We start from the raw sequence: 1,153,433 nt of genomic DNA on the forward strand, positions 1-1,153,433 counted from the left end.
AGATAACAGTGCTTTTTTTTTTTCCTTTGCTTGTACATACTTATTTCAAATGAGATATTTCTTATGGCTGTGTGATATTCTATTATATGAATAGCCTATCGTTTTAGTAACCAATTCCCAGCTATTGTATATTTAGGTTTTTTCCAGTTTTTCTGTATTCCAAGTAATGCTTTGATGAACACCCTTGTACACAAATGCTTGTCCATTTCTTTAATTATACATTTCACTAGACTAAGTTTCTAAAAGTTGAATTTCTGAATCAAAGGATCAAACATGTTAAGGTTTTTCACGTATATTGTCAAATTGTCTTTTCTGAAAAGTGGTAGCAGTTTATGTCACCTCCAGCAGTAACTGTGAGTGTTTATTTGATTGCACCCTTACCAACTATAGGTAGTACCATTTACAAAGTCATTAATGAGATTTTTTTTAAAGGTCTCTATTTTTAAGAAACATGTGGGAATTTTCTGCTGTTTCTTAACTGGCTATTCTGGTTGGCATAATTTTTAACACTAAATACTAATATAAGAGCAAGTAAAAGGAACTTATTTAAGACTATCTAGTTGTCATTTTTCAAGCAAATTGAAGAGCTCCACACTTTTAATTTGTTTTTTGATTTCATATTTTCTCGAGAAGCAACTCAAGATTAGAAACTAAACAGCTGGATTTTATTCTAAATTTGAATGAATTCACATAGGGCAGAAGGCCAACATGTCCTGAGATACATCAATACTGAATTTTCTTTGGAGGGCTGTGGCAACCAGCCATAGACCACAGTATAAAAAGGAGTTTATAATCTTCCTCCAGTGTGATTAGCAATATTGGGAAAAGCTTTCTGGCTGTTAAGGTAGCAGAAGAATGGTAGCAATATTTTCCATTTAAGTAAAATAATTGTCCCAATTGCTGGTAAGAAGAATTCACTGCAGAAAGTAGGTTTGGTGCCATATTCAACGAGCATATCCTATGCTCAGGAAAATATCAGCATCTTCCCCCTACCCTCTCTATGTGTGACAGAATTTCATTTACTGTAAATATCTTTAAAAATTTTTTCTCATTATTATTATAAATGGCTCTTGGGAAAAGGGATGTTGGAATAAAACAGTATTCACTGAACGGGACAAAACAGTCTGGGAGGAAGAAACATTCCTAACGACTGCACTAAACCCCTGATAACTAAATTTCTCACCCTCATTCTTTACCTTACCTGATGGACTTTTGCACCCTTTCCCATGCACATTTGGTATGTCATAGTAAGCTTCCTATGTCAAAGGACCACTCAGTATAGGAAAATATCGTTGGCAAGAAAAATACCGTGTCTTCTTTGTTTGCAGCTATGTTCTTTGTAAGGAAAACAAGTTCCCACAGGCAACGAGAAGAGACAACATGTAAAAATAAAGTGCATTCTATTTTCAGTATTAGTTCAAAACATATTAACTGGTGATGAAAAGTAAACTTGTAGGATCCATATCAAAATCTGGGTGGTGGCACTGAGTTAGCAAATAGAAAGATTCTGGGTGCACTTTGCAAAAGTGTTGTACTTTTCATTGCTACATTTATTGAGTTTTCCTGTAGGAGGGAGAAGCCTACACAATGGAAATTGGGGTTCTTTGATTATCTAAAGCATTAATCATTGGTATTTTTTACTCCTCTTTGACCCTCTTTATCATCAAAATCTTAAAAACAATTAGGTTTTAATGTATAATAGAAGTATTTATATTAAATTTCTGTTTATAAAATACACAGTGGTGTGCAACAGTGCAAAAAGACTTGATGAACCTCTTTATTATTGAAGATAGAGATATTGCAAGCTGGCTTAATCTTTGGCTCATGGCTATTTAGAAATAGAATTTTTAGAAATTCAGTTAAAATGAGGACTGGAAAAGTAAAATCTATATTATTTTTTTAAATATTTATATATTATTTGTATAACTCTTACCCCTTAATATAAAAATATCCATGAGGTTTAAGTACTTTGTTTCTAGTAATTCAAATTTTTAAAGTGTAGAGGTATCATTAATTGGGCACATTTAGAGAAACTGTTGAGAAGCTTTTGTTTTTCAAATTTTATTTCAAATCACAGAAACTTTTTTTGGAATATGTATTTAATGTTTTGATAGAAACAAACATAGCAGAGAACTAGCAAGAAAAGAAATATTTTCAATGATATATCTTCATTCAGTATGGCAGATTACAACTTTAAAATTCCTTCTATTTATTGAAAATAAAATTATTTTCTTTAAAAATTTGTTTATAGTAACTAGTACAATGTGTCACCTGCAATTCTTAACATATCTGCCAACATAAAAATCTTTAAAATAACAGAGGTTAGCTGTCTTTCCAGAGTTAAAATGCAGAATGGTGTTAAGACTAGTATTAACTACAGCAAGTGGTAACAATTAACTACTGCCTCACTCCAAATGCAACTATAAAATTTACAATATTTTTGTGATTTACTAATTATGAAATACATTTAATTACCACAACAAGGCTAATGTAGGAGAAGATCTACATAGGAAATGGGAAGTATTCTTCTAGGTGATAGATGATGTCCTTATAATGCAGAGTAGGACTGAGAGATTTTCTGCATCTTGATTCCAGCTTTATGCTAACCGCCAGAGCAAGGTACTTGATTTCTCTGAGCCTTATTTTTTCTCCTTTAAATGTAAAATGAAGAGATTGGATTAGACTAGCATTTTTCAATTTTTTATATTCACCACGACTCACAGTAAAAAACATTTTACATTGGGGCTTGGGATGTACCCAAGCCCCAAAGTAAAAAAAAAAAAAAAAAAATATATATATATATATATGTATATATATATATATACACACACTATATATATATACAAATATAAATATATATTATACATATGTATGAATACATATATATTGTACATATACATATATATACACATGTAGACACACATATACAATTAGGACAAAAGTTTCACCAGACAGTACTTACCTTCCCTAAGTGCAATCCATAGTGGTATTTTCAATTCTATTTTAATTTTTAAAACTATGGAGCACACTACATTGATTTTTATGATGTTCTAATGAGTCATGGCTAAAATTTGGAAAATATAGGCAATTTAAAAGATCCCTGTCAACCCCCAAACCACTGTCATTCAGTGACTCACAATGATTTTAAGAATGCTTTGTGACATGTACCTTGCCTTGTTGAGGCTATTCACTCCTTTTTAAATTTCATTTTTATGTTTGGGGAATTTCCCCCATTATGAATGTAGGCTCAAATAAGTGACTGGACTCTGCTAATCATATTCTCTGGAGTGACCTGTCTGTTCAGAAAAGGGCAGAACAATGAAGCAGAAGCTACAGGGAACCTTTTGGTTCGTTGAGGGAGACTGTGCTGGTGTGGGTCTTTTAGGATCATAGTGACCGAGGTCCTGTCTTCTAGTGTCCAACATTTGCCCTTTAAGCCAAAAAACAAAGGTAGTGAGGTCTGACGTAGCACATTAGTCACTGGGTCTGACTTAGGTGTTGATCTGGGCTGGGTAGTCTGCAAGTCTTCCTCACTGGTCCTTCTGGAGATTAGGGGGACACCTAACATCCTTTAATAAATGCCTTTTCTATTCGAACAGCTAGAGTGAATTCTATTTTTTGCACAGAAGTGTCTAATGAAGAAACATCTCAGAAGAGAATTAGGTGACCTGAAAGCAGTTTTCACTAGCTCTCACTGTGACTTTTGGTGATCTGTTATCTGCTGGGTTCCTCAATTTCCTCAGCTGTCAATGATGGCGACTTGTCATTCTTACTTCACAAAGTTGTATGAATAAAAGAAAATCGTGAACTGAAAGTGCTTTGAAAAGTTAAAAAATTACAAAAGCAAATGAATGTGATAGGTATTATTTGTTTTTAAGGGACCTGAAAAAGTGAAATTGCCTGGATGCAGGAAGCTAAATCTAGACATTCTTTTATTGAATGTTCATCTGTCTCCCTTTAGATTTTAATAGTTTGTCACCAAATCACTATTTTCTTTTTCTTTTTCTAAAGGTAGAGCATGCTCCAAAGATCTCGTATTAGTTCTGAAATTACAAGGTGTTATATGTCAAAGAATGAAGCAATTACAATACATTTCCTAACGTTGACCGTATCTCCCCCAAATTTTGAAAGTATAATTAGAATGTTTTATGAAAAGCCAAATCAAAATTCCCCGCCATAACATTTTAATAAACATGATATTTCTAATTTACCTAGAGTTTCTTAAAATTCTTTATTCTAAAACTGAACTTCAACAATTCTTCTTTTATCCCTTAAAAATGTATTCAGCCATTGGTCAGAAGACTCAATGTTGTTAGAATGTCGATTCTCCCTAAATTGTTGTAAAGATTCAGGGTAATCCCAATCAAAATCCAAGCAAGCCTTTTTGTAGAACTTGACAAGCTGATTCTAAAGTTCATGTGGGAAAAAAAAAAAAACTCAGAAGATTCAAAACAATTTTGAAAATGAAGAACAAAGTTGGAGATCTCAAGATTTAGTATATGGCCACAATAATCAAGACAGTGTGGCAGTGGCATAAAGAGAAACAAATACTTCAATGAAACAGGAGAGAACATTCAGAAATAGACCCATACATGTATAGACAACTGGTTTTTCCACAAAGTTGCAAAGCTTATTGGTGGAGAAAGGATAGTGTTTTTGACAAAGGTTGCTGGAAAAATTGGACATCCATATGCAAAACAATGTTCGTCAGTCCCTGCTTCATGCCATATATAAAAATTAACTCCAAATAGAACACAGACCTAAATATAAAATCTAACACTGTAAGACATTTAGATGAAAATCTTTATGACCTTGGGTTGGGCAAATAGTTGGCAAAAAGTGTGTGAAAAAGTGCTCAATATCGTTAGTCATTAGGGGCAAGCAAGTTAAAATCACAATGAGCTACCACTACACATCAGTGCTAATGACTAAAATTTAAAAGTTTGGCCATACCAAGTATTGGTTTGAACATAGAGAAAGGAGAATTCTCATACAATGCAGGTGCAAACGTTAAATGGTGCTACTACTTTGGAAAATGGTTTGACACTCTTAAAAAACTAAAAATACACCTACCATATGATCCAGCCATACCACTCCTAAGTATTTACCCAAGAGAAATGAAAGTACATATCTATATAAAGACATACATGAATGTTCACAGCAGCTTTATGTGTAACAGCCCCAAATGAAACAACCAAAATGTCCCTCAGCAGATGAATGGATAAACAAACTGTGGTTTAGCCATACAACAGAATACTTGTCAGCAATAAAAAGAAATAAACTATTGATTCACACAACAAAAAATAATCTCAAAATAATTAAGCTGAGTAAAAGAAGCTAGACAGAAAGCAAACCATACTTTATTATTTCACTTACATAGAACTCTGGAAAATGCAAACTAATCTATAGTGACAGAAAGTGGATCAGTAGTCATGATAGGAGGGATTACAAAGGAGCATGACAAAACTTTTGAGGACAATGGATATGTTTATTATCCTGAATTTGGTGGTAGTCTTATGAGTCTGTACAGATGTAAAAATTTGTCACACTGTACATTTTAAATGCATGTTCTTTGTTGTATATTAATTGTACCTCAATAAATCTGTTAAAAATAATATATTCAACACCTATTATATGCCAGACATTCTGCTAGGTATTGTAGCTTCAGTGGCAAAAAAAAAAAAAGAGAGATTGTCTATATTTTCATGAAGTTAGCAGTTACTAGTAAGAGGATGCAAACCAATGGAATTCTTATTTATGTACTATTTATAAAATAAAGTAAGTGGAAATTTGATACAAACTACTTACTTATTTTGCTACCTAGATAAATTTAGTGTAAACATAGCAAGGACTCAGCATATCTGTTAAATGAGAAGATATATAAAAGTGAAAGAGAGATATCAAATACTTCTTGACTATATCTCTTAACAGTGTCCATAACTTTAAAATAGAAAGCGATAGACAAAGTTTTAAATTCTTTTTTTTTTTACATCTTTATTGGAGTATAATTGCTTTACAATGGTGTGTTAGTTTCTGCTTTATAACAGAGTGAATCAGTTATATATATACATATGTCCCATATCTCTTCCCTCTTGCATCTCCCTCCCTCCCACCCTCCCTATCTCACCCGTCTAGGTGGTCACAAAGCACTGAGCTGATCTCCCTTTGCTATGCAGCTGCTTGCCACTAACTATCTACTTTACGTTTGGTACTGTATATATGTCCATGCCACTCTCTCGCTCTGTCACAGCTTACCCTTCCTTCTCCCCATATCCTCAAGCCTATTCTCTAGTAGGTCTGTGTCTTTATTCCTGTCTTACCCCTAGGTTCCTCATGACATTATTTTTTCTTAGATTCCATATATATGTGTTAGCATATGATATTTGTTTTTCTCTTTCTGACTTACTTCACTCTGTATGACAGACTCTAGGTCCATCCACCTCATTACAAATAGCTAAATTTCTTTCTTTTTATGGCTGAGTAATATTCCATTGTATATATGTGCCACATCTTTATCCATTCATCCAATGATGGAAATTTAGGTTGTTTCCATCTCTCGGCTATTGTAAATAGAGCTGCAATGAACATTTTGGTACATGAATCTTTTTGAATTTTGGTTTTCTCAGGTATATGCCCAGTAGTGGGATTGCTGGGTCATAAGGTAGGTCTATTTGTAGTTTTTTAAGGAACCTCCATACTGTTCTCCATAGTGGCTGTATCAAGTGATATTCCCACCAGCAGTGCAAGAGTGTTCTCTTTTCTCCACACCCTCTCCATCATTTATTACTTCTAGATATTTTGATGATGGCCATTCTGACCGGTGTGAGATGATATCTCATTGTATTTTTGATTTGCATTTCTCTAATGATTAATCATCTTGAGCATCCTTTCATGTGTTTGTTGGTAATCTGTATATCTTCTTTGGAGAAATGTCTATTTAGGTCTTCTGCCCATTTCTGGATTGGGTTGTTTGTTTTTTTGTTATTGAGCTGCATGAGCTGCTTGTAAATTTTGGAGATTAATCCTTTGTCAGTTGCTTCATTTGCAAATATTTTCTCCCATTCTGAGGGTTGTCTTTTGGTCTTGTTTATGGTTTCCTTTGCTGTGCAAAAGCTTTGAAGTTTCATTAGGTCACATTTGTTTATTTTGTTTTTATTTCCATTTCTCTAGGAGGTGGGTCAAAAAGGATCTTGCTGTGAATTATGTCATACAGTATTCTGCCTATGTTTTCCTCTAAGAGTTTGATAGTTTCTGGACTTACACTTAGGTCCTTAATCCATTTTGAGCTTATTTTTGTGTATGGTGTTAGGGAGTGACCTAATCTCATAATTTTACATGTACCTGTCCAGCTTTCCCAGCACCACTTATTGAAGAGGCTGTCCTTTCTCCATTATACATTACTGCCTCCTTTATCAAAGATTAGGTGACCATAGGTGTGTGGGTTTATCTCTGGGCTTTCTATCCTGTTCCACTGATCTTTCTGTTTTAGTGCCAGTACCATACTGTCTTGATTCCTGTAGCTTTATAGTATAGTCTGAAGTCAGGGAGCCTGAATCCTCCAGCTCCGTTTTTCGCTCTCAAGATTGCTTTGGCTATTCAGGGTCTTCTGTATTTCCATAAAAATTGTGAAATTTTTTCTCTAGTTCTGTGAAAAATGCCAGTGGTAGTTTGATAGGGATTGCATTGAATCTATAGATTGCTTTGGGTAGGAGAGTCATTTTCACAATGTTGATTCTTCCAATCCAAGAACATGGTATATCTCTCCATCTGTTTGTATCATCTTTAATTTCTTTCATCAGTGTCTTATAATTTTCTGCATAGAGGTCTTTTGTCCCTTAGGTAGGTTTATTCCTAGATATTTTAATCTTTTTGTTGCAATGGTAAATGGGAGTGTTTTCTTGATTTCACTTTCAGATTTTTCATCATTAGTGTATAGGAATGCTAGAGATTTCTGTGCATTAATTTTTTATCCTGCTACTTTACCAAATTCAATGATTAGCTCTAGTAGTTTTCTGGTAGCATCTTTAGGATTCTCTGTGTATAGGATCATGTCCTCTGCAAACAGTGACAGATTTACTTCTTCTTTTTCGATTTGGATTCCTTTTATTTCCTTTTCTTCTCTGATTGCTGTGGCTAAAACTTCCAAAACTATGTGAAATAAGAGTGGTAAGAGTGGGCAACCTTGTCTTTTTCCTGATTTAGTGGAAATGTTTTCAGTTTTTCACCATTGAGGACTATGTTGACTGTGGGTTTGTCATATATGGCCTTTATTATGTTGAGGAAAGTTCCCTCTATGCCTACTTTCTGCAGGGTTTTTATCATAAATGGGTGTTGAATTTTGTCGAAAGCTTTTTCTGCATCTATTGAGATGATCATATGGTGTTTCTCCTTCAATTGGTTAATATGGTGTATCACGTTGATTGATTTTTGTATATTGATGTATCCTTGCATTCCTGTGATAAACCCCACTTTATCATGGTGTATGATCCTTTTAATGTCCTGTTGGATTCTGTTTGCTAGTATTTTGTTGAGGATTTTTGCATCTATGTTCATCAGTGATATTGGCCTGTAGTTTTCTTTCTTTGTGACATCTTTGTCTGGTTTTGGTATCAAGGGGATGGTGGCCTCGTAGAAGGAGTTTGGGAGTGTTCCTCCCTCTGCTATATTTTGGAAGAGTTTGAGAAGGATAGGTGTTAGCTCTTCTCTAAATGTTTGATAGAATTCACCTGTGAAGCCACCTGTCCTGGGCTTTTTTTTGTTGGAAGATTTTTAATCACAGTTTCAATTTCAGTGCTTGTGATTGGTCTGTTCATATTTTCTATTTCTTCCTTATTCAGTCTTGGCAGGCTATGCATTTCCAAGAATTTGTCCATTTCTTCCAGGTTGTCCATTTTATTGGCATAGAGTTGCTTGTAGTAATCTCTCATGATCTTTTGTATTTCTGCAGTGTAAGTTATTACTTCTCCTTTTTCATTTCTAATTCTATTGATTTGAGTCTGCTCCCTTTTTTTCTTGATGGATCTGGCTAATGGTTTATCAATTTTGTTTATCTTCTCAAAGAACCAGCTTTTAGTTTTATTGATCTTTGTTATCGTTTCCTTCATTTCTTTTTCATTTATTTCTGATCTGATTTTTATGATTTCTTTCCTTCTGCTAGCTTTGGGGTTTTTTGCTTTTCTTTCTCTAATTGCTTTAGGTGCAAGGTTAGGTTGTTTATTTGAGATGTTTCCTGTTTCTTAAGGTAGGATTGTATTGCTATAAACTTCCTTCCTAGAACTGCTTTTGCTGCATCCCATAGGTTTTTGGTCGTCGTGTCTCCACTGTCATTTGTTTCTAGGTATTTTTTGATTTCCTCTTTGATTTCTTCAGTGATCACTTCGTTATTAAGTAGTGTATTGTTTAGCCTCCATGTGTTTGTATTTTTTACAGATATTTTCCTGTAATTGATACCTAGTCTCATAGCGTTGTGGTCAGAAAAGATACTTGATACAATTTCAATTTTCTTAAATTTACCAAGGCTTGATTTGTGACCCAAGATATGATCTATCCTGGAGAATGTTCCATGAATACTTGAGAAAATTTGTATTCTGTTGTTTTTGGATGGAATGTCTTATAAATATCAATTAAGTCCATCTTGTTTAATGTATCATTTAAAGCGTGTGTTTCCTTATTTATTTTCATTTTGGATGATCTGTCCATTGGTGAAAGTGGGGTGTTAAAGTCCCCTACTATGAATGTGTTACTGTCGATTTCCCCTTTTATGGCTGTTAGTACTTGCCTTATGTATTGAGGTGCTCCTATGTTGGGTGCATAAATATTTACAATTGTTATATCTTCTTCTTGGATCAATCCCTTGATCATTATGTAGTGTCCGTCTTTGTCTCTTGTAATAGTCTTTATTTTAAAGTCTATTTTGTCTGATACGAGAATTGCTACTCCAGCTTTCTTTTGGTTTCCATTTGCATGGAATGTCTTTTTCCATTCCCTTACTTTCAGTCTGTATGTGTCCCTAGGTCTGTAGTGGGTCTCTTGTAGACAGAATATATATGGGTCTTGTTTTTTTATCCATTCAGCAAATCTGTGTCTTTTGGTGGGAGCATTTAGTCCATTTACATTTAAGGTAATTATCGATATGTATGTTCCTATTCCCTTTTTCTTAATTATTTTGGGTTCATTATTGTAGGTCTTCCTTCTCTTGTGTTTCTTGCCTAGAGAAGATCCTTTAGCATTTGTTGTAAAGCTGGTTTGGTGGTGCTGAACTCTCTCAGCTTTTGCTTGTCTGTAAAGGTTTTAATTTCTCCATCAAATCTGAATGAGATCCTTGCTGGGTAGAGTAATCTTGGTTGCAGGTTTTTCTCCTTCATCACTTTAAATATGTCCTGCCAGTCCCTTCTGGCTTGCAGAGTTTCTGCTGAAAGATCAGCTGTTAACCTTATGGGGATTCCCTTATGTGTTATTTGTTGTTTTTCCCTTGCTGCTTTTAATATGTTTTCTTTGTATTTAATTTTTGACAGTTTGATTAATATGTGTCTTGGCCTATTTCTCCTTGTATTTATCCTGTATGGGATTCTCTGTGCTTCCTGGACTTGATTAACTATTTCCTTTCCCATATTAGGGAAGTTTTCAACTATAATCTCTTCAAATATTTTCTCAGTCCCTTTCGTTTTCTCTTCTTCTTCTGGGACCCCTATACATCAAATGTTGTTGTGTTTAATGTTGTTCCAGAGGTCTCTGAGACTGTCCTCAGTTGTTTTCATTCTTTGTTCTTTATTCTGCTCTGCAATAGTTATTTCCACTATTTTATCTTCCAGGTCACTTATCAGTTCTTCTGCCTCAGTTATTCTGCTGTTGATCCCATCTATAGTATTTTAAATTTCATTTATTGTGTTGTTCATCATTGCTTGTTTCATCTTTAGTTCTTCTAGGTCCTTGTTAAATGTTTCTTGCATTTTCTCTATTCTATTTCCAAGATTTTGGATCATCTTTACTATCATTATTCTGAATTCTTTTTCAGGTAGACTGCCTATTTCCTCTTCATTTGTTAGGTCTGGTGGGTTTTTATCTTGCTCCTTCATCTGCTGTGTGTTTTTCTGTCTTCTTATTTTGCTTATCTTATTGTGTTTGGGGTCTCCATTTTTTGTAGGCTGCAGGTTCGTAGTTCCCGTTGATTTTGATGTGTGTCCCCAGTGCTAAAGTGGCACTGATCCTCTGTGCAGAAATCTCTCTGCTTTTCCCCCCACACCCTTGTTGCTGTGCTCTTCTCCGCGGCCCCGAATCTTTCCCCCTCCACCACCCACAGTCTCCACCCGTGAAGGGGCTTCCTAGTGTGTGGAATCCTTTCCTCCTTCACGGCTCCCTCCCACTGGTGCAGGCTCCATCTCTATCCTTTTGTCTCTGTTTATTCCTTTTTCTTTTGCCCTACCCAGGTACGTGGTGACTTTCTTGCCTTTTGGGATGTCTGAGGTCTTCTGCCAGCATTTAGTAGGTGTTCTGTAGGAGTTGTTCCACGTGTAGATGTATTTCTGGTGTATCTGTGGGGAGGAAGGTCATCTCCGCATCTTACTCTTCTGCCATCTTCCCCCTAAATTCTTAATTTGGTTTAATTCCCAGAAGTTGACAGTGATAGAAACCGGATTTTTGTGTTGAATTGAAATATGTGCTACTTAATTTTAGGAGAATATATTTTCTTAAATGGAAAAAGAAAATTCCCATTAAAATATCAGACTAGTTAAAGAGAACTAGTGGCAGACCAGTTGAAGAGGAATATAATACATTTTTGTTTTACCCTTTTGTTCACTTTACATGTTTTAGAAAAAGCATGACATGGGGAAAATCTTTTGTTTGTTGATTATTTTAAAATATTTATCTGTCAAGTTGATTTTAGCCTATAATAAATTGGCATATGAGGTTTATAAAGCAATCATAGTTAGTAATTAACTTTTCTCAACTGAAAGAAAGAAAACCTATGGAAGTGACATACACTTTAAAGTAGAGAAATCAAGAAAAGAAAAATTGTGATCTAGATAACCTGAAGCAATATAGCTTAAATTGGATGTTTGGGACTTTTATATGGTGATTTTATACTTTTTCTTTTCTTTCTTTTTCATTACATTCCCACCCTACCTCCTTTTCAGCACTTGCATCTTAAAGATATTCCTATCTGGAATTTCCCTGGTGGATCAGTGGTTAAGAATCCGCCTGCCAATGCAGGGCACACAGGTTTGAGCCCTGGTCCAGGAAGATCCCACATGCTGTGGAGCAACTAAGCCTGTGTGCCACAACTACTGAACCTGCGCTCTAGAGCCTGTGAGCCACAACTACTGAAGCCCACGCACCTAGAACCTGTGCTCTGCAACAGGAAAAGCCACTGCAATGAGAAGCCTGTGCGCCACACGAAGAGTAGCCCCTGTTCGCTGCAACTAGAGAATGCCCTCATGCAGCAATGAAGACCCAATGCAACCAAAAATAAATAAATAAATAAAAAGATATTCCTATCTTCCTTTGTTAAAAGATAAATAACATTAGAAGGAACATTTTGTCCATGCCACTCTCTCACTTCGTCCGAGCTTACCCTTCCCCCTCCCCATGTCTTCAGGTCCATTCTCTACATCTGCATCTTTATTCCTGTCCTGCCCCTAGTGGCATGGACATATATACACTACCAAATGTAAAATAGCTAGTGGGAAGCAGTCACATAGCACAGAGAGATCGGCTCGGTGCTTTGAGACTACATATAGAGGTGGGATAGGGAGGGTGGGAGGGAGATGCAAGAGGGAGGTGATATGGGGATATATGTATATGTATAGCTGATTCACTTTGTTATAAAGCAGAAACTAACACACCATTGTAAAGCAATTATACTCCAATAAAGATGTTAAAAAAAAAAGGAACATTTTGACCTTTTTTAAAAATAAATTAACCAGTCATCATATGATATGGATTTTGAGGATAAAGATTTATGCTACATGGTAGAGAAGACAAAGTTGGGAAAGTGAATAATACTGAAGCAAGAGATCTTCACAGATAAATTTTGCTTGTTATAATTTTAACCCATATCAAGAAAAGAGGCAGTGATTCATTCCAAAATTTAATGATTTAAAATAGTATCAATCATTTATTTGCTCAAAATTCCAAAATTTAGGCAGGGCTGAGCAATGGTATCAGGTAAGTAGCTCAATTACTCCTAGAAAACCCACTTCCAAGGTGGCCTCACTCATGTTTCTGGCATATTGGTGCTGGCTGTTTCAGCTGGGAACTCAGGACCAGTGGCCTCAGGTCTCCATGTGACCTCTCCACATGGGTAGGTGGGGCTTCTCACAGCATGATGATAGGCTCAGGGTAGTTAGACTTTATTCATGGTGGCTAACTTCCTCCAGAGAATGAAAGACACTTGCAGGCCTTCAGGCCTGATTCTTCAGCAATTCTACATCTCCTCCGGATCATTGTTTAAGTTTTGTCCTCTGCCTATAATGTCTTCCCCATGCCTTTTTGCTAGCCTATGTCTTATACTTCCTCCAAGATCCAGCACAAGGAGCACTTCCTTCATGAAATCTTTTCTAAATTATTCCATATCGGTATGCTAATACCGATATAATCTGTAAAATTCATTTGTCACTGAAAATATACTGTCTTATATTATTACTTACTTTCCTGTGGATAGGATATTCTTTCTCCTCAACCCACAACATGGTTCTCAAAACACAAACCAAGGCCCATATCTCTATATCACAGTGACCACCATGAAATATGCACTAAATAAATATTTGATAGAAAGGGCAGCTGAATACTGGGGCATCTTAGTTCTTTTTAGGAGACGTTATTCTGCTTGAAGTGATGTATGTCTTGAACTTATTATAGATGCTTTGTAAAAAAATCTATTTAAGGAGATGTTTACCTGTACTACGAAAGGAGATTTTTAATTACTCATTAGGTATAATGAGTTTGGATCATTTATCTTATTACATTTTTTTCAATCTTTTTTTTTTTCTCTTCATGTCTCTTGGTCTTTCTCACTGATCCAAAGCAGCAACGGTTTTTTAGGATGTTCAGCATCAGTGAGGTAAGCCCAAAAATGCAAAGATAAAACTAGTTAGCATGCAAATAAATGAGGAGAAATGTTTATTAACCTAGTTGTCTTCAACTGGAGAGAGAACTAGAGTAACATTAATAGTATACATTTTCTGAACCACATAGCTCTATCAACACAGGCAGAGCTGTGATCAACACATTAACTGATTTTTGTCCTCTACTACTCCAGATGTTTGCAACTGTTATGACCTGGAGAGTAATAAATGTACCATTACAGTGAGGAAGGAAAACAGGTGAAAATAGGAACTTGACAAGGAATAAGTTGGAGCTGTAAAACAATAATTCAATCTAAAAAATGTCTTGGCTTACAGATGTGTCAGCATCTTCAAAAGTAGTTTCTTTTCAGGACACTGCAGTGATTTCAGTTTGAAGTTTCTAAACTTTTAACTCAAGGTAATGAGCCAGTTAATAGGAGACTGGGTTTTGTGTAGGAAGAAATTACCCAGATTGATAGGAAACTTGAGAAAATGAGCACAAGCTTTAATGCGATTGGCAAAAGGGTCATGTGTCTGAGAGCTGAGATGGAGTAAAAAGGAATGATAATGGGAGAAATCATTAAAGACCATGGCATGAAAACCAGTAAAAATAAGGATGAGATATAGTACCATTGGATCTACCTCTCTAAGAGGCCACAGGATTAATTTATTTAAAGATAAAGTGATCTCTAGATATTTGGGAGTAAGGAGTCCATGGTTCAATTGGAGCTTTGTCAATGATTTAGTTTTAGTTCAATCCAAAATAATGAAAAAATAAGTTTTAATAGAATAAATCATTCTATGCTGGTATATAGTCTAGTTTATAGGCAACTTTTGGAAAGAGCAGGTCATAAGCACTGCCTCCACTTCCTCTTCTCTCAGTCACTTCTCAAACCACTGCAATCTGGCTTCCACCCCCACCACCCTACTGAAATTGCTGTGAGAAAGGTTAGCAATCATGTGATTGCCAAATACGTTAGCCTCTTTTCAGCTCTCAGCCTATATTTCCTTCCAGCAGAATTTGATATCTTTGATCTTTTTTTTTTTCCTGTAAAGCTCTTTCTTGGCTTCTAAGACACAGTTATCTCTTATTCTTCCCTAACGTCTCTGACTGCTCTTTACTTTTCTCCTAGTTCCATCTCTTCTGATGGAGTTTCCCAAGGGAGTTACTATCTTTTCTCACTTTACATGATCTTCCTGAATTATCTCATGCAATCCTAACATTCCAACTATTGCCTTTGTGTCTCTGAAATACTGATTTTTCAACTCTTTCTTGAGCTTTGGATTTGTCATTGGATTTACTGTAACTCTTCAGTCTTGATATTGCCCCCTCAAACCTTGGTGGGGTTTTTTGTTTGTTTCTTTTCTTGTTTTTCATGTCTCAGTTATCAGCAATCATATTTATCCTGTTGCCCAAGCTAGAAATCTTGGAGTAATCTTTTCTTTTTCACCATTCCTCACTGCTTATATTAAAGTCTGGTCCTTTTTCACCTTTCCTCACTGCTTATATTAAAGTCCATCCAACCTCTGAAATGTGTCTGATATCCGTCCACGACTTTCCATTGCTACCACTGCTATCCCAAACCGAGTTCGTTTTATTTTTTGCTTGGCATTTTTCTTAGTGTTTTCCTAACTCGACTATCTTTCTGAATCTAGTTTGTCTCTATGTATTCTTTATATTGCTGCCAGAGTTATCTTTTTAAATGTTGGGTTTGATCACGTTAATTCCGTATTAAAAAAAATAAATCCTCCTATGTCTTGATGATTTGAGGGCTGCCTGCTAAACTTCTAAAAATATTATCTTCTATGAACTCAGCTAGTGATCCACAGGAATGGGCTTCCAGAAACCATATTTATTCAGTGACAACCCACTCTCCAGCCATAGTTGATTGGAACAGAAGTAGATACCTGAACTGGCTCAATCTCTCTCCCTCCTGTAAAAACTTATGAGCAATGGGGTCACCATATTCTAATACATGAAATGGAGAAGAATTAAACAGACTGGAAAAGAAAAGAAAAGGAGAAATGAGTGACAATAAACACACTATATTCCAGTGCTTCCCAGGCCATTACTTCTTTTTCATTCTTGAATTCTGTAAGACACCTATATCCTTACCCCTTTCATTGTAGATACCACCCAAGTAGATATCTGTTATTTGCAACTCAAAGAGTCTTAATAATTATGGTTGTTAACAAATTAAGTTCAAATTCTTTGGCAGTCATGCAGTATCCTTCAAAAGCTAGCTTTCAAGTTTCATCTCTTTTCACTGCCTCCATTCTCCGTAATAGTCTCAGAAGACCATACAACTTTTGCTCAAACTTATGTCTCCATGAGGTCGTCCTCTTCCTTTTCCAAGCATGCTTCCTTCTCAGAAGGTCAAGTATTCATTGCTCTTTCTAGCTTTCTTTATTTTTAAATTTATATTTATTTATTTATTTTTAGCTTTCTTTATTCATAGCTTTGTTTAGCTTTCATATCCTCTCCCCTCCTTGTCCAGCTTAGATTCCACAGGTCATCATTCTCTCAAGGACATCCCAATTACCATGCTCCTTCCTCAGACTTCTTTATTAATACTCCCTCTTTCCCTGAACCATCAGTCTCTTTGTACTAGAGCATCCCCATCAATGTACAAATATGCTGTGGTATCTCCTCTTGATTCAATACCACCTCTCATTCCATTTTTCTGCTTCCCTTTGAAACTAAACTTCTTGAAACTGTTGTCTACTCCTGCTTCCTCCATTGCCTTCCTTCCCATTTACTCTTCAGTCCTCTTTCATCTGAATTTTGTTCCAATAATTCTACTGAAATTGCTTTAATCAAGATTGCAAACAACCTTCAGTTTTCCATATCCAGTGGATACTTCTCTGCCCTTAACCCCATTGAACATATTTGATCATTTCTTCCTTCTTGAAATACTCTCCTCTTTTAGGGAGATTTTTAGATTCTGAGATACCTCATGCTCTAGAGTTCTCTGCTCCCTCTCTGGTTATTCTATATTCTTCCTTGGTTCCTTTTCTATCCAAATTTTAAATGTTGGAGTTGACCTATTCTTCCCCATCTATGTACATATTCACTTGATCCTCCCATTCTTGTAAACCAGAAACCTATGGGTCATTACTGATTCTTCTTTCTCCCTCACTCACATTCAATTCCTCACCAAGTCCTATCAAATCTCTCTTCGGATATATTCAGAGCAGCTCACTTTTCTCCATATGTACTGGAATCTCTGTAATTCACTGCCTCTGTCATCGCTCACCTGGACTTCTGTAAAACTTCCTAACTAATATTCACACCTCCATTTTGTCCACCTTCTAATCTATTTTAAATTTGGAAAAAGAAATCTTTTTAATCTTTTAAATATATAAATTGTATCATGCCATTTTATTGTTTAAAACCACTTAATAGATTCATATTGCCCTTAGAATAAAATCCAAACTTTCTACCATGGCCTACAAGGCTGTGAATTTAATAACCCCATCTATTAATCCACTTTCAACTTGTTCTACTTTCTATTTATGCTCTAGCCATTGGATTCTTTCAGGTCCTTGAACATGCTAAGTTTTTTCCAACCTCAAGTATTTTGAACATATTGCTTCCGCTAGAAACTCTCTATGCACTTTGCATTCTTGACTTCTTCTCATCATTAAAGTTTCTCCCTAGAGAGGTATTTCCTGACCATCCAATACAAAACAGTGCCTTTTACCTGACCCAAATTCTCCATCACAACATTATAATCATTTCCTTCATAATATTTATCACAAATTGTAATTCTTTTTTTCTCTTGTTTATTATCTTTCTCCCTCACTAGACAGGAGGAGAGTTATCATATTTGCCTTGTTTACCACAGCATATACTGGCACATATGTCCATGACGCAGAGTAAATAATTAATAAATAAGTGTTGAATGAATGAATAAATAGATATATGTTTTTGTGCTAGACTTTCTCTTTACCACTAATCCCTAACAGACTGGAAGCTTCTCAAATGCAGAACTATGCCTTGTTAACATTTGCATACCTTACTCTGAGCATAATTCCTGATACATAGGAAATGCTCAATAAATGCTTAGTATAATAATTTTCAGCTAAAATGAATACACATGAACCCCAATGTTCATTGCAGCACTATTTACAATAGCCAGGTCATGGAAGCAACCTAAATGCCCATCGACAGACGAATGGATAAAGAAGATGTGGTACATGTACACAATGGAATATTACTCAGCCATAAAAAGGAACAAAATTGGGTCATTTTTAGAGATGTGGATGGACCTAGAGACTGACATACAGAGTGAAGTAAGTCAGAGAGAGAAAAACAGATACAATGTATTAATGCATATATGTGGAATCTAGAAAAATGGTACAGATGTACTGGTTTGCAAGGCAGAAATAGAGACACAGATGTAGAGAACAAATGTATGGACACCAAACGTATGGACGTATGTGTGTGGGGGTGGCGGTGGTGGGATGAATTGGGAGATTGGGATTGACATATATACACTAATATGTATAAAATAGATAGCTAATAAGAACTTGCTGTATAAAATATAAACAAATAAAATAAAATGAATACAAATCATCAGACATTTTTGTAAAATAACTTCTTCACACTGCTGTATTCTTTATTATCTAGAAGAATTCTGCCATTTTGAACAAGACCAAAATTGTCCTTGGCTTGTAATAACTTGTTTACTCTTCACTGGTTCATCAAATATCGAGAGCATACTAGTGCCAGGCATTGTTCTAAGCTCTGGGGATATAAGAATGAACAAAAGAGAAAAAAATCAAAAAACAGCTCTTCCCTCATGAAGTTTTTATTTCAGGGAGGATAATAACTCAAGGATTCTGCTGTAATTAGTGAGGCTGAAGACTTAGTATTTATTTTTTTACAATCTGCCTAGGTTATTCTAATGTACAGCTGGAGTTGAGAACCATTGCTTTAGGATGACATACCCCTTTATTGCCTTTTGTTTGTTTGTTTTTGACCATGCACCACTAGTGACAACTTTTTCTATCAGAATGTGAGTTCACTTTCAATATGTCACTGTTTTTTTAACTTAAAATATTTTAGGATAAGATAAGTATGCAAGATAAAATGCCATGTTATAAATAATTATTCTCTTTAGCTGGACACAGAATCCATTCCAGAGGAGTGGAACAATTTGAATTCTCTCCCTCTTAAAATGTAAATTGGAATCCTGAATGCAAAAAGGGTCTTAACGAGGAACAGAAAATATCTTTGCAGTTTCCCTCTCCTAAGTAAGCACTGTTTTGTAAGTTTGGAAAATTTCTTGCTCCTTTTTTTTTTTTCTCATTGCTTTCTATATTTAGAATTTATATTTGATTGCATGGAAAACTATATATAGTGATAACTATTCATGGAGGACAATTATATGCAATAGGTCCATATTGTCTAATGATATTGAGGAATTTAAATTTTATAAGTGAGTATGTAGTCTACAGATACTTTCTGATACCATTTTTTTTTTTTTTTTTTTTTTTTTTTGCGGTACGCGGGCCTCTCACTGTTGTGGCCTCTCCCGCTGCAGAGCACAGGCTCCGGACACGCAGGCTCAGTGGCCATGGCTCACGGGCCTAGCCACTCTGCGGCATGTGGGATCTTCCCAGACCGGGGCACGATCCCGTGTCCCCTGCATCGGCAGGCGGACTCTCAACCACTGCGCCATCAGGGAAGCCCTGATACCATTTTTATTGAGAAAAATTTACATACAGTTTGGTGAGTTACAACAGATGAATACGATCATGTAAGCATCAATTCAAATAAGATTTGGAATGTTTTTATCACTCCAAGAAATTATACTGTGCACCTTGCATTCAGTCTCCACTCCCCATATACAACTGATGTTCTGATTGTGTCACCATAGGAATGTTTTTCCTGTTCTTCAGCTTATTATAAAAGGAATATAAAAGGAATCATACAGTAAATATGCCTTTGTGTCTGGCTTCTTTCAAATCAAGCCTCCACAAGTTCATGGATATCAGCCAGTAACTTAATTGCCTGGTCACACTAAAATCAACACTTCTCAGAGAAATATAATGAAATCTGGAGCCTTTACAATACATCATCCACAATATTCAGTGTGCAATCAAAAAGTAATAGACATATCAAGAAACAAAGAGTCTCCCTAGTCAAGAGAAAAAAGAATCAATAGGAAGAAATCCCAAGGTGATCTAGATGTTAAAATTATCAGGCAAGTACTTTAAAGAAATAATTATTAAGATGTTCATGACTTAGGAAAAAGATGATCAGAATGAGTGAACGGATAGGCAAATCTCAGCAGAGAAATGAAACTATATAAGAGAACCAAATGGAAATTCTAGAACTAAAAAGTACAATAAGCATATGAAAAAATGATCAATTTCATTAGTCATCAGGAAAATGCAAATTAAAAACACAATGAAATACCATTTCATACCCTTAAAATAGCTAAAATTTAAAAGATGACAATACCAAATGTCAACAAGGATGCAGAGCAACTGGAACCTTCATACATTGCTGGTGGGAGTGTTAAATGATAGAGCCACTCTGGAAAAATTTTTGGCAGTTTCTTATAAAGTAAAATATATATGTCCTATGACTTAACATTTCTATTTCTAGGTAATTAATCAAGAGAAATGAAAACATATGTCCATACAAATACTTGCAAACAAATGTTAATAGCAGAAACAATTCAAAACCAACAACAGTTTAATAAACTAATTATGATATATTTATACAATGGAATACTACTCAGCAATAGGAAAAAATGTCTTAAAATGTATTTCTTCTAGATTGTGTTATAATGCCTCTGTATTCTTCTCCTGGAGGTAAAGGCTAAAATTATAATATGAGAATACTGAGATGTTCCTTCTAATTGAGAATAAATTTCTTGCAATTGTCACAATTAATAAATATCTTATGCCAGTTATTCCTAGCTTGACCTAAAGTAGAGAGAGAAATATTTTGAGGGGTTTCCAATGGATACCAAATATTATAAACTGAATCATGTTCCTACAAAGTTCTTATGTTAAAAGCATAACCCTCGGGGACTTCCCTGGTGGTCCAGGGGTTAAGACTACATGCTTCCACTGCAGGGGGCACGGGTTCAGGGAACTAAGATGCCACATGCCGCATGGCTTAAGATACCACAAGCTGTATGGCACAGCACAAAAGAAAGGAAAAAAAAGCCTAACCTTCAATGTGACTGTACTTGGAGATAAGGCCTTTAAGGAGGTAATTGAAGGTAAATGAGATCATAAGGGTGAGGCTCTAGTCCAACAGAACAGATGTCTTTATGGGAAGAGGAAGCGACACCACAGCTCGCTCACTCTCTCTGCATATACACACACAGAGGAAAGGCCATGTGAGGACACACTGAGAATGTGATTCTCTGCAAGTCAGGAAGGGAGGTCTCACCAGAAACCAAACATTGCCAGTGCCTTGCTCCTGGACTTTTGTGAGAAAATGAATTTTTGTTGTTTAAGCCACCCAGTGTGTGATACTTTGTTATAGTAGCCCAAGAAGTATAATACATCAAGGTTGAAATCTTCTTGACTGTTCATTATTAAACTCATGATGTTAATTACTAGGGTTTCTAACTGAAAGCTATTTAGATTTCTTTGACCAGGTAATACTATTATTTTCCTTAAATTTTCTCTTCCTCTCCTTATGCTATATATTTTGAAATAATTCATATTCACAAATAAGAAGATAGGAGCTGATTCTTAATATTTCTTGCATGATTGTGAAATTCTCTAGAAACAGAGAAATTGACAGTGAAATGCAGTATCTCATTGTATTTGAAAACGTGGCATCAAACTTACTTTAGATTCATATAATGTCAAATGTGCCACTCAAGATTATCTTCAGAGGTAGGCATCACTGAAATCCAAACATTAAACAAACAGAATAAGGAATCTTTCATCATTCCTGTGTGTACTCTTGACAAAGTGGTGAGGGGGATTTTTAGTTTTTCCAGTTTAGTTCATTTTACTATATTGCTATTATTGCTAAACAAAATAAATATTTTATCATAAGAATCTATAACCCAATACCATAATTGATTTTTTATAATTTTATAATAGTAATGTATGATGTTTTACTTACTAAGCGTTCCAATATATGGTATAATGCTGATTTATTGTCAGTTTTTTTTTCCAGTTCTAACCACACAAAGGAAATAGTTCAAAATTTAAGTGGGAAAAAAGAGCAATTACATGGATTAGACAGTTGCAACTTCATAGAATGTATGTCATCTTTAAAATTCTGAATACTTTATAGGAAGCTGATTAGGCTTACCATAGTGTCTCTCATATTGCATGTGTTATAATTTTATAATCAGACTATCACTTCGTTCTTCTGTAGACCTGCCACCATAATGGGAAAATCTCATAATTATACCTTTATGGACCTTTCAGAAATGAATGTTTATTAAAAACCTGAATTTAGTAAAGCAGCATGAAAGAGGAGATGCATTTGCTGGCTAACAAATTGCTGAACTATATTATTATCTGATTATATTACCATGATATATCATGGGATAGACATTGAAGTGGCTATTTTAATTTCCTATAATTAGATTTTAGGTTATATAGCTTAGCATCCCTGTTATACAGATGAGGAAAGAAAGTTCACAGAAGCTGATCACTGAGATTCCATAAGGAAGTGAAAAAACATTTTAAAATTGACATCTTTCATTCTCCCATATCTGAATTCAGTTGATAATCATTTCTCCAAGTCTTTCATGTCTCATGCATGTAGAAACATAGAGTTTTCTGTTTGCAAATGTTAAATGTTTATTTCTGGTACTTGAAAAGAAAAAAGAGCTACACTACAAGAGTGAGAAATGGGATTGCATTGATAGCAAATTGATAGCAGTGCAGATTAGATAGCAAAAATGACTTAAGAGTTTTTTAGAGAGGGATACTTAAAAGCTCAATACAACATATATGATCAAATAAAAAAAGAAAATGGGAGGGCTTCCCTGGTGGCGCAGTGGTTGAGGGTCCACCTGCCGATGCGGGTGGACGCAGGTTCGTGCCCCGGTCCGGGAGTGATCCCACATGCCGCGGAGTGGCTGGGCTCGTGGGCCATGGCCGCTGGGCCTGCGCATCTGGAGCCTGTGCTCCGCGACGGGATAGACCGCGGCGATGAAAGGCCCCCCGTACCGCAAAAAAGAAAAAAAAAAAGAAAAAAGAAAATGCGAAACTAAATCTTTAAAAATTTAATCAGCAATAACTTAACAATATTTAGACATTTCTAAGTTATTGTATATATTAACTCACTAAGTTATTTTGCACCTTGAATGGCTCTAACAGATGTTAGATTTCATACATAATTTGATAGATGTCAACCTTGCTTTTTCTGGGTAGCATACCCCATATTATCACTATCATTTCTGATGCTATAGAGTCTGTCAGTCATTTGGATACAATACCATTGAGGTTCTTTGCCAATTATCAGAAAGCATTAATTATATATAACTGAAAAATTACCTTGGTTTCAGAATGGAAGAACCCATTTTACAGTCTCATTCATTCATTGACCTATTTGTTCATCCTTCGTCAATTCATGTAAAGCTAAAAAAAAGGACACGGAAAAAAGTTGACAGTTTTAGGGTTAGAAGCAAAATTATTACACAATGAATGGAACGTGAAAAAGATGCTTCAGGAATGGCTCAATCAGAGCAAGAGCTTAAGGGTTCTTAACTTTATGTGATGGCTTCAAAGAGAGGAAAGAGAAATAAGACTACGGTCCTCTCCACCTCCTATAATCTGGGAATATAAAGAAGAAAGTATAAAAGAGATAGTATTTTTGTTGTTGTTAAAAACTGTCAAAGAATTAATGTTGCTATTCCTAGGGTATTTTTCTAGATCTAAATAATAAAGCTTGAAATTTCCATATAGATTTTATTTCAACTTCACCATATTTCCACTGCTGAAATGTTGGCTCTTAGTGATTCAGACAATTGAATAAGGAAGTGGTGTGGTATCCTTGGGGGAAATGGCCTAAGGGAGTAAGGAAATTTAGGTTCTGAATAATTTAGCTTTGACCCTAAGTTGATGAATAACTGAGAGACTTGCTAAACCTCTCTGGGAAACACAGTTTACCTCTAAAATAAGATAATCTGCTGAACCAGATATCTCAGAGACCTTTTACAGATTTTGTTTCTAATAATTGTTAGACATCTGTTTTCACAGATATCAGGTGATCTGAGAGTGTAGTGAGCTCATGACAAGCTGTGGAATGAACTGTTTCCAGATGAAAAGATTAAATTTGTTTTGTTAAGGGACATAGGGAAGGATGGTATGAGACTGAAGAAACTCTGATTATAATTTGAATTAATAATGCTAGAGATTGAAACTTGAGATGGCAAGATTGAAATTATCCGTCAAATACACAGAATATTTAGATTTGCAAAGGTAGGGCATTCAAATTTCTGTGAACTATTCTAGAGACTACATTAGATTTTAAGAAAAAACTTTCTTTTTCATTGCGGAGCACAGGCTCCGGACGCGCAGGTTCCGGACGCGCAGGCTCAGCAGCCATGGCCCATGGGCCCAGCCACTCCACAGCATGTGGGATCTTCCCAGACTGGGGCACGAACCCGTGTCCCCTGCATGGGCAGGCGGACTCTCAACCACTGCACCACCAGGGAAGCCCAAGAAAAAACTTTTAAAATAGACCTAAATGAAATTCCAAGAGTTGATTAATAAATGTACAAAGGATTAGATAATTTAAATTTTTGTATGGGGAATTAAGAAGCGACACATACCTATAAAGTTAGCAAGAAAATAAACTTTGCCCAAATGTTTATTATTTCAGGTAATTCAGGTAGCCTGACAATTCTAAATGTGGACAAATGGAATGAAAACAGAGAAATTTACATTATGGAGGTTCTATTTTTACTGTTAATTTTTCAAGTCAGCAGAGTTTGTCAGGGCTTTCAGCAGAATGATCAAAGGCCCTAAACAAGCCCTTGGATATTGCAAATTCAGAAACCAGCAGAATACTTAGCATATCTCCAAAAAATAGTTGGTAATACACCTGGCGAAGAGGCTCATTGGGGTGGAGAATTGGGAATATAATAGTGAGATAGAAAAGGGAGGATAGATATCTCTATAAGCTTAATAAAGAGATACAAAGACCCTTATCAAAGCCACGATTGAATCTTACATTTTGAATTCTATGTCTATATTTCTGGAGACTAATTATGATAACTGGGAGGGAGGATACCATGCTGAGATCATTTCCAAGCTTTCTCCTTCTCAGAGCTGCCACCCCTAAGACCCCTATTATAAATGTGTTGTAAATTGACCTAAGGTAATTTGCTCATTCATCATAATTAAGCTTCTGGGGTAGATAAGTGGAGTGACCTCCCTTAAAAGTTAGGTGAGACTGTAGGTCTTCTCCCCCATAGCTTCACTGTAAGGTGAAATGTCATAATGAAAGCAAGCTCAAATTTGCCACACATACAAACATTACATAGAAATGTTTATTGGGAAAAGTCATCATGCTCTATAAACTGCATCATTTTAGGCACTCTGACAGAATCTTGCATACAAGCTTCAATATAGATGAATGTGATTATATATATATATATATATATATATAATTTATTTTTTTGTGTGTGTGGTATGTGGGCCTCTCACTGTTGCGGCCTCTCCCGCTGCGGAGCACAGGCTCCAGACGCGCAGGCCCAGCGGCCATGGCCCACGGGCCTAGCCACTCTGCGGCACGCGGGATCCTCCCATACTGGGGCACGAACCCGTGTCCCTTGCATCAGCAGGCGGACTTCCAACAACTGCGCCACCAGGGAAGCCCGTGATTATATTTTAATGTCAAATATAGCTAACATTTTAGTTAGAGTCAGTTGAGAAAATCTGTCATTAGGCAGCCAAACAATTTATTTATAATCCTAAATCAGTGCTTTATTCTAAAAGGTGTAGGCTATTGGATTGCTTAGATATTAGGTTATTCATTCAAACGTATGAAAATCTGTATAATATTTCTAGCCAATGCATATATCTTAAACACTATTCATTTCACAGTGAAAAATTACTTCTAACATATATCAAAGCCTCTTGTGCTGATTGGAGATAAAGATATTTGAAAGGCTGGTGTAGGTGTTTCTGGATTGTTTTAGTTAGAGCTATTCAAAGCCAGTTAACCACCCATGAAGTGTATGTTCCTGATCAGGACACTTCAATGATAATTACTTGCTCCTACGGTAAAATTAAATAGAAACTCATATATATCTCCATTTACACTGGGGTATTCTAAAGTAAATTACAGATAATATAGAGCAATTTCTTTAAAATGTTAAAAATAACAATAATATGGGTTTATTTATAAATAAGTAAAATAATGAAAATAAATACTGGCCTAAAATCCTATCACCCAGGTAATATGTTGACATGTTAAATGAATACATACTTGAATATAATTAGAAAAATCCATGTTGTAGAGAAAGATACAAACTGAAAGGTAGAGCCTCTTTTTCCCATGTCTCTCTAAACAGCTTCACTCACAACCACAGTCTTCTTTGTGTAAAGTAATGATAGGCACCATTTTCTTGCTTTTTTCCAGAAAAAAAAAAAAAACAACTCATTCCTCTTATTCTCTCCTACAAAATGATTCTTTCTTTCCTTATTAATTTATATGAGTTCTTTGTAAATTAATCCTTTTTTAACATGTTACAAATATTTTTTTGTATATGTTCATTAACTTTGTTTACAGTTATAATTTTAGTTTTAGCCATACAGAAGTTTTTTCACATCTATGTGAAACACAATTTTAATATAAAGGACATCTCTGTGCGTCCTGCACACTATTTTTTTTACTTTGTTCTGTTTCATTGATCTATTTCTTTTCATGTTCCAATCTGTTTAATTATGGAAACTACACGATGTCTTAAGAGCTAATAGGGCTAGCCCCATTCACTCTTTTGTTTTAGAATTTTCTTCAACATCTTTGTGTGTTTATTTTTCCAAATGATCTTTAGTATAACTTTGTCCAGGTGCAAAAATCATCCTTTTGGTGTTTTGTGACTACATTTAACCTATAGAGTAATTTAGAAAGGAAATGACAATATTGTCTCCCTTGTATACAAGTGGATAGTGTGCATAATAATTTTTAAAAATCTTTTTATACACTCCTCAGTGTAGTTTTAAAGTTTTAGGAATAGAGATTCTGTAAAATTCCTGTAAGTTAATATTTAGACATTTAATCTTATTATTGTTCTTGTAAAAGATAATTTCTTCCACTGCAGTTTGTATCGTTGTTGCTTAAATATTGGAAAGCTAACGTTATTTTTAATATTAGCTCTGTAACCCATGGACATGAATTTTCTTATTATTTCTAATAGTTTCAGTTACCCTTAAATACACACACATTCCCTGATGTGGAAATTGTCAGTAGAGATATGGACATATGTACGACATTTTTTTTTAAACTATTTTTTATTATAAATTTATTTATTTATTTATTTTTGGCTGCTTTGGGTCTTCGCTGCTGCACGCAGACTTTCTCTAGTTGCTGGGGGATACTCTTGGTTGCTGTGGGCAGGCTTCTCATTGCTGTGGCTTCTCTTGTTGCAGAGCATGGGCTCTAGGCATCAGGTCTTCAGTAGTTGTGGCACGCAGACTTCAGTAGCTGTGGCTCATGGATTATAGAGTGCAGGCTCAGTAGTTGTGGTGCACGGGCTTAGTTGCTCCGCGGCATGTGGGATCTTGCTGGACCAGGGCTCGAACCCATATGCCCTCAATTGGCAGGTGGATTCTTAACCACTGCACCACCAGGGAAGCCCCATGTATGACATTTTGAATCTCCACAAAATTCAACGCTAAAAGGGTAAGGTATCCCGTAAAAGTTTATTTCCACTTTAAACAGAATGGACAGACCAGATACGTATATTTTATTTAGGTAATGACTATATTGGATAAAAGAGAAAAAGAATTGTGCCTGTTTACAACATTGTTATTGTAGCTGAACTCTTTGTCTGAAAGTCCTGGGATTTATAACTATGATTGAAACACTGCAATTCTGTGAACAGTTTGAGGAAAAGGTAATAGGTTAACCAATTCTTCAGACTTTCTGACATGTTATTTCAAGACTTAAGTCTGACAACATAACCTAATCTGTCCATTAGCCTTACTCTAGGTTTTTAATTGAACCTTTTGAAAAAAAATATTTGCTTTTATCATGGGCAAAGGGGAAAAAATGAGCAGAAGATGCAAACACCCAGGTCAAAACTGAGAAGAGGGCAGAAACAGCTCCTTCCATCTCCACCAAATAGATCTATAATGGGGAGCAGCAATTTTCAGGCCAGAAGTGACTGAGACCGAGGTAGAGGCTTTTGCGTTAGAAGTGCCACCCAGGTAGCCTGGGGTATCCTGGGGTAGAAGTGGGGACCAGGAAGTAAGCCCTAGTCCCTGAGAGTCAGGCAGTAGACCTTTGTAAGGACCACTCCTCACCAGAATATAGGAACATAGGATTTTTTCTAATTTTAATTTTTATACAATATTTTAAAAATAAATTTATTTATTTATTTTTGGCTGCATTGGGTCTTTGTTGATGCGTGCGGGCTTTCCCTAGTTGCAGCGAGTGGGGGCTTCTCATTGTGGTGGCTTCTCTTGTTGCAGAGCACAGGCTCTAGGCATGCAGGCTTCAGCAGTTGTGGTGGGCAGGCTCAGCTGTGGCGCACGGGCTTAGTTGCTCCGCTGCATGTGGGATTTTCCCAGACCAGGGATCAAACCTGTGTCCCCTGCATTGGCAGGCAGATTCCCAACCACTGAGCCACCAGGGAAGTCCTTATACAATTTTTAAACAATTTTTAAAGGTTACACTCTATTTACAGTTATTACAGATTACTGGCTATATTCCCCATGTTGTACAATACATCCTTGTAGCCTATCTTACACCCAGTGGTTTGTACCTCCCACTCCCCTACCCTTATATTGCCCCTCCCCCTCCTCCCCACTATAATCACTAGTTTGTTCTCTATATCTGTGAGTCTGCTTCTTTTTTGTTGTATTCACTAGTTTGTTGTACTTTTTAGATTCCACATATAAGCAATGTCATACAGTATTTGTCTTTCTCTGACTTATTTCACTTAGCACAATGTCCTCCAAGTCCATCCACATTGTTGCAAGTGACAAAATTTCATTCTTTTTTATAACTAAATAGTATTCCATTGTGTGTGTGTGTGTGTGTGTGTGTGTGTGTGTGTGTATCACATCTTCTTTATCTATTCATCTGTTGATGGACACGTAGGTTGCTTCCATGCCTTTGCTATTGTAAATAGAGTTGCTATGAATGTTGGGGGTGCATGTAGTATATTTCTGAATTAAAGTTTTCACCAGACATATGCCCAGGAGTGGGATTGCTGGGTTATATGGTAGTTCTACTTTTAGTTTTCTGAGGAACCTCCATACTGTTCTCCATAGTGGCTGCACCAACTTACATTTCCACCAACAGTGTAGGAGGGTTCCCTTTTCTCCACACCCTCTGCAGCATTTGTTATTTGTCAACATTTTAATGATGGCCATTCTAACTGGTGTGAGGTGATACCTCATTGTAGTTTTGATTTGCATTTTTCTAGTAATTAGCGATGTTGAGCATCTTTTCATGAAGGCACATAGATCTTGATGTGTATGTCTTCTTTGCATCTTTTCCCAAATTGTATATTCTTTTCTTAGTGAAAATTTCTAAAATAGGTCTTAAAATCAGGCTTTGTTGCCAGAATGCTTGGCAATGCTTGGTCTTTTATTCTTCCACATTCTTGGTAGAAATCAGAGTTCTCTCTTCCCTAAATGAAGGAGAACCCCTCTAAGGTTTCGAGCAGAGGAGAGCAGATTAGTGTTTTAATGTCTGTGTTGAAGGCAGACTATAGGAGAGAAAGTATAAAAATAGAGCAGTTGTGAGGCCATTATAGTCCAGTCGTCCCTTGGTAACTGCAGGGAGCTGGTTCTAGGGCCCCTGCAGGTACCAAAATCTGAGGGAGCTCAAGTACCTTATATAAAATGTTGTAGTATTTGCATATAATATACATACACCCTTCCATACTTTAAATCACCTCTAGACTACTTATAATACCTAATACAATGTAAATGCTATGTAAGTAGTTGCTGGTCCACAGCAAATTCGTTTAGCTTTTTGGAACTTTCTGGAATTAAAAAAAAATATTTTCAATCTGCAGTTGGTTGAATCCGTGGATGCAAAATTGGTGCACGTGGAGGGCAGATTGTAATTCAAGGTGTAGTAATTCATAGTGGTCTATAGAGGTGCTGGCACTGCCATGGGAGGTGGAGAGGAGTGAGAGATGGTCAGATTCTGATATATTTTGAAAGAAGAGCCATTAAAATTTCTTGAAGATTGAATGTGAACTGAGGATCAAGGTTGACTCCAAAGGAAATGATGTAGATGTTTTCAAAAGAACTTATCTTCTGTAGCTCTTATGGCTAATATATTATAAAAACCTTTTTACCTTATCTGGAGGCCCATAAAACAGTGTCTCCATGATACATCTAATTCCAAGGGTTAGAAAGTCTAAGCTGAACAAATAAATCTTGGAAGATTTCTCAATTAATGATGATTAGATGTCTACACTTCAGGGTTGCTGAACAAGCTGCCTAACTTGGGCAATGTCAAGTTTTGCAAAAATCTTCCCCTTCAGTAAGAATGGAGTTGATTGACTGTAGGAAATGGTTATGAGAGTTGCCTAAGGACATTATTTTTGTCCAACTGTAGTCTTCATAAAGGCTTAAAACATTAGGCTTGTACAGATATAATTTATGTAATCCACTGAGAATTAGAGAGAGTGTACTAAAGGCTAGAGTGAGATGATCTTACAACTAGAAAAATTAAGGTGAAATTCTAAGAGCTAAATAACGAACACCTTCATATAATTGACTAAATTAGCAAATCTGTGGGTCAAGTTAGGAGAATTGCACCTAGAAATATATTTAAAAGTAAGAGTAAATGTGAAAGAAGCTAGAGCCTAATGATATTGACACATATCTGAAGATAGATTGGTTTACAGAAGAGGGAAAATTTGAAACGGTCTGGAGAACAGGACCAAGAGTCTGTGTGTTTACTTGCACACTCTGCTCACTCTGATCAAAGCATAGGCACAGTTTTACAATTGCTTGTGTGGGAAAATGGCTACTCACTAGCTTGAAGAATAAGAACTAGTTTATCTAAAATCTTGTCTTTTGGGGGGTTCTTAGACCCAATTCCAATTTGTGTATGTATGTTGGAGAAGGGTGTTCCCCACACCAACAAGCAATGCTCAGGTTACCAGGTGGGTGTTCTTTAATTCTGACTCTATCTACTGGGAGGTAGCATCAGATTCCACAGGTTAAGGGCTCAGTCTTACAAGATCACTCCTCCTCTCATCTGAGATGCCAATCAGTCACAAGTCCAAGTTTTTACCTGTGCTTCTGACAAACTGGCTACAAATTGGAGGTTCCAACAACCTCCTCCAACTCAGGATGCCAATCATAAGCTCTGGTTATTACCTGTATATCTGACCAACTGGCTATAGATCAGAGGTTCCCACGGCTCTCTCCTTGGGTTTGATTAATTTGCTAGAGTGACTCACAGTACTTAGGAAACCTGTTTACTCACTAGATCACTGATTTATTATAAAAGGATATAATTCAGGAACAACCAGATGGAAGTGATGAACAGGGTAAGGTACAGGAAAAGGGCTCAGAACGTCCATGCTCTCTGGGAGTTCCACTTTCCCTGAATCTCCACATGTTCACCAACCCAGAAGCTCTCCAAACCCCATACTTTTGAGTTTTTTGAAGGCTTCATTACATAGTCATGATTGATTAAATCACTGGCCATTGGACATTGAACTCCAGCTCCTCTCCCTTCCCAGGAAGGTCAGGATGTACAACTGAAAGTTCCATCCCTTTAATCACATGGTTGATTCCCTTGGTAATCAGCCCCCACCCTAGGTTACCTAAGGGTTTTCCAAAAGTTTCCATCAAGAACATAACAAAAGACACCTTTATTGCTTTTGTCACTTAGGAAATTTCAAGGGTTTTAGGAGCTCTATGACTTTAATGGGGATAAAAACCAGATATATGTTTCTTATTATAAATCACAATATCACACAGCCCACTCAGAAGTTTCATGAAAATAAATACTCCGTGCCTTTGAAGAAGAAAAGGATACCTGCATTTAGATATTGCAGGCATTCAAGACTTCATAGACTCTTGCTTCCTAGCCCTGGTCCTAAAATAGGTTTAAGCTGAGTGTGTTCTTCCTCAGGACAGCCTGGTCTGATAATGGATAGGATATTAATCACCCCATTGAACTATTCTCTAATTTTCTGGATCACATTCTTTGTTTATTCCTGCTTCCTTGGAGAATATCTTGTAAAGTTTATTTACAACTATTTGTAGTTTGGCCAAATTAAAAATATGAATATCTAGGACACAAATTCATAATTAGCTGAAACAGTGTTTCCCCCAAGATTTTTAACCTTAACTTTGAAATGGTGAAAACACCTCACAAAGGAGCAATGCTATATATGGACAACTTTCTTTCCTCTTGTTTCAGACAAAGAAGTACTTTGCTTCCCTTATAGGTTTTACCATTCTGCCTGTTTATAATCTCAATAATGATTTTTTTCATTAAATGTTTGTGTGGCAGTATTTTATTGATATAGCAGCTATTTTGTAAGATCCTGAAGATATAAAGGTAAACAGGATATGTTGCTTACTCTTAAGTATCTTACAGTCTAGGAGGAGATATAGACCTATGTGAGATGACACATGTCTATAACATAATAAAAGATAACAAGTGTTTAGAAAGAAGTGTGGACAAAGACCTAGGAGATCACAGATAGTGCTATAAAAAATTAATACAAGGAAACCTCAGTTAAATAGAGTCAGGGAATTCCCTGGCAGACCAGTGGTTAGGATTCCGTGCTTCCACTGCAGGGGTCCCACGTTCAATACTTGGTTGGGGAACCAAGATCCTGCAAGCTGCTGGGTGTGGCCAGAAAAACCAAAAACCAAAAGAAACAAACAAAAAAATAGAGTCAGGTGAACAGAAGGGGGAGCTCTCATGCCCTATGACCAACAACACTGGGAGCCCAACAGGAAGAAGACTTCTTCCTCCTTCCTGGCAAGAGCTCAGCCAATGAGAGACAGTCACAGTTCAGCCAAGGAAAAGTCATGGAGTCTTTGTTTACTATAGGCCTCCCAAGTTCCTTTTCCCCTCTATGAAAGAATTCTCTCCACTTTTTTCTGGGGACTTGCACATGGCTAACCACGGTTACACAACCTAAATTACAATTCTTTTTTATTTAATAAATAGGTTTTCTCTATTTTTTATTTTATACAGCAGGTTCTTAATAGTCATCAATTTTATACATATCAGTGTATATATGTCAATCACAATCGCCCAATTCATCACACCACCACCACCACACCCCTGCAGCTTTCCCCCCTTGTTGTCCATACGTTTGTTCTCTACATCTGTCTCTTAATTTCTGCCCTGCAAACTGGTTCACCTGTACCATTTTTCTAGGTTCCACATATACGTGTTAATATACAATATTTGTTTTTCTCTTTCTGACTTACTTCACTCTGTATGACAGTCTCTAGATCTATCCACTTCTCAACAAATGACCCAATTTTGTTCCTTTTTATGGCTGAGTAATATTCTGTTGTATATATGTACCACATCTTCTTTATCCATTCATCTGCCTGTCGATGGGCATTTAGGTTGCTTCCATGACCTGGCTATTGTAAATAGTGCTGCAATGAACATTGGGGTGCATGTGTCTTTTTGAATTGCAGTTTTCTCTGGGTGAGTGCCCAGTAGTGGGATTGCTGGATCATATAGTAGTTCTATTTTTACTTTTTTAAGGAACCTCCATACTGTTCTCCATAGTGGCTGTATCAGTTTACATTCCCACCAACAGTGCAAGAGGGTTCCCTTTTCTCCACACCCTCTCCAGCATTTGTTGTTTGTAGATTTTCTGATGAAGCCCATTCTAACTGGTGTGAGATGATAGCTCATTGTTTTGATCTGCATTTCTCTAATAATTAGTGATGGTGAGCAGATGTCATGTGCTTCTTGGTCATCTGTATATCTTCTTTGGGGAAATGTCTATTTAGGTCTTCTGCCCATTTTTTGATTGGGTTGTTTATTCTTTTAATATTGAGCTGCATGAGCTGTTTATATATTTTGGAGATTAATCCTTTGTCCGTTGATATGTTTGCAAATATTTTCTCCCATTCTGAAGTTGTCTTTTGGTCTTGTTTATGGTCTCCTTTTCTGTGCAAAAGCTTTGAAGTTTCATTAGGTCCCATTTGTTTATTTTTGTTTTTATTTCCATTACTCTAGGAGGTGGATCAGAAAAGATCTTGCTGTGATTTATGTCAAAGAGTGTTCTTCCTACGTTTTACTCTAAGTGTTTTATAGTGTCTGGTCTTACATTTAGGTCTCTAATCCATTTTGAGTTTATTTTTGTGTATTGTGTTAGAGAGTGTTCTAATTTCATGCTTTTACATGTAGCTGTCCAGTTTTCCCAGCACCATTTATTGAAGAGGCTGTCTTTTCTCCACTGTATATTCTTGCCTCCTTTGTCATAGATTAGTTGACCATATGTGTGTGGGTTTATCTCTGGGCTTTCTATCTTGTTTCATTGATCTATGTTTCTGTTTCTGTGCCAGTACCATGTTGTCTTGATTACTGTAGCTTTGTAGTATAGTCTGAAGTCAGAGAGTCTGATTCCTCCAGCTCCATTTTTTTCCCTAAAGACTGCTTTGGCTATTCAGGGTCTTTGTTTCTCCATACAAATTTTAAGATTTTTTTGTTCTAGTTCCATAAAAAATGCCATTGGTAATTTGATAGGTATTGCATTGAATCTGTAGATTGCTTTGGGTAGTATAGTCATTTTCACAATATTGATTCTTCCAATCCAAGAACATGGTATATCTCTCCATCTGTTGGTATCATCTTTAATTACTTGCATCAGTGTCTTATAGTTTTCTGCATACAGGTCTTTTGTCTCCCTAGGTAGGTTTATCCCTAGGTATTTTATTCCTTTGTTGCAGTGGTAAATGGAAGTGCTTCCTTAATTTCCCTTTCAGATATTTCAACATTAGTGTATAGGAATGCAAGAGATTTCCGTGCATTAATTTTGTATCCTGCAACTTTACCAAATTCATTGATTAACTCTAGTAGTTTTCTGCTGGCATCTTTAGGATTCACTACATATAGTATCATGTCATCTGCAAAGAGTGACAGTTTTACTTCTTCTTTTCCAATTTGTATTCCTTTTATTTCTTTTTCTTCACTGATTGCCGAGGCTAGGACTTCCAAAACTAAGTTGAATAATAGCAGTGAGAGTGGAAATCCTTGTCTCATTCCTGATCTTACAGGAAGTGCTTTCAGTTTTTCACCATTGATAATGATGTTTGCTGTGGGTTTCTTGTATATGCCTTTATTAAGTTGAGGTAGGTTCCGTCTGTGCCTAATTTCTGTAGAGTTTTTATCATAAATGGGTGTTGAACTTTGTCAAAAGCTTTTCCTGCACCTATTAAGATGATCATATGGTTTTTATTCTTCAGTTTGTTAATATGGTGTATCACGTTGATTGATTTGCATATATTGAAGAACCCTTGTATCGCTGGGATAAATCCCACTTGATCATGGTGTATGATCCTTTTAATGTGTTGTTGGATTCTGTTTGCTAATATTTTGTTGAGGATGTTTGCATCTATATTCATCAGTGATATTGGTCTGTAATTTTCTTTCTTTGTAGTATCTTTGGTTTTAGTATCAGGGTGATGGTGGCCTCATAGAATGAGTTTGGGAGTGTTCCTTCCTCTGTAATTTTTGGGAAGAGTTTGAGAAGGATGGGTGTTAGCTCTTCTCTAAATGTTTGATAGAATTCACCTGTGAAGCCATCCTGTCCTGGACTTTTTTTGTTGGATGATTTTTAATCACAGTTTCAATTTCATTACTTGTGATTGGTCTGTTCATATTTTCTGTTTCTTCCTGGTTCAGTCTTGGAAGGTTATACCTTTCTAAGAATTTGCCCATTTCTTCCAGGTTGTCCATTTTATTGGCATAGTGTTAGTGGCATAGTGTTTATTGGCTAGCAGTAGTCTCTTAGGATGCTTTGTGTTTCTGCGGTGTCTGTTGTAACTTCTCCTTTTTCATTTCTAATTTTATTGATTTGAGTTCTTTCCCTCTTTTTCCTGATGAGTCTGGTTAATGCTTTAACAATTTTGTTTATCTTCTCAAAGAACCATCTTTTAGTTTTCTTGATCTTTGCTATTGTTTTCTTTGTTTCTATTTCATTTATTTCTGCTCTGATCTTTATGATTTCTTTCCTTCTGCTAACTTTGGGTTTTGTTTGCTCTTCTTTCTCTAGTTCCTTTAGGTGTAAGGTTAGATAATTTATTTGAGATTTTTCTTGTTTCTTGAGATAGGCTTTTATTGCTATAAACTTCCCTCTTAGAACTGCTTTTGCTGCATCCCATAGGTTTTGGATTGTCGTGTTATCATTGTCATTTGTTTCTAGGTATTTTTTGATTTCCTCTTTGATTTCTTCAGTGACCTCTTAGTTAGTAACATAGTGTTTAATCTCCACGTGTTTGTGTTTTTTACGTTCTTCCCCCTGTATTTCATTTCTAATCTCATAACGTTGTGGTCAGAAAAGATGCTTGATATGATTTCAATTTTCTTAAATTTACTGAGGCTTGATTTGTGACCCAAGATGTGATCTCTCCTGGAGAATTCCATGCGCACTTGAGAAGAAAGTGTAATCTGCTGATTTGGGATGGAATGTCCTATAAATATCAATTAAATCTATCTGGGGCTTCCCTGGTGGCACAGTGGCTGAGATTCCGCCTGCCGATGCAGAGGACACGGGTTCGTGCCCTGGTCCGGGAAGATCCCACATGCCACAGAGCGGCTGGGCCCGTGAACCATGGCCACTGAGCCTGCGCGTCCGGAACCTGTGTTCTGCAACGGGAGAGGCCACAGCAGTAAGAGCCCCGTGTACCGCCAAAAAAAAAAAATTAAATCTATCTGGTTTATTGTGTCACTTAAAGCTTCTGTTTCCTCATTAATTTTCTGTTTGGATGATCTGTCCACTGGTGTTAGTGAGGTGTTAAAGTCCCCCACTATTATTGTGTTACTGTCGATTTCCTGTTTTACAGCTGTTAGCACTTGCCTTATGTATTTAGGTGCTCCTATGTTGGGTGTGTGTATATTTATAATTGTTATATCTTCTTCTTGGATTGATCCCTTGATCATTATGTAGTGTCCTTCTTTGTCTCTTGTAACATTCTTTATTTTAAAGCATATTTTGTCTGATATGAGAATTGCTACTCCAGCTTTCATTTGATTTCCATTTGCATGGAATATCTTTTTCCATTCCATCACTTTCAGTCTGTATGTGTCCCTAGGTCTGAAGTGGGTCTCTTGTAGACAGCATATATATGGGTCTTGTTTTTGTATCCATTCAGCAAACCAGTGTCTTTTGGTTGGAGCATTTAATCCATTCACGTTTAAGGTAATTATCGATATGTATGTTCCTATGACCATTTTGTTAATTGTTTTGGATTTGTTTCTGTAGGTCTTTTCTTCTTTTGTGTTTCCCACTTAGGGAAGTTCCTTTAGCATTTCTTGTAGAGCTGGTTTGGTGGTGCTGAATTCTCTTAGCTTTTGCTTGTCTGTAAAGCTTATGGTTTCTCCATCAAATCTGAATGAGATCCTTGCCAGGTAGAGTAATCTTGGTTGTAGTTTCTTCCTTTTCATCACTATGTCATGCCACTCCCTTCTGGCTTGTAGAGTTTCTGCTGAGAAATCAGCTGTTAACCTTATGGGAGTTCCCTTGTATGTTATTTGTCATTTTTCCCTTGTTGCTTTCAATAATTTTTCTTTGTCTTCAATTTTTACCAATTTGATTACTGTGTCTCAGTGTGTTTCTCCTTGGGTTTATCCTGTATGGGACTCTCTGGGCTTCCTGGACTTGGGTGACTCTTTTCTTTCCTATGTTAGGGAAGTTTTTGACTATAATCGCTTCAAATATTTTCTCGGGTCCTTTCTCTCTCTCTTCTCCTTCTGGGACCCCTATAATGCAAATGTTGTTGCGTCTAATGTTGTCCCAGAAGTCTCTTAGGTTGTCTTCATTTCTTTTCATTCTTTTTCCTTTATTCTCTTCCGCAGCAGTGAATTCGACCACTCCGTCTTCCAGGCCACTTATCTGTTCTTCTGCCTCAGTTATTCTGCTATTGATTCCTTCTATTGTAGTTTTCATTTCTGCTATTGTATTGTTCATCTCCGTTTGTTTGTTCTTTAATTCTTCTAGGTCTTCATTAAACATTTCTTGCATCTTCTTGATCTTTGCCTCCATTCTTTTTCCCAGGTCTTGGATCATCTTCACTATCATTATTCTGAATTCTTTTTCTGGAAGGTTGCCTATCTCCACTTCAGTTAGTTGTTTTTCTGGGGTTTTATCTTGTTCCTTCATCTGGTACATAGCCCTCTGCCTTCTCATCTTGTCTTTCTTTCTGTGAATGTGGTTTTTGTTCCAAAGGCTGCAGGATTGTAGTTCTTTCTTCTGCTATCTGCCCTCTGGTGGATGAGGCTGTCTAAGAGGCTTGTGCAGCTTTCCTGATGGGAGGGACTGGCAGTGGGTAGAGATGGCTGTTGCTCTGGTGGGCAGAGCTCAGTAAAACTTTAATCCACTTGACTGCTGGTGGGTGGGGCTGGGTTCCCTCCCTGTTGGAGGTTTGGCCTGAGGCAACCCAACACTGGAGCCTACCTGGGTTCTTTGGTTGGGTTAATGGCAGACTCTGGGAGGGCTCACGCCAAGGAGTACTTCCCAGAACTTCTGCTGCCAGTGTTCTTGTCCCCACCGTGAGCCACAGCCACCCCCTGCCTCTGCAGGAGACCCTCCAACACTAGCAGGTAGGTCTGGTTCAGTTCAGTCTCCCCCAGGGTCACTGCTCCTTCCCCTGGGTCCCAATGCGCACACTCCTTTGTGTGTGCCCTCCAAGAGTAGCGTCTCTGTTCCCCCCAGTCCTGTCCAAGTCCTGCAATCAAATCCCACTAGCCTTCAGTGTCTGATTCTCTAGGAATTCCTCCTCCCATTGCTTGACCCCCAGGTTGGGAAGCCTGACGTGGGGCTCAGAACCTTCACTCCAGTGGGTGGACTTCTGTGGTATAAGTGTTCTCCAGTCTGTGAGTCACCCACCTAGCAGTTATGGGATTTGATTTTGCTGTGATTGTGCCCTCCTACCATCTCATTTTGGCTTCTCTTTTGTCTTTGGTTGTGGGGTCTCTTTTTTGGTGAGTTCCAGTGTCTTCCTGTTGATGATTGTCCAGCAGCTAGATGTGATTCTGGTGTTCTCACAAGAGGGATTGAGAGCACGTCCTTCTAGTCTGCCATCTTGGTTCCAATCCCCCTGTATAACAATTCTTTGCTGAATTCAAATAAACCCATTTTTGATGCAGAAATAACTGGCAATCTATTTGTTTTAGGTCAGCAGTGCAATGCAATAAGTAATTCAAATCTACTCGTTAATGATGGCTTCATATAGTACCTTTGAGTTGGCCTTGAAAAATAATACCAAATCTGTCAAATGTGAAAAAAAAGCTCAAGGGTATATCAGGCAGATGGATATAATAGCAGGCAGGAAAGTGTTAGCAGAAAGTAAGGCTGAAAAGGTAATTTTTTTCCCATATTATGACAAAGTTAGAATTTTTTTCCTGGTGAATAAAGGAAACTATTAAAATTGAAATGTTTTAACTAAAAATGGAGACAACTATATCATGTTTACTATTTTTAGAAACTATAATTTTACTATTAGGTGCTATCTAAATAGGAATTTAAAAAATAATTTATCTACTGAAAATACAGAGTTTACCTCCAATGACTGAAAGTGTCTGATAAGCTAGTGTGGGATCACAGATATTTTATGTGTTTCCAAATATGGAACATTATTTGTTTTATGAAAAGTTTAATATGGTCATATCATTAAGAAATATGAAATTTCTGAATTTGTAGTTTGTTTTCAAGGAACACTGAATTAGGAAAATGTTGTAGTAGATTGAATCTGTGCTTTTGAGCAGCTGTGAGGACAGTTTATTTAGTTGGTATAGAGAAAGAAACAATTTTATATATCTGTTTAAATGTATGTTATAGTCTGTTTTGAAATGGAAAGGCCATGCCATTTTAAATAACAACAAAAACAAGTAGATTTATGAGTGATCTAAAACCTCCTGTACCCATTACCAAGGGAAAATGCAATATGAGCCTAAGTATACAGTACAAAGTTGGAGTTAAACCAGTCCTGGCTTCTTAAAGGAAGAAGAATGGGCATGAAAAAGAAATATGTTCAGAAGAGGAAATTTTTCTGCTGATTTGAAAAATGCTGTCACATGGAAGTTATACTGGGAAATATAGGACATATTCAACCTTGGGCTCTTTCTGTCAAATCGTATAAGGAAGGAAAATTTAGAACTCGGAGGCAAAGGGACTTAAACCTCTGGGGAATTCACTAGCTAAGTCAAAGGTAAGCTGAGATCATAGATAACTATTAAAATGAGAAAAGGTGCAGTAAAATTTTAACTCCAACAATTGAGGAACTTTGGACTTCCAAAACTTGAGAACAACAATACTCTGTTTAAATCTGTAGGGAATATAATTGGATTAAGATTCATAATTGTTACAAGTTGATGAAGATGTTCTCAAATTTTGCCCAGTTAGGACTTTCCTGGTGGTCCAGTGGATAAAACTTCACGGTAGAGCCAAAAAAATAAAATTTTTCCCCAAATATTTGTACTTTTTCAAACTTTGATCTAAATTATCTAATCTTTAAAAGCTATCGTTTTCATTTTATCATTTGTTCTAAATTTGTAAGCTCTAAGATGTATCATTATTTATTTTGGGCAATTTAACTATAATATGCTAAACTATTATTTCATTTTGCATATTTAGATTTTAGTGAGTTTGAACATTTTTTCTAGTCATCATCTTAGGTGAACTGTTGATTCATTCATGCCCTTTCTCATCTGTTATTGTGATTTTTGTGACTTTTCTTACTGATTTGATGAATATATTTGTAGGAATGTTAAAACTTTGCTATATTTACTGCTGAAATATAACATCATAATGTGAGTAAATATTTTATAGAAGTAACATAATTGAGTATAAATAAATGTTTTATTTTCATTATACAGTAATGGAAAGTCAGACTTTTTGGATCTGGAGGCCATAGCCTAGGTGTTCTAATTTATTGGCTGGCTAATTACAGGAATTTCAGGTATGTAACTTAGAAATAACCCCTAGAGTTTTTTTTTTTTTTCAACTGAAGATCTGTAGAGAGGTAACTAAATTTAGAGCATGAAAATTCAATCAGCTTAAAAAATATTAATGATCTCTGTGCAAAATAACCTAAAATAAGAGCATTAGACACCCCCAGGAAAATTAAACATTCTCTAAAAACTTTTTACACCTTTGTGATAGCATGAAATAAGTTGTTATTATTATTTATAGTAAGTCCTTTGTAAATGAAACTCATTCTGCAAATGAAATTTTTGAGGATAGTGTTTAGGATCAAGGGAATGAGATAATATGCTTCACAACCCACCCCTCAACTTGCTAAAAGTTCAGGTCAAATCCTAGTATAAAAAGACCTATATAAACAATGGTACTTAATAGTGACACTGAACCAGATTGTCCCCTCTGCCTAAAAATAGCACACCAGTCATGCTTAAAGGCTGAATCACATTCTTTAGGCATCAGAGAAATAAAGTTAGATACTGTGGAGCATTTCAGAGCCCATATAAGCACACTTTTCAGTCTAACTGATAAGATCCAGCTTATCCTCTTAATAGTTCTGATGCTTCTTTATCTGTCACACTGTTGTACAGGCAGCTTGCAGCAGATGTGTTCGACAAATGTTAGGGCATACTGGGATCACGATTGCTTCTGACACCAAGTACATGGATAGAACTTTATCATTTCCAAATACAGGCTGACCCCTAGCCAAGAAAATTTGTAATTTGGGGGCATCCTGACTTACAATGAAGACTCAGTTACATTGCCATCAACTAGCTCATTTGGCTATGCCTTTGGGTGACAGAAGTGTTTGTTTTAAATGTTTGCTTGCATAGAGTTGGTAGATAAGTCTACCCTTATTTCGGCCTTCCTCTCTCTAGCGCTCTCTTTCTCAGGCAGAAGATATAACCCTTCCACCCAGCTAGAGGGGAAACTCAGAACATTCTGCAGTAATTTATACCTCTATTAATATTTTGACTTTTGCAACAGAAGTATGTGCCTCCCTTGGTTGAGAATTTCCATTTTAAAGTTACCAGGAGTAAATTAGGGGGTTTTGCCACCTGTGACTCTCTTTTTCCTCTCTCTCAAGCTCCATTCCATGGTTAGAATAGTCCTTTTCTTTTTCTTAGTAAATAAGTAGTGGCAATTAATTTCCATATTCTCAAAAGTCATCATTTTTGTATTTTTTCCTACAATACGTATTTTCCTTAGACCAAGTTGTATATGTCTGTGTATTTTGGGGGACCAAGATAAACCTAAGCATTAGGCAGCTCAGCTACTACACATAGCAGGAGGTTAGAGCAAATGAAAAATTGAAAAGAATTCAAGAGATGATGGTTGTATTGGTAATTGAGTCAGGGCAAACTACTCTCATGCAAAAAAAAGAAAAGAGGATAATTTAAGAAACCTCGATTTCCTTTATGCCTCATGAGTAGCCGGTTAAAGCTCAACTGATTTTTTTTTTTTTTTTTGCATAACAGGATGTTGATGAGCCTTGTTAATAATGCGTCACAGAAAAACATTTACCCAATGTATAAAGAGCTGATAAAACTTGAAATATATCTACCTGCCAAACATCAGGGTTTCAAGGTCTCTAAGCCCTTGCTTTGCAGCAGGGGGTTGTATTCATTACTTGAAAGAGTGATCTTTTAACAGCATACAGTGGTATTGGCATCTGACATACAACCTAGAGATAAAATTGAGCAAAATGGGTAACTTTTGGAAATGAATACCAGGGTAGGAAAAAAGATACTCTCTATAATTATTGAATAATGTCAATGTTTTCTGTCTAGGGGGATTTTGCTATATGTTAGTAATTGTTCCTGAAAACAGCTTATGAAATTGATCTTAAATATTTTTCATGCTTATACTCACCTCTATGAGGTATATGTGTGTGTGTGTGTGTGTGTGTTTGTGTTTAAACCAGAATCTAATTTCCATTTCCTATGGGCTTTTAAAGACTGTCTCCATAGTGATGGCCAATGAGCGGAGAGAATTTCACAGGTTTCTTTCTCAGTACATGTGGCACAGTCATCTCTTTTTATGTCCTTCTGTTTGTTCCCTGCACACCATTACTGGCTGCCTCCATGGCAACAGCCAATGAGCTCTTGCACATACATCAATGCTCTTCTGTATGTGCCCTCGTGTACTCAGTGGTATCATAAAGCATCCGAGAGTCATACATGTCCAGTCATTTGGTTTTGTTTCCCTGGCAACCTCCTTTTCCATCCATACCCTCAGGATAGCACCAATTATAATTGTCTTAAGAATTGTACCTGTTGAGTTGTCCATCTGCATCTGATACACATTTATGTTCTATGACCTAGGTTTCATGGATATAAACTGTTGATATGTTTAGAGATGGAGCTTATTGGCTACATAGTTATGGAAGAGCCCTAAGTTGTAAAATATCAAGTCTCAGTATGATAGCTGTTTAAGCCTAGCAGTATTTTTTTTTTTTTAAGTCAACGATATGTCCTTTATTCATATTCTTCAATTCTTTTTCTTTGGCCCTTTTTATCAGTGGACACACAGCTTTGCTAAACAATTTTCACATATTTTTCCATATAAATATTCCATCAACATATCTGCCATTTTAATTTTTAATTTAATTTTTTATACAGCAGGTTCTTATTTGTTATCTATTTTATCCATATTAGTGTATATATGTCAATCCAAATCTCCCAATTCATCCCACCCCCACCCTCACCCCCAAGCCTAGCAGTATTTTCACATGAAAGGAGACATTCTATTCGTACATTTTGGCATTTCATGCTATTTCTTACTAGAATTTAAAACACTTTAGCTTCAAATTTTTATTGTTTTATTGTTTGACTGACTTCTCTCTGTGTGGTATTTTATTTTACAAGGAAGCATTAAATTGCCCTCAAGAAGCTTGATTGTTTTGACAATCATCTGATATATCTGCCTTGATGAGATAAATGCCTAATAAGAAGAGTTGATGGTGATCTCAAGCAATATATGGATCCACCAACTAACTGACTCATCAAAAAAATCTGGCCATGAATGCAGGTAACTGAAAGTGTATATTCTTTTTTTTTTAACAAGAGAGGGAAAAGAATAAAAAACAATTTGATATAAAGTCGATTTTTGTGAAAATAAAATAATGTTATTAGTAGCATATTGAACAATTACTGCTATTCCTCACCACGCGTATTTGGGAAATGTATAGCTGAAAGATATGATTCTTTTGAATTGATCTAAATTATTCATGGATAAATGATTTGATGGCTGCAATAAACCAAAGATTGATTACTAAAGCTTCTTACATTGATACCTTAATTTGGACTGATGAATCACTGAAGGACTGATTTAGATCAAATGACATTAATCATAAAACTTTCCAAATTAAAAATATTTGGTTCAGAATAAAGTGATGAACCACAGGATGAAATGAACCCATACAATTACTAATTATTCTTTCAACTTATCTTAATTACTTTCTAAGAGAAAATTTTTACATGCTCTCTCTAAGCTTTATGATGAACTGTAGAAAATGCATATTTACTCATTTGGTACTCTGGGGCTTGGATCCTCATAAATATAATTCTGTTATCAATTATCTCAGAGTAAAGACCCTTTGTAAATAAGGGCAATGCTACTCATTCAAGGTATGAAAACATTTTTGAAGATTCCTTAACTTCAATCACAGATTAAAAGAGTTGCAAAAATGTGAAAGTGGAAAATTTTAATATCTAAATATTACATTTAAAATTTATTTTAGGTCAAAAGAGGCAAAAAATTAAAGAAAACAGAAGTGTTGATTAATAGCTCAGAAGTATAAAGATGGTATGTACATTTAAAACATCAATATGAGGGACTTCCCTGCTAGTGCTGTGGTTAAGAATCCGCCTGCCAATGCAGGGGACATGGGTTCGAGTCCTGGTCCGGGAAGATCCCACATTCCGTGGTGTAACTAAGCCTGTGCACTATAACTACTGAGCCTGTGCTCTAGGGCTCGTGAGCCACAACTCCTGAGCCTGTGTGCCACAACTACTGAATCCCACGTGCCTAGAGCCTGTGCTCTGCAACAAGAGAAGCCACCGCAATGAGAGGCCTGTGCACTGCAACAAAGTGTAGTGCCCACTCACCACAACTAGAGAAAGCCTGCACACAGCAAGGAAGACCCAACGCAGCTAAAAATAAATAAATAAATAAAAATTAAAAAAAAACCAACATCAATATGAGATTAAACTAAAGAGAAGACTACTCTGGTATTTAGATGTTTTTGTTATTTTGCTTATTTTTAACTTTTAGATTTCTCATTGAGATATTTTAACCCTAAAATCATCATTTAATTTGAATCAATTTGGAGTTTGGGAGCATAGTTTAGACTGTTTGAACTTGATCACATCCAGTGATTTTCATCACTTTGTGTTTTTTAAAAAGTTAACAACAAATATTGCAATTGCAATAATATATTTCAAACTGGTGATCAAATGACAATAGGACTCCTTGTAAGGAAATGTTCCAAAGACAACATTCTCATGAAGGATAGGAACCTGTTGAATTGGTTGTCATCCACTGCATGGAAAAGCTGATATTTGCTCTTCACTGATTGGGTCCTCAGTTCTGCATGGTGGTCCTTCTTGAATGAACGGTTGTCATTGTCTCTCTCTAGGCAAAAGACGTGGGCTGAAGATGTAGTGGACAGGGGAAGATTAAAGAATCACATTCAAGAGTAAGTCTTAAGCAGCAGAAGTCCAGTGGTTCTTCCAATGACCACTCAGAAGTCAACAACCATAGATCAGGAAACCTAGTCATAAGAACATGATAAGATTACTTAAACTTCGTGATTTTCCCATGCATTTTGGTTCTGTCATCCCCTTAAACCAGAAGCCCTATGTGTTTGCCTTTGGGGACAGCAAGAAAACTTGAAGCTGCAGAGACTATTATAGTATAATTCCATCCAAAGTTCTTATTAAGCAATACTTGGGAATCCATGTTATTTGGAAAATTTCTGATGCTTTTTTGAAGCAACTTTGTATTCCTAACTCTCATAGCTCTGTTTTAGCAATTCCTCACATGCCTCCCAATTTCCTCTTTTATTTATCTACTCCTTAATATCAAACTACCAGTGACGGAACATTTGCAGTCATTCTTTGGTTTTCTCTGTTTGCCAAGTGTAATTTTATGTAATCGTTCAATATCAGCTTCTCTCACCCACCCTGTCTTACCTGCAGGTGTTAGGTTCTATCTCACTGTTATGTGAGATATTAAGCTGTCTGGTAAAATGAATAATTCTTCTAGTGTTAAAAATTATTCTTTGCTTATTGCAAAATTTTTCATCATGAATCCACATTTATTCCTATTTGTTTCCTTTAACTATGGTTGAATGTAAAATTATGCAAGACCAGAGATCTTTTAACGTTTATGTCCTAGCTATAGTTATGTAAAGAAGTGGAAAGTCATTTCCAACGCTAAAATTCACTTGGTTAAAAGGGAATAAAATTTTTATTCCTTTTTTAAATTCAGTTTTCACACTGATAATTTAATCTTATTGACTCATAAGTAAATTATAAATTTTGTGCTTTATTATTATTATGGAATCATTATGATTATTAAGAAACCTTTATATTTCTCCATTTACAAGCTGAAATGCTCTCAAAAGGATCGTGAGAGTAAAGACAGCCTTTTTCTGCAGTCTCATTTCCTACCTTCCAGTGACAACTCCAAGTAAACCACAGTATGAGTTCCTAAAGTGCCACAAAAGTTAATATGATGCTTCCAATATTAATGGTCAAGTTTATTGAGGTCTTATTATACGTTAGACTATGTCCTAAGCACTTTATATGAATTTACTCAATTTATCCAACCTTGGAAAGCAGGTACTTATTATCCCAACTTTATAAATAAGGAAACTGAGGCACAGAGAGGTTAACTTGTCCACAGTCATGTAGTTAGTGAGGGGAAGAGCCCATTATTCTACAATTCCATGATCTTCACACACATTTTTCTGTTCCTCCACTAGGGGACTCTAGTTCTAATCCTCCCATCACCTGTATATGCTAAATGGACTACAAAAATTGAGATTGGGATCAGAAAGGCTACAAGGGAAACCAATGTGTCCCCAAAAGAAACTGCATAAGCTCTGTTTTTTCCCAAGTCCTCTGGATTTTTGCATAAAAGCCATTGCCTATGAGAATGCTTTTACTACTTTTGCTTCAGCAGAATGCTTTTGTTCTTTTAGTGCGTTTATACTGAGAGGAAGAAAGGTGAAATATCTGGGAAAGCCTAAGTATGAAGGAGGTTAATGTAAATTGGTGGTCAAAAATTGTTTAATGATTTTTAAAATCTATTTTATTTATTTATTTATATATTTTAAACATTTTTATTGGAGTATAATTGCTTTACAATGGTGGGTTAGTTTCTGCTTTATAACAAAGTGAATCAGCTACACATATACCTATATCCCCATATCCCTTCCCTCTTGCGTCTCCCTCCCACCGTCCCTAACTTACCCCTCTAGGTGGTCACAAAGCACCGAGCTCATCTCCCTGTGCTATGCGGCTGCTTCCCACTAGCTATCTGTTTTACATTTGGTAGTGTATATATGTCCATGCCACTCTCTCACTTCGTCCCAGCTTACCCTTCCCCCTCCCCATGTCCTCAAGTCCCGTATTTATATAGGCCCCATGGCCTATATATAATATGTAAATATTTCTAGCTAATCCTAGGATACCTGGCCTTGAATTGAGTGCTCCAAACAGTTTGTGTTATCTCACTTATCTTCCCAGTCCTCCTTAAAAGTATTAGGCATCCTCAATTAAGAGATGATACTGGGAAACTAAGAAAACACCTCTAGTGAATGTCACTCTTTCATTTAGCTCACTTTATCAACCACATTTGATGGTGTGTGTAGTGAGTTCTCTATCCCTGGCTGTCCTGGTTGGATTTCATGACCACAGTTTTACAAGGCACAGCCATCTCTGTTCCTGGCTGATTTGCTTTGTCTTTGGGATGCACAGAAGGCTCATCTCAGAATCCCTGAGTCTTATTTCAGGTCTGTGTTCCAAAGAGCTCTAAAACCTACAAGGGAGTGTAATGAGTCTTTGGTAGAGGCAATATGACTCAGGCCAGGATGGAGAATAAGGATGGCACTTATTCCTTTCATGAGGACTCCATCCTCATGACCTAATTACCTCCCAAATGTCCCACTGCCAAATACCATCACATTGGGGATTAGGTTTCAACATATGAATTTGGGGGGGGGGTGCATAAACGTCCAGTCCATAGAAATACTACTGACAAAATATACTTCTGTCTGGCAGTGTTCAATGAGTATTTCTCAAACCTTTTCCTGGGCAGTGGACAAATGACTGTGTGTTTAGTCTGTGGGAGGTTGTGGTGAGTCTTTGCAGTAGAGGGATGGAAGAGGGCGCTTCAGCTGAAGTTTATTTAGGCCACTGTATATAACTCACATGTGGTACTCATACTTGCTTTAGTATTTGAAGTAAAAGAGAAGGAAGGAGAGGAAAGAAGAGAAGGTGAAGGGAACAAAAGGAGTCTATTTTTTTTCATTGGGTGCTTTTATTCTGCAGTCCACAGTTTTTCTGGTATCCTTTACCTTCCTTTACGACCCATCTTTTTTTATGACTTTCCAGGGCCCTCTTGTAGTTCCTAGCTTACATGCTTTCATTTGTACCAAGTCCTCTTCAGTTCAACATCCAGGTCTCCCATTGGTAATTACACTCTCTCATATGCTTTTTCTCTCAACAGCAAGTCTAATTTCAGCTGGCTGTTATGAGGATATGTGATTAAACTAACGTTTACTAATGTGTGAAGAGTGGAGAGCCATTTATCCTTTCAAGAAGAATTTGTATTTTAAAGAAAGATGTAAACCAGAGGATTATCTTTTTGGTAGAATTCTATAGTACCATTCTATGGTGTAATAACTGAAGTGAAAAAAACCCAAACAAACCAGGAAATATTTTGGGCATGCAGGACAATATTCAAGCAAGAAGTTCCATTTGGGAAACTGGATTCAGGGTGTGTTCACTGTTTTCACAACTTCTTCCCTTACTCACTCTTCTGAATGTAAGGATTGTCTAAAAAAATTCTGCCTACCTGTACTGCTCCTTTTCTACATCTTATGATAGCTCACCTGGCAATAGTTCTGGGACTTTTCTGTGGGGCTGTTGATATGTCCAAATAGAGGGAGAAAAGGTAGAGATACAGTTCAGGGAATGGAATTTGTGGATCATCAGTAAGTGCTGTTTCTCTTAAGTCAGATATTGCTTCAACTGAGAAGCAACATTATTTGACATCGGGTCGGAAGTTTCAGTAATGAATTTTTTAAATTATAAAAGTAACATGTGATCATTTTTTTTCAACTTTATTTAAATACTTGGTTTAATTTTTTTTTTAACATCTTTATTGGGGTATAATTGCTTTACAATGGTGTGTTAGTTTCTGCTTTATAACAAAGTGAATCAGTCATACATAAACATATGTTCCCATATGTCTTCCCTCTTGCGTCTCCCTCCCTCCCACCCTCCCTATCCCACCCCTCCAGGCTATCACAAAGCACCGAGCCAATATCCCTGTGCCATGCGGCTGCTTCCCACTAGCTATCTACCTTACTACGTTTGTTAGTGTGTATATGTCCATGACTCTCTCTTGCCCTGTCACAGCTCACCCTTCCCCCTCCGCATAACCTCAAGTCCGTTCTCTAGGAGGTCTGCATCTTTATTCCTGCCTTACCCCTAGGTTCCTCATGACATTTTTTTTTCTTAAATTCCATATATATGTGTTAGCATAAGGTATTTGTCTTCTTCTTTCTGACTTACTTCACTCTATATGACAGACTCCAGGTCTATCCACCTCATTACAAATAGCTCAATTTCATTTCTTTTTATGGCTGAGTAATATTCCATTGTATATATGTGCCACATCTTCTTTATCCATTCATCAGATAATGGGCACTTAGGTTGTTTCCATCTCCGGGCTATTGTAAATAGAGCTGCGATGAACATTTTGGTACATGACTCTTTTTGAATTTTGGTTTTCTCAGGGTATATGCCCAGTAGTGGAATTGCTGGGTCATATGGTAGTTCTATTTGTAGTTTTTTAAGGAACCTCCATACTGTTCTCCATAGTGGCTGAACCAATTCACATTCCCACCAGCAGTGCAAGAGTGTTCCCTTTTCTCCACACCCTCTCCAGCATTTATTGTTTCTAGATTTTTTGATGATGGCCATTCTGACTGGTGTGAGATGATATCTCATTGTAGTTTTGATTTGCATTTCTCTAATGATGAATGATGTTGAGCATTCTTTCATGTGTTTGTTGGCAGTCAGTATATCTTCTTTGGAGAAATGTCTATTTAGGTCTTCTGCCCATTTTTGGATTGGATTGTTTGTTTTTTTGTTATTGAGCTGCATGAACTGCTTGTAAATTTTGGAGATTAATCCTTTGTCGGTTGCTTCATTTGCAAATATTTTCTGCCATTCTGAGGGTTGTCTTTTTGTCTTGTTTATGGTTTCCTTTGCTGTGCAAAAGCTTTGAAGTTTCATTAGGTCTCATTTGTTTATTTTTGTTTTTATTTCCATTACTCTAGGAGGTGGGTCAGAAAGGATCTTGCTGTGATTTATGTCATAGAGTGTTCTGCCTATGTTTTCCTCTAAGAGTTTGATAGTTTCTGGCCTTACATTTAGGTCTTTAATCCATTTTGAGCTTATTTTTGTGTATGGTGTTAGGGAGTGATCTAATCTCATACTTTTACATCTACCTGTCCAGTTTTCCCAGCACCACTTATTGAAGAGGCTGTCCTTTCTCCACTGTACATTCCTGCCACCTTTATCAAAGATAAGGTGTCCATATGTGCATGGGTTTATCTCTGGGCTTTCTATCCTGTACCATTGATCTATCTTTCTGTTTTTGTGCCAGTACCATACCGTCTTGATAACTGTAGCTTTGTAGTATAGTCTGAAGTCAGGGAGCCTGACTCCTCCAGCTCAGTTTTTCGCTCTCAAGATTGCTTTGGCTATTCGGGGTCTTTTGTGTTTCCATACAAATTGTGAAATTTTTTGTTCTAGTTCTGTGAAAAATGCCAGTGGTAGTTTGATAGGGATTGCATTGAATCTATAGATTGCTTTGGGTAGTAGAGTCATTTTCACAATGTTGATTCTTCCAATCCAAGAACATGGTATATCTCTCCATCTATTTGTATCATCTTTAATTTCTTTCATCAGTGTCTTATAATTTTCTGCATAAAGGTCTTTTGTCTCCTTAGGTATGTTTATTCCTAGATATTTTATTCTTTTTGTTGCAGTGGTAAATGGGAGTGTTTTCTTGATTTCACTTTCAGATTTTTCATCATTAGTGTATAGGAATGCTAGAGATTTCTGTGCATTAATTTTGTATCCTGCCACTTTATCAAATTCATTGATTAGCTCTAGTAGTTTTCTGGTAGCATCTTTAGGATTCTCTATGTATAGGATCATGTCATCTGCAAACAGTGACAGCTTTACTTCTTCTTTTCCGATTTGGATTCCTTTTATTTCCTTTTCTGCTCTGATTGCTGTGGCTAAAACTTCCAAAACTATGTTGAATAAGAGTGGTGAGAGTGGGCAACCTTGTCTTGTTCCTGATCTTAGTGGAAATGCTTTCAGTTTTTCACCATTGAGGATGATGTTTGCTGTGGGCTTGTCATATATGGCCTTTATTATGTTGAGGAAAGTTCCCTCTATGCCTACTTTCTGCAGGGTTTTTATCATAAATGGGTGTTGAATTTTGTCAAAAGCTTTCTCTGCATCTATTGAGATGATCATATGGTTTTTCTCCTTCAATTTGTTAATATGGTGTATCACATTGATAGATTTGCGTATATTGAAGAATCCTTGCATTCCTGGAATAAACCCCACTTTATCATGGTGTATGATCCTTTTAATGTGCTGTTGGATTCTGTTTGCTAGTATTTTGTTGAGGATTTTTGCATCTATGTTCATCAGTGATATTGGCCTGTAGTTTTCTTTCTTTGTGACATCCTTGTCTGGTTTTGGTATCAAGGTGATGGTGGCCTCGTAGAAGGAGTTTGGGAGTGTTCCTCCCTCTGCTATATTTTGGAAGAGTTTGAGAAGGATAGGTGTTAGCTCTTCTCTAAATGTTTGATAGAATTTGCCTGTGAAGCCATCTGGTCCTGGGCTTTTGTTTGTTGGAAGATTTTTAATCACAGTTTCAATTTCAGTGCTTGTGATTGGTCTGTTCATATTTTCTATTTCTTCCTGATTCAGTCTTGGCAGGTTGTGCATTTCTAAGAATTTGTCCATTTCTTCCAGGTTGTCCATTTTATTGGCATAGTGTTGCTTGTAGTAATCTCTCATGATCTTTTTTATTTCTGCAGTGTCAGTTGTTACCTCTCCTTTTTCATTTCTAATTCTATTGATTTGATTCTTCTCCCTTTTTTTCTTTATGAGTCTGGCTAGTGGTTTATCAGTTTTGTTTATCTTCTCAAAGAACCAGCTTTTAGTTTTATTGATCTTTGCTATTGTTTCCTTCATTTCTTTTCCATTTATTTCTGATCTGATTTTTATGATTTCTTTCCTTCTGCTAGCTTTGGGGTTTTTTTTGTTCTTCTTTCTCTAATTGCTTGAGGTGCAAGGTTAGGTTGTTTATTCGAGATGTTTCCTGCTTCTTAAGGTGGGCTTGTATTGCTACAAACTTCCCCCTTAGAACTGCTTTTGCTGCATCCCATAGGTTTTGGGTCGTTGTGTCTCCATTGTCATTTGTTTCTAGGTATTTTTTGATTTCCTCTTTGATTTCTTCAGTGATCACTTCGTTATTAAGTAGTGTATTGTTTAGCCTCCATGTGTTTGTATTTTTTACAGATCTTTTCCTGTAATTGATATCTAGTCTAATGGCGTTGTGGTCAGAAAAGATACTTGATACAATTTCAATTTTCTTAAATTTACCAAGGCTTGATTTGTGACCCAAGAAATGATTTATCCTGGAGAATGTTCCGTGAGCACTTGAGAAAAATGTGTATTCTGTTGTTTTTGGATGGAGTGTCCTCTAAATATCAATTAATGTAGCATTTAAAGCTTGTGTTTCCTTATTTATTTTCCTGTTTAATGTAGCATTTAAAGCTTGTGTTCCCTTATTTACTTTCAGTTTGGATAATCTGTCCATGGATGAAAGTGGGGTGTTTAAGTCCCCTACTATGAATGTGTTACTGTCGATTTCCCCTTTTATGGCTGTTAGTACTTGCCTTATGTATTGAGGTGCTCCTATGTTGGGTGCATAAATATTTACAATTGTTATATCTTCTTCTTGGATCAATCCCTTGATCATTATGTAGTGTCCTTCTTTCTCTCTTTTAATAGTCCTTATTTTAAAGTCTATTTTGTCTGATATGAGAATTGCTACTCCAGCTTTCTTTTGGTTTCCATTTGCATGGAATATCTTTTTCCATCCCCTTACTTTCAGTCTGTATGTGTCTCTAGGTCTGAAGTGGGTCTCTTGTAGACAGCATATATAAGGGTCTTGTTTTTGTATCCATTCAGCTAATCTGTGTCTTTTGGTGGGAGCATTTAGTCCATTTACATTTAAGGTAATTATCGATATGTATGTTCCTATTCCCATTTTCTAAATTGTTTTGGGTTCGTTATTATAGGTCTTTTCCTTCTCTTGTGTTTCTTGCCTAGAGAAGATCCTTTAGCATTTGTTGTAAAGCTGGTTTGGTGGTGCTGAACTCTCTCAGTTTTTGCTTGTCTGTAAAGGTTTTAATTTCTCCATCACATCTGAATGAGATCCTTGCTGGGTAGAGTAGTCTTGGCTGCAGGTTTTTCTCCTTCATCACTTTCACTATGTCCTGCCACTCCCTTCTGGCTTGTAGGGTTTCTGCTGAGAGGTCAGCTGTTAACCTTATGGGGATTCCCTTATGTGTTATTTGTTGTTTTTCCCTTGCTGCTTTCAATATGCTTTCTTTGTATTTAATTTTTGACAGTTTGATTAATATGTGTCTTGGCGTATTTCTCCTTGTATTTATCCTGTATGACACTCTCTGTGCTTCCTGGACTTGATTAACTATTTCCTTTCCCATATTAGGGAAGTTTTCAACTATAATCTCTTCAAATATTTTCTCAGTCCCTTTCTTTTTCTCTTCTTCTTCTGGAACCCCTATAATTCGAATGTTGGTGCATTTAATGTTGTCCCAGAGGTCTCTGAGACTGTCCTCAGTTCTTTTCATTCTTTGTTCTTTATTCTGCTCTGCAGTAGTTATTTCCACTACTTTATCTTCCAGGTCACTTATCCGTTCTTCTGCCTCAGTTATTCTGCTATTGATCCCATCTAGAGTACTTTTAATTTCATTTATTGTGTTGTTCATCGTTGCTTGTTTCATCTTTATTTCTTCTAGGTCCTTGTTGACTGTTTCTTGCATTTTGTCCATTCTGTTTCCAAGATTTCGGATCATCCTTACTATCATTATTCTGAATTCTTTTTCAGGTAGACTGCCTATTTCCTCTTCGTTTGTTAGGTCTGGTGCATTTTTATCTTGCTCCTTTATCTGCTGTGTGTTTTTCTGTCTTCTCATTTTGCTTATTTTACTGTGTTTGGGGTCTCCTTTTTGCAGACTGCAGGTTCGTAATTCCCAGTGTTTTTGATGTCTGTCTCCAGTGGCTAAGGTTGGTTCAGTGGGTTGTGTAGGCTTCCTGGTGGAGGGGACTAGTGCCTGTGTTGTGGTGGATGAGGCTGGATCTTATCTCTCTAGTGGGCAGGTTCATGTCTGGTGGTGTGTTTTGGGGTGTCTGTGGCCTTATTATGATTTTAGGCAGCCTCTGTGCTAATGGGTGGGGTTGTGTTCCTGTTTTGCTAGTTGTTTGGCATAGGTCGTCCAGCACTGTGGCTTGCTGGTCATTGAGTGAAGCTGGGTGCTGGTGTTAAGATGGAGGTCTCTGGGAGATTTTCGCCGTTTGATATTATGTGGAGCTGGGAGGCCTCTTGTTGACCAGTGTCCTGAAGTTAGCTCTCCTACCTCAGAGGCAGAGCCCTGACTCCTGGCTGGAGCACCAAGAGCTTTTCATCCACACGGCTCAGAATAAAAGGGAGAAAAAGTAGAGGGAATTAGTAGAAGTATGAGGAAAGAAAGAAGGAAAGGAGGGAAGGAAGGAAGGAAGAAAGAAAGAAAGAAGCAAAGAAGGAAAGAAGGCAAGAAGGAAAGAAAGGAGGGAGGGAGGGAGGAAGGAAGGAAGGAGGGGAAGAAGGAAAAAAGACAGAAAGAAAGAAGATACAGTAAAAATAAAATAAAGTATAATAAAATTATTGAATTAAATTCTTATTTAGAAAAAAAAAGGGACGGATAGAACCTTAGGACAAATGTTGGAAGCAAAGCTATACAGACAAAATCTCACACAGAAGCATACACATACACCCTCACTAAAAGAGGTAAAGGGGGAAAAATCATAAATCTTGCTGTCAGAGACCACCTCCTCAATTTGGGATGATTCGTTGTCTAAAGGAGGGAAGGAAGGAAGGAAAAAAAGAAAGAAAGAAGGTAAAGCATAATAACGTTATTAAAATTAAAATTGATTATTAAGAATAAAATTTTTAAAAAAAAACATGGACGGATAGAACCCTAGGACAAATGGTGGAAGCAAGACTATACAGACAAAATCTCACACAGAAGCATACACATACACATTCACAAAAAGAGGAATAGGGAAAAAAATCATAGATATTGCTCCTAAAGTCCACTTCCTTAATTTGGGATGATTGGTTGTCTATTCAGGTATTCCACAGATGCAGGGTATATCAAGTTGATTGTGGAGCTTTAATCCGCTGCTTCTGAGGCTGCTGGGAGAGATTTCCCTTTCTCTTCTTTGTTCTCACAGCTCACAGGGGCTCAGCTTTGGATTTGGCCCTGCCTCTGCGCGTAGGTCGCTGGAGGGCGTCTGTTTTTTGCTCAGACAGGACGGGGTTAAAGGAGCCGCTGATTCGGGGGCTCTGGCGCACTCAGGCCGGCGGGGAGGGAGGGGCACGGAGTGCAGGGGCGGGCCTGCGGCGGCAAAGTCCGGCGTGACTTTGCACCAGCCTGAGGCCCGCCGTGCGTTCTCCCGGGTAAGTTGTCCCTGGATCCCGGGAACCTGGCAGTGGCGGGCTGCACAGGCTCCGCGGAAGAGGGGTGTGGAGAGCGACCTGTGCTCACACACAGGCCCCTTGGTGGCGGCAGCAGCAGCCTTAGCGTCTCCCGCCCGTCTCTGGGGTCCGCGCTTTTAGCCGCGGCTTGCGCCCGTTTCTGGGGTCCGCGCTTTTAGTCGCGGTTCGCGCCCGTCTCTGGAGTTCCTTTAAGGAGCGTTCTTAAACCCCTCTCCTCACGCACTAGGAAACAAAGAGGGAAGAAAAAGTCTCTTGCCTCTTCGGCAGGTGCAGACGTTTCCCTGGACTCCCTCCCGGCTAGCCGTGGTGCACCAACCCCTTCAGGCTATGTTCAAGCCGCCAACCCCAGTCCTCTCCCTGCGCTCCGTCCGAAACCGAAACCCGAGCCTCAGAGCCTCAGCTCGCAGCCCCGCCCGTCCCGGCGGGTGAGCAGACAAGCCTCTCGGGCTGGTGAGTGCCGGTCGGCACCGATCCTCTGTGCGGGAATCTCCCCGCTTTGCCCTCCGCACCCGTTGCTGTGCACTCCTCCGCGGCTTCGAAGCTCCCCCCTCCGCCTCCCGCAGTCTCCGCCCGCGAAGGGGCTTCCTAGTGTGTGGAAACTTTTCCTCCTACACAGCTCCCTCCCACTGGTGCAGGTGCTGTCCCTATTCTTTTGTCTCTGTTTTTCCTTTTTTTTTTTTTTCTTTTGCCCTACCCAGGTACGTGGGGAGTTTCTTGCCTTTTGGGAGGTCTGAGGTCTTCTGCCAGCCTTCAGTAGGTGTTCTGTAGGAGTTGTTCCACGTGTAGATGTATTTCTGGTGTAATCTGTGGGGAGGAAGGTGATCTCCGCGTCTTACTCTTCCGCCATCTTCCTAAAAGCCTTAACATGTGATCATTTTAACCAATCTAAACAAAAAATTTTTAACAGAAAATACATGATTTAAAAGTGATAATTCTCCTCTTTCCCCAGCTCTACTTCCATCCTGCAGAGGCAACCACTGTTAGCAATTTGGGGTATATCTTTCCACACTTTTATCCATGCTCAGCTAATTTTGGCTCTGCATAATCCTGACATTTAGCTTTTCTCGTATTCTCAGGGGCTATCTTGGACCAAAAGCTAGGTCAGATTTACATCTGGGCTATGGCACATAATATTTAATAAAGGAAACAGTGCTGTAAAAGTGAACGTTTTCCATAACATTATTTTAGAGAGTCAGCAGTGAACATTTAGTCCTTTGTACCCATATGATAGTTCATTATCTTCCACAAAATTGTCGCTTGCAAACGTGGCTATGCCTAAGCTACTAATATGTTCCTGTTTTGTTCTTATGTCATTTTAAGCTTGAAGTCTTTCTTCATGTCTCTTTTCTTTGCATTCTGATTATTTGGTGATACATTTGAAATGGAGAAGTGCATACTGGTTGGAGCACAAAACAAACTAAAAGACCCTCAAATTCAGAAAGTTTTCTGTTCTTCTCCCTATATTGATTAATGATTAATTAACACTTCTGTTTCTTCATCTATAAATGAGCATACATTTTTGGACAGGTTTGCTATTTGGAATACATTTTAAAATAATCCCTTACGTCTTAAATCTATGATTATCTTCCATTTTCTTTTCTCCAGATGGAATAATTTAAGTAATTTTCATGCCAGTTTACTGTCATCTCCAGTAATTGTTAACTTGTTTCAAATGCATCTAGATAAAAACAATTTTTTTAAAATGGGATTTGCTTGAGAACAGAGGTCAGCTTTTGTTTTCTTATTTACATTTTTGAGGTGCTCTCTCTTTAAAAAACCGAATTTACTTGAATTGTGTTGATTGTGCAACTGTTCTGCACTTCAGATACTATTTTAAAAACATAGGGCTGGCAGAAACTAATGAAAATCAGTTATAGGAGAAGAATAGTTAATGGCGATATTGGAAAGAAACTGTAAGCTCTAGGAGTGTTAGCATACTTTAAACTGGATGTGAGTCAGCCATGAAATGCTGTTATCAAAAAAGAGAATGCATAAATGAGGCATCTATGCAAATCTGGCAACAATATGTTGAATTTATTATCATTTTATTATAAAGGATTAAGTAAGCAGTACAATGTAAAAATGGAGAAATTAAAGCCTGTTCAATTGTTTATTTTAAACCAGAGGTAAAGGAACTTTGCAGAAGAACCACGCCTATTTGGAGACAATGGTAACATTGAAGAGGAAAACAGTTTTTATCACGAATCTTAATTACTTGTATAAAATATTTACTGTATTCTATGTTAGGATCCAGGCCTTAAAAGCAGTGCACTATTTATTGCTTTCTTTTTTATACACTGGAGGTGGGAAATGTTATGTCCTTATCTGTGAGAAGATGCCTCTATCAAGTTCTCCCTGCTTTGGAATTAGCATTACTCTTTCCCACATACTAGAGTTAGGCTAGCTTCCGTCTTGATTACCAGTGTGGTAGTGAGTTCCTTTCTTCTTTCTGTGTCTTTATTTCACATTTTGGTGAGCAGTGGGCAAAGGCTGTGTGTAGGGTTGCTGAGGAAATGGTTGAAGTACAGTATCCTGTACTCAGCATGGGCTTAGTACGTAGTTATTGAAAGTGCTACCGACCCTCACGAGTCAGTCCCCAGGAAGGGTGCTCCTGCTTGGTGTCATTCGAGCCAAGAGAACGAGACTCAGTTCGGTTCCGTAGCAAAAGAAAGCTTGATTCTTTGATGAAAGAAGGCAGAGACGCCAGCTCGCACTATAGAGCACAACTCTCCCCAATAGGTGATGGGCGGGGCTGGTTTATAGAGTTCTCGCGGGTGGGTGGGGAGAACTGGAGCGTTCTCGTGGGTCGGGTGTGGCTATGCTGCTCTCGCGGCACTTCAGACTGAAGTGCGGGATACAGCGTCTCTGCACGCTGCAGGCCGCCGCCATCTTGAATGAGGTCTGCTGTGGAAACCGAGGTCTGACGCGTTAGGCACAAAGCCTGTGCACCCGACCCACTATAAGCAGGTGAAACTGGACCGAGAAAAAGAGGTTAGACCTTATTTTATCACCTAAACGCTATCTTATTATTTTTCCCAGGGACCCCCGTGGGCTTTTCTGGTGACGAAAGAACAGCTGCATGAGCAAAGTTGAAAGAGTAAAGTGGATTAGCGTAGCAGAGCAGACCGCAATCACTTGACGTGATTTGAAAGGCACTAAAAAGACTGCCTGGTCCCTTGATTTGTCAGATGTAATATAGTGCCTGGGGTTCTCACCTTAGGTTTACAAATATTTACTTTATGTTTGGGCCTTGAATACTGTTCAAAAATGGAAATTATTCTGGAGATAAATCTTAATCAACAATTAAAACCTAGTGTCAACCAGTATGGCATTTTAGCTAGTTTGTCATCAGTTGGAGAAATTTAGCACAGAAAAAGCCTTCATTTCTGAAGAAGAGGGATGAGAAATGGAGGAGGGAAAAGTTTAGAATCTGGAATGTTTGTTTTCAGAGTCTTTGGAGCAGGAAGGAGAGGGCTGGCCGGTGTGGAGACCCTCTCTGAATGGGGGGCTGGCACAGAGAAGGTGCTCATGACTGTGGTGGTGGCGGGTAGTGGGCTATGGTCAACAGAGAAGAAACTGGACCTCCTTTACAAGTTAGCCCACCTGTGAAAGACAGAGAGCCAGCCCAACTTACTACCTTGGTTTTCTCTTTATGGCAAAGAGGGCTAAAAAGGGGGTGGGGTGGGGGGACATTTCTTCCAACTGGTTATCTGTTGAATTCTCCAGAGAATAGCTGAACTGTCACCATGGTTGCCTTTGGAGCCTTGAGAAAGGTCACTGCCTTATCTTGGTTTTTGCATTCATGAGACTTTCATTCTGGGGGAAAGGAAGGGATTGTGAGAAGCAAAGGAGGAAGAGAAGAAGAGTGCTGTGACAAATAGTCACTCAGCACTCATGGAGCCTGCTTCTTACAATCGCCTCCACCTGTCCTCTCAGCCATTTTCAGTGCTGTGCCCTGTGGACTGCACGTGCCCTCAGACTGACAGAAAAAAGAGACTAGGTTGGTGAGTGGAAAAAGAGCCCCTCTCCCACTGGAGAAATGTCCTCTCTTAATAAAAATACTCCACTTGCTCCTGTCTCCAGTGCAGAGTCTGGGAGTCAATTTAAGTAGAAGACTTGTGACATTTCTAAAGCTCCACTGGATTTTCCATATAAGGAACTAAGATACATTCTATATAGCTCTATACTTTTATTATATATATATTTTAAAACATTTATTTTTATTTTAGCCGCACCGGGTCTTAGTTGCGGCATGAGGGATCTTCGTTGTGGCATGTGGGATCTTTTTTAGTTGCAGCATGCAGGCTTCTTAGTTGTGGCATTCATGCGGAATCTAGTTCCCCGTCCAGGGTTCGAATTCGGGCCCCCGGAATTGGGAGCGGGGAGCCTTACCCACTGGACCACCAGGGAAGTCCCCTATTATATTTTTATTATACTTTTATGATTATTCTTTTGGGGGGATAATAACAGGTATAATGATAAATAGCAAACTGATATGGAATACTTTCAAGAAGTTAAATTTTATATAGCAACTGATTTTATTTTTAATTGAGATAAAATACAAATAACAAAATTTTTCTTAACTGTTTTTTCAGTTTAAAAACTTCATTCTTTTAGAAGAATGTTAGATTTGTAGCAAAATTGAGAGAAAGGTACAGAGATGTTACATATACCCCTGCCCCCCCCATATATATCGGTATTCCCCTCCTACCCCCACAGTGGTACGTTTGTTATAATTGATGAATCTACACTGACACATCATTATCACCCAAAGTCCATAATTTGCATTAGGGTTCACTCTTGGTGTTGTACATTCTATGTTGGAGAAATTTGTAGTGACATGTATCCACCAATACAGTATCATACAGAATAGTTTCACTGCCCTAAATAATCCTCTGTGTTCCATCTATCGTCCCTCCCTCCCCTAGCCCTTGGAAACCATTGATCTTTTTACTGTATATACTTTTGCCTTTTCCAGAATGTTATATACAGTAGGTGGAATCATACAGTATGTAGTCTTTTCATACTGGCTTCTTTCACCTAGTAATATACATATAAGGTTCCTCCGTGACTTTTCATGGCTTGATAGTGCATTTCCTTTTATTGTCAAATAATATTCCATTGTCTGGATGTACCACAGTTTATCCATTCTCCTACTTAAGGACTTCTTGGTTGCTTCCAGTGTTTGGCAATTATGAATAAAGCTGATATGAACATCCATATGCAGGTTTTTGTGTGGACATAACATTTCAATTCCTTTGGGTAATTTCAAGGAGTGCAGTTGCTGGGTTGTATGGTAAGAGTGTGTCTAGTTTTGTAAGAAACTGCCAAACTATCTTCCACAGTGACTGTACCACATTGCAGTCCCACTGGCAATAAATGAGAGTTCCTGTTGTTCTGTATCCTCGCCAGCATTTAGTGTTGTCTGCGTTCTGGATTTTGGTCATTCTAATAGGTGTGTAGTGATATCTCGTTGTTTTAATTTCTTAACTTCTTTGTATAGTTCAGTAGTAAGTATATTCACATTATTGTGCAACCAATCTCTAGAACTTTTTCATCTTCGAAACTGAAACACTATACCCATAAAACAACTACTCTCCATTTCCTCCTGTCCCTACCACCTGGCAACAACCATTTTATTTTCTGTTTCTGTGAGTTTGATTGCTCTTGATACCTCATATAACTGAAATCATAAAGTATATATTTTGTGACTGGCTTATTTCACTTAGCATAATGTCCTCAAGATTTGTTTATGTGTAGTCAGAATTTTCTTCCTTTTTAAGTTTGAATAATATTCCATTATATGTATCACATTTTGTTTATCCATTTATCTGTCAATGGACACTTGGGTTGTTTCCACCTCTTGACTATTGTGAATCATGCTGTTATGAATATGAGTGTACAAATATCTCTTTGAGATGCTGCTTTTAGCATTTAGAAGGAGAATGCCTCCTCATTTAGAAGGAGAATTGCCAGATCATTTGGTAATTCTATTTTTAATTTTTTGAGGAATTGCCATACTGTTTTTCCATTGTGACTGCACCATTTTACATTCCTACCAACAGTGCAGAGGGGTTTCAGTTTTTCTCCAGCCTTGCCAACACTTGTTATTTTCACTTGTTATTTTCTGGTTGTTTTGAAGTTTTGTTTTGTTTTGATAACAGCTCCAGCAAGTGACTTTTTAAAGGTCCCTTTCACCAAGCTATCGTCTTTTCTTTGCAGATGTGGAGATTGCAGTTCAAAGGAGCAGTGTTTGCCTTTAATAGAAGCTAAAGGATTGAAACTCAGGTTTTTAGAACCCAAGTACAAGGCTCTTTATACTATAGCACAACACATCAGACAAAACTATTAGAAATGGCAATCAAGAGGATCTTAAAATAAGAGAGATGAGATATTAGAAGCATGATGGAGGAGGTTTCTATTCTTTAGTGTTATGTTTGAGAATCTGTTGATAATAGTGTCAAAGGGAGGAAATTTTTAAAAAATTAGCTATGGGAACAGTAAAGCTTGACCCTCATTAATATGCAGAAATTAGCACTGGGTGATTTACATTTGTATTAGCCCAGGTGTTTGGAAGAGCAGCCAGGAGAATACCCCATATCATTACAAAACTGGAGATGTTTCTTCTGTCTCTCAGGATTTTCAAATAAACATTAATTATAACGGTACCCATTTAGGAATTGCTGATTACATAATTTCAGCAAACTTGTCATTATCTGTAAATATTTCATGAAATATAGAAGTACAGTGTTTTTGATAGCTTCATGAAGATATTCTTTTCTCTGAAGAAAAAAAACAATAACTATGTTCTTATATAATTTCCAGGTCAGGCAAATACTACTTCTGCAGCATAGAATTATACCTACAGTTTCAAATATCATTGTTAATCTTCCTGGCTATATATTTTGGGTACAATGTGGCAGAAACTGCTAAATGCTTATCTGATGACACTTTCTCTCTTGCATTGTGGAGAGAAATAAGGTATGATAATATAAGTGTAATGCAGTGTTCTGCACAGTTCAAAATCCTGCAGTTTCTTTGTGCTCTTCCTGCTTGGTATGCAAGTTACTTTTAAGCATCCTGAAAAAATACGGATCATGGTGAATTTAAAACACTGAGAGTATTGTGTTGAGAGAACAGTGACAGCCCGGTGAGAGTCATGTTCAGTTCATACTTAACTCTTCTTCATACTATTACCTCAGTTTTATGGATGACAAATGTGAAGAAGAGAGAAGTCAGGAGAAGACAATGCCAAACAAATCATAGAAATGATAGACCAATCATTAAATTCATTCATAGAAGAAGTATTTACTAAATATTGTGTGCCAGGGCATACATAGTATTGGACACTCATGGGAGTGATATAAAGATGGAAAGACACCATTCATGATTTCAAGGACCTTAAAAATAATCTCTAAAATGCAGTACTCTCGAACATTAGAATCACATGGAAGTCTTGTTCAGAGGTTGCTGGACCCCACCCCTATACTTTCTGATTCAATAGGTATGGGAAGTGGTGGGGGAGCAAATATTTGCATTTCTAAAACGTTCCTAGAGGATGTTGATGCTACTGGTCCTGGGACCACCCTTTGAGAACCACCATTATAATGGAACTCTTGTGGCAGCAAAAGGAGAGCCTAAATCTTAGAAATTTTTACTTGTAAAAGCCTTGTTTGCTTATATGTAGTAAAAATATTGAAGTTTTAGACAGTCAGTTGAGGCTGTGCAATTAACACTGGCCCTAAAAGGGAACTTAAAATAATTACGCTTCTGCCATATCTATATCCATATCTATACATCTATATCTGTCTCTCTATATATTTATTTCTTTTTTTTTAAAAGACAGGAAGAAATGGGACCCAGTGAAACAATTTTGGAGATTTTGGGAGGATCATCCATTTGTTGAGATAGCAAGTTTCCCAAACAGGCTTTGGTCTTAACCCAATCTAATAGGACATTTTAATGGGTTCTGGAGCTTCTTGAGGTACTTTGAGGTGTTCCTATAGCTCTTTGGAGTTAAGTGTCCAGCTAATGGCAGTGACTAATCCAGCCAGTGTATAACCACTGAGCAGAAAAGGAATTTGTACTAGTCTTGGGGCAGAGGATGCATTTCAGACTGTAATAAGCAGACAGAAGCCAACTGTAGCTTTAAGTTTAATTGAGTTTATAATGTGAGTGGTGGGTATGACAGGGAATAAGGGAATTTGGAGGAAAATTCCTGTGTATTTTTATATTGAAGAATAAAGCTGTTAGTCTGTAAACTATGAAAATAAGCTTATTTTATTTCCTAATTAACAACATCTAGGTTAGAGTTTGCATATGATTATGCTAATTCTTAGGATGCACAAAAAAATAAATCAAAGGCTTTTTGAGGGGTTAATTTTTCTAACCAAGTTATAGAATGGCACCATAGGGCATCCTTCACTTCTCACTTGACTTTTGTAGCATGCTCATAAACAGAGTTATTTTTGCAAAATATTCAAGGGCTTCTTCAAAGCCTCTTCTGAAGCATTTACTTTGTCATCAGATCTTTATTTCTCAGTGGCTTATCTGTTTTCTAATTTCACTTTTATGGACGTCAAGAAAGCCTGCACCTTTTGTAAGATTTTCAGTTTCACTGATAATTATAACATGTCATAATTTTTGTAAGAAAATGTCAAAGATATGAAAATGGTGCATAGGATAAAAGCTAGTGTGAAGCAGGAAAGGATTTTTGAGTATGAACTAATTTTATGTTTGGGAGTTCCTTAGCAAATATTCTTGTGTCATAATAGTTTTGCTTGCCTATGAAACCTTGTAAGTTTGAGAGCCTGAATAATACATATGTAGATAAAAAGGATGGCCTGTATAATTTTGTGTCTACTCAGGGCAGGAATCTTATGGCTTGTCCTTCCTAATGTGTTATTGACAGTAGAAGCGCCCACATTACTTTGATATTGGTTCCAACCTAGTAGCTCTGTTTTCTAGAATTGGGATTTAGAGATTTGATGATTCTTTTCTCAAACCAAAGATTTCTAAAAGTAAAAGGATGCCTACATTCATAGAGTAGTGCTCCAAGTTGTAATTATTTGACACCTATCATAGAGTTGATATGTCTTCAGAAAGTGAGGCTATCCAACTAGATTAATTCTTAAAATGGCAAATCTGTCCAGTGGCTGCCTTGCTATGGTGGCCAACAGATTCCCTCCTCTGGCATAATGGGCCTGGGACACTTGGTAGGGCAGACTCCACTTGGGCTCATGAAGAAAGGATTTGTCGCTATTTGTTCCTCCCTCTCTGCCAGGAAAATCAGAAGGAACTCTCATAAATTTAGACTTCATTGGCTCCTGTAGAGGCCGGATGCTGGGCATCTAAGCAGAAGTCCTGACTATGGTTACCCTCCATCTGGATGTGTTGGTGAATAAAGCCACCTCCAAACAGGCTTACTCATTATTCTTAGAACAAGCTCATTGGGGAGGTTTCTTTCTAATTTAGGCTGAGTCCACTGGCAGAATGGATTTTGCTAGAGTCTGTCCTCTTCCATGGGCATTTCAACAATAGTTTTAGCTTAGTGTCAAAATTGTTATAGAGGGCTCTCCTAAAGCATATAGTGGGGAAATTCACAGGGTAATGCTCAAAGTGCAACTGGAGCAGTGTTTCTCGACCTCAGCACAATTGGCATTTTTGGACTAGATAATTCTTTGTTGTGGCAAACAAAGAATGCTTAGCAGAATGCTTAGCAGCAGCCCTAGCCTCTATTCACTAAATGTCTATAGCATGCTTTTAGTCATGACAATCAAAGATGTCTCCAGACACTGCCAAATGCCTCTTGGGGGAAAATGGTCCCTGGCCGAGGCCCAAATCTAGGCTAATATCGGGAAATCCTATTGACTGTATCTTCAAAATATATTCAGAATTCAACCACTTCTCACCACTTCCCTTTTCTATCTTTGTTTAAGCCACCACCATCCCTTGTCTGGATTACTGCAGTAGCTTCCTAATTAGACTTCTAGCATCTGTCCCACCTTCTGCCCTTACATTTTCAGTGTCTTCTCAAAAGAGCATTCCAGAGTGATCTTTTAAAAACATGCCTGTTCACGGCACTCATCTGCCCACAACCCTCCAATGACTCCCCATTTCCTTTAGAGTAAAATGGTCTACCAGGTGAGTTTAGGACCTATGTGATATACCACTACCACTGGCTGAACCAGGGATCTTCACAGGAGCTGGATGTATGGCAGTCAGTTGCTCTTGACAAAGCTCAAGAACTTTCTAGAAGTTTTTCCTGAAGTTGTCTTCACAGCGAGTTTAGTCAAACAAGAATATTACCCTCATTCCTTATAGTCAGATACTTTTTCTCCCGGTCTGATCATCAACCTGTATAGACTATGGATGACAGTTACCTCTGTCCAAAAATTAAAGTCCACACTTAAAGGCTGAAGATTTACTACCACTGAGTTCATTTAAAATAAAGCAGCAGATTCTAAAGGCAAATCCAAAAGAGGAGTCCCCCAAATTGTTTTAAACAATGGCAAGATCAATGGAATAAAAGTAGAAATTCCTAAGTTATAGTGAAGGAGATAATATTCATTTATATTTTTAATTTTGGGGGGTCAATTAATATGAACTTTCCTTTTTTGTTCAAAATGGCCTCCTAGAATAGTTTAGTAATTTGACATTTTAAAATAATATTTTGTAAAATTTCAAGAATATGCCCTAGAAATGTGAAAAATAAGATAAAAATTCAACAATAAGATAAATCAAGAGATGGAACACCTTAATTACAAGTGAACCAAAGGTATTTTTACCCCCAGATCAACATGAAGTAAGATCCTATGAAAAGGGCAAAAGTAAAGGACAGTTAAATGTGGAAAAGTTACCCCCAAAACCCTTACTTTGATGGAAAAAAAAGTTAGCAATCTTTCAGAGCACAGAAGTAGTGAATTCCCCCCCCCCCACTACAACTGAAGAAAATCACATTTGACTTTGCTAGTCTGCTTTCATTCTAGTCTCCTCACATGGGAAAAATAGAACTAACTGGATAGTTTTTTCAACCAGAAAAAAAGGAGCATGAATTCTAAAAAATTATGTAAAAATTGATATAAAAATGATAAAAATGTTTGACAAGTTCTAAATGGGAATGCAGATAAGAAAACATTCTATAGCTGTGTGCAATGGGTGAAGTCAAGCAAAGCAAACTTGAAAGTGGAATATCACAGAGAGTATTTTGATGACAAGCGGCAATGTTCCATTGCATAGTAAGAGCTCCTCGAAACAGGAGAATTTGAATGTAAATTGGAAATGCTCAGAGAGGTTCTCAAAGGTATAATCCTTGTCCAGTGAGAGAGATATAATTCCTTTTTTTTTTCTCCCTGACATAGTATAAACTTGCCATTTTTCAAGGATTTTGTGAACTATCATTAAAATATTTTTTTCTTTTACTGCTTGCTTTTTGGCCATTACACTTCTCTAGGGAGAGAATATGATAATCTGACAGCATGTTGGCTCATACACTTAACTTTAATCTCCTGTTAGTGAGTAAGTCTACTTTTTCTCCAGGCTTTTGGCTTGGGATAACTTTTTTGCTGCCATAGAAAATACTGCCATTTTTCATAGACATTTGCAAAAGTAAATTTCCTCTAATAACATTCTAAAAACTTGTTTATTAAATACAGAGATGCAATATAATAAGAGGCATGGCTGGTAAAATCATTTGTTAAGTGCATTTGTTAATAAAGACACATTTTCCCACACTAGAGACTCCATAAGTGGTTATGGTATCCAGCTAGGCAGCCAATTTTATTTAATTCAAAATGCAGTTGAAACTGAATGTTCTATAAATCAGTTACATTGTCAGTTAATAGGGCCTTTGGGGAGATTGAGATGGGAGGCAGTGAGAGGAATAGTCAGGGAATTTGACTGCCATTGTAAATTATTTCTAAGGTAATTGATATCCAAGTCAGACTTCAGGATGCCAAGACTAAACTAAAATATGTTCTGGGAAACTGAGATATTGAGACAGGGTGAAAAGGAAGAATAGGAGATGGAATTTTCTTCTTCTCAGGTCACATGTGGCAGTGGAAGCTCACCTCAGACTAAATTCTCTCATCATATTACCCAGTATGAAGAGGATTCATCTAACCTCAGTACCAGAAAAATCACCAGGACAGGATTCTCTTTCTGCCTCCAAACTCTTTCCCTGGAAATCACTGCTTAGATTTGTTGAGAGACAATCTTCCATGAGTCCTGCATTTCTGCACCTCTTGCAAAGCAAGGCACTGACTACTCTTTGTTCTTGACTATGTTTCAAGGATGTTTGTATAAAGAAAAGACTTGGAAGACGGAGATTTTGTCTCCCTCCAGAGAAAAGGGTAGGATTGTTTATAGTCTAGGAAGATAGAGATAGTATCTCTGTCTGGAGCAGTGGGCAGGAACTCTCACAAATACAAGATTTGTGTTCCCTAAGCTCAGGGTACCTCTCTTTCTATTAAATGTTATGGGAATGTAGGGCTGGGTATCAATGCAAATGCTGACAGTCTGGCTATTGCTATTGCTTTGAGTCATTACCTGTGTTTTGTCTCTAAGGAGGTTCATGTCTTCTACCAGTACCCATGAAACTGTGGTAGGCTACCTTTTAACTTGCAAGTAGCTAGTATGTTAGCTTGTGGCAGGCTAATTTGTTAGCTTACTGCTTTTTTTTTTTTTTTTTTGCGGTATGCGGGCCTCTCACTGCTGTGGCCTCTCCCATTGCGGAGCACAGGCTCCGGATGTGCGGGCTCAGTGGCCATGGCTCACGGGCCCAGCTGCTCTGCGGCATGTGGGATCTTCCCAGACCGGGGCACGAACCCATGTGCCCTGCATTGGCAGGCGGACTCTCAACCACTGCACCACCAGGGAAGCCCTAGCTTACTGCTTTTTAATAAAAGCAACATATTTTGATTTTATATATATATATATATATATATATATATATATATACAGAATTAAATACACCACCTAATTTTTTTTACAGATAAAACTCTGCTCATTTATATACTAAATAATTTAGCATAGGGAACAAGATGTTTTGTGAAAAGGGAGACATGATTAATAAAAAAAAGGTTTGGGGATTAACTGTGACTGTTAATTTTTATGCTATTAATTTTTATTTTCATTATAATCCATAAAGTTTTATACATAGACTTCTACAGTTTTAAGGCTGCTTGTTGCATTTTTTTCCTGGTCTAAGTATTTGTTAAAAAAAAAAAAAGTAGGTTCCGTTATTCTAAATTTGCTCAATGGCCCAAAGGACAAGCTCAACTGAAGTTTCCTTTTCTACCATAAAAGTTTTTGAATTTACTCTGTTGCTGGGAAGCATATAGTTCTGAGTTTTCTAATGTTAGTGGCAGAGGATAGCTCAGTCCTAGTTAGGTGTGGATGAAGGTAGAGCCTAACACATCTTTAAGGGTCAACATAAAAATCAGACCAACATTTTATACCTTTAAACATACTTTATTGTTAGCTTCAAATGTAGATTTAGATTTTTTGGGGGGGTGGTGTGTTCTCAATACATATTCACTCTTTTACTCTCTTTATATTAGAGATTAAGAAAGCTCTTTTAATTGTTGAAACAGCCTTTTTCTCAAGATCTACCAGCTTCTGGTACAGACAGGCTATACAAAAAATGCAGCGGCTTCTCTTGCTTCTTAGTGACTTAATTACTGTATTTTCAGTGCCTTGCACATAGCAGGATAGAGAAGGATACTGATTAAACACTAGAGTTGAATATATATATACTGTTCTTTAAGACTATCCTAGCGGTAAGATTAGGAATTAACCCAGGTTATTTCAATCAATAAAACAGAACAGTAGCATGTGCCCTTTCCTTCTGTAAATATAGACAAAGAACTATCTTGTCAGATAGGCCATTCTTTTAACTAATTAATAACCTTGGAAAATTCAAAGATTACTGTGAAAATACATATGTGTATTAGGATTTTTAAAAGATTGGATAATTGGAGTTGTCAGGATAATAATCACTTCCTTTAGGGGGTGTTCTGCCAGGTACATTAGACAGATTTGACATGAAGGAATAACAGAAAATAAGTTGAAAAATCATTTAAAATATTTGTCTTTGCTCAAGCTTTGGAGCTCAAGTTTGGCCCTACGGATTAAACGACCCACATGCATAATTATTTAATTGGAGGATAAAACCACTTCTCAAAACATTTAATAATAATAATAAACTGAGAAAATATTTTTCTGCCAAACAAGTATTAACTCTTGTTCCTGCATTGTCTCGTTTAATAGTCACAACTATTATTATCTCAGTATTACAGGTGAGGAAATTAAGACTTAGAGAAATTAAGTAATTTGCCCAAATTTACAAGGTGGTAGAATTTTAATTCAGCACTGTTAATTCTTATAGTCAGAAAATAATAGCATTTTTCAATGAAAATGAAAATTCCATTGTTTTTAAAAATACGGTCTGGAACTTGATATTATCTCAGAAACCAAATTCTGAAGAAGAATTTTGCATTTCTTTTGTTTTATCCAGTTCAACCTTAACGTGGAACTACCATGGAAAAGAAAAGAAAACAAATTATGCATATGTTGGGAATAGCTTGTTAAAAACCCATTAACTTTTAACTATCAGGATTTTAACCATTGAGGGTATTAGGTTAAAGCTATCACTTAAGAAAATTGCAAATACCTCCCTTGGGAAGAAATTAACTCAATTCTATGAAGCTAAGACTACAAGCTCTACAACTAGATGGTATACACTTTAGCAGCACTAATCAATTAAGCCTCATAATCCTGCTGAAATTGAGCTCTAGCTTTCCGGAGAGGACACACCAGTGGACATCTATAAACTTCAACTGCGGACACTCCAGTAGGTCTCCGCTGGGCAGCTGTGAGGCTGCTGCTGGTTCCTATTAGCTGCAGTGCCAGTGCCAGCAGGTTTCTAGATTACCCATGTTTGAGCGATCTAAACTTCCAGTGTTGATCAGGAGATAAAGTATTTGCTCCTGGTTCTGCTCCACCCTCTTTCCCAGCAGTTCTGCAAGGCATATAATCTCTCCAAACATGATTACTTTGTTCAACCAATCAGAATTAAGAGTGGTTTTATGTGCAGTTAAATAAGGTAACTGCTTCTATGGTGTGATTTATGAGACCCTCAGCAAAGGACCTTGATATACCTTGTCCCACCCTCTCACTCCTCACCCAATTTCCAGGGATTAACTTCCTATAAAATTGGCATGTCTAGAAGACCTCAAATTACTTTATTTAAAAGGATATAAATGATTTGGGAGACAGTCATCCTCCCTGGATGAAATCCAAACTTCTGCTCACTCTTTGATTTTTTTAGTTTTTATAATTCCTTGTTAATCAACATCAACCTCTGCTGTATTTGACTAAGCCGTTGGTCTCGCAATTGAGAACTTCTTCACAACCAAAGTGCCCTAGTTTCATAGGCTGTAATCTTCAAACCTCTCAAGGACCACCCATTACCCTCACCATACCAGAAGCCAGCTCTGTGAATGCATGTACCCATTGTTACTGCATCGGAGGCATTGCCAAGGGAAATTGTAATAGAAGAGCCATCTCCTCTAAGTCACCCAAATGAGATTAAAAACAGCATGTACAACTCTGATCTCCCTAACGGCAGTAGTTTCAACCTCTGTTTTCATCAAAACTGTTGTATTCAAACAAAATTTCACCCAGAACCTCAGTACTGATTGATGTGTTCAATAACTATTAAGCACTTATCATGTGACAAGCACTGAATACTTGCCTTAGTAAGTGGAAATGCCATCTGTCCACCAGATAAGTCCGGACCGAAGTCTGGGAGTCATCCTGATTCCTCTTTTTCCTTCACTGCACACGTTCAGTCCATCAGCAAGTTTTGGCAATTCCACTTCTACTATCTATCTCTACTTTTTCCACTTCTCTCTACCTATACCTGATCCAAGTCACTGTTAATCTCCTATATCTGCCAGGACACACCTCCCTGCTGACTCTGCTCTTGCTCTTCTATAATCTAATTCTACACATATCAGGCAAAGTAACCTAATGCTTCAGCATGATCTACAGTGCCCTATGTGAGCTGTCCCCTGCTTGCCATTCCCATTTCATCTCATTCCTGTCATTCACAAAGCCTTAGACACAATGGACTTCTTCATGCCCCTTAATGTCAAAGATTTTCCTGCCTTGGGTCCTTTGCACTTTGTTTTCTCTTTCTGGAGTGCTCAGCCACCAGGACGTCTCACGGCTGTCTCCTTCATATAATTCCCATCTCAACTCGTTACTTCCTTAGAGAGGTCTTCCCTGACCAGCCAATGTAAATTAATCCTCCAACCCTTAGTCACTCTTTATCACATTCCCTTGTCTGTTTTCTTCAAATCATTGGTTACTATCTGAACTATCCCGCTATTTTACGTGTATACTTTTATTGTCTGTCCCCCTCTCACTCTTCTATAATATAAACTTCTTTCATAGCTGTGTCTCTTAAAATGGTGCTTGGCACATAGTTGGTACTGAATGGCTATTTGTTAAACAGACAGTGGGGAACAAAACAAAGTCCCTGTCTTCACAGAACTTTCAATTAGACAAACAAGTAAATAATGAATAAATACAAATTGGTATAGGTACCATAAAATAATGATTTCTCTGTGGTCAGGAAGGTAGCTCCACTCAGGTGACATGCAGAACGTGAGCTAGAGGGAATTAGCCCTGTGGCTATCTGAGAGAAGAGTGCCCAAGACAGAAGGAAGAGGCAATGCAAATGTTTTAAAGGCCTTTTTGAGGCAAGTCTGGCCTCTTTGAAGCTAGAGTGGAATGGGCCAGAGGGGAGAGTAATAGAAGATGAGGTCAAGGAGATAACGGGTTACAGTGGCAGGGCTATTTCTTTGAGCATAACTCCTAATAATTTAGATGTTAAAGCTCATGTTTTTCTGAGCAGTACTCCGGCAGGTATTTCAGGCTTCATGGAAGGTTTTTCATAAGTAGTCTTAACTGGTTCCACGGAGGTTGGTATCATTCTGGATGATATTAGATTGTTCTGGTGTATCCAATCACAATATATATAAAAACCCCAGAAAAGAATGCAAACTTGTGAAGAACATATTTATAGTAAAATATAATTAGCAGATACTTCTTCTAATTCCCAGGAGACAGAACCTGGGAAGGAGGGACACATCTCACTGTAAAGTTTTGAATTTCTTTCCATGTACATATGGTATTTAAAAAACAAAAAGAAAATTGAAACAGCAACAACTTTAAAAACTGAAAAGATGGTATTTTTCCAGTTCACAGAAAGATCTGAATCTTACTTCAAATGAAGTACCTGATGCTTGAGATCCCAAGAAAGCAATTCACACAATGGAAGCCAGGTAAGCTAACCCTTGACTATAAGCTGAGGCCTTAACATTAAACCTCAGTGTTACGCGCTGTTAACCTGGACACTAAGATTACCTACAATTCCAGTGTGGTTTGTGAGACAATATGACAGCAAAAAACAGAAGAGTGTGTAAGAGACAGAGGGTTTGCCTCAATGCCCAGGTGTGGTGTGGGGAAAGGGAAAGACTTCCAGGCCTATCTTACTCACTGACTGGAAACAGAGGGGCAGGTTGGAGCCCTGCCTTACCCTTCCAGTCTCTTGGAAGGAAAACCCCCAAAGAACCATCTTTATATTTGTGTAATCTTTCAAACCTGTTTAATACTCTGTACTTTTGTGCTGTAGTCTAATCAAGGAGCACACTGTTCCTCCTTGGAGATAGAATTGAAGTCCTACATTTTAACCCATTTTTAGGAGAGGGGTTAAGGAAGGAAAGGGGACCTTTAATTTCCTATCTAGGGAGGAAATATGGTTGGACAGATGAGTTTATGATGGGGGTAGGACTGGGGGAACAGATGTTGGAGACAGGATAATATGAGGTGAAGTGATTTTGTAATGTCAGGTAGATTATGGAGAGTCTGGAAGTCATTATGAAGAGATTGGAATTTTTTCTTTTAGTTTATTTAATCATTCAGTAAAAGTTCCCTTGGTGCCCACATGATGCCAGGCCTGGGTTGGAGGTGGGGTGACAATGATGAACAGTGTAATCTTTTTGTGCTCAAGTAGCACAGATTCTCTAGGGGGGGAATAGATAAGTAAAGAGGCAGTTAAAATAATGTATTAGTGCCATGTCTGGAGCAGATGGAGCTGTTCCAGGAAGACATATGACCTAATTCTGGGAAGACGGAGAAAGCTCCCTAGAGGAGGAGACTTTTGGGAGGTAGTCTTGAGCTAAACCTGCAGAGAGGGTGGTAAAATGTACTCAGGCAAAAGGACCATCATGCAGATAGATCTGAAAGTGAGCACGACTTATTAGAAGACCTGTATTCCCTTCAGCTTATGTGAAGTGACCAGGAAAACAGTGAGTAATGAGATTGGAGAGCTCTTCAAGGCTGGATAGTCAAAGGCCTCATAAAACACATGTTAAGGGATTTGGAATTTGTCCCAAGAACAGTGGGAGCCATTGGATGACTTAATAGGGAAGTGACCTAAGCAGATTTATACTTTTAGAAAGATCACTCTGTCTTGTATGAATAATGGACTAGAAGGAAGCAAGACTGGAGGCAAGGAGACCAGTTCGGAGGATATTGAAATAATCCAGGCAGGAGATGATGGCCACTGTAATAAAATTATGGGTTTGCAGGACGTGTTTGAAATCTTTTGTTGCATCTCCTGATCCCCCTGTCTGCCTTTCTTGCTGCTACACTGGGCCTTGGGAAGCTGCCCCTTAGGGGCTATATCACCTTTGCCCTACAGCTTCCAGGTATATGTGGCCAATGGGAGACACCCGTAGGTGATCAGAGGGAAGGAGAAGAGTGAGGGTGAGATACAAGTTCCCCGCAGATCTTTCTTAGTTTGGTCACTGCAGGTTGGCAGCATCCCGCCAGCAAAGCCTACAGCTTGTGTCTGGCAGCCCTATCCATATAACTCTTCTCTCCAGGTCTGGTAGCCACTTACTAGTCTCGCCCGTTCTGGCCGAGGTGTGGTAGCTCCCAAGGCATCACTGTATTACCCTTATGGTTTCCTTCAGGCCCTTTGTAAATATTCTCATTATTAAGCTCCTATCAAATTATGTAGCTTAACGTACCATCTGTTTTCTGCCGGGGCCCTGACTGACGCACAAGAGGACAGAAGGAGTAGATAAATGTGGGGCATTGTAATATGGTATAATTGAAAGGATCCTGTGTGAGACAGAGTGTAGGAGAGGGGACAGTTGATAATAATTCCTATAGATAATATAAGAGGTGTTTGCTTCAGTTTGTTAGTTAAAAGGAATAGCTATAATAATAGCTAGTGTCTTACTAAACATAAGGCACAGTTTTAGGTTTTAACATTGTCTTGTTTAATTCTTATAAAGTTCATAAAGTAGGTATTATTTCACTTTATAGATATGAAAATCATATCTCACAGCAGTTACATAACCTGACGTAGGTTACTCATCCATCAGGTGGCAGAGGTAGAATTCAAATTCATCTCTGAATGACTCTATATTATATTTGTATGGAGCTCTGAGGGTATTTTCTGAATGCAGATACTTAGGTTTCTTTCTGTTTTTTTTTTTTTTGTGGTACGTGGGCCTCTCACTGCAGTGACCTTTCCCGTTGCGGAGCACAGGCTCCGGACGCGCATGCTCAGCGGCCATGGCTCACGGGCCTAGCTGCTCCGCGGCATGTGGGATCTTCCCAGACCAGGGCACGAACCCATGTCCCCTGCATCGGCAGGCGGACTCTCAACCACTGCGCCACCAGGGAAGCCCCCTTTTTTAAAAAATAAATTTATTTATTTTTTGGCTGTGTTGTGTCTTCGTTGCCGCACGCGGGAATTCTCTAGTTGCGGCCAGTGGGGGCTACTCTTCGTTGCGGTGCGTGGGCTTCTCACTGTGGTGGCTTCGCTTGTTGCAGAGCACGGCCTCTAGGCATGCAGGCTTCAGTAGTTGTGGCTCGCAGGCTCTAGAGTGCAGGTTCAGTAGTTGTGGCACATGGGCTTAGCTGCTCAATGGCATGTGTGAACTCGTATCCCGTGCATTGGCAGGTGGACTCTCAACCACTGTGCCACCAGGGAAGTTCAATACTTAGGTTTCTTAGACTAAGTATATACATGACTGTGAATGAACTATGTGTAGAGGAATTGAGATTGAATTTTGGGGAGTCATTTTCTTTAATCAGTTGTTTTAGGATTTTAATATTCTGGTGTGATTATTAAAAGGCTACAAAAACTATTTGACTCCATTTTCCAGGCTGATTTTTTACAGAGAGATTCAGTCCATCTTTGTATTGATTGAACTAATCATTTTTGATGACTTCCAATGGTCACATTAGATTATGCATAGCATTAATAAGTAAGATACAGAAAAAAACTTCAGGCAGGAGGGAAAAAATAAATCATTGACTTTATAAGAAGAGAAATATATACATGTACATTTCTTGAAAAAGATTAACGTTCCATACTGCATTTGCCACCAGAGGGAGTCATATGAATACCATAACATATTGACAAAGGAAAAGGAAAAATCATTAAGTATTTTCTCCCAGTACTACTGATACTTCAACTAGCATTCAGAATTTGGTAGAACTGGTGTAACTATGGGAAAAGACTTAAAACATCTCACTGTAGGGTTGGAAACAGAAAAAATGTCTCACTTAAATTAGTCATGCAGGGTGAAACATAGACATCAAAACAAACTAATAGGCACATTCCAGATTTTAGCAACATGAGCTTAATGTTGTACTAAAACTAAAAAAAGCAAGCTGTGATCTCCTTTGTTCCAAAAATCATTCTCTACTATTATCAAAACACTGCTTCTAAAAAAATTCTTTGAATCAACAATCTAATCAGCAATTTTACTAATGTTTCATTAAGCACATTTTATTTTACCATTATATTGCCTGTACCAGAATGACTGTGATTGTTATTGTCAGTAAGTAAAATAAAAGTACACTGTAAAGAAACTTAATAGGTAGAAAGATTCTGTATCCAAAGACCATTTTATGTATGTATGCTCTCTGAAAACTTGGCCAAGATTTTCTCAATTGGTAAATTGGGGGGGAAATGGGTTATTTAATAACTGGTAGATTTATAACCCAATTTATTTTATATTTAATTTTAGAATTGATCAGTTAATAACATTTACTGAAACCTACTATATACACGGCACTAAATTGTCCATTAAAATCAAGATCCAGTGACAATAAATCTTAGATGAGCTCTAAAGTGGTGTTTAATGTCTTTATATAGATCGCTAGTTCTCAAAATGTGGTCTCTGCTAGCCCCACCACTGTTGCCTGGGAACTTGTTCAAAACACAAATTCTCCTGTCTCATTCCCAGATCTGTGGAATTCAGAAAGTCTAGACATGGGGGCCCAGCAATCTGTGTTTAGACAAGCCCTTTAGATGATTCTGATACACACTTAAAGTTTGGGAATTTGGGAACCACTAATAGAGATGTAGTATCTGATTCATCAAAGTAAGTCTAGCAACTTATGCAAATTGGAACATGAGTTTTCTGTGTTTTGTTGTAATAGTTATTTTCTGATGGGTAAATTAAATTAAAAAATAAAAATTAAATGGATGATCATGGAAAAAATTGCAACTTGTAACACCAAATATTCATTGATTAAAGGAGTTGAATTTAGAAATAATAAACAGATGTGTTAAAGAAGCAAGAGTAAACAATACAAACTTTCTGCTAAGTGGCAGGGAATTTGTTTTTTCTCTGTCTTCATAAGCATTTCTTTGCCTAAATATCACAATTTGATTTTTCCATTTACAATTTTGAGATTACATGATTGCTTAGGAACTTAGAAGATGATCTAAAAACATATACTTTGCAAGGGCAAAGTAAGATTTCCCTAGAAAACTAGAAACAAGGTTAATATTACAAGGTGACTTTAATTTTGTGCTTTATGTACTTTCATATTGTCTGAACTTTTTACAAGATGCATGAATTACTTTATAATAGAAAATACATTTCTATTAGATAAAAAGTGTTTCAAATTATTTTTTAAAGTCTAGCTGCAAGCGGGTAACTTCAGTGTGACAAAAGAGATCTAGTTTTTCTTTTGTTTACCTAATAAGTACTGAATTACTGATATGATTAGTTGTGTTTTATATTAGCTATTTCAGATATGGTCAAGTACAATGCAATCAATTAGATTACAGGCATACCCTGGAGATATTGTGGTTTTGGTTCCATACTACTGCAGTAAAGCAAATATTGCAGTAAAGCGAGTAACATAAATTTTTTGGCTTCCCAGTGCATATAAAAGTTATGTTTATACTATAGTGTAGTCTGTTAAGTGTACAATAGCATGATGTCTAAAACCGTAATGTACATACCTTAATTTAAAAATACTTTGTTGCTGAACAATGCTGACCATCATCTGAGCCTTTAACAAGTCATAATCTTTTTGCTGGTGAAGGGTCTTGCCTTGATATTGATAGCTCTTGACTGATCAGGGTAGTGGTGGCTGAAGACTGGGTGGCTGTGCACTTTCTTAAAATAAGACAGCGAAGTTTGCTGCATCAACTGATAATTTCTCTGTAGCATGTGATGCTGTTTGATAGCATTTTATCCACAGTACAACTTCTTTCAAAATTGGAGCCAGTCCTCTCAAGCCCTGCCTCTGCTTTTCAAATAATTTTATATAATATTCTAAATCACTTTTTTTTTGTCCTTTCAACAGTCTTCACCAGGAGTAGATTCCACCTCAAGAAATAACTCACTTTGCTCTTCCATAAGGAGCACCTCCTCCTATATTAAACTTTTATCATGAGATTGCAGCAATTCACTTACATCTTCCAGATTCACTTCTAGTTCTCTTGCTATTTCCACCACAACTGCAGTAGTGGAATTTGAAACACTTTTACTTACTCCACTGAAGTCTTGAACCCCTCAAAATCATCCATGAGAGTTGGAATCAACTTTTTCCAAACTCCTGTTAGTGTTGATATTTTGACTTCTTCCCATGAATGTTCTTTTTTTTTTTTTTTTTTTTTTTTTTTTTTGTGGTACGCGGGCCTCCCATTGTTGTGGCCTCTCTCATTGCGGGGCACAGGCTCCGGACGCGCAGGCCCGGCGGCCATGGCTCACGGGCCCAGCCGCTCCGCGGCACGTGGGATCCTCCCGGACAGGGGCACGAACCCATGTTCCCTGCATCGGCAGGCGGACTCTCAACCACTGTGCCACCAGGGAAGCCCCCCCATGAATGTTCTTAATAACATCTAGAATAGTGAATCTTTTCCAGAAGGTTTTCAATTAACGTTGACCAGATCTCTCAGAGGAATTAATATTTATGCCAGTTATAGCCTTATAAATTGTATTTCCTAAATCATAAGACTTGAGAGTCAGAATGACTCCTTGATCCATGAGCTACAGAATGAATGTTGTGATAGCGGGCAAGAAAACAACATTAATCTTGTGGTATATCTCCATCAAAGCTCTTGCGTGACCCAGGTGTATTGTCAATAAGCAGTGATCTTTTTTTTCTGAGCAATAGGTCTCAACAGTGGCCTTAAAACATTCAGTAAACCAAGTTTAAACAAATGTGCTGTCATAGAAGGTTTGTTTTTCAATTTATAGAATAGACACAGAGTAGATTTAGCATAATTCTCAAGGGCTCTAGGAGTTTTGGAATGGTAAATGAGCATTGGCTTCAAAACTTAAAGTCATTTGTATCCTGCCCCCATTGTTTCATCCATAAAATGGGAATAATAATAGTTCATTCTTCATGTGGGGATTATATATGATAATGCAGGAAAAATACAGCCATTTAAAAATTAAATGTGTTGAGATTTCTTTTGTTATTTCCCAAAATGTAAAGAAATAGGTGAAGTTAAGTTCATGACTTATGAGAATATATAATTATGCCTGAGAGCTTGCCTTGAAACTTGAACACAAATGGTTTTTTATTAATCTTTGATCTTATTTACTGCTATTGCTTAGTGTCAGGTGTGTTCTAATCCTATGACAAGAAAACCATTTCAAATGAAGAGGTTATTATCAGTTGACTACAATTATGCAGCCTTTTGAAAATCCCAAGAATACTATCATATTTGCCATTATATTTTTCAATTTTAAAAATTTCATCGAAGTAAGTCCAGCAACTTACTGAATCAGTGAATCAGTAATAGATCAGGAAATGGAGAGGGCATCTTGTTTTTCTTTGATGTTTACATCAATTGAAATTTGGCATATTTTTTAATTTTAAGAAAAAATTTTTGTAGCTGCTAAACGAGTATTGTTGAAGTTAATATTGACATAAACCTTATTTTGTCTATGAAAGTAAGAAATGTTTGAGGAAGATATAATATAGTTGGTAAAACCATGGGGCACTCAGCTATCACTGGGAGTTATTAAAGGGCTGCCGGTGTCAGGGAACAGGGAATCAATCACCTGACACAGCTCACTTAAGAAGACTATTAAGTAGGGGCTTCGCTGGTGGCGCAGTGGTTGAGAATCTGCCTGCTAATGCAGGGGACACGGGTTCGAGCCCTGGTCTGGGAGGATCCCACATGCCACGGAGCAACTAGGCCCGTGAGCCACAACTGCTGAGCCTGCGCGTCTGGAGCCTGTGCTCTGCAACAAGAGAGGCCACGATGGTGAGAGGCCCGTGCACCGTGATGAAGAGTGGCCCCCGCTTGCCACAACTAGAGAAAGCCCTCGCACAGAAACGAAGACCCAACACAGCAAAAATAAATAAATAAAATTAATAAAAGGCAGAATAGGTGATAGTGTGCCCCGAGCACACTATTAAAAAAAAAAAAAAGACTATTAACTAGAGCTTGTGAGCAGCACTGTGATGGGGCTTTTTCCTCCCTGAATAAGAAAAGAAAGCAAGAAACTGCGAATAGAGAGATTATCTGTCATATAATTTAAAAAGCAGCAGACTTTTGATTCGTAGTCACTAAAAAAATTTTTTCAATATAAGAAAATCCTTACAAAATGGGAAAGGTAGACATATTATGATAAGAATAGCTTCTTAATTCTCTATTTCATTATTTTAAGTGGCATTTAAATCTCCGTAAGATCCTGTTTTTGTTGTGCTGTGAAAATCAGCTCAGATTCAAATAGCATAAGAAAGATAACTATTCAAAGGAAAAGATAGCAATCCTTAAGAGGATTTCTTTTGAACAGATAGTATTGCAAGGTGCAGATGAGGCTAATGTATTAAACATTTTTGCTGTAAACATCTTTCACCATATTTGAAAAATAGTTTATCCTAAAGTTTGGAATTGCTCTTATTTCCAATTTAGTTTTCACTGTGCTTTTGCTTGTCAGGAGAAGAAATGAATAGAAACAAGGTAGATGTTAATGATTTATGAAACCCCTGATATCAAAAGCTGGGCTACTGTCCCACTGCCCCCAAGAGTCACAAGCGATGAATTAGTATGTTACCAGTAGGTTATTCACCATAATGGTGAATTGAATTTGCTGCCTTTCTCCTGTGGCTCTAGGCTTTCATTTTTCAGTCAGACTAAGTGTTCAGTCTAGGGTCATGCTTTAGAGTGACCTAACCTGCCCTTAACTTCTTTGGAACCACACTCTAATTAGCGAGGCAACTCGCTTGTTTCTTTAAATGTTATTTGGTAGTCATTTATCTGTTCTCTCACCAAACATTTATTAGATCCCTATATTTATCATTTTCCCATTTCTTTTAAAAATGATTTTGTTTTAAAAATTTATATAATTTCTCGGGGCTTCCCTGGTGGCGCAGTGGTTGGGAGTCTGCCTGCTGATGCAGGGGACGCGGGTTCGAGCCCTGGTCTGGGAGGATCCCACAGGCCGCGGAGCAACTGGGCTTGTGGGCCACAACTGCTGAGCCTGCGCGTCTGGAGCCTGTGCTCCGCAACAAGAGAGGCCACGATGGTGAGAGGCCTGGGCACCGCGATGAAGAGTAGCCCCCGCTTGCCACAACTAGAGAAAGCCCTTGCACAGAGGCAAGGACCCAACACAGCAAAAATAAATAAATAAAATTAATAAAAGGCAGAATAGGTGATAGTGTGCCCCGAGCACACTATTAAAAAACAATTTATGTAATTTCTCAACAATGGATTTAATTTGTTTTAGTGTAGCTTGTTGTTTGTTTATAGAAGCAAGCCATGAGGTCTACCTTTAATACTATTATTGGAAATAGTAATGCTATTATTATTATCTTCAATAATACAGCCTTCACCTGTACAGTGACTTGTGCTTCTCCTATTGTTTCAAAAAGCTTTTCATCAGCTCTAGTTTTTGCTATTGTCTAGAATAAATTGTTGGAGTTTTTCTAGTGTATTATGACCAACATAAAGATAATTTATTAAATCACATTTGAAAACAATTTTACACTCATAAACCCACATATACTATTATTCTTCTTGTATACCTGTTGCTATTCTTACTTGTGATTTGGTGTGTGTATGTATGATATAAATTTATCCTGAATGACAGATTATTTTATATAATCCAGGAAGACTTTTTTTTTGTTCTTAGCCGGATGTTAAAGGCCATGAATGAGACCATCTTGAAAATAATACCTGAAATATTTCAAATTTTATAATGCCATTTCTGTCAATTCTTCTTACTCTAAAGAAATTTGAAATTAACATTAATTACAAACAGTTATTACTGTAAATGTTTAATAACCAGCTCTCTGGAAAGAAAAAAGCCTTGACTAGTAGTGTTTGCTGATCTCCATGGTGTAAATACTTTCACCAAGGCTGATTTCAGTTACCAACCTGATACCACTGAAAGCTGAGTGGGAAGATATGCACATAATTGGTTCTCCCAAACCAGTATGGGCCAACTGCAGCCAACCAGTGGTTTTAATTCCATTTTTATAAATCGTCATTTGACCTAATGAAAGTTGAAATTATTAGATTGTTTTAAATGAAGTTTTGAAAAATCCTAATAGATTGTGTTATATGCTAAATTAATATATATGTATTTTTTTGTTTCTTTTTTGTTTGTTTTTGAGAGGAGTGAAGCAGGAAAAAGATCTGAGTACTTCTAAACAGATGATCATTGCAGGAAATTCTGTGTTAAACAAATCCCAGACATCAGAAATAGAGCCAGGTAGTCAGAGACATAAATTACCCCAAATCATTTTTTATCTGGAGAGTTATCCCTCCAGGTTAACACTGACTTTTATTGCTATTTCTAATATTTGTGACTTATAACACTGATGAGTAGAAAGCATCCCTCTACAGTGAATTCAATGATTTTGAAAACATACAGCTTTATTTTGTTCATAGAAAGGGTAGTCTGGAGTAGTGCTCCCCAAACTATAGTTCACAAGCGGTGTGGGTCGAAGAACTGTGTGTAACTTCTGTGATGAGAAACAGGCAGAAGTTGAAGTAAGGGTTTGGAAACTTCTATAGTAATTTGACATTGTTGCAACATCCAAGTTCATGATCAGTGGATTTATAAGATAGGATTATAGTCATTGAATGGGGAATAGGCAGTTTGGGTTTTAGCTATATTTTTATAGAGTAATTTGTTATATCTGACTATGATGAGGGATTGAAGATTAATTTTGAAAATATATCACTTTATTTTGTATAAAAATTAAAAGTGAATATCTCGAGCTTGCCAAAATTGCTTTAAAATCTTTTTCATTCCTATCAATATTCTTCTGCAAGACTGGTTTCTCTACTTTTGAGTGTTATTAAAAACAAAACAGAAGCTGTTTAGAAATACATTGTTGTCAGTCCGATCTTGATTAGATAATTTTTCTTTTTTTTTTTTAGCAGTTTAACACACATTTATTTTCTTACAGTGTTGTAAGAAAATGACACAGGTCGAATCTGACACAGGTTAGAATCATGGTGTCAGCAGGCTGTTCCTCTCTGGAGGCTCTAGATGAAAATGTTTTCTTGCTTATTCAAGTTGTTGGCAGAATTCAGTTCCTTGCATTTATAGCACTGTTTCTTTGCTGGTTGTCATTTGAGAGCCATTCCCAGATTCTGGAGGCCGTTGGATTACTAGGTTCATAGTCTGCTTCCTCCATAATGAACGCTAGCAATGACAGGTCAAGTCCCTGTCATGCTTTGACTTTCTGTTGCCTCTTCTCCCCGGGTTGCATCTCTTTGACAGCTCTTTTGCCTCCTTCTGTTTTTAAGGGCTCATGTAATTATACTGGGCCCATCAGAATAATCCAGGGTACTCTCCCTATTTTAAAGTTTACAGTTTTAACGTTATCTTCAAAGTCTCTTTGGCCTGGCTGTGTAAAATAATACACTCATGGGATTGTTGACTTAAAAAGAATATATGCACAACGTGAGAGCTGTGCGTAGTTTTGTTTGGGGCAAAATGAGGACTGTAGCCCAGGAGACAGCATTTCAGATAGCTCTGAGAAACTGCCTTGAGGAGGTGAGGGGAGAAGCCAGGATATAGAGGAGTTTTGCAACAAAGGACAGGTAGTCAGAAACGTCAAAAGATTATTGTTAAAGAAAACCAGATATTTCAAGTTAAGGAATTTAGCGCTTTTCTCTTTATGGGAAGATGCAAAAGTCTTGGCTCACTGACATCATTCCTGTGATATGCACCTCAGCCATCTGGGGCCAGTATCCTGACACATCCTGAGTTTCCTCAGGACTCACCAGCTGCAGTCTGATGGCTGCTAGATGGCAGGTATTCTTTTCAGCCCTGAGTTTCCTCGGCTAGGCTCACGTTGGAGGGCTACAGTTGTTGATGACTGTGACATCCTTTGTTTATTGATATGGCAGAAAATATTTCATTTCTCAGATATCCTCCTCTTGGTCAGGAATGCGACCAATATTTGGAAAACATTTCATGACCAAATTTTGTCCCACGGTGCTGGGAGGCTCATCCCAGATCAGACGAAAATTGCTGTTGATATGCCACTCCAGGTGCTAATTTTCGGATTAGGCCCTGTTGATAATTAAAGATTCCTGGATCCTCTGTCTTACTAATTTAATTTGATCCAGGAAATGTTTTCCCTAGTTGCATCTTCCCGTATCTAGAGTTGCATTATTACAATCGTTGATCGCATACAGAACTATATATTTGATCAATTGCTTCAAGTCGCCTAGTCGTCATTATTTTTGTTGGAGGCTCAGTCATATATTTAGTAATACAAGAAATAATAATCTTGTAAAACAGGCAAAATACAAATAATATAGCCAATAACATTAATTGAGTTATAAGTAAATATTTAAGCCAAGAGCTTCCCATGCCAAACCATTTTTCTAAGAGGTCATCAAGACTTGGGAGTGGGTCACTTAAGGCAAAAATCTGATTTTTCATATGGTTAATTAAACGTGTTATATCAGAGGATTCATCAGATATGAAAACACAGCGTTCAGTTTGAATTGTGGCACAGGTACCTCCCTGAGATGCTGTAAGGATGTCAAGGACCACGCAGTTTTGTAGCACTGCTTTTCTCATCATAGAGACCTAAGAATTCAGTAGGCTAGTAGCCTGGTTACTATCACTGAGTGCTGTAAGAGACAACAATCTTATGAAATAGACAGGATAAGTAATGCAGCTAGTAATATTGGCAAAGTCATAATGCAGCAGGGAGACACAATCATAAACAATTTGGAAACAAAGAACAAATTAAAACAATTAGTATAACTAGTTGTAATCTAGTTGCAGTAAACCATCAAGTCCATAGGAGAGCCACTTGGAGAAGCCAAATTCTGGTAGGATCAGGTAGAGCGAAAAAGATAAATGTTTTATCTTTGTTTACAAGTGTTTACTTTAGCAACTTGTAAGTCATAGCATAAGAGAAAAGGTTTTTCTGAAAAACAAAGATTAAAGCTAGTATATTTCCCAAAGTCATAAAGTTATAAATCATATTCATCAGTTCATTCAGTCCCATGTAATTGATTCCTGTTGATTTGGATAAAGTAATCAGGTTTTCCGTCATTTGTTACATAGTTCAGTGGTATTATCTAAAGGCCATCAGAAACTTGTGTTTGTTTAAAAAGTTCTTTTTATGAGTCTTCTTGAAAATCTTCATTTTGTAAAAGCATCGGACAAAACTTAAAATAGCATGGTTAAAGATTTGAGTATAATGCAATTAGTAGAAACTTGGATATTTCTGTGACATACAGCATTTTAGAATAACTGGAATTATGACATTATATCAAGACATATGAGACGTTAGGGATTTCAGATAAATTTCCAAAGCAAATTTAGTTAGATTTTGAGAAGTTCGTTAAAAATATCAGAAAGTTTTTAAAACACAACAGGATCATAGGTCACTGTGAAACAATACTTATTCATTTAACCAAAGTTGGAAAACGAAAAGAAAACAACAAATATGGATCACTTAAGGGCACAGAAACTCACAGTCTGCTTCATATATCTTCATGGTGCCTATTCTCATGTGGAATTGTCCAGATTCGTCTGGACTCTCCGAGGAGGTGGATGGGTGCAAGCAGCCTCTGCTGGTACCAAGGCTCTGGTTCCTTGCAGAGTTCAGGTGAAGGAGAGAAGTCCAATCTGGGTCCCTTATTCGTGGTCGCCATAACTGTTGACTTAAAAAAATATATATGCACAACTGTGAGAGCTGTGAGTAAAGTTTTATTTGGGGCAAAATGAGAACTGCAGCCTGGGAGACAGTGTTTCAGATAACTCTGAGAAACTGCTCTCTTGATTAGATAATTTGACAAGCAAGAAGAAAGCTCATTTATTGCACTAAAAACTTTAAATATTGATATCTTGGTGTTTGAAGTGTGTGAATAGGTATTTAATGTGGGAAGTCACTATTTCCTCAAATACTCTTTAGTTACTATGGTGGAATGACAAAAAATTACAAATGTATTAAATTCTCTATATTAATCACCTGTGCACACACTTTTAAACTTGCTCAGTTTTGCAATTCTTTTTCTCTGCTTTGGTTATGTTTCTTCTGATTACATCTATTGAAATGTAATTTTATGTTTGTTAAATCTGATAATAATAAATTAAGCTTGTTTTCACCTTTTAAAATTATTTTTAATAACTTATTTTTATGTATTTTATAAAAATATTAGTCAACAATGAAAAAACTGGTCCTTCTCCACAGATAGTTTGAAAAGCACTAGGCAGAACAATACCTGGATACAGAAGTTATTCAATAATTAGTTATTGGACAAATGGAAGGTTAGATCTTTCAGTAAGGTACAGATAGAACCAGAGATTTTTGAAGTCTCACATTATTATAAATTAATGGTTAATAGCAAATCTTAAAATATATATGTTGTTAGTCATAAGGTAACTTCTTACTTACAGTCTGTAACTTGCTTTGCTTGGTATCAGTAGTGGAAATTTTCATTTATCTGCCCTGAATGCTGCATTTTCTATTGTGGCTACAATTGGGTCTAAGGTCATATCAGACAAAATCATCTTTACAAAATATAAATCTGGTTATGCTAGTCACTTCTCTGCTTAAAACTCTTTAATGGCTTCTCATCACATTTAGAATAAAATCCAGAATCCTTTTAATAATATGCAAGGTCCTACAGGATCTGCACTCCACCCATCCACCTGACTTCATCTCACCCTTAGAATACTCTAGCCATACTGATCATATTTATGGTTCTTGAATAAGCCAAGCACGCTCTCATCTCAGGGCCCTTTACTTGACGGTCCCTTTGCTAGGTACTCTCTTCCACTATTGGCTAAATCTCATCTTTTGAGATTTCAGATCAATATCACATTCTAGAGTCTTTCCCCTCACCTCGGTGACTCATCACATGACCTTCATTTATGGTCATCATGAACCTATCATTCTCTGAAATTATCTTGGTTATTTGTTTACTTGTTTATTATTCCTCTTGCTTTCTACTAGAAAGCAAGCTCCATGAGAGTGGGAACCTTGTATTTTTTTGTTTGTGTCTATATCCTCAAAGCCTAGGAGGGTATAGACACAAAGAAAGTTCTAGGAGGATCCTAGCATGTAACAGGTACTCAATAAATATCTGTTTAATAAATGAATGAATGGGGGAGAAGAACCATTTTACTTGTGCTGGCAGCACCAAGCCACTTGAATTGACAATGATGTAAACCGTGGAGAAGACATCTCACCAAAGAGATGAATAAGCCAGTGGAGGCCCTTTTGTTGATATAAAAGCATTCATCTCTGGAAATGAGATATGTTTCTCAATAAACGGATAAATTCCACTTCCAATGCTGTATGTAATCACCCCCCAAAATATTCTAAGATTCCATTCAGTAAGCTCACTGATCCATTTTTCCTTTGAGAAGTCCAACACATTTCATACATCCCCTCTGGAAAAATCAAGTATTTGTTACAGACCACAAGTTCTTAATCTGTGTCCATAGATGATCTGAAATTGGATGCAAACTGTGAATATGTACATTTTTTTTAAAAAGGGAAACATCATAGGTATCATCATATTCTAAAAAGATCCATGATTCCTAAAAGATTAAGAACTTCTTTTACATGAACTCCAGAGAACATAAACAGGAAAGGCTCAGAAATAACATACAATCTGTGATATTTTGGCATCAGTTTATAGCATATACAAAGATGAAGGTAGAAATTTATAAAAATACTTATTTCTATATAACTATTTTTGAATACATCTAGAATTAAATTCTCCATCATGCATGTGGTAAGATTGATAAAGAAAGTTAAATGGCAGGCTCTCTGAAGATGAGACACATTTTGCAATTAATTATTTTGGCAAAACAACATAATTGATGAAGCTTACTGCATTGATTTCAGATAAATCAAAAGATACCAACAATCTTATGGGATTTTTTTTTGGTATCTAAAAGTTTTCCTCTGTTAACTGTTCTAATAGCTCTAATCATGACTAATGGCTAAAATCCATCACACTTGATTTTCAGTGTACTTTGACTCTGATCAAATGGTCTACTTGAACTTTGTTTTTAAAAAACTAAGGCCTAGGGCTTCCCTGGTGGCACAGTGGTTAAGAATCTGCCTGACAATGCAGGGGACACGGGTTCGATCCCTGGTCCAGGAAGATTCCACATGCCGCGGAGCAACTAGGCCCGTGCGCCACAACTACTGAGCCTGCGTTCTAGAGCCCGTGGGCCACAACTACTGAAGCCCGCGTGCCTAGAGCCCGTATTCCACAAGAGAACGCACCGCAATGAGAAGCCCACTGCAACGAAGAGCAGCCCCTGCTCGCTGCAACCAGAGAAAAGCCCGCATGCAGCAATGAAGACCCAATGCAGCCAAAAATAAAAATAAATAAAATAAATTTTGAAAAAAAAATAAATAAAAAGCTAAGGCCTAGAAAATACTGACATGATTTATCATTTCATGTCCACTATTTCATTTCTAGCCTAGGCTGCATTAAGTAGATTTAGATGTAGATTTCATCCTAATTTAGTTTAGAAACAGAGATGCTTTACCTCATGTCATTTTAGTTTTATTCAATCAATTCTAATCTATTTCAGATTATTGACAATATCACACATGCCAGTTTCTGTTGTTTCATTTTAATCTTTGTAATAAAGAATAATGAAAGTGCTATTTTTGGAAAATCTACTTTCAGTGAGTAATATTTATTTTGCACCTACTACTTGCTAGATGTTAATAGGCTGGCTGTTATTGCCTTCAACATTGTATTGTTAGATGGATGAATATATATCTATAACTTTCTATGTTAGTATTTCGAAACACGTAATACATACATATATCTTCTATAATTATTTTTCACAAGATAGTTAACCTAAGTTGTTGAGGTCACTACAAACACCAAGTTGATATTATTATGTAACTATATGGTGAATATGAAGTATTCTAAAAATTTAAAGTTTTGCTCCCTCCTTTAATTTTCTAGTGCTTCATGGAGACCTTCTAGCATTCAGGGTAGATCCATATTTCATGTAAGACCAACATACTAAGAACTCATAGGAAAAGTTTAGAAATTTCTGTGTGATTTGATACACAATATATCTGAATGAAAAAAGATAAAAATGTAATAAGAATAATTCTAGTATCTTTTTCCTAGTCTTAGCATTAGCAATTTTTATATTCATGCTATCCAAGTTATATCATGTAAAATAAAAAAATGCATCTTCTTTAAAAATAAAGGAAAAACTTTGAGCATTCTTGAGGCTACTCTAATTCCTTCTATGTTTTTCTTAAACAAAATGAAGCAATTGAGGAACCTACCAGAAAAAGTCATTACGTGCTTTGCTGACACAAAAATGCCTTCCATTATATCAAGCTTTTATACTCTTGTGAATCATAGTAAAGAACAGTAACTATAGAGAGATGTTTCTGACCACTGATGCCCTATTTTTTGGTGTTGGAGCTGGACCTATATATAAAATATCTCATGATACTGAGGTCGTGGCTACTTTCTTATCAAGAAGAGTGTCATCTATAGAATGGAATATGACTCAAACTAATAATGAGGTCTGCTGCTCTCTTTCTGTGGGTCCTAAAATTCCACAGTTAATTCTATTGCCACACTGGTACAATTTGTACTATTTCAACCTCTTTGGGTTACTTTCTTTTAAAATATGATTTTATTATATTTTTGATTACAAAAATGTTCTCCAATGAACATGATTCATTTTTATTATCAGGAAAAAAATCACCAATTAAAGTTATTTACTTTTTAAAATTGCTCTTGTATAGAAGTTAGTGTAGTCCAGTGTTGAAGAATGAGGTGATATGATTACAAGTGTTGGTTCTGGATTTGTAATGTAGCTCTGACCCTAACAAGTCAGGTGATATGAAAAATTATGTAGTCTCTCTGTGCTTCAGTCTCCTCAAGTGAAAAATTAAAATCATAATTCCTACCTAGAAGATGGTTATGTTGATTGAGTTATTACATGACAAGCAATTTAGGCCTGGCACATGGTATGTGTTCAATAAATGTAAGTTATTAGATAGACATTATATTATGTTCTTTGTAACACGTGCAGTCCATATAGGAGTTTTTATAGGAAAACATTTTCTTTTATTTTTAGCAGATTGAATTGATTCAGATATTGAAAAGACTGTAAAATGCTGACTTTTATAATATACATAATTCTCCTGTCTTTGTTTAGGAAGTGACCAAAAAAATGATATAGAATTCATTTTGATTTTTTTTGAGATATATTTGAAAATTAAAAATTGTATATATTTGAGGTATACAATTATGATTTGATATACATAATGTATATGCTGTGAAATTACCACCACAATCAAGATCATTAACGTATCTGTCACCTCAGATAATTACCATTTTCTTTACTGTGTGTGTGAGATGAGAACACTTTAAATCTATCATCTTAGCAAATTTCGAGTATACAGTAAAGTATTGTTAACTGTAGTCACATTGTTGTGCATTAGATCTCCAGAATTTATTCATCCTACATAACTGAAATTTTGTACTCCTTAACCAATGTCTCTCCATTTTCCCCTTTGCCCAGCTCCTGGTAGCCACCATTCTATTCTCTTCTTCCATGAGATTGACTATTTTAGATTCCACATATAATTGAGATTATGCAATATTTGTCTTTCTGCATCTGGCTGATTTCACTTAGCATAATGTCCTACAGGCTCATCTGTGTCGCTGCAAATAGTGGGATTTCCTTCTTTTTAAAGGCTGAACGATATTCCATTGTATGTACATACCACATTTTCTTTTTCCATTTATCCACAGACAGGTTGTTTCCATATCTTGGCTATTGTGAATAATGCTGAAATTAACATGGGAGTGCAGATACCTCTTTGAGATACTGATTTCTTTCTTTCTTTCTTTTTTTTTGTTTTTGGATATATAGCCAGAAGTAGGATTTCTGGATCATAAGTTAGTACTATTTTTAATTTTTTGAGAAACCTTCCCACTGTTTTCCATAATGGCTATACCAGCTTACATTCTCAGTAACAGCATACAAGGGTTACTTTTCTCTGCATCTTTGCCAATACATGTCTTTCATCTTTCTGATAATAGCCATTCTAACAGGTATGAAGTAATATTTCATTGTGGTTTTGGTTTGCATTTCCCTGATGATTAGTGAAGTTGAGCACCTTTTCATAAATCTGTTGGCCATTTGTATGTCTTTTTTGATAGATATCTGTTCAGGCCTTTTGCCATTTTAAATTGGGTTATTTGATTTTTGGATGAATTCCTTACGTATTTGGGATATTAATCCATTATCAGGTATATGGTTTACAAATATTTTCTTCTGTAGGTTGACTTTTCAATCTGTTGATTTTTTCCTTTGCTGTGGAGAAGCTTATTTATTTATTTATTCTTCAGCTAAGGCAGCAGAAGATTTATTGTACACATGTTATAGTCAGCCACAACTGAGAACAGAAGTAGCCCAGAATGTCACCAAGTCCAGAGCAAAGGACCAAAAGGGACTGTTTTGGTATAAGCAAGGTAGGTCTTTCAGAGGTGGTCGGTCACAAGGATCAGATGGCAATGGATGTGCTAGATTCAATGAGACAATTCTAGATAGTAGCATCCAGTCCAGCAATTTCTACCTGTGTTCCTGGCCTCCAGCTTTCCATATTGTTGCTCCTGTCTCTTCCATAGGTGCATAGGCTAGCAGTTTACTTTGGAGCTCTGCCTCATCTTTCTTCTTTTGCACTTCAGCCTGTGCATTTGCTTCTCCCTCCACTTGGCTCTCATGATGCAAAGGTTTCTAAGAAGATGGTGCTAAGGCTGAGAGCTGCAGAAGCTTTTTAGTTTGATGCAATATCATTTGTCTACTTTTGCTTTTGTTGCCTGTGGTTTTGGTGTCATATTCAAAAAATCATTGCCGAAACTAACATCAGTAAGCTTTTTGTCTATGTTTTCTTCTAGTAGTTTTACAGTTTTAGGTCTTAGGTTTAGGTCTTTATTCAATTTTGCATTTATTTTTTGATATGGTGTGAGATAAGTGTCCAATATCATTCTTCTGCATGGGGATATCAAGTTTGCCCAACACCATTCATTGGAGAGACAGTTCTTTCCTCATTTTGGCACCCTTGATGAAGATTAGTTGACTGTAGATGCATTGATTTATTTCTGGGCTGTCTAAAAATCACCTATTTTGATTTTGCAGAACCATTTCAGAACAAGAACTTTTTGCTTATAGGATGCTCTTCCCAAAATAGTTTGGTGCTGCTCCTACTACTGCAATAATTAACAGTATGTGTCAATAAATTTAAACACACCAGATTTATAGTCATTTTTTCCCTAATCACCAGCCAGTCTTTACTTGAGTTTATTAACTTTGCAGAGAGAGCCTTTTCAGTTATATTTTAACCTCATATGCAAGCAAATGGTGAGGCTCAAAGGAGCTTGCAAGTGACAAAGGATGTCCTGAGGCAGATTTTTTGTGGGGAAAACTGACCTCTCAAACTTTCCAAATTTCTCAAAACTCAGCATGCTCTGTAAAGTTGTTTCATCCATTTGGAACAAACACAAGCGTTTATGAATAAATTTCTGTTGATAACTACTCTTTGCTCTTTTAAAAAAATGCATAGTGAAGGATGTGCTAATTTTTTTCTGACTGAGGAAACCTTTCACCCTTATACTTATTATGAAGAGGAATATTATGTATGCTGGGGATGTTTTTGTAGCTTTTAGGTCACTGTATTAACATCAGGCAGCAACTGAGCTAGCTCATAGCAGTTATTATTCATTGCCTAAATCTATACAGTTCCATATAAAGCACATACTTGTAGAACACTCATTACATGCCAGGCGTGGTACTGGGTACTTGCAACACAAAGATAAGTAAGACATGATCTCTTTCCCACAAAAAGAAATGGGTTAGTGAGTAAGACAGACTTTAAAAGGGAAATTACAGTACAGTGTAATAAAGGTTGTGATAGAAATATCAATAAATAGTTGTAAGTACTCAATGGGGACCATCCCTCTAGGTGGGAGTTTGCCAAGGGAAAAAGGGAATAACGACACTGAAGGTGGAGGAACCATATGTACAGATGTGTAGAACTTCTTAGGATATCGTCTCCTGGGATGTATGAAAAGAATGAAAGGCATGGTAGGGAATGGGGCACCAGTGGTTCAGTGGACCAAATTGCATGGATCTTTGTCTCTAGTGCTAAGTATAAGGATGTCCAGATCAGCCATTAAGCAAGTGGAGAAGCAAAAACTTTTAACCAGAGGTATGACATCATCAGATTTTATAACAAAAACTTTGATAAAAGTTCTGGAAGCTGGGAGTGGATAACAGCATCAAATCTCCCACTTTAACAATCTCTAGATCTCAATAGCTCTAAAATTCTCTTCTGTACTTTTAGAGAAACGTTATTGCTGCAATCATTGAAGAAACAAACTCTCTCTCTTCTTTACCCTTAGAAGCCCTCTGGTTTATTTCCTACATGTTCCACATGAGGAAACAGAATCGAACCATATAGTTGGCTGAGGAGCCAGGGTGTAACCAGATCTGCAGTGCTTTCTGTTTCACCATTCTGGTAGTTTGTTCTGGTTTGTGAGAGCAGATCAAATTGGGGATGCTGCTCAGCTCACCTGCATTATGAGTACAGCAGAAGATTTCATTAGGACAAATGGATAGTTAAATGAATTCTGATATTCCTGGAGGGAAAGAATGGAATAGAGTTTCATTTGATTTGGGCTTGATTTATTTTCTTTACACCATCTTCAGCATAAAAGTGATATGTTTGACAGTGGCTTCATATTGTGAAAGCCAACTTTACATACAGACATAGCAGTTTGGAAACACATTGTATATATTAATATAGTGTAGAGTTGCAATTGTACTATATTGCTCTATTTCATGTGAATATGAAAATCATTTTTCTTTCCTATATTTTCTTTACAGACTAAGCCTATTGTAAAGTACCCAATCCTAATCTACTCCTTTAGAATCTTGCAATATATTATAAGGATTTTGAATAAAGGCATACCTTGGAGATACTAAGGTTCTAGACCACTGCAATAAAGTGAATATCACAATAAAGGGATTCACATGAATTTTTTGGTTTCCCAGTGCATATAAAGGTTATGTTTACACTATACTGTAGTCTATTACATGTGCAATAGCATTATGTCAAAAAATGTACATTCCTTAATTAAAAAATACTTTCTTGCTAAAAATTGCTAACCAAAATCTGAGCCTTCAGTGAGTGGTAATCTTTTTGCTGGTGGAGGGTCTTGCCTTTTTATTGCTAGTTCCTGACTGATCAGGGTGGTGGCGGCTGAAGGTTGGCATGGCTGTGGTGATTTCTTAAGTAAGACAACAATGAAGTTTGTCACATTGGTTGACTCTTCCTTTCACTTGAACACTTAGAGGCCATTGTAGGGTAATTAACTGGCCTAATTTCAATATTATAGTGTCTCAGGGAATAGGGAGGCCTGAGGAGCAGGAAAGAGATGGGATTAGCCTGTCAATGGAGCAGTCAGAACACACACGTTTTATCAGTTAAGTTCACTGTCTTATATGGGTGTGATTTGTGGTGCCTGAAAACAATTACAATAGTAACATCAAAAATCACTGATCACAGATCACCAAAACAAATATATTAATATGAAAAAGTTTGAAATATCCTGAGAGTTACCAAAATGTGACGCAGAGACATGAAATGAGCAAATGCTGTTGGAAAAATGGTGCCAATAGATTGCTCCAGGCAAGGTTACCACAGAGCTTCAATTTGAAAAAAAAAAAAGCACTCTCTGTGAAGTGCAATAAAATGAGATGTACCCATAGTTACACTGAATAGAAAAAAATAACCTGACAAAAATTTAATATATGTTAGTTAATAGATTTAGTTAATATAAAATATTTTTAGCATTTTACCAGAAAATCTATTTTTGAGGTTATCTATTTTAATAATCTAATAAAGTTGGTCTTTTTTTACACTGTTTAATTTGAACTTTATATATTTCCTGCTTGAGAAAGCAGCTAGGGAATTCATATTGTTTTCGCCAAGGAATGATTTCCAGAGAAAGAAGTGGTCTCAAGGAAGGATATATTTCCAATATAAAACAGAATCCCCAACATAAAAATTTGCATTTGCATGTAATCTTGGAGATGATTAAATTCCTTTGGCTCTTTGATGCAGACATATGTAGTAGGGCCATTTTAAATATGGAAAAGAGTTCATTAAAACGAGTCTGTTACTTAAAGATATGTAATCTCTTAGGGCTTCTTCATAGAAAACAATGAATAGACCTGCTGACAAGAAATAAAACTGGTCTTAGCATGGGAACAATGATCGTTTTAGTTCTTGAGCCGATAAATGCAGATCCCTGCATTGGCTTTTATAATCATATCAGATATCCTTCAGTTTGGATTTAATGCCCCAAACCATTCACACACACAGATGGAGTAGAGGTTTCAGAAGGTTGTTAGATAATTTCATTATTGTAGATGATTAAAATGTATTATTTCTGAACTACTCTGTAATTACTCTGAGGGCCAGCATTATCTAGATTGGTGTTTATTTTGCTACATCCCTAGTTTATCTTGTGAGCATACACAGTGTGAGTCATGCTGAAGTAAAGGCTACCATTCTCCATATATATATATTGTGTAATATAGGAGAAACTTGGGTCATATTGAAAGCCATGTAGTATTTCAGAAATAATCGCTCTGATTAATTTACAGAATGAATTCACCTTGAGTGAAATGCATGTTCTTTCATTCTTTAACTTGTTCAACAAATACGTATTTGTTAACCTCTGAGTATTTGCCAGACACAATTGTAGATGCTGGGTTACAACAATGAACAAAACAGATGAAAGTATCAAAAAGGAACTTTTTGTTTTAGTGAGGGACGACAGACCATAAGCAAATGAGTAAGTAGACAATATGGGAGGTGGTTAAAAAGTGCTCTGAAGAGAAATAAAGCAGAGTAAAGTGAGATGGAAGACAAAGGGGGTGATATGTATGCTGTTTTATATGGGATGACCAAAGAAGGTTTCTGATAAAGAAAAAAATGTAAGCAGAGTCCTGAAGGAAATGAGGTAGACCTAAGCAGAAATCTGGGTGTAATGGTTATTGAGCAAAGAGAACCATAAGAACAAAGGCCCAGGTATGTGGTATTGTTTCATATCTACAGAAAAAGAGACTGGGATAGAAGAAGGGATAGGTAAACATGGTAGAGTCATAGAAATGGTGGTGGGTGGTGCTGGGATTTGCACCTTGGTTTGCAGAAAGATGTAGGAAGTAGAGAAGATTTACCTATATCTGGGGAAAGAACCTTCTAGGCAGAGCCAAGGCCCTTAGGAGAGCATGTCCATGGTCTGTTGCAGGAACAGCAAAGAAGTCAGTTAGGCTGGAACACAGATTTAGGGAAGGAATGGTAGGAGATGAGACGCTGGAGGTGGCATGGGATGATGGGAGGGAGTGGTGCAGATTGTGTAGAGCCTTGTAGGCTGTTACAAGGGCTTTGGATTCTATTCTCAGGGTTTTGAGCAGGAGAGTGATATGATTTTATTTATGTTTTCCAAAGATACTTTCAGCCTTCATTTATACCAAGAAGGCATGATCAACATCTAAGGCTCCTGTACAATACATTTATGGAGAATTGTGTATCAATTTTTGTTGCAGTAAACTCTACTGTGGTTATTTTTAGATAATGAAGTCATCTCAAGCCCTGTTATCTACAAGACAGAATCTGGTCTTTTGGTGACATTTTAACTAATTCAAACATTTATACTCATACACATTAAAAACATAGTGTATTGTTACCAAGTGTAGGGTAGGTGACCCTACCAATTTAAGAAAGCTGAAAATAGCAATTGGAAAAATATGCAAATGAGAGCTCCTACCCTAATGCATCTGGAATTATTCAATTATTAAATTTTATGTATTATCTCACATCACCATTTATTTATGTTCTGTTTCCCTTAAGTCAAAGTAATTGTGTGGTGTTAGGCAGAGTAAAAAAAAAAAAAAATCTCTTCTTCAGAGTAGGAGAAGCATTTTTTCCAGTTATAGCGAGACACACGTTAGCATTATGAATTTAATGACGTGAATTAGGTGCTTATACTTTGAATTCTATACCTTATGGAGTTAAAACTGCATAGTTTGTTACATCTTCATGTAGACTCAAATGGGCAGGTAATCAACTCTCTTGTGGAGCTATTTGGTAGTCTAAGGCTTAGGAGATAGATTTGGATTCGATATTGAGATTTGGGATTCATAAGTGTACAGCTGCTTGACATCATGGAACAGATGGCAGGAATGTGTGTAGGAGAAAATAGTGCCTGGTGCAAAAACCTCAGTACATTACAGTATGAAGGGCAGGTAGAAGAAGAGGAATCATCCAAGCAGCTGAGCAGTGAGCAAAAAAGCCAAAGAATTAGGGATGAGAGTCCTTATAGAGAGGTTGGAGAAAATGTTAGGAAACACGTGGTTACCAGTGTTTAATGTAACAAAGAGAACAGATAATACAAGGGCTGAAAATAATATATTGGGCTTGGTATTTAGATCTTTAGCAAGAACAGTTTCAGTGGTGTGCTAAAGACAGAAGACAGATTTTAGTGAATTGAAGAAAAAGTAGGTGAGAAAATGAGTCAGAATACAGAAGCTTGAAGGAGAGAAATAATACGTGATCAATTAGAAGTAGTGAGGGCATGAGTATTATAGGCCAAAAGCAGGAAGCTCATGAAAAGAGAAGGGTGAGGAGGAAGAGAGAATAAATATTGGAGTAAGTCCCTTGCCGAGGCACCGTGTAGAGCACACAGGAAGGACAGGTTTTTGCAGGAGAAAGCTTCTTCCTTTTGATACAACAGTAGAGGAAGCAAGTGTATTTTGTGGGGGTGAATTTTGGGCTGCTTGGGAGGGTGGGGAATGGGAAAGAAGATGCCTGAGTTCAGAGCTGACGTCTCATCTTGTGCCTTTACCAGCACCACACTTCTGTCTGTGATGCAAATAAAGACATTTCAGTTTATCTGAAAGTAATTGGTCAAATTTTCTCCTCTTCATTCCTGCACCCCTCCCACCGGATAACCACCGTATCATTTGTGGAGATTTCCATATGATTTTAGTTATGTATTCTTAGCATGCGATAATGTAGACAGGAGCTGGTATAATGTACATGGAAATATGGACTTGATTATCCCACACATTTTCACAGGAGTAAAAGTACTAAGCAAGCATATCTGAAGCATCTTTTAAATTTCATTTCAAGAATTTATTGCACTGGGAATTACGTTTTATTTGGGTAAAGAGCACTAATATTGAACCAACTGCAGAGTTAATATTTTAGTAGAGTGGGCCAGAATAATTTTTCGTTTCACTGAGGAACCATGAGACATGTGAGAGATTGGTGACACCTCTCAGACTCCTCCAGGTGACCCAAGGCACGAGGTCAGGGTTCTTCCGCCGCAACTGAAGCATTCAGTATATAAGAAGACTGAGCATCATCATTTAGGTAAAAGGCAGAGTGTGACTATCTTCATGGGATAGAATTTCAGTAGCTAAATTGTTTTTTTAAATGATGTCTTGCTTCCATTTTATTATCTAATTTTTTGTATACAGATAGGCTGCAATGAAAACCACACTTTTGAATGCTTGATGTAAAAGCAGTGAGAGTGATAGAGACAGTATTTTCTAGATTAGCACCTTTATCTTTCTGTTTCATTTTTAGTGAAAAGAAACGCACAGCTAAGTTGCATTGTTATAAAAAAAAAAAGAAGAAAGAAAGAAATGAACTGTATGTAGGCCAAATAGGATTATCTTCTTAATGATGCTAATGTGAATTACTTTTAATAGGATTTAATCTCATGGGTCAGAGTAATAGAGAATGATCTCAGCTGTTAAAACAAAATGTGCCCAAGTGGTGTACAAGGATTCTAAATAATATTAGCATTTTATAGGTAAAACAGTTGCTGGACATAATTAAAAGTCATCATTCAAAATTGAAAATTATGTTCCTATTAATATTTAGTTTAATTTCCTTATATCACACTATTCTTTTTTGAGAAATGGTAGGAAACTTTGACTAAAATGTTTATATACAGCACTATCCTATGCAGTGTCACACATTGGAGAGCATTTTTTCAAGAATCATTTTCCAGTGATTAAAAATCCATTGGATATTAGTATATTCAGAAATTAGAGCATGATAAAAATGGCATTTCAAAACATCAAAGAAAAGATAGATTATTGAATAAATGATGTTGGGACAGTTGACTGTTTGGGAAAAGATAATTTCCTTACCTTACATATGTATATGCCAAGAATTTCCAGATAAATTAAGCATTATATATTTATATACATATATAATATATATATGTATGTACATAATTGTTAAAAAGTACAGATCAATACTGATATAATCTTGGGGTGGAGAAGATCTTTCTAAGCATAACTCTCAAGTCAGAAATCATAAAGAAAAAAGATAAAAATATTTGACCATATAAACTAAAAGCTTCTGTTGTCAAATACCATTAAAAATCGAATATAAATATTACAGACTGAGAAAGAATATTTGCATTGCTTATGGGAGGTTTAGTATTCTTAGTATACAAAGAGCTTTTTAAAAAAGAACAAATCAACCTCCCCCTTGGCAAATCACCCGTATAGAAAAATGGGCAAATACCATAAATTGGCAATTCATAAAAAATTTAAAAATCACCAACAAACAAGATACCGTTATTCACCTTTCAAACAAGAAAGATGAAATTACTAATGATAGCATGTGGCATCAAAGTGAGGTGAACCAGGCACTCTCATACAGTACTGGTGATGTCAGTGTGGGGGGACATTATGCAAGGCTCAGATCCTCCTTCAATGAAGCATTGTTGTTTCAGTTTCTGGGGCTGTCTTATCTGCAGGGATTCGAGGATTGCCTTAGCAGAAGAAAGCCTTATCCAAAGTAACATTCCTTCCTTACATGGTCCACATCCAGTGGTTGATCAGTGTGGATGCATAAATTCCTAAGCATCTCAGCCCAACTCAGGACAATTCTGAAGAGCTATTCTAGTTCCAGAGGGCAACTGTTGTTTACTTTTGTCTGAGGGTAAACTGGGTATGGGTATCAAAGGACTTAAAAATGGTTTGTTGTTTGACTCAGCAATTCTATTTCTAAAAAAATAGTCATGAATGTAGGAAAAGATGTATTCCTAAGGATGTGATTGCAATACAATTGATAATATAGAAACTGTATAGGCAATCTACATGGCCAACTATTGGATATTTGCAAAATTGTTTCAACCATACAAGTAACACAAGGCCATGAGAAATGATCCTGTGGGAAAACATTGACTAGAGTACAAAAATACTTATGATGTAGTATGTAAAAATAACAGATTTCTAAGAAGCATATTCAGCATAATCTTTTTTCAAAGTATGTGTCAATGCATACAAAAAAGATAGAAAGGAAACATAATAAAATGTTATCGTTGGTTTCCTCTGGGAAAGTAAGGTTATAGAGCACTTTTTTCTTTGTGCTCTCTGAGTTTTCTAAATTTTCAGCAATAATAAGAAATGTCTTATAAATTTAGGGAAAATGCATATTTTACTTTTTTAAGTAGATTTTTTAAAACTCCTTCACAAACTCATGAGAACTACCAGGGAAACTTCTTTGATTCTGATTTATTTTGTTCCAGGAAGGGGTCGGGGGAGGGGCTCTCTAGAAACACGTATCTTTTGCAGCCTGTTCATAACCATTTCCAATGGGACACCTGCTCCCCTATTATGTGTATCTTGCATGTGAAATTTTTTTTTTTTTTTTGCAACAACACAGTTCATCTGTACTCTAGACTCTCATCATGGAGCCTAAGCTTGAACTGATGACTACTCAGAACCTGTCAAAGGATAGTTGATAGAAGGACTAGTTAGCCAACCAATTTTTCTAGGGCAGTGGGTTTTGAAAAGTGCTCTGAGGAGGCCTGCCTGATCATTGGAGCTGACCAGAGATGGGGTAGGGGAGTAAAGTAAAGAGGGATTACTGAAAGATAGGGTCCTAGTCCTCCTCTATTCCTTCTTCAACCAGAGTAGTTGTACTTTGATCTATTTTCCATGTCTTACTTCTGAGTAAGGTGTACCTGGAACTGAGTTTTCCTTGGCTTAAAGCAATTTTTGAATGAACTTCTGAGTAAGGTGTACCTGGAACTGAGTTTTCCTTGGTTTAAAGCAATTTTTGAATGACAGTTTTCTATGGTCTTTCAGTTCTATCGCTTAGATCACTCAGAAGTAGGTATTTGGACTTTATTAGCTTAGCTACTATTAGAAATGTCTTCAATGAATTATGATTCAACATCTGCTTTATATAAGGGGTGAAATAACTGAACATCCAATTAAGTTTCCATTTTTGCATTGTCTGCAAGTATGCTCAAGTCAAATTGTGTTCAAGTTGTAGTAATTATCTTATTTTTCAACCATTATTCTGCAAATATCTTTCATTTTCAAGATTTATGATAGCTCTTATTTTCATATTTAATGACCTGTATACTTATGATGTGTTTTTATTATAACCTGTCCTAAAACTTTTTGACAATTAAATGGAATATACATTATAAACAATACTTTAAAATTTCATAGACTGTTACAAGTACTATATCAAATATGACTCATTTATAATTACAACTAACTTGTTCATTATCTGAATGCAAATATTACTATAGGCCTTTGGTTAATACTGTTCCATTTTACATACCAGATCAGTATTTCTGCTCCATCCCACCCCTCCATAACCATAGAGTAGTGTATTTGCATTACCAAGGTCCTATATGCCTCCATAGAACATGAACTGCTCACTTTAGACCAGATGTTTTCCTTAAACATTTGTTTTTCTCTTCACAGCTGGAAAAGTAGTTTTCCTGGTACCTAGAGAGTGATTAGAGCAGAACCATGATATATAAAAATGTTTTTCTAAGTTTCCAAACTGTACTATATAGAAAAGAAAAAACTGTGTGTGTGGGCGGGTGTATAAATATTAAATCACTCTCTTTAGGGGAAATGAAGTTTTGAAATTCACTATGTATGCATAGGATGTTAAGTAGGATGTTTCCGTAGGAAATGAATGATTCATTTCAATTACAGAGAAAGGCATTTCATTAGTCGAAAACTTATCCAGACAAAAATTACATGAATCTGTAATAAGAGATTATTTTTCTATTTTATATCTCTAAGTAGTAGAACAAAGCTTGTTTTCCATTATTCTAGGTGTTGGTGAACATTGTCTCTGTGTCCCTTCTATAATTAGTGGGCATCCCATCTGTTTTTAAACACTTAGGTACTAAGATCTGGAAAAAGAGGTTTCCTCTTCCTTTTTGTTCCTCCAGTGGGGGATCGCAACATTTTGGGGTTGTGTGAAAACTCTGCAGTTGGCTGTTTGAGTGGAATCCTTGGTTCCTAGTGAGGGAGTGATGATGGTGCCAAAGCTTCTCCTAAGTAGCCCTAGTATGGACTCCTCCATTCCCTGGGGCAACTGAAGGCCTGAAAATGATGAAAGATGTAGGAAAAAGTAGATGTGTACAAAGTGTCATAAAGTAGGTATGCTATTATCTTCCCTCTGTTATCAGAACTATGTTATGCAGCTTAGACTAAATATTGTTTACTGTTTAGTTTTTCTACCTTACAGTCTTTATTCATTCACAAATCTTATTCTTTTGTGGAATACCTATTTAGCCTGGGGATACAGTGGGAGCAAGAAGGACATCATCCCTGGTCTGGTGAAGTTTAGAATTTAGTGTAGAGAGGCAGGAATTAAACAGTTTTCACAAATTACATATGCAAGTTGGAACTCTACTATTTTAAAGGAAAAGTTCAAGGAAACTTACTTAAAGTGGGGGCAAGGGTGGTAGTGGGAAATCAGCTTAGATCTAAAAATGAATAGGTGGGTGTAATCCAGGTGAGAAGTGAAGGGGTAGAGTATTTTATGCTCATTTTGCTTTGACTCTTTTCCTAAAAGCTAAATTGCATATATAATGAGCACCTTTCAAATTAATCACACAGATCACAAAATGAGGAATAATTAAAAAGATGGAAATAAAAAAATCAAAGTAAAATCTTTCATATCATTCTCCATGTGTACTTGAAACAATAGTTTCATAGATCATGACGTTTTGTATAAATTTTTCACTGTAGCCTTTTTATTATTTTTTTGAACACTAAAGGGCAAGTTTTCTTATCATTAGATTCTTAGATCTTACTTTTGAGAGATTCCTTGGAAAACCAAAGCTATACAAGGTGAGTATTTTTCTAGATTGCTGACAATCTTAGCATTTTGAATGTTGCCAGCTTTTCCTGAAGGATTAGTAGGCTAAGACCTTTCCAGAACTGATTTCTGCTCTCTCAGGACTATCATTTATTCTCTATGAGAAACATCTTCATTGAAGGACGATTTGTCTTCAATAACTTTTAGATCTTGACATGTTTTAATTGTGGTTCATCAACCTCATATTGATTGTCTTGTGGCCTGAGGCTGAACTCTTCCTTTAGTTTTACAGAGAGAGCACCATGGGAATTCAGGATAATATGGTAATGCTCGTCTTGTGGATTATCATACTACAAATTTGCCATCCTTTACATTATTCCCACTTGCAGACTTTGCATTTGAATGACTTGTATATAGTCATTTTAGCAGACAGTTATATGCACTCAGGTTGTGTTTATGAATATATGAATGTCTAAACAGACAAAAAGCAAATACTGTAGTCAGTTATCCAAAGGCTTTGTCTGCATGAGGTCAAACATGCAGAAACTCACCTTTACCTGTTTCTTCTCCATTAGTGGAAACTGTGAGAAGACATCCAGACCAAACATAGCCCCTAGGGAGACTGGATCTCACAGCTCCAATTCCACAAATATTTTGCTAAGTCTACTATCATGGGTTGACTTGTATTGCCCCAAAATTCATATTTCGAAGCTTTAAAAATCCCCCAGGGGACTTCCCTGGTGGCACAGTGGTTAAGGCTTCACGCTCCCAATGCAGGGAGCCTGGATTCGATCCTTGGTCAGGGAACTAGACCCTACATGCATGCCAAAACTAAGAGTTCTTACGCCACAACTAAGGAGCCAGCAAACTGCAACTAAGGAGCCTGCGAGCCGCAATTAAGGAGCACGCCTGCTGCAACCAAGATCTGGCGCAACCAAAAAGAAAAAGATCTAACGAATTATGTGAACAACTATTAAAAAAAAAAACCCCAAACCCCAGTACCTCCCAATGGGACCTTATTTGGAAATAATGTGGTTGCAAATGTAATTAAGATAAGATCAAGCTGGAGTAGGGCAGGCCCCTGATCAAATATGACTTGGTGTTTTTACAAAATGGAGAAATTTGTACACAGGCTCACACACACAGGGAGAACTCCATAAGAATATGAAGGGCAGAGATCAGGGTGATGTTTCTATAGGCCAAGGAATGCCAAAGATTGCCAACAAACCAGCAGAAGCTAGGTGAGAGGCATGAAACAGATTCTCCCTCACAGTCCTCAGAAAGGACCAACCCTGAACATACCTTCATCTCAACCTTCTAACCTCCAGAACCTTGAGACAGTAAGTTTCTGTTGTTTAAGCCACCCAGTTTGTGGTACTTTGTTACAGCAGCCCTAACAAACAAATACACCCACATTTCAGTTGGTCCACCAGAATTAGTCGAGTCTCCAAACCCAAGTAAAACAATTTTGCAGCTCTCTTCTTGGATCTTACATCTTCCTTCATCTCTGTGACAGTCAGGGCCTTATCTGCCTCTTATGGAATATATATTTTTTCCATTTCAGCTCTTTTCACAACTGCTCTAGCCTACTGCCTCCCCTCCTCATCCTCTACTAGTTTCTGCCATTGTGCCTTGAGAAAACCTTTCATCTTCTCTGAGTATTTCTTCTGCTTTTTTCACTTCAAATAAAAACTGGCAGTTTAGTCCTGAGCATTGACATACACATACTTTGAAATCTATCGTAATGAAATAATGCTCTGTGACCAGTATCTGGTCTGTGATTCTTCCTCTGTCTGGCTACAACCGTGTTTTCTCCTCCCTTATGCCTATTCTTTCTTTTCCTCCCTTTTGTGATCCTCATATTGTGGGCTTGTCACTCTTCTGTCAGGCCATTGATCCAGAGTATTCACTTGCCTTCGTAACCAGGCTGGCCCTCTTGTATCTCTTCAGTATTTTCTGTGGCATCCTAAAATTCTTTGCAGTCTTGGCTTTCTGACATATCCATTATCAATGATAAGTTACTCACATCACCCATTTTTTTGTTCCAACTTTGTTGGATAAAATGACAAAATAGTGCTGTTGGGTCCAATATCCATTTATGCTGTGTAATCTCAGCTGGGCCCTTGCTATTGCAGAGCCATTATGACATTTTCGTAGCAATTCTTCTGTTCTATTCTCCTCTCTAATCAAATTTACCTCTGGTCCTGGTAAATCATTTTATCTTCTACTTTGGTGAGGTTCAGCCCATATGACTTTGTGCCCTTAGTGTCTAAAAATGGAATTAATTGCATTCCTTTTACAAACAACTCTACTCTTTGAATTCCTTATGATTGTCTGTGCAGTCAGCCAATGCAAGCCTCCAAATGTGAGCCTAAATTTACTTTCCTGGGAACATTTCCTGTTTATATTTTGGATATAGTTAAAGTAGAATATATGGCATCCCCCAAACAGGCTTTAAAATTTCCCAACTTTATGCCTCTGCGAATATTTCATGCTTCTGAATGCTGCTATTTTTCACTCTTCATTTTGTTCATATCAAATAATTTTCATCTTTCGAGACCCAACTCAAATGCTGCATCTCCATTAAGCCATTCCTCATCACCCAGCTGGTACTGATCTTCTTCCCTCTTATGGCATATATTCCACAAGTTATATGATAATTATTTTATTATTATAAAGTATGCATTGTCCTTTTTATATTAATAGATTCTAAGCTTCTTTAGGGCAGACGTGCAATTTTATTACTCTTTATATCTCCTGTGTTGCCTGCATATGGTATTGAAACAAATATTGATGAATAAATAATTTTAAATGACTGTTTAATAATTATAGCCAAATAACTAGTTGCATGTTTAATTATTCATCTAGATATCGGAAGATTTTTAAACATAGAAATCTTAGTATAGAAACATCATTTAAAAAAATTTATTTACTTAATTTATTTTTGGCTGTGTTGGGTCTTCGTCGCTATGCATGGGCTTTCTCTAGTTGCGGTGAGTGGGCGCTCCTCTCTGTTGCGGTGCGCGGGCTTCTCATTGCAGTGGCTTCTCTTGTTGCAGAGCATGTGCTGTAGGACCGCAGGCTCCGTAGTTGTGGCCTGCGGGCTCTAGAGCGCGGGCTCTAGAGCGCAGGCTCAGTAGTTGTGGGGCACGGACTTAGTCGCTCTGTGGTATGTGGCATCTTGCCGCACCAGGGCTTGAACCCGTGTCCCCTACATTGGTAGGCGGATTCTTGACCACTGTGCCACAAGGGAAGCCCTGAAACATCATTTTTTGAGATGATGGAATAATCAGCCAAAACCAAACTGAAAGGAACCAAACACCCCCCCCCAAAAAAACAAAACAAAACAAAAAACCAACCAACCAACCAAACAAAAACCAACCAAAAATAAAAAACTAGAGAATCTAATACATGAGGCTCAATTTTTTGTAACCAGTATTCTTTAGCTTTCTCTTACTGTAAGATATTATTTCCTAATTCAAAAGGGGGTTGTGAAGATAAATGAGAAGACAGATCTGTTTTTTTCTGTATATGCAGGAGTAAAGTTGTGCAAAGCATCCAAAAGCACCCTTTTAGTGTGTATGTCGATGATACACTTTATAGATTTACTCTGAATACTATCTGTTGTTTCCCAGAGGAGTTTCAGTGTAGGCGTTGTTCACCTCGTCTTGTCTGCCACAAGACACACTAACGTAATGCTGAGAAATGCAAATAAAAAACCATGAGGATAAATTCTGGACTTCTCAGTTCTGTAACCTCAAAAAAGCAACAGTGAATAAAATGTTGTCATTTGGGAAGACAAAAAGAGATTCATGCCAAACTTTTCTTTCTTTTTTCTTTGAATTTTACCTTAATTTTTTAATACAGCAAGTTCTTATTAGTTATCTGTTTCATACATATTAGTGTATATATGTCAATCCCAATCACCCAGTTCATCCTACCACCCCCTGCTTTCCCCCTTTGGTGTCCATATGTTTGTTCTGTACATCAGTGTCTCTATTTCTGCCTTGCAAACTGGTTCATCTGTACCATTTTTCTAGATGCCACATATATGCGTTAATACATGATATTTGTGTTTCTCTTTCTGACTTACTTCACTCTGTATGACAGTCTCTAAGTCCATTCACATCTCTAGAAATGACCCAATTCCATTCCTTTTTATGGCTGAGTAATAGTCCATTGTATATATGTACCACATCTTTATCCATTCGTCTGTCGATGGGCATTTGGGTTGCTTCCATGACCTGGCTATTGTAAATAGTGCTGCAGTGAACATTGACATCCATGTGTCTTTTTGAATTATGGTTTTCTCTGGGTATATGCCCAGTAGTGGGATTGCTGGGTCATATGGTAATTCTATCTTTAGTTTTTTAAGGAACCTCTGTACTGTTCTCCATAGTGGCTGTATCAATTTATATTCCCACCAACAGTGCAAGAGGGTTCCCTTTTCTCCACACCCTCTCCAGCATTTGTTGTTTGTCGATTTTCTGATGATGCCCATTCTAACTGGTGTGAGGTGATACCTCATTGTAGTTTTGATTTGCATTTCTCTACTAATTAGTGATGTTGAGTACCTTTTCATGTGCCTCTTGGCCATCTGTTTGTCTTCTTTGGATAAATGTCTACTGAGGGCTTCTGCCCACTTTTTGATTGGGTTGTTTGTTTTTTTAAATATTGAGCTACATGAGATGTTTATATATTTTGGAGATTAATCCTTTGTCCATTGATTCATTTGCAAGTATTTTCTCCCATTCCAACGGTTGTCTTTTCATCGTGTTTATGATTTCCTTTGCTGTGCAAAAGCTTTGAAGTTTCATTGGGTCCCATTTGTTTATTTTTGTTTTTATTTCTATTACTCTAGGAGGTGGATCAAAAAAGATCTTGCTATGATTTATGTCAAAGAGTGTTCTCCCTATGTTTTCCTCTAAGAGTTTTACAGTATCTGGTCTTACATTTAGGTCTCTAATCCATTTTGAATTTATTTTTGTGTATGGTGTTAGGGAGTGTTCTAATTTCATTATTTTACATGTCGCTGTCCAGTTTTCCCAGCGCCACTTATTGAAGAGGCTGTCTTTTCTCCATTGTATATTCTTGCCTTCTTTATCAAACAAAAGGTTACCATATGGGCGTGGGTTTATCTCTGGGCTTTCTATCCTGTTCCATTGATCTATGTTTCTGTTTTTGTGCCAGTACCATACTGTCTTGATTACTGTAGCTTTGTAGTATAGTCTGAAGTCAGGGAGTCTGATTCCTCCAGCTGTTTTTTTCCCTCAAGATTGCTTTGGCTATTTGGGGGTCTTTTGGTTCTCCATACAAATTTTAAGAGTTTTTGTTCTAGTTCCGTAAAAAATGCCACTGGTACTTTGGTAGGGATTGCACTGAATCTGTAGATTTCTTTGGGTAGTATAGTCATTTCACAATATTGATTCTTCCAATCCAAGCACATGGTATGTATATCTCCATCTGTTTGTGTCATCTTTGATTTCTTTCATCAGTGTCTTATAGTTTTCTAAGCACAGGTCTTTTATCTCCTTAGGTAGGTTTATTCCTAGGTATTTTATTCTTTTTGTTGCCTTGGTGAATGGGATTGTTTCCTTAATTTCTTGTTCTGATCTTTCATTGTCCGTGTATAAGAATGCAAGAGATTTGTGTGCATTAATTTTGTATCCTGCAGCTTTACCAAATTCATTGATTAGTTTTGAAATTTTCTGGTGGCATCTTTAGGATTCTGTATGGATTGTATCATGTTATCAGTGCACAGTAACAGTTTTACTGCTTTTCCAGTTTGTATTCCTTTTTATATCTTTTTCTTGTCTGATTGTCATGGCTAGGACTTCCAAAACTATGTTGAATAATAGTGGCGAGAGCGGACATCCTCGTCTTGTTCCTGATCTTAGAGGAAATGCTTTCAGTTTTTCACCATTGAAAATGATGTTTGCTGTGCATTTGTCCTATATGGCCTTTATTATGTTGAGGTAGGTTCTCTCTATGCCCACTTTCTTGGAGAGTTTTTATCATAAATGGGTGTTGAATTTTGTCAAAAGCTTTTTCTGCATCTATTGAGATAATCATATGGTTTTTATTCATCATTTTGTTAATATGGTGTATCACATTGATTGATTTACATATATTGAAGAACCCTTGAATCCCTGGGATAAATCCCACTTGATCATTGTGACCTTTTTTTTTTTTTTTGCAGTACGCGGGCCTCTCACTGTTGTGGCCTCTCCCATTGCAGAGCACAGGCTCTGGACGCACAGGGTGAGCGGCCATGGCTCATGGGCCCAGCCGCTCTGTGGCATGTGGGGTCTTCCCGGACTGGGGCATGAACCCGTGTCCCCTGTATTGGTAGGCGGACTCTGAACCACTGCACTACCAGGGAAGCCCCCGTGTATGACCTTTTTAATGTGTTGTTGGATTCTGTTTGCTAGTATTTTGTTGAGGATTTTTGCATCTATATTCATCAGTGATGTTGGTCTATAATGTTCTTTTTTTGTAGTATCATTGTTGGGCTTTGGTATCAGCGTGATGATGGCCTTGTAGAATGAGTTTGGGAGTGTTCCTTCCTTTGCAGTTTTTTGGAAGAGTTTGAGAAGGATGGGTGTTAGCTCTTCTCTAAATGTTTGATAGAATTCACCTGTGAAGGCATCTGGTCTTGGACTTTTGTTTGTTGGGAGATTTTTAATCAGTTTCAATTTCATTACTTGTGATTAGTCTGTTCATATTTTCTATTTCTTCCTGGTTCAGTCTTGGAAGGTTATACCTTTCTAAGAATTTGTTCATTTCTTCCAGGTTGTCCATTTTATTGGCATAGAGTTGCTTGTAGTTGTCTCTTATGTTGCTTTGTAATTCTTCAGTGTCCGTTGTGACTTCTCCTTTCTCGTTTCTTATTTTATTGATTTGAGTCCTCTCCCTTTTTTTCTTGATGAGTCTGCTAAAGGTTTATCAATTTTGTTTATCTTTTCAGAGAACCAGATGGTAGTTTTATTGATGTTTGCTATATTTTTGTTTCTATTTCATTTATTTCAGATTTTATCTTTATGATTTCTTTCCTTTTGCTAATTTTGGGTTTTGTTTGTTCTCCTTTCTGTAGTTCCTTTAGGTATAAGGTTAGATTGTTTATTTGAGATTTTTCTTGTTTCTTGAGGTAGGATTGTATTGCTATACAATTCCCTCTTAGAACTGCTTTTGCTGCATCCCATCAGTTTTGGATCATCATGTTTTCGTTGTCATTTATCTCTAGGTATTTTTTGATTTCCTTTTTGATTTCTTTGGTGATCTCTTGGTTATTTAGTAACGTATTGTTTAGCCTCCATGTGTTTGCTTTTTACGTTTTTTTCTACTATAATTTGTTTCTAATATCATAGCATTGTGGTTGGAAAAGATGCTTGATATGATTTCAGTTTTCTTAAATTTACCGAGTCTTGATTTGTGACCCAAGATGTGATCTATCCTGGAGAATGTTCCATGCATACTTGAGAAGAATGTGTAATCTGCTGTTTTCGGATGGAATGTCTTATAAATATCAGTTAAATATAACTGGCCTGTTTTGTCATTTAAAGCTGTGTTTCCTTATTAATTTTCATTTTGGATTAGCTCTCCATTGGTGGTAGTGAGGTGTTAAAATCCCCCATGATTATTGTGTTACTGTCGATTTCCTCTTGTATAGCTCTTAGTGTTTGCCTTATGTATTGAGGTGCTCCTGTGTTGGGTGCATATATATTTGTAATTGTTATATCTTCTTCTTGGATTGATCCCTTGATCATTATGTAGTGTCCTTCCTTGTGTCTTGTAACATTCTTTATTTTAAAGCTTATTTTGTCTGATAAGAGTATTGCTACTCCACCTTTCTTTTGATTTCCATTTAATTGGAATATCTTTTTCCATCCCCTGTCTTTCAATCTGTATGTGTCTCTAGGTCTGAAGTGGGTATCTTGTAGACACATGTATATGGGTCTTGTTTTTGTATCCATTCAGTGAGCCTGTGTCTTTTGGTTGGAGCATTTAATCCATTCACATGGAAGGTAATTATCGATATGTATGTTCCTATTACTCTTTTCTTAATTGTTTTGGGTTTGTTTTTGTAGGTCCTTTTCTTCTCTTGTGTTTCTCACTTAGAGAAGTTCCTTTAGCATTTGTTGTAAAGCTGGTTTGGTGGTGCTGAATTCTCTTAGCTTTTGCTTGTCTGTAAAGCTTTTGGTTTCTGTGTCGAATCTGAATGATATCCTTGCCGGGTAGAGTAATCTTGGTTGTAGTTTCTTCCTTTTCATCACTATGTCATGCCACTCCCTTCTGGCTTATAGAGTTTCTGCTGAGAAATCAGCTGTTAACCTTATGGGAGTTCCCTTGTATGTTGTCATTTTTCCCTTGTTGCTTTCAATAATTTTTCTTTGTCTTTAATTTTTCCAGTTTGATTACTGTGTGTCTTGGTGTGTTTCTCCTTTGGTTTATCCTTCCTGGGACTGTCTGTGCTTCCTGGACTTGGGTTGTTATTTCCTTTTCCATATTAGGGAAGTTTTCTAGTATCATCTCTTCAAATATTTTCTCAGGACCTTTCTTTCTCTCTTCTCCTTCTGGGACCCCTATAATGCAAATGTTGGTGTGTTTAATGTTGTCCCAGAGGTCTCTTAGGCTGTCTTCATTTCTTTTCATTCTTTTTTCTTTATTGTGTTCCACGGCAGTGAATTCCACCATTCTGTCTTCCAGGTCACTTATCCTTTCTTCTGCCTCAGTTATTCTGCTATTGATTCTTTCTATTGTAGTTTTCATTTCAGTTATTGTATTGTTCATCTCTGTTTTGTTTGTTTTTTAATTCTTTGAGGTGTTTGTTTTTAATTCTTCTAGGTCTTTGTTAAATATTTCTTGCATCTTCTCGATCTTTGCCTCCATTCTTTTTCCGAGGTCCTGGATCATCTTCACTGTCATTATTCTGAATTCTTTTTCTGGAAGGTTGCCTATTTCCACTGCATTTAGTTGTATTTCTGTGGTTTTATCTTGTTCCTTCATCTGGTACATAGTCCTCTGCCTTTTCATTTTGTCTGTTTTTCTGTGAATCTGGTTTTTGTTCCACAGGCTGCAGGATTGTAGTTCTTTTTGCTTATGCTGGCTGCTCTCTGGTGGAAGAGGCTTCCTTCCTTCCTTCCTTCCTCCCTCCCTCCTTCCCTCCCTCCCTCCCTCCCTTCCTTCCTTCCTTCCTTCCCCCTTTCTTTCTTTCTTTCTTTTTCTTTCTTTCTTTCTTCCTTCCTTCCTTCCTTCCTTCCTTCCTTCCTTCCTTCCTTCCTTCCTTCCTTCCTTCCTTCCTTCCTTCCTTTCCTTCTTTCCTTCCTTCCTTCCTTTCTTTCTTGCAGCAAGGGCATTGTAACTAGTGCTTGAGTGCATTATTTAGACATATCTTTTCTGAGATATGCCTAGGAGTTGCTAGTATGGCCTCTCCTCATTTAATATTAGCTCCCCTCCTTTCTTCTAATCATTCTGTTTGTAACTTTCCTTTTATTTTTGCTGCCTAATTGAGTTGAAAGATGGAACTAGAGGACCTACAAATGAGTAATGCTTACCATTTTATTTTTTGATAGTCTTGAGCCATACGTTGTTGACTTGATAAGACATTTTGTTATTGGCAAATAGAGCATTTGCTTTTGAATTAGCTAAACCTAAATTTGGATTCCAGTTCTACTATATATCCCCAGTGACTTTGAGCAAATCATTTAACCTTTCTCAGCTTCAATATCCTTATCTTTAAGAAGGAGATAAAAACATTTACTTTGCAGAGTTTTTTTGAGTTTTACATTAAATAGTGTATATAAAGCACATAACACAGTGCTTGGCACATAGTGCTTGTAATAAATGGTGGGTATTCTGTTTCTATTTAGGGAGACATATGATAATTTTCATTTAAATAACACACAGTTAATTGGCCATAAATTCTCTTTATAGAATGCTAAACAATTCGTAGATATGAATTGAGCTTACCCCATGTCTTCTCCACCACTTTGCCCTCCAAATCCAGCTTCCTTTTGGAAAGTACTTTCCCTGGGAAGACAGAGATGAGCTCCTGTGTTTGATGAACCACTGCAGGTAGAGTGGGGAGGGGACTATACGCTGTCTCTTCTATGCAATTCATATATAACTTGCCCACTTTACATGTATCTTCAGTCTTCTGTTTCCCCTGGATATTACTCCTGAGGAAAAACTATCTTTAGTGCCACATACAGGAACAATGTCTGCTGTGAAGCTCTGGGCAAAGGATAATGTAACTTCTCTCACCACGAAGTCTTGGTTTTACTCAGGATTGGACATCAACATGGAATTAGCTCCTTGGGAAAGGAGAAGAACCACTTAGGACTCTTCAGAAAAATCTTTAGGTATTTGAACCTGTTCTAGGAAATCGATGTTATAAAATTTTTAAGAAAACAATTATTCTTTCATTTGATAGAAATAAATTTTGTGATAGGAAATCTGAACTTTAGCTTACACAGAGCCACTATAGAATTTCACACAAATTAAAAGCATCAAAAGATTTAGTGATTTTTCTTACTTTTATTTTCCAGAAGAATATTAAAGAAAAGAGCCCAAATGAATATTTGACAATGTTTTAAGAATAAACAGAAAATTTAACTTTCATGTGATAATAGTTATAGAACCATTTCACCAGTTCATTAGGTTGATTATACATACTTGTGGTACTATATTTATTGGAATGAATATGCATTGTTTTGCTGTTTCCTTATTACTTCTTTAATTATGAAGTTTCCTGAGATTGTGTCTATAGCCACAGTTACATTTTATTAAAAATAGTTATTTGGCTATTATTTTATATATTTGGTGGTATATAATGTATCTTTATGTGCATCCAGTTGAATAATCATTTCCAGTTTTTTCTATTTTCTAATGAGTCATTTAATATGATCTTAGATTTCAGATTATTAGTCATTTAAAAATAAACACTAAGCACTTTTTTAGGATTATTTTTTCCCCAAATTTAAATTGCCATTTCTGTAACCTCTTTTGAAGAGCATGGGATAAAATAGTTATATGGAATATGTGGTTTGTTTATTGGAAATAATTGTCGCTAACTACTTATGGCAAAATCTGCTAATTCCATTCATGCTAAGCCTATGAACGTAAAGTATAAAATTTGTTTTAGATAAGAGTCAGTGAATTTAATATCCACAAATGGTGCCAGGTTGGCAACCTTTGAATGCTACCAGATGGACACGGAGATTTTATTTTATTTTTTGTAATGAACAAAATAGAGAAGCAGGTGCTACAGGACTACTCTCAGGGTTCCGTGGGGGAAATTTGGCTTCTGTTTTCATTCTAGCATTATTTCTTGCTTTGAAACGGCTAAGGACTAGGTATTGAAGGAAGTGGGTGAATGGTCACCAGTTGGGAATTTCTGTTAAATGAATTACTACCATAACTACTACTGTGGTGTAGGTACGCTCACAATCAGGATTTCAATACTGGAACACTCAACGTGTTAGAGCTGTTAGAATCAATTAGTTTAGCATCACTGTATCTCAGTAGTGAAAGAGATTAGGATATTTTTACAGCTGTGACAGAAGAAGCCTACAGAAGTGAGGAGATTTGCCCAATGTTACATAGCTAGTTAGTGGTATACCCAGAACCCAACTCCACATTCCTAACTGTGAATCTATCACTCTTACCATCCCACTACATTGCCAAACTATTAACAAGGAGAAGAATAAAAATATCATCTGTTGGTTTTTCTCTCCTGCAGTATGAACGTATGAAACAAACCATCAAACAAAGGAATTAGCCATCTCTTGGAACATTTGCTTTGAGACAGCTCTTTCTTATTTGGTAGATTCTCCCCAGAGTTTCTATATAGACTTTCTTCTTTGGCAATTAGAATATTAGAAAGGAAAAAATATTTGCAGCCTAGTTTAAATCTTCTAATTAACAGTCATTATTGTTTTTAATGTAATCCAGTTATACTACAAACATTGGAGAAAACAAGGCAAGCTGAGAGAGAGAGAAAAAAACCTTTCACAATCATCACACTGCTGATCTCTTCTAGATCATTTCATATTGTGGATTTTTTCCTGGAGTTAAACAAAAGGTCATTCCCCAGTCTCTTCATATGAGTTGTATGGTATCTGACTGTGTCCAAATAACCTAAAAAAATACTCTGTATTAAATGGTTATAGCAGTGAAAATTCTGTCTCATCACAACATTGTAGAATGACCAAGTTATAGGTCATAAAGTGAACAGCAACATGTATAAATGTGTCTTGGTTTATAGTTAGAAGTTTTGCTAACCAAACTTTAAGTGGTTAAGATGATTTTATATTGCTTATTCTACATAATTCCTTTGCCATTTATTATTTCTATTAGCTGCCATTCATTCTTGGCTGGGTATCTAGCCTGTGTATTTCTCAACTCTGCATCACTGGGACCATGGGTCCTCTGGACAGGCTCTGTCCAGATTGCCTGGCACTCCTCCTCCCTTCTCTTCATGGACCTCGCCTCCCAGTTCACCTACCACTCATCCCAACCAGACTGGCTGCTACTAAGATCAGTCATGGCCAGGGCTGGCTGCAGGAAAGATTCAAGCCCTTCATTTCTAGCTCAGTGCTGAGACTCTATCCCAACAATCCCTCGTTAATTGTGTGGCCCTAATCCAGGACTCGTCTCCTCATAAAGATTAATTTTTAAGAGTGGGGATAACAATGCAAAGGATAAGCATTTGAGCTTTGGAGACAGGCAGACCTAGGTTTAAAATCCAACTCCATCTCTTGTTGCCTGTTTGACATCAGGCAAAATACTCTTCCTTTCTAAGTCTCATGTTCTATCTAATTAGAGTTGTAGGGGGGCTTAAATGAGAGAATTAATGCAATTAATCTGGCAGAGAGGAGTAAGCACCAGTATATGGTGCTTATTATGATGCAAGGCAGGAGATCATGGAAAGTCAGAGCTTGGGCTTGGGAGGCAGACAGACATATACTTAAATCTTGATTCCATTCATCACTAGCAAGTTATTTTTTTTTCAGAGCCTCAGTTTTCTCATTTGCAAAATAAAATGAATAATAGTGCCTATTTCGCATAAGATTTAGTGAGATAATAGTTCTAAATTACTTGACACTCTATGGTATATCTGGAGAAAGAATGCAAGAAATCAAGTTAACGCTGTCTGTCCTACATTGCCTTCTCTGGCTTCTTCACTGTTATGGTCAGCTTTTCCATCAGAAGACTAGGTTACTCTCTTGCCAGCCTCCTAGAGGCTAAGCACATTACCCAGAGAATCAGGAAATCAGCATTCATCCATCCATCCATTTATTTATTCATTCAACATGTATCTATTATTGGGCTGTTGCTGCCCTTTTTTTGATCTCCGTGTTGGATTTCCTCCCATACTGACAGATAGGTCTGTTCCCAAAGTCTTCCACCTCTCACTGGAAAAGCTTAATATAAAGTCCCCAGCAATTTTCAGTCTTCCTGTCCTGCTATGGGTACTGGAGCCATATCCCATGGCCGCTGACTCCCTGAGCTTGTCCTTTACACTTGTCCTGATTGACTCTATTTTTAATCCAGAATGTTTTGCTTTTAAACTAATACTCAACCCTTCCTCCCCCTGAAACTTATTTCTCCCTTATTTTCTTCTTTAAGGTCTAGGTTCTCATACCATCTCATACTATCTAACATGACAATGAACTCATTTGATAAATTATCCTGCGCTTACGGGAAAGAGTTAGAGGATATTATTTATTCATATATATATATATATATATATATATATATATTCTAAGGACCTGCCAGATGCCAGGCACTGTAGTACCTGCTGTGGAAGGCAGTGGTGAATTAGATGGATGCAGTACTTGTCTCCACAGCTCTTACAGTCAAGAGGGTAAGATGGGGAAGTAAATAGACAGTTAAAACACTGTGTGCTGAAGATTTCCATGGCAGGGGAACCACTTAGGATGTGCACCTAATCCAGATTTGAGTGATCAGGGATGGCGTCCTGGAAGGAGAAATGTCTTAATCAAGAGAAAGGGGTGGTTGGAAGTCAGTATTCTGGGATAAAGCAAGTATAAAATTTCTGAGTAAAGAGAGGGCATGACTTGCTTACAGGAGCGGGAAACATTCAGTATGTCTGGGGAATGGCATGTAAACAGGGATTGAAAATAGATTAGGTGATAGAGGTACACAGGGCGCAGGTTAAAAGTGGCTTTATAAGATACATCAGAGAGCTTAGACTTTATCCTAAGAGCATTAGGGAGCCATTCAGGGGTTTTAAATAGGGCAAGGACATTATCAGGTTTGATTTTAGAAAGCTCATTTTGACTAATGTACAGAAAATGGTCTTGAAGCGGGGGCTAAATACTGAGAATCGTCCATCCAGTTAGAAAGCTACTGCAGTGATTCAGGTGAGCAGTGAGATTGCTTGAGCCAGAGAAGTAGAGGAAATCTGCAATCATTCATGCATCCATTTATTTATTCATTCAACAAATACATATTGTGCTGGGTACTGTGCTGGGTTTTAGGGATTAAATGGTGAATGAAAGAGGCTAGAGGGTCCCAGGCTTTAGTGGGGGATTCTGACTGGTTGCGATAAGTGCTAGGACTGTGTGCTGAGTATTATAGTGAGGGTATCCAGCTGATTTTTTTTTTTTTTTTTTTTTTTTTTTTTTGCGGTACGCGGGCCTCTCACCGCCGTGGCCCCTCCCGCCGCGGAGCACAGGCTCCGGACGCGCAGGCCCAGCGGCCATGGCTCACGGGCGCAGCCGCTCCGTGGCATGCGGGATCCTCCCGGACCGGTGCACGAACCTGCGTCCCCTGCATCGGCAGGAAGACTCCCAACCACTGCGCGACCAGGGAAGCCCCCAGCTGATACTTTTAGGGGTCAACTGAAAGACAAGTAAAAGAAGTAAAAAGCAAGTTCAGATCTAAATTCAGTTATTCCACAAATATTTATTAAACATTTCTTGTGTTTCAAGAACACTTCTTGGAGGATATAGTAGTGAAGAAGAAAAATTATCTATGTCATAGGGCTTATGTTCTTGTACAAGCTTTCCTTTCTAGTCTTCTGATTCACGGGTATCAGTAAGAACCTAGAATAGGGGATGGTGATAGAGAGATTTTATGAGATAGATTAACAATCAAAGGTAAAAAAGACTAAGAAAGCAAGGCTAATTAGTGTCCAGAGAATTCAGGAAGAGAAGCATATTTGGTTAAGGAATAATGAGCTCAATTTTGTATATGTTGAGTTTGAGGTATCCCAGAGATGTCAAACAAGAATTTTTCAGTAAACAATATTATAAAATGGTTAAACATGTGAGCTTTGTACATAGGTTGCCTGGATTTGAATACCGATTCCACCATTTATAAAGATTGGACAGATTATTTAACCTTCTTGTACCTTTGTTTTCTCAGCTGTGCAATGGAGATAATAGTACCAGTCTTACAGGTTTCTTTGAGGATTAAATGAGCTAATATATGTTAAGTGATTAAATGAGCGAATATATGTTAAGTGCTTAGAACAGTGAATAATGACACATAGTAAGTCCTAAATAAGTGTTAGCTAATGTTATATCTGAAGCTAGAGTAGTGTATTTGGGAATCATACCCATACATTGTTTTTTAAACATCTTTATTGGAGTATAATTGCTTTACAATGGTGTGTTAGTTTCTGCTTTATAACAAAGTGAATCACCTATACATATACATACATTCCCATATCTCTTCCCTCTTGTGGCTCCCTCCCTCACACCCTCCCTATCCCACCCCTCTAGGTCGTCACGAAGCACCGAGCTGATCTCCCTTTGCTATGCAGCTGCTTCCCACTAGCTATCAGTTTTACATTTGATAGTGCATATACGTATATGCCACTCTCTCACTTTGTCCCAGCTTACAATTCCCCCTCTCCGTGTCCTCAAGTCCATTCTCTAGTAGGTCTGCATGTTTATTCCCATCCTGGCCCTAGGTTCTTCATGACCAATTTTTTTTTTTAGATTCCATATATATGTGTTAGTATATGGATTTGTTTTTCTCTTTCTGACTAACTTCACTCTGTATGAGAGACTCTGGGTCCATCCACCTCACTACAATGACTTAATTTCGTATCTTTTTATGGCTGAGTACTATTCCATTGTATATATGTGCCACATCTTCTTTATCCATTCATCTGTTGATGGACACTTAGGTTGCTTCCATGTCCTGGCTACTGTAAATAGAACTGCAGTGAACATTGTGGTACATGTCTCTTTTTAAATTATGGTTTTCTCAGGGTATATAGCCACTAGTGGGATTGCTGGGTCGTATGGTAGTTCTATTTTTAGTTTTTAAAGGAACCTCCATACTGTTCTCCATAGTGGCTATATCAATTTACAATCCCACCAACAGTGCAAGAGGGTTCCATTTTCTACATACTCTCTCCAGCATTTATTGTTTGTAGATTTTTTGATGATGGCCATTCTGACTGGTGTGAGGTGATATCTCATTGTAGTTTTGATTTGCATTTCTCTAATCACAAGTGATATTGAGTATCCTTTCATGTGTTTGTTGGCAATCCGAATATCTTCTTTGGAGAAATGTCTATTTAGGTCTTCTGCCCATTTTTGGATTGGGTTGTTTGTTTTCTTGATATTGAGCTGCATGAACTGCTTGTAAATTTTGGAGATTAATCCTTTGTCAGTTGCTTCATTTGCAAATATTTTCTCCCATTCTGAGGGTTGTCTTTTGGTCTTATTTATGGTTTCCTTTGCTGTGCAAAAGCTTTGAAGTTTCATTAGGTCGCATTTGTTTACTTTTGTTTTTAATTTCCATTTCAGTTCAAGAAGGAGCTTGCTGTGGTTTATGTCATAGAGTGTTCTGACTATGTTTTCCCCTAAGAGTTTGATAGTGTCTGGTCTTATATTTAGTTCTCTAATCCATTTTGAGTCTGTCTTTTCTCCATTGTGTATTCTTGCCTCCTTTATCAAAGATAAGGTGACCATATGTGCGTGGGTTTATTTCTGGGCTTTCTATCCTGTTCCATTGATCTATATTTCTGTTTTTGTGCCAGTACCATACTGTTTTGATTACTGTAGCTTTGTAGCATAGTCTGAAGTCAGGGAGCCTGATTCCTCCAGCTCCATTTTTCTTTCTCAAGGCTGCTTTGGCTATTTGGGGTAATTTGTGTTTCCATAAAATTTGTAAACTTTTTACTCTAGTTCTGTGAAAAATGCCAGTGGTAGTTTGATAGGGATTGCATTGAATTTGTAGATTGCTTTGGGCACAGTGTTGATTCTTCCAATCCAAGAACATGGTATATCTCTCCATCTGTTTGTGTCATCTTTAATTTCTTTCATCAGTGTCTTATAGTTTTCTGAGTACAGGTCTTTTACCTCCTTAGGTAGGTTTATTCCTAGGTATTTTATTCTTTTTGTTGCAATGGTAAATGGGAGTGTTTCCTTAATTTCACTTTCAGGTTTTTCATCATTAGTGTATAGGAATGTCAGAGATTTCTGTGCATTCATTTTATATCCTGCTACTTTACCAAGTTCATTGATTAGCTCTAGTAGTTTTCTGGTAGCATCTTTAGGATTCTCTATGTATAGTATCATGTCATCTGCAAACAGTGACAGCTTTACTTCTTCTTTCCTGATTTGGATTGCTTTTATTTCCTTTTCTTCTCTGATTGCTGTGGCTAAAACTTCCAAAACTATGTTGAATAAGAGTGGTGAGAGTGGGCAAGCTTGTCTTGTCCTGATCTTACTGGAAATGCTTTCAGTTTTTCCCCATTGAGAACGATGTTGGCTGTGGGTTTGTCATATATGGCCTTTATTATGTTGAGGAAAGTTCCGTCTATGCCTACTTTCTAGAGGGTTTTTATCATAAATGGGTGTTGAATTTTGTCAAAAGCTTTTTCTGCATCTATTGAGATGATCATATGGCTTTTATTCTTCAGTTTGTTAATATGGTGTATCACATTGATTGATTTGCGTGCATTGAAGACTCCTTGCATTCCTCGGGTAAACCACACTTGTTCATTGTGTATGATCCTTTTAATGTGCTGTTGGATTCTGTTTGCCAGTATTTTGTTGAGGATTTTTGCATCTATGTTCATCAGTGATATTGGCCTGTAGTTTTCTTTCTTTGTGACATCTTTGTCTGGTTTGGGTATCAGGGTGATGGTGGCCTCATAGAATGAGTTGGGGACTGTTCCTCCCTCTGCTATATTTTGAGAGAGTTTGAGAAGGATAGGTGTTATCTCCTCTCTAAATGTTTGATAGAATTCGCCTGTGAAGCCATCTAGTCCTGGGTTTTTGTTTGTTGGAAGATTGTTCATCACAGACTCAATTTCAGTGCTTGTGATTGGTCTGTTTATATTTTCTATTTCTTCCTGGTTCAGTCTCAGAAGGTTGTGCTTTTCTAAGAATTTGTCCACTTCTACCAGGTTGTCCATTTTATTGGCATATAGTTGCTTGTAGTAATCTCTCATGATCCTTTGTATTTCTGCAATGTCAGTTGTTACTTCTCCTTTTTCATTTCTAATTGTATTAATTTGAGTTTCTCCCTTTTTTTGTTGAAGCATCTGGCTAATGGTTTATCAATTTTGTTTATCTTCTCAAATAACCACACTTTAATTTTACTGATCTTTGCTATTGTTTACTTCATTTCTTTTTCATGTATTTCTGATCTCATCTTTATGATTTCTTTCCTTCTGCTAACTTTGGGGGTTTTTTGTTTTCTTTCTCCAATTGCTTTAGGTGTAAGTTTAGGTTGTGTATTTGAGATGTTTCTTGTTTCTTAAGGTAGGAATGTATTGCTATAAACTTCCCTCTTAGAACTGCTTTTGCTGCATCCCATAGGTTTTGGGTCATCGTGTTTTCCTTGTCATTTGTTTCTTGGTATTTTTTGATTTCCTCTTTGATTTTTTCAGTGATCTCTTGGTTATTAAGTAGTATATTGTTTAGCTTCCATGTGTTTGTATTTCTTACAGATTTTTTCGTGTAATTGATATCTAGGCTCATAGCATTTTGGTCAGAAAGATACTTGATATGATTTCAATTTTCTTAAATTTACCAGGGCTTGATTTGTGACCCGATATATGATCTATTCTGGAGAATGTTCCACGAGCACTTGAGAAGAAAGGGTATTCTGCAGTTTTTGGATGGAATGCCCTATAAATATTAATTAAGCCCATCTTGTTTAATGTACTATTTAAAGCTTGTGTTTCATTATTTATTTTCATTTTGGATGATGTGTCCATTGATGAAAGTGTTAAAGTCCTCAACTATGAGTGTGTTACTCTCGATTTCCTCTTTTATGGCTGTTAGCATTTGCCTTATGTATTGAAGTGCTCCTATGTTGGGTGCATAAATATTTACAATTGTTATATCTTCTTCTTGTATTGATCACTTGATCATTATGTCTTGTCTCTTGTAATAGTCTTTATTTTAAAGTTTATTTTGTCGCAGATGAGTACTACTCCTCCAGCTTTCTTTTGATTTCCATTTGCATGGAATACCTTTTTCCACTCCCTCACGTTCAGTCTGTATGTGTCCCTAGGTCTGAAGTGGGTCTCTTGTAGACAACATAATCAGGTCTTCTTTTTGTATCAGTTCAGCCAGTCTGTATCTTTTGGTTGTAGCATTTAATCCATTTACATTTAAGGTAATTATTGATATGTATGTTCCTATTACCATTTTCTTAATTGTTTTGGGTTTGTTAATTTAGGTGTTTTCCTTCTCCTGTGTTTCCTGCCTAGAGAAGTTCCTTTAGCATTTGTTGTAAAGCTGGTTTGGTGGTGCTGAATTTTCTTAGATTTTGTTTGCCTGTAAAGGTGTTAATTTCTCTGTCGAATCTGAATGAGATCCTTGCTGTGTAGAGTAATCTTGACTGTAGGTTTTTCTCTTTCATCACTTTAAATATGTCCTGCCACTCCCTTCTGGCTTGCAGAGTTTCTGCTGAAAGATCAGCTGTTAACCTTATGCTGATTCCCTTGTATGTTATTTGTTGTTCTTCCCTTGCTGCTTTTAACAGTTTTTCTTTGTGTTTAATTTTTGATAGTTTGATTAATATGTGTCTTGGCATGTTTCTCCTTGGATTTATCCTGTATGGGACTCTCTGTGCTTCCTGGTCTTGATTGACTATTTCCTTTACCATATTAGGGAAGCTTTCAATTATAATCTCTTCAAATATTTTCTCAATCCCTTTCTTTTTCTCTTCTTCTGGGACCCCTATAATTTGAATGTTGGTTTGTTTAATGTTGTCCCAGAAGTCTCTGAGACTGTCCTCAATTCTTTTCATTCTTTTTTCTTATTTTGCTCTGCAGTAGTTATTTCCACTATTTTATCTTCCAGGTCACTTACCCATTCTTATGCCTCTGGTATTCTGCTATTGATTCCTTCTAGAGAATTTTAAATTTCACTTATTGTGTTCATCATTTTTTGTTTGCTCTTTAGTTCTAATAGGTTCTTGTTAAACATTTCTTGTATTTTCTCCATTCTATTTCCAAGATTTTGGATCATGTTTACTATCATTATTCTGAATTCCTTTTCACATAGACTGCCTACTTCCTCCTCATTTGTTTGGTCTGTTGGGTTTTTACCTTGCTACTTCATCTGCTGTGTGTTTCTCTGTCTTCTCAGTTTGATGAACTTACTATGTTTGGGGTCTCCTTTGCGCAGGCTGCAGGTTGATAGGTCCCGTTGTTTTTGGTGTCTGCCCCTAGTGGCTAATGTTGGTTTAGTGGGTTGTGTAGGCTTCCTGGTGGAGTGTACTAGTGCCTGTGCTCTGGTGGATGAGGCTGCATCTTGTCTTTCTGGTGGGCAGGTCCACGTCCAGTGGTGTGTTTTGGGGTGTCTGTGACATTATTATGACTTTATGCAGCCTCTCTGCAAATGGGTGTGGTTGTGTTACTGTGTTGCTAGTTGTTTGGCATAGGTTGTCTGGCACTGTAGCTTGCTGGTAGTTGCGTGGAGCTGTGTCTTGGCATTGAGATGGAGATCTCTGGCAGATTTTCGCCATTTGATATTACATGGAGCTGGGAGGTCTCTCGTGGGCCAGTTTCCTGAACTCAGCTCTCCCACCTCAGAGGCACAGGCCTGATGCCCGGCCAGAGCACCAAGACCCTGTCATCCATGTGGCTCAGAATAAAAGGGAGAAAAAAAGAAAGAAAGACAAAATAAAATAAGATAAGGTTATTAAAATAAAAGTAAAAAAAGTTGAAAAGTAATTGAGAAAAAGAAAGAAGGAAGAGAGCAACCAGACCAAAAAACAAATCCACCAATGATAACAAGTGCTAAAAAGTATACTAAAAAAAACCCTCAAACCAAAAAAACGGCTAGACAGAACCCTAGGAAAAGTGGTGAAAGCAAAGCTCTACAGACAAAATCACACACAGAAGCATACACATACACACTCAGAAAAAGAGAAAAAGGAAAAAAATATATATATCATTGTTCCCAAAGTCCACCACCTCAATTTGGGATTATTCGTTGTCTATTCAGGTATTCTAGAGATGCAGGGTACATCAAGTTGATTGTGGAAGTGTAGTCCACTGCTCCTGAGGCTGCTGGGAGAGATTTCCCTTTCTCTTCTTCGTTCGCACAGCTCCTGGGGTTCAGCTTTGGATTTGGCCCTGTCTCTGTGTGTAGGTCGCCTGAGGGTATCTGTTCCCGTCCGGACAGGACGGGGGTAAAGGAACAGATGATTAGGGTCTCTGACTCACTGAGGCCTGGGGGAGGGAGGGGTATGGATGCGGGGCGAGCCTGCGGTGGCAGAGGCTGGCATGATGTTTGAACAGCCTGAGGTGCGCTGTGTGTTCTCCCGGGGAAGTTATCCGTGGAACACGGGATGCTGCCAGTGGCGAGCTGCATAGGCTCCTGGGAGGGGAGGTGTGCGTAGTGACATGTGCGTGCACACAGGCTTCTTGGTGGTGGCAGCAGCAGCCTTAGTGTCTCATTCCCGTCTCTGGGGTCTGTGCTGATAGCCGAGTCTCGTGTCCATCTCTGGAGCTCATTTAGGTGGTTTTCTGAATCCCCTCTCCTTGCTCACCATGAAACAAAGAGGCAAGAAAAAGTCTCTTGCCTCTTCAACAGGTCCAGACTTTTTCCCTGACTCCCTCCCAGCTAGCTGTGGTGTACTAGGCCCCTTCAGGCTGTCTTTATGCAGCCAACCCCAGTCCTCTCCCTGGGATCTGACCTCTGAAGCCCGAGCCTCAGCTCCCAGCCCCAACCTGCCCCGCTGGGTGAGCAGACAAGCCTCTTGGGCTGGTGAGTGCTGGTCGGCACCGATCCTCTGTGCACGAATCTCTCTGCTTTGCCCTCTGCACCCCTGTTGCTACGCTCTACTCCATGGTCCCAAAGGTTCCCCCCTCCACCACCCGCAGTCTCCGCCTGCGAAGGGGCTTCCGAGTGTGTGGAAACATTTCCTCCTTCACAGCTCCCTCCCACTGGTGCAGGTCCCATCCCTATTCTTTTGTCTCTGTTATTTTCTTTTGCCCTACCCAGGTATGTGGGGAGTTTCTTGCCTTTTGGGAGGTCTGAGGTCTTCTGCCAGCGTTCAGTAGGTATTCTGTAGGAGTTGTTCCACATGTAGATGTATTTCTGATGTATTTGTGGGGAGGAAGGTGATCTCCACTTTTTTTTGTTTTTTTTCTTTATTTAAACAAAGTCACAAAAATTATAATCATCCTCATCAGTTCACTCAGTCTCATGTAATTAATTTTTTTTTCATCTTGATCTTTTGTTAGCACTTTTATGAATTCATCAGTTTTCCATTAGAGTTCTGAAAATGCTTATTCATTCAGTCAGCAGTACAGTCAGTTACCAGAATCCTGTACTTGTCAGAGTCTTTTCCATGAATTCCTTGAAGATGAAACCCTTTTTTAGGAACATTTTTGCAAAAGCATCAGAGTACACCCAGAACTGTCTGTAAATGACAAAAGACTTAGAAATGACCACGGTTAAAGATTTGATGAAAGTTCATAATAATGCAATTGACAAGGAAATTTAGTTCTTTCTGAGATATACATTTTAATGTAATAACTAGAATTATGACATAACATTATACCAGAATATATAAGATTTTTAGAAATTTCATGTAATGTCTGAAACATTTATATTAACATATTTCCACACAAATAACCCAAAGAAAGTTTACTATTAGTTTTTCTTTTTTTTAATTTTTGAATTGTATTTACTTTTTTATACGGTAGGTTCTTACTAGTTATCAATTTTATACACATAACTGTATACATGTCAGTCCCAATTCATCACACCACCATCCCCACCCCACCACGGCTTTCCCCCCGTGGTGTCCATACGTTTGTTCTCTACATCTGTGTCTCAACTTCTGCCCTGCAAACCAGTTCATCTGTACCATATTTCTAGGTTCCACATACCTGTATTAATATATGATATTTATTTTTCTCTTTCTGACTTACTTCACTCTGTATGACAGTATCTAGATCCATCCATGTCTCAAAAAATGACCCAATTTCGTTCCTTTTTATGGCTGAGTAATATTCCATTGTATATATGGAATATATATTCCACAACTTCTTTATCCATTAGTCTGTCGATGGGCATTTAGGTTGCTTCCATGACCTGCTATTGTAAACAGTGCTGCAGTGAACATTTGGGTGCACGTGTCTTTCTGAATTATTGTTTTCTCTGGGTATATGCCCAGTAGTGGGATTGCTGGGTCACATGGTAATTCTGTTTTTAGTTTTTTAATGAACCTCCGTGCCGTTCTCCATAGTGGCTATATCAATTTACATTCCCACCAACAGTGCAAGAGGGTTCCCTTTTCTCCACACCCTCTCCAGCATTTGTTGTTTGTCGATTTTCTGATGATGCCCATTCTAACTGGTGTGAGGTGATACCTCATTGTAGTTTTGATTTGCATTTCTTTAATAATTAGTGATGTTGAGCAGCTTTTCATGTGCTTCTTGGCCACCTGTATGTCTTCTTTGGAGAAATGTCTATTTAGGTCTTCTGCCCATTTTTTGATTGGGTTGATTCTTTAATATTGAGCTGCATGAGCTCTTTATATATTTTGGAGATTAATCCTTTTTCTGTTGATTCATTTGCAAATATTTTCTCCCATTCTGAGGGTTGTCTTTTCGTCTTGTTTATGGTTTCCTTTGCCGTGCAAAACCTTTGAAGTTTCATTAGGTCCCATTTGTTTATTTTTGTTTTTATTTACATTACTCTAGGAGGTAGATCAAAAAAGATCTTGCTGTGATTTATGTCAAAGAGTGTTCTCCCTATGTTTTCCTCTAAGAGTTTTACAGTATCTCATCTTACATTTAGGTCTCTAATCCATTTTGAGTTTATTTTTGGTGTTAGGGAGTGTTCTACTTTCATTCTTTTATGTGTAGCTGTCCAGTTTTCCCAGGACCACTTATTGAAGAGACTGTCTTTTCTCTATTGTATATCCTTGCCTCTTTTGTCATAGATTAGTTGACCATAGGTGCGTAGGTTTATCTCTGGTCTTTCTATCCTGTTCCATTGATCTATGTTTCTGCTTTTGTGCCAGTATCATATTGTCTTGATTACTGTAGCTTTGTAATATTGTCTGAAGTCAGGGAGTCTGCTTCCTCCAGCTCTGTTGTTTTCCCTCAAGACTGCTTTGGCTATTTGGGGTCTTTTGTGTCTCCATACAAATTTTAAGATGATTTATTCTAGTTCCGTAAAAAATGCCATTGGTCATTTGATAGGGATTGCATTGAATCTGTAGATTGCTTTGGGTAGTATAGTCATTTTCACAGTATTGATTCTTCCAATCCAAGAACATGGTATATCTCTCCATCTGTTGGTGTCATCTTTAATTTCTTTTATCAGTGTCTTATAGTTTTCTGCGTATGGGTCTTTTGTCTTACAGGTATTTTATTCTTTTGTTGCAATGGTAAATGGGAGTGTTTCCTTAATTTCTCTTCCAGATTTTTCATCATTAGTGTACAGAAATGCAAGAGATTTCTGTGCATTAATTTTGTATCCTGCAACTTTAGCAAATTCATTGATTAGCTCTAGTAGTTTTATGGTGGCATCTTTAGGATTTTCCATGTATAGTATCATGTTACCTACAAACAGTGACAGTTTTACTTCTTCTTTTCCAATTTGTATTCCTTTTATTTCTTTTTCTTCTCTGATTGCCATGACTAGGACTTCCAAAACTCTGTTGAATAATAGTCGTGAGAGTGGACATCCTTGTCTTATTCCTGATCTTAGAGGAAATGCTTTCAGTTTTTCACCATTGAGAATGATGTTTGCTGTGGGTTTGTCGTCTATTGCCTTGTATTATGTTGAGGTAGGTTCCCTCTGTGCCCAGTTTCTGGAGAGTTTTATCATAAATAGGTGTTGAATTTTGTCAAAAGCTTTTTCTGCATGTATTGAGATGATCATATGGTTTTTCTCCTTCAATTTGTTAGTGTGGTGTATCACATTGATTGATTTGCATATATTGAAGAATCCTTGCATCCCTGGGGTAAATCCCACTTGATCATGGTGTATGATCCTTTTAATGTGTTGTTGGATTCTGTTTGCTAGTATTTTGTTGAGGATTTTTGCATCTATATTCATCAGTGATATTGGTCTGTAATTTCGTTTTTTTGTAGTATCTTTGTCTGGTTTTGGTATCAGGGTGATGGTGGCCTCGTAGAAGGAGTTTGGGAGTGTTCCTTCCTCTGCAATTTTTTGGAAGAGTTTGAGAAGGACGGGTGTTAGCTCTTTTCTAAATGTTTGATAGAATTCACCTGTGAAGCCATCTGGTCCTGATCTGGTCCTGGTCGATTTCCTCTTTTATAGCTGTTAGCAGTTGCCTTATATATTGAGGTGCTCCTATGTTGGGTGCATATATATTTATAATTGTTATATCACCTTCTTGGATTGATCCCTTGATCATTATGTAGTATCTTTCCTTGTCTCTTGTAACATTCTTTATTTTAAAGTCTGTTTTATTTAATATGAGTATTGCTACTACAGCTTTCTTTTGATTTCCATTTGCATGGAATACCTTTTTCCAGTCCCTCACTTTCAGTCTGTATGTGTCCCTAGATCTGAAGTAGGTCTCTTGTAGACAGCATATATATGGGTCTTGTTTTTGTATCCATTCAGCAAGCCTGTGTCTTTTGGTTGGAGCATTTAATCCATTTATGTTTAAGGTAATTATCGTTATGTATGTTCCTGTGACAATTTTGTTAATTGTTTTGGGTTTGTTTTTGTAGGTCCTTTTATTCTCTTGTGTTTCCCACTTAGAGAAGTTCCTTTAGCATTTTTTGTAGAGCTGGTTTGGTGGTGTTGAATTCTCTTAGCTTTTGCTTGTATGTAAAGCTTTTGATTTCTGCATTGAATCTGAATGAAATAATTGCAGCATAGAGTAATTTTGGTTGTAGGTTCTTCCCTTTCATCGCTTTAAGTATATCATGCCACTCGCTTCTGGCTTTTAGAGTTTCTGTTGAGAAATCAGCCGTTAACCTTATGGGAGTTCCCTTGTATATTATTTGTCATTTTTCCCTTGCTGCTTTGAATAATTTTTCTTTGTCTTTAATTTTTCCAATTTGATTACTATGTGTCTCAGTGTGTTTTTCCTTGGGTTTATCCTGTATGGGACTCACTGTGCTTCCTGGACTTGGCTGGCTATTTCCTTTCCCATGTTAGAGAAATTTTCGACTATAATCTGTTCACATATTTTCTCGGGTCCTTTCTCTCTCTGTTCCTCTTCTGGGACCCCTATAATGCGAATGTTGTTGCGTTTAATGTTGTCCCACAGGTCTCTTAGACTGTCTTCATTTCTTTTCATTATTCTCTCTTTATTCTGTTCTGTAGCAGTGAATTCCACCATTCTGTCTTCCAAGTCACTTATCCGTTCTTCTGCCTCAGTTATTCTGCTATTGATTCCTTCTGTTGTAGTTTTCATTTCAGTTATTGTATTGTTCATCTCTGTTTGTTTGTTCTTTAATTCTTCTAGGTCTTTGTTAAACATTTCTTGCATCTTCTTGATCTTTGCCTCCATTCTTATTCTGAGGTCCTGGATCATCTTCACTATCATTATTCTGAATTCTTTTTCTGGAAAGTTGCCTATCTCCACTGCATTTAGTTGTTTTTCTGTGGTTTTATCTTGTTCCTTCATCTGGTACATAACCCTTTGCCTTTTCATCTTGTCTATCTTTATGTGAATCTGGTTTTTGTTCCACAGGCTGCAGGATTGTAGTTTTTTTTGCCTCTGCTGTCTGCCCTCTGGTGGATGAGGCTATTTAAGGGGCTTGTATAAGTTTCCTTATGGGAGGGACTGGTGGTGGGTAGTGCTGGCTGTTGCTCTGGTTAGTAGAGCTCAGTAAAACTTTAATCTCCTTGACTGCTGATGGGTGGGGCTCGGTTCCCTCCCTGTTGGTTGTTTGGCCTGAGGCAGCACAACACTGGAGCCTACCTGGGCTGTTTGGTGGGGCCAATGACAGACTCCGGGAGTTCTCACGCCAAGGCGCACCCCCAGAACCTCCGCCATCAGTGTCCTCATCCCCACGGTGAGCCACAGCCACACCCCGCCTCCGCAGGAGACCCTCCAACACTAGAAAGTAGGTCTGGCTCAGTCTCCCCTGGGGTCACTGCTCCTTCCACTGGGTCCCGATACTCACACTACTTTCTGTGTGTCCTCCAAGAGTGGACTCTCTGTTTCTCCCAGTCCTGTTGAAATTCTGCAGTGAAATCCCACTAGGCTTCAAAGTCTGATTCTCTAGGAATTCCTCCTTCCGTTGCTGGACCCCCAGGTTGGGAAGCCTGACGTGGGGCTCAGAACCTTCACTCCAGTGGGTGGACTTCTGTGGTCTAAGTGTTCTCCAGTCTGTTTGTCACCCACCCAGCAGTTACGGGATTTGATTTTGCTGTGATTGCGCTCCTCCTACCGTCTCATTGTGGCTTCTCCTTTGTCTTTGGATGTGGGGTACCCTTTCTGGTGAGCTCCAGTGTCCTCCTGTCAATGATTGTCCAGAAGCTAGCCGTGACTCTGGCATTCTCACAAGAGGGAGTGAGAGCACGTCCTTCTCTCTGCCTACTTGGTTCGTTATTAATCTCCACTTCTTACTCTTCCACCATGTTGAAGCTCCTCCCCCATACATTTTTGTATGAGTTGTGCATATCACAAAGGTGCCACACCTAAGGTGATACCATTAATATCATAGACATAGTAGATTTGCGTATTTATTATAACATCTGTCTGGCAGGTGTAGTCTGTACCAAGGTACTGAAATAGTTAATAATGGCCCTAATATAGTTGATTACTATTATTATGTCTATGGTATTAGATTTCCCAAGGAGAGAGTGTTAAGAGAGAGGCATGAGAGGCCTAGGGTAGCTCTTTAAGGATCAAAAACAACATTTAAGGAAGAAGTGGAAACTGCAAAGGAGACTGAAAGATCATGGTCAGAGAAGTAGGAGGAAAACCAGATGCTTATGCTATTTTGAAGGCCAAGGAAAGAGCATAATAAGGGCAGAATGGTAAACTATGTCAAATGGTGCTGAGAAATCAGGCAACCTAAGGACCAAGAACTGTCTCTGGATTAGGAGCCAGGACATTATTGGTTACCTTGGGAATAGAAATAGTGAAGGAAATCTGGCTGTCATGGATGGAGAAGTGAATAGAAGATGATATTTGATTGTGAAAAGGTGAGGTGGCATGGTAACTGGAGGGAGATACAGAATTGAGAGGAGTTTCCCCCTTTTACTAGAGGCAGCAGAGTCATGAATGTATTTAAATGCTGAATATAAGAAGCTAGCAGAAAGGTCAAGTTCCAGGAGTGGAGTGGTGGTGATTGATAGAACAAGGTCTCTTGGAAGTTTGGGAGAAAATGGGATGGGACATGGGGCCTCCTCACATCTCCAGTGTCACACATGTACAACTTAACAGTGTCCTTCTGGAGGCTACTTCTCTTACAGGGCAGGAATTTCAGGCCAAGTAAGTGGAAAAAATTATTTTGAGAGACAGAATCTTGTGGCCTCAAATTACACACGGTAAGTGGTCATCTACTCTGTGTATCGTTAGTCTTAACCAGCTGTTGTCCAATTTACAAGCGCCTTTACCTTCATTAACTCTGCTCTCTGTGCGTCAATAACATAACTTTTTCGTTGATTTCAAGCTACAGGTACCTTCTAAAGCTGCAATTATTTTTAAGTTATCTAAGTTCTCTTGAGATTTCATTGCACACTTTTACTTTCTGCCACTATTTGGTTCCTAGAACCATAAATAAAGTAATACCTGGTTTCTACTTTCCAAGTACCCATAGGATCTGAATCTAGATGTCTCATGTCCCATCCATCTAATGTATTATTTCAGTCATTCTCAGACTTACGTCCTTCAAAGTATCAAAATGACATATTATCTTTCTTCCTAACATCAAAAAATATTTTCTCCTTAGTCATTTTATAGCTTGTATAACTTTCAGGATATATAATTGTTTAAAGTTCCTTTCTACATGCTGAGGGGTTTATGTGTGTAGGGCAGATTCTCCATAATTCACACATTTGGAATCTCCATAATTTCTTTTAGAGCATTTGGGTGCTATTTTTGGAACTAGAGTTTATTGTTATTATATGAATCCATTATTCTTTAATCTATTTGAAAGAAACAATGCAGTGTGTATGAATTAAAATTTCATCATGATAGTCTTAGTAGAATAAAAAAACATAGTTTAAACGGTGGAAGAAACTGACTCTGAGAACAGAAAGAGTTTGTCTCAGAGGTCATTTTAAGAATGATGAGACTGAAGTCAAGAAAGATTGATGACATTGGCTGGGCCACTCAGTAGGTTGTCAGCAGCATTGAATTAGAATTGAATTCAGGTCTTCTGACTCTTAGTTAGAACTGCACTTTTTGTCATGATACTTAGAAAGAAATATTCTTGTTATTTCTAAAATATGCCAGTATAATCAATTTAAAGGTAAAAAATGTAAATAGTACACACACGTTTTTGGCTACATAATACCTATGAATAGGTTAACTAACCTTTTTTCCCATCGAATTTTTTTGTTCTAGGCTAATAAACCAGTGACTTGCTGTCAGTTGATAAGATAGAAACTAAAAGTCATAAATTTCTTTCCAGAAGGCTTTCAGGGTAATTAACAAAATACTTCCGGCTCCCGTGAAGTTTCACTCTATCCAATGATTTGTAATTTCTTTCATTTCACTGAAACAATATGATGTGCTATAATAAGAATTCAGTCTGTTGTGATATTATTGCCTAGGAATATTCATCAGACTTATAAACTTAGACACAATTGGGTCTGTCCTCTTCAGAGCCTTTCAGACTCCATTTTCCCATTAACTCATCCCTGTTGTGACATTTATGCCTTAGAAATGCCTTTTTATTTCCATAGACTTAAGACAGCTGTTTGTATTATTCATCCCACGATGCCATTTATTTCATGAGCAGAAATCATGACCTTTGTTTTGTGTCTTCTCTTCTGTTATTTTGGTTGGTTCATGAGATTGAGTCATTGGACTCCTGAGGGCAGTGTGAGGTGGGCAGCCTTGGTTTTGTGGACCCTGATTTGCCCTTTGGTGGGCATCCATTCACACATGGTTTTATTCAAATCCCTTTTACCACAATAACCTTGAAAATCTTAATTTTACGGTATATCCTTTAGGAAGAGGAAGCATCTAGCAATTTCAAGTCTGTACAGTGGTGATGAGGGAAGAGAAATAGGAAATTGCATTTTTCATTTGCCTCCTTTTGTTGTGATGCAGTGTAGCTGTATCTGAATTTCTCAAAAATAATGCTTGCTAAAAGTTTTGAAATAGTGTAGAAATTCAGAGTGAAAGCAATAGAAATTTGTGCAAAATAGAAGCCTGCATTTTTTTAAAAGCAAATTCAATAGGGAAATTTTTGTGTTGGTTGTGGTCACTCAGAACAATCATTTGAATCTCTTGACCCAAAAAGTATTTCTTATTATTGCTGATGTGTTTATCATTGACATGATGGAGTCAGGCTGGTATTAGTCTTTAGCCATTTTATGAAAGGATGGCAGATGCATTGTGGAGTGGGAGAAGTAGAGCTGGCCCTAGAGAAGTAACAGGTGATTTTAAATTTCTTCTGCTTCTCAGAGAATCCAGTTTCTCCCTCATCTTACACTTACTTTTGTGCTGGCTTGTTAGAGTTGCAAAAATTAGAACTTATGTGAGGGCGTCCCTGGTGGCGCAGTGGTTGAGAGTCCGCCTGCCGATGCAGGGGACACGGGTTCGTGACCCGGTCCGGGAAGATCCCATGTGCCACGGAGTGGCTGGGCCCATGAGCCATGGCCGCTGAGCCTGCGCGTCCGGAGCCTGTGCTCCGCAATGGGAGAGGCCACGACAGTGAGAGGCCCGCGTACCGCAAACAAAACAAAACAAACTTACTTGACTACCTTGCAGTCGAAGTGGATATTGTGTCTTTGTTTTATTCACTATTGTTATCATTGTACTGAATACAGTGGAACATAGTAGGTGGCGCATAAATGTTTGTTGAACGAGTAAATGAATTCTCTTGAACATTGATTTACAATCATTAAACAATCTTCTTTATGATCTGTCTCTCAGAAATAAACCATAAGCCAAGTTCAGTTAGCTGAATAGAGAAGGTCATTACTTGTAGTTTTTCTGGGTTGATAAAATAAAGGCTTATAATTATTTGTCCCTGATTCTTACAATTAGTTAACTTTCAGGAGAACCACTGAACTGAAAGTTTTAGTTTTTTGTTTTTAAAAAAGGTATTAGCTGTAGGAATGGGTTTATACAGATACATGCCCATTTTCCTTTTTCTTTTAAATAGTTGTAAAATCAAGAAATCCAACCATCCATTTTTATTTTTCACTGATTAATACGCAGAGTGTTCATTTTTCTAACAAACTATTGAGATTTCAAGGTTCTGTTACTCTTATGTCCTACTGACACCCAAACTGTCTCCACTTATTTTGATTTAAAATAACTATGATCATAACAATGATATAATAAAATACTAAGTGCCCTCATATACCAAAGTCAACAGCATTTATGTTGTTGTTAACAGTCTATATTTGAAATGAAACAAAATTATTCTAAAGTGTACTTGAATATACCTTAAAAATTTAGTTGCTATTAGAAGGTTAATATTCTTAGCACATAAAAAATGTATTATAAAATTGTAGGGTTATATTCTTTTTTTTAAGTCTAAGTTTCCTTTGTTTTATTTATTTATTTACTATTTATTTTTATTATTTTTGGCTGCATTGGGTCTTTGTTGCTGCATACGGGCTTTCTCTAGTTGCAGTGAGTGGGAGCTACTCTTTATTGCGGTGCGCATGCTTCTCATTGTGGTGGCTTCTCTTGTTGCGGAGCATGGGTTCTAGGTGTGTGGGCTTCAGTAGTTGTGGCTCGTGGGCTGTAGAGCGCAGGCTCAGTAGTTGTGGTGCAAGGGCTTAGTTGCTCTGCGGCATGTGGGATCTTCCCGGACCAGGGATCGAACCCATGTCCCTTGCATTGGCAGGCAGATTCTTAACCACTGTGCCACCAGGGAAGTCCAGGGTTATATTCTTTTTTTGTTTTTGCGGTACGCGGGCCTCTCACTGTTGTGGCCTCTCTCGCTGCGGAGCACAGGCTCCCGACGCACAGGCTCATGGACCCAGCCGCTCCGTGGCATGTGGGATCTTCCCGGACCCGGGGCACGAACCCATGTCCCCTGCATCGGCAGGCGGACTCTCAACCACTGCACCACCAAGGAAGCCCCAGGGTCATATTCTTAATGGCATTTCAAAGAGATTTTTCAATCATGTCATTTGAATCATCTGGTAAAAATTGGGTTACTCTAGAATATATTTTACAATTTATTTTAATTATTGGGGAAAAATACTGATATTAAAACAATATTTATTTATACTTGATAAGCTTAACTCTTGTTCTTAGTGATGTAAAATGCATCTGTGTGCCTTATTCCTCTATAGCTTAATTGATTTCTAAATGATGCTGTTTTTGTAGTCATGATGTGATTATTAAAATCTAAGTCCTTATTGAATAATAGATTAAGAGATATCCTTTATTAACACAATGTGACCACCTCTGAATATTGTCCAACGTGAAGAATGTTCCAACATAAAAATGTCTTTAAAAATTTGAACATGTTGGGGCTTCCCTGGTGGCGCAGTGGTTGAGAGTCCGCTTGCTGATGCAGGGGACACGGGTTTGTGCCCCGGTCCATGAGGGTCCCACATGCCGCGGAGCGGCTGGGCCCGTGAGCCATGGCTGCTGAGCCTGCGCGTCCGGAGCCTGTGCTCCGCAACAGGAGAGGCCACAACAGTGAGAGGCCCGTGTACTGCAAAAAAAAAAAAAAAATTTTTGAACATGTAGCTTCAATATTGCCTAGCATCTTAATGTTAAAATTGCAGAGCTGTTGTAAATAAAACGTCACATAGCCTTTCGGATTATGTAGGACATTTGTCTGAAACTGATCACAAGGAAACCAAGTGAGAAAGTATGATAGTTCAGAATTCATCACCACTAATGAAAACTTTAAAGTTCGTTTGCCATTAAAGGATTAGTAGCATATTTATTTACAAAGGAGAGGGCAGGATTATCTAGATTTTGATTACAGATTCTCTCTCTCTTTCTCTCTGCCTGTTTTGGAAATAATATTTGAGTTAACTTCTGAACTGGGACAAGGCAAAAATATTTCTAATTTAAAAATATCCAAAATTACTATTTTTGCTCTTCTGTCCTTATATGCAAATAATATTTCTACTTTTTAAGCATTTAGTTATCACCTAGTAGTAAGCTAGGGTACTTTGTGGGGGTGGAAAATAGGTAGATGACAAGGCCCACGAGCTTACAATCTTACTAGAGAAATCTGAAGCAGTTAGAGAACGGCATCATATCATGTAAAACCACACACAGATCGCATATAACCTAGGCCTTGGAGAACTGAGAAGTTAACGTGGGTCAAAGTGTTCAAAGATGGAACTTGAGTGGGCCTGTGGATTGGGTTGGATAGCTTGGGAAGAGAAGTGTGTGCCTATATATTGGAGGAGGTGTGTGTGTGTGTGTGTGTGTGTGTGTGTATGTATGTGTGTGTCTGTGTGTGTGTGTGTGTGTGTGTGTATGTTTATATGGTATTGATAAGGAATGGAAAACAAAAGAAAAAGAGAAGAATATGGATAAATGACAACAGTGCTATATCATAAAATGTCTTATAATGGGGTTTGAACTTGGTCTTATGTATACAATAGAGAGACATTGGAAGTTCTTTAAAGTAAGGTCAAATTCTCAACTGCTTAAAATATTAGCCCCATCCTTTTTTCCTATTACTTTCAAACTTTTCTAACTTTCCTACAGATGAAGATTTTTCCCCCTAGTGTCACTAGTTCACATCACTGGAACAATTTTATCATTCTCTATCATTTCTTAACTGCCTTCTGTTTGGTGATTATGTACATATGTCCTGCTACATCTTGTTTCTGCTACTAATAGTGAAATGTACTTAACTATATTTTTCTGTCTTCTGTCATAAATATCTAAGGAGAAAGTTGGGTCTGGTATTTTCTTTATATTTCTGCCTGTTCACTATAATGAACACTCTATAATTGATAATGATTATCAATATAAGTATAGCTTTAGTTGACTGAAAATAGAATAGTTCTCGGTTGAATATTTATGAGGATCTATTTTATCATGTACATAAAATTTAAGCTGCTCTTAAAATTATAACAGAGAGCACATATTCCTCAGCTAAAGTTAATATAGTAAGAACTGTCTTTCTCTCATACTGTTTTTCTTCCTAAAAATGATAGTTTTTCATGCCCATGATGGAAATACAAAGCACTGGGGCTCTGGCACTGCAGAAAATGCTCAAGACCTTCTAGGCATAACAAATAATAGCACTACAGAGAAGAATACAGGTTCTTTCTGCATCAGGGAACTGAGTGGCATCATATCTAAAAGCACTGATGCAATAATTGTACAGAATTCCTAGTGCAGGTTGGGTGTATAAGGGCCATGTAAAAATGGGAACATTTGTTTCCCTGAATTATGAATTCTAGCATGCATGAATATTTTCCCATGCTACCCACCAAATTCTTTATTAGTAGCTAAAAAGTTACTACCATAATAATATTTTTTCCTAGTTCATTCTCTTAAAAGTCAAGCCGCTAGACTCAAAATATATAAAAATGATGTATAACTAAATCATTTTGTTGCTGAAAATCAGAAATTGTAAATTTAAATGCACAGTTAATTATAGCCATTTAAACGTAAGCCTAGAGTGTGATTAAAAATAATAGCAAAACACTTCTGTACTGGGTTGAATTTAAAAGCCAGTGTTTTTATGCATGTAAAGCATAGCAAAAACAACTACAAAGAGAAAACTAGATTTGTGTTTATTTCACAAGTCTTTAAGACTAAAACCTTAGCCATACTAGATGCAATTAAAAGGTTTTTAAAGCATACAGTACAACTCGTTGTACACAGTAGATGCTTATTAAGTAAGCATGTTCAGAGATGGATCATTCAGAATTGCAAACTGTGGTGGCATACTAAAATGTCTTCCTAAATTTTAAGTTTCATATATTTGAAACAGGAACTTGAAACAAATGTAGTGGCCTCTAAAAGAAATCTATGAATTATTTATAATTGAGAATAGAACATAAAAAGGAATAACAGGGCACAGATATCCATAATTTGATCGTTTGAAATGGAAGCAGAGCATCAAGTCTGTCTGATTAAAACTAAAAGTGCTATTATGGGAGACCTTCAAGATGGCGGAGGAGTAAGACATGGAGATCACCTTCCTCCCCACAGATAGATAAAAAACATGTCTACATGTGGAACAACTCCTACAGAACACCTACTGAATGCTGGCAGAAGACCTCAGACTTCCCAAAAGGCAAGAAACTCCCCGTGTACCTGGGTAGGGCAAAAGAAAAAAGAAAAAAACAAAGATAAAAGAATAGGGATGGGACCTGCACCTCTGGGAGGGAGCTATGAAGGAGGAAAGGTTTCCACACACTAGGAAGCCCCTTCACTGGCAGGGTTGGGGGTGGGTGGGGGGAAAGCTTCAGAGCCATGGAGGAGAGCACAGCAACAGGGGTGCAGAGGGCAAAGGAGAGAGATTCCCACACAGAGAATTGGTGCCGACCAGCACTCACCAACCTGAGACGCTTGTCTGCTCACCTGCTGGGGCGGGTGGGGGCTGGGAGCTGAGGCTCGGGCTTCGGAGGTCAGATCCCAGGGAGAGGACTGGGGTTGGCTGCGTGAACACAGCCTGAAGGGGCCTAGTGCACCACAGCTAGCTGGGAGGGAGTCAGGGAAAAAGTCTGGAGCTGCTGAAGAGGCAAGAGACAATTGTTTCAGGGTGTGCTAGGAGAGGGATTCCTACTCTGTGCTCCCACAGAAGGCAGAGCACCGCCTAAGCAAGCTCCAGAGATGGGCACAAGCCATGGTTATCAGACCCCAGAGACGAGCATGAAACGCTAATGCTGACACCGCTCCCACCAAGAATCCTGTGTGCAAGCACAGGTCACTACCCATACCCTCCCAGGAGCCTGTGCAGTACACCACTGTCAGGGTCCTGAGATCCAGGGACAACTTCCCTGGGAGAACACATGGCGTGCCTCAGGCTGTTGCAGTGTCATGCTGGCCTCTGCCGCAGCAGGCTTGCCCCACATTCCAGTTATGACTACCATACCCCTCACTCTCCATGGCCTGAGTGAGCAAGAGAGCCCTAATCAGCTCCTTCTTTAACCCCGTCCTGTCTGGGCGGGAACGGAAGCCTGAGGGCAACCTACGCACAGAGGTGGGGCCAAAACCAAAGCTGAACCCCAGGAGCTGTGTGAACAAAGAAGAGAAAGGGAAATTTCTCTGTGCAGCCTCAGGAGCAGCGGATTAAATCCCCACAATCAATTTGATGAACCCTGCATCTCTGGAATACCGGAATGGACAACAAATGTTCTCAAAATTGACGCAGTGGACATTGAGAGCAACTGTAGACTTGGGGCTTGCTTTCTGTGTCTGATTTGTTTCTGGTTTTTATGTTTATCTTAGTTTAGTTTTTAGTGCTTGTTTTCATTGGTGGATTTGTTTATTGGTCTGGTTACTCTCTTCTTTTTATTTTTTAAAATTTTATTATTCTATAAATTTTTAAATTTATTCTGTTTTGTTCCATTTTTTCTCTTTTTGTGAGTGTGTATGTTTCTTTGTGTGATTTGTCTGCTTAGATTTTCTTATACCTTTTGTCCTAGGGTTCTGATCATTCTTATTTTTGCTTTCTTTTTATGAGCGTGTGTATGTATGTTTCTTTGTGTGATTTTCTCTGTTTAGTTTTGCTTTTATCATTAGGTTTGGGATTCTATCTGTTTTTTTTTTTTCTTTACTTTTCTTTCTTCTTTTTCTTCTGAGCCATGTGGCTGGCAGGGTCTTGGTGCTCTGGCTGGGTGTCAGGCCTGAGCCTCCAAGGTGGGAGAGCCGAGTCCAGGACATCGGACCACCAGAGACCTCCTGGCCCCACATTATATCAGTCGGCGAGAGCTCTCTGAGACATCATGTCTCAACACTAAGACCCAGTTCCAGCCAATGGCCAGCAAGCTCCATTGCTGGACATCCCATACCAAACAACTAGCAAGACAGGAACACAACCCCACCCATTAACAGAGAGACTGCCTAAAGTCATCCTAAGTTCACAGACACCACAAACCATAGCACTGGACATGGCCCTGCCCAACAGAAGGACAAGATCCAGCCCCACCCACCAGAACACAAGAACAAGTCCCCTCCACCAGGAAACCTACAAAATCCCTTGAACCAACCTCACCCACTGGGTGCAGACACCAAAAACAACAGGAACTACGGACCTGCAACCTGTGAATAGGAGACCCCAAACACAGTAAGTTAAACAGAATGAGAAGACAGAGAAATATGTAGCAGATGAAAGAGCAAGGTAAAAACCCACCAGACCAAATAAATGAAGAGGGAATAGGCAGTCTACATAAAAAAGAATTCAGAGTAATGATAGTAAAGATGATCCAAAATCTTGAAAATAGAATGGAGCAAATAAAAGAAACGTTGTATTTTCTACATCTAGAAGGACCTAGAAGAACTAAAGAGCCTAGAAGAACTAAAGGACCTAGGAGAACTAAACAGCAAAAAAACAATAATGAACAACACAATAAATGAAATTAAAAATTCTCTAGAAGGAATCAATAGCAGAATAACTGATGCAGAAGAACGGATAAGTGACCTGAGAGATAAAATACTGGAAATACTGCCACAGAGGAGAATAAAGAAAAAAGAATGAAAAGAATTGAGGACAGTCGCAGAGACTTCTGGGAAATATTAAACGCACCAACATTTGAATAATAGGGGTCCCAGAAGAAGAAGAGAGAAAGAAAGGGAATGAGAAAATATTTGAAGAGGTTATAGTTGAAAATTCCCTAACATGGGAAAGGGTGTAGCCACCCAAGTCCAAGATGCACAGAGAGTCTCATACAGGATAAATCCAAGGAGAAACATGCCAAGACACATATTAATCAAACTATCAAAAATTAAATACAATGAAAAAATATTAAAAGCAGCAAGGGAAAAACAACAAATAACATACAAGGGAATCAGCATAAGGTTAACAGCTGATCTTTCAGCAGAAGCTCTGCAAGACAGAAGGGAGTGGCAGGACATATTTAAAGTGATGAAAGGGAAAAACCTACAACCAAGGTTACTCTACCCAGCAAGGATCATTCGGATTTGACGGAGAAATTAATACCTTTATAGACAAGCATAAGTTAAGAGAATTCAGCACCACCAAACCAGCTTTACAACAAATGCTAAAGGAACTTCTCTAGGCAGGAAACACAAGAGAAGGAAAAGACCTACAAAAACATATCCGAAACAACTAAGAAAATGGTAATAGGAACATACATATTGATAATTACCTTAAATGTAAATGGATTAAATGCTACAACCAAAAGATACAGACTGGCTGAATGGATACAAAACAAGACCTGATATATGGTGTCTACAAGAGACCCCCTTCAGAACTAGGGACACAGACAGACTGCAAGCGAGGGGATGGAAAAAGGTATTCCATGCAAATGGAAATCAAAAGAAAGCTGGAGGAGCAGTACTCGTATCAGACAAAATAGACTTTAAAATAAAGACTATTACAAGAGACAAAGAAAACATAATGATCAGGGATCAATCCAAGAAGAAGATATAACAGTTGTAAATATTTATGTACCCAACATAGGAGGACCTCAATACATAAGGCAAATGTTAACAGCCGTAAAAGAGGAAATCAACAGTAACACACTCATAGTAGAGGGCTTTAACACTTTCATCAATGGACAGATCATCCAAAATGAAAATAAATAATGAAACACAAGCTTTAAATAGTACATTAAACAAGATGGGCTTAATTAACATTTATAGGGCATTCCATCCAAAAACCACAGAATACACTTCCTTCTCAAGTGCTTGTAGAACATTCTTCAGAATAGATCATATCTTGGGTCACAAATCAAGCCTTGGTAAATTTAAGAAAATTGAGATCGTATCAAGTATCTTTTCTGACCACAATGCTATGAGCCTAGATATCAATTACACGAAAAAATCTGTAAAAAATACAAACACATGGAGGCTAAACAATACACTACTTAATAACCAAGATATCACTGAAGAAATCAAAGAGGATATCAAAAATACCAAGAAACAAATGACAAGGAAAACACGATGACCCAAAACCTATGGGATGCACCAAAAGCAGTTCTAAGAGGAAAGTTCATAGCAATACGTTCCTACCTTAAGAAACCAGAAACATTTCAAATACACAACCTAACCTTACAACTAAAGCAATTAGAGAAAGAAAAACAAAAAACCCCAAAGTTAGCAGAAGAAAAGAAATCATAAAGATGAGATCAGAAATAAATGAAAAAGAAATGAGGACAACAGTAGCAAAGATCAATAAAACTAAAAGCTGGTTCTTTGAGAAGATAAAAAAATTGATAAGCCATTAGCCAGACTCATCAAGAAAAAAAGGAAGCAGACTCAAATCAACAGAATTGGAAATTAAAAAGGAGAAGTAACAATTGACACTGCAGAAATATGAAGGATCATGAGAGATTACTACAAGTAACTATATGCCAATAAAATGGACAACCTGGAAGGAGTGGACAAGTTCCTAGAAAAGTACAACCTTCCAAGACTGAACCAGGAAGAAATAGAAAATATGAACAGACCAATCACAAGCACTGAAATTGAAACTGTGATTAAAAATCTTCCAACAAACAAAAGCCCAGTACAAATGCCTTCACAGGTGAATTCTATCAAACACTTAGAGAAGAGCTGACACCCATTCTTCTCAAACTCTTCCAAAATATAGCAGAGGGAGGAACACTCCCAAACTCATTCTATGAGGCCACCATCACCCTGATACCAACACCAGACAAGATGTCACAAAAAAAAGAAAACTACAGGCCAGTATCACTGGTGAACATAGATGCTATTCACTGATGAACGTAGATGCAAAAATCCTCAACAAAACAGTAGCAAAAAGAATCCAACAGCACATTAAAGTATCATACACCATGATTAGGGGGAGTTTATCCCAGGAATGCAAGGATTCTTCAATATATGCAAATAAATCAATCAATATGATACACCATATTAACAAATTGAAGGATAAAAACCGTATGATCATCTCAATAGATGCAGAAAAATTTTTTGACAAAATTCAACACCCATTTATGATAAAAATTCTCCAAAAAGTAGGCGTAGAGGGAACCTACCTCAACCTAATAAAGGCCATATATGACAGACCCACAGCCAACATCGTTCTCAATGGTGAAAAACTGAAACCATTTCCTCTAAGATTAGGAACAATAGAACAGTGTCCACTCTCACCACTATTGTTCAACATAGTTTTGGAAGTTTTAGCCATAGCAATCAGAGGACAAAAAGAAATTAAAAAATCTAAATCGTTGAAGAAGAAGTAAAACTGTCACTGTTTGCTGATGACATGATACTGTACCTAGAGAATCCTAAGGATGCTATGAGAAACCTACTTGAGCTAATCAATGAATTTGGTAGAGTAGGAGGATACAAAATTAATGCACAGAAATCTCTTGCATTCCTATACACTGACAATGAAAGATCAGAAGGAGAAACTAAGGAAACACTCCCATTTACCACTGCAACAAAAAGAATAAAATTCCTAGGAATAAACCTACCTAAGGAGGTAAAAGACCTGTACTCAGAAAACTATAAGACACTGATTAAAGAAACTGAAGACGTTAAAAACAGATGGAGAGATATACCATGTTCTTGGATTGGAATAATCAACATTGGGAAAATGACTATACTACCCAAAGCAATCTGCAGATTCAGTGCAATCCCCATCAAACTACCAATGGCATTTTCCCCAGAACTGGGACAAAAAATTTTATAAATTGTATGGACACACAAAAGACTCCAAATAGCCAAAGCAATCTTGAGAATGAAAAATGGAGCTGGAGGAATCAGGCTCCCAGACTTCAGACTACACTACAAAGCTACAGTAATCAAGACAGTATGGTACTGGCACAAAAACAGAAAGAGAGATCAATGGAACAGGATAGAAAGCCTAGAGATAAACCCATGCACATATGGTCACCTTATCTTTGATAAAGGAGGCAGGAATGTACAGTGGAGAAAAGACAGCCTCTTCAATAAGTGGTGCCAGGAAAACTGGACAGCTACATGTAAAAGAAGGAAATTAGAACACTCTAACACCAGACACAAAAATAAACTCTAAATGGATTAAAGACCTAAATGTAAGGCCAGACACTATAAAACTCTTAAGGAAAACATAGGCAGAACACTCTGACATCAATCACAGCAAGATCCTTTTTGACCCATCTCTAGAGATATGGAAATAAAATAAAAATAAACAAATGTGACCTAATGAAACTTCAAAGCTTTTGCACAGCAAAGGAATCCATAAACAAGACGAAAAGACAACCCTCAGAATGGGAGAAAATATTTGCAAATGAAGCAACTGGCAAAGGATTTATCTCCAAAATATACAAGCAGCTCATGCAGCTCAATATCAAAAAAACAAACAACCCAATCCAAAAATGGGCAGAAGACCTACATAGACATTTCTCCAAAGAAGATATACAGATTGCCAACAAACACATGAAAGGATGTTGTACATCACTAATCATTAGAGAAATGCAAATCAAAACCACGATGAGGTATCACGTCACACCAGTCAGAATGGCCATCATCAAAAAATCTAGAAACAATAAATGCTGGAGAGTGTGTGGAGAATAAGAAACCCTCTTGTACTGTGGTGAGAATGTAAATTGATAAAGCCACTATGGAGAACAGTGTGGAGGTTCTTTAAAAAACTAAAAATAGAATTACCATATGACCCAGCAATCCCACTATTGGGCAGATACCCTAAGAAAACCATAATTCAAAAAGAGACATGTATCACAATGTTCAATGCAGCACTGTTTACAATAGCCTCGAAATGGAAGCAACCTAAGTGTCCATTGAAAGATCAATGGATAAGGAAGATATGGCATATATATACAATGGAATATTACGCAGCCATAAAAAGAAATGAAATTGAGTCATTTGTAGTGAGGTGGATGGGTTTAGAGTCTGTCATACAGAGTGAAGTAAGTCAGAAAGAGAAAAACAAATGCCCTATGCTAACACATATATATGGAATCTAAAAACCAAAAAGAATGGTTCTGAAGAACCTAGGGACAGAACAGGAATAAAGACGCAGATGTAGAGAATGGACTTGAGGACATGGTGAGGGGGAAGGGTAAGCTGGGACGAAGTGAGAGAGTGGCATGGACATATATACACTACCAAATGTAAAATAGATAGCTAGTGGGCAGCAGCCGCATAGCACAGGGAGATCAGCTTCGTGTGACCACCTAGAGGGGTGGGATAGGGAGGGTGGGAGGGAGATGCAAGAGGGAGGAGATACGGTGATGTATGTATATGTATAGCTGATTCCGTTTTGTTATAAAGCAGAAACTAACACACCATTGTAAAGCAATTATACTCCAAGAAAGATATTTTTAAAAAATGTTAAAAAAATAAATAATGTGTTGTTATGAAGTTAGCACATGAATAAAGGAGAAGCCTGGTGAAATAGCATCTTAATATGCTATAGATATTCTCTAGCATTGATATCAACAAGCTGGGATTAGTTTGGACCTACAGCTGCTTGGGTAGGAACCTAGTTAGTTGAAATATTGTATGTGAGAATTGGCTCTCAGGCAGTGGCTGTCACTTTAGAAGATGAAATCTCCTTGGTACTGTTACTGGTAAAGTAAGAGATCAAATAAAAAGAATGAAGCTGAATTGGGATGGATATAGGGGAGTTCAAATGGGCAAAACATCAGCTTTAGAAAATGCAGTGAAGGATCACCAGGCATGTAAACAATGACTATGAGTTAATAGTCATACAAGTGTGAGGACCATGTGGATGCATGAATGCCAAGTGGGCAGGACTCATGAGGTAATTCTGCCATTATATTCTCAATTAATCATTCCTTTACTATGTGTAGTTTTGAATGTTATGAATGCTAGAGTTACAGAAGGCTCTGGAGAGATTTCAGAGTAGGGAAATAAGTGTAAGTAGTTGGGACGTGGCTGGGAATGGTGATCCTGAAAGGTGAACTTTAAAGGGAGACTAGGTAACAGATGCCTTGAAAGGATTTTACCCAGCTTACTATAATCATCCCTTTAAAATCTCCACTTTATATAAAATGTGACAAAACTGATGTAGGACTGAAGAATATGAGCTAGATGTAGGTAAAACTCTCCACATGGTATGAGTTGTGTAGTCCACTTTCAAAATTTGAGTGATGTAATGTGAGCAATGTCCTTCTAAATATTCATTTGAAAGATCAGATGGATTCTTGTTTCTGTGCTAATATGATCCTACATGAAAGTGGAGAGGGCTGTTAGACAACTGACTACTTACTATTCTTTGCTTCCTTTAGTGGAAAAAGGGAGAACAGCAAGGTGGAGCTGAAGACTGAGGGCTGGAGCTCTTTTGTTTTTGGAGCTGTTTCTGCTCAGTCACTTCAGCTCCCATTAATCTCTAACCTTCTTCAGTTATTTTGTTAAAATGAACAATAGCAATAGCAGCGGCAGCATAGCTGATATTTAGTGAATGCTCACTCTGGGCTGCACGCTGTACTAAGTGCTTTACATCCATCTTTTGCCTATTACTGTTGGGTTGGCCAAAAAGTTTGTTCGGGATTTTTGGAACATCTTATAGAAAAATCCAAATGAAAATTTTGACCAACCCAATACTTAACTTCTCTGTGCTTCAGTTTCTTCATTTGTAAAGTATGGAGAATAATAGCATCTACTTCTTATGTTAATCAGATGAGTTCATATATGAAAAGTGTTTAGAACAGTTTTTAGCAAATAGTATTTAATTAATAATAGTTATTATTATCTCAATTTTTAATCTTCGAAAGTAGTGGTTGCTGCTACTTACTCCCCCATTTACAGATAAGCAAACTGAGACTCAAAGAGTTTAATGAACTTTTTTCAAGATCATAAAGATAGTAAGGGACAGAATAAGGACTTAAACTTCCATGTCTTGTGCTTTTTAACCCCTCTGCCATTTTGGTCCTCCCCTTCCAGGCACCTAAGCCCCAGCCACACAACATTAAACTTCTCTGATTAGTACCGGATCCTTATGTTGAACACTTCATGAGCTTTCAAGTCTCTATACAGTTTGCTCATTTTATTATTTCCTTTCTCTGAAATGGCTTTCCTAACTTTGTCAAGTAGATATAATTAAAATTATCCTTCAAGACTGAGTTCAGCTGCCACCTTTTCTCTCACCTTCCTTCTCCCATCTTCACAGAGTTAATTGCTTGTCTGTGTTTCTTTTACACTTATCTCACATATCTCTCTTTCAGCACTTATCACATTGTCTCATAATTTGTTCATGTCTCTGCTGCTAAATGGTGAACTATGAGAGAACCAGTAAAAATTAAAATTTATTTAAGATGCTAGACTCTCTTCTAAAGGCTTCATAAGGATGCACTCATTGAGTCCTCTCAATAACATCAGGATGTATGCTGTATTATCCCTTTTTTATTGAGGAGGCATAGAAAGGTTAAGTAACTTGTCCAAGATGATATATGCAGTAGCCACACAATAAATGATTGTTGAATTATATTTAAGTAAAAATGCTTACTAAAAATGATCAAAATTTCTTTTTTTCCCTGGAGAAGATGAAATCTCTCAATTCAACATCTTTTAGGATGGAAGAGAAAAGAACAAACTCCTCTTTCATCTAGTCCAATTTTTTTTCTTAAAGCTATGAAAAGAAACAGCTAATTAACTTTACCTAGTTGAAGCTCAATTATCAATTCAGCTTTAAAGATCTAAATAATATAATAACTTTTTCCTGTGCTGTAGTAAATGACTTACTTCCCATTGATCATTATTCCCATGATCTCGAATACCCATATAAGTTAAATGTTATTTTATTATCTGTTCAAAACTTCATAATCCAGGACATGCATTACAGTGTCAATTTTAATACTGTGTCAAGAACCTATAATTTTCCAAACACAAAGAGAAAAAAGGAACTGTTTTCTGCCTCTAAGCCAAGCTTGAGAACCTGTCTTTCTGAGGATGATGAGATCCTATGGCACCAGAAGGAGCTAAGGGACTAGCTGTGAATGCCAGGTGTGATTAATTTCAACCCCCAAACCACCTGTTACTCCTTTAAGGTCTTTTTTCACAGTCACTCAGAGGGAAACACACTCTTTTTTACTTTGCTCTGGGGCCTTTCAGGGCTCCAGCCCTTGTATTAACTGCTTAATCTGGTGGGAGGAAAACTAGCTTTAAAAGCCTTTTAATCTAAAGGGTTTGAGCAGTTAATAGACATCATCCTCTTGGCAAAAGGATGTGATATAAAAACTGCTTCTCCATTTTAAAAACAAAGTCTTATTTATATAATCCTTTTATAAAGTTAAAGCCTCTTGGTTTAAATATATTTTTTAGAGCTTGTTACAATGCAGTAAATGGCAAAATGAGTTAGCCAAAACAATCTTTTCTCCATTGCCCCAGTTCTCAATAGCCCTTTAGCTTATTTGACTGCTTCGACTCATGGCAAAAAATAATCCAGTCATTTCCAAATGCTCCCTTAGTTTTAACCACTGTATAGACTGTGAACTTGTGCCTCAAAATTGAGCAATTCTATCATTTTAATATGGTATAAAAAAAGTTTGTGAGAGAATTAGGAAAGTCACAGAACACTAGCATACCCAGAGTTAAGAACAAAAGAAAAATGTCAGCAACAAACAATTATCTTAGTAGACCTTGCAGTTTCCATTAAAAACATTAATGAGACTATTAACAAACATGAAAATGATGCATTTTTGCATAGAAAAACAGACTCACGTGATTCTAGAATCGTAAATAACCCATAATTCTGGTAATCATCGGTCTTGTATTTAGCCAGTACTTGAAACACTGCTATTTGTCGTCTTATCTTTTTAATTTTCTTTTTAAGATAAAGTTAATATAAGCTGGGGTTTTTGTTTTGCTTTGTTTTAATAACAATATAGTTTATGCTACACGTGGAATAAAGAATGGAACAAAGTAAATTTATCTAATGTAAAGTAAATTTATCTACAGAAGTGAAGGGTTTTGGTTCTGTTTGCAACTGTTCTACAGTAATTCCCATTGCAACACAATGCGCTATTACATGCCTTAGCTGAAAAGGATACGTCTCTATAATTTTAAGTACATTTCATTGTATTTGCAATAGAAGTAAATTTTGGAGGCCAAATAAACTTTTCAGCTGATGAGGGTAGGGGTAGGGAGTTTTGTTTTATCTCTAATAAGGAATAAGAAAAACATTGAAGGAGTAGCATGCTTTCATAATAAAAGATATGTACCCTGTGAGCACCATGGGAGGCCCCCTGGGAGTTGACATCTTAGTGCCTTCCTTTGATTGCACTTTACCCAGGCATTCTCATGCTAACTTGCAGGAAGGTATGAGTATGGAAGAAAGAACATCTCCCTGTCATTTGAAGGAATTGAAGTATCTCCACATGGAAGTGGAGAGTCAGGAGTGGGAGGACTTTAACACTCAGGGTTTGCTGTTACTTTGTGTAACCACTAACAATGAGGGAACTCAGGGTTCCAAAACACAGCACGGGTGATTCATCTAAATGAAATGTGAGCAGAATGGGGGGGCTCCCTCTGAATTGAGGGAGTATGATATATAAAAGATCCCAGGGAATACTGGGAAAGATAGGGGGTAAGGCATGAAGGGAAAATGGAAGAGAGTCCATTTATGGTCATTAATATCAAGTCCATTTTAGAAACATTTACTATTGTAACACTTGTAACTTGTTGCTACTACATATTTAATTCTGTTCTGCCTGTTTTCTACTGTGCTTTCAGCACCAAGCTCAGTGACCAACACATATTTGTTGAATGAATGAATAAATAAGCATTTCAGTTAGTATTCATGGATGTAGAGGCAAATGGATAAGGGGCCATAACCATGTAAAGACAAATCAGTTATTAACCTCTATGAAAAATGCTGGTGTTGAAACCCAACCAGCTAACATTTGAGAAGATAATTCAGTCAATAGGTTGTCCCACAAATAATTTTAAAATCTAATCACTATGGTTAATTTTGTATTATTTAAATGGAGCCTCCACGGGAAACTGAGCCAGTTACTCACCTCCTTCTGCCTCAGTTAATATCTGCATAGGGTTTCACAGTCACAGACTTAATGCCTAGCTCCAGCCAGGCATCTCACAAATAAATCCACTGTGCACAAAAGGAACCAGATGAGATTATAGACACATCCATGCAAACACATTACCACTATTAAGGAAAACAATCTAAAGCCTGTTCAACTCAGATGTAATTAGTCCTAGAGGGACACATTATTACTGATAAAGGGTTTTTCTCACAGGGAAGTTGGACTCCCCAGTGGGAATGTATTTTTATGGGTTGAAGATTAGTAACATTTTCAAATTGAATTAGTTGCAACAGTTTTTCAATATTGAATATTGGAATGGGTGCCAAAATAGATAATGTGATTTGGTCCTTGAGTCACTGAAGCAGACTTTTATTTTATGATTGCTACCATTACTTATTGACTTACAAATAGCATTGATTAACTGGGGATGTATCTCACCCACTGCTTGCCCCTTGACCTGAAATGCCAAGTTAGTCAAGAGTAGGCTTAAATGAGAGTCACCACAGTTCAGTATTATTCACTGATCACTGGGGTTGATCACTTATCAAAGCTGTTGGAATATGTTGTTCCAAATAGCTAGGTAGAATCAGGCAATCTCACTTGGTTGTTGCTCTTGACTTCCCAGTCTCCTAGTCTTAATCCATGCCAGGTTTTTGTGTATATAATGGAGGCCAGTGTTAATAAAACCTGGTCTCTCTGGCCTCAAGATCATTGTTGAATTTTCTACTGATTGCTGGTGATATTTGAACCTCTAAGCGAAGCTCTTTATAAATATAGTCATGGTAATTATGTCTCTACTGTAAACTTTTTGAGTTGGAAACATAATGTTATCCCAATACCTTTTGATAGCATTTCCTTAATTGTATTTTAGATAATGATTTTAGTACCAAAAGGGGTCTTTATTGCTAGATTCAGTTCACTGTTGTACATTAAATTTTGTCTCAGATCCAATCAACTTTGATATAAAGTAAAAATGAGTTCAAATAGAGTGCTCACTAAATCATGGCTTGAGCTGTCCTTATATGAGCAAAACTGAATTGTTGCATATATCATTGAAATATTTCAATGATTTATTTTTCCTTACTTATATTTATATTGATGTTTTCTTTACAGAAACACTGTAGCGATAAAGAGTTCTGTTCCATTAGATTCCTAATCTTAATTTTCAAGTACCAAATAAAAATAAAACCCCCAAACAAACAAAAACAATGAACAACAAACAAAAACAATAACAACTTTTCTGGTTTTGTCATAATGTAATTGTAAACCATTCTTCTTACAAGTTATGTATTTAGAATCCAAAATTTCTACCATGGCCCAAAATAAAATGTGATGTTTATATTAAAATTCTGAACCAACCAACTAAGCAGGTTTACATCTTTAAATATTACTGGCTTTGTAAGAATAAATAGGATAAATACGACAAAAGCTACCAAATAATGCTTTTGCAGATAATATTATTTGTCAGTTTATCAGCTTTAGGTTCCCCATCATTCATGCATTTTCAGTTCCAGAATATAGTAGCTACAAAAATAAAGAAACAAAACCATAATAAAGCTAGTCTTCCTATTTTGTGCTTGCCTCCCAATTAAAAAAAAAATTAACTGCCAAAAATGTAAAATTTATTCCAAGAAAAGTAACAGGCTACACAAGTAAATTTTGGCAAATGCAACTTTATATTGAAATTCACACATCTGTATCTTGAAGAATGAGACTCACAGACTCTAATGTATTTCTGAAATACTAGAAATCATATTATAAGCTTTCACAAGTTAGAACTGAAATAATTTAAACGACCAATACACTGAATGTGCAGAAAGTATAAACAAGACTGTGCCTTCGGTAGAATAAAGGCTTTACAAATTGTGCAGGATGTCATACTAAGGCTGTGGTCTCCCCTTGACAGCTGACTTAAAATATAAACACACATCAACTGCCTCCTTCTTAGAACACACTAGAATGGGTAGCACAACTCAGAAGAAAATCTCATTATCCCAGTGATGTGCACCTTAATTTTCAAACCATGTGAGGAAAAAGGAAAGAGTATTAAATGATCGTCCATGCACTTCCAGTTGCATGACCATGACCAGTTACTGATTCAATTTCCCATGACTCCAGTTTGCTCCAATGCTAAATAAGATGAAAGATACTAGATAATCCTTTAAGGCAACATGTGTTTATTCTGCATTATTAGAACTGCTCAGTTGTGACCGGTTGGTACCATTAATGTTGCCTCCCAGACCAGTATCTAGTATTTGTAAAATATAGATGAATTGGAAAAACTTTATACCAAATCAACAAAAACCACATAATACAGTTCGATGCTAGCAATTTCACTAGTAGGTAAGGAAAGTGGTATTTAGAAACAGTAATGTATTAATACAAAAAAAGTAAACTCTAATTGGAACCAATATACTGCTTTGGAATGCTCCCCAAAACTTACAAGGCGATTTTTTAAAAGTGTGGTAATCCAATAATTCATGGCATGTCTTTAGTGAATTACAGTACTTTAAGTCCCCAAATATTTTAGTCCTTGCAAAACAATAATAGTATGAAATGTTTTAAAGTCTTCAAACTTCTAAAATTAGTTTTTATCAACACATTTACCTCATGTCAACTTAATTTATTAAGATGTCCAATGCTAATTGGTTTTTTTTTGATGTTTTTTCGTAAGTAGTGATATACACAGCGTTTAGCACTGATACTTAGCACCTGCTACTTTCATTATCTAGTTTTCAACCACATAAAGAAACTTAGGGCAGTGGTTCAGTCCTTTCTTAATTACAAACCTTCGCCGGCAGTCAGCAGGATCACTCTGAGATTTAAAATAGGATTATAGGTGAACTATTGCAAAGACTGCAGAATGTTGCCCAAATCCTTATAACTGCTGATCCCATTCTTGATTTTCTTCTCAAGAAATGGCTACAGGCCACAATTGCTTAGCAGAGAAGGTTAGTGTTTCACAAGGCTAAAGATGTACAGATGCTCCTTCATATAACACAGTAAGGTTCCCTTGGTAACCTGGATTTTCTGCAGTAAAGAAGGGTTGTGCTGAAACAGCGCCTCAGCTCCCTGTTGGAGAAAATGCAGACAAAAGGATTGATTCCTGCTTGGGCAAAACTCATCCAGACAGCAGCTGTTAGAAATCCCCCTGGTACTACAGGCCCTCTTGCAAAAACTCTCCAGTAACAGGCCACCAGGTAGGGGCCCCACAAGGTTAAGAAGAGAAAAGTCATTATATAGAACATTCTGCTGATTCTTTTCTCCATTTTGAACTCATCTAAGACCAATAGCCTTCTTCTGCTCGTGGTGTTTGCATTTTGCCTGATGCCCAGCAAGGTGGGTGGTGTGGGACCCCTTCCAAATCCTGCTAGCCAATTGGCAGCTGCCTGGCCACTGGCTCCAGGGCCATGAAAAGTCCAGTTCTGGCTGACTGCTGCTACAAACTGGACTGGCTTCATTTTCCTTCGGTCGTGGACAAAAAATATCAGCTTGAGGTAGACAAGCTGTGTAGCTAGGAGGATGAGGGCAAGGAGCAGCATAAATCCTAAGGAATCATTAGCCCTGAAGGAGCGGTGTTGGAAGGTACATTGATCTTCTTCCCTAATGAATGAGTAAGTGCCCACATCCAGAACTGGGGGGAATGCCATGGCCACAGACAGAGTCCACACCATGCAGATCACAGCCAGACACGTCCAAAAGGTCAGCCTCTTTGTATAGAAGCGGTGATGGGCAATAGCTAAGTATCTGGTGACACTGATACAGAAGAGCATGAAAGCAGTGTGGAAACAGGACAAAACCCCCAGAAAGGCAATCACTTTGCAAGTCAGAGTCCCATAAGTCCAGGTAGAGCCATTTTTGACAGAGTTGAATACAAATGGGAAACAAATTGCAGATCTGAGGATATCTGAACAGCAGAGATCCAACAGGAAGTAGTAAGGTGCTCTATGCAAGGTCTTATCTTTCACTAGCAAAATGGAGATCAGAAGGTTGCCCACCACGCTGACTCCTATTATGAAACCCAAGGAAGTCAGTTTCAGAAAGGCTGTTAGAGGAGAGAGATTTTGCAAAATGTTGTCAGCTGCATGGCTATAGTTCGCCATAGATGGATGGAGGATAAAGATACAGCCTCAGTCAAGTCTCATGATCTAGATATAAGAACAAGGAAAAGATATATCCATGCATTTTACTGAAAATGTAATCCACAAAGAGAACTGATCCGATCTGCAGTCATGCTTCCTCTTTTCTTCCATTTGATTTGCCATCAGAATATCTGGAAAAAAAAAAGAGCTATCAGTTCTAAAGTTAACAAGCAATGATGTCAGGCAGTGCTAACATAAAGCTGTTCATTTATGGGGAAGCAAATAAAGTTTTAATTTTGAATATTATTTGCCTTAGTATTTTTGCTTGAGATTTCAGAGAATTGGCTTGTTCAGTTTTCTGAGCTAGATGAATTTTAAAATGTCTCTATTTAAAAGAACATACATTTGATTGGGCACCTTTAGGAGAGAAGGAATAAAATGTTCCCCAATTGTAAAATATGCCAGTCCTGGAGTTAATCACTAGTGTTGCAATGGAATCTACAAGATTGCTAATAGGAGACAGAGAAGAGACAACCCACATTTATCTGAGGTCTGTTAGTATCTGTCAGTGTTTTCCCTGCAGCTTCTCTGCTGATATGGATCCAAAGAACCCTTCCAAAATATATGTCTTTTGACTCAAGTGCCACTATTCATGCTGCATATTATAAGAGGAATATTTGTTGATTCATCTTAAAGCATGATTTCAACATTAGACTTCTAAATTAATAGGAACTTGTCCCAGGATTTGATGTGATTTAATCTTTTGTCTTTCCCTCCCCCCCCCCATTTTTGGCAAATCTTTTCTCTTTTAAACCCACATGATTATTAAAAATGGTTAATGTAAATATTGGTCAGGGAAACACCCAGAGGAATAATGCACTTACATTTGTAGACCGGGGCTGCCTGAATTCAAATGAATTTAACATGAACCTGTATTTCTTGGGCAATTAAGCTTTTCCCATTTACACTGATTATCTTCGTTGCAAATCGCAAGTGGCTTCATTTTAAAACAAAATGCACATTGTCTCCTAGGTGTTGGGGAGCCCCACCAGGGAAATCGGCTTTCTCTGTTATTCCCACCAAGCATGTTTCCTTTGCCACTTCTCACTTGCCCGGAATATGCTGATAGAAGCCCAGGCAACACTGCGTTCGATGATTTTAATTTCCCCACCGGTACATCCCCGGGTAAATACCGATCGCATCATGCAACATTACGAAACCTGAAATCCGCCACCCCTGGATTTATAATGGGGGGGTGGAGGAGGGGGAGGGGGAGAGAGACATGCATTACATACGCGAAGATGGGGAGAGATTGCTTCTGTGCTGCAAGGGAACTGTTCCCGGTGATTCGCAGTCTGATATTCCTCAGTCTTGCAACGCTTTCCAGAAATGGAGCTCTCAGTAAGCCCTACTGAAGATGCATTGTCTGAATGTACTTCCATTATGCAGTTTATTGTCAAAAAAAAAAAACAAACAAACAAAAAAAACTCAAGGAGGGCTCTTTCCCGGTGAACCTGCAGTTTCATCAACAGTGTGCCCCCTCCCCCCAAACTTAACCGAGAGTATATCCTCCTACCTGTTGGTGTTGGATATCCCGACAGACTATAGCTTCTTCTTTCTATAAACTGCTGATTTTTTTTTTGCCTTAGTGCCTTGACTGAACATCCAGGCAGGGCTCGGCGGCGCCTGCGCGCTGGAGCCTCCTTGAGCTCCAGCCGCGTCCTCCCCTGTCGCAGCGGCACCGTCTCCCCCAGTAACGCAGGGGCAGCGGCGGCGGCGGCGGCAGCGGTGGCAAGGGCGGCGGCAGGGGGCTACCTCAGACTCTGTGGAGCCAACAGGAGCCCCGACCCTTTTCCAGAGCGGGCTGGGTTTATTGAATGTCCTGTCCTGTTGAACTGGCAAAATTGGCCTGTGTCCCCTTGCGGCTGCTTCTGAACTTTTCCCTCCCTGCATTGGGAGTGGGGTTTGGAAAGGCTCGTTCAGGACCTCAGGCCCACCCTCTTCCCTTAGGGCAGCGCACCCCGGAGCCCGGGGTGCCCGCCTCCACCTCAGCTTCCGGGAACCCTCGCTTTCCCCATTTTCCTCCATGCTCTTTTAGGGCGGTCCAAAGCATTGGGAGCTTCTTTCAGCTTTCTTCTTTAATGATTTCCCCAGCTGACTGCATTTGCAGGTTAGCTTGGTGTGGGGGAGAGTGGAGGGGAGGGGAGAAAGGAAAAAGAAAGGAAAAGAAAAAAAAATTTTTTTTTAAAAAGAAAAAAGGCATAGTCAGGAAAAATCTTGTCAATGGGGAAGAAGGGAAGGCAGGTTAGGGCAGCCCTTTGTTAGTCTTCTTCTGTTCTCCAGTGCACGCAGATATGCGTTAAGTAGGAAGAAACTAAGTTCAGAGGAAAGCTGCAAAATGATTTATGTCCATTCTACTTTAACGAATATGACTATAGAACGAGGCTTACACAAATTTTAAATGACTGCTCCTTGCATTCCACCCCACCAAGCAATAGCCTTTCTTTTGCTTCTTGCAAGTAAAGCTGACCAGTAGATTGTAATGTCACAGCAGTTGTATGTATGTGAGTTTCCTTCCCCCCTTTGTTGTTAAGGAAGAAAAATACTAGGAATATAACGATTCATAAAACTTATACCCGTCCAAAAGGTCCGGTGATATCACACGACAGTACATAGCCTGACACCTGGGTGCTTAGGGATGTCTCTGGAATCATGGATTTCCTTATTTTACCATTTCGTAAGAATTTTGTTTGTGGGGGTGGTATAAGATTTTAAACGACAACTCCACCTCCAAAAAACGAGCAGAAATGCTTTCATTAATTCCCAAGGTAAAACGTCTGATTCTCCTCCTGCATGCTTATTGCTTTATAATAATCTGTTAATGAAACAGAAAAAATAAAGATCTTCTCTACAGCAATAATTTGATCTCCAGACAGCAGTAAAATACCTCATTGCTGGGTGGTGAGATTGTGACATTCGGGGGAACTCAAGCCAATCAGCATACAGATAATATGGATTAATTTACATATTGTATTTCTATTGGACATACCGAGGAAAAGCTTTCTCTGTTTAAAGCTTAAAAAGATTAAAAATGAATACTTCACTGTCATAATGTCACAGTCATGTTACAGTCATTACAAAATGCCCTATGTTGGTAATACTGAAATGAAGTTACATTTTCCTGATTTGTTTTGGGATGTCCTAAACCCAGTTAAGAAAAATAGATAATGATTAAAAAAAAAAAGAAGTATCTCTTCACTTTGGCGTTCCCTTAACCTAGAAAAATCAATTCTACAGCAGTACTGGAAATAACTTGAGGGCATTTCGATTCTAGTGAAACATTCCACTTTTTTGCAAAACAAATAAATTCAGAAGTGTTCAAAACTATACGTGGGTTTGCAACTTGTAAGTGAAATGTCAAATTCATTTCTATGAAACTACAAATCAATTCAGTTTGTTCCTTTTTACTTCCCAATTAGTGTCCCAATGTACTTTCCAAAGAGTTATTATCTCCTGAATTGAGGGAGAAAAATCTAGAAAATGTAAACCTAAAAAAAAATTTTAACTAGAAAAATTTCTAGTTAAAAAATCTATAGAATAAGTGACTTAAGTTTGCTGAAAATTCATGATTGGCCCAATCTTAGGTGGTATGGATTAGGGAAGAGCTATTTAAAAGTAAATTAAAAGGATGACTGCACAGCCTGCCCTTGAGGCAATAATTTACTCTGCCAAAAGGTATAGGGCCAAGATCCAAGATTGATTCCTTAAAAATGAGGGAGGGGTTATGTGTATGCAATATTCTTTCATATCCACAACTCACGGTATATTAGAGCTATTATTTTCCTTTGCAGTTGAGTGCAGTTACATCTATTAGTTCTTCGGTTTTTACAGCTGTTAGATGAGAATGTCATTTTCTTGCCTCACAAGGGGGTTTAAGAAATTAGTGAGATATTTTCCATTTAGTTCATTAACTCTACTGGAGAAAACATGGAAGCCTGCATCTTTCATCAACAGAGATTTTTAAAAATATATTTAATACGTTAATGGACAAAAGCTTCATATCATCTACAGATTCTCAAATATAAAATTATCACTTCAGTTGTTCAGATCATAACCTTATTTGATCATAGCTAATTTCTTTTTGATTCCTTATATCACCAAACCTAGAAAAATTGATTTTCAGGTTGAGAGTAAAGAGACAAAGCAAACAACAAAATACTATATACCCTGGGTTTGAAGGATTCTAAAAGTTTGAAGAAGTGTAACGGTTTTCAAACTCTCGTCATATTACATTTACTGTATTGATCAGTGGATTAGGAAGACTGATGTAATCTGCTTAATTTGGTTCTTGTAATATATACAGTTTTTATTTCAAGCAGCAATTATCTTCTTTTCAAAATTAATTGGACATGTCCGATTTTTGCCAAATTCACAGTCTCATGATGGACAAATGCAGTATTTTTGTTCTATGCATTATGTGAAAATGTGTCAGGAAGTAAACAATCCTTCACAAATGCAGAGAATGATAGACTAGGATAAGCGTTCTAAAGATTTTGTGACCATTCATTTAAAGTACTATCTCTCCCACTTAACGCCTGTCATTAAACCTTTAAAAATATGTATCTTTGATAGTCCCAACTCTTAGTAAAGTCTAAAGTTATATATGAAAAAGAAGCTTCCATAAAATTTCTGGATCTTGGTAAGAATGGCTCTCACCAGGGACTTTTGCGCAGAAACATTTTCTAATAGATTATTAAAAAAAAAATCACTAACCTAGAATAAGTGACCAACAGAAAGGGAGAGTATGCATTTATATTTTGAAAATGGTTTTCACCTGCTAGTCTGTGGCAAAAAATGACCTTTTTCACAGGGACATCTAAGTAACTGAAAGTTTCTAGGGGGCTTTGTACTCATGCTTGAGGAACAGAATGGTGAAAGAATATACTATACCTAAAAAACTGCCACTGGATTTAAAAAATCATGCCTCTGGAGTTTGGAATAACCATAAGTGTGAACACCTCAAACAGTGAGATTTCTTCAGAATTTTAATGAGTTTTTAAAAGATTAAGAATATGGCATGTTTCTTTCCAAAATACTAAAAGTTCATTTGTCAGATTTTTCTCTTTACTCTGTCACAAAACAGGTTCCGATGTGTAAATATAATACATTTAAAAATTTAAAGCTAGCATCTCTAAGACCTTCCTTCTCATTTTAAGATCCAGGCTTTTAAAACTTAGCAATTTACCTTTTCTGATCTTTATTGTTCACAATTTCCTTCTCTCTGAAAACTTTAAAACTTGTTCCTTTATTTAATTCATTTAACAAACATTTGTTGAGGTTACTCTCTAGGAATCACTGTGCTAGATCTTGCAAGAAATGAAAAATCAAGACATAGGATCAGTGTACAGGCAGTTGCATCAATGTAGGAAAAGCCTGAACTGGTAGAAGTTGAGGGGGTGGAATGAACAGAAACAAAGCGATAGATCTGATTGGTAAGAGAGGGTAGAAGCTGTGTTTTTTTGTTTGTTTTTTAATCAAGTGATTAGATAAGGGAAGCAAAGGAGATTGAGGAGTAAGAATTGACTCTAAGGTTTGGAGCTTGGATAACTAACTGGGAGATAGGAGATGCCATTAACTAGAGGTAGCAAAAGTTAAAAAAGGGGGAGCTGGTTTGTAAGGAAGATAATGAGTTAATTTTAGACAGATTGAATATGAAATGCTGGTGGAACATTTAAATGCTGATGTTTTATATGCAGTTGGAAGTGAAGACCCCAAATTCAGGAAGTACTTATAGGTAGGTGATGGTGGAAATAGGTTAACTGTTGGATGACATTGCCAAGGGAGAGACTGTTGAGAGGTAAGGTTGAGGTTAAATAAATAAACAGGCCCATCCTTCTCTTTCTGAACAAACTGCAAAGCTAAGATAATGTCTATATTTACGAAACAAGATGGAACATGTAAGAACCACAGCTAGAACAAAGGAAGAAACATCCGTGTCATAGACCTTGAGGGAGGAGAGAATTTCAAGGGAGGAGTGGTCGTCAGTATAAATTGTATCTAGGAGGTTTAAAAGGATGAAGGATTAGAAGATATGATTGAATCTGGTGGTGAGGAAATCATTAGCAGCCTTGGAGAGAGCAGTTTCAGAAGAGCAAGTCACACTGAAAGGGATTAACAAGTGAGGGGCATAGGCTTAAAGGCTTATAAGGTCAGGTTCAGAAACTATTTTGCTATTAATGACAGCACTGTTAGTGATGAAGGTTTCAATGAATTCTCTTGATGTTTTGTGAACAGTGTTAGTTATTTAAATAAATATAGCATGCCTTCTTCTTCTGGAAGTCTTTAAAACTCTTCTTCTATTACGCACTGTTTAAATGTGATGCTGTGAATGAGAGCAAATGCAAGTTTCCCTACCATGCCTGGTAAAACTTTAGAGATTTGATCAAAAGCCCTTGGTCTATTAAAATATTCTAAGTTGTCTCATTCTTTTTTGTCTTTTTTTTAAAGATAAAGTTAGTCTCAACCATGAAAAAGAGAAAAGTGACCTATGTGGTATAGTTTGAGTGAGTGTGGCCTGTGGGTGTAGGGGGGTGTGTGTGTGTGTGTGTTGGAGCGAGGTAGGGAGGAAAAGCAAGTGTTGGTAAAATAATTAAGAATTGGGAAATTTAATTTAATATTCAGGTTAATGGAGAGTCATACATATCTTATATGGATTATAAATTTTCACAGAATAAAAATGCAATATAATTTTAAAAACTCAAGAAGTCTAAGACATTTTTTTCTTTGATTATTCAGGGTTACCTCAGTAATACAGTGAGTTAAGGCCATTATTATAAGCACCAGTTATATGATAATATGAGTGGATTATGGTTATTTAAGCTTTTGTGGTGTTTAGCTTTTTGATAAATGGGCATTATTAAAACATGGCTGAAAGTAAAGAACCTTAGACTCTAATTTAAGAGCTTCCCGTAGTAACTGTCCAGTCCTGCATTCTGATTTTCTGGTTAGCCCTTTCACTTTCATTTCTCCTAATTTTTAAAACTTTATAATTTTCTCTTTACAGAGTAATAATTCTATAAAACAAGGACAAACACAAAATTCCCATACTTCATAAACATGGTTACTACTTTAACGTGGTTAACATTTGGGAAAAATAAAAGTGTGATATCTGCCTAATTTTACATCGGAAAGGACATAAGTCCTGGCACAACATTATTTCATTCCTTCTATAAATGTCAGTCTCCATCAGAATAGGAACCCTATGAGAGTTCAGACAGTATCTTATTTTGCCCTTTTCTTCCCTGGTGCCCAGATCCAGCACATAGAGGGCACTCCACCCTTTTTGTTGAATGGGTGAGTATGAACCTACTACATAAAGGGTGCTGTGCTAGGCACTGTGAGGAGGACACGAAAGAAAAAGAAGAAAAAAAACAGTGACACAGGCTCCAGCTGAACTCTATGTTTTCTTAATTTAATAAGGCTGGGATAATTATTTGTATTATGGGCAGAAAGTTTTCTTGGCCAAGGATTTACTCTGGATTTGGGCAAGTTTTGTTTGCTTCTTAGCCTTATTACATTAGCATTTACATGATTCCTTATTTGCCTTACTACTTAATAATTTCAAACCATTTTTTAATAACAGTGTCTGTCATGCAGATTATGAGCCAAGAGCAGAAATTTATGCTTTGAGCTCCTAACCTGGTGCTCACATACATGACAGAATATCTCAGCTTTTATCTGGCCTTGGACTTACGATCATTACTTTTTTTGCGGTACGTGGGCCTCTCACTGTTGTGGCCTCTCCCGTTGCGGACCACAGCCTCCGGACGCGCAGGCTCAACGGCCATGGGTCACGGGCCCAGCCGCTTCATGGCACATGGGATCTTCCCGGACCGGTGCACGAACCCATGTCCCCTGCATCTGCAGGCGGACTCTCAACCACTGCGCCACCAGGGAAGCCCTGATCATTACTTTTTTAACATCCAAAAGGGTGGTGTGTCCTGAAAACAAATTTAAATCTGATTTACCAATACAGAAGTGAAAACTTGATAATATAAAAAGAAAATTTTAAATGATGAATACTCTTTAATTTTGCAAATGGATTTTCATAATTATAGAACAGACAGGAAAAGGGTTGAAACAGAATCTGGCCATTTACCTACTTGGAAAAAGACTTCACAAAGGTGATATTACTCTTAGGTGAAAATCAGGATTATCTTTTCTTACACTTTGTCTTCTTTTTAGAAGATATTCCTTTCCCTCCTTTACCAGGCATAAATTAGAGCTGAATATAAGAGGTTCTTCTATAAAATAGTGCTGATTCATCTCATTAATTGAATACAATAAAAAAAGCTAAATCATTCTTTAAGTCCTCTTAGATTGAACAAAGCCCAGAGCTGATGATAGAGTTTGTAATCCTGGAACAAGGAGGGCATAGAAAAATGCTTCCAACAACTTGAAATAGGATGATAGCTCACTTTCAGAAGGTGGTAATGACTGAGAGTGGGTGTATACAATTTCACCATATAGAATTTGTTTGAGATTATCTTTCTCCTTTATCTGATCTAGAATCATGGCATGGTATTGACAGTTGGTATGTGATTTATAGCAGTTTTTTTCTGGCACAGCTATCGTTAATGGGTCATTAATCATTTCCATGGGGTATGAGGAATACTGTTGCTTGCATGTATTATGAAAAATGTGAGTCTTGTTTATAGAGATTCAAAATACCAAATGCCTTATACCTCTAAACTCTATAGTCTGTACTGCTAACTGTTACCCACCATCTCCTTGAATGTCACTGTGCTGTAGAGAGGTGGGCAGGCTTAACAAGGTGGAAATGGAAATGGTTCCATGCCAAGAGTTCCAATATTTGAAATATTTTTTGACTGTGGATTTCATATCACTTGATCCCAATTAAAACTGTAGAGTAGAGCTACGATTGTAGTTGTTAGTTGTTTGGGCAAGCAGTTGTCTAAGAGATACAGACCTGTGTTAGGTCCAGGTAAATAATCTGTCCTCCTGTGAGAATTCTTAGTGTGGAAATTTCTGACAGTTTTAGTTGGTGTAGTGTCTCCTTCAGTCACTATGGGGTTGTGGTGTAGCTCCAGGACTGCTGTCCTTTTATTCTATTTGTATTAAATTCTTTAACAATCAGGAGTCTTTTTAAGCTTCCAGGTCTTTACTATCAGGTTTCTTCCAGTGGAACCATGGATCTCTTGAGTTTCTTTCATAGCAAATCGGTCAGTTAATTAAAAACAACAAATCCATCATTTAAAATTTAAAATTCTCTATTCATTAGGTATTCACTGGTTCAGGTATATATACTGTGTGCAGGTCCAGGTGTATTTATTGCTTAGCATTATATAAAACAGTTCCACGTACATTGGTCCTTCTGTACCAAGAAGCTTGTAAGTTCTTGAGGCAGGGACTAAAAGCCAGTTTGTCTGTACATAAGACCAGGGAATGTTTTCCACTACACCATGCAGCCTTTTCAACATTCAGCCTCTGTTAAGCCAGCCTCTGTTAAGTCAGCACATGCTTAATCTGCGCCCCCACTTACAACCTAAACAGTTCTAAAATTTATCTTTAAAAGGCCCTTATTATCTACATAAAAAAAAAAAAAAAAAAAAAAAAAAAAAAAAAAAAAAAAGGCCCTTATCAACAACATATATAAAATGTGCACTTTTATCTTGGGGCTCTTCAAGATTTCACCTTCCACTTAAAAATTTTTTTTTACCCATTCATGCACTGTTTTTTGCGGTACGCGGGCCTCTCACTGTTGTGGCCTCACCCGTTGTGGAGCACAGGCTCTGGACGTGCAGGCTCAGCGGCCATGGCTCATGGGCCCAGCCGCTCCGCGGCATGTGGGATCCTCCCGGACCGGGGCACGAACCCGTGTCCCCTGCATCGGCAGGTGGACCCTCAACCACTGCGCCACCAGGGAAACCCTCATGCACTGTTAATTCCCGTAAATTCTAATGGGAATTAAGCACACAAATCCTTGGCACTTGGTTGAAAAACTAGGAATCATGCAGAGACAGCACTTTTGTATATAGCCTGCTTATAATCCACTCTATAATTGGTTTGTTTTTTGTGCCATCTGGCATTGAATTGGTGAGATTCTTGCTGATGTTTCATGATGTCCTAGTGCTGTAGAAGATCATACATACATTGACATTTGGTGAAGAGATGGACTGAAGGTTTGATTCTACTCACACACTATGTTCAGAATGATGTTTTAGTAAAGTCAAAAATCAGGATTGATACATGCCAACATCACCCTCTAACTTGGGCATATACACATATGCTCAATATTTAACTTTGTCTCTCAATAATTTTGATACTGCATAGCTCTATGAGTGCAAGATTTCTGTCTATGTTGCTCATCTTTGTGTCCCTGGTGGCTAGAATAGTACCTGGCAAATAATAGGCATTTAGTAATTATTAGTTGAGTAAATATTTCTGTTAAAAACATCATCATAACTAAGAATTAAATGCTTTTTCTTTTACATATATTTCTTCTACTAAATCTCCAAGTACGTATGGTACTTTGAAAATGAATTAAAGAATAATCTCTTCCTTCCCCTCAGGAGTTGTACCATATATTATGGCTGAACTCTTTCTTATAATATGCTCAAATAGTTCTAAGTACAATATGTTCTAGAGAGCCCCAAGTCAACTTAAAAACTATGCAGTATCAAAATTAGCAAGAGAGCAAGTTAAATGCCCAGTATATGTGTATATACACAGCTTTGTGAAAAGGTTGGCATCTATCCTGAGCTTTTTTGACTTTTTACTAAAAGCTCATTCTGAACATAGCCTGCGATAGAATACAAAAAATATGTACAGTAGACTAATCTACTGATACCCTAGGGTAAAGGACTGTAAGTGCTGAACTCATGTTTATCTTGGAGGACTGAAACTTTGTAATGACCATCAGGGTTGCACAGATTTATTGACTTTTAGAGCTGAACGGTTACCAACATTTACCTAGTTTTTATGATTTATAATACATTATTTTATTGAATTCTAACTTCATCCTATGAAGTATCATTCTCCTTTCAATATAAAAAAAGACAAGTTTAGAGATAGGAATAATGAATAGTTATATGGTGTTTATAATGTGACAGGTGTTGTTCTTTGCATTCATTAACTTACTTGATTTTCACAAAACTTTATAAGACAGGTTGTATGATTCATTTTACTGGTGAGGAAACTTAAAGCACAGAATGATATAAGAACCTGCCCAAGGTCAATGGAAAAGTTGAGATTTGTGCTAAGTGACTTACCTCAAGAAGTGGTAAAACCATAAACTTGATTTAGGTTTTTCTTACACTAAATCTGACTCTAGCATCTAAACCAGTCCAGAGGTGTTTAATGTGAGCCACATACGTAATTTTAAATTTCCTAGTAGCTAAAAAAAAGTAAAAAGAAACAAGTAAAACTAATTTTAATAATACACATTGTTTAAATCAGTATATCCAAAATAGTATCCCAAATATTAAGTCAACATATTATAATCCAAAAGTATTAAAGAGATATTTTATATATTTTTTGTTACTAAGTCTCCAAAATCCAGTGTGTATTTTGCAGCACTTACAGGGCATCTTAATTCAGACTAGCCACATTTCCAGTGTGCAAACCGGCCCTGAGCCATCAAGCCTAAAGTCTTTACATATAGGTAAGAATAAAAAGCTCGGAGAAGTGAATTCCCATACTCAGAGTTAATCAGGTGCATAAACGTCATGTTGGTAACCAGACTTGAAGAGAAAAATCAGTTGCCAAGACTTGAAGCCCGGTGAATCCTCTGCTGCCCTGTTGTGTGAGTTATGGCTCTGAGGGACCTCCTGCATGGTTTCTATCAACAGCCAGTCTTTGGACCTAAATACCCAGAATCCACTGTACTACATTCCATCTTCCACACCTTGAAGGTGAAACCAGCTGGTTTCACTCCAGTGAGACACATGTTAAACCCTATTTGTTTATTTACTGTTGCCAAGTTGCATGAAACGGAAAGAGCGAGCCAAAATTCAAATCTCCATGGAACATAGGAGCCTTTAAACTCTTTTTTTCCTAGATTCATTCGCTGTTTAACTACAAATGAGCTGTGGAAAGCATATTGTCATAAAGTGCTTCTGTTTGGGAAAAAGGCTGGAATCCTATGGACTTCAGAATGTGTGCTGTCTTAGAGATGTTTCCCTATTTCTTCACAGATGCTGTGGACTCTTAAAGGCTTGTTACACTCTCCTCCTGTTGACTGTTTGGAAACCCAGAATAACTTATGTATTTTTACCCTAAATTTATTCAAACCCTTCAAGTTGCCAGAGCCAGAATTGATCTAAAGATGCATATTAATAAGTAGAAGTTTAAACTAGTAATTTCTTCAATTCTTTCTTAATAATTGTATTACTATATTTCACAGGACTTGAATTTTAGAGGTAAGAGGGCCTTAAAAAGTTACCTGACAGTGGTTTTGGAACTTTTTTCCTTAAGGTAATAGCACAGGTTTTTTCAGATGAGATCATACTTGGAATTCACACATAAAACAGATAATGGTGGAGCTGCTAGGAGTGAAGTGGGATTGGGGCTAGGGCCATACTCTGTTGATGTTTTACTGTTTGATTTGGCAGCTGCCAAGGCAGCTCTGTGGAGCCTAGATGTCTAATTAACACAGTGAAAAACACAGCTTTAGTCCATAAAAACCCCCTCCCCCCATTTTTTTTCTCCTTGCCAGGCTGATGATAGTCACAGACTTACAATTCTAAAATATTTGACTTTATGAAAAATGGTCCAGGTGTGAGTACTAGAGTGATAGAACAGTCAAGGGAAAAAATTGTAATGAGAAAGAACCAAGGTAAATCAGAATTATTGCCTGGGTATGAGAGTAGAACAAGTTCAAACTTGGCTGGTAGTAGATTGATGGGGACACACACACACAGAGGGGGTGGTAGGGGGAGAGAGAGAGAGAAAAATCAGACAAAGCATTCAGTTTGGGCAGGAAGATAAGTTTCATTTTAGCAAATGAATGTAAAGTAACAGCCAGCCATTCACATGGCGTCATTTATAAGTGCTAGACACTCTTGAACTGGAGTGAGGAGAGTCAGAGCTAGCCATATGGAGTTGTCTACTCCAAATGGAAGCCCTGGGGCCCTACTCTGAGTGAAGTAATATGGAGACAGGAATTTTCTAAGAAAGAGTATTGGCAGAAGAGAAGGCCAAAGTCTGAGACTTGAAGAATGAATGAACATTAAGGCATCAGAAGAGCAAGAAAAAACAGTTAAGAAGATAGTAAAGGAGTAGCAGAGAGGTATGAGGAAAACAGTCCCACCATTCTCAGCCCCTCCCTGAGGCTCCCTTGACAAAACAACCAGCCTTTCTTCTTAAAGGCACTGTAACAGCCTTGTAATTGGACCAAGTATCTTTTTTTTTTTTTTGCTTTTACAGCAAATAAAAGCATAAGTGAAAATTTATTTTATCCATACAATTATTCATTATAGTAAAAGATCTTTAAAATGACTATGGATTCTCTTAAATAGAATAACTTCATTCCTTCCTCCCTCCTTTTCTTCCTTCCTGCCTCCTTTTATTTTTTGAGTTCTGTCATTTGAGTACAATGAGATGTAGTCTCCCTTACCAGGCCCGAGGTAGGAGGGGAATCTCTTATTTGGAAGAGTGCTTCCATTCACATAAAAAATATGAAAGCAACCATTTTATACCAGTTTTATTTAGAAAAATAAAACATATAAACAAATTGGCAACAGCCAACTTAATATAAAATCATGAAATGCTCCTTCCTTGCTTTGATTTTATATTTTTATGATAATGCTACTAATTTTGAATTTTATTTTGATTTTACTTGATTTTTGCCAGGCTACCAAAGTAGATTATATTTCCTATGAAATCCTTTATTTTGTCATTTAAACCATTTGGGGGTTTTTCTATGGACAGAGTCCTTGAGTCAGTCTTCAAATGTTTATTGAGTGCTCATTATGTTTTATGCTTTATCTTGGGTATTCTAGAATAATGCAAAATAAAAAAGACAAGTTTTCTGCTTTTAAGACTATTGCTATTAGATTGACCTGGTTAATTTAACGGATGATAAAGCAAAAGTTAACCTTCTTTTAAGCAGGATCAATCCTCAGTCACATGGTATAATTGTCTATATATTCTGGGAGCATTGACCACCCCTGACCTCTCCCCACTTCTGGAAACCTTACCCTTCATCCCTCTTCCTAGTCTCAATCTCAGGAGTCTAATCCCAATTTGGATTTCCATTTGGAAGTTCTTGATTTTAGCTTAAGATGCAGCCTCACATCATGTGATCATTCAGTAGACTCAGCCAGAATACCTCTAGGCCTTTAAGACCCAGAAGAGAGGTACCATTCACGGTGGAATTGCAGATATCACAAAAATATTGAAGGGTGTATAGAACAGAGGCATTTTGGTTTTGGGTGCTTCCTGCTGGCTTTTCTTAAATCATGTCGTCTATCAAGGAACCACTTCTGCCTTTTTTCAAGGCTGGCCCCACTTCTGGTAACCTGTTTGCCAAGGCCTTCCTTCACTTTGCACATCCTCCATCAAAGAGGAATTCTTGTTTGAAGTTCCTGTCAGTGGAATAGATATGTTGGGTAGACCATTCCTACTTATTTATATTTTCCTTTTACACATTAAGAAAATGAGGCCCACATTAACTTGTAAGTGATTTGCCCAGTGACCTCTAGCCTGTTTGCAGTGCAGCCAGAACTGGGATCCTTATCTCCTTGACTCCTCACTTACTGCTCTTTTCATTATATCACACAGCCTTTCTTAGCCATAAACTTCTGTCACTTAGCACTGACACTGAGGAAAGAAACACTTCACTGTGTGTGGTTTGCTGTTCATTGTTGTAATAATGATCAAATTAATATGATTTCTTGATAGCTATCATTATATTGACCACTAACAATAATAAATGTAGGGATCACTGGACAAGTAATGCTTATTTAAATTATGAAAACAATAAGAATAATCTTGAAAATGAATATTCAAGAATACATGATGATTTTTCTTTTCACTTCGTGTGCTCCCAATTATAGACTGCTTATTATAAAAGTACACAATGACTCTGGGCCTCTTCTCTAATAAGAGATTTGTTATCTTTTCTCCCTGGGTAGAAACCTTTCTTTCCACATTAGATTTCAAACAGTCTTTTATAAACCTAGTCCTCTAGCATATCTGGTAAAATACTGTATAGTAACCTCAATTATCCTCCACTGTTGATTGTCTTTTTTTGTTTGTTTTTCTTCTGGCCACGCTGTGCATCATGCAGGATCTTAGTTCCCCGACCAGGGATTGAACCCGTGCCCCCTGCATTGGAAGCACGGAGTCCTAACCACTGGACTGCCAGGGAATTCCCCAATCCTCCATTTTAGAAAACATGGCTTCTTTAGAGGTTTAAGATAACAGATACTTTACAAATACGTTTGTGTACATATATCTGTCGAATTATAATCTAAAAATTAATATTTAAACATCAATGTCTACCTCACACCTGTCAGAATGGCTGTCGTCAAAAAGACCACAAATAACAAATATTGGCGAGGATATGGAGAAAAGGGAACCCTTTTGGTGGGAAAATAAATTGGTGCAGCCACTCTGGAGAACCGTATGGAGGTTCCTCAAAAAATTAAAAATAGAACTACCATATGATCCAGTAATTCCACTCCTGGGTATGTATCCGAAGAAAATGAAAACACTGATTTGGAGATACATGCACCTGAGTGTTCATAGCAGCATCATTTACAATTGCCAAGATACAGAAGCAACTGCACTGTCCATCAATAGATGAATGGATAAAGAAGATGTGGTATATATATACAGAATACTACTCAGCCATAAAAAAGAATGAAAATTTGCCATTTGCAACAACATGGATAGATCTGAAGGGTATTATGCCTAGTGAAATAAGTCAGAGAAAAACAAATACTGTATGTTATCACTTATATGTAAAATCTAAAAAATAAACAAATGAGTATAACAAAACAGAAAAAGACTCACATATAGAGAACAAACTAATGGTTACCAGTGGAGAGAGGGAAGGGCAGAGGGGCAAGATAGAGGTAGGGAATTAAGAGGTACAAACTACTATATATAAAATGAATAAGCTACAAGGATATATTGTATACCATAGGGAATACAGCCAATATTTTATAATAACTTTAAATGGAGTATAATCTATAAAAATTTTGAATTACTAATGTTATATACCTGAAACTAATATAATATTGTAAATCAACTCTACCTCAATTAAAAAAAGTCAATTTCTAGGCTGGTTCAAAGGATATGAATATCTATTTGGCAACTGGTAAGAATTGCCTATTTTGCTTATTGCAGTGCAGTGTTATCAATAAATGACAAGATGTTGGAAAGCACTGCCATGTCCAGTATTATTTAAAAAATTGATTTTGAATAAATGATGGCAAATGTATGGGATGGAATATTATTTGGTTGTTAAAATATCCATTAAATACTTAAATGTTAAATGCTGGGAAAACAAAATGGTATGTGTGCTCTACCACAGTTTTGTTAAATTTATGTTGTGGAAGGTGGCCTTCAAAAGTGAGAATAGTGTAAAATGTGAGAGCACAAAGCTCTCAGACAATTTGAGAATTATCTCAAGTGGTTGTTCATTCTGTTTCTGGTCACCTACCTTACTTACAGGGCTCAGCACTGATTTACTTCTGGCTCATTTCCAAAACCAAATGCTCAGTGGTGAAGTCTTCCCTTTGTTGGGGATGTTCGAAGGAGCATGTCACAGGCCACATATGCTTTGAGTAATGGAAGCATCAATGAAATTAAGCCCACATTTTTCTAAGAGAACTATTTTATAGAGGCCCAAACATTTGGATGATCAAGTTGATATTTAAAAGGTGAATTTTATTGCTTCTTTATACCTTTAGTCATACCTGGACACTGAATTGATTTACTCTTCAGAAGGGGAAAGTCATAAGATCCAACATAACAGCAAGGCGGAATCATAGAGTGGCTACATGATCCATTTGCCATGGCTAAGGGTGAAAAGTGGAACCCTATTTGGGGCTCTTTACTTGAGAGTCATCTTTGGAAATGTAGAAGGACTTTGAGCTTCAGTTATCTTTTCTTCTCTTTTTAAATTTTTGTCTGATAAAGGCTTCTCATCTGAATGAAATGTAGGCTTTGACATCACCTATGGTAGCATCATCTAAGAACTACAGTGTGTTGACAACTGTCTTGTGAGTACTTCACAGTGGATGATTTTCAATGGATGACGTTTCGAGTAAACACGAACTGCTTTCAGATAGACAGAGTTCACACATTTGTGCGTAAAAAGAAAATTCCCGGGCTTCCCTGGTGGCGCAGTGGTTGAAAGTCCGCCTGCCGATGTAGGGGACACGGGTTCATGCCCCGGTCCGGGAAGATCCCACATGCTGCGGAGTGGCTAGGCCCGTGAGCCATGGCCGCTAAGCCTGCACGTACGGAGCCTGTGGTCTGCAACGGGAGAGGCCACAACAGTGAGAGGCCCACGTACCACCAAAAAAAAAAAAAACAAAACTCCCAACCTGCAGTATTATTAAAAAGCAATTATATTAGCTTCAATATCGTACCTTTTTCAGCATATAGACTTGTTTATTCAATGCTGTGTTAATTCTTCAAGATTATTTAGGAAATAAATTCAGTGCACAAATAAACAAGTATTTACTGAAACCTCTAACAGTATAGACAAGGTATGTTAGTACTTACAATGATAAAAAGACACAATCTTGATTTCAAGAAATTTAAGATAAAGGTGACAGGGGCAGGGGTCGATGGGAAGGGGAGGGGTTGGTAGGGCTGGTGGTACAAAAGGGACAATAAGTATCTAAATAACCATAAAACAAGACTACAAGAAATGCAATATGACAGGTATAAACAATGAGCTATGGACTCTGGAGTTTAGATATCATTAACTTCTTTTGGGAAAGACTTCATGGAGGAGATGACATTTATAAAGCAAATGAAATATAAGCGTGGAGGCACGGCAAGACATTTGATTTTGGTAATTCAGGTAGTTTGGTGTTGCTGGAGTAGGAATAAAAGAATGAGAAATAAACAGGAAACATCTTGTGTTTCAAAATGGTGGATCATTTCTAAACTAAATTAAACAAGTCATTAAACGTGTGTACAATGCAAGATATTATAAACAGTGTTTGCAAACATTCAGATCAACTAACTAGACTGTATCTTAAAATTTACTAAAATCATGTTCTATAATTATAATTTAGATGTTCAAGAAAATGTTAAAATCTTGCAGTGAATCTCAGACCTGTCCTGGGCAAAATCTGAAAGGTTGGTAGCACTGTACTGAGGACATTAAGGGCACACACAGGCCCAGTGAGAGAGTGCCATGATCCACTGTGTATCCGGGGCTGGGGTGACCCTTTGCTACATTAACTCTGTATCATATATTCATTCTAAAAAAGATTGAGCAGCAATTTCTATTTGCCAGGCATTGTGCTAGAAACTAGGAATACAACAGTGAATTAATGATTCAGTCCCTCTCCTCATAGAACTTACAATCCTGAAGATGGGGTTGAGGTTGGTTGAGATACAGTAGACAGAGATTCAAATACAGGGTGGTATGTGCCTGATGCGAGATGTAAAGAATGCTGTGTGAGCGTACTGTAGCCTGCATAGTTCAGAGAGGAGGGGTCAGGGAAGACGTCCTAAAGAAGTGCTGTCCAAGCCTAAGATTTTAGGAATAAGGCAGGTAAACTGGGAAAACTAGGCCAGGCAGAGGAAGGAACATGCACATGAAGAGAGCAGGGTAAGGGGGGGGAATGAGAGAGAGAGGAAAGGAACACACATGGTGCTTTTCTGGGAAGGCAATAGCTTAGTGTGGCTGAAAGCTAGAGTGTGAAATTGGTTGAGGGTCATGGACATAGAAGAGACTGGAAAAGTAGGGGAGGAAATAAGGGTGGATGAACAGTGCTAAGGTTTGTTAAGGATTTCATAAAACTAAGAAATCTGCTAAAAAATTTTGAGCTGGTATGTAACAGGGTCAGATTTGTGTTTTAAGAAGTTCACCATGGTTGTTGTGTTTAGATAAGATTGCAGAGGGTTAAGATGGGAGGTCAGAAGACAAGCTAGGGTTCTGCTGTGGATCTCATCCACATCATGATGGTGGTCTGAACTTGGGTAGAAGCCTTGAGGATGGAGAGAAGTGGGTGGATCCTAGGCATAATTTAGAGCTGGGTTCCATAGGACTTAGAGATGGACTGGATGTGGAGTGTGAGGGAGAGGAAGGCACCACACACCCTCTCAAGTGTCTGTCTTGGCCACTGGGAAGATGGTGTGTCTGTTAGCTGAGTCTCACCAGTAGTGCCATAAAGGACTGAGCACACGAAACTTCAAGGTTGTTCCTGGATCCTGCCAGGCTGACTTCAATTAGTGTGTGGGCTGTTTGCTGTGAGTGGGAGTGGCAGGGCTACGGTTTGTTTTTATTCTTCCTTCTTGAGACAATCCCTAATCATACTCATTCAGTACAGAAAATGAGCTGCCCCTGCTTCACTAAATTGAAATCCAAAAATGTGCCAAATGACTAGACTACAGTTTTCACTGAAGAGTTCAAAGAGGAAATCAGCTCTTCATGCTGCCATATGAAAATGGGTAATTACAATATTTTTTAACACATTAGACCTTGTTATTTTTGAAATTAGGAAAACTATATGGGGCCACACATTTTTATCACTAGGAAGTCTTTTAGAGATTAGTGACAAATAATTCTACAGATGAAAAATTGTGGAGGTTAAATTATTGGCTCAAGGTCAGTCACCTGGTAGTTGATTAATTTCTTTCTAAGTTGTACTGATGTCTTGAAAAGTGTTGATTAAACAAGTGAAAGTGTGCACATGTCGTCACAGGGCCCATAAAACTGTTTTATGTAGGTATCGCAATGCCCTGGTAATTTTTGTGGCAAAATGAGAGTTGTTCTGACAAATCATCTGAAATAGAATATGGTATAGTTTCTGTTCTTGGTGCTCATGCCTGCTTCTAAAGTCTTTTGTTAAGTGATTTATGCACATTTATCTGGAGCATAATTATCTTGATTAATATTGAGACATATGGTATTTAAAATCCCAGTGTTTAACGAAGCACTTCATGATTAGCCGTTTAAAAATAATTAACCCTCTTGTATATAAAATTTTGTAATTTCATTTCAGATTATCAAGAGCTAACTAATATTTTCAAAATTTTAATCAGCCATATATAGTGGATTCAGTGGAAATAATGTGTGAGAGGGGTATTGTAGCTCTGATACTACAAATCAATGAGAAATTAAACCACATTTTAGTGTTTTACAGCAGTCATATTTTTCTGGTCTGCCTTTTGCATTTAGATGTTTGGTGTATATTAATCACAGAAGCAATTTAGAAAAATGAAGTTACTAAAAATTAGAAAAAAAAACCTTAAATATGCTATTCTGCACACATATTTATTGATTTGGACCTATTCTCACCTAAGAATAAAAATCCTGTCTGGGGTTCGTAAGTCAATATAGGGCTTTCCCTACATTCTCCACGTAGGAAACAAATATTAAACACATTTTATGGTGCTTATATCTTTATGACTTCTAATGAGATGAGATATGTTAAGAGTATTTTTCCTAGTGGAATATGGACCAGATCTTCTATTTTCCTGAACAGAGAGAAGCAAATTCCTTGCATCTCCTTAAATGACCTGGGCAGTTGCTGCTAAGCTTTCATTATGTCATTTAGTAAAGACTCATGGTTGAGCACGTTAGGAATTACTAAAACAGATTCAATTATTTTCTTTCTTTTTTTCCTGTTTCTTTTCCTCAGGAGACTCAGGTACAGAAAAGGCTTGAGGAAACTTAGGGAAGCCAAATTTTCTTTTCTTCACAGATGTCTTTGAGTTTTAGCAATTTGTAAGCCTAGAATGATGAGGGGAAAACTATAATAAAGAAAACAGACAAAGAAAATGTCAAAATTAAAATATAATGAACTGTTTAATAAGGGATTTGTTTACATAACTTTCTAAAGATGTCTTCTTTATATATAAATACAAAATTGATGCTAGTAGGTTTTTCTCCCCTTGTGTCTAGAAGATATCTCCAAATACCAATTATAATAACATCCAGCATGCCAAGTCTTTCACAGTCATTATTTCATGTATTCCTCACCCATCTATGAGGCACGTACTATTATTTTCCCCATTTAACAGATAGGGAGACAGAAATTTACAAGAGATTAAGTGACCTGTCTAAGATCACATTTTAAGTGATGGAATCTGGTTATCTGTCTAGATCTATTGGATTCCAGAGCTTGGGCTCTTAATCACTATTGTGATACCATCAAAGAGGCTGATATGTATCTCTGGGACGGAGATGGTTTGGTTCCTATGCAGAAAATTCTCCCTTCATTATGTGCTGCAGGCTATATAGCTACATCACTTTTCCTACACTCAAGGTTGGAAATGGCATTTGACAAGCTTCTGCAGAGCTTAGAAAGCCTAAGAGGGTTAAGGTACATGGGATGTGTAGCTTCTGAGATTTCCTGGGCCTGGCTGGCTCCTTCACAGGTGGTACATTTGATAGTTTTTCAAAAAGCTGCCATTGCACTCTCAATGCTGAGACAAAATATGGATACAGTTCATTTTTTAAACTTCATCTGCACTCCTGCATTCTTGATTGAGCTTATTGGGTAAGAGACAGGAATAAACAATATATTATTGGATGGGTGAAAAGGGGAGGGTAGATGTGAGCGATCCTAGGACAAAGGTCTGTGAGTAAAATTCCTTGAATCGATCATTTACCTGGTGCTTTAATCCCTCCACTCTTTAAATACACACTGAGGAGACTTGTGCTTCCAGGAGGATGGAGTAGACATCTTCTTTCCTATTTCTCCCACTAAATACAGCTAAAAATCCTGGATATTATTTATAAAACAAACATAAGATTCTGAAAGGTAGAAAGAAGGCAGACTGGCTAGGGACCTTAGGACCAGAAGACACGGTGGTGAATTCTCTAGATTTTCTTTTTGCCTCATAGATCTCTGACTAGGTACTGGACGAGGTGGCAACCCAGAAATGCCAATGTGCTTAGACATGGCCATGGGCCAGTGGAGAACACATGCGGAGTCTGAACTCCTACTCCCACCCAGTAGCCACAAGGCACCCCACCTGCAGGGTCAGAGGAGGGCACATAGGGAACAGTAATGAGGTTCCCTCTGGACTTCTACCTCTGTCTGGCAGTGATAAGGCAGACAGAGTCCCAGAAGGAAAGAAGTAGATGTGGTTGAAAGAGTATTTGAAAAAATAATGGCTGAAAATTACCTAAATTTGGGAAAAAGACACAACAAACCTGTAGGTTCGAGCTGAGCAAATCCCAAACAGGATAAACCCAAAGATATTTATGCCAAGACATACCACAGATCACTTTCTGAAAACTAAGAACAGAGAAAAAATATCTTGAAAGCAGCCAGAGAGAAATGACAGGAAACGCACTGATTTTTGGCATTGGAGGAATAGGCTGGTTACCAGCGCTTCCCTTGTTGATTTTGGCTATTAGTCTTCTTTTTAACCAGACTCAACCAAGCTAACATGTACAGAACATTTACTAGTTATCTGCAAATTATGCTGGGCACCCAGGGGACATTTGCTAATCCCATTCTTCTTGTAATTGCTCCACAGTGGGTATTATCCCTCAGAGCAAATCAAGGAATTTCAGAATTGGAAAGAACCTCAAAAAAAGGAAATAAAAGGGCAGAAGTTTGTAATTTGGGATTTCTGGATGGGCTTCAGTTCTGCGAACTCCCTGAAATTAATCTAAAAAAATGCCAGCATGTATGTGCATTTTTCTAGGGGAAGGACCATAGCTTTCATCAGAGTCTCAAAGGAGCTGGTGGCTCCCAAAACGTTAAGAGCCACCATTAAGAGTTTCTGCTCTTTTCAGGCAAAACTATATAATCCAACCTAGATAGAAAAGAGCTAAAAACAGAGAAGGTATTCCCCATCATATACATCAAAATTCCTGAAAGCCACCTCATAATTCTCTACTTTTAAGGAGACAATAGGAAAATGGCAGTTTTCTGATTTCTTCTAGGCACTTGTGGAAATACAGGTTTATCAAAGAATGTTTGCTTGTAGTCTTATTTTGAACATTTAAAAAATAGTACCTATAGGTGGCTAAATAAACAGTGCACCGTGATTCAAAATGTACTTTAGATTTCCCCTACCCCTGAAGCCATTTTATGAACTGTCATGTGCTACCTGAGCCTCCAGTAAAAACAAAAACAGGCTTTCCTGTTTTTTAAAAAAATGTACTTTAGGTATGATTTCTCCCAATGCCAATCAAAAAGTTCAGACATACAAGGAAGCAGGAGCAGCCTCTCTACATCAGTACCAATAGGCTGGTATTTTATGAGATAGGACAAACTGGCCCGCAATCTGCATTCCTTTTTCCATCTTTCAAAAAAAAAACATGTAAAAAAGTTCTATTATAAAGCAACTAAACTCCAATAAAAATTAAAAAAATTCTATTGATTACACAATGTATAACAGCCAATTTATCAGAATAAAAAACTATCAGTGTTTTCTTTGGTGAAAAAACAAGTATAACAAAAACAGATCCATGTGGTTTCTGTGTCTACAGTGTGGCTGTCCCTCACTCTCTGTACCCTCTACCAAATCCCTCATGAAATCCAGGTCTGCTCACACCTGGAGAAATGCACATTAAGGATTTTAGATTGCTGCTGCCTGTTTTCTGATCAAAATTAAGGCTCCCAGTGTTACCTGGAGAGCTAGAGATGGGATAATGCATTATTTTAGGAAAAAATTTGACTACCTGCTTTCATTAAGACCCTATAGTAGTTTGATTTACTCATACAATTCTATGCTGGCTGCATCTACACAATCAAAGGAATCACTGGAGACCCTTGTTAAACATAGAATTCCAGACCCCAACCTACAATTACTACAGTGCAACCAGGAGAGGAACCTGAGAATCTAACAGTTTTTATCAAGTGCTTTGGGTGATCCTTGGGCTCAAACAAGTTAGAGCAATCTTCTTAAACTTGAATGTGCATATAAATTATCCTGGGTTCTTGAAACAAAAGTTCTGATCCAATTGGTCTAGGTGGGACCTGAGATTCTGCAGATCTAACAAGTCCTAAGGTGATGCTGCTGGTGTGAGGACACCTTAAGTAGCAAGGTCAGGGAGATTACGCCTCATCTGGCTTGTGTGTAAATCAGTATAGGCCATTACATTTTCCTTCTGCATCTGTGGATTCTCTACCAGAGGCCTCTCCCCTCCCTTGATGCTGCCCATTTCTCATTTTTTCACTGATTGTATCTCTACAAGCTAGTGTGATCAGTTAAGGTAAGGCATCCTACTCTTCTCCACTTACTTTATAAAAAGTTCACACAAAGATAAAAGCAGTCTGAAATAAACACCACACAGTAACTTACATAATGGGTTTATATTTAATATAGTACTTCTCACCATGGAGATGTTAGCAGTTTATAAAGATTTTTTTGTTTTTGTTAAACGTTAAATCTTTTCTCCATTTCAGTGTCAATATAAAGTATTTTTTTACATTAAATCTTTTCTCCATTTCAATGTTAGATACATCGAATACATTCTCTAAACTTTTTCCCCCACAAAGAGATAAGTTTTAATTTTTTGACCAACTGTATTTAATATCTAGGTACAATATTAACTTGGGAGATAACAAAACAAAAATGCATTAAAAATATGGAGAAAAGACTCCTCAGTGATGCAGGAGGCAGTGATTATAACTAAACAGTGGCAATTTCCTAGGATTCTGGGCAAGAGTTTTCTTATTATTATTGAGAATTCTGAAATTATGAAATATTACTTATGCAGAGTTCAGCCATCTCACTTCTTTGACCTTCTTTCTAACTAGCAAATGCAAATTACAGACGGCATTTTTCAGTGCATTATTTGCTGTGAAGAAAACGTTTTGTTTTCCATTTAACATATCAGTTTGTTCCTATTTATAGGGAAATAACCAAGACTATGAAGCTACCCTATTTACTGTTTCTTGAGAACTTTCAGACACCAAAACTCAGTTCTGAACCTCAATAGCACAAAGGTTTTCAGGGCAAGGTTTGATTCAGGAGGCCCTTCAAAGTCACATCTGTCCATTTCTCTTTCGTGCATATACCCCCAAACAAGCACAAATGCCTGTAATGCTGAGAACCACACCTAACAAGAGAGCGATTGCATCTCCGGCTTCTACTGCTTCCACAACAGGCAGCACCAGAAGCAATGAAAAGAGAACTAGGAACAGTTGTGTTGAAACTGAGATCATGATGTCGAGATCTTGAGGTGACTGGTTCTTAAAGGCTGAAGGTTCCTAGAAATTAAAACATGGAAACAAAAAGGAACCATTAAAAATTCCTACCTTTTCAAATGACAGTATGAATACATGACAACAGTTCATACAACCTTTTAAATCAGAGACTTTATAAATTATATTCAGACCCATCTCCTCATTTTATGGTGGAAGAAACTGAGGGAAGTAAATGGTACTTAAAGATGGTCATTTGAGGCTAATCGCCCCTTCTCATGATAATTCCCCTACTCCAGCAATTTTTCCCCACTCTATAACGCCAACACCGTGTGAATCAACAAAACAGAAATTGAACAGTAGAATAAGAAAAGACAGAAGAGGCACAAGATACTAACTTGGAAACTATCCTAGTGAATGAAAATTATATTTTCTTAGGGTCGCTCCCATCCAGGAAATGCAAACAAATCTGGCAAAGTCAAACCACATATAACTCTGTGAAGTCGTGGGGGAAATAGTAAGACTTACCAAAGAAAGCGTTTTTTTTTTAATTCTACCAGTTCAGGATGCTAAGGCTAAGCTCCACGTGACAGCACCTATTATCAGAGGGGCGTAGCAGGATTTAAAAAATCGCACATTATTAATTATTATTTTAAAGCAGCAGCTAGAGTCAGTGCAGAGCGGGGAGGTTGTACGTAAGGGAGAAGAATGGGTAATAACTAACGACAACAGTTTGTTCAAGCAGGGGAACTAGATTTAAAAGTTGGTCAGTTAGCCTATAAAGGAAAAGCTAAAAAAAACCCCAAAACCAAAAAAACAAGTTCGTTCGAGGACTTGATAGTAGGACTTTAAAAAGAATCCCTGCTTTGGCCCGGCAACGTGCAAATCTGCCGCCTGTTTTACAAATACCCTGGGCAATCTAAGTAGCCTTCGGGGACAAGTTCGTACATTACCTTCCAGGAAGCAGCCATTACAGGAATGGCGAGCCGGGCGGAGTCTCTAAACTACACTTCCCACAATCCCCTGTGACGACAACTCACAGGATGCACCGGCGCGCTCCCTTGTAACTGGTTGCGGGAAGATGGTCACGCTCTACCGGAGACGCTGAGGAGCGAGCTCCCGGGGCTTCTTCACGTGGCCGAACCTGTCACTGGTGAAGTAGTTTAGTGTAGTTGTACGGAAGCTGACACCCACACAAAAAGGTAAAAAAAATGACAGCAAGTGTTTTTTTTCACCCTGTTCAAGGTTTCAAGACACAAGAAGTTACGTCCTTTTCTTTGACTGAAATGCAGACACAGCAGCCGGAAGAAATCACCCGAGCAGAGCCATCTGTTTCAGATGCATTTAACCTAGCGGCTTGTAACATTTTTGAAGGAGGGAATCCCCTGACACCATTTTCCAAATGTGCCTTATGATATTTGTTAACTCTTAAGCAATGGTGGAAAACATGTTTAATAAGACGTTTTGGAAAATGTCAGAAACATCTGTAGGGAAAAACAGGCCGTTTGAGGAAAAACAGGTTAAGCACTATAAGAGGGTCTCGGATTCAGGTTCTAGAGTTGTGTTTCCCTATTACTTCAGGAGTGCAGTGTATGGTACGCTTTAGAGATTTCTTCTCACTCATATGTTTATGATACCCACCCTATGTATCCCCAAATATTTATGGAAAGTTGTAAATTAATACTTTTAAGTCATAAGGATAAATTATTTGCATATGTAAGTCTTAGCCCTTTCTGAAAGGCTTTCTTAAAGTCTAATTTAATCTACGAAGTCCTTACTGAACCTTTCTAATCACCCAGTCTTCTGAACTCTCATTTACTGACTAGAGGACTTTTTTGGTACCCTGGAAATGATCAGTTAGTAATGATGTGGGTTAGGGGTGAAGTCACTTGCCCTGTCTGAAAGTCCCCCTAGGACTCTGAGACACAGCAGGTATATTTCAGTTCAGTGCCCATAATTGGCACGTAATTTTTTTATTGTTGTTCATCTTTTTTCTTACACTTTACTAATCTCTCTGGACTGACAGCAAAGCTTTACATTCCTAGCTTCTAACACACACACAGCAGGTGCTCAGAAATGTTGGTTAATAACAATTATTTGAATAAATAAATGTGCCAGCAGGATTTCTTGAGACAAAGCAGTGCCAAATAAACCAAAGCAAGGTGTCTTGCAAATTGGAAGTCTATGGAAAATTACACAGTAATGTCAGCATTGCTTCTCTAAACTTGATTATTTTAACAAGTTCTGTCTTTGACTCATTTGCCTTGTGCTACTTCTGGTTTTGTACCTTTCTAATCAGTTATATTTGAAATAGCAGCTCTTTAAAAATACTCTTTTGCATTCTAGTGTGAACAATTTGGGGATTTAATTTTTCCCTATATGTTTATTCAGTTTGCTGAAGTCAGCAGAGACCACAGTAAATTTAGTATTATTACAGACTTGTTTCTGGGGGTGTCAGTGTTGAAGATAATGGGTTAGTTTTAAGTTTGAAGGTTTGCTGATGATAAAATGCTTTTTCTTTATTATGTTAAGAGATCATGATGACCTGGCCTATCTGAAAAAGAGTGGCAGAAGTTTGTGCAGAGATGTTTTGGGCCCGTGTAGTTTCAAAATAAAATTGGTTAACTTTTCCTAACCAGCATCTACCCTCATCAGGCAACTTAACAAAGGTGTTGATGTATATGCTTTTGTCTGCCTTATTACAACCCTAGTTTCCAAGTAGAATGGTATTCTAGTTCTCAGTGTTCTCTTCTTACTACCCTAACTAGTGATTTAAAAATAAATCAGACACCAAGGGGGCAGAGCGGCGGGGGGTAGGGTGGGGGGGGTGGTGTGATGAATTGGGCCATTGGGATTGACATGTATACACTGATGTGTATAAAATGGATGACTAATAAGAACCTGCAGTATAAAAAAATAAATAAAATTAAATTCAAAAATTAAAAAAAAAGTCAGATCATTTATTCCTTGCTTAAAGCTCTCCAGTTCCATCACAATAAGCAGAAGTCTATGCTCCTTATCAAGACTTACAACCCCCTACACATTGTGGCCTCTGCCTGCCTTTCTGACATCAGCCTACTACTCACTCATGCTCATTCCAATCACACTCATCTTTTTGCTGTTTCTTAAGCATGCCAATTTTGTGTTTTTACTGATTCATATTTTTATAGAATCAAATTTTGTTGATTAATGTTTAGTCACTGTTACACTGTTCGTAGTAGAAACTACCTTATAAGTAGGAAGTCTGCTTTTAGGCTAAACCATAAGGTATTTCGACAGATTATTTTGAGTCTTTATTCAAAATTTAGGTCTCACATATTTTTCCATAATATTAATAGCAAGGCTTTATGTCTATGTATGTATAAGACACAGTAGTACCTAAAACAGGAACTACTTTGTTCAGAAACCTGTCTATAATGGCCCCTATTTACTTCCTCTGTCCACTTGGGGTGCAAATATTGATTAAGCCCATCTGGATGGTGTATTTTTTTCTTAGCAATACCTGAATGGTTTCTTTAAGTACTTTCTAATGTTGGACGAGCAATACTGGCATTTTTAGTGAGACAGTGCTTTGTTGTGCCGACATAATATTGCAGGATATTTAGCATCTTTAGCCCCTGCCTGCTAAATGCCAGTAGAATCCCCTAATCGTGAAGACAATCAACTGCCCTCATGTATTGCCAGATAGTCTTTGGTGAGATACTGTCCCTAGTTGAGAACTACTCAAGATTTCATCAAGAAAAGAAAAGGAGTAGTTGAAAACAATGAAACAGTACATACACACGCACACACACACACACACACCCCAACATCAACACTGCAGTGCTCTAATGTTTTAGATTCTTTCTTCCTTGGTTATGCTGATTTTGTTGTTAACTACAGATTTTCTTCTGTGTCCTATCAGCATCCTTGCCAGACAGTTTCCACTGGTCACTTTTTTAAAGAATTATTTATTTATTCATTTGGCTGCGCCGGGTATTAGTTGCGTCATCGGGATCTAGTTCCCTGACCAGGGATCGAACCCAGGCCCCCTGCGTTGGGATTGCGGAGTCTTAACCACTGCACCACCAGGGACATCTTGGTCACTTTCTTATAACAGCACCGATATGCAAATTGAGGTGAGATTTCTGCTTTTATTTCTGCCACTTAGTCTTTAAGCTGTGGAGAGGTGCTGTGATGTAGTATATGGAATATTAGCTTTTTCCCTTGCTAGTTTTATGGATTTGAGTAGTTAATCTCTCTGAAACTTACTTTCCTTTTATAAAATATGCTGTGTGAGGATTAAATGAAATGTTTCTAAAGTGACCAAAAAGTTACCAGAGCTCAGTACTTATCAATTCCCTCTTATTTGTAGGTCTGTTCCCCTGGTTACTGATTAAGAGTTAGGGTCTTTGGGGTTAGACCAGTTGGTTAGAATTCTGGCCCTGCTGCTTACTAACTGTATGACAATAGACAAGTTGGTAAGCTTTTCTAAGACTCAGCTTATCCATCTATAAAATGGGGTATAATAGTACTTGCTTCATATGTATATTATGAGGATTAAATGAGTTAATTTCCAGAATTAGTGGCTAGCATATAGTAAGCTCTCATTAAATATTAACTGCTGTTACTATTTTCTGTTAAACAAATCCATGAAATATATGGGGTCTTCAGGATGTGGCTTCTCTCCATTGTGAATATGCTCTTCTGCAGACAAACATGGTAAATAGAAAATGTCTGTGGAACTCCCTGGATACAGAGGCATTTTAGGCTTCCTAGGCTTTGGGTTGGGAGCTGACTGGAAAACACTCCCTTGGTACTCAAAAGCTGTCCGTTTGTTGCCTTGATGGGATTTTACTATTTATTTCATACCTACTGGTGGTTACGTTTATGTTTAAAATATATTCTCCATTCAGTTATTGTCACATCATTGATTGATCATGTTAGGTCCAAAGGGTTTTGAAAATGTGATTGGGAGGGTCTAGATACGGGTGAATAGCTCCAAGAAATCAGTCAGCTGGAATGAACTCTGTGGCCACCCCAAGAAAACCCAGCAAACAAACAAAGACTCTTAATTCCTTTTGAATTCTAGTTACAGCAGCTAGTCTATAACTCTGCACTGCTTTTTCTATAAATTGCAGCAAAGGAAATGACAGCATTAGAAGATTTGCTAAGAGGGAATTATAATAACTGAGACTGTAGGCTCAGAGGAATGTATTACTCTTGATAGATTGTTATGGGATACTTAATTGCAGAGCTTGCAGGACAGAAAGAAATACTTTTGTATTACCCCTGAGAGATGGCACTGTGTTGAACATGGTACCAAGATTTTTACCTTACCTCCTTGGCTTCAGTAAGGTCCACTGTTTGAAGAGGATAAACATTATTCTTACAACCCCTACTTAGAACTAATTTGCTTATACTCATGGATGAAGGAACTCTGTTTTCCCAGATAGCTTCAAAAAATCATGTTTGTTTCTTTTAAAGTTTGTCTTTGACTTATAAGTCAAGAGTCATATAATTGGTTTTCATTAGTTTATATTGTATACTGTAACTGGAAATGTCAACTCAGGGTTTACTAGTATTAAGTAATGTAGAGGCAGGGATTAATTTCTGGGATACAGTGAATATAATGATCTCCTCCACTCCTTTGACCTGAAGCTGCTTTTTGATTTCTGACGTTCTTGCAAACCATCTTAATGAACTGTTATTTCTTAGCTATAACTCAGATTTAGATGTTTTGTCCAGATCACTGACCAGGACAATGACTGCCATGTTGTACATGTGTAGTTCCCTCTTCTAAAAGAGATGATCATTTCCTTAAGCAGTACTAGGGAGATGAGCAGCTTCTTCTGTGCCAAGCGTCTGCTAGCTACAAGTTCTGCCTGTGAACATCTCTGATAGCAACGTGAACCACAGCTCTTCTGAAGCAGTGCCACATTCCATCTCCCCTGACGTTGCCCCGCCCAAGCTGTCTGAATGCTTCTGCAGGCTTTTATATAGTTCCTCTTTTGGCATTAAGTGTCTAGTGTTATCAGATCCAAAATGTAGTCTTTCAATTCGGAAGAACCTAAGCTTACACTATCCTTCACAGAAACAGAGATCACTGGTAGCCGATGATACTCAGAGACAAAGAACCTTACTTTAGACACTTGTCTGAGTGGTGGAGGGCAAAATTTCACAAGTCAATTGTTACTCAAAAGTGGTTTCAGAGAAGAATGAAGAAGTGGCTTCTGCTTATTTTATAATTGTTAGAAGTGAGGCATTGGTAGGCCCTGAAGGAAGGCACTTCTGGTATCAATCAGAGAAGGCATGATAGGCTGACATCAAGATTTTGCAGTCACTGATTTGTGTCAGGAAGTTCATACAACCCAGACTTCCTCATTAGCAATTGAACCAAGCCAAGTGAGTGGAGACATTTTATTGGAGCTTCACAATTAAAAAAGGCCAACCCAGAGTTAATCAGTATTTCCCATCAGTAATAGGACATTCATCACTGAGACTGTTACATTAGAGCCAACTAAGCTAACAGGATGAGATACGCTGCACTTTCCAGAGCTATTCAGCTGCTGCTGAATCTAAACACTCTGGTGTCAGTATCTTACAGACATGAATGGGCAAGCTGCAGAAGGTCATTTTTGACATGGTTCCCGGCACCATCTAGAGCCCGTTGCCGATGTAACCTTGATTTCCACTGATGAACCTCAGTAATCTGTGGGAGTCAGTCACACACACACAAGCCTATGGTGTCCAGGAAGCAGAGGAACCACACCCACAGGCACTGACAGATTCAAATTTAACATTTCTGGGCTTCCAGGAGCAGGCTAAGAATACCTGGACGGGACAAATTTATAGTTTTGGAAAGTTGTGAAATTATCTATTTATGTAGTACTTTATCCATGGTAATGGACTGATTAAAAACATTGGCTTTGGATATGTCATCAGTTGGCCCATCTCTGCCACTTACTAACTCAGTGAATTTGTACAAATTATCTAACTTCTTTAAACTTGAGTTTTCTCATCTGTAATGAGAAAATCACCAATCTTTTGTAGGACTCCCACTGTAGATTAAATGAAGTGACACATAAAATGCTCAATATGGTCAGTGTCTATAACTCTCATAGATATGAGACTAGCTGATCAGATAATATTTAAGTGCTGCACAAGGAAATTTAAAGTGAGGATTATCTTGCCTCATGGGAGGGTGAAAAAATATTTCTCATGGGAAAAAATATTTTCTTAGAAAACATGGTTTCATGATACATAGGCTAGGACTGATTGACTGATTTATATTTAATAAACACTTAAATAGTGACTAATATGTGTCAGGAACTATTCCACACATTAACAAATGTAAATCCATTTACTCCTTAAAATAATCCTGTGAGGGAGACACTATTATTATCCCCTGTTACAGGTGAGGAAACTGAGGCATGATTAAGTAATTTATCTAAGGTCACGTAAGTGAGTGGTAGAATCAGGTTATGAACCCAGGAAATCTGACAAAGACTGACTCTTAGTCATTGCCCACATGGTTTCATGGGGAAAATGTCCACAGTATCAAACTGCATTTTAATTATCTTTGAAATAAGGTGCTCTAGTGTTGCTTAGGAAGCCTAACTGTGGTGAGTCACTGAAGAGTTGTTGGTGTTTATATACTTCCCCTCTAGGCCCTAGTTTGGTGAATGAATGAATACCAGTATTCACCTAATTTGTTAATTGAGTTTGACTTAGATTTAATAGGTATATACAAAAAATGTTTTTTAAAAATTAAGGGATGTTTGACTGAGGCTCAGAAGAGCACTTACTGATGGGCACAGACATCATATATCAAAGAACATAGATTGTGATGTGTTGGCAAATCTCAACTATCATGAAATCACTGAAGTCCATATAATATACAAGATTCAGAAAGGAAGAAAAGAAAGTCAAAAGAACCTTTTGAAAATCTTTGCTTAGAAGTGAAAAACTTAAACTAGTCATTGCAAAAGTATAGAGAAGTTATTAACAATTTAGTATGTGCAATTCATAAGGAAATAATAATTCCTGTGTATAGACTAGGGGCTCATTATGATTAAGCACTGGTAACCATGGAGACAGACAGCATGAAATTTATAAAATTAAAAACATACCAGATAGAAAATGCAGGTAGCATGGGAGAGTGAATCATGCCCCAACTGGTCTTTGCGTGATTTCTCTTAAGTCTAAAGACTTAAAAAATTTCTGTCTGGGCATTTTCTGAGTAAAATCACTCATTTTTCAAATCCTGAATTTCTTCTTTGGATATCTTAACTTGTTCTTTGAAAATGCTTTTTATCTAGAGTCAGTTTAGACATGATAGAATGTGTTGGGGTAGAGTTTTTATAGGTAAGAAATATCTTGGAAGTGGTAACGTTTAGATTGATCTTGGGAACTTATATGAGTACCTGAACCTTTTATGTAGATATTTACTGTGAATTTTCAGTTGACATGTTGTAAGTGATTGGTCACTTTAGTTTTTAAATCTGTTTCTTTTGCTAAATCATATAGATGGTCCAGGTAGAGAACTTTATGGTATAACACCAGTTTCTGTCATGGAATGATTTCTTCATCCATGAAATTGTGAGCTAGAGAACAACAATAAAGTTGCTTTACTCTTGCCTGTAATATTTTGATTGTTTATAAATCTATTCCCTGACAACAGGTTACTTGCCTGTAGATATTCTAAAAGTGGTATTGTTTGAATTTAAAATCTTCATGAATAAAAAATTATGACAAAAAGATCTTACTTTCTGGAAGAGTGACTTTACTCAAGGAGGTGGCCAGATTTTCTATTCAAAGGAAAATTCTTTATTTAAAAAATGGAGTAGATTATGTTTTAAAAACTGATTGCAGCTGGTTCAGTTGAGGAAAAAGTCCCAAACAGTGCTCTTCACAGTTTCGTTTGATTGTGATTTGGACCCACTTTAATGCATTTTAAGCTCTCATTTGTCAAGAGAGTCAAAATAAGTCACTGAACTCAATCTGACAGTCAAAGTGAAGCACTGCTTTTGTGAGCATGCCTATCAACACTACTGCATATTAAAGTGAATGTGGTGTGCTGCATAAGAGTGGAGACATAACCCTTTCATCTGCTCTGCTTTAGTAGAATACTCAACATACCTTTTGGTCACCAGGCTTTTAAAGGGACCTCAAGAGACAACAGAGAGCCCAGGGATGAGTGACAGAGTTAATTCAAGTGATCCAAAAATTGGTCCTGGAAGAGGGTTCTAAACAATGTATTATGTGGTTCATTTGCATCCCAATTACATGGGGAGTTTATTTAAAAATGCAAATTTCTAAAACAAGTTCTCTAGGTAGTTCTTAGGTTCATCAGCTCTTAGAACCTTTGTCATTGGGGAGAATAAGTTATTGGGCCTGATTATTTGGGAAGAGGAAACATAGAGGCAACTGAACAACGATCTTTAACTTAATAATAAGTTTATTAAGACCCAATTTGAATTATCCATCTTGCTCTCATGGACCCCTTTTCAGCTGCTGATGAAGCAGGAAATACAAATATTTCTTGCTATTTGTTCATGTTTCAAGTGGCATTTTTTCTCATTATTTCTTATAGACTTACCTGTCTCTCTCTAAAATTTACTTTTTTAAAATATAAAGTCAATATATCTTATGTTATCTGATACGGAAATAATAGAAGAAAGAAAACAAAAATATTTGTTTAATATATATATATGTACACACAAATATATTCATAATAAAATAAGTAGAATACAAAAAAGAAACTTTTTTTAAAAATTTAATTTTATTTTTTAAACAGCAGGTTCTTATTAGTTATCCATTTTATACATGTTAGTATATATATGTCAATCCCAAGCTCCCAAACTCTAAAACTTACTTTTTTAAAAAATGTATAAAACATTCTGATGACTTCCATCTTTAGAATTGTAGAAACATCTCATTCCTCAGAGAAAACAAAGCCTTTCCTAGCAGTAAAAGGGACTCAGCCACAAAATGGACAGTATCAGCAGCTTTAAAACATAATAATGCAGTTGTGATTTTCACATGGTTACTTTTTACAACAATCTTCTGTTAAAGATTAGGACAAAGCATTAAATGCAACTCGCGGAAGGTGATCAGAAAGGTATTATGTGGTTGGTTCCTAACGTGTAGCTTTCTGGTGATTCAACATTAACCAAGGATTGAATTTTTAAAGCCTTGGACCTATCTTCCCTAAACATTTCTTCTCTCAGTAGGTGTTTGGAAGGGAAATGGATAACCTGGAGTGCTGGTATTCTAAATTGCTGGCTGAAGGCTCATCCATATGCTTTGGAACTGCGACCAGCAGGTAGCAAGCTAGTTCTGAAAATTGAGTAGGTCTAACAAGTGTTCTTGCCCACACAGTTACAGCTGGATAAAGTGGGGCTTGGGCCCAGGTCTTACCTCTTTCAATTATCTCTCACTAATTTCTCATACTGTTCCAAGTATTATAATATCCTTGTAGTAGCATTACATAAATATTTATTGAGTAAATGAATAACTTGTCAACTGAAAAAAATGCACAACATGAGAATTGTGAGTTAAGTTTTATTTGGGGCAAAATGAGGACTATAGACTGGGAGACAGCCTCTCAGATAGCTCTGAGGAATTGCTCCAAAGAGGTAGAGGAGGAGAGGTCAATATATATATGGTTTTGGCGAGAGGGGATATGTGCAATCAGGCACACATTTTGGCAGAAGGTGGCTGCTAGTCATGAAGAGCAGATGTCTCTGTTAGTGATTTTAGTGCTTTTCTGGATATGAGAAGATACAAGAAATTGGTCTCATAAAATCTTCTCTTGAAAATATCTAACTATCTGAAGGCCTGTTGTGCCAGTTTTTCCCAGAGCACAGAGTGCTTCATTCCTGATCTCCACCCTGAACTCCTTTCAGGGCATGTTGAGGGTCAGCGACTGCAGTGGCTACTGACTTCATCCTTGTAGAGGCAGATGGTGAGCAGCAGTCTTTAGTTGACGCACTAAGACTAAAGTTTTAGTCAACATAAAGCTCAGTTTGAATCAATATGTGTGACATAGCCATGGAAACAGTGAATGTAATCATGGGCTGCAGGAATAGATGTGTAGTATCTCGAATGGAGAGGGGAAGTTCTGCTTTGCTCTTTCCACTTTGGGCCAAGTCTAGCAATATAGTGTTCTTTTATGGGTTCCCCACTTTCAGAGAAACATTAACAAACTGGATATTAACCAGGACTGTGCTATGATAACACTAGAATCGTTAGTTGAAAAACATAGTTGAAAGACTATGGGATGTAAAGGAAAGGACTCATTGAGACTAACTAGTATTTTTGATAGCTCATCCCATAGGAGAGGCCTTAAACTAAAGGGAAGGAATTGGAGTTGTTCTGGATTGCCAGTGGGTGACAGAGATAGAGAGGCAAGTATTAGCTCAATATAAGGGAAAGCTTTCTAATGTTTTAAGAGAAATGGCTACCTTGGTGAGCAGTGAATTCTTGATCAGTCAATAGGCTGGCTTAATGAACACTTTACATGATGTAGAAAGGATTCAAACTTCAAAAGGATGATTAGTTTACATGTCCTTGAAGGTTCCGTCTGAACTTGACATTCTCTCATTCTCTTATCTCCTCCTCTTACCACCCAAGTCTTATGCTAGTTGTCTGGTGCTCATTTTAAGAGTTTATTCAAGAGTCTCTGAGACACTGCTATTTCTCTTTTCAAAGGCTTTATTCTTAGTATTTCTTTCTTTATTTCAAATAGGAAGGGAAAATGGACTTCTTTCTCTATTTCTGAAAAGAAAACTTTGTTAATGATTTCTTAATACTTATAAATACATAAGTATATATGATATATTGTTAATATTGTTCATCTTTTATCACCAGTCTGTGTAACTGATACTGTTCCCTAAACTATTGTGTAATACTAAAGTGAACAGATGAAAAGTGGGTTCTGTATATTTTATTCAGACCAGCGAAAGTTTATAATCTGAGGATCAAGATAAAAGCTTATTCAAGCTTTTGAATGTGATGTGTCCCGAAAATGGATTTGTTGTGGAATACCTACAAAATGCTTCCTGCCATTAGTCAGAATGATCTTAACAGACTTGTGGATATCAAGTCATTGTACTGTACATTTGTACATTTCTGGGTGATTAAATCTTGGGCCAAAGTAAGTTTTCATATTTCTTCTTATTCTAAATTTCAAATTGTGCTTTCCTGGGAAATGAACTATTTTGATTTAATTTCTGAATGAGTAAATCCATGAAACATTGGACATCAAAGTACAGTTGACCCTTGGGCAACATGGATTTGAACTGCGTGGGTCCACTTATACGTAGATTTTTTTCCAGTAAATGTATTGGAAAGTTTTGTGGAGATTTGTGACAATTTGGTAAAGCTCTCAGATGAACTGTGTAGCCCAGAAGTATAGAAAAAAATTAAGCAAAAATGTGTCATGAATGCATAAAATACACGTAGATACAAGCCTCTTTTATCATTTAATACCATAAAGTGTACACAAATCTATTATAAAAAGTTAAAATTTATCAGAACTTACACATACACTTACAGACTGTACATGGCACCATTTGCAGTTGAGAGAAATGTAAACAAATGTCAAGATGCAATTTTAAATTATAAGCATATAGGGACTTCCCTGGTGGTTCTGTGGTTAAGATTCCATGCTTCCACTGCAGGGGGCATGGATTCGATCTCTGGTCAGGCAACTAAGATCCCGCATGCCGCGGCTAAAAAAATAATTATAACTGTATAAAATCTGTAGTACATTATTGTCCTAATGTAATAATTTCATAGCCACCTCTTGTTGCTATTGTGGTGAGCTTGTTTTGTAGCAAGAACTGTATTAGAAATTTTTGTGTTTTCTTAAAGTAACGATGTTTCCTATACTGTATTATGAATGTGACCATAATACTGTATGCCATGAAAGTTTTATAACAATTCATTCCTTAGCATATAGGCTAGGCTACTGTGAAGCACTCCTATAGATTACACTAGGCTACTCTAAAGCAATTATATTGCTGCTTCATTATTAATACATGAATCATTATACCTGTAAATAAAAATGAATTTCTCTTTCAATATTTATTTATTTATATGGTTGTACCAGGTCTTAGTTGTGGCAGGCAGGCTCCTTAGTTGCGGCATGTGGGCTCCTTAGTTGTGGCATGCGAACTCTTAATTGTGGCATGCATGTGGGATCTAGTTCCCTGACCAGGGATCGAACCCAGGCCCCCTGCATTGGGAGCGTGGAGTCTTCACCACTGTGCTACCAGGGAAGTCCCTATCTTTTTGTTTTTGATGTCTAGTGTTAGTATTATGTATAACATCTACAGTGTTTTATACCATATAATAGAGTATTGATGTAGGTACTGACAGACAGTTCATCTTGTCAACAGTTGATGTAAACTTATGGCATCTATAAATGCAGTATAGTACTGTAAATTTTCCTTATGGTTTTCTTACTGTTTTTTCTTTAGCTTACTTTATTGTAAGAATACAGTATATAATACATATAACATACAAAATATGTGTAAATCAACTGTTTATGTTACTGGTAGGGCTTCCAGTCAGCAGTAGGCTATTAGTAGTTAAGATTTTGGGGAGTCAGAAATTTTCAACTGCATATGAGTTGGTTCCCTTAACCCCTGTGTCATTCAAGGGTCAATAGTATATTTGACTTTTGAGCATGTGAGACCAAAATATGTGCAGTGTGCTGATCTGTAAACATGTTGACCCTGCTTATCATACTGTCTAGGTGCTTAACTACTCAGGGAAGCAAAGCCTGAAAAAACACCAAGGTTAAATTTTTGGTGTCTTCTTTTCTAAACAATTCTTTGGAATCAGTTGTTTAGGTAAGAGATTTTCTCCCTGGATTGCCAGAGAGTTTGGGAAGGAAATGTTCAAATTCTTTTTAAAATTAATTTCCTCTTGAAAGTAAGAAATACAGATTTACTAATATTTATCACGTGGTTTAACACTGGTGCCCTTACACTGCCAACTTGTCAAATAATCATGTGTTCTAAAGAGTCTCCCAGCTATTCTAGGAAGAGTGAGAGTCAACCATAGTGCCCATATTTATTAGTTCACTTTCAACATATAATTGTTTACTGTAGTGTTTGTCTTTCTGGTTAAGTAGATGACCATATCGTGCTATCTGGTTTTGATTAACTTTCAAAGATTCTTGCAAAAAAACCATGGGTTAAATATAATACTAACCACTCAAAGGATTGTAAAATGAATTTCATGATTTAATAAACACAGCCAATAATGTGCCTCATCTATTTGGATCTTTTTATCTTTGTTTAGCATTTTATTTTTAGCTTATGACAATCATAATTGAATTTAGAACCATACTTTTGAATCATAGCATCAATAAATGTTAAGCTAAGTTTGAGAGAAATGATGTATATTTGATTGCATTGATCTTTATTTTAGAATTTTTATTAAGAATATTTTAGGGGCTTCCCTGGTGTCACAGTGGTTGAGAGTCCGCCTGCCGATGCAGGGGACACAGGTTCATGCCCCAGTCTGGGAAGATCCCACATGCCGCAGAGCGGCTAGGCCCGTGAGCCATGGCTGCTGAGCCTGTGTGTCCGGAGCCTGTGCTCCGCAACGGGAGAGGCCACACAGTGAGAGGCCCGCATACCGCAAAAAAAAAAAAAAAAAAAAAAGAATATTTTAGTATGAGGAAAAATTTTTGGACCACTAATTAATAAACTGAAGTTATGTAAAGTTTTAATTTCATTTTTGTTTTATTTTTATAATACTTCTATTATTGTGTTTTTGAAATGTACCTACTAGCACAGTAATGGATATAATTTATATATTATATATATGAATATTTAAAACACTTTTACTCATAAAAGTACATAGTTCAGTTGACCCTTGGATAACAGATATTCAAACTGCACAAGTCCACTTATAAGCAGATTTCTTTCAATAAATATACAGTTGGCTCTCCGCATATGCTGGTTCTGAATCTGCTGGTTCTGCACCCATGGATACAGAGGGCCCACTATGGGACTTAGGCATACTTGGATCATGGTATCCATGGTGGGTCCTGGAACCAATTCCCTGTGAATGCTGAGGGACAACTGTAGAAAAATCTAGAAAAACTAGTCTAGGTTTGATACACTGGGAGTGAAAGAGAAAGACACATATCATTTTATTTTTCCTGTAAAACATAAAAGAATGGATCTCTGCCTCCACTTGCATCTTCCTTTCCCCAACAGGAATAGGGCCTTGTCATTCAGTTATAGGAAACTACTTTTAAGTTAGTGATTCTATTTGTACTTGACAGAAATTTCTACTTAAAGGAAACAGATTTATTTTTGTGGGCAAGCCTCCTTTTCTGTTTGGCAGTTTGCATCTATATATAAAAATTATATTTTCTTAAAAGGATAGCACATCAGCATTTGCTGTTGTACTGTGATCTATTTAGTTTTTGTGTCCATATGCTCTAGAAGAGAAACTTAGGTTTGTATCAACTAAGACAAATGAGACTACAGTTAGGCAGACCAACTGATTTAATTTCTACTCTTCAAAATGGTGACACCCAAACAACAACAACAAAACTCAAAAAAACAAAAACAAAAAAACAAAGACAAAAAAGAAAAAACAAAGACCTCAAAACCTAGGATCTTTTCATATCCTTTGGATTGAGAAGTGAATGGAATAAATGAATCAGTTGATTTCATGGCAACCTTTCTTTCATTTCCAAAGGAGATTTTAAGAGATTGATTGAGAACATAAAAAGTAGATTCTATTCTAATAATTCTTTTATATTTTGATCAGAAAAGGCCTGAATCTTTATAAGTCCAACAAAAGTACATTTCCCCTATCTTTGAGAACATAGAGATCTACTGTGGACAAATCATTTTTATTCTCCTTTTCTTCTTATGCTCTTTTAATTAGAATTTCATCTAGAATATTTTTTCTCTTATAATTGGGTGATGATAAAATTATCCAGTAATTTTTGCCAAACATTCAAAATTGTTGAGGATAAAGGGTAAAGTAAGATAACCTATAGTACCAATGAGTTGGTTCCTAAATTTTCTTACAATTAAATGGGAACTGGAGTCAGTTAGTGGTGGATTAAATTTTAGATCTTGTCTTTGCCTCAGTTAATAGGTTGACATCTGTAACAAAAGACCAAGACTGATACCAAGACCTATGAAGTCAGCAAAATTACTGTATACTAGTATATTTGCCTTTCATAGTTACTGACTTGAGTCTTAGATTAGGCTGCCTGGAAGTAGATTCTCAGATGAAGAGGTTTTCTGAGAAGTCGTCTCCAGAAATGCATCTGTTAAGGAAGTGAGAAAAGGAGGATCAGGAAGCGGGAGAACCTGACCCACAGTGCAACTGAGGCATCAGTAGAGCCTTTAGGGAGCTCTTGAGCTGGGATGTTCCTTCAGAGATACTCTATATTGAAGCAAAGATGTTTTTGTTCCTTTGTATGAGTAGCTCATTGACTGTGAGCTCTCCCCTGAGAGGGAGCTTAACTTTAAGTGAGGCAGTTCTTTGTGGCCAAGGGCATTTCTCTGTGAGGGACACAAATGTGAACTGTCAAAAGATGGTATTCCCAACAGCTGAGGGAAGGATGAGGAAGGAATCTGGGTGGAGCATCCAGTACCAATTATACTTGGTTAGGTAGCACAGTATTCTGCACTCAGCCATACAGGATGTAGAATAGCAGCTTGGCTGGGAAGGTGAGTCCTTGTGGATTATGGCTTCTCTTACTGGCAAGATTAATTAGAACTGTGCTTACTGTGGACCATCAAAGCAAACAGAGAATATTCACATTTTACCCCCCTTCCTCACCCATCACCTTCCTCACCCATCATCCTGAAAATCAAAGCTTAGGTACTGTGTTTGACAGTTGAACCTTAGATTTTTTTATCCAAGAGATTCTTCTAAATTGGACAGATACAGAGTTTATATTGATGCTGACTGACTTATAACAGAATTAAGCTTTCACATTAGGAACTCCTAAGTCTTGGGTCACCTTGAAGTTTTTGTTCTAAATTTTTTTCATTAGATAACTAGTTTCATGTTAATCATTGAGAAAGTGGTAATGTTTCTTTTGATTGAATTTGCTTTCAGTTATCACATTTGTTTACATTCAGATAACACTAAGCATGTTACAGCTGTGCAATTCTCTACCCTCTGTTAACCAGGCAGTTCTTAATCACTGTGAAAAGGAAGCAGTTGATAAATTTTCAGACAGTTTTGTGTCACTGAGATGACCCTGAAACAATAAAGGTTGATTTTTATATTAATAAAACTAGAGTGAGCTCTTGCAAACTCAAACCTTGGTTTTCTGGTAAATATAAACCCATATATTTTTATATTTATAGGACTTGACTTTAATGATATCAGGGTCTCTGTCAACCCTTAATAGTATAAAGTTAAAATTGCCTAGTTTATGTGTGTCCAAGTAGTTAAATGTGGGATGCAAAGCTAAGCAGCTTGGTTCATTGTTAGTTAAGTTGGATCTTTATACACATATGCTACAGTAAAACCAACAGTCATGCAACAAAATGATTTGAATTAAAAATTTTTTTTCAACAAATACTTACTGATGTGTTGGGGAAGCTAAAAGTGAACACTGACTGATGATAATCAATTTCTATGGGAGTGCCAAGCAGGTAAGGTAGAAGGCATCCTGGAGGAACTAACATCTGAGATGAATCCTTTAGATTGAGTAAGTTTCAGCCATGTTAAAGGCAGGGATATGGCAGGGAGGATTTTCTAGTAAGAGGGGGCAACAGGTGCAAAGGCCTTAGAGCTTGGCTGTAGTTCATGATAGTGAAAACAGACTACTTTTGTAAGGGTCAGTAAGGTGAAGAGGAGTTGAGATAAGCAGGGGTCTGATTACAGAAACATATATTGTGAGCATACAAGACTATCCTAAGAACATGGGGGAGCCACTGAAGTGTCTTTAACAGGAATAACTTGACCAGATTTGCATTTTTGATTGATTACTCTAGCTGCAGTGTGGTGAGCAGATGGAAAGGCTATGAGTAGAGGCATCAAGGTCAGTGAGGAGACAAGGAAGAGATCGTGGAGACCCAGATTGTGTGGAGACATTGAGATGGTAGTAAGTGGACAGATTTGAGAGTATTAGCAAGAATAGTGGGTCTTGGTAACTTATTGGATATTAGAAGATAAAAAACAAAGGTGACATCCTAAGCTTTTGATGTAGACACCTAGATAGATAAGAAACAGAATTTTTTCTCTGTGGGTAGGTGATGTGAAGAAGTGACAGGTTTACTCTGGGTGATGATCCATTGGTCTTCCAATGTAGCCTGAGATAGGGATTGCGGTACATGTAGACCTACTAGCACCCATTTTTTTTCACTATTGGAGAAAAGAAAAGACAATCTGGAGAGATGGAGAAAGGGAGAGAGAGGGAGGGAGGGAGGAAGGAAGGAGGGAAGGAAAAAAGGAAGGGGACCTAATGAATTTTTTTTAAAGCCTCATTTTACTAGTCATCAGTTGGAGGTACATAAATAACATCAGATGAGTGCAGCCAGTATATTAGCGTTATCATTGCTACCAGTAGGGATTAGCCTGCATGACACAGAGAGAGGGAGTTCCTTTGTAGGTCATGCTTTGAGAAACTGCAAAAGCCATCCTGACTTCTGCTGCTTTTGAATCCTTTTGTTTGTGAAAACACCTCAGTTTGGTGAGAGGGCATTGTAGGGAACAGTTGACTTGTATGGTATGCTGGTATATATTTCAAATACTTTTAGCAATGGGAATAGTATTGCCTGTTTGGGGGCTATTCTGTGATAAGTGGAGAATCTAATTTTTTTTTAATTAAAATTTTTATTGAAGTATAATTGACTTAAAATATTACATTAGTTTCAGGTGTGCAACATAGTGATTCAGTATTTTTATACATTACAAAATGATCACCATGATAAATATAGTTACCATCGGTCACAATACAAAGGTATTACAATATTATTTAATTTAAAATTTTTAAATTCATTCTTTTTGCGGTGCGTGGGCCTCTCACTGCTGTGGCCTCTCCTGTTGTGGAGCACAGGCTCCGGATGTGCAGGCTCAGCGGCCATGGCTCACGGTCCCATCCACTCCGCGGCATGTGGGATCTTCCCAGACTGGGGCACGAACCCATGTCCCCTGCATCGGCAGGCGGACTCTCAACCACTGAACCACCAGGGAAGCCCTACAATATTATTGACTGTATTCCCCATGCAGTACATTACATCCCTCTGGCTTATTTACTTGATAACTGGAAGGTTATACCTCTCTTAATCTCCCTCACCTATTTCACTCATCCCCTCACTTCCCTCCACTGTGGCAACCACCAGTTTGTTCTCTGTATCTGTGTTTGTTTCTGTTTTGTTATGTTTATTTGTTTTAGATTCCACATATAAATGAAATCATACAGTATTTGTCTTTCTCTGTCTGACTTGTTTCACTTAGCATAATACCCTCTAGGTGCATCCATGTTGTCGCAAATGGCAAGGTTTCATTCTTTTTTATAGCTGAGTAATATTCCGTTGCATACTACATCTTCTTTATCCATTCATCTATCAATGGACACTTAGGTCCCAGCATGGCTGTCTGCATGACCTGGTGGGTCCTGGGGCTGGTACTGTCCCATTGGTGGGCAGGTAAGCCCCTAACACTGATAGGCTAGAAGGAGGACTCCAAAATGGTGCATGCCAGCACCAGTGTCTGCCTGGTAGATCAAGCTCCCAAAATTGACTGCCACCAGTGTTTATGTCCTCGGGGGAGTCTCAGTTGCCTCCCACCTCTCTAGGAAGCTTTCCAAGATTAGCAAGTTGTCTAACCCAAGCTCCTTTCAAATTACGGTCTCTGTGCTGGGACTGGGAGCATGTGAGCTTTTGTGTGCCTCGAGTCTCTCATTTCCAACAGCCCTTTGGCTCTCCTGTATATAAGCCCTGCTGGCTTTCAAAGTCAGATGTTATAGGGGCTTGTCTTCCTGGTGCAGGACCCCCAAGCTGGGGAGCCTGATGTGGAGGTGGAGCTCAGATCCCTTGCTTCCTAGGGAGAACCTCCACAGTTGTGATTATCTTCCCATTTGTGGTCGCCTACCCAGGGGTGTGGGTATTGATAACATAGTGTCTCTGCCCCTCCTACCCAGCTCATTGTGGTTCCTTTTTTATATCTTTAGTTGAGGAAAATCTTTTCTGCTAGTCTTCAGCTTGTTCTCATAGACAGTTGTTCTGTAAATAGTTGTAATTTTGGTGTGCCTGTGGGAGGAGGTGTGCTCAGGGCCTTCCTACTCTGCCATCTTGGCTACGCCCCAGGACTCTCAATTCTTTTTGTATGCTTAAGGAAATATGTAGGACAATTAAAAATACATTTTTAAAAGCAACAGAAATAACACCATCACTAAAATATCTGGTAGAATTTATTACGAGAAATTGTTTCTTTCCTGTGTTGAGGAGAAAACAATATTTTCACCCTTGAGACATTTATGAGATCCATTAATTTCCCTTTGAATTTCTTTTTTGTTAATTTGTATTTTTCCAGTGTCGAAGCTGGTCAATTTGTGCTAAAGGCCTTTTCTTTTGCACTTATATCACTTGAAATATATACACCATATGCTAAAATGTTTGTGTAAAGGTTTATGATACACACATTGTCATTTTTATATGTGACTGCCATAGATTTTTATTTTCCATTTTATCAAACCCTTTTGCCTCATGTCATCCTGACCATTACCTGGCACACAAGACACAAGCAGCAATTCACAAGCATTGTAAACCTTCATAAACTACTCAGCAAGTTTCGGGGTGAGTCATCTTTCCCAGTTGAAACTTCAGGTACTTATTTTCCCTCTGGGGAACTGTAGAAGTACAATGGGATGAATAAACATGCTACTATGTGTGAAAAAGCAGGACTCTTTAGGCCTTAGCCTACTGTCTTCTGATGTCATAACTCCATTTTTTTTTTTTTTTTTTTTTTTTTTTTGCAGGTACTGAATATGTGACAGCTCTGTATCCATCTGTCTTCATTTTGGCATGTGGTCAGAGATTCTGATGCTCCTGAATGTGGGATTTGGACTGGGGATGGCTGGTCATGAGAAATAAAGAGTTTCTGGTTCCCGATTCCAAGTAAGTCACCTTCATATAATGAGAACCTATTATTTTATCCTGGGAGACATAGTCTTTACTAAATCATGGTAAAATTATGCCAAATAACACTTACCTTCATAGTCCCTCTGATCTGTTTATATTCTAACCATTCTCACTATGTTTCATTATAGTAAGTGGAGAACTGTCACTATAATTATTCTGTGCAATTTCATGATTAATGTGTACAACTAATTAAAATGATTTTATTAGACATTTTTTCCTCTAGATAAATCATTTTATTTTTTTAAGGAAAAATACTTCTAAACTGCCCTATAAAGAATATTGAGATTATTCAAAATCAAAGAACTAGATTTGTAGCCTATGTTGTTGTGTTGAAGACAGTATGTTAAATGAACTTGAAAATCTGTGATCAATTTCAGCAACTGAATTTCCTTTTTTCTTGTTTAATTGTTAGGGACAGCAGTAGAAATTTGACTTTAGAAGGGAATGAATAGCCATTTCCAGAAAGATGCTTGAGATTTAGGAATTGTTTGCATAGATGTTGTATATTAAACAGGTTAAACAAAGGTGTTCTTTTTCAAGTCTGAGAGTTTATATTCATGAATAATATTGCTTTTCTGACATTGGGCATTGCATTTAGAAAAAAATAATGTCTCTATAAACACATTTGTCAAAAAAAGGTACTTTTGTTCACAAAGATCAATATTTGTGACTGAGGCAGTGAGGCTTTTAAACATAAGTTGTTATGAGGTGATTTAAAATCCTTTAGAAGAGCAGTAGGAACTGCCTGATGCACATAGCCATAACTGTGAATCTCAAGATAACATCCTACAATTATAGGAAATGCTAGGTTTCAGGGTATACCTAATAGACTTATATACTTCTCCAAGCATACTGAGCTCTGACTCTGTGCCTCAAGGTGGAGCTAGATGGAGTGTGATGGTGTGGCCACAGACAGCACTATAAAACCAAAGCACTTCTTGTAGATTTATTGCAGATCACTATCTTGTTCCCCACCTTCATCTTTTTGTGACCTCACTTTCCCACTTGTGCTTTGGTGTTTTAATGGAGGAACTAGCAGCTAACAAATTCCTGCTCTACTTTTGATACCTTCAGGGGTCCACATATTTATCTCCCCCCCCCCCCACCTCCTCTGCATAATTCATTGAAACTGTTTGTTCTGTTGTGTTCCTGCCACACTACACTGGAGAAACATTTACGTCAAGTAATACATGATCCACTGGAAGTGTCTGCTCATTTCTTCAGATTCAGTTTGGGGCATCTTTTCCTTCAACCCTTCTTTGATCTCCCGAGGTTGGGGATAACTATTCCTGCCTTGGATCCCCAGAGCATGTTGTACCTGTTTCTTTCATAACCACATAACCCTTTATTGCGCTTGTCTTGTTCTTCACTCCCACTCCAGACTGCAGGTTCTTCTAGGATGGGAAGTGTGTCTCAATCATTTTTAATGCTACTGGGCCTAGCACCATGCGTAACCAGTTCAGAAGGACAAATGCATACATTTATGCTGTCTCTTTTCCTGAATAAATTATTTTAAAAAGGAAATGCTGATGGATAGGGAGGTAGGCATATTCAGTTCATCACCAAGTTCTGCCTATTTTGCCATTTAGACATGTCTTATTTCCTAGTTTTCCATCTTGTTCTCTCCACCCAAGTTCAAGTTCTCATTCTCTTTCTGTTGTATTTTAAAATGGTCTCCTTACTGTACTGTATACTTACAAATTATTAGAATAAATTCATGTTGTTTGTTTTTTACAGTAATAATAATAATAATAACAACGACTGTCTCCTAATGGACTCCCTTCCCTTTAGTCTTAACTGACATTCATCCTCCAAATAGCTGGCATAATCTGAAGACATTCTTCCATAGTTTATAGGATAAATTCTAAGAGCCTAGCATGTTACACAAGACTTTTTGTGGTCTGGCCCATAATTCTCTAATTTCATCTCTTGTTATTTCCTGCTTCAGTCATACGGTACTTATATGGTCCCGTACAGGGCAGTTTCTTGCCTTTGCCTTGCTCTCAATTTTCCTGTTGCAAAAAATGCTCCTCTTCAGTCTACTTTTCTGGCAAACTCCTACTCATATGCAGTATACTGTAGAGGTTAAGAGAGAATAGGTTCATATCCTGGCTCTACCACTTGTTTATAAATGGTTTAAGTTGCTCACTTCTCTGTGCTTCAATTTTTCTCAACTGTAGATCAGGGCTAATAATAGTATCTGCCTAGTAAGTACATAAATGTAAGCTGTTGTTGTTTCTTTTATTCCTTTAGACTCAACAAAGAATTCTGCTCCTCCAGGAAATCTTCCAGGATTTTCCAGGATGGATTAACTTTCCTTCCTATGTACTCCATAACTTCTTCTGCAAGTCTCTATTCTTGGACTCACCACATTTGGTTGAAATGGTTTCTTTCTATAACTGCCTCCTCACCAGACCAGAACTACTTGAAGGAAGAAATCATGTTTTACTTAGTTTTTTATCTTCAGCACAACACTTGCTAAGTAAATGTTTGATGAATGAATGAGTTGTATAGTGGGAAGAATTCATGCTTTGGAGTCAGACAGATGTGTTCAAATCCAGTACTTACTATCTGCATCTGTAGAGAAGTAGCTTAGTTTCTTTCACACTGTTTCTTTATGTATAAACAGGGATTATACCACCCCCTCCTTTTTTTTAGATTAGTGATAGTATGTAGAGTCTACTGCAGTGCCTGAAATAATGTTGTTATTAGTATTATCTTGAAAATGTATAATAATTTTATCTCAGAGTTAGTAGGAAGATACATTTTTTTCCCCTGAAGAATCATCTTAACTCTAAAGAATATATACTCTATTGCTTGTGTTTTTCTAAAGCTCATCTCTTGTTTAATTTCCCATGAAGTATCCATGGCCTCTTGAATACCTGCATTGTCCGTAACACTCAGTGGATACTTAGCTTTTTTTCCTTGCAATTTTACCAACCTCTGTATGTTTGTTTTGTCTGTGCAAATAGATTGTAAGCCTTTTGAGGACAATAATCATATCTTACATATCATTTAGTTGTCTTCCTATCTTCCCTGTCCATTGCTCTTACCCCGTCTTCCTAACAGAGATCTCTATATAAATAACAGGTCAATAAATGTTGATCTATGATGATAGAGGACCAAGAGCAGGCAGCAGCAACTGGAATGTTTTGTCTCTGGGAAGGTGCATCTCATTTGAAGTAGAATCTCAGCCAACAGTTAATGCAAAGATTGCACTGGATGTGAAGGGGGGAACATTAAAAGAAGTATAAGATATGGTCCCTTCTCTGCAGGAACTGACAATCTATTTGGCAAGATAAAGCATGCCCAAACTGAAATGTTAAGGAGTAACACTGGACAGAATGTGATTAGGTCTACACAGTGTTCAGAGGAAGAAAAATTAGTAATTCATGCAGGTGAGGCTGAAGTCAAGAGATTGTTGGGAGACTCAAAGGCAAAAAAGGCAAAACCTCATGGATATTTGAATACCTGTGATGTGCCAGACATTGTGATGAATCTGTGTTGTGCGTGTGTGTGTTTGTATGTGTGTGTGTGCCTGCACATGTGATAGGAACTTTATATTCATTCATTCATTCATTCAGTAAACATTTTTTTAAATTGTGGTAAACAACACAGAACATAAAGTTTACCATTGTATCTGTTTAAGTGTACAGTTCAGTAGTGTTAAATGTATTCACATTGCTGTGTAACAGATTTCCAGAACTTGTTACATCTTGCAGAACTGAAACTCTATACCAACTAAACAACAACTCCCCATTTCTTCCCTCTCCTTGAACTTGTGTGGTTTTTTCTAATTCCTACAACAAAATGTGAGATAATGTTAGGGATTCCATTCCACAAGGAATTAAGTGAGGCTTAGAGGTTTAAGAAAATTTCCCGAGGTCTTAGAGTTAATAAAGGTAGAACCTCATGAGCCATGGTCTGGAAGGGAATGAACTATTAGGAACCCACAATTTTAGGCAAGATTGTGGAAGAGCTATATTTTGATTTTTTGTAAGAGTTGGTTTTTATGGGCCATTCAGGGCCACGGTGGCTCTTGCCTCTAAAATGTGCCATAACGCATCTGATACTGCTCTGCTTTCAGTAATTCTACCTAGGCCTTAGGTGTCTGATGTCTGGAATGTTGCTGAGGAAAATGGCTGCTGGATAGAGAACATCAGGAAAATGATAGTGAGTTCCTATGTCTGCTTTTTGGGCATGTGATCCTCCTGGCCACAAGGTATTGAAGACAATTCTTTGGGGTGAAAGGTGTTGGATCAAGTATGAAACATTGCTAGAACTGTTTGCGAAGTGGAAGGAAGGAACTTGAATGTGTCTTAATGGAAAGCCAGCCTATTGGATTGATGGTGGCAAGGGCAAGGAAGTGTGTAGGTGATATTTTTTGCCAGATTTTCAGGATGACAGGGAGGAATGGAAGTGAAAATACAACAGCCAAAATATGGTCCCCAACTTAGAAGATTTCCCTGTTGATTGAGGCCTTATAAATAGACTTTTCCTGCTGAGATATATTCTGGCAATAGATTAGGCCACACATGGGGTTCTACAATGTAGTTGTTTAAGGAAGGCACCAGAGGTGGCAGATGTACTTGGAAGGATGAATCAGGAGTGGAAACCATTAATTGTGAAAAAATGCATTTTATTTTTCAGGCACTATGTGAAGTACTTTATATATATTTTGTCTAATTCTCAAAACATCTTGTGGTAGGCATTATTGTCCTTATTTGACAAACTGTGTCTCCAAAAGGTAAATAATTTGCGCTAGATTGCTGGGATGGTTATTTAAACTATCATCTCTCAGTTTCAAAGCCACTCTTCTATACTTTGCTTTTTGATACTGGGGCTGGGCGTCTGCAAATCACGTTTCTGCTTTGTCAATTGGTTTAACTCTGTCATTGGAGGTGCTAGAGGGAGACTGCAAGCAGGAGGAAGTAGATGGAACATGCTTCTTCCTCTTTGCTCTTATTTTCTGTTTTTCTTCCTATTTGTTTTCTATTGGCTTTTTTTCCCCCCGTGAGTGTCACCCCAGCAGTGCTTCTTTACCTCTGTAGCAGCAGTTTGTTCCAATAGCAGCAGTTGAGTCCAATTTGCAGTTTTTTCCCAACACCCATAGAGCCAACCCTTAAAGACCCCAGTAGCAGCTGGATAGCTCCCCATTTTCAGAGTTCTGGGACATCTCCTCCCCAGGTCTGGGATGCCTCCTACTTCTGAGCTCAGGGACCTAGCACCATCTGAGTATCTCCTCTTCTCAGAAATCTGAGTTTCAACACCATGGGGTCTGTCCTCCAGTCTTCTAACAGTTAATAATTCCCAGTTCTTCCTTTATTTCTCCAAACTCAGTGATGGCAGTTGCATCTTGCAGTTACTATCTCTGTGATAACTTAGAGTTCTCTTTTTGTCTTTTCAATAGCTAATTAACAACTTTTACTGAATTAACAATTCTTTTTTGTACAGTATAGTGATTCACGATTTTTAAAGGTTATATTCCATTTATAGTTCTTATAAAATATTGTCTATATTCCCCATGTTGTACAATATATCTTGGTAGCTTATTTTATACATAAATAGTTTGTACCTCTTAATCCGCTACCCCTTTATTGCCTCTCCCCGCTTCCCTCTTCTCACTGGTAACCACTAGTTTGTTCTCCACATCTGTGAGTCTGATTCTTTTTTGTTATATTCACTAGCTTGTTGAAAGACAAACACTATATGATATCAGTTATATGTGGAATCTAAAAAATACAACAAACTAGTGAATATAACAATTCTTTATATTACTTTCTGTTTAAATAAATGATGTGATTTCAGTCTCTTGGTTGGATCATGAAACAAGTATATAACTACTCATCATCATCATCACCTTGTCCTCCATTTATTATTTAATATATGTTTATAAGGTCATAGAACTACATTTCTTTTCTTGCTACTGATCTGGCTGCCTGTGGGCTGGAGCAGAATTTTTCAGGGGCACAGGCAGTTCAATCTTGCTAACACTGGTAGTGTCCAACAGCCCTGTCTTGATGAAGTTTTTTAACCTAAATATTCACCACTACTCAAGCCCCGAAGCAATTCCAGCAAAGCTCTTTACAAGGGCAGGGATGATGCTTGTTTTTCCCTGTTGAATCCATAGGGCCAGGAACAGTGTCTAGCAATGTTTTGTAGGTGTTTAGTATGAATTTGTGAACAAAGGATTGGATAAATGAATGAATGAATGAATGAGCAAGGCTCAGCTAGAACTTTGTCTTTTCTAGTGGATAGATTCTAGAAATTGACTTCCTGGATTTCTGACTTTATACCTGATTTACACTTCTGTTTCCGTCTGGAACCCAGGATGTTTGACTGAGGCATGACTGCCATTCTAGAATTTGTCCATCTCACACTTCTTCCTTTCACTATTTACACCTTTGCGCTAGTGGCTGGGGATTTACTTCCAACCAGGTGGACCTTCCTTGAATCATGGTATTGCTATGGTCTTTGCCTGCTGCTGGGCTCCACTCGAAATGTCTCTGTGGAAGTAACCTCACCCTGAGCACTGGGGCAGTCCTCTTTGTCATTAGGATTTGCGTAGTAGCCAACCTCTCATGCTGTATACTTCCAGCTGCGTGAGCTCTATCTGCCCCTGTCCCAACCCCAGCCTCTTGCCCACCCTTACCCCCCCTGGGATCCTGGCCCATGCTCTTCTCACTGCGTACCTTTGGAGATTCTACATGTCATGTGGTTAAGCCTCTACAGTTTAGGATGTTTATATTTCAGATATTTTTTTCACTGGTGCTTATTATATTCAGCACAAGCCAAGAAAACACTTTCTCCTTAACCTCACCTCAGAGGTGAAATAAAATTCACTTTTGTGTTTAAATGTTTCCCGGTCACTTTTATGCTTGAATAAACTTTTCCTGGGTATATGACTATTAAAGCAAGGGTACATTAATATACATCCCTATGTTTATATTTAAACATGACTTAATATTATTTCCCCTCAAATTGGGGTCAAACATGATTTTGTGTAAGATTTAAAAATGAATATCTCATGTTTTGTCTTCACTTTTTATTGTTTCTACTGTTTTTACTTTATCATGCAGAGAAGAACCATTCATGGATGGTTCTTCTTGGTATCACGTTGCTGACTTCTTTCTGGTTTTGTCTTCTCTACCTGTAATATCAGAGAGTGGTAGAAATTTCTGCATGACTCAGAATGTTAGAAAGCCTCATATCATAGTAATACAACATAACAGCATATCCTGAGCAGATTTTTCTTTTAATAATCAGAGTTCTGGTTGTCAGGTTGTACTAGAAAGCTTTTCAGGGTGGGATGCCTTTGAAGTAACCACACAACTGCTTCTCCTCTCTTTCCTCTGTGATTACTGTTGTTTTGGAATGAATAAATAGATGATTGATTTCATGGCCAGAGGCAACAATGAGACCTCACAGAACAGAGTTAGTTGGAACACAGAAGTGGAGTAGAACCACAAGGTTCTACCCACAAGAGCAGATAGGGGAAGATATTAGCAGGAAATTACCCAATGAAATCTCAACAAATAGATTATGGTTAGCTGGGAAGTGTGTAGCAGGTAGTGGGGACCCAACAGTGAGGTCTGGAGAATAGGCACTACTGCCTAAGAAAACTGTGGAATGGTAGGAATACAAGAGACCTAGGTCCTGGAACAAAGTTTGAAATCAGGGATTTAAGAGCTCAAATTCATACAGACTGACTCAGTGCTGGGTCACTGAGCTATGGCCTAAGGCTCTGTAAGTCTTTTTACCAGTAACTGGAACAAGCAATCATGAACAATAATTTAGGAGTTAAGTGGGATACATAGTGAGTTGGGTCTGATTTCCCTGTGTGTAAAATTTAGAAATGGTAACATTGCCATTGGGCAAGGGTTAGATACTGCTTAGGATTAGGACAAAGGACTAAGACAGTAGTAATCCTCCTCCAGATAATATCCCTTGCACTTTTGTTCTCATTGTCGTCTGGGTGATTCTGTGATGTATTGGGATGAGGAAATAATTAGTCAGAAGGGATCTTGGAAGTCATTGTAATAAAATATTTGTGAATATCAGGTTGGGTCTGGGGTACCACTTGACTCCTGAAGTGTGGATGATGGTTAATTCTATATCTTAAGTTTCTGTAATCCACAGGTTCTCAACCAGTTGTGATTTTACCCTTTCCTCCCTCTATCTAGAACATCTGTCAGTGTCTGGAGACATTTTTGTTTGTCATGACTAAGGGAGGAGAAAAGGGAGCTGCTGTTACTCCATCTAGTGGGGAGAGGCCAGGGATGCTGTAAACTATCCTACAATGCACAGGAGCTCCTGACGACAAAGAATTATCCAGTCCAAATGTCAGTAGTACCGAGGTTGAGAAACTGCTGTAAACCAAATGAGATCTGTCATTCTTTTTATTATCTTAGGATTCTTTGTCACTATGGACATATTTCTTAGGCAGTTGTAATACCCCCTACAATTTTTAAAAAATTTATTTTGAATGTCACAGAATCATCTTTCAGCACACAGTTATCTACTTGTTCTCCACGGATGAGCATTCTCAAGCTATGGTCCCTCTGTGTTTATATTTGTATGTGCGTAATTCATAGTGGTGGGACAAGATGAAACTGCAGACCTTCATAGACAGACATTCACAAGGGATTAACACATGACCTTGACTTTTTTATTGACCTTGACTTTTGAGGCTTTCACCACCTGAGCTACTCAATGAAATAGGTACTCTATATAGAGATGAAAAATGGTTCTCTTTTTTTTCTCTAAGTTTGAAGCTGCAGTGTGACCTAATATTTGTTTTAATGCTGATGAGTTCTTTCAGCGCAGTCAAAAGCAACAAAACCTGGAGTGAAATCCTATTATTCTTGTAAGCTCATGTGCATATTCTCCCCTCATCCAGAAATAACTTAGAGACTTGGCCTGGATTTTTTAGTGTCTGTATACCCTGGGCTACCAATAAAATGTATGCTGACTGACCAGAGTGGAGGGACCTTTGTTAATCTTTTAATCAGCTGGGTTTACTTAGGTCTACTTGATTTTTTCAGAGGAAGTTTTCAGTAATGGGGAATTTCTGTGCACCTTTAATCCTGGGTTATTGAGGGGCTAGATGAGTTCATTCCCTCTTCTGGTGTTCAGGTGCCTTATATGTATCTAACATATAGAATCATAGATTTGAAAGAGCCTTGACAGGGGTTGGTAAGCTACTGCACAAAGCCAAATCTGTCCTGCTGCTTGCTTGTTTTGGAAAATAACATTTTATTGGAACACAGAAATGCCCACACATTTACGTATTATATATGGCTGCTCTTGCATTGAAACTGCAGAGTTGATTGGTTGCTACAGAGACTGTATGGCCCTCAAAGCGTAAAATACTTATTATCTGTCTCTTTACAGAACAAATTTGTTGATCCCAACACAATCCAACTTTCTGATTTTACAGATGAAGAAACTGATCTTAGAGATATTGACTAGCCCAAGGTCAGAATTGAGGTTTTAAAGCATGATAAATACGTTTTGAGGGAGGATGATGAGTATCAGACCAGTGACAAACTATGTTCTAACAGCAAAATGAGGGAAAAAATAAATATGCTATAGGTCATTTACCTAAAGACGAAAAAACCTGGCTTGATTGATTTATTTCCCCCCACAGAATCGATCGGTCGTCTTTGTGTCATGCAGATATAGCTGAAGTAAGACTTGAGTGAAGTGATATCACAATTTTATGCAGTTAGGTCCCTGTTTTCCAAAGAATAGCAGCATATTTATTGGTCAGCCTCCTGTGTCTCAGTATTATATTCCTCAAAAGTTGAATTATTGATGGTAAGTCAGGGAAGACATTTTGGTAATTGCTGAAATCCTGAATGTATTAAGACTGACTAAGTGTTCCTGTGTTCTGCTGTGGCACCAGCTGACAGTGATGAAATCTATAGAAGTAGGACACATTTCCATAACATGAATATTCAGGGTTGGTGATGCAAGAATTATTATTAAACCACTGAGAAGGAACACGTTCTCCTTATTATTTGATTGAATACTAAACGTTGCCTTTTTAAAATAATTCAGTATGAATACTTTGATAATGAGGAAAGAGAGATGCATGGGAAAAAAAATCTCATACAATTTTCTCCTGATACGTAAGAAGGAAATTAAGTTAAAACGTATAGCATGTCTAGAGGAACTATTTTGGAATCATTAGCTATATATATATATACATATATATATATATATATATATTTTTTTTTTTTTTTTTCTTTTTTGCGGACCTCTCACTGTTGTGGCCTCTACCGTTGGGGAGCACAGGCTCCGTATGCGCAGGCTCAGCGGCCATGGCTCACGGGCCCAGCCGCTCCGCGGCATGTGGGATCCTTCCAGACTGGGGCACAAACCCGCGTCCCCTGCATTGGCAGGCGGATGCTCAACCACTGCGCCACCAGGGAAGCCCCATTAGCTATATTTTATCTAAATCTGTCTTACAAATATTGAAGTATAATGCAGTAGAAGTCAAGATAGAGTTTGATTTAAATGATTTATATAAAAATAGAATATGTAAAGAAGCATGCTTAACCATAAATAAAGACCCCTGAAAATAAGTAAAATGCCTATTACAAATGACAATAATTATCACCTAAACAGTATTTGTTAGATATTGGACATTACTACATTTCTGAGAAAAGATATTTGCTTTTCTGTAAATGAAACAGTTTATACTTTTCAAAGGGCCTTAGCACCTCTAAGAATCCTGAGTATACAGCTGAAGTGCCACCATATATGAAGTACATCTGGTTCTTCATAGCAAGGATTTTATGTAATAGAAAATAAAGGAAACTGATTTCATTCATTTACCCTTCAAACATGAATTGAGCCTCTACAGTGTGCGAGGCGGTGCACCAGGCTCTGGTCCCACACAAATAAAATATACACAGAGTCCCTGTCCTCTAAAAACCCATGACCTGGAGAAGGGTGCAAGCAAATAAATCGTTTCTACCAAGAGCGATATGTGATACTTATTCTGTAACGGAGATAGGCTCAGGAGTCTGTTGTGCCCAATTTACCTCCGCTTTTACTAGTTTCTCATTATTTGTTCTAGCTCTTTTCCCCTAATTAGTTTCCATGGGTTTGTCCCTTAGGCCAAGATTGGGTTTGGTACCCTTCTATTTTTCTCTTTCTACCGCCTCCTCCTGCCTTGAGGGTTTCAACTCTACCCTGATTGTTACAAATTGGGTTGTGTTTCCCCTTGACTGCCCTCCCCAAACTCTCCCTACCTCAGTGCCTTGGACTTTAGATTTTCCACTTCCTCCATCTTCTCTTCGTCTTTTCCCTCACCAAAACTAAGCTATCTAATGCTCCATTACTGAGGTTCACTCTGTTAACTAGTAAATTAAGTAAGTATTCTATTAATTCATCTATTAGGTGTTCCTATCAGGTATAAGCAAATATATCTCAGAATCTATGTAGCATTTCTAAATAGGAATTCTTGATGACCACAAATCCTTTATCCAAAGGGAGTGGAGGGAAGTGAGGCTAAAGTTTCAGGCATTGTCTTCAAAAGGTGGAAGGACATTTTTTTGTTTCTTAGATCACACTATGTAGGTAAAAGGTAAACAAATACGAGACTTGGTGAATCAAGGTTAGTGAGAGACTAGAACGCCATAGATGTTTCACAGGCAGTTCTTTTTAGCACAATGGCCACTCATCCCATACTTTTTTCTTCCCCAGTTTCTTAAAAATATACCAGCTCTGTATGGGGCATGGCAGCATGATGTATTGTGAAGAGATGGATTTAGTGTTTCAACAGTGCTCAAATCAGACTCAGTTTCTGCAAAAATACAAATGCATGTGCAAACACTTAACGTGTGGTGTGGCTTCAGATGTCAGTATATGTGTTCAGCCCAATATATGTGTTACTTTTTTCATTATTTTTTACCCCTTCCTTTCTTTACTAAGAGGGATAATAAGCAGCAGCTATTTGCACAAGTCTGAGTAAAGAAGCTTTGTAGAGAAAGCAAAAAGTTTTTCTGGAACTGACCTCCGCAGGGCAAATTCGGAAACTGGCAGATCTACATTATTTATTTTTTTCAAAGAGAGAACTGCATCATAATCACACTCCTGGATGTATGGTGTGAATGAGTGACAGCTGAATACCTCAGTCAGGTTGAGATGGCAACCGGAAATGAGTGCCTCTGAGGGAAGGGGCAGGGACCTCCTCCAAGGTTGCACAGAAGCAAGACAGCAGGCGGCATTGCAGGGAAGGCAACTGCTGGGAGATGAGCTATTATGGGATGCCTCTCTCTGAGATAGGGTAACAGGGTGTATATGCTTCAAGATGCTGATCCTATTCAGTGAGCCACTCTGGAAACTCTGGTTTTGACCTCATTTTTTAGGCTTTTAAAAAGCAACACCCTGAAGATAATTTGTTTGTTTTGTTTTGCTTTAATGACTTATAACATTACAACATGGTTTAAGTGCAAGAGAGTTTAGAAAACATTTAGAGAAATGGAAAGTCACCGATGTAAGCAAAGTTGAAAAGGAAACACGAGTCTTCTGTTAATTTTACCAACAGGACTCAGGGCAGAACTGGCTGAACTTTTTGACAGAAGGAGTAGGGCATTGCTGGAAGGTATTTCGTGGCCCTGGCTGAGATAGTGAGGGTAGGGTGTGAGCCAGGAACTGTTATCCTTACTGGGAAGAGGGGAAGAATGTCTGAAACCACTTCTTTATTGAGCAGAGTGTCGGAGATAGAAACAAAAAGAACCAAATTAAACTCAGTCATTACAAAGCATCTTCTTTATCTCTGCAGGCCCACAGCAGAGTTGGGGTAGGGGTGGTCCTGGGGATGAATGGCTATTGTCCAAGATACCGTGGTGGGGCGGCTATGGAAAGATGACATCAGCAGTGATTTCAGGAATAAGTATATTAATTGTGAGTATTTGGACACTACCTGAGTCACTTGTGAGACCGGGAGGACACACTGGATAACCTTCAGGGATCTGAAAGTCAGAAAAAGGGCTAGGAAATGGGCCGGAGAATGGTATATAACCTATGATGTAGTCATGAGCCCAAAATGGGAAGACAAATAGGAAGCAAAATATGTGGGGGAGGAGCAGGTGCTGGGATTAGAGGCAATTCTAGGATAACTTCCAAAGGGTAGAGATGTGCCAACAGTAGCTTGATGATAATCAAGTATTTTGTCAGGGCAGCTTGGTTCTTTCTCTGGTAACCCACCCCCAAAACTGCTGTTCCATCAAAACTATAGCTTCTTTGGTCTAGGAGTTTCCTGAATCTGTCTTGAGAGGTAATAATACCTTCTGGGTAAACTGGAGACTTCACCAGAGCCAGATGGGAGCTGACTCTAAAGAGTCTCCATGATAACTGCTATTGGTCACATTCCTTATGTCTGGGCTCATATAGAGAGTTTAGATTGGGTCTCTTTTCTGTCTTTTCAAGGAATGGAAATCATAACTGCGTATTTCATTTTTTGTTACTGTAAGTGATAATAAAGTCATTGCCAGTATATCACAGGATTAAACAAAAATGACCAGAAAAAAAATGACCTTTCAGAGCATTTGTTTCTTGATGTTCAATGTAGCCAACCTTATTAAGGACAGTATATCAATAGTATTGTTCTAATTTGTAGCAAAATTAAAATAATATTTCTGCCTCATGTAAGAATATATAAAATAAAAAATTGTCATTTTCTGGTATAAATGCAGTGATAGAATATGTAGGAACTTGTGATAACTTACTGTTTTTTAAAGGATGGAATTCAGTTTTTTGGTCCTGAATTAGAGTTGTGATTTGCTAAGTTTATTGTAAAAAAAAAATGAACTCATTAATCTAGAGCTAGAAGCAATCAGTGAGGCAGATAAGGAAGTTTCCCTGAGTAACACTGCTAGAATGTGTCTCAGTATAGAGACTGTGAAGTCAGGGGGAGGCATAAGGAAGCCCAGTAAGAAGAATCTAGACTAGGAGAGGGATGGAGTGGGCTGACCCCGAGGACCAAACACTTCTATCATTCTTATTAGGGAGGAAATGCAATATTTCAAAAAACTCTTCTAAAGGAGAGGAATAGCTATATCTTCTAGGGCAACCTTCTCTCATAAGATATGCTTGTGTCCTGCTGCTGGGTCCTGTTTGCCTTCTATTGAATTGCTCTCCTCAGGCATGTTCAATACTATACCCAGAAGAAGACTGGTCATACAGGGAAGAGTGACTGTTTGGAGGGACTTGGGTCTCATCTGGAGAGTGAGATCATTTAACGTGCGCTTCAGCACATTCTTGCCAATGACAATGGATGAAAATTGCTCTTCATGTTGATCTTTGGAACTTCATAGGAGCAGAGCAGCATCCCAACATGAAGAGGATTTTTGACACCAGTGACTTTCTCACTTTTTTAAAATGAATGAATGAATGAATTTATTTATTTTTGGCTGTGTTGGGTCTTCGTTGTTGCACGCGGGCTTTTCTCTAGTTGCAGCGAGTGGAGGCTATTCTTCGTTGCAGGCTTCTCATTGCAGTGGCTTCTGTTTGTTGTGGAGCACGGGCTCTAGGCAGGCGGGCTTCAGTAGTTGAGGCCCGCAGACTTAGTTGCTCCGCAGCATGTGGGATCTTCCTGGACTAGGGCTCGAACCCATGTCCCCTGCATTGGCAGGTGGATTCTTAACCGCTGCACCACCAGGGAAGTCCCAGAGTTTTTCATTTTTACTTCTTATTCGTTTACTAGGACTGCCATAACAAAATACCACAGATCGGGTGGCTTAAACAACAGAAATTAATTTTCTCACAGTTTTGGAGGCTGGAAGTCCAAGATCAAGGTGCCAGCCAGTTTGGTTTCTCCTGAGGCCTCTCACCTTGGTTTGCAGATGGCCTTAGTCTTGCTGTGATCTCACATGACCTTTCTTTATGCATGTGCCTCCCTGGGGTCTCTTCCTCTTGTAAAGACACCTGTCCTATTGAATTAGAGCCCCACCCATATGACATCATTTAACCTTAATTACTTCTTCAAAGTCCTTGTTTCAAATACAGGAGTTAGGGTATAAACATTTGTGGAGGAGACAAGTTAATCCATAACACTTCTCATGCAGCTTCTGTTGGTGGAGAATGTCAGTAGAGATGTAGCATAAGCAAAAAATAAATACGATTTTTTCTGAGCCTCTGAGATTTTAGGATTGCTTGCTAATTCAGAACAACACAGTCTATTCAGATTAATAACTGTGGTTTATATTTTCTCTGAATTGAGCAGCAGCATATTTTTCCATTTAACAAGACAGGACAACTTTTAGTAGTTCCTGCGCTGCTATGCCCCTGCATATAATCAGGTATACTAGACTCCCCAGAAAGGATGCTTGAGTATGGTGACATTTAGGTGAGAAGCACCAGGTGGCATTGCAACATTACTTAACAACCATTTATTGAGCACCCACTATGCCAGGCCTTAGAGGTACAGTATAATAACTAAGACACTATATCCTTCCCACCCCAGATAGACCAGGGAAGGAGAGATAGTAAACAAACACATAATTTTATTAAAATGTAGGTAACTACTAATAAAGGACTCTATTTCAGTTTTTATCTTTTCATTTTTGGCTTCAAAGATGACTGGTTTCCTGTAAATCAAATCTGGTGTATCTGGAAGTTAGGACACAGGCAAGCACTGAAAGGGTAGTGTGGTAGGTAGGATGACTGTGAAATTGTTTCAGCTCTTTGTGGTCAGAGTTGAGAGTCATCAGCATAGAGACAACAATTGAAGTTGTGAGAATGGATGAGATCACTCATGTTGGCTGAGACTAATGAGTGAGAAGAAAAGAGGAACTAGAGCAGGAGCCTGAGAACACCACCATTTAAAGAACAGATAGAGAACAAGGTACTTTGAAAATGACTGAGACAGGACCTCTTGGAGAGGTAGGAAAAAAGCCAAGAAAATAGTACTACAAAGTCAAATGAAGAGAACATTTTCAGGAGTAGGAGGGAGTAGACAGTCCTGCTAATAGTTAAGTAACTTGAGAACTAAAATATGTACAAGGGATTTAGCAATAAGAGATCAGTCATTGGTGAGTTTAATAAAAATGGTTTTAATTGCACGGTGAAGGTAAAACCAGATCCAGTAGGTTGAAGTATGAATGAGAGTTGAGGAAATGGCCACGGGAATGCACACATCTCTTTTCAAAAATGTGGCTGTGAGAGGTACGAGGCAGAGTGATAGGAAGAAATAGAAATGGGAAGGTTAAGGGCAGGTTTTAATGTTTTAAATTAGGAGAAGCAATTACAAATTATGATGAGAAGGGACAAGAGAACACAAAGTGTTAAAGATACAGAGAAGAAGGAGTAGTTTATAGAGCTGAGTCCTGAGATATCAGGGGCAGAGGAGGGAGGGTAAATGTTAGTCAGGAAGGAGGACTTCTCTTGTTATAGGAGGGAAGGATGAGTAGGTGGATGAAGGAAAGTTTATAGATTTGTAGCAGGAAAGTGAAGGAATTTATGTCTGGTGGTGTGGTAATCATTAGTACTTCTGCCAGTTATTTCTGGTTTCTCCAGCAGGCATTTTGGGATTTCTGCCTTCTTGGAGTGATCATGAGTCTTGCTTTGGTCATTAAAATGTGTGCAAAATCTTCTAGGTTGAAACTGCTAGAGCCAGTGGGTGATTTATCACACTCTCTCCTTTTCCCTTTGCCAGTGTGATTAAGAGCATTCCAAAGAGTGGCTGCTCTATTAGCCAGCATTCTAGTGAGGACAGCACAGAGCAGACCCAGGTGATGTACAGTGAATGGGTAGCATGAGTGAAGAATAAATCTTGATTTTTTTTTTTGGAGCTACCGAGATTTTAGGATTGACTGTTGATGCAGTGTAACCTAGTCTATTGGAACTATAATTGCGGCGTGTATTTTCTTTGAGAAGCGAGAAGGGAAATCCTTCTAAGATGAGCCCTGAAGTGAAATTATTTTTTTTAAAGTCTATCTAGTTTATCAATCACATTTATCAATTTTATACAATTGGTTGAAAACAGAAGAAATGACTGACATGTTCATTTATTTCAGGACTTTAATTTTTTTTCACATAGAAGCAGTAAAGACTCACAGTTATAATATCACAAAACCACTTTTTTGAAATATGCAGAATAGGTATATTGTATTGAATAGTTTTAAAAAAGTAAAGGGCAAGCAGGCCATGAAGGAAATGCAGGAAGGAAGGAAGGAAATGCAGGAAGGAAAGCTTCATTGCTAAACACCTACTTTAGAATATCCCCTTTCTAAATTATCATAGAATGAAAAGATAAAAGCATGATATGGAGAGATATACAAAATGAGGGACTTGTGGGTTCCTGAAAACATCAAGAAGACTTGCTTTTCTACCAAAACATCAAGGCACAGTTAGGAATTTAAGGACAGAAAAAGATGGTAGAAAACCAGATCTCGATTCATGGTAAAAGTATGTGAAAGCTAGTGGTTTTATAAAATCCTTTCAACAGATAACTAGTGTCCAGTTAAAAACAATTTCAATACATAGGGCTTCATATACATATATTTACATGAATATGTGTATATATTATATATAAAAAACACAAAAATAGAAACACACATTTATATATAGTTTAAAGAGGGTAGATAGTTTTCAATGCAAACCTTATAACAACAATTTGATAATAAGAGGCTTTATTGTCTTTGTTCCACTTTAGTTTAACAGCATTTAAAAAAATTCCTAAGTGAATGGCTTTGCAAGATGGAGGAGGAAAAAAAATTCTCTTTTACCTTAAACTCAGTCATCACCCAGAATCATGCTTGTGTATATTTAATTGCTCAGATTGTTTAAAAACAAATGAAAAAAAGAATAATGCATCATCATTTATTCTTCCAATTTCTTACCTCCGATGAAGTTCTAGGCCAAGATACTGCTACAGCTTAGATCCTCAGAGATGTTTCGGGATGAATTTGGGTAGGTTCAGAGTTTCACTCTGGACTGGAGTGGAATTCATAACAATATGCTCAAAAAATAGGAATAGATAAACAAGTCAGTTTATCTGAAAAGAAATATGTTTTATTCTAAATAATTTAGAAATATCCCATATAGCTACAAAAATTATGGAAAATGATGGTGAACCTCAGTAGAGAATGGAAATGCCAGGATGTCCTGCTTGTGTTTTAGTGGGGCAGTTGGTATTTGGCTTATCCAGCTTTTATTTGGTGAAGGTTCATAGTTATTAAAAATTGAGACAAAAGAAAAATAAATGAATCAGCAGCAACAGAAAATCCAGCTCTAACTATCTTAACACAGAAAGTCGTTGGTCCCATATTTCTAAATCAAAAGGTGTTGTGGGCTTCATAGTTGCCTTGAGCAGTGTTCTCTTCACATACTTTCCTCCATGTGTATGATTCATCCATAGGCTATAAACAAGATGGTGGCTACAGTTCCTGGCTTTACAATCAATCACCTAGGGAAAAATTCCAAGGAAAAAGAGGAAATGCTTGTGTATCATGGTCATATGACACTGAATCAGTAATAAAGGCTAGGAAAAGTGAATGTTCTGTTTGGTTTAAGCCATATACAGTCATAGTGGGATTGAGTCATATCTGTTGTTTGTGGAAGAGCTAACTGACAGAAACGAGGAAGTAGAGAATGAAGGTTGGTTACAGTCAGGCAACAGTAGTATCTGTAACATTGGTTTTTATGATTGACACAACCTGTTTCTTTCTCTGCCTGTGACACAATCTCTGTTTCTTTCTCTGCCTGTGGTAGGATTTGCTATAGCAAATTTAAGGTGTTATTCTAGCAGCTGAATCCTGCTAGAGGGTCAAGTCAGTGATATAATTCAGGTCCCTTAGAGAGATTAATTTATATGAATGTACTTAACTTTATTGCTAAGGAATGCATTTCTCAGTCCTTCCCCCTCTCTAAGTGCTCAAAGTTATTTGCTCCAAAGGGAACTTTCATAAGTAGTTAATGAAGTTTCAGTGCCTGCACTACAGGGTATTTGGTGATTGGGAAATCTTCACATTTATCCCAAACTCTCTCTCAGCTCTCTGTCATTAAAGGCATCTCCTGATTGGTCAGGTTATCTCCACTGATATTGATCTTGCTGCATCTATTTACAGACCTACCCCTGTCTCACTGTGAAAATGGAAGGCTGTGGAGAATGCAGTACAACCCCTTTCATTCCTCTATTTCACACACACACATAATGCTTTTTCTTGTGGGGATCAGTGAGTTTAGAGCAGTGGTCCCCAACTGTTTTGGCACCAGAGACTGGTTTCATGGAAAACAATTTTTCCACGGACAGGGGTTGAGGAGGTTGGAGGGGTGATGGTTCAGGCAGTAATGCAAGCGATGGGGGGGATGGTTCAGCAGGCAGTAATGTGAGCGATTGTTCAGGCGGTAATGGGAGCGATGGGGAGCAATAGGGAGCAGCAGATGAAGCTTCACTCACTCGCTTGCCCGCCGCTCACCTCCTGCTGTGTGGCCCGGTTCCTAACAGGCCGCGGACCGCTAATCGGTCCGTGGTTGGGGGCTGGGGACTCCTGGTTTAGAGCATCACAGAACCAAGTGGGTTATATATTATTTGGGGCATAATTTTGTTGCCTTATCATTTTTTCATTGCTTTTACTAAGGTTACCCTTTTCACACCCACCAGGACTTGACATTTACACCTCACCTATAGTACCATTTTGCTGTCATGTGTGGAAAGTCTGTGTGGATCAGACACGTCCCTATCATTGTTTCATATCTTCTCAGCTTTACCTCTGAATCTAACCATAGCCATGGAGAACAGTTCTAATCAGACTTCCATTTTTTTTTTTTAAATTTTGCCAGTGCCTCATCACAAGCATGAACTGTGCATCTCCTGATTTCTGCCTTGAGGCTTCTCTTAGTCCATATGGTGGACACCTGGGGGACACATTGGCACTCATGCACATGCAGAGAAATTAATGCCGTATCAGGCAAACCTCAATCAATAGGTTCTGGGATGTGATGGTTAAGCGTTTATCCCTTTCATCCCTTGGGTAAACAGTTTTAAGTTTCATTCCAAATAATACCTTGAAGATCCTGGCAGAATTAAACATTTATTACCTACAGTGTTGGTAAGCTCAATAAAGTTTTTTGTTTTTAAAGATTTTAAAAAATTGAGGCAAAATTTACATAAAACTTCACAAATCTTAGATGTATAGCTTTATGAATTTTTATTGTATACATGCATGTAGCTACTACCAAGTTCAAGATATAGAATATTTTGAGCACCTCAGAATGCTAGCTTGTGCCCCCTCTGTTTTAAAATTTTATATAAATAGATTCATATTGTATATCCTGTTTTGGGTCTGACTTCTTATACTCAGTATTATGCTGGTGGGGTTCACCTATGTTGTTTTTAGGTGTTAGTGGCTGGCTCTTTTTCACTCTTGATTGGTATTCTATATCAAACCATTCACTAAGCATTGTTATATTGGCTTTCCTTCCTTTACTCTCCATGGTTCCTCACTTACGTTCCCTGGGATCACATCTCATACTACCTGTACCCATTTTTCCTTCTCTCTCCAAACCCCTCTTGCAGGCTCCCAGTGCTATTCCTGTGAGTTAGGAGATAGGGATTCTTATTTAGCCCTGTTCTTTACTTGATATTTTTATCCTATGGAAGCCACTTCCTCACTTAGGGGCTGAACTTTCCTCATCTATAAGATATGAGGATCTCTGAGATATGTTCTTGTCTCAAATTTCTGCACTTCAGATCTGCAGTTTAAAAGGTGTCTTCTAGGGAAGACAATGCTCAAAAAATGGAAATAAATGGTAGAATTTCATGCACAAGAGACCATGGGGTGAGAGGTAAAATTTTTATGTAGAGACTTTCCTGTTGCCCTGAAGTCTCACCACCTGATTGGTTGCCTACTCTGTGGCTTTTCCTGAGGTGAGTCTGTCATCTACAAAGGAAGTCACTGGATGGAGAAATCAGTACTTCTGTGTGAGACACAGACAGAAGGAGGCAAAGATCCTGGAATGGAAGAGCAGTGCATAGGCTATGAATTGCTTTATTTCATTTCTCATTTTTTCTGAGGACGACTAAATCTATGGACCACTTCTGAGATGATTTATATGACAAATTTATCCAAAAGAAGCATACATTTTAAGTGGGTGGCTGATGATAGAACTTACCTGAGATTGTAGGAGTAAAAAAGTGACTACACCCTCTCTCATGCTATGATATTTATTTTACATTAGATCAGATAACCCTTTCTAAGTAACTCTTATAAATTGCACAGCCATTATATTAATTGATTTCATATTTCATCACTTGTGGATATCACTGAGGTTTCCCCTTAGTTGATGACATTATTTCCATGGTAACTAATGCATTTTAAATGATTAGAAATGTGACGAGTAAAAACGATCAATTATAAATACATAAATCCAATTAATATATTGCAATGTAAATGTTTGAGGTTACAGATGTGAAATGCAATTTTTCAAAAGTGAACAAAACAGTCCAACAATTGTGGTTGGACACTGGTAGATAGTGCATATACTGGTGATAAAGAAATCTGTACTCTATTGCACAAATTGTTTGACCATGCCACACTTTAGGCTTTTATGTAAATGAGCAAATGTGAAAGAGATAATCATACAATCAGCCATTAATTAATTGTGTTTTTTTTTTTTTTTTTTTTTGCGGTACGTGGGCCTCTCATTGTTGTGGCCTCTCCCATTGCGGAGCACAGGCTCCGGACACGCATACTCAGCGGCCATGGCTCACGGGCCCAGACCCTCCGTGGCATGTGGGATCTTCCCGGACCAGGGCACGAACCCGCGTCCCCTGTATTGGCAGGCGGACTCTCAACCACTGCGCCACCAAGGAAGCCCAATTAATTGTGTATTATCTTTATGCCTCCTGCCTCCCTCCTCTTATTTTTCTGCCATTTCATTCTTTATTGGCATTTCTATCGTAAAAGAAGGAAGAGAAGGTAAAATTTAAATGATTTTTATTTTGCTTCTCAATAGCTCTGTGAGGATGCATTAATTAATTAATTAATCAAAGGTTTATTGAGCACATACCAGAACTAGTCCATGCTTAGATACCACAGATACAAAGATGCATGGTTCTTAACTGCAAGAAGCTCATTGTCTGTTGGAAATATAGACTAATTAGCAAATAATTGCAGTTGGGTAAAATAAGCCATTTGAAGTTGTCTTTAATCTGTATTTTTGCCTCTTGCTATAGTTGCATAACCAAGGAAGTGCTAGAACTTCCCAAATATTTAGGGAAGTACTTACAGTTACTAATTTAGATAAAAAACATATAACTTACTGGAATTAAAATGCCATTTAAAAATATTAGAGTTCAAAACAGGAAGAAAGCTGAATTGGATTATGGGATTTCATGTAAGTGTCTTTATCCGATGGTTCCCTCAGTCTTATTAACTATAGTACCACTTAACTCAAAACTGCCAGAATAGACTTCCATATAGAAAATATTGTTTTCCCAAGTAGACTTATCAGAGAAGGGCATGCTTTTGACCGAGGTGGTCTCTGCTGCTGAGGTGGACCCTAAAGTAGCTGACAGCTGTGACTGTCTGCTGCCCATGCTTCCTTAAACTGGGAAGCAAGTCCTTCCTTGAAGGGGGAATTTGGGTGGTGCATTTCCATGGTACTGTCTTCGTCATGACTGTGTTTCATCTGGTCGTTTCTCCTCATCTCCCAGACATCTAAACCTTGGCAAGCTCTGAGTCTCTGGACCTCTTCTCCTTCTACAATAATGTCCTTGGTAATTCCATCCTGTCTTGTCTTTTTGAATATTACCTATGCTCTGGCTAATCTTAAGTTTATATTTCCAGTCTGGACATCTTTTCTGAAGTTCAGAGTCATAAACATCCAATTGCTTCCATGACGTTCCCACTTGGATGCCCAATAGGCATCACAATTTTTGTCTAGCACTGAACTCCTGATTCTTCCCTTGCACTCACCCCAGACTAATTCCTCCCATAGTCTTCTCCACCTCAGTAAATTAATAACTTCCTCTGTTTAGTTTCTCAGGCCAAAAATTTTGACTCCTCTCTATTTTTCATACCCCACATGCAATCCATCAGCAAGTCTTGTTGTCTCCACCTCAAAATATATACAGAATCTGATAGCCTTTCACCATCCTGTCTGTTACCAGTCTGGTCCACTCCACCATCATTTGTTGCATTTCATTATGGCAGTTCCCTCCTAACTGGTCTCCTTTGTTGACCTTTACCCTCCTTCCGTCTATTCTCAGTTTTGTAGCCACAGTAATATTATTAAAACATAAGCCAGATCACATCCCTCCTCCAGTGGCTTCCCATCTCATTCAGAGTAGAAGCCAGAGTCATCACAGTGGTCTGCCAGACCCTGCATGAACAGCTCCCCCTTCTCTTACCTTTCTCTGCAAATTCCTATTCCTGCCCTTGCTTCCTCCTCTTCAGCCACACTGGGTTCTTTGCTGTTCTTCAATCAGGCAAAACACTTTGTACTCAAGGACGTATGTGCTTAATGTTCCTTTTGTCTGGAAAGCTCTTCCTGGATATCTATGTGGATCACTCACCATTTCTTTTATGTCTTTGCTCAAATGTCACCTTCTTGGAGAGATCTCTGTTATCATTTATAAAATGTCAACCCTCACTCCCACCCCAAAACCCTCTGTCCTATCTACCTTATGTTCCTTATTTCTTATTACCATGCAACATAGTCTGATTTTTCTTATTTATTTATACATTTATTCTGTATCTCCCCATAAGATCAAAAAGGCATGTGTACAGAGAATTCACTTGTTTTGTTCACTGCTATATGCCCAGTTTCTAAAATAATGGTATTTAGTAGGAGCTTAAAAACTATTTTTTGAATGACTAAATGAATATAAGGGTGAAAGAGACTCTGTCCCTTCAGGGAACTTATACTGGGAGATTGATAGCTAATAAACAAGCGATTATAGAAAAGAGTACATCGTATCAGATGTACTGGCCAGATTGGTCAGGCCAAGAAGCATATTGCTTTGCTATTCCATTTAGAGCAGAATGTATTCTTAGCCATATTTTATGTGATTGACACATGATTTAAAAAAAATTGAATTTGAATGTTCTTACATGGAATGTGCCCTCTCTAGTTAACCCTAGGTTCCCCCACTCCTGATTATATTATACTCCATAAGATTTATGTATTAAAATTACCTGCATGGACCCTCTAGAAATGTGTCGGCAACCTCTGATTCAGAGGATTCCAAGGATTTGGAGGTTTCCTGGAGTGTTCAGAAGGATGTATGCTGAGCCTGAGGTCTTGTAAGACTTTAGGGTGAATCAGAATAATTGATCTTATACACTAATGCTATTTTATGGTCTCAGAATACATTGGATAAAGTGTCATATCTTGGACTTTTACAAAATTCAGAGTAAATTTTTAAAATGAATGCATGTCTGCTGTATTTTTAGAAGGTAGAAATATGAATCAAAACGGCACAACCATATACTATTCAGAAAAACGTAAGATTTTAAAAATATGCATATTTGAAATGGGCTTTTATTTCCTTCACTGTTCATTTTTGGGGGTGAGGCTTGTGGGGGTAGTGGTTAGCATAGCTTGCAATGTAACAAGAACCAATACTGCAGTGTTTACCTTCATCAGACCCTTGTCTGATCACAGGTGCATCTTGTTTGTGGATAGCCAGGCAGCATGGCCTAGAATTTCGGAATGCAGACTCTGGAGCCAGACTGCTGGGGTTTGAATTCAGGTTTCCCCAGCTACCAGCTGTAACTATGGGAAATTACTAAACCTCTCTGTGCTTTAGTTCCTTCCTCTGTAAAATGGGAATAATAATAGTGCCTACTTGGTAGGGTTGTTATGAAGATTATGTAAGTTAATTTATGTAAAGCACTTAGAATGGTGTTTGTCATTAGTAATCTCACAATAAATGTTAGCCACTGTTACTACTATTATAATAATTATTGTAGAATATCCAAGAAAATTCTGGAAGCTGTTAAACTTTTCTGGAGAAAAGATATATTGTACTGATCATGTTGCTCTTAGGAAGAAGGTAAAATGTAGAACAATAATCACATGACTGAAAATAAAAACATTATAGGGACTTCTCTGGTGGCACAGTGGTTAAGAATCCACCTGCTGATGCAGGGGACACAGGTTTGAGCCCTGTTCCGGGAAGATCCCACATGCCATGGACCAACTAAGCCCATGCGCCACAGCAAGAGAAGCCACTGCAATGAGAAGCCCGTGCAGCAATGAAGACCCAACGCAGCCAAAAATAAATAAATAAAATAAATAAATTAAAAAAAAAAGAACATTATTAAGGCTGCCATCATTTAATTTAACAATATGGCTGTCAACTTACGTAATTTGGAAAAAGAAATGCAGTGTTGTTTTAAGATGCTAGGAAGAAGAACTCTTGCAGAATTTGCCTATCTCAAGATCTTATAAGTAGCTACTTTTAGAAAGAAATATCTAGTAGCCTGAAAAATACTTCACAAAAGCAATCTTGTTATAATCTTACAAGGAGAATCCTACAATTCAATAATGCTTTTGTGTACTTGCATACCTCAGGTATGCCTCATAAGGATAAAGTTGCAAGGGTCTTTTGTGTCCCACTTTTGAGTCTTCGGTAACATCGAATTGGGCAATGCAGCTTTTGGCTGTGCGCCCCCTTCTTAGGTTGTATAACATTTCACCCCATACCTCAAGAAGGATGAAACAGCAGTTCTTGGGGAGTGTATCTGGGCCAACTGCTGGAGGGAAACACCAAGTTCTCTCCCATTCTTGAGTACAGAGTTGCCAGTGGAGGAGAATGGGAACAACGCAGCAGACTATTTCCAGGCTTGGGAAATGGGAATTAACCCTGTCATCTAATTGTGTCTACATTTGCCTGTCTTATTTGTTTCTCTCTAATCAAGATCCACTGAGAACATGGTTGGGGGCCTGCTGGGGAGGACTGGTAATATTAGAAGCCTGGCTCACATTAAATCTGTCAGAATGGAAAGGGGTGTACTATAGCCTCTGCAGACTGCCATTCATCTGTGTGACTCCTGCCAACATTTAAAATTTAAAATTTTAGAAGAAAGTATTTCCAGGCATTTTTAAAGGTATTTAAAAGAATTCAGACAATTAGATAAAGTTGTTTGTTTTTAAACAGCTCTCACTTAGTGTAATATGTTTTGCATTTCTTATTTAAGATAAAGACTAACCTTGTAACATCATGTGTGAGCTAATGCACAACTACATTATCTATTTGAGGGGAGTGGTTATAATAATACTTCAGTAAACACTTACAGTGTGGGATGCCCTTTACCTGCATTCTCTTAGGGAACCCACATGGACAACTAAAGTAAGCACCACTATTAACTATGTAACAGATGAGGAAATTGAGTCTTAAGTACCTTGTCCAAAACACACAACTAGAAGTTGCTGAGTCAGGATTTGAAGCCAATCTTTTTGATTCATAGAGTTTTCTTGTTTAATCATTTGTGTTTAAAAACACCAAAAGATATGTAGGTCAAGAAGTGAACACCAACTCACAAATTGGTTAAGACTGAAAAAAGATATCTACAATGTAATGAAAAGAAAGAATTCTTAAGTAGGTTAAGGTAAAATTAAGGTTCAAAAGGCAGCTACATTTCTTATAGATTTCTGTACAACAGAGATTTGTTTGGAGTGAAAGTATGTAGCTCAATTCTATAGGAAAGCATAAAATAGTAGAATAAAGGAAAAATAACTGGGATTTAAAGCCAGTTTTATTATTATTTGTGCATATATTTCCCTATATGGAAATGGATTCTACGCCTACAATTTTAAATTCATGAGTTAGGGAATTCCTTGGTGGTCCAGTGGTTAGGACTCTGTGCTTTCACTGCTGAGGGTGCGGGTTTAGTCCCTGGTTAGGGAACTAAGATTCTGCAAGCTGTGTGGTGCAGCCAAAAAAAAAAAGAATGGTAGAATTTAAGTTCATTAGTTGTTCATTTGTTAATTCTCATGTTTAAATATAACTTAGCATTTGTGAATAATTAATGCTTTTACTTATACAGGATTGTAATACGGAAGAATAAATCTGACTCCATAGTGGATCTGTTTCTTTTAATTTAACCTTTGTATTCTATTGTTCTTGCTATAAGTTAAGAATGTTGCCTACAGCTTGAAATATACTGGATAGCCCATTCTCAAGGCTGACCTTTAAAGGTAGCAACATAACACTTTTCCATTCATATAGAAGTAAAAAGTTATAGAACAGAGAATAACATTTGTCTTGTTGGAGGTTTACATGAACATCATGACCTGACCTAAGTGGACAGATGCAAGAACAAAGGATTCTGACACCCAAGAAGTTTTCAACAACCAACCACACCCCCTCCCCTTTTAGTATAAAAGCAGCCTGAATTCTAACTTGGGTAAGATGGTTCTTTGGGACAGTAGTCTACCATCTTCTTGGTCTGCTGCCTTTCCAACCTTTCCAAATAAGGTTGCTGTTCCTTGCCCCAACAACTCATCTCTTTATTTATTGGCCTGTTGTATGGGGAGCAGTACAAGCTTGGACTCCGTAACAGGATGACACTATTTCAGGATGTTTTCAGGAGTTCTTTTTTCTCCTAGTTTTCCTACCTGCCTGTCTGCCATGTTGCACCCCCCAGGAGGTTTGTGGCAGTGTTGTTAACCAACTTGTAGTGACCGGGTTGAGAAATGCCATACAGCTCCCCCAGAGTGCTAAAGGAACAACAAAACAACAACAGCAACAAACAACAGTACTCACAGGTAGCATCTCTCTCTGCTTCAGGTGTCAAAGCATGGGATTTTAGGGCAAAGGCTTCCCATATATGCATCAATACAAACACAGAACCTGAAGATTATGGTGAGTACTTTTTACACTGTGGTTTCAGCTTCTTATCTAAATTTAAAAAATTTTTCCTCCTCTGCTAATGGAGAGGAAAAGAGTGGTTAAAATATAAAGAAGTTTTAAAGTAATAGGCATTAGTGACAATCAAATGATGTACACATGTGCTATTCCTCCCTTCTCGTGCTACAATCTCATTCTTCATAGAGAGTCTACCTTAATGGTTCATAAATATCCTTCTAGACTTATTCTAAACATAAACACATAAGCACATGCACATATAGGCTTGTTAGCTTTTTTTTTCAAAAAAATGGATTCATATAGAACATCATTTGCAACTTGCTTTCCATTTATTTAAAGCTATATAAGGGATATCATTCCATGTCAGTACACAAGCTTAGCCTCATTACTTTAAATCACTACATAGTAGTATATGGTATGTGAAATGTTTTATTTAGCCATTCCCCTTTTTTAAAAGATCATAATTCAGATTATTTCTAGTTTTGCTATTAGAAACAAAGCCTAAATGAACAGCCTCTTGTTCTGAGAGATGGTGTAAGTAGGATGGACTTCTAAAAGTAGAATTACTGAGCGAAAAATATATGCATTTAAATTTTTGGTAAATATTGCCAAATTCTCTTCCTAAAACATTATCTAAATTGTTTGCTCCTACAGTAATATATGAGACCTTGTTTTGGTCATATTCTTAGCATCTAGACATTATCAAGTTTGAAAATGTTATCAGTGCAACAGGTGAAACATGGCATCTTACTGTTTAAAGTCACATCTCTTTACTATAATAAGGCTGAACATCTTCTGTGAATTATCAGTTTATATCTTTTATTTATATTTCTTTTGGGCTATTATTTTTTTCTTATGGATATACATACAAAAGGATTTTATACATATATATTTATCAGTTAAACATGAAAATCTTTCTTCCTAATCTATCAGTTGAAGAATAATTTAGCTAACCTCTTTTAATTTTCCTAGCCCATTTTCTCATGAGCATGTTATTGAGTAGTAAAAGGTGAAATATTAAGCAGCAGGACTGAAATGGAGGAGAGATAACCTATATAGATAATCCATATATTGTACCACAAATTGTTGAATTAGCAAGTTGATTGGGTCTCTCTGTCTCCCAACTAGCTGGTCAGCCTTGTTAATTTAGTAAAATATGAGATAATAATTACAATGGCTCATAACAGTTTTTACTTAACTGGAATAAGAATTCTTGAGGTTAGAGCCATTGTGCTTCTGTCTATTATTAGTGCTTAGCAGAGTGCTTGTTACATAGCTGGCTCTCGGTAATGATTGATGAATAAGTGGAGTAAGAAGAAAACCAGGCAAAACAGAGGTCTTTTGTTAAAAACCATAGCAATTCATTTTTAAATGACATTTAAACATTAGTAACTGATGTCATGGTCGTACAGCCAGTATGATGCTTTAAGCCTACAATAGTTCCTAGGTAGTTTCATTTTTGCCATTTTTTTTTTGGCCAGTTTTAAGTAAGATTATTTTTCCCCCATGACTTGTGATATAAATATGTAAATTATTTAAACATATCTGACTACCTTTCTGCCTATTAAGAACTCATATCAATCCTTGTAATTGCCATTTAAAACCATTACCTTTTAAATGCAAACATCCATATGGAACTCAAGGCAATTTATTACGAAATGGACAGACCTCTTTTATTTACCTTTTTTTTTTCCTCTTGAGAAAACCCTTGGCAAGAGAAACGATCAGATCATTCAGGTGCCTGGGAAATGTCATGAAGGCATTACGACACTAGAAAAAGTCTCCATTTACCTTAGAAAGAAGCTAATTTTGTTATCCCAGGGTCCACTTTTAGTTCCTTCCACCTCATGACTCAGGACATATCCTCAAAAGATGTTAGTGACAATCCTTGAACCTCTAAATTATAGGTTGATCACTCTTGCCTTTCTTTTGGAGAGGGCAGTAGCAAAAGCCTATAGTAAGTCAGCTTGATTGGTGAAAATTTGGAAAAATTGTTGGTCTAATGTTACCACTTGAAAAATAAAGTCAGTTAGGCAGGACTGTGCTACCATCCCCATGGCATTTAGCTTAGTTTGCAAATGCCTGAAAGTGTCACTCATTTATTCTGTCCATCTAAAAACATTTACTGAACATCTACTCTATGCCAGGGGTGGGCTAGGCCTTGGGGATTAAAAGCAATTAAGACATAACACTGCTCTCCAGGGTCTCACAGTTTGAAGTAATAGTTGCTTTACTCTTTTCAATAATGGTAAATTACATTTTCAAATCAATTCTAAGAATAGCTATAGATGTAGTTTAGGTATGGCCAGTTATTGCCTATCTACTGTAACAGGATAGTGCTGTATAAGCAGAATAGAAATCTGAAATTAGATTGAACTATAGGAATAGAGCAGGTGTTTGGAGTACATGAGCAGTTGCAGGTGCTGGGAGGAAATCCAGTAGGAGGCAAAAATGATATCCAGAATTTCTGTCAATGAGTAGGCAAAGAGTCCTTCCTGGAGGGTCTAACAGTGACCAGTGACAATGTGCAATGAGAGATAATTCAACATCAGTAATCTTAGATGTCCAGATAGGCAGGCAGTTCGCATCCAAGAAGTTTGTCAGCAGATATTGAAGTGAGCAAGACATGGTTTCAGAGCTGGATTGTAGGGGAGAGTTTAACCTGAGGCAGGTTGGAAGGGAAAAGAATGGAAAGAGTGTGGAATGTTTCTAGTTCTAAGAATATTTTTAAGGTAGATACTTAGTCATAATAGAAGAAGGCAGAAAACTGGTTAAGCAAACTGGGGCATATAGACTGGTAGGGGGACCCCAGGGCTCTGCTCTTTGCTATTCTTGCCCTCCACCTCCTACCTCACCACCCCCCCACCCCTTTCCTGCAACTCCCTGCACCCCATATGCAGGCACATATTTCCCCCTTAAGGAGGAATGCTGTCAGGGATAGGTCAAATTCAAAGGCCCTCTTTAGGTCCTAGTACTAGAAGGTGGAACATGCTAAGTGTACTTCTGCCCCAGGGCCTTTGTAGTTACTGTGATACTTCCATCTATCAAGGTACATGCACAGCTTGCACCTTCACTTTATCTTTTTGCTCAAATGTCACCTTCTCAGAGAGACCATCTTGGCTTTGCTATATAAAATAATACTCCAACTCTAGGAACTTCTACTGTCCTTACACATTTTTAGTTTTCTTCATAACACTCATAACCATCTGATGTATTGTGAGTTTCCTCCAGACTTTTATCTGTTTTATTGATTAGAGCAGAGCTTGGCACAAACAGAGCTTGTGCTCAATTAATACATTTTGAATGAAAAAGTTGATGAATTAATGAATAACTCTTAAATATCTGTTTATAACTGAGACTGCTTTCCTCGGCCCCAGAGTCCTGTGAGCCATGAAGAGTAGAAGTTAAGATGATGGACCTTGGGGCCTGACCATCTGGGCTTAGTTTCCAGCTCCATACAATTGTATGACCCAGTTACTTATTCTCTCTGTGCCTTAGTTTCCCATTTATAAAATAAGGATAGTATTAATAGTATTTACTTCATAAGTTGTTTTAAGGGATAAATTATAATGTAAGTGATAGATGTAAAACACTCAGAATAGTAGCTCTTATGTAATAGAAGTGCTCAATAGTTCTTAGCTATTATTATTATTGTTGTTATTACTATTAAAATATCTGGCTACCTGCTTATCTACTGGGTTGTCAAACAGGCATCTCAAACTTAATATGTCCAAAACAGATCTCTTGATGTTTTTCCCCAGACTTATCTCCCCTCCAGTGTTCACTGTCTCAGTCGATGGCACTATCCATTGTCCACAAAATTAGGGGAAATATCTTTGATTTTTCTCTTTCCTTATCTACCACATCCAGTCCACCAGTGAATTCAGGAAGATTCTGTCTTCAAAATATATCCATGTCTCTGTAACTCCATTGCTGTCACCCTAAGACTAGATACCATGCTTTCCCCCTTTAACTCTAGTGCTATCTGTAAACTGGTTTCTTTTTCCTCCTCTTGCTCCCTTACAATCCATTATCACATAGAAGCCACAGTAATTTTTCATAAAGACTCCCCTGCTCATGTCCTTCGGTGACTTCTCATTGCTTGTGGAATAAAATACAAACTCTTTACTGTGGCCTGCAAGGCCCTGACTATCTGAAACCCACCTGCTGATCCAGCATCATCTGTTCCACTTTCCCCTTCATGTGCAGTAATTCAGCCACACTTGCTGTCTTTTTTCTTCCTTGAAACTGTTGTCTACCCTTTACTGACTCAGGGCTTCTGCCCTGATTATTCCTATGGCATGGAATGCTCTTCCCTGAATTCTTTGAATAGTTGTTGCTTTTCATTCTGCACATCTTAGATCAAATGTCACTTGTGCAGAAAGACCTTCCCACAATACCCTTGGTAAAATTTAAAGATTATATGTGCATATTATATGATATTTTAACCTGAGTAGTTTGCTTTAGTGAAATAATTAGCAGCTACTTTCAAGCTTTGTTTGTTGTTCTTTGGACAACAGTATATTATATTGAACCTGTCAGTAAGCTATTATATTGAACCTCATTATGTAAAAATGATAAAATCAGAATTGCTTTGCTTACACTGGGATGGGGTGAGGAATGAGGAACTAGATTCCTAACTGCACATCCTTTATGTGGTCCCCCAGAATGATACTGACTTTTTAGGAGCCCAGTTCGAATACCAGCAGTCTTTATAATCTACACATAAATTGATTTTTGAATTAGAAAGTTGATCACAGAAGATCAACATACCTGGTCAATGTAACAAAGTCTCTAGAATAAGAGTTTCTTACTGCATTTTTAAATAATTTTTTTCTCATGCATTTGTTCCTACAGCTACATTTTCCACCCTCTGAGGTCAGTAAATAGGTATCTTTTTACTCACTCACTACTATTAACTTTGTTTTGTCTCATAGGTTTTTTTAGAGATAGTTATAATGAGATTTGACCTACTATGGTCTATCCATTTTCAGTTCTTGTTCTTAAAACTTATCTTTAGAATATGCAATGACATCTATGTCCATGGAGATCAAATCATTTGTCTCTGTTACAACTCCGTAGAGATTAGATGTATGATTTTTCCTAAGATTGGTCACAATCATAGTAGATTAATTTTAGCATATTGAAAAGAAAATAATATCAACACACTGAGTACTGAAAATTTTATATGCTTGTTTAGAAAATTGTATTGAGGGTAAGACGTTTAAAATATACATCAGCCAGATCTAAACTTTTTTTAAAAATGATTTGACATATAGAAAGTATATTTGGTCAAAAACTTTGCTTTTCTCAGATATATTTATGCAGTTATTTCTCTATTCCTTTACTTTCTAATTCTCTCTGAATTTTCAGAGAAGTTATTATTGCATGTCACCTCTCATTTAACCACATATGATAATATACTTAGTTTTTGATACTGCATTTTACACATTATATTATTTTGTGAACTTTTTTCTATGCCATTTAAAAATATTTAAAAATATGTTTTAATATTTGAATAATAACTATTGCCTTATTTTTGTTATGCTGTTTCAATTTTTAATATTACAAATAATGCTGAAAAAGCATTGAAAACTTTGAATTTATGTCTGAAATCAGACCTGGAAATCAATCACAGGTTTTGATATTATGGCCCCATTTTTATTATTTTTCAAGTAGTCTCTCATTATAGATTGGCTTTGAATCAGTGGTTATTTAGGAGAATGTTAAGAGTATTTTCAGTTACCAAGATTTAATTTTTCTCCGTTAAACATTTTTAAAAAAAGGTTTCAAGCCTTAGTGGATTGCAGTTAGAAAATGTGAACTGTGCAGTTTCTGCTTTTTGGAATTGATTGGGACACGGAGGGAGGCAGTTCTTTGAAGCTATATTTATCTAGTTATCAAAGTCAGGAATGAAATAGGATCTTTGAAGTCCCCTGAAAGTGAGATAAAGAATTTTATTAAACATTTTGAAGTTGCATCTGAAACCCTCTCCTCTTCTCTTTTCCTTACAACATGTCTAGTTGATTAAAAACTAGAGGTTTGGATACAATTTATCATTATTAATGTATGCATTATTCACCATGTTTATTTTATTTTAAGAGTAGTTTATACATTTCTATTTAAAGGAAATTTCTGGATTATCAGAGGATTTTTATTTCTGTTGGTAACTCAAGAATTTACTCAGGAGTGTTTGCATGTAGAATACCTTTCTTAGATTTTATTTAGATCTGGTGAGCCACATCTATTTGCATATTCATTTTTTTTAATTCAGAAAAGTTTTCATCAATTATAATTTTGATGTTGCTTCTGTTTAATTGTTTTGCTTATTTTAAAGGATATCCATGATTGTTACGTTGAGTGTCCATTTTTTATTCTTAGTATTTGCATAACTTTAATGCCTTTCCTTTTCCTCTATATTTTTGATGAAGCTTCTCAAGTTTGCCCTATATATTTCAATAACAGGTTTTTGCAGTGTCTATTCTTCCATTTATTGCTTCCAATAGACATATTGATCCTGTGTTGTACTTTTAGATTTCTTTTAATTCTCCCTTATTTTACTCAGTTCTTTTTCAGTTTCATCTAGGTTATTGCCCTCTTAGGGCTTTCTGCTCTCTTGTTATAGTGCTTCTTCTTGTGTTATAGTGAGGATGGCCAAATGGTTTTCAAAGATTCATTTCTATTCTAACTGTATATTCTATGCTAGAAACCTTGGAATCTCTTGACAGCACTCTATCATGCCTCTCTTTCCACATTTCTAATGAGTTTATCTGTTTCCCTTCCTCATTTATTCAGTATTGAGCACCTATCATGTGGTGACATCATGCTAAGTGCTTGAAATATAATGAATGGTTAGCAAAAGCTAACCCCTAAGCCCAGGGGGCTTGACTCATTGAGTATAAGAAATTATTCAAATAAGTTGTCAACAATTGTAAATTTGCACCATTGATAATATTATAAAGAAAAAGTACACAGAGATTGTGAGAGCTCATAAAACGGGATTTTTAACTACTATTCTATTTTAGTCTAAATAATGATATTTCTCAGATGCCTATTGTTGCCCCTCTTCTCATACTATACATTCTTCTTAGAAGCATAGTTTTAACCACTTTTATATTTCAAATGTGCATGTAGGTGAGACACATCTGGGACCTAGAGAGTAAACTGCATGCCTGAGCTCAGCATGTCTCCTAAACTCTGACTCATACATCCTGTGACTCCTAGGCATTGCCCCTGGATGTCTCACAGACACTAAAATTCAGTATGGTCAAAATCTGGCACATCATCTTTCTTATTTTCACTACATCTTTGCTTCGCTTCTCATATTCAGTTTTCTGTTAGGGATATTACCACTTACCCAGAGAAATTATTGTATTTAATTTCTCTCTCTCTCTCTCTTTAGGTCTCTTTCCCTAAATTTCCCTCTCCTAACAGCATGTGTGTCATCTGAAATATTTCTGATACTGCAATATTTAAGGATGTCTGCTCTGGAGTCAGAAAACCCTGGGTTCAAGTCTCAGCTCCGTTGTTTACTAGCTATGGGTTAATGTTAATTAATCGCACTGTTCCTCAGTTTCTAATTTGTAAAGTTGGGATAATAATAGTACCTATCATATAGGATGTCAAGAGGATTAAGTGAGATAAGCATAGTACATTTCACCTGCCTTGCTGCTGTTCTCATTGCTATTATTATTTACAACTTAATTAAAGTGTTTCTGACTCTATACATACTATTCTGATATTTTCTGGCAGAATTGATACTTTTTCCCCTTGTATATTTCTGATACCATGTGGATACTTATATGTACAATACTCTCTTTATTGCATTTGTTTATTTACATGTCTTTCTCTCTTTCTAACTACATTGAGATAACCTTGAAGATAGGTGATATGTTTTTAAAATTTATATATATTCTAAGTGACAACAGTACTTAGTACACAGTAAGAAGTCAATACATATTTGTTCACAGGAAAAAAAACAGCATAAAAAACACTGTTGATATTCTGAAATGAGTAGGGCCCTGTTCCTGGTAATCTCTGATTTAGCACGGAGATTGCCCTGAGAAGTTAGATATTTTGAGCACTCAGGCTCCAGAGGTGTGGAAATCCTCAACCGCAGGTTTGCAGGCAGCTTTCAGAATTTCTATGTGCTGTCTTTGAAGGAAGTGTCAGGTATATATTTTATTGAAGGTGTGATTGAAAATAACACTGAATGCGAGATTGGTTCAAGGTGGCAGAATAGAAGGATGTGCTCTCACTCCCTCTTGCGAGAGCACCAGAATCACAACAAACTGCTGAACAATCATCGACAGGAAGCCACTGGAACTCACCAAAAAAGATACCCCACATCCAAAGACAAAGGAGAAGCCACAATGAGATGGTAGGAGGGGTGCAATCACAATAAAATCAAATCCCGTAACTGCTGGGTGGGTGACTCACAAACTGGAGAACACTTATACCACAGAAGTCCACCCACTGGAGTGAAGGATCTGAGCCCCATGTCAGGCTTCCCAACCTGGGGGTCTGGCAATAGGAGGAGGATATCCTAGAGAATCAGACTTTGAAGGCTAGCGGGATTAGACTGCAGGACATCGACAGGACTGGGGGAAACAGAGACTCCATTCGTGGAGGGGACACACAAAGTAGTATGCGCATCAGGACGCAGGAAAGGAGCAGTGACCCCATAGGAGACTGAACTAGACCTACCTGCTAGTGTTGGAGGGTCTCCTGCAGAGGCAGGGTGTGGCTGTGTCTCACCGGGAGGACAAGGACACTGGCAGCAGAAGTCCTGGGAAGTACTCCTTGGCACGAGCCCTCCCAGAGTCTGCCATTAGCCCCACCAAAGAGCCAGGGTAGGCTCCAGTGTTGGGTCCCCTCAGGCTAAACAACCAACAGGGAGGGAACCCAGGCCCACCCATCAGCAGACAAGTGGATTAAAGTTTTACTGAGCTCTGCCCACCAGAGCAACAGCCAGCTCTACCCACCACCAGTCCTCCCATCAGGAAACTGGCACAAGCCTCTTAGATAGCCTCATCCACCAGAGGGCAGACAGTAGAAGCAAGAAGAACTACAGTCCTGCAGCCTGTGGAACAAAAACTATATTCACAGAAAGATAGACAAGATGAAAAGGTAGAGGGCTATGTACCAGGTGAAGGAACAAGATAAAACCCCAGAAAAACAACTAAATGAAGTGGAGATAGGCAACCTTCTAAAAAAAGAATTCAGAATAATTATAATGAAGATGACCCAGGACCTCAGGAAAGAATGGAGCCAAAGATTGAGAAGATGCAAGAAATGTTTAACAAAGACCTAGAAGAATTAAATAACAAACACCTAGAAGATTTAAAGAACAAACAAACAGAGATAAATAACACAATAACTGAAATGAAAACTACATTAGAAGGAATCCATAGCAGAATAACTGAGGCAGAAGAAAGGATAAGTGACCTGGAAGGCAAAATGGTAGAATTCACTGCTGCAGAACAGAATACAGAAAAAAGAATGAAAAGAAATGAAGGCAGCCTAAGAAACCTCTGGGATGACAGTAAACACAACAACATTCACATTATAGGGGTCCCAGAAGGAGAAGAGAGAGAGAAAGAACCCGAGAAAATATTTGAAAGGTTATAGTCGAAAACTTCCCTAACGTGGAAAAGGAAATAGCCAGCCAAGTCCAGGAAGTGCAGAGAGTCCCAGGCAAGATAAACCCAAGGAGAAACATGCCGAGACACATAATAATCAAATTGGCAAAAATTAAAGGCAAAGAAAAGTTATTGAAAGCAACAAGGGAAAAATGACAAATAACATACAAGGGAACTCCCATAAGGTTAACAGCTGATTTCTCAGCAGAAACTCCACAAGCCAGAAGGGAGTGGCATGACATATTTAAAGTGATGGAAGGGAAGAACCTACAACCAAGATTACTCTACCTGGCAGGGATATCATTCAGGTACGACGGAGAAACCAAAAGCTTTACAGACAAGCAAATGCTAAGAGAATTCAGCACCACCAAACCAGCTCTACAACAAATGCTAAAGGAACTTCTCTAAGTGGGAAACACAAGAGAAGAAAAGGACCTACAAAAACAAACCCATAACAATTAACAAAATGGTAATAGGAACATACATTTAGATAATTACCTTAAACGTGAATGGATTAAATGCTCCAACCAAAAGACCCAGACTGGCTGAATGGATACAAAAACAAGGCCCATATATATGCTGTCTACAAGAGACCAATTCAGACCTAGGTACACATAGAGACTGAAAGTGAGGGCATGGGAAAAGATATTCCATGCAAATGGAAATCTAAAGAAACCTGGAGTGGCAATACTCATATCAGATAAAATAGACTTTAAAATAAAGAATGTTACAAGAGACAAGGAAGGACACTACTTAATGATCAAGGGATCAATCCAAGAAGAAGATGTAACAATTATAAACATATATGCATCCAACATAGGAGCACCTCAATACACAAGGCAACTGCTAACAGCTATAAAAGAGGAAATCTACAGTAACACAATAATAGTGGGGGCTTTAACACCTCACTTACACCAATGGACAGATCATCCAAACAGAAATTAATAAGGAAATGCAAGCTTTAAGTGACACAATAGATGAGATACATTTAATTGATATTTATAGGACATTCCATCCAAAAACAGCAGATTACACTTTCTTCTCAAGTGTGCACGGAACATTCTCCAGGATAGATCACATCTTGGGTCACAAATCCAGTCTCAGTAAATTTAAGAAAATTGAAATAATATGAAGCATCTTTCCTGACCACAATGCTATTAGATTAGATATCAATAACAGGGAAAAAAATGTAAAAAGCACAAACACGTGGAGGCTAAACAATATGTTACTAAATAACCAAGAGATCACTGAAGAAATCAAAGAGGAAATCAAAAAATACCTAGAGACAAATGACAACAAAAACACGATGATCAAAAACTTATGGGATGTAGCAAAAGCAGTTCTAAGAGAGAAGTTTATGGCAATACAAGCCTACCTCAAGAGACAAGAAAAATCTCATATAAACAATCTAACCTTACACCTAAAGAAACTAGAGAAAGAAGAACAAAACCCAAAGTTAGTAGAAGGAAAGAAATCATAAAAATCAGAGCAGAAATAAATGAAATAGAAACAAAGAAAACAATAGCAAAGATCAGTAAAACTAAAAGCTGGTTTTTTGAAAAGATAAAGAAAATTGATAAACCATTAGCCAGACTCATCAAGAAAAAGAGGGAGAGGACTCAATTCAATAAAATTAGGAATGAAAAAGGAGAAGTTACAACTGGCACCGTAGAAATACAAAGCATCCTAAGAGACTACTGCAAGCAACACTATGCCAATAAAATGGAAAACCTGGAAGAAAGGAACAAATTCTTAGAAAGGTATAACCTTCCCAAGACTGAACCAGGAAGAACTAGAAAATATGTACAGACCAATCGCAAGTAATGAAATAGAAACTGTGATTAAAAATCTCCCAACAAACAAAAGTCCAGGACCAGATGGCTTCACAGGTGAATTCTATCAAACATTTAGAGAAGAGCTAACACCCATCCTTCTCAAACTCTTCCAAAAAAATTGCAGAGGAAGGAACACTCCCAAACTCATTCTATGAGGCCACCATCACCCTGATACCAAAAGCAGACAAAGATAGTGCAAAAAAAGAAAATTATAGACCAATATCACTGATGAATAGAGATGCAAAAATCCTCAAGAAAATACTAGCAAGCAGAATACAGCAGCACATTAAAAGGATCATACACCATGACCAAGTGGGAGTTATCCCAGGAATGCAAGCATTCTTCAATATATGCAAATCAATCAATGTGATACAACATATTAACAAACTGAAGAATAAAAACCATATGATCATCTCAATAGATGCAGAAAAAGCTTTTGCCAAAATTCAACACCCATTTATGATAAAAACTCTCCAGAAAGTGGGCATAGAGGGATCCTACCTCAATATAATAAAGGCCATGGGGCTTCCCTGGTGGCGCAGTGGTTGAGAGTCCGCCTGCCGATGGAGGGGACATGGGTTCGTGCCCCGGTCTGGGAGGATCCCACATGCCACGGAGCGGCTGGTCCCGTGGGCCATGGCTGCTGAGCCTGCGTGTCCGGAGCCTGTGCTCTGCAGCGGGAGAGGCCACAGCAGTGAGAGGCCCACGTACCACAAAAAAAAATAAAATAAAATAAAATAAAGGCCATATACGACAAACCCACAGCAAACATCATCCTCAATGATGAAAAACTGAAAGCATTTACTCTAAGCTTAATCAGGAACAAGACAAGGATGTCCACTCTTGCCACTGTTATTCAACATAGTTTTGGAAGTCTTAGCCACAGCAATCAGAGAAGAAAAAGAAATAAAAGGAATACAAATTGGAAAACAAGAAGTAAAACTGTCACTGTTTGCAGATGACATGATACTGTACGTAGAGAACACTAAAGATGCCACCAGAGAACTACTAGAGCTAATCAATGAATTTGCTAAAGTTGCAGCTACAAAATTAATGCACAGAAATCTCTTGCATTCCTATATACTAATAATGAAAAATCTGAAAGAGAAATTAAGGAAACACTCCCATTTACCATTCCAACAAAAATAATAAAATACCAAGGAATAAACCTACCTAGGGAGACAAAAGGCCTGTATGCAGAGAACTATAAGACACTGTTGAAAGAAATTAAAGATGATACCAACAGATGGAGAGAGATACCATGTTGTTGTGTTGGAAGAATCATTATTGTGAAAATGATTCTACTACCCAAAGCAATCTACAGATTCAATGCAATCCCTATCAAATTACCAATGGCCTTTTTTGACAGAACTAGAACAAAAAAATCTTAAAGTGTGTATGGAGACACAAAAGACCCCGAATAGCCAAAGCAGTCTTGAGGGAAAAAAAATGGAGCTGGAGGAATCGGACTCCCTGACTTTATACTACACTACAAAGCTACAGTGATCAAGACAGTATGGTACTGGCACCAAAACAGGAATATAGGTCAATGGAACAGGATAGAAAGCCCAGAGATAAACCCATGCACCTATGGTCAACTAAGCTATGACAAAGGAGGCAAGGATATACAATGGAGAAAAGACAGTCTCTTCAATAAGCGGTCCTGGGAAAACTGGACAGCTATATGTTAAAGAATGAAATTAGAACACTCCCTAACACCATACACAAAAATAAACTCTAAATCGATTAGAGACCTAAATGTGAGACTGGACACTGTAAAACTCTTAGAGGAAAACATAGGAAGAACACTCTTTGATATAAATAAGCAAGATCTTTTTTGATCCACCTCGTAGAGTAATGGAAATAAAACAAAAATAAATAAATGGGACCTAATGAAACTTCAAAGCTTTTGCACGGCAAAAGAAACTACAAACAAGACAAAACGACAACCCTCATAATGGGAGAAAATATTTGCAAACGAATCGACAGACAAAAGGTTAATCTCCAAAATATATAAATATCTCATGCAGCTCAATATTAAAAAAACAACAACCCAATCAAAAAGTGGACAGAAGACCTAAATAGACATTTCTCCAAAGAAGACATACAGATGGCCAAGAAGCACATGAAAAGCTACTCAACATCACTAATTATTAGAGAAATGCAAATCAAAACCACAATGAGGTATATCACCTCACACCAGTTAGAATTGGCATCATCAGAAAATCTACAAAACAACAAATGCTGGAGAGGATGTGGAGAAAAGGGAACCCTCTTGCATGTTGGTGGGAATGTAATTTGATACAGCCACTATCGGGAACAGTATGGAGATTCCTTAGAAAACTAATAATAGAATTATCATAGGACCCAGTACTCCCACTATTGGGCATATACCCAGAGAAAACCATAGTTCAAAAAGACACACGCACCCCTGTGTTCATTGCAGCACTATTTACAATATCCAGGTCATGGAAGTAACCTAAGTGCCCATTGGCAGATGAATGGATAAAGAAGATATGGTACATATATACAATGGACTATTACTCAGCCATAAAAAGGACTGAAATTGGGTCATTTTTAGAGATGTGGATGGATCTAGAGACTGTCATACAGAGTGAAGTAAGTCAGAAAGAGAAAAACAAATATCATATATTAATGCATATATGTGGAACCTAGAAAAATGGTACAGATGAACTGGTTTGCAGAGCAGACATAGAGACACAGATGTAGAGAACAAACGTATGGACACCAAGTGGGGAACGTGGTGGAGTGGGTGCTGGTGGTGTGATGAATTGGGAGATTGAGATTGACATATGTACACTAATATGTATAAAATGGATAACTAATAAGAACCTTGTATATAAAAAATAAAATTAAAAAAAAAGAAAATATCACTGAATGCTTTAAATAGTGTAGAGTTGTAATATTACAACATGTCGGGTGGTAAGAAATTTTTAATTAACCTGCATTAATGAAATATTCTTTATAGAAAAAGCAGGGGTTTTTTGGTTTTTGAAAAAAAAAATCACTATCTTCTTTGAGCAGTGACACAGATGAATTCTGCCTCCTGCCCTTAGTGACCTGCACCTGTCCTTGCAAGTTTATGGAACATAAATTAAGGTTTCTTTTTCTGTTCAACATTATCATCAGTTACTTTGATGCAGACATTTGTGACATACCCATCAAATTTGCAGATAACATAAACCCGGGAAGAGTGGTGAATATGTCAAAATACAAAAAGACCAAGAGCTTAACAGTATTTAATATAACATTCTAATATTTGCTCAGGTAACGTGTGAACTTTTAACTAGGTACATAAAACAAATTGTACAAATGTACACATAGCCCTATGTCTTTTTTTAAAACTGAATTTTTCACCCAGGGAATAATGACCCAGAAAATTTCTCATGCTGGTTTGATCTGGATGAAAATGAAAATGGCTTCCTGATTAGGCAAGTGGTGGTGGTGGTGGTGAAGTGGTTCAAACTGGGGTTTTGAGCGATGGGTGCTGAAGAGTGGAGTGAAGTAGGATTCTCTGGAAGATTCATTTGCTTTTCAGAAGAACAGATTTCTGAACAAGTTGTTTTCACATTCCCCCTGTGCTAAGAAGGCTTGCCTGTGCCTGGTTTGGTGGGGGGTGGGTAGATAAAAGAGATAGATGGAGTTCTCTCCTCTCATTATCAAAGAGTTTATTATGAGCCTGCACAGCTAGAGACTAGGGGACAAAGTAGGATATTGGTATAAATTCATTATAACAGAAACATCAAAGAAGCGGTTAGATAATGGATTTGGTAGAGAGGAGACTGAATTAGTATAACAACTCATGTTAGCTATTGATTTGATATTGATATAGAAAGAAAATTGAATTGAAGGTCATAAGTCCTGAAGTATAACTTTGCCGTTACTCTTTATGTGACTTAGTCATTCTGGGTCTTTTAGATGAGGACTGACTTTCTTGTTCCTTTTTTCTAGAACATTCAGTTACTTTATTAAAATATTAATTCTGTCAAAGGAATTGCCAAACAATCCTTTTTCTAAACAGCTGATCTAATTTAGAATTGACCATCAAAATAACTTTATGGGATTGATTTTCTGTCTTATAAGCCTGAGTCAGGTAGTCTATTTTAGGCATGGACAATAGGAGTTGAACTGCCACTCACAATCCAGGTGATTATTCCATCTACCTGAAATCATCAAGTAATTAATTATCATAATTTTACCTGACTCCCTAATATTCAATGTCTAGTTTTAAAAAGGACAGTGTATTTTGATAGAACATATTGAAAAAAGTAAGACAATTCAATGAAATGATAAGCAATAAATTAGCTAGCTTAGTTACATAAAAGATTAAAGGAGAGAGAAGGTTGCAAACTAAGTGTGTAGTAGAAAATCTGTATTTTGAGGGTTTCAGAGAGACATTCTGAAATATGAAATAATTTCTTTGTTTATTCATTCAACAAATAATTGTTAAGTGCCTAGTGTGGTGAAGAAGATATAGAGTTTACAGTCTAATGGAAATATGAACAAATAAATAATTGGTTGATAAAGCAAAGTATGAAGAAGTACAAGGAGAGAGAAGAGTGACTGAACCCAGACATGGGCACCTGGACAGGTATCCCAGAGGACATAATGTCTAAAATGAGAAGGTGTTAACAACAGAGAGTGGTGGGGGAGATGGAAAAGGACAATGTTATCAGAGACGTTTTGTGTTTAGAACTTAAATACCTTTTTTAAAAAATAGGAATATAATAATTTTTAAATTAATTAATTAATTTTTCCAGCTTTATTGAGGTATGCTTGAGAAATAAAAACGGTATATATTTAGGTTGTACAATGTGATGTTTTGATATGTGTATACATTGTGAAATGGTACCACAATCAAGCTGATAAACATATGCATCACCTCACAGAGTTACATTTTGTGTTTGTGTATATTGACTCTCTTAGCAAAACTTCAAGTATACAATACATTATAATTAACTATATTATAATTAACTATATTAACTATAATATAACTATAGTCAGTATGCTGTACATTAGGTTTCCAGAATTTATTCATCTTGTAACTGAAAGTTTGTACTCTTCCACCATTAGCTCCACTTTCCCCCTACCTGCCTCTCCCTGCCCCTAACTCCCCAACCTCTGGTAATCTCTATTCTACTCTCTGTCACTATAAGTTGAAACTTTTTTTTAAAGGTTCTACATGTAAGTGAGATCATGAATCATTTGTCTTTCTTTGCCTGGCTTATTTAGCTTAGCATAACATTCTCCTTTTTTATCCGTGTAGTCACAAATGGCAGGATTTCCTTTTTTAAAAAAATTGAGATATAATTGACATATAATATCATAGTAGTTTTCAGGTGTACAACATAGTGATTAAATATTTGTATGAACTGTGAAATGATCACCACAATAAGTCTAGTTAACATCCCTCAATCCATCACCACACGTAATTACAATTTTTTTCTTGTCATGAGAACTTTTAAGATTTGGTCTCTTAGCAACTTTCAAATACGCAATACAGTATTATTTACCATAGTCACTATACTCTACCTTACATCTCATGACTTATTTATTTTATAGCTTTAGGTTTGTACCTTTTGACCCCCTTCACCCATATCACCTACCTCCCACCCTCTGCCTGTGGCAACAACCAGCGTATTCTCTGTATCTGTGAGTTCTTCTTTTTTTGTTTTTGTTTTGTTTTGTTTTAGACTCTACATGTAAGTGAGATCATATGGTATTTGTCTTTCTCTGTCTGATTTATTTCACTTAGTACAGTGCCCTCTAGGTCATCCATGTTATCTCAAATGGCAAGATTTCCTCCTTTTTTAGTGCTGAATAATATTCCTGTGTGTGTGTGTGTGTGTGTGTGTGCGTGTGTGTGTGTGTATACTGCATTTCCTTTATCCATTCATCTGCCAGTGGATTTTTAGGTTGTTTCCACATCTTGGTTACTGTGAATAATACTGCAATGAATATGGGATTGTAGATATCTCTTTGAGATAGTCATTTTATATCCTTTCAAGGTACACCCAGAAGTGGGATTGCTGCATCATATGTAGTTCTCTTTCAATTTTCTGAGGACCCACCATACTCTTTTCCTTACTGGCTGTACCATTTTACATTTCTACAAACAGTGCACAGATGTTCCCTGTTCTTCGTACCTTCACCAGCATATGTATCATTTGTCTTTTTGATAATAGCCATCTTAACAGATGTGAGGTCATACCTCATTATGGTTTTGATTTGAGTTTTTCTGACGATTTATGATGTTGAGCACGTTTTCATAGTCTGTTGACCATTTGTATGCTTTCTTTGGAAAAATGTCTATTCAGGTTCTCTGCCCATTTAAAAAAATCTTTTTTTTTTTTGTTGTTTGTTTTGTTTTGTTTGCTATTGAGTTGTGTGAGTTCTTTGTATATTTTGGATAGTGCTCCTTATCAGATATATGGCTTGCTAGTATTTTCTCTCATTCTTCAGGTTACTTTTTCATTTTGTTGATCGTTTCCTTTACTGTGCAGAAGCTTTTAAGTTTGATGTAGTCCCACTTGTTTATTTGTGCTTTTTTTGCCTGGGTTTTTGGTGTCATATCCAAGAAATCATTGTAAAGACTAATATCAAGGAACATTTTTCCTGTGTTTTCGTCTAGGACTTTAACAATTTCAGGTCTTATATTAAGTCTTTAATCCATTTTGAGTTCATTTTCATGTATGGTATAAGATAAAGATTCACTTATAATCTTTTGCATGTGGATATTTGGTTTTCCTAACACCGTTTATTGAATAGGCTATCCTTTCCCCATTGCATATTGTTGGAACTATTGTCAAAGATTGACTCTATATGCATGGGTTTATTTCTGGGTTATCAATTCTGTTCTCTTGGTCTGTATGTCTTTTTTTTTTTTTTAATATACATTTATTTATTTTTGGCTGCATTGGATCTTCATTGCTGCCCATGGGCTTTCTCTTGTTGTGGCCACGGCGTGCTTCTCATTGCGGTGGCTTCTCTTGTTGCAGAGCACGGGCTCTAGGGCTCAGCAGAGCACAGGCTCTAGGGCTCAGCAGAGCATGGGCTTTAGGGCTCATGGGCTTAGTTGCTCCCCGGCACATGGGTTCTTCCCGGACCAGGGCTCGAACCCATGTCTCCGGAATTGGAAGGTGGATTCTTAACCATTGCACCACCGGGGAAGACCTGTATGTCTATTTTTTATGCCAGTGCCAAACTATTTTGACTATTACAGCTTTGTAATATAGTTTGAAATCAGGATGTGTGATGCCTCCAACTTTCTTCTTCGTTTTCAAGATTGCTTTGGCCATTTGGAATCTTTTGTGATTCCAAGTGCATTTTAGGATTATTTTTTCTATTTCTGTGAAAAATGTCATTGGAAGTTTGATAGGATTACACTGAATCTGTAAATTATTTTGTGTAGTATGGGCATTTTAACAATGTTAATTCTCCCAATGCATAGACATGGGATATCTTTTCATTTATTTCTGTCTTCTTCAATTTCTTTAATCAGTATTTTATAGTTTTCAGTGTAAAGATCTTTTACTTCCTTGGTTAAATTTTTTCATAAGTATTTAGTTGTTTTTGATGCTGCTGTAAATGGGATTGTTTTCTTAATTTCTTTTTGAGTAACTCATTGTTAGTGTATAAAAACACAACTGATTTTTTATGTTGATTGTATGTCCTGCAACTTTACTGAATTCATTTACTAGTTTTAACAGTTTTTTGCTGGCGTCCTTAGGGAAGTATGAAAAGAAATATATTCATGTTATCTGCAAAGAGACAATTTCATTTCCTCCTTTTTGATTTGAATGCCTTTTATTTCTTTTTTTTCTCTAATTGCTCTGGCTAGGACTTCCAGTACTATGCTGAATAGAAGTGGCAAGAGTAGGCACCCTTGTCTTGTTCCTGATATTGGTGGAAAAGCTTTCAGCACTGAGTACGACGTTAGCTGTAGGCTGTCATTTATGGCCTTTATTATGTTGATATATATTCTTTGTATACCTAATTTGTTGAGAGTTTTTATCATGAAATGATTTTGAATTTTGTCAAATGCTTTTTCTGCATTTATTGAGATGATCATAAAGATTTTTATATTTTATTTTGTTTATGTGGTATATCACAATGATTGATTTGCCTAGGTTGAACTATGCTTGCATTACAGGGATAAATCCCACTTGATTGTGGTATAGGATCCTGGATCCTTTTACTGTGCCATTAAATTCTGCTTGCTAGCATTTTGTTGAGAATTCTTACATCTATGTTCATAAGGGATATTGACTTGTAATTTTATTTTTTTAGTGTCCTTTTCTGCTTTGGTATCAGGGTAATTTTGGCCTGTAAAGTGAGTTTGGAAGTGTTCTTTCCTTTTCATTTTTTGGAAGAGTTTAAGAAAGATTGGTATTATTCTTTGTTAGATGTTTGATAAAATCACCAGTGAAGCCATCTGGTCCTGGACTTTAGTTTGTTAAGAGGTTTTTGATTACTGATTAAATCTCCGTATTCATTATTGAACTGTTCAGATTTTCTATTTCTTCCTGATTTAGTCTTGATAGGTTGTATATTTTTAGGAATTTCCATTTCTTCTAGGTTATCCAATTTGTTGGCATATAGTTATTCATAGTAGTCTCTTAGGATCCTTTGTATTTCTGTGGTGTTAGATAATACAATGAAGTAATAATGCAAATATTCTTCCATAATAAGAAAGATTACATATTTACCCAAGGCCTCCAATATAGCAAATGGTTGAGGTAGAATTTGTATCTAGCTCTATATGGTTCCATATTCTCTTTTCACTTGATTCACTGCCTCTCTTAGTATTTATGACAAGGCTCTTCAAAGTGTGCCTTGATGAGCAAGCACATTCTGCTTAAAGTGACCTAGAAATAGAAATTTACTATGGATGAGTGATAATGTAGCTTTTATTCATTTTGTAACTAGAAATTTTTTTGCTAGGGCAAGAAAGGTGAATAGGCAAGTTGGTGACTTAAACTCCCCAAATTGTTAACCAAAAACAGAGTCCTTAGCTACCAGTGATTGTTTTTCCTCTCCTCTTTAGACTGCTTTTGTTTGTCATCTGATTGTTTGTAAAGGCTGGGCCTGATGGCAGATAAGTAAATTCTGCTTAGGCAGCTATTGAACAGAGATTTTTACCTGGGTAAACCTGGTGACTTAATTACTCCAATGTGACTATTTTTCTTCCCCAGTCTTTCCTATCTTCATATTGTCATCATGTATGTTTGTACTTATAAAATATTTTATTTCCCTATGAAGTATCCTCAAGTAGATGTTCAAAGTGAAGTCTTTTAACAAAACATTTGATTTCTTGACTTTTATATATCTACAGGTTTTGTTTAACAGTAAGAAGAGCATCTGCTAAACACTATGACTCTAGTGGGGTATGATAGATAAATACATAGGATTCTCTTTTTATTTTTAAATATTGTACTTGCTTATACACTCAGAATAAAGCATCCTTTTAAAGCTCTCTTTAAATGGAGACTATACATATAATAATTGTCATGGTCTGAATGTTTGTGTTCCCCTCAAATACTTGTGTTGAAACCCTAAGCCCCAGTGTGATGGTAGAGATGGGGCCTTTGAGAGGTAATTAGGATTAAGTTAGGTCATGAAAGTGGGGTCCTCATGATGGAATAAGTGCCCTTATAAGAAGGGGCACTAGAGAGCTTGCTTTGTCTTTCCTTGAATAAAAGGAGAGGTCATGAGAGCACACAGGGAGATGGTAGCCCCCTAGAAGCCAAGAGAAGGGACCTTAGAATGAAACCTGCCTTTCAGGCATCTTGATCTTGGACTTCGTAGTCTCCAGAACTGTGAGAAATAAATTGCTGTTGTTTAAGCCACCCAGTCTATGGTATTTTGTTATGGCAGCCCAAACTGATCAATAGAATGCTGTCACACAGATGTTACGAGAACTAAACTTAATATCTAAAACTTTGAGGTAGTCATTTCTTTTAAATACCCACATTTGTATTGAAACTTGTTATTTCTCACAATCTAAGAAAGATTGTAACAGATCCATTGTACTATATAGGTTAGACATTACCAAATTCATTACCTATCTGAATAATAATTGTCAGCCTTCCTCCCTATTATCTGTCTGATTTCTTTACCAGCCTTTTTTCCTTTTCTGACTTTGTGTTCATAATGAGAAATGTTAGCAATAATAGCTTTAATAATGGCAACACTGTCTTGAATTTTTATAGCACATTTCCTCTGAGAGGTTTAAAGTGATTCAGATGAATTTCCTAGTTTTCACTGGCAACTTTCCAATGAGTTAGCACATCAGAATGAATGCAGCCTCAGCTTCACAGCTATCCCTGTTGTCCTCTTCATGACTGCTTGTATTTTATACAAACCTACTCTTTTTCTCACCCTGTCTCCAGAGTCACAGGAGCCTATTATTATTCTCTTAAGTATGGGTGGGATTGTGTATGTGTGTGTGTGTTGCTTTCCACACCTCTCTCCTCCTGCCCCATGCACATCTGGGGGGTTAGCAATGCTCTGGAGTAAAGAATATAAAATGGAAATGAAATGCAAGGAGCTTAACAGAAGAGCCAATTCTGTTTATCAGAAACGTGACTACTTTAACCTTAACTCATGGCAAATGGCAATTTTCACATCTAGGCAAGAATAAGAAAGACTAGGATTCACTAAAACCTAATATAAAATATTCAGTTTTAGAATGAGTTGGATAAGAACACTGAAGCAGGCATTAAAGGCTGGGAGATGCAGGATAACACTTGTTGCATGCTAAGGGCATTTGATTAAATAACATCTCAGTGTTTTTTTGTTAATAGCTAGTCACTGGTGTCAGTGCTGAACGTGCGTTTATGAGTCTTGGGGATCACAGTGAGTCCCCTACATAGGAACATTCAAGTTGCGAACTTTCGAAGATGTGAACATGCTACTACCCAGACATCACTGGATTGTTTTTTCAAGAGGGTAGATAGAATTGAATCTAGCAAGGAACCAGAACCCATGCCATCAATGTCAGGCATGAGTGAAATTGCAGCTTGCCCTCCGTCTCCTATTGCTGATGATCCTTCAGCTCTACCATCTCCCACCTCCTCTCCCTCCTCCAGTCAGTAACTCTTCTTGCCTGTATGCCAGCTGTTGTACTGTACTACTGTACTTTCCAAGGTACTGTACTGTAAGATTAAAAATGTTTTCTTTATTTTTTGTGTTTGTTTGTTTTTTATGTATTATTTGTGTGAAAAGTATTATAAACCTTTATAGTACAGTACTATATAGCTGATTGTATTAGCTGGGTACCTAGCCTAACTTTGTTGGACTTAAGAACAAATTTTGGAATGGAACTCGTTCGTATGTAGGGACTTACTGTATATTGCAGTAATATAGACTGAGAGAAAGAAGAGGAATTCTTGGACACAGACATTAATTTTCTTTCTCGTTATCTTTATTCTAATAATGATTTTTAGTGCTTACATTTAAAGACATATGTAAAAGTAAAAGAGAATCTCAATTCAACCATATTTTTACATCTCAAAATCTTAAATGCATACTGGAAAAACAGTACACAAAATAATATAAAATCATGAAAATAGTCATATTTTAGTCAATCTTTTGAAAAATTTGTAATATGATTAAGAAATGGCATTAAAGTAATTTATATTATGAAAAGGGTAAATATTAAAATATCTATATTTACTTCACTTATAAAATGTTCAATAGTTTTGAATGCTGTTCTACCGTGAAAGTTGGATATCATTTTCCTATGATGCTTTAGTAGCTACTCATTCTTCACTTTTATAACAAGCTTTTTATTTTCATATCATACTATAGTTTTTTGTAGTTAAGGTATATATTAGAACATTATAAAATGCTGAACATTTAGGTTACTCTATAGATTTGTACAAATATATACTTTTAAAATTACAGATAATAATTATAATGTGTTATTAAGCACAATGTTATGTATTACAATGTTATATATGTTCATATATTTTTCTAGAGAATAAAGCTGTGGAATCAATGAAAAACATGTGACATATATCCCCTCAAATTCTAAAATTAATTGAAATATTCTAACTTATTTAAATACACAAACCAATTAGACCCTTATGGAGAACCACTTTGTTTTGACTGGTGATGTTAATTCGTTTGTTACATCTCTCTGATAATGCCTCAATTCAACCTATGTGATGGTGAGTCTATTATGTCAACTTGGCTAGGCTGTGGTCCTCAGTTGTTCAATCAAACACTAATTTAGGTGTTGTTGTGAAGGTATTTTGTAGATGTGATGAACATTCATAATCAATTGAATTTAAGTAGGGAGGATTATCCTAGGTAATCAAGGTGGTCTGCTGTAATCAACTGAAAGACCTTAAGGGTAGTACTGAGATTTTCTGGAAAGAGAAGAAATACTGCTTGTGTGTAGCAGCTTTAATTCATGCCTTACTTTCTAGCCTCTTCTTCCTAACAGTATGCCCTATAGATTTCACACTTGCCTAGTCAGCCCCCAAAATTCCATAAAGCAATTTTTTACAATAAATTCATCAGTGTATATCCCCTACTTGTTTTGTTTTTCTGGTTGAACTCTGACTGATACAACCTATTGGTCAAGTTTGACCTCCAACTGCCTTTATTTTTTAACAGTTTCACGCAAACCATCTTTTAGAAATCACTATAAAGAATTACTGAGTTGTTGGTGAGTGAATTACAAGAGCAACCTCATCATTTTAATATAAAGTCTCCATAAATTGTCCTTAGTTTATACCAACATTTACTTCATGTGCCATTGCAGCTTGCAGTCTGTTTTGCCACATTCCTCTTTCTATCTATTGACCAAGATGGCCTTAATATTCCCCTCAGCTTGACTAAACTTTAGCCAGGTTTCTTCCTATCAGCTCTTGACCTCCCTTTTGTTAGAACTCTTTAGAAAACTTGCAACTGTAAATTATTTCTTTGCTCCTTTAAGATGTAAATCTTCTCCCGGTCTTTTGCCAGTTTTAGAACCCAGGAGTATCTTTCTCAAGGAGCAACCATTCTGAAAAGTAATCATCAACGCTAGATAGAACCTCTCTCTCCAAGTCTATGTGGGAGGTAGGAGCTTAATTTCTAGAATCAGTTAGCCCATACAGTTGGCCTAATCACATTGACAACCTCCCCACAAACGTCCTCCAGTACTTTTCCACTAGCTCACCCCACTTTTGTTTTAGAGGAGTAGATTTCAGTCTGTCTCTCCCCTTTGCCATAGTCTTGACCTCTACTGCAATACACTTGAAAAAAGTCTTCCTTGTCTGTTTAACTACATCCAGTGCAATTTTTCTTTGACACTGTGTAGGATGAGATTAGAGTATGCATTTTTCAGTTATTTGATTATTTGGGGAAGTATAAATTCATTTAAATAGAAGTTTGTGTGTGATTATATTGACTTTGGCATAAATATTGATATTTCAACAATATGTACTATTTATCAAAATATATTTTAGGAATTGTACACAATATTTTGTATGTATGAAAACTACAGATTATTACAAGATACCTATTTTAAATTAGTGAAGGTCAGAAGTAGTTTGTGTAATGCTATCACTACTATGAAAGTTAGGGTAAATATTGACTTGCTAATTATCACCATCATTTCCTTCTGGGCTTTTTAGCACTCTTTTGTTTTCTCTTCCCTCTCAAACCCTGTCTGGAAGACTAGGAACGAAAAAACAGTGGCCATCAGTATTTTTGTGACTTCACACAGAGTTTTTGTTGCTATCTCAAACAGAAAACATTTGACTGCAAAATTCTAATCTGAGTCTAATTGCTCATCTTTTGAAAACAGAACTTAAAGTAGAAATTGTGAAAAACCGTAGAGAGAGGTTCTGTTTGGATTTTCTGTTTGAGAAACTACTAAAAAACTTTCCATCTTTCTTCAGTCTCCTTAGAATATAATCATTTCCCTGAAATCACAAGGCTTTCTAGTTTGCGACCATTACTGATTATTGAGTTAACCAAACCAAGGTGGCCACTGATCCATATAATAAGAGTTCAAGGGAATTGTGTGGAGAACAACTCCAGCTCAAAACCTGTATTTTAGAGGCAAAGCATGCCAAACATAAGCAAATAGCTTCTATATGTTCATCTGAAATTTTAAGAGCACTGTCTTCTTGAAGCAAGGTGGACATTGTTATTACGGACATTGTTTATGTTGGAACTTAACAAATAATAACTCTCAAGAATTATCTGTGTTTAAGAATTTTCATACATAGGCTGTTCTTTTGAATATTTCATGGAAAAAGAAATTATCAACAATTTCTTTATGGGGCAAATATCTTTTGAAACTATTTTTCATGAAATATTGTAATCTTATTCAACTATGATTCTAAGAAAGTAAATGACAGAGTACTCTGTTTAGAATCCCCCAAAGGGAGTTAACATAAATATTTCCCATATCTAACAATAGAGCCTTAACATTAAAAAAAATATACTGTATAATAGCATGCTGGCATTCATGCCTAATAAAGAGACATTCAGGTGTTCCAATTAAAGATATCCAAAAGCAGAAATCCTATGTTTGTTCTGAGTTAAAATGAGTTACAATTTATTATGAGGATCTCTGCTTTTCATTAATTAAAAGTTTAATCTGTAGTTATGTCAAAATAAATGACATATCACTTTCAAAATATCTAATAGTATGTTTGCAGGAGGTATATGTAAAAGTGGGTAGAAAAATTTTTAAATATTAACCAAAAGTTGGACTAGGAAAATGTCTGACTATCTGTCTAAGCATTTAATGTAAAAACACCAAGATATGGGCTTCCCTGGTGGCGCAGTGGTTGTGAGTCTGCCTGCCAATGCAGCGGACACGGGTTCGTGCCCCGGTCTGGGAGGATCCCACATGCCGCGGAGTGGCTGGGCCTGTGAGCCATGGCCGCTGAGTCTGTGCGTCCGGAGCCTGTGCTCCGCAACGGGAGAGGCCCCAACAGTGAGAGGCCCGCGTACCGCAAAAAAAAAACCAAAAAACACCAAGATATAAAAAAATATATCTAGAGAAACAAAGAGAGAAAGACCTGTAATTTAGTTTAAGAAGCAAACATTTATTAAACCAAGATAATATTGTGAATGCTCTGTCTTAGTTCAAACTGTTTTATACCATAGACTGGGTGGCTTATAAACAACAGAAATTTATTTCTTATAGTTCTGAAGGCTGGAAGTTGGAGATCAGGGTGCCAGTAAGGTCGGGTTCTGGTAAGACCCTTTTCCAGGTTGCAGACAGCCAACCTCTCATTGTATTTTCACATGGTGAAGGGTCTAGAAAGCTCACTAGGGCCCCTTTATAAGGGCACTAATCCCATTCCTGAGGGCTCTATCCTCAGACCTAATTACTTCCCAAAGGCCTCACCTTGAATACTATCACACTGGGGGTTAGATTTTAACAAATGAATTTTGCTGGTGGTGGGGGACACATATCCCAGCCATTGCATAATCCACTTCTGGACAAACTACTTTTTGAAGAATGTCTGTAGAATAAAATTCTCCTTACTTAATATCCTTCCTTAATTGACTTCTTTTTATACATTGCACTATAACTGTATCTACAGAGTCCCTGACTTCAGTGTTTTGTTTAAAACCCTTGTGCCAGTTAAAGTCATCAACAGTAAAAAAAAAAAAAAAAAAAAAAGGTCAAAGGTGAGAAAACCTTCAGTTACTTTACTGCCTATTCAGCAGTATTCACTTTAAAAATATTTGACATTTAGTTTATTCATTTGTTCATTTACCCATTTAACAATATTTTTTGTAATTGTACTTTACACCAAACCTTGGGCTAGGCATTCAGCAGTGATCAAGAGAAACACAGTTACGTACCTCATTTAGTAGAACTTTAGTGGAAGAGATAGAATTTAAATAAAGAACAACACACATAACTATATGATAATGATTGAGTTATCATTCATTCATTCATTGAGTTATCAAGTACTATGAAGGAAAAAACACAGGAATTGTATTTATAGAGCTATTGTTTCCTTTTTCTTAAAAATTTTCTGATAGGGTAGTTCCTCCTGTCTCTTACGGCCAGCTCCAGCCAATAAGGTAGCAGAATGGGTGCCTGGACTGTGAGTGTACAGAGATGAGAGTCTCTTGAAATACCTCCTTTAACTTGAGAGGGAGATTGATTAGGGGTCCTGGTGCAGAAGCAGCTTGGATGATCGTGCTCATTGTCACTAGTGTAGCCAGGGCAGAGATGATACAGTCCTCCTCTGTTGGCACTCCTGCAGCCTGGATCCTTGTGGGCTCTTATAAAAGCAAATGAAGATTGGTAAACTTATAGCAAAGTTAAAGGTTAAGATGGACTTAAACTAAAAATTAAAACTAAGTAGAAAGTTGAGAACTATCTTATATATAAAATTTAAAAGAAGGAAGACTAAAAGACCCAGTAAAAAGTATGGAAGTAAAGAAAGTTAACTAGATGAGGTAAAAAATGAGCTACATAAATGCCAAAATTAGTAGAAAAGTGAAAGAAAAAATTAGAAAATTGGGGAAATGCACTTTAAAAATATTTTAATAAAACAGGTAATATTAATATACATGATAATATTTTAATGTTAAGCCTCTGTTAATAGAAAATTTTAAAGTACTATACCATTAAATAAAGCTAAGGCCCACAATATTAAGCGCTAACCAAAAAAATATGGGGAAAATAGGAACAGGCTACATAGGAGTTATTTTAGGTAAAAGTGTGTCTGTGGTGGAGTCAGGGTGTTGAGGACAAGGAGGGCAGAACCAGAAATGGGGCCTCTGGCAAGGCAGTGGCTGTATCCAGAGCATTTGTTTGTTTTTTTAAATCTATTTTCCTGGACAAAGTTACAGGGACCATGAACAGCCCATTGTTCCTTTTTCTTCCAGAACATTCCCAGCGAATCTTGCCTCTTGGAGTCTGTATGGAGAAAGACTGATGCTACAGTTGTTTCGTGCTGAGTTGATAGGGTCCTGTAGTCGCTGGAGAAATAGCCAAATTATTTCCATTTGTATGTAAATGTAATGAATCTATAATGAGAACTAAGCCCCAGATATGTAGCATTTTACTTAATGTTATAGAATGTTTGCCACATAATAAGAGGACATTTATAAACGACACAGAAAATTAAAGAGTATTTTCACTATGGGAAGAATCTCTAAAGTATTTGGGCAGTTGTCTTCCTGTAATTCCTAAGTTTGATGAACACTATCATCAGCAAGTTTACATATAATCTCCTGAGTATGCTATTGCTCTGCATTTATGAGTTCCTTCAAAGACACTCTCAAAACTTTTCCAAAGTTGCTTAATTTCAAAATGCTAAAAAGCAAATCCCTGATATGCCAACAACAGTGTCGATACTAATGAAATGTTTTTGTTGGTTTTTGCCAAAATGCTTAGGTAACCCTTAATGTCTGCCTCAGGCTTGCAGGAAAATGCAGTTTTTTAAGAGCCTTATTGGGCTCCCAACAAGGCAAACCGTTTCTTTCTAGAGTACTGAGAGAACTATATTAGCAGTGAGAGTGTGTGGCCTAGTAGGTGTTGTAGGACTGATTCCTGTAACAGACTTAGAGATGAAGACCTATAACTATGTTCAGGAAATTTTGGGGCAAGGGCCCTAGGAATAACACCTGTCATAGAGGGAGGGAAGCAAGGTGGGCAGACAAGGATTTCGACGCAGCGGTGACAGTGGTCTCAGCCATCCTGCAGAGAGCTCTGACCTGGGAGTCCCTTCTGACCTCCCCATGGGGAAAAGTTTCTGTCTAGCCCCACACAGGCAACCTTGACTGGCATGTGGAGGCATTGCAGTTAGCTTTGCCACTTTCAGTTACAAGGATACCCAGAAGCATAGTTTTCTCAATAATTGTTTAAATAAATTTTAAAAGGTCCTATTTTTTTTCTCCTTCAAAAAACAAATATTACGCCAATACATTGCTAAGTGCTAGAAATCTGTTATGGCATTTCAAATTCTGTTCTGATCTAATTCAATTCTGGTAAAACAAATTTTGACCTGCAGAACATTGATTTTTCTATCTGGTGATCTCTTAAAAAATTACTTGAAACTGGGTTGATATATCAACAGGAAGATTCTATTTCTTCTACCTTCTTTGGCATCATTGTCAGTGCACAGCGAGAGACTAGAGAGGCTATCTTTGGATTATCTGTGCTTTTCTATCTAATCTTGTTTGAGACACTTTTTTGTGAAAAAAAATGAGAGGAAAGGTGTGAAAAATGAAAATTTCTTGAGATACTTCAAAGATTTATAGCTCTTTTTTCTTTAAATATATTCTCCAGTAAACATTTTTTTCTGTTTCTATGTATAAGTATACATAATGTAAGCAATGAAAATATAAGATAATGATTTCATGCCAATTCCAGAGTTCATATTATAAATTAGTTTCAAATTTAAAAATACGTAAATGATGTTTTATAGTGTATGAGACTGACGTGGTGCCAGCTGCACCAAGAGGGCAGCTTTGATATTTTATAGTTTAGGAAGAATTTTACCCCTACGGTATTTTCAATTTTTACCTCATTAGTTTAGTAATGAGCAGGTGTCAGGTATGACGCTAGACCCAAGGACTAAAACTTTCCATCTTCAAAGGTCCTACAGGGTAGTGGGACAATGGATAAGAAAGAGAGATTTACAATATGGTGTGATAAGTGCCTGAGTACATTTATTTCCCAATTTTTCCCATATTATAAATGATGTGGAAAGAAAATAAGTGTGGCTTAGGAAAAAGACTGGATATTTTTGTCTGGTTCTAATCCTGATTTTCTTACTTTGCAGCAGATACAAATTTTGTTCATGGGTAAGGTGGGGATAACCACAATCAAATTAGATGGTCTATATACAACAATTTTTGAAGTGTAAACATTAGTATAGGTAAGTTGATATTAATGTCATAGGTGAAACCTTCAAAAACTGTAGTGAGAATTTAAGAATTTACACACATAGAAAACAAATATAATGCAAATTAGATATATGTTTATACAAATCAATTACAAAAATAGTGTTGTGCAACAGTTTTTGAACATTGACTTATAATTAATTGCAGTTTAAAGTACTCAACAAAATCTTGAAATCCATCAACAATCCTCAGGCCTGCTGAGTGTTTCTGAAATCTCCAGCAGTTTTGCTTAAATGAAATAGAAAGTTAAAAATGAAAGAGTGTTTATCTCCAAGAGTCAAGGTTAGCTAAGAATGCAATCTTAGCCTAATCCATTCGAGGTCACAAATTTGCACTATTATTCTCGATATGATAAAGAAGTCCAGGGTATTTCCTAATCTTTCAGTGTTGGTGGAAGAGGTAGTGTGGGGTGGATGTTCACTTCTGGGCTGAGACTATATAAGAAGGTTGCCTACTTCCTCCTTGGCTTAGCAAAATGTTTTTTCCTAAGGTATAGATCCACCAGCTCCTCATGATTCTGGACTTCCTTACCTTCTCATTTGAGCTTGCTTCTGTCAGTTTATGCTACTTGGGACTGAATTTGTAATCCTGTAAGAGGTGTCTCAGTTTTTTGGCCCTACATCAGTGTCTCTGAAATATCAGCCATGAAGTGCCACTTTCTCATACTCATCCAGGATACTTAAGTCATACTGTGTTGGTAAATCCACTCTCATGCTTCATTTGGGGAAGGGGGATCATAGTGGGAGAAACCAGTTAGTTTATCCATTATAAACAAACTAACCAATACTAATGGTAATACTATAGATTATAGACAGATAAACCTTTTTACATATTTTATTTAATGCTCACTACAAATATAACACTATTACAAAATTCCCACTTTACAGAAAGTAAAACTGATACTTGTAGAGGTTAAAAATCATACCGCCAGTAATCTTAGGAGAATGTTTGTACATTTTTACATAAAGAATTTAATAAGCAGTACAATGTAAAGTTTCATTAGTGTACAAAAAGAAAGATTTACTGAAATGCCTGATTAAAAAAGAACATAAACCTTTATTAATATGATCTTTTATAATATGACAGAGAAATAAGTTTAGAGAGTCCCACTTTAGGTAGGCAAGAGAAGAGAGAAAGGTAAACTTTGTAGTTGGAGTTTATAATCAATCTGAAAACTATAAAGGGGGAAAAATGAGCCAGGCTTTTTAGAGAAGCTTGTTGAAACTTTTTAGTAATAGAACTTGGTGCTGATGACAGCCTTTTTTATTATATGAACATTTGTTGAAGATTAATGCACCTTGGTCACAAAGTCCTGTCAGTAAATTCCTATAGTGCAGTAAAGACCATGTAGAAGTGCCAACTAGAACAGATGCCATTCTTAACTTCATTTTCTCAAACAGGGAAATGCTTAAGGATTTAAAATTGGAACAAATCTTCAGATAAGCAACCATGAATTGGCAGAATTAGGAATTCTGAGAGAAGGCCTAAAAAATCCTGAAAAATTAAATGCATGTTTAGAAAGCTGATTTTGACAAATGTAAAATTATAAGGTAGACTTTCAGTCCATTTTTTAACATCCCTGCAAAGCTGTAGTCACAGATGTTCTTCATTCCAAGCCCAGACGTGAGCAATGCCCTGAGTCAATTCTACCAGAGCAGGGTGTACATGATGAGCCTGAGATGCTTGATTGGAATCAGGGTAGACCATATTCATTCATCAGGGTCACACCTGATGTAGCCTGTGCCTAACAGATGTCCCTGTACTGGTAACACCTTCATTGCAGTACCTGCTTTGTTTCCTGGCTAGGATGAGTCCCACTCCTAGTACCTTCTGCAATTGACTGAGATCTTGTTCAGAAGTATCTTATTTTTCATAATTGGGATGATAACATTTACTCAATTTTGAGTATTGTTTATTGCGTTGTATCTCTAGCTTCATACCCAGATATTATCCTTCCTGCAGGTGCTGTTAGAAGTAAGCTGGAATTTGTTGTGACTTTTTGCATACCTTGGACAGGACCTAGCTTTTATGCTAGTCAGCTATTCTCAGAACAACTTGACCCCTTCAGACTTCTGGGCAGAGTTCCCAGCATATCTCATGGGCTTGCCTATATTATCATGTGGTTCTCGTGAGATGGAATTACATTAGGGTAAAAAAGTTCCAAGAAAACAATATTAAGGATGTTAGAAAAATCTAATATTATGACTCATGGTATAGAAAAGTTGACTTAAAAAATAATTCAGTAAAAATCAAGTACAGTTGAAATAAGGTATGTAATAGGAGCTAGGCTCTGGGTCCAGTGATGAATATAAAGTATAAAATTTGTAGAGTGTCAACACTTGAGTGAGAAAAGCAGGGGTTTTTGAACTTTCAGAGACAAAAGATGGATACTAGAATCACTAAACAAATGTGATCTTAGCAATTATTAAGTAAAATTCATTATATAATACAGGAATTCCTTTCTATGACATTGCGGAAACTGATCACCCACGACTTGAATTTTTGCAGCTCTGGGGAACTTATTACTTGTAAGTAGGCCACTCCATAAAGGAAAATAATAAGGGAATATATTTTCTTCTTAATAAGTGGAAAAGGGCCAATAACAAAACACTAAAGATTTTTTTTTTTTTTTGCGGTACGCGGGCCTCTCACTGTTGTGGCCTCTCCCGTTGCAGATCACAGGCTCCAGACGCGCAGGCTCAGCGGCCCAGCCGCTCCGTGGCATGTGGGATCTTCCCGGACTGGGGCACGAACCCATGTCCCCTGAATCGGCAGGCAGACGCTCAACCACTGCGCCACCAGGGAAGCCCAACAAAACACTAAAGATTTTTAATGGCTAAAAAGACTTTTAATATTTTTTAGCAGGGAAAGCTGAAATCTACAGTGTGAACTAGACTGGGCATGACTCTGGGCCTCAGGGCAAAAATGCTACAATAGGGAAGAATAAATAAATATTTCCTATTTACATTAGCTCCATTCAAATGTGCAGATCTGGATCCCCTACATCTAAGGGGATCTAAGAATATGCTTTAAATCACTGCAGCCACACGGTTATCCTGTTATTCCTTTTTTGATACTGAATAATGGCAAATGCCTAAGATGTGAGAGTCATATTGGAACGCATATTTCTTTCACCATAAAAAGACAAGTTATATATTTATATATAAATATATAAAAATATGTGTATAGATTTATATCTATATATATTTATCTGCATATATATGTGTATATATATTTATTTCCATTGACTGAAAAGACCAGTCAGATGAAAGAAGGAGACATGTTTTCACACTAGCCTTTCCCATGCTAATCTGAGAATCACAGACTAGAGAGAATATCACAGAATCACAGAGCAACAAAGCATTAGTACTGGAAAGGACCATGGAGATGTATTCTTCCTATAAATGGGCCTACAGACTGTTTTTAGTCTCAGAACTTCTTTTTCCAACAAAAAATTATACATGAAAATTCAGTGTTAAAAAAGATGAGAACCTGTCCCTCTCCCCACTTTCCTCCCTCCCCCTTCATTCCCTCTGCCCCTTTCTCCTGCTTTCCCTCTCTTCCTCCCTCCTGACCAGCACTGAGGCACCATCATTGAAGCCTATGACTGTATTGGCTGGACTGTCAAACAAGCCATCCTCTTCTAAAGGGCAGCGCTTATTTACTGGGGCATAGGACCATAGAAATAATTTGAATTACTCTCTTAGAACTACAAGAGGGGGAAAGCAAGACTGAGAATTTCTATCATTCAAATAACTCATCAGGAATGATGATTTAAACAAATCAAGAAATTCAACTTGTAAGAGCTTTAGCCCACAAGGACACCAAGACCCTAACTTTGCTTCTTAAAGGCCCTCTCGCAAAGGAATGTAAATTTGGGGGGACAAAGCTTATCAAGAATCAAATTATCATTCTTGAAAGATATTGAAATCAATTGGAATCTTTTCTCAATTCATAAAGTTGATCAGTTAGATCAAACTAAAATGGTGGTGTCTTTTTTGACATTAGGTAAAAGAATTAATTGAAGATCAGGTAGAAATCCTCAAATTAAAAAAGAACAGACAAGGTAAATATATATTGCACATATTTTTGACCAGTGTGAAGTATGTGATTGATAGTTTCCGTACCACTGAGGAAAATCTAAACTTGTTCACAATTTTGGATTTTCATGATTTTTCATGATTATTAGATGGATTGTCACCCCAGCTCTTGGTGAGGCAGGCAGCATCAAGCACAAATACCCTACTTCTCATTAACATTGAATAAGGGCCTACCTGAAGATTATGACTTTTCAGAGAGTACTGCATTCATTTGATCTCAATTAATAGAATCAAGAAAGTGGAATGTGATAGAAAAGCTTTAGGAAAATCTAAAGCACCAGGGGTTCTTTAACATTGACATGTGACAATTTTTGCTCCTCATAAGTCACAATAGAAATGTGGCCGTTATTCATAAGCAAGGTATTGCAGAGCTTTGTGTGCCCCTTTTCAGAAGGCTAAATTATACGTAGTGCAATAAGAGAGAGGAAGCTGTAATGCCTGCCAAATTTGTAGAAGATATCCCTCTTTACTCAGGAATTATGCTTACTTGTTGATTAACATTTCTGTCAGGGAGTAGAGAGGGAATTATCTCTTAATGTCCTAAACCAGGTAAGAGACTCTGCTTGGATGTCACCTCAGGTCCACTATTTTTGTCTTGATAAAGTAATAAAAAGATCATATGACCCTCTCCCTCTTAAGTGGTTGCTTGTTTTTGTTCATGGAGTTTGACTACCAGCTTTGAGCAAACTGCTGTGAATGACCCCTTGTTCAGATGAGCTATACCAGCTCTGGTTTCCTGGATATTCTGGTGTTGAAAGAAATCTTACCCTTGGAAAATGGCTTAAAGTTGTGCTTAATTACTTACTATTTTCTTGAATAGGAGATAGCTAACACATGAGACTGTACCTTAAGAGCATTACCTAATGTAATTCTTATTTTGCTTATATTTCTAGTCAATTATACTAAAGATATTCATTGAATGAGTTAATATTCAGGGTTAATAGAGTAGAATGAAGAAATGATTTACATGAAAAAGATTACAAGAATCTAAATTTGTAATTTAACAGAGAAAATTGGGTGCAAACAGAAGGGGTGAAAATGAAAACACATTACAAAATATTCTACGGAGATAGAACGCTCACAAAATCAAACATACCTAGCAGTTGCTGGACTGTGACCAACCAATGGTATTTGCAGGGAAAATATTCTTAAGTAAAGATGTCTAACGAACTTCCTGGATGTTCTATAAAAGGTCAGAGATAATAAAACTTCTTGGGGCATTTCACTGGAACCACTATAGTGTTTTCTGCTTCATCATGACCAGACGGACTGCTTTGGATTATAGTATAACTTTTTACAGAAGAATGTGGTGTGTGTGTGTGTGTGAAAGAGAAACTATATCTCTGAATGAAATTAGGTGATTAATGCATCTTTTGAACATTTATATTCCATGTCTACTGACACTTTGTTTCAAAGTATTATAGAAATGAAACTAATTGATTATCTCACATGGGAAATTGGGAAAATATTTTTCTTTTTCCACTCCTTTAACTCTGCATCTGATTGGTCATTAGAACATGTTGAGCTTCTTTTAGCTCCTCTCTGCTCCTCTCCTTCTGCTCCTCTCCTCAATTGCTGACCCTGCCTTAAGTTTGGAGCTTACAAACTTTACTAGGTAATGGAATAGCTTACTCCTAAGTCTCTTGCCTCCCATGTGTTCTCCTTTCACTACATCTTTCACATTGCCCCTGAATTCTTCTGAAAAGAGAGATCTGATCCAATTGCTCCTTTTAAAAGCAGACAACTTAGATGGCTCCCCATGGTTGACAGAAAAAGTTTAGCATTCCTTTTTTTCAACTATGAATTCCTCTAAGAAACATTCTTTGACTATGTTTGCTGCCAATGTTCCATACTCTTAAAGATTTTTGTCTTTTCCCTGTCATAAGTTCTTAACCAAAATGTGTTATAAATCTTGATTTAATTATTGACCTACTATGACCTACTATGACCTACTATGCTTACATGGTCAGTCTTGTTTCCAGTTGTATCAGTCTTTCTAATAGTCACTGCTATATAGTACGTGCTCATTAAATATGAAAGTTAAGTCTTGGAACATTTGGGCCTTAATTCGGTTTAGTTGTATACTTCATGCCCTTCTTATGCCTTCTGCAGTACATCTGTTCCTCAACACTTTCCAAAAGCTCTTGGCCTTTCCCCTTGGTACTGTCTCCATGTAACATCTAGAGAGAATATCACAGAATCACAGAGCAACAAAGCATTAGTACTGGAAAGGACCATGGAGATGTATTCTTCCTATAAATGGGCCTACAGACTGTTTTTAGTCTCAGAACTTAGCAAAATCTTACCTGTTTTTTAAGGCAGACTTCTATTATAATTCCACATTATCTTTGAGGACTTCTCTCATCTTTTTGGCTTATTTCCTTTATTTTTTGTAATCCAATTGCATGCTCTTTTGGACCTCTACTATGGCACTAAACTCTTTCTGCTTGGGAATTTTTAATCTCTCATTTCTTTCACTTCTTTGAAAGTGTCTTGAGGGCACAGGTGATGCTTAACTCATCTTAGTTGCCTCCATAGCATAGATAAATCAATAATTTCATGAAGAAGAGGCTTACTAAGTTTTTATTAAGTGGAGGTTTGATAGATGAGTATATTTCTATGAGTATTCTTCTGAACTCATTGCTTTAGAATGTCAGAGATACTATATTAGATGAGTTCTTTGGCCAAATAGGTTTGGAAAATACTGCGTTAAACAGAGTCAAACACATTAAAAAAAAAAAACTGAGATGCTTATCCGAGCCCTAAATGCTGAAGTTTTTTTTTTTTTTTGGAAGAAATATTGTACCTAGCATTTCCAAACTTACCTGGCCACAGAGTCTTCAGTCACAGAATGATGTGCTATGTATGAGTCCAGTGAGATCTGGCTGGTTCCTGTCTTAGAGGTGAGAACAGTTGCAAATTCCAAGCCAGATAGCCTGGGAGTTAAGTAGATTAGGGATTAAATCTTTAACAGAATTTGGCGCCTGAAGATGCTCTGATCTTCCTGCAGCTGCAGCCACTGACTTTTGAGCATTTTAGGGTTACTCAGCAGGTCAGGCATTGTTAGAAGATTTTTTTAACATTCTGAATGTATAAAGTACACTTAGGTGTTATAGAATGTCTCAATATTATGTAATTTATATGTGTATAGGATATTATATGAACATTCTCACAATGAATTGTTACGTGATTTCTCTTAACATATATATATATATTTACATATTTTCTATAGCATGTGAGGACAATGAAGAACAATTTTATAGGTGCACAATTGTGTGGACTTTTTTTTTTTTAATTTTAACATCTTCAATGGAGTATAATTGCTTTACAATGGTCTGCTTGTTTCTGCTTTATAGCAAAGTGAATCAGCTATACACATACATATATCCCCATATCTCCTCCCTCTTGCGTCTCCCTCCCACCCTCCCTATCCCTCTCCTCTAGGTGGTCACAAAGCACTGAGCTAATCTCCCTGTGCTATGTGACTGCTTCCCACTAGCTATATATTTTACATTTGCTAGTGTGTATATGTCCAGGCCATTCTCTCACTTCGCCCCAGCTTACCCTTCCCACTCCCCGTGTCCTCAGGTCCATTCTGTACGTCTGTGTCTTTATTCCTGTCCTACCCCTAGGTTTGTCAGAACCACTTTTTTTTTTTTTTAGATTCCATATATATGTGTTAGCATATGGTATTTGTATTTCTCTTTCTGACTTATTTCACTCTGTATGACAGACTCTAAGTCCATCCACCTCACTGCAAATAACTCAATTTCATTTTTTTTATGGCTGAGTAATATTCCATTGTATATATGTGCCACATCTTCTTTATCCATTCATCTGTTGATGGACACTTAGGATGCTTCCATATCCTGGCTATTGTAAATAGGGCTGCAATGAACATTGTGGTACATGACTCTTTATGAATTATGGTTTTCTCAGTGTATATACCCAGTAGTGGGATTGATGGGTCGTATGGTAGTTCTGTTTTTAGTTTTTTAAGGAACTCCCATACTGTTCTCCATAGTGGCTGTATCAATTTACATTCCCACCAACAGTACAAGAGGGTTCCCTTTTTGCTATACCATCTTCAGCATTTATTGTTTGTAGATTTTTTGATGATGGCCACTCTGACTGGTGTGAGGTGATACCTCATTGTAGTTTTGATTTGCATTTCTCTAATGACTAGTGATGTTGAGCATCCTTTCATGTGTTTGTTGGCAGTCTGTATATCTTCTTGGGAGTAATGTCTATTTAGGTCTTCTGCCCATTTTCGGATTGGGTTGTTCGTTTTTTTGATATTGAGCTGCATGAGCTGCTTGTAAATTTTGGAGATTAATCCTTTGTCAGTTGCTTCATTTGCAAATATTTTCTCCCATTCTCAGGGTTGTCTTTTTGTCTTGTTTATGGTTTCCTTTGCTGTGCAAAAGCTTTGAAATTTCATTAGGTCCCATTTGTTAATTTTTGTTTTTATTTCCATTTCTCTAGGAGGAGGGTCAAAGAGGATCTTGCTGTGAATTATGTCATAGAGTGTTCTGCCTATGTTTTCCTCTAAGAGTTTTATAGTGTCTGGCCTTACATTTAGGTCTTTAATCCATTTTGAGTTTAGTTTTGTGTATGGTGCTAGGGAATATTCTAATTTCATTCTTTTACATGTAGCTGTCCAGTTTTCCCAGCACCACTTATTGAAGAGGATGTCTTTTCTCTATTGTATATTCTTGCCTCCTTTATCAAAGATAAGGTGACCATATGTGCGTGGGTGTATCGCTGCGCTTTCTATCCTGTTCCATTGATCTCTCTTTCTGTTTTTGTGCCAGTACCATACTGTCTTGATTACTGTAGCTTTGTAGTGTAATCTGAAGTCTGGGAGCCTGATTCCTCCAGATTCGTTTTTCTTTCTAAAGATTGCTTTGGCTATTTAGGGTCTTTTGTGTTACCATACAAATTGTGAAATTTTTTGTTCTAGTTCTGTGAAAAATGCCAGTGGTAGTTTGATAGGGACTGCATTGAATCTGTAGATTGCTTTGGGTAGTAGAGTCATTTTCACAATGTTGATTCTTTCAATCCAAGAACACGGTATATCTCTCCATCAGTGTCTTATAGTTTTCTGAGTATAGGTCTTTTACCTCCTTAAGTAGGTTTATTCCTAGATATTTTATTCTTTTTCTTGCAGTGGTAAATGTTTCCTTAATTTCTCTTTCTGATTTTTCATCTTAGTGTATAAGAATGCAAGAGATTACTGTGCATTAGCTTTGTATACTGCTACTTTACTCCAGTAGTTTTTTGGTAGCATCTTTAGGATTCTCTATGTATAATATGTCATCTGCAAACAGTGACAGCTTTACTTCTTCTTTTCTGACATGGATTTGTTTTATTTCTTTTTCTTCTCTGATTGCTGTGGCTAAAACTTCCAAAACTATGTTGAATAATAGCGGTGAGAGTGGACAGCCTTGTCTTGTTACTGATGTTAGAGGAAATGGTTTCAGGTTTTCACCATTGAGAAGGATGTTGGCTCTGGGTTTGTCATTTATGGCCTGCATTATGTTGAGGTAAGTTCCGTGTATGCCTACTTTCTGGAGGGTTTTTATCATAAACAGGTGTTGAATTTTGTCGATAGCTTTTTCTGCATCTATTGAAATGATCATATGGTTTTTCTCCTTCAATTTGTTAATATGGTGTATCACATTGTTTGATTTGCATATAGTGAAGAATCCTTGCATTCCTGGGATAAACCCGACTTGATAATGGTGTATGATCCTTTTAATGTGCTGTTGGATTCTGTTTGCTAGTATTTTGTTGAGGATTTTTGCATCTATGTTCATCAGTGCTATTGGCCTGTAGTTCTCTTTGTTTGTGACATCTTTGTCTGGTATTGGTATCAGGGTGATGGTGGCCTCATAGAATGAGTTTGGGAGTGTTCCTCCCTCTGCTTTATTTTGGAAGAGTTTGAGAAGCATAGGTGTTAGCTCTTCTCTAAATGTTTTATAGATTTCGCCTTTGAAGCCATCGGGTTCTGAGCTTTTGTTTGTTGGAAGATTTTTCATCACAGTCTCAACTTCAGTGCTTGTGATTGGTCTGTTTATATTTTCTATTTCTTCCTGGTTCAGTCTTGGAAGGTTGTGATTTTCTAAGAATTTGTCCATTTCTTCCAGGTTGTCCATTTTGTTGGCATGTAGTTGCTTGTAGTAATCTCTCATGATCCTTTGAATTTCTGCAGTGTCAGTTGTTACTTTTCCTTTTTCATTTGTAATTCTGTTGATTTGAGCCTTCTCTTTTTCTTGATGAGTCTGGCTAATGGCTTATCAATTTTGTTTATCTTCTCAAAGAACCAGCTTTTAGTTTTATTGATCTTTGCTATTGTTGCCTTCATTTCTGTTTCATTTATTTCTGATCTGATCTTTGTGATTTCCGTCCTTCTGCTAACTTTGGGTGTTTTTTTTTTTTTTGGTCTTCTTTCTCTAATTGCTTTAGGTGTAAGGTTACGTTATTTATTCGAGATGTTTCTTATTTCTTGAGGTTGGATTGTATTGCTATAAACTTCCCTCTTAGAACTGCTTTTGCTGCATCCCATAGATTTTGAGTCATCGTGTTTTCATTGTCATTTGTTTCTTGGTATTTTTTGATTTCCTCTTTGATTTGTTCAGTGATCTCTTGGTTATTAAATAGTGTACTGTTTAGCCTCCATTTGTTTGTATTTGTTACAGATTTTTTTCTGTAACTGATATCTAGTCTCATAGAATTGTGGTCAGAAAAGATACTTGATACGATTTCAGTTTTCTTAAATTTACCAAGGCTAGATTTGTGACCCGAGATATGATCTATCCTGGAGAATGTTCTGTGAGCACTTGAGAAGAAAGTGTTTTCTGTTGCTTTTGGTTGGAATGTCCTGTAAATGTCAATTAAGTGTGTCTTGTTTAATGTATCATTTAAAGCTTGTGTTTCCTTATTTATTTTCATTTTGGATGATCTTTCCATTGGTGAAAGTGGGGTGTTAAAGTCCCCTACTATGAATGTGTTACTGTCGATTTCCCCTTTTATGGCTGTTACTATTTGCCTTATGTATTGTGGTGCTCCTATGTTGGGTGCATAAATATTTACAATTGTTATATGTTCTTCTTGGATTGATCCCTTGATCATTATGTAGTGTCCTTCTTTATCTCTTGTAATAGTCTTTTTTTTTCTCTTTTTTTTTGCGGTACGCGGGCCTCTCACTGTTGTAGCCTCTCCTGTTATAGAGCACAGGCTCTGGACGTGCAGGCTCAGCGGCCATGGCTCATGGGCCTAGCCGCTCCGCGGCATGTGGGATCTTCCCTGACTGGGGCACGAACCCGTGTCACCTGCAACAGCAGGTAGACTCCCAACCACTGCACCACTAGGGACGCCCTCTTGTAATTGTCTTTATTTTCAAGTCTCTTTTTTCTGATATGAGAATTGCTACTCCAGCTTTCTTTTGATTTCCATTTGCATGGAATATCTTTTTCCATCCCCTCCCTTTTGGTCTGTGTGTGTCCCTAGGTCTGAATGGGTCTCTTGTAGACAGCTTATATATGGGTATTGTTTTTGTATCCATTCAGCCAGTGTATGTCTTTTGTTTGGAGCCTTTAATCCATTTACATTTAAGGTAATTATCGATATGTATGTTCCTATTACCATTTTCTTAATTGTTCTGGGATTGTTTGTAGGTCTTTTCCTTCTCTTATGTTTCCTGCCTAGAGAAGTTCCTTTAGCATTTGTTGTAAAGGTCATTTGGTGGTGCTGTATTCTCTTAGCTTTTGCTTGTTTGTAAAGGTTTTAATTTCTCCGTTGAATCTGAATGAGATCCTTGCTGGGAGAGTAATCTTGGCTGTAAGTTTTTCCCTTTCATCTCTTTAAATATGTCCTGCCACTCCCTTCTGGCATGCAGTTTCTGCTGAAAGATCAGCTGTTAACCTTATGGGGATTCCCTTGTGTGTTATTTGTTGTTTTTCCCTTGCTGCTTTCAATATTTTTTTCCTTGTATTTAATTTTTGATAGTTTGATTAATATGTGTTTTGGTGTGTTTTTCCTTGTATTTATCCTGTATGGAACTCTCTGTGCTTCCTGGACTTGATTGACTATTTCCTTTCCCACATTAGGGATGTTTTGAAGCATAACCTCTATAAATATTTTCTAAGTCCCTTTCTTTTCCTTTTCTTCTTCTGGGACCCCTATAATTCAAATGTTGGTGTGTTTAATGTTGTCCCAGAGGTCTCTAAGACTGTCCTGAATTCTTTTCATTCCTTTTTTAATTCTGCTCTGCAGTAGTTATTTGCACTATTTTATCTTCCAGGTCACTTATCTGTTCGCTGCCTCAGTTATTCTGCTATTGATTCCTTTTATATAATTTTTTTTTTTTTTTTTTTTTTTTTTGCGGAACGCGGGCCTCTCACTCTTGTGGCCTCCCCCGCCGTGGAGCACAGGCTCCGGACCCGCAGGCCCAGCAGCCATGGCCCACGGGCCCAGCCACTCTGCGGCATTGGGATCTTCCTGGACCCGGGCACGAACCCATGTCCCCTGTATCGGCAGGAAGATTCCCAACCACTGCGCCACCAGGGAAGCCCCTTTTAGAGAATTTTTAATTTCATTCATTGTGTTGTTTGTCATTGTTTGTTTGCTCTTTAGTTCTTCTAGGTCCTTGTTAAACGTTTCTTGTATTTTTTCCATTCTATTTCCAAGATTTTAGATCATCTTTACTATCATTACTCTGAATCCTTTTTCAGGTAGACTGCCTGTTTCCTCTTCATTTGTTTGGTCTGGTCGGTTTTTACCTTGCTCCTTCATGTGCTGTGTGTTTCTCTGTCTTCTCATTTTGCTTAAGTTACTGTGTTTGGGGTTTCCTTTTCACAGACTGCAGGTTCGTAGTTCCCGTTGTTTTTGGTGTCTGCTTCCAGTGGGTAGGGTTAGTTCATTGGGTTGTGTAGGCTTCCTGGTAGAGGGGACTAGTGCCTGTGTTCTGGTGGATGATGCTGGATCTTGTCTTTTTGTTGGGCAGGTCCACGTCCATTGGTGTGTTTTGGGGTGTCTGTGACCTTTTCATGATTTTAGGCAGCCTCTCTTCTAATGGGTGGGGTTGTGTTCCTGTCTTGCTAGTTGTTTGGTATGGGGTGTCCAGCACTGGAGCTTGCTGGTTGTTGAGTGTAGCTGGATCTTAGCATTGAGATGGAGATCTCTGGGAGAACTTTCACCATTTGATATTATGTGGAGTCAGGAGCTCTTTGGTGGACCAATGTCCTGAACTCGGCTCTCATTCCTCAGAGGCACAGGACTGACACTCGGCCGGAGTACTAAGACCCTGACAGACACACGGCTCAGGAGAAAAGGGTGAAAAAAAGAAAGAAAGAAAGAAAGAGAAAGGAAGAAAGAAAAAATAAATTAAATAAAAGTTATTTGAAGAAATTATTAAAAATAAAAAGAATTTAAAAGTAATAAAAAAAAAGGAAGGTGAGAGCAAGCAAACCAAAAAGCAAATCCACCAATGATAACATGCTCTAAAAACTATACTTAAAAAAAAAAGGACAGACAGAACCCTAGGAGGAATGGTAAAAGCAAAGCTATAGACAAAATCACACAAAGATGCATACACATATACACTCACAAAAAAGAAAAAAATATATATATTATATTTAATAAAAAGAAGAGAAAGAGAGCAACCAAATCAATAAACAAATCTACCAATGATAGTAAACTCTAAATACTAAACTAAGATAAACATAAAACCAGAAACTAATTAGATGTAGAAAGCAAATCTTAGGTCCACAGTTGCTCCCAAAGTCCACCGCCTCAATTTTGGTATGATTTGTTGTCTGTTCAGGTACTCCACAGATGCAGGGTACATCAAATTGATTGTGGAGATTTAATCTGCTGCTCCTGAGGCTGCTGGGAGAAATTTCCTTTTCTCTTCTTTGTTTGCACAGTTCCTGGGGTTCAGCTTTGGATTGGCCCTGCCTCTGCATGTAGGTCGCCTGAGGGCGTCTGTTCCCTTTTGAGAAGTCTGAGGTCTTCTGCCAGCATTCAGTAGGTGTTCTGTAGGAGTTGTTCCACATGTAGATGTACTTCTGATGTATTTGTGGGGAGGAAGGTGATCTCCACGTCTTACTCCTCTGCCATCTTGAAGGTCTCCCTGTTTGGGCTTTTGATAAAAGGATTGAATCTCTTTTTTTGGAGTCAAAATGAAAGGGGGCTTGATAAATAGTTTTTAAAAAGGGGATTCGTTCTGTTACAGTTTTAATACTGTTATCAGTAATATGCATTGTGACCTTCCTTGACAGATCACATATGATCCAATAATTTCTTAGCATTAATGTATGCTCAGTTTTCACTTGGAATCTGTACTTGGACATAATAGCAGCAGTTGCCTTGGGAAAATATGCTTCAGTTTCTGTGTGTCATTCTCTTCATCTCAAGTTCAATCTTTTAAAGAGCTGAGCTGTATCCCTTGTTTCCTTTGTATTTTCCTCTCACTCGAGTACTGTGCTGTGTACCCAGCAGGTACTTCAAAGACATTGTTAGGCTGACTCTCACAGTCATCATCTTCATTAAGTTTTACATGAAAGAACATCTTGATGATAAGGTAGGGTGGAGTGTAGGGGTGGTGGTGGGCAGAAGTACCAGCCCTCTGGAGACTAGGAACAGTATTCAAAAGACCTTGATGAGCAAGAAACAAATATAAGGCCATTCACTAGTACACTCAAAGAAAAAAAACCACATTGTACAAATGTAAAATGAGTAATGAGGAGCTAGATCCAAATACCTCAGAGAAACATCTAAAAGTCATAATGAATTACAAAAGTCTCCATGAGTCAGCAACATGGTGCTTTTAAAAACAGAGCATTTTCCCCAGGATGTGTTAAAAAGGAGTATAGTCTGCAACATTTAGGCTTGAAGTCTATCTCATATTAAATGGCATAATTACATGAGATAACTTGGAAGATATGTTGTGAGCTAAAGAAGTAAAACTCAATTTATATTTTAATTTTGTTAGCCTTCCTTGAAAGATTCCTGAAAATATGGTGCCCATTAAGTCCCTTTATAAATAATGGTAGCATTCATCCACAAGCTAAGATCTCAGGTTCTCAAGTAAATATTAGTTACAGTGCAGATGAAGTATCCACTGTGTTTTTAACCATAATGAAGTGACAGTCACCATACTGGGTAGACATTCCCATGCGAAGAAGAGTGACTTTTTCCTGTCTTTGTAATACCTCTGGTAGTATTAAGAACAGTATTCGCATACTGTCAACCTCTATGCAGCTCTGGTGCTGAATATTCATTGGAGTTCAGTTATGCATGCTATGGGATTTCAAAAATTTGTAACAATTAAAAAAATTCACATATCTGTTTTGGAAAATTTATGTTGAATATTAAAGATGAAATAAAATGATTCTTTCTCTGCCATTAACTCATTAAAACTATTGTCTAACATGTTTAAGAATTTTAAATAAATTATGTAACTGGAAAAAATTAAAGCAAGCACAGAGTTTTACCATAGTTTATAAGCAGTGTGTAAAAGGGCTCACTTTGTCATCAAATGGGTTTCATTAATGGGGAATGTACATATCAAGTAAATTCTAAAGCTGAAGAGTAGAAATTCCCTGTTTTATACAGGCCAGCCAAAACAGAAAATTTAAAGAGGTTTTAGATAGTATAGTTGATACACTGATAAGAAATATCAGCTCAGCTTTGTACTTCATAAAAAAGAATACACATTTTCAAATTGTACCTCTGTGAAAACAAGCCATCATGCTGGGAGAAGCCCAACAAGGCCAAAGAGAGACCCACATCAAGAGGTATTCAGTCCAGCCACCCTAATTTGCCAGTCATGGGAAAGGAGTAAGCCATCTTGAAAGAGGATCTTCCAACAGCCAGTTGAGCTGCCTACGGCATGTTAGGTTTTCTGGAAGCAAACACTGAGATGGAGCTGATGATATAAATGATTAGTAGACTTCAACACTTGTGTAAGGAGGGGCAACAGCAGAACTGGGCAGAGGAAAAATCTAAGCTTCAGTGAAGGTCTGACAAAGCCTTTGCCAACCAGTTGTGAAGATCTACCGTGAGTTTTGCTCATCAGATTTGTTCCTGGTCAATCTGAGATGGCTGGACCTTCATATTGCTGCCTTGTGCAGTTATCAGATGTGAGCTGTTCTGTAAAGGATGTGACCTCAGATGAAGCAGCTCTCTGTAGCTGAGGCCAGGCACTGAAGGAGCTGATCATCCCCCGCCCCACCCTGTAGCTGGACAGCAAGTCCTTCTTTGAAAAGAGGATCTTGGTAGTGCTTCTCCCTGCTGCCGCACTGCCCTACTTGGAGCAGAGATGAGTTGCCCTGGTGTAGTTTATTATACAGAAATATTAACTGTAATACATCAAGAAAATTTGGGGGAAATTAAGTTATAAAATGAAAAACAAACAGCAAAGTCTTTTACTTAATTTAGGTATTTATTTGATGTCCATATGGGTAAGAATTGTTTAGGTATTTACTTATATGGTCTCTGTATATAATGGAAGGAATCAAAAGGCGAAAACATCAAGGGATAAAAAACTCTTTAATGTCAAACTGTCATAAAATGAAAGTTTGAACAATAAATGGGACAATATTTGTAACAAAAAATAGGGAAAGGATTTCTATCTCTTAATATATACTTTCAAATAAAAATATATGAGATTTTTAGTACAGAAACAAGACGTGAGAAAAGATATATGTACAGATAATGAACATATGAAAAATGTTCAATCTCATGAATAAAGAAATGTAAATTAAAACTATAAAAATACCATTTTAACTTATGAAATAAACAATATTAAAAGAAAGTGGTGCATAGCACAGGGAGATCAGCTTGGTGTTTTGTGACCACCTGGAGGGGTGGGATAGGGAGGGTTGGAGGGAGGTACAAGAGGAGGGGATATGGGGATATATGTATACATATAACTGATTCACTTTGTTTTTGTGTTAGCAGAAACTAACACAACATTGTAAAGCAATTTTACTCCAATGAAGATGTTAAAAAAAAAAAGAAAGTGGTACTTATTGCTTATGCTGATGGATAAGGTCATTCACATAAATCCTGGTGGGAGAAGAACTCCTTAAGACTCTTGTAGAAAGCATTTTGGCAATATGCATTAAAAGTCATAGAACCATACATTCTCTCTCACCCAGCAATTAAATTTCCAAAACCCTGCCTTGGAGAAATGTTTCAATATTTATGTATTAAAATATTCATCCCAGCCTTTTATGTTTATTAGTAACCAAATGGGATAGTTATAGTAATTTGTTGGGATAGAACATTATATGGCCGTTAAGCATGCTATTTGGTAAAAAATTTTTATAGTGAGACAAACTGTTTATTATGTTCAAAAAATTCATAAAATCTATATATAATAAAAATTCAACTCTGAAGCATGTTTATACGTGTTTGAAAATGTGGCAGTGTGTCTATCGTTGCTTCTACGGCTAGGAAGATTCTCAAGTGGTGTTGATTTCTATGCACTTGGACAGGGGAAAGATTTTCATGTCAAGCTGCCTGACACCTTAATACAAGGCATTCATGTCATCACTGTCTGGCACTTAAAAGTATCCAGGTTCTGTCAGACATCGAGTGGTTCCCAGGCCATGATTAGCAAGCGGTTCACCCTCAAGTACATCCAAGTGCTGAGCTCTGTCCTCTCACCCTTTGATTCTTGTAGCCTTTCCTCTATTGGACTTCCTTTCTCTCTCTAGCTTCTCTAGGTCCAGTTACCACTGCTTCTTCTTACTCATCTTATCCAATCACAGTTTTCTCCCACGAATTGGATTCAGCCAGGGTTAGAGTGATGTTTAAATCTTTGTTTCTGCTCTAGTGAGAGCATCAGTTGCTACTGAGTAGTGACAGAGCAGAAGATATGGAAATATACATCTACATGATTTGGGCTAATAATTGTTTTGTCTTGATATATCCATATTATTGTCGTACGACTTGTGCTGGCCAAAGGAGACTAGATGAATTGAAAATCTGCTTGAAATCTTATAGTTGCTACTTGAAATCCTATAGTCTGAGAACTTTTGGAAAGTGTATTATATTTAGGTTTTAACATGGTTCTTATTCAGGGAATTTACAAGACTTTTAGAGAGCATTGAAGTCACACTGAAGATTTGTCATCTGAGGTGTAGAGGAATTTCTCAGTTACATCATGAGATCTCTGTGCTCAGTTTTTCCTCTAATCTGTTTCATGGCAGAAGCAGGCAGTGCCATAGTCTATTACACAACTGATAAGTAGTAGTCTTCTCTTATTCAGAAATTTCTCTGTTCTTGGCTCAGACTTTCTTTGTGAGGAAAATAGATACTGTGTGTGTGGGTTTTCAAGGCTATTTTAGGGGAATTTAGTGACTGTACCAACCTTTTAAGCAACCTCTCTGTTCTTACTTCTTTTCCAGTAGAGGAGAAAAATCAACAGAAGCTGTGTTCACATCAAAGAAAGCATTTCTGCCTGTGACAATGTGTCTGAGACACAAAGCATTGACCTTGAAGCGCTAGTCTATTCATTTGTGGATGTTTTAATCACTGAGTCCTTTTAACAGCTTGGCTGTTTCTCCCTGGTATATAACCCAGTGGTTCACCCTTGCTCTTATTTTCTATGTCTATCTTTATTACTCATCAAGAAAAAGGAAGCTCTAGACTTCCACTTCTAAGGGTATTTCCTCAGTCTTACAAAAACATGGAAGCAATGGAGCAAAATTTGAGAATAAAATAAACTATCAAACCATGCAAAATATTTGTGAAAATACATTCATAGACACAAAGAACTAGAGCCTTGCATATATAATATGGTGAAGATAGTTCTCAGTTCCTATTAAAATCCCTGCCACTTTTTGTAAATAATCTGTGCTCATCAATTAACTTCTTCTGAGCAGCTGGGATAAGTTTATGAAATTGTCTAATATGGGCCTTTAAGAAAACAGTTATATAAATATCCCTACCAGCAGTGTATATTCCCTAAAGTCACTAAACTTTAAATATACAATCATCACTTAAGCTTTTATGGAGAAAAAAACCAAATGACCATCATAGGAGCCAAAGTAAAAAAAGTTGGATTTCCTCTTTGCACCAGTCAATAAAAGTTATAATGGAATAATAACTTTAAAACCTTCAAAGAAAAAAGAGTGTTCTAATTAAGATCTTCAGCTGTGCCATCATTCATAGGTGAAGTCTGCTGAAACACATCCTCTGACTTACAACCATTCGGAATACTTACTACACAAATATCTTTTTTGTTGATATTACCAAAGGAAATTTATCTGCAACTACACTACAGAAAAAAAATTAAATGGAGGTGAGGTAGATGAGTATGTGGAGAAGGAGAAAGATAAGGAAGTTGCTTGAAAATTATGATTAAAAAAGAAAAGAACCATCCAGTTTTAGAGATAATATGATAATAAAAGATGTGTGTGTGTGTGTGTGTGTATGATGAGTTGATGTTTGCTGAAATGACCATAGTAAAGGAAGTGTATTATTTCTAATTCACTTATCTGTGAAAACAAAAGCAGAACATAAAAGATAAAAAACTTATTTACTATGGAAGTACTGAACCTCTGTACAAAGTAATAAATTTGAAGTAGGGAAAGTTTCAGAAAGGGAAAAAGGCCCCAATTTTTACAAAACTTGAAGGAAATTTTAAAAAATATGTGCTTGATTATGTGGTTATGAATTAATATTTATAGAATGAGTAATGTCTGTTAAATTTGCTATATTAATCTCAATGTTATAAAAACCTTCAATTCATTCTAAAACATAAAAAGAGAGAAAGTGATCCATATTTCAAAACCATGTCAGAAAAATGGCAACATATTCAAAAAGAAAAACTTGAAGGAAAATAGCGTATCTTGGAGCTATTATTAAAATTATGAACACTACCCTACATAAAACTATTGAAAATGTTTGAGTAATATTGGGTAAATTATGTAAATAACTGTCATGTGGAATATAATATCATGTTAGGATAGTGGCACTAATACTATCATTACTATTAAGTTATTTTAATATTATTTTATTCTTTTTAATATTCCTACAGTTCCTTATCCTGAAAGATCAATTGCTTTTATAATCATATACTTGAAATAAAATGTCTTTGAATAAAATGCAGGGCTCTTCAAAAATTTTGCAAAGAAAACATTTATTTTTGTAAACAATTTTAATTATCCTGTATTATTTTTAATATCTAATAAGCTAACCATTTATACAAAAACATCACATATACAGTTATTTTAATGAATCTATGTTTTTGGTCCATGATAGAATAGAATTTTGGTTCAGATAATTATCAAATACTCAAAAAAATGACTCTTAAAAAATATTCTTTAATAACCTTGTATGTTTTCCTCATTTGAAGCTATTGCAACATCACTGGAATAATCTGACTCATCTTCAGGCTGTTTCAGTGTATGTTATATTTCCCAGGATTAATAGTCTTAGTGTACATTTACTAGAGCAGAAATGGAAAGTGCCATTAAACAGAGCTCATGAGACTTATTTTTATTGAAGTCTCCCTGAGGACAGGGAACATTCCTATTTAAGGTTGTTCATGCTATTGCTACCACAGCCCCAGTAAGTCAAAGAACAGTGAAGTAGCCCTGCAGTCAGGGGTGCACCATATTAAGGAGAGGCAGCAGGATTGGTCAGTGATGTGATGTGTCTATCCAGTTAGCAGCATTGATAAGTATGGTCCTAGTAGTGGGATCCAAAGATCTATTGAGGAATTGTGCTATTGCCTGGACTCAGTTTTTGATAGAATACATTTTCTTTGAAAGGAGACATTTTTTCCCCAGTGATATAATTGTTTTCAAATGATAAAGTTCTAAATTAGGAAGAAAATATGGGTAGTGAGTAGCACTCATATTGTTCAGTCATGATCAATTACCCTATGTCCCTGGCACAGTCAATGGTTCTTTAAACACAGAATAAACATTGAGGTCACTGGAACTCTGCTGATGCCATGCAGAACTCAGAGTGATCCATCTTGGACTCTCAGTGAACCTTCAGATCCAAAAACAATGTGAAAATAGAGTGTAGATAAAGTTGATAAAATACCATTAATTCATTTAACCCTTTTGATAACCCTGTGAGGTATGTAAAGAAGCATGGCTTGAGAAGTAGAACCTGAAGATCCTTTGCTCCGCCTCCTAAAATAGACTCCATTAAGGCTGGCTGAGGTACTTATGTTCCCTGCAAAAAGTAGTCTTATCTGAAATATACTTGCTACTCCTGCTAGAAAAAGTTACCCTGTTTCCTAACAATACAACAAAATATTATAGGCATGAGTGTTGTGGGCATGCCAGCTCCCTTATTCCCAGGTCTCTAAAATACAACTTTTAATCTACAAATTTTGGGGATAAAATTTAGATGCATCTAACCCTTAGATGCTATGGGTTAGAAATTTATTCCTAGATGAGTATTTATCTCAATCAAATTCTCTTTTATCAAAAGTATTTATAGCTCTTATAGAGTTCAATATGTAATGATTCTGTTATTAGAATTATAAATTAATACTTCTTACATCAGCACAGGCATCACACTTGGATGTAGCAAGCTATATGAGTCTGATAGTTTTAATCTCAAGCCATAACTTTTTACCATAGAATATATTTATAAATATGGCATGTGTGGACATACACACACACAGGCACACAGACACAGCACATATATGTATGTATGTATATATATATATATATATATATATGTATATGTACATGTATAGCTGTATATCACTTGGTCAATAAATATTCTTTGAGAACCTATCACATGGTAGGCACTGGTGATAAAGAAGATCCCTGTCCTGAGGTTGCTGACATTCCAGTAGGGAGAGACAGACAATAATAATGTCAAAAACAAACAAGGTAGTTTCAGGTACTGATAGGTGTTCTAGAGAGGACAAACATGGTGATATCAAGAGTGACTGTTGCAGTGTGGGGGTGTTACTGCTGGTGGGGAGCCAGTGAATACTTTTCTGAGGAAGTAGAAGGAGGTCTGAGCTGGGATCTCTGTGGAGAGAAAACAATGGTCATCCAAGTCTGGGGAAGAGGGTTCACAAGAACTAGCAAGTGCATAGGCACAGAGATGGGAAAGAAAATCCAGTATTTCTGGAGATTTATATTAAAAAATTGGAGAGCAATGAGGTTGGGGAGCAGTGAAGCTGAGGAAGTAGGCAGGGGCCAGATTTTATGAAGCCTTATAAGGCAACGGATAGAGTTTAGACTCTAATAAGTGTATTGGGAAGCCATTGGAGTGTTGTAAGCAGGTGAAAAATATGAACTTACTTCTCCTTTAGAAAGGTAATTCTGAAAAAATTCCTTCTACCCTTTGTACCTCACGTTCACTAGTTTGTAAGGCCTGCTAATTTTATCTCTGTCATAGCCCTTTCATCTACCTACTCTTCTCCATTCCTACTGTCACTACTTTAATTCAGGTTTTCGTTTTCTTCAGCTATTACTATCACCTACTAACTTGCCTCCCTGCCTCCAGTCTTTTTCCTTTTTGATCCATTCTAATTTCTGCCATTAGAGGTCTTTTATTTAAAAACTCATCAGCCTCTCAATGTTTCCAGAGTTAGGTCCAGAATCCCTATGTAGAAGGGTTTCAGAAAGAAGTCCTGTGTTTGTACCCAGACGTCTGGCAGGGTGGACCTAGCATTGTTAAATTTATTTGAGGAACCAAGTTTCTCAAAGGAAAAAACTAATTTTTAAAAACAATTTCAGCTCACTGGCTTGGTCCAAAGATAAGGGGTCAAAATTGGAGCAAAAGACTTATTTTTGAACGTAGTTAGGCATGCCACACCAGTTTCCCTAAGCCCAGTCCCATGGACTGAAGCAAAATGTCCAGGGAAAGTTAGATGTAACAAACAGAGATTCTTTAAGAGAAAATGAAGAACACAATGTAGCAATAGTTTGTGTCCTCATAAAAGGTATACCATGAGCTACTCCCTTATTTAGAAAACCCATGAATCCCAAAGACAAATACTAGTAACAAAAGTGAGGTTACTAAGCACTCTAGAAAGATTAGACAGTGGGGTCCTCACACTATTTAATGAAGAAAACCATCAGCATCCATTGGAATGATTGTAACAGTTTAGGTTTTAGCTTTACAACATACAAGCTTTATTCAAATTTGGACTAATCTTGTACAACTCAATGAGTTATTCAGGGCACTATTTGGCCTTTAGTGGAAATCATCACAGACAGGCTTGTATAGATAAGTGGGTGATATCAGTGGAGAACACATTGTGCTGCGGGTTTATATTACAGCAATTAATCCAGTATCTGGGAGGAACACAGACTTAGGCCTTAACATCATCTCTCCATCAGAATCATTCCTCATTTAGCTCATTTGGCAAGCCTTGCTACTGCCTGAAAATAAAGGATCACAGATGAAAGTTGCCACATCCTGTTGAGAATGGGCAATTATCCTTTATTTGGTTTCCAACTTTCCTTGTAAACATGCCAACAGATAAAGTGTTGGTTTGAATATAGTGCCATTAGAATTAACTTTTTCTCACCACATGAGTGAGGCATGTCCTCAGGTCTCATTTCCTGGAGATGGCTGTGTTCCTACCAGGCATTACTTTTCAGTGTCTATGTCTGTATGACAATGAGTAATCATTCTAAAAGGGAATAAAGTGGTCAAGTCAGTGGACCAATGGCCTATCTTTGTGATCACGCCATACCGACCACTTGTTTTTAGGTAAAAAAAAATAAAGATAGTTTTAATGTTTTCCCTTGGAATATTGGGTCCAAGTATGGCAAGATGGGAACTGCTTCCTCAGGCTTTGTCCTGCAAGGGCCTGTGCTTATTCCCAATTCTTGTCCCACAAAGGATTGCTGATGCATGATTGCAATGGGCTTGCAGTCATGCAGGTGATATAGTCACCTATTATTTGGGGGAATAGTTCTTACAGGGGAATTCAGGGTAAAGAACACAAGATTTTGAATCACAGCCTAACTCTTGAACACGAGATTTTGAATCACAGCCTAACCAGTTTTATATATCTTTGAAATTACATTTATTTTTATTGTGGTAAAAAACACATAATATGAAATTTATCACTTTAAATATTTTCAAGTGTACAGTTCAGTAGTGTTAAGTACATCACACTGTTGTGAAACAAATCTCCAGAACTTTTTCAAATCTGAAACTCTATATCCATTACACAGCAACTTTCCATTTCCTTCTCCTTTCAGCCCCTAGTAATCACCATTCTGCTTCCCGTATCTATAAACTTGACTATCTTAGATACTTCATATAAGTGGAATCATGTAGTATTTAGCTTCTTTTGACTGCCTTTATTCCATTTAGCATAATTTCCTCAAGGTTCATCCACATTGTAGCATATGACAGGATTTCCCTCCTTTTCAAGGCTGAATAATATGTGTACACCACATTTTGTTTATCCATTTATCCACGGAGGTTACACTTTGTTATTTGAAAAATGGGAAATAACAAGTCATTTTTAGCTCAAAGAGTCACTGTCATCTTCTAGTGTAAACTTTGAAGCAGTACATGTTTGTTACTGTTATATTGGAAAGTTATGTTATAGTAGAAAGCATGGTAAAAGATTCATGAAATCTGGGTTCTAATCTTGACTCTGCTACCACTTTTCTAAATATATCAGCAGTCTACATGCTCTGGGGCTGCAAGGTACTCATCTGTAAAATCATTTCTATTAACTACTCAACAGGATTTTTGAGAGGTGAAGGAGGCAGATTCATTTCTCAGAGATCTCTCAGTAATTTTTGGTGCCAGGTGCTCAGCTGTTAGTTCTGGATGTGGCCTTTTTTATCATTCAGGAGGGACAAGCTTGTACCAGAGCCTCAGCCTCCTGATCTATGAAAATGATTGAAGCTAATCCAGAGCAATGAAGTCACTGAACTTTAAAACCACCAATTAAAAAAAAAAATTTATTGATAAACATAGACATTTTGTGTCCTACTCCAGTGTTATTGTAACATTTTAAAAGATGCTATGTGACAAAAAACAAAGTACTTTAGTTATAGAATGTGCTTTTTTCAAAACTGTATGTTCCAATCACTCCCTCCTTTTCCTCTTGAGAGCTAATAACAACACTGTCCAGCACATACCCTCAAAATATCTTGTAGAATTGAAATAGAAAAGTTTTAAGGCACAATTTAGAATTCTGTGGCTTGTATTTTTGAACTTAGGTAGTTTTCCATTGCCTTGGTTCTTGCATTTGCAAGTTCTTTCTGTGCCAAATGTGTTGCTGGCCTTGTCACTAATGACTTCTGGCAGTGTAACTCTTATCAAAATGACAGACTTAACAGTAGATGGAGAGAGAGATCTATATTTTGAAGGACACTGGATACTAGATACATAATATTAATAAACATTACATTCATTTTTGTCTAAATTGGGTAAAATAAAGCAGTAGTAACATGTTTGAAAAGTGCCAGTCTAAGAAATGTGCTGCCTGCCTAAACATTGAGCAGTAGGAGGCAAGGACTAAGAAGATACAGAAGTTTGCTGAATCCTCGTTCTCCTCTGTTCTAGTGTGCCACTTAATCACCTTGTCACCAGGTTAAGTGTAAGCTTTGTGTTGGAGATGGAGTGGGCAAAGCGCATCAAGGGAGTGTGAAGTAGGAAACCTGTCAGAATAGAAGGAGCTTTCTGATTACAGTTAGAATTTTATTAGCTTGATTATCAACATCTCAGGTTAAATTAAATTCAGTTAGATAAACACTGATTCTCAAAGGTAATGTTTAAGATCTAGCTATCTTAGAATAACTTGTTAATTACATATTTATACCATTTAAATTTAATACTGAAAACTTTTTTAATAAAAGCCTAAACAATTAACAATATATGAAGTATGAATTATGTCTTATTGTGAATATCTAAATGTTTAGTCATCAAGAATCTTAAAAATAATGTCATATATAGTTTTTTACATATTACAAATTAAGACCGTCTATCCTGTTGATAAGCAATTATTTACATTTTGGGGTATTATTAATTGGACATGAAGCTATTAAAAACACACTTTGATAAGTATGTTGATGAAATGGAATGAAAGCCAGAACAAAGAACTTTAAAGAGATATTTTAGACAAGTCTTTTTATTGTATCTACCATAACCACTATCCTAAGTGAACATGATAGCCAGTGCTATTCAATTATAAGTGATGATTTAAAAAAACAAACAACCCAATCCAAAAATGGGTAGAAGACCTAAATAGACATTTCTCCAAAGAAGATATACACATTGCCAACAAACATGAAAGGATGCTCAACATCACTAATCATTAGAGAAATGCAAATCAAGACTACAATGAGGTATCACCTCATACCTGTCAGACTGGCGATCATCAAAAAACCTACAAACAATAAATGCTGGAGAGGGTGTGGAGAAAAGGGAGCCCTCTTGCACTGTTGGTGGGAGGTTATTTCTTTAGAAATAAATATTAAATAATACCAGTTTGAGGGAGTGTCAAATTATTGGTCAGCTCTGAAGATGAACATGTTCTAGTCTGTTTGCAAGGACTTTTTATGGAAATCATGTGGTTTTGTCTATGCATGGGAAGAAGGCTGATCAGGCAGTTACAAAGAAGCATAGATGAAGGAGTGATTAATTGTACCTGGTAGTAAGGATGTTTATTCAGGAATCCTCTATATAAAGCACAGTGCTTGAGATGAGCTTTGAATTCTGACTTGGTGTTCACTGGGCAAAGGGGATATGTCCATCACAGAGGATGCAGTGTGAGTGCAAGGCACAGCATGTTGAGCAGTGTGGTTTGTCTGGGGAACTGGCAAGATTTCAGTGTGTACACAGAGATGAGGCCGGGTCAGAGATTGAGGAGACCTTAAATGCTTGCTGAATGATCAGAGGTGGAAGAAAGAGAAAATGGGATCAAAGATAAGGCTAACGTTTCAAATCATATTCATTTTTCCTTGAGAACATTTTTGATTGCTATGTACATAGGTACTACAATGTTTTTGATCAAAATCTTGTAAAAGTATTTACAAACAGGAAATCTCCTTGTCATCATACATTAGAAAAAAAAGGTTTTGTAACAATGATAATAATCCTGTTAAATAAAATATCTTCCTGAAACAAAAACACAAATCAATTTTAAAATAAGGAGTAAACCTCATTTAACCTTGTGACTTTTATGCAGTGTTAGAGATGCTGTCTAAAGTGTGGCAATTAACAAATCCTGCTCTAATCCAGGGAATGTAAAATCAATCTTTAAGCCTTTTAATGCTTTATTCAAGTGTGTGGTGGGGGGGCACAGAGAAAGGTTTTAGAAATATTAAGAAGGACATATCAGGCAGATACAACATGCATGATCTGCACAGGGTTATAAACTTAATTGTATATAAAAGCAATCATTATTTGGCTGGTTAAATTATAAATGAAGTATGTAAACAACTGAATTTATTTAGAATTTTTTATACAAATAGACACCCATGATATGAAGTTGTAAAATAGAGCAGAGTGCATTATAACATTGTTTTTTCTTCATTGATGATATCAGATGTAGCAAGGGTTTATCGCTCCCCCATTTCCTGGTTAAGGTGGTACAAAATTCACCACCACTCCATAAATACACTTAGAATGTCCTCAACTGTTTCTGCAAGACAAGCTAGTGTCTCATGAGTGTTCCTGAATAGGTCCTCTCAGTCACTACATGTTTCTTCCTCTTTTGGCCTTTGTTTCTTTTGGAGATGTTACCAAGAGGATTCATCAAGGTGTGTTTCCCTCTCCTTGCTTCTCAGATTGTCTCCTATGGCTCCCTGTTAATAACCACTGTGCTGAAATCTCACTGGACTGAACTTGTTGTTTTAAAGAGGAGAAGATACCTCCAAACACACACACATCTATGTGCCAAATCCTGTAAAGAAGGTTGCAAATATATGTCAGTTGTATTCCCTGAAACTTACTTCGATCATGCATAAACCATTATTTCAGCATCTGCTTGAGCATCTCTCTTCTTTGGGCTTAAACAGGAGTTCATACAAACTGGCCTGGAAGCTATCAGTCAACACAGGGATTGTTTTTTATGCTAAATCTTTTCTTTTCATTGAACTGTAGTTTAGAATTAACAAATAATTATTTGATTTTAAACTTTTAAATAATCCTATTAGGTAGGTAGGACAGGTATTATTATCACCATTTTATAGACCAGAAACCTGAAACTTGGAAAGCTGCATTTACTCAGCAAGTAAGTTGTAGAGGTGAAACTCAAATCCTGGTTATCTGAGTTCAGATCCAGTGTACTGTGGTCAACTGTCTCCACAAAGATGGAGATATGTCATCCTTTAATGCTTGCTGACTAATCACAGAATGTCATTCCACCCTTAACTGAAAGTAGATTCCCCTCATAGGAACCTCATCAGAGCCATGATTCCTCTCCCCAGAAAAATCCGTATTAGTGGGCAACCCCATGCACAGACACACACTTCACATCCTTTTGTAAGTAGTTACAAGGGTTTTAAGGATGTTGTGAACCACAAAGCCACATTTAGAGAGATGTCTCCCCTGTAGATGCTGATCCTGTCCTCCAAGGCTGGTTTTATAGAAGAAGCTTTACCATGTATATTTTGGTGCTAGTGCTATTTATTTCTTTTGTTTTCAAAATTCTTTATCCAAGGCATATGTCTTCATTTAAAAATAGGTAAACATGCATACAAGTGATTGGGTCTACATGGCAAAAAAGAAATTTAAATACTCAAGAGTTCTGTTTTCCTGGAAGTTGTCGTAACACATTATGGTTTCTTATCATGTTTACAGTATTGAATTGAACTGTTAAATAATACCTATATATTTGAATTTAATTTTTTGTTTATATATATACATATATATATATACACACACACATACATATTTAATTACTTCTTCAAATTACTTAGAGCAGATTTGAACAAAAGCTTCTTGAGCAAACACTTAACTAAATATTTTTAATATCTTAAGTATGTCTGCATGACCCTTTTGGTCAATTGAGTGGTTGACTGACTAGTATCTGATCAATATCAGTAATGTATGTGAACACTGTCAAGGATGGTAGCGGAGGCAGGGGCTCAGACTCAGTGGTTCCCAACCTTGGTTGCACTTCTAAATCACCTGGGGGACCTTTAAAAAAATGCTTTAGACTGTGGCTCCAATTCCAGGGATTTTGATTTAACTGTATGGTGCATGGCCTGAGCAATAGGATTTTTTAAAAGTTTTCAAGTGATTTCAGTTTGTACCTAAGGTTAACAATCACTGCCCTAATGTATTTGTTTCCCCTCAAAATGGGACAATTGTCAGAAAGCACAGGAGAGAGTATATTAATTATAATCTATCAAGCCAGGATAAACTGATATTATTTTGAGGAGAGGAGCTGAATTTAACTGGAGTATAGTAGACCAAAGTGATAAATTCAGCCCACTTTTTTATAAATCAGTCTTTATTTTTCCCTATTAAAAGTCACACAGAACATATAAAATCTGAATCTATAAACTGATGACATAGTCAATGTAATTAGCCTTTCCACTGTGCCTAAAGAATCATAATCCATGATTGTGTTTCATCAGAACCATGGAATGTAGTATCTGTAAGTCTCACCTGAGCTGTGATGCATTTATTTTTAACATACTGCAAAATATCATGTATACCCGGTTACATTTGTGAATCATAGTTTAATAAACCCTATCAAAAGTTTTATTGAAAAACCTTCAAGGCTGATTTCCTGTCATCAGAGGAACTTTCAGTTTTTTTGTCCCATATCTAGAGTGGTTTAGGGAGTTGGAATACTAGTGAAGGGGAAGGAAAGAAAGAGCTTTAGAGGAGCCCAGGGAATATGGGGCCAGCTTAATAATTTTAACTCATATTTATAATGGTGTCTTTCCTGGAAACTTATTCCTCCTGTACCATCATTTCAAGAAATGTAATATAAACAATTGAAGATGTGCAGTTACCTGAGGAGCAAGAAGAGTAGAGTTAGAAGGATGATTTCAGGGCTGACTCCTGATTACCTTGTGCCTCCCTCTACTCCTGCATTCAGCCTATGCAATAACTAGCAGAACTCTACCTGAAAGGATTGGGAGCAAAGAGCAATCTCTGGAAAAGCTTTAGCTTTTAAATGTAGATGATTAGATAAAAAATGGAGTGAATGGGAAAAAATGCAAATACATCTGCATCATTTTTCATATGCCTCCATTCTTTTTTCCTTCCTTCTCCATACTCTCTCATAATGCTAGTTTAGCAATGCAGTCTTTTTCTTAAAGTATAGTGTTCTATTTAATGATGGGCAACAGATACCCCTCCCTCCCCTAAATGATGGTATAAATCCAGGTTTACAAAACTGATAAAAATGATTAAAAGAGAAAATATCAAAGACTATAAAATCATCAGATTAATAATAATGGAAATGTGTCAACATCCTGCTCGAAATGTTAATACCTATGTCTTTTTATTCTATGTACAATTCAAAACAAATATTTTAAAAATGAGAATAGTAAAGGGCACTTCAGCAATGTAGGAAAGTTCTAGTTGCTCCCTGTCCTCATTAATCCTTGGTGCTGTCTTATTTTCATTTTAGTCATTCTGATATGTGGGTAGTAGTATCTCACAGTAGATTTAATTTGAATTCCTCTAGTGAATAAAGAAGTTGATTACTTTTTCATATATTTTTTGGCCTTTGGGATATCCCTTTTTAAACAAGGTATTAAAGTCTGTTACCCACTTTATTATTGGGTTGTCTGTCTTTTTCTTATTAATTTGTAGAATTTCTTTATATATTCTTAGTACAAGCCTTTTGTCAGTTTCATGCGTTGAGAATATTATCTTCCACAATGTGGCTTGTCTTTTTATTCCATTGATGATATCTTTTGAAAGTTTGGATCACCCCACCACTTAGGCCAACAGAGGCAATATCTGAGGGTGGGGGGTTATTTACGGTGGATACTGGAGAAAGGAGAGCATGCATGCCAGTAGGACCCTGAGATTAACCGTGTGACAGAGATGTGGTTCATCCCACTGACCTTCCTTTTTTGGATTTCTCCTCAGGAAGAAAAGCCTGTGAACATGGCACGAGTGGTGGACTGTGGCAGCCATGAGATGTGCCTCGCAGACCTCTAACTGCAGGGAGCGTGAGTAATGATGTTAAACACCTTTTCTTGTTTATCGGCCATTTATAAATCTTATTTTGTATAGTGTCTGTTCAGTTCTTTTGCTCACTTAAAATTTTGGTGTCTTTTTGTCTTATTGACGTACACTAGTTTTTTACACATTCTAAATATGAATTCTTTGTTAGATAAATGTGTAGAGACTATTTTTCTCTTAGTCTGTGGCTTGTTCTTAATGGTATTTTTTGGATGATTTTCATTTTAAAGAAGTCCAATTTAACTTTTTTCTTTTATGGTTAGTACTTTTTGCATCCTGCCCAATGAATTATAATCCATCCTAAGTTCTTTTTTTTTAACACCTTTATTGGCGTATAATTGCTTTACAATGGTGTGTTAGTTTCTGCTGTATAACAAAGTGAATCAGTTATACATATACATATGTCCCCATATCTCTTCCCTCTTCCGTCTCCCTCCCTCCCACCCTCCCTATCTCACTCCTCCAGGCGGTCACAAAGCACCTGAGCTGATCTCCCTGTGCTATGTGGCTGCTTCCCACTAGCTATCTATTTTACGTTTGGTAGTGTATGTATGTCCATGCCTCTCTCTCGCTTTGTCACAGCTTACCCTTCCCCTCCCCATATCCTCAAGTCCATTCTCTAGTAGGTCTGTGTCTTTATTCCCGTCTTGCCCCTAGGTTCTTCATGACCTTTTTTTTTTTCTTAGATTCCATATATATGTGTTAGCATACTGTATTTGTTTTTCTCTTTCTGACTTACTTCACTCTGTATGACAGATTCTAGGTCTATCCACCTCACTACAAATAACTCAATTTCGTTTCTAAGTTCTTGAAAATATTCTGTTAAAGCCTTTAGATTTTAGCCTGCACATTAAAGCTATGATGCATCACAATTACTTTTATACGTAACGTTAGGTAGGTGTGAAGGTTCTCTCTGATATGTAGATGTTTCATAATAATTTATTGAAAAAAACCCCTCTACCCGCCCCACACTTTCCCATTGAATTGTATTGGTCAAAAACTATTGATCATGTGTGTGTGGTTTTTAAATGGACTTTGTTTTTTTATCTTGACCTGTTTATTTTCTTTGCATCAGTACCAAACTGTCTTATTTACTATAGCTTTATAGTAAATCTTAAATGTGATAGTATAAATCCTCCAACTTTGTTCTTCTTCAAAATTTTCTTGGTCCTTTATATAACCATATGAATTTTAGAATTAGCTTTTCAAGTTCCATAAGAAAGCCTACTAGGATTTTGGTTGGGATTTTACTGAGTCTTTAGATCAGTTTGGGGAGAATTGACCTCTTAACAAATTGATAATTGTCTATTCCTGCCTTAGAGGCAAAACTGACACAGTAGAAAACCAACTCAAGGTTACTCAGAACAGGCTGGAAAGAGTCTTATAGATAAAGAGGTGATTGTCATCTGAAAGAAGACGATATACATGAAAAATTTTTCAGAAGTACAGCATATGGCAAATAAAATGCTAAAGGGGAGAATGGAGCTAATGGGACAGAATCAACATTCAAATTCATAGTAGAGCATTTACTAAAGTAAAGCATCAATAAGGCTAATTATATTTTAGGAAAAACTAATAGAGGATAGCTTCATGAAGATAAGATTTAGGGAAGTTACTCAATTTCAAGGACAGAGAATAGTATATTAGATCTCTGGTCAATATGGTGTGCTAAACTAACATAGAAAATGCCACCCCTATCTAAAACACATGTTGATAAATTTAACAACAGACTTTCAAAAAAACATGTCAATTCTTAAAAACAACAAGGAAAGTCCCTAGGAGGTAGAAATAAAGAAGGATTGGAAAGCTATAGTTACAAGTGAGGGAAGCTGAAGCTGAAAGTTTATTAGAACTGGACATGTGCTGCAGTGGCTAAGATTCGAAGACCTGGACTCAAATCAGAGTGAAACCTAGGGCTGTGGTTGGCAGGGGACTAGAACTGAACTCCTTATATAAAACTTAGAACCATCAAGTGTTGTCTAGTCCTTGAAGTAGAGGCTACAAAAACTTAGAGACTAGGAAGTACCAGCATGGTGTGGTGGGAAAAGAACCACCATGAGAAATCACAACTCCAAATATGAATTGCCAGACTTGAGTGTGGAGTTCAAATTTGCACTTCTCATACATTTTAGCAATTATCAGTCCAAAAATAAGCACACATGAGTCTAAAATTAGTGAAATACATGAGGCTGTAGTAGAGCCATATGAAAAATCTCATGAAGAATTTTCCACAACCCAGCACATGTAGACTTCCCAGGAAATAGCACTAAGGGAATGATATCACAACAAATAATAATATATAATAGGAAGTAATGAACAGAGAATGAGAGTAAATGTACAAAATGGCTTGAATGACATGCCAAGAAATATCTGTATGAAATGACCAAAGGACTATTTTCCATATGTTAAAGAGAATAAAAGAAACAACATCAACTATTAGAGAAAATCAGAACATTATAGAAAAAGAATAGGGAAATTTTAAAATACTAAAATATAAATTCCAGAAACTAAAAGCATGTGATTTTTGAAATTGAAACCATAGTATATATGACAAAGAAAAGGCTAGCTATAGTTGAAGAGAGGAAGATATTTAGAATACAACAGAGACAAATTACATGTTGGAAAATAGGAAGAAGAAATGAAAAGACATGGAAATATGGAGTGAAAAGACCAATATACAAGTTACAAAAGGATAGATAGAGAGTTGGGGAGAAAAAATGTTTGAAAACAGGTTTGATGGTCTAGAGTTTTAGAAAACTTGTGAAAACATAGATTTGCAGACTGAAAGATCCGTCTCAGTTCTGAAATGGAAAAATAAAAACAAATCTATTCCTAAATCTATTTCAAGTCAATAGAGAGAAATAAAGGGGAAAAAATAAAGAAGAAACATGTCAATTAATTCAGTGCAAGAGCAGAAAAAGAATGAAGCAAAGAAAAATCATTATAAAAATAAAACACAAAAGAAGATGGTGGAGATAAGATAAAACATACCAGAAATCATCATAAAAAATAGATTAAATTCACATATGTAAAAGAGACATTCAAATTTGTCAGATACTACATAGATATATTCCATTTGTACTAGATACAAAACATTACATAGTAACCCAGAAATGTAAAATACATTTTTGGAAAAAATGTATCAGGAAGTGCCAGTCAAATAAATACTTGTTGATTAATAAAAAATTATTTAACATGTGAAACATTAATAGAGATGAAAGCATTATCACATACAAGATAAAAGGACTATTCCACCAAGAAATAATAAAATTAAACTTTATGTATCATGGCTTCAAAATATTTGAAGCATATTTAAATATTTTAATATTAAATATTTAAAGAGTGAAGGTGTTCAAAGGTACAAACTTCTAGTTATAAAATAAATAAGACCTGGGGATGTAATATACAGCATGGTGATGATAGTTAACAATACTGTATTGTATATTTGAAAGTTGCTAAGAGAGTAGGTCTTAAAAGTTTTCTTCACAAGGGAAAAATTTGTTAAAAAAGTATATATTTAAAGCAAAAATTGACAGAATTATAAAAAGAATTTGACTAATCCATAGTTACGGCAGGAGATTTGCACATGCCTTTTTTAGTAACTAATAAGTCAAGCAGACAAAAAAATTTTCAAGCATACAGAAGGTCTAAAGAATTCAGTTAACAAACTTGATCTAATAGATATTTATGATACCTGACACATACGGGTTCTGACCTTAACAAATAGAGAACCCATGTTCTTTCCAGGTACTCAGAGATTAATGACCTTGATTTCTAAGTTTGTTAAAATATTTCAAAAGTGACAGATTTCAAAAATAAAGTGTTGTATATACAAAGTACAGCATGACTATTATATATGTATATTGATCTGATACAATGCAAATTTAAAATGGTATTAATGTATGTAATAACACATAGAAACCTGAATGAGTTGGATGGTGGTTGTCTCCGAGAAGAAAGGAAGCAGAATGACTCAAACAAAGGCTCAAAGTCTGGAATGGTTAGTTTTTTAACAGTAATTAAAAAGAGATCTAAAGCAAAATGTTGTTAGCATATTAATTCTGGGTTGTGATTATGTAGGTATTTGTTATTTTTTTTCTATATGGATAATTTTTTTAAACATCTTTATTGGAGTATAATTGCTTTACAATGGTGTGTTGTTTCTGCTGTATAACAAAGTGAATCAGCTATACATATACATATATCCCTATATCCCCTCCCTCTTGTGTCTCCCTCCCGCCCTCCCTATCCCACACCTCCAGGTGGTCACAAAGCACCGAGCTGATCTCCCTGTGCTATGCGGCTGCTTCCCACTAGCTGTCTGTTTTACATTTGGTAGTGTATATATGTCCATGCCACTCTCTCACTTCGTCCCAGTTTACCCTTCCCCCTCCCCATGTCCTCAAGTCCATTCTCTACATCTGCTTCTTTGTTCCTGTCCTGCCCCTAGGTTCTTCAGAACCATTTATTTATTTTTTTCAGATTCCATATATACGTGTTAGCATATGGTATTTGTTTTTCCCTTTCTTTCTTACTTGACTCTGTATGACAGACACTAGGTCCATCCACCTCACTACAAATAACTCAGTTTCGTGTCTTTTTATTGCCAAGTAATATTCCATTGTATATATGTGCCACATCTTTATCCATTCATCTGTCGATGGACACTTAGGTTGCTTCCATGTGCTGGCTATTGTAAATAGTGCTGCAGTGAACATTGTGGTACATGACTCTTTTTGAATTGTGGTTTTCTCAGGGTATATGCCCAGTAGTGGGATTGCTGGGTCGTGTGGTAGTTCTATTTTTAATTTTTTAAGGAACCTCCATACTGTTCTCCATAGTGCCTGTATCAATTTACATTCCCACCAACAGTGCAACAGGGTTCCCTTTTCTCCGCACCTTCTCCGGCATTTATTGTTTGCAGATTTCTTGATGATGTCCATTTGGACCAGTGTGAGGTGATACCTCATTGTAGTTTTGATTTGCATTTCTCTAATGATTAGTGATGTTGAGTATCCTTTCATGTGTTTATTGGCAATCTGTATATTTCTTTGGAGAAATGTCTATTTAGGTCTTTGCCCATTTTTGGATTGGGTTGTTTGTTTCTTTGATATTGAGCTGCATGAGCTGCTTGTATATTTTGGAGATTAATCCTTTTTCAGTTCGTTTGCAAATATTTATCCCATTCTGAGTGTTGTCTTTTCGTCTTATGGTTTTGTTTGCTGTGCAAAAGATTTTGAGTTTCATTAGGTCCCACTTATTAATTTTTGTTTTTATTCCCATTTCTCTAGAAGGTAGGTCAAAAAGGATCTTGCTGTGATTTATGTCATAGAGTGTTCTGCCTATGTTTTCCTCTAAGAGTTTTATAGTGTCTGGCCTTACATTTAGGTCTTTAATCCATTTTGAGTTTATTTTTGTGTATGGTGTTAGGGAGTGTTCTAGTTTCATTCTTTTACATGTAGCTGTCCAGTTTTCCCAGCACCAATTATTAAAGAGGCTGTCTTTTCTCCATTGTATACTCTTGCCTCCTTTATCAAAGATAGGGTGACCATACATGCATGTGTTTATCTCTGAGCTTTCTATCCTGTTCCATTGATCTCTCTTTCTGTTTTTGTGCCAGTACCATACTGTCTTGATTACTGTAGCTTTGTAGTGTGGTCTGAAGTCTGGGAGCCTGATTCCTCCAGCTCTGTTTTTCTTTCTAAAGATTGCTTTGGCTCTTCGGGGTCATTTGTGTTTCCATATAAATTGTGCAATTTTTTGTTCCAGTTTTGTGAAAAATGCCAGTTGCCGTTTGATAGAGATTGCATTGAATCTGTAGATTGGGTAGTAGAGTCATTTTCACAATGTTGATTCTTCCAATCCAAGAACATGGTATATCTCTCCATCTATTTGTATCATCTTTAATTTCTTTCATCAGTGTCTTATATTTTTCTGCATACAGGACTTTTGTCTCCTTAGGTACGTTTATTCCTAGGTATTTTATTCTTTTTGTTGCAGTGGTGATTGAGAGTGTTTCCTTAGTTTCTCTTTCAGATTTTTCATCATTAGTGTATAGGAATGCCAGAGATTTCTGTGCATTAATTTTGTATCCTGCTACTTTACCAAGTTCATTAATTAACTCTAGTTTTCTGGTAGCATGTTTAGGATTCTCTGGTATAGTATCAGGTCATCTGCAAACAGTGACAGCTTTACTTCCTCTTTTCCATTTGGAGTCCTTTTATTTTATTTTTTTCTGACTGCTGTGGCTAAAACTTCCAAAACTATGTTGAATAATAGTGGTGAGAGTGGACAACCTTGTCTTTTTCCTGATGTTAGAGGAAATGGTTTCAGTTTTTCACCATTGAGAAGGATGTTGGCTCTGGGTTTGTCATTTATGGCCTGCATTATGTTGAGGTAAATTCCGTGTATGACTACTTTCTGGACGGTTTCTATCATAAACAGGTGTTGAATTTTGTCGATAGCTTTTTCTGCATCTATTGAGATGATCATATGGTTTTTCTCCTTCAATTTGCTAATATGGTGTATCACATTGTTTGATTTGCATATAGTGAAGAATCCTTGCATTCCTGGGAGAAACCCGACTTGATGATGGTGTATGATCCTTTTAATGTGCTGTTGGATTCTGTTTGCTAGTATTTTGTTGAGGATTTTTGCATCTATGTTCATCAGTGCTATTGGCCTGTAGTTCTCTTTGTTTGTGACATCTTTGTCTGGTATTGGTATCAGGGTGATGGTGGCCTCGTAGAATGAGTTTGGGAGTGTTCCTCCCTCTGCTTTATTTTGGAAGAGTTTGAGAAGCATAGGTGTTAGCTCTTCTCTCAGTTTTTGATAGAATTCACCTTTGAAGCCATCTGGTCCCGGGAATTTGTTTGTTGGAAGATTTTTCATCACAGTCTCAATTTCATTGCTTGTGATTGGTCTGTTTATATTTTCTATTTCTTCCTGGTTCAGTCTCAGATGGTTGTGCTTTTCTAAGAATTTGTCCATTTCTTCCAGGTTTTCCATTTTGTTGGCATATAGTTGCTTGTAGTAATCTCTCATGATCCTTTGTATTTCTGCAGTGTCAGTTGTTACTTCTCCTTTTCATTTCTAATTCTGTTGATTTGAGTCTTCTCCCTTTTTTTCTTGATGAGTCTGACTAATGGTTTATCAATTTCGTTTATCTTCTCAAAGAACCAGCTTTTAGTTTTATCGATCTTTGCTATTGTTTCCTTCATTTCTTTTTCATTTATTTCTGCTCTGATCTTTATGATTTCTTTCCTTGTGCTAACTTTGGGGGTTTCTTTGTTCTTCTTTCTCTAATTACTTTAGGTTTAAGGTTAGGTTGTTTATTTGAGATGTTTCTTGTTTCTTGAGGTAGGATTGTATTGCCGTAAATTTCCTTCTTAGAACTGCTTTTGCTGCATCCCATAGGTTTTGGGTCGTCGTGTTTTCACTGTCATTTGTTTCTTGGTATTTTTTGACTTCCTCTTTGATTTCTTCAGTGATCTCTTGGTTATTAAGTAGTGTATTGTTTAGCCTCCATGTGTGTTTATTTCTTTCAGATTTTTTCCTGTAATTGATATCTAGTCTCATGGTGTTGTGGTCTGAAAAGATACTTGATAAGATTTCAATTTTCTTAAATTTACCAAGGCTTGATTTGTGACTCAAGATATGATGTATCCTGGAGAATGTTCCATTAGCAGTTGAGAAGAAAGTGTATTCTGTTGTTTTTGGATGAAATACCCTATAAATATCAATTAAGTCCATCTGGTTTAATGTATCATTTAAATCTTGTGTTTCCTTATTTATTTTCATTTTGGATGACCTGTCCATTGGTGAAAGTGGGGTGTTAAAGTCTCCTACTATTATTGTGTTACTGTCAGTAAAATTTATTGTGTTTGGGGTCTCCTTTTCACAGGCTGCAGGTTTGTAGTTCCTGTTGTTTTGGTGTCTGCCTCCAGTGGGTAAGTTTGGTTCAGTAGGTTGTGTAGGTATTCCTGGTGTAGGGGGTGGTGCCTGTGTTCTGGTGGATGATGCTGGATCTTGTCTTTATGGTGGGCGGGACCATGTCTGGTGGTTTGTTTTGGTGTGTGTGTGACCTTATTATGATTTTAGGCAGCCTCTCTGCTAATGGGTGGTGGTGTGTTCCTGCTTTGCTAGTTGTTTGGCATGGGGTGTCCAGCCCTGGAGCTTGCTGGTCGATGAGTGGAGCTGGGTCTTAGCATTGAGATGTAGATCTCTGGGAGAGTTCTTGCTGATTGATATTATGAGGGGCTGGGAGGTCTCTGGTAGACCAGTGTCCTGAACTCGGCTCTTCCACCTCAGAGGCACAGGCCTGACACCTGGCTGGAGCACCAAGACCCTGTCAGCCACACGGCCAGGTTCGTAAGGAGTTTCTTGCCTTTTGGGAAGTCTGAGGTCTTTTACCAGCGTTCAGTAGGTGTTCTGTAGAAGGTGTTCCACATGTAGATGTATTTTTGATTTATTTGTGGGGAGGAAAGTGATCTCCATGTCGTAGTCCTCTGCCATGTTGAAGGTTCTCTGGTATCTGTTATCTTATACTGTAATTTTCTGTATGTTTGAAAATATAAAAGTATTTTAAAAAGAGTGAGAAAATCTTGTGGAAAAATTAACTGGTAGGTAAAAATTTGCTTTTGGGATGTTACATCCTAAGTCATATCTTGATATGTTGATATAAGCTTGATATTATGGGCTCTGATAAAATGCAATGTTGGGAAAATCTTTATATTAGCAACAGGGTTTTAGCAAATTTCTTGGCATTCGTCCAAAAAAGTTCTGTAGAAGTGGAACAGTTTTGGGGCGGTTTATCCAAAGGACCATAGAGTCTTGCTTCTTTATCGCTAAGACCAGAGCTGATCACTTTGGATGTGTTGCAGTGAACCTCAGGTATCATAGAGCTGTTTCAGTAATTAAGGGCAGTAATGTATGCCAGGTACATAATACAAATAAAAAACAAAATTATGCTGTTAATATTAAGTATCCAATCAGAAGAAACAGTTTGCTCAAAAATATGTAGAAAATCAAGCTAGCTTCAGTATTCTCTTGGGGACCTTAGATACCAGTAGTCAACCAAGCAATACATAAATACATAAAGAGTCAATAAGGATAGACTAACATGCCCCCAGTGTTTCACATCAGCCATGTTTTCATTCATGTATGAATGTAACCTAAAAATAAATATGCAAGGAATCCTCAGATATATCAACTGTGTGTTCTCGCTAAGAAACTTACCTAAACAAAGAATCCTTCATCAAAAAAAAGGAGCACCTCTCTTTGTTTTTGTTTAATGCTCTGTATATCGTGTTCACTTTTGCCCAACATTGATATTACTCCATTTGTTCTCTTTTTATTTGTATACTTCTGGTTTTCCTTTGCCTACTCTTTTATTTTCATGCTATGAATTGTAGTTTAGATATATGTTTAGATATTTTAGATATCATCTTGTGTACAGTATATGTTTGAGACTTATTGTTTGTCTTACCTCTTCTCAATTTTAGTCAGTTTCTCTTAAAAAGTGATTTTTATCTCACTTACCTTCATTGTTGTGATAAATGTTTGGGCTTAATTCTCTTGTACTCATGTTTCTTTATGTATGATCCTATCTTTGTCTTTCTCGCTATGTCCTGTTTCCTTTCTGTTTATATATAAACAGGGGGTACCTGTTTCCTTGGTACCCCCTCCCAACTCCTCCGTCACATCCCAGTAACTTGAAAGTATATACTGCAGCATATTTTTAGGTCTACTAATAATTAACTCCATTAATATAAGTTCTCATTTTACAGCTTGAGGAATAAAATGATACATGTTGATCTCCTCTTATAATAGGTAAGGAATTAGTAAATGTGTAGTTCTGTTTTCTTTTTTTATTCTCTGGTATCATTAATCTTTTTGTCTTTACCTTACGTAGCTTTTGTTTAAATAATGATAACAATTGTATTCTCATTTGTAGAGAGCTATGTATTACATCAGTAATTTGGCCCTGACAGGGCAGGAAGATTAAAACATAGACAAAATGAATTTGAACAATTATTATAAATATATTCATTAATAGAATGTACCATACTTAATGCCCTTAAAAAAGAAACCAAATAGTTTAAATGCTATGATAAATTTACAAAAATGACCATACATTAGTCCACAAAGAAAACCTTAATAAATGCTTTAGATTGGAAAGAGTGCAACTATACCTTCTAATCACAGTGCAATAAAAATTAGAAGTCCACGACAAAGAAAAGGAGTAAACAATGAAAATTATTTTCAAACATTTAAGAAACTAAATAACATTTAGAAAAATAAACATTTCAAACATTGAGAAGAGTAAATAAATATAAAGTTTTAAAAACTTTTACAAAATAACTTTTTTTTAAAATTGGGGTATAGTTGCTTTACAATGTTATGTTAGTTTCTGTTGTACAACGAAGTGAATCAGCTATATGTATATATATACTCCCTCCCTCTTGGACCTCCCTCCCACCCCACTCCTCCATCCCATCCATCTAGGTCACCACAGAGCACCAAGCTGAGCTCCCTGTGCTATACAGCAGGTTCCCACTAAGCTATCTGTTGTGAAATAGAAAAACAAAATATTCACTAGCTGTGTGACTCTGAGTAAGTTATATTTCATCACTGTGCCAGTGTTTCTTTATATGTAATATGATTATCGTGAGGATTAAATAAGTTAATATATATAAGATCATTAGAACAGTGCCTGGCACATGGTTAAGCACTCAAGCAGTGAGGCTGAGATTCAAAATCAAACAGCCAGCTGCCCCAGCCACTGCTCTGAGCCACTCCACTGTGCTTCCTTGGTTTTTGGAGGGCAGATACTGTATGTTTGGCTTTCAACCTGCCAACAAAATTGATTTTTAAAAATTTACTGAGAGCCACCTATGTGCAAGATATCATGAAGACTTTGTAGCTGATAAACACATGAATATGACATATTTCTTGCCCTCAGGAACTAATTCTCTAGCCAAAGAGACAATACCAGTGAATAACCAATTATATTTCAAGGCTGGATGTAGGGTGTTTGACTGTGGCTGTGGGTAGGTCAGAGCTCCTCAAATTACACTTTGGGGATGAAGAGGCAGAGAACCTTCTTTGGAATATCATGCTTTTGGAGTTCCTTTTTTTTTTTTCCCTTATGGGCCACAAATCTATGGTGATATTCTCTGAAGTTTATGGTGAGTTCTATACTTTCAGTGTTTTGATTGCATGTCCTAAAAAGACAATGAGACTTCCCCACCCAGGCATTTTGTTACTCATATGGCCAAGGAAACGACTTTGGGAGAAACTTAGTAAGTAAATTTATAAATAAATATGACTAAGTAGAATGCAACTTCTGAGCCTCTCCCCTTTCAGAAAACGAAATGAGTGATAACTATAAAAAGAAAGACACTATAATTTATTCTCTAATTTGGATGACCCACTGGGAAAATCTTTGATAGTCATAGATAGGAGGGTGAGAGAAATCAGTCCTGCTAGAATTGCTCTTTCAGTTGTCAGCACATTTTAATGAAATGCCACTCTTTTCATGCCAAATCCTGAAGGAAACCTCTGGGTATGATTGATGAAATGATTTCACTCCCAAATGGAGCCTAAACTATAATAAAGCCTCTCACATTTTGCAAAGGACAGCACTCTGTAAGTTCAAAAGGTAAGATATCCTTTCAGTATGTGTAAACTGTGGAGTACATTTGAAAATAAAATTTTTAATTATGTTTGACATCTCAGGCCCAGTGCTGTCATCCTATAAGAAAGTAAAATCTGTTTTGACATTTCTAGTGGTAGAGACTTTAAATCAGTTTCCACATTGCTTATCTGTTGGCTAATCAGAATGGATGTGGCATTCTTACCAACTTATTCACAGGGAAAGAAAAAAAGATACGGAGAGAAGTAAGGTTGGGCTCAAACCGATATGATGAATTTAAATAAAAAATCTAAACCCCTTTGAATATGCTACATCTAACATCTAAGTTTTATTTTTTTTAACATCTTCATTGGAATATAATTGCTTTACAATGGTATGTCAGTTTCTGCTTTAGAACAAAGTGAATCAGCTATACATATACATATACATATATCACCATAGCTGGTCCCTCTTGCATCTCCCTCCCACCCTCCCTATCCAACCCCTCTAGGTGGTCACAAAGCACCGAGCTGATCTCCCTGTGCTATGTGGCTGCTTCCCATTAGCTATCTGTTTTACATTTGGTAGTGTATATATGTCCATGCCACTCTCTCACTTCGTCCCAGCTTACCCTTCCCATGCCCCGTCTCCTCAAGTCCATTCTCTATGTCTGCATCTTTATTCCTGTCCTGCCTCTAGGTTTTTCAGAACAAATTTTTTTTCTAAGTTTCCATATTTTATGTGTTAGCATATGGTATTTGTTTTTCTCTTTCTGATTTGCTTCACTCTGTATGACAGACTCTAGGTCCATCCACCTAACTACAGATAACTCAATTTCATATCTTTTTATGGCCAAGTAATATTCCATTGTATATATGTGCCACATCTTCTTTATCCATTCACCTGTTGATGGACACCAGGGTTGCTTCCATCTCCTGGCTATTGTAAATAGTGCTGCAATGAACATTGTGGTACATGACTTCTTTTGAATTACGTTTTTCTCAGGGTATATGCCCAGTAGTGGGATTGCTGGGTCATATGGTAGTTCTATTTTTAGTTTTTAAGGAACCTCCATACTGTTCTCCATAGTGGCTGTATCAATTCACATTCCTACAAACAGTGCAAGAGGGTTCCCTTTTCTCCACACCCTCTGCAGCATTTATTCTTTGTAGATTTTTTGATGATGGCCATTCTGACTGGTGTGAGGTGATACTTCACTGTAGTTTTCATTTGCATTTCTCTAATGACTAGTGATGTTGAGCATCCTTTCATGTGTTTGTTGGCAATCTGTATATCTTTTGGAGAAATGTCTATTTAGGTCTTCTGCCTATTTAGGTCTTCTGCCCATTTTTGGATTGGGTTGTTTGTTTTTTTGATATTGAGCTGCATGAGCTGCTAGTATATTTTGGAGATTAATCATTTGTCATTTGCTTCATTTGCCACTATTTTCTTCCATTCTGAGGGTTGTCTTTTTGTCTTACGGTTTCCTTTGCTGTGCAAAAGCTTTTAAGTTTCATTAGGTCCCACTTATTAATTTTTGTTTTTAGATCCATTTCTCTAGGAGGAGGGTCAAAGAGGATCGTGCTGTGATTTATGTCAAAGAGTGTTCTTCCTGTGTTTTCCTCTAAGAGTTTTATAGTGTCTGGCCTTACATTTAGGTCTTTAATCCATTTTGAGTTTATTTTTGTGTATGGTGTTAGGGAGTGTTCTAATTTCATTCTTTTAAATGTAGCTGTCCAGTTTGCCCAGCACCACTTATTGAAGAAGCTGTCTTTTCTCCATTGTATATTTTTGCCTCCTTTATCAAAAATACGGTGACCATATGTGCGTGGGTTTTTCTCTGGGCTTTCAATCCTGTTCCATTGATCTATATTTCTGTTTTAGTGCCAGTACCATACTGTCTTGATTACTGTAGCTATGTAGTGTAGTCTGAAGTCTGGGAGCCTGATTCCTCCAGCTCCGTTTTTCTTTCTAAAGATTGCTTTGGCTATTCGGGGTCTTTTGTGTTTCCATATAAATTGTGCAATTTTTTGTTCTAGTTCTGTGAAAAATGCTGGTGGTAGTTTGATAGGGATTGCACTGAATCTGTAGATTGCTTTGGGTAGTAGAGTCATTTTCACAATGTTGATTCTTCCAATCCAAGAACATGGTATATCTCTCCATCTATTTGTATCATCTTTAACTTCTTTCATCAGTGTTTTATAGTTTTCTGCATACAGGTCATTTTGCTCCTTAAGTAGGTTTATTCCAGGATTTTTATTCTTTTTGTTGCAGTGGTAAATGGGCGTGTTTCCTTAATTTCCCTTTAAGAATTTTCATCATTAGTGTATAGGAATGCAAGAGATTTTTGTGCATTGATTTTGTGTACTGCTGCTTTATGAAATTCATTGATTAGCTCTAGTAGTTTTCTGGTAGCATCTTTAGGATTCTCTATGTATAGTATCATGTCATCTACAAACAGTGAAACCTTTACTTTTTCTTTTCTGATTTAGATTCATTTTATTTCTTTTTCGTGTCTGATTGCTGTGGCTAAAACTTCCTAAATTATGTTGAATAATAGTGGTGAGAGTGGACAACGTTGTCTTGTTCCTGATCTTACAGGAAATGTTTTCAGTGTTTCAGCGTTGAGAACGATGTTGGCTATGGGTTTGTCATACATGGTCTGTATTATGTTGAGGTAAGTTTCCCCTATGCCCACTTTCTGGAGGGTTTTTATCATAAATGGGTGTTGAATTTTGTCAAAAGTTTTTTCTGCATCTCTTCAGATGATCATATGCTTTTTCTCCTTCAGTTTGTTAATATGGTTTATTACATTGATGATTTGCATATATTGAAGAATCCTTGCATTACTGGGAGAAACCCCACTTGATCATGGTGTATGATCCTTTTAATATGCTGTTGGATTCTGTTTGCTAGTATTTTGTTGAGGATTTTTGCATCTATGTTCATCAGTGCTATTGGCCTGTAGTTCTCTTTGTTTGTGACATCTTTGTCTGGTATTGGTATCAGGGTGATGGTGGCCTCGTAGAATGAGTTTGGGAGTGTTCCTCCCTCTGCTTTATTTTGGAAGAGTTTGAGAAGCACAGGTGTTAGCTCTTCTCTCAGTGTTTGACAGAATTTGCCTGTGAAGCTATTGGGTCCTGGACTTTTGTTTGTTGGAAGATTTTTCATCACAGTCTCTATTTCAGTGCCTGTGATTGGTCTGTTCATATTTTCTATTTCTTCCTGGTTCAATCTCAGAAGGTTGTGCTTTTGTAAGAATTTGTCCATTTTTTCCAGGTTTTCCATTTTATTGGCATATAGTTGCTTGTAGTAATCTCTCATGATTCTCTGTATTTTCGCAGTGTCAGTTGTTACTTCTCCTTTTTCGTTTCTAATTCTGTTGATTTGAGTCTTCTCCCTTTTTTTCTTGATGAGTCTGACTAATGGTTTATCAATTTCGTTTATCTTCTCAAAGAACCAGCTTTTAGTTTTATTGATCTTTGCTTCTGTTTCCTTCATTCCTTTTTCATTTATTTCTGCTCTCCTCTTTATGATTTCTTTCCTTCTGGTAACTTTAGGGTTTTTTCATTCTTCTTTCTCTAATTGCTTTAGGTGTAAGTTTAGGTTGTTTATTTGAGATGTTTCTTGTTTCTTGAGGTAGGATTGTATTGCTATAAATAACTTCCCTCATAGAACTGCTTTTGCTGCATCCCATAGGTTTTGGGTCGTCGTGTTTTCATTGTCATTTGTTTCTAGGTTTTTTTGACTTCCTCTTTGATTTCTTCAGTGATCTCTTGGTTATTTAGTAGTGTATTGTTTACTTCCATGTGTTTGTATTTTTTTCAGTTTATTTTTCCTGTAATTGATACCTAGTCATATAGCATTGTGGTCGGAAAAGATACTTGATACGATTTCAATTTTCTTTAATTTATCAGGGCTTGATTTGTGACCCCAGATGTGATCTATCCTGGAGAATGTTCCGTGTGCACTTGAGAAGAAAGTGTAATCTGCTGGTTTTGGATGGAATGTGCTATAAATACCAGTTAAATCTATCTGGTCTACTCTGTCATTTAAAGCTTGTGTTTCCTCATTAATTTTCTGTTTGGATGATCTGTTCATTGGTTTAAGTGAGGTGTGAAAGTCCCCCACTATTATTGTGTTATTGTTGATATCCTCTTTTATAGCTGTTAGCAGTTGCATTATGTATTGAGGTTCTCCTATGTTAGGTGCATATATATTTATAATTGTTACATTTTCTTGTTGGATTGATCACTTGATCGTTATGTAGTGTCCTTCCTTGTCTCGTGTAACATTCTTTATTTTAAAGTCTATTTTATCTGATACAAGTATTGCAACTCCAGCTTTCTTTTTATTTCCATTTGCATGGAATACCTTTTTCCATCCCCTCACTTTCAGTCTGTATGTGTCCCTAGGTCTGAAGTGGGTCTCTTGTAGACAGCATATATATGGGTCTTGTTTTTGTGTCCAGTCAGCAAGCCTGTGTCTTTTAGTTGGAGCATTTAATCCATTTATGTTTAAGGTAATTATCGTTATGTATGTTACTATTACCATTTTCTTAATTGTTTTGGGGTTTTTTTTATAGGTCCTTTTCTTCTCTTGTGTTTCCCACTTAGAGAAGTTCCTTTAGCACTTGTTGTAGAGCTGGTTTGGTGGTGCTGAATTCTCTTAGCTTTTGCTTGTCTGTAGAGATTTTGATTTCTCTGTCGAATCTGAATGAGATCCTTGCTGGGTAGAGTAATCTTGGTTGTATGTTTTTCCCTTTCATCTCTTTAAATATGTCCTGCCACTCCCTTCTGGCTTGCAGAGTTTCTGGTGAAAGATCAGCTGTTAACCTTATGGGGATTCACTTGTATGTTATTTGTTGTTTTTCCCTTGCTGCTTTCAGTATTTTTTCTTTGTGTTTAATTTTTGATAGTTTGATTAATATGTGTCTTTGCATGTTTCTCCTTGGATTTGTCCTGTATGGGACTCTGTGCATTTCCTGGAATTGATTATTTCCTTTCCCATATTAGGGAAGTTTTCAAGTATAATCTCTTCAAATATTTTCTCAATCCCTTTCTTTTTCTCTTCTTCTTCTGGGACCCCTATAATTCAAATGTTGGAGTGTTTAATGTTGTCCCAGAGGTCTCTTAGACTGTCCACAATTCTTTTCATTATTTTTTGTTTATTCTGCTCTGAAATAGTTATTTCCACTATTTTATCTTCCAGGTCACTTATCCGTTCTTCTGCCTCAGTTATTCTGTGCTTGATTCCTTCTAGAAAATTTCTGATTTCATTTATTGTGTTGTTCATCATTGTTTGTTTGCTCTTTAGTCTTCTAGGTCCTTCTTAAATGTTTCTTTTATTTTCTCCATTCTATTTCCAGCATTTGGGTTATCTTTGCTATCGTTACTCTGAATTCTTTTTCAGGTAGACTGCCTGTTTCCTCTTCATTTGTTTGGTCTGGTGGGTTTTTGCCTTGTCCTTCGTCTGTGTGTTTCTCTGTCTTCTCATTTTGCTTAACTTACTGTGTTTGTGGTCTCCTTTTTGCAGGCTGCAGGTTCATAGTTCCCGTTGTTTTTGGTGGCTGCCCCCGTGGGTAAGGTTGGTTCAGTGGGTTGTGTAGGCTTCCTTGTGGAGGAGAGTAGTGGATTTGTTCTGGTGGATGAGGCTGGATCTTGTCTTTCTGGTGGGCCGGACCATGTCCAGTGGTGTGTTTTTGGGTGTCTGTGACCTTATTATGATTTTAGGCAGCCTCTCTGCTAATGGGTGGGGTTGTGTTGCCATCTTGCTAGTTGTTTGCCATAGGGTATTGAGCACTGGAGCTTGCAGGTTGTTGAGTGGAGCTGGCACTTAGCTTTGAGATGGAGCTCTCTGGGAGAACTTTCGCCGTTTGATATTACATGGAGTTGGGAGGTCTCTGGTGGACCTATGTCCTGAACTCGGCTCTCTCACCTCAGAGGCACAGGGCTGACACCTGTTTGGAGTACCTAGACCCTGTCAGCCACAAGTAAGGAAGGGAGGGTGGGAGGGAGGGAGGGAGGGAGGGAGGAAGAAAATAAAGCAAAGTAAAAAAAAATAAAATAAACGTTTTTAAAATAAAAATATTATTAAAAATAGAAAAAAGTTAAAATGTATAAAAAAAAGAAAGTGAAAAGAAGAGAGTAACTAAACCAAAAATGAAATCCACCAATGATAACAAGTGCTAAAAACTATAAAAACAAACAAACAAACCAAAAACACGGATAGACAGAACCCTAGGAGAAATGGTAAAAGCAAAGCTGTACAGACAACATGACACAAAGAAGCATACACATACACACAAAAAAAGAAAAAGGAAATAAATATATAATCTATATATATATATTAAAAAAGGAGGAGAGCAACTAAATCAATAACAAATCTACCAATGATTATAAACTCTAAATACTAAACTAAGATAAATATAAAACCAGAAACAAATTAGGTACAGAAAGCAAACCCTAAGTCTCAGTTGCTCCCGAAGTCCACTGCCTCAGTTTTGGGATGGTTTGTTGTCTATTCAGGTATTCCAGACATGCAAGGTACCACTGTTCCTGAGGCTTCTGGGAGAAATTTCCCTTCCTCTTCTTTTTTCCCACAGCTCCTGGGGTTCAACTTTGGATTTGGCCCCGCCTCTGCGTGTAGGTCGCCTGAGGGCATCTGTTCTTTGTTCAGACAGGACGGGGTTAAAGTAGCAGCTGATTAGGGGGCTTTGGCTCACTCGGCTTGTGGGGAAGGATGGGTGTGGAATGCTAAGCGAGCCTGCAGCAGCAGAGGCCAGCATGACATTGCAGCACCCTGAGGTGCGCCACATGTTCTCCTGGGGATGTTGGATCTCGGGACCCTGGCAGTGTCGGGCTGCACAGGCTCCCAGGAGGGGAGATATGGACAGTGACCTGTGCTTGCACACAGGCTTCTTGGTGACTGTAGCAGCAGCCTTAGTGTTTCATGCCCATCTCTGGGGTTCGCGGTGATAGCTGAGGCTTGCGCCCATCTCTGGAGCTCATTTAGGTGGTGCTCTGAATCCTTCTCCTCATGCACCCTGAAACAATGGTCTCTTGCTTCTTAAGCAGGTCCAGAGTTTTTTCCCCGACTCCTTCCCGGCTAGCTGGGGCTCACTAACACCCTTCAGGCTGTCTTCACACAGCCAACCCCAGTCCTCTCCCTGTGGTCTGACCTCGGAAGCCTGAGCCTCAGCTCTCAGCCCCCACCTGCCCTGGCAGGTGAGCAGATAAGACTCTCAGGCTGGTGAGTGCTGGTCGGCGCCGATCCTCTGCGGGAATCTCTCCACTTTGCCCTCTGCACCCCTGTTGCTGCGCTCTCCTCTGTAGCTCCGAAGCTTACCCCCTCTGCCCACCTGCCATCTCTGCCAGTGAAGGGGCTTCCTAGTGTGTGGAAACTTTTCCTCCTTCACAGCTCCCTCCCAGAGGTGCAGGTCCCATCTCTATTCTTTTGTCTCTGTTTTTGCTTTTTTTTTTTTGCCCTATCCAGGTACATGGGGAGTTTTTTGCCTTTTGGGAAGTCTGAGGTCTTCTGCCAGCATTCAGTAGGTTTTCTGTAGGAGTTGTTTCACATGTAGATATATTTCTGATGTATTTGTGGGGAGGAAGGTGATCTCTACGTCTTACTCCTCCGCCATCTTGAAGGTCTCTACATCTAAGTTTTAATTCAGTGCAAAATTTGAAAATGTTCATTTAGTTCCTAAATGTGTAGAGTTTTTTTTCTTTATTTCTGATATATGCTTTTTATTTGACTTAAAACTAAGAGAACATTAAAGTATAGTTTACTTCTCAAACCAGTTGGTTTGATCTCAAGTTCAAGATTTTACTTGGAGAAAGTTGATTTGCTATTATCAATAAGAAGTGCTATAAAAATGGCTGAAATAGATTTTTTTTTATGTTTTGTGTTTCATATTGCAGGCATTTGAAAGGCATTATGTTATACTGTTTCCTTGATGGTTGTGTAGTCTTAACATGTCTTGGCTCATCATGTACATTATATTTAAAAGCATAGTCAGAACAGATTCTTATAGGAGTCATTGCTTCCATATCTTCCATGCTTATGGAGCTTTCTTAAAGATATACTAACAACTTAACTTTAGATATCTCTTTTGAAGAAAAGAAAAGATTTCTACCTGAACAATTTGGGATTTCCCTCAAAGTTTTATCTCTGTTATTTGGGTATTAATCATGTTGCCTCCATTGTCTTCTTTTTATATGTGTAAGCACAGACTTCCTATTTTTACTTAAGCACTGGACTATTAATTGTAAGCTGTTTGTTTGGGTTACAGAGCACAGACATCAAATTATTCAGTCCAGCTGGCCAACTCTGTTAAGCCATTTTGTTAGTACAGATGCAGCTGCAGTTAAGAGAGAAGCTGGGAGAAGCTTACAGAAGATTTTATTGATAAATATGTGGGAGGACAATCATTTAACTAGATTAATACTAAGAGAAACTTGTGTGTTCTTCAAAGAAAAAGGCAGAATTTAAACTAAGAAACCTAAAAATAATTTAAATAATTTTCACATTAAATGTACATTTATTGGAGGATATATTTGAATGAGTAAAGATGTGCCATATTTTTAGATCTAATTTACCAAACAAGCAAACAACAGACATGATTGCTTGGATGCAGAATGATTATAAATAATTACCAATACTCATTAATAATAAAGTAAGTTTTAATAGTTTTTCATTGTCTTTGACTCTGTTGATAATGCTTATATAAGCCTGTATTATTTAATGCTAGCGTGAAGGTCAATAACAATAGTATTTTGGCAAATCAGATAATAATTTCTAATGGATTAAAATAGGGAAATGGTTGAGACTTTTTAATTTATAATTATGATGCCATGTTTGGATAATGAGTTGTAAACATAATTACTTCTCTCGTCACCACATCATAGAATTGTTTCTTCAAAATACAGAACTTATGTAATCATCATAATTACTTAAATTATTATAAATGTTTTAATTCTCAGTAGACTCCTAGTGCATGCACGTACCCATAAGAAAGCGTATTATCTAAAAATATTTAGAATTTGAAGCTACATGGAAAGAATCTTACTTTTAAATTATTGGTTGTTTTTTCTTGTTAAATATAACATATTTATTGACTCAAGGAATAAAGGAACTAGCAATCTTCTATGTACAAATCATTTCATTTTATCCTCATAAAGTAAAAAACAGCTTTAATTCTAACTATATTGCTGGAATGGAATACCACAGATAAACTTTGAACCAAAAAGTCATTTTTGGTAGATGTCATGCAACTTTAGTAACCTTGTTCTGTAAGGTATTTAATTTAGTTTGTAATAATTTTATCTTGGAGGATACAATAGGGAGTTACACTGGTGAAGACTAGACATTTTGTGGGTCTTTTATTGGGTAATTTTTTCATAGCTAGGGTGAATGTTGGATATATCTTCTTAAATATATTATTAACACCACTACAATTATAGCAATAATAGTAAATAACTGGGTTTTCTCCAAGAATTGTCATGAGTTGGTCTTAACCAAATTTCCTTGTCTACAAAATCTGTGTAAGCAATGGGTCAGGAGTGTTGCTGATATTCTAGGTCACATACTCTATGGAGACATCAAGATTTCCAATCCTCTTTCTATAATATTTTTCTGATATTATTGAAAGACAAAATTAATTTGTCAATAACTCAGAAATTAGTAATTTTCCTGGGGGGTTGAGTCTTTATTAGAAAGAATAATGGAATGATTAATTAATGAATTGTGACAACAGCAGATTTAGCTGTTTATTTCTTTTTACCAGCCTGTGATTCCAGTAGTGTGGTTGAGGACCTACAGGTTCCTCCCATTTCAGAAAATTCTCTCCATCTTGAAGTTCAGGTGGGACAAAAGTGAGGAAGACCAAGAGGAAAGAAACATCAAGTATCAGACTTAGGGCATTTTTAGTAGGAGGAAAGACTCTTGCAGACTTCATTTTCTCTACCCTTGCCATTTGAGTGATAAGTTTTGCAGGGTCAGAGTTTTGGAGAGTCAAAGCTAAGACAATGCCCAACAGAATAGACATAAAATGATGTTTAGGCTAGATTTTGGTTTAGACCTTGTCAGAAAAGAGCCAAGGGGTGGTGTCCTCGAGGTCTTGAGTGAGAAAAACTCAGCTTTCCAGGTTTGATAGCTTGTAGACATTGGGGTATAAAATCCTAATTAGCATTTTCATGGACTGAGGCTGATGGAGGCTTTGAAGATCTGAAGAAGCTGTCCATTTCATACTGTGGCCTTGATGAACAAATGCTTGAAGGCCAAAAAGTGTTGTAGGAATATATAGCGTCTGGAGTTCACAGAGCCTCAGAATTGCTTTTCAGGGTTACTCCATCATATTTTCCTCAAGTGATTGTGATTGTAGACAGTATTCTATGAATAGTTGATTTAAATTAGTTAAAATAGAAGTAAACAACCTATAACTCCTCATGTGTAGTGTGGTGAAGTATGAATGTAAGTTTTGGGCACATTTTAGCTTTTCATGTGTCTCTTCATTAAAAAAAGATATCCCATCTCAAGATTAATTTGGATTCCACATGCAATTTTATGTAGTAGGAAAATATAAGTTAGAGCTTTCTTTTCAAATTTTAGGCATTTTAATTATAAAGGAGAACCAGACTAACATTAGTAGCTTAAAAAAAGGTCAACAATATAATTATTCCTTCAATGTAATTTCAAATTCTGAGTCAAGCAATTAATTTTTTGGTTTTACGCCATTTCTCTTTAGGACACATGACTATGTACTTTGAAACAAGTGACACTGGCAATTTTGTATTAATTTCTGTCATTTTATACCATAATATGCATTTGCACTTGATCTATATAGGCTATATTTGAAATAAATAATAACACAATGCTTTAAAGTTTTCTGTGATTTTTTCATACGTGTATTCTGTTTGATATATTATTCCTTTTTGGAATCATTGAAGTTTCGTTGTATTCAAATGTGATTAAATAGAATTTGGACTGTTGCACTCTGTTAAAATAATTGTTTTTAACAACTAGCAATTACTAAATGAACTTGATTAATAAATAAGCAAAAGCAGTCTCAAACCTCCGTTCTGAACCTTGAATCATGTGTTTTTCTTCCTGATTGGATTTGCCAGATAATTTTTGAATCTCCACTTTGAGCTATGTATCTTGTATCTCCTGGCTTTCTTATTATATCTTATAAATATTAAATAGTAGCAAGAGTATTTTTTTCTGAGTTACTTGAGATTAGTTTTTCCTCAGACTTTCTCCCAGCATTTTTAAACTTGAATTCCTTAATGGTATCATTTTATGTTTGTCTTTTTCAAGGACAACTTTTACTTTTGAAACCTCAAATCCCTTTTTTCTATGGGAATGATGATATAAAAATTGCATCTGCATCCACGAGTCCATACTGATATAAATTAATGCATACATTTTTTAAAAGGGAGAGAATGGAGAAATCTGTGTGGAAGAATTCCAAATGATTATGTAGATACTCCACCCTCAAGGAGGGGGACCATGACTTCCTATGCCTTAGACATGAGCTGTGGATAATGACTTTGTTCCTAAGAGTAAAGAGGGAAAAATAATAACTTTATAGAAGAGAAATGTGATAAACATTATCTCAGCCAGGTGGTCAAGGCTAAAAATCAACATAATAAGAAATATTGAATAGTATGTGCCCTTGATATGATGTATTGAGTATCGCACTTTACTTCTGTAGTCTTCCTCCTTAAAACCTGTAGCCTAAGTCTAATCATAAGAAGAACATCAGAAAAATCCCAGTTGAGGGAAATTCTAAAAATTACCTGACCAGTACTCCTCAAAACTGCAAAGGTTATCAAAAGCAAGAAATTCCTGAGAAAATGTCACAGCCAAGAGGAACCTAAGGAGAAATGACAACTAAATGTAGTGTGGTATCCTGGAACAGAAAAAGAACATTAGGTAAAAACTAAGGAAGTATGAATTAAAACAGTTTTAGTTAATTAAAAAATGCATTTGCGGGCTTCCCTGGTGGCGCAGTGGTTAAGAATCTGCCTGCCAGTGCAAGGGGCACGGGTTCAAGCCCTGGCTCGGGAAGATCCCACATGCCGCGGAGCAACTAAGTCCATGCGCCACAACCACTCAGCCTGCGCTCTAGAGCCCGTGAGCCACAACTACTGAACCCACGAGCCACAACTACTGAAGCACGCACGCCTAGAGCCTGTGCTCTACAAGAGAAGCCACCGCAATGAGAAGCCGGCGCACTGCAACAAAGAGTAGGCCATGCTCGCCGCAACTAGAGAAAGCCCGTGCACAGCAACGAAGACCCGACACAGCCAAAAATAAATAAATAAATTTATTTTAAAAAAAATAATGCATTTGCTAGGCAATCTCTTTTGTTGATATATGAAAATGTATTCCTAGACTATTTATAATGCTTTCTCAGGCATTCAGTTTAATTCAACACTATGCTAGAAGAAAGAAAATGACACCATGCTCGGATAAAAGACAATCTGTAACAAATACCAGTACATTTTTCTTTTTCTTAATTTCATATACCAAGAAAAATTAGCCAAAATACCATATGGTATACTGGAATAAGAAAAGGACCAACTATCTGAAAACTTAGTAATGGGAAAAAGCTAAAACAGAAGCATCTCTAAATTAAAGAGGGAAATATCAATACATACATTTATAAAATATCAGGAATAACTACTTAGAATATAAGTTACTTGGGATTCTGTATGAAACATCTGTCTTGGAGACAATCTGTATTTGAAGATATGTCAAAAAGGACATGTAATTATGGAATCGTGCAGTTTTGGAAATTACATCTGCTATGATTCAAAACAAACTATTAGGTGATACCTCCCATACAGGAAAACTTTTACCAAATATGTAAGTTATGATTCTAATTTTTCTTTGATTTCCAAGCTTTATTAGGACTTTGATTAAATTTACTCATGACCCTGGGATAAATGAAAATACACACATTTTACATTTTGCGTCACCAGTGGTATCATCTTAAGAAGAATAGCACCTTTTTTTTTTTTTTTTTTTTTTTTTTTGTGGTACGTGGGCCTCTCACTGCTGTGGCCTCTCCCGTTGTGGAGCACAGGCTCCAGACGTGTAGGCTCAGTGGCCATGGCTCACAGGCCCAGCTGCTCTGTGGCATGTGGGATCTTCCCAGACCGGGACACGAACCCATGTCCCCTGCATCGGCAGGCGGACTCTCAACCACTGCGCCACCAGGGAAGCCCCAGAATAGCACCTTTTGGAGGAACCTTATGACTGAAGCATAATTATTTTTATTCTCTGTGGACTGTAGTGCATATATTAGTAGGCATATTCTCTGGTGAATAGCAGCATAATGTAGAGAAACAGGACTCTGGAGAACCATATGGAGGTTCTGTGTTCCCATAGCAACTTGAGCATACATTGAAAGGATCTGTTTATATGACTATTCTCTATCTGTTGTATAATGAACTTAGTACAGGGACTGTATCTCGTTTTTCTTTCCTTATTGTCTACACAGTAATTAAGGTGAAACATTCTGATCTTAATTGATTTTAGAGTCAGATAGATGGACTACAACATAATATATAAATATAATCCCAACTCTGCTACTTAGTATCAGTATGGCAGTAGAAAAATTACATTTTCTAATTCATAGAAATGAGGTCATCAGTTTGTAATAGTTTAACCTAGAGTAGATGCTGAATAAATATTTGCCTCCCTCCAATCTAGGTGAGGTTATGGACATTTTTCAATATCATTTCAAGCATGTTTTTATTTCCATTATATAAAAAAAATTTGCTTCTATTACCATTGTTAGAATCAAACCTTATTTTGAAAGAAATGCCTCCATACAGGACAACTGATGGACTAGATGGCAGAGAATATTTTTAATGGTCGATGATTCCACCTTGGGCATAAAGGGAGAATGGGTAATTCTTCACTTGGTTTCTTTCAGGAAATGTAACTGAGTACAGTCATTGGCCTTATTTTCATAACTTTATAGGCTTTAGTTCCCTTTCTGTTTTGATTTTTCCATTTATAACTGTAATAAATACAAATGAGAAATATAAAATATAAGTAATAGAAGTAAAATATGGAAGTTATGTATATAATGACTGCCTTCATTTTAATAAATATGGGCAAAGTACAAAAGACAATTTGTAACGTTAGGATGATAGACACATTTTTCAATATTTTCTTAAGTTTTACTATGCATTTTTAAGTTAAAAATATTTGAATTTCCTGTTTGTAATTTATTTCTAAGAAAGAACTGACATAGAGAAGGTCAGTTGTCGCTTCAATCAATAACTTTGTGAATTGCTGCTCAGCCTTCTACTCTTAACATTAACATGTGTATTTACTCTTGTCAAGCTGCCTCCCTTGCTATTACCAGACAGCATTACTCCAGGGTTCCACATCATTCTTCTGGAGTAGGGATCTCACACTCAAATATTTCAGGGGACTTCTGCAGGGAAGGCATCCTGTGACGTAGGGAGTGATGGTCCTATTACTGGAGTATGACGAACCTGCCTAGAGGCATAAAAATGTATTTCCTTTTTAACATTTTGGTACATTCTGATATACAAAGACAAATCTCTGGGCTAAATTCTTTTATCAGCTGGCAGTTTGCTAGTTCTGCTCTATCTAGAGTACATGTTCTTAACCTGGGGTCTAGAGACAGAATTCATCTTTATTTAGATGGAAAAAAATTTTTTTTACTCTAATTGAAATTAAGTATTTAATTTTGAATGAAAATAATCACAGTAATATTGGCAGTAATTATGAGTTTGTCACCGTTATAAATCAGAGATGTTTTCATATCACATTACAGCTGGTGTAAATATCTCAGCATGTTTACATTTGCTACTACTTTGAAATGCAGTACTTATTAGACTCAGCATTAGGTCTTGTTACTTAATGTCTTACTAAGGAAGATGGATATCTAATAAGGAAGATGGATTGATTAAGACACAATTTGGGATATGGAGGCTGGAAAATGAGATCAAGAAGCACTTTCTATTGTATTTGTAATATTCCATTTCTTAAGTTAGATGGTGAATTTATGGATGTTCATTTATTGCTGTGTTTTATAACCTACTTAATATTCTCTGTGTTCTTTTGTATGTAAAAATTTTATAACTTGTGAATCTTTTTATAATATCTCTATTAGATGCCAATATTGCCTGCTCTACTCTACCCCTTTCTGAAAAATTCTCACCCACTGTCCTTATTGAGCTGGTAGAGCACCATGTGAACCTATCCTATGGGATAGTATGTTGGACCAGAGGTGAACTCCTGACCTATGGGGTAACCTGTGAGGTACTATGGAGTAATTTTGAGGATGTGGTTTGAAAAGAAGAGCTGACTGGAACTGCCTCATGATCAAAGTCTTGAACGGAGACACAGAAAATTTACCAGTTATTATAGGTAATTGAACCTGAAGGCTTATACCTAATATAAGATACAGCAAAAGGGCCCATGGTTAGACCTTGTAGGCCAATGAACCCCTAAAATTATGTGCAGATTTTTAAGTGTATACTTCAGGAGGCTCATGGCTTTCACCTGGGGTTTCTGATCTAACCCAAGAACCACTGGGGCAAAGGCTTATAAGGAACCTAAGTAGTTAAGTGAAAACAAAGTAGATAGTAAGAGGAGATAGAGAAGCTAGGAGGGACAGTTGAGATAAAGGTGACTAGGCTAGTGCTCAGAGCTGGCTCTGTCTTTCCTGAGATCTTTTTTTTTTTTTTTTTTTTTGCGGTATGTGGGCCTCTCACTGTTGTGGCCTCTCCTGGTGTGGAGCGCAGGCTCAGCGGCCATGGCTCACAGGCCTAGCCGCTCCGCGGCATGTGGGATCTTCCTGGACCGGGGCACGAACCTGAGTCCCCTGCATCGGCAGGCGGACTCTCAACCACTGCACCACCAGCGAAGCCCTCCTGAGATCTTTTAAATTCTTTGGACTAACAGAGTCCTGTTTATGAAAATGTGGAAATGACACTCAATAATTTTTAAATTAATTTTCAAATTTGCAAGTTTTTTGGAAGAGCAAATTAATGTATGGTTTTTGAAAAACTGTTCATAACTTTGGAGAATAGTTGCAGTGGTTAATTCTTGGCAACTAATTAGCACTTGAGCAAGAACCAAAGGGAGATTTTTTAATTACAGAAAATAGTACAGAGAGAATCCTCTAAGTCACTCTAGGAATATTAGCTGGGTTGAAATACTAGCAGGAATTCTTTTTTCTCATCAGTCATTGGTCTGGGAAGCACTGCTAGTCACCTTTCAAACTATAATGTACTTGGCTGGGTATTCCTTTTATAGGGTGATTTGTGGTTTCAAAGAAAACTCAATGCTTCTGATCACACATACTCAAAAACAAAAATCAACAGGCAAATCACAACAAAATAGTTCTTTCTGAGTTGCAAATCCCTATCTTATTCAACCAGAATGAACTCTGTCCAGTAGAAATAGAACCATGTTCTAGCTTCTAAAATGTAATTCTTTATTGCACATCCTGCTACTTGCTATTGTCCTTGCTGTTTCATTTTTAAAAAATTCATGAGGAAGGGGAACTAGAACTTGCAAAAATCTTTAAAATGTTTTTCTTACCATGTAAAGAATTTATTGGCTTTGTATCCTCCAACCAGTATTTCTGAAGTCCCTTTGGATTTGTACACTTCTATAATCATTCAGAGGAATTATTATCTTACTCATAAAAAGTATTTTTTGTTTTATGATGTTAGGAGACTTTGTCATTCAGCACTTAAGGAGGCAGTCATTTTATTTTTCCAAGTGGCAAAAGCTGCAAGAAAAACATATGACAGTTTGGCACCCTCTTGTAATATAGGGCAATGTCAGTCAGTGGCCCTGGACTGCAGATCTCTCCTTAAGATAATCTAGTAGAAAACAAACCAAATAGGAAGTTAATGGTTTTCTTCCTACCTTTTTCTCTGATTTTAGGCACTCACTCTCAAAGTTGTTGTTTTGGTGCTATTTGGAAAGTAACCAGTTGTGTACTTCACTGTCACACAGTTTGAAGTTAAACAAATGTGATTTCTGAACTTTCAATGCAAAGAAGTGTTACTGAACTGCACTTGGGTACTCTCACCTGCCACGCAGCAAAGCCAATCCACTGACACCAGGTTGTGGTAAAGGAAATTATAACGTTTATTGCAGGGCACCAAGCAAGGAGAATAGGCAACTCGTGTTCAAAAGACCAGAATTTCTCAATGGCTTTCAGGGAAGGGTTTTTGTTTGTTTTTGCCTCACTATGCGGCTTGTGGGATCCTAATTCCCCAAGCGGGGATTGAACCCGGGCCACTGAACTGCAAGTGCCAAGTCCTAACCACTGGACCCCGAGGGAACTCCCCGGGAAGGGTTTTTCAAGGCAACATTTGGGGTGAGGGTTACAGGGTATATGATTTTCCTCTGATTAATTGGTAGTAAGGTAGCAGGGTGATGTTTTGGGAATCTTAATCATTACCCTTCTGGTACCAACCAGTCTGTGGTCTGTGTGCTTGTGGTCAGTATGTAGTCACTATTATACACGTGGGGGGTGGTGTCTTAGTTTCTGCAGAACAACTCACAGATATGAGTCACATTGTTATGTACATCCCATGAAGAGAAACCAGGACTCCGTTGTTTTGCTGAACTGTTGTTTAAGATATCATTACTTTTCTTGCTTGACTGCTTTTCTTTTGTTTCTGCATTCCCTCACTTCCCTAATTAGTTAACTGCTTGAGCCTGCTGGTTGGAACTCAGGGAAGGCCTAGGAGACTAAAGCCTTTTTCTACAAACAAGAAAGAGGGAACACGAAGGAGTTTCTGTACCCAGGAGGGCCCTGCAGGGTCTTGCTCAGTTTCAGAAGTAATAAAAAATGGTACCTTTTAAGTAGGTATAAGTACTATTAAGCATTTTATATCATACATGAACAACCCACTGTAAATAACATACAAAAGCCAGTTTTTCGTGGTTTTAAGTGCAATTCAATTCAAATATATAGGCATCTTCAGCTATGCATGGTTTAATCTGATTTTTTCTATCAGTGAAAGTTTTCTTCTTTTGATATAGTAATATATATAATATCATACCTGTGATCTTGAGTTCATTCAGATAATGTAATTTTGATATATAACCTATGAATTTTATGAGGCTCAGTTGAAAAAGCAGCTTAAAGCGGACAGGCCAGGTGAGTAAGGTGACCAAATGATTCTAATGTTCTGAAAAAGTGTCATTAAAAAATATCACATATGGGAAGCACAAGAAAGGAGCATTGTCTGCATATCATTGGAAAGACTTCCTTATTGTAGGTTAGGGATAAAGGCAGTCTGAAAAATGTAAAGGAATGCTCAGCATTGATTGCTGTTGCATCTTTAAGAAAAAGAAAGGAGAAGTCATAATGCTTGACTGTTAGAGAAGGTATCAGGATTTGGGAGTAATTCTCTAATGGGAATTAGCAAAACAAACAAACTGAACACAAAGAAGAAGAGATAGCTTTAACTAAAATTAAAAACTTGATGAAAATTGTGTTTATGTAATGTTGTAGTTTGACTCTAGTGGTACATACAGAGTCATTACACTTAAAAACTTGCAGAATGCTTTACATACACAGTATTTAATTATGTGAAAAAGTAGTTTATTATGTGAAAAGTAGTTCAGGTAATATTTTGAAAAGCCACATAACATTTATTACTGGATATGACTCTATTTATGGGTTGAAATGTGTTCCCTCAAAATTCGTATGTTAAAGTCCTAACTTCCAGCGCCTCAGAATGGGACTTTATTTGGAGAGAATACCTCTAAAGAAGTAATTAAGTTAAAATGAGGCCATTAGTGTGGGCCCTAATTGAATCTGACTGATGTCCTTATAAAAAAAATAGCATACACAAAAAGACACCAGGGATGCATGTGCACAGAGAAAAAATTATTTGAGGACATAGCAAGAAGGCATCCATCTGCCAGACAAGGAGAGAGGCTCTCAGACGAAACCAAAGCTGCCAACACCTTAATCTTGGACTTCCAGCTTCCAAAGCTGTGAGAAATAAATTTCTGTTGTTTAAGCCACCCTGTCTGTGATGTTTTGTTAGGGCAGCCCTAGCAAACTAATACATTCTATCTTATATAAGATACTGAAAGAGGCTAGTTCTAAAATGGCTATTGTAAATGAGCAAGAAACTGCTGCTCACTTGTGTGAGCTTGTTACTTGAATCGTCACAGAATTATAAGAAAAGTCAATACCAACTCAGATTCAAGAAACCTAAGAATAAATGAAATCAATTATAGTATCTCAGACAATATTTAAATGGAAACTTATATATCTCTTTAAAAGATATTCTGAGTATAAAATGTCCATTTCATAATGCTTCATGTTAATTCACATCATTTTATAAATTTAAGAAGAGTAACAAGTTTATTCAACAAGAAAATTTTTAGATGCTGCACTGGAAAGGATTACAACATATTATGGAATTGGTTCAGAGGAATAAAACCTATTACAGAATATTAAATGATACCTTCTTTGAGTACAAATTGGTAATAAATCCTTTTGTTGCCCTCAGTTTGACACTGCTTTATTTTAAATGCACAAGAAGCTTCCTTTTTTTGTCTTATCTTAATTTTAGATGAGTCTTTCATGTAGTTAATTTATCAGTTATTTTTGGTATTAGAGTCACTTAAATGACCACAGACCACCATTTCTAATTGAAATGTCTTTTATCTTCCACTGCAGCAGTGATGTTTGTTGTAGCTTTGATAGCATAGGTTATGCCTGCTTCATCAGTCAAGGCATCAGATTGAATGGTTTAAATAGTAGACTCAGTAAACCTCTCTACCCTAGCTCCTCCACTCTTTTTTTTTTTTTTTTTTTTTTTTGCAGTACGCGGGCCTCTCACTGTTGTGGCCTCTCCCATTGCGGAGCACAGGCTCTGGACACGCAGGCTCAGCAGCCATGGCTCACGGGCCCAGCCGCTCCATGGCATGTGGGATCTTCCCGGACCAGGGCACAAACCCTTGTCCCCTGAATTGGCAGGCGGACTCTCAACCACTGCGCCACCAGGGAAGCCCCCTCCACTCTTTTTTTTGATGTGTGACTCAGTTCATCTTAAATGTCAAACTGTCTTTATTTATAAAAAATATCTTCTTTCACATTATAATACATTTCTCAAGGGCTATTTATAAGATATACAAAAATGTACTGTTCCTTTATGAGTAAAAATGATGATCTTTGAAGAGATTGTGATGCTCAGAGGTTGCTCTAATAATAAATATGAATCTTCAGTTAATATATTTCTGTATGATAGTCACTTTTTAATTAGGGTTGATCAACTAGTGTGTGAAGTATTTTGCTTCATTATTTCTCCTCCATTCATTTGTCTGATCATATATAACCTGTAAAAAATGGTGGGGAAGCGTTATTAAAAGTAAGAAAATTTTAATCAGCATAGTAGTTGTGGTAAAGGATGAATGATTGGAGGTTTTAACTATCGATTAACATTAACTTTATAGGTTATTTATTAAATAAATGGTTTCTATTATATAATGGGAATATATTAACTTTACAACTAAATTCAAGTAATATAGAAAGCAAATTATTATACTGCTTTTTATCATTTTATAGAGGGAAAAATAACTGAAAAATAGAAATACAAAGTAACAATAATAATTAGGGTTAAACTAGACTCATAAAAGTGATCAAAGGGCCCAGGATTTTGTGTCACTTATAATTTGTCTTCTTCTCCCTGGAAAAGTATAAAATAATTGCAGATCATACTAACAACTATGAAAATGCTTTAATACTTTAAAAGCGGCTAATATTGTCTTCAGAAACTCATGCAAAAGAACACAGTTCCCTGTTCTTTTTATATTAGTTGTAAATATATTATGTATGAAATGCATGTGTATTTCACTGATGATTAAGATGGTAACAGAATTCACATGGAATGCTTTAGCCATCTTACAATATACCCTCAAAAGAAAACAAAAACCAAGGTAATGATATAACCTCCCCACCTCAAATCTGATTGTCAGGTTCCAAATGTACAGGGGTTAACGTGTCCATTTCTTCCTTCTCAACCTTCCTATTTATAGACTTAAGAAAAAAAAATTGGCATGACTGGTATAAGAAGAAAATGTCGAAAGGTTATAAAACACTGCAGAGAAGATGTTTTTAATGAGTCTTTGAAAACTCTGAAATAAGAAAGATCAGAAATAAGGTTATTATAATGAAACCAGATAATGAAACTAGTGTTCAGGACATGTTTTCTTGTATTATTTCTGCCTATCTGTACTGCATAATTAGTGGTAGGCAAGTTAGGTTATAAACTGTGAGAAAAACAACATATTTTCCAACTCTGGCTCCTAGCTCTGCTGCAGGCAGCTGGGAGTGTTTTCCAGAAATAGAAGATGGCTGTAACAAACAATAAAATATAGGCAGTGAGAGCCACGATGATCTCTTTATCACATCTGTCATCACTGCACATACTAATGGATTTATCAGAATGCCATGTGAATCTGAAAGCTAAGTGTCACAATCTGTGGGTATGCCTGGTCCTGAAGGATTTATTGCTTCATTAGGGAACAAGGGAAGAACTTAAGTAAAACATTTAAGAATGAATTCATATTCCCTGATAACCTGGAATGAGATTTTTTTTTTTGCGGTAGCGGGCCTCTCACTGTTGCAACCTCCCCCGTTGCGGAGCACAGGCTCCGGATGCGCAGGCCCAGCGGCCATGGCCCACGGGCCTAGCTGCTCCATGGCGCATGGGATCCTCCCAGACCGGGGCACGAACCCGTGTCCCCCGCATTGGCAGGCAGATTCTCAACCACTGTGCCACCAGGGAAGCCCCCTGGAATGAGATTTTGAGTGCTGTAAAAAACATGTACTTCAGTTGTACAAATTTACTTCTGCCTTTACTAATTGCTTTTTTTTTTTTAAGTTAAGTTTTAGTTTCTTATAAATCAGGAATACAAAGGCTTGGCTGTTTATACTTAATAGTTTGATGATGCTGAAGACTGCAAAACCCAAATGATAAAACTGGCTGGAGGCTCTATTTTTTTTTTTAACTGTCTCTTCTTATCAAGTCAGCCAGAAAATTAAACCACTTGTCCACATTGCTCAAGCCTGAGGTCTTATCCCATCATATAGATTAATTATATGACCTTAGGTCTAAATAGGAATGTGTCAAAAAGTGTGCAGATAAAGGTCAGAAAACCTAGGTTCCAGTTCAGCTCTTTGGAACTGTATGACCTTAGAGACTCATTACATTTTACCTCAGCGTGTTGTGAGATTAGTAGAATAGAGTATTGCAGGTCTTTTGTGAAGTAGAAAATGATATTCATTCATTTATTTGTTCATATATCTACATATTATTAAGGCAACCAAATTTTCCCAATGAAAATTATTGAACTGTAGTCAGAGAATTGGGGCTCTAGATCCAATACTATATGTTCATTAAGTTCTTCCAGTTGTGTGGGATTTACCTGAATTCCTCTTCGGAAGTATAAGACTGCTTTGTTGAAGATCTGCTAGTATCCTTTTTTTAATTTCTAAAGATTGTACCTGTATGACCTTGGGTTAGTCACTTAACCTCTTCGGAAAAATAGCTTACTTTATAGGAACACAAAGGGATTGGAGTAGATGATTATTAACGTCCATTCCAGTCTTATAGTATTCTACCACATTCATGCTGCTTATTCTTTGTTTTGAAATCTGGGACACCAGGCACAGAAAGGACCTTCAGACTCAGCATTTCCTCTTTGCATGTGGGTGAATGGAACTGAGATTGCCTCCATCATTGGGTTCCCTATCCAGTTTATCTTCACATTACAGATCCTGTTACAAAGTACTCACTATTTTGGTCATAGGGATTCTTGCTTGTTTTTGCCTGAGGCTTGCAGAGTTATGAGTAAATATTTCATCAGTCAAACTAACACCTAAACTAACCTTTCTTTTTCTTTTTTCCCCCCTGTTTTCATGAAAGATGGTTCACAGAAACCCCTGCATACTATTGTTGTCATGGAAACAGACCATCAGTAATTCAAAATTCAGAACCATAGATTCTGGACCGATTGTCAATATTTTGAATTTTATTTTCGGCCTCGTTTGTGATTTTGAATCATGTTAAATCAGTTATCCCTTTTACCCTTTTTAAAATCAGCTTGTGTTCACCAGGGTTCTCCAGAGAAACAGAACCAATAGAGTGTTTATATCTCTATCTATCTTCCTGTCTATCTGGAAAGAGAGAGTTTTTTAAAAAGGAACAGGATTATGCAGTTGTGGAGGCTGGCAAGTCCAAAATCTGAGGGTTGGCCAGCACATTGGAGAATGGAATTGTTGCAGTTTGAATGTGAAGGCAGTCTGCTGGCAGAATTCCCTCTTCTTTTGGGGAGGGCAAGGTTTTTTTTTTTTCCTACTAAGGCCTTCAACTGACTGGATGAGACCCACCCACAATATAGAAGGCAGTCTGATTTATATGTTAATCTCATCTAAAAATACACCTTCACAGAAACATCTAGAATAATGTTTGACTAAATATCTGGGTACTTAAATATCTGCCTAGCCAAGTTGACCCATAAAATTAACCATCATACAACTCTTTACATGTGCTTTATTGTTTTCTGCAGCATACTGTTTTTAGCCCCCCTTGGCAATCTCCAAGGCTAAACTACCACATAAAACCTTCAGTTCTCATCTCTTATCATAGTTCCAGCTGTCTCTTGAATATCTCCCCCCTGCATTCTCTTCAGGCCCTTTTGTTCCAGCAGGTTTAAAGCAAAATCTCATGATCTTTTCTCCCTTATATATCTTCTGTTTCCTTTTATTAATGATGACATTGTTCAATCTAGAAAGCTGGGAGTCATCTTTGAATTAATCCCCTTCATCCTTTCCTCTAATGAAATTCCAGCTCACTCACTTACTCAGGATAACATCCTAGGCAATGTAAACAAAATAGTGAGAAGGCAAACAATAAGCAAATAATTCCTCAAATAATTGTAATTGTGATAAATGCTATGATGAAAAAGTATAGGGTGCTAGAATATTGTATAACTGAGGGACCTCATGTAGTGTGAGAGGGTCAGGGAAGACTGATATCAGAAAGATACATATGAGTTAGTCAGGTGAAATTGGGGAGTAAGGAGTTGAAGAGTATTCCAGGCAGAGGAAACAGCGTGTGTAAAGACCCTGATGTAGGAAAAAAATGAGAAAGTATATGATGTCTCAGAGTACTAACTCTGAGTCAGGAACTTTTATTCTCACAATGACTCTATGATATAGGTATTATGATATAGATACTAATTTCAGTAAATTATAGGGGTTCAACAAATGTTTGTTGCATAAATAAATAAATCTTTATTTTAAATGAGAAAAGTGAGACTCAGAAAGATTAAGTAAGGAGTTCAGGTTTAGTCAAGATAAAGTGGCAGAATGAGGATTCTGCTGTTTGCAGGAGACACAGAGAAGAGAACCACTGCCTCTAATCACTCCATTATTGCCTCATCAGCAAGGCTAAGAAACACTGTCAAACTTCTAAATTATTGGTAAATCCTGGTGAAGCAGTGTACAATATTCTGAATTTGCTAGACCAATTTTTTTCTAGTGTTTGGTTTGCATGATCTTGATAACTTTGGAATATATTCACATTAAATAATCCTAGAGATTGATTAAATGATTTGGTTTCTCTTCTGCTCTTTTTTTTAAATTTAATTTTATTTATTTTTTTATACAGCAGGTTCTTATTCGTTATCTATTTTATACATATTAGTGTATACATGTCAATGCCAATCTCCCAATTCATCCCACCCCCACCCCCACCTCTGCTTCCCCCCTTGGTGTCCATACTTTTGTTCTCTACACCTGTGTCTCTATTTCTGCCTTGCACACCAGTTCATCTGTATCTCTTCTGCTCTTAATCTCAGCATTAGTTTATTTCTTTCTTTACTAAAAGTAATAATGACTTTTTTTAACCTACCAAAATATTTGCTTTAATCTCATAAAAATGAAGTGATTATGAATTTCAGATTGGCTAGATTTCAGAATATTTAGTACATCTTTTTTTTACTTGCAGCAAATAAATAACTGCAAATAACTGCAAATAATAAAATTCATTGCCAATAGGGATCAGAGCTGTTATCATTCTCTTGCCTGTGGCTACTTTTCAACTCATTACACTGAGGCTCTGGCCCCAGCGCTCCACTAAAATTGATTTTGTTCAGGGCCCCAGTGATGTCCAGGTTGCTGAATTCAGTAGAAACTTCTTAGTACCATTAGATACAGCAGACCTCTCTTCATTCTTCCTTAATTATAAGGACATTAGCCACTTGTGGTTTTCCTTTTGGCTTCTCCTAGTGACTCTTTCACCATGTTCTTTGCTGGCGCTTCTCCTTACTTAACCTCCAGATGCTGGAAGGCAGGCATATTGGTTCCTCTTCTTGAGCACCATGTCCTTTCTAGGTGATCACGTTCATCACCATTACTTTAAATATTATCTGTGTGTCAAAGGCTTCCAAAGTTATCTTTCTAGTCCAGGTATTTAGAGCTTCAGGATCATTTATTCAGTAGTCTCTTTGATATTTCCATTTGGATTTCTCTTCCATCTCAAATTTAAAATGTCTAAAAACTGAGCTGCTCATCACCCCTCACACCCAAACCTGCTCCTTTCATTGTCTTCCCAGTTCAGTTAACACCTATCCAAAAAACTGTTTCATCTTTGATTTAGCTCTTTCCCTTCCAGCAAATCTCATTAATCTTACCTTCAAAATATATGAAATATTTTCACTTTTCTTCTTTTCACTGCTACCACTCTCATAAAAGCAACCATTGCCTTTTGCCTGAACTCCTTCAATAGCCTTGTAACTGGTCTCTTTGCTTTTACTCTTGCGTTTAGTCTGTTCTCAATACAAGGATCATTTAGAAATACAGGTAATCATCTAATGCCACTGCTCAAGACTCTTTTCATTGTACTTAGAATGGAATCAAATGTTACCATGGCTTCCAAGGCCCTGTGCTATCTGGCCCTGTCTACTCCCCTTACCATATTGTAAATCTCTCCTTGCTCACTATACTCTAATGTTGCTGATTAGCCTTGTCAAGGTAATTTCTGCCTTGTTTCTGTTTCTCAGACATGTAAGGTCTTTCCAGCTTTTGGGTTTTGTTGTTATTGCCCTGACTAAAAAACTCTTTCCTCAATTATTTTTTTGAGTTTTGTTTTTCTTTTTTATAATGGCTGATCCTTTTTTATCCTTTAGGACATTTCATGAAAGTTTCCCTCTTAGTAAGATTATTTCCAGACTGCCCTTCCTAAGTGCTTCTTCTAGTCCCAGTCATACTCTTATGTTGTTCTGTTTAGTTCCTGCCATCACTTACCCCAGTTTGAAAGTATCTTGTTTGTTTATTGCCTTATTCCTAAAGCTAGATTGTAAGCAGTTTTTCTGTAAATTTTAAACTAATCTTAAATATATAGAGTTGTTTTTTTTTCTTTAAGGTGACTGAGCAGACAAAAAATACTTTAAAGTGAGTTGGTGATCTGACAGGAAGCTTAGGAATTTGCAGAGGTCAAAAATGAAAGCAGGAATTCCTGAATTCATTGTGATTGCTACATTGGAAGAATGGTGTCTTTTCTTTTTTCTGAGAAATTATTTTTATGTTGGGATGAGCCGTTGAGGGTCTGTTTGCTCTGGGCCTCTTGTGCATCTGCTTGTCTTGCTGAGTCTTGCTAGGCCAAAATTGCAAGTCCTTGATTGAGCCACTTATCAGTACTTTTTTATGCTGAAGACAGTCTTGAAAAGTGAGGTTCTTGCACTACATCAGGTATCCCTCTGGACAAAGAAGTTGTGCTTACTTGTTATAAAAGCAATGGATTCTCTAAGTTCAGGTTTCCTCTCCTGTAGCACATCCTCATATGTTTGCAGATTTCCTCTAGCTCTCCTCGTTGCTCTGTAGAATTTGGGAATCAGTGAACCAGTGCAAGTAGACTGATAATCCTTGTATTGTTCTTCTGCAATAAAGTCCTTTTCTGTGGCCCAGGAGTCTTGCGTCTTCTGTCAGCTTCTGTGGAACTGTAGAAGGCTTGTACAGAGATTTTGGTGGGCATTCTCTTGGTTCTAGCCCTTCTCAAAACTGTTATATTTATTTAAGCAGCATAAAATCCCCAAAGAATGTCAATTTCCAATTCTTTCTTCTACTCCAAAACTGTGATTAAACATATATTGGCTTACTTATTATATTCTACAGGTTTTTTAAACATCTCTTTTATTTCTTCCATCTCTTTGGTTCCCTGTGTCTCATTATCTCAGTTCTCTTTTCAGTTGTTTTTATTATGCTTATTTAAATTGTCCATTGAGTATTTGATATCAACAATTATGCTTTTTTCTAGAAATTTCATCTGTTTTTTAAAAAAATCTGCCAGACAAAAAAAAGTCTCTTGTCTCTTATTCATGTTTTCAGTTTCATCTTTTACTTACTTTAAACATTTCAAAACACATTTAAAATTTTTGTTTTTGATAATTCCAATATCTGAATTCTTTGAAATTTCATAGTATGTTTTCTTTGCTGTCTCTTCCTCATGGTGCCTTATTTTCTCATGTGTTTTGTAATTTTGGAATGTAAGCACATGTTCCATTAGGCCTGCTTCAGTGACCTAGCTTGAGATCATACCTATAGAAAGGATTTGAATTTGCTTCAGCCAAGTACCCTGGAGGACCCCAATATGAGATCCTTTAAATTAATTACCATTAACTAAAGGTGAAACTATTGCCAGAATTATCCAGGGTGACTTCTTTGCCTGCTGAGCCAGATCCTAGAATCCATAGCCCAGGAGGAGACTGAAAAGTTTTCCTGTTACTTTTACCTGTAGGTAGATATTTTTCTAAGTTCATCATTTCATTAAGATTGTAGCTTTGAGGATCTCTACCTTACCCAAATTACTGTCTCTTTTTCACCTGTAGATTGTTGTACTACGATCTTCTTTCTTCTATTGTACACATAGAGCTTTCCTCCTTTTCCTATTTTTACAGTCCTAGCTTGGAAGTTTTACGTTCCATTTGTATTCTTTTGTGGTCACTGTTACCCTTAAATTTTATTATGCATACTTAACAATATTTTAGTCTTTCTATCCTCATTTAGAATAACACAAGCACATTATATCAGTATAACTGTAAATCTTCTCTTCCTATCTTCCATGTATCTTTATTTAGCATGTTAAGTGCTATCATTTTTCTTAAACTTGTAATTGAAATATAACATACATAGAGAAAAATAAACTTAATGTACTTGCTCAATGAAATTTTACAAAGATTTTACAAAGTGAACACAGCTGTGTATTCACTATTCAGATCAGAAATAGAGTATTTCTGAAAAAGAATATTTATAGCACTCCAGAGGCCCTTGTATACCCTCTCAGTCATTACCTCTCTCACATGTAACCACAGTTTTGTCCATTGATTAATTTTGACTGAGTTATGGTTTTGAACTTTATATAAGTAGAATAAATAAAATATTACTTTTTTATGTTTGGCATCTTTCACTCAGTATTATTTATGAGGTTTATCCATATTTTTGCATGTGGCAGTAGATTGTTTATTTTCATGTTGTAAAGTATTACAATGTATGGATATATGTTTTTATTTATCCATTTTATTATTGAGGGGTATGTGTGATGTTTCCAGTTTTTAGCTGATACTAATAACACCTATGCTGATATGATACCAATGATTCTGTGAAAATGCTATGAAAATTTTTATATATGTCTTTGGTTGCATATATGTGTACATTTCTGTTGGAGTAGAATTACTATAACATGAGAAAACACGTTCAACTTACCAGACATTGCCAAGCAGTCTACCAAAAGTGATTATTCCAATTTACACTCTTACATAAAGTGTTTGAGAATATCAGTTGCTGCACATCCTTGCCAATATTTGGTATTGCCAGTCTTTTTCATTTCAGCATGGTGTGTGGGTAGTTGTATTTTACTGTGCTCTTAATTTGCATGTCCCTGATGAATAATAATGTTGAGCACCTTTTCAAATGCCTATTGGCCATTTGTTTATCTGTTTTGTTTTGAAGTCCCCTTTAAAGTGCTTTGCCTCTTTTATTAAACATTTGTTTTTTTTTTTTTAATTATTGATTTGTTGAAGTCCTACATATGCTCTGGATACAAGTCCATTTTCAGATAAATATATTGCAAATATATTCTCCTTGACTCTTCATTCTCTTAATGGTATCTTTTCACAACAGAAGTTCTTAATTTAATGTAGTCCAGTTTATCATTTTGTCTTGTTTACAAAATCTTGGCCTACACCAAAACTTTTATCTTCTAGAGGCTGCATTGTTTTAACTTTCACATTCAGATCTACAATCTACCTGGAAGTGATTTTTTTACGCATGGTATATTACATGGGTCACTTTATTTTTCTGTTATGGATATGTAATTAATCTAATTTTTTTTAAAAGATCGTCCTATTCTTCACTATACTGCAATGCCATCTTTTCCATAAATCAAGAGCCTATATAAATGTAGGTCTGTCTCAGGACTATTTCTTCTGTTCCATTGGTCTTTTTGTTTATCCTTACACCAATACCACAGTGCCTTAATTACCATAGCTTTAAAGCAAGTCTTGATAACCAAGTTAATCCTCCAAGTTTGTTCTATGTATTATTTAAGATTGTCTGGTTATACTTACCCCTTTGCTTTTCCACCTAAAGTTTGAATTGTCGTGCTGATTAAAAAAAAGTCATGCCAATATTTTGATTGGTATCTCATTAAATTTATAGGTCATTTTGGGAAGGCTTAAAATCTTTACAAAATTGAGTTTTACAATTTATGAACATGACATATTCCTCAATTAATTTAGGCCTTTATTTTCTCTTGATAATGTTTCATGTTTCTTTGCATTATACTACCCTCACCTTTTGTGCTGTTGTCATGCCACCTTGTTTTCAACCTCTCCCCAAGTAATAATTTTTATACTTTTTATATAATTATTTAGATCTACTAATCTACTTTGTAATTTATTTACTTACCACTGATTTTTGTATTCAACTCTTTCCATCGGGGATTAATTTCCTTCCTGTTGAGTATTGTCTTTCAGTGTTAATTTTAGAATGTGTTCATGATGTGTAAACTTTTTCAGTCCATGTTGTCAAAAACAGTTTTTATTTTGGCTGTTCCATGAATTTCTTTTTTAACTAGATTTATAATTCTAGGTTTGATGGTTATTTTTCCTCTGTACTTTGAACACCTATTTCTACCGTCTTCTAATTTCTTTTGATACTAATGCAATGTCTTCTGTCTGTTAAGAGCTCTGTTAGAAGGAATCTGTCTTTTTCCTGCAGGTGGACTCTTTTACAGTATTCCCTTGTAATTGATACTCTTCAGATACTTTATGTTCTTAAGGTTCCATCAAATTCTCTTTGCATTTTGTTTTCATCAGTCCTGCTAAGTATGTGGTGGTTTTCTTCAATCTGAGAATGTTTTAAAATTTTAAAAATTTCATTTTGGAAAACCTTAATCTAGCATCCCTGTAAACAATGACTCTCCTTAATTATCTGTTCTTTCATTTCAGAATCCTTGTTTGAACCAATTGTTTCCTCTTAATTCATGCTGCATGGCTTCCAACCTATCTTTCCTATTTTATATCTCTTTAAATTATTGTGTGGCATTCCAGATAATGTCCTCGGATATAACTTCTACTTACCTTACTTCTGCTTTAGCTGTCTATTCTAGTCACTAACGTAACCATTGAATTCATCCAGTAGGTTTTTAAAAAAAATTTAAGTAACTGTATATGCAATTTTTGCAATCTCTATCTGGCTGTTTTTCAAATGAGTCTGCTGTTTTCATGTAACTGTAATTGCTTTACAGTTTTTGTTCTTTCTTTCATCTTTTTGAAATTTATATGTGCTAATTAAAATTAACCTTTCAGAATATATTATTTTGTTTTATTTATTTCTTGAGGTTAGAATTTTTCTATTTGTATTGTTTTCTATCTCTTCCTCTTTGTAGTATTCATATTACTTATACTTTGTGACTTTGAGCTCATTTTTAGCAGTGGTTAATTTTAGTGGAGGACCTGTTGCATCCTGGACTACAGAAGCATGAGTCTCTTGGTGTTTCATTAAGTTCTCTGCTGGAAATTTTAATAAATGTTTACTCCTTTTCTTTGGTTTTCAGCAGCAGGCAAGCATCAACGTTTTGACCTGTTTAGCTTAGAATTTCAGTTTCTTGGAAAAACTGTGTTTTCACCCATGTTGGGAACAGATAGCAAGCTTTAATCATGTTCAAAGAACCAGGGAACAGAATTTCTCTAGTTTCTATGCATGGTCAGGGTTGCCCTTTATGGATCTTAGCTTTATATATGGCCTTAAAGTTCACCTCTCTGCTTTATACTGTCTTGAGACCTCTGTTGCATTTATGTGCAAGAATTAAATTTTCAGCCCCTGCCACTAAGATCTATATACTACGATCCTAATGAACCATTTGGCTTTTGCTCCAAATTATTGTTGTGAATAGATTTTGTTTCTGGAACATGGAATTTTCTCTTCCTTCCTTTCTTCTTTCATTCATTCAAATTTGACCATATATTAAAAATATTTTGAATACAATTTATTTACATTTTTATATGTTTGGAGCATGGCAGATCAAACACATTGATCAGATGTCTTAGCCAAGACTCTTCATATATAGGAAACTATGTGTTGCAGTAGATAACATCCTGTCCCTATAATGTATATAATAAAGAACTGTATATTTCTTGTTCTTAAGTTATATCATTATTTTATTAACTTTTTTATATACTTATAAATTTATTGAGAGGTCACTTGTGTTAGACACTGTGCTATATACATTTCACATGAATTATGCTCACTCGCATAGAATTTATTGTCTAGTTGGGGAGAAATACATAAATAAATATTCTTACACATAAATGACTATTACAGAATGTTTTGAGGGACTGATTTTACATTGGAGAGATTTATAGGAAAGCCCTCCCTCAGAAAGTAATATTTAAGCTGATGAGAAGGAACTCATCAGCTTAAGGGGGAAGGAAGAACATCCCAGACAGAAAGAACAGCGTATGTAAAGATAGGAGAAAACTTGATACCTCTGAAGAACTGAAATAAGACCAGTGTTATTGGAGTGTCCTGGGAAAGGGGAGACTACCCAAAGGTGAAACTGTAGAAAAAATTAGGGATCAGGGCATCCAGGGCCTTGTCAGCTTTGTAAGGAATATGGATTTTGTTCTGAATGCAATGGAAAACATTTGAAGGATTTTACGTAAGTGGTGATGTGACCTTATAAAATATCACTTTGATTGCTGTTTGTAATAGATTTGAAGGAAACAAAATTAGAAAGAAGAAAAAAGTTATTATAGGAGCCTAGATACAAGATACAATAGTGACTTGAACTAGAATGGTGGGGAAGATGGGCAGAAGTGGAAAGTGGAGAATGGCATATTAAACAATATAAGAAATTCTATAAGTGATAAGAATAATGACATCTAAGTATACAACTCTTTGAGGCTTGATCTAGGGTCAATTTTAGCATATATATTCAGGGGTTCTTAGCCTGGGAACTATATGAACTTAAAAGGGCCTTCAAGACTTATGAAATTTAATGTAAACTTTCGGTCTATAGATGTACGTGTGAAGTTTTCTAGGGAGATGGTCCACATATCTTACTAAATTTTCAAAGTATCTGTGTCCAAAATACCCAGAACTCCTGATATAGGGTAATTATTTATAAATATTGTTTTTCTAAAGTAGGCTTTTGATTAGAATTTTCTAATAAGACATAATTGTACCCCTTGGCAAGAACCTAGAAAGAATATGTCCCATGTAGGTATGATATTAAAAATATTTAACAACCAGTTGGCATATACCAATCTGAAGATGGCACAAACCAAATGGATGCTGGCCACAATAAATGACTGTTTCATTACTGTGCATTGAAGCCCAGATTCTACATTGTTAATTAAGGGAAAGGTTTGTTTGTAATCAACCATGAAGAGTATAGCACTAAAATCCATTTATGAAAATTGAGAGAGGATGCCTACATATAGAGTAAAAAGAAACCCATCACCCTTTATGGTAGTGGGTCATGGTTCCATATTAAGTAGCTTATTTTCTAAAACAATTTTGAATTATAGAACATGAAAACTGGTTAAAAATAGTGTAGATAGTAAGAAGGTATGCCATTATTTTTTCTTTGAGCTTCAGATTCTATAAGATTCATCCAACAGAATAGAAATTAGACTAATATTCAAGTAACTGAAATATTTTAAAATAATGGAAAATAATTTTTTAAACTGATTGACAACAGTAGTTGTTTCTAAGCTTTGTTCCATGGAGATATGAAGTAAATGGCAATTAGAGCACATGAAAAAAAAAAGTGTTGTTATGCTGGATATAATTTTTCTTCATCAGTTCTAGACTCTTCCATTACCTTGAGCAGTGTTAAGGTCTTAAGTCATGAAAGTAATACACGGAGTTTTATTTTACAACCCAAGCAAATTGAAAAAAATACATAGCAGAGAAACTAAAACCAGGCAGATGTTTTAAGACTCAAGATTTTGGACTAATGGAAGGAAAGACTACCCCGTATTCCTAAAAAGCCTGAATGATAGACTATTTGTGAAGACATGCAGTCTTGTTTTTCTTAAAAACACACGGTTATTTAAACAAGTTGTTCTCAAACCATTCCAAGCAGAGCTCCTATGGGTCTTCTTTTAAAGAATTAATGAGAGTGACTTGTAATTAAGAAAATCCATTTATGTAAACATTTGTTAAAAATCTATAAAAAATGATTCTTAGCCTATTTAGAAACACAATATCATCTCCTATAATTTTGTCTACACTGTTAATTTGATGAACAATAGCTTTTTCATAGTACATACTCCAGGTTTAATTATCATAAATCTTAAATTTGTGTAGTCCAAATTAATGAGGTTTGACTGTATTTTAAAATAATGCTTTTGGACTTCCCTGGTGGCTCAGTGGTTAAGAATCCGCCTGCCAGTGCAGGGGACACAGGTTCGAGCCCTGGTCCAGGAAGATCCCACATGCCACGGAGCAACAAAGCCTGTGCGCCACAACTACTGAGCCTGTGCTCTAGAGCCTGCGAGCCACAACTACTGAGCCTGTGCACCACAACTACTGAAGCCCACACACCTAGAACCCGTGCTCCGCAACAAGAGAAGCCACCGCAATGAGAAGCCTGCGCACCACAACGAAGAGTAGCCCCCACTCGCCGCAACTAGAGAAAGCCTGAGCACAGCAACGAAGACCCAGTGCAGCCAAAAAAAAACAACAGCAACAAAAAAAATAAAAAATACAACATTGTAAGTCAACTATATTTCAATAAAAGTTATTTAAAACTTTAAAAAAATGAATGCTTTTTAAATGTAAACAATCTCTATCTACAAAAATTGATGAAACATAGATCTACAGAAATTCTAAACATATTTTTGACGTAATACTTATTATTGTTTTAAACTGACTTGGCTGGGATAGAGTTGAGAGTTAGATATACCAGCCAGGAGGACTTAGAAACACCTTTCCTTCCAAGTATATCTTTATATTCATTCATTCATTCATTCATTCAATACATATTAATGATGTCCCTTCATACATTTGTAGTACAGTTAGATCCTTTTGTCACATTCTACACTCCATTCTGAGATCCTCAGACCTCCTAAATGTTTTGTTATTTTTAATTAGCATACATTAAGGTGTTGCAAAGTTTTATGGGTTTTGACAAATACATAGTGTCATATATTCATCACAATAATGTCATACAAAATAGCTAAAAATCCCCTGAGCTTCATCTCTTTTGAACTACAGAGTACAGGCTTTAAGTAATCATCTTACTCATTTGTATTTGTGTTTAAAAGCTACCTTTTTTTACAACTAACATTTAATGAGCGCTACGACATGTTAGGTGCCATTTGCAAGGATTAACTCTTTTTTTTTTGCCACACTGTGGCTTGAGGGACCTTAATTCCCTGACCAGGGATTGAACCCATGCCCCGTGCAGTCCTGCGATGGAAGTGTGGAGTCCTAACAACTGGACCGCCAGGGAATTCCCAAAAGTTACTTTATAATAAGAATATAAAGAGGAGGAGTATGAATACGACTGTTCTAGTTATATAGTGCTGCTTAACAAATCACCTAAAACTCAGTCATGTAAAAGAGCAATCATTTTTCTTCTCTTCCCTTCCCTTCCCTTCCCTTCCCCTACCCCTGGGCCCCTCCCCTCTCTCTCTTTCTTATTACAAACTTTCAATTCATGCAAGGCTTACTGAAGAAGGCTTATCTTGATTCCTGTACTATGTGATCCAATTTTATTTCTTTGGTGACTGGTCTACTTATATAAAGATGTTATGTAATGAACATTTGGAGCGGTATGTTCAGTGCAACAAGTATTTATCGAGTACTCATTATGCATAAGGCATTCTGCTAAGCAAGATGATGAATACAAAAGATTCAAAAAGAAGATGTGATTCCTGCCCCTAAGGAATTTGTAGGACATACTCATTTTAATGGAGATTTAGGTTTAACAAATCTTTGCTTTAACAAAGACCAAAATAGCAGTGGATTCAATAAAATAAAGTAGTATTTATTTTTCAGATTATAATATAAGTGATTCAGGGTTGATACGGTGGATCCATGATGTCAAAGACCCAGGTGTCTTCTAGTTGTCTATCTAGTTGCTTCACCATTTCTAGGACTAGAGCGTTTCACAAACACCACCACATCCTGGGTAATAGAGTGCTAGAAGAAGGGACAGAAAGACTAATACATCACTCTTTTTAAGGCGGTGATGTGGAAATTGCTCATATTACTTCTGCTTGCCTCCCCTCGATGAGATTTTTATCATATGAACACACCTACATTGAAGGGAGAATGGAAGATTATCTAGGAAGCCGGTTCAAAGATTATGTTACTGAATGTAGATGGGGAGAATATTTCCACAAAGAAAATACAAATCATTTTGAAAAATGTGTATGATATAAGGAAGAATGATATAGACATTGTTCGACTGATATAAACAATGCAGTTTGGAAATTCAGAGGAGATAGAGATTAATTCTGGATTAATAAACAGGGAATTGGAGATACACTAGTGTGAACATTCAATTAGCCATAAGAATACGAAAGACAATTCTCATCAGAGTCTGAAAGATATAAAGTTGAATTTTGGGTGAGCAGAAACTCCAGGCTAGTCTAAGTCATGCTTCAGTAAAAGTATCAATAGCTGAAAATAAAGCTAGAATGGAGACAGTAACCAGTTGAAGAGGACCTTTAATCTTAGGATATATTCTGGAATGAGGTTTGTGGATGGACACTGCTTAAATGTATAGCACATTATAGATTATTAATAAATACATTTTAATAAATATCAGATATCCTTTCCTTTAATTCTACATTATTGAATGTGTTATTTTTAAAGGAAGTGACATATAACCTACTTTGGAGAAGTTGCTTCAATAGTGGGTGTCAGTCCCCCATGGCCAGTGGGTCTTTCCCAGCGCAAATGAAGGGCAGTTGGCCTATGCACCCCCCTCTCATGCTGTAGTGGAAGGAGCTATGTGTGCTCTCCACAGAGTACAGATATAACAGTGGGGTTGGCCAGGTGCTTACGCAGAAAAAAAGAGCATATATTGGGCTTGTAACAGGGAAAGATATTCTTACACAGGTGATAAGCCCAGCACAGACTGTGAGGCTCTTCATCTCTTGGTAAGGAAGTGTTCCAGGCCCAAGGCCCATTCTTAAGTGACTGATTGGGGGTAAAAAGACTCCATGCATCTTTCCCAACACTACTTCCTACCATAATTTTAGAAAAGGTATAAAGAAGCTGATAAAAGATAAATTACCTAGAGGTACTCTTTTTCTTTAAAATAATTGCTTGGAAAAATGTCAATAGATAATACTGCAACATAGATGTTGCAGAAATGGCATATTCTATTATATGTAGAAATTATAAATAATTAATAAACATCATGTCATTTAATCTTCTTGATTCTAATAGTAAAGTACAAGCTTGATTTAAGTACTATGGCATTGAAAAATTATTTTTATAGCATGGTATGATTCACTGAGTTTTTCTTTTTGGTACTGCATTGATTTCTGCTTTTATCTTTATTCTTTCTTTCCTTGTACTTATTTTGAATTTAGTTTGTCCTTCCTTCTCAAGGTGAAAACCTAGATTAGTTATTTGGGCTATCTGTTGTTTTTTAATGTAAAAATATGTTACTATAAATTTAATGCTTTTATGGCAGCCCACAAATTTTGTTATATTGGGTTTCTATTTTCATTATATTCAGAACATTTTTCTCATTTCCCTTGTGATTATCTCTTTGACACATGGATTATTTACAGGTGTGTTATTTAATTTCTGAATATTCGTTTTTTTCACATTATTTGTAGTTTAATTCCATTGTGGTCTGTAAATATACCTTGTATGATTTCAATTCTTTTCAATTTGTTGAGGTTCATTTCCTAGCCCAAAACATTGTCTGTCTTGGCGAACATTCCATTGTATTTGAAAACAATGCACATTCTGCTCTGATTGGGAGAGTGCCCTATAAATATCAGCTAGGTTAACTTGGTTGATAGTGTTCTTCAGGTCTCCTGTATCTTTATGAATTTCTTTCTACTTTTTCTGCCTTTTACTGAGAGAAGAGTGTTGAAGTTTCCAGCTATAACAATGGATTTGTCTATGTTTCCTTGGTTCTATCAGTTATTCTTTGATGTGTTACAAAATTTTGTTTTTAGGTACATAAACATTTAAGATTGTTATGATCTATATAATGCTAGTGAATCTATATAATTCAACAATTCTTGATGAATTGATTTTCTTCTAATTATGTAAGTCCTGGTACTATTCCTTGTTTTGAAGTCTGTTTTTATTTGACACTAATACAGTCACTTCAGTTTTCTTCTGCATAGTGCTTGCATGACATATCTTTTCTATCCTTTTACTTTTAACCTCTGTGTGTGTTTATGTTTAAATTGTTTCATAATTTCTTTATTTGGTTCTTATCCCATTGTCCAATCTGACAGTTTCTGCCTTTTGATTGGGATTATCAGATCATTTAAATGTAGTGCAGTTATTGTTACTTACGTTGTTTTAAAAGATTTATACCCACCATCTAGTTGTTTTCTATTTGTCTCATCTGTTCTTTGCTTTTTTTTAATTGAGTATTTTTATGATTCTCTTCTGTTTCTACTATTGGTTTATTAGTTAATACACTTAAAAACATTTTTGAGTGAATGCTCTAGGATTTGCAGTATACATTTGTCACATATCACAACCTCCAAATATTACTATATCACTTCATGTAAAGTTTAAGCAGCTTGTAACACTACCATTGTATCTACCCCCTCTCATTTTTTATGCTATGGTTGTCACACATTTTACTTCTGCATATCTTATAACCCCACAATCATGTTCCTATTTTTGCTTTAGAGAGTTAATTTATCTTTAAAGTGATCAAAAATAAGAAAAAAAAATCTTTTGTGATTATATTTATTTTACTATTTCCGATCTTCTGATTCTTTGTGTACAGCCACATTTGCTTCTGGTATCACATTTCTTTTGCTTGAAGAACTTCCTTTAACATTTCTTGCTGTAGGTGTGTTATTGCCAATGAATTCATCTTTATTTTATCTGAAAAAAAAAAAGACCACTTTGCTATCAGTTTTGAAGAATACTTAGAATCAATAGATTTTTGTTTCAGTGCTTTAAAGATATGCTGTTGTATTCTGACTTGTTTAACTTCTGATAAGTCTGTGGTAAACCTTATGTGTTTTCCTCTATGAAATGTTTCATTTTTCTTAGCCTGCCTTCAAGATTTTCTCTTCATCTTTCAGCAGTTTGACTAGGTATGTTCAGTTTTGTTTTGTTTTGTATTTGGAATGTATATTAGATTGATGTTTTCCAACAGCTCTAATTTCTTTATTCTGTGTTTTCCAGTCTTTTTTTCTCTTTTTATTTTAGTTTGGATGATTTATTGTGCTCTGTCTTCAGGTTTACTGATTCTTTCCTTAGCTGTTTCTGCTCAGGTAATGAGTACATCAAAGGGATTTGTCATCTCTGTTACCATGTTTATTTTTATTATTTTTAGCATTTCCATTAGACTCTCATAGTTTCCATCTCTGTGATGAAATCCCCTATCTGTTCATACATATTGTCTATTTTTTCCTCTGGATCATTTAACATGACTATTATAGTCATTTTTAAGTCCTTATCTGATAGCATAGACTTACAGGTCAACTCTAAGTATGAATCTGTTGATTGCTTTATCACTTCACAATGGGTCATTGTTCTTTTTTTTTTAATTGTCTCATAGTTTTTTATTGAATTCTGTCATAATTTATAGAATAATAGAGACTGAGGTTAATTAACAGTGTTTATTCTAGAAATTCCTCTTCTTCAGTATGTATTCAGTACATTCGCTATGCATCAGATCATTAGTATGCATCAGTCTAGTCAGGAATTGAGCATGGTTTAGGATTTGTTGTTGTTATGATTACCTTCAGGGCAACAGGGGCTTCAAATTTATCCAGTGGTTGGAAGGAGTTACCTTGTGTTTTTCTCAGCATTCTTGCTGTACTTCAGCTTTAGAAATTTCTGCACACCTGAACAATAGAGTGGAGCCTTTGTCTGTGCTCTTGCCCCTTCTCTAGTGTTAGGCTGCTGTTGCTTGTTACTTGGTGTTAGTCTCATGTTAAGGATCAGGAGGGGTTTCTTCTTTTACTTCTTTTGTGTGTGTCCATCTTCAGTATTTGGCAGGATCTGTGTCCCTGGGCCTCAAAGGTGGGCCTTTGCTTTCATTCCTTCTCTTCCTTCCCATGATAGCCAGACTCTGAGTTGTAGCTGCGGTTGGTCTAGGGCAGAGATAATTTCTTGCCCCTTATTTAATGCTAGCTAATCTCTGCTTACTATTGGTATTGAATCCTGGGTTCAGGAGGCTTTTCTGCACTTGCCTCATGAGTGTAAGGCTTTTGCTTATATACCTCTCGCAGCAGCAAAGTATTTTTGCCTGTGTCCTGTGACTGGGGAGTATTTCTATCCCAACCCTAATGGGTTTTCATTCTACCCCTGTACCAAAATAATGGATTTTTTACCTACATCTCAGGGAATGAGAGAGTTTGCTGCTCTTCTCCAAGTAGCTTAAAACTTAAGAAAGAAGAAAGAAGGGTATAGAAAGAAGGGTATAGGGAAATAGAAGAGACTTTGTGCAATAGCAGGTTATATCCTGAATGCCTGTGCCAAGTGGGGAAAACTCTCTCCAGTCTCCCTCCCTGTACCAGACTTTCTCAGGATCACTAGGGGAAAGCCACAGAAAAGAGCTTGCAAGTGAATGCAAACTCCTCTTGTTTCTGGCTTCCCAGATATGACAACTGACAGGTTCCCCATACCTGTCCTTTAAAATTTTGTTAAAATTTTAGCTTATTTATTTTTATCTGCTTGTTTGATGACCACCTCCTTCTCCTTTGCTCTGTCATAGGTCAAACAGTCTATAAGTCCTGTCTCTACTCTTATAGGCTTGTCACTCTGTAGAATTCAGTTTCCTTGGTTGTCTGGAGAACTCAGCTCTCTGATGGGCTCTAGAAAAATTATGATTTTATAGATTATCAGTCTCTCATTATTAGTGTGAGAGCAGCATTCTCTTGTGGCCTTCTACATCTTTGTTCTAAGTGGAATTGAACGAATTATGGTGGATTCTTATTTTCATGCTTCTTAAGCATTAAGCATATTTTTTTCCCTATTTTATCCATAATTTTAATTGTTTTCAATGGAAAGGTCTACACAATGTTTAGTATTCTATGCCACTGGAATAATATTGATTGTCTTTTTTTTTTCTTTTTAAAAAAATTTATTTACTTTTTATTTTTGAAGTAGCCTCAGGCATTTTTAACGAAACATTTCAGCTTACATAAAAGTTTAAAACTTTAGAACTATACAAATGAAAACACATATTTCAAACATATATATAAATTGGAGGAATAGTATAATGAACCCCTGTGTACCCATCATCCAGCTTCAACACTTATCAGTACACAACAAATCTTGTCTCATCTCTTCTTCCATCCCCCTTCACCCACTGGATTATTTTGAAGCAAGTTCAGGAAGTCATGTAACTTCATTCATAAATACTTTAATATGGCTCTTTAAAAGGTAAGGACTCTTTTTAAAAGGATATAAGACTGAACCATATGAAACTGTCATTTTTGTAGGTTGAAATGTTGTAATATCAGCAATTCTATATGTTTCAACCTAAGCACAATACCATTAGCACACCTAAAAATTGAAGAAAATTCTTCTAATATAACCAAATTCAGTCATCGGCCAAATTTCACCACTGGCCTCATAATGTTTTTTCGACAGTTGGTTTGAATTGGATGCAAACAATGTCCACACATTGTATATGGTTAATATTTATCTGGTTATCTCTCAATTTTGTGATGTTAAGATTGGCTGAGACAATCCAACCATTCATTGTAAAGTTCCTCATCCTCTTTCAGTCAATGATAATCGTTTCCTGCATCAATTATTTCATTAGGAATTGCAAAATGGTGATATTCTAACATTTCTTCAACATTTATTAGACACTTTATAAAGCATAACTTTTCCTTGTTGCCTGTTTGCTTTCCCTGCAAAGGCAGAGTAAATGTTCACTTCTTTCCCTTTCCTTTAATTATCAGTTCTCAATTTGTTTCCTGGTTTCTTCCAAAGGTGGAAATATCATTATGAATTCATGAATTTTTACCATATTTGATGAGCTTTCTTTTAATATCTTTATTGGAGTATATTTGCTCTACAATGTTGTATTAGTTCTGCTCTATAACAAGGTGAATCAGTTATACATATACATATATCCACATATCCCCTCCCTCTTGTGTCTCCCTCCCACCTTCCCTATCCCACCACTCTAGGTGGTCACAAAACACTGAGCTGATCTCCCTGTGCTATGCAATAGATAGCTTCCCACTAGCTAGCTATTTTACATTTAGTAGTGTATATATGTCAATGCCACTTTCTCATTTCGTCCCAACTTATCCTTCCCCCTCCCCGTGTCCTCAAGTCCATTCTCTATGTCTGTGTCTTTATTCCTGTCCGCCCCGAGGTTCATCAGAATCATTGTTTTTTTTGCTTTTTGTTTTTTTAGATTCCATATATATGTGTTAGCATACGGTATTAGTTTTTCTCTTTCTGATTTATTTCACTCTATGACAGACTCTAGGTCCATCCACCTCACTACAGATAACTCAATTTCATATCTTTTTATGGCTGAGTAATATTCCATTGTATATATGTGCCACATCTTCTTTATCCATTCATCTGTTGATGGACAACAGGGTTGCTTCCATGTCCTGGCTATTGTAAATAGTGCTGCAGTGAACACTGTGGTACATGACTCCTTTTGAATTACGGTTTTCTCAAGGTATATGCCCAGTAGTGGGATTGCTGGGTCATATGTTAGCTCTATTTTTAGTTTTTTAAGGAACGTCCATTACTGTTCTCCATAGTGGCTGTATCAATTTACATTTGCACCAACAGTGCAAGAGGATCCCCTTTTCTCCACACCCTCTCCAGCATTTATTGTTTGTAGATATTTTGATGATGGCCATTCTGACCGGTGTGAGGTGATCCCTCATTGTAGTTTTGATTTGCGTTTCTTTACTGATTAGTGATCTTGAGCATCCTTTCATGTGTTTGTTGGCAATCTATATATCTACTATGGAGAAATGTCTGTTTAGATCTTCTGCCCATTTTCGGATTGGGTTGTTTCTTTTTTTGATATTGAGCTGCATGAGCTGCATGTAAATTTTGGAGACCAATCCTTTGTCAGTTGCTTCATTTGCAAATATTTTCTCCCATTCTGAGAGTTATCTTCTCTCTTGTTTATGGTTTCCTTTCCTGTGAAAAAGCTTTTAAGTTTCATTAAGCCCCATTTGTTTATTTTTGTTTTTATATCCATTTCTCTAGGAGATGGGTAAAAAGGATCTTGCTGTGATTTATGTCAAAGAGTGTACTTCATATGTTTTCATTTTTCTGTTTTATAGTGTCTGGCCTCACATTTAGGTCTTTAATCCATTTTGAGTTTATTTTTGTGTATGGTGTTAGGGAGTGTTCTAGTTTCATTCTTTTACATGTAGCTGTCCAGTTTCCCAGGACCACTTATTGAAGAGGCTGTCCTTTCTCCATTGTATATTCTTGCCTCCTTTATCAAAAATAAGGTGAGCATGTGTGTGTGGGTTTATCTCTGGGCTTTCTATCCTGTTCCATTGATCTATATTTCTGTTTTTGTGCCAGTACCATACTGTCTTGATTACTGTGACTTTGTAGTATAGTCTGAAGTCAGGGAGCCTGATTCCTCCAGCTCCGTTTTTCTTTCTCAAGATTGCTTTGGCTATTTGGGGTCTTTTGTGTTACCATACAAATTGTGAAATTTTTTCTTCTAGTTCTGTGAAAAATGCCAGTGGCCGTTTGATAGGAATTACATTGAATCTGTAGACTGCTTTGGGTAGTAGAGTCATTTTCACAGTGTTGATTCTTCCAATCTAAGAACATGGTATATCTCTCCATCTGTTTGTGTCATCTTTAATTTCTTTCATCAGTGTCATAGTTTTCTGCATACAGGTCTTTTGTCTCCTTAGGTAGGTTTATTCCTAGACATTTTATTCTTTTTGTTGCAGGGGTAAATGGGAGTGTTTTCTTGATTTCACTTTCAGATTTTTCATCATTAGTGGATAGGAATGCAAGAGGTTTCTGTGCATTAATTTTTCTGTGCATTAATTTAGTAGTATCCTGCTACTTTACCAAATTCATTGATTAGCTCTAGTAGTTTTCTGGTAGCATCTTTAGGATTCTCTATGTATAGTATCATGTCATCTGCAAACAGGGACAGGTTTACTTCTTTTCCGATTTGGATTCCTTTTATTTCCTTTTCTTCTCTGATTGCTGTGGCTAAAACTTCCAAAACTATGTTGAATAAGAGTGGTGAGAGTGGGCAACCTTGTCTTTTTCCAGATCTTAGTGGAAATGCTTTCAGATTTTTACCATTGGCGACGGTGTTGGCTGTGGGTTTGTCATCTATGGCCTTTATTATGTTGAGGAAAGTTCCCTCTATGCCTACTTTCTGGAGGGTTTTTATCATAAATGGGTGTTGAATTTTGTCGAAAGCTTTCTCTGCATCTATTAAGATGATCATATGGTTTTTCTCCTTCAATTTGTTAATATGGTGTATCACATTGATAGATTTGCGTATATTAAAGAATCCTTGCATTCCTGGCATAAACCCCACTTGATCATGGTGTATGATCCTTTTAATGTGCTGTTGGATTCTGTTTGCTAATACTTCGTTGAGGATTTTTGCAACTATGTTCATCAGTGATATTGGCCTGTTGTTTTCTTTCTGTGTCACATCCTTGTCTGGTTTTGGTATCAGGGTGATGGTGGCCTTGTAGAATGAGTTTGGGATTGTTCCTCCCTCTGCTATATTTTGGAAGAGTTTGAGAAGGATAGGTGTTAGTTCTTCTCTCAGTGTTTGATAAAATTCGCCTGTGAAGCCATCTGGTCCTGGGCTTTCGTTTGTGGAAGATTTTTAATCGCAGTTTCAATTTCAGTGCTTGTGATTGGTCTTTTCATATTTTCTGTTTCTTCCTGGTTCAGTCTTGGAAGGTTGTGCGTTTCTAGAATTTGTCCATTTCTTCCAGGTTGTCCACTTTATTGGCACATAGTTGCTTGTAGTAATCTCCTGTGATGCTTTGTATTTCTGCAGTGTCAGGTGTTACTTCTCCTTTTTCATTTCTAATTCTATTGATTTGAGTCTTCTCCCTTTTTTGTTGATGAGTCTGCCTAATGGTTTATCAATTTTGTTTATCTTCTCAAAGAATGAGCTTTTAGTTTTATTGATCTTTGCTATCGTTTCCATCATTTCTTTTTCATTTAATTCTGCTCTCATCTTTATGATTTCTTTCCTTCTGCTAAATTTGGGGTTTTTTTGTTCTTCTTTCTCTAATTGCTTTAGTTGTAAGGTTAGGTTGTTTATTTGTGATGTTTCTTGTTTCTTAAGGTAGGATTGTATTGCTATAAACTTCCCTCTTAGAACTGCTTTTGGTGCATGCCATAGGTTTTGGGTAGTCATGTTTTCATTGTCATTTGTTTCTTGGTATTTTTTGATTACCTCTTTGATTTCTTCAGTGATCTCTTGGTTATTAAGTAGTGTATTGTTTAGCCTCCATGTGTTTGTATTTTTTACAGGTTTTTTCCTGTAATTGATATCCAGTCTCATAGTGTTGTGGTTGGAAAAGTTACCTGATGTAATTTCAATTTTCTTAAATTTACCAAGGCTTGATTTGTGACCGAAGATATGATCTATCCTGAGAATGTTCTATGAGCACTTGAGAAGAATGTGTATTCTGTTGTTTTTGGATGGAATGTGCTATAAATATCAATTAAGTCCATCTTGTTTAATGTATTATTTAAAGCTTGTGTTTCCTTACTTATTTTCATTTTGGGTGATCTGTCCATTGGTGAAAGTGGGGTGTTAAAGTCTCCTAATATGATTGTGTTACTGTCGATTTCCCCTTTTATGGCTGTTAGTATTTGCCTTATGTATTGAGGTGTTCCTATTTTGGGTGCATAAATATTTAAAACTGTTATATCTTTTTGTGTTGGTCCCTTTATCATTATGTAGGGTCCTTCTTTGTCTCTTGTAATAGTCTTTGTTTTAAAGTCTATTTTGTCTGATATGAGAATTGCTACTCCAGCTTTCTTTTGGTTTCCATTTGCATGGAATATCTTTTTCCATTCCCTCACTTTCAGTCTGTATGTGTTCCTAGGTCTGAACTGGGTCTCTTGTAGACAGCATATATACGGGTCTTGTTTTTGTATTCATTCAGCCATCTATGTCTTTTGGTTGGAGCATTTAATCCCTTTACATTTAAGGTAATTATTGATACAGATGTTCCTATTACCATTTTCTTAATTGTTTTAGGTTTGTTATTGTAGATCTTTTCCTTCTCTTGTGTTTCCTGCCTAGAGAAGTTCCTTTAGCATTTGTTGTAAAGCTGATTTGGTGGTTCTGAATTCTCTTAGCTTTTGCTTTTCTATAAAGTTTTCAATTTCTCTGTCAAATCTGCATGAGTTCCTTGCTGGGTAGAGTAATATTGGTTGTAGGTTTTTCTCCTTCATCACTTTACATATGTTCTGCCACTGCCTTCTGGCTTAAAGAGTTTCTGCTGAAAGATTAGCTGTTAACCCTATGGGGATTCCCTTGTGTTTTTGTTTTTTTTTTTCCCTTGCTGCTTTTAATAGTTTTTCTTCGTATTTATTTTTTGATAATTTGAGTAATATGTGTCTTGGCGTGTTTCTCCTTGGATTTATCCTTCATGGGACTCTCTGTGCTTACTGGACTTGAGTAACTATTTTGTTTACCATATTAGGGAAGTTTTCAACTATAATCTCTTCAAATATTTTCTCAGTTCCTTTCTTTTTCTCTTCTTCTTCTGGGACCCCTATAATTTGAATGTTGGTGTGTTTAACGTTGTCCCAGAGGTCTCCAAGACTGTCCTCAATTCTTTTCATTTTTTTTCCTTTATGATGCTCTGTGGTAGTTATTTCCACTGTTTTACGTTCCAGGTCACTTACCTGTTCTTCTGTTTCAGTTATTCTCTTATTGATCCCTTCTAGAAAATTTGTAATTTCATTTATTCTGTTGTTCATCACTGTTTCTTTGCTCTTTAGTTCTTCTACGTCCTTGTTAAATGTTTCTTGTATTTTCTCTATTTTGTTTCCAAGATTTTGGATCATCTTTGCTATCATAACTCTGAGTTCTTTTTCAGGTAGACTGCGTGTTTCTTCTTCACTTGTTTGGTCTGATGGATTTTTACCTTGCTCCTTCATCTGCTGTGTGTTTCTCCGTCTTCTCATTTTGCTTAACTTACTGTGTTTGGGGTTTCCTTTTCACAGGCTGCAGGTTCTTAGTTCCTGTTGTTTTTGGTGTCTGCCCCCAGTGGCTAAGGTTGGTTCAGTGGGTTGTGTAGGCTTCCTGGTGGAGGGAACTGGTGCCTGTGTTCTGGTACCTGGGGCTGGATCTTGTCTTTCTGGTCAACAGGGCTGCTTCCGGTGGTGTGTTTTGGGGTGTCTGGGAATTTAGTATGAGTTTAGGCAGCCTCTGTGCCAATGGGTGGGGTTGTGTTCCTGTGTTGCTAGTTGTTTGGCATGGGGCATCCAGCACTGGAGCTTGCTGGCCGTGGGTGGAGCTGGGTCTTAGCACTGAGGTGGAGATCTCTGGGAGAGCTCTTGCTGATTGATATTACATGGGGCCAGGAGGTCTCTGGTGATCCATCGTCCTGAACTCGGTTCTCCCACCTCACATGCTCAGACATGACACCTGGCCGGAGCACCAAGTCCCTGTCTGCCACACGGTTCAGAAGTAAAGGGAGAAAAAAAGAAAGAAAGAAAAATTTTAAAAATAGAATAATTAACATCAAGATATTTTAAAAATTATTAAAATTAAAAAAGTAAAAAGTAATAGAAAAAAAAGAGCAATAAACCAATAAACAAATCCACTGTTGATAACAAGCGCTAAAAACTATAATAAGATAAACATAGAAATCATAAACAATTCAGTCACAGACAGCAAACCTCAAGTCTGCCTTTGCTCCCAAAGTCTACCACCTCAATTTTGGGTTAATTTCTTTTCTATTCAGGTATTCCACAGATGCAGGGTACCTCAAGTTTACTGTGGGGATTTAATCTGCTGGCCCTGAGGCTGCATGGAGAAATTTCCCTTTCTGTTCTTTGTTCACACAGCTCCTGCCATTCAGCTTTGGTTTTGGCCCCACCTCTGCATGTAGGTCACCCTCAGGCTTCTATTCCCTGCGCAGACAGGACGGGGTTAAAGCGGCAGCTGCTTAGGGAGTCTGGTTCACTCACACAGGGGGGAGGGAGGTGTACGGTAGTTATAATTGGAACGCGGGGCAAACTTGCGATGGTAGAGGCCAGTGTGATGTTGCAACAGCCTGAGGAACACCGTGCGTTCTCCCAGGGAAGTGCCCCTAGATCATGGGACCCTGACAGTGGCAGCACAGGCCCCTGGGGTGGTGGACGCACATGTGGATAGTGATGTGTGCTTGCACACAGGATTCTTGTGGGCCACACCAGAAACATGAGCGTTTCATGGCCGTCTCTGGAGCTCTTTTAGGTGGTGCTCTGCCTTCTGTGGGCAGACAGGGAAGGAATCCCCTCTCCTCGCACACCCTGAAACAGTGGTCTCTTGCCTCTTCGGCATGTCCAGAGTTTTTCCCAGACTCCCTCTCAGCTAGCTGCGGTGCACTAACCCCCTTCAGGCTGTGATCACGCAGCCAACCCCAGTCCTCTCCCTGGGATCCGACCTCTGAAGCCCGAGCCTCAACTCCCAGCTCCCACCCACCCTGGCAGGTGAGCAGACAACCCTCTCAGGCTGGTGAGTACTGGTAGGCACCGATCCTTTGTGCAGGAATCTCTCTGCTTTGCCCTCTGTGCCTCTGTTGCTGCACTCTCCTCCGTGGCTCCAAAAGTTCCCCCCGCCGCACCTATCCCCCGTTTTCACAGTGAAGGGGCTTCCTAGTGTGTGGAAACTTTTCCTCCTTCACAGCTCCCGCCCAGATGTGCAGGTCCCATCCCTATTCTTTTTTCTCTGTTTTTTCTTTTTTCTTTTGCCCTACCCAGGCGCGTGGGGACTTTCCTGCCTTTTGGGAAGTCTGAGGTCTTCTGCTAGCGTTCAGTAGGTGTTCTGTAGGAGCTGTTCCACATTTAGATGTATTTTTGATGTATTTGTGGGCAGGAGGGTGATCTCCACGTCTTAATCCTCTGCCATCTTGAAGGTCCCCCCTGATTAAGTCTTAAAAGTGGTAGCAAAACTCTACTCTTAAATATGAAAGTAAAATGTTTAGGATAATCACTAAAGCTTTATAATTAGCATATATAATTTGTAACACATTAAAGGGGAAAAATACAGAATTTGACTAATTTAACTAAAGGTAGAGTATGTAATGACACTACTTTTCATCAGAAAAAAAAGTCCTGCATGTATTATTTTAGAGAATCCTCTTGAGTAGGAAACATTCTGCACATGTTATATTTTATTTATTTATTTTCTAAAGTCAGAATTTTTAGAAAACAATATAAAAGTATCTTCTCTGAAGAAACAAACGGGAATTTTTGATTTCTCTTAATGTCTGTGCTAGAGAAATGGACTTGCATTTTGATTAGGCTATTTATTATTAGAGTTGTTTTTCGTCATTAGCCCTCCAAGAGCATTTATTAAAAATAAAGAATCCAACATTAGGGACAGATTATTCTACTGAAAGGTGGGATTTTCAGTACTTCTTCTCTGCAACCCTTCCCCTCGGGAAAAAGATCTTTTCTGACCTTTGCTTTTAGTACTAACAGAAATGTCTTTTAAGTGATGTGAAAATGTATTACACTTTCAGGTTTGTGCTACCCAGCTCAAAAATGTAGTCAGTGTTATTTCCCTCTTTGAGGTCATTTTGTATGGAAATAATGGAGAATTGTGTTACTGTAGTACCCCAAAGTCATCTTTATATAGGTGAGCTGGTAATGGTGATAAATCCCTTGAAATGCTTAGTTAATTCTCATAGTTTACATACAGGTGGTTTACATTGACCACTCCTGCACCAGATAAAGGTGACATCGTTATCTTTTTTTTTTTCTTCAAATTCTGGATTTTCTTAAGAAAAAAAATATACTGGAAACTTGCTCTTCTCTCATGGAACCCCTCTAGCTCTAAAATTCAATAACTCTCTAGTCTCAGTAAATAAAGAGCTTAGTATAATGGTGAACCTGTCTTAGACCCCACCCGAGATTTTCTAACTTAAGTTTCAGTATATGACAGTTCCCCAATATGGAACCAAGAATAGTGAGATATGATAAAGCTTATCTGTTGTAGCATACTTCCTGGAAAAAAGAATCATCTCTTTATTGTACAGTGTGGTGAACAATTTAAAAGCATACTATTTGCAAGCTCTCTGATTTAGAATTCTAAACTGAATTCATGTCTATAAATTGTCTTTAATATGTAAATGTCTTGAGGAAGCATTTGTAGAACATTCAGTTTAGAGAGTGTGTTTAAATCCATTTGTTAGGGTAATACTCTGAGTTATGTTGAGTTTATTGCCATCTTACAGAGAAAAAAATAAGTATAGAAGGGTTTTTCAGCTGTCCTAGCATGATCATTAATTAAGTAACAATGAGACCTCCATTCTTTCATTCATTCACTACATGTTTATAGAGGATCTCCTTTAATATATAGGCACTCTGTTAAATACTGATAACACATAGATGAAACCTACAACTCCTGATCACAAGATGATTATGTAGTCATAATCCTCGTCTGGTAGGAAAGTAAAACCTAAAGTAAATAATGAATACAATATAATAATTGCTGTAATGAGAATATGGACAAAATGCAATGAGAGCATAGGCAAAGGAGAATCTAATTGTATTTGGGAGTGTTAGGAAAGACATCACTGAAAAATTACACAGAACCCTTGAATAGCACCTTGAAGAAGGAGTAGACATATGCTAATCACATATCGGGGGCTAATGATTGGGTGGTGAGAAGAGCTTTTAAGGTGTATGAAACAGCATGTCCAAAATTTGGGGTAATGTGAAGGTTTGAAACATTTGGGTAACTTCCAGTGTTTCCGGATTCATGAAGCAGAGATTGAGTGCAGAGATGGAAGAAAAGGAGGCTGGAGAGAGGGATAGGCCCAGTAATCAAAGATTTTGCAGATTTTCCAAAGAGTTTTAGGCTCCTGCTTTAGGAAGTAGAGGCCATTGGAAAGTTTTAAGATAAATTGAAGGATTTGATTTGCATTTGGACAAGATTTATTCATTCTTTCTTTATGCCCCAAACAGTGTTAGAGAATGGGTGCTGTGTTAAGCACTGGGAGTGTAATAATAAAAAAGGATAGCCAGTGGAGCTTACAGTCTAGTGGAGGAGATGCACAAAAATCAAGCAAATATATACCCTTTAGAAATTACAAACTGAATGAAGGAAAGGGCTTCAGAACAGTCAGAGAAGGAGACTGAGAACTTTCATTACTGTAAACAACATATATACTATTAGTGACAAACCTTACAACTGATTACAGCAACTAGGTTGTCATGGCACTTGAGCTGAAAGCACTAAGGAACTCTCAGGTGACATTCAGTCTGGAATTTGCTCTCTTACTTCCCAAATCCAGGAAGATTTATAAAATCTTTTTCACTGAAGTTGTACACAGAAAAAGTTATTTTTGTAATCTGTATTTTTTAGGACTTGAGTTGGAAAATAGCCACACCTCTGGAAGTTACTGCATTGTTTGAATCTTTGTATAGGAATAGAAATACTTGAAGTCTGTATTTTAAAGATTTAATTTTGTGCAATTACAGAGGTATAAAAAGATGCTGCACTGTAGTTAGCATATGAGGACTGATATAACAGAATAACCAGATCTGTGTGAACTGGAAGAGATAATGGTGAGCCACGGACTGGTGTGATATACTGAAGTGGGTCAGGGCATAGCAGAGAAACAGCTGTCACAGAGAAGACTCCCTTAGGGAGTAGGAAAGACATTTCATAAGCTCCTCTGGCCAGTGATGGGGATTTGTGATTCAGAACAAAACCACAGTCTATTGCTTTTTATTTGATTACATGTGAGATTTTAAAAATTTTATTATACATATGCATGTCTATTAAAGTTACATATTATATAACTATAAAACATGTATTTTATAATGTAGGTTCTGTTCTTCTCAACTAGAAAATTTTAAATAATATTCCAAGTGATCTTTTACCAATGTATCTGGGTTGGTTAGATTCTCCAGCAATTGTGGAGAATTACATGAAGTAAGCAACACTTCTTCCCTAATGACATACAACCTAGGCCTCCTCCTGTGTGGTATATTGGCAAGTAGTTGATACTTGTTACACTAAAGGGATGTTTATGTCTTTTGGGAAGTGTCATGTTTTAGTGACGAAGAGTGATGACTCAGGTCTCAGATGGACTGGGTTCCAATCCTGCATCTGCCATTTGTTAGCTTGAACTTTAGGCAAGTTACCTAATCTTGTGAAGTCTCAGTTTCTTCACATTTAGATTAGGGAGAGAAATGCTTCCAATACATAGGCTGGTTTTAAAAGTTCAACAAGATAAGCCACAGTCTCTGCCATATGTTAATTGCTCAGTGTTTTAATTTATGATTATTTAGCAAAAACTATACACACGGTCTCCCTAAAGAAAATAATTTACTGGTTAAAATCAAAAGTGAAGTTTGAGCTTCCCTGGTAGCGCAGTGGTTGAGAATCTGCCTGCCAATGCAGGGGACATGAGTTCGAGCCCTGGTCTGGGAAGATTCCACATGCCGCGGAGCCACTGGGCCCGTGAGCCATGGCCGCTGACCCTGCGCGTCCGGAGCCTGTGCTCCGCAACAAGAGAGGCCACGATAATGAGAGGCCCGCGCACTGCGATGAAGAGCGGCCCCCGCTTGCCACAGCTAGAGAAAGCCCTCACAGAGAAACGAAGACCCAACACAGCCAAAAATAAATATATATTAAAAAAAAGTGAAGTTGGAAAATATGAACTTATTTTGCTCTGAATAAAGTAACAAATTTATATACAATTATAAGGTCATCTCATGATGAAAAGGAGGAGAAAAAAAAAACCCCTAAACTTTATCCATTTTAAGAAGTTTCATTAAAAAGCTTTCAATAATCCAGGTTTCACAATGTGGATATATAGATAACATAGTATTCATAAGGTATTCATTTTTAACAGGCTTATCTAGATACATTGTTAGTTTTTATTAGTATTATCAGTTGGCTGGTCATGAGTATCTTGTTTGAAGACCAAAATCTCTTAGCATGTTTTAAGTATTTCAAGAAATGTTTCAAAAATCAAAGCTTACATTTATAAACTAAAATGCTAATAAAAGAGTAGAAGCAATAATATAATAAATGAATTGCTCTTTAGTGAAGTGCTCCCATTAAAATTAATGTCTTATTTGAGGCAAGAGGTGATGAAGAGAAAAGAATAAAGTTGAATAAAAATTCTCCTTGGTTTTTCCAGTATGCAAATGATGTCAAAATGCAAAAATGATGACCACTATTTTATTCCACTCCTAGGAATGTTTGAAATGTATCTGAATATTCATAGGAACACAAAGAAATCTTGCTATTGCCATGTCTAAAATGTTTGGGCATTATAGTTGAAAACATACTATAATGAAATTAACATTGTTATTTAAAAAATTATGTGTACTTTTCTTATATCTTTAGAATATTTTCATCTAAACATCTTGAGAGCAGTGACTATATTTTTCTTATTTTGTGTTTCCTTCAGGGTAAGGCACGTAAAAGTTTGTTTAACCATCATAATGTTCATAACATATTTCACTTGTACCAAGTTTTACTCTAAATAGGATGTGTTCTAATTAGATTCTAATGTAGTCATCAAATATCTCCACTTTGAATTTCACTATGAAGTAGATTTTCTGTCACTGTTAGGGCTTACTGGGAAGATGAAAGTACAGAATATTTTTAGTCTGTACTGACAGGTTTTCTAAACTGATATTTATTGACCTTTTGCAGATACACTAGCTATTAGAAATGTTGAAAAAATACATTTCAAAGATCTGTCATATAGATTGGAAAAGAAAAGAAACAACTCAAATTAATTTTGATGGCTATAAAATAATGAGAGCCAAATTTCATTTGAAACAAGGCATAAATTTTATATTTGGAAAGTAATAAAATTAAATAGATATACAATTAAAAACTTGATCTTCATGTGTAGTCTATATTTTTAGAGAGAACTGGTGCTGAGGTTATGTTTGGGAAAAAAATCTTTTAAATGAGGTGTGAGGGTCTACAGTGAACATTTTGATTGTATTACTTGTGTACAATAGAAAAAAATGTATAGAATATGATTAATCTGGCCCTTATTTCAAACAGAAAAGCTGAACTCTTTTAGTTTTATTTTTTCTTTTTAGTGTAATAATACCTTTATTTTGCAGTTGAAAATATCATTAGTAATGTTGAACTAGCCCCGCTAACAATGTTAGTGCTATGAAGTTTGGTCTAACTCTCTTCCTCCAAGCTTCAGTTTTCTTTTTTAAACTATTTTCCAAAAGCTAGCAGTTCATTAAAACATCATGACATATACACTCCTTTTCTGAACACTTTTCTCTTGGCAATGGAGAATAGAATGTTAACCAAATCTTTGATTAAGTGGATATAGAAATTAATCTAATACCTTGCCATTTTTGTTTTATTTGGAACCTGTTAAGAGTTTGGAGTTTCATAATACATTCTAAGTGGCTTTTATATCTGAAGAGTAAAGTCCTTTAAGGGTGTTCCTAACATCCTACTTCCACTTTTTTTCTACAAAATGTTTGACTCTACATGCAACTTAAAACAATATTGTGTCAAATGCTGAATTTAAACTAACATTATCGTTGACAGATATTTCAATATTGCCTTTTCTGTGAAAAATGCTAGTGTCATGTAGAAAGACAATTACATCTTTCAGCCTTACCAGAATCAATCCTTATATTTCTTCTGGGATTTTTTTCTGTCTCTCTTAATTCATTTGTGAAAGTAGATACTGCAACTAAGACCACAACTAAGATATAATTGTACATCCTGCTTCCATAAGAGAGTTTTATTTTTAAGGAGACATTCCTTTCTGTTTCAGGGTAGAAGTAGATATTTTTTAGTGGCATATTTGTCCTAAATCCAGCTGTGCTACCTTGGTATCTGGTTTTAATTATTTTTGGTGAGGAAAGCACTGTCCTAAACTCAAATAAGGACATGTGAATACATTTAGTTGGTGTTACAACTCAACACTTTGTGCTTATTATTAGCTGCGACTGTGTACAACCTGGAGTTCACGTAATTTGACATCTCTCAAATCTGAACTAAGACACACAGAACAGTTCTTTAAACACAGACACAGAAAACCTCCATTCCAAAATGATTATTTTAACCAAATACAACTGGAACTCTGCAGTTTTGAAATGTATCATTTTCCCCCAAAGGAACTTCTGGGAACAGTGCCCAAATCATACTTTTATCTTCTGAAACGAAACTTGAAATTTAGCAAAGATGAATTTCTTACCACACGTACATATCATTATATGAAAAAATTAAGGACATCACATCATCCCTATAGTGCCTGGATTGGTTGACTTACTGTTTAATTTTAAATGAGAAAAGGAAATTTTCTTAAAACTGAGAGTTTTCCCCCAAAGACCTAGTTAAAAAGCCTTCCAAAGGTAAGGGGGAAATGTCATTAGATGACAAATAGAATTTTCTTCAGAGAAAGAGATATTCATGATCATTATTTCTTAACCTTACCAAAAAGTCTCTTGATTTTTATCCAGATTTAGATAAGCAAAGATAAAAAATAAATTAGGAAACAGTTTACTTCTTTCATTTATAATGATAATTCTGTATAAACAACCATATTTGTATCTATTTATGTCTTTATCCGTATTAATCTTTGTGTCAGTCAATACACCCTTGAGCATTTTGTAACAATCTCATAAAAGCAACATGAGCATTTTGTAACAATCTCATAAAAGCAACATGAATAATTTCTATACCTTTAAATACAAGTATCTTTGGTCATATGTAATCTGGGAACTCATAGGTGGTAATATCATTAAAATGAATTATTTGGAAACTTAACATTTGTAGATGAATTTCAGGGAAGGCTCAGTTTACACTAATTCTACTGCATGGAAGCTATTGACAATTATTATATATAAATTCCAGCATATATGATTCTTTTAGGTTATTTCTGATACATTAGGGACAAAAATTGATGTGTACAAAAGTCCTAGTGGAAATAGGTTATGTTCTTATGGATTCTGTGAATTAAAAATAATTCCTACAATTTGTACTCTATATTAACACAAATTAAAATTCTTAAAGTACTACTTTCATCATGCTGTACTTCTGCTCAGAAAAAAAAAATTGCTAACCCTCAAGATTCTACAGAAAAATTATTGCCCTGTATTGAAGGAACTTATTTTACCATATGCCCCAATTTGTCTTTTTTATTTAAACTTTGACCACGTTCCTACATAAATTATCACAAGTAGTCATATTTGTTTATTAACTTCCAAACATTCAGTCTCTTCATTCCTGGTCCTCCAGTTCATCATCCCTGGTGAATCAAGTGTAGAGATTGGCATTTCAGCACAATGGATAGTTTTGTATTCTTGAAGTCCTTGGCCTCCTTTGATAAAAAAATCAGTCTTGATAACTTTATCTTTAAGCCCTTCAAAAAGCTGAGCCTTGTAACTCTGAGGGATGCTCATGGTCATTATCACTGAATATAGATAATGTTAACATTCTTGACAAGGATATGAGTCTACTCTATGGTGTCCTGAGTTCCCATTCATTGAAGTCTTCTTCTCTGAGGTTTTGGACCCTATTGGACCCCAGGAAATAAGTGTAGACATACATTAGGATTCAAGTCCCTTAATTTTTAGAAATGACTCTCTTCACAACACCAAACTAATTTAATAGTTTTTCATCATTCTTATGCCTAAACCAGAGGCTCAAAATGATATGAGGATGGAAATGGGAGAAGCTTCGTTGAGAAGTTGGAACTTTAACCATTTGCCACTTCTCTCTGCTTTTTCCACAGTAGGCAGTTGTAAATATCATAACACCCTGAATCACACAGAAAGAAGAATCATAAGTTACAAACTAAAAATGCGTGGAAGGGACTGTAAAATTACATACTTATGTAATTAAACTTTGTATAAATTCTGAAGTAAGTTTTAGATTTTTTTTTTATTTCTGGATGGCTCTGTTCAGTTGCCCAAGGCTAAGAAATCTCAGTCCAGAACTTTTGTGAATCCCAAAAGTCCAATTTATTTTCTTCTCTTTACCTTGAGTTTAATCCATGAATGTCACGAAGGCCTATTTTTCTTGGTGTTTGCATTTTAAGTAATCCTATCAGTAATGTGTCCCTTTTACACACATAACGTCTTCATCTTCATTGCAATCTCTGTCATTTTTTCAAAGAGATCTATGGTTTATAAAACTTTATTAATTTATTGGGAGAATCCAATTACATATGTGTAATGTTGGACATAACTGGATCCATTTTCCTGTTTCAAGATGAAGAATTTACCTACAGAGTATTTCTCAGTTTTCCAGTCTGTATTTACATCTAACCTGGCTGCATCCATTTTTGTAGTCGGTTCTGGTTGGCTAACAACTCTTTATTTATTTATTCCTCCTGATTTATCTCTTCTTCTTTTTTGTCTTTTGTTTACTTTATCCCTTTCACTGGAACCTGGATTCAATCTGGTATCCACTTATTTTCTCTTTTCCCCAGTCACCCTCTTAATTAGAACAAGTTAGCAATTAGAAACAGGTTTTGACATTAAGAATTATCAAGTCTTTCCTACAGCCAAAATCATATAAATAAAATAAAGACTTTAAAACTTCATACATTTTAAACTAATTTTACAATAGCAATATCAGGGATTTTAAAGAAATGTAAAGTACATGAATTATCATTCAGTAACTTGCAAACTAACCAGAAATATAAGGAAGCAAGCACACGGATAGACAAACAGTAACATAAAGCAGAATAAAGACTGGATATTATTAATAAATGGCTCTTGGGTAGGTCCTTCTTGATAATGGAAATTTTTAGTTCTCTTCATTTGCTGAAATTTCTAATATCTGTCTTCCCTTACATGGAACTGATTAAATTAAGCAGGCTTACCATTCAGGCTTTAAAACCAAAGCCTATATATAGGATTTCAGAAGTAAAAGAGAAAAAGTGCAGTTCTGCTTTTCTCATCTTCCCCTGTCCTATTTCACACCTACTCCCTGATCCTAGACCATTAGGACTCCTCAAGATCATGGCTTTTAGGCATGTGAATCCCACAGATAAGGACACTGTGTATATAGAGAGATTTAGTTGATTTAGATGTGAATGGATCTCCCTTGGCAAGTCAGAGGCTTCCATATAGAATCCTTCTAATTGGGATCCTTCCATATGGGATCGTCCCATCAGCTTGCATGGGGTCTTTCTGTTTGACTGCTCATTTCTTTATGTCAAAGGAATTGTGTAGTACAGATAAATTTACAAATTGTCCATCTTTTACCCTCTCCAAGTTTTTCTGTGGAATCTGTTACATATTTACCCATTATTAGGCAACTGGATCATATTGTACCTGGACAGAACAGGGCCTCTGAACACACTGCTCGGGCAAGACATTACAAGATAGTTGATGGTTCATTTTTATTATCACTGATGAGTTTATGTTTGCAACAAAACATCTTGTGGTTTTCAGTCTTTAAAAAAAGCCTTGTATCAGGAAAGTACTTATTAAAAAACAATAGTGAGGGGCTTCCCTGGTGGTGCAGTGGTTGAGAGTCTGCCTGCCGATGCAGGGGATACGGGTTCATGTCCCGGTCTGGGAAGATCCCACATGCCACGGAGCGGCTAGGCCCGTGAGCCATGGCCGCTGAGCCTGCGCGTCCGGAGCCTGTTCTTCGCAACGGGAGAGGCCACAACAGTGAGAGGCCCGCGTACCGCAAAAAAAAACACACACAAAAACCAATAGTGAGGTATACCTTTAAAGGTGAACTTTTTGAAAGATCTTAGTGCTTAGTATGTGAGGTGATGCCAAGTATTAAACTTAGAGTGAGCAGATATAAAATTAGTTCTGCACAGTAGCTCATCTTCACCTGAATGTCATATGAGTGTCATAATCTTTAAGTGATTTTAAACTATAGAGTGCCGTAAATGTAAAACACTGAAATTATTGTTGGTCATTGATAGTAATACGTTTTTATTCAGAAAAAGCTATTTAGTGCAAAGTATATTGGTAAGATTTAGGAAAATCTCATTGTGGAAATAGGTCTTGACATAGGCTGCAAAGGAAAATAAGAGTTGGATAAGCCATTCAGAATGGAAAGATATTAAAGACAGAGAAAACAGGATGATCACAGTCTCATAGACTAAACTGAGCGGATTGAGCAACAGCGAGATATATCGTCAGCTGGTATGAAGAATGTGTCAAAAGAAGTTAGAAAACATATACCATACCTCTGATTAAAGAGATCTTTTTTCTGAAGAGATTATAATGTTACATTAGATTGCTATGGCCAAAGATAAAAGAGGGATGTATGAAGTATATATTAAATTGTTCCTAATATCAAATATCAGTCAACATTTTAAAATGCTTTCTTATCCAAGGAAGAGAAGCCATTTATTGCCTCTTGGAGCACTTTTAACAAACCTAGAATGTAACGTATATTATTTTCCCAGATTTACATATAGACTAAAGCTTAAAAATGTTAGTTAACTTGCTTGATGTTACAAAAATGGTTAGGTATAGAGCTGGGATTTGAACTCTGACGTTTTTAGTTTGGAGGACAGATTCTTAATCATAAAGCTATACTGGCTCTCTTGGCCAAAAAACTAAATGATAGTATGCAGGAAATATGAATATTTAGCACAACTCTCAAACTAACATCGCTTTAATCATTCTTAGGATAAAATATTTCAAATACATAAACAATAATATAGAATATTTTAACAATCACTCCCATACCCAGGCTTAAGAAATTTTAGTATTGTACTATATTTGTTTTATATCATTAAACTAAAGAAAATATTATAGCTATAGTTAAGGTCTCTGGGAATCTTTCCTGATGCTAATTTCCTCACCTCCTAAAAGAAAGAACTACCAGGAATACAGTATTTATTATTCCCATGCAAGATTATTTTCTCTTTAAAAATAAATTTATTACATAAATTATTATATAAAAATAATATATGATAACTTTTACAAGTTTAAATATTATATGAATGGCATACTAAACTCAGTATTTTTGAGGATTATACATGATTATACATACAGCTTTTGTTCATTCATTTTAGCTTCTGTTGAGTCTTCTATATAACTTCTCTTAACCACTCACCTCTGATAGATAACTAAGCTGATTCCAACTTTTCTGTTTCATAAAGAATTCTGTCATGCATACAAGGAACGCTGCCAACAAAATTTTTTTTTATTGGCAACATTTGCAAAAGCTTCATGGACGCATATACCAAGAGGTGAAACCCCTGGATCCTGGAATATGAGCATCTTCAGCTTTACTACATGTTGCCAGATTACTCTTCAAAGTGAGTGGACCTATTTACACTCCCATCAGCAGTGTATGAGTGTTTCCATTTCCCTATATTTTAGTCAACACTTCCTATTTTTAGACTTTTATTTTTTAATCCAATGTAATGGGTATATTATATCACACAGTTTGCATTTTCCCTTTGACTAATGAGATTGAGAATCTTTTCATATATTTGTTGGAAGACAGTTATCCATGGGTCTTTTATGTTTTTGAACATCCTGCAAGTGAGGCACTGACTGCTCTTTATTTAGGACTTTAAATCGATGTTTGTAAAGATCATTATTGGGTATTAGAGACACCATTTCCCTCTGGAGCAAAAGAACAGGTTTTCTTACTTTCCAGTATAATATGTCTCCCTCTGGAGTGAAGGGCAGGCATGTTAACTACATACTGTAAGAATTTGGGTTCCCTAAGCTCAGGGTTCCTCTCCTGTAATGCAGTCCATTGTATGTATAAGTGTCATCTGCTCCTCTTTGATTGCCTGTGGAAATTTGAGCTCAGGGAATTAGCACAAAAATACTGGCATTCTGGTACTTAAATCATTTTCTAAACTTTCTTCCTGTCCCTTCTATCATGGTCCAAAAGAAATGATATGGAATCCCATGAGAACAAAGGAAAACCTTTATTTAATTAGTGTTTCTGTTAATTAAGAACTTAAAGGCAAAGAGAAAGTGAGAAATGCATATCTTAATACAGCCACTTAAAAAGACTAACAGGAGCTGGAGGCTTATAGTGGTTTATCGCCAATAGTATTCAGTTGTATCTCCCAATGCCCTGGGTGTTTAGACACTGCGACTGTAACTTTATCTATTGCAGAGACTGATGGCACTTGTTACACAGTCTTAGACATGGCCAAAGTGACTTCTTATTTTTTCCTATCTCATTAGCACCTGTTTACGTGGCAAGGCGTCAATGACATATATGTTTTCAGTACTCCCTGGGAATATCCAAATTCCCCTGCTCTTTGCCACCAGTGGATAGTTGAGTGTTTAGCCTCTGGCTTCATGCGTATTGATCTGTACCAATGATAGGAGTAGAACTTCTGGCAAACTCTGCTTGTTTCGGAATTCTAAGACTCACCGGCTTTCAGGTCCTATCTCACACAGTGTTTCTGTTCTATGTCTTGACCGCAGAGCTGCTTATCTTTTATTTGATCTCAATTATGTCTTTTAGTTTTCTCCTTTTCTAGTTTGCCCATCCTTGCTATGTGATTATAGCATAGGGGAATATCAAAGCATAAACTTATTATATTATCTTGGTCAGGAGCTACCCCAAATATACTTTTTATACAAGGGATATGTGGTTGAAATAACTCCAGTCAATTCTGAAGACAAAGGAAAATAAATTACGAAAGGGGAGTCTGAGGGGCGTTGTGACTACTAAATGAATTTAAAGTCCGTAGACATGTTAAACACACCATCTGAAATATGGAAGGTATTTGGTAACTTTTTGTAATTTCTCTTATTCTTTTACCCCTCATTCCCTCCTTTCTACCTTTCTTTCAGTAGGTTGTAATGGCAGAGGGAGGAGGAAGTGGGAGGTATGCCTAACTGGAGATATATTAACCCCAAGACTCTGAAAATTAGGGTTCTTCTTAGGATTAAATAAAATAATGTAGGTATATAATATCCACTGTTATTAATTTTTATTTCTGATGCTTCCTTTCTCATTCCCTTTTCAATTCCATCTGATTCTATCTCAGCAAAGGCCAGGTGGATCTTTTCCTCTAAAAGGCAATTCATACCTGAAGAGTAAATCAATGCCAAGTTGTAGGTGTTCCCTTTGTCTCTGAGGACCTCTAAATTGGGTTGCTCCACTGGTTTCCTGTTCTGCATGTAAGAAGCTTGAAGTCACTACTTCATCCTTACAAGAAGTAAAAAGCTGACCAGACAAAAATCAGCAAGTCTTCTTGGATCTGGAAGAGAGGGGATGACATAGGGTAAATCCTTGTGTCCAAGACTGGAGAGACAGACAGGTGATACAAGGAGTTACAGCTTCCTGGAGCATAGACACATGAGTGGAAACTGTGTGGGAACCAGTGTCAGGGTAGGAAAACCTGAACTGTAATTGACAAATTGCTGGAGGCTCAGTGTAGACAACTCTAAGAGTTAAAGACTGTAGAGGACCCTGTCATAGGGGGCCTCTATTCTATTGTGGGAATTACCTCCAAGAGCTTGATGCTGTTTTCAATAGTAAATACTGGAGAAAATTCCCCATATGCTTTCAGCAGGGAAAGAGGAAAAGGAACTATTATGAAATACACCAGAGCACTCTGTTCTTAACAAGGCCTGCCCTCACCTGGAACTTGTCCTGCTGGGGTTTTATCAGAGCCTAACTTACTTTGCAGGAGGGAAATAATTCAATTCCAGTCAGCCCTAGATTCCATGTGAGAGCAGAGAATTATCTAACTTTAGCCCACTCCAGCAATCCTGTCCCACCTGAGGGGTGGGGGAAGGGAGGATTGAGAAGCATTTGTGAAGTTCGTAGTCTAGGGTTACAACCTCACTGAAAGACTGAGACCTAATTATGGGAATATCGAATGATTACCCTCCTGCCACAACTTCCTACCACATTTCTAAAGGCCTATTTACAACAGTTCCTTTTACCCAGTACATCATGTCCAGCTATCAAGAAAAAATTGCAAAGCATATTAAAAGGAAAAGCAACATAATTTGATGAGACAGAGCAAGTGTCAAAACCAGACATGGCAGGATTATGGGAATTATCAGATTGGGAATTTAAAACAACTCTGATTAATATGCTAAGGACTCTAATGGATAAAGTAGACAGCATACACGATCAGATGGGTGATTTAAGCAGAGAGATGGAAATCCTAAGAAAAGTCCAAAAAGAAATGCTAGAGGTCAAAAACACTGTGACAGTAAAGAAGAATGCCTTTGATGGGCTTATTAATAGACTGGGTTACTTCTCTGTTTATGTGGTCTTTATAAAGACTTGCTGTAAAGACCCGGACATTTCCTTGTTGACAAGATGTACCAGAGGAATGAGGTAGTGAGTGCCAAATGTGTCTCGGAGGGACTTATCCTTGAACACTGGTATATGTTAAGGTGACCTTTCCATCCAGTGTCAGAACTGCAGTGTAGGGTGGCTGTTTAAATACATCATGCTTTTAAAAGCCCTTTTTAAAAGTCCTTCATGTAGGGTAAAGAACCTTTGAAATTGTGAGCAGCAAGGCACTGAACTTGTATTCATGTACTCTGGGGTAATTCATTTCCCAGAGGATTTCTAAAGTTGATAATTCTAAGAATTGGTGCACTTCTATTGGACTAAACCTTGATTACTTGATTTCAACACTATGCTTTGAGTTTGTGAAGAATGAATGCAAGTAAAGCAGTGAAACCTGGAGTTTCTCTCATCACCCATTTGTTGCACTTCTATGTGACCTGAGCCCAAGTGAGCTGCATAGCTGGCTTTCTATGCTTTTTATGACGTATAATGTGTACCTCAACGGCAGCATCCTTATCTCCTCAACTGACGTTGAAACTTAGAGGAAACGTTTTATCTGCTTATCTTGTCATTTCAAGACTTTGTTGCTTAAAAATTACTTAACTGCTTTACAGAGTCGGCTTGATTTTCTTTATTCACTAAGATCTAAAGACCTGCCAAGTTTGAATGTTATGGCTTTAGAAGATTTTATATATATTTTTTCTCTGCATTCTAACAAAAAAGGTCAATATTCTTTCCTAAGTTTACATATTTGATAGTTGAGTGGCTTAATTAAAAATTATAGATAAACATAGGTTGAAACCACAAAATTCTGGAGTAATCACATTAGCTAATTTCTGAAAAAGCAAATCTGGGAATCAAGCTTTTAAACTTTAACTATTGTCATTTGCTTTCCATATTACATAATAATTGGGGTAGGGTGAGCCTTAGACAGTAAGAAAATAATTGGATTCAGTCTTATAAAGTGGACTTGGGAAGGTACTGAGAATGATTTTTTTTTTTTACTGTGCTTCGTTAGCATATGTGATTTATAAACAATTGTATAATGTTGATGTGATTCGCTTTCTTTTATGCTTCCCCATGAATGTAACTAGTCATGTGTTGGTAAATATTTAATATTCGAGTCTTGGGGTGGGGGCAACTTCGTTTTGTAGAATTTGCCAGTTTCTGTGGTGTAAATACTTTTACCATGGCTGATGTCAACAAGTTTGCAAAAGTTCTGAAAATTTATCAGTAAGCTCTCAGAAGCTAAGCACACCTCATGTCTACTTCCATGAGGTGATATAAATCTGTGAAGCCATCTTATTTGGTAATGTTATTTTTAATGACATGTTTGTAGATCAAAAATAAATTTGAAGTATTATGAGATCTTTAAAATGAGGTAACTTAAACTCAAAATAAAGCCTAAATTGTATCTCAGTCTATCATTATCTTATTTTTTTGTTCAGTAAAGACAAAGAGATTTGTTTTTTATCCTCACAATGGACTTATTTTATGTTAAAAATGACTTTAGTATAGAGATCAACTTTTTAGAAATTTATATTTAATCTTTTAATTTGGTAGATTCTATATAATTTTGTGATTCAAAATATTGGAGAAGAAAAGAGGGCTCATTGTTTTTTGAGAGATAAGAAGATTTGGAACAAGGCTCCTTAGACTAATCTAGTTGTTTGATGGTAGGCTGGCTCAGTGATTCTCTAAGCGTCCAGAATTTTAAAGAAATGAATCAACCCATTATCTTCAGACATGTTCATATTTAGTCTGTACCTCTCAAATTTCTGTATCAAGATTGAATGAACATCAGTAGGACTTGATTCCTTTGGTCAGTAGGTGATTGCAGATGTGGCTTTATTTTCCTCCTTTAGTACTTGCCGAAGCTTTGGTCCCTTCCTAAATAATTATAAGAAAATTATAAGAAAAATCACTCTTATTGACTTCTGTTGTTACTACTTTTCATTGTTATTGTATTGGCTACTCTCATAAAACTTGTAGTTTCCTCCCCAGCATACATTTGAGCCTTCTGCCTTTGTATGGTATCCATGGGATACAGGTGATATTAACTCCACCTCCAGCCTCAGTGATTAACTCTGATTGATTTTTGCGTCAGTATAATCTTATTGATTGGTTCAAGGATGGGAAGTAACTGAAGCTTAAGCAGATCAGTACACAATATATTCATAGCTGTAGTGATTGTTTGGGTTTGGTCAAATCATGTCCAAATAGGACTTTGATGGTTGAATATGTAGAAGCCCTCTTTTTTGTGACGTGCGGATATGAACCTGGAACCACTGCAGCCATTTTACCACCACGAGAAAAGCCAGCATGAGAATTAAGCCAACCTAGGTCCCTGATCAAAATTGAAATCTGCTTATACTCTCTATTGGTATTAATCAATAAATTATCTTAATTTTTAAGCTATATGAGTTTTCTGATTCTTGCAAATGAAAACAGCCTAATTGATACAACTACCAAATGGACAGTAGGTAGAACAGGGTCTGTGTCTCATAGTTCTTTATGTCTCCAGCACCTAGGAAATGTCTAGTTACCAGAGTTTTACAGTAAATATTCAGTAAAAGTGAGAATATTGGTGAGTTCCAGGCCTCCAGTTTCTAAGTTTATCATAGCTGACATCATTTGGGAAGTTGTCAATTTCCAGCAGCCAATTTCACAAATTTTTCAACTGAAAAGTTTGCCATCTTGCCTGGGACATGTGTGATACAACCTGAGATCTGAGAGAATCTATCTCTAAACAAACTCTGGGAATATTCATTTCATGTTTTTCATCATAGGATTGACAAAAAGAAAAAAATTTGTTGTGATTCAACCTTAATGTATAACTTTCTTATTATGAAACTATGAAGATAAATTTAGTAAAAAATTATGAGAAGTGTGGCCTTTAAGAAGGAACTAATCTTGCCACTTCTAATGAACATTTCTGGTTCACCAGATAGATTTTGACATGCTCTCCTTCTTGAAATCCTTTTAAGGTATTTTAGGTACTTCAGTTTGGAATGGCAGGCTAGAACTAGCTTATCTTTTTGAGAAAATAATTTAAAAAGAGTAAAACCATATCCAATGACATATTTTTAAGACTAATATTTAGAAACAGTAACATTTTCAATGTTTCAAAAAACATTGTGTTAGAGACATAACGTTTTCATTGTAAATGTAATATATCTATGTTAAAAAATAGAAAATAAAGAAAAAAGGAACCACAGTGAAACTAGCACTATTTGTGTATTTTCTGTTTTTCTTCCTACTGAATATGCTTTTATTGCTTTCTTGTAATCAGAGGTAAGTTACAAAATTTAGGTTATATTTTTTGATGTAATCATTCATGTAAATGAACTGTGGTACCAGCAAATTCTTTAGGTCGTCAGACTGCAGATTTTAAGTATGATAGCCTTAGAGATGAAATCTGAGAATGACATTTGTTTAGACATATGAAGATCTTGTTTGCCTTGAGCAACTTTATGGAGCTATGGAGGCTGAAAAAAAAATGGATGACTGGAAAATAAAACACAGAGCAACTCCTTATACAGGTTGCAACAAAGGAAGAAAGCAGAGAAGGCTTTAAATCCTAATAGTCCATTTTTAACTAAGACACAATTTTTATTCCCTTTTCCAAATTTAAATAAGCATGCAAAATTATTTTTATTAACTGTATTTTGGTATGAAAATAATTCTATATCTGAAAAACTACCTTCGGGTGGCTATTATATTCCTCCATTTCAGATTGTATAATTTTATAAGGCATAGTAATACTACTGACAGTTTTTTATCCCTAAGAATTCTAAATCTTTATTTAGAATAGGATTAAAATACTTTGTGTATGTTCCTTGTGATGATCTGAACTTTGAAGAAGTACACACACACGCACACAAACAAACAAGTAGGAATAAAAATTTAGTAATGCTGGTATTGTTGACGAAGTAGTAACCTTAGGACTAAATTTGATTGTTCTTTCTACTGGATCACAATTAACTGTTGTTCTTCCCTGTTATTTCCAAGAGAAAAGTAGGTCTATGTATCTCTAGTTTTTTTTTTTTTTTGGGAATGTTAAATCAGCATCTCAAAAATTCCATGGTTAGTTTTTCAATCTTTTACTGACCCCTCTTGTCTTTTGCTGGTTAGTCAGTTATTTCATGAAGTGACTGATAAGTTCAGCTGATTAAAATAATATAAAAATAAAATCAGTGTAATGATTTGGTGTGTCAGCAGGAATGATAAATAAGTTGTGCTGTGCGTTTACTATTACTCTCCACTCCTGAGTTCCTGGCAGACAAAGATTATCAGTTATGGAGCGTTTTTCAACTGGGTTTGAATATTGAGACATTTCAGTTGGCACTTGAGTCAAGACATATTTGCTGGCTTGATGTGAACCGCAAATTGCCTTTCCAACCCTGGTCAGCTGTCTTGCTTGGGAGAGAAAGTACAGCTGGGGTTAATATGAATGTATTGCCTCTACTAGAAAAAATCAATTCAGAGAGCATGTACGGATGATATATAATCAGAACTGCTGCTGCGTATATAAAGGACATAACATTATTAATGACCTAAACTGAGGGGGCTCTATTGGGACCAGCATATATGCATGAGCCTAACTGAGAGGACTCTTAGCTAACCTCACTCCTAGCTCTGGCAAGACACTGGGTGAATGCGAGGGAGCAGGGATTTCCCCATTTATCAAATGATTATATTGAGGTTTGAGGCAAGTTATTGAAGTAGAAGAATAGAGAATCTTTATGGTGACTAAGGTCAGTGTCTGAATTCCTTTTTAACCAGAAAAAAATCAGCTTAATACTATACCAGATCCCCTTTTTAATTAGTAATATTTTACACTCTTGTGCTAACAGTACCTATGCCCTTATGCTAATGGTGAACATACTCAATAGACATTTTAAAAATTTTTTATTGGAGTGGAGTTGCTTTACAATGTTGTGTTAGTTTCTACTGTACAGCAAGGTGAATCAGCTGTCCGTAGTCATACATCCCCTCTTTTTTGGATTTCCTTCCCATTTAGGTCACTGCAGAGCACTGAGTAGAGTTCCCTGTGCCTTACAGTAGGTTCTCATTAGTTATCTATTTTATACATAGTATCAATAGTGTATATATGTCAATCCCCATCTCCCAATTCATCCCACCCTCCCTTCACCCTTGGTTTCCTTATGTTTGTTCCCTATGTCTGTGTCTCTATTTCTGTTTTGCAGATAAGATCATCTATACCATTTGTTTAGATTCCACATATATGCGTTAATACATGATATTTGTTTTTCTCTTTCTGGCTTACTTCACTCTGTATGACAGTCTTTAGGTCCATCCACGTCTCTGCAATACACCCAAATTCGTTCCTTTTTATGGCTGAGTAATATTCCATTATATATGTGTACCATATCTCCTTTATCCATCCACCTGTTGATGGACATTTAGGTTGCTTCCGTGTCCTAGCTATTGTAAATTGTGTTGCAATGAACATTGGGGTGCATGTGTCTTTTCAAATTATGGTTTTCTCTGGGTATATGCCCAGGAGTGGGATTGCTGGATCGTATGGTAGTTCTATTTTTAGTTTTTTAAGGAACCTCCATACTGTTCTCCACAGTGGCTGTATCAATTTACATTCCCACCAACAGTGCAGGAGGGTTCCCTTTTCTCCACACCCTCTCCAGCATTTATTGTTTGTAGATTTTTTGATGATGGCCATTCTGACTGGTGTGAGGTGATACCTCACTGTAGCTTTCATTTGCATTTCTCTAATGATTAGTGATGTTGAGCATCTTTTCATGTGTTTATTGGTCATCTGTATGTCTTCTTTGGAGAAATGTCTATTTAGGTCTTCCACCCATTTTTTGATTGGGTTGTTTGTCTTTTTGATATTGAGCTGCATGAGCTGTTTGTATATTTTGGAGATTAATCCTTTGTCCGTTGATTTGTTTGCAAATATTTTCTCCCATTCTGAGGGTTGTCTTTTCATCTTGTTTATGGTTTCCTTTGCTGTGCAAAAGCTTTTAAGTTTAATTAGGTCCCATTTGTTTATTTTTGGTTCCCAACAGACATTTTAAAATACTTTTCCTTTTAGAAATGAAATCTCAGGACTAAGAGCAATCTGTGACTTAGGTACTTTATGGCCTTTATTTAAGTCCTTACTGGTGAAATTTTATATGTTCTGACCAGATGATAGTAGACTCTGTGTACTTAATTTGGATACCTGAAAGAAAACAATGATAGCGCTGTACTCATGTTCACTTCCTTTTGGCTTCATGCTTTCCTCTTCATTAAAGCTTTAGCACATTCTCCTAGATCAACTAACCAGGACAATTGCATTATCTATAATCATTAGTTTCTCCCTGATTCATTGCTTTTAATTGACATCACCACATTTTGTTAAATTAAATTTGAAAAAGTGTTGTGATTAAAAATAACCAGTTAATTGAACCAGCTAGAATGAACAGTGATTAGTAATAAAAAAGGTAATGATATGCATTGTGACAGTTATTGCAATGCTTTCTTATCAAATGATCCTTTTACTTTCTCTCCCCCCCTTTAAAAACTAATTAGCATTCTTTCTGTATTTTTAGAATTGAGTGTTTATTTTAAAACTAGTTGAGTCACACTGGTTGTGACATTCATTTTTATTGATCCTGACAATGAATTGAGACAAATGGATTAAGGAACTGTATTTGTAAAAAAAAAAATGTAGTCTTCCCCCAGCCCCCATCACAGTTTCCACTCCCTCTGTGAATCTCCCTGATCCCTAAACATCACCTGGCAGTTTTGGCATTGGCCCATAACAAAATTTTCCACAATTGATCCATCCCATCTTCCAATGAAATATTAATAACAGAGCATAATATGTCCTTCCATAAAATAAAGGTTTTTTTGTTTATCATTTTTCAATGTCATTATCAATGTCATGGATGTGGCTTACAGCTACACTGCAGAACTATTTGTGATATCAGAATATACCATTCTTCTCAGGTAACCTACAAAAAGGCAACCTGCCTTTGTTATTCAATCTAATTTTCTGCTTTCAATCTTTAGTGCATCTAACAATTGGCCTATTATTGTTAGGCACAGTTATTTTCAGAGCATTTTCACCCGTTTCATTTAATTTCTCTTGCAGTATTTCTGTAAGTGTTAGCAACTTCGGGATTTTACAGTTATTCTTGGCATTTTAATTTGATGGCATTAGCTATGTCCCACAAGATAAAAACAACCTCCTAGTAAATGAATAACACCTGAACTTTGAAAACTGGTCCTAAAGTCCAAAGACATGCGTTTCCCTCTGGATTCTTACAATTACTGGATATGTGACTTTGGATTGGGTTCGTTGGGCCTTAGTTTATTTAGGTTTAGTAGTATACATTTAAGAAGGTGATTTTGGGACTTCCTTGGTGGCACAGTGGTTAAGAATCCTCCTGCCAATGCAGGGGACACGGGTTAGAGCCCTGGTCCGGGAAGATCCCACAGGCCCCGGAGCAACTGAGCCCATGAGCCACAACTACTGAGCCTGCGCTCTAAGAGCCTGTGAGCCACAATACTGAGCCTGAGTGCCACAACGACTGAAGCCTACGCGCCTAGAGCCGAGCTCCACAACAAGAGAAGCCACCGCAATGAGAAGCCCTCGCACCACAACGAAGAGCAGTCCCCGCTTGCCGCAACTATAGAAAGCCCGCGCACAGCAACGAAGACCCAACAACGAAGACCCAATGCAGCCATAAATAAATAAATAAATAAATAATAAATAAATAAATAAATAAATAAAAGGTGGTTTTGAGAATCAGTTAAAATAATGTGAAAATGCTTTGTAAAGAATTATGTTTAGCAGCTTGGTTGACTCTCCTGCATTTCACATGCATATGCTCATCTGAGGAAAATTGAGAGAATTCCCAATAATAGATTTATAATTTGTCAGAGTTGCAAACAGTTGTTCTAATGGTGATATACTGATATAAGATTTTGGATTTTTGCCCCCTCTTTCTGAAATTTGGTTTCCATGTGAATTTCACATTTATTCTAAATATCCTGATTATCTCTATGTTTACTTCTGGTAAAGATTAGGGACAAAAGAAGGGACCATTTTCTAGGGTAAATATTTACAACAGAGTACACATGGCTAAGCCTGTCCTAAGCTTCCACTCCCAAATTGTATTTTTTAACCAGGATAAAGTAGTTGAATTGAGGTGCTCTTCACTTAACTGGTACCTTAGGATTTGATCCCAGAAAGAACCCAAAAGATCAAGGAGTGCCTTCCAGAAACATAAGAGCATTCCCCTGTGGGCAACAATAAACCTGCTACAAAAGAAAAAAATTTACAAAAGTTCAGTATATTTACGTACTTAAAATAGTGGGGGGTGGGGGGAGGCAACCAGAAAATGCAGTAGCCCTTCAAAATATTACTGATTTTCTATCTAGTCCTTGCAATTAGTTCTGGTCATGGTTCCCAACTTGACCATGCAATTTAGAGTTGTTACTCATTTTGAGAAACATGTTTGCTTCTCTTCCTAGAGTACCTTTTATCCCTCTTACCAATGGCAACGAATTATCTCATCTTTGATCACTTGTGTCAGCATTCTAACATTTTCCAACTCTGCCCTGAAAAATAGCCCCCATACGTTCAGGATTTTAAAATCTCTTCTCTTTTTCATTGAGTAAACTCAGAGCACTTCAGGATTGAATGCTGTCTGCTCTTGTGACTGTGATCCCTTTCATGCTAAGTATGTTCAAAGGGCTTTAACATACATATTTAAAACGTGGTTACCCTAGCTTTTAAGAGGGTATGCAATATTTTACTGTCACTGCAATGAATGCAAGCTTCTTTGAAGGACTACCAATATCAGTTACTTTTGTCAAGACATATTTATGCACTTACTCTGCTTATGAGAGTCTGTTATGCTCATTCTAAAAAAAAAGGTCATATACAAATGCTTTTAGTTTTTTCCCCAATGAATCAAGAAATTTTACCCCCATTTTAAAGGAAAACTCTATTAATATTAGAGGTGGAGAGACGAGTAGGTCATTGGAGTGTGTCCCTTGTGAAAGCTGGACAGTGTCTTAGTTTGCTATTATTTCTTCTTTAAAATGGGTGAAAATGGTACATACAGATTGGACTTTTATTTATATGACTGATACAGATGATCCGAGCATTTATGAAATTAAGCTAGGTAAAACTCTCTCTCATGATATCTCTAGTTATTTTGCCACAAATATAAATGCTATAATATTTTCCTAGAAATGTGATGGCAGAATTCATTCTTCTATTAAAAAGTACTGATGGGCTCTGTAGAATGTGACCTGAATAAACATAAAAATATATCCACATTTTAAAATGCTGAATACGGTTGTGTAAATTTCCTATGGCTGCTGTAACAAATTACTATAAATTTAGTGGCTTAAAGGAACACATTTATTCTCTTACATTTCTGGAGGTCAGAGGTCTAAAATGGATTGGCAGGACTGTGTTTTTTCTGGAAGCTTTAAGGGAAAATCTGTGACCTTGCCTTTTACATCTTCTAGAGGCTGCCTGCATTCCTTGGCATGGACTGACCCACGTCACTCCGACCTCTGCTGCTATTGTCTCATCTCCTTCTCTGACTTATTCTTTTGTCTCCCTCTTATAAGAACCTTATGATTTTATTGGGATAATGCAGAATAATCTACGTACATCAAGGTCTTTAATTACATCTGCAAAGTTGCTTTTGCCATGTAAGGTAACAAATTCACAGGTTCTGGAGATTAGGATGTGGACATCTTTGGGGGTCATGTTTTGTTTACCACAATGGTAATTTAAACATATGTGTTTATAAAAGATAAAAACACTAAATCTAAGTGGGAAAATTTTTTTGGTGCTTTTTGTGAGACCATTGTAGTAACCAGTTTAGACCGAGGCAATTTTACTTAAATCAATCTTGATTTAAAACTAGGGGAGAAGAGACATAATCATGGCTTATTCCAGGCGTTGTAAATCAGAAGGAGAACGACTTGTCGCTTCTTTTAACAATGACTAGTAGCAAAGTGCATTTTTACCGGATATCTAATCTCCAGGTGGAAGGAAAATGTACGTGATTGGGGTTTTGTGAAAGATTGCTTTTTTCTGACTTAATGGAGACGCGTGAACATGAACTATCCCCTTCACAGGGCAGGATTGTGTTCACCTCACTGACCACTAAGGAAGCATTTGCCTCCAGTAATTATATGAATAAAAACACACATTCAGTCCTCTGAAAATATCTCCAATAGCGTTTTTAAGATGATTCAACTATATCTTATAGTTGGTATTTTTTAAAACCTGAGTATTACTCTGCCACTATGGCAACTCATTGTGGCACCTCTAATAACGACATCCTGAAGAACATGATTAATGAGTTTTATTTTTTTCCTTTGTCTAGAAGGAACTTAGTCCAAAGTTTTAGATCTGTTTCATAAAAGCATGTAGAGTGATTACTGTCACTGTTCAGTTTTGAAATGATATTGGTAAGGATATTTGATATTTGGAATCCTAAATCTGAGCATTTGATCATATCCCTATCATCATTCTAAAAGACGAAATATAGATGTACCAGTTAGATTTTCATTATAATTTTTGATCAGAGGAGGGACAAAAGATAGAATTTTAGATATTTGAACTATTATTTTGAGAGAGATTTTTGGAGAAACTTAGGACAATATAAGCACAGTGAAAAAAACCATGAGATTGATGTGTATAGGGTGTGAGGGTCATCTTGCTGGAGGCAGTTGGGTCAAGGTGGTCAGAGGAGGTTAGCCTTCCCTTGATGATGCACAGTGACACCCCACCCTGAATCTCTTTTCCACTGGTGAATAATGTTCCTGACACATGAGATGCAGTTAATAAACACTTCTGAAAATAAAAGAAGGAAAGAATATAAAATTAGGGGATGGAATTACTGGAGCTTAGGTCACTCTCAATTTTATTTTTATACAAATATGAGTATATTAAGCTGAAGGATGAGAATGAGCATGTTTAATTTGACTAAAAATGATTAAACCTCTAAAATTATGTTATTTAGGACAAATCATTTGTTTCTAATTTCTAAATCTCTATATGAAAGAGAGGTAAGATTACAGGCTAGATGGAGAAGGATGGATTTAAAAATAAATTTCGTATGACTTATTTTTTATTTTTAAATAATATTACTAGATATTCTGATTGGACATAGTCACAATTGATGAACATAAATGAATTATATCTGCTTGTCATCCTGATATTGGTTATATAGGTGTTTGTATAATTCAAATCTGTAGTAGGTGAGACAAGTAATGCTACAGATATTGGATGTTATGGGGTCACTCAGATGACTATCAAGGGGCTCTGGTCCTTAAAATCCAAATGAAATGTACCTGAATCCCAAGGGGGCTGTTTACCTTTTTCCTAGATGTCTTTGGCTACAAACTCTTTTCCTAGCAAATTAGTCTGTTTCTGTATCTACTTTGAATTCTCACATATGCTAATATGCTCAGCAAGATCTCTATCCCTTTCCTTAAATCACATGCATTCACAGTCTCATTAGGTCAAGTTTTCAAGTGTAGAGAGTGAGCCTTGATGTTTTCGAGCCATGGAAAGGATTTTAAATCACAGGGCAGAGAACCTGTAATTGAATATTAGACATGCCTGTTCTTAAAAAAGTGTTTTAGTTATTTTTGCCAACTTTAGTCTCTAGCCTCATTAATTCTTGTCGGATCAATTCAGAACCCTTTAGCCCAGTCTTCCAGCTCAGTTTTGGACTTCTCTTCTCAATGGCCTTTTGGCCCTGAATTGCACCTTTTCTTTTTTTTTTTTGCGGTACGCGGGCCTCTCACTGTTGTGGCCTCTCCCGTTGTGGAGCACAGGCTCCGGACGCGCAGGCTCAGCGGCCATGGCTCACGGGCCCAGCTGCTCCATGGCATGTGAGATCTTCCCGGACCGGGGCACGAACCCGTGTCCCCTGCATCGGCAGGCGGACTCTCAACCACTGCGCCACCAGGGAAGCCCTCACCTTTTCTCTTTTTCCCACTCATCTCTCCGAAGAAAAAGGAGCTTGTTTCCCCATTGATATGAATTATGTTTTCCCCCACAAAAAGAATCACTACAGGCAGTTTATGGATTGAAATAACATTTTTGTCTGTATCTTGTCTACTATTTAAAATCTTAGTTGAAAAAAATAATAAAATAAAATATTAGTTGAAGGTATGGTACTGCTGTCAATGTTAGATTATAACCAGTAGAGATAAGAAAAAAGCCTGGGAAATTCAAATGGCTTAGAGCTTGTGACACATGACAGCTCTTTCTGTGTTCCTTAAATAGAGTAAAGATTAAATAAAAATGATTTTGTTCATAACGCTTGGGAAATTGAATAATAGAATATATGTGCAAGACTAATAGAGAATCAAGTTAGAGTTGTTTGTCTGGGAGCTCTCAGGAGCCTTGGTTGCTTGTATTCCTCCAAATATATGAACAGGATGATCACCTTGTACAGAGAGCTCAGCTCCCTCCTAGCTAGTAAAGGAAACACGACAAAAACTCAGCTTCATGCTCACAGAAACATTGCTTTGGGTTCCATTGTTACCAAGGCAGCAATGAACTGGGACCTTTCTTTAGGTACATGAAAACATCTGCCATTGAAAGTTGGTATTTGAGAATTTCACAAGCTTTTCCCCAGAAAGGGGTTAACATGGTATAGATACACAATGAATCAAGTATTAGATTCTCTGTTCAGATACTTCCAAGGAGAGGTAAAGTAAATTACTTCTTCAGTATATTTACATGTTAAGTGATAGTCCTTAGGTCTTGAAGGAGTTCATGAAACCTTCATAGCAACATGAATTCAAATCCAAATAGCTGCTTATTGAAATGAGAAGTTTTTTTCAAGTGATTGTCCATTTGTGGCCTAGAAAAGGTCTTGCCTACACAGTTTCAGATTATGCAGTAACTTGACTCAATTCAACAGCCTATTTGAAATTAGGTAGAAAAGATTGATTATTTGAATAGTTTTCAATGCATTGTTTTGGTGACACTTGAGATTAACCTGAGGCAGAAATTTAACCCATAGTCAAAGCCAGTGAAGATAGAATAGCACAGTAGACACAATGCCAGACTTGGGAGCCAGACAGCCTGGGTTTGAACCCTTCTTCTGTCATTCATTAGCTGTTTGAGTTTGGGAAAATTAACCTCTTTTTCTGACTTTTTCATCTGTAAAATAGAGATGTTACCAAACCAAACTTGGGTCTGCTTGCCTGTCCACAGTAAAGCCAATCTACTGACACCAGGTGGTGGTGAAGGAAAGTACAGTTTATTGTAAGGCTAAGCAAAGAGTATGGGCAGCTAATGGTCAGAAGTCCCAAACTCCCCAATAGTTTTCAGGGGCAGGTTTTTAAGACAGTGTGAGGGAGAGGCTTGTGGGTTGCGTGATCAGCTCATGGACATTATTCTGATTGGTTGGTTGTGATGTGGTTAAGAGTCAACATCATCAACTGTTTGATTCCAAACAGTCTGGGGTCTATGTGCTTGTGGTCAACATACAGTTAACTTCTTCCACCTAGTAGGTGTTTCAGTATCTGAAAAATAGCTCAAAGACATGGCTCTGAATATTATCTATAACCCTTGAGGAGGAACTAAAGGTCCTTGACTTTGTTTAATGGCTATACGATTATTATTTTGTCTCACTTGTTTTCCTTTCCTTTTGCATTTTCTTACTTCTCTTATTAAATTTGTTCTTTAGAACTTGGGGAAGGCCCAGGAGGATAAAGTTTTTCTACAAACAGGAGGCAGGTGAAGGACCAGGTTGGGGAGGTCTGTCCTGGGAAGGCCCCATGGGGTCCTGCTCAGTTACAATCCCCCCTTTTCTTTGGTACTCCTCAACTTTGAGGGGGAACAGGTACAGGGCAAGAAAGGGAGTAAGTCTTTAGACAGAGCAGTTAATCATAAACTTGTCAGAGGAACTTGGGTTTAGGGGCAGTCAGTTTCACAGATAATAACAAGATTCCTCTTCAGATAGTTGTTGGGGGAATAAATGAGTTAGTAAGTAAAGTGACCGGCAATAGAAGCTTTAAAAACATTTTTTTAATTTATGTAGTATTTTATCTATGAAACAGACATGCAAAAACATGTATGGAGAACGTGCTAATCTTAAGCTATTTAGATTTCAAAATGCTCATTTCTTTTAAATGTAAGAAAGTGAGTGTTAATATGGAATTTTAATTAGACTGTCAATTGAGTGAATTTTTACCTTTTGGTTATATTTCTAGTTGGAGTAGCATATAAAATACCTATTAATTTTAACAAGCATTATAGTATAATAAACACTGAATATAGAAAATCTGTTAATTATCCAGGGCTAAATAAATTCACATAGCAGTGAGTAGAGTTCAGCCTTAGGTTGTTTTTCTGAGACTTACACTGTGTAATAAAGTGTTGCTCATAGTCTGTAGTTTTGTTGGGAAAAATATTAATTTAAGAAATAGGAGAATGAAAGTTTTTAATGGCAATAAATAGTGAGAAAATTGGTTTTGCAGTCTTCATGGAAGTGAAGCTGTTTTTTCTCTTTTAAATTCTTTTTACATTGGGCTTCCCTGGTGGCGCAGTGGTTGAGAGTCCGCCTGCCGATGCAGGGGACACGGGTTCGTGCCCCGGTCCGGGAGGATCCCACATGCCGCCGAGCAGCTGGGCTCGTGAGCCATGGCCGCTGAGCCTGCGCGGCCGGAGCCTGTGCTCCGCAACGGGAGAGGCCACGGCGGTGAGAGGCCCGCGTGCCGCAAAAAAAAAAAAAAAAAAAAATTCTTTTTACATTAACACAACAATTCATCTGTATTTAAGGGATAGTTGGTTAAATCTTAAAATAGCCTTGAACTGTTGAGATAAAACTGACTACAGAGTTTCCACGAAGGTTAATTTATCTTGTAAGATTAACCTTGTGACAACCATTATAAAATTTCAAATCTATTAATATTTTTGCTGTTTAAACTGAAATAAAACATAGTATGTCTTGAATAGCATTAAGTTAATAAAAATGCAAATGAAAGAGTTAAGTCAATTAAACATTGTAGGTATTCTTCATTACTGCTGAATCATTCAAAAGAAAAACAGGCTGATCCTACAAACATATATATATATATATATATATATATATATATATATATATATATATATTTTACATCATTATTGGAGTATAATTACTTTACAATGGTGTGTTAGTTTCTGCTTTATAACAAAGTGAATCGGTTATACATATACATATGTTCCCATATCTCTTCCCTCTTGCATCTCCCTCCCTCCCAACCTCCCTATCCCACACCTCTAGGTGGTCACAAAGCACCGAGCTGATCTCCATGTGCTATGCGGCTGCTTCCCACTAGCTATCTATCTTACGTTTGGTAGTGTATGTATGTCCATGCTACTCTCTCACTTTGTCACAGCTTACGCTTCCCCTTCCCCAATCCTCAAGTCCATTCTCTAGTAGGTCTGTGTCTTTATTCCTGTCTTACCCCTAGGTTCTACATGACATTTATTTTTCTTAAATTTCATATATATGTGTTACCATACAGTGTTTGTCTTTCGCTTTCTGACTTACTTCACTCTATATGACAGACTCTAGGTCCATCCACCTCATTACAAATAGCTCAATTTCGTTTCTTTTTATGGCTGAGTAATATTCCATTGTATATATGTGCCACATCTTCTTTATCCATTCATCCGATGATGGGCACTTCGGTTGTTTCCATCTCCGGGCTGTTGTAAATAGAGCTGCAATGAACATTTTGGTACATGACACTTTATGAATTATGGTTTTCTCAGGGTATATGCCCAGTAGTGGGATTGCTGGGTCATATGGTAGTTCTATTTGTAGTTTTTTAAGGAACCTCCATACTGTTCTCCATAGTGGCTGTACCAATTCACATTCCCACCAGCAGTGCAAGAGAGTTCCCTTTTCTCCACACCCTCTCCAGAATTTGTTGTTTCTAGATTTTTTGATGATGGCCATTCTGACTGCTCTGAGATGATATCTCGTTGAAGTTTTGATTTGCACTTCTCTAATGATTAATGATGTTGAGCATTCTTTCATGTGTTTGTTGGCAGTCAGTATATCTTCTTTGGAGAAATGTGTATTTAGGTCTTCTGCCCATTTGTGGATTGGGTTGTTTGTTTTTTTCTTATTGAGCTGCATGAGCTGCTTGTAAATTCTGCAGATTAATCCTTTGTCAGTTGCTTCATTTGCAAATATTTTCTCCCATTCTTAGGGTTGTCTTTTGGTCTTGTTTATGGTTTCCTTTGCTGGACAAAAGCTTTGAAGTTTCATTAGGTCCCATTTGTTTATTTTTGTTTTTATTTCCATTTCTCTGGGAGGTGGATCAAAAAGGATCTTGCTGTGATTTATGTCATAGAGTGTTCTGCGTATGTTTTCCTCTAAGAGTTTGATAGTTTCTGGCCTTACATTTAGGTCTTTAATCCATTTTGAGCTTATTTTTGTGTATGGTGTTAGGGAGTGATCTAATCTCATACTTTTACATGTACCTGTCCAGTTTTCCCAGCATCACTTACTGAAGAGGCTGTTCCTTCTCCCCTGTACATTCCTGCCTCCTTTATCAAAGATAAGGTGACCATACGTGCGTGGGTTTATCTCTGGGCTTTCTATCCTGTTCCATAGATCTATCTTTCTGTTTTTGTGCCAGTACCATACTGTCTTGATTACTGTAGCTTTGTAGTATAGTCTGAAGTAAGGGAGCCTGACACATCCAGCTCCGTTTTTCGTTCTCAAGATTGCTTTGGCTATTCGGGGTCTTTTGTGTTTCCATACAAATTGTGAAATTTTTTGTTCTAGTTCTGTGAAAAATGCCAGTGGTAGTTCGATAGGGATTGCATTGAATCTATAGATTGCTTTGGGTAGTAGAGTCATTTTCACAATGTTGATTCTTCCAATCCAAGAACATGGTATATCTCTCCTTCTTTGTATCATCTTTAATTTCTTTCATCAGTGTCTTATAATTTTCTGCATACAGCTCTTTTGTCTCCTTGGGTAGGTTTATTCCTAGATATTTTATTCTTTTTGTTGCAATGGTAAATGGGAGTGTTTTCTTGATTTCACTTTCAGATTTTTCATCATTAGTGTGTGGAATGCCGGAGATTTCTGTGCATTAATTTTTTATCCTGCTACTGTACCAAATTCGTTGATTAGCTCTAGTAGTTTTCTGGTAGCATCTGTAGGATTCTCTATGTATAGTATCACGTCATCTGAAACAGTGACAGCTTTACTTCTTCTTTTCCGATTTGGATTCCTTTTCTTCTCTGATTGCTGTGGCTAAAACTTCCAAAGCTATGTTGAATAAGAGTGGTGAGAGTGGGCAACCTTGTCTTGTTCCTGATCTTAGTGGAAATGCTTTCAGTTTCCCACCACTGAGGAGGACGTTTGTTGTGGGTTTGTCATATATGGCCTTCATTATGTTGAGGAAAGTTCCCTCTGTGCCTACTTTCTGCAGGGTTTTTATCAAAAATGGGTGTTGAATTTTGTCGAAAGCTTTCTCTGCATCTATTGAGATGACCATATGGTTTTTCTCCTTCAGTTTGTTAATATGGTGTATCACATTGATTGATTTGTGTATACTGAAGAATCCTTGCATTCCTGGAATAAACCCCACTTGATCATGGTGTATGGTCCTTTTAATGTACTGTTGGATTCTGTTTGCTAGTATTTTGTTGAGGATTTTTGTGTCTATGTTCATCAGTGATGTTGGCCTGTAGTTTTCTTTTTTTGTGACATCCTTGTCTGGTTTTGGTATCAGGGTGATGGTGGCCTCCTAGAATGAGTTTGGGAGTGTTCCTCTCTCTGCTATATTTTGGAAGAGTTTGAGAAGGATAAGTGTTAGCTCTTCTCTAAATGTTTGATACAAGTTGCCTGTGAAGCCATCTGGTCCTGGGCTTTTGTCTGTTGGAAGATTTTTAATCACAGTTTCAATTTCATTGGTTGTGATTGGTCTTTTCATATTATCTATTTCTTCATGATTCAGTCTTGGCAGGTTGTGCATTTCTAAGAATTTGTCCATTTCTTCCAGGTTGTCCATTTTATTGGCATAGAGTTGCTTGTAGTAATCTCTCATGATCTTTTGTATTTCTGCAGTGTCAGGTGTTACTTCTCCTTTTTCATTTCTAATTCTATTGATTTGAGTCTTCTCCCTTTTTTTCTTGATGAGCCTGGCTAATGGTTTATCAATTTTGTTTATCTTCTCAAAGAATGAGCTTTTAGTTTTATTGATCTTTGCTATCGTTTCCTTCATTTCTTTTTCATTTATTTCTAATCTGATTTTTATGATTTCTTTCCTTCTGCTAAATTTGGGGGTTTTTTGTTCTTCTCTAATTGCTTTAGGTGCAATGTTAGGTTGTTTATTCGAGATGTTTCCTGTTTCTTAAGGTAGGATTGTATTGCTATAAACTTTCCTCTTAGAACTGCTTTTTCTGCATCCTGTAGGTTTTTGGTCATCGTGTCTCCACTGTCATTTGTTTCTAGGTATTTTTTGATTTCCTCTTTGATTTCTTCAATGATCACTTCTTAATTAAGTAGTGTATTGTTTAGCCTCCATCTGTTTGTATTTTTTACAGATCTTTTCCTGTAATTGATATCTAGTCTCATAGCATTGTGGTTGGAAAGGATACTTCATACAATTTCAGTTATCTTAAATTTACCAAGGCTTGATTTGTGACCCAATATATGATCTATCCTGGAGAATGTTCCATGAGCACTTGAGAAAAATGTGTATTCTGTTGTTTCTGGATGGAATGTGCTATAAATATCAATTAAGTCCATCTTCTTTAATGTATCATTTAAAGCTCGTGTTTCCTTATTTATTCTCATTTTGGGTGATTTGTCCATTGGTGAAAGTGGGGTGTTAAAGTCCCCTACTATGAATGTGTTACTGTCGATTTCCCTTTTTATGGCTGTTAGTATTTGCCTTATGTATTGAGGTGCTCCAATGTTGGGTGCATAAATATTTACAATTGTTATATCTTCTTCTTGGATCGATCCCTTGATCATTATGTAGTGTCCTTCTTTGTCTCCTCTAATAGTCTTTATTTTAAAGTCTGTTTTGTCTGATATGAGAATTGCTACTCCAACTTTCTTTTGGTTTCCATTTGCGTGGAGTATCTTTTTCCATCCCCTCACTTTCAGTGTATGTGTCTCTAGGTCTGAAGTGGGTCTCCTGTAGACAGCATATATATGGGTCTTGTTTTTGAGTCCATTCAGCCAGTCTGTGTCTTTTGGTGGGAGCATTTAGTCCATTTACATTTAAGGGAATTATCAATATGTATGTTCCTATTCCCATTTTCTTAGTTGTTTTGGGTTTGTTATTATAGGTCTTTTCCTTCTCTTATGATTCTTGCCTAGAGAAGATCCTTTAGCATAGTAAAGCTGGTTTGGTGGTGCTGAACTCTCAGCTTTTGCTTGTCTGTAATGGTTTTTATTTCTCCATCAAATCTGAATGAGATCCTTGCTGGGTAGAGTAATCTTGGTTGTAGGTTTTTCTCCTTCATCACTTTAAATATGCCCTGCCAGTTCCTTCTTGCTTGCAGAGTTTCTGCTGAAAGATCAGCTGTTAACCTTATGGGGATTCCCTTGTGTGTTATTTGTTGTTTCTCCCTTGCTGCTTTTAATATGTTTTCTTTGTATTTAATTTTTGACAGTTTGATTAATATGTGTCTTGGCATATTTCTCCTTGGATTTATCCTGTATGGGACTCTCTGTGCTTCCTGGACTTGATTAACTTTTTCTTTTCCCATATTAGGGAAGTTTTCAACTATAATCTCTTCAAATATTTTCTCAGTCCCTTTCTTTTCCTTTTCTTCTTCTGGAACCCCTATAATTCGATTGTTGGTGCGTTTAATGTTGTCCCAGAGGTCTCTGAGACTGTCCTCAGTTCTTTTCATTCTTTGTTCTTTATTCTGCTCTGCAGTAGTTATTTCCACTATTTTATCTTCCAGGTCATTACCCATTCTTCTGCCTCGGTTATTCTGCTATTGATCCCTCTAGGGTATTTTTAGTTTCATTTATTGTGTTGTTCATCGTTGTTTGTTTCATCTTTAGTTCTTCTAGGTCCTTGTTAAATGTTTCTTGCATTTTCTCTATTCTATTTCCAAGATTTTGGATCATCCTTACTATCATTATTCTGAATTCTTTTTCAGGTAGACTGCCTATTTCCTCTTCATTTGTTAGGCCTGGTGGGTTTTTATCTTGCTCCTTCATCTGCTGTGTGTTTTTCTGTCTTCTCATTTAGCTTATCTTACTGTGTTTGGGGTCTCCTTTTTGCAGCCTGCAGGTTCGTAGATCTCGTTGTTTTTAGTGTCTGTCCCCAGTGGCTAAAGTTGGTTCAGTGGGTTGTGTAGGTTTCCTGGTGGATGGGACTAGTGCCTGTGTTCTGGTGGATGAGGCAGGATCTTGTCTTTTTGGTGGGCAGGTCCACGTCTTGTGGTGTGTTTTGGGGTGTTTGGGAATTTAGTATGAGTTTAGGCAGCCTGTGTTCTAATGGGTGGGGTTGTGTTCCTGTCTTGCTAGTTGTTTGGCATAGGGTGTCCAGCACTGTAGCTTGCTGGTCATTGAGTGAAGCTGGGTGTTGGTGTTGAGATGGAGATCTCTGGGAGATTTTCGCTGTTTGATATTACGTGGAGCTGGGAGGTCTCTTGTTGGCCAGTGTCCTGAAGTTGGCTCTCCCACCTCAGAGGCACAGCACTGACTGCTGGCTGCAGCACCAAGAGCCTTTATCCACATGGCTCAGTATAAAAGGGAGAAAAAGAAGAAAGAAAGAAAGAAGAAAGAAAGAAAGAAAGAAAGCAGAAAATAGAGAATAAAATAAAGTAAGGTAAAATAAAATAAAGTTATTAAAATTAAAAAGTAATTAGTAAGAAAGAAGTTTTTTAAAAAAGGAAAAAAAAAAAAACTAGACTGATAGATCCCTAGGACAAATGGTGAAAGCAAAGCTATACAGACAAAATCTCACACAGAAGCATACACATACACACAAAAAGAGGAAAAGGGGAAAAAAAAAATAAATCGTGCTCTCAAAGTCCACCTCCTGAATTTGGGATGATTCGTTCTACAGATGCAGGGTACATCAAGTTGATTGTGGAGGTTTAATCCGCTGCTCCTGAGGCTGCTGGGAGAGATTTCCCTTTCTCTTCTTTGTTCTCACAGCTTCCAGGGGCTCAGCTTTGGATTTGGCCCCGCCTCTGCGTGTGGGTCGCCGGAGGGCGTCTGTTGTTCGCTCAGACAGGACGGGGTTACAGGAGCCGCTGGTTTGGGGTCTCCGGCTCAATCAGGCCGGGGGGAGGGAAGGCTACGGAGTGCGGGGTGAGCCTGCAGCGGCAGAGGACGGCATGATGTTGAACCAGCCTGAGGTGCGCCGTGCGTTCTCCCGGGGAAATTGTCCCTCCCCGGACGGGAGGTGTGGAGAGTGACCTGTGCTTGCACACAGGCTTCTTGGTGGCGGCAGCAGCAGCCTTAGCGTCTCATGCCCGTCCGCGGGGTCTGTTCTGTTAGCCGCGGCTCGCTCCCATCTCTGGAGCTCCTTTAAGCAGCGCTCTTAATCCCCTCTCCTCGCGCACCAGGAAACAAAGAGGGAAGAAAAAGTCTCTTGCCTCTTTGCCAAGTCCAGACTTTTTCCCAGACTCCCTCCCGGCTAGCCGTGGTGCACTAATCCCTTCAGGCTGTGTTCACACCACCAGTCCTCTCCCTGCGCGGTCCCAGCTCCGCCCACCCTGGCGGGTGAGCAGACAAGCCTCTCGGGCTAGTGAGTGCCAGTTGGCACTGATCCTCTGTGCGGGAATCTCTCCGCTTTGCCCTCTGCACCCCTGTTGCTGTGCTTTGTTCCGTGGCACTGAAGCTTTCCCCCTCCGCCACCCGCAGTCTCCGCCCCCGAAGGGGCTTCCTAGTGTGTGGAAACCTTTCGTCCTTCACAGCTCCCTCCCACTGGTGCAGGTCCCATCCCTATTCTTTTGTCTCTGTTTATTCTTTTTTCTTTTGCCCTACCCAGGTACGTGGGGAGTTTGTTGCCTTTTGCGACGTCTGAGGTCTTCTGCCAGCGTTCAGTAGGTGTTCTGTAGGAGTTGTTCCACGTGTAGATGTATTTCTGATGTATCTGTGGGGCGGAAGGTAATCTCCGCGTCTTACTCTTCCGCCATCTTCACCCTCTCCACAGTTATATTTTTGTATCTTGTCTTTGAGGGCAGGAACTCACCCTCCTATTCCTATTCTGTTTTGACCTCACCTACAGGATTCTTGCTACCAATCTCTATATTTCTCTGAGACTTTCTCATCATATTCTTGCACCTTAAATTTCTGTTTTTCCTTTTTTTATTTTTCAGCTTCAAAAGCTGCTAAAGACTTTTTGGCAAACTTCAGTAATGTATTTCTAGTTTTGTCTATACCTCAAGGTACCAAGGCAACTCCTTTCTTTTCTCACCTGCCAACCACTTTAATGGACCTTCTACACCCTTTCCCTCTATTTTCTCACTTCTCATTTGCTTCTTACCACAGTTTGATTGATTGCCCCCCAATCACTCTCCTGTCACTGCTCTTAAAAGTTACCAGAGATCAGCTTACATCAAATTAGATGGTCTCGTATAATCTGAAATCTACCAATTCTCTCTGCTGCATTGAACAAACTTTTTTGTTTTTAATTGAGATATAATTGGTATATAACATTGTGTAAGTTTAAGGTTTACAATGTGTTGATTTGATACATTTAGGTATTGCAATATGATTACCACCAGAGTGTTAGCTAACATCTCTATTATATCACGTAATTATTATTTCTTTATTTTTTTGGTGAGAACATTTAACATCTAGGCTCTCAGTGACTTTGAAGTATGTAATGCAGTATTGTTAACTATCATCACTATGCTGTGCCTTAGATCTCCAGAACTTACTCACCTTCTAGTTGCAAATTTGTATCCTTTAATATCATCTCCCCAGTTCCCCGACCCCCCAGCCCCTAACTCTACTCTCTATTTCTATGAGTTTAGCATTTTCAGATTCCACATATTAGTGAAAAACTTTTTACATGGTTTCTCTGCTGAGATCTAGTTTGCCTGTTTTACTTCTGGCAACTGTTTCAGTATTTCTTATTCCTCCTACTGTCCCTAAAATATTACTGTCCCCTGGGAATTTACCTGCATGTCTTAGAGGACACATAGACTTTATGTAACTGAAATTAAACTCATGTCTTTCTATTGCCCCATTTGTTTCTCTTCATTGTGACCTCATATCCTATGCTGTTCATTAAGCCAGCAACCTAAGCAGAATCATTGTATGCGTTCTTCTAGTGGGTCATGAACTTTTGGTATCAGCTCTTCTCTTCATCCTCTGCACCCTTCACCCTTAATAACAGCCTTCCACAATTTTCTCTATGCCTGTGGTGACATAGATGAAGTTCAGAAGTTTTTCTGTGACCCTTCCCAGTGGTATTCTAACATTTTGGCTGGTTCTCTGATTCATTGACTTTTCTCTGATTGCTGAATTTGCCCTGTAAAGGTCCTTCAGAATCAATATTCAGACTTTCTCTTGCTTCTCTAACCATCAATATCCAGAAGAAGTAAATACCAGCATCCCTTTGCCAAGGACCTCTAGGCCTACGCTCTGCCAAGGTCAGACTTTAAGTGTCTGCCTGCAGAACAAATGAGAGGGTAATGGGGCTATGATTAAAACACACAGTTGTCTAACTCCCCCAAAGATACTGCCTCTCTGAAAGCAAAATTAATTATTTTCACTGAACAAAAAATTGGGCCTAGTGAAAAATTCTCTACATCTTTGTAAAGATTACATATGTTTAAATTAGTTTCTAAACTAATTTTAGTTTCTAAAGCCATGTCATTTTGACTCTTTAAGATAAAAATGTTCAAGTCACTTGTTTAGATACAGGATATCCTGTGTTGGAGAAGAATTGTTAACGTGTTAATTTTGTATAGTGATGGTGGGGTGATCTACTCTGTTTTTTTGAGAGTGAGAAGAAAAGACAATATTTCTTAGTTGTCTACTTTTTTTGATCCTTGAAAGTTAATTGTTAACTTGTGTTATCTTCTGAACATATTAACATAAGTAAATGATTACCTAAAAAGTATCATATAGGGGAAAAACTGCAAAGGTGCTTTTAAAATCATATACTAGAAATGAGAATAGCTGCTGCTAAACATGCATAAAATCATGTTCTTTTAGATTATTTTAGGAGGCCTTCCTGTTGCCTCCAGGTCTGATTCCTATTCAACCAATTGTTTCCTTTATGAAAATATCTGAGTTTTTAATATAAGTATTAGGAATAAATAGAAAGAGCCATTTTGATTATCACAATGGGACCAAGACTAATCCAATATTTATCCCCAGCTTTCAAAACTTTTTTTTAAAAGATTTTATTCTCTTCCTTTAGAACTTAGAACTCAGACAACATTGTTTGTTATTGTCAGTGTTTCTAGGGAGCAGTTTTAAATGCAGTAAATATATTTTCCATATTAATGTTCCTACTATATTTGTCATAATTTTCATGATTGCACAGGGCCAGTTAAAGATTTTCTGTTACCCTCTGGAAATTTATAATTATATAAATATATATTATTTGTAGTTAAAGATGAAAAATAAATTTTTAAATACATTTATTCATGTAACAAACATTTCATTTTATAGGACATAATAACAGAGAAAAACATTTTAAACTAAGAAAGTCGATTTGTAGGAGAGAAAGATCTTTCTGCACCCTCATTGCCTTTGATGATCATCAGGTGTGCAGCAACAGTTAGTGCTGAACTCAGTACGTCTTACTTATTGATTCATTTATTAGTTAATTTATTCCTGCCAACTTTGGAAAACTTAGTTGTCCAAGAGAATCCAATTCTCTTATATGAAGCTAGTATATATTTGTCATTATAATACATTTACTATTTTTGTTTCACTTTTTGGATTCATATTTATCAGTTCACTTATTGACATATATATGACATATACATACATACATATACATATATATATATTTATATATATATATATAACAGGGGTAAGTCTTGACAGATTTCAAACTGTATCTTCATGGAAATAGGGAATCATTAAAAGAGAATATCATTAAGAAGAGAACATAATTATACTTATATTTTAGAAAGCTCAAACTAACTTCAGTGGGTGAAAGAACTAGTTGGGCGTAAGAGAGGAGGGTGAGTAGCCAATTAGGATTTATTGTGATACAGGCAAAGAAATGGAGGGAACTAATCTTAGAGGAGTGATAGTGGGATGCAAGAAAAATGGAAGCTACCTTGTGAGTACAACCAATGAGACAGTGTGAGTAGATATGGGACTGGAAGGCAACAATGTGTATTGTGCAGCTGGAGAGACTGCTCTTCACGTAGACTATGATGGTAGCCAGAGTGGACCCTCACAGATGATACCCAGGTTGCTGGTTTGAGTAATGGAGTGGATAGTAATCCTATTCACTGACTTAGGGAAAAAAGGAAGAGGTATTCTTTTAGAGATATAGAAATATTGGGGAGGAGGGAGATAAAGACATAGAGATATTGGGGAAGATAAAGAGTTCAGTCTTGGATATGCTGATTTTGAGGTGTCTAGGATATCAAAAGGTTCAGGACTAGTAGGAAGTGGGATATAGGAGTCTGAAGTGCATAGAAATTTTGTTGACATTAGCTATGGATCCGACAATGTCAACATGTAGATAATATACAGGAATTGATGAATATTTTCAGGGAGAATAGGTAGTGTGAGAAAAGTTGAATGGCAGGACACCCATTTTACAGATAAAATTGGAGCAAACTGGCCCCTGTCACAGTGGTGTTAGGAGTATCTGCCCCTAAGGTCCATGTTATTTCTTATGAAGTCTCTTAGAAAATAGATTGGTAGCATCAAGCTTCTTCTCTTAATATTTAAAATAATTGGGTCAACTACAGTACTGGTTTTGAATATCTGTACTTATGCATAAAAATCGCTCACACTTGATTTTTGCTTTGCTTTGCAGAAAATGGCCTATTCTAGATTAAGTGTCCTTTTTGAAGTTTGTGCTGTGGACATTGAATTATAAGGGAAGATGTGGAACGAAATGATACTGTGTGACCTAGATTCTGTCAAGCTACTTTCAAGAGTTTAAAATTTGGCAGCAAATTTTTGATTTAGGCCTTACCATGGCATGTGAAAATTTTCCTGCAGGGCAAATGTTAAAAATTAACTCATAGGGGCTTCCCTGGTGGCGCAGTGGTTGAGAGTCCGCCTGCCGATGCAGGGGACCTGGGTTCGTGCCCTGGTCCAGGAGGATCCCACATGCCGCGGAGCGGCTGGGCCCGTGAGCCATGGCCGCCGAACCTGTGCGTCCAGAGCCTGTGCTCCGCAATGGGAGAGGCCACAACAGTGAGAGGCCCGCGTACCGCAAAAAAAAAAAAAAAAAATTAACTCATAAAATAATTTGTTTGACTTCTATTAAACTCAAGGCAAAATGTGTCAAGATAGGTCATGGTTGGTTTTTTTTATTAATTTTTATTGGAGTATAGTTGCTTTACAATGTTGTGTTAGTTTCTGCTGTAGAGCAAAGTGAATGAGTTATATGTATACATATATCCTCTCTTTTTTAGATTTCCTTCCCATTTAGGTCACCACAGAGCACTGAGCAGAGTTCCCTGTGCTATACAGTAGGTTCTCATGAGTTATCTATTTTATACATATTAGTGTATATGTCAATCCCAATTTCCCAATTCATCCCATCCCCCACTTCCCCCCTTGGTATCTATAAATTTGTTCTCTACATCTGTATCTCTATTTTGGCTTTGCAAATAAGTTCATCTGTACCATTTTTCTAGATTCCACATATAAGTGGTATTATATGATATTTGTTTTTCTCTTTCTGACTCACTTCACTCTGTATGATGGTCTCTAGGTCTATCCACATCTCTGCAAATGGCACTATTTCGTTCCTTTTTATGGCTGAGTAATATTCCATTGTATATATGTACCACATCTTCTTTATCGATTCCTCTGTCGATGGACATTTAGGTTGCTTCCATGTCCTGGCTATTGTAAGTAGTACTGCAGTGAACATTGGGGTGCTTGTATCTTTTTGAATTATGGTTTTTCTCAGGGTATATGCCCAGGAGTGGGATTGTTGGGTCATATGGTAGTTCTATTTTTAGGTTCTTAAGGAACCTCCATACTGTTTTCCATAGTGGCTGTATCAACTTACATTCACACCAACAGTGCAAGAGGGTTCCCTTTTCTCCACACCCTCTCCAGCATTTATTGTTTGTAGATTTTTTGATGATGGCCATTCTGACCTGTGTGAGGTGATACCTCATTGTAGTTTTGATTTGCATTTCTCTAATAATTAGTGATGTTGAGCATCTTTTCATGTGTTTGTTGGCCATCTGTATATCTTCTTTGGAGAAATGTCTATTTAGATCTTCCCCCCATTTTTTGATTGGGTTCTTTGGTTTTTTTGATATTGAGCTGCATGAGCTGTTTGTATATTTTGGAGATTAGTCCCTAGTTAATTGCTTCATTTGCAAATATTTTCTCTCATTCTGAGGGTTGTATTTTTGTTTGGTTTATGGTTTCCTTTGCTGTGCAAAAGCTTTTAAGTTTAATTAGATCCCATTTGTTTATTTTTGTTTTAATTTTCATTAATCTAGGTGGTAGATCAAAAAAGACCTTGCTGCGATTTATGTCAAAGAGTGTTCTGCCTATGTTTTCCTCTAAGAGTTTTATAGTGTCTGGCCTTACATTTAGGTCTTTAATCCATTTTGAGTTTATTTTTGTGTGTGGTGTTAGGAAGTGTTCTAATTTCATTCTTTTACATGTAGCTGTCCAGTTTTCCCAGCACCACTTATTGAAGAGACTGTCTTTTCTCCATTGTATATTCTTGCCTCCTTTGTCATAGATTAGGTGACCATAGGTGCATGGGTTTATCTTTGGGCTTTCTATCCTGTTCCATTGAGCTATCTTTCTGTTTTTGTGCCAGTACCATACTGTATAGATTACTGTAACTTTGTAGTATGGTCTGAAGTCTGGGAGCCTGATTCCTCCAGTTCCATTTTTCTTTCTCAAGATTGCTTTGGCTATTCGGGGTCTTTTGTGTTTCCATACAAATTGTAAAATTTTTTGTTCTAACTTCTGTGAAAAATGTCATTGGTAATTTGGGGGTCATAGTTTTATACATATGATATAGCAAAGCAAATGTTAAACCATTGGCAAACTACTCAATTTATTTTTTGACTGACCAATTTGAAGTTAGGTAAAAAGAATGGGTTTTCTGATGGGTCAAACTGTGCTGAGTATTTTAGTTTTTATTGAAGATTTAAAAGTAATGGGATTGAAGAGACTAAAGAATTGAACTCTTGATTTACCTTTGATATTGCTTTATAGTAAAGGGGACAAATTCATCTGACACAGGTAGAAATAGGAAATATGCATATCATAACCTATTTGAAGTATTGAACTGTTTTCTTTTTTGAAATGCTAGTCAAAATAATTAGATTTAAGAAAATCAGCATTTGGGTATTTCTCTAATATTACTCTATAATTTTGTCAAAACGTGGTACCTAAAACTTCTCTCTGAAACTTCCCTCTAATCTCTGGATGTATCTTCCTTACCGTTTACCACAGCTGCCCTTTCTTTTCTTCTGCCAAGGTTAATTATTTCTGTTTTTCCAAATACTGATAAGAACGTATCAGTTCTTATCCTAATCCGTTTGTCCAAAATGTATATATTTATTTACTAAGCACATATTCAAGCTGGTGACAGAAAGAGGAAATGCACAGATTCTGTCTTTTAGAAGCCAGTGTATAAGGAAGGACAGACAAGAGTAAGGAAAATTATAACAAATAAGAGGGGTAAGAGCCATGACATAGACCCCTGCACACAAAGTTTTGTGGTTGTACAGAGAAAACATGCTCTCCATGAAGCTTTCCATAATTTATGCAAATGATGATAAAAATAATAGTATATATTTATTGATATCTATTATGTGTAAAGGTACCTGGTAAAAATACTCTCCAAAGTGCCTTATGTACATTATTTCATTTAAATCTCACAAAAACCTGGGGGTTAGAAACTATCTACCTCCCTTTTATAGATGAGGAGTCTGGGGCTCAAGGAAGTCAGAAGAGCTTCCCTAGGTCACACAGTTAGTGAGTGAGGTAAGTGTGAAATAAGCACAAAAGGATGCAGGTTTGTCATCCCCAAAGGCTGACCTCTTATCATAGGCAGAGCTGCCTCAAGACAGTGCTCCTTAGTTCTATAGCCAGTGAAGAAATTGCTCTGTTCAGTGCATGACATTTGATACTGGGTTTTCTGTACATTTCTTTGTATATCTTTCTTCCATTATGTTCTGCTGCTTCTCTTCAACAGTGAACTTCTTGAGGACATCACACATTTATTTTGGTCAATTGATTTTGATTACTAAATAAACCTGGAGAGAGAAAGATAACAAAAGGAAAAGAGATCAATTATTGGTGAAACTGACTAAGCGAATGAGAAAAATGTGAAGTTACTAAATTTAGAAATTTTAGAACTTAAAAGGGTTCTCATTTTGGATCAGACTGATGTTTTATCCAGCTCTAGTTCTGCCTTTAACACAGGCACTTTATGAGCCTGGTGCATTAGGATTTTGTGGTAGGCAGAATTCTAAGATAACCCCTAAGATTGTCTGTACTCTGGTGTACACACACCTTCTCCCAGTTATTCAATTAGACATGAATCTAGGTTCCACTGTGAAGGGATTTTGCAGAAGTAAAGTCTCAATTCTTAAAATGTTCGTAGGATTGGGAGATTATAATTAGTGGATGTAATCACATGAGCCCTTAAAAGGGACTGGACTCTTCTCGGAAAGAAATTGGAAGTGTGAGAGGGATTTGAGGCAAGGAAGGTTTTCTGTTGCTGGCTTTGAGGATGGAGGGGGCTATATGACAGGGAATGGTGGGTGGTATCTGGAAGCTGCGAGTGACTTTTAGACTACAGATAGCAAGAAGACAGGAACCTTAGTCTTACAACTGCAAGGAAGTGCATTTGCCAAGAACCTGAATGAGTATTGAAGCAGATTCTTCTCCAGAGCCTGATAAAAATCACAGCCTGGCCAATACCTTGAGTGTGAGTCCCTGAACAGCAAGCCCAGCCAAGCTGCTCCTGGACTTCTAACCCACAGTTTTGGAACAATAAATGAGTATTATTTTAAGCTACCAAGTTTGTGGTATTTGTTACACAGCAATGAAAACATATACAGATTGTTAAAAAACACAGAAAAATCTCAGTCTGTGCTGCTTATTGTGATGATTTTTTTAACTCCACACTATAGAAAACTTAGCTCTTATTCTCAGTTCATGTGATTACCACTGATGACTTAGGAATTTGGTAAATGAATTATTCATAATACTTAATATATTTGTTAAAACTTTGTATTTTTAAGCCCAAGAATTCTAATCACTTTAGTCTGTTTGCATACATCAGTGCATCCATCTCCTGGATTTTTTTTTTTTTTGCTGGTCTTTTAAATTTCTATTTTGCTGGTCTTTTAAAATTTTATTTTTCCTGAAGAGCAGTGCTTAGACCTGAATAGGAATGCATGTGGTAGACAAATCAGGATTCTATACAAAAGGCAGGATGGTTTTTCTGAATCAAAGAAAGAAATGGATGTTTAGGAGATTATGTAAAACATAGATGGCATACCACTTCCTATAACAAGCACATTTATTATTACATTTACTACAAAAGGTATGTGTTTTACATGTACATATATTTTTTATATTTACTATTGTGCTTTTGGTAGGAAATGGTCTATATATGTAAGTTTTCTTCATTAGACTGTGGAATGATTATTTCAAATCCAAAGACTAGTATTAATGGCAGATTCTAAAAACCAGTATTGAAACCTTGAGAAGATACCTCCTTACTCCATGTCTCAAGAAAAAAGAAGTCTAATCTGTGTCAAGAACCTCCCATTTGTTCACTTTCAAAAGCTGTAAAGGAGTTACAGTGGAGCTGGCTCTGAAGCCTGGATGCTCTTGGCTCTCTTTCACAGGGTTTATTTCTTCACCATTTCTATCATGTGACTGTGCCTTGAAGCACTTCCTGATAAGAGGAGGCCTCTGTAGAAGGAGCCACGGAGCAGGCTTCTTCAGTTGGAGAAAACCCTAGGCCTTAAAGGAGAGGGGCAAAATAAATAAAGCCCACAAGCTCATTTATGGTCTTTTTCAGTTCACTAGGGTTGAAGCTTATAATAAGCATGCAGTAAGAGTTCAATGAGTGACCAGATCAGGGGCCCCCAGGACCATTCCCAGCCCAGGTTAGATGAGGGCTCATAAGACTCAGCATATAGTCATACTTCTGGCTATTATTTTTTTTACAGTGAAAGAATGCAAGGCAAAATTAGCAAACAGAAAAGGTGCATGGAGGGAAGTATAGAGAAAACTAGGCATGAGTTCCAGAATTCTCTCCCAGTGGAGTCACACAGGAGAAGCTTAATTGCCCCAGGGGTGAGTTGTGTTAACACATGTGAAATGTTGTCTACTAGGGAAGCTCATTAGAAACTCAGTTTCCAGGGTTTTTCTTGGAGATGGGTCACTTAGTCAGCCTTTGCCTGGCAATCCAGACTTCCAGAAGGAAAGCAGGTATTCTGCATAAACCATATTGTTTGCACAACCAATTTAGGCACAGTGAACCACTCTTTTCAATTAGGGTGGTGAGAAGTCTCCCAAAATCTAAGTTCCCAAATGCCAGTTGAGTGTCAAACTTGCAAGCAGGCCTTTCTAAAGATAAGTCTCAGGCCTGCTGTGTTAACTCTTTTTCTGCACAGTGCCAAAGTAGAGATTTGGAGCCAAGACCTGTCTAGTGTATGCTTGGTCTGTACCCTTAGGAATAGAGCATATGGATTGGTAGCCAGAAAAGTATTTGAATATTTTTATGTTTTAGCCACCTGCAGCAATCCAAAGGCCAATAAATATATTTCAAAGGAAAATATGGACTATGGGAGATTAAAATAGGATATATTCATAATGTAGAGTGTCCCTCAAAGCTCTGAATAAGCCTATTCAACTATTTTTTCTTGTAGTGTGCCTACTACGTGTTAGGCATGTTCTTGGCACAAAATTATGGCTTGAGCAAGAGAAAAAAAAAAACCTTGCCTTCTGGAACTCATAGTGAGGGAAGGCAGACAAATACAAATGAATAAATAAGTGATAATTACTAAGAAAAAAAATAAGGCAGAGAAGAAGGATGGGGGACTGTAGGATGGTAGGGGGTAAATTTTTAAGTAGTTTATTTTGGAAAGACCTCACGAATATGGTGAAATTAAGCAAAGACTTGAAGAATGTGAAGGAGTAAGCCATGTAGATATATAGGGGAAAAGCATTTCATGTAGAAGGAACCATGAATGCCAGTGCAAAGGTTTTGAGGCGTGAGTATAAATGATGTGTTCAATGAACAGCAAAGAGGCAGTATAGCTGAAGTAAAGTGAGCCAGGGAGATAAGAAATGGTGGAAGGGCCAGAGGGTATAGAACCCTGAAGGCAATTATAAGAGCTTTGGCTTTTACCTTGAGTAAGTTGCAAGGTCTTTAGAGAGTTTTAATTAGAGAAGTGACATGACCAAACTTTGTTTAAAAGAATACTCTGGCTGCTGTGTTGAGGATATATTGTTGGGAGCAGTGGTGGAAACATAGAGACCAGTTCAGAAGCTAATGCACTGAGATACTGATGACTTGGATCAAAGTAATCATTTGGACATAGTGAGATGTGGTCATATTTTGGATATATTTTGAAGGTAAAGCCAAAATTCTATATTCTTCTTGACTTCTCAGCATTCAGTAGGGTTGAGCACTCTTTCCTCCCTCAAATATTGCCTTAATTTGTCTTCCAAGACACCACACTCTTGGCTGTCCTCCTCTCGCACATGTGATTCCTTCTCAGTCTCCATTGCCAGTGTCTCTGGCTTTCAAACAAAGAATGCGTAAGGTTGGATCCTTGGTCCTTTTCTGTGTTTACACACACTAACTTGGTGATCTCATCTGTCATGGATTTAAATACCATCTATTGGCTCACAATTCCCCAAATTAGACCTTCTGCCCAGACATTTTCCCTGACTCGCAGGCTTTTATTTCCAGCTGCCTACTTGGTACTTCCACATGTATATATCCAAAAAGCATCTCATATTCTTCAAAATTAAACTCCCAAGTTTCAACCTGAAATGTGCTGCACTGGCCCTTTTCCCCATCTAGTAAATGGAAGTTCTGTCCTTCCAGTTGCTCATACCAGAAGTCATGATATCATTCTTGACTCCTCTCTTTTTCTTATACCTCATATTCAGTTCCTCCCCACAAATGTTAGAATGTTTCTTTAGTTTTGCTTGTGTTGTACCAAATTGACCAAATTACTTTTTAGTCAAGTTTTTATAGCACTTATCTTCTAAGTTTAAGGACTATGTTAAAAGAAGAAAAAAATATATGACTTTTATAGAGAGTAAGATTGGATGCCTGTTTCCTTAATGCTATATGAAACACAGACGCAGGCATGGATGATTGGCAGAAATCACTTTTAAATAATTGTGCAATTCAGTTAGTGATTGGAACAGATTTAAAGGCTTTATATCTAATGTTAAATCATAATAAAATTTTAATGTTTTAATAAGTTGTTTAGAAAGAGTTCTTTTATTAGTTACATTTGTAAATGTTAGCTTTGATTATCTAGATGGTTTCTTACATCTTCATTGTTAGACTTTAACTTATTATAATGTGAGTCTTCTTCTAAATTGTAACGTTAATTGTCACGAGAACATTGATTTCTTAAAGCCTTTGGACTATAATTGACCTTTACATTTAAAAGAGAAATTTCTTCACCTTCTAAGAAGAAGGCGATACAGAAGGATATTAAACTACAGGAGAGAAACTTTAATTTGAAGTTCCTATATTAAATACACACTCAGAAAGCTAGTTGTGAGGCTGCATCATATATCTCATTCTTGTTTTATACAATTAGCTGCTGTTTATTTTGCTGACTAAAGTTTAAAGAAAAGGAAAGCCTTAAATATGCATATTGTCCAACACTGATTTTGTTTTTGCTTTCTCATGCTGAGAGATTCTTTAGTTTTAAGGAAAAGGTCCAGTTATTTTAACCATTAACATTGATGTTTTGGTTAGAGTAGCTCTTTCTATGCTGTCTAAACTAAGGAGTAGGAGGAATCATTATCTAGTAAATTAGAAAAGATACGTAGACTATGTGACTAGTCAAATGAATCTGACTCCCTCCTTTTAAAGATTGATGACACATTTTGTACTCTTCACTAGACTAAATCATAGACTTGAGGAGGATATCACCTGTCTGAATATTTATAAAGGGTTCAGACAAGGCACCCTTATAGAATCACAGAACCCAAGAGTTTTGGTGAGGAAAGGGTCTTTTGAGAGCATCTACTTACTCAGCTCCTCATTTCATGGGGTGAAGAAATATGCCCTAAAGAGACTGTGATTTCCTAATCTCATATATTAAGTGGCAGGGAAAAAAACAAAAACTGATCTCTTGACTCTCAGTCCGGCACTCTGTTTACTACAGAGAAAGGCTGTTGTTGAGGCTGGAAAGAAAAGCTTTAGGTCAAATTTTAAAAAGCTGTATTTTCTATCATAGAGAGTAATCATTTGCTTCTCTGTAAATGCATGCAGACATAGAATAATGAAAAGAAATGTATATATTAATGTAAATAAAGTAGAAAAATATAAATGTAAAGTATTTATGAGACTGAAAATTAAACAGTAACTGCATATTCATTGATATTGTGGAATTAATGTTAATTTATTTTAAGTACAAGTAATGATGTTGTGGTTATGACTAAAAAGAGCCCTTATAGAGATACATACTAAAATATTCACAGATCAAATGAAAAATAAATATAAAAAGTGTTTAAGAGAAAGTTTTGCAGGAGAGAAACATAATGCTTGACTGAGAACTTGGCAGTTAAGGGCTATGTGCCTGCTGTGTAGGCAGAGACTCAAGGGAAACCACTACCTTGGTGGGCTCAGCAAGGGGTCAGGATCTGGTTCTCAGCATTCCATGTTCAGGAAGTTATTTTTATATACAAAACTCTGGGGACTTGATTGAAACTATCCATGCTTACCAGTTTATTCATTCATAGTGAGGCGCTTCATTTCCAGTGGTAGAAATAATTATATCTGCTACCCCGGGCATTACCTTTGCAATATCAGAGTACCTGGGAAACTGATTGGAAATCAGAAAGTTTCCTAATGAATATGATGCTAGAGCCAAAAGAGTTGAATAGATGGTGGGATGTTTCAGTCATAAGTTGAACTGCTGGAGACTTGCTCTTGCTTCATTCTATGTCATTGCTTTCTTAAAGAGTATTCCTTTATAAAGATGTTTCCCCCTTAACAAGCCTTTGAATATGCTGAAATGATTATTCTTCACTTCTTGTTGTTGCTTATCAAGATTAGCAGAACTTCATGCTAAACTTGAATGAACATAATGCAAAATTTTCAAGATTACATCTGACTGGTCTACCTAAACTTAATCCTTGGTCGAGTAAAAAGGATTTGGTGGATACCTTAGTCCCATCATCACCACCTTTACAAAACTATCTTCCTCACTGCGGTCTCTCCAATGCCTGATGTTTAGGAGACCAGGGTCTCCGAAAACTATGGTTAGATGCCTGCTTTGTACAGCCTGTGGGCCAAGAATGGTTGTTATACTTTTAAATGATTGAAGAAAAGCAGAAGAAGAATATTTCACAGCACATGAAAATTACATGAAGTTTAAATTTGTGTGTCCATAAATAAAGTTTTATTGGAATATAGTCATTTATGGTGGAGTTGAATAGTTGCAACAGAGACCATATGGTCTGCAAAGTCCAGATGTCTACTGTCTGGCCCTTTAGGGAAAAAGTTTGCTGACCCCAGAGTAGATAATTAAAATTTATTTAATAAATTAAGGCATCTTTTGGAGTGGGCTACTCTTGCGAATGGCTAACCTCATTTAGATGTTGGTTCACAATTTCTTATTATAGAGGATGGGTGTTCTTATTTACAATATATGGAGGGTATTATTTATTTTATTCATTCATTTAATCATCATTCCATATTCATTATATGCTTACTACATGAAATTATGGCTTATTGTCCCAGCTAGAGAAATTAGGAAGGTCAAATTCAGTCTTAAATTTTAGAGGCCAGTGTCATAAAGGAAAATATTCCCTTTGCAAATTATTCTAAATGGGACTGTGAAAGTCAGCATTAGACAGGTTGGACCATAAGTTTGATTTGGTTTGTCTACAGTTCCTGAATTCATGAATAAGTTACGTAGATCCGTTGTGCTAATGATGCCTGCTCCTTCATTTTTCATTGGCTAAATCAGAGGTAGGGGTAGGGAGAAACTGGAAACAAAGAGGGATGTCTGAATCTCTAGTAGAGCACAATTATGTGAGTCAGGTCCATAAAGGCTCTGACAGAACCCCATCAACACAGAAAATCAGTTGACACATGTTTAGTGCTCCTGGGTGTGACTGGAATAGTTTACCATTGCATTTGGTTTAATATAGTCAAATAAGCTTTTAATTAAAGTTTCTATACTTTTATCTTAGGAGACCAAATGCAAAGTAAATTTTCATTAGGGAAAAAATTCCTATCTTACATTTATTCCCAATTCTCTAAACTCCCAGTCACCTAATCTATATTTCTTAGATCTGAACTCTTTTAAAACACTTATATTTTCCAAAGTGAAGACTGAAAGATTGACTCCATGACTGTGGACCACTCTTAACCCCATCCAATTTACCTTCCTTAGAGCTGCTGGACTTTCTTTCTTTTTTTTTTTTTTGACCCAAACTAGGTCATATTTTTCCTTTGCTTAAAGCTTTTCAGTGGTTTCCCAACTCTTGCAATAAATCTAAGCTTTCAACCTTGGCCTGTAAGGTGCAATGTGACCTGGTCCCTGCCTGCCCATCAGTCTTACACCACTCTCTCTTCACTCCCATGTCACTGTCACCCTGGTCTTCTGGGAACATGGTGAGCTCTTTCCAGCCTCAGGGCTTTAATGCTTCTGGCTTCATCTGCCTGAAGTTCTCTTCCTTGATTCTACACATTGCTGCTGCTTTCATTATTTAGGTCAGAGCTTAAATGCCATCCCTTCATGGATGCCTTTCCTTCACTCTACTTAAAGTAGATGGCAGAGTTTCCCTCTTATTCATTTAATGAATAAGTATTAAACCACACTGAGTGGGAAAAATAATACAACAGTACATTTAATTAGTTCATATCATTCCTTTGTGTGCTGTTCCATATTCGTCCATGGCAGCTATGCTGCTAAAGTGAGACCTTGTACTTTTTATATCCATGGTAAACATGTCCATTCCAGGACTCAGAGAATATTAACATAATCAAATACAATTAAGAAAGATTCACTTTACAAGATTTTTTTAATATTAGAGGTAAGACCCCTAAAAAACTCAGGTCCATTCCAGATTCATGAAATCACTAAGGCATCAATGTGACTGTCATAATTAACTAAATCACAACATCCAAGTTGTAATATATTCATTTGATGCAAATGCATCAGTAAAGAGCAAAATGCTACAGTACTGGAAAATCATGTTTTTCATGAAAAAACAAGGATGACTCATTAGGCATGCATCCCACAAAGTCTGTTTTGTATTCAGAGAGCCAAGAAAATATAGATCAGATCTCATTTCTGAAAATTTTATTTTATTAGAAACACTGGTTCTGGATGACTGGCTTTTGAAAGCTGAGATAATCAGAAAATGATGACATCCTTTTCTTAAGGTTAATTGTACTCTCAATTGCCTTTAAAAGATCATGATTTTATGGTAATGAGGTAAAGCTAATGTCAAAAATTCAGATCACTTACAGTGAAGTTTTTAACAAGAAGTGTAATGCCATAAAGAATAATATATTCTTTTAAACTAAATAACTTTCATGCATCATATGTTTTTTCCTTAAACACATAGTATGTTTGATTGAGAAGTGGAGCACAACCTTTAAAATCTTTAATTAAAAAAAAGTTAGAATCACATAATTGCTTAAGAATATACAAAGTGATTTATTTCTAATGGAAAAGCATACAGAATTTTGAGATATTTTCAACCTGTAAAGATTTTTTCCCCTAAATATTCAAACACATACTAGTGCCCTGGTTATTCTAGACTCTATTCTTTTTATCATTTTTTTTTCTTTATACAATCTTGCTAGTAGATCTCACCTCTCCCTTAGTTTGGGATCCATCTGGGCATCTATTTATTGTTTACGTCCTTATCAGAATAAAACAATCACATCATTAGCAAGTCAGAGCAAATCAGATCAAGTATGAAGGATAGGAATTCTGGTGCTAGGGCGTAAAGCTACTTGTTCTGCAGGGTTTCCTTAGGTATGAGGGAGTTGAGCTGAATGGATGGAGTATCTGGGAAGTTAGGCAGCAGACACTGTGTGAAAATCAAAGTAGGCAATTGGCACACAAAAAGGAAAAGTGGTGGGTGTGGGGTGCAGCTGGCAGGGTGTAGAGTCAGGGACCTGTTCATGGGCACTGGCAATGAGGTCAAGATTCTTGTCCTCATTCAAAAAATATGTATGAAGCACTGTGAAAGGCACTGAATTCTCTTCATATGCTCTACCCCTCAATTACTCAATTACCTATGAGTAATTCTCATAGGTTCAATTATATTTTATGCTGGTCATCCCAGATATCTGACTTAACTCAGATCTTCTCTGCTCTAGACTAGCCTATGCAACTGTCTACTTGACATCTGCTCTTGGATATCTCATACACTTGTCAAATCATGGTAATGGAACTCTTGACTTCTTCCCACTCCACCCTCCCCAACTTGTATCCATCTGTTCCTCCCACTACTACAGCACATCTTCCCCATCTACACATTCTAAATAGTTTCTCAAGCCTGAGATTTATCCTGCATTCCTTACTCTGTCAATGCTTACGTTCAGGTCTTCAGTACATTCTGTGAAATAAATGGCTAAAATATGTCTTGGATCTGCCTTCTTCTCTCCATCTCTGTTGCCTTCATTTTGGTCCAGGTCTTCAAAATCTCTCACTTGGGATCATTTAAATAACCTGCTAAATCTTTCCCACATACTAATCCATTACCCATAAAAAATGCTCTTCTCAAAATCCAAATTGGGTAATGTCATTTACTTGCTTATAACACTGCAATGGTCTTCTGTTGTGCTTAGAATAAAATCTGAATTTCTTACTACAGTTTCTAAAACTATCTACCTCCCTACTTCATTCTAGGCCATGATCCCCTCACATACTCCATTCGTACTCACTGGCCTTTTAAAATTATGTAAATACACCATTTCCTGATTCAGAGCCTCTGCACATACTCTTTATTCTGTTGAGATGTTCCCCCACCACAAATGCACACACACTTTTTACATAGATATTTCTCTTCCTTCAGATCTCATCTTTTAATTTCACCCCTCAGAGAGAGACTTGCTTTGATTATCCTACCTAAAGAAGGCCCTCCTCTACTATTCCCTATTTCTGCCTCTTTTTTAATCATAGAAATTATTGTAACTTGAGGTAATTCAATTTTTTGGTCCCCTGTAGAATGTAATCTCCAAAAGTCAGAGACTTTGTTGGTCTTGTTCACCCTTCTATCTCCAGTGCCTAGCATAGGGTCTGGCACATAGTAGATGCTTCATGAATATTTTATGAATAAACAACTCTTGGGGATACAGAGAAGAATAATACAAGGCCCCTGTACTCAAGCCATCACTGCTGGGTGGGAGAGTAATCGTAGAGAAGCAGCCCACCCATACCTCATTAGTGCTGAATACAGGCTTACACAAAGTTCTCTGAATGCTAAAGGAACTCAAAGTGTACAGAGGGAGGGGGCATATGGAGAAATATGCAGAAATTAGGAACATTTCACTGATTAACTGATATTTTAACAGAGAAGTAATTTCTCTGTGACTAAGATTCAGTCTTTAGGAAGAATATGAGTGATTCTCTGCCCGACCCCTCTGTCTGCTCTTCCCATGGCCCTGGAAATATGTATGTGTAGGAAATGAAATCTATGGGGATGGACACCCAGGCAAGTCACTGCAGGTTAGATATCTCTTCTATAATTTTTTTCTAATCCTCTCTGTCTTTAGAAACTTTCCTAATGTGTGGGCAGCCATTATTTCTAATTTCATTAGTTTATTCCCTTTAAAAACTTCATGCATGGTTATCCTTCCTGTCTCAGAAAGAACATTCTTTCAAGCTTTTTTCAGGTCCAGTAATTGTGGACTCATATTTTTCTTCTGCTTAGAATATCAGGCATAAAAACTCAAACAATCTCTGCTGAGAGAGTTTGTCTTCTATTTGTTGTGTCTCCCTTACTCTGATGCCTTTGTAGGGCGTAATTATCGATGATGTTGACTTCTTTTCACCTATCTTCATCTGTTGATGAGCCAATACCTGACTGTGTAAGATAGGGTAAAGCTAGTTGCTGTAACAGCTAAACCCTAAATTTAGAGTTTTAATGTGATGTGATGAAACACATTTTATTTTTCACAAACTTAATGGTTATATATGAATGTTCCCAGTGGGCACATTTCCTCCATGTGGTAGTTCAGGGACCCAAACTCCTTCCATCTTGTGGCTTTGACATCTCACAGGGGCTCTTAGGTCAAAAGAAAAAGCGTTAGTGGAGAATTAACATTTGTTTTTTAAAAACTCAAGCATGAAGGTGACAAACATTATATCTGCCCACAACCACTGACAAGAGGTAAACTAATCATTCTTGGATGCAAGGGATGTCTGGGAAATGTATAGTTTCTGAGTGAGTTAATAGCTCCTAGCACTGAATCTTCCATATGTGAGGGAAGTATAACGTTTTGTTGGATACTAGCCACATTGACCAATAGGATAATAGAAATATTCACTTCCTTACTCCAATCTGATTTCTGCATAACAAAATTATCCATAGTAAATTTCTTTTATTTAATGTAAATAATTGATCTTATTACCAATTCCCCAATAACTTTATGTCTTATTTATCTCTCGTGTCATTTTCTTTACAGGATTGATGAGTACTTTGCTTTTATTCTCTTTTAAAGGCATCATGGCAAGGAGTGGTAAGCAGATTGGTTCTGCTTTTGGCACAGAGATGAAGTGCTCACTGTTAACGAATAATGCATTGGGTACATCAAACACATTTTAGCTCCCTTCCCCTAGGTAAAATAGGCCAACAGGGTAAGAGAACAGACTTTTGGGACATTTTTTTCTGCAAGAATGCCCCTGCAGTGTTTCTTGGCACTGCATTCCAGTTTCAGGAGCATTTACCCAAAGTATGTGAGTTTGTACCCATGGAATTATTATGTCTTTCTGTGGTTTCCTAGAAAGTTATTGAATCAATTCAAGTATCACATGTTTATTTTGATGAGATGTATATTTTCATTGATTTTTAAAATTATATTTGTATTACACCAAAATCTAATGAAATTTTAAGTATAAAATCTCATGATTTTGTATGAGAATTTAAGTATAAAATGCAAGACCAAATATAAGACAAATGACATTTGCAGCATCATTATTTTCAGACGTGATATAGACAAAGGGAAAGAATAGTATTTCACAAATGGCATTATATTTTTCTGGTCTCAGACTTCTTATCTTGTTAAAAGAAAAAAAAAAAAAAGGAATAATGCAGTCTCTTTCCCAGTCTCAGAGAAGAGGATGAGATTGCTCCACTCTTCTTCCTTTAAATATCATTAGTGCAACAGAATATCCTTACATCAATATGTTCTTTCAGAGCTGCTAGTCATTTGCTAAATTCCTAAAATATTTTATTCCCAAATTCTTTGCATGCATATATATTACCAAATCATTTTGAAAACTGCAAAGTGTAATGTAAAAAGTGAGCAGTCACTTCCATCCTCTGCCCACCCCCCAAAAAAAATAGACACAAGCTAATCTTAAACTTGATATTTGAGATATAAAGATATTTCTGTGTCTTCCTGAAAAACATTATGACTTTATAGTCCCAATGCATGGCCAGATATATGGCACTTATGGTTAAGATCACCTTCCTAATAACATTTTAAATTCCACTGAATAAATACCATAGAAGATGAGATAATACCTCCATTTTTCTGAATTGGTCATCCACTCCTGGATGATAAACAAGCAGAAACATGTACCCTGAGGGTTTGCTTCTTTGTGTCCTGACATGAACACTTTAAAGATTCTTGGCTAAATTTCCTTCACTGCTATTACCAGTGAACTTGATGAGCTTGGTTCTAGCGGGATGGCTACTGTCTGGGGAGCAGTTCAGCTGCGTAAAATTACATAAAATAAAACCTGTTTTGGCAATAGTAAAGAATGCGATTGCTCAACAGTAAGCTTGCCTAAGCCTGAACAGACGGAAGAAAAGTAGAGCAGACTGCTACACAGATTGATAATAAGCAACAGTTATACTCAAAGATGGGTGGCCTGATCTGAAGAGAATTAAAGAAGCCATTTGCATCAGATGTAGGAACGGTTAAGCCACGCTTGAAGTCAGTGAATGTCATTGGAAGCTGCTTTAAAAAGTGTGATGCAACACAGATATTTTACGTATTTGCAAAGCCAGATGGGATAAGGAGCAAGAATTTTAGAGGGAACAAACTGACCAGAAACACTTTTACAGATGTCACAATACCTTATGGAGAAGTGAGCTAATGGGCTTAGGAAAGAGAGAAATATCATGAATATTAAACAGAAATCTTAGATTTCATCAGGAGTTTTCAGTTTATGTGTGTGCATCTTGTTGTCCACACTAAAGCGGAACACACTTCTCATCCCTGCTATCTCATGCTTACCGAGGAGGCTAACATGTATGTGTGCTTATGTGTATGTGTGAATGTTTGTGTGTGTTTATATCTAGATGCAGATAGATAGATAGATACCAGAACTGAACTTGCATCACTCTAGATATTTTATTTAAATATCTTAAATTAACAAATATATATAAGCTCTCATAGTTACAAGTTCATTTTTAAATAACCTCTTTTATTTCAAAATAATTTTAGCATTATAGAAGAGTTGCAAAGATAGCCCAGAATGTTTCTGTATACCCTTCACTTAGCTTCCTCTAATGTTAATTTCTTACATAATCTCTACATTTATCAAAACTAAGAAATGAATATTGGTATAATACTATTAACTAAACTGTAGTCTTCATTCAAATTTCCACTGTTCTTCTACCATTCTTTTTCTGAATACCCAGGATACCACATTACATTTAGGCATTGTGTTTCCTTAGTCTCTTCTGACATGTGATTGTTTCTTGATCTTTCCTTATCTTTCATAACTTCGATACCTTTGAAGAGTACTGGTCAAGTATTTTGTAGAATGCCTCTCAGTTTGGGTTTGCCTGATGTTTTCTCATGAATAGATTGAAGTTTTAGAGTTTGGAGAATACCACAGAGGTGATGTGCTCTTGTCACCCCATATTGGGAGCGTATGCTATCAAAATGACTTATTACTTTGTTAACTGGATGTGTGCCAGTTTTCTCCACTTAAAGTTATTACCCATCTACTTTAAACTCTCTGTATCTTTTATGCAGGAGTTACATATAGGATACAGTAATTATTATCAAGGTACCTTAAACTTTTTTTAAGGTTTTTTAGTGGTTTATTGAGAATAACGTATATACAAAAAAGTACATATATTATCATGAACAAATCAATACATTTTCATTACTAATGTAACCTCCACCTAGATCAAGAAATAGAACATTACTAGAACCCTAGAAGCACCCCCTGTGCCAGTTACTACTCCCTCACCTCACAGGTAACCATTATCCTGGTTATTACATAAGTTAGTTTTTTTCCCCTGTTTTTGAACTTTGTATAAGTGGGATCATACAGTATGTAGTCTCTTGAGCCTGGCTTCTTTTGCACAATATGTCTTACCGTATAGTAGTTCATTTGTTTTCATTGATGATTATTTATCCACTCTACTGTTGATGGATAATTGAGTTGTTTCCAGTTTTGGCTTTAGTGTACATTGCTATTATGTATGCATTACTTTTGGTGCATGAATGTAGACATTCCTGTTGGATTTATACCTAGGAATGAAATTGCTGGGTCATAAGGTATACACTCAGCTTTAATAGGTAGTACCAAACAATTTTCCAGAGTGGATTTTCCAATTGACACTTTCATCAGTAACGTATAAGAAGTCCAGTTGTTCTACATTCTTACTCACTTGGTATTAACAAGTGTCTGAGCTACCTTAAATTACTAGTCGTGTTGGGTGAATAGGAGGAGATTAATTTCAATGACATTGACAATAGCACAGAATATGGAGAAAATATCCTTTGCCTCCTGAATATACAAATAATAGAATATGCAGATAATCCCTAGATTAGCATTTTAAATATGTTACATAGAAATCATCTTTTTGATTTTGACACATTCAACATTGCCTATTTATATACAGCAATATTAGGAAATGGAAAATGAGTCCTTTATTACTCTCTTAACTTTTTAAAGTTTGGCTCTTTTTTGTCTCTTTTAAACACAAAACCATTTAATCAGTTCATTTTGGCACAGGTAAACAAGCTATCCAAACAACTGATAACATTTGTCTTTAATTTATCACTTGTTTTGGTGTATGTAGACACAGCCCCTCGTCATAGTTTATTGAGACTGTAAAGAGAAAAGCAAGGATATTGTAAATGTGCAGAGGCACACCAGTCAGATTGCCAAGGTAGAAACAGAAAAGAAGGAAAGATGTATAAACATTTCTGTAATTCTAACATTTAGTTATTTAAAAACATTTTCAATGCACTTGACAATAAAGAAGAAACATTTTATACATTACAGTAACACACAGGTAACTTTCTTTATAACTTCCATGGTTTAAACAGTTCCACAGTGGTGCTGGGGTAATGTGAAGCATTTTGAAAGCTTCAGTTTTAGGCAACTTCCTCTTCCCACCATTTTTTCTAAGCTTACGATGCTAAAGGTAATCAAGGCTTGATCTCTGGGCTCATTTGAGGGGAACTTGTTGACAGTTAACAGACTTTAGGAAGAAAAACTCTCTTCAAAGTAGATCAAAAGAAACATATGGGGGCTTCCCTGGTGGCGCAGTGGTTGAGAGTCCGCCTGCCGATGCAGGGGACACGGGTTCGTGCCCCGGTCCGGGAAGATCCCACATGCCGTGGAGCGGCTGGGCCCGTGAGCCATGGCCGCTGAGCCTGCGCGTCCGGAGCCTGTGCTCCGCAACGGGAGAGGCCACAACAGTGAGAGGCCCAAGTACCGCAAAAAAAAAAAAAAAAAGAAACATATGATTGGGAAAAAATGAAAAAGAGTAAATGCAAGTAATTAAAAAACTATGAGAAAAGTGTGCATCAGCAAATTACTTTTTAATTTGTCCAAAAATCTCATCTAGCTTTCAAGCCCACCAGTCAGCAACTGACAGTTCAGGATCCACTTTATTCTCGAGGAGAACAGCATGCCAGATGCTCACTGTTCTCAGAAGTTAGTCCCACTGTGAGAGGCAAAGGAGTGATGAGGAGGACAATTAGCCCCTCTAGCTTATTATCTAAGTTCCTAGCAGTAGTGTAAGTCAAATGCCATCTTATGTTTCTGGAGTAATTTTAAGGGTTAAAAACATTCTGCCCAGATGATATTTTATTTCTATTTATTCTCTTACCATCACCTACATTCTTATGAGATACTGATTCTAATGTGAAAATTACAAAACTAGTGATTAGTTACTAATCACCATCACATGGTTTTAAACACATGGATTTCTTATTGGAAGGCTCTCTTTAAACTGCAGGGCTGTTAACCATGAACTGAAACTAGTTAAGTTGTTTATGAAGAGCCTCTGTTTCTAAGGTTTAAGTAAGTAAGTAAGGTTAATCCTTACTTAATACCTGTTTCTCCTGATCAAGTTTATTTTTGGACCTACCTCTATTTTTTGGAGGAAGAATGTAAAAGTCAGTACTCTGAAGCATAGACAATCAGAAAGAAAGAGATAAAGAGAGAAAGGAGGGAGAGAGGGAAAGTATTAAAAATAGCATCCTTCGAGTGAGCGGGTTGGTGGTAGGAACAGCATCTGCACTTGGATCCCAACCTAACACACTGTGTGTCTTATAGAGAGGAAATGACCATTGAGAATTTAAAAAGAAGAGGCACTTTACTAAAATCACATCAAGATAGAGAAAGCATAGGGTGATAAACCTTACTTGTTGATTATGTTACAAATGTTTACTTTGGGGTGGCAGACGGGGTACTGTTTGAGGACATGACAGATGTCTGAACAGGGAGCTGTGCTTATCTACAACTGGTATTGAGAGACAGTGGAACAGAGCAAGGAGGCACAAATCATGATACCTTTGGCTTTGGCATCAGAATCTTTAGTAGCACATATTGCTCCAGGAAGTAAGGCCTGAGCAAGAGGGATGAAAATATTCCCCGTCTGGTGGCTGCTGAGAACAAAGGTTAGACGTGGCTTCCAGAAGTACTTAGAAGGGATTTGAGAGGCCTGGATTTTTTAATTTTTAATTAAGCAAATAGAAGCAGCACTAGAGAAATACTATTTTTGCCAATGTTATTGTGACCCTGTTTTTTTTACCCATGGCCTGGGCAAACAAAATACATAAGATGTTTAATTTATGTGCAGTTTTTTTTTTTAATTTTATTGGAAATGCATTTCTCTTTTTTTTTAATTAATTTATTTTTGGCTGCATTGGGTCTAAGTTGCTGTGTGTGGGCTTTCTTTTTAGTTGCCGGGGGCTACTCTTCATTGCCGTGTGCAGGCCTCTCATTGTGGTGGCCTCTCTCGTCTTGGAGCACCAGCTCTAGGTGCGCGGGCTGTAGAGCGCAGGCTCAGTAGTTCTGGTGCACGGGCTTAGTTGCTCCGCAGCATGTGGGATCTTCCTGAACCAGGGCTCAAACCCGTGTCCCCTGCATTGGCAGGCGGATTCCTAACCACTGCACCACCAGGGAAGCCCCTATGTGCAGTTTTGAATACTTTATTTGTATTCATAATCAATGCAGATTCTGTTTTACCTCTTTGGAGTTAGAGATTGAAATTCACTTCACAGAGATACATGACACAGCATCTGAATCTAGGCTTTATACATTTAGAGAAAAAAATATTAACAGTAGTACTCTTTTTTTTCAATTCATTTTTATTGGAGTATAGTTACAATGTTGTGTTAGTTTCTATCGTACAGCAAAGTGAATCAGCTAACTAGCACTCTTGAAGGGACCTGGGAGTTAAAAAATTATGCATATAAATTTATGTGACCCAGATTTCCTTCTCTCTACAAATTAGTATGATTTTTTGGTAAACTGGTTTTAGTTGTTATGGCAAGAAGGAAGGAAAAAAGGAGGTGGGGAGGAAAGAAGGAGGACCAAGTTAGTTGTTTGGTTGACCAGCTTAATTAGTTTTGGACCACCTCAAGTATTTTTTAACAGACTTGACAAGTAAGTCAAAGGAGTAAAACCACTTTGTTAGTCCAAATGGCCCCAGAGGGTATGACTTAATATCCCTCATGTGAACGGTAGAGTTTGAATATATATAGGAGTGGGGAGTGATTAGGGAAGCATGCATAGCGGCTGATAATGGGAGAAAGAAAATTCTAAACCGTCAAACCATCCACTAGTTCTTAGGTGCTACTGAAGAATGAGACCCAGAGCAGAGGACACTTACTCTAGTAGGATTTGCAGACATCTAGTGTCAAATCTTGGACTCAGTAGGGAGTGGTGAGCCAAATTGATGTACATAATAAATAGAGGGGTCTGAAAGGTGAAAGAGCCTTCTAGAAGAGAGAAAGCTGAGCAGTATCTTATGGCCTGTATTATAATGTTAAAATGCCAAATTTAGTAAAACTAAAAGTCCTGGTCCTCCAAACCTTTACTGCTAGACATGATAACCTTGAGTGAGTGGGCTGGGAAAAATCAGAGAAAGGGCTAAATTCCATCATACCTGTGCCTTCACAGAGCAGAAGGAAGAGAATGGCTACAAGATAGAAGTCTTAGAATCCACAGGAAACTGAAGAAATTCAGAGCCAGAAGTGGCCATGAAATTTTAGGTCCTAGAAATTATCAGAAATATAGGAAAGACATTAAATTTAACCTTGAATTTTACTTACAAAGGCAGGATGACCTCAGCTGCCTTCTTGGTCTTTCAAGCAGCACACCAGTGACAGTAGTGGAACCAAGTAGGCAGCCAGCAGCCCAGGGAGATGGTAGCCAAACGGCCCTGCTGCTAATCATTTAACTGCATAGAGTTGACAACAGGAATTTAGCCAGGAATCGCAGTTTAAATCATTTCCCAATTTTATGTCACTCAGAATATTTTCCTAAAAGTGTCCCAGTCTCAGAGAAGAGAAGGAGCAGTAATAGCATGTACCCTATGACTACTGAGGGAAATGTAGGGTGACTGGTCTTATATGACATTTACTTTTCTTTGGAAAGAGCAATGAGATACCTTGGTTATGAAGATAAATGGGATCAACCACGATGTATCATTTATAGCTCAAGTTACATTTTTTTAACAAGCCACATGGACCTGTTAAAACTGAAATTTAAACAAAACTGCAGGGAAATAATTAACCTGTTAAAACTGAAATTTAAACAAAACTGCAAGGAAATAATTATCTTAAGGTGAATTGCTTAAGAGGGAAATTGCAGTTTGACATGGGGGCTGGGTGGTTTATGAGTGTAGGGTCATAGAAATATTCTGCCCTGAACAAATGAAGCATTTAGCTGCCAGTCCTATTATGTATTTGATGTTACTGATCCTAGCAAAGTTAAGAGTAAAAATTGAGCATTTATACACACCAAGCAGAAGAAAGAGGCCTTTAAATTACTTTTCAGACTGTGAGTTTAATTGAACTTCTCCCATTTATTTCAGTCTAATGACAGCAGGTTTGTTGGGTGATGTCACCATTCTTTGAAAGCTGCTTTGTTCTTCCTAAGAGCACAGGACCTTCATACTTCATCTTTAGAGAGCGTTCCCAACAATACGTAATGCTTGCCTATAAATTGGAATGCACCAGAGTTCTATTTAAAGGCCAGCCTCACTGACAGCCTGGCAGGATCGAAAGGGAGAATGCTTTATGTTCATGCAACTTCTTGAGGAAATGGAGTATATACAGTCAGGTTATGATTATGGTATGGTTATGCTCATTTATTTGTCAAGTGCCAAGGAATACACTTGACAAAGCAAAAAAAAAGAAAAGAAGATCAAGACAATATGCCTGTCTCATAAATGATGTTACTATAGGAAAAATAAAAGCTTCTATGAATCCTCAAGACAGATATATGCCATTATTTTTTTATCAGTTGAGTATTATGTGAAGTTGTTTTCATATTTTTTGGCACATAAATCTTTCCCCATTGAAATCATTGATTGTCTTTATCAGCTCAATGTAAAATATAGTGGATATTTGCTCTTCAGAGAGGATGCTTCTTATGAAAACTCCCAGAATCACAAGACAATATTGTTTTCCACTCCTGGCTTTCCTGAAAGTCGTATTTCTATCAAGGTATACATGCCTGCTATTCAAGTTGTCTTTTCATATGTTGCTAAGACTTTCTCTCACATTTAATGAGATCTGTCCTGGCTGGAATATGCCCTGAAACAGTCATGCTAATTCTATCTGAATTTATTTAAACAAATTCTTATATAGTACTACTGTAAGCCCTTTATAAATGTTAACTAATTTTAACCCTCATAATAATCCCTTGAGAGGTATTATTACCCTCACTTTATATATGAGGAAACTAAGGCAGGTACTGCTGAGAATTTACCAGCAATCAGTTTGATTAAAACTCAAGAAGTCTGGTTCCAAAGTCTATATGTTCAACAATTATGCTATTCTCAGGAGTAGTATGGAACATAAAACATAAACATTTCTTCTTATGCCATTCTTTAATTTAAAAATCCTGCTTTCCTTCAGAGATCCGTTTCTTTGACTTTTTATTTACTTCTATCACCAATTCTAAAAGCTAACTTTTGGGTGTAAGGGCGATGGTTCATAAGCATTATCACACATGTATAATTATGGTCACGTTTCCACTGCCCAGCTGCTGCCCAGGTGCCTTGATGGACTGCAGAACTCGCTCTGACATTCTGCCCTTTCAACACGTGTAATTCAAATTGTGCCTCATCAAAATTACAGATTACTGCAATGCGAGGGACACAGACATCTACAATAGACAAAACTATTAATGTTAAATCCATAAGTGCCAAGATTTTATTGCTTTCAGTGCTTAGGGCTAGTGAAGTGTTTCATTTTCTTAAATGTTTTCTGGCCACCCCCACACAAAATGCAAACATGTACTATTTTCCTTTGTGTAATTCTACTATGGAAAAATATTTCAGGAAGACTTTTTCCTTGGAAGATATTACTCTGCAGTCTCTTCCCAGTAGATGTGAAGAACATGTTTCCAAGTAAACTTACTCCTTTACTTTCATCTATTTCTCTTTCTATCTCCTCTCACTTTCCCCCTCATATTGCCTTGTTTGTTTGTTTTTGTTTATACGCTATATTTCTGTTTTTCTTAACTCAGGCCAAGTATTCATGTTATTCTTTTTTTTTGGCATAGAACGTGTAATTTTATTTATTTATTTATTTTTACATGTTTATTGGAGTATAATTGCTTTACAATGGTGTGTTAGTTTCTGCTTTATAACAAAGTGAATCAGTTATACATACACATATGCTCCCATATCTCCTCCCTCCTACATCTGCCTCCCTCTCACCCTCCCTATCCCACCCCTCCAGGTGGTCAAAAAGCACGGAACTGCCCTCCCTGTGCTATGCGGCTGCCTCCCACTAGCTATCTATCTTACACTTGGTATTGTATATATGTCCATGCCACTCTATCGCCTCGTCACAGCTTACCCTTCCCCTCCCCATATCCTCAAGTCCATTCTCTAGTAGGTCTGTGTCTTTATTCCTGTCTTACCCTAGGTTCTTCATGACATTTTTTTTTCTTAAATTCCACATATATGTGTTAGCATACGGTACCTGTCTCTCTCTTTCTGACTTACTTCACTCTGTATGACAGACTCCAGGTCCACCCACCTCATTACAAATAGCTCAATTTCGTTTCTTTTTATGGCTGAGTAAGATTCCATTGTATATATGTGCCACATCTTCTTTATCCATTCATCCGATGATGGACACTTAGGTTGTTTCCATCTCAGGGCTATTGTAAATAGAGCTGCAATGAACATTTTGGTACATGACTCTTTTTGAATTTTGTTTTTCTCAGGGTATATGCCCAGTAGTGGGATTGCTGGGTCATATGGTAGTTCCATTTGTAGTTTTTTAAGGAACCTCCATACTGTTCTCCATAGTGGCTGAACCAATTCACATTCCCACCAGCAGTGCAAGAGTGTTCCCTTTTCTCCACACCCTCTCCAGCATTTATTGTTTCTAGATTTTTTGATGATGGCCATTCTGACTGGTGTGAGATGATATCTCGTTGAAGTTTTGATTTGCATTTCTCTAATGATAAATAATGTTAAGCATTCTTTCATGTATTTGTTGGCAGTCTGTATATTTCTTTGGAGAAATGTCTATTTAGGTCTTCTGCCCATTTGTGGATTGGGTTGTTTGTTTTTTTGTTATTGAGCTGCATGAGCTGCTTATAAATTTTGGAGATTAATCCTTTGACAGTTGCTTCATTTGCAAATATTTTCTCCATTCTGAGCGTTGTCTTTTGGTCTTGTTTATGGTTTCCTTTGCTGTGCAAAAGCTTTGAAATTTTATTAGGTCCCATTTGTTTATTTTTGTTTTTATTTCCATTTCTCTAGGAGGTGGGTCAAAAAGGATCTTGCTGTGATTTATGTCATAGAGTGTTCTGCGTATGTTTTCCTCTAAGAGTTTGATAGTTTCTGGCCTTACATTTAGGTCTCTAATCGATTTTGAGCTTATTTTTTGTATGATGTTAGGGAGTGATCTACTCTCATACTTTTACATGTACCTGTCCAGTTTTCCCAGCACCACTTATTGAAGAGGCTGTACTTTCTCCACTGTACATTCCTGCCTCCTTTATCAAAGATAAGGTAACCATATGTGCATGGGTTTATCTCTGGGCTTTCTATCCTGTTCCATTGATCTATCTTTCTGTTTTTATGCCAGTACCATACTGTCTTGATTACTGTAGCTTTGTAGTATAGTCTGAAGTCTGGGAGCCTGATTCCTCCAGCTCCATTTTTCGTTCTGAAGATTGCTTTGGGTATTCGGGGTCTTTTGTGTTTCCATGCAAACTGTGAATTTTTTTGTTCTAGTTTTGTGAAAAATGCCAGTGGTAGTTTGATAGGGATTGCATTGAAACTGTAGATTGCTTTGGGTAGTAGAGTCATTTTCACAATGTCGATTCTTCCAATCCAAGAACATGGTATATCTCTCCATCTGTTTGTATCATCTTTAATTTCTTTCATCAGTGTCTTATAATATTCTGCATACAGGTCTTTTGTCTCCTTAGGTAGGTTTATTCCTAGATATTTTATTCCTTTTGTTGCAATGGTAAATGGGAGTGTTTCCTTGATTTCACTTTCAGATTTTTCATCATTAGTGTATAGGAATGCCAGAGATTTCTGTGCATTAATTTTGTATCCTGCTACTTTACCAAATTCATTGATTAGCTCTAGTAGTTTTTTGGTAGCATATTTAGGATTCTCTATGTATAGTATCATGTCATCTGCAAACAGTGACAGCTTTACTTCTTCTTTTCCGATTTGGATTCCTTTTATTTCCTTTTCTTCTCTGATTGCTGCAGCTAAAACTTCCAAAACGATGTTGAATAAGAGTGGTGAGAGTGGGCAACTTTGTCTTGTTCCTGATCTTAGTGGAAATGCTTTCAGTTTTTCACCATTGAGGACGATGTTGGCTGCGGGTTTGTCATATATGGCCTTTATTACATTGAGGAAAGTTCCCTCTATGCCTACTTTCTGCAGGGTTTTTATCATAAATGGGTGTTGAATTTTGTGGAAAGCTTTCTCTGCATCTATTGAGATTATCATATGGTTTTTCTCCTTTAATTTGTTAATATGGTGTATCACGTTGATTGATTTGCGTATATTGAAGAATCCTGGCATTCCGGGCATAAATCTCACTTGATCATGGTGTATGATCCTTTTAATGTGCTGTTGGATTTTGTTTCCTAGTATTTTGTTGAGGATTTTTGCATCTATGTTCATCAGTGATATTGGCCTGTAGTTTTCTTTCTTTGTGACACCTTTGTCTGTTTTTGGTATCAGGGTGATGGTGCCTTTGTAGAATGAATTTGGGAGTGTTTCTCCCTATGCTATATTTTGGAAGAGTTTGAGAAGGATAGGTGTTAGCTCTTCTCTAAATGTTTGATAGAATTTGCCTGTGAAGCCAGCTGGTCCTGGGCTTATGTTTGTTGGAAGATTTTTAATCACAGTCTCAATTTCAGTGCTTGTGATTGATCTGTTTATATTTTCTGTTTCTTCCTAGTTCAGTCTTAGAAGGTTGTGCACTTCTAAGAATTTGTCCATTTCTTCCAGATTGTCCATTTTATTGGCATAGAGTTGCTTGTAGTAATCTCTCATATCCTTTGTATTTCTTATTGTCAGTTGTTACTTCTCCTTTTTCGTTTCTAATTCTATTGATTTGAGGCTTCTCCCTTTATTCTTCATGAGTCTGGCTAATGGTTTATCAATTTTGTTTATCTTCTCAAAGAACCAGCTTTTAGTTTTATTGATCTTTGCTATTGTTTCCTTCATTTGTTTTTCATTTATTTCTGATCTGATCTTTCTTTCTTTCCTTCCGCTAACTTTGGGGTTTTTTTGTTCTTCTTTCTCTAATTGCTTTAGGTGCAAGGTTAGGTTATTTATTTGAGATGTTTCTTTTTTCTTGAGGTAGGATTGTATTACTATAAACTTCCCTCTTAGAACTGCTTTTGCTGCATCCCATAGGTTTGGGATCGTTGTGTTTTCACTGTTATTTGTGTTTAGGTATTTTTTGATTTCCTCTTTGATTTCTTCAGTGATCTTTTGGTTATTAAGTAGTGTATTTTTAGCCTCCATTTATCTGTATTTTTGACGTATTTTTTCCTGTAATTGATATCTAGTCTCATAGTATTGTGGTCAGAAAAGATACTTGGTACAATTTCAATTTTTGTAAATTTACCAAGGCTTGATTTCTGACCCGTGGTATGATCTACCCTGGAGAATGTTGCATGAGCACTTGAGAAGAAAGTGTTTTCTGTCGTTTTTGGATGGAATGTCCTATAAGTATCAATTAAGTCTGTATTGTTTAATGTATCATTTAAAGCTTGTGTTTCCTTTTTTATCTTCATTTTTGTTGATCTGTCCATTGGTGGAAGTGGTGTGTTAAAGTCCCCTACTCTGATTGTATTACTGTCCATTTCCCCTTTTATGGCTGTTAGCATTTACCTTATGTTTTGAGGTGCTCCTATGTTCGGTGCATAAATATTTACAATTACTGTATTTTCTTCTTGAATTGATCCCTTGATCATTATGTAGTGTCCTTCTTTATCTCTTGTAATAGTGTTTATTTTAAAGTCTGTTTTGTCTGATACGAGAATAGCTACTCCAGCTTTCTTTTGGTTTTCATTTGCATGGAATATCTTTTTCCATCCCCTCCCTTTAAGTCTGTATGTGTTTGTAGGTCTGAAGTGGGTCTCTTGGAGACAGCATATATACGTGTCTTCTTTTTGTATCCATTCAGCCAGTCTGTGTCTTTGGTTTGGAGCATTTAATCCATTTATATTTAAGGTAATTATCGATATGTATGTTCCTATTACCATTTTCTTAATTGTTTTGGGTTTGTTATTGTAGGTCTTTTCTTTCTCTTGTGTTTCTTGCCTAGAGAATTTCCTTTAGCATTTGTTGCAGAGCTGGTTTGGTGGTGCTGTATTCTCTTAGCTTTTGCTTGTCTGTAAAGGTTTTAATTTCTTCATCGAATCTGAATGAGATCCTTGCTGGGTAGAGTAATCTTGGTTGTAGGTTTTTCCCTTTCGTCACTTTAAATATGTCCTGCCACTCCCTTCTGGCATGCAGAGTTTCTGCTGAAAGATCAGCTCTTAACCTTATGGTGATTCCCTTGTGTGTTATTTGTTGTCTTTCCCTTGCTGCTTTTAATATTTTGTCTTTGTATTTAATTTTTGATAGTTAGATTAATATGTGTTTTGGCATGTTTCTCCTTGGATTTGTCCTGTATGGGACTCTCTGGGCTTCCTGGACTTGACTATTACCCTTCCCATATTAGGGAAGTTTTCAACTATAATCTCTTCAAATATTTTCTTAGTCCCTTTCTTTTTCTCTTCTTCTTCTGGCACCCCTATAATTTGAATCTTGTTGTGTTTAATGTTGTCCCAGAGATCTCTGAGACTGTCTTCAATTCTTTTCATTCCTTTTTCTCTATTCTGCTCTGCTCTATCCTGCAGTATTTATTTCTACTCTTTTATCTTCCAGATCACATATCTGTTCTTCTGCCTCAGTTTTTCTGCTATTGATTTCTTCTAGAGAATTTTAAATTTCATTTATTGTGTTGTTCATCATTGTTTGTTTTCTCTTTACTTCTTCTGTGTCCTTTTTAAATGTTTCTTGTATTTTCTCCATTGTATTTCCAAGACTTTGGATCATCTTTGCTATCATTATTCTGAATTATTTTTCAGGTAGACTGCCTATTTCCTCTTCATTTGTTTGTTCTGGTTTTTACCTTGCTCCTTCATCTGCTGTGTGTTTCTCTGTCTTCTCATTTTTGTAGCTTACTCTTTTTGGGGTCTCCTTTTCACAGGCTGCAGGGTCGTAATTCCCATTGTTTTTGGTGTCTGCCCCTAATGGCTAAGGTCTGTTCAGTGGGTTGTGTAGGCTTCCTGGTGGAGGGTAGTGGTGCTGTGTTCTGGTGGTTGAGGCTGGATCTTGTGTTTCTGCTGGCCAAGACTGTGTCCAGTGGTGTGTTTTGGGGTGTCTGTGACCTTATTATGATTTTAGATAGCCTCTCTGCTAATGGGTGGGGTTGTGTTCCTATCTTGCCAGTTTTTTGATATAGGGTGTCTAGCACTGCAGCTTGCGGGTCGTTGAGTGGACCTAGGTCTTATTGTTGAGCTGGAGATCTCTGGGAGAGCTTTCTCTATTTGATATTATGTGGAGCTGAGAGGTCTCTGTTGAACCAATGTCCCGAACTCAGCTCTCCTACCTTAGAGGCACAGGCCTGACACCTGTTCGGAGCACTAATACCCTGTCAGCCACACGGCTGATCCCCAGGGGCCGGCAGGGTGCGCATCCCCAATCTGGCCACAGGTTGGTGTGCTGCAGAAGGGCGAGAAGTGGGCAGGCGCGGGTCACCAGTGCCGTCGGGGATGGGGCCGGCTGAGCAGAGGGCGCAGAAACAGTCCGGTCCGAGCCGCGACTGTTTGCCCCTGCCGTACTTTATATTTGTACTATAGTTAGGTTGTTTAGGCTCTTGCTACACTGAACACTGTTTATGTAGTGCTTTTGCAAATAGCTCCAGTGACTTCTTTTACTGTAATTTTTTCCTTTTTTAACTTTCTTTAAGGCAGTGAGCAGAATGAGAGTTATAAATTACCCTCCAACAAGTCAGTAGTTCTGTAGCATGTGAATCACTCAGGAGCCTATTGAAAATGCAGGTTACTGGGTTCCAGCCTTGGAAAATCTGGTTCAGGTGGTTTAGTCTGGGACCAAGAAATTGGATACCACTATCCAAGTAGTACTTGGATAACCACTCCAGTGATTCTGATGCACTTGCTCCATGGAAGACACTTTGCAAAATGTTGTTTCACAGTGTTCAGTGCTGAGTCTCCTCCACAATATTATTTCCTAAATAGGTTCCAATGTATGACATGTCAGTTGACATGTACACTAAAGCCATGGGAGTAAGAAAAGAATAGATAGGCTTAATTTGAAATTATCTTCTGCCAGTGATCAAGAAATGACTATAGGGACTTGCCTGGTGGCGCAGTGGTTAAGAATCCGCCTGCCAGTGCAGGGGACATGGATTCGAGCCCTGGTCTGGGAAGATCCCACATGCCACGGACCAGCTAAGCCCATGTGCCATAACTACTGAGTCTGTGTGCCACAACTACTGAAACCCTCACGCCTAGAGCCTGTGTTCTACAACAAGAGTAGCCACTGCAATGAGAAGCCCATGCAGTGCAACGACAAGCAGCACCTGCTTGCTGCAACTAGAGAAAGCCCGCGCATAGCAATGAAGACTCAATGCAGCCAAAAATAAATAAATAAATTAAATAAATTAAAACAAAAAAAGAAATGACTACATCTGAAGTGGTACAGCCACTGTGGAAAGCAGTATGGAGGTTCCTCAAAAAACTAAAAATAGAGCTACCATGTGATCCAGAAATTCCATTTCTGGGTATATATATGAAAAAAACCCAACAACACGAGTTTGAAAAGGTACATGCACCCCAATTTTCATAGCAGCAATATTTACAATTGCAAACATATGGAAGCAACCTGAGCGTCCATCAACAGATGAATAGATAAAGAAGATGTGGTACATATATACAATGGAATATTACTCAGCCATAAAAAGGAATAAGATCATACCATTTGCAGCAACATGGATGGACCTAGAGATTATCATACTAAGTGAAGTAACCCACACAGAAAGACAAATATCAGATGATATTGCTTATATGTGGAATGTAAAAAAAGGTTACAAATGAACTCATTTACAAAACAGAAATAGACTCACAGAAAACAAACTTATGGTTACCAAAGGGAAGAGGGGAGAGGGATAAATTAGGAGTTTGGGATTATATATAAAATAGATAACCAACAGGACCTACAGTATAGCATAGGGAACTACACTCAATATCTTGTAATAACCTGTAATGGAAGAGAATGTAAGAAATATTTATATATCTGTATAACTGAATCACTTTACTGTACACCTGAAACTAACACAACATTGTAAACCAACTATGTTTCAATAATAAGAAAAAGAATGAAATTTTGCCATTTGCAGCAATGTGGTTGGACTTGGAGGGCATTGTGCTAAGTTAAGAAAGCCAGACAGAGAAGGACAAATACTATATGATATCATTTACATGTGGATTCTAAAAAATACAGCAAACTAGTGAATATAACAACAAAAGGACAGACTCACAGATACAGAGAACAGAACTAGTGGTTCTGGGGTGGGATAGGCAATATAGGAGTGGGGGAGTGGGAGGTACAAACTATTGGGTGTAAGATAGGCTACAAGGATGTATTGTACAACACAGTGAATATAGCCAATATTTTGTAATAACTATAAATGGAAAGTAATCTATAAAAATTGTATAAAAATTTAAAAAGAAAAGACTATATCTGTAGGCTTTTATCTTTCCCTGATCTGTGAATGTAAAGGGATAAGGTAGAGTAGTTAAGAGAAAAGTGTCTCTTCTTTTGAGTATTGGTATTAATAGTCCCCCTTCAAATACTCTATGTGATTTTTACATTTTGATTATTTATTTGTTTGTTTATTTTTTAGCATCTTTATTGGAGTATAATTTCTTTACAATGTTGTGTTAGTTTTTGCTGTACAACAAAGTGAATCAGCTGTATGTACACATATATCACTATATACCCTCCCTTGGGAGCCTCCCTCTCCCACCCTCCCTATCCCACCCCTCTAGGTTGTCACAAAGCACGAAGCTGATCTCCCTGTACTATGCAGCAGCTTCCCACTAGCTATCTGTTTTACAATTGGTAGCATATATATGTCAATGCTACTCTCTCACTATGTCCCAGCCTCCTCTTCCTCCACTGTGTCCTCAAGTCCGTTCTCAACGTGTTCATCTTTATTTCTGCCCTACCACTAGGTTCATCAGTACCATTTTCCTAGATTCCATATATATGTGTTAGCATACGGTATTTGTTTTTCTCTTTCTGACTTACTTCACTTTGTATGACGGACTCTAGGTCCATCCACCTCACTACAAATAACTCAATTTCGTTCCTTTTTATGGCTGAGTAATATTCCATTGTATATATGTGCCACATCTTCTTTATCCATTCATCTGTCGATGGACATTTAGGTTGTTTCCATGTCCTGGCTATTGTAAATAGTGCTGCAGTGAACATTGTGGTACATGTATCTTTTTGAATTAAGGTTTTCTCAGCATATGTGTCCAGTAGTGGGATTGCTGGGTCATATGGTAGTTCTATTTTTAGTTTTTTAAAGAATCTCCATACTGTTCTTCATAGTGGCTGTATCCATTTACATTCCCACTAACAGTGCAGGAGGGTTCCCTTTTCTCCACACGCTCTCCAGCATTTATTGTTTCTAGATTTTTTGATGATGGCTATTCTGACTGGTGTGAGGTGATACCTCATTGTGGTTTTGATTTACTTTTCTCTAATGATTAGTGATGTTGAGCATCCTTTCATATGTTGGCAATCTGTATATCTTCTTTAGAGAAATGTCTATTTAGGTCTTCTGCCCATTTTTGGATTGGGTTGTTTGTTTTTTTGATATTGAGCTGCATGAGCTGCTTGTATATTTTGGAGCTTAATCTTTTGTCAGTTGCTTCTTTTGCAAATATTTTCTCCCATTCTGAGGTTTGACTTTTAGTCTTGGTTATGGTTTCCTTTGCTGTGCAAAAGCTTTTCAGTTTCATTAGGTCCAATTTGTTTATTTTTGTTTTTATTTTCATTACTCTAGGAGGTAGGTCAAAAAGGATCTTGTAAGATAATGTTAAATAAGAAAGTTATGTTTTGGTTATAATGTATTTCTTGAAAACACAACATATCCTGTCTGCAGATCACTGCCTAAAATAAAGACACATTTTGGGACCATTTTGATCCCTACCTCCCGAAATTACGTGGCAACACATCTAACCGCAACTCCAGAGAATTGAAGACATGACCCAAATCTCCAAATGAAGGTTTAATAGGAATTTAATTCAACCTGCTGATAGCACTCATAATCCACAGTAGCTAATGTGACAGCAGTGACCCATGTTAACAAATGGCAAGTGTAAAGGGAGGATTAGGAAAGGGAAAAGATGCTTTGTCTCTGGCTTGTTTAGTGATTCAGTCTGGAGTATTTTAACACTGATTTAGTTTTTCTGCCTTGGTTCCTCTATTTCCTTAGCCATTAACTATTTCTTAGAGTCTTCACTGGATTAGGAGTCAAAAATAATGAAATAAAATGTTGGCTTTAAAAACATATGATGAATAAATGCAGGTTTGGCTTTGATTACCTCAGTCATCATAAAATATCTGTAAGAAAATTTCATGATTTATTAATTGTTTTTAAAAATCCATGCCCTTCACCAAGAAACCTTTGTGTGATAAAAATACATTAAAACATTTAAATATTTTAGCAACAACAAACAGCATTACAAAAGCAAAGACGAGGGCTTCCCTGGTGTTGCGGTGGTTGAGAGTCCGCCTGCTGATGCAGGGGATACGGGTTCGTGCCCCAGTCTGGGGAGATCCCACATGCCGCGGAGCGGCTGGTCCCGTGAGTCATGGCCTCTGGGCCTGCGCGTCCGGGGCCTGCATGTCCAGAGCCTGTGCTCCGCGGCGGGAGAGGCCCGCATACCGCAAAAGAAAACAAACAACGAAACACCTATTAGGACTCTAGGCCCAGGCCTTTCTAATTGGATAGGTATTCCTGGAACTAATTACTTGGTGCTCTGCTGATTGCTGCCCAGAATGCCAGGTCTCAATTTAAATAAGTTGGTTAGAAAATCCTATTGTACGGATTTAAAACACTTGGCCACTTTTGGATCTTATGTAATTGCTGGACCTTACATAATTAATTGAGTATTAAAGAAAACATATTCTGTGGGTCATGAATAGAGCTAGGAATTTGTGGGTGGATCAAAGCAAATCCATCGTTATTGGAATAGCAGCTCAAAGTGTGAATCCTGACAATGGTAGGTCAGTAATGTCATTCCTGCATATGAGGATAATACAGCACCAGGAGCCCTCCCTCATGATCATTGGGTGTGATTCATCTACCTTTTGTCACTAAACAGTTCTGTGACCTTGATTGACTCACTCCACTTCCCTTTATGAGGGCCGAAAAAAACTTGGTTAACCATATGAAAGTACTTTCAAAAGTTCTATAAAAATGCTCCCATTGCCTATAGAAAAAGTGTCAGTTTATTATGGCCTACATACATAGAAAGTTTCTAGGAATTCTAGACCAGGAAAAGACATGAAAAACATGGGAAGAATAGCAAGGAAGCTGTAAAGTAAGGAAACTCGGTAAAAACATAATTGTAGAGACCTAGAAACCTTGTAAAATTCTCCTTTAAAGTTTGTTAGATTTCTGTTGAGCCACAAAAATCTTTAATTAAAGAAATAATACATGACTTCATAGTATCCACTATATTCTTGACACTCTTCTAGTTCTAGATATTTAACAAAAGCTAGATCTCAATTCTTGAGATGGTTAATTAGTTTTCTGTTTTACCTAGTACCTAGCACTGGGGAGATGACCTCCTAGAAGTGTAATTTCAGGCTTGACAAGACTAACATAAAAAATTTTAGCTCCTACTCTTTCCTGCTGGTGTTTCATAATCCACAGTTTTCTATTTTAAGACTTTAATCTCTGGCAAAATTCAAATCATCTCAAGATTTAGCATGCATGAGTTTCTGATGCTTCCTGAGAAAAGTCTCTAAAGTAGGAAGAAATACAGAAGCTCTTTTTTGAGAGTGTCTAACATAGAAGAAAGGGACCAGTGATCAGAATGGGGTTGGGGGGAATCACTAAGAATTCCAAACTGGGGAGAAAGAATACAAAGTACTCACTGCTTGAAATGAGAAAGGAAAATGGTATAAGTGGGAAAGGTGATGTATATAGGAATAAAAAACTGAGGCTCAAAGACCAACTCCATACTGTATAAAGTTTCCTAAAGCCCTCTACCTTCATGCTATAAAAAGAATAACCTCCTAAGTATGGCTCCTCAACTTACATATGTTTCTCAGTTTTGTCCCATTCCAGTTTTTCTCTGTTAAGGAAAGAAGGGAAAAGCAATAGGGGTAGCAGAAGTTAAACCAAAACTATTAGCCAGAGAGAAGAGAATATTCTATAATGAGCATAATGTTAAATATATTAACTTATTAAATGCACACTTATCAATTGCTTATATACAAGTGGGAAAGACAAGCAATAGACAAATACAAAAGTAAATATAGTGAATACAAATAAGATGGAAATGAGTGCTAGGAAGAAAAATATAGGAGGATAAGGGAGTTGGGAGAATTGGGGCATGGTTGTTGTTGTTGGGGTTATTTTATATGGATTGACCAGAGAGGGCTCTAAAATAAATTGATACTGGAGCAGAGACTCAGACAAAGTGAGGGAAGGAGCTGTGCTGATAGGTGAGTGAAGAGCTTGCCAAGCAGATAGAGCTGTTAACTGCAAAGGCCCTGTGGCAAGTGCATGCTTAGTATGTTCGAGGGATGAAAAGGGGGCCAGTGTGAATGGAGTGATGTGGTACAGAATGAGAGTCAGAGTAAATGAGGTTCGTGAGGCAATAGGGTCCTGATCACTCATATCCTGAGGTAATTGTAAGGGCTTAGGCTTTACTTTAAAAGGGATGAGAAACCATGGGAGGGTACTGAGTCTCAATCTGGCTGTTTTCCTGGGAATAGACTGTGGAAGGCAGATGCGTGCCGAGAAACCAACTTAGAGATTGATTTGGATCAGGGTGGAGCAATGTAGGTGGTAAGAACTAGTAAAAAATCTTGATAAATACATATGGTCGTTAATTCATTCATCAAAAGAAATATTAGTGCAGGTACACTAGTCAAGGAGCATGTTCTATACCAGAGAGATAGCAAAGAGAGCAAAGTCCATGCCTGCCATCAGTAAACTCATTGCTTAATATAGGCAGACAGGTAAACACATGTTTTTACTGCCTGGTATGATAATTGAAACTAGTAGAAAGGAAAGAGCTATTACTTTTGCTTAGAGAATGGGAAGCATCAGCAAAGACTACCCAGAAGAAAATATTCATGAGGTGGGTAATGAAGGAGGAGCACAAGTTTGGCAGGAGATTAAAGGAAGGCAAAACAGAAGGCCTTCCACACAAAGGGAACAGCATAGACAGAGGTACAGAGACATGGATAGCATGGCATATTCAGGGGCTGTATGAAAGTTGCATTTATTCAAGTCAGGAGTAGTAGTAGATAAAGCTGAGGAGATGTGGGGCAAGGAGAGAGATGTGATAAAAGAACTTATGTATCAGGACAAAGCGTTTGCATATTGTCATCCAGATTATGGGGAATCACTGAAGGATCTTATGCAAGGAAGTAGAATCAGCTTTATAATCTAGAAATGTCAGAAGTCTTCATTGATAGGAGCATTTCCATTCAACTTTAATTATACAGTTACATTTCGGTAATAGAGCAGTATATAGTAAAAATATTGTATGGCTTCCTTTTCAAACATGTTAATAAGCAGTCATTTGTTGAGCACCTACTCTATCAGGTATGGGGCAGAGGGCATTGCTCAGATTAATTCATCAGATCTCACTAATACCCACTGAGGTAACTATTGTTATGACTCCCTTTTAGAGGTAGGAAAATCAGTTCTTTGAGAGGTTCAGCAACTCATCCAAGTTCGCACATGACTAGTGATAGGTGGGGGTTGGGCTGGACTTTCAATCCGGTGTCACAGGCTGTGCTCTAACCCACTTCAGATACTGGTTTGATGTTCTTGAAAGGACAACAGAGCTTACTAGGAAGAGGTCTCTTCTAAAGACTGATCATGTTAAATCAAGTCTCTTTACAGAAGGCCAATCTAAATTATAATTTATTAATTTAATTATGTATGTTGCGAAGAATAGAAGGAAACGAATAATGTTCTAAGCATTGGGAATGAATTCATTCAGTGTTTAGAATGAATTTATAAATAGATTTGTTGAGTAGTGCAGTTTTCATTAGAGCATAAATTTTGACTTGCAAAGACAGGCATCCAAATCCGCCGTGTCCACTCAAGACAGCGAAGTTTTCTTGAATGATATTTTCCCACTTCTTTACAAGCTGGTTTATTGATACTCTGTAGGGTTTGGCTGCAGTCTAAGACATTTAGCCCCTAAACTTTTCTGTTTACAGAAATTCATGGGATAAAGGACTGGTGTTGGAGGGAAGGGGGAAAGGGATTCTCAGAAGTTTGAATTCCACTGGGAAGGATTTATTAGGGGCTGAGGTATAATTACTGATATATTGGATTTGTTATTAGTAATCCTTTTGAATATATTCTTCATTGGCAAAAAAAATTCAGACTGAAAAATTTTCAGAGAATTACGATGCTTTCTGGAGAATATCCAGAAATGTAAAATCAAAGATCAAGTCCAAATGTCTCAGAGTTATATTTTCTAAAAAGGAGATCAGTTGGGTGCAATGAGTGATTTTATACTGAAAGATAAAATTCCTAACTGGCAAAAATCTCAGTAAACAAATCTCCCAAATAAGTTCACCTTGCATTAAAAAAATTAATATAAGAAAACTGTCTAGATTGCTTTGAAAAGTTTTTGAAGAGAATGTTAAAAATACTTAGGGAGACCAATCATGTCTTGAAAAAGTGTAGTTGAAGGTTTAATTTCAGTTTCAATATTTCACTAAGGTAGAGAAAAGGAAGAAAATGTTATTTAGACCCTAATAGCAAGTTATCATTTATAGTACCATATCTAAGACAAGATGCATCCTTGATAGTACAGCTAAGTTTTGACAGTGTACCAATCTCTTAATATTTACTAGTATATGTTGCTGTCTGATCTTTAATACAGTATATACTGCAATTAAATTACTTTTAAACTCTCATTCTGCTATTGTACATTATTCTTGCAGTAGTTAGCTCAGCCCTTTCAAGGTTTTAGCTGGTTCAACAAATCTGTCCAAGGATCGAAGTCTTCAGTACTCTAAAAAATGAACGTTTTTACCTGGCTCAATGGCCTATGTTATTCAGACATCAGGAGTAGTTTGCTATGTCACTCCTCATTGCTCTGAGGTTAAAACTGCTTTTGTGGAGGTGGTTGGCCAGGGTCTCTTGTAATTGTTCTCTTCTCTGTCGTTATGGAGATGGAGCACAAGCAGTTTCTTCCCTGCTTACTTTATCATGCTTCATATCCAACAGCACAGTAAACAACTTATTAGGTGACCTACTTAGGTCTGCCAGCATGAATTCATAGACTTCGATTATTTAAGGTATGCAATTACTTGAATCTTCTGTGGTCTAGCTTTTTATTTACATTTTCCTTACATTTTCAGTGTGTTCTTTTTAGGTGGATTTATTTGGTCTAAATACTTTGTTCAATACCTTCTATTAAGGAAGAAGTAGTAGAGTGGGTACCTCGGCTGAGAAAGTGAATTTTAGATTATCACTATTGACACAATACCAAAATCCATACTAATTGAAGGACACAAGTGCAGCATGCCAAAACAGTAGCCTGATATTGTCAGGGACACAACACCAGTTTTCACAACTCTGAGCAGCTGAAGAAACAAAGGGATAGGAGGAAATAAATTTAGTAATTTATTGTCTTACCTTGCTTACTGTTAGAATGAGAGGGAAGAAAGTATAAAAGATTGAGTTATGGTACACTGAGTAGGAAAAGAAAAGTAGGCTATGGACAACATTTTATATATATATATGTTTGCTCAAAAGAAGGTATGTAGCAGTCTGGAGACCTGAATGCTGAATTTAAATTATGAATAATTAATTATTATTCAATAATTAAAGGGATGCAAAAAAAATGTAAAATGTGTTATCAAAAGTATAAGGATAAATCTTTGGAATGTGTTCAAATTTAAGGTGCTAGCAACTTAAAACAGACTGCTGTTCATATAACATGTTATATGTGAACCTCGTGGTAACCACAAGGAAAAAATCATAGCAAATATACAAAAGATAATGAGAAATGAATCTAAACATAACACTAAAGAAAGCTACCAAAATGCAAGGGAAGAGAGAAAGAGAAGGAGAAAGGAATGGAGAGGAACCACAAAAGCAGCCAGAAAACAATTAACAAAATGGCAACATACCTCTTAATAACTACTTTAAATGTAAGTGGACTAAATTTGACACTCAAAAGAAATAGAGTGGCTGAGTGGATAAAAAACAAGACCCATCTATATGCTGCTGACAAGAGACTCACTTCAGTAGTAAGAACACACACAGACTGAAGGTGAAGGGATGGAAAAAGATAGTCCACGCAGATAGAAATTAAAAGAAAGCTGGGGTTAAACTTGTATCAGGCAAAATCAACGTCCACGCAGATGGAAATTAAAAGAATGCTGGGGTTAAACTTGTGTCAGGCAAAATCAACTTTAAAACAAAGGCTGTAATAAAAGACAAATAAGGGAATTACATAGTGATAAAGGGGTCAATCCAGCAAGAAGATACAAGATTTATAAATGTATATGCACCCAACATAGGAACAGTAAGATATACAAAGCAAATATTAGTGAACCTAGAGGGAGAAATTAACAGCAACACAATACTACAGGGGACTTAAACACCCAACTTACATCAATGGATAGATCACCCAAACAGAAAATCAACAAGGAAGGAGCAGACTTAAATGACACATAAGACAAAATGAACTTAATAGATATGTACAGAACATTCCATCCCAAAGCAACAGAGTATACACTCTTCTCAAGTATACATGGAACATTTCTAGGCTATATCACATGTTAGGTCACAAAACAAGTCTCAATAAATTCAGAAGATTGAAATCATACCGAGCATCCTTTACCACAGTGGTATGAAAATGGAGACCAATCATAAGAAACAAAACGGAAAAACCACAAAAATGTGGAGATTAAGCAACATACTACTGAATAATCAATGTGTCATTAAAGAAACCATAGGCTAGGGCTTCCCTGGTGGCACAGTGGTTAAGAATCCACCTGCCAATGCAGGGGACGCAGGTTCGAGCCCTGGCCTGCGAAGATCCCACATGCTGCAGAGCAACTAAGCCCGTGCGCCACAACGACTGAGCCTGTGCTCTAGAGCCCGCGAGCCACAACTACTTAGCCCATGTGCCACAACTACTGAAGCCTGTGCACCTAGAGCCTGTGCTCCACAACAGGAGAAGCCACCGCAATGAGAAGCCCGCACACTGCAATGAAGAGTAGCCCCTGCTCACTGCAACCAGAGAAAGCCTGGACACAGCAACTAAGACCCAAAGCAGCCAAAAATAAATAAATTAATAAATTAATTTTAAAAAATCATAGGATAAATCAAAATATACCTAGAGACAAATGAGAAAAAGCATGTGACATACCACAATCTGTGGGATGTAGCAAAAGTGGTTCTGAAAGGGAAGTTCATAGCAATACAGGCCTACCTCAAGAAAAAAGAAAATCCTGAATAATCTAACTTTACACATAAAGGAACTATGGAAAAAAGGACAAAGTCCAAAATTAGTAGAAGAAAAGAAATAATAAAGATTAGGGTGGAAATAAATGGAGACTAAAAAAAACCCAAGACAGTAGAAAAAAATCAATGAAAATAAGAGCTGGTTCTTTGAAAAAGATAAACAAAATCGACAAGCTATTAGCCAGACTAATGCAGAAAAGAGAGAGAGGGCTCAAATAAAAAAAATCAGAAATGAAAAAGGAGAACTTAAAACTGATACCACAGAAATACAAAGGATCATAAGAGACTACTATGAACAATTATATGCCAACAAATTGGACAACCAGGAAGTAAAAGATAAATTTCTAGAAACATACAGTCTTCCAAGACTGAATCATGAAGAAATAGAAAATGTGAATAGACTGATTACTAATAAGGAGATTGAAATAGTAATCAAAAAGACTGCAACAGACAAAAGCCCAGGACCAGGTGTCATCAGTGGTGAATTCTATCAAACAATCAAAGAAGATTTAATACCTGTCCTTCTCAAACTTTAGGAAACCAGCATTACCCTGATAGTAACAGCAGACGAAGACACCACAAAAAAAGAAAATTATAGGCCAATATCTTTGATGAACATAGATGAAAAAATCCTTAACAAAATATTAGTAAAGCAAATCCAGCAATACATTAAAAGGATCATACACCATAATCGAGTGGGATTTATTCCAGGGATACAAGGATGGTTCAGCATTCACAAGTCAATCAACATGATACATACATTAACAAAATAAAGCATAAAAATGATATCTCAATAGATGCAGAAAAACATTTGACAAAATTCAACATCCATTTATGATTTTAAAAAACTCTCAACAAAGTGGGTATAGAGGGAATGTACCTCAACATTATAAGGGCCATATATGACAAATTCACAGCTAACATACTCAATGGCAAAAAGCTGACGGTTTTTCTTCTAAGATCAGGAACAAGACAAGGATATCCACCCTTACCATTTTCATTCAACATAGTATTTGTAGTTCTTGCCATGATAATCAGACAAAAAAAGAAATAAAAGACATCCAAATTGGAAAAGAAGAAGTAAAACTGTCAGTCTTTGCAGATGATGTGATACTTTATGTAGAATACCCTAAAGACTCCACAAAAAGCCTGTTAGAACTAATAAATTACTTAAGTAAAGTCTCTAGATGTAAAATCAATACATAGAAATCTGGCATTTCTATATACTAATAATAAGCTATCAGAAGAGAAAACAATTTCATTTACAGTTTCATCAAAAAGAATAGCAAACCTAGCAATGAATTTAGCCAAGGAAGTAAAATACCTCTACACTGAAAACTATAAGACAGTGTTGAAAGAAACTGAGAAGATACAAAAATGGAAAGATATTATGTGCTCATAATTGGAAGAATTAATGTTGTTAAAATGTCCATACTACCCAAAACAATCTATAGGTTCAATGCAATTCCTGTCAAAATGCCAGTGACATATTTTACAGAACTAGAACAAACAATTCTATAATTTGTATGGAACCGCAGAAGACCTTTAAATACCAAAACAATACTGGGAAAGAAAAAAGCTAGAGGTATCATGCTTCCTGATTTTAAATTATACTACAAAGTTATAGTAATCAAAACGGTATGGTATTGGCACAAAAACAGACACATTGATCAATGGAACAGAACTGACAGCCCAGAAATAAACCCAAACATATATGGGCAATTAATCTATGACAAAGGAACAAAGAACATACAATGGAAAAAGGACAGTCTCTTTAACAAATGTTGTTGGGAAAACTGGAGGGCTACATGCAAAAGAATGAACATAGACCACAGCATCTGTGTTCATCTATCTTGCAGCATGCACAAAAATTAACTCAAAATGGATTAAAGACTTGAATGTAAGACCTGAAGCCATAAAAGTTCTGGAAGAAATCATAAGTGGTAACCTCATTCACATGAGTCTTGGTGATGTTTTTGTAGATTTGACACCAAAGGCAAGGGAAACAAAAGCAAAAATAAACAAATGGGACTACATCAAACTAAAACCTCTGCACAGTGAAGGAAATCATCATCAAAATGAAAAGACTACCTAAGGAATGGGAAAAGATATTTTCAAATAACATCTGATAAGGGGTTAATAAACAAAATATATAGATAACTCATACAACTCAACAACAAAAAAATGAACAACCTGATTAAAAAACATACAGAGGTTCTAAATAGACACTTTTCCAAAGAAAAGACATACAGGTGAACAAAAGGCACAAGAAAAGATGTTCAACATCACTAATTATCAGGGAAATGTAAATCAAAACCACAATGAGGTATCACCTCATAGCTGTTAGAATGGCTTACCAAAAAGACAAGGAATAACAAATGTTGGGAAGGATGTGGAGAAAAGGAAACACATACACTGTTGGTGGGACTGTAAATTGGTGCAACCACTATGGAAACCAGCGTGGAGATGCTGCAAAAAATTAAGAGTTAGAACTACTGTATTTCACTTCTGGGCATTTATTCAAAGAAAACAAAAGCACTAATTTGAAAAGATATATGCACTCCTATGTTCATTGCAGCATTATTTACAATAGCCAAGATTTGGGAACAACTTAAGTGACCATCGATGGATAAATGGATAAAGAAGATGTGGTATACATACAAACGAATACTACTCAGCCATAAAAAGAATGAAATCTTGGTATTTGCAGCAACATGATGGCTGTGAGGGTATTATTCTAAGTGAAATAAGTCAGATGAAGAAAGAAAAATGCCTTATTTTTTTTAAACATCTTTATTGGAATATAATTGCTTTACAATGCTGTGTTACTTTCTGCTGTATAACAAAGTGAATATGGGGATATATGTGTATGCCTTATGATTTTACTCATCCTCTTTTTAGATTCCACTCATAGTGGAATCTAAAAAGAACAACAACAAAATAAATCCAACCAACAAAGAAAATAAATCAGAAACATCTCATAGTTGCAGAAAAGAGATTAGTGGTTACCAGACGGGAAGGAGGTGAGAGAGGGTGCACAAAATGGGTGAAGGGGGGTCAACTGTGTGGATGTAACTAGACTGGTGATGGTGATCACACTGTAGTGTATACAGTTGTTGAACTACAATGCTGTATACCTGAAACTTACATAATAAAATAATAATAATAAATAGAATCATGGCATACGATACAATAATACAGTTCGGTTCAAATCCTTGTCAACCAGAGTCCTTTCTAGTGAATAATGTGAACATGTGTCAACATATGACATCCTCTCTGATTTTTAATAGCCTCCAAATAAGAGTTTTGAGAGTGGAATTGTGATATCTCCAAGCACAGTCTCTGGCAACACAACAACTTTGACATCTAGTGGGAAATGTGCAGAGATCTCTATCTGGCACAGGGTATTCAGAATATATGGCCTCTTGTTAGATAACAAGAATGAGACACAGTTGTATGCATCTGGCCCTCCAAAATGGTCTTGAGGTCCAGAATAAAGATCTGCGAGTGATGTCTGAGATGACTCAATTGAACAGACTAGCAATTTCTTCAAATCCTTAAGGCAATATAATAGACATAGATGCATATAACACTTAAAAATGATGCATGGTTTGTACATGCACACAAACTCCTCTTTGGGGTAGTATATTAAAAATGTCTAAATTCCAGAGGGAAGACATGGGAACATATGTTTATGTATGACTGATTCACTTTGTTATAAAGCAGAAACTAACACACCATTGTAAAGCAATTATACCCCAATAAAGATGTTAAAAAAAAAATGTCTAAATTCCTTTGAAGCGTCATAGGCACTTCAATTTTTAACGAGTGGAAGAATATCTTATTGACTCCTTACAAGTCATAACATATTGACATATTTGATTCTCGTTAACTATTACTGCTGTAACTGCTTCTGGACTAAAAGCTTAGTCTTAATACAGTCTTACAGTGTGTGCTGTTTTTTCTCTATGTGCCTCTCTCCCCTATCCCCAATCCTCTTTCTACTCTTCTCTGTGCCTGAGAATGCCAAACTCTGTAGAGTAAGTTGCCAGGGCTCCTTGCCTTTAGGGTTCCAAGTGAAGTGGGCCAATAGGAGGCACTGATAGAAGACAAGAGAGCACGAGAAGAGAGAGACTGGGCATTACTTCCCCTGGTTCCCTTCCTCTGGGTCTCCAATCTGGCAGCGGCTGCCTGACCCATAACTCATGGTGAGCAACCCCTCTTGCATGACTACAGCTCCTATTTTTAGACTCTTAACATAATTTCTCCCCTTACCCTGCAGGTGGTGGTTTCTTACTAATATTAGCTGCTGGGTGCCCACTCCTGTATAAATATTCCCTTACTTATGTACTCTTAGCAATCCTACTTGAATGTGCCTTGTTTTTTGCTGGGCCCCTGGCTAATGTGTGAATTCTCCTTCTCTTCATTATTATATCAAACTAAAATTAGGAACTCTAAGTTTTTCTCAGATACCCACTTATAGGGACAGGGATCAAGATGCAGAGTATAGAAGAAGAGAGGACTAGTTTATCACAAGTAAATATGTTTGAGAAGAGAATCATTCTGCCCCATTCACCATGCATACCCCCTTGCCTTTCCGGCCTTCCCACATTCTCATTCTTTCTCTGATACACAGGTCTTCATGTTTTCTCTTTTCTTTAGATATTCCTCTGAAATATCTGGTGGAAGAGTGGTTTGCCTCCTCACTTCTTTTGGACAATGCCCCAAAGTCATATTTTCATAGAGGCCTTCTTTGTTCATCTCAGTTAAAATCACAACTCTTGAGTCTATCCCTGCACCCTGCTTAATTTTATTTCCAAGTGACATTATTTATTTATGTGTTTATAGTCTGTCTCTTCTCACTAGAATATTTTTTCAATGGTGGTATTTCCAGCACCTAGCACAGTTTTTGGCATGTATTAGTAGCTCCATTTTTTTTTTTTTTTGCATGAGTGGATAATGAGAAGAAAGCACGTAATAAGATCAAGTGAACATCTACATTCTTTTTATTATGGGGACATCATAAGTCCTAACTCATCTACAAGGTACTTTGAATTCCTTAAAAAGAAGAGATAAAAAAACTCAATTGCAATTAAAATTTCACCAACATACATCATGAAAGCTACTTTAATTTGTAGATGAAGTAAACTGTAGGTTTTTTCAAGCAATTTAAAAAATACTATATTTCTGCACATTCTTCTAGGTAAATGTGAAGAACAACAACCAAAAAAACTCACTAGCTGTACTTCAGGGCTAAATTGTACTGAGTGTAATGATATGAAGTATAGAGGGAAGGACATAAGCTAGAATCGTGATTTCGACTAACTGGTAGAATTTCCTCTTTTCTTAATAATGTAGATAATTGGTGGATTTGGGGAATTTGGAGAAGCTCATGAACAGAAACCCAATGAAAATCATAGGATAGTAAAATTGTAGCACACTATGGCTCCATCAGACAGATGTGAGTCTACTTGAGTTTTAAACATTTCAGTGCAAGAGAGTCACAGTTTTCAGTATTTTTCATTTAAGAGCTGAAGATTCTTAGTCCTCAAATGTTTTCCCTAACATTTGCCTACATTGCCTATGACATACACTCTGCTCATTTCATCCTTTGTTTAGGAAGTGTATGTAAATGTTGGTCACTATCCTTGGTAAAGTAATTCTATCTAGTGAGATCTTTTATTTACCTTATTTACCTCTCCATTTATCATTCAACCAAAATAGAACCTGCTTACTTAGTGGGTGTTCAAATAATAATTTGCTGAAAGTCAAGTTCAGAGTTGTTTCTCCTACAATTCCTTTACTTTTGCTTTTTGTTTTAATGTCTCACTTTTTAACACATATATTTTTATTTCAATCTCTGAGGCACTCAAAATGCCCTGTCTTTTTTTCAAATTTGGTTGAAATCTGACAAGACTTGGGCACACTTACTATTCTCAAAAGCTTTAAACAGTGGTTCTCAAATCTAGTTGCACTTTTAGAATCACTTGGGAAACTTTTAGAAAAACAATACTGATGTTCAGACCCCAAACCCAGAGAGACCTTTTTAATTTGTCTTTAATAGTACCTGGATATCAGCATTTTTAAAAACTTTCCCATGCAATTCTTTTGTGCATGAAGGGACTGGTACCGCTGCCTTAGAGGATTCAGGTTCGTGGATTTATTTTTACATTAACTTGCAGCAAATTTATTTAATCTGAAAGGACCCCTGATAACAAGATGACCTAGTGGGCACACAGTATTATGGATGCCTGGATGCTTGTTCACGTGTCTTGAATCTCTGTATGTCATATGGATGCAGCCTTATGTTATCATCCAACAAGGAGGATTAGCTGGGAAAAATATGAACATATTTATCTCTATCAGAGTGGGAGGAATTATACAATCGCTGAAGTTTATCTTTGACATCTGGAGAATAGGTCACACAGTTTTAAGCCAGCTTTCCAGCAGAGGTGGAAACATCAGACAGACTGCTTATCTGACATACCCATAATGCTTTAACATACTGTGCTTTTCCCCACTTTTTTGTTCATTTGCACCTCCAAGCATGATGAGTGACAAAGACACACTGTTAGCATTTAAATATTACAATGCATCCCTGTCTTTAACATGTGTTTTCTTTCTATCCATCTCTCTTTCTTTTTCTCCATTCTACCTCATTTTATATCCTTCCCTCCTCCACTTTAAGGAGCTTTTATGATAATAAGGGTTATTTTTAAATAATAAGTTTTAATAAGCAAGTGACACTGTGATGAATTCCTCCATATGATGTATGTAGTGGCACATTGCCTTACTCAAATGATTAATTAAAATTTATCATAAAAGAATGTTGATTTACTAAGACCTCTTTAATACCTCTGAATCCTCTGTTATGAGGGAAAATCACAATGATGTGCAGCAGCAAAGACATTAGTCTTTGAGTGAGGAATCCTTTGAGTTATGGACAGCTACAAGCTTCTCTGAAATTTGGTGCTTTTAAAGCAAGCAACCGAATGTCCTTTGGGGACCCCCTGACAGATTTCATAGGATTTGTTTCCTTTTTCTTTTGGGAAATATAGCACATACATCTAAGGGAATTGGGTAGACATAAAAATGTATCATTCTAATTATGTCTATATGGATGGAAGATTTATTCTAGTTCTTTGAAAATTTGAGTATATTTCTGGTGTTATATAACAATTACATGACACTGTATGAAATGGTACTGCCTTATAATGGATCCCAGGAGACAAAAGAAATATTGCTGAGGACAGGATTTCAGGCCCAGCAGATCTCATCTTTACCTGTCATCAACCCCATTTTTCTAACCAGTTGACTAGAATCCAGCCATTAACATTATCCAGGAATAAAAAACACAAAGTGATTGCTGTAAAAAAAAAAAAATAGGAAAAGAAGGAATGGAAAAGTAAATATAAAGAGATGTAAACTATTGAGAGCAAGGATTAAATCTGGCTGAATTTCCTTAATTCTTATGTCAGGTATTTTAAATATAAGTCAATAGAAGGGGGCATGATCCTAGTATTATTAATTTATACAGAGGAGAGAAGGCTAGAACTTCATAACCTTTAGGTTGTGCTTCCTAGGTGAGACAAAAAAGTTACAGTAGGGCTTCCCTGGTGGCACAGTGGTTGAGAGTCCGCCTGCCGATGTAAGGGACACGGGTTCGTGCCCCGGTCCGGGAAGATCCCACATGCCGTGGAGCGGTTGGGTCCGTGAGCCATGGCCGCTGAGCCTCCGCGCCAGAGCCTGTGCTCCGCAACGGGAGAGGCCGCAACAGTGAGAGGCCCGCGTACCGCAAAAAAAAAAAAAAAAAAAAGAAGTTACAGTAAATTCAGGGTGCAAAATCAGTTTTACTGATTATTAGGCAAGTCAGTCCAAAGGGATGATCTAGTGTTCTATTTATTAAAGATATACCCTGAAGATATGACACAGGGACGGAGAATAATCAAGGGCTCCTCTGTTTTGGACACATAACATCATAATCATCATCAAGCATTAATTGATGTTTGGGTGCAGTGGTAATCACTGGTGTTCTGAACGGTAATGAAGAGGTATTAGACATATTGGAATAACAATGTGAACAGAAGGTTGAAATCTTATTTTCCAAAAGAAGAAACAAATATTCAAAAAAGTATAAAGGATGGTGCTGTAAGGTCGCAAGATTTCTACGTAGTATCCCTGGATTTATAGATGAAGCCAGGACATACTTGAATCAGAATTAAACATAATGACTAAGCCTCTAAACAGAACTACCTCTGCCTCCCATGCCCAAAGCACCTCTTGGTTCACATTTACAAGAAGGAAGACATAATACACTTTTTTTTTTTTTTTTTTTTTTGGCGGTACGCGGGCCTCTCACTGTTGCGACCTCTTGGGAGCACAGGCTCCGGACGTGCACGCTCAGCGGCCATGGCTCACGGGCCCAGCCGCTCCGCGGCATGTGGGATCTTCCCAGACCGGGGCACGAACCCGTGTCCCCTGCATAGGCAGGCGTACTCTCAACCACTGCACCACCAGGGAAGCCCTAATACACATTTTTAAGTACATGAGGTCATGGGAAAGTATTTTAATTTTTCACATACTTGTGATTTGGAAAAAGAGGGACTCATGCTTTTGCTGGAGTACAAGAGGAATTGAAGGAGGAGCAAAGGAGCATCTGGATCTCTTTTTCACTTGAAAAACCTGTAAAGTAAATGTCTTTGAAAGTATAAGTAAATATCCCTAGAAACAGAAACATAATCCTAAGGATAATAACTAATATTTATTGAATGCTTTTTATGTGCAAGGTGCTGTTGTTCTAGGCACTTGGCATAAATTAACTGATTTAATCCCCACTGCAGTCCTATGTGGTAGATATGTACTATTATTATCACAGATAATATCACTATTATTGTGATATGTAATATCACTATTATTGTGCAGAAGAACTAAACCAGAGAGGTTAAGTAGCTAGACCAGGGTCACAGAGCTGATAAGTGGCAGAGCTGTCATTGGCACCTGAGAATTTTGGGTTCAGATTCTGTGTACAAAAACCATTATACTAGAGTGCCTGGATATATTAGGGTGATTTTTAAAAATCATCCTTGCCTCTGGCTAAGATTTTATCACAACCTTATAAGTTAGTTACTTTTTATTATGTGAATTTCATATAATTAAATATTCAATGACTACAGTGAAAAGCTGAGCCTGTGTCAAAAAAACAATGAGATGATCATCAGCCATCAGAGGGCACATTTGTATATGGTTCTGGAAGCCTTTGGAGGGAGGGGGCAGGGTGGAGAAGAGGAGGACTAAGGGCACACAGCCTACCTGAATTTTCTTGGACTGTAATACCAGGTTGAGCCATAGAGAGTGTCAAGCAGACTACAGCTTCACAAATCAATGATAAAATTTCCTGGAGAAAAGAAGTTTGATGTGTACCTGTGGGGAAAGACTTTATTGTTCAAGCTATCTGAGGCAGCAGGGCCCTCAGGCTATATAGGTTGGTTCAAGGACCAACACAGGACTGAATAAATGGGGCCATAAATGGCTGCTTCTGATATGTTTTCTCACTATATTACAATGACATTTATTCCAGGCTGTGCTCTGATCCAAGAGATCAGGGTAGTAGCTCTCATTCTCAGGACCATTATGAAACAAACCATTGTATCTATCATATATACAGAGATGCTAAAGGGTGAATTCCTGGTGTACATCTCTTCAATATAACTAGTCAGTGGTCTCAAATAGTTGGTGGGGAAGCTGCTGTAATTTGTCCAGAATAACAGCATCTAAAACGCTTTAGACAGGAGATAATACAGTTCCCCTTATCTCATAAGTTTCAGAAGTCAAAAGTTCTCTCTAGTGTTCAACCAATAACCCTTTGTATAACAAATGTTTTGTAATGCTCCTTTTTAATCTCAAGATTAAATTGTAGATACTGTATCCTATGTGTAATATTAAAAAACCAATATAATGATCTGTTTTTATTATAAAAGAAAAACAAATGAAATAAATTTAAGTGAAATAATATGCATTGTAATATGAAAATAGTCATGACTACACAAGAAAATAAAATGAAGTTGTGGGATGCTTGCATCTATACATGGAATTCCAGACATGTGACTGTTCCAAATACAGGTTGATGCAGGTGTGTTGAATTGGTTATATTGGTGACTCAAAAGTCACAAGTGACATTGCTGTCAGGGATATGATTTTGTGAAATTATAAACAATTCTTTGTTAAAGTCCAGATAAAGCAAAATAAAATATTTCCACAATTTGCTTAGTACTGGCATTCCTGGAAAAATCTCTATAGGGAAAACCATGTAAAATACACTGTGCTTCCTGTAAAATTTACTTAGATTCTAGGCTCAGATTATAAACAGATTTTTGTCTATGTAAATGACCAGCAGGACATTTGAAAGTCATGTGGGACGTAGAACAATTCTTGGTTGGTGTACTATAGAACACACAGCATTTTTGTCTCTCTCTCATGAAAAACAAGTGGTGCCCAGTCTTGTTATGACAACCCAAAATAGCCCATGCTTAAAAAAATTTCCCCTGTAGGATAATGCCACCACCCTGAGAAACATTGGTCTGGCTCACACTTGCTTCAATAGAATTTTAAGTCTTTTTTTTTTTTTTTTAGTGGAAATAACGTAGTTATTCATCTACTCTCATGTACCAATGACTGCAGACTGTAGGTACTGCACACAAAGGTTATCGTTAAGGTCTTCTTTAACCTTATGAAATGCCAAGGAAGAAAAACAAAAATCTCTCTGTAAAACTGAAGTTGCTTTAAGAATGATTCAGTCATGGCAGGAGTGAAATTCATTTCTTAAAAAGAAAGTGTTCTTCAGTAAAAGTAAATTCCAGAAGGGGAAAAAAAAAGCCACAGATACCATCATGGTCATTTTGAAGGGCAAAGAAATCTAAACTATGGATTTTATCCAAAACAGAAGGACAAATGCAAAGCAGTTTTTCAGAGGGTCTGCAGCTCTTACACAAGATTATACAGTCAAGTCCAGATAGCATGAATCCAGCCCCAAAAATCAATGTTACATATGTCCTGTCATAATGACCCACACATAAATCTCTTAAGTGCCAGACATATTGATAAATCCACCAAGCGCTAATGTTATCTGACTCTTTCACAGATAAGATGCCACATTTTTTGTGGAATCATATATTATTTTAGACAGGAATAAATTCCTAAAGGAAAAGAGGATAAGAAAATGAAGATAAAGTATATGCTATTAAATATGTTGATATTTCTTTTTTCTGCATTGTTTGAAAAAGCACAAACTTAGCAACCTTGCATTTTGTCAAAGTAGTTCTAAAACTTACGGTAATCCATGAAAACAAAATAGAGAATACGTATGGGAGATCAGGAAACCCATATGTTCCAATGACTGCCTTGATAGACTATCAGGACAATGCCCAAATGGATAAGGACTTGGTGAGACACAAACAGGACAGATTTTCATGCTTTTATCTTGGCAAACAGTGCTATTATTAAGAACTCTGTGAGGGCTTCCCTGGTGGCGCAGTGGTTGAGAGTCCGCCTGCCGATTCAGGGGACACGGGTCCAGCCACTCCGCGGCGTGTGGGATCTTCCCAGAAGGGGACACGGGTTTGTTCCCCGGTCTGGGAAGATCCCACACGCCGCGGAGTGGCTGGACCCGTGAGCCATGGCCTCTGAGCCTGCGCGTCTGGAGCCTGTGTTCCGCAACGGGAGAGGCCACAACAGTGAGAGGCCCTTGTACCGCAAAAAAAAAAAAGAACTCTGTGAGTAAGATTTCTGAAAGGTTTAAGATGCAGATAGATGCTCCCCCAATATGTCATATATTGACATAGAGTAACCATATATATTTAGTTTACTAAATGTAGTATGTCTTCAAATACATAAAACTTGTATTATTTTTGTATTCAACACAGTAACAAGAATTCAAAAAAGTGAACCTCTTGCACAACAATTAGAATATACCTACCACTACTGAACTGTTAATAAAATGTAATTAAGATTTTAGAAAGTGAACCTCGGCAGTCAAAACTCTGTACTTCTTAATAATTATTAGCCTTGTGTGGTACTCTATAATCATTGCAAAGGATACTGTCCCTGTGAGTACTGGGAAGTGATTTCTTTTGTTCACAGATAGTATCTGCAGAGTCTAGAACTTGCCTCTCACAACAGGAGTTCACAATACTTGTTGAATTTATTATTAAATATTAGTTGCTCGCAAGAGCCCCAGTGTCTTTAAGTGTATAATGCAATCAGTAATAAAATATACTTATTGTTGGGATCAAGTCAGATAATGTATGTGGAAGTAGCTTACCAACTGTATCTGAATTATTATTACTGTTACATGATGTTATTTTGATAACATTATTTACCTTTTAAAATAACCCCCCAGGTGTTAATCCATAAATGAGTAAAAGCCAAGAGTACTTGACTTCTCAGTAATACAACACATATCCTGAAACGCTCTCTTCTTTTAATTTGCTTGATGTCTGGTGTCCCAGATTTCACTGGCCACTTCTCAGTCTCTTACTTTTACTTTTTGCCCTGGAACTTGGGCTTGGATCCCCTTCTCTTCTCTCTTTACCCTTTCTCTTCTGGTGATACTGCTTATTACTATCACTTTATTCATCATTTACAGACTGAGGACCCCTCAATTATGCCCATTTCAAATGTATCCTCATATACCTATTTAACTGCCCACCTGACATTTCAAAAAGAATATCTCACAGGCATCTCAAAATCTCTGTGACTACAGCTGAATTCCTCTCTATCCCACCCCACCTTGCTTTAAATTTCATTCTACTTTCAAACTTCCTCAACTCAGTAGATGTCAGTAGTATCCACTTAGTTGCTTAAGCCAGAAACCTGGGCGTCATCCTTAATTTACTTTTCTTAATCCTCTGCATTGCCCCAGCCAATCTAGCAACAGATTCTTTGAGCCTAGATTCGAAATCTACCTCAGGTCTCTATTTCTCTATCTTTCTCTCTAGTACAATATGCTCTCTCTTCTTCCTTGGAGGGCAGCAATAGTGTCCAACTGGACTTCCTTCTTTCACAGTCTATTTATTTGCCAAGAGGAACAATTTAAACTTTAAATCATTTTTGTCCCCCTTTATGCTCTCCCATTGTACATAGGATCTAATTCAAATTCCTTGATACTTCTTATATGGTTCTGATGATCTGACTGCAGTCTATCTTTTATAAACTTATTTCATGTCTCTCTTCTCTTCCATCCTCTGTTCTAGCTACTGTGGCATGCACTCTGATCTTTGAACAAACTGACCTTTTTGTTTGTTTGTTTTAGGACCTTTATACATGCTTTTGCGTCTCCCTAACACCTCTTTAAATGGCTGGATCTTTCTCACACTTTAGCCCTCAGCACACGTGTCTCTCCTAAGAAAAGCACCTCTTAACTCTTTGTCTAAATTAGTCCCTCTCCTTGTTGTTGTTCATCACCGTACACTATGTTTTCTCCATAAGATCAACTGTGATTTGGAATGATGTATTTGTTTGTTTACTTACACAGTACTGTCCCTCCCTAACAGTAGCCTAGTTCCTTGAGGGCAGAAACGTGTCTAATTTTGCTGTTACTTTCCTGGTACATCATGTCTGTCTTCTCCACAAACCTGAAAACTCTAGGACAGAAACTGTGTCTGATTTTGACCACTTGGCACCTAGCACAGGGTCTGTGTTTCCTTGTTGGATTTTTTTTTTTTTTAACTGAAAAGTAACTTTAGATTATATAGAAGGAAATTCTTATCAGATCAACAACCTTAGATTAAAAGTAGCAGATTCAAACCTGATCATCTGACATGTATAATTGCACTGTATTTTTCTCTTTACCTAAGAATGGGTCATTTCATTTGGTGTTCATTATCTTAAATCTTCATAAAATGATATTTTTAAAAATTATGCTTAAAATCCTTAAATATAAGAAACTTTCCATAAATAATTCTGACAACTGCCTGATTTCATAAAACCAGAGTGTGGAAAACCTTTGCTGAACAATGAATGTCATTCAAAACTAAAAAGTTGTATGACTTTGATAGTTACGCTTACTTGTAATGCCTATAAAGAAAATATGAACTATTATGCTTAATCTCTATGAGTTTTATTCTGAATTATAGAGCAGTTTTGGAGAGCAGTCTCCCTTCATGAAAAGGAAAAGACGGTGGATATTTTATTTACGCCTCAAGTTTTATTTATTATGGAGATGGTAGCACCGTAGATTCAAATACTGTGTACTGACTGTATTTCAGAACTTGATAACTTTAAAAATGGAGTTTGTCAAGCTTATGTTCAAGTGTTCAGTGGAGGATTAAATGCCACATTGTTGACCTAAGGTCTCATGAAAAATGCTACCCCTTAAATTCCAAAGGACTTAGAGTTGTAATTTGCAATTCAGCTTCAGCTATGTGTTTTGCTTTATTTTAAAGAGATAAAGCCTCAAAGCTTCCTTTGCCATAAATGTCCACTGACTTCATTACAATGTCATTGTTTTAAATCCATGCTTTGTGAATTACTGTATTATAGGTAAGATCATGTTACAACATGACAACAACAAAAGTCCGTAGCATTTCTGCTCACTGAACTCTGCTAAATGATGAACTGTGAAGGGATCCTTGAAGAATTGGTGACAATTTGCATAGGTGACAGAAGAGGAAAGAAAGAACCTTGGAGGTGGCAATGAGGATATGTTTACAGGTCAGTGCAAATACTGATCCACGTTGCTCAGAGGGAATATGTGGGAAAGAAAAAGAAATAAGACTGGCTGGGTAGGGAGACCAGTGAGGACCTTGAAAAGCAGGCAGAATTATTCAAACTTGATCCAGTGGGAGATAGGGAGCCACTGAAAGTTATTAAGCAAATAAGAAAGTGCTCCAAAATCATCTAGAATCCTATTTGTGTTATACATGGTACCAGATTTTGCTTTGAAAGAGGTCAGAGTTACAGACAAACAGAATTGCGATGCAATGCTTACAAAAGATGTATCTTTATCTGTATCTATAGAGTGAGAAGGAGAGAGAGACCTTATTAACACGTAGTAGATCCTCAATGCATGTTAACTCCTAGCCCTCTTCTCTAAGGCTTAGCATCTTTGGACTAGTTAATTCTGCTCCAGCAACATGGTCATTTTATCTAAAGTATGACAGCTATAACACAATACTTGCCATTTGTGTATCTCACAAAAGCTTTTAGTAAGAGAGCATCCAAACATGCATATGATTATCAAATTTCTGGAGACATATTGCCAAGAGAGATGTATTTTGTACAGGTCTTAACTTTCTGCCAACAGATGACTGGTAATTCTGTACTCATCACACTTTAAGAAAAATGTTGAATAATTGATGCAATTCAAGCATAATTTGGAGTTAGTTAGATATCCAGTTAAGGTTCAGGTATACTTGGGAATCATTAAGGCAAATGAAATTTTCAGTTGTAAATAGCAATCTACCTAGACTCTGTTCCAAGTCTAGTGTTTAGGATTCTCACCCTGGAACGATCCTGAAAGTATAATCCGATGTGCAAAAATCAGAGGTTTTACGAATCATATCCATCCAGATAGGCTTTAAAACTCAAATCTATTTCCAGCCTGCCTAGAGATGACAGTGCAGTCTTGAATACAGTACTGTTTCCTGGGAAGATAGTGACCCAGTTGAGACCTAGAGGTCCAGTGTGGACAGGTAAAGGCTCTTTAAGAGTGACAGAATTGCCACCAGGGTGATGGTGACTAAGCAAACACAAGCCATCTCACCCTAGGATTGATCCAACTGCTCTCTTGAATGTCTCTCTCAACTATTTCAAGTTGTTTTCTTTCTGTTACAGTACACCTGAGGAATAAGATGGCCTCCTGTGCTCAGGAGCATCTGTTCATTGCAGTCATTCACACTCGGTCTGGGGAGCAGGGGTTGTCAAGGTAGGTCTCCCTAGAGAAGGTGGAATCAGAGAAATGTTTGTGAGTCCACCTGGCAGCTCTCTCTCCTTTTATGAGTATCAGCCACAAAGCCTGGCTCTAATATTGCCAATATGTGTGAGGCCCGACTTCTCTCTCCAAAATCTGAGGGTGTTTGACTTCTGGTTGTCGGCTTTCACGTGGGTTTCCCCCTGCTGACATCTATGGGATGACTTCAGCCTCTGGCCTGTTCTGACAGCGAACTTAACCCTCTTGTTCTAGAAATGCTGCTTTCTCAACTTGCCAACATTATTACTGACATAGCCAACCACTGCTATGTGTAAAATGGCTTAGTAGCGACAGCACTAAATAAAACTGCACCATAAACCATGCTGTGGCTTTGGCTGATACCCAGTGGCATGTGTATATTCTCAAATTACCAATCTAATCCAGAAATACTAATTGGCCAACTACTTTATGCCATCAGTGCTGGTTACTCCATGGTGTACCAGTATGCCTTCTGGCTCTTCAAAGGTCATTGACAATATTTAAGAACTGAAAAAAAAATCATTGATTCCAAAATATTAAAAAGAAAAAAGCCCAGAAAAATTAAAAATAATAAATGGGTTTTTTTTTTACATCTTTATTGGAGTATAATTGCTTTACAATGGTGTGTTAGTTTCTGCTTTATAACAAAGTGAGTCAGTTATACATATACATATGTTCCCATATCTCTTCCCTCTTGCATCTCCCTCCCTCCCACCCTCCCTATCCCACCCCTCTAGGTGGTCACAAAGCACCGAGCTGATCTCCCTGTGCTATGCACCTGCTTCCCACTAGCTATCTATTTTACGTTTGGTATTGTATATATGTCCATGCCACTCTCTCACTTTGTCACAGCTTACCCTTCCCCCTCCCCATTTCCTCAAGTCCATTCTCTGGTAGGTCTGTGTCTTTATTCCCATCTTACCCCTAGGTTCTTCATGACCTTTTTTTTTTCTTTTCTTAGATTCTATATATATGTGTTAGCATAGGGCATTTGTTTTTCTATTTCTGACTTACTTTACTCTGCATGACAGACTCTAAGTCCATCCACCTCACTACAAATAACTCAATTTCATTTCTTTTTAACGGCTGAGTAATATTCCATTGTATATATGTGCCACATCTTCTTTATCCATTCATCTGATGATGGACACTTAGGTTGTTTCCATCTCCGGGCTATTGTAAATAGAGCTGCAATGAACATTTTGGTACATGACTCTTTTTGAATTATGTTTTTCTCAGGATATATGCCCAGTAGTGGGATTGCTGGGTCATAGGGTAGTTCTATTTGTAGTTTTTTAAGGAACCTCCATACTGTTCTCCATAGTGGCTGTACCAATTCACATTCCCACCAGCAGTGCAAGAGGGTTCCCTTTTCTCCACACCCTCTCCAGCATTTATTGTTTCTAGATAAATGTTTAAATGTCTACCAAAATTAACATTGTTCCAACCTCATTAATTGTTAAGGTTCATTTCCATTAAAATTTCGTGACCATTGAAAACTATTTGTTATTTAGATTATTTCACTTTGCAAGAATTCCTGGGTGTGCATTATGACACTGTGGAGAATTTAGCACCAATCATAAAGTATTTGGCTTATAGCCAAATTCCAAAAATAGAATTATAAATATCTTTAAAATTTTATAGTAAAAATAATCATTTTAATGAGCCATAATGTGGCTCTTAAAATTTAACATGTTTCAAATGATGTGAGGCGGTGCTTCTAAAAAGTGTCTAAGTCCTACAGTGGCCCTAAGGCAGCTCTGCTTGTCGTGCATGATGTTAAGAAACAAGGGTGAGCAAAACTGTACCTGCCTTCAGGGAACTCACAGTTAAATGAGTAGTCACAGGCACTGAAACAAACACATAAAATACAAGGTGATGTGTTAAGATACATAATCTGGCCAGGCAAAAATGAGTGTTATTAAAACATGATTCTGTAAAAGGTACTGCTTACTCATTCTGCTCATGCTGGACTCCAGAATTTCTGGGGTCTCTTTTGAGGCTGTCTCTGTATGTGGTTATGTAACATGGAATTTTATGGAGATCAAGAGAAGATTCCTTGAGAATTGTGGATCCCATACTTCAGAATGAAACAATGCATATGTTATTATACCTTAATATGAACATAAATTCAAATACCTGTAAAATATATATTGTGTACTCAGATACAAATTTCCCATTTTCCTCCCTGAGGGACTAATTTTGACTAAGAGCTTAGGGGAGAGCCTTCCCTCCGCACCCTCATGCATACTGAGGTTCTCTTTCCCAAGTTTTATTCATATTTTTCTGTGTTCCACATTCTTGCCCCACAGTGTTCTGTCCTGAAAATGTCACTTCTTTGTGTCAGGGTCTTCATTTCTATCTAAATATATTTTAAAGTATCTGTTATATTTCTCTAGGTTTGCTTCAATAATAATAAAGTAACAAACCATGTCTTATTGAATACTTACCATATGTGGCCCTGTGCTAAACATACACATTTCAAATAGTTCTGATATCTTCTCAAGGTGAATATTATTATATCCTTTTTACAGATGAAGAAGAATAGTCTCAGATTTTATGTAACTGCTCATGGACATGTAGAAATATCTCAACCAAGATTCAGCTCCCTGATGTTAACTCCCACCATCTTTTCACTACAGGATACTTCTTTCCAAATCTTTATCACTTGTTTCTTATGGGATTGGCTTTTCAATATATTATATAGGGTGCCAGCTCCATATGGAAACTTCCAGTAACTATGATGTATGATAAGTCACCTTCCACTCAGTGGCTCTGCCTGCTGCATTTTGGCCATGATGAGAGTTCTTTCTGTGCATGAATTTCTTTTATGCTTTTAATACAGGGAGAGTTAAATAGATTTCCTCTGGACAGGAATCATTGTTTACTTGCTGGAGTCTCAGCTGGAGAGAAATATTCTCCCACTGCAAAGTGTCAGGGCACTTCCTGCTTAATGCCATTAAATTATTTCTCATAACTGCAATCATAAGTCCTGTTGTTCAGTAGTATCCTTCCTGATACTAAATATACTACTGAATAATAGAGATAAGCCCAGAATGCTATGGGCACAAAAGGAGGAGACACGGATCCATGTGGTTCCTTTGTTGCAGGGTCCTTACTACTATTTACACATTATTCTAATTATTTGCTAATGTAATTGCTCAAAGATTGTTTTAGTTGACAAGTCTTTATCAATTGATTTCTACAGCAGTCTGTTCCCTTTAATGCACTTTGCAAAATGCCTACTTCTATTTACTTAGTACTGAGGGGGGAATGGCTCCTTTCTAATCTGCATGCTCTGTCCTATGTCTGTTTTTCCTCTTTCTGTATAATCAGCAGTCTGTTTTCTATTTACTGCAGCAGTTGAAAGGATTATAATTTGTTCCCTTTAGTGGGAAGAGAAGCTTGCTGATTGGGATCATAGTTGAATATAAATCTTTTACAGGGCAGAAATGTGTTCAACATGTTTAGTGATTAAACGTTCCTTAGAGGGTGGTCTGGTTTATCCATTTTGTATTCAAAATCATGTGCATTATACAAAATTAGTTGATTATTAGGAAAACAATTAGTGTCCTACTTCCTACAATAGGTCAGAAAGAAAAAAAATTTGGTAATTTCAATAAAATCAGAAAAAATCTAGAAAAAATTTACACTCATTTATTTTTAACTATCTTTTTGAACTCACATATAAAATTTCACTAACATATGTTGTTTCTGTAACAATATTCATCTCAAATCAATGGCGGACTTCATTTTTAATAATATCCAATTAAAATCAGGTGGAAAACAAAAATGCCTATTATTATCATTGTTATCTAATTGTTCTGAAAGCACTAATCAAAGCCATAAGGTATGAAACTGAAATAAGAGGTATAATTATTAGAAAGGAAATGCAAAATTATCCTCATTTGCAGATGGTATAATTATATACTAAGAAAAAAAAAGAATGAACTGAAAAACTATAAGAATTAATAGGAAACTAAAATAAATGTACTGATGCAAGAAGAATACACAGCCCCCTCATCCCATAAATGACCCACCAAGACAGGCTTTTTACTACTACTACTATTATTATTATTATTATTATTAAAGGTGAACTCTCAGGGATTCCCTCGCAGTGATGCCCTTGCTTTTGATGAATATGATGAAGATGGAGCATGTCCTGAGCATCAAGGCACAGGCACAAGCTCAAATTCTGAGGCCCTTCATCAAAGTTGTCACCATCATCCTAAAACTTGACAATCTGACAGATTGAAAGCATGTTTTAAAGTAAAGATCTTGACACCGCATTGGTACAGAAGAGGGTTTGATGCATCTGTGATGTTACATCCTTCCAGTTAGGATCCCAGTGAGCAAAGTAAACACATATTTAGGGTCCAATCTGTGTCTGCTCCCACTGACACTTCTGATAGCAATAGAAGCAACATGACCAAAGCCAAAACCAGAAGACATGGATCCAAAACTTCGGTGTGTTTGAATGGTTAGCAGAAAATAATAAATTACATGTTGCAGAAATAAAAGAAATCCACAACTGCATTAAAGACAGAAACACCACAATGTCTAAATCTCTGATTTCCCCAACTTGGGAGGACACTGAAGTTAAGAGATGGATGAAGGTAGGAAGTTGCAAGTGAAGTTCAGAGGCTACAAGAGGAGAGCAAACAATTAACAGATGACCTTCCATATTAGTCAGCTCAGGCTGCTGTAGCAAAATGCAACAGAGTGGGCAGCTTAAACAACAGACAGTTATTTTCGAAAAGTTGTAGAGCTAGAAGTCCATGATCATGGTGCCAGCAAATTTGGTTTCTGGTGAAGACTGTCTTCCTGGCTTGTGGATGGCTACTTTCTTGATGTGTGCTCACATGGCCTTGCCTTTGTGGTTGTGTGTAGAGAGCGAATCTCTGGTGTCTCTTCCTCTGCTTATGAGGACACCAATCCTATAAGGGCCCTACCCACGTAACCTCATTTAACCTTAATTATCTCTCTAAAGACCTATCTCCAAACACAGTTGCACTGGGGGTGAGGTATTCAATATATGAATTTGGTATGGGGGGACACGATTCAAGTCCGTAATAGCTTCACATGAGGAAAACAGTGCAGAGCAATAACTCAGCTTCTGCTTTAGTCACAGCTCCTTGCTCTAACGGTTTCTTTCTTTGCTATTGGTGTATTATAAAGAAAATCACCTTGTAGAGGTAGCATGCATAGAATGGAATGCTGGATTAAGGAATCTACTGTATCTTGAGGTTTAAATTTATCTTAGCCATATTTAAAAAGACATTAATGATTGATGATATCTCACAGGTCTTGCCTTAAAAATTACCCCTCCCTGTGCACAAATACACACACACACACACACACACACACACACACACACACAACATAATCCTTTAGACAGTTTAAAATGTGCAGTAAATTATTTGGTCAGCGGGAGGTGAATGTTCTTTATTAAATAACAAAGGGAACTGTAAATAATACCACAATGGAATATTGTAAAGGTAATTTTAACCATTTGTAGACCTTGGTACATGTTGCTGGATTACCAAGGCATTCTTACTTTTATTGGTGATGCTGACTTTGGGAACTGGAGTCCATCATGATATCCCCATCACAATGTGATCACATCCATAGAGGAATCCACCACACTGTTCATTAACTTCAGAGGTTTCTTTCCCATGTCTTCGATTTTTCCAAGCCATCGGTTTCATGGGACCAATGAACAGACTTTGAAGTCAAAAATAATTGTATTGTGGCAATGTGAGATGTGAGATGTGCAAGTCATGAATGAAATGCATATAGTGCCTAATTTACCCAGTACACTGAAATCAGTCGCTGCTTTGTTCTCTTAAAGGGGACCAAACTATCAATAATTTACTGTTGGTTCACTTAGTGAAATTGAACTGTGATTCAGGGATGTTTAATGCATGTTTAATTTATTTAATGTATTTCATCTCACATTTTCTTGTAGTCACGGATTATAATAAATGCTGTGCCCTAAACTCCTGTGTCCTAATGAATGTAAGTGGGTTAAGCTGAGCATTGCCAGCTGAGAGCTCTGCTGGCCCCTTATCTCTACATTATTGTGGGAGGTGTGATTTATTTAAATGTTCAAAAACAGCTGTAAGGAAATGTTTTTCTGTGTAAATAAATAACGTATCATAGGCAGGGACATTTTCAGTAGCAGCAGTCAACTCTAGACTTTCCTTTTAATGGAAAAGAAACAGTAAGAGGCTGATCCTAACAAGCAGCACATATTATTTTTCCACAAATCCTCACCACCACTCATACTTCTAGCATACTTATCCTCCAGTTCTGATCTTTCTCAGATGGGCTTTAATTTTGAATCAGGAAGCATGAATCAGGCTGCAGAATGGTTAGGAGAGAGGGTAACCAGCTTTGGGTGGTAGAAGAAAGGAAGAGGAATCTGAGAAGCAGTAATTGAAAATTTGACTATGAATTTTTTTATGCTATAAGACTAAAGCAATTCTGTTTAATTATGTAGTATCTTAAGATAGAAAAAAATGAAAATAAAGCTCCAAAATTGAGTTCTTCCATTTTGAAACATTTGCTAAATGGGAGTGATTATTATTGTTATTACTTTGTCATTATTATTATTACTTTGTCGTCAGAAACTTGATTTTAGAATAGGCCTTTCAGTGAGAAAGAGATATATTACTTAATGAATTAACTGTATTTTCTTTGATTGACTTCAGCTGAGGGTATGAAAATAACTACTGAAAAATCTTTTTAATTTTATTTTACTATTTTTTATTGAAGTACAGTTGATTTACAAATTATATTAGTTTCAGGTGTACAGCTGAAACTATTGTGATTTTATGTTTTTATAGATTTTACTCTATTTAAAGTTATTATAAAATATTGGCTATATTCCCTGTGCTGTACAATATATCCTTGTAGCTTATTTATTTTATACATAGTAGTTTGTATTGCTTAATCCACTACCCTTATCTTGCCCGTCCCCCTCCCTCTCCCCACTGGTAACCACTAGTTTGTTCTCTATACATGTGAGTCTGTTTCTGTTTTGTTATATACAATCTTTGGTTTAATTTTTTAGATTTCACGTATAAGTGTTAACATACAGTGTTTCTTTCCCTGTTGACTTATTTCATTAAGGATAATACCCTCCAGGTCCATCCATGTTGTCACAACTGCAAAATTTCATTAATTTTATGTCTGAGTAGTATTCCATTGTGTATATATATCACATGTTCTTTATCCATTCATCTGCTGATGGACCCTTAGGTTGCTTCCATATCTTGGCTATTATAAATAATGCTGGTATGAACATTGGGGTGCACATACCTTTTTGAATTAGTGTTTTCATTTTCTTCAGATATATACCCAGGAGTGGAATTTCTAGATCATATGATAGTTCTATATTCAGTTTTTTGAGGAACCTCCATATTGTTTCCCATAGGGGCTGCACCAATTTACTTTCCCAGCAACAATGTATTAGGGCTCCCTTTTCTCCACATCATTTCCAGCATTTGTTATTTGTAGACCTTTTCCTGACATTCTGACAGGTGTGAGGTGATATCTCATTTTTTATTTTGATTTGCAATTCTCTGATGATTGTCGATGTTGAGAATGTTTTCATATGCCTATAGGCCATTTATATATCTTCTTTGAAAAAAGGTCTATTCAGGTCTTCTGCCCATTTTTTAATTCAGTTGTTTGGTTTTTTTATATTGAGTTGCATAAGCAGTTTATATATTTTTGGTATTAAGTCCTTATCACTCATATTATTTGCAAGTATTTTCTCCCATTCAGTAGGTTGCCTTTTTGTTTTGTCAGTGGTTTCCTTTGCTGTGCAAAAGCTTTTAAGTTTAATTAGGTCCTATTTGTTTATTTTTACTTTTAGTTCCTTTGCCTCAGGAGACAGATAAAAAAAATATTGCTACAATTTATGTCATAGTGTATTCTGTCTATATTTTCTTCTAGGAGTTTTATGGTGTCCAGGTTTACATTTAGATCTTTAATCCAGTTTGAGTTTATTTTTGTATAAGGTTTGAGGAAATGTTCTAATCTCATTCTTTTATGTATAGCTGTCCAGTTTCCCCACCACCATTTACTGAAGAGGCTATCTTTTCTCCATTGTATATTCTTGCCTCCTTTGTTATAGATTAATTGACCAGAGGTGCATAGGTGTATTTCTGGGCTCTCTGTTCTGTTCCATTGATCCACGTGTCTGCTTTTGTGCCAGTACCATACTGTTTTGCTGACTGTAGCTCTGTAGTATAGTGTGAAGTCAGGGAGCATGATACCTATAAATTTTAGAACTGTTTGTTCTAGTTCTGTGAAAAATGTCTTGGGTATTTTGATTGGGATTACATTAAATCTGTAGATTGCTTTGGGTAGTATTGAACATGGGATATCTTTCCATTTATTTGTATCATCTTTAATTTCCTTCATCAGTGTCTTAGAGTTTTCAGAATATAGGTTTTTCACCTCCTTAGTTAAATCTATCCCTAGTTATTTTATTCTTTTTGATGCAATTGTAAATGGAATTGTTTTCTTAATTTCTCTTTCTAGTAGTTCATTATTAGTGTAGAGAAAAGCAACAGATTTCTGTATCTTGTATCCTGCAATTTTACTGAATTCACATATTAGTTTTAATAGTATTTTTGGTGGAGACTTTAAGGTTTTTGATATATAATACCATGTCATCAGCAAATAGTGAGTTTTACTTCTTCCCTTCGAGTTTGGATACCTTTTACTTCTTTTTCTTTTCTATTTATTTATTTATTTTCTCTATTTATTTTTCTTTGGGTGCATCTGGTGTTAGTTGCGGCTATGGGATCTTTGTTGAGGCATGCAGGATCTTTCATTATGGCGTGCGGTCTCTTCAATGCAGTGCTTAGGCTTCTCTCTAGTTGCAGCACTTGGGCTTCTCTCTAGTTGTGGCGCGCAGGCTCCAGAGCGCATGGCCTCTGTAGTTTGCAGCATGTGGGCTCTCTCGTTGAGGCATGCGAGCTCAAAAGTTGTGGTGCACAGTCTTAGTTGCCCTGTAGCATGTGGGACCATGCTATATTCAATCCCCGACCAGGGATTGAACCTGTATCCTCTGCATTGGAAGGCAGATTCTTTACCACTGGACCACCAGGGAAGTCCCCTTTACTTCTTTTTCTTGTCTGATTGGTGTGGCTAAGACCTCAGATACTATGTTAAATAGAAGTGGTGAGAGTCTTGTCTTGTTCCTGATTTTAGGGGAAATGCTTTCAGCTTTTCACTGTTGAGTATAATGTTAGCTGTGGGTTTGTCATAAATGGCCTTTATTATGTTGAGATATCTTTCCTCCATACCAGCGGTCCTCAACCTTTTGGCATCAGGGACCAGTTTCGTGGAAGACAGTTTTTCCACAGCCATGGTGGGGGTAGGGGAGGAATGGTTTTGGGATGATTCAAGCACATGACACTTATTGTGCACTTTATTTCTACTATTATTACATTGTAATATATAATGAAATGATTATACAACACACCATAATGCTGACAGGAGGTGGAGCTCAAGTGGTAATGCAAGTGATGGGAAGCAGCCTTAAATACAAATGAAGCTTCGCTCGCTCGCCCACCATTCACCTCCTGCTGTGCAGCCCTGTTCCTAACAGGCTGCGGACTGGTACTGGTCCACGGCCTGGGGGTTGGGGACCCCTGCTCTACACCAATATTGGTGAGAATTTTTATCATGAATGGATGGTGAATTTTGTCAAGTGCTTTTTCTGAGTCTATTGAGATGATCATATGATTTTCATCTTTCATTTTGCTACTGTGGTGTCTCATTGATTAATTTGTGGATATTGAACCATCCTTGCATCCCTGGAATAAATTCTACTTGATCTTCATTTATGATCCTTTTTATATATTGTTTAATTTCTTTCGCTAATGTTTTGTTGAGTATTTTTAAATCTATATTCATCAAAGATATTGGCCTTAATTTTTTTTTTTTTGGTAGTGTCTTTGCTTTTGGTATCAGGGAAATGGTGATCTCATGTAATGAATTTGGACGTGTTCCCTCCCCTTCAATTTTGGGGAATAATTTGAGAAGGAGGGGTACTAGTTCTTCTTTATGTGTTTGGTAGAATTCCCCTGTGAAGCCATCTGGTCCTAGACTTCTGTTTATTGGGAGTTTTTTCACTACTAATGATCTGTCTCTTCAGATTGTCTATTTCTTCCTGATTTAGTCTTGGGTGTTAATATGTTTCTAGAAATTTGTCCATTTCTTCTAGGTCGTCCAATTTGTGGGCATATAACTGTTTGTAGTATTCTCTTACGATTTTTTTGTATCTCTGTGATATTGATTGTTATCTTTCCTCTTTCATTTTTTATTTTGCTTATTTGGGTCCCCTTCTTCTCTTGATGAGTTTGGCTAAAGGTTTATCAATTTTGTTTATCTTAAAAAAATAGCTCTTGGTTTTATTGCTGTTTTCTATTGTGGTTTTTGCTTGTGTCTATTTTATTAATTTCCTCTCTGATCTTTATTATTTTCTTCTTTCTACTGACTTTCAGCTTTGTTTCTCTTCTTTTTATAATTCCTTTAGATGATAGGTTGTTTATATTTTTCTTGTTTCTTGAGGGAGCCTTGTATTGCTGTAAAATTCCCTTTTAGAACTGCTTTTGCTGCATCCCATAGATTTTGGGAAGTTGGGTTTTCTTTTAAACTTTTATATATCTCAAGGTATTTTCTGATTTCCTGTTTGATTTCTTCATTGACCTGTTAATTTTTAGTAGCATGTTGTTTAGTCTCTGTGTGTTTGTGTTTTTTCCCATTTTTCTTCCTGTAATTGATTTCTAATGTCATACCATTGTGGTCAGAAAAAATGTTTGATATAAGTTTTATCCTCTTAAATTTGTTGAGACTTGTTTTGTGGCCTAGCATGTGACCTATCCTGGAGAATGTTCCATGTGCACTCTACAAGAATGTGTGCTCTGCTGTTTCTGGATTGAATGTCTGTAGATATCTGGTAAGTCCAGCTGGTCTAATGTGTCATTTACGACCACTGTTTCCTTATTGATTTTATGTCTGGATGATCTGTCCATTGATGTAAGTGGGTTGTTAAAATTCCCTACTATTATTGTATTATTGTCAATTTCTCCCTTGATGTCTGTTAATATTTGCTTTATATATGTAGGTGCTCCTACATTAGGTGCATATGTTAATGAGTGTTATTATGTTCTCATCTTGATGTATCATTATGTAATGTCCTTCTTTATCTTTTGTTATAGACTTTGTTTTAAAGTCCATTTTGTCTGATATGGGTGCTGCTACCCCAGCTTTCTTGTCATTTCCATTTGTGTGGAGTGTCTTTTTCTATTTCCTCACTTTCAGTGTTTGTATGTCTTAGTCTGGTGAATATAGTGTAAGCAGCATATAGATGGGTCTTGTTTTTTCACCCAATCAGCCACTTTATGTCTTTTTATTAGAGTATTTAGTCTATTGACATTTAAAGTGATTATTGACAGGTATGTATTTATTGCCATTTTATTGTTTGTTTTATGGTTGTATTTATAGTTTTTCTCTCTTCTTTTCTTTTTCTCTTAGTTTCTTCCCGTGTGGTTTGATCATTTTCTTTAGTGATATGCTCGTGTTCCTTTCTCTTTAGCTTTTGTGTATCTATTGTAGGTTTTTGATTTGGGGTTACCATGAGGTTCATATATGTTGATCTATATTACTCGTTTTAAACTGGTTGTCATTTAAATTCAACCACATTTTAAAGATCTACATTTTTTAACTCCCCTCCCCATGTTTTGTTTTTTTGTTTTATTTTAATTTTTTTATTTATTTATTTTTTGAATTTATTTTATTTTTTATACAGCAGGTTCTTATTAGTTATATATTTTATACATATTAGTGTATATATGTCAATCCCAATCTCCCAATTCATCCCACCACCACCAGCCCTCCTGCCACTTTCCCCCCTTGGTGTCCATACGTTTGTTCTCTACATCTGTCTCTATTTCTGCCCTGCAAACTGGTTCATCTGTACCATTTTTCTAGGTTCCACATATATACATTAATATATGATATTTGTTTTTCTCTTTCTGACTTACTTCACTCTGTATGACAGTCTCTAGATCCATCCACATCTCTACAAATGACCCAATTTTGTTCCTTTTTATGGCTGAGTAATATTCCATTGTATATATGTGCCACATCTTCTTTATCCATTCGTCTGGCGATGGGCATTTAGGTTGCTTCCATGACGTGGCTATTGTAAATAGTGCTGCAGTGAACATTGGGGTGCATGTGTCTTTCTGAATTATGGTTTTCTCTGGGTATATGCCCAGTAGTGGTATTGCTGGGTCATATGGTAGTTCTATTTTTAGTTTTTTAAGAAACCTCCATACTGTTCTCCATAGTGACTGTATCAATTTACATTCCCACTCACAGTGCAAAAGCTTTTAAGTTTCATTAGGTCCCATTTCTTTATTTTTGTTTTTACTTCCATTTCTCTAGGAGGTGGGTCAAAAAGGATCTTGCTGTGATTTATGTCATAGAGTGTTCTGCCTATGTGTCTGGGCTTACATTTAGGTCTTTAATCCATTTTGAGTTTATTTTTGTGTATGGTGTTAGGGAGTGTTCTAATTTCATTCTTTTACATGTAGCTGTCCAGTTTTCCCAGCACCACTCATGCTTCATTTTTTGATATCATGTTTTACATCTTCATGTTTATCCCTTTACTGTTTATTGTAGTTATAGTTGATTTTACAATTTTTTTGTCTTTCAGTCTTCATATTAGCTTCTTTTAAGTGGTTGATCCACTTTTTTTTTTTACTATATATTTGGTTTTGCTAGTGGGATTTTTCCTTCCATATAGATTCTTACTTCTTGCTATTGCCTTTTCTTTTTCACTTAGAAAAGGCTCTTTAACATTTCTTTTAAGGTCAGTTTAGGATTGATGAATTCTTTTAGTTTTTGCTTATCTGAGAAGTTTTTTTTTTTTTTTTTTTTTTTTTTTGAGCAAACAGTATCTTTTTTTTCAGATTTTATTTATTTAGTTTAATTTGTAAGACATTCACATGGTTTAATATTCAAAAAGCTCAAAAAAGTATGCATTGAGAATCACACCTGATTCCTAGTAACCAACCCCAGAGGCAACAAATGTTATTAATTTCTTATAGGCCTTGTAGCTCTTCTATGCCCATAAAAACAAAATTTTTACCTAAATCGTACATAGTGTTCTTCCTTCTTTCTTTTTTGTTTATTTAACCATATCTCGGAGATCATTCCATATCATACGTTAAAACTGCCCCTTTATTCTTTATGGTATTTTACCGATTGGATGGGTCATAATTATTCACTCAGTTCCATGTGGAAGGACATTTAAATTTTTTTCAAACTTTATCACCACAATACTGCAGTGAAGAGTTTTTATTTTACATAAGAAAATATAGCCCTATATGTTATCAAAACATATTTAAGGGAGTTCCCTGGCAGTCCAATCATTAGGACTCGGCACCTTCACTTCTGTGGCCCGGGTTCAATCCCCGGTCGGAGGAACCAAGATCCCACAAGCTGCTCAGCACATCCAAAAACAAAATAAATCAAAACATCTTGAAATGTTACTATAACTTAAATGGTTTTGTAATGGCACATGAATAGATAAAGAGACAAAAGAAAAAGAATAGAAAGTCCAGAAAGAAGCCCCCAAATATAATAGGAACTAGTTTGTTCATTCGTTTGCTTGTTTAAGGCAAATCCATTTACCCATCTGAAACACACTGGCCTATTCTGAAGGAGAACTGAGAAGTTTTTTATTTCTTCAATTCTAAATGATAATCTTTCTGGGTAGAGTATCCTAGGTTGCAGGTTTTTCCCTTTCAGCACTTTATATATATTATGCCACTCCCTTCTGGCCTCGAGAAAAATCAGCTGATAGCCTTATGAGGGGTTCCCTTGTATACGACTCTTTGTTTTACTCTTGCTGCCTTTAGAATTCTCTCTTTAACTTTTGCCATTTTAATTATGATATGTCTTGTTGTGAGTCTATTTGGATTCACCTTGTTTGGGACCCTCTGTGCTTTCTATACCTAGATATCTGTATCATTTTCCAGGTTCAGAAGTTTCCAACCATAATTTTATTAAATATATTTTAAACCCTTTTCTTTCTCTTCTCCTTCTGGGACCCCTATAATTCAAATGTTGGTATACTTGATATTGCCCCAGAGGTCCCTTAAACTGTTTTCATTTATTTTTTTTTCTTTTTGTTGTTCTGATTGGGAAAAATGTAAAAATCAATAGCCTTTTTACATTTCAACAATACAAATTAATTAATTAATTCAAACAACAATAAATGAAAATGTATAATTTGGAAATCTCATTTTCAATCCCAGTAAAAAGATAACTGACAAAAGAATGACCTTAATATTAGAAAATATGGACATTTACATGGAGAAAACTATAACAATCTACCTAAATGGTTTTTAATAAAGAGATGCTTATCATACTAGGAAGAATAAGTATTTTAAAGTATCAATCATTCCCAAATCAATTATAGTTTTGATAAAAATTCCAGTGATAGTTTTCCATGTGACAAAGTACTTCTAAAGGTATTTTGAAAGAATATAAAGTTATTATAATGGAGAACTTTCTATAAATCAGAGTAACAGGGAAGGATTATTCCTATAAAATATCAAAGTGTATCATAGAACTATTTTTAAAAGTTCTACGGGTAGAGGAACCAATGAAATATATTAGAGAACCCCCAAATATAACCTATAAAATAATTTAATATGTGATATAGGATGTATAATAAATCACTATAAAGGGAAACAGCACACAGTAAACAGGTTTTATAAAGTTAATTAGCTATATTAGAATAACAATGTTCAAGTACTTATATTACACCATATAGTAAAATAAATTCCAGTTAGACTAGAGAGCTATTTATTGAGTGCCTATTACATCTTAGGCTGTGTTCTTGGCACTTGGCTAAAGGATTAAACAAAGTAGAAAAAAACTTCTCTCTTACAATCAGTGGAGGAGAAAGAAAATAAAAAAGCAAATACATCTGAAGTATAATACCATGTAGTTGTAAGTATCAAGAAGAAAAATAAAGCCAAAGAAGACAATAGAAGCTAATGGAGATTCTATGTCAGATATAGGGATAGGGAGTAGTGACACTTTCTAAGGGAAGGGGACATTTGCACAGAGATCTGAATACAGCACAGGAGCAAGCCATCAAGATATCTGAGAGAAGGCCATTCTTGGTAGAGAGAATAGTAAGAGTTGAGACCTGGAATTGGGAATATGCAGGTGATGATACAGGAGAAACAAGAAGACCAGTGTGCTGCCACAAAGAGAAAGAGAGAGAGCGAGTTGAAAATGAAGTTGGTAATTTTTCAGGGGTCAGATCATGTAGAGTATTGTATGCTATACTATGGGATTTGGGTGTTATTCTAAGTATGATAAAAAGCCATTGGAGAAAGAGAGTAAGCAGCTCATTTGAAAATGATTACTCTAGCTTTTGTATGGATGATAAACCATAGTTCGTGGAATGGGGGGAGGTGGTAGTGGGCTGGAGTGAAAGAGGAAAATCAGTTGGGAGGCTATGGTGAAAGTCCTGAAGACAAATGCTGGTGGCTTGGATAATGTTGAGAGTGGTGAAGATCATGCTAAATGGTCAGATTCTGAATTTTGAAAGTAGGGCCAGGTGAATTTACTGGTGGATTGGATGTGTACTGTGAGAGAAAAGTATTCAAGGACAACACCAAGGTTTTGTCCTGAGCCAATGACGGTGCTATTTGCAAGAGAGGACAGACTAGAGGAAGAGCAAGTCGGAGGTAGTTGGGCATGGCTAGGGAGGTATCAGTAACTCTTTTTTGGGTATCTTAACTTGTGATGCCTACTAGACATGTGAGGAAGACATTCCGGTTGTAGTATATAAATTCTGGAGAACAGAGGACAACTCACCAATTTATAAACTACATTTACAATAGACAATATTATCTAGGCATTGAGTGTAAATAAAATGGAAGGGTGATCCACAATTTATGTGGGATGAGAAAGTGGATCTAGCAAAAGATTGAGAAGGAGCAGAGAGTAAGGTACAAAACCAGAAGAATGTGATTGACCTAGAAGTTAAGTAAAGGAAATTTTTTTAAAAAGGGTGATTGATTCACTCTCGAGTAAATGAATACAGAGAATTAGATTTGATAATCTAGAGGTGATGGGTGGCTTTGATCAGAGTAGATTTAGTGCAGTATGAATGAGTGTCTTATCGTGTGGGTTCAAGGGAGAATGGAAGATGAAAATGTGTATAGACAACTATTTTGAGTAGTTTGCAATAAAAAGGAGCAGCAAATGGGTGGAGGAGAGATTTTTATCTTACTTTTTTTTTCAAGAAAAGAATTATTACAGCATGCTTTTTGCACTGATGTGAATGATCCAGTAGAGAAGGAAAAATTAATGGTACAAAAGAGAAAAAGGATAATTACAGGAGCAAAGTCTTTGAACATGCTTAGGATGGATGGGATGCTAGGCAAAAGTAGAACTATATTAAATTCATGACAGAGGGTTATGGTTATATGATAAAATTAAACTAAGGTAAAAATAAGCAATGAAGATAATTAAATTAATGTAGGTAAGGAAAGGGTAATACTTTTTTCAGTAATATATACATTAATGAGAAAAAATACACACCTGTTAAATGTGTGATGAACAACCAGAAATATAAATTATGGTATATCCATTATAACAATCTTAAGTATTTTAAATAATGCATACAGGCATTTCTGACCCATTCTCTAGTGATGCTGATGCTGCTGGTACCAGGATGACACTGTGCGAACCCACTGCTCTAAAATATGCCATGTGGCTGACAGGGCCTTGGTGCCGACTGGGTGACAGGCCTGAGGCTTTGAGGTGGGAGAGCCAAGTTCAGGACATTGGACTACCAGAGACCTAGCCCCATGTAATATCAATCGGCAAGACCTCTCCCAGAGAACTCCATCTCAGTGCTAAGACCCAGCTCCACTCAATGACTAGGAAGCTCCAGTGCTGGACACTCCATGCCAAACAACTAGCAAGGCAGGAACACAACCACACCCATTAGCAGAGAGGCTGCCTAAAATCATAATAAGGGCACAGAAACCCCAAAACACACCACTGGATGTGGTCCTGCTCACCAGAAAGACAAGATCCAGCCTCATCCACCAGAAGACAGGCAGCAGTTCCCTCCACCAGGAAGCCTAGACAACTCACTGAAGCAACCTTACCCACTGGGGGCAGACACCAAAAACAACGGGAAATACGAACTTGCAGCCTGTGAAAAGGAGACCACAAACACAGAAAGTTAAGCAAAATGGGAAGACAGAGAAATACACAGCAGATGAAAGAGCAAGGTAAAAACCCACCAGACCAAACAAATAAAGAGGAGATAGGCAGTCTACCTGAAAAAGAATTCAAAGTAATGATAGTAAAGATGATCCAAAATCTAGGAAACGGAATGGAGAAAATACAAGAAACGTTTAACAAGGACCTAGAAGAACTAAAGAGCAAACAAACAATGATGAACAACACAATGAATGAAATTAAAAATTCTCTAGAAGAAATCAATAGCAGAATAACTGAGGCAGAAGAACGGGTAAGTGACCTGGAAGATAAAATAGTGGAAATAACTACTGCAGAGCAGAATAAAGAAAAAAGAATGAAAAGAATTGAGGACAGTCTCACAGACCTCTGGGACAACATTAAATGCACCAACATTTGAATTATAGGGGTCCCAGAAGAAGAAGAGAAAAAGAAAGGGACTGAGAAAATGTTTGAAGACATTATAGTTGAAAATTTCTCTAACATGGAAAAAGAAATAGTCGAGTCCATGAAGCAGAGAGTCCCATACAGGATAAATCCATGGAGAAACACACCAAGACACATATTAATCAAACTATCAAAAATTAAATACAAAGAAAAAATATTGAAAGCAGCAAGGGAAAAACAACAAATAACATACAAGGGAATCCCCATAAGGTTAACAGCTGAACTTTCAGTAGAAACTCTGCAAGCCAAAACGGAGTGGCAGGACATATTTAAGGTGATGGAAGGGAAAAGTCTACAACCAAGATTACTCTAACTAGCAAGGATCTCATTCACATTCAACGGAGAAATTAAAACCTTTACACACAAGCAAAAGCTAAGAGAATTCAGCACCACAAAACCAGCTTTACATCAAATGCTAAAGGAACTTCTCTAGGCAGGAAACACAAGAGAAGGAAAAGACCTAAAATAACAAACACAAAATGATTAAGAAAATGGTAATGGGAATATACATATTGATAATCACCTTAAAGGTAAATAGATTAAATACTCAAACCAAAAGACATAGCCTGGCTGAATGGTTACAAAAAGAAGACCAAGAGGCCCACTTCAGACCTAAGGACACATATAGACTGAAAGTGAGGAGATGGAAAAAGATATTCCATGCTAATTGAAATCAAAAGGAAGATGGAGTAGCAATTCTCATATCAGATAAAATAGACTTTAAAATAAAGACTATTACAAGAGACAAAGAAGGACACTACATAGTGATCAAGGGATCAATCCAAGAAGAAGATATAACAATTGTAAATATTTATGTACCCAACATAGGAGCACCTCAACACCTAAGGTAAATTCTAACGGCCATAACAGGGGAAATCGACAGTAACACAGTCATCGTAGAGGACTTTAACACCCCACTTTCACTAGGGTACATATCTTCCAAAATGAAAATAAATAAGGAAACACAAGCTTTAAATGATACATTAAACAAGATGGGCTTAATTGATATTTATAAGGCATTCCATCCGAAAACAACAGAATACACTTTCTTCTCAAGTGCTCATGGAACATTCTCCAGGATAGATCATATGTTGGGTCACAAATCAAGCCTTGGTAAATTTAAGAAAATTGAAATCATATCCAGTATCTTTTCCGACATCAATGCTATGAGACTAGATGTCAATTACAGGAAAAAATATGTAAAAAATACAAACACATGGAGGCTAAGCAATACACTACTAAATAAACAAGAGATCACTGAAGAAATCAAAGAGGAAATCAAAAAATACCTAGAAAGAAAGGACAATGAAAACACAACGACCCCAAACCTATGCGATGCAGCAAAAGCAGTTTTAAGAGGAAAGTTTATAGCAATACAATCCTACCTCAGGAAACAAGAAACATCACAAATAAACATTGTAGCCTTACTCCTAAAGCAATTAGAGATAGAACAAAAAATCCCCACATTTAGCAAGAGGAAGGAAATCATAAAGATCAGATCAGAAATAAATGAAAAAGAAATGAAGGAAACAATATCAAAGAACAATAAAACTAAAAGCTGGTTCTTTGAATAGATAAACAAAATGGATAAACCATTAGCCACACTCATCAAGAAAAAAGGGACAAGACTCAAATCAGTAGAAGTAGAAATGAAAAAGGAGAAGTAACAACTGACACTGCAGAAATAAAAAGGATCATGAGGTATTACTACAAGCAACCGTATGCCAATAAAATGGACAACCTGGAAGAAATGAACAAATGCTTAGAGAAGCACAACCTTCCTAGACTGAACCAGGAAGAAACATAAAATATAAACAGACCAATCACAAGCACTGAAATTGAGACTGTGATTAAAAATCTTCCAACAAGGGATTTCCTGGTGTTGCAGTGGTTGAGAGTCCGCCAGCCGATGCAGGGGACACGGGTTCGTGCCCCGGTCTGGGAAGATCCCACATGCCGCGGAGTGGCTGGGCCCGTGAGCCATGGCCGCTGAACCTGCACGTCTGGAGCCTGTGCTCTGCAACAGGAGAGGCCACAACAGTGAGAAGCCCACATACCGCAAAAAACAAACAAACAAACAAAAAATCTTCCAACAAACAAAAGCCTAGGACCAGATGACTTCAAAGGCGAATTCTAGAAAACATTTAGAGAAGAGCTAACCACCTATCCTTCTCAAACTCTTCCAAAATATAGCAGAGGGAGGGATACTCTGAAACTCATTCTATGAGGCCAACATCACCCTGATACCATAACCAGACAAAGATGTCACAAAGAAAGAGAACTACCGGGAAATATCACTGATGAACACAGATGCAAAAATCCTCAACAAAATACTAGCAAACAGAATCCAACAGCACATTAAAAGGATCAAACACCGTGATTAAGTGGGGTTTATCCCAGGAATGCAAGGATTATTCAATATTCGCACATCAATAAATGTGGTACACCATGTTAACAAATTGGAGGAGAAAAACCATATGATCATCTCAATAGATGCAGAAAAAGCTTTGATAAAATTCACTCATTTTTGATAAAAGTTGTCCAAAAAGTAGGCAAAGAGGGAACTTACCTCAGCATAATAAAGGCCATATATGAGAAACCCACAGCCATCATCGTTCTCAGTGTTGAAAAACTGAAACCATTTCCTCTAAATTCAGAAACAAGACAAGTTGTCCACTCTCACCACTATTATTCAACATAGTTTTGTAGGTTTTAACCATGGGAATCAGAGAAGAAAAAGAAAAGGAATCCAAATCGGAAAAGAAGTTATAAAGCTGTCACTGTTTGCAGATGACATGATACTATACATAGAGAATCTGAAAGATGGTACCAGAAAACTACTAGAGCTAATCAACGAATTTGGTAAAGTAACAGGATACAAAATTAATGCACAGAAATCTCTGGCATTCCTATACACTAATGATGAAAAATCTGAAAGAGAAATTAAGGAAACACTCCCATTTACCATTGCAACAAAAGGAATAAAATACCTAGGAATATACCAACCTCAGGAGACCAAAGACCTGTATGCAGAAAACTAGAAGACACTGATGAAACAAAGTAAAGATGATACAAACGGATGGAGAGATATACCATGTCCTTGGATTGGAAGAATCAACATTGTGAAAATGACTCTACTACCAAAAGTAATCTACAGATTCAATGCAATCCCTATCAAACTACCACTGGCATTTTTCACAGGACTAGAACAAAAAATTTCACAATTTCTATGGAAACACAAAAGATCCCTAATAACCAAAGCAATCCTGAGAAAGAAAAACAGAGCTGGAGGAATCAGGATCCTGGACTTCAGACTATACTACAAAGCTATAATAATCAAGACAGTATGGTACTGGCACAAAAACATAGAAATATAGATCAATGGAACAGGATAGAAAGCCCAGAGATAAACCCATGAACATATGGTCACCTAATCTTTGATAAAGGAGGCAAGAATATACAATGGAGAAAAGACAGCCTCTTCAATAAGTGGTTCTGGGAAAACTGGACAGCTACATGTAAAAGAATGAAATTAGAAAACTCTCTAACACCATACACAAAAAAAACCTCTAAATGAATTAAAGACTTAAATGTAAGGCCAGACACTATAAAACTCTGAGAGGAAAACATAGGCAGAACACTCTATGACATAAATCACAGCAAGATCCTTTTTGACCCACCTGTTAGAGAAATGGAAATTTAAAAAAATAAACAAATGGGACCTAATGAAACTTAAAAGCTTTTGCACAGCAATGGAAAACTTAAACGAGACTAAAAAACAACCCTCAGAATGGGAGAAAGTATTTGCAAATGAAATAATTGACAAAGGGTTAATCTCCAAAATTTACAAGCGGCTCATGCAGCTCAATATCAAAAAAACAAGCCCAACCCCAAATAGGCAGAAGATCTAAATAGACATTTCTCCAGAGAAGATATACAGATTGCCAACAAATACATGAAAGCATGCTCAACACCACTAATCATTAGAGAAATGCAAATCAAAACTACAATGAGGTATCACCTCAACAGGTCAGAATGGCCATCATCAAAAAAATCTCCGAACAATAAATGCTGGAGTGGGTGTGAAATAAAGGGAACCCTCTTGCACTGTTTGGGGGGAATGTTAATTGATACAGCCACTATGGAGAACAGTGTGGAGATTCCTTAAAAAACTAAAAATAGGGCTTCCCTGGTGGCACAGTGGTTGAGAATCCCCCTGCCAATTCAGGGGACACGGGTTCATGCCCCGGTCTGGGAAGATCCCACATGCCGTGGAGTGGCTAGGCCCGTGAGCCATGGCCACTGAGCCTGCACGTCCGGAGCCTGTACTCTGCAACAGGAGAGGCCACAACAGTGAGAGGGCTGCATACCGCAAAAAAAAAAAAAAAAAAAAAAAAAAACTAACTAAAAATAGAACTACCATATGACCCAGCAATCCCACTACTGGGCATATACCCTGAGAAAACCATAATTCAAAGAGAGTCATGTACCAAAATGTTCATTGCTGCTCTATTTACAATACCCAGGATATGGAAGCAACCTAAGTGTCCATCCACAGATGAATGGATAAAGAAGATGTGGCCTATATATACGATGGAATATTATTCAGCCATAAAAAGAAATGAAAATGAGTTATTTGTAGTGAGGTGGATGGACCTAGAGTCTGTCATAGAGTGAAGTAAGTCAGAAAGAGAAAAACAAATACCACATGCTGACACATATATATGTAATCTAAAAGAAAAAATAATGGTTCTGAAGAACCTAGGGGCAGGACAAGAATAAAGACTCAGATGTAGAGAATGGACTTGAGGACCCGTGGAGGGGGAAGGGTAAGCTGGGACGAAGTGAGAGAGTGGCATGTACATATATACACTACCAAATATAAAACAGCTAGTGGCAAGCAGCTGCATAGCACAGGAAGATAAGTTCAGTGCTTTGTGACCACTTAGAGGGGTGGGATAGGGAGACACAAGAGGGAGGAGATACAGGGATATACGTGTATGTATAGCTGATTCACTTTGTTATAAAGTAGAAACTAACACATTATTGTAAATCAATTACACTCCAATAAAGATGTTAAAATAAAATCATATATATATATATATTTTTTCTCTTCCTTCACCCTAAATGCCTTACATTCCTTCCATAACAGTATATTCATCATTTTCTGAACATATTCCGTTTTCTTATGTTCAGTGTCTTAGCCCGAAATATCCTTCCCCTATATCTCCACCTGTCACGGTTCTACCCTTCGAGGAACTATCGTATGTCATCTGTTCCACAAAGCTGCCTCTAATTTTAGATTATGCTCATTATTCAGGTATTTTAAGGCATTTAAAATATTTTTGACTGAGAGGGTGGAGTTTTTAAAATAAGAAGTAGATGACAGTGACCTCAGTGTTTACAGAATCTCTTTAGATGAGTGATACTCTTAAGCAACAAAAGCAAGAACAGTGACTAACGTGACATTCAGTTTCCTTCCATTTAGTAAAATTTTCTACATTGTCACGCTGGTGATTTTTATGAGCCTGTAGGAAACATTTTTAATTCACTATGATGCATATCTTATAACAAGGCAAGAAGAAATAAATCCAGCTAGATGTCTATCTAACATGACATTGTTGTCTTCTGAGGTAAAATTGGAATTAAGGCTGAGACCAGAAACTTTATCATGCATATGATGTACCATTCTTCTACAAGTATTTGGATGGAAGATTTGGCATGAAATCTAGCTAACAATATTACTCATACTACTCTCACTGTGTTGGGAGTATAACAACCACACAGTTTGTTGGATAAAGTACATCCCCATTCCTTATATCAGTGATAAGAATAATTTTTTTCATTCTGTCCTGGAAATGAATAACTGTAGTTAGCAGATCTCTTCAACTGGAGGCAGCCTGAAATGACTTCCAGATCCGAGGTATACTCAGGTTGGAAGATCAGTTCTATGTCTTTCTAAGATGACTTATAAGGGTTGTGTGATTATGAGGTTTCAAGGACTTTCTTCAGTAGGTAGATATCAGAGCGCTCTGTGATTTTCAGTGTTTCTAGAACTGATCTAGTTCAGTCCCACCTCCAGCTCATTCCTGGCAGTTAGCTATATAGGGAAAAAAGCTCTAAGGACAGTGCAAGGAATGATTCTTTTATAATGTGTATTTTTGTTGTCTGGTCACTTCATAAGCTAATGATTCAGTATTAATGAACAATTGCTAAATATCTAATCATTAATAGAGACTTTTTAGATAGCTTATTATATTTAGAATTGTGTTTTTATGAAATTATAGGCCTTTTTTAATGCAAGACAGTAAAACAGATGAACATTTGGGGTTTCTAATGTCATTATTCACCACAGTATGAATGAATAATTAGATTTATAGTATTAACATATCATTACTTATGAATAATAATAGTGCATTTTTCCAGTGAGTATAAAGGCATTTATTGTATTGAAATTACCAATTTCAGCCATATATTTATTGATTAAAATTTTGAATCATAAATCTATATATTCATTTAAAAATTTTTAAGGCAAAGCATGATCATGCTTTTTTTAAATATAAATTTATTTAGTTTTGGCTGCTTTGGGTCTTCACTTCTACATGTGGGCTTTCTCTAGTTGCGGTGAGCAGGGGCCACTCTTCTTTGTGTTGCGCGGGCTTTTCATTGCAGTGGCTTCTCTTGTTGCGGAGCACAGGATCTAGTCACATGGGCTTCAGTAGTTGTGGCACACAGGCTTAGCCACTCCATGATATGTGGGATCCTCCTGGACCAGGGCTCGAATCTGTGTCTCCTGCATTGGTAGGTGGATTCTTAACCACTGCATCACGAGGGAAATCTGAAGCAAAGTATGCCTTTTAATAACTAGAATGTTTTAAAAACAAATGAAAAACAGAAAAAATAATTAAGAGGCATTAGACTAAAAAAACCTAAATTTTTAAAATATTTATAAAATTACTATTTTCATAACAGTTTAATATTAAGTCAGAATAAACACACACCCTGTAGAATACTTTTTTCATGGTAATACTTTAAATGTATATTAGGTATTGTTTTGAGTTCATTGTTTTATTCATTTTCTAGGATATGTGAACAGTGCTTAGCAATTTAAGGAGAGAATCACACCAATTTACTAGTATAAAATTTGCAAATTCTATATACTTAGAAACAATACATAATGATGTTATTTAGTTTTCTTTGGGCATTGTTAGTTGGGGGTTAAAGGGAACTGTAAAGCAATTCATATACTGTAGTTTGTGATTAAAATAATCTTTCTTTGAAAAATAAGAATTCTGTAAATGATGAGCCTTATTGATGTTATTAGGGATATAAAGCAGAGGATATACCATTAAATTCCAATCTGTTGTGGGGCCTTTAGTTCTAGTGGGGAAGATTTATTTTCCAGTGTCTATTATTTTTGTTCCTTGATCTTCTTCATAGCCTTCATTGACATATATTTTCTGAATACATACTGTGTGCAAGTCTAAAATTAGGTAATAAGAATGCCAGTTCCTATTTCCACAAGCCCCTCATCTGTGTCCCTTCATGAAGTCACTCTTTTAGTGATAAGGTTGATGACAATAGGTTCAGGTATAAGGGCTCAGACAATAATTTCACTTGAAAATTAAAATTGGTTTACTTTAATGTTGTGCTGTATCAACATTTACACTAAAAGATAATCTTAAAATCTAAAAAAATTGTGCCAGATTTGCTTGCCAAAATTTATTAAAAACACTTCGTTTTGGTATGCTTTAGTTACAGATTTTCAGCAACTAAATAAATTGAACAATGTTTAGCTTTATATTCTTCAACTGCTCAAACATTTTTATTATTAAATAATAAACAAAGAAATATTTATCCGTGATCAATTATGTCAAACTCAGTTTAGTTGAGCACCAAAGATAGGTCAATTTTATTTCAGTAAAAATTTTTCTGATTAAAAAAAAATTTAAGTGCCTGAGGAAACTTAAAAAATTTGAAGCATGCATGGAATGAAAATCCTTGGTTTAATTCCTTGATCTGGGTTGGCCAAGTATTTTCAGGTAGATGGTATAGTAAGTATATATTGAACCTCAAAAAAAAATTTAGCCAAGTTATCACATTCTCTCACACTTGGTTTACATTTTATTAAATTCTTAATACTCAGATTTGAAAAGATCTAATACTTAACATGACTACATAAAGATCATTCTAACAACCATATTGATTTATTTAGTGGTATAGAAAAAAAATCAAATGATATAAATCTGGAAGTTTAAGTCATTTCTCTGGGTATGATCTTCTTTCAATTGACTAGTCTCAATAATCCAGGCCTGCTATTCTAAGATCAAAAACTCTTCCAGAAAATATCCTCTACAAAATCAAGCGGTGTTTGATAATTAAATATGTCATGTTCTTTATGACTCAGTGCTCAGTACCGCTGGGAACTGCTGTTCTGCATTTGATCATTCATTCAGTGCATGTTTATTAAACAATTTTTATGCCAAGCCAAGTGCAAGGCTTTGGGATGTCAATGGGAGTGCTCTTTGCTCTTGAGCTGCTTTCAAGTAGAGCCAGACATAAATTTCAATTATATATAACTGCTACAGTAGATATGTGAACAAAGTGCTATGAGATCATTGAATAAGGAGCAGCAAGGGATACCTTTCAATAAATGAGATGAAGCAAATGTTCAGGTGCTTGGTCACTAAAATAGGCTTGTTTCCATCAGAGAAAGTCTTACTTAGAAATAGTAATTAAATAATTGTTCCTTGGTATGGGAAGTGGGGAAGGTTGGTCCTAGGACCCCTGAAACCAAAATCTGTGGACGCTCAAGTTCCTTATATAAATTGGCATAGTACAGTCAGCCCTCTATATCTGCGGGTGAGGAACCCACAGATACAGAGAGCTGACTGTAATAGGTAACAGTTATTAGGTATTCGCTAGGTGCCAAACATTGTTCTAAAAATGTTATAAATAATATTAATCCGGCTATTCTTATCCAATTTAAATCAATGGGCTAGAAGAACATAGCTTCTATACTGCAAGATTCCCAGAGCAGCAACCTGGGGACATATTGGCTTTTTATGGGAAACACAGTGATGCCCAATAAGTATCAGACAGCAAATGAAATGCTAGCTTGAGGTACTTCACAATTTCTACATTAAATCACACTAAATTATTTCTTAGCAAAGTTGGGTTTTCATCAGTTGCTGTGATAAAAAGCACGTACTATGAAAAAATCATATGGGACAGAAATAGATGGTGACTGGTCATATCCAATCTGAAGGCACAGTTTGAGAAGTTGTGCAGTACTCAACAGGCATACACATCTCGTTAGTAGGTAACTGTAGTTATTTAAAGGTAAAGTAAAAATTTTTTTTCAAAAATTTTTGCATTACTTTTGCAAATAACAGTGGTTTTGTTAGGATATAAAAATGTATTATTAAGTTGTTGGCCCTAACTACTTAGTAAAAGCAACTGTTATTTTTTTTTTAATTGTTTTGTTTTGTTTGTTTTGGTTTTGGTCACTTGTTTAAAAAATTACTAAGACTCTAAAGGTGCTTTGAACTAAGACAGTTTAGGAATCTCTGATCTACAGCATTCTATTTAGAATATGATCCCAAATGCCTATTTTAAAGTTTATGTAAATAAAAACAATTTAAGTAGAATTAATTACATATACTTTACATCTGTTCCTTACCTTCTGTTAGGAACACAGTCATTCCAGGGTTGTATTGAGGGGCTACAAGATATAAATTAATGCAATAACTATTTTCCTTTATTAAACAATAGGGATAGAATCTGGTTCTATAAATTCATAGCCAGTCTATGCATGTATGTGGGACAACTTTACAAAATTACTCACACCCCACTCATGTAAATGATGTGGATAGCAAAAAAAAACAAAAACAAAGTACATATAATCTAATTCAGTTTACAATTTAGTCCAAGGTAGTAATTTAAGTGGTCCCTTTAGTTTTCACTCTGTTTCATTTGTACTCTTGCTTAGTCTTCCATAAGCCTCTATTTCTTTCCCCTTATTCATCTCCTAGGAGTGTGGAAAACTGACTGTGTCCTTGCTGTAGCAGGGGGAGCTGGCCATCTCCATGGAATCCCCTGGTCTTTCTCGACCATGTGGATGTTCTTCATCTGCCTGTGCTCTGATCAGCCTACCAGCACTCGAACTGAACTTGAATATCAGTATACACATCTGGTCTGGCCTCTTGGCATGGTAGGAGCTTGGCAGCCTTTCCTCATCTCACTTGGCCCCCACTATTGCCTTGTACCCACTGAACCTCTGCCACATTTTCCATCCTGCCCGTGACCTAGTAAACCCCATGCCAGGCCTGCTGGCTCACAGAGCAGCTGCTTTCATCTGCTCCTTCTAAGATCAGAGACCTTCTGGGTGCTGTCCTCAACACAAGCAAATGAGGAGCACTACAGGAAAGCTAAACCCTGTTCTCCTTCATAAGAACATGTATATATTATTTCCTGTCTCTCTTTCCTCTTACTCTGTTCTTCCCTTAATACCTTTGGATCAGAAGATGAGAACCTGCCTTTACCTTATCCATGTCCCGGTGTCCTGTTATAGTCTCTGGCCTCTTAGTGAAGTATTAATGGAAATCAGGGTGTTGCGGGGGAGAGAGATAGGCTTACAGATAAGGGACCTTAAATTGGGAGTAGCTTAAACATAGTTAACACATATGTAATAAGGAATTACAACACTAAAGACAAATGTTTGGATCCCAAGCCTTTGTATTTTAGATCTTTGCAAAATGAGCAAGTTGGGGATAGTTACAGATCAAAAGGTTTTGATTAAAAACTATCTGTCCATATAGTAGGGCACAGAGGACTGAAATTCATGTGGCTAGCACTGATAACTCTAGGTGGTAAGGTAGATAGTTTTATTCAGCATCCTTGGATTCTTCTTTCATGCCAACCAACCTTGGGTACCCAGTGCCTTATTCTGTTGACTGAATTACCCGCTTCCTCCCAGTCATCTACCACCATTCCTGACTGTAGTTACCAACCTGTATTTAAGTTCCATGGACACCATGTTCCACGATCAGAATTTTTCTGCAACACTCTTGACACTAGGCATTGTGTCCTATCTAGTTACCATGTTCATAGGTATGTTCTGTAATGGGGGATAAACAAATTTGCGTATTAACTAGAATTTTTTTCAATAATGCCTTAATATTTAACAGTGACTATAATGATGGTATATTCATTTAACACACCAGACACGGAGAATAAATTTTTGGACTGTGAACTCATTCAGTTACTCTCAAAATGCACCATATAGAAAACTGCACATTTAACTTATGCTGACCCTATTTACTAGTTCATTTTTTCACGAAGTATCAGTATACATGAAAATGTGGCTTCCGGATGGAGATGAGAGATCCAGGAAAGCAAACATTGCATTTCACTGTCAGCCAACTAACTTGTATAAGAGAGGCAGTGAAGTGTGATAGAACACCGGTCACAGAATTAGACAGCTTTTTATACAGCTGCTTGCATGCACTTGGATAAATCCATTCCTCTTTTGGAGTGGCATTTTCCTTATTTGCATAAGACAAAGTTCAACCAGATGATGCTTCTTGTTGAAACAGCTGTTATTCTAATGATGCATATTTCTACCATATTTTAACATTTTCTTCAAGAATACAATCTTTATAAAATCATTACAAGAAACTCACTATTATTGAATAGTCTATTTAAGTTATGTGTCATATATTGAATACTTCTATTAAATAGATAAAGAGAAGGCATCACCTGAATTCTATCCGTCATGGTCACTAAACATGATAAAGACCATTGAGCAATACAGTTCTTAGCATTTGATCAAACAAATTAAACATTTGAAACCGAGAGGCCTTGTCTTTATTAAGCCAGGCTATAAAATAAATCTATCCTTTATGTATCTTGCTCTGGCATTGTGGTTCCCTGCATATGGGGCATTGGTACATGTAAACAAAATAGTTCCACTTAGCAGAGCACATAGCTCAGAGCCTTCTGTCCTGTTTTCAGTGACCTGGAAAGTACAAAGAAAGCAGTGTCACAAAAATGGCTTTCTAGTATATTTGTAGACATATGAGACCTTCATTATCAACATAAATTTAAGATCTATCCACTTCCTCCAAGAACGCTATTACAGGAGAAATAGAAATACTGAGTTCTGTTTTATTACAACTATTTCATTTGGGAGATTGTGAAAAATAAGAGGGAAAATGGATTGGGAACATCTTTACTCCTGATATGAAATAATAAATTAATAACCTAAAAGAGGAAGAAAATTCTACCAGTAGCTTATTGAAAAGAATTCTATTCACAGCCATACTACTTTTGTAAACAATATTTTACTTATTTGATATACCTACAAATTACTTTTCTGTACCAAGCTCATTTAATCACTGGTACTGGTGCCTTTCGTCTTCATAAATAGAAAAACAAATATATAAACCCAAATGCATTAGACGATTTTATTGCTTACTAAATAGGTAATGGAGAAAGAGCTTATTGCAACATATTTGTATGTTAAAAACTTATTTATGGTCATCACTTTCAGTGAAGTAACTTCTTTTATGTACAAATTAAAGATATAATCCACCTATCAATACATAAATATACACTTTTTTAGAAATTCATGAAGAGGGTTTAATATTTCTTAATGGAAGTAAGTTAAACTGATTTGGAAATATGTTCTTATGGAATTACACTTCAGTTTCGTTTAATTTTTAATTCACAGTTGTATTGTATTTTCCCCTGCAACATCAGACATGGTAGAATATACTTATATTAAACAAAATATCTATTCTATATTCAGGTAGTTAATAAATGAGAAGATTCAGCTGTAAACGACTATTTTAAAAAATCTAGATGTCAATGGGATTGAGGACCCAGGTACCTGTATCTAGCTTAGCAAAGTAAAAGAAGAAATCTCAAGAAGAAATCAAAGCCAATCAGTTCCTCTAACTTCGATATTTTAAGGCTTTATAGTTTACACCTAATACTGTAGTTTGTAAATTTGAAGAGATTATGTAAATACCCAAGACATTTATCTTTAATGTTCCCATTTGTGCAGAAGGACGTTTTACATGTTTTATTTTATACACAAATTTATGACACTTGAAATAGACTTGAATTGTTATATGCTACCCTTTAAGATACCACTTTAAGAAGCTAGAATTCATTTCTTAAAATTTTATTTTTCATTAATAAGTAGGACTTATTATTGTGATCAGTAAACCTTATTTTCTATATTAAAGCATACCATAAAGCATTGTCTATATAAAGCAGACAGTGCTTTATTTCAGTTACTGTTATGTGATGGATTGAATTCTCTCATGTTGTTAGGGCTCTTTGTTCTGTATTTCTGTTTTAGTAAATTTTAGTGTTTGTCCTTTATTAAATTAAGCTATAGCTGTGTTTTCAAATGAATGTCTACTATATTTAGAAACCTAGTGAAGACCCTCTTCCTTCCCACTTTTATCAACCCAGTTGATTTTTCCCCTTTAATATTGAACCTCTATAAATATTTATCTGTATTTTAAATATATTAGTATTTTAAATATACTACAATTAAAATATCAAGGCTGGCCTAATTAGCAAGTCAGTCCATGTAAACACATCGCTCATTTTAATTGTATTAATTCGCTTCCTCAGAGAAAGAAGGCGAAGCTTCCATCTGTCTCTGTCAATTTTCTTTCTTTCCAGGAGATGACAAAGACATTTTTACCATATAGGTATGAAATGCACAAGTATGGTAACCCAAGTTCACTCCCATGCCTACTCATTTTCCCATAAAACATTTTATCAACAAGTTGAGAGCTTAAAGATGAGTGACACTAGTGGGCTCAACATCCTTACTTTCATCTCAGTCTCTAGTTAGAAAGCAACAACCCCAAGCCAGAAAACTTCAGTGAGTCTCTTATCCTTTTCCACTGCTACAGGATTCAGAGCTGCACTATTAGTGATGACCTGTCCTTCTGGGATATTGCATAGCCCCTTCATGCATGAAATTAATTCCTCAGTAAAGGCAAAATAACATCATATGAAGCCCCCTCATTGTAATTTCCAAAGAACCAAGACGGGAAATATTTGAGGAAGAAAGTGTGTTATGTGAGGTACAAAACATAGGTTTATAGATTTGACTAGTCTTGAAATAAATAAACATTTAGGAAATGTTTTATATGGGCTTTGCTATAACATGTTAAATTAGTAAAACTGTCCAACGGTGACATACTTTTCTACCTAAAAGGTAACAGGATCCTTTGGCTACACAGACTTTCTGCCTGGGGCAGCAAAACACAATGACATTGCTTCAGTTTGTGGCAGGGAGAAAAACTCTCCTCTTCCTGACTGTTTTCCCACAGTGTCCACACTTATTCCTAACTTTTGTTCTATACAAAACCCTGACCTTCAACTCTCCATTCTTGTGATTCTCTTGATTACCACAGCTACACTTTTAGCAGTTTGACAATCCAAGATATACTTTCTCTCCCGCTTATGTCTTCACAGACACAGTCTGGTAGCCTGACAATTCACAGAGTAGGGATATATGGAGAAAAATCTGTCTGCCTACTCTTGCTCTGGCCACATCTTTCATTAGCTTTAACGTATTTGGAACAAGGAAGCAGGACCATCCCCAGTCAAGTTTCTGGCCCTTCAGCTTATTTGTAAAGCATTGGTTGATAGCAGGCTCCCAAAAGCAATTCCTTTTTCATTCAAGGGAGGAATTTTGTATAGAGAATTGTGAAAAAAATTATAGAAGTTTTAAAGTTTAGCATAGCAATAACCTTAGGAATAAAATATTTGTGTCTATCCCAGTGATTCTACTTAAGAAAGAAACCAAGCGCCAGCATGTCAGTGTATTAGGGGAGGTCTCACTTAATGGTTAAAGCAGAATCCCATTTCCTCCTTTTCTGATCACTGAGAAACACTCCATTTGCACATGTAATTACCTACTTGTACTTACTATCAAAACTAATACTTGTAGTGTTAAGTCAAGTAGAATGATAAATAATAAATATTAAATTTTCAATAAGAAGAATGAGTATCAAGAATGCATCCTATAGGCCAGCTAGTGGCAATTACACAATCTTACAATTGTGTCATTTAGGGAAAGAGTGGTTGGAAATTTAAGTAAGGAAAAAAATATTTCTGTGATGTTTTACATTCAACTCTTTCCTTTAATTTTAAAATGTTAACAGTAACTTGTATCACAACTTGCTTTTTTTAAATTAATAAGCTTTATTTTTTAAGCATTTTAGGTTATCAGCAAAATTAACCAGAAAGTACAGAGTTTCTGTATGTTCCTCACACATGCACAGCTTCCTCCACTATGGACATCCCGAATGACAGTGGTACATCTATCACAATTGTTGGACCTACATTGAGAACTCATTATCCCTCAAAGTCCATAGTTTACTTTAGGATTCACTCTTGGTGTTGTATGTTCCATGGATTTGGCCTGATATATAATGACATGTATCCACTATTGTAGTATCATGTCTATGTACATAGATTCACTCCCCTAAAAATCCTCTGTGCTCTCCCTGTTTATCCCTCCCTTCCCCCCACCAACCCCTGACCACCACTGATCTTTTTTACTGTGTCTATAGTTTTGCCATTTCCAGAATGTCATATAGATGGAGTCATACAATATGTAATCTTTCCAGATTGGCTTCTTTCACTTAGCATGCATTTAAGGTTCCTTCAGGTTTTCTTTTTCTTTTTCTTTTTTTCCCTAAGTTTTGGTAACATAATTTTCCCCAACTCTCTTTTTCTACTGTCACTGAAATATAAAATCATTCAGAGATGAAAGAGTAAGGTTACTAGGGTGCAATTAAGCATATGCCTGAATCACTTGTTTCTGTTGCTATAAGTTACCTTTAAGTTTTAAGAGAATTCATAAGAACAGTTATAAAATCATTCAGAGATGAAAGGGTAAGGTTAGTAGGGTGCAATTAAGCATATGCCTGAATCACTTGTTTCTGATGCTATAAGTTACCTTTCAGTTTTAAGAGAATTCATAAGAACAGTCTGGTCACAGAGAAACTGAGCACATCTGGGAAAATGTAATAAAATGTCTTGGATTTTACAAAATCCACTAAGTATGGCTTTATAACATCTATTCACAAAACCTCATTAAAAGGGATTCCAATAGGTGCTGAGGCATCATCCAAAATAACGTGCTACAAAATTACGTAATTTAGTAATTTCCTAAATTACTATTTAGGAAATTCAGGAATCAAATCAAAGAATTTCTTCCCCAATAGGGACATACCTTTCCACCTAGGTTATTCATTTTTGCTCTTGTCTAGATGATTCTGCTTGTATAGGAGGATCATCACAAAATCACAGCTTTGCCTTTCTGTTTTTCTGAACAGGAATTTCAACAATCAAAAGAAAATCCTAGTAATTAGAGATGAAATGTGGAAAATGAAATTCTAAAAAAGCCATGTGGGAGCTCATAAAGCTAAAATATTATAAACATTATATTCTCAAAAACAAATAAATCCAATTTTGAAATTGCAGCTTGAGTTGGAATATTTTAGGACTCAGTTTCCTGAAATTTACAAGAAAGATCATTGAAACCTGATTTTGAATTGATATATGTCAGGTTTATTTTTGCCAGCTATAGAAACCAAAATCAAGCTTAAAATATATAGAATTCAGTTCTCTTTCTCTTTCCCCTTTTAATATTTTTTTTCACAGTAATGCGTGCATAAAGTTTAAAAGGATCAAACAGTGCAGAAGAGATTATAATGAAGAGTAACTGTCCACCATCCCACTCAGTTCACCAGCTTACACTGCTCCTTGTTCTTCCTACCATAAAAATATCTCTTTTTAACTTTTATGCCAGTTATTACCAAGCAACTAAATATTAGACATAATTTATTTATTGATGTCAATATAAGAGTCTGTTTACCTATTGATTCAGCATTTTGAAAGTTGAAGATTTATTTCAATAAAATCCTCTCCATTTTAATAGTTACTATAGGCTTTTATTTGTCTGTTAACTACTTTTGTAATGTTAAAACTCTATTTCTGTACTTTCAGTTTCTGGTCCCACATGTAAGGTTCTTGGAAGTTGCCACTCCATCCTAACAACGAGTAAAAAGCTGAACAGTCTGAGAAGCCAACTACTCTTGTGGATCCATACGAGAGGGGAGGACAAAGGCCAAACGTCTGCCCCTGGGGTTGGAGAGATAGACAGACCAACACAAGGAGTCATGGCTTCCCATAGCAGAGACTCACGAGTGGAAACTGCCAGGGGAACCAGTGCCAAGGTAGGAAAACTTGAACTGTAATTGATGAATTGCTGGAGGCTCAGCACAGACAACTCTGAGAGTTAAAAATTCCCAAGGGACCCAGTCTAATGGAGGACTCCTATACTTTTGTGAGTTTTACCTCTTGGAACTCAACCAGATTCTTTTGGTAGATATTGGAGAAAAATGCTTATGTATGCTTATATGTCAGTGAAATAAATGACAGCAGTGACACAAGGCCAGGAAGGAGGAATTAGGATTATTTTGTTATTATAAGGTACTCACACACTTGTGAAGCAATATGACATTATTTGAAAGTGGCCTTGGATTAGTTGTAAATGAGTATTGCAAACTCTAGAGCAACCACTAAAAAAAGTTTTTTTAAAAAAGTATAATTGAGGGCTTCCCTGGTGGCGCAGTGGTTGAGAGTCCGCCTGCCGATGCAGGGGACGCGGGTTCGTGTCCCAGTCCGGGAAGATCCCACATGCTGTGGAGCGGCTGGGCCCGTGAGCCATGGCCACTGAGCCTGCGTGTCCGGAGCCTGTGCTCCGCAATGGGAGAGAGGCCACAACAGTGAGAGGCCCACATACCGCAAAAAAAAAAAAGTATAATTGATATGCTAAGAAAGGAAAGAAAATAGAATTATATAAAATATTTGATTAAAACCACAAAAGACAGAAAAACAAAAGTAGGAGACGAAAATAGGAGCAAAGAACAAGGGCCACAAATAGAAAACAGCAACAAATATGGTAGATATTAATCCAATTACATCAATAATTACTTTGAACATCAATGTTCTAAATGCACCAATTAGAAGACAGTGATTGTTAAAGTGGATCCAAAAAAACAAGACCCAACTATGTATTGTCTACAATAAAACCACTTTAAATATAAAGATGCATATAGACTAAAAGTAAATGGATGGAGAAATGTACACCATACTAGCACTAATCAAAAGAAAGTAGGAGTAGGTATGTTAATTTCAGACAAAGTAAATTTCAAAGCAAGGAAAATTATCAGGGATAAAGAAAGGCATTACATAATGATAAAGGGGTCAGTTCACCAAGAAAACATAACAATCCTGAACATGTATGCATCTAACAACAGAGCATCAAATTATGTCAGGCAAAAACCAATAGAACTGCAAGGAGAAATAGATGACTACATTATCATAGTTGTAGACTTCAACAACCCTTTCCCAGAAATGGACGGATCCAGCAGATAGAAAATTAGTAAGGATACGGTTAAACTCAACAACACCATCAGTTGACTGTATTTATGGGGGTCTATTTCTGGGTTCTCTATTCTGTTCCATTGATCTATTTGTTATTCTTTTTCCGATACCACACTTTCTTGACTACTTTAGCTTTATAGTAAGTCTTGAAATTGGGTCATGACAGTCCTCCATCTTTGTTCTTCTTCAATATTGTGTCAGCTATTCTGGGTCTTTTGCCTCCCCATGTAAATTTTAGAATGAGTTTGACAAAAGAACAAAGGCAATTAATTCAATGGAGCAAAGATAGTCTTTTCAACAAATTGTGCTGGAATGACTAACATCGACATGCAGAAAAATGAATCTCTACACAGACCTTCACCCTTTACAAAAGTTAACTCAAAATGAATCACAGACCTAAATGTAAAATGCAAAAGTGTAAAATATACTTCTATAAAGCTCCTAAAATTCAAATTAAAACAACAGTGAGATACCAATACAAACCTATTAGAATGGCCAGATCCGGAACACTGTCAACAACAAACACTGGTAAGGATGTGGAACAAAAGGAACTCTCTCTCCTTGCTGGTGATGATGCAAAATTGTACAGCCCTTCTGGAAGACTGTTTGGCAGTTTCTTAAAATACTAAACATACTCTCACCACATGATCCAGCAGTCACACACCTTGGTATTTACCCAAAGGAGCTGAAAACTTATGTCCACTCAAAAACCTGCACACAGATGATTACAGCATCTTTATTCATAAATGCCGAAAGCTGGAGGCAACCAAATGTCCTTCAGTAGGTGAATGGATAAATAAACTGTAGTAAATCCAGAAAATGCGATATTATTCAGGACTAAAAAGAAATGAGCTATCAAACCATGAAAAGACATGGAAGAACCTTAAATGCTTATTACTAAGTGAAAGAAGCCAAGCTAAAAAGGCTACATAGTGTACGTCTCCAACATTCTGGAAAAGGCAAAACTATGGAGACAGTAAAAAGATCAGTGGTTGCCAGGGATGTGGGGAAGATGGCAGGGGAGGGATGAATATGCAGAGGGTGGAGGATTTTTAGGGCATTGAAAATGCTTTGTATGATAGCATAATGATGGATGCATGTCATTATACATTTGTCCAAACTCATAGGATGCAACACTAAGAGTGAACCTTAATGTAAACGATGGACTTTGGGTGATTATGAAATGTCAGTGTAGGGTCGTCAGTTATAACAAATATACCACTCTGGTGGGAGGATCTTGATAATGGAGGAGACTGTGGTTGTATGGGGGCAACAGGTTTATGGGATATCCCTGTACCTTCCTCTCAATTTTCTTTGAACCTAAAACTGCTGTAAAAAGTAAAGTCTTAAATGAAAAGCTCTATTTCTTGTTCCTTTGAACTTTAGAGAGCATCTGTTAACCACTCACCCCCCCCCAACTATTTGATGAGACTATTAGTGTCCCTCTGTTCTCTCCACTTCACCTTTCCATCATACCTCTCAATTTCTATCAGCTATACCTTTACTTCCACAGATCTATGGCTGAAAACATTAATGTTCTGTTTTGTAAGTGTATTTAAATCCTGTGTCAATTTATTAACCACTATTGACTCTGTTTTGGTCTTCCTCTTAATATAGAGTGTCATCATAATACTGGGTTGGCCAAAAAGTTTGTTCGGGTTTTCTGTAAGAGTGTATGAAAACCTGAATGAACTTTTTGGCCAACCCAATAAATAGTGGGCAAAAAGTAGTGGGCAACTTCTACTGTCTGCAAATTTTATGGGTTTTTTAAGCTTGCAAGACTTTCCTTCTTGATAAATGATTAAGCTGAAGTTATTGAGACCAGTATTTTATGAGAGGGGTAGATGATGATTTAGGCTCTGTTATTGTTTTTGTCATCTCTGGGACAAATTTGTCAGGAACAACATAGAATTGTATGTAGCTTGTATTGATCCTTTTGTGGCCTTTGACTCTAATTACATGAATCAGTTAAAGGTCTAACAAAATGAATTCAGTATGGGCCAGTAGCTTAAGGTATAACCTGCACTTAGAAAGTCTCCTGATGAGTCAGATAATTTGCAGCAGATAAAACATGGCTGTGTACTGGCTTCCCTCTCTTCAACTGGTTATTTAATAACTCCATACTTTTTTTTGAGTGAGTTTGGCATAAACACCTTCTGGCTCTCCAACTAGAGAGAACAGGAAAATAATCTCTTTTGTGTGTTTTGGGAACATTGTATTACTGTCACAAATTAGGAGTGGTGTTAGCAGTGCTATCTAATTAATGTCAGATAGAATGGCTAATCATCAACTATTGCAAGAAGAGAGTTATCATTTTTGGTAATGAGCATCCAGCTTTCATCTAGTTTATAGTGAACAGGCTTGCAGCGTTCCCTAAATCTGGATGCATCAGAATCAGTTAGGAAGCATTTTAGGCATACAGTCTCTTGGGACCCACCCACAGAGATTCTTGGTTAGTGGATGTGTTGGAGTGGGGCCTGAGGATTTGTGATTTAGAAAATCTTCTCAAGTGATGCCAAGGCAAAGCCAGGTTTTGTAACTACTGTATTCAGCGAGCCAGCTTGCTCATTATTTAAAGATACATTGTGTAATCAACTTACATTAGAGGGCCATCAGGAAGTCACATGATATATATATAAATATAACTAATCTTTAGAAGGAATTTTGAAAAAAAATTTCATATCTATAGCAGGTGTTTAGTGGCATTTACTTAAATGTTTTTTTTTTTCATTTTAAATTTATCATGGCCATGCTCTTGATGTATCCTTTGGAAACTTGATTATCCATTTTTATATAAGTTGGAATGGATGCAAAGTTGTTTTCCAAGGATATTTTGTCTCTCGTGGTTACCCATAGAATCATTTACACTAAAGAGAGCTTTCTCTTAAGTTTCAGCTCATTTCCTTGAAGAGCTAGTGTATCTTTCTTTTTAGGAACAGATGCTTTATGTCTTTGGTTCTGTTAACCTAAATTTCTTCCTAAAAATTTAATCATCAATGTATATAAATCAACCACTAACTGGTAATATAAAATATACTGTAGATACTTATTAAATGATATAACCTTGAACTCTCTGCTGTCGAATACTTATAAAGCTTCTGTTGAAATAAATATTACTCTTGACGGATTCTGTAAAATATATGCATTCCAACCCTTAATAAAATTGATTTTTGAATCAAGTCAGACCAGCAGAGAATTGAGTAGTATTCTGCATTGTTTTGGTCCCTAGCGCATTGCTTTTGTTAGCATTAGACCACCAGTCTCCATTGAGAGAACAAAACTCTATATAAAATCATAATGATAGTTATTATTACGATCTTATATATCCAGTCTTTAAATTAATGGAAAAATTTGAAAAGCAGAGTATCTAAAACCTTCAAGAGATAGAGGAGAATGTGTCAGTATCTCTCAGTTACAGGATCTAACTGCACATGTAGAAATTAATTGTAGACTCACATTTTGTCTTAAATGCTTACCATTTTTTTTCTGCTACTACATACCTATCAGTGTTGATTTTACAAATAATGATTTGTATTTTCATCTAAATTTTCAAATAAAGTTAAAATTCCACAAAGGTGAACTGTGCTTATCTGGTCTAGGTAGCACCAGGTATCTGGCATGACTCTTAGAGGTAAGCATACCCCAGTTTAAAAAGCAAAGTCAGTGTCCTCTTTTGAGAACCATTAGAGAAAAATTTTTATATCCTATAATGATGGAAATCTGGCTCCTGATGAACAACTCTTTGGTTTGTATCTTATAGATACTGTGAACATTGTAACTGATTCTGTTTCTACCTTTATTGTGTTATTCTCCAGAAAGTTTCAGGTAGAATTGTCAAGAACATATGTCTTGAACATATGTTCAGAACCATTGGGTATCTAATATTTTTCATTCTTGTCTTTTATCTGGCTGCATTTATTGTTTTCTACCTTTTTATTCTTCTGTAATATGTTGTGATCCATTTCATTGTTTAGGAAAACTCCCACTTTATAACACCAAATTCTAATATCCTGCTTTCAGACTATAACCTTCTATACTTCCACCACTTCATCTACAATTACATCCACTCTTTGACCTCATGAAACCCTTCATTTTATTTATTTTCTATTGATAGACTTACTTCCCATTTTGGTAAAATGGCATCAAGAGCCATCTGGTCACTCAAGCCTGTGACCTGGGAACAATCTTAAATGTCTCTTTCCATAGTCCTTTACTTCTGTCATTAAATTATTTCATTTCCATTTCTACAATCTTGAGAATTTGTCTTTTGCATCTTCTTTATTTACACAGCCATCACCTTAGTTCAGACCCTCAACACTTCTTGCCTATACTATTAGAATAGTCCCCTAATTGAGCCCCTTACTTCAAGAATTATCCTCACCAATTCTTTCCCATACTGTTGCCAGAGTTATTTTTTCAAAACATGAATCATCACGAATCATATTGTATCATTCATCTGATTAGAACTCTTTAGTCTTCCCACTGTCTACAGGATAGAGGCCGTATTTTGGCACGCCAAACATAGTCCCTCATGGTTAACTGATCCCTAACTACTCTGTAGAATGTTTTCCTCCGTATCCCACAACACCCTCTATTCCAGCCTGGTTAAGTACTTCAGTGTTCCAAGGGTACTCTACTGCTCCTTGGCTCTGGGCTTTTGTACATGAATATCTTTTCTCTGGAATATCCTGCCCAGTTCCTCTACCACCCCAGTTATACATCATGAATGTTTAATTCTTCATTCAAATATTATTTGTACTAATAAGGGCTTTGTCTCCTGACCTTTGTATCCTCAGTACTTTTAATAAAACTTCTTCCTCCCTGTCTAGCCTCTTTTCCTGTCACTCCCTTTTGTGTCCATGTTTCACCCATATAGGATCTCTGGTGCCTTGGCCTCTTCCCTTCCCATGTAGGACCGTCACATATGCTATTTCTCTTGACTGGAATATTCTTTTGCCCTTCTTTTTCACCTAAACTATTCACACTCATTTTTCAGGTGTGTGCCTCTGTCACGAAAAGCAAAGACCTCCATGTGACCAAATCAAGTGGAAACTTTTCTGCTCTTATCACAACATGACCTCTTAGCAATATCTAATAAAATATGCAATCCCATTATTTTAAAAGCACTCTACCTTTTCCTTCCCTGAAGAAATATACTCTTTTTTCTCTCCTACCTCATTGACTTCTTTTTCTGGTTCTCTATTTGCTACCTAAAAGCTACATGCTGATTTTCTCAGGATTGAGTCTGTGGTCCCCTTTTCTTCTCTTGCTATGGTATCTCCCTAGGAGATTTCATCAAGTTTCATGACTTAAAATACCAGGTGAGGATCTTCATCCCTAAACATCCACTCTAAGATCCAGAGTTGTAAGTACATGTTACATGACATCTACAGTTGGATGTGTCAGAGGCATCTCAAAATTAATTTGTTCAAAACAATTATTTTAGTTCTCTTCCCAAAATCCTGATATCCTCCACTCTCTTGACTCAACACATGGCACTGCCATCCATCCAGTTACTAAAGCAGAAGCTTGGAAATTTCATTGTTCTAATGCCAAACATATTTCAAATTCATCTACTTCTCTCCATCTCATTTACTGTGGTCTTTTCCTCTTACATCTTTAACATCCCCTATACTGGCCTCCCTGTTCTTCTCATGGCTCCCATCTATTCATTCTATGTGCAGAAACCAAAGTGACCTTATTAAAACCCAAATCATATAATATCACTCCGCTTAAAATCTATCAATAGTTTCTCAATTACAGTAAAATATGCACTTCTTACCACGACCTGTGTAGGGGCATGACCTCTCCAGTTCATCTAATGCCACTCTCCCCATCTCTTGCTCATTAGACTGAAAATGCCAGTGTTCTCTCAGTTCCAAGAGGAGGCCCAGCTCTTTCTTGCCTCAGGGCCTTTGCCCTTGCTACTCCTATTGCCAGGAACTCCTCTTCTCCAAACCCAAAACTGTTTAGGTCCTTATTCTTCAGATCACAGCTTGGATTTTACTCTTTCAAGAGTACTCTTCTGACCACCCTTAGAAGGCCCTGTTTTCCTTATATTTTGTTTATTCACTACTTATCACTTTATATAGTTGCTAACTTATTATTTATTTGTTTACCACCAAACTTTTGACTTCATGAAGATAGCGACTATGTCTGTGTTACACCTCCAATTCTAACATGGTGCCAGAGTAGGTACTTCGTAAATATTTGTTATATAAATGACTCTCTCAGCTTAAACATCATTCCTTCCACCATAGGAAGCCTATGATCCTTCACACCAGAGTAGATGTACTTATTATATGGCCCTGTAGCTCTCTACACTTCTTAATAATACTTTACCTACTTATAACTGCTGTTTATCTTCCATATTAGATAGTAAAGACATGGAACCTTACATGTTTTTTTCACTGTGGTATTCCCAATACCTTGCACAGTGGCTGCGATGTGGCAAATGCTTCAGTAATGTTTGGGTGGTAAGGAATATCTGACATACTTTAGAAGCGTATTAATTTTCTGTTGACTGGATGAATTGAATCAAAATGGTTAATGGTGACTTAGAAACTTTTTTAAAATGTAGAAATGAGTTAAGTATTAACAAGAAAATAGATCTCTTGTTGAATTAGAGCTTAGAGAAGATTGTTATTTGATCATTACAATCCAAATAATGTTTTCTCTATCTCTAAAAATAATCCATATGAAACTGAAAAAGTTATTTAATAAGTTATATATGAGAAGAGCATTGGTTCAGACAGAGTAAGAAGTAAGGCAGAATACTACAATATACCTGATTAAGCAACAACTCTTTTTATTGATAGTGTGTCCAAAGAACATAGGCAAAGCTTAGCAACATAGACAATTGATTCCCTTTGAAAGGAGAATATTAGATCTAAACCATTCATCCAGAACAGTAAATAAAAACCTATTACAACAAAGAGTAATACTGTGGAAATACAAAATCCTAGATCAAGAAACTCCAAAGTGTGCTACTGGTAAAATGGATTGGGGAGTGGGAGCAGGAATAGAGCTCCCAGGTGAAACAAGTGTGAGAAGCACTGGACCAGACAAAATCATATCTGTGTCTTTCCTGAGAATTTCTGAAAGCCTCTAATAGTCTACAGTGCCTTGGGGCCCATCAAGGGAAGTATATAGGATGCATATTTTTCCTAGATTTATTTGGTCATCATTCTTGTACAGAATATCTAGTGGGATTGATCTGGGAAGAATTAGTTTTAGTCCTGGAAATGACCTTCAGTTAGAGATTTAGCTCAGTTTTGTTAGGTGAGAACTATAATACTCATCCTTAGATTATTAACAAGGGACTTTCTCAACTAGGCAATTACTTGAATGTATTGCCTGTAGTTATTTAAGGACAGCTCCTGATGTTTCCCTCTATATGTCAAGAGAATGCAAGTTGTTCTGTGAGGGAATAGCAAGGGGAGAATTGATTGTTGGAAAGGAAGGAGGAAATAAGAATGGTGAAAACAGTGTACAGATATACCTTAAATGCAGAAAAAAAAAAAGCTGTGGGAATCTTAGTCCAGTCCTTGACAGAGCCTGATTCATTCACTTCAAAGTCATTAAAGGGGTCAATAGTCAATATAAGGTAAGTTAATGGAGGCTTCATGATCTATTGACCTTATTACATCATTAAGAGATCAAATTTTGGACTGAAACTAGCAGATTCCTTCCCAGTGATTCACATTACCCAGAAGCCTAGGCCTTACTGGAATTCTTAATAAAAATTACAAATCTCCCTGAAATAAATTTCAAATGCCAGTTCTTGATAACTTTAAGTACAATTTACCATTAAACTTGCTCATTTTCAATTATTGCTTACCTTTCATTTTGTTTTGCTTTTAATATTTTTTCTGATGGTTTCTAGGTGGTACAGAACCTTCTGTTCTCAGTTCATCCATGGTCACCCAGGAAGTTGATTTTTGTTTTTGGCATAAAAAGTCCATATGGTGCTTTTCACTGTTGCTTATTTATACTGCGAGTGCTTCATTGTGGGGCTTCCTCAGACAGAGCCAACTCTCATCAATTAGCAAATTCTTTCTCTGGAAGAGAGCTGCCCTTCTAATCTCAGACCAGATTATAAACTCCCTTTCCTCATGCTCATTTCACTTTTTTTTTCCTTTTGGAGGAATGGAAAAGTAGGAAAAAGTTTAATTCTGGTTCTTTTCTCCTTTGTAACTGTATTTTTTTTTAAGATAATGGCTTTTTTTTCTAGATAAAATGATATGAGCTCATCTTAAACATAGATCCAACTATATAGAGAAATACAAGGAAGAGACAATTCATCCAAAATTCTACAACCCTGAAGTGACCAGGGTCACATTTGGGAAGCATTTCCCCAGATATGTCTCTGTATGTATACACAGAGAGAAAGAGAAAGTGAGCCAAATACAGTTTTATAATAATGGAATGATAGACCACATGCTTTTTAAAAATAAAAAGTGTTAAATTTAATTCCACTTGAATCTACTAGCAGGACAAGAAACAAGTGAAACTGGAGAAATTGTTAAACTTGAAATAAATGTTTCTTTTTACCAAAGGATTATCAATTATAAAAAAAGAATAAACCATTTGAGGTTAAGGCAGAATATTATAAGTTTGAAGACTTTTAAACTCTACATCTGTACTTAGTGTGGATGGACCAGTAGCTCTCCGTGGAAGATGGAGGGGTGACTCTTTTACACTTTCTTCCCCCTCCTATTCCTTCCTCATGAATGTTGTTGTCCATGTTATATTTATTCCATAATTATCTTAAATGACAGTTGAGCTGAGTATAATACGGTTGTGTCATACTTTCTTTCAGAATATCTAGACCTTGCTGCATTGTACTCTGGGATTGAACATTTGGGGAAAATTCTTAGGCCAGCCTGCTTCTCCGCTCTTTAGAAAACTTGTTTGATTCTTCCAGGATACCCTAAAGAATTCTTTTCTTATCTTTGAAGTTCAGTTATTTAACCAGGATATGTTTTGCTATTGTTTGTTTTTGTTAGCTTTTCCTAAATCTGAAGATATAGCTCTTGAAAATAGTCTGTAACACATCTTTAAGTACTTTGTTCAATTTTTTGAGCTTTCTACTTCAAATCACAATTACCTTCATGTTGTATTGTTTTGTACAAACAAATTGTACTGTGTTTTGTTACAAAACACAAGTTTTGTAAGAGGCTCTGCAGGGAAAAAAAGGTTAACTTCATAAACAAATGATTTCAAAAGCAGGGAGTATCCCATGGCTTCTGAAAATTCACACTTTACATTGATAAATGATAAAGAACTGTATTAAAATATTTGTGCAATAAAAAGTATAGTTTAACCCAGATTTTTTCTAAACTTATTTGACAATAGATACCACCGTTTTTGGGAGAACGTATACTGACATCTTACAGAACTTGTATTTCTTGGAATTCACTTGGATCAGGCCAAACACAATACTATATGTTGGAAACCACCTGCAGCTATACTGCACAACAGTTGAGAGAAGTGTTTTCTTTTAAATATACCAAGGCTAGAATGAAAATAATTCTTTAGAGGTGTCCTATGGTTGAATGGCCTTTTTGTCAGAGTGCTAGATCTCCTTCCTTCATTTCCTTGAGCACCAATCCCTCTAGCTCAGGCTCAGTGTGGGTAACTTATCCAATAGTGGTACACGTGGGGTTGAGAATAATTTTCTCATCTGTCTCACTGAGCAGACACACAGTTAATTCAGACCATTTCTCCACAGCTCTGACAGTGTGATTTTCCAGGTGCTGTTTTCCTCATACGTCTTTAAGAGATGTATTCTGAAAGAGAGTGCATGATAGCCGTTAAGTAAGTGATGGATCATTTTTATGAATTCACTGAAGTTAAGGAAAATAAATTTAGTAAAATCTTGATCAATAAAAATGCAACTGATTAGAACAAACAATTACATAGAATCTTTTCCCACAATATTAGGAAGAGTTAGAGACAGAAGACAATAAAATGAATTGATATCAGGAAAATCAGCTTCAAATCAATTTTCACTTCAGATACACACTAAATTTAAAAAAAAATGTTTTAGCTTATAGAACTGTGACATAAAATTAGAATAGAATCATTTTTATTAATTATAATAAACATTTCAAGTTACTATTTTGTTTGTAATTAATATCAAGTGGTTTTGGGAAAACTTGACAGCTATATCTAAAAGAGTGAAACTAGAACATTTTCTCACACCATGTATGAAAATAAACTCAAAATGGATTAAAGACCTAAATGTAAGGCCTGAAACCATAAAATTTCTAGAAGAAAACATAGATGGTATGCTCTTTGACATTGGTCTTAGCAATATTTTTTTTTTGGATCTGTGTCCTCAGGTAGGGTAAACAATTGCAAAAATAAATAAATGAGACTTAATCAAACTTAAAAGTGTTTGCATAGCAAAGGAAACCACCAAAAAAATAAAAAGGGAGCCTACTGAATGGGAGAAGATGTTTGCAAATGATGTGTTTGATAAGGAGTAATATCTAAAATATATAAAGAACTCATACAACTCAATATCAAAAAAACAAACAACCCAATTAAAAAATGGGTAGATGACCTGAATAGGCATTTTTCCAAAGAAGATGTACAGATGGCCAATAGGCACATGAAAAGATGCTCATCACTAACCATCAGGGAAATACAAATCAAAACCACAATGAGATATCACCTCACACCTGTCAGAATGGCTGTCATCAAAGAGACAAGGATATGGAGAAAGGGAATGCTTGTGTGCTGTTGGTGGGAATGTAGATTTCTACAATCACTATTAAAAACAGGATGGAGGTTCCTCAAAAAATTAAAAACAGGACTACCATATGATCCAGCAGTTCCACACCTGAGTATTTATCCAAAGAAATAAAAGCACTATTCAAAAATATATATGCACCCCAGTGTTCATAGCAGCATTATTTACAATAGCCAAGATATAGAATCAACATAGGTGTTCGTCACCAGATGAATGGATAAAGAAGATGTGGTATATATATACAATGGAATATTATTTATCCGTAAAAAGAATGAAAGTTTGCTATTTGCAACAACATTGATGAACCTGTAGGGCATTATGCTTACTGAAATAAGTCACACAGAGAAAGACAAATAACATACGTTTTCACTTATATATGGAATCTAAAAAATAAAACAAATGAATAAATATAACAAAACAGAAACATACAGATACAGAGAAAAAACCAGCGGTTCGGTTGCCAGAGGGGAGGGGGTGGGGAGAAGGGCAAAATAGGTGAAGAGGATTAAGAGAGAAAAACTACTAGGTATAGGGCTTCCCTGGTGGCGCAGTGGTTGAGAGTCCGCCTGCCAATGCAGGGGACACGGGTTCGTGCCCCGGTCCGGGAAGATCCCACATGCCGCGGAGTGGCTGGGCCCATGAGCCATGGCCACTGAGCCTACGCGTCTGGAGCCTGTGCTCTGCAATGGGAGAGGGCACAACAGTGAGAGGCCTGCGTACCGCAAAAAAAAAAAAGCAAAAAACTACTAGGTATAAAATAAATAAATTACAAAGATGTAATGTTCAGTGCAAGGAATATAGTTTACATTTTATAATAACTTTATATGGAGTACAATCTATAAAAAGATAGAAATATTATATTGTACACCTGAAACTAATATAATATTGTGCCAACTATACTTTAAAAATTATAATTTAAAAATATATAAATACAAACAAACAAAAATATCTTATGGTGGGAGACTTTGAGGCTATGTAAAAATCTTATTCCTCATTAAATTTTCACTCTCTGGTTTTAGTTTCCATTGATGATTTTTGCCTGACTCACTTATTATGTTGATGGTTGCCAAATGATGATTTTCCAATTCTGTCATTCCTTCTACATTTAATGGCTGACATTCTATAATATTCTAAGAACATTTCTTTCTTTTTGGTTAATTGATTGATTGATATCAGCATGCATTCATGGATTCTTATTTTATTTAATGGGTTATAACTTGTTATGGTCATTATTCTGGTGCTCAGATTGTCCCAGATTTAACTAGTGGGAATGTGTTCAAGCTAGCTCTTGTGATCTTTTGACATGTTTCCATTATTATTTAGGTACTTCTTTATTGTCCTGCAATGCAAGATATTCCACTCCCGGGCTTATAGTTTGTAGCTCAGAACTCCTTGGCCTTGGATGTTGCCCATTTATGATGCCCCTTGTCTGACATTTTGTTTCTACATGAACCTAAAATGCTTATTTAACTTTATCTCCACCAGCTTCTTGAGTCTTCTCTGTGCTTCTGAACCCCTGCTTGTATGTGTCCTATCTCATCTATTTTGAAACCTGTCAGATATTATCTGTGCTTTTTTGAACATACCACTCAGTTGCACCCTGTATAATGCTGCACCCTGTGGGCCTTTTATAAGTATTGGTTGATAGATGATCATACACAGAAAAACTTGCTGTATTATAAGCCTCAGGAAGAAGAGCAAGTTAAGAACATGACTTAACCTTTCCAATTGTTAGGACCACAAGAACCTGCAGGGCACATGATTTTGGATGAGGACCCTAGGATTATTAATTTTCAGAATAGTCTAATTGTTAACAGAACACCTGTAGTGAGGAAAATGTTTGTACTTGCTGAACAGAAAATAAATGGAGCAAAAAAGTATTTGACATTGAAATATAGCTTAATGAGATATTTTGTATTTTTTATTATATTCTATTTATATTAGATATCACTGCTATTCCTCTCCCTTGTCATTCCAATTTTGGTAAACAATCTTCTTATCATCCCCGTTTTGCTCAGTCATCTTGGCTTAAATTTGGCCAGAGTTCAGTGGATAGTGGTTTCTAGCTTCCATCAAGAGAACAAAGAGGAAAGAGATGAGGAGGAAAACACAAAAATAGTAGAGAAAATGTTTAAAGGGTGTGAAGCTCAGCACCTGAGGGTACAGTTGCTGCTTAGCAGAGCAATATTGATGCAAGGGAGGAAAGGTACATTTGAGAACTTCAACACCAAAGCTAATTTTATTGACTTTTTTTTCATTTTCTCTATAATATAATTTTCTCTATAACAGGTACTTTACTAAGAGAAAATACCTTTCGTGTGTCATGCTAGGCATCCTTCAACACAATGTAGGGCAAGATATATTTTAATGTAAAGAATGCAGAGAGCTTCCCTGGTGGCGCAGTGGTTGAGAGTCCGCCTGTTGATGCGGGGGAAACGGGTTCATGCCCCGGTCCAGGAAGATCCCACATGCTGCGGAGCGGCTGGGCCCGTGAGCCATGGCCGCTGAGCCTGCGCGTCTGGAGCCTGTGCTTCGCAACGGGAGAGGCCACAACAGTGAGAGGCCCGCGTACCGCAAAAAAAAAGAAAAAAGAATGCAGACACTGGAATCAGTAGGAGTTGCTATTTCCACTCATTAGTTTTGAGACCTTGAACAAGACCATGAATGTCAGTTTCCTTATATTAGAAGGGGGATAAAATATCCATCTTATTAACGTTGTCCTAAGATATAGAGACTGTATGTGCGTAAAGCTTAGAATTCCTAACACATAATAGGTGCTTAACAAATGTTGCTATTAGACTAACAGATCCCTGAATTCCATGCTGGTAAGAATCCTTTAAAGGTATTTTTAAAACAAAATAAGACAAACAGGTCTCCGGGCCTTTCCTTGAAGATTCTGATCCACTCACTGTGGGAAAAGACCTGGGAATATCTTCTTTTCTTTTAAAAATTTCTTTAATAAATACATCAGGTGTTACTTATGATCACCAAAAGTGGGCAAACGTATAACAGAGCATCCACTGCAGCATGGGCCTCTTAAGGGGGAGGTTACCAGGACCAATGAAACTAATACCCATAGGATCATGATGCCCGTGATCTATTTCTGATACTTTTTCTAAGCTCCTGTTCCCTATTTCATCGCTGTCTGTTTCTATTTCTGTGTTGTACATGCCATTGAAGCTGGAATATCCAAATTGAACTTGGCCTTTCCTTCACTATTCACCTTTCAAAGAAGGAAAATTCTCCTCCTCTGTGTTTCCATTTCCAGGTTTAAGCACAGCCATCTTTCCAGTTTTCTAACAGAGATAAAAGGGGCATTTTTCATTCCTTCTCTGCTCTTCCTAAGTGGTTTTCTGCCTCCTGTCTTGCTCAGCTTTTAATACCAGAGTGCTCTTTCTAAAATACAAAACTAGCTATGTTTGAAAATCTTTAGTGACCTCTTACAGATCTTCAGAATAAAATTCATATTTCTCCTGGAAGCATTTGAGGACTTTTATGATCTGACCCTAGCCTCTCTCTCTCTAGACTTGCCTCCTACAATAGTTCTGGTTTCTTACCCTTCTCTCCAGATAAACTACACTACTTGCCACTTTCCACAGGTGCTAATGCTTCAAATCTACTTGACTTTGCAGTTGCTGGCCTTTTTCTGGAATTATCTCTATGTCAGCAGCCACATTTTGCCATAACTCCAGGAGACTCCTTCACCCTTTGTCTCCGAGATAGCTGCGAAGTATCCTTCAAGGCTCAGATCAAGCATAACGTTCTCCTGAAAGCTTTTCTGAGCCCCCTTTGCTCACATCTACTAACCCTTCTATGACCTTCCTTTTGCGTCCATAGCCTTGATAATGCTATATCTTAAGCATCAATTTTCAAATTTATCTTCTTCTAGAGTGGGATTACTTTGAGGAGGATAATTACATTTTAGTCATCTTTTTTTCTCTGTTACTTGAAAAACTTCTGATATATGGAAGGCATTCACTAAATATGTGTTAAGTGAATGAATTGGGAGCCAAATAACTATTTCTTTTTTTATCCATTAACAATTCACGTTTATCCACTAACAAGTCATATTTAACAATTAGGCATAGTAATATTTACCAATTATTAAGATCTCACCCTAATTATAATTACATAGATTTATCCTTATCTCAGGCACATCCTAAGAGTAGAGTAGGATGTTTCCCAGGGGATGTGATTAGGGATAAAAATTGTCTCTTAAAGATCCTGCAAAATATAGGTTATTACCATTTTTCATCCACATAAACTTAAGAAATGAGAAGTGGGAATATCTCAGAGATTATTCCTTAATTCTATTCCAGCAGACATGGAGAAAGATAGCTTGGATTTCATCTGCCCCACTTAGTGTGCCTTACTTCATGGATCATCCAATCACTAGTGACAACTTACAGTTAATTATTTCTTTCTGTCACTAACGTGAGTAGACAAATTCTGTCAGTAGAAACTGGCTCAGGAAAAATGATTCAGAGAAAGGAAAAAAACACAACTTTTAACAAATATCCAGGCAATGTTTTTCTGTTTTTTACTGATGAACAAAATCACTAATTTGTGTAGTCACTGTCCTTTGTATGTAATGGGAACTATATGTAGACCCTGATGATTTGCATGTCAATTCCTGAGGAAACTCTCCCAGAAGAATGAAGAAGTAGTGGTGAATTTACAGTGTTTTACAGGTCATTTTCAAGAAAGCCATTTTCGTTTTCTCCAAGTTAAATGTAATTCATTTTCTGAAATAAACAGGAGTTTCGTTATAACAGTATTCATTATGTCATAGACTTCAGCGTAGCAGGGGTACATTTTTGATCTATTCAAGGAGGTTTAGACTACTGAGTACATCGTGTAACACACCATCTTACTTATTGCATGAATTCATTCTATAGAAAATATTTTAGAAGAAGTCTTTCATAAAGGCTTTCCTGTATGAGGGTAGAGGTAAAGACAGTATCTGTCTTATTTACTAATGAACTCATGTATTAATAGTACTGTAGTGCTAATGTAATATGTGCCTGTGTGTGTGTGTGTGTGTGTGTGTGTGTGTGTGTGTGTGTGTGTGTATACAAACATCTATCAGAGAATAAAAGAATGCAAGTTATAATGTCAAGGATAAGGAAGAATAATTAGGAAATTTATTAAGCATCTTCTATGTAATTCTCCAACTAAAAGTAATGGTTTAAGTATTAATGAAACATGTTATAAATTAATACTGACCAGCAGTGAACATCAGTAACTAACCTATGTTTACATTGCACAAAAATGTGTACATTTAAGTTTTACATCAGGTTGCTAACATCAGACATAGCACTTCCTCCAGGAACCTCTTACTAAGACAAAAAGCTTGATTTAGGCGCACTTAGTTTTGCTTTTTGATGAAAAGAAGGATTAATTTATTTCTTCCTCCCTGCTGTTAGTCAACACAGCTTGCAGCTTAAAAAATGAAAAATACACTTACATAGCAGAGCTATCAAATGATAAGAACATTTCTTTACTAATTCACAAAGATATTTTTAATGAATAGAATGAATGTCTTAAGACCTTTTCTCCTCCACAAAAGTAGATCAGCTTTAACATTCTACCAGAGACTCAGGTTTCCGATTTTTCCAAGCTCATTAGACTTTAATGGTCCCTTATCACTGTTGGCATTGTCAGGGATTGGGTAGAAGTCCAACAAAGCTGCGCATTAATTAGGCAAAGGTGTGAATATCCTCCTCACAGCTTCTGCATGTACTGCTGTGTGCCAGGTCCTACAAGAAAGCAGAAAAGTAAGAGTTAGACATTTTATAAGCTTTACATTTTAAGTAAGGACATGGGAAATGTTAACACTTTCAGCAGCTTTAAAAATTGTGGAAGGAAGGTAGTTCTTCATTCCTCCCACCCCTGCCCCCGATTTTGTTTCCTCTATAATCATCTCCTCAGCAGTAGACAGAGGTGGCTGGCATATTCTGAATTCACAAAATCAAGGGCATTCTTGTTCATTTCTGACTTAATGCTTTTGCATTAATTAATTGAATTCTGAGAGGAAAACAAAAATTTTTCATTATTATGGTCAAAGACTGAATAGCATTAATTAGTCAGTAGCCTCAACTGCAAGGAATAGAAACCACATTCAAAGTAGTTTTGGGTGAAAAGCAGAAATATTGGTTCACATGCTAAAATTATAAAGAAGGCAAGAGTGAAGTAGCCACGGGGAATGACTGCAACCAGGGATTTGCGTGTTTCAGGATTTGCACTCTTATCCTCTCCCTCTCTCTCTCTTCTTTCCTCTACACCCCCTTATACCTCTCTCTCTTTTGTTTCAGTTTTAAATCAGCGTTTGCTATAAAGTAAAGGATTTGCCCTCCAGGATCTCCAGACTTACCTTATATAACTTTGCAGCTGGAGAGGAAAGATGCTTCTCTTTCAACTCTAGTGGGAAATATTCAAAGGAAAAAACAAAGAACAAGAGAATAGCCATGGTCTCTTACTAGACACTTAAAAATGCCTTGGGCCAGAGCAAATGTTGACAAAGAAAAATAAATGTTCATATCATGCTTCTATTCTGAGGGATAATCTTTTTTTAGTTTATAATCTTATGTGATGCTTACAAGTCACCCTAAAGAAAACCATGATCTCAAAATACACAGAAAGACACATTTTCTTTAATATAGGGAAAACTAATGACTTCATGAAGAAGCAATATATTGCTTTTTAAAAAAGTGAACAGATGAATAATGAGATAATGAAGTATAAAAGAATTCCTCTAATTGAATTTGCTTGTTGTTGGAAAAACTGCTAGAGATCTTAGTCATTTGTTCTTGACATGTCCTCCTTCGTACCCGCTGCCCTGCCACACAAATTCATTAATCATTCTTCAGTCTGTTGAGAAGTGTTAACAAGTTATAGGGTTCCAGAGGCCTAATGTTACAGAGGCCTGATATCAATCATGTGGAAGCTGAATACACAAATAAAATCAGAAAGAACTTAGAGTGGCAGAATAATTCTGAGGGTTTCTGAATCTTCCTCATCCCAGATTCTCTACTAAGCATCTGACATTACGTCCTCAGGAAAGAAATATGACTGATCAGATCATTGCCTAATGGCTCTCCTACTTTTAATTTCATTGCCATTTAAAAATATCTCCTTAGGTTTGAGAATATTCCTAGTCAGTCAATTTTAATCTTCCCATGTTACCTCCCCCAGAGACTACAGATTAGTAAAGGCAATAAATGGAAAATTAATGTAGGTTCCTTTTATAATTGTATATAGCCTGGATCATGTAGGAGTCTGAACATGATCTATTTTGAATATCAAAAGAGGAGACCAGGTTCCTGGCATATAAACACATGGAACCTCTCTTAATTCTTCTTTTGAGTATGCTGCCTTGATGGAATATGGAAAGGTTGAAATTTGAGAATAGACTGAAAGATACTGTAAAAATGGACCTCTTAAAACTTAAAGAAGGAAAGGTGTTTTGTTTTGGTTTTGCCTTTTTCCATGAAAGGTTAGGCCAGGACAGTGTTCAAGTGTCAAGGCTTGGGGACATTTTATTTGTCATAAAATTTCCTATGGACCTTCCAGTAAGATTGATCCTTTTTACTCTAATCCAGGATTTAAGGAGACATTGTTATTAGAGTGATGAGTCCTGGTATATTTAGTGAAGGCTTATTTTGTGGCAGGCGCTAAGGTACTTAAAGGCAATCCAAAAAAGAGAAGGTGCAATCCTGTGTTTGAAAAGCTTAATTTCTTAATGAGCGAAGTAAACAAAACAAAACAAAAAAACATAGTAAAGTAATACAAACATATACAAGGTACAGAAGGGGCACAGCTGAGGAAATCAGTTCTGTATGTGGTAAAAAGAGAGATCAGGAACAATTTACAGACGTTATTTTTGAGCTGAGTTCAAAGATGAGTAGGCATTTGCCAGAGAGGCCGGGGAAAGCATTCCAGGCTGAGTGAGCAGAATCAGCAAAAGTGTGAACTCTTGAGAGCAGTTTGGAGGATTGAATGGGAATGACAAGAATTGAAACAGGGAGAAGGTTAGGAGGCAATTGTCCTAGTCTAGGTGTGACAGTGATTTGGTCTGCACTGGGTTGAAGTGTAGGGATGTGTGGTGAGGCCTATTTACCTGCAAATATTTTTAGCATTTTTAAATTGTCAGTGTCGTAGAATTGTCTGGTGTCTTGTTATAATTTCCATTTCTTTGATTATTATTAATGGCCATTTGTATTCTTTGTGATTCTTCTCATATCCCATGGCTTTGTTGTTTAGTTGGGGCAGTGTTTGACAGAGACTGCCAGCTATAACTCAGTATCTTCTCTCGTTTTTCAGTTGGGAATAAGTCCACACATTTTATCTGGGCACGTTGTCATTGAGATAAAAACAACAAGTTCCAGCATCCTTGGTAGCTGGTGTAGTCCTATGTCTGCTTTCTGGCTAGTGGGTTGTGAGCAATATTGATGTATGCAACATCTGGGCAGTGTCCAAAAAGAGAAAGAGGGCAGGATGACTTCTACTATCCTTTTTTCCTTCTTGCCAGCTGGAATAGGACGTAATGGCAGAAACTGGAGCAGCCATTGTAGCTCACAAAGTGGAAGATGCATGTTAAGAATAACAGAACCACAAGCTAGAAGGAGCCTGGTGCTTACCACCACCAAATGGAGCTGCCATGTTAGCCCGTATATGCTCGTGCTAAGATTATCATATGAGGGAGGAAATAATTTCTATGTTGTTTAAGTCACTGTTGTTTGATTAACTGGCGTAGACTCTACACCTTTATTCATATATATATATATGGCGTATAAATATCTGTGAGGCTTAGAATTGTTATGTGTATATGTATATATAATTTTATATGTACGTGAAGTGTTTGAATCATTTTTTATTATAAATGTGAAAAAATTTTCTCCATTTTGTCCTTTTCCTTTTACATTTAAAAATTTTTTTAGCAGTTAAGACTGAAAAACTATTTCTTCTGGAAACTATTATAATTTTTCTTCTAAGATGACATTTTTGTCTTGTCTCTTCTTTTCTTATCCTTAAATACATGTACTTCTTAAAGTCCTGTCCTTGAATACCTTCTTATTTAAAAAAAATTCTCTTCCTGAATCTTTATCTACTTACACAATTTTTATATTGTTATTGCTTGGGCATATCTGAGTCTGAGGTATAATTCTCTAGCTTCGATCACTCTTCTGAGCTTTAGACCAATAACTGTTCACTTGCCATCTCTCCAACAGTGTATTGCTGGGACTTTGTGCTTAGTATGTATGTCCAATATCACGTTCATTGTCCTTTCTCCGGATCACATCCTTCTCCTTACACCCCAGTTTTCACTAATGGTACCAACATTCTCTAAGGTACCCAGACTTAAAACCCTGGAGTCATTTCATTCTCTTCCTTTATTCCTTATACCCAGGAAGTTGTCAAATACTATATATTCTGCCTCTGGATGATTTCTCTACTTCTTTCATAGCCTACTGCAATTCAGGCTCTAAAATGTGTTACATCCTTGACTAGATAAGTGGTTTTTATTTTGTTTTTTGTTTTATTTATTTTTTGTAACAGGTTCAGTTACCTTGGCATCCCATAAGTCTAGCACATGGATGGCAAATTTTTTCTGTAAATGCCCACATAGTAAATATTTTTGACTTGAGGGCCACATAGTCTGTTTTGTAACTACTCGACTCTGTCCTTACGGCGTGAAAGCAGAAATAAACAATTCTTAAATGAATGGGTATGGTTGTGTTCCAATAAAACTTTGTTTACAAAAATGGTGGTGGGCTGGGTTGGCCCTGAAGTGATAGTTTGTCATCCCCTGGTCTAGACCAGTTTACAAGAGGACAATTCCTGGACCTCAAATAACTACTAATTTAGACAAATAAGGAGACAAAACATAAAGAAGCAAGTAAATAAATGACCAAGTTTATGACTCATTTCATTGCTGTAGTAAACGTTATGAAGCCAGTGAATTGGATGATATGACAGCAAAGGACTAAGAATTCTCTTTAGACTGCATGACAAGGAAAGATTCTCTGAGGAGGTGATATTTGAACTGAAACCTAAATAATGTACAAACTCTGAGGAAGGTATATCCAAACAGAGGCAGAAACAAGTCAAAGGCTTGTACGGTGAAGGAGATTGGTTTATTTAAGGAACTTGTAAGAGAAGAGCTAAAAGAGGTTTCTGGTGTTGGGGGGACCTCATGGAGGCCTTCTTCACAGACCAAGGTAAAGACTTGGGGCTCTACTCTACCCCTGACATTTGCAAATTGCTAGAATGTTTTAAGGAGGGAAGTGAGAAGTTCTGATTACCTTAAAATGGATAACAGACGGGGAGAGGCATGTAGGCGGGAGACCAATTAGGAGGGTATTGTAGTAGTAGTAGTTTAGTAGTTTTAAGTGACTGTCATTAATATGGTTGCAGTTGAGATGAGGGGAAATAGACTCAGAATGCATTTTTTAGGAAGAACTAACATAACTTGGTTCTGTGGTTTAAATGCAGGAAGTGAAGGAAGGAAAAAATTAGAATAATTTCTAAGTTTGGGGCTTGAATAATTGGGCAGTGATTTTTACTGAGCTGGAGAAGAATTGGGGAGATGTTTAGAGAAGTGTGTAGTGGGCACAGGGGAAATCAAGAGACCCCTTCTTATGTTGTGGCAATGCTGCTAAGCTGAGAAGAGAGATATAAGGGTTAGGTTTTGCCAGAGGGAGGTGATTGACCTTAACAAGAGTGATTTTAGCAGAGTGGTTAGGACCAAGGTCCAATTATAGTGGATAAAGAAGAGAACGGAAGTAAGGGAGCATAGGCAGCAAGTAATAATACATTTTTTGAGAGCAATTGCTTTAACTATTTGTTATAGTATCTAGCCAGGTACTCTACATGTATGAGATTCTAAATAGTATTTATCAGTTGCTACTAACTCTATAAGTGCTTGAATAACAGAAAATTGTAGCTCTCAATGTTTTAAAGAAAAAAAGAGGACAATCATAGATATTCCATTCCTGGTAAGAAGCTATAACAAGTCTATGAAAAATTAATGTGTAATCATAAAGAAATCACAAAGTACTGGGTAGAAAATATTATGGCCTTTAGGACAGTATTTATATTGAATATGTTTCTTTCTTTGCAATAGTGATATACTATAGTGAAAAAAAAACAGCCTATATCCTGTACTCCATTGAGGCCTTTAACTCATTCCTTTATTCAAAAAATAATATATCAACATCTATTCTAAGTGAAAGATTTTAGTGTCTCTGATAGCCATATTTTCAGGGAAGGCATGGGTTAAGTCTGTATTATGTAAGTCTTAAATTAAGAAGGCATCAACATTTATTAGAGGTGATATCAGAATGTTTCCTCTGGGACTGTGTTATTTTTATGATTAACTATTTGATGATGCAGTTGAAATGGTGTGCAATAGAGTTGTTTGGGAATCACTAACATTTCAGAAGACTAAAACAACATTGAAAATGATGACAAATCACAATACAAATTTTGGAAGGGGCAAGAATAAAATCAGCAAGCCTAGAAACTGCCCATACTGATATTGACTGGGAAGGACATGAATCGTTACAGTGTAGTAGATATTAAGGTTACAAAGACAAGTAAATGAAGACCTCTGACTTTGAGAAGTTTAAAATCTAGTTCAGTTTGGCTGAAGCATAAGATTTATAAAGGGAAGAGTAAGGGATAATGTTTGAAGGATGAGTTAGGGCCAAATTTGTGGAAGATATTGAAAAGCAAGATAAGTTCAAACTTTATTCAGTGGGCAGTTGGGAATCCATGAAGATTTTTGAGCAAGAGAATAACAAGATGGTAATTGTTCGTTGGGAAGATTAATCCGGCAGAAGCTAAATCAGAGAGAGAAGACACAAAAGTTGGGAAGTAAATGAGAATGTTAATTCCTTTTAATACCACTATGTGTTCAAATAAATACCTGGTTACATTATTACTGTCTTCTTTTATAAAAATGAAATTTTTTTTTTTTTTTTTTTTTTTTTTTTTTTTTTTTTTTTTGCGGTACGCGGGCCTCTCACTGCTGTGGCCTCTCCCGTTGTGGAGCACAGGCTCCGGACGCGCAGGCTCAGCGGCCATGGCTCACGGGCCTAGCCACTCCGCGGCATGTGAGATCTTCCCGGACCAGGGCACGAACCAGTGTCCCCTGCATCGGCAGGCGGACTCTCAACCACTGCGCCACCAGGGAAGCCCCAAAATGAAAATATTTTTTTTAAATATTGCAGGGAGCTATGAAATATATGTTAAAATGAAAATAAATTTTCTTGTACTGTCTCATTTTTTGTGAGCTTCTTTATTGATTAGTACCTTCTAGCCAGCTGCTTAATCTAATGCATCACTGCTCTTTTTCAGCTCTTGCTTTGTGCCAGGCACTGTCCTGTGTGCTTGACAACTTTATCATTGATACTTATCATAACCCTATGAGGAAGGAATTTTCACCTCTTTTCTACTCAGAAGGAAATTTAGGTCTATAATAATTATGTAACCCATCTGCGTTCACACAACTAAGGACTCAAACACAATTCTGTTCCACTCCAGACCCTGTGCATCTGCTCTTAAGTACTTTACCGTTAGATTTCATTTAAGTGGTAATTTGTTCTCCAGCAATTCATATTAAAAATTAGCTTTTTTAGTAGTATGTCACTAACAGCTCTGGGAACACCAAGTCATACAATTTGGCTATTGTTATTTGGTTATTGTAGTTTCTTGTTTTCTTCAAATTTAATTTCGAAATTAAAATTGATTTTCTTTTTCCTTATCAGATTGTGAAGTTATAGCACACAAGTGAGGCATGACGTGGCGTTTAGAAATGTATCTGAAACCATATCAGTGTCTGCCAATTTATATAAATAGAGCCTGCAAGTCTTTGTGACATTAAACAGTGGTCAGATTACACGGCTGGGTTCTTCAGGAGATTATGGCTGCCTTTTTCTGCAGAGCATGAAGGTTATATTTAGAACTGGTGTTTATTTCACTGTTAGGAATCTTTTTTAAAATATAATTTTGTGCTGTGAAAACCTTTTCTAAGTGGAAGTTAAGGAAAATAATGTATGATGAAAAATGAAAATATTCAGTGAAAATCTGTGAATACAAATAGACTATCCTTTTTTTATAAATCTTTATGTTGTGTGTATGAAAACATTCTTGGAGTTGTTCTGAAAGAAAGAGCATAATGCTAGGTGTTGCAGATGACTTAAAGCTTTCATGCACCTCTTTTCTCCTTGTGGGTATCCTTTGAAGCCATGCTTTACATAAGAAATGATAGCCAAATTCATTTCTTAATTCCTAGGCAAGCTAGAACTTTCTCAAAGCAAGGCTTCTCTGATAAGTTAGACACAGAAGCTTCCCACTCCCTACCCGCTGGATTTAGAACACATGGGTCTTTCAAACAGACTCCAAATCCCATTGCTCAATCAGTCTCATGGAGTTAGGGGTACCCACCCATCCACAGGCAGAGACACTGGAACAGGGAGGACCTGTGTAGGCAGCCTTGCCTCCACACTTTGATGGCTGCTTCCCATCAGAGGGATTAAAAATCAAGATAAATGGCATGAAATAAGGTCTAAATCTTAGCAGACAATAGAATGAAGGGGAAGAGAGGTTCCCATATGGTTGCTGTTAAGATGCAATAATGGCTTCCCTGGCAGCGCAGTGGTTGAGAGTCCGCCTGCCGATGCGGGGGACATGGGTTTGTGCCCCGGTCTGGGAAGATCCTACATGCCGCGGAGCGGCTAGGCCCGTGAGCCATGGCCGCTGAGCCTGCGCGCCGGAGCCTGTGCTCCGCAATGGGAGAGGCCGCGGCCACAACAGTGAGAGGCCCGCGTACCGCAAAAACAAACAAACAAAAAAAAAAGATGTAGTAACATTCCCCACTTGGAAAGCATAGTGACTGTTATAAGCTCTAACGAATTGCATTATCAGCCCTCCTTTGGTGAGGAGTTAGTAAGGAAATGGATATAGTGTTGAAAGAAGACTCTCTAATACTCCCCTAGGTGGGAAAAAAGGTGCCAAAAGTCCCTTCTCACTATAGGCAGAGCCACTTTGTATTCTTAAGGCCGAAACCTGAGCAAAAGGGAAGAATGGTCCCTGTTACACAACTGTACCCGATGAAGCATAGTGAGAGTTGTCTTAAAAATTAGGCTCAGCATAAAAAAAAAACTGTCCATATTCTTAGATTTTACCTGTTTAAGAGGTAATACACAATATAATTAAGAAAAATAGGAAAAACGTGAGTAAAAAGGGGTAATTATGGCATTTAAGCATTGAAAACACAACAAACTTTCTGCAGAAATGTATAATTAATTTACAGCCAAACATATATGTTAGACACAAATAAATAAATAAAGGAACTAGGCATCAATATTGTTAATGATAGTAGTTACCATATATTGGACACGTAGTGCCAAGCCCCCAAGTTAAGGCCTTTACTTGCATTAATCTCAGTTAATCCTGGAGAATCATATGCCATAGCAATTATTAGAATTCTTTTTTACAATGGGAAAAACAGAGGCTTACCAAGGTTAAAAAAATTGGCTAAAGGCACATAGCACACAGTAAATGTAGGAGTGAAGGTTGATGGATGGCAATTTCCACACTAATATCAGCCAGTTTGAGCTACTTAACACATTTATCAGACCTGAACAAAGTTTCAGCAAAAGGTGTAAAGGTGAGAAGTGTCTGTGAAAATTAATTCTGAGGAATCTTTAAAAAGAGAGAAGACAAGCACTCCATTGGTTAACTTCAAATTATTTCCTAAGAAGTCTTTTTGGGAGGAAGACTCTCTTGAATTCTCTTTCTGTGCATAAATTTGAGTAAAGTTCACATGTTTGAAAAGTCTAATATAAAGTTTCAACCACCACAGGTACAATTTTGAGTAATCTGCAGATATTCACAATATTCACAATGATACAAAACAGGATGAAGAAGTGAATGTCAAAGCAGCTATTTCTAGGCTTTCATCCGGAGATAAGCTTCTGGCTGAATTCAATATGCTTGAGCCAATAGTACTCCCAGCAAAACAAATTAAATTTCATTAGGTCTTTTTAGGCCTCAGGACAAGTGAAAATTCTGGATGATACTGGTCTCATGCAATATCATGCTTCATGGCCCAGCACCATAGAAATGCAAAGGATATCTGGACTGTTTTATCAGAGCTTTGGGCATAAAATTTAGATCTGCATGGTTTACAGACAAAGTGCACATTCCAAAGTAGTTACCGATTTATGTATAGGAGCTATACATTTCTTCCAAGTGAATGTAGGTTATATCAACTCTCTGAATGACTGAAGCTTCAAGGCAATCATCATCGCTAGCTCCTAAAATGCTCCTGTCAGAGTCCTAAGTTAGAGCAGCAGATATGACCAACACTCCAGTAATTCTTACCATGTCTGCCCAGTCGAAGCACCATGCTCTTGTTCCAAATATCTGTTGGCAGCAATGTTATTTTATTATGGAATGTTTAAAAGACAACATTGTAGTGATAAAATAGTTGTAGTATTAGTAGCAATAGAAGCTTTAAATGACTAAAACCACATTATGCCAACTGTGGAAGGCATTGTATAATTTGAAAATAATTTTTAAGCATAACTGACTGTATATTAAACTGCAACATATAGTGTGATTCATTCTTCCATTCCACTCAGTAAATATTAAGTGAGAAAGATACAATAGTAACAGCACAGATAAGGTCCCCATCTATGGAGCATGTAACAAAGGGGAAGACAGACAATAAACTAGTAAAATAAGTAAGCACATTAATTAATGATATAATTACAAATTGTGATAAATGATGCAAGATAAAAAAAGGTGATGTGATAGAAAGCAGAGAACTGAGTTCTTGCCACTCTTGACAATGTGATCAGAATCCTCTCTGATGAAGTGACATTTTAGCTTGCTAACAGCCCAAGTACACAAAATAGTGAATTGCAGAGGCTCAAAGGCACATAAGACCTTGTCTTGCTCAGGGAACAGAAAAGAGATCATTGTGGCTGAGAGTGAGTGATAACATTGGAGATGTAGCAGGAGCTGGATCATACATGGCTTGTAGAACAGTTTAACCTAAGTCTTGATGTTACTGGACAAGATTTCATTCTACATGCATGGGAGCCATCAACAGGTTTTGAAGGAGATTGAGAATTTGATTGATATTTTCAATGTCAGTCTGGCTGCCAAGAGAAGAACAAGGTTGAAATGACACAAAAAGTTACTTCAGGAGTCTAGTCAAGACATCGTGAGGCCTGGACCAGAATAATGGCAAGGATGATGAAAAGAAAAGGACAGATCCTAGGTATGTTTTTAGCAGAGCTGATAGGCTCTTGTGATGATTAGATGGGAGAGGTGAGGGAAAGGGAATGACTCCTGGGGTTTGGGCTTGAGAAACTGGGTGATAATGGGGCCATTCATATGAATGAGGAAGGTTCAGAGAGGAATAAAACTTGAGTTCTGTTCTGAACATTTTAGATTGTGATGCTTATTAGATAGTCACATAAAATGTCAAGTAAGCACCTTGATATACAAATCTTGAGCTCAGAGAGCATGTCTGAGCATCACATAAAACACCAGAGAACACCATGCAGAAATACCCCAGATAACTCACTCTTCAGAGATCTCATGAAGCTCACATTCCTCTCTATGTTCTGAGACACTAACTTAGGGGAAGAGTCGAGGAGAGAAGACCTTCCAAGGAACTGTGCTAATCGTAGGAAGTCTAACATTACCTTAGCTTAATTATTATTTAAATTATGATAAATGTAAATGATATTGGATATTTAGTTAATTTTAGTTAATTTTTCCCTGCTAAAGGGTGGGTGGGGACTTGTGTAGAAGTATATAGATAATCTATAAAAAAAGAAAAAGGGGTTTGTTTTTTCTCTAAATATCCAGATTGTAGTATGAGTTAAATTTGTAACCTCACTCTACACTATAGAAAAATTACTCTGGTTGTGGAAACTTCTTTTCTTTCATAGATCACTTCTCTTGATGAAATATAGTTACCAGGTGGGCACTCATACCATAGGAAAAGGCATTGAGCAGGGTGGAAGGATGAACCTAGAAATGACTACATCTGGTATGACACTACCTTGCTTTTGGCACTCCATGATGGTTAGAACCACATGATAAATTAATTCTTAATAACCTGCACTACTGATCTTCAGCATATGCCCAGAGTCTACTTAATGCAGTTTTTCTAGGTTGGCACAAACATTATGGAGCTTCAGGTATTTCAGATAAGAATCTAAATGTCCTTGTGAAACAGCAAAGTCATTAGGCTGCTGCATCACAAGCCTATTTCTAATTTATCTGGATTCTAAAACACCATGTCAAAGCAAGTGCTCTTGGGCTGGGAATGTATAGCCATGCATTTTTTTTTAACATCCTTTTAATGTGTTGTTGGATTCTGTTTGCTAGTATTTTGTTGAGGATTTTTGCATCTATATTCATCAGTGATATCAGTCTGTACTTTTCTTTTTTTGTAGTATCTTTGTCTGGTTTTGGTATCAGAGTGATGGTGGCCTCATAGAATGAGTTTGGGAGTATTCCTTCCTCTGCAATTTTTTGGAAGAGTTTGAGAAGGATGGGTATTAGCTGTTCTCTAAACGTGTGATAGAATTTACCTGTGAAGCCATCTGGTCCCGGACTTTGTTGGAAGATTTTTAATCACAGTTTCAATTTCATTACTTGTGATCGGTCTGTTCACATTTTCTGTTTCTTCCTGGTTCAGTCTTGGAAGGTTATACCTTTCTAAGAATTTGTCCATTTCTTCCAGATAGTCCATTTTATTGGCATAGAGTTGCTTGTAGTAGTCTCTTAGGATGCTTTGTATTTCTGCGGTGTCGTAACTTCTCCTTTTTCATTTCTAATTTTATTGATTTGACTCCTCTCCCTGTTTTTCTTGATGAGTCTGGCTAAAGGTTTATCAATATTGTTTATCTTCTCAAAGAACCAGCTTTTAGTTTTTTTGATCCTTGCTATTGTTTTCTTTGTTTCTGTTTCATTTATTTCTGCTCTGATCTTTATGATTTCTTTCCTTCTGCTAACTTTGCGTTTTGTTTGTTCTTCTTTCTCTAGTTCCTTTAGGTGTAAGGTTAGATTGTTTATAGGAGATTTTTCTTGTTTCTTGAGGTAGGAATGTATAGCTATAAACTTGCATCTTAGAACTGCTTTTGCTGCATCCCATAGGTTTTGGATCGTTGTGTTTTCATTGTCATTTGTCTCTAGGTATTTTTTGATTTCCTCTTTGATTTCTTCAGTGATCTCTTGGTTATTTAGTAACGTATTGTTTAGCCTCCATGTGTTTGTGATTTTTACATTTTTCTCCCTGTAATTGATTTCTAATCTCATGGCACTGTGGTCAGAAAAGATGCTTGATATGATTTCAGTTTTCTTAAATTTACTGAGGCTGGATTTGTGACCCAAGATGTGATCTATCCTGAAGAATGTTCTGTGCGCACTTGAGAAGAAAGTGTAATCTGCTGTTTTTGGATGGAATGTCCTATAAATATCAATTAAATCTATCTGGTCTATTGTGTTATTTAAAGCTTGTGTTTCCTTATTTATTTTCGTTTTGGATGATCTGTCCATTGGTGTAAGTGAGGTGTTAAAGTCCCCCACTATTATTGTGTTACTGTCGATTTCCTCTTTTATAGCTATTAGCAGTTGCCTTATGTGTTGAGGTGCTCCTGTGTTGGGTGCATATATATTTATAGTTATATCTTCTTCTTGGATTGATCCGTTGATCATTATGTAGTGTCCTTCTTTGTCTCTTGTAACATTCTTTATTTTAAAGTCTATTTTATCCGTTATGAGTATTGCTACTCCAGCTTTCTTTTGATTTCCATGGAATATCTTTTTCCATCCCTTCACTTTCAGTCTGTATGTGTCAGTAGGTCTGAAGTGGGTTTCTTGTAGACAGCATATATATGAATCTTGTTTTTGTATCCATTCAGCAAGCCTGTGTCTTTTGGTTGGAGCATTTAATCCATTCACGTTTAAGGTAACTATCGATATGTATGTTCCTATTACCATTTTCTTAATTGTTTTGGGTTTGTTTTTGTAGGTCCTTTTCTTGTGTTTCCCACTTAGAGAAGTTCCTTTACAACAAATACTTTACAAGCATTTGTTGTAAAGCTGGTTTGGTGGTGCTGAATTCTCTTAGCTTTTGCCTGTCTGTAAAGCTTTTGATTTCTCCTTAGAATCTGAATGAGATCCTTGCCAGGTAATCTTGGTTGTAGGTTCTTCCCTTTCATCGCTTTAAGTATATCATGCCACCCCCTTCTGGCTTGTAGAGTTTCTCCTGAGAAATCAGCTGTTAACCTTATGGGAATTCCCTTGTATGTTGTCCTTTTTCCCTTGCTGCTTTCAATAATTTTTCTTTGTCTTTAATTTTTGCCAATTTCATTACTATGTGTCTCGGTGTGTTTCTCCTTGGGTTTATCCTGTATGGGACTCTCTGCGCTTCCTGGACTTGGGTGGCTATTTCCTTTCCCATGTTAAGGAAGTTTTCGACTATAATCTCTTCAAATATTATCTCAGGTCCTTCCTCTCTCTCTTCTCCTTCTGGGACCCCTATAATGCGAATGTTGTTGCATTTAATGTTGTCCCAGAGGTCTCTTAGGCTCTCTTCATTTCTTTTCATTCTTTTTTTCTTTATTCTTATCCGTGGCAGTGAATTGCACCATTCTGTCTTCTAGGTCACTTATCTGTTCTTCTGCCTCAGTTATTCTGCTATTGATTCCTTCTAGTGTAGTTTTCGTTTCAGTTGTTGTATTGTTCATCTCTGTTTGTTTGTTCCTTAATTCTTCTAGGTCTTTGTTAAACATTTCTTGCATCCTCTCGATCTTTGCCTCCATTCTTTTTCTGAGGTCCTGAATCATCTTCACTATCATTAATCTGAATTTTTCTGGAAGGTTACCTATCTCCACTTCATTTAGTTGTTTTTCTGGGGATTTATCTTGTTCCTTCATCTGGTACATAGCCCTCTGCCTTTTCATCGTATCTATCTTTTCTGTGAATGTGGTTTTTGTTGCACAGGCTGTAGGATTGTAGTTCTTGCTTCTTAGCTGTGCATTTTATAGAGTGTATCCTCTTACTGCTGTTCACTGAGCTCTTACAAGTAACTGCTACTGTACTTAACACACTTAACCTCATTTGGTTCTTACAACAACCGACAACCACATGAAGTGGATAGTGCTATACTCACATTGCAATGCACCGAGGCTGAGATTAAACCCAAATTCAAGCAAGTAATGATGTCAGTATTGGGAGATAAATCCAGGTCTTTCGGACTCCATAGCCACGTCGAAGACACACTTCAGTGAAGGAAATATTATGAGATCAAATTGGGAATTTATTGAATGGAATAGCAGATAAAGAAGTTTCAGAATATCCTTTGCACTGAGCTTTAATTGAATATGTATTTAATCATTAGGCACATCATATCTTATATTGCTTTGTTAATGAAGCTTTGGCCAAGTGGTCTGGACAGATGTCTCAACTGCTTTATTGGAAGTTCAGTCCAACTTATTCACTGGTTTATCTGTACACAATATAGAAAAATTAGTATAAGGGCAGTCACATTTTGTTGTAAAGAGAGAAAAAGTGCTCACTAAGTTCCTGACTTTGTATGTTCTGTATCCTCTACCACTCCTTCTTTGCGTGATTAGTTCCATTACTTCTTTGTACAAACTTTACTGAGCTCACCCCAGTCCACTATCCCAGGATAGGTGCACCTGGATGTGTTTACCCAATACCAAGTGCATGAATTCTGTCACAGTGCTTATCAAATCATGTTTTCTATTTAGTTTCTAACTTCAGAACAGATAGCAGTTTTATTGGCCGCAGGACTTTTCTGGGTCTTACTTGTCTTTAAATCCTCATTGTCTATTCTAGTGTTTGATATATATTGAATATTCAACAGTATTGTAGGAATATATGAATGAATGAATCAACCAAATCAGTGAGCTTCAGTCTAACTGTCTCTAATTTCTTATAGAAAGAAGTCAGGCAATTTAATTACTCATTGGGTCAATGATCAGTGTGTGAGTGATATAGGTCTAGTTTAGGAATTTTAAATTCTTTCAATGTTTCTGATTAAGTGATAAACCAAGAAAAAGAAAATTCCCACATCAACAAATGCTTGTCATCCTGAAAGACACCAAATATACAAAGACAGTTTTTTTTTCTTTAGAATCAGAAAGAATATTGATACAGGCTTCTCTTGGAGAAATCCACATTAAAGTTACTTTATCAGTGAAAAATAACCTACTTTAAATATGTGCATTGGGTAAGAGTGTTCCATGTAAGTCTTTGTCGAAATTTTTTCTAGGTATATATGTACATTTTAAGATGCTGTGCCTGCTACTGTGATTTCTAAATTTTCTGCCACCTGTTGCTACTACATTTTACCTACAGAGAATTTTGCAAGCTTTCAGACCAATTAAAACTCAGTAATTGTCGTCTGAAATGTTGCCTGTGATATTATATTTAAACACATTTTTCTTAGGTAACTTCTTGAACTACGTTTCTATTTTTTCTTTTACATGACTTTCTTAAGATTGTGTTTGGGGAAAGGATATTTTTCTACAACTCTGTAACTTTTCAGGTTATCAATCCTACAGCTAACATGAGAGTTCTCACTCCAAAAGGTATAGATTTTTACCTCATTAGAACCAAGAATTTTTAAAGTATTGGTTTTCTTACCAGAGCAGATAAGGAACTTAGGCCAAATGTTTCACAAGCTAAGTCTCTGAGATAAAAGAAGTCACAACTATATTGATTTTAACAGTTTTATTGAGGTATAACTACAAACAATAAATTGAATAGATTTAAAGTATACAGTCTGATGTTTTAACACACACATATATGTTTAACATATACATGAGATCCTCACTGCAATCAAATATTAAACATATCCTAATGTCTTTTCTTTCTTGGCTTTTAAACAGTACTGTTTTTACTAACTTTTGTTTTAAATTCTTCTTTCATCCTTCCTGCTCCTTCCTTGAGCCATTTTCAGGGCATTTGTTCATGACATTTTTCTCTACTGACATTCTAGGTATGTGAGCTTTGATCAAACCTACCTGCTGTTCTCACCTCACTGGTTTTAGATTGTCTCAACACATCATTTAACTAAGGATGTTGGCTCATTATTGCTGCATCCCTACTGGGGTGTGATTGTTTTTTAATTTTCGAACTTCCTATTTTATTCCTAGTCTTTTATTCTTTCAGGGCACGTAATAGGAATCCAGAAACATCCTGCAATTTTGGTCAGAAATTCAGGAAAATCAATCAAAACTTTAGTCAGAGCTCTGTGAGTTGTGAAGATACAGATAATATGTTGTACTCAAATGACAGAATAGACCAGATGGCTTGGCATCTGAGGCCTTGACAAATCTGTGGTCATCATTACTCTGTTCTTTTTATGGCACCTTCTATTGTCCTTGCTGTTTATAGTGTAGGTTAAATTTGATTTTCTGTCTTAACTGCTCATTCTTTGGCTTACTGTTTTTGCCATATACGGTACTTCCTGGTACCATCTGGCCCCCCTTCCCTAGTAATCAAAATTTGAGAACTACCATGGGCCAGCTCAAGGCAATGTTTCAAATATATGACATGGTGCCCTTTACTGTGGCACTCAGATCTGGGTGTATTGTTCTAAAACATCACAAGATAACATATAGGTCAACAGTATAAGTTTGGGTTGCCAATGTAAAAGAAGGTTTGGCAAATTATCAGTGTATGATTGAAATGAGATATATTTCTGAGGAGAACTGACACAGGCTGAGGAGAGTTAGCTAACACATAGATCTGAAGCCTAGAGAAGGCAACAAGCCTGGAAAAACTACCCAAACTAAGTGTCAAGTACTCTGGCATGTGTTCATACAGTTCTTGGGGCCATTATTTTAAAGATTCTATCCAAGAAGAGTAATCATTCAAATTCAGCTTCTTGTATAACTGCTATATGCCTAATGGTTTGTCCTGCATTTTCTCTTCATTGATAGACCAGCACATTTTGGAAACAACTCAGTGTACCAGCCTGGAATTTTTTCACTAATTATTTGTTGGTAAATCTGTATTTCCATTTCTTCTTAATTATAAATCGTTCATTCAACAAATACTTACTGAGGGTTTACTATGTGCCAGACATTCTACCAAGTCCCAGGAAGCATTTTTGAGTAAAGTAATCATAGACTTTTCCGTGGTGAAGGTTATAGTCTTATGCATAAGAAAATATTATTGTCAAAAAATATTGAGAAAACTAGGTGTGGTAGGTCCCAGGTACATAAAATCTGGATGTGACTATATATGCTATAATTCTGCTCCCAGTTACCATGTGTGTGTTTTTTTTTCCACACCACCAAGCAATTCTCCTACGCACAAGCCACTGATAATAATTCATTCATGATAGAATAAAACTGCACATATATACAATGGAATATTACTCAGCCATAAAAAGAAACGAAATTGAGTTATTTGTAGTGAGGTGGATGAACCTAGAATGAAGTAAGAAAGAGAAAAACAAATACCGTATGCTAACACATATATATGGAATCTAAGGGAAAAAAATGACATGAAGAACCTAGGGGTAAGACAGGAATAAAGACACAGACCTACTAGAGAATGGACTTGATGATATGGGGAGGGGGAAGGGTAAGCTGTGACAAAGCACGAGAGTGGCATGGACATATATACACTACCAAACGTAAAATAGATAGCTAGTGGGAAGCAGCCGCATAGCACAGGGAGATCAGCTCAGTGCTTTGTGACCACCTAGAGGGGTGGGATACGGAGGGTGGGAGGGAGGGAGACGCAAGAGGGAAGAGATGGGAACATATGTATGTATATAACTGATTCACTTTGTTATAAAGCAGAAACTAACACACCATTGTGAAGCAATTATACTCCAATAAAGATGTTTAAAAAAATAAAATTTATTAGCATAATCTAAACTTCCCTTTACAACATGCTTCTGACCAAATTCCTTGCTGTAGTCTGGTCCCTATCTTGTTGTACATTTTAACTATATGAACTCTCTGCTGTTCTATGGAGTTCCCACTTTCTCACGTACTTGCATGGCACTTGGCCTTTCCTCATGATAATCCCTCTGATTTCCTCCTCAACTTTGCTTGCCAGGAAAATTCTTATTCATTCCTAAAGCGCAAGCACAAAAGCCCCTCCTTCCATTGTTTCCCTAATCTCCTCAAGCAGAATTAGTTTCTTCTTCATAGTTTTTTATCACTTTTTTAATACCTAAATTATAGAATATATAATATTCTATAACTTTTATTATTACATTTTCATCAGGTAAAATGCACATTCAGTAAAATGAATAGGTCATTGGTGAGTTGTTTTTTTTTTGACATCTCTTTCTTTTTTTTTTACATCTTTATGCCCATTTTTATTTCTTTTTCTTCTCTGATTGCTGTGGCTAAAACTTCCAAAGCTATGTTGAAAAATAGTGGTGAGAGTGGGCAACCTTGTCTTGTTCCTGGTCTTATTGGAAATGGTTTCAGTTTTTCACCATTGAGGATGATGTTGGCTGTCGGTTTGTCATATATGGCCTCTATTATGTTGACGAAAGTTCCCTCTGTGCCTACTTTCTGGAGGGTTTTTATCATAAATGGGTGTTGAATTTTGTCAAAAGCTTTCTCTGCATCTATTGAGATGATCATACGATTTTGTGAATATGCTGTATCACATTGATTGATTTGGGTATATTGAAGAATCCTTGCATTCCTGGGATAAACCCCATTTGATCATAGTGTATGATCCTTTTAATGTACTGTTGGATTCTGTTTGCTAGTATTTTTGTGAGAATTTTTGCTTGTATATTCATCAGTGATAGTGGCCTGTAGTTTTCTTTGTGACATCTTTGTCTGCTTTTGGTATCAGAGTGATGATGGCCTCATAGAATGAGTTTGGGAGTGATCCTCCCTCTGCTATATTTTTGAAGAGTTTGAGAAGGAAAGGTGTTAGCTCTTCTCTAAATGTTTGCTAGAATTCTCCTGTGAAGCTATCTGGTCCTGGGCTTTTGTTTGTTCGAAGATTTTTAATCACAGTTTCAATTTCAGTGCTTGTGATTGGTCTGTTCATATTTTCTATTTCTTCCTGGTTCAGTCTCGGAAGGTTGTGCATTTCTAAGAATTTGTCCATTTCTTCCAGGTTGTCCATTTTATTGGCATACAATTGCTTGTAGTAGTAATCTCTCATGATCCTTTGTATTTCTGCAGTGTCAGTTGTTACTTCCCCTTTTTCATTTCTAATTCTATTGATTTGAATCTTTTCCCTTTTTTTCTTGGTAAGTCTGGCTAATGGTTTATCAATTTTGTTTATCTTCTCAAAGAACCAGCTTTTAGTTTTATTGATCTTTGCTATTGTTTCCTTCATTTCTTTTTCATTTATTTGTGTTCTGATCTTTATGATTTCTTTCCTTCTGCTAACTTTGGGGTTTTTTGTTCTTCTTTCTCTAATTGCTTTAGGTGTAAGGTTAGGTTGTTTATTTGAGATGTTTCTTGTTTCTTAAGGTAGGATTGTATTGCTATAAACTTCCCTCTTAGAACCGCTTTTGCTGCATCCCATAGGTTTTGGTTCGTCATGTTTTCATTGTCATTTGTTTCTAGGTATTTTTTGATTTCCTCTTTGAGTTCTTCAGTGATCTCTTGGTTATTAAGTAGTGTGTTGTTTAGCCTCCATGTGTTTGTCTTTCTTACAGATTTTTTCCTGTAATTGATATCTAGTCTCATAACATTGTGGTCAGAAAAGATACTTGATACGATTTCAGTTTTCTAAATTTACCAAGGCTTGATTTGTAACCCAAGATATGATATATGCTGGAGAATGTTCCATGAGCACTTGAGAAGAATGTATATTCTGTTGTTTTTGGATGGAATGTCCCATAAATATCAATTAAGTCCATCTTGTTTAGTGTATCATTTAAAGCTTGTGTGTCCTTATTTGTTTTCATTTTGGATGATCTGTCCATTGTTGAAAGTGGGGTGTTAAAGTCCCCTACTATGATTGTGTTACTGTCGATTTCCCCTTTTATGGCTGTTAGTATTTGCCTTATGTAATGAGGTGCTCCTATGTTGGGTGCATAAATATTTGCAATTGTTATATCTTCTTCTTGGATTGATCCCTTGATCATTATCTAGTGTCCTTCTTTGTCTCCTAATAAGTCTAATAGTCTTTGTTTTAAAGTCTATTTTGTGTGATATGAGAATAGCTATTCCAGCTTTCTGTTGAATTCCATTTGCATGGAATATCTTTTTCCATCCCCTCACTTTCAATCTGTATGTGTCCCTAGGTCTGAAGTGGGTCTCTTGTAGACAGCATATATACAGGTCTTCTTTGTATATCTATACAGCCAATATGTGTCTTTTGTTGGAGCATTTAATCCATTTACATTTAAGGTAATTATTGATATGTATGTTCTTATTAACATTTTCTTAATTGTTTTGGGTTTATTATTGTAGGTCTTTTCCTTCTCTTGTGTTTCCTGCCTAGAGAAGTTCCTTTAGCATTGGTTATAAAGCTGGTTTGGTGGTGCTGAATTGTCTTAGCTTTTGCTTGTCTGTAGAGCTTTTAATTTCTCCATGAAATCTGAATGAGATCCTTGCTGGGTAGAGTAATCTTGGTTGTAGGTTTTTCTCTTTCATCACTTTAAATATGTCCTGCCACTCCCTTCTGGTTTACAGAGTTTCTGCTGAAAGATCAGCTGTTAACCTTATGGGAATTCCCTTGTGTGTTATTTGTTGTTTTTGCTGCTTTTAATATTTTTTGTTTGTATTTAATTTTTGATTTTTTGATTAATATTTGTCTTGGCGTGTTTCTCCTTGGATTTATCCTGTATGCGACTCTCTGTGACTCATGGACTTGATTAACTGTTTCCTTTCCCATATTAGGGCAGTTTTCAACTATAATCTCTTCAAGTATTTTCTCAGTCCCTTTCTTTTACTCTTCTTGTTCTGCGACCCCTATAATTAAAATGTTCGTGCCTTTAATGTTGTCCCAAAGGCCTCTGAGACTGTCCTCAGTTCTTTTCATTCTTTTTTCTTTATGCTGCTCTGCAGTAGTTATTTCCACTATTTTATCTTTCAGGTCACTTATCCGTTCTTCTGCCTCAGTTATTCTGCTATTGATCCCTTCTAAAGAATTTTTAATTTCATTTATTGTGTTGTTCATCACTGTTTGTTTGCTCTTTAGTTCTTCTAGGTCCTTGTTAAACGTTTTTTGTATTTTCTCCATTCTGTTTCCAAGATTTTGGATCATATTTGCTATCATTACTCTGAATTCTTTTTCAGGTAGACTGCCTATTTCCTCTTCACTTGTTAGGTCTGGTGTGTTTTTGCCTTGCTTCTTCATCTTCTGTGTGTTTTTCTGTCTTCTCATTTTGCTTATCTTACTGTGTTTCGGGTCTCCTTTTTGCAGGATGCAGGTTTGTAATTCACGTTGTTTTTGGTGTCTGTCCCCAGTGGCTAAAGTTGGTTCAGTGGGTTGTGTACGCTTCCTGGTGGAGGGGACTAGTGCCTGTGTTCTGGTGGATGAGGCTGGATCTTGTCTTTCTGGTGGGCAGGTCCACATCGGTTTTGTGTTTTGGGGTGTCTGTGGCCTTATTATGATTTTAGGCAGCCTCTGTGCTAATGGATGGGGTTGTGTTTCTGTCTTGCTAGTTGTTTGGCATAGGGTGTCCAGCAGTGTAGCTTGCTGGTTTTTGAGTGGAGCTGGGTCTTGGCGTTGAGATGGAGACCTCTGGAGATTTTCGCTGTTTGATATTACATGGAGCTGGGAGGTCTCTTGTGGACCAGTGTCCTGAACTCGGCTCTCCCACCTCCATGGCACAGCCCTGATGCCTGGCTGGAGCACCAAGAGGCTGTCCTCCACATGGCTCAGAATAAAAGGGAGGGAAAAAAGAAAGAAAGAAAGAAGATAAAATAAAATAAAATGAAGTTATTAAAATAAAAATAATTATTAAGAAAAAAATTTTTTTCAGTAATAAAAAAAGAAAAAAACGGACAGACAGAACGCTAGGACAAATGGTAAAAGCAAAGCTATACAGACAAAATCACACACACAAGCATACACATACACTCTCATGAAAAGAAAAAGGGGAAAAAAAAAAAATATATATATATATATATATATATAGTTGCTCCTGAAGTCCACCTCCTCAATTTGGGATGATTCGTTGTCTATTCAGGTATTCCACTTCCACAGATGCAGGGTACATCAAGTTGATTGTGGAGATTTAATCTGCTGCTCCTGAGGCTGCTGGGAGAGATTTCCCTTTCTCTTCTTTGTTCGCACAGCTCCCGGGGTTCAGCTTTGGATTTGGACCCGCCTCTGCGTGTAGGTCGCCTGAGGGCGTCTGTTCCGGCTCAGACAGGACGGGGTTAAAGGAGCAGCTGATTCGGGGGTCTGGCTCACTCAGGCCGGGGAGAGGGAGGGGTACCGATGCAGGGCGAGCCTGGGGGCCAGAGGCCAGCGTGAAGTTGCACCCGCCTGAGGCACAACTCCCCGGGGTGGGGGGGGGGTATGGATAGTGACCTGTGCTTGCACACAGGCTTCTTGGTGGCGGCGGCAGCAGCCTTAGCGTCTCATGCCCGCCTCTGGGGTCCGCGCTGATAGCCGCAGCTCGCGCCCATCTCTGGAGCTCGTTTAAGCAGCTCTTAATCCCCTCTCCTCGTGCACCATGAAACAAAGAGGCAAGAAACAAAGAGGCAAGAAAAAGTCTCTTCCCTCTTTGGCAGCTCCAGACTTTTTCCTGGACTCCCTCCTGGCTAGCTGTGGCGCACTAGCCCCCTTTAGGCTGTGTTCACGCAGCCAACCCCAGTCCTCTCCCTGGGATCCGACCTCCGCAGCCTGAGCCTCAGCTCCCAGCCCCTGCCTGCCCCGGCGGGTGAGCAGACAAGCCTCTCTGGTGAGTGCTGGTCGGCACTGATCCCTCTCTGCGGGAATCTCTCTGCTTTGCCCTCCACACCTCTGTTGCTGCGCTCTCCTCCGTGGCTCGGAAGCTACCCCCTCCGTTACCCGCAGTCTCCTCCTGCAAAGGGGCTTCCTAATGTGTGGAGACCTTTCCTCCTTCACAGCTCCCTCCCAGAGATGCAAGTCCGGTCCCTGTTCTTTTGTCTCTGTTTTTTCGTTTCTCTTTTGCCCTATCCAGGTACATGGGGAGTTTCTTGCATTTTGGGAAGTCTGAGGTCTTCTGCCAGCGTTCAGTGGGTGTTCTGTAGGAGTTGTTCCACATGTAGATGTATTTCTGATGTATTTGTGGGGAGGAAGGTGATCTCCACGTCTTACTCTTCCGCCATCTTGAAGCTCTCTATCTGGTATTGTTTCCTGAAAATACTTTTTCTCCTATTGCATTGCCTAGGTGACTGTCAAAAATTAGTTAACTATTTATTTTGGTGATTATTTCTACTTTCTCTGTTTTGTTTCGTTGATCTATTTGTGTATATTTGCACCAAAACCACACTATCTTGATTACTGAAGCTTTATACTAAGTCTTGAAATCAGGTCGAGTCATCCAACTTTTCCAAGATTGTTTTAACTCATTTGCATAGTGTATTAGTTTTCTATTCCTCTGTGACAGGTTACCACATACTTAGCAACTTAAATAATGCCATTTATTATCTCATAGTTTCTGTGAGTCAGGAATCCAGGCATGGCTTATGTAGGTGCTCTGCTCAGGCTCTCAGAAGGCTGCAGTCAAGATGTCAGCACAGGCTCAGTATAATCCTAGGCTTGGGATCCTCTTTCAACATCACATATTTATTATCAGAATGCATTTACTTGCAGCTGTAGAAATTATGGTGTCTTGCCTCTTCAACACCAACAGAAAAATCTCTCAACTCAGGGAAGGCCTAAGCCCTCTTTAGTTAGTTTAGTTGCATGACATTTTCTTTTCTTTTTCCTGCCTCAGGACCTTGGCATGTCCTCTTCTCTTTGCCTATAGTAATCTCCGTACAGGTAATATCCATTCTTCCATCCATCAGGTGTATATTTAGTAAGTAAAAGTAAATAACAAGTAACTTGTGGGGATATAAGCTTAAATTTAACTTTCTTGACTTCACATTCTAAACTATGTCCCTATGGTATTGTAATTTTTGAGACAACCTGGTATTTGTCTATATATTAATTATAATTTCCAATTATTTATTCATTGTGTCTGTTTGTCGTGGGTGTCTATCTGAATGAATTGTGTCTATTTTGTTAACCGTTATATTTGCAGTTCCTAGCACAGTGTGTGGTAAGAGTGGATGCTAATAAAATAATTATAAAGGAGTCAATGAATAAATTCATAATTACACTTAGAAAAATTATTTCCTAATTAAAGAATCATATTAAAGAATTAAAGAAATTACAGGATTTCTTCATATGGATGGTAGAAATAAAGCTTGTAAGACTTCATTCTAAATCCTGTCTACGTTTTACTGGTAATTTGCCATCCTATTCCTAGAGAGTTAGAAAGAAGATGATGCTGTTTCTCTAAACTGGGCATTTCTCTCTAATGCACATACTGTATTCTGAGCAGCACAGACCTGTAGGCAGAAAGACAGCAATGGAAATGAAAATCTTTTCTCTTGAATAATGGGCTCAGATGTTTTTTTGGAACAACAAATCCACTTGATTGATAGTCACACCTCATCTATAATGATCTATCCAATGTTAGACAATCTTTCTGCAGATTGGTACAGAATATTGGACATGTTTTTAGACTCGTAGTTTGTCATTCAGTTCAGAGAGGTAGACTGTGTAGAGGGGCTGTCAGAAATTATTCTTGGTAACATTTTTTAAAGTCACATATTATTAGGTTTTGAAATAATGAAATTACTTTTAGTCTTGAATTTTTTGCAGAAACTGATTTTTTTGCATACAGATCATTTTTTTTCTGTAATAATGAATTGTTCATTGCCTATCCACTGCCCTCCAGGGTCACCTGTTTCCTTCTTACCACCTCCACTAAACATTTAGTTATACCTCAGAATACAGTAATGAAAAAACATGACTTTTACTAACAAAAGATTTTTAACCTTTTTTTCTGCAAAAGTCTGCTATTTTCCATAAAAGAGCAACCTTCCATTTAACAACTCAGAATTATCTTGGAAAATTCAATAACAGATCTTCACCATATTCTGCTAATGCACTTCATTGTAATTGCAAAGCCCTATAGGATCTGATGAGTTTTGAGATATAAATGCTACATTTTATAACCTTTGATTTTTTTTTATACTCCTAGCGAGGATGTCCCCCTACTCTCAACAGTCTCTCTGTACAGAACTGGAGTAGGGCGTAGAGAACTCCACGTTTTTGGTAAGATCAGTTTTATCACCATCAGGTACGCTTGCTGACTTACCACCACAAACAGCTTGAGAACTAACTGTCCCAAGATAGAAGCTAAAATAGGAACTTCCCTCTAAGAGAATTACTTCATGATGCCTCCCATTTCTGGTTACTCTAGTCAACAGACTTAAGAAGTCCAAGGCTCATAGGCATCTCTCGTTACTCAGAATCTTTTTACCACCTGGCTCTGCATATTCCATAAATGGATCCTTGGTTTTGCTCTAATTGAAAGCTAGTTTCCTCTGCAGCCTTCTCAGGTCGTGACATTCTACAGATTACTAGAGGTGTGTTAAATCCACCTTTCCTCATTTCTCCTGTTCCTTCATCCTCTATAAAAAACCCAGGTTTGATTCTCATGTTATTACACCTCCTTTTTCCAGTCGTCTTCATTCCTAATGGCTCTTTATCCTCATTTATTGATGATAATAGCAAATGTCTCAAGATCGTTTTCTTCACCATTATTCCCATTCTCAACCTGAGTAATTTCAATTTCATGTCCATCATCTATATAATAAATTCAATACTCTGAGTTATTAATTTCTTGACCTGTTCACTTCTATGATTTTTTCCCTCCACTTACCACAGTAAAATAATCTAATGAATTACAGGTCTTATTGTATGCAATAGCTACAACCCATCTAAAATCTTAACTTCAAGTATCCCTGTCTTGGACAACTAACTTCATCTTTCCATCTTTTTCTAGCACCTCAATTCTGACTGCTCTTTGGACTCACTACTCCAATATATTCTCATTAGCTTTTCACTGTCACCCATGTTATATCCTCATTTCCTTTCTTTTACAGAATTAGATTTCATGATTCACTATTATAATCACTCTTTTGCATATATCCGTAATTCTTTTTTAAATTTCTCCTTTCCTCTTGACAAAACTCCAAAGCTTGTTAAAGTCAAAACTCTTGGCCTATTTCAGATACACATCAGAGCAGTATAGCTGGAGAAAGTACAGCCAAGCTGACTTGTCTCACTTCAGGTTCTAAATCACAGAATTCACATTCAACCCCCAATGCTGTCTAATACTTCTATGACATTTTCGTAAACAATTTACATGCCCATTTTCTAAGGATACTATTTCATATCTTGTCTACTCTCTTTCAATCTTTTATCCCTCCTGCCTCTCTACTCTTAGATGATGACCTATCTTATTAAATCAACAAAATACTTAAAGTAATCATCAAAGAACCTCTACATCTTCCTGAAAGTGACCTGTATGTATAATACACTCTATATACTTCCTTTTCTTACATTACAATGAATGTACTCTCTTCACCCAGCCTCCCCCGCCACAACCCCCAGTCCAAAGTCACTCTGTTTGTGTACTGGATTCTGTCCCTCATCACCTACTTAAGACTTTTATACTTCAATTGTCCTCCCACTCATTAAGTCATCAGTGTTTCTCACTATACCGGATCACTTCCATCACAATGGAAACATAGTATATATCTCCCATTTTAAAACAACTATAACAAGTGCAAATCCTGAAACTTTATCTTCTTCCCACAGGCTTCTTCTTTCTCTGTTTCTCTTTGTGCTAGTATTCCTAGACAGAGCTGTGTATATTCGCTCTCTCCAATTCCTTACTTTCTAATCTGTATTGAATCATTCCAAACAGGCTCTGTTTTCCATTACTCCACTGAAACCATTCTTATCAAGGTTACTGGTGATACACTTGTTGCCAGATTCGAAGGGCAAATCTTAGTTTGCATCTCACTTGATCTGTCTGTAGCATTTGAAACTTCTGATTTCATCTTTCTTCTTTAAACATTTCTTCACACCACATTCTCCAGATTTTTTTTAACACAATGACCACTCCTCCCAGTGTCTTGCTGGAACCTTCTCACCTTTACAGTTCTTAAGTTTTAGAGTGGTCTCTGTCTTAGGCCTGGAACCTATTCTCTTCTGTCTAACCATTCATTCTCTAAGAGACCCTATCCATTGATTATGGCTTTCAGTTTTACATCTGTGTGCTGTGGGCTTCCAATGTGTATCTCCAGTTTTTAACCCCTCTCTTGACTGTTAAAACCAAATTCCTTCTTACCATTTCTACTTAGATAGCTAATAGGCATCTAAATTTGAGATATCCAAAACTGGGTTGTTAACTCTACTTCTGAATCTCCTCCTTCCTGAATCTTCATTATTGTAAATCCAGTTTTTTCAGACCCAAAATGTGAAGTTATCTGGACTCCACACTTTCTCTTACATCCTTGTATAGCCTATTAGGCAATTTGGTGAGCTCTATTTTTAAACTATACACTTTGTCCACTGTTTATTAATTGCCAGGAGTTTAGGAAAGAAAGCAAACTAACAAAAACATAAGCATGACATTTAAACTCTATGCTACGTGTAAGTGTGATTTCCAAATTTGCATTGTCTCTTAAGTGTGAAATTAAGCCAAATGAGTCAAATTTGGTATAATTTAAACTCTAGTGTTATGGTAAGTGAAACTAAATACAAAAGATAGTAAAATAAAATTTGCTGTCATTGAGAATATTTTTCCAAAATCTGTCACCCTATGGTCTAAGTGTTATTTCTAGTCAGTTGGTAAAATAGAAACAAAGTCCAGAACTAAAAACGTTGTTATCAGTTCTATTTACTTCCTGTAATCTTCAAAGACTTATTAGAACTCCTTAGTAACCCAGATGCTCTCATCACATTTTATATCAAATGTCTGGGTAGGGTCTTAACCTGCTAAGGGAAATTATGGGAAGGCAGTATTATAGGAAATGGTGTATAATAGATTTATGAGTTCATGAAAGTACTTCTGTCACAGAGAAACTGCATAATTGCAATGTTCTACTGGGATGAATCTTAATGCCTCAGATAAATTGTCTTTTTGTTTATTTATGGCAAAGTCTATTGTCAAAGTAACAACTATATAGAACCGTCATGTCCATATGGTGTGACCAAATCTTCCACTTATAGTAAAGTCTTTTCTATCCAGCCCGATAGTAAGTAATCAACGGTCTCATACACGAAGTTTCTGTTTCAGTTGATTGCTCAACAATTGACTTTCACTCAGGGTGACTTTGTTTCCTAGAGCGTTGAATTCAGTTCAGTTCAAAGGCTCAGCTTGAATAAATGATAATTCTTACTGGGAAAATTCTAGATATTAATGTGGTACAGAGACCTTGGAAATTAATCCCTGAAAAATGAGCCCTTAAATGTGTATTCAACTAAAATGATCACAAAAATTCCATCTATACCCCAGAATTGATTTCACTGGACTCAGTTCCTTGAGAAAATGTTTCTTTTGTCTACAGGCCAAGTATTTGGTTTAACTGTACTTTTCTATTTTCACCATTTACTACTCTATCCACTTCTTGAAAGGTTAATAGGTGCAAAGAGCAATTCTCCCTTCTCAAAGTTGAAAAGTTTTACAGTAGCCATACAGGGAAATCTTCATGGAATTCTTTGGCTCCTACTAACACATGACTATAAGTTTTTCTCTTTTGTGGACAAATTAATCAATTAGAAGATTGAAAGTAAAATAAAAAGGTCAATTAATCAATTATTCTGAGTCATCACTGATATGAGAGATCTGGATTTGCTTTCACATCCATTATTTTCTATTCCTTGGAACATATATTCATTGAAATTTTTGTAGCATACTAAAAGAGTTAAGAGAAAATGCTTAAAATTTTTTATGATCTGCTAAGATATATACCTCTTTATAATCCATTAACAAACAAGACAAGTTAAAAGTTAAGTTTAAATTTTTTAAGCACATCATTGTACAAACTGTTGTTGCTTAGTTTAGGTAAGAACACTTAGGTCTAAGGTGGACTTTGACTTCATTCCATATATTAATCAATAAACAACTGTAGACGTGGAATACTGGAAAGAAGGTAGATATCTGAATCACTGATATAAACACATGCAACTTTATTGTTAGTTGCTTGAATGATCACCAAGCCCAGAGTTGCCCACAGTTTGGCAGTTAGGTTATGCTAGCATCTGTAAATGGACAGCTCGAATCATGTGTGATTTAGTGGCAGCCCCAGTCATTCATGTCATTTCAAATAGTTGAGTATGAAGGAAACTTAAAGATCAGAAATTACTATAAAGCGATGTAAAATAACCTCTGATTTCTATTAGTTACAAAGGTATAGATACCATTAATACTACTCTGTGCTGTTACCTACCTTCATAGTTGAAGTAAATGCTAAATTTCAGTAGAGATTTATGAAAATAAAAATGTTAGCCTTTTCCATATCAGAATATATACCTTCCTGAATTCTGTTCATGAGCCTCAGTTTAAGAACCCCTGATTTATGGAGTTTGAGAAATCAACTCAAAGATAACCTGGGAAAGTGCTATGTTTCAGGAGGAATACAGTCACCAGTGTTTATTAGGAGGCTGCTGAAGAAATAATAATGTTGTAGGTAACACAGTGAACAGAACAGAGGGGTAGGAAACGATGTCTTTACCCTTGAGGAGCTAACAATTAAATAGAGATGTAGAACATGCTGACATTGCATAACATTCGTAAATGATTTAGGTCCATTTTAAATTGTGAGGGTGGGGGATTTCCAAAGGTTGTGCAATGTCTAAGCTTAAATAGGAGAAATGGTCAGTTGCCACTATCCTGTAAGCAGTAGAACTTGTTAATAACATGGCATTAATGTAGTCATTTTTCAGGTCTCCTAAGAGCTATACTGATGCTTAGTGAAGTCTTCAACTGGGATTCAAAATATAAGACATATCCTTGGTAAAGCAATTTCAGTAACTCCGAGGTAATTGATATTTCTTCAAAGTAGCAGTGCATAGGAATGTCATTCATATTTAAAGATATAAACAGATTTACTTCCTATGTGTTTGATTATAACTAGAACAGATCTAATGCACATTTGTACAACTCTTCCAAGTAGGCTGCTTTTTGGTTAATGTACTTAGCTAGATCTAGGAAAGCCTGTGGCTATGTGTAATGCTGTCTCAGCCTTTACTACCCAGTGAATATGGCATTTTGAGCTATCTAACAGATTTCTATTGGCAAAGCTGTATTCATTTTCACACAACACCAGTGACAAAACAACTTCCCTCCTTTATTCCCCCACCAAAAAAACTATTGTCATAAAAAAGTTCAGCACGTTTTCCAGAGATGTCCAATTTTCAATCAGGTTGTAGCTCAGCCAAAGCCTTGGGGAAAGTGACTCAAAGACAGAGTGTGACAGAAATCAATGAGAAACAGCTGCAGAACAGTGCAATTCTGTAATAAAATAAAGTAATTTATTATTGGTACTGACTTCAGAATCATTAGCAAACCTTCATCAGGCACGTACTATGTGCCTGCCACTGTGCCTGCCATCACATGTTTGGTCACTAAACTTCCAAGGCTGGACATGCACAGCAATGCCAGCCTGTGGCCTCTGGGGGACAGTTCAGGAAAAAGGGCCTTAAAGCCTATTCAGAATCAGAGCATTGTCTGAGAAATGTTAAACCAGAAAGAATAAATTAAAGCAGTTGGTTCTGCAACTAAACATGGGAGTACAGCAAATTGGAGGTCAGAAAGCCAAACCCAGTTTATGTAGAGAGAAGCTGGGAAGGCAGAGCTGCAGACTTTATTTATTCTTTATTCATTACTTTTGCAATGTATGTTTTCTGGCCAGAGACTGGACTTCTAACTGAGCTGGAAATGAATTACTGTTTCTGGAGCCTGTGGGCCTGTGACCTTACTGCTGTTCATTTGCATGTGGTGTTCTGCTTGGATGCTTTAGATTTTGTGAGGTTGGAAAGAGATTTGTTTTGGTGCAGGAACATCAGCCAGCAAAACCAACAGAGAGAATGTTTCATTCTTGAGTTGGTTTAGGGGACTCAGTAGGGAGATGAATTAGCATCATAAACATGAGCTGTGTTCATAAATGACTATGGGAACAAGCATTAGTACTTTGAAGTTTCAGGACAAGTGCTTGAGGAGAGAACCATCGGCTCCTCCCCCTCCCTGCGATGCACATCACCCTGTAAGGAAGCTTTGCTGCCATGGTGTCGTGTCCGGAGGAGAAGCAAGAATAGTTTCTGTTGGGTATATAGGAAAATGCTACAGAAGAGCTAGACATGACTGTGAAAATAGCCAGCCATCACTATTGTCAAGATTACTAAAGCAGAAAAGCACTAATAATAATGTTCCTGTTCACATTAGTAAGTGTTCAGGTCCTAAGGATACAGAAGCTTGTAAATAAAACCAAAATAGCTATTTATGTAATTTGTTGCGGTTCAAGCAATACTGCTTTGAAATTACTCTAACATAAGACATAAAAGGAGGCTTATGTTCTCTAGTACTATTATAGACTACCCGTCAGGTTTGGCATCCTAGTGTGAAACGAAAGAAGGGGTAAGACAGAGGCCCTGATGGCACAGACCACAAGAAATACTGTGCTTGGTGGAGGAGGCAGAAGGGCTAAGACATCCTGAGGCCGGTTCTGATAAGTGATAGCTCCTGGCGCAGCCTCACAGCTACTGTGGAAGTAGGACATAGATAGGACACCTTCTCTGGACTCTGAGATATACCTGGTGTAAGAGGATGTAACACTTGCGGGGGGCTGGACAGACTGTTGCTGTGCTGGTCAAGCCAGCCAAACTAGCTGGCCAAGTTTGAAATTTATGTCAACTTATGATATGCTCTGTAGGAACTGGTGACACTTGGATTACGCATATGATGTATCTCAGTGGAAGTTTAAACAACACCTAATCAAAAGTCAAATAAAAAATTCTTTTTTTATGTTTTAATTTAATTTAATTATTTTTAAATTTTTTTAACATCTTAATTGGAGTATAATTGCTTTACAATGGTGTGTTAGTTTCTGCTTTATAACAAAGTGAATCAGCTATACATATACATATATCCCCATATCTCTTTCCTCTTGCGTCTCCCTCCCTCCCACCCTCCCTATCCCACCCCTCTAGGTGGACACAAAGCACCGAGCTGATCTCCCTGTGCTATGCGGCTGCTTCCCACTAGCTATGTATTTTACATTTGGTAGTGTATATATGTCCATGCCACTCTCTCACTTTGTCCCAGCTTACACTTCCCCCTCCCCGTGTCCTCAAGTCCTTTCTCTACAAAAAAATTCTATAAACCATCAAAATTGCATGGTTCAGGAATGTAGCTTGTTGATGGCTCAGTTTGATTCAAAGATAAAAGTTAAAATGCCTAGAATTAATGGACTGCTTTTCCTTTAGGCAAGTTTCCATGAAACAATTACAGATCATCTAAGCTGACAATTTAGGTCATACACATTTGCTTTGGCAAACAATTGATTTATTGAAGTTTGGAATGAAATATTATGAAAATAAGATGCCCTAATCAGGATACATGCCTGAGTAGAGGGCCATCTCACATGTGGTACAAGATAAGACAAGGCTGTGTTTATGAGCAGGGCCAATATTTCCTCAAAACATAACTCTGAAGCTGCTCGAATCCTGGGCTATGTGTCAATCAAAACCTCAAAGTTCGGGGCTCTATGGTGTTACATGAACATTTTAGCCTTGAAATGTCAAAAGCATTTCCAACATCCAGTGCAATCATTAAAAATTCTTAACGTCATACCCAAGAGTTGCAAAATGTCAAGTAGAGAAACAGTCTAAGAGGAACAGGTTTCAAAATATATCTCCAAGTATCCAAATGATTTTACCTACTCTCTAGGACTCATAAATACATACCAGTTAAATGTTAGAGGATAGCTGCCAAAAATGATCATTTGAGTTTTAAAATTATTCTTTCTGACAGTAATTAGCTGGCAGAGCATTTTTTATTGAAACTACTTTTATATTTGACAATAAAAGTATACCATCAGCATGTTTTTCCCCCTGTTTTTTAGAAAGAGATGACAGAAAATGATAATTTTCCACCTAGTCAAGAGTATCCAATCCAAGCATGACAACGCTAGCACGTTATGATACAATGATATAATCGTACAGGTTTATCAGTGTTGGAAGAGTTCATTGAGAGGATGTGACTGCCCGCTGACCTAAAATCTGGACCCAGGGAATCAGGGGCTCCTCACCCCTGCCCCTGTCCTTGGAATGTGCCCTCCACTTGCCTTACACGTGTTAGAAGCTGCCCAAGGACACAGCCTTGAGACAGTGATGTGGTGTTGAGACCATCTGGATTGTATAAGTGACTGAACCCACTTAAGACCTCTATATAAACTCTAAGATTCTGGTAGGTGGGTGAGGAGATCTACTCATCTTGCTGCAGCCCGAGACAAGCCTTGTAAGTAAATTCCCGTATTGAAATTTCCACCCAGCAATCTGGAGTAGTCTGTTTCTTTCTTTGGTCTCCCCTTACCCTGTCTGTACAGGGGTCAGTTTTCAACCCAACAAACAAAAGCTGGAGGGACATATACCTTTTATAGGTGACAAGTGGCTCTTTGGGTAAGTTTGATAGAAATCAGAGTGCCCATTCTTCCTTTACCTACATCAAGCCTTATTTTTAACTTTTAGCTGGAGAAATAAATAGATTTAAAACTCAAATATGATTTTTAAGACATGAGTAAGTAGTCATTAATATTAAAAAAAGAGAAACCTTTTCTCTTTCAGACATTATCCAGACATGTTCCAGATGAGGAATCTTAGTAATTGGAGGGACAGTGTGGTGGATTTACTAAATCTGAAAGAAGCCAAACAGAATTTTCATGGAATTTTCATGTGGCTTGGCACCAGCTAAAATGCAGTAGCTGTTTCAGAAGTTTGAACTGAAACTAGCAAGCTGGTATCATCTCATCTATGCAGTGACATATTCAAGTCAGTTCCTGAAACACAGTAGCCTGCACAGTTTCTAGACCAAGTCACCTTATTTGCACTAAAAATAATAAATGTCTCCTCCACTTTTCCCATCCTTTGAAAGTGTATTGAGAAGCTTAATAATACCACTTGGGTTCTTAGCAAAGTCATCTAAGGGTGGAGAGTTTCTCACCAGCAGACATTTCTGTTCATATTCCCTTCTTGAGTTGTAGCATAACATAAGGTTGGTCCAGATCCCACTGTTATATATGTTATAGTTTATTTTGGCTTTAGAACATATATAGCTGTTCATATGAGTATTAAATGTTGAGAAATGTTAAGACAATATTGCTTAAGTATATTAAGTATGCCACCTTCCAGAAGAGAAAAAAAAAATTGCTCTGTTAAGGATTAACCACTAAGTTTCCCAATGGGTATGCTGTTTAAAAGAAAAAAAAGAAGTAAGTAACCTTGGGAACTAAATAAGTGAAATTGAAGTTTTTAATAGGTCAACATATTAAGTATTAAATATTTTATATATTTAACCTAATATATCTTTTTCTTAAATGGAGAAATTCAACATTTTAAAGAAGATATTTCCCTCAAGATCATTCAAAATTTAATGCTTTTTGACCAAACAAAAATTTTTGGACCAATATGATAGTGAGTCCCTGGGTTTTCTTTCTCTCTCATATATTCCACGATTGGAGCTGAAGATGCAGGTAACTTGGAAATGCCAATGGACACAGACCAAAAACAAAAAAACAGCGAAGCCTGCTCTCTCTAACCGAAGGACCAGGGAAGGAGAAACTAGCAAGACAAAGCTTGTAGATAATGACCACTCTGCTCAGGCAAAACACCGCAAAAAAGGCTGTGGCCTGACCCCCCCATCCATGCCAGCAAGGACAAGTGGGGGCACCTTCTGCTGGGTGGTGTCGAAGAAAGCAAGTATGGGACCAGGACTTCCAACCCCACCAGCTAGTATAAAACCTCACTCTCAGGGTCAGTGGAGACCAAGTCCAAACTATGGACTTTCACCTCCACCTAACAGTAAGGAGGTACCCTTTCCACTCCTTGCTGTGGCTGCACAGAGGGAGACTAGTGGAGACTCAGAACTTTCACCACACCTCAGCATTAATGACGACAACCCCTCATCTCACCCTGTGGTTTCAGTAGAGGCCATGTGTTCTGTGCATCACTAAATGGGTAATCTGAAAGTCGATCAAGTGAGAATGAATGAACATATTACTAAAATATTAGACTGTTGACTGTGCTGACGAACTATATTGGTGTTATGACAAGTCTGTTATTAAAAAAAACATACACTCAAACTTAATTTTTAGGAATGAGAGCTAGGTCTGAAAGAAATATTGGAAGTAAGTCAATTTACTCTTCTCTTAAGAGAAAGAAAAAGAAATTTTATTGGTTATCTAATGCAATTTATTTCGATCTATCAAAAAATGTGTGACTGTACTATAACTTCCCTTTAGTGAATACAGTAATCTTAACATTACCATAAAATATGTCATTACATCTTACAAAACATTGAAACTTGTGGTAATTTTCCCTTATGTCATATTCATTCTTCTTAATGTGCTATGAAGTCCAAGAAAGCTTTCCAAAGTTAAAACACACTGGAGAATATCATACAGATATAAGTACTTCTGATATTTCTTGTATGCTGTATGGAGGATCTCTTTTCAAAAATTAAATATTCCCTTAGTAGCTTTAATTGAATCATTAGCTGAGTTAACCTCTATAATCAGTGAAATATGTTGCTTGTATGAGTAATGTTAAGATTGAAAAGAATCCATTAGTTGGTTGGCTGTGGATAGGAACAGTACAGTCTGTAAAGCTTGAATGCATGTTAAAATCCATGCAGTGATGATGAGAATAATGAGCAGCATAGGGGAAAGAGAGCTGTTACCAATACTTATATTAGTTTTCAGCTATTTAGAATAAGAATTTAATAACTAGGGAGAGTGATTATAAACCATGGAGGCTATTTCTATTAAGTCTATTAAGTAGATTATCAGTTTTATCTATGCATAAGGGAGTAAAATTGTTAACATAGACAAGAAACTTTGTGCCTTTTGCTTTCCCAAAGATGAGAAAAAGAATTATACAGCATAAATCAATAATTAATAACTTCACTATTTGGATGTTCTTTGTTAATTTTCCTATTTATTTACATGTTATGGGGAAATTATATTTTATGGTAAAAATAATAACCTGGCATACACTAAATGCAAATAAATTAAAAATAAGAAGCCTAATTCTCCCTGTTGAAAAGAAGGTAAGACACCTATCCCAATTTTTTCTTAGAGCATTTATTTTAGAAAACTGGTAATTATAAGCACTTTCTCCTTCCTTTAAAATGTATATGAATCCTTTTTTCAACTAGATAGGTCTTATGTTGGCTTTCTTCCCCAGCTGTGTTTTTCACAATGACCAGAGAACCATGTCTGTGAAATGTAAACATCAAGGGAGGTTGTATTCCTATATACAGCTTCTGTGGTAGGGTAGGAGCCTAACTTCAATGGGTGTCTTGCTCGAGTTTGCCAAACTACCTCCTATCATAAAGACATGAAAAGTTTGTTTTCTTCTGGCTGAATACACCAATTACCAAATAAAGTTAGGATGAACTCTGTGTGACAAGTGGTCCACTTACTTGAGGACTAGTTATTGTTTATCTTGGAAATGTGTAATTGTAGTATCTGCTTGGTTATATACAAGGATGAGATTCCTTTCTGTCTTTGCAATCTCTTAGCAGATTGCCTGTGATGAAACCACATTCTGGTTGAATGCTCATTCAATAATAAAAGTGTCTCTTTTCTTTACTACCTCTGTGGAGAGGATTTCTGGGTTTGAGAGAGAGTTTATTGTTAATTATATTCCCCAACAATTTTGGCAACAAGGGCAGGATGAGTCTGGCAGTTCCTAAATTGAGTGGACAATTGAAGCCCTGTGGCCACATAACAGTGAGGGAAGAGACCCTGAATTATAAAAAGTCTTCCTTCCTTTGACATAGGAGACAGATCCAAAAAAAATATTGTTATGATTTATGATGAAGAGTATTCTAACGTATGTTTTCCTCTAGGAGTTTTATGGTTTCCACTCTTTCATTTAGGTCTTTAATCCATTTTGAGTTTATTTTTGTATATAGTGTGAGAAAATGTTCTAATTTCATTCTTTTACATGTAGTAAGAGAATGGTCAGTTTGCCCAGCACTGCTTATTGAAGAGACAGATCTGTCTAAGGTGAAGGGAATAAAAGCAAAAATAAATAAATGGGACCTAATTAAACCTAAAAGCTTTAGCACAGCAATGGAAACCATCAACAAAACAAAAAGACAACCTATTGAATGGTAGAAAATATTTGCAAATGATATGATTGATAAAGGATTATATAAACTGCTCATACAATTCAATATCAAAACAAAACAAAACAAAAAACAAACAACCCAATCAAAAAATGGGCACAAGACCTGATTAGACATCTTTCCAAAGAAGACATACAGATGGCCAACAGGCACATGAAAAGATGCTTATCATCGCTAATTATTAGAGAAATGCAAATCAAAACTATAATGAGGTATCACATCACACCAGTCAGAATGGCCATCATCAAAAAGTCTAGTAATAATAAATGCTGGAAAGGTTGTGGAGAAAAAGGAACCCTCGTACACCGTTGGTGGGAATGTAAATTGGTACAGCCACTATGGAGAACAGTACGGAGGTTCCTTAAAAAAATAAAAATAAAATTAGCATATGATCCTGCAATCCCACTCCTGGGCATATATATGGAGAAAACTATAATTTGAAAAGATACATGCACTCTAATGTTCATTGCAGTACTATTTACAATAGCCAAAACATGGAAGCAACCTAGATGTCCATCAATAGATGAATGGATAAAGAAGATGTGGTATATATATACAATGGAATATTACTCAGCCATTAGAAAAAATGAAATAATGCCATTTGCAGCAACATGGGTGGACCTAGAGATTATCATACCAAGTGAATAAGCCAGACAAAGACAAATATCATATGATATCACTTATACTGGAATCTTAAAAGAAAAATGAAGTTATTTACAGAACAGAAGGAAACTCACAGACATAGAAAACAAATTTATGGTTACCAAAGGGGAGAGGGATAAATTAGGGGATTGGGATTAACACATACACATTACTATATATAAAGTAGATAACCAACAAGGACTGACTGTATAGCATAGGAAGCTATACTCAATATTTTGTAATCACCTATAAGGGAAAAGAGTCTCAGATCTGTCTCTTCCAAGGCAAGAGACTCAGGATATTTATGGGATAAAGAATAAAGAAGCAGGGCAGTCTGAGGCATGGGGAATGTGGAGAGCATGGGGAAAGATGCTTGGAAAAAGGTGCAGTAATCGTCATTCTGCACAGATGTAACTACGCTACAGGCCTCTGCATGTTAAAAAATGAAGGTGCTTAGAAAGATCTGAGGACAGATTTTTCTGTCCTCTGATGTCAAAAGGTCACCAAGAGGACACTTGCTCATGCCTGGTTGGAGGGTCAGTGATCCTACCAAGTCTTAACCAGCTCGGCTTGAACTAGACATAGCTGACACCAATTTCCTAGAAAACAACCTGGGCAAATATCTTATTATTTAGGTTATACTGCTTGGAGGATATACAAGTTTTAAAATGGCCATGATTAGTGAAGGCAGGTGAAATGGATCTGACTAATGATTACCCACTGGTTTTAAGAGGAGAGCTAGAAGGAAGACTTTTTTCTTATTGAGGTATAATTGATTTATATTAGTTTCAGGTGTACAACATAGTGATTCAAAATTTTTATATATTATACTTCATTTAAAGTTATTGTAAATTATTGGCTATACTCCCTGTGCTATACAATATATCCTTGCAGGTTATTTATTTTATACATAGTAGTTTGTATCTCTTAATCTCCTACCCCTATCTTGCCCCTCCCTCCTTCCTTCTCCCCACTGGTAACCACTAGTTTGTTCTCTGTATCTGAGTCTATTTGTTTTCTTATATTCATTCCTTTGTTTCATTTTTTAGATTCCTCATATAAGTGATAACATACAGTATTTGTCTTTCTCTGACATTTCACTAATCATAATACCCTAGGTGTCCATCCATGTTGCTGTAAATGGCAAAATTTTATTATTTTTATGGCTGAGTAGTATTCCATTGTGTGTATATATACCACATTTCTTTATCCATTCATCTGTTGGTGGACACTTAGGTTGCTTTCATATCTTGGCTGTTGTAAATAACGCTGCTATGAACATTGGGGTGCATGTATATTTCAAATTAGTGTTTTCATTTTCTTCAGATGTATACCAGGAGTGGAATTGCTGAATCATATGGTGGTTCTATTTTTAGTTTTTTAAGAAACATCCATACTGTTTTCCGTAGTGGCTGCACCAATTTACATTCCCACCGACAGTGTACAAGGATTCTCTTTTCTCTAAATCCTCACCAACATTTATTTGTAGTCTTTTTGATGATAGCCATTCCGAATAGGTGTGAGGTGATATCTCATTGTGTTTTTGATTTGCATTTCTCTGATGGTTATCGATTTTGAGCATATTTTCATGTGCTATTTAGACCTTCTGCCCATTTTTTGATTGGGTTGTTTGTTTTTTTGATATTGGGCTGCATGAGCTGTTTGTATATTTTGGAAATTAATCCCTGGTTAGTCGCATCGTTTGCAAATATTTTCTCCCATTCTATGTGTTGTCTTTCATTCTGTTTATGGTTTTCTTTGCTGTGCAAAAGCGTAAGTCCCATTTGTTTATTTTTCTTTTTATTTCCATTACTCTAGGAGACGGATCCGAAAATATATTGCTGTAATTTATGTCAGTGTTCTGCCTATGTTTTCCTTTCGGGGTTTTATAGTATCCAGTCTTACATTTAAGTCTTTAAATCCATTTTGAGTTTATTTTTGTATATGGTGTTAGAGAATGTTCTAATTTCATTCTTTTACATGTAGCTGTCCAGTTTTCCCAGCACCACTTACTGAAGAGACTCTTTTCTCCATTGTATATTCTTGCCTCCTTTGTTGTAGATTAATTGACCATAGGTGTGTGGGTTTATTTCTGGGCTTTCTATCCTGTTCCATTGATCTATGTGTCTGTTTTTGTGCAAGTACTGTACTGTTTTGATGACTGCAGCTTTGTATATAGTCTGAAGTCAGGAAGCCGAATTCCTCCAGCTCCGTTTTTCTTTCTCGAGGTTGCTTTGGCTACTCAGGGTCTTTTGTGTTTCCACACAAATTTAAAAATTCTTTGCTGTAGTTCTGTGAAAAATGCCAGTGGTAATTTGATAGGAATCTGTAGATTGCCTTGGGTAGTAGAGTCATTTTAACAATATTTAAGACAGTTCTTTTGATTTGGATAAAGTAACACATTGGCAGAGATTCTTGGAAGGGCCTCATTCCAATCAACTGGTTATTTATGGGATGAATATCATTCTAAGAGGAAAGTAAAAATGATTTTCATAGACAGAAAGAGACTGGAAAAAGTAGAAGGGGAAATGAGAATTAAAGGCACCTTCTATTTCATAGAAACCTCCTCCTCCTTTCTCTGCTGTCTCTGCTGTCTCTGCTCCCTCTGCTCCCTCTACCTCAGAAGGGGAGGTGATGATCTTATAAAAGGGTGCTTCCTGTCATTAGTGGATTTCCTTGTAAAGAAGGATGAGGAGGTACTTTCTAAGCTGTTAATGAATGACCTGCTCTGTTTGAGAACACAGGATTATATACCTCGGGCCTAGTTCTGGGTCCACTTCATGTTATAAACCAGATTCCACCTTCAGGAGTCCCTTAGCCTTCACGCACCACTTAGGGCAGACATGATAAAGAGACAGAATCATGGAATGATTATGAACTTGGATGTAAGACAGTGTTCCTTTATGAAGGCAACTGGATGGAGACTAGCTGCCCTAGTCACTTGGAAGAAAGCAAACAAACAAGGTGTTAAGCTGATGAATGCCAACCCAAGAAAGAAGACCAAAGTGCCACGGAGTTTATGTTTTTCTTATCTCGATGAGAGGAAAATTAGCCTTTCCTATTTGGACAGCCAGCAAAGCTAATGCCACTTAGAAGCTATCCAGGGCTCCTGGGTAATTTATGTGCCTTTCTCATCAGCTGATATAACTTATTTAAAGGCTTCTTTTGGGCTTCCCTGGTGGCGCAGTGGTTGAGAGTCTGCCTGCCGATGCAGGGGACATGGGTTCGTGCCCCGGTCCGGGAAGATCCCACGTGCTGTGGAGCAGCTAGGCCCGTGAGCCATGGCCGCTGATCCTGCACGTCCGGAGCCTGTGCTCCGCAACGGGAGAGGCCACAGAGAGGCCACAACAGTGAGAGGCCCGCGTACCGCAAAAAAAAAAAAAAAGGCTTCTTTTCCCTATGCCCTAGTAATTTGCAGAAGTACTCAGAAGCATCTTTTCAGCTTACAGCCCAACACATGGAAGATGTGTACAAACTACTGCCTGGGTTTCTGCAACAAGAAGACATTTTTCCTTTGATAGAGCAAATGTTGGGGTCCAGACAATCACCATATTAAGTGGAATGGTGGCCAAGCAAAGTCAACTATCTGCCACTCCCCTTGTCCCCCATCCCCCTCACACCTATGGAAGAGCTATGAGTGTTAGAGATCCTTTGAGAGTGGTTGCTAACAGCCATACGTGATATCTTTCTGGTAAAGATAAGCTGAGAGAAGTTGCAGTGGTGTGCTCAGAAGATGCATCAGATCCCCACTGATTTCCATCATTGGTTTGTTGAGACTCTAAGAATTTTTTGGCATAAATCCAAGGGTAAATCACAATTGCCCTCTGGCCCTAAACCACTTCTGTCTTGGCTCAATTGCCAATTATCCAAATACAAGTCAAGGAAAAAGTGGTGGGATGGCAAGGACAGACTATTACTCAAATTTTAGCAGTAGCTACTCATTTTGAATATAATCTAGAGAAAGACAAAGGAGATTAGACTGTTGCCTTGGCTACTCAGTTAGAACTCTACTATAGTGAATATCAGTTAGAACTCTACTATAGTGAATATCCCTACCCTGGTCCATTTATGAAGGGAAGAAAGCAAGAAAAGAGATGGCAAATTGTTATTGCAAGAGACTAGGACATTGGAAGAGGAATTGCAGAAAGAGACTCTGAAGGACGCAGGAATTGTAAGGATAAGAGAGTCAAAAGAGCCCAAAAGGACAACCCTCAGCTAGGAAATACTTGACAAGTGGCTCAAAATGGACAGATTGAGAGAATCTTGGAGGTGGGAACTGATGAACTATGTGAGTCAATAACTTTTCCTCAGGCTAATCTATTTTTGCCTTTTCTGATAGCTGCTTATTATGCAATTTCCTTGGACATTTCTCGCTTTCCATCTGGCGACAGATCAGGTTGTTGCTATTTCGGGTCATCCTTTACTTGTTCCTTGCCCTCCACAATTCCCATACAGATAGGTTCTCTGAGAAACAGGCATTCTTTCTGCTGAATCTCCTGTAAATCTACTGGGGAGAGAATTGCTATGCAAATTTAAGGCCGTTGTATTCTGTACTCCAGATATAGTGTTTGTGGAGCTCCCTTGGGAGAAAGATAAGCCATGGCCATGTGTAAAACAGCATCCTTTGTCAAGAGCATCCTTTGTCAAGAGCTCAAGAAAGAATAAAACCAGTTATAAAAGAATTAGAACGACAACAGATAATTTTCAAAAGGGGCATTCACTCTGTAATAGTCCCATATTTCCAATAAAAAGGAAGGTAAATTTGACAATGATGGTTGACCACTATATAGATTTGTATGAGATCTCAAAGAAATAGATTTGTTGTCTCATTAACCCCTGTAGTTTCTAACCCTGCAACTATTCTGATTTTGATACCATTGTTTGCAGTCTTTTCTGTGATTGATCTGTATTCTACTTCTTTTTCTCTCCCTCTTGCAGACCGATCTGTTTTTATTTGATTTTACTTATGAAGGACCCCAATAACTATGGTAAAAAAATTCCTCACGAGTTTTGAGACTACCATTTTCTCAAGTCATTTATAGGAAAACTTTGAGGAATTTATCCTACCAGAGGAATCTATAACTATTCAAAAGTAGATGCTTTGCTGGTAGCCTCTGAAACTAAAGAACAATGCAAAATTAATACTTTGGCTTTGTTGAAATTTTCTTTGCTTTATAGATGTATAAGACCTCAATAGACAAATGGCACTTTTGTGCCATTATTATTATTGGCACAAGTAATATATCTGAGGTAAAATATTTAGGGCATCTGTTGTCAGCTGTAGTCGACAGTGTTACAATCTGGAAATCAGCCCATTTTGTGGACAAAATGGCCTACTATGAAAAAAGATTTAGACAATTTTTGGGACTAGTAAAACATCATAGCATTATAGACAGACTATTCTAGCTTTTGCAAATGAACCAAACCTCCGACGGAGCAATTACATGATAATTCCCCTGATCTTCTGGTTTGATCCTTAGTATCTGAATAAGATTTTGAACAACTGAAATTGTCTGTGGTCTCTCCCCCAGCTTTTTATTTTTTTAATTTATTTTATTTATTTATTTTTGGCTGCATTGGGTCTTCGTTGCTGCAAGCAGGCTTTCTCTAGTTACGGCAAGCAGGGGCTGCTCTTCATTGTGGTGTGCAGGCTTCTTACTGCAGTGGCTTCTCTTGTTGCAGAGCATGGGCTCTAGGCACATGGGCTTCAGAAGTTGCAGCTCACGGGCTCAGTAGTTGTGGTGCACGGGCTCTAGAGCGCAGGCTCAGTAGTTGTTGCGCCCAGGCTTAGTTGCTCCGCAGCATGTGGGATCTTCCTGGACCAGGGCTCGAACCCGTGTCCCCTGCATTGGTAGGATTCTTAACCACTGAGCCACCAGGGAAGTCCCTCTCCCCCAGCTTTGAGGATAACAAAATTTAAAAAATCCAACCTGAAGTAACTGATATTCCAGTTTATATTGAATACTTGCTAATATTTACTGATGGGTTATATACTTGAGATAAAATGGCCAACTTAAGGCTCTCTATTCTGTAGTGATTTATTTTAAAACTCTGGAAGCTTATGTTTTGTCTGAAATTGTGTCTGCGCAAGCAGGCAAGTTCATAGCAGTTACTAGAACTGCAAGTCTTGGTTCTTGATTTGAAATAAATACATAATATATATACTACCAATAAATATATTCTTGATTATAAAAGGGGCTAGAAGAAATTTGGGAACCATGGGAATTACCTAACAAAATAATTCCTATACCATAGTCTGATTTGCTTGGTTAGTGTTATTGTGATATCAACAAAATTATCTAAGTAAAAGAAGGATATTAGAGGTCCTAGACTCTTACTATGCCTGCCAAAAAGGTGAAATAATTCAAAACATATTTTTTAAAATGTACTATTTCCCAATGTGGGTGCAGGAAGCCCCAGCCAACTTTGCTAGGAACCAGGTAGCAGTTGACTTTTATAGAATTCATGCCTAGGGAAAAGTAAGAGACTTTTGTCTACTTCTGGTGTGTATGATGTCTGGATGGCCTGAAGTCTTTCCTTCTTCAAAAGTTGGTGCTCAGGCAGTGGTAAAAGCTCTCTTAATATGTATAATTCCCATTTTGGGGATACAAGCGTACATTGACTAGGATAGAAAAGATCATTTTATTTCTACCGTTGCCTAGGAACTATGCAAATGTTTGCAGATGCCTATAAGCTTCAGTCCTCTGAATAAGTAGAGCAAATGAATCAAACTCTGAAAAAGACTCCTTGACTAAGATTCAGCAATCTACTAGGTTAAGATGGCCTAGAACTTTACCACTAGTCTAATTAAAAATTAGAATGACCCCTGCAAGCAAGCATGGGATCTCTCCTATTAAATTTATGTTTGCAGGCCTATGACTTTGAGTCTGTGCTCCATTTAAATGACTCCTCCTATAATCATGTTCAGCACTTAGAATGACTTCTCTAATCCCTAGAAACCCTAAGATTTAAAGTCACATGAAAGTACCTGTCAGAGGAAGTTAGCTTCCCCAACCAACTGAGAAAAAAAGGTGTTCCTCATGAAGATGTTCCAGAGGAAAGAGAGACTGTCACCATGTTGACAGGGAGCCTTCCAAGTGCATATCTCTCATTATGGCTTCCTATCAGATATTATATAGTTCATTTAGAGTTTCTTCCTTTTAGATACAATTCACCAAGCATGGGTCATTTCCATCATAATCAGTGTTGTGTGGTTGACATTTTATTCCTTTTTGATTACTAGGGGAAACAGAGCTAGAGAGTTAATCAAAGGTCTTTTTCACACAGCAGACAAAAATCTTAGTCCTTTTTCCCCTCTGCCTATGGCACCTTAGCCTTGAAGTCATCTTTCCTCAAACTGAAGATTTGAGGTAAAAGAGGGTAGTTGTTTAATACAACCACAATCTAATCTACTTAAAATAGAACTTGTTTTTTGAAAATTGTTTGACTATCGTAGCTGTCATATAATTTTCAGTGGATACCTATCTGCCATCATGTTGCTCAAGTCCTTACTCTTCATACCTCCATACCTTCTCCACTTCTCATGCTGCTCCCCATCTTCTCTTCTTCCAAGTTTTCTTTCCTTCCGTAAGCAGAGATAAGTTGTCATCACCTTTCAAAAATTCAAAATACTTTACTAAAGAAAACAATTTTCTGTCAAGAAAATGTTGCTGCTTGGAAGGCAGAATAGTGGAAGAAATTTGATTTATAATCCCACCCCTCTCTCCCCAGCCTCTCTCTCTCTCTGTTTCTCTGTCTGTCTCTCTCCTGTCAGTTTCTACAATTTCTAGATTATTGGCTTTACTTCATTATCACCCAGATTCCAGCTTATTTCTCTGTCTAGTTTCAAAACCACTTTTTCTTAGAACACTGACCTCAGGCTGAGTTGTTTCTTAGAACGACTGAAATTGACTTCTACTGTTCTACTTTGACAAGGCTGTAGTGTAGTTTCTTTGAAAGCTGCATTCCCTGTGTTAGTAATCATAGTCTTATGATACATCATTCTAGCATTCATCCAAGAAAGAGAAAGACTGTCTTAAAATAAGAAGTTTCAGAGCTTTCCTCTCCTGAATTTAGTGACCTACAACCAATTTTTTATTTTACCAATAAGTGTGTGTGTTTTGAAATTTTCATTATAATTTTATAATGTAGATGTTGTAATATAAAAGCAAGAAGGGCATAGAATAAAAAGATGAATAAATTTAACTTTGTGAAGCACTTACCACATTTTTCGAATTTTCTCATTTTCTCTATGGCTCCAACAGTTTATTGTGCAGAGGTCATTGAAGACAGCATTTGAAGACAAGCTTTCAGACTTTTAGGTCTTCATTGTTCCATCCCTGTGATGTTATGATCCTGGAACTACCAGTACAGTAACAAGATGGAAGAGAAGGCAATATCTGGTTAGGATTAGGATTAAAGCTACCATGAATAGTTGTAGTGATAGCATTCCTATCTCTTCGAAGTGTTGGTCTGAGTTTTCAGGCCCTCGTTTAAAGAGACACTTTCCCTAGTAGTATAAGGATGGTTTTGACAAAAGATCATGCCAAGTGAAACACACCATAGGTTGTTCTTTTATAAACTTGCTAAGTACTAATTAGCATCTGGTATTAAGTTTTTGTTTGTAGTTTGTCTCGCTTTTCATATGGTTTGAGAATTAGATATTAACCAAAAAAATTACTGAGATTGCAAGATTATTTATATGAGAATGCTACCTTTCTTAGCTACTTTTCTGTTTTATTTATTGGATTAGCTTCTTAAGAAATTCCAAAGAGTGAATTCTTAATATGGCATCTCAATATTAATTCTATTGAAAAATTATTTCATAAAAACAATTTTGTAAATACTTTTCAAACACATTTTCTCTAAACTCACAATGCAATTTGGAAGCATTCGTAGCAGAAAGTACTCTATATCTGAAATTATATTAAGGAATCATATAAGTTACGATAGCTGTTAACGAAATTTAGAAATTCCATGCTACCTTCACTTTTCCAGCCAATATATATTCCTATCAGTGTATAAATTTGAAAAGCTTAAAGAAGACTTCATTCAAAGGTTTCAGGACTAATTGAAGAAAGTTTTTCCTAAATTTAGATGAACATAAAATTTGTCCTCATTTTACTTTTTGTGGTTTATCTTGTTAGAAAATGAAAGGTAACAGGTAATGTAAATTCCATCAGCATTTCTTTTTTTTCAAGTAGAAATTAACCAGATGATCCTAAAATTCTTATGGAAATGTGATAGATATGGAATAGCCAAACAATCTTGGAAAAGAATAACACAATTGGAGGAATTGACTAAACTTACTTCAACCTTTATAATAAAGTTGTCAAGACAGTGTAGTGTTCACACAAGGATAGTGTTCAGAAGTAGATTCATACATACATAGTCAATTGATTTGAAATAAAGATTCATAGCAATTCAATGGAGAAAAGGAAAATCTCTTCAACAAATGGTTCTGGAACAACTGGAGATGCACATGGGAAAGAAAAAAAAACTTTGATGTCTATCTCATATACAAAAAGTTAATTTGAAACGGATCATAAATCTAAACACAAAAACTTAAGAAAAAAGGGAAATATCTGTTTAAATGAGGTGGGGAGGTAGGCAAAAATTTCTTGAATAGGACACAAAAAACAATAACATTCAAGGTTAATGTTAAAAGATAGACAAATTAGACTTCATCAAAAATGTTTAAAAAGAACTTTTACTCATCAAAAGATACTACTAAGAAATTGGAAGAGTCATCCACAGGCTGTAAGAAAATATTCATGACACATCTGACAAAGAATTCTATACAGTTTATAGAATATATAATGGACTCATACAACACTATAATAAAAAGACAAACAACTGAATAAAAATGGTGAAAAACATGAATAGGCATTTCATAAAGGTAGCATGTAAACATCCAACAAGGATATGAAAAGGTCTCAACATTATTAGTCATTGGGAAATGCCAATTAAACCACGTAAGACCCCTATTTAACCACTGGAATGGCTAAAATCAGAAGAAAATGGCAACATCAAATATTGCTAAGGATGTAGAGCAACTGGAACTCTGAAATATTCTAGTGGTATGGTAAATTGATAAAACCACTGAGTTACAAATAAGAAAACGTTGAGGAATCATATGCTATGATGTTGGATTAGAAATGAAGGTATCAGTAGAAACACATGCCCAGATAGATGGTAGGTAGGTAGGTAGATAGATAGGTAGCTAGCTAGCTAGCTAGAAAGACAGAAATTACATATGTATGAATGCCTGTTTGAGTATGTGTTACAGTGAATTTATGTGTGTATTTCCTACACACATCAATCAAAAGGACCACACTAAGTGCCCAGACCTTGATTTCTAAATATTCTTCTTCACTAAAAGGAGTCAAGACCCCTTGGGGAAGTAGCTGATTCCAAGGCTAGGGACAAGGAAGTTTCAAAATGTATCTGGAAATTATTGTGACAGAACGTGAGGAAATAAAGTATAAGGGAGATATGTCAAAAAAAATAGAGGACACAGTTTGAAGGGGCTGCAGCTTCTCAAATCTGGGACATTTGTACATTAAAATAAACAATGAGATTAATGAACTATAGTGAGTAAAGTAGAAATCCGTGAATATATACTGATATAAATAAACAAGGAGAAGTAAAAACCCCTATTTGTATTAGAAAACATACTACTGAATGACCAAGGAATGATGGAGCTAGAAAATCATCAATAGAAGTGGAGGAAAGTTTGATGAAGAATAGGATAATTATATCATGTCAAAATATCTCCCACAAGTAAGTTATTAATTACAAATCAGATAACAGTAGCTTTACTGTATGTACACCTGGTATGCACCATCTGATCAAAGTTAAAATCAATAATATTGTGACGAATCAACAGCTTGTACCTCATAAGTTGCACTGAGAAGAATACAAAACCGGATATTGCTATTTCTGCCAAAATTCACAATCTACATCTAATAATAAGGAAATCCTCTCAATTTTGTTGTAAACCTAAAGCTGCTCTGAAAAAAATAATAAAGTCTTTAATAGAAATGAAGTATTTGAAAAGATTTTAAAAAAGAAAGTCCAAGGCAATTACGAGTGCTGAGCTGTGGCAAGGAAAGATATAGGTGCTTCTCTAGCTGTTCTGTTCTCTAGTGCTGTTCTGTGGTGGGAGTAATACTAATTCACTCCTAAATTGAGTTAGCAGCCATACCACTGCATTGTATGTGCATCAGGCCACATCCTCCTGAAAAGGTATTTATTAGATATTTCCAGCAGTTGCCTGGGAGCCTACTGTATTGCCTCAGATCTGAAGTGACAGCTGATGGGTCAATGATTTCCATTCTTCTAATAGGTGAGGAAGTGTATTTCCTACAGTAAAAAACAATGTTATTCTCTGATATAAAACACCTTACCTTCAAAAATAACATAAGAATAACAGCCTCTACACTATTACTTGGTTGGTAATTTGTAAAATTTCACTAAATTATTCTGCTTTCTATGTTGTTACTCCTAGATTTTCTTGAAATACTTTTCTTATACTCTTTCATATACTTGACTTCAGCTTATAAAGTCTGAAGAATGCATGTTCATTATTATTTTATATATTCACATTTGGGAAAAATGTATAGTCTTATAAAAGCACACTTAACAGATAGTTCTGTTTTTAGTAACTAATTCCACTGGGAAAGATAATACTTTACATAGGATTAATAATTAAATGTGATCATCATCTAATAGTAAGTTATTAAGTATTTTAAATTTTAAGTATTTAAAATTCAGTTAATTTTAGAAGCTTTAAGTTATAGCATCAATAAAAAGACAGTTTCTTTAATAAAGTTTGGGTTAAGACATAAAAAAATTTTAGGCTATTTACAACCCTGTAACACAGAAGCTTATTTCAGTTTAATTCAAAATCAGTGTATGAATGTTGTGTATACACACTTACACATACACACATATGTGTCTGCATATACAGACATGTATAATCATATAATTCTAAGAAGGCGGTTACATTATTTGTTATTCTGCTTTTAAAATTAACAGATACTTGTTGAGAACTAAGTGCTGAGGGTACAATTGTAAAAAAGACTCTACTGCTCAAATGGGTTACAGTTAAATAGGAGGAGACCACCAGTGGCACAAGAGGGTAATATGTGCTACAATGAGAGTAATGTGAGAATTTATGTAAGAAGACTTTAATATAGTCTCAAGGCTGAAGATGGAGTGTCGGAGAAATCTTTGCAGGAAAAGTGATGTCTAAGTCTACCAGTTAGCCTCAGTGGGATGGAGCTATCAAATAATGTCTCTACCTTTTCATAGACAACTATTTAAAAAATTGCCTATACAACCTGTCTATACATCTGCAATTTCTACTTCTGATCTTACCTGTCTTGCTTCAGCTGCCATCACTGCATTTAGCAGGTCTCCCTTCGGCCACCAATGATTTCTGTTGTCTTACTTTCAATGAACTTTTTGCTCAGTGCTCACCCACTGTTGATGACTCTGCATTTCTTAAAACATTCTTTTCGCTAAATTTCTCTGAAAGCAGGCTTTTTCTTTCTATATTTCTTTAATACATTCTCTTTCTGTTTCTCTTTGTAGGGCATCCCATTCTACCTAGCTCAGAAACGTTGGTGCTCCTCAAGGCTTACACTAAATTTCTCCTCCTGGGCAATGATATTTTTCTAGGCAATCTTATCCACACCTATGGCTCCTATTCACCTATAGTCACAGACTTCTATCTCTACCTGAGACTTCTTATCTGAGCTCTAATCCCAGCTGAGAACTTTGTATCTTTTCTTGGATGTTTCAAAGACAACTCAAACCCAACAGGTTCAAAACTAAACTTACTATTGTTCTCCTAAATCTGGTACACTCCTAGTAAATGACACTACCATCCATCTAGCAGTACAAGACATAAACATAAAATTTATCCTTAAAACTTTCCTCTGCTTCATGAACCATATCCAATAAATCATTAATTTATGTCCAGCTTCTTAAATCTCTCTCAAATTCATCAGTAGCTCTGTATCTCTGACATCAGCACCACTTAATTTAAGCTTCCATCTCTGGCCTGTACTACTAAAAACAACATTCTTTAAACTGATCTTTTCATATCCATTCTTGCTCCCTCAAGTACATTCTATACCCAGAAGCCACAGTAATATTTTAGAATGAGGGTTGGCGAAGTTTTTCTGTAAAGGGGCAGATGGTAAATATGTTTAGCTTTGCGGGCTATGTCTCTGTTGCAACTAGCCAACTCTGTCATTCATTATAGGTCAGAAGCATCCATAGAGAATGTGTAAATAAATGGGTATGGCTGCCTTCCCATAAAACTTTATTTACAAAACAGGCAGATTAGACCACAGGGACGTATTTGCCAACTCTTGCTTTAGGATACCAAACTGATCAGAGGAATCCCTTGCTTAAAACACATCAACAAACAGTTTCCCGGTACTATTAAGATAAATACTGGGCTTCCCTGGTGGTGCAGTGGTTGAGAATCCGCCTGCCTCTGCAGGGGACGCGGGTTCATGCCCTGGCCCGGGAAGATCCCACATGCCATGGAGCGGCTGGGCCCATGAACCATGGCCGCTGAGCCTGCGTGTCCGGAGCCTGTGCTCCATAATGGGAGAGGCCACAACAGTGAGAGGCCCGCGTACCGCAAAAAAAAAAAAAAAAGAAAAAAGAAAGATAAATACCAAAACATAACCCATGGGTTTCTCAAGATCTGCTGTCTACCTACCTCTCTTAGCACCTACCTATATCTCTTCTTTACGTTCCTCATCTCTTTATTTCAGTATACTTCTGCAGTTCTTCAAATGTATGCTGTTTCTTCCTGCTACAGGACTTTTGTCTTTGCTTTTTCTTCTACCTGAAAACTCTAGACTACGTTAAATGCTCCATGTTAAATGTACCAAGTATCTTTCTTTTAAAGAACTGACTACATATGTACTTTCACATTCCTTTGTTTAACTATTTGATTAATGTCTAACACTCCCAGTAGATTAAAATCTAAAAAAGCAGGTTGTGTATCTATTCACCATTGCAGTCCCAGTACTTATCACGTTACTTGGTACATTATAAGTACTACATATACTTATACTCACACAAGATGAGAAATCATGCCTTGTTAAAGGAACTAAATATTCTTGTGGTGCCAGAAAGCCACTGAAGGATTTTAAGCAGAAGAGGGTCTGGCTTCAGAGTGTAGTATGCAGCAGATTTCAAAATACTATTTAGTTATTTATTGCTTCTTTTCTCTTTTACATGGAAAGCCTCTGTTTAAGCTCTCCTAGTCTACATTTCCATAAATTATTTTATGTATTTAAGTTTGCTTATGTTTCTCAACAAAATCATAACTTGTTCTGTTTTTTAAAAATTGTGTGTGTGTGTGTTTGTGTGTGTGTGTGTGTATTTTGGGGAGAAGTGTGCTGAGGCTTAGTATTCAGGTTTTGGTGCTTAATGCCTTTCCTAGTTCACAGCTACGTAGGAGCCAAGTCTGCTGAAAGAATCCAATAAAAATTTTAGTTGATCCATTACACATTGTAGATTGGGCTACTCATTATCACTCTATCAAGGTGTCCAGCACAGCCATAATTATTCTGCATGGGAGCTAGGTATTAAATTTTAAACCTGGCAATTCATTTCACCTTTTATTCTGCTGGAGAGAATTGGGAACCTAACATTCAAGACAGCAAAAGAAGGATTGGTGACTATTCTGTGTATGAATCCATGGCTTGTTAGAGTCTCTCCTGGCTGAATGCCATAAAAACACTTTCAGGTCATGGAACAGGAAAATAGATGCTCGTCGTTTTAAAGAGAGATAACACCACTGACTCACTACTGAATTGTTTTTTTATTCCATCTGGAGAAGAGGAATCATTCCCCTCTCAGGCTGTGCTAGCATTAACCAACTGAGTTTATCACAGTCTCTACCTAGGAACTAGATAAGTTTGACCTAGCAATTACCCACCTTTATTTAACAACTCTCTTTCATCCAAGGTTTCAGGGTCCCTATTTAAAAAATATACTTTTATATAGTTATATACATAAACATGGGGCCATTTTGGAAGGGCAAGGTGGGAAAGACTGACTGTCCAAGATTGACATTTTGAAATCAGAAGAATGATACAAATAACTCACCTGTGAAAAACTTGGTAATCATGGAGTTCAAGGTGTAAAAACACAACACTAGTGAGGAAAAGGCAAATCTCAGGCCAATGAGAAATGAGTTAGTCATGTAAACTCAGTCCCTGTTGGATTTAAATTTTAGTGTGCTCTCATTTATTAAGTATTTTAAAACCATAAGCACTCTAAAAGTATCTCAGTGATCATGTCCAAGGAGTTATAGATATAGATCATTTAGTCAAAGCCCCTAGTTTTGCATTTAGAAAATAAATAAATTTAAATGCCTTGTCCAAGGTCACCCAGAAAAAAAATAATAGTAACAACTCTTTTTTTTTGAGTACTTAATATATACAAGCACACACTTAAAATTCAGCAGAACCCTATGAATTAGATATTATTATCTACATTTTATAAATGGGGATATTTAGAACAAAGTGATTCAATAACTATCTCAAAACCATGTCATTGGTAAGTGGTAGATAGAATTAAATTCCCAGTCACCCCAATTTCAGAGCCTAGAGTATAATCCAACCAGATGCTTTTTCCACAATAGCATTTATCCTTTATGTTTTTATCTTATTGGTTACTTCTGTTCTTTCAAGGGCATAACATTCTCTGCCCTGAAATCATTTGAATTTCAAACACAATATGAACATGTCCACCGGAACTTGACTAATACTTTATTTTTATTCCAAACAAACTTGTTGGGCTTTTATTTTCCACATCCATTTTCTTGAGTACCAGTCCTCATGCTCTCTCTCCTACACCAAGTGTCTAAATGCATTGTCACTCCTTCTGCAAGAGGTCCAAGAGAATGTCTAAACCAGGTTTTCACAAAGGAATATATTTAAAGGCTCAGCCAAAACCTATGAGTATTTGTTTTAGAAATCTTCCTAAGTTAGTGAATCTTAATCATTTCTTTTCATTATCAAGAACCTTTTGGTTACTTTGTCAGAATGGGCTTTATGATACTTGAAAGTTTTGTGTCTACCTCAAACTATTTAATTAAACAATTTTTTGCAAAATATATTTTATTAGTTAATTACATATAAATGCCAATAAGAAATTCTAAACAGCATGAGTTAATCAACATAGCATTAGCAAAGCCAAAAATATTAGTGCTTAGCTCATATTGACTTTACGTAGGCAAATGTATATTTTTTCTTAAGCTCTTGGAAATATTTCCCAGCCATCCCACTGCTATGTTCTTGTGACACTTGAGACTTGGAGAACCAAGTTTAGAAAATGCTGGACTGGTGTAAAGGCTCTGTTGGTGCACTTCATTATCTTGCTCTGACGCCAAGGAATGCCCTCTAACATTGTGCTAACCCCAGTAGTACTCCAGTGCACCCTTATAATAGTATTATGGCTATCATTGGATGGGTAAGCTCCTTTCTCTGGAAAAAATAAGGTAATTGTTTCTGATTATCTTCTAGTGTGAAGTATAGATAAGTAAGTATTGCACTCCAAACTTGGAGATGTTTTTATAATGTTACAACTGTAAGATTTTAAAGCATTATGATCTGAATTATAATACATGACTATAATGCAAAGCCAGACAGCCATTATAAATTACTGAAAAAATTGCAGGATATAAAACATGATGTATATGACGTGTTGTTTTTTTAATCCATAAACATGTTACTTTTACACCAAGGGAAAACAATTTGGAGAGAAAATAAAGACACCATTATTAGTCTTAGTGGAGAATAGAATGAATTGCTGAACTTCTGACTCCTATACTCTTTCACGTTCAATGTCCTCAATTTTGAGATGGTCAAATACCTAGAGTGATGCAAGGAGATGGAAAGGCGTTTCCAGATTAGAAGAATGAAATTAGAAGGAAGATAAGGAGATGACAGATGAGTAGGAAAAGAAAGGGATCCCAGATGGAAACTTCTGGGGAACATAGCTACTCCAGGTCCCTGAAAGTACAGATGAAGCAGATACAGGGCAATGACTCCTGAAAGTAAACTTCATAGTACAGTGTTTCCTCAGTCGAGACTGTTCCTGCACCAAACCGAATTTCACATCCAGCTCAATTATTGTAAAATTATTTTCAAAACTGATCTCTTTTCTCCACACCCACTCTGAATGTACTGTTCCACCTAGTGTTAGTTTTAGTGTTGCACAACCCCAAACTTGCTTTCTTGCCTTCTCTATTCTGGATTCCTTGTGGAAAAGGGCAAATGTGTCAAGAGCTGTAAAGGAGGATGTGTGTGTGTGTGTGTGTGTGTGTGTGTGTGTGTGTATTTGAAGACATTTATCAATATATGCAGCTCAGTTGCAGAAATTGCAGCAAGCCAGATGCTTTGGGTAATGTTTATATCACCAATCAAACTTATTCTACAGCTGATCTTTGTAAAAGTATGGAGCTAAGTATTAAGAAGGGTATTCCTTTAAAACCTTCTAGGAATTATTAGTGAAGACAGCCTTTATTCCCTACGATGGGATGTTCCTGTAGTGTCTTTATTTGGTACTGATTTCTCCTGACTTCCATCCTTTAAGCAGCTACCCTCTCTCCATGTCTCTTGTGTATCATTCCTCCATTCCATATACTCTAGCATCAAAGGACACATGGAGATGGGTAAACTACTTGATTTGGGAATTGTATGCCTACAGGATTTAGTTAAAGGACCTTCAGTGATCTCTGTATCTGCACTGTGTTTTAGTAAACACTTTGAACTAGTGTCATCTTGTTTAATCTGTATGTGCTTATGAATTTTAAACAGGCTTTTTTTTCAATTGAATGAAAGGTTATTTAAATTCTCTAGAGCTTTACAATTTTCAAAAGTTTCACAAATATGATTTCATATAATCCTATAATAATCCTTTTTTTAAATCCTCTACCCCTATATTGCCCCTCCCTCCTTCCCTCTTCTCACTGGTAGCCACTAGTTTGTTCTCTACATCTATTAGTCTGCTGCTTTTTTGTTTTATTCACTAGTTTGTTTTATTTTTTAGATTTCACATGCAAGTGATATAATACAGTATTTATCTTTCTCTGTCTGACTTATCTCACTTAGCATAATGTCCTCCAAGTCCATCCATGTTGTGCAAAATGACAAAATTTCATTCTTTTTTATGTCTGAGTAGTATTCCATTGTGTGTGTGTGTGTGTGTGTGTGTGTGTGTGTGTGTATGCCATCTCTTTATCCACTCATCTGTTGATGGACACTTACATTGCTTCCATACCTTGGCAATTCTAAATAACGCTGCTGTGGACATTGGGGTGCATGTCTTTTTTCGAATTTGTGTTTTTGTTTTTTTTTTCAATTATATACCCAGAAGTGGCATTTCTGGGTCATATGGTATTTCTATTTTTAGTTTTTTGAGGAACCTCCATACAGTTTTACACAGTGTCTGCACCAAATTACATTCCCACCAACAGTGTTGGAGCGTTCCCTTCTCTCCACATCCTCACCAACATTTACTTGTATCCTTTTAAAACAGCCTTTTTGGTTTAATATTTTACATGTTTAATTGTTCATCTGTATGGTTCAAATGTGTATTGTTTTTTAATGAATGCATTTGCCTACTTAAAAATTAAATTGATTCTGTTTGAAATATTCATATTGTCTGTACAGAAAAGTGAAGGATGATTATCCCAATTTCTTGCAGGCTACATAGGAGCCTAGGTGCTTGATTAGACAGATTTGGGGGAATAGGACAAAGGAGCTTGGGGTATGATGAACCATATGTCCTAGCTTCTGGCTCTCACAGTAAAACAATTGTTTTTTGAATTAAAATCCTTATTTTATTGTCTTTGTTTTTAGTGAACCATTCTGTAAGCAGCTTCAATAACTCATCTGTAGTTACCCTCAGGGTTCTAGGATGTGATGCATCAGGGTTAAGGGACCAGTATACACCTAGTTCAATCTCTGAAAATACTCCTCACACAGAAGACAAGCAACACAGGCATCATGTAATTCCTCTCCTTTTTTGCCATTTATTCACATAACACAGACTTTGTTGTTCATCAGACTTAGAACACCTTTGCTCTTTGTATGCAGAATATACCTCATAAAGCACATTTTGTAATTATGGGCATTTGAGTTTTTCTAACAAATGCCATTGTTTTAATTTCCCATCAGTCATTTTTAGTGACTCTACTTACAGAGATAAATCCAGGAATTTTTGTGACCTCTAACTTATGAAGTTTAGAGGAGTCATTTTATGGTATATATTACAAAAATCATAACTTCAAAAATAAGGTACAGTATGAAAAAAGGACATAAAAGGATTTATATAAATACATATTTATAAAAATAATCCAAAATTGAGAAAATAAACATTTTTATTATTGCCATCCCATTTCCATAATGCTTTTTTAAAAACATTCAATATTAAAGTATTTATTAATTGCAGATATTTTTCATCCAAGTGAAAAACTATAAATACTTCAGAAATACAGTGTATATATTTTTATAAAAGGTGATTTTGCAAATATTTGGGAAACCAAAGGTACATAACATTACATTAGTTTACTTAAAATAAAATACAACTACAGAAATTTTTTAAATTAATCATCTCCATTTCTTTGATAAGAAACTTAATGAACTTTTTTTCTCCTTTACCATCGATGGTTTTATTTATTTTTTTTATAGGTTCTTATTAGTCATCAATTTTATACACATCAGTGTATACATGTCAATCCCAATCGCCCAATTCAGCACAGCACTGTGCCCACCCCACCACGGCTTTGCCCCCTTGGTGTCCATACGTTTGTTCTCTACATCTGTGTCTCAACTTCTGCCCTGCAAACCGGTTCATCTGTACCATTTTCTAGGTTCCACATACATGCGTTAATACATGATATTTGTTTTTCTCTTTCTGACTTCACTCTGTGTGACAGTCTCTATATCCATCCACGTCTAAACAAATGACTCAATTTCATTCCTTTTTATGGCTGAGTAATATTCCATTGTATATATGTACCACATCTTCTTTATCCTTCGTCCGTCGATGGGCATTTAGGTTGCTTCCATGACCTGGATATTGTAAATAGTGCTGCAATGAACATTGGGGTGCACGTATCTTTTTGAATTATGGTTTTCTCTGTGTATATGCCCAGTAGTGGGATTGCTGGGTCATATGGTAATTCTAGTTTTAGTTTTTTAAGGAACCTCCATACTGTTCTCCATAGTAGCTATATCAATTAACATTCCCACCAACAGTGCAAGAGGGTTCCCTTTTCTCCACACCCTTTCCAGCATTTGTAGTTTGTAGATTTTCTGATGATGCCCATTTTAACTGCTGTGAGGCGATACCTCATTGTAGTTTTGATTTGCATTACTCTAATAATTAGTGATGTTGAGCAGCTTTTCATGTGCCTCTTGGCTATCTGTATGTCTTCTTTGGAGAAATGTCTATTTAGGTCTTCTGCCCATTTTTGGACTGCGTTGTTTGTTTCTTTAATATTGAGCTGCATGAGCTCTTTATGTATTTTGGAGATTAATCCTTTGTCCGTTGATTCGTTTGCAAATATTTTCTCCCATTCTGAGGGTTGTCTTTTTGTCTTGTTAATAGTTTCCTTTGCTGTGCAAAAGCTTTGAAGTTTCATTAGGTCTCATTTGTTTATTTTTGTTTTTATTTCCATTACTCTAGGAGGTGGATCAAAAAAGATCTTGCTGTGATTCATGTCAAAGAGTGTTCTTCCTATGTTTTTCTCTAAGAGTTTTATAGTGTCCGGCCTTACATTTAGGTCTTTGATCCATTTTGAGTTTATTTTTATGCATGGTTTTAGAGAGTGTTCTAATTTCATTCTTTTACATGTAGCTGTCCAGTTTTCCCAGAACCACTTATTGAAGAGACTGTCTTTTCTCCATTGTATATTCTTGCCTCCTTTGTCATAGATTAGTTGACCATAGGTGCGTGGGTTTATCTCTGGGCTTTCTATTTGTTCCATTGATCTGTGTTTCTGTTTTTGTGCCAATACCATATTGTCTTGATGACTGTAGATTTGTAATATATTATTCCCTCAAATCCGCTTTGGCTATTTGGGGCCTTTTGTGTCTCCATACAAATTTTAAGATTTTTTGTCCTAGTTCCATAAAAAATGCCATTGGTAATTTGATAGGGACTGCATTGAATCTGTAGATTGCTTGGGTAGTATAGTCATTTTCACAATATTGATTCTTCCTATCCAAGAACATGGTATATCTCTCCATCTGTTGGTATCATCTTTAATTTCTTTCATCAGTGTCTTATAATTTTCTGCATACAGGTCTTTTGTCTCCCTCGGTAGGTTTAGTCCTAGGTATTTTATTCTTTTTGTTGCAGTGGTAAATGGGAGTGATTCCTTAATTTCTCTTTCAGATTTTTCATCATTAGTGTATAGGAATTCAAGAGATTTCTGTGCATTAATTTTGTATCCTGCAACTTTAGCAAATTCATTGATTAGTTCTAGTAGTTTTCTGGTGGCATTTTTAGGATTCTCTATGTATAGTAGCATGTCATCTGCAAACAGTGACAGTTTTACTTCTTCTTTTCCAATTTGTATTCCTTTTATTTCTTTTTCTTCTCTGATTGCTATGGCTAGGACTTCCAAAACTATATTGAACAATAGTGGTGAGAGTGGACATCCTTGTCTTGTTTCTGATCTTAGAGGAAATGCTTTCAGTTTTTCACCATTCAGAATGATGTTTGCTTTGAGTTTCTCATATATGGCTTTTATTATGTTGAGGTAGGTTCCCTCTATGACTACTTTCTGGAGAGTTGTTATCATAAATGGGTGTTGAATTTTGTCAGAAGCTTTTTCTGCATCTATTGAGATGATCATATGGTTTTTATCCCTCAATTTGTTAATATGGTGTATCACATTGATTGATTTGCATATATTGAAGAATCCTTGCGTCCCTGGGATAAATCCCACTTGATCATAATGTATGATCCTTTTAATGTGTTGTTGGCTTCTGTTTACTAGTAGTTTGTTGAGGATTTTTGCAGCTGTATTCATCAGCGATATTGGTCTGTAATTTGGTTTTTTGTAGTATCTTTGTTTGGTTTTGGTATCAAGGTGATTGTGGCCTCATAGAATAAGTTTGGGAGTGTTCCTTCCTCTGCAATTTTTTGGAAGAGTTTGAGAAGGATGGGTGTTAGCTCTTCCCTAAATGTTTGTTAGAATTCACCTGTGACACCATCTGGTCCTGGACTTTTGTTTGTTGGGAGATTTTTAATCACAGTTTCAATTTCATTACTTGTGATTGGTCTGTTCATATTTTCTGTTTCTTCCTGTTTCAGTCTTGGAAGGTTATACCTTTCTAAGAATTTGTCCATTTCTTCCAGGTTGTCCATTTTATTGGCGTAGAGTTGTTTGTAGTAGTCTCTTAGGATGCTTTCTATTTCTGTGGTGCCTGTTGTAACCTCTCCTTTTTCATTTCTAATTTTATTGATTTGACTCCTCTCCCTGTTTTTCTTGATGAGTCTGGCTAATGGTTTATCAATTTTGTTTATCTTCTCAAAGAACCAGCTTTTAGTTTTATAGATCTTTGCTATTGTTTTCTTTGTTTCTATTTCATTTATTTCTGCTCTGATCTTTATGATTTCTTTCCTTCTGCTAACTTTGCGTTTTGTTTGTTCTTCTTTCTCTAGTTCCTTTAGGTGTAAGGTTAGATTGTTTATTTGAGATTTTTCTTGTTTCTTGGGGTAGGGTTGTATAGCTATTAACTTCCCTCTTAGAACCACTTTTGCTGCATCCCATAGGTTTTGGATTGTCATATTTTCATTGTCATTTGTCTCTAGGTATTTTTTGATTTCCTCTTTGATTTCTTCAGTGATCTCTTGGTTATTTAGTAACGTATTGTTTAGCCTCCATGTGTTTGTGTTTTTTACGTTTTATCCCTGTAATTCATTTCTAATCTCATAGAGTTGTGGTCAGAAAGATGCTTGATATGATTTCATTTTCTTAAATTTACTGAGGCTGGATTTGTGACCCAAGATGTGATCTATCCTGAAGAATGTTCTGTGCGCACTTGAGAAGAAAGTGTAATCTGCTGTTTTTGGATGGAATGTCCTATAAATATCAATTAAATCTATCTGGTCTATTGTGTCATTTAAAGCTCCTGTTTCCGTATTTATTTTCATTTTGGATGATCTGTCCATTGGTGTAAGTGAGGTGTTAAAGTCCCCCACTATTACTGTGTTACTGTCAATTTCCTCTTTTATAGCTGTTAGCAGTTGCCTTATGTATTGAGGTGCTCCTATATTGGGTGCATATATATTTATAATTGTTATATCTTCTTCTTGGATTGATCCCTTGATTATTATGCAGTGTCTTTCCTTGTATCTTGTAACATTCTTTATTTTTAAGTCTATTTTATCTGATATGAGTATTGCTACTCCAGCTTTCTTTTGATTTCCATTTGCATGGACTATCTTTTTCCATCCCTTTACTTTCAGTCTGTATGTGTCAGTAGGTCTGAAGTGGGTCTCTTGTAGACAGCATATAGATGGATCTTGTTTTTGTATCCATTGAGCAAGCCTGTGTCTTTTCTTTTCCTTTTTCTTTTTTCTTCATTTTTTTATTTTTTGTTAAGCCTGTGTCTCTTGGTTGAAGCATTTAATCCATTCACATTTACGGTAATTATCAATACGTATGTTCCTGTAACCATTTTCGTAATTGTTTTGGGTTTGTTTTTGTAGGTCCTTTTCTTCTCTTGTGTTTCCCACTTAGAGAAGTTTCATTAGCATTCGTTGTAGAACTGGTTTTGTGGTGCTGAATTGTCTCAGCTTTTGCTTGTCTGTAAAGCTTTTGATTTCTCCATCGAATCTTAATGAGATCCTTGCCAGGTAGAGTAATCTTGGTTGTAGGTTCTTCCCTTTCATTGCTTTAAGTATATCATGCCACTCCCTTCTGGCTTGTAGAGTTTCTGCTGAAAAATCAACTGTTAACCTTATGGGAGTTCCCTTTTGTGTTATTTGTCGTTTTTCCCTTGCCGCTTTCAATAATTTTTCTTTGTCTTTGTTTTTTGCCAGTTTCATTACTATGTGTCTTGGCATGTTTCTCCTTGGGTTTATCCTGTATGGGACTCTTTGCACTTACTGGGATTGGGTGGCTATTTCCTTTCCCATGTTAGGGATGTTTTGACTGTTATCTCTTCAAATATTTTCTCTGGTCCTTTCTCTCTCTCTTCTCCTTCTGGGACCCCTATAATGCAAATGTTGTTGTGTTTAATGTTGTCCCAGAGGTCTCTTAAGCTGTCTTCATTTCTTTTCATTCTTTTTTCTTTATTCTGTTACGCAGCAGTGAATTTCACCATTCTGTCTTCCAGGTCACTTATCCATTCTTCTGCCTCAGTTATTCTGCTATTGATTCCTTCTAGTGTAGTTTTCATTTCAGTTATTGTATTGTTCATCTCTGTTTGTTTGCTCTTTAATTCTTCTAGGTCTTTGTTAAACATTTCTTGCAACTTCTTGATCTTTGCCTCCATTCTTTTTCTGAGGTCCCGGATCATCTTCACTATCATTATTCTGAATTCTTTTTCTGGAAGGTTGCCTATCTCCACTTCATTTAGTTGTTTTTCTGGGGATTTATCTTCTTCCTTCATCTGGTACATAGCCCTCTGCCTTTTCATCTTGTCTATCTTTCTGTGAATGTGGTTTTTGTTCCACAGGTTGCAGGATTGTAGTTCTTCTTGCTTCTGCTGTCTGCCCTCTGGTGGATGAGGCTATCTAAGAGGCTTGTGTAAGTTTCCTGATGGGAGGGTCTTGTGGTGGGTAGAGCTCCATCGATAGTTTTGTTCTCAGATGAAGTACAGACTACCATTGTCTCAACAGGCTGAATGTGGAAATAAAAGCAAACCTGCTAGGGTTGGAGGGTCTCCTGCAGAGGCAGGGGGTGATTGTGGCTTACTGTGGAGACAAGGACCTAAAACAAATTTTTAATGGCATTTTTATTAGTGTGCATGTAGGTGATAACTTATTAAAATAGCTCTTGAATATTCTCAGTCAGCCAGATCTATTCAGCTCTTCCAAAGCCAGACAGTAACATTTCTTCCACATTAATACCTCATTTCAGAACTGTTCTTGTCCTGATTCAATTGTGTGTTCTCTCTCTGTAGGCTTTTTCTTTAAAACATAAACCTATGCTAGTCCCTACTTCTCTGTCCCAGCTGGCTGCTTTTTTATACCATAACTTTTGCTCTAACCCTAAAAAAGTGTCTTTATTAAGATACATTATTTCTTATAAAATTCTCTAAGAATACTTTTGTCTGTGAAACTAGAATAACCAAATTGAAAAACACTGTTTTTTTCGTTGCTACTGTTGTTTTGCCATCTTAAGAAAATATAGTAATTTACTCTAGTACAGTGATCATAAGGCAAAAAGATAAATTGGAAGTTTGTTTTAGTGTATAACATGGAAATTTTCATTAAGATGAAGTCTAAAAATTATCGTAACATCAGGAGTTTAGGCAAGCATGTATCAATATTGAAAGTAGATTAGTGAGCACAAAAAACAAGTATTTATTTTTTTCTGTAAGATTTATCACCAAATCAAATACTGAATTATTGGAGGCAAGGTGAAAAGGAATCTGATATTGGGAAGACCTGGTCTTCATTTCTGAATCCAAGAGGAGAGCAGAGGTTCAGCACAAGTCCCTCCTATCACTTGCCGGGTGTTGAGGGGACAATAAGGAGAGCCTGGCACTCAGCAGGTTGCCTGCCACTGTAGGGAAGGATACCTAATTGAAGAAAAACAGTTATTTGCATTAGCCCCTGCTCCATATTTTCCATCTCCAGAAGGGTTGATAACTCAATTGGGGGCAAAGAGTGGGAGGAATAACAAGTTCCACTCTGGCCTCTTTTTTTCCAACACAGTTCATAGGAAACCTGAATTTTCTGGGTTGTTAGGATGAGTGCTCAGATTAATAAAGTGTGCTTTAGTTCTCATTTGGCTATAAATCCTTGTCTGTATATTCCACAGGCCATTACCTCAGCAGGATGGAGGGGAAGCGGCATCAAGAACCCTTGTTTTTGCCCAAATGCCCTTCAGATTTCTCTCTGCCAAGATTTTGCTCATCCTGTGTCCTCTAAGTAGAATTCCTGTTAGTCCTATCCACCCATCATGAACTCTTTCCAACTCTTCCTCCCGTAAAGTGACTAAACCCTGATAGAATTTTGCTGGTGGCATTTATATAACTTTTTTTTTTTTTGTGGTACGCGGGCCTCTCACTGCTGTGGCCTCTCCCGTTGCGGAGCACAGGCTCCGGACGCGCAGGCTCAGCGGCCATGGCTCATGGGCCCAGCCACTCCGCGGCATGTGGGATCTTCCTGGACCAGGGCATGAACCCATGTCCCTTGCATTGGCAAACGGACTCTCAAGCACTGTGCCACCAGGGAAGCCCCTATATAACATTTTGTTACATGTATTTTTATAGACTTTTTTAGAGCAGTTTTAGGTTTACATAAACTTGAGCAGAAAGTACAGAGTTCCCATATAGCCCCTGCTCCTACACATGCACAGCCTCCTCTACTATCAATATCTTGAACCAGAATGCTACGTTTGTTACAAAGGGTAAACCTTCATTGACATCTTATCATCCAAAGTCCACAGTTTACATTAAGGTTCACTCTTGGTGTGGTACGTTACAATGGTTTTAACAAGTATACAGTGTATCCACCACTATAGTATTATACAGAATAGTTTGATCGACCTAAACATATGTAGTTATTGACTTACTCCCCTTATATTTTAGTAATATAAAATTCTAAAGGAGAGGGGCTGAATTTTTTTTATTGTAGTCTTCCCTGTTATAAAACGAACAGTGTTTTGTGTGAAGTTAAGGATTAAAAAAATTAATTGAATGGGTAATTTTCAGTGATTATAATATAGAAAGAAAATTGAGCATCTTGTATGCAGCTTAGTTCTATTGAAATGCAATCCGGTTTTTTTTTTTTTTTTGCGGTATGGGGGCCTCTCACCGTTGTGGCCTCTCCCATTGCGGAGCACAGGCTCCGGACACTCAGGCTCAGAAGCCATGGCTCACGGGCCTAGCCGCTCCGCAGCATGTGGGATCTTCCCGGACCGGGGCACGAACCCATGTCCCCTGCATTGGCAGGCATACTCTCAACCACTGCGCCACCAGGGAAGCCCTAAATTGTCATTTGTAATATCCAAAAGCTAAAGACATTTTCATTGCCTTGAGTATAGGCAACCAACTATCTATATTTACTATCTATATTATATATATCTATAATCTATATATTACTATCTATATTATATATATATATATATATATATATATATATATATATAATATATCTATCTATATTTACCACGCGGAACGGCTGGGCCTGTGAGCCATGGCAGCTGAGCCTGTGCGTCTGGAGCCTGTGCTCCACAACGGGAGAGGCCACAACAGTGAGAGGCCCACATAATGCAAAAAAAAAAAAAAAAAAAAACAGACAATTTAGTAAACAAAATCCTATATAGTACTTACAACCAAATTAAACAAACTAAAAAGAATAAATATAAGGTCCTGTATAGAGGGCCAAAACTTAATGCAGGAACTGTTACTTAACATTTAAAGTACCACTAACTTTTTAAAGCCTAGATATTATGGTTAATGATACACCTGAACTGAGTGAACTGCTTACTCTAAAGAAAATGTAATAATAAGTCCCTAGCAATATATTAATTATATCAAAATTTACTTCTCTACTAAATATTATTGTACACTTAGTAGATGCAAGTCAATGTGTTCTGCAATGCAGTTGTGATAGGCAGAAATAAAGGCTGCCCAAATATATATCTACATCATATTTCTAAGAGTAGATGAATATGATACTTTACATGGCAAAAGTGACTTTACAGATGTGATTAAATTAAGGGCCTTGTGATGGAGGGATTATACAATCCAATTCTTTGGGTCCTTAAAATTGGAGAACCTTTTCTGGTTGTGGTGAGAAAAAGATGTGATGACAGAGGCATGGTCAGAGAGATGCTACGTGGCTGGTTTTGAAGATGGAGAAAGGGAGCCAAGGATGAGCCAAGGATGCAGGCAGCCTCTAGAAGCTGGAAAAGTCAAGGAGACAAATAGGTTTTCCCCAAGAGCTTCCAGAAAGGAAAGCAGCCCTGCCAACACCTTGATCTTGCCCACTGAGACCTCTGTTGGACTTCTGACCTACAGAACTATAAGATAATAGATTTGCATTTTTTAAGCCACTACATTTGTGGTCATTTGTTACAGCAGCAATAGAAAACTAATTCCAGCAGCCCCTTATTCTTTAGTGAGGGAGTTTTACATAAAAGAATTATCTAATCACAAAGGTGAAAATTACTCTGAAGGAAAAATGACCAAAACTGTATGAGCCTGTCCATATCTAGTCTAATTATTGAATTGGTGACCAGGAAGGATTAGACATTCGTGAGTGATGAGTGATGATCTGGACAGTCATAAAGGCATGGTCAGGGACCACTGAAATACAGTGTTTATATGGGATAATATTGCAGTAGGGTTCAGTCAAGGAAGCAGAACCACTATGAATTCAGGAGTAGAAATTGATTATAACAATTGAATATCAGAGGACTTATGAACCAGTCAAGCTAAGCCAAGCATGTTTAACCACTAAAGAGGGACCATAATGGAGGAGTCAGTGGGAAGTTGTTGCCTCTGTGTGTCTGTAGCTAAGGGTCCAGTGAGAGGTCTGGGGCCGTTGTTGAACAACAGGCCATTAGTCAGGGAGAAGATCTTTTCCATGGAGTGGAAAAGACAAGGAGTACCTGAACCTTGGTAGTACCTTTGCATCTATCTGTCACCACATCTAACCACAACAACATTCGGAGAGTAGGGACTGCTGTGTCACTTCTGCCTCCATAGCTTATGCAGATTTCTCTCGACCAAATCAGAACCCATACCCATACAGGGAAGGGGATTCTGGGAAGTGCAGTTGCCAGCTTCATCAGGTTGACAGTAGAATTATTCATCACTACAGGAACCATACTTTAAGAGTAGCACAGATAATTTTTGTATTGGCATGGAAGGCGTCTAGGATGGTTTGGGAACATTAAAACAGAGCAATGTGAGAAATTCTACTTCGTCATTTTTTGTGCATCCTTTCATATCTACACATTCAGGTGTCAAGGTCAACTAAAAATTACTGTTACACATTTTTTCCCCAAATTTTTTAACTGCTTGACTTTCTTCATAGTAATTGATTTTACTCTTTTAGGGGCATTAATGAGAGAAACATCAATTGTATATGCATTGTGAGTAGGAAAAATCCAGTCGTCCTATGTGTTTTTCCTTTACTCTCATACCACTACCACACTCACAACTTTTCTGATATCAAGTTTTTCCCACACCAAGCAACTTTTTGTGACACCAGCTATGTGTCATACAATTTAACTCAATTCCGACACTGCCTGAAGATAGCCTCAGATCCCACAGGTTAAGGGCTCAGTCCCATGAGACTGCCCCCTACTTCGGATGCCAATTGCAAGTAGTAGTCCCCAGGTTATCCACAAATTCTGTCTGAGTTGGCTAAAAATCGGAAGTTCCCATGACCTCCTCCCGCTCGGATTCGGTTATTTGCTAGAACAGCTCACAGAGCTCAGAGAAACACTTACATTTATCAGTTTATTATATAATATTAAATAATAAAGGATGTGATGAAGCATATAGATGAACAGCCATATGAAGAGATACACAGGGCAAGGTCTGAGAGGATCTCAAGCACAGGAGCTTCTGTTCCCATGGAGTTGGTTGGGGTGCATCACCTTCCCTGTATGTGGATGTGTTCATTAACCTGGAAGCTCTTTGAACCCCACACTTCGGGGGTTTTTATGGAGACTTCATCATGTGGGCATGACAAATCACAAACTCCATTTTCAGCCCCTCTCCCGGCTCTGGAGAATGGAAGTTGGGGCTGAAAATTCCAAGTTTCTAATTATGACTTGATCTATCTGGTAACCAACCTCCATCCAGGATCCCACAAGAGTCACCTCATTAGAACAAAAGATATCGCTATCACTCAGGAAATTCCAAGGAATTTAGGAGATTTGAGTCTGGAAACGGGGTCAAAGAACAAATATTTAGAATAAAACATGCTCCTAATGCTCTTATTACTTAGGAAATTATAATGGTTTTAGAACCTCCGTGCCAGGGACTGGGGACAGAAACCAATATAAATATATTCTATACTTTCACACATTGAAGGAATAACATATACTGAATGAATTGTTCCAAGAAGAGCAAGTTAACAATATTTTGATGTAATGGATATTTCTTTTCATTTGCCTGAAGATGACCATATTAGAATATTATTTAGGCTTTAAAAATAATCAGCTTATTAGAAAATACCACCAATTTCTTCTTAGAAGAATTATTTTGTTTTTGAGATTTTTATATTATTGTTCTTGAAACTTTAATCATGTACTACTCAACTTAGTGTCTTAAACAAGATATTTGAAAAAATTTTTAAATATATTACTGATGTGTTTTCTATAAAATATTCGAGAAATTCCAATTTTAGTACTATGCAAATTATTGAAATACAATATTTCCAAGTTTATTTTGTTGTATTTCAGTTGTTATGGTGGCAAATATTGTACATATTTAAATGTGGGATAGCATTTCATATAAGCATCAGTAAAATCCCTAAAGTATTTTAAGTAGTGGAGACTGTCGATGTCAGTTACTTTATAAATTTTGTCAGTGATTTGGATTGCCGTGCACTGATGTGTAGAACACGTGAAGGATATCTCTAGGGTTTAACTTATACATCACAAGTGAAGTCACCATCACAAATTATCACACTGTATATTTTTCAATCCATAAATAAGCCCTTATTATCTATCTTCTTAATGTTATAAATCATTTTCATAAAATAACTATACTGGTAAAAGAGAAAAATATGATGTCATAGTTGAGTTGAGTTTATATTTTCTATCCTATCATAAAAATATTTAACAACCCACATATAATGGCCATTTTTCTCAATGCCATAAATATTAATTCAAGTACAAGTTATTTATATCTTAAGATATACTGCTTTCTATTATAGTTCACCTATTTATCTATATCTATATCCATACATATATCACACACTCGTATGTGTGATATATATATGGATATAGATATAGATAAAACTGTAAGAGAACAATCACCCACACTCCTCTTGTAGCTTTGTAGCTTAATATAACAATTTTTAGTTATGTTTTGTTTGGCTGGCCCAGTATTTACAGAAATGTCTTTGAAAGGCTTTAAGTAGTGCAGGGACTCCCCAAATCCATCCACAGGCTCCCCTCCTCCCTATCACCTTTTGCCTGCTTAAGTCACACATTTATATTTTCATTAGCCATCTGTAGGCATTTCAATTAGCTGATTCCTTATCCACAACATATTACATATCACTCTCTCCTGTAGCTTAGTTTTATGAATCCATCTCATCTGCTATCCTTTAAGCATCTTGGGGATATGGGCTATGTTCTGTTCATCTTTGTATTCTCCAGAGTGCTTTCCACAAAGGAGACAGTCAATAAAAATTTATTGAAATATTCGAGGAAGTGGGAAACAGCTTCAGCATATACACAGGATGCTCCCTGAACATTTAAAGAATTAAAAGCAAATTTCATATTTTATAAAACTGGTGTTTTTAGGAATGTAGCTATCTCTGGTAACAAAATAAGTATACCTTATGGAATAAATAAAACCTTCCCCAAAATAATAACCATCATTCCTTAATCTTATTTCTTCCTGAGATCTAGAATTTTATTACCTGAGTGTAAGACTGCTAGGTTTTCTTTAATTTTTATGTTACTAAGGTATCAAATGTACATGCTTTAAAAAGTCATATATTTCAATGAACATGTAACAGAAAATAATAGCACCCTGATGTGTGTGTATGTGTATATTTGTGCCTTAAGTAATGATAAAAATTTAATAAGAATGTGAGATGGACTATAATTATTATTAGGATAAGAAAAGATTTTAAAAACTGAGTAAAGTGCATCTGAATCTCAACCTCGGCTCCATTCATTCACACTCCATAATAATAAATCAGTGATCATCTGAAAATGTTGCTAGTGGGTATAAGAATCATCATTTGTCTTAGATAAGTAAACAAGCAAATAGTGTTCATATGTTATTCACGTGAGGTCACTAATAACCTATGAAAAATGGCTTTGGGTACCAGAGAATTATTTTAGAATAACATAGATCTTTGAATGACTTTTTTACCCTTAAATACTTTTAGATTACAAGGCCAGAAATGATCATGTATATAGTCTCCAAAGAAAGCCCTTGAACAAAGATTTACAATTCTCTTAGAACCAGATATGGAAGAAAACCTTTCTTAATACAACTTATTTTGTTATTCACAGAAATTTGGCATATCGTTTTATTGGCTTTTACATCATTCAAATGACTAAAAAGAGGATGTTGTATTAGCAATGCTTCAAAAAGACATTTCTTAAACCCTGGGACAGGTAATTCTTTTCCATGACTATAATGCCAACCTGTATCCCTCACCCATAAAAGAATCATCTGGCATATTTAAGGAATAACCAGGATTCAGTTTGTATATATGACACCAGTGTACCCAGAAAAAATGTGAAAAAAAATCCATCAAATGCTTTGTCACACTTCATAAAAATAAATTTCTTGACTTAAATGGAAACATCTTAGTTACTTTATAATTAGCATTGTTGGGTTATAAAATCAGGAAAATTCAAATTGTGTAAACAAAACTAAAACCCTTTTATATTTCTATTGTGTCAGAGAGCTGATAGTTCATACCATGGTAACACACTATGGTTTCATACTGTACTTTTGTCTAGAATTTTTTTGTTTGTCTGTATTTTGGTATACTTTTAGTTTCTCATATCTGGGAGGGATCTCAAGAAAAAAGGTTTTATAAAGAAATGTGAGACCTCACAGTGGATTTACAGTTATCTCGCATGCTTTTAATTCAAAAGTTGGGCATTGAAATAGCAAGCAAAGGATTTTTAAAGTCATATTATTATTACATTAGATTATAATAAAGGTGATGAAATCATGGAAACGCTTGCAGTAGCCACATAAATATCATGCTAATTTCTTTTCTTTATTATCATTAATCAGACATGAACTCTTAATGAGAGAATACTTCTAATGATTTTGATTTGCAAGCCTTTGTAATTTATTAACTTCTTCAAATTGAAAATCTCCAGGGTGAAAAAAAAATCTCATTTTTATGTATATTCTGTCAGTTCAGAGCACTTTACCAAGTCCATCTACCAGGAGAATGCAGCCAACTTGCAGACGAATTTTTTGATCTGTAGAGCTGATTACAGCTGCATTTTATTTCCAATTAGAGATAGGAGTTAAGTTCAGTGATGGATCCTTAGATAACTACCTTGAAAAGCCTAAATCCAAGGCCAACTTCCATTCCATTCAGGAGATATGTAGCATTTCAAATTCCCTCAGATGGAGAAGGCTCTACTGTGGCCCTGGAATAGTTTGCCTGGATTTAAATTTTGGCTTCACTTCTTGCTATGGCTATGATCTCTCCATGCCTCAATTTGATTATCATTAAAAGTTGAATAAAAAGTATGCTGCATAATATTGTTTTGAGAATTAAATCCAATAATCCACATAAACTGCTTGGCTTAAAGTGATGTTCAGGAAGGTTAGCTCTAGCCTGAATAAATGACCTTGAGACAATTTCTGAACTCTGAATAATTTGTAGTGTATCTTGATGGTTTTCCCCAGTTCTTCTCCATAAAGTAGAGACAAATAAAGGGTCTTGGTGGAATACATATTTGTTGGTTGCGTTCTTTAGGGCAAGGTTTCACAACCTCTATCTATAACGGGCCATAAAATAAAAACAGGCTGTAGGCTGGATTTGCCTGCTGGTTGTCATTTCCCAAGCCCTTCCTTAGAACAAAGAAATGCCATTTTTAGTGAATGATAGATTCATCTTTTAACAGGTTCTATTTTTTTCTAATTAAAGTTTAATCCATACTCACTGTGAAAGAAAAAAATAAAATAATTTGAAAAATACAGAAATGTTTAAAAGAATATACAACTTTTAATCACATAATTCATGAGTAACTGCTTTGAACAGTGGATGATTTTATAGAATTCTATTTATCTGCTCAACAAATTAGAAATACACTATGAACATAATTTTAATTCCTATTCTTTCTATTTAGCATTATACAATGAATGCTTTTTTAAAAACCTCATATTTATGTATCTTTCATTATACTGTACTAATTATACCTCATAAGTTAGTATCTATTAATAATTTACCCCTTCCACTAGATTGCTTTCAATTTAAGACTAGATACTGTCTTACTTATCTTTGTAAGTCTTAGTACCATGACTGGTACATGGTAGGTGCTAGAGATTGAACCAGTTTGAAAATTAAAGAACATAATTACTCTTTACTTGCTGTTATAGCTTAGAGTCCTGGCCCTAGTTCAAAGAGGACATTATCACACTCATTACCTGCTAGCCAGTTATGCAAAAAGCAAGAGTAGCATAATTTTTGATTACCAATTCATTTTAGAGAGCTCATTACTTGAAAAAAATAATATATTTAGTCAATTTCCAAAGTTCCAGTATTTCTTTCATTGCCTGAAAAGCAGTTTCACTTAAAATAATTTCCTCCAAATTGTTTCAAGTCAAATACTTCTGAATGACATTTCAGTTTGTACCTGAAATTCAATATTCAGTACTACAGAGGATAATATGTAATTTACCAAAAAAAAAAAAGAAAGAAAACATTTGAAGACACTTTATCAGAATACAATGAACCATTTTTCTATGAGAAGCTACGTTTTCACATACATCCTATTCCACAAAGTAAACACCAAGAAGAAAGATAAGTGTAACCTCTTTGGTGAGAAAAGGTGTATCTGAGCTTATGTTGCATTTAGGAACACAAACTAGTTTACATATTTTTGCTGATGAAAAAATTCACTCACTAGTCCCAAAATAGTCAAAAATGTACTTTAATTCATCAGCTCAGTTGAAATGTTTGATTCCCTGGTAGTTTTTGGATTAATCTCAATATGCTTTTCTCAAAATAAACTCTATCTTGGAAATCTGGATAAAATATCATCCTGAGCACAGGCATCAAACTCTATTTTTCTCAGTTCCCTATTAAAGTGGTCAAAAGTAAGTAGGAAAATAGGTTCAGGGTAAATTAGCTTTATCCCTGGAAACTTGAAAAGTTGGCATCTGTGCAAGGCTAACTGATAATTTTCTTTCATATCCATCCACCCTCACATACACACACTCTGTAACATAGGGAGCTACATTTCCCATGCTCCCTGCACATTGGCTTCTGTGTTGAATACTTGAAATATTGGTGGGTGGAAGATGAACAGAAACCAGGGCAGGTCTCCTCAGTATGATATCTTTGTAGTTTCTGGAGATCATCCATGACTTCTGCTCCTGCTCAGATACCACTTCCCTACTTATGTCCTGACTCTCAACAGGTGGTCCTCGCTGTGATTCTAGCTCTCAAGGGACATCCTGGGGTTCTAGGCTGTGGTAACACCACATGTTCTCTCTTCCCATTCTCTTGTCCTCTTTTCTGTATGTTCCAATTTTTTTTTTTTTTTTTTTTTTTGCGGTACGTGGGCGTCTCACTGTTGTGGCCTCTCCTGTCGCGGAGCACAGGCTCCGGACACGCGCAGGCTCAGCGGCCATGGCTCACAGGCCCAGCCGCTCCGCGACATGTGGGACCTTCCCGGACCGGGGCACGGACCCGCGTCCCCTGCATCGGCAGGCGGACTCTCAACCACTGCGCCACCAAGGAAGCCCTGTATGTTCCAATTTTTTGTCTCTCTGTGATTTGGCATGAATATTTGTTCCCTTCTGATCACTAATCCAGTTCACTAATTCTTACTTTGGGTCATCTTCTGTCAAACTCATTTACTGAGTCTTAATTTTAGTTTTCTTATTTCTAAATTTTCCATTTGTTTCCATTTCAGAGTTTCCAGTCCTCAGCTGAAATTCTTAATTTTTTTCTCTAGTTTATCATGTTATTTCAGTATACCATTTATTTTAGAGTTGATGTCTAGTTAAATCCAATGTCTGGATCATATGGTCTATTTCTACATTATGTTTTTTTCTTTCTCTTTTGGTCATTTGGTCTTGTTTCCTGGAGTGCAGCATTTTTTTGCTGGAGTGAAAAACACTGATTATCAATATAATTTGAGGTTCTGATGATGCTATAATGCTCCACATAGGATTTTCTTTGTGTTGGTAAAAATTAATAAAGGAGTTGATAATCTTAAATCAATCAAATCAATTGCCCTAATTCAGAGACATATTTCAGTATTTGTGAAGGGGGTTTTATTTCTGTTTTGCCCTTACTCCTTCCAAGATGTAAATCTTCAATGGTCTCAGTGGAATCCTGGGCTGTTAACCAATGTCCCATCTCCTTGTGATTTCTAACCTCTAATTTTTGTTCCTCCAGCCTCTTATGACCTCTGAAAGCTCTGTTCAGCTTCTCAGCCTCCTACCTACTATTTTATGCTCAGCTTCTCAGTCTCTCAGCTGTGTTTTATAGATTGGAAAATGCTTCAAAAGTAGAATATTGGATTCACTTATCTATGTTCATCCTCTTTGGAAACATTGACTCCTCTGGTCCTTGCTGATTTCTTAACTAATGCCTTCAAACAGATTTTTAAAAAATGTTTTACACAGATATAGCAGTCATTCTTGGTGGAAGGGTTGGCTTAATATAATCTAGTCCAAAAAAATGATCAAAATCAAAAGGAAAAAATTGAATAACAACTAAACAGCAAAAAGTGGGAAAAAAGGAATATTTTTAAAATCTAGAAGCAAATCATAAAATGAGAAATGCAAATATAAAAATAATTTTGAAAAATAAGAATTGTGAAATTATAAAATAAAAATCCAGCAGATTTTTTGGAGTTTCTAAAGAGCCAAGAGAACCAGCACCATCTCCTAGTTTTGACAGCGAAACCATTTTCTTTCCCAAGACATATTTTTCCCTTGCTCTTCCATAGGAGTTCTCAGAAGGCTGAAGATGAGACAGAGCCTCTTTGTGAAACGTCCACAGTTCCTGCAGAGGTGCTCTGGAATTTCTCTGAAGTCCTGGCCCAAGTAGGTACATCTTTTTGGTTACCAAAGGGTACTTTGGAGGGAAATAATTGATTCCAGGTCTGAATCATGGAAGATACAAAAGGAATCTGGAATATCTTGTTGTGTTAGAAACTAATAAAGTGTTAAAAATATGATAGAGATATAATTAAAGGGCAAAGGAACCAACTTAAATGTCTCCCTTTGGACAAATCTGGAATAATTTGAGATAAATTGAAATAATGATAGGAATAGATTATGAAGTAATAATCCATTTGTCCAAGCTGATATAAATCAGAAAATACAAATAAGTAAATAAAGGAGTGATAAAAGAAAGCTCTTCCTTAAGTAGAGTGGCAACTAACAAATACAGAAGAAATAATACAATTAGAAGATCATTAATGGTTGCTGAAACTAGTGGGTGAAAGCTTGGTGAAAAACAGGATATTTATGTAATACAAGATATTTCCCCCCAAATAACTCATTAATTACACAGGGGAAAAGTAACCTCACAGTGAAGAAACTTGGTGGATACTTCCTTAAGTAAGTGATATAAGGTAACAATGCCAGTAATAGGACAAACCAACCTCATATTTCTCCTGATACTGAAAAGTATATATATTTTCTGTGGTGATCTTGCCCAAAATGCATAAGTTTACTCTAACAAGAACGTGCCAGATACATTAAATGCAGGGACATTCTACAAGATAACTGGTTTGTAGTCTTCAAAAAATGTTAAGATCAAGAAAAACAAAGACAGAAAAGCTGTGCAAGATTAAATGAGGCAAGAGACATGACACCTATCGGCAATCCATGATCCTGGATGGGATTCTATATTGGGCAGAAGAAGTAAATGTTAGGACAATTGACAAAATTTGAATATGAACTGTGGATTAGATAATAGCATTTTATCTATGTTACATTTTCTGATTTTTGATAGTTTTACTGTGGTTATACAAAAGAATGTCTTTGTTCTTAGGAAATATATATTGAAGTTGTATGTTGTGTGTTTGTAAGTAAATATATATATATGTGGAGAGAGAGAGAGAGAGAAAATAAGTGGGACCAAATATACCAACTGATGATCTAGGTAAAGGGCAAATGGGAATTCCTTGTGCTATTTTAGCAACTTTTTTAATAAATCTGAAATTATATCAAATTAAAAGTTTACAAGCAAACAAACTAGATGACAAGAAATCCTCAAAACTATAAAGTATATGTGGATGGAGTCCAACCACTGAGGGTAGAAAGAAGCCAGTGATATTTATAACTATGTAAGAGGAAGCAGAGGGCAAGAAAATAAAGACAACATCCTGATAGAAGAATAGGCAACAGATAGTTCATAGGGAAAAAATACAAATGGCCCTTGAACATATTAAAATGTGTTCAGTTTCACTGATGAGAAAATGAAACGTCATTGAGAAATTTGGTATGTTTAAACAAAATACTTGCCAAGGTTCTGGGAAAATAGGTATTCTTATATGTTTTTGATAGAAAAGTGATATGCAATGTCTAGCAAAATTGTACCTGAGTTTACCTAATTACCTACCAATCCCATTTCTAGAGATCTATCTGGATGATACACTATAAAAATATTAAAAGACGTATGAACAAGGCCAATAAGTGCCAAATGCCCATAAACAAAGAAATGGCTGAATTTAAATGAGAATACATTTAAATGTAGTTTAATTAAATACACTAAATACACTACATTAAATACACTCAATGTAGTATTATGCTCCTTTAAAAAAAGGAGATAGATCTCTACACACTACATAGAGGTACCCAGGACAGCTTTTTAGGTGAAGAAAATGCAAGTTGAAGAAAAGTGTGTATAATAAACTGCCATTCATCTAAGAAAAGAGGGAAAGAAATAGCAGTATATTAACATATTTGTTTATAGTTAAAAACAGGAGGGGGAGAAGCCAAAAAGTGGAAGAAAAATGGTTGCCTACAGTGGAGTGGAGGGAAGGGGGGGAGGAGGAGACAGAGAACTTCTCTGAATATACCTTATTTTATACATTTGGCACAAAGATGTGAACAATTATTTAATAGATAAAATATAAAGAGTAAACGTACATTTGGAAACATTTAATTCTTTAATAATCAAATAAATGCAAAATAAAGCAACAGCTTGGATGTAGAGAAGGAGAGTAAGAAGGGTGAAGGATTACTCTGAGGTTGTTGCCCTGAGCAACTAGAAGAATGACTGGTCATTGATGACTTGGGAAATACCTTGAGGAGGAAGATGAGAAGCCTGATTTTAAGTTAGGATGCCTTAACACTCCACCAGTGCTGTTGGTGTCTGTTTACCTCTGCAATTTGTGGGCTCTATGACCTTGGCCAGAGCTTTCCTGAGCTTCAGTTTCCACATCTTTAAAATGAGCTTAATAATAGTGCCCTACACTAGGGTTATGGTAAAGATTGAATGAGATACCGCACATAAAAGCTCTCAATACAGTGCCTTAGACAATAAAAGCATTCAGTAAATACTCAATTTTAAAACAAACCTTGTTTAGTATTATTAAAATAATGGTTTGTTTGAATTCAAGCATTCTATATTAACAACTTTTAGTTATGGAATGAAACAGTGATTTAAAAAATTATTAATGTTCATACAGATTTAAATATGTCCCAAAATAATTCTTACACCTAACATTCATTTTAATTACTTTAGTCATTACAAAACCTGCAAGCTTCCATTCCTGCTGCTGACACTGATTATGTATACTTCTGTCAAAGAATCAGGAAAGAAGGAAATAATAACCAATATTCATGGCATGTTTACAATATGCCAGGTGCTTTTCTAAATGCTTTAATTTATATATATATTTTGCATATTTTTTAACACATTCAGTCTTCATGACACCCAGTAGGATAGCTTCTATTGTATCTCCATTTTACAGATGAGGAAACTTGAAACAAAGAGTAATGTTTAAGGTATTTGGAACAGAGACCAACCACCCATTTCATTTGTGGAATCTGCTATAAAAGACAACATATACTGAATCAGTAAAGACATAAACTTCTTGAAGAAAAATCAAATGAAACATTTTCTGCAGAAAACTTTGAAGTTCACATGCATTTGCTCATACAGTATTTCTGGACATGTGCTGTCCAATACAAGAGCCACCAGCTACATACAGAGTACTTGAAATGTGGTTGGCAGAAGTTGAGATGTGCTGTAAGTGTGAAATACACAACAGATTTTGAACTTAATATAAAAAAAAATGAAAAACATCATGTTAATAAATTTTGTACTGATTGCATGTTAAAATGATAATATTTGATAATATTAAATAAAATATATTATTAAAATTAAAAAAAAAAGTTGCCTTAAGACATCCAAATGAGAAGCCAACCTGCCCTTTGAATATATGAGCCTGGATCTAGGATAAAGTTCCAGACTTTAAAGGCTAGTGTTGCCCACAAAGAGATAATATTCAAAGTCTTGAAATTAGATGGAATCATCCTGCAAGTGACTGTATATATAAAACAGTTCTAAGGACTGAATCCTATGTTCAGTCCTAATGCATGCTAATGTTTATGTGTGGGGGAAAGTGGAGGAATCAGTAAAGGAATTTGTGAGACAGACGAATACTTAGGAGATTGTGTTTCTTCTGAAACAAAAAAAGTTTCAGGAAAGAGAGAAATAATCTAAATAAGATCTGGTCTTACTAAGAACTGATCATTGGATTCATCAATATGGAGGTTACTGAAAAGAAAGACCAGTTTCAGAGAAGTGATAGGGGTGAAAATCATTCAGGTGGGTTCAAGAGAGTAAGAGAGAATAGAAGGAGAGGATTTGTGGAAAGTGGTGTTAGAGAACTTTTTTTGAGGAGGTTTTCAATAAAGGGAAGTAGTGAAATAGGGAAATAGCTAGAGGGATTTGTGTCAAAGAGGGCTTTTCTTTTAAGAGGGGAGAAAGTATTGTATATAGGCTAATGAAACTTTATTAGCTGAACACAAGTTTGTATATTTATTTCTCCATGTGGTGAAAGAACCAATATTATTGTCACTGAAGCAGTGATATATATACATGGCTATCTTCAATCTTGGAAAATCTAAGTAAATTATTACATGATTAAGCTAAATATTTGGGCATTATAAATGACACTGTAACTTTTTCCACCCCTTTATTTTAATATCAAACATATTGATGTTTTTATTATCCTTTACAGATAAATTTCCTTTGATTCAAACCCAGAGTGTCAGAGAGAGAATATGAAGGTCTAGTCTGATTTTCAAGAGCAAATCTTTTGTATTGCCGATGTTGACTCTCCAGACCATATGTGGAGGAACTCACATTCACATATTATCTAAATCAAAAGCTAGTGTAATTTGCATTTTATGCAAGATGGGTCATACAGAAGGATCTTTGTTCTGACAGATATTTTCTCCCACAGAAGTGCTTCATTTTGGTTACGGTTTGGATTTGGTTTAGAGTTCTTCCTTCAATGTTTTTCTTTAGTAAGGCTAATGGGAAGTGCTAATGTGTTTACCTCATGTGAATACTTCAACATGACAATCCTTTAGGTCTATACTACCCATTATGGTAGCCAACAAATGGCTATTCAATACTTGTGATGTGCTTCATGCAGCCAAGAAACTGAATTTTCAATTTCATTTAATTATAATTAAATTTTTAAAATGAATTATTTAAAAATATTTTTCCATTAAACACAACTTTACTGCTTTCATAGGACTGCAGTTCACTTGAACCATTGAAAATTTAGTGTACAGTCGAGATGAGCTTTTTGTAAAATAAACAATGAATTTGAAGATTTAGTATGAAAAAAGGTGAAATATCAACTTGATAAATTTTTATGTTGACTGTTGAAATGATAATAAGTTGGTTTAGATAGAATAAATAAAAATTAAAATATTTTCTTTAGTTATAGAATATTTTATGTAAAATAAAATTTGAAATATTAAGAATAAATATGCTTTATTTTTTTAATGTGGCCCTTAGAAAATTCTAGATTACAGATGTGGCTCACATTATATTTCTACTGTGCAGCATTGCTCTAGGTTATTAAACATAAACTTTATGCCAGATGAATAGGAACGTCCATAGGTTGCTGCTGTTGTAAGGCATCTTTCTGTCTAGTGAGGCCAAGAGTATTAGTTCACCCTCTTCATTTATTTACTCTGTGGCTTCAGAATTAACATGGAGAAGCTTTGGAATTAGGACTACTTTTTTAAGATAATCATCTAACAATGTAAGGGTGCCCGAGAAGATAAGGGATCTTTCTTTTGGGATGGTTTTAAGAAGAGCTTGAATCAGTACTTTTTGATAGAGAAAATACAGGGAGGTGATAGAGAAATAAGTGCTTGTCTTGTGAAAGCTTTCCAGTAAGTTTCTTAGTTTCAAAGTCAGGGACAAAACTGATCTACACAGGTACCTTGCAAGACAAATTGGTAACATGTGCATTACAGGTCAAGAGTTAAAATACATACTGGCCATTCGTGTTTTGAGTTTTGTTTTATTTTGTTTGGTTGGTTAATGGTAGTGTTTTTTGTTTGTTTTTTTGATCATTACTTTTTCTTTTTCTTTTCTCTTTCTTTGCTTGTCTTATTTTATTTTTCCAAGAAAATAGCAGGGCAGCCTGACCAGCCCTGGGCAAATGTATCAGAATGGAGAAGTTTTATTTGGCATCTTCTTTTTCTCTTGGTGATATCCTTTCTCCTTTTGGCAGTATGTCCAATGCCTAGGGCTACCCAAGATCTCCATTTGATGCCCCAGCCAAAGATTTCCTTTTTGCAAGAGAATAAGTCAATCTGTGTTAATATATTTAATGACCATTTATTACTATTTCATGGGCATGATGCCTTATCCCAATAGAATAGATATTTCAGGCTCCATGACAGGTAATTTGTTGATACATTCCAGGAATGTCAGAAGTTTTGGACCAAACTTGAATTTTACTGTTTGACAGCTGTCTATTTCTCCTACTGGGCCTATTAAGGGTGTGTTGCTGGGTCCTATTAAAAGCAATTTAATTTATTGAATCTTTTATCTTTCTGGCAAAGGAAAGTATATAATTTTCCAAAGCTCTTGTAGAATGCAGTACTCTCTATGCAGAGGTAAATCATTCATTTACAAAATTCTCATATTCTCAGAGTTCCTTAAAAAGAAACTCATAATCTTTGATGCAGCAATGCTGCATACTCTTCCCCTAACCTGTGTAAGAGTTTCATGTGAATATTTGATGGGAGGCATTCCTGAGTTAGTGTAACTTTATTTATCCCTTGGTGCGTGGGATTTCATTACTTTGGTCCATGTGGGATAGTCCTCAGAGTGATGGATGACTCACTATGAAACAGCTGTGACCTGAAAGAGTTCTTGCTGGCATTGCATTTTCTGTGTAAATTTGATTTAAGAAAAAACAATCACCATTATGTCATCGCATTCTTCTGCTTCAGTGTTGGTGGCTACACTCCTTGAGGATGGAGTAACACCCTCAGACAGAAGTGGGGGCGGGTGATGGAACAGTTGGGCTGGTGTGGACAGCCTGAAGATGAAGGAAGAAAGATGACAATATATATAAGCATTTGCAGAACTAGACAGCATACAAGCTGGCCTATTTACTATTAAAGCTAGGACAGGCCCATTATGTGATGCTTTGAAATTCCGAGAAATGGGCTACTGGGACTGGTAATCATCAGTGAATGCTGTGTGAGTCAGATCCTAGGCAAAACTACACGGTGCCTAATCAGTCTCATACCCTCTTTCCTGTAGTGCTCTTTTGCCTCATAGCACACTCCCCTGCAGTCCATTTCCATCCCTTTCTAGAAGTGGGATCTTGGGCACATCCATAGCTTATCTGGTTTTCAGTTCCTTCATCAATAAAAAGAGATAAAAATTGTATCCATTTCTTGAGGCAGTTTTAAATATTAAGTAAATATGTGTAACATTTTTAGAACAGTGTCTGGCCTATGTATGTACTAAGGATGTGTGATTTTTATTACTTTAGAAAAACCAAACAGAATCATTTGGTATAAAGCTCAAGACCTTGGATCTGCTCTCTTTGAACAACACTAAATAATCCAAATTTCTTACTTTCTGGTACCCTCATCAAAACTTATTGGTCTTGTGTACCATTTCATCAGAGCCTTTCCCCCCAATTTCAGATTTTCAAAAGTCTCACACCACAGTTAACATCTGGATCTGGGGTGTAGATGATTCTTTTGTACCGCTACAGCTTTTTAAACAGTTTAATCAAATGCCAGTATTTACAAATTCAGATATTTCTTATAAAATTATGATCTCTGACTTCCCTTGGAAAAAAGTCAAAAGATCTGTCAACCATGGGACAGCAGTCCCACATGAGAACACTCAGTTGGAAATAGCAGCAGCCCTCTTTTGATTCTGCATATATCTCCCAACTTTCCAGTCCTCACTATCCCGTATTTTTCCTTACAATCCAACTTAATACACTTTTCATTGCCATTCCAGGCCCTATGAATAGAGGGCAAAAGGAAGTTGGAGGGATACAGTAAACAAAGAGTTCATGGTTTTTCATTGGCTGAGTCCTTGCTTGGAAAGAAGAGGAGTTTTTCTTTTTTCTGTTGGGCTGTGCTATAATCACAGAGCGTGAGATCTCCCCTTTCTTGTCTCCTGAATTTATTTAATTGAAGTTTCTGTTTATTAATTTCTTACATTTTCCCCTTTTGACCAAGATCTTTCTCTGAAAGCATAGCCGATCAAGAGTGAGGTTTTCTAGTTTCAGTGGCTTTTTGTCCCTTAATGCCAGGAAAGACCTTTCCTGGGTGTAGCATCTCACATCAGAAAGAGAGTACACAGATTGGAAACCTACTGAGGTCACATTTGAGTAACAAAGAGGAGTACGAGGGAGAACTCTCAGGCACTTTTTTTCTAAAGTCCATATGTTATCAAGATCATAGACACTGGAGATCATCTGAAGTGTTGTCTTCATCAAAGATTTGGTGACAAACTTCCAGCAGACCTGGTCCAGATATCTTGGGAAAGCTGTCTTATCAGATGTCATTAGTTCAATTCTGGGAAGTCTTTACTTTCAGGTCACCAAATGATGTGCAGGTCTGGTCAGAGTTCCGTGCTTTCTTTAGGTATGTTGCATGAATCCAAAAGTCTATTTTTTGGAGTTTGGTGGCACTAGGGTTGGTTTGCAGTACCTGATAGGGTCCTCTCCAGGGAGTTTGAAGAAAGTTCCTCTGGAGGGTCTTTTCTGATAGATGAAATTTCTAGGTTGCAAGGTGTGATGCTTAAGGTCTTTGTCTCCAGAGAGTGCACTATGAAAAGATTGCTTTACAAAAGCATGGTTACTTTTAATAGAAGCAGTAAGGCCTTTGCAATATTGTAGTATCTCTCCTTTTATCCGTCAGTTGTGGGTCAAAGAAGTAGAAGCCAAGTGCATTGGGCGTCCTGTGACTATCTCGAAAGGTGAGAATTCATGGGTTCCAAAAGGGCGGATCTGAGATTTAGAAGGACCAACAGCAATGCTTTTGGCCAGTGTATTTGGAGGGCCTCTACAGATTTTTCCAACTGAGTCTTAATAATGTTGTTAGTGCGTTTGACTAAACCAGAGGATTGAGGGTGGTAAGCACAGTAAAAGTGTTGTAAAACGAGCCAAACAGTGTAGACTTGTTGAAGTATCTAGCCAGTAAAGTGGGTTCCTTGATCTCTATGAAGTTTGAGAGGAGTTCCCTAGGAAGGAATCATTTTTTCCAAAAGGACATTAGCCACAGAAGAGTCAGTAACCTGAAGGGAAAGCTTCAGTCCAGTGTGAAAACATGCAGACCATAACTAAAACATATTGATATCCATGAGACAGAGGAAATTATATTGAATCCATTTGCCAGATGTCAAATTGTCCATTAGGCAGTTTAAAAAGTCTGAGAGTAGTGTGAACAGGTTTCCCTGGGTTGTACTTCAGACACATCAGACAAATGAGGTAGGCATTTTTTGTGGTCTTATTAATGTTCCCCTGCCAAATATTGATTCATGAAGACTATCATTTTGTCAGTAGATCAGTGGTTTAACGCATGTACAGTGGTGAGGAGTGAGAATTTTAGTCTTCGGTGGGACTTGGCTGTTATTTGGTCCAAACCTAAGCCTTATCTTCTTATCAAACCAAGAATTGTTGAATTTCTAGTCCTGTTTTCTCTTTTCTGAGGCCAATTGTTGGGTGTCTCTAGTTAGTGTTTCTAAATTACCATTTGCAGAAATACCCTTTGAACCATGACAGAGGTTTGGCTGCTCTTGGTCCCTTTAAGGGCAGCATTCCTTGCAGAAATATCAGTAAGATGATTTTCCATAACTTCCATAGAATCAAGTTTAGAATGCCCCAGAATCTTAATAATAGCTAGAGAGGCAGGTAAAAGTATTGCATCCAATAATTCCTGAATATAGGGGTCATTTAAAATTTTATTTCTGATGGAAGTAAGGAAACCACGTTGCTTCTACAACATTCCAAAATCATGAGCTACTCTGAAAGCATATCTACTATCAGTATAAATACAGGCAGTTGTGTCCTTGGCTAAAGTACAAGTCTGTGTAATAGTGTATAATTCAGCCTTTACCCGTAAGTAAAGATGCTGCCTCAACAACATCAAAAGAGCTTGCAAAAGCATACCTAGCACAATATTTGCCATTGTCACCTTTTAAATAAGAACTGTCTGTGAACCGCGGGAAGTCAGCGTTGCCAAAAGGAATTTCCTGCAAATCATCATGAGTAGTCAGGAGGTTGTCTGTCAGCATTAAAGATGGAGGGGAGAAGAATAGCAGGGTTAAGGTTATTATGTAAGAGAGTTATGTGAAGAGCAGTTAACAAAAGGACTTCATTAGGAGGTGAGGCAACTGAAAAATGTTGAGCATGATGAGAATTTAGGAGAGCTTTTACTGCATGAGGTACAAAAATGGTTAAAGGGGGATCCCACAATGATTTTCTCAGTGGTCTTAACCAAAAGGGCAGTGGCCATAATGGGTCTAAAGCTACAGCGGTATCCCCACGCCTCAGGGTCCAGTTGCTGGCTATAATACTCAGTGATAGTCCCCGTATATTGGGGTGACAACCCCAGGGGCATTCTCTTCCTTTTCATATACAAAAAAGGAAAAAAAGGAATCTGATAATTGGGATGCCCAAGGGCAGGTGGGTTCATCAAACTCTCCTTTAAGGTCTCAAAGGCTGTCTTCTGGTTCTTCCCGTAAAGTTGGGTTGGGGTTATTATTCTTGAATAAAACATACAGAGCTTTGGCTGTAAGAGATAAATTTGGAATCCAATTTCAGCAATAATCAACGAGCCTGAGAAAACCTCACAATTGGTGCTTAGTTTGGGGTTTGGAGAAAGTTAGGACACCACGATGTCTATCTGGATCTAGGTGTAGACCTTGTTCTGATATTAGATGCCCTAAATAATGGGGAGATTGCAGTTTTTCTCTGATGACCTTATGCCCTTTTAAGAGTAAAAGCTTTAGCAAGTGGATGCTCTCTTCTTGTCAGGATGCTGGAGGAGAGCAAAGAAGCAAATCATCCACATATATGCAACAAAGTAGAACGTCTAGGAAACTTTATATCATCCTGATCAGCCTTCAGGGTTTATGAGAAATAAGAAAGACTTTCAGTATACCCCTGAGGCTATACTGTCCAGGTGAATTATTTTTCTTCTCAAGTGAAGGCAAAAAGGTATCCGTTAGCTTCATCAACTGGAATACTAAAGAATGCATTGCATAAATAATTACAGTAAAGAATTTACTTCTGGTGGGAATGGATGTTAGTAATACACGAGGGTTAGAAATAACAGGGTGTCCAGGGATAACAGTGTTGTTTATTTTTTTTATTTTTGCGGTACGCGGGCCTCTCACTGTTGTGGCCTCTCCTGTTGCGGAGCACAGGCTCTGGACGCGCAGGCTCAGTGGCAATGGCTCATGGGCCCAAGCCGCTCTGTGGTATGTGGGATCTTCCCGGACCAGGGCATGAACCCGTGTCCCCTGCATCAGCAGGCGGACTCTCAACCACTGTGCCACCAGGGAAGCCTGACAATGCTGTTTATTGCTCAGAGATCCTGGACAAACCTCCACCCTTGGCCCTTCGGTTTTCTCACCAGTAAAATGGGAGTGTTACAAGGCTAGTACAAGGGGTAATGAGGCCTTGAGTCTTATTCTATTATGGGCTTTATGCCTTGAGGAGCTTCTTTACTTATAGAGTATTGATTAATTCTGGGAAGAAGTTTTGTGGGGAGTCTTTTTGAATTTTGATGGGAGGTACCCTGTGAATTGTGATGTGGTTAACATCAGTTGGAGATTTTGCCCATAAGGAAAGTGGTAGCTGATTTAATAGGGACAAATGATCAGTATTTCCAGAATCTGCTTTAATGCTGTCAGAGATGGAACAAATAAAAGACATCAAAGGGCTTTTAATTCACCTGGTTGGTTGCAGGCATACCTCATTTTGTTGCACTTCGCTTTATTGTGCTTCAACAATGCAAAAGAGATTGTTGCAAATTTAAGTGCTTTAGGTGGCTTTGGCCTGAAACTGTGTTTTTCTACAAGTTGAAAATTTGTGGCAACTCTGCGTTGTCAGATGACGGTTAGCATTTTTTAGCAATAAAGTATTTTTTAATTAAGGTATGTACATTGTTTTTCTAAGATATAATGCAATAATAGACTATAGTATAGTGTAAATACAGCTTTTATATGCACTGGGAAACCAAAAAAATATGTGACTCACGTTATGGTTATACTTGCTTCATCGCAGTGGTCTGGAACTGAACCCACCATATCTCCAAAGTATACCTGTACTTTGATGACTACTGTCAAATTCTAGAATTATTTCCCCCTTATGGGAGAAAGAAATTCCAGCATCATACTTCTCTAAGAAGTCTTGGCCTAATAAATGGATAGGGGCAGAGGAACTAAGGAGAAAACAGTATGTATCTTTCAAGGAGCCTAAACAAAATGGAATAGGTTCAGAGATAGGGTACTCTTGTGATTCGTTAGAGATCCCTGCTAGGTAAACTGTTTTAGGACTCTAAGGCAGGGGCTTTTTTATATGAGTGGGGTTAAGTACCAACAATGTGGCTTCGGTGTCAATTAGGACTAGAAGAGATTCATCCCCAATCTGGAGAACTGTTTCTCCAAGCCAATTAAGAGGGAGGATTGAGAAGAGACCCTGTAGTTCCTCAGAGCCTCATCATTGAAAATTGGGAGGAAAGGCTGGTTAGAGGGCTGAAGCCACCTTAAGTACTTAAATTTGCAACAATCTGTTTTGCATTGTTCTGGCTCTTTGCAATAATAGCAGAAACTAGGAGAGTTTTGGTTTCGTTTAGGAACCTTCATTTGCTGGAGTTGAAGATTAAGAATTTTGTCAGTAATATTTGGCTGATTTATCTACAGTGTGAGAGAGCTGGTTTGCCAGATAAACTAAATATGGAGTGGACATAGTTTTATATTATATCCTGGGCCTTTTTACTAGAAGGGAAAGGTCTCATTTTCAGTCCATTAATAAGCATAGAGTTAAAATTACCCAGGTGGAATTAACATCTGAAAGAAGACCAGAATATTCTTTAAAAATACAATCTAAAGTTGATTGTAATAGTCATGAACAGTTTCATCAGATTTTTGTACAAGCCTGAAATTTGTTCCAATTAACAGTCTTTGGAAAAGCCCTAGGAATTTTTTGATGAAGTCACTTAGGGATTGCTGGAGCCTGATCAAATAAATTAGCAAGTTGGTCTCCTGTTGTAATTCTAGAGACCTTTCAGATTTTCCCAGTTAGTGGTTTTCGTCCAATGCTGGGCCTGGCCTTCATGAAAAACATATGAACTAGCTCATATAAGTTAGAGAATCCAGGTTGATAAGTTTGAATGATTATATTAAATTCGTCAGCAAATCTGTGAGGAGTTTTTAGTTATTTTGGGAAAATCTTTGATTGTGCTTGCAGTTCAGCTTTAGTCTAGGGAATATAAAACAATTAAGGGTTTAGCCTCTGGATCCTCAGAAGGCTTAATTTTAACAGGGCAGGTTCTGACAAGTTCAAGCACTGATGTTCAATGGCTGTGGCTTCCCCAGCCAGGTTCCACTCAGGGACTGGGTCTCTTCTGTGTTCCATGGTCCAGTCTTAGACCAGGTTGAGGCCACCGCAGATCCAGTGACATGCTGTGACATGGAGTGAGCGAGGCCAGAGCTTTTGCTCTGTTTGGGTTGGGACACATGCCAAGGTGATAGTGGGAAACTGGCAGCTGCTAGAGTAGACCCCTCTCCGTCCGGCCTTGGGGGTAGCCAGCTTGTGCACATTCTTCGCAAATGGAGTCCAGGCATCTCACTGCCCTCTTGTTAGTCCCAGTGGTCCTCCAACCAATCAAGGGGTCTCATCTCCCCCATATAGGACCCCAGGACTGGGGTGCCCAGTCTGTGGCTCTTACCACTCACTCTCCAGGGCAGGTGTCCACATGTGTATTCTCCCTTTTTCCTCTGAGTCCTCTCTTGGGCGTATGCCTTGATTTGATAGCTTTATTCTCCTTACCTGATTACGTGTGTATCTTTCTTATAGCCTTGGTTGTATGGGAGTCCTTCTGCCAGTTTTCAGTGATAATTGTTCCACGTGTAGATGTATTTTTGATGTGTTCATGGAGGGAGGTGAGCTCCATGTTTTCTTACTCTGCCATCTTGATCTATCCTGCTTTTGCTAATCTTATTTTGCAGAGAGGCAATTACAGGCTTCTGACAACACTTGGAAACCTCAAAATACCCATTGAAATAGGGGTACCATTCAGTTATGGAAATCTCAGAGCTATTGTATTCCAATTCAGTTTTAAGAAAATTAACTTTGGGGATTTCAAAAGTTCCCCATAATGTCCATTGATAGTCTAAATTGCCTTTAGTCAGGTCATCCATTAGTTAGGAATGCACATGCAGAGGGACCATGGTTTTCAAACATTAAAATTGCTCGAAGTCCCTGTAGGGGTGTTGTCCTCAAAATATTTAGATAACTTAGATCCCATTTCTCAGTTTTTCCTCTAGAGTAAAAGAATAATTTTCAAACAGCTCAAACAGCTTACAGCTCAAACAGCTCAATCCAAACAGCTTGCAAGCTAATCCTAACCAAGTCTAAGAAAAACAGCTTGGTCCTAGAGGCACCAGGCCAAAAGCTTTTCCAGCCAGTTTCCAGAGAACAGCTCCTGTTCCAAAGGAATGGGCTGACAGTTGAACCAGCACAGTTTCAGTGAAGCAGCCCTGTTCCTGAAGGAATGGGCCAACAGCTCCTCAGCTAGCTCCAGTTGAAACAGTCTCAACTCAAAATCAGATTGAAGTGCCAAATGAGTACTCACATACAGAACAAGGCCTTAACTGGAAAGACAAAACCTTAAAGTAGATTCCAAATAAAGTCTGGAGAGCTTCAAATGCAAAGAGGGTGTGAGCTCAGATCCAGAAGAAATATGTACCTTCAAACTCCAGGGTCAGTGAGAAAAGCAGGGAGCAGTAATGGACTCAATTGTGCGTCCTGCACTTGTTTGCTCACCAGACCCAGAGCCTTTGGGGGTCTTCTCTGGTCCCCATGTGAGTCACCAAAATGTTGAGCTGAAACAGATAGACTGCCAGATATTTCTCTAGCAAAAAAAGGTTTATTTGGGATCAGCAGAGACTTGCAATTCAGGTTCTCCAACCATGGCGAGTCACGTGCAAGTCTCCCACATGGCAAGGGAAGGAGAACACTTTTATAGAGAAGTAAAGAAAGTTGAGAGGTCTCTAGTAAACATAGAGCCCATGGCTTTTCATTGGTTGAGTTCTTTCCAGGAAAGAAGAGGAATGTTTCTTCTTCCTGTTGGATCTGCTATCATTGCAGGGCCTAAGAGCTCCCCCTTCTGGTTTCCTGACTCTATTTAATTGCGGTTTCTGTTTATTAATTTTTTACAACCTTAACTCTAGTCACAGTAATGTGTTAGAATGTATTCTAAGCACAATAGGAAGTCACTGAGTTATCTCTAAGTAGAGTACAGTCTCAATCCAATTTACATATTTAAATATAGCTGTAGTTTCTGTGCAGAGCTTGGAAGGGGAAATGAGAGCCAGTTAGGTAGTTTTTAAAGTAGTCAACAGAAACGAAATTGAGTTATTTGTAGTGAGGTGGATGGACCTAGAGTCTGTCCTACAGAGTGAAGTAAGTCAGAAAGAGAAAAACAAATACCATATGCTAGCATATATATATGGAATCTTAAAAAAAAAATGGTCATGAAGAACCTAGGGCAAGACGGGAATAAAGACACAGCCCTACTAGAGAATGGACTTGAGGATACGGGGAGGGAGAAGGGTAAGCTGTGACAAAGTGAGAGAGCGGCATGGACATGTATACACTACCAAACGTAAAATAGATAGCTAGTGGGAAGCAGCCTCATAGCACAGGGAGATCAGTTTGGTGCTGTGTGTCCACCTAGAGGGGTGGGATAGGGAGGGTGGAAGGGAGGGAGACGCAAGAGGGAAGAGATATGGGGACATATGTATATGTATAACTGCTTCACTTTGTTATAAAGCAGAAACTAACACACCATTGTAAAGCAATTATACTCCAATAAAGATGTTTAAAAAAAACAAGGAGTAACAAAAAAAAAAAAAAAGAAAAAAACCCTCACCAACTAAGCATTCACAGTTGAATATATCTTCAGTGGTTTTGTAGTTTTCTATTATCAATTACTTTTATTATTCTTTGTCTATTTTTAATTGGGCTTTTTTCAAATTATTAGTGTCTTTTTTTATACTCATGATAGTAAGCTATTATTTAATAGGATGAATATATTTTAACCTTTTTCATCAGTGTTTTAACTAGCTATTGTGTTGCTTACAGGCAAGTTGTGGATTTTGCATATTTACTTTATGTTCTCTTTACTGAATGAGACAAAGATATTGTGAAAATGTCATACAATAGCAGTCAGTATAAAAGGATAGCTATGGTAATATGATTATAATTTATGACAGTATTGTATGAAGTGACATTGGATATATAGTGTAAAATTAGAATTATGCAGAGTAGTTTAAGAATCTAGAGGGTTTTTTGTGGGTTTTTTTGTTTGTTTTCATTGTCTGTTGCTGGGCGCTGGCTTTCTAAAGTTGCGGTGAGCGGGAGCTACTCTTTGTTGTGGTGTGCAGGTTTCTCATTGCGGCGGCTTCTCTTGTTGCAGAGCACAGGCTCTAGGTGCATAGGCTTCAGTAGTTGTGGCTCACGGGCTCAGTAGTTGTGGCTCGTGGGCTCTAGAGCACAGGCTCAGTAGTTGTGGCGCACTGGCTTAGTTGCTCTGTGGCATGTGGGATCTTCCTGGAGCAGGGCTCAAACCCGTGTCCCCTGCATTGGCAGGCAGATTCTTAACCACTGTGCCACCAGAGAAGTCCAAGAATCCAGAGTTTTGAGCAGACCTACAAGGAATAAAATAGAGAATCTATTATTATAACTAAAGAAGAAAGAACAAAACCTGCAGCAGATTTGTGATTTAATGCTGAGTTATAAAACCAGAGATCTTTAGATTTCCCCTACTTAGGGGTAAGAGACTGAGGCAGATTTGGACTGGGAGCCCACGGGGTCCAGGGAACTGATGATTAAGCTGAATTCTTCCTAAATTAATCACATCACATCCAATCAGATAGGTGAAGAATAGTGATAATAGCATTTATATAGATTTTACACTTTAGAAAACCAAATGTAGAAGTGGCACAACCATGTGACTTGTTCACATAATGCAAATTAAGTCTTTAAGACTGAGAATCTTTGAGTTCATTATTCTTACATTTACCTTCATGGTAGAGTCTCACTTATATGACTGACCTTAATAACATTATTAATACTTGCTATCTGATTATGTAAATGTGGTAGAATAAACCTAACACTGCTTCCACTTTTTCAGTTGCTGACCCTCTGGCTAATTAGTCATTTCAGATCTCAAATTTTGTTTCATACTAATAAGAACATGATTTTTAAAAATATTTACCTCTATGGATAATATTTGAATTATGTGAATGTCAGAAAAATTCAACGAATACCACAGAGAAGTTAGCAGAAAAGGTAATTTCAACTTGAGAAGCAATCAATAACAGACATGGTGACATTTGCGGTTCCAAGAGCAGATTATGCTTTTTTAAATGATGTATCACTGCTTTGACAGGTATAGGACAAAGATAATAACTACACCCAAATTGGTCACTTCCAAGCCAAATTATCTCAAAGTAAATTTAGCTATTTGTCTCATTATAAAAGAAATGTAATTGTAAAACTTAGATTAGTTTTAGGATTATTTTTTGTGTAAACTTTTTCTACCCTTTCTGTCATCCTAAATGGAACTCTCATCCTTAAAAGGCTTCATTAGTTCTCTGAACATTTAAGATGACCAACATGATTTGAAACAGAATTTCCAATCTACTTTATGGTTCCTCATTATACATTATACTATGCTATGAAGTTCACTTACTCAGCTTCATAAAAATCTATAATAATGCCTCATTTGGTGGTCCTTTGGCCAGACATTAAATGAAAATGATGCTTCATCTTTTGCTTCTTGCCTGTAGACTATCCTGAAGAATGGTAGCAAAAATTATTTCCTTTTTGCAGTATCCAATGTAGTGAGTAATCTATGACTTAGCCTATGAAAATGGCACCAATTTACGTAGTTTATTCATGCAGAGGTTACTAAATTACTAAAAGCTGGAGAGTCTTTTTAAAGCAAGTGCATTGTTTTCAGACATTTCAATTTACCAGTTTTTTACTTTACAAGAAGATCTCCCAATCAAATCAGAGATTATAACTCAAATTAGAATAATCTGGGGATTTTATAAACTCTTAAAAATGTGTTATTTACTATCAACTCCATTAAGCTGTCCCCAAAATCTCGCTTGATGCAGAAGAAAACATCTTGTCACTATTTCATAGCTGAAAGATAATTAGCCTCCAATTTTCACAAGTTATATCTTCACCTATGCCCCTTGCAAAGCCCAGGGACTTCAGACTTGTCCAATTACTCTGACCCATCTTCCCAGGTGAGTGAAAATGGAAAGCAATTCTTTCCTGTAACAAATTAACTCATCACCTGCTAACCTCTAAGGCTGTATCTCAGGAGATGTTATACTGTCATTTAAAAATTATTTTCTTATTATTAACCCACAAATGCCCAGTTGGTCACTATAATATCAAGAAATATTGATCACTAATACAGAATATATTTGCACTGTTGAAGAATGCCACAGCAAATTTCTTCAGACATGATACTTTAAACTGCTTTCATCTAAAAAATGGGCAATTGTGTAGCTATATTACGTTTATAATTTTTGATTGCATTCCTAGTTTTATTTATAGGAAAAGAAATAGAATAATTGAAGAAGGATTGAATTGTCACTTCCTCTTTTGAGCATCTCAAACACTTCTGCTTTAGCAGCATAAATATATTCCCTAGCGCCTTCCACTCTCCCCTCATCCTGACACTCACCAACTGTGGAAATATATTTCTTTACATTATATTTTCTTTTGAGAAGCTTTGTACTATTATAAAAGAAGTATTCCTGAACATAAGTGAAACTTGAAGTTAGCTCAGTGATAGAAAGAGAATGCTCCTCTATTTTTTTTTTTTTTTTTGAGAAAATAAATTAGAGAATGAGAGGATATGGCAGCTGAACAATCACAGATAAAGAAATAGTTGGCCAGGGTGCCTTCCCTAGAAGAAAACTAGCATATATTTCTAAGCATAACTCACCATACAAATTAGCAACTGAGAGCAGTCTGAGAGCAACATTGATGATTCAGAACTGAGAATAAATTTTTAGAGAACCTGCAAATGGTCTAAAAATGACAAATCATCCTGATTAGTACAGTGCATTATTTGGGACCCTAAAATGTTTCTGTTCCTTCTAAAAACTTGCTCTACATGACTATTTCTTTATAAACACCTATTTTCTGCAGAGTAATGCTAGAATAACTGTTCTATATACCATTTTGATTCTTTCAAACTATTTGTTTATCCCACACTGCCTCTCAAATATTCCCTTTGCCTGCCACATACGTACATACTGTCTACTGAGTTGAATGATAGAAATAATAGAGTTCTGTTTTTCAGAGTCAGCAACAATGTGACCATATGGCCTCATTTTACCTCATCTTATTTCCTACTGTCCCTACAACTGGTTTCCCCGAAATTCAGTTAGACATGTTTCTTCACCTGTCTACAAGCATGGCTTGCACTTCTTTGATTCCTTGCTTTAAAAACCATTGTCACTCTCCCTGTGTAAATTCTATTCATTCCTCAAAGTCAATTTTAAGCCTCACTTTCTCAATGGAGCCACCTTTCATTTCCCTTGCCCTCATTGATCATTCTCTCTTTTCAGTGCCTACACTTGTAGTGCACAATTTTCAACCTCGATATTGATATATGGGTATAATATCTGGCATTGTACACAATTGTCTTTGTGTATTAGTCTGTTTTACAAATAAAATGTTAAACAACTGAAGGATCAATGTCATGTCTTTAATTTCTTATGCACATACATATTACCTGGTGAACAATTGAGAATATAATAAGCTTTCAGTAATGTTTATAAACAGATAGGAATATGTGATCAATCATAAAAGATGCCTAGCATTTAGATCACTGTCTCTTCCAAATTCTATATATTTTTTTATCATTGGTGTCTACAAACAATTTCAACAACAAATTTAAGCATTGCAAAGGGCAGTGGATAGAGACTGGAGAGGTGGAATGAAAATATCAATCCACAACCAACTGGCAACGTATGATGTTATATTTGGGTGATTTAAAATTTTACACAATGTAGTCAGAGGATGTTAGAATTTTGAATCATGAGTCATGAATCACAGATCATTTCAGTGTATCTCATAAAAAAATTTTAAATGACTCTTGAAGTAAATAATGTGATGTCCCAAAGAAAATAATATGTATGGTGTGAAGGACAGAGTTCAGAGACTTTAAAACTATTCATATTCAAAGAAATATAGCTGTAATGTAACTATATGGTAAAATATTTTATTAACAGAAGTGATGATTAGAAAAGTCATAGACCAAGACATGTAAGATAATTTACTTCTGGAGTATTGAAATCTTATTTCATGTGTGTTTGTTGTTGTTATTTGCTTGTTCATGCATGTTTTTGCTTAGTCATTGTGTTTATCAGGATTTGCAGATTGTACCTAAAAATAATTTCAGAGCTTGTTCACTTTTAGGCAAAGACATAAGAAGATAGGAGCCTCAGGGTGAACTGCTTCTTCACAAATAATAAAATTTTAAATTTAATCTTAAGCTCCTATAATCACCTTTGCAGAATAAAAAGATTTTGATTCCCTCTTTTATCTAATTTAAAATGCACAGTAAAAAAAAAAACCTTGTCCATGTTTGTGTAAATTTATAATTTTAAAATTTAATTTAAAAGTAGGGAGAAAAATATTTAAGTTCATTGTTCCCATTCATTGAAAATGAGCCATAAACATTTTTTGACTTTCTTTTTTTTTCACCCCTGAAAATCAAAAGAATAAATCAAACCCTATCAACTATTTGATTAAAAAGTAAAAGAGCATTTTCATATCCCAGGACCAACATTAATCTCCTGTTAGTGCTCTCAGGCATCTTGAGCAACTGACATATGCAATCATCTCTTCAGATGTTCTTTATAGTCTCACCACAAACTAAGGAAATAACCTAAATATCTCCAGCCTAACCTTGGCCCTTCAACCTAAGATGAGCTGAAGCATTTGAAGCTGAGGTGACAGGACCAGAGCCTGCTTTTCATCAGTGAAAGCACTCAGCTGAACTAGCCCCCCCGCCTCCCCCTCCATCTTTGCTTAATTCATGCAGTCTCTAAAGAGGTAATCATAAAGTGGCTATCGGTATTAGAGTCAAAACTTATATAGCACTTATCCTGATGCTAGTGTTTGCATCAGAGTACAAACTTCCTTTATCAATACCTTTCACCATCTTCTTTCCTCCCATATTCCATACTTTCAGAGCATCACAGGTCACTGCTGACAGATATCAACACCATGGACTACTGTGACCTCTACTCTGAGGTCTCTTCTTGCAGCATAACCATACCACACCTACAGTGTGTGGAGCCCTGCCTGCTCCCTTTCCCAGAGCTATTTTATGGCGTTCAAGAAATTCTAGTAAAGAATTTAATGCAAAATTAGCCATGACATGATTCCTGGAACAAGCCACTGGTTTTAGCTTAATATACCTTTTAACAGGTAATCTAAAGGACTAACAAAGAATTACAGAGAAAATAATAATCCCAAACAACCCCTCTCTCTAAACTACACTCCCATCAAAATCCCCTCTCTCTATCTTTCAGAGATCTTCCCTTTTTTCTCTTCTTAACCCTCTCAACAGAAGAAGGGTGGTAGTATTCTGTTGTGTCAGATTCCAAGGCACCATATGGCTGTGTTTACACGTGGAAGAAGTTACTATTTTTAAAATTTATGTATGCCCTCCTCCTTATGATTTCTGTTGACTACGTGCCACAGGCTTAGTAAGGTGTAGCAGGGCCCCCTTGGCGACTTGCCACCAAGCATTCTCTTACTTTCTCTCTATCCAGCTTGCCATTTACGTCCTGGCTAGTCTACTTCCAGTTACATGTCTAGTTACTTATGTCCCTAACTCCTAGTACCTTAGATCAGGTTCTCCTAATTTCTCAGCTAAATTACTGCTACAATCTCCTACCTGGTCATTCTGCCTCTGATATTACCTCCAATTCAATTTTCTCATTGCAGCCAGAGCAGCTCTCATGCTTAAAATCTTTTAGTAGCTCCTGTTGCCCTGAAGATAGTCTGTATTCTTTAAATATGGGCTATAATGCCCTTCAACATCCAGTCGCTGTTCACTTCTACAGCCGTTTTTTTTGGGAGGTGTGGGTTGCTGTTCACTTCTACAGCCTTCTCTTTTTTTTGGAGGGGGGTGGTAACTCCTTGCTCATATTCTATTTCCCACACTAGGAGGAAGGAGTTGAAGAAGCAGGTGGTCTATGATGCATTTACTCTTTTTTACTGTAGGACCACTGTCAGGGTGACAAAGAAGGTGGTTGACCTAATCTATTCTTGTTAACTGGACCTTTGAGTATTGAGAAGCAGTGTGACATGGGCCTCTTACGTTCCTATACTTCTTGCTGAGTATGCCACAGTCAAAAAGTTTTGACCATTTTTTCACCTGGGCCACTTTTCAGAGTTGTTATACATCTGGAAATTCTTGGAAGTGAAATAATGCATTGAAGGGATACATTTCTTACCCCTGAAATGCTGGTTGCTCACTGCCTATGATATAAGTGGCCAATTCCTACAGTCAGAGTTCCTTCAATTGCATTTTCAACTTTCAATTAAGTTGCAAAATTACATTTCACAGGAAGCCTTCATAGTCTTTGAAATCTAGGTTAGTACCCTTCTTGTATAGCTGACATAGCTGACCTTACTTCAGTAGGAGTTGTTGATCTTATTGTAAGTGCCTATTTAGCCAGTTCATTGCACAGAGCAAACTTGTTAAAGTACAACTATAAAACAGCTTTATTTCTACCTACTTACTTCTTGCAGGGATCCTCTCTGCTAAATCTCAACTGTCCCTTGGCTATTTCTCAGGCAGATCCTGTAGCTTGGCATTCATTCCCAGCTATAGGTATCGCCTCAAATTCAGGTAACAAAAATTCTAGCCTAAACTAAATTAAACTTTCAAACTTTCATCCAATTCAAAGCTGTTTCCCTCCCCTGGCTTAGGCCTGACTTTCAGCTGGGGGACACATAGTGAAGAGTGGGGGCATGGTCAGTTTTTCACTTCTCCTCCTATTGTTCTTCCAGCCTTAGAGAAAGAAGAATTGAAAGAAAAGATAGAGACTTCTGAGACTGGTGCTATTGTAACTTGGCTGGTGGTAGTCTTTATTATGTCAGGCATCACATGCCAGTTCTCACTCAAGGGGTGTTTTTGTGGGTTCTTTTGAGACTCCCTTTGCAGACTTTTGTACTGTATACAGAGTTCCCTGAAACACGTGAGTCACTCTCCTACTGTCTGCATACAACTCCCACTTCCCTCTAGGCTTTGTTCCTACATCCAGTAGTTTGCCTCCAGTCTTTCTTTGTTAGGGTCCTCTCAGCTTTCAAGACAGCTCTTGGCCTTCTTCGGCGTCATACGGCTCACAGAAAATATCAGACACCCTGTCCTAGTCAGTATTAGAAGTGCCAACTGCTCCCCTATGGCTCTCTCCTCATCCTGTCTTGGTAGGTAGCTGTAGCCAGACTCCTTCACACTTCACTGAGTGAGATGGAACCACACGCTCTAAGGGCACATATTAAGCTCTCCCAACTTCTCTATCACTGTGATTCATTAGACATGTACACTAGTATTACTCAGTACCTGACACATAATAGACATTAAATAAATATTTGTTGAACAAATAAATGAATTAATCATCCTTGACCTAGTGGAGGTAAACCAAAAACTCATGCTCACCTGGTGCAGAGTCTCTGGAAAGTACAGTTGTTCCTCAGTTCCCACGAATACCAAAATCCGAGGATGCTCAAATCCCTTATATAAAACACTGTAGTACAGTCAGTCCTTATCCACATATTCTGCATCCACAGATATGGAGAGCCAACTGTACTTTGATAGTTTTTTATCAGAGACCTTTTTAAAAATTTTCTTTTCTTTGACCTAGAAACCCCAATTCTAGGAATTTATCTTAAGGAAATAGCTGAGCAAGTACTCACTGATATATGTAGAAGGATAAGTAATACCTAAGATTAAAATGAAAATCATCTATGTCCAAAACAATAGTGGATTGGTTTAAAAGGTGTGGTTCATTCAAACATTTGGAATATTATTCTGTCATTAAAATTTTTTCTGTAGATGTATATTCATTGACGTAGAAATGAGAGTTGAAGCAGAAAATGACGACCTGAAAGAGGAAAAGAAAACAACTGTGACTTGCTAACAGATAAACTGTATCAAACTGTTATCTGCAGCACACATAATCTAAGCACAAATAAAATGTAGTAGCTCATTTTGGAATTCATGTATCAAGCTCAGGTAATAGTAGCAGTAATACCACCCAGATCCATATGTTCCAAAGACCCCTGACTACAGATCTGACAAATCTCTGCCCAGACCATACAACGCTTACTAACTTCTGCCATAAAACCATCCATGACTGACTCCAGTTCTTGAAATACTATAAATATTCTTCCCTAACTGACCCCCTTTTTGAGTCAGACTAAAACTCTGTCAAAATGATGTCCCTTTCTTAGCATGTTTAATAAACCCATTTTTGTATGTTCAACAGTTTACCTAGTGGATCAACCAAAGAACTAAATTCGCTCATTTTTTTTTCTCTTTTGTTTTTACTACAACGTAGAAAAAATTTAGCCTGAGTATTTTCTTGGATGCTATCCTTTTACCTTTATTGGGAGTATTTTTGTTTGTCAAATTCTTTTAAATTATGGAACAAGTTGTTTCAATTTATGAATATTTTGAAATTTTCAGGAAATTAAGAAGTTGCAAAATTGTAGATTTTATCAGTTTTATTTCATTCCCAGATAATATAAATACAGTTGGCCCTTGAATAACAGGGGTTTGAACTGTGTGGGTCCAATTATACTCAGATTTTTTTTCCAGTAAATACATACAGTATTACACTTATCTGAGGTTGGTTAAACCCTCGGATGCAGAGCCTTGGACACCAAGGACTGACTATGAACTTTGAGCATCTGCGGATTTTGGTATCTGGGGCAGATCCTGGAACCAATACCCCATGGATACCAAAGGACAACTGTACATCTAACTTTAAAAAGGAGCTTTATCAAAATATTCTTTCCATAAATTCAAAAATAAATCTTGTATGCTACCTGAGGCCTCATTTATTCTGGTCTACCATAGATTTTATAAAGATGAGCTTATTTGCAAGCTGCTCTTACTGGTTTCATTTTGCCCAGCTCCTCAAAACCTGAAGTGTTCCTTTGTGGAATACATTGATTAAAGATTTCCAAAAGATTTTGAATAAAATATAACCAAACTTTACAAGACAAATTCATACTAAAGTTAAATATCTTTTTAGGACATCTAGTTTGATTGAAATAGGTATTCAAAGGCTTTAATATTTCTAAAATCCATTTAATGATGGTCAACAGAGAGAAATCATGTACTGACAGTCTGAAGTATTGTTTTATTCAGTATTTGCATCATGACATTTTGTCATTCAGCTATTTTTGCACTATAACTAATCGTAGTCTACTTTTAATGTTTTATAAGCTTCTTTATTCTAGTAAGCACACAATATAATTACTTTTTAAGTGTACAGTACAGAATTGTTAACTATAGGCTCTGCGCTGTACAGCAGATCTCTAGAACTTACTCATCTTGTGTAACTGAAACTAAACCAGTTGGACAGCAACTCTTATTTCGCCCTCCCTTCAATCCCTGGCAACCACCATTCTGCTGGGGTTTTTTGTATGACTATTTTAGGCACTTCATGTAAGTGGAATTATGCAGGGTTTGTCCTTCTGTGACTGGCTTATTTCACTTAGCATAATGCCCTGCAGGTTCATTCATGTTGTCGCATATTGTAGGATTTCCTTGCTTTTTAAAGCTGAATAGTGTTCTGTCATATATATGTATCATATTTTCTTCATCCATTCATTGGTCGATGGATATTTCAATTGTTGTGAATAGTGTTGCATTGAACATGGGATGAGGATACATTTTCAAGTTAGTGTTTTCATTTCTTCAGATAAATACTCAGAAGTGGAATTGCTAGATCATATAGTAGTTCTATTTTTAATTTTTTCGAACTTCTATACTATTTTCCGGTATAGAGACTGCACTGTTTTACGTTCCCATCAACGGTGTGCTTAATTTAGTAAGAACATTGTTTACATTGCTCTTTGCTTCACAAAAATTTGTCTTCAGATTATTATCACAAATGAGTAATATTATTTATATCTGCTATTGATTATTTTAACTGAATTTATAATAATAGTAAAAATAAGATCTGATGCTTTGCTTCAGACAGAATGAATTTCCAAAATTTCAATTCGATTTCAATAACACGATAAAAATTAAGATGTTATTCAAATTAAATTAACTGATCCTCTACTTGATGCATTTGATAACACTGGAAAGAAAAAACTCCTGCAAAATTTTACTTCTGCCAATTAAATACATTAACAGATATTGATGCACTTTTTACACATACATGAAGAAACTTGGCTTAAGAATGAGTTAATTAATGAGGTATTAATTTAGAAGAATAGTCATTTGATCTAAATGAAAAATCAGTATTTGTAGAGTGAAACATAATCCACCTTCTGCATCTACACATCTTAAATTGTCATCTTTAGTCTTTTCTGATTACTCAATTTTTAAGTAGATTTTGATACTTCTTCAGCAGATTTACATCTTCTGGTCTTCTCGTGGTTGGTGTTATTACTAGGGTCTCTATAGTGAATGGCAAATGTTAACACATTTATCCTGCAAATCATATGTTTCATCATCAAATTTATTGAGAAACAGAAATGTAATACCTAACTTTTTATTAAATATGTACTTTTTATGTTGAGCTTACTGATGCAAAAAGGGTTTACTGAAAAATTAAAAAGCCAAACAACAAACAAATAGTTGTAGGTTTATATCATGTAATAAATTACAAAGCCACTCAAGCAAGAGAATGCAGACTACTCTCTACATACACTAGAGCAGGATTTCTCAGCCTCTATCTTCCACACGTATATTTTGCAAACACCTATTATATAATCTCCACCGAACCCAGTGATGGACAGCCCGAGGACACTGTGCATCTCACAGGCCATGAAACAACTGGTTGGTGCACCAAACGGCTAGCAAGGACAATAGAGTATAATATTTTACAAACACAAAGCACTGGAAGGAGTCAGTTGTTCTTGGTTCCTCATGTCAGAGAGCACTTCATTGCCATGCTACCCAGGAAAAGGAAAAGTTGGTATCATTGCACCTGGAAAAGATTGGGAAAAGAGAGAGAGTTATCATTGGTCATCTCTTAGATTTAATCATGACTTAAAGTTTGAATTCTACCACTACACCTGAAGAGACTTACCAGACAAGACATACAGCAGAAGTTGGAAATCTAAAGAGGAGGTCTGCCAAAGAAGTAATGGGTTATTTGAAGGCAACTATTATCATAATACTTCACTATGCAATGAAATATCTGGGATAAATTCTAAAACATTTGAGACTCTGGCAAAATGGGACATATTGTCTCCCTAATTAAAGACCTAAATGTAAACTACAAATTAAAAATTCTAGAAGAAAGTATAGAAAAATATCTAAGACTTTGGAGTACAAAGTTATCAAACAGCACAGGAAAACACAAATTGTAAAAAGACTTACTGACAGATATAAATAAAACAGACACAAAAGAAATGGTGAAAATATAAGACAGATAGCAGAAAGATATTTTCAAAATATTAACAGATAAATTTGCAGTATCCAGATCATATAAAAACTCCTGCAACATATATCTTAAAAAAAATCAACAACCAAATACACCAATTTAATATGGGAAATATACATTTGTAAACTCATACATAGGATTCTTAATGTATAACTGGTATAAACTGGTACAGCATCTTTAAAGCCTAATTTGAAAATACCCATAAAAATTGAAAATATTCCAACATATCTTCTACTAGGTACATACGCTGAAGATGTATTCACATAGAGAGATGTGTACAAAGATGTCCATTATATAATTAACTGTAATAGAAAATAGCTGGAAACAAGCTAAATATCCTTTTATCAAATAAAAATGGATAAATAACTTGTGGTTTATTTATATGGCAGAAAACCACACAGCTGCAAGAGTTATTAAATTTGATTTATATGTATCAACACTAGATTATTACAAAAGCCAGCTTTTATACTGTGTAATGTGTTTCTAAGATTTACTTATGTTAGTACACATAAGTCAAATTCATTCATTTTAACTGCTGTAGGATTTCCATAATTCTGCAGTTTGCATTTTTCACTCAGTATTGTTTAAAATGATACATAAATCATGATACATTCTATAGAATTTTAACACACATAAATCAGTTTTCTACTTTGGTGAAGGATGAAAACATGTTTGGTAACCATAGAAACAATGCAGGCAGGCAAGTTACACTTCAGGATTGTGATGGAAACTGGAAAGGGAGGTGAGTGAACGGATAGGGGAGGGATACAAAGAACCATGAACTGCTTCTTTAATGTTTTATTTTAAAAAATAAATAAAGCGAAGGGGAAGAGGAAGAGATCTGAAGCAAATATAACAAAATCTCTTTAATCTAGGTGGTAGGCACATGGATGTTTTATAACTCTCTATGATTTTCTGAATGTTTATACTACTTCAATGGTTTTTAAATTTTTTGATATGAAAAATTTAAATTATCCAAATCAAAAATAAAACAGTATCTTCTAACATCTCCCTGTATGATAGGATGAAATTAGTGGCCATTTAAAAACAAAATTATCTACCCTCCCTCCATTTTCAACTTTAGTCTTTGTTTTAAATCCTGAGTTTTAGATGGCAATTATTCTCAGTAAGTGATGATTTTACAGCTTAAGGTTTCCTTTCAAAAACTTTTAAAAATACTTACAGTCAGTTGCACAACTGTTCCGATGGTTTTAGTGAATGCCACTAATCCTCTTCTGTCCACATGACAAGGTTCTTGGGCACTTTGAACCAGTACAGCAGGTGAAAATCTCCCACTCCCATCATGCCTTGTTGTCCCCAGGTTTCTGGCTCTTCCCTCACCCAAGGAGATGAGCCATCCAAAAATGCCATTTCTAGCCAACTTCTATGCCATTCATTGGCAAACAGAGTATCTGAATAGCTATAGAAGTGTAAGTAATAATGAGGTGTGGGTGAGTGCAAGAGTAAACCAAATCTTTGTGGAAGCACTATTCATGCAGTTTTAAGTAAGTGAGCCGATCATCTGTTTAGATATGTGCCAAATATCTATTTTAAGATGAAATCCAGAGAAAATAGAATAGCTAAAATTTCTATCTACCTAGTTCTTGGCTAGCAGACTTCTGTGTTTCAGAGAAAGTGCAAGCCAAATTTGTGCTTTTTAATTAACTCCTTGGTATTTTTATTAAAATAGAAGTTCCTTCTGGATTTTACCATTCTTATTTTTATTTCTTTTTACAAGTTCACAGGAAATGTTGCGAGAGTCAGAATCAGAGACTGTCAATTTGACCCCTTCTTAGACAACAAAGGGAAAGTATTAAGTATTCAAGTAATTTTGCATGTGTTTAAAAAATAGTTGATATATATTAAAAATAAAGTGGTCTGAAAACAGCATTTTAAAATAATTCCTACAAATCAAATATCTCCTCTCTGCTTGTATATTTGAAACGTGACCAAACTATGTTTGGTATCTATAACTACAGGTATTCAAAGTTGTAGAAAAAGTTATTGGTGAAAATCTGTGAAAGGTCAAGTTCACTACTTCATTAAAATTGTACAAGTTTTTAAGAATGTTAGTAATTGGTATTGTCATGGTAATAGTTACGGTCATGTCATTCATATATAAATATATAGATTTGGAGGGATATATATTATAGACATATCTATATCATATCTATATTCATACTATCTATGAATTTCACAACCATGAGCATTTTATAGTTCAACTCAGCTTGTCAAAGGTATTGAACAATTATCTAATATATTCTAGGTGCTCTGAGAGATAAAAAGATGAATAAGATAATAACTAGATGTTTTTCATCTTTTTACTATTAAGAGAATTGTTAAATAGGAGAAGTATAGCTTTCATTCACTGAATCATTCATTCACAAATATTTGATGCCTATCATGTGCCAATAATATGCTAAGACCTGGATTTACAACAGGAAGAAAGCATAGTCACTGCCATTATAGGTAAGAAATAGGCTGGCAAGGAGGAAAAAGCAAATACTGAGAGTCATTTGAGGGGAGTCACTAATAAGATGATATGTAAAAGATCCAAAAATCCTGAGGAAGAGAAAAACTGTGACTTGAGGAGAAGCTTAGGGCAGCCACAGAGTCAAATACAGCATACAGAGTGGGGAGTAGGGAGCATCATAATAGATGCAGTTGAAGAATCTAGCTGCAGTCAGACCATACATGGCCATCTAATCTGAGGGAAGGATCCTGGCATTCTTTTTAAAGTGTAATAGGAAAACACTGAAAGATTTTAACAAGTAATGATGCAAAGAGACATAATTTAAAATAATTATGGTTAGTGTATCCATTTACTGGATTAAAAGGCAAGATGGAAGTTTTCAGAGAAAATTGGAAACTAAAAAACAACCAGAAGGATATTCTAGAACTAAAAAATATAGGAATTAAAATAAAGACCAATGGAAATGTTCACCAGCAGATTAGACAATGTTGAAAAGGGAAATAGGTTAGGAACAAAGGATAGGTCAGGAGAAAATAACCAGATGGAAGCAAAGAGACAAAAAGATGAAAAATAGAGGAAAAGGTATAATGGTACATATGGGATATATGTGTAGTCTAGAAAAAGAGGGAAGAAAAGTCTTAGAGAAGAAGCGATATTTGAAGAGATGATGGCAAAGAATTTTCTAAAAGCAATTGAAGACATCAAATCATAGATACTAGAGCATCAAAACCCTGTGGATATAAATAATATCACACCCAGACACATCACTATGAATCTGCTAAAAATAAAAGACAAAGAGAAAATGTATAAAGCAGTCAAATTTTGCAGCAATGAATCATATTACCTGTAAGAATGCAATAAGACTGACAGCTGATTTATTAATAGAAGAGCACAAATGAAGTCAGTGATAACAGAATGATATCTTTAATGGTTGAAAGAAAATAACTGCTAACTAAAATTCAGTAATCAGTGAAAATAGCCTTCCAAATGAGGGAGAAATAAAGACATTTTCAAAAATGAAAACTCAGAGTATTCCTCACCAGCAGACCCACACCAAAGGATCTACTGAATGACATTATTCAAGTAGAAGGAAAAGGATACCAGAAGGAAGCTCAGAGATATAATAAAGACTGAGTAAAGAGGAATGAAAAGGGTAAATCCATAGGGATACACATAGTCAAGAAAGGGTGAATACCTAAATACTTGAAAAAATATTAACCATAGTGACTTCAATATATCAAGCATATATGGTATAATCTCTTGAGAGCCTACTATTAAGATTCTTCATATGTAAAACTAGCAAATCAATAGAAGGGATGCATGAAATAATAAAAATGTTCTTAATCTATCCAAAAGGAGACAAAAAGAAAAGAAAAAAAAAACTACATGGGTTATTTAGAAAGCAAATAGTAAAATGATAAATTTTAAAAACCCAAAGCAATAGTAATAATAAGAAGATTGTAATATTGGAATAAAAGAAACTCAACTCTATATTAGTTATAAGAGACTATCTTAAATATAAGAACACAGATGGAGGGAATAAACTGTGGCACACCCATGCAATGAAATACTATTGAGCAACAGAAAGGAATGAACATATTGATATAAGCAACAACATGGATGAATCCCAAAATACATTCTGTGTGAAAGAAGCCAAGCCCCCCAAAAAGTACATACTATATTATTTTATTCATCACAAATTCCAGAAAATGCAAATGAATCTGTATTAACAGAAATTGCATGGGATGAAGGGGGAAGAAAAGATGGATTGCAAAGGGCCATGAGAAAACTTGCAGAGATGAGGAAAGTGGCTATCTTGAATGTGGCAGTTGTTTCACAGGTGTATACATATACCAAAACAGATCAGATTTTGCTTTTTAAATATATACTGTTTAGTGTACTTCAACAGTTATCTCATTGCAGTTGTAATAAAAAAAATACAATAGGAAACAAATATGCAATAAAAAATTAACAAAACCAAAATGTCCTTTCTTAGAGAAACTGATGCAATTTATAAATGCTTGGCAGAGAAGGTGAAGAAAAAAATCCTGAGAAGATGTTACAAATTCTTAATATGAAGAATAAAAAAGAGGACATCACTGTAGATCCTACTTGTATTTAAATGCTAATAAAAAGACATGAACTACTTCATAAAAGTAAATTTGAAGTTTTAGATGAAATTTATAAAAATCTTACTAAACCTGTCATGGGAGGAAACAATATATTGCACACACCTGACTTTAGTAGTGAAATTTCTAAATACTTATGGACAAAGTAACACCAGCCTTAAACAGATATTTTCAGATAATGGTGGAAATACTCCCTAACTCACTTCTGAGATTATCATAATCTTATACCAAAACATCTAAATATGACAAAGATATTAAGAAAGATAATATATCATGACAAGGTTGTTTTAATTCCAGGAATTAAATGTTGGTTTAACATTAGAAAAGTAGTGTAATTACTCAGTAAAGGAGAAAATTTATCATCCATTTACAATATAAACTCTTAGTAAACTAAAGAATATCTACACAAAATAATTCAGAAAGGGTAGTACTTAATTATGAAAAGATGAATGTATTCTCCCCTGAAAGCAAAAATAAGACATGCATTTCCTGCTATCATCCCATCTGTTTAACATTACCCTGGAGGTTTGTGCCAGTGAAATAAAGCAATTGAAAAATATAAAATATACAAGAATTTTATAGGGACAAATAAATTACAATTTACAGGCATCATTATGTTCATAGAAAACCCAAAGTTCCTACAGATTGTTTGAATTAATAAGTAATTTCATTAAGATTTCTGAATATAAGGTCAATATACATTAATTGTATTTCTGTATATCAGCAACAAAAAGAAGAAATTTAAAAACTTGTTCCTTTATCACAAGATCAAAAGATCACAAATATGTAGGTATAAGCTTAACGTTATGTTTAAAATTTCTTCGTGGAAAACTAAAGAAAATTAATTGCTGACATATAGAAAATATAAATTCATAGATGAAACATGTTTATGGTTTGGAAGTCTAAGTAATGTAAAAAATGTCAAGAATTCTACTCAAAGAGATCTTTAGATTTTATGCAATCACAATAAAACTCCCAATAGATTATGTGTTTATGTATAAATTGACAAGCTTATTGTACAATTTCAATAGAAAACAATGGGCCAAGAATAGCCAAGTTAACTTGAGAAGGGCATACTCTATTAGATATTAAGACCTATTAAAAAGCTACAGAGTAAAAACTATTGATGTACTATTGGTGCAAGAATAGAAACATTATCAATGAAATTGAATAGAGAACTCAGAAACATACCACACATATAAGTATGTTGATTAAAATAAAGGTGGCACTGCAGGAAAGGGCAGAGTCTTTTCAATTATTGGCACTGTATTAACTGGGTATTGACGTGAGGGGAAAATACTTGACCCCCTGCCTCACCTCATATACAAAAGTCAATTCTTAGTTGATTGTAGACATGAAAATGAAAAGCAGAACAGCAAGTCTTCAAGAAGATAACAGGGGAATATCTTAATCACTGTAGTACAGGTAAAATTTTCTTAAATTGGACTCAAAAAGCATCACCCATAAAGGAAATGATAGTCTGACAAATTGAAATTTAAATTACATTAAAATTAAAGAATGAAATGTCCTGAAAGGATATCAGTAAGAGAAAGAAAAGGCACAGCACTGAATAGGACAAGAAAATTGCAGCACAAAATAACTCATAAAGGGCTCATATCCAGAATATATAAAAAATGCTACGATAAAAAAATGACAATGCTCCCTCAAAATAGGTAAGTGATATAAACAGGCACTTCATGATCGATATATGATATATACAAATAGCCAATAAGCATATGCAAAGTTGCTCAACATCATTAGTAATTTGGTAAAAAAAAAAAAAAAGGTCTGCAACACCAAGTGTTGGCAAGAAAGGGGAGCAGCTAGAATTCTCAGATACTGTGGATGGAAGTGTAAATTGGTGCTGCCACTTTGAAAAACTGGCCATAAAAGGAACACATTCCTACCATTTGACTCAGCTACTAGACAAGAGAAATGTATATGCACAAAAACTTGTACAGAATGTTTAAAGCAGTATTATTTGTTATAATTCCAAACTAAGGACAATCCAAATGACTGTCAACTGTAGCATGGCAAAAATACTTTTGAAGGGTCTTCTAAGAAGCAAATAATGTTCTATTTATTGAATTGAATTGTGGTTACTCATTTTGTGTTTAATTTTGTTATAATTTTTCTAATACTTTTTTGCATGAATTAATGTTACACTTAAAAATATTTTAATTGGAGAAGCAATTGCAATAATCCCTCTGCAGGATGCCAGAGGCTTGGGCTAATTTGCTGTCAGTGGAAATGGAAATAAATGGTTGGATTTGAGACTATAATGTAGAAATAAAGTATTAGAAGCTACAAGAAGTAAAGATGGATTGCATGTGAGAGAGGGATAGTAAGGAGGATTTTTTTTTTTAAGTTAGCTTTAATGGTATTGATTATAACATGGTTCACTAGTTACTAGTTTCAGACCAGGCCAGATAAGAAAACAATTTTATCCTTGTGTCAGTGGTTATTTTTCACTTCTAAACTGAGTTAAGATTTGAGAGATCGTCTAAATATTCTTTTTTCATTTCAGTGCTTTGGTCATTTTATTTGAATGTTATTCTCCTTGGTGTAGGGGAAAATTGGAAAGGAGACAGCAAAATGTAATTAGAGAAGTTCCCCTTCTCAGCAGTTCACACTAGAACTCAGAATGAATGTGCCAGGTATTACACAGAAAATCAAGGAAATTTTCAAGTCAGTCTTCAAATTCGAAACTACTAGAGAATTTAAATAAGCTTTGGTATTACCTTAAATTTCAATTCATATAACTCTACCTGTTAAAAAAAAATAAAGTTGTTCATCTTACCTCTTTATGGAAGTGATTCAGATGAGAGTGACCAGGTGAAGTTTTTGAGAACTGAAGCTGTTAGACCTTAGATTTATGTGTCACAGCAGATGAAATAGCTGTTTCTCAACCAATTTAACATATTTCACTCAAATTTGCTGTGAGACCTTTAGTTGATCATATCAAAATAGGAATGTTCTCTCTCTCACTTTTCCAGTGAACTTAGGAGCAGCTCAAGATATACTCTGACATTAGGGGCAGCAGTTATCTTGTCCTGCTCTAGTGGAAGAAATGTTGGAAGGATCAGAGGATCTTTTTTTTTTTTTTTTTTAATCTTTATTGGAGTATAATTGCTTTACAATGCTGTGTTAGTTTCTGCTGTAGAACAAAATGAATCAGCTCTATGTATACATATACCCCCGTGTCCTCTCACTCTTGAAGCTCCCTCCGGAGTCTTCCTCCCACCCTCCCTATCCCACCCCTCTAGGTCTTCACAAAGCCTCGAGCTGACCTCCCTGTGCTATGCAGCAACTTCTTCTTTCCCTGCTGTGTCCTCAAGTCTGTTCTGTACATCTGCATCTTTATTCCTGCCCTGCCAGTAAGTTCATCAGTACCGTTGTTTTAGATTCCATATATGTCCATTAGCATGCGGTATTTGTTTTTCTCTTTGTGACTTACTTCACTCTGTATGACAGACTCTAGGTCCATCCACCTCATTACAAATAACTCAGTTTTATTCCTTTTTATGGCTGAGAAATATTCCATTGTATATATGTGTATTTGGTGGTCTAGGATATGTCCTAGATTGGTTTACCAGGAGATGAGCAATAGCTAGTACTGATGCTTAGACTTACATAAACATGCCTTTGCTATATTTAAGAAAGCAGGACACTCTGTATAGGATTGGCCAAGCAACTGGAAGCACTGAGCATTAGAGCTAGTAATATTATATCTGTAACTAGTGTTGGAGAAGCTAGGGACAATTTGATTACACCAATACAAATGGAGAATCTAGAAGGTGTGCTGGGTGTATTTAATAAGTAACCTTAATTCACCTGAACAAATATTGGCATTTGTTCATCAGTTTTAAGAGATGCATAAAACATTTTCTCCTTAATTCTATGATTTTAATTGTTTGAAGAATATAAATTAAGATGATGTTCACAGTGAAGGTTATGGTAGCTGATTTTGTTTCACTTCTATGGAATGAACATTTTTATTTATTTTTGTTTTATTTCTGTCAATAGAAAAAAATAGTAGTTTTATTGTTAAGTTTTATTGCTAATTTCTCTGTGGATGTTTAAAAACCACTTATACTCTTGTTTTAAGGTATAGTACAGTGTAAACAGGAATCATTACTTCATCTTGATTTTAAATATATCTGTGCTCTACCGATTTTGAATGGCATGGCATACAGGGGAAATGAGAATGAATACCTTGGAGTCAGAGTATTTGTTCTGTTTAGGTGGCACAGATATTGAATGTTCTTGAAGGACTTGGACGCAAGGATGTAAAGTATACTAATCAGCAGATTGCTTCTTAGTTATTCTTAAAAGAAGCATATGTGCTACCAAAGCTTGCCAAGAAATAATTTACATAGTCTTCTATAGCACCAAGTGCTACTGATTTTCAATTGCAAATCAATACAGCAAAAGAGAAAAATTAGAATAAAATGAACACAAACGTTTCAAAAAATAAGTTTTCCTTTGAAAATATAATGGTTAATATTTTCAAATTGTGGCTGATATTTAGAAATGCAGCTGAAATTTAAAAATAAATGAATCTTCTTTGATCATTTTTGAAATAGGTTGCTAACTAATGAAATAAAGATAAAATGTGTCTTGTTTTTAGTTTAAAAATTACTGTAAAATATATGTGCTTTTAACATAGAAAATTATAGTAACTGGAGAAAGTAAAATATTTTAATGTTAACTTCTTAGTTTAATTGAAAATATTGATATAAACTCTCCAATTTTTCTATAATTACATGTGCAAATCAGTTTGATTATGACATTATTACAAGTTTAAGTAGTGTTTTGATTGGGATTCACTTTCAATCCAAATTGGTTAATACTACTGAGTGCCTACATTTTTGTAGTGTAAGAAATCACACTACAAAAATGTTTTGCATGTTAGAACAATTAACCTCCAAAACAACTCTAAGAAAGTAATACGATTTTCAGTTTTAGCAATGTGAAATCTGAGGTCCTGTCCAGCTAAATGACTTGACAGGGGTATAATGGCTATAAACAGTAAAACTAAGAACTAGAACCACATTTCCTGATATATCATGGTTTTCTAAAATTGTAGTAAATAACTGAAACAAAATTTTAATATTTTGATGAAACTCTAAATGCAGTTATACTGGTGAGCAATTTTTGTAAACTTTAACTCTCCATCTTCAACACTTTTAAACAGATACAACTGGCATTAATAAACTGAAATGAATAAACTTAATACTTAAGCTCAGTATACTAAAATAAGACAAATTCCAAAATAGTAAATGTAATTTTTCTTTTCTATGATTCTTTTTCATATTGTATGATTTTACTGAACAAAATTTTGCAAATCATTTTGAAATGTTTGATTTCTTTATACTATGGACAAAATATTATTTAAATTCTTTTTTTATACTATCAGTATTTATTTATTTATTGTTATTGAGAAGTAATTGACATATAACATTGTATTAGTTTTAGGTGTGAAACATAATGATTTGATATATGGATATATTGCAAAATGGTTGCCATGGTGAGTTTAGTTAAAATCCGTTACCACACATTGTTACAGCTTTTTGTCTTGGGATAAGAACTTTTAAGATGTACTATCTTAGCAGCTTTCAAATTTACAATACAGTATTGTTAACAGAACTATAGTCACCATGCTATACATTACACCCCCAGGACTTACTTATCTTCTAACTGGAAGATTGCACCTTTTGACCACCTTCACTCATTTCACCCACTCGCCCATATTTAAATTCTTAAAAAGGGTCTCACTTTGTTTTTTCTACACAGAGTTTTGCATAATCTTGACCTATTTTTGAATAAATAGTTCATTTAAAATCATATTTTCTGAGTGTAACCATATGTCAAGCACTCTATGAGACACTTCTGAATGTACAAAAATAAGTAAAACAGTTCCTACACAAGAGTGTCTTCTGGGGTCACATACAGAATGAGGAACCATGAAGCATAGCAAAGAACAGCTGATGGGGGTGTAGAGATCTGGTCAGAGATATCATAAGCCATGCAATCCTGAGAGAAGTTGGAGCTGCAGCCCAGCTAGAGTGGAGAGATACTACTGAGCTCTTCATGTGTTCAAGTGAAATCCTAGGAGGCCATGCTTAAAGTAAGGACTACACATTAGGATTAAGGAAAAATGCAAAGTAAACCCATCTTAATAAACAAAAAATAAGCATGACAGAAGTTTTAAAAATCTCCTGGTAAGCTACTACAAGTCAAAGTAAAATTCAAAACACTTAAAAAGAATAGTAAATAATGGGGACTCTCTCAAAAATAAAATAGAATGCAAAGTTACCACACACACAGAAAGAAGCAGGAAATAGTGCCTTGTAATCAACATAAAAAGCAGTTAACAGGAAAATAAACAAGCAAGCAAAGTCAGAGTTTAGAATGAATAGACAGGGACTTTAAAACTGCTATTATAGGGCTTCCCTGGTGGGGAAGTCCGCCTGCCGATGCAAGGGACACGGGTTCGTGCCCCGGTCCGGGAAGATTCCACATGCTGCGGAGCGGCTAGGCCTGTGAGCCATGGCCGCTGAGCCTGCGCGTCTGGAGCCTGTGCTTTGCAACGGGAAAGCACAACAGTGAGAGGCCTGCGTACTGCAAAACAAACAAACAAACAAACAAAAAACTGCTATTATAGAAGGCAGGATCAAGATGGCAGAGCAGGAAGACACTGAGCTCACTTCCTCCCATGAACGTAGCAAAACTACAACTACATATAGAGCAACTCTCTCTGAGAACGACCTGAAGACTAGCAGAATGAGTCTTCTATGACTAAGGATATAAAGGGGGAAAAACCCACAGACACACACACAAACTGAGATGGGTAGGATGGGAAAAGAAGTGATCTAGTCAAGATCTGCACCCCAGTCTGGTGACCCGAAAGGGAAGGGGATATCACAAACTCAAAGATCCTCCCTAAGGAGTGAGGGGTTCAAGTTGCACATTGGGCACCCAAGCCCTGGGGTCCAGCACTGGGAAGATCAGCCCCCTTAACAGGTATTGAAAACCAGTGGGGCTTACCACTGAGAGAACTGGAAAGCTATAGGAAACTGAGAATCCACCCTTAAGGGACATGAACACAAACTTATTTGCTTCCAGTAACAGCACAGAGGTAGCTGATTGAAAAGCTCCTGGTGTTCTAGAGAGGCTGACAAGACCACCTGAGCACACCCACCAGCCCACATCGGGCTGAAGCTCCAAATACCACTCCAACAAAGGTATCAGCCCTCACACACCCCAGGAGAAGCCCCCGGACCAGACTCTGCAGTCTTCAGTCTATTCCCTTCATCCCCAGCCTCCCCATCAAAGGAGCACATGCCAGTGTGCCCTGGGAGAAGCCCCAGCTTGTGTCAGATTCCATCTCTAGCCTCTCTAGCTTCAACCCCTCTTGCTCCAGCTCCAGCCCCCAAAAGGCAGCAGCTGCCAGTGTGCCTCAGGAGAAACCCCAGCTTGCACTGAGCTCCCATCTAGACCCTAAAATTCTAGCCGTACCACCAAAATGGTAGCCACCAGTGCCCCCTCAGAGAAGCCCGATCCATATCTAGCCCACCCCTGCCAAGTTGGTGGCTGCCAGCATATCCTGGGAAAATCTCTGGCCCATGCCAGGCTCCAGCTCTAGTACTTCTGGCTCTACCCCTACTCCCCAAATGTAACAGCCACCACTACACTCTGGGAGAGGCCCCAGTTTGAACCAAACACTGATCTAGCCCCCACCACCCACCCAGGTTCAACTCACCCCCACCAAGTTGGCAGCATTGGCATGTCCTGGAAAAAAGCTGTGGTCCCTCACACTTTAGCTCCAGCTCTCTTGTCAAAGCCATAGGAACATGCAGGCTGCATAGGGATGCTCCTACACAAGGACACACATTCAACTCCAGTATAGGTAACTGTTTTGCCTAATTTCACAGAGACAGAGAAAGTCAAAGAAAATTAAAAAACAAAGGAATATGGTCCAAACAAAAGAACAAGGTAGAGAGGGCAGACAGCAGAAGAAAGAAGAACTACAGTCCTGCAGCCTGTGGAACAAAAACCACATTCACAGAAAGATAGACAAAATGAAAAGGCAGAGGGCAATGTACCAGATGAAGGAACAAGATAAAACCCCAGAAAAACAATTAAATGAAGTGGAGATAGGCAACCTTCCAGAAAAAGAATTCAGAATAATGATAGTGAAGATGATCCAGGACCTCGGAAAAAGAATGGAGGCAAAGATCGAGAAGATGCAAGAAATGTTTAACAAAGACCTAGAAGAATTAAAGAGCAAACAAACAGAGATAAACAATACAATAACTGAAATGAAAACTACACTAGAAGGAATCAATAGCAGAATAACTAAGGCAGAAGAACGGAGAAGTGACCTGGAAAACAGAATGGTGGAATTCACTGCTGCAGAACAGAATAAAGAAAAAAGAACGAAAAGAAATGAAGACAGCCTAAGAGACCTCTGGGATAACAGTAAACGCAACAACATTCGCATTATAGGGGTCCCAGAAGGAGAAGAGAGAGAGAAAGGACCAGAGAAAATATTTGAAGAGGTTATAGTCAAAAACTTCCCTATTAGATAGCTAGTGGGAAGCAGCCACATGGCACAGGGATATCGGCTCGGTGCTTTGTGACCGCCTGGAAGGGTGGGATAGGGAGGGTGGGAGGGAGGGAGATGCAAGAGGGAAGAGATATGGGAACATATGTATATGTATAACTGATTCACTTTGTTATGGGGCAGAAACTAACACACCATTGTAAAGCAATTATACCCCAATAAAGAGGTTAAAAAAAAAAAAAAAAAAACTTCCCTAACATGGGAAAGGAAATAGCGACCCAAATCCAGGAAGCGCAGAGTCCCATACAGGATAAACCCAAGGAGAAACATGCCAAGACACATAGTAATCAAATTGGCAAAAATTAAAGGCAAAGAAAAATTATTGAAAGCAGCAAGGGAAAAACGACAAATAACATAAAAGGGAACACCCATAAGGTTAACAGCTGATTTCTCAGCATAAACTCTACAAGCCAGAAGGGAGTGGCATGATATATTTAAAGTGATGAAAGGGAAGACCGTAAACCAAGATAACCTGGCAAGGATCTCATTAAGATTCTAAGGAGAAATCAAAAACTTTACAGACAAGCAAAAGCTAAGAGAGTTCAGCACCACCAAACCAGCTCTACAACAAATGCTAAAGGAACTTCTCTAAGTGGGAAACACAAGAGAAGAAAAGGACCTACAAGAACAAACCCAATACAATTAAGAAAATGGTAATAGTAACATACATATCGATAATTACCTTAAATGTAAATGGATTAAATGCTCCAACCAAAAGACACAGGCTCTCTGAATGGATACAAAAACAAGACCCATCTATATGCTGTCTACAAGAGACCCTCTTCAGACCTAAAGACACATACAGACTGAAAGTGAAGGGATTGACAAAGATATTCTATGCAAATTGAAATCAATAGAAAGCTGGAGTAGCAATACTCATACCGGATAAAATAGACTTTAAAATAAAGAATGTTACAAGAAACAAGGAAGGACACTACATTATGATCAAGGGGTCAATCCAAGGAGAACATATAACAATTATAAATATATATGCACTCAACATAGGAGCACCTCAATACATAGGGCAGATGCTAACAGCTATAAAAGAGGGAATCGACAGTAACACAATAATAGTGGGGGACTTTAACACCTCACTTACAGCAATGGACAGATCATCCAGAGAGAAAATCAATAAGGAAACACAAACTTTAAATGACACAATAGACCAGATAGATTTAATTGGTATTCATAGGACATTCCATCTGAAAACAGCAGTTTACATTTTCTTCTCAGGTGCACATGGAACATTCTCCACAGGATTGATCACATCTTGGATCACAGATCAAGCCTCAGTAAATTTAAGAAAATTGAAATCATATCACGCATCTTTTCCGACCACAGTGCTATGTGATTAGAAATAAATTACAGAGGAGAAAATGTAAAAAACACAAATACCTGGAGGCTAAACAATACATTACTAAATAACCAAGAGATCACTGAAGAAATCAAAGGGGAAATCAAAAAGTAACCGGAGACAAATGACAATGAAAACACGATGATCCAAAACCTATGGGATACAGCAAAAACAATTCTAAGAGGGATGTTTGTAGCAATACAATCCTACCTCAAGAAACAAGAAAAATCTCAAATAAACTATCTAACCTGATACCTAAAGGAACTAGAGAAAGAAGAACAAACAAAACCCAAAGTTAATAGAAGGAAAGAAATCATAAAGCTAAGAGCAGAAATAAGTGAAATAGAAATGAAGAAAACAGTAGCAAAGATCAATAAAAGTAAAAGGTGGCTCTTTGAGAAGACAAACAAAATTGATAAACCTTTAGCCAGACTCATCAAGAAAAAGAGGGAGAGGACTCAAATCAATAAAATTAGAAATGAAAGAGGAGAAGTTACAACAGATACTGCAGAAATACAAAGCATCATTAGAGACTACTACAAGCAACTCTATGTCAATAAAATGCACAACTTGGAAGAAATGGACAAATTCTTAGAAAGGTATAACCTTCCAAGACTGAACCAGGAAGAAATAGAAAACATGAACAGACCAATCACAAGTAATGAAATTGAAACTGTGATTAAAAATCTTCCAACAAACAAGAAGGTCAGGACCAGATGGCTTCACAGGTGAATTCTATCAAACATTTAGAGAAGAGGTAACACCCATGCTTCTCAAACTCTTCCAAAAAATTGCAGAGGAAGGAACACTCACAAACTCATTCTATGAGGCCACCTTCACCCTGATACCAAAACCAGACAAAGATACTACGATAAAAGAAAAATTACAGACCAATATCACTGATGAATATAGATCCAAAAATCCTCAACAAAATACTAGCAAACAGAATCCAACAACACATTAAAAGGATCATACACCATGATCAAGTGGGATTTATCCCAGGGTTGCAAGAATTCTTCAATATATGCAAATCAATCAATATGATACACCATTTTAACAAACTGAAGAATAAAAAGCATATGATCATCTCAATAGATGCAGGGAAAGCTTTTCACAAAATTCGACACCTGTTTTTGATAAAAACTCTCCAGAAAGTGGGCATAGAGGGAACCTACCTCATATAATAAAGGCCGTATATGACAAACCCACAACAGACATCATTCTCAGTGGTGAAAAACTGAAAGCATTTTCTCTAAGATCAGGAACAAGACAAGGATGTCCACTTGCCACTATTATTCAACATAGTTTTGGAAGTCCTAGGCAGAGCAATCAGAGAAGAAAAAGAAATTAAAGGAATACAAATTGGAAAAGAAGAAGTAAAACTGTCACTGTTTGCAGATGACATGATACTATACATAGAGAATCCTAAAAATGCCACCAGAAAACTACTAGAGCTAATCAGTGAATTTGGTAAAGTTGCAGGATACAAAATTAATGCACAGAAATCTCTTGCATTCCTATACACTGACAACAAAGGATCAGAAAGAGAAATTAAGGAAACTATCCCATTCACCATTGCAACAGAAAGAATAAAATACCTAGGAATAAACCTACCTAAGGAGGTAAAAGACCTGTACTCAGAAAACTATAAGGCACTGATGAAAGAAATCAAAGATGACACAAACAGTTTGATGGAGAGATATACCATGTTCTTGGATTGGAAGAATCAATATTGTGAAAATGACTATACTACCCAAAACAATGTATAGATTCAGTGCAATCCCTATCAAATTACCAGTGGTATTTTTTACAGAACTAGAACAAAAAAATCTTAAAATTTGTATGGAGACACAAAAGACCCCAAATAGCCAAAGCAGTCTTGAGGGAAAAACGGAGCTACAGGAATCAGACTCCCTGACTTCAGACTATACTACAAAACTACAGTAATCAAGACAATATGGTACCAGTACAAAAACAGAAATATAGAATCCCAGAGGTAAACCCACATTCCTGTGGTCAACTAATCAATGACAAAGGAGGCAAGGATATACAATGGAGAAAAGACAGCCTCTTCAATAAGTGGTGCTGGGAAAACTGGACAGCTACATGTAAAAGGATGAAATTAGAACACTCCGTAACACCATACACAAAAATAAAATCAAAATGGATTAGAGACCTAAATGTAAGACTGAACACTATAAAACTCTTAGAGGAAAACATAGGAAGAACACTCTGACATAAATCACAGCAAGATCTTTTTTGATCCACCTCCTAGAGTAATGGAAATAACAAAAATAAACAAATGGGACCTAAAAACTTTTGCAAAGCAAAGGAAACTAGAACAAGACGAAAAGACAACCCTCAGAATGGGAGAAAATATTTGCAAACGAATCAACGGACAAAGGATTAATCTCCAAAATATATAAACAACTCACTCAGCTCAATATTAAAAAAACAAACAATCAAAAAATAGGCAGAAGAGCTAAATAGACATTTCTTCAAAGAAGTCATAAAGATGGCCAACAAACACATGAAAAGATGCTCAACATCACTAATCATTAGAGAAGAGTAAATCAAAACTGCAATGAGGTGTCACCTCACACCAGTTAGAATGGGCATCCTCAGAAAGTCTAGAAACAACAAATGCTGTAGAGGGTGTAGAGAAAAGGGAAACCTCTTGCACTGTTGGTGGGAATGTATATTGATACAACCACTATGGAGAACAGTATGGAAGTTCCTTAAAAAAACTAAAAATAGAATTACCCTAGGACCCAGCAATCCCACTACTGAGCATATACCCAGAGAAAACCATAATTCAAAAAGACACATGCACCCCAGTGTTCATTGTGGCATTATTTACAATAGCCAGGTCATGGAAGCAATCTAATGCCCATCGACAGATGAATGAAGAAGATGTGATGCATATATACAATGGAATATTACTCAGCCATAAAAAGGAACGAAATTGGGTCATTTCTAGAGATTTGGATGGATTTAGAGACTGTCATACAGGGTGAAGTAAGTCAGAAAGAGAAAAACAAATATTGTATATTAACGCATATATGTGGAACCTAGAAAAATGGTACAAATGAACCATTTTGCAAGGCAGAAATAGAGACAGATGTAGAGAACAAATGTATGGACATCAATGGGGGAAAGTGGCAGGGGGTTGTTGGTGGTGGGATGAATTGGGAGATTGGAATTGACATATATACACTAATATGTATAAAATAGATAAGTAATAATAACCTGCTGTATAAAAAAATAAAATTAAAAAAAAAAGAAAAGCCAATGATAGAGACCAATGAATATATCCATAAGTAAAAATTAACTATTTTAATATAACAAAAATTGTATCTATTACCTGCTCATAGTTTAAACGTTGAATTTCTAAAATTTCTTTTGGCTTTGTATAAAGCATGTAATCTCCTATAGAAAGAAATTGTAAAGTTACCTTTTAAAAATATTACTTTTTTTCTAATTACAAAGGTAATATATTTTAATTATAAATTGTAGCAATAGATAACATAGAAGATTGACACACACACACCCCATTCAGAGAAAATCAATGTTAAGTGTTAGCTAAGGTCTCACATATTTTTTCAGTGTACACCCTATTTTTTTTTTGGTTTTTTGTTTTTTTGTTTTGTGGTACGCAGGCCTCTCACTGTCGTGGCCTCTCCTGTTGTGGAGCACAGGCTCCGGACGTGCAGGCTCATCGGCCATGGCTCATGGGCCCAGCCGCTCTGTGGCATGTGGGATCTTCCCGAACCTGGGCATGAACCCGTGTCCCCTACATCGGCAGGCGGACTCTCAACCACTGCGCCACCAGGGAAGCCCACATCCTATGTTTTGAACTTTCTTTCCATGTCACTACAATAAAGCTCTAAAAGGTTTTTAAAAAAACAAACAGTTGAAAAGATCAATGAAACTAAGAGCTGGGTTTTTTTGTCTGTTTGTTTTAAAAGATCAATTAAATTGGTAAACCTTTGGCCAACTTCATCAAGGAAAAAGGAGACAGAGAGAGGGGGCAAATAAATAAAATTAGAAATGAAAGAAAAGTTACAACTTCTCATTCTGATATCACAGAAATATAAACTATTCTAAGAAAATACTATGAACAATTATAGGCCAACAAATTGAACAATTTAGAAGAAATGGATAAATTCCTAGAAACATACAATCTTCTCAGATTGAATCAGGAAGAAATAAGAAGTCTGAACAGACTTAATTACTAGTAATGAATTGAATCACTAACCAAAAAATCTCCCACCAAATGAAAGTCCAGGACCAGATAGCTTCACAGAGGAATTCTACCAAATATTTAGAGAAGAGTTAATACTTGTTCTTCTCAAACTATTCCAAAATATTGAAGCGGGAACACCTCCAAACTGATTCTACAAGGACAGCATTACCCTGATACTAAAACCAGACAAAAACACTACAATAAAAGAAAATTACAAGCCAATATCCCTGATGAACATAGATGCAAAAATCCCCAACAAAATATTAGCAAACCAAATACAATAATACATTAAAAGGATCATATACCATGATCAAGTGGGATTTATTCCAAGGCTGCAAGAGTTGTTTAATATCCACAAATCAATCAACATGATACACCACATTTACAAAACTAAGGATAAAAATCACATGGTTATCTCAATAGATACAGAAAAAGCATTTGATAAAGTTCATCATCCATTCATGATGGAAACTCTCAACAAAGTTGTTATAGAGGGAACAATACCTCAACATAATAAATCCCATTTATGACCCACAGTTAGCATTATACTGAATGGTGAAAAACTGAAAGCTTTACCTCCAAAACCAGGAAAAAGATACGGCCACCACTCTCACCACTTTTATTCAACAGAGTGTTAGAAGTCCTAGCCACAGCAATCAGATGAAAAAATAATGATAAAGAGCATCCAAATTGGAAGAAAAGAAGTAAACTGTCATTATTTGCAGATGACGTGATACTATCTATAGAAAACTCACTCAAAACACTATTGGAACTAATAAATAAATTCACTACATTTTCAGGAATCAAAATTAATACACAGAAATCAGTTACATTTCTATATAGCAATAATGAACAGTCACAAAGAAATCAAGAAAATAATCTCATTTACAGTCAAGTCAAGAAAAAACCCCTAGGAATAAATTTAATCAAGGAGATGAAAGATCTGTACTCTGAAAAATATAAGACATTGATTAAATAAAGACAACACAAATAAATGGAAAAGTATTTCATGTTCATGGATTGGAAGAATTAATATTGTTAAAATGTCCATACTTCTCAATGTCATCTACAGATTCAATGCAATCCCTATCAAAATACCAAAAACATTTTTCATGGAACTAGAACAAATAATTTAAAAATTTTTATGGAAACACAAAAGACCCCAAATAGCCAAAACTATTTGAGAAAGAACGGAGCTGGAGGTATCATGCTCCCTGACTTCGACTATACTACAAAACTACATTCATCAAAACAATATGGTATTGGCACAAAAACAGACACATACATCAATGGAACAGAATAGAGAGCCCAGAAATAAACCGACACACATATGGTCAATTATTCTACAACAAAGGGGGCAAAAATATACAATGGAGAAATGACAGTCTCTTCAATAAGTGGTGTTGGGAAAACTGGACAGCTACATGTAAAACAAAGAAACTAGAACATTTTCTCACACCATATGAAAAAATAAACTCAAAGTGGATTAAAGGCTTAAATGTAAGACTTAAAACTTCTAAGAGAAAACAGGTGGTAGCTCCTTGACATCAGTCTTTTTTTTTTTTTTAATTATTTATTTATTTATTTTTGGCTATGTCGGGTCCTCGTTTCTGTGCAAGGGCTTTCTCTAGTTGCAGCAAGTGGGGGCACTCTTCATCGCGGTGCGCAGGCCTCTCACTATTGCGGCCGCTCTTGTTGTGGAGCACAGGCTCCAGACGCACAGGCTCAGTAGTTGTGACTCACGGGCCCAGTTGCTCCGTGGCATGTGGGATCTTCCCAGACCAGGGCTTGAACCCATGTCCCCTGCATTGGCAGGCAGATTCTCAACCACTGCGCCACCAGGGAAGCCCTGACATCAGTCTTAATATTTTTTGATCTCTTTCCTCAGCAAGGACAAGAGAAAAATAAACAAATGGGACCACACCAAACAAAAAACCTTTTGCACAGTGAAGGAAATCATCAGTAAAATGAAAAGCCTGCCTCCTGAATGGGAGAAGATATTTGCAAATGATATGTCTGATATGAGGTAAATATCTGATTAAAAATGGTCAGAGGACCTGAATAGGCATTTTCCCAAAGAAGATATACAGATGGCCAACAGGCACATGAGAGTATGCTCAACATCACTAACCATCAGGAAAATGCAAATCAAAACCACAATGAAGTATCCCCTCACACCTGTCAGAATGGCTGTCATCCAAAATACAAGAAATAACAAGTGTTGGCGAGGAGGTGGAGAAAAGTAAACCCTCATGCACTGTTTTTGGGAGTGTAAATTAGTAAAGCCATTATAGAAAACAACATGGAGATTTCTCAAAAAATTAAAAATATTATTACCATACCATCTAGCACTTCTGCTCCTCAGTGTTTATCCGAAAAAAAGAAAACACTAATTTCAAAAGATATATGCACCCCAGTGTTCATAGCAGTACAATAGCCAAGATATGGAAGTAACCTAAGTGCCCACCAGCAGATGAATGGATAAAGAATATGTGGTATATATTATAAATACAGTAGAGTATTCCTCAGCCATAATAAAGAATGCAGTCTTGCCATTTGTGACAACATGGATGGATCTGTAGGGTACTATGCTTAGTGAAGTAAGTCAGGCAGAGAAAGACAAGTGCTTATGCTTTCACTTAAATGTGGAATCTAAAAAAACAAAACAAAGAATAAATATAACAAAACAGAAACAGACTCACAGATACAAAGAACAAACTAGTAGTTGCCAGAGGGGAGGGGGTAGGAGTAGGGGCAAAGTATGTGAATGGAATTAAAAGGTACAAACTATCAGTTATAAAATAAAGTCACAGGCATGTAATGTTCATCACAGACAATATAGTCGATATTGTATAATAACTTTTTATAGTGTATAATCTATAAAATATCAAATCACTGTGTTGTACACCTGAAACTAATATAATATTGTAAGTCAACTATACTTCAGTTTTTAAAAAGCCTACTATTATAAACATGTTTAATGACTTAATAGAACAGATGGATAAACAGATATGGAATTGAGCACATAAATGAAAACTACAAAAGAACCAGAAAGAAAATTCTAGAAGTGAAAAGTATAATAGTTGAAAATTAAAAGATGGGCTTTGTAGCACTTGGAACACTACAGCAATAAGATTCAGTGAACCAAATGAAATTAATAGAAATTATACTAACCAAGAAAAAAAGAGAAGAAAATTAAATTAATAAAATCACAAATGAAAGGACCTCACTATTGACCTTAAGAAATAAAAGGAATTATAAAGGAATACTGTGAACAACTGTATGCCTGCAAATTAGATAACTTATATGAAATGGAAAATTTTAAGGAAACAAAATATTAATGTTTATTTAAGTTTTGTATATATCAAAATATTAAGAGCAACTATGAATATTTTGGTTGATTTTTTTCTTACTTGGAATTTTTTATTTTGCACAATGAATATGTTACTTGTGTTATGAGAAATATTTAAAGGAAATTTAGAAAATAGGGCATGTTAATCTGTTTAGTTTTGCGTGCTTCTCTTTGTTTTGATTGGGGTGTTAAGGAAATAACATTTGCTAAATACGAGTAATGCCTTGCAGGAGAAACTCTGAAACAAACTTTACATCCTTTTAATGTGTATAACCTGTGAAGGCTTAAGTGTAAGTTTCCATGTATTCATTACATGCCAGTCTATCTCAAGAGTTCAGTGATTCAAGGCAATAACCCTGAGCACTGTGAGGAGACCTACTGGCAGTCTGAATAGTCACACTTGACTAACCAGAGAGAAAGTCTTTTAGGTGTGAACACACACACACACACACACACACACACACACACACACACACACACACACACCTTCCTCATTCTTTTCTTCTTCCTCTTTTCTAAGTTCATCTCTAAATAATTAGTAGGTTTGGAATCTCAGACAAACTGATTACCCGGAACTCAGAATCCACCTACAGGGCAAGTCCCCCTCCCTAATGATTATATTCATTAGATTTGCACTTCTGATGGAAGAACAATTTCCTGACTTGGGTTTTGTATTATCTGAAATTTTACTTAAATAATACCTGTTTCTGATATAACTTGAAAATATCTGAGTCTTATTATCTTGCTTCAAGTCCCTTTTCATTGCATTTTTAAAAATCACAAACCTAATTACAAAGTATTGGAAAATATTTCTATCTTCGGTAAGAAGTCTTCACTGAAATTTCTTAATAAAGAAAAAACAAAAAGGAGAATTAAAAAATACAGGTCAAAACTTCACAAAGTATGCTTTATGCATTTCTCTCCACTCAAATTCCATTTCACTTGGCAACTCCAAAATTACTTCTTTTTTGCTCTCTTCCTCTCACGCTTAGAGTCAAGGGTACTCTTTCTGCTCCACCCACTTTTTGATGCCTGTCCTCCCACCTTCTCACTCCCTTCTCTTCCTCAGTGATACCTCCATGCCTTTCCCAATGTAAAGCAATTACAGCTCTAGTGTTCTCTCAATGTTCTCTCTTCCGTATACATCAAATCAGCAAAATCAAGGCTTAAGATTAAGTAGTGGGGGTTGAGGGGCTGGGTGTGAGCATGAAGAGACCCTCCTTAGAAAGGATATGCATTCCGGTGCTTTTTTTTGTAGCCCTGTTACAGCTATCAGTTTGCATGAGCTCTATCATGCTATATATCTGGAACTTCATATTTCTAGGTACATGAATAGTGATGAGTTGAATTCTCTTACGCGTATTCTTGGCCTTCCTCCTCTGCTTTTCAGGCAGTGGGAGGGCAGGTGCTTGGCTACAGTATAATTACATTGTGCATCCATCAACAAGTCTCCTCTTACAACCTTGAAACAACCCCAAGGAGTTTGGGAGCAATGGAACAAACATGAATTGGACCTAAATATAAAAGGGAGAAAATATTTGTTTTATTTATTTATTTATTTATGTTTTAAGGATAAAGTTATTTACATTCAACTGCATCATAAAATAGTAAATTTCTTTAATATTCATGAATCATTAGCTTGGAAGGAAATTTTAAACGTCATGCATCCTACCTTTGCTTTAATTCTGATCCAAAGTAATAATATTATTAAATAATACTTTTGGGAAAAGATAGAATATTAATTGTCAAGAGCATTATACTTTCAATTGGTTCAACTCCTAATCATATAATGTTTCCAGTATCAAACAGAGACCACAGTATTCAAGTCATATGTTAAGGAAAATTTATTGACCCTCAGAGAGATGAAGTTTAGTGATTACAGTATAAATACGTGTAGTGGAGGAGATTAAGGTAAATTTGTACTTATTCAAGAGTATATTCTGGAAGATTTCTAAAACGGTAAAACCTTTGCCTTGTGTCTGACTTTTTAAAATTAACACTTGTTAAATGGAGCACAGGGTGCCATATGGTGAGTGGAGGTTCAACAACAGACCGCAAGAGAAATTCAAATAGAGCAGTCTATTACTCATAGGTCCTGGAGGAAGTACACGGCATGTTTCAAGGGGCCACATTGGGAGGTCAAAGCAGAGTGCAGACAGAGGGTAGAACCTGGGGCACATGTCTTAGGGTCCGAGAGTAGAATGCTTTGAGGTTCATGGCCTTCTGGTGAATTGGTCAATTCCAACCAAAAAAGCAGGGTGCTGGTAAGCGCTACAGAGGTCTTTCCTAAGGGGTGCACAGGGGAGGCTGGTGATCACAAGGGCTGTTAGGGAAGTCACTCAGGAACCTGCATTTGCTTGTGACTCTGGGGCTGTTATCTGGGGCATGTGCTTGTGTGAGGGAGCTGACGTATAATGATAAAATTTATTGAAATTTAGTTTACACTGAACACCAAATACAGTGTGCAAGACCAAGACTATGATGTTCTGTGTACATATTTTAAATAACTGATATTTTTACAAGTAATGTAATTAAATTATCATACTAAGATTATTTTTCTCTCTGAAGATCATTAAATATTAAGGAATAATTTGTCCATTAGATGCTTGAAATCATTGTAAATTATTTTTATCATAAATCTGCTAATTGTTAGACTATGTATCCAGATATGCGGGCAAATGGTCCAAACCATTTGGGCATATTATTGTAACATGTTATTGGGTTCTTTTTTTTTCCTATTTGAGATACAGGCTTTATAGCGGTTTTTTTTCTTCCTTAATGTGATGCCTTGAACTCTTGCATCAGAATCACCTGATGTTTTCGTGACAAAAATGTAAATTTCTAGACCTTCCACGGACGTACTAATTCAGAATAATTAGAGGCTAGGAGTTAGAACTCTCCAGTTTTTAACAAGCTCCTTGGGTGAAATTTATGTCTCTAAAGTTTGAAAACTACTGCTCTACTTTGTAGCTCTTATTTTGTTTTTCATTTGCAGTATTTATAGATCATATTGAAAAATTAGTGACTTTGCCTAACTTTAGTTAATTCCATTCTGGAGACTTTGGAAGTAGAATTTATGCTCAAATCTCACCAATCCCTATTTGTAAATCTGTCTCACTCTCTTGTGGTTTCAGAGGATATCAGTGTCTATTAAAACCCATTCATTTGTGTTATTAAGCTCTTAGAGCAAATATAGCATCAAAATTCAAATCATCAGGGTGGTCTCTGAAATTTTAGTGGGTTTTTTTTGTTTTTATATTTTCTTCCAGTGAATTTTTTATATATCAGGAACAAGCTGCTATTTTAACAGGCTGCCTCATGTTTTTCTCTATTGTTTTAGTAATAGAAGCAGAATGTATCTTTAAGAGTATACTGTTCTTTGGTTTTGGAAAACATGCACACACGTTACAAAGAGACATTTTAATAGGATTTTTAGTCATGAAATAGTAAAGTAAAAATGCCATTCTAGAAGGGAGAAATTTGAGTCAATGAGAAAATTAGCTACTCTCCATAATAATGTGAAAGCCCACCTTTATTTTTAACTGGGAGAAAACTCGGCAAGTTTCTTAGACATCAGTGGGGTTTCAATATTGGCTAAGGGTATTCCCTTTTTAGCGAGGCAAGCTGTTTCTTGCAACAATAGAGAGAAGCAAGACCAAGGAGAAATATAAAAAGGATCTCTCTGTGGAGGATCAGGGAAAAGTACTCTAAACACAATGCTATCAAATATTCCAGGTGAAAATTTGCTGTTGTGGCATTACATTTTTTCCCCTCACATCCAAAAGATTCCAGTAAAGATTTCTTAATGCCATATCTTAATGTCAACTCTGCTTTGTGGCTCCTCATAAGGCAAACTGCTGTTGTAATAGGCGCAAACCTTGAGAAGTGGCCCTGTGATTTGTGTGAAGTCTCGTATCATCAGAAAGATGACAAGCAACAGTCAGTACTAAATGATAGAGCATATGATGACTCCCTGGAAGTTTCTAGACTTATGTTCTTTGACTCTAAGGTGCCATTATTTTAAGGTGCACTGTTATTTTATGTGCCACAATGAAAGAAAAATTTCTGCAAATTAAATTATCATATAATGTTTTCTTATAACTTACATTTTTATTTTCTACTTAAGGAAAGAGCCCTTTTAGATTTACCTAAACATAGACTTTTACCACATATCACTCTTGCACATACATAAAAACAAAAATATAAGAAAATAAAATGAATAAAATAGTTCTAAAGCTTCTTTATATTTGACTCTGCTTTCTAAGTCTGACTCTTTGAGTCACTTTTTGACCCAGTCATTGATATCTTGGTCTTTCCAACACTTTCTTGGTGAGGCAACATATCTTCAAAGAGTGCTCTACTATTGATTCTGATATTTTCTTCCAAGCCAATGATGCTAGTTTTGAAGCTAGTGCTTTTCTAATCTTGCTGTGGGATTCATGAGAAAGATTTTGTACAACAAATAGTTACCATATTTCTTCATTAAATTGTCCTTACATTCAAGTGTTCAGAATGTTGAGAAGTTACATTAGCCAGTTTTGCCACCAGGAATATCTACAAAGTCACACATGTGATGACAGTGATAGCTATTTCATAACTGTTGCCTGGTTGACAATGATTGAAAGATTACATTGACTATAGGGTACATCCTACTTCAGTGATATCAAAATGTGAACAGCTATGCCCCTCATACTTCATAAAATACAGCACTTAGATCATTGGACTTCTGTCATGATTATACAGGATGGAGACTTAGGGGTTTTAGTTGAATACTAAAGGAAGAGTATCCCTCCCGCAAGGCTAAAGAATTTGGGAATATACACAAGTTATAATTGTATTCATTGAAATATTTACAATTGTACTTACTAATACATGTATTTTTAAAATATGATTTATCCTCTTTACCAAAAATGGTTTCATCATAATAAATGAAATGTCAGCTTGTCACATTAAATTATAAATTACTATCTCCTTAGTCCTCTAAGTGTCCCTCACCCTCATTATGATACTGCCTTTCAGAGATAAGGAACAGGAAGACTTTAATGAGAACTTCAGCTAATGTAATAATTAGAGAAAGTTGAGCTAATTAAAAATTATGCAAAGACTAATTTAAATGACTCATGCCTAAATCGTATGGGTTAAATGGAGGCAATAAAACTTTAAAAAACACAATATATTCTACTATTTAATTTTAAATCACATTAAATACTGAAACACATGCAAAAATCATATCATTGATATATTTATTTTCTTCCACTTAGAACCAGAAATTAAAATATACTTCATAAATGGAGAGAACATGAAGATGTGCTTTACAGTCCAATTATAACACTCAGAGCACACATACTTCTTTAACAAGTAATACTTTACATGATTTGTTGTCCAAAACACTGAAGTATTACATTCGCCCAGATTTGCCACCTGGAATGCCAACCCACACACACGTGATGACAATGACAGCTACTTCTAAACTGTTGCCTGGCTAATCTGTTATAAATAATCTAATGTACACAATCTAGATAAGTTTTCTTAAGGTAGTTGAGAACCAAAAAAGAAAACGTAACTTCAGGAAATCTGACTTCCAAGACGTTGACTCAATTCTTATATCCTTATTTACAGTGATCAAGGTAGCTGAACAGAATGCCTAGGTGGTAGGTTCTTGTTCTTCCATCTCCTACACAAAGACAGTTGATACAGAGTTTTCTTCATTTCTGGCTGCAGGTTTTTATATTATTCTTCTTTCTCCTCCTTCAATGTCCCCACAAAGCTCAAAATATTAAATAATATGTACATAAAATAAGTTCAGCAGAAAGCAATCATCAAGATTGAGTTGTATTTGTATAGAGAAGAGAAAAATATACCATTTCCCCCTTTTTTTCTTTAAGTCTTCTACTAGGTTGGTTTTGTGAGAACAAATTGATAGGACTAGAAAAGAAGGGTCATCAAAATTTCTGCTCAGAATCATCTCATTTAGATTATATGGGATATTTATTCACATGCAAACTTTTATAAGCAAATTGGATTAAAGTCTGTCTTTGAAATTATTATTATTATAATAAAATCAATTGCGAGAGGTTCAACATTAGCAATTAAGCACATCCAGGGGAATGCAGTGAGGATGATGAAGGATATATGGACACTATTGCATGAATAACTTTTAATAGATCTGGAGAGATGAATTCTGAAATAGAGAAAAGCATGATCCAAGTTTGAAAATATTGGAAGGGCTGTTGAGCTGTGTTACTCTAGGAGACTTTGAGATGGGCAATGGACAGGATGTGGATTCAAGGTCCACTAGAAGATCTTTGTTACATTGTCTCAGATTTTATCCAGTTGTGTGTCAGAGAGTGAGCTCCCTATTCCTGGGGAGTGTTCAGGAAGCTCTCAGACCTCCTTAGAATTTTGTGAATTACTATAGCCAAGTGATATTTTCTAACAAGTCATTTGGAGCAGGTCATCGAGAAATGGGTGTTGAACAGAGCATATGACAGTCAGTAACAACATGAGAGATAGTAAGGGCTAAATAAAAAACTTTTCCGTCAGGGCAGCAGACCTTCATGAGCCCTAGACTCCAATCTCAGTTCTGCCACTAATTTGCTCTGTGACCTGTACCAGCTTCTTAATCTATTTTCACATAAATTAGGGCTTTGAATGTATGATTTGTAATTTTCCTTCCATCTTATGTATACCTTCCTTACATTTTTAGATAAGGTTGACCCTGTTGGTATTTATCCATGGATACAGCACCCTTTGAGCCCCACCAGCACCAGCCCTGGATTCATTACAGATCATAGGACAGTGTGTCAACACCAGCTCTGACAAAAACATTCAATGCAACTTGTAGATATCAAAGAAACATGGCACAATTCGGAGGGAAAAATAATGAGGAGTAGTTGAGGGTCTCCTTTAACCTAAATAGGACAACAGTAACTTTAAATAATCTAGCTAGTGTGGCAAAAACTCAGATTATACCTTTAAAAATATTATTATTATTACATTTAATAATCTTAAAATCATTTGCATAATGATATTTAGGTACAAATATCAGCAATGTCAATCAATTTGCTTAACAATGATTACAACACATGTCATTTAAATGGAGAAGTATTTGGTAGTCCTTACATTTGTTCTCTGGTAATGCCTGCATTGGACTGATATAACAAAAAGAGTGTTTAACTACATCTATTATTTTTAGTTCTATATTTGCTAATTAATATCTCAACATTCAGAGTTTTTTTTCCCTTTGTGCAGGCTGATGTTGACATTGTACATGGTACCTTTCTCCAGAATGACTATTAAGTTGATTCAGCACTTTTCTAATAAAAGGAGAAGCCATCAAAACAGGAACTTTAGCAAGTTTCTCTAAATTACACTGTCTTTTTCAGGCTACTTAGATGAGCAAAAATAATGTAAAAGAGCATGGAAAGAAATTGTATTTCTGTCAGGTAGTCTAGATGTGTCATAATAAATGCCTTATCAGCAGGGTAGGACTAAAATAAAATTTATTAGAAAACAGGAAGTAGACTAAGAAGAAAACTTTATTTTATAGTTTCCAAAACATCGACTTACTATTTAAATTAGGTGTTACTCTCACTGGTTTGAAATTTAAAAAAGAAATGAAGGAAGGAAGGGAGGGAGGGAGGGAGGAAGAAATACCATCTTATTTAGTAAATAATTGATAAATAATAAAATATAATCACTTGGTGTTTATATATCATTTAAGGAAACTCTGAGAACTGGTAAAAGTATTTTTTATAAATCTTACAATTTTGTCTGAACATAGCATCATTAAATACAGAGTTTTTATAATTAGATATTTTATATTTAAAACTCATTGAATACAGGAAGTTTGACACTAAAATAATTCTTTAACTTCATCACTTATGAAGCCTGAATATCATGCAAGGAAAAATTAAAAATCTGAAGTAGAAAAACAAAGGTCAACGGTATTTTTCTCTTAAAGTCACATTGGAAAATAATGACAAGTCCAAATAATGTTATGTTGAAAATGTGTCCCTATAAAAATATATGCAAAAAGAATATTTATACGCATGTACACATGTGCTTTGAGTAAATAGGTCACAAATGACACAGAAAAACAGTATTCTTTAGATATAAATATACAACCAATATTTTATATTTATTTTCTGATAAAATAAATATAAATCTGTTTAACTCTGTCTTTGTACCACAGTCAATTAAGATTTATTTCTGAAAGAGGATTTATTTCTGAAAGAGTATTTCTGAAAAGTATACAACTAAATACTTGCTTCTCAGTATTTCCTAGCTGATACCAAAAAAATGATTCCAAGACTATAACTATAAAATCCCTCTGACTTAATTTTTATGTCATGAATCATAGTAAAAAAGAATATTACTAGATTTGCATTATTAGGCACGCAAATAAATTGGATATTTGAATATACCAGTGGCAGAAAGGTTTTCAAAGATCTGTTATCATATCCCAAAAGACAAAGTTGGGAAATTGCACACAAAAACCAGGACCAAGGAGAGAGACTGGTTAAGGAAATCCATCAAAAGGATGCAAACAGGGCTTCCCTGGTGGCACAGTGGTTGAGAGTCTGATGCAGGGGACACAGGTTCGTGCCCTGGTCCGGGAAGATCCCACGTGCTGCGGAGCGCCTGGGCACATGAGCCATGGCTGCTGGGCCTGCGCGTCTGGAGCCTGTGCTCCGCAACGGGAGAGACCACAACAGTGAGAGGCCCGCGTACCACAAAAAAATAAAAAAAATTTAAAAAAGGATGCAAATAGCATATGAATCCAAGTATGTAACTTTTCAAATATTTAAAACCAAAGAGAACAAAGAAACAAAGCCAATGGGAGAGGTTAATACCACTAGGTTCAGACAAAGCCAATATGTGAATCAGAGGAAGTGGATTTTAGAGATTTCCCTCCTGTTCTTCATAGAGCCTTTCCTACCTTAGTAGCCAGACACCTATCTTGTCAACTGATACTGACAGACTTGGCTTCCAGTGAGAGCTTTGGCCTCGCTCCCCACACCACATTCCAGGAGCAGGAGGAGTTCAAGAGTCTTTGGGGCCACTCTGCTACAGGGTGAAGCTTTTTTTTGGACACTGGTCTTTTGGGATTCACCTTTCTCTGGCTCCTCCCCTTCTTTAACTTTCAAATCTAGATTGATTTTCCTTACATTTTTTAATAAACTTTATTGAGAGGTACCATGTATATAATAAAATGAATATGCCCATTTAAATACCATACAATTTGGTAAATTTTGACATAGGTGTATACCTATGTAACTGTCATCTCATTCAAGCTATAGAATATTTCTATCAACCCAAACACAAGTTCCCTTGTGCCCTTCCCAGTCATGGCCCCACCACCACCCCATACCTTGCGCCTCAGGCAACCATTGATAAGCTTCTGGTCTCTATAGATTAGTTCTGCCTTTATCTAAAACTTCAAAAATACAGAGTCATGTACTATGTATCCTTTTGTGTCTCACTTTGCTCACTTAGCAGGATGTTTTTTAGATACATTCATGTTGTTTTGTTGCAGTGGATTATTCCTTTTTGTTGCTGAGTAGTATTTGTTATATTAATATGGAAATTATATTAATTCATTATATTAATATAGAATAACCATATGTTGCCAACTATCACTTAGTATAACAAATGTTGTTGAAGGTGTGGGGCAATTGGAACTCTCTACACTGCTGGTGGGGCTACTTAGACGGTACAACCACTCTAGAAAATAGTTCGGCAGTATCTTACAAAGTTGCATGTATGCTTACTATATGATCCAGCAGCTCCTTTTCTAGGTATTTATCTAAATAAGTTAAAATAAATGCCCACAAAAATGTTTATACATGAGTGTTCATAGCAGCTTTACTAATTAGATTTGTTTTACACACTTTGGGTAAGGTAAGGTAAATTGGACTAGGGCTACTTCCCACTTGGGAGGGGCTTCCTGTTTTGAGAAAGCTGTACAGGATTCAGATTATCACCAAGGAAAAGAAATCACCATCCAGGTCTGTCAGGGAAAAATTAATGACTTTAAAACAAATAAATAGCAGTCAATCTAAACCAAGTCTCTCGAGTGATCTAACCCAGCTATCTTCATATGGGAGTTTGGGTTAAAGCCTTTGCTAATAATAAAGAGGGAGATTTTCACCCACTCTTTCCTTATCTTCCTCAAAACACAAATTTTGGCTTCAGGATCTTGGCCAAATATCTTGGCTGTCTCATTCTATCTATGAAGAGCCTCTCTCCTTTGCCTTCTAAGTAATCTGGTTTTCGTTTTTTTTTAATCATTGAATTCCTAAAGTAGTGAAGTACAGTAGCACCTTGACAGATAAATAGAAAACTACTGTTGGATAGGTGGAAACCTGAGAAACCCTTCAAATCAAAGTGTGTATGCAGATACCTACTTGCATAAGGAAAAACAGCTATTAATCCCACTAGCTGGCATACTCTTGAGAAAAAAGTACACCTGTAATCTCTGAATCATCAATATTAATGTAGCTCACAGGCACCCTTAATATAAAAGTTATTGGGTCGTACTGGAAATCCTACTTTCTGATCCACAGTTGTTCTGTTTTATCTGGTTGTCAAACCTGGTCATTCACTGAAGGAGAAGGAAAGCATTTTATTGCATTTATTGAGGGGTTGAAGAAATAGACATTGTATTGACTTCTGTTCAGTTTTCTGATAACAATGTATTGTAAAGAACAGTTACCTCCTTTAGTGAGTCAGTCAACTTGACAGAGCATCTCTCTACCTCGTAAATCACAGTCCATCATTTTGAAAACTATACTCTTTCAAGAGTTATTTCTGTTCCACAAAAAGATTAATATAGATTAAAATAACAGCAAGGAAACACAGCTAGAAAAGGGAATCCTACTTATCTCAGACCTTGTCTCCTACCTATTTCCAAGATCAAAGAGCAGACTACTCACGAAACCTAATTTAATAGGTCACCTTTCCCTTATCTTCATTCTGGCTTTTTTCACTTGTAAAGGTAAACTCTTCCAGAGTTCTTGTTTGTTTGTTTTCTTGCTTGCTTCCCAGCCACCTCTGGTCTCTATTTTTCTTTACACCTTTGCTTCGCTTTATCCCTTTTCATCATTATTTTCATGCTAAAATGGCCTGTTGATTAAAGTGAGAAACAAATGAAATGGAACTCTTTGTGAATGGCTGCAGATGGGCAAATATAAAATAGGAAGTTTGGTCCACAGCTTCTTCTAACGTAGATAGCGTAAAGAAAACCAAAGAGCCGGATGATTTCAAGCTCAACCAGATGAGACCAGATAACAACAATGCTCTCTGTACCACCTCAAGCATCTCTTGTCTCTTTAAGGGTTTAACCCTAACCTTCCCCAGTCTAGCCATAATTGGCTCTATCCTGTAAACAACTCGCTCTTTCCTCTTCATGGTATTCTATCTAAATCAGTAAATTATAGAGTTGGAAAGATTCTAAGTAATTAGGTAGCAATTTGAAAAGAGTGACTAATGGATTATATTTTCAGTTTGTTAGTAGGAAACAAGCTTCCTGCTTTTGTTAACTTTTTAATCTTGATCATTTCAGTAGAGATGGGAAACACATAATATGACTTTATAAGTTACCTGTGACTCTTTGGTTGGTAAAACTATTTTACTTGGGCACGTATTATTACATGGGTTATTTAAATTAATAGGTCATTAAGGCACAATTTCAGGAAACTTCAATGTCTCCAAGAGATTTTGGAAGACTTAAATGTCTAATCACTCCCCAAATAAAAGAAGAATGAAAAGAACCCAGTTTTTTTGTTTGGTTTGTTTTGTTTTACTTTGATGTGTTTGATTTTAGCATGAGATTAGAAGCCACACTGATAAGCAATGTGCAACATCAAAACGTAATTAAGAGCTTTCCAGAGAGCCATGCCAGAACTGAAATACTGAAGAGAGAACTGATACTATCCCTGATCTGTTTTGGGGAAATGGATATTTTGAACTGACATTGGAATGGTGTGTCTTTGTTGAATTTCAAGAGCCAGTGAATGGGAGCAGAAATAGAAGTGGCACACATTCTGTTAGTACCAAGGAATTAGGGCTATTTTCATTTCTCATTCCTTCCTAAATAATAATAACAGCCCTATTTTTAGGAACAAGAATGAGTCTCTTATTTAAGTTGAAATTATTTTTTCTTGTGAAATCCCTTATAATTATATTAACTAGGAAAAAATATATTGAGAAAAGTAAAACTTTGAAATGAACTAATCAAAGGAGAAAACTGCATGTGGCATTATTAGAGCAGTAGTTAAATACATTAGAATTATATTTAAGGTGGGTAAATGAATTTCAACTCACTTTAAAACTGATTTGAGATTTGATTTTTTTTTATTGATTCATGAATGCCAAGAATCAGAGGGGTAAGGATATGGATTGTGCATAGTTAAAACAAAGATATTTTTGTTATACTTTATGTTTCAGTGCTAAAGTCTTTAAAATGACCTTATTATGGTTATGATTAAATTGTAGAATGTAACATCAAAGATTTTGGGAGGAAAAACTCTCTCTATTAAAAATATAGTAATCATTTAACTTTTCCCTAGCTTCAATTAACAGAGGTAACTAGGGGGAAAACCCTTTGAAACATTACTTCTTTATTAGTGTTAATAGAATAGTATAGACCTTTGCTACACAAAGTATGGTCTATGGACCAGCAACATCAGTATTATCCAGGAGCTTATTAACAGTGCAGGATCTCAGACCCTACCCCAGACCTTCTGACCAGAATTAACATGTAAACAAGATACCCAGGGAATTCATTTGCACATTAAAGTGAGAGAGACTGCTATAGACCATGGCACTGTAAGTAAGTACTGTCCAATAGGACTTTCTGTAATGATGGAAATGCCCTGTGCCTGTGCCATTCAATACAGTAATCAGTAACCACATTAAGCACTTCAAATATGGCTAATGACCAATAAAGAACTGATCTTTTTGTTTTATGTAGTTTTAACTAATTCAAATTTAAATAGACACAGGTGGCCAGTGGCTACCACATTATATACAATGCACCTTTAACTTTTTATGCAGATGTATTTATGAGAATAACATGTGACTCCTGAAACTCTGGGGCATTTTTTCTTTTCACATCATTTGCCTTTGTAAGTCATAGGCTTATAATACATTGATACTTCTAAGCGTTGTTTATTTGTATATCACTTACACTATTCCTGGTATGTATTTATCATTTTCTACCACAGTTATTTGTTTACATGGCTGTTATCCACCATGTCCCACCATCAATCTAACCCCAAGAAGATTAACTGTAAGCCTCTCAAGAGAGAGATCATGTCTTAATGATCTTTGTATTCCCATACACCCAGTCCCAAGTTTGGCATGTATGAGGTATTCAATGCAGTCTCATGGAATTGAATTGGCAAAGAAATAAACCCATGGGTATTCATTTTAATAAGACTTAGAAAAGCATGGGATTAAATTTAATGTTACATTATCTTAGACAATATCCATTAGTGTTCATCCCACCAAAAAAGAAATAGTCAAATAAACAGAAACAATAACAACTATAACAACAATAAAATCTTGCATAGCTGAATCAGTTTTAGTCCTTTCAAGTCAGGCTGATGTAAGGAAAATGCTGATGCAGGTTGGTAAACATTACACGTCATGGCCAAGTTATTTATGAGTAACATGCAAATCAACATTTTGTACTGTCAGTTCTAAATTGGCAAGAACATAGAGTTGGACTTGGGACACAGAAGGGATGCCTCCCTGAGCGGGTGACTGGCTGAGATGCCGAGACTGGACAGCTGAATTCTCCAAGTCCCAAGCTGATATGAGCTAAAAAAAAAATTAGCTGCAGAAGAAAAATAACCCTGGGGTCACTAGCACCAGGTGGGTAGCCTGACCCTCATGCCATGGTGGGAATATCCAAATGCTATTCTGACAAGCAGAGCAAACAGCCAGATAAACAGCGTGGGATGTGAGCAGATGGCTGTGTAATGCCAACTTTTTTTTTTTTTTTTTTTTTTTTTTTAAGAGAAGGGGCATACTGCTTGTGGCAATAATGGCTTCTGACTTTGGACTCAACAGTCCTCCTCATCACAGTTCTCAAATCATGTGGCTTGTGAATAAACTATTACTTTACTAACTCCTTGTACTTTGCTCATTTACATTGTCTTGTGAACAAAGATAAGTCTACTTTAAGTTTTGAATTATCTGTACCTTTATTTGAAATCACCAGACATTAGGAGAATGCTATGTTATTTTGTTGATGAATTTCATACTCAGAGTTCATTCTTTAGTAAGTCCCCAATATTGGGCTTCCCTGGTGGCGTATTGGTTGAGAGTCCGCCTGCCGATGCAGGGGACACGGGTTCGTGCCCCGTTCTGGGAAGATCCCACATGCCGCGGAGCAGCTGGACCCGTGAGCCATGGCCGCTGAGCCTGCGCGTCGGAGCCTGTGCTCCTCAACGGGAGAGGCCACAACACTGAGAGGCCCGTGTACCGAAAAAATAAAAAAAATAAGTCCCCAATATTTATAAAGAATTCTGGCAAAAAGAGGCCTTTGCTTATTTATTTTTTAAATCTTTTACTCTGGAAAATTTCAAACATATTTAAAAGTAGAGAGAGAATTATAAAAATCCACATACCTATCACTCACCTTCAGAAATGATCAACATCCTTATTTCATCTCTCTTTGTTATTTGAATGGAGTATTTTAATCCAAATTCCACCATGCTATTATTTCATCCATAAACACTTCACTATGAATCTCTAACACATAAGGATTTAAAAAATTAAAAAATGAGCAGCAATACTATCACATTAACAATTTCTTCTTCTTATTTAATATTCAGTCCTTTTTCAGTTTCCCCTGGCTATCTCAAAATTATCTTTGTACAGTTGGCTGGTTTTGAATCATATCCAAGCAAGGTACAAATTGCATTTATTTGATGTGACTCTTAAAATATATGTATTTTTTGTATTCTTAAAAAATCTTTTTTCAAAGTTGTGGTAAGGACACTTAACATGTGATCTACCCTTTTAACAAAATTTTAAGTGTACAATACAGTATTGTTAACAATAGGCACAATGAGCAAATCTCTATAATTTAATCAACTTGATTAATTGAAACTTTATACCAATTGAATAGCAACTCTCCACTTCCCTCTTCCCTCAAGGTCTTGGCAACCACCATTGTACGCTCTGCTTCCATGTCTTTGACTGTTTTAGTGTATGGGGAAGAAAAATAAATTTCCTTTTACCTTTCTGAGTTCTTAGCTGTGACTACTGTATTTTAGATTAATAAGGGAAAAACAAACAGAAATTTATTAACCTGTATACTTTGTGTACACATGGGAGATGCCCAGGGAAGAATAAGTAACTCTCAGAGGTAGGCTAAGCCATCACTTTAAATATTATCTTCAGCTAAATAGAAAAAAGAGAAACTTTGAGGGGTAGGGGCAGGAAACCGTTACCAGGAAAATCACAGTAAACGAGGAAGGTAATGTTTGTTATGCAGATCTAAGTTGATGCCTCCTCCATTGGTAAGATTCTCTTATGATTTAGAGTCATCCTTCTCTTCTTATTGTAGAGAGGGAGACACCCTCACAAACAGAGATTTCCTTTACACATGTAAATTTCCCTTACAAAAGGATAACTTCTCCTCTGTTTTCAGAGCTTCTCCTGTGTCTGCTGTTTGTCAAAATAATCAGCTCAAATAACCCTTATGAGCTGATAATCCAAAATATCCAGTGAGGAATATTTTGGGGTGAAATATTCTGCTACCTTTCATTAAGTACCTGAAACCAGTGGAATCATGCAGTATTTGTCCTTCTGTGACCTGTTCATTTCATTTAGCATTATGTCCTCAAGGTTCATCCATGTTGTCACATATGGTAGGATTTCCTTGTTTTTGAAAGTTGAATAATATATCCATGTATGTATATACCACATTTTAATCGATAACAATTCTCTCTTTTAATTATGTGTATTTATTGAAGAAATTAGGTCATGTGTGCTGTAAAATTTCCTACATTCTGAATCTGACTAACTATTCTTGTGGTGTTCTTTAACATGTTCCACTTCTATCTTCTGTTACTTATTAATCTGTGATCAGATGCAGAAATCTATTAGATTCAAGCTCAAAGCCTTTTTAGCAAGAATTCCGCATTGTGGCTCTCTGTCCTGTTATTGCATCACACCTGAAAGTTCTTCTTCATAAAGTAGGTCTCTGAAAATGGAGGCTAATCAAAGTGGAAGTCCTCAATCAAAGAATATTTGAAGCTTACTGAAGGATTAAATGTGAAAATGGGTTCCCATGAGAGTTTTTCAGAATATTTTTACTATAGGAGAAGATACGCCCTAGAATTTTTAATTATCTCTAGTTTATAGGATTTTCATAATTTGGGAGAAAATTGTATTAAAACAATAACAAAAAAATGAATTTCCATATCCGTCAGATGAGCTGTCTATTTCAAAGGGAGCAAATGCATGAATGAATTTGGAGAAGTGCATCAGAAAGACAGATCTCAAACTTGGTCTGTGGTTGCTCCATGGGGAATGGGATCAACAGCCCACTTAAAATTTGATCTGAATGTAGAGTGGTAATGCCACACATACACATACCAAGAGGGTATGAAGAGATTTATTATGCACAAAATGGGGCTTTCTGGGGACAGCAGGGAAGGCTCTCCAGCAGGTCTGAAAATGGCTTGCAAGAGTAGGGAGGACACTAACTTTGATTTCATTGTAGTTAGGGGGCAGCAATGGAGTGAGGATTCCTCTTGTGTAATTTGAACTTGCTACATCCTGGCTTTCTTATGGGCTTTCCCAAATGTGGGGCTAGAGGAGAAAAGACAGGGTTGGGGGTTGGAAACTGTTAAAATCAAATATCAAAGACAGAGTTAAACTCTTTACTACAAACCTAAATTTGTTGTTTAATTTTATGTTTGAAAAATACAGTGAAAAGGAGAAACTAAGACATTTGGGGGTTTTGCTTTTCAAGATCTGTCTATGTAAGTACACATATATAGACAGATATAGGTATATATCTTTTCAAGATCTACGTGTATATGTATATTTAAATAATAACCGTAACTAAACTTTATGGCACCACTTCTGTGTGCTGGACACTAGTTCTTTATTTGTATTACCCATTTATTACAACATTCTTAACAACCATATGAATTGACTATTATTAACCCCGTTTTACAAATGAGGAAACTGAGATTCAAATACATTAAGATACTTGCTCTAAGTCATATAGCTAAAAGTGGTAGAACCAGGGTTAAAATCCATATGGTCTGGCTGGAGGCAAGAAACCGTCTTAGCCATGATGTAGATACTAGTGGTTCCCAAACTCTGCAAACATAAGAATCACCTGCAGGGCTTGTTAAAGCACAAATTGCCAGGTAGTTCCCAGCTCCAGCTTCTGAATCAGCAGGTCTGAGATGGAGCATGGGAAATTGCCTTTCTAGTGAGTTCCCAGGATGCTGCGATCTGAAACAGCACTTTGAGAACCACTGTTAAAATTTTCTCTTAACACAAATTTGTATAGCACATGTGACTCAGTTACCTCCATGGTGATATATCCTCTTTGAAGTTTACGTGACACTGGACTTAACCAAAGCTGTTTAGAGCATACTGCTAATCACATCATAATACTAATCACTCCAAAACTGAGAGAAAAATAACATAATGGTTAAAGGCTTGGCATTAGGAAAAAAACAGAATTTTCTTTTTGATTCTCCCACCAAAGAGCAGTGAAACATTGACCATTTGCTTAATTTTATGACTCAGTTCCCTCATCTGTAAAATGAGGAAGGAAAATAGAACTGTTGTAAGGATTAAATGAGATAATATATATATGAAAAACCTGGCAAGTATTTTAAGTCTTTAGCATGATGTTAGAGGTTGGTTAATGTCCTTACCTTGGGTGCCTAGAGCTTGAAGTTTAATATCGCTTGGCATTTGCTGAATAGTTCTCAATAGTAGTGCAAAAGTCTTAGGAGTTTTGCAAGAACTATTCTTGAGAGTATAAAAATTCTATTTGGTTTATAATATGCTGTAAGGAGATTTAACTTGTAGCTTTGGAAAAGTTTTTGGAGAGCCATAAGCAAGAAAAAGTTAGTTCATAAAATCAAGCGTGTATCTTCCATTGTATAGGGGAAGTAGAGGAATACTTCTTTTTTAAGGTGCTCATACAATGTGAATCAAAGTCTTTCAGAGTCCCAGGAACATTTTTGTCTATCTTCTTTAAAAAACTATCTTCTTTAAAAAAATCTACTGATGCTGTGGTCAACCAACAGAGGATCAATTTAGTCAATTTATTTTAAAAAACAATTTCCATTAAAGAAATTGACACATTGTCAAACTAATTGGATGATTGACAACACTTTCTATCTTGCAGTCAGGTGTTTTGGCATTATAGCAGATCCTAGAAATTTTGCTATACTGCCCTTACCACTGGAATAAAATGAAATTACTTAATGTTTGGTTTTTTGGTGCACTTTGTGCCCTCTGAGTTTGTATTGCACTGCCCTCTGGAGGAAAGAACTCATCATAGCACATGCATAGTAATTTTAGGAAAATCTTATACTCCATAAGGACAAATTGTGCTTTAAGAATGTGTGATTCATGACAATAGCACCAGAATGTAATCGAAAAATAAACAATTATAATTTATGCTGATATTTCATTTGGCATCATTGAGTATTTTTTTATTCCAAGTATTTTAATTTCTATAACAAGCATAATTAAAATCTTTAATTATGCACGTGTCTTGGTTGGCTTTTAAAATGACTGTAAATTTTTCTATATTTTAGTATATTAATATTTAAATCATGAGTCAATCAAACATACTTTCCTGATAATCAGTTTGCCCCTTTCATTTTGAATGTGCATATGTTTTACTATTTAAAGAATATGTATGTCTTTTTATTCACTTGCCATAGATTTTCACACATAATCAAAAGTTAGTCCTTCACAATAGATATGAGTGTGAAAATTGGTTGTTTGGTTTATAAAAATAAGCTATTCAGATATTTCTTTGGAAAATAAATCTGTTGAACTTGACTGACTGATATAATCAATGAAACCAAGAAAGAAGGATGGGGAAATATTTTAAGCAGATCTAAGTGACTTTAAAATCTTTCTCGAACTTTGAAAATTATTATTTTTAAAAGATGACTGCCACAGAATGAAATTCAGGATGAATTTCACGAGACAAAACTTGTCAAAAATTACAGGGTGACAGTATTATCCATGATTATCCTGTATTATTGTCTAATTTTATTTGGTCTGTATGAAGTTGGTATAAGAAAAGTTACTTCATGTGTTTTTCTCTTTTACTTCAGGCTAGATATCTAAGATTTTGGGGGGCTATGGTCTTTGACCTGAGAACTAAACTAATTTTACCACATGAAAGATGAAAAGAGAAAGAAAGTAGGAATCCTTGGGATTTCTTCTATTTTCCTTTTCTATTCTTATCTAGATTTTTCAACCAAAACAAAAGCATCTGCATGACCCCAGATTGTTAACTAAAGCCCCAAATGGGTAAATTCTTATTTAACACTTCTAAGCTGCCAGTTCAAATAGGGATGGATGACCAAAAACAACAACAACAACAAAAGAATGGAACTAAATAGTAAATGTTACTTGTCTCTCATAGCAGTTTTTCTCCTTCTGCCACCTGAAAACTACTCCACATTTCAAGTGTCAGAATCTATCAGTAAATAGGTGACTTTCTATTTACTTTTCAACTATAATTTAGGTACATGTCAAATGGCCAGTTAATAAAAACTAATCAAAACATGAGAATCCATTTCCAAATGACACTACATGTCAGCATTGAGATCTAAAAGAAAGAAAGGAGTGAAGGAAAAACTGAAGGGGAGAGGTTCACTCTTTTTAATTGTACTTCTTTTACTGGGATAGTCAGGTATTAATACAAGTTAATTTCTAAATTAACAACCTTAAGGCTACAAAACTGTGTTAGAAATAAGTGCTGCTTTTTATTTATCCATTCAATTAATATTTGTTCATTAAATGTCAGCTATGTGCAAATTATAGTGCTGTTATGTGCAAGTTATGGTACTGCCCCCCTTGATTAGTTTAAATAGGAATAAAATAGATAATGCCTTGCTTTTAAATGTGGGACTTTAAATCTCTATTCACTGCTCCTTTCTCCTCTTCAACTGTCAATATCTACCTAAAATATGTGAGTATTTCAACATTCCAATGGAAATAGCAAGTTTATATAAATCAGAATCAGATGCAAGATTATACCTCATTTTTCAGGTTTACTTATATATTATAAAATTCTTATTTAACAAACCATTAGAGTATGTTTATCTCTTTTCTTCTGGATACAAGCGTTTTATAATAAATGCTCACTCTGCCTGTAGATTCTTTCAATTAATTTATTAAGTCAGGGAATCCCTGTGTCACTATTTCATTATATTGCATTGCCTTTCTAGTGCATTTTAGTTTTCTCATGATAAAGCAAATTCTGAAGTCATTACTACCAATTGCAAATTAGCTTTAATCCCACTCTGACTATTGAAATATTTTAATGTGCCAATAATTTTGTAACCGAATAGTCATGGACTTTATCTGTTAAACACCATAACCTGAATTAATCTAGCTATATATTTGATTTATTTGTATTGTTTTATGATCCCAGAGGGATTACAGCATATTTCAGAGTCCTATCTATGTTCATATTTAGTTTTCTTGTTGCTTAAAATTTTAGGCTAAGACTTTGGCTTTCTGTGATGATTTTTAAAATAAAATTTAAAAGAAAAGTTTTGAGGTTGCTAAAACATGTGCTTGGCATATAATAATGTTGACTTCTGAATACGTGCATGTAAGATTTCTTATTTCCTGATTTCTCACTACAATACAAATATTGCAAATATTGTCCCCCCTACCCGCTAAGTATATATATATATATTTTTTTGCGGTACGCAGGCGTCTCACTGTTGTGGCCTCTCCCATTGCGGAGCACAGGCTCCAGACGCGCAGGCTCAGCAGCCATGGCTCACGGGCCTAGGCGCTCCGCGGCATGATCTTCCCGGAACGGGGCACGAACCCGTGTCCCCTGCATCGGCAGGAGGACTCTCAACCACTGCGCCACCAGGGAAGCCCTAGATAGATTTTTAAAACCAGAATAGGTGAACTTAACGACTACTGAACTTCACATTCAGAGAAGTTGCAGAGTTAAATTCATGCATATATCTGTCCCTCAACCTTCTCGGCTAAATATACATTTTATTAACTGTTTAAAGTACAGTTACTCTGATAACAAACACAAGTGGATTGTACTGAACTGAACTTTGAAGTTTCCTTTGCAAGGGCTTACTGATGTATATTTAAAAAACTAAGCAGCTGAAAAAATGTACACAATTTCAGGTTCTCATTTTTTTCACTCTCCTTTCAAATACACTACCACCAATAAGCTTAGCAATAGGCAAAATGCTGTGCTATCCTTTATTTTCTTAAACAAGATGAGACTCCATTGTTAACAAGGCAAATCATTTCGTCCTTTGAGGACAAAGTTATAAGAGCAAACATAGTCACTCCAGTGTCTCTGAGAGGAAAAATCTGGTAGACCAGCTGAACTCCATGAAGTATAATGAGGTTGGTATATAAATGTCTGAGAAATAAATTTATTTAATTAATCTTAAGTACTCTATGCCTCTCCAGTCTTTACATTTGGGGCAACTTCAACTTTTGATCAGTAGCTTTATAAAGCTTCTGCCAGAACTAGATATCATCAGCGTAAAGAGCTGTTGTACATCTGTCACTCTTTGGAATTATCTCTTAAGCTAATGATTTTATCATCTTCATTAATGGCTCTAGAGAGGGAGTATAACCCACTAATGCATTTTTGCAGATGATCTAAAGGTAGGAGTTTCAGTGTATGTTAGTTAAAATGAGAAAACTATTCTAATTGACCTTGAGAGCTTAAAGAATGGATTTGATAGAAAAAAAAAAAGATACATAGGAAAAAAACAAGCTGAAAAATATGATCCTCTGAAAAGTAACAAACAACAGTTAGGAGGATTCAGTTAAGTATGAAATAGACAATAATAATTTAGGAAAATATACGCAGAATATTACCTATAGCTGTTTTAGAGCAAAAGTATAAGTGTAATATCCAGCATAAAATTGACACTAATTTAAATTACATATGTGATTGTTTTTTGACTGAGAAAAACAATTAACAATTAGTAAGTTTTCCAATATCATTGAGAAGTTAGATCTTTTATCAGTTGGAAATTGGTCTTACTTAGCCTCAGGTTAGATTTCCTCTTGATTTTTCCACTTCTAAAATTCAACCCTGGGGTAAAAATCTTAGAGGAAAACATAGGCAGAACTCTTTGACATAAATCACAGCAAGATCCTTTTTGATCCACCTCCTAGAGAAATAGAAATAAAAACAAAAATTAATAAATGGAACCTAATGAAACTTAAAAGCTTTTGCACAGCAAAGGAAACCATAAACAAGACCAAAAGACAACCCTCAGAGTGGGAGAAAATATTTGCAAACGAAGCAACTGACAAAGCATTAATCTCCAAAATATACAAGCAGCTCATGCAGCTCAATATCAAAAAAAAAAAAAATAACCCAATCCAAAAATGAGCAGAAGACCTAAATAGACATTTCTCCAAAGAAGATATACAGATTGCCAACAAACACATGAAAGGATGCTCAACATCACTAATCATTAAAGAAATGCAAATCAAAACCACAGTGAGGTATCACCTCATACCAGTCAGAATGGCCATCATCAAAAAATCTACAAACAGTAAATGATGGAGAGGGTGTGGAGAAAAGGGAACCCTCTTGCACTGTTGGTGTGAATGTAAGTTGATACAGCCACTGTGGAGAACAGTATGGAGGTTCCTTAAAAAACTACAAATAGAACTGCCATACGACCCAGCAATCCCACTGCTGGGCATATACCCTGAGAAAACCATAATTCAAAAAGAGACATACCACAGTGTTCATTGCAGCACTATTTACAATAGCCAGGACATGGAATCAACGTAAGTGTCCATCGACAGATGAATGGATAAAGATGTAGCACATATATACAAGGGAATATTACTCAGCCATAAAAAGAAATGAAATTGAGTTATTTGTAGTGAGGTGGATGAACCTAGAGTCTGTCATACAAAGTGAAGTAAGTCAGAAAGAGAAAAACAAACACTGTATGCTAAAGCATATATATGGAATCTAAAAAAATAATTAAAAATAAATGGTTTCGATGAACCTAGGGGCAGGACAGGAATAAAGACACAGATGTAGAGAATGGACTTGAGGACATGATGAGGGGGAAGGATAAGCTGGGATGAAGTGAGAGAGTAGCCTGGACACATATACACTACCAAATGTAAAATAGATAGCTAGTGAGAAGCAGCTGTATAGCACAGGGAGATCAGCTTGGTGCTTTGTGACCACCTAGAGGGGTGGGATAGGGAGGGTGGGAGGGAGGCGCAAGAGGGAGGGGATATGGGGATATATGTATATGTATAGCTGATTCACTTTGTTATACAGCAGAAACTAACACAACATTGTAAAGCAGTTGTACTCCAATAAAGATGTTAAAAATAAAAAAAAATTAAAAATAAAATTCAACCCTGGGAAAAGACAGTCTTTTCAACAAGTGGCACTAGGAAAACTGGATATCCACATGCAAAGGAATGAAGTTAGGCCCTTACCTTACACCATATACAAAAATTAACTCAAAATGGATCAAGGACATAAACATAAGACCCAAAACTACAAAACTTTTAGAAGAAAACACAGGGAAAAAGTTCATGACATTTTTGGATATGATACTAAAGTACAGGCAACACAAGAAAACTAAATAAATTTGGACTTAATGAAAAATAAAAACTTTTGTGCATCAAAGGACACTATTAAGAGAGCAAAAAAAGCAATTCACAGAATGGGAGAAAATGTTTGTAAGTCATAATCTGATAAGGAATTAATATTCAAAATATATAAAGAACTCCTTCAACTCACCTACAAAAAATACCTGATTGTAAAATGGACAAAGAACTTAAATAGTATTTCTTCAAAGATATACAAATGGCTAATAAGCACGTGAAAAGATGTTCAATATTGACTAATGATAGGGAAATGAAAATAAAAACCCCAATAAGATACCACTTCAAGCCCATTAAAATGGCTATTCTAAAAAAAACCAAAACAAAGAAACGAACAAAAACAGAAAATAATAGGTGGTGGCCAGAATGTGGAGAAATTGGAATACTTGTACACTGCTGGTGGGAATGTAAAATGATGTAGATACTGTGGAAAACAGTTTGCCAGTTCCTCAGAAAATTAAACATATGATCCAGCAAATCCACTTCTGGGTGTATATCCAAAATAACTGAAAGCAGCGACTCAAACAGGTATTTTTACAACATGTTCATAACAGTATTATTCACCAGCCAAAAGGTGGAAACATTCCAAATGTCCATCCATAGATGAATAGGTAAACAAAATGTGGTATGTACCTACTGTGATGGTTAACTTAACCTGTCAACTTGGAGGATGATTTTGGATGAGACTGACATTTAAAATGGTGAACTTTGAGTAAGCAGATTGTCCTCCATAATATGGGTGGGTCTCATCCAGTCAGTTGAAGGAACTATAGAACTAAAAGACTGGCCTCCCTGAGCAAGAGGGAATTCTCCAGCAAACTGCCTTCTGTCTTCATCTGTACTATAAGTTCTCCTGGGTCTCTTCCTGTTGGCCTTCAGACTGGAACAACTCTGTTGATTCTCCTCAGTCTCCAGTCTGCCAGCCTTAGGACTGGATCCACACCACTGATTCTCCTGGGTCTTGAACATGCTGTCCCACATTGCAGATTTTGGACTTCTCAGCATCCATAATCACATGAGCCAATTGCTTATAATAAATCTCTTTACATAGAGATTGGTTCTGTTTATTTGGAGAACCCTGAATAACAGAGTTACCTAAAATTGATAGGTGTAAGTATCTGTGTACTTATCTCACTTATCTTTAGAAGCTGTAAAATTTCTCAACATTACAGTTATCAGTTGATATTGCTAGTGTCTTATACTTTGCTCTCAGAATTCCCTGGCGCTGGATTTCTGTCTGTTTTCGGTACTCTGGTATCCTATGACTCATTTATATTTACAAGTGCATTCCTCACTTTTGTGAATCCTTGTTTTAGGCGTCAGTCAGCAGTTTCATTCACCTTTAGTGGTTCACTCTAATCTTTCTCATCCCCCTTCCTTGCCTCCTTGCATTCGTTCCAGCATTGGCACCTTAAGCACAAAGCACCCTGCCTCCCTCTTTGGCACTCAGGAACCGCCAAATGTGAGCTCTGAGGTCCCTCCAATCTCCTCTAGGGAGAGGAAGGAGTAAGGTCCCAGGCAGGACAGGCTGTCAGACAGGCAGCTGAGTAGGTGCCAGAGAGTACTGGCTGTTCCTGCACAATGTTCCCAAAGGCTCTCTCAAGGGAGCTTAAGAGGGTGGGAAGGAGCTGAACCCAACAGCTGTGCTTTGCAGATACCCAGCTGGAATAGACCCCTGGCACAGAAAACGGAAGAGTGTGTGAACATAGCCAGGCTGGTAGCAGCAGAGGAACTTTTCCAAAAGTTTTAGTACTTAAACTATATTAAATGTCAATGATTTTTAATTTTATAAATTCTGACCATTGTCAATAAAATACTTATACTGATATCAATTAAATAATGACAGACTGACATTTTGCCACAGTATTGCATTCACTAATGTGGATTTTAACTATCTCCCTTCTGAAATTCTTGTCATTGTGTTTTCTGTTCATTGAACATGGCTTTCCTTAAATCACCCCCCTAGGCTTGCCAAAGTTAGCAGATAAAAATACAGAATACCCACTTAAATTTGAATTTAAGATAAACAACAAATAATTTTAGTATATGTTCCATGCAAAAATAAGTATTGTTTATCAGAAATTCAAATTTTACTGGGTGACCTGTATTTTATCTGGCAACCTTACCTACCCCCCAGTTTTGACTATTAATCTTGTCTTAGACCTTCAAATAGTAAACCATGACCACCAAAGTGGACTTTCTCTCTCAAACCCACAATTGGTTTATTTCCTTGGAATGCCTTTATCCCCCTCATCCAGGTCATGGGTATCTATATCCTAAAGTATGACAGCCAGTAAACTTTTGATAGTGTTTGCACTTAGAACCAAGCACAATATTCTACTTGAGAAGTGACCTGAGCTGAACAGGATAGAACTAGCACCTCCCTCACTGTAGACTCACTTCTGTTAATAGAGTCTACAGTAACATCAGCCTGTTGGGCAGCTTTATCACACTGATAACTAATATTGATCTTCACCTAATTAATTTTGTTTTTACATATGTTCAATTAAATGATATTTTACTCCTTATTTTCTTTTCAAAACTTACTTCATTTTACTGTAAAAGATCATGGAGGACTTTCCTGGTGGTCCAGTGGCTAAACACTCTGCACTCCCAGTGCAGGGAGCCCAGGTTTGATCCCTGGTCCAGGAACTAGATCCCACATGCCGCAACTAAGAGTTCGCATGCCGCAGCTAAAGATCCCACATGCCACAACTAAGACCCGGCATAGCCAAATAAATAAATACTTCTTAAAAAAGATCATGGAAACAAATTTTCCTTGTCCCTTTCATTTCTGGGCTCCTCTGAGAGCAAGTTGAGTAGCTCCATCCCTTTCTGTATACCTAATCAGGCTTGTTTGAGATTGTATCACTGGAATTTAATTTTATCTCTGAACATTTTTTCTCTAAATATTAAAAAATCAAATTCTACAAAGTGCATGTCAACCTGTGCCCGTGTATTTGATGCTTTACATATATCTTTTAATTCTCACATAACCATTGGAGCAAGTTCTATTATTTTCAATTTACAGATGAGGGATCAGAGATACAGATAAAATAAGAGCTTATAAAATCCAAACACATATGAGACTAGCGTAGGCTGAGGTCGCCAAATATCTGGAATTTCTAAAAATTAAAATAGTGTTTGTAAAACAGTAAATGAAACAAATTTTAAAAGAAAATATAAATTTCACCAGATGCCTGAATAAGTTTAATTGGTTTTTTTTTTCATATATTGCCTCAAATGGTATTATGGAATTGCAGCACTGGAAAAGGATCTTAGAAATCACCTAGTTCTTCATTTTATAGGACATAGAAGTCCAGAGTGGTCACATGACTCATCTAAAAGTCACATTTGTAGTGATGCAAAGTCTAGAGCCTACATTCTTTACTCCAATCTCTTTTAATTAGACTATATTGATATTATTATACTTGATTTTAACTCTTAAGTATGTAACTAATATTTAATTCATATTTATGCTATTGACAAGTAGAATATCTCTATCATCTATCTATCATCTATGTATGATCATCACCCTTCTATCTATAATATTAAGCAACTTGCCTTCTTATGGCTACTTGTTGGATGGGTTTGAGATGCTTGCTCTTTGCAAATAAGCAACATGCCATCTAGTGGTAGGTAGCCTGAATTGCAGTCAGAAGTCCCATAGCATTAACAGCTGAACTCATCATCCAGGTACTAATCCAAATGTCTCAGATACATAGGATATAGCTCTCATTCTACACAAAAACCTGTATGTGGCCCGTTATTTTTTATTTTTAATTACAAATTTTAAATATTAGCTTATTTTTCCAAACCAGAGAGTAAGCACTGGGTCCTGTAAGCCAATAAGAAGTTTCAAAGGGCTGAGAAGGCATCCAAATATATCATACTGTCCCAGAGCAACACTCTACCTGGCTGTATATTAGTATATAAAAATATTTAGGAACAGAATGACATTTCCTAAGATGCTGTCCTGAAAGTTTCCTAAGAACCTCTCAGAGTGCCCAGAAGTTAGCAGCTTAATAAATTCAATTACTAGTTTTCTTCCAGCGAATATAAATACAGTGACTTAAGATTATTCAAGGGGCTAGTTATTCCATGGGCTAAACTTAACATTTGTTTTATTTGAAATTAACATAGCAACAGTAGCTTTCTTTGTTTAGTATTTTTCAGTATATCATTTACCATCTCTTTACTTTTGGCCTTGCTGTGTTTTGATGCTTAGGTATTCTCATGAGACAAAGCTAGATTAACAAATTCAATATGATGAATAAAGTTAATATTTTATCAATCTAGTTACATTTTTTGATATTATGATATATCTGGACTTATTTCCACCACCTTATTTTGTTTACTATTTTACGTGCTTTCTTGCTTATTCTTTCTGCTCAAGTTTTCTAATTTCTCTTTTATTCCTCTACTAATTTAGAAATGTGTTCTATTAGAAATGTGTTCTAGCAGTTGTCCTTTTGTTTTTAACATTCCCTCTTGACAGAACAAAATTTAGCAATAAATAATATTAAATAATATCCTCTCAAAAAGATTAGAAAATTTTAATTTCTAACTTATCCTTCCCCTCTTTTATGTTAGTTGTCTAGTATTTTAGATACTACTTGCTTTTAAAATCTTCAAAAAAATGTTTTTTTTCAATTAAAGCTTATTTAGTTTACCGAAATATTTAAAATTTCTTTGGGAGAATTGTTTCTTGCATCCTAGTTTTTTTCTTCAAAATTCTTTTTTCTTTCTTTTTTGGTACTTAAATGCATCATTTATTATTTCTTTCAGTGAAGCCCACAGGTTGAAAAAGCTCTCAGACTTTGTCTGAAAAAAATGTTTTTATCTTACCTTCTTTCTTAACCAGTCATTTAGCTGGGTATAAAAGCTAATTGTTCACTGATTTCTCCTGAGCTTTTGGTAGATATCTTTCCATTACCTTATATAGCTCTTAATGCCAATAAGCAGTCTGCTCTCATTCTAATTACCTTTCTTTACTAGATGGTTGGTATTTTATTCTGAAACCTTGGAATATTTTCTTTTTACCTTTTATGTTCTGCAGTTTCATAACAACATGACTAGTTATGGATTTTATTTTATTTTATTGCTCTGAATTCGTGTGCCACTTCAATCTAAAATCTCATGTTTTCTTTCAATTTTGACAAACTTTCAGGCAATATTGCTTTGGATATTGATTCACTCCTAATTCCCTATCTCTCTTTCTATACCACCTTTCAGATGGATGTAGGGTTTTCTCACTTTATCCTCCACATCTTTCAATATTCATTCATTGTGATGGTTAATTTTATGTGTCGACTTAGCTACACAAAGGTACCCAGTGGTTTTGTGAAAAAACAGTCTAGATGTTGCTGTGAGGTAATTTTTAGACATGATTAACATTTAGCTCAGTAAACTTTGACCAAAGCAGATTACTCTGCCTAATTTGTGTAGACCTTATTCACTCATCTGAAAGCCTTAAGAAAAAAACAGATCGGGCTTCCCTGGTGGCACAGTGGTTGGGAGTCCGCCTGCCGATGCAGGGGACGCGGGCTCGTGCCCTGGTCCGGGAGGATCCCACATGACGCGGAGTGGCCCGTGAGCCATGGTCGCTGAGCCTGTGCGTCCGGAGCCTGTGCTCCGCAATGGGAGAGGCCACAACAGTGAGAGGCCTGCGTACCGCAAAAACAAAACAAAACAAAACAAAATACTGAGATAATTTGAGGAGGAAGAGATTCTGCCTCTAGACTGTCTCTGACTCAAGACTGCAAATCAACTCTTCCCTGGGTCTTCAGCCTGCCAGCCTGCCCTGCAGACTTGGGACTCACCAGCCCCCAAAATTGTTGCTTTTTATATCTATTAAGTGATTTCTTCAGATCCAGCTTCCTGTTTACTAACATCATTTGAGCAGTTCCCAATCTGTTTAACTCTTCCATTAAATTATTTTATTTCTTTAATGAATTTAAAAATTTTGATTGGTCCTTCTTTTCAAATTTTCCTGTCTATGGTTATGGTTATCCTATCATACATTATGATAGGTTATCCTATCATACATTATGGTTTCCATTCCTGTGTTGATATTTTTAGATTATTTTAAAATACTTACTTTATAATATTTAAGGTTGTTTATCAGTCCAGATTTTGGGGACCTAAGTTTCTTGTGTGTTGCCTCTGCTAATGCTTCATCATAGTGGGGTTATTTTTCTGTATAAGACTTGTGATTCTTAAGTGGTAAAAGTGTCTGTACAAAGGTTACTTCTCCTGAAGTCTTAGGAGTTTCCATGGTTTTCAGATAACTGTCTCACCCTTGAGCCTTCTCTGACCACTGACTCCCAGTACTCCCCTCACCCCACGATCTAAATCAACTTCCTTCATTACAGGATTTCATAGAGTACTTTTTATTTGGTATCATGTATCTGAGTTTGTAATTACACTTTTATTAGTATGATTTTTCTGACAATGATCTGTCCCTCCTTCACCCTCAATAAACTCTTAACTCCATGAGAACAGGAAGTATACATGTTTTAGTTCACCATTTTATCCCTAGCACTTGGCACAGTGCTGGACACATAGTAATTACCAATTAAATTGAATTATCTGTTGAATGAATGAATGAATAAGTAAATACATTCTTTTATCCTGATTACCATGAGAAATTTCCTCCTGGGTATATTTCATGCAGACACTGAATGGATCAGATTTATTGAAACTGTTTTGTTTTGTTTTGTTTTTCTCCTACTGCTGCTCTTCTTGGTGCTTCTATGGCTAAAACATTCAAATACCTGAAACATCCAAATATAGATATAATGCTAATTATGGAGTTTCATCTGAGTTTTTAAATTTTTGAATTTGGAGTCATGTAAAAACATCAAAACTTGCCTTCTATAAGTCCACAAAGCACTTGAGTATCTCCAGCAGAAGAATTGCAAACTCTCATCCACCTGAAGAAATGTTTGATCAGAGTTAATACCGTGAGGTGGTTGCAAAGAAGAATGAGATCCCTAATTCATGGTTTAAGGAAACTTGATCTTTATTTCAAGTTGGACAACTGCAGCCCAAGACTTTCTTTTTTTATTTTATTTATTTATTTTGGGCTGTGTTGGGTCTTTGTTGCCGCACGTAGGCTTTCTCTACTTGCTGTGAGCAGGGTTACTCTTCATTGCGGTGTGCAGGCTTCTCATTGCGGTGGCTTCTCTTGTTGTGGAGCACGGGCTCTAGGCATGCGGGGTTCAGTAGTTGTGGTACACGGGCTCAGTAGTTGTGGCTCGCAGGCTCTAGAGTGCAGTCTCAGTAGTTGCGGTACACTGGCTTAGTTGCTCCGTGGCATCTTCCAGGACTAGGGCTCGAACCTGTGTCCCCTGTATTGGCAGGTGGATTCGTAACCACTGTGCCACCAGGGAAGTCCCAGCCCAGGACTGTCTTAATGCTCAGGTGAGATGTTTGGTGCTTGGAAGCTTTTGAGTTTAGTGAATAGGAGTTTCGATTGTTGGTTTCAGAACATTATAAGACTGCTAATTCTAGAGTTTAAATGAAACTTCTGGTACCTCTCTCTAGCATTCTTCAACATCCCCATGTACTATTATAATCATTAAGGAGTATAGGTTTAGTATCAAATTCTGAAGTCAAAGAAAGATCCTCCTTGCTGAATTACTAGTTGTTGACATAGCTTCAGCTTCATGTTGACAGGTTGTGTGTGTGTGTGTGTGTGTGTGTGTGTGTGTGTGTGTCTGTGTGTGTTTGTATGTTTGTGTATTATGCTGGCTTCACACATTTTAGTCAAACTAGATTTTAATAGTAGTATCCTTTTTTGATTGTTTGGGTATCCCTTCTGAATAATTGACATCCTTTTCAAATCAGTGGTTAAATAACTGGTGTTCAATATTTTGACTTTTATATATGTAGATATACATGAGGTTGGATGGAAAGATAAATGAGTGGGAAAGCCATTTGTTACATGGATGCATTGGGTTTAATCAATCCATACATAGCTTCATATCGTGACTTCGGAACAATGAATGAGTTTTTAAATATTCAAACTTCGACATTAAAAATAAGCAGGTCTATATACCTCTGTTATATTGTCTCACTTATAGGGAATTTGAATTAATTTTTATTTTATAACTGGCATAGCTCATAGCTTAGACATTTTAATTTACTGTAAATACAAAGCAAACATTTTCATCAGAAGTATAATCGAATCTTTGTAAATTTAATGGTTGATCAATTACAAATGGCCAGTAAATCTTTTCTTTTCTTTTTTTTTATTTTAACCTCATAAATAGTCATCTGGCATTAAATATTTGTGATCTAGGCCAGTAACCTTTTTCAATCTCACAGGACCTTTTTTAATTAAACTATGTCTTTGTCCCATGTCTGTAATCCTCTCACTGACATTTTATATACAAGACACCTTGCTGAAAAAAGGTCAAGCAGTACAGTTATAAATGGAAAAGAGATTAAAAGAATTCTCAAGCCATGGTGTGATCTAAGAGCGAGTTAAATATGGAGCAGTACTTAGTAGACATGCTCAGTAGATAAGGAGGAATCCCTCTGGGTAGATTTTAATGATTGAGGCAGCAAAGCAAATGAAAATTATTTTTAATGGCAAAAATGAAACTTACACATTTTTTTCATAGTCCACAGTACTTATTGTGAAAGACCACCATGAGGCTTAAATAGCCATAAAGTGTTCAGGAAAACGATTGCAAAATACAGTCACAGTGTTTGTATAATTCTTGCCTACAAAGACACTTTTGTTGCTCCGTAAACTTGCCAGTGTCAGTCTAGTGTTAAGGTTAACTCTAGAAGTAAAAGAAACAGGTTGAAACATATATGCATCAATGAAGAGTAAGAAAGGAATGCAAAAGCTGAGTAAGGTAGAGGGAGTGAGCAAACACTAAATTACTGAAAACTCTCTTTTAGTACCTATATTATTGAAGAGTAGTTAGAGTGTTTGGAAGGTAAATACTTTCACAGAAGTGACTTACATTATTTTCACCAGAACATTAAGCAGAAATTGAAAACAGATTTTTCCCCCCTTAATATTCTCCAGCTGGCATGTTATGACTAAAACTTGCTGAATCCATGCCACACTGTGATGCATTTAATGGTGTACATGGGTACAACTAAACAATACATTACTTGTAATGTCTGAAATAACCTAGCAAAGCATGGTACTCAAGTGTTGAAATACCGCTGACTTTCTCAGAGGTTGCTTAGTTATACCCAAGAGACCAACATTCTTCTGAAAGCCTTTACTCCTAACTTCTTTCTGTCACTTTCGTGTAGTCCAGTGATAAAAGGGTACCTTTTCACTCCTATGTCGTCAGAATGGCCTTATGTAGATGTTAATGCTGGAGGCAGAGCAGTTGACACGGGACTTTTAATCACAGGGCTCATGGTTTCAGGGTTCTTAGTATTGTTGTTTGCAAACAATCCACTTGGTTGCAAACACCCCTTAATTTAAAAAAAAAAGAAAAAAGACTAAAAAATAAGATAAAAATAAAACCAGAACTTTTACTTTGACTTGAGCGAAATCTTTTTTGGTGTCTCCCAGGCTTTAGGTTTTTGGACAGAATCTTTGTGTTAAATGAAAAGGTTACTGTTTGCAATTTCCATCAGCTATTATAAGACTGCTGGCAGTGACTGAACTGTCAGGTTCCAGCAGGCCAGTCCCTGTCCAAAGTAACTGGATGCTGTGTTGGAGAAATGTGATAGTTGACAGGCTGACATTATGATGCTTGTGACCCAGGCTGTGCCTCAAGCTTCAAATCAGCTATCAATCTACACAATAAGACCAGTTTCTATACATAAAAACCCAGGGGTTGTTTTATTTGTACATTTGCTTAGGAAAGAAGAGTGTAAATACGTGGTCAAATGAAAATGAATATTGAATATACAAAATAATTCTAATATCTATGAGATTTTAAATACATGTAAAAGACTGGGGAATATACACTTGTCAAAACTCATAGAACCTTACAGCACAAAAAGCAAGACCTTAATGAATGCAATTAAAAAAAATCAATTTGGCTGTTGTGGGCTTCATAATGGAATGCATATTGTGACAAAGGAATCTAACTGTGTTACAGATGTATGGTATAACTTCATTGAAGGGAGTGAGAGAAAATTTAACCTAAGTAAATTAGAAAATAAGTAGAGACTATAAAACTAAGGACTAAAGAAACTATACATAAGCACTGTACTCTAGTAAATAAAGTTGTTTCCCATGGGAGTATAGGTTAACAATTCTGGCACCACTATACATGTATATTGGGGTTGAGCAAATAAGCAAAGAGATGATGTATAGTGGGATCCAGGTTTCTTAAGATTGGAGTGAGAAGTTACAGATAAGAAAAGACTAGAATTAACCATGTGGTACTAGATGAGAGTCAGGGACATCAATATAAACTCATATTTAACTTATGTAACAGATGGTTACATATACAAATAATTACAGACATCTATAAATACATCTGTCGGTATACCACATGTATTTCCTAGTTCTGTCTGCTGAGGACAGGAATCAAGAGCATCTCAGTAGCAAAAAACATATCCAGAATATAGATCTTGATTCCGAATACCATCTTCCAGTAAAAGAAACTAGGAGTCTTTGAAGAAATGGCTGTTTCTAGTCTGGGACAGGGAATATACAAGAAGAGCTTGGATCGTCTTGTAGTGCCACAAAGTAGGGAATTGTTCAAAAAAATGATACAATGGGGATATGTCAAAGAGACACAGGAACCAACTGAAAGAGTTCGTAATGGCCAAAGCAGTAATGATTTGAGTAACAAAGTAATGTGATATTGGGTTATAACCCAAAGTATAAAATAAATACCAATGAGTCCATACTTATGTAAATAACTGGTTGAATGAATAGTTGAAAAGGGAATAGTAGACAGATTTTCCTTACAGAAGAATTATAAATAATTTACACAGACACTCTGCCTTCAAGGAAGTGGAGCATGACTCCGTACTCCTTAAGTATGGATTCTGTGCAGTAACTTCTTTCTAAAAAGTACAGTATTGGAAAGCAAGAAAAAAAAAGGGTAAAATTTACACTGGAGAAATGTGGCAGACATTATCTTTAGCAAGGCGATCAAGGTTAATATTATCAGTGATAAATCATACCTTTGATACGTGATGAGAATGGCACTTTACCTCTGTGACCATCCTCCCCCAAACTTGCAATGCCTGTTTAACCATAAGGAAAACATCAGGCAAATCCAAATTGAAGGACGTTATACAAAATACCTGCACTCTTAAAAAAAAGAAAAAAAAAACAAAGAAAAAACCTGACCTGTACCCCTCAAAATCCTCAAGATATCAAAACAAGGAAGGTCTCAGAAACTGTCACAGTAGACAAGAACCTAAAGAGATATGACAAGTAAACATGTTGTGGATCCTGGATAAGATCCCAGAACACAAAGAGAACATTGGGGAAAAAACAAGAAAATCTGAATAAAGTATGGACTTTACTTAATGATAGGGTATCAATATAGGTTCATTAATTATGACAAAGTAGCATAATAATGTGAGATGGTAACAAAAGGGGAAATGGGAAATTGTATATATGGGAACTCTATAATATTCTTGCAACATTTGTGTAAATCTAAAACTATTCTAAAGTAAAAGTTTATTAAATATTCAAAAATATGTAAAATTTGGGCAACAGCACAAAAGATGGTGAGGAAGTGTGTAAATAGAGTAAAACTTTCCTAATTCCTTGCCTCATCTGACAAGTGGTAAAAGTATTAATTTATATTACACATTTAAAAGTCAAGGGTACATTTGTAATCTCTGGGTTAACCACCCAAAGAAAAGTAAAAAACAGTGTAAGTAACACACTCGTGTAGGAGAAAACATAAAATAAAATTGATTAATCTAAAAGAAGACAAGACTAGAGATTAAAGAACATAAAAGTTTGTAAAAATAGGAAACAAATAGTAAGATGGTAAATTTAAACCCAAATACATTACTAATTATTAGATTTAATCACATAAAATTGCAGATCTTCTATTTTTCTGTAAAGATGGCAATTACATATGATGCAGTCTAATACATTAAAAAATTCAAATAAGTACTCCAATTAAAAGACAAAAATTGTCATTTTAGATGCGAAATGCAAAAGTTACTAAGTACAAAAAGCACACCCTAAACATAAGAATACAGAAAGATTTAAAATAATCGGGTGGGAAAAGTTGTGTTATATAAGCACTAAACCTAAGAAAGTTGGTATAGCTATATTGATATCAGGGGAAGTAAATTTTAAAGCAACAAGAGTTACAAAAAATAAAAAAATATTTCCTAGTGTTGTTTTCTACCAAAAAGGATAACAATTGTAAATTTGGGTGTACTTAACAAAGACTTTAAAAAATGTAAAATTATAAAATAACATAAATGAAAGCAGTCAAATCTACAGTCAAGTTAGGAAAAATTCTAACATCTTCTTCAGTAATTGAAAGAATATGTAGATTTAAAACATGGGTAAACATGATAAATAAACTTGACCATAATTAGCAATACAGAGAACACTGAACACAACTACAGAGTATTTTTGAGTGTATATGAATCCTTAATAAAATTTACTTTATATAAAGTAAAAAATTTATATATAATAAAATCCTTATATAAAATAAAATTTATATTCTGAAACACATCAATTCTCAAACTAATATTGTAATCACACATTGAAATAAAGTTGAATATCAATAACAAAAAAGCGACTGGAAATAAATCCAAATGTTTTGATATTAAGCAATTATTTCTGGATAATCCCTGGATAAAAGAAATCACAGTGGAAGTTAGAAAATATTTTGATTAAATGATAATGTAAATATCATCTATCAAAATTTGTGCAATACATCTAAAATTATAACTTGAATTTATTTATGCCAATAAATCTAAGACTTTTTATAAATGAAGAACTCAAGGAATGATGTAATTTATGAAAACTGACATTAGAAGAAATAGAAAATCTGAATAGTTCTGTATCCACTTTAAAAAACATATAATTAGCAGGCTTTCTCAAAAGAAAACCTTGGGCTATGTTGGCTTCAGAAGTGAATATTTCTAACATTTAAGAAGTAATACCAAACTTACAGAAACTCTTCAAGAGCATAGAAAAAGAGAAAACACTTCCCAAATCATGTTACAAGGCAAGTAACTTTGATATGAAAACCTGACAAAAGCATTGCAGGAAAGAATAATTATAGGCTAATCTGTCTCATGAACATAGATACAAAAATTCTAAAGAGGTTATTAACAAATAAAATTCAAAGTTATATAAAGAAAAATTATACATGACAACCAAATTGGTTTATTCCAGAAATAAATAATATATATGTTTATATATATATACACACAAATGCATATATACATATCCATAATCACATATATATAATTATTCAACAGTTGCAAAAAAAAAAACACTTGACAATATTTAGAAATCATCCATAATAAAGCTCTAAACTAAGAGTAAAAGGGGACTTGTGAACTTTCCTAAACTGATAAAAGAGTCTACAACAAACCCTACAGCAAACACTATACTTTCTCTAAAATATTAAAAGCTTTCCCTCTGAGTTTAGAACTAAGAAGAAGATGCCTGCTCTTGCCACTTATATTTGACACTGCACCAGAGTTGCTATCTAGTGGAGTAAGGCAATATAAGGAAATAAAACTTATAAAGATTGGAAAGACAAAAAAGCAAAAACAAAAAAAGCTCCAAAATACTATCATCATTCACAATTGTATTCACTATTGTATATTATTTTTTTTTAATTATTAGAATTAAGGGAATACAGCAAAATCACTACAGGTGATCTTCATTATTTGAGAATTCCATATTTGTGAATTCTTCTACTTGTTAAAATTTATTTGTGGCAGCAAAATCAGTACAGGTAGCAATTTCATGGTCATTTGTAAACATACACGAAGGGTGAAAAATTTGAGTCGCCCAACGCATGTTCCCAGCTGAGATCAAACAAGGTGACATTCTGCCTTCTTGTTTCAGCTCTCATATTATAGACTTTGTCCTTTTCACAGTCTACTGTGACATATTTTATGCAATTTTGTGCTTTTCTTGGTGGTTTTGCTGTTTAAAATAGCCCCCAAGGATAGAGCTAAAGTGCTGTCTTGTGCCTTATAGAGAAAATATGTGTGTTAGATAAGCTTTATTCAGGTGTGAATTATAAGGCCGTTGACCGTGAAGTCAATATTAATGAATCAACAATATAGATTAAAATAAAGATGTTTTTGGGTAGAAACATACATAAAACAAGGTTATGCATTGATTGATTGACAAAAATGTTGTGACCAGAGGTTCATAAGAAGATAACTGCATTCCCCCCAGGATTCCATGGTTCAATATTCTCTAATTCAGTGACTTTATGGAACATAACTACTGTGAATAATGAGAAATAATTGTATATGCAAAATCTGTATATATATATATATATATATCTTGAATTTTTTATATTTGCCAGGAATAAGCAATTAGAGAGTAAAAATGTTTAGATATCACTTATAATAGTTTAAAAAATAAGAAGACCTAGGGATAATTCTAACAAGAGGTAAACAAGACTCTACACAAAAAAGTACAAGATATTACTAGGAGAAATTAAAGGAGCTACATTTTCCTGTGTTCAACCCTCTTACAGACACACTTCCATAACATGTGTGGAAATACAATTTAATAAATTTCCCTGCGTCCTCCTTATTGTCTGTTACCCTTGAAGTCAGACTTGTCTTAAGTATCTGTTGTTGGATTTGGTGACAACTTTTTTGATTCAAACTTAAAGAACTTCCTTGAACAAATACATTAACCTACTCATTTTTTTAAATATCATTATCCCCAAATATTCTTTTTGCTTTTGAGGTATTCTTGTTTTTAAGATTTTTCACACTAAATGCAAAGTCTGTTGAGAGGGTGAAGTCTCAAGCTACATTTCTCAAATACCTTATGTAATAGGAACATGTAACCAGAATGGGAAGAGGTGCAGACTGGGGAGGTTACAGGAAGGAGAGACCTTTAACAAGTGTTGCATAACAGTGCTTTACTATTACCCTGCTCACACTCATAATGTATTTCTTTTATTAAAGTTAAATCTCACATATTACAGTTAAATTCCTTTTCTTCTTCCTGAACCCCCAGAAGAAATGGAGAAATGTAATACTTATTTACTAAGGTTAGTTTCTCAGGGGAAGTCTACTATGAAGATCTTGCTTTCTTTTACATGGTTTATATCCATCTCTATTTTCTGCAGCCCCACTTTTGACTCAGAAATGAGCTTCACTGCTTAATGAGTCTGTTCTCTCACTGCTATTTTGAATAATTATGGGTGTTATCAACAAAAAGTTGCTTAGTCATTTTTGTTTTTTTGCATCATTCCTAATTTTCACTATTTGAAACATATGTTATAGACTACAGATTCCACAGTCACAAAATAGGAAATGGCATATTTTTTTTAAATGCCGTTGTTATAATGTGTAATGTTAAGTTCTAGATACTGAGAAAACATGCTTTCTGGTCATATTCTTGAAAACTCTCAGAAGTAGAAAAAATACAGTATATGTCAAGCCTAACCATCCCAGATCAGGAAACCGAGGTTACTCTCCTAAAAATACAAAGTTATAAATGGAGAGCCTAGAATCTTGCCTCACTGCCACAGTTCTTCGAGTATTATTTCGTGGTGAATAAGAATCATTCAGTTTCCCCTCATCTTGGCCAAGTGAATATTTCATTGTTCAGCTGTGCTGACAGAACAGATGAAGGCAAAAGAAGCAATACTCAGGAGCACAGTTACTGATAAATAATTACAACAAGGACATTATAATTTTTTAATTAAAATCTGTGCACAGGGAGAGATTATGAGTCCTTTCAGCTTGCTACCTTATTTAGATGATACTAGTCATTAACCAATTTAGCTGGAGTCAGCACCTAAATGTCCACATGCTCCATTTTATCTTTGAAAGCTGTGCCGTCAGCAGCCATGGCTGCATGCTCTGGGTCCCAGTGCTGGGGAGCACAGGCACGCTCTCTCATGGCTTAGGACTTGCGTGGCTTAACTACCCGTAACCATCTTATAAACCTTCTCTGGGATTCTGAATGTTTTCCTTTGAAACATAGTGCCCGGAAATTTTGGTGGCATTTACTTTTATTAAAAACATACTGAAACCTCTGCCAGAGAATAGATATCAACAGAATTCAGGTCTGTCTGACACTTTCTTTAAAAGAGGTGTCTTTTTTGATGTATTGAAAGGAGCTGGTTTGAAGGAGGAGGGTTCACCTCTTAACAATTCTTAGTAAGAGGCCAGAGTATCAATATTTCAATTTCCACATAGAAATTAAAGCCCCTGTTCTTCAAATCTTTCCTTTTTTTCGGTATAAAGAAAGAGGCAATTAAATTCTTACTACATAAGAGACTATTGGGACAAAGGAAATAGGGGGGAGAATCATTTATCTAAATTTCTATATTTGATAATGGAGTCTCCTCTTTTTCTCTGTGTCTCTGTCTCCGTCTCTATCTCTCTTACATACACACAAACTTTATTTATTTTAGTTTTACTTTGAAAGTCATTTATATTACTATGTCATGGCCCAATTCTGCAAATTCACCTAGTTTCTAAAATTGTAACAAATTACTCTGTCTCTGAAATCGGCTTGAAGTAGGACATCCTGGCAAATCAGTGAAGTCCCACAGGCACAGTACCTAAGAAAAATAAGACAACTTGGACCATGGTTTAGCAGAAATTTTAATAAAAATTAAAAATATGATTCTGGACCCTGGGCTACTTCTTTGAAAGTCTAATATGTTATGACCACCCAAACTGGTGAGTCATCTCCAGAAACTCGAAGACAAAAAACAATTTAAAAATTTTATGTAACCTATGTAAACTGTATAAATAGGCCTCTGGTCTTCCAGTGACCCTCCAAAATATAAATTTCAGGAATGCTAAATGTTCCAGATATGGTAGAACACAAAGAAAACCAAATACACAAATATCCTCTTGAGAATTTGCTTGTCTAGTCTCCTTCCTTGTCATAGGGGATGAATGTTCTATCCAAATAGGAAAAGTGAGACTTGGATTAAGTAGGAAGGGGTTAGACTAGGTAACTTTTAGAATTTGTTTTATCTGCATTAATAATTATTTATCGATATGTCAATTCATATGTCTTTCCCTATAAGTTGCTTCTTATGTAAAAATATACTTTCCCCTTTCTTCTGCTTAAATACATTCTCTGCTACAGCAACTGTTTCTTCTTCCAGGAACCAATCTAATTTCTGTCTCAATGCTTTGACTCTTGTTCTTGTTTGACTCTTGTTTGACTCTTGTTCTTCCCTCTACCTAGAATACTCCCTTTTACACACACTCAGATTTCTAGCTCCTTTTTGTCATGCAGATATTAACTTAAACATCACTTCCTCTGACAGGTTTTCCCTTACTACCCTGTTTAAATCAGGCAGCCACTTATTATTGTCCATCTTAATACCTTGTTTGTTACTTCCATAGCACTCATCAGTATTCTTAATTACCTGAATATTCATTTGATTACTCAAATATTGACTGTTTCTCTCTGTAGACTATAACTTCCATGAATAGAGATGTCATGTTGGTCTTATCCACTGTTAAGAGTCCCATTGTCTGGCACAGTGCATGAATGAATGAACCCCAGTCAACTTGGAAGTAATAAACAGAAAGTTTCAGTTAAATATCTTTGCTCCTTTTTTAATTTTCCCTTTTCATCTGAGCTGGTTAAATTATTGGCTAGTGGTTGATTATGCTTGACAAGTAGTGTCTAGTACTTTGTGCATTACAATGTAATTTTTATCTTCATTCTTGCAATGTGTGTTTTTTTTTAATTTTTTGGTATTTTTCTCTATTGAATCTTATTCTGTTTATTTTTGACCACTTCTCTAATAGGATAATGTGATTAAAATTTGGAATCTATCTCACAAAAATATTAAAATATGTTAGTTTAATTCCCCTTCATTTTTCAAATTTCTTTGTTTTATTGGGATCTTGATCTCTATCATTTATGTATACTTCTTTCAAAGAATCCCTCACCTCATCTTCCAGCTCAAAGTTATCAAGTCAGTTATTATAGCATCTATCTATACTTATGAGATTACATCAACAGTAAGTAAAAAACTAAAAAATTTTTTAGTAATTAGCCTGTTATTCAAGGTTTTTTTAAATTAGATTTCTTTGTTAAAGTAGGCATGTATCATTTTGTCTAATAATAAAAAGTAAGATCTTTCTATATTGGCTTGTTTGCCCGTTGTATAGTGGCCCTAAAAAGTTTTAATTAACGTGTAAATTTTGTCATACCTAAATAAAATAATGCACAAAACTGAATAATATTTTTTTTTATGCTAAGTTAAGGTTATATGTCATTCTACCTGGAGCAAAGTATTATCAAGCCTTAAAAACATGCTTAGCCAAATCCTGCCTGTTCAATATATTGTTCCTGGATTTGGGATGACTAACATATTTTCAAGAAGATTGTTCGTAATACAAAGTCTGATAAAGTCTTACTTTCCTGTTCATATTATTGTAATTTAGCTATGAATATATTCACACTCTTCCCTAGCATTTACTTTCCTTTACTACTCCATGCAGTTGAAACTAAAACACTATTTCAATTGATGTCTTACAGCTCAGGAGTTTTTTAAATCACAAAGTTGACCATACCATTGCTTTCAGTACTATTTATATTGAAGTTGTTGCTGTCTTTGTTGTAGAATGGAGGGCAACTGAGCAAGTTGAGAGAGCAACTTATCCAGTGACTTGTGGGTTATGTATTGTGATGTGGCTTCAAAGTCTTGTTTGGAGTTCATGCATTCCTGGGGGGCAGTATGAGAAGACTATTTATACATAAGAACAAAGACAATTCTGGGACCAAATATAAACAGTTTTCCAATTCTTCACTATTTCAAATTTCCTACATAATATCTTCTAGTCAGAGACATAGATCCTTATGTTTGCTCAAGTGTTTTATTTTGTAATTTTGATCGGAGGATTTACTGAAGACAACCCCCCAAAAGTCACAGGAAATAATAAAACACATAAAACAGTATTGGAAAGTCAAACATCACAATTTTACTCTGCATGTAACTATTTCTCCATTCTCTCATCTTCTTGTCTCTAGAGATGGTGAGCATAATGAAAGAATTTTTTTTTTTTTTTTTTTTTTTCACATTCCTGTTTGTATCTCTGAAATTCCTACTCTGAGCCTTGGCCATAGTGAATACTCATTCAACACTTGTTGAAAAGAATTGAATTAAAACTCCTTCTGCTGTGAATGTCCAACTTTAAAAATGCATAGGATATTAAATAGTATGAAATTTCTAAAATGAAAACTCATTAAAGGCATTGAGATGCTATAAAATATTAGGATATATACCCAGATTTTGTTGGATTTCCAGTCTAAACTGATTGTTTAGTAGAAATAGGCTTTCCCCTCCAGACAGCCTATTCAGAATAGGTACTCATTTCTGAAATAGCACCACTCTGGCAACCTGTGAGGTTATATTCAGTGTCATGCAAGAGATCAACTGAGCCAGAAAGAAAGAGCCCACATCTCATAAAAACCTTTAACACAAATAAGCAGCAAAAATAGTTGCCAAAAAACGTAGCTAATAACATAGTGAATTTTTTACAGATGAATTGGCATTACAATTTTTGACATATTACTGTGAAGTTTTGCTTCTTCACTTGAGGTTGACGACTTTATTAATATAACCTCACAGGGGAAGATATTACATCACCTTCTACATGCGATCTGCACACAGTTGTTAAAGACCTTTAAATCTAATGTGAACTGACCTCTTGAACATTTGCTGTCACTGGTGGTTTCCAATTTCTTCTATATCAAATGGTGACCTTAACATTCTAACTCACAGATATAACTATTAGAATTGAGCTGACATGATAAATGACTATTCTTGCCCCTCTGATCATATTTTTATTTTTCACAGATTCAGTTAATCATTCGGTCTTTTCAGTTTGCCTTTTACTTCTGAATAATGGGCATTTCATTGTTAATTTGCATCCCCCATAAAAGAAAAAAAGTACTCAAATAATTTTATTAGCAAATATGATCTCTGTACTTTATGGTTTGATATTATTGATCAACTTCTTTGAATATTTTCAGAATTAACTGAGGAACAGTATGTGCAACTGTGTATACTCATGATTATCTAAAACTTTATCTTCCACATTTGCAAATGTCATCATTTACCCTATTGCACACGATTCTACAGTTCTCACGATGATCTACAATTATTTTTAAAAGACTTTATTATTTAGGTGACCATCAAAATTTCCTCTAGCCTTGACTCTCCCCATAGGTTAGTTTCCACAGTTTATGCCCCCGTTGATATTTATCTTCCTGCCACCTGATACTAAATATGTCTGAACCCAAATTTAGCCTCTCCAGGCTCTGTTATTCCCAAACTGTCTGTCCTTGATTATCATCAATGGCAGAACAGTTCTGTCCCAGCTTATGAAAATAACAGATTGAGATTTATCCCTCAGTTATGCCCATGTAAATAATCTGTCCTACCTGAAGGATTATTTTTCATTTACCTAGATTTTAGCAATCCTAATCAATATTTAATGTTTAGTCAAAATATTCATCAATTGGCTTAAATGAATTTGTAGCCACATGCTTGCCTAAATCATGATATACAGCTGTAAGATGGTCAGATAAGAGACTTTTAATGTTAATGAGGATTTATTTAATGGACAATAATAGTTTCATTATTTAAACACTAAGAGGGTAAGTGCTACAGTCAGAAATTAAGCTATCTCCTGAATTATAAATCTGTTTCCATTTAGATGTCATCCTTAGAACATTTTATATCTAAAACAACTGTGACTGTTGTATGATCATTAAACTTTTACTGAAAGAGTTAAAGCATTTTCTAAGTGTCTGATACACATCCAAAATTGCTTTATTTGGCTTGACAAACAGTCTAATACATGTTTAAGCTATTTTGAAAAGGATGGGAAAATATTATTAATAGCTGTTTTCTCTTGTGGGGTGTGGTGAATATTAATTTAGGGCAGGTGAAAGCAAAGCAATTTAACATTTCCCTTGTTAATTCCTTTGACCTACAAGTTTGGAGGTCTTTGCAATACCCTAGAGCTTTTCCCACAGGATAAAGTAATAGTTACTAAGACTTTGCCAAAAAGTTTTCTATTTTGCTGTTAACCTAACTTGTATCTTGTTAACCTAACTTGTATCTACCTGTATCTTGTTCAGGTATTTATTTTTTATATTATTCTTGCCTCCAAGAAGAGAAAAAAAGTATGTGTGTTGCTTATATATGTGTATAATATATAATATAATATTATATATGTATATATTTCTTTTCACATACATTGTATCTTGTCTAAAGTTGATACTGCACGAGGAATGATGCCTTCTAACTTGATCTTATATAATGGATCTATGTGTCTGATGAATTATGTGTGTATTGCCTTTATTTTAAACTGTATGGCCATTGGCTTTAACCTACCCATGTAGGTTACCTACCTCCACTATTGTGGCCATTCCCATTGTCTTCAATCTTTGTCAATCTTTACTCTTCAGCCAGTCTGAGAGAATAAATTCATGATGGTATACTTTTGAGGCAATCAAGTAAATGCCTACTAGAAATAATTTACTTGAAGTAAACAACTTGATTTCCTGTAAGGTCTCTCTGAGTCTTTTCATGTTCTGGGTTTCTGTGTGACTGTGTACTTTCACTATCCTGACCCAAAGCCAAATCAAAGCATCATCCAGTAAAAGGTGCTTAGCGCTGCGAGTCAGCCAACCTTGAGTGCTGCTTTAATTATACCATTACCTGACTCTGAGTATTCTGATAATCCCTGAAATTTCCTGGATTTCATTTTCCTTGTTGGTAACGTGAAGTGGTTGGTTTAAGTTATCTAACATTTCCTCCTATCCAAAAGCTCTGTGATGAGAAAGTTCTAAACAGAATTGAGAAAAGGTAGTTTGACTCCCATGAATCCCATTTGCAGCTTTGTCTTTTTCCTCCTTCTGGAGGTGCCTGGTACACTCATGCTGCCAAGCCCTCCTCGACTCGTGAATTGCCTGCCTGACTCCCGACAAGTTTGAGCTGGTGACCTCTGAGCCTAGGCAATGTGTGCTTTGTCTTGAAATAATGCTGCTGACCTCCATGAGATGAAAGCAATATCCAGATATCTAGTTGTCCTTATTATCTTCTACTCCTTGAGCTCCTTCACCAGTTCAGGAGTGTTTTACAATAATACTAATATCCAGTAGTAGAGAAAACTGCCATTTTCATACAATTCAATGACAGTTTAAATTAGTATAATCTTTATAAATAGTAAATTGGTAATAAGTAACAAGAGGCTTTCCAATTTTTTTCATAATCTTTGACCCAGAAATTCAAAATTTAGGACTTTGCTTTAAAGAAATGTCAGGAGGGGCACATAAAGATATAAATATAGCACTATTCCCTATTGAGGGGGGAGATTGGAAACAACAGTAATGTCCAAAATATGATATTTGTTAAATTAATTATGATGACTCCTGTAATGGACTATTATGTAGCCATCAAAATCAAAAGAATAATAATATGTCAAAAATGTGACTGGTTAATATAAAGTACAAAAATGATACAAAACTGTATAAGCAGTCTAATTTCTAATTGGGAAAATTATTGGAAAATAATTTCCAAAATTCTAATTTGAAAAACAAACAAAAATATATGGATTCCCACCATTCAAGACTATTCTTTATACATTTGTAAATCTTTCATATCTCTGCTAAAACCAAGTATTGCTTTATAATGTGAACAATAGCAAAAACAACAAACCAAAAACAATTCTTATTTTAAAGAACTTCTCTGTGTCAATGGCCAAATAGTAAGAAGAGACCAAAGATATATATATGTGTGTGCTGGGGGTGGGGGAGGGTGAACAAGGGGGCAGTGAAAACCGGAGATGTCAATTCACAGAGAGTTTGTGTACATATAAGTGTGAAAATCATACAGACACATGGAGCCTTCAAATATACTGTAGGTTCTGCCACTGAGCAGGGTTTCTCAACATCAGCGCTAATGATGTTTGGGGCAGATAATTATTTGGCCAGGGGTTCTCTGTACGTTATAAGATGTTTAGTAATGTATCTGGTCTCTATCCAATAGATACCAGTACAACCTCCCCCATCACCAATTTGTGACAAGCACAAAATGTCTCCAGTTGTTACCAGATTCCTCTTGGGCGGGGAGGGGTGCAATTTCAACCCTGCTTGAGAACCACTGCCCTAAATCTATATTCTCCTAGACTGTGTGTGTCTTTTTAATAACAAATCAGAGAGATTATTAGATTGTTTTCAATATTAAAAGCAGAGGAACCAGATAAAAATCACTATGAGGAAAACTGTCACATACTCTCAACTCCTAAGTATTTTTCTTTTAACGTTCTCAAGTATTGACACTGTCTCCTAAGACAGGGCTTCCTCATGCAGCATTTGGGGCTGGAGAGCTCAGAAGCACCTGATCCCAAAATAATATCCTCTTTCAGTCTCTAACATGTGACAATCAGGCAGTTTCAAGTACTATTTTTATATCTCTAGGTCCACCCCATCGCCAGTCCATGAGAAATGTAACTGCCACAGGTCGCGTATCTGGGTGAGAGCTGCTTAGCCCTTGTGTGGAAAGTGACATTACATAGAGGCATGTAAGCCATGCATCTTGGCCCTTAGCATCTGTAATATTAATGATAATAACAAAATCCACATTACCAAACAAGATAACTCTCTTTGATCTCTGGAAGTTCATTACAGACTAAATGGCATTACTTTTTATGATGAAAGGAGGTTTGATAATAAACAAGACCCATAAACTTTTGGTTTTGCACAGACAACATTGCCACACATGCCACCTCTCTTCCACACAGCAGAAGCAGAGTTCTGTCCCTCAAGAAACTCACAATATAATGGAAGATAGAGACATGCCCCAAGGTAATAGCAAAACATACAAACAAATAATGAGAATTAAGGAAATAACCAAAATTTAAAAAATAAATCATATAGTGAAATATGCTTGGGAGGCTGGAAGTCTATTTCAGCAATAGAATAAGGGTGTGGCTTTAAAACCACTTAAACTCTATTGATATCTATAACTTTAACAATGGTATATAATACTCATTCAATACCTTCATCACAGATTCAGATATTGTACTAGCCACATTTTGAAATAAGACTATGGGAGAATAAGAGTTTGTTTCAAGCCCTTCGAGCTGGGAAAACTTGTCATCATACAGGAATCCCTCAGGTAGCTGACATCCTTAGATTGGAGATATTCTACCCAAATCAAATTTCAATAAAGCATGACCTTTCAAGCAGAAACTTTTAAGGAAAGATTTTCTTTTCTGCTTTTATTTTCATATATTTCATATCTACACAAAAAAGTATGGAAAATAGTAAATCAAGCACCTTAAGAAATAAAGTATCCAAAATACCTTTGAAACTCCCTTCTGTTTCTTCCTGAACAAATACCTTTCTCTTCTTTGCCTCAGAGGTAACCACCATCCTGCTTGTGGTGTGTTCCTGAATAAACAGTGGCATTATTTTGTTTTTACCTTTACATAAATGTATATAACACTGCACATTCCTTCTGCAACCTGTTTCTTTGCTTTTGTTTTGGAACTCTGTTCTTGTTGATTCATGTTAACTGTTATGTGGTATTCCATTGTAGAAATATTCTAAATGTATTTGTCCATTTTTCTCTTTATAATCATTTGTTCCATTTTTTTCTTACTTTTACATACAATGCAGTATGTATCTCAAAGAGCAGATACCAGAGTGAAATTATTAGATCACAAAGTTCGAAGAGTTTCAACTTTGCTAATTATTGCCAAAGTGCTTTCCAAAGTGGTTGTTTAGCTTATACTCTTACTAGAAAATATGAGAGTACTTTTGGTTTCAGGTTTTGGCCAGCTCCTCGGAATGATTTCTGCCAATCTCATGAGTATGACACAAGTCATTTACATTTCCCTAAATAGTAGTAACTTTGAAAATATTTAAACATTTATTGGCCTTTCAAGTTTCCTCATTTGTGAAATGACTTTCTGTCACTTGCCTATTTTCAATTGTGTTGTTTGCCTTTTTTCTTATTAATTATTGGAGTTCTTTGGTGAAGATGTATATCTTTTCACTTTTGTAGCTTGTGTTTTCACTATCTTTGTGGTCATTTGATGAAAAGATCTTAAATTTAATGTAGTCCAATTATCAATTGTACGGTAGGAAAAATAACTTTTCCTCTATCCTTCTAGGTTCTTGGCTGAGACCCCGCCCCCTGTAATAAGAGACAGTTTATCAGAAAAACAAATTTAGTAGGAGTTTAATAGTATGGTGTCAACTGAAAATGCACACACGCACACACACACACACACAATGTAAGAGCAGTGAGTTTTAGTTTTATTTAAGGACCTTACTGAGGGCTATAGCCAAGGAAACAGCCTCTTAGATAGCTCTAAGGAACTGCTTCAAAGAGGTAGGAGAGAAGCCATTATAGATAAATTATTATTATTTTTTTGTCTGGGAAATACATGTAGTCAAGTATACATTTTGGTAAAAGATTACTGCTTACCATACACACACACACACACACACACACACACACACACACACACACACACACACACACACACACACACAACCAGATATCTCAAGTTAATGATTGTAATGCTTATCCATGTATGGGAAGATGAAGAATCTGAGGCCATTGAAATTCTTCCTTAGATATGCATCTCAACTACCTTGGGTCCCATATATCCAAAACAGAATGCTTCACCCTGATTTTTGTCCTGAATTCCTTTCAGGGTGTACTGAAGGTCAGCGAATGCAATGGCTAGTGATTCTTATAGAACTGGGTGGCAGGCAACATTGTTTGTTTTACAAGGTATACGTATCTTCTATACACATGGGAGAGACCCAGGAAGACTGAGTAACTCTCAAAAATGACCCAAACCACCACCTTAAGTAGCATTCCCAGCTAAAGACAAAAGAAGATGTTAGGGGCAGGAGCCAGTTATGGGAAGATATCAGGAAGAGCACAGTAAACAGGATACGGTTGTTATGCAGGTTTATGTCATGGTCTTCTCCATTGATAAGGAGTTTCTAGAGATTTAGTCATCATCTTCCTGGTACAGAGGAAGAAGTCCTTACAGATGGAGATTTCCCTTATAAATGTAAATGTTTCTTACAAAAGTGTAACTTCTACATACTCAGTTTTCAGAGCTTTTCCTGTACCTGCTATTTCTTATAAATAATCAGCTTAAGCTAATCCTTATGCCCAAGAGACATATTTTGGGGTGGCAAATTTTGCCCTCTTTCACAGTCTTCTATTGTGGTTTGCACTCTTTTAATCTTGTTTAAGAAATTTGTTCCCTCTTTCCATGTGAAAGGGGGGCAGTACAGTGTAGTGGCTTACACAGAGAGTCAAGAGTCAGATTACCTGAATTCAAATCACAGCTCTTCTACTTAGGGTTCTGTGGCCTGGGACAAATTAATTAACCTGTTTTGTCTCAGTTTTCTCTGAAATGGGAATGATATTAATAGTACTTACTTCACTGGGTTGTTATGAGGACTAAGTGGGTTGGCATATATGAAATGCTTAGAATCACACTGGGCACATAATAAGAACTGAGTAAGTGTTTGCCATTATTTGCATTTTTATTCTACCTGACCTGACTTTTTGTAGGTTTTGACATAGAAAGCTAACAGATTTTTGATCTGTAGAGATAACCAATTATTAAAGCACCATTTATTGAATAACTCATCCTTTCTGCATTGTGTTTTCATGTTTCAAGTTAGTCTGTTCTGTAGCTCTCTTTTCTATTCCATTGGCCTATTTGTCTGCCTCTTTTTTAGTAACCTTTTGTAGCTTTAATGTGTCTTTCTTGCTAGTAGGATAAATCCTTCTACCTTGTTAGTCATCTTCAAATTATCTTACCTATTCTTAAACCTTTGCTCTTAAATATAGATTTAGAATAAATTTGTCAAATTCCATAAAATCTCCGTGGGTATTTTGATTGGAACTGCATTGAACTTATAGATTAATTTTGGTGGAATTTATATCTTCATGATGCCTCTGCACTACCAATAAGAGGATAAATTAAAACTCTCCAAAAACATGTTTCCTCATATAATTCACTTTCAGATATGATTCTTGCACGTATATGTCTAGCTGTCATATGATGATGCCTTAGCTATAAAAGAAGCTGAAAATATTAGTTCAGCCTTCTACTTTGAGGGCAGTTGAAGAGAAGATGGGCAGTCACATAATATGATGAAGATGCATTATATATTTAGCTCACTGTAGCATCTTTAAATGAGTATAGTTTTGTTTCTTCTTTTCAAAATCCTACAAATTTCATTTCTTTTTCCTCTCCAGCTGCTATTGTGGGAAGCTAGAAATATATTGAATAGAAACAGTGATAATAGATATTGTCTCATTCTTATTTTAAAGGGAATGATTCTTACATTTCACCATTAGGTATAATAATTTGGATTTTTATTAGATAATCTTTATTTGGTTAAGAGTTTCCTTTTATTTTAATTTTAATTGAATTTCTTTTTAGATCGAAAAAGGAGTATAACTTTATCAAAAATGTTCTGTACCTAATGAGATGATCTATTTTTAATTTTAATTTATTAATGCATTAAATCGTATGATTAGACTTTTCAATGATAAATAATTCTTCTTTGTACAAACAAAACTTTGTTTATGTGTATCCATATATATGCATACACTCAAATACATGCATACATGCATGATGTGTGTATGTGTGTATCCATATAGAAGTACATAGAATATACATGATACTTTGCTAATGTTTTATTAAACATATTTTTTCATATTTGTTGGTAAAATTGTATATGATTTTACTCTCTTATGTCTTCTCTCTCTTTATCTTTGTCACTCTTGCAGAAGGATTGTCAATTTTACAGATCTTTTCAACAAACGATCTTTGTTTTATTGACATTCCTCATCATTTCACTGTTTTCAATGTCATTGACTTCTGCTCTTATTTTTATTCTTCTTTTCCATCTGTTCGCTTTGTGTTCATTTTGCTCTTGGATTTCTAGGTTCTTTAGGTGACACCTGAGATTAATGATTTAAAACTTTTCCCCATTTCTAGTGTATGCATGATTGTTCTCTGTGTAAATTTTTTTTTCTGTTTCCTTTTCCTGTCTTCCTGTGTATTACTAAGTTTAAACTTTTCTTTTAAAGTCCATTCTGATTTAGTTATAGTGTTTTTGAATGGATCTCTTTTTATATATAGCTTTTGGGGGTTGGGGTCATTGTAGATAGATGATAGATAATATCTATAGATTATATAATATATAATCACAATCTCTTGGTGTCATTTTATCAGTTTAAGTGCAGAAATCTTACCTCCCTTTACATCATTACCTCTCCCTTCTCTATAGTATAATTGTACTATATATTTCCTGTATATTCATTTAGAACCACATCACACAATTTTATAATTTTTGCTTCAACAATCAAGCATAATTTAGAAAATCCAAGAGGAAAAAGAAATATTGTTTACCAGTATTTTTGCTTATTATATTTTTTTCTTCCTTCCTGATATTCCAAAACTAATTCTTTTATCATTTACTTTCTGTTTAGAGGACTTGTTTTATTAGCCATTCTTTTAGGGTATGTCTGCTGGTGACAAATTCTCTTAGTTTTCCTTTATACCTCAGAATGTTTTGATTTCCCCAATATTCCTGAAGGACATTTTTTAATGGGAACAGAATTGTGAGTTGGCAGTTCTTTTTTTTCAGCATGTAAAAAAGTTAGGCCACTTCCTTCTGGCCTCTAAGGTGTCTGATGAGAAATGCACTGTTGTTCATATTATTTCTCCCGTAGGGGGCAAAGTGTCGTTTCTGTCTCACTGCTCTCAAGATTTTTCTTTGTCTTTATTTTTCAGAATTTGATGATGATGTGTCTTGGTGTGGATTTCTTTGAGTTTATCCTCTTAGAGATTTGTTCACTTTCTCGAGTCTGAAATTTTATGTCTCTTGACAAATTTGGGATGTTTTCAGCCATTATTTCGTCAAGTACTTTTAGCCCCTCCAGTGACACAAATGTTAGATCAATTGTTACAGTCACATGGATTCTTGAGGCTCTGGTTTTTTGTTTGTTTCTTTGTTTTAGTCTATTTTCTCTCTGTTTTTCTAATGACATAACTTCTATTGTTCTAACTTCTTGTTCACTGACTATTTTCTTTCGCCTCCATTCTGTTTATGAGTTCATCCACTGAGTGTTTTATTTCAGTTATTTTTTTTAGTTCTAAAATTTCCATTTCTTTTTCTTTTTTACATCTTCTCTATCTCTGCCAAGACTATCAATTTCTCTGCTGAGACTTTTAATATTTTTTTCATTTTTTTCAAGTACACTCTTAATTGCTTTTGGAAACATTTTTATGATATCTGCCTATTTGTCAGGTAGGTTTGACATCTCTGTCATGTTGGTGTTGGCATTTATTGAGTGTGTTTTCTCATGTGGTTAGAGATATTCCTGGTTCTTCAATTGAAACATGAGTATTATGTTATGAAACTGAATGTTGTTTAAACATTGTTTAGGCTGGCTTCTCCGGCACTATTCCACAGGAGGAGCCGGGTACTGCCTCATCACTGCCAGGTGGTGGTAGAAATCTAGGTTCTTCACTTGGCTTCCATTGAGTACAAAGCCCGGAGGGGCCTCTCCTCATCACTGTTGGATTAGGGTGGAAGTTCTTGCTCCTCACTGTGACTCACTGATACCTCCCTGGCTGGGAGGGATAGGAGTGTCTCACTACTGTTCCCTATGGACCTCCACTGACACTGCAGAGGAGAGGAGGGACCTTGTTGCTTCTGGGCAGTGGTGAATGAACTCAGTCTCCACTAGATTTCCTTTGACAGCACCCCACTGAGGATGAGAGGGGCTGGCTCCTAGTCATTGCTACTAAGGTTGGAAATCCAGGCTCCTCACCCACGTGGTCTCCACTGACTCCACAGGGTGGGACCTCATCCCTGACAGAAATCATATTCCTGGTTACCTTCTTTGCTGTCTCTGACACCACATTAGTGGGGGGAAGGTTGGGACACCTCATTAAGGCCTGGCATGGGTGGAATTCCAGGATCCCTACATGGCCTTTGCTGGTGTAGATGGCAATGAGGCCACCATTTATTCTATGCTGTTTAGCTGGAGTAAAGCAGCTATTTTCTAAAAGTTTTCTCTGTTGCCAGGTTGCCCCTTACTTAGTCATTGGCTAGAGAGAGCAGGCTTTTGCGGGGGGGGGTTATTTTTGTCTGCATCCATTGGCATTTCCAGGTTGCCTGCCTCTTAAGCTCCAAATCTGGGCTATATGAGGTAATATTATACATATTAATATAATATGTAGTTTCCCCCAAATCATCTATTTCATTGACATTTTCAAAGTTATTAGCATAAGGATATACACTGAAATGTTTTTAATCTACATATCTGCAAATTCTTCACTTTTAATTTGTGTTCTTGTGCTTTCTTGAATTCAAGAAAAAATGTTGACCCCCCAAGCCACACTGAAGGTGTAGAATATTGTTTTGAATTGATGTATATTATTACTCTTCTAGAACAATATTATAAGGAAAGTTAAATTTACAAATAATTAGGTAGTCCAAGACTGGGATATTATTCATGCCATTTTTTTTCCTATGGGACCATTAGCTGGCCATTAATTCTGCATGGGTCTCCTCTTGATCCTCTCAGATAGATATGATAATTTCTTTCCTACAGTGTTGAATTAAGGCTGAAATAAAATTAAATAAATAAATACTGGCAAATTAGTACAGTTTCCAGCTTCTAGGAGGTGCTTGATAAATGCTAGATTTTAGCTGTTTTAGGGAACGAAAAAGTTTTCCTCACCCTTCTTAGGTCCCTGGCTGGATCTGAAAATTAAACTGACAAAGACATATTAACAGGAGAAAATCATGCAAATTAAATTAATATAAGTTTTACATGACACAAGAGCCTTCATAAAGAAATGAAGACCCAAAGAAACAGACCTTTGTATTTCTATGCCAAGTTTGATGACGAATGAATCGTTGTAGAGGAATATGATAGGTTAAGGAGTATAGGTAATTGCAGTAAACTGGGGAAACTTGGCAAGGCTCGTTTGTTAGGAGTCCACTTGGCGTCCCTTTGTTCTCTGAGATAAAGATGCTCCTTTCTTCTGATTATAGGGAAGGCATCTCTCACTTAAGGGTTTTATGACCTGTTTCAGGGAAGTAGGGCAAGGGTGGGGAGGAAGTCAAAGTGACCTTCCCGATTCTGCTGGATTTTCAAACTCCTTCAGCTTAGAATATTCAATATGCCAGGGTGCCATGTTTTGGGGTAGTGTGTCCTGCATCCCAGCACTATTTTAAAGTATAATGAGTGATTATATTGATGGTGATGTTCTTTATCTTTTCAAATTTATTAGTAAAATATTCTAATTTTAATTTATGCTCTCAGTAAATTTGTCTTGAATATTATATCATATTTCAATATAATGTTAATTAGTGAAAGGGAGCAGAATATGCCACCCAAAATATGTCACTTTGGCATGTGGATTATTTTGAGCTGAGGGCTATCAAGACCCAGCAGACTCCTGAAAAACTCTATCCTCCCTCTTAACTGCCTAAAAGAATTTAAATAGGGAGCCTACACCAGAAAGAAAGCTATTACCACAGAGATAACATCTTTATCTGAAAGGCCTATCTGCATGGTGGGGCAAACTTCTGATTACCAAACATCTGCTCTTTGTCCTGTGAATCACCTTTCTCCCCTTTGAAGCCCCAGGTCCCTCCATATCTCATTCCTTAGCTCAGGATGGTATATAAGCCTCAATTGCCTGCCTTGCCTTTGAGTCATATCTTTGGGGCTCCAGTATGTTCAAAATTAAAATTGTTTTTCTCCTGTTAATCTGCATTATGTCAATTTAATTTTTAATCCAGCCAAAGAAACTAAAAGGAAAGAAGGGAAAATATTTCTGCCCCTGTTAGTAAGAAAGTTCTCCATAAAGTAATTTCTCAAAAAGAATGCAAGCCAAAGTAAAGAGATTCATGACATTTATCTTAGTAAGGGGATATTCATTTTCTTGTGTGTCCATCCTCCTCTGTTCGTATTTGATTGTATTATGCTCTTGTTATCTTGACACACCCCATGTGTAATCCTGAACCCTTCATCCTTTCTCATGTGATCCTGTAAGCAGTTCACATTCATAAGAATTTTCAATATTGGAATACAAAAGCAATTTGGAAGTTTTAGTCTTGATAATCAGTGATTAAACAAGAGGTTCAGCTAAATTAAAGAGCCCCAAAACCACTTGACTCAATGTTTGGTTTTTTAATCTAGGTCTTGCCCTGCTATCTAATTGGCTAGACACTGAAAATAATCAGAAACGTTGTGCCCCACCTGGGGAACTGTTTTCAAGTAAATTGCTCTACAGGAGCAGAATTTAATATTAAGAAAGCAAGTATGCTACCCACGGGGTGCCAAAACTTGCTCTGAAATGGAGGTTTTTCCACTTAACTAAATTATACTTAGTATATGAATTTGTTCATCGCTGAAAATCCTCTGTCTCAGGTAAATGGCTTTAAAAAGCACTTTGACCAGAACATTGTTAAGTAGCTATGTATATACATCTCTTAATTCTCTACCAGTTAATGTTAAACCAGTGTTCTTATCCAGAATATCTGCTTTTATATCTCTCTCATTTTCTCTATAACACCATTCACCCTCTAGCCAATATTCTATCTCATTTATTTACTTATAAATATGTTTTTTGAGTGCCTGCAAGGTGCCAAAGATTTTTTCAGATGCTAGAAATACAAGAGTGAACAAAACAGACAACACAGACCAAAAAATCCAGTAGGGATTACATATAATTTACATGCTAGTGGGAAAAAGAGATGGCAAATAAATTATGGGAACATAAAGTATGCAGGGATAGTTGGAGAGTGTGAACTGTAAATTTTACTGAAGTATAGCATTGTTGCAGGAAAGAAAGTGAGGTGTGAAAGGATGGTCATGTCCCAAGTCTCAGGGGAGCCTCTGGTTGGGCCACCAAGTGTGGGTTCTTGGCTTCGTGCAGGGAAGAATTCAAGAGCGAGCCAGAGTAAAGTGGAGCACGCTCCATAGACAGAGTGTGGGTCATCTCAGAAGGCAAGATGCCATGGGAGATGCACACTCAACAGACAAGAGTGTGGGCTATTTTAGAAGGTGAGAGGCCCTGAAATATGGGGTGGTTAGTTTTTATAGGCTGAGTAATTTCATAGGCTAATGAGTGGGAGGATTATTCCAGGGATTAGGTCACCACCCACTTTTTGGCCTTTTATGGTCAGCCTCGGAACTGTCATGGCACCTGTGGGTGTGTCATTTAGCATGCTGATGTATTACAATGAGCGTATAATGAGGCCTGCTGGAAGTCAGTCATTCACCATCTTGAACCTAGTTGGTTCTAACTAGTTTATGTCATGTCCTCAACAGCTATGTCATTCTTTTAAAGGTTGTGCCCTGCCCCTTCCTGTTTCAGCATAAATGCAGAAAAGTGCACCAATTACAAGTGCACAGCTAAATGAACTTTCAGTGTGAACACACTTATAAAACCATCATCAAGACCAAGAAGCAGAATATTAGGAGAGCTCTAGTAGTCCCTCATGGCCCTTTCCAGGCACTGCCCCTACTTGCCCCAAGGGTAACTCTATCCTATGTTCATTCGGAAGCTCTGCTGCACTGGCCAGAGCTATATTCTATGACTTTTGGTAAGAAGAGAACATTCTATTTGAGATCCAAGATGAGATAAGATTTTCTTGCTTTATGAATGCTGTGTTGCTTCTCTCATTATATAGTGTAGGGGAGGGAAACTTTTCTCTTCTTCCTTTCTAGGTTCTTTGGCTGGTCTAAAATTAAATTGACATAAGATAGAGTCACAGGAGAAAAACGAATTTCGCGCATAAGGGAGTCCATAAAAGTATGAGATTCAAAGAAGTGGCCACGAAAGTGGCCATTTTATACCTTTTAGGCAAGTAAACAATAAATTTATGAAGAAATTGACAAGCAAAGGGGTGTGGGCTTGGGGTAGCAAATTAGTGAGGAAGTAACAAGGTTTGTTTATACAGCCTTCTCAGCCCTAAATTCATTATCTCTGGTGATAAAGATGCCTTCTATTCTCCTGGTATAGAGATGGTACCTTTCACCTGGAAGATTTATTTCCTGCTTTCAGGGAGACAAAGCAGGTCAGAATGACCTTCTTGCACCATCTGTTTCTTAAGTAACTTTAATTCAAAATAAGTTAATCTGCCAAAGTAGTGTGTTTTGGGGGGGGCATATTCTGATCCCCTTCAATAGCAACATTAAAATGTCCATCTCCCAGCCTCTTAAGATCTTAAGACTTAACTATTTCATAGCCAGTATAAAGACAGTTTTAATTAAGTGCCAAGGTACTTTATATAATCACAAAATAACCCAATGAATCAAGGACTATTTATAATTATTTCACATGTAGAGTTGAGGAAACTGAGGATAAGTTACTTGGCCACAGTCTCAGTGCTAATAAGTGGCAGGATCAGGATTAGAGTTCAAATTATTCCGATTCTAACGTATAAATTCTTAACCACAAGTCTATTCTCACACTCTCTCAAAGATACCAATAATATCTCTGGTATTATTGAAACACTTTCCTTTATTTTGCCTTGGTTGTTTCACATTCAGGAGACCATTGTGAAAATTCCTCCCATAATTTGGTTCTTTTGGAAGTTAAATGTAGAAGCAAAGATGAAGAAGAGAGCTATTAGCAATAATGAACCCCGTAAAAACAAATATCCTGGAAATCTTCATGGAGACTCTTCCACCTTAAATGCTGGAGTATGTCCTTGACTTTTAGCTATTAAAATCATATGAAAACTTCCTCCTAGTTATTATGTTTGATTCAGGAATAACCGTTTCATGAGAAAGTCATGTATTGTAGCTCCTAGAATCTTCAGACTTTTTTAATCAATAAAGTTTACCTGGAACTAGATCATTAAGTGTTCATGGGATACTTTATTCATATTTAAAGGTTTAAAATCCAAATACTTCTTTAAAATGTGATTATCTCTGAATCTATTAAAATAGAAGTTCCAAGGATTAGGTTTCAGTTATCAATGGGCTTATAGGATAAACAGTATTCTCTAATAATAAATAAATTCACATCAAAAAATTATTTAAGATAAAATAGATAACTAATGACAGCCTGCTGTATAGCACAGGGAACTCTACTTCTCTGTACAGTAGAAACTAACACAACATTGTAAAACAACTATACCCCAATTAAAAAAAAAACAAGATTTCACCTTTTTAAACTTTCTACCCAGCATTTCACTCCTAGGAGACATAACATATATTTTCTATAGTAAATAACCAAATGTCTCTATAGTTCAAATGTAAAGTAACAGGTTGATGATGAAATAGATTTATTCTACAGGATGAAACTCTCATATTATTCCTGATACATTAATACATAGGTCTTCATGCCTTAAATTTACACAGTCTTTAAGCAAGGCTAAAAGCTTATTAAAATTAATTTTTCCCTTAGGACTTTTCCTGGATTTTCACACACATTGTACAAATGAAATGGCTTTTTAAAACTCATGCTTTTTGTCATCATAATTGTGTTACACCCCTTGGCAACTTTTCACACCCTGCATAAAACAGGGGTTCATTAGTAATTAAAAGAAAATATTTATCTTGCAAATGCATTAGAGAATTTGCACATTATTTTATACCATTTTCAGAAGAAATATAAAATTGTGACTAACTATGAAGCAAACAGGGTCACTTAACAATAACGCAGGAAAGAGTCTCTCTCAACAGAATTTCAGAAATGAGGGCCTCCCTGGTGGCGCAGTGGTTAAGAGTCTGCCTGCCGATTCAGGGGACACGGGTTCGTGCCCCGGTCTGGGAAGATCCCACATGCTGCGGAGCGGCTGGGCCCGTGAGCCATGGCCGCTGAGCCTGCGTGTCCGGCCTGTGCTCCGCAATGGGAGAGGCCACAACTGTGAGAGGCCTGCATACCGCAAAAGAAAAAAAAAGAATTTCAGAAATGAGAACTTGATGGGATTTGGAAATGGAACTATTATTACCTGATAATAAATGTTTAACACTATATTTTTATTTGGTTGTTTTTAGCTCTTAAGTGGCTAGGCAATATTTTTATATATTCTTAAGTATTACAAGAAGAAAATAAGTGTAAGGAAAATGAATAATAAAATCAAATCAAAGGTGAAAATTGTATTCTTAATTTACTCTTACAAATTATTTCTTACTGAAAGAACATAGATATGGGGTGGGACTGGGGAATGGAACATAAGGTAAATTTAGCAGAAGTATGCAGTCTAGGTAGTGAGATATTTTTGACAGAAGAAAAAGACAGGCAAGCATTTCAGTATTACCAATGTGTAAGTCATACAAATGAAAATATCTGATTTTATGGCCACTTTATGGAGGATCCAGGCATAGTGTTACTATTAGATACTTAAGAACAACAAAAAAATAGTCAAATCGTCACCATTTAAATGAAGTACAAATGTGAAGAGTGAATAAAAAGCATTTTCTAACTTTGTTTCTCAGAGCAACCTGTATTTATTGAGTCATATACGATTGCACATGTGCTTAGGTCCTAAACAAATCAATTGTTAGAATCATGTAGTAAAATTTACACTCTGTGTCTATACTATCTCCAAGTTAAGCTAGGCAATAAATCTGGTCCCAACATATAGGAGAGCCAATATTGACTTGATCATTTGGGAGGGAAGGATCATCTTAACGTTACTTTGATAATTGCCGTTGTGTGTGAAAGGAGTCAAATCGTAGAAGTCACTTTGAATCTTCATGTAGAGACAGTCTCAACCTCTCCTTTTTTGAGAGAGGGATGGTGGGGGTGTACATATATATATGTGTGTGTGTGTGTGTGTGTATTTATTTTAACTTTTTGTTTGAAATAACATTAGATTTATAGAAGTATTATAAAAATATTACCATATAACCTTCATTCAGCTTTGTCTGTTCTTGACACTTTATATAACCAAGTTACATTTATTAAAACTAAGAAATTAACATTGACATAAAACTATTAACTAATCTGTAGATTTTATTCAGAGTTCTCCCATTTTTCCACTGATGTCCTTTTTCTGTTGCCAGATCTAGTTCGTTACCACGTTGTATTTAGCCATGATATCTCCTTAGTCTCCTCTAATCTGTGATGATTTCTCCATCTTTATCTTTCATGACTTTGATGCTTTTGAAGGGGAATTGTCCAGTATTTTGTAGAATGCCCCTCAATTTGAGTTTGATGTTTACTCATGATTGGATTGAGCTAACTGGATTTAGGGGAAGAATATCACAAACATAATGTACCCTTCTCATAGCATCATATGAGGTCAATCCCTCCTTTCAAACTGTAATTTAATTTGGTTTCATGGGAAACTTATTTTTGTGATGCAGATCTCTAGGTATGCAAGCTACAGTCATGTGCTTGGTCTTTCTTGCCTATAAGAGTAACTGAAAATATTGGAAAAGGTCAAGACAAATATTTTTGTGGACCAAATAGAATATTAACAGGGTCTAAGAAATTGTGAAAATTGTTTTCAAAAATATCAGAGTTGTCTTATGCTATTTTCATTTTATGGACCATGGTGAAATGATATCTGTGGTTTTTTCCATCTCAATTAAGAATAAATAATATCAGTGGCCACCATATTCTGTTATAAGCTACTTAATTCAATGAGTATTCTCACTATAGTGGCCTCTGCATCAGGAGAAAGGTAATGATTAACTTATTTGCTGAAGGTGGACTGATAGATGATGAGGATCATGTTCAAATACACACTTATAGTCTTCTTCCTTGGCTGAAAATCTGCTTTGTTACTTTTTGTTTACAAATCAGCTTCGGGGTTCACATAATTTGGTTCCACAGGTAAACTTTGGAGCCAAACTACTTAGGCTAAAATCTTGCCCTTCCTCTTCTAGTTACCAAATCACTGTCCCTTGCTGGATAATTTCCTCTTCTCCTAAGGTTGATAAGAAGATTAAGTTGAGTTAATGCACATAAATCCCTAGAACAACAATGCCTGGCACATAAACACTTAATACATGTTAGCTACTATCATTATTATTCAAAGCTACAAGGCTTTCTTTTAAAAAAAAAAAAACAGAGAACAGGAGTATTTATTTATTTATTTTTAAATTTATTTATTTTTGGCTGTATTGGGTCTTCATTTCTGTGCAAGGGCTTTCTCTAGTTGTGGCAAGCAGGGGCCACTCTTCATCGCGGCGCGCGGGCCTCTCACTTTCGCGGCCTCTCTTGTTGTGGAGCACAGGCTCCAGACGCGCAGGCTCAGTAGTTGTGGCTCACGGGCCTAGTTGCTCTGCGGCATGTGGAATCTGCCCAGACCATGGCTCGAACCCGTGTCCCCTGCATTAGCAGGCAGATTCTCAACCACTGTGCCACCAGGGAAGCCCTACAAGGCTTTCTTAGTAAATATTCTATGTATGACATTTTAGTGTGTACAACTAAGGAATATAGCTTTTTAGGGAGAAAGGGGCATTATATAAGTACTCTTACATATAGTTTGTCTAGCCTTTTTTTATATCATCCATTATATATGTTTCTCTATATTTCAAAATTAAATGCTTACTTTCCTATTTAAGATTGAATTCATGAATTTAATATTCATTTCTGATACACTATAGCAGTTAAAACCATTTATTTAGTACTCTTAAATAGTTTATTTAGTAACCTACTCTGCTGATAAAAATGGGAAATCAAAATATTGTAAATAAACTTAAGAGTTTGTAGAATGAAATATGAAGAACTGTTTATATAAAAAGTAAGAGTGACTGTGTAATCATTTTTTGTGGTCTAACTTGCCTGATCTTGTTTGTGCATGCAAAATGGCCTAGGTGAGATCACTCCTTGCTTCTCTGAATCAGAGGATCCTACAAGCTTCATAAAATAGCTCTGTAATAAATTTGTATTCTCATGAAAATCCAATTTCTCTATCCTCACACTGAAGAAATTATATCCAACACATGATGTAAACACTCTTGCTTAAATGAAGTGGTTTTTTTTTTTTATCACTCATTACAAGTGAATTTCATGACTCCCGTTGACCATGATCAGTGGAACAAAGAGAAAGATGTTCTTGAAGCTCTTACAGAAAATGAGGAAGAGCTTTCTCAGAAGTCTCTGTCAAGTCCCTCTTCAAGTCTCATTGGCTCAAATAGGTTCATATGTCCAAGGGGACTCATTGCCTGGAGTTGGCATTGGTCCAGTTTTCCCTGACAGATCAGTGAAGGGGGAAGGATGAAAAGTACAACCTATGAGTTCTGTTAGGAGGAAGGAAGGAAAATGGATGATAAATAGGCAACTAAAAAGTATATAATGGTAACAAATTGAATATATATTAATTAAACATGTATTCATATGACTGTTTATTATATGTAAAGCACTCTTCTAGAAGCTGGGGTTATAAGTGTGAATAAGGAAGATAGTTGCTGCCCTCATTAACTTACATTCTATTTGATGAATTCAGACAATCAAGTTAATAATATAATTTCAATGATTAATATGTGCAGTGAAGAAACTGAAACAGGGTAATGGAGTAGAATGTATGTGAACACTTGTTTTAGGGAGGTGGCCTCTCAGAGTTGGTGATATCCCAGCTGAGACTGGAATGATGAGAAAAGGCAGCCAGGTGAAGACCTGGGAAAAGAATGTTCCATTTCAGAGAGAATAGCGGTGCAAAATCTTGATATAAGCTTGGCCTTTTCAAGTGAAAGAAGGAAGGACGACTTCTGAGAAGTCATTGGGGCCAGCTCATGTGAAGCTGCCAATGAAAGAACGTCACTTGCCATCTGGTTCGACAAGAACTGAGTCATTAGCCAGTGCAGTTGCTGACCTTCAACACACCCTGAAAGGAAATCAGATCAGGAATGAGGCACTCTGTGCTCTGTGAAAACTGGCAGAACAGACCTTCAGATAGATATTTTCAGGAGAAAACGTTATGAACCCAAAATCTTGCATCTTCCGGTACTTAGAAAAGCACTAAAACCATTAAGTAAGATATCTGTTCCTCATGACTAGCAGGAATCCACAGCTGAGATGTGTAATTGATTACCCATACCCTTCACCAAAAATCACATATATACTGACCTCCCCCGTTACCTCTATGAACAGTTTCCCAGAGCTATGTGAGAGGCTTTGTCTCCCGGACTATAGTCTTCAATAAGACACTGAATAAACTCAAGTCACAACTCTTACCGTTGCATTTGTTTGTTTTTTTTTTCAAGTCAACCAGACTTTCCAGGTCTTAATGAAATGTTTCAATTTTATTCTTCTTGACCTCGAAAACCAGTGGGGTTGGATTTATGAGGAGGAAACAGAGGCCTCAAAGGAAAGTAAAGCTTTCTGTTGTCTGTCACAGTTTCACCTGTATTCATTTGTATTTCCCAAATCAGCTGATATCTTTAGTCATGGTTTGAGACCATTTGTGTACACAAAATATTGTTCCGCACTGAATCATTGGTCAGTTTTTCACATGCAGCCGTTCTACAACATGATTCACTTTCTAATTTTAGAGAATGCACACCATTAACTTGAAAACACAATTTTACAGCTGTATTATATGGAAGTTGGGCTTTATTGCAGAAGTACTGAGGTAGTCAAAACATCCAGATTGGCTGGGAAGTATTCTAAATGAGCAGATTTGTCATGGCGTGTACCAGAAGTTAGAAGTAACTGCTATTCACTCGGCAGTCTAAACTGTCCATCCTCCTCCTGGATGAAAATAAACATGTTCTCCACAATAAAGGCTTTTTATAAAAGCAATAAAACAACTCAAGGGAGCATTGTCATCATGAGCTAATCACACCCTTGGGGAATTAGAGGCACTTGGCTGCACCCAGTGCCTCACAGCACCTGAGGGCTGTGATTATCTCCTGATAACCTCCCAGTCTGTCAGGCCTTGTTAATTAAGTAGATGATATTCAACTTGGTAATATTGTATTTGAAGGTTCTTTTAGAAGTTACATAAGCAAGCACAGTTTATAAAAAACACATACATACATACACATATCAGCAAAAATTTGGATAATTAGAATTTCCTCCAAATGAACCTAAGTTTTAAATAACTATTAATAAAATAGAGTCCAAGAACTAAACCCTGAGGCGATACTTCAACAATGAGTAATTCTGATGAGCTGACCCAGGAAATCTTTGAGAGAAACCGCCAAAAATTACATAATGTAGTTTATTTCCAATCAATAAATGGTTGTGACACTTCAGTCCTCCTTATAAGACTCAGTTGCCCATTGTTTAAAAAAGAATTGGGGCAGAATAATAAATACATATTGTTAATAATTAACCCAGGTATAAACATATACATCAGTTTGGGAAATTATCATAATAAGAATTGTAATAAAGTGAGTGAGAAAAACCTAGAAATAAACTTGAATATTGACATAGTTATTTGGCAGTTCAAATTTTTAATTAGTTTAAATATTTAAGTAAATAAACTACTTCTTTCTTACTTACGTCCCTAACACAAGTTACTATGCAAAATAAATGTACCCATCCATAGAATATAGTATTTATGAATCCTATAAATAACGGTATTACATTAACAAATGAGAAAATTTTTTAAAATAAAAGACATCATAACTGAAAATACTTTATAGCACTATCACTTTTCACAAGTACTAGAAAATTAAGAAAAATTATCCAAATGTTTTGTTTTGCTTTGCTTTCTTACAGTAATTAAATATGAACAAACTTAATAGACATAAATAATAACTCAGGGTAGAATGTAAGTTTTGAAAACTTAGTTTATAATGTAGTATGCTAAATATTGATAGTATACTAAGAAGGGATGATGGGACTTTAAAGGGAGTATCAGGAATTGAGGATAAGTAGCTAAGGATGGATAAAAAAGAGAGAAATTAAAATGGATTTCTGAGAGAGGCTATAGAATTTTTTTCACCTTGACATTGTCAAAATGCCAACAAACAAAACAGGATTCACTGAGTCACCATTATATACCAAGTACCGTTATGGCCTCATTGTATATAAAAGTCAAATTTCAAATAAGGTAGAACCCCTGAACTTGAGTAATTTATCTTTATGTTGGACATGAAATGTCTCACATGCATGAACTTAGTAGATGTTTTTATAGGTCAATACGAATAATCAAATTAGTCCAGTATCCCAATGCCCGTCCATCAGGATCACCAGGGAGCATTTATTTTTAAACACAAATTCTTAGACCCTGAGAAATTCTAACTCAGCAGATCTATGGAAGGAATTTGTTTATTAAGTCCCTCAAGTGACTCATATTAACAGTTCTTCTTGGAAAGCATTTAAATATCGTTTGAGAAATATAGTTAAAAGCAAAATCTTCCCAACCCAGAAAACCTCTCCACCAAGGTAGATGAGAAAGAAAACAATTTTATTTTTGAATAAGCATTAAACCAGTATGTCACGCACATCACAGGCAATCTGCTAAGACAGAAAGACAGAAAGAAATCTCATCCTTTTTTATAGCCAAGCAGATATGACCCATTATATACATGTTTGCAAGATAAACAATAGCAAGTCCTCAAGTAAGAGAACTTGACAGCACCATTTATCACACTCAGTTTATCCTAAATTCACCTGGTAGTTAGGTTTATACAAAGGAAAAACAAATTTCTCATATCTTTATGACAAGAGATAGTTTTGCAACTGGAGTTAAGCTCCTACCTCCCACAGAAACTGGGAGATAGGGGCACTGTCTCCTTTGACGTTTACATTCCAAAGGGAAGGATCCCAGGCCACTGAGAAAGATATTTCTGGGTTGTAAAACTAGCAAGAGGCTTTCAAAATGATTTACATACATCTCAAAGGGGCAGAGAAAAAATTTGCAATTGCAAGTTTACAAAAGAAAATGCTCTCAGAAATGGGAAAGGGATGTATCTTTCCTAATTTTTAACAGGGAAAATTAAGCCTCTTATTTTTAATTTGTATTTGCCCTTAAAACATACAATATCATAATCCCATCATCTAAGATGGTCTGTGAACAGAATCTCCTGTGAAATAAAGATCACTTTTAATAACTCTTTTAAATTTAAATTCCAAAGAGGTAATAGACTTGGACAATCTAAGACTGATTACTTAACAAGTAAATGAGTGAATTGAAGAGTTGATGAATGAATATCCCTTCCTAGGAGGGGCATTCCATGGGAGGTCTGCTGTCCCACTTTGTTCCCTTGGACTCTTTGAGGAGATTTCAGTTTGGGATAGGAATTCCACTAGGTGGTCTTTAATTCCCCTTCCATCAGTAAGATTCTGAGAGTGTCTAATTTAAATTATGTTCAAGGATACATGGGTTAAAATAGAACAGGCATGTTAGAATCACTCTCTTCTAACATGAGATTCTAGTCTCTGAGACAAAAAGATATTTTAGTGTTTGAGGTACAACTGGTAGAATTTATTGCCATCCTATGGGATAAAGTATAGCCAAGTTGGCTATAGCCATTGGTGTCTTTCATATAAGCAACAAAAATTCTAAATGACCAGAAAAACAAAAGATAAATTAATCTGACATCTTCTGAAATACAATCATATCCCGTTATGAAATTGTGAAGTTAACACAATACCCCAGAAAATGACAACCCGTATGTACTCTGCAGGGGCTCTTATTAAAATCAAACATTTGAACATACTTCAGAGAAGCTACTAAATAGCCAGGTAAAACATATTTCTAAGGGGAGTGTTTGAGCCAATTGTCAAGATGACAAAAATTTTAAGCCTATGAAAAAATGTTGCCCACCATCGTGTTGTGCAAGGAATAAGTCATTAGCCATTGCAGTTGCTGACCTACAGTACATCCTGAAAGAAATTCAGGATGAAGAACAGGATGAGGCACTCTGTGCTTTAGGAAAAACAGACAATATAGGCCCTTAGAGAGATGTTTTTCAGGGGAAAAAAATTGTTTATGAACACGGATTATTGCATTTTTCCATACTTACAAAAGCACTAAAATCATTAACTGAAATATCTGTTCTTTATGACTAGCAATAACCTACTGAGATGTATGCTGGATTGCAGGTACTTCTTAGTCAAAATCACTTATATACTGGCCTCTCCCCTTACCTCTTCGGAACAGATCCTCAGAGCATCTGTCTCCTGGGCTATAGTCCTCAGTAAGACACTGAATAAAACTCACCTTACCTTGTGTGTTTTTTTTTCAGTTGACAAGCCCAATCACATTCTTAAATTACCTACTCTATCTTTTGCTGCCCCCAAATAACGCATCCACCCAATAAGGCAGTTCAATAAATTGCTTGCAAGGTTGTTCTGGGAATAATCCTTCTGAATCAACCTGTGCCTTATCTTACTTCTCTTTACACAGTATTCTGGATTGTTTTTCAGTGGGTTAGCTGTTTTTCTTATCTGCAAGAAGGAAAAAAAAATATTGTTTTATGAGCAAGGAAACCAAGAAATATTTTTAGGAGCAAGTAGTTCTATTACTGGAATAGTGACACAAAAATATGATGTCAAGCCTTCTTCTGAACTGTAATAGGACAATAACAGCTATTGAACACAGTTTTTGAGCTAACCTTCCTTTTTGTATGGATTGATATATTTAATGCAATTACTTTTTCAAAGTTTCAAAAGAACTATTTTTCAAACTATTTAATTTTCCAATTAAAATTGACCTTACAAATCCATTGGAAATGTTGAAAGATAAGTGGAGGCATATTAAAAATGTTAAGAGTTTATTTCAGCAAAAATTGATTTGAACAGGGCAGTGCCAAACTGGAAGTGGTTAGGAGCACTGCATCCCACAGGAGCTCAGAGAGAGACTTTTATAGGAAAAAGATGAAAGCAAAGTAAGGAAATCATTGATTGGCTCTAGCTTAAAGTCTAGTTGGATGTTCATGATTGGTTGTCCTTAGGTTTCAATTTTGTAACCTTGAGGCATTTACAGGCTTAGATTTTGGTTTCCTTACATAGGTCACCATGGCATTAGAGCTACCTCAGTCTAATGGCCTCTTTGTTTTATTAATTTAACAGAAATTATCCCATAAGCGCTGTCTGGAACAAAAAGAACATCTTTATTCTATCATTTAAAAATTATTTATAATGCCTTAATATTTTTTAATGAGATCTTTTCAAGACAGTGTGATGTCTGGAGTGTATTTCTTGACCATAAAGTAACTGAACTAAGCTTTAATGTCACTGATTCTAAGCCTAGCTCCTAGCAGAGGGCTTTGCCCATTTATACTAAGAAAACAGTGAGATCAGAGATCAGAGAGATCATAAAATATGTTTAAGAATGTAGGCTTTGAGGAATTCTTGGAGGTCTGAGGAGTAATATATCTTTAAACATTACCTTCTTTCTTTCACACTAGCTTCTTTGGTTTTTTTGTTTCTTTGTTTTGTTTTGTTTTTAACTGTAATAATAGGCGTAGTTAAAAGTCCCAGAAGGCAACTGAGAAGTCTTCTAAAGTGATTACATTTTCAGGCAAAGTTATCATATCTAAAAATAGGCTGGCTCTACTTTGTGGAACTTTCCCAGGTATAAGGAGAAAATTGCAACAACATGACATTACTAAACATATTGCCTAATACTTTGCCATCTGGGTATTTGTTGATTTGCTTACTGTGGATGATATAGAAAACTTTAACATATGCAGGTAATACTCCATAGAGTTTGTGGTTGAAATACCTCCCAAATAGAGATGCGCAAATCAGTAATTGTAACTGTATAAAGTAAGTTTTATTTTAATCCAAGTGATGCATATGCATAGTTAACAATTTACCAGTGATTAAATTGCTTATATTTAAAAAGTTGTCATTTTCCGACACAACGGTTTTACCACCTTTACCAGTACTACACCTTTTTTTTTTTTTTTACATCTTTATTGGAGTATAATTGCTTTACAATAGTGTGTTACTTTCTGCTTTATAACAAAGTGAATCAGTTATACATATACATATGTTCCCATATCTCTTCCCTCTTGCGTCTCCCTCCCTCCCACCCTCCCTATCCCACCCCTCTAGGTGGTCACAAAGCACTGAGCTGATCTCTCTGTGCTATGCAGCTGCTTCCCACTAGCTATCTATTTTACATTTGGTAGTGTATATATGTCCATGCCATTCTCTAGCTTTGTCACAGCTTACCCTTCCCCCTCCCCATATCCTCAAGTCCATTCTGTAGTAGGTCTGTGTATGTATTCCTGTCTTACCCCTAGGTTCTTCATGACATTTTTTTTTCTTAAATTCCATATATATGTGTTAGCATATGGTATTTGTCTTTCTCTTTCTGACTTACTTCACTCTGTATGACAGACTCTAGGTCCATCCACCTCATTACAAATAGCTCAATTTCATCTCTTTTAATGGCTGAGTAATATTCCATTGTATATATGTGCCACATCTTCTTTATCCATTCATCTGATGATGGACACTTAGGTTGCTTCCATCTCCTGGCTATTGTAAATAGAGCTGCAATGAATATTTTGGTACATGACTCTTTTTGAATTATGGTTTTCTCAGGGTATATGCCCAGTAGTGGGATTGCTGGGCCATATGGTAGTTCTATTTGTAGTTTTTTAAGGAACCTCCATACTGTTCTCCATAGTGGCTCTACGAATTCACATTCCCACCAGCAGTGCAAGACTGTTCCCTTTTCTCCACACCCTCTCCAGCATTTATTGTTTCTAGATTTTTTGATGATGGCCATTCTGACTGGTGTGAGATGATATCTCATTGTTGTTTTCATTTGCATTTCTCTAATGATTAATGGATGTTGAGCATTCTTACATGTGTTTGTTGGCAGTCTGTATATCTTCTTTGGAGAAATGTCTATTTAGGTCTTTTGCCCATTTTTGGATTGGGTTGTTTCTTTTTTTGTTATTGAGCTGCATGAGCTCCTTATAAATTCTGGAGATTAATCCTTTGTCAGTTGCTTCATTTGCAAATATTTTCTCCAATTCTGAAGGTTGTTTTTTGGTCTTGTTTATGGTTTCCTTTGCTGTGGAAAAGCTTTGCAGTTTCATTAGGTCCCATTTGTTTATTTTTGTTTTTATTTCCATTTCTCTAGGAGGTGGGTCAAAAAGGATCTTGCTGTGATTAATGTCATAGAGTGTTCTGCCTATGTCTTCCTCTAAGAGTTTGATAGTGTCTGGCCTTACATTTAGGTCTTTAATCCATTTTGAGCTTATTTTTGTGTATGGTGTTAGGGAGTGATCTAATCTCATACTTTTACATGTACCTGTCCAGTTTTCCCAGCACCACTTATTGAAGAGGCTGTCCTTTCTCCACTGTACATTCCTGCCACCTTTATCAAAGATAAGGTGACCATATGTGCGTGGGTTTATCTCTGGGCTTTCAATCCTGTTCCATTGATCTATATTTCTATGTTTTTGTGCCAGTACCATACTGTCTTGATTACTGTAGCTTTGTAGTATAGTCTGAAGTCAAGGAGCCTGATTCTTCCAGCTCCGTTTTTCGTTCTGAAGATTGCTTTGGCTATTTGGGGTCTTTTGTGTTTCCATACAAATTGTGAAATTTTTTATTCTAGTTCTGTGCAAAATGCCAGTCGTAGTTTGATAGGGATTGCATTGAATCTGTAGATTGCTTTGGGTAGTAGAGTCGTTTTCACAATGTTGATTCTTCCAATCCAAGAACATGGTATATCTCTCCATCTATTTGTATCTTTAATTTCTTTCATCAGTGTCATAATTTTCTGCATACAGGTCTTTTGTCTCTTTAGGTAGGTTTATTCCTAGATATTTTATTCTTTTTGTGCAATGGTAAATGGGAGTGTTTTCTTGATTTCACTTTCAGATTTTTCATCATTAGTATATAGGAATGCCAGAGATTTCTGTGCATTAATTTTGTATCCTGCTACTTTACCAAATTTATTGATTAGCTCTAGTAGTTTTCTGGTAGCATCTTTAGGATTCTCTGTGTATAGTATCATGTCATCTGCAAACAGCTTTACTTCTTCTTTTCCGATTTGGATTCCTTTTATTTCCTTTTCTTCTCTGATTGCTGTGGCTAAAACTTCCAAAACTATGTTGAATAAGAGTGGTGAGAGTGGGCAACCTTGTCTTGTTCCTGATCTTAGTGGAAATGCTTTCAGTTTTTCACCATTGAGGACAACATTGGCTGTGGATTTGTCATATATGGTCTTTATTACATTGAGGAAAGTTCCCTCTATGCCTACTTTCTGGAGGGTTTTTATCATAAATCGGTGTTGAATTTTGTCAAAAGCTTTCTCTGCATCTATTGAGATGATCATATGGTTTTTCTCCTTCAATTTGTTAATATGGTGTATCACTTTGATTGATTTGCGTATATTGAAGAATCCTTGCATTCCTGGAATAAACCCCACTTGATCGTGGTGTATGATCCTTTTAATGTGTTGTTGGATTCTGTTTGCTAGTATTTTGTTGAGGATTTTTGCATCTATGTTCATCAGTGATATTGGCCTTTAGTTTTCTTTCTTTGTGACATCCTTGTCTGGTTTTGGTACCAAGGTGATGAGGGCCTCGTAGGATGAGTTTGGGAGCGTTCTTCGCTCTGCTATATTTTGGAAGAGTTTGAGAAGGATAGGTGTTAGCTCCTCTCTAAATGTTTGATAGAATTCGCCTGTGAAGCCATCTGGTCCTGGGCTTTTGTTTGTTGGAAGATTTTTAATCACAGTTTCAATTTCAGTGCTTGTGATTGGTCTGTTCATATTTTCTGTTTCCTCCTGATTCAGTCTTGGCATGTTGTGCATTTCTAAGAATTTGTCCATTTCTTCCAGGTTGTCCATTTTATTGGCATAGAGTTGCTTGTAGTAATCTCTCATGATGTTTTGTATTTCTGCAGTGTCAGTTGTTACTTCTCCTTTTTCATTTCTAATTCTATTGATTTGCGTCTTCTCCCTTTTTTTCTTGATGAGTCTGGCTAATCGTTTATCAATTTTGTTTATCTTCTCAAAGAACCAGCTTTTAGTTTTATTGATCTTTGCTATCATTTACTTCATTTCTTTTTCATTTATTTCATTCTGACCTTTATGATTTCTTTCCTTCTGCTAACTTTGGGGTTTTTTTTGTTCTTCTTTCTCTAATTGCTTTAGGTGCAAGGTTAGGTTGTTTATTTGAGATGTTTCCTGTTTCTTAAGGTACGATTGTATTGCTATAAACTTCCCTTTTAGAACTGCTTTTGCTGCATCCCATATGTTTTGGGTCGTTGTGTCTCCATTGTCATTTGTTTCTAGGTATATTTTTATTTCTATTTGATTTCTTCAGTGATCACTTCGTTATTAAGTAGTCTATTGTTTAGCCTTTTGGCTATTCGGGGTCTTTTGTGTTTCCATACAAATTGTGAAATTTTTTGTTCTAGTTCTGTGAAAAATGCCAGTGGTCATTTGATAGGGATTGCATTGAATCTGTAGATTGCTTTGGGTAGTAGAGTCATTTTCACAATGTTGATTCTTCCAATGCAAGAACATGGTATATCTCTCCATCTATTTGTATCATCTTTAATGAATATAAGAAAAGATACTTGATACAATTTCAATTTTCTTTAAAATACCAAGGCTTGATTTGTGACCCAAGATATGATCTATCCTGGAGAATGTTCCATGAGCACTTGAGAAAAATGTGTATTCTGTTGTTTTTGGATGGAATGTCCTATAAATATCAATTAAGTCCATCTCGTTTAATGTATCACTTAAAGCTTGTGTTCCTTATTTATTTTCAGTTTGGATGATCTGTCCATTGGAGAAAGTGGGGTGTTAAAGTCCCCTACTATGAATGTGTTACTGTCGATTTCCCCTTTTATGGCTGTTAGTATTTGCCTTATTTATTGAGGTGCTCCTATGTTGGGTGTATAAATATTTACAATTGTTATATCTTCTTCTTGGATCGATCCCTTGATCATTATGTAGTGTCCTTCTTTGTCTCTTACAATAGTCTTTATTTTAAAGTCTACTTTGTCTGATATGAGAATTGCTACTCCAGCTTTCTTTTGGTTTCCATTTGCATGGAATATCTTTCTCCATCCCCTTACTTTCAGTCTTTATGTGTCTCTAGGTCTGAAGTGGGTCTCTTGTAGACAGCATATATATGGGTCTTGTTTTTGTATCCATTCAGCCAATCTGTGTCTTTTGGTTGGACCATTTAGTCCATTTACATTTAAGGTAATTATCGATATGTATGTTCCTATTCCCATTTTCTTAATTGTTCTGGGTTCGTTATTGTAGGTCTTTTCTTCTCTTGTGTTTCTTGCCTAGAGAAGTTCCTTTAGCATTTCTTGTAAAGCTGGTTTGGTGATGCTGAACTCCCTCAGCTTTTGCTTGTCTGTAAAGGTTTTAATTTCTCCATCAAATCTGAATGAGATCCTTGCTGGGTAGAGTAATCCTGGTTGCAGGTTTTTCTCCTTCATCACTTTAAATATGTCCTGCCACTCCCTTCTGGCTTGCAGAGTTTCTGCTGAAAGATCAGCTGTTAACTTTATGGGGATTCCCTTGTGTGTTATTTGTTGTTTCTCCCTTGCTGCTTTTAATATGTTTTCTTTGTATTTAATTTTTGACAGTTTGATTAATATGTGTCTTGGCATATTTCTCCTTGGATTTATCCTGTATGGGACTCTCTGTGCTTCCTGGACTTGATTATCTATTTCCTTTCCCATATTAGGGAAGTTTCCAACTGTAATCTTTTCAAATATTTTCTCAGTCCCTTGTTTTTCTCTTCTTCTTCTATAACCCCTGTAATTCGAATGTTGGTGCGTTTAATGTTGTCCCAGAGGTCTCTGAGACTGTCCTCAGTTCTTTTCATTCTTTTTTCTTTATTCTGCTCTGCAGTAGTTATTTCCACTATTTTATCTTCCAGGTCACTTATCCGTTCTTCTGCCTCAGTTATTCTGCTATTGATCCCATCTAGAGTATTTTTAATTTCATTTATTGTGTTGTTCATCGTTGCTTGTTTCATCTTTAGTTCTTCTAGGTCCTTGTTAAATGTTTCTTGCATTTTGTCTATTCTATTTCCAGGATTTTGGATCATCTTTACTATCATTATTCTGAATTCTTTTTCAGGTAGACTGCCTATTTCCTCTTCATTTGTTAGGTCTGGTGGGTTTTTATCTTGCTCCTTCATCTGCTGTGTGTTTTTCTGTCTTCTCATTTTGCTTAACTTAGTGTGTTTGGGGTCTCCTTTTTGTAGGCTGCAGGTTTGTAGTTCCCATTGTTTTTGGTGTCTGTCCCCAGTGGCTTAAGTTGGTTCAGTGGGTTGTGTAGGCTTCTTGGTGGAGGGGACTAGTGCCTGTGTTCTGGTGGATGAGGCTGGATCTTGTCTTCCTGGTGGGCAGGTCCACGTCTGGTGGTGTGTTTTGGGGTGTCTGTGGCCTTATTATGATTTTAGGCAGCCTCTCTGCTAGTGGATGGGGTTGTGTTCATGTCTTGCTAGTTGTTTGGCATAGGGTGTCCAGCACTGTAGTTTGCTGGTCGTTGAGTGAAGCTGGGTGATGGTGTTGAGATGGATATCTCTGGGAGATTTTCACCGTTTGCTATTACGTGGAGCTGGGAGGTCTCTTGTGGACCAGTGTCTTGAAGTTGGCTCTCCCACCTCAGAGGCACAGCACTGACACCTGGCTGCAGCACCAAGAGCCTTTCATCCACACGGTTCAGAATAAAAGGGAGAAAAAGTAGAAAGAGAGAGAGAGGGAGAAAGGAAGGAAGGAAAGAAGATAAAGTAAGTTAAAATAAAATAAAGTTATTAAAATAAAAAATAATTATTAAGAAAAAAAATTTTTAAAGAAAGGAAAACAAAACAAAACAGATGGATAGAACCCTACCTAGGAGAAATGGTGAAAGCAAAGCTATACAGACAAAATCTCACACAGAAGCATACATATACACACTCACAAAAAGAGGAAAAGGGGAAAAAAATCATAAATCTTGCTCCCAAAGTCCACCTCCTCAATTTGGGATGATTCCTTCTCTATTCAGGCATTCCACAGATGCAGGGTACATCAGGTTGATTGTGGAACTTTAATCCGCTGCTTCTGAGGCTGCTGGGAGAGATTTTCCTGTCTCTTCATTGTTCTCAGAGCTCCCGGGGCTCAGCTTTGGATTTGGCCCAGCCTCTGCGTGTAGGTCGCCGGAGGATGTCTGTTCTTCGCTCAGACAGGATGGGGTTAAAGGAGCGGCTGCTTCGGGGACTCTGGCTCACTCACGCCGCAGGGAGGGAGGGCTTTGGAGTGCGGGGCGAACCTGCGGCAGCAGAGGCCGGCATAACATTGCACCAGCCTGAGGCGTGCTGTGTGTTCTCCCGGGGAAGTTGTCCCTGGATCACGGGACCCTGGCAGTGGCCGGCTGCACAGGCTCCCGGGAGGGGAGGTGTGGATAGTGACCTGTGCTCGCACACAGGCTTCTTGGTGGCGGCAGCAGCAGCCTTAGCGTCTCATGCCCGTCTCTGGCGTCCACGCTTTTAGTCGCAGCTCGCGCCCGTCTCTGGAGCTCCTTTAAGCAGCGCTCTTAATCCCCTCTCCTCGCGCACCAGGAAACAAAGAGGGAAGGAAAAGTCTCTTGCCTCTTCGGCAGGTCCAGACTTTTCCCCGGACTCCCTCCCGGCTAGCCGTGGTGCACTAACCCCCTGCAGGCTGTGTTCACGCCGCCAACCCCAGTCCTATCCCTGCACTCCGGCCGAAGCCCGAGCCTCAGCTCCCAGCCCCGCCCACCCCGGCAGGTGAGCAGACAATCGTCTCAGGCTGGTGAGTGCCGGTCGGCCCTGATCCTCTGTGCGGGAATCTCTCCGCTTTGCCCTCCGCACCCCTGTTGCTGTGCTCTCCTCCGCGGCTCCGAAGCTTTCCCCCTCTGCCACCCGCAGTCTCCGCCCGTGAAGGGGCTTCCTAGGAAACCTTTCCTCCTTCACAGCTCCCTCCCCGTGGTGCAGGTCCCGTCCCTATCCTTTTGTCTCTGTTTATTCTTTTTTCTTTTGCTCTACCCAGATACGTGGGGACTTTCTTGCCTTTGGGGAGGTCTGAGGTCTTCTGCCAGCGTTCAGTAGGTGTTCTGTAGGAGTTGTTCCACGTGTAGATGTATTTCTGGTGTATCTGTGGGGAGGAAGGTGATCTCCGCGTCTTACTCTTCCGCCACCTTACCCTCGTCCCAGTCCTGTACCTTACAGGCAGAATCTTTCAACTTTCTTAGCTGTTTCTTCAGGTATTAACTTAAATATTCCTAAAGAATTTATTTATACTAGATATACTTGATTTATCAATATTATACAGTATCGGCTTAATTTCTTAATTTATGACTAGTTAATTAGCTCTTTTAAACTACTATACACTTCCTCTCACTCACTTCTGCCTCCTTGCTCTCAGTTAAACAATAGTAAGTGTTTACATTGTTAAGACTATGCAACTCTTTTCAGTGCTGAGCTGACCCAAGTAATGAACTAGAATTTCTTTTTCACAAAGAACATTTGTTTGCTTAGTTATCTAGGTGCTTATCATTAATTTTAGTAATGGGTGATGTAGCTTTCACTGTTTTTGCCAATTATTTTGATAGATCTATCAAACACCTAACAATATTTTCTAGATGTTGAAACTCATCTTAGTTTCATTTTCTTTTCTGGGTAAGACCTTTTCCTTATACCTTCGTTTTTCTCAACTTTGGACTGATTCTCTCTCAGCCTGAAATAGAACTGTCATTCTACGACCTACGTTCACCAGTTTTCTGTGTTGGATCACCCATTTCCTAAATCCTAAATTTTCCCTATTCTTAGTTTATTCCTGTATTTTGCTGATACTTACCCTTTATTAGGTTCCTAAGAAAAGATGTATTGGAATTATACTTCTTTTGCCCATGCACATTAGAAAGTATCTTTATTCTACTTTCATACTTGATTGATAGTTTTGCTAGCTACTGATAATTTGGCTGGGTATTTGTATCAAATAGAAAATGATTTGTCCTCAGAAATTTGAAAATATTGCTCCATTGTTCTCTAATTTCCAGTGTTATTCTTGAGAGAATTCCAGCTGTGCTCTGATTTCCCGTTATTGTTTGTGACCTGTCCTGTGTCTGTCACTTTGGGGATCTTCTTTTTATTCCTTTATTCAGAACATCTTTATGGTATTCTGAAATGTCTTAATGAGGTGTCTTTGTCCTGGGTCTGTTTGCATTCACCGAACTAGGAGTGTGCCCTTTAAGGGTGAGGGGGATCATAGCAGGCTTCTCAGAAAGAATGAGGAGACCCAAGGACATAATTGTTCTGAATAAGACCATCCATCTCATCCTCCATCTTTTCTCATAGCTGGTGCTTCTAATCCCTGTGTTCAAGAGTTCTTGAGAAAATTCTCTTGCTTTTTTTTGCTTTTTCTCCCCTCCTTAGGCATTTATCTTATAACTGCCTCAATTCCCCCTTTAGTTATCAATTCTCCTTCTGAGTTTCATTTTTAGAAACTGTGTTGAAAGCTTTCATTCAGTTTTTACTTCTTCCCCCAACTTTATTTTTTCTTTTTTTCTAACACTTTACTATTTCTTTACTGTATTTTAATGGCATTTGAATAGGTGTAGGAAATAAACACAAGAAGACTGTGTGTGTCTCATGTTTAAGCAGATGCCCCAATTTAATTTTTGAAAGGGAAGGATCAACAAACTTAAACCTTCCCAATGCTAGCCTTTATTTCCTTTCTGTTGAGACTCCAAAAAAGAGGAGGGTAAAGGGCAATAGTATGGAAATTTTTTAAAGCAGAAGGTCTTTCTTCAATACCTCCTGTCTTTCTTTCCCTATGGCTACTACTTCCTGGCATATACCTTTCCCTTCCTAGCAGCTATTTCCACTAAATTTAATTTACATTGATTTTGTTTTAAATAATTTTGTTGTATTTCTTTTTTACTCCTTGGCATATATTTTCCCCTTCCCGTAACTACCTTTAATAGTTTTACTTTATATTGCTTTTGTCTCAAGTAAATCTTATTGTATTTAATTTTAAGAATATTGGAATGTGTATAATCGACTTTAGAGGGATTTACATCAAGACAAAATGAGTAATATTTTGTAGCATATTTGTAAATATTATTTAAGTGAGCTCCTCATTTCTCTATTCCCATATGAGATAAGACATCTCAGAATAAAGGCACCCATGTGTTTCCTCACTTGAACAAGTAGTGTAGCATTGATGAGAATAGAAATTTAAATATGTTACCAGCACAATTTCCATAATCAGTTTCACGCATACCCGACTTTCTTTTTCTTTGCTCCCATCATTAAAAAAAATGAAGGTAAATAAGTAGAACTAACATTTCTAACAGCAATAAAACTGTATTCACATTTATATTAGCATTAATCAGTGTGATCTAGAGTGCTAATAGATTATTCACACAGATTTTGTGGGCTCTGATTCAATAGAGCATTATTTCTACAGTGGCATCAAGACAATTGAGCTAAAAATAAATAAATAAAAGTGCCATGCAAATACAAATGAGTCATGTGGGCTTTTTTATTGTCTAACACCCACTATGTAATAATAATAAACCCTTGTATTTATAGATGATTTTCTCTAAGGAACTCAAAAAGATTTTCTAGACATGGTTTTAATATTCATGTTTCACAGTTACAGTAAGACATGAAGGAAAAAGGAAACATATACAGTTTCAAAAAGTGGTTGTATTTATTCATCACCACTTTAATAAGAAAATCATATTTTTGCAACAAAAATGTTAGGTATTGTAGAAATGATTTTACATGGTATGGAATGTCACCTAAAGCAGCATCTGTAGAACCAATTTTGTTTAAAATAACCAGCCACTAGTGTTAGTGACACACTTTACCTGGTTGTTTAACTGAATTGAACAATCTCCCTTTTCCACTCAACCTTTTCCAATTCCTTACCTCCCTAGAATCTGTATCTTGAACCTGGAAACATGGTGGGTCTTCAACTTAAAAATTTTAAATGACACTGCTTAATCTCTAGTGTCTTCCCTAGGCTATGCAGGGTATTAAAAATACCTAAGAATATTGGGGAATCAAAGGTCACTTCGCTCATAAACTAGGCAATGGTTTCATGTATCACACATCCTAATCTTCATCACAATACCTAAATACTACTATTCTCCCCTTAATTTTGGAGTCCTTAGTATTTGTCAGGCCTCCCTCTCAGTCTCTAAATTTAGCATTTGTTATGCCCTGTATCCTCCTAACTATCAAAACTGCCACTCCCACTATTTGGCATGCCAAGGATACATCAGTTTCCTACTAATTAAATGGACACAGCTGAGGATACCTGAACTTGAATCATCTTGTTGGGACCCCAGGGCTAGAAGCTGAGAGTGGGTTTTGGAGCTAGAGTTTTATTCTGGAAGTAGAAGGAAGTTGAACGAGGCTGAGTTGGAGCAGCTACAAGGCTAAGGCACATTTCCTAGAAGAGTACCAGCATCAATACTCCCTCCATACAGCGTTAACCAGTGATACCTAAGAAAGCAGCATCACCCAACACAGCACTCCACCATGTGCTCAGTTCGGAAAAAGATTTTTGCCCTTTCTCCATAATCCTTCTACCCGATCCCAAATTTAAGAGTCTAGAATCAGAGTGCAGTAGCATACCAATTTTCCTCCCCTTTCCGTGATTGAGGTTCTAGCTGGGAGGAAACAACTTGGACTAAGAGTAACTGAGATTTTAATAACTGGAAATGACTAGAAAGCTATAGAAATCTGCTCAGATATTCTTAGGAGATCTGATACCTACAAGAAAAATAAGATTTAACATAGCTCTGGTTAGGGCAGTGATTGGTAAAAAAAATAATTTCATGTTATGTACTACTGACATTTCAATATCCTGGTTACACAAATCTCTTCAAAGCTTTAGATAGTGGGACACAGTTATAGTGATGGGTTACTGTTTTCATTAGTATTTCATTTTTAAAACTCAGAGACAGGTGTTAACTCATTATAATGGCACTAGTTATGATAGGAAAGAATATTGCACCAAATTACTCTCAATATAAATCTCTAAGTGCTTATAGAAGGGCCTAGATAAGTAGTTTCCAAACTTCAAATCACCAAATAAGTTAAGAACCTCCTTAATTATTTTTTTATTTTGCATCTAAATAGTCTTTATTTTCCAATCCACCATGAGTTTTTTCACTTATCCATCAAATATCTCTCCTAAATATTCCTCCTAAAATACTATCTCCTTAAAGGTGACAACATTGTGTATCTTGTTCATAGATATATCCCCAGATCCTTGCTTATAGTAGATATTCAATAAATATTTGTTGATTGAAGGTAACCTTTGCACCCATGCATTTTGTATATAATTTCTACTAAACAAGTAATATTTCATAAGTTCTAAATATTTCATTTCCCATTAACTCACCAGGATTGCTACATAGAAATGATGTCCTTTCAGGTCAGATTAGAGAATCTTGATAAATCTTTGCTTTATCATGGGGTTAATGTGGAATTTCCCAAGTTGGAAGTGACTGATCAAAATTGAGTGATAGGGACTTCCCTGGTGGTGCAGTGGTTAAGAATCCACCTGCCAATTTAGGGAACACTGGTTCGAGCCCTGGTCCGGGAAGATCCCACAAGCCGCAGAGCAAATAAGCCCCTGCATCACAACTACTGAGCCTGTGCTCTAGAGCCTGCGAGCCACAACTACTGAGCCTGCGCGCCTACAGCCCGTGCTCTGCAACAAGAGAAGCCACCACAATGGGAAGCCTGGGCACCACAATGAAGAGTAGCCCCCGCTCGCTGCAACTAGAGAAGGCCTGTGCACAGCAATGAAGACCCAATGCAGCCAAAAATAAATAAATAAATTTATTTTAAAAAGTGAGTGATAACTTACCAAAATAAAATGAATGTGTTATATCAAAACTATATAGTAAATGTATATAAACGCCAGATGTCAAGATGATGTTAATGTTAATTTTCCTCAATTTTCACTTTGATTTGATCAAATGAGCAGTAACTCATTTACCATTTCTTTATAGATTTTTGTTAAAATCAGAATAAGTATCAATATCAAGTAATGCATCACATTATTATGCTTATTAAAGGCACAACATTAGATGCACTACAATTTATTTATTTATTATTATTTTTTTAAGATTTTCTTGCTGTGGGCCATTTTTAAAGTCTTTAATTTGTCACAATATTGCTTCTGTTTTTTATGTTTTGGTGTTTTGGCTGAGAGGCATGTGGGATCTCAGCTCCCCTACCAGGGGTTGAACCCATACCCCCTACACTGGAAGGTGAAATCCCAACCATTGGACCACCAGGGAAGTCCCTATAATTTATTAATCTTTTATTTCCAACAAGTTCTTGGAAACAGAATTCTTAACATTCACCAGAACTGGTTTTCGTCCACATTTCTCTCTAGTTCTAAATACGGGAATTCTAAAATGTTAAAGATTTTCTTGAGACTTTACATCTATATTCTGTATAAATCCAAAGCTATTGACTTTCTACACTCAAAATGACTAACTATGAACATTATTAATGGCAGTCAAATACTTCTGTTTGACCCTTTGTCTAGCTTTGTGGGGCATCCCCAACTTAGATATAATTTGGGGAAGAAAATGAAAACATAGATTTGAGACTTTTGGAAAACAATACAATATCTGACATTCATTTTAATTAGAATATACTAGATGAGAATATCCCTTCGACTAAAATCAAGTAAGAAAATCTCTTGACACAAAGTTGAAATGTTAAACCAATCAAGATTCTAAACAGACACCAATAGCTCTGAAGGTAATTTCACTTGTAGAAATATAAATTTGAGGAAGTTGAAGCCTGGTTAAAATGGATTATATCATTCAGAAAGAGATAAATATAACTCACCATGAAAAAAAGGAGAAAATCAGGATACTTTGGAATTCTTGTGAACATTTGTCTTACCTCTCAATGGCCACTAGATGGCACCTAGTATTTGGCAACCATAACACTTTAATTCTAGGGCTTAAAATAACTATAGCACCAGGTCAGTTCTGACAGAGCAAAAATTAATCCTGCCACAGACATGTAACACTTTCTTGTCAGATATCTAAATTTGAAATGCATATGATTTTATGGTTACACAAGAAAATATATAATACCTTTTTATTTTTTTCAGGTTTTCTAACTTCTAAAGAAATTGTGAGATTTAAACTTTCTTACACAGGTTAGTTGATTTGCATCATTCTAAGGCAGGGATTGGGACCATTTTGCTTTAAATATGTTTCCTTTTTTAAGTATTCATTTTATTCTACTGAGGCCAAATTAAGGTATGATTTAAAATAGATGTTCTAAAATTTAAAAAGCCAGTTGTGACCAAAACTACCCTTAAAGGACTTAAAGTAATAGCCCCTTTTTAATTTCATTTATTAATTCTTCAACAAACTTCTTAAAAAAATTTATTGGAGTATAGTTGATTTACAATATTGTGTTAGTTTCTGCTGTACAACAAAGTGAATCTGTTATACATATATCCACTCTTTTTTAGATTCTTTTCCCATGTGGGCCATTACAGAGTATTGAGTAGAGTTCCCTGTGCTATACAGTGGGTCCTTATTAGTTATCTATTTTATATATAATAGTGTGTATATGTCAGTCCCAATCTCCCAATTTATCTCCCCCTGCCTTCCAAGCCCCCTGGTAACCATAAGTGTGTTTTCTACATCTGTGACTGTATTTCTGTTTTGTAAATAAACTCATTTGTACCATTTTTTAAGATTCCACATATAAGAGATATCATATGATAATTGTCTTTCTCTGTCTGGCTTACTTCACTCAGTATGATAATATCTAGGTCCATCTGTGTTGCTGCAAGCGACATTATTTCATTCTTTTCTATGGCTGAGTAATATTCCATTGTATATATGTACTACCTCTTCTTTATCCATTCCTCTGTCAATGGACATTTAGGTTGGTTCTGTGTCCTGGCTATTATAAACAATGCTTATGACAAAACTCTGTGCTTGCCCAGTAGCTCCTGAATGTACTACTGTTTATCTTTCCAGAATACTTCATTATGAAATAAGAAAGAAAAAATAATAATAAACTATTTCAATCCATATCTAATGACATAAATTATCTAAGAGAATGGCACCATTCAAGTGATTGTAGATTTCCCATCATCAGTGAATCCAGAATAATAAGATTTAGGTTAAAATAAATGATTTTTAGGGTAAAACAAGAACACAGTTTTTAAAAAGCATTAATTGTTAAAACTGTTCATTATTTTCCATAAGATTGTGTATTTTCATACTTAGGGACAACTTAATTGTAGCGTGGCCAAGGGAAGAGAGACAGATGTCCTCTTGCCTTCAGATACACCGTTTTCTGTTTACCCCATCTATGACACTTTCCTTGATATCACCAGACAGAGCTGGCCATGGTGCCAAATCAATACCTTGACAATGGATATCTGGGCTTTTGTTTTGTCATCCAGTAAAAATGGGCAAATAATGAATTTACATTATTGCATTTTTAAGAGCAATGAAATGAAGTGCTTAGAAAAGTGCCTTGTATATAGCAAACATTCAATAAATGTCAGCCACTAGTAGTAACAGTAGTAGTTGTAGCAGTAGTAGTGTTACCACTATTATTAGTATTACTATTAAAATGCCTTGCATATCCCAGGTTCTGAACTCGGTGCTAGAAATATATGATGGACATGTATTATTACTTGGTTGTCCTTCTTTTAGACACTAAGATCTTTGAAATTAGGAACTGCATTCTACTTAACTTTGAATGTCAAATACCTGGCATAATCCCTGATTAGACTAGCATCCTAAATGAATTAAGAAAGGTTTGGTGGCATGCCAATTTCCTGTAACCTGATTATTTCCATCATTAGTCTCAGGATAGAGTAGATTCTCTAATATCAATAGATGGAGGAAGTGGGGAAAAAACTATATTTTACTATGAGATGGAATGTATAGTTTAGGATTAATATATAACCAATATTTTATTACCTATGCGCAGTATTCAGTTGGAGATTATAGTATAGTCGGGTCTTGCTATTATGGCATGATCTCAGGATTGATATTAAGGAAGAATAACACCTCTGAAATTTTTATTTTGTCTTCCTGACAGTAATGAATTCACCTGAATGTTGTATAAGTTAAACCAGCCTTATGCCAAATTCCACTTTGCAGGATATGTAGAATGGGTGATGTTATATAAGTTTTCACTATATATTTCAATATCTACTGTACAAGGGTATAAAAAATACATTTTAAGAAGTCTGGATAGAAGATATTAGTATTGCTTTAAACTCAAACACACTAAAATTTTGAAAAGGGAATTAATGTGGAAGCTAATTTGATGCCCCTCCCCCTTTTGTCAGGAATATTAAGTATAGTAGCATGACTACTTATTAATAGCTGGCAATATTTCTTTTAACAGTGTATTTTCTTATTTTATTTAAGTATTTTTACAGTTATCTGAATGAAGCTTTATTTTCAAATATATTGGTGGCACTAAAAGATTACACAGTAAAAATAGTGAAGTAGAACTGCAAAAAATGACTCAAGAACTGGATATGGACAAAATGTTTGAATTAACTCCACAATGTACATTTTGAATAATACTTTTCCACTGATGTTGACATTTTTATTGTTTCCTTCTTTTCCTATCCAGTTTTCACTGGCAAGCAGAAAAAATTAAAACTTGAATTACAATTATATATTATTATTGACTTAAAATTGCCCTACACATAACTGCCTGAGAGAACATACTAAATTCAAACAACATCTTCCAAATGCTAACATTAAAATTATGTTTTGGGGCTTCCCTGGTGGCGCAGTGGTTGGGAGTCCGCCTGCCAATGCAGGGGACACGGGTTCGTGCCCCGGTCCGGGAAGATCCCACATGCCGCGGAGAGGCTGGGCCCGTGAGCCATGGCCGCTGAGCCTGCACGTCCAGAGCTCTGCAACGGGAGAGGCCTCAGCAGTGAGAGGCCCATGTACCGCAAAAAAAAAAAAAAAAAAATTATGTTTTGATTTCACATAGAAGTGGTAAAGAAAAACAAAACACAACAGGACTATGGGGAAGACAAGAAAAATAATCCACCTGTTGACATCGTGTCCACAAAACTCCTCATTTTCTTTTCTTGTCTAAGTAACTTATCAAAGATACCAAAGTTCTTCTCACTCTAAGTAAATACCCTAAGGAAGTCACCTCTGTTGCACTTCTTCCCTCATTAAGATTCATCAAAATGCTTTAAGATATGTGAATGGGAAGAAATCTATAAATGTTCCAAAAATAAGGAAAAGTTTTCATTCAACTTTTTCAGGAGATAAATTTTTTAACAAAGATTCATTGTTTAAAGTACACAAGATTATATATACCTTTTCAGTTAAACATAATAAATGATACCGTAAGTATCATTTTGGTGGTAAATGATACCACACTTAATAAATTAATATGTGCTGGGTATTCATAAAAATATTTGAGAAGTAGAATAAATAATAATTCCACTTGAAGAAAAATATTTATTTTACACTAATAATTTTATACTTCCATCATAAAACAGGTACTATTACCATCAATAATAAAACTAAGAAAGGGAAAGAAAGATACAAGAAGTTTTTTGCTTTTTGTTTTAATTTAAATGCTTGTGTTTTTTACTTTTTGGGCACACCACACGGCATGCGGGATCTTAGTTCCCTGACCAGGGATTGAACCTGCACCCCCTGCAGTGGAGGCATGGAGTCTTAACTGCAGGACTACCAGGGAAGTTCCAAAATATGAGAAGTTAATGGCTAGCTCATTTAAATGTTCTAATGTAAGAAATCAATGTTTTGGTCAATTTAGAAATATTAGCAAATTGTAAAGGAGACAACCAATGTGACCTCATCATCTTAAGAAAGGAAAAAGAAGAACTTGAATTATTATAAACTATTATGTCTAGCTCAACCTAAGATAATTATTCTTCAGTTAAATAACTTATTCATGAAAATATTGTGATCATAGTTCTGAAAGTTTGGAAAATGTAGAACAAATATTCCAAATCAATAATAATCTGCTATGTATTATTGTCTTGATGAATTTTTCTCCAGAATATTTTCATGTTTACCATGCCAGAGACTCTCAGTTGTCTCCCAACATTGCTTTCTTGCTAAAAGAAACCACCTTCCACAACAGAGGCCAAAATTACCCAATGCTTGTTTTCCCAGACTCCTTTGCAGCAAGGGCATGTGACCCAGTCCTGGCCAGTGAGGGCTGAGGGGTAGTCTGAATAAGGAAGGGCACTTACTTCTTCTGGGAAATATCTTGCTTCCCGTTAAATTAGAGATGTGTGAGAAGGATTTGAGGTGAGAAATGTTCAGCCACCTCATGATCATGAGATGATGGCCAACAGAAGCTGACACTGTGGAGCCAACATTGAAACAGTATACCTCTATTGAAGTATACAACTGATTGAAGTGAGAAAAAAGAAGCACTTATTTTTTATACCACTTTTGGCCAGGTATTCTGTTACTTGCAGCCAAAAACATCATAAATGACATACGTGCTTAAATATACAGTTATGATCACAGTGTGTATAAAATTGTGTCTTATTTTTGTCACACAATATTTCATTGTCATTTTCTTATGTTAGAATATAGTCCTCAAAATTATTATTTAATGGCTGCATAACATGACATTATAAATATACTACAATGAGAATTTCCACAAGGCTCACAAATGTTATTGTAAATGAAATCCTATTAAGACTAATACCTCCAGTTCCAGTGTTTTTGAACTCCCACTGCTTACATGACAACTTTGCTTTTTAAAGCAGGTGTCTGTGAATGGGCTTCAGGTTTCAGAAAGCCCCATTAATTATCTGCAGTATTTAGAGTATACTTTGTGCTGATGTGTACTTTTTCTAGGGAATCAATTCATAGTTTTTAGCACATTCTCAAATCGAAATATAACACTAAAAAGTTTAAAAGAGAACTGTCCTCTTATTATTTAAGTCTCTTTGAAAGATAATTGACTGCTTAAAAACAATAAGAATATTGTGTGAGGTATATAACATATGTAAATATATGGCAACAAAAACACAAGACCAGGAGAGAAATGAAAGTATATAATTATGAGGTCCCTATTCAGTATAATATCACTTGAAGTTACTCTAATTAGTTAAAGATGTTTACTATAAATCCTAATATAATAACCAAAGTAAAAAATTAAAGACCATCAAAGGAGATAAAATGCAATCATGGAAGATAGTCTGTAATCAAAAAGAAGGCAGAAAAAGAAGAAAAGGGGAGCAAACAACAGATGGGACACAGAAAGCAGATAGCAAGATAATTGACTTAAACCTGACCATATCAGTATGCAGATGAAATGAAAATAACCTACCCACCCCAATTCAGAGATAGAAGCTGTTAGATTGGGTAGAAAAGCAAGACCCAACAATACGCTGCCTACAAGAAATGTGCTTTAACTATAAAACACAAATAGATTAAAAATAAAAGTATAAGAAATATTATAATACCAAGCTAACATTAGTTTAAAAATGATAGAATAGCTATAATATCATACGAAGTAGATTTCAGAGCAAAGAATTGTAATAAGGATAAAGAAAATTACCTCATAATAATAAAAACGAAATTCATTAAGAGCACAAAACAATCCTAAACACTTATGCATCTAATACAGAGCTACACAATTCATGGGGAAAAAAACTGGGTAGAACTGCAAGATGTAGACAGATCCACAATTATGGACAGATAGTTAAATACCACACTCTCAGTAACTGACAAAACAAATAGACAGAAAGTCAGTCTGGATGTAGAAGACTTGAACAACCCCATCAACTAATTTGACCTGCTTGACATTTGTAAAACATTCCATCCAACAACAACAGAATATACATTCTTTTCAAGTGCACATGGAACATTTACGAAGATAGGCCATAATATGGATCATAGAACAAATTTTAATAAATTTAAAAGGGTTCAAGTCATATACAGTATATTCTCTGGTCATAATTATCATAGAACAGTCATTAGCAGAAAGATCTCTAAAAATCTCAAAGATACGAACTAGATATGTTATTTAGAAATAACATACTTCTAAATAGCCTATTGGACAAAGAAGAAATGAAAAAAGAAAATTAGAGAGTATTTTGAACTGAACAAAAATGAAAACAGGCCAAAATTTGTGAGATACAGTAATACAGTAATTTATAGCACTACAGTGTTTGTGGCACTAAACACAAAGATTATAAAAGAAGAAAGGTCTCAAATCAATAACCTCAGCTTCCAACTTAAGAAATAAGAGAAGAGGAAATTAAAACCAAATGAAGTAAAAGAAAGGAAATAATAAATATCAGAGCAGAAATCAATAGATTATAAAACAGAAAAACAATAGAGAAAATCAACACAAACAAAAGCTGGCCCTCTGAGAAGATAAAATCTCTGAAATTCTATCCAAGTTGATTAGTAATAAAACAGAGAAATCACAAATTACTGGTATCAGGAATGACAGAGGTGACATCACTAGAGAATCTATAGATAGTTAAGCAGTAAAAATAAATTATTATGAATATCTTTAAGCCTTAAAAGACACAAACTAGCAAAACTCATTCAAAAAGAAATATATAACCTGAATAACCCCATATCTATTAAAGAAACTTAATTTGTAGTTAAAACCTTTACATAGAGAAAACTCCAGATCCTGATGGTTTTACTGGGGAACAAATATTTGAAGAAAAAATGTTACCAATTCTAAATAAACCCTTCCAGAAAATTGAAGAGAATAGAGCAATTCCCAATGTATTCTATGGGTTTGGCATTTCCCAGATTCTAAAATTAAAATAAAAAAGACTTCATAAGAAAAACAAAATTACGGCCACTATCCTTTGTGTTAATAGATTCGCACTCCTCAGCAAATATTAGCAAATCAAATTCAGCAATATATAAAAATGACAATATATCATTACCAAATGAGGTTTATCTGAGGAATGCATGGCTGGTTTAAAACTGCAAAAGCAAAAAGTCTTATCTTACATAGCCCAGAAAATAAATCTAAACCTTTTCCTTTTCTGACCTCAAGAGACCTTCATATTATGGAGTCAGGATTATTTTCCATCCTCTGCCTTAACTCTATGTTATTATGGCTCTATTGTTGTTGGCATGAATATATGAGCTACAACTTACTATGGAATGATCACCTACTAGGTACACTACCAACATATTTTATTTAATACTGGAGACCTAAAAAGTGGATGACTACCATTTCACAGGGGACAAAATTCAGATCTAAGAGGTTAATTAATTTATCCACTTTTCCAGGATGTCTGTAGGGAAGTAACAGAGCAAAGATTTTTAATACTTAATGATTCATGAACCTATGACTTTTCCATTAGATCCTAGTGAATCTCTTGTAACTCCCCAAACACATGTTTTGAATATTTCTTTGCACTGTCACCTACTGTTCTTTTTTGTTTGGAAAGAATGTCTTTTCTTCTTCTTCACTTAGTGACCTTTTATTCAACCTTCAAGATATAGTATGTCTCTGGAGAAACAGGTATTCTCAGATACTACTGGTATCAGTGTCAACTGGTAAACTTGCTGCATGACAACTGGAAGAAAAATCAGAAGCCCAAATTGCTTTTTTTTCTATCAGAAGGTTCATATGTATGAATTTATTCTAAGAAAAACAAATTAAACTAGTGTGTAAAGAACACATAGAGAAATGTTTACTATAACATTAATGCTTTCCAGCAACATGGAAACATATAGATGTACTAGACAAAATAAAACAAAACCACATAAATCACAGCCATGCTTAAAGAAAAGAACAGAATAAAAGAAAGGGAAATTCTTTACTGCCAAAACTGAAGAGTATACTCAAAACCATATATATGCAATTGATACCATAACCAGGCACAAGGGTATCGGACATGACACAGCCCCAGGGCACTCGGGAATGAGCTATTAACACTCACCTGAAATAGGAGAGTATCGTTAAACCAGTGCAAGGAGAGTAGTTGGGACCACATGTCCTGCAAACACCTCACAGCGAAAGCGGCTGCATTCATATGAATGGGCCTTGAAAGTGCAGTCACAACAGCCAGAGAAAGTTGCAAAGTATCTTGCTGAATTTTAAAATGATTGAAGAAATATATGAAGAAATAGAAATTATAATAAAGTAATAGAAGTGTAACAAAGGCTAAAAAGAAGGAAAGAATGGGAAAAATGATAATCAATAGAACAAAAAATATTGTAAGTGATATTAAAAACACAATAGATGAATTAAAGCAATTCATGATAAAATTTCTAGCAATCTAAGAATAGACAAGAGCTTCTTAACCAGATAAAGTGCATCTACAGAAATCTACAGCAAACTTAAGTTGGCCATGGACAATCTAGTGGGAAATAGCACTTGGAAAGTTGAGTTCATGATCAAGAATCACAAATCACAAATACTTAAGACCACCTAGAGGGGTCGTATAGGGAGGGTGGGATGGAGGGAGATGCAAGAGGGAAGAGAGATGGGAACATATGTATATGTATAACTGATTCACTTTGTTATAAAGCAGAAGCTAACACACCATTGTAAAGCAATTATACTCCAATAAAGATGTTAAAAAAAAAAAAAGCACCAACATTATGAAGGACAGGGCAATAAAACCATCAATCTGAATTTACACTTGAAAAAACAGAATTAATATAGTAATAGGAATGGGACTTTAAAATAACTAAAAATAACCTCAAAGAGAGTACTATAATATAAAAAAGGAACAGTTAAAGGAGAGAAGCCACTTAATGTTTAAAAAAAAAACAGAAGCAAATACCTTTGTATTTATATTTTATATAAAATATTTTGTATTGTAAGCAAATATTGCTTAACAAATAACAAATATTTTCCTGAACTAAAGAGCAGTAATATTTACTCTATTTTCTCTCTTTTGCTTCTCTACTGCTTTTTAAATTTTTAACCAATTTCATCTTTGCAGATTGGTAGGTGAAGAGGGGGAATCATAGAATGGTAGAAATCATAGAAATAAAGTACAAATGCAGCTGTCTCAGCTTGAGTAAGGAGAAAATTAAAACCGAGAGTGAGTAATTTGTCCAAGGTCACACAATCTCTTGTAGGGAGCAAGGGCTGAGAAGAAGAAGGCTGAGCTCTTGGTCCTGAGCATCTTTACAAAACCTAGTAGTTCACATCATAGTCTTTTAAGACAGCAGACTTGGGTCTTCTGTTTATTTCCATGTAATCTTGACTAATTTAATTTACTAAATCCAGGTTCCATAATTTGTAGAGTGAAATATGGTATCTACTTTATAATCACCTGTAAGGATTAAATAAGATAACATATGTGTTAGCTCCTGGCTCATGGAAGGAACTTAATGTTTAGATGCTACATTATCACCACCATCATCACTGTAATTGTCCTATCCTCGAGGTGGTCCCTTCTATGAACAGGATTGTGGAGTTTTTAGATACTTTTGCTTTGGCAGCCATTACAAGCACTGAAGAAATGTGTGCCCCTCTCCATCTACTTGACAGCCTCATAGACTCAGCTATTATTGCATGACATTTGCTGATGACAATGGACTTCATGACTTTCCAGGTTGCCACAGGTTGAGCCTGCCAGTATCTCTCAGGTTACCGTCCAGCAGCTACCAACACCACTCACATTTATTTTGGCGGCCTCCCCCAAGTCTCCACCAGGGATACTCTTCTCACTAAGCTGCTCAGAGAAGTATTGCTCTCTTGATGTTTTAACAGTGTTACAACTCTTCCTTTAGAGTTTGTTTCCCTCCTCCTTCCATAACAGTGATAAATGAGAAACTGTCTTTGTACGCACATTGCTCAGAGTCTAGCAAAGGAGATGGACATATTAACAACAGGCTATAAAATTATGTGATAAGTTTCATTTGCTATAATTTCACTCGGTTCTCCTTTCCCTCTCGCATGATGTTTATGTTTTTGTCTTCCTAGTTCCCCGGTCACAACCATAAGTCAGACCATAGGCTTACTTGTCTAATAGTCCTTCCTGTCTCCAGATTCTCACTCCTCCTTTTCATCTAACGTGTCATTGCTAGATTAATCTTTTCAATAGACTACTTTAATCATATCAACTACTTAAAAAATTTGGAGTCTACTATCTATGTTTCTTAAAAGAGCCTTGAGGAACTGGGAGAAGATCTCTTGACCTGGGGTCCAAGGACAATTAAGATGTACAATTATCCCACCCACTGAGATGACTCTGTGCCAAAGAGTTGTCCAGCTCTTCCAATCTCTGCATCTCAGGATAAACTTCCTGTCTCCTAGGCACATTCCTTGGCATTTGAGAGAGTGCATTTCTTAGCATCCTATCCTTAACTTATTTTCAAAATTTACAAAAGCATTAAGGATATGGACCTCTCCGTCTGCAGAACTGTGCCCCTCAGCTATCTTCCGGAGCAGCTGGCTCATCAGGAAGGACTGCTCAGTGTCCAGTTGAAACTTAGGCTGTGGGCAGACTCATCAAGTCACTGAATTAAAGCCAGAATTAGAAAGGTCCTCTCTCTAGCAAGCCCCTTCCTCCACACACACAGCCCAAGACCTTCTGATTTCCATTTGTGCTGCTTATCAAGCTGTTGTCTGTTAGCTCCAGACTCACTGTTCCATACTTGGCTTTGTGATGCCAGTGCTGGAACTCTGCAAAGCACATTTCTGCGTCTCACGTCCATGGTGAAGGCTATTAGGCTGTGCAGTAGGAGACACTGGAGGGATTCTGCTAGGATAAAGAGGAAGAAGAGCTCTCTCCTGCTTTGTTTGCTTTCTGCTTCCTGTTCCTCTGAGCATCATCCCAGCAATGACTCCTCATCCTGGCAGTGGCAGTTCTTTCCAGTAGAAGCAGCTGTCTCTCCTCTCTCTACTTCCTCTGCCACTAGGAATCTGGTTTCTTTTTACTTATTTATAGACTCCCCTGCCCTCTACTTCATGTCTTATTTTGCACCAGATTAATTCTTCTAAAATGCTCATCTCCTCATCTCTCTCTCATTGGCATAAAATCCTTGACTGACTTCCCATTGCTCTCAAGGTGAAGTTCCTTAGCAAAGACCTTTTATCACCTGCTCCTTTTGGCCGTGCTAGCCTCCTTTACTAGCTTCACTCCTGTCCGGGTGCATTTAATGTTGCAGCTTTACCAATCTGCTAGTGGTGTCCCTGAATACACCACGCTGCTTTGCATGTGGGCATCCTCCCTTTTTGCTCCTCAGCTGGAAGTTCCCATCATCTCCTGATCTGTTCTTCAAAAGCCAGTGCTGACTTGACCTTTGACCAGAGGGTTCCCCTGACTTCCTAACAGAGATAACCCCTTTCCTGTGGTCATCTCTCATTTTATCTTTCACATATCCTCTTATCATACGCATGATTCTAAATATTAATTTAGAATCACATGTTTTCTTTTCTACCCTTGTGAACACCTAGAGACTAGGAACTATCCATTATTTACCACTATATGGCCAGAACCAGCACAGTGCCTAACAATTGGTGCCCCATAAATATCTGTTCATATTTGCATCTATTATTAGTGTCTTCTTAAGATCCATTTTTTGACATCTCTCAGTATTTGATATGTAACCTTTAGGAAGCATCTCAGTATGAATTTATGCCTCTGGTTTTAGAGAATTTTTAAAACAATTCTCATATACTTAAAAAGACTTCCTTAAAAAATATTTTCCCTGACGGTAAAATGAATTCTTCCTTTGCTCAGCTTGGAAAAAAATGTCTTGTGATCTGGAAGTCAGAGTTCTCATAATAATAGGATTAAGTCAATTTATATAACCTGGATCCCAGTCTATTCCTCCTGGTTAGATAAACTGGTAAGCAGGTCAGGAATTTATAAGCCAAATGATAAGCACTTTTTTAATGTTATAACTGTTATTTATTTACCATATCTTTTAGAGTGTAATTTTCTGTTTTTAGCTTAAGTATTTCTGGAAATTGAGAGACACTTACCGTCATCCCAGCATCATCAAATGGGAGAATATAGACGCTGTAGAAGGTAGTACCACAATTCCATCCCAATATTTTAAATCAAGTGAAGTATGGATAAAACGAACACCAAGGACAGCATTGAATGGGGAAAGAGTTCATGACCTATAGGAGAGGGAAGCAGAGAATGTATTGTAAAGTGGAAAGGAAAAGTCCTGTTTTGGTGGAAGCTTAGGGTTCACAAATGTAAGCAAACAAAAAGAAAAGAATTGTTAGAAAGCTCTGAATTTTGCCTCATATGGCTTCTTTTTTCCTGATTCATGTCCTAGTCACAGGTATTAATAAAAAAAAATTATTTTGTAATGTTCGTTAAAACCCACTTTGTAGGGTTATTTTCTCTGCTATGCAGATGAAATTGAAAGGAAATATTATGACCTTGGGGTCACTCATAGGTAATAAAAAGTCTTCTGATCACGTGTGGTCACAAAAAGAAAGTTTCATTTCAGCAATTAAAATGTCCAGTCATCTAAAATTAGGGCTTCTCCTCAGCCCCTATTGACTCCTATAGGTGGTTACCTGAAGGGGGAAAAGGGCTTTGTGGATTCCTTCTTCATTTCCTCCATTTCTTTACAAGTCCTACATAGGTGGTCTAGCTTTAGAATGTGGAATAGTTGGCAAATATTGTCTTGGGGCTTTAGCCAAAACAGAGTCAGAAATAGTTCAACTTTAACATCCTGTTGCATATCCTTAGTAGCATAACTAAAACACAATTTTCATACAGTTTTCAACTCCATATATTGCCAGTTGAGATGGAGAATTGAAGAGCAGGCACTAGAATAACAAAGTAGGCACGTTTACACTCTTTACAGGAAATACCTAACCACACATGTCACAATCAACTGCAGTGTTTTCTACCCACCAGCTTACCCTGAATCACTGAGAAAGAAGACAGAGCTCTATAGGATGTGAGGTCTTGGACTAAAGAGGCATTTTTATTTATGATATTTCTTAACAGGCATGTGTTTTACTAATTAAAGCACACAAACTTCATATTCTGTACCATAAAGCCTGTGTTTATTTTAGCATAAAATTATTAGTTTTTTTCTAACATTTTCTTAAAATTGTTTCTCCAGGGATATACACCACATTTAACCTCTAATTCCAGTTAAATCCTGGCAAAATGTCATATTCTTCAGTTTGATAATTGTAAAACTGTAGAAATGACGGTATTTATGTAATTCTAAAGGATGCTTTTGGACATGGTTTTTCTTGTGTTTTCCCTTATTAATATTAATAACCATTCAAGCTGTGCTTAGCAGAGGACTTTAAATTCCTATTACGAGGGGAGCAAACATTTATTTGCAGAAAACTTACTGCCCAAATAAATACCCAGATCCCTTTACAAACAACGTTTTTTTTTTTCCCTTAACCTGTCCTCTTAAAATATCACCTTCCAGTCTCTGATTAGTCTCCAGTTTCAGGAAGCACTCAGCTTAAAATAGAAAATCAGAAATATCTTTGGAAGGGGAAAGGAAAGTTTAGAAATATAACTGTTTTAACTCCTTCAAACGAAAATTGGTCCTGCAAGAGAACCAAGCTAAAAGTAGTCCTGAGTTGAGAGGACACTTACAAATTTATTTCATGCCAGTTGTTCTGCTACACCTGTTGTGGATTCATTTACCCATTAGAGTTTATCTAAAGTTTTTCTACCTATAACTCCAACTATAAGGGGAACAGGGGCCTCCTTGCACAACTCTGTAAGCTCAAGCTGATACTCTGGTGAGACAGATATTCAAAGATAAGTGGAAATTATTCAGCTCTATTTCAGTTCAAAAAGCTAACTCCTGCCATTGCAAGATAAACATCCCTGAAGAGTTATTGGTGAAATTAATATCATACTAGGAAGTCAATGGCTATAGGACTTGTCTGCAGAAGTAGCCAGACTCAGAGAGGAAGAACAAGAGAATAAGTGAGTTAGCTGTTTCTGCGTTTAAAAAACAAAAAGCCTCAAAATCCAGATTACACCTGGAACTAAGGACATTAGTAGTTTACCATAGTGAAGCATAAAGTCTAGGACAGTATTTTCAAAGTGTGAATCCCAAGGCTTTCTGCATCAGAATCACAGGTGGTGATGGGCCTGCCTAGCTTGTTAAAAAGGCAGATTCTCAGTTGTTACCTTAGACCTACTGAACAAAAATTTAGGAGTTGAAAACTGCCCCCTTTATTGATGCTGAAGCGTGAGAACTATTGGACTGGGATCTAACAGCTCAATAAAGTAAGGAGGGGGAAATTATGGATCTGAGCCTACAGTAACTGTTAACAATAGTGCAAAAGATATAGGTTCACAATTCTGAAAACCAAACACCTTTTTTTTTGGTAATTTATTTAGAGACCATTCCCACTCTGATCTAGACGTATTTATTGGCAATAAAGTGACCTATAATTATGTGATATCATGTATAGCCTCTATTTATCCTACTTGTGTGTGTGTGTGTTTGGATTTTACTGCATAATACTCCAGATGGGGTCAGTATATAATATAAGGTAGATGCACCATATTCTGAATTCAGAAAACCCTTTGGCTCAAAGGGTTTCAGGTAAAAGAGTGAGTACCTGCAGAAGTTTAAAGACTTCTCAGTTGCAAGAAAGTAGTGCAGCTAAATGAGCTTGAACCTACAACAAATATTGGAGGGAATATTTGTGAAAGGTATTTAAAAGGGGAGAGGGAGAAGAAGAGGTGGGGAGAGGCTTTTGGCCTGAGCGCGGTTTTGACACCTGTGAAAGGAGAGCAGGAGGTAAGAAGGATGGGCAGGGTATGTTCCAAACTAAAGAACATCTCTGAGAAATGTCAGCCAAGCCAATGTGGACTCCCTGAACAGAATTTCCCATGAGAAGGTCCTGCATCAGGCAAAGATGGCCTGGCTCTGGCACCCCGGCCATGCTTAGTCATTGGCTGAGAGTAGCCTGGGGGGCTAGTATGGCATCAACATGAATGTCTTGGAGGATCTGAAGGTGCAGCAGCTTGTCTTCTAGCAGCTTTTCTTTAAGAAAATCTGGGGGGTACCCCTTCATGGTCACCAAAGTCCATGACTTACCACGTGGGGCAGACCAGCCCAGCAGCCAGGAGCTTCCCTTTGGATTGGGATATTACAATGAAACATCTTCTTTGTTCTGTAAACTCCTGTTTTATTGGGTCTCTTTGTTACATTAGCCTAATGGTATTCTAGTCAATACATTACACAATTGTAATTGTCTTTCTTCATGTATATTTGTCAAACTAAATGTCATCATTTAGGAGCAGGAAAATATGATCATTGTAGGTGAAAAAAGAAAATAAACCACACTTTTGAACTATCATAGTCATTGAGGCCTGAGGGGAAAAAGCTATCAAAGGAATTACTGGGCTCTAGATCTTCTGGAGAAACCTTAAAACATTTGCCTACTGCTCTAATTCACATTCTGCCCAGTCCATGTTAATGAAAGAGACTGAGGTCAAAAACATCCTGGTTGATAAGGACCAAGGCCAGATGGATGCCACCAGGGTCTCTGCCTTTCTGTGTATTTCCTAAGGGGATCCTGAGCTGAAAGAACCTATCTGGCTGTTATAAGCCAAGGTTAGTAAGGAAAGATAAATCTTATAAAGTTTGTTACCAAGCCTACTAATTTGAACACTTTGTATTGCCTCAGAACCCCATTTGTTCTTTTTCTTTACAGGCAGATAATGTAGAGTTTTCCAGATAAGTCTTATGAGGTACTAATAAAGGCCATTGCTTGACAAGAATAGAGGGATAAATTGAGACATGGTGCTGACCTCTGTTACTAAGGCACATAGAAAATATGTTTTAGTCCATAGAAAATATGTTTTAGTCGAGTCCTTTCACAAAACAAACATTTATAGGCCAATCCTTCCTCTCCCTCTCTCCCTCATTTTCTAAACTGTCTTGTTAGTGGTGTTTAGATACAGCTCTGTTTTCTCGTTTCTTTGCTCTTTCAAAATAGTGGTCACCTTGAATATCAAATATAAAAATATCACTTAAGAACATAAGTGTTTGTAATTGTTCTGGATTTTGCAGGGGCTCTGTGGGTTTCAGGTAAGAAAATATGGGAAAAATATGTTCACTAGTTAGTGCCCTTGCCTCAGACTTCAATTTTAGTTGTTCTCAGAGGTTTTAGCATCATGCTCATTATTTATTTATATCTTCCCTCTTTTTTTTCCCACTTTGCAGATAATTGCTACTTAATTGATGCTGCTTCTATGCAAACCTAGTCACAAGACACACTGCTAAATAGAGGAATCATTAATCTGAGTATGTGCTGTAGATTTCCTTGAAAGGGTGCCTGGAATAAGCAAAGTCATTAGCAGTTTATTTGCAACAGTGCACTTAGGAAAAGCTCTGTGGAAAACACATCAACAGTCAGTATGTAACTGAGCAATTAACACAGGACCTCTGTTCTTTGGGGTGTTAGCATGGGAGTAAACAGAAGCAGATGTGAAGTGTTTGTGCTGTTAGCATGCACGGTCTGTTCTGACATATGCAAATACCACTCACGCTTACAAAACCTGTAGCCCCTTTTGTACCATGACTTTACTGATGAAGCCCTATGACAGAAGTGCTTCATCTGCACTGGGTGCTATTAATTATTAACAGGCCAATACCACCTCCTCTTGTTATTAGAGCTTTGCAGAAAGCCAGGTGAGAAAGCATCACAAACAAGTTGATAACACTCTGGTTCCCAGCTTGCCTTGACTACTGCTCTTTTGCCAGAAGACTCGCTGAAAACAGAGAACAAGTAAGGCCAGAGAGCAGAAAGGATTTCAAAGGACTGACAGATGGGATCACCTGTGTAATCCAGACATGAGGTTGAATAATTTTCTCCATGGGATGTAGGTAAACCCTGTGATGATCCAGTGGTTTCTACATGAAGGCTAGAGAATTCTGGTCTTGGATGGATTTGTACATAAGAACTTAATTTACCATTTTCCCTTCTTTGACAAGGAGCTCGAAAATTATTGCTCACTAGAACAATTAAAATTAGAAGCAAATGGCATGCCTTTCTGTCCTTGTATCTTTAAAGGACATGTCATAGGCCTCACTTATCATATTACTTGAATTCTGGAACAGAAAGCAAGTTTTATGGTGTAAAATGTAATACCTTCCATCTCACTGTCAGTAAGCGCTGAGATTTCTCATCATTAAAGAAATGTTAAGTATTTCTAAAGTCATATATGCATCTCAGAAATGGTTGCACTTCATTAAAAGGAAAGTAGCAACAAAGATTATTCTAGATCCTTTTTACTCTGTAAATGGGCAGCCTACTCGTGGGTAGTCTGACAAAAGATAAGTGGTTGATATTAACTCATTAGGATTTGTTTATAATTCTCTAAATTACAATACAGCATACTTTTAGGATGATGAAGGGAAACTTTCCCTCAATTCTTTATTTTATAAAGAATTTTTTTGTGGTCATGCATTGCTGGATATGCGCATATATTTTGGACTTCTCATGTTTTTCTATGACTGAGCTACACCCAGTTTAAGTACATCCCATTGGAATGAATTAATTTGAACCATTAGTATATTCTGCTATAGATGTCCTAACATTTACTCTGATCTTACACCAAAACCCTGGTATTCCATCGTCCCTTTATATAAACATCTTATATAGAATCTGACTGAAGGTATTAAGGTAAGGGCTGAAACAACGTATCTTAGAGTTATTGAATTGAAATCTTATTTCCTCTGTAAAAACTTAATCAAATAAATGAAATATGAGGCAGAGTCCTCCCTCCTCAACTTCATTCTATAATGCAATTCTCAGAATTGAGGGGAAATAGCAAATACTAAATCTTGTGCAGAGTGTAAATCTTCATTTGCTCATAAACTTAACATATTGTCTCCACCTTTATTTGAGTACTGGCTATACTTTTCTAGGTTTTAAAATAGCTGTCCAGAATAAAGTAGGTTTTTCCCTAGTCATATTCTCAACATACTGAGTATAATATTTAATAAAATCTATTTCATTTATTAAAACAGTATTTAAATTTTAGGAATATAATCTATCATGAAGTATAATCTACCCATGAAAAGGGTAAAAGAAGGGGTGAAAGAGGAAGTAAGAAAACTAGAAAAGTGAATAAGGAACTATGCTGTGCAACATAACTTTGCCTTGAATGCCTTGATTTTTGAACTGGCATATGTCCCAATATAACAGGAACTCTCAAAGGAAAGGTTTACAGTCTAAGTACTATGTTAACCATGGTGAAATGAGTCAGAGCTAAACATTCTGAACCTTGGAATCTGGCACCTGGTTCCTGGGCTGTGGTGGAGTGTGTAGAGAGGAAAGTAAGAGAGTATCTCCGTGGTTCTTTCATGTTTCTGCGTATCTTGGGAGAAGAGTGCTTTGCCCCAGATTATCTTTTTAAGGATATTTGTATAGAAAGCAGCCTTAGAAGATAGAGATGGTATCTCCCTCCAGAGGAAGAGGCAGATTTGCTTACTGTCTGGGGTAATAAAGATAATGTCTCCCTCCAGGGCATAGTCAGGTATGCTTACTGCCCACTATAAAAGATTTGGGTTCCCAAGTTCTGAGTTCATCTCCTGGAGTGCAACCTACTGCACATGCAGGTATCATCTGGCCCTCTTTGTGAGAACTTGGGCTCGGAGACTCTGCATAATGTATGCTGACTTTCATGCTAGTTTCTGTGCCATGAGTAATGAAGTTCTTTGACTCTGACAAAGGAGTCTCACATCTACTGCAAGCATCCATAGACCCCCTGTAAAGTAAAGCTCAGATCCTTCACAGTTCTTGACAGTTTGGTGGTGAATATGATACTGACAAAGACATGCTTTCTGGAAGAGGAAAAATTAGTGCCACAGGGCAATTAATGGTATCTGAGGGAGGTCCATAGGACTCAGTAGTAAACATATTGACCAAATTGTATGGCCAGCCTGTCAGTAAATGGTGTTCTGTTTTATTACTTATGAATGAGGAAACGTTAGGAGGGTGGTTGTAGGCCAAGTATCAGGAAGTTGGTTCAGAGATAGATGCGTGAATGGTGCCCTGGTTGCTGCTAATTTTTCTCCTAAGGTGGAGGGTGAGGATTCCTTGAAAATCTGGTAGTCAGTCTCAGGTCTGCCCCATTGTCACCCAGACAACTAACATTAAGGGTCATCCTGAGTAGGCAGATGTTTCCAATCCATTTCAGACAATAACTAAAGAATGTACACTACACTGGCTGAAAGAAGGAAAATTAATGAATAGTATGGACAGGACGCAGACAAAGTTTAGAACGTTGGCTGGTTTACTTGAGACATGAGGAAATGAGAGGCAGGGGACTTAATTGCTTGTTAAGGAGGAATGCAACAGCCAGGCAGGCTTATAGCTCAGCCCCACCCACAGTCTAGTATGACTAACTTAGATCCATTAGAATTGACAGCAAAAGGTCACAAAGGTCTTTTTGTTGTCGTTTTCTGTTTGTTTGTTGCAGTGGTTCATGGCTGTTATAAGGGAGATATGGCCCTTTTACAGAGATTTCCCTGAGACAGACGAGCTCCCTTGAGAAACCCCAGATGAGGCATTGACTAAACTTTGGACTCTTATTGCCCTGATTGACTTAACAATACCAGTGGAGTGTTGGAGTTCACCCCACTGGAGAATTAGAAACCCACTCAAAGACATGTAGATAAATTGTTGCAGTCAGCCTTGACACCATAGAAAACTCTCCTAGCCTTTATGTCGAAATTGAGTAAGCACTTAAGGTATACTGTTTTGATAATGGGATAGCAAATGGTGTAGATTAAGGTAGATTCCTTTTAAAAAGAAGACTTCTATGTGAGTTAAGCCCAAGTCAAGCAAGGAATACAAACCTCAGGGTCACAGTCTCAAAGCAATTTGTCTGTGGCTGCTCAAAGGCTATTTGTCCATGGCTGAATCAAAGGGCCCCCAGATCTGTAATATAGGCGCCAGCAATGCTGACTTTGCTGCCCCATATAGGCCTTTGGTGGGCCAATAACATTGGAAGTTTGTTTGGTTGAGCCATGAACAGCCACCATGTTGCTGGAGACCTAAGGTAAATGTGCTTTATTTAATAGCCTAGTTCCACTCTCACCCTGCACATTCCCTGTTCCCTCTCTCCTTCTCTAACCTTACACAACTGCTTTAAAAAGAAAGATAATTAGGGGGAACTTCCTTATCCCGAAGGGGAACTGAAGTCCATACATACCCATCCTAGTAATCTGGGGAACTTTGGAGAGGGTAAGGACTCAAATTTTTATAGCTCTGTTTGGTATAGGGAGAAAGTTACTATCCTATACAGTCCCATGGGGGGAAGGGACACTCAAATTCAACTGATAGGCTTTGGGCAAGGTTTGCAGTGGGGAAAAGAAGTTAACAGTGATCTTGTATGGGTGTGACGCTTTGAGTTAATTTAATGTAGTATTGTTGTGACCTCCCTTGCTGAATGTATAATTGACACTGGTGTTTCACATGATGGTACTGAGAATGTTCATAAAGTCTAGGGGGACTTTTCTGATCAAAAAGATCTACATCTGGGGCTTCCCTGGTGGTGCAGTGGTTGAGAATCTGCCTGCCAATGCAGGGGACACAGGTTCGAGCCCTGGTCTGGGAAGATCCCACATGCCGTGGAGCAACTGGGCCCGTGAGCCACAGTTACTGAGCCTGCGCGTCTGGAGCCTGTGCTCCACAACAAGAGAGGCCGCGATAGTGAGAGGCCCGCACACCACAAAGAAGAGTGGCCCCCACTTGCCACAACTAGAGAAAGCCCTCGCACAGAAATGAAGACCCAACACAGCCATAAATAAATTAATTAAAAAAGAAAAAAAAAGATCTACATCTGGAGAAGTGCTAGGGGGACACATAAAATACTTCTTAACCCATCTCTCTGTCATCCCTGCAGCCTAAAGCAAAGCTTTTGGCTGAATGGAACCCTGAATTCACAGAATTTCCCCTAAATATCTGGGCCTGGTTCTTTGAACAATTCAGCGGAGCAGAAACCTGGTGGTGTCCACTGGGGTATTGTGGCTCTTCAACCTCAGCGCCAGCTGTACAGAATCAAAGATATCTGTGGTTTTTCCTTTTAGTGTGGCAGTTCTCATAGCTCTAGCTATTACAGCCCTTGCTGAACCTAGTTATAGTTTTAATGAATCTTGAGCTATTGCCAAGTAGCCTAGATGTTTAGTCTGCCACTTGGGAAACTATAATCCAGCAGATTATAAGCATCTTCCTGGCAGATTGGCTATATCTAGCCTTTGGTCCCCTTTCAGGGTTTTTAGTGGTGCCTCACCATCACTGACATCTTTTCAGATTATGATGTTGCTGTTCTAGTCCAATCAGCCAACTGGCCACTAACAGGTATCAGGGTTTCAGCTTTCCAGTCCATTTGCAGTTTGAAAATCATGCAACAGCCAGTGAACAAGAGGATAATACTCAAGGTTTTGATGGTCTTCCATGTACTCTGCCATTCACAATCATCTTGTATTGTTGAGTGTTGGAACAGTCTCATAAAACATTGACTTCAGAAGCTTTCTGACTCTCCCTTACCTTGTCCTGGTCCACACTGTTCAGAAAGACAGTTTGGTCACTGAATATGACTTTCTACAAAAGTGGATCATCTTCTCTGGCCACTTCCTGTATAATGATCATAATGATCAGGGCAAAATGAGGGGGGTATGTAGAACTATTTTGATAATTCTGGAGTATGAGTCATTACTGGGCATGATGAATTTTTCTTCTCTCTAAAAGCAACCCCAGGCAAGAGATGGTAAGACACTGTAATAGAACCTAGCAGTGGGGGTGGCAATGATGGGATGACTTTGAGAGACGTATCAGAAGGAACATTAACAGGATATGGTATATCTTTGGATGCCACTATGTCAGGCAGGGATGAAAGGAAATTGTGAAAGAGAAAATGTTAAAGATGATACCCAGGTCAATTGTGATATCTTCTTTAAGAGGTGGAATCTGGGAGAGGGAGTGGGCCTGGATTAGGTTCCCACTGAATAATGACCTTCTTTAAGAACATGTTGAACAAACAAGTGGATATGTCCTATAGTTTTAAAGCTGAAGAGTGAGCTGGGCTGGGAGTGTAGATTTGGGAGCTGTTGATACAAAGAAAAGATTTTAAATTATGGTACAGAATGAGATTTCCCAGAGAGAGTATATGAAATATGACAAAAATTCTGAAGATGGAAATGTACAAAGCAACATTTTTTGTGGTCAGCAAAAGAAGTTTAGACAATGAAAGTAGGGATATTGTATTTAGAAAGAACTCTTTTAGAAAGTGACTCTTAAAATGAATGACTCTTCTTATTCCGAAGAAGAGGGAAGATAATCCTTGGAGAAGTACAACTCTTATTGACACACATAACTTTATTATATTAAATCATTGTTTCCATGGACATTTTGAAAAACTCAGTGATATTTAGATATTTAGGGTGAAAAAAATGTAGTGAGGAGTATAGATTATATATATTTTTTAACTGTTAAAGTACAACACATTTCTTTTGTAATGAAAATACTAAAAATAAAACTCTATAATCTTTCTGGCAAGAAGAAATGTTCAGAAGACAGTGATTCTCAAGATAAGTGACTGAAGGAAGATGTGATATATTTATCTTCCTAAAAAAAGATGGCATAGCTTTTTAAATGTCTTGATACCTGTCTGACAGGAGGGGAAATCCATTGACCATGCTCATCCAACCACGGATGAGTGCTTTTTCCTCAGCCACTCTGGTTCTCTGGGCCAGATGGGAAGAGAGCTAAGAATGCAGATGTGTACAACTCATCCCTAGCTCAGGCATGTCAGAATCTATTTTAATTCCTCTTTAAAAATAACAGTTCTTTTTAAAAATAAATCATAAAGGCCAGTAATAAAGAATATTCTAGAGAAGTGCCAAATATGATGGTGGTTACATTTGCCAATTCTTTGCCCTGCTAAAAAACGGAAAAAGTATTATGTTTGATACAGGATTTGAAAGACTGCTTCTTTATTTCAAGCATTTGGAAATATTATGGAAAGGAGTCCTTGAAAATACAATAAAAGACAACAAAACATATCAAAGAATTAATTGTAAAATATCGACCCTCTCACACTCTGCTTTTCCATCCTTAGCCCCCTTCCATCACCCCTAGCATCTTATAGAATTGAAAATCAGAACAAAGGGATGAGAAGAGACAAACAACACAGGACCTGACACGTGTGTGAAGAATGACAGGTAAAGTGGTCTTCTGTGTTATTTGGAGGAAGGTTCATTACAGAATGGTAATTAAAATTATCCCTCACACTGGTAAGTTAGAAGCGGGGCATACTACTTCTCCGAAATATTTCATAGACGACTAAGCCTTATCCCTCCTGTGCTCTCCTGACAATTTGTGCCATATTCCCAAATTCCCTCCTCATCAAGAGAAGCACAAGTCATTTTCCAGACCTAATTCTTTGTGCTTGTTATTGCCTTAAAAGGGATGTGCTGTGAGACTATACATTTTAAGGACACGGGAGGCTCACTGTGTAATCTATGCACCACATGAAGGATTTATAAAATAAAAGACTATTTATAGATTATGATCTAAACTCTCATCACGTTCTTTTCCTTCGTAGAGAATCCCACTTGGATTTCTCTCTTTTCTCCCTTCCTTGCTAATTGAATCTTCCTTTTTTAATGTTTCTTTTCTTTGTCTTTTCTTTGCTTTCTTTGAAGAGAAAGTTAGGTTTTTATTCTCATTTTATCCCTTTTCATCTTGTTTTCTACTGTATAGATGATCTGTTGTTTTGTACCTCACCGCTAAGTTGGGAAATTCTCCATATTATTTATTTAATGAACTAACTACAATTCTTCTGACTTTAATTTGGTCAGTTGCAACTTATTATGTTTGGTTACCTCGAGTTCCTAGACTGACATAAATTGTGTCACTTCTAGCAGCTACAAATGCCATTGAAAATAAAAATTTGGTGTCGTTCCAATCAGTCAGCTCTCCCTTCTCCTTTTTAATTATTTATTTTATTTTTAAGGCTTAAAGTTCTGTCATTATGAAGAGGGTTGTTCATTATTCCAAAAACTGCTAAGAACAGGATTGCTACCCAAGCAGAAGAGAATCTGTTTTAAGTGGTGAGGCATTTGGGTTGATTGTGGAAGAAAAAGGTGCCTCACACTTTCCCTTCACTGGTAGAAATGCTTTATTTTAGACCTCTCAGACCTGGTCCTTATTCACATTATTCTCAAAATAGAATGTAGTGACATTTATAAAAGGACAGATGAATTCTTTGTGTTTTTTCTAACTAAATGCTTTAAAATTTAAACACTTCATGAAAAAAAGATTAAAAGAGTATATCTATTAACACTAATATACTCAAATTAGTGGATTCAGGTCTGTAGAATGTTAAAACAATAAGATTAAGTGTTAAAAGGGTCATTGTAAATATTTATTTAGCCCCACCTACCTATATCACTATAATTGGTATTTCTCTGAGATACAAAGAAAGCAGAATTCAATTTGATTCAACAAATATTTATTAAATTACTATTATGGCCAAGACACTGTGCTAAGTACTGTATGGAATACAAATATAGGAAATGTTGTCTAGTAAAGGCTTGAGTTCAGTACTGTTTATTTTAGACAAGATTTATTGAACAGCTAGGTACTGTGCTAAGTATTAAAAAATACAACACATCTGTAGGTAAAGGAACTTGCAGTCTGGTAAGCTGGCGTTGATAAATCCTTAAAATCGTATACAAAATTGTTTGCATAGATGGTGTGTGTGTGTGTGTGTGTGTGTGTGTACATTTATGGTTTTTCTGAGGGGCACTATCTGCTGGATTCTCAAAAAGTTCAGTGACCCCTCAAATGTTAAAGTTCATGTATGCAATACAGGGTAGACTCTCAGAGCTATGAGAGTGATCAAACAAAGGACTCTTTCTGACCTGGTCCTTCAATTGCCAACTGCCTACATGGTGCTTGGGACTAAGCTATGTGCTGAGATGACCATTTAACAAAGTATTTTGCAAAGCAAGGGAAGACAAACCTCCAAATCAGAAGGAAATTTTAAAAGCGAGTGCTAAACGCCGTTATTAAATATTACAAGAGAGAAACGAATAGTCACTAAACTTTGGAATAGTGGGAACAGGCTTCTGGATCCCTGAAGGAGTACAGCTCTAAGTGGAGCCTTGAAGGTCATGTAGGGCTTGAGTAACTGGAAGCAAAAGACAATGCATGCTTCGAATGGGCTACAGACAGAGTGAGCAGGAAATGGACAGGGATGTTTTCCCTGATGCTTCCGGATACATCCTCAACTGATGGAGTTCTGGACCCAAACTCTTTGGAGTCCAATTATCCTTTAACCCAGCTCTAAAAGTTGTTGCACCTGTTACACCACTGTTAGTTAGGCCAGAAATCAGAGATTTTGTTTGCACATATTTATGTACATAAGCACACACATACACACACACATTAACATCACATACATACGTATGTGCAAATATATATATGTTATTATCTTTCACACAGCTCTTTTGATCACAGTTAATAATTCATGTATTTTTGAAGAGTCTACCTTTTGCTAAGCCTTGTGTAAGAGCTAAAGATGAAAAATACTTCCCATCGTTAAGGAGCAAATGTCCATCAAGTGAAGAAGGAAAAGTAAAGTATTGCAAAGAGAACAGCATAAATAAAGGCCGGGAAGTAGGTAGCCTTGTGCCCCTTCTTGACAATGGCAAGTATTTCATTTGAACCATTGTTGAAAGAGGAGTCCATTAGGGAATGAATTTGATGAAGAAAGACCTCATGGAAAACAATGTATATCATGTTCAGAAGCTTAGGATTTAGATAACAGAGAAGCTTTAAAAGGTTTTCACTGGAAGGACAATGTAATTAGATTTAGACTTTAGACAGTCTCTCTGGCAGCAATGTAGACAGTAAGACTAAAGATCTGGACAAATTTGCACAGTATTATAAAAGAATAAGTGATAGGACACACCACATAGTCAATGAAATATTAAACAGAATCAGTAAGATTTGGTTCCATATTAGATGTGGGAAATGAAGGAAATGAGAAATCTAGGATAACTACCAGGTTTAAGGTTTGGGTGACAAAGTAGATGGTGGTTCCACTCAGCAAGGCAGGGAACACAAAAGAGGAGAAAGTATAAACCAGATTAGATAACAGAGAAGGACAGGATGACCTGCCCTAGGAACAGGTTGAGTTTGAGGAAATCTGAGGAAGTGAAGACGTAGTTGTCTGCTTTATAAAACGAAGCTTGAAAAGGGACTTCTGGATCAGGGCTCAGCAAACGAGGGCCTGCCCATCACCTGTTTGTGTACCTCCTGTGATGTAAAAATAGTTTTGCCTAATTTAAATGGTTGAAAAAAAATGAAGAAGTGTGACATGTACACACTGCTATATTTAAAATAAATAACCAACAAGGACCTACTGTAAAAAAATTAATTTATTAATTTAAAAAAGAAGAAGAATATGTTACATTAGTTTTATAGGACTGTCACAACAAAGTACTACAGACTGGATAGCTTAAACAACAGAAATTTATTTTCTCACGGTTCTGGAGGCTGGAAGTCTGAGTTGTCCACACAGTATTGTCAGGGTTGGTTTCTTCCGAGGCCTCTCTCCTGAATTTGTAGGGGGCTGTCTTCTCCTTATGTTGTCACATGGTCTTCCTTCTATATCATTCTGTCTAAATTTCCTCTTCTTATAAGGGCACAAGTCATAATGGATTAGGGCCCACCATAATGACCTCATTTTAATTACCTCTTTAAAGATTCTATTTACAAATACAGTTACATTCTGAGGTATTAGGAGTTAGGACTACATCCACATTGCATGAAATTCAAATTCCAGTGTTTTATTGGAACATGGCTGTGCTCCTTCATTTACGTTGCCTATGGCTGCTTTTGTGCTACAACAGTGGGGTTGAATAGTTGTGACAGAGACCGTGTGGCCTGCAAAGCCTAAATTATATACTATCTGGGCCTTTACAGAAAAAGTTTGCATCCTCTACTCTAGATAAAAGATGTGTTGGCAATTACCAGTTTAGGGCTGGTAATATGAGCGATGAGATTACTAAGGAAGAGTGAGTTGTGTGAAAGGAAAGAGGGCGAAGCATGCACCCTTTAGACACAAACAGGTCAAAGAAGAAAGAAGAAAAGAAGCTACCAAGGTAATGGGGACAGAATGAGCAGAGCTGTCAGAGGAAAAGAGTAGTTGAACTGTGTACACTGTCTTTCTCATGAGAGGGAGCAATGAACAGTGACAAGAAAACAGAAGGGTTCTAGTGTCACGGAAGCCAGCATTTCACATAGACGGAGCTGGTGAATTAAAGCAAACACTATAAAAAGGAGAGGATAATAAGCATTAAAAATGGCTTTTAGATTTATTAATGGTCTATTTGCTTTGGAAATGTCATGTAATAGATAATTTAATATATATTAAATACTTAATTTATTATATATTTAATTATACATAAATTTAATTAATATATATTTAATTTTATAAATGTTTAATATATAAATACTTAATTTAATATTTCTGAAAGGCAGTTTTGCCTTCATAGGGCTTGCAGAATATTCCCAATAAAATAATCAGGTTTCTGTACTGTAACTATTTATATTCTGAAGACACTTCTTGTGAAATTATCTCTAGAATAATACTTTAACCAGTGAGTAAAGGGAGATAAAAAGAACAATTTCAAATACATTCTAAAATCAGTTATTGTGTACACATTTTAAAAAGTGAAATTTTCAAATATTTCTGCATATATGTCAAACTTACCAGAAAAACACCAAATGTCCATTTCACTTTATGCTGAGAAAATTATTGTACTTTGAAATTTACTCCTTTCATGTTACTATCAAATCTGTAACTATTCCTCCTTAAAGCAAGCCACTTTCATATAAAGAATGGATATTACTAACCTTCCATATTTTGTACTATTTTATATTTGGTGCCTTGAAAGAAGTTATTCAAAAAGAATAGCACTGAGAACTTTATCAAAGTTCAAAACAGGTATTTGAATAGAAAAGTGAGCCATAATCATGAACCAGTGGTTTCAAAATTATGATTAGATCAAAACAGATGCACTGTTTCTATGAGTTGTTAAGTGCAGAGGACCTATGTATGCTTATAAGCATTACTTGCTATCAACAAGAAATTAGCTCAAACATATAGATTCAGAGTGCAAGAGCCAAAGCATATTGCAAAAGTAATAAAGAAGGAACTGTCACTAAAATTCAATGCATTAAAGACAAATACGTAATGAACACACAGAATAACTATTGGTTTTTTGAGTGTAATTTTATTACTATTAAATTCTCTTATGCTTCTTATATTTACTCTTGAATCTCGTTTTTCTCTATTAATATTATAATCATCTTTAAATCTGCAGTTTTCTTGAAAGATTTTTGACCCTTTCTACATTTTTTGGAACATTATTTATGTTTCTACCCAAAGTTATTTATTTTCTAATATTTTGCTTTTTAGGAAAGAAAAAATATTTAAAGGAAAAGGTGAAAATTATTCTTGAGAACACATCCATCTGAAGTAAGTACTTTGATGTACATTCTAATATTTGTATTGGGCTGCGTTTTCTATTACCTTATCATTTCAGAAGCAATGGAACAAATTGGTCTGCACATGAGAAAAGTATTTTCATTTGAAAGACCCAATGCTCTATTTAGAAATGGTTCCTGCATAACAAAGTACTGGAAATAGATTTTTTTTAACATCTTTATTGGAGTATAATTGCTGTACAATGTGTGTTAGTTTCTGATTTATAACAAAGTGAATCAGCTATACATACAACCCCATATCTCCTCCCTCTTGCGTCTCCCTCCCACCCTCCCTATCCCACCCCTCTAGGTGGTCACAAAGCACCGAGTTGATCTCTCTGTGCTATGCGTCTGCATCCCACTAGCTATCTGTTTTACATTTGGTAGTATATATTAGTCCATGTCACTCTCTCACTTCGTCCCAGTTACTTAATGTCTTAACACTACCTCTACCTTGAAGAAAGCTTTTGTGTCAGTTCTTTAAAATGTGTTCTCAAAGAAGACTATTTCCTAGAAAACGCGATCATATCTTTTGTCCCAATTTTGTTAAATGGATGCTACATTGATACAACTTTTAGTTGCATTTCACTTTAAGGAAAGAAGAAATGCTCTGGCTGTAGAGGGACCAGAAAAAAAAGAAGAATGTGTGGTGAAAATATTCTTAATACTGTCTACCATTCACTTAATTATTTAGATGTTTTGATGAACAAAATCCTATGCTTTGTTGTTCTTAGAATGTGAGATGAGTGTTAAATCCAGCATATACCAAATTCTCCAAAAGGGTAGCAATCATTTTATAACGATGTAGTGACTCTTTGTATGACCAAAATTTACATGCTGGGTGCTCAGCTCATAAAGTGCTTATGGGGAAGTCAAGGCTGAACTCAAACTTCACTGTGGGACCTGCTAGTAACTATCATTTTTTATTCCTAACATATTAGGCAGAGGAGGGAGTTGAAGCCTAACTTTTTTTGTTCAAAGTGCAGATGGCAGAACGGCTGCATAGTCTTCAGCCTACTTTTGAGTTAATCAAGAGTTAAGTCCAGAAACAAGGGAGAATGAGTAAGTAGTCTTACTTTTTAGCAAGCATCTTTACCATTTGCCAAAATTTTTCAGAAATAAAATTGATCAATTTCTACATGTATCACTTAATCATGAACAATGTAGAATTTGACCAAATTTTGTGAGTTACATATTTTTGGTTATTTGTTTGCATGCCTGTTCTCTAACTATACCCCTTCCCTCAACACTCTATGCATGCATGCAACACTTAGACTGCCAGGTAGCCAAGCAGAAAAAAATATCCCCAGTCTCAGAAGTTTGTTTCCTAAGTTAGACAATATTTTCAACTTTCCTAAAGATGTTCCTTTCATCACTTTTTGGTGAAAATACCGTATGTCCCCATGGCTTGCTTAATAGAAAATGTAATCATATACATCTGAGCAAGGTGAAGAATGCCAAGGCAGACCCAGAAGCCAAATTTTGTTATCTTAATCTTCCACATTTAGTTCCAGAAAAAATATTAAAGCTTAAAATAATAGGGTATAAAAGCACTAAAATGTTTCTATTTCATAGAATGTGGAATTGTAGTTTTAAAACCCTTTACAATTTTTTTAAAAAGCTACCAATTAAGCTGCTAAAGTTTGGAGGGTTTTTCCTTCACTATAAAACCCCCCATAATTCAATTTTCATTTGAACAGTCAAGATATATATACAAAGGATCTGCGTAAATTGTAAGCCTTGCCATTTTTTTCTTTTTTCCATTTACAGCCTCCACCTTTCTCGTCTTCCCCAACCCTATCCTTTAACCTATTCTCTAAGTCACTTTTTGCTGCTGATAATCTTTTCAATTTTGTTATAATTATATATTAACTGGGTCTCCTAAAGTCTGAATGCGTTGTCGCAAAATACTGAATGTAAAGGACTTGATAGGCTGTGAAAAAAGCTATTTCTCTTCCTAAGTAAACTCTGGTTATCATCTTCATCTATTGAAATCAAGTTTCTGTCTATATTGGTTATTGGGTCACAGGAGAATGGCTGGGTGGATTTGGATGGTGTGTTTGGTATGGTATGTACAAGATTCATTTTGGAGCATCCTGGCTGGCGGTGGTGATAAAGGGCATCTCCAAGGGTGGGCAGTCATCTGCAGATTGCTGCTGAAAGTGACCCTTAGGACTGCTATGCAGAAAGAAGACAGTGGTTTCAAATATGAGCCCAAAAGGCAGGGGTTGACTTGCAGTTGGGCTACCTTTCTTGTGGACATTCCCGTAAGTGAGCAGTAGCAAGGACTTCTATATTTAAAGATAGTCTTTGATTATGCCAAGCGATTTTGGAGTGTCCAGCTGGTATATGACAATACCATGTTGTAGCTTTAATTTCTCAAAAATATTATTTATACTCTTACCAAAATGGTATAAATTGATAGCTTTACGTTGTTTCACACTTGGACCAAAATATTTCTGGAAGAGAACCAATGCAAATTTCAAGAGAAGAAATCAAGACCTAAACCAAGCTCAAACTCAATACACTTTTTTCTTTGGTTTTGTTTAGTTTTCCTATATACCAAGTGTCAAGTACTATGCTATATATAGTGAATTGAAAGAAATATTTAAGTTGTAGTACTTGACCTCAAATAACTGACAGTCCTGTGAGGTAAGAAACTATATTTGCCTCATGTAATGCATGATGGAGAAGGGGTTTAGACAGTGTATTATGTCAACACTGAGCAAAGCTGACTAGTCTTTCCTGGATATATAGAAAGCCTTCTTTAAGGTATCTGCTTCCATATATAAAAACCTGCAATTTTAACTGTTTACAAAGCAGACATTCATGCCACTAGAAGTCTGAAAAAATTTTGGCAACATCAAACAAAAAATCTCAATATATAAACGTTCTGATTCATTTTGTTTGACCTAAAACATTAGTCAACAAGTTTTTACACAGAAACTATGTAAATTTACCATTTTTCTCTCTTCTTCCCATTTCCCATGTGCTCTCCCTTTGATCTGCTCCAACATTGTCCAGGGTCGTGTTGCCATAATTCTCTTGCACTTGGTCTTGATCTCCCAAACTAAAAGAAAGGGCAGAGTTGTCCAGGGAGGAAATGGACAACAATGGCATTTGGGGGCAGAGAGGCTACCTGAAATTGTGGCTCTGGAACAGACCAGGAAAGGCTCTGTCTGCCATATATGGAGGTGTTCCCTTGGAGGCTTTATGCAGCACATTGGCAAGATCAGATCTTTATTTCAGAAATATGATTGCAAAGCACAGAGATAAAAGAATAATTTCATTAACACAGAAGAGATAAAACAAGGGTCTAGAGGGCTGTTATAGAAGGATTTCATCATCTCCTTTCAGCCCAAGAGGCTGTGTTAGTTTGCTAGGGCTGCTGTGACAAAGTACTACAAACTGAGTAGTTTAAACAACAGAAACTTATTGTCTCAAAGTTCTGGAGTCTAGAGGTCTGAAATCAAGTTGTTGGCAGGGTCTTTTCCTTCTGAGGGCTGTGAGGGAGAGATCTGATCAAGGCTTCTGTCTTGAATTTATAGATGACTGTCTTTATATTCACATAGTGTTTTCCCTGTGTACATGTCTGTATACGAATTTCCCCTTCTTATAAGGACACCAGTCATAACAGATTAGGGCCCACCCTAGTTGACCTCATTTTAAACCTGACTACCTCTGTAAAGACCCTATATCCAATAAGGTTGCATTTGAGGTCCTGGGGCTTAGGACTTCCACATATGAATTTTGAGAGGGAAACAATCCAACCCAACAGAGGCCAATAGCCAAGGATTAAATAATTTGAAATCACACAGTTAGTCAGGATTAAAATCTAGATCTGTTAACCCCTAGTCCAGGACTCTGTCTGTGATACTAGAGGTGATGCTGGAAAGCTGTCTGTTGCCAGCCAGCATTGTGGTTTCAATAAGGTAGCATATAAAGTGCTGATATTTGTCCGTAAGGAATCAGTTATCAGCAAAGAGATTGACTAATGTCTTGAGAAAACTTTAAATTAGAATACTGTTTTTGGAAACCAAATTGATTTTTTAATAGAATTTAGAAAGCAAAGTTCCTCCTCTTAAAGCAAACATCAGGAGGTAATTCAAAGTACTACCCCCAAGCCCTACTCATGCAGTATTACTCAACATTATCCAGTGGTGCTTTCAAACAAATCCCAGGAGCACAGTTTGTGAAAAATTAAATGCAATAGTGTGTTTTTACTGGTTAAAACTCCACTTTTTAATGTTCAATAATTTTTTTGCTTCTATAATAATGTTATAGTGCTTACATCATAGTATCCAAACCAAGACAAGGTCTAAGTGGTGGTAATATGAAGTCTAAACTTGGGAACAAACATCAAATTTGCTTTCCCTTATGCCATAAGTCAGCTTGTATAATGATTAATACAGGATTTATATAGGTAGTGCTCAAATGCTATAAACCATTCAATAGATGGTTAACCACAGATAATTCAAATTATTCATTAACTAAATCTTTGCAACCATCTAATAGAAATTTGCTTAGCACTACTAAAAAGACTTCATTACTTGAAGAGGTAGAACAGTTTTATTAGTTGTCAAAATTGTTATGCCAAGGCCATTTATCTATTTTTTTGGTGAGAGAAAGTATATGATAACATTTCTTAATAAGTATGAGCTTACACAGAGATGTCCCTCAAGGAACTTGGAAATAAGTAAAATGAACTTGTCCATGGAGAAGTAAATTGTAAAAGCAACAAGTAATGGATCAGAGAAGACATAACGCAATCACTGGAAAGAGACAGGACGGCTTATAGGCCATACATTTGGATTTAATTCTAATCCAGTTATACACACATATGCTTGCATACACACATACATGGACACCCATTCAAAAGGACTATGTCTATTAGAAAAGCAATTGGTCAGCATAAAAATAAGAAGAGTCAGAGAGGCAGCTGTTAGCAGTGCCTGCTCAAACACCATAAGGTAGAGAAAAACTTAGCCTCCAACCATGAGGTATTTTCAGTCCATATGGCAAGTCTATCCCTCCAATGGAGACGGATGGAGGTGATGATAACTGGTGGACTTTACTGATTTCTGGTTTTATTGGCAAACACTTTACTTTGTGAGAGGGGTATGTTAAACCACCCTAGAATGAGGCAATTCCATATTTATATAGTTTAACTTATTTTGTTCTGATTCTACTCTCAAATAGCATCTTTCTGATTATGATTTACTTTCTCTATGTAGCTTGACTATAGAGAGAGAATATGCTAATCAGGCTAGTAGAGTACTCTAGTCCCATGCGATTGAACTAGTTCTAACTGCAAATTAATACATTGACATTCTGGTATCTGTCCCTCATGACTATTGTGCATGCCAGTTATCCTCAGGAATTTTCTTAAGACTATATTTGAGTTAGTGTTATGGCCTTCAAAAAGAATGAGCAGCCTAATCTGTACTTTATCTGACTCTGTCTGGCTCCAGGAGGCCTGCCCTTAGATGACACTATTATCACTTCCTTCCTTTTCTTATTCATTTCTACACTGAACAGTAAGTAAATGTTCTCACCAGTATGTTTCTAAGAAGTTTTTCTCTTTCTCTATTCTTAAACAAGAGAAACATGTCTAGTTGGCCTAAAGTCAACCATATGCATCCTCTAATTAATCTCTTTAAAACACAAACACACACACAAATTATTACTTTTAAGACCTTAAAGATTTCACTCAATTAACACTGAGTTTCATTGTAGAACTAATATTGTACTTTATTAGAAATACAATTTCATTCCATTAGTTCATATTCTTAAAAATGCTTCAAATGGAAACGTCTTTGAGTGTTAAGTATTTAACCGCCTGAAGGCTTGTTATTTATCATTAATGTTTCATCAAGAAATAACTTTTTTATAGCCTAGTTTTAGAATTCCATCAATAAGTACAAAGCTTCACAATAGATCCTTGAGCCTCCATTCCTAATAATAAGTAACATTTATCTCTTTGTTTTATACACGTTGTGTGGAATTAGAGCCCCCTGTAGAGACATTTGATTAGGAATTATAAAACCAATGTGGCATGCAGTCGTTGTCCTGATATTTTCAAACCATCAACAAAGAATGGAAAAAGGGGCACCTGGGCCCTGACCTGCCATGTGGGAACATATTATACAGGAGGGTAGCTCTCTGAGAGTCACTAGCTAGACTGCCTGTGTAAAGTTAGATAAGGGGTAAACTTAATGTTGAGAGAAATCTATAAATAATTATGCAGTTCACCAAGCAAGGTAACACTGCACCCTGTGGGGTCTGAATCAGATGACTCAGTATGTGAAGAAAAATATTTGTATTTAACTGGAATTTAATTTAGTTTCACATCCTCAATATACGTTACTCTTCCCTAAATTAGGTCACTAAATTGGTAGTGTTTTGAAGTGTTAATTACTTTTGCCATGTCTGTCAGGCCTACAAACCAACTTTTGTAGTTTATAATGTAAATCCACACTGATCCAGACTAATTTGAGGGGTTAATTCCATGGTGATCAATGAAATGGCTAAAATGATGACTACAGACTAAAATTCAACACCCATTTATGATAAAAACCCTCCAGAAAGTAGGCATAGAGGGAACTTTCCTCAACATAATAAAGGCCATATATGACAAACCCACAGCCAACATCGTCGTCAATGGTGAAAAACTGAAACCATTTCCACTAAGATCAGGAACAAAACAAGGTTGCCCACTCTCACCACTTCTATTCAACATAGTTTTGGAAGTTTTAGCCACAGCAATCAGAGAAGAAAGGAAATAAAAGGAATCCAAATTGGAAAAGAAGAAGTAAAGCTGTCACTGTTTGCAGATGACATGATACTATACATAGAGAATCCTAAGGATGCTACCAGAAAACTACTAGAGCTAATCAATGAACTTGGTAAAGTAGCAGGATATAAAATGAATACACAGAAATCTCTGACATTCCTATACACTAATGATGAAAAATCTGAAAGTGAAATTAAGAAAACACTCCGATTTACCATTGCAACAAAAAGAATAAAATATCTAGGAATAAACCTACCTGAGGAGACAAAAGACCTGTATGCAGAAAATTATCAGACACTGATGAAAGAAATTAAAGATGATACAAACAGATGGAGAGATATACCATGTTCTTGGATTGGAAGAATCAACATTGTGAAAATGACTCTACTACCCAAAGCAATCTACAGATTCAATGCAATGCCTATCAAGCTACCACTGGCATTTTTCACAGAACTAGAACAAAGAATTTCACAATTTGTATGGAAACACAAAAGACCTCGAATAGTCAAAGCAATCTTGAGAACGAAAAACGGAGCTGGAGGAATCAGGCTCCCTGACTTCAGATTATACTACAAAGCTACAGTAATCAAGACAGTATGGTACTGGCACAAAAACAGAAATATACATCCATGGAACAGGATAGAAAGCCCAGAGATAAACCCATGCACATATGGTTACCTTATCTTTGATAAAGGAGGCAGGAATGTACAGTGGAGAAAGGACAGCCTCTTCAATAAGTGGTGCTGGGAAAACTGGACAGGCACATGTAAAAGTATGAGAACACTCCCTAACACCATACACAAAAATAAGCTCAAAATGGATTAAAGACCTAAATGTAAGGCCAGAAACTATCAAACTCTTAGAGGAAGACATAGGCAGAAAACTCTATGACATAAGTCACAGCAAGATCCTTTTTGACCCACCTCTTAGAGAAATGGAAATAAAAACAAAAATAAACAAATGCGACCTAATGAAACTTCAAAGCTTTTGCACAGCAAAGGAAACCATAAACAAGACGAAAAAACAACCTTCAGAATTGGAGAAAATATTTGCAAATGAAGCAACTGACAAAGGATTAATCTCCAGAATTTATAAGGAGCTCATGCAGCTCAATAACAAAAAAACAAAGAACCCAATCCAAAAATGGGCAGAAGACCTAAATAGACATTTCTCCAAAGAAGATATACAGACTACCAACAAACACACGAAAGAATGCTCAACATCAGAGAAATGCAAATCAAAACTACAATGAGATATCATCTCACACCAGTCAGAATGGCCATCATCAAAAAATCTAGAACCAATAAATGCTGGAGAGGGTGTGGAGAAAAGGGAACAGTCTTGCACTGCTGGTGGGAATGTGAATTGGTAGAGCCACTATGGAGAACAGTATGGAGGTTCATTAAAAATCTACAAATAGAACTACCATATGACCCAGCAATCCCACTACTGGGCATATACCCTGAGAAAACCATAATTCAAAAAGAGTCACGTACCAAAATGTTCATTGCAGCTCTATTTACAATAGCCAGGAGATGGAAGCAACCTAAGTGTCCATCATCAGATGAATGGATAAAGAAGATGTGGCACATATATACAATGGAATATTACTCAGCCATAAAAAGAAATGAAATTGAGTTATTTGTAGTGAGGTGGATGGACCTAGAGTCTGTCATACAGAGTGAAGTAAGTCAGAAAGAGAAAGACAAATACCATATGCTAACACATATATATGGAATCTAAGAAAAAAAAATGTCATGAATAACCTAGGGGTAAGATGGGAATAAAGACACAGACCTACTAGAGAATGGACTTGAGGATAATGGGGAGGGGGAAGGGTAAACTGTGACAAAGTGAGAGAGTGGCATGGACATATATACACTACCAAACATAAAATAGATAGCTAGTGGGAAGCAGCTGCATAGCACAGGGAGATCAGCTCGGTGCTTTGTGACCACCTAGAGGGGTGGGATAGGGAGGGTGGGAGGGAGGGAGACACAAGAGGGAAGAGATATGGGAACATATTTATATGTATAACTGATTCACTTTGATATAAAGCAGGAACTAACACACCATTGTAAAGCAATTATGCTCCAATAAAGATGTAAAAAAAAAAAATGAGGATTTCAAGTAAAGATCCTTCAAAACCTAATTTATTGAGAAGGGATTCATTTGTAATTAGCTCCATCATTTTTAGATATGTGCTAATAACTGTATTTAAATAAATAACCTCTGAAGTTAAATACACATCTCACTTTTTAATTTATTTCATCAAAAAGTTTTTTCTTTATAGATATTGTTCAGGAAATCTCCAGATCAACCCAAATCCAATTTTCATAACTGATGAATAACTTTGGAGGACACAGTGGGTTGTGGGCATTTGTGTTGTGTCTCCTTACAAACAGACATTGTGATGCAGAATCAACCAGAGCTTCCTGCAGCTTTGAAAGGAACATTAATTTTTGCATCCATCAGAAGAGCAAACTTCACTACTATTTTTATTGCTACCTTGTTAATTTTCCCCCATAACTCCTAGTAGTGTCTAATTATAGAGCCAGCTAATGCTATGGTAAGGTCTGCTGGTTAATAGAGATGTTTCTGATTCAACTGACAAATGTCCTCTGAAACACTTGAGCTCTTAAATTAAACTGATGACTCATGCTTCATAAGAGGCAGTAAATATCCCTGTTCATTTTGGCAATCCAAGGAGATTTTTTATAAACTGGAAAAGGTTAAGAGATGCAGCTCAGGTTCCTGGGACAATATTTGACGTATAATGACCTTACCCTAGGAAAAGTTATTCTTCCCTAGAATATCAAGGCAAATACATGGTTCATTCAAATATACATTATAGGCTGTGTATATACAGTATAGAAAAGAGTGTTGGGGAGAGAGAGCTAGTGTTTATTGAACAGCTATTATATAGCCAGCAAGTGATAAGAACTTTACACAGACAGCCTTACTTCATACTCACCAAGATCCTACAAGGTATATAGTGTCAGCTTATCAAATTAATTAAACAAATAAAGAAATATAGTTGATAACACTGTATTGTATCATTGACATTTTCTAAGAGAGTAAAATTTAAAAAAGAAAGAAGGAAAAACTCAGAAGAATCAATGTGGCTTTGGGAAAAGAGAGATTTAGGCCATGCTGTTCACAGTATGTAGCCTCCAACATAGAGGGCATTAACCAGTTATGATTGGAATCCTTCAAAACCTGTTATCAAGAGTTAACATGTCCTTTAGTTAATAGACCAAAGGGAAAGAGAGGAAGTTACACAGGGTTAGCTGAGATAATAGCTATCCTTTCACATATTTTTTCAAGGTAAATTTTCTAGTAGGTTCTGTTTTGAATCCCATAATTTGATGTATCTCATGTGGATGAGATGTGATGTATCTCATGTGCATCAATGAGAAGATACACTATTTTAAAATGAAAATTTGAAGCTCAGATTATTTTGTAATCTCTTCATCATAAACAGTATGATTATAGGTATGCCTGGTAATAACTATAGAGTATGTGTGCCTGTGTATGTGTCAGCCTAGGGGAAATCTGTGAAAAGCATTTTGCCTATATTATTAATGAATGTACTTAAGACCACTCAGGCAGCATAGTTTCGTAACCACAGATCTAGCACTGAATTAGATTGAACCAAAAGATAGTCAAGTCAGTAGTCATGGGATTAACACCACAGAGTTACCTTGCTTAACTGATTTTAAAATAGTCTATTTGACATATTAAGTTACAAAGAGAATGCTTTCATTATTTGAAAACAAGGCTTTTCATTTATCAAATACTTCTTTCTTTTCAATATGCTGATATTTAGATGCAGGTTAAATTAACAGTCTACTTGTCACTTTACCTCTGAAGTGATATGGTTAGGCCATGGAAAAGTGCTGTGAATAATTATATTGCACATGGCTGAATGTGACCAAGTTGTCCACTCCTTGGGTGTACCCAAGCCTCAGGCCTCCAGCATTCTGGAAATACTCTTTGCTGTGACCCTCAGATAAAAGTGATTTTATCCCCCTTTCTAGAGAAGAAACTTCAGTGTCCTTATAGATAAGGAGATTCTCTGGGGGCTTCTTAAATGTTAACTTTTAATTCAGCTTCCCCAGCTTCTCTGTCTCTGCTCTGTGTCTCACTTATTACTCATGCCATTCCTATTTTATATCATATTATTCCACAAAAGCAATTACTCACTTCTGAGAGTCCTACCAGCAACACATTGTGACCTGGGTGAATTCTATAACCTGGGAGAGGTGAAAATATTGGGCTGGCCTAAAAGTTTGTTCGGGTTTGTCCATAACATCTCATGAAAATCCCAAACGAACTTTTTGGCCAACCCAATATTTCTAACAGTGACAAACTCTAGAAGCAAAAATAAAAAAAGAAAGAAAAAAAATTGATAAATTTGACAACATAAAAATAAAATTTTATTTGGTATATTAAGACACACACAACCACCACCAAAGTCAAAAGATAAATGACAAAATAGTACAAAAATATTTGCAAATTATATCACAAAGAATTAATATCTTTAATACCAATATATAAAGGACTTCTAAAGATAGAGAAGAAAACAATGTATCAATGATACAATAGAATAATGGACAAAATATATGAATTACAAAATCACAGAAAAAGAAATAAGTGAATGTGGTGCTCAAATATGTGAAAAGATATTCCATATCACATGTAAGATAAATTAAAATCCACTGAGATACAGTTTCTCACCTAATTAGCAAAATTCAAAATTTTGTTATTATCTGCTAGCAATGCAAAATCTAGACTCAAAAGGAAAAATAACCCACTTTCATACACCTATAAATTGACAGGAAAAATAGAGTGAGAGATGGATCAATATACATTGATTCAAAGATATACATCAATCAACTGAAAAATTTGAACCTTATTTGGATTTCAATTTGAAAAACAGATAGAATCATGAGACAATCAGAAAATTTGAATACTGACTAGACGATTATGAAAATAAATTTTTGGTAAAATTTATGTGTGATAATTATATTGTGTTTTTTTTTTTTAACTAAGTCCTTGTATTTTGAGGAAAGACACTGACATATTCATGGATAAAATGATAGGATGTTTGGCATTTGCTTCAAAATAATCCGGGCAGGCTGGCAGCAAAGGATGAGGTGGTATACATACAACAAAATTGATTATGAGTTGATCGCTGTTTATGTTAGGCGATAACTTCATTAAATTAATGTCTCCTTTTTATGTTATAGAAATTCTCCATATTAATGTTTCCAAAAGAACATCAAATATGTGTTAAAAAATATAGTTGTCAGTCTGAAGCTCATTTTACTATAGAATATTTTAAATTGTGATATAAAAGGCAATGTCTGTACCACGCTCTGAAAGTCTGAAGTCAAAGACAGGTTTATTTTGTCAGGATTGTGTAATAAACAATTTGTAGCTCAAGATCAGACCCTTATTCTTTCACATTCCTTAGACATTTCCCATCACTTCTTAGACAATGCCCTTCCTAAGTCCTCTCTTCTCGTCCTCCTCTTCACTCTTTTCTCTGTTTACTTTACTTTGGGCCCTACCAACACTTCTCTCAGGAAACTAAAGAATTTTTAATGCAGAATAATTTTCTCTCTCGTTTTCTCTCCTTACTAATTGAGGGACTGCCTTGAGAACCATGTTTCTACATACAAAGTGACCATGAACTTGTTTCTTTTAAGGAAATATCCCCCTAAATTTAAATCAATCCTCCGTGCTACAAATTCATTACCTTATGTATTAAATAGATATATAGTCTCAAAATCTTAGTCTTTTGATAAAGTCATTGACTTACACCGTTCATATATTAGCAAATCAGTTTGTTAAGAATGATTATATTGTTTTTATTTAAAATTTTTAATTTATAAAGATTAATTTTGGCTGCTGTTAAAATATATAGGATATACTTTAAAATATATATATAAGAAAAAATGTATATCATCAAAGAAACAATTATCTTTAAGTAGTTCTGAATTAGAAAATCATCACATAAGTTTGATTTTTTTAAAAATCACTTTAAATTATTTTCACCATTTTATTTCCTCAATCTTTCCCAAAATCATTATTGAGACATTACAACTATAAAAATTTCAACCCACTAGAAAACTTTTGTATGACTTTATAGTTAAAATTTATCTGTAGCAATTTTTTGTACTGTGCAGAATTATTCATAACTGCATATCAAAAGTCATTCCTTATTATTTCAACAAACATTTATTGAGTTCCAGACAACTTATTAGTTCCTGACAATACCGAAACATCACTTCTTTCCCCTGTATCCCTAAGGATCTCCTGGCAGAGCCTCTTCTCTTCCCATGGGTGCACGGCTATAAAAATGCACCTCCAGCTTCCCCTGCAACTTCTGTAGTTTGGATCAAGAAAATGCTGTTGATTCCTTTCTCCATTTATTTTGTGCATGAAACCCTTGCCTCTTTTGGAATTCACATATCTCAGAGAAGTACACCATTTACTCCTGGGGAGCTACTCATTTATTTTAGGCTTCTTGGACAATCATTTTTACATTGCTTCTGGAAAAAAAATAAAGTGTTTTCAAGGAAATATCCCCAATCCCCAATGCAAACTTATGCACTAAACTATTGCCTAATTTAAATGCAGGAGAATAACATTCTTGGAAAGGCTGGCTATAGACAGGACATTTTTAGAAGAAGCTAGAAACAGTATTATAACTTTCTGGGATGGTCAACAGTGACTTTGCTTCATTGATGTCATGTCTCCAATATAAGGTATTGTCACCTGATAAGTCTTAGAATACATTTTTTTGCTGCAGTATGAAGAAGTTTTTTTTTTTTTTTAACCATATGTACCTTAGTTGATTAGTTAATAAATTCACTACTATAATTCAATCTGAAATAGGAAAACAAGTTTAATTCCCTTTTCCTGGAAGCAAGTTCTTTTTGAGAAATAGCACACCATTTAGCTAGTTAGTTTGGAAAGGACTCAGTAACTTTTTATTTGAGCCCTCCCAAATACAATAGCAACATTATTCCACATAGTTTTGGTTCTTTCCTGGTTCCTCTTACTCTGAAATTTCTGACTTAATGCAAAAGCTCATGTCACACATTTTAGTCCTGAGGGAAATTACTGTGACCTGTTTTTTTACTTTCTTCAGGGAGTTTTTTTTTCACTTCCCCTTCCCCCAATTGTTGACTACTTCTTACCAGCCACACTCCACTAAATCCTCCTTCTGGCAGGGCATGCCAGCTGTCTACTGAGGATGCATCTAATCTTGGTCCCTGTCTGTCATTTGGCTTTTTTAAAATGGTCCCAGTTAAAAGTGTTGTGTAATAAAAATAAACAGGTTCACCTCCCTGAGTGCTATGACTCACCCTCATTAAAGCCGTTGATGCCTTAAACGACACTGATTTTACCTTTCTCTTCAGAGTAGAAAAGCTAATGTGTGTACTTTCCAATAGAGTCAGGGCCACAAGATTCTTGTATTTTAGTAAATCCACATTTATGGATCACATACTATATGTATGCATGGATCAGGAAAGTGCAACCAAACTGCGTAAAAAGAAAAAAAATCCAACAACTTCATCCCAGCATATTTAGATTTAATATCAACAATCTGAAATCCACAACTCTTTCAAGAGTTGGTGCCTTAGGAATTCCTTCAGCTGTGCATTCTTGGCATTTACAACCCTGAACAGAATATATATTTTAGTTGCTTTGGCTTCTCTGTGGTAAAATTCTCCTTTTACCCCACCTGCATGCCTCTCCCAGCTTCTGCTACTTCTTTGACAAAAAGCCCTAGGTGCCAGATATACTTCTGTGTGTTTTTTTCCCATATGTCCAAATTTCTGTAAATAGTGCATACATTATACTTTAGTTCTTTTACATTATAAGTTACTACCACCAGCTGGCAAATATTAAATAGCTTCCTCTGTTGGTTTGTTCAGGACCAGTCTCAGTAAATTATTTTGTAAAGGCATGAACATGAATCTGAGGGAGGAAAAGTCTATTAGAAATTTGATTTTGATCATTTGTTTTATGCATTCCTATGATATTTTGTAAGTTCATCCTACTAAATTTTCAAATATATTAACTATATATTATACACAGATAAGCAAAACAACAACAACAACAAAATCCTGCCTAGTATTGACAAACGTTAACACTAATTAAGACAGAGATGGCACTTTTTTTTTTTTTTGGAAAAAGCAGGTTTTTAAAAAATTCATCATAAGCAAAATCAACTTATTAGTAGTTTCCCCCTAGTATTCAATTAAATGTCCCCACTTTAAAACTGGGAGGTCCTGGGTGCAATATGGGCAAATCATTTGTTTAAGTAGTATGCAGTAATCCTAGACTGTCATCTGCCAGTTGTTACATGTCAAGGCCATTTGATGTAGACAGTCCTTCTAAAAGGGGAGCAGAGAGGCTGATTGACAGTTTGCCACAGTGGCAATACTTATACTTAGAGGGAATATACTTAGAGGGAAAAATTATAGGGCTTTAAATATGTACATCGGAGAGTAGATAAAATTAATTTAAAAATTTCTAAATTATAGTTTTACATGTTAAAGGTCAGGATTTCTTTAATAGAAAAGTCCCTATGTGGCTCCATTTATTTGGCTCTTAAAAGTATTGTTCCTTTAAAATAGAAAGTTAAAACAAAATTCAAGGTAAACTATTACCACATATTTTGTGTAAAAATAGTTCTCTCACCAGGACGAGAATTGGTTTAGCATAGTTTCAGAAACTGGTTTCCCAGGATCTCTAGAAAACTTGGAATGAAACAGGGCACACAATTTCAAGGTCAAAACTTCTACAGTAATATTTCAAATCTGTATTTTCATTTTGATCATAGCCTCTTTAAAAATTATCAGTATAAAAGTCCTCTCTTTGGGTATACATTTTATTTTATTTTATTTATTTATTTTTTAATAAATTTTATTTATTTATTTTTGGCTGTGTTGGGTCTTCATTTCTGTGTGAGGGCTTTCTCTAGTGCCGCGACCAGGGGCCACTCTTCATCGTGGCACGTGAGCCTCTCACTATCGCGGCCTCTCTTGTTGTGGAGCACAGGCTCCAGACGCGCAGGCTCAGTAGCTGTGGCTCAGAGGCCTAGTTGCTCCGCTAGGGGTGTGGAGGGCAAAGTGGAGAGATTCCCACACAGAGGATCAGTGCCGGCCAGCACTCACCAGCCCAAGAGGCTTGTCTGCTCACCCACCGGGGCAGGTCAGGGCTGGGCGCTGAGGCTCGGGCTTCGGAGGTCGGATCCCAGGGAGAGGAGTGGGGTTGGCAGCGTGAACACAGCCTGAAGAGGGCTAGTGTGCCACAGTGAGCCAGGAGGGAGTCAAATCAAGCCTTGGTGAATTTTAAAAAGTTGAAATTATATCAAGTGTCTTTTCTGACAACAACGCTATGAGACTAGATATCAATTACAGGAAAAAGCCTGTAAAACATACAAACACATGGAGGCTAAACAATACACTACTAAATAACCAAGAGATCACTGAAGAAATCAAAGAGGAAATCAAAAAATACCTAAAAACAAATGACAATGAAAACACGACAACCTGAAACACATGGGATGCAGCAAAAGCAGTTCTAAGAGGGAAGTTTATAGCAATACAGTCCTACCTCAAGAAACAAGAAACATCTCAAATAAACAACCTAAACTTACACCTAAAGCAATTAGAGAAAGAAGAACAAAAAAAAACCCAAACTTAGCAGAAGGAAAGAAATCATAAAGGTCAGATCAGAAATAAATGAAAATAAAGGAAACGATAGCAAAGATCAATAAAACTAAAAGCTGGTTCTTTGAGAAGATAAACAAAATTGATAAACCATTAGCCAGACTCATCAAGAAAAAAAGGGAGAAGACTCAAATCAGTAGAGTTAGAAATGAAGAAGTAACAACTGACACTGCAGAAATACAAAGGATCATGAGAGATTACTACAAGCATTTATATGCTAATAAAATGGACAACCGGGAGGAAATAGACAAATTCTTAGAAAAGCACAACCTTCCAAGACTGAACCAGGAAGAAATAGGAAAAATAAACAGATCAATCACAAGCACTGAAATTGAGATTGTGATTAAAAATCTTCCAACAAACAAAAGCCCAGGACCAGATGGCTTCACAGGCAAATTCTATTAAACATTTAGATAATAGCTAACACCTATCCTTCTCAAACTCTTCCAAAATATAGCAGAGAGAGGAACACTCTCCAACTTGTTCTGCGTGACCACCATCAGCCTGATACCAAAACCAGACAGAGATATCACAAAAAAGAAAACTACAGGCCAATATCACTGATGAACATAGATGCAAAAATCCTCAACAAAATACTAGCAAACAGAATCCAACAGCACATTAAAAGGATCATACACCATGATCAAGTGGGGTTTATTCCAGGAATGCAAGGATTCTTCAATATATGCAAATCAATCAGTGTGATAAGCCATATTAACAAACTGAAGGATAAAACCATATGATCATCTCATAGGTGCAGAAAAATCTTTCAACAAAGTTCAGTACCCATTTATGATAAAAACTCTCCAGAAAGTAGGCATAGAGGGAACTACCGTCAACATAATAAAGGCCATATATGACAAACCCACAGCCAACATCATTCTTAATGGTGAAAAATGGAAAGCATTTCCTCTAAGATCAGGAACAAGACAAGGATGTCCACTCTCACCACTATTATTTGACATAGTTTTGGAAGTTTTAACGACAGCAATCAGAGAAGAAAAAAAAATAAAAGGAATTCAAATCAGAAAAGAAGAAGTAAGCCTGTCACTGTTTGCAGATGACATGATGCTATACTTAGAGAATCCTAAAGATGTTACCAGAAAACTACTAGAGCCAATCAGTGAATTTGGTAAAGTAGCAGGATACAAAATTATTGCACAGAAATCTCTGGCATTCCTATACACTAATGATGAAAAGTCTGAAAGAGAAATTAAGGAAACACTCCCATTTACCATTGCAACAAAAAGAATAAAATACCTAGGAATAAACTTACCTAAGGAGACAAAAGACCTATATGCAGAAACTATAAGACACTGATGAAAGAAATTAGAGATGACACAAATAGATGGAGAGATACACCGTGTTCTTGGATTGGAAGAATCAACATTGTGAAAATGACTATACTACCTAAAGCAATCTACAGATTCAATGAAATCCCTATCAAATTACCAATGGCATATTTTCATAGAACTAGCACAAAAAATTTCACAATTTGTATGGAAACACAAAAGACCCCGAATAGCCAAAGCAATCTTGAGAAAGAAAAATGGAGCTGGAAGAATCAGGCTCCCTGACTTCAGACTGTAGTACAAAGCTACAGTAATCAAGATAGTATGGTACTGGCACAAAACAGAAATACAGATCAATGGAACAGGCTAGAAAGCCCAGAGATAAACCCACGCACATGTGGTTACCTTATTTCTGATAAAGGAGGCAAGAATATACAATGGAGAAAAACAGGCTTTTCAATAAGGGGTGGTGGGAAAACTGGACAGCTACATGTAGAAGAATGAAATTAGAACACTCCCTAACACCATACACAAAAATAAGCTCAAAATGGATTAAAGACCTAAATGTAAGGCCAGACACTATAAAATTCTTTGAGGAAAACATAGGCAGAACACTCTATGACATAAATCACAGCAAGATCCTTTTTGACCCACCTCCTAGAGAAAGGGAAATAAAAACAAAAATAAACAATTGGGAACTAATGAAACTTAAAATCTTTTGCACAGCAAAGGACACCATAAACAAGATGCAAAGACAACCCTCAGAATGGAAGAAAATATTTGCAAATGAAGCAACGGACATAGGATTAATCTACAAAATTTATAAGCAGCTCATGCTGCTCAATATCAAAAAAGCAACCCAATCCAAAAATGGGCAGAAGACCTAAATAGACATTTCTCCAAAGAAGATAAACAGATTGCCAACAAACACATGAAAGGATGCTCAACATGATTAATCATCAGAGAAACGCAAATCAAAACCACAATGAGGTAACACCTCACACCAGTCAGAATGGCCATCATCAAAAAATCTAGAAACAATAAATGCTGGAGAGGGTGTGGAGAAAAGGGAACACTCTTGCACTGTTGGTAGGAATGTAAATTGATAGAGCCACTATGGAGAACAGTATGGAGGTTCCTTAAAATACTACAAACAGAACTACCATATGACCCAGCAATCCCACTACTGGGCATATACCCTGAAAAAACCATAATTCAAAAAGGGTCATGTACCACAATGTTCATTGCAACACTATTTACAATAGCCAGGACATGGAAGCAACCTAAGTGTCCATCATCAGATGAATGGATAAAGAAGATGTGGCACATATATACAATGGAATATTACTCAGCCATAAAAAGAAATGAAATTGAGTTATTTGTAGTGAGGTGGATCGACCTAGAGTTTGTCATACAAAGTGAAGTCAGTCAGAAAGAGAAAAACAAATACCATATGCTAACACATATATATGGAATCTAAAAAAAAAATAAAAATGTTTCTTAAGAACCTAGGGGAAGGACAGGTATAAAGATGCAGACTTAGAGAATGGACTTGAGGACATGTGGAGGGCGAAGGGTAAGCTAGGACGAAGTGAGAGGGTGGTATGGACATGTATACACTACCAAATGTAAAATAGATAGCTAGTGGGAAGCAGCCACATAGCACAGGGAGATCAGCTTGGTGCTTTGTGACCACTTAGAGGGGTGGGACTCGGAGGATGGGAGGGAGACGCAAGAGGGAGGAGATATGGGGATATATGTATATGTGTAGCTGATTCACTTTGTTATAAAGCAGAAACTAACACACCGTTGTAAAGCAATTATACTCCAATAAATATGTTAAAAAATTGAAAAATAAAACTAGAACATAAATGTCTATCCACAAAATAACTAAATTATGATATAGTCTCCTAAAGGAATATTACACAGCCAGAAAAATTACAGCCTAATATAGCAATAGAGAATATGAGTTATTACCTACTTTGTAAAACTGCAAGGTATGAAAATATAATAATTAATACTTTTATGGATTCTATGTAGTTAAAAATAAAATTGAAATAAAAGTTTACGAAGGACAGTCTTTCTATTAAAACAATGCTTAAATAAGAATTTAGCAGTTATGAACCAGGAAGGAGATTTGTCAGTGAGAACAGTCCTGATGTTCTCCTTTTGAGCTTTTCCTTTTGCCTTTATGTTGTACTTAGAGCTGCTTACTTACTATCACCACTAGCTGCCAGGGTTGCTTTCCTTTCCTAAGGCCTACTCATGGATTAAGAAATATTTCTGGGGCTTCCCTGGTGGTGCAGTGGTTGAGAGTCCGCCTGTCGATGCAGGGGACACAGATTCGTGCCCTGGTCCAGGGGGATCCCACATGCTGCGGAGTGGCTGCGCCCGTGAGCCATGGCCGCTGGGCCTGCGCATCCGGAGCCTGTGCTCCGCAACGGGAGAGGCCACAAAGGTGAGAGGCCCGCATACCGCAAAAAAAAAAAAAAAAAAAAAATTCTGGATGTAGCAGCGTTCAGGAACTAGCCAATCCGTTTATTTTGTCCCTTTCAAGGACAAAGGCCAATTTCATTAAAATTAAAACATTACCTGGCTCAAATCTTGGGAGATTTAGTGTTTTATTTTGATAAGGGAGGCTGCTCTATTTCTCTGAGGTGTTTTTAAAACATTAAGAATTTTCATATGCCCTAAATTAGACTCAGAACTGTAGAACTCATTTTTTAAGCTCTATAAATAGATCTAAGTGTTGTAGTGCTAGATAATAAATCCTATGAAATCAAGTTATTAAAAATATTCATGTTTATGGCTAGTAAGTATTCTATTTGATTTTACATCTCTCCTTCTTATCGTCATTATTTAAGAAGTGCAACAATGGTTACTAAAGTATGCCAGTCCATATCAACACAACTTCACTTTGAGCCATATGCATTATAAAAAGGTAAATTTTAAATTTTAGTGGAAAAACAAGAGAGGAGGTTTTATTTATTCTTTATTCTTCCAACTCAACGTAAGCAGTGTATTCCTCATCTAAGATATAACTTATAGTTTACTACTATTACAACATTGCTTCATTTATCATCTATATGTATGTGTAGGTATATAGATATCTGTATGATATATGCAGTTATCATGTATCATGTTATAATTACATAGATCATGGTATATTTAAATAAATATTTTATTTCTGCTGGTAATAGTTAACACTTCTATAACTTACACTTTATCAGGCACTGTTCTAAGTGCTTTGCTGTTAAACCTTGCAACTGTGAGGTGAGTAGTCTTATTATCCACATTTTGCAGATGAGGAAACTAAGACACAGAGAGGTTAAGGAATAAGATCAAGGTTGCACAGTTCATAAGTATTAGACCTGGGATTCAAACCCACATGTCTGGCTCCAGGGTCTGTGCTCTCAAATCTTACCTTATATTGCCTTTACAAAACAGCTATTAAATGAAGCCACTTGAAATACCAGTGTGGAGAGTTAGGCTAACAGCCCAACCCAAAGAAGATATTTTGAGTTGGGGTAGTTATTTTGAAAATTAATCTTCAAAGTCTTTTTGCCTATATTAACTAGATACAATTTTTTATTTTCCATTAGCACTGCCTGTAAGACTGTGACCTCTTCCAGCATAAGGACCACTCAACTATTTCTACTCTCCTGAACCTGATGTATTTTCTGTCGCACAGTCAAAAATTTGTTGAAAAGGTAAGTGATGGAATGACCAATGCAACACACTGACAAGTTAAAGGAATGGTTTGGGGTAACTGGATGGTTCAGATTGAAATTTTGTTTTTGAGAAAATAAAATATTTTGGCCTGAATTAATCAGATGGATAGGCTATATTAATCTACTTCATTGGATTAAAAGAAAATTGATCACTAATTTAATTAGCCTAGTCTATTACCTGTGCCCTTGAGTCATAAACTACCATAGATTTTTCTTGTGATTATTTTAACAGGGCTAAAAAATTTAACTCAACAATTTGAGTACATAGCGTTCTGATAACACCATATTGTTGTCTAACAGTGAAATACAAAATCTTATTCAAATGTGAACATTTTCAGCAGATATTATAGTGTGTTAAAATACATTTAAAAATCTACTAAACTACTAAATCCTATTAACAACCAGTTTTAAAGATACAAAATTTTCAATTAAAGAAAAATATAAAGCATTTGCTACTGTGTACAAAAAAACCCTCAGCATTGATGAAAGATAGCTAAATATTAATCCTCAAAGTATTTTAATGGAGGAAGATATGAGGTAAACATTTGTAGGTTTCCTATCTTTATCACCTGGCACTTACAGATATAAAATACATGTAAGAAAGGTAAGTCAGAGTCCTACTCTCCCAATCGCTGTATAACAAGGCTGATCTTGTTATTACAATGGTTCTGTCCATTCAGTTAATATTTATTAAACACCCATTATACAAAAGGTACTGCACTAAGTTCTCTGTAATAGCACATTGTTTGCATGTGGTAATTTAAAGTGCTTCCAGCATTCACAAGTATTGTCACGTTTTGAGTTATGAGGTGGGCCACATTGATGTCCTTCTTATATTACAAGCGTGGAAACTGAGGCCCAACATGGTTAATTATACTATCCAAAGTCACGGAAGTGATGGTGAAACTGGGGCTATAGAAGCAATACTGGTAATAATACAAAGGAGAGATGGAACAGAAATAGCCCATCAAAAGGTTCTGCTTCATAAAAGTCTTGATTTGAAAGCAATGTTAAATGGCTTGGTCATACATGGAATACACACCAAACTCATTTTATTATTAAGGGTTAAGTTTCTTTTGATTAATACAAACCAACTTATAATAATAATATTCTTTTAAAATATAATTGGCATATTCTTATATCATACTTTTCTCTCTTCTTGCTTAAACTTAATAGAATAAAACAAGCTTCAAAAAAGGCACCCTAAGAATAAATAGGGTGTGTAATGAGCAACCATTATACATGATTTCTTCACTCATGTGGAACTCCTATAACCCACTAATGAGATCACCACTTGTGAGGTACTGAGGCCTTTTGTTTCAACTAGGTTAATCATATTTTATGACCAGCCATTATGTCTCTTCTATTCATGTATACAACTATTTCATTGCTAGGTACAGTATTCATACTTTATGGTCCAATTTATTATTTGGCTGCATCTGAAAACCAAGACTATATGAATATTTTATTTTATATGCAAAATACACTAAAGTTACTGTTACTTTTATAAACATATAATAAATCCTATAAAAAGGGATATTTTAGAAAAATAAGAAAATTGAATAGAGAGTACTTAAGCTTTCCCTTCTTCAGTGTCAACACAATGAGCATTCAAAAATTCATTTGTCCCAATATTGATGGTAATAATGGCTACTATATATTGAGAACCTTCTCTGTGCCTCTTCTCTTTATATACACATTTATATATTCATAATTTCACCTAATGGAATCTTTAAATTGGACATACAATAGTGATTATCATTTCAAAGCTGAGAAAACTGACATTCAGCAAGGGTAAGTAATTTTTCCATGTCGCAGAATGGCAAATTTGAGCTTTTATTCCATCCTGAACACACTGTCTACCACATCATGGTTCTTCCCTCCCTGCCTCCTTCCACCCTGTCAGACTAGCCCACTGAGGTTCTGTCTTAATTCGTGCTCCATTATCTCTGTAGCTCATTTATTTAGTTATTCATTTGGCATACATTTATTGAATACCTTCTACAGGGCAGGCTTGGTTTTAGGAACTGGGGACAAAAAGTTAACAAGACAAAGTCCCTGCTCATAAGCACATATAAACTCAGGGCAGAGTCAGGCAACAAGACGAAAATAAGACAATTTCAAAAAGGGATAAGTCCTAGGAAAACAAACAGAGTGAAGAGATAGAGAATGCAGGAAGCAGGGCTGGTAGAAATGGAGAGTGTCTATTTTAAGTTGGAAGACATTTCTAAGGAGGTGACCTCTGAGCTGGACCATGAATGACATGAAAAAGACACCAGATGATTTGGGGCTGGGCGTTCCTGGCAGAGGGAACACCAAGTACAAAGACCTAGGCAGAACAAGTTTAGCATGTTCAAGGAATAGCTGGAATGCCAGTGTGGCTGAAATTTAGTGAGCTGAGAAGAAGGTGGTGGTAAGAAATGGGGTTGAAGAAATAAACAAATGCCTGATTCAGTAGAGCTGAATAGGTCCTGGGAAAGAGTGTGGTTTTAAGTGTCATAGGAGGCCATTGGAAATGTGTGGAAAAGTCTTAGTCTTATCACAGCCAGTTTAGGTCGTTTATCGCTAGCTACTATCCGTTATCCTATTGAGATGGAGCGGCTGCCTCAACTATCAATTACCCCATTAGAATCACTTCTATTTCTCGTGGGTTTACCTGACAAATTTTGCCTCCTGATACTGACACCAGAGTCACATTAGCTTGATACACATTTTGGGTGCCTTGGCATTGCCCTGAGTCTGCTGAACCATTCACTAAAATTATCTTTACTTTCTCTGCCCCAGTGCTACTGACCTCAGCTAGATATTAGAGAAACATCGAGGGGGGTGAAGGTGGGAGGTGATTCTCTTTAAAGTGTGGAGAACTGACACCACTTACTAAACTCTAAAAGCCATATCACATCTTTAAAGGAGAATTCATGTTAACCCAAATGAAATTTTCATCTGTAGAGTGTCATAACTTTAATAAAGTGTGACTTGAAATATAATAAGATGACTTGGGAATCACTACATATACAAGTGTTTCCAGGGTCAGCCTTCTAAATTAATTCTGCTTTCAAGTTCCTTGACTTTCTTCCCTTCTAAATAGTTCTTTAAAAGCTCCAAAATTTTTCCTACACTCATTCTCTCAGCAGCAGTATTGGGGAGGAGGGAACCAGTGGGAACAAGAGGATGAGTCAGAGGCAACTATTTTTTTTTTTTTTCCGGTACGCGGGCCTCTCACTGTTGTGGCCTCTCCCGTTGCGGAGCACAGGCTCCGGACGCACAGGCTCAGCGGCCATGGCTCACGGGCCCAGCCGCTCCGCGGCACGTGGGATCCTTCTGGACCGGGGCACGAACCCACATCCCCTGCATCGGCAGGCGAACTCTCAACCACCGCGCCACCAGGGAAGCCCAGAGGCAACTATTTTTAAGTGCAAATTAGTTTAGGTATATAATACAAGTGTATATTTATGCATAATAGGTACAAAAACCATTTCCAGAGAGAATGAATTCTAATATACAATAAAAGCTTCAATATTAATTAAAATTTGAATCCCAAGATTATTAATAAATGAGATTCCAAGTCATTTTTATGATCTTGAAAAGTAGTTATCATTTATATTGTATTTTGCTCATAATTCAGTCAAACTGGTTAAGGGAAAGGAGCTAAGAGAAGGCAATTATTTTATTACACATATATTTGAATGTAGTGGCCTAGCAGTTACTTTAGACTTTATGTAAACATTATCCTTTAGAAATTTTCACACATGTAAGAGCTCAGAAATTTTAATTCTCTTACATCTAACATTAGGAAGTAGCTTTAGTGACACCAGAAATCAAGAAAGAGAGAGACATAGGAACCAGGAGAAGTGGATGCAGCCCAGGAGCAACAGACCTGGAAAGCAACTAGTCCTAACTGAAGCAGGAAAAATGGAAAGACATCTTGGGGGGAAAAGCCATATGACAGAATTTCTGATATGACAGAGAGTTTGAAAAAAGAAATATGACAAAGGCATACAGTGTAGGAAAAAAGAAATGCAAGAAGCAACACTATGAAAACCAAAAAGTAAAATGATAAATGAAAAGAAATAAAACTGAAAGTCTTGTCTCCGTAGTGTACAATATATGCAGGCTTAATTATGAAAATATTCTTCACTCATTTAACTAAAATAATTATACAGGAGAATGGGTGAGGCAAGGTGTTGAGGTCATATAACAGCCAAATCTCTCATCTATCTTCCCAGGAATTGAATACATGTTTCAAAAAGATAAATCAAGAAATGCTCCGTGTATTAATAGAGATGTTAGAAATAGTTAAGAGCATTAAAAGTGATCCCAGCTCTGGTTATTATCACTAGACTGTCTCCCACTATTTCTTCTGATGTGGACGACTTGAGTATGTACTGGAATGTATCCTTATGGAATTTCTGAGGTCAGTCCCATTTGTGGAACTTTAAAGAATTGCTGAGCTACAGCCTTATTACTGTATTGTCTCATTCATTCAATGTCTTATATCTAATGCCTACTCTATGCCAGGTACTGTGTTAGGTAGTAAAACTACGAAGCAGTAAACTTAATACTGAGAAATTGATTGTATTTCTTTAGTTAATTTGGCCTTACATGTAGATAGATGCAGAAGAAAACAAGTAGAAATGTGGTATGTGTTATGTAGGGGGCAGGTTCAAAATGTTCTTTGATTTTGAACTTGATCCCATGTGTGTATCTTTGAACAAAATAAGCAAACCAAAAGAAATAGAGACAAACAAACAAATAAAAATATATTTCCTACTTCTTTCCTATGAAGAAAATTTCTGGCCTAGGGACCACAGTTTTAGTTATTTGTTCTACGATCATCTTTATTTCCATCAGTTACTCTATTCAATCATTAGATAAACATTTCATAAGAAAAAAATTATTAGCAGTAAACTGTTAGAAAACAGTCTTGCTGATATTTCTAAAATGCATTTTGGATCTTAACAGTCATCTATGTAAAAATTTCCAAAGTTTTCACTTTGGCCACATGGTTCCTCTTCCATGTCTTACCCTTCTTTTCTTTTCTCTTCTTTTTCCTCCCCTTCCCTTTCCTTCATTTCCTTCTCTTTCCTAAACTAGTCAATGATAATGCTATTGAATGAGACAGAGTAAGGCAGGTATCTGTGCAGAGGGGTTGACCAAAGTGGAGAGTCAGAGCCCAAGCAGGGTGAGTAAGGCATCCACACAGAGGTGGGGGGCAGTCTAGCATCAAGTGTCTGAGTCCCATGAGAAAGAAAGAAGATCCATCTCAGGGTAGCAATATCCAAGTAGAATCAGGAGAGCATCCACATAAGAGTAGGGGCAATATAATTTATAAAAGATTGGTTAGATACAGGAGGATCGATCAAACAACTAAAGATATTAAGGAAAATGGGAGTCAGATTTCCCAAGTTTTGAAAGGGTGGGGTACAAATTAGGAAAGGGAGACAGCTAGAATGAACCCTGTGGTGTTGCATTATAATGGAGGTATGCGTTCTGGCCATGTATTAATGCATCACAAATTACCCCCAAATGCAGTGATTTAAAACATTACAATTATTATGTTATTTCTCATGATTTATGTGCATCAGGAACTTGCAAATAAACTGTCCCAGAAACTGGGACACTTTATCCCCAGGAGCTCAGGTGCGAAGCTTGAAAGCTGGGGATGACTTTGCAGCTGGGAGCTAGAATCATCCAGAGGCTAGAGTTTGATGCTGCCTGTTAGCTGGGGTCTCCACTGAGGCTGTTGACTAGAGCATGTACACCTGTCCTTTCCTTGTAGCTGTCTGGTTTTTCACAGGATGCTGACTGGATTCTAAGAGCAAGCATCCCAAGAGGACCAGAAAGAAGTTGTATAATCTTTTAAGTGCTAGACTGGGAAGTCTCTAGCCTCATTTACGCTATCGTCACAAGTATTAATTAGCTTGGGATGCCATAACAAAATACCAAAGATGGGGTATCTTAAATGGCAGAAATTTATTTTCTCACAGCTTTGGAGGCTGGAAGACCAAGATCAGGGTGCCAGCATGATTGGGGGGTCTGCCTTCTTACTGTGTCCTCACATGGAAGAGAGAGAGAGAGAGAGAACCCTCTCTGGTGGCTCTCTAAATAAGGTCACTAATCCCATCATGAGGCCTCACTCTCATGACCTCATTTAAACCTAACTAACTCCTAAAAGCCCCATTTCAAATACCATAACACTGGATGGTTAGGGCTTCAACTTACGAATTTGTGTGGACACAGTTCAGTCCCTAGCAACCACTGGTGCAAGGTAGGAGACAAGCGTGGCTCTCACTTCTGGATGGGAGGAGCATTAACGTTATATTGTAAAAAGAACATATGGATTATATGGAATGGGAGATCTTGTTATAGCTAGCTTGCAAAATACAATTTGCCACATTATGTATGCTTGTATACACACATATACATATATACACACATACATGTGTGTGTTTGTGTGCACATTCCCTAACTAAGTCCAATGAGAGGGCACAAGAGCAGCAACTGCACTCTGCTTCAGCAGCAGTGAGCACACCTGGTGCCCAGATCTTGACTTCCAGATATCACTCTTTATTATAAGGAACCAGGGCTCCTTGGAGAAATGGCTGATTCAAGAGCTAGAGAAAAAACAAGGTGACTTTAGAACCACTTGTGACAGAAATAAAAGAATGATGAGGGTTGTCAAAAGGACACAGGGGAAAGCTTAAAGGAGCTCCGTTGGCCAATTCTGGAACCACTTGAACATCAAAATAATGAAAGTAACTGGTTATAACCCATTGAATTAAATAAATAAATAAAACTTTTAGTGAAGAATGGGATATATACACACTTTCCAATTACCTCCCCATGCAAATATTTATTATGTACAAAAGTAGAAAAGGAACTTCACAGATAGAAATCCTGGAAGACCCTATCTTAATCCAGTGATCAAAGTGAACATCATCATTAATGGGACAAATTAAAATTACACACCACCTGACATGCAGTGAGAAAAACATAGCCCCTCTCCTGTGATGTTCCTGCAAAACATGCATAACTTGAAACAAATCATGAGGAAGCATCAGACACCAAATTAAGGAACAGTTACAAAATAACTGGCCTGTAATCTTTAATAGTGTCAAAATCATTAAAGTCAAGGAAAGATTGAAGAACTGTTCCAGACTGGAGATGACCAAAAGGGCTAACTGCAACATGTGATTCTGAACTGGGTGTGTTTGATGTAAAGAGCATCATCAAGACCATGAGAAAACTTGGATGGAGTCTGAAAATCACATGACGGTAATGTATCAATGTTGATTTTCTGAATTATACAAGGCTTAGTAAACATCCAAGTTGTTTAGCATGGAATCCACAGACTTTCCAATTTTGTATCTTACCTTGCATCTTACCACTTCCCTGGGAATAACCACATGTTTTAGCTTCAGAGCTGGTTAAGCCTTCACTAATCCTTTTCCAGGAAGACCTGTTTCTTGTCTCTCTCCTGGAAAGTCTTTCCTTATTCTTTATGACCCATTGAAATGCTCACTCTCCTGTCGAGCCTTATTAATTGTCCTGAACACTTTTACTTAGGTCCTCTATTTCCACCACTTTCGTACATTACTTTGTGTGTACTGTCATAATACAGGACACAGCATGAAGGGAAGGCCTGCATATATTCATATTCACATTCCCAGGACTCATCACAATCCCTAGAACATAGGAGCAGCTCAATATATTGTGTCGAATGAGTAAACAGTACTGCTCTGTTAATATTGTGTTTTAAAAGGAGTTCTATTTCTTAATCTTTGTTATCACACACACTTATGGACATATAATCTTTGGGGGAGCTTTCAGTTGTCCAGTTATACATGTATTTCATTGTAAGTTCCTTCTAATCATTTTTGGAGTCGAATGAAAGGAATGAAAGAAGGAAGGGAGGGAGGAAGGAGAGAGAGAAAGTGAGAGGGAGAGAGAGAGGGAGGAAAAAAGAAAGGGAGAGAAATAAGAAGGGGGGTCATTTTGAGTTTGGAAAATCCAGTGAATTGGTAAGACTTGTCATCTCTAACATCTGGTCAGCACAGCTACTTGGGCACAGTAGACAGAAAACGTATTTCAGGGTAGATGAACCTGCATATGACCCCAGTTCCGCCACTTTTCAGTTATGTGATCTTGGGCAAGCTAGCTGATTCTAAGATAACCTCATCTATTAAATGGAAACGATACTGTTAAATCCATAAGCTTATTGTGGGGATTAGAGGGAAATTTTTAAATAAAGAGTTTAGCATTATGCTTGGAATATTGTAAATGATTAGAAGGTGGATCTATTATTTTCACTATCTTTAAATTTTTTTTTAATATTTTTTATTGAGGTATATTTGATGTACAATATTACGTAAGTTTCAGGTGTACAACATAGTGATTCACAACTTTAAAGGTTATATTCCATTTATAGTTATTATAAAATATTGCATATTCCCTGTGTTATACATTATACCTTTGTAGCTTATTTATTTTATACACAGTAGTTTTTACCTCTTAATCCCCTACCTTTATCTTCCCCCTCCCCGCTTCTCTCTCCCCACTGGTAACCACTAGTTTGTTCTCTATATGTGTAAGTCTGTTTCTTTTTTGTTATATTCACTAGTTTGTTTTATTTTTTAGGTTCCACGTATAAGTGATATCATTCAGTATTTTTCCTTCTCTGTCTGACTTATTTCACTTAGCATAATGCCCTCCAAGTCCATCCATGTTGCTGCAAATGGCAAAATTTCATTCTTTGTTATGGCTGAGTAGTACTCCATTGTATGTATACACCACATCTTCCACATCTTCTTTTCTTTTACATCTTTATTGGAGTACAGTTGCCCTAAAATGGTGTGTTAGTTTCTGCTCCACAACAAAGTGAATCAGCCACACACATACACACGTTCCCATATCTCCTCCCCCCTGCGTCTCCCTCCCTCCCACCCTCCCCATCCCACCCCTCCAGGCGGTCACAAAGCACTGAGCTGGTCTCCCTGTGCCATGCGGCTGCTTCCCACTAGCTATCTCTTTTATGTTTGGTAGTGTATATATGTCCATGCCACTCTCGCGCTTTGTCACAGCTTACCCTTCCCCCTCCGCATATCCTCAAGTCCATTCTCTAGTATGTTTGTGTCTTTATTCCTCTTTTATCCCTAGGTTCTTCATGACATTTTTTTTTCTTAAATTCCATATATATGTGTTAGCATACGGTATTTGTCTTTCTCTTTCTGACTTACTTCACTTTGTATGACAGACTCTAGGTTCATCCACTTCATTACAAATAGCTCAATTTGGTTTCTTTTTATGGCTGAGTAATATTCCATTGTACATATGTGCCACATCTTCTTTATCCATTCATCCGATGATGGACACGTTGGTTGTTTCCATCTCCTGGCTATTGTAAATAGAGCTGCAATGAATATTTTGGTACATGACTCTTTTTGAATTATGGTTTTCCCAGAGTATATGCCCAGTAGTGGGATTGCTGGGTCATATGGTAGTTCTATTTGTAGTTTTTTAAGGAACCTCCATACTGTTCTCCATAGTGGCTCTACCAATTCACATTCCCACCAGCAGTGCAAGACTGTTCCCTTTTCTCCACACCTCTCCAGCATTTATTGTTTCTAGATTTTTTGATGATGGCCATTCTGACTGGTGTGAGATTATATCTCATTGTAGTTCTGATTTGCATTTCTCTAATGATTAATGATGTTGAGCATTATTTCATGTGTTTGTTGGCAGTCTGTATGTCTTCTTTGGAGAAATATCTATTTAGGTCTTCTGCCCATTTTTGGATTGGGTTGTTGGTTTTTCTGTTATTGAGCTGCATGAGCTCCTTATAAATTTTGGAGATTAATCCTTTGTCATTTGCTTCATTTGCAAATATTTTCTCCCATTCTGAGGGTTGTCTTTTTGTCTTGTTTATGGTTTCCTTTGCTGTGCAAAAGCTTTTAAGTTTCATTAGTTCCCATTTCTTTATTTTTGTTTTTATTTCCATTTCTCTAAGAGGTGGGTCAAAAAGGATCTTGCTGTGATAGATGTCATAGAGTGTTCTGCCTATGTTTTCCTCTAAGAGTTTGATAGTTTCTGGCCCTACATTTAGGTCTTTAATACATTTTGAGCTTATTTTTCTGTATGGAGTTAGGGAGTGATCTAATCTCATACATTTACCTGAAGCTGTCCAGTTTTCCCAGCACCACTTATTGAAGAGGCTGTCCTTTCTCCACTGTATTATCCTGCTTCCTTTATCAAAGATAAGGTGACCATACGTGCGTGGGTTTATCTCTGGGCTTTCTATCCTGTTCCATTGATCTATATTTCTGTTTTTGTGCCAGTACCATACTGTCTTGATTACTGTAGCTTTGTAGTATAGTCTGAAGTCAGGGAGCCTGATTCCTCCAGCTCCGTTTTTCGTTCTCAAGATTGCTTTGGCTATTCGGGGTCTTTTGTGTTTCCATACAAATTGTGAAATTTTTTGTTCTAGTTCTGTGAAAAATGCCAGTCGTAGTTTGATAGGGATTGCATTGAATCTATAGATTGCTTTGGGTAGTAGAGTCATTTTCACAATGTTGATTCTTCCAATCCAAGAACATGGTATATCTCTCCATCTATTTGTATCATCTTTAATTTCTTTCATCAGTGTCTGATAATTTTCTGCATACAGGTCTTTTGTCTCCTTAGGTAGGTTTATTCCTAGATATTTTATTCTTTTTGTTGCAATGGTAAATCGGAGTGTTTTTTTGATTTCACTTTCAGATTTTTCATTATTAGTGTATAGGAATGCCAGAGATTTCTGTGTCTTAATTTTGTTTCCTGCTACTTTACCAAATTTATTGATTAGCTCTAGTAGTTTTCTGGTAGCATCTTTAGGATTCTCTATGTATAGGATCATGTCATCTGCAAACACTGACAGCTTTACTTCTTCTTTTTCAATTTGGATTCCTTTTATTTCCTTTTCTTCTCTGATTGCTGTGGCTTAAACTTCCAAAACTATGTTGAATAAGAGGGGTGAGAGTGGGCAACCTTGTCTTGTTCCTGATCTTAGAGGAAATGCTTTCAGTTTTTCACCATTAAGAATGATGTTGGCTGTGGATTTGTCATATATGGCCTTTATTATGTTGAGGAAAGTTCCCTCTATGCCTACTTTCTGCTGGGTTTTTATCATAAATGGGTACTGAATTTTATCGAAAGCTTTCTCTGCATCTATTGAGATTATCATATGGTTTTTATCCTTCGATTTGTTACTGTGGTGTATCACATTGATTGATTCACATATAATGAAGAATCCTTGCATTCCTGGGATAAACCCCACTTGATCATGGTGTATGATCCTTTTAATGTGCTGTTGGATTCTGTTTGCTAGTATTTTGTTGAGGATTTTTGCATCTATGTTCATAAGTGATATTGGCCTGTAGTTTTCTTTCTTTGTGACATTCTTGTCTGGTTTTGGTATCAAGGGGATGGTGGCCTTGTAGAATGTGTTTGGGAGTGTTTCTCCCTCTGCTATATTTTTGAAGAGTTTGAGAAGGATAGGTGTTAGCTCTTCTCTAAATGTTTGATGGAATTCGCCTGTGAAGCCTTCTGGTCCTGGGCTTTTGTTTGTTGGAAGATTTTTAATCACAGTTGCAATTTCAGTGCTTGTGATTGGTCTGTTCATATTTTCTATTTCTTCGTGATTCAGTCTTGGCAGGTTGTGCATTTCTAAGAATTTGTCTATTTATTCCAGGTTGTCCATTTTATTGGCATAGAGTTGCTTGTAGTAATATCTCATGATTTTTTGTATTTCTGCAGTGTCAGTTTTTACTTCTCTGTTTTCGTTTCTAATTCTATTGATTTGAGTCATCTCCCTTTTTTTCTTGATGAGTCTGGCTAATGGTTTATCAATTTTGTTTATCTTCTCAAAGAACCAGCTTTTTGTTTTATTGATCTTTGCTTTCATTTATTTCTGATCTGATTTTTATGATTTCTTTCCTTCTGCTAACTTTGGGGTTTTTTTGTTCTTCTTTCTCTAATTACTTTAGGTGCAAGGTTAGGTTGTTTATTCGAGATGTTTCCTGTTTCTTAAGGTAAGATTGTATTGCTATAAACTTCCCTCTTAGAACTGCTTTTGCTGCATCCCATATGTTTTGGGTCGTCGTGTCTCCATTGTCATTTGTATCTAGGTATTTTTTTATTTCCTCTTTGATTTCTTCAGTGATCACTTCCTTATTAAGTAGAGTATTGTTTAGCCTCCATGTGTTTGTATTTTTTACAGATCTTTTTCTGTAATTGATATCTAGTCTCATAGCGTTGTGGTCAGAAAAGACACTTGATAAAATTTCAATTTTCTTAAATTTACCAAGGCTTGGTTTGTGACCCAAGATATGATCTATCCTGGAGAATGTTCCATGAGCACTTGTGTATTCTGTTGTTTTTGGATGGAATGTCCTATAAATATCAATTAAGTCCATCTTGTTTAATGTATCATTTAAAGCTTGTGTTTCCTTATTTATTTTCCTTTTGGATGATCTGTCCATTGGTGAAAGTGGGGTGTTAAAGTCCCCTACTATGAATGTGTTACTGTCAATTTCCCCTTTTATGGCTGTTAGTATTTGCCTTATTTATTGAGGTGCTCCTATGTTGGGTGCATAAATATTTACAATTGTTATATCTTCTTCTTGGATCGATCCCTTGATCATTATGCAGTGTCCTTCTTTGTCTCTTCTAATAGTCTTTATATTAAAGTCTATTTTGTCTGATATGAGAATTGCTACTCCAGCTTTCTTTTGGTTTCCATTTGCATGGAATGTCTTTTTCCATCCCCTTACTTTCAGTCTGTATGTGTCTCTAGGTCTGAAGTGGGTCTCTTGTAGACAGCATATATATGGGTATTGTTTTTGTATCCATTCAGCCAATCTGTGTCTTTTGGTGGGAGCATTTAAGGTAATTATCGATATGTATGTTCCTATTCCCATTTTCTTAATTGTTTTGGGTTCGTTATTGTAGGTCTTTTCCTTCTCTTGTGTTTCTTGCCTAGAGAAGTTCCTTTATCATTTCTTGTAAAGCTGGTTTGGTGGTGCTGAACTCTCTCAGCTTTTGCTTGTCTGTAAAGGTTTTAATTTCTACTTCAAATCTGAATGAGATCCTTGCTGGGTAGAATAATGTTGGTTGTAGGTTTTTCTCCTTCATCACTTTAAATATGTCCTGCCAGTCCTTTCTGGCCTGCAGAGTTTCTGCTGAAAGATCAGCTGTTAACCTTATGGGGATTCCCTTGTGTGTTATTTGTTGTTTTTCCCTTGCTGCTTTTAATATGCTTTCTTTGTATTTAATTTTTGATAGTTTGATTAATATGTGTCTTGTGTGTTTCTCTTTGACTTTATCCTGTATGGGACTCTCTGTGCTTCCTGGACTTGATTAACTATTTCCTTTCCCATATTAGGGAAGTTTTCAACTGTAATCTCTTCAAATATTTTCTCAGTCCCTTTCTTTTTCTCTTCTTCTTTTGGGACCCCTGTAATTCGAATGTTGGTGCATTTAATGTTGTCCCAGAGGTCTCTGAGACTGTCCTCAGTTCTTTTCATTCTTTTTTTCTTTATTTTGCTCTGCAGTAGTTATTTCCACTGTTTTATCTTCCAGGTCACTTATCTGTTCTTTTGCCTCAGTTATTCTGCTATTGCTCCCATCTAGAGTAATTTTAATTTCATTTATTGTGTTGTTCATCGTTGCTTTTTTCATCTTTAGTTCTTCTAGGTCCCTGTTAGATGTTTCTTGCATGTTGTCTATTCTATTTCCAAGATTTTGGATCATCTTTACTATCATTATTCTGAATTCCTGTTAGGGTAGACTGCCTATTTCCTCTTCATTTGTTAGGTCTGGTGGGTTTTTATCTTGCTCCTTCATCTGCTGTGTGTTTTTCTGTCTTCTCGTTTTGCTTAACTTAGTGTGTTTGGGGTCTCCTTTTTGTAGGCTGCAGGTTCGTAGTTCCCGTTGTTTTTGGTGTCTGTCCCCAGTGGCTTAAGTTGGTTTAGTGGGTTATGTAGGCTTCCTGGTAGAGGGGAGTAGTGCCTGTGTTCTGGTGGATGAGGCTGGATCTTGTCTTTCTGCTGGGCAGGTCCACGTCTGGTGGTGTGTTTTGGGGTGTCTGTGGCCTTATTATGATTTTAGGCAGCCTCTCTGCTAATGGGTGGGGCTGTGTTCATGTCTTGGTAGTTGTTTGGCATAGGGTGTCCAGCACTGTAGCTTGCTGGTCGTTGAGTGAAGCTGGGTGCTGGTGTTGAGATGGAGATCTCTGGGAGATTTTCACCGTTTGTTATTATGTGGAGCTGGGAGGTCTCTTGTGGACCAGTGTCCTAAAGTTGGCTCTCCCACCTCGGAGGCACAGCACTGACACCTGGCTGCAGCACCAAGAGCCTTTCATGCACACGGCTCAGAATAAAAGGGAGAAAGAAAGAAAGAAAGATTGAAAGAAAGGAAGAAAGAAAGAAAAGAAAGAAGGAAAGAAAGATAAAATAAAGTAAGATAAAATAAAATGAAGTTATTAAAATAAAAAATAATTATTAAGAGAAAAAAAATTTTTTAAATGGACAGAGAGAACCCTATGACAAATGGTGGAAGCAAAGCTATACAGACAAAATCTCACACAGAAGCATACACATACACACTCACAAAAAAAGGAAAAGGGGAAAAAAATCATAAATCTTTCTCTCAAAGTCCACCTCCTCAATTTGGGATGATTCATTGTCTATTCATGTATTCCACAGATGCAGGGTACATCAAGTTGATTGTGGAGATTTAATCCGCTGCTTCTGAGGCTGCTGGGAGGGATTTCCCTTTCTCTTCTTTGTTCACACAGCTCCCAGTGCTCAGCTTTGGATTTGGCCCCACCTCTGCGCGTAGGTCGTTGGAGGAGGTGAGGGAGGGGTAAGGAGTGCGGGGTGGGCCTGAGGCAGCAGAGGCCGGCATAACGTTGCACCAGCCTGAGGCGCGCTGGGTGTTCTCCCAGGGAAGTTGTCCCTGGATCCCTGGACCCTGACAGTGGCGGGCTGCACAGACTCCCGGAGGAAGGGGTGTGTGGATAGTGACCTGTGCTCGCACACAGGCTTCTTGGTGGCAGCAGCAGCCGTCTCATGCCCGTCTCTGGGGTCCGCGCTTTTAGCTGCGGCTCGTGCCCTTCTCTGGAGCTCCTTTAAGTAGCGCCCTTAATCCCCTCTCCTCGAGCACCAGGAAACAAAGAGGGAAGAAAAAGTCTCTTGCCTCTTCGGCAGGTCCAGACTTTTCCCGGGACTCCCTCCCGGCTAGCCGTGGTGCACTAACACCCTGCAGGCTGTGTTCATGCTGCCAACCCCAGTCCTCTCCCTGCGCTCTGGCTGAAGCCCGAGCCTCAGCTCCCAGCCCCACCCGCCCTGGCGGGTGAGCAGACAAGCCTCCCGGTCTGCTGAGTGCCGGTCGGCACCGATCCTCTGTGCGGGAATCTCTCCGCTTTGTCCCCCGCACCCCTGTTGCTGTGTTCTCCTCCGTGATCCGAGGCTTTTCCGCTCCGCCACCCGCAGTGTCCGCCCGCGAAGGGGCTTCCTAGTGTGTGGAAACCTTTCCTCCTTCACAGCTCCCTCCCACTGGTGCCGGCCCCGTCCCTATCCTTTTGTCTCTGTTTATTCTTTTTTCTTTTGCCCTACCCAGGTATGTGGGGACTTTCTTGCCTTTTGGAAGGTCTGAGGTCTTCTGCCAGCGTTCAGTAGGTGCTCTGTAGGAGTTACTCCCCGTGTAGATATATTTCTGGTGTATCTGTGGGGAGGAAGGTGATCTCCGCATCTTAACTCTTCCGCCATCTTTCCCTCCTTATCTTTAAAATTTTGATGCTCTATATTCTCTAACTGTAAACTATCACCTTGTTATACTTTACCAATAAGTTGATATACTAGAATAAATATTTAAAGGTATAGAGCAGCAAAATCCTACTTCTGAAAAAAATCCTATGGTTGTTTGTTTTTAATCTATAAAAATATTGTGTTTATGATTGCAGGTTTTATTTTCAACTTGGTTATTTTCCAAGTCAGATGAATTTCCAAGTTAGTTGTGTATTGAGAATACAGAATTGGACATTTTGCACATGTAAAGCACCTTCTTTGGTTTTGATAAGATGAGAGGTATATTGTTCTTAGTTCTTATGATCATTTTCGTACTTTTCAGACAAAAGGTTTTCTGCTGCTAATCTGTCAGTCTTAAGTCTCCTGGGATATGCCTTCTTCAACCCTCCTCTCTCTTGTTTTTTGAGTAAATAGTTATATGATGTTTTCCTGCTAATGCATACATTGCTCTAAATCAAAGATCTCTAAATGAAAAATTTACATGGAAGTGAATCACATAGTAAGTATTCATGGCGTTTTGAACTAATAAACAGCAGCTACAATGGCTTTTAGCCAAGTCAAACTAAAAAAAAAGTAGAGGTTACTGAGTTCAGACTGATGTTATTTTTCACGTCACTTCTCTTAGAGTTAGAAAATCCATGAGGAATAACAATAAAATCCCCCAAACTGGAGGCAACAAAAGAATTAGCAGAGTAAACCCAAGATATCACACTTCTAACTTTTAAGGTCAAGGAGAGAGAGAAACCTAAGGATGTAGATACATTCAAAGTCTTATTTGTCTGGCTTCCTTTAACCCCCAGTATTACCTGTGAATTTCTGTGGTGTTGGATAGCCACATTCCTCACACGAATTGCTAAAGGAGTTTCTACACAGCATCTCTCCTTCAGTATTCACTGCAAACAAATCAGCAATCACTATTCACTCTGTTAAGTTTGAAGAACTTTCTTTTTATGTGCTTTGAAAAATGTTGTATAAAATTGGAAATTTCCAGGGTGTTGTTTATGTTCAAGGACAGATTTAAACAATGAGGTGACATCAGGCTTGGAAGAGTCTTTGAAAGCAAAGACAACCTATATCTTTTATGAAGAAAAAAGTATTATTTGGAAAATGCTGTGAGTGGGTAAATCACAGAACACGCATGCACCAGTCTAATTATCACTGCTAAGTCCCTCTCCTCATGCTCTGCGCCTGTATTGCTGGCTCTTTAACAGGACTCAAGAGTTGCACTTTGCACTGTGGATTTCAGAGGGCACCTAACAAGCCACCCATATTTTGGAAGCAGTGAGCAGGAGAATTAATGAGTTGCTTAGCCCCCTTCCTTTGAATGAGTATTTATTGATTCTGACAGAAGCATAGGGAAGTGGATGATAGAGAGTAGAGTTGCATACCTCATCTGGCTCTCTGCCTTAATTTGTTTGTGAAAATGAATTAAGACTGATGGCAAATAAGACTGTGCAGGAAAGACAGGACACAGAAAACTATAATGGTCACAGAAAGAGTATCAACTAAAAAAATCCAGTTCTTAGCTAGATGCTATTTTTATAATCTAGGATTTTAGGCACAGATAAGCTATTTTAATATCATGCTTATGAATACATTCACAAAGTTATATGCAGTTTACAGCCTTAAAAACAAGGTTCTCCTAACTTGCAGCACTGTAAGCTCAATTTCATGTACCTGGGTCTGAAAAAAAATCCGATTGTGTTCTTTTACTTGCGTACATCATCACCAATAAAAGAGATTTCTGGGGTTGGACCGCAATGGCACCTTTGTTAAAGATGCATGAAGTCAATGGAATAGACCTTATATCTCTACAGCTGGGGAGGCTCTGGAGGTCTAGCAGTGATAAACATTTGTCGCTTAAATGAGGCATAAATGACTCAGCAGGGAAGATCCAATTAATGTGTATGTGGAGGGGTGTTTGTTTGCCTTGCTTTATTGCTGGGATTTGTTTTGATTTTGCTAAGGCATGCTGTTGGCCAGACCAAAATCAAGGTTAAGAATAAAATGGTATTGCTACCCTCTCATTCCATGTGGTTTTTAGCTTATCTTGTTTGATGGAGCAAAAACTACACATTGAAGGTTACAGTCAGCTAGGTCTCTGTGTGGCTCTACTCTTGTGTTAGTTTCCTAGGGCAGCGGTGACAAAGTACCACAAACTGGGTGGCTTAAAATAAATGAAATTTATTGTCCTACAGTTCTGAAAACTAGAAGTCTGAAATCAGGGTGCCAGCAGGGCCATCCTTCCCCTGAAATCTATAGGGGAGAATCCGTCCTTGCCTATTCCAGCTGCTGCTATTTGCCAGCGGGCCTTGGCATTCCTTGGCTTGTAGACATATTACTCCAGTCTCTATCTCTGTTGTCACATGGCCATCTTTTCCCTAAGTGTCTCTGTCTCTCTGTTCTCCACGTCTTATAAGGACACCAGTAATATTGTACTAAGGGCCGTTCTATTCCAGAATGAACTCATCTTAGCTACATCTGCAAAGACCCTATTTCCAAATAAGTTCACATTCTGAATTACTAGGGAGTTAGGACTTCAACATATCTTTTTGAAGGACACAGTTTAACCCATACAATTCTCAATTATATTCCTCCTAAACCTGATACCTTTTGAATCATATATTTAGATGAGAAGTACATTTCAGGAAGGAACAAAATTGTAGGAATACTTGAAGTTATGTTTGTTTTCAATCTAATTACAACATTCTTCTCACATTGTTATATTTTAAAAATTATAGAATATTTGAAGCACAGAGTTTCTTAGTTTATGATTTGTTTGATGGAATTTTTTAAATAACCTGAAATTTTTTTAACATTGTATGACAATTATACTTCAATGAAAAAACAAAACAAAAGAAGCCCACAAACTTAATTCTGTACTGCTTAAAAGAGATAAAGACAAAGATCAAATATAAAAAGGTATAAATAGATATAACAGAAAAGATTAGCCAAAAGTAAGCTGGTAGTTATATTAATATCATACAAAGTAGGTTTTTAAATTTTATTTATATATATTTAAAAATTTTTATTTTATATTGGAATATTAAAGAATCAGCTGAGCGTCCATAACCTCTAATTCTGTCATTCAGATTCTCTTTAGATGGGCCTGTAACTCTGGTTATAAACCAAGTGCCTACTATGTTCCAGGCTCTGGGAAAGAAGCTTTTCATAGAGTTCTCCCTAAAATCCCATTATACTGGCATTATTCTATCCATCTTACATATAATTGAACAAAGTAATCATAGTCACATGAGGCCAACTGCTTCTTATAAAGTGTTAAATGCAGAAAACCCACCCTTTTGAATTCTCCCTGAAGCTAAATAAGTGGCTTCCCTAATTTTTCCTCACTGACTTGAGTGGTTGTTTGGCATTATGTGCAGACTGACTCATTACTGTTTTATGCTTGGGCTGTGTTTGTTATAGAGGGTAAAATTCATCCTTAATTTACCTTTTGGAAGATTTATTTCCCCACTAGTCTTTCAGAAGACTGGTAAAATATTTTTCTGCTTTTTTTAAAGATAAAAGGGATATAATTTTATTTTACTTGATTGTAGAGCACACACTCAGCATTTAAAACCATTATACTATGTCAATGCATTTGTTTACCTGGTATAACCAATATCGAATCAATTCAAGCTATACAAACCTTTGCTTTTAGAATTAATATGTCAATCTGATATTTTTAAGACAGTATCCCTAGATCTGGTCCATTTACAGGAACCTGAATAAATAATTTGTTGTAATGGTAAGATTTAGCTTTTGTCTACTGTATTATCCTCTTTCTTCTCTCCCTATTCCAATCATCTCCATCCATAAATTATTACTACACAGCAGCAAGGGAAGGTTCTGTTAGTCTCTACCTGAAGCCCATTACACATTAAATGAGATTCAAACTCCCCATCATGGTTCATGAGATACTGCCTGGTCTTAACTCAGTTCTTTTGTCCTGCTGTCCAGCACACACCACACTGCCACACCAACCACCCTGTAGTTAGTTCCTCAACAAGAGCAAGTTCTTTTCCTTCCTGGATCCTCCACTCACGCTGTTCCCTCTGCTCTTCCAGGGCTGTTCCTTCTATTTACAGGCCTCAGCTCAAATTGCAACACTTCTTCACTGCCCTCCTGGCTTATTCTTTGTATATAGATTCCAGCCATGTCATTCTCTAACATTTTGCACTGTTTACTTCCTTGAGAACACACCACCTTTTACTATTTATTTGTTTACCTGTTATTATCAGTTCACCCTTTAGACTGTAAGCTCTGTGAATACAGATAATATGTCTGTTTTTTTGACCACAATACACCCAGTTTCTAAGTCATTGGCTGGCATATATTAGGTGTTTATTAAATATTTGTGGAAAAATAAATAGATATATAATACTTGGTTTCCTTGTGAAACCCTGGTGCATTTTTAATACTATTTATGTTTTTGTCAGTCTGCTTACTACTGTGTGGCAGAAGTCAAAGAAATACCAAGACACTGAATGTTCTGCTTTTATTTCTTGTTATGTGGTTAAGTAACAACATTAAGATTTTAGGAGTTTTATAGTTGATTGATAGCTCTTTTAAAAACAATATTTGACCACACCCCTCCATCATTATTTTCTAAAAGTAACAAAAATCATCATCCTTCTGTGTGTGCATTACATTTTACATGAAGTAACTGGGAACATAAAAGAGAAAAATACACTTAACAGTAAACTCCAAAGCACATATTTTTTTAAAAAGATAGCTCTTTATATTTTCTGAAAATAATACAAGAAATCAGGTGAAAAATATGTGTAGCTATAAAAATTGTTCATACCTTTCATAGGTTGCTGGGGAATTTTAATGTTGATATAAGTACTACAAATAATGACTCAATTATGTGTATGAAATGGTTGGACTGGTGTCTACTCTCTTTATTACCATCAGTTAGAGTATCAAACTGCATTTATTTAAACTATGAATGTGATAGATTATTGTTTAAAAAAAATCCCCCATGCTTAATTTTGGCTATTTTTCATACCTCTTCAGAACACAGCCCATAATGACATAATAAGTAAGCATTCCCTACATGTTAAATAAATGAGTGGCCATTGAATGTATGCTATTAAGTTGAGAATTGAAGTATATGTAGTGTCTGTGTGACCTTTCCTAAACCTGACCTTCACCCTGTCCCTGTAGTATAATGCTCAGGAGCAGATACTTGGGGGATGTTTTCCAGCTTTGCAACTTATTGCCACTTAGCCACCTTTTTCTATAATGTGTGAATAATATTATTTATCTCACTGGGAATTCTTCAGACTGCATATGCAATACTTTGTATCATAAGCACCCAGTATGAATTATGGTTATGAAATTATAGTTATGAAACTAATTATCAGGCATGCCGATAAACCAGATGGCCATTTGATCTCTTCCAGAACCTTAGCCAGGTAACTCTAAACAGCTTTTTAAAGGCCCTATCCGGACAAGGTTCTCTAGAAACTATAGTGATACGCAAAATGTAAATGAGTTCAATAATAGCTAATAAAATCCAAAAAGGTATGCCTGGTTTATTCCACAGTTTACAAAATCTCCAATGGCAATTAGAAAATAATAATAAGTCTTATGGGGAGTTACTGATAAATGTTATGCTTTGGCATTATATAGCTACATTCAGATATGCAGTGGTATCTTTTGTCCAATTACAGTGTACTTTTTTTCCTTAATTTTACCTGTAGGGGTCACTGGTGTCACAGGGCAATCTTCCTCTCTGTTTAGGTTTTGATGGGTAATTACCTGCTGACAGGTAATGTGTTAGAGGAATAAGGTAATATATTCTTACAATTTACTATTCAGTAAGGAATTCATTAACATAAAGATTATGACCTAGAATATACCCTTGGGAAACTTTCATGTTGATATGCTTTTATTTGGAAGGTGAGTCACTATGTTTGCTAGTGGAAAATAGTTGACAGAAACTTCATTTTTAACTTAGTTCTTATTGGATATAACTGTGGGGTTCAGTCAAATGACAATGAACCAAGAAAAAATTTATTTAAAATTTAAAAATTATTTTAAAAATTCATTTAAAATTTATTAAACACATATATCTTTGAATGTCATAAGAGGTATGATTGTCATAAGAAAAATGCATTATGTAAACCTAGTTAATAGAACTAACTTTACACATTTTACTGGATATGTTAGTAAATTCTAAATAGTAGCCTTCATTTCATTCAGGTAGTTAATATATTAGTGGCCGTAAGAGATGCTTTCCATGAATTATTTAGTTGAGATGGTGACAATAAACCTTTGCATTTCACAGTCTAACACAAACTAAATTTTTGTATTCATATAATTCTTATATATATGGTATTTACCTAAGTATCAAATGTTGATTTTTGAATAACAAGTTTCTAGTTGGTGAAAATGGCCCAATTAGACTTATTATTGATTTTGCTTCTTTTCTTTGACCAAATGTTAAGATACCGACGTTAGAGACAAATTGAACTAAGTCCAATTTTCTTCCTTTTCTAGAACAAAAAAATGATGTCAGCCAGAGACACCTTAAATGTAGAAAGTCTCCACCCAACTCCTGACTGGGGAGACGTGTCATTCACAGGCAATTCTATCTCAGCTGTGTTGGTCAGAGAACAGTACAGGGAATCCATTGCTGCTATGTTTGTCTTCAGTGGGGAAAAATAATAAATGTAACCAAAAGTATAAAGGATGTTTAGTAATTTTCCACTAAAGTTTAGATTGGCAATACAGTCAGTTCAGAGAATTTTTTATGAACCTGATTTTGTTTTCTTCAAAGCCCAAATTGGCAATGAGACCATTCTAAATCTATCAGATAATTGTGTAACTCTACTATGGTTAGGACTGGGCCTATTAGGTTTTTGCAAAATTAAAATAGGATTTTAAGAGTTAATTTTTTAATTCCTTGAAAATTTCTTCATAACCTTTCTCTGTTTCACAATGAAAGGCAAACACTATCTTGAAGTTGAAATGCAGGTGAATTAATTCTGAAAAAAAAATAAATGTATTTGTACTAGAACTGCAAATGTTTGACAGAAATTGGAAAGTGGCTCTTGAAGAAACTCTCAGCAGGAGAACCATAATTAGTTTTAAGATTTACTTCTAGTGGCTTCTCAGACCAACGGGACTTTGTTTGCTATAACATCTTAAAGTATCTAGGGGACATTCAGGCTTCAAATATCAAGGGATATTATGTCTTACTCTAGTTCAAAAAGCTATGTGAAAATATGCTCATACTGTAAAAATCATAGAAAAAGTTCCCAAATAGAAGCCATTTAACTTGACGTTAGTTCTCCTTACTTGGAATAGATAATATATTTAGACTTTTCATAATCTTAAAAGTAATCTTTGTATAATTGTTTCTTATGCTATGGATTTGTATATTTATTTTGAGAAAAAGAAAACATATCCTCTTCCACTCTTTTTTGTAGTATGTCTTCTAGTTTTGGATATGAGATATAAAAATACACACAATGGAAATTAATATCAATTTTTTAGTTTACATAAGCAGTGATGGTAAAATAAATTATCCTTTTAATTTCACATATAAAATTTGTTCTGAAAGCTGGATTTGGTAAATTTTTCACCTCACTGGTAAAGGAACATAAAGCATATATAAAAGTATAAAATATGGTCTTTTTCTCAATGAACTAACAGTTGAGAAGAAATGAACATAAGGGAAAAATAATATAGTATGTGCTAAATGAATAGAAATATTAAATAAAAATAGGTATTTACTAAGAGATGGAAGATATTCATATTTGTGACCACCATCATGAACAAAAATTACATGTGAAAATATATAGGCACAAAGTCAAGTCACAGAGAGTCCATGACTTCTCAAAACTGTTGATTATATACTTATCAATTCAGCTCCCTTATTCTGTAAGTGAGGAAACAGAGGACCGAAATAGTAAGTGACTTGTCCAGCACACACAAAAAATTAATAATAGAGTGTGCTGTTAGAATTATGAAGATAGAAGAAAACGGTGGCAGCAAACCTGAATCTTTTCATGTCTATAGTGATAGCCCTGCCCTGCTTTCCTCCACTCTGTGCCTTGTTACTAAAATGTGTTCCAAAAATGCCTTTGAACTGTCACTGATTTGTTTAAAGATCTCTTCAAGGCTCCATGAGATATGAACTTAAGGCTGCCTTCCTGCCTTTCCTCTCACTGCTCTTCCCTCTCTTATACAAAGTAAATATAAGCTAACCTATTCTCCAAACACATTCTGAACATTGTGTCTTTGTGCACATGGTCCTTTCACCCTGTAAGCCTTCCCTCTTATCTTTTCAACTGCAAGCATATCCATTCTATGTTCAGCTCAAAAACCACCTCTGGGGTTTTCCTTCAGCTCTTCCAGTTGAAATTAATCTCCCCCATATTTAGCCTATTATACCTCTGGGGTATATATCTATTGCTCCCAAAAAACTGAAAGTTCATTGAAGACTGAGACCTTCAATCTAGCATATTTGCATCATCTGCAATACATTGAATAACTTACACATAGCCACAGAGAAGTAGCAATGACAGAGCAGTTCACTAGTAATAACAATAAACGTATTTAAAATAGTTAACATTTATTAGGCACTTACCCAGTGCGGGTAGGCACTAACCTAAGTGTTATAGATGAAGTCAGAATTTGAAGGCAGGCAGTTGATCCTTGTTTTTAGAAGTGTGGGCTCTGGGGTCAGCTGCTCGGGATTGAATCCTGATTCTACCACTTAACAGCTGAGTGATCTCTCTGTGCCTCAGGGATTTATCTATAAAATGAAAATATTGATAACATCTAACTCATGGGTTTTTTAATAGATTAAATTAGATAATTAATTAATAGATTAAATTAGATAATTCATGTTATCAAGGTTTGTTCTAAATTAGATAATTCATGTTATCGAGTTTGTTCTAAGTATTTGTTGAGTTAAATTAATTCAACCCTCTTAGGTAAAACACTTCTTACTTTCTCACCTCCTATCAAAATCCTGTTCTAGCTTTAAGAACCTGTCCGTGAGCTAACTTCTCCGTGAAATCATTCCCAGTGCCACCAGGATTATTTTCACAGAGTTGTATACTTGTAACCTTATATAGCAGCTGACTATAAAGTTACTTCAGGGGACGTCCCTGGTGGCGCAGTGGTTGAGAGTCCGCCTGCCGATGCAGGGGACACGGACTCATGCCCCAGTCCGGGAAGATCCCACATGCCGCGGAGCGGCTGGGCCCGTGAGCCATGGCCGCTGAGCCTGCGCGTCCGGACCCTGCTCTGCAACGGGAGAGGCCACAACAGTGAGAGACCCGTGTACCGCAAAAAAAAAAAAAAGTTACTTCAGGAAATAGTTATGGTCAACTATAGTTGCAATAATGTAAGAAATTGCTATAGAGTTATCAACTTTTTCTCATTATAAAAAACATTATTGTCTAAACTCTTGTGTTTTGAATTCAATCTTTCTACTGACTTGCCTAAGTTATTCTAAAAACTCTTCTTGTGGTAGGTAGGATACTCTGAAAAACCTGAGTGGGAATATACAAAACTCTATACTTTGTCACAACTACAGCAGAATTTTAATTTATAAATTGGAAGGAAAAAAATCTCTCAAGGTACCCAGGTAGCATTAACATATCAAAGATGAAGTGTTTACTCAATACTCTAGTAAAATCCCAATTTAATTCAATCTTTTCCCATGCAGGAATTGTTTTGGTATCTGAGGAACCATACTCAATTTTCTAGGTAATATTAAGGCATGTTTTTGATGAGGTAATCCATAAAAATGTATTTTCCTATAATGAAAAGTAAATATATACCAGGCATTTTCCCTGAATAAGATGAAAGGGATTTTACAATTGTCAGGACTTGATAGCTTATTAGTTCAGCCATGCTCCATGATGTGGTTCAGGAGAGTGGCACGAATAATCAGCAGTGAGGTTGCAATGAAGTATTTTGATGTTGCTAGATTTGGTGATGCCTTTTGAAACTGAAACATAAGAGTAATCTAAGTCAATCATTGGCTAATGTGGTTTTTAGCACTGAAATAATTTTTCATCTCTTTTCTCTAGTTATTTAATGAGAATAATCTATATAATATTAGGTATTAGTTCATATTTTAGTGAGATCATACTTTAGTTGCACCATAGCAAACACAAATCTTCCTTGACTCAGTCCTAAATCTTGTGAGATTGTGTGTGTGTATATATATATATATTTGTGTGTATACATATACACATATATATATTTAATGTCTGAGATCACTTGACTTGTAAAATACTCATAGTGGCAAAGACAGAAAGAAAAAAGAGGAGAGTTGGATGTAAAATGAAAGTGGAAAAGATAAAGCCTAAAAATCCAAAAGCTGAGTTTTCTCTCAGGTTTCTCAATGAAATTGTTTTCTCTTGCACAGGCCACTTTCAGTTTCCCTGCTACAAGTGTGAGGAATATGAGAAAAATAATGTCAATTACTTCAAATTCATGTACCTGGATTTCATGACAAAAGGGTGTTTGATTCCACCAGTAATTCAGACATATACCTTTCAAGCCCTAGAGAATCCGTGGATCACAATGAAACAAGTGTTTTATCAAGTGTCTAAGAGCCCCTAATAATAGGTCATTTCCTTCTCTTTCAAACATAATGATTTTCAAATATAAGCTCTACATGTTTTGCAATCCATAAAAGGACATGTAGTGGTATGATTTATGGATACATCATAAATATTTGAGAAGTTAATTTCACGTATCATCTTTGATCTAATTCTAAATTCTTATTAATTTTAGGATACTCTTAGCACCTGTCAAAGAGAATAAGAGACAACACACTCAACCACTGTCTCTTACTACTGTTAAAATTGGCATTGATCAATTAAGCCTTCTAAACAGATTCTTTCTTTGGAGTAAACTGGGCTATAAGGTAATCCTAAATATACAGTATTGAAACAGAGACAGCCAGTGCACCTAATGTCTTCATATCCCTTTAATATCCTTTTTAGCTTATACACAGGGCTGAATTTCTCTCCCTCCTAATTCTCACTCCTGCCATTTCCTAGGATATGACACATACAAAATTACAATAACTAAAAACATTTGACAATGTGACTCAAGGCATGTTAATTTTTTTAATTAATTTTTATTGGAGTATATTTGCTTTACAGTGCTGTGTTAGTTTCTGCTGTACAGAAGGCATGTTCCATTTGAAACCATGGATTAAAGTGGCCTCTCCTTTTCATGAATAAACTAAAACCTAAAATGTAACTTTAACAAGCTCCAGACCTAAGGAGAATACAGACATATCATATCCTCCCTACTAAAAATAGCACAAAACAACCAGCTGACTTTGCAATTGACAGAATTTGCAGTATTTCTATTTTCCCCATAGTACAGAAGCCCCCACTTCTGGTAATATTATTAGGCTCCACGTGTGAGGATCAAGAAGCCAGGTGAAGACAATGATGAACAGAGTTGAGACAGGGAGAAATAAACTCAGAGAAGGAGAGAGACAATGAATTTATAAACAAAAATTCTAAAACACATGAAGGAATCAAATACCAAATACAGCTAAAACCAAACCAAGAATTGGCACACTCACTTCAAACTAATGGGATATTCCACTAAAGATTTTAAATATCTACATTTAAGATACTCAAAGTGATAAATGGAGGAATAACTTTTATTTTTTAAATGGGAAGGAATTATTTTTTTATTGAAGTATACTTGATTTACAATATTGTGTTAGTTTCAGGTGTGTGGAATTATTTTTTTAAAGAAGAAAAAAATGGCTAGGTATGAAAAAGAACAAATTCTATATATTTAAATAAAAGTCATCGTTATTGAAATGAAAAATAATTCTATATTAAACAAAGTAGAAGAGAGAACTAGTAAATTGGAAAGATAATTCAAGAAATTAAGAATGAAGGACAGAGAACAAGGAGAGAAAAATATAAAATAGAAACTCAAAATGACATGGTAAAAATAAGTCCAAATGTATTAGCTGATCGAAATACCATGAATGGCTCAAACTCCTCTATTAAAGGACAGACTATAGGTTGAATTTTTTTAAATATAGCTATAAGTTTCTGGCAAGAGATACGATAAAGTTATGAGGAAAGCTATGTTATGTCAATATTAATCATGAGAAAACTAGTGCAGCAATATTAATATCTGATGGCATATAATTTAAGATGAATATTAATAAGAATATCATGTATAATAATAAAGGACAAATTCACTAAGAAGTGGTAACAATGAGCTTATTTGCAGCTAAGAATTAAGAGTCTTAAATATTTAAAGCAAAACTGACACAATTGCAAGAAGAAATGGATAGTTTCATAATATTAGGAGATTTCAAGTAATGGTAGTCAAAGCACACTAAATATTAGTTAGAATACAGGTTTTTTTATTAATTAATTTTTATTGGAGTATAGTTGATTTACAGTGTTGTGTTAGTTTCTGCTGAACAGCAAAGTGAATCTGTTATACATATACATTTATCCACTCTTTTTTAGATTCTATTCCCATTTAGATCGTTACAGAGTATTGAGTAGAATTCCCTGTGCTATAAAGTAGGTTCTTATTAGTTATCTATTTTATATATATAGTAGTGTGTATATGTCAATCCCAATCTCCCAATTTATCCCTCCCCTCCTTTTCCCCCTTGGTAACCATAAGTTTGTTTTCTACATCTGTGACTCTATTTCTGTTTTGTAAATAGGTTAAATGAATGTATTTTTATAGATTCCACAGGTAAGCAGTATCATATGATATTTGTCTCTCTCTGTCTAACTTACTTCACTCAGTATGACAATTTCTAGGTTCATCCATGTCACTGCAAATGGAATTATTTCATTCTTTTTATGGCTGAGTAATATTCCATCATATATATGTACCACATCTTCTTTATCCATTCCTGTTGATGGACATTTAGTTTGCTTCCATGTCTTGGCTATTGTAAACAATGCTACAATGAACATTGGGGTACATGTATCTTTTCAAATTATGGTTTTCTCTGGATATATGCCCAGGAGTGGGATTGTTGGATCATATGGTAGCTCTATTTTTAGGTTTTTGTGGAAACTCCATACTGTTCTCCATAGTGGCTGTACCAATTTACATTCCCACTAACAGTGCAGGAGGGTTCCCTTTCTCCACACCCTCTCCGGCATTTATTGTTTGTAGATATTTTGATGATGGCCATTCTGACTGATGTGAGGTGATACCTCATTGTAGTTTTGATTTACATTTCTTTAATAATTAGTGATGTTGAGTAGCTTTTCATGTGCCTGTTGTCCATCTATATGTCCGTTTTGGAGAAATGTCTATTTAGGTCTTCCGCCCATTTTTGGATTGGGTTGTTTGTTTTTTTGATATTGAGCTGCATGAGCTGTTTGTATATTTTGGAGATTAATCCCTTGTCAGTTGCTTGATTTGCAAATATTTTCTCCCATTCTGTGGGTTGTCTTTTCATTCTGTTTATGGTTTCCTTTGCTGTGCAAAAGCTTTTACTTTTTGTTAGGTCCCATTTGTTTATTTTTGTTTTTATTTCCATTTCTCTAGGAGGTGGGTCAAAAAGGATCTTGCTGTGATTTATGTCAAAGAGTGTTCTTCCTTCGTTTTCCTCTAAGAGTTTTATAGTGTCCAGTCTTACATTTAGGTCTTTAATCCATTTTGAGTTTATTTTTGTGTATGGTGTTAGGGAGTGTTCTAATTTCATTCTTTTACATGGAGCTGTCTAGTTTTCCCAGCACCACTTATTGAAGAGACTGTCTTTCCTCCATTGTATATTCTTGCCTCCTTTGCCATAGAGTAGGTGACCACAGGTGCGTGGGATTACCTCTGGACTTAGAATATAGTTTTGAACAACAGACTTATGAAGCATGACCTGATAAATACATAAAGAACTCTGTACCCCCCAAAAGAATGAATACATAGAATAATAATTACATTGACAGTGCAGTGGATCACAAAGGAAGTATTATCACATTTCAAATAATTGGCAGTCAACCACATTCTATGACAATAGTCTAATGTAATTTGTACCAATTATTAAAGATCATAACAAATTAAATGTCCTGTTAAATAACTCATGTGTTAAATTACAGTGGGAATTATAGAGGGAAACAGGAAATAAAAGGGAATAAAAATGTTTAAAATGTTATATATATGTATTCACACATATATTTTTGAGTTACAGGTAATTATCTCAAAATCAATTCAATGTAGTTAAAAATATTTGGTTTATTTTATAGTATTATATGAACTTTTTTAAGGGAAAGGATTAAAAATAAATAAGACATACATTTACCTCAAGAAGACAAGAAAAAGAAAATAGAAGCAAGTGAATTAAAAATAATACCAACTAGTTGTATTAATGATAGAATTTGGCAAGATGCATAAAAGAACATACAAAAATCAATACTGTTCTTATACATTATTGGCATAATGACCAAAATATCAAACTAATAACTAGTAGGACTAATGAGAAACTTTGGCAAAATAGTTGAATAAGTGACAAATAAAAATCAAGTGTTACGAAATATCAATAATTTCCCTAAAGAAAATATAATAGGAAAAAGTGATTCATTCAAAATAGTAACAAAATCCATGAGGTACTTAGGAGTATATCTGATAGTAAATATGCAATGTATTCATGGAGAATATTATAAATCATAATTGAAGGAACAAAAAATGAATAAGAAATATACTATTCTCATGGGTGGAAAGACTCAATATTTTTAAATGTCAGTTCTCCTCAAATTAATGTACACATTCAGTAAAATTCCATTAAAAATCAAGTTTTTTCATGAAACTTGGTAAGCTGATCCTACAATTCATATGGAACAGCAAGGGGCCAAGAGTTACAGAGTTTTAAAGAAAAATGTATAGGAACTTGCCTCACCTAATATCAAGATCTACTATAAATCTACAGAAATTTGGGCCATGTAGATCTACAAAAGGAAAAAGAGAAGCAGAAATATATCCATAAATATATGACAATTGGCACGTTAGAGATACACATTACAAATTCCATATTCCCACCTACCCTTCGAGAACCTACAAACATTTCCGTTACAGTGAGTCCCTCTATCACCCTGTGCCTCCAGTTATGGGGAAACAATGGATTGCATGTAGAACGAACAACTGTATAAATTTCTGTCTTCTAAGAGTTTAGAACTGAGATCCAGGTATCTCTAAGCAGTTAACCTTTGGACATATATAATCAGGATGCAAGATTGCCATTGGAAAATTCTACTTCAGGGACGATGCATCTTGAGTAAGTTGAAAGAGAAAATCCACTGGCAAAAAACAGAAAAATAAAGTAGACTCAGAAAAGGGAAAAAAAGATGGGAAAACAGGAAAGTCGGGAGAGATTCCATTTCTGATGGCTTTTCATGACCCGGCTTCTGTCCCTACTGATGCCTGTTTTCACATCTAGCCCTGGGGTAGTGGTCTTGTTTCCTTAAGATATGTTTTTTTCTGTGTGTTTTGTTTTGTTTTGCTTAAACTACTTTGAAAGGTTTTGGTTATTTCCAACCAAAGGGCTTTGAGTAATGCACATTGACTATTATCAAAATTCCCTTGTTCCTAACAATTAAAAATGATAATATGCAACTTTATAAAATATCATGAGCTCTACACCTTCAGTGATAGAACAGCTTTATAGGTACATAAAAGTGACCCCAGTGACATTTTTTAAATGAACAAAGAGTACATAGAGAAAGACCACTATTTAAAAACTGTTCTTCTACACCCTGTAAGTGTAAGGCTGGGTTGAAGTCACCAGAGGCACAACACTTTTAGGGCAACTATGCTAGCCTTTTGCCATTCATTCAGTATGAACATATTTTGTGGTCTTAAATTATGGTAGTAGTTCTTTGGATAAGGTTCCAGTGCACATATCCCTTAAGCAGAAGTGAAGGGAATGCTGATCCATTGTCATTCACAGTGTCAGCACAGCACACCTGTGTGAAGTGAGGCCAAAAGTAATGGTTATTGCAAAGGCCAAAACTAGATGGAGTGACACTGGTTCTGCCTTAAAATGTCCTTGTCTCTTATTGAAATCTTGGCTCATTTGTTTATATTTTAATTTATTTTTGCTACTGAAATACTATTAGCTTGTCTCATGATTGTTAAATGCCAGTAATATGTAGCTTAATTTCCAAAAATATTTGTTTCTCTTACAAATGATGAGCAGCATGTACACTCATAATACAGCTTCCAGAAACATAACGCCATTATAATTTTGAGTAACACACAGTGGCTTCCACAACTTTTGCTAAAGGTTCTTCCATGTTGTTCCACTTTGACTATCCTGGATGGTGGAAGTATCATGTCCTGTGCCCTCTGAATAGGCTATAGGCTATAGTATCAGGTTCCACAAAGTTACAGTTATCCAGTGTCAGTAATGTAAATGACTTCTTTCTAATGGATTTTGACCAGCACATTCTTTACAAAATGTCCCTACTTTTTAAAAAAATCATTGCCCTCTGCAATACTGAATCTGCAAAAATGTTGCTCTTCTTTACTTAGGCTGACCAGGGACTGGTACATCTGAGCTATATTCTACAACCCTAAGGACAAGAATTCTGCCGGTAGGTTATAGATGGCATTCATATTGGAAGTTTCCCCTTTTATTCTTGTGACACAGAGTGATATACACCTGCTGGCTAAAATATTTTCTTGGACTTTTAGGCTGACCTTAGCATTTTTCATCCAAATCATTTTACTTTTGAAAGTGAAAGGAGTGCTATTAATAATTACACTGGGACATCAGGCATAAATAAATACTATACCAGTCACATCAAGATGTATTCTCATTGTAGTTATTATGTCTGTAAAACGCCAGTTGTAATGAGGCATTTGGAGGGTTTTATTCTGATCTCCTTGATACCTAAAATTGTTATGCAAAAAAGATGGCACATTTATGAAATATAAGAAGCAAAGTGCTTACAGGACCAAACATTCCTTTCTTTGTGCCACTTCTGTGCTTAGATCTTACCTCTATTGTTGAACTGGTCACAAGATATTGCAATTACTGGTCTCTAACTCCTTCGCTATACTCAAGCTAGGCAAGATTTGGGACTAGTGCAATGTTTGTGTCCTGGAAGGAAGTCAAAGTGTATTTTTTGAGGTCATTTGAATAAATTGAAAAGAACAGAATACTTTTAGGAGCTTTCTTTTTTTAGGAGCATTAATAAAGATAGGATTATCTGTGCAAGATATAGTGGTATACTCATATCTCATAGTATGTAATGTACTTATATATTAGTATAGCACCATGCAGCATGCTAACATATAACTGCAATTTGTAAGATAACTTAGTATATCTGAACTGAAGGAACAACATGGTACAGAGTTTAAGAGGCTCAGCTCTGGGGAAAGACTGGTGGAGTCTGAATCTAGACTAGCATGTGACCTTGGGAAAACCAGCCTTTGTGCATCTATCTGTAAAATGGGAAAGTAATAACACTTCTCTCATGAAGTCATAAAACATAAATGAGTTTTTCACATAAAGAGTTTAAAACAGTGCCCAATTATTGTAAACACTCAAAAGTTGGCAATTATGTTTTTATAACAATAATAATTATTACAACTACTATTATTATTATTAAAGGTTGAACCTCACATGCATAGATCAATAAAGATACAGATGTAGCTGTTATACTCAAAGATTCAGGCTGCAGCTGGTTTCCTTACTTATTCACATAATGAAAAATCAACATGTTGCACTTAAATATTAATTTAAGCATGGGAGTAAGATCATGTAGGCCAAAGAATTTATATGGGAGAAGACAACTGACTTAAATTGAAGTCTATATGCCTGATCCCAAATATTAAAGACTATGAAATAAATATGAAGGACATTTATAATCTCTTATCTCATTTTCCTTTCCAACTTTCAAAGTGTAGAAATGTATTTAAAATATACCCACTCATATCTGTGAAGGTAGGAAATAAATTATCCTTTCTTTAACCTTTATTCTCTTTCTTAGGCAGGACTGAGAAGTGAGAAACACAGGGAAAGTTTATGTGCATAATAAAAAATGACAATTGAATTTTCCCAAAGATTTATGGATTAACTGGGAAGAGACACTTAATGTGTAGTAACAAAATATCAATATCATTTGTAGAATGTATGTGTAAAAATGATTTACATGTGTGATATATTCATAAATACCCCACACTAAAAAATTTTATAAACTGTACATTAAAACCTACATAGAATTAATTATTAAAAGTAGGTTATGGGTTATTTAAGTGTTTACAAAGAGAATTTCTAACCTCGTATAGTGATTTTTAAACTTTCTCTCTGCTATTATGTTTTATAGAGCGTGTCTTTAGGAAATTTTAAATGTTTCCACTCAGAACCAACTCAACCGATGCATGATACTGATGAATTCTACAATAGACTAGACATGTATCTGGCTTTTCTTTAAGTCTTAAGAGACTAATTGCTAATGGTCTTAAGCTGTTATATGGCATGCTACTACATCTCTAGGCCATATACTGCTTTCGTTTAGACTCTGCCCCTCAAACAGGCTATCTTTGTGTTATCATTTTAATTTCATATCTAAATATGATAGAATGAATCTCTTCAAAGAAAGGATAAACCCTTTATATATTACATTATATATATTCACTATGCATAGTATTAGTAGACTGTTTACTGCCATATTGTCATTTATCAGATCTTGGAATACATGTATGTATGTGTGTGCCTTTGTGTGTATGTGTGCATGTATATGTGTGTGTGTTTCAGTATATATAGGCTAATCAGGCAAATGTTTCCTTTTTAAAAATCCACTTACTAGTTTTGCTAGTTGTTCTGTTTGCTTATCCTAAAAGTTGACATGCAGAACAGGTGTGAAATTCAGAGATCAGCCATTTTCAAAGGGCATGGCAGCAGTTGGGAAGATTGAGTTTCTTACACTTTATATCTTGTGATGTTTGTTGGTTTTTAATCTACTAAGCTTCTTTATCTGAAGACATGCCTTGTTCTCTTAATTTTCACATTAGCCAGCAAATTAAGTTATGCATTATTATTCTTTTAATATATAATCTGTATAGTATTTCCCATGAAATAGAATGAAGGGAATGTTGCCTGTGCTAGGAAGAATTAATATATATAGAAAGCTAATTTAATTGTTAAGAAGAATGGAGAGGAAGGATTTTTTTCTTTCTTTCCCACATCCCAGATCCACTGCACCACTCTGTCTTGTAGCTACATTCTCTTTGCCTTTTTCTACATTGTCTTTGGTAGTTTATGAAAACATTCCAGCTTTGCTTTGATTAAGTTTATTCATTTTAAAATCAGACCTCAGAGTATCCTGTCCACGTTTCAGGGACAGCATAGGAAGGAGACATCACTGCAATTCAATTCTATCCACAAGTATTGACTGAGGATTCCTATAAACTAGACCTTGTGAGGTGATTGGAGGGAAGAAGCCACATTCCTGTCTTGAACAAGCAGATGGTCCAGTTAGTATAATCAGTCAAATACCTAGCACATGCAAGATGGTTAGTGTCATAAGAGACCTGAAAACGAAGAGATCCCACCAACAGAAATATTAGGAGACTTCAAAAGGATGGGGACTAAAACAGTACATAGAAAAATGTACAGAGTTGGGTAGGAAGAGAGGAGGAAAGATAACTGAAAGTGATTTCTAGACAGAGGGGTGTACACGAGCAGTCACAGAGGAATGGATGAGCATGGCATGTTCTAGGGACAGCGTGACTTGCTTGACTGACAGAGGACTTGAAGCAAAGAGCAGTGGGAATTAGGGCTGCGTGGTTCAGATGGGGTGATAAGAAGGACGATGCGCTGATTCCAACCAAGACCAGTAACTTAATTAGGCATTGAAATATGCTGCAAAATCAGATCTTTGCATCGTCTCAGACAAATAAAAGTGATTTCTTGGTGATCCACTATTGATTTACCCATGATACTCTTTACTTTACTATTATGAATACAAAGAGCTGAATATATTAAGAAAAGACTTAGGGAATTTTTCCTTAAATTTTCACATACTACATTGCTTCATATTTGATGAATGAAGGTAGTATGTATGTATCTAACAAATATAGAAATGACACAAAATAAAAATGCTGAACTTTTTAAAGAGTTGTTTGTTTAATAAGGTTTTAACACACTGTAATAATATTTCTTATAAAACATGTTCAAACTAGGCTGAAATTCTAGTGAAAATTTGATTAGCTATTTAAAGAGGTTTGGGTAAAATTATGGAAATGTATTAATGACTGAATCTATTTTTAAAAGATGAAAAGTAACTTATGTTGCCATGAGTTTTATTATGAATTATTTCTGAAAGTAGAAAAAAATTAAGTAGAAAAAAATTAAGCAAATTAATTTAATCCAATAAATAAAAGTAACTTTTTTAGTTGTTCTCTTTATGTAGGAGTACAACTGTGGAGATGCTGGAGGAGCATGGCCTGTCATAGTCCTTTCATACCTTGTTTCAGAATCAGAGTCAGTCCTATTCCTCAGTTCCATGGAATTGGCTAAGACAGGACTTAAATTAACAAACCACGATCTTTATTGCATCGTTCAATTTCTGTATTCACTCAGTGAAATTTTAAAAAGTCAGAGATCATGACATCAGAAATCAGTAGATGTACTGGCTCTGGGGATGACAGCTTTCCTACCTGCATCTTTACTAGTTTTCCTGCTAGTTTTTTGTTTTGCTTTGTTTGCTTTTTTGCAAAAATTTACATGTAAAAATTGAGACTAATAAAGAAGACAACAGGTCTAGTGAAATAAAATAATATTCATGACTGAAAAAATTAAGAAAGTATCATGAATGCTATTTGGGAAAAATACTTATTTCCCCAAATTTGGTCTGGATATTTTTAAGTTTTCCATTTAACCAGAAGACTGGTTTAAGATGACAAAAGATGATCCTGTTTCTCTCACAAAATGGTGCAGAATATATATATATTCTTTGAAAAAATTCACTATCAAAATATTGGAACTCAGCAGGGAAACACAATTGCATTAAGCCAATGTTCTTGAATATTGAGAGGTGAATGTCATCTCATTGACCTATTTCTCTTACATTGAAAAATCTGTTGAGATATTGGTGGCTTATACAGATGTGATTTTTTGAGATAGTTGATTTTACTACCTACACTTGCTTGACTCATCAATTAATTTTTAGAACTTTGTTTCTAATAGTCAGAAGCCCAGCAAGATAAAAAGGTGATAGTTATTACATCACATTTCTTACCCACTATAGAAGCAGATGTACAATATATTTTTTTGTTTATTCTTATGCCACACCCTTTTGGCCCTTAACCAATACTTGAGGGGACACGATGAAGGCAGCTTTGCTTATAAAGTTGACCCTTGTCATGATGATTCACAGTCAAATCTTTATTAACCAGGGGCTGCCAGTTCTTCCTGAGATCCACTTTTCTTGTTCAACATAGTGATGTGACCAAAACAGGTTGCAAAAATATACCTCTCCACCTGGCAATAGTTTCATAGCTCTTATAACTTTATTTCTAATTCTTCATAAGTAATGTTTGGAAAGTCAGTTAAATCACCAATTATTTCTTCTTTGCCTGCAGAAAAGTACGCAATGGAGTATTTTAAATCCTTTGAAACTTCTATTGTCACATTACAAATATGCATGAGAAGGTATAGTAAGTTAATGTTACCAAAAGTCAAATAAAAGAGATAAAAAAAGGTACATTCTTTTATGTATAAGGGAACAATTACAGTTTGGGCACCTGTGTTCATAAAGTAATATAGTGTTCTTTGCGTTAATAAGATATGGCATATTGACTGAAACTCTTAAAGGTAGAATGCAAAAACCAAGCCATTAGGAACTGAAGAAATGCTAACCCTAACTTCATAGTAATCTAGACCTGTCAACAAAATTATCAAGATAGCAATTTTAGAGATAATATTCTAGGTACAGCCTACAGTATCCCACTTGTATTAAATGAAAATATGCTCTCTCAAACAATCAAATATTTGCCCTAAGTTCTACTTCAGGATGTTTGTATTTGTTCAACTAAAAAGTTAAAGTCAAGCATTCAATTTCAATGGGACTTAAGACAAGCATGCAATTAGGGGATTTGGAAATAGTTGTGTACCTAATGAAAATTAAGGAAATCATTTACTACCACATGAAAGTCAGTTTAAATGCTTCATTCTCATGTTGTCTTCCCATGCATGCATGTTTCTTAGGAGTGTAGGATAATATATACAAGTGTTAGTCATTGAATTTACCTTTACAGGTTAATAAATAGATTACTTTTTCTCTCTGAAGATCAATGTTATATTCTCCATAAAAGAAGTTCCTGTTAAAAAGAAATCATCCAAGTGGGCTCCCTCAATGTGACTTTCTCCCATATTTCTGGCCAAGTCAAAAGCATCAAAATACATATCGATGCCTCCTCCCTGAGGACTAGCCATTCAGGGTATCAAAGGAAGTGCTCTGCCATAGAACAGAGCACAAGGTTTTGCATATATTAGTCATTCAATAAATAGTTGTTGAAATCAATTGTGTAAGATTATTTGCATTACCACTGTGTGGCTAAAATGATTAGTTCATTATTTCACATACTTAGCCATAGATAATAACAGTAACTGAAGTCACTGCTGTACTGGATATTCATTTCTCTCTCAGTAGATCTCCATATCTACCTATTTGTCTCCTTAAAAATTTGAATTGTCATTTAACAACCTGATAACTATATAATAAATATCACCAATGATTAGTTGTTTGTTCTCTAAATGCACCTTGGGGAATAATTTATTGTTTTATAATGAGAAAAGTTAAAAATTTGTTTGAAGACAAAAAATACTACCAAGTAAAATAGTTCATTAGGAAATCTTTTTTTAATTATTGTTATCATTTAATGCTTTATGCTTTATAGATACAAATTCATTCTGAAGCAATGCTTCTGGAACTTTTAATTTAAATTTCCAACTGAATAATAGTTGGCATCAAAATTGTTCAGCTGTGTTATACAGTCTCCCTGTAAAGGAGAAAAATATTGCTTAAAGACAGGCCATCCCCCAAATTTTGTAGAACTGAAAGATCATCTCTTGATTGTTTCAGTCTTTGTCAAATTTGGGTTACGAATGCCCTGACTTTGTAGGTATGCAGGATATAAAACATGTGTATGTGTATTAAGTGTTATTCAAGTACACAATGTGTTTCTTCAGGTTAAATCTACACATTTCAATATGCATGGGTGTTGTTCTTAAAAATATGTAATCAAAGTTGAAAGATTCGATTTATCAAACTGTGCTGATAAATGATACAGTGGTAAATGCAAATTTCATGGTCAGTATTAAAAGACAAAAAAAAAGTCCTCTGCCATTGTCCATGTTTTATCTATTTTTAGAAACAGTAGAGGGAAAAATACACTCAGGAAAAAAAAAAATGAAGCTTTACTGCAAAAGAAATGAATGCAAGAAATGGCACTTTAAGTAGTGAAGAGACATGAAGCATTGAAACTTCATAGCCTGCTAAGGAGCAACAGCTGTACCTAATTTCAACTTGACGTGCTTCAGATCTCATATTCATATAGGTATTTAATGATCCAAACATAATGGTCCTATATAGAATAATTACTTATATGAAGGAGCAAACTTCATACGCATTCCTTTCTAAATGATCCTTCAAGAGAAAAACTGCGCTGGCTCTTTGAACAACGAATAGTCTCTTTAACCAATCCAAATGTTTGGGGCTAAATAGCTTATCTTTTAAGAGAGAATAATAATAGTGCTGAGGTTACTTCTTTTTGACAGACTCTTTCTGTCTTCCCCCTTCCCAGCACAGCCAGTACAATGAAAAAACGTAGAATGCCAAGCCGGTCATTAAGTCATACTGATAGATGGTTACAAGAAATATCAGAAACAAAAGGAAATAAGGTATTTTAGAGTTGGTGTATTTCGAAAGCAGAGATTCCCTTTGAGCTTGACTTTCCTGGGCAGGGAGATTGTCAGAATCAGGGCTCTCAGATTCCTTGTCTCCTGAAGAGCACAGTGATTGTCCAGAGTTTATTAATCCTTCTTTTTCATTCCTTGCCTCTTCCATGTCCTCAAAAGCTTCACTGAGTAAAATTGTTGGCCCTAGAGATTTCTCCACACTGCATTCTCCTTGTTGGACAATCTGGCCTATACATCTTTCCCTCCTACTACCTGATGTCACTATTCTTGAACTTTTGGAAACTTCTTCAGGTGTAGATGCAGGATGATGGTGATTCTCAGCACCCTGGATTTCACTTGTTGGATTACAATTATATTTTGATTTAGAAGAAATAGATTGGAGAGTTTTGGGAGTAATTGCATTCTCTATAGCAGTGGCCTGTTCATGAGATGGCAGTGAAGTTTTAACATGGTGATTAGAAATGTGAGAGCCATTCTGAGAAGCTCTATTAGTGTCTGAGTTTAAAGCAGAATGAATAATGGCATCTATATTCGTTTTCTTTGATAATTCTTGGATCTGCCCGTGATCTCTATTTTCTGGAAATATTTTTTCGTCTGTTGGTAACATTCCCAAATGTAAATCTAGTTTTGAGGCTGCTTTTTGATAGTCTGTAATGACCTGTGAGGATTCTTCTACAGATGTTGTATTTCCAATGACACATTTCTTCCTGTCATGTGTCTCCCCAGGATTGTAAATAGATATGGTTTCTTCCTTCTCCATTTCACCTACATGTACATTACAAATACCTAAACATGATTCCTTTTCAAAATCATTGTCATAGATTATACCTACTGTATCTCGTTGACAAAGGGTATCATGTGAATCATCATTTCTCCCTTCATGTGGATCAAACGCTGTTTCCTTTACCTCGATGGGCCTGTCACTTCGTGCTGTCTCTTGAGGTAGCTTAGCAATTATTGCTTTTTCTCTAGCAGACATGCTTTCTAGAGTACTTTCTGATGTTGTCTTAATTATATAAGCTGTACCTGCTTCTGCTTTCTCAGTAATACCATGATCAGCTAGAGAAGACAGTTCACAGCTCGCTGTTTCTTGGCAGGTAAACAATTCTTCTGTAGGATTAGCTTTCAAATTCCTTGTATTATCTCTTTTTTCCCACATGTCTCCACAATCTGCTTGTTCTTTGGTCTGCTCTGTTATATTTGTCTTACTCTCTCTTGCTCTTCCCTGACTTTCCAGAACATTCCAACTTTGTTTATGCTGGGTGTTCTTATTTTGATCTTCGGGATTAATCCAAGCTGATTTTTCTTCTTCAACTTGGAAAAGATACTCATTCCTCAAAACATTTCTATTTCTTGGTAAACAAGCTTGACCAGGCATCCCTCCTAAAATAGTGCCTTCACTAGTCGAGAGCTCAAGGTCTGAGGTTGTTAACACAGCTTCCTCCCAGCTTAGATTTGTCCTCGGTGAATGAAATATATCTGCTCTGATTGACTGGTCATGAATTGGGGTATCCTTACTCGGCAGAGCAGTTAGGTCTCTGTTACTGGCTCCCATCCCTTCCACACTTATTTCAGAGTGGCTCATCTTCCTTTCTTGGTCATGTAAGATTGACTGTAAATCTTTGCTGTGTTTTTCATTAACACCTAAACATATTCTTTGCCCCTCCTCATTCTTACCATTGCCATAAGCTTTCTTGGAAGATCCTTTTTCTATAGACTCTTCTGAATGGAAATCCAAACGGAAATCACTTCTTAAACATTCCCAATCTTTTACTTCAGTTTGTTTAGCTTCTCCTTCAAGTTTTTGATTAAGGTTGTCTGCCATTAGTTGATCTGCAGAGGGACAAGATATTTGCACTCTGCCTCTCCCTTGGGCTGGATTAGCATTATTATCCAGTACTTCTTTGCTACCAATATGTACTTGCACTAATTCATCACTACTAGTATTTCCCAATGATGGCTTGATTTCTCCCATATCTGAAGTAATTTCCTCTGAAGGTTGATAACTACACTTATTTCCTGAGGAATATTTTTCATTGTGGTAAAACTCTCCCTTTAAGGATCTTTCTGCTGATGAACTTGAAGACAAAGTCCTGTTAAACAAGTCAGTGTATACTTCATCATGGATTTGCTTCTTCTGTAACCCCTCAGCTTTATTTGGAAAATTGACTGTATTCTTTTCATCTCTGGAAGCAGTACTTCTTATTAAATGTTGATTTATCTTAAGGGATAAAAACACAAAAAATAATGATCAAATGATTTTAAATATACAAAGCAAATTAAATAGGTTTCATTAACTTGGCTAGTAATTATCTGGTATATATCCTTGATTCATTTCATTTGTGGGTTTTGCACAGATTGTGGAAGCTGGATGTTTTGGGGGGATCCATGTAGGCTATGACTTGGGAATGAGATTAATCAGAAAAGGGGCCAAAATTAATCACTCTCTTTCCTAGCTTCCAAATATCACATTGTATTATTCAACTATTCTTGCTTGTCATTGCACTTTCTCCTCACTTAGGATATACACATTGATAGCTCCATGCTAATCAATTAGAGAGCAGCTTCCTAGATGCCCCTTTCTGCATTCACACTTGCTGTAGGTGCCCCTATTACAGTTTCTCTTATTAATATGTTTTCTGCAAAGCCTCTGCAAACTATTAATAGCAAAACGTCACTCAAAGAAAAGTGAGGGAGTTAATGTCTCTGCAAATTCTGTTTTAATGACCCTCTGCCAACTGGTGCTCAAATGTATTTGAGCTCTTCAGTGATGCCAACTGTCAGGATTTAACAGTGAGATGCCTGTGTTTTTTTTTTTTTTTCCTCATAACTGACATTTGCATGATCTCAATAATTATATGCAAATCTTACGTTTTCCCCTTCTTCTCACATAAGGCTCATGTTACTTGTCAACTGCACAGCTGTCTTGTAAGCCAATGCCTGTGGGTTCCACAGATTTGGTTGTATTTCCATCTATTATAGAGCTTCATTGTTTTATGCATTAACATCAGCATGGAGCAAATTAGCATCTAAATTACAGCTCCCTATTCATTTATTGGATGTACAATCTCAGTAACTTCCAAACAAACTTTTATATTTGAGCCTGCTGATTGTAATGAGGTATATTGGTGAAGTATGTGATTTTTCAGGGCCCTTTCATTATATTCTGTGGTTTGAAAAAGATGGCGATGTTAACTTTCAGCTGGTGAGAATTCTCACAATGGATGACAACTTTGTAGTTTCTTAAAGTTGGAGCAAAGTAAATTGCATACTTTAGTGATGCAGCTTCCATATCACTATAGAAAGGGTGGAATGTGTGGGGAAAGAGGTGAGCTCCATTTCTTTTCTGTTTCAGCACTGACACTTGAAGAGGCAAATGTCATTTTAATCTTAGATGATTATGAATCCATGTATCCTAATGATATGAGCTCCAACCAAATACAGTAAAAGATAAATTGCATTATGTGACTCATTTACTCCTATTTCTTCCTTTGTGATAAAAATGCTATCTAAACCATCCCCCTAAAAATCCCAAATAGATTGAATGTTCACCAAGTGTGAAATTTATGATAACAAATTTAATACTAAATTGTACAGTTCTGAATTTGTTTCCTGTTTGAAAAATATGGCACAGGCTATGTTATCCTCATTTGGTAATTTAATACTTTCCAATGATATAGAGCTTAGAGATTCTCACAGATGTAAGTAAGTAAAAAAAAAAAAAAATGCTGCTAAATGCAAGAATCAGACTTGTAGAGCTGTACAGAACCCTAACAATCATCTAGCCCAGCCCTCTCATTTTATAGACGAGTTTATGATAAGTGTACACTTGTCACAAAGATTAGAAATGCACATCAGGATAGTACTACCTCTTCTGTAATTCCTACAAACTATTACTCAGAGCCACTGGTAAATAGGTAAGAAATGAATGTCATTAATTTACCATTGCAGAGACCGGAAGCAACATACTGAAATCAAAGTGCCTTGTTGATCAAGCTAGAGATGCAAGGACAGAATAGGCTGCACTTTCACATTTGCAAATTACTTATTAATTGAAGCTATTGAAAGGCAGGCATTGCAGCATCTTTGAAGCATAAATGGATTCATCTTCTCTAATACCGAGGCAAACAGAACACTTACCATCAAATCTAATTCTTTTTCATTATGTTCATCATGTTCCGTGTTTACATCTTTTACATTCTGATTACTGGTTTCCAAGTCTTGCTTGTCCTCATGAGAAAAAACAATTGTTGGGACATAGGTGTCTGAAAAGTTAAGATAATTGCACCTATGTAAGATTGTTATAATTGTAGGCTTTAACAAAATAAATATATTCTGTTTAAAAATTAAAGAAATATTACCTGTAATCTTTGAATTCTCAGAGTTATTCTCATCTGATGTTACCAATGATTCTTCTTTACTGTTAAATTTAAAACAAAATGTTATACTTTTTTCTGGGACTATATTTCTAAGTATTTTTATAGAGGAGGAAATTCAAACCAATTACAAGCCAAACAAATATTATATAACCTTTCACATTTTCTTGCATTACTTTGTATATTTTTAAATTAAATTGATCTCTTAGAATGATGCAATAATATATATTAGTTGTAGAAAAATGTAAAAATTATTTACACAATTCCATAATTCTAAATAAAATTATTTTACTCATATTAAAACACATAACCAAAGGAAAATATATATGTAAGTGTAGATTATTCCATCATTCATGAATTTAATCTTTGCAAGTGAAAACATTTTTCTCTTCTTTTAAATTATGAAGTTTTATGAACTGACAGTCCATTTGTGGTCATTGAAATTACTTTCTAACGTTCCAGTTATTTTTTTGTGTTCCATTTTACTCAAAATTCTTCCAGTTGAACTGACATATTATTAACTCTGTCTCTCTAGAAAAGGAGAAAAAAAACAAACTTACTAGAAACTGAAAGGCAGCTAAATTTATATCCAGTTTAAAGACTTCATGTATCGCCAAAGGCCAATTTTACAACCAAGGCTTTAGATCATTCATATGGAAGCATACATTTTCTTTCTTTAAAATAATTCAGATTATACTAGCTTTTCTCTCATATTCTGCATGCTTATTGAGAAAGATAAATACTTTTTCCTCCAAATGTAATGTTTGTAGGTGTATTTGTGGAATTATAAGAATTTAGATTTGTCCATGACACTCAGCAAGAAAAGAGTTAGTGAAGAGCTCACTTTGTGTATAGTTATGTCACAAGTCAGTCTATCAGAAATGATTGGCCCAGTCTCCCCATTTTCTTGTACTGTCTCAGCTGAATTTTCTCCTAGTGACTTTTCTCAATGACTTTTTTCTGCAATAAAAGAAATACAGAGAGTTCACAATGGATGATAAATTTGTGTAATAGAGCCTAGTTTTCGTTGCATGGACAATGTTGATTCAAATCCCCGGAAGGCTAATCTTGTTTCAGCAAATCACAAGAAAATTGCAAATTCTTCCATCTTGACCATGTAAGAAGTAATTCAGCTTTGTGTACATTTTATGATGCTTAATTTTAGCTTTACTAAAGTACTATTTGATACCTTGAAGTGGGCCCAGAAATGAAAATAATGTTTTTACCTAAGTATAATTTTATTAGAAAAATATTGTACTTCCAATAAGTGATACTGCTTTAATCTATAAATCTATATTGTTTATGAGGCCTATAATTATGCAAAGATTCAATTTTTGTGGAATCGAACTGCAAGCTGACACATTTTTCTTTCATAGAGTACATAGAAAATCTGTGTACTCTTAAAAATATATAAACCATTAAACAGCATTTAATTATCCCTTCTTTATCTTTAGTCCCATAGCAATGCTGAAAATCTCATTTGTAGAAGGAAAGATCATAACCATTTAAAGCTTTTTGTTTTTGCCTAAGCAAAATGCTATTAATCATTTTTCTTATTAAATTCTCTAAAATGCTTTAATTTTTAAAGTGATTGCATCAAAAGGAAAGAAACCTGCTTTTAGCTCACTTTGGAGACAAATAATTAGGTATCAAACCATGTACTATTATATTGACTTCTTACAAAAACATATAAATACAGAAATATAGGAAGGAAATCTTAGATTCAGGGGTAAATACAAGAAAGAGAACCTGAAATAGATGATATTTAAATGTTATATCAAATATATGTTAAAAAATGAATAGAAAATGTGTAAGACTTATACAGGGAAAAGAATAAAATTGTATCAATAAATATTAAAGACCTAGAAATTATTGAGAGATATACCATGTTCATAGATAGGAAGAAGATTGTGAAGATATTATCTCCCAATTTGATCTACAGATTCAATTCAATTCTAATCAAAATTTCAAAACATGTTTTCACAAAATTTGAAAATATGATTCTAAAGAGAAGAATAAAGGACTGAAAATAGCTAGACTACAGAGAAATAGAAGGGTAGAGGAAACTGCTCTACCTAGTTTCAATAGTTCTTATGAGGATATAGTTATTAGGACAGTTATATTGGTACAGAGACAGGCAAGTATTGAGAGCTTAGTAACAGATCCCTACTTATATAGAACTTTGGTATATGACAAATATAGCATGTCACCAAGCAGGGAAATAAGGGACTTTTCAGTAAATGGAGATGGGGAAAGTGGCTACCCTCATGGAAAAAATATGAAATAGGTAAAACATATATTTGGTAATCAATTCCACATGGATTAAGATCTTAAATGTCAAAAACCTTGAAATTCTTAGTAGAATATGTAAATATCTTTCAGCCCTCAGAGTAGAAAATGTTTTCTTAAATAAGAAAAAGAAAAGTGACTATAAAAAAGATTGTCAGTTTAGCTCTATTAAAATTAAAAATTTTTGTTCATTGAAAGACATCTTTATAATAGAAAAATATAAATAAACTGGAAGAAGATGCTTATGTTATACAAAATCAACACAAAATAAATATCAAGAATATATAAAGAACTTCCACAAATCAGTAAGAAAGCACAAACATTTCAATAGAATCAGGGGGAGAGGAGCAGACATTTCACAGAAGAGAAAATACATATGGCCCATAAGCACGTAAAGGATGGTCAGCATTATTAGAAAACAGAGAAATGCAAATCAAGATCACAAGGAGATGCTATCTTATACTTATTTAATTGGTAAAAATTGCTGTCAACTGCATAAATTGAACCAATCCAAATGCCTATCAACAGAAGAGTAGATACAAAACTTGGAATACCACAAAAGAAATATTATAAAGCACTAAAAATTAATAAACTACAGAAACATACAACAATATGGATAAATCTTAGCAACATAATATTGAATGAACAGTGCTAAAACATTACATCAGAGGAGGTTCTTTTTTATTGATCTAAAACCTACTAAAATAATTTAAATATATTTATCAAGGAATATGTATAATATAATATATAGAATATAACAAGAAAGGTTGATTTTCAAGATTATGCTTACATCAAGTGGGGTGAGTCAGAGGAAAGGAATGAGCAAAGGAAATGGTGAGAAATCGATTGTTTTGAGTGGTAGTTTTGCAGGTGTTTATTATTTAAAATATCTAAATGGTTAAATTCTAGTTTTAGATCATTTATTAAGACAAATGGGTTGCTGTCTGGCCAAAATTACAGAATGTTTATAGATAAAATCCCACTCCAAAATCCAAAGTGTCTGTTATATGACCAATTACATTTAAAGGGTTTAATTAAAACCACTTCAGAAAATTTGAGGAAAAAGGCAAAGAACTTGATGGTTGATGAAGATAGGACCCACAACTATATACAATTGTGGTATAAGTGAAATATGCTAGTGAAGATTTCTAGTCTCCCCTTTATATTCCCTGAGTCCTTTTGGAGTAGGGGAATTTCTTATTGATCTGTATTCCCAGTGGCTAATACATTACCTGACACATAATAGTGGCATAATAAATGCTGCTGAATAAATGCACAGTGTCCTTTCTACTCTTCCCTTCTGTCCACCTCTTGTCAAAATTATCATGACAAGGCTTCCCTGGTGGCGCAGTGGTTGAGAGTCCGCCTGCCGATGCAGGGGACGCGGGTTCGTGCCCCGGTCCAGGAAGATCCCAAGTGCCGCGGAGCGGCTGGGCCCGGGAGCCATGGCCGCTGAGCCTGCGCGTCCGGAGCCTGTGCTCCACAATGGGAGAGGCCACAACAGTGAGAGGCCCGCGTACCGCAAAAAAAAAAAAAATTATCATAACATTATTCTTCTTTTCTTTCCTCATTAAAATTTATTTTCATAAAAGATTCTAATAAATTAAAACGTGCATGTTTTTGTGTGTCTTATAATGTTTACCTCCCACTCTAAAGCTAAAAACAGTGCTTTTAATTATGGGTTTAAATAGCTAAACAAAAATTTTAAAATCTTCTAATATAAAGTTAGAAATTAAAAAGTCAAAAAGGTATGTAGTTTGTGGAGGGAGAGTTCATTTCTAGTGCACCTTAAATCATATAATATAGTCACTAGTATTATTTAATCATAAGAGGGGTCATTCATTCTTCTAATAGATATTTTGAATATCCACTATATGCCATAAGTTCTAATAAGCACTGGGAAATCAAAGGTGAATAATATATATGTAGCCTCTTACCTCAAGGAAGCTATAATGTAACGATGGAAATAGACACATCAACAGGCAATTATTATAATGTGATAAATATTATAATAATGGGATATGATATTCTCTAGAGGAAAAATAACAGAAATGAGGAGAGCACTCAGTTGGAAGAATCAGGGAATTTTTCACAAAGGAAGTAACATTCTAATTAGGTTTTAGGGGAAATAGGAGTTCCTCAAATAGAGAATGGTAAGGTCATTTCAGGCAGAGAGAATAAGAAGTGCTCAAAGAAGTACAGGTAAGAAAGCACAAAAAGAAGAGAACCATCCAGGAACAATGAGATGTTCAGAGGGCTTGGACTGTGTTTTGAGGAAAGAATGCCAAAGAATAGAACTGGGGTTGGTTTGAGCCAGGTTTAAACGGCTTAGCATGCCAGGAAGTGTGGGACGGAATTCTTTCTGTACTTTTAAAGCAGTGCTCCCGTTGCGGGGGAGGCGAGTGGAGGAGTTAAATGGGAGAGAGACACCATCAGATTTACATTTAGGGACCAATCTCTGCAAGTACATTTAAGGATCTATTTTAGGAGAGCCTGGATGGGATGAGCCATAGTGAAGCAGGAAGACAAGTCAGGAGACTCCTTCAATATTTCAGGCACAAATAATGACTGTTAAAGGTGATGGCAATGAGGAAAGAGAAAAGGAATCAAATTTGAGTTAAACTTTTGATGTAGCATCAATGCGATTTGTTGATCAATTCCCTGAATGTAGATTTTAAAAATGCCTTCTTTCTGCCTGACCTTGGCTGTGTTCATGAGATTTAGAAATCAAGTATTGCCCTTTCCAAGACCTAAGCAATAGAGAGTTAAGTCTGGTGGTTAACCGCGGCTCCTTCACTGTTAAGTCGGTAAGGTCTTGAATTAGTCTGCTGGCTGGTTTCTGATGTCTTGCACACTGGGTAATCTGCTTCTCCGGTGCCCATGTAGACACCTTTCAGCATTTTTCTCTAATCTCTGGTACGTGTGCCTGGACAGTGCATCAGCAAGTTATACCTAGTTTCCTGGCTTTTATTCTAGTCAATTCATAGCGAAAAAGAGCAGAAAGACCTGGATTCAAATCACAGTCTTTCCTGTTATTTACCTTACTAAGTCACTTACTAGCCATGTAACCTCCAACAAGATACTTAACCTCTCTGTATCTCATTTTTCTCCAAAATATTGCCTAGTCCTTACACAGGGCAATTATTTGTCATAATTCTCAATATGCGGAAGTGTTTAATAAATGTATTATCACTACTGTTATTACCATTATTATTAGTGACATGTAGTAAATACCGCACTGATCATTAGTTCTATACTGCCACAGTACCCGATTCCCGTGCTTCTCCTTTTACTTGGAATTATGTATATTTTTTTAAAGTTTACTCCATTCTCTCATATCTTTAATTCACAAATTACTTATTTTTCCACAAGTTACTTTCAGGAGTAAAATTTGCAGCCCATGATGACATACTAGCTTATTAGTCTTTCTAAAGTATACTCTTATTATCAGGACCACCCTCCAAAGAAAGATCACTAGATCATCAGTGAAAGTAACTTTTTATTTAAAATACAAATACAGTGTGCATGTGAATGCAAATTCACACTTTCTGCTATTACCCAATTGATTTATTCACTGTCAGAATTTAGGCACCCTGTTAATATTCTTGCAGTTTCTGGGTATGTGGCACTTATGCTTTTGGAGTTATGGTTAATTTTAACACTGTCAAAATACAGTAGTTTTAGTATAAGTAATAATATCATTTTTCCTGGGTTTCTGTAATGCTATTGTGCTAAAAGCCCATATGTCTCTTAAAATATGAGTAAAACCTGTTCCACCCAGTCTAAGTCTGAAGTGGTGGAATTACCCAACTAGTCAGGGTAAATGTGAGGATTAGGTTGTAGGTGGCAGAAATGTAACTCTGTTCCAAGAGGAATCAAAAAGTTGGCATAAAAAAAGGATCATTTCCAAAATGAGTCATGAATATTGCGTTTGTGTCTCTTTAACACTCTGCTTGAAAGTACTCAGCATTGCCTAAAGAAAACCAACTTGGAATTCTTAGGCATCACCTCTCACTCTGATAAACAGCTAAAAAGTCAATATTGAACTCTTCAAGAAGACGTTAAGTGTGCCTTCTTACTTCGAAGCTTGTGCTCTCATTTGATTTCCTCTACCCACTCTCCCTAAATGAATGGAGAGATTTTAAGTTAAAAATATTATGTACCTCACTTGAAAATTTTTTAAAGACACTTAAGAAGAATATATCAGGATTGGCATTGCTAAGTGGATACTTACAGAAATACTGAAAAGGTTTTCCTGGAATAAATAATTACATATTGTGTACTGTTTATTTTCATAATTTTATGGTGATATTTCTCTAAAAATGGACTTTCTAGTATTCTGACATTTTATAGCCATGAATTGGAGGAGGGAGGAAAGCAGAAACTTGTACTTAATGAGAAGTAAAGTTCATAATACATTAACCAACTACTAGGGCTTAGTATCTATTCCTTTGGTGTTACAGTACCAATAGTCTTTTGATCAGGAATAAAACCAGAACAGAAGAGAAATATTTGATCAAAAGAGAGACAATTAGAGCAATAAATGTCTAATTGTGAACAGAAGTGTCTAAGGAAAAAGTTTAAAGGCATAATGCAAGAAGGAATCTAGGATGAAAAGGTGAATTAAAATTCAGTTCCTTGATAATAGTTCCACAGACGAAAACAAAATGAAGACAGTTCTGCATTAATAACGGGGATTGAAAGAAGCAAGAAATAATCTCAAAGAAAAAAACATCAAATATTTTAAATGGCTTCTATTTCCTTTAGATGCTGAATCTGGAGACTAATAACTAATATGGTAAAGAACATGGTTTTTGTGGGATTCCTCATCTTCAAAGTGAAAGCTCTGGATTAGATTAGGGATATCAAATACAATACTCTCATGCTGGCCTCTTTCTCTCGCACCCATGGCAAGCACTGATAACAGATCAAGGGACTTCCTAGCTGAGACCAGATTGAGCACTGTGATCCTTCTCTATACAATCAGGCAGCCACTACCCCTTTATTTCTCAACCCCTTTATTGCTCAAAATGGAAACAATTTGCCTTTCTCAATTTTGACATTAAATAACATGCTTTCCAGTTTTAGGAGTTCCATATTTATGTAACTAATAATATTCCATAAATATAATTTTGAAATGTAATTTGGAAGTTTCTTAAATTTGTTTTCAAAAGATATAAATGCTAGTAGGATCAATAGAAATAACCATTAACTTTGTAATACAAAGATAAATTTTCAGTTAAATCTTATGGTCAGCATTTCAAATTTAATACCTACAGAAATCCTACCCACACAGTTTGTGAGCTAGACTTACATTATTTATAATGCAGATTATACAATGATTTATTCCCAAATTATTTTACTATGTCCAGATAAAACTTTTCAAATAGTGGAACATTATCAATATCTACAAATGATTGGGATAAATGAATATATTGGATAATACATATGATATAAGTTAATTTATTACTTTTAGAATGTAAGCATAAACCACGGCAAACCACAAGCCCCTTGAGTAAAGTCTAGTGAACTGCTCAAGTATTCAAGTAACTAAGAACATATCACCACATTAGTGACCAGATGGTTTTATTGAGTCACTTTCCTGTTTTCCACAAACCTGAATTGCTATGTTCCTAAAAATCTTCTCTATTTCTTTTACTAAATTAGAACATTCCCTATTGCCTCAGTGATTGATCTTGAAAATATATTGAAAACGATGGTATGATGCCTTCTTGATGCAGGAAATTTCAATAGCAGAGAAAGAAGCAACTAAAAAGCATAACCTGGACTTCCTGGTGGCGCAGTGGTTGAGAGTCCGCCTGCCGATGCAGGGGGCACGGGTTCGTGCCCCGGTCCGGGAAGATCCCACATGCCGCAGAGCGGCTGGGCCCGGGAGCCATGGCCGCTGAGCCTGCGCGTCCGGAGCCTGTGCTCCGCAACGGGAGAGGCCACAGCAGTGAGAGGCCCGCGTACCGCAAAAAAAAAAAGCATAACCTTGTTGAAGAATTCTTTGGTAAGTTTCTTTTCCAAAGTTGCTTCATTTCCTAACTCTTTGTCTTCTGCCAAGGATTGCTGTTTTCAAATCTGCTTTGTCATGTCAAAGCAGTGGGTGCTATTTTTTCTTGCTCACCCACCCCACAGAAATCAGGGAGAAAACATTATTTGGATTTAATTCTGTGATTGAATCTGGGCATCATGTGCAATTTTGTAGAGATGGGATCTCCTTAGAGTGTCTTCTAAAGGAGTACTAAATTGCGAGAATCTAGTGCTTAATTAAGTCAAACCTTGGAGGTTCACGTATGAACAACAACAAAAATTGTAGGTTGCTTTGGGAGAGATGTAATTACAAGCAGAATCCATGAATTTTCAGTGAAAGAAGAGTTATAGGTAAACCTGGCCCAAAGGACTTCTCTGCCACAATCTGCCAATTATATTCTACCAAGAGAGAAATGTAAATGTTTTTAAGTGATGGATACTGGAAAAACTAAAGAATATACATCAGACAGATATCAGAAAAGAATTCTTAACTTTATTGGTCTAAAGTCCTTATTTTACCTGAGTTCTTAATGGAAGTAATTGTTATCCGTGGAGCATGTGGGTGACAGAAAAATTAGTCATTGTCCAGCTGAGACTCTTACTACTTCAGAATTCTGACATTCTGATTCTCCACAATTCCCCTACAAAGTGATTTCTAAGAACTTTATACAGCATCCATCTTTTGAAAATTATCAGAGAATTGTTAATATCTATTTTTTCCTAAGGATACTAATTTTCAGGCATTATTTCCTTCATAAAGATATTGATTTGTCTGTGTTCGTGTAAAAAGTCATTATCACAAAATCATGACTATGAGCTAACTAACTGCAATTAAGGAAATCCTGATTAAACATGTTTTCTCTGTGAAATCTACATGTAAGTATCACCTAAGATATTTGGTCTGTTAAATACTGAGATTTGACATCCAAGCTCTACAGAATTTGTATTAAATATTGTTTTGAAAACTGTTTTAAGAAAAGGTAATTTAAAATGTAAATTGATATTCCCAGTGTATGTGTGGAAAGGTTGTATTTGGAAGGGCTAGGAGCGGGAAGGAAAACAAAGGAGCATGAGACTTACAAACTGAAATCAAATCATTCCGAAGTGACACTTCTCAAAAGGATCTGTTGCCCAGCTGAGGGTGGCAGCCACTCCCCTGAGCACCTGTGCCCTCTATTGTTCCCCAAGATAGTAAAGTTTACATGGGGTTGTTCGTTTTGTTTTTTCTTTAATGGGGAACAAAGTGCCAAACTTCTCCAACTCTTTCCCCAGCTTTTCTCCTCTTCCTGGCTCTTGACAGAGAATTTCAAGCATGTATCAATACTCTTCCCCTTATCTGGAGAGTAAATCAGGTGAAATGATGTATAATTCAGTAAAATATTGGTAAAGCAGTTCTTCAGTATTCCGTATAGGAGATGGTAGGTTTTATGTTCATAAGAAAAATGACCAAGTATCTTAAATATAATAATTAGGGCCAACAAAAGTCAGGGCATGCCAAATCAAGTTAGAAATGTTAAAGTACTGCCTTCCTGTTATTGCTTTTAATTAAATGTTAAATTTAAAGTTATGAAATCATTTTTTCAAAATCCTAGGACCTTTTATTTATGGCTATGCAATTAATACACGTATTTTCTCTAAATTTAAAATTCTTTTATATTTAAAATTTTTTAATATTATCAGCTACTGCTTTTTAGTTTTAATAAGTGTTTAGTAACCTCTATCATGTGAAATCCATTGGAATTCATTTCCATTTTCAAGAAATTCAGTTTCACAAACATTTTTAAACTACCTACTCTACTTATGCTAATCACAGCATAAATTGATATATCAGGGAAAAGAGAAATATGGTAAATTGGGTTGGATGGTTTGTGTTAAATTCCAAATAAGAACCCTATTATCGAACTGGATTTGTATTTAACTGCATTTGAAAAGTTTTCTAGGCAGACTCAGGAAGTCTTAAAGCATTATTTCTAAATTTAATGCTTTTGTGAACTTACGTCACACATTAAAATCATCTTAATGCACCTTTTTGTCGAATCTTCACAATAGGATTACAAAAGGAAGGGAGGAGAGGATACATTTAAAAAGCAAATGAAAAAGAACTCAATGGAAGCCTATTAGGCTACCTGTTGATGAGCCTGTAAGAGAGTCATTAATATGCGGATCATTGACATGATAGGCCATAATGACTCCTCCAGGGACACTCATTCTATTGTGTCAGAGACTAGTTAGGGATTCATTAACGTGAAGACTCGTGACTTCTTAATATGCAAATTATTAATGCAATGCATTGAGGCATACTCACAAATGTCCACATCTTGTGTTACAGGTTTTCTTTGCCAGCCCTTCACCCACACCTTTTGTGAATTAGTATTTTCTTTCTGTCCTCTTGTGGATTTCTTCACAAAAGATTCTGCACTCCTGTGGAATCTACCACTTCATATTCAAAGACCTCCTCCCCTTCAGCCCACATTTCTTTGATTTAAGGCAGGTTTATATATACAAACCACTTGAACATTTTGACTAAATCAGTCAAAATTCAGCACAAAATCTGATTTGCTATTTTTCTGCAATGTCAAATTGCTTTTTGGCTAAAGGCAGAACAATGTGAACGAATCACTTGTTTTTAAAAAATGAGATTCTGAAACATGAATAGTGTAACCAGCAGTTGAATAATTTTGCTCTGAAGGTGGGTAGGGAAAGAGTAGTAGAATAGAAAAAAGAAAATGAGAGCAGAGAAAGGCCATGAAAGAGGACACAAGAAAGAAAAGTTTAATTAAACTAAGAAGAGTAGGTGTTCGTACCAATGTAACACATTAAATGAGGAAATGGATTTAAACTGCTCAGTGTCTGGCATACAGCAAGCAATCAATAAACATTACCTATTATTATTATATCAACACTTTGCAAAAAGATAAAATTAATATCCACATTCCCTGTTGAAACAATAAGAAAAATGTTACGGAGTGAAAGTTGTTCAGTCCTTGAATTAACATACTCTGAAGAAGGGGATCAAACTTATAGTCCTTATTCCTGCAGCAGAATTATCTACAGAATTCATGGAAAGGTACTCAAGTATCTTTCAAAGCTTATACGCATACCATGTATGGGAAATATAATTTTTCATCTGGGACTATGTATGCAACCTGTATTCATTTTCTTGCCATTTTATTCTAGCCTCATCTAAAATACAAAACAATCTTTTACTACTATTTCTCTACTAAATTTCAGGGGAAATTTCAGACCCTAAACTTATAAACCCTAAATTCTACAGTCCGTCTATAGAAATCTATATCTGTTTATCATAAAATATTAGTGTCCCCATACAAAATTAGTAAAATATTTTTTTTTTTTTTTTTTTTCCCTGCGGTACGCGGGCCTCTCACTGCTGTGGCCTCTCCCGTTGTGGAGCACAGGCTCCGGACGCGCAGGCTCAGCGGCCATGGCTCACGGGCCCAGCCGCTCCGCGGCATGCGGGATCCTCCCGGACCGGGGCACGAACCCGCGTCCCCTGCATCGGCAGGCGGAGTCTCAACCACTGCGCCACCAGGGGAGCCCCGTAAAATAATTTTTTAAGTTAACAGCTTTACTGAGGTATCATTTGCATACCACAAAATCCACCCATTTTAAGTGTTCAATTCAGTGACATTTAGTATATTTAATATATTTACAGAGTTGTTCAGTTATCACCAAATCTAATTTTAGAACATTTCCAGCACCCCCAAAAGAATAAGCCTGTTAGAGTCACTCTTTACTCCCATCCCCAGTCCTAGGCAACCACTAATCTTCTTTCTGTTTTGAGATATTTGCCTATTCTAGATATTTCATATTAGGAGAATCATACAATATGCATTCTTTGTGTCTGGCCCCTTTCATGGAGGAAAATGTTTCTGAGGTTCATCAGTGTTGTAGGATGTATCAATATTTCATTTTTATTGATGAATAGTATTCCATTGTATAGATACACTCACTTTACGCATTAACCAGTTGTTGGGTATTTGAGTTGTTTCCACCGTTTGGCTCTTGTGGACAGTGCTTCTATGAACATTTACATACCAGTGTTTGCATGGACATGTTTTCATTTCCCCTGGGTAGATACCTAGAAGTGAAATTGCTGGGTTTATGATAATCCTATAATTTGTTTCTCCACATCCTCACCGACACTTATTATCTGTCTTATTGATTGTTGTCATTATAGTGGGCGTGAAGTGACATCACATTGTGGTTTTGATTAGCATTTTCATAGTAACTAATGATATTGAATACTTTTTCATGTGCTTATTGGTCATTAATATATCTTCTCTGGAGAAATATCTATTTAAGTCCTTTGCTCATTTTAAAATTAGGCTGTCTTTTTATTATTGAGTTGTAAGAGTTCTTCTGGATAAGTCACTTATTAGATATATTTGTAAATGTTTTCTCCCATTTTCACTGTCTTGACTGTGTCTTTGGGTGCAAGAGTTCTTAATCTGGACGATGTCCAAGTAATAGAATTTTTAAATTAGCTTTAAGGTCTTTGCTAACTTGCAGAGATCCTTCATAGAATCTATTTGATTAAAACTCTTTAAATAAGAGGCAATATTGTTTTTAACATAAATAATCTTTATTAGTGTAGTTATCACATGCAACCAACTACATTTCATATTCTTGCTCGTGTTAATTTCAATACTAAAATGCTAGAAAATGTCCACCAGTTATTGGTCCTAGCCAAGTTCTAGACTGGAGAAGATGTAAGCAGATTCAGGGATGATGCAAATGAACCTATAGAGTCAAGAAAAGAAGTCCAACTGATTTAAGAAGCTTACAGTACAAACACCACCTTACTCCTCTGGTTGGTGCCTTTCACTGGAAGAGATGGAATAGGTAGGAGGAGCTCATCACTGCCAAGATGGCTCTCCCAGTTGAAGGCTTTTGGATCCCTGATTAAGTAAAGCAAAATTCATTGCCAGCAAACCTAAGAAGATGAAGTGTGAAGGTCTCACTAAGACAGACTATGGTTAGAGATTAATAGAAGAGCAATACGATGCTTGGGAAGGACAAGTTGAGAACCAGTATGAACTAAAAGGCAAGGAACAGGCAACTGAAGAAGTTGGGCCACAGGCTGGGATTGCTGAAGGAGTCAAATGCAAGGGCTGAATCCTGAAGGGATGCAGTTATGTTGCCAAAGATGGGGATCTCTGCCACACTTTTAACAAGGCAGCACAAGACTTTACAGTCAACATTCTGAAGAATACAGCTATCAAGTGGCTTTAAAAGGATTCAGTCCTTCTACTGGACATCATGCTAAGTCAGAATAATGTTGGACAAAATTTAGTATGTATTCATTCAGCAAGTAGTTAATCTGTGCTAGGCATCATGCTAGACGTTAAACTACTAGCACAACCTGAGATTGAACCAACTCTGACTTCATAGAGCTTACAGTCTAAAGAATGATAAATGAAAACTGGCAGTATAAAATCACAGCTGTACATTTCATGATTGGGGAAGCATGGAGTGCTATAGAAGAAAATACAGTCGACTCTTGAAAAACACAGGTTTGAACTGCGTGGGTCCACTTATATGCAGATTTTTTTTTCAATAGTAAATGCTACAGTACTACGTGGCCTGCAGTTGGTTAAATCTGATGATGCAGAACCATGGATACAGAGGAACTGAGTATATGGAGGACCAACTATAAGTTATACTCAGATTTTCAACTACAAAGAGGGTCAGCACCCCTGATATCCCTGTTGTAATAAGATCCATAACAGGGTCCATACAGGATCCATACAGGGTCAACTGTAATAAAATCCATAAGTCAAACTCAGGGAAGGCAGTAGCAACTGTGTATATACATGGGCTTGTAAAGAGAGCAGACTGAAGGAAGATCATATCCCTTAATATGATTACAAATCATATTTAAAAGTTTGACTTTTCTGAACTGTAAAATATATACTTTTCAAAAAGAAAAGTAAATACTTTCTGAAAGTTTACTTCATTCTAAATGGAAATTAACTTTACCATGCTATTTAAAGTGTCTTTTTCGCCTTCCCCAAGTCATCACAAATGATGGGGCAAAATTTCTTTAATAGATGCCCTATTTAAAAAGCTTATCTTTTGTATCGTAATTCCCACAGTACTTAATGTTGCTATTAATGCTTAAAAATCCCTCAGGCCATATTTGCAAAAGCATTATTTTATTTGCTAATTTTTCTTTGTTTAATAGCATTATTCTTTTGGTGGATACTGAGACTAATTGATTTTCAAATTTAAAAAAAAGTTACAACTCAAAACACATGTGTTTAGTCTTTTGTTTATATCATTCTCAACCCTGGTGCATATCAGAATCAGCTGGGGAGCTTTTTAAAAATACCAGTGCCTGCAACCTGACCCCAACCAATGAAATTGGGGTCTTATAGGAGGATCTAGGTGTGGGTGCCTTATTTTTCCCCTTCCTATGCACACCCAAGTTTAAGAAACACTGGTTTACACTACTATTCTACCCTGGCTTTTACTATATCAAAGTATGGTTAGTGGGAAAATAAATCCTTCAGTGAAAATACTCTGCTCTTAAGATTTTCTGTGGGGTGGGAGGAGAGGGTATACATAATCAGGCAGGTTAGCAATAATGTAAATTCTTTAGGGATTTTACTTCTGCTACTGTTAGGTCTATTAAACAATTATTTTTTTTTTTTTTTTTTTTTTTTTTTTGCGGTACGCGGGCCTCTCACTGTTGTGGCCTCTCCCGTTGCGGAGCACAGGCTCCGGACGCGCAGGCTCAGTGGCCATGGCTCAGGGGCCTAGCCGCTCCGCGGCATGTGGGATCTTCCCGGACCGGGACATGAACCCGTGTCCCCTGCATCGGCAGGCGGACTCTCAACCACTGCGCCACCAGGGAAGCCCACAATTAATTTTTATTCATCATGGGAATTACCAATCCATACATCAGTGAATTTAAATTTACTGATTTTTTTTAACTGAAATGAAATCTAGATGCTGTTTAGGGTAAGAGACATTAATCTTTTCTACCCTAACACTGATCATGTTTGTTAAGATTTAGACCTGGGATGGTAAAATGTTTTCCAGTTGTACTATGGCAAATTGCCCAAACGATTATTGTAAATGCAAGCACCGTAAAGTGTATTGCCAAGGACACTAGTTGGTTAGATCCCATAAAAGAGACAATTAGTCTTGAGATGAAAATGGTAGCGATGAGGTGACAGTTATTAAAAAAGCAGAACACGCAATGTAGTGGCTTAAATGTAAGTTGTGGATAATGCTGATAGTTTAATGTGTTTGGAGTTTATAATATGTAAAATAATGTTTCATATAAAAAGATCAAAACTGCTTATATTCCGGTCTTCTTTTTTCCTCATTTGCTACATAAGTAAAGGCACTTGCAAGATTACACTTGCTTTCTTTCCAAATCATCATTACAATGGTTTGCTTGATTTATTATACATATACAGTGTTAATTTATGAAAAATGTTTTCTTCTTACAGGTATCAATTTACATAAACTTATCCAGTATCTACAGTACTTATAGTCTATTGTCAGGATAATCAAAAAATTTGAAATAAAATAATAATAGATAGAATTTTTCAGTGCTTTTTAAGATAACTCAAATGTGGAGTTTCTTCTTTGATTAGATTACCTGTAACACAACTGCACCTTCACCAAGACAAAATTGCAACTCAGTCCTTCAGTTGCAAAGATGAATCTAAAAGATTGGATATAGGGATTTGGGCAGCCAGAGAAAGCAGAAAGGGACCCTAAAAGACTTGAGTCAAAGACAAACTGCTGATGACATATTTTCATCTGTACCTTTGCTACCCTGCCCCTTTCTCTCAGAGACCCTGTGGGTAGTGATGGGTCCTGTGGGAAATAAGCCCAAGAATGTACAGGCGACCTAAAGAGCATGAGAACCTAATGTAAACAGAAGGGGAGATCCATCACTTGAACTTACTTAGAATATTTGCACTGGTTGCTTTGCTCTGCATGGAACTCACTTCCCCCATATTTCTTCATGACTGACTTTCTTCAAGTCTCTGATCAATTGTCATCTTCTCAATGAAGTAGTCTTTATTCCTTATTCTTTTTATGCTGCTCTGTTTTGTATATTCTCAATTGCATATGTCATCTTCTAAAATAACTTACTTATTCTTTATGTTTATTACTTATTAGTTTTCCTTCCATTAGAATGTAAGCTACATGAGGACAGGGATTGTCATTTCTTTCATGATGTATCTCTAGTACTGAGAACAGTACCTGACACATAGTATGTGTTCAACAAAGATTTGTTGAATGTATGAAGATCCTGTATTCATTTCTTCTAGTCATCGATCTTTTTTTTTTTACTCTCTTTTAATACACAAGCTGAAAAGCATAGTTAGAACTTTGATACTAATATTTTGATTCTTTTTTTTCATGTGAACCAAGATTCATACCCTCTTAATCTTGAGGTCATTGGTACTATAGAAAAAAATATACTAGTGTAATTTCCATGTATCCATCCAAGAAGATAAAGACTGAGATGCCTGGACTAATCTATTTCACTAAATTAAAACGTAAACCTTAGATTTTGAAGGAAGAATTTGGGTGAGAAAGAATTATAGAAATAAATTTCCCCCAAGTGTCACCAGAGTAGTAAAATAAATCACCCATGAAATAGTATAGAAATACCTAAAAATTAGTGCCATAATATATATGTGTGTTTATTTATGTTAAAGATGACCTATAGCAGAATTCAGTTAATATTGATAATGAGAAAAGGATAAAACCTATGTTTTAAACATTCTAACATACAGAAACAGTAAGTAAAAAACAGTTATGAACATAGAAAATCAATATCCCTTCTTATGGACAGTGACCTATTTCATACTTTTCACTCTATTCTGCATATGCTTACTGGATTGATATAACTAAAATAATACTTTATCCTTGAGCATAGGAACTAAAGTTCAAAATCCTTGTTCTAACAAGATTGTGCAATTCTTTTTCAACCTTTTTCTTCAAGTTTGGCTCTCACAATTCTTTCCATTCCAGGCAGTCAAATTGACAACAAAATCTCCGACTTATCTTTTTTGCTGCCGTGTCCACAAGTATTTTTTATTCTATGTAAACAGTCTCCTAACTCTTCTCCACCTACCCAAGTTTTACCATTTCCAGATCAAGTTCAGTTCCTCTGTGATGCTGTTTCTGATCAGGTCCGCCTGCAGTAAATCATTTCTCTAAAGCCTGTTGCCCTGCATCTCCTATGCTGTCCTCTAAGTCTGTGTCATTCCATTTATGTTGATAAGTAACTTCTCATGTGCATAAATGTTATCCATTTATCAAATTAATGCTTGAAAATAGAAGCTAACTAGAAGAATCCTACATAAATTAAGGACTCTGTAATTTCTTTATGGTTAATTGGCTGATTGGGGCACTATGGTTCAAAGCCACAGGGAATTAGAGACCTTAAATCACAAAAAGAGCTTTTCCTCTTATATATTTCCTGGTCTTGATCAAATAAATCCCTTTTGCCTAAATTTCTTCTTATGTAAATAGGACTGGCCTCTTGACTACAATGTATAAAAGTGATCTAGTAGGAGGTAATTTTATATCACTTAAGAAATAATGATAGAGACATTTAAAGTATGTATTCCTTAAGTTTATATAATTAGAAATTTCTAAACCAAAGAACGAGCTAACTTGTTAAAGTAGTAAAATATCATAAATTTAAAGTTGTCAATGGGCTACAATCCATGCACAAGATGAGAGTCCCACCTGGTTTTGTAGACAAGTTCTAATAAATGTTACAGATGCTCAGATAAAAATTAAAAGAATGAAAGCAAACTGGTCCAAAATTACCATAAGTGGTCAAGGAATTCCCCAGGAATTGAAGAATAACACAGAAAAAAAAAGACTCTTATAATCACACCAACATAATTTTGAGGGTTTTCAAAAAAATTAATTGCCTCAATTAGTCACAGACAGGAGTATTCTGTTGTACTAATAAGAATACCCCTCCAGGATGCTCAGTCAATAGCTAAGCTTTCCCCAGAAATTGTTTAAATCAGTCTCAAAAATGCCATTTTCAGTAGGATCCCATCCATATTTGTATACTAAAAGTTAATTGGACAACAACAAACGTAAATGATAAAACTTTAATTTTCAGCAAGTTTCATTAAAACACTTCTTCTGAGAAAGTGAAACATAACTATTTACAAATGCTATGCATTACCTACCTCAATAATACATTTATACTTTGGGTGGAAACTTCAGGTTTTATACAATAAAGCTCTTTAGGATATTAGGAAAATTATAGTAAAACTCTTAATGAAAACTATGAGATGATAGTTGAGGGTAGTGATGTAAGAGTTAATTGATGTGTCATTATAGACGGGGTATATTATTATTTTGCCATATAAAATATGTAATTATTTATGCTAATTTCCTAAAAACATATATTTGTTTCCCAATTCTTATATCATAAAAAGAAAAATATAATTTTAAAATTTAAAGCATTATAATATAATAACAGTACTATTTCCATCTGAGTTTGTTAATATTTTCACAAAACATTTTAATTGTAGTTTATATTCTGCAAAAATCAGCAGTTAGCTACAAACTAGAAAGTCACCATTGCTTATGGTTTTCAAAGGTAAAAGCTTTTGCCTATAAGAATCAATGTAACTGGACTCCTCTTATATAGTTTTAAAACATTTATATACAAGCATATGGGAAGTCTTCATATTATTTCTATAAATTTCTTTAAATCTAAAATTATATTAAAGTAATTTTTTGAAAAAGTACTCAATAGGGAGTTCCCTGCAGTGGCTAGGACTCTGTGCTCCCAATGCAGGAGACCCAGGTTCAATCCCTGGTCAGGGAGCTAGATCCCACATGCCACAACTAAGACCCAGCACAGCTAAATAAAGAAATATTTTTTTAAAAAAGTACTCAACAGAATGTAGCAGATTCATCATACTACCTTTTTGTAGGTTTTAAGGTTAAACATTTACATGCACTGCATTTTTTCTCTTTAATTGTTCTTGTTTTTATGGTTTCATATAAGCGAAGGCCAAGAATCTGCAATCTCAAGACAGAGAGGACGTGGTTTAGGTGTTTAGGTTTAGGTACAGGGGAGGAATCTGGTAGAGGCAAAAGGCCCAGTCAAAGGAAGTCATTAAGGTAAAGAAAAGCAGACAGAACAACAGCCAGACCCAGAATCCACAGGTGTCAGAATCAGTGAGTGCCACAAGCAGCGGCAGCAGAACTAACATGAGTACTGGCCCTGGTCCTGGGCCTGGCAAAGAGAAAGAATGAATGACTCAGTTCTGATCAGTGGACGTTCGATATCTGCCTTTGGTCTTTTATTATTCAGCCTGTTGGATTTTTCTCTTGTCCCACTAGTCTGGATTGTGATATGAAGGAAGCCAAAAGCTGACCAATGAGTATTTCTTTTATTTGGGATGTTAAGATTACTTGATATTACAGAATAGTAACATTGTACTGACTCAATGAATCAGCTCATTAGAAGACAGGAAAGAAGGAAAGACTAAATAAAGTGTCCACTATATTAACTTATTTCTCAGTTTGATCTTTCTTTGATACCCTGGTAACTGCAAGTAAATTTAGACTACTACAAGATGTTAATATGGTTAATATGTTCAATTCTATATTTAATTTTGAGTCAATTTAGACAACAAATATGTGGTTACTGAAGAAATAAATTTCCCTCTTAGCTGTTGTTTTTATAATGTGTATGTTTTTTGTATACTCTGTTCTTTACTTTTAAAATAATGTGTTTTTTTAAATTAATTTATTTAATTAATTTATTTATTTTTGGCTGCATTGGATCTTTCTTGCTACGTGCGGGCTTTCTCTAGTTGCAGCGAGCGGGGGCTACTCTTCATTGAGGTGCATGGACTTCTTATTGTGGTGGCTTCTCTTGTTGCAGGACATGGGCTCTAGGCACGCGGGCTTCAGTAGTTGTGGCATGCGGGCTCAGTAGTTGTGGCTCGAGGGCTCTGGAACGCAGGCTCAGTAGTTGTGGCACAAGGGCTCAGTTGCTCTGTGGCATGTGGGATCTTCCTGGACCAGGGCTCGAACCCATGTCCCCTGCATTGGCAGGTGGATTCTTAACCACTACGCCAGCAGGGAAGCCCCAGAAACAATGTTTATTTTTATTCAAATGAACAATCATTACTTATGTGGCAATGGAATCGAATATGAGTGTAGAATTAATAGGAGTTGGCAAAAGAGAAATCAGTTCTTATGTTGACGTTTCTTATTTGCATGACTGGAATGATGATTATGACTTTAAACAAAGTACAGGATAGAGGAAGAAGGATTAGGATTGAAAGGGAAATGTAACTTTGGTTTGGGACGTAAGGGAATTAATTTGCCACGTGGATATCCAGATGGAGATGACCCGTAGGACCCTGATTTTTAAAGATTGTGAAAACAATAAAAGCACTCATCATTAAAATTATAAAAAGCATAATTCATTCTTTAAGTATTCAGAATGAATACCTTAGGATTTTACCAGGCTCTACGGTTATCAGGTTTAATCAATATTTTTTCAGAGCTTTTCCACACAAAACCCTTTGTTAGTCACAGTGGGGAATAATGCTTAAACTAATATACCACTGCTGACCTCAAGGATCTTGCAATCCATTTGAGAGGATGGCACACACATAAAAGTTTTTAAAAGTGCAGGAAAAGGCCACCATTTGAAAGGCCACCATTGGAAGAATTCTGGCTAAACAGATATAGAGGGACATATGACAAAAGTTCTCTTCTTCCAAATAAAAATATCTGATAAACAGTAAGTTTCACTGAATGTTAATTTCTTTGCTTATAAATTGCATCAGATGCAAACATGGCAAACAGCAACCCTTTCATTTAAGGAAAGTTGTTTTATTTTGCATCATAGGAGTAGCTACTCCATGGGAAAATATTGCCAGAAACGCTGGTAATTTTAAGGCAGTATAGTGAAGCTATGAAAGGGCAAAAGCAAGTTCCGTAACATGGATAAATCGACAGTAGGAGTAGCCCTGGTGAACTACACGAGTTTTATGAGATTTGTAAACAAGTGCCTTGAATGTTCACGTAATTGCCATTGTCTAAAGCTTAACTTGGTTTGCCAAAGGTAACTTTGAATGAGGTATTACTAATACAAACAATATAAAATACTAGAAAATTATGAACTATCTTTGTGAAAAGTGAAAAGCTCATATATACATATGCATGTGTGCTTTCCACACAAAAAAGCAGTGCATCAAGGATAACTTGAATGGAGGTGGGCAATATTACTTATACTGCTCCCTATGTTCAATTTACTAAATAAATTATCAGCTCGATTGACTGTACCAGTCCTCTGTACATATTCATTGCTTCAAACAATGCCTTTTAGTTAAAATTGTACACACACATAGACACATACACACAGAATCAATAATTTTAACATATATTCAAATGACTTCTGCTTGTGAGCACAGTATTAATCTTAAGGTACACTTACAACAGTTTAAATTTCAGCTGGTCAGTGTTACATTTGGTTTTTACAAATCTATTCAAAATTTCTTTTCAATATACTTACAAAATTATATTATTGAATGAAATTGTATTAAAAATGAGCTTTCTAAAAAAGGGTGTAGCCATTATTCAAAATTATTCATTATTTGTCTAAGAGAGTTTCAACAATTCTAATGCAGCTATCTTTTTAGGTAGGATTGAGAAATAAATGACATGATCTTCTGAAGTACTTTTAATTTTGTGATTTAGTGAAATAAAGCCTCTTTCCCTTCTCTGACTCTCACAGGAGTCCAATACTCAGGATTCAGAGCTAAAGAGGGCAGGACTGGGAAAGCTGCTTAGCTAGCCTATTAACCTATCCAGCTGCCCTGATACCTTGGTTGCGGCAGTGCACAGTCCTTGTAACAGTGCTATCATTCACTGGTTGGTGATGATTTTTTTCTTCTCTGACTCTTGCATTGAAATACTACAAACTAGTTTATTAGTTTGATCATTAGGAACTCAGGGGGGAAATCTAATGTTGTTGAGCTTATTTGACATGGAAAATAGAAATTAAATACTTTAATTTTAAAGTATAAGTATAGGAACTCCAACATTTAATTCAGTTGAGAATCGAAGTAAACAAATGACAAGATTAAAGGTATATAACAACATGAATGGCTACATGAAAAACATAGAATTTCCTGATCGAATACTTTACTAAAGAACACAGTCTTCCCAGGAGATGTTTAAAAAGAGAATATTATAAGCATTTGGCTTGGTAGTTTTCAGAATAATTCTGCCTGAAAGCAAAGGATAGAATTAGATGGTCTCTTCTACAATACAATTCAAGGAAGACTCTTCAGAAATCAAGTGCTGTATTAGCATTGGAAAAAAATGATTATAACTTTATTTACACTAAGCACAGTAGTCTTATACACTTACTCAAGATTATATGTGAAGATCATATTTTCTTCTGCTTGTGCCTGAATGTGATTTTAAAATTCGGTGAGATTTTTCCATTGGCAAATACTCAAGAGATTTAAGTTGTAACAATATATTATTATAAAATTATTTATAAACATTAATCCTCAGAAGGAGATATTAGTAAAATGTGAAAATACTCAGCTTTATATCATATGTGGCTTATGAAGCTGAAAGTTACCTGAGCAGTTCTATGTAATTTGTAATTGTGTGAATACATCCACAGTAATTTTTAAGAATGAAAATCAGCTTAGGGTTTTTATCACAGCTTTAGAGTCAATAGGTTAGCTTTGTATCATGGTTTAATTCTGTAAAACAAGCAGAGTACTATCAGTGTTAAATGGGTGTAAAATCTGTTTCACATAATTAGGAAAAGCATCTACAATTTGGCATGCTTTACAGATTTAAATTTGGGGGATATTTTGATCTTTTTTACTACTGCAAACTTCAAAAGGGGTGAATGAAATTCAAATCTACAACCACACCCAGGACAATGATTGTCTTATGATATTAGAATCCCATTTGTAGTTGTGACTTGAATAACACTGATGTACAGCACAGACAGACCATTTTCAGAATAACTAGAGGGGGAGGGAACAGTAAAATTTCCTAAAGCAGGTTTGTTTAATGTACAATTGGTCTCTGTCACTAAACAATGCTGTGTAACTGTCCAATTTAGCAATCTATTTCTATTTGTCATAAAATCTCTAAACAGCAGGATAGTATGACTGAGGTTATAAACTGAGGTTAAAAACCAGTTATTATTTATATAATAGATAATAACACTACCATGCCAGTTACCCAAGTAAAGCTATTAGGGAAGCAGAATAAAAACCAGAAGAGATTTGAGAGTTATGCCCTGAGGAGCTTTTTCTTTTTATATAGTGGTGGTGGGGTACAGAAAATGCTTCAAAAGCAGAGAAATGACCAAAATTCAATGGTGTATAATAGATCTTCTTAGAGGAAATAATTATATCAAATCCAGTTTCATTAACTGAGTTATTTGTAATGAGGTAGATGGACCTAGAGTCTGTCATACAGAGTGAAGTAAGTCAGAAAGAGAAAAACAAATACCATATGCTAACACACATATATGGAATCTAAAAAATCAGTACTGATGAACCTAGGGGCAGGGCAGGAATAAAGACACAAACGTAGAGAACGGACTTGAGGACACAGAAGGGGAAGGGGAAGCTGAGACGAAGTAAGAGTGTAGCATTGACATATATGCACTACCAAATGTAAAATGGATGGCTAGTGGGAAGTTGCTGCATAGCACAGGGAGATCAGCTCAATGCTTTGTGACGACCTAGAGGGGTGGGGTATGGAGGGTGGGAGGGAGGCTCAAGACGGAGGGGATATGGGGATATATGTATACTTATAGCTGATTTACTTTGTTATACAGCAGCAACTAACACAACATTGTACAGCAATTATACTCCAATAGAGATATAATAAAAAAATTCAATTACTATTCATATGTATACAGGGATGATAAGGTGAAACTGTGTATAGCTAACTCAGTTTTTTACTCCAAAAGAACCATCTTAAGAAGAACTACCTTAAGAAAAAACATGTTGTACTTCATTAAAAAAATACCTAAAAAATCCAGTCGATGTTCCAAAATTTTTTTGTAACCCAGAAGTTGCTGGAATTTAGGAATCATTTTTCCCCACAGTAGCAATGCCATAAAATATTAGCTTCCCTGGTTAGTGCCCAAAAGCTTATTGAACCCATAATTTTGAAACTATGTATTTGTACTAACCTGGATCCAGGCAGCAGGAATGATACTGAGGGGAAAAATCATCTCTCCATTAATCTTGGGCATAAGACTAGCCATGTACAAGATTTTAAAATATGGAATTTATCACCAATGCCATTTTGAGTATCTACTAAGTGTCAGCAACTGGGATAGATGTTTATATATGTTAGCTAATGTATTTGTCATAGCAACTCTTCCAAGTGGAGATTATTATCCCTATTTTATACCTGAATAAAATGGATACAAAGCGTAATTTATTCAAGTTCATACAGCTACTAATTAGTTAGAATGAAAGCCCAAATCTGCCCTACTTTAAAGCCCATGCTGTTTCCAATATGCCTTGTTTTTGGAATCCTCCTTCCCTCCCAAATACACACACACACTCCAGACCCCCAGGGTCCTCCTGCTTCTGTGGATCTCCTACCAAAACTCTGTATTCAAATCTGCCTTGTACACCATAGTGCTCCCTGCTCTAAAATTATCCATTTCCACTGTCTCAATCCAAACTCAAAGCCCATTTGTGCAGCTAACTTTAATTGGGTGTAAGATAGTGATAGTCCCTGCCAGCCTAGAGGTCTGCATTTAAGGAAAGGAATTTCTATGTGTGTGTGTATTATATAAATATGTGCTTACACATATAAACACACACACACACACACTTATATATGTATGATCTTTTAAGTCTGACAATGCAGTAGACAATCAGGCCTACTTCAGGTGACTGCCCCTGAGGTAACTTCTCTTATACTATTCCTGTTGGGGTGCTGGGGTAAAACCTTGGAACAAGGACAAGAGTCACAGTGAGCAGAATTGGAAGAAGGTGAAAAACTGAAGTGTCCCACTTCACAGTCATCTTTTGCCTGGAGTGTTATTGGCTCAGAGTTCTTGGTCCCTGCTCCATTTTTACAGGCTGCAGATGGGCTTCAGGTGGGAAGTTAGGCTCGTAGAGATCCCAGAGGATCCATGTGAGGCCTGGCATCCGTAGTAATTCCCTTCCGCTAGGGCTTGAGAGAAACCCTGAGTGGTGAGACCCTCTTCTTCCTCTTCTCTCAGAAAAGATTCAGAACTACTCTAGGGAAAGTCTAGGCTTATAGGGGTATGGATTTCCCACAAGACCAGGAAGCCACAAAGCCCTGGTAGATCTCCAAGGAAACTCTAAACTAGCTGGTTCCTTGCTGTCAACCATCTGGCAGCTTCCAAACAGTCCTCCTGATGGGTCCTGTGCAGCTGTGTTCTGGGTTTCCATATGGCCCTGCCAGAGGTCCCTCCCTTAAACAGACCCGGCTTCCACAATTAGCGTGCGCTCAGAACAGGTTAGTTATGAATACATTAAGTCCTAAAGGCCTCATGGGGCTATTGACACTTTGCACTACTTCCAGGACCCCAGGTTATACTGTAAGTGAAAATTAAGGAAGTCTCACAATCCTAAAGCTCTGACTGGAACATGCAACAGGACCATATCTTAGGCACCATTTTCCAGTGCTTTTCTTGGCTTCATTTTAATGATTTTCCCACCCTGAAAGATAAACTCTCTCTAATCTTAAAGTCATGCTTTAGAAAGTATCTCTCTCTTTCCCATTCTTGAATGTACCTGGTTCTGTTCCTCAAGGACAAAAATTGAAGACTGGTCAGTTTTTTTCCTTTGGCATTGAAATCTTTCGGGCATTTATTTGCATTCACTTGGCCAAGTTATAAATACCATCCAACACCTATATCATGCCATTTCATTACTTAAAATAATAAATTGGTTTCACTTAACAAAATACAAAACCATATGAAGTCAGTCTGTGTACCCAATGGTTAGGAACATTTAGCAGCTGTTGGGAGGAAAAAAGAGATGCTGAAAAGGTCAGTCCGCTGTCCAGAACACAAGATCAGTTATAGATCACAGATCCGAGAACACCTGAAATGTAATGTAAATAGTTCTTTTTCATCCATGGCTTCCCTGGTATACCCAGAGAATCTGAGCTTTGTTTTGGTGTTCTTCCCCCCTCACCCCAACTGCTCTCTGCCCCTGTGAGGCCTGTTCCCTTGGGGCCTCTGGTCTTCACGGGGTCATGTTTCCAGCCATATGCCTAACAACACAGTACCTGACACACAGGCCCTTAATAAACACCTGTGGAATGAATTTTGAAACCTGAACAAGGAAGACTATGATGTCAGGAGAAAAAACACAAGTCCAAGAACCAAGAAATTAGTTAGGTGAACACAATTTGGTAATAATGACGGCAATTATATTTGGGTTTTAATGACTACTTTATATGTGCCCAACACTTTACTAGAAGTTTTTAAAATATAATCTCATTTTATTTTAGCTTAATCATCACAACATTAGGCAGGCAGTATTACCCCTATTTACAGATGAATAAACTGAGGCTGTGAGACGTAAAGTAATATGTCCATGGCCACATAGTTAAATGTATATTACCTGGGATTAATATGTGTGTCTGTTCAATGCCATAATCAATGCCTTTTTTAACCCTTTTGATCTGGTCCTCCATTTTTTCATCTATTAAACATGGAAATTTTAATAGTCATTAAGATCTCTTCCAACTTTAAGATGTTCTAGATATCAGGTGACTACATCTCAAGAAAATTTAGAATTCAATGAGTTTCCCTTGTTGATTAAAAGCCTGCAAAAGACAAAGAAATGGCTCTCTAAAGGTAAAAATTTAGAACCCATGAGAGGAAAGAGAAAAGGAACTTTTGGGCAGTTTGGGCTTTTCTAGGGTTTTTCAGATCCACCTAAAGCTAGAGTTAGCCTTGTCTTTTTGCAGGATTTATTATTTACTGATAACTTACTATGTTCCAGACACTATGCCAAAACTTTATATGTATTATTTTATGGAAATCTCTTACAATGTCTATGAGATAGTACTATTGTTATTCACAATTAACAGAAGGGGTACCAAGTTTAACTTGCATAAAGTCACACAGCTAGCATGTGGTGCATCTTGGACTCAAACCCAGACATGTTTAATTCTGAAGCCCCAAATTTTAACTTTGAAGTTATACTACTTATGCATGCTATTTTTAGTTTATTTATCTATGTACATTTAATATTATTTATATCAATGTCATTTAATTCTTTTGGTTTTTTTTTTTTTTTTTTTTTTTTTTCCGGTACGCAGGCCTCTCACTGCTGTGGCCTCTCCCGTCGCGGAGCACAGGCTCCAGACGCGCAGGCTCAGCGGCCATGGCTCCCGGGCCCAGCCGCTCCGCGGCATGTGGCATTCCCCCCGGACCGGGGCACGAACCCGTGTCCCCTGCATCGGCAGGCGGACTCCCAACCACCGCGCCACCAGGGAAGCCCCTGGTCGTTTATTTTGAAATAATGGCCCTGAGATGTAGATCAGAAATCTGCTTAGTTTGTTTGCTAACACATACACCAGTGCCACATATGTGGTGACACTTACCAAGTATTTCATGATGCATGACTTTCAGTGCAATTAAATACCTTTGGGTCACTCTCAGTCATATGCCTATGCGTTACAAACTGTTTCCCTCTCCCTCTAGATCTTTCTTTCTGTCTAAAGTGGATAGATTAACAAGAATCAAAGAAAAGAGACAACCACATCGATGTGGAGGTTTGCAAACTCTGACCTGAAAAAAATCTCCGTAGAGAAAACATAACAGAAATCCTACCTCACTCAGTGTGTTCCCACAGTTCATTCTGTACTTATTAGAAGGGATTATTGACACTTCTAGAAGATACAATCTCTGAGACCCTGATAGCAAATTAACTTTGGTATCAAGAGGAATTAAGTTAGTTGTTACTCTCTACATTAAGACAGACTTATTTTCAGTTTAACTCTGACTTTTGTTACACACTACTATTAATCTACTTGCATGTGTGAAGTAAAAATTCACATACATTTCTCTTCTGCATTTACCTTCTCAAAGAAGTGACCTCCAAATTAAGTTACATAGGAAGTGTGGAAATGCTCAAAACAGACCCATTTAGATTCTGTAACTTTTGATGGGAGGAAGATATTTTAGAAGCTATAACTTTTTTGATCAAATAAGTATTAGTCCATTTTTGCTTTAGCCAAGTACACATTTTGTAAAAGAACACTAATAAGGTGTGCTGTTTTTCCCTAACCAAATTCTTCACAATGAAATCCAACTGCAATATTCATTTAGAAATTTGATAATGCTCTCTTGTGTGAGTTTTAGGAATATTTGAAACCCCATTGCATATAAATTATATCATGGAAAAGCTGTATAAATATTCTATTAAGGCACATGCTGTTCTAAGGATCTGTCAGGATTTCCTTTATACACTCCATTTTGAGTGGTATATAAATCAGATGTAAAAATTCACGTTGGACTGAAATTCAGCACAAAAGGCCTCCTCCAGAGGCAAATGCTTGTTTTCAAAATGTGGTTTGAATTATGTTGGTCATTTTTAAGTTATAGAAGTGCAGAAAATGTATTTGTGGTTTTGAAGGAGAGAGATTTTTTCCATTTTTATAACTCATTAGGAAACTTTACAGGCCTTTAGACCATTTTGTGGTTTAGATCTTCTCAAGTTTTTCCCCAAAGCAATATTAAAACTTGAATGGTGTCCGCCATGAATCCAATGGTTACTGTTCTGAATACAAATGTGGGTATTGATATATATCCAGTTATACATATCTTAGACTAGGAGAAGTTTCAATAATATCATGACTGGGATAGATTAGGCCTAGCAGTTATCCTTTTTTGTTCTTGCTATCAAGTCAAGTTTGCTCTATCAAAGGAATCCTCTATCTTTACCATAGTTCAGCATGTAATGCTTGTAATTTTAAAGCTGCATTTCTTAACTTGCAGAAAAATCCAGAGTTAAACGCTGCTTCTTTTATGAGGTCTTTGACAATAAGGCTATGCCTTTTTTAAGTTTCACTTTTCTCTAATATATAGGGCAACTTGCAGCATGTATATTAGATATTCACAGATGATGATCTTATTTGTAAAGTATTTAATATGTGTATGTTTATGTATATAAATAGTTTATTAAATAGCGTTGAACTTATTTTATCTATATAGCTAACATGTTGCTGAATAATTTCATAAACTAATAAACTATTACTTTAGCACATAGAGATTATGATTATATTATCTCTCAATAGCATCAGTTAAAACCTGAGAAACTTTTGTTTGGACTAAGAAATGTAGCATATCTCACAAAGTCAGATAAACCAATCTTTCAAATGACTTTAAAGGATAATGAAAACAGAAATATTTTATATGATTGAATTGCTTCACCTACATTATATTTAGTTCATTAGTGCATTAGAATAACACATTTAGTAGTTATTATTTATTGCTGTATAAGAGATCAAGGCATTAAAGCATAAGAGGTTAGAACCTTCCCAATGTAATTCTTTATGTTTTTATTTAATTCCACTTAGAATCTGGGTGTCTTGATTCTTAATACAGTTCCCTTTTCATCATCTTACACGATTTCTGGTGCAGTTACTAGAATCCTTGGGTCCAGTGACAGTTATGGTGGACCATCCAGAGGATAATCAAACATTTGCCTGTGGCTGGTAGAGCATGTGGATTCGGAGGAACAGGAGACATCCGTCTCCTCTTGGATATTTTATCTACTCGCCTACTGTCATGGAAATTAGCCAACTCTACAAGAGATAGAATTGAAGACTCAGTTTTCTTTATTTTTTACATTAACAAGAGAGCAAGGTTACTAATGAGGGGTCATATCCCAAATCTCTAATCTATAAAGCTAATATCCTTATTTCTATTTGGGTCATTTTTTTATTCTGCTCCATTTACTTTTACTAAATTATACTACTTTGTGTTCTATAATGTTACATTTGGTTATAATTATAAACTTTTATGTGTAATTCATCCATCACTCATATACTTCTGTCTTTCTCTTAGCTTATCATTAAAGTCATAGCTCTTCCAATTTAACTTAATATGTATCACTCCAAACATCCCTGTATGACTCAATCAGTCGTTAAAAAGTTCGTTACAGCTTTGGGGGGAAGTCTGTGAATTTCTGAGCACTAGATACATACTGAAATACAGTTTTATGTTAATCAGAAATGTTTTGAAGTACGGCAAAAGTATTTAAAAACCACTGAAAATAAATATACATTAAATGACAAAATAAATAGTTTTATATGTTAAGAATCTAGATTCTGTGGTTTGAATTTAAGCAATTTATAACTTGCTAGGTAGGCAACATACACATTGCAGTCCCCCTGCCATCTGTTACATTATACCCATATTTTCCTTACATTTGGAGGATAGATAACACAGTGCTTTTATTTGAATAGCACTGACCTTATTAAAGCCTAGCACCATTGTTTTATACATAACAAAAATATATTTTTAAACAGAATGGCTATTTCTTACAACCAGTGAAATAAAGAATGACCTTAAATAACCTTAAGATTATAAAAAAGTAAGGAATGTAAGATATATCCTCACCTTGATTTTACCTTTAAGCAGCCTTTTATTTGTCTGTTAGGAACTTCTTCCTGTAGTTTTCCAGGCTCCAGCTCTTGTTCTTTCTTTTGACAAACCAGTATATAATTTGTGCCATTATTATTTGACCAAAATGTACCAACAGAAGTTTCATAACGTATACAAAACTCAACTTTACTGCCATCTTTTTGATAAGGAGGAACCAATAAAATTTTAAAGGAGAATTGGTCAGTTTCACCATCACATGAATTTGGGACATATTCTGCTAATATGTCATAATATGTCTGCCAGTCATCTAAGGACATTCTCACATATACTAACTTCTCAAAAGAAATATTCAAAACTCGAATAATGCCCTTCATACTTGTAGATCCATGAAGATACTCAGTTGATTCCAGTATTGCTTTCTGTACTTGAAGTTGTTGCATAAGGTCTTCTTTTGAAGAAGGCAAGTCAAATAGTGGAGATAAAACATATTCTTCTGTGTGGAAAATGTCCTTCATTAAGTCAAAATCAGTTGAACCACTCGGAAATTCCCAGGAATCAAATTCTTTAACAGACACAAGATTGAACCCAAAGTTGTCAGCAAATGAAACTCTTCTTGCACCTGAAGGTGGATTGTCCAGGTAACTGTCTTCAGATGAATCAGAACCTCGTCTGCTAGGTTGAGGGGAGAAACCAGGTCTGAAGGTAGCTTTAACTTCTTCATCTTCAGAAAGAGAATCAGGTACATTAGGAACTTCTAAAAAGTTATCTTTGCTAATCTGACTAGGTTCTTCAGAAGGCTCCATTGGGCTCTCTGATATCAAATAAGGGAGAACTGTACGACTAGTAGAGGCTGATACTTGAGACACTGAGGCTTAAAATAAGTATAAGGTTACAGTTGACATTGCAGAAAGGAGTCAGCTCTATAAATAGGTCTGATGGCGTGTAAACTATGCTCGCTTGCCTCCAAAGGCCTTTAATATGATAGCATCCATGTTACTCTCACCAGCATGTTTCAGGTTTAACTCTCAGTTTTTAAAGTTGCATATGTTTATGAGTTCCAAAGAGACATCTTAAATCATTTTCTGCTGTGTTCAACAATCTGAAACTTTAAAATAAAAATATTATTTTAACCAGTTGATATTAAAAATGAAAACTTGAACCATTTATTTTAAAAGACAATAAAATTAATATCACAATACTAAATATGTAGTTTGAGCTAAATTCATCCATTGGAGCAGGCAAGGGAACACAGGAGAGAATGAGAACATTTATAGAACTGGAAAGATCCAGTGTCTAATAATAATGATAGCTACCATTTATCATGGACTTATATATAATGTGAACTCTAAAGGGTTAAATAGAGGTGCTGGGAGTTCTGAGGAAATAAACATGATTTAGGTGGAGAAGGTATCATTTGAAATAAACCGTGAAGGGTAGGTAGAATATATACATCCAGGGTTGGAATGAGGTGGATTTTCCAGGTGGAAGAAATAGCATAAGCCAAGGCCTAGAATAAATAATTAGTCAAATCTGTTATTTTAAACATTATTGTTTCTTTCAATTAAGCCATGGAAAAATACAAACAAGTAATGTTTAATTAACTTGAAAATATAAGTGGGCAATGGTAAACCCGGCCCAGGAGTAAAATATTTATGTAGAATAAAATGTTCTTCTTTGGCAAATTGCCATTTTATGCCCACAGAGCAGAAGTTAATACCATGACATGTTGGGGTTCTATGTGAGTTTTAAAGTGTGAGCAGCCTGTTTAGACTCTCATATTTTTTTGTATTAATGTAAAACCCACTTTGGAATTGGCAATTGGGAAAAACCTTAAAAGATTTAAACATACATATGCTTTGACCCAGAAAATGCTATGAATTTGCCTTATCAGTAGGGATAAGTATGCAAAGATAAATGTAGATGTATGTTCATAATAGGATTGGATTATTTTTAAAATTCTAGAAACTATCTAAATTATCCATCAACAGGGAAATGAACAAATAATGTTACACCCATTCAGTAGAATGTTTTATAGTCATTACAAAGGATAAGGTACCACTTTATGTGTTGATATGGAAAGGCAACCAAAATAAATGGCCAAGTGAAGAAAGGAAAGTGTGAACAAATATGTGCATAGAAAATTTCTGGAAAGACACAAAAGAAACTATTAGCAGTGGTTATCTCTAACCACAGAGGGTGAAGCTTCTAAGGGAAAAGGACTCATTCATTTCAGTTTATGGTCTCTGTACTGTTTGAAATATTAGCCATGAGAAAGGTTTTCTTTCAATATATCTTCAACTCAAATTAATAAGTGTGAGGTGATCATTTTTTTTAAAAAAGAGACCTCAATAGCATAATTTCTTTAAAATTACTGCTTTATAAATACATTATAACTTACTGAATAGTTTGAATTGCATACAGTAGTGGATCAAGAAATTATTTTTGAAATTAAAAATAAATAGTGTCTAGGATAAGGGAATAAAATTATTTAGGCTTTACCACATAGCTAGAATGGGTGATGACCACATGGATTGTTCAAGAATGGAAAATGGCTGTGGAAATGACTGTCCCTTGCAAATGTAATGCCCATGAGCCATGAGTAGCCATATTCCAAGGTACCTAAAATATGTCATTAGCTAGTCAAGGAAATTCATAACAAAGTACTCCATAGAATTTGTAACTAATCCATACAGTCATATAAACAATAGAATAATGAAAATTTGCAGATAGAATAATGTACTAAAGTAGTACATCCAGGGATTATAAGCAGAGACATGGAGATAAAGACCCCTGGGTTTGTACACTGGCTGTGACACTTACTAGCTGGGTGACCTTCAAATGTTGCTCAAATTTTCTTACCCTAAGTTTCCCTGATTGCTAAAATGCAATGTTAACAATTAAATGAGATGCTTGCTAAAATGTTTAGCACAAAACTTATAGTAATAGAAGCAATCATTATTTTTATTTCTATGTACGTTTGTGAAAGGTTGATTTTAAGATACACCGGTAGATCAGATAGATAGATAGATAGACGGACAGACATAGAGAATCTACCTATACAATATTAAGTAATGGTTTATAATTTGCGTCATTTTTGTCTTTTTTTAAAGGCTATAGTATATAACATTTAGCTTTACAAGACATAAAATAGCTCTACATTAGAAAATGGTCCTGTATTTGAGCTTAACTTTCCTGTTCTTAATTTCTCTTCCCACAGAGCAATACTCCCTTGATTTGTAATAATCACTGCCTATCTTTTGGAGTGTATAACCTTTGCGTAATTGTAGACGGTTGACATGTTCCCCCTTAGTCACCACTTAGCTGAAGCAGAGTGATTTCATCTTTTCAGTCTCTTCTCACATGTCAGTCCTTTGGCACTTCTTATCGTTTTGTTACTCCTCTGTGAACTCCTTCCAGCTTGCCTATATTATTCTGTTAATGAGCTGCCCCCAGATGAATGCAGTAGCATAGATCGAGTGTCTCTGGGGCATGTAAAGAAACTCTGCCAATTTCAGCCTTGTGACTTGGTGTTTGTATCAGTTAAAATTCACATCTCCTTGCTTTTTTTCCATATCATAGATCAAACCAACATCTCATTTTCTCATACTCACTACTACCTCAGTTTTAACGTGACTTTTACCACACTCTTCCTCAATACCTTAGGTACACCGGTTTTATCAGAGTTATGACTTTTTAAAAAATTTATTTATTTGTTCATTTACCAAACGGCAGCTCAAGTTTCCACACATTCCACTTCCTTTGTATTAATCAAACATTCTCAACGTTACCTTTAACATAAAAGGCTCTTTCAATAAGGATCCCTGTAAACAGGAAGTAGATGTCATACTCAAAATAAGATAATTCCAGGAGGGCTTATTTACAAGGGTCTATTTATAACGTGTAAATGCAGAAAAGCCACAAGGGTTAGTGCAGTAAACTGGGGCCAATCGCATCAGAGCTGTTACATTCCTCAAGGGAAGAGGAAAGGGGACAATCATCAAAACTTGAAAGCACAGAGTGCCATAAACTATATACCAGCCTGAAGGGGATCAGTGATCTTTGGTCAAGGGACACAGCCAGCTGAAGATGACCTTGCCAGGAGTGATCCATGGACAAAAATACACTGAATTCACTCTTCTTTCCTACACTATCCTGCCTGGGCTACCCATTGGCCAGAGGCTATGGGTTCTATTACAGTTCATTCAGGTCAGTCTCCCAGAGCAGAGAGCAGGGTGGAAAAGGGTGAAAAAAGTGGTGAGTGGGTTTGGAAGAGCAAACAAAAGATATTGGAGATTAAGATTTTGTATTTACTTATCTTTATCTGCTTATGCGTTATATTTAAGCATATGTATGTGTTGCTCTTTCTTCATACATATTCCATCTCAATGCCAACTGAGTTTCTATTACCTGATCTTTTATTATCCTAGCAAAAAATGTTCAAATATCTAAGATCTTTAAGCTCTGATCCAGCCACATAAGAAATATTGAGCTTATCCATGGATGACTAAGAAAGAAATGATCTTTTTGAGATTAATTATAACGTTGCATTTGTTTCCCTTGTTAGCATGTCTTTGTCTGCAACCTAAACTCAAGAAAATTTTGTCAAAAGAGAACCTGGAACAGTGATTCTTAACAAGAGATACATAGTAAAAATCACTGAGTGAGATGTTCAGACTCCACAGGCTCAGGTGCACTATCAGGTCTACTGAATGTGAGCTTCCAGGTTGATGATGCCCCGCAAGTGATTCTGGTATACAGACTGGTTACAAGGCATGATCCCCATAGGGTCCAGGACTTAGGTTCTAGTTAGAAAGAGATGTAGCTATCATACCTCAAGTACCACATGCTTTTTTTTATACAGAGGCTATAAAATACTTTTACCAAAAAAATGACATAAAAATTTAGTTGAGTTTCAGAGTATCAGAACTTTAAGGCATTTAGCAATCATCTAGTCTAGTCCCTTCATTTTCACATAAGGAAACTGAAATCCAGAGCAATGAAGGACCCCATCATTTGATAACAGAGCTGGGACTTGAACTCAGCTCTCTCTTGCTTTCAGTCCTGTATTCTCCACATTATACCATCCATACACCAATTCATAATTAACAAATTAATCATTCTTTGAAAAATAGTCATTAAAATTTGTTTTGTTCTAGATCTAGTTTATTTTTTTAATCAATTAACTTTTGTGAACTTTCTTTTTTCCATTTGTTGAAATATCTCCAGAGGTGTCCAGATAGTTTTTATTTGTGGCAGAGTCTCTCAACCTTTTTTAACCTATGCTCCTTTGGTAAATATAATATCTTACACTGTTTTCTCTTGCTCCCTCAGAGACTTTGCTATACTCCTATTTGGTAATTACTGGTCTCAGTTATAAAAATGAATTATATGATCTCTTTAGAACTAATATTGATATTTATTATTTTAAAGGACTGTTAAAGGGTCCTACTTCAAACATAGCTTGAGACGCAGATTTGTTCATCAGATCCCAGTCACTGGAAAAAAAAATCCTTTGAAAATGTACACATCTACCAATAAAGCATACCCAGATAAGTCAGCAGAAAATGAAAACTTTGCCATATGCAGGTAAATGTTTAAAGGGATGTGTCATTTATTCCGTGGAGAGGTGAATAATTCAGTATAGGTAATTGATCATGTTACAACAGAAGGCTTTGCCACCAAAGGCAGCATCTAGATTCTTTAGCTTAATTTATAAAAGAAAAACTAGTAACATACTCAAGCACCAAGTACTTATTTTATATGTATTGTATAATATGCTTTAATCTCCTTTGATCAAAATAAAGGCATGTAAGCATAGAGTAGTTATAGAAATCTAGAGTTTTAAGGACAGTTAGCAAGCAAGCATCAGGGCTACCCCCTTCATTTTACATATAAGAAAATTGAAATCTAAGTGGTCAACTGGATCCTTACCTTGGGTTGTGGGTGATTTCAGCATTAACCTTAGAAGGAAATCATATTGTAAACTTCTGAAAGACAGATACCATCTGATAATATCTTAGTAAATTGCTGATTGACCCATAAAAAGCATGCTCATAGTGTATGTGTTTTGATATTAAAAAGTACAGCTAGGCACACTGCACTAGGAGTAAGTAGGCCTGAATTCTGGAGTCACGTTTATCACTAGGAAATTGTATAACATTGGAAATTATTTACCTGCTTTGTATAAATACCCAGATATTTATTTAAGATCTCCTTAAAACTTGGGAATCTGCAAACCCTTGAGCCTTTTATTTTGCAGGTTGCCATTTGTATGTGAAACAAACATACACTGACTTCCTTCTCTGTGCCACATACTGTGCTATAACCTAAGGCTACAAAGTTAAATATAAAATACGCAATCTTTTCTCAGTAGCCTAGCATCTGGTGGAGAGATAGGCAACAATAGGTGCCCTTCATCATAATATAGCTCACTTTCTTGCCCTAACATCCTTAGTCATTGATTGGAAAATTTGGGGAACTTGGCTTACAATATTCTTCTCTTTATTGTGTTAGAAGTATATTGGGTTAGAATTGGACTCTTGTCTCGTAGACAGGTTTTTAAATTCTTTCATCTGCAGCCAGGACTGATCTATCCCTTTTTTAAAAGAAGTTCAGACTCCACATCCTACAAAATACTGATTCTTGTGGCTGCTATTTACTTTGTTAATTTTATTGACTATTTTTTCAGAGACTCTAGTGTTAGAATGTTAACCAAACCTGCTCTGCTCAATTTTCGCCCCACATTTTTCCTGTAGGTGAGGGAACCAGCTAAGAAATACTTAGGAGTCCACCTGAGAGCGCAATATCCCTTGGTATGATATAGATAGCCCTAGCCTAGAATTGCTGCTTTACACAATTAAGAAAAGCAAATTCAAGGGTTTTTCCCCCTAATTATATTAATATGAATTATCAAAAAATTATTTTAAAAATTAACCTAATACTTAAAGTTATAAATTCTAGTAGTTAAATTTTAGATAATGTTTATCTAGATTCACTCTGACACATTTGTCATATTTTTCAGACACAAATGTTTATTTCATTGAACATATTTAATGGTGGAAGTTTAATAAAGTGGTTAAGAGTAAGTTTTGGAGTCAAACAAACCTGGTTCAAATGCCTGCTGTTTTCCTTATAAGCTTTTTGCTTTGGGGCAGGATGTTCAACTACTCTGTGCCTCATTTTTCATTCTGTGAATGGAGCACAATAATGCTTAAGTCATTGGGTTGTTGTAAAGATTAAACTAGAACTTGTGTATAAGCAGTTGTCAACAGTGACAAGTCTATATAAACAATAAAAATTGTGTATATCATTATTGTTATTCTTGCTGATGCTAATATTGCAATATTGTTGATCACATTAACATACCTCCATTCTTGAGAGATAATACAACTGTGGGATTTGAGAACACAGTGTATGGAGATGCACTGCATATGTTCAAATCCTGCTTCTATATATTAGCTGAGTGACTTTAGGTAATTATTTACCTATCTGTGCTTTTATTTCTGCATCTGTGCAATAAGTAATACTAATAGTTCCTACCTCCAAGAGTTGTTACAGGATCAAATAGTTAATGAATGGAAAGCTTATGAAGCAATAAAAAATATACAATTACGGTGGTTAAAATTTACAAGGAAAAAGATCACTTGAAATCTCATCATCTAAATTATGTGACATGATATAAGTGTTAGCTAACGCTATGGTGGTAATCATATTGCAAAATATAAATTTATCAAATCAACATGTACACCTTAAACTTGAACAATGTTATATGTCAATTATATCTCACTAAATTTTTAAAAATCCAATCATCTAGTATAGTCATTGTGTATTTTTCTTACATTTTTATTCATGACAGTTTCATAAGAAAAATTATCCATTTTGTGTACCACTGTATTTCCTTATATCCCGTATTATGTAAAATGGATGAGTGGGTGTATGCATGGATGGATAGAAAGACAGATGGATAGCTGGATGGATGGGTGGATGAGTGGCAGGCAGAATGAATGACTTCAACATAAGCCATCATCTTCCTGGAATTCAAGTATACCTTTTATTACTATTTCTGTACTTCTGCAATGTAGTAAAAATCAATGTTTATAATGTAAGGTCCTGAAGTAACTCCTAAATTATTAAAAATAATTATTCATATGTGGAATATGTGGCAGTTCTCCACCTGCCAAAATAATTTGTTAAGCAGAGTACTCTATTCTTTGTTCAGGCTGGATACTTCCCATAGTAAACAGAATGTAAATACCAATGCATGCGGTTGGTGACGTTTTATTATGTGCACATCCAGATAAAAGCAGAAGAAAGAATTGCATTAGTTGTTTCAGATTCATTTTCTGCTACATTATTTTAGAGGTATATATTTTCTTTCCACTGTGTCGCCATAGGTTCAAACCACTAGAAGACTTTTGCCTTCTTCTCCACTTCATACTAGTCCTTCCTTGTAGTCATTGAATTCAATAAATTGTTTAAGATAGAATGAAACAACATAGGGCATGGAAGGAAATTAAGAGTTTCTGGGATTTTACTATGGGAGCCTACAGAAGTAAGCATGTAGGTAACTACATTTATTTCCAATCTACTTACAAGGTAGTATTGTAATATATGTGACGTACATTTTTATGTCTTATGTCATTTGAGTTGGTTAATATAGGCAAAAATTCAGCATTAACTGTGGATTTCTCTCAAAATTTCAAAGACAGGTAAATGCTTTATTCAATGCTTGGCGCAATTTTGGGTGATGATAAATACTTAATGCTTCCACAACAACTTAAAGAATCTCAAACTGAATTTACCATGCAGGGTAGGATGCCTAATAGTGTTTAATATTATAACAAAGCCAGCAACATTGTCAGTGTTTGTGCCAACTATACATTATTTTAGTTAACCAGGCCAGGACCTGTGATATATGTGTACAGGACACTGCCAGATACGTGGGTAGAAAACAAAGGGTCTGAAAAGTCTCTAAAATTATATTTTAAATTTATTCATGTCTACATTTTACTGTGCTGACCATACACAATTTTTATTCCAGGTCCTGAGCCAAAAAATTTAAGAATTATTGATATCTGCAAATAATTGTTTGACAACCAGGAGGAGCTGGTCCTATGAATTAAAAATAGAATATGTGCCAGTCTCTGCCTTTCATGCACCTAAAGTTCAGCCCAAACTGAATCAGTATCCATTATAAATATCTCTTTGCTATGTAGTGTGAAAAATACACGATGGTGTTTATATCAACACATATACACATTATGCATATCTAATCTGACTATTTAGGTGAGCGATAAATAGAACTTGCTTAATTTTTCATAAGGCAGTCCTGGTACAGTGAATAGATACAGTTAGCAACATTCTAAATTTTCCCATGGCAAAACATCTTTGACCAATAGAGCAGTCAACTGTCACTAGATTATTTTAGGTTTTTGTTAAGAACATTAAAAAAATCTAGGCATAATTTAATGTATTGCTTAACTCAGTAGTTTAATATATATATTTTAAATTATGTAACTAAAAGTTGTCAAACATATAAGGAAGTGAGAAATATATTTTCTTTTAAGTGGAATCAGCTTGATAGTTTAAATGATTTGCTCACTGATGAACAGTGTTTGGCAAATTGTTTGGTATGACCCACTTGGGAGGTTGTGTTTGTTCATTGTAAGGTTGACATTATTTTGTCTTAGAGTTGAAAAGATCCTTGGAAATCATTTTATCCAAAGTCCACCCTTTAAAGACTCCCTTTTAAGATTATTTAATAGGAATGCTTCTATCTTCACCTTGTATAAATCCAGTGATAACAAACTCACTGCATCATGAGGCATCACATTCTACTTTAAAAAATTAATAAAAGTTCTATTATTTTGTGCTACAGTTTAATTTATATTAGTTTTTGTGTTTTATTTTTATTTTTGTCTCAGAAGCAGGATTTGATATCTTCATAAGAACTTAACTGCCTTAACCAAAGTCTTCATAAAAATTTGTGTCAACTGAAGCAAAACTTTTAAAAGTACTACATTTATTCTAAAACTTCACAAATCATTAGTGTGCAGCCCACTGAATTTTTCCTAAAGTGATCTTAGCCATTTAACCAACTAGTTTGAAAAATAGATTACCAACTCCAGCAAGAAATCCATCTCATACTTACTCCCAATAGCTGCCTCTAAAGGTAACCACTATCTTGACTTCCAGTCACCACTGATGAGTTTTTCTTGTTTTTAAGCTTAATTTTTCTGGAACCAAACTCTTTGGCCTACTGTCTTTTGCTTAATATTATATGTTTGAGATTCATCCATTCTCTCTGTTGTATACTCTTCTATTTTATGAATAGATCATAACTTATTATTCATTCTACCGTTGAAAGACATGGGTTTGTTAATAGATGAACCACTAAAGACAGTTATCCTGTAAACATTCTTGTATATGTCATTTGGTGCACAGGTGTATGCACCCCTGTTAGGTATATACCCAGGAGTGCATTTGCTGGATCTTAAGGTATGTGTACATTTACCTTTAATAGCTACTACCAAGCAGTTTATCAAAGCGGTGGGACAAATATACACTCCCAACAGCAATGTATGAGGGTTTGAGTTACTTGAAGTCCTTGCAAGCCCTTGGCATTGTCAACAGTTTTCTTTGTCACCCTGGTAGTTATAAAATGGTATCTTACTGTTGTTCCCTGATGTCTAATGAAGTAAAGCATCTTTTCATTTTTTGAACATTTGGATGTCTTCTTTTGTGAAGTGACTGTTCAAGTCAGATAAATAGATCGATCGATTGATAGATAGATATTGTTTTTTTGTCATAAATACATGTGTGCATGTCTATATGTGTATTATTTCTCCTGTTATGTGACCTATCTTTTCACTCTTAATGGTGTCTTTTTTTGTTGTTGTTGTTTTTTGTTTTTGTTTTTTTGCGGTATGTGGGCCTTTCACCGTTGTGGCCTCTCCCACTGCGGAGCACAGGCTCCGGATGCGCAGGCTCAGCGGCCATGGCTCACGGGCCCAGCCGCTCCGCGGCATGTGGGATCTTCATGGACCGGGGCACGAACCCGTGTCCCCTGCATCGGCAGGCGGACTCTCAACCACTGCGCCACCAGGGAAGCCCTAGTGGTGTCTTTTGATACATGGAATTTATTTTAAGTAGAATTCATTTGCCAGTCCTTGAGGTGAATTCTTTATGATTTACCTTTCACATTTAAATCTACAGTCCATCTGGAATTGATTTATGGATACAATATGAGGTAGGAGAATCAAGATTTATTTTTGTTGCATAAAAATATCCAGTGTGTGCAGCATAACTTATTGAAAAGATTGTTCTTTCTCCCTACACCATGGTGTCACTTTTGTAATAAAATTAGTGACCATATGTGTGAGAGTCTGATTCTGTACTCTCTAATCTAGAAAATTGTTCTAGGGACTTCCCTGGTGGTCCAGTGGTAAGGAATCCACCTTCCAATGCAGGGGACGCGGGTTCCATCCCTGGTCAGAGAACTAAGATCCCATATGCCGTGGGGCAACTAAGCCCATGCACCACAACTACTGAGCTCGCGTGCCTCAACTAGAGCCCGTGTGTCACAAGCTACAGAGCTCACTGCCTCTGGACCCCGCATGCTACAGCTACAGAGCCCATGTGCCCTGGAGCCTGTGCACCACAACTAGAAAGAGAATACCCACACGCCACAACTAGAGAGAAGCCCGCACGCCACAGAGAAGAGCCTGTATACCTCAACGAAGATCCTGAGTGCCGCAGCTAAGACCTGATGCAGCCAAAAATAAATAAATAAATCTTTAAAAAGAAGAAAACTGTTCTATCTTACTATTTTTGTGCTGATATCACATTTTAATTATTGTAGCTTCATAATGTCTTCATATTCTCTAAAGTGAATCCAAACTTGTTCTTTTTCAAAATTTTCTTGACCCTTTGTAACTCCATTTAAACCTTAAAATCAGTTTGTTAATTTCTACAAAAAATTCTGTCTGCTAGGATTTTATTTGGAATGCATTGAGCCTATAGGTTACTTGAAGAGAATTTGAAGAGAAATGACACTTTTACAATACTGAGTTTTCCAAACTGTAAACATTGTGTGGCCTATGTTTTTAGCTCTTTTAAAATTTCTCTTAATAATACTTGATAGTTTTCAGTGAGAAGTCCTTTCACATATATCATTAGATTCATTTCTTGGTATTTAATTTGCTGTGCTAGCGTATATAATGTCATTCTAAGTATTTAATTTTCTATTTTTCCATTTCTATTTTCCCTTTTGTTGGTATATAGAAATGCAATTGACTTTGGTAAGCTGACCTTGTAGCTAGTGACCTCACTAAATTCATTTATTCATTGTAGTAGTTTATTTAGTTTATTTTGTGTTTTATGTGTACAATGTCACATCATCTGTGAATACTGGAAGTTTATTTCTTAGTTTCTTATATTTTTATCTGTTGCTTTACTTTCTTGATTTATTGCACTAGGAAAAAAGAAAAATCTAGTACAATGTTCAATAGTAGTGGCTGTAACTATCATCCTTGTGTAAGTCTCATCTATATGGTAAAGATTACAATATTTCACCATCAAGTATGAAATTTAACCTTGGTTAAAGTAGATATCCACATGCAGAAGAATTAAGTTGGACCCCACCTCCCAATAAACAAAAATTAATTCAAAAAGACTTACATTTTAAGAGCTTAGACTAGAAAACTTTTACACAAAAGCATAAGCATAAATATTTATGAGCTTGGATTAGACAATAGTTTCTTAGACATGATACCAAAAGCACAAATGATAAAAGAAAAAAATAAACTGGACTTCATCAAAATTAAAGACTTTTGTGTCCAAAAGACACTATCAAGAAAATGCAAAGACTACCTACAGAATGAGAGAAAAATATTTGCAAATAATATATGATAAAGATCTCATATGTAAAATATATAAAGAGCCCTTAGAATTCAACAATAAAAAGACAAATAACCGCATTCAAAAATGGGCAAAGGATTTGAATAGGCATTTATCCAAAGAAGATTTATGAATGGTCAATAAGCACATGAAAATATGCTTAACCTCCTTAGTAATTAAGGAAATATGGATCAAAACCACGATGTGATTCCACTCCATACCCACAAGCATGGCTATAATCAGAAAGCAGACAATAAGAAGTGTTGTTGAGGATTTGGAGAAATACGAAGTCTCATGCATTTCTTGTGGGAATGTAAAATGCTATAGCCATTTTGGAAAACAGCTTGGCAGTTTCTCACATGGTTAAATATGAGTTGCCATATGAATCAGCAATTTCACTCCTAGGTATATGCCCAAGAGAAATGAAAACATCTATGTACACAAAAACTCATAAATGATAGCCCCAAAGTGAAAAAAAACCCCAAATATTCATCAGCAGATGAATGGATAAACAAACTGCAGTGTATCAATGAAATGTGGTATATACAATGAAACTGTGGTATATACAATGAAATGCCATTCGGCAATAGAAAATAATGAAGTTCATGTTACAACATGGATGAACCTTGAAAACATTATGCTAAGTTAAAGAAGGCAGACAGAAAAGGCCACATATTGTGTAATTCCATTTACACGAAATGTCCAGAATAGGCAAATCCGTTGAGAGAGAAAGTAGATTAGTGGTTGTCAGAGGCTGAGGGTAAGGGGAATGGGAAGTAACCGTTCATGGGCACTGGGTTTCTTTTTGCAGTGATGAAAATATTATATAATACTGATGTTGCACATATCTGTGAAAATACTAAAAACTCGCTAACCTGTATACTTTAAAGAGTGAATTTGAAGATATGTGAATTATGTCTCAATTTTTAAAGATACGATTCTCTGGTGAAATTCTCCATCTTGCCCTATTTTCTCACACTATGTTCACAGCGATTTTAAAATCCATGTCTGATAACCATTTTTCTTTCTTTCTCATTGGTCTTGGCAGGATAATTAGTCTGCCACAAGATATATGGCATCGTAACAGAAAGGGAAATTAATTTTTCTGTCTTTTAAATATACCAATTCTCCCTCAATGTGTATTAGTGTAATTGATTTTATGAACCTAAATGTAAGATAATATTATTCTTGTCAGCTTCTTTCATCTGCTATAGCATCCAGCTTTCGTATTAGTTATAGCATTCAGCTTTGTTACAACAAGCATTCCTAGGTAGGATACAATTTTCTAACATCTATATTCTCTATAGATTTATAGGTGCAATATTTCCAAACTTCCTCACCCATACAAGTACAAACTTCCAGTAAACTAGTAATGATGATCTATGAGATTGTTCTGATAAAAAGAAAAAAACTTAAAAGCTATTTCCATGTTTTTTAGATGGTCTCCAGCAAGAAAGTCTTTGAAAAAAATTAAATAGAACATATTTCTAGAGCAATAAAGAACTTTAGCTAAAACCCTTCTTTTTTAGAGATGTAGATATTAAAGGGCAGGTACACGGCATATCTTGACCCCATCACAGCTAGTTAGTAAAAGGATGGCATTAGTCCCAGAGCTAGTACTTTTTATCTGCTCACCGCTTTACAATGAATTCAATTCAGCTGAAATCCACTGGGGAGAGAGCAGCATATTATGAAAAGAGCATTAGAGTCTGGAAAGTTCTGTTCAAACTATGGTTCATATATTACCAGTCATGTGAACTTGGGCAAGTATTTAACTTTTCTAAAGAGTCTCATTTTCTTTACATATGTAAAACAAAGATGATAACTATACTGTTATGAATGTTAAATGAGGTGTTTTTTTTAAAGGTCAAGCGCAGTGCCTAGCACATAGCCGGTGTTCAGTTAGCAATAATGTACAGGAAATTAAAAATAAGGTAATTTTGGGCTTCCCTGGTGGCGCAGTGGTTGAGAGTCCGCCTGCCGATGCAGGGGACGCGGGTTTGTGCCCCGGTCGGGGAAGATCCCACATGCCGCGGAGCGGCTGGGCCTGTGAGCCATGGCCGCTGAGCCTGCGCGTCCGGAGCCTGTGCTCCACAACGGGAGAGGCCACACAGTGAGAGGCCCGCGCAAAAAATAAATAAATAAAAATAAAAATAAGGTAGTCCATTGCCTTAAACTCGTGTAAAAATATTACATTTTTTAAAGCACAACATTCATTACATATTATCACTTTTATAACATTTTATTCTGTTTCTGTCTGTGTAGCTTTCGTTTAAAGACAGTAACTTGTAGTGCTTAATTTGTACTTGAACAACCATAGAAGAAGAGTCCTAATTATTGTATCTTGTTTCATTGAAGATGTTAAGTCCCAATCTTCCTATCTCCACTCCCAAATCCCATCAGCCCATCTGAAAAACACCCACCTATACTCTCAAACCACACCGAAATAGCCTAACAGAACACAAGAACTTCCTACAGGCCTAAAGTGTAAAGAGGTGGGGATAGGAAGGCTCTGATACTACCCTTTTTACGCTTCTGGAATTTAAACTTATTTCAATTTGATAATTCCCTCAGAAAGGATAAATATAAATTCTTTCTCATCCCCAGCTCCCACAGAAAGAGAATGTGATTCCTCATCATGTTCTCTCATTAAAACAAAATTTCACTATCATAAAACAATTAGTTGATCTCCAAGGTCCTTTTTAATTTTCTGATTCTGACTCTATGCCCCATGAAATTTATTGCAATGTGCTTAAACCTGTATATTGAATTTTGCCAATTTGTTGATTGTGTGTGTACATGTATGTGCTGGGACAGGCACTATTGATTGACCCCCAGGACTTCCATTTTATAAGATTCACTTCAGTAAATATTTATTGATACTCTAACCTCATGAAAGGGTGAATAAGAACATGCCCTTGCCTTCAAGGGCACCACAATTTATCACAGAAAATGTAACTTAAATAACTTCTCCATTGTGAATTAGACAAATATTTTTGTATGCAATCATTAGAGTTCATGCTTTTACTTCCTTAAAAGTTTATCAGCCTGTGACTTTCTTTTAATTTTTAAAATGTTAGTGCATAGCTTTCCACACGTTATTTAGGTAAGTTGCCTACATCAAATATGCATCAGGTTGAAGTACACTGGATTGCTGTGGTGAATGGTGTTTTATTCTTATTAGGAGATCTGCATATCCAAGAAACAGACTTTGAAGATAGTATCATAGTTGTCACTAGGTTCAGATCAGACAACATTATGAGCTCTTTTCCATTACTTGCATAGTATTATAGGATTGGCTCAAAATTTCAGTTCATCTCCATCATTTTCACATATGATGAAGTGAGAGCTAGCTATTGAAGGGCTGGAAAAGCATTCGTATGATATCATGTCTCCCACAGCTCCAAGTACAGAGCCTTACTAGAAGATGTTTGTGTACTAGAACATGTTTAAACTGGAAGGGATTCTAGAGAGCATTTTGATCCTCTGCTTCATTTTATTGTGGAAAGAAGCAGGTCTATAGGAGAGAAGGGAATTTCCCCCCTCCTTTTATGAGTGCACTAGCAGCATAGGCAAAGCCAGCACTTCATCAGCTGGCTCACAATTCAATGGTCTTTCCCTCAAACTCATTAAGCAGATCTTGTTTAATAATTAAGAGGACTGCTTGAAATGTGTCCCTGTGCCTTTCCTGAAGGAGTCCTCCAGATCAGTAGCAGCTGAACCCTTCTTTTCTAGATATTTTTATTGTATCCATACTTGAGACAGGGATGGTCTATAAAATGGAACTCTGAGAATCAATCAAGTCCCCTTAATGGAAGTGGTATCTAGCCTCTTAATCGAAGTAAACCACACTGGGATAATTATCAAATTCCAGTGCAGTGAGAAAGTACAAAGATGATTCCTCAATTGATAAAGGATTCCTACAACACTGATATGTCATCATTTTTCTGCTTATCCTCACTTGGAGGCGATTTCTCCACTGCCTATCTGGAGTCTAAAGGAGAGTGCTTTTTATCTTTCTGAAGAAATCCTTTTAAAAGAACAATAAGCATGTGTTAATGTAATATGAAGCTATTTACCATACTCATTTATATAAGAAGCCCTATGGGATAAATTTGCATCATGTAGTATATAGACTTCGCAAAAGATAAAAGAAACTTTAAAGAATAGAGTAGAAAACAGAGTTATGAATACATGGACAAGCAGACTAACATTAGATCATTTTCAAGTGTAGTTTTAAATAAAATATAAAGATGTGAGGGAAATGATCCATTAAAAAGTGACATTAGGGAATTAGAATCGTTAGAGAAGATGTGATAAATACATACTGTCACTACTTCCACCTGATTGTAAAAGTTTTAAATTTAGGTCTGGCCATTTCCTTTCCCCAGGGACTAATCAAAACTTAAATTGGAGGTGGGAAGGTTTACAAGGTTTCTGATCCAGAACTTTCCCAGACATGAGGGGTAAAAAAAAAAGTCCTAGCTTACTTGGAAGGCAATATTTTTTTCCATCCTTAAACACCAGAAATTATAATTACTGCAGCAAAGAATAAGGATTAACCATCTTATATAATTATAGGTTAAGTCTTCTGAGCATAGGTGAAGTGAAAATAGAATATGAATAAAGTTCATTTGCCCAGTCTAAAATTCAGAAGTGGCATAGCAATCTCGGTTTCCAGGATTCAAGTTACTACAATCAGCATACATGGTCTGTGGCCTAACACTGCAAATACCAAAAAGGAAATAAAAATCTAGAGTCATTTTAGTCTCCTCTATGTGTCCAGGTGTCACTCATTCACCCTCTACTGAAAGTTGAGGAGTTTGGAGGCCAGGCAGGTGAATTTACTTTCTACACCATCCCTATGAGCTTTTGTCTAAATTATCTAGCGACACAAAAGATCAGCTTGAAACCTATTGCTCACCTCTTATCTGTTCAATGGTTTGAGGGAACAGCAAGGAATATCGTTAAAGACAATGAGGCATCAACTCCTTTATTTAATTATTCTCTCTTAAGAATCTGCCATTTCAGACCATCTATTTCAGATTTGGAATCGTGACATTTAACCTCTTCTTGATTAAAGGTTTCTATCTCCATCTCAAAGAATGCTTACTTATATGTGGTTTCTCACAAATGGCTTAACCTTTCTGCATCTCAGTTTCATCCATTATAAAATAGAGATAATTACAGTGGGTTCTATTTGCCCAGCATGTGGCAGTCATGATCCATGCCTGGACTCCCTGTAAGGTCTTCATATGGAGTTCAAAATATGTCCTAAGAGCAAAGAAAGAACTGAAAACAGATTTGGGACTAAAAACAAGGCAGGGCTCAAGGCAGAGGAGAGTTGAATGTTGATGTTCTAGAGTCCTTTGGTATCTTTCTGTCTTTTATACACTTAATTCGTTTACCTAAAAAAAAATATAAAAATATCATCCACAACTTTACAGCTGGTATAGATTAAAATTTTCATCAAGCTTCCAAGTAATATAGCACTTTTCCTTTTTAACAGTAATAAAAACACAAAGTTGAGAACGGATGTGATTTTAGTTTTCAAAGTTATTTTTCTAAAGGAGATAAAAGTTGTGGTATACTGATATTTTAATGAAGAAGTGAATTATTATCCCATGATTTCTCCATTAAGAATGAAAACAGCCTCCACATGCAGAAGGGTTTGTGTTACTTTGTCAGTAATTTTAAATTTGAATGGCATTTATACTTCCATTTATTAATTATAGACTTTTTGTATTGTCACTGAAAAGTGCTTTTAGGCAATCTGCTCCATCAGTCGTTAGTGATTAATGGTTTTAGTCTATATTGGTAAGTATTTGGGAAGTGTTTCTCACACGATATAGATAATACCTATCAATAAATTCCAATAACTATGAACATGTCTTTGAAGCAATTTGTTCTTTCCCTGTATTAGAAGAACTATGTACAGCTGTTACGAGTAACATACTATCAAAATGTGATCCATAATCAGATATTAATCCAATGCCATTGATAAACACTGAGAACTTCAGGAATTTTGACAACAGTATTCACTATTAGCAAAATGTTGGCATCATTAAAGTGTCCCTTTTATGACTTTCTTTAGTTGACTAGAAAGGCTTACCAATTAATTAAAAAATGCATGTACTTAAACCAAAATATTTTCACAAGGTAATATCTCCTTGCTTTAGGTAAAATAGCAAGTCCAAGGCAAACAGGAGACATTGATTCTATGTCAATAGATTATGATTTTATCCCTCTTTCAATAAGTGGTCAAATGGAATGTTCTTATTCATTTTATGTGAAGAATGTTGAAGTGGAAAGAAGTTGTTCACTAAATTATTATTGATTTACCTATTATTTTTAATAGCCTTAGAAAATCAGATCCTAATAGAATTTTGACAGGAAGAAACTATTTGCCATTAAATAAATCCTAGCATATGAGGTAAATTTATTCTTTAGTTTGATTGATGAGATAAAATTCTAATATCTTTAAATCTCCTTCTAAATATAGTAGTCCTTTGTGATATTAGACATGTAAAGTTTGTATGGTTATGTGTTTTGTAATATATTTTCTAAGAAAAATGGATAAAACTTTCTATATAAGTCTCAGCTCTCTGAAGAAATAGTACTATTTTCACATTGACAATCAGTCTTATATCATTCCCTGAACACTTGAAGAGCCTGCAGGTTTACAACGTTAATTCAAATTTTAAAATCAAAATTTGGCAAGTGAATATAGTTCAGTGTAATTGAAACTTGCCCAAATTTATATTTATTTGATAACAATTCTGTGACATTCTAGATTTGATTTTTTTTTTGTTTTTTTATTCCTCAAACAGCCTATAGCATGTTTACTTCCTCCTCCAAAGTGTTAGATTTCCAGCAGACAACTAAGGGTTAAGTATTTAATTGATATTTTGAATTGGTCAAGGACCACACTCACTTGGACTCCCGAGCCTCTTGGTCCTATTTTGAGAGTGGCCTGCCCCATATAAGCCATAATACAGTTTGTAAATTGTCCAACTTAGCTGTTCAGCTGCCGTAGCCCAAAGTTTAAAAATATGTAAGTGGGTCAGTTCTAAAATTAATGCAGCCTAACTTTGCCTGAAAACACTAAGAATATTACCCATCACAAGAGCTGAAGTATCGCCCCCAAGCAGACAGAAACAATCCCTGGAGAATGACTGCCCAGGATGATGGCTCTGTGACATGCTCACTCTACTCTCCTGTCTGCAGCCCTTGATTACAACCTAGGGTGCTCTGATCCTGCTTTTCAGACAAGAACGATGTTGGTTTTAGCTGACATGCAAATGAAAATAGGCTGATCAAATGAAGCACAGTTAAATGATAACAATCACAACTAACATTTATTGAGCATTTGTAATTTACCAGACACACTCCTTTAATCTTCTAACAATTAAAAAAGAGAGGCATTATATATGCCTATTTTACAGATTTAAAAACTGGGTTTGTATAAGAGGTATAGCTGGAACTTGAAGAAAAGCCTCAAAAGTCTGTGTCCTTAATCACCACATTATACTGCATTTTGCATGTATTACTTTCCTTTGTGTCTATTCATTATTTATTAAGCACTTAAAATGTGTCAGCTAGGGATTAGGGATATAATGATAAGGTTCCTGTCTTCAGATAACTAATATAGTAATGGAGACTGCTATGGACTGAATGTGTTCCCCCCCACCCCCTGCCAAACTCCTATGCTGAAGCCCTATTCTTCAGTGTGATTGTATTGGAGATAGGGTCTTTAAGGAGGTAATTAAGGTTAAATGAGATCATAAGGGTGGGGCCCTCATCCAATACAACTGGTGTCCTTATTAGAAAAGGAAGAGACACCAGGAGGGTCCATGCATGGAGAAAAGGTCATCTGAGAATACAGTGAGAAGGAACCAAGGAGAGAGGTCTCACCAGAAACCAATTCTGCTAACACCTTGATTTTGGATTTCCAGGCTCCAGAACTGTGCAAAAGTAAATTTCTGTTGTTGAAGGCACCCAGTCTGTGGTATTCTTTAGGGCAGCTTTGAAGACTAGTGCAAAGACAGATACATGTATCATTTTCTATAAAAGAATATGAAAAGAATAGATGTATAAATCAAATATCTGGAAAGAATAAATTTAATTTTTTTTCTAATAAAAATATGAAGATGGGTTACAAAATTTAATCCCTAGAGAGCATGCAGTTTTTTACTTTTGTCTATAGCTGATATGGTCTTCTTCAAGAGCCCCCCCCCCCTCTGGTTTATTGAGAGAAGCGTTAACTAATTGTCTAATCCAGTCTAAAACTTAATCCAACAATTGAAGTAATACAGTGGGGTACTATTCAGGAACTCCAAGAAACTGTTATCAGTCTCTCAGACTTATTACTCTTTGTTCTGCCTCTCAGGTTCATCTCCAACAGGGCATCTGGGTGTGGCGTAAGGGTGGCAGGGGTGGGAAGTTCTCTTGGTGAAGTAGTCTGGCTCTTCCAGCCTCCTGGTGGTGTTCCTTGAGTGCCCAGTTTATGGATGCTCTATGGGCCTCCAGTGCTAAAATGTGAGCAAGAAAATTGTGAACCATTCTTTTGGCATCTACAATGTACAGATTGCTCCCTTAGTGGGTTCAGCCTCAGTTTTGCCCATATTGCTGATATAAACAGTAAGCTGAATGTCGCATTCAATACAAGCCTAGGTGGTCCACTCACAGAAGTACACTTCTCTTAGCCATCCAAGGGCCTGTGCTACACAGGAAAGAGTAAAAGTGAATTGGAAAAATAAAATATCAAGTTGTGCCTTTAAAATAATTCTCTTATGGCTGAGTCCCCGACAGGATGGTACAAAGGAAAGTATGAGGGGGCCCTCCACCCAAAGTCCCAAATGGGGATGGGGGCGAGGCCTCACTCTGCTCCCAGTGATATTCATTCATAGAAAGGATAGATCTGTTCATCATATTCTCCCACATCTCTCTTTTCTTGACACATTTCTCCAAGATTTGAAAGGGACAGGCTTCTTTTCCATCCTCTTCCTGTCTAGAATGCTTATGTAAATATCTATGGACTAAGTTCCTAAGTCTATGCTAATAATAAATAATGAAATTTGGACAGTCCAGTTCTTAATCACTGAGCTCCAGACTATGGCCTTGCTACAAATTCTATTCTTGAACCTTTATTACTACCTCAAACTGTATCTTTTCATTCCTTTTGGAAGAAACCTTAACCAAATCAAAGCAGAAGGATCTCTTTGGTGGAATATAGTTCAGAAAGGCAAAAGAGTAAGCCACGTAAATAATGTTCAACATATAGATCCTATTATACTCTTGCTGAGTAGCTAGAGGTGAATGATTGATTCTGACTTAAAAACGCTTCCCAGAAGAGATAACCTTTGTGCCGAATCTAGAAGGAAGAAAGGAATATTTGTTAAAATATTTTTAGGATCAGCTCAGTTTAAAAATGCACAACCATGGGTTTTGTCTAAACTGGGCACATTTTTATATCACCAGAAAATAGGCAGCAACAGCAACAAGAACACTTGACAATTACGGATCAAACTCAATAAATCTGAAAAAAAAAAAAAAAACTCTTCCATTAGTTGACAGGCACTATAAGGCACCTATTACATCTATGAATTGTGCCAGGTGTTACCCAAAATGGAAAAGACACACTTCCTATTCTCAGGCAACATACAAGCATACTATTGAAAATGCTTAGCTTGCAGTGCAGCACACACATTTTAGAAGGGAAGAAGAGTTGTAATCACTGAGTAGGGTTAAAAAATAATTTTCCAAATGATGAAAGTCAAGTATTTCATAGTAAAATCAGGACTAATCCTTTTATCAGAGTCCCATCTATCCAGTTGTTCAGAGAGTCACAGATGGTACCTCCCTTGCATTCCATGAGAAGAAACATGCTGAAAGATTATGACCAGTATAGAAAAGTTTATTGAAAGATTATAGGTAGAATAGGGTATATTTTGGCACACATGTTTATTATTGAAATTCTATTTACAATAATGACTAAGACTTTTAATCACCTGTCCAATAAGTATTTTTAAGTTTATAAGTTTGCACTCATTAGTCTTTAATTTCATAACATTGTAAGAAAAGTACACAAAATACAATTCTGAAGGTATAATATGTAAATAATCATTTTCCGTTTATTGTAAAAATTATCTTAACCTATAATACTATTTTTTTATGTAAAATGTATTTTATTGAATACAAAGTAACAGGATATAAATGGAAGTGAGGCAGGTAGAAAAACTAGCTTATAAAGTGTTACGACTGAAAACAAATATTGTCTGATTAACCAACCAATAAAGTATTAAAATTATCATCTATAAGTATTTTTAAATCAATGACATTCTATAACTTTCATCATTACTGCAACTGGTGGGGACAAGATTGGGTTTCAGAAACAAATAATGCTGTACTTGTATTCTGCTTGTATTGACTCCATACTTTTAGGGAGAAATTACCGTCCTCATGAATTATATACTGTTCAACAGCAAATAAAAGTAGAACCTCCTCTTAAAAAATACTGAATTTAGGGCTTCCCTGGTGGCGCAATGGTTGAGAGTCCGCCTGCCGATGCAGGGGACACGGGTTCATGCCCCGGTCCGGGAAGATCCCGAGGAGCGGCTAGGCCCTTGAGCCATGGCCGCTGAGCCTGTGCATCCGGAGCCTGTGCTCCGCAACGGGAAAGGCCTCAACAGTGAGAGGCCCGCGCACCGCAAAAAAAAAAAAAAAAAAAATTATACTGAATTTGTAACCAGCAAAGTCTTGAATATCTTGAAGAAAATGAAGCCCAGAAATTTATATGTAACACAATCAATGGTGGCTTTGAAATTCTACATAAGTGGGGCTTTAGGACAGAAATCTGGTTAAGCCAAGGATCTTGTGTTGAGGTTACATTTGCAGAGCAAGTACACTACTTTTATTTGGGTTGTTAATTATAGTGGATAAAAACATCAATATTTTATAAAATTTTATTTGGCTTTTACATAAGTTTAAGAAAACACAAATCTTCACGTGAAAAATATTATCATTACAGTTGTCCCTCGATATCTGCAAGGGATTGGTTCCAGGACCACCTCGAAGTGGTGGAGTTTCGTATGGCATACTAGAGTCGGTTTTATGTATCAACAGTTTCTACATCTCATGGATGCAGAGAGTCAACCATATTTTTATGTAAGTGACAGTTTAAAATATTATTGGGAATTAATATGTTCTCCCTCCCTCCAGCCATTCAGTGGTACTGCCACTGTAGACACATAAAATCATGTGTGAATAACTCCCATATCTTTCTAATACTAACCCTCTCCTAAAGTCAAGAGTTATATATTTACCTTCATTCTCAAAGGCATATTAAACTTATGTCCAAAATTATGTTCATAATTTACTACAGTCTCCCCAAACATTTCTCTCTTTCAGATTTTCTATTTTAGTTAGTTGATGGCACGACCAGCCAGCCAGTCAGCAGACTGGCTTCATTCTTCGTCCTTTTCTTGGCCTCATCTTCTATTATTTATTCCTTCTGTATCTCAAATGGAGGCATCAACGTTCATCCAACAATTCAGGCCAGAAATGTGGAGCAGGCTCATGTCAATATCCCATCTATGTAGCTAGAGAGAAAGTGATAGTAGCAATGTAGATAGTACTTTCTCCCAACCCAATGCAATCAGTCACCAAAGCTGGTAGATCTTACCATTGGAAAAGTTTCTTAGATTTATTCTCTCACATGATAGAGCGGTTGATCATACTGAGCTTTGTGTAAACTTGAATACTTGGAAGATTCACATATTTAAGATTCGAGTTCACACACTTGAATACTTTAATTTCATAGCAGAAGACTATGCAAAAGGCAGAACTGGAATGCTGCCCATGTAGCCAAAATGGAAATAAAAAGGGACAAGAAGGTCCTGGAAGTAGGTCACGAGACAAAAACTCCATCCCTAAAATTAGGTATAAGACCTGAAGGTGTCAAGAATAGAAGACAAGTTTAAAGCTCTGTGCTACGAGTCTAGGATCTTATACATTTCCTCTGATTAGAGACAAGATTAGTTTAAGGATCAGAGGCAGAACCAAACACCTATACATCCATGCATATACACATACATACACATAAATATAAAACAAAACAATTCACAGTATATGGCAATATACAAAACTGCAGAAGCCATCAAGTCATTAGTCTTTTTCAGTGCAGCTCTGAAGCTCAAATTCTTAGGTTCTAGCTTAATCTCTGCCATATATTGTATGGTCTTGGAGAAGTAACCTACATACTCTGAGCTTCATCTGTGAAACAGGGATTATAATACCATCTACCCCATAAGACTTGAGAGGTTTAAGTGAGATAACGCCAGGGGATAAAATAAACAGTTTATTATTACATATTGAAACCTCTTGCAGTGTAATCTTTAACTACAACTAACTTCCTTTAGCATAACACTCTACTCCTTTTTTCCTCTCATCACTATATTGATGACACTCTAGTCCTCATTTCAGGTCATAAAGCTCGCCTATGCCTTGCTTATCTTCATTATTTATTTGGATGTCTCCACTTGAATGGCCTTTGATACATTTTACAAATCTGAAACTGAATACATTATCTTCTCTTATTTACTTTATGTGGCAATAGCCTCAGCAAGTAATTGAGAACTTTGGTTGAAAAGACTGCGAAGAAAGACAGCATTCCTCCCCTTAAGGTAAGTTAACCTTAGTCTTCTCAACTAGATTGTAAACTCCTTAAAAATTTAGAACAATTCTCCTTTTTACTGTTGTGAGGCTGGGCACCCCAGGAGAGATGAAATTGATACGTTGTGGGAGGGTGATGAGGAGGATGTTTCTCATATTTTTTCAGCTGATAGTGTAGCCAGAGAATGACCTTTGTATCCTTGAACAAGTCCTCCTACCTAGAACCTCCCTTAGGGGACAAGTCACCATGGAGTCCCTGTGGGTAGCATCCTCAGTAAAGCAGGCAAGCAGCCCATTACCTAAGGAAAAGTTACTTGAGAATTTTAAAATGAAAGATTACCTTCCTTTGAGGGGTTTGCACCCAGATAGGTATCATATTCTGGAACCAGTCCTAACTCAGCATTCCTGATTCCTTTTGGAATTCCTCTTTCCTTTTACCCTCATGAGATTATCCAATGCCTTTGGCTGTTTCCTCTGTTTGAATGATCTTCTCCCCAGATATCTGATGGCTCATTCCCTGGCTTCCTTTAACCTTAACTATAAAACAACTTTCTTCTCTTGGGGCTTGCCTGGTGGCGCAGTGGTTGAGAGTCCACCTGCCGAGGCAGGGGACACGGGTTCGTGCCCCGGTCTGGGAGGATCCCACATGCCGCAGAGCGGCTGGGCCCGTGAGCCATGGCCGCTGAGCCTGCGCGTCCGGAGCCTGTGCTCTGCAACGGGAGAGGCCACGACAGTGAGAGGCCCGCATACCACAAAAAAAAAAAAAAAAAAAAAAAATCAACAACAACTTTCTTCTCTAAAATTACAAGCTCCTCTCTGGGAAGCACACATACACACAAACTTCTTGTCCCCTTTCCCTGCTTTCTTTTTCTCCTTAACCCATGTCAGTATTTAACACACATTCGATCTGTGTCTCTGTGTCTCTCTCTGTGTCTCTGTCTCTCTCTCTCTATATATATATAGTTGGCTCATTTATCATTGTTTTTTGTCTGTCTTCCCCATTAGAATTAAAGGTCCATGAAGACAGGGATTTTTGTCTGTTTTATTAACTACCCTAGCCCCAGCACCAAGGACAGTGTCTTCTGCATTATTATATGGGCTCAATAAATATTTGTTGAGTGAATAATTCAATTACTGGACATGTTCTTTGTAATCTCAAATGGATGGCCTCCTTCTCTAGGGATTTTCATGCTCACAAGCCACCACTGGGGAATTTTACCTGGTAACTTTTGTCTTAAACATTTCTTCATTCACTTCCCCACTCCCATGTTCCATTCTCTTGGAATTTTTTTAGATGATTGGGAATTATTCTTAAAAAAATTAGGTGAATGCAGATGGCTAAAATTAAGTACAGTGTAGTCCAGGTACAATTTTCCACGGTGGGGGTCCTCAGTGACTCATCCCAAAGAGTCAAAAATGTGAAAATTTCAGGAAATGTGGCAGTCTTTTGGGAAAAATTTGAAGGCAAGCGAGTGTTAAACATACAGTGTAGAAAGCTGCCTTTGCCTTCTACGTCTGTGTTCAACCCTGGGTCTTCCAATGTAATCACCCTGGCTTAAAGCTGATGTATTGTAAAGATAAAAATTAGTAGGTTCAATAGCTGTTTACTGAAAGGGCAATTCATTTAGGAATACTTTTTAGCACAGATATGGGCTTTTTAGCCAAGACATTTTTACTTGACTACAATTAAGCCAATTTCCTTTTGTTTAGCCCACAAGAGAGAGTCAATAGCTAGTTCTCGTTATCCATCTTTCTCACAGTAATATTTCAAAGGTTTAATAAAGGACAATACAAAACTTTTGCAAGTATAAACTGCGAGAGAAATAATGATGGCTTTATTCTTTAGTGGTTCCATGTCACCTTGCTATATCTTGCTTGTCATTCACTAATTAAATGTCAGTTCCCAATTGCTACATGGGTAAAAGTGTTATTTGACATAATCTAAAATAGAATCTAATTAAAACTCAGTTGCGCTTGGATGCCTATACTGTTTGTCCTCCCATTCCTCATGTTCCGCCCAGTCTCTCTAGTCTCCTTTACTGTTCTTCCCCTCCCTCTACTACTCACCTGTCAATTTCCACCCCATTTCCCACCACGACATAGAATAAGTGAAGGCCAACTCCTCTCCAGCTGTAATTTACTATTACCATTCCCATATATTTTCAACTGATAGTGTAGCCAGAGAATGACCTTTACCAGTCCCATCCCCATTGTCCTAGTGTTGTATCGTGCTACCTACAGATTTCATGCTGGTTTTGTCTTTTGGCTTCTATTTTATTTTATTGTCAGGAAATGTGTCACTGAAGATCACTTGGCAAAACTAAGAACCGGTGTTAAATAACCTTACTGTGAGTGAAGCATGTGTTTAGGAGGCAGTAAGAGATGAAGGCTGGCAGTAAGTGGCAGCCACAGTCGAAATTTACTGGTTCTTGGATTAACCTCAACCCCACAACAGAAGCAAATGTGTGATTTTGCCAATGGAAGGACAGCAATTTTCAGAATAAGCTTGTTCTTAGAATAGGTAACTTGTGGCACTAACTGGCTCCTATATTTCCTTATTTTACCTCAAACAACATTAAAACCATGAGCAGTATTTTGAGAAAATAGAGTTGTCTCTTGAGGAAGATTCCATAAAACAAAAAACAGAAAGTATATCATAACATACTTGTATGAGTCTCTGCACAATATCACTGTGAGGCAGGAAACTAAGTTACAGAAAATTCAGACGACCTGCCTCAGTTTGCAAAGAAAGTCACATTCAACTCTCAAACCCAGGTCTTTTTTTTTTTTTTTTTTTTTTGGAGTAAAACTGCTTTACAATGTTGTGTTAGTTTCTGCTGTACAATGAAGTGAATCAGCTCTATGTATACATATATCCCCTCCCCCTTGGACCTCCCTCCCACACACCCCCCATCCCACCCATCTAGGTCATCACAGAGCTGAGCTTCCTGTGCTACACAGCAGGTTCCCACTAGCTATCTATTTTATACATGGTAGTGTATTTATGTCAAATTTAATCTCCCAATTCATCCCACCCCCTCCTCCCCACCATGTCCACATGTCCATTCTCTACGTCTACGTCTCTATTCCTGCCCTACAAATAGGTTCATCTGTACCATTTTCCTAGATTCCACATATATGCGTTAATATACAATATTTGTTTTTCTCTTTCTGACTTACTTCACTCTGTATGACAGACTCTAGGTCCATCTACATCTCTACAAATGACCCAATTTTGTTCCTTTTTATGTCTGAGTAATATTCCATTGTATATATGTACCACATCTTCTTTATCCATTCATCTATCGTTGGACATTTAGGTTGTATCCATGTCCTGGCTATTGTAAATAGTGCTGCAATGAACATTGTGGTACATGACTCTTTTTGAATTATGGTTTTCTCAGGGTATATGCCCAGTAGTGGGATTGCTGCGTCATATGGTAGTTCCACTTTTAGTTTTTTAAGGAACCTCCATACTGTTCTCCATAGTGGCTGTGTCAATTTACATTCCCACCAACAGTGTAAGAGGGTTCCCTTTTCTCCACACCCTCTCCAGCATTTCTTGTTTGTAGCTTTTTGATGATGGCCATTCTAACCAGTGTGAGGTGATACATCATTGTAGTTTTGACTTGCATTTCTCTAATAATTAGTGACGTTGAGCATCTTTTCATGTGCCTCTTGGCCATCTGTATGTCTTCTTTGGTGAAACATCTATTTAGTTCTTTCACCCATTTCTTTAGTTGGGTTGTTTGTTTTTTTTGATACTGAGCTCCATGAGCTGTTTGTATATTTTGGGATTAATCCTTTGTCTGTTGCTTCATTTGCAAATATTTTCTCCCATTCTGAGAGTTGTCTTTTCGTCTTGTTTATGGTTTCCTTTGCTCTTCAAAATGTTTTAAGTTTCAATAGGTCCCATTTGTTTACTTTTGTTTTTATTTTCATTACTCTAGGAGGTGGGTCAAAAAAGATCTTGCTGTGGTTTATGTCAAAGAGTGTTTTTCCTGTTTTCCTCTAAGAGTTTTATAGTGTCCAGTCTTACATTTAGGTCTCTAATCCATTTTGAGTTTATTTTTGTGTATGGTGTTAGGGAGTGTTCTAATTTCATTCTTCTATATGTAGCTGTCCAGTTTTCCCAGCACCACTTATTGAAGAGACTGTCTTTTCTCCATTGTATGTTCTTGCCTCCTTTGTCATAAATTAGGTGACCACATGTGCATGGGTTTGTCTCTGGGCTTTCTATCCTGTACCATAGATCTATATTTCTATTTTTGTGTCAGTTCCATACTGTCTTGATTAGCGTAGCTTTGTAGTATAGTTTGAAGTTGGGGAGCCTGATTCCTCCAGCTCCATTTTTCTTTCTCAAGATTGCTTTGGCTATTCGGGGTCTTTTGTGTTTCCATACAAATTGTGAAATTTTTTGTTCTAGCTCTGTGAAGAATGCCATTGGTAGTTTGATAGGGATTGCATTGAATCTGTAGATTGCTTTGGGTAGTATAGTCATTTTCACAATGTGGATTCTTCCAATCCAAGAACATGGTATATCTCTCCATCTATTTGTATCATCTTTAATTTCTTTCATCAATGTCTTATAATTTTCTGCATACAGGTCTTTTGTCTCCCTTGGTAGGTTTATTCCTAGGTATTATATTCTTTTGGTTGCAGTGGTAAATGTGAGTATTTCCTTAATTTCTCTTTCAGATTTTTCATCATTAGTGTATAGGAATGCAAGAGATTTCTGTGCATTAATTTTGTATTCTGCTGCTTTACCAAATTCATTGATTAGCTCTAGTAGTTTTCTGGTAGCATCTTTAGGATTCTCTATGTATAGTATCATGTCATCTGCAAACTGGTTTCTGTTTCTTACAACTGATGATGAATTGGCACACTTCCTTACTGGGCACATTAATTATTAGTTTCTAAATGGATACAAAAGTCCAAAGGTTTATTTCCATTTTCTACTCTTTTTTCTTGTGTCAAATAAAAATATGAACATGATAGAGATCTATTTACCTTCTTTCTCTTTCAGTACTGCTGTTAAGGAGTACTTGTTTTCATGCAAAGGCATTGCAAGTATATGAAGAAACAGACCTGGGTGACTCATTACCTCGCTTTGGATAATTTAGCGAGAAATTAGCTCAGCAGGTCTTAGCTCAAGAGAAGAATAGATTGATATTAGAGGCTGTGATCCAGAGGCTCCTCCTTTCTAACAAGGCCAGTTCCTCCAGCAGGGAAGTAATGCTTGCCTAGATTTATCTTACCACTGAAGCCTCTTCAGCTGAGCACTTTGCAAGGTGCACACAGCCAAGCTAGGCACAATATAACCTCACTTTTACTGGGGATTGTGAGACTTTAAAGATGGTACACTTTGCTATTTCTTTGCTTGAAAGTTTTTCTCCTAATAAAATCTATTTTATATTTACACCATGTGGTACTAGGGGTATGTGCTCATCTTTTCTTGGCGTAACAAAGCCAAACCAATAAACACGATGAGAGACCCACCTATAATCAAAAGTCCTTATTCATTTTTTTTTAAAGTCCTTACTCTTAAAGAGCTCAAGTCTAGTAGGGAAAATACCATGAACACAAACTACTATAAGATAAATAATGGTGATTGAATCATAAATCCTATAATATCCACACTCAGGGAACATCCAGAGTTTGCTGAAATGCTTCCTTTGAAGAAATAATTCACTGTTTCTTGAAGCAGATACTAAAGTTGCTGCAACCTATCCCACCATAATATATCCATCTGGTTCTTGTTCTTCCCAGAGCCTACCCTTCTTCCAGCTGAGTGCTCTTCTAATATCTGAAGACAGTTGTCACAGCAAATTCTTGTAGAGTCTAAACATCCTCAATAACTTTAGTTGTCACCTAGCTACAAAGCTCTATGGAAACAGAGGCAGGAGAGAATACTTCCAGGTGGGATCCTGAGCTGTATTTATTGAATAAGAAGCATTTCACTTTCGGGTGAAAAGCATTTCTATAAGTGATGGGGAAAGGAGGGATTATTCCAGGTGGAGTGAGCAGAGAAAGCAAAGTATGAATTTGGAAAAGGGATGATTAGCTCCCAAAGATGTAAAGAGTTCAGCGGAGGTGTTTGAGGGAGCACAGTGAGACCACGTCAATGAAGAGCATAAACTAAAGTTTGTCATGTAGTTAATTAGAAACCTTGAAACACTTTCAAACAGAAGAATGACATGATAAAAGATATGCTTTGGGAACATTACTTCAGTATAGAAGGGAACCAGAGAGAGAGGAGAATAATTAAGGGGTTATTATGGAAATCTAAATGGGGTGTAACAAATGCCTGAAATAGAAAAATAGTGAGAGGTATGATAAGAATAGGTTAAATGCAAGATTTGGTGCAGAAATAGAATCACCATTCATAGTACTACCAGATCTATTTTATTTATTTTAATATTAAGAAATCACTGCAAAAGATTTGTAGATTACGTACTTCTACCAAGGCAGGTTGGTGAAGTAGAAAGCAGCTTTAGAGTCAGAAAGACTGGAGTTAAAATCTTGGATCTGCTGCTTCTTAACTGTTGTCATGTACAAATTATTTTACCTGGGAATTTGCCTAGTTTGTAACAAGGTGGTAATAAAGCATGGTGGTGCCTGATACAATGACACTAAATAAATGTTATATCCCTTCCTCTTTTTCTTATTTCACTCAAAAACAATTTTACTAACCTGCAGTTATGTACCAGGAATATATAAAGCAGATGGAATGCTTTCTAGGTAGAATGTTAATCTAAAAAAGCACGAAGTCAGGACAAAATGAAAATTTTGGTGGGAAGAAATGATTTATTTGAAATGAATAAAAAAATCTGTGACATATTGTTGTCAATAGAAGATGGCAAAATTAAAAAGAAAATCTGTCAACCAGAGTATACTCTAGAGATTAGATAAAAATACTTTATATATAACATTTGTTACCATAAGCATTACAGACAGGGATGCTATTACCTATATTACATATATTTTACAAAGACAGAAAAAGAGTCACATACTTTACACTGAAAATCATTAAATAACATTTCTATATTGATTTCAAGATCTTACAAAGTAAAAGAAGTGTGAAGCAAGTTTAGTATCATAAACTAGAATATCTTTTAGATTAAAGGAATAAAAGAAGATATTTAAGTTTATGCTACTTGTCAGTATGTCTAAAGTTTTTTTTAAAAAAGAACAAAATGAGCATAGGTTGCATCATGAGGAATTTAATGTTAATTGTATTTTCTAACAGATGATAATGGCTAAAAAACACAATTAAAGGGATATTCAGGGGACTATGTTAAATAAGCAAGGAAGGTTTATGTGAGGGATGGGTTACAAGGAGTCAAAGCAGCGTATTGTAATAGAACACTTGACTAAGAACCTGGAAACTGATTTTCAGAGTTGCCTCTAACACTATGTAGCTTGTTATCTATTAAAGTTTATGAACCTTTTGCAGTCATTTCCAGTTCCATTCTTTTGAGTCAATAAACTGAGTATAATGTAAGAGGATGGATAATGTCTTCTGGATCTGAACTTTAGAAATCAATCAACTCTAAAGAGAATTCTGACCATTAAATTGTGTCTTTACTAAATAAGCATTTTTTCCTAAATTGTCCTCTATGGTGTGATCTAAATTACTATTTTCACTTTCTTTTTAAATCTATATAGGGATTAAAAGTATATCCAAGTAAGGCAGAATATAAGTTTGGTCTTTCCTTTACTGCTCTTGAATGGAAAAGTCTCTTTAGTATAACAGTTTTTTTTTTAAATAAAGTTTTGATCCAGTGTGAAGACCAGTTTCCATCTTAAAAAATTATTTCTCGTGGTAATAATATTCAGAAAACATTTCAGGGGTTACCAACCAGTGGCTCTGATCCCATTGAGTAAAACCAAGGATAATTATTGATGTCACACTCATTTGTTGCTGTGCAGAATAACATTAGGAACAAACTTCCCAAAATATATTTTCTGCTTCTAAATTTCAATGCCATTGCAATTCCTTATCTAGTTCCTTGCTTCTTTAACGACATCTAATCACAAGACTCAGGCAGATGTCAGAGGAACTTGATTGACCTTCAAGATCTCACTTCAATGATTGTCCAATGTGTAAAGAAGAGTAACTGTTAAAATTTACACAGATGTTTCCATAATGAAGATCCACTGTAGATGTTATATTTAATGCATTAAAAGCAGAGTATGAAAATTCAAAAGATGTAACTCCAATATTAAAATATTGGTAAGTGTAAATGACCAAAGGATATCAATAAGATGTAGTCTTATTATTTGCAGTCTTCAGATTTTTAGAAAAGAGACATATATTTTACTTGAATCCACCGTAACAAAACAACGAATAAAGAAGAGATACTTTATTGGAGAAGATATTATGGTATTTGAAAACAAAACAAAACAAAACTGGCAATAGATAAACAACAGGAAATCCAGTAAGTAAAGATTTGTATATAACTGAAAAATTTTTACAAACATTTGTCATTCACACTTACAGAATTGACTAAGAAAAAGGGAATATAAAATTTTGTATAGTACTTCCTAGTTTTTAAATTGTTTGCTGCCTTCATAGATTTACTTCATAAGAACATATCCAAAAGGGAGAAGTATTAAGGGAATTATTATATTCTTTAGGTACTAACTGAGAGTAGTTTTCTTATGCTTCAATTAAAAGCCCTAACTCATTAATCATAGTGAATTATGTAGAATATAGTTAGAACGGTCTAAGAATGCAACTTTAAAAATAGAATAATGGAAAAAGCAATTTGATGTTGTTATAACATAAATGTTGAGAATACTATGACTGCAAACACAAGATTGCAGAAGGTATCCTAATTTCAAGAATAAAAAGCAGTAAAACAAATTTCACTGCATCTATCAAAAATCATACTCAGGATAGAATGTATGACTAATATTACTTCCCTGGTTTTCTATGCTTTAAATTTACCTGAATATGCATATTTTTTAAAAAAAGTTTCTTTAGGAAAAGCTTTTTTTAGTTGGAGTACAACCTCCTGAACCCCAATTTAGTAAGAAATGTCAGAAATGCTATGATCGATAATTATGGAGTGAATCTAAGTCAAATGATAGCTTTTTAATCATTAGAATGATCATAGTAATTTGAAAGGTGAACATAACAAGAATGATGTTAACATAAAATTGTTGATATCAAAAACTGAAATTAATATGGGATCATTCCCATCATTAATCAGGAAATAAATCTATCTTGGAAGAGGATTTTCTGAGAGCAGCTAATAACTGCTATCACACTTTCCTGAATCCATAGACCAAATATAGATAGAAGAGTGACTGATATTAGGAGCCTGAAAGTGACAGTTTCCTCATGAATATCACCAGACCATGTGACCTCTATGGTATTAAGATTTGAAGGAAAATTATCTTATCATGAAATAATTCACCAGTCAGCTTGATGAGTACGCTGCACTGCAAAAGCACAGTTGTCTGTGTCAAGCTGATTTTCTGCCATTATCCGCACATTTAGAGAGTTACTTGAAAATAGAAAAAAAAATAGAATTAATAAGTTTTGTATAAGTACATACAATACAGCAAATACAATAAAAATAGGTTCAATAAGTGGGAGTGGCCTCTAAATCTTTATTCATGATTGCTACTGGCACGCCCCAAATCACCATTTAGATTTTATCAGCATCTATCAAATACTTCCAATGACAGTAACATCCCTTTAGTCTTAAAAGACAGACATATAGGAAACTATTCCAATAGAATTTTTTGATGTCCCAAAAAATTGATGTCCCCCCAAATTTGATGTCCCAAACCACTAAACCAAAATTATTCTATTCAGTATGATTTTTAATCAATATACTACTATTCCAAGAAAAGCAGATGTAAATGTTTTCTTCATGTTATGCAGTGTCCATGACAAATATTGCAAAGCAGGAGGCTTTGCTTCCTCTGTGACTTCCATCCTAGGACTTTAGAATTGCTATCAAGGTTATATGATCAACAATTTAGGCAAAAAAATCAAAATTTCAAATAGCAATATTAATTGACCCGCAAGATCTAGCTCTAGGAATTTATTTAACAAATAAATTCATTTATTTATTTAAGATATATATATATATATATATATATATATATATATATATATACTCACATTAGTGTTCAAAGATACATATACACACACATATACATCTGCACATATATGTGTGTGTAAAAGATATTCATTGTAGCAATATTGTAATAACAAATAGAAGCAACATATTTATTAGTGTTTTATATATTCATATAGTAGAACACTATACAACCCAGTAAAATGAATAAGGTAATTACCTATAATATTTAGTTACACAAAATATACAAACATTCACACATACACACATATACATATACACATATGTGTGTGCATTAGAACAGAATATGTAACATGATTCCATTTGTTCTTAATAAATATAATCCTTTATATATGGAAATCAGAAAAATTCATATTTTAAAAGCTAACTACATTTGGACTTCTTCTAATATGATAAATTTGAGTCAAGGAAAGGTCTTAAACTATATTACAAAGTAGCAAGAGCCGGGGTGCTGAGACTCAGAAAACCAAGGAGATAAAAAAAAACTTTCTAGAGGAAGTTAGTAGGTCCTAGCTGCCAGCCTTTAAAGACAGTTGGAAAGCCATTGCTTCTGGCAGGAGGTAGCCGGAAGCCTTAACTACATCATTACTAACAGAGGGGAGGCCAAGATTGCTTGAGGCACTTAACAATGAAATATGGAAAAAGAGTTCGGAGTGACTCCAGCAAGGGGACGGGACTTCCCTATACTACACAAAATAACGGTGAAGACCATGAGGTTACTCAGGTTACACATACAGCATTTATTAAAACTAAAGCTCGCTTTTTTCCCTGAAATGTGTCTTGCAATCAGTAGTAGTGTCTACTCACTACTGGTAGTGTCTTTTTTATTGATATATTTTTGCTAAAATATTTTATTTGAATGGAGCCTCTTACAATTGGTGACCTCTTAAAACCAAGGAAAACTGGTTCATACTTATAAAGCCATATAAAATTTACAGAAGCAAACATCACTGAGGAATGCAGTAGAATAGCAGGCGAAGGTCAGATGAATGGGACACTTTTAGTTTCTAATACATAACTAATATTTAGTTAGAGGCTTTTTTGCTTGTTTGTTTTTACTGCAAATATCTTTACCTTAATCAGCATAAACCATGTTTTTCTGTTCCAACCTATCATTTTGGAAGAATGAGGTTATAACACTTACTTCAGTCCCTGCTAGGATGCAAACTCCATGAGGGCAGGAATGTTTGTCTGTTTTGGTCAGTGATGTATCCAATCACCCAGAAAGGGCTTACCATTAATAAGTGCTCAAGAATATACAGACGAGTAAATGAATGAATGAATGAATGAATGAATACATGAAGTTGCTTTTTAAAATGAGCCTTGACATTTGCCCTATAGTTGTGTGGACATAAAAGCCTCATACTTTTCTCATGCTCCCAAAGGAAAAAACTCTTGTCTACTGATGCATGTGGTTAAGATTTAGCCAGAAGAAATAATTTCAGTTCCAGAATTTTCCTTCATGAATTATGGACTGACTACCTCTATACTCTTGAATAAGGTACAAAATTCACCTTGATATTCTCCTGAAAAAGTTAGAAGTTTAAAAAGGTAAGTATTTTTTCTAACCAGTTTAGCCCAATTTGATTAGGAAATGTTCATCTCTGCCAATTCATTATTTTTTTTATCAAAGCTTTTAATAGCATTAATTTTTCGTATTAGCTATTTGGATGTCGTATATTGCTAATAAGTTTGTTTCTGTCTCTTCTCTTCTGAGAAGGCAGTGGCGCCTTTGAATTTGTGCATCTATACAGCGTCTCACTTTCAGGTATTCCCAAGGGTGTCCCATAAAGGGAAATCTGATGCATGGTATGATAACAAAAGTGCTTCACTGAAGTTTGAAGCCTGTTTATGCTGGAGGAAGAAATGAGATATGAGTTGAGTAAAAGAGGGTGTGAAAGCCAAAGTATTTCCCACTTTGTTGTTTTTATGATTGAGCCCCCCAGTTCCCACAGTGACTTTCTAGACCTTACAAATCAATGTATTTTTAAAATGACTCTCTTTTTGCAATACATCAAAAGACTTCTTGACGTATCTATTCCCAATTCCCAGATTATTCTAAATACTACTTCAGAAAATAACCCCTTGTCCCATAAACTGCCATTTTTTAACCACAATCATTTTGACACGTTTATAGCCAAAATGCTATTTCCATCCCTTCATATACTGACAAAAATGTGCACAGCTTGTCAGAGGGATTAACAAAATAGAGATGGTGTGGGAAAAAGAGAGCATAGAGTTTAGTTACATTATTTTTTTTCTTTTGACAGAAAAATGTAGCAAGTATGAATGCCCATTGAATAATTACATATTTCCTTCTACAGTCTTATCACAGCATAAAGTTATGTGGGAATTTTGTAGCTCCCCATCAATTATAAAATACCAAAGCACTAGTCAGTTGACTACATGGAGCAATTATCGTTCTAATAGATCCAACAAATTTGTTCTTACATACCAAGAAGACATACCTCCAATAATATATGTGTGTATACATGTTTCATACAAAAAAAGTTATATCTGAGGCCATTCCATAACTTCACTTTATAAGATTCTAAAGATATAAGAATAAATTAGTTTACGATTACTATTTCATCTTTGAAAATAATATATTTGTAGTAAATTGAATTTTCCACTAAACATTCCATACTTCCCCCTTCCCACAAAAAAGATAATGCAGTCATCATAATGTGCTAAATATCATACTGAACATTTAAAGGCTAATAATCATAACTTTTTTAATGATGTTATTGAAAAGACCAAATAATTTCTAAATTATTTCATTAAATAAACAAAACATTTGAGGTTCACTTATCAAAACTAATCTCAAGATGTAACTCTGAGGTTACTGTTTCTGATTTCATAACAACATGACGGCAGCTCATCATGTCACAATTTACATAGTCTTAACGACGTACGGGTTTTCACCGTTTATAGTGAACTCTTTAGTAACTCAGAGACATTTCTCTGGTCAAATTATTAACAGCAATAAAAATTTAAAAACAGAGCTGTGGGTGATAGATTATGCTTCCTAAGATGGTCCCTTGCTTGCTTCCAATGTGACCTTGACACCCCCCCATCAAGGGATGAAGACTATTTTCTACACCCTTTAAACTGCGTGGACACTGTGACTGCTTTGACCGGTATACTGAGGCAAAAGTGACATTCTGGGAACTCTGGACCTAGGTCTAAAAAGTACCGGCAGCTTCTATCCCCGGCCTCTTAGAACGCTCCCTCCAAGGACACTCGCTCTCAGAACTCAGCCGCCATGTTGTGAGAAAACCAAGTCACGTGGAGGAGTCGCGTAGCCGTGGGCATTTCCGTCAACAGCCCGCGCCGCTGAGTTCCGCGCACAGACTGTCCGCGGCAGCGCGCCGGCCTGTGCGTGAGTCTAAATAGCCCAGTCCAACCTTCAGAGACTCCAGCCTCAGCTTCCAACTGACTGAAACCCAGGAGACACCAAGTGAGAGCCACCCAGGTAAACTCAGTCAACACGTAGAACCGTGAGATAATAATAAGCTGCTGTTTTCAGCCGTTAAATGTTTGGAGTAGTTTGCTATGCAGCAATATATAACCAGAACTTAATATGACTGCCACTTTATTCGTCCTGTAACACACCTCTTTCTTGCTCCATCTGTTAGGTGAAGAAACGGGAAAAGTCAATGAGGAAATAAAACGTGACGTAGACATTAGAGAATAGGATAGTTCATGTTTAACTTTATTGTGGGTCCTATAACAAAGCTTTTCTTTGAGAATTTTATCATAACTATACTGAAGAATTGTGTTAAACATTAAATTTAATCTACACTCTATGTACTTCACTTTTTTCAAAGTCATCCACTTTCTTTGAAAAGCTGAAGGTTGTCTTATGATTCAGAGTCTTTTCTACTATTTCAAATAACCGTTTAGATAGGGTTATTCAGGAAAAGTTGCCACCAGAGAAGGCATATGATTTCTGGTCTTCCCTCATTGCTATGTGTTATTCATTAGAATAGAAAGGAGGAAAAGAAACCTCGGTGCATTGAGGTCTCCCCAGCCTTATATTTATGGCGGCAACTAGAGGTGATACTATGTGAATAGCATCTTCTCATCACCTCGTGGCAGCCCCTTCCTATGATAGCAGTGGCTCTCTATTGGTGGTCATTATGAGAAGAGCAGCAGTTCACACCTGCAAGCAATCTGAGATGTTTCCCTCGTCTGTCACGGAGGCCATTTCTTGATATTAAAGCTACAAAGAGCTCCTCCTGTAGCCAATTCTAATAGTGCATCCTTAGAACAATAGCATTTTTAAAAACTGTGGTCACATTAGGATCACCTGGCACTCTTAACTATCCCAGTTCTAAGTGTGTATCCTTGACCAGTTAAATGTGAATCTCTGGAGGCAGAAGCCAGATATTAGTATTTTTTAAAGCTCCCCAGGTGATTTTAATGAGAAGCCAAGGCTGCGAACCACTACTCTAGAACAGTCTTAGTTCTGTGAATAGCTTGCCTGCTCAGCATCACCCTTTTAGTAGCATAACTAGATAGCATCTACTCACAGATTTCTTATTGGGCCACCGAGGAGCAGCTGTGGGGCTGGCACACTTTCTTCCCAGATCTTAGTAAACTCTCCATAAGGTTAAACTCATCTCATATCTGGCAATATGATGAGCTCTGGGAAAGCAAAAACTAGTTATATTTGACCCCTGGTCTTCAGGAGATTAAGGTCCAGTTGCAGGGAGGTGGGAAAGGCAGGAATGGAATAAACATAAAAATAAGTCATTCAAATATAATGTGCCTCATATATTAATAGAGCAGTACTGCAGGAGCATCAGGAAAGGATACTTCAAGAGAGTTTGTGGAGGCTCAGTCAAGCAGAGGGAAGTGCATGCACAGAGGCCCAAATGAAAGTCAGGCAGAAGACAGGACAGGTCTGTTTTGATAAGGCCATGGATTTGGGGGTGATGGGGAGAGAGTTTGGGGGTCGTGGAGAAGGTTAACAGTGTTACATTTCCATTTTTTCCTCTACTGTTATTTTTAAGAAAGTAGTATGTGTTATAAAAATAAGAAAATAGACATAAGCAGAAACTCAAATAGTCAATAGATACATGAAAAGAAGCTCAGTGTGAAGAAAATGCAAAGTTAAACCTCAATGAGACACCATTTCATACCTATCAGATTGGCAAACAATGTGGCAATAATAAGAACCAGAAAGGTTGTGGAGCCGTGGGAACTCTTCTATGCTATCAGAATGTAAATAGGTATACGAATTTTGGAGGGAAATTTGACAATACCTGATAGAGTTGAAGATACATAATAAAACTCAGAACCCAGAAATTCCATTCCTAGGCATGCATTCTAGAGAAACTCTTACAAAAGAACGCAAGGAAACGTATATGAGAATGTTTCTAATAGTATTATTTGTAAAAGTAAAAAGTTAGTAAAAAGCCTATCAAGGGAGGACAGATGAATAAAGTGTAGTATATTTAACTATTGCACAGAAGTGAAGTAAACTAGAGCTATAAGTATCAACAGGAATAAATCTACCAAGCAAGATGTTAAGGGAGAAAAGCAAGTTGCAAAAAATATATATATATATCATATGATATCAGTTATCAATAAAGCTAAATACTATTATATTTTGATTTGGTGACTCATACAATCTAGTGAAATAAATATAGGCACAGAAATAAACATGAAGTTCAGTATATTGGTAACAAGGAGAGATAGGAGAATGGATGGCACAGTGAGTAAGGGTGTATGATCAGAGAAGATTCCACAGAGAACTTACAAGTGTATTTGTTATGTTAATTTCTTAGCTTAATGAAAGGGACACATGCAATTTTATTTACTTTTTTATTGATGTATAGTTGATCACAATATTGTGTTAGTTTCAGGTGTACAGAAAAGTGATTCAGTTATATATATATATATATATATATATATTCAGATTATTTTCCATTGTAGATTATTAAAAGATATTGAATATTGTTCCTGTGTTATACAGTAAATCCTGTTGTTTATCTATTTTATCTATAGTAGTGTTTATCTGTTAATCCCATACTCCTAATTTATCCCTCCCCCACTGCTTTCCCCTTTGGTAACCATAGGTTTGTTTTCTATGTCTGTGAGTCTGTTTCTGTCTTGTATATATATTCATTTGTACTCTGTTTTAGAATCGACATATAAGTGATATATAATGTTTGTTTTTCTCTGTCTGACCTATTTTGCTCAGTATGGTATTCTCTAGGTCCATCCATGTTGCTAAAAATGGTAATATTTTATTATTTTTTATGGCTGAGTAATATTGAGTTGGCCAGAAAGTTCGTTCTCATTTTTCCATACAAGGTTATGGAAAACCCAAATATATATATTTCGTTTCACATATATTATAATCCTTTTTATGTGTTGTTAGATTCAGTTTGCTAATATTTTCTTGAGGATTTTTGCATCTATATTCATCAGAGATATTGCCCTGTAATTTTCTTTTTGCCATGTCACTTTCATGTTTTTTGTCTTTCTGTCTGCTGTTCTGATTGGGTGATTTCCATTATTCTGTCTTCCATATCACTTATTCATTCTTCTGCATTAGTTAGTCTGCTATTCATTGTTTTTAGATCAGTGTTTATCTCAGCAATTGAGTTGTCTAATTTTGATTGGTTCCTCTTTATAGTTTCTAGTTCCTTGTTACAGTGACCTGCATTTCTATCAATAATCTTTCTTAATTCCTTTAGCATTTTTATTATCTCCTTTTCGAGCTCGGGGTGTAGTAGACTGGAGATGTCTATTTCATTGGTGGTTCTTTCAGGGGATTTCTCTTCTCTTAATTTGGAGTGGTTCCTCTGCTTTTTCATTTTCCCTAAATTTCTCTTTTTCTATGAATATCTACTGTGGTCTCGAAGCACTGTTTTTATGTGGGAACGTCCCTGGGGAGACTGTGTGAGTCCAGTATTTTTGGTGCGAGGGCTGTTTTTGGTATGGATGCCTGCCATGTCTTTCCTCAGAGTGTGCTGGCCATTATCCCCTTGATGGGGTTGTGATTGGGGTGGTGACCAGAGCCTACGCTGGATGTTGGGTGGGGCCTCCTCTTTGCTCTGTGCTGTCACAGTTCTGTCAGGGGCAGGGTCTGCTCCCCAGCTGTTGGAGTGGAAGCCTTGAGGGTTGGGTTTGATAAGGCTCTGTTGCCCTTCAGTGTGTGCTCTGGAGTCATCAAGGAGATGAGCACTGAAGCGAGTGAGGGCTGTGTGGTCACAGCAAACCTATGCGCCACCTGTGCAGGCGTCTGAGGTTCTGCCGAGAAGCAGCCCAAGGTTGTGACCCTTTCTCCGTTGTGTTTGTCCCAGACCTAGTACTAGGATGACACCGGGGGCCAGGGTGTTGTGGCTTCGAGGATCGAAGTGGTTGTGCTGCCACCTGAGACCTGGGCTGCCTACATGGGAGGGCGCCCCCAGGGCCTGTCTGCCCCAAATCTGGCTCCAAGCTGCGGTGTGAGGTAGGTGGAATGGAGCACTCCTGCCAGGAAAGCAACCACTGAGTCCTCCTCCCCAGGGGCTGCCTGCCCAGGCCGTGTGATCCTGTGGTGCCGCCCCGTGTGCACGCCAACAAAGTCTGCAGCTGCTAGAACTGCCCTCCGGCCTGCGCCTGCTGTGGGAGTGCTGATAATGGGCTGTAATGTCAGCCCTGGCCCCCCCTGTGTGTGTGCTCACCAAGCCCTGGCCCTGCCGTAGCCAGGCTGCCGATGGGGCTCTTGTGGCGGGCCCATGCGCCACCCTGCACATGCTAACAGTGGCGGCCTGGAGTGTGATCCTTCCAGCTGTCTCGGCGCAGCTAGACTGAGTCCTCTCCGGGGTCCACCTGCTGGAGCCTGAGTTGTAGCGCCCTGCCGCTGTGTGCAGAAGCAGCCCTTCCCAGCCTGGGAAGTACTGCGACACGGCAGCAGTCAGCGCTGCTGTCCCCCCTCCGCCCTGATGGCTAGCAAGCCAGCACAGGTGCACTCCTCATGGACAGAGTTCAGGCCCCTCCAGCTCCGCTATCTGTCCTGGCGGACCTCTCAGCTGGTGAAGGGAGTTCCCAGGGTGAGGGCACCTTTCCTCTTTTACAGCTCCCTCCCATGGGCGCTAGTCTCTTCCAACTTTTGATATTTGGTTGGTTAGTTGACTGAGATGTGGCTGAAAGTGGAAGGTCTGAAATGGATTAAATATATTCACTTTTACACATATTATATTTGAGATGCCTGGGCAATATTTAAGTAGATATGTCAGGCAGTCAAATCAATGTAGGACTCAAACTTAAAAACTGGTTCAGTGATGGAAATATGTATACAGGTATCATCAGTTTATGGAGGTATGTAAGTCATGAGAAGTTCTAATGAAAGCATATAGAGTTAGACTGAACATGAGCATTTTCTAAAAACAGGCAAAGTTGAGAGAAGGATTAGTCAAATCATGAGACAAGATCATGGAAAGAATAATCATGGATTGGAAGTTCCAGGTAGATAACTCCTAATGCATTAGGAAACAAGCCAATTCTAGCTGCCCTATTAACAAACTTTTGCCCTTCCCGGAATCAGGGTCCTCTTGCACACTATCACATCCACTGCTAAGCAAAGGACTGAAGTGTAGGCTTCTTCTTGTCCTTTTGCGTATTCAAATTCAGGAAGTATAGCCACTTGGTAAGCGAAGTATCACCACATCTTAAGGGGAAAGAGAAAGGGCATGGGGAGCATTTCCGTTCAGGCTCGTGCGGGCATGGATCCAGTCCTTGCACTCATCCCACTCTCTCTCCTACTTCATCCCATATTCATCTTCGTTTGAATTGTTTAGGACATTGAACTCCTGCTTGTGGGCTGTCCTCTGTAACGGTGTTCCATTCACCACCTTGTTCCAGCCCGTGAATTTGATGTGCCTCAGTTTTTCCTCTCTCAAGTTCACCATTTGGGCTTCTGATTTCCGCTCTCTGACATCGTCTGTTCTCAGACGGCTGCTCTTTGACCCCTCTTCTCCTTCTCCTTGTATACCGCCAGGTCCGATACGTGGGGGAGGCGGCAGTGGACCCCAGCCTTTTAAAATTCACAATATTTTTTTCTGTTTAGCCAGTGATTTGTCCAGGCAATTAGAAAATGAGACGTAAGATCTACAGGAAAAAGATAATCTTTCTGAAAAGGTTCAAATCCCGAAGGGCTAGGCCGAAGACAGTTTCCATGTGTTGCAAATTTGGACTAAAAAAACACTTAGTGTTGAGAGTAGAGAAGAAGGATGTGAAAGGAAAGCAGCAAGCAGAAAGATGATGTGAGAAATATTAGAGATAAATTTTGCTTAATTTACAGTGCTTAGTCACATCTTACATTGTAAATAATATATCTGTCATCAATTATAAAGTATGGAGTATTTTACTTAAATCTCTTGTTGCAAAAGCTTAATTGCCATGTTCCTACATCTATTTTAAACTGAACTCCTTGGAGGTAGAAAAGATAGCGTCTTATGCAACTCTGTATCCCCAACATTTAGTATAATTCCAGGCATATAAAAGACGCAGAATGAATAAATGAATATAAGAATAAGAGCAAACACTTGTATAGTGCTTCCCATGTGTCAGGCATTATTCTACATGCCTAACATATATTAAATCATTTTAATTATTTACTTTCAAATTATAATTTATTTACACACAAGAATGAAATTATAAATTTTCTGAACTGTTAGTCCTGTAAAAAAGAAACACTACAAGAAATACAGATGTTGGCAGATACAGTAAATAATTTTAAACGTGGTATGATATCATCCTATCTCAAATATTCCTTTGAAAGACATTAAGAAAATTCTTTGAGAAAGCTTTCTAAATTTTAATAGACAAGTAGAAGAATTCAGGAATCCCCAAAACTTATGTGCATGTAACAGAGCATGAAAATGCAAGAGTCAGGGAAAATTTTGCCTTGTTTAATCATAAAGGTCAGAGCTGGTAAAGCAACTGACAAGACATTTGTCAATCCTACTACCAAAGAAATGGAGAGAGTGATTGTGAGAAGAAAAACATGGAATGTTACTAATTGAATGTTCCTTTCCACACTTCATTTTTGCCCTGGGACATTGCCCATTCTCATGGTTGAACCCAACCTCCATTATGTCAAGGGGTAACAGAGAGCTAAGTTATCAAATTTTTGTCTTTTTAAGTTTAATAAAACTGTCTGAGATTTCTTCCCAGTAGCATCAATCCTGCCTTCCACCTTATGAGTGCAACCACCAAACTTCATACACATCTGATCAGAGAAGGAAGAGAGAGACTCCCTCAGATGGAGTTACTGGGATTGGAGTGAGATAATAAAATTCCACCTAAGATTATGAATCTAAGAGAAAAGATGTGTTCTCTACTTACTTTCAGGAGCTCTGAGGAAAGGAAATCTCTCATAGTGTTCTCTCGGCCTCTGGGGCACAAGAGAGGCAGAGAGAGAGCAGAAGAGTAATGTACAGGCAGAGACTCCATCCTTACCCACCTGTGTATCCCTGGCCCCAAGCACCGAGTGTGCCCGGAGTGGGCTACCAATAAATGTTTGTTGAATAACATTATGAGGGACAAAAAGATACACTAATTGGTTGGAGGAAAGTCAAAACTACTGTTAAAACCTGGTATGTATTAAGATGTAATATTCAACTGAAAGAACAGAAAAACATCACAATCAGGATGCTAATTAGAGGTAAAAGGACCAAGGCTATAAACTCTTTGAGAGGAGAAAGCATGTTCCCCTGTATCAGCATTGCCAGGCCCCATGCTTCACACATTTTTATTATTTAATAAGTGTTGAGTGCATAAAGAATAACTGAACAAACAGAAAAAGAATGAATCAACAAATGAATGAATAAAATTAAAGGAAACCATCCTTCTCCTCCATACACTCCGCCCCCATGCTTGTTTCTCAAGCTAGATGACTGCTCCTTCCCCACCCAGAATACAGGAGGTTTACTTTCTGGGGACATTAAAGATGCAGAGTGCCAGAAGCAGCTGAGCGGGTGGCTGACTTGCCACCAAAAAGGATGAAATGTCCGAACACTAGAAGTAAAATAAAGATTTTAGACCTTGCATGGAGAGAGAAAATACAGGACAAATACAGAGGGTAGGAAGAGAAATATGTTAGATTTCTCAGTAGCAACCCTGGAACTGGATCACAATGGAGCCATTTAAAAAATCCTGAGAGGATGTTATTTCCAATAGAGCATTATGTAAGAAGCCAAACCATTTATCCAGTATAAGGGTCAGTTAAACAATATGCAGGATCACAAAAACTTCCTATACTATACACCCTCTTCTAGGAAACTGATGAAAGGAGTAATTCAAGAAGAAAAAAAACACATGGAATTCTAGGCAAGAGAGGGGCAAAGGCAGCTCTGGGTGACAGATGTGAAGCAAGACTAGCAAGTGAATAGTTTAGACTGTGGCAGGAGGCTAGAGGGTCCCCACGAGGGATGCCGCCAAGGGAAGGAAGAAGAAAGTCTATCTGGTATGTTTGATCACATAGACAAGTTTTATAGCTCCAAATGGTTTGAGGATAAGTTAGTGATTAATGATGTAAAACTAAACACACAACAAAAGGGGACAATATAACATGTACAAGAATATAATTAACTATGAATAACAGTTACATAGACACACTAGTGAAAATATCAGCTACTGATTCTAGCCAAAAATCATGTTATAATTATACTTGAGAGGTGGAGTGGAGAGGAATTACATATCAGTGGAGATGGGGAGTGCATAAGATAGCTAATTTCATAACAGGAAGTCAATCTGAATTTAAAATATTTTAAATAGATGTCCTGGCACATTATTCAGAAATGTGGAACAAAGTAGCAGATAACACAGCTAAGAGAGATGACAGTGGATGCCTCTGAAAAAGTAGGATTGGTGGTAGGTAGGAGTGAGCCGAGGACTGCTGTTGTTGGTGAGAAACCTTATAATACAATGTGACTTTTAAAATTATGCATCAATTCATACGATAAAATAAAAATTAAGTTAAAAACTGTCAAGTTATTGAAAAATACGAATAACAGATATAGCAAGTTCCTGCATGGGAAGAAGAAGCACAGTAAAGGTAACAAAGCTCAAATTAAAAAAAAGAAAAATGGCCTATATGATGAGAAAGTTTATCCTCACTAATAATCTAATGAGTATTGAAACTAGAAGACTTCCATTTCACCTATAAAATTAGGCAAGACTACGGAAGCTCAGCGTTGGTAAGGGTGCATGAATACAGGAGCACATAGATACAGCCTGAAGCAGTGCAGCATGTTCTCGGGCAAATCCACATCTAGGAACCCAGCTGGGAGAAATCCTTGCAGGAGTATGTAAAGATTTACTTACCGAGACGTTTGTGGAAGAATTATCTATATTAGGGATAGATTGAAACAAATGAGGAGTACAGGAACATGATTAAATTAGCTATAGATGGTTTCCATGAAAAATTTCTGTAATTATTAAAGTAACCTTTTTTCCAAAAGTTTTTAAAGCCATAAGAAAATGCTTATAATATGATATCAAATATAATCTCAAGAGTTGCACATACTCTTACTCCAGTTACATCTAACACACACACACTTATACACTCCTACACAGAAAAAAGAAATTTAGAAAAAAATATGGCAAAATGTTAACAAATACTCTCTTTAAAGTTGTGGGATTACGAGTTATTTGGGGATTTCTTCTTTGTACTTTTCAGCATTTCCTAGGCTTTTTACAGTTGACGAGTGTGACCTCTAAAATTGAAGCCTAAATATGCATTATGTTTTTTTTTTTAATGAAACATTTTTATGTTTTGATTTTTACAAAGATAGCTTCTAGATGGAAGTCTGTGGACTGGTAAAGATGAAAGCCTCATGAAGAAAGAGAAACTAAAGGAATACACTAGAAGAGCCTACAATAGTCTGCCCAGCCTGACAAAAGATATGGGCATCCCTTTCTTAACACAGATTAAAAATCTGTCACAGAGAAAAGCTATAACAGTAATGGGGCACTTCCACTATAAAGACATCTGCTAGAAATCTCATTAGACTAAAAAGCTGAGAATCAGACAAATTCTTGACTTGTCTTGCTGACAATTTCATCTCTCAGAAGGTAGTAGAAGCAAAAGGTGGGACTGCTACTTTATTCTGACCAGAAGGGAAGAAGTGGTTGGTATTGAGAAGTGAGAGGAGATCTAGACAAGGATGTTACAATAACGTGAATTCATACCTGCGTCAGCAACACTCCTAAAACTTGTCGGTTAGTGTCTATGTAGATTGTGAAGTGGAAAAGAGCTGGGAGCCCAATGACAGTAGATGACCATAAATTCAGTATGTACTCAGATTTTGTATAACCTTGGGGAGGGAAGAAGAATGTTTGTTTTGAACTTCTCACACCTTTGGATGAATAATTTCACTTTGGAAATACCTGCAAAAGATTTCTCAAAAATTATAAAAATATGCACGAAGAGATGTTTGTGATAATGTTGTCATTGCAGCAAAATATTAAAAACACTCTAAGTGTCCAAAATAAGGACAGAATATTCACTCAATAGAGTATTATGCAGTCATTATGGTGAGAGTTGGAATTCATGATGACATAAAAATACTAGTACTATTAATAACTTAATATGAACTGAAAAACATTAGGATACAAAACTTAGTGGATCCTAATATGTACTCAAAAATAATGTATACACTTCAATATTTTATTCATTCAACAAATTTTAATTGAATACCTAATAATATACGTCAGGCAATACTCTAGGCACAGAGTAAACACTGAACAAAATAAATCAAAGTTCTGCCCACAAAGCTCCTCCTTTCTGGTGGGAAAAGACACAGAACATTTAGAGAAGTTATTTTGGGATAGACGAACTGGGTGATATATGAGTGATTTCTTGCTTTTTCTGTACTTAGCAAACATTGTACAGTGAATATATATGACATTCATAATGGAGATATAAAATGTTATGTTAAAATTTGCTGAAAGGCATGCATATTTAATAAAAGTATTGTATCTTAATTTAATCCATGTGTGATGTGCTAAGCAAGGAAGGTAATCCAGTCTGTTATGTGTTTTTTCAGATTACTCTTGAATATTACACACACTTCCAAATACACATCTTAATTAGAAAATTAACAGGCGGGAACGCATTCAGGGAAGAACGACCTGAATTATAGGACGTCTGAGAGTTATGTCAGAAGTGACAGAGCTGAGGAAACTGAGACATTTAGATGAAAAAAAGACCAAGCCAAAACAAAAGGTGTGGTGGGAAGAATAATAGTTAGAAAATCTGAGCTTAAATTTTGTTCCACCATTCTCAACAAACCTCAGAAAATCACTCTCATAAAATCATTTCATTCTTCTGGGTTCCAGGTATGTGTGTGTGTACAGAACAAAAATAACATCTCCCTTGTCTTTCATTAAAAATTGTTATGAAGATCAAGACCAAATAAATAATGCCATGGAGCAACTAAGCTCGTGCACCACAACTACTGAGCCTGCGCTCCAGAGCCCGCGAGCCACAACTACTGAGCTCATATGCCACAACTACTGAAGCCTGCGTAGAACCCGTGCTCCGCAACAAGAGAAGCCACCGCAATGAGAAGCCCATGCACCGCAATGAAGAGTAGCCCCCCTCACCACAACTAGAGAAAGCCTGCACGCAGCAATGAAGACCCAATGCAACCAAAAAAAAAAACCAAAAAAAAGACCAAATAAATAGATAAAAGACTATATTATATTTGAAAATATGTGCTAATGAAAGAGAAAAATGATGTAGTATAGAGTTTTTATTAGGAAGAAATGTTTCTATAATACCAATGCACAGTTAACAGCTATTAAAATTTTATATAAATCTAGCAGATGTCTGTACACATACATATATACATATGTGAGTATGTTTATATATCTTTTAACCAAAACAGCATCACAATTTACATAATACTTGATAATCTGGCTTTAAAACTTGAATGACTACCATTATATGTGCAGTTCTAAAGAACAACATTTAAAAGAATGGGTCACATATTTGACTCAGGTGTACATCAGTGAAGGAGAATCCATCACTAAAAAAAATAAATTTGCAGTCTCTGAGCAATCTTCAGGCAGCTACTAAATGACCATCTGATGTGGACATTTTGAAAGGAACTCCCCAGGGTGGCTGGACTAGATAGCTTTCAACCCCTTCCCAGTGTGAGACTCTATCATTTTATTTTGATTCCATAAATTGTCCACTAGGGCCAAGATATGGTGAAAGCAAGAAAATTAACATTTATTGAGGCTCCCATGCCCTTTGAGCTTTGCACTGACACACTATCTCATCTGATGCTAACAAGCCCATGAAGTAATTATATTTTATAGCTGAGGAACATAAGACTGAGAAAGCCTAAGCAGTTTGTTCATAAATTTGTTTCATAAAGTGCATACTGTTTACCTATAACAGTGATTTTCTGTGTCCTATAAAACCCTAGGGTCCTAAGGAGATGCCTAAGGGGCTACTATAGAAATAAAATGGGATCTGAGTGAACCTTGTTCTGGGACATACACTCAGCTTTAATTAGAACAACCCTGTTTTATCTCTCATCTATTAGAGCTCATTTGAAACATTGATCCCACTGATTAAAAAAAAAAATTTACAGACCACTGCATTCTACCGTGTGTATTTCCCTGTGTTTGTCAGGGAGGCCTAGGCACCTGGAAGATGGTACAAGTATAGGAAGTCAGCAGATTGAAGCCAGTGGTTTGATAAATAAAGACTTTACAAGTAGTATGGAGCCAAAGAAGCTGAGATTCTGTCAGCTTCTTTGTTCATTAGAGATGTCAGGACATCCCTAATGAACAGGAGTAACAAGAGGATGCCTGGGTTATACCCAGCATCTGGGAGGCCAGTGAGTTCAGGAGAAGCAGGCAGATAATTACCAAGTACAGACCAAGATGGAGTCAACCAAGGCAACAGTGACCAAGTGAATCAAGAGTTAACTTGCAAGCAGTCTGTGACCTCTCACCCTGCAGCCACTCTCCCATAAACAGAGATGTTTCCACTTTGCCCTGTTCTTCTCTTTCTAAACCTCTTTGAATGAACTCATTCTTTCTCATGTTTTTAAATACCTTTAAAATCTGTATGTTTAAATTCTCCAAATGTGTGTCTGAAGCCCTGACATCTCTCTGGAACTTCAGACCTACATATTCAATTGCTTGTTTTTTTGTAGTCAAATAAATGTCCTACAGGAACCTCAAGTGCAATTCATCTAATATGCCTTATTATCTTTGCCTTAAATCTCCGTTTTGTTGTAACATATTTCCTGTCTCTGTGAGACCACCTTCTACCCGATCAGTAAAGGCAGAATCATGAGACATCTTGAGTTCCCCTCCCCCCAATATCCAGTGATAGGCTAAAGCCTTTCAATTCTACCTTCTAAATTTTTCTCAAATGCATCTTCTCTACCCTTATCACCAGTGCCTTGAGCCCTCAATGCTTGTCATCTGTGTTAGATTGAGTGTTCCTTATATACACCATACAGTGTTGTATTTCTACCCACAGAGTCATAGAGGTCCGTCTCCTAGAATGCCCTTCTCCCATTCTTTACCAGATCAACCAAAATTAACTCTTTTTGACATCTTCTCTGGGGAATTTCCCCAAAATCTCAGACTGGCTTAGTGTCTTTTCATTATGCACCCAAAGTACTTTGTGTATCCCTCTGGCATGGTATGTATGAAGTTATATTGGACTTTTTTAGTTGTGCTTGCTTTAACTGGATTTTTCATTTTTGTATCTCAAGTGCTTAGATGATGACTAGATTCTCAGTGAAAGGATGTGAACATGAACTACACTGCCACATAAAAGCAAGCAAAGGCTGTTGGATGAGTATTGGAAGCCAGGGGCAGAGTCCCAGAACTTCTGGTACTTTCTGTTTACCTCAGGCACAGGGAGGTGAGCTCTCCTGGGAGTTCCTACATCCAATTTAATTCAGTAGATTTACATTGGGCACCTTGTATATATTCTAAATACAAGCATGAGAAGACTCAGGCCCTGTGGTTGGAAGCAAAGCTTTGAAAGACTTAGTTCTGCCCTGTTTGTCATCTCTGTCCTATCCTGTTAGCCTAGTGGTGTGCCTGGGCTGTGCAAACGCTGACAGTACTACCCTCCCACTCTGCCAGGGCAGTGGCTTATAGTAGGACCCACTTACCCCTTTACTTTGGTCTGAGAAATACTCTTATATTCTAGTTTTTACTTTATACCCCATGACTTGAATAGTTCTGTTCAAAAATGAATCTCTATCACTGTGCTAATTGTGAGGGCTTGGGGGTGTTAGGTTATCTGTTCTCTCCACCTTTTTTCTCTTCCTAACTTGTACTCTTCTGGGAAAAAAATTTATCTTAAATTAGCAATTTATGGTGAAAAATTCAGGTATGTATGGTGACATTTTAGTGCCAAAGATACGCTTGATCCAATAGTACCCCTAAAATCATTTTTGTGGTTCAATTCGTACCCGTAGCACTGAAAGGTAAGTAGTGGGAAGGGCTGGGGCCACTGGTAACACTCCATCTTTCCTGCCCTTCAGATCTCAAGGTTGGGACATGGTCAATTTTAGGTTAAAAGGAGGAGCTCACAACTAACGAGAAATCCACATCTGCTCTATTTAGGTATTTCAAATAGCGTTTCTCTTGTCCAGAAAGTGATTTATGTCAGAGAAGTCCATATAACCATATAACAGTTATCTTTAACATTTAAATTATGCATACATCATTTACACAGTGATTTTAAAGTAAATTTAGTGAAGATAACAAATTTTTCTCCAGTATAAAAGTCCTCCAAATTAATTGTAGTTAACCAAAAGAGGTTTGAGTAATAAAGACTGATTTAACCATGGAGTGATTTTTAACAATTTAATCAGCTAGAGTGTTGGTTCCCAAGTTGGTTACAAATCAGAAGGACCTGGGGCACTTTTTCAAAAAGTTTCCCCTAAGCCCTGACCCTGGCGGGGCAGAGGGTGAGGGCATCTGGGGTGCAGCCTGGGAGTCTGTATTTGTTTTCATAAGCACTTGAGTGATACTGAAGCAGACAATTTTTGGAGCTACCACTAAAGTAGAAAATAAAACCTTTCTTAACATGTTTGTAAAACTGATGTAAATACTGGTTGATATGAAAGAGCAGCGGAACACTATATTCTAGCGATACGTAGTGGAATCTCAACTCGTGCACGAGGAGTACAAGGACTATTGTTTATGGAACAACTTCATTTTAGCTTCTAGCCCCTGTTCTGCTTGGATCTTGAAGACTTAACCTCAGCCCTCTCTGGAATCCTCCTAGGATTCCAGAATCCACTTCTAGGATCTGGATCCACTTCTAGGATCTTACACAGGGTCAAGGATGGGGTAAAAGGGACCAACTGGTCTTGGTCATCACTACAGGTCTCTCTGCCACATGGCCCTGCACATCCCAGAGCTCTTTGCTGCTCCTTTTGAGGTATTATGGAGACAGGAAGGATTTTTTGTGGCTGTTTATGGTTCCTTCTGCCTAGACCAAATATACAGCCATTTCCTTCCTGGGGTCTTGTCACCTTACCCCATCCCCTCCCTCAGCAATGTTTTCAAGAAATAGGGCTTAACTGCCCCTCTGTTTTCTAGTCCTACAAACCGCTTTCTTTTCCACTTCCCAGTATCAGTCGTTAGGTTCTGCTCCATCCCCAGCAAATGTAAGCAGGAAATCCCTACCCCACCCACTCACCTCCACCCCTCAGTAAAACAGCCCCAGGCAATAAAGAAATTGTCACAGCAGGACACATCTTCTTAGATTTTTATTAGTAGTTCTCTCTGAAAAATCAAAATAGTTAGGAAATTAGATTCATCAAGACTGTATATCTTTTGTATTTAGAGACTAGAGAAATTCTGTCTCACTTCTGTTTCTCCAAGACATGGGCTTATGCCATATAACAATCCTAAATCCAAACCCCCTTAACAAACACAGCCCCAGCCTAGAGCTTCTGGAAACCTAAGCCAGGAACATCACTGTTTACACACACACCATACACCCAAATACCTCTCCTATGAGGCAACAAGTTAGGTATTTGCTAAACAGGAGGAAAGGAAAGGGAAATACAGAAGAAAAAACACATGTCTTAAAATATTATCAAAGCCACAATTAAAGATCTGGAAATTCAGTATAAAATTAAAATTTCAGTCAAATATTCTGTAATTTCCTGGTGACAGCCAATATTCACAGACATTTTGGGAAAGGCATCATTCCCATCTGGTGAAATATATTTCACCAAATTTGAAGTATTTCAGAATTGAAATATCCCACTCTGTAATGTGGGATCATTTGGTTGAAAGGATCAAAAATTCCTAGATCAAATAAGAAGCAAGTTATGTGAAGGTGTCGTCAGGGGCAACAAGGACAAGACACAAGCTAAAAGCTTGAGCACAGGAACTGAAAGTCAAGAATGAGACTGCTCCTTTCTCTCATAAATTATAGTCCTTCCTCATCTTTGTTTTCCCCTCTATATGGCTTGACTACTCTAATTTCTCTGAAGACTGGCCTATTCTGTTTCTTTGTGGATTTTGTAACTTGAAAATGACTTTGACATTCCATTGTAGTAGTCTCATCCTTGGTTTATCAGGAATTTTCACATTAAACGCTTACTTTCATTCATTTGATGTAGCCTCTCAGTGTCCCCATCCCAAAGGTTGGAAGAAAGAATTCAGTTATTTCAGTTTTATCCCAGTATCCACTCAGGCCAATCAACTGTGCCCCAGGGATGGGCACATGTGCATCCTCTCCTTCTGGATGCTGTGAGTAGATCAGCTTCTCTAGAGAGGAGGGTACTTGGGCAGGAGGTATGTCTATGTGACCACTAAAATAATGGGAATGCCTATTATTCCTGAATTGTGAAAAACAATCTGGCACTTTTATACGTTCTGTGTGCTACAGGCATATGTTATTTTCACTTTGTCCACAGAATGGTATGATTATGTCATTTCCTATATTGATAATGTTTAATTAATAATAATTAAATCTGAGATGATACACCATCTCTAAGTTTATATCAATCCTAGATCTATCCTTGACCTTAGAAACCAACCAGTCAACCGAGCAACAAAGAATAAAACAATAAAAATAACGTAAAAACCTGTCAACCCCAAATCTCTTTTTAGTCAGAAAACATTCTGAATCAGTCAAATCAAATGTTTCTCCAGTGTTGAGGGTAAGAGACAATCTCAGTTAATGTCTATGAATGCCAAATATACTTTGTCTTAACTTTTATCTCTTTAAGGAGACAGTCTAGCCATCTGTGAATTATTTTTCATTACAAATTTTCTAAATTTAAACTTAAACTGATTTTAAAAGCCGTCTACCACTAGGTGGCACCAAATAGCCATAATTCATAGATTGTATCCTAAAACCATACACAGGCCATTAAAGGATTATCATTCTTTCTTTGCTTATGAAGACAATATTTTAAAAATTTTAAATACAAATAATTTGGGATTTTATAGAATAAGAAATACAGCACAGTTTTTTTTCCTAAGTAAATAGAACATAATTTAAAAAATAAGTTGAAGTATAATCGTGTAGTCTATTAATAAATTCATGGTAAAATTCTTTGTTGAATTTCAAAATATGTTACTCTTTTCTCCCATTAAATTATTGCAGTATTATAAATATATTTTTTATATCTGCTTAAAAGCATGTAAGATGATCCTTTTTATAGGTTTTATTTTTGTTTTTTAAGATCTCCTTTACTGAGATCTCTTTTCCTGTCATTACACAACATGCCTTTATTTTAATAGTGATGTTCTCAGTCCAAGGAAGAGTTTGGATTATGATATAGGTGCTGTGGCAAGAGATGCTTCTTCCCATCTACACTTGTAAATTTCTCTCTATAATACAGGGCTCACCACACTACTTTAGGTTTTTGTCACCTCGAGGTTTGACTGCTGCCATGTCCTCTACCTTGGTTGACAGAGGAAGAGCCCTGGAATATTCAGCTAGTACAGAATGTGACAGCTTGTCTGTTTAGCAATGCCAACCACACAGAGCACATTATACGGATGCTCTGTGCATAGCTCTGGCTTCCAACAGTCATTCTGGGTGTTCATTTTAATTTATAAAGCTCTCCATGGCCTAGGACTTATAAGTAAGTTATATGACATCCTCATTTCCTATCCTGGCAGTTAAGGCATTTTACCAGGTAGTTCCTAAGATGTGATGATGAACTCAAAGTTAGAGGTCCTGGATTCTGCACTCAATGTCATTTTCTGGCTTTAAAAGACTCATTTTGCACAATACAGAATTTCCTTGAAAATGTGGGTCCTTAATTTAGAGTCTATAAATAGTGTTTATTTGTGGAGAAAAAGATAGAGACTACCAAAACACAGGGTTCTTTCAGTTTTCACAACTAGCAGAAATAATCTTTCAGTAATAGATATCTATAACAAAAATTACTAAAAAAAAAAAAAAAGAAATTAACAGAATAGCAAAACTAGCTTAAATGTACCACAGTTCATTATGGTTACATTTAGCAGACATTTCTTGAATGTTGAGTATGATTAAGATACTGTGTTATAAACTGCAAGACACTGTAGCCAATTATAAAAAGCTATACTGTTATAAAGTGGATAATTGTAGCAAATATAAAACAGTAATATTGAATTACTAGTTTTACCTTGGAATTATACAGTATCTCTCCAAATAAGTTGTTGCTTTGGTAGAATATAAAATAAAGACAGATGTAAGTGTCTCAAGATTACAAACTTGCCTGGGTTTTAAGCAACTGAGAGATCTGGGAACTAAATTCAATATGAATAACAGAAATAAATTAGCTTGAGTATGCTTAACATGTAACACACATATATTGTGTGCATGTCTAATTTTCTCAATCAGAAACTACTGATTAGAAGAAAACAAGGGCTTAGCAGGTATTCTATTTCAAATCTGTGCCTTTTCCAGAGGCATGCATGTCAAATTCTTCCATGACCTGCAAAAGAAAAGTGGGTAAATTAAAGATTATATTTACCTGACCAGAGTCTAGCATATATGGGACTTGTGATTGCCTACTTCCAAACATTAGTTAATTTAAAGGTTCTACATTTGTCAGTAAAAAAATAGGTTAAAAAAATGGCTGGGGAAACAGCAGTGAGAGAAATGAAATGTTAATACCTACACATTTCTTGATTTTAATGATAAAACTCTGTTCTCATCAGAAGTAGGAATAGTAAACAGAATTTTTAAACTGTCAGTGAGATGACTTTTGGAAAGATTATCACTTTAAAATGGAAAATATATTTTTGTATAAATAAAAGCAATGTTTATTTTAATAAATTTCATTTATTAAAAGGCTCTTAAGTTATTGTACAACAAAAGTGCCAGATCTACTCTGAGGTCCCTCCCGTTTTGGTCGCTTTTATTATCTCTCCTTTCAGTATCTGTCATTACTTGTGGTTTTCTCTTTTCTGAATCAAAAATAGTTTTATATTTGGTTTTCTGATTATCTTCAGCCAGAATGATCTTTCGGCATATGCATCTCCAGGAATGATGGAAACGTTGTATTGACAAAATACACCCTTGAACACTTCTGCCTAATGTTTATTAGGCTATCCAGTTAAGTTTCAGTTTGGGTGTCATCCATTTTCCACATAAGGCTGACCCTGATACTGACAGAAAAACTGACTAATATTCACTATTGGTTTCAGTGGCCAAACAACGACTTCTCTCTAGAGCTGCCTTATTGGAGGTGGTATTATGACCTTGCATGTTTATAAGGATGCATGGAAGTAGCTGATGAAATTTGTTCTGTTGCAAAGTCAACGGTCTCAGAGGTAGACTATATTTTGCTACCATATTTTGCGTATAATGTATAGAACTATCTAATACCAAAACAGCAGCTAAAAGAGGGAAGGAGAATTTCACAAATACATCATCTTGAATACATAACTTTCCCATAGCCAGATACATGTGTACTGCTATTGACCCACTACAAAAATAGCATGGATTTCTGATTAAAAATATACCATTAAAATGTTTTCAAATGAATGGGCAAAGAAGATGTGGTACATATGTACAATGAAATACTACTCAGCCAAAAAAAATGTTGCCATTTGAGACAACATGGATGGACTTTGAAGGTATTATGCTAAGTAAAATAAGTCAGAATGAGAAAGGCAAATACCATATCATTTCACTTGTGCAGAATCCACCAAAGTAAAACAAATGAACAAATAAAAGAAAAACAAACTTGTAGGTACAAAGATCTGATTAGTGGTTACCAGAAGGGAAAGGGGTTGGTATGTGGGTGAAATGGATGAAGGGGGTCAACTGCGCGGACATGGAGGTCAGCTAGACTTGTGGTGGTGATCACTTAGTAGTGTATACAGATATTGAATTATAATGTTGTACACCTGAAACTTAGTTAATTTCAAAAGAAACTAAGAGAAAAACCCAATTATTTTGATTCAATAAAGGGTGGAGGCATTACAGCTAACAAGATCGCAGTAGCTGACCAGTACCTCTGAAAAATGTATCCAGAGATTTTTAAGTAAATCCTCTGGATTTAGTTTCATAACATTAATCTCCAATGAATAATAATGGCCATTATTTTTGGAGAATTTACTCAATGTAGTAGGAACTATGCTAAGTATTTTATATCCATTACCAATTATTATTGGTAAGGTGCTATAAGTAGGAATTTGTTATATACACAAATCTTGGGCAATGTCACTCAGCTGACTGGCTTAGATTTGAACCCAGTCACATGAAAGAACCTGTGTTTTAAATCATTTCAGTATATGATAACATAGCATAGCATAGCTTCCATATCCTCTTAATTAATAGTTCTAACCAATAAGCAATGATTTATTTTTCATATTATTATCTTTCATCACTATGATAATCCCATTTTACTGGCTTAATTTTGTTTTGTCTTTACTATTCCTTTTATTTAGGTAACAATTCATGAATATATCCTTATTGGAAAAGATTTAAGCAATAGTTATAAAAGATCGAAGTTCCCTCTCACCTCTCCATTCCAATGTCTTGTCTGAAAGGCAACGTATGTTAAAATTCTGCTTTATGGCCTTTCAGTCCTTTTGCTAAGAACTAACACAAATACACATACAAATATCTTATGAAAACATAGTTATACTGTGCCAGTTCTTCCAGTACTCTTTTAAATATCTAACACACATGTATATATACACATAGAAATATTATTTTCATATAATCATAATTATTCTATACCCATTCTTCCAATTTTTTTAATAATTATATAACGCTTTCCTTATAAGTAGATATGGGTCTTCGGCTTTTTTTTAACTGTTGTCCAATATTTCATAATTTAGATACACCACATTTATTGAATCCCTCACCTGCTCAACAAATATATAGGATATCTTCACTTTTGCTATTATAAACAATTCTGAAAGTGACATCCTTGTACATATTACTACTGTACACATACGTGAGTCTGTCTTTAAAATAGATTCCTAGAAATGGACTTGCTTAGTCCAAGAGTATATATAAAATATATGTATGTATATGTATACACACATACGCATATATACACATATACATAATTTAAATATTTTTGATAGCTACCACTCAACTGGTCTTCCAAAAGATTTTTACCTTTTATACTGTCAACAACACTGTAATAAAAATGCATAGTTTTCTGTGTGCTTACAAACACTAAAATTAATTTATCAATTTCAGGTTTGTGGTGGTTTTTTTTCTTTTGCTGATCTGGTGGGAAATTATATTTGATTGTTTTATTTTCCCTATTTCTGAATACTGGAGAGAAAATTTCTCTTTATTGGTAAAATAGAAACTTTATCATTCTCTAGCTTCATACATTACTAGATATGACCCAGACATAACATATTCAGGTAATATAGTGATTTCTTTTACATTTCATATATTTTACCAATGTTTAAGTATTAAGGAGTTTAGGTAAAAATACAGATTTACAGCTTTTCTTTAAAAAATCATAAGATCTGGCAACGCTAAGCCTCTGTTTCTTAGTGGCACAATGCATTGACACCAAGCAGCGGCTATATCACCTAGATGGGGTGAGCCTTCTCCCAATTGCCCTAAGGTGGCCTGAGTTTCTCAGCTTTATTTCCTCCAAAGTCCTTAGACAATTTGACTTGGCTACACCTGAACTAACTATTCCTTAAGCATATAAAATTTTGACATAATTTGTTAAAATTAAAAGTTAACCTTTTATTTGCTTTCGTTATTAACCCAATGAATCACCAAGCCTACTTCATTTGCAAAATATAAATGGAAAACAAGGCATTGTCAAATGTTTCCTTCCAAAAATATCAATATATTTTTCTATAAATAGTTTAGAACCACCCCTTTGGGTTTTTTTTGATGATACAAATTGTTTTAATATATTACTAAATAATATTTGAAAGAAGCTCCTATTTCTATATGTAACAAAAGAATAGACTAATACCAGATGCAACTGAATACATTTGAATTAGACATTTTCACTGAGTCGATGTAATATTTTAAGCTTGACGCTCATTTTAAAATGAGATACCAAAAAATGATTTTCTCTGATAGTTTAAGTACTCATAGACTATTATATATTAAATTAGCCCCTTAAATAGTACCTGAACAATTACCTCGTTAAACTACAAAGTACCTCTCTACAGAACTTTTTATTGCAATCTTCATTTCACAAAGGACATGGCCACAACTCTGCTTACCTAAGGCATGCCAGGGCACAAGAATTTCCTTTTTATCTGCCAACCAAAGTTGGCGTTTGGAGGAGGATTCCCTCAGTTGTAGGCAAGTATACTGCTCTGTTTGCAGAGGGAATTCCTCTGTCTCTAGGTGGAGGGTAGTCTCCATGCCTGGGGAGCAGCCGCTTGGAACCTAACCAAAAGGAAGGCCTGATCAGTGGAATCAAGGACAGAATCATTTCCCTCTATTGTTCTCTTTTTCCTATCATATATACATTTTTGCCATAAAATTTTTTTAAATTCTAAGCAATTACTTTTTTATGCAAGATTTGTGAGTTGTCAATTCCATGTATACAGTCACCATCATCTCTACCTAGAATAATTTCTCAAACTGCTTTTGAATTTATTATTTATCAAATATTCATTAGCGTCTTTGATGTGCCAGAGACTGTACTAAGTACCAGTTATAAAAGGGTGAACAAAAAGACTAGATTCCTGCCATCATGTGACATGTTCAGGTAAGAGGGAGAAATAATAAACAAACATATACTTATTGAATTAATTAGTCAGCTCATTAATAAAGAAAATATTCCCAATAAGGATAAGGTGCTGTGAAGCAGGGCAAAGGGACTGATAAAGATAAGATGGTGTAGGGAATGGAGAATAAACATCTCAAAAATTATTTTATATAACCCATCTCTAGAGAACCGTCCCCGATTACAGGCACCATCATTCCATAAAGATATTTATAAAGTACAATATGCACTTACATGAAGGAAATAGAATAGTGAGGGATTGGAAGAACATGGCCATACAAGGAATGGCTGAAGGAAATGGTGATATTTAGACTGAAAAAGAAAAGAGTAAAAGAAGAAATACGACACTTAGGTTTAGACATTTTGAAAGTTGTCATGAAATAAAAGGAACAGAACAATTTTGTTTCATATAGGAAGAACCAGACTAGGGATAATAGGAGAAAAGATAAAATTAGTATATGATTTATTGGATCATCACTTTGTACGCAGCACTAGATGATGCCTTACAAATAATTAGTAATTAATATTATCATGATTCTTTGAGATTTTTCTTTTATTCCTCTTTATCAGGACACTTAGGTCAGTGAAGTCAAAAACAAAAACATGCTCGGATTCATACAGATAGTGAATGGTGAAGCTGGAATTTGGCCTTGGGCCTTCTCCATAGCAAATGTTCTTTTCTCTACATCCTGATACCTCTTGATTTTAGCTTAACATAAAACGGAACTTTTTAACATCTAAAACTGCCTTACCTGGTGAAGTAGTGTACTTCCTATAATAGGAACTGTTACTGAAGAGGTCCCTTAGGTGGGATTCTTGCACTGTGTGGAGTGTAACCTCTAAGTTCTCCTATAATCCTAAGAGACTGCAATTTTCACTAACGGAATTAGGAAGTCTTAGTCTATGGCACCCTACCCAATTATTAGCACAGTTTACTTCATAGGATTAGCAAGTCATCACCTATTAGAGATCTGGACCCTGCAGGATTTGGAAGCCTGTTCCATAAATGGGCAACCCTGAAATAGAATGAGAGTACTGCATTAGACACCAAAGGGAAGTGAGCTAGCCTCAAAGGAAAACTTCACCTAGTTCACAGCTTTGACTAGGACCAGATTGCAACTGAATACATTTGGTGTAGTTTTCATTTTCCAAAATGAAATGAAGACTGATATTTTAGGCTCAGCAAGATTGAAAAAAAATCTCTTGCAATAACAGGGATTTTTGTTTTGACTCATTTTGTAAATATCTCCTCAAGCAGGACACAAACAGGATATTTCACATTTCACATTGCTTTTATCTATCAGTAATGCCTGGCGTTTCCACATTAGGTAAAATTATCAAAAAGCTGCACATCTTCAGTTGAATAAGTGGTTCTTTTCAGTCGATAAAACTTAACACATGCCCTTAAACCTTAGTTTTATGTCTGTTATGAGTTTTTAAATCAAACTAAAATGAATTTTTAAGTCATTTAAAAAAATCTAACTGGAATTTAACACTAAATTTTTAGTGGTTAAGTATTTCATAGTTTGGTTTTGTGCTGGATGATGAAGTACTTCTTTTTATTGGTTTTACATTTATATGCCACTAATAACAACCAGTGACTAGTTTTGACATGTCATTGGATTGATTCAAAGAAGAGACTCATCAGCTTTTGCTACATCATTTATAGCATTAATTTTATTTACTTACCTTCTCTTCTGCAACTTTAAGTGATCCCAGTTGCTGTAGTTTCTCATCATTTCATTTTAAGTTCTGGCATAGCTTCAACCACACTGTTCTTGGCCTCTTAATTACATCTCCTAAGTAAGATGGGCGACACTGAGGTTAGGCCTCACTTAGCTAATGAGATTGGACTAAATCATGGCCCCCAGGGTACTTGGTTTGCTAATTTCTTAAAATTAGTAGTACTTGTTTAAAAACTTTAAGAGGGATGTAAAAGAGAGAAAATTAAGGTAGTTTGCCTTTAGTTCCACTTGAGTGTGGGAACCTGGCATTAAAGAGGCCAACTAGAATCTAAATGAATATTAACAATTAATGAGCAGAAGACAGAATGGGGAACAATCTTCAGAAAGACTATCAATGATTTTTGTACTTTCTACCATTCTCCAAACTTTAATTTGTGAGGACATGTTTCATCACACTTTCAAATTAGCCTAGATTCTATAATTTTTTCTTTTTCATTAACTTTGCCTGCAAGGTATACAGCTGCCACATATTTCATGTAACAATTTTATGCTATCAATTCACATATAATAAAAGAAAACTAGTATTCTTATAAACCCAGCACGTGGACACACATACACAAACATATATACGTAGTGATTTAGTAAAAAAATATTTCTGCAAAGATCATTAGCAATATATCATGCTGATGTTATTAAAGTATAATAAATAATGTTTTATTATTGATATTTATATATTAAAACACTAAACTACATGTATGAAAAATAAAGTCATGTTGCTGTCCTCAAATATGCAAATGATTTCACCAGTAGAAGCAGTATCAATATAAGTAGCATGAAGCTAGAAACAGCATTATCATTCATTTAATCAACAAATATTTATTGATTCTTTACTAAATGCTCTGCTAGGTCATGGGAACATATTGATGAATAAAACTTTTCCTGTAATTAAAAAGCTTATATTCCTGAAAGGAAACAGAAATAAACAGATGATTTCTAAAATCATGGGGTTTAACAGTTGTTCTCAAAGAGTGGTTTGCAGACCAGTAGCATTAGTGACTCCTGGGAACTTAGACGTGAAAATTCCCGGTTTGCACTACAGACCCACTGAATCAGACTCTCCCCAGATGATTTTGATAAAGTTTTGAGAACCACTGTACTATAATTTTAAGTAATCCAAAGTGAGTAAAATACATGACTAGAGATGCAGTTGCTTAGGGGACCTTTAATGGTATTACACAGGAAGCGTCAGGTCTCTCAGAAAATGATGATCCATTTTCAGTTCCTTCCTCTGGTGGGATAAGACTTTTCCTGACAATGGGACTAGGGTCTGATGGGGTGAAATGTGCCTTCATCCAATCTGGCAAAATTAGGTTGACAGTCAATGCAGTTATATTGCCTAGTGGTCAAGACAGCACACTAGTTCTCTACCTGTGCAACTCTATATGAACAGAAGTGGACTGAACAGGAGGCATTGGCTTGACTAGTATTGCTACTGCAATCTGAACCAGCACAGTGTCTCAACCTAACATCCCTTCCAAAGATGAAAAAGTGTAGGTATAAATGTAGAGAAGGAGGAATAGTAGTTAATGATAAGAGAAGGAATAAGTGGGTTTTACAATGAGGAAAATCCAATATTATATTGCCTACTCAAGAGACCCATAGCAAGAGATGATACTGTCTCTTAGTTTAATTATGCCACGTATCTGAAAGAATGAAGCTACTCCTGCTTTTGGAAACTATTTTGGAAACTTACAAGGTTGACTAGAAGCCTGCAAACCTGAGTAGCATCACTCTGGGAGATGTTTTGGTCACATACTATAATTATAGACTGGACTAACTGTTAATGACAAGTGAGAATATAGTAATATGCCAATATCTTTTTACTGTTCTTTTCAGGTTAGATCTACTACCATAAGGTGATACGTTTTAACACTAGCACTGTTGGTAGGATTATAATATGATATTGATGATCAAATATATTGGGAAACTAAGTTAGAACCTCCTCAGGATGTAATATGGCTGGAAAATGACTGGCCTGATAAAGAACTACATTTAGTTAACCATCAGCTAATCTATATGCTAAGTAGTTCTACACAAATTTATCACAAGATACAAACAGTGGTAGATCAAAAGACAAAAATATGAAAATGAATATGATGGCTTTATAAGATGGATTAGTTTTTTTCTTAAAATCTATTGCTACCCCTACACTGTCTCCTCCAAATGTTAGGCATATTTATAATGATACTATTTCTCTGTCTGTCATAAATGCTATATTAAGTGGAGATGCTCAAACTTGATTGTTTTGCTGTAGGAGAGCCTTGACCAAAGACTGGTTGTGGCCTAGGTAGTAAAGAATTTGGTCTTGCCCAAGGAGAGGTCTGGATTTAGCCTTCAGTTTCTAGGAAGTAATCTATGTCATACACGATAGAAGTGTCCTTGTTGAGTGTGGGGGCTGGTCACACTAGACTTAGGGTGTGACCAGCCACACTCAACTGTCCTAGGAAACAGGCTGGACATGCCAGACAGGCCAGCAGTGTCACTTAGGGTGAGGACTTTGGATCATCCAGTGTCAGTCAACCAGGAGAATGAGAGTAACCATGTGGGACGTCGGTCAATCCATAATACCTACAGAATGAAGTCCTAAGACAAATTTTGAATTCCCAAACTTGGCTGAGCTTTCCTGGTTGGCAGTACTTCATGCATGTTGTCACACATCAACGCTGAGAAAGTGACACATCCTTCTCCATGGGGAGCGGACAATGCAAGCTTCATGTTTGGAACCTTACTGGACTCTGCTCTATGTGTCCCTTCCTTTGGCTGATTTTAACCCAGTTAATTCATATCCTTTTCCTGTGATGAACTGTAACTGTGAGTGTAATAGTTTTCAATGAGTTCTATGAGTACTTTTAGAGAATTATCAAACTTGAGAGTGGTTTGGGGAACACCCTGATCTTGTAATTGGTGTCAGAAATGAGAGTGGTCTTAGAGGTGGCACCCTCCAATTGTGTAGTTGGCCCTAATTCCTTGGAATTCTTAATTTTTTTGTTGTTTATGAATTTCTATATTTCTTAAATGTGTGAAATTCCCATGTTACATTGTAAGACCTGTGGTTTTGAACGAACAGTTTCTTATATGTATAAAACTCCAAGTGAAAGATTCCATCTAGGCATTTATAGAGGGATATCTGGATTGTGTAGACCTTACATTAAAAAAAAAAAAAAAACAAGAAACTAAAATTCTGTTGCCCTAGAATCAGCAAGACTGGGAAACAGCTTGTCTGGGCATATTCCATAGCAGTAGGGCAAAGAAGAAAGAGCTGGGCGCCCAGGGGATATGCAATTACTATGCTTGAGGAATGCCACTGGGAGCTTTCCAGGGTTACCATGACATATATGTGTGTGTGTGTGTTTGTGTATTTGTGTATTCAAATGGCAACGCTACACGAGAGGATCAGCTGTATATCCTAGGGACCTGGTTTTAATGAGTAGCTACAGTATATAACTGCAGTGAGAGCAATTCTTGGCAAGACTTGGGCAAGTCACTTAAGCTTTCCTTGACTTAGTTAATTGGGATAGTATCTGCCCTGCCAACTTTAACACTGTGTGTGAGGCTCAAATGACACAATGTCAGACCAATTTATAAGCTGAAAAGTCCCATGTAAAAGTAAGTTACTATATTTCTGTGTCTTTGACAGTGCGTCTCTCATTTGCTTTTCTCGCTAGAACCCTAAAACTGCCTCACCCACATGCATTGGAGAAAATTTGTATTGTTCAGTTTCATTCATTTACACTTCTCAGTGGGATTTGATTTGAAGGGAAGAGCTCCTTTAAAGTTTTTAAAGCATTTCCCTAAAGCATTCTGGGAAAAAATGTGACATATGATTAGTACTTATGTAATTTTCTTTTAACTCTATATCCCTTTCTTCCAGCATATTACTTCAATGAATTGTGGCTTTCGTTTGCAGTAAAGTTTTATTTAATAAGTTTTATCCCATACCTATATTCAAATATTGTATTAGATGGCCTAATTCACTTATTAAAGTACGTGTATTCCATACATATTTATTAGGTTCTGTCCATATGTGATATACTTTCTGTGAGGGCTCTAGTGAAAGAAAAGAATTGGTCCCTACTCTCTAGGAGCTTAGAATCTCATGAAGAGAAAACTATTCAGAGAAATACATGGAGATATTTTCCTTAATGGGATATAGGCAAAGTGCAGTGAGAGCTTGGAAGGAACAAGTAAAACTTCCCCCAGGTTAACAAGTCTAGGCAGAGGAGACACTATGGGCATGACAAATTCTGGAAACCCCAAGACTGTAATTTTGAAAAAGGAAAGTCTCAGGGGGCAAGTAAGGAGAAGGGACAAGAGTAGACAAGGGTAAAAAGCAGGCACAATGGCTTTTTGTGCTAAGAAAAGGATTTTTAATTTCATTCTGCATCTGTGCAGAGCTGTTGAAGAATTTTGAATGTGATAGTGATTCCGTCCCAGCCTCTTTGGGTTTTAAAATGCATAATGTGAATCAGTGTCTTATCTGTGAGATCATATTTCTTTTCAATCAAAAAACTATATGTTCACTAATCATCAGGAAAATGCTAATCAAAACCACAATGAGATGTCACCTCACACCTGTCATAATGGCCGTCACCAAAAAGACAACACGTAACAAGTTCTGGCAAGGATGTGGAGAAAGGGGAACCTTAGTGCACTATTGGTGGGAATGTAAATTAGTACAGCTGCTATGGAAAATAGTATGGAGGTCCCTCAAAAATTTAAAATAGAACTACCATACGATCCGCAACTCCACTTCTGGGTATTTATCTGAAGAAAACTAAAACAGTAATTCACAAAGATATTTGCACCCGTATGTTCATTGCAGCATTATTCACAATAGCCAAGCTATGGAGGCAACCTAAGTGGGCATTGATAGATGAATGGTTAAAGAATATTATGCAGCCATAAAAGAAAGAATGAAATCTTCCCGTCCGTGATAACATAGATGGACCTAGATGATATTATGCTAAGTGAAATAAGTTAGACAGAGGAAGACAAATACCATATCATTTCATTTATATGTGGAATCTAAAAAACAAAACAAATGAACAAACATAACAAAACAGAGTCATAAAGAGAACAGATTGGTGGCTGCCAGATAGGAAGGGAGTGGGCAGTGGAAGGGTGGGTGAAATGGGTGAAGGGGATCAAAAGGTACAAACTTCCAGTTATCAAGTAAGTCATGAGGATCTAATGTACAACATGGTGACTATAGTTAATAATACTGTATTGCATATTTGAAAGTTGCTAGAAGAGTGAATCTTAAATGTTCTCGCCACAAAAAAGAAATGGTAATTATTTAAAGTGATGGAAGTGTTAACTAACCCTACTATGGTAAGCATTTGGCAATATGTAAGTGTATCAAATCAAAATTATATACCTTAAACTTACCCAATGTCATATGTCAATTATATCTAAATAAAGTTGGGAAAAATAATTTATCTTAAAAATTCTTGTGAATTTGACATTCTATACCATAGGATAATTAGCAATGATATTTTGATTACCAGAAAGTAAAATTGAGGTTCCAGGAAAATGTGTTCTGTTTCCCTTATGCCTTAAGACACCCCCATCCGCCACCCCAAAACACACACACACACACACACACACACACACACACACACACACACACTCTCTCTCACACAAACACTGACTTCTGCCTCAGAGGTTACTTGCTGTTCAGTTTGCACAGCACAGACCTGCTCCTTGGCTATGCACTTGGCCTAAAGGCCTCCTCCAAGGTGGCTTTGTCCTCCTGTTACTCTGACCATGGTAAGGCTTTTCTCATCTATCCATTAACTTTCTTTTATAATTACATCATCACACTTCTTTTCTTTGTATTCAAAGCTCTGGCCACTGATCGCCATCTGTATGAAAAGAGCCTCATTTTCCCATTATTATACACATAGTCCAGTCCCTTTATTCTTTTTTTTCTTTCAGCATATACTTTCACTCCCCCTCACCCTTTTTCTCACTCTTATTGTCTATTCTTTTATCATAGTTCCTTTTTGCCTGACAGTGCCTCATAAAATTCACTGGGGTTAAATCCTTTGATGATTCTTCAAGTGCTTTCTCTGCCCAAATTGTATGACATTTTTGTTTTAGGTTAGTTTTACATTTTCACTGGATTCAAAGTCTAGTGAATTTTTCACATTGCTTTTCTAGTACTCTCTGTTTTTCCTGCCCATTTTAATTGCTTGATTTTTGAACAAATCTTCTTCAATTAAACCTTTCTGAATTCATCTGGCATGTGCCTTTGGTGGAAGAGAAGGTGAGCATTGCTAGAGGTTAGATCATTAGAAACTGCTGATGGCAATAATGATAAAGTGGGAGAAATACACCACATTTAAATTTTATGTTTTCTTGGGTTTCCTAGATTCTATTTTATCCAACATAAATAAAGAGTTCTCTAATATTATCAAGGTTTGCACTCATTTGGCTTCTTGGGATGTTTGGTTGGTTGGTTGTTCGTTCTTCATTAATTTTAAAAATCTGGATGATAAATCCACAGAACTGGATTTATTTTTTTAATGTGACCTAGGACAAATTACTTAACTCCTCTGCCTCTTAGTTTTCTCACGATATTTGGAGAGGACTAAATCACAGGCAGTGTACAAAGCACCAGGTTTATTGCTTGGAATATCTTAAGTGTTCAATAATTATTAGCTTCTTTATGTTTTCTTTTTCAATGAGATTATTATTTTTTTAATGTAAAACATTTAGATTTTAAGAATACACTTTTATCTCTATCTTCAAATTATTTTCATAGATAGCTTTATGATTATGCTAATAATATTAATATTTTTAAATGACTGACTAGAGAAAAACACAGGATTTTAAAATTAATTTTGAATCTGTTAGGTTTTTTTTTTTTAAACACATAGCTATCAAAGACCCAGATGTGCACCATATGAGTTGATGAAAATGTACATAGGAAGTTGTGATAAAAGCTTTTCTTTTTAGTCTTATCATATCTTAAATTCAAGGTTACTTTTATACAGCTGGTATATATTAAATATAATATTTGGTTCATATACAAATGGTTGGTCTAAGTATGGAAAAGTTGAACAGAAAATTGGGAACATTTCCTCCTGGGACATGGACATGGTAAAATTGGAATGGTATCATCGTATTTCTAGAGCATCTCTTCAGTATGAACAGGATATCACAATTAGAGACAAATATTTTGGTGACTATATTTTGCCCTAAATGTAGACTTTTGTTCATCTACAGTCTCTTTTAAAACAAACAAATAAAAATTTTATAGTATATATCTATACAAGTGCCATTGGAAGAATTGCATTTCTTTAAAAATATTTGAGGTGATAGAAGTTAAGAAGAACTCTTACCTGAGGAAACAAAATATAAATTAGTAAAAAGAGATCAAGGGAAGGTACTATGGCAGACACTATTAGATCCATATCTATCAGCCATTCCTCTGTCTCTCTGCTAACAGAACCCTAATTTGTCTGGGTTGACAATGGACTCCATCCCAAGTGATGAAATACGATTGTTTCAGGGAAGCTGATCATTAGAATTTTGCCCTCTTTCCCAGCTGTTCTTGAGCCAGTGATGTAACAGTTCAGAGCTGTGAGACATGAGGGGAAGTCTGCTGGGGAGCTTTGGCAAAGTTTTTCTTTCTTATAGAAAGACATAGGAGAGAATATGCTGGAACTGCCCTGTTCCTCTCTTTCTTGCTGTGAACAGGAATTTAAGTCAACTTGCAAGCATAAGGTCACAAGCATATGGAGAAGAATCAACACACCAAGGATGATAGAACAAAAAATTAAAATAATCTAGTCACTTGTAACATGTTTAAGCTGCTAGACCAACCCTGGAAGTATGCATCTTCAGAGTTTTTTTTTTTTTTTTTTTTTTTTTTTTTTTGGTTAGGGCACAATAAATGTCCATATGTTGATTAAATATGCTATTACTTAAAGGCAAAAGAATTCCTAAATGACACAAGGGTTTTCTTTTTGTTTGGGGGTTTGTAACTATAGTTGTTGCTGTTACTGTTATTGGAAGCAACCCACACAGTCATCAAAAAATGCATGAGTAAGAAATTGTAGTATATATCTTCAATAGAATACCGCTCAGCAATGAAAAGAAATGAACTATTGACACACGTAACGTGGATGAACCTCAAAATCATTATTCTAGTGAAAGAAAACAGACACAAACACTATTATATGAGTCAGCTCATATTAAGTTCTATAACAGGAAAATCGAACCTAACCTATTACCTATTTAGGCATGAAGAAATAGGCATAACTGTGTTTAATAAAAGAATGAGGATTTGTTTTTCTTAAATACTATTCACGAACATAAACAAATAGACTGGTTTCATGCTGTGGCTTTGTTATTAATACAATCCATTGTCTTCCCCTTTAATTCTTGGCTTTCTTTATCGGTTCTACATATTTACTTTTTAAAAACGTTTTGTTTTGAAGTAGTTACAGGAAGATTTTTAAACATTACAGAGAGGTTCTGTGTTCTCTTCACCCAGTTTCCCCCAATGGTTACATCTTATATAACTATAGTGTAACATTAAAAGTAGGAAACTGACATTGGTACAGTGTATGTGTATAGTTCTATGACATTTTATCACATATATATTTGTGTAACCACCACAGCAATCAAGATACAGTACTGTTCCATCACAGTGATCTCTCGTGCTACCCCTCTATAATCATAACCACGCCCCTCACCCCATGGTCCCTAAGCCCTGTTAACTACTAATCTGTTTTCCATTTCTATAATTTGGTTATTCTGAGAGTGTTACATAAATGGAATCATACACTATGTGACTCTTTTTCACTCAGCAAAATGCCCTTGATCTACCCAAGTTGTGTGCATCAATAGTTCTTCCTTTTAATTCCATGCACCCCATGGTATCAATGTAACAGTTTGTTTAGCCATTCAGTTATTGATGGATATTTTGATTGTTCCAAGTTTGGGGATATTACAAATAAAGCTGCTATAAACATTCTTGTACAGGTTTTTGGTGAACCTAAATGTTCATTTCTCTGGGATAAATGCCCACTAGTGCAATTGCTGGGTTGTGTGATAAGTTTATGTTTACTTTTTTAAGAAACTATTTTCCAGGGTGGCTGTACCATTTTACATTCCCACCAGCAATGTTTGAGAAATCCAGTTTCTTCACATCCTTGCCAGCATTTGACATTGCCACTATTTTTAAATTTTTTATCAGTCCTAAAAGGTGTGTAATAGCCATCTACAGATGTAGATGTTAAACATCTTTTCATGTGCTTATTTGTCATTTGTATATCCTCTCTGATAAATTGTCTCCTCATGTCTTTTGTCAGTTTTCTAGTTGAATTGTTGCTTGCTTTCTTCCTTTGTTTCTTTTTGTATTTATTTCTTTTTCCCTTCCTTCCTTCCTTCCTTCCTCCCTCCCTTTCTTTTTTTTGCTTTTAATTTTTGAGGATAGTTTATATGCTCTAGATACAAATCTCTTTTCAGATATGTGGTTGCCAATACTTCCTCCCAGTTTATAGCTTATCTTTTCATGCCTTTCTGACAGGTTTTTTGAAGAACAAAGGTTTTCTTTAAGTTTTGAGGAAGTCCAATTTACACATTTATTTTTAGTATAATAAGCTATCATTTTGGTTTATATGGGTGCTTCTGTCCAAGAAATAGCTCTCTTCCATTTTCGAGGTATTCTTCAAATGTCTACCTAGTAAATAAATATCTCTTTGGATCCATCTCCTAGAGTAATGAAAATAAAAACAAAAATAAACACATGGGGCCTAATTAAACTTAAAAGCTTTTGCTTTTGAAAGGAAACTAAACAAAATGAAAAGACAGCCTACAGAATGGGAGAAAATATTTGCAAACAATGGGACTGACCAGGGTTTAAGCTCCAAAATATACAGACAGCTCATATAGCTCAATACAACAACCCAAATCAAAAAGACAAACAACCCGGGCTTCCCTTGTGGCGCAGTGGTTGAGAATCTGCCTGCCGATGCAGGGGACAAGGGTTCGAGCCCTGGTCTGGGAAGATCCCACATGCCACAGAGCAACTAGGCCCGTGAGCCACAACTACTGAGCCTGCGCGTCTGGAGCCTGTGCTCTGCAACAAGAGAGGCCACGATAGTGAGAGGCCCGCGCACTGCAATGAAGAGTGGCCCCCACTTGCCGCAACTGGAGAAAGACCTCGCACAGAAACGAAGACCCAACATAGCCAAAAATAAATAAACCAACGAACCGACATTTAAAAAAAAAAAAAAAGACAACCCAACCAAAAAATGGGCAGAAAACCTAAATAGATATTTCTCCAAAGAAGATATACAAATGGCCAACAAGCACATGAAAAGATGCTCAACATCCCTAATTATTAGAGAAATTGAAGCCAAAGCTACAATGAGGTATGACCTCGCACCGGTCAGAATGGCCATCATCAAAATATCTACAAATAATAAATGCTGGAGAGGATGTGGAGAAAAGGGAACCTTCCTACATACTTGGTGGGGATGTAAATTGGTACAGCCACTATGGAGAACAGTATGGGGGTTCCTTAAAATCTAAAATCAAATCTACTGTATGATCCAGCAATCCCATTCCTGGGTGTATCTGCAGAAAACCATAATTCGGAAAGATACATGCAGCCCATTGTTCATTACAACGCTATTTACCACAGCCAAGACATGGAAGCAGCCTAAACGTCAATCAACAGATGAATGGATACAGAAGATATGGTACATATATACAATGGAATGTTACTTATCCATAAAAAAGAATGAAATAATACCATTTGCAGCAACATGGATGGACCTAGAGATTATCATGCTAAGTGAAATAAGCCAGACAAAGACAAATATCATACGATATCACTTATATATGGAATCTAAAACAAAAAAGAATGATAACAAATGAACTTATATACAAAAGAGATATAAAAAACAAGACATAGAAAACAAACTTATGGTTACCAAAGGGGAAAGGGGGGGAGGGATAAATTAGGAGTTTGGGATTAACGTGTACACACTGCTATGTATAAAACAGATAACCAGCAAGGACCTACTGTATCGCACAGGGAACTATACTCAATATTTTGTAATAACCTATAAGGGAAAAAAATCTGAAAAAGAATGGATAGATATATATGTATAATTGAATCACTCTGCTGTACCCCTGAAACTAACACAACATTGTAAATCAACTATACTTTGATTAAAAAAAAAGAAACCAAAAAAAAATTTAAACCTATCCTAAGAAAGGCCAATCTAATAAGTAACCGGGTTACTTTAAATAAGTATTACAAAAGTTAGCTGTGTTATCATTTAAACATCAATAAACACCCATAAATTTATTACCTTTCATGAAAGTCAGAAATCTACCAAAACCAGAATCAATAATCAAAAACTGAAAATAGAAAGATTTAGTTTGTAGAAAATGTCAGAATACACAGAAGAAAAATGAAAATGTATTAGTAATATACTTTCCTTATGTGATTTTAAAATTTGCAACATAAAATCAATTGATTAATACTTAAGTGCTTTTTTTTTTTTTTTTCGCCGTACGCGGGCCTCTCACTGTTGTGGCCTCTCCCGTTGCGGAGCACAGGCTCCGGACGCGCAGGCTCAGCGGCCATAGCTCACGGGCCCAGCCGCTCCGCGGCATGTGGGGTCTTCCCGGACCGGGGCACGAACCCGTGTCCCCTGCATCGGCAGGCGGACTCTGAACCACTGCGCCACCAGGGAAGCCCTTCAGTGCATTTTTTATGCCTATTATATGTTAATCTCAAATCTCTCTAATTGAGGTGAACCATTTTTCGTGGTGATTTTTCTTTTTGTTTCTATCATTATTATAAAAACAATATTCAAGATTCAATATGTTCAGTCATCTCTCTTTTTACATGTTTTTCTCAGTTTGTATATTAGAAATCTAAGTCTACACAGTCATCCCTCAATATTGTACCCAGGGAAGTTTGGTTCCAGGACGCAGCAGATACCAAAATCCAAGGATGCTCAAGTCACTTACATAAAGTAGCATAGTACAGTCAGCCCACCACATCCGCAGGTTGGGAGGGCTGACTGTAGTTGGCAAAATAATAGTGTCACCTATTCTGTTTAATGGTTATGAATGGTAAAGACAGGATTTGTGTAAAACACTTTTTTATTGGCCATGCTGCGTGGCTTGCGGGATTTTAATTCCCCAACAGGGATTGAACCCTGCCCCTTACAGTGAGAGGGGGGATTCCTAACCACTGGCCTGCCGGGGGATTCCCTAAAACACTTTTAACTGAGGCTGCCCCACCAAATCTCCACTCAGATCATGCATCTTACAAGCCCCTTAGATTTCATCTTATGTTTAGCAACTAATATGTGGAGAAGCAAATGTACCTGATTGTTCTGTATATCCACCTCAAGATGATTTGCTCTTGCCAGTGAGTACCTTAGGAGAAGCACTGCTTTAGAATGAGCAAGGTAAGGAAACTTAAGCATCCACTGCAAAGGTCTGCAGCCCAGAATATTTTCAGGGAAGCACTTCTTGAGGTTCTGCTGTAGGAAAGAACTGGACTAGTAGACCTGTTCCAACAAATGTGCTCAGCATTTGTCTTCTCTTCCAGCTGAGTCAGCTCTTGACATTAGAAGCATCTTTGATGATTCCTCGTCAAAGATGAGATATCGAATCCTTGGTGAACTTGATTATTGTGGAATTAAGGACTGCCCTCAAATAATCAGTGTAAAGTTAAGGATGGCAACCAAAATATGTATCCTATGCTATATCCAAAGCCAACAATGAAGAAGCAATGCAAAAGCAAGATCACCTAAGGGGAGTCTGACTCCAGACTTTATTTTAGAAGGATGAAGAGTTAGCTCCAGGATAAACCTCTAGGAAGAAGTAAACCTTTAGGAAACTGACAGGAGGGAGTCTAGGTTTGCCTGGGGGAAGCAGGAAGCATACTTATTTCCAAGAAATAAGTATGTTCAGCTTCAGTTTAGGCTACAAATGTCAAGAGGTAAATTGTTCAACATGCAATCGAGAAATGCACTGAAGACATTTACTCATTGAAATGCAAGAATTTTTGGAAAAATCTTGGGAAGCCAGCCACCTCTGGACTCTATTTCCTGGCTATTCTTAATAAAAAGTCTCCAAGAAATATCACTTCGTTACAAAAATCCAAATCCAAATTCCTTCCTTGGGAAGAATCTTGGATTAGGTGACCTCTAAGCCCTTATCTAACCTAAAGATTATGATTCTAAGATGTTAATATTGACAGACAAATAATGTAGACTCAATAAATATTTGCTGAAATGAACTGAGTTGAATTCAGGAAGTAAAAGGGTCTATATTTTATGACCACAGTTTATCTAATTCTCACAAACAGCTGTATGAACTTCCTTTTCTTTGAAAGTCTTACATTTGCTCACCACATTTCCCTGCTAAAATCTGTGAGGTAGAGCTCATCTTACTAACCCTATTTTAGAGGTCAAGTTGGCCTTTGGTGGTTCATTTTTGTGTCTTTTCCTCAGTATTATGTCCCAACATAGAGTTTTCATATCTCTTATCTGAAAATAAATTACCTGAATTTGATTCCATATAGGATCATAGACTAATGGGCATGGACTTTTTGCTTAATGGATACTCGATTTTTTTCTAGCAAAGATCCTTTATGATTTATGATCCTTAATGACCTAGTTATTTGAAAAAAAACATGGATGGTATCAAGGAGTTTTCTTCAATTGGTTAAAATATCATACATTTCTTTCACCAGTTCAGACATCTTTGTCTTTGATCCTGATTCACAGAATTTAGTGAAGAGGTGGAAAAGAGAATTGTTATAGAAGATGAATCAACAACATGATGGACAAAGGATCATAGAAGTAATGAAAAGATTTTTTAACTTCAAAAAATAAGTCAGAAAATGTGAGAATCTTTGGATAAGGAAATGAAATCTTGCTTTAGCAGAAAATTATCTGTCTAATACTTATGATATATTCTTATGGGAGGAACTATATGTATTTATGATCATGAACACAATGATAATATTCTGTATAATAGTTTCCTGAAGTAAACTCAACAATGTACTTGATGTTCGTAGTTATTATCAACATAACTAAATAATATACCCACACTGCATATTCCAATGTTATGAACATTATTTAATGTACCTATTTTATCAACATTTAAATCCGTAAGACAATCTAGATATAATCAAAAATTGATTATATAAAAATATTATAAAAATCCAAAAATGACTTTTATGGTTTTTAATGACTTAAACTTTTTGAGAAATCAACTGAGCATAAAATTGTTATTTGAGGTTTTTATAATATGAAGAGAAAAGGCATAATTATTAACAGGTTAGGCAATCCATTTGTTTTAGCATGTTTATTGTAATTTGAAAAAACATGCTTATTGACTTGCTAATTTTTGCTAAACTAATTTAAAGCTTGCATTGACCTTCTCTACTCAACTGCTGTAACTGTGCTATAACCTAATTAGGAAAACCTCAAGAGACAATCATTGTTTCTTATGATTAAATATGAAATGAAAATCTAGTCTTTATCAGTTCACAGTTTGTTTTTATTCATTTACCTGGAATAAGACTGAAAGTACTTTAACATTTATGCTGTTCACTATAATCAAAGCTTAACAGGTCTTTTACCTGTGTGATTTTTTGATTGGCATGTACAGATGTCCCTCAGTCCCTGAGGGGAATTGATTTCAGGACCGCTTGCACATACCAATATCCAAGGGTGCTCAAGTTAGTTATATAAAATGGTGTAATATTAGCATATAACCTACGCAATTCTCTAGTATACTTTAAATCATCTCTGTATTACTTAATACAATGTAAATGCTATGTAAATAGTTGTAAATACAGTGTAAATGCTATGTAAATAGTTGAGAGGCAAGTTCAAGTTTTGCTTTTTGAAACTTTCTGGAATTTTTTTTCAAATATTTTCAGTCCACGGTTGGTTAAAGCTGAGGATGTGGAACCCAAGGTTACTTATGAAGAACCAACTGTATAGGAAGATAGTTAAAATAGATTACGTTGTAAGTGAGTTGTATAAAACTTGGAATGCATTTTCTCAGAAACAGTGTTGTGAATGGTGTTCAGATACCCTGCTAATTCATGAAAGATACTTATCATATGTGGATATGCTGTTTATTTGTATTAACAAAATGTAAAATACTACTCTGTATCTCGCTTCAGTAAATAAAGTACAAAGGAAAATTGAAATGTAATTTTATATTTATGTCCTATGTTTGAGATAAATCCAGTTTTCTTAGAGAATGTTGATTGGGGGAACTAAATTTGTAGCAATTCTAAAAAGTACTTTAGGGCACTGTCTTTTCAAACATAATTTTTAAAACAGTTATTTAATAAAGTATTTTTCCCAATTATAAAGTAATAAATCTTCATTGCAGAGAATTTGAAAATATGAAAAATAGAAAGGAAAAAAAATCACCTGAAATTCTATTATTTAAATACAACCTTTCTTATCTTGTTTATATTAGCCATCTATTACTGTGTAACAAATCCCCCCACCCAAAAAAAAAAACTTAACAGTTTTATGTCGACAAACATTTTTTTAGCTCATAGTTTTTGAAGGTCAGGAATCCAGGAGTGGTTTAACTGAGTGGTTCTTGTTCAGTTTCACTCATGAGGTTGTAATCAAGTTGTTGGCCAGGGTTGCAGTCATTTCAAGAAGTCCTAATTGGGAAAGAAGAATCTGCTTCCAAGTTCACTCTCATGGTTCTTGGCAGGCTCACTTCATCCCTGGCTGTTGGCCGAAGACAGCACTTGCTCACCATATAGGCCTCTCTACAGAGCTGCTGGCAGCATGGCAGCTTGCCTGAGCAAGTGACCTAAGGGACAGATCCAGAGCCCTAGACAGAAGTCACATAGTCTTTTATAACCCAAGCTCAACTGTGACATACCATCACTTATACCAAATAGATGGAGCCTGAAGCAATGTGGGAGGGGACTACACAGAGTGTGACCCTCAGGATGGTAGGGGTCATTGTGGGCCGGCTTAGCAGTATCAAAATGGTATGTTTCTTTCTGGCCTTTTTTTGTATTTTTATATACTATTGTTCCACCAAATGATATAAGTAAAACATTTTATGTGTTGTTAAAACATCTCATAATATTGTTTTAGTGGTTAGACTACATTATATATTGTTGACTTTTTGTATTGTTTCCAAATATGCACTATTGTAAATAATTCTGTGATAAACAGCTTTTGCATGAAGCTTTTCCATCTGTATTTCAGATCATTTCTTTTGGATTGCTGTCGAGCTATGGGACTAGTTTAAAAAGCCTCAACACAAGTTGCCAAATTGCTTTCCAATTGGATTGTATTGATTTAACTCACAGAGGGGTATAACAGTGTCTGTTTCACTGCTCCTTTATATGGGGACTTTCAAGGTTTTAGAAGCTAATAGTACTAGTTTTTAGGGGTTTTTTTCTATTTTCATGTTAATTTCCCTGTTCTTTGATTTCTTGTATCACTAGTTCTGCTTTTAAGCATGTTACCGTGATTGTGTGTGTGTGTATGTATGTATGTGCACGTGTGTGTTTTCTTGGAAGAGAGGGAGAAAGAAAAAAAAGATAGAGACAGAATTAGTGAGAAATGTTTTCCTGAGTTAAAATGAAAAAGAATCAGAAATGTGTGGGTGGAGGGAAGAACTTAGAGAGGAGGTAGTATATAACTGTGAAAGTATTGCCTAATACTATATTTAATGAGGTGAGAGTGGGGTTAAAAAAAGAGGGACATAAGGAAACCAGCATGCACCTTGATGAGGCAGAAAAAGGTGATTGGTGGGGGAAACAGATTTCCCCCACCAATCAGCAATTTCCTATGACTGTCCCCAGGGAACCATATTGGCCCAGGATCAGGTGCTTTCCTCACCTCAGAGTTAGAGGCTGATAAGAGAGGTAAACACGTGAATCCCTTCTAAACTCCAAATATTTATGTTCTCTTACTTTTTTTTCAGTTCTTTTTACTTTCTTTTGCTTTTTCTTTCTTTTCTATCTATTACAAAACTCTTTTCCTGGAGTGAAATCATGACAAATTAGAAGTAGTCTTTCCATAAAAGTGCATTCTGTATTTAAGAGTACTATGAGATAATTCAAGGGATTGCCTGATACCTCTTCACAATTGTTAAACCCTCCATTGTCTTTGATTTAACCATGTTTTTACCACAGCTTTGCAATTTTATCCAAAAATTATGTTTTCTGAAGCTGCTATTTGATTATAAATTTTTGATTAAAAGATATATTTATTTCTTAAGTTTTCATCACAAACAAAAAAATAGCCTTAAGAAGTATTTTCCCTGGTTTCATTGTATCCTGTATATACCTCTGTGTTATGCTGTATTGAAATTTATGTTTTATTGAAATAAACTTTTATATATCTTATATCTCTTACTAGAATATAAGCTCTGGGCAGAGACCTAATCTCATATGTCTTTAGATCTCAGAATAGCTACCACAGTGCTTAGTATGTAAATATTTGTTGAGCCATTAAACAGTACAGTTGGGAATTTGAATACAAGGTTGAATATACTTTTATATCTGTCTGGTAAGTTCTTTCATATAAAAATAAAGTCTTTTGTTATTACTTTACTATTTTAGTCAAATGATTGGGTAGCAAAGTAGACTTAAAATTTGCTGAAAATAATACACAGCTAAAAATATATCTGACAACATCTGACAGAATATACTTAACATCTAAAATATATTTGTCTGGGGCATTCATTCATTCATCCATTCCAAAAAAAGATTATTAGCTATCTCATACTTGCCAGACATATTTGCTCTGTCAGACTATAGAATTTAAGATTAAATTCCATTAGCTATAGAGAAGCTTGGCATAATTCTAAGTGACATGTGTTTTAGGTATGTTTTGTTGTTTTTCTTATAGTTTTTTTTTTAACATCTTAATTGGAGTATAATTGCTTTACAATGATGTGTTAGTTTCTGCTGTATAACAAAGTGAATCAGCTATACATATACATATTAGGTATGTTTTAAAAAGAAGTGAGGAGGATGAACTGAAAGAGCAACTGAAAGCAGGAAGGTGATGAGAAAGTTATAAAGAATGACCAGGTAAGAAATGGGAATCGATGGAAGAGGACAATGGAAGATTAAATAGGTAACAGTGAACGAAACCTAACGCTGCTTGGATATAAGAAGATGGAGGAGGTGGCATTTTCTGGCTTTGGGAACTGGGTGGATTAAGGTGTCATTAACCATTAATCAGACAGCATAAGGAGTAGCTGGGCAAGGAGTGAAGAGGGCAAGTTGGTAGCTTTTCACAATTCAAATGGTGCTATCATTAAGCAATTGAATAAACCTAGAGCTTAGAAGAGAAACATCTATGGGGAATTTTGGAAGTTGTTATTGTGAGGGTGGTAACAAAGATCACAGCAGAGAGAAGAAAATGAAGGAGGAAAAGGAGGGGGATATACAGAAGGAGAACCCAAAGGAGGAGCAGAAGGGGAAGGAGGAGAGAACAAATGGCTGAACTTTTAGATGATTTGTGACAATTAACCACTTCAGTACATTGTTTGGGTAAGCTATGATGGTTATCGGAGCCATGTAGTTGTTAAACTAAATAAAAGTCTACAGTGACGCAGGATCTTGATATAGTGATTTTTGCTCATAACTTAAAAAAAATCAAGGTTATATTTTGTCTCATAGCTTTATTTCTTAAGAATATAGTGAAGGCCCCCTAGGAGTGGTTTTTGCTCCCCTAGGAGTTCCTGAAGATTATTAACCCTGAAAAACATCATAAACTGTGGTTTGTGTTAGCACCTCCTGCCATCATTTTTTCTATGATGAACACTTGCAATCAACAGTGATGAACCTCTTTACATTATTGAAGAAATCTTATAGACTCTGACTTTCAAGAGAAACAAGTCATCAGACTTTATTTTTTTCCTGTGTATTACAGTGGACGTGACATGACAGCTAGCCATCAGTAATACTGTACTGATATCCAAATAAAGGTACCACTGAGCCATGTCAGTTTTGATGGATATGAAGGAAACATAAAAAGATGGGGGTGTGTGGCAAAAATGTCTTTTGTGGAGTAAGGAAGGAGGGTCATTGAATGTTTAGAAACATGAAATAGTTAAATAATAGTAATCAGAGTTTTATTAACTAGCTGTTTGATCCTGCTGTCACCTCTGGACCTTTGCTTTATGATTTTTAAAATGAAGAGAGTATACTAGAATATCTTGAAGTTTTCTTCAGCTCTAAAATTTCACAGTAACTCAGAGACATACAAACTCTAAGGCTAATTTAACTGTAGAAACATCAACAAGCAAAGGGCCCCTGCACCAGGCAATTCAACATATTTGAATCAATGTGGCAGGAAGTAAATATTGGGGATTGGGCAATTTAACTAATGCTTACTCTTACAGAGACAGAATATGTCTCAGAAAAAATCTGGGTTCTATTAATTTAAGCATATGAAATTTTCATTTGTGTGGGTCAAATTTGGTCAAATATAGACAATTTAGTATGATTCAGCTTCATACTATTATTTCTAGTGAAGTACATTTACATTTTATTTTAAATTCTTTTCTAGAAAATAGAAATTTGATAATCAAATCCCTAACATGGAAAGGGGTGCAATATTATAGATACTGAGATATTTGAAGAGCCTTAAAAAAATAGATGTAATATATAAACACGTGCCATTGAAGTGTTGTGGGAAAAAGTTTTCATTGCTTAATGGAGGCTTTTGAGTCAGCAATGGAATTCTTTATCCAGGAATTTTCCCCTTTCTGTGTTCATTTGGATAAAGGCTTCCTTGGTAAGATTCTAGCCCAGAGCAATTGATCTTTGTCTCCACAGCAAGGTCAACCAGAACTGGAACCTGATATTAACTGCCTTTCAATCAGTTTTTAAAGACACTCACAGTCACCCTCTTAGCAGAGATATGCTGTGTTTACACGTTTCAAGATTAGATATACTACCAGAGAACTAGGTTACGTTCAAGAGAGAATTAAGAGCGTATTCTTCACTCCAGGACAAGGGTGGACCCTGCAGTTTGGGCTCCATTTTTCCTATCAACAGTCTATTAGAAGCAAGGAAGGCGGGAGGGGTGAAAATGTGCAGTCCCACAGCTGATTTGAAAAATCTGTATCTGGAGGTTGGCAGATGAAGGGTTTTTGGTTTTGTTATTTTAATTTTTGTTTTGTTTTTTGTTTCTTTTTCTGAAGATGAGATGACTAGAGAACCCAGGTAGAAGCATTGGGCTTATGAAGACATATTCGTTCATTCAGGATCCAGGTAATTTTAGGGCGTGTGTTATAAAAACACAAACGGAAAGAGTAGTCTGCGATTAAAAAAAAAAAAGTTGGGCAAGCTCATTAAGATTTATTATAGGTCCCAAATTTTGTAGTCCCGAAGCTTAACGACAGATGGTGGTGTAACTCCACCAATTTTGCAACCTCTACATTCAATTTAACGTCGTAACATAGATTATCCTTGATTTGACTTCGGTGAAACTGGAATGTTCTCTGTTTTCCTAAAAATGTGTCTGGGAGGAGAGTAAGGATAGGAGAATGTCTAAAAGTCTGTTTAGTTGCTTATCTTCAGAAAACTGTAGTGGATGTGAAAAATAGGAACCTGATATGTGCCTGTTCTTCTACGTGAAAAAAAAAAAATGTTTTACCTTGCATTTAAAGAAGACTTTTGTTAGTCTATTTGAAGTGAGTAATACAACTTTGAAGATGATATCTCTAATAGATAAAAATGATTTAAAAAACCATTCCCCTTTCCCTCTCTGCTAGCAATCTCTCTGCAGTTACATTTTTAAGTATTAGTCACAATTACACCAATAAACCGACTCTGAAGAAGAAAAATGAAATTGTTGTTTAACTGAAAGTTCTGGAGAAAACAGACCTAAATGTGTGAATAATTATATTCTTATAGCAAATAACTAAAAATCCAAGCGGTTCACTCGGAGAAGCATTAACCAACGTTTCTAATACATGTCATTCGCGTCAGTTGCTTCCCTTCATCCTGGCTTTAGTCTCGTTTGGGGTGGTTTAGTTCGCTGAAGATGCGCTGGCTGGGACCATTTCAAACGAATTTATCTTTTGCTTGGACCGTAATAGAGCAATGGCTCGGAATTTGTTGATTTGCGGTTCCATCGTGCAATAAACTTGAAATCAAATAAATTTTAGTGAGAGAACTTCGAGGGCCACTTGGTGAAACTCCTCAATTACCCAGTAGCCCTGTTTAACTTTCCCCTGGAACCTCTTTAAATGACTTCTGCAGACCCACGTGCTGCAAAGGAGACTTGAACTGTGGCTACGACCCTGCGTAGCGACTACAGGGACAGAATTTGGCTTCCCTCCTCTCTCTGATATGCAGTGTTTCGTTTCAAGGCTGCCTTGATCCAGTGGGCTGACCAGTGACTTGTGCAAAAGAAAACTATTCGTTCGCTGTTTGCCCTTTCAGCATTTCCCTAGGCTGCGGAAACCCGGTTTTCCTATTATTATACTTCAACTTTTTTTGGAGTCTCTTAGCATAGAGCGCTAAACCCCGGCCGGCTCCAGCAGCAGCGAGGCGAACAAAGCCTGCAGTGTTCGGGGCCATGTCGGGGCGGGGGTGGTGGGCGAGGGAAAGGAATTGCAAATAAATATATTTTATGACCACCCATCAACAAACTACATGCCACCATGGCAGCCCCTGGTAGCAGGGCTGGGTCTGCAGTGTGGCCCGGGGCGCTGGCTGGGAGGGAGGCGACGGCAGAGGGGGAGCGAGCCGCAAGCCCCGGGCCTGAACTTTCACCTCTCGAACCCGGGCCCAGCCCATTGGCTGCGGGCGAGGGGTCCGCCGAGGGCAGCCGCTCCTGGCAGGATCTTCTTTCTCAACTCCCGGGGCGTCTTCCCTGGGGGAAGAGTGGGTGGCCCGGGAATGGCAGCAGGCGACGAGGAGATAGATAACAGGGGCGAAGCTAGGCAGGGCGCCCAAGGGGGCTGCGGGCTCAGCCCCGCTTAGAAAGATCCCTGCCAGAGTACGCGGCCGGTAGAGAAAGATGTGCTCCTCCAACTGAGATATCCGTTTGCACCTCTTGGCGCCTGGCTATTTCTACTCACAGGAAAGAAACGTCAGTGGCTGTGAATTTCACCAAAACGTGTCTTTGTGTACAGAAAAGTGAAAGGCTAACTAAATCCGCTCCTCTCCAAGCCTCGAGAGCATAACCCTCTTTCTTTTCTCCTCGTTGGGAACTTGAACTTCTCTTCCAAGTTGCCCAGACTCATTTATAATAAACCTTTCCCGCTCACTTCCTCCGTCGGACCCCTAGAGAGAAAGGGAAGTAAGTGGGGTCGGTGTGTGTGGGGGAGGAAGAAGAAGGAAAAAAAGTGAGGAGCTGTAGACCTTTAGACTGTTCTGTTGCCTTTATTCACAAACCCAGTGGAAAGATACATCCTCGGATCTCCAAGGATTTCGACGCCGTTTGTTCTTCTCTTTTCCAAAATGGTTTCAGGTTAATTCAGAAAATCCGCTTTTTATTTAGGGTTGCTTGTGAAGTATAAACGCAAATTACTTATCATAAAATGATCTCCACCTTTCAGAAGGGCGAGGTGTGGTCATTTACATCTGGCGTTTTGTATTATAATTTAAATGACTGCTCCCTCCTTCTCTCCTCGCTCCCATCTTTAAAAAAATTCGGTTTATTTGTCCACTATTCAGACAGCATTTCGAAAAAAGACAATTTAAAAAAGAGCGAGGACACAATCCACTGGCAGAGCACTTACGGACTGCCTGGAGTTTTGAAAGCTCACAGAAAGCACCGCAATTCAAAGCCCAACTCTACCTCTTCCCTTGTCCTCCTGGCAGGGGCCGTCTTCCCAGGACCAGACCCGTGGCTTATTGACTTAATTGGTTTCACTAGAAAACCCGACGGTGTGTTTATAGATGTGGGTGCCAGAGCTGCTTCCTCCGCGGGAGAACTGCGGGTTCTGGAGGGAAGAGTTGGTGCCAAGTGTGTGTGTGTGAGTTCGCTTCTGCCCTTTAGAGAAAGGGCGCGCTGCTCTTTGAGGAAAAGAAAGACTCAGAGGCGAAAGTTGGTCCTGCTCGCCCGTCTCCCCAGTCACCCCCTCCCCTCTTCTGCCGCTAGAGATGTTAAAGTTGGCCGGGAAGAAGCCGGGGGCCGGGGTCTGTTCGCCACGGCCTCTCGTCTGCAGCTATTTGGAGGAAAGTTTCAGCACCTTTCGGAACACCACACTTCACGACGGATTTGCTGGCAGAGCGGCCGGCTCCGCCGCGGCGCGAGGGGGACGCGGCCAGTGGAGGGTCGCGCGGCCCGCAGGCGAGGGACGGGCTGGTGGGGGCCTGCGGGGAGGAACGGCCTGCGAGGAGCGGCGGTGGAATAGGGGCTACGGTACACCCCTCCCCTCGGGTCACATGTCCCACCCGGGCCCGTCTCGTCCTCCCTCGGCCTTTCCCTTGTCATCCCCTCGGTCCCGCGTGGGACCTGGCCGAGTCACACCCCACGGACAGGAGCGGAGACCCGGGCTCTGGAAGCTAGGCCTGCGCACTCCCCACGCCGGCGCCTCGGCTTTGAAGTGCGCACGGCAGTTCCGGCAGTTTCTTCCTTCCTTTCATTCCGGTTACTTTGCTCCCCTCAGCCACTGATAGGGCCCGTCTCGAAAGACGCAGACCCTAAGAGTCCTAGCTCGGCGGCCCCTTCCTTCCAAGCTCCGCCCCGGCCGGCCCGCAGCCCGGCCCCAAGCCCGTGACCAGGGCTGTGCGACCACGAGGAAGCCCGAGAACTCCCGGGCCCAAGTGAGACAGGAGCCACGACAACAATGAAAAGTGAGAAAGACACTCGGCCTCTCTCCACCCCAGGCCGCGGAGGCACACACCGTGAAAAGAAAGGCCAATCAGCGTTTTAACGCACGCTTGGGTCTCCCTTTCTGACTATCGAGTACTTTCACTCCTTGCCACCGAGGGCTTCGGATCCCTTCGAGGCTTCCTGTACTTCGCTTGGAATCCCCTGTTTCATTTGCCAGCAGCTCCGTCTGCTGAGAGGACGTACTTTGGGGACTGCCAAGGAGCAGCAGACACAACTCGGCTTTGCCAATACAGCATACGGTTTTGTTCTCTCCTCCCTCCCCAACCCCCTTCCTCGACTCGCTGTCTGGGCCGAGCGGGAGGAGGCGGAGCAGGAGGTGGGGAGAAGGGTGGGGGTGGGGGAGGAACCAGCGCAGAACAAACAAGTTCTCCGGCGAGTTGTTTACAGAGCAGGTGGACCTGACGTCAGCCAGGAGGCTCCCCTGCAAGTCGGAACAACAGTCTACTCCGCGCTTCCCCCTCCCTTAAAGAAGTTGGGGGAGCCGGGGGAGGAGATAGGTGGATGGGGGTGACAGGCATTCTAACCAGCTGGTTCCAAACCACTTTGGGGATCAACAACAACAGTCAACGTTAACAACGCAAAGTAAAACAAAAATAAACAAGTGGCCCAACAGTACTTCAGAATCCTCGGAGGCGTCCCTTCCCTCCGCCCGCCCCTCCGAGAAGAGGCGGCTCGGCGCGCAGCGTGTGTACAGTTTGCATTGCCAACAACACGCGCGCGCGGCCGGGTGCGCGCGCCCGCCAGAGCACACTCACACACATACACACATACACACACATACACACACACGCACACACACACAGAGATCCGGGTGGGGGGAGCGGCAGCGCGAGACAGCGCGAGCCTCCGAGAAAGCGCGAGACACGCCGGCGCGTGCAGCTCTGCGGCGGCCGCAGCGCCCCGGCTTGAGCCCAGCGCAGCCCGCCCTTGAGCGCCGGTCCGGGTTATTTATGCGGCGGCCGCGTCCGCCAGCTGCGGCTTCCTCCAGCCCCCACCCCGGGCGCGCCCCCACTCGCGGCAGCAGCTGCCAGGAATCGCGCGTGGGTGTGTTGTTTGGGAGCTTCTGCCTCGGCGCCGCGGGTGCCACCTCCCGGGACGCTGCCCAGGCGTCTTCGGTCGCGGTAAGTTTCTTTGCCCTCACTGTGGCGCGCTTCACCTCCGCCCCCCAGCCCGTCCCAGCCACCTCCACCCAGGGCCGGTCTGCGTGCGCCTTTACTCTGCTCCGCGCTCCTCCCAGGGCGGTGGCGGCGGCGGCGGCAAAGTTTCGCCCCAGTCGCTGCGCTCGGTGCGGCGCGGCGCGGCGGGGCGGGTGTGACATGTGTCAAATTTCGGCTCGGCATCCGGGTCGCGTTCCGGACCCAACATCACCGCTTGTGCTTTTTCATTTTGCTTTGTGATGTGGGGAAGGGGGAGTCGAGAGAGGGGAGGTTGCTGTTGCCTCACGGACGATTTTTAGTTTTGTATGTGCCAAGTGTTGCCTTGTCTGGCGACACCGCGGCTGGAGGAATATGTGTGTTGAGACGCCAGTTGTGTTCGTTTACTCTTTTATTTCTCTTGTTTGTTGTCTCTTCCTCTTCCTTCCTACCCCTCCTCCCGCCCCCCCCCCTCCCCGAGAGGAGAAACGAGAGTAAGAACATCTGGCGGTTGGACCAACTTTACTGATCCAACTGCTGACCTTTATTTATTCAATGGGGCAAGTGCACGCTTCTGGTCTCAAAGTTAGACACTTCAGCGTACAATTCACAAGTACTTCTCTGGAATGGGAGGCGGAGAGGGGACAGTCCTGCTTCTCCAGCGAAGAAACTCCTGGCCCCTAGTGACGCTTCAGGATGATCGTGCATCTCGACTGCTGCCCCCGATCGCGCTCTTTCCCCTGTCCACGGTTAGCAGGAGCCGCTTCACCCGGGGTCTGTCCTACTCTTATTTTTATTCAGCTTTGGAAAGGTCTCCCCACTCTGAGGGTGGGTTTGGGGGTGAAATCCCTCTTCCCGGTTCTTCAGGGAGGGCACGAGGGAGGGGCGCAGACACCTTTCGGAGAAAGGGAGTGTTCTCGGTTGGCTTTTACCTGTAAATCCGCGGAGGCCCCGGGCGAGCGGAGGGCGGGCGCGCAGGGTTGACTTTGACCCCGGGGGAGCGCGGGTCCCGACGTCCCGTAGCGCTCGCGGCGGCGCACGTGCGGCGGCGGCGCGGGCTGGACCCGCTAGGTGGCCGCGCCCGCCGTCCGCACGTCTCCCGCGCGCCTCTCCCCGCCCCTCGGGCCGCAAAGCGCCCGGACGCCCGGGCACCCGGACCTAGGGACTAGCGTCTGCGTGGACCCTCGCTTGCCCCGGGCGTTCGGGTCGGCCTAGAGCAGGGAGGGAAAGTTGCCCTCCTATCCTCAGACCCTGAGATATCTTAGGTAAGTCTCTCAGGGCACCTGGCGCGCGGGTGAAACTCATTAGGAGTAACGGGAGGGAAAGGCACGTGCGAGTCTCGGGCATTTGAGAGCGGAACCAGTGCGCGCTTTGCACGCGGACTAGGCAAGAGAGGCCCAACTGGACACCGCTCGGGGGGGGGCTCCTCAGACTCCGGAGTCCCCAAGGAACTAGACCCATCTGTGTATTTGTTTATTCAGCTTTGTAACCAACAGTTTTAAACCACTTAATGGACAGCTGCTGTCTGTAGTGCTCCTATCCCCCCCGCCCCGCCCATTTTCTCTCACCACATGTTGAAATCCAGTCAGTTTCTTGATCTTGAGGATTGTTCCTCGAGTCCTGTCTGCTCCCAGGTGGTCAGGCTTTCGCGACGTGTGAAAGACCTGTGGGAGTGTGTTAGGTGTGTACATTTGTAGTCGTCATGGATTCAGAAGTGCTGAAAGAGCTACCTTCCCCAACTTGTCCAGAGCCTGCTTAGAAGAATAATTAAGTAGTAGCAGGTAAGCCAAGGGGAGAAAGTGACGCCCTGGTGTCAAGTAGCTCAAGTGGACGATTTCCAACTGGAAGTATTTCGGGAGATTAACTTTTAGAAAACAAAAGTTTGCCTGGAAGGCACATCTTTGCACACTCTCCTAACTCAAATAGTTTGGTTAGGCTTCAGTGGAGCCAGGAGGGGTGTGTTTAATAGCACGTCTATGCTAGAGGTCAAAACTCAGAGATGAGCTTTCAGATATTTTCGTCTTCAATTTTGCATTGTGGTGTACCTCAGGAAATGTTTTATGTTGTCAAAAGGCCTGTTTATCTTTTCTGTCATTGTGAGTTATGGATAAGTATATTCTCAGTGTCCTGGAATTTTAAAGTGTAGTGTTTGTTTAATACTGCTAACCAATAATTTACAATTTCGATTTAGTTGTATATGTATTAATAAAGTGGGTATAAAGTTATATACACTATGGTCATTAGGGTCATCAAATTTCATTTCAGCTTTAGAGCTTTTAAAAGTTGTTTCTTTCCTTCCATCCATCCTTCCATTTTTATTACTAAACTACACGCACGTTCAGTAGTTGTTCAGTTCAGTTCTTCTCTAAGAAACCCACTATTTCATTGTTATCTAAAACTTAAGTGAAAGAAAGGTTTAACTGTGATAAAGTTACTGACTTTTAAAGAGGAGACTAGAAACCTGATGATACAGCCCTGTTGGTAAGTGACAGAAGACACTCAATTTTAAAAGATCATCTTAAATTTCACTTTTAAGTACAAGAATACAAAAAAAAATTAAGGGAATAATTTTTAACATTCAATTTAAATGTGAGTACAAGTTTTTTTTAATACATAGTTTATTAAATGTTACTATTACACTATGATGAATATTAAAATAGAGCAATCAAAGGGAAATGTATACAAATAACAGTTATGAGCTATTTTAAACTATCTTTCAAAATTCCTCAACTTATACATTAGGATTCAGATGATGGAAATTCTAGAACTGAATATTGTTTTCAAGTGAAAAGAGACCTATAATTACATTATGATAGGAATAGATTTATGAATAGTTATATCTGAGTAAACTGTCATTAGAGTTTTATTTCTTTGCATTGATGGTAGTACAGTGGTATTGCTTTAAAAATAAAATAAAATAAATCTTTGTGATATTCTAAAATCCTAAAATAGGGGAAATTGTTGTATGTGACACACCAAAAAATAGGAAAAAATGTGAACATTAAAATTACAGAAAAACTGTAATGAGAAATTATATTCCTTTTGTACAAGCAAAAACTCAGAAACACAAAACAATTCTCTTTGCATAACTATTAAAATTGTACTTTATGAAAAGTATATTTAAATATGTGAAAATACCTTCATGGCTTGATTGAGACTTTTAGAGCATATAATAATATGTTGAACATAGCCAAATTTACCAGACATTTTTATTTCAAGAGAAAATGTGAGGGTTACGGTACTTCATTACATAAAAGAGATATTGTTTGTGTTATATTTAAAGATTTATAGCTGCTCTGCCTCATCACCCTTGTCTGTTTCTGTGTGGACAGTCTCATGTTGTGTCAACTATTAGTTATAATACTGATAGAAAAGTGAATGTTGGAAGTGGTTATGTATTTTCTGTCTCTCTTAATTAAAATAGAAAGAAACCAAGGGGGTAATGGCAGGGTGGGATGAATTGGGAGATTGGGATTGACATGTATAAACTGTTGATACTATGTATGAAATAGATAACTAATGAGAACCTACTGTATAGCACAGGGAACTCTACTCATCACTCTGTGTTGACTTAAATGGGAAGGAAATCCAAAAAAGAGGGGATATGTGTATACGTATGGCTGATTCACTTTGCTATACAGCAGAAACTAACAGAATATTGTAAAGCAACTATACTCCAATAAAAATTAAAAAAAAAAGAGACCATTGACTTGTAAGAGAATATCACTAAGAAGTTCTCTTGGCATGAGTGTTGCTAAATAAAATTGCAAATCACAGTTGAATTCCAAAATAATATCAGTTGCATTACAGTCACTGAATACTAATTCATGGCACAGTTTTTTTTTTTGTTTGTTTGTTTTTCTCTTTAACTTTGTGACAGATGGTAGTGATCTTAGTGATAAATGAATGGATCTAAAATGTTCTAACCAGTGCCCAGATTCATACTGCCCTTTGATAAAAGAACGTTTATTTCTTAAATTAGGCCCCCTAATTAGTGTATTTTAAGATTTGCATAGATTTTGAAAGTGACCTTGTTTATGTAGTGCTTAATTCATAGAGTTCTAACAAACTTGGTCAAATCCAACCCAGAAAGATTGTTGTTTATCTTCTTAAGCCTTCTGAAAGGTGCTTGAAACTTTCCTTAAACATATTCCAGTGCTTATGATCCACAAATAACCTAATGCCTAATTTGAGTTTTATATGCCATAGTTTACATCTCTTCTTTTTTTTAGATGACATGAATATTTGCTTAGGTCCAACTACTTATCTCTTAATATACTTGGACTCCAGTCATATCACTTACAGAGTGTTATCTGTAAAGGTAACACTTTACAGGTAAAGGTAAAAATAATTTAAAGGTAAAAATAATTTAAGTTCTTTAGGTTTGTTTGTTTTTTTCATGAGGCTTAGGTCATTTTCAGTGCTTTCTTATGGAGTTGTTCCAAACTTTAGCTTCTTCATTTGTCCCATAACTATTTTGTTTTTTAACACCTTGACTAAGAATAGTTAGGAGGGTTGATTAAAAATAACATTACTTTGTTTTTAAGTCCAGCATTGGTTATATGAAAATTCACTACTATTGAATTTCATAAATACTAATAAGTAGAATAGCCTTTCCTTGTAGGTGTTCCTACCTACTAAAATAAATGGTACTTACTTCCACTTGCTTATTTCCTTCTGCCCTGTCATTACCTTTGATGTATTTTTGTATATACTCTTTTGCTCTGCACAGTGTTTTCATCTATCCCGTCTGCAATTTTCCAAACAAAATGAACAAAAAAAGAGAGTAACTTTGCTGAAATATAAAGAGATATTATAGCTAAGAGGTTAACATTAGAATATTGAGTTGCTGGAGAGAGGTCCTTAGAGAATATTTAGATTTGTTATGTTCCAACACTATTAATGTTAAAATGAAAAAGTAAACCTATGTGTGTGTGGTGACTTATTTTCAGTAATGGTATTCATTTAAACTATTTTTTCTCTAAATAGATGCTTCAGTGATTTGCTGTTTTCTCAAACGTGATATTGTTAAGTATTGACCTAATTATTTTTAGGAGCATAATCTCAATTTTATAATTGGAGTGACTAGGAATTTGTGTTTATCTATACAGAATTTTGCCCAGCAGCCAAATTAACAGAATATACCTGTGCTCTGAAGTGAGGTATACTTGTATCACCCCTATTTCATTTTAAAGCAACATTATATTTTAACAGTTTATAGCTTATAGTTCACACTGAATCCTAATACTTTTTCATTTTGTGATTGTGAACTTGGTTCACTTTCTCTAAATTGACTTGTATTCGTTCATTTGTTTAGCTTCCTTACCACGAACAATTTGAATTCTAAAATTCCCTCAATTTATATGATTTGTGTAAAATTTTATTAAAAATCCATTTTCTCCACAAATTATCTGTGGAGTGCAGGTTCAACCTTTTGAATTTCTTGATATTTGAGATATGTGTTCTTTAACTTTAATATACTCTGTTGATTGAATTCAGCTTCCCAGTTGTACACTTCTTTCTTTCTACAATCCACCAAGGGTCTCGAGAACATACCTTACCATTATATTGATAAATATGTCATATGGAGCTGACATCTTCATTCCTTTCTGCTGTGGCAAATTATTTTCATTAGCAGGAGCCAATAAAATTTAAATGTTGAAAAAGCACATTGCTGTGAAGCAGATGAGTCCCCAGGGGTTTAAAGGCTCTCAGCATTTTTAGTTTATTAAGGTTCCTCAATTTCCTTTGATTTCTGTCTTGGAAACCTTAAAATATACTTCGCGGAAGATAACGTTGATTTGAAATTTATTTAAGTTTTTAGTGTTTCTTTTTAAAGCTCTTTCTAACATAAGTCTAAAAGATTTGTACCATGAGAATATCATAAAATTAAAGGAAAAAACCAGGTTAAGGAAATTAACTTTAAATTCCTTAAAGAAAGGATGCTACTACAAAGAACCTAAAGTTTTCCTGGTATTCATTTATTTCTTTTCTTCTCCACTTTTATGATGGCATTTTCTGTGAAATATTTTTTTTTGCATTATTTTTGTTTTGGTACACATACAGAACCACAACCATCATTTTGCAACTTTTTCTCCGTTTAAGAAAAAAAAAGTTTCTTAAAGTGTATTTTAGGGGGTAAGAAAAAAATCTGTGGTAGGCGTATTTCAGAGAAAGCGTTTATAAAATGTCTTGCTGGCAGATAGTGTGGAGAAACTTATAGTACATTAATCCAAATATCTTAACATCTTAGCATATGTAGACTGTCATAAAATCATCTCATTTAAAAAAAAAAGATCCCCAACATCCTTAAAAGCTATTCCTCACCATTACTTCACCCAAATTTATGTTCCAGGATTTGGTTGAGCTATATCTGTGTGCCTGCAGCTAGCTCTTCACTTCCTTTTTGTCTTCGTTTTTTCCCCTTTCTCAGTCTGTCTTTAGTTGAGCTAAATGGTCCCCCCAAATCTTGTTTTATACATCTAGTTAGTACACCCCCAACCAGTCTGATCAGACAGACCATCAGCAACTCCCTGAATTGTGGCAGCAGCTGCTTATTTATCCCCTTTCTTCTCCCTCCAGGCACCACAGTTTATTCTCCATGTAGCAGAGTGATCTTTTGAAGATATATCTGTTTGATTATGTCACTCTTTTGTATAAACCTTCCAACAGCTTCTCTGTCTCTCAGAATAAAAGACAAAGACCTTACATAAGTCCATATTATTTGACACCTGCTACCTGACAGTATTTTCTATCATTTTCCTCTTATTCAGTCAACTCTAGACACTGACTTCCTTGACATTCCTCAAAATGGGATCAGCTGATTCCCACCTCAGAGTTTTCCTCTCTGTTCTCTCTGTCTGGAGTGCTCTACCCTCAGGTATCTTCACTAACTTCAGGTCTCTGCTCAAACGTATCCTTATAAAAGAAGCCTTCTCTGACCGCCCTATATAAAATAACAATCCTCATTGATCGTGCACTGTCACCTTTACTATACGTTATTTTCCCCCATAGCACTATCAGCTGACTTTAAAAAGATTGTTTATTTATCATCTGTTCCCTCAATGAGATTGTATATTCCATGGATCCAAAGATTTTCGTTTGGGCACTGTTCTAACCCAGTGCTTAGAACATGCCTTGTCCTTGGTAGGAGCTCTAAAACTACTCTTGATCTGAGAAACAATATGACATTTAACTGGAAAGTTGTGAGTGGATGTTCGTGCTTTTGTATGACAAACGCTCAATAGTTGAGTGCTTCAATATAATAATGCTTAGCACTGTTTAACTGACATTTAATCATATGCCTCATCATTATATCTTAATATGACTACCATAAGTCACGTGTATAGATGTTTCTAATGGCTACACTATGAGTACAATACGGGCATTCCAAGTAATTCTGGGGATCTTCTGTGAGGAAAGAGGGAGGAAAATGGGTTAAGTCAAGGTCTGTTGTGAAACCTTTAGATTTAGGTAGCTTTACTTTTTTTGCATTGGCACACACATCATAGTTTACAACGTGCCTTGCCTTTCATCCTTTCAGTATCTATCTTTAAACAGAGCAGGTTGTGGCTTTATGATTTGCCGGAAAGTCCATCTTTCCAAATTTAAAGTCCCACTCTTTAGTTTGCTCACATTGCTTTGGGACATCTTCAGCTAAGGCCTGAATAAGTGATACAACTCTCCATGTAACACCACCCACATACACAGATCATGTTCTCACAAACCTAATGTCCTACAGAGCCCTCTCTCACACACTGTGTCCATATTTAAAATCTGCATTAGCTTGCTCAGCAGTTTTGTTCTAAATACCTTGAGAAAGAGAAAGGAGTCTATAATCTCTTCTATTGGTAATGAAGGAGGTCTCTCTTTGCCTGCTTCATCTCATTTTTCTCTTTTTCTTCCCTCCTCCTGACTGAATTATGAGATCTTTCAGAATACTTCTGATCTCTTATTATATCACGAGTGAATGTGTGGTCCTTGGGAAGCTGAAGCAAGGCAAAGTGGGGCTTTATTACATAATTACCCCACTTTTCCCTTTTTAAAAAATTACTAACCTATGCCTTCTGCCTGTTTTATCCTGGTCCTTAGGTACCCAGTGCCCTCTGTGTTGCCATCTAGCTATTCCAAGTCCCAGTGTATTCGCCTTTCCTTGTTCCAAGTAGGAAATTTTGTATTAAAGACCTTGTCTGATAATAATAATGCATATTAGAATGTGAACGAAAATGACTCCTTCTGGAAAGCATAATTATTATCTCAGATAGTAAAACAGCCCGCTTGGTTTACTGTTCAGAGTTCCACATTAAGTGCCAGGAGACCTGCATTCTGGTCCTTGGTCTGACTTTAATTATTGTGCAATATTGGGTGAGTCATTTCCTCCAAAATTAAAAAGAGACTGGATTCGTTTTTAGGTTGCTTTCAACTGAAACCTTTTATGAAATACATGGAATCAAATTTGAAGCTGTGAACAGGTTCTCTCTTACTACCATGTAAACACACATGTAAGAGTGACTGGGAGAAAAAGATAATTCCTAAAATAAAAACAATTAAAACCAGCAAAAAATTACTGCAGATAACTTTGTTTACGAAGCTCAGGAGGCTCCGTTAAAATGTGAGAGTATTTTTCTTCAGTGGTCTTAGCCCGCGTGGGATTCTCACATCCCTCCCCTCCTTCTGAGTCAGGAATGGAGCCGCCCCTTATTTAACCAGGATGATGAAACAAGGAGAGGAGAAGTGAGTGCATGTGGAGTTGGTCATGTTAGGGTTGAGAAAAATAAATAACCGCCTGGCATCCTCATCCCTGAAGCGCATACCATTAACATCCCATAAATATTAATTTCTTCACAATTTTGCCTCGGTCCTGTGCTCAGTTATATATTTAGCTGGTGGTGGCACCAATCCAGAAATAAAATATGGAGTTGGATGAGCTGTTTGATAAACTTTGTCTTTCCAAAATTAGAGCTCTCCTTTTTAATGGACCTTACACACACACCTGAAACGTTGGGTCGCCTCATGGTCCAGTCTGTGCATTGTGCTACGTTAAAAGGAAACATAACTCCCAGCTGTAGGGGTGCTGCGTGTCTTGGCTGTAGTTTGGCTTAAAGGGTGTGACCCGAGGTTTTATACAGCGTACCGCATAGGAAGCTTGGTCCCACGTTTCTTGAGACATTTTTTTTTTTTCTTCTCCTGGGAAATGCTGAAAAGTCTTTAGAGCCTCGTCTAGGTTATTCCTTCACTGTTTTGCTGTCCCGTCCCCCAATCATGCAATGCGTGCAAGTTACACCAAGTGCACATACCCCGTGAAGTGTGCCGTCCCATGCATGGTGTTGTGTCTTTTCTCATTCTGACCATCAGCCTACTATGTAGACAAATCAGGAGTGTAGCTACAGATTACTTCTCAGAAGGCAGGGGATTATAAACTGTGGTCGTTTTTAGCAGTGATGTAAGCCTGCAGATGTTCACTTTTCAATACATTTTACCTTGTTGTATGTTACAGAGAATGTATACTCCTGTAACTAAAAATAAAATTCATTTGACAGTCTCACTTTGTGTTGTCCCAAATATAATAATTTTAAAGATGTATTTTCTTGATCTATTTATAATATTTCTCTACTTCCAGAAAAGTATGCTTTTAAGTTGCCCTCTTATCACTTCCAATTCTTTGCTCTTTTGTAATTTTCAGTAATTTCAAACTATCTCTAGTCCCACATGTCTATTGCTCAGACTATTCCACAAATAGAAGAAAGGCAATGCAGTTTGTCATTTCTAATAGTTATTTGATTTTACATATCTGTTCTCCTTGATATCTCTCTAATGGTGTCCTAGAAATATCTCGTTCCCACTTGGCTGAAACGATGCCAGATTCTGAAGTATGACCAAGTACATGCTTACTCATATAACTATATTACAGGAACATCGTTATTATAAGTTTTTTTTTATTTTGAGAGACAACTTGTTTTTCTGACTATATAAGATCAAATTTTAAGAGCAATTGTACAGTAATAGAGAATATATGGTAACAAGATATGAATACATAATTAATAAAATATTTAATGTTTATTTTCTTATTACTAGAATTACATTTTTATGAGAGGACATTTAAAAATAGAATGTGAATGATTAATTTTATTTTTACATGTTACCTATTTATAAGACAGTGAAAATATATTTATTTTAAAAAAGCTATTTGGCTATACATTTGATATTTCATTTTTAAATAAGATATTGGTCACTGTATTGTAGAAATGATCCTGATAAGTTTCTATCAAAATTGTTACCTTCACTGTGATTTATTAATGATACAAATGATATTTTAATTGCTCATCTTTACCAAGTTGTTTTAATACCTTTAATTTTTTCCATTTTTCAGTTGAACTGTGGTTGATGTACAATATTGTGTTTCAGGTGTATAGCAAAGTGATTCAGTTATATGTTCAGATTCTTTTCCATTATAGGTTATTACAAAATATTGGATATAGTTCCCTATGCTATACAGTAAATCCTTGCTGTTTATTTTATGTATAGTGGTATGTATCTGTTAATTCCATACTCCTAATTTATCCCTGCCTCCCCCTTTACCCTTTGGTAACCATAGTTTGTTCTCTATGTCTGTGAGTCTGTTTCTGTTTTGTACATGAGTTCATTTGCATTATTTTTTAGATTCCACATATAAGTGATGTCATTTGATACTTGTCTTTCTCTGCCTTACTTCACTTAGTATGATAATTTCTAGGTCCATCCATGTTGCTGCAAATGGCAATATTTCATTCTTTTTATGGCTGAGTAGTATTCCATTGTATGTGTGTGTGTGTGTTTAAAAACACCACATCTTCACTCATCTGTTGATGGACGCTTAGGTTGCTTCCATGTCTTGGCTGTTGTAAATAGCACTGCTATGAACATTGGGGTGCATGTATCTTTTTGAATTAGGGTTTTTGTCTTTTCTGGATACATGTCCAGGAATGGGATTGCTGGATCATATGGTAGTTCTATTTTTAGTATTTTAAGGAAACTCCCTGCAGTTTTCCAAAGTGACTGCACCAATTTACATTCCCACCGATAGTGAAGGAGGGTTCCCTTTTCTCCATATCTTATTTATTGTTTGTAGACTTTTATTTTTTTTAATATGGTCACCCCTTGCATGGCTTGCAGGATCTCGGTTCCCTGACCAGGGATTGAACCTGGGCCACACAGCAGTGAAAGCCTGGAATCCTAACCATTAGGCAAACAGGGAACTCCCTATTATTTGTAGACTTTTTGATGATGGCCATTCTGACCAGTGTGAGGTGATACCTCATTGTAGTTTTGATTTGCATTTCTCTAATAATTAGTGACCTTGAGCATGTTTTCATGTGCCTGTTGGCCATCTGTATGTCTTCTTTGAGAAATGTGTATTTAGGTTTTCTGCCCATTGTTTCATTGGGTTGTTTGGGGTTTTTTTGATATTGAATTGTATGAGCTGTTTGTATATTTTGGAAATTAAGCCCTTGTCGGTCACATCATTTGCAAATATTTTCTGCCAGTCCGTAGGTTGGCTTTTCATTTTGTTGATGGTTTCCTGTGCTGTGCAAAAGCTTGTAAGTTTGATTAGGTCCCATTTGTTTATTTTTGCTTTTATTTCTTTTGCCTTGGGAGACTGATCTAAGAAAATATTGCTATGATTTTATTGTGATTTATTAATAACACACACCATGTTTTAATTGCTCATCTTTACAGAGTTGTTTTAAGCTCTTTAATTTTTTTCCATTTTTAAAGATAATTTACATACAGAAAAATTTGCTTCTTTTTAACGTACAGTTCTATATATTTTGACAAACATATATAGTTGTGTAATCACTACCACAATTAAGATTAGGAACAGTTCCATCATGCTCCAAAATTTTTTCATACGGTTTTTAGTCAACCCCTCCTCTCATCCTGTAGTATCTAGTAACCACTGATCTATTTTCTATCCCTAGAGTTTTGTTTTTTTCAAGTCTGTTTTTTGGGGGAGGGGAACAGTTTTTTTAATTGAATGAATTTGATATGTAACACTGTTTACATTTAAGTTGTCCAGCATGTTATATATTGTAGATGATTGGTATTGTAGCCATATCTATCACATCACAAAATTATAGTGCAGTATTGTTGTCTATATTCATTATACTGTGTATTAGATCTCTGTGGCTTATTTACTACTGCTTCCAAGTTTGTACCCTTAAACAACATCAGTCTTAAACCCCATCCCCCTCTCTTGGTAACCACCATTTCGGTCTCTGTTTTTTACACGTTTGACTTTATTAGATTCCATATTTATATGTGGTGTCATACAGTACATGTCTTCCTCTCTCTGACTTGTCTCAGCATAATGTGCTCAGGGTCCATCCATGTTGTTGCAAATGGCAGGATATACTCCTTTCTCAAGGTTGAATAATATTACATTGTGTATGTATATATATGTATATTATATATATATGTATGTATTACATTCAACTCTGGCTTATATTTATACGTCATGCAGTATGTAGCCTTCTGAGGCAGGCTTCTTTCACCTGGCTTAATGCATGAGATTCACCAATATTGTTGTGTATAACATTTTTGCCTTTGCAAGAATGTAGTTGCTTGCTCCTGTCATAAGTTCTGAGGAGTTTAGAATTCTCCTCTCACTTTTTTATTCAAATATATGTTAATTTAGTATATCCTTAAATTTTATTTTGGCTTATAAATTGGCTTGGCTTATGGACTAGAGACTTTACTAGTTAATCATTTCTGAGAGTTAATTTTGTGGTCTTCTCCATAGCTGTCTACCCTCATTTCTGTTTCCACCCCTAATCTTTCTCTTGCTCTCATACTTCATTCCTTCGTTTCCACAGGTGTTTGCTCTTCTTGTCTTTTCACTCCTTGTCATCTGTTTGACTGGTTGAAAGATGTGAGACCCATTCAGGTACCTAGTTTTTAAAGAAGAAAGCAGCTTATTATGAGTTTCTTAATAATACTCATTTATTCATTCACTTATTCATCAATTACTGCTCATCCACCAATCTGTGTATGTGGCAAAAGAAGTAAGAAGGATCCAAGAATCCTAGAATTGAAACAAACCTTTGAGATCATGAAATTAATTTTTTATTCTCCCTTCCAAAGCAGACGGGAGATGGGGCCAGGGTCTGTTACCCAGGTGCTACTGTGAGATGGCCTATGGGCTGCAGTGTATGGAAAAAGGAAATAATCAGAGAGGTCAATCAAAAAGCCAGGTGGGCAGCTAAGAACAAATCATCGGTTTGAAGAGGCCAGCTAGGCTGAAATGGAACAGAAACCAGGGAGGCAAGACAGGAGTGAAAATACACAAGAGGCCTGGACAAACTCCCTGTGGGTTGCCTTTTTTTACAGATAAGAAGTGAGCAGTTTAAAGACATCTGTACGTGAAAGAGGCAATCCCCATTTTCATAGTCCTGGCTAGTGGCTTTCAGAAACTTCCATGAATGAAGAACTTATCTTAATACCCAATATTTGAAAACTTTAATTGATAGAAAGTTCTTCTTTACACTGAATTGAAATCAATTAGCCATTTTTCTAACTCCACCCTTTGGCTTTACACAGACTGTTTCACACAGATAATTTTGCAGATGTCTGAAAAATTTTCATCCTCAATAAACCTTTCCTTTCTCAGGATAAAGTAGTCAAATTTCTTCAGTTATACTTTATATATACTATATGGATTTATTTCACCCTTCACAGCTCTGATCACTCTCCTCTGGGTATGCTTCTCTTTGCTGGAGTTTCCCTTTAAAGTATATCCAGAGCTAAATATCATATCATGAATGTAGCCTAACCAACACAGAACACAATGAAAATTTATCTCCATTCTTCTCTAACATAATGGCAAATTTGTTTTTTTTTCAGTCGTGTTACATTGTTATTAGAATTGTAATTCATTTCATGTAGGTTGCAATTAATATACAACTTGAATACTTTATTTGTATGTCTGTTAAATTTGTTTCTTTATAGTTTAGTGTATTCAGCATGTCAAGATTTTTTAAATATCCTGATTCTATTATCTGTGTTAGCAATTGTGTCATCCATAATTTTGATTAATACATTTTTATAGCGCTACTTAATTAATTATGAAAATATTGAGCAGAACAGGGTTAAGAATAGAGCCTTTTCTGAACTTCGTGAGTTTGGACTTTTTGACTTGTCATTACTCCTTCGGATGGGATTATTTACCTACCTATATACATTTGAAATGAATCATAACTATCATTATAATAATAGCTAACATTTGTTGAGCAGTTAGCTTAAGTAGGTACTTTTCTAAGCAATTTGTGTATGAATTAATTTATTCTTCATACTACCTTTATGAGGACTTACTGTTATTTCCCCATTTTACCAATGGCAAAGCTGAGTCACAGGTTGTCAAGCACTGTGAAGTATCTGAGATTTCACCCTACTTGTATGCTGACAGATTAGCCAGCCACTGTTTTGTGGATGATTATAGAAGACAGAAGACTTCCAGGTCAGAGACAAAGGACTGTATTGCTCCTGGTACAGCAGCAGCATGAGCCTCATGTGTTTTTTGGTTCCTTGTACCCCAGGCCCACAGGGGCTCCACAGGGTGGCTCAAGTCCACGCTGCACACAATGTATCACACCTAAGGAACTCCAAGTTTAGGAACCCTGATCTTTTATAATGGGCTATAAGCAAACCTTCCCTTTGTTCCAGAGGGAGATACTATCGGTCTTCAAATGCTATTTGCTATACAAACATCCATGAAAAGACAGTCTAGAACAAAGGCTTCCAGTGCCTCTGCTCACAAAACGTGCAGAAACTTGACAGATCTGTGACATTTGCCTCTTAATCCCAGATAATAAGAAACTTCCCCAAAGTTACACAGATAGTGAGTGGACTTACCCCAGTTGGCCACGAGAGACTTACTCCATACTTTTCTTGGTCCAGGCATTATACAGCCAATGCATTTCTCGCATCCACTCATCTAATAACATGTCAGAGAAGGAAACGAGGTTTAGCATGGCTTATTTTTAACAAATCCATGGCAGGTTTTAAAAAAAAATTTAAGTGCTCACAAACCATCTGTTTAGTAACCTGTTCTAGAATGTTGGGGAATAGTGTCAAGATCACTGATCTTCATTTCCTAGAATCATTTTACCTTCAAAAAATAAAATAACATTTGTCCCTCTTATGTATTACATCTGCTCTTCTGTTGTTTGTAACTCTGTCAAGGTTGTCAACTGTAGTTCTGTGATAACATATACAAGCCACTTTTTAAAAATATCTTGAAATTGTAGTCTATTGGTCCTGTATACGTAAACTTATTTAAAGTGACTCAGAGTCCTCTTACTAATTCCTGAGCTTTGATTTTCTTGTTAATCATATTTGATTTTCCATTTTAGTTTCATCACTTCTTTCTGGTGCAGAAGGTAAAAACCACCCAAGAATCAAGAAGTTTGGCATATCTCAGTTATCTGATAACATACCATTGTCCCCAAACAGTAGGCTTATACCTTTAATATTTTCCCCATATCTAAATAATATCTTGAAATGTTCCTAGCTTTTTTTTGGGGGGGGGGGCAGGATTTTCTTCAGCCCATTTCAAGCATTTATTGAAGCTTTGAGTCATGTTTCTGTACTATTTCTTGCCATGTAATATCACTTCTGAGGTTGAATAATCCCTGTGTAATGCTGTGTTTTTTTAAGATATTTTCTAATTTCTTTTTTTTTGTTAGTGTTTTCTGAGACTGGAAGCTTGTAATTTCACTTTCAAGATTTCATAATTTCTATTGATATGATATTTATCCCAAACCATTTTTTATTTTAGAGTTTCATGTCAAGCCATGTATATAAGCAGGGCTTGGTAATTTTTTTCTGTAAAGGGCTAGATAGTAAATACAGTTGCGGGCCATTGGTCCCTTTACAAATATTTGACTCGTCCATTGTAGTGTAAAAGAAGCTATGGACAACACCTAAATGCATGAATGTGGCTGTGTGCCAGTACTTTTATTTATGGACACTAAAGTTTGAATTTCATATAATTTTTATGTTTCACAAGATATTCTTCTTTTGATTCAGCCACTTAAAACTGTAAAAACTGTTCTTACCTCACAGACCATCCAAAATCAGGTGGTGAGCTAGTTTTAGCCCATGGACTATATTTTGCCCAGTGCACGCACGCATGCGCGCGCACGCGCGCGCGCGCACACACACACACACACACAGAGTTATTCATATAAATATAGACATATCTTTTTAAAATTTCTGTTTCTAAAATCCATGCCACATTTTGTTCACTGGCTTGGAATTATGAGCTTAAAATTGACATGGACTTCTAAGAATTCTGTGACAAAATTTTTCATCTTGGTTCTTCCCTTTTCACTGCTGTTAAGTAGTAGTTCTCCTTATTGCTTCTTTTTCTTTTCTTTTTTTTTTTTTTTCCTTATTGCTTCTTAAGCCTTCAGAGAGAAGAAATTATTAGTAAGCCAATAATTCATTAGATGCTCAATTTTTGTCATTATCAGTATTAGGTGTCAATCTGGATCATAAAGTGCAGTGACCAGCTGAGTCATCAGTGGTCTAGGTAGTGAACCCAGAACAACATTCACATCATTTTCTCCGTGGTCAGGGCGAAACAAAAATGTACTGAAGGTCCCCAGACAGGTAGAAGAGTCGTGAAGCATCATGACGAGCAGAGGCAACTTTAAGTATGAGACGAAGCTTTGGCACGACCCAGAGCTTTTAATATACCCCTTGGTAAGTGAGGGTATGGGTAGGTCAGGCGCCTAGGGTATGATTTGATGAGTGAGTATCTGGCTGGAATCAGAAATTTGAAAACTTATCACATAAGGGCTCTCAATCAGCCAGAAGGACTGTGTAACTGGGTTTGCTTCTGTGCTTTTGGGTAAGGAGGATCTCCTACTGTGTTTACTCATGGTAGCTCTTTAGGTTTTTTATGTGTTCTGGTATTTCTTTATTTATATTTTTAAGATAGCCAACCTTGCAGAGTCTGTTTCAGGGAATGTTTCTGTTCTTATATTTGATGTAAACTTTGTAGATTATACAATCTCAGCTGGAGGAGATGGGAAGATGGATGAAAAAGACTAAGAATGAGGAATAGTAAAGTTCTTTCCCTTGATGTTTTTCTTCCTTGCTATGAGCAAATCCACAATACTCAGCTAGCTTAGTAAACTATTTGACTCTTTTTTTTTTTTCCTTCAGAATACATATCTCTCTTTTCGGCAGGAGGCCTGATTTAGAGGTAACATTTGTTACTTTATCATATGAAAGAGTTGTAAATTGAACAATATCAGTTCTGTTTCTTTCTTGGCATTTTAATCTTTTTTGCTTCCACTGTTCAACTTCTTGAATAAGCAATTTGTGATTTTTAATTCTCAACTAACCCATAACACCCATTCTCCCGAAACTCCCTCTCTGAACTCATCTTGTATTTTCCTTGCTTTCTTTGACCTAAAGGCGCTTATGTGAACAGTATTCTTACCATTTTAAGGCTCAGAAAACATACTTCAATCATATAATATTGAATTTCCTTGTGAAATAACTTATTTCAGAATTACGTGAATTTTATAGTTCTGTGTCTTAAAAATTTTTGGTTCATTGGTTCTGGGTAGTTGCCATTGTGTTGAATCAGAGTTCTTTCTATGAGGTAGTGTGTATTAGTTTACCAAAGTCGTGGTCAGAATCACTTTCAGAAGAGAGGTTTCAAAACAGAGCTTGAAAAATACAGACGAATCTCTTTTAGAGTTAAGACAACAATAAATGAAATATTTATGAGTCAGGGCTTGGCTGTATGAGAAAATACAGGCAAGCCTGTGGTTTCATTACATTACTTACAGTATTTCTGTGACCTAAAAAATGAGAAGTGCAAAGAGACCTAATGCAGTCAGGTGTGGGGCTGCTGAGGTCTGTAGGGCTAATGAACTATTATGGTCTTCCTCAGAGAGTGAAGTTCTCTTTTTATTTTTTTGAAAATGTTAATAGAGTATGAAGAAATACAATGAGAGGTTAAAAAATATTGTTTGATGACACAGTGATAGAAATTTTAAAAAGAGTTAATTGAAAATCTATGAATATTTGTATTTATAGTCTTTATTTTCCTGAAGAGCTATACCATTATTTCTGTTTTCTAATCACATTTTCCAACCATAATATTTAATCATTTTAACTAGTTCTTAATTTACATTTCAATATGTCATGATAAAAGTTAAAGTAAATTTAGTGTGTCTTTTGATGTGGCAGTTGAATTCTCCTTGTAAAGTGCATAAATAAATTATAACAAACCAAACTAAATATATTATTAGTTGAAGAAATAATCTTTTATTGCTAGAAAATAACACTTATTCAAATAAAGAGAGCTAATATGTTTTAACATAGTAAGGTTATAAAATGTTATAGATGGTGCTGTTGAGGAAATGTCCTAAACATAATATAAATAAGTGAAAAAACTCATTTGTGATAATCTTGCTGGTCATAAGAATCATTTGGGGAAAATTGCCACAGTGCTGACCAATCTGACTTTGATTATCTGATTCATTAGTAATTCTGGAGAGGGATCAGGAATTTGCCTTTTTAGAAGATGTTCTACATGATTCAGGTTAGGTGGTGTGAAGACCATATTTTAGAAACACCAGAGTAAAATATTACATGGCATTTTAAAGCTTTTTTTTTCCCCCAGAAAATAGGGAGTTGAAATAGAACCCAGATTTCACTGGTTATCAGAAATAAAATTGTGATTTAGAATATAAAATTTATAACTACTCCTGTAAGAATAAATTCATAACCTCTAAAGGTCTAACGGTTTTCACTTCCATTTTTTTATTGATCCAGTGAGCATTTTGAGTTTCTGTTATAATCTAATAGGAGTCTACAGTTTCACATGTAGAAAAGAAATTATAGAAAGGAGAGAATACTGTTAGCTTCCTTTAAATAAGACAGAGACAGAAGGGAGGAGGTTTGGGGGTGGAAGGGTGGGGGGAGCAGAAAGAGAGAGAGAGAAAGAGGGAAAGAGAGAGAGATAGGTAGAGGTAGTTGTGTTGTGTGTGTGTGTGTGTGTGTTTAAAGCCTGAGACATTTAAGTTTGTCAAGTTGTGTGTATATTTCTCCTGTGACATTTCAGTTAAAATGAAATTTTTTGTTTTGTCTTCATTGAGCTACATTTATGCTGTATCATAATGGTTGGATTAAAATTACACAAAATAAAATGAAGATTTGGGAGTTATCTGAAGAATTACAGTAACTCTTTTTCCATCAAACGTATTTGGAATCTAGATAGCCTTCTAAAGCTTGTCAATTGGCTGTTTGAAATTGGGAATAATTCTTCCCATTGAAAAAGAATGTTCTAAATATTGATTAATTTTCAGTGAAAAAGTTGATAGGAAATTACGTTTGAATACTAGCATGTAAGACAGAAAATTAGTTCATTTATTTTAAATGCTTGTGGTTGGTACAGCCTAGTTTAAACGGAAACTTTCCAGTCAGCAAAAGACTGTTTCTTGTTTTGCAAATTCTCCACCTCCTCAGAGAATCTCTTCATCACCTGGTTTCTGAACCTAGTTCCTCCAGTCTCTCTCAGGGAATGGGTCTCTCATACTTTTCTTTGAGTTGACAGAAAGAAGGAATTTATAATTTGAGGTACAGCTTTGGGTTAGAGAGTGGATGGACACTTGAGCATGGAGTTCTAATTTTATAAGATAGCTTATGAAGAAGGGAGAAAAGGAAATGAAGGAGAGAAGAGAGGGAAATAGGGCTACCTTACCTTTCAGCTAACAGTGAGCTTGCACCTGGACGGGCTTGGGTGCAGCTGTAGCGAGGAAAAGTGGTTTCGTCATGGGTCCCACCTTCAGAACCGTGCAGGGAGCAAGAGCCAGAACCAGAACCAGCACCAGTTGGTTAATCCTTCACCCTTACAGCACTAACTCTCTAAACAAGACAAACTAAAGCAAAACAAAAAGGAGGGGACACAAAAGTGAGTCAGCTAATCCTTTTATTGCTGAATTCAGATATCTGTCCAAAGTTCTGTAATGACAAGACTATGGACACTTGCAAAGCAGTATTAGCATTTCATATTTCTAAAATATTTAGTAGCTAATAAGGCTCTTTGTAAAAAAATTTTTATTGAAATATAGTTGATGTACAATGTTGTGCTTGTCTCAGGTGTACAGCAAAGTGATTCAGTCATATATATATGACTGAATATATATATGACTGTGTATATATATATACACACACACACACATTTTTAGATTCTTTTCCATTATAGGTTATTATACGATATTGAGTATAGTTCCCTGTTCTATACAGTAAATCCATGTTGATTATCTATTTTATATATAGTAGTATGTATTTTAATACATACCAAACTCCTAATTTATCCCTCCCCCCACCTTTCCCCTTTGGTAACCATAAGTTTGTTTCTTATGTCTGTGAATCTATTTCTGTTTTGTAAATAAGTTCATTTATATCACTTTTTTTTAGATTCTGCATATAAGTGATATCATATGATATTTGTGTTTCTCTGCCTGACTTACTTCACTTAGTATGATAATCTCTGGGTCCATCCATGTTGCTGCAAATGGCATTATTTCATTGATTTTTTATGGCTGAGTAATATTCTATTGTATATATATACCACACCTTTATCCATTCATCTGTCAATGGACACTTAGGTTGCTTCCATGTCTTGGCTGTTGTAAACAGTGCGGCAGTGAACAGTGCATGCAGGGTGCATGTACCCTTTCAAACCACATTTTTCTCCGGATATATGCTCGGGGGGGGGTGGGATTGCTGGATCATATGGTAGCTCTATTTTTAGTTTTTTAAGGAACCTCTGTACTGTTCTCCGTAGTGGCTGTAACAATTTACATCCCCACCAACAGTGTAGGAGGGTTCCTTTTTCTCCACACCCTCTCCAGCATTTATTAGTTGTAGACTTTTTAATGATGGCCATTCTGACCAGTGTGAAGTGAAACCTCACTGTAGTTTTGGCTTGCATTTCTCTAATAATTAGAGATGTTGAGCATCTTTTCATGTGCCTGTTGGCCATTTGTATGTCTTCTCTGGAGGAACGTCTATTTAGGTTTTCTGCCCATTTTGGTTTTCTGCCCATTTTTTGATTGGGTTGTTTGTTTGGGTTTTTTTCAGATTGGGCTGTATGAGCTGTGTGTATATTTTGGAAATTAAGCCCTTGTCAGTCGCTCCCATTCCACAGGTTTATTATCTAATTGGATCTTTGAACTAATTGTGAGATAATTAAGGTAGATGTTATAGTGTCTCCTCTCTGCAGATGAGGAAATAATAGAAATGCTTATTTACCCAAGGTAGTACGGCTAGTAAGTAGCACAGCCCAGAGTGAGTCATCTCCCTCTCCCTGGTCTAGTGCTCTTCCCTGTCTGTAACCACACTGCCTATCATGAATTGGGCACCTGAATCTTCAGAATGCCTCTTAGATGTTAACCGCATGGAGGGCAAAGGCGATGTCCTCTGTTTCTTTTGTAGTTCTTTGTAGCATGGGTACACACAGTGGAAGCCCAGCAGGAATATTTGTTAACTTAGATGTGGGCTTGACATCATGGCAAGAGGAGGGCTTGGCATTAGACAGATGGAGAGCAAATCCGAGGCTCGGCCATATGCTGACTGTGTGAACTTGGGCAAGTTATTTGATCTCTGAACTTGATTTTCTCATCTGTAAAATATGGATGAAAATTCTATATAGTGGGTTTCTTGGTGTATGAATTAAAAATAACGTTTGTAAGATTCCCTACACGGTAGCTGCCAGATAGTAGATGCCCTTCCTTCAACGGTAACTATGGATCTTATGACTGTGCTTTTTCCTAGCTCCTTCCTCCACTTTTTTTTTTTTTTCCTGCAGGGGTGTTTTGTTTGTTGGCTTTGTTTTGTATGTTTTTCATCTTAAAAAACAGTACCAGGGTATAGGATGGAGCCACCTGTTCTGCTAAGGGGGCATCCCTCATACCAGACTCCATGAATTCTGAGGACCTGGAAGAAAGGGAAATAGGCAGTTTACCAGAAACAAATATATCCTGTTCCTCATTTCTTGCCCCCTTTGGTTAGGCAGTTACGTTACAAACAGCTGGTCCAGGAATAGTCTTTAGAGGAAAATCTGATTTTTGTGGATGTGCTCAGAAGTCAAATATTGTCTCTGCCTGAACCAGTATATCCTTGGAAACTTGAAACCTGAAACTTAAAAATTAATTTTGAATTTTGTTTGTGGTATTTGTAAGTGAAGCTACAATTGTTTATTCATGAAGTTCTTTGAAGCTATTAGATGTGGCAAAACTAGATGTTGCTCTATTTTAAGATTGTCTCAGTTTTACAGTATTTTTTCATATATATATCATATATATATAATCAGTAAGGTATAAAGCTTTGATATATATGGCTTTAAACATGATTTTTTTAATTAAATTCATCATTTAAACAAATTCCCATTTTCTGGAGAAATATGTTTTGTAAGCAGTCTTATGTAATAAATTTAAAAGATTCCTCCTTTCTGGGTATCAGTCTGACTCCCCTGTTAATATTTTTCTTGTATTTCAGTAATGTATATGGTTAACATGATCTGCATATCATTTAATTTGGAATCATAGGTACTTTCACTGAGTCGCTGCTCTCTTGTTCTGAGGACCTCTTCCTGAGCCTACAGTTAAGCTAAGTTTACTCTTAACTTGGCTGTGTTTTAAATTTAGGAAGCCAGTTTTTCTGATTCTGAAATGGAGTAATTTTCTCTTTTTATAATAAGGCTAATTAATTACTAGTTTCTGTTGGAATTGGGATCCTCTCCTTTGTGTCTCATGGCTCAGACCGTTGTTTTCTATGATGTGAGCTCTTCACAGAGTACTGCTATATCCTGTAATACACTATCCTGTGTATACTGTTGACCACCATTTTACATGTGCACACTGAGGAAATGAGGTTGAAAATATTGGACTTTTCCTTATAGGTTTCAGGCACTAAGGAAGCACTAGGAAGAATATTTTGAAGATGTTTCACATTTATGTCTCTTCCCTCTCCTTCAGTACTAGGAAAATACAATAGATAATTTAGTCAAAGAAGCACAATTTCCTTTCCCATTTGTCTGGAAATCATTATTTACTGAGTAGATATGTGCTCAGTGGAAGAAAGGTTTGGCAAGCGGTACCTATTCCTTAGCTCGTGGATGTTGGGAGCATATGTTAGTGATCCCCTAATAGAAAGCACGTGCTCAAAAGGTGCTTACTGTGTGTGCTTGGTAACTCTTCTAACAATATTGTGTTATGGGAGGGGCCTCATTTTGAGTGGGAATAATGGATGAATTGAAACCAATACACAAGTTCTGTAATGGTAGTTTTCAAGATCTAGTCCAGCCCTAGAAATATCTATCCATAAAATATAGAAAATTGGGCTTCCATTGTACTTTCTTAGAGGTCAACGTTAGTGAAAGTCTAAAGTAAATATATCGTGAAATTGGTGTTAAGTAATTTAAATGTGAATTTAGCAACCAGAGAAAGATAAAAATAAAACTAAACTGCTTAGACATAGTCATATCACCTGATAAGAATGTCAGTATATTTTGCTGCTACTTTAAAGTTTTCTTCCATATACCTGCCAACTTGATTATTTACTTGAGGGGAAAAAAAAGCATATGAAGCAGGTTTAACGTTCAATAAAAGTCTAGCATTATAATTTTATTTAGAGGACATAGCCTCTTCCTTGTTTCTTATCTTCAGGGTTGGTCTCTTTAAAATTAATTGACCCGACTATATGAAGAATTACTTAACAGCAGTTTAGACATGGAATTTATTTCAGGCCCAAGACCAGTGTGTGCCACAAAGTGTGGAGAGGTTCTGAATGCATATACCTCTTTCTCTTTCCCAATCAAAGTCTACTCTTCTCTAAAAGCAGCCTTTTAAAATTTTAGTTATTTAGTATTTTGCTTTTGTTAATAAGTTTATTGGCAAGGTATTATGATTTCTTTAAAGTTTTAAGAACTATTTTTTTGTGTCCAACCTAGTATTTTTCTTCCTGCCATTAGCCCTGATAATTATTAGAGGTTACATGTCAGAATTAAGGTGTTTAGGATTATATCAAAATGCAGATTATCTAAGTGTATTTTTAAATGTAAAAATTATGTATGTATAAGTTAGTCTTTATAAATGGAATTTCATTAGTACTATTAGTTTAGCAACATTTAAAACAATCATAATATTCTTTAGTTTCCTAGTTTTGCATCATATATTTGTCTCTTTAGGCTATATGTTAAAATTGTTTTGTTGGCAAATTCCAACTTATCAGAATACCAGTGTTATTTAGAAATTAATTTTTATATGCCTAAATATCTATATTGGTTTAAACATGTTTCATTTAATTGCTATATTTAATCTTTTTAAAACTAGGTTACTTAGAATGGTGAACTATATCTAGCAATATTTGTCTGCCCTGTTTTTAGGGAAAAAATAGACTTATACATTTAACGTATGAAGAACTCACAATACTATAATTTAACAAAATAATAAAATAATATCAAAACTTTAGATATTTTACTTGATTTTTTTAAAGGGAATAAGCACTTTGTTTTCTCCTCCTAATTGTACACTATGTACGGTGGGTTAGACACCAAAAAGGTGTCAGATCTTTTGTTGTCCTGCAGTTTTATTGCTTCAATAAAATCAGGGCATTTCAAAGAACATGGTGAATGTTCTGCTATATTAAGGATATTTGTTGACTTTATTAATCTCTTTTAAAATAATTTTTCATATTTCATAATATAGTTTGAATTATATATGTCATTAATAAAGGTGGGGAGAATTTCTTTTTAAATCAGTTATTTTTTTATTCCAATAGCATATATTATGTACATATCTATGTCTTTAATGTTATGCATTCTGTGTCATCTTCATAATTGTAATAGTAGTATAAATCAAAATAATAGTATAGTTTTGTGGAGCCATGAGTGCAGTCATAAAATGAGAATGCATCATGTTGAAATACAAAGAGTAAATTTTGGAAGTTTAACTTTCTATAAAATTGAGGCTGCCTGAAGAGACTTTAGGTTGATTTTATGAAAGAGCAAGTGGCTGAGTCATCTAAATTTTGTAACTTTAGGAAATCAAGAACTACGTTAGTCACTGTAGAATTTGAAAATGCTGTATGATTTAAATGTTAACTTTTAATCATAAATGTAAGTCGACACATACATTCACACTTTATCTCTTCCCTTACAACTTATTTATTTTACTAAAAATGATTAAAGGAAAAAAACTCCAAAATATTGTTTTTTAAAATAGATATATATGATTTATTTGTTGTTAACTGATAAAGATCTGTCAGATTAGTTATAGTCTTAATTGCATCTGAATGCAAACCTCATACTTTAAGATAGAGATATCTTTTATTTCCATGAGAGCTTTAAGAATTTAGGATTTGAGCATTTGCTGTGGCATATGGTGCGTTTTCTGTCCTATTTTGTATACCAGCCCATTAAGAAGAGAAAGTGAAGTAAGTAATCTAAAAATAACTCTGCTGTTGGCCTAATTTAACAACAACAAAAAAAGTCTTCTGTGCATAAGTAAAGTTCCACATTTTGTCTCCCCTGGTGGAAAATCTCTGAAGCGTTTTGCCACCTATTCACAGAACAACATGTTGTTTGGCATCATAATTGCAGCCAGAAGGTCTGTTTTGACTTTTTTTAGTTATGTGTGCCCCAGTCATAGTGCAAACCTCGGCAGTCCAAAGAGACCTACCTTACCTGATATCAGTCTAGTTACCCTTCAAGTCACATATGCACACACCTTTTTCCAAAACACATTCATTTTCACAAAAACTTACAGTCTTTAATTGAATTTGCAGTTGGTGTTTTAAAAAAGCCAATGGGATAAAAAGTGCATATTAAAACTAATCACAAGAAGTATAGTCATGTCCTTAAGAGTTTAATTTTTTTAATGCCTATTCAACTTATCTTTAAATTATCATAGGGCATCTTAAAAATAGTAACAGCTTGTAAGATGAAACAAGTTTAATGAATTCTTTTCATCTTTACACCTTTTCTTTGGTGATTTTTTTTTTGCCATTTTGTTTGTATTATTTACTGTTCTTCAGATTAACATTTTTATATTTTTTCAGCATCTTCTTGTCTTGCTAATTGGAGTACTTTGTGTAAAAGTACTCAGTGTAGATAATGGTTCTTTTTCTGACTTTAAGATTTCAGGCATTTTGGACACTTTTTGATAATACATTCAATATTGATTAGAGATACAAAGTACCTCAAGAGCTTGAGTGTGGGACATCACCAGTGGAATGATGCATTTCTTCCTGGTGGGGGAACTAATTGGCCCTGATGTTTGTAAAGGCTTTTGCAACTTAAATTCAAAGGAATTTTTATTCCTTTTATGAGAGCTTTAAGAATTTAGGAGTGAGCATTTGCTGTGGCATATGGTGCATTTAAAATTTTAAAATACTCTTGAATCCTACATAAGCATTCATTCACTGATATGTTGGACTAGTATGAGCTTAGAACACCCATAAGGGATATTTTAGCTCTGAAAAAGATAAGATATGGAGCGGAGAGGAAATAAACTTTGTTAAAGAATAACATTCAAGTATTAGAAGGATTGGAAGAAGAATAAGTAACAGCCTTATTAGGAAGCTGCTATGGTAGATAGTTACACTAGTGGTCTGCAATGAGTCACGCCTTCCAGTATCCACACCCTCCCACAGTGACTCTGGCTTGTGTATGTGACTTACTTTGGCCAGTGGGACGTAAGCAGATATGATTCAAGTAGACAGTTGATAAGAGCTTGCACGTTGGAGCTTGCCTTCTTGGAATGTCGTTGTCACCACATAAAGAAGTCTGGTCTAGCTTCCCGAAGATGAAAGGCCACATGGAGAGATCTGGCTTGTTCAAGGCCCAATAGGCCTAAGGGAACTCTGCCCAGGGCTGACCTACCAGGTGAATGCAGCTGCATGAGTGAGCCCGTGCCAGATCCATATAAGAACCACACAGCTTACTCACAGAATCATGAGAAATAGTTGTTTTAAGCTACTGAGTTCGGGAGTTGTTTGTTATGCAGCAGTTGATAAAAGGATACAGGAATTCATGCAGATACAGGATGCAGCACAGAAGGTCACTACAATGACAGATGTCTACCAAAAGCAAAGACGTGGAGACCTATACTTAAGCTCCTAATTTGCTTCTGAGGTTCCCGTCAGTTAAAGTGGAATGTAGTTAGTTTTAGAATATCCATTTTGAAAAACAAGGAAGAATACCATTTTTCAGGAAAGGGAATGCCATTCCTTGGCCTAAATTCTAAAAGAGATTTCTCATGTCAGGCCTTACATGAGAGTAATGAGTGCTACGTAAGGGGCTATGTCCTCGACCACATTCCAGCAATAGATTTTCTGAAGGGGCTCTTTTGTGTATTTCTGTAAAGCCTAAAGATATATCATCGAAGTACAACTCTGTGAGTTTGATTATGAGAAGGACTGAAATATATAGTATTCTTTATTTTATTATTATACAGTTTCCTATTTGACTTTATTCATTTCCACAACTTCAGTTAAATCCTTTGATACAACAGCTCCAAATATATGTTTTTAAATCCCTAATTTCTCCTTGTGCTGTGCTACAGATTTGAATGCTTTCAACAGTGTACTCTGCATCTCTTCCTGGATAATCGTTCTTCTTTGAGTTTCTTGGTTGGAATGTAAAATATTGCTTTCCTTCAAGAAGGTTAAATTGTGTTATTTCTAATGCCACAGTGTCTTAGAGTTATTGAGGTTCAGATCTCAGAATGAACCTAATAGTGATGGCTGGTGGATTTTAGAGCCTGGTTGCCTGAAAATATTAAAGTTATATCATTCTAAAATTCTGACTTATATTAGAGAAATCAGAGATTGAATACAGTAACCAAATAGAAGGACTGAATTCATGGAAGAACTGAAATAAAGAAAAGAAATAGAGTTCTCTACTTTAAGCAATTGAAAATTTATAAACCTTGTGTGAAACAGAACAGAACATAACATAGAACTGTTTTGTTCTGTTTTGAATCAGTGATTACTAAGCGTCCATTTGACTTTCTAAGTATCACCTTAGTGAATCTACTTTTCTCCATGTCCAGAACCACTGTCAGTGTCTAAGGCACTCCCAGCTCTTGCTTGGCTAATGCAATATAGTCTTCTGAAATAAGTATTAACTGTACATACTTCTGGTATGTGGTTTTTCTTATTTTTTTCCCCCCGCTATATCAGTGCCTACCAGAGTACAGGCACATGGTAGTTGCTTAATAAATATTTGTTGAATGAATGATTGAGTTCTTCATGGGCACTTTTATACCTCTCTAGTAGGTTCTGTAACATAGCAACTGGAATGATACTTATAAAACACTTATTTTTATATCATCCCTCTGGTTATAAGGTCTCCTCATTTCCTTTAGGTCATTTAGGTCATAACGACCCCAAGTCTATTGGGGTTATATTTTGGAATTACGAATTTTAAAATAGACAGAATGGCTAGTATAAAGCCTGGATAACGTGAGAAGTTAACAAATGACACCACTGGAGCAAAACCAGATGCCATTTGCAGAATGAGCCTTATGGTCCTGGGGGAGGGAATTAGTTGGCTTTGTCCCCTGGGAGCTAAAGATATTTTGGAGAGCCATCCAGGACTAGGCCAGGGAATCTTTTGGGGAATCAGAGTGGCAGAAAAAGCAGTTGCAAGGAAGGAAACCACCATCCCTTCTGGTTTATAATGACTTTCTTTACTTTTAGCTCTTTTCTGGACTTTTTGCTCCCCCCAAAAACACATATCATAAAAAATAATAATAAATAGAATGCAGAAGTGACAAAGGGAAAAAGTTTAAGAAGACTAGAATATTATAAAAATCAGAAATTGAATTAAACATTTGAAAACATTTAACGCATTTAAAATGGTAGCTATAAATGAGAACAATAAGGGAAAAAAAAGACTAGAACTATAATTCCAGAAAATAGGGGTAAGAGTTAATAGAATAAAAATGTGACACAAAAATTAGAAGCTGAAAGTTGGATAAGGAAGTATAGTATACAATAAGCAAAAATAACAGTAAAGTATGTAAGATTAAAATTTTAAATAGGGTGATTTTGATTAAGAATGCACGTGGAAGAAGAGTGATTAGAGGCAATTGTGAGGAGCTTGGAGATGAGTCGTCTTCACAAGAGAATTACCTCTTACTAAAGCTTTGGACCTTTTGTCTCCCATCCTTCAAGGGCACTCATGCCTTCCCCATGTCTCAATCTAAGATTATCCTTTGGCGGATACCTGTGGAAGCTGGGACAGCGCCGACCCACCCCAGTTTTTTTACATGACACGTGCTCAGAGTCAATTGCAGAAGCTTTAACAAGAACCTGCATCTATATAACTCTCTAAACCTGGCTGGTGAAAATAATTTTGCTATTTCAAGAGAAAATTTTTACTTTGGTCTACAAGTGATTCTACTTTGGGTCACCCTATATTCCCTTATTTATTGTTATATAATTATAATAGTGAATGCATGTATGAATGTTCACAATATACATTATTTGCATTACTTTATTTGATCTTGATAGCTACCTCTGGGACAAGTACCTTCATTATTTCCCATTACTTTAAACTTGTATTTTAGAGTTGGAGAATCTGAGGTCTTGATAAGATAGTTTAGTGTTTATTAGTCAAGCTGAGGTTAACACCTGGATCTTTTGATTCCCTGTATAGTTGTGTTTCTACCATAGCCTTTTACTGTATTTCCACTTACTGTTTCTTGGGTTCACAGTGGTTTAATGTTTTGTAACATTTATGAATAAGAATGGCAAAAAAGAATGTGAAGTTTTAATAGAAACTGTGTTCTCATTCTAGATTATGAATGAATTAATAGAGAATTTATGCCACTCATACTGTCCTTATGCATAATTTCTTACTCTCTGTGAAATTTGTCATCATTAAAGCATGATTTTCAAAATGGGAAAAATTAATGGTTTTCAAAATGACTGAAGATAGAAAAAAGTATGTGATGAAGCTAAGAATAGACAGGTATAGTAAATGACTGGTTATATATCAGCCTAGAATTTTTTTGACTACTTCTTTCTTTACATAGGCAGAATCAAGCTTTGAAAAGATCTTGACAGACACAAAAGTTAACAGATTTTTCACTACCCCGTGAGTACAGTTACAGAGGTTTGCACAGCATGCTAAAGATAGACAGAGAAGGGACAACTACCACAGAATGGGTGTATGGGGAGAGGAGAGCCTTCCCAGAAGAAAACCCTGAATTGTTATAGGCAGGCTGATTCATGTACCAGTGCTGGAAATGAAGGTTTTTCTGGCTCTTTCAAGCAATGATTGTCAAAGTGGTTGGCCACCTCCTGATTGGGGAGACAGTCCATTTTAGAATTAAATTAATCCCAAATGCAAATCCATTCTTTCATTTTCACGAGTGAAAAAATTTTGCACAGGTTTTTGCTTCCATGAACAACTAAGGACTACTTACTAGTAAACCTAAGTTGGATATGAAAGTTTACTGAAATACAGCATTGCCAAAATAAAACTCATTACTAGAGTCTACTGAAGATACTAGTAATTTATCAGAAGTGGAAGTGCGATGAAATACTTGGTAAGTTGTAGAACTCCAGCTGCTCACGCCCAAGAAACAGGTGGCTGGAATTACCAGTGTTTTCTCACAGAATGTTTTGTTATCAGTATATCAGGTGGGCTGTTGTAAATTGGTCATGGTGTTTAAATGCTGCTGATTTGCTTGTGAATTATAAATGATTAATGTAGATTCATCATCATATTTTTCTCAGGATTGTATCCTTTACTTAATGTGTTAATTTGTATTTGTATCAATAGTATTTTTTGGCTCTTGCATGTCTTACAGGTGGTAAATCATGAGTGAAAAATTAACCATGAATCATTTTCATTAGAGCTTCTCAAATATTGGCATGAGTAGGAGTCACCCAGAGAGCTTGTTACAAAAGAGATGCCTGGGCCCCACACCCAGAAATTCTAATTCAGTAGCCTGTGTGGAGCCTGATAATTAACAGTTCTAACAAGCTCCCAGGTGATTCTGATGCTGCTGATTTTTCAGGCATACTTTGAATAAAACCGATCTGTATCATCCTTGCTCAAGCAGATGAACAGACAACCCATGAAAACATTCCAGGGTAATGGCATCTCCTATCATTTAGTCCTTTTCTACTGGAAGGTAAGCATTCGTAAGATGGGATGAGTAGGTGGGTGGGTAGCAGAGTCTCAGAGTATTTTGGGCAATTTCAGTAACTCACCAAAAAAAAAAAAAGAAAAACATTGAGAGTCTCTGTGAACAAATTAAAGTTGATCAAATGTGGCTCAAACATCACATGCTAGAAAAACAGAGGAGATAAATCAGTGTGACTCAAGCATCATGTGCTAGGAGAACAGAGGAGATCAATGTGGCTAGAGAAATTTACCAGATTATCTAGGGTTTTGTATACCATACTCACTAATTTACATTTATCCTAAGAACAGTAGTAAACCGTCAAGGCATTTGGAACTGGGGGATGGCATGATCAAAGTTATAAAAACAAGAGTGTGGCAAGAAGGGAAGCAGACACAACAGTTTTGAAGCTGCAACAATAATCTGGGTGAAAAGCAATGAAGGACCTGAACTAAATAATAAGCAGTGATGAGAATGATAAACAGATGTGAGAGATACTAAGGCAGTGGTAATAATGATTATAATAGCAGCTAACATTTACTGTGCACTCACTATGGGCTATGGGCTGTGGACTGATGACTCTACCAAGCACACTGTGTATATGAATTTAGTCCTTACAGCAGCCTCGTGAGGAAAATGTTATTTTTAATTCCATTTTACAAATGAGGAAACTGAGTCACAGAGAGGCTCAGTTACTTGTTAAGGCCACAACCGGTTAGGGCAGAGCAATAATTTAGACTCTAGCAGTTTGGCTTAGAGCCCAAACTCTTAAACTGCATGGTAGATTTGTGGAATTGGGTGATAGATATGAGGTGAAGGAGGTAGTCTAGACATTGATATAGGAAAATTAGGAGGAGAAGTGTGTTAGGAGTGTGATGAAGTAGAGAAGTGAAGGGCAAGGGAGAGGATAAATTCAGTTTTGGACATTTTGAGTTTGAGAAGTCTGTAGGAAATCCAAGAGAAGAGATCTACTGGTCAGTGAATATCTGGATCTTGATGGTAAAAATCTAATGCAAACCCTTAAGAACTTGGTGGCTAGATTAGATGCAGGGGGTGTGTGATAAACCGTGTGTGTAGTACTGTATTCAGTTTTGAAAGTCACTTTAATTGAAACTGAAGTTTATCTGGAGGTAAACATGGTTTCAAAGGATTGGGAAACAATGTAAGAAGACTGGGATGAAGAACTGGGCTGTTTAGTACAGAGTTAAGGAGGCTTGGGGAGGTTTGATAGTGCACAATATTTTTTTTTTTTTTTTTTTTTTTTTTGCGCTACGCGGGCCTCTCACTGTTGTGGCCTCTCCCGTTGCGGAGCACAGGCTCCGGACGCGGAGGCTCAGCGGCCATGGCTCACAGGCCCAGACGGTCCGCGGCATGTGGGATCTTCCCGGACCGGGACATGAACCCGTGTCCCCTGCATCGGCAGGCGGACTCTCAACCACTGCGCCACCAGGGAAGCCCAGTGCACAATATTTTAAAGAATAGTTATGTAGAACAGGGAATTTATGTAGCCTTAGTAGTGAGAATAGGACCAAATAGAGGAAAGTTATTCAGTTATAGATATGCTGAGAATAAAAACATGTCTGAAACGGGAAAGGATTGCCTTGTGAGGTAGTGCCTATGTAAGGAAATATTGAAATACCAACTGGAGTGCCACACAGTAGGGGTATTGTAGAGGTAATTCCTGTTCCGTACGGATTGTTGAGTCCATCAGAACTTAACAGCATTGTAATAAAATGTTTTGGGTTGTTTTATAATTTGATTATAGATTACTAATAGGTCTATTCTGAGTTTTTCTTCACAAAACTTGAAAGCAAAGTAAATCATTATTTTTCTCGGCATAAAGCACATTAAACCATTACCATCTAAGATGATAGTTGCTGGAAATGTGTAAGGATTTTCCCTAACTATTAATCCACTTCTCATTACTGCTTCAGTTCTTTTAGCAGAATGCAGTTGTTTGGTTGCAGAAATTGTTTACCATATCAGTGATTCCAAGGAAAGGTAGTGGAGTTTTTAATTCCACTTGGAGCAAAATGTCAAAATAAAGTGTAGTTTCTCATTACTGGATTTACAATCTTTGTAGCTCCTTTTTTTTTCTTGGCAACTGGGAGTTTTGTTACCGGCAATGAAATACAACCTTCATGTTGTACTGTATAGGATAGATACTGTAAAATTCTGGCCTTGCTTTTCCATTGATCTGGATTGCCGTATGGGAATCCTATTCAGCTGATCTTTATTTCCTGAGTCAGAAATTCTGTTTTACCCATCTTTGGGGCTTTCAGCAGCTATTCTCAGTGGGCCTTCAGGTATTGCACATGAAAGAGAAGGTTCAAAGGCATAGAAAGAAGGTTCAGGGCTGAAATGTTTACACTGCATTTTAAAAAATTTTGCAAACATTTCCTAAGCTGATGGATCAGCCTGAAAGCTTAGTAGATCTAAGGCTTTTTATATGCTATAGGATAGGTAGCATTTGAATATACACAATTTTTAATGAGTGGTAAAGTACTCATCAGTTATCAATTTGATACAGAAATGACTCATTTGTATGTTTCCAGAAAGTGTAATTAACAATATTGTAACTAATGTTTTAGGTTTCTTGATTTTTTTTCCACAAGTTTGTTTGCCTGTTCTTACTCGGATTTATTTTGAAGCTGACAATTAGTATTGAACTGAGGTAAAGTACAGTTTACAGTCAAAATAAGAAATTAATAAATCACTAGAAATTTTAAAATAAACAGATATTTTTGAGGTTTTGCCACTTCTTGTGTGGTCAGCTACATATATTGCGTAGCAATAGAAGTGTTGATTTTTAAAAAATTAATGAAAGTACCAATACGGAAAAGCCAACTGTTATAAGTTTATCACTTATTTAGTAAAATATATTTTAATTATAAAGATCTTTTATCATCATAGATTGATTTTTTTATAGCATGATATTTGCTAATGTGTCAGTAGCTTGTTTGAACATAATCTGGTTCTCTGTGTCTAGCTACATATTACACATTTATAAATGTTAGATGGATAACTTTACTACTTCTCTCAGCTTTGTGTACAAACAAAATATTCAGTGTGGAATATAAAAGTTTGATAAAGGTCTTGTGTTTATTCTGAAGTACATAAATGTTTGTAGAATATTTTTAAAAGCCTTGTAAAGTAAGTATTTGAGTTTTCTACCATATACAGCATTTTCTTATTAAACAGATTTTTGACATTATGTTAAGCTATAACAGAATCCATGCTTCTGGGAAGTTTACATACATTAAAAGACTTTTTGACAAGATGAAATTAGTCTTCTGTATGAAATTATGGGAGAATTTACAAAATGAGCGTACATTCTTAGGAGCTGATTTATCAAAATATTTTTGACTTGATTTTCCTTTTATGGACTTCTCTTCCATTTTTATCCCATCTTGTGTGTGTGTGTGTGTGTGTGTGTGTGTGTGTGTGTGTGTGTGTTAGCCTAGAAAATTTGCATAATGGAGGCATACCTTCCAACCACAGTCAAAGTGGTTATTTGGAGACATATTGTTTGGCCCTGGGGAGTAGGTAGGTTTGTAAGGAAAAGAATACTGGGTATTGGGTAACACCGTCTATCCTCCCTCACTCCTAACTACAAACAATTGTGCAATTCTAATAAACCTAGGGTCATTCTCATGTTAAATGCTATCCACGCCTGGATTTGAAAAGTGATAATATAATAATAACTAACCTATTGAAAGCAATTGACTTTTATTCTAATCATGAAGATCAAATCATGATGATTTTGTGAAAATCATTCTATAATTTAGTTTTAAAATTTAAATTATTTTTTAGGGTGGATTCCCAAGGTTCCTGGAATTTCTTGTAATATCTGGAGATTGATTTATTTGGTTGTAATAGTGTGTTGCCATTTCTAAGTTCCCAAAGGACTCTGTTTTTATCTATATTATAACGTGACACAATCTGTTGTTATAGATCTGCTTTCCAGTAGACTTTGAGATTTTGTGGTCAGGGACTATGTTTCATCTTTCTTTGTCCAAGGCCGAGTGGTAGTATATTAAGAGGCAGTGAGGTAAGAGTATGGCTGTCCTGTTAAAGACAGCTTCAAAATAGGGTATGTTTTCTTCTTCCTCGTTGTCGTCTCCTCTTCTTCTCTTCCTTCTTCCTCCTCCTCTACTCTTCCTTCTCTGTCTTCTCCTACATCATCATCATCACCATCACCATCACGATCACCATTATCATTGTCATCTTTATCTTATAGAGCATATGCAAGAAACTATGATAATTGCTGGAATTCATGATTACTTTAATTCTTACCCCAACTCTATGAGGCATATATATTATGAATGAGGAAACAAGGATATAAACATTAAGATATCTCTCCTAGTGATACCCAACTAATAAGTAGTGAAGTCAGAACTCAGACCCAGGTCTGTTCTCTAGGTCTGTGCTCATAACCACTACTGACTTCAAGGAATCATAGACTCAGCCTTTGCCAATTTGTGGATTTCTGTCACTAAATATGCATAATCTAGTATTTAAATTTTTTAAAACCATCTTTCACATGGCCTTATATCTTACACTAAATAAAAGTTAGAATAAGTGAGTGATGAATGAATAAATGGCTCTCATATTTGCATTTTATTATATAACCTATTATATAGTCAAAGATCTTTTAATTCATTCAGTATTAAAATGTAAGAAATGAATGTTTTCTCCTAGCCAGTATGCAGAATCAATAGTAAGTTAATGACTATAAAGTATTCTTGCATCTTAAGTAACTGCATACTTAAGTGTGAATCTTCTCTTTTGGACTTGGATTGTAGCTCATGCATATTATGTTAATCTAAAATATGAACCCATAGTGGCAGCAAAGGAACCTGGACTTCTAGGCCTAGAAGTTTCCAGGAGAGATAATAATAATGATGACTGTGGAGAATTCAGAGACCTTGGAAGTCCTTTGAGAAGCCTGATTCTCCAGAAATCTTTTCTGTGTTACCTAGTGTTGCTGTAGACTATAAAACCTCACCATAGCTTGGGTCCCTGGTGTTCAGTGAATCGGAATTCCTGCCCTTCCTCCCCACTAGACAGTCCCCCTACACAAAGAAAGCCTAACCACTGTTTAATTTTAGAGCAGGTTGTCCAGCTAAGGGATTCCCTCTCTTGGTCTTAGGTTGATAACATGCCAGTTTGGGCACATGCCCATCACATGTTTATTTCACAAAACACTCATTTATATGTACTATGAAAATTGTGCATATCAAGAAAAAGATACTTGGTTTTAGTGAATAATGTTACCTTTCTTTAGTGAGATTAATAAGAAGAAGTAACAATTCGTTTGAACTTCATATGGATTTCTCTAAAAAAACCTCTGAATGCAAGGAAGGTACTGTGCTAGGTCTTTGGAAATTTAAAGTTGAAGAGTACCTAGTATTGCTCTCAAGGAGCTTAACATATAGTGGGAGATATGTGTGTGTGTGTGTGTGTGTGTGTGTGTGTATCTATGTAAGTATAATGCAGAACAAACTATGGGAATGTTCTATTCTAATACGAACTTCAGGAAAAAAATATGGAGGAGATGACACTTGACCTGAGTTTTGAATAATGCAAAACTAGATGCTTAATAGGTTTGTTTATGTAAATATTCAAGCATATAATAGCACACATTCTCAGTATGAATATATGTTGATATATTTGTGCTCCGTACAGATGTGTGTATGTGTGTGTGCAAATGCATAGTCATGGTGAGATTAGCAGGTACTCCTCTTAAATACTTTTTTTTCATGAAATGTGACTCTATTGAAGGATATATAAAATCTCTCTCCCTTAGTTGATGTTATTGGAATATTATTTTGACTTAGATCTTGAGTTTGGCAACTAAAACTCTTGGTAGTCATTATTAAATAGTATAGTAACCTGTACAGTTCTTATAGCGACATATGGCTATGTGCTAAGGTGAAATAACTGATAGATTTTAAGAATAACCTGGTCATGAAGGGACATACATAATTTTGTTGGGAAAGCTCCTAAGTCCAGCACTTTGGCAGCTCTGTAGTATTCAGACAATAATTGTGTTAACTTAGATTAGCCTGGATAAGTAGGAAGCTACATGGAGGAAGACATTATAGATCATGTATTCCTACCCATGTCATCTTGAAATGATTAAACCAAAGTAATTCTTTGGTTTACCCTTAAAGTAGGTCTTTTAGATGCTTCTTCCCAAATCTCTTTACTTTTTTGTTGATACCTATATGAGTTATCTATTGTTTCATAACAAATTACCAAAAATCAGTAGCTTAGGAGAACACATTTATCATCTCATAGTTTCTTTGAGTCAGGAATCTGGGTGTGGCTTAGCTGGGTACTCTGCTTTACTGACCCTCACAAGCTGCGGTCACAGTGCCAATCACAGCTGAAGTCTCAGCTGAAGGTTCAACTGGGAAAGGATCCAATTCTAATCCATGTGGTTTGGCAAGATCCAGTTCCTCATGGTTGTTGGACCGAGGGCCTCAGGTCCTTGCTGGCCTTTGACTGGAGACAGCCCTCAGTTTCTTGCCATGTAGGTCTCTGCATATGAAAGTCTGCTTTATCAGAGTCAACAAGGGAGAGGGTCAATAGAGTCTACAAGCAAGATGGGAGTTACAGTCTTATGTAACACAATCATGGAAGTGTTATCCCATCACTTTTGGTGTACCTGCTTGGTTAAAAGTAAGTCGCCGGTCTTTCCCACACTCAAGGGGAAGGGATTAAGTATGCCTTATAGGCATAAATACCAGGCAGTGGAGATCACTGTGGGCCACCTTAGAGTCTGTCTGCTACAATGCCTAAAATTTATTTTGGGTGGGATAGACCTTTTCTATAATGATATATAAAAGATGTAGAATTCAGAAGGGTGAAACTCATCAATAGTTAATTTCACTTGTCAGTGAATAATTGCAAATGATGTCAGAGTTTTCCCCTTTTTTTTTTTTTTTTTGCTGTATGCAGGCCTCTCACTGTTGTGGCCTCTCCCATCGCAGAGCACAGGCTCCGGACGCGCAGGCCCAATGGCCATGGCTCACGGGCCCAGCCGCTCCACGGCATGTGGGATCTTCCTAGACTGGGGCACGAACCCGTGTCCCCTGCATCGGCAGGCGGACTCTCAACCACTGTGCCACCAGGGAAGCCCAGGGTTTTCCCTTTTTTAATGTCCAGAGAATATAAAGAGACTAAGAAGGCATTGGATTGATGAGTTCGAAAGAAACGATTGCATTAAGCTAGAACATTCAAAGAAAAGAAGGACAGATTTTTGTTCAGTTTATGAATTTTATCTTTATCTAAAACATTTATTGCTTTCTTCAACTACATAGAGATAAGTGGAGGCTGTACTCAGAGATGTTCTAGCCTGTGACTACTTATAATTATAACTTTATTGTTATTAGAAAGCAATTTGAAATCATGACTTCTCCTACCATTCCTTTCCCTCTTCCCTTTTCCAGAGTACTCCTTATTTGATGTATCACAGTAGCTGCATGTGTTTGTAGTCAGTTCTAGAAAATAAAAATAAATAAAATAAATAGGGAAGTAAAATGAACATATTCCTTGTTAAATATTTTATGAGTCACAAAATAGTAATGATATAAAACTTACAGCTGGTTTTGAAAATGGACAGGTGCATGACATAGTTATTTGCATATGTTGAAATATTAAGGACAGGCCACTGGGTTAATGATTACATTGGATTGAATGATGATCAGAGAATTGTATGTGGTAAATTCTCTTGTGCTTTGTTTGCTTCTTAATACCTTTTAAATTTTAAGAATATTCCAATGATCATTGCTATTTCACCATCAGAGTTAGTAAAATACCTCAATTTTAATGTGCGGCCAAACCTAGGGGATTTTCTCCAACTCCTAATCAATGCATTTCTCCTGCTTTAGTTAACAAGATCATCTGTGGTTGATCATGGCCCAGTATTACCCTGAAATGAAAGAAATATAGTCATCAAAAGCAGGGAATTCAACTTCAGGTCACTACCTCTTATCCAAATATAAACTACTAAAACTCTTGTAAACTACTAAACTCTTGTAAGGGTCCTTTCTCCCCCTAAAATGACTCATCTCTTGTTTAAGAAGCAGATTCTTAGCCTTGGCCTTTCTTATTACATTTTCAGTATAGATATTCTATTATTAATGTATTTTTAAAACTTTATTTTCCATTTAGTTAGTTCTGAAAGTTTCTTTTTACCCTCAAACTACTCATAGTCTGGGATCCAAACACTCAAAAAATTGAATTTAAAAAAATTTATTGATAAAATATATTTAGTATATTATCTATATTGTCCTGAACATGCCCATTTTAGTGTTATTTGACCTAGATTTAAAAAGCCCAGGAACTCAAGGACTGTCACTATGTAAATATCTTTGTGTAGAACTTCATGCCATTAGGCATTCAATAAATGCTTTCTGATGATGGTAACCCAGTTAAAAGTCTTCTGAGGAAATCCAGAATTTTTAAACAACCAAATACAGAGTCATAATAATGTAAAGATTCTCCAGTATTCTGAAATGACTTCTTTCTTCATAGCTACTTAGCCTTATGTCCCTTTTCATCCTCTCCATGTCTTATTAAGACATTAAAACAAACAAACAAAACAAAGCACTCTTTGTGCTTCTTTTATCTGAAATACCATAGATCTCTGGCTGCCAGAACCTTTTCCTTTTGACTTGGTTATGTTGGAGATATCACATCTTCCACTCTCATTTGTCCTATCCATTCAGGAATGTGAGTACTCGGTTAGAGTTTTGAAGCAAGAAGGTACCTTAGGAATTACACTGTCTAGCATTCTTAACTGAGCCTAGATATTTAGTGGAAAACCCCTGACTAAAAATCCAAATGTTTGAACTGCAAGCTCTATATTTTTTTGTTAGTGAACCAGGATAATATTATTATCTTGTATGTGTTACTTGTAGTTTAGTGAGACCTGGTGACACAATTGATACTAACTTGTTCATGCATCTTTGCCATAATGACACACATTGATTATTGGCTATTGAGTGATATTGTAGATATTTAGTACGTTAGCCACTGGACAATTTTGAGTCAATGCCGGGTGGCAGGTCTTATTTTGACTGGCAAGTAACTTGCAACTAAAAAAATGTGGTTTTAGAGAATTATAATAAAATTGCACTTTTACTACTCTTATGTGTGTTTTGGGGATATTTCAAGTAAGTATCCTTTAATTTGATGTTTGATTACTGCAAGTCATGTGATCTTACCTTTTTTGTGAAAACTTGGAAGCCTATGCCAGTTCATTTCACTTTTACTACTGATTAGCACTAGAGTGTAGGCTGAACTTCATAATTTAACCCTAACTGTATTTTGCTTTGTGTTGTTCTGTAATTGCTTTCTATATCTTTATTTTTTCTGTCATTAACTAGAATTATAGTTTTGCAAAGACAGGAACTTTCTTATTGTTCTCTTGTATTGTATGTAGTAATTACCTTACTTTTGGGCACATATTAGGCAGTTAATTAAAAAAATTAAAATTATTTTTAAGTCTTAAAGTATATTCTTTGAATGTCATTAAAATGTAGTAAAAGAAACCTAAATACTTCTCTTGAGGGAAAAAGAAAAACTTTGTTCAAACTTTTAGCAAAAAAATCTATCTCTAGAACACATCAGAAAGATTTGCTATTAAAAATTCTACACAATTAAGCACGTCATTAATTGGATTCCATGAACGTATTTTTTTGTATACATGCCTATAATGTTATTTTTCCTCAGTATTTTTGTAGATTTCTTTTTTTTGTTGTTGAGAGGAAGCAATTAAGAGAAAGAAAATTTCTAGGCAAACCATTCCTAGTATTTTATCACCACAAATGAAACAAATGCCCTGTTAAATGTTAATAATTGCATACTATTGATATGAAAAAGTAACTTAGAATATTTAAATTTCTGCCATTCTGGGATTTTTATTTTAACATATTTTGTGTGTTAATTTTTAGTGTGTGAAGTAGGCATTTTGGTAAATCACATGCTATAGAAGTAAAAATACAAAAATATTTTTATAAATCATGTACTACAGAAAAAAGTACAAAGACATCAGAGTAGGTATTTTAGAAAATTGGGAATTTATTATTTTTTTCTGGGAAAAAATTTAAACTGCCATTGAATTTCATTTTCCTTTAATTTTTTAAAAGGAAATGTTGGCTTTGTTATGCTAGATCATTATAAGCTTTATTTCTACTACATTTTATCATAATGCACACTGAGTATAAATAAAACTCTGGTATGCTAAACCTAATAGCAATTAAACTGGAAGTGTTTGTATTTCATCACTGTGAACTTCGCAGAAATGTTTCCATGACAACCTCCATGCTAGTTAAGACAACCAGAGGTGATCAACAGTTTACGTATTTTTTTTCTCTTGTAAGAATGGAATTTGTGTTGACAGTTTTGGCCTTTAATGGCACTTTTGTTCTGTGTGAAAGTATTTGTTTATCAGATCATATGTTGTTAACTGTCAGACTGAGGTAGAGTTACTGCTTTTGATAAAAGGCTGCATTAGAATTTCTGGTCTGTGAAGCTCTTATACTCTAATTATCCCCATCAGTATAGAAGAGTCCATTTGCTTCAGTACGCTACAAATTATACTTTATTAAGACCAAGTATTATGCTGAGTAAAATTGGGAGGATCTTGATTTTGTTTGACCATATAAATACTGAAATTCCTTTTAAGTTTACTTCTTAACGAATGCCACCTTCACACCCGAAAAATCCCATGCACATGCATACACACACACACACACACACACACACACACACACGTACGTTTCAAAAAACAACATTTAAGTGACCTCTTTGGAAAAGGTTATTGGGGCAGTTTTAGGGATTTTCCTTAAATCACTCACTCCCCTAGAATATTGTAACTACATCAGTAGAGTCTGCTACCAAAGATGTGCAAAAAGAGGAAAGGTAATTTTGCAGTTTCAAACAGGAATTGCCAAGCTGATCGGGGAACTAAGGACTTCCCCCTGTTTACTCTTAAAATAGAGGCACATTAAAAACTTTTCCTACTTTCAGATTCTCGAAATAAGCATCTGTGTATATGTTCTTATAAAGAGGACTGGAGTTGTGAAGTTTCTCCAGAGCTGTGTGAGCTCCACAAGAGAGGAAAGATACTCACTCAGGGATGGTGTACTTGTCCTCTTCTGTAACTGTCCTCGTGATCACTTGTCAGCATTGTCTAATACCTGAAGGCGGCAAGGCATATTAAATATATGCTTTATATGTGGAAAAAAACTCATTACTTTCTAAAGTAAATACTTTCTAAAATAAAGCTTGACAATTTTCTCGGATAGTATGACTATGTAGATGTTAGGCTTTATCACATGTCTTCTCAGAAAAGGAAATAGTTTAGTTTTCATCAACTTTGTTAAAGTAATATTAAATCATAACTTTCTGTGACCAAAAATTATCCTTGCTTTCTTTAAAATTACCTATTTAAATGTATTAACATCAATGAAGATATTTCTATAAAGTAATATATGGTTTTATCTTAGTTTAAAGAACATAATTCTGATTTTCCAATTTTTTTTTCTTCAGTCTTTGTCTTGACATCATCGTCCATTCTGTCTTAGAAGCCAGAAGCTTGGAAATGACCTTGAAACCTACTTCTTTCATTCAATCATTCATTCACTTGTTTCTTCTCATGCACTCTAGGCACTGAGGTAGAGCACAGAATAAACACAAAAATCCCTTCTCTCATGTAGGCTGTTGTCTCATGAGGAGAAGTCAACGATAAAATAAATCAGTAAAAGGTAAAGAATATGAGATGATGGTGAGTGCCGTGGAGAAAAATAAAACAAAAGAAGAGATGGAATGGGGTTTGCAATTTTAAATGGGATGGTCAAGGAAGTCTTCATTGAAAAGTTGACATTTATGCAAAGATCTGAAAGAGGTGAAAGCAAGAGCTATGTTGGTACCTGAAAGGAAAGCATGCTAAAGCAGAGGGAAAGCAAATGTAACGGTCTTGAAGTTTGAGAAACGGCGAGCGGGCAGTGCAGCTCCTGCAGAATAAGCAATGGCAGAGATAGTAGGAGCTAGAATTGGGGATTAAGGGATAGAGAACATAGGGCCTTGTGGGCTACTCTAGACCACTGAATAGACGAGCAGCACAATATTATTTACCTCTTGACAAAATCACTCTGGCTGCTGTGTTGAAAATAACCTGTAGAGAGGTAGGGATGAAGACAAGGAAGGGAGCAAAGATGAAACCAGTTAGGAATTTATTGCAGGAATCCAAACAAGAGATGGTAGTAGCTTGAACAAGAGTGAAATCATAGTGTAGGTGAGGAAAGGGATCAAATTCTGGATGTATTTTGAAGATTTAGCCAACAAGATTCCCTGACAGATTGAACATGGTGTTTGAGGCAAAGAGAGCCTCAAACGTTAAAGTTGACCCAAGGTTTCTGCCTGAAAACTGACAGGATGATATTTCCTTTTTCTGAGTTGGGGAAGACCATAGAGGGAATGGGTTTTGTGGAGGAACATTAAAAATTCAATTTCGGACGTGTTTGAGAGCTCTATTAGATATCCGATTGTAGATAGTAAATAGACGATTGGATATAGGAACCTGGAGTTTGGAGCAGAGATGTGAGCTGTAGGGAAACACTTGTAAGTTAGTACGTAGATGTTATTTGAAACCATGTGAAGCTAGGAAAGATAACCAAAAGAGGGCTCCTCGAGAGAAACAGGCCAATGTGTTCTCTTACCCAAGCTCTGGCAGGGCGAGTACCTCAGTGTGGCCAGAACAGTCCCAGTTTATGCCTGGCCCCAGCGTAACTAAGAGTGCCCCCTTCTCCCTCTACAGGGAACCTCTTTGGACAATAAATTACATGATCACACAGTGAATATCTTTTGTCTCTACTCTTCTTCATATTCACTGCCTTTCCTCTAGTTCATTAATCCAATGGCCTCTCACCAGATTTCTTACCTTCTCTCTATCTCCACCTTTTCCCACCAACCGTTACTGTTTCCAGAATAATCACTCCACACATAAACCTAATAATGCCATTCCCCTTGCTAGGCTTTTTCTATGGCTTCTAATGTCTGAGGAGCAAAATAGATTCTATAATATGAAATTTCAAAAGTCTTTATCTTATTCTTGCCTCTCTGTCCAGCCCTTCCTTTTGCCATTTCCTCCTTATCTAGCCCCTTAGAAACGAGGAATTTTTTACTGCTATTTGGGAGCTGCCACTCAGGTGCTAAGCCCCCCGAGGCTGCTCTCCTGTAGTATGGAGCTGTGTGGGGCTGGGGGACTGCACTGCTTACTACTGCCCCTCCCAAAGCATCTTCCCTGCCTAGTGGGAACTGGGGGCGAGTGAATAGGCACCTCCACCCAGCTGCTTCCATGTGCTTGGTGTAGGTTTTCTGCAGCACAGAGCTGTGGAAATGAGATTGCCAAAAGTCGCCAATGTCTAACCCGACCTAGAAGCTGGGGGAGATGGATACTGTTACTGGCTGCCAGCTCATCCAGGATGGGAGCCGTCCCTGGCTGGAACTCCACGACTCTCCAGTGTTCTTACTGAGTTCTGGTAGATTTGGTTGTTACACATCTTTTTATTCTTCTCCAGAGACTTTTAATCATTGTCTTTGTTCATTTTGATCAGCTTAATAGATATCTCTCCTAGTATATATATATATAAACTTAACATGTCATAAATATTTTCTGAGATCAAATAAACTCTGAGTATCATTTATGACCATCATATGGTCAGTAGAGCATATATAACATACCATAAATACCAGTAAATATATACCACAGTTACCAGATTCTCTCTATAATGTTAGATTACTTTCAGTTCTTCACTGCTGTTAATAAAGCTATTATTAACAGTTTTTGTGCATATATTTTTGTCCAGGTTTTGAGTATTTCATTAGTGTGTATTTCTAGAGGTAGAATTATGGAGCAGAACATGGGGAACATTGCCAGATTTCTTCCCAGATGAGTTATTTCTAATCCCTCTAGAAATAGATACCTCTTTTATTGATTTTCACTGAATCAGATACTATTGTTTTTAACCTTGCTGCTAATTTGATGACCAACTGGAAATTTAACTTATGATAAAATGATTTTAATCTTGTGCTCTTGATCTTCAGCTAAATTTTTTAATTTAGCACTAAAGCCTGTTTTGTAGGAAAAGGCAAAATTAAAAAAAAAAGAAAATAGGCAAGGAAAATCCGAGTGGAACCAGAATAACAAACCAAAGGTGCTGTTTTCATTGCTGTTGGCTATGCAAGGCGTGCTATAGATTTTTTTCTTAGTTTTGATGAACAGTATAGGTTTTAGAACATATATTCACTTCCTGTTCAGCTTCTTTCACACTTTCACTTTCTAAAAGTAAAGTCTCAGAGGGAGAAATAAACTTTTACTTGCTTATATGAAAAATATGTAAAAGAAATTTAAAGATGATCTAATAATATATAGCTTGTTGGTAAATGTAAATCGAGAGTAGCTTTGAAATTTAAAATATATATAGCAGTAGATTCAGTGGCCCACGTAGTGTTACGTATTAGATCAAAGAGAAATCTGTGATGTTTTAAATTTCTCTTTGATTTTGAAAAAGTTGATTATCTGCAAAGTCTACATTATTTCATCTACAAAATGCTGGCAGTGCCTGTAGATTTGATGTGCCATTCCCCACATAATAATTCCTTTCTAAGTCTCTGCTCAAATCGCTGATAATTAGAGAAAGATATGCTTCATATGTATTTAAGACATTTTATAGGTAATCATGACTTTCTTACAACACTACGTGAATGTCTTCCATGTACCTAATATTCCCCCTTCGTTTTCAATATAAAACCAAACAAAGATATACCTGTCAGTGACATACACCATTTAGGAGTGGTAGAAGAAACTGGAACAGCAAGGTTTAGCTAGAGTCTGGCCCTTGACATTCTCTCCTTGCTGCTAGAGATTAAGGTTTCTGCAACTGTGTACCTTTTTATTTTAAAATTTTTATTTTATATTGGAGTATAGTTGATTAACAATGTTGTATTAGTTTCAGGTACACAGGTACATATATATCTACTCTTTTCCAAATTCTTTTCCCATTTAGGTTATTACAGAATATTGAGTAGAGTTCCCTGAGCTATACAGTAGATCCTTGTTGGTTATCTATTTTAAATATAGTAGTGTGTATATGTCATTCTGCAACTGTGGACCTTAATCCATGTATTACACTGCAACTTTCATGATACTTCCATCTGTCCTCCACTCTCAGTATCCTAGAACAGTTACTTTTATCTTGTCCTCTGTTTTTTTTATTTCTGAAAAACTTTTATTAAATACCGATGTCAGCTCTAGCTTACCCCTTTGGTTAACTGCACTTTGCCGTTTACGATATGCTAGCTTGAATTGATTAACTTACAGTGTCGATTTTTAGCTTCATTTTATTGACAGAATTCAAATTTCAGGATTTGACAGAGTTTGAACAGAAGGTAGTATGATGTAACCTAAAATTTGATGATGTTTACACAGTAAAAGTTAGCAAAATATTTTTATGTTGTAAAAGATTATAGTTATATAATAAAAGTTAGCTTTTTAAAATAAATTTATTTGGCTGCATTGGGTCTTTGTTGCTGTGCGCGGGCTTTCTCTAGTTGTGGCGAGTGGGGGCTACTCTTTGTTGCGGTGTGTGGGCTTCTCATTGCGATGGCTTCTCTTGTTGCGGAGCACGGACTCTAGGCACGCGGGCTTCAGTAGTTGTGGCACGTGGACTCAGTAGTTGTGGCTTGCGGGCTCTAGAGCGCAGGCTCAGTAGTCGTGGCGCATAGGCTTAGTTGCTCTGCAGCATGTGGGATCTTTCCGGACCAGGGCTCGAACCCATGTCCCCTGAATTGGCAGGCAGATTCTTAACGACTGGGCCACCAGGGGAGTCCCTAGCTTTTCTTTAATAAAAAGTTTGCAAGACTATGAATTCTGTTGCTTTCCAAAAATGGGCAATAGCCTTTTGAGGATATAGTTTCCCTTTTTGAAAAAATTGGCCTCAGATTGTCTTCCAAGAATTGTAAGGACACTTAGGAAAATGAGTCTAAGCTAGGCATCAGGAAAAAAAAGCAAATTTAAAAGTAACACTAGATATAACAGCAAAATCAAACCTGTTATAATGAATTATTCATGCATTCTAAAAATTCATTCTAATTTGGCTATACCTTTATTACTGCAGTAGAGGCTAGAGACTATTATCTTTAGACATATTCTCCAACACCATAGCATCAACAATAATAAGCCAGTATTATTCCTTAGTGAGTCAGAGCTACTGTGATTCTTTAAAGATTGTATACAGCAACATCCTTAAAAATCCAAACAAGAGACTGATGTTTGCTGAAAATGCTGAGGGATGTGAACCTCATTTATAAATTTTAAATTAATGATTTTAAAATAAAATAGTACTAGAAAAACTTAATGAGTTTTATGAGTTTGCCTTTCATCAAGATTTATCATGCTTTATTCCAAAAATTAATAAAATAACACCAGCTTGAATTATTGAGTAGTCTTGTACTGAAGTATTTGTTTTTTGATACTCACGTCTACATTTGTTAGGAATATATTTCTGTGCTAAGGAGGATAGCAGAGGGTATGATGTATTAAGTTTTAAGGATAAGGAAATAAAGATTAAGATAGTGGAAGGTAGATTGAACAAGTATTGGGTTAATTCATTACTGTGAGTCTATAAGTGAATGACTGACATTTACATATAGAGAAAGTTTCTTCGATTTACTTATTTAACATCTCAGAGGATACATGTTGGGCTATCTGTGACAAGTATTATAAGTAAACAGATGTTTTCTTTACATAATTTTAGATGATTAGAGACATATTTTCAATAAACTTCTGTACATGAAATGCTTACATAGACCGGTAATTGAGAGGTGCTTTCTGTATCACTATTGGACACATTAAATTGTACACTTTTTGAGTTTTGTTCAGTTCTGTTTAAGTTATACCCTGGCTGAAAAGTTTGGTTTCACTTGGAGAAGTTCAAGAAGCTTTAGTGAAAAAATACCTTATTTATGAAGTATTTTAATGGGACAAGGTGTTAATCAAAAGTTTATTTTAGGGTTTATGGCTAAGCAAGGGGAGGAGGAAGAAAATAATATTAATAATGATAATAATATTAATATTATTACTATTACTAATAATAATCTATTACCATGTGGTAATAGATTAGAGCTGGAGACGTAGACTTCAGGTTTAGCTTAGTAAAAACTTTAGCTTAATGTACGTATTCATGATTACAAGTAGAAGTGTTTATAGATATTTGCATATACACTGGTTCGTATACACACTTATTTCCTTGCTCTGTCAACTGAGAGGACCTAAACGCGACAAGCATACTTAGTGCCTGTATCTTGGTTTCTAACACCATTCTCCAAAAAAAAAGAACCAGGGATCCTTGGAGAAATGGGGCTTATTCTCAGATTGGGGCAGAAAATACACAAGATGCAGCTGGAACTCTTGTAATGCCAGAAAGTAAGAAAATGTTCAAAAAAGCACAATATGTAAAATGTATCTCCATGAGTCCGTACCATACTTATATAGATAAAGGGTTCAGTAGATAAGCGGGAGAACAGACATTTCCAGAAGAGAAGAACTTCAGATAATTTATGTAGATGCTTCACCTTCAAGAAAGTGGAGCATAACTCCTGACTTAATTGTGGGCTGTGCATGGTGATTTTCTCCCAAAGAGTACAGTATGGAAAAAAGGAAAAAGGGTAACTCCATTAGAGAAACCTGACAAACCTATCCTCAGCCAGGTCATCAAGGTAAACAGCAACAGTGATGTTTCATGTTCATAGTATATAAACGATATGATGTGATGAAAATGGCAATTTTCTACTATGGTCCTCTGCCCCCCAAAATCTATAAGCTTAATCTAATCATTAGAAGAACATCTGACAGATCCCAGCCTAGGGACATTTTACAAAATACAGTTTGAGAAACTGTCACAGCCAAGGGGAGGGAGCCTAAGGAGATATAATGACAAAATACAATATGGTATCCTGGATGGGATCCTGAAACAGGAAAATAACATTAAGTAAAAACTATGGAAATATGAGCATGATGTGGACTTCAGTTAATGTTCAAAAAAAATTTAATGTTGGCATTTCTGCATCTGTGGGCTTAGTGTGGCTAAAATGGGTATGGTGGGAGATTGGGGGGTGAGGACTTGCGGTAGGATTGAATAATAAAAATAGCTAACACTATTTAGAGTTTACTGTAGGCCAGGAATTCTTTAAACATTTTACATGTCTTAATTTCTTTAAAACAACTCTTTGGCAGGTAGTGTTATTCTTTTGTTAGAGCTGAAGAAATGAAATGTTAAATGGCTTGCCCAAGACTAAGCATTAATACCCAGGCTCTAGATCCTCTTCTCTTAACTATTAGGCTTTACTGAGAATGGCTGTTTTGGGTGTAACTGCAGAAAACAGTTCCCCTCTGTCACCAGGGTTGGTAGATATGTATGTGTAGGTGATAAAACATAATAAGAAGACTTTACATATATATATATATATATATATATATACACACACACACACACACACACACACACACATATGTATATACATATATATGTATATATATAAAATGAAACACAATAGAAAGTTTACTCCTTTAGATTATGGTGTGTGATTATTTCATGTTCATTTTCCTGATACTTTTTGTCCTTTTATATGTCAGGTATACTGAAATTCTACAAATCGCTGGAGTCCCCAACTCACTAGTATTTCAGTAACTGAGCAAATACTCTCTGACAATAATACCTTAGGCAAAATAATCATTATTTAGCATTGCCGTTGTATTACAGTAGTTTAAAGTATTTCTCCTCTTCTTTTACTACATCCTTTCTTACAACAGCATTTGGGTTTTGTTGACTTTGTAATCTTCAAATAACAGATAAAGTAACTGAGGCCTAAGAACATTAAATCAAGCTTGTTGGACAACTTTATGTATGAAGAGCTCCAAACCATGTAATCCTGCACACTTCTATTGTGCTTTTCTGTGACGTGGAAATAGTATAAAGTTAGTCCCCAACAATTCTCAGTTTTCTAGAGTGCAGCTGACAATGAGCTCACCTTTATTATTTTTATAAAAATTATTTAATATTTACATAATTGCAATCTAAGTAGAGGCGACGCTAATAGGCAGAGAGGAATATCTGCCCAGAAGAATCTTTTCTGTCCCTTGAGGTGAACTGTTTGCCCTTGGCTTAAATCTTTAGGATGCCTCACGATCCAGTTTCTTAATTTACACATAGTGAGTAGTGAGGCCCTAGTGAGACTTATTTATTATCGGACACAGAAAAATTGCCAGAGTATTTTCTTTTTGGTGAACTGTAATAAAATTCTGTAATTTAACCTACAGTAAAGCAGTCCATCCTTTTATACCTGCAGCCCATTACATTCTGACTAGAGATCGCCATGCCACTGGCAGGTAACTAAGCTGTCCCACTTAACCTTTATTTAGCTACTACTTCTGTGGTCGTGCCTCCTGATTTTATTCATGCCTCACACACATAGAAAGTGACGGTATTTGGAGAGTGCCTTGGGTTAACTTGTGGCCAGAGGTGATTGGCCTGAGGGCTCTGGCTGCCCCAGGCTCCTCTTGCCACCCTGAGGGCAGAAGGGATCAGCATCTTGGCATCCCTGTAACATATTTGTGACATATCAGGTGCTTTAGCACTCTTCTATGACATGCACTGGTGTGTTTTCCCCCCGTGTACTTAGTTTCCACACCACGTTGTTTAAGATTTTTTACAAAAATAGTTACACTGAAACCTGGATTATATAGAGGACACATAACATTATAATTTCTGAGACGGATTTGAATCTTGCTCTTCACAATTTCCATGGACAGTTTCATTATTCTGGGTGGGGAGCGTGTCTTATGTGGCCCAATATATCATTCTTCTTTCCCATCTATGTTCTGAATTAAATGAGAAATAAAAGAGAGGCCCATGTTTCCCAATAAGATTACCCTTCCTTCCCTGGCAAGAGGTGGAAGACCAAGAGACTGAGAGAAGACCAAGAACTTGCAGGGGTTATGTGAGTAAGCTCTCTACAGACTCTCAGGAAACAGCATGAGTGGGGAAGAAAATCACCAGTACCATTAAGTGATTGGCCATCATTAATTGTGGAGAGCTGTGAAAAGTAAAACGCTTTACATACCAGTAGAGAAAATAGAGCCTTATAAGGGGCTCTTACTAGAGCCTCTCTTATATATCCTGAAAGAGTACTTCAAACTGAAGTTTTTCCAGCTAATGATTTAGGAAATTGATCAGTATTTTATAAAATCATAAAAAAATCAGATTCTTCTTCTATTTTTGGTTGACAGTAAGCTTAGAAAGCACAGATATTTCAGACACAGTATTGTTTATAGGTAAATATCAGTTTTCTTACTATTATAAATTCCAAAGAATCACTAGAACTTAAAAAGTGTATAAGCTATGAATTTTAAATGAGGGGGTGGATTAAAATTTCAAGGATCCAGGAACATTTAGAATAATTTCCAGAAGATCCATTTCAAATAGAATAGTCTGGAAAAGTAAGAGCTTAACTTATAGATGGTATTATACCATTTATGTTAATCTAAAAAAACCTCTTCAAAAGGAATTGGATGGCATTTGCTATATTAGTTCCACCTTAACTCAAGGCTCTCCGTCTATCTTCTGCCATATGGTCAGGTCTCAGCAAATGGTGTTTCCCTCTTTTCCTTTCTCCATGTTGGTTTGTAAATCATTTATAGGCTGAACTACTAGGCAAGTATTGCTGTTAATGAAAGATAAAATTAAATGTAACTGTTATGTATCCTTGAGAAAGCATACTGAAAGAAAAATTAAAATATTATTTTTTAAAAGCCCACTTTCAACTTAGAGAAATTAAGCTATGTCCCACAATATCCCCAAAATGATTGACAATCTTTTTAACATTTGAAAATATACTTTCTAGTACTACTTTAAAAGGCATAATTTATCAGAGTAATATTATAAAGCACTGTGATTAGATTCTCTTGAGGTTTAGTTTTCTTTCACAGTTTGCCCTTGCTCCTAAAAAGGAAGTGCTTTAGTGTATTGGTCAGGACAGGTTAGGTATGTCTCCTGGCCTCTGCACAAAACCATATGACCTACAAAAGATAACTGTGGTTACACCTGGAGAAGGGAAACAGTAACTATATTCAATATACAAAGGCTGTCAAAATGAAATACAGTACCTTTAGCATTTTATAGTTTGCAAAGCCCTATCATATATATTAACTTTGTGATTCCCCATAACAACCCTATCTTATATGTGTCTGTGTATGTATATATATACACATATATATGTGTATATATATATACATATATGTGTGTGTATATATATATGTAATATATGTGTGTGTGTGTGTGTGTGTGTGTATATATATATATATATGTAAAGCTCAGAGGTTAAATGACTTGACCAAGAATAACAAGTGGCTGATTTGTGAGACAGATCCAAATCCTCACATATTATGTCCAGTGCCATTCCCTCTATACTTTTCCACCTAAGAAGCAGATGTCATTTATGTAAATGCCAAGTATTCAATCAGGGACAATGACAAGTTTCACATAGCTAGATTTTGCTGGATTTAAGGCGCCTTGTAAGTGCTAAGACTATTCAACTGTATAACTGGCTACCACAGAAAGCAACGATGATTAGAAATGGTTAGGCAGAGGCTAGATGGCCATCTGTCGAGCTTGCTGTTGGACTGGATGACCTTTAATATCCTTTCCAATTCGGAGATTCCATGACTCTATGGTGATAATGATGCTGTTTCAGCGTGTTGCCAAGTAACATGTCTATTGTTTTTTCTGCCTGTCACACACAGCAGTGACAATAAATATCGTTTTCCTTATATGCCATGACAAATTTATATCATAGTGTCCTATTAGCAATTAGCATTCCCGAAGTTTCTTACCTTTATAATGTTCAAATCTATTCTAAAAATGCTGCCCAAAATTTCATTTTAAAAGGTGTGCAAATAAAATTCCTTTGATGGATGACATACCCTAAAGCAATATCCCTGATTCCTTCCCCTTTCTTTTGCTTTCAAGCTTCATCATTCACACCCTCCTCAATCTACCGTTGCCTGTACTGATTAATAAAATGACTCATTCATTCATCCACTCATTCTGTAGACATTCATTGAATCTATGAGCAGAGCACTCTTTGTAGTTAAGAAAATACAAGACAAGATTTAGAATCTTACTAGCTATCAGGGTGGTAAAGCAGAGGAATCAATTCATGTCAATTCAACATGTATTTATTAGGCAACAAACAGTAAGGTTACATAGTATCTGAATCAGATCCACCACCAAAAATGAATGAGTTGGTTTCTGAATCCAGATAAATTGACTAACTCTAGGAGGTACAAGGTTTACTTTATCTTACTCTTTGGCTATAAAGCAAATGAAACTCACCACTCTACAGAAGCTATCCAGTGTCAGACATAAATACATACAAAGGCAGAAACACATACACATAAAGGATGATCTTTTGCAGCTATAAAATACTTTATTCTTAGCTCAAGAAAACCCAAGTCCCTTGTCGAAGGTTTTGAATGCTTTCATTGACTTTTGCTGAACTCTTATATCTACAGCCAACTTACGTTTGCAATTGATGAATGAATGAGTTTAGTTCTAGTATGAATGTTGGTTAATATTTTGCTTATATTAAGGGGAAAGATATGAGTGAAATAACAAAGTTGTATATTGAAACTTAATCATAATATAATAATGAGATGAACTTAATAATTTATCATTTGTGTGAGTAACTCCTTTGCTGAACCAGATAATAGTTTTTGAATATTGGGAGAACATTTCCTCAGTTTTTTTGTGCTGTTCACATAAAAGATGTGGGCCTGTCACTTGGGCATTCACCTGGGCCTAATTATAGGAAAACTCACAACGTGGCAACTGGCTTCCATCAGAGTGAGCACGTGAGAGTGAAAAGACAGAAGTCAGAGTTATTTTGCAACCTAATCATAGAAATGAGATGCCATCATTTTGCCATATTCTGCTGATTAGAATCAAGGCACTAGATCCAGCCCACACTCCAGAAGAGGGGATTGCATGGGACAGAGGTAGCAGAGGCTGGGATCACTGGGAATCTTTGAGGCTGCTATCACAGTATAAATCCCACTAGACTGCTTTCCTTGCGGTATCTACGACATATAACCAAGCCCAAAAATCTGAAAGTCATTTTCAATTTTCCCTCTCTTAGTCAATCACAAAGTGAAATGGACACTAATATAAATGTCTATCAAATATGGCCTCTTTGCTTCATCTCCTTTGGTATGGTGCTCCTTCAGATTTTCATTCCTTCTTATTTGGATTACTACTTTTTATTCGTTCTTATGCCTATAGTTCCTTCAGTTCCTCTTTCTGTGCAAAATATTTGACGCCAACTGTTCCCCAGTTCCACCTTCTATCCCAGGCTTTTATACAGCTTGTGGGGCTGCATCATTGAATTTCTAGTGCTAAACACAGCATCTGGAGATGGTGTACGTACAGATATTTTTGACTGAGTGATTAGGCGTTAGAGGCAGAATGGGAGTCAGTATTAAAAACTCCTTAAATATCCCAATGCCAATGAATCCTCCTTATTTTATCCTAGAATACTGGCTCTTTCTTCCATTGGGGAAAGTGTTGAATCCATCTTTTTTCCTAATCACACATAGCTGCTTCTTGTCTTTTTTCCCGAGTCCTCATCTTTTACCTGTGATTTTTTGAAAGTGATCTTGACTTCTTTCTCCTTGGAACACCTCCATAATCTGACATATTATCATAAATACAAAATTGCCAAATGTATAGATGTGTGATTCTTCGCATAAGCTTTTTTATACAAAGTAATAAAAAAAGCTATTATATAATTTCACTGTGAAAACCAACTAAAATGTCCTTCTGAAAGGTGCAAATCATACTTTCTTTACAAAAAAGTGCTTTCTAGCACACATCTGCTATTTGCTGAGGTTATAAGTAATATCAGCAGCAGTAGCCGTTTAACTACCACCAAAAATTTCTTTTATTATTAATTCCCACTATGCTTCGAGTATTTTTTATCTGTGTAACAAATTGCATTCATTAAAGTAATAAAATAATAAATTGTTTCCACCTTTGTCAATCAAATAAAAATAAATGTCAACTGGAGCTTCTTAAGCTAACAAGTGAGACTTTTGACTTATCTGCTTTATATGTGTTAAAAATAAATTAAAAATAAAATATAGCAGAGTAATGGATAAAATTTGACTTAATTTTCAGAACCCTTATCTTGAGTGAAAAAATAATTTCCGTTTAAATTTTCGAAATGCTAAGGATGTGGTAAACGTATCATAGTGCAATATAGTGCAAGCAACTCTGGTTTGAAGACTCTTGGTGTGTATGTACTCTATAAATATCGTAATCAGCAGCATTTTAAAATTAGAAAAATTGCGAGATTATTGGAGTACCATCTAATGTGCAGTGAGATTTTCTAGCAGGTGCTAGTTTAAAAAAATTTAAACTGTAAAAAGATTGAGTAGATATTTCAAGTTTATTCTCCACTGATAAGCTTTAAATGGTCAGTTTGGCTTGTTCAACTTTAATTTAATTATTAAAAACAGGTAACACGTAATACTTCATAGCTTACTGTGTCTCAGCCACTTTAAGGGTATGAAGAGATAGTTATGTTTTTAACCCCCAACTAAGCAAGGTGGGACCTGTGACAGATGGCCCTTCGTTTGTCCCAGTGTGCCACATAATTGGTACTGGTTTTTATGTGTATGTAGTTATGAAAAAGTTTGAGAAGCAGGGCCTTAAGTATCCATTTTCCCTTTTCAAGAATCAGTCACACCAACCAGTTTCTTAGTGTTCTTCTAGAAATAGTGATGCATATATAAACATATATGTATCTCTATATGTCACTTTTTCACAGATGGTAATATAAACATATACACTTTGATGTATCCTGCTTTTTTCACTTAACAGTGTACCTTGGAAATTGCTCTCTGTCAGTACATCAGTATGTATAGTGCTGCTCTGTTGTTTTTTTTTCTGCTGCATAATGTTGCTTATTAAATAGATATATTATCTTTATTTACAAGTGGTACATTTTTAAGAAGCTTTGTTAATATCTGCCTAAGATAGGTGTATATTCTTTATATGATATCTACCTCAGCAAGAACAACTTTTCAAACTTAAAATTGCAGTGGTTTATGTCACTGATGGTCACTTTCACTGTTGAGGTTTTCCTAGATATCAATTTTCCCTCCTTGGCTGGACTATTGTGTTTCTAGCTGGGTTTTTTTTATTGTACAAGCAGAATGTTTTTGATCAGATTGTATTTACAGGACAGCCTGGAACTGCAGCATTCTGTCAAGTATATCACACACATTTAAAATATTGTCTAAATATTTATTCACATGATGGATTACTGTGGCTCACAAAAGGCAGTTACGACCTATTGAGTAAATAATTTTAGTTTTTAAACATTTGGAAAGGCTTTGAAAGGGTCATAATAACGTCTCATCTCAGTTGTGAGAAACAGCCACTGAATACCCTTGCTTTTTTCTTTAAATGGTATTTTAATTCTTTAGTGTTTAAGCAACAAGACAGGAAAAAAAAAAAAGAAAAAATGGAAACAAATTGTCTGCAGATATAGTCTTTCTTTCTTCCTTCCCATGATACTATCTCTCCATTATGAAAAAACAGACAAACAAAATCAAGTCAAACAAACAAAAGAATATTGCATCAGAGTTTAAAGGTTCTTGGAGGCTAAAACAAAATTCCAAAGATGTACGATGGAAATTGCAAAAACATTTAAAATAAGTGGATGTATTTCACTCAAATTTGAAAGGTTAATTTTTATAATGAACTGTGGTTTGATTTAAATGTCTTTTGTGAAACTTCTGTTTAAAAAGTAGTTTATTTCTAAGTCAGCTTGAAAACTGTGCACTTCATGCTACTTCTGTTCTTTCAAAAAGGAGACGAGGTTTTTGTTCTTAATAATTAATTTAAACTTATGTACGTGTGTGTGATTTTCTTTTTTCAATCATGTGGCACCAGGTTCTTTTATTTATAATTCAGAGGTTGCTTGAACTTTACAAACCTTTTGCATTTATTTGAGATTAATTTGTTATTTCTAAAGAAAGTGAGGAAAATAGTTTGTTTTTCCATTCGATATTAAGTTTATCTAGACATTGTAGGTTTGTGATTGTAACATCTTTTGACAAGCAAATTAGACCATAGAAAGAGCATCCAACTTGGAGCTTGGGGCATATGGTGCTACCTTCTGCAAATATAACTCAAAAACAAGTCATTCTGTTCAGTAAGGGGTCATGTTCAGACTCGGGTTCTTTACCTTGGTGTGCAAGGGAAAAAGTAGCCTCTTAAAGAAAGTTGTAATCTCAGAATGTCAGAAAAATGTGCCTCTCTAAATTGAAGCTCAAAGTAAGAGAGATTAAGATACCCATGCCTACAATTTCATTATTTTTAAGATCTAAAATTACAACTTGAATGTAAAAATGGTTAAGGAAAACAATTACGGTAGTAGAACTCCAACAGAGTAGTTATTTAGGTTATTATTACAGCAACTAGAATTATTAATCCTGTAAAAATTTTGCTCTAAAATAATACTGTGATTAAAATTCAGTACCTGGCATCTCACAGTGTGTCAGCATGGTGAAAAGAACTGTTCTGAGATGATCAATTGAACACATTACTTTTGCATGTCAACATTTCTATTTTCCTTATCTAGGACTGATAGGTAAAATAGCCCAATATATACACATCTTGGGATTTCAATGTATGGATAAAGATGAGGGAAGGCCTATTGATCACTGTTTAATTCATATTGTCATTTTGAGCACACGCTTCTACAGATGGTGGAGTTTTGACTGCCCATCATAGCACCAATACCTTTGAGACAGCTGTTGCAGATAAACCTCTTTTACATGCTTTAGGTCAAGAGTAGTCAAACCTGTTACAGCACCTGCTTTTGCATATGTAAATCTGTTGTTTTGTCATTGTGTTAAACAAGAAGAGGTAACAGTCTCTTGTGGTTGTAAATAAGTCTGGAACATTGCCTACATGAAATGAAATCCAGCAAAAAGACAACCGTGATTTCTGTTGTGTAGTCATGGGAGGTTTCTTCTGTTTGGGGCTTTGTTTCTGGAAGACTGCCCGTAATTCGGAGGGAGGGTAGAGAGGCAAGTTTATGTCTGGAGGCAAGAAGAGGGAAGGTGTTTGCTGTCACTGACTGTGGGGTTGTTGTGAAGTTTGACATGCCCAGAAGCTACCAAATGCCACGTGGGGCCCCCCTGCTGCATACCTCGGTTTTCATCATCTGGTGAGCCCGCAGCAGGATTTCCAGGCACTGGAGTCGACAACATGTCTACTTTGGTTTGGAGCTGATTGATCCACGGAGCAGAACTTGCTTGTGGGATCTTCCCTTGCTATAGAACGACATAAATGATTGAAATGCTTTCTTTAGGAAAAACAAAATTATCATTTGTTTACGGACCTTAACTGCTTATGGGGAAGAAATTGTCAAATAGTAATGCAAGTAGAGTTTGCTGGAAACTTTCACTAATGTTTGTGAATTATTGTCTTCTTCAACTTTGACATAAATAAAAGTGGGAAAACACAATTAGGGAGGAAGAGAGGGTGAAAAGAATTTCTTATTTACTGTGTCTCTTTAAAAGGTGAGCAGCATGTAATAAAAATGGCACCTCAAGATTTGCAAAATGACTGAAGATTTTACTGTGTTGCCATAGATGGCTGTGGGGCAGAAAAAGGAAATACTAGAATTGATGAACAAATGTTGCATGCTGTCATTTTATATTACATATTTTACTGTGAAGTTGTTCCTAATTTTCATTTTTGAAAAAATAGTGCAGAATGCGTATACCATAGAAGGTAATGTTATAAATTTGTTAATTGTGTTAATTATGTTGAAGTTTGTTTATTCTGACATGGATTTACGATAAGCAGGTATAAAAAATATAATTTTCTAGCTTTGGGAGAAAAATTAAAAATTCTTCCCTGACCTTTTAACCTTGTCAAATGATTTCCCTGCTCTTGACACAGTGCATTATATCTGCAAAGGTTGGAAGTTAACTCTTCAAGGTACCAGACATCATTTTTATTGGGATATTAATTCTCAGAGGTGCTAATCTCATCAAGATTTGTGGGCATTTTCTTTCATAGGCCATTCTGATTTGTAGCTCTTTCTTTTCACAGCAGTATTAAATACCAAACCTTCTCTGATATGGAAGTTCATTAGAGATATGTCTTTGATGGCAGCCCTTTCCTGGCTTCAGTTTCAAATACCTTGATGTAAAGCTTAAGAAGCCATTGTGTTGTAAGCCCTCCTTGATGTGCCTTATTTAGATCTGCATAGTAAATCAAGGAAAGTAAATAACAAGGCAGCAGATGGAAGCATGGAGATAAGGCCAGTGAACAATTGTATTTGTATTTTGTTATGATGTTGACAGGAGCTAAAATTCACTAATCTAGTTCAACTGATCTGCATTTCAAAGAAATCTCATTTAGCAGCAACTTGAAGGTTTGTAGGATAAAGTTCTTTTATTGCAGCCTTTATTGCATTCTTTGCTAATTTATCTGGTCAAGATTTAGCCTTGCTTACTTAAAGCTGCAAGCATGTTACAAGGAGTCTTAAATACTATGAAAGCATTAATGTCTAGACTATGAACTGAAGGTAATTACATATCCAGCCCTGAATAGGGTACATTTAGAAAATACTGTTGTCCAAACTCAATTGTCAGGGCAATATAGATAAGGTAGTTTTTTTTTTCCCGTCGCCTGCTCGTTTGTTCTGAGATTTTTTCTACTTCATAAGTAAGCTAATATACAATCAACTACTCAGAAATTGTGTACAGAATGAGTCGATCTCTTTTAAATGTGAACCTAGTGATGCTGATACTGGTTGTGCCCTTTTGAGAGTGGATGATTATTAGTTTTGGAAGTCTGATATCCTCATTTGACTCTGCAGTTATAAACATGTATAATACATAAGTGAAATATGTTTAATGTGAAATTTAAAGTGTTGTAATAAGCATACTTTGAGGTGACATACACAAATATTGGTATTTTCTAATTTTGATTATAGTGTATGTTATTTAATGGAAATTAGTTATTTTCAAATACAGTTAGAGAAATTAAATATTATATGTGTATATTTACCTATCAGTTAAATTTTGGGTAAATTTGGCTTGCATTGGTTTCAAAAGGAAAGTGAGCTCAAGTTCCGTCTCTGCCACTCACACCCTCTGAGATCTTGGATAAATTTCTCTCTTCTGTAAATCTCTCCTGTAAACTGGAGGGAAAGCCAGAGGCACACAAAATTTTCCCTGTTAGAAGATCCAATAAATAAATAAATATTTTGGTATATATTTAAGAAAACTTGAGTGTTCTTGAGTAAAGAGAAGGTTTGAGATAAAATTCTGAAGATATATAAACCATGATTAATTTGAAGAAGGGTCAGAACCGTAATATTCAAGTGAAGATGTTTAAGAGGCAGTAGAGGATAAAGAGCTGAGCCAAAGAGAAGGTGGAAAATTGCGTTCATAGGATGTTTTAGGCAATACAATTAAATAGCAAGCTTTTCGCAAAATGTAAATGGTTGTATAACAAAAGATTTTGTATTGTGTTGGTTGCTCAGAACTCAGACCACACTTTCCTTAAGAAGCCGTGTTATATACACATGGCTTTTAAGTCAAAGGCTAGCCCTTCAATTTAACCTTGAGGTCAAAAAGGAGTGCTTTATGTCCTTAGCTTGCAAATATTATTATATTTATTATTTTTTAAAATATGAAATTTGTTACTAAATCTTAAAAATTGGATTTGTCTCTCTTTGTTTCTGTTTCTCTCCCTCTCTCTCTTCTCTCTCTCTCTCACATACACACACACACACACACACACACACACACACACGTGCACAGCTTTTCTAACTTCTCTTGAAAACTCACATTTGGCAGGGCTAAGACTGCATTCCTGTGGAGCAAATGCAGGAGCATATGCAGTAATCTGATGGGGGTTAAAAAACACCTCCTTAGAGCCTTTGCCACAGTACCCTACAACTTTCTTTTATCTTGCACCTAGCTGCTCTACACTTTTATCTTTGGGTATTTTATTTTGTGATCCTTATGATATATTTGACGTTTATCATATTATTCTTTCTAGTAATATTTGCCTTGAAACCTATCCACTACATGCAACAATTTTTATAAGTGAAACATGCTTGGATTACAAATGAGATACCAGGAACAGGTTGCCTCTCACTCTACTGGGTTTGGATTTCCCTGCCTTGTCTTCCGTTGCCTGTGAATTCTTGCAGGACTTCACTTTCTCCTTAACTGTTGGTTGCTTCCTTGGTCTTGGAGTTAAGACTGGAGGAAGTGGGGACAGATAGGAGATTGTATATTCAGTAGGAACTTTCGATCTGCAGGTCAGGAGAGAGGTGTGGACTGGATATACACACCTGGGAATCATTTGCAATAAATTGTGGTTATTGCAAGAACTGGAGCGCAGATTAGGAAAAGAAGAGGACTAGAATGAAGTCTTGAGAAAACTGACATTGAGGAAATACATGTAAGAATAGGAACTAGCAGACACTGAAAAAAGGAGGTCTCAGAGGTAGGAGGGGAATCAAGAAAGAGGGGTGTCATGTAGGCCAAAGGTAGAGTTTTATGAAGGAAAGAATGAAAACTAAGCTAAATGAATTAGCAAAGTTAAGCAAACCAAGAATTAAGAAGTCACATTGGATTGGTCAGCTAGGAGATAATTCCTTTGTTGATGATGAAATGTTTAGCTTCAAGGATGTGAGGGCTTCCCTGGTGGCGCAGTGGTTGAGAGTCCGCCTGCCTATGCAGGGGACACGGGTCCGTGCCCTGGTCCGGGAAGATCCCACATGCGGCGGAGCGGCTGGGCCCGTGAGCCATGGCCGCTGAGCCTGCGCGTCCGGAGCCTGTGCTCCGCAATGGGAGAGGCCACAGCAGTGAGAGGCCTGCGTACCGCAAAAAAAAAAAAAAAGGATTTAATAAACCCTTGACCTTCTCTGTGAATGTACTGATGTTAAAAGAATGGAATGTTGTTCATCCCAATCCCAATAAAATAGTTTTGTCATGTAACAGCATCATAGAAAACAAGAAAAAGAATAACTTGTTGATAAAAAGAAATAATCATGTAAATGAATTATAATAAATTAATGATACTTTGGAGGAATAAAGTTGCCATCTAAACTGGGACACTTTTGAGAAGAAAAGTGGTAGCTGTTAATAATGAATGTTCAATCTGATTATATAGTTCACAGTTTTTTGAGTGCTAGCTCTGTACCAGACACTGAGATGAGTTCTTTACGAGTTTATTTGATTTAATGAGTAAGGGTTTCAGTTGCCAACACTAACAATTATTTCTTTGTATATACTGAATTCACTGACAAAAATGTGATACATAATTTTGATGTCTTTACTGACCTTAACTCTATTTTTTTAAAAAAAAGCTGGTACCCACTATATACCAAACTGTGTCCTAGGGAATGGGGAGATGAAGATGATTAACGCATAGTTCCCATTGTTAACAGTCTACCAGTGGAGTTGAGAGAATCTGGGAACACATTTCAATGTAAAGTGTCATGATGATAGTGTAGTTTCTGAAGACCCTGACTAGTATTTTAGTACATTATGTCCTGTATTTTTTAAGCTTAAGATTATAGTGTATTTGAACATGGCAAGGTAGAGTTTGCTCTTTGTAAAAAGTTTTACCAATGGAATAGACAAGATATAGCTAATTGTACATATAAGTGGGTTTTTTCCTATCACAGAAAGTATATTCTTTTTTTTTTTTTCTCCTCTTCCACTCTCTCACAGAAAGTATATTCTATGTATATGTATATATATGTGTGTGTGATACATGGGGGGAGGGAGAGAGAGAGAGAGAGAGAGAGAGAGAGAGAGAACGATCAGTTCTTTATCACAAAGGGATGCATTTCCATATCTATAATGTAATTTTAGCCGCACTCAAACGGAATATTCTGTGAAGGGTCTGGCATATTTCTCTGACACATCTGGTAGATATGTATGGCATTAATTAGCATAGGTATTGCTATAAATGACATGTCAGTCCAGGACAACAAAAAGTATTTGTTACTGATGTCAATCATTCACCCTTTGTCAGTTCAAAAGGCTTCCCTAAAGGAATGTGCATTGATCTGCACTGATCCAAAATATAGCAAAATCATTTCTGTGTTCTTGAAACTAAGGTAGAACTACCTATGTTTGAAAAGCCATATGGAAATATTCATATAGAATGCATGTTGATAAGTTTTAGTAGTAAGACTATTAAGTTAGGCCAAGATTAGTTGTATCTTTCTAAAAGAAAATATACCAGTTTTCTGTAATCCTAAAATCTAGTCTTGAGTGAGTTTTCTCCTTCAATAGCTTTAATTTTTGATAGTCAAATTTCTGTTCGTTTCACTTTGAAATAATTTTGAGGTGTTCCAGGTAGATACTTACAAGTACCCCTGACTCTGATTAAAATCAGAAGGGGCTCACGTAAGTATCAGTTTGTGACCAGATGGATGGCTTAAAGAGACATTCTTCTGCCCACATACATTTTGGTTTTTGTATTTAGCTATTCCTATACAGCTATTAATTGGCTTCATTTGTTTACTATATTGCCACTATAGTTTTTTTGGAATAGTAATCACAAGTGTAATAGTTTTAAATTTCTGAACGAAAACTGGCTTTAAAGTGCTAACAGACACATTTCCCCCATCTGTATTTTATTTCCAAATTTCTCTAAATGTTCCCCCTACATTCTAATTTATTATTTAATGGAAAGCAATATGAATGACTTAAAGATAAGGCAAGAGAGTGTGATCCAGGGTATGGCACAAGTTGAAGACATTTATCTTGATATTTCATTTTAATGAGGCAGAAAATATCCGTTATTAGAAAACTACAATTTGATGAAGTTTGTAGAATACAATTAACTCCTTTAAAGTTATGTATGTTCATACCACCAAAGATCAAATAATCATATATTATGTTTCTGTGTTCTTGTGAAGGTAGGATGTGTTGCAATTTTATATTAATGGATTTCTTAGAGAGTTAACATCAAACCATATTAAAAATGTACTCCTGTTATAGGCTTTAATTTGACCAACATGCTCTGTTTGAATAGCAGTTCCCAACCTTTGTACCATCTCCAAAATTCTTACTCTAGATTTCTTGCCCTGCCTACAGGCCCTTTGCTATCTGTTTCTGGTCTGTCTCATGCTCTTGAAGTCATCTTTTTTATTATTCCATTAAAATTTTTTTAAATGGATTTCCCTTTACACTTTTCTAATCATCCTGTAATTCTTTAGCCCTAAGACATTAAAATGAATGAGTAAAAATATTTGATACCTAATCATCTCTGCCAGTCCATTCAAACTCATGGATTTGCAAAATTATGTTAAAGTCTTTTAAAAATACATTTGAGTAGGCTTTTGTAGTCATTTGGATTTTGAATATTAATTTTCTCTTGCTGTGCTGCTTAACCATAAAAATGAAAAAGAAGATAGATGTGGGTTTCTTTTAGTGGTGTTAATTTAAACTACTTGATTTATTTATTGTAATATGCAACAATGGCAACTCCTATTTTCTCTGTTCACCTCAGATCCAAGAGAAAATAATGAGAAACCGCCACCCCCCAGCACAATGAGAAAAAAGTTTGATGCATTTTGTAATAATTGATTAAAAGTATAATTTCCCCCTAGATCAAACAAATAATAGAAGTCTGTTGAAGCTTTGTCCTGACCTATTCTGGAAGTAGAAGAATACCCTGGAGAAAGGAGCATTGTAAGCACAAAGAATAAAACTCCTCAATCCTGGGAGAGAGAATTAAAGTCTAACCCTCCATATGTAAGTCATCTGCACTCTATATTTTCCATCTCTCAGTTTTTGTGGCTATTCAGGTGTTAGTAATAGAAAACTATGCGATGACAATATTCTTTGGATTTTTTTTCTCTACAAAATACACGGGTGTTTTGGTAGGTAACTTAAATTTCTATTTGTGTTAACATTTTCTAACTAATAACATAGGGTGATGCCGTACAATAATAACATTTAATGCAAAATGGATTAGTTTTAATTTTACCTTCTGGCAGAGAACTGTTAAGAATTTTGAGAGTATTCTGATGAAAAGAAGGTAACTTCATTTGATTTAATATGTGCAATTGTGCCAGCATAATCCCTTTATGCGCTAAACTTTGATTCTCTCTTTTTCTTTTATATTTCTTCATATCTGAGAATAAGGCTATCTTAACATATCTATTTAAGTACACCTTCCAGTAAGAGAGACGTTAAGTCCTTTTTTCACTTTGCATGGTGAAAATGAATTTGACTGAATTTGTATCCATAATCTACTATAAAATATATGTAACTTCTGTCAGCTCAGTGTATTGGAAAGACTGATTTCCTATTTTGTCAGGAAGAACTTAAAAGATGTCTGTTAATGATTTTATAGAAACATAGAATTCAGTTGCTGTTCAGAAGCTGGTAGAAAGAATGATGACTAAAGGCAACGCTTGTTTTAGGAAAATTATTTAGGAAGAAATTTCTTATCATCACTACCTTTATCTGGAAAGTTACCTCGTGCAGCATCCTTGTGATAAGGCACTTGATATGTGAGGTAATGGCTTAACTGCCAGAAATCTGACTTTTGCTTATAATTGATAACACTTTTCATTCATCAGTGAAAGAACTCAGTGATAGAGTATTGTTTTGGTTTTAAAAGGTCCAAATTATGCAATAGAAAATGAATGCTTATTAGAGTTGAATAAAACCAAATCATACATTCTCCCAATTATTTCCAGAACTGAAATATGAACCTTTACAGGTTTTGAATGTGATATTCTTAATCACATAGTATCTGACAAAGCTGTCAAAGTAGTCTACAGTGAGAATTCTTCAAAATTACTAGGTTCATGTTTAATCTTGTTGGTTGGAACATCTGATAGAGCCAGGAAACACTGTTGCCATTCCTGACAATCTATAATTGTGAGTTAGGAATCTTGAATTTAGCAGAAACTATGCATAAAAAAGAAACTTTTTTGGTTTTAGCAGTTCAGTTCAAAATTTTTCCATCATTGCACTAGAATAGACAACTTGGAGAAAGACTACAGACATTAGTATTGCTTTCATGACATGAAACAGTTGCTTTTCACTTAAAACATTAATTTTTATTATTGAGAAGTGTGATGAAACTTTAAAGAGTTATTTAAATTTGATAAGTCAGTAGTGAACTCTCATTTACTGGTTTGAGCTTGATGACAAATTGGAAAATATTGTCATTCACAGAAAAAATTTTCTCATCTTCTGCTCTACAGCAATGAAATTGGATAAAGTATGGCAACATGGTCGAATCTCCTAAGCATAATGTTGATAAAAAACACCTAGACCCAAAAGAATAATACTGTATGATTTATTTTATATGAAGTTCCAAAACTAGACTTTAGTGTTTAGGGATGCAAGAAGCGATTACAACAAAACTAAAGATAATGGTTAAGTTGTATATAGGTGGTAGAAATTGGGGTGGAGGTTCCAGGAGCTTCTGGCGTATCAGCAACATTTTGTTTATTCACTAGGCTGGTGGTTGCATGGATATTTGCTTTATGAAAAACCATCAATGAGAAATTACGTGCTTCTCTACTAAGATCAGGAGCAAAGTAGAATGTCCCCTCTTAACAGTCCTATTCAGTATCATACTGGAAATCCTAGCCAAGGTAGTAAGATAAGAAAGGGAAATAAAAGGCGTACAGATTGGGAAGCAAGAAATGCAATTGTCTATTTGCAGATGACATGATTGTCTATGTAGAAAATCCAAAATAATCAACCAAGGAAAGCTCCTGGTATTAATAAACAATTATAGCAGGGTAGCAGAAAACAAGATTAATATACAGAAGTCAATTGCTTTCCTATATGTGAACAATGAACAACTGGAATTTTGAAATTAAAAATACAATACCATTGTATTAGCATCAAAAAAAGAAACACAGGAATAACTTTAACAAAATATGTACAACAACAATATTAGGAAAACTACAAAATTCTGATGAAAGAAAATCAAAGATCTAAATAAATGGAGAGGTAGTCCATGTTCTTGTCTAGGCATACTCAAATATGGTTATGATGTCAGGTCTTCTTAACTTGAAGATTATAGATTCAACAAAATCCCGATCAAATCCCTGTAAGTTATTTTGTGAATATTGATAAACTGATCTTAAGTTTATATGGAAAAGCAAAAGACCCAGAATAGACAACACAATATTGATGAAGAAGAACAATGTCAGAAGACTGACACTACCTGACTTCAAGACATTTTTTAAAGTTACAGTAATCAAGACAGTATGATATTGCTGAAATAATAGACAGATCTTTGTAACAGAATAGAGAATCTGGAAATAGACCCACGCAAGCATAGGCAGCTGATCTTTGACAAAGGAGTGAAGACAGCTCAGTTGAAAAATGACAGTGACTTCAAAAAGTGGCACTGGAACAGCTAACTGGACATCCATATGCAAAAAAAAAGAAATTTAGACACAAAATTTATACTTTTTACAAAAATGAATTAAAAATGAATCATAGAGCTAAGTGTAAAATGTAAAACTATAAAACAGCTGGAAGGTAACATAGGAGAAAATCTAGAAGTTGATTTTTTAGATAAAACACCGAAAGCACAATCCATGAAAGAAAAAACTGGTAAGTTGGGTAAGTTGTACTTTATTAAAATGAAAAACTTCTATTCTGAGAAAGACACTGTTAAGAAAATGAAAAGATAAGTCAGACTGGAAGAAAGTGTTTGTAAAACACATATCTGATAAAGGAGTTGTATCCAAAATATACAAAGAACTCAACTATAAGAAATGGATCTCACCAAAGAAGATATACAGATGGCAAAAAAGCTTATGAAAAGATGCTTGGTATTTATTTCATAAGGGAATTGCAAATTAAAACAACAAGATACCACTACATGGGCTTCCCTGGTGGCGCAGTGGTTGCGAGTCCGCCTGCCGATGCAGGGGACACGGGTTCGTGTCCCGGTCTGGGCAGATCCCACATGTAGCGGAGCAGCTGGGCCCGTGAGCCATGGCCGCTGAGCCTGCGCGTCCGGAGCCTGTGCTCCGCAATGGGAGAGGCCGCAACAGTGAGAGGCCCGCGTACCGCAAAAAAAAAAAAAAAAAAAAAGATACCACAACACACCTATTAGAATGGCTAAAATTCACAACACTGACACCACCAAATGCTGCCAAGGATGTGGAGCAAGCAGCAAGGACTGTGATTCACTGGTGGTGGAATGGATATAGCTTCTTTGGAAAATAGTTTGGCAGTTTATTATGAAGCTAAACATGCATACAGTATTCACTATTATACAACCTAGTAATTGCATTCCTGGGTAGTTACCCAGATGAGTTGAAAACTCATGTCTATGAAAAATTTGCACAAGAATGTTTATATAAGCTTTATGCATAATTGCCAAGACTTGGAAGCAACCAGGATGCCCTTCAATAGATAAATGGAAAAACAAACTGTGATATAGTTATACAATTGACTGTTATTCAGTTGATGAAAAGAAATGACCTATTAAGCTACAGAAAGACATGGAGGAACCTTAAATGAATATCACTGAGTGAATGAAGTCATTTGAAAAGGCTACATCCTGTGATTCCAACTATATGACATTCTGGAAAAGGCAAAACTATGGAGACAGTAAAAAGCTCAGTGGTTGCCAGGGGTTGAGGAGAGGGAAGGATGAATAGGCAGAGCACAGGGGATCTTTAGGGTGGTGAAACTATTCTGTATGGTACTTTAATGATGGATACATAGCATTATGTATTTGCCAGCTGTACAACTGTAGAACTATACAACACAAACAATAAACCGTAATGGGAACTCCAGACTTTAATTCATAACTATGTTTTAATATGGTTCATCAGTTGTAGCAAATGTACCACAGTCATCCAAATGTTAATAACAGTAGAAACTTTATGTCTATTGGGAATGGGGAAGAAGATATATATGGGAACTCTGTACTTCCTGTTCAATTTTCCTGTAAAAGTAAAACTGCTCTAAAAAATTAAGGCTTTATTTTAGATATGTTTCTGCATGTCTAATATAACTGAAAAAAAGAATTAAAAAAGCAATCTCAATGATTCTGTTAAGTAGAGTTCTGAGAAAAGGTGAGATAATTTCATATTTGATCTGTCTACTCTGAATATTCAAAATTTTTTTAAAAGATAGGGTCTTAAAATCAATATTTTGTGATATTATAAAGTAGTGTGTTTTACTTGGAGAAAGTGCTAAGATCCATAGAGGGGAACCTCTGCTTGCATATGTTTAGTAACTTTTAATGACAATTTATTTATGTAGTATAAACTTGTCTTAAGATAGATATTTCAATTTTGAATTTAAAAATGGATATTTGTTTTACAGTATAACCAAAACCCATTCTATAGTAATGAACTACTGATCTTTACTGAGTTGTTTGTAGCTTCTTTCCTTAAATTTTAATGCATTTTATGCAATGGTCCGTCATCCTCAGACACACTTGCTTTTACACAAGTGGGACTTTAATTTGTTGATGTTAATATTAGTATATTGTAAAAGAAATGAAAAACAAATGCACTATGTATTCTTTCTTTGAATAGAAATTTTCAAATATAGTTTTAGTTCAAGGAGTACCAGATATAGTTTTCTTTCTAGTCTCTTTAAAATTTTTCTCGCTTTTCTTTTTTCTCCCTCCCATCCTCTTTTTCCTCCTTATTTTCTTTTTTCTTTCTCAGTATATTCTACCATCTAATTTTCCAAGGAGTGAATATGATCTTATTTAACTGGTTGACATGAACAGAAATCAGGAATTTATTATTCATTAAAATGAAATTTAAAGATCCCCCTTTTCTTCAGACTCTGGATATAGCTAGGCTCAACACAAATGTCTATGGAGAATGCATCTGTTGCTATTACATTTTTTTTGTTTCTCTGAAAACTTGGCATTTGTAAAATATCTATGATTTTGATTTGTCTTGGCCAAAACCCAGATTACCAGGGAATTAAATTTTGAACATATTCAACTAAGAATTATCTTTGTAGCAACTTTTCCTTTGCCATATTGAAATTTTGGGAATAAAATCAGATTTTGTTTTAAAAACCAGCTATGTTTCTTCATAGTGCCAAAATGAATTTTTTTCTATGTTAAAGTGATACAAAGCAATACTTACAATCGACCTAAAACTTATTTTAAGCATACTATGGAGGAAAGAGGCTCATTTTTGCATTTGACAGACCCGGGTTTGCTCTGCCACGTATTCTTTTTATAATGATCTTGGGTAAGTTTTGCATGTGCAAAAAATAATAATAACTTTCTTATAGGGTTTTGTGAAGATTAAAAGATCAAACTTAAAAATACCTGGCACAGAGTAGACACTTAATGGTAGTAGTCTCTCTTGCCCTACCTATGTATGTAGAAATGTGTGTGTACACATAAGTGTGTGTATGTTTGCATATATGTATGTGTTTATATATACATGTATGTGTATTTATCTCTGTGTTTCTGTCTTTTTCTCTCTCTACCCATTTATGTGTCTCTATTTATTCCCTATACCTCTTTGATTTTAAGACAAGACAGTAAAGACAAAACTTCTTATTAAACACAAAATGGATGGTAACCTCCAAATCCATTTGAAGGACCAGTTAGCTAACCACTGAGTCCACTTCCAAGTTAATGACGCAAAGTGATATCTGGGAAAAGGGACTGAGTATTCCTGGGATGAATAACTCTTTTTAGTGGGTGTCTCGATGATCTAGTTTTGTGGAGTTGACGATTCTACCCATGCAACCATTATTACTTAAATACTTCATTTTGATTATAGCCCAGTGGAATGCATAAAGGAGCAACAAAGTTGCCTTGGGTTTTAAAGAATTAGTTTGAAGGTATATTTTCTCCTAAAGACCATTTCTGCTGAACTCTCTCAAATGTTGAATGATTTTTATTACTGTACAGCTTAAAAGGCCCAAATTATCTTTTTGCAAATAAGAGTGTACTGTTTTTCTATATATAGAGTGTATTTTAGTAAACATTTTACCTAAAATAAACACCCATCAGCCATCTCAGATACTTAAGCTATATATAAAAGCATTTGTTAATCAGCTGATCTGGGCAAATGGTTAAGAATGTTTTTCACTGAAAAATATTTTAAAGATTCTCTTCATTCTAGAATACAAAGTCATAGCTTTCTTTAAGATTTTTATTTTAAAATATTGTAGATATACAGAAGATAACACAATAGGCACTCACATATTCAAATTTGACATACGTGAATATTTTGTTATATTCAGATCTCTCTCTTTTTAAGAAATACAATACCATGAATATAGCAAAAGCTGTGTGATCTCATCCTGTTCCTTTTTCTCTCTCTAGAGGTATTTACTATACTGAAGTTGGTTTTTATCTGTATTCTTACACTTTTTATGTGATTTTAAAATTTATGTGAGTGACATCATATTAAATTTGCCCTTCTGAAAAATTTTTGCTTTCAAAAATTATGTTTAGGGGACTTATCCATGGTGATACATACAGGTCTGATTTCTTAGGTTTTTTTTTTAAGTAAGCTTTTATTAAGTATATATTGTACATTTATGAGTTTTGCAGTTGTATACTGAAAACTGCTAAAATTATATTTGTACATCTTGATGAATTTTCACAGAATGAACACATCTGTGTAATCAGTACCCAGCTCAAGAAGTAGCATGCTACCAGTGCTTCAGAAGCCTTCCCACCCTTTTTCCACCTTTTAGTTACTGTCTCTCCCCACCCCGCACTGGGGAAACCATATTCTGACCTCTAACAACATAGATTAGTTTTGTGTTTTTGAACTTTATATAAATGGAATCATTTAGTACATAGTCTTTTGTGTGTATCTGGCTTCTGTTTCTTACTATTAGGTTTACATGCTTCCTCCATGTTATTGTGTGTAATTAAATGTCTATCGTGAGTGCTAGCTAGTATTCCATTACATGAATATACCGCTGTTTCTTTCCATTCGGTTTTGGGACATTTGTGTTGTTTTCTTGTTTTGACTATTAGGCATAATACCACTCTGAAGATTCTTGTGCATATCCGTTACATATTATGCATATCTGTATAGCTAGGAAGAGAAATTTTGTATGATAAGATATCTACATCATTGTATCAACTTAGTGTCTGTATCCTAGCTTATCTGTAATTAGTGTCAGTGTCAACATTAGTAGACATTGCCAAGCAGTCTTCTAAAGTGGTTATCCCAGTTGACCGTCCCACCATCAATGCATGTGAGTTCAAGTTGTTCCACATCTTTCCAAAACTGAGATTGTCTTTTTTCATTTTGCCATTGTTGTGGGTAATAATTAGGTTTTAATTGCTCTGTAACATTCCATGGTTTGAATAAAGCACAGTTATTTTAAAATTCCTTCCTCGGTAAATGAACAATTTGGCTGTTTTCCATTTTTTACTATTCCACACACTAATAGCAGTGAGCATATCTGTATATATCTTTTTGTGTGCATGTTTGAGAGTTTTTCTAAAGTTATAACTTGTAGTAGAGTGTCTGAGTTTTAGAATACTACATCTTTATTTTTATAATATATTGCTAAATGTCTCGCTAATGGGGTTATATCACAAAGTGGTAATTTTTGTTTTATTATAAATCATGCTCGTCAAGTACAGAGTATAAATGTTGCTTTTTTAAAGGCATTATATAAAGCTTAGTACCAGATGATTTGGGGAAAATTTAGTGGGGAGAGATGAAACAGCCTGCACAGCTCCTGGCATATAGATTATGTAAAGCTTCCATTATTATTGTTTTCACTGTTGGATTACTCATCATTATATTGCTGTACAATGCTTATTCTAGAGTCCTTACAATTCATGTGAATTCTCCCACGATCCATTTAAGGTAGCTTCTTCCAATCTTTGAAATTTCCTTCTTTACTAAAGTCTGTTTTTCCCTGCATAACAGAGTCATTGCATATATTTGATCTTGATTTTCGATCACCCAGGGACATTATATATGGAGATGGTTTGGAAAGTTTATATGATTTGATTAATAGACTTATACCTTCGTGACATTCTTATTGGAGATTTGATCCTAAGCAAAATGGTGAAGGGGAGCCAACATTTGCTTTGCCAGCTCCCACTGAGTTTTATGAAAATGGCATGTACTTTTATTTTATAGTTTTTAGTCAGTAATACGAAGATATTTATCTTTTCTGTTCGACGTAAGAATAGTTAGTGTTGGTAGGGTGACCAAAGCAAGACTTTTAATCTCAATTCTTAGGTTTGACCCTATCAGTGAGGTGGGTCAGCATTTGTCTCAAAGAAGGAATGTAATTAGTTTGTTACCATTACTTTAAAAAATAATCTCCATTTCTCTCATTGCCCTTTCCCCCTTCCAGGATACTTTCCCCCCCACCCCCAGGAAGTATTTTGTTTTAACGTCTTTATTGGAGTATAATTGCTTTACAATGGTGTGTTAGTGTCTGCTTTATAACAGAGTGAATCAGCTATACATATATCCCCATATTTCTTCCCTCTTGCGTCTCCCTCCCTCTCACCCTCCCTATTCCACCCCTCTACCAGCAATCCCACTACTGGGCATATACCCTGAGAAAACCGTAATTCAAAAAGAGTCATGTACCACAATGTTCATTGCAGCACTGTTTACAATCGCCAGGACATGGAAGCAACCTAAGTGTCCATCGACAGATGAATGGATAAAGAAGATGTGGCACACATATACAGTGGAATATTACTCAGCCATAAAAAGAAACGAAATCGAGTTATTTGTAGTGAGGTGGATGGACCTAGAGTCTGTCATACAGAGTGAAGTAAGTCAGAAACAGGATCCTTAATTAGTCTTGATCTAGCCAACCCCTAGTTTCTCTCTTCAGATGAGAAATGCATGTTGCTACACAGAATCTGTTTCAGTCACTCTCTCTCCCCTTCTTCTTCATTGTGGGTATCTCTCCACCAAGTGTGTTTTGAATTAGCAAACCAAATATCAACTCAAAATTTCAGGTTGATTTTTCAGAGCAAACTTGTACCAGTAAATTTTAACTGAGTCCTCAATTATTGCCAACTTCTTAATTTTTCAAAATCCTTTACACTTAACTGGTTCTTAGAAGGCTTGTGCAAAAGGCAATTTTGGCTTTGTTGTGCAGTTTTAAAATAGTATTTCTATTGTGTTCCTGTGTTCTTATGGTTAAAGTGATCTGAGATTGAATTTGTTTTTATTATTTTAAATCTAGTTATATTTGGATTTATATAGATCATGATTTGAGGTGGTATAATTTCTCAATAGTTTCATTATAGAGATGAATGCTAATAGATATGATGTTTATATGGAAATACTGAAAATAATAATTTTTGTTTTCCACTGGATTTTAAGAATCAGTGTCATAAGGTACCATCCTATTTCCCACTCTTATCCTTTCCATACAGTGTTGTATAAACTCCTTTATGCCTCATTCAACCCTATGTCCCCACTGCCCAGAATAGTACTGGTACACAGTCCACATTTAATACGTATTTGGTGAATGAATTGATTTTGATGTTCTCTCTCAGAAAAGGACATTGCCTCTTTATGCTGTGATACAAGGTGAATGTTAGTCTTTTGCCTTGAAGTGTAATCCTTTGGAATACCATGTTGAAATGAAATGAATATGAATTATAATGGCTGATCAGTTAACATCCTGATGTGTAACAGGAGTTACACACCAGAAAAAATTCTCAAAACTGATGACAATGACCCTACTGTAATACAGCTTAGTTTTTTGTTTACTCTTTTTTTTTTAACTCAGAGGAACTATATTTGGCTTAATTAATAAGATCGTTTTCTTCAAGCAGAACCTTTGAGTTAAGGGGAAAAAAAGAGCAAACCAAAAAACTATGCTGTATTACAGTAGATTCTTATCTACCTTAAAAAATCTACAAATGTAAATATATCTAGTTTAAGTTCACTCAGAGGGAGACAGGGACATTTTCATCAGCTCTGAGAATTTTTCCTGGGGTGTAACTCATGTATAATTTCTCCTCTGCATTTTTTGACTCCCGGAACAGTTTCCTTTTCTACAAGATGAGGATTGAATGATTGAGTAAAGTACTGATTGATTCCTTCAACAACTTTCTTTGAGGATCTGTGTTAGACCATGTAGTGCATACAGAGATGTGTTGTCATGTCTTGTTGGGTGTCACCCCTTCGGCTATGATCTTTTTCATGGGTTCATAACTTTTTATTCTTGTATTGCCACTGTATTAGTATTTTGCAAAGCACTGGATGTAATTGCATGTGTTTAGACTGCTATGCTTAACCAGAAGTCCCTCAATGTTATTATCGTTGCTAAATCTTAGGACAGTTTCCATTACTCGCCTTCCGTGAAGTCTTTAACACTGCTGACTGCTTCCTCCTTTTATCATCTCATGTTCTCTCTGTGGCGTGTCCTCCCGCTTACTCTCCGTCCTAAGTCTCCTTTATGAGTCTTTTCTTTGCCCACCTCATAAATTTAGGTCTTTTCCTGTGCTCTGTCTTTCTCCTCCAGCTTTACCTTCTCACTCTGTGTGTACATTATTCTAGATGAGCTCCCTTACTTCCAAAGCTCTGACTACCACTTTTAGTGTTGGGGCTCCCTCTTTTGTACCTCTAGCTCGTATTCCGCCTCTGAGTTCAAGATCTGCATTTACAACTGTCTTCTTGATATCTCTACTTAAATGTCCCACAGGAATCCATCTAAAATAAGCTCATTGCCAGCTCCTGTCTCACGTATCAAAATAGGATAGGAAATATGCTTCTTTTATGCTGTTTTCTGTCTTAGTGAATGGCAAGCACCATTATATACCCAGGTGCCTAAGTCAGAAATGTCGGGTCACCAATTTTGGGCCACCTGGACATCTCTCTTCTCTCATGTCCACTCTCCTACTCTCATTAATTCAACCTCCAGATTTGATCAAAATGTGTTTCTTTCTCCACATCCCACTGACACTACCCTGTTTTAAAATGTTCATTTGGACCACTGCAGTGACTACCTGTTTTACTCAGTTCTTTGTACCCTTTATCCCTTCTAACTCACTAGGGAGCAATTTTCGTTTAAAGATAAAGATTGGATGATTTTTATTTTCTTCTTAAAATTTTGCATTTGTTTTCCCTTGAACGTAGGGTAAGACCCAAACTGACTCTTCACAGTGATCTATAAGTCCCTGCAGAAATTGGACCATGCCTGCTGCTCTAGCATCATCTTTCTCTACTCAGCACATTTTAGACTCTTCTTTCTTGCTCCACTTACTCTGGCCTAATTTCGTTAATTGATGGCTTCAAGTTCTTTTGTGCCTTGTGGCTTTTGTGCATGTTGTTCCTTCTCTAGGACTTGATAATGGATGCATGGGGCAAAAGATCAGCATGATCCTAAGATTTCAAACTTAGTAATTCTGTTTTCTTTTGTCATAGACTTTACCCTAGTAAATTGACATATATACAATCTAAGCATCGAAGTATAACGTGCATATAAGCCCTCTCTAGCCTAACCTTCTGCAACCTAAAATATTTCAGAACTTCATACAGTGATTCTCCAAAGATATCTTGCACTCCATACCTCTTTGCATGTTCTGTTCTCTTTGTATGGAAAGTCCTCCACTGCTTTTGTGGTAGATGAACCCCCTACTGTCCTTCAAAACCCAGTTCAAGCACAGATTCTCTGGGAGGCTATGAGCTGTCGAGTTGTCGATGACAGCTTCCTTTATGTTACTTATGTATATTTTGCAGATGATGAACCTGAGACTTGAAAAAGTTAGTTTCTCCAGTTACTAAGTGACAGAGCCAGAATTTGAACCTTCACATGTCAGACTTGGAAGCATCAGTCTTTAACTATCCTTTGCTAGACACAGTCAGTATTTAATAAGTACTTATTAAATATAGGCATCAATAAAAAGATAAAATACTGTATGAACTAATTAGCTGAAAAAGCTTTTATGGCATCAGTGAGAAGTGATTTGACTGACATAGAAAATAAAACGTTTGATAGAAAGAGAAAAGAAATCCTTATCTGTAGGATGGTTCAACTTCTAAGCCAGTTTACTTCAGCCTTGTTTGTAACAACCTGAGATGTCTCTGGTTCTCAAAAAAGGAATGAGGTTGAACTTTATTTAAATAGGCCATGAAATGAACAAATTCCTTTAAATTAATAGTGGCAAATATATATCATGTTTATTTTTTCTTAAACTTTCATCGCTTTATGCATGTGTCTTTCTCCCTCAACTTGATTGTTAGCTTCTTTTGAACAAAAGCATGCCTTATCTTTTCTTAGCATCTTCTATAATGGTTGGTTCTACTTGATAATTTTTTTGTGTGTGTTAAATAAATGATGGTGTCTTATCTGTTCATAACTTAATTTTATAAAACTTCAAATATTTTCAGGTAGAGTAATGCAGCTGATAATTAGTTTATACATACCAACAGCTGGAAGCATTAATGTACATGAAAAATGGAACTAACTCTTCAGTACTGGGTTTAATATTATCTTTTTAAAAAGAAAAATACTCAGGTGTGCATAATGTCAAGGACATACTCAGTGAAGAAAAGCAGTTTGTGTTGGATCTAGGCTAGAAGAATTCTCTATTCTAACATTTAACTAGTAGGTAAGTTCAAATATCTGTGCAACTCTATCTTAGGACTTATTTTGCCTTTTACTTTTCATTTTCTTTTGAACATCAAGAGACATTCACATTTGGAAGGACATATTCTTACTAGCTTTAATGAGTTGTTTTGGTAAATGAATTGAATATAAACAACTATTGTGTTTGTCTTTTTTTTTTTTTTTTTTTTGGTAAGAAAGATTTCAAGCTGAAGATCCTAGTCATATAATTAAAAGGACTAATCCCATTCAATCCTGAATCCATCTATAGAAATAGAATTCTTAAAACATATACACAAAAGGGAATATGGTGCCTGTTGAATTTATATTATGTTCAGTTGAACTGTTATACTTCTAAAACAAATTTAATTTTGATTATGAAAAATGATTGTTTTTCTGTGCATTTATAAATGTAGACATTATAGGCCATTGCTGGCACTAGGGAAGTTGAGGGGGGAGAAGTAACACTTGTATTATGTTAAATCAGAGAAATAATTGTACTTGGCAGTTTTTGTTTGCAGAATGCAGGAAAGGCTGAAGGCTTTTGTACAGTTCAAAGAGCACATTCCACAGTTACAGCAGTTGGTTGCCTGCAGGGATTGTCAGAATTGGGGGTGGTGGTAGAGGTCTGTATCACAAAAGTCCAGGCTGTTGGGCTGTGTTTGTTTTTAAAAAAATATTTGCGCCTTTTTGAAAAGTTGTTTGGAAATTATCCTCGTATCATTTAAGTATATTTTACATATAGCACTTTTGCATCCAGTTTTAATCTGTACAGTAATCAGATGACATTCTTGTTTAGCCTTTACTGCCTCTTGTTCTTTAATCATTTGTTATCAGATTCAGGTTTACATGTTCAAATGTGGAAGCATAGAACTGTTGACTATTAAACTGTCAAACTTTGTAGAAAAATATAAATAAATTATATTTCACACTCACATATTCAACCATCATCTATACAGTTAGCATATTAAGCAATTTCAACAAGTTAAGACTCTTAGGAATGCCTTCTTTAACTGAAAATATGCCAAAGGCTAGCGTTATCACCTGGCATGCCAAGACTTGTGCTGAATTAACACTTGTATCATTCCCCTGCAGAATATACAAGTTATAGTTTCTACAGTTAAGTGAAATAATATAGCTGTAAGTTCTCTGAAAACTGTAAATTGTAGCGTAGGTATAAATTAGCTTTATTACATTTCTTGAACTATCTGGTTTACTTGATATTATTTGTGTACTTTATTTATTTCAAGTTTTGGCAAATCGTATCAGCATAATTTTGTTGGCTATATTATTAGATTTAAAAAAACCACTAATTAGTGATACTCTGTTATAATTTTTGGTTTTAGGAAAAGTCTGCAAAGCCTTATCTTGACCTAGTGTTAAATTCATAAGAATTTGGGATAAAGTGTTTTGTTGCATCCAGGTGTGTTTTATCCAGCCTGTCATACCCAATTGCCAGAGGATTAGTGGTGTAGTACAGTAGTGTACTAGTGTAGTGTAGTAGTGTGGTACAAAACAAGAGAAACATTAAAATTGGAATTAGTTGTTGAACCTATTTCTGTGTCCATTGTAATAAGAACTTCTTTATTCTTGCTTTATATGATTTGTTACTTTCAGGTTAAGAAATGCTTAAAACATACAGAAACATACATAAACCAACTTAGCAGAATCCATGCACCCACCATTCAGATTTCATAAATGTTGCTCTTTTGCCGTTTTACTATTAGGTCTCTTTATTAAGAAATCTTAAAAGATCAAAGCCTTCCTTTTTAGTCCTGAAATGCTCATTTCTGAACTGGTTATTTGCCAGCAACATCCTAAGGCTCTTAACTGATATTTCTTTCTGATTTTAATATTGGCTATTATACTACTGGTTAATGTAGCTTCCTCAGAAAGGCTGCAACTCCTGAGCAGTGTGACTTAAAGAAGACCCAGTGGCCCTTCTGTCCCAGAATTTCAGCTTTCCTTCTCATTATTTCTATAAGATCTGAAATTATTTTATTTTCCAATTTTTAGCTATAGGACTTTGGGGACTATTATTAAACGTAAATGCTTTATGGAAGGAATAACACATTAAGCCATTATTAGCCATTATCCTCATCACTCAGAAGCTGGTCTGATGGAACTGGATTCCAAGAAGAGGGTGACTGGGAGGAAGGAGGTGCTTCGGGTTAGGTTTGCCTTTAGCGTTTCCTAGATGTGTAGAAATAAGAAGTTCCAAATGAAACGCAGCAAAGAATCATATAATGTGTCACAGCATTCTTCACTGGGGCTAGGTCGGAAAAGAGAAACAAAAACAACATTATATGAGGTCCCTGCCTTTTGGCCAAATGAAATGTTTACTATATGTATAAAACTGCTAAGGGAAGTTGCTTTTCAGTTTGCCACATACACTCATATACTTTCACAAGCAGAGGTTATTAAACACATTTTGTCAATGAGAATATTGAGTATCAAGGGAGTTAAGTAACTTTCTAAAATGTCACTTCTAGGAGGTTAAAAATCCAGACGTTCTGCCATTAAGTTTATCTTTTGACTATACCCTAATACTTCATATGATTCATTGCTTTCGTTACCAAAATTACTTCCTCCACCTTTAAGCTTATCTAAAGGGTACCGAATTTTTTAAAGAAACAGTTCAAGTCTTATACTTGCCCTAAAACATTCCCCCCAAATTCAGAGCTCTCCTTTTGCTGAATACTTAGTGCTAGTGATACTAAAGTAAGTATTTTTATGGTCTCCCATGTTCCACTAATGATATATACTTATGTGTGTTTGTTATACTTATAAACTGTTTTATTGGTGCCTTAAGATCTGGACCCTGGCTTATACATTTTTGGGGTTCTAATTATTGCCAACCCAATACTGAGCACTTAGTAGATGCTCAGTAATCCCTCACTCTGGATTTAGTCCAGGCCTCCATTCCCAGTACTGACAATTACCAGCTGTGTGGTATTGGGCAAATCACTTAATATCTCTGAGCTTTAATTTTCTCATTGTAAAAAAGGGGGTAACAATAAAGCCTCTACCTCAAAGGGTTGTTATGAGAATTAAACCAGACATTGCACTGCAAAGCACTTTGCTTAGTACCTGGAACATAGTAAGTGCTCAATAAATACTAGCTCTTGTCATCAGTGCTTATCATTATAATCAATCAATGCTCAGAGAATGAAGGATTGCCTATAGGACAACTTCTATTAGAAAAATTCTCCAATATAAACTTTTTGGTTCTACATAAGAGAAAATGTCCTTTAAAATACACAAATATAGAGGAGTTTGATTAAAAAGAAAACAGACACACATTTTTATCCATGCTCAAAAATTTGGACCTACGTAATAAGCAAAGAATCCAAAAATGCTAATTTTTTCTTGGAGTCATCCATTCCTGTCCACATCCACCGCCATTGCCTTCTAACTCTACTTTCACTTATGTTCACTAGCAGGTATTCTTCACCCTGGGTTCTTTGCCTCCAAGGGTCCCTGATAGAAATAAATTTCAATATAATTAGTTTCCTTTGTAACTATATGTATTCTGTTCTATGCATCTATAAATATTATTCTGAGGAGGGATTTATAGGCTTCAGGGGACTGATGGAAGGTCTCATGGTGCCCAAAACAGCTAAGAATCCCCACGAGAAATCTAATTTATTTTCTACAGAGCGCAGTGATGGTGCTGTACTAAGAATGTTAATTGGGTCATGTCACTTCTCGGCGTTAAAGCCTTTATGTGTACTTGGCATAAAATGTAAACTTCTTACCTTGGCTTTGAAAGGCTCTCGGTAACGGCTCCTGCCTAGCTTTCCTACCTCATCTATTGCCTCCTTTTCCCTTGCTCATTCTCCCTGGTGTCACTGGCTTTCTGTTAGTTCTTGCAGCCCTGCCTGACTCAGGGCATTTGCACTTGCTGTTTCCACTGTTTGGAATGCTCCTCTCCATGCCTGGCCTGCCCCTTCTTAACCTTTGGGTCTCAGTTTAAATGGTGCCTTCTCTGGGAGCTTTTGCTGACCTCCCTCTCTAAATTAATTCCCCATTCCTCTATGCTTTTGTTCTTTTCCACAGCTCACTTCATCTACTTCGTTACTGGTAACACATAAATACATTTGTTTAATGTCTGTTTTCATATTAACTTGTGAATTCTGTGGGGGCATAGAATGTTTGTCTTAGGCTATCATTTAGGGTAGAGCCTGACCTTTATAGATCAATAAGTATCTATTGAATGAATGAAGGAATGAATGAATGAATTGGGGTACATGACTGGTCTGCTGTTTGCAATATATAAATTCATTTGTTTATTCATAAACTCATTTACTAGACAATGAAAAATGAGAGACCAGCTATTACATTTAAATTCTGAATCGCTTTCAGAGTAATTCATGAGCTACAGTTGAATGCTTTAATCTCCTCAGTTATTCAGAAATGAAATGTAATAGTTCATTATATGACAAGGGGAACCACCCAGAAAATCAGAATTCAAAAAGTGTGCTTAACTTCCTTTCATATGTTACACCTTCCATCTGCCATACCTCAAGCCTATACCTAATTAACTCTATTTCATGATAACTTTGTCTTATGATTGATTCACTTGATTACCATACACCAAAATCGTGTGTGCATCCATTGAAACTGCTTTTCTGTCATATATAACATTTGCTTTTAAAAATATTTTATCGTTTGTATAAAAAGTTATATCTCAAAATTATGATAATGAAATACTTTTTATCCTGTTACAGACTAAGGCAATTACCTTTTATTATTATTCTCTAAATTAAAGTATGTTTATTGAGCTGATTCTTCATAAAAATGGAAGATACATCTCAGTGATGCATAGATTTAAACAGTCACCCTTTTATATTATATGTGGAAATAAATCCCACGAAGGTATAATCTCTCCCACCTCTTTTTTGAGGGAAACGTATTCAGTAGCGTTGGAGAAAGGCTTGTGTACAGTGTTTTCTTTCTCTGACTAGGTCAGTGATAACCTGAGAATATTTTTCTTATTATCCTAAATAACCAGTATCATCTTATTCTACATGACCTTGTCATCTATAAAAATGAAGAAAATCATAAAATTTAGTTTATACTTTGATCATTATTTAGAGGATTTTTGTGGGCCAAAGAAGTAGATAATTTTCTTCTTGAAGAAAAAGTGATTCTTTTTGACTGTATTACTTTTGATCCTTTAATTCTTTAGAACTCACTAAATGATTGAAGAGATTCTTTTTCTTATTTCACCTGTGGCTCAACATGATTGATTGCTTGTCCTTTCCTTGAGTCTTTGTAGAGAAATTCACACAGATAAATGTATGTTTATAAATGCATATTTTTTGAGGAAGTTTTGCTTTAGGTCAGTTACGATATAACAGGAAGTGGCTTCCCTGGTGGCGCAGTGGTTGGGAGTCCGCCTGCCGATGCAGGGGACACGGGTTTGTGCCCCAGTCCGGGAAGATCCCACATGCCGCAGAGTGGCTGGGCCTGTGAGCCATGGCCACTGAGCCTGTGCGTCCGAAGCCTGTGCTCTGCGGCGGGAGAGGCCACAGCAGTGAGAGGCCCACGTACCGCTAAAAAAAAAAAAAAAAAAAAAAAAAAAATGTGTTAAGATATAACAGGAAGGAAAAAGAAGGCCTGTGTGCTCCTTTGATACACCCCCTGAGAACACAAGGGCATTGTTAGTACGCTGTTACTAAATGTTAAGTGCCATCTCCTACTACTATTTCTCTCCTCATCATTTAATGCACCGAAGTTTTGTCTGATCCCAATTTTTAATATTTTTATGTCTTATTGATTTCCCTCCTCCCTCCCTTCTATCTCTTCCTCCTTGCCTTCCTCTCCTCCTCTTCCCCCCTCCACTCCTATCCTTCTTCCAAAAAATATGTGAAAGCAATGCATTTGATATTAGAAAATATAAGAAAACAAGCAAATCAATCAATGTAGAAAGAAAAATTGGTGTTAGATAGTAAACTGAGTTTCTGCATGGGAGTGAGGAAGGGTTGTTGCCTGGCTCTGTGGAATAGGGGAGGGGAAGCAGGAGAGTCTGATTCCTTCTTAAATGTCTTCAGTCTTATTCCAGAGGTGCCTCATGCTACCAAGTTTGGGGCTTCTGCTATGGATCAAGTAGCTTCTTGGTTTGTCCCCAGTGTTAGCCAAGGATTCAGGTTTTTGAGGTTTGTTAAATCAACTATAACTCATGTGTTAGCTTGCCAGCTTCCAGAATTTTGTTGCTATTGCCTTCTCTCTTGAACTTTCTGTCCTTGTAGGTTTATTCCTTTATTGAACAGCCTTTAGCTGTCATGTTTGTATGGTTTATTATGGAGGGAGAAGGGAGGTGGTCCATTCTGTTTCGAACCGGAAGGTCTCATGTCATGTTCTACAAAGATAGGTGAAGAATCTGGTTACACATGGAAGGAGAGAAAGAAATACTCTTAAATAATTTAAAAATCCTCAGAGAAACCATGTCTTGTGGCCCAATAAAAATGTTTAACTTCACCCATGCCTAAAAGTGTTTAACTTCACCCGTGCCCTAGAGTGTGATTTGGGGTGAGGGTGGGGATTAAAAACTGAGCTGTAACTAGAGGCACATATGCAGCCGAACAGTTAAGCTCAAATTCTTAGAGGGCATATGGTGTCAGTCCACCCAAATTTCCATTGAAGTTTTGTGAACATATAGCCTGATTTATTAACTATTTTTAATAGACTTTATTTTTTAGAGAATTCTTAAATTTACAGAAAAAATGAGCAGTAAGTACAGAGAGTTTTGGTAATAACCCTCATCCTCGAAGTAATTTCCCTTATTATTAACATCTTACATTAGTGTGGTTCATTTGATATAATTGATGAACCAAACTTGACACATTATTATTAACTAAATTGAAGAGTTTACATTAGGGCTCGTTTTTTTGTTTGTTTGTTTGTTTTTGCGGTACACGGGCCTCTCACGGTTGTGGCCTCTCCCGTTGCAGAGCACAGGCTCTGGACGCGCAGGCTCAGCGGCCATGGCTCACGGGCCCAGCCGCTCCGCGGCATGTGGGATCTTCCCGGACCGGGGCACGAACCCGTGTCCCCTGCATCGGCAGGCGGACTCAACCACTGCGCCACCAGGGAAGCCCAGGGCTCGTTTTTTTTGTGTTGTACAGGTCTATGGGTTTTGACAAATACATTGTGTCATGTATTCACCATTACAGTATCATAAAGAATAATATCACTGCCCTAAGAAATCCCATGTTCCACCTATTCATTGCTCTCCCCTTCCTTCCCCTTCAAGCCTCTGGCAAGAACTTATCTTTTTACTGTCTGTAGTTTTACCTTTTCCAGAGCATCATGTAGTTGAAACCATGCAATATGTAGCATTTTCAGACTGCCTTCTTTGACTTGGGAATCTACAGTTAAGGTTTCTCCATGTCTTTTCATGGCTTGATATGGTTGCTCATTTCTTTATATTGTTGAATAACCTTCTCTTACATGGATTTATCACAGTTTGTTTATTCATTGACCTATTGAAGGACATATTGGTTGCTTCCTAGTTTCGGCAATTATAAGTAAAGCTGCTATAAACATTCATATGCAGGTTTTTGTGTGGATATAGTTTTCAGCTCATTTGGTGAAATCTAGAGCATAATTTCTGGGTTTTGTGATAAAACTATATTTAGCTTTGTAATAAACTACCAAACTGTCTTCCAAAGTGGCTATAGATTAACTTGCTTTTATATTTTGGAAATAATCTAGATTGTCTTATAGAGCAATGTACATGACAGTAAATAGTAATTTGTATTTCACTTGTCATTGTTTATACAAGTAAAAATTCATTATAAAGGTTTTATAATTTCAGTAGTTACTGCTACATTACTGTTTGATGTTGCATTGACCCTAACATTGCCAGAAGAGAGATTCTAATTAGAAGAAGGTGCTATATAAATTTAAAGTAATCATATCAACATACTTTATTTTCCACATACTGAAAATATTCTCTACCCCTTAATAGACATAAACATACATAAGAAGAGAACGATGGACTGCGTTGGAATGATGGTGTTTTATTTGCGTTATACTTCGTTTACTCATTCAGTAAACATTCATTGAGCACCTATGGTCCCTAATCTTAAAGAGGCCTAAATAATTATAAATATGTTTTTACCTAAAAGAATGTCCTGCAGGAAATTGGAACATATCTAGTCTCCCTCACCCTTACCTATTAAATACTAGCTGTTCCCATCAATTATTATGACAACTTAAAATACCCCCTCAAATAATTTTTGAAACTCTCAGTGGCACTACTGTTGCTGGGAACGATTGATCATTTAAAAGTAAGTCTATTTGTAATTCAGTTTGTCATTTATGATACATTTTATTTCACTGTAAAATAAGTTAGTGACTTCAGAGTCAGAGCCAGTGATGGATTGTATGTAAAGTCAGAACATTTAGTCAGCTAAGGACATCAGAAATAAGGTGAGAGTGGCTTCAATATGTAAATTAGAAAATTGTGAGATGTAGTGTGGGGCAGAGAAGGTAAGTTCCTTATGAAACAACGCAGAGCCTGTGTTCCTTATGAAACACCACAGAGCCTGCTTACTAACCCATGCTGCATCCCTGTACATTGGAAATACTGTTCTAAATCTCCTGTGCCTGAAGACTGATTTTCTTCTTTTTATCAATAACAGAGCCAAGAAGATGAAAAAAAAAAAATTGAAAGCCCATTAACATTGTATCTGTCCTATACTGTGTTTAAAATTAATTTACAACTGCTTTTATTTTACTTTCTTTTTTCTCTCTTCTTTTCATTACTTCAAGTATCTTTTCTTTAGCACTTGCTGTCCCTTTGTCATTACTGCATGTCTTTTCTTCTTACTGGCTTCTTAAATCCTGCTGCATTGCTTTTTGCCTTTCCTTCTTTAATCTTTTCTCTTCTGTTTAATTTTTAAATCCTTTGCCCTTTATCTTTCTTTTGGTCTTTTTAGCTGCTCTCCCTTCCTTTGATTTCCTCTTAAACGTTACTTCTTCTTAACATTGTGCTATTTCATTGATTTTTTTCCTTTTGTTTTATCTTTTTAATTTTACGTTTTCCTTTGTGTATAAGGAAAACCTACTCTGCCTACACATATTGAATTAAAGAGAGAGAATACTACTAAATCCTCCATACTACATGGAAAAAAACCCAACAGTGCTTATTCAGCCTTATTGTGTGGATACTGAAAGATTTATATGACGCATTTTCTCCTCTTTTTTTTTCTTCTTCTTTGTTTTTGAATTAAAGCCCAAATAATTGATGTGCTGATATATTGCAAATTCGGTTATTTTCCATTTTTCTAATACCCTAAATTTAACTGTATACAAACTATACTTTTGAGACATAAACATTTGTTTGTAGCTAGACTACAAGTAATTTTGCCTTTCATTAAATCTTTGGAATTAGATGGGATACATTTATAATACTATTATGAGTGCAGATCAAGGGTATAATAAAAAAATAAGAGAGTATAATGAAATTGTTATCCTTTCACAGAATTTCTTTAACTGTCCCAACAGTCTATACATTTGGTTTAATATATGCTCATTCTTAAACAGTAATTTCATAACTTATTTTCTTGGGACTTAAGAAAGATCCATAGCAAATATATTAACCAAACTCTACTAAACTGGGTTGGTTGTTGGTTTATGAGTCTGTCCTTAGGCTTCTAAGAAATAAAACTGTGCAGTAGAGCTCCAGATACTCACTTTTCACAGAGGGAAAGAGGAGCAGATAAGTATTCTAAGGAAAAGCAGAAGTGCATGAAATCTTGGGTGTAACATTTCTGCTTCGAGCAAGAACTATCTTGAGGGACATTCTGTAGTTGAAGAAAGAGAGACCAAGAGAAATCAAGTGACTTGCCTTAGTTCACACAGAAAGTGGCCGCTGGGAATTGAGTTCAGATTTACTTTATTGATCGTCTTGCTTCACATTTATCTTATATATCTATACATTCTGTTGATTACAATTCTGACCCATACTCAAGCTTCATTTTACTTTGTAGTTCATTCAGTGGACATAGTATTCTCAAGCATCTTTTCATTGCTGCTTATGATAGATTTTTATCTATATAATATTTATATAAAATATATCAATTTGTCATTTATATATTTATAAGTTATATATATATTATTTATTAGATAAAACTCATTATTGATATTTTAAACAATAATTCTTTCATTCATTAATGTCATTGAACAAATATTACTGAAGCTTACTGTTGTTAAAGCTAACTGCTGGAGATGTTTTTCTGTGTCTGATGATCATTTTTAAATGATTTTGTGCTTTCTTTGAGAGTGTTGTTGCTGTATCTGTTGATTTCCCTCTGGTTAAGTTTAGACTAGTTTACATATATCCTGCCCAGGATGAAAGGGCTTAAGTAAATGAGTAATGTCCACAGGATTTTAATGATACATTTCAAACATATTCAAAATAACAAACTATTTTCTGACAGTGTACTTTATAAATAAAAACTTGGTATTTTAACTTTATATTAAGAAAATTTTGAAAGAATTTTTTTACTACATATTATCTTCTTAACCTAGTTTTTTTACGGTAGATAATTAAAGGAACGAAACGTACTTCTTTTCTAATATGATAATCTTAGACTATTAATTCTTCAAACCTGGTGAGAATTTTATTAAAACAAACTGGAGAAATTTTTAAAACTTCCTTTTGAAAACATGCCCCACTCAAGATACCCAGGGTTAAATGCTTAGAAATCCAGTTTGGTGTTCTGTGTATATGTGTGTGTTTAAAATGCACTCTTAGTGCTCTTAATAGACTGTGATTTACACCTTTTATCAACCTATATCAGTCATTTACAAAATACGGTTCAGCATCACTGTCACCTGGGAACTGTTGTTAGAAATGCAGAATTTGGGGCCACAACCCGAACTTGTTGAATTACACGCTACGGGTGTGGGGTCAGCAGTATTATACTTTAGTAATCTTTGCGAGGGATTCTGATGAACCTGGAGTCTGAGTTCCACTTATTTATGTGATCTTTATCATTGATTAGTATAATTTTACTTGTTTCTTTTTTAAAATCTTCTTAATATATAATCTTTGAATGGGTTGTAGTATTCAATAACACTCAGAATTTGCAAGTCTATGTGTTAGCACTGGCTGCCATAGACTCTGTGGCTTGAACAACAGAAATTTATTTCTTACAGGTCTGGAAGCCAGAAGTCCGAGATCAGGGTGCTAGCATGGTTGAGTTCTGGTGAGAGCTTTCTTCCTGGCTTGTCTTCTCACTGTGTCCTCACGTGGTAGAGAGAGAGATGGATCTTCTTATAGGGGTACTAGTCCCATCATTAGAGCCTCACCTTCATGGCCTTATCTAAACCTAAGTACCTGTCAAAGGCCCCATTTCCAAAAACCATCACATTGGGGGTTAGGGCTTCAACATATGAATTTTGAGAGGACACAGTTCAATCCACAGCAGTCCAATTTCCATGGATTTATTTCTTATATTAAACAAGAGGTGATGCTAAAGTATTTAAAAAGACTTCCAGAGTCTAGTCCTAATTCTTTCCCTAAGTAAGAGTGTATCTTTTTGACAGTCGTTTCTTTGTTTGAAATTATGATAAAAATATAAGCTATATGTGGCGTGGATTGTTGGGAAATTCAAATGTAGTAGTTATGTGAAAGAATGGTGTATAGATTACAGCATAGTATAACTGTAATAAAGGTCATTATAATTTTTGATCAGTATTCTTTATTTCATTTGTCAGCTGCCTGTGTTTCAGCTATAGGTCCATCTAAGCAGTGAGCTGTGTGACACCCAAAGATTGTACTGATTAGAAAGAACAGGTCACTAGCAGTCATGAAGGAACACTGAATATGAAAATGATCATAGAAATAATCCAGACTATCTTCTGTCTGTTACAAAAGCCCCCTCTAGAGCATCCCAACCTTGGCTTGGGAATAATGCTGAAGGTCCCTATAATAGTCAGAGTTCTCCAGAGAAACAGAACCTATAGAATGTGTGTCGTATTTGTATGGAGAGAGAGAGAGAGAGAGAGATGGACAGAGAGAGACTGATTTAAGGAATTGGGGTCTGGCAAGTCTGAAATCTGCAGGACAGGCTTGCAGGCTGGAGATCCTCAGAAGAGTTGATGTTGTAGTTCAAGTCCAAAGGCAGTTTGGAGGCAGAATTCCTTCTTCCTTGGGAGATCTCTCTTTTTTCTCCCTACTACGGCTTTCAGTAGAGTGAATGAGGCCCACTCACGTTATAGAGGGTAATCTGCTTTACTCAGATGTTAATCCCATCTAAAAATTACTTCCCCATTGACATCTAGACTGGTGTGTGACTAAATATCTGAGTACCATGGCCTAGCACAGTTGACACAAAATTAGCCATCACAGCATCACTTAATATTTAGGGTCAGTTCTACTTTTAAAATATTATGTAATCCTTCTAATTTTGAAATGATCTGAAAATAAAATAAGTAGATGTATATGTAAATGAATGAATAGATAGTGCTGATCAATACCATATATATTACCTTATTACTTAATAAGATTCAGTGCCCTCTCAACTTTGTTGAAACTTTAGAAATGGAGCGGCTAACAGAAGTGTGTGTAGAGCACATTGATTCACTAACACAGTAATGAATCACAGAGCTCTTTGCTTGGCCTTACCTGGTAAGGTTATCACAGTGAGCAAAATACGTGAACTAAGGAAGTGTAGCTACTGTGTTGAATGTCCAAATTGAGATCCAACAAGGATTTTGGCACAGTGGTCTGAGAATAGCAAGATGAAAATTAATGGAATGAATATAAAATCTTGTTCTAAAGTTTCAAGAAAGTTGTATAAGTATGGATGAAAATGACACTTAGAAATACACCAGCTCAAAATACCACAGAAGATTATAGGAATTGGTAAAACAGATTGTACATTCAACACAGCTGTTGCCTAATATGGGGTAAAAGAGAAATTTGTCACATTATAATCTATACTTATAAAACTTTTTAAAATCAAACAAATATTGTCATAAATAAGGCAGTATAGAAGATTATGTCACTTAACTCATTCTGCCTTATAACTAATAAGCTGAAAATTATAATAAATTTTCTTTTACTTTAGACTATGAATTTATCCTCTAGTTAGTCCCATACATGCAAAATCAACCCTCAATTAATCTTAGTTCCACTGACTTAAAAGTAGGCATCGCCAAATAGCTTTGGGAGTAATACCTTCAAGTGATATTCGCTAATGTTATATTAACTGATAACTAGCAGAAGTGTGAACTAGCAAACAGGTCATTGAGGGAGAGTTTTCTGATAGGGTGCTACGTGTAGAATCCTGATCAACCTGTAAAGTTTAAAGTTTTCTTAAATCTGCTTCTGTATGTCTCTGAGTTTTGATCCTGACACAGATGTAATATTTGACTTCTTGAGCAATTTATCCAATTTATTCTGAACCCCCTATTATGTCCACTATACTGAGTATGATTGGAGAACACACTGTAGTGAGATGTCTGACGATTTCCCATATGGTGAATAGGAATACAGGAAACACTGTAAAACAAATACACTATTTATTAAACCTAGATCTATTCTTTTGCAAAAGTGACATTTATAGATCTCACAGTTCCTACAACTTCTGTAAAATCCAGGTGTGGAACAGCTTAGCTAATACCAATATTAATAGACATATCATTGCTACTTACTAGTACAAAATAGGAATTTCAGAGCTGATGTCATGTGACCAAGAACTATGAAGCAATGTTATGTTTTAGCCCACATTTCTTCTGACTTCACTTAAATTACGTAACTTAAAGATTATGCACCTTGGATTTTTCCTTCAATTTGCTTTTATAAGTCACTTTTTTCCTCTGTGTTGATATAATGATTTGACTTTCCTGCTTAAGATGCTTTTTCCAAATACTGACCATTTCTAAGAGGTGTCCTTCATAATTAATGGATAACCTAATTGAAGGAATTTGAAAAGAAACATAGCTACTTTGAACTGATAATTTTACTGATGTATTTTTATTTAGTTATACCTTACCTTGTTCATAAAATAATTATAGTTGTTTTCTGCAGAATGTGTACAATCTATGGATTTATTTTCATTAAAGGCATTTCTGGAACCATAGACCTGATAATATAGTATAGATAATAGAGTCACTAAAAAGGTTACAACCATATTAAATTTTATTGGAATAAAAAGTGACCCATCTGCTTTATCCAGCACGAAAATTCTGTAGTTAAGCAATGGCTGAAAATTCCCTAAGTAGCGGGAGTATGGAAGTAGGGCAATTAACTTGTTATAAATCTGAAACCATACTTGATAGTACCCTAAAGCAGTCAAAAATTTGGATTCTAGTGCCTTGTCAATTCTGAGTCAACAAATTTCAGAGAATTTGGTCACAATCAAACGTTTTAGGAAATGAAACATCTCCCCTGAAAACTGTTCTCTCTCTTATCTCTCTTTCTCTATGTCTTCCTCTCCTCCTTCCTTTTTCCCTTTCCTTCCATTCATCCACCTTTCTATTTATTTTTCTTTAAGAAATATTTATTTAGTTCCTTCTTTTTGCAAGACACTGTCCTAACATGTGCATCCTACAGGGTTATAAGACATGGATTCATCAATGCCGTTACCTGTTTCAGGTCTATTACAACCACGCAGATAATTTTTTTAAAGAGCCAGTTTATTTCATACTCACACCTAAACATTGTGCTTGAAATTAAAAAAAACCTTTTTCTCTATTGTATTTGTCACCTTTTATTGTCTCTTAATCTTTTTTTTTTTTAAATTAAGACTTTAAGTATTAGAGCAGTTTTAGGTTCACTGCTAAATTGAGAGGACGGTACAGAGATTTCCTGTATACTCCCTGTTGCCAAGCATTCATAGTCTCCCCATTACTGACATTCTCCACCAGAGTTAGAACAAGTTGTAACATTTGTTACACTTGATGAACCTATGTTGACACATCATAATCATCCAAAGTCCATAGCTAACATTAGGCTTCACTTTTGGTATTGTACGTTATGGGTTTGAATAAGTATATAATGACATCTATCTGTCGTCATGGTATCATACAGAGTTGTTTCATTGCCCTAAAAATCGCCTGTGTTCCTCCTGCTTACTTCCCCCCCGAACCCTTGGCAACCACTGATCGTTTTATTGTCTCCATAGTTTTGTCTTCTCCAGAATGTCACATAGTTGGAATCGTAGAGTATGTAGCCTTTTCCTTTTTCCTTTTTTGAATTTTATTTTATTTATTTTTTTATACAGCAGGTTCTTATTAGTTATCCATTTTATACACATCAGTGTCTACATGTCAATCCCAATCGCCCAATTCATCCCACCCCCACCCCCACCCCCTGCCACTTTCCCCCCTTGGTGTCCATACGTTTGTTCTCTACATCTGTGTCTCAATCTCTACCCTGCAAACAGGTTCATCTGTACCATTTTCTAGGTTCCACATATATGCATTAATATATGATATTTGTTTTTCTCTTTCTGACTTACTTCACTCTGTATGACAGTCTCTAGATTCATCCACGTCTCTACAAATGACCCAATTTTGTTTCTTTTTATGGCAGAGTAATATTCCATTGTATTGTGTACCACATCTTCTTTACTCATTCGTCTGTCGATGGGCATTTTGGTTGCTTCCATGTCCTGGCTATTGTAAATAGTGCTGCAATGAACATTGGGGTGCATGTGTCTTTTTGAATTATGGTTTTCTCTGGGTATATGCCCAGTAGTGGGATTGCTGGGTCATATGGTAATACTATTTTTAGTTTTTTAAGGAACCTCCATACTGTTTTCCATAGTGGCTGTATCAATTTACATTCCCACCAACAGTGCAAGAGGGTTCCCTTTTCTCCACACCCTCTCCAGCATTTGTTGTTTGTAGACTTTCTGATGATGCCTATTCTAAATGGTGTGAGGTGATACCTCATTGTAGTTTTGATTTGCATTTCTCTAATAATTAGTGATGTTGAGCAGCTTTTCATGTTCTTCTTGGCCATCTTTATGTCTTCTTTGGAGAAATGTCTATTTAGGTCTTCTGCCCATTTTTTTTTTTTTTTTTGTGTGTGTGTGTGTGTGGGGTATGCGGGCCTCTCACTGTTGTGGCCTCTCCCGTTGCGGAGCACAGGCTCTGGACGCGCAGGCTCAGTGGCCATGGCTCACGGGCCTAGCCGCTCCGCGGCATGTGGGATCTTCCCGGACCGGGGCACGAACCTGTGTCCCCTGCATCGGCAGGCGGACTCTCAACCACTGCGCCACCAGGGAAGCCCGTTCTGCCCATTTTTGAATTGGGTTGTTTGTTTTTTTAATACTGAGCTGCATGAGCTGTTTATATATTTTGGAGAGTAATCCTTTGTCCGTTGATTCGTTTGCGAATATTTTCTCCCGTTCTGAGGTTTGTCTTTTGGTCTTATTGGTAGTTTCCTCTGGTTTTCAAAAGCTTTTAAGTTTCATTAGGTACCATTTGTTTATTTTTGTTTTTATTTCCATTACTCTAGGAGGTGGATCAAAAAAGATCTTCCTGTGATTTATGTCAAAGAATGTTCTTCCTATGTTTTCCTCTAAGAGTTTTATAGTGTCCAGTCTTACATTTAGGTCTCTAATCCATTTTGAGTTTATTTTTCTGTATGGTGTTAGGGAGTGTTCTAATTTCATTCTTCTACATGTAGTTGTCCAGGTTTCCCAGCACCACTTATTGAAGAGACTGTCTTCTCCATTGTATATCTTTGCCTCCTTTGTCATAGATTAGTTGACCATAGGTGCGTGGGTTTATCTCTGGGCTTTCTATCCTGTTCCATTGATCTAGATTTCTGTTTTTGTGCCAGTACCATATTGTCTTGATTACTGTAGCTTTGTAGTATAGTCTGAAGTCAGGGAGCCTGATTCCTCCAGCTCCATTTTTTTCTCTCAAGACTGCTTTGGCTATTTGGGGTCTTTTGTGTCTCTATACAAATTTTAAGTTTTTTTTGTTCTAGTTCTGTAAAAAATGCCATTGGTAATTTGATAGGGATTGCATTGAATCTGTAGATTGTTTTGGGTAGTATAGTCATTTTCACAATATTGATACTTCCAATCCAAGAACATGGTATATCTCTCCATCTGTTGGTATCATCTTTAATTTCTTTCATCAGTGTCTTATAGTTTTCTGCATACAGGTCTTCTGTCTCCCTATGTAGGGTTATTCCTACGTATTTTGTTCTTTTTGTTGCAGTGGTAAATGGGAGTGTTTCCTTAATTTCTCTTTCAGATTTTTCATTATTAGTGTATAGGAATGCATGAGATTTCTGTGCATTAATTTTGTATCCTGCAACTTTAGCAAATTCATTGATTAGCTCTAGTAGTTTTCTGGTGGCATCTTTAGGATTCTCTATGTATAGTAGCATGTCATCTGCAAACAGTGACAGTTTTACTTCTTCTTTTCCAATTTGTATTCCTTTTATTTCTTTTTCTTCTCTGATTGCCATGGCTAGGACTTGCAAAACTATGTTCAATAATAGTGGTGACACTGGACATCCTTGTCTTGTTCCTCATCTTAGAGGAAATGCTTTCAGTTTTTCACCACTGAGAATGATGTTGGCTGTGGGTTTGTCATATATGGCCTTTATGATGTTGAGGTAGGTTCCCTCTATGCCCACTTTTTGGAGAGTTTTTATCATAAATGGGTGGTGAATTTCGTCAAAAGCTTTTTCTTCATCTATTCAGATGATCGTATGGTTTTTATTCTTCAATTTGTTAATATGGTGTATCACATTGTTTGATTTGCGTATATTGAGGAATCCTTGCATCCCTGGGATAAATCCCACTTGATCATGGTGTATGATCCTTTTAATGTGTTGTTGGATTCTGTTTGCTAGTATTTTGTTGAGGATTTTTGCATCTATATTCATCAGTGATATTGGTCTGTAATTCTCTTTTTTTGTACTATCTGTGTCTGGTTTTGTTATCAGGGTGATGGTGGCCTCATAGAATTAGTTTGGGAGTGTTCCTTTGCAGTTTTTTGGAAGCATTTGAGAAGGACTGGTGTTAGCTCTTTTCTAAATGTTTAATAGAATTCTCCTGTGAAGCCATCTGGTCCTAGACTTTTGTTTGTTGGAAGATTTCTAATCACAGTTTCAATTTCATTACTTGTGATTGGTCTATTCATAATTTCTATTTCTTCCTGGTTCAGTCTTGGAAGGTTATACCTTTCTAAGAATTTGTCCATTTCTTCCAGGTTGTCCATTTTATTCGCATAGAGTTGCTTGTAGTAGTCTCTTAGGATGTTTTGTATTTCTGCAGTATCTGTTGTGACTTCTCCTTTTTCATTTCTAATTTTATTGATTTGAGTCCTCTCCCTGTTTTTTTTTTTTTTTCTTTTATGTAGTACGCGGGCCTCTCACTGCCATGGCCTCTCCCACTGTGGAGCACAGGCTCCGGACGTGCAGGCTCAGCGGCCATGGCCCACGGGCTCAGCCACTCCGTGGCATGTGGGATCCTCCCGGACCGGGGCATGAACCTGTGTCTTCTGCATTGGCAGGTGGACTCTCAACCACTGTGCCACCAGGGAAGCCCTCCCTGTTTTTCTTCATGTGTCTGGCTAATGGTTTAGCAATTTTGTTTATCTTCTCAAAGAACCAGCTTTTAGTTTTATTGATCTTTGCTATTGTTTTCTTTGTTTCTATTTCATTTATTTCTGCTCTGATCCTTATGATTTCTTTCCTTCTTGCTAACTTTGGGTTTTGTTTGTTCTTCCTTCTCTAGTTCCTTTAGGTGTAAGTTTCGATTGTTCATTTGCGATTTTTCTTGTTTGTTGAGGTAGGCTTGTATTGCCATAAACTTCCCTCTTAGAACTGCTTTTCTGCATCCCGTAGGTTTTGGGTCGTAGTGTTTTCATTGTCATTTATCTCTAGGTATTTTTTGATTTCCTTTTTGATTTCTTCAGTGATCTCTTGGTTATTTAGTAACATATTGTTTAGCCTCCATGTGTTTGTGTTTTTTACGTTTCTTTCTCTGTAATTCATTTCTAATCTCATAGCGTTGTGGTCAGAAAAGATGCTTGATATGATTTCAGTTTTCTTAAATTAACTGAGGCTTGATTTGTCATCCAAGATGTGATCGATCCTTGAGAATGTTCCATGTGCACTTGAGAAGAAAGTGTAATCTGCTGTTTTTGGATAGAATGCCCTATAAATACCATTTAAATATATCTGGTCTATTATGTCATTTAAAGCTTGTGTTTCTTATTAATTTTCTGTTTGGATGATCCGTCCATTGGTGTAAGTGAGGTGTTAAAGTCCCCCACTATTATTGTGTTACTGTCGATTTCCTCTTTTATAGCTGTTAGCAGTTGCTTTATGTATTGTGGTGCTCCTATGTTGGGTGCATATATATTTATAATTGTTATATCTTCTTCTTGAATTGATCCCTTGATCATTATGTAGTGTCCTTCCTTGTCTCTTGTAACATTCTTTATTTTAAAGTCTATTTTATCTGTTATGAGAATTGTTACTCCAGCTTTCTTTGCTACTCCAGCTTTCTTTTGATTTCCATTCGCATGGAATATCGTTTTCCACCTCTGTGTGTGTCCCTAGGTCTGAAGTGGGTCTCTTGTAGACAGCATATATATGGGTCTTGTTTTTGTATCCATTCAGCAAGCCTGTGTCTTTTGGTTGGACCATTTAATCCATTCACGTTTAAGGTAATTATCGATATGTATGTTCCTATGACCATTTTCTTAATTGTTTTGGATTTGTTTTTGTAGGTCCTGCTCTTCTCTTGTGTTTCCCACTTAGAGAAGTTCCTTTAGCATTTGTTGTAGAGCTGGTTTGGTGGTGCTGAATTCTCTTAGCTTTTGCTTATCTGTAAAGCTTTTGATTTCTTCATGGAATCTGAATGAGATCCTTGCCCAGTAAAGTTATCTTGGTTGTAGTTTCTTCCCTTTCATCACTTTAAGTATATCATGCCACTCCCTTCTGGCTTGTAGAGTTTCTGCTGCGAAATCAGCTCTTATCCTTATGGGGGTTCACTTGTATGTTATTTGTCATTTTTCCCTTGCTGCTTTCAGTAATTTTTCTGTCTTTAATTTTTGCCAGTTTGATTACTATGTGTCTCGGTGTGTTTATCCTTGGGTTTATCCTGCCTGGGACTCTCCACGCTACCTGGCCTTGGGTGGCTATTTCCTTTCCCATGTTAGGGAAGTTTTTGACTATAATCTTTTCAAATGTTTTCTCGGGTCCTTTCTCTCTCTCTTCTCCTTCTGGGACCCCTATAATGTGAATGTTGTTGCATTTAATGTTGTCCCAGAGGTCTCTTAGGCTGTCTTCATTTCTTTCATTCATTTTTCTTTATTCTGCCACAACAGTGAATTCCACCATTCTGTCTTCCAGGTCAGTTATCCGTTCTTCTGCCTCAGTTATTCTGCTATTGATTCCTTCTAGTGTATTTTTCATTTCAGTTATTGTATTGTCCATCTCTGTTTGTTTGTTCTTTAATTCTTCTAGGTCTTTGTTAAACATTTCTTTCATCTTCTCAATCTTTGCCTCCATTCTTTTTCTGAGGTCCTGGATTATCTTCACTATCATTATTCTGAATTCTTGCTCTGGAAGGTTGCCTATCTCCACTTCATTTAGTTGTTTTTCTGGGGTTTTATCTTGTTCCTTCATCTGGTACATAGCCCTCTGCCTTTTCATCTTGTCTATCTTTCTGTGAATGTGGTTTTTTGTTCCACAGGCTGCAGGATTGTTCTTCTTGTTTCTTCTGTCTGCCCTCTGGTGGATGAGGTTATCTAAGAGGCTTGTGCAACTTTCCTGATGGGAGGGACTGGTGGTTGGTAGAGCTGGCTGTTGCTGTGGTGGGCAGAGCTCAGTAAAACTTTAATCCACTTGTCTCCTGATGGGTGGGGCTGGGTTCCCTCCCTGTTGGTTGTTTGGCCTATGGCGACCCAACACTGGAACCTACCCAGGCTCTTTGGTGGGGCTAATGGTGGACTCTCAGAGGGCTCACGCCAAGGAGTGCTTCCCGAACTTCTGCTGCCAGTGTCCTTGTCCTCACGGTGAGACACAGCCACCCCCTGCCTCTGCAGGAGACCCTCCAACACTAGCAGGTAGGTTTGGTTCAGTCTCCTACGGGGTCACTGCTCCTTCCCCTGGGTCCCAGTGCACACACTACTTTGTGTGTGCCCTCCTAGAGTGGAGCCTCTGTTTGCCCCAGTCCTGTCGAAGTCCTGCAATCAAATCTTGCTAGCCGTTGCCAGACCCACAGGTTGAGAAGCCTGACATGGGGCTCAGAACTTTCACTCCAGTGCGTGGACTTCTTTGGTATAAGTGTTCTCCAGTTTGTGAGTCACCCACCCAGCAGTTATGGGATTTGATTTTATTGTGATTGCGCCCCTCCTACCATCTCATTGTGGCTTCTCCTTTGTCTTTGGATGTGGGGTATCTTTTTTGGTGAGTTCCAGTGTCTTCCTGTTGATGATTGTTTGGCAGTTAGTTGTGATTCCCGTGCTCTCGCAAGAGGGAGTGAGTGCACGTCCTTCTACTCCGCCGTCTTGAACCAGTCTCCCTATGTAGCCTTTTCAGATTGCTTTCTTTCACTCAGTAATATGCATTTAAGGTTCTTCCGTGTTTTTTCCGTAGATTGATGGCCCATAATTTTTTAGCCGTAAGTAATACAATATGTGTGGAGATATATATATATATATATATATATACACACACACACACACACCCCATAGTTTATCTGCATCTGAAATTTTGAAACCCAGATTTTAGTTCTGACATTGGCATTAACTATCTTTGACTTCTTAAATAGGTCACTTCAAGCTCTTTAGGCCTCAGTATTGCTTCATTTCTAAAATGAGAGGCTTTCTTCCCTTGTACTAGAGTGGAATTTCAGATTTTTAAGATTACAGTGTTATTGGAGACCTGGTTAAGTAGCTTGAGAAAGACAGAAGTTGGTTTGACTCATGACTCTGTGATGAAAGTTCAAATTATTTAATCTCTAATTTGCATATGTAATAGAAGGATAAATAATTATACTCATCTAATTAGACGTCTGGGGGATTAAATGAGAAAATACATGTAAAATGCTCAGCCAGTGGCAGGTACATAATAAGAACTCAATAAATTTTCTCTAGTTTTATTACTGTTTAATTGATGTTCAACACCTCTTACCACTCCTTTTACTACTTCCTCTTGGTTAGCTCCTTCCATTCCTTTCATTTCTGTGCTACTACAAATTCTTTTTTACTATTTTCAAGTCCCCATCCATTTTCAGTCCTTTAGGCTTAACAATATATCATCACTTAATTTATAGATAAAAATAAAGGTATGATACCTCCAGACTTTCCTACCACCCCTTCCCAAATTATCTGCATCAGGACCCATCCCTATTATCCCCTACAGTTTCTGAGGATAAATTGCCATCTGTGTGGTCATGGAAGGTTTCTTAATTTTTTGTTTGTTTTTTTCAGCTATAAACAATGATGCCAAATTAAAGAATATAGGTAAACCACTTAGCCAAGTGCATGGAACTCAGGAAGCATTAGTTTCCTTCCTTGCCATTCTCCGTTTTTCTTCACCCCAGTCTACCTATATTCTATACAGTGAGAGCTGTCTTCATAAATTACAGTTCAGATTATGCCCCTTCCCTTTGGTCACTCTCCAGTATCTTTTGAATAAAGATAAAATGTCTTTGCATGGCTTACAGACCTGATGTAGCTGCCCCATATGTCCTTGTTTTCTTCTATTCTCTCCTACATTTTACTCAGCTGTCCCATTGCTGCTGGGTACACTTTTCCTCCACCTGGAATGCCTTTCCAAATTTTCTTTATTTCTCCTTTGTTTCTCTTCATTCCTTTAGATGTAGCTTAACACCCTAAATGTAAAACTTCATTGAGATTATGGGTAGGGCTAATCACTGCCATCACAGTATTTTTATAAAATCTGTGCTGTATTTTATATATTCATGTTTAAAAATGTCAAACAGTATATGATACTATAATGACAAATTAAAATTTAAAAGATCACTTCTTCCCTTCTCTCAATCTCATTCTCCAGTGGGAGTCTCTCTTCTTTGTCTACCTTTTCCTATCGATCAGTGTGCCTGATAGAAATGTAATGCACACCACATATGCATTTACATTTAACATTTTTAAGTAACCACATTTTTTAGAAAAAGCAAAAGAAGCAGTGAAATTAATTTTAATAATACATTTTATTTAACTAGTACTTCAAAATATTATTAACATGTAATTTATATAAAAATATTGGTGAATAATTTTACATTCATTTTTAAAAATAGTTTCCTTTGAAAGCTAGTGTGTACTTTGCACTTATAGCTCAACTCAGCTCAGACTTGCCACATTTCAAGTGCTCATCAGCAACACGTGGCTGGTGACTACTTGCGTTAGACAGTGCAGCTACAGAAAAACTCTGAGAACTGAGTTAGTGAGGCAGCATTTTGACTCACAGCTCTGCAGCTTATTAGCTACATTATCTTGGGTAAGTTATTTATGGTCTCTGCACTTCTTTCCCTCTCCCCCCCACCCCATTTTTTAACATGGGATGATATCTCATAAGCTGTTGTGAAGACTGAAAAATAAACACTTTTTTCCACATGGTCATCTGCTTTTTACTGACTTCTTTACACTTGGTTTTCAAATACACTCTCTTAGTTGAGGAAATCTGTGTATGTGGAAGCACAGAACTAAAGGATCTTCCTTTTTGGTTTCTTTTGTTGAGTGCTGTGTTCCAGGCTCCATATGACACACTGGAAATAGAATGATCCAGTTGTATTTCCCACCTCAAGGAACTCACAGTCATACATAACTTATTGCCTGGCTATTTCAAAAACAGAGTGAAAATTATTTTATAATATAGAATTAAAATATGGAGACATATTTCCAAATTTCAGTAAAAATTGTTACTGATTTTTAAATCTCTGAAATCCTCTCTTTGCTCTATTTGGATCTTCATAACTCATATTAAGGATCACACCGTACCCTCTTTTTGCTCTGGAAGTCTTGCAGTGGCCTTGGGCAAAAGGCAGTAAAATTCTGATCTGGGCTGAAACTCCAGAGAGAAGATCCTTTCTATATATATATATATATTTTGCCAACACAACCAACAATAAACTCTAAGTTATTTAAGATGTAGAATACTTTGAGGATTATTTAGGGACTTTGCTACTTCTGACTTGACTCCCTCATGTTGCTGCCCTTTGGCCGTTTCACTGTTGTAGAACCTTTATGAAATAAGAGAAAGGTAAAACTCAAGTTAGATTATTTAGCTACTGGCAAGCAGTCTGGGAAAATTGTTTGCTAGGCAAGAAGATTGTATGTGATGAGTTAAATGGGGTAGATTTTAGTGATATATTTCTTCTATCACCCTAAATAATCAAGATTTGATTATATGTTGTTCTTATGTACCTCAAATTGTTTCATAAATTATACTGCTTATAAATATAGAGAGCAACTGTAGTTTGGAAGACTAGAATTGCATATGTAAATTTTTCATGTTTTTCTGATTGTAGGAAATAATGTTCTGGGCTAATAGAAACATCGTGCTCCATTGAATTTTTACTTTTGATTAGTATGGAGTGGGATGATATGTTTCAATTATAATGGTTCACATTAATTGATCTGATCAGCAGTTGTAAATAATGCTTTATCTTCTTATCTAGCAGTGAAAGACACTTAGAAAACTTTATACTTTTGTTCCTAGGTTCTTCAGAGTGATTAATGGTACAATTTATTTTGCCATTTATTTTTTACTATTGCCTTTTTGCTAAAATAGAATTCAAATGTGTTTACAAACAAAAGATTTAATTAGGATACATGTAGTATGAATGGGTTATGGTACAAATGTCAGTCATATTTGCAAAGTATCGCTGTATTGTTAAGAATTTTTAAAAATGGTATTATCATTTCAAGTTTATTATTATTGACCATCTATAAATTAAGGTAAACTGAGGACCATGTACTGAGATTTATGAAATCAGTGTCAGATTGAGTTCCTGGGAAGCAGATTATGAGATGGAGATTATCATAGAGGACAATGATTAAGGAACACTCCTGAGATCAGTAGCTTCGGGAGGGAAAGGAAGGAAACAGAACTGGGGAGAGGGATGTAGTTTCAGTGAAGGCATCGTGGACCTCATGGGGAGGTCTGAAGCTGGATGGCTCATTCAGGTAAGGGGCCAGGCCTCTCTACCTTTGTGCTGATCACTGGATGAAGGCTGCTCCAGGAAGTCTGTTTTCATCTGAGTCAGTAGCTGGGGAAATAATTCCTTCATCCCAGAAGTGAGTTTGGGCAATGTATCACAGTATCCACTATACTTAGAATAGGCTAGAACCTGAAGTGTTGGATGCAGTTACATAAAGAGACTCCATCAGTCTGGGCCAATCCACCCATCTCTCCAGGAAGACAGCTAGAGCCATTTATTTACTCTTCCTGTTTTCGTTGTTGCCCTCTTCCAGTCTGTTCTCTGCATGACAGACAAAACAAGCTTTTAAAATTGGATCGTGTAAATCAGACAGTGTCACTACTCTGCCTAAAATCTTCCCATGGCTTCCGCTTGAAGGAAGGATAAAATCTAAATTCGTAACTGTAGCTTCCATGCTCTGCCTGATCTAACTCTTGTTTATTTCTGCAGCATTTTCTCGTGCCACTTTTCCCCCTCATATATTATGTTTTAGACACACTGGCCTTCTGTCAATTTCTCGAACATGCCGAGTTGTCTTCTAGTTGAGGGCATTTGGACTTCCCATTTCCCAACCAGGCATGCACCCCTCCACACCTTTTATGTGATAGTTTTTGTCTTATTCTTTGGATCAAATCCCCATAGAGGCCTTCTCTGACTACCTTGTTTAATGTAGGCCTCCAATAATTTTTCTCTGTCAGGTCACTATATTTTCCTTCATGGCCTTTATTACAAGCTGTAATTGTCTTGTTTATTTAATTTTTTTCTACGTTTTCTGTCCTCCCCTGTTGGAATTAAAGCTCTGTGAGTCATTTTCCCAGGCTACACCTCTTCCTATAATATGTCCTTGACAAGTTTTTTTATTCCTTACTGAATGATGGTCCTGATCTATCTTAAGTGGCCCACCTGATTTGACTTATTTTTCTAATTACAGCTTTATTGAGACATAATTCACATACTATTAAATCCTTCATTTTAAAGTGTACAATTCAGTGTTATTTTACTCTTCATACATTTGTGCAACTGTTGGCCACTATCAAATTTTAGAACATTTTCCTCGCTTCAGAAAGAAACCCCACACCCATTAGCAGTCTCTTGCCACCTCCCTCTCTCCCCAGCCCTTGTAAACGACTGTTCTACCTTCTATTTTCCCATTCTGTACATTTCATATACATAGAGTCATGCGGCACACAGCCTTTTATGTCTGGCTTCTTTCACTTGGTATAATGTTTTGAAGGTTCATCCATGTTGTAGCATGCATCAGTACTTCATACCTTTTTAGGGCCAAATGATATTCCATTGTAATAGATATACCACATTTTGTTTATCCATTCATTTGTTGATGGCCATTTGGATTATTCCCACTTTTCGGCTATTATGAATAATACTGGTATGAACACTTATGCTTTTATTTAGACATATGCTTATCAGTTCTCTTAGTTATATACTTAGGAGTCATATGGTAACTCTATGCTTAACCTTTTGAGGAGTTGACAAACTTTTTCAAAGTGGATACACCATTTTATAATTCCAAATATTGTCCTCTTTTAAAAAATTGGGTATATTTCTTTTTATTGTTGAGTTTTAATACTTTTTTATACATTCTAGATACTAAACTCATTCTAGATACTAATCTCAGGTATATGATTTGCAAATATTTTCTCCATTTCTGTGGATTATCTTTTCAGTTTCTTTATGGTGTCCTTTGAAGCACAAAAATTTTAAATTTTTACAGAGTCCGATTTGTTTTTTTTCTGATGTCACTTGTGCTTTTGATGCCACATCTAAGAAAATCATTGCCTAATCTAGGGTCACAAAGATGCGTTCTTCTGAGAATTTTATAGTTTTAGATTTTACATTTAGGTCTGTGATTCAGTTTGATTTAATTTTTACGTATCTTGTGAGATAGGAGTCCAAGTTCATTCTTTCGCATTTAGCTATCCAGTAGTCCCAGCACCTTGTGTTGAAAATACTGTTCTTGAATTGTCTTCCCTTGCCCAAAATCAATTGACCATAAGTGTGTTGATTTCTGTACTCTGAGTTTTATTCCATTAATCTGTATGTCTGTTCTTCTGTTGGTACTGCGTTGTCTTGATTATCTAGTTTTGTAGTAAGTTTTGAAATCTGGAAGTGCGAGTCCTCTAACTTTTTTCTTTTTCTATATTGTTTTGGCATTTCCATGTGAATTTTAGGATCAGCTGGTCGATTTCTGCAAAAAAATACAGCTGGGACTTTGATAAAGATTGTTTTGAATCTATAGATCTATTTTGGGAATATTGCCATCTTAATATTAAGTCTTCAAATCCATGAACATTAGATGTCTTTCTATTTATTCAGGTCTTCTGTGATTGTTTTCAATGATATTTAGTATTTTTCAGTGTATAAGCTCTGCATTTATTTTCATGAGTTTATTTTGAAGTATTTTATTCTTTTTGATGCTATTGTAAATTGATTTTTTTCTTAATTTTATTTTCACATTCTTCATTGCTAGTATACAGTTCACTTTTGTATATCAATCCTGTGTCCTGCTACCTTGCTGAACTCATTTATTCGTTCTAACAGACTTTTTGTATGGATTCCTTAGGATTTCCTATATACACAGTTTTTGTTTACAAAATCACATACATTTAATATTTCCCTCCCAAAATCTTGATGCCTTTTCATGTTTTTTTATGTAATTACCCTAGCTAGTTCCTAACAGTGTTAAATAGATGTTACAACAAGTGACATTCTTTTCTTCTTTCTGAACTTAGAGAGAAAGCATTTAATCTTTCACCACTAAATATGATGTTAGATGTGTTTTGTTTTGTTTTGTTTTGTAAGTGCCCTTTATCAGGTCCAGGAAGTTTTCTTCTATTCCTAGTTTCTGAATGTTTTTATTAAATGCTTTTTCTTTGTCTGTTGAGATGATCATCTTAACTTGTTTAAAAAAAAAAAAAGAGCTAATTGAACACACAGGAAACACACTGAAGTAGGCTCATAGATAACCAAGAGCAAGCCAGTAGCTGTTATTTGCTGTCCAGTTCAACTACATCTTCCTGCCATGTTTAAAATCTCATCTCTTTAAAGAGTAAAATGACCTAATGAATACAAAATTTGAAATTAGAAAAGTATAAACCTAAAACACATATGTATGCACGCATATGTATAGTATTCTCTGGTTATGAACAAGGTAGAAAATGTCACAGTAAGGGTATTGTTTGCAATAGTTTATTAAAATAAGTATTGCTTTATTAATATTCCAAGGTTTTAATCGCCAAGGCAAAAACTATAGTCTCAGAAGTTTCACTGAAATTTTAAGCATGTGTTTCTGTCTATAATATAACATCTACCTTATTTTGTTTTAGTTGATGCTGATGTATCCTATGAACCCCCATCACCTCTCCACTACAGAGATTATTCTTGAAATAATAGTTTTACTTGAGCTCAGTTCAGATGTTTTTCAAGGCAAGAAGAGATTTATTTTGACAATAACTATTACTTATAACACAGCACAATAGTTACATAATTCTACTCTTTTTTCTCCTGCTGAAAATTGTTATTTTTGTTAAGAAAGAAATGAATAAAATAATCTTTTCATATCAGTACCTTACCTCCTTATATTAAAAAAAAATTGATAATTTTTTTTGAAAAGATGTACTCCAAAACTTATCAGATCAGAAGACAGCTTATTATTGGCTATAAGATTACCCTCTATGCTGTTACAGTTAGAGTAAGCATCCCCAGTAGCTGCCTGGGCCAGACTCAGTATATTCATCAAGAACCTTAACAACTTCACTTTCAGACCCATTATATATTAGGGTCATCAGACAAGTAGAGGCTTTGTTTTAGGCCCTGGACTGGACTGTAATTTTGACTTTGAGTGCCCATTTGTCTCAAGGCTACCCTCATTTTTAATGTGTCAGTTCAGTGGCAGAAATAAAGATAATAAAAATATCCTAAAAATGAAAGGAATCTTGGGGGTCATCTGATTTATTATTCAATTCCATTCCATGTAGGAGTTGGCTCTGAGCAATACTAGCTAGTCAATTAACCATTTAAAACAGTTTCAGTAACAAGAAATAGACTGACTCATGGAGCATCCTGTTAAATGTTCACAGCTCATTTTTTGGAAACTTTGGCTCTTAATTTTAGAGAGTTCTCAGTGTATTGATTTGTATTTGTATTCTTATAATTTATTTGTTCTAATTAAGACCCATTAGCCTTAGTTGTCCTTTGAAGGGCACATTACATATGTGTACATATGCATTCATATATCGTATGTTAGAAATACATCAGGTATTTGAAAACAGTTATGTTTCTACTTTATGTCCGCTTCTTTGGGTTAAACATCTTAAACTAATTATTAATTAATCATTGCAAAAATAGTCTATGGCTTTAGTTTAGAACTTTGCATACTCATTTGTTCTTATTTCTTCATTTTTAAAAATTGAAGTATAGTTGATTTACAATGTTGTGTTAATTTTAACAGCGTTAATGAGGTATAATTTTCATACCATAAAATTCACTCATTGCAGTTGATGGAATTCAATGATTTTAGTATATTTAGAGTTGTGTAATCATCACCAGATCCAGTTCTATAATTTCTTTATTACCCCCCGAAAACTCACTCATGCTCATTTGCGGTCGAGCCCTGCTACCAGTCCCATCCTAGGCAACTGCTGATTTGTATTCGGTGTTCACAGATTGGCCTTTCCTAGAAATTTTTTATAAATAGAATCTTACAATATGTAATCTTTTGTGCCTGGCTACTTTCAGTTAGCATAATGCTTTTGAGATTCATCAATGCTGTAGCATGTTTAGAATTTTTTTCCTTTTATTGCTAAGAAATATCCCATTGAATGGATCAAATTTTGTTTATCAATTCACCAGTTTATAGACATTTGGATTTCTTGCTTTTTGGCTATTCTAAATAATGCTGCTGTAAACTTCTGTGTATAAGTCTTCATGTGGACATATATTTTCATTCCCTTAGGTAGTTTTCTAGGGGTATGAATGCAAGGTTCAATGATAAGTTTATGTATATCCACTAAGAAACTACTAAACAGAAACTTTTTTTCAAAAGTGGTGTTTGTTTTGTTTTTTACATCCCCACCAGAAATGTATGAGGACCCCAAGTTTTCCTTGTCCTTGCCAACTTCTGGTATTTTTGGTCCTTTTGATAAGAGCCATTCTGGTGGGCATATAATGGTATCTCATTGTGGTTTTAATTTGCGTTTCATTAATAACTAATGATATTCATGTGGCCATTAGTATATTTTCTTTGGTGAATTGTCTATTCAATCTCTTGGCAATTTTTTGATTGGGTTGTTTGACTTTTCATTATTGAGTTGTAAGGGTTCTTTATATATTCTGGATACAAGTTCCATATCAGATATATGATTTCCAAAATTTTCCTCCTAATTAGTGATATTTTCTTAATGGCATTTTGAGGAGCAAAATATTTTAATTTTGATTGAGCCCAATTTATTATTTTTTACCTTATGGGTTATCCTTTTGGTGTATGTCTAAGAAGTTGTTGCTTGATCTAAGATCGTAAAGATTTTCTATTATTTTTTGTCAAGTTTTATAGTTTTAGCTCTCACATTTAGGTTTGATCCATTCTGTGTTAATTTTTGTATATGGTATGAAGGGGTCATTAGTGGAAAAGACCATCTTTTATTCTTAAATTGTCTTGGCTCTATTGTCAAAAATCAGTTGATGACCATACATATTAAGGGCATATTTCTGTACTTTCTTATCTGTTTTAATGATCTCTAGGTCTATCTTTATACCAGTACCACTGTTTTAATAACTGCAGCTTTATAGCAAGCTTTGAAACCAGATTGCGTGTGTACCCCAACTTTTTACTTCCTTTTAAAAATTGTTGTGGATAATCTAAGTTCTTTGAATTTTCATATACATTTTAGGTTCAGCCTGTCAGTTTCAACAACAACAACAAAAAGCCTGCTGAGATTTTAGGAGGGGTTGTTTTAAATATATAGATCAATTTGGGGAGAATTAACTGAAAAATCACTTTGCAATTGAAAATTATCACTGATATCTCAAGCTTCCCCCTCCTCTGCCCCTATATTCAAGGGAATCTTGATTCCTATTTTGTCGTCTAGTTATATTTTATACAAAAATGTTTGTTGACAATTTTTCAAAACTAATACGACAAAATGTTCATCCTTTGGTTTCTTAATGTACACTCTGGGGGTCATATATGTACCCTGACTAAGAAGCAGAAATTTAGAGGAAGTAATGGACGATTTTTTTCATTAAAAAATATCTCTGTTTCATTCTGCAAAGTATTTGAGTTTGGTGTAGTAACTATAAGAAAATGTGGGCAGAATTTTTAAATGAATTTTTATCTTGATATTTTTGGTTTTACTGTCTTAATAGTTTTATCCATATACTGGTTTTATATTTGTTCTGTTTTTGCTAACAAGACATGCCATGTTGTTGACTGACATTTTACTGCAATATTAGAGCAATAGACAGCTAATGAGTTTGTAAAGGAAGGAAATAAAATTGATTTTTGTTGAACATTTCTTCCATACCAACTACTCTGCAATATGCAGACAAAATCCTGTGACATGGCTGTTTTTACCTTTACTTACAGATGATAAAACAGATGATAAAACTGAGGCTTAGTAAAGATCAGAATCATGCCTAAAATTTTATAGATGTTGAGGTAGCATTAAAATCTTGATATTCTGACTTCAAGGCCAATATGCCAGCTGAGAAAGAAGAGCTGGACATTTAAAATTTGATTTTCAAGTGTGTCCTGGAATATCTTGACTTGATTTTCTTCTTCTGTGTTTGTCTTCTATTTGTTTCTTTATACCCTGCTGCATTCTACAGTGGTCTTAAGGCAACTTAGAGTATGCAGAATACAACAAGATGGCATAAATTAAAAATAGGAATAAAATGAGACAGAAAAGCAAGGGTGGGGAAAGTCCTTTTCCCAGAAAATCAACAACAACAACATCGTGTAAGTGAATATTGCTGGGAGACTGGAAAAATTTGAGCTGGAAAAGGACGTGGAAGTAAATGGGTTTACTTGGTGTCAGCTTTGGTGTCTGCTCCAATCATAATATAAGTGAGAAAGTGAAGTCTTGTTTGCTTTTGCTTCCTCTAAGTGCCAAGCACAGTGCCTTGTCTGTGGTAAGCCCTTAATGAGTGATTGCTGAACTTGATCCTCTAATGAACTTTATTGTCAGCATTCCTGTTACCAAGCTGGTTAGAAGGTTTTTATTTTACTAAAAGTCAAATAGTCAGGAATTTTAGATTTCTCTGTCAGTGTTATTTGTTGTAAACACCATCTCATTGTTTTCCTGATCTTCATTAAATTTGAAAATGTTATTTCAGAAATGCTTATAAGTCATCTTTTTTTACATAAGTACATCCAGAAATTGCCTCATCTGAGGAGTGTTATAGAAAGACATATGCTCTTGTAGTTGAGAGTGTAAGTTTTGTGCATCTGAAGGTTTCACTGTGATTATGTGCTCTCCATTTCAAATCTTTTTTTTTTTTCCATTTCAACTCTTTTCTGCGTTTTAAAACAAAGACTGTACATGTGGAGAGTTTAAAATTCATAAATATAAGGCACTTCAGCTTATAAGCATCTCAGAGATGTAAGTCTATGTTTACTCAAATAATACTCAGAATAATTTTATAATGCCTGTTGACATCATCTATAATGCCTATTTGACCTACTTATTTTGTAAACATATGTAATTAATTTCTTTCCATGGGTTGGACTTTATCTCCCAGACTCAAATCTTTTCTAGAAAGTTTTAAAAACTACATTAAGATTTATAGCAACTTAATTTTGTCATTTTAAAAACTAAGTGTTTTGTAAGAGTTTATCCTCAGATGACTCTTAAATATGACCCAACTATTAGTTTACCTGAACCATAATATTTATTTTGACTCGTGTCACTTCAATTCTGTTTGGTTTTTTATTTGGCTGCGTTGGGTCTTCATTGCTGCATGCGGGCTTTCTCTAGTTATGGCAAGCAGGGCCTACTCTTCGTTGCTGCACGCAGGCTTCTCGTTGTGGTGCCTCCTCTTGTTGCGGAGCACGGGTTCTAGGCACGCTGGCTTCAGTAGTTGTGGTGCATGGGCACAGTAGTTGTGGCTCACGGGCTCTAGAGTGCAGGCCCAGTAGTTGTGGCGGGCGGGCTTAGTTGCTCCTCAGCATGTGGGATCTTCCCGGACCAGGGCTCAAACCCGTGTCCCCTGCATTGGAAGGCGGATTCTTAACCACTGTGCCACCAGGGAAGTCCCTCAATGCTGTTTTAAAATAACAGAAAAGTAACTACATAAAAGGGTATATTTTAATTTTTGAAAGTTAATTTAATGTTACAAAAATTAGAAAGGATTGGCTTTAGGGAAAACCAGTAAAACTTCAGCAATCCTTGATGAGCATAGTTGTAGGTATTTGAACTACAGAGCTCTCACCTTGCAACAGATTATACTGAAAATGTACTTTTAAATCATCTCAATTAGTTTTGTATAGAAAGGAAAAATGAGAGGATAAGCTATGACATAAGTTTCTGTAGGGTATGCTCATTTTAACACTATCATTTTTGTTCTGAAATGTTATCATCATGCTAGAGTTTTCAAGATCCTATCTCCAATTGAGATTTCAGAGGTGAAAAATCTAAAGTAACTGCATAGTATTTCATAAAATTTCTTATTGCCTTTCAGGAAATCATCTTTTATCCTATATATCGTGTCCTCTCTTGAAGTTCAGAGACTTGTAATAAACTAGCACCTATTCTAGCACCTATGCCTATTCTCAGCATATATAGACTCTGATAGATGTAGTAACATCAAGACATGGCATTGGGTGAGACACCTCAGTCTGACCTGGAGCACACTGCTACTGCAGGCTGGCTCTGCCTCTGCTGGGGTAACCGTTCACTGACTGCCTTTCTGCCTTGTTCCACTGACAAAATCATTCTTTTCCCTCTGCTGTCCTTTACTCCTAACTTTAAATAATTCTGTATTTAGTATCGAATTTTTTAAGAATTTTAATTTTCTAGGGAGCAGAACAGCTCTCATACCAGTTGGCAAAATGCCACCTCTTCCCTGTTAGTATCATAGTGGTTATAATCTTCTATAAATACAAAAAAAGTGTTATATTTTGTGTCTTTGTTAGCTGGTATTAGCGATTTGTCAGAGTTTTTGTAAAGTCTTCTGTTTTCATACGTATAAAGCTTTTTGGATATAGACTATCTTTGAAACATATGAATATTATCCATCTTGGATTGACACTATTAATGATTTTTTGGAATTAATATTTGTAAAGTACTTTAAATATGAGAAAGACATTAGAGGGGATAAGTGTTGTTATTAATATGAATCCTTAATATTCAATTGCATTAAAAGAAAATCAGTGCTACTTTTAATATTTAATCTTTAATATTCAGATGTATTAAAAGAAAACTGATACTGCTTCTGTTAGTTTGTCATGGAATAGGATATGGTATTATTACCCAGAACTGATAAGATTCAATCAATCTGTACAAGTGGTTTTCCCACATCAAACCCTATTCATTATTTATATATTTAAACCCTACTTTAAATTAAAGTATCTCTTTATAATCATTAATTAGTTTTATTTTAGATTTTTCGATATTTATATGGTCTTTTGTGTCATTCCAAGAGGACAGAATTTGCTCACTTATTCTTTAGTGTCAAATTATTAGTCTCCATTGTAAGACAACTGCTATTTTTGTAGGTCAAATGGATGACTATCTGCAGTTTTATATCAGCCTATTATTATTTTTTGTTGCAATTAATATGTTGAAATACTGTAATTTATACTCTGAAGTCCATGAAAAAGAAAACACAGGTGTATTCCTCTTCCTATTTCCCTGCTGATTTACTCAACAGCCTGGTGGTGTGTGCTTAGAGTTGGTTTCCTAAGATACTGGCTTTTGTTTTTCTCGCCTGCCATATTCCCATACCTAGAGAATACCTGGCACATACTCAATGTTCAGTAAATACTTACTGAATGAATAAATAAGAATAGGCAATCTTACAGTATTCAGTCTATGTAGATCTCTATCTCTATGTCAGCAGTCGACTTGGTTTGGGGTTTTAGAGGTTGGATAAATCACATTAATCACGTCCCCTCCAGACTTTGGAAACTTCAGAGAAACAGACACAGGTGCCAGGCAGATGGAGATCAAAGCACCAGTTTTATTACTGGTAGAGGCTGAATTGGAGGACATGCATTATGTGTTCATATGAAATTGGCTTCAGCTCTGGATTAGACAGTGGTACCCTCCCAGCTGCTGGCACAGTGGGACATCCACAGTCCTCTGTCACTGAGGAATGGATAAAAACAGGCCTGAATGTGTCTTCTCTACAGGTAGCGCTGAACTGAGAAAAAGGAATTGAACTGGGCCCGTTCGTATATTCTCTTAAACTCACCAGTGTGATGAGTCTCTGCCACTCTCATGGTAAGAAGTGAGGGACAGAATAAAACTAATGGCATTTCTTGATCAAAAGTCTCCTCATGAAAATATGAGGAAAAAGAAACAGAGTTTTCCCTGTTGTTCCCCAAGATACTCTAATTAAACATAAATCCCTCCAACCAATTTTACTATTAATTTTTTCTGCAGTTTTTATTTGGCATTTATAAGATTCAATTTAAATTACTGTCATATATGCCAACACTTTCAGATCATTAAAATGAATATTGTTTATGGTAGTGAACATAGGTAGACATTGAACTAATCTAACACAGTGGAGGTTTGGACAAGGTAAGCTTAAGAGTAAAACAATGAGTAAGAAAAGCATATTCATATTTCCATTTTTATATACGATATATATGATACATGCATTCACTGTGATCTTGGTTTCTACTAAAGAATTTTTAATGTATTTGCTTCATTCTTACAGCTGACATTATGAAAAAAACCTTTCAGGTTTATCTTATATGTACACATCTCTGATTTCTGGTGGCTAAGTTGGTATTCTACTTTGTGGATTATTATTGTGAGATAAAATATTTGCAGCTTCTACATTCCTTATTTCCAATTTCCATCTCAAACACAATGAAACAAAATAAAACATCATAAAGCAAATGGAATATATTAGTAAAGTCTGGCTTTATCCAAATGTCTAAGTAAATTATCCTTGACAGAATGAAATCATAGGCATCATCATTTTTAAAAATAATAAGAGTATTGTGGTTTGCGAATATAACATAAGAGATAATAAAATAATTATTTTAACCTGTTAACATTAAAGTCCTTCTGACTGATTGGCAAGTACATTGATAACAACAGTTTGGCATTATTTATCACCAAATAGGACAGATACTTAATGTTTTAAAATAACTATATAGGGCTTCCCTGGTGGCGCAGTAGTTGAGAGTCCATCAGCCGATGCAGGGGACACGGGTTCGTGCCCCGGTCCGGGAAGACCCCACATGCCGTGGAGCGGCTGGGCCCGTGAGCCATGGCCACTGAGCCTGCGCGTCCAGAGCCTGTGCTCCGCAACGGGAGAGGCCACAACAGTGAGAGGCCCGCGTACTGAAAAAAAAAAAAACTATATAAAAGGTAAAATTATGAGCTAGTTTATTGTAGGAGATATTGTCTTCCATTCTACCCTTTGGAATTAACCATAAAGGAAGAAAAATATATGGTTTGTAGAAATTAATGCTGTCATCTTATTGTCATCAAGGGAGGGGACTGGCAGAGAGGTCCAGTAGGACCAGAAGACTAGCATTCATTTCCTCTCATGGTCTGGGATGTAGTCCCTGGCCTATAAAATAGACTCACATTTCTGAGGATAGACTCACGTTAAGCAAGCTCATGAAATTAGTGTTTAAAACTAAAAAGATTGATTTATGGTGATAAATTATTTTCTAGGACAAAAATAATTAGAATAGGAAGAATCCGTGAGTTCTGTGTATGTAAAATTTAAAATGAGGAATTTGGTCATTAGAAGCTTTCTTTTCCTTTAGGCAGAGCAGCACTGGCAGCCGAAAAGCAACAGAATCACCAGATTGCTTGGGGATTGTAGAATCAGAATTGAAAGGAAGTTCACGTATCAGCTGTTTTATGGTATTGGGCCCAGGCAATCTGATATAGCCATATCCGCCATATGTGTGGTCTTGCTACTAGAATTAGAATAATAAAGCCTATTGGCTACCTATCACGCCTACCAGTTAGGGGAGGAATATTCCAAATGTGAAGTCTAAAATACCGTCTCCCCAGATAGTGCTTAGATGAACATTTTCAGTTATCTCTGTGACTTGTTTTCTTCTATGCTCTCATGCATAGAAATGGGATCTGTATAGTAAAAGAGATGGAATAAAAAACATTAAAAAGTAGCCTAATTTTAGCAAAATTACCCAAATAGTATAATGCGTGAATACATTAACTTTAAAAGAATACACTTTGCTTCCCTGGTAGAATTGCAGCATGCTTATGCGATATTTCAATTGCATATATTGGACATCGTCAACCACTGAGGTTGATCAGCCCCCTCCTTGCCTTAGGATTTATACACATGATTATAACGCAGTGCAATGTAATTCTTACCAGAGTGTATGCCAGTGCAAAATGAAGGGAAAACAGGCAGAAGAATTATTTCACATTATTCTATGATATTTGTAGTTTATAGTGCAGGGATTAAAGTTAAATCAAGTTACTATCAAATACATGTTTACTATAGCAAGGCTTTGTGATAAAACGGGGGATGAAAAGAATAATGTGATTCTTTTTCTCTAGAATGCTTATAATCACCACAGTGTAGGCCACTCATGATGTATTTGATAAATACTCTTAGAGAGCATTAAGAAAAAAGAAAAAGTTTATAATACTTAGGCTTACACGGGTTTTTCCTGTACGGGACAGCAATAAAGTTAAATCTTGAAAAGTAGGCAGGATTTTGAGGTAAATAGGGTTGGGAAGGAAATGGTACAATGTAGAGAGGGGAAAAACGTGAGCAAAGCAAAACTTTGGAGTCACATGTGGGAGAAACATCAAGTGGTCTGTTGGCTCTGGAGAGTAGGATACTTGAAGAGTGGAAAAAGAGTCATGATCACAACACAGAAGACCTTACGTGTGAACTAGTATAAAACTAATAGAGTTTGCTGATCACATACTTGGGTACCTTGATCCATGCTAGGCACCAGAAAGATGAATAAAATGTAGTTCTTGGCCCTCCCAAGAGTTGTCAGCCCAAGGGTTGAGATAGATATAACATACTACAATACAAATTTCACCATGGACGTACTGTGACAGAAGTATAAACAAAATACTCCAGGAGCCAGATGATCAATTCTTTTGGTGTTGAGGAAGGTGGTTGAACTGGGTTTTGACAGATGAATAAATTTGGAACCACTGGTAAAGGCTAATAAGGTCACTAGACGCACACAGAGCAGCATGCTAAAATGTGAGGAGGTGTGAGTTGTCTGGGCTCTATAAGGTTGGTGGCAAGGACTGGGGAGAGATGTGAGGCTGGAATGACTGGTTGGAATCTGAATACCAGTCAGTATGGAGTTGGGGAACTAGTTGAGGTTGGAGCCCGACACCTACATTTGGATTCCATTTCTGTCATTTACTATATTTTTAATCACTGGTAAATTTCTTAACCTCAGTGTCTTGGTTTGCATAATGGGGATGATGATATCAATTTAGCAGGAGTATTATTGTGATTGAAAATTAATATACATACTGCACAAAGTGATGGGCATGAAATCTTCCCAGTAACAAATGGGAGTCAATAGTGATACATTCATAGTGTTGCTGTAAGAACTAAATGGAGTAAAAGAAAACGAGTACAGGACACCATTTGACATAAAGTCCTCATGCTCAAATAATGGCATTAAAAATAAAACTTTAAAAGCTGTTCAGTGCAGTTATAGAGCATTGCCTTTATAAAAAATAATTCCCAGAATTTAGGAAAAGTTTTATCATTATCTGTGTGAAGATTAGTTTAAACGTATTAGCCTGTGTTGATTCTAGGTCCCTCTCCAAGTAACACCTCTTCTCATTTTAGGCCTGGATGCTGTGATAGTAAGTTTTATTAAAATCTGTATGATATTAAGATCATACTTTGTGCATATATGCATGTCCTTACTACATATATTACAATTAATTGTTATTTTACCTGTTTTCTCCACTAGACAGCGAGTGCTTTATCCCCAATGCTTCAGAAAATGTTAGGCTCATAAAAGTTGGCTGAAATGATCTTAAGCTTAGAAAGAATTAATATGCATATGTACTCTAAGTGTGTATTATAAAAGTGCTTATTTTTTGACCATCATATGGAAAAGCCTGCTCTAATTGTGTTACAGTACCTTCTACACTCTGAAAGCAGTGTGACATTTTTCTGTCCAAATTTATGGGTTAGATGCATGTATTGTTAGAGGAGTAGAGATGGCCCTCAGCCTCACCCCCAGAAGAATTCTCTCCACTGCATCCTTGCTCACCAAGCAGCAAGAATTAAAAGGTACCTCTTAAATGTAGGTCTTTCTTATAGCAATTGACTGTGTGAAAATGCCCCCGGGCCATATGAAAATGATATTTTTCATGCAGTGGGAGTGACTCTTCAGAGTTGAGTAGTATTTAAAGACAGGAGGCTCTTCAAGAAGGCCACATTCTCTATTCCTGCACAGAATAAGCAGCAATGGAATAGATATGGGAAAGAAGAGAGAATAAAAATCAATTAAAAAAGAGTCTAAGCAAAACTGAAATAGTGTCAAGCACTGAATATATTAGCTATGAAAGAATAATCTTCACTTGTCTGGCAGGATTGTAATATGGTTCTGTTGTGTGCTATTTCAGTTGCTTATATTGGGCAGTGTCAATCATTAAGGGTAGTATTATTTATCTCCAGCCATTCATGTTTCTATAGCAACAGTATACAGGTTTATGCAATTATATATTATTATATCAAGTCATGCTTGATATATTTTGGTACCAGTTTCTGTCCTAAACTCATACAAGTTTTGTATAATATTCACTGCCTAATGGCAGTCCCTGCCTCCCTTATTGCTTGAGTCTGGGCAAGTAACACATGAAGTGGAAAGCCAACTTGATATTCAGTGGTTAGACTAAATCTAAGGAACCGAAGTCCCATTTTATTTTAGTTTAAAAGCTGCTAGTTTTTCAAATAGATTAATTATACTAATTTTTACAAGTCGGTTATATAGTAGTCAAATTTTTCATTTTATAAAATTTTCCAAATACAAAAGATTATGTAAATTTTAATTATTATCATTTAAGCCATAGCCATTTTAATGATAAAAATTAATTATCCAATCATAAGAAGAACATAAGGTTGATTTCAATGACAATAAAAAAAATGAAAACTGTAATTCTTTATTACTTAGTAGAGTTAGATAAGAATACAATTTTAAAGGGGTAAAATAACATGTGACCTTCCCTTTTAGAACAGTGTTTACCTTTCCCTTTTAGAAGATTGTTAACATTTTAATATACTTAGTTTGGTCATGCTAAAATATATTCTTTTCTCTGCTTTTGAGTTTCTCTTTTCAGTAGTAACAACTATATTTGGTATATTTCTTTGTTAGCACTTTAGAACCACCTACTTTACTAGATAAAACTTTCTCCATATTTACTTGGAATTTTGAGTCACCTTTTTTTGTGGCTATGATTTTTTAAACCTATTTGTATTTATTTGGTATTATTAGCAAGACATATTGCCTGTATAAAATATCTTTATAAAATTTTAAATGATTTTAATCAGTCATACCTTTTTATATCTCCAACGTATTGCCCCTTCATTCATTGCTATTTGGTAAATAATTTCTGCCTTTTTTCCCACCCATTTATTTAGTTTCGTTGTCCAAGCACAGGATAATCACATTGTAGCCATAGCTGACATGAGATTTCTGTTTTCATAATGCTGTGAGTGTTAAGAAGTCTTTTATAAAGTTTTATGGTAGAACTTGGTGATAGTTGTTTTTTTTTTCTTCTCCTAAAAATATTACAATATAGAAGAAAATATAGGAAAAATATTGATAAGCCTACATTATTATATAACAGTATCTGTTGTCCATATATTTACATGGATTCATGACTGCTGTCATTGTGTATATACCATTTTGTATTCTTTGTTTTTTTAATAAATTTATTTATTTTTCACTTTTGGCAGTGTTGGGTCTTTGTGGCTTCGCGCGGGCTTTCTCTAGTTGCAGTGAGTGGGGACTAGTCTAAATTGAGGTGTGCGGGCTTCTCATTGAAGTGGCTTCTCTTGTTGCGGAACATGGGCTCTAGAGCTCCCGGGCTTCAGTAGATGCAGCGCGTGGGCTCAGTAGTTGTGGCTCGTGGGCTCTAGCGGGCAGGCTCAGTAGTTGTGGCGGGTGGGCTAAGTTGCTCCGCGGCATGGGGGATCTTCCTGGACCAGGGCTTGAACCCGTGTCCCCTGAGTTAGCAGGCTGATTCTTAACCACTGCACCACCAGGGAAGCCTTACCATTTTGTATTCTAATTGCTTCCTTAACTTCATAGTATGACATTATTTTGATAATTATTACCTGTAATGAATATGCACTATTTCTTCTGATTCATAGTGGGAATTTCCTTACTTCAAATGAACATTAATTCATGTAGCATCATTTACCCAAATGGACATTATGTCAAGTTGCTTTTCTTATCCTTTGGTGGTAGCCCTTATTTGATATAATTCAGGTGGTCTCTGCTTAGGAGAAAAAGGAAAGGGGAAAAAAATGACAGTTCAGACTTTACTTTTCAAAAAGTTTTTAGTCAAAGAAATACCACCACTTTCATCACCAATACCACAACAATAAGAGAAATTTTTCAATATTCACTTGATTGACGTAGTCCTAAGGTAAATGGACAAATGTAATTTTTTGAATGCCTATTTTTTCTTGAAGAGTTACCTGAACAAGGCATCCACTCAAACTTCTTTTGATTAAAAGAAAACTCTAAGTTCTTCTAAATTCTAAATTAGTTTAGTTGCAATTAAGTGGCATTGTATGGTTATCACCATCATTCTTATTAAGTGTAGGAGTAGTAGTAGCATGAAGTATATTAGTTTTAGGACAAATTTATGATACAGCAGATTTGCAGTGTCAGCTGATTGTTATACATCTTGTAGTATTGTCTTATGATCAGTATTTTAAATATCTGTCAGCAGTCTGTGGTTATTGAAGTTTAATTTTATTATTTAAATGACTTCATTTTATGACTATGATTTTAGTTTTACTGGCTTAGTTCTTCTGTTATTATTTTTCATAATTTTGATACTAAGTCCTTTAGTCAGTATTAAGCTCTGAATTATAATGTCCTTCACATGGGTAAAAACAGTTCACTTTGTGGTTTTCTGGTTCATGACACAATTTCCAGGAAATTGTGGAGAGAAATGGGTACTGCCAAGACAATTTATTTTGTACTTCACTATGTCCTAAAATTTATGACCTAGAAACAAATAAGTAATATCAATATTTTTCTAAGAAATATTTGGATTTACTATACTTAGGGCCAAAAAAGCCAGGGGAAAAGAAGGTATAAGCATCAGTCCTAGGAAAAACAGGCAAGTAACTTTTTTTTTCATGTGTATCCTCTCCATTTTCTGTTTATACCCTTTATTTTCCCAGCCATCGGGTAGCATTTATTCTAACTCCTCCACACGGTATCTACGGCCCCTCTTGTCTCTTTAAGGCTGTGGACTGCAGTAAATCATCCTTCTTCAGAAGTGGAATTTTATATGCTTTTGTTCCTTTCTTCCTTTCTCTAATTAGATCATAATTTGTGTGTCATGATCATGGGAATTTTTTGAACTGAATGACTTGAAATATCTGATAGATTATTGATACTGTGTGGCTCCTGATTTTAGGCTCCACAGATACAACTGTGGCCATGACCCAAGATAAATAACTGTTCTCAAGACTTGTTGGGTTCAGTCTTCATGCTATTCTCTTAAGCCTTGCTCCAGTTCCACTCACCTTAAGGACATACTGCTGACTTTCCAGCAGATAGAAAGGACTTATGGCAGAAGTATATGTACCTATTTAGTCATGTGAACCAGACCAGTCCCTATTTTCCAAGACAAGAATGGGCTGCTTCCAGGGGGCCCTTCTGAGAGAATTTATCTTCAAGCATAACATGGTGGTTTAGGAGTAATCCTTGACATTGTTTCTGATACTTTAATTTATCCATTTATTCATTCACTAATTTGTTTTAATTTGCATTTGTATATGTATTTATTCAGCATTTGCTCTGTGCAGGTATTAGGTACCATGCTACGGAGAGAAACAGGTCTCTTCACCTTATGCAGTTTGCTTATGGTCTAGTAGAGTAACTAGGCTATAAGGGTCTATGGAAAGAAAAACAGAGAAGGAAATGTGTTTATAATAAGATATGTTTCACGTTAAAAGGGGTTTCCATGAGTTGCTTCGCGAGCATAAAGATAGTATTGTAATTAATTCATTAATTAATAAGTTAAAAATTTTTATTGCAGTAAAGTTGATTTACAATATTATATTGGTTTCAGGTGTACAACATAGTAATTTGGTATTTTTATAGATAATACTACATACAAAGTTATTATATTATAAAATATTGACTGCATTTCCTGTGTTGTACATTACATCCTTATAACTTATTTTGTACCTAGTAGTTTGTGCCTCTTGATACCCTTCACCTGTTTGCCTGTCCTCCCACCTCTCTCCCCTCTGGTAACCACTAGTTTGTTCTCTGTATCTGTGAGTTCATTTCTGTTTTGTTATATTCGTTCATTTGTTTTATTTTTTAGATTACACATGTACGTGAAAACACAGTATTTGTCTTTCTCTGTATCACTTATTTCACTAAGCATAATACCCTCCAGGACCATCCATGTTGTTGCAAATGGTGAAATTTCATTCCTTTTTATGGCTGGGTAGTATTTCATTGTCAATATATACCACTTCTTATTTATTCATTCATCTGTTGATAAACACTTAGGTTGCCTCCATATCTTGGCTATTGTAAATAATGCTGCTATGCACATTGGGTTGCATGTATCTTTTCAAATTATTGTTTTCATTTTCTTTGGATAAATACCCAGGAGTGGAATTGCTGGATCATATGGTGGTTCTATTTTTAATTTTTTGAGCAGCCACTAAACTGTTATCCATTGTGTCTGCACCAACATACATTCTCACCAACAGTGTACAAGGGTTTCCTTTTCTCCACATCCTTGCCAACACTTGTTATTTCTTGTCTTTTTGACAGTAGCCATTCTAACAGGTGTGAGGTGATATCTTATGATAGTTTTGATTTTCATTTCCCTGATGATTAGTGATGTTGGACATCTTTTCATGGGCCTGTTGTCCATATGTATGTCTTCTTAGAAAAAAATGCCTATTTGGGTCCTCTGCCCATTTTTTGATTGGGTTGTTTGGTTTTCTGATATTGAGTTATATGAGTCTTTTAAAATGTATTTTGGATATTAATTCCTTCTTGGACATATTTGTTTGAAAATATTTTCTCCCACTGAGCAGGTTGCCTTTTTCTTTTGTTGATGGTTCCTTTACTGTGCAAAAGTTTTTAAGTTTGATTAGGTCCTATTTGTTTAATTTTGCTGTTGTTGCCCTTGCCTGAGGAGACAGATCCAGAAAAAATTGCTAAGACATTTGTCAAAGAACATACTGCCCATGTTTTCTTCTAGGAGTTTTATGGCTTCGGGTTTTACATTTAGGTCTTTAATCCATTTTGTGTTTATTTTTGTATATGGTGTGAGAAGATGTTTGTTTCATTCTTTTACGTGTAGCTGTCCAGTTTCCCAACACCACTTATTGAAGAGACTGTCTTTTTCCCATTTTATATTCTTGCTTTCTCTGTTGTAGATTAATTGACCATATGTGTGTGGGTTTATTTCTGGGCTCTCTATTCTGTTCCATTGATTGATCTATGTGTCTGTTTTTGTGCCAATACCATACTCTTTGGATTACTGTAGTTTTGTAGTTTAGTCTGAAGTCAGGGAGCATGATACCTCTAGTTTGTTCGTTTTTCTCAAAGTTGCTTTGGCTGTTTGGGGTCTTTCATGGTTCCAAACCAATTTTAGAGTTATTTGTCCTTTTTCTATGAAAAATGTCTTGGGTATTTTGACAGGGATTGCATTAAATCTATAGATTGTTTTGGGTAGTATGGACATTTTAACAACATTAATTCTTGCAGTCCATGAACACCAGATATATTTCCATTTATTTGTATTGTTTTCAGTTTCCTTCATCAATGTCTTATGGTTTTCAGGGTGCAGGTCTTTCACCTCCTTGGTTAAATTTATCCTTTGGTATCTTATCCTTTTTGATGTGATTGTAAATGGAATTGTTTTCTTGATTTTTCTTTCTGAGAGTTCATCATTAGTGTATGGTAAGTGCAACAGATTTCTGTATTTTAATCTTGTATCCTGCAACTGTACTGAATTCATTTATTAGTTCTAAGTTTTTATGTTGGAGTCTTTAGGATTTTCTATGTATAGTATCATGTCATCTGCAAATAGTGATAGTTTTACTTCTTTCCTTCTGAACTGAATGCCTTTTGTTTCTTTTTCTGTCTGATTGCTGTGGCTACGACTCCTAATACTATGTTAAATAGGAGTGGCAAGATTAGGAATCCTTGTCTTGTTTCTGATCTTAGAGGAAAAGCTTTTGGCTTTTCACTGTTGAGTATGATGTTAGCTGTGGCTTTGTCATAAATGGCATAATGGTAGTGTTTAAAGCAATCCCAAGGATGTGATGGTTCTGGAAGAAGGCACATTTGAGTTGAGTCTTGAAGAACATGGAAAAATTAGTTACAAGATGAAGAGAAAAAGAATCCCAGAAGAGAATGAGGGCAGGAGATAGTGTAATCTCAGAGACCTGTAAAGAGTTATTGAATAAATGGACAAAAGGATTACTCTTACCAGTAATATATGAAAATGAGAGTGCCAATTTTCCTGAAGGTTTGCCAGCAAATGCATTGTAATTTACCATAATATTGTTAGTACTTGAATAAACAAAAATCAATTATTAATGATATCAAATTTAAATGTCTTTGCTAGCGAGGATATTTTTTTTCCATGTTGTCTTCCAGCAGTACTGTTTTGGTTTGTATATTTTTGGATTTTTGTGTTTCAATTTGCATAATCTCTTTGAATATTAAAGACAGTACTCTATTTTTTTCTGTAAATTATTTTCTTTGTGTGCTTTAAGTACTTTAAAATAGATATTTTTCATATTAAAGAAATTTCTTTCAATTATTGCTATTTAGTATTTTGACTAGAAATGTAGTAAAATTATCTTTTGCCTGTTCATAAGCATATTCATGTGATTTAGCTTAAGATGTTACAGATTTGTGTATATCATTTTTCCATTATATGTTTCTTTAACCATCATTATTAAGTATAATAGGCCCATGGCCTATTTTTTGAGAAATGGCTTAAAGGTTTGATTCAGTTGGGTCTTTGTATGTTAGTCACACCCATAATTCATTATCTGTACTTTCTAGTTACATTAAATTGGAGCTTTAGAACCTAAAGACCCTTGAAGAGCAATCTGAGGGTAAAATTCTTCTGAGGGTAAAAGATTTTTACTATTTTCCCAGCTTTTTACAGTTTACATCTATATCTAATTTAATAGTAGTTGTTTTAAGTCAACTTATCTTTAGCGATTTTTCCAAAGCATTCAATTCAGTTTTCAAAGTATTCTGCTTTTTCATTTTTGAATTCATATTTTATTACATTACCTAATGCATGTTTAATTTAATCATGGAATCACAATGACAACTTCAATAGGAATAAACAAGTTCAAACCGTAGGAAATAGCATACTCAAGTAATTCAAAGAGAGTTTAATAAAGGGCCTATATAACAAAGGGGTAGGCAGGGTATAGGGAAATCATAAGGGATTATGCAACACCCAAAAATGGTTATTCTAAAGTTGTGTGCCTCCTTCTGACCTCTCACTGGTTGGACCTGACTGGAAGCTGAAGATATATATTCATGTATATGGCATTGCTTACTTTGATAGAACAGACGGGAGAAAGAGCAGAGTGGAGAGTGGCACTGAACAGGCAAGCGAAAAATATTTGGCAAACTTATGAACCAACACAGTCAGTCCTGATTTAGCATAATGGAGAACTGTATACACATCATATGTGTTCACATTCACTGTGATATGGGCATCAGTCAGTGTATTTAGTAAAAGGAATGAGGAACACTGTTGATCCAATCAGTGAGTTAAGAGTGCTTCTACTCTAGCACTCTAAAGTATCAGCAACTTACTTTCCCCAAATTTGTTCTTACTCTTCATATCCAGATTAGATTTCTATCTTGATCTTTCTAACTCTTCCCAAATTACTGCAGCTTTCTTATCCTCTAAGGCTTCCCGTATCTGCATTAAATACTCCGGCAAATAAATTAGGCTGTCAGTTTTTTTTTATTATAGTCAAGAAAATTTCAGTGAAAAATTTGGAAAAAATTTTCCCTGGTGGTTTGGGTAACTGTTGTAGTCCAGGGAGTTGCTTTAGTTATGGTTATTGGATTTCTTTCTTTCCCTCTCTTTATTATGTAATAGTTGATACATACAAAAGAATGTATGTAATGTTTTCATAAGTTCTGAAATGTAATAAGACAAACATCCTGAATCCACACCCAATAAAAGAATTAGAACATTACCAATAAAATGCATTAATTCATTTTCACTATTTAATATTCCATTTTATAATTATCCCATATTTTACTTATCTATTTTATTGTCTGTCGACATTTTTAGTTTGTTTTTGCTATTGCAAACAACAGTAGAACATTTTTGTACATTTCATACATATTTGTTAGTACATATATGCAAGAGTTTCCCTAGGGTCTTTCCTTAGGAGTGGGATAGCTCAGCCATAACGTGTGCATGTTTGGCTTTAAAAGACAATGCCGGGCTTCCCTGGTGGCGCAGTGGTTGACAGTCCGCCTGCCAGTGCAGGGGACACGGGTCCGTGTCCCGGTCCGGGAAGATCCCACATGCCGCGGAGCGGCTGGGCCTGTGAGCCATGGCCGCTGAGCCTGCGCGTCCGGAGCCTGTGCTCCGCAACGGGAGAGGCCACAATGTTGAGAGGCCCGTGTACCGCAAAAAAAAAAAAAAGACAATGCCAAATTATTTTCCTAAATGTATGTATCAGTTTACACTTCTGCCCGCACCTATAAGTCTTCTATGTGCTGTGTATGCTCATCAGCATTTGTCAGACAAGTCCCTTTTTTTTTTCTTTTGATCAAACTAATGGGTAAAAAAAAAGGTAAATCATGATGTTCTTAATTTGCATTTCCTGGATCACTAAACAGGTTGATCAGCCTTTAATTTGTTTATTGGTCATTGGGCATTTATGTTTTTTTCTTCTTCCGTCTCCCATTTTTCTATTGGGTTATGCATCTGTTGCATATTGATTTGAAGGAATTCTTTATATATAGTATTTATAAGTTGATAGATACATAGATAGATAGGTAGATAGATAGATAGATGGCAAAAACAGTCTCTTAATTTGTGATTATACTTAGTGAATATATTATCCCAATTTATGGTATATCTCTTTACTTTAAGTGACTTGATGAAGTGAAAGTCTTAATTTTAATTTAATTTATCCATGTTTCTGTTATGGTTAGGATTTTTTGTTTCTTATTTAAGCAAACATTTCCAATTTTGCAACCACAAAGTTATTTTTCTTTGTTTCCTTCTAGAAATTTAAAGGTCTGTCTTTTTCATTTAAGTCTTCCTTCCATTGGGAATATACATATATATATATATATATATATAATACATATATATGTGTTTTGTGTGTGGTATGATGGAGATCAATTTCATTTTATTCGTTATAGCTAACTGGTAATTCTAGCACTGTTTTTGGCAAGTCCATGCCTTCTCTGTCCTATTCTGTTGCCATTTATGTATGACCCTATTTTGGGGGCTTTATTCTGTTTTATTAGTAAATTACTCCATCTCTGAACTTCACTGTCTTAATTACTATATATTTCCTAAGACTTCCGCTTTCTTAGAAATGCCTTGGTTATTCATAGGTTGTTGCTTTTCCATATGAATTTTACAGTCAGCTTTGTAGTTTGCATAAAAGCCTTTGGGATTTTCATGGAAATAATATTGATTCCATAAATTTGTATGGGAGAACTCTGAGTGATACTGAGTCTTCCTATTGATGAACATTTTATTCCTCTCTATTTATATATTCTCAGCTTCTTTCAGTAGAGTTTTACAGTTTTCTTTACAAAGAACATGTACAAATTTCTAAATATTTATATTTTTAGAATCTTTATACATTATGTTTTTTAGTTATTATACAAAATACACTTCCTGTGTCAACAATTATATGTAAATCACCAGTTTTATTGTTTCCTTTTAAAATCTTCTACCTGTTATTATTTTTTTCTTTATTTCTCAGCTGACAACAACTTCGAGGAGAGTTTACAGTGTTGGAAGAAGCACTCACAGTGGGCATCTTTGTTTTTTTCCTTATTTTAAAGAAAGTATTTCCAGTGTTTTTGGAAGATAGTTGATAAGATTAAAAAAGTTATATTAATAGATTTTAAGAGATGTAAAAACTCTTATAGATGTGACCCCTCTCGCGTGCTTTTTTTGCCTTCGAGAAGAGGTTCCCCCCGATTAGCTACTGAATTTAAATTATAGCTTTCCTGTTGTTAACTTTTCCTGAATGTTGTGATTAAACCCTACTTGATCACAATAGATTCGCTATTATTCTTATATCCTGCTGGCTTTGGTTTGCTAATATTTGTTTAGGATTTTGGCCTGTTATTTGTCTTTCTCAAATAGAACTTTTCTGACTGAGCTATTAGGATGGGAGTATTTTGTTTTTCATTTTTGTTTTGTATTGTGTGGCATGTTTGTAAGATTGGAAGGATAAATTCCTTCAAAATTTGATAGAATTTTGCCTCTTGCTTATAAATTAATCTGGGTCTTTTGTGGCTTTTCTTTCTTTTCTTTCCCTTTTTTAAGGAAATATCTTTCTTTTTTTTTTTTCTTTTAGAAATTACTGGTTCATCTTATTTTGCCTTTCAACTGCTCCTTCTCCTTGAGTAAATATTTTTTTCTAGCAATTTTTAACTTTCTTCTGTATTTTGTCATAATGTTCATATTATTCTGTTATTTTCCCACTGAGTTGCTTTTTTTGTTTGTTTGCTTGTTTCCCCCTCTTTTCCCCTCTGACTTTTAGTAAATGCTTCATATATGCCAGGCAGTCTGCCAAAAATCCTTACAAAAATTATTACATTATTTTTTCCCATTTTATTTATAAGCGGCTCTGAGAGGATAACGGGCCCAAAGTCACATAGTTGGTGGTGGAGCTGAATTGCACTTGTTTTCCTTATGGATCACACAGGCTCTTGTCAGTAGAACACAATGTCTGTTTTCTAATCCCTGAGTTGAAGGAAGTGAGCCATGACATTTGTCTGAAAGAGTCAACTTGGAGGGAAAAAAAAACAACTCATAAAATGTTTTGCCTTCCATCTGTGACTTTGAAGCACATTTTAAAGCACTCCAGTTTACATTTTTATCCATTATTGAAAATCCTAATAGATTCTATTTTGAGTTTTTAAAAAATGTTATTATGGAAATATTCTTATTGTAGCTTTTCCCTTTGTACACTAAATAAAACCTCAGATCATTTGTTTGACTCACAGGAACATATTGTGGTGACTCGGGATGCCTTTGTGCAATGACCTGATGGTTTTCTTCCTCCAAATATAGTCATTGGTTGTTCTCAGCCACTCCCTTGAAGATGGAACAATTCATATGAAACTTGAAACTCTTCACCACTTTTTATTTATATGTCCAGTAACATTTGGCACCTTTCTGTACAATGGCTGGGCTGTTTTATGTTCCTCTAAATATTTACTTCATCTCATCTTCTTTATTTTAATGTGCTTCAGCAAGAATAGCTTGCTCTTAGAATTTCTTTGTTTAGCAGATTAGAAAATGAGAATTTCCAGCTTTCCAGGATATTTGGAAACATTAATGTTGCCATTTAAGCTTTCAGCTTTTGAAAGTTTGCCATTTCATTATCTCTTTTCCATTTTTGTCAGATAACGTGGTAGAAATATCATTATTATGTCTGTCTTATTTACCTTAATCATTCTCTTTATTATTTTGTTAATTTCTTGGTTTTATGCAGGGAACAACATTGCTGGTATATATTTCTCTTACAGTCTTTCCCGATATCGATTTCTGCTTGAGTCAACCTAGATTGAAATTCTTACTTATTTTAGTGTTAAGCTGCAGTAACACAGGCTTCAGTGAAATCCATTTTACCTACGGCTTCTTGATTATTTGAAGTTATAGACTCCAATGTGTTGAGCCACTGAAATCTTTGCAAGAGAGAAAAGGGAATCATTTTCTTCCCCTGAAACTGTGGTGTACTAAACCAGTGCTCTATGTCAGATTGCATGAAGTTCAAACAAATTTTGGTACGCGGGTTTGGAATAGTTACATAATTGTAATCATTCGTAAAAATAGGGAATACTATTTAGAGTGTTTCGACAATTATAGATTTTATAGGCAGGCTACAAGATTTCCATCATTTTGTTATGGTGGAATCACTGTGAGCATGGAAGAAATTCAAAAAGTTTGTGGCCTGACTTCAGGGTTGAGGTTCAGTTCCCTTCTAGCTGAGGTTTTATATTTCAAATGCCAGTCTTTATTTATTTATTTATTTATTTATTTAGTGTTTCTAGAGGAAAAAAAACAAAACAAAACACATTTTATGCTCAGAGCAAAGACCCCAAACACCCAAACAGCATTCTGATTTGTCTATCTTCTGGTCCCTAATGCTTTTACTTTCCTAAAGCTTTGTGCTTTCTTTTTCTTCAGTAAACACTTAAAAAATATATTGCTTGCCATTGTAATTCAACACAAGGACCAGAGAGTTGCAAGCCTTTCTTGAATATCTGTCTTAGATTTCTGCATTTTACTTATGTTGTGAAACTTCATTTTTACAGAGTTAGAGGGAATTTATTTATTTAGGTAGAGTTCGTTTATTGTTTCTCTTATAATAACTATTTTCTACCCTTCTAAAAATATTTGAGGTGGTTTACAACATTTAGTGCAACAAAAATTATGAAGCAAAGAAACAGAGCAAAAGGATAATATCAGTGGGAAATTTAAAATGAAACAAGGAGCAAAGTTAATATATACATGGACAATATCAAGTCTAATGTACTTGCAAGAGATGGGCCACAAACTGGGCTCTCCCTTACCACAGATGGCAAAAGAGAAATGTGGTAATTTACGTGACTCACACAGTATCTGTTATATTACAGCAAACCAGTCTTACGAGGGTATTGAGGGCATGGTGAAATAAAAACTTTCAATAATACCACTGCCTTCCATGCAATAATATGTTCCACTGGGACTTTTTCATATACGTTTCTTAATTTATTCTGATAGCATATCAGAAAAGGCTCATATCAACAAATTTAGTTCTTTGAAAGATCAAACTATTCTACTAGACAGATCTTCCTCAATTTACAGTGGGATTATGTCCAGATAAATCCATCCCTGGGTTGAAAATATTGTATGTCGGAAATGTATTTAATACACCTAACATACCAAACATCATAGCTTAGCCTAGCTTGCAGTTGGGCATAGTCATGTAACACAAAGCCTATTTTATAATAGCACGTTGGATATCTCATGTAGTTTATTGAATACTGTACTGAAAGTGAAAACCAGAATGGTTGTATGGATGCAAAATGGTTGTAAGTGGCTGGGTTGTTTACCCTCATGATCACGTGGCTGACTGGGAGCTACAGCTTGCTGCCACTGCCCAGTATCCCAAGAGAGTATCATACCACATATCACTAGCCTGGGAAAAGAACAAATTTCAAAATTTGAAGTACGGTTTCTATGGAATGCATATTGTTTTCACACCATTGTAAAGTCAAAAAATTGTAAGTCGAACCATCTTAAGTCAGGGACCATCTGTAGTACAATACTATCTGCTCATGTGACCAAATCAGATAAGTTTCAGATTATGCCACTGTGTAGTCTCCAGAGTGGGATGCGCAAGAGTATCTTTGAGTGTTGTTGGAATGACATACCGAGACTTTTTCTGCATTTTAATTTTGTTTCAGCTTTAATAAAAGAAAAGTAAACTTTAAGCCTTAGTAGTCTTACTCTATAGATTGAGACTGTTGTACTCAGTTAGTGCCTTGGTTAGATTGTCACATGTCCTTTTAGTTTCAAGAGCTATCTTGAAGAAGAGAGAAGGTATCCCATGAGGCACAGAGTTTACTTGTGGTACCTTCACTGTTTAGCTCATTACACTTAGATGATATCTGATTAAGCGGATTTTTTGGAATGTTTAATTTTGTTTTACCTGTGAAATAAGTGACTTAAAGTAATTGTAGTGTGAAAATAATAGTAATGTCAACCGGCAAACAGCAAGAAGAAAAGAGCTACTACTTCTACTCTTAGCCCTTTGCCATTAACAAAACTAGTTTTAAAACAATCTAAACAATTCTGACAAGAACATCCAAAAATATTTGATTATTAGAAGGACTATTTGAAATAAAGATTTACTTCCACTATCATTAAATATGTACCTATTGTGCCTCGAAATAGTAGGTACTGTGAACCTATTATAAGTTATACGGCATGTTTAGAACTAGACATCCAGAACATGAAGCCAAATCCCATTTTCTTCAGCAGTTCAGATTCAGTTGATACTCAACCAAGTATTTTACAAAATTTCACTAAACACAATGATAAATAAAAGTCCCCTTTGTGATTCTTAATAGTGAAAGACAAAACGCATAGCCTCTGGGAAATCTCTTGTTCTCCCTGTCATAAGAAGTTTGCCATATAATTGGATGAAACTACAGATGTCTCTAATTTGTCTCAGCTTACTTTATTTCTAAATTTTGATTGAATTAATGAGTAAGGAAAAAACTTGAAAGAAACTTATTCTATGGCAAGAGAATTCTGAAAATGGATTTTGGAAATGTTTCATCATTATTTATAATGCTTTCTTTTTGCTGAAAACAGTATTGTGTCACATATCAAAAACTCTCACATTTGTACACTTAAAACATTTGGAAATAGCTTTTCTAATCTATTTTTAAAACCTACAAAATGAAATGTTTTCATGAGCTTTGAAGCCGTTTGTCAAAAATGTAAAGGTTCCAGTCAGTTTGCAAAAACAACTGACTGTAGGGAATATGAAAATTTACTAAATGAAATGTTTATATACTGACTGGTTTCATACAGAGAAATCACCCATCAGCCTGGCCCAAGATTCTGGGAGCCTTTCAGACCTTTTCTGTGGGTAGACTTGTGCCTACTAAGATTCCTAATTAGAGGGATTTGCCAGTTTCCTTTTTTTCAGCAGCTTGTAATCTCTGGCTCCCTCTTTTATAACAGATGAAGGAGTTTGGAAAATAATACCGTGATTTAGTAAACAGATAAAGATGCATTTCCATTTTGATCCATGTGAGTTATTGTTATGAAATTAGGTCGTCTTGTGAAACTAAATATGAAATAAAATGTGAAATTTAAAAAAAAACCCTTAAAACCACACCTTCTAGTTGTTGCTAAGGTAAAGATATTCAAAAGCATGATTGGAATGAAGTAATAAGCAAGATGGCAGAACAGGAAGACCCTGACCCTCCTTCCTTGCCCAGAAACCCAGATTGAACAGCAGTATATGGACTAATTCCCTTGACGAGAAATCCAGAAACCACTTAAAAGTTTCCTGCACCCTGAGTAAGGATAAAACCAGCTTCAGCGCAGCTGGTGGGAAATTTGTGGTGTCTCTCAACGTAGCTGCTACCCTTGGCACAGCTGTGGTCAGGGGGAAACACCCAGCTCCCAGGCTTTCCCTGGCGAGGAAAAGACTGGACCATGCATGCAGCATTCTGACTTTTCACAGGTGTGGGAGGGCTGCCTGATGGACTAGCTTCCGTCTCACTTGTATTAGAGTGCTGATGGGACAAGGCATATCCTAGCTGACAACAAAAAAGAACTGGGCACCATATTGCTGCTCCAGAGAGCCCATACAGCTTTGGGGCCCCTCCCTTAAGAGAAAAAAAGAAGAGTGGAGCATATGCCCAATGTACTAGCTTTTCAGGGGACTGTCTGAGGCATTAGTTTCTGACGAGCTCAATTCAGGGTCCTGATGCGACCTGGCATACTGTTTTTTTAGTTTTGTTTTGTTTTTTGACATCTTTATTGGAATATAATTGCTTTAGAGTCGTGTGTTTCTGCTTTATAACAAAGTGAATCAGCTATACATATACATATATCCCCATATCTCCTTCCTCTTGCGTCTCCCTCCCACCCTCCCTATCCCACCCTTCTAGGTCGACCTGGCGTACTCTTGATGCCTACAGGCTGCTGAGAACAAAAAAGAGCTGGGCAGCATGCTGCTGCTTGAGGACCCACAGTATAGCGGACAGACACCAGAGGGAGCAAGAGATTACAACCTGCTGAAGAAAAGGAAACTGGCAAATCCCTCTAGGAATCTTAGTAGGCACAAGTGCAGAGAAGATATATCCACAAAACAGGTTTGAAAGGTTCCCAGAATCTTTGGCTGGGCTGATGGGTGATTTCCCTGTATGAAACCAGTCATTAAAGACTGGGAGATATAGTTTTTTTCCCCAAACGCACAGATATCAGTACAAAGTTACAAAGAACATGAAGAAACAGGGGGAAATGGCCCAATCAAAGCAACAAACTACATCTCCATAAACCAACCCTAAAGAAATGGAGGCATACGAATGACCTGACAGAGTATTCAAAATAACCTTCATAAAGATGCTCATTGAGCGCAGAAAAACAGTACATGAACAAAATGAGAATTTCTAAATAAGCCTGTGTCTATTGAATACCTTTTATCCATAATTAATAACCTTAAAAAAAAAAACACCTGGCCTAGGTGGATTTGCTAGTGAATTACATCAAACATTTAAGGAGGAAATTATACCAATTCTCTATAATTTTTTTCACAAGATAGAAGCATAAGGAATACTTCCCAAATTGCTCTATGAGGCCACCATTACCTAGTACAAAAGCAGACAAAGATATTGCAGGAAAAGAAAAGTACAGACCAGTATTTCTCATGAACATATGTGTAAAAGTCCTCACATAAGATTAGCAAATTGTATCCATCAGTGTATGAAAAGAATTATTTACCATGACCAAGTGGGATTTACCCCAGGCCTACCAGGCTGTTTCACCATTTGAAAATCAGTCAATGTAGTCCATCACATCAACAAGCTAAAGAAGAAAAATCACATGATCCTATCAGTAGATGAAAAAGCATGAAAAATCCAACATCCGCTCATCATAAAAACTCTCAATAAGAAAAGAACTTCCTCATCTTGATAAAGAATATTTATAAAAAACATAGAGGTAACATTATACTTAATGGTGAGAAGCTAAAAGCTTTCCCATTTAGGGTCAGGAACAAGGCAAGGATGTTACTTCTGACATCATTCCTTTTCAACATTGTGCTGGAAGTCCTAGATCATGCAATAAAACAAGAAGAGGAAATGAAAGATATATAGACTGGGAAGGAGGAAATAAAACTTTTTTGTTTGCAGATGACATGATCATCTATATAGAATATCTGAATAAATTTCTTAAAAAACCCCGTAGAACTAATGAACAATTAAAAGCAAGGTTGCAGGATACAAGGTTAATATACAAATGTTAATTGCATTCTTATATACAAGCAGTGAACACATGGAATTTGAAATTAAAAACCACAATACCATATATATTAGAACCCCACAAATGAAATACTTAGGTATAAATCTAACAAGATAGGTATAGGTTCTATATGAGGAAATCTACAAAACTTTGATGAAGTTAATCAAAGAACTGAATAAATGGAGAGGTGTTGCATGTTCACGGATAAGAAGACTCAGTACTGTCAGATGTCAGTTCTTCCCAAATGTATCCATAGATTCAGTGCACAGTCACACACCACAGCAAGTTATTTTGTGGATATTGACAAACTGATTCTAAAGTTTATGTAGAGAGGCAAAAGATCCAGAATAGTCAACACAATATTGAAAACAAATTTGGAGGACTGACACTACCCGACTACAAGATTTACTACAGTAAAGCTGCAGTAATGAAGACGTTGTGGTATTGCCAAAAGAATAGGGGAATCGATTAATGGAACAGAAGAGAGAGCCCAGAAATTGGCCCATATAAATATAGTCAACTGATTTTGACAAGGAGCAAAGGCAATTGAGTGGAGAAAAAATAGTCTTTTCAACAAATGGTGTTGGAACAACTGGACATGCACAGTCAGAAAAAAGTGCATCTAGACACAGTTCTTACATCCTTCACAAAATTTAATTCAAAATGGATCACAGACCTAAATGTAAAATATAAAACTATAAAGCTAGAAAGTAACATCAGAGAAAATCTAAATGACCATATGTTTGACAATGACTTCTTAGATGTAAAACCAAAGGCATGATTTGTGAAAGAAAGAATTGATAAGCTGGAATTAATTTAAATTACAGTTTTCTCCTCTATAAAAGACACTGTCAAGAGAATGAAAAGAGAAGCCACAGACTTGCAAGTACATATCTGATGAAAGGACTATTATCCAAAACATATAAAGAACCCTTAAAACTCAACAATATGAAAACAAAGAGCCTAATTAAAAAATGGGCCAAAGACCTTAACAGACACCTCACCAGTGAAGATGGCATGAAAAAATGCCCCACAGCAATGTCATCAGGGAAATGCAAATTAAAACAAAGATACTACTACAAACTTATTAGGACCACTACAAGTGGTCCTAACACCAACTGCTGATGAGGGTAGGGAGAAGCTGAACTCTCATTCATTGCTATTGGGAATGCAAAGTGGTACAGCCACTTTGAAAGAGAGTTTGGTGGTTTCTCACAATACTAAACATAACACTTACCATTTGATCCAAAAATTGCTCTCTTTGGTATTTACCCAAAAGAGTTGAAAACTTATGTCCGCACAGAAACTTGCACACAAATGTTTTTGGAAGTGTCATTCATAATTGCTCAAACTTGGAAGCAATCAAGATGTCTTTTTTTTGATAAGTGGATAAATAAACTGTGGTATATCCAATCGATGGAATATTAGTGCTAAAAAGAAATGAGCTCTCAAGCCATGAGAGACATGAAAGAAACTTAAATGCATTATACTAAGTAAAAGAAATCAATCTTAAAAGGCTGTAAACTGTATGATTCCAACTGTATGACGATCTGGAAAGGTAAAACCATGAAGACAGTTAAAAAGATTAGTGATTACCAGGGGTTGGTGGGGGGAGAGAGATGAATAGGCAGAACATAGAGGATTTTTAGGGCAGTGTAACTGCTCTGTCTGATACTATAACAGATACATGCTATTATAAATTTGTCCAAACTCTTAGAATGAACAACAGTGTAAGCTAACCCTAATGTAAACTGTGGATTCCGCATGATAATGATGTGTCAATGTAGGTTCCTTTATTGTAACAAATATACCACTCTGGTTTGGAGTGTTGATAATGGTTGAGACTATACATGTGTGGGGATAGGGAGCATATGAGAAATCTCTGTACCTTAAAACTGCTCTCGGGCTTCCCTGGTGGCGCAGTGGTTGAGAGTCTGCCTGCCGATGCAGGGGACACGGGTTCGTGCCCCGGTCCGGGAAGATCCCACATGCCGCGGAACGGCTGGGCCCGTGAGCCATGGCCGCTGAGCCTGCGCCTCCGGAGCCTGTGCTCCGCAATGGGAGAGGCCACAGCAGTGAAAGGCCCGCGTAGCGCAAAAAAAAAAAAAAAAAAAAAAAAAAGCTCTAAAAAATCGTCTTATAGCATTCCTTAGAAACTTAGTATTTATGGTCCAAAATGCAGGTTTTCAAACTTTTAACTCTGTAAAAATGCAGGCAAAAATTAGTACTTAGTGGCTATTTCCTAATGGTTAGGTGAATTGACTGATTAATCTACTATCACAAATGAAACAGTATTACAGCAGCTCTTTGTTTACTTTTTAAAAGTGAGGGAGAATCAAGTTCTATATTTTTGGAGTTCCATCTATTTCATTTGTTTTATCATTCAAAAGTGTTAACATCTAGTAAATACATTGCCATATTATATTGTTACTAATTCAGCCAGATATTTCTTTGGAATGTAGCAAAATATTTTGCATTAGAACAAATAATTTCTTTGAGACGTCTTTTATCATAAGGACAGATGCCCTGAGTTTCAAGCAGTAAATGTGTAGATACCAGGGTTTTTTTATTGCTAGTTTTTGTAAGTCCCTGCAAATTTGTGTTAAAGGTTTTGCTTCATGTCAAAAACTTTTGTGAGCTCCTCTTCCCTTCTTATGTGTCTTATGCATATATAGTATTTTTATTTGTTTTGGTAGGAAATGTTCATGTATTAAATGTGGTGGCAGTCGGTTTTGATATACACTGGTTTAGGAAAAAGCATCTGCAGAAGAAACTGAGTATTTGGTTATGTTGAAATGTGGGTGGAAGACAGCTGCTTTTAGACCCCGTCTTCATCACCCGGTGCCACACCAGTGAATGTAAAATGCTAGCGGGAATTTCAGGAACTGAGATTGCCTACTCAGCCAAAAAAAGCATAAATAAAATAATTAAAAGATTTCATCATATTACCATAGTTACATGAGCATTTTGGTTTCAGAAGTAAAAAAAAAAAAAATTAAAGAAAAAAAGAAAAGATCTATACAGAAGTCTTCTACAAGGAACCATTCTTCTGCATGGGGTTCTAAGGTCTGGAATAAGTAAAAAGTTTTATTTAAAACGTATTCTGCATTTTGTGACATTCACGTGGAACTTTTTGTGTCTGTCTATGTCTGTATATGGCATGCCTGATTTGGAAAACAAAATGTACTTCACGTGTGTTTTGCCAAAAATAGGCAAGAGCTTAGAACAACTGTTCACCTTCAAAGAACGATCTAGTATGAAGACAGATGCAGCATTTAATCTTTTACCATACTCAAGCCTCCTTCATGAAATATTCACATGATCAGTGTTGGTATTGTCCTATTTATTACCTTAGTAAATGCTAAAAGATGTATTGTCTTCCTTGTTTCTGTAGAAGCAAAGGAAACAATAGTACTGAGAAGAATTATATGTTTTACTTTTTTTTGTAGGAAACCTCTACTTCATTTCTGTATAGCCTATGATTACAAATAACTTCCCTTCAAATTCTAAAGTACATTCATTTCCTTATATTAGTCATATTTTACTATATTTGCTTCATATTTGTTTCATATCATGTACTGAAATATTTGCATTTTATAAGTACAGACTTTTCATCAATAGAATAATAAATTCACAAAATGTGGATACACACTCTGAAATGTCTTTTCCTTGAGAATTTTCTTCAAAATATAAAAACCATGCATTATTTCATTATATTTTGTTTGTTTCTTTTAAAACATATTATTTATTTCATGGGTATTGTATGCATCGTTATATGAGGGGTTGTTATGGGAATTGTTTTAATCATTTATTATTCTAGTTAGAGAAGAAAATTGTTTACATGATAGCTCTCAGAACTATACCTAATTTTGTTATAAATATTACTAAAAAGAGTTATTTAAAGACAGCCTTCTTTCAAAGTTTAAACTGCTCTTCCCAGGGAGTAATGACTTTTAGACTGAGCTTATTCATTTCCACTTTCTTTAAAGTTGATTTTTTTCTTTAAATTTTATTTGGATAACTGATGATTCAGGATTTTCTAGGCAGATATGTTGCATGACTATTTATATCACTGTTAACACCACTTCAGTATTTGTCTTATTTCTACATTTAATATTTAAGATGCTTATTGATTTTTCTTCTGCAAGTTATTGGCAATTCTTAGGTTTTTTCATTAATCATATAAAGATTTCAGATATTTCTAGATTGGACCTTTTTAACTCCTTCCATAGGATTTTATGATTTTGTTAATAAGTAATGGAAATTAGATAAAATGTGATCCATGAATCTGGAATTAATTCTCCTTGAATTTCTAATGCATTTATGGTATTCTGATGACACAAATGGTTGTCTTTTTATCATAGAATAGAGTTGATAACAAATTCAATTTTTAGATTTTATTACTACAACCAAGTATTTCTTATGTCCACTTTTACTAACTTAAATACAAAAGTAATACACATATAGATATTCTCTGCCTGTTAAGAGCTTTCATTCTAATTTAGGAGGAAAAGATGTTTATAGTCCTTTATTTTTGTTCCATATGTTCATTGAGTAAAAGATTTTTTGAATATCTACTGTAAGTATGCCAGGCAGGTTACTGATGATGAATAATACTTACTTTCTCCCCTCAAGGAGCCAAAATCAAACTAGGTAAAGGATTAACTATGCAAATTATTACTATGTTAAAAATACTGCCCTTAAGATGTATACAAAGCTATGGGATTACAGAAGGCTAAAGAATTAATTCTATTGGACAGAGTAGTGGAAAGCTCCACAGATGGTGTGACAGAGGTATTGGCCTTGATATGAGTGGGATTTTTACTGCCATAAAATGTTGAGAAAGGCATTGTAGGCTATGTTAATGTTGTGAACACACATCTAAAAATGTGTGAAAATACATGGTGAGCTCAAGGCTTATGAGAAATCTAGTGTGGTTATAATGTTGGGCATGATATAGAGTGGCATGATAGGAAATGAAACTGAAAAAGGAGATTTGGAGCCATGTTCAAATTTTTATTTTATTCTGTAGGCAATGGGAACCCATTACAGGACTTAAAATAGGGAATGACATAATTAGATGACCGCCATTACTGTCTGCCCAATCCAGGCTACCAGTGTTAATCTCAGTACTGCTCTCCCTGCTTCCATTCTTCCCCACAACTAAAATCACTCCCATGCCTGAAATCTTCCAGTGGCCTCCCAGTGTATTTAATACAACACACAATGTCCTTATTCCAATTTACACAAATTCATAGGTGATTTGGCTCCTGTGTGGCTCTCCAGTACTATCTTTTAGCTTGTTCTCGACCCACGAAGCTTCAGTCGTGGAGCAGAGAAAGTATGGAGTCAGGAGAACCTTTTGTAAGACTATTGGAGAAATTTAGATGAAGAAACAATGGGGCTATCCTGGAATCAGGGCAGTGGGGATGAGGGTGAAAGGAGGTAACTTGAAAATTCCAGCCTCTGTAGGTCGTTGGTTGGAAGGAACAATGAAAGATATGAAAGATGATTTCCCTGATAGGAAAGATATTTAAACCTAGGTTACCAGAAAAAAAATGAAAGGTTTATTAATAAAATTTGAGAAGTAGTTTCGGATGGGTAGTTTAGTTTAAGATACAAACATTTAGTTTGGGATTTAGTTTGGGATTAGGCACCGTATACCGATTAGGATGTCTGCTCAGCTCACAATCCCTTCTATAATTTGCCCCTGTCACCCACACACCCTCACTTCTACAGAGGTGGCATCTTAAGTCAAATTTATAATTTGACCCTATCCCCATGGCCATTTTTGATTGGACTAGAGGTCAGCTTCCAGAATTTAAGATTGGCACAAGCAGGGTCAATATATTTATAGCTGGGACCCTTCCTTACAGTGTGCGTTTGAGAGCTGACAGTCTCCTTTAATACTTTAATCCACTTACTTTGTGGACTGATAACCTTGCTAGAAAGTTACTCTTTAGTAAGAAGATTGAAGCAGATGTGCAAAGAGAAAGAGACAGGAAAAGAGAGAGGGAACATACTCTCTGCTCTCATACTTCTTGAGGAGTGGCTACATTTCTGTTTCTGAATTCCTATAATTAAGTCCTCTTTTGTACTTAAACTAGCTCAAGCTGGTTTCTTCTACTTATAAGTAGAAACGTACTGCCTAATACAATTGACCTTGGACTTGTCAAGTTTGTGGTTCTGATAGGACTCCTAGATGGGAATATCCAGCACCTATGTAAAACTGCAGGTGTCAAACTCAGAAGAGAATCCTGTTCTGGGTACAGAAATTTGAAAGTCATTCAGATTGAGATTCCACTAACTTTTGTCAGGCACATTCTATTACTGGCTGGGCGTTGTGCCAGTCCTTTTTATATGTATCTATACCACACTGTAGTGATTCTTTGATTTCCTCAGGGGTTAGGTGGGCCAGGTATGTGCTGGCTGGGGCTAGGACTGAGGGTTTAGTCTCAAGGTGTTCATCATGACCCAGTGAAACATTCAAAACTAGAAGGAGATAGCCCAACACACTGATGATAAAAGCATTTGAGAAAACAAAAACGAAGGTGAGGTATAAGGGAAAGGAGAGGGATAGTAAAGCGGGACAGAGCTCCAAATCAGGGGCAGGACAGAAACCAGATTAAAGCAGGTGTAGGTTTGAAATAAGCGACCAGGGTGATTACCCTGAACATCTTTGTGTGTACAATAGGTCACCTTCATGCTCTGGCTAGTGCCTGGAGTGGGAGTGGGAGAGTATTTTTTTTTTAATGTAAGGAGGAGGTTGTTGTTAAGATTGGGACTTTTTTGCATTATGTTTTTGAACCAATTGTTGGCTTTCAGAAAAGCTGTAGGACTTTATATGTTTATCTTACTACCTACTGATCTTATATTTGTTCTAAGTTTTTGTCAGTGTATTCTCTTCAGATTTACAAATAAAAATTATATTGTATAGAGAATGGACTTGAGGCTATGGGGAGGGGGAAGGGTAAACGGTGACAAAGCGATAAAGAGGCATGGACATATATACACTACCAAAAGTAAGGTAGTTAGCTAGTGGGAAGCAGCCACATAGCACAGGGAGATCAGCTCGGTGCTTTGTGACCGCCTGGAGGGGTGGGATAGGGAGGGTGGGAGGGAGGGAGACGCAAGCGGGAAGAGATATGGGAATATATGTATATATATAACTGATTCATTTTGTTGTGAAGCTGAAACTAACATACCATTGTAAAGCAATTATCCTCCAATAAAGATGTTTAAAAAAAAAAAAAAAGTAATAGTAGTATTTCCTTTCCCTTTCCAGGTTGTGTTGCTAAGGACCTACAGAAAATAATGTTCTCTTTTATTATTTATTCCTTCTTTTCTTTGAAATTTCTCTGTGTGTGTGTGAAAGAGAAGTTCTGAGGAAAGATTAAGCTCTTTTGATATGTTTGGACAACCATAAGAAGGCCAAGGTAACTGTTTAGTGAGCCAGGAGGAGTCCATGAAACAGATGAAGTGTGACCTTCTAGACCAGGATAAAGAGCCTTTTGTGTTTGTTTTTGCAGGAGGTGGTGAGAGAGGATAATTGACAAATTTCAGTATTTAGGTTTTTTTCCATATAATAAATTAGGCCATATGCCATCCTTTCTTAGTCTCTAGAACATTTTCAATATAGCAATGGTATTTTCTGTTTCTAGGAAGTTTCATGCATAACATTTTCATTTCCATTATGTTCTAACTCACCTGATTTCCTTTTCGAAATAAACTTTTTGTTTTAAGTTGACTGAAAAATAGAGAAATTGTACAGATAGTTTCTGTATACCCCCTAACCCCCCACACACTCAATTTCCCCTATTATTATTGTATGATATTAGTATGGTATATTTGTCACAATTCATGAACTAATATTGATATATTATTATTAGCTAAAGTTTATATATATTTCCTTAGTTTTTGCCTAATGTAATTTTTCTGGATACCACATCCAGAATAACACACTAAATTTAGTTATTATGTTTCCTTAGGCTCCTGATGGCTGAACCGTTCTGCTTTCCTTTTATGCCCCCAAATTATTTAGGAAAATAAAATTTTCAACTGGTTGAGCAATTTTCTTTTTTTTTTTTCCTGTGGTATATATATATTTGGCCCACGCAATATAGTTTTTGAAATATGTTGAAATTTTCTCAGTGTCCTATGATATGGTCAATATTATAAAAGTATGAATGCTAGTCAGTGTAGTATATTCCATAAGGGACAGGACTTTTGTTACAGATTATATATACGTGCATACACATAAATTCAATTCTGTTATACCTTTTACTCTTATTTCTATTTATCAAATATTTTTACTCATGCTAATACATTTGATTTTATTCATGCTAATACAGCTGATAAACAGGCACGTTAAAATCTTCCTAAAACCTTGTGTTTCTGTCATTTGTTCTTTGCATTTCTGACAGTTTTCCATATACATACATTCTATTTTATTCATTTTATAAAGGTTCATGATCATTATTTTTTCATTACGGAATGTACCTTTTATTTACCCTCTTGGTCTAGTTTGTTTCCTTGCCTTTATTTCTACTCTGACATTAACATTGCCTTCCTGTTTTCTTTCACTCTGCAAAGTGAATTCCACAGTGCCTTGAACATCATTTAGGCTCAAATATTTGGAGAGTGAGTGAATGAATATATGGATACTGTGTTCATACCTCTTTATGAAAAGGAGTGCAGGAAATACATGAGCAATTTTCCATGGAAGAGCTGGCAATTTCAGCATGTATGAAATATGTTGATGTTTTCTTCCTGTCCTCTAAAAACTTTTAGAGTTGAAGAAGCTGTGAATATCCATAAACCCAGCCAAACATATCCAATAGCCAATGTTACATAAAAGAAATAGAGGGACAATAATGGTTAACCATAGCTCTTTTTTTGACACTTAAAATATGACTGTTGTCTCCCGATGGTTCATTTACTTGACATTTTAGTAGTTTCCTCACTGCTTTTTCAAACTAATTCATCTTACAAATAAAAATGCATATTATTTATAACACTGAATCTGCCACATGAGTTTTGTAACTGAAAGATTTTCTGTTTCTTTATAAAATGACCTACAAATATATAGGTGAATAATATTTATACACTTAAAAGTTTTATTAGTGTATGAGATTTATTCTATTAAAAAGGACGCAGGAAAAAAGTGTTTAACATTCTAAACTTTTTTTTTTTCTCTCACTGTAGAAGTATTTCATTTTCATATTCGGAAACACGTTGGGACAAAACTGTGCTAAAGGGTTATTGTAGAAGAACTGTAAGAATGAGTCAAGAACACATATATGAGCTATTCACAGGCAGAATATAAAAGTGATTGCCCTCTGGCATTAAAAAAGGTGTAAAGATGGTTTGAAGATTCATTGAACATATCTACACAGGTACAGTGACATGATGGATTTGAAATAATAGACAGTAGAAGCCAAAGTTGCTTCCACTGACTACAAAGTATATCCTTCAAGTTAAACAAGCTTTTTTTTTCCAGTCAAGCTACATTACCACTTTAAGTGAGACTTGTCTTCAAAGCATCTTTTAATCAACTTACTTAACAAAAATTTATTGACTCTTTATACTAGGGGTAAAGTAGTGAACAAGAAAGGATCTTATCCTTAGCAATCTTAAAATCTTGGGCTTATTCCATTTAGTAATGTACTTCTCCATTTTTTAAAGCACACCTAGATTCTTCTTCAGGTGTCATCTTTAAACCATTAAAAAAAGTCAAGGAGGGCTTCCCTGGTGGCACAGTGGTTGAGAGTCCGCCTGCCGATGCAGGGGACACGGGTTCGTGCCCCAGTCCAGGAAGATCCCACATGCCGCGGATTCGCTGGGCCCGTGAGCCATGGCCGCTGAGCTTGCGTGTCTGGAGCCTGTGCTCCGCAATGGGAGAGGCCACAACAGTGAGAGGCCCGCATAGAGGGAAAAAAAAAAAAAAAAAAAAGTCAAGGTAACATAAAGAGAAACACAATTTATTAATTTATTGTCCAGATACTTTACAGGGCTTTATATGTGTTATTTATACTTTACTACAACTTAAAGAATTTGGGGGTTTATGAGTTAGTGGGTCCATTTTATTTTAAAGTATTTTTAAATTTAATTAATTTATTTATTTTTGGCTGCATTGGGTCTTCATTGCTGCACACAGGCTTTCTCTAGTTGCAGCAAGCAGGGGCTTCATTGTGGTGTGCAGGCTTCTCATTACAGTGGCTTCTCTTGTTGCAGAGCACAGGCTCTAGGCACATGGCTTCAGTAATTGTGGCATGCTGGCTCAGTAGTTGTGGCTCTCAGGCTGTAGAGCGCAGGGTTAATAGTTATGGCGCACGGGCTTAGTTGCTCCGCGGCATGTGGGATCTTCCCGGACCAGGGCTCGAGCCCATGTCCCCTGCATTGGCAGGCAGATTCTTAACCACTGTGCCACCAGGGAAGCCCCAGTAGGTCCATTTTATGTTTAAAGAAACTAATGTTCAAAGAAGTCCTAACTCATTCATTTAATTTATTTAAGAAATATTTATTGAGCCCTTATAACTAGACATAGTTCTAAGTATCAGGGATTCAGGTCACACAGCTAATAAGCATCAAGGCCAGGACTCAAATTCTTGTCTTACTCCTAAAACTTGTGCTTTTTGCAAGATTTCTTTTAGAACCCTTGTTGAATGAATTGTCTTCATAATTAGGTAACTTTGTAAAGGTAGACGGAGGTACCAGATACTTGAGAGGTAAGGTGCAGTAGATATGTTAATTACACTTTCAGTAAGCTATCCACACTTTATTTTTTAAAATTATGGTGTACTGTACCATATCGTGTGTTCTGTCTTTTCAGAACTCGAGTATTTCACACATGGCTTTTTCCATGTGTTGTTGAAAGGCACATTTGGAATCGTGTAATTTTTGTGTAACGTTGTCTTCAAGGTTATCTTCTTTTTATTGATCACTGTGTTTTATAAAATAATCTCATGATAAATTCCTTTCAAAATTCTAAAGCTACAGCTTTGCTCAAACAGGATTTGAGATATCGTTTTCTTCCATATATTCTATGTAATATGGTTTTGTTCTTAGTATACTTATTTTATCTCTGATTATATTTCAGAAACTTGCAAATCTATATTTATAATCCAGAACTTTTTAAAAAGCTCTCCATCAGAGTATCTCATTGTCTACCAACATATCTCTTATACCTTAATATCTCACAGACATGTAAAATTCAACCTGGTAAAAGTGGTAATCCATCATCTTTTACCCCAGATCTTCTTCTCTTCTGATGCTTGTCTTGGGAATGGCAACATCATCTGCCCAAGTCAGACATATGCGTGCTAAGCTGTCTTTGTTTTTCTTTTATTTCCACATGCCCAGTTAGTGACAAAGTCTTATTTATTCTATTTCTTTAAAACTTCTTGTATCACCTCCCTCTCCTCTCCATCCCTTTTGCTACTGCCTGAGTGAGTCACACTTCTGTTCAGCAGTATTCTTCTCACTGGCACCTTGCCTCCTCCTTGACAAACCTTTCCTGAGTCCCAGAATGAATGGTGGTCTCATGCCCACTGACCATGATTCTAACATGGTACCCATTGCAATTGATGTTTTACTTGTTTTCCATGTTTTCAGTTCACTCCTAGGCTAGAAGCTCTTTGAGAATAGAGGGATATCTTGGCTTTCCAATCATTGTATAGTGCCTAGCATGTAGGAGATATAATAATAGTTGGAAGGAGTGAAAGAATGAAGAGTCTATCTTAAAACTTTTGGAAGTACCTGGGATAAAAATAAATTAAAACTGAAAGAAAAGTCAATGCATGGTCATTCAGATTATAGTTTCTTTGTGCCTGGAAAATCTGTTGCCATTTAATTCAGAACATGTGAGTTTCAGCTTACTGTTAGTTACAAGTGGGTTTTTAAAATAAATATCAACAAAAATATAAGGATAAAAGAAGGAAAATATTGAATCAGCTTATTTTTCAAGTCTATCCTTGTCCCCAGTAAAGACTACAGCTATGTGGATTTGACTTTATACACTTATGAAAATTAGCAGTAGCTAAAACTTAATGTAACACTTATTTTGGGCCAGGCAATGTTCTAAGCATGTTATATGTATTAACTGTTTTTATCCTCACAACAGCTAAACAGGGCTGATATTATTATTATTACTTATTATTAACATTTCCAATTTACAGTGAGTAAACTGAGCCACAGAGGGGCTAAATGTTTTTTCCAAAGTCCAACAGCTGAAACAGGATGGATTCAAACTTTATCCAGTTCATCACTCAAAAATATTTATTGTGTTCCAGGCACTCTTCTTGCCACTGGGGATACAGCAGTGTACAAGACAAAGTCCCTGCTAAATATGTGACTTATGTATTTGTGTAGGATGTCAGATAGTAATATGGGATCGGGGGGAAAGGAGTGCCTGGGTTGGAGAAGAGTGGTATTTACCATTATATATGGAGTAACCAAAGAAGATCTTCTAATAGAGTCACGTTTGAGCAGAGTCATGAGGGAAGTGAGCCAACCAGATACGCTGATATCTTGGGAAAAAATATTCCAGGGAAGTAGAGTAGCAAGAACAGATTCCCTTAGGTAGGAGCATGCTTTTTATGCTTAAAGAACAACAAGGAGGCCCGCATGGCTAGAGCCCAGTGCATAAGAGAAACAAGAGTGGTAGGAAATGAAGGCAGAGAAAGAGAAGAGCCACACCCTATGAGAATTTCTAGACAATTGCAAGTGCTTTGGTTTTTAACCCCTTAAAACGAAAGTTGTTGTTTCAATTGGAGAAGAGGCGTTTTGAAACATGATTTAGCTTTTGCGTTAATACCATCACATCAGTTGCTGTGTTCAGAGTAGTCAGTAGGGGCAAGAGAGAGAAAAAAAAAAAGACTATTTGGGAAGCGAACATAATAATCCAGATTAGAGATAATGGTGGCTTGGACCTAGATGGTAGTAGTAGAGGTAGTGGTGGATGGTAATTCAAGAGCTTGCTTTTTCAAGGTAGAAACAATAGAATTTGCTGGAGTCTTATGTGTCTTAGTCATCTTATTGGTGGATTGGTGGATATTTTATGATCAGTTAATGTCCTTATACAAAGCAGGAACAGAAGGCCAGGGATTGACCAATTATGCCAATTATCTGTTGACAAAGAAATACAGTATTATAGAACGATTTCTTTAAGAGTGAGCATAGGGAAACAGCAGTTGCATAGGCTGGTATTGGAGTTCTATAATGGCCCAAATATACCAGAACTGTATGAGGCAATGAAAGAAAGGATCTCAAGATAGCAAAAAAGACAGTGTCAATGTGCACATTCCAAAATTAAAAAAAGAAGCTGTCAGTAGTTTTACTTATCATAACTATTCAGTTTCCTGCCATAACATTTTAAAATATTACAAACCTTATGGCAGTGCTTATGACAATATTTTTTGACTTTTAAGTGGAGTTTGACATTGTCTTTTTCTCAGGTTGAATGTGAAGAAGTTTTCTGTCTTAAAAACATCAGAAACATTGAGTCGTAGACTAGCTGAAGAACACCTAGAGAGTTTTACTTATATGAATGTAAACTGTATTGTTTTACAGTGCTTAGACTGTGATGAAGTCTGTGGTTCCGTAGTAGGCAGAGAAAGCCTGGCTAAGCTATTAATAGTTTAGTATCTTATTTCCTATGGGAATGTGGCTTCCATTTGAAGGGGAGAATATTATAGTCTTATTTAGTATAAAATTCATATATTGTAGAGGAGTATATTAGAGGTCCCAGTTGGGTTTTTCCTGAATTTATTGTTTTACAAAGTCAAATACAGATGCGTCTTTCACAAAAAGGAATAAGCCTGTTCTAAAGTAATACCTGAGACTCTTCGATCAACTTATTACATTTTGATGACCATTTCACCCGATGAACAGTAGAAGTAGAATAACTGGAAGAATACAAATGAGTGTGAAAAGTTATTGATGAACAGCAACAGAGTTCAAAACTCAACAGCTGTTTAACAAGTATTTTAGGCAAACTCATTCACAAAAAGAATAATTATCCCAAGATATATTAAAGCTGTTTACACCAAAACAGGCCATTTAAAAAATTCTGTTTGGGGTCAATCATATTCAGTGACCTAACATTTTAAAACAGATTTGGTTTCTGAGGTTAAGAAAAAATCTCTAGAGGAATTCTTCATATCACCTTAATATAAAGTGATTTTTTGACTAGGAATGAAAGATATAGCCAGAACATAATAGTAACCAGAGAAAGATGTTTGAGTCTCGGAGGTACCTACTAAATTCTTAATTCAGCCTTCATTTAGAGGATATGAACAGCTTTTGTGCTGTATGGTTTCTCAGTCATAAAACAGTTTTCACCAGGAAAACCAAGTTAAATTTGTATATGTTGGGAGAATAGGATTACTAGGGAAGAAAAGGATAGGATCATTAAGGCAGGAGCAGTTTGATAATAGCTGGAAACCTGACATTGAGAAAAAAGATGATGCTTAAAGTGCTGAATTGTAAAATGATGGCCTTGTTATTGCTGGATTTTCCAAACAATAATCTTGAGTCAGCAGATTCTGAATTATCATTTGTTAAAAGTCTGAACATAATCCATCTTAGAAAGAGTTCCATTTAAGGTAAGTTACAAAATAATGGCCACAGGTTCCTCCCATTCTTGAATGAATGTCTTTTTACCATGTGACCTGAAAACTTCTCCCATGAAAAGTCTATTTCTCCACTCTTTTGAATCAGGGATGGTCTTGTGGAATATAAACAGGTTCTAAAGCTGTTTGCCTACGTTTGTAAGTGGCAGATCCTAGTTAGTTAATGGAGGCAAGTTACCTTTACTTTTTGTTGTTGTTGTTGTTACCTTTACCTTTGAAGCAAACTTCATAAAATCATCTAAGAACTTGTAATCATATAAAATATCCTGTGACAACTCTATTAAAAACAAAATACTATGCTAAACAGACCATTTCACTGACCTAAATTTTCTAGCTTAGTATTATTATATATTTTTAGAATGTTGAAACAAATATTTGCTTTATTTTTAATAGCTTAAGAACAAAAATCACTATGAACAGCTAAGGATTTTTTATTTTTAGTTTTCAGACTTTTAATTACATACCCCAAAACCTTCAAATTTTAGTTTTATTCCTCCTAATTTAAAATGAGGTCATATATCTTTTAAAGAAAGAACAAGATTTGTACTTGTGAATATCTTAGTGGTTAGAGCTGCACAGGTTAGTTTGTGTAATGGCATTTTAAAAGACATTCCCAGGCAATTAGCTGAACACACGAAGAAAGAAATTAAAGAGTGGGTGGAAGAAGAGCTGCATATTTTTGACAATAAAACAATAGGAGATGGTTTTCAACTTGGTAGAAGAAACAAGAAGGTGAATATCTGTGTAAGATTACTGTCTGTCTTTCTTTTTGAATAGTAGGAGATGGTGTATAATCTATGTGAATCCGTTAGAGAGCAATGAAGTTTCCTTTTGTTTGATCTGCAATTGTTGTTGTATGCTATTAGCTAAATTTTGATGCACTTTCAATAAAAGAACTATTAATTAATGTTATAAGTCTCTTTGAGCTCATCAGATGAAAGGTGTTACATAAGTGTAAAGTAGTAGTATTATGGTGGTTTCCATGGCAATAATAACTTTCCCACCTGATTGGGACTCACAAGTAAGGTGGGTGAGTTAAAATTGCTGTGATAACTTTTAACACTTTCTAATTTAAAACGTTTCAAGTTGGTACTTTAATGTTACATAGATATTTTATTTCCATTAAATATAAATTATATTTGTTCACATAGCCTTCCACTCTAGTTACTCTCGTGTATTTCATAGTATTCTGATTATCCAAAGTAAATACGATTTATCTTCAAATTACCACTCTAGTTACTCTCTAGTTACTCTAGTTACTCTACCCTAGTTACTCTCTAGTTACTTCCACTCTAGTTACTCTTGTGTATTTCTACTCTAGTTACTCTCGTGTATTTCATAGTATTCTGATTATCCAAAGTAAATACAATTTATCTTCAAATTACCAGGATATTATCACTTTCAAAAGATTATTCTTTTTCCTCATTTTCTGTCCTTGGGGTCAGAAAGTCCCGGGGTTCAATCTTTTCTCCGCTACAGAGTGATCTGAAACAGGTTATTTGTCTCTCTTAATCTGTTTTGTCATTTGTAAAATGGAAATATAATAGAACCTATCTCAAAAGATCATTGCGAGGACTGAATGCAATCATTGTGAAGTGTTTATTTAGTACACTGTCTGATGCCTAGTAAATACACAGTAACAAGCTACTATATAATGCATTATTTCACCCTTCTAATAAATGCATCTAGGGCATCTCTATGTCCAATAGAACTTACTGTTATGATGGAAGTGTTCAATATTACATTATTCAGTGTGGTTGCTACTAGCCGCACATGGTCATTGAACATTTGAACTCTGGTTAATGCCATTAAATAACTGAATTTTAAATTTTATTTTAATAAATTTAAATAATCATATGTGGGTACAGGCTACCTATATTGGATAATGTGGATCTAGTATAAACCTTTATTTGTTGTCCCCCTGAGAAACTATCTTATTAGCATTCCAGTTGGAATCCTGGGGTTTCATTCTCTGTCGTTTTCTCTTCCCTGTTTTTTTTAAAGTAATATTTGAAGACTGAGTCATAAAGTAATTGCAGATTTCCTACCTACTATTTTAGAAGTAATTGAACAATATAAGTGGTTTTCAAATTGATCAATTCTTGATCTCTATTAAATTTACGTAGGGAGTCTGTGAAATAGTAAGAAAAATTTGACTTTTTAAAAAGAGAGCAAAAGTTGTAACTAAATTAGGAAATCATTAATTTCATTCCTTTTATCAAAATATTCATTAATATTGACATTTATTATGTGTGCTTTCTTATAAATTCAACTTTTTTTTTTTTTTTTTTTTTGCTGTACGTGGGCCTCTCACTGTTGTGGCCTCTCCCGTTGTGGAGCACAGGCTCTGGACGCGCAGGCTCAGCGGCCATGGCTCACGGGCCTAGCCGCTTCGCGGCATGTGGGATCTTCCCGTACCGGGGCACGAACACGTGTCCCCTGCATCGGCAGGCAGACTCTCAACCACTGCGCCACCAGGGAAGCCCAAATTCAACTTATTTAAACTGAAAAAACAGTTTACCTATTTTTCCCACCTTCCACCCCTGCCTTTTGCAACCACCAATCTGTTATCTGTGTCTGAGTTTGGATTTTTGTTTGTTTGCTTGTTTTTAAGATTCACATAGAAGAGAGATCATATAATATTTGTCCTTCTATGTCTGCCTTATTTCACTAAGCATAATACCCTCAAAGTCTATCCATGTTTTCACAAATGGCAAGATTTCATTTTTTATGGCTGAGTAATATTCCATAGTGTCTATATACCACAATTTCTTTATCCATTCATTCATCTGTGGACACTTAGGTTGTTTCCATATCTTGGCTATTGTATATATTGCTGCAGTGGATATGGAGTGCATATATCTTTTCGAGCTAGTGTTTTCATTTTCTTCGATAAATACCTAGAATTGGAATTGCTGGATAATATGGTTCTATTTTTAATTTTTTGAGGAACCTCCATACTCTTTTCCACAGTGGTTGAACCAATTTACATTCTCATTAACAGTGTATAAGGATTCCCTTTTCTCCATATCATTGCCAACACTTGTGTGAGGTGATATCACATTGTGGTTTTGATTTGCATTTCCCTGATGATTAATGATGCTGAACATTTTTTCATGTACCTGTTGGCCATCTGTATGTGTTCTTTGGAAAAAATGTCTATTCAGATCTTCTGACCATTTTTGATATCAAATTTTTTTTTTTGCTTTTGAGTTATATGAGTTCTTTGTATATTTTGGATATTAGCTCCTTATCAGATATATGATTTGCAATTATTTTCTCCCATTTGGTATGTTTCCTTTTCATTTTGTTGTTGGTTTCCTTTGCTATGCAGGAACTTTTCAGTTTGATGTGGTTCCATTTTTTTTTTTTTTTTTTTTTTGCCTTTGTTGCTTTTGCTTTTGGTGTCAGATTGAAAAAATAAAGACCAAGAACTATGTCAAGGAGCTTACTGCTTACATTTTCTTCTAGGAGTTTTATGGTTTCAGATCTTACATTCAAGCCTTTAATCCATTCTGAGTTAATTTTTATGTATGGTAGAAGATGTTGGTTTAGTTTCATTCTTTTGCATGTGGCTGTTCAATATTCCCAGCACCATTTATTGAAGAGGCTGCCCTTTCCTCATTGTATATTCTTGGCTCCTTTGTCATAAATTAGTTGGCCATATATGTATGGGTTTATTTCTAGGCTCTCTGTTTACTTCCAGTGACCTATGTGTCTATGCCAATACCATACTGTTTTAATTACTGTAGCTTTGTAATATAGTTTGAAATCAGGGAGCATGATGTCTCCAGCTTTGTTCTTTTTTCTGAAGGTTGCTTTGGCTATTCAAGATCTTTTGTGGTTCCATACAAATATTGGATTGTTTGTTATATTTATGTGAAAAATACCTTTGTAATTTTGATAGGGATTACACTGAATCTGCATATTGCTTTGGGCAGCATGGCTGTCTAAAACTATACCATCTACATTATCTCTTGATGTTTTTGGTAACTTCTGTAGCTCCTTTAAGATGCTTTTGTTTTCTTCTTTCTTCCAGCACTGTCCCCATGTACTAATTACTTGCCCCAGGTAAATTATTTTATAGGTTTCTAACTAGACTCTAGATTGCCTTTCCATACCTCTGTACCCATTTCTGTCTTTCTGAATGAATCCTTATAAAGTCAGCTCACCACCAAGTGATTGCTTTGTATAAAAATCTTTAATATTTTTCTGTTTTAAAATCTCTAGCTTGGCCTTCAGTAAAATCAGGCATATTCTGGCTCTCTGTATTTATTCTTCTGCCATCTTCTCCATTCTGAAACCGAGAAATTCTTAAAGTATGGTCTAGGGAATCTAAGACCTTTTATGGTGACTGTTAAATCAAAATTATTTTCATGCTAATATTAAGATCTCATTTGTCTTTTTCACTCTTTTCATTCTTTCTGTCTTGTAAATATGCAGTAGAGTTTTCTAGAGGCTAAATGACAATTGACGTCATTGTTCTGATAAGGAATGGAATATGTACTTGTCTATTCTTGTGATTTAAAAGTCCCTCAGTTTAATACCTAATAAAGTACTCATAGAAAGAGATCATCCACTTAAGCAGAAGCTTTTTTTTGTGAGGGAAGAGGATTCTTGTTAATTTTTAAAAGTATAAAGGTGACCTGAGAGAAAAAAGTTTTAAGAACTTCCATTGTAACCTAATGTGACTATTCCAGTGTTATTTTTTCACAAATATGCTCATATTTTCCTACCTTACCCTGTTTAAATATCATCTATCTTTAATGTTTAGTGAGATGTTAAGTCCTTCATCAGCCTTTCCTGATCTCCACCTTCACCCAAAACAGTACATAATCATTCTTGTTTATGAACTCTACCTGTAGTACTTCACAGATTTACTCCTACATGAAGTTCTACAAATTTTAATAATAAATTAAAATTTTAGTTACATATACCTGACATAAAATTTACCATTTCAACCATTTAAAAATGTATGGTTCAGTGGCATGAAGTACCTTTTCACTTTTGTGCAAACATCACCAGAAGTTTCTTCAACTTGTGAAACTGAAACTCTGTACCCATTAAATAATAACTCCTTACTTCCCCCTCTCCAAGCCCCTGGCAACCACCATTTCACTTTCTATCTCTGTGAATTTTACTTCTCTAGATATATCATATAAGTCATGCAGTATTTTTCCTTTTGTGACTGGCATATTTTACATAGCACTAATGTCTTCAAGGTTCATCTATTTTGTAACATCTGTCAGAATTTATTTCCTTTTTTAAGGAAATTAAAGTAATATAATAAAAAAATAATTATTATAAAAAAATAGTATTCCATTGTATACATATATCACATTTTGTTTATTCATTCATCTACTTATGAACATGAATATGTAAACTGGGATTTTACTTTTCATGTATGGAATTCATTACAATCAAATCAACAAAGCATTATATTTATAGGCTACCTGGTAGGACATGGAGTTAAGGCCATTATGTGATTATAGGTATTTGTGTAAAAGGGAATCTGCTCACATGTAGGGTAATATTAGGACATATTTATTTGACCAGAACCTAGGCAAATAAAAATTCAGGTTAAAAATTCAGATTGAGTGCAAACATACTCACATTTTGAAAACTACCACTCAAGTTTCTATGCAAGCTATGCATTAGACTTTGTTTGTCAACAAAAATACAACATCTGTCAGAATATAGATACAGTGTTTTAAGAAACAGCATAGTGGGAGCAAACAGCCAGTTCTTTTTTGCTGGGGAAGTGATCCTAGAACTATTGCTTCTGACTTTCTTACAGTTGTTGCTTCTTGAATGTGTTCTGTTAGTGCCACTACTCACTCTGATGATGGGTAATGTCTACACCCCTCACAGGCTAAAATGAAGAAAATCAATTTCAGACTCACAGAGTATCCACAGAAGGCACAGCTTCTATGTCAGTAGGTCACTCATTTTCAGTACTGTGATACTGTAGCCCTATTATTGCTGTTAAAGAGAAAAATTGGAAAAATCATTTGTAGGACTACTCAGGACTATGTGTATGTGTGTCTGTGAGGGGATTATTTTCCAGTGTTTGTTTCTTGATATCCACTGCTATAGATTAGTAGTAGTGCTAAATTATGGGAGGCATAAAAATGAATTAGGGGAAGTAAAATTTTCTTGTGTTGAGTATGTATTGTATTGAATGTGTATTATAAAGGAATTATGATCAACAATTGAGGACAAAATAATTCTCCCTTTATTTTGGAGCGATCAGACCCATGATTAAATACTATATAAAGATAACACTAGCTTATTGTGTTTATCTGTACCTTTTGTATTTAGATATAATTGACATATAACTGTTTATCTGAACCTTAAATACCAGTGGATATTCTAGGTAAATAAACAAATAATTCATATACTTTATGTACAAGTTGCTGAGCTTGATATGGTTTAGAGCTTAAGGTATGCCCAGGGGTATACAAGCAGACCAATATATAGTTGTAAGTTGTTTAGAGGGTCATGCTGTTGATATTTTGAATAGGGATAAAAAGAGAGAAAATAATTATTTGAGACAAAATTAACTGTAAAAAGGAAAGTGTTTTACATTTGTAATGAAAATTAAAGATGCCGGATGAGAAAGTAGAAGTGACAGTTAAGGATCTCCTTTTCCTTATTTATTAGTACATATTATTCTTGAGTTAAACAGTTTATATTTGATGTGCAAATTACATGATTCTATTGGGTTTGTTTCAGAATTTATTTTAATACCATTAAATTGTGATTCTACTAATATGAATCTCTTAAATGAGTTAATGCAGCTCTTTTTAATGTATATTTAAAAGCCTTTTGGTCCTTCTGTTGTTCATGACTGTCAATAAAACAGGCATTTCAGAATTATATTTCCCCCCACCAGCATTAGGGATACATTTAAGGTTGTCCATCAGAGATTACTTCATTTTATAATCTAGAGCCATATGTTTTTAAGGTAATGATCATTCATTCATTCATTCAATTTCAGACAAATATTTAGAGCTTACTTATGGCAGATACTTTTATTTACAAATAAAAAACTCAAGAAAACAAAAAATTGTGATCAGTCTTAATGGAAGGAAAGATAATTCTGTAAAGTTGAATTTTCTGGGTTGTATTTGAAGAGTCAGCCAGAAACTCCACTTATTTTTAAAATACTGTAGTTGACTATCTCAGTAAACTTTCAAGTTACTATTTATTTTTCCAGAAAGTAAACCATATTTATTTGTATCCTACCAAGTATAAGTTTTCATTTATATAATACAGAAATAGCTAGCTTATCTAGAATGCTTCATATTTGTATAACTGACTCAATGATAAATTAATTTTCTCATTCTATGATATAACATGACCCACACAAATAATAACTGTAGCAGTTCTCTAACCATGTATAAGGTATGTCTCTTTAAATACATTCTCTGAGATTTTGTAGATAAATAGGCCAAATGAGAAAGCAATTTATGTTTTCAAAAACACATTGTATCCAGATATCTCAATAAATCTTTGTTAATCCAATAATTCTACGGAAGTTTTGGAAATAAAAATAAATAGTGGAGTTGCTAAAATTAACATTTGAAATGATGGATACAGCCACGTTAAGAAAGTATAAAGAGTTTAACTACTTTCTCCCCTTTCATATAGGTACCTAAGTGCTTAGAAATTAGAACACACTGACAAATAATTCACTTCATCAGGAAAGTTCTTTGTAAGGAAGACTGATATTGGTTAATAAGAATCTAGCACGGTTGAATAATTGATTGAGAAACATTTTCAATAGCTAAGTGAGTATACTTGCAAATATTTTTGTCTTGTCTTTGGTATACTTCTGTGGCTCTTCAAATGGTACCCCTGAAATGGTTTTGTAAAATGTTAGGCTTGATATGCTGTGAAGAGTACTTTCAGATAATTCAGAAAACTGTATGAGAATGGGGTTTTAGATTTCCTGCTGAATCTTCAGGGATATATGTTTAACTGTTGTGAATTCCTGGTGAGCTTCTTGTCAGTTTGGTTTGGTATCTGGGAAGCTCCAAGCGCAGTGCTTACACATCATAAATCCTCAATAAACGTTGGCCTACAGATATGTTTTTGTGGCTAAAAACCATTAGAAAAGAACCCACCAGATTATACTTGGAATCCAGTTCCCTACAGATTCTCATCTAAATAAAAATACACAGAAAAGGGTACAGCGCTGTCAAATTGGTGCTCTACTCTGTCAATTTTCAAGCTGTGTTTACATGAATATTTGAAAAAACAGTGTTTTTTAAAGTTTCTGGCAATATATTCATATAATCACAATCTCTTTTTCAATTCTGAAACTAATGATGCTTCTGTGATTTTTAGCTCACGTAAATTTTATCACTTGTTGACCCTGATAATTTGCTTTATTTCACACTGTATGGTGGTAAAATATCCACCAATTTTTGATTAAAAAAATAGAAAGAAGAATTGGCGTAATAGATAGTTTTATCTATGAAATGGACTATTTCTTAGTGATTTGAATGCATTGGGGGCCTTTATATGAATCTCATCTTAGAGTTATAAGCATTCACCCGGGGCATAGAATAAAATAAACTCCCAGAATCAAATGATGATTAAGAATTATTGTCAGCAATACATAAACAACATAACAGTTAGCTATCAGATAAACGATGACTGTGAAAGAAAAAAAGAAAGAGAAGGTAGTGTTTTTATTAAAGCTGCCAGCCTGAAATTTGAACAACCTATATTGAATTAGATACAAGATTATGTAAGAAAATTCGATCAAAGCATTTTGTTTCATAACTTACATAGCTATGTTGTTTTACTTTAATAAATGTATGGAATAGCTTCTGTAAACAGATGAAATAAGTACACCTGTGAAGTAAGCAGCATTGAAGAGAGATTCAGTACTGTAAAATGGGCATACCGCTTCACCTGATCTAGCTTCTTTGAACCTACATTCTGACTTCATTTTCTTTACTGACAATAAATTGACTTCAGAATCCATTGCTTGACCCAGTGCATTCCAGTGGAAGTGATTTTCTTAATCATTGCTCTCAACATGTACACACTGCTGTATTTAAAAGGATAACCAACAAGGACCTACTGTATAGCACAGGGAATTCAGCTCAATGTTATGTGGCAGCCTGGATGGGAGGGGAGCCTGGGGGAGAATGGATGCATGTATACGTATGGCTGAGTCGCTTTGCAGTGTACTTGAAACTATCACAACATTGTTAATCGGCTATACTCCAATATAAAATAAAAAGTTAAAAAAAAACATTGCTCAATTCAAGTTGCATTTCATTCAAGAGCTTATATTTTCTGAAAAAAATTTTTTTTTAAATTTTGGGTTCTGGGTAGATTAGGTTAGATGATAGAGTAGCTCAGTGTTGGTGGAACTTCCGCTGAATATTCAATTTGAGAAAACAAAAGTATTGGATAAAAAGCTGTGGGTAGGCAGGAAGTAAGAGGTTCGTAAATTTAAGTAGCTTTAATATTAATTTAGCACTTATGAAACAAATACTGTATCCTGGGTGACAATATGCTGGTGTTACCCTTGAAAAGTTTTTATGACAAACGTCAATATGCAGAGGATTCTCCTTATTGATAAATGAATTGTATTGTGGTAGAAGCCAAGAGAACTGGTATAAGATTAGGACTATGAATTTGTCAAGGAAGGGATCTGGGGATGGAATCATTTGACAAGTGGTTGAGAAAACATGAAATTTCCAAGTCATCCAGGGTTATCAGACTCCTTATATAGTTGCGGCTGTGGATCCCTCAAAGGACTGGGAAATCCTACAACTCCTGATACGTTAAATCTTTCTTACATCCTTTTAAAGCCTTTCCCTAAGGTTGGAGTTCTGGTTCTCTAGACTGCCTGCATCATGCTTCTTTTGGTTTGAAAGAGATGGACCAAGCATCTCCAGCATCAAGAAAGCAGCTGCAGAGTCATTTTCACCCACGTTAAGGTTGTCCACTTACTTCTCCAAGCCCTGTTTCCAGACTTGAGCATTATGTTATTTTTGTTGAAAATGAGACCTTCTTGTCACTGAAAATAGGAGAGGAAAATTAAAAACTTATAGATCCAGGGATTTGCTCTGAAGGTCATCAATGTTGATCTGCTATTCAACTCGGTATCGATATTAATAAAAACAATTATTGGTCAACATCAAAAGGAATGAGCATACTTACTTTCTTCTACAAGTAAAATGGAAAGGAGGGAATTACCATAATAGGAAGGGATGAGCAAGAGAATAAAAGGAAACAGAGAAAGAAAGCACTTTTGTCTCATGCATTTTTTTAAGGCTTAGGCATCGTACTACAATGAAGGACGTGAAAGGAAATCTGATCTATGTGTTCTTTGTAATATGAGTGTTTAAACCTGCTTTACTAATTCTACTAGTAGCACTCTTGAATTTTTCTTTGCCATTTTCCTCTAATTTAGTCTTATACTCTCAGTCAAAAACAACAATAAAAACTAAAGTGGTTTTTGAAGAAATTCTCTTTTATTAACTTAATGCTGTGTTTTTTGAGCTCCCACTGAGCACATGCCTCTGTAGAACTAATTAAAGTCACCTCTAGCCTGTGTTTGAACCCAGGAGTTTGTTTTCAACCTATTACCTATGGTTGTAAAAGTTTTTGAATTTAGGATCAGAATTCATACTTTACTTTTATTGCCTGAAGTGCTTTTTTCCCTTCTCCAATTTTTCATATTTTACTCTATTAGTAATGGTGTCAAGAGTACTGTGTGGTTTTTCTTTCTTCCACAACCTGTTAGAAATAGTAAACAGTATTTATGTTATTTTGGAATTTATTATTCAGTTTGATTTATAGAAGTATATATTTGAATGTTTATGGTTTATATGACTTTAATAGTTCTCATTCAAATAACTGACAATTATTATTATAAAATAGCTCCACTAAGGTTGAAAGTTTTTTTTATGAAAGTTACGTGTTGTGTAAAAAGTGAGTTATGCTCACTTGATGAACCTTTTTTCTAACTTTAAATGTCATCAAAATTATTTACTTCCAGTAATTTTTTTATAAAACATAGAGAAAAATTTCAATATACTCAAAAGTCTCCAGCTTTTAGAATATAAGAATTATTCTTTTCGTTACTTCATGAGAAATTCAGAAGGGCATTTAGTTCCAATTCAGACAGAGGTGTCACCTTCTACTTCTGCCACATAAATAATTATTTTCACAAGACAAATTGCTGTTATAGTTGGTATCACCCCATGCTTACTTTTGCTTACACGGTATCACATTTTAACTTAGGATCTATCTTTGGCTTCGGGGAATATCATTCATTCAGAAGCATATTTATTGCATGTTTAACCAGTCCTTCAGCAGTCAGTAGAGAGAATATCTTTTATCTCTGTGTCTCCAGCAGATAGCAAACCTGGTACTTAGGAGGTGTTCAGTAACTGCAATGATTGAAGAGGAAGAAAGTCTTTTATGCAATTAACCATTGTTGTTCAGCAGATATAAAATTTTGGTTATGCAGGATAAATAGATTTTAGAGAGCTGCAGTACAGCATTATGCCTACAGATAACTGTACTGTATTGTGCACTTAGAAATTTATTGAGCCAAGATCTCATGTTAAATGTTCTTCCTACGATGAAGAATAGAAACAAATGAAATTTGCTTTTAAAGTGTTTTTACGTATTTGTGTAAATATGGTCATGTATTTTTACACAGTTCCACCCGGCGGCTCTGACTTTTGCTCTGAGTGAAGTCTAAGAGAGCAGAATCCTTTATGTAACTGACCTAGCATTACTTCTACCTTTAAATTAATTAATGCTAATTGTAGTGAGCTCTCTATATTTCCGTGGGCAGTTTCACAGCGTTTAGCCTTTGCGGAACTAGCTTTAAAAAATTTTAGTTATGTCCTTTCTTGATATTTGCAACATCTGTACAAAATGATAATGATATGATGTTCCTCTCATGTAAATGCCTGATGCAAAAAGAAAAAATGCCGGTTGCAAAACACCTTCCAAACCCTTCATAAATTTTTGTAGGAATGGAATAACTATTCATATAGAATATGGACTCCCTTCTGAATAATTTTAAAAAACCTTTCCCCATTCCTCCAAAGCCTATGATTGTTTCTTTTATGCTATTAGCGTATATCCACATTGCCCAACAACTGGAATTAAACCTATGAGTTTATTGCTCTGCTGGGGTTTGGTTGTTTATTTTCTCTTCCCTGAAACATTGGTTATACTATCAGCCTTTGTAACCAATGGTCAATTATTACATTCTCAGATGTGGTTATAGTTAACTAGTTTGTTTTGAGATAAGAAAATAATTCTTAGGTTTCACCATTCTCTGAGAAGACCTATGCTGAATTTTCAAAATTATAACCACATCTGTGTGAAAACAGTATCTAAAATGTTAGTGTAATTTTTACTTTTGAATGTCAGTTACACATTATGACCTATATAACAAATGCATTTTGTTTATTTACTTCAGATTTTGAGTATATTTTTCCAAATCATGATGTTCACTAGACAGAGGATTTTGTATTATGCTATTTTGCAGTAGAATTCAAAAGACACTTTTTTTTACACTTAATGTTTGCACAGTGTATTTTTTTCTCTTGTTTAGAAAACAATTGAATGATAGTATTTCTTTTAGGACATATCTTCATTTTTATTAATTAAAAGACAGGAGAGTAGAAACAAAGAGTTCCAAGTAACACATTAGAAAACTAAATCTCTTTCTTGAGTATCCAGGAGCTCCTAGGAAAATATAAATACAGCAAAATTAAACCACCTAGTAATTGTTCACTTCATCTAATACAGTTCCTTAAAAGAAGACAGTTCAAACGCTCTGGGAATGTTTGAGTGATGCTGTCCTCTCCTACCACAGCAAACCTTAAATAAATTTGCAATCCCGTTTAAAAGGCTAGAAGAAATTAGAAAAGGGAGTGTTTGTAATTGTGAACTTTTATCCAGGACATCTTTGAGTGTCTTAGCTTAAATTGGATGCTGCCCCTGTGTGTATATACATACACACACACATACATCATATTTCTCAACACACTGAAATCATCATCCTTTACATATTCCTCATTGTACTGCACACTACATGAGAGCAGGGTTGTGGCTTTATCTCAGAGCCCGGACAGTGCCTGGCATATAGTCAGCAACCAATACACGCATGTGAATGTGTAAATGTAAGAGAGTCCTCATTTGCCTCTCTGGCTCTGCTTTTGCCTTTTCCAATTTCTTAGTTTTCTTTACTGGCTTAATTTTTTTTTTTTTTCCCTTTGTTTTTTTAATTAAGCTTTTTCCCCCTTATCCAGTTAAGTGATCATTTGATTCTTAAGTTATCATTTGGTGTATAATTAAGTGGTCATTATGATCACTGTGATCAATATTCTGTGACATGTTCTGTTTTTTTCTTGAGGTTTAAGTTACTAAAATAATATATGCTTATTAAAATAAAATCTGTTTGCTGCAATGATGATATGTTCTTTGTTTATTTTTAAAATTAGCTTCTTGCTTTTTCTTTTGTATTTAAAATTGACTTTGGTCAAAGAAATACATGCACAGAGTTAAAAAAATCAAATAAAAGAGAAGGCTTATTATAATGAAAAATAGCAGACCTCTGCCTTGTACCTTCCCACTGCCCAGTCCAGCTATACAGAAGCAACACATTTCTGGTGTTTACATCCGTAGTTTTAAATGATATTCTTATTGCCATTTCTTGATTTTTCAGTTTTCAACATTAATTTTGATTAATGAAAATGGAGAAACTAGTGGGAGAGAAAGGCATGTCAATACAAAAGTGAAATTAAAACTAAGCTGATATATGCTATACTAGAGCTCAGCACAGGGTGTTTTGGGTCCATAAAAAACAGGTTGACATTTTAGGTTTTCCAGATTGCTTTTAAGAATAGCTGTATTGTTTATGCTTCCATCAGCAGTAAACAAGAGAGTGCTCGTCTTTCTGCATTCTTGCCAACACTGGGTAGAACCCAGCATTCAAATTTATGCTATTCTGATGACAAGTGGTGTCTCATTGGTTTTTAATTTGCATCTTCTTGATAACAAGTGATTTTGAGCATTTTAAACTATACTTGAGAGCTATTCTGTCTTCCCCTTTTAAGAAAGTATACCGTTTTAAGTGCTGTGCTTATTTTTCTATTAGCTTCTTCTGAGTATTTATTCTAATATTGATTCCTTGTTTGTGTTAGGTCTTCTCTCAGTTTATCTGTGAAATTTACCTATGGTATTATTCACTGAAAAATTCTCATTTTGACTTAGCCAAATCCATCAATTTTACGCCTCATTATTTATGCTTTTTGGGTCTTGTTTCAGAATTGCTTTTTACTTCTAATTCTCAGAAAGACTCGCCTAAATATTTTCTATTAGCTTTGAAAAGATAACTTTCACATTTAAAACTCTTTAATCTAGGTGGAATCCAAATTTGTATATGGTGTGAAATAAGGAGCTAAGTTTACTTTTTGCCATATTCTGAGACTATTTTTCTTTCTCCATACAATAAGTCAATAGCAACCTTTTCTTTTACTTTTGATATCATCCTTATCATACATAAAGGTAGCATTGATATGTGGATTTATTTCTGAACTCTATATCTCAGTGTCTGTCTCCGGCCTTGTAGTGTATCCTAACGTTTGGTAGAGTGGGTTCCTTCTCTTTGCCCTTCATTTTTTAATTTAACTTTGATAATGATAGACCTTTTATAGCATATACTTTAAAATGTGTTTTTAGGTTTTCTTTAAAAATCTAGAACTTATAGATTGATTTAGGAAAAATTGATATCCATGAATACAGGAAGGGGGAAAATAAGCCAATATGGAGTTAGGAAATAATTTAGACTGCTATATTTTAATAAGAAATCTTTTGGTGGCATATAGCAGGCAAGAAATAATTATGGAAGAAAGATTAACACAAGGAAAGTCAAGGGTGGAGCCTGCTCCTATGCAAAATTTTGTCATTGAGAGAAATATAGAGAACAGAAGCAATAGAGGAAGAATGCTAGAATGTTAACAACAGGAGTTTGAATTACCTACATTTCTGTGACTTTGAGTTACCTAATACTTAAGATTAACTAAAACAGTGATTTCAAGTTATGCTTTGTGGTATAACTAAAGCTTCGTGGAATACCTCCAGGGAAACTGGGGAGAGAATAGTGGTGGAACTGAGTATTTGGGGTCCTGATTCAACCAGAATGTTTCGTTTCTACCTGTTTAATTAATTGATCTCTCACTAAGATTGCATTGGAAGAAAGGATTTTTAGCCAAAAGTGTTTGGACATGATTTAAATAAAATTACTGAAATGCCTAAATGTTCAACAGATATGGCATATGATGTCATTCATCATTTTCAATGCCTGTGGCAGACATTGCTAATTGAACACAGTACTCTTTCCTGTAGTAGACTTAGATTTAGTCTCCCTACAGCTTTTCGTGTGGTCCCTACCAGTCAGTCAGAGTTGTTTTATGAGTCGAAGTCCATTTGCTATCTATACACTAAGTCCTATCATGTTGTTGGACCTTCAGAACATTTATTTTAGCCTAAGAAATGTATGAGCTAAATCATTCAGATTAAAGAAGTAAGAGACTAGAAAAGAGAGTGGTTAAATAGGAAATGGGTATGGAAAATATAAATTCAAATAAGTATTAGTGTAATACCCTTACATTGTGATTATAAGGAGAAAATGCTTACTACCAATTGGTTAATTGTGGAAAGGCCTACAAAGCTCATTAAGTATGTGCTGAAGAGGCAGTTGAAATCAGCCATGTTTTCAGTTGGGAACCTTGAGACATAAATGATTTTATTCTATAAATTGCAAAATTTAATCATCAAAAGTTTAAACTTGGCAAATCAATGTAAGAGTCGGAAGTAAAATCTGCATTTCTTAGAAATGTATCTAGTGCTGCTTCTGCGGTCTTTGCCTTGTACCAAACAATGGATTTAAAGTTCTCTAAATTAAAATGTAGAAAAGTAATTTTATGCGCGTTTGAAGATTCACAAAGCAATGAATGCATTATGCTTGAATGTGTTTCATGTTCTATGAAGTCATGGAACTAATTGGGACATAAATGCAAACTTAATTTTCAAAGCAGTGACAATTATTTGTCTCTGTTAACAGGGCTACTCTAATGTGATGCTGGGATTGAATTTACCTAGGGCTCCATATCAAGGTTGACTCGAAAGTCTTGTGGAAGATCTGGAAGAAATAGGTAAGTGATCTTTCGGTGATAAGTCTCTTTTGTTCGTTGTGCTTATTTTTGTTTTTCTGATACTTATTTTGTCCTTTAATTTTTGGGTTAAATATCTTTGCCCAAAGGTTAAAAAAATTGTCAGTGAACCGTAGAGACATATCAAGGATGGCAATAGGAGTTTTTACCACTGTCTCTTCTCTTGGGTTTTTCGTTTCACGCCTTGCTGTGCTCCTTCTTCCTTTTAAAACTGGTCTCACTTTGGTTTTTGAAAATTAACACAAATTTACGTGGAATGTGAATCTGGTTTTGAAATACTGAAAGGAAATGACTAGACAAGAAAAGTGTTTGGAGTATTTTCTGTTACCATTCTGCTGGCCTTTTATACTGATGTTTTCAATATTATTTTATTAAGGCCCAGGTGATATTGAGGTTTTTGGGAGGATCTAGAAATGTCAGCAACTAAAGAGTAGAATACTAGTCATGATTTTTTCTTGAAAGTTTGATTTTCTTAAATAAACTTTTTGAGACCTAGCAAGTCAGCTGTTTAGAAAGCACTTGTTTACTTTTTAATGTTATACTTCTTTGAATCTAATGGTAGTTTTCCTTGGTATTTACAATGTGAATTTAGATAACTTTAAATCCATTGTTTGGTACAAAATAAGGACCACAAAGACAGCATGAATTGCATTTCCAAGAAATGCAGACTTTATCTCCCACTCTTACTCTATAAAGTTTCTGTGAAATTAGTTTTTCAGTGTCATTCTTGACTATGGTATCAATCAAGCAGTGTGTTATAGGTGGCCAAATCTGTAATAATATGCTTATAAAAAGAAAACTGAAAGAAATTCTTGATGAGTTTACATCATTTTTCTCTCCAGTCTTTACCCCCAAAGAGAGGGGAACCCTGGTGCCCTGACTTCTTCAGATTTCTTTGTTTTTCTTGCCCATTCCACCCCAGAATTCTTTATCAAGCGGGTTTGCCATAAGTGTAGGAAGTGTCTCAGGATCCTCACCAGAATTCTTTATCAAGGGGTTCACCATAAGCATAGGACAGGTCTCAGGATCCTCACTGTGATGACTGCATTGCTCTAACCTTTTCTAAAACTTTCTCTAGATAGAGACTCCATATCTTCCCTGAGAGATTTTTGTCAATGTGCTTGAATTGTATAGTCAATTATTTCTCAGGTACTGTTTTGCCTATGGAATTTTGCTTGTTTTGTACCAACTTTATAATTTTGTCAGACATACAAGCAAAACGATTCCGCATTTATTTAGCATGTAAGATTTTTGAAACACTTTGGCAACTTTTTACTTCATTTTGCTCTTTAATTAAACTTATTAATTTTACTCTTGCATTGCTTATGATGTAAGTAAGGTTGACATTATTAGTCATTGTTTAGTAAGTGGAGAAACTAAAAGACAAAGAATTTCAATGACTTGGAAAAAGTAGTATAGCTTGTTGTGATCTTATAGCTAATAATGAACTGTTACGTGTTATTAGAACCCATACCTGCTTATGCTCAATCTTTCTTTTTTCTGAGTTAGTGATTTATGCTTACTTTAGACAATGGTTATGTTGATATATCTCATCTTTGTAAGACCTTTTATATTTAAATTCTCATTTGTTGAGTAGTAACAGGACATTTGTTTTAGTAATAGCCGGGGGATTTTAGGTTTATAAGTAAGAGTTGCCTGACAGTGAACATCATGGAACCATGAAAGAAATGACTTTTAGAAAATAGAGAGTCTTTTTCCCAGAAGGGTACATAATTGTGTATGTATGAAAATACATAGCCATTTTCAAGAAATACTAATTTTCTTCTTCCCTTACCACTCCTCTGTTCCTTTCCCCCAGAAATCCCTAAAGTAAATACTCAGTTGAATCTTCCTATTTTCGAACAATTACACCCATTTTACCTCTCAGAGAGGTTACAGAACCTGACCTAGGTTATACTTCTGAAACGGGAACTAAAATATTTCGCACAACTTCCAACTGAGAGTGTTTGTGTATATGGGTAAATGGTTAGTTGAGTGTGTATATGTATATTTTACTTCATGATATTTACAATTATTTCCAGAGTTTCTATTGTAAGAATATTAAATCCAAATAAAAGATCAGTTTTAGTTATTTCAGTGGAGTAGAAATAAACTTCATTCATATACTTATAGAAAATTGCTGTAAGTTTCATATAGAAAATTGCTGTAAGTTTCATAAATACTTGCTAAAAATTAGGCATCATACCTGACAAAATATTTGCTCTAATTTTAAAATTATTGAAAAGTAAATGAACTGTACAGGAAGATGATTTGGCCTAGGAGGGGCTGGGCAAGTGTTCAAATACATGGTGTGCATACATTTCTTGGCAAAATGAAACAGAGTGAATAAGACTGTAAACAAAGAGGCTATAGAGTGTAGCTGTTGAGAATGTAAGCTTGGAAATCAGATTGCCTAGATTTGAATTATGGTTCCAAAACAAACCTACCGTATGTGAAACCTTGGACAAGTCATTTAACTCTCTAACACTTAATTTCTGAATCTGGAAAAAAGAGATAGTAATACCTACTTTATAGAATCGATTTGAGGACTAAATGTTTGAATACATATGAAGGCCATAGTAAGCATTTTTTTTTTTTAAAGTTAGCTGTTGTTTTGTTCTCCATTATATTAATCTCAAAGTTTGACTGTATTATCCAGGCCACCTGGTCAGTATACCCAGAATACCATTCTAACTTTGGTCCATGAAATGGTAAAAAGGAACTAATTTGTAAATGTACATTCTGTGATTTGATTAGCATGTGTATTAGTTTTTGATTGCTATATAAGATGTTACATATTTTAAAGCTTAAAACGACATACATTTATTATCTTAACAGTTTCCACAGGTCAGGAGTCCAGGCATGGCTTAGCTCAGGATCTTACAAGGCTACTCAAAATATTGGCCAGGCTGCATTTTCATTTGGAGTTCAGGATCCTCTTCCAAACTTACTGGGCTTTGGCCGAATCTAGTTCATTGCATTTGTAGGACTGAGATCTTCAGGTCCTAGAGGTTATCCACAGTTCCCAGCCATGTGGCCCGCTCCATATGCAGTTCACATCATAGTTGCTTGCTTCTTTAAAGTCAGTAGGAGAGTTCCTACTAAGTGCTAGCAAAATGGAGCCATATATGTATGTGTGTGTATATGTATTAACATAGCCATTGAAATAACATCCCATAAGCTTTGCCATATTCTATTAGTTAGAAGCAAGTCACAGTCCTGCCTACATGCAAGGAGAGGGAATTATACAGGGCATGAATGTGGGGACCACACTAGAGTCTGTCTGCCACAGCATGTTGAATTTCTTAATTTAAAATTCATTTAACCTATTTTTTTAGGGTTTTTTACAATTATGTAAGATTTAATAAAAAAGGAATATTGTCACTAACTGTAAAATTTTATTCTCAGTTATGTTCACAGTATAAATCCTAACAGGCCATTCCTCCCTGCCTAATACTGATCCATTATTTTAAGCTGGCTAACCACCAGACTAAAACAGCCTGCCCTGGTATTTAATACTCTCCAGGATCTGACAAAACCCCAGTATCCGACATTTCCTCCCCATAACACTGATATGTATACCTTGAACTACGTGCCTTACACTTGCCCACATCTTTGTCAATGCATACCCTACTGTTTCTTTCCCTTTCTCCATGCCTGTAAAGCACATTTACATCTCTACTTCTTCCATTACATACTTCCTTGTTCTTTCCTCCTTTTTAGGCAAACCAGGACTTTTTCTGCATAATATCATGTGTGTATTTCCTGCAGCCTTGCACAAAATAGTATCTTAAAAAATATTCTCTAAATATATGAAATACCTCCTTGATTCAGAACAGTGGTTGATTTGAGGATCATATTTCAAAGGATGTTCTTTATAAATTATCCACTCTTACACTGACTCAGTAATCTGAAGTGTACCTCAATCAACCCTTAAATGACCTTTAGGAATCCAGTACAACTTACATATTTGGAACTGATTGCACATGGGAAGAATGTGAATGTTTATTGTCCAGAGGGTGGGCTGTGGTAGGCAGCCTCTAAAATGGACCTTAATGATCCTCTTCTCCTAGTTTTCATACAACTGTATTTTTCCCTCCCACATTTACCAGAGTTGCTCATTCTTGCTGATAGAATAGAATATGGTACAAGTGATGGGATTTTGCTTTTCAGATTGGGTTATACAAGATATTAGGACATCTGTTTCGGGTGTTCTTACTTGTTTCTGTTTCTCTCTGTTTCTTCCTCACTCTCTCTCTCTCTCCCTCCCTCCCTCTCTCCCTCCCTCTCCCCCTTCCTCCTTCCCTCCCTTTCTTCCTCCTCCCCTTTCTCCCTCTCTTTCTCTCTCTTCCTTCCTCTTTCCTTCCCTTCCTCCCTCTTTCCCTCCCTTCCTCTCTTTCTCTCTCTTTCACTCTCTCTCCCTTCCTCCTTCCCTCCCTCTCTCCTTCCCTTTCTTTCTCTCTCTCTCCTTTCCTTCTTCCCTTCCTTCCTCCTTCCCTTTCTCCCTCTCTTTCTTTCACTCTGTCTCTCACTCTCAGTCTCATGACCTGTTCTGGGGGAGGCTAGTTGCCTTGGAGAGGTTCACGTGGTGAGGATCTATGCCCTCTTGCCAGTAGACATGGAGGAACTGGCAGTACCCTGCATCTTCTTGAGGAGCCCTGAGCCTGAGCCAGCCAGCCGAACTACTCCTGGATTCCTGATCCTCAGAAAATGTGACATAATAAATGTGTTTTTTGGTCAAAACCTGCTAAGTTTGGAGGTAATTTGTTATGTAGCAGTAGATAATTAATACATTTAATATTATATTACCCCTAAAAATTATTTCCACTAATTTTATTACTGGCCTGGACTTTGCAGGGAATACAAGGATTAATGGTATACTGAATATGTGGTCTCTAAAGTAAATGTAGTGGGGTAGGCATGCATGTTTATAAGAAAGTGAGCCAAGTGAGAAGAAAATGTGAAATATTTAGGTTTCACCTGGAATACTGATTTTATAATACGCAGAGGCCACTTTTAGTCTCTTGTTCATTGATCACATTAGTGTTGGAGAGTCATGCTTCCTGGGTTGGTCTGGGTAGGTCTGGGTGCTGGTCTGGTACTGGTTTTCTTACAGAAGAGCTGTTTGGAATAGTTAAAAACACTCTTACCTTTACAGAATCTGAGTTTCAAGAATCTATTCTACTAATCTGTCATGCTAGTTTTCCATTCTTCTCCTTTAATGTCCTTATAGAGTTGTAAGGAATAGCATTACACGAAAGCATCTAGATATATGTACACATAATTGGGGTGCTGTACTTTGAAATGTAAAATTAGAAGAAGAATACATTTGGTCTCCAGAAAAATGAGTTGAGAAGTATGTATCAGCAAGTAATAGAACAACATTCTTGTATAAATTCACATTAAACCGTCATTCCAAATTTTCCTCCTATTGATTATACTGTGATGATAGAACCTGGGCAAAAATACAGCATTATATAAAAAAAAAAAGGAAAAAAAATGGAAATTTGTTCCTATAAAAAAGAGAGTTTACATTTATTGTTTTAAATTTGTGGGTTGGAGTGATCCACTAGTCAAATTTTTGATACCATTATACAAAATAGCAAAATATGGATTTTTAACTGGCCTGCTTTTCAAGTCAACCGAACATTAAGTACTTTTGCAATGGTCTTATTTGCTGGGAAGAACACCATTACAATAATCTGCTTTTTACAGCCCATATCAAATATGAACCAGCATCACTTATTACAAAGTTTGTACTTTGGGAGACATTTTCACGGTATCTAACAGGACTGCCCCACATTTCTTGGAATTAGTCTTTAATGATATCATTTTCCAAAATGAGTTGTTGCTTAAACGTACTGACTGTTTTGTGGTTAAAATCTAATCCAGCGGCTATATTTAAAATGTCATACAAATTTGTAAGGAAGGGTCCACTGAAACTACTGTTGTATTAGTGATTGCGTAAAAATGTTATAGAAGAAATGCTATGCAGTTTGAGTGTTTTTAGGTTTTTTTTCCCCTCTATAATATCCGAGGGGTGAATATGAAACTTCATTTTTAACTGTTGGCATTTCAAGTTTTTACTACTGGCTGCTGGAGTACAGAGGACTATTACTCTGGTGTAATAGTAGGTGTCATGTAAAATAAAGTTAGAGTCTGAAGCCTCCTTTTAGCTGTCAGCCTTATGAAGGAGTTCTTCATGTGTTGAACCCAGCACCTGGTATTGTGTAAGCGATGCTTGTGATAGCCTGGGGAGAGCTTTCTTTCTCTTCACTGTGCCTTTATTAGGCCTCGCTCACATTTTTGCCGTTGCTCTGCCGTATCCAACTTTCTAGCTGCAACTCAGAGCACAGTAGGTCTAATATAGATTGACGCCTTTGCCTGAAGACTGATTGAAACCTGTGTTTCAGAGTTGCTAATGCTCACTGAACCATTTTATTGAAGATAAAGTAAATGAAATAGATTGCCGTATGAGAATTCTCTGAAATCAAATGGAATAATTTGGCAGGTTTAAGCCCATGAAGAAGGCAAAGCAGTGAAACAGATGTGAATACTTCTCATGTTCAGTATATCAAGGGAAAAATATTCTTGTTATATTGGGCCTAAATATTCATTCTTGTCCATACAATTAAATGTTAAGCATAAGTCTCAATTGCCATTTTATTTTTGGTCTTAAACAGTGGGTCCTCTGCATGAAAGTAATATGGATAAGAACTTTTGAGACTACAATACTGTGATGATTTTTTTCTTTGTCTTTTTCTGACACCTAAATGCATGGATCAGTAGCCTCAGAGAGTTTAATAAACAACACGAATGGATTTGCCAAACCGCACTCTAGATTCATAAGGTTGGAAAATAACCGTAAACCTTAGTCTGCTAAAAGATGCTAGTGAACTTGAGTGTTTTATTCATTAATTAAAAATATGTGTTCACATGAAAACACCCTTTTTTGGACACTGTCCAGTGATTTTTTTTTTCTTTTTTGAATACAAGTGTTAGATTTATATGAAGAATTTTAAAATATTTATTTTGTATATATTATCATCTGAAATAATCTTGAGGAGGAATAAAGAAGTTAGAGTGACCTTAGCATCTGGGATTCTATGAGATTTTGATGACAGTAGCATATGATGCCATGATAACATGTATTGACATATTTAATTTGTAAAATACAAGGATCTGAGCACCTGTGTGAAAATGTGTGGAAAGACTGATGCAGGGAAATGAAGATCTGTTATTTGATTGCCTGGGTCAGATTAAAAGTAAATATTTATAGAAGAAAAATCAATAAAAGGGTTTTGTTAGAAAAGTTTCTGAACTTGCTAATTAAAGACAGCATTTCTCTTCCACATTATAAAGAATCTGTCACGTTAATAATTTCTTCTGTAATTTCTCTTGTGGCTTCTCCAAATTCAAGATAACTTCAGTTTATACCCTCTTAAATATTTAGTTCATTTAAAAAAAAATCTGCTAATATATTTTATTCATTTATTTCTCAGGTAATGATTCATGCTTAATTTTAGTTATAGTCATTAAATACATGTTTTCTTGTCTCTGGGTACCCAATAGTTTTATCAGTTCTCACAACTATGAACTATTTATGCCATAATGATTTCAACTGTCATCAGTTAGATGTAAAGCATACGTGACACTCTCATATTAGCAATGAGCCATCTTAAAGAAATCTTTGACACTCTTTTTTGACCTCTTAAGTAATATTATCAGTTAATAACTGCTTGATTCTTAACCATAAATGTGACCCTTTTTCCTCCATAGGGTTCAGTAAGGTTCAGGGTGACTCTGAGAGCATGCAAGCCTGAATGGAATAAACATGCTTCATGTTCTCTTGTGAGTGAACTCAAAGAGAAGTTACTACATTTCAGTTTTCCTCATATAGCAAGGCTATAAGTATAATCAGCTACCCAATATTTATTAAATAATTTTATATTCCTAGTGTTCTAGTGCCCTTACATTTTATATTTGTTTTCTTCATTGTTCTAGTCTGTACATATTTCTCTCTGATTAACCAGTAATGTTAAAGTTCATTCCTCTCTCCAGAACTGCATCTCATTTACTCTGGACTCAAACCATTTATCTGCTTTGACATTTTGGTTTTCATTGTGAACTTGCCTTCAGAAAATCATGTGTAAAGAAGTTTTCTTGAAATGAGGAGAGCATTACACTGAGACTCTGAGAAGCCTTAGTCCCTTATAAATATATTCTAGACATTTAGCAACATGCCAAACTGAAAATGAGAGGAACTTGTAGTAAAGAGGTGCATTTAGTGTGTCTGTTTCTGATCCCACCCTTGATTTCTTTATACCCTACTTTTTTTCTCTCTGGTCACCTCTTGTTCCTTTGCACTTAATTCTACTTTTCATAATACTTTATTGTCTCTTTACATTGCTAGTTTTGAGATTGTATGTGTCCTTCTAGCATTAGAATCTGGTCCCTCAGACAGCAGCCTGAGCTCCACATGATGATGATGGGGATGATGATGATGATAATGATGATGATGATAGCTGACATTTAAATTATTTAGTACTGGTACTCTTCTAAGATTCACCAGTATTAACTCTTTTAATTCTCACAACCTATGAGTTAGATACTTCTGAGGTAGAGAACATTATTGTCCCCATTTTACAGGGGAAGGAGTGGGGCCCAGAGAGTTGCACAGTTCATGTGTGGCAGAACTAGGATATGAGCTAAGGCAGACTAGGTCTAAAGCCCTTTAATGCTCTGTTGCCCAGGACTGTTGAATAGCCCTTCTTCTCTTGTGGTTCTTACTTACGGCCCAAAACGCAGTGTGTATTTAAGCATAAAGAGGTTTATGATGCAGTTTTTTTTTGTTTTTCTTCTCCTTTTTGTTTTTTCCGGTACGCGGGCCTCTCACTGTTGTGGCCTCTGCCGTTGCGGAGCACGGGCTCCAGACGCGCAGACTCAGCGGCCATGGCTCATGGGCCTAGCCTCTCCGCAGTATGTGGGATCCTCCCGGACCGGGGCACGAACCCAGGTCCCCTGCATCGGCAGGCGGACTCTCAACCACTGCGCCACCAGGGAAGCCCGATGCAGTTTATAGTTCTGTATATTAAATGCTTGGAGGCTAGCACAATCCAAATGAGTTAACTTCTGAATTATAGAATATATTTTTAAATAAAGCACTTCTTTCAAATGGAAAAACATGGACTAAGGTATGAAAATATTAGTAAGAATCCATAAAATCTGTTTAAGAAGTTGGTGAGAATGAGTTGTAATGAGTGTCTCAGTCAATATAAAGGGATTGTTTCATAATTACTCTAAAATTTTATTAGGCTGACTATGCATCCTGAAACCTTATTTTTATTTTCACTGTAGGTTTAGCAATTTTCCTTTATAATTGTAACAAAGATACGTTAGAAGTTAATTCTGAAATCTTAAAAATATACAACTAGTAGCTAGACAGCTGTATTATACATCATCCAGGACATTTTTGAGAGAATTATTATTATTTATATTATTATTTACCCTAGACAACAGGTGTGCCTTGGAGTTGTCTTAGGTGAAGACGTATAGTCACTTTGCTTGAAGTAGACACTACTGGTTGTTGCTTGAACATCCTTTCTCTGTTACCAGAACCCTGATGTTGTTGAGATATACGTCATTACTCCGCATAGCATATACTTCATGGGAAACTGACCCTATCCCCAGTTCCAATGTGTGGATACTGACTAGTTTAGGCCAATTATGATAATTCTATTCCCTAGCCAAGAATTTTTAATTTATATTATATTATTAAATTAAAATATTAAATAATGTTAAATAACTTCATTAAACTTATATAAATAAATGCATTTGATATTTGATTAATTAATTTACTATATCTGGAGGCCTTTCTACCTCTTGACCAAGTGAGATAGTAACTTTCTATTCTACTTAATCCTTTATTGTTTAGTTTTTTTGTTACTTGAAGCTGTAAATATTCTGATATACTCATTTTAATCATTATTTGAGGAGTTGGACCCTAACCGGACTTTCACTCTATAGGAATCTATTTGCACAATACAGGGTGTGCTTAGGCAAGAGGACTAAGGAGCGTAAGGGGAAAAACAGGGATGGAAGTTTATCTCCCAAGAGTTCAGAAAGGTTATTAAAATAATAGAAAGTGGTTTCTATGTCTTTTGTCTTCTAAAAATAATTTAAGAAAATCAAAGGATTACACAGTAGCCATTTACACTTCTAGGTTGGCACAGAAATGTTCCTAGTTTCTGGAGAGTTTTCTTACAGTAAGGCTTATTCCAATTTTTCTAGAATCTATCCCTGCAAACACCCCCCCCACACACACACACACATACACATGCACACACAGGTAACACTTCACTTTGGTGGGATTTTGAAGGGAGTGGAAAAGAGATTTAAACTACCTTTTTTTTCTCATCTGAAGATAGCTGCTTCTCTGGTTCAACTTATTGTTGTCCTATTATGAATTAGGTGATTAGATATATAGATTCTTATGTTTTCTCACATCACAGATGAGGAATCATCCTAAGTAACCATGGGAAAGGAAACTGGTTAAATAAATTATAGCATAAATAAATAGCAGAATAACCTAGAATATTTAGGTAAGTCAGTAATGCAAGTTACAAAACACTGTTTCAATAGCATGTAAGTTTTGCTTAAACTCCTTAATTTTTCACAGGAAAATTACTAGAAATATGTATATATTCTATATAGTACATATGTATGTGAATATATATATATATATCCCAAAATATTATCAGTGGTTATTTCCGGGAGTTAGTTATAAGATTTTCATTTTCTCATTTATACTTTTTTGTATGTTTTAAACTTTGTTCATTGCGCATGTATTTTTTTCTTGAAACAAGAAAAAAACCTTAAAATAGAAAAACAATTTTAAAATTCTCAACCAGTTGCAGTTCTCTAATTAATGAATAATTTTCTGCTATATACCATTAGCCAGGTGTCCCATTGCTCAACAGTTCTGAGTAATAGAGATTTAACATATCCTTGTTTGTATTTTTGCTCAGGATTTTAACACCGTTAAAGACAATGATGTTGTGAAGCACATGGCTCCAGAGCCTTTAGAAATTGGAATTTTACAAGACTTTTTTCCTTGATACCTGTACACTTCTACAAAAAAACCTAGATGTTAACTACTCAGTGACTTATCTTGTAGAACTGTCATTTGTAAAACCTGAAATACACCTATTTCCACTGTGTAAGCTAATTTAGAATTAATCCTAAGAGGAAATGACTAGGCCGAGTGTTTCTTAGCCCCATGAGACATAAGTCCACTGTTTATAGCAAATATTTTGTAGTTTTCCCTTTATTAATATGAAATGAAATTCTTAGATATGTTGATATATAATTTTTAAAAACCAATGTAGTATAAAATGTAAATTATTCGGCATGACTAAATTAGAAGATCTTATGAAGTAATCATGTAATGCCCTACTTATAGACTAACTATAAATATGACAGCTAAAAATATAGTGATACATGAGCCATTATTAGTGCTGTTTCCCAAAATGATAAAAATTAGACAAGTTCTGAAGAAAATAAATATTACCTTGATATACAGTATCCTGGCTGAGTATATATTAAAACCACGAAAAATATTTTAGACTATATATATGAAATAAGATTAGATCTAGTCACAAGTTTTTAATTTCTATGAATTTTTAGAAAGTCTCGCAAGATGCAATAGCATTCTTCATTATTGCAGGATGACTAACAAAACCCCTGTCCACACTTGATAGCAATGTCTCAAATTGTTCCAACGAAAAATTTGTTCCCCCACAGATTTCCAAAACTCTCCTTAGAAAGCAATATGGTCCCTGCTGGGCGGCTCTGGTTTCATGTTGAGAGATCCGAGTTGTTCTTTGTCTCTGCTGCTATTTATGAACTTAAACAGCCTGCTTATCTGTCTGAGGTTCAGATCTATGATTTATTGGTGAAAAATGATTTCTAAAAAGGCATTCTGCACTAGACTTCTATGATCTCTTCTAAGTATCACCTTTTGTAGTTCTGTAAAATAAAGTCATCTTATTTTTGTCAGCCTGTCTTGGAGAAATCCTCTAAGAGTGTTTGTGCAGAAGGACTTACCTCGTAGATGAGTCCATTGCATCTCAAGTTCTGATCAACATCCCAAAGGATGGGTGTTTTCCCTGATCTCTAGCACTTGGCATTTGTGTAATTCTCTGTGGGCATCTGCCTGATTTTTTAGTCAGCTCATGGAAGGTAATTAAAAGGGTGGAAGTATCACTCATCACCAAATGGCAATATTTGAGAAGTTAGGCTTTTGTGAATTGTGTGATAGAAAGCAGAGGTAAGTTTCTGAGCTGGTGATTAGCAGAAGTTGATCCATAACTTACTCTTACTGAATTGTAACTGTGGATTTCAATTACCATCATGATTACTTAACATATTTATTGACTGCTCTTTTGCACATTATTTCATATTTTGATCTTTGTTAGCCAATTTAAATGCTCTTTAGGAATTTCCATGTTGTTACAGTGGTTGGTAGAGCACACATTTGCGCATATGCAAATGTGAATCATTCAGAGAAATGACAATATACGTTTTTACAGTCACAATGTACAAAATTTTGATGGTAGAAATGTATTCCCTGGGGCTTCCCTGGTGGCGCAGTGGTTGGGAGTCCGCCTGCTGATGCAGGGGACGCGGGTTCGTGCCCCGGTTCGGGAGGATCCCATGTGCCGCCCTTCTCTCTCTTCTTTTGGATCATTTTTTTACCTTTCTTTTATGTTTCCTTAATCTGGGCACCCTTTCCTATTTGTTGTATGTCTTAGAAATCTGAAACTATTATCTCTCTATCTTTTTGAAAGTATACTTTTCATCTCAAAATTTTGGACAAATTATTTAGTTTCTTAACTGCCCATGTTGAACAGTTGAAAACTTTATGAACCATTATGATCAATAACTTACAATATAAGCTAATTTTAATTAAAGCATGTAAAAGTAGAACATTGATGGCATAAATAGATTGATGCTATAAGAATGAGGAAAGCGTACAGTATTTTATTCAATTATTTATTTTGTATTTTAGAGCTACAGCTTTTTTGTGTCAAATAAGCATTTCTTTTTCTTATTTTTAGTTGTACATACTTTTATTTATATTTTGAAACCATAGTATTTTTATGAATTTTTGTGAGATCTTTCCATGTTAAGTCTTTTTACCCTTTGTAATATTTCTTTTTTTAAAGTAATTTTTATTGGAGTATACTTGGTTTACAATGTTGTGTTAGTTTCTGCTGTATAGCAAAGTGAATCAATTATACACATACATATATTCACTTTTTTTAGATTCTATTCCCTTATAGGTCATTACAGAGTATTGAGTAGAGTTCCCTGTGCTATGCAGTAGGTTCTTATTAGTTACCTATTTTATATATAGTAGTGTGTATATGTCAATCCCAATCTCCCAATGTATCCCTTCCCACCCCCTTTCCCCCTTGGTAACCGTAAGTTTGTCTTCTATATCTGTGACTTTATTTGTTTTGTAAATAGGTTCATTTGTACCATTTTATTAGATTCCACATGTTAGTGATATCATATGATATTTGTCTTTCTCTGTTTGACTTAGTTCACTCAGTATGACAATCTGTAGGTCCATGCATGTTGCTGCAAATGGCATTATTTCATTCTTTTTTATGGCTGAGTAATATTCCATTGTATGTATGTACCACATCTTCTTTATCCATTCCTTTGTCAATGGACATTTAGGTTGCTTCTGTGTCTTGGCTATTGTAAATAATGCTACAATGAACATTGGGGTACATGTATCTTTTTGAATTACGGTTTTCTTGGGATATATGCCCAGGAGTGGGATTGCTGGATCAGATGGTAGCTTTATTTTTAGTTTTTCAAGGAACCTCCATACTGTTCTCCATAGTGGCTGTATCAATTTACATTCCCACCAGCAGTGTAGGAGGGTTCCCTTTTCTCCAAGAGCTATAGCTTTTATCATAAATGTATTGAATACCTTAATAAAACTCTGCTTAACAATTTTAAAGTTATCAAAATAAATATGGTGCTGGATATTAAACAGAAGTACTTTAAATGCAATTGTAATTAGATAACTTTATTAGGTAAATGTAACTAGATACAGTGAATAGCTACATTTTAGTTTGTATGTTAACAAAGAGGCATATGGGTCTACTTTAAATTTTTAAAATCTCTCACTATGGGATTGTTGGTTAATGATACTGTAATGTAAGTGACCTAGTATTTATGACCACAGAAATTAGCCTTTAACAAACACTTTAGCTTCTACAGGTCTTTAATTAATATGGGTTTCTAATTTTTACATCTTTAACTCTTCAGTAATCAACCACTGGGAGGATAGTGTGTGTGTCTTTTTAGGCGGGGCTCAATGTTGGACTGGAGAATAAATAAAATGTGCAAATTTTCTTGAAAGTACCCTTTCTTGTTATGTTTAAAATAGAGTTTGTACATGAAAATCTTGTAATTTGAGATTCAGAGGATTTCTATTCTTTCTCTAAAATCCATGTTCTCTCAGTGATACTTTGTTTTTACTGATTATAGTTAACATTTCCCACATGTTCTCCTTAGCACATCTAAAGAAGTGGTTTGGAATGTTTCAGTAATGACTTTAAAAGCAAAACATCTAAGAAGAGAAAACAATTCTGCAAGCTAAAAAGAAGACACAATACATATATAGTCAATAGTAACCTAGATACCTCATATAAATTTTATCTTGAAATATTTTAATGTAATTTTTGTTATGCCCTCTTATTCTGTATATCTTTTAACACTATTGTTTATATCATTAATATGAGAATGAAAAAATACAATATGTTTGACCTCATTTGACTTTTTTGACGTTCAATCAGTTAAAAGGTTTGTAAGACGTTTAATTACCAAATGGTATGATCATTATTCATCTCATCATTTGATATATAATGTCAACTGAATTGCCTCCCTGGAGTGCACTGTGTTTCACAGATCAATAGATTTACCAAGAGCTTGAAGGAGAGCTTTAAACATTCATTGAAAAGAAGGAAAAATTTATCCCTCTTGTAAAATGGCTTATGTAGTCATTTTATCAGCTTCATACTTTTTTATTTACTTCTGTGAATAAATCTCCTTATAACAATAGTTTTAGAATATTACAGCTCCTTTAACTAAATTAAATTATAGTGTTAATCAGATTTCTTTTACTCAAATGCACTGAAAACTACATAACAGAAATACAGAGGCAGATTTCTTGAATAAATTCTGCTTTTGAGATTTATCTTGAATGACTTCCATTTAAAATGCAATTCTCAATATTCTATACCTTCCCCTTAAATAACTCATATAAAAGCATTATTTTATATTACGTGCAGTCCTTATTTGTTATGAAGGAATTGTTATAGTGAGAGGTTTGGGACCAGAAGGGCAGTTGTTCCTTCTTTCCCACCCCTTAGATGCTCACCAGTCCTGATCAATTCCCACTGAAGTGCAGTTAGTAATAAAAACATTTAAAATTCATTGAGTGCTACTGTGTGCCAGCCTCTTCTAATCAGTTCACGTGTATTAACTCATTTAATATCTCAGCAGCCTTGTGAGGTAGCTATTGCTATTCCCATTCTGACAGATGAGTTATATAACTTACCCAAGGTCACACAGCTAATAAATAGAAGAACGTGTAAGTGGCTCTTACCCACTTATACATACTGCTCCTTGGGTAGAAGGGGAGAGTAGTAAAACAGCTATCGGAATTTTAAAATGCTGTATCGCTTTTCTCTATACCCCTAATCTGTGGCGATTTGGAGAATGAAATTTACATATTAAAGTATGGGATGCTCAGTGTTCTGTTAGATTAGCCACAGAGTGTCAGGTCTGGTATTAGATTTCATCCTGCTTTCAATCTAATAAATTAATCTATTGCTGTTTCATGGATGCTGGCAGAAGACATGAAACTCCTGGATCAGAGACAAAGGAAAGTGTTAGTTACAGCACAGCAAGCAGCGTGCACATCAGTCAGCATGTTTGCATTGGTTCCCCTTGTTCCCAAGTGCTGCAGGCCAATAGGGCCCAGACAGATGTTATGCACATAGTGCATATATGTTACAAGTAAGGAACACTGAGTTATGGAAATCTGCCACATTTATAGAAAGCAGTAAACAAGCCTGAGATTCAATACATCATCCCTCCAGGTTCCTCACTGTAAACACAACACTGAGCAACTGACCAGGTGAAGGCAGGATAGGGTCTTGCATTCTTGGTGCCTCTGTAAGAGCTGTAGGAGGGCAAGATGCTCGTGGAGGAATGTCTTTCCCACCCCTGAACCCTACTTTCTGTTAGTGTCTTATCATTACTCTCACAAATTACCACAAACTTTGTGGCTTAAGACAACACAAATTTATTATCTTATAGTTCTGGAGGTCAGCAGTATGAAATGGATCTCGCTGGGCTAAGATCAAGTTATCAGCAGGGCTGTGTTCCTTTCTGGAAGCTCAGGGGGAGAATCTTGTTTTCTAGCCTTTTCCAGCTTCTAAAAGCTATTACATTCCTTAGCTCTTGGGCCTTTTCCATCTTCAAAGCCAGCAGTGGGTGGTTGAGTCTTTCTCATGTCACAAAATTCTGACATTGCTTCATCTGCCTCTTTCTTTCACATTTAAGGATTATCTGATTACAATATAATCCAGGATAATCTCCCTATTTTAAGGTCAGCTGATTAGTAACCTTAATTTCATCTATAACCTTAATTCCCCTTTGTAATATAATGTAACAGGTTCCAGGGGTTAAGACGTGGACAACTTTTGGAGGAGGGCGTTATTTTACTTACCACATACACTGTCTTGGCTTTTGGTGAGTTTATGAGTTGGCTACCTTGCTGGCCACTCTGATTAACCTGACAGAGGTTGAGATCAAACCATTCAACTTGTCTCATAAAACATGTAATTAAAGCTACTATTAATATGATTCTAAGCAGCGGGATAAGGACAACCCGCACTATTGATCTTATTTATGCCCCCAGAGCCCTGGACTCAGCCAATTTTGAATAAACACCAAGAAAGACTAGTAGGTCTTATTTTAATCAGCCAAGATAAGTGTAAGGCCAGTCAATTACCCAGTATGACTCACACAAGGGAGTTTAGACCGACATTCTGATCTTTGGTGTCATTGCCAATTATTACAGGGGTAAATAGGGCCAATGGAGAGATATTTCTATGGCCCTTCTCCCTCACATAAAAACATGTGACTGAAAGGGTCCTGTTCCTCCTTTTTGAGACGTATTGCTAAGCTTTGTCTGGATCACCACTCCACATTAGTTTGATTCAGTCACATGGGCAGGGTCGCTGACTAGCTGTGGCTTTGGTTGCTGTACACTCTATAAGTCAAGGCCAGTGGGCATCAGGAGAAACATGAATTCATATCAGGAAGGTTTAACTAATGCTTAAGGATCAAGGGGCATTAATTTTTCCTCCCCTTTCCCACCTCCAGGGATCTAAAGTGTTCCTTCCCGAGTGCCCTGATGGGCGGGCCGCTCTAAGAAGCTGAGTGAATAGTATATTCAACCCAGTGGCCATTATATTTATACCTAGGGCCATGTTAATCCAACTATAGCCTGCAGGAGACTGACCTACAATTAACTTGGGATTCTCTTGCTCCCCTCATAACTGGGTTGCCACCTGGAAGGTATACTAATCAGCCTAATCAGTTGAGGTTGGAGTGAAACAGTGCCACTGTAACCTGCAAGTGTCAACAGCAGTGAAGTACCAACAGACAGTGTATCCCTGGGATACAGAGGGGATAAGCTTATTTCCCGTTATAAAATATCCAGGTTCCCTGAGCTTAGTGATCTTCTCCTTTACAGGAACCACTGTGTATGCAGTTGTCACTTGGCCCTCTTTGCATCACTTGGTGGAAATTGGAGCTCAGGAAACTGGCTAACCTTTTAGTTTTCATGTTAGGCCCTTCACAGTTCTTGACAAACACCAAGTGAAACGTGGCCTCCTGTACCACCACACCAATGGGCCAACTTTCGGCCCGTGTTGAAAGTCTGGCATGAAGTGGTAACTTCTGCATCGGAAACATGGAGTCCTTCATTGTGTGTTCAGTTTATGATGGTGGATGCAGTGCCATGCCTGGTGTGATGATGGATCCAGGTGGCAATGCTGGTAATCTGGCTGGTGCAGCATTGATCAGCATCTTGATTCCAGTTGATCTCTTCAGAGAACAAGTTCTTATTGGGGGCCTCTATAGGAATGACCCAGACTATCTGATCAGCAGCCACAATTTTTTTCCCTGGAGTTTGAAGCCCTAGAGGTAGGTGTCTTTAATCTACCAACCTGTGGTCTTTCAGGTGGCAGACCATACAGTTGGGTCATTTGGCAACAGTCCAAGAATTAGAAAAAAATGTAGCATGGCTCATCAAGGGGAGTTTTGGTCGGGTTTAGAAGGACGGCCTTGAGTCCTGCCCACTGAGCAGAGTGACTGAGCAGCAGTAGCATAAGGAACATCATCAGGTTTCTACTTAGCCAAAGTATCAGTGGAACAAGTCAATGCATTTAGAGGAAGCTCTGTGAATTGAGGGACTCATTTAGATAGCAGCTTTACTTTGGGTAGAAGGTTGGGGAGATAGTTTCCCCCAAAGGAGTAGCTGCCACTTGTTTATATAAAATTGAGATATAGTTAGGACCAGGCTAGCTGGCTCATGAATATACCATTTCCATTTGATTGGAGAGACCTGTCAGGTCCCACCTTAGTGCTTCTTGGTTTCTTTCAGACAGCATGGGGAAGGTGTGGACCATAGACCAGCAGTGCTGAACCACCTGAGCAATCAGTGCTAGGCAGTTTTCTCATAGTCCAATTGGATGTGCAAGCCTATGATATTGTTTTATAAAACTAGATATAGTTCTGTATAAGATGACTGTGACCCTTTGACTAAATGCAAAGGCTGGGAGCTATTTCTTATTCATCTTTGTATCCCTGGTACCTAGTTTAGTGCTGGTACATAGGAAGTACTTAATAAGCACTTCCTGAAGAAAGGAATAAATAGGCGATCACATTGTAAATTTGGAAAGAGGTTGTGTTGGCAATTGATAAGGTATGTCTATCAAATCAGGAGAATGATTTTATTAATAATGTGCTATCTGCCCCATTATTATCAACAGCTGTGTGTTCTGTGAGGCTTGGCTTCAATTTTCCACTACAACAATTAGGAAAATGAATAAAGTCAAGATGCTCTTTGTGTTCTATGTGCAGTGATTATGTAGATGACTACTTGTTTAACTTCTCTCGTGCATTACTGCTTACTCCTGGAAGGAAAAAAAAGTGTTGACAAAATAATAAGCATTATTAAGCATCCTAATAGTTGCCACAAAAATCTGACAGTATCTTTGTCAGCAGTGTACATATACTTTGAGTTCATAATACTAAACAAAATTAATCCAGATTATCATCCCTGTTTTGTAGTGGCTTTTTTCCCAAACTCCAAGAGGTATAATTGTCCAAATTTCCCCTCTGGGAATTTTATAGGCAATTTCCTGGGTGTTTAACAGAGGACAAAGAAAGTTATGTTCGTTAAGCAAGTGAAATGATTTGGGCATTGTATTTAGCACATTTACCGGTTTATCTAATTTAATATTCATGAACACCATTTTATAAAGGGGCATAAAGGTAAGTACTAACAAAGCCCACACAACTAGTAAGTCTTTCAATTAATATTTAAATTTAGGATTATCTGGTTCCTAAGCTTCTATTCTTTCCACTAGGCCTCAGTTATTCAACACTTTCAATTGACGAAACCATGTGATTAACATGGATGTCAACCATTCTGTTTGTATGAAGGATTATATTCTTGACTAGAGTGTTCTGTGCATTCCTACCAGCTATGAAGATTTTTTAGTTCTTCTTTCTTTAGTTTGTATATAAAAGGTCACTATGCACATATACATAAATATAGCCAATTCTCATTATTCACAGTAACCATATTCTTTAAAGTCACTACAAACACTGAATTAGCAAATGCTGAAATCATTGCTCCTAGAGGAAATGCAGGGCTAGGTTCCTGTGAGCCTCTGCTCACAACATTTTCATCAACTGATTAATACATAACCTTGTTTTATCCGCTATTCTGTTTAAAAACACTTTATTGAATATAGGCTGTTGATTCATCAACATGTAATTCATCGCCAACATCACTGTTAGCTCATGTCTGAACAGAGCTTATGTAACTAACACACATATGTTCTTCATAAGGCACAGCACAGCCTTCTTGGGTTAGGACCACTAGCCAGCAGTTCAACAGTACACTTGAGGGCTATTTTAAACAGTGTAATCACCAACAAAAAGCACAAATAGGGCACTGCATAGCCCACTAAAAGGACATTTGTGTACAGTACAAGAGCTGAAACAAGAAGGCAGAGTGTCATCTTGTTCGACCTCAGCTAGGAATATGCATGTCAGGCCAGTCAAATGTTTTGCTGCTCTGTGCATGTGTGTGAAGGATCATGAAATTGCTGTGAGTATTGATTTGGGGTTACAAATAAATTTTAGCACATAGGTGAATTTGCAAATGTAGAATCTACGAAAACTGAGGAATAAGTGTGAATAATATATATATATATATATATATATATATATAATTACTAAAAATACTTTTTTGAAGGACATATTACTCCCATTTTCCAACATCATGTTTTTGACTGACGTGTTTATTCAGCATACATACTGAGCATATACATTGTGACAGGCACTGTTCTAGGCACTGTGGGTTTAATAGTGAATAAAATAAAGTCCCTACTTTCATTGAAGGATTTTTTTTAGAATACTATGTCAGATGATGATCAGTACCACAAGGAAAAATAAGGCAGGGACCAAGGATAGAGACTAATGTTGAGAGCTATTTTATATAAAGTGGTCAAGGAAGACCTAACTGATATGGTGGCCATATAGTAGAGACCGGAGGTAAATGAGGGAATGAGCCCTGTATGTACTGTATTTGAGGAAAGAGCATTCCAGAGAGAAGGAACTGCAAGTGGAAAAGACTAGCAGAGTTACATACTTAAGGTGTCTGAGAAGAGCAGAGAGGCCAGTGTTGAAGCACAGAGTAAGCTTGGACCTTAGGAGATTTGGTCAGAAAGTCAGCTGGGGGCTATTTTAGAGTCTTGTAGGTAAGGCCATGGAGCGTAGCCATACCCAAACCTCTCTAATAAAACATACCTAATTTAAAACTATTATCCTTTATCCTCTAAAGAAATAAATGGCCCTAAAAATGATATAAACACTTTGTTATTAGCAGCTGATTTAAGTACTTGATCCCATTTCAGAGTACCTTCCAGATCTACCCACAGAACTGCCCTGGACTCTCCTGCACCTGTTTCCCTCTTAATCTGAGCCAAAGACAAGTAGTTTCTTAAAGTTTGGTTTACTTTTTTCCTGGGGAAGTAAAAGTATGAGTTTTCAAAATTTTTTTTCTGATGATTTCTAAATTAAAATTATAATTGTTTTCTTGTACTTGCATTCTCTCATCCCCCTCCACCTCAGTCCTTTATCTTCCCCTGGCATCTGGATGCATAATGAGTTTTCTCCTTCTCTTTTCCTAATTCTTGTAGTTGTCCCAATGTATTATCTGTTGAAAGACTGTCATTAGAATTATAGCTCATCTTATCCTGGCTTGACAGCAGACATTTCTGAATGTAAGCAATAGATTGAGACCAACAGTTTAGAGATACTTTATTGCAGTGGGTGGACTTGAGAAAGTAGAGATGTTAAATGACACAGTGACAGTCTAAAATTGTAGGATGATATTTAACCTGTACAGTGCTTTGCTCATAATAAATGCACAGTAAATGCTTGATAATTAACTGAATAAATAGAAGTGAATGAATTTTAAAAAATAAACAATTAGGTAGATTTGGCTGTGTGTGAGCTCCACTAAAATGTATATGGATTTCAATTCGTTCTGTCTCCACATCTGCCACCCTGTTCCACGCCACCATCATCTCCTGCCTTTATTTTTGCCACTGTCCTGTAGTTAGTCTAAGTTCCTACATACTTGATCACCTACAGTCTGTTTTCAGCACAGCAGTTAGAGAGAAACTTAAAACCTAAATCAGATCATGTTACTTCACCATTCAAAACCCTCCTTCCCCCCTCCCTTTGCCCCAGGCTCTGCTGCCATTTTCTTAAAAGTAAAATGAAAAAACCTTAAAATGGTCTACAAGACCATATACAAACTACCCTCTTTCTTCTTCATTCGGGTCTCGCTGCATCAGCCTTCTTGCTGTTTCTCAAACATCCTAGGCATGCCCCCTCCTCAGGGCCTTTGCAGTGGCTGTTCCCTCTGCCTGAGTGGCTCTTCCTCCAGATGTCTGCGCCTAACTTCATCAACTCCTTCAGGTCTTTGCTTAAATGTCACTTTCTCAATGAGGTTTGCCCTGACAATCCTATTTAAATTTCCGATCAACAACCACATTGGCTAATCACCCTCATCCTTCTCTAATTCTTCCTATAACATTTATCACCTTTTAGCATACAATAGAAGTTCCTATTTTTAAATTTGAGTAACTCTCTTCACCCTTTGGAATGTAAGCTGTTTGCAGTGGGGAAGAGAAGGGTTTACTCAAGGTTATTTTTCCTCTTAAGATGCTTTTCCTGGATCTAGACGCATTTGAATCTTACCTATAATTCAGGTTCCAATTCAAGTATTCACGTAAAGAATTCCTGGCAGTTCTTTCTCACACCCTATCTTCAACTTATCACAGTTACTGTCTTTGTACTACCAAAACATACGCTCATTTTCATAGGAAGATCAATAAAGAAAAATCTGGGCGTTCGTTATTTCGGGTCCTGGCAGCTCGTTTATTTTGATTTACACTGAATTAATTGAGCATTGTTGTATAGATGACTCTAGTGTGTACATTTTAACTTCTGTTTTGTAACTATTCACTCGCTAACTTATTGCACTGCAGAGCCTAAAATTGGAATCTTGAACATTTCGGTAGATATCCCTGAAAAATCTGCCTGTTTCTGTCACTAGTGAAGATTTCAGATTTAGAGTCACATTGGAATTCTAGATAATAGCGTCCTACTTCTTCTGTTCAATAGAAGTGTAAGTTGGGATCTCCAGAGGATTGTTAAATGTTTTGGGCAATTTGAGTCCCCAGACTTGCATCTGATCATGGACTCCAGGTCTCACAATACATACTTTCTTGAGTCACTGTTTTTTAGCACTTTGCTCCCTTTAAGTTATGCCACCTGTGATTTGTTGCTTGCACTGGGCTATTCATCATTTCCTCAATACCTCATGCCATTCCATGAATTTTCATTTATTCTTGATACTCTGGGGTCATGGCTCTTCTCTCCATCTTCTCTTTATCACTTCTGCTTTCAAAATACTGCTTAAACGTCACTTCTTTGAAGTCTTCCCTGATTAAAGCTAGGTAGAATTTATCCCTACCACACCTGTGCTCTTGTGGTATTTTGTATATGCTGCCACTGTTATAGAACTACTTATTATTTAAGTCACTTTATTCTGTTTTTGTTTCTATTTCCTCGCTCCCATGTCACCATATTGTGACTTTTAAAAAAAATTTTATTGGAGTATAGCTGATTTATAATGTGTTAGTTTCAAGGGTACAGCAAAGTGAATCAGTTATACATATACATATATCCACTCTTTTTGTTTAATTTTATATTCCTGGCACCACATTCAGTACTGATTCACAGGAAGCTAAAAGATTTAGAGGCCCAAAATTTTCTGGTTATTCAATCACTCCATCTTGTGTAGCAGGAAGGACTTAATATATCCTCAAAATATTTGAGGAGTCATTCTCATCATCTCTTATGAGTGCTCAACTCAGCTGTTCCACAGATCTGTTTTGGTAGCTGCTTGTGGCACCTTCCAGCCCCTGTTCTCAGGTTATCTTGAGCAATCTTGTCAGACTCACACAAAATATGAGATGCCTCTCTGCTCCGAGGCCACAGCTTTTCCAGCCCCACCCTGAGAAATCAGAACATTTCTAGCTCCTGGCACACTAGGTACCTGCAAGAAGCAGAAGGCCTGGGGAGGAAGGAAAGGAGGAAGAGCCAGCCCAGCCTTCACTGATGATCTAAAGACCTCCAACTCCTGGAGGTCACTGTGCTTTTAAGGCACCATTTATTTTATTAAATATAAGACTGAAAATCCTAAGATGAACAACTTGTTTTGAATTATTTCTCTACTGTTTGAACTTCTCCAGACAAGGAAAGAGTATTTGTTTTACATTTGTGTGACAAAAGGAATATGCTGATGATCTCTCTACCTCCACCAAAAAAAAAAAAAAAATTAAAGGAGGGTAGAGGTCAAAGAGCCTTGCTATTGGTGCAACCATGAGTATCTAGTAAGTTTTAAAGTAAGTTTTCTCATTAAAAATAACTTTAATTGTACTTTACGAGGAATTCTGCAACAAATCAATCCTTGGAATAGTATCTCATAATGGCTGAGCATTATTCTCCATTTCCCTTTTCAGCAAAAATGTATATACAGTGGATAATGGAGAAATGTGTAAAAGGTAATTTCAACTCTTGTTGCTGCAAGCTGGTAGGGTTGCAATGAAATATTCACAAAGCAAATGAAGATATACTGACCATTCATTCTAGGTACTTTTTTGTTTACATTATTTCATTTTAAATTTCTCAAACAATTTTCAAAATAAGTACTTTTATTCACAATTTGCATGTGAGAAAACTAAGACTCAGAGAGGTTAAGTAATTGGTCCACAGTTCGTGGACCCATGCATTTTTACTACTATAAGTCGATGATTTTATTATGAGCTTAAAATAAATGCTGTAAGAATTCAGAGAATTACTCTATACAAAGTCTCAGTTTTAAAAAAACTTAGGTTACTTTGCCCTTAACAATATATAGGCACACAACATTAAAGCAAATATGATCTCACTGAATCTTAGCAATAACCTTATGAGATGTGTATTATTTTTTCTATTTTATAGACAAGATATCTGAGACAAAGAGAGGTTAAGTAAAATGTCAGAAATCTACAAATTTTAAGGGCAGAAGCTGTGTTTGAAACCAGCCTTTCCTAAGGATAGAGTTCACATTCTAAGGAATGTGGTGACTCTCGCTTTACAAACCTAGCATTCACATTTGTCACTATCAGATGGTTAAATATAGGGTTTATTGTAAATTAATTATGTTTGTGCTGTTATGTTTCGTGTACTGATTTCATTGTGTGTTCATACAAAACTATTTTCTTGTTATGACATACATGTATTTGTGTGTGAGGAAGGTTTAGAATATGTGTGGCTGCTCTTCACATCTGATTTTTTTCTTCAAGCAAAATTAACTATTATTGTCATGGATATCATAGTGAACTTGTATGTATCGAAAGGCATGAGTTCTTTGGCAGATTTATACCTAAGTCATTAATGTCTTTTGTTTAAGTGTGTTGCACATTTTATATTCAGTTAAATTTAACTTCTGCATATATTAGTTTACATAGAGTATTGATATGTATATGTCAAGGTGTGTCTGTGTGTGATTTTGGGGCATGTTTTCACCATCTATGAGTGTACTCCCTAGTGAGTGTAAACACATCAGAGCCTCTCTTCATGCAATTACAATCCATTATCTATCTTAATTTTACAACCAATATTTCCAAAATGGAACGGTTCCTGTTACCAGAGGTTAAACTGTAATTTGAGTTTATCTGCTTCAGACTAAAATCAGCACAGCAGTATATCGCCTTTGTGATACTGTTAAACGTTGTAAAATCTTCTTGCGCATTGGTTTTCTTTACAGAGAAATCATTCGTTTTACAAGTACAGAAGACATGAATTTCAATTCTATTATTTAAGTATAAAAGAGAGAGGGAGATGCATAATAGGTTTATATATGACACATATGTATCCAGTGAGAGGATGGGTCGCTGAAAGGTCTTCTCCTCACTAGGGAAAGGTAATCATTCTAAGCAAGAGTTACAGTGATTTGCCACCAAAAATGTGACATTGAAAAAGGAAATGCCTTCCAATTTTCCAATTTATTCAGTTACTCATTTTTAGAAGAAATAATTACTTTCCTATCAACTGACCATACAAAAAAGAATTACATGTCAGTATTTTTGAGTCACTTTTATGTAACCAATATGAAATACCAGCAAATAACTTATAACTTTCCTCCAAAGAACAAGTACAATATGAAAATTCTGATACTGCTTTTATTTTTAGAATTTATCTTTGTTTAGTATTTTACTACCTCAAGTGACTTCACAGCTATTACAACTAGGAAACCAACTAAAACGTTCTATCTCTTTTCTAGATTCAAACCAGAAGTTATATGTTAGTGCTGGGATTATTCTTCAAGATGCAGAACTCTATACTTTTTATTCTAAAAATCCTATCAATCCTTATGCTTATCAATATTTTGGAAGTAAGGTTTTTTTCTCTATCATATGTCTGATTTTCAAAGTGAGAGATTGTGATTTTGGGCTCATCACAATCTTTACACAGAGAATATGTTTGGAATTTTTTGTCATTAGAACCTTCCTTTTAAAAAAAAATTCAACATCATAAATCCTTCCAATTCTCTCACTACAACTCCTGCTTTCACTTTTTGGTAATATTCCTTTGAAAGGTGTTTCTTCTGTTCACTCCCTGACCATATCTCCATCTTTCTTTATATTCAGATACCATGCTCAGTGCTCTTTGAACTAGCCTGTGTTCACTGTTTATTTATCTGCGGTATCTGCACATTTCAAGCTTTCTTACTTATTCTTTTTCAGGGAAATTTGTTGCTATTCATCAGGGCTCTCTCTTCCAGCTTTTTATAAATTATTACTTGCTGGTATTGATGAATCTTTTCTTTCTCCTTATCCTCCAGAGTTGTGTGTTTTTTTTTTAAATCTGCTCTTTGCTATTTATCTGTGCTAGTAATCATTTATAATAGATTATAAAATTCATTGGCAACAGAGGATTTATATGTTTCTACCTTAAACTTCCAGTTATTCAACATTATGTTCGGATAAATTTAATTAATACTTGAAAAATTTAATATTGATGCTTATGACAAACAGTCTGTAAAGGTTCTCAGTCTAAATTTGTTCCTCGTATTAAGGGAGGATCAGAACACTGGACAAAGAGAAGTCAGATATCTCTGAGTGTTCTTGTTTCTGGTACCATTTACCCACACTCTCCAGAACGTAAGTTTATCAGATGATTAGTATTTGAAATCCCATATAGTCCCATTTTTATCTTATTGTAGTCTCTGGAATCTTTTCTTTCAAATTAAACATTTTTGCTCTCCAGAAAGTATAAAATGTATGAAAAATGACTTTTTTGGTCCTGGGTCACACATCAAACTTAAAAACGTAGTAGGAGGGCTTCCCTGGTGGTGCAGTGGTTGAGAGTCCTCCTGCCGAGACAGGGGACACGGGTTCATGCCCCGGTCCAGGAGGATCCCACATGCTGCAGAGCGGCTGGGCCCGTGGGCCATGGCCGCTGAGCCTGCGCGTCCGGAGCCTGTGCCCCGCAACGGGAGAGGCCACAGCAGTGAGAGGCCCGCATACCGCCAAAAAAAAAAAAAAAAAAAAAAAAAAAAATTTAAATACCCAGTTTCTAGAAGGAATCATTATTTTTCTAGATACTTAGACCTGCAGGAATTTTTTCCTAGTCCTCATGAAGGCCCACTGTGTAGTATAGTGAATGAGCAAGAGGCCCATAATAGACAAAATAAAGCCATTTCTTATGATATCTGTGTGCCGAATAGATAACTCCAACGAGAAGTTCAATAAAAGCAATTTTAAGAGATACTGAAGCATTACTTTTGTAGTTAGAATTAGTTCATTCATGGTCTGGTCAGATTGAGATGTAACATTTAGACTCTCTGGCCTGAGTAATGGCTGCTCTGTGTGTCATTTAAGCAATCCTCCATGAATATTATTTCTTTCAACTAGAATTTTGATAAAGGATTAGATAGCAAAGAGTGCAAACCTTGTACACTTTTACAAGAATGTGAGGTTCAGAAGTCATTTGTGGCTTAGGCAGATTATCTACAGAGAATGTAAAGTTGAGGTTTCTGTAAATTAAGGTGCCTGAATCAGAGCTCTGTTTGAATAGATGGCCCCCGATCCCACCTAGTCATGGGAATGGGTTTAGAAAGGGTGAATGGGAAGAGCAAAGTCTTTTGCAAAAACATTTCAGAATCCACTCCAAAGGAGGTGATTAGAAGGGTGGGAGGGAGGGAGACGCAAGAGGGAAGAGATATGGCAACATATGTATATGTATAACTGATTCACTTTGTTATAAAGCAGAAACTAACACACCATTGTAAAGCAATTATACCCCAATAAAGAGGTTAAAAATAACAAAGGAGGTGATTAGGGATTTAAGACCTTGAAGTTGATCTCTATGATGTAATTTGCAGCTCCTAATGTGACAGCTGATACTCATTTGGGGGCACAGGGACTATGGTCTCACTGCAAGTTGTTTGTGAATCCAACCATTTGTTCTCCAATGTCTTTAGGTAAATAATAAAGCCAAAGTAAAGGTTGGCACACTATGATGTCTTCTTTACAGTGTTTTACCAGTTAAAGATAGACCATGCATTCTTCTCTGAGCCTGGGTTTGATAATCATTAACTCACAAAAATATTCAAAGCAGTTGTCTCTGGTCACTTACCATAACCACAGATAAAACTTGAGGAAAGATTTCAGTAATGTTTACTTTCAAGCAGTTATCTTCATAATGAACAGGTTAGGACACATGTCTTTAATAGATCCAAAAAAGTTAGAGGTAATATGGTTAGCAGTTTTTGCTAACCTGTGTAGAGTCCTTCAGGTGGCTTACCTTTCTCTTTTTTCTCCGGGACTTCACGTAAACATAGATTACTCCACGTAATCATAGATTACTCTCTCCTGCACCTCACCTGCCTTAGTGATGACCTTTCATCCTGGGGGTCAGAGCTCAGAGGTTCATTTCCTCAAGAAAACCTTCTGACTTCCCAGACTTGATTAAGTTTTCCTGATAAGCGATCTCATTGAATCCTGGACTTTCCCTTCACATCAGTATCACAGTTTGCAATGATATATTTGTGTGATTATTAACTTTTGTCTACATACTTCATGAATGTACTGAATGTGTCTGTTCTTTTCCTTCTGTCATCCAGGTACTTGGCAGTAGTTGGCACATAGTTACTCAGATATGTGTTGCATGAATAAATGAATACATCAATGAACGAACAAATGAAGTACCACTAAAATTCTCAAATTTTGATTTAATTGTGAAACTTAGTCGTCATTTAATAAGTGTTTTGAATCTTGGAGTTATTGCACATAAAAAGCAGTGTTAAGTATTTCCTGATATTATGTAGGTTTATACTACATTTTATTACAGGTTATTTTACTTTGTATTCTCTTTTCTTTTCGTCACGTTCTGTTTTTATTTTTGGATGTGAAATGATAACTTATACCTGGAGGTTAAAATTTAAGGCACTTGAACTAGTTAGAACAAAAATATGAACTCAGTAAGCAGGCAAGCAGACAAACTCACCGAAAGTGCAAAGAGTCTCTAATTCAGGTCTTAACATGCCCTTACCTTTATAGTAAAAGAGGTCCTCTTTATTACTCGTCATTTGTTTAGCTGACTTCCTAGACAGATACCCCATCAAATTCCATGCAAAATGTGATAGCCTCCTATCAAGAGAAATTAGCATTTTAAAAATCCCTTGAAATAATGCACAACTATGATACACTCTCTGGGTTCATGAAGTGAAGGGCAAGTGGCTCTGCACATCAGTGGCCCTGAAGAGTCATTAGGACGTTGTACTGGTGGCCATGAAATAGTAGGAAGAAGTTGTGTGTGTGTGTGTGTGTGTGTGTGTGTGTGTGTGTGTGTGTACACCTTGATGGAGAAAGGAACATCAGTAAACTGTTTTAAAATCATGAGCTTTCATTTGATTTCAACACTTTTACAAACAGAAACATTAAATTTTGGGCCTATGTAAAAAACTGGATTGTGTGCTGATTGAATGGTGTTTGCCTTTAGTTATTTGGAAAAATAAATTGTAGCACTTTATTCCCCATGATGATGGATAAATGAAAACGTTTGGTTAGATAATAAAAGTCAGTTATCTGAGAAAATATATTTCATGAGCAGGGGCCAAGCTCTTTCACTTTATATGAATATGTGATAATGATACATGCCCTACTTTTCGTTATTTGGGTTTAATATTTTTTAGTTCCTTCAGTTTTTCTTTCAAGCCATTCAAGGTTGCTTTCGTTCAAGTTGCTTTAGTTTTTCTTTCAAGTATAGTTATATATGGAAAACTTTTCTCTGCTTCAGTTTAACTGATTTTGATTGGTTTAATTCACCACAAGGAATAATTCTTGTTACGTTTGATTTGAGCCTATAGATTTATTTTTTCTGATAATATTTAAGTAAATATTACTACAATGTCATGATGTTTATGCTTTCATATTACTCATTTAAAACATCATTAGATTTAAACTTTAGCCTAGGATGGCATTTGTGCACCTGTTTCTTTGTATAGCAACTGATGGTCTACCATTATAAAGTTTCACTCTGACTTAGGGGGCATGTGTGAAACATGGCAAGGATAATGAAAGGTTGTAACTGAAGGAGAAATATTATATCAATGTACATATGTCTGAATGAATATCTGTGCATGAATTACTGGCAGACTGGTGGAAGGAAATATTTTGCAACTGTCAAGGGATTTATATGAATCGTAAAATAACCTGTAGGAGGGGAAGTTATGAGAGGTACACAAATTAGCTTTGAGGACAGTCATTCATCTTAGTTATTTATTGTCAATAAAGATATGCCTTTTATATAAGGAAGAAATGATAAATTTGACAACAATTTCTGTTGATATTCTCCAGGCACCTCCTATCCCCAGAATAAACTAAGGCAAGGGTATAGCATTGTTTATAATAATAACAAAAACAGAAAACATCCAAATGTGCGTAAACAGTGAATAATAACTGGCAGCCTTTTTAAAAAATAAAAAAGAGTAGTATTTCTATTACATGTTACATTGTCCAGTAAAAAAGCAGGATTATATTTCAGAAAACAAAATTATATATGTGTGGTCTTGTGAGTATATTTTACAGGGGTATAGGTGCAACTGACAGCTGTTTAAATCTAAGAAGATGGGGAAAATATGACTCAAATTTTTAATAGTGGTTACCTCTGGGGGACAAATGGGTCAAATTAGATGTACAGAGGCATTTCTTTGTACATAATTATTTTTTAAATGGGAGTATGAGCAGTTTTTTGTATTTTTTTCTTTATTTTTGAGATTTTTTTTTTTAAAACAGCACAAACCAAAGAGACTCACGATATAGGACTGGCATTATTTAACATTTTAATTTGGCTTTGATTGCATCCTATAAAAGACATACTATGGGAACATAATTTAAAAAAAAAAGACAACTATAGTCTACTAGGAGCTGAATGAGCTTATAAACTAATGGGCTCCTTGAAATCAGTGCCTTTGTGATTGTAACTACTAATGTCTCACTGGACAGAAATGGGCCTCGGAGTTCATTAAGTTATTGTTGAGGACAGATTGAAGTAACTGGCTACCCAGAGATTTACTGGGTTAACATCAGTTTGGTGAAAATTTTGGATATATTAAAGTCAGGTAATTCTGTTGTGGGGAAAACAAACAAACAAAAACTTGACAGTTTATGAGTAGATGCACGTTGAAAAAAGGAATTGGATGAAGTTTTTAAAGTTTTTAAATTACCTTCTAATTTTACAAATGCCTTCTATATCTACCATGATTGTTCTTTGAAAGGTAATAGTTTAAATTTATGAAATGTCTTATCCCTCAACCCCAACCTCCTTATATACCTACCTTAGATATATGATGTATGAATGCCAGGAATCTAATAAAATTTTACCAATTTCTCCCATAATTTGTTGTGAATGAGACTTGTCTTTGCATCCTTTCTTCCTTTGAAGTCCTTGGGTGGCACTAAAGCCCCTGATGAAGTTTCTTTATTATATCTTAATTAAATTATCAACTGTTACTGAAATAATTGAAATATAGTTCTTGGTGGAACATAACCTTATGAAACACTTTAAACAAGAAAACCTCTTAAGGCTCAAAAATAATTTGTAAACTGTAAAACTAAACATTTGAATTATAATTTAATTGAATACAAAATATTTATACTGAACCTATGATTATATCCTATAATAATGTGTTTTTCAATTCCCTTACTGAACATATGTTTCAGGCTAAAATGACAAGAATAATGGTTAAAAAAGGAAAAAACATAATAACAATCTAATATAAAGAGGATCTTTCAATATGTATATGTAACTGTAGACGAATTAAAGAGTGTGTCAGGAATAATAGCTAAGATGAAGCACGAAGATGAAGCTTGATGTATAAAAGTTAATTTTTTGGCTACCGTGTCAAGAAATCTGCGTACTGGTCATTGGGTTGGCTGTGGAAGAAAATTTGTCACCTCCTACTCAGGCTAGGAAGGCTTTGTTCATTTTCTCCAAGGACTAACATTACTTTCTTATAAAATGTCAAATATTCTTAGCTAGAATAAGGGCGTCAAGTCCTTTTCTGACATTTTCAACAGTCACATATCATATGTGCAACAAATAACAACTCCGTATTACCTAACAGAAGGCATACCCACCCACTAAATTGCCAGCAGACTTTGATTAGTCCCAGTGAAGTTCACTAAATTGTTCACTGTCTGTGCCTGTGTGTGTAGACGTGTGTGTGTGTGTGTGTGTGTGTGTGTGTGTGTGTGTGTGTGTGTAGGGGAGCTGTTAGAGAAGCATTGTGAATGATGGAAGTAAAAGCTGTTTAATGAACTGAATATGGACACATGCAACTTATGCTGTTACTCAAATAACTTAATAATTTAGTAGACAAAGTTACTTATTTTTCCCTTCTAGAAGAGAAAATTTATTACCTTAACTGAGGGAAAATTTGTTTTTTTTCCTTCCATCATGAAATACGTTTATAATTGTGTAATAAACTGGTGATTTGGACAATCAGTGAAAAATGCTGCTCTGTAGGGTTCTGTCGTTCATTTTCAGGTGGGGATATTGCTCTTAATGTTAGAATTTAGGTCTTGATTTATAATTTTTTATCTGATAGTATGTCTTGCTACATTGAAGTGTGATTAGAAAAAACTGCTTCACAAATCAGCATTTTTCACACATTTTTATTTGCCTTTTCTGAGCCACTCCATTTTATTCTCCTTCTCCTAACTCCAAATACTGCCATTCTAGAAGTAAGGAAAGTTGAGACTCAAATATAGTATTAAAAATAAGGGTGGGTTGGGTGAAGAAGTTCATTGCCCCATTCATAATTCCCTGGATGCTGTTTTATAGAGTTCTGTGGTTTGTGAAACATCAGTCAGGAACTGAGTTGAAAAGAGTTGGTGATGTTGACTTCTTCCACAGCTGAAAATGTAGAAGTATCAATGGTAAATCTTATCCTAGAAGGAAAAACATGTTACATTATTGAAAACCTTCAGAAGTCTTCTGTCCCTCACAGGGAGGGGAAAGGGTAAGCTGGGACGAAGTAAGAGAGTGGCATGGACATAGATACACTACCAAATATCAAATAGATAGCTAGAGGGAAGCAGCCACATAGCACAGGGAGATCAGCTCAGTGCTTTGTGACCACCTAGAGGGGTGGAATAGGGAGGATGGGAGGGAGATGCAAGAGGGAGGAGATATGGGGATATATGTATATGTATAGCTGATTCACTTTGTTACACAGCAGAAACTAACACACCATTGTAAAGCAATTATACTCTGATAAAGATGTTAAAAAAAAAAAAAGTCTTCTGTCCCTTACTTCTCTGAAAGAACTATTGAAAGATCAGGATCAGTGCAGGTTGGAAGAACTAAAGGATTTATGGAAGATGTATTTCATGAAGGAAAAGGAAATGTTCTGGTTCTCTAGATTCCTCTCTACCACAAGACAAAAGTCTGCAGACCAGTTTTGGAACAAGAAAATAGTCTCTTCTCAGAGGAACAGCGCTATTTCCAAATAAAAAACCTGCCAGTGAGTCCACGCCTCATGTTATTTGGAGAAAGAGTAATACTGATAATAATAAAGGGTTTCAGGGTAATCCTCAAGCCCACTCTTCCCCTAGAAGAGATTATTCATTTGATGTTATAAGCTTACCAATTGGTAACTTTCATTTTAGTTTGGTCTAGAAAGAGAGGAATTTTTAGAACCAAAGAGTTTAGTACATCACGTTTACTTTTACCTTTTTCTTACTGCTAAAATTTTCCTCACTTAATTTTTTCAGTGACTGTAATTAAGTTCGCCTCAGGCTTCTATGATTGGAGGTTATTTTCACCATTCAAAAAACAAGCAGCTATACTTATGCTTGTGTGAATAAAAGTTTTCTCAAGCTTTTTTTCCCCTGTTTCATTATATCCATTTTGTGTGAAATTTTAAGTGTTGTGCTACAGTATGTCACAAAGGATATGCAAAAGAATTCGATTTAGGGTAATTATTTAGAAACTACTGTTTTAGAGTCATCAGAAGTTTTAAATCTTGCGTAGTAGTTTACTTTTCTCACTTTTGGGTAATCTACACTGAAATTCCTTGGATTGTGTGTGTACCTAAATGAAATGTACTGTAGATCAACCATGAGTCATTAAAATTAATAAATAAAAATTGATTTGTCTTTTCTGTTTTAACCTGGGTTAGCATTGTGTATATTAGTCTTTGAACAATACACACCTGTCCTTAAAATGCAATTCCGTATTTGTATAAAATAAGTCTGGGAAGTAAGAGAGAGAGTAGCTCCCAAATTTACACCTCTCCCTGAAAGAAGCTATTTTTTAATGGAATGACAGTAACAGAGTGAATTATAAGAAATAGAGCAGGGACCATTTGTAGTGCAAAATAAATTTCATATTTATGCAGGATTATTATAGATTTTTGAGTGCCTCAGTTTTCAAAGCTGATTTTGAAATTGAAATAAATAATATAACTCGGGCCAAATCTAATATTTTAGTCGTGGTGCTTATTTCTTCTTAAGTTAGTGTGAAAATATCTGTGTCCCTTGACTAAAGGAAAAAACAAAAACTATGGAGAAACTAGGTTCAATTTTAGATATGAGTCTTTTTGGGGTTGGAGTTGGTATTTACATGCCATCTGAATTTCCCTTCTTCCTAACTACTGGTTTTTGCTAATTAAAATGATGAATTTACTCCATTGTTGAAGTGACACTTTTTTATTTTCAAGATTGAAATTGATTGTAAATGCACAAGGTTTTAAGAGCTAGAATAAACAATTAGTAGATTTTTTTAATAAAGGGTGTCTCTGTGTGTGTTTGTGTATGTATATACACAAATAAAAGTACTGACTTTTTACTTCTTTATCTTTGAAGATTCAAAAGCTGTTCCTAATTTTTTACACAAAAGCGTGAACACAGGATGTGGTTGCAAAATACTGGGTGATGAATTATATTGCCATTCCCTGCTTTTCTATGAACTCTTATTTGTATAGTAGCTATATGCTCAGACTTAGAGAGTATAAGAAGTGAAGTAGCCTGAAAAGTATCACATGATGGCACTGTTTCCATTTCTACATCCAATATTATGAAATAAAGCTATAATAAACTGGTATTAAGAATGGGGTGTAATGCCAATGTATTTTGTTCAATATATGTAAAATAAAAATCTAACCATTAAGGTTATTAATCCGGGTACTAAAGTGAAGGCATAGATTTTTTACAAAGTATTTTGTAAAAGTTTGTATATTTATCATGTCTGTAATTTAGATCACAAAGAAACAATTTATCTGGAATTCTAGAAATTTTAATATGACAGAAAGCAGTTTCATTCAGTACTTGAGTTCTTTTAGGAATTATTTTTTATAAATACTATACTATATTTTGTACTTAATTTTATTTTGGAAGGAATAATGCTGCATCACACACGAGATTTAACTGTGCTAAATATGACCATTCACACAGAAATATGTCTGGGGAATGCCAAGGAAGTGTAGAAATGAGGCTAATACGAAGAAGGTACATGGATCGAAGGTTGAAGGGATCAAGCATAATTTTAAAGTGAACAAATTTCAAGTATGGTCAGCCTGAATATTTAAAAGGTTCATTAATCTGAGGAATGTACGTGTTGAATGGTGTGTGATTTCAAATACCATAATTTATTATGGTAAACAGTCTCTCCTAAATAATAGGCATGACGAAAATGGTATAGAGTGACTATCATTTCGAGTATGCAAGTACAATCATTTTCTGTTCACAACAAAAAGGAAAAAAGATTGCTCAAAACACATTGATATATTGAAGTGCAATATATATAAAGTGCAATATATATAAAGATGTGTATCTTTAAAGATTAACCAAGCATCAGTATTTCACCATGTTTTATCCTTAATATTGAATTAACAATAGCAGATATTGATGCATCTTCCCAGTGGCAGGTATGGTTAAAATAATTTTATATATATATATATATATATATATATATATATATATAGCTCTAAGGATATGAAATGATGCCCCCCTCCCCTGGTGATGATGAAGAACCTAATGGCCAGAAATTACAAGTGCAACAAGCAAGTTCCTTAAGAATATTTTGAAATGTTGTCAGTTTTCTTTATTTTGATATGACAAATAAAACAGACCTTGTACAGTTCTCTTTTTAGTTTATCTGTGAACTTGACTTGGGAAAAATATACATATAGGAAGTTTTCCTAGTGTTGTTCTTTTGAAAATAAATATCTAAAATCATCATGCATGTAAACAAACTACAAATATTTATCTTAATAAAATGCCAAATATCTTATATATGTTAGGCATAAGCCTTAAACTTTTAATCACAAAAAAAAATACCTCCTACAAAAACTGTGTGTGGTAGATAACTAACTGTTCTATTATTATTTTGAATTAGTTTTCACTTCTAATTCTAAACAAGTAGTTACATTTTTATATAGAGAAAATAAGTATCTTAGTAAACCATCTTGAAACAAGGGTTTCTTACCTTATAGGTTCAAGGATACGTTGGCGTCATATCATCTCTTTTGCAAAAGTGACAGTTTGCATAATATTTTTCACCATAGGAGGGAAACTTAAATTTTGATATTGAGGAAACTGTTGAAAAATTGCTTAATGATATATTGCTAAAACGTATTTATAAATCTGTACTGTAAAAGGAAAATATCCACTGCAAGAATCTGTTCATTTGTTTTACATGAGAAGGTGGGGGGGAACCCTAGCATACTGAAATAGGAGATTTCCATGTTCACTGTATTTCACCATGCAAATTACTTGCAATTTCCAAATGCCAGTGTTACTTTTCAGTACAAATTTCACACAAAAGGAATTCAGTGATTATTCATCCAGTTTAATTAATTCAATTAAATAAGTCTGATGCTGTCAGGTGTTCTTTTAATAATTGAATCAACATGCAGATACATAATAAGCATAAAAGCGTTTCTATGGCTGCAGTTAATTTAGATCCAAAAGAATCTGCTGTTCCTCTACATTTGATATAGATTATTCTATAATATTTCAGTAATGGGTTGCACAAAGGCTGGCTTTTAATTCTTTGCTTTCTCGAATGTCTGTATATATAATGGTTTAAAACAGAAGGTGTTCAAGAGAGGGTGACCTTTTTTCCATTACCATGGTTCCTGTCATTAATGCATTATAATTTTCTTTAGAAGTCTGGAAAAATGTGTATGTGTGTAGTACGTAGCAGGTATGAATCAAAGCGTGTTAGTGAAAGTTTAGAATTGTCTGTGTTAGTACTTTGAAAAAGGACAGATTCATAGGACATATTTTATTGTTCTCAATATATACTTATTTTTCTCACTATGAGCAATTAAATGTTTTTACATATTATTCTCATCACATTTAAAAATTTGGGTTTTCATTTTATAACAATAGTCATCTTACTAATATTCCAAAAATATGTATTATTAACTAAATTTAAATCAGAAAGGAGAGTGGTTTTTAATTCTGATTTTTATGTAATGGTAACCTCATATAAAGCATTAAATTATGAAAGGATATTAATCATATATAAAAAAGATGGGGGTAAATGATTTACTTGGAGTTCTCAGCAGTGCTTGATGTCATAATTATTGTAAATATTAATTGCTGTGCTAAAAATGTAAGCAAGCCGATTTTGTATTAGATGAAAAATGAAAATAGACTGTGTACTGGTAAATAGATAATCATACAAAAGTAATTGGGGTTTTAAAACCCCAATCTATTCTGCCAGCATGAGCTCGTTTGCATGTTAATCACAAGAGTGATTTCCTACTTCACAAGGAAGTCCGCACTCTTTCATAACCACTTTTAATTGCATTTAAAATGATTCAGGTTTGTAACATTTGAAATGAAGGCGTATCTGTGTCAAATTAATAAAAATGTCCCTGAAAATCTTTATAGACGATAAATACTCAAATATTTTAAGGACTTCTAATTTTAATTGGAATATGTAGAGGCCCATTACATATTTTGAGTGTTATTAATGATAGCATAGCTATGGTATAATGTGCCAATTTTAAAAGATCACTTAAAAATGAGTGTTTTATTATATTTTCAATTATGTGAATTTTCTCTGATTTTAATATGCAAATACTTACACTGAAACTCAATTTTAAAATTTTGCAATAAAAATATGATTTTACAGTAAAAGAATGTAATGCTGAAATTTTGTAGATTATTTTTTTTATAAATTTTCATGGCAAATGACTTCATCATTCAATCTTCCTTAGATGCACATATTCTCAAAGTTAAATTTTTTCTAGCAATAAGCTTTTCAATAACAAAATTTAATGCTGAAAGTTATTAACTATTTTCAGCCATATTATTTTAGTATTAACTAAGAAGTATTTTATTATTAACAGTAAATATTAAAATTATCATTTAAAAAGTATTATAGAATAAGAAAATGTATAAAATCAAAAAAATATTTTTTAACTTTTAAAAATCATCAGTGTTATTTGTTTCCAGGACCAATATGAATGGCATTTTAGTGTTCACATCATGAAATTTCTCTAACTTACTCTGCATTATGCAATGAGTAAATATCAGAGTTAAGGCAAAATTATTAATTTGTAGAACATAAGCAAGGACTGCATTTTTGGTAAATTCAAGATTTACAATCTCCTCAGTCACAAAAATGCAAAAAACTAAATTCTAAGCAGGATGTTTACAGACACGCACATACACATCTATATACATATTTGATGAAAAGTTTGATTATTAAAGAAAAAGCACTCACAGTTTAAGAGAGAGTACATTTTCTTTCATCACCAGGTGTTCTTTCTAATATAAATGACCAAGATGATGTTTCCATAACATAGCTTGAGGTGCTCTGGAGATTAAAACTACCAAAACAGATCTATTAAATTTTTCATAGAGAGGGTCCACAAGGGATAATAAGGCAATATTTCTTGTCCCATATTCCAGATGTTTTTTTGTAATTCTGCATCTTTCTAAACTAAATCGTACCTTTTCCAGAAAAAAATGTGCTATAGAGACTGAGATGAAAGGCAAGAGCTGTGGAAATATTAATTTTACTATCTGATGTTGAGGTCTGCTACCTTTTTGTGTTTTTTTCCTACTCCCAGTAGCTCAGTTCTGTTTTATGAATGTTGTGGTATTTCAGTTGTTTGAAGTTTAGAAACTGGGAGCATGACTTTGACTTAACAAAACAGAGTGCCACATGGTATATGACAATATGATAGATGAGCTTTATCTTAATGATTCCTTCTTTCAACTTCAGTGTATTAAGAATTTAAATATTATCGTGATCATCAGAAATATAATAATGAGTATAGATTTTTTTTTCTTTTTGTGAGCTTTTAAAATTATAGACAAATAACTAAGGAAGAAAATGATCACTGAGAACTACCCTGTTTCTTGCATGTGCTTAGTTTTTCTTTTAGGTTTGGTTTGTTGCCACAATCCCCCATCATGGGTCCAATGCAAAACATTTCCAGAAGCTTTACTTTCTTTCAGGCTTAGTTGGGTGAGTGGTAGCAAGTGGTAGCCCTTCTGAGGCGATAGACCTGGGAGAGATTTCTTGATTCTCCAGTAACAAATCCTTGCTTAGCTAAAGGTCAAATTATTTGTGTGATTGTGTTCATTTACACATCTCTGTATAAAAAGGGTACCCTAGGGCTTCCCTGGTGGTGCAGTGGTTGAGAGTCTACCTGCCGATGCAGGGGACACGGGTTCGTGCCCCGGTCCGGGAAGATCCCACATGCCGCAGAGCGGCTGGGCCCGTGAGCCATGGCCGCTGAGCCTGCGCGTCTGGAGCCTGTGCTCCGCAATGGGAGAGGCCACAACAGTGAGAGGCCCGCGTAAGGCAAAAAAAAAAAAAAAAAAAGGTACCCCCTCTTCATTTTGGGGGGAATATATTGCTCTATAATGTCTTCAGAGAAAGATGCTATTTTTTTATGACCACATAGAATTTACCTGATTTATACAGACCTGCTTTACAAGATAAGAATTCTTAAACTTTTTTATATCTTATGCAGTATGTGAATATAATTGAGTTTATGTTTCTGAAATAGTTGGTTTCTGCCTCACATCTATAGCCTTGGTATTTTTCCAGCAGCGTGTTCACAATTTAAAAAAAAAAAAAGAAGTAACCACTTTAGCCATCTGAATCTAAATAGCAACTTGTGGTGTTTAGCCTCTCTAGAAATTCTAGAAATTCTAGGAAACTCTAGAAATTGCTCCTTCATTCCCAATACTATTTAAGTAAAATCATTTAAAACCAATAATTTCATTAAAAAATACTAGCAAAACAACCTTTTTATTTGTGTTAGGGCTATTAGAGGAAACTATATGATGATGATTTCTTCTGATCCCACAAAGCCATTTTATACAATTGCTTGGTTTCACTTGAATTGTGAAGATGGTGATTCCATATGTTGGAGACGGAGTTGCATTGTTTTATGACAGTATCTCTGTGTTGCTGGGAAAAAGTGCGAAAAAGTGTGACCCATGATGTATAAACACACCAAGAAACATATAGAAAATTATAGACCTTGTGTTGTGGTGACAAAAAAAATGAAGTGCCAAAATGGATGATACATGTATTTTCTTCGATTACTCTCTGTATCACCCAGTTGAATGTTTATCATATGTTCTGTTTAATTTTGAACTTCAAATCCAGGCATATACTCTTTTTAAATTCAAATTTGCTATCCTGGGTTGACTTCTACAACCCTTTGAGGAAAATAAGTCTGCTAAGTGCCTCACATGCCTTCATACAGTGTAAAACTTAGAGGCTCCTCTTAACCACTGAGGTGTGATTCTGTAGTTGGTAGCGTTTGTTGATAGTGCTTTTTGAAGTTTACAGTTACAGAAGTTGATTTTTGAAACATTAATTTTGCAACTCAATTGTTACTCCCTTGTGTTTGTACCCTCACTGTTTTGCAACACCACCCTATAGAATTAAACTTCTGCAATTTTAACTTTCTCTTGTAAATATCTATGAAATCATATGAGGTTCAAGGATCTCTTAGACATGCTGTTTTGGATAGATTATCTTGTTTCATCAAATAGTTGAATTTTAATTAACACCCATACTTAACATCAAAAGTATCCTTAAAGATAAGCAAAATGTATTACTCAGCCATATAAAGGAATGAAATGATGCCATTTGCAGAGACTTGGATAGACCTAGTGACGGTCATACAGAGTGAAGTAAGTCAGAAAGAAAAAAAAAAGGTATAATATTGCTTATATGTGGAATCTAGAAAAATGGTACAGATGAACTTATTTGCAAAGCAGAAATAGAGACACAGATGTAGAGAACAAACTTATGGATACCAAGGGGGGAAGAGAGGGTGGCATGAATTGGGAGATTGGGATTGACATATATACACTGTTGATACCATGTGTAAAATAGATAACTAATGAGAACCTACTGTATAGCACAGGGAACTCTACTCAGTGCTCTGTGGTGACCTAAATGGGAAGGAAATCTAAAAAAGAGGGGATATATGTATACATATAACTGATTCACTTTGCTGTACAGCAGAAACTAACACAGCATTGTAAAGCAACTATACTCCAATAAAAATTTAAAAAAATAAAAAAGAAACAAAGTTTTAGAGACCATGGTAAATGTACTTGTATGCTGAATTCTTAAGAAATGATTATTAAATATTATAGAATTGTGTTGATGTAACAGTGAGAGTAATGAAAGCCCTGAGGATAAAATGATTTCATAGATGCATGTATTTTGAATGATATTTTGTTAATAATATGTAATATGTTATGTTATATAATATGTTAATATATAATAGATATATAATAATATGTAACAAAATAAATGTTAATACAAAGAAAAAAGATAAGCTAAATGCTTCATGTACTGTATTTTAAACTTCTATCTTTTAATTTCTCATGATCGAGAGAATAAATTATATCTTCAATTGTTTTTAACTATCAGGAAAGTATAAACAATTACTTAACATTAATTAATCAATCCAACATCTTCTGGAAGTACACCATTTTTATGGATGTATTCCTTATTCTTAAAATCAGTAAAGATTGTTAGAACTTCCATGTTTTTAGCAGCAGCCAAGATATCAATAGGCAAGGATGAGGTTGAAAGTTAGAATATGATATAAAATATGCCTAAACTCAATTTTTTCTAACTCAATCAAGATATCATCTTTAGATAGATAAATAGATATCTCCAGAATTGTTAAAACAAACAAAACAGGGACTTCCCTGGCAGCCCAGTGGTTAAGACTCCACGCTTCCACTGCAGGGGGTATGGGTTCATCCCTGGTCTGGGAACTAAGATCCCATATGCTGTGGGATCCATGAGGATTTTATGGATTCATGAAATTATCCATGAGGATAATTTCTCTACTCTGAGCATCACGTATATTTAAAAATAGTTTATTGCTAAGAAAATCGTTCTAGTAAGCATTGATGTTTCCTAACAACTATGGTAATCATAAAAAATAGTCCATCTATCCATCAGTTAATTCCTTTTCTCTGATTCAGAGGAGAGCTTCTTTGTATTTTATTTTCCAGGTCTCATTTTTAGTTTCTAACCCAAAGAACTAAAGAAAAATGTTCACTCCCTCATTAGTTTGCTAGGCCATTTTTCAGGAATCTTTTCCCATTCTTCACCTTTATGGTTTACACCCTGACTGGGTCAGCTGCCAGGCCAACACTACATTTTATAGTTGGCTCATAAACTTACCCACCTGGCAGGAGTTTTGACTGCTCAAAGGAATCACTGCCAAAGTCTACTAGATTCTTACTAGTGTGGAAGCTGATTATCAGGAACTTAGGGTTCTGTTCCTATCCTGGGACTTAACCTCCTTTACGCTTCATTTTGCACCTTGATAAAATGGGTAACTAAGTCCTTTGAGGCTATAAGATTCCTGGCCAGAGGCTTTACATATGTGCAAGGTGTCACTGCTTATTGATTCACGAAGTTTTGTAAGATATTGCTATTACTTTTGTAAGTTAAAGGGCCATCTTGAACTTAGAATCACCAACAAAATACTTCCATTTTGACTATTCCTTTTATTTTCTGAAATTCAAATCAATAAACTTTCACTAGTTTTCAGTTGAAATTATGCAAGTAATACAACATCCTCTAAATCTCCAAAATTGTCTACAGTATTACATTATTACACGTGATAGTATTTAAGTAATTATTCTTAAGTACCTCGACATAAAATTCTGTTCAGTATAGTTTAGTTCTAAGCGTAGCCTGTTATATTTTAGTGTCTTGAATACAGGCTTTCCTAATCATCGGATATTTTCATAGTTTATCTTATCACATTTATAAAAGCATTTTACTTATGAAAAGTTTAGAAAAGACTCTAGGTAAATACCTAGAAGTTAGATAAATACCTAAGTTAATTATAAGGTCGATAACCATTTTTAAGGCTTTGAATATCTATTGTCAACTGGCTTCAAAAATTTTCCCACTCATACAACTTGATTGATATGTGAATCTTGAACGTGTATATATTTCACCTCAAAGTTATTTCCTACCTGCTGTGGCTATTCCTGTCAAAAGTTTGTCTTCTCAACAGTTCCCTGCCTGTAACTGTGTTCTCCGTTCATCTTCTCTATGCCAGCATTGAAGATAAACTTTAAGGAAATAAAAAAAAAAAAGGGTTTCCAGAGAAAAGATGAATGGTTATACGATAATGAACTATGCAATCACTATATTTTATTAATTTTGACTTCTCATATCAGACCAGTTTATTTGAAGAGAATTTTACTATATTCTTATACTCTTTAGAGAAGAAAATGTTCAGCAATATAAAATGCTTAAAGTACTAATAACTGAATTTTGATGATATAGTTAATAAATAAATTTAAATTTATTTATTTAAATTAAACATAATTTATCAAGCACTAACTCTTCTGTACTTTTTTCTTTATCATCCCTGTACCATAATTTGGGGATTAGCAAGCATTTTTAAAATGTTACCATTAGAACCCAATATCGTCCGTACGTAGTCTATTTGTGCAGTTCTTTGTGGCTTACCAAACGCTTCCCCATAATTATAACGCATTTTATTCTCAGCAATTTTTGAGGGATTATTCTGTCCACCTTTTTCCTTGCCACCACCTCATGGTATTAATGGAACTTTTTCTCAGATAAGCAAAGAAGCTTGCTTAATTAACCCAGATAGTTAAGAGCAGAACTGTTAATAAAAATTTATTCATTCTTATTCCAAGTTCAGTGCATTTTTCCTTCTGTCTGTAATACTCCTCATTTATATGGGATGAAGAAGTGAAATAAAGGTGGGGGGGAGGACAAAGTGAGTAGAGGAAGAATGGAAGAAAATAGAGAATTAGAGTTAGCATTATAGTATTAAGTGACCTACCCCTGAGGTTGTCTAATAAATGTGAAATAGAAAAGGAGACCAATAATGATTTGTATTATACAACATTTTTTTATATCTACCAGGCAATTCATGCTTAAAAAGATTGTTCTTGACTGAATGGTGACATGTAATTTGTACATGTACTTCTCTCACCTTAGGGCCTCTGTGCTGTTCGTTGCCTTGAATGTGCTTCCTCAAGATATCTGCATGGCTAACTCGTTTACTTTCTTTAAATATTTACCCGTATGTCGCCTTAATGCAACTGCCTTACCGTTTTATTTAAAAATGTAATAAACTCTTCCTTCCCTGGTTCTGTCCAGCTTCATCTGCTCCATCTGTTGTATCTGTCACTGAACATTCTATATATACACTTTTCTCATTTATTATGTTTGTTGTCTATCATTCCTGGCTAGAATGTAAGCCTCATGAGGTCAGGGGTTTTTGCAAATTTGTTTTTTATTGTCTATCTCTGCCCAGAGTATAAGCTAATGATGACAGGAATTTTTGTCTGTTTCATTTGTTGACATAGTCTAAATGTCCAAAACATACCTGGTATGTGATTCCCAGTCACTACTTGTTTATGAGGTTGAACTGGAGTGCAGGGTGTAGTATCAATAGAGAAGAACTCTAAGACAAGGTAATTCCCAAGGTACTTAAAATCTACTCTCAGCCTGCTACACCTGTGATTTTTGGCTTAAGTTCTGTGATACTCATGAATGTCTAAGTTTATGTCAAAGACGGGGGTAGTGGGGAAATCCTATACCCACTAAAAAGCTTCATAGCGGTGGTCTGTACTTTGTCGTACCCAGTGTCATGTTACAAAGATAATAACATTAGCACAGCACCCACAAGAAGAAGAAAATCCATGATTCCCCATTGGATGCCAACATACTGTTTGGAAAGCGTAGTATGGTACAACTTTATTCTTCATTTGGGACATTTTTATATTGTATTAGTGCACTGTGCACTATTCCAGTTAATCAGTGTTCCAAATGTAGGCTGGGGTTTAGTGCCAGGTGGCTGGCATGCCTGAGACAAATAAAGATTTTATGGATAACAGACGTAGAGAAATGTAGGGCTTTCTCATATTTACTCTAGACATATTTTCTTAAGAGATACACAGAATATTTATTCTGTTAATCAATACTAAAGATAATGAAATTGTTACCTAAATATAGGACTTCCAAATTCCAGTTGAATCTTTATGAACTAAATAGAAACTGTTTACATTAGGGCTTAAAATAAAGGTAAAATAATCATTTTTCCCAATTTCTTTTATATTGCCTTGTGTAAAGAGAAATAAGAAATGATATTAAAAGATACAAATTAATCTAGTGGACATACACAAACTCAAGCTCAAATGCACAAACATATTCCCGTTTTATTGTGCATTCTTTTTTCACCACCGTTCCCCTTTCTATTCTGTAAGAATCTACTCCATTCGTAAAAGGAGTGTGTTTTAAAAGAATTGTATAAACAGGGAAATGGATTGGAAGTAGAAATATTTAAAGTTGCTTTACTTTAGAATGAAGACAATTTGTTGTGACAAGAAATATAAAACAATGTTTTTTTTTATTTCTTCTTTCAAAAATAGGAATACTAAAAATACTATTTTTGTACCAGTTTCCAGTTGAAAGAATGCGTTGCAATACTGCCATTAAATTGTATAGTTTTCTCAAAATATTTCAATAAAAATAAACAATGGTGAAATTGGATGTGTCCCAAATAAGACATTATTTTAAAATTGTATAGACTGATGACAGCCAATCTTATTAAGTAAGCAGATTCCATATGTCGCATTAGGCAAATCATTTTCTGATTTTGATAGTTGTATATTATGATGAATAATCGTGTAATGTACCATTATGTCTGAAGTTATTTTTTGTTATTCTATATCCAACTTATGATTATTTAGTCTGCAAATGCTTAAACTAAAACCTCTTTCAAGGTAGTGGCTAACAGTTGTTTTCAAAGTAAATGCTAAGTCTGCAGAGGCATTCCTTAATACTTTTTCTTTCTTTCTTTGCTGGAATTAAGAACTTGATTTGTGTTCATGTTCTGAGTTCCTTTAGTGTTACTAGTATGGCTGTTGAAATCTGTATTTCATATGATCTCATTGTAATGCCTGCATTTCATTAATGACTGATTCTGTCTAAGGCTTGGGAGTGAAATATTTTTCATATGACACTACCCAAAATGAGTATAGTGCACCAGCTGCAAAAACCACAAACCATCTGATTTTGTGGCTTTGGAGGGTGTGAAAAGTTCAATTGCTTAAAGTAAAGCTTATATCTGTATTATACCATATGTACGTGGGACTACTGTAGACTTAAGACAAATGTCGAAAATATTATATTCTCATCAGTAGCCTTGTTTCAAATAAAGATGAGTAATGCGCTTATGTTGTATTTGCCTTAGAAGCCCAATGTACCTTTTTAACATTTGGCTGCATAATTATGGGTTTTATATTATTGTTACAAATACCAACTTGAAGTTGATCAAAGAAACAGAAAAAAATGATCATCCATAGGTTTATAATAAAACTTTAAATGATTTTTAAGTTAACTTATGGTTATATAATGTTCCTATTATGAAATTTTAAACAACTATAATCATGTAAAAATCATAGAAATTAGAAATTTTATATTAGTTTTAAAAAATTAATTTGATGTTGAGTACTTTTAAATCAGTTAATTTACAGGTATTATAAAAGAAAACAAACAATTTTAAAATAAATCAGAAGACTTACATATGCCCTAGGTCGTAATAAAACTGTGATCTTGCTTTGATAACAGCCATTTAAACCAAGTAATAATAGTTTATAAGTGTTGATTATAGAAAATAACATTAAGATCTCCCTGACCTATTAACAATTTATGTATAACCAAATTATAGAGTAATTTTGTTTTCTGGATGTGTCTACTAGACTTTCTTTGAAGAACAAAATGTATATATGTTTATGTGTGTGTATATATGCTGTTATTATATACACACACACAGATACACATACACACATATGTTTATATATTTATTAAATATTTTAATATATATCATATTTATTTTAATCTATAAATATTAACTATTTTTATTAAAATATATACACATATATGTATATATAGTTGTTTATGATAGGAAAAATGTGAGACATAGTCACACTCATTCTTTGCATTTTATACTCTCTTGGTAAATTTGCCGTGCCACTTTATTTCTAATCGACTAGTAGTTAAATGCTGTCATTTAACTGCCAGCAATTTTACCCCCACCAATTTTATCAAAAACTTAAACATTTCTAGATAATCTATTTTTAAAAATCCTTTACCCTTTTTCTTTTTATTCTTATGTGGTTAATAGTACAAGATTCTTAACATAACCATTCTATTAAATGGTTATGTGGTTTATGACAGTTAATACAAGAGCTGTATAGCAAGAATTATTAAGAATATCTAATTACCTTTAGCAACATTGGTAAATCAAAACCTGCCAGTGAAAGTTTAAAAATTAGGTCTCGTATCTTTTTTGTTTATGGTTGACATCTAAACTCACCATTCTTTGTCTTTTTCTTTCTTATGCTTTACTCCCTTCCCTTTCCTGTTACCTTCATTAATTGGTTTATCTTTCTTTCCCATGCTTCTCTTTTTCCTTTTAGGGTTTTTTTCCTCCTTTTCTCTACTTTGTTCATAGTTTTTCTCCCCCAGATGTTTAAGGCATGCTTCCTCATATCATTAAAAATGATGTTCTTGTACATTTTCTTCTTTTACTTTTCTTTTCATGTATTCTCTCCTTTTTTACTTTTTTTTTTTTAATTTATGCTTCTGGTTCTCTCTTTCTCTCTCATTGTGTTCTGCTAGAAGCTTTATTAAGTCGAAACTTATTTGGAAATTTCTGACATATCTGTTCTGCAGCTTTGTATCAGCTGTTTCTGGTTCCTCTTGTAAAGCCTGGTCTTATGGAAAGAATAATGGCCAGAATCCAAAAGACATGGAGTTGAATGCAATTCTGGCCCCAGCTTGCTTATCTATAAAATGAGATCAGAATAGAACAGACTGAATTTCCTTACAGCTCTAAGATTCTGTGAAGTATTCTTAAGTGTGTGGAGCCAGGAAGGCTGGGATTTTTACCTTTGAAAGAGAGAAGGATGGTTTTGCAAGGGCCACATCATGTGACAGCACCTTATCCTGGGGCAGTATCCAGCCCTAAGTCAGAGAACAATCCAGGCATCAACTTATCGTTACCCAACACCTTGCCTCAGTTTTCCCTGAAGGTCAAATGAGCTGAATGGGCTCATGATAGGGCCAGAATCTTGTAGCAGGATAAGGACCCAAATATATTTCACAGCTTGACTTTTAACATTTTAGCTGTGAACCATGTCTAGAGATTCACTGACATAGATCATACAGGGTAGATCTAGAGTTCTAGAGAGACCCACTTGTTCCTGTCTGAATAATGCATTTTACCATAAAATACTATTATAGAGGCAGTTTCAGACATTGCTCTTGTCTCAACGATGGGACACTTTACAGTGTTTTTCTATATTCCTTGAAAGTACCTTCAACTAACTGTAGACCTCAGATGCAACTCAGAGATTTGGAGCAAATGGTAACTGATTTTTAATAACCAAGGCATTTCACTAAAAGTTCTTCTAATGTCTGAAAGTCATTTGTTTTGATAGTAGGAATGTATAGGATTATGTAGTAAAATTCAAAGGATAAAGCATTGGGCTTCCCTGATGGCGCAGTGGTTGAGAGTCCGCCTGCCGATGCAGGGGACACGGGTTCCTGCCCTGGTCCGGGAGGATCCCACATGCCGCGGAGCGGCTGGGCCCGTGAGCCATGGCTGCTGAGCCTGCGTGTCCGGAGCCTGTGCTCCACAACAGGAGAGGCCACAGCAGTGAGAGGCCCGCGTACCGCAAAAAAAAAAAAACCACAAAAAAACCCAAAGGATAAAATATTAATAATATTATGAGATAGAAACTATTATCATTCCATTTTAGTGATAAGGATGACAAGGCTTAGAGGGGTTGAGTAAGGAGCCCAAGGTCACAAGCCAGTGAAGGATGGGGCAGGAAACCTTCTAGAGCCTACATTCTTAACTCCTGTGCTATCTTTCCATTACATAAAACAAATAATTTCATGTTTATCATTTATTCTATCTTCCTTTTTGGTAGAATATATTTTGAGTATGTGATATTTAAAATATAAAACTGTCTAAGATTCTACTGTTGAAAGGACAATGAAATTTTACTTAATACGTATTTTGATTGTTTCATTTACTTTACAAAAAGAAGTGTTAATTATTTTTGCCTTACATCTTCACTCATGTATTAGCATGTTTTATAGTCAATTAAATATGAAAATAGAAGAAATAATATTTATGGAGATGCATACTGGTATGGATGGGGTTTATTAATGAAGTCAATTAGTGTCTAAAATCCTAGGTTAATCTGATTTGTTACACTTATAATGTTTCTGAATCATAAAATAATTGCATAATTACGAATTACACATTGATTAAAGTGATTTCAAAGGACGACCATAGTTGGGCTTGTAGGGTATCTCTTGAGGAAATTCTTTGAAACGGAACCCCCCCACTTATACATAGAGAAAATGACTTTAAAATATCACTAAGGATCTATGTAATACTCTATATCAAGAAATAAACAATGCCTGTCTGAAAATTAGCTGCACATAAGTGTGTCTGGAATGAATAAAAGAATAGTAATCACCACTCAAAACTGATGTATTATGTTTTCTTTAAACACCTAGTTACTGATGCTGTTTTTTAATACTCTCCTATAACGTTCTCCTTGTATGAATCTGTCTATGCCTCATTTAACGTCATTTACAGTGTACTGCTAATGCTACTCAGAATGAAGCTGGCCATGGTCCTTGATTAAACCCTTCTCACGAGAGTCCCAGCCACTGTTCAGGAGTCCCTTAACATATAATTGCCTCTAATTCCAGAGAACCAGGGGCAACCAAGAAGGCAAAAGAATTTTTTCACAGCTTTCTTGAGGGATAACTGACACAAACTGCGTATATTTAAATTGTACAATTTGGTAAATCTTGATATATGTATATTGTCTATGCAAACATCATCACAATCAAGATAATGAACACATCTGGCAACCCCCAAATTTCTCCCTGCCCCTTTATGTTCCCTCCCTCCCAGCCATCCCTGTCTCTACCCCATCTGCATGCAGCCACTGATTTGCTTTGTCTCTATATATTAGTTACAAATTTTTAGAATTTTTAAATAAATGGAAACCTATCTTATGTACTCTTTTTTGTCTGCCATTTTCACCCAGATTATTTTGAGATTCATCGATGTTGTGTTTATCAGTAGTTCATTCCTTTTACTGCTGAGTAAAATTCCATTGCACGTATTGCACAGTTTATGATTTCACTTGTTAATGGACATTTGGGTTATTTCCAGGTTTGGGCTGTTACACATTAAGCTGCTATTGAGCATTCATGTACAAGTCTTTATGTGGACATAGATTTTCATTTCTCTTAGGTAATATCTAGAGGTGGAACGGCTGGGTCAAATAGTAAGTGTATATTTAACTTTTTAAGAAACTGCTAAACGGTTTTCCAAAGTGGTTATACAGTTTTATATTCCCTCCAGCATTGGATGGGAATTCCAGTTGCTCTCATCCTTGCTAAAACTTGGCATGGTTAGTATTTAATTGAAGCTATTTAAATATGTGTGTAATAGTATCTCACTGTGGTTTTAATTTGCAGTTTCTTAATGACTAATTATATTGAGCATCTTTCATATGCTTATTTCTCTTCTATACAACTTCTTTGGTGAAGTGTCTGCTCAAACATCCTGCGCATTTTTGAAAGGGTTTATGGAAAACAGCAAGATACAGTTTGTGTTGTTGATAGATACAGTTCTTGTCTAGAGAGCTGGTATGGGTTATCCTCTACAACTTACTTAATTGTATTGAAAATATTCATAAAATTATTTCCATGATTCTGTATATAACGTTTGATTGCCTGGAGTGGTTTATGTCTGTGGCAGTGAGATTTGATTGGAGTGGTTTATGTCTGTGGCAGTGAGATTTGATCAATACAATAAACTTGTTTATTTGCAAATATAAAGAGTAAACTTTTAGAATAAAGGGCAATTTGCACCATTGTTATTTTCAAGAAATATATAGAATGCTAATGGTATATTTGTTGTGTACATTACATCAATTGAAAACATAGTAGCTCATTATGTATTACATATGAATCCCTGACAAAAGCATCTTTAAAAAGAAGAATAAAGCATTATATGTCTACAATAAGTAGTAGTCTTTGAGTAGTGCCTTAATATTATATTAAAAATATTGGTACTTGATAATCCAAATGAAACTATAACTCAATCCAAATTCAGTTGCTTTATTTTCATAAGTGTTATCAAATATATTTTATTTTAAATATATTTTAAGTTTTATCAAATATATTTATTCTTCTCTATCATCATAAAAAGTATCATATAAAGTAGTAATTAGTTTCCCCAAATGTCATAATATGAAACGTAAAACTGGGCTCATTAAGACAGATAACATATTTTATATTATCTTATCTTACAGTATATAATAAATGGTAATGGCACAGATGGGAGATTTCTGTATGAGTACTTTTATTACCTTTTCCTTCACTGTTATGGAGGTGCTTGAAATTAATATCATAATCAGAAATATCAAATAGCAATATGGCAAAAAATAAAAACTATGTTTTTAAAAAAAGTCGATCAAGTTGTTTCATTGTAGCACTATGTTAACTATAGTATCGGATATAGGAAACTATTGTATAGCATTCACTCATTAGATGTCAGATGTTATTACCATGTCTGAACAGGGTGAAATTTCAAGTCCATTGAGTTAGAAGATGAGAAGGGCCATATTTGCTGCACTTCAGGCCTTAGGATCTTAACACAGTTTTTGCTTCAGCCTTGTTTTAGAATTTTACTCGTGATTAATCTAGAAGGCAGCATCAGTAGCATAGAACAGTGTCATAAATTTCTGTATTAGTTTTCTAGGACTTGTGTAACAGAGTACTACAGATTGGATGGCTTAAACAGCAGACTGTATTGTCTCACAATTTTGGAGGCCAGAAGTCTGAGATTAAGTTGTAGGCAAGGTTGGTTCCTTCTGAGGGCTGAGAAGGAAGGAAGGATTTGTTCCAGGCCTCTCTCCTTGGCGTGAAGATGTCTGTCTTCTCCCCGCACTTTCACGTTGTCTTTCCTTTGTACATGTTTGTGTCCACATTTCCTCTTTTTTAAAGGACACAGTCATATTTTGGATTAGGGCCCACCCTTATGACCTCATTCTAACTTAATTACCTCTATAAAGATCCTATCTCCAAATACAGTCACATTGTGAGGCACAAGGGGTTAGGACTTGAACATATGACTTTTGAGGGGGACACAATTCAGCCCATGATAATGGTCCTTTGTTCTAATAGTTCCAAATTTGTATTTACAGTATTCTTGAGAGATTTTCAAACTGGAAGTCACAAAGTCTAATTTGAATGACCAGGAAACTATATTCCTGAATTCTTTAACCTACTAGATATAGAGGAAGAAGAGGTTTTGTTATGGTATTTGCAAAGAGGTTAGGCTTTGGAGAAGTAACTAATCCATATCACATGGGATAGGATCTCTTTAGAGACTCCACATCAGCTTCTCACCAACTGTCGTTAAGAGAGTTCTTTAGCCCTACACCAAAAACCCCACAGATCTCATCCTATCCTGATATGACAGAAATCTTACAGCATTGCCAAAGACAAGTTCTTCTTACTGTCTGAAGTCTTATTTCCTTATTTATGTATAGATGATCTTCTCCTCCAGAATTTCCATCTTTCACAAACCTTTCTTCAGGTATCATCTTTTCTTTTGCCATTTGTTAATCTGTAGAGGAGCCTTTGCTTTATCAGAAGCTCTATCTATCACAGAGTTTGGAGGCAGATTTACTGTCATCCTAGGTCCCCAAGCCAGCTCTCACTTTTTAAATCATTGCTCAATGAAAGATGATATTCACACACTTCCAAGCACAATTCTGAACATACTAGCTGTAATGCCAGCCCCTTTTCTATTATGAAAGCATATTGGAATTTACATGAGAGTGGTGTCATTATGGAATGAAACAACATTCAATCCATTCCAGTTTCTTTTAATAAGAAATTTGGTAAGCAGTAAACTTAACGGTTATCAAAGGGGAAAGGTAGAGGGAGAGGGATAAATTAGATGTCTGGGATTAACAAGTACACACTACTATATATAAAATAGATAATCAACAAGAACCTTCTGTATGGCACAGGGAACTCTAGTCAATATTCTGTGATAACATAAATGGGAAAAGAATTTGAAAAAGAATAGATATATGTATATGTATAACTGAATCACTTTGCTGTATACCTGAAACTAACACAACATTATAAATCAGCTACACTCCAATATAAAAAAAGAAATCAGAAAGCTTTGACACTTTCTTTAGTAACACTCTACTCCCTGTAGGCCTCACAAGTGATCAGACTACTTCTGAAACTTTGTTTTAAAGAGATAACTACTTTTATGAAACCCACTCCTCCTTTAAGGCTTGGGTCATTCAACTGTGTCACCTTCTACCTCTCCTCTCCATTGTCATCTACTGATCTCGACGTCACTTCTCACATTCAGTGAATAACTTGGCACAGAACTCAGAGTCTTCCTCCCCATTCCATATCTCATAATCATACTCGGTGATATTTTTAACTATTATTTTTTTAATTGAAGTATAGTTGATTTACAATATTACACTTGGTGATTTTTGAGCTAATATGTGTGACCCATCTCATACAGTAGTTTTACAGTCTCTTGACTGGTCCACATGGTCTCTATTTCTGCTTTACTTTAGCAACCCACTCCTGTTGTCACATCCTGAACTTTGTCATTATCTGAAACAGCTTCACTCTCCAAATCAAAAATCCAGTATTTCACTTTTTAACCATTACCATATCTCATCAAATCTTTTACTTCCTTACCCCCACTATATATTCACTGGCGATGAATTTCTCTCAGCCTTTCTCCTTTTTTCGTATTAACATTTCATTCACCCTTCTGCTATACTTGATTGGCAAAATGCCAACAACACTGCCGCTACACCTACCAAGACTGTGCTTTCTCCGCATTCCCCCTCTCAGACTGTCAAGGGAAACAAATAAGCTTAAATTGCTCTTGTCTTAAAAACAAGGGTCTCCAGCATTTATTGTTTGTAGATTTTTTGATGGTGGCCATTCTGACTGGTGTGAGATGATATCTCATTGTACTTTTGATTTGCATTTCTCTAATGATTAATGATGTTGAGCATTCTTTCATGTGTTTGTTGGCAATCTGTATATCTTCTTTGGAGAAATGTCTATTTAGGTCTTCTGCCCATTTTTGGTTTGGGTTATTTGTTTTTTTGGTATTGAGCTGCATGAGCTGCTTGTAAACTTTGGAGATTAATCCTTTGTCAGTTGCTTCATTTGAAAATATGTTCTCCCATTCTGAGGGTTGTCCTTTCGTCTTGTTTATGGTTTCCTTTGCTGTGCAAAAGCTTTTAAGTTTCGTTAGGTCCCATTTGTTTATTTTTGTTTTTATTTCCATTTCTCTAGGAGGTGGGTCGAAAAGGATCTTACTGTGATCTATGAAAAGGGAACCCTCTTGCACTGTTGATGGGAATGTAAATTGATACAGCCACTATGGAGAACAGTATAGAGGTTCCTTAAAAAACTAAAAATAGAACTACCATACAACCCAGCAGTCCCACAACTGGGCATATAGCCTGAGAAAACCATAATTCAAAAAGAATCATGTACCACAATGTTCATTGCAGCTCTATTTACAATAGCCAGGACATGGAAGCAAGCTAAGTGTCCACTGACAGATGAATAGATAAAGAAGATGTTGCACATACATACAATGGAATATTACTCAGCCATAAAAAGAAACGAAATTGAGTTATTTGTAGTGAGGTGGATGGACCTAGGGTCTGTCATACAGAGTGAAGTAAGTCAGAAAGAGAAAAACAAATACCATATGCTAACACATATATATGGAATCTAAAAAAAAAAAATGGTCATGAAGAACCTAGGGGCAGGACGGGAATAAAGATGCAGACCTACTAGACAATGGACTTGAGGACACAGGGTGGGGGAAGGGTAAGCTGGGACAAAGTGAGAGAGTGGCATGGATATATATACACTACCAAATGTAAAATAGATAGCTAGTGGGAATCAGCCGCATAGCACAGGGATATCAGCTCAGTGCTTTTTGACCACCTAGAGGGGTGGGATAGGGAGGGTAGGAGGGAGGGAGACACAAGAGGGAGGAGATATGGGGATATATGTATATGTATAGCTGATTCACTTTGTTATAAAACAGAAACTAACACTCCATTGTAAAGCAATTATACTCCAATAAAGATGTTAAACAAAACAAGGGTCTCCCTGATCCTATAGATGATTTCCCAGTTCTCTTTTATTCCCTTCAAATCCAAGTTTCTAAATGCTTTGTTTCTTCTTTTTCCCCCTCTATAACATATAAGTTTGTTAAAGGAGTTAAGAATCTCTGTGAATACCTGCTCAGTTATTTTTAATCCATTAAAAGTTCTGAAATTGCATATTCATGAAAAATATACAAATGACATCTCATAGTTATTTTTTTAATGTATGGGATTTTTTTTTTTTTTTTTTGCGGTACGCGGGCCTCTCACTGTTGTGGCCTCTCCCGTTGCGGAGCACAGGCTCCAGACGCGCAGGCTGAGCAGCCATGGCTCACGGGCCCAGCCGCTCTGCGGCATGTGGGATCTTTCTGGACCGGGGCACGAACCCGTGTCCCCTAGCATCGGCAGGCGGACTCTCAACCGCTGCACCACCAGGGAAGCCCCTATATGGGATATTTTTTAAAGGCATATGTTGTGGAGAGAGTGTGTATAATTGCAGCTTTGATGTTTACATTTAATGACAATTAAAATTATTTTCATATCTGTAAATAAATGAACATTGTTATTGCTTTTCCCACCACTGTTTACAATTCTGAATTTTATTCTTTGGGGAAATGAATAAGTCATCCATCTATAATTATAAGACATGACATATCTGTAACTAACCTTCTAACTTTTGTTCTCTGTGTTTTTGAGTATTACACTGGTAGAAAATACTCTTTTGTCCTCAGAAGCAGCCCTCCCTCCCCTTCTAGGATTTAGGGAAATAAAAATAATAGGCACTCTTTCAGAAACAAGCCAGACTACTGGGGAACTGAGCATCTAGCCTGACCTGTGTGGGCCCCTCTGTGGAGTCCACAAGTACCAGGTTAGTTTGGCCTCCATAGGTGGTTCAAGTCTGGAATGAGATCAAACTTGACTCTACTTTGATTTACCTGTCCCATGGGGAGGCTGGAGCTACTTTGGGCTTTTAGGCTTAGGGCCTTTTCTATAAAGGTACCAGAATATCCAGTAACCATATGTGTGGTGTTTACCTTTGTTCTGCAGGAACGGAAATAAAGAATTCATATTTTTAATAATGCACTTAGGTCAGAGTTATTTCTCTGAAGAGTTTTCCTGTTTTCTGTGGCTCAGATGAGATTCTTTTGGAATGTAATGAAGACTGCATTTTGGCCCTGTCTTTCAGTGAACTGAAACATGCCACAGAGCTGATTCTTATCTGTAGCAAGTCATTTATGTCATTTTAAAAAATAACTAACCTTTGATCTTGTGTATCAGCTGGGAGACAAACTAGACTTTGTGTGTCTTTATGGAGCAAATGCTATATAGCCTGTTGAAGGGGATGGCCAGGGCTGGTTGAGGAAGGGGGTGAATAGCATTGTTTCTTACACCTATAAGAAAAGTACCTCTGTACCCTTAAAAAAAATGCCCTTTAAAGCTCTCTTCTCCTACTGTCCTGGACTCTCTGCTTCTCTCATTTGGCCATTAACTTTTAACATGGATAATCATTTTGTTTACATTTTGGTACTTCAGATGCCAAAATCTTCAAGTGATATTTAACTCTGTTCAAACCACTTCTGTCCTCATTTGATGAATTTCTGACTTTTTTCTTGCTATCATTTTTAATTAGTCAGTTGGTGCCATTGTTATCTTTATCACTGTCATTACCTAACCAAGTGCCTCCAATGAATTTTACAGAACTAAAGACTTTTCCTGTTTAAGAAGCCCCAAACTATGAAAAGTAGCCTTACTCTCTCATTGCAATAAATAAATTAATCTGTAAATAAATCAATAAAATGTATCTTCTAGCACTTGGAGCAGCTTCCAGTTTCAGTTAAGTAACTGATTTTAATCTTACCACACATATCTGCATACTGTCAATTTTGTGTGCTACACAGGTTGGCTGAGTGATTAATTCGGAAAATAATTTCATGAAATGACTAATCATCTTGTTTAAGCTACACGATATAAAGGGCATTCTGTTAATTCAGGGTCAGGCCAGAAGGTAAGGCAAGAAAGTGGCCTCTATGTAGCTAAACTTGAAAAAGTACAGTTGAGAAATTAAATGAGGACTCCAGGAAATAGCACCTCTAGGAAATACTTCCAGGAAATAACACCTACTCAGAGAGTGAGGAATGATTCCCGGTTGCTGTTAATGCAAGCATCGTATGTGTAAATATTGGCAAGCTTGGAAGCTTGGGTTCAAAATCAAGGAAAACTTTGTGAGTACCACATGTTATTGCAGATTTCTTAAATGGTGTCAGTGAGAGCAGTAGAGAAACATTTTTTATCAATTCAACTAATAAAACAGATGCATCCTTCTAATATTTTTGTCAAAGCCGAATAATGATAGTTGTGATTCAAAACAATGACAGGACACTTTTTGGCATAATATAGACATAGACTTATTAAATTATATTCATGATTGAATGAATGATTACCCATCTAAAAACAAAGGGAAATGGGGCTAGTCCATAGTAATCACTCAGACATTTTCCTCAGCTGAAGGTCTCTTTATTTATTATTATTATATTTATCTGTATGATGTGGGGAGGGGTTAATTTTTGCCAGTGAAGAGCATATTTCAACCATTTGCCAGTAAGAGAAGAATCAGAATTGAGAAGCCCCCAGTCTTAGCTCACAGAATTTCTTGGAAGAAGTACAGATTACTATCTAGGTTATTGCCCTTTTTTTATAATAACTTGATTAACTTTCAGGTTTCTTCTTGGCTGTTTGAAAACCCTTATAAGACTATAAGACTAGATTCTCTTATGCTGGGAACTTATTATAATAATACATATAATTGCATATTGTGCTTAAGTAGTACAAAGTAGCATCATGTCTTGAAAACATACTGCCCCTAAGTTAAATAATTGCAGACTGCTATCACCTGGGATAGATTTCAGAGTGATAGGAAATCCACTTCAGATGGCAAAAACAGAAAACTGGGATTGATTAGTTCAATTAACTGGAAATCAGAAATTAGTTTGGGTTTCAAGATTGGTTTGCTTTATTGGTTCAGTGATGTCATTAAGCATCTGTCTACTTTGTCTACCACATCTACTTTCTCTTCACAATGTCAGCCTTATCCTAAGGCTTATCTTAAGCTGTCTCCCTTTTGTGGTTGCAAGATGGCTGCCCACTACTCAAAGGACTACGAGGTTCTCTAGCCACGTCTCAGAAGAGGAATAAGGAGTGGTTTCTATAGCTCTTTCAGAAACTAGAGAGCTTCTGTCTTAGAGGTCTTCAGTCAATGCCTTCTCCAGTCTCAGTGAGCAGAACTGGGTCATATGGCACCCACAGGAATTAGTTTACAAATACACTGATTTCATAGGGTCTATATCTACGGGTACTTACATATCGACCCTGAACATACTTTTTTTCAATATTTATTCCACCGAATATTCTGAGTAGCAGCAATGCAGTTTGGACAATTAACCTTTAATTAACTTCTTGCTTACAGCTAGTTAAGAAATTGTCATTTGTCCCAATTTTTGTCATTGATAAATGAGGAAAGGTTGGCTGGAGGTGACTAGGAATGTTCTACCTTTCTCTTAAGAGAGAGTGACAAGAAATGTGCCTCCACCCCCACGTTCCTCTGTTTCACTCCTACCTTCTCTCCCTTTCTCCTTCCCTCCTACCACTTTTGGTGGAAAAAGAGGAAAGACACATGTTGCCTTTATTTCTCCTGGTAGCCATCTTTTGACTGTGAGAATAACCATCTATAGGATAAATCCAATGCTGTGAAGCCTTCATGACATTGTTGAGTCACTAAATCAAACCCACCCAACTACTTCTGAGTTTCCTATTATATGCAAATAAAATTCCTTCTTCCTTAAGCCAGAAAATTAGGTTTTCTAATGCTCATAGCCAAAAATATTGTAAGTAATGCAATTTTTAAGCCAAAATGTCAGTTATCAGGAAAATGAAAATCGATGTTGTAACGTTACCACAATATTTATTGTACAGATTACGATGTGAAGAATATAATCAACACTTAATCTTCCAAGCTAATAAAGACAAGGAGAATAATGTGTAATTTAAATTTGCAAAACATTCAAAAGTCATTTTAGTTTGGCTTTGGGTAATAGTTGGTGTTCTATGCACAAAGGCTCTGATATGCTTTGTGCTCTTAAAACAGCAGTGAAGATATACTTCATCTCTTTTAGGAAGTGCTGGTAATTTTCTAATTTGTTTAGTCTCTTAAGGGCAGGTACATCTTTTTGGAGTAGGGCACCATCCTTGTCAGCTAAGATAGATCTGCCCTTCCTCTCTCTTCAGAGGCTTCTCTCTTCCTCTAAATAGAGCAGTGCTTTGGCTTCAAATGATCTCCCATCAGAGAAATGTTAGGGAAATATGAATAAACATTAGGGACAGTACTCAAATCATGATCAAACTATATAACGAATTATATTTGGTGTTAAATGTCAATAAGAACTTGAAAGCATAATTTGCCTAGGATAATTAAGAATTGATTTCAGTCTCTTGTACGAACATAGAGAAAAACATACAGGGAAATGCCTCAATGGACTGCATTCTTTCTAACCAATATAAAAGAATGGTTGACAGTATAAAAGGAAAGAGAATGTTTAAGATAGTTGCCATATTAAATTAGAGTTTGAAATGGCCAATGAAGAAAATCCTCGTTATGGTCGGAAGCAGACTGTATGCCTTAGGGAGAGTAGACTTCAAATATAATTTGTTCGGGGCTTCCCTGGTGGCGCAGTGGTTGAGAGTCCGCCTGTCAATGCAGGGGACATGGGTTCGTGCCCCGGTCCGGGAAGATCCCACATGCCGCAGAGCGGCTGGGCCCGTGAGCCACGGCCGCGGAGCCTGCGCGTCCGGAGCCTGTGCTCCGCAACGGGAGAGGCCACAACAGTGAGAGGCCCGCGTACAGCAAAAAAAAAAAAAAAAAAAAAAAAAAAAAAAAAATATAATTTGTTCAGCCATAATAATGATAGTTCTATACCTAAGAATGCTCAAATTATAAAATAATTATTTCAATGGAAAAAAACTTTTAGGAGCAACAGAGTTGACAACAATTTGTTTTTTCCATAGACATTTTAGTAACAATTTTTTAAATAGCAGTAAGTGTGCATTCACACAATTCAGCAAATGTAACATTTCGTGACATCTAAGGATCTTCTCATTACTTTTGGCATTGTCATTAATTCAAAATATCTTAAACATTATTAAAAAATTTTGCAAAGTGTTATGAAAAAGTAAAAGCCCACCCAAAATAAGCAGCTGAGTTGCTTATGGAATGCATTTTTTCCAAGACTAGATTGCTAGTTCTTGATGAAGATTGAAAGGTAACCTAGAATGGGCTGAATAATGCAAATAATATTTATGTCATTTATTATTATTATTATTTTTTTTTTTTTTGTGGTATGCGGGCCTCTCACTGTTGCGACCTCTCCAGTTGCGGAGCACAGGGTCCGGACGCGCAGGCTCAGTAGCCATGGCTCACGGGCCTAGCCGCTCTGCGGCATGTGGGATCTTCCCGGACCGGGGCACGAACCCGTGTCCCCTGCATCAGCAGGCAGACTCTCAACCACTGCGCCACCAGGGAAGCCCTATTATTTTTTTTTAGTGACTAAAATCTACTTTAGTGAGAATATCTGAAGATCTAGGTGAGTCCATAGCCCAAAATCCTAAAAGGGAGCCTTAAAATTCTAACAGTGTTGATATGATGAAACTATGATGACCTGTGGGGCGGGATGAGGCAGAATATAAGGGAAAAAAAGACAAGTAGAAAAAAATCTGTGAACTTAGAGTACATGGTTAATAGAAAATTAGGATTCATAACCATGAGAAAACATCAGGCAAGATAAACGAGATTGGTGTAAGGCTTACAAAAATGGCAAGGAAATTAAAATTGTAAGCAGGTCTTTTTTGAGCCATGTTCAAATAGAAAGAACAATGCATAGATTTATTGCTTAGAATAAATGGTGAGATGTTAAAAGATTATGGTAAGATAGTAGAACGCAAGTCCTACTTTGCTTCTTTTTTTATTAAGGAGAGTGATTTGCAATGGGTAGAAAAAACAGATTGCAGAGGAATTCTAAGCTAAGTGAGAGAGAATACTTAGCTACTTTAGTGTCTAGGGTCATACAGAATGCAAGTACTGAAACAACTTATGCTTATCACAAAACCAAAGTGGGTGATGCTTGAAATATCAAAAACAGGAAGAATTTAAACAAATTGAGGTGAGCTCAAGGGACAAATTTTTAAAAGTAGAAAAGTTGGATATTAGTAGAACTGTTCAAATTGGTCTTGTGATTTTTGATAATTAAGTTGAAGGTGTGTGAGTGTTTAGAATTGTTGGTATTACTAAAAGCCATGTATTTTTCACTAAGGGTATGCTACATAAAATCAAACTTGTTTTCTTTGATAGAATACTTAGTGAAAGCTGTGGATATAATTAATCCTGATTATAGCAAGCCTTTTGACAAAGTCTTTGAAAATATTTGTGTGGACAAGTTAGAGGAAAATAGATTGTAGAATTAAATGGAGTACAGTTGCCTCCATACTGCATGAT

The 1,153,433-nt window shown here is 36.3% G+C and overlaps 4 protein-coding genes and 1 long non-coding RNA gene across 11 annotated transcripts in view; 2 read left to right on the top strand and 3 right to left on the bottom strand.

The window, feature by feature from the left end:
- Positions 1-153,828: 153,828 nt before the first annotated feature.
- GPR85 (G protein-coupled receptor 85) lies at positions 153,829-158,370 on the bottom strand. 3 transcript variants are annotated; one of them, XM_019925174.3, is made up of 3 exons: positions 157,882-158,370; positions 157,601-157,713; positions 153,829-156,496 (listed from the first exon to the last, which is right to left on the bottom strand). In XM_019925174.3, the coding sequence occupies exon 3, from the start codon at positions 156,324-156,326 to the stop codon at positions 155,214-155,216; it is 1,113 nt and encodes a 370-aa protein (XP_019780733.1). In that variant the 5' UTR covers positions 156,327-156,496; positions 157,601-157,713; positions 157,882-158,370; the 3' UTR covers positions 153,829-155,213. The 3 variants fall into 3 exon arrangements, with proteins under 3 accessions (XP_019780733.1, XP_004330025.1, XP_033719056.1); XM_004329977.4 differs by having other exon boundaries at positions 157,601-157,716; XM_033863165.2 differs by lacking the exon at positions 157,882-158,370 and having other exon boundaries at positions 157,601-157,870.
- Positions 158,371-180,780: 22,410 nt separating this feature from the next.
- SMIM30 (small integral membrane protein 30) lies at positions 180,781-182,605 on the bottom strand. The gene is made up of 3 exons (XM_033863166.2): positions 182,587-182,605; positions 182,162-182,229; positions 180,781-181,699 (listed from the first exon to the last, which is right to left on the bottom strand). Exon 3 carries the CDS (start codon positions 181,652-181,654, stop codon positions 181,475-181,477), a length of 180 nt encoding a protein of 59 aa, XP_033719057.1. The 5' UTR covers positions 181,655-181,699; positions 182,162-182,229; positions 182,587-182,605; the 3' UTR covers positions 180,781-181,474.
- A 98-nt stretch (positions 182,606-182,703) lies between these two features.
- Positions 182,704-917,354, top strand: LOC109548287 (uncharacterized). The gene is made up of 15 exons (XR_002174337.3): positions 182,704-182,835; positions 202,602-202,740; positions 292,112-292,194; positions 448,889-449,059; positions 450,182-450,272; positions 485,121-485,350; positions 578,523-578,619; positions 734,193-734,295; positions 739,566-739,625; positions 761,076-761,183; positions 813,364-813,635; positions 860,236-860,372; positions 861,823-861,889; positions 873,382-875,471; positions 913,675-917,354. It is a non-coding gene; the product is annotated as an uncharacterized lncRNA (long non-coding RNA).
- On the bottom strand, positions 799,456-837,117 carry PPP1R3A (protein phosphatase 1 regulatory subunit 3A). Its single transcript, XM_004329708.4, has 4 exons — positions 836,325-837,117; positions 805,319-805,377; positions 805,098-805,222; positions 799,456-803,178 (listed from the first exon to the last, which is right to left on the bottom strand). Exons 1-4 carry the CDS (start codon positions 837,110-837,112, stop codon positions 800,800-800,802), a joined length of 3,351 nt encoding a protein of 1,116 aa, XP_004329756.2. The 5' UTR covers positions 837,113-837,117; the 3' UTR covers positions 799,456-800,799.
- A 7,293-nt stretch (positions 917,355-924,647) lies between the features above and the next one.
- The window catches only part of FOXP2 (forkhead box P2), a 532,789-nt gene continuing 304,003 nt past the window's right edge, over positions 924,648-1,153,433 (top strand). For 2 of the 5 annotated variants that reach the window (XM_073809847.1, XM_073809849.1), the window contains exons 1-3: positions 924,648-924,915; positions 989,931-990,075; positions 1,090,466-1,090,556. The gene's annotated coding sequence lies outside the window, so the exon portion shown is untranslated. The remainder of the gene's footprint in view (positions 924,916-989,930; positions 990,076-1,090,465; positions 1,090,557-1,153,433) is intronic. The other 3 variants (XM_073809850.1, XM_073809851.1, XM_073809848.1) reach the window with 2 other exon arrangements.

This window comes from Tursiops truncatus, chromosome 9 (genome assembly GCF_011762595.2).
Source record: "Tursiops truncatus isolate mTurTru1 chromosome 9, mTurTru1.mat.Y, whole genome shotgun sequence".
In the NCBI taxonomy this organism is placed as follows: domain Eukaryota; kingdom Metazoa; phylum Chordata; class Mammalia; order Artiodactyla; family Delphinidae; genus Tursiops; species Tursiops truncatus.

What these genes read in the sequence shown, in the direction of transcription:
- SMIM30 (XM_033863166.2), bottom strand. Translation starts at nt 181,654, where the DNA reads ATGATCTCAGTTTCAACACAACTGTTCCTAGTTCTCTTTTCATTGCTT.
- PPP1R3A (XM_004329708.4), bottom strand. Translation starts at nt 837,112, where the DNA reads ATGGAGCCTTCTGAAGAACCTAGTCAGATTAGCAAAGATAACTTTTTA. An exon ending in TGCTTAAAGGTAAAATCAAG is followed by an intron (nt 805,378 to 836,324) that starts GTGAGGATATAT and finishes TAAATTTAACAG; the next exon opens with TAAAGAAGAATCATTGGTAA. An exon ending in TGAGAATTCAAAGATTACAG is followed by an intron (nt 805,223 to 805,318) that starts GTAATATTTCTT and finishes TTAACTTTTCAG; the next exon opens with ACACCTATGTCCCAACAATT.
- GPR85 (XM_019925174.3), bottom strand. Translation starts at nt 156,326, where the DNA reads ATGGCGAACTATAGCCATGCAGCTGACAACATTTTGCAAAATCTCTCT.